Source organism: Temnothorax americanus, unplaced genomic scaffold (genome assembly GCF_048541705.1).
Source record: "Temnothorax americanus isolate GAGA-0224 unplaced genomic scaffold, ASM4854170v1 Scaffold18, whole genome shotgun sequence".
NCBI lineage: Eukaryota > Metazoa > Arthropoda > Insecta > Hymenoptera > Formicidae > Temnothorax > Temnothorax americanus.
The window spans coordinates 2,218,534-3,073,064 of record NW_027509318.1 but is presented as its reverse complement, the minus strand read 5'-3'; the positions used below and the strand labels follow the sequence as shown (position 1 = coordinate 3,073,064).

General features: G+C 40.7%; 37 protein-coding genes, 6 long non-coding RNA genes and 1 pseudogene across 89 annotated transcripts; 19 read left to right on the top strand and 25 right to left on the bottom strand.

Annotated features, from left to right (window-relative positions):
• Positions 1-6,374: 6,374 nt before the first annotated feature.
• Positions 6,375-24,345, bottom strand: LOC143896370 (uncharacterized). Of its 4 annotated transcripts, none has more exons than XM_077404214.1 (5): positions 24,198-24,345; positions 16,610-16,903; positions 9,713-9,877; positions 8,271-8,477; positions 6,375-8,088 (listed from the first exon to the last, which is right to left on the bottom strand). In XM_077404214.1, exons 2-5 carry the CDS (start codon positions 16,665-16,667, stop codon positions 8,009-8,011), a joined length of 510 nt encoding a protein of 169 aa, XP_077260340.1. In that variant the 5' UTR covers positions 16,668-16,903; positions 24,198-24,345; the 3' UTR covers positions 6,375-8,008. The 4 variants fall into 4 exon arrangements, with proteins under 4 accessions (XP_077260340.1, XP_077260341.1, XP_077260339.1 ...); XM_077404215.1 differs by lacking the exon at positions 24,198-24,345 and adding an exon at positions 23,528-23,728; XM_077404213.1 differs by lacking the exons at positions 16,610-16,903; positions 24,198-24,345 and adding an exon at positions 11,902-12,035.
• Positions 8,393-9,871, top strand: LOC143896372 (uncharacterized). 2 transcript variants are annotated; one of them, XR_013256623.1, is made up of 3 exons: positions 8,393-8,528; positions 8,815-9,096; positions 9,682-9,871. It is a non-coding gene; the product is annotated as an uncharacterized LOC143896372 (long non-coding RNA). The 2 variants fall into 2 exon arrangements; XR_013256622.1 differs by lacking the exon at positions 8,393-8,528 and having other exon boundaries at positions 8,535-9,096.
• On the top strand, positions 10,553-12,320 carry LOC143896371 (uncharacterized). The gene is made up of 2 exons (XR_013256621.1): positions 10,553-11,057; positions 11,858-12,320. It is a non-coding gene; the product is annotated as an uncharacterized LOC143896371 (long non-coding RNA).
• A 799-nt stretch (positions 24,346-25,144) lies between the features above and the next one.
• Positions 25,145-26,909, top strand: LOC143896368 (NADH-cytochrome b5 reductase-like). Its single transcript, XM_077404212.1, has 5 exons — positions 25,145-25,366; positions 25,451-25,751; positions 25,952-26,186; positions 26,253-26,464; positions 26,681-26,909. Exons 2-5 carry the CDS (start codon positions 25,481-25,483, stop codon positions 26,869-26,871), a joined length of 909 nt encoding a protein of 302 aa, XP_077260338.1. The 5' UTR covers positions 25,145-25,366; positions 25,451-25,480; the 3' UTR covers positions 26,872-26,909.
• Positions 25,644-29,304, bottom strand: Fancl (E3 ubiquitin-protein ligase Fancl). Of its 4 annotated transcripts, none has more exons than XM_077404211.1 (8): positions 28,940-29,304; positions 28,483-28,846; positions 28,163-28,264; positions 27,830-28,077; positions 27,475-27,664; positions 27,176-27,397; positions 26,903-27,003; positions 25,644-26,391 (listed from the first exon to the last, which is right to left on the bottom strand). In XM_077404211.1, exons 2-7 carry the CDS (start codon positions 28,780-28,782, stop codon positions 26,905-26,907), a joined length of 1,161 nt encoding a protein of 386 aa, XP_077260337.1. In that variant the 5' UTR covers positions 28,783-28,846; positions 28,940-29,304; the 3' UTR covers positions 25,644-26,391; positions 26,903-26,904. The 4 variants fall into 4 exon arrangements, with proteins under 4 accessions (XP_077260337.1, XP_077260336.1, XP_077260335.1 ...); XM_077404210.1 differs by having other exon boundaries at positions 28,483-28,837; XM_077404209.1 differs by having other exon boundaries at positions 29,044-29,303.
• Positions 29,305-30,004: 700 nt separating this feature from the next.
• On the top strand, positions 30,005-31,583 carry LOC143896406 (transcription elongation factor 1 homolog). Its single transcript, XM_077404293.1, has 2 exons — positions 30,005-30,253; positions 30,862-31,583. Exons 1-2 carry the CDS (start codon positions 30,138-30,140, stop codon positions 30,992-30,994), a joined length of 249 nt encoding a protein of 82 aa, XP_077260419.1. The 5' UTR covers positions 30,005-30,137; the 3' UTR covers positions 30,995-31,583.
• A 664-nt stretch (positions 31,584-32,247) lies between these two features.
• Positions 32,248-49,841, top strand: LOC143896403 (uncharacterized). Of its 3 annotated transcripts, XM_077404289.1 has the most exons (8): positions 32,250-33,381; positions 33,498-33,620; positions 33,969-34,505; positions 34,688-40,290; positions 40,447-41,308; positions 41,396-41,770; positions 41,916-43,685; positions 43,887-49,841. In XM_077404289.1, the coding sequence occupies exons 3-8, from the start codon at positions 34,103-34,105 to the stop codon at positions 44,132-44,134; spliced, it is 9,261 nt and encodes a 3,086-aa protein (XP_077260415.1). In that variant the 5' UTR covers positions 32,250-33,381; positions 33,498-33,620; positions 33,969-34,102; the 3' UTR covers positions 44,135-49,841. The 3 variants fall into 3 exon arrangements, with proteins under 3 accessions (XP_077260417.1, XP_077260416.1, XP_077260415.1); XM_077404291.1 differs by having other exon boundaries at positions 32,248-33,620; positions 41,916-43,682; XM_077404290.1 differs by having other exon boundaries at positions 32,249-33,620; positions 41,399-41,770.
• A 415-nt stretch (positions 49,842-50,256) lies between these two features.
• On the top strand, positions 50,257-53,897 carry Glyrs (glycine--tRNA ligase). The gene is made up of 4 exons (XM_077404292.1): positions 50,257-50,631; positions 51,092-52,775; positions 52,969-53,156; positions 53,352-53,897. Exons 1-4 carry the CDS (start codon positions 50,383-50,385, stop codon positions 53,460-53,462), a joined length of 2,232 nt encoding a protein of 743 aa, XP_077260418.1. The 5' UTR covers positions 50,257-50,382; the 3' UTR covers positions 53,463-53,897.
• Positions 53,898-61,255: 7,358 nt separating this feature from the next.
• Positions 61,256-316,160, bottom strand: LOC143896331 (uncharacterized). The gene is made up of 6 exons (XR_013256615.1): positions 315,790-316,160; positions 315,335-315,378; positions 225,297-225,403; positions 91,869-92,153; positions 90,074-90,257; positions 61,256-62,779 (listed from the first exon to the last, which is right to left on the bottom strand). It is a non-coding gene; the product is annotated as an uncharacterized LOC143896331 (long non-coding RNA).
• Positions 124,921-584,714, top strand: LOC143896326 (agrin). 8 transcript variants are annotated; one of them, XM_077404115.1, is made up of 28 exons: positions 205,513-207,169; positions 276,038-277,561; positions 295,595-295,630; positions 344,075-344,107; positions 479,513-479,722; positions 544,051-544,287; positions 552,278-552,493; positions 552,933-553,174; positions 554,520-554,706; positions 559,197-559,294; positions 562,785-562,914; positions 563,377-563,610; positions 564,250-564,546; positions 564,762-564,911; positions 565,188-565,448; positions 565,987-566,133; positions 566,477-566,713; positions 572,299-572,493; positions 573,171-573,344; positions 573,666-574,005; positions 574,294-574,521; positions 574,822-575,429; positions 575,590-576,001; positions 576,245-576,498; positions 576,798-576,894; positions 577,101-577,208; positions 577,733-577,910; positions 578,271-584,714. In XM_077404115.1, exons 2-28 carry the CDS (start codon positions 276,202-276,204, stop codon positions 578,526-578,528), a joined length of 6,927 nt encoding a protein of 2,308 aa, XP_077260241.1. In that variant the 5' UTR covers positions 205,513-207,169; positions 276,038-276,201; the 3' UTR covers positions 578,529-584,714. The 8 variants fall into 8 exon arrangements, with proteins under 8 accessions (XP_077260245.1, XP_077260246.1, XP_077260241.1 ...); XM_077404119.1 differs by lacking the exons at positions 205,513-207,169; positions 276,038-277,561 and adding an exon at positions 124,921-125,464; XM_077404116.1 differs by lacking the exon at positions 344,075-344,107.
• On the bottom strand, positions 396,422-398,021 carry LOC143896373 (uncharacterized). The gene is made up of 3 exons (XR_013256624.1): positions 397,257-398,021; positions 396,933-396,994; positions 396,422-396,844 (listed from the first exon to the last, which is right to left on the bottom strand). It is a non-coding gene; the product is annotated as an uncharacterized LOC143896373 (long non-coding RNA).
• On the bottom strand, positions 399,379-401,254 carry LOC143896312 (uncharacterized). The gene is made up of 3 exons (XM_077404092.1): positions 399,819-401,254; positions 399,591-399,680; positions 399,379-399,518 (listed from the first exon to the last, which is right to left on the bottom strand). Exons 1-3 carry the CDS (start codon positions 400,851-400,853, stop codon positions 399,411-399,413), a joined length of 1,233 nt encoding a protein of 410 aa, XP_077260218.1. The 5' UTR covers positions 400,854-401,254; the 3' UTR covers positions 399,379-399,410.
• On the bottom strand, positions 402,081-404,356 carry LOC143896304 (uncharacterized). The gene is made up of 3 exons (XM_077404069.1): positions 403,086-404,356; positions 402,864-402,950; positions 402,081-402,796 (listed from the first exon to the last, which is right to left on the bottom strand). Exons 1-3 carry the CDS (start codon positions 404,139-404,141, stop codon positions 402,692-402,694), a joined length of 1,248 nt encoding a protein of 415 aa, XP_077260195.1. The 5' UTR covers positions 404,142-404,356; the 3' UTR covers positions 402,081-402,691.
• LOC143896263 (uncharacterized) lies at positions 405,249-407,283 on the bottom strand. The gene is made up of 3 exons (XM_077403981.1): positions 406,003-407,283; positions 405,756-405,842; positions 405,249-405,688 (listed from the first exon to the last, which is right to left on the bottom strand). Exons 1-3 carry the CDS (start codon positions 407,068-407,070, stop codon positions 405,587-405,589), a joined length of 1,257 nt encoding a protein of 418 aa, XP_077260107.1. The 5' UTR covers positions 407,071-407,283; the 3' UTR covers positions 405,249-405,586.
• Positions 410,082-412,124, bottom strand: LOC143896313 (uncharacterized). Its single transcript, XM_077404093.1, has one exon. It carries the CDS (start codon positions 412,087-412,089, stop codon positions 410,947-410,949), a length of 1,143 nt encoding a protein of 380 aa, XP_077260219.1. The 5' UTR covers positions 412,090-412,124; the 3' UTR covers positions 410,082-410,946.
• On the bottom strand, positions 412,731-414,565 carry LOC143896325 (uncharacterized). The gene is made up of 3 exons (XM_077404114.1): positions 413,331-414,565; positions 413,104-413,190; positions 412,731-412,979 (listed from the first exon to the last, which is right to left on the bottom strand). Exons 1-3 carry the CDS (start codon positions 414,378-414,380, stop codon positions 412,875-412,877), a joined length of 1,242 nt encoding a protein of 413 aa, XP_077260240.1. The 5' UTR covers positions 414,381-414,565; the 3' UTR covers positions 412,731-412,874.
• LOC143896365 (uncharacterized) lies at positions 415,628-417,087 on the bottom strand (annotated as a pseudogene). The gene is made up of 3 exons (XR_013256619.1): positions 416,035-417,087; positions 415,813-415,899; positions 415,628-415,735 (listed from the first exon to the last, which is right to left on the bottom strand). The product of XR_013256619.1 is annotated as an uncharacterized LOC143896365 (transcript).
• LOC143896279 (putative gustatory receptor 28a) lies at positions 417,832-420,201 on the bottom strand. Its single transcript, XM_077404017.1, has 3 exons — positions 418,929-420,201; positions 418,697-418,783; positions 417,832-418,626 (listed from the first exon to the last, which is right to left on the bottom strand). The coding sequence occupies exons 1-3, from the start codon at positions 419,985-419,987 to the stop codon at positions 418,522-418,524; spliced, it is 1,251 nt and encodes a 416-aa protein (XP_077260143.1). The 5' UTR covers positions 419,988-420,201; the 3' UTR covers positions 417,832-418,521.
• LOC143896296 (uncharacterized) lies at positions 421,117-422,646 on the bottom strand. The gene is made up of 2 exons (XM_077404052.1): positions 421,554-422,646; positions 421,117-421,394 (listed from the first exon to the last, which is right to left on the bottom strand). The coding sequence occupies exons 1-2, from the start codon at positions 422,610-422,612 to the stop codon at positions 421,194-421,196; spliced, it is 1,260 nt and encodes a 419-aa protein (XP_077260178.1). The 5' UTR covers positions 422,613-422,646; the 3' UTR covers positions 421,117-421,193.
• On the bottom strand, positions 424,258-425,753 carry LOC143896276 (uncharacterized; the record flags this gene model as incomplete). The annotated part of the gene is made up of 3 exons (XM_077404013.1): positions 424,258-424,365; positions 424,443-424,529; positions 424,668-425,753. Coding segments are annotated over 3 exons (1,281 nt in total), but the record flags the coding sequence as incomplete, so codon positions are not given.
• On the bottom strand, positions 426,176-428,246 carry LOC143896295 (uncharacterized). The gene is made up of 3 exons (XM_077404051.1): positions 427,164-428,246; positions 426,665-426,751; positions 426,176-426,590 (listed from the first exon to the last, which is right to left on the bottom strand). Exons 1-3 carry the CDS (start codon positions 428,244-428,246, stop codon positions 426,495-426,497), a joined length of 1,266 nt encoding a protein of 421 aa, XP_077260177.1. The 3' UTR covers positions 426,176-426,494.
• On the top strand, positions 429,605-432,716 carry LOC143896277 (uncharacterized). Of its 2 annotated transcripts, XM_077404014.1 has the most exons (4): positions 429,605-430,853; positions 431,000-431,086; positions 431,161-431,275; positions 431,430-432,716. In XM_077404014.1, exons 1-3 carry the CDS (start codon positions 429,813-429,815, stop codon positions 431,254-431,256), a joined length of 1,224 nt encoding a protein of 407 aa, XP_077260140.1. In that variant the 5' UTR covers positions 429,605-429,812; the 3' UTR covers positions 431,257-431,275; positions 431,430-432,716. The 2 variants fall into 2 exon arrangements, with proteins under 2 accessions (XP_077260140.1, XP_077260141.1); XM_077404015.1 differs by lacking the exon at positions 431,430-432,716 and having other exon boundaries at positions 431,158-431,275.
• On the bottom strand, positions 479,968-498,287 carry LOC143896329 (ornithine decarboxylase 2-like). Its single transcript, XM_077404128.1, has 9 exons — positions 498,193-498,287; positions 482,397-482,634; positions 481,700-481,925; positions 481,523-481,599; positions 481,277-481,449; positions 480,898-481,198; positions 480,406-480,645; positions 480,109-480,317; positions 479,968-480,008 (listed from the first exon to the last, which is right to left on the bottom strand). Exons 3-9 carry the CDS (start codon positions 481,881-481,883, stop codon positions 479,975-479,977), a joined length of 1,218 nt encoding a protein of 405 aa, XP_077260254.1. The 5' UTR covers positions 481,884-481,925; positions 482,397-482,634; positions 498,193-498,287; the 3' UTR covers positions 479,968-479,974.
• A 345-nt stretch (positions 584,715-585,059) lies between the features above and the next one.
• On the bottom strand, positions 585,060-593,657 carry LOC143896330 (actin-binding Rho-activating protein). 3 transcript variants are annotated; one of them, XM_077404130.1, is made up of 5 exons: positions 593,498-593,657; positions 586,097-586,227; positions 585,690-585,939; positions 585,419-585,527; positions 585,060-585,295 (listed from the first exon to the last, which is right to left on the bottom strand). In XM_077404130.1, the coding sequence occupies exons 1-4, from the start codon at positions 593,522-593,524 to the stop codon at positions 585,420-585,422; spliced, it is 516 nt and encodes a 171-aa protein (XP_077260256.1). In that variant the 5' UTR covers positions 593,525-593,657; the 3' UTR covers positions 585,060-585,295; position 585,419. The 3 variants fall into 3 exon arrangements, with proteins under 3 accessions (XP_077260256.1, XP_077260255.1, XP_077260257.1); XM_077404129.1 differs by having other exon boundaries at positions 585,060-585,527; XM_077404131.1 differs by lacking the exon at positions 593,498-593,657 and adding an exon at positions 587,394-587,590 and having other exon boundaries at positions 585,060-585,527.
• Positions 593,658-595,282: 1,625 nt separating this feature from the next.
• Ef-1a-f1 (translation elongation factor eEF-1 alpha chain) lies at positions 595,283-602,357 on the top strand. Of its 2 annotated transcripts, none has more exons than XM_077404125.1 (4): positions 595,283-595,439; positions 598,635-599,477; positions 599,801-600,294; positions 601,295-602,357. In XM_077404125.1, exons 2-4 carry the CDS (start codon positions 598,655-598,657, stop codon positions 601,361-601,363), a joined length of 1,386 nt encoding a protein of 461 aa, XP_077260251.1. In that variant the 5' UTR covers positions 595,283-595,439; positions 598,635-598,654; the 3' UTR covers positions 601,364-602,357. The 2 variants fall into 2 exon arrangements, with proteins under 2 accessions (XP_077260251.1, XP_077260250.1); XM_077404124.1 differs by lacking the exon at positions 595,283-595,439 and adding an exon at positions 595,658-595,955.
• Positions 602,358-602,928: 571 nt separating this feature from the next.
• Cwo (transcription factor cwo) lies at positions 602,929-648,723 on the bottom strand. 2 transcript variants are annotated; one of them, XM_077404126.1, is made up of 5 exons: positions 648,060-648,723; positions 627,821-627,950; positions 605,887-606,070; positions 605,396-605,632; positions 602,929-604,920 (listed from the first exon to the last, which is right to left on the bottom strand). In XM_077404126.1, exons 1-5 carry the CDS (start codon positions 648,122-648,124, stop codon positions 604,313-604,315), a joined length of 1,224 nt encoding a protein of 407 aa, XP_077260252.1. In that variant the 5' UTR covers positions 648,125-648,723; the 3' UTR covers positions 602,929-604,312. The 2 variants fall into 2 exon arrangements, with proteins under 2 accessions (XP_077260252.1, XP_077260253.1); XM_077404127.1 differs by lacking the exons at positions 627,821-627,950; positions 648,060-648,723 and adding an exon at positions 608,050-609,001.
• A 663-nt stretch (positions 648,724-649,386) lies between these two features.
• On the top strand, positions 649,387-659,421 carry LOC143896332 (uncharacterized). 2 transcript variants are annotated; one of them, XR_013256616.1, is made up of 3 exons: positions 649,387-649,913; positions 656,562-656,766; positions 657,095-659,421. It is a non-coding gene; the product is annotated as an uncharacterized LOC143896332 (long non-coding RNA). The 2 variants fall into 2 exon arrangements; XR_013256617.1 differs by lacking the exon at positions 649,387-649,913 and adding an exon at positions 654,243-655,638.
• A 6,442-nt stretch (positions 659,422-665,863) lies between these two features.
• Scaf6 (SR-related CTD associated factor 6) lies at positions 665,864-671,954 on the bottom strand. Of its 2 annotated transcripts, none has more exons than XM_077403819.1 (8): positions 671,710-671,954; positions 670,630-670,800; positions 669,339-669,999; positions 669,178-669,249; positions 668,522-668,921; positions 668,047-668,450; positions 667,537-667,902; positions 665,864-667,167 (listed from the first exon to the last, which is right to left on the bottom strand). In XM_077403819.1, exons 1-8 carry the CDS (start codon positions 671,726-671,728, stop codon positions 666,873-666,875), a joined length of 2,388 nt encoding a protein of 795 aa, XP_077259945.1. In that variant the 5' UTR covers positions 671,729-671,954; the 3' UTR covers positions 665,864-666,872. The 2 variants fall into 2 exon arrangements, with proteins under 2 accessions (XP_077259945.1, XP_077259946.1); XM_077403820.1 differs by lacking the exon at positions 671,710-671,954 and adding an exon at positions 671,405-671,681.
• A 1,586-nt stretch (positions 671,955-673,540) lies between these two features.
• On the top strand, positions 673,541-676,586 carry Eif3g1 (eukaryotic translation initiation factor 3 subunit g1). Of its 2 annotated transcripts, XM_077403686.1 has the most exons (4): positions 673,541-673,716; positions 674,385-674,459; positions 674,809-675,261; positions 675,549-676,586. In XM_077403686.1, the coding sequence occupies exons 2-4, from the start codon at positions 674,438-674,440 to the stop codon at positions 675,959-675,961; spliced, it is 888 nt and encodes a 295-aa protein (XP_077259812.1). In that variant the 5' UTR covers positions 673,541-673,716; positions 674,385-674,437; the 3' UTR covers positions 675,962-676,586. The 2 variants fall into 2 exon arrangements, with proteins under 2 accessions (XP_077259812.1, XP_077259814.1); XM_077403688.1 differs by lacking the exon at positions 674,385-674,459 and having other exon boundaries at positions 673,545-673,716.
• Positions 676,587-676,745: 159 nt separating this feature from the next.
• Dbx (homeobox protein Dbx) lies at positions 676,746-709,671 on the bottom strand. Of its 2 annotated transcripts, XR_013256563.1 has the most exons (5): positions 707,928-709,671; positions 701,241-701,450; positions 699,612-699,892; positions 677,505-677,818; positions 676,746-677,208 (listed from the first exon to the last, which is right to left on the bottom strand). XR_013256563.1 is itself a non-coding variant. In XM_077403680.1 (4 exons), exons 1-4 carry the CDS (start codon positions 708,823-708,825, stop codon positions 677,576-677,578), a joined length of 1,632 nt encoding a protein of 543 aa, XP_077259806.1. In that variant the 5' UTR covers positions 708,826-709,671; the 3' UTR covers positions 677,460-677,575. The 2 variants fall into 2 exon arrangements, 1 of the variants encoding a protein (XP_077259806.1); XM_077403680.1 differs by lacking the exon at positions 676,746-677,208 and having other exon boundaries at positions 677,460-677,818.
• A 36,110-nt stretch (positions 709,672-745,781) lies between these two features.
• LOC143896118 (uncharacterized) lies at positions 745,782-750,466 on the bottom strand. Its single transcript, XM_077403689.1, has 8 exons — positions 750,342-750,466; positions 749,844-749,968; positions 748,715-749,018; positions 747,584-748,315; positions 746,887-747,279; positions 746,456-746,630; positions 746,084-746,192; positions 745,782-745,891 (listed from the first exon to the last, which is right to left on the bottom strand). The coding sequence occupies exons 3-8, from the start codon at positions 748,738-748,740 to the stop codon at positions 745,815-745,817; spliced, it is 1,512 nt and encodes a 503-aa protein (XP_077259815.1). The 5' UTR covers positions 748,741-749,018; positions 749,844-749,968; positions 750,342-750,466; the 3' UTR covers positions 745,782-745,814.
• Positions 750,467-750,643: 177 nt separating this feature from the next.
• On the top strand, positions 750,644-754,151 carry LOC143896116 (transmembrane protein 115). Its single transcript, XM_077403685.1, has 4 exons — positions 750,644-751,239; positions 751,536-751,791; positions 751,853-752,029; positions 752,144-754,151. Exons 1-4 carry the CDS (start codon positions 750,789-750,791, stop codon positions 752,346-752,348), a joined length of 1,089 nt encoding a protein of 362 aa, XP_077259811.1. The 5' UTR covers positions 750,644-750,788; the 3' UTR covers positions 752,349-754,151.
• Positions 754,152-755,222: 1,071 nt separating this feature from the next.
• Positions 755,223-760,203, bottom strand: Hakai (E3 ubiquitin-protein ligase Hakai). Of its 4 annotated transcripts, none has more exons than XM_077403684.1 (6): positions 760,120-760,203; positions 759,651-759,823; positions 759,079-759,182; positions 758,182-758,493; positions 757,704-757,892; positions 755,223-757,177 (listed from the first exon to the last, which is right to left on the bottom strand). In XM_077403684.1, the coding sequence occupies exons 3-6, from the start codon at positions 759,178-759,180 to the stop codon at positions 756,401-756,403; spliced, it is 1,380 nt and encodes a 459-aa protein (XP_077259810.1). In that variant the 5' UTR covers positions 759,181-759,182; positions 759,651-759,823; positions 760,120-760,203; the 3' UTR covers positions 755,223-756,400. The 4 variants fall into 4 exon arrangements, with proteins under 4 accessions (XP_077259810.1, XP_077259808.1, XP_077259809.1 ...); XM_077403682.1 differs by lacking the exons at positions 759,651-759,823; positions 760,120-760,203 and adding an exon at positions 759,451-759,637 and having other exon boundaries at positions 755,223-755,977; positions 756,356-757,177; XM_077403683.1 differs by lacking the exon at positions 760,120-760,203 and having other exon boundaries at positions 759,651-759,838.
• Positions 760,204-761,934: 1,731 nt separating this feature from the next.
• Positions 761,935-768,133, top strand: Ctl1 (choline transporter-like protein 1). The gene is made up of 12 exons (XM_077403999.1): positions 761,935-762,181; positions 762,804-762,949; positions 763,042-763,424; positions 763,503-763,592; positions 764,229-764,368; positions 764,577-764,763; positions 764,839-764,970; positions 765,056-765,200; positions 765,287-765,427; positions 765,534-765,693; positions 765,860-766,081; positions 766,193-768,133. The coding sequence occupies exons 1-12, from the start codon at positions 762,071-762,073 to the stop codon at positions 766,346-766,348; spliced, it is 2,013 nt and encodes a 670-aa protein (XP_077260125.1). The 5' UTR covers positions 761,935-762,070; the 3' UTR covers positions 766,349-768,133.
• Positions 768,134-768,372: 239 nt separating this feature from the next.
• LOC143896272 (ribosome biogenesis protein BRX1 homolog) lies at positions 768,373-770,391 on the bottom strand. 2 transcript variants are annotated; one of them, XM_077404006.1, is made up of 4 exons: positions 770,261-770,391; positions 769,357-769,633; positions 768,865-769,220; positions 768,373-768,766 (listed from the first exon to the last, which is right to left on the bottom strand). In XM_077404006.1, the coding sequence occupies exons 2-4, from the start codon at positions 769,559-769,561 to the stop codon at positions 768,449-768,451; spliced, it is 879 nt and encodes a 292-aa protein (XP_077260132.1). In that variant the 5' UTR covers positions 769,562-769,633; positions 770,261-770,391; the 3' UTR covers positions 768,373-768,448. The 2 variants fall into 2 exon arrangements, with proteins under 2 accessions (XP_077260132.1, XP_077260131.1); XM_077404005.1 differs by lacking the exon at positions 770,261-770,391 and adding an exon at positions 769,878-770,102.
• An 83-nt stretch (positions 770,392-770,474) lies between these two features.
• Positions 770,475-773,834, top strand: LOC143896268 (uncharacterized). The gene is made up of 4 exons (XM_077403998.1): positions 770,475-771,362; positions 771,447-772,029; positions 772,178-772,498; positions 772,599-773,834. The coding sequence occupies exons 1-4, from the start codon at positions 770,475-770,477 to the stop codon at positions 773,603-773,605; spliced, it is 2,799 nt and encodes a 932-aa protein (XP_077260124.1). The 3' UTR covers positions 773,606-773,834.
• Positions 773,835-774,295: 461 nt separating this feature from the next.
• On the top strand, positions 774,296-794,902 carry Trio (trio Rho guanine nucleotide exchange factor). 7 transcript variants are annotated; one of them, XM_077403986.1, is made up of 28 exons: positions 774,306-774,511; positions 776,132-776,422; positions 776,503-776,616; positions 776,718-777,042; positions 777,125-777,783; positions 778,428-778,523; positions 778,963-779,141; positions 779,207-779,354; positions 779,455-779,646; positions 779,766-781,784; positions 781,865-782,056; positions 782,143-782,406; positions 782,745-783,101; positions 786,481-787,039; positions 787,356-787,428; positions 787,541-787,997; positions 788,092-788,187; positions 788,261-788,598; positions 788,680-788,839; positions 788,917-789,144; positions 789,228-789,416; positions 789,529-789,764; positions 791,642-791,903; positions 792,691-793,231; positions 793,317-793,860; positions 793,950-794,288; positions 794,401-794,593; positions 794,706-794,902. In XM_077403986.1, exons 2-28 carry the CDS (start codon positions 776,159-776,161, stop codon positions 794,811-794,813), a joined length of 9,132 nt encoding a protein of 3,043 aa, XP_077260112.1. In that variant the 5' UTR covers positions 774,306-774,511; positions 776,132-776,158; the 3' UTR covers positions 794,814-794,902. The 7 variants fall into 7 exon arrangements, with proteins under 7 accessions (XP_077260115.1, XP_077260114.1, XP_077260116.1 ...); XM_077403984.1 differs by lacking the exon at positions 778,428-778,523 and adding an exon at positions 777,960-778,067; XM_077403985.1 differs by lacking the exons at positions 774,306-774,511; positions 778,428-778,523 and adding exons at positions 775,292-775,397; positions 777,960-778,067.
• Positions 794,903-795,691: 789 nt separating this feature from the next.
• On the top strand, positions 795,692-798,427 carry Ykt6 (YKT6 v-SNARE homolog). 4 transcript variants are annotated; one of them, XM_077404007.1, is made up of 5 exons: positions 795,692-795,938; positions 796,032-796,172; positions 796,524-796,719; positions 796,804-797,075; positions 797,191-798,427. In XM_077404007.1, the coding sequence occupies exons 2-5, from the start codon at positions 796,116-796,118 to the stop codon at positions 797,329-797,331; spliced, it is 666 nt and encodes a 221-aa protein (XP_077260133.1). In that variant the 5' UTR covers positions 795,692-795,938; positions 796,032-796,115; the 3' UTR covers positions 797,332-798,427. The 4 variants fall into 4 exon arrangements, with proteins under 4 accessions (XP_077260133.1, XP_077260135.1, XP_077260137.1 ...); XM_077404009.1 differs by lacking the exon at positions 796,032-796,172 and having other exon boundaries at positions 795,692-795,895; XM_077404011.1 differs by lacking the exon at positions 796,032-796,172 and having other exon boundaries at positions 795,692-795,899.
• A 44-nt stretch (positions 798,428-798,471) lies between these two features.
• On the bottom strand, positions 798,472-801,106 carry Nd-42 (NADH dehydrogenase (ubiquinone) subunit ND-42). The gene is made up of 5 exons (XM_077404004.1): positions 800,987-801,106; positions 800,566-800,829; positions 799,709-800,350; positions 799,209-799,595; positions 798,472-799,003 (listed from the first exon to the last, which is right to left on the bottom strand). Exons 2-5 carry the CDS (start codon positions 800,632-800,634, stop codon positions 798,833-798,835), a joined length of 1,269 nt encoding a protein of 422 aa, XP_077260130.1. The 5' UTR covers positions 800,635-800,829; positions 800,987-801,106; the 3' UTR covers positions 798,472-798,832.
• A 161-nt stretch (positions 801,107-801,267) lies between these two features.
• On the top strand, positions 801,268-803,784 carry LOC143896274 (myotrophin). Its single transcript, XM_077404012.1, has 3 exons — positions 801,268-801,556; positions 802,534-802,644; positions 802,842-803,784. Exons 1-3 carry the CDS (start codon positions 801,488-801,490, stop codon positions 803,016-803,018), a joined length of 357 nt encoding a protein of 118 aa, XP_077260138.1. The 5' UTR covers positions 801,268-801,487; the 3' UTR covers positions 803,019-803,784.
• On the bottom strand, positions 803,203-810,153 carry Egg (SET domain bifurcated histone lysine methyltransferase eggless). Of its 3 annotated transcripts, none has more exons than XM_077403991.1 (14): positions 809,976-810,153; positions 808,979-809,254; positions 808,639-808,768; positions 808,384-808,524; positions 807,905-808,269; positions 807,555-807,784; positions 807,003-807,408; positions 806,646-806,888; positions 806,169-806,513; positions 805,823-805,990; positions 805,432-805,740; positions 805,056-805,345; positions 804,618-804,951; positions 803,203-804,399 (listed from the first exon to the last, which is right to left on the bottom strand). In XM_077403991.1, the coding sequence occupies exons 2-14, from the start codon at positions 809,222-809,224 to the stop codon at positions 804,193-804,195; spliced, it is 3,414 nt and encodes a 1,137-aa protein (XP_077260117.1). In that variant the 5' UTR covers positions 809,225-809,254; positions 809,976-810,153; the 3' UTR covers positions 803,203-804,192. The 3 variants fall into 3 exon arrangements, with proteins under 3 accessions (XP_077260117.1, XP_077260120.1, XP_077260119.1); XM_077403994.1 differs by having other exon boundaries at positions 804,618-804,939; XM_077403993.1 differs by lacking the exon at positions 809,976-810,153 and adding an exon at positions 809,533-809,767.
• Positions 810,154-810,333: 180 nt separating this feature from the next.
• On the top strand, positions 810,334-814,129 carry Ttc26 (tetratricopeptide repeat domain 26). Of its 3 annotated transcripts, none has more exons than XM_077404002.1 (8): positions 810,334-810,518; positions 811,457-811,569; positions 811,678-812,204; positions 812,544-812,793; positions 812,858-813,067; positions 813,142-813,448; positions 813,532-813,772; positions 813,860-814,129. In XM_077404002.1, exons 2-8 carry the CDS (start codon positions 811,567-811,569, stop codon positions 813,969-813,971), a joined length of 1,650 nt encoding a protein of 549 aa, XP_077260128.1. In that variant the 5' UTR covers positions 810,334-810,518; positions 811,457-811,566; the 3' UTR covers positions 813,972-814,129. The 3 variants fall into 3 exon arrangements, with proteins under 3 accessions (XP_077260128.1, XP_077260129.1, XP_077260127.1); XM_077404001.1 differs by having other exon boundaries at positions 810,501-810,518; positions 811,215-811,569; XM_077404003.1 differs by lacking the exon at positions 811,457-811,569.
• A 39-nt stretch (positions 814,130-814,168) lies between these two features.
• LOC143896267 (prominin-like protein) lies at positions 814,169-854,110 on the bottom strand. 4 transcript variants are annotated; one of them, XR_013256601.1, is made up of 16 exons: positions 853,708-854,110; positions 828,878-829,145; positions 827,356-827,708; positions 826,485-826,606; positions 826,373-826,396; positions 824,391-824,686; positions 824,141-824,290; positions 823,835-824,050; positions 823,114-823,669; positions 822,857-823,015; positions 822,484-822,605; positions 821,541-821,591; positions 819,782-819,943; positions 818,914-818,971; positions 818,122-818,235; positions 814,169-817,985 (listed from the first exon to the last, which is right to left on the bottom strand). XR_013256601.1 is itself a non-coding variant. In XM_077403995.1 (15 exons), exons 1-15 carry the CDS (start codon positions 854,039-854,041, stop codon positions 817,973-817,975), a joined length of 2,940 nt encoding a protein of 979 aa, XP_077260121.1. In that variant the 5' UTR covers positions 854,042-854,110; the 3' UTR covers positions 814,169-817,972. The 4 variants fall into 4 exon arrangements, 3 of the variants coding, with proteins under 3 accessions (XP_077260121.1, XP_077260123.1, XP_077260122.1); XM_077403995.1 differs by lacking the exon at positions 818,914-818,971; XM_077403997.1 differs by lacking the exons at positions 818,914-818,971; positions 821,541-821,591.
• On the top strand, positions 829,163-835,350 carry LOC143896275 (uncharacterized). Its single transcript, XR_013256602.1, has 4 exons — positions 829,163-832,298; positions 833,285-834,000; positions 834,135-834,312; positions 834,954-835,350. It is a non-coding gene; the product is annotated as an uncharacterized LOC143896275 (long non-coding RNA).
• Positions 854,111-854,531: the final 421 nt, after the last annotated feature.

Below are 854,531 nucleotides of genomic sequence, written 5' to 3'. Positions count from 1 at the left end.
TTCATTGACTCTCTGGCGCGCAACTTTTAATTTTGGGCATTAACTGTTTGATGCGATCAATCTTGAATTAAGCTTCTGTTGAAAAAAGTAAAATTTACGCTTATTTACTTAACTGCATAATTATCTAAGTCAATATTATCAGTGAATGTTGATCATCACCGTATCACCGATGCTTTGATCTCTCTGTGCGGAATAATATTAGAATATTATTTAAATTATTAAAATCAGAAAAGTTGTCTTTCTCACGTATTTCTATTTTTTTTTTTAATAAGTTAAACAAAACACGTGTGTAATTATTAGAGAATATTCGTTTTTCGGAGCGTTTTGCGCAAAACTGAAACTTTCGATATTCGACGTGCAACGACCCAATGCACTTCTGTCCGGTCTTCGTGATTAGAGCGAATCTGGAACGAAGGCTCGTCGGAACTGCGACGAAACAATTTGGAGAACAATGTATTCGCCGCCAACGCGGCTGCGCGTTTTCCCGCCACGAGGTGGTAGTAAGGGTGTAAGAATGAATGGAGCGGGATGAGGGTGAATCAGCCCCGCGTATGTCGCGGTCGTTCGCGAAACACGCGTCGCTTTCAATGAGAACGATCAGCGTCCGTTTTTAAATACTTTTCGCCCTGAGCTATCTCGATGCGTTTCCTTAATTAAAGTTCTTTTAATTGAAACAAAAATTATCGTCAGTAGTTTTTAAGCTTACCGTAAAAAATTGAATAAGTTGAAATGATGTCAAACTGAGAAAGGAAAACCGAAAAAGCTTTCATATACAAATATTTAAATTGATATTTTTAAATCAAGATTGATTGTCTTGTTTCTTTCACTCGTCTCGATAACTCCTCAGCAATACTAAAAACAACGAAAATGAATGTGTAACAAATATTACTTAGATCTAAAAAATGGCACCAAGACTCGACAATTTCGAAATTAAATTTTGGTAACGTTCATATCGCGTCAATTTTTCGTGGGAATCTACACTATCTGACGCAGCGATCAGATGCGTTGTCGTTTACAGGATAAGCCTTCGATTGCGGAAGGACAATCGATTTGGAGGATTTGCGCAATCGTTATGCTCTCTCAAACCCTGCAACGTGAGTTATAGACGATGTAATAGGATTACGTAAGGGAGACGCGTGCAGATCGATTACGTGTAAACAGCAACGAACTTTTCCACTCGGAGGATCGGTATGACTCAGAAAGCGCGATGGCGTTGCGTGCGCAAGAAAAAAAATGCGTATGCGACGCGTGGAATCTGCGTGACGCATCCTAGGCATTCGCGAAAGTGCGTCTCTGCTACTTTCTTTCATCAACGAATACTTTCCTTCGTCTGCGGTCGATATCTTTTCGATAAAATTTTCTTGCAAACAGAGCGGCAATCAAACAATAATTAATTGCCTCAGTTTTCACTTCGTCCCAGTTGGACTTTTTTTACAAGAATTAGTCACAAAAATGTCTATTTAAATATCAAAAAATGGCAGAAAAAGATATCGTTTTCTCTTTTTGATTTGGGCAAATAATCAATACTTGAAAATATGACTATTGAGAAATCACTTATCAATTAACTAAGCTTTTCCTATCCCGCAAACCTAAATTGGCATATAAGAGATTTGGCCGACGATTCGGCGCAACCCTTCACGGGCCAACCCGCCAATGTATATACGCTACGAGATCGCCCTTTTAGCGAATCGACTGATTGTAAGTGGCAGACGTTAGCAAATGCGGCGAACACCCTAAAACGTCGACAAACAAATAAATCGGTCCGGATTGTTCCTGAAAAACAAAGGGTAATCTATTCATCTTCAATTTTTTTAGAATTCTGGACCATTGACAATATAAGAGCTCGGCCCTTTGAGCTTTGGGCCTCTTTGTGTCGAAAAATTCAAAGCTAGAAGTGTGCGTTTGCTGCAAATCTTCAAATCTCATGGCACGAAAAAGTTCTTTGTCCGTGTATACTCTACTTTAATTTTGCGTAACTTCTACCAATTTACGGAACCCGTCGCACGAATCAAAGTACTCCACATTCACAATTCGTGTATATAAATTATTAATTGTTAGAATATAACTGACTTTTCCGAACTTACCGCGTTTTGTGAATTCGTTACCCCTCCTGGATCTTTTTTGGCGTTAAAACAATGATAGTTAACATGAATAATAGTTAAAACGAGGAAGGGGAAGCCAGAGAGCATATTATCGATCCGCATCATGTGTGTAGCCGCGGCGTGTGTATGTGTGTGTATAGTTCGTAGGATCAAGGATTATAGCCCATTTGTCGAGAAGTCGTGGAATAGTAATTCACGCCATAGGAGGTATTCGGAACAGGATGACTCGGCGCGGCCCAAATGGGGGCGACCCGATGTTCGTGCAGGGGGCGGCTCCGGGGATTTCGATGCAAGGCGCGCGGCGTCGCGAATCAACGCGACGCACGATGTTGGGCCCTTGCCGCGTCTATCGGTTCCCTTTTTCCTCCCCGCGTAATAATAATTTTTATTTTATGATATTTCTGTAGTATACTGCAGAATTTTTAGCAACACGCAATATGTTAAAATTCTGTTATTTATATATTAATTCTTGTTCTACATGTATGTCTGTGCTGTATCTTCTTTAGGCCAACTCTGCAATCTTATTGACTCACGGATATCTTAAAATCAATATTCGCACGTTCCGTTGTTAGATTAGCTGCATCACCGTTCGCCTTACTCGCAATCAGTCCCGATTTATTGAGTTAGATTTTATTATATCCTTGTTTACGTTAGTCACTTTTATCTGCTCTGCGTGAGTTGCCTTCCGAGATTAAACCGTTAGCGCGATTAAATTACATATCGCACACTTTTCGATCTTGCATAAATGCCTCGAGGAAACCTTGATGTCGAAAGGCGAGACAAAACGTGCTCTACTCTGTTTCTCTCTTCCACATTGTCTCTTCGACATTGTCGCGCTCCCGATTTCTTATTTCCGCTTCTGCCTTTGTTTTTCACTTATTCCGCGTCGGCGTTGACACGGTACGCGCGTGTAACGTAAGAGAAGAAAACGGAAAAACGACGCCGGCCTGCGGTCGACCGGATCTGGTTCAGAAACGAGATACGCCTGAGAGACCTGACGTAAACAAACGGTAACGTGTCGCGTCTCCGTAGACGATAGAAACTAGTATGTGATCAGCGCTCAATACCCGCTTATCGATCAACGCAATCAACGAGTAAGTACTCAATAAGTAATTTTCTTGTACCCTATACTAATTTTAAAAAACATTTTAAAGACAGGTAACGTTACCGCTTGTCATCCTTTTTGAGCATTTTGACATGGTCTTTTTATATAAATTAAGATCGTTTATTTAATGCATGATGTTACCATGCAGTGCTTTGGCATTTTTTATTAAAAAATTTAAGGGATTGTAAATTTCGCTTACTTAGCCTCATATCTTTTCGTTCACACAAGAGTCTGGAAACAGTTGGAACGATTGTCCAAGTTATTACAGCCAAACCTGAGAACGACAGAATTTCAGAGCCGTGTCTCATCCGCGGTATTTAGTTTCTAAACCAGACAATATAATACATATTTTCAAATTTATCTTATTTTTGCAAACCTTAAGTCTCTCTTTATTTTACACTGTTAAATATTAAAGAATGAAATTTAAACCAATACTTTAAGTTAAATAACATTTTGTTATTTTTTACTACCATGTGTGTCGAAATTTATTATTTTAACGCAAAACAGTATTATTTTATTATAATTTCATTGGTTTAATTAAATTAACGACATATTGAGTAGAAGCAGGTGATCTATAAGAATAGTTAAAAAGACTCAAATTAAGTATAATTTGACACTACGAATTTACTAGTGTATTATAACGCAAGATTAGTGGTCTATTGTACGATATAACTGAACGACCTTAGACATTTTTATTTTTCATATTTATCTCAAATATATCTTGTCGTAAAAGTTTCAAATTGCTTCTTGTCACCTCGTACACACGTCCCGTGTTCTCCTCCGTTTTAATATTTAACATCTATACCATAGAGATACAGTGTCGTTCGAACGCGCACGGACGTAATTCGGATTCGCTTCACAGCCTTAGAGTCAATATGCCTTTCCAATATGCTGGGCAACACCTGCGGCGTTGTTGGAAAATGTGCGTTTTACGCGAGCATCTGCCCCAATGCGATCCACTGGCCCATTTCCAGCTGTGCTGCGTGCCCCGGAAGTGAGGCGCTTGCCCCGATTAATTATAAATTAAGTATGCGGGATGTGTCCCGTTTCCTCCGAAGCCTATTCTTTGTAGTTACACCTCTTGGCTCAACGACAAGTTAGATAATGAACGGAAAAATATGAAATAGTAGTAGATATTCTTTCTCCTTAGGTAAGTTTGGAAGTCATTCCAGAAAAAGTTGAAAATGTTGGGGAACCAACACTATTCTGGATATTTTGCCACATGGATCAAACTGAAATAAATATTAAAAATTCTTATTAAATTTCGTCTAACGTCTTTAACATTCTAGACAATAAATAATTCTTTGATAATAAATTATACGATATTGAAATAAATGAAGAGAATAAGAATGTAATCAACATATTAAATACTCTAACGTGTTTAAACCGAGATCGCTTGAAAATGTCTGAAAGGAATCTGCGTTTTAATTGTTATAACAAAGAAATGTGTAGATAATAATGTAGTTGATCTTATAGTACCAAGGCTGTACACTTTGAAAACACCTGTCTCGCATTTCGTTAAAAATCGCTCGAAGACTACGAAAGGATAAAGGAAACAACTCGCTTGGTCTGTACAAAAGGCAGGAATTTATTACGATATGATTGCACAATTCGTCATACGAACTAAATTGTGTGACAAACGGTTACTATTTTTAGAAAAATTTGATTCTGCCCCATAGATTAGGTGGATTTGAGTATGCACCAAAATAAGTAAAAGCTTGATATGTTATTAAGTTCTGAAAAGCTAGATGTCAAAGAGATTTATTTATTCTATTTAATCTATTATTAATTATCGCTAGATAAAAATAAGTCTATTACTGTTGAAAATTGCGTATTATCAAAATTCTTGCCGAATATTTTTATTTTTCTTAGAATAATTCTTGCTTAACATAACATCTAAATATAAAGTCGTTAGTTACTTAGGTACTGTAGAATTGTTGCATAATTGCAGTTTACGATAATTGCGACTGTATGTATATTGGATGAAAAACAAAGACAAAACCACCGTTAGATACGAGCAGGGGAGAGAGAAAAAGGGGATAGAAACGAAGAGAGACGAGGATGAAAGACTGCAATAGGCAGAGAGGGTGGTGGCAATTTGCACTTGGCGCGGAGTACCGCCGATATCTAGTATCCCGTCGCGTTATTACGCTCGAGGTACCCCGGAGTAAGAGGGAAACGGGGTTCGGAGATGACTGAGGGCGCGGGAGGGACGGGAGGGGGATACAAAGGTGTAGACTTACTTTGGACTCGGGTGTGGGATTACCGTACTTATATTCAGCTCTAATATTAAGTTACCACTTTGCTTTACGGCAAGTGAACAGGCCGCCTGCATATAGGAAGCCATCCGAGCGCTCCCGGGACAGTCTGTCCCATTCGTCTGGGCCCACCTACGAATAACACATTCGTCCGTTCCGGGGAAAGTCTCGCGGTAGATCGACAGTGTTGCTTCGCGTTAGTCTCTCCCTCGAAGTATCGGGACGAGCTCCTTTCGCTATCGATCGCGTTCTCGATCGCGAAGGGAGAGGAACGTAAGCTTCTGCAAGACAATCCCTGGACTTATCCATGATTCGCGCTTTCTCGCACTCGAAACGCATCCCCGTTCGTTCTCCATGTTATTCGCTGCGAAGGATGGCTGATCTCACTCTCTCCAGCCGGCTAAAACCAGCGAATCCGGGAATGAACAACGTTAACGAAAAGAAGTACGTATAACGAGATATAATTCGGTCAAAGGAAATTCAAGTAAACATTCTATTCTACAAAATCGAACTCTTCGCATTCGAAGATCACGAACTGATCTCAGAAATTGTTCGACGTGTAGGAAGAGGGAGAGTTTTCCGCGCGGATACTTGACCTTCCTCTGGAACATCACCTCATAAGGCTTCGGAGTAATCCTGCTTGAAAGCTCGCTCTCAGTTTGCGTTACAACGGTAGAGAGCGATAGAACAAATTTCCGCATATAAGAAAGTAGAGGTACTGACTTCTGTGTGTGCTGGGGTATGCGCTAAACTTCCTAGCACCATTAGAAATCAGTACTACTCTTCTTAGCATTCGGCAATTAACGTCCGGAGCAAGGCGGAACCGTTCCCTGCGCGTTTTACACGGGGGCAATCGCGCTACCGAGGAGACGGGAAAAGTTGGATGAAAATTAACGCACGCTGTAAAAATAATTAAACATCTTTCCTTTTAATCTTTCTTATACATCATTGTCATCATTTGCCTGTACATATTCCGTTTAATTGTTTTTATCTTTACAGCTTCGAGCGTGGCTCGGTGGCCCAAACACGTGACACTTATACAATATTTATAACTAACATGGTGCCCTGCTTTGTTAAATTACAGTTCTTTCTATTCGCTTCCCGCGTGTCTCCCTCACGAGGAGATCTCTTCGGTATGACGTTGTTATTATAATATGCACCCCTGGACAATGATCCAACCCTCCTAGTTGGGACGAATTAAAAGAGTCATAGTTGTTTAAATTGTTTTGCGCGCGCGACATATGCCTGCATTTCGCAGATGTAATTAATTACGCAATAGATATCATGAATATTTAGTGTTTCTAGTTGTCAAACTCATTTAATATTCGTCAGTAACTCCGCTCGATTTAATTAAGAGAAAATTTTATTATATGCAATCGGGCATTCGGCTAATTGTACACGATCGAATTACAAAATAGCTGGTGCTTTATTGAAATTACTTGTACTAGAAAGGGCCGTATCATTGTTCTCCAGGAGTGGACGTACAATGTCATACGCTTACGTAAATATTACATACACATATGTATATATATATATATATATATATAAACATACTACTTTGCGAGGAAACACGAAACATTATAATAAATAACTTTATATTCATACACAATTCGGAACTATATGGTAATGACTGTGGCGATGGCGTAGTAAAGGAATATGTGCCTATATACAATAATAATATTAAATACGCCCGTATAAAATACAGCGTGCAACAGGTCAACTTTCCTGATGTCTTCTTAAACGCGTGTCTGACGAAAAAGCGACGACAACGAGCACCCAGTTGAAAAGCGAGAAGATCAAGGACACTTGATACCCTGCTTACACAACGCGGTACGTATCAATTAAAACAAAATGTCTACGAAAGAATCTGGGTGGAAAAAGTGTATAAGTGTATAATTACGAATTCTAAAAGATGAAACTCATAAGATATACTTAATAAAAAAGAAAAAAATATCGTAATTCGGATATAAGAAAAGATATAAAGATTCAAATTCATAAAGCCAGATTCACGTTTTATTTGTAAAAGATGTAATTTACATTTTAAGAGCGAATCGATAAACTTAAGAAAGTATACTTAATATTTAGAACGCTGAATGGTATCTAACTATTTAGTCCATCATGTTTTAACTTTTTACTTATATCCTTTTTCCCAAAATGTCGAGTACCGATACAAAAACCCGGTTTGAAGATGCATTTTATCAAGATCGTATCCTAGAGCGTGCGCGTTTATTTCCCTTTATTATCCTTATCCTTAAGGATTGAAGATGCATTTTATCAAGATCGTATCCTAGAGCGTGCGCGTTTATTTCCCTTTATTATCCTTATTTAAATCTTTTTAGTCCCTATAATTGCAATTTTATTTGGACGCAGATTCCTCGAATACAATCGCGAATTCGGCTAATTCTTATCGATTATGACTTATCATTAATGTCTATTTAGCGAGACTGGAACGATTTCACCCGAGTGGGTTACCATGGTCGTCAAGCGACAGCGAGGACAATGACGAGGAGGATGACAAGATTTCCGGCGAGTCTGTCCGGTAGTTAGGTGGAATCCTTGTTTCGATTGATTGCCTGAAGCTTCGTCCAGGTCTCGCCGAGCGCTTTCGCGAAATGATCGTCAACTGCAGCGCAAAGAACGCTTAAGACTGGTTCCAAGGTAAGGCGAGGCTAAGACAAGACTGGATCCAGATTGGTCCAGCCTGGACCATGGAAGCATCACCCAAGGCCGGTCCATGCTGAATCCAGAATGTCGCGTCTATTTTATCCCTCACGGGACAAACGTTCGATATCTGTCTGTACTTACCAGTCAGGCCGGTTTCCTTGTCCATAGGAGTAGTGGCGTTGAAGACAGCCGCGTACTTCTTCGGACCCAGAGACCGTTTGAAGTGCTCGTCGATCGCGGGATCGCTGACGCCACCCGCCGTCCTGATGCCGGTCCTCTGTCCACCCGAGGCCGCGGTAGGCGTCGTCGTCGGCGTAGGCGTCATAGCAGTATCCTCGATTGTGATACCTGAAAAAAAAAAAAAACGTGGATAAATCCTTTCATCGTACCTCATTTGTTGTACGTTAATTCTATATATATAGAATTGTACGTTAATTATGTTAATTATATAATTCTAATTATATAATTTTCAGACTGTTATTGTTTGTAAAACATACGTATGCGTAAAATTGTTTTTATCGTTTTACAAGTAATATCAAAATAAAAATTAATAAATTACAAAAGCAGATATAATTTAAGAAAAAGATTATAAATGAATCTGTCCACTACTAACATAACAGAAATCTGGATATCCGTTGGATTACCGCAATTCCGTTTGTAACTAATGCGAAAATGAATGTTTCAGAAAAGTACGTTAACACGAAGGAATGTTACGGTACCATCGGGGGATTACTGTATTTCCATTGAGAGATACTTCGCATCTGCACACCATCCCAGTGTGCAGCGGGCAGTGCATTGTCACAAAACACCCTATACAGACACCTCTGACGACAATGGGGAACTTGGAAGATACCTAACAACGGACTCTCTCTTTCTCTCTCTTGGCACAGTCAGAACCATTGTTAGTTGAAACAATTCAATAAAAATATTCGAATACCTCGAAACTCGGAGATGAGTTCAGTTGAAGGTAATTATTTATATAAAATGTTTCATGCTATATATATATATATATATATATATATATATGTATAATAGTAAAATTGAATTGATTTTTTTTTTATTTTTTATTTATCTTATAAGTTATACTAGAGCTACAAATACTCGCTTTGGCTACCCATTGCCGCTACGAAAATTAATTTAGGTTTCGAAATGTTCAGTATTCAATCTTTCCGCAATTATGTTTTTATTTTGACTCTATTACGAATCATCTTACTTCATTCTTCTTGTAAAAATTAAAAATACTGCCAAAAGAAATATGAATCTAAGTAAAAGATCTATTCAACGTTGAAACTTTACGTTATCATTTCTCCGCACGAATTGAAATTGAATCTTTATTTTTCATTGTTCATAGAACTTTGTAATTTTACATAACGTGCATCTTTTTCCGACGTCAAAACTATTCAAGATCGGAACTTTATATTTTTCATAATCAGTCACGTGAAAAACTAAACGCGATCTTTATTTTGTGTCGGAATCTTCAGTCATAATTTTATCTTGCACTTTTAATCGATATCGAAAGATATACTAATCACATCCCTTTTTTTCTTTTTAGGAGTTTTTCGTCGTTATTAATGATCACTTACCAACTTGCGGCGTGGTAGGAACGATTACACTCGGTCTGCTGTGATGATGATTCGTTCTTCCTGCTGACATGTCCAACGCTTCGCTTTGAATCGGATCTCTCCTACGTTCCTTGCGCCACGCGCTGCTTGGCTTCCGATGCAAATTCGTCACCTTCGGTCTCTCCTCTGCAATACACGAAAACACCGAAAATACCACTGTGAACGCACTATTATCGTTTGACACGTCAATGAAAATTTTGACCGAGGAGCAACTACTAATCCGACGAAGAGTCAGATAAATACTCGATATGAAGAATCCGTTATATCAATTATTATTATTTCATATCGATCATGCTCAGCCCGCTAATTCGCTTCGGAGCGATGTCTCTGCTCCGCTAATGTATTTCACTCTGAATCGAACCACTCCGCACTTGCACCTTTTCGTTTTAATTTAGGGCCTGAGCAGAATGGCCGACTTATAACTTTAAATCTTTGTTTTTAGCAACGCACAATACTGTCTTGTGTCTCAAGTCTTATAGTTGACACTTCGTACACTCGTTTAAGACTTGAGACACAAGACAGTATTGTGCGTTGCTAAAAACAAAGATTTAAAGCATAAAACATTGTCTTAACATTCTCATTACAAGTCAGCTATTCTGCTCGGGCCTTTAAGGAGTACCCAGACAAAATGCAGTCAATGAGATTGGCTACGCTATACGTCTCCGAGAGTTTGAAAACGAAATACACGCATTCAAAGAGAAATCCTCCGAAGAAAAACTGCTGGCTCGTTTCCCTCGACTTTGTCGGACTAAAATGGAATGTGAAGATCGTCAACGTTATTTCGAATCGACGATCATAAAGTGGGGATGGTAAAGAGTGGTGGACATAAGAGAGCGATTAGGCTGGTTGTAAATATTTTCGTCAGTATTGTCCATTTAGACAAGAGAACGTATAAGCGAAAGAGCGTATAAGCGCGTGTGCGTGAAAAAAGCAAGTTTGATTGGCTACACCGTGCAACCGAGCCTCGTTCGTGTTCCACGCTTTCGACAGCATACCTAGAATTCCTCTCTTACGTATCATTTACCACGCTTCGCGACGAGACGCGTTATCGATCGGAATCTATCGGAAATCGCGAGGGTCGTCTATTTCCGAGCGGTGGGGTATCTAAAATTGGAAAATCAATCAAACGAGACAACCCCTCGCCACGATTGGTCGAGATAGAACGGGAAGATGAAGGAGGAGGAGAAAGGAGACAACGAAGGACGAGAGAGGAGGGTAGCAAAAACGAGTTCGGTTCTCAGGATCGGCAGGAAGTGCCTAATAGCCGTGAGAGGATCATCAAGAAGATGGCGAAACTGGTTTAGAGGTGCGTACCGTAGGGAAAAGATGAATGGACCGTACAGAGTTGAACGAAAACGGAGTGGGAAGGTTTCCTCGAGAATCAATTAACGTCTCGATATGTACCGCTGATGATAATTAACGAACGTGCATATGAGTCTCGTCCCTTTACGACTCCAAATCATAGGGCAAACGTAGCGTCGTTTCCGCTGCTGAAGCTACCCAGCAGCGGAATAAATCGGGAGAGCCGAAGGTCCTCCTTTTAGTTCGTAAATTTTAGAGGGGGGGAACACTCTTACAACATCGCTCGACGTTCAACATCCATGTACCTCTAATTGCATATTTCATAATGCAGTATATTTTGTTAATAATACTGTTATTTTCAACACTATTCTGCAATTGCCACAATCGTAAAATCGTAAAACACTAAAATGGAATACCGAAGAGTTGAACGCCAAGCGAAATGCCGTATTTAGTAAGATTCATCATATTTCGATGAGTATAGACCCTAATAAAGAATTCTATTTATTAATAAAATCTATTTCAAAATTGAATGATTATAATATCTATATTTCTGAAATTTAACATATAGAATCTTAGCACGCCTCAAGTGCTTGTAGAATGAATAGTTTCTTACAAAAACTACTCATTTATTTTTTGCGTTAACAAAAATCGATTATAAATTTCGCCTGAAAGCTATACACTATCCAATTTCTGTCAAACAGATCTGATTGGCAATAAAAACGTCTCCAATTTGTTCATTGGCAAACCTTTTACCTGAAATTTTTTCTTTATAATAAGTTTTCATATTTGTTTTTATAATTTTAGATCTCTTCGGATCGCATTTCACCGTGCCTTACAAAATGACGTACCTTCCGATTTGCGAGGCAGTCGGAGGCTATCAACTTTAAGCCACGGCTGCCAGAGATGCCTTCTCTTGCACGGGAGCTCCATTTTATCGGTCTTTGGAGCATTAATGGCAAAGTCAAACTGCGGTATCGTCTTCTCTTACGATATATTGAACGAACACTTGACCAGCAAGACGAAAGTTTATTTCATTCTCCAAAACGCACTGTGTATTTTTGCGAGGGTTATTCAGTTATCACTGTGCGTTCTTCTTCGTAATATAATATAGCACAGTTTAAAGTTAATTTTATAGTATATTAATTTTTATAACGGTACGTATAGTTTTTTCTTCTATCGCGACTATATATCACACAATTGTAACGCGAGAAACGAATGGGCTGAAGATGGAGGTGCGTAAATAAAATTCAAAGAAAGTATGGCGATATTTATGATAAAACAAGTTATCTTCGTCGACACAATGCGCCGTTTTCCTGACGCACGATTATCTGCTAAAAATAATCAAGAGCATGAGCTGGGTGTTCTTGTGTTCTGCGAAACACAAATATCAACGGTGCATCGATTCCGCTCTTGCACAAATCCCTATATTGAAGTTTCCCAAACGGTATACACACTGATCGTTTTCACCAGCGATTAAATTAAATAAATAACAACTATAGATAGTCTCAACGAAGATTATTTCTTGACATAACTCTCGATGCACTTCGCCACTTTGATTCTCGAAATGAAAAATTTGCGCGACATTCTCACTAAAAATCTCATTATCTGGAACATTTCTTCTTGCAGAAGCGCACTGATCTCTTCTCTAATCCGACGATTTATTTACTTTCCGGGCACAGTGTCACAGCTTCTGATAATCGATACAATTACCGCTTCATCCGCTCGCGAGTAGAAGGCCGCGTTCGCGATCGCGGCGTGAGACGATCGAGACATCAGGGAGAAGATCGCGGAATCGCCACGGAGAATCGGAAGAACTCAGGATCCAAAGAGATTGAAGAAGATGCGGTAAACGAGAAGGAAACGGCAGCGGGACCGAGAGAGAAAACTCGAAAACCGCGAAAGGCGGAAAACGGAGCGAGAGACACGCGAACACGCACAAACCCACGCTCGCTGTTCGGCGTAGCCGCGACTAACGAAACGGTCATTTAACGCAATCGCGAGGTGCGCACAATGACGGAGGAACGACGGCGACGAGGATGGAAATGGCGACGACGCGAGGAGAAGCCGCGAGATAAAAAAGCGCGTCCTCAAAAAAAAAAAGAAAGAAAGAAAAAAAAGAAAAGCGCGTCCCTCAAAGGAGCGCTCGCGGTTTCGTGAATGCGCCACTCACGACTGTCTTAAGATTCATTCATTCATCCGCCGCCTCGGCTCGCCCGTCCGCCGCCACCCTTCTCCCCGTGCAACACGTGGGATCGAAGGAGGTTGCATTTACACGTACACACGCATACGCGAGCACGCTGGGCACCGAGGGTATCCTGCACGGATACGTCGCGAATTAAGCGTGTATTTATAAGGTACTATAAGCGCGCACGCTCGGCTGGAAGCCAACTCGTCTCTTTTCTCGCTTTCTCTTTCTCTCGGCCTCTCCTTCTCTCTGCCTCTCTTTCCTTTTTTACAGGTAGGTAGGTAGGTAAGTACGATATACTGGGTGAGCGTAGACTAAAAATTCGCATATATATGCCTTTTGATCACTTAGGAGCCGATAAAATAAACTGAAAGCGCTCGATATAATAGTCTGACCCAAGTCACACTAAAAAACGTGATTATTCGTTCAAGTTACATATGTATGACGCACGGCTTGTTTCAAGCATTCTAACGAGGGAAAATAGTCTGAGGAATTTGTGACGTTACATGACGTAGTCATTAAGCAATAAAGATACGGCGGAAAAGAAAAATTATTGAACCGAGAACCAATAGTTAACAATTCTCTCCAATTTCCGTCTTTCTAATTTTAAGATTTTCTTTACATTGACTAAATTTAAAATTAGATCAGTTCGATTCGAAAGACGTGCGATAATGTTGATCTGATATGTACATATTAACATTAGGGCAAAGTTCTATTATATGTATAGGATATAAAGGAAAAATTTTGAAGACTAAGAAATCGACATTTTACTCGAGCTCTTCTTCCAATTTCTAGAGATTAGGAGATTACATGGACTTTGAATTAAATTAATTCGATTCGAAGAACGCGTTCGATAATTCGGCGCGACCCTGTATGTGCGCAATGTAACCGGCGCGGCGCATCGATGCGATGCACGCGCGAATGCGTCGAGTGAAGTTGATAGCATGCGTTTATTTTAACCCTTTCGATATCCATGTACCAACCGCATATCATGCATTGAGTTCCAATGACTCGAATGCAAAAGAAAAGAAGAAAAAAATGAAGGAGAGAAGAGGCGCTAATGCCTTTATATAATTTTTCTAATTTTTGCAGTTTTTATCTTTTTATTACATAGGATTTCATAGCATAAAATCGGAATATATAGGATTTTCAAAATTGATAAATGAAGATAAAGCGGTCGTGAAAGTAATAAAATTTAATGGAAACCGATAATATTGACTCTTATTCATATATATCTTGCAATAATATTATTTACATATTAATTCATATTTTTGCATCTGCGTTAAAAATCTTAGATCTTATATTAAATATAATTTGTGTTGTATATATATATAGCGCCAGTCGTAATTCAACGTTCATTTGTCCGTGCGCATAATTTACTAGAATTATCTAATTTGCATCATTTCGCATTCATTATTCGAGAGACAGAAAATACAATATACGAGCCGTAAAATATATGCGATAGAAGGTTAAGCAGTCATGGCACATTCTGTCTAAACTTCCTGACAAAATGCATCGGTGTAAGCGAAAGATTGTCGCTCCGTTGATGAATAAAACTTCGAGATCAGCAAATGTCCGACTCGCGTCGTGCTGAACACATGTACTTAATCTGCAATACGTGGAATCGCAACTATAAACGGCGACTATGCGGAACCCGTTGTGACACTCCGAAGTACCGATGTGTTCAGCAAACGTATCCATCATTTAAGTAGGATTTAGTTAAATGCGCCCTATGATAAATAAAACTATCTTGTTTTAAACTCCTTAATTAAGTCAAATAATTCCTTTAATCAAAGACAATCGATATTATCCCATGAGTTGTAATAAATAAGCAAATAATATTATATGTATGTATATAACGCGCGCTATATCACTTGTTACATTCCTTTCCTTTTTCTTGCAAATAATTCTATAATATTAAAAACTGGCAGTCTTTTTTGACGTCCTAACTAGTAGAGAAATCGAATAATTTAGAGTTTTGAAGCTCTATCAAAACCTTGTACCTTGTTTCTCATTTAGCTTTTAAAAAAATATACTATCTTTCTAAGTTCCACATATATACGGTGTGTGTTTGATTAAAATTTTTTTGATAACTATTATTTAAAAGAATAACTAAGTTATATTCCTCATGTGTATACACATAAAACGTATATATATATATATATATATATATATATATATATACTATCAAAATACTTAATTTTTTATCATAAATGTTTTACTACAACTAAAATGTATTCCACAGCATGATTTCATGCCTCCTAATTTCAGTATATTCGCGCTAAATAGCAGATCATTCCGCAAACAGGATTTCGTAAGTCGGACAGTTGAATACAAAGCGAAGAATGCGATTGCTCACCCGCGATCGCGCGATCGATTCCATGTAAAAACGATTGCGCGTATTGTGACAGTATGTTACGATCGCGAATTTATGTCGGGTAATAGCACGTTGCATTATAACTCGGCGCCCGCGATAATAATAGCGATACCCACGGCGATTCGCTCCAACTTGCATACGAACGAGCCTTCGTTAACGTCGCCGTGTGCACGCGCGTAAAATATAGAATGACTATTGAACAAATTATGCGAGGAATGTCGGCGGCATGTCGAGTAGTTGTCGTCGTTTCTGAAGTCTGTGCATTCCGCGCGAATTCGATCGCATTTCATTGTCAAGCTATGTCTTTATACCGCGCGTTCCCATCAATCTCAAGCATTAATATTGTCTGGATGAGAAATATGGATGAGAAGTGCGTTTCCTCAAAAAAGTGGATCAACAAAAAATACGAGAAAGGCATTCCGACATAATTTATGTGAATGACAATACGGTAGAATAACGATAAGTCCGACTGAAATGGTTCGTGTTGAATTCAAGGCGCCTGATGCCTTTGTTCTACTACTGCCTGAAAATTTGTGAGCTCGAAATATACTTGACATACTTTTTTCTTATGACCGAACATTTCGTTTTTAAGACTATCATCACGAAGATAATAAAATCTCCGGGTTCCCCTAACGTTTCAAGAATGACGTAACTTAATGCGTATCATTATTGCTAACGAAACCGCCAACAATCCCGCGATATTCGGCGAACTTTATGAGGAGGAAAGAAAGAGAACTACACTTCTTTGTGTGTATTTATATATATATATATATATATATATATATATATATATATATAACACACACGGCAAGAAAAATATTATTTTGTAAGATTTTAAAAGAGAGCAAAATTATCTTTCAATGTAATGTAATTTTTTTTTCGTTTTATCAAACTTTCTTGGAATGTTTTATGTTATCATTCCTCGTATTATCGAGAGAGTTCGGGTCCGCGAAATGAGAATCACGAAATGAAATTCCAAAAGGTGTGAACTGACCTTGCACCATTGTCGCCGCTCTGGAAAGGACGTCCAAGGCACTCTCGACAGCGGACATATCTTCCTTTCTTCGATCGTTCCGTCCGTGTGAATTTTCTCCTCCTTTTTCTCCTCTATTCGTCTCCCCTCGCGCGTCACCCTCGCGCGAAACTCGCGCGCACCCTCAGTACGGTTCGCGCGTGGATCGTCGACCTTCCCTTCACGGCGGCGGCGCTCCCTCCCTCGTCGTCGTTTTGTGCCAAGGATACGTCGTCCTTGTCCCGTCTGCGTTTCCACGTCGCAAAATCAGGCGCTCTGTATAGGGACAAAAGTCGAACTTTAACTGTTTGGGCCTTCCTCGCGGCCGGAGGCGGTGCAAATAAAGTAAAACGGGGATTAAAAAACGTGACATTGTCTGTGGAATGCGGACCCCTCACCGTCGACGCCCCCCTCCCTCTCGCGGGAGGATCCCCACCCCCACGGCGCTCCTCTCGCGGGACCTCTTCTCGCGCCACGTATCTATAAGCAATGGGATCGACACGTTTGCGTTCGTGTAGCACGTTAACGTCGATTGATAATCGCTTTAATTAGATGTTACGAGTGTCTCTGCAATTTTCAGCAACGTATCGCCGGAGGAATTTCGCTTAATAATTGTCAAATTATAAACGATTAAAATAACTTCTTTTAAATTGTATAAAATTAAAAATATTTTAAACATTAATAATTTTCAAATTATAAACGACTTATATAGCTTATATAATTGTAATAGTATTCATATCAAGTACATGATTATCTGATAAAATTTAATTAAGACTGACAGTTCTCTAACAACAAGCTTCGTATAATGCATTTCGAGTTTAATTGCGAAAAACATTCAAAAATAATTTAAATCGTCGCAATTGAGATGATAGCTTTTCCCTTATTTGATGCTAAATCAACCGCCGGTTTAATAGCAAAAACTTGGTCAACGGAGAAAAATACTACAAGAAAAAAGTAACTCAATTACCTTTCCATTTCTTTATAGTGCTCACATTCTTCCCAAGTTACAAAATTGAAAGTTGTATATTTTGAAAAATTCATGGAATTCAAGTATGTAACTTATTGATTGACTACTTGACATTTCTCAGGTATATCGTGGCAGAAAGTAAAGAAAGACAGATACGAAATGACAATAAACAATGTTAATCTACTTAAAGGGATATAACGCTATCACACCTATCGTTATTTATCAATAACGTTATTTAATAATAACGTTCTACACGAGTAGAAATAAGGTGTCAAATAAGATCTACGTGACAGTTTAATCAGACGCGATGATTGAACTCCTTCCATCAATGTGGAACTTTTGACGGAATTTGCAAAGAATGTGTTTAACGAAAGATCGATGTTAAGATATACGTTTGATATGATCAGGAAAATACGTTAATAAGGTTTAGTCAAACATTCTACAAATTTTCCATATATGATAAGCTTACAATTTCCTCGTTATGTGTTTTGAATTTAGAAATACAGATACTAGAGATACTAGAGATACTATCCAATTGAAATTCTAAGTAGAACGTCAAATAATATATCTACGTGACAGTTTAGTCAGGCGTGATGGTTAAACCGCTTCCATCAACATAGATAGAACTTCAACAGAATTCGAAAAGAATGTGTTTGATGAAGAATTGATGTTAAGATACATATTCGCATAATTCAAAAAATACGTCAATAAAACTTGTTGTTAGTCAAACATTTTACAAAAAAAAAACCATCCCATATAATATACATATATAATATAATACAAATTTTTTTAAATTTTTGTACCGTGTGCCTCGAATTTAGAGACACCATTCAATTTCATATTTTTAATAACAATTGGTCGATTTCTGCCTTCCGTGAATCTTTTTTAAATATTATACATTTCTCCTGCAAAAGAAAATGCTTGATACAATCGCTTTCGCTTTTCGCGCTCTAATATTCTACAAAATATAAGAGGGACGACAATATCTTCGAATATGAAAATGAAAATAGAAGATCGCGGCTGGTTCAAAGCCATTGCTATCCGCCGAATCGCGACCTCTCTCATTCCTTCTCATTCTCCTCGCGTGCTTTTCCCGCTTCTCGCAACACTACCGTACGGTCGACATCACGATTTCATCATAACAATATAAACAGCCTTTTATCCACCTCCCTACCGCTTTGCCCGCTCTGCTCTTTCCGGTGCTTTGGTTCTTTCTTCGTTCTCTTTAGAAACTTGCAGATTTTGCGCGAACCGACGAAAATCGTCGAAAAAAACGGCTTTATATACCTATTTTATTCATCCTTTAATTTACCATATAAAGTAGTTTTTAATTCTTCATTAAAAATTAAAATGCTCGATCTCATTAAAATTGAAATTAATCGAGGAAATGAATTTTAAAAAATAATAATTAAAAACTCCGAAATTACGACAATTCCCAAATTACGAGACTACAAACGAGACAGAAACTATACTTCGATTATGGATATCATTATAAAATGTTTCATAATAATTAACTTTAACTGCCATTTCGCTGGATTAAGTTTAATTTATCATAGTTATGATATATATATATCAACTTATTTTACGTTGCTTTTATCAATTTAATCAGTCTCGAAATTCTGCAAGCTTGTTTATTTTTTTAAAGGAAATCTCTCGATTAAGAAGGCACCGCCCGTATTCGCGCGTCGTCGTATTTGTCGAGTTTCTCGTGTGATAAAACCACGAGATAAAGTTGAGAGGATCAATCTGGTTTACAAAGGTGCGCCGCGCCGTTCCTCGGCCGTGCCCCTTCCTCTCATTTTTACACGAATGCCGTACAGTGTAAACCCTTTATGAATCACGGCGTCGTCAGCTGGCGTGCTATTTAAACGAAAGGACGGCCCGAATAAAGTGTATCGCGCGAACGCGAGAGTCACTTGCGCATAACGCGAACGTCATTGTGCGTGAAATGACGCGCGTTTGTAAATATGATATGAATCGATATGACAGCCGCGGAATGCGGAGGCGTTACCCCTATCAACACGTCGTATACGCGAAATTCAGCTGTAGTCCATGTAATCCATTTACAAACATTTTTACTTCACTCTCTTCCTCGATCGACTCAATTCCATTCGGGAACGAACCTGATCTTTTTACAGATTGAGTTTCTAACGATGCCAAACCGAATAAGATTTTAATGTCTACTATAACTTCAGTCAATTATAAATATATCGAATTTTGTTTGTTTTCAATTTAAGAGTGCGAGAATTCACCTTCATATTACCGTTTCTATTATTACGTACTATCCCGTATAGCGTAGTGCAATACTTATGAACTAAACAGATCATCACGTTCCAATCAGAAACATGTTAAAAAAAAATTAAACTTTGTAGATCTTTCATAGGGTGCGTTTCGATATTCACTGTCGGTACTGAAAATCTATAATTTATGTCACACGTACGCTATAGATTTTCAATACTGGCAGTGAATATCGGAATCAGGGTTTAAAAGACGCGCGGACAATGCATCTCGATAGAATCATATGAACTGATTAAACGCTTGTTTATACGCTGGATTTTTTTCAATTGGAATTTTTATATTTAGATTTTATTTTTATGGATCGAATATACCGATCCATAAACTACGAGGATTCAAAATGTATACGTGCTCAATGCGAGAGCGTTAAATTAACGGTGTGCGATCCACAGAAAAAATGGTCTTCGCATCTTCGCCGCTCTAACCACTCGATCGACAGATTATTCCCACATGTTATCTTGACCAAAGATTCAATACTGGTATACATAGTGTTCCGAAATTATTGCCTTTATAAAAAAAAAGCACAGAACTCCAGAAGCTAAGCTGAAAGTGAACGTTGTTAATATCGTGATTAATAATTTTCAAATGACATATAACGAGACATTCCTGAAAGTCAAAGGACTTTCTTCAAGTAAAGTTCTCCTTGTTTCCACTTTAATTATAAATGGAAATTAACATGATTTTTATACGGATTACCCACAAAAATGTTTATCTAATTGAATGTCGAAAAGTTGTTTAACATCGTAAATATATAAACACTTATGTACAGTTATGGAGTCATTTTAAAAACATTTAAAATTAAAGATATAAATAGATAACCAAAAGCTTGTCTTTAAAAAATGTGATAGAGATAGTAAATAAAGATTTATTCATCAAGATATTAAAAATTACAAATTTTTCCTACAGATCCTAAGTTTTCACGAAAAGAGTAATTTTGTGTTTCGTCGAGTAATCCGTACACCCTGTATATATGCACATATATATATACATATATATATGCACTGAATAGCACGTGGTATGCGGGCGATTATACACGCGACTGCGGAGCCCGAGAATGCAAGAGCTCGAAATCGCTGATCGAGATTTCTCGTCGAACGTTCTCGTTGACAAACTTATGAAAAAAAAACTTCAATCCGGATAAAAATTATATAAAGTCTGCTTGTATGTACATTAAATTTCCCATCTTAACTGCTGTCTCTCTCTCTCTCTCTCTTTCTTTGATTTTGTCCACATGGTATTTTTGTTGTTAGCAAAACATGGCAATGTAATAAAACCAATTTTTATGTACAGATACGTTTTATCGGAATTATTGCGTAAAATTAGAGAGATCGAATAATGAATACGCGATGTTTTACGGTCGACTTCTTGGGAAAACGTCCAACGACAAAGCGATGCTATGCGATGCGTTGCGTAGATTTATACTTGCGCGTTCGCAAAGTTAACAAATCGACCGCCGTCCAAGAAAAACAATAACGTCGCGGTATGAGAGCGTGAATCGTAAGAATCGCAAGACTTCCATTGCGACGGAGTGACGAAAAGGCGTGACAAAATTTCAGGAATGGAATGAACGGAACGCGCGCGAAGGTGCATTAAGTAACAAAGAAATTTTCGAAATGAAAGATCTACAAAGGGAAGGTTGCCTCGCTTTTTGAAACACGTTTTTTTTTCCTGAATTCCCGAAAAAAATTTGTTTGGCTGTTAAGCGTAAACCAACGTTTCACTTGCAACGACTTTTCCCTAAACAAAGATCGGCATGATCACTCGGAGAAAAGTTCGACGCACCCGATGGAATTCCAAACGCGAGCGCGTTCCATGGAATTTTTACGCGCCGACGAACGAAACATCAAGCGAGCTAATCGTTTCTCTTCCATTTGCCGTAATACGTATATATACGGACGTTGCATTTCTACCGAAACGTAACGTGATAAAAAAGTACGCGACGAACACGAACACTAATTGTAAGTTACAAATATGCGAAGAAATAAGTGCATATCTTCTCTCGAATGTTATTAAAAGTAACGGAGTAAAGATTTAATTATTTAAAATTAAAAAAAGAAAAGAAAATTGAATATCTTGGTCTGACTTCACGGTAAGTTTTCTGCTAAAATGCTCGGCAGAGGAAGATAACTAAGAAACGTCTGATGCTTTCATTTGAAAGGAGAACAAAGTTCATTGCTATACCGTAGATGCGTAATCTCTTATAAATGTTATCATTTTATTGCGTTTTTTAAATTTTCAAATTTTCTGTACGTGTGAAAGTCGCAATTTCAGGAAAGAGAGAAGGATAATGAGATCAAATGTATCCTTACTCCAGATGTAAAAGAAAAATAAAGAAAAGAAGTTACTTAAACACCTAATAATGAAATCGAATGCATCTTACTCCAAATATTATTGAAAATAAAAAAAATACTTAAATCTAATAATAAAAGCATACCTTGCTCCAAATGTTATTAAAAGCAGAAGAGAAAACAGACTACTTAAGTATCTAACAATGAAATAAAACGTATTTTACTCCAAATGTTATTAAAAATAAAAAAAGAAGTTACTAAGTTTTCTGCTAAAATACCCCGGCAGGAAGATCGCCAAGAAACATCTACCTTCGTTTGGAAGAGAACAAAGTCCGCTGCCGTAGATTTAATCTCTCATAAATTCCTCCGCGTCTAGCGCACTTTCTAAATTTCTAAATTTTGCGCACTTGCGAAAGGAGTAATTTCGGCGAAGAAAAGATAGACCGAGTAAGACCGTAGGAGGGTATGGGAAGGTGTGTCGCGGACGCGATAAATCGTAAGCGAATCGTCGCGAATAATCGTTAAGGATCCGTTTTCGTTCGCGAAAATTTGAATGCGTCCAAATCACTCTACCGAGTCCCAGCGAGTTCGGGCCTGAGTAGAATAGCTGGCTTATAATTTTAAGACAATGTTTTATGCTTTTACAAATATTGACACTTCCTTCGTGCATATACGTTTAAGACGTGAGACACAAAACAATATTGTGCGTTACTAAAAACAAAGATTTAATTTAAAGCATGAAACATTGTCTTAAATATAAGTCAGCTATTCTGCTCAGGCCCTTCCGATGAACGCGACGAAAAGAATTCCAATCGCGCCGGGTGAATTCGAGCATCACCATTTTAAGAAACGCCGATCTCGGGGACTTCGCGTGATCTTCGTAAAATTCGCCAGCGTGGAGTTCCATGCGGATTTGGCGATACGCGGAGGGCATCGCGCGCGAGTTTCTCTCGTTTCTCCCGAGCCAGACGACTCGTGTGATTCGCGATTCGCTAATCGTACGAAACTTCGTCGCGAGTTCGCGGTTCACGCTCGTTTACCATTCATGCCGATTTGTCAACGCGACGGTTTTTTTTTTTCCACGAGATCAAAAAGCGCGAAACAGTCAATTTGCGTAGACCCGCGTACAGAACTGCCACACTGTACAAACGGATGAATCACGGATTCGCAAATAATTGCGGACGGTTTGTCCTGGCAAACGCGACGAATCTCTCTCGTCGCGGAAATCGCCGCGAAATTCCGAGACGCGAGCGAGACGTCAAAACTGTCGTTCTCGTTTGTGACTTTCTCGGAACGATCTCGCGGGGGCCGGCGAAATCGTTCGCCCGTCGCGATGGAAATCGCGTATACCTGCCGCAGAAATTCTTCCGCAAACCTGACGACGGGAAGAGGCGCCGAATCTCGCGCGTCTTTTCGACGTATGCCTCTCTCTCTCTCGCTCTCTTGAAAACGACCCGATCACCCCGCGATCGCACGAGGCGGTTTCTCTCGAGCCTCCGGAATCGCCGACGACTCGGGAGGATCGTCGAAGTAAAAACCGTCGACGGCGACGGCGACGGCGACGGCGACGATGACGGGTCGGGCGCGCTACTCCGAGCGATCGTCGTCGTCGGCGCCACCGCCGCGCGGCGCGTCCCTCAGTCCCTCGACATTCGCGGGGAATCAATAGAGGAATGCGGCGTAGCGTAGAAGAATGCAAAAAGAGGCGAGAGAAAGAGAGGAAGAAAAAGAGCGAGAAAGAGCGAGCGGGAGAGCGGGAGAGCGAGAGAACGAGAGGAGGGAGCGCGGCGAGGCGTACGCGCGCGGAATTCTATTCCAGCGGGGGGGGGGAAGGGAGGGGACGAGGGGGGGAAGATACCGCGCGGGCCGGCACGTCGTTTATTCCCGCCGCGTCGCCTTTATTTGACAGCGCAGCGGGCCGTGCGGGCATTTTCCGTGCTCGCGCGCGCAAGTACGTATCGATGTATCAATGTATCATGCGCGTGTGCGCGTTTATCAACGTTTTTATGTTTTTACTCACCCGCGGCTCTCCGTCGCTCCCCCGACGTCGTCGTCGTCGTCGTCGTCGTCGTCGTCCCCGCGTAGCCGACCGTGCGACGCGATGCGCCGTGCCGCACCTGCGAGAGATTCTCTCGATTGTCGATTCTCGCAGGTTTCGCGCCGCGAACGGGTTGGCTTGGCCCGCCGGCGCGCGCCTGACGCCCCCGGGTCGAACGCGACGTACGATGTACGATAACGTACGGCACACTCACGTCGTCGGCGCGTCCGAGTGCCGCGGCCGGGTGCGCGTTCCCATTGAAAACCACGAAAATCTAATGGTATGCGGGCGGGTGGACGCGCGCGCGCGGCACGGCCCGTTTGACGCGACAGGCAGCCTCGGCCTCGGCTATTCGTCCTCCATGTCCCCTCCCGGCCTGCTCCCCCATCCCACGGCCGCCCTCTCGCCGCCCGCGCCGTGCCCGCCCGCGCCCGCGACCCGCGTACGCTCGGGCATTACGCCGGAATGCGCGGTATGCGGCCGATCGCCGCGCCGCGACGGCAGGATCGTTAAGCTCGGCCGCAGCCTTGTAAATACGCCAGCGCGGCTTTGTCGTTGTGTGGGCGAAGACGGATTTTTCTGCGCACGCCCAATAGCGTTCAGACTTATCCCAAGTAGCGTATACATATTTCACTCTGGGATATGTTGTTAGGCCCGTCGTGGAAAGAGACAAAAAAAATATATGATAGCGAAAAAAAAAAAAGAAATTATGATGGACTAACAAAGTTTAAGAATTTTTTGCACCCATATCGATATATCGTATGGTCGTTATATACATAAATAAAGGAAACCGCAGAAAACTTTTGTATATTGAAATATTCGGAAAATACAAAGCTATTTATAAATATAATTACTAACCGATAAATAATATAAATATGAATAAAATATTACAATTTTTAATATATAATATACTATTATAATTATTACAGTGTATAAAATATATAATACAAGAGCACTCTATTAATGTATCTAAACACGAGTCTGTTGAGATAGTCACGTGATCCACTACACGTGTGTGGTTCTGTGACAGCAACGTGACAATTGATCTTCGTAAATTTCTTGCAAGATCGATGATGCAAAATAAAGTGGAATTAATATGCCTCTTCGTACAAGTCTGTTGATGAAATGCCTAAGTAAAAATAAATCTTACGGTAATTATTTCAACTTAGTATGTTTTATTTAGGTTTAAATCTCTTATGTAACAGTTTGGTTAACTTGCATTTGTGCTTTTACAGAGAAATTCTATTGATAATGCGATAAGAAAAATGTGTAAAATGAGTTTAGACAATTGTAACGACGACAATGACGATGAAAGACCCAAAACGCCACTGGAGGAAAATTGTTGCGGCAGTGGCTGCGCGCGGTGCATCTTTGACGTTCACAGAACGCTGCTAAGAGAATGGGAAGGTAGAAAGACGCGGGCGAAAGTTAAAATAGCCGATAATTTATTATCTCCTTTATCTTATAAATCATTTGTCATCACAAATATATCCGATATATCGGAAGATTACATTTCGGTTCGTTTGGAATATCCAGGTACTATATAGTTCTATCAAATCAATATAATGAAAATTATATAAAATATACTGCAAATAATTAACAGAAAGTACAATAGCTTATTGGTTAATCTAAAGAAGTTACGCTTAAAAAATTTTTTAAAAAATAATGCAGATATATATTTGAACAATAATAGAATAATGTATCTTACATTAAAATACTTCGTACACGTTACGTAGAAGGCAAAACTGAAAACAATGTTAGTTTGCATCTCATACCTGGCCAATATATCATGCTACGTTCCTGGAGCAAATCTCGACCATACACCCCAATTGCTTGGACATACAAGAGCTTAGTTTTCTTAGTAAAAGTGTATAAACACGGTGAATTCAGTTTACTTCTGAAAAATGCACCGATCGGCAGTGGAATTAACGTCGGAGGTCCTTACGGAGATTTTAAGTATGAAAAAAACAGGTGCGTAAAATGTGGACAAGTATAATTAAGTTTTCCCACGAGTCAACGTATCGTTCGTTACGGCAGTTTTCGGCAGATCGTCATGTTTAGCATCGGCTCGGGAATAGCAGCGCTTTATCCTGTGGCTAAAGCGATCGTCGACGACGAAACGGAATTGACAAGAGTACATCTTGTTGCGGGATTTAGGTCGATAAGGCATGTGCCTCTGAAAAAAGAATTAACGCATCTAGCGGATTATTGGAATTTCAAATGTACATTACAGCTGTCTCAATTAAATGGTACGTGACAACGTTACGGAAAGAATCTAAAAAGTTAAAATCGTACACATAGAATGTCTTACAATAATTGCACTTTAAATAATTTTTTTTCACACTTTGGTGTGAAATATCAGTAATTTGTTTGATCATAAATAAGTGATTAAAATTATGATATTAAAAACTTTTTAGTTACAAAGTTAAATGTATTTAATTACTTTTTTTAAATAATTGTTTCAGACAGGACAATCAGCCTTCATGGTTTTAATATAAATGCCGGTCGTTTACGTAAAACACTCGTTGCTGATTATCTCGAATCCAATGACACAGAGACAACATTAATTTTAATATGTGGAACCTCACGGTTCAACCGGTCCATGAAAGAATGGGTCCAAGAAATGAATTATACACACATACATATATTTGAATAAAATGTAAATAGGATTTTGAATCAATATCTACCTTTATCGTTCAACGTAACAGGAAATGTTTTCCTTGCAATGTGGACACGTGCCATGGATGTAGCCGAACACAACTTGATTCCCAGCGTTCATTTGTAACCACTGTTATAAAAAAGAATTAATTTTATTGACATATATTCTATGTAATATTTTATATCAGGTAGAGCATGTGATTATATATATTTTTTTGTTTTGAAAAAATGTTTCTCGAAATATACAATTGTGATATTTCGTACAAAATATATTATTATGTATATTCTGATCTCTGATATACCTTCGATAAACATGCTGAATGGAAATGTTTCACGCATCTCTCGTTATTGCATATCTTATTCGGCAATTCATCGGTCTCTGATTTTTCAGAAAAGCATATACCACACTCCCGCGTACCGATCATGCCTATCGAATCATCCAAGCTGTCTTGCTGCTCGGGAAATTCATACATATTTAACAACATTCGTAGATTTTCCAAAACAGTACAATCCGGATTCCAATTCTGTAAAAAGATGTATCAATTTTTAAGTTACGCATAAGCGAATCGCTGTTATAGCTCACGTTACGCATGGAACGTACGTGAATATTATTGGAAACCTCGTCCCTCTGTCTTTTCACTTCGTTGTCGCTGCCTGAGAATTTAATTGTCGGCAAAGCAGTAGGACGCAGCGGATCTATCGTAATTGTCACAGATATAGATTGCGACAAATGAATGCGTCTGTACATGTGACTTTTGTTTGGTTCTGGTGGATCAATTACCCAACAATTCCTGGTAATACGATATTTCACATTAGACCGTTATAACGATTGTTTGATAATTCTTTCGGCAATAGGCTCATCAAAAAGCATATCATTTTTATAAAGTTCTTTCCAAAATTGTTGAATATTATTTTCTTTTGTAAACGCAATGAACATAAGTATCGACATTACTCACTCGTCAATTTCTTTTAATTGTTCCCATGCTCTTTCCAATAATTCCACTTGCCATTTGAACTTTGTCATCACAACGCTCAAATTAGTTACATTCCTCTCAAAGCCTTCAAACGTTGGGATAGCGGGCATGTCGGAAGATACTACTTTCCAGGGAATTCTAACATCGTTACATCTTTGCAACGTAAGAGATATTCCTCTTAAGGACAATTTGATAGTACTCAGATTCCGATCGCTTGACAGTTGCACATCCTTTAATAACAGATATTTTATCTTTAACATTGAGATCACGTGAGAGATCATTTGCAGAAGAAATACAGCTTGTAAATTTACTTACAGATGGATTTTGAAGAGCTGCTTTCACATCTCGTAGAAAATCTTTTGTAGATTCAAGGTTGACTATACGAATCTTACTATCTGTATTAACCATATATTTACCCTATTTGCAAAATGTACAATCATAATATAATTGTCAAAGAGTTATAAGCGGGGAGCGCACACTTCTGCACGACGCATAGCGCGTAAGCGTAAGAAAATCGATAGGTCCATACACATGTGCATAAGGAAACAGACCGATCAATTTTCTTACGCTTACGCATTATGCGTCGTGCAGAAGCGTGCGCTCCCCACTTTAGCATACCAATATCCGTTACTTACAATGAGCAATTGTAACCGTGTCAAGAATGACTGTACTGTTTGCGCAAACTTCGTCAACTCCTTTACTTTCTCGCTGAATGTTCTGTTCCGCAGGAAAGCGATGTGTCTGCCGAAGCTGATCTGCGCATCGGCGAACGATGGATAATTGGGCATAACTAGTTTCAGTTTCACTCTAGACTGGGTCTCGTAAGCAGCCTGCGAGACAATCAGAAAGCCTTTCCAAGTGACGGGCGATTCTCTGACGAGTATCATCTCTGGATGCCAATTCAAACGTGCTTCGCAATTACTCCCCGTTGCCATCGTCAGCAGTTTATTTATTAAAATTCGTAGGCACGTCCAAAAATATCATCCACATCTAAAAGTACTAATCATATAGAGATGCACTTGTTAATAACCAAAGATTTTATCCATAATAATCATCAATGAAGATATATCTTCTTGATAAAGAATCACGTACATAAACGTATTTATCTCTCAATATCGATATTTTTATCCACAGTTTTATCAATTAAGATATATCTTTATGATAAATGTAGAAAAGACACGAAATATAAATCTTACAGATAACGATAAAAGGTACTCCACGACTGTAAAGGAAATAAGGAATCCCTTTTGCTGTTCCTTTGCGGTTTTGAGACGTACCGGTAAATAACTAAAATAACTGACTTTTAAAGTGCCAATATCTGGCGGGCAGACTAAAAAGAAACCTATGTAATTAACATATAATAGGAAAAAACTGGATTTAAATATCACTCTCGAACAAAACAACCTTTCTTTACAATAATGATGAGATTCCGAACACACTATACATATCCAATAGAAGTAGGAGATATGGGTTTCCTAGGGATAAAAGGCAGACTTCCATTGGATATTGCGAACAAGTGTTTGAATCTTGTATCTTTTCCTCAATATTTTTTTTGCTTTTACGAAAAAATAAGTATTTAGCTTTAATACAATATATATTAATCTACAACATTATTTCACCGCATTTAGCAGCTATGTTATTTGATTAATATGTTAGAATGAGGCTGCGGTCCACTTGACGCTACAAATGCTTCGAAGCATTCCTCTTTTCTCTTTTTTTTCATTGAAGAAAAAAGGATAAGAAAAATGCTTCAAAGCATTTGTAGCGTCAAGTGGACCGCAGCCTAACACATGTATCCCAGATAATTTCGATTAAAAAATGATATAAATTATCCAAAATAATTTCGAATAAAAATAGTTTTTTTTTTTTTTTTTTTTTGATACAACATTTATGGTCGATTAGATCAGAAAAATTATATATTAGAAGAACATATATATATATATATAGAAATGTGAAGTATACGCCAGTTTAACCAGTGAATTCTTTACATTTCTACATTTTGCTAGCAAAATTTTTGTAGCTAACAAAATTTTACAGACTCTGACAGCCAGTGACAATATGTTCTACGAACAAACTGCGTGTATATATAGATCTACGCGCATGCGCAGTAGATCAGCAGATTCGCGGTTTCAGATTAACCTAACCTGACGCAACAAGACAAGCGCAAACAAAACGCGCGGATGTGTGGATACTGTGGATAGTGGACGCTGGTCGCTGATGTCGTCGGGCCGACTTTTGGATACTTCAATTGGCTCAAAGACTTGCACAGTCTTGACTGATTGCGAGCGAGATGGGCCGACGTAAAAGCAAACGGAAACCGCCTAGCAAAAAGAAGGCCATTCAACCGTTGGACACGCAATTCAATTGTCCGTTCTGCAATCACGAGAAGTCGTGCGAGGTTAAGATGTAAGTGCACCGAGAATACGCGATTGCTCGAACAACGAAGACATTGGGTCTCGCCGTATAACACAATTATTCATTTTCTTTTGTATCAATATGATTCCTTCAATCCTGTACTCGATTAAGATAATAGGCCTAAATCAATGTCTTAAGCTGCGTTCCGATATTCACGTTATCACTGAAAATCTATAGTTTACGTTACGTACACTATGGATTTTCAGTACTGACAGTGAATATTGGAACACAGCCTTAGTTGTACATTGTATCGTATTAGTTTATCGTTCCTAAAACGAGTTAAAATAGCCTCATACCCTTCCATTCAAAATTCTCAACTCTTTGATCAATCTGCAACAAGCTGGGTCCAATCTGCAATTCACCGACACACACGGTTGGTTCTTACACGGAGCTTTGCGTCGCTCTAAAATCAAATTTTGGTAAACTTGAACGGAGCAACATCCAACTCTTAGTTTCTTCATTCTCGTTAGCTTTATCGGCTGCACAAGTTTTCTCAATCAAGTTATAGACAAATCGTTCATAAAAGTCCAAGAGACTTGTGATAACTCGGCAAATTTGACAGGGTGATAAACTGAACTATTCTCTCTTCGCAATACCAGGGACAAAGGGAGGAGTACCGCCAGGATAACTTGCAGAGTGTGCTTGGAAGACTTTCAGACAACGATAAATCTGTTGTCGGAACCTTTGGATGTATATAACGATTGGATCGATGCCTGTGAGACCGCTAATTGAGTATTCGCAACGCTTTCCGTCTCGTTGCCCGTGTTACGGTTGCACGACACATCGCGAAACCTGCGGTGTCTCTTGGTTTTTATATATTATCTACGACAGATCTCGTCAACTTTATCTACGTTTTTACTCGCATCATTTTCCAAGTTTTATAAATATAAGCTCACGAATGAAGTTCCTCAGAGAACATATTCTTAAACGTACCGCTAAATGTGGCTGCCCGATCGTAAAAATTGTGTATTAAACATATAATATCGATATATTGTACGTAATACGTGATAAGAGACATTATTGATCTTGAGGAAGCAACATAAAATTTGTTATAATTAAACAGTCACATTTATCACTAATATTCGAGAAGTCTAAATCTTGATAATATATGTATATTGTGTTATAAAATATTAAACGGTTTCTGACCATAAATGTATATCGTTTGATTACTTTAGTATCAATTATATTTTAAGTCTGTAATACGTAATATATATTCATATCGCATTGTCCGTACATAATTTTATTTCTCACGATAAAACCGATAGCATAAAGATGTATATAAGCCTATATATTATATTCTATTAAATTGTTACAAACAGAACTTTCCCAGGATGTCTTATTCAAATCTTTCCACAATTCTGCAATTATTTAGGAAAAAAAAAGGCTCGAATCATGTACAATTGTAATTAGCAATTATTGAATTTTCAACATACCAATATTAAGTATAAGGTGTGTGTCGTATGTGTAACGCGAGAAGAACAAATTATATATTTCCTGATTCCCGATAAAAATACATGCCAAGTAAAAATTCCTAAAGATCCTGTCGCATCGATCATACGGCGTACAGGTAAGAAAGTTTCAATGGAAATCCTATACTCGACCCTCGATGAATGGAAAGATCCAAGCGGAACGAGAAAGTTCTCCGCGCTATCAGCTCTTTTGTCATCCCATAGTAAACGATCGTGATCGCTCCTGAGAGAACATGAGTCATTGCGGCTCCGAGCTCTTCAACTGACAGGCGCACGATGAAACTCCTCGAAAACGATATAAATGATGCGCGTATTAGGCGAGAAACGTGCCTGTCTCAAAGCACGGTGCTCAAAGTACAAAGTCAAACTGTATTCGAGATAAACCGTTCTCGCGAACCAACGCTAAATTGAATTCCTATTCTAATCGCGCATCATTTTATACATCGTTTTCGAGGAGTTTCATCGTGCGCCTGTCAGTTGAAGAGTGGTTGAAGAGTTCGAGCCGCGCAGCGCGCAGCCAGTCGCCCGGTCCGGTGCGGTCTCCGACATTCTCTCGCGAACGACGCGAACGTTCGCCGCGGGCCGCGGCTCGCTCGTTCGTCAGCGACCAGCAGCCCAGCAGCGAGCAGCGACCGACGGCGACGGCTCACGGCACGGCACGGCGCGGCGGTGGCGGCCTGGCGACGGCGGCGGCGGCGGCGGCGGTGGTGTGGTGTGGCGGCGGGCGGCGGACGGCGGTGCAACGACGGTGGTGCGGTGCGCGGTGCAGCCAAGATGGCGTTCGCCGAGCGGAGTACGCCGTCGGGCAGGAGCGCGTGAGAGGAAAAAAAAGGAATGCCGCGGGGTGCCGCGACGACCACCGACGCTTCGCGCGGGGTGCTCGCGTGAAGGTGCGAGGTAACGGCCGACGGGAGTGCGTGCGCTCGGGAGTGCGTGCGCGCGGCCGCACCGGGTTATTCGACGTTAACCTAAAGTGCGGCGGGTGCGCGGCGGCGGCGGCGAAGTGACGTGAAGTGCGGAGCGCGGAGCGGCGCGGCACGAACTCTCGGCTCGGTTCGGCGCGGACGGCGGACGCGCGCGGGCTCCTCCTCAGTCCTCGGCTCCGCCGCCGCTGGCATGGAAGCGACCCGGCCGCGCGGCCGAGCTCGTCGAACGTGAGACGGCGACGGCGACGGCGACGGCGACGGCGACGGCCAAACCGCTCTTGGCTAGGTACGAGGAACGCGAGAATGCGACGACCGGCCATGGCGTCCGTGGCGCGCGCGTGATCGCCGATCGGTCGGCTGATCGTGAGAACGAGGGAAAGAAGGGAAGGGGAGGGGGAGAGAGAGAGAGAGAGAGAGAAATTAAGAGAAAAAAGGAGAAGAGAGGACGTCAGGACGCGTCTCACGCATCTTCGACGAGAGACGGTGGATAGAGCAGTCAGACTGGACGCCGCGGAAGTGCGGTTAGACCCGCGGTGTAAACACGCTCTGGCCTACCGTCTTTTATTCTCCTGTCCTCGCAAGCTTCCCTTTTCCCGCTCCCCGTTGTCACCGTGTGGACGTGGATCGTTCTTAGACACGTGCTCGGGGGTGTCGACTCACGTGTGCGATGTCCTCCCGTGCTCGGAGCTGAACGTGAGATCGAGATCGGTCCTTCCCTTCGGTGGTGAGCTGTGAGAGATTATTTTGTCTAAACAAATCTGGGGATCCACGAGAGTTTGGCAGATCTTTGTGTTCTCTCTTATGGCGTACAATAGATTTAATGGATGCCGATATCTCTAGACAGCCTAGACAGGAAGGGACGCTGGAAAGCATCTTTGAAGTTTCCGAAAAGAGCGTCACCAGCTTGGTTTGAACGATTTCTGGTATCCTTTGCTGAGCGAAGCGTTTTTCGAGCGATGCTAAGTAAGCAGATTCGGCATGCCGCATATCATTAAATATTTCATTTTATATAACAAAAGAGTTGAGAATCGGAAATAGTCTTGGAAGTCCGAAACGTATACTTATTCCATCTATAAAGAAATAATTGAAAAAAGACAACTATTGAACACGCCAGGTTCTCGTTTATTAAAATTTATTTTATCAAGTTTGTTATCTCTTCGCAGTAGTTTGTCTCTGACTATCGATTGCATTAGTCTGATCGAGACTTTACTATTTCAAACGTGTCTTATCTCTTTGTCAACGCGTAACAGTTTCCGAATGCGTACATAAAATAAAATAACATAGCGAGAATGTATATGTGTGTCGTTACAGGAAGGGAAAGGCGTTTTGAATGACGATTGAACGATGTAGGTGTTGAGCTAATAGATGATTAGTGCTGCGTTTAAACGTGTGAGACATTCCATATCGGTAAGATACGCGTTGTGACTTGATGGACGGTGCGCATCATGTCTAATAGTCTAGACAGCTTTCTCACGCGCATCGGGGATGTCACGATTGAGCGCGTGACTCCACGCGGTGGCCCCAAGCCCGGTGATGCGAATGTGATGACCAGTGAAACCGCGACGAGCGCAAACGTGAACGCTGAGCCACGGGCGACCAATGACGAGAGCTCGGATGAGTCGAGTGGCGAAACGACGGACGGGGAGCAAGAAAAGAAGCTCGACGCTATGCGATCCGAGGAAATAGAAGAGATACGATCGGAAGGCTCGGGGGACGACATGGATCTGGACGAGACGATCGACTCGCAGATCGGTGTGAGAGTGGAGTCGGAGAGGCAGCAACACCATCCGTCTCCAGAGGAGGATGATGAGGAACAAGTTAATATTCTGGATACTTTACCTCTGGAAGGTTTGTCAGAATATACTATAAATAGCGTGCGATCTCAGCGTTTTTTTTGTTTAACAATGTAGCGTTATAAACAGTTATTTATGTTGTGAGTATTTATGTTGTAAATTATTTAAGTTGTTAGTATTAAAATAATTTTCACCGCGTTATTATATTTTAATACTTTTTCTCTCTTATGTCAAAAGGAGCGCCTATAGAAGGTCAAGAAGTATCAGAAGCCGATCTTCTGGGAAAACCGATATCGAAGGATTCGGAAGATGAGGAAAGTATGGATAATGAGAACGAGAAGACGGATGGACAGTCCACGGGAGAGGAAGGTGACGGTAACAAGAGACACGCCGATTCCGATCATTCCGACAGCGCGAAGAAAAAAGCGAAGAAAGATGACGGTAGTACCGAAGGTAGCACGTCGGAGTGCGAATTGAAGTCGGAGAAAAAGCTGGCCAATATGCGAAGAAATATCCGGGAGGTGATGGACGAAACGCAACTGGACGAAGCCACGTTGTCCGCTCAGAGGCAGGAAATGGAACGTCTCAGACGAGTGCAGGAGCAGCAGAGGATTATTCGCGAGGTGCAGCGTCAGATAGCGATTAACCGGCAGAATAGTAAGGCGCAGACGCGCGTTATCAGTCTCTTGCAGGGCAAGCAGAATCAGCCTGGCACTACTGTGATCTCACAGTCGTCTTCCCCGTCGTCGTCATTTCTATCGACGACGTCGCCATCGTCCACTCAGGTTCGTTTGCCAAACACCGTGCTGCTGAAGGTAAACTCCGGCACCGGCACTGGTGCTCAGACCACTCAGGTGACCAGCGGGATGCAAGCGGGACAGATGCAGAGGAGATCGATCGACGGTGGGTTGCGTTGGCAGAAAGGCAGAGGCGGTTATCAGGGAGCGCAGACATCTATCTCGCGTGTCCCGAATCGTTCCGGTGGGCCAAATATGTTGCAGCAGAGGATCCGCATGATGACTCCGTCCGTGAGTATATCGCCGGTGGTGCCTAAAAAGGAACCGATGGACCGTGCGGACTACTATTCCGATTCTGAATTGTCCGACATGGAAGCCGAAGAAGCGTTGCGCGAGAAGCAGATGCACGCAACGCGAAAGATACCTGGCGCCGCCAAATACCAGAGACCGCCTAAAGGCAAGGACGTGGTAACAATATCTAGCTCGAGCGAGAGTTCCGACGATGACTGCATAGTTTTGAGCGATCCCAGCGGTGAGGAGGAAACTGACAACGATGACGATCCATCCAATTCGGGGATGCACACCAACGATCGTTATAACATCCCAGACGAACACGGTCGGGTATTGATCAACGTGGGTCATCCCGAAACCGAGCCAGATGTGTACCTAGCTCCACAGGTTGCCCGTATCATCAAGCCACATCAGATCGGCGGCATACGCTTTCTTTTCGACAACATTATCGAGACGATCGAGAGGTACAAGACCAGCAGTGGCTTCGGTTGTATCCTCGCTCATAGTATGGGCTTAGGCAAGACCCTCCAAGTTGCCAGCTTCTGCGACATTTTTTTTCGATGCACCACTGCCAGGACTGTCCTCTGCATCATGCCCATAAACACGCTTCAAAACTGGCTGGCGGAGTTCAACATGTGGTTGCCGTATGAAGATCCCGCCACTACCGCCGAGAAACAGTCCAAGGCGACGAACGTTAAAATAGAGCCGGGAACGGATATAAAGCATGAAATGAAGGAGGAAAGTTGTGGCAATCAGAGCGACGTGTCTAATATGTCGCGGCCTATCAGTACAGAGTCCGCGCACCGCTTTAGTCAGGACGCAACAACGGCTGTCGGTGCGTCGCAACAACCGGTGAACGTCATGCCGGAGAATTCCTACGCGAATCCCTATCACGGTTACGAACAGCGCAACGTGATGCCGAATTACATGCAGGATCCTACTGTGATGAATAAGAATATGGTCGAGCCTCATGTACCGCATATGCCACCGAATTATCATCAGGGAGAGATGCCGCATAATTCGATGTACAATGCGAATCCGAATCCGCTTTACAGCTTCCCTGACTCGATGAAGCCGGATCCAGTAAACTGCCATGGTATGCCGCCCGGGCAGAACATCACGGGACCAAAATTCGGTATGGAGAATCAGACCACCGGTGTTATGTATCCTGGCATGGAGAATCGGCCACAGGGTGTGCCCATGTATCCCGATACGGAGAATCGAAACGTCGCGACGATGTATCCAGGCATGGGTAATCACCATCTCGGTACAATGTATTCCAATTACAACAGCATTCCCGGCACTTTCGCGAACTACGGCAGTCAGACGAATCAACAAGAACTAGAACGAGAACCGAAGAAAGAAAACATGTTACCAGGAGGAATGTCGCTTCCAAACCCAGAGGTGAATGTGAAGAAAGAACCGGAGGAGACGATCAAAAAAGAAGAGGGTACATCGACAACGAAGGAGGAATTAGTGGAGGAGAAAAAGGAAATGATAGAGAAGGTGAAAACGCCGTACGATGTAGACACGCCAATCGGCATGGAAGTACGCCCGAGGCATTTCGGTTTGCACATTCTGAATGATTCGCATAAAACCATGACCGCGAGAGCGAAAGTGATTCAAGAGTGGCAATCGACCGGCGGTGTTTTGCTAATAGGATACGAATTGTTCAGACAGTTGTCTTTGAAGAAGCCCAATAAAGCAAAGCGGAAACGCGGGCAACCCTACAAAGACACGGTAGATGTAGAAGAGGAGGATAAGAATAAAGGTCTGCTGGACGAAATGCATACGGCTTTGATGAATCCCGGACCGGACCTGGTAATCTGCGACGAAGGACATCGAATCAAGAACTCACACGCGAGCATCAGCATGGCGTTGAAACAGATGCGCACGAAACGTAGAATCGTATTAACCGGTTATCCATTGCAGAACAATCTGCTGGAGTACTGGTGCATGGTGGACTTCGTGAGGCCCAATTATCTCGGTACCAAGAGTGAATTTTGCAATATGTTCGAGAGACCGATACAGAACGGCCAGTGTATTGACTCCACGCAGCAGGATATACGATTGATGCGATATCGCGCGCATGTGTTGCATTCGTTGCTGGAGGGTTTCGTGCAGAGAAGATCCCATTCGGTGTTACAAATGTCATTGCCGCGCAAAGAGGAATACATCCTCCTCGTTAGGATGACGCCTCATCAACGCAAATTATACGATACATTTATGAATCAGGTAGTGAAAACGCGCGCGGTGCCGAATCCGTTGAAAGCTTTTGCTGTGTGCTGTAAGATCTGGAATCATCCGGACATCCTGTATCATTTTCTCCGTAAGCGTCAAGCGAACGAGGAAGACGATTTGGATCTGGAGGAAACAATAGGAGAAAAATCTACGGCGGGTGGCAAGAAATCCAAAGCGCGCCAGCCGAAAGGAGAATCTAAGAAAACTTCGAAGAAGGGCACGACGATAAAGAACAAACCCGCGGCTAGTGTACAACCGAACGCTTCTTCATCGTCATCCACGAACGATAACCCGGAGGCAGAAAATACCAACAATCCTCCGAAACAAAATAATTACACTAATTATAATACGATGCCAGTTTCCAATTCGGGATATTCCAATTCCACAGGGATGCCGCAGGGATCTTATCCTCCTCATGGTTATCAAAACTATCGTCCGAACGATCAAAACACGTACTATAGGAATGATAATAACAATCACGGAGAATATAATCACGGAGAGTTCTATAATAATCAAGGACAACAAAGGTATGGCAATCAACAGTTCCAGTCATATACTCAGACGTCGACAAATTACAATACGTCGCAGGGATACGCCAATCAGTCGCAGAACTATATGCAGTCGAACGAGCAGTCCGCGAATCATCCTCAGAGGTACGGCGGTGCGGCGGCTGGATCCGACTTCAGATCGGATCAGAATCAAGGAAACAATTATGAGGCACCCGGGATGTTTCCACGACAGAACTATCCCTATCAAGATCAGCAACGCAATTACACGCCGAATATAAACCAAGGGCCTAACAATTATCCCCAGGTCCCCAATCAACCTTCCTTCCAGTCTCAGATGCCGAATCAGTCTGCGAATATGCCGATGCAGGATTATTCATACACCGCGAATCAAAATCAAAATTACACGCCAGCGCCGGCTCAGGCAAATCCAATGTATCCGCGTAACGACGGGCAACCGCTGCAAAACTCAACGATGGGATATCCGGCGTCTCAGCAAGGTCAGCCACCCACGGCTCAAACACAGACTACTGGCTACATGGCGCCGCAACAAAACCAGAACACGTCGTCTGGTCAAAATCGTGACTTCTCGTCGAATCAGCAAAATCAGAATCTAGGTTTGCAGAATCAATCTCATCAATATGCGAGCCAGCAACAGCAACCACAGGGTGTGCCTCTTCAGGGCCAAACACATGGCTATCATACGCAGGTGAATCCGACTTCTCCGCAAACTCCACATGCGTTCAATCAGCAGTCGGCTCCGATGCCACAAACTCCATCTCACGGTTACATGCAGCCGAACCAACCGAATCAAGGGCCCATCTCACAGGGTCCGATGCGCGGCTATACTCCGGCGCCGCAGAGTCAAATGGGTGTAGCGCAAAACCAGCCCAATTACCCGACTAATCAACCCGCGCAGAACGTTAACGCACAGAATCAGACGCATAGGTATCCTCCGGATCAAGCAGGTCAGACGTCGAATCCGCAGAATGCGGCCCACGGTTATAGTCACCATATAGTTCCCCAATCCGCAGCTTCCAATCAAGCGGGACCATATTCTCAACAGAATCAGCCAGGCCCGGCGGTACCGTCGTCGAATCAGGCTCATCCTGGTTATTCGTCAAATCATCCAGGTACAGCCGCGATGCCGCAGAATCCCGCACATCGATACGGAGCCGCGCAGCAAACACAGGTAGCCCAGAATCAACCTATGGCATATCCACCGAATCAGCAACAGCCTAATCAATCTCTGGGTCAGAATGATCAGCTCTATCCTAGGCCGGACACCGCGGTGTCGCAGCAAACGCAGAGTTATGCTCCCGCCGCAAACGAATTTTCGAACGATCGTTCGGGCGCAGGCACCACCGGTAATCCTAGTAACAATTACAGCGCCAATCAACCGCAGACGCAGAACCCCGTTATGCCGAATTATCCGTCGGACGGCTCGCATCAGAACCCGTCGGCGGTCGGGCAGATAAAGGAAGAGCCTTATTATATGCAGCGCAATTATCCGCAGACGTTCCGACCGGATCAGCAATGCAACGATTCGTACTACAGAGATCAGATGAATCTCGGCATGAATCGTTATCCGAACAATTATTTCCCGCCGCAAAATTATCCAAATCAGTCGTACGATTACGCGTCCGGTCATGGCGCTGACATGAATCAGCGGCCCGACGACTCCAAGACTTCGCAGCAGCCCATCGGTGCTCACCCTCCCAGTGCGCCATGTGACAAGAGCAGCAAAGATATGACGTCCAGCATCGGTGTACAGAATCAACCATTGCATCAGAATAATCTCACCGGCGTACCAAGCTACACCGTGGAACCGAATCGCCAGAGTTCGGCAACTCCCGCGCCCAGATCGGTACCGGGAGTTAATCCGGTGCACAGTCCTCGATTGAATCAGAACGAACTATCGAAGGAGGATGAGAGAGAAAAGGAAGATCAAGCAGAGAAGGATAAAGAGGACAAATCCGACGACGAGACTCTCACGAAAGATGAGGAAAAAGATAGCAAGAGCTCTCCTAGCGTGAAGGAAGATCCTGGAATTCCATATGATTGGGTATGTTAATATATTACTACATATCTATTCGCTATTTTAATACGAAAGAATGGAAAAAATTTAATTATTTTATAAAACAATAAAATATAAATTTTAATTTTTGTAATATTTTTATTAATTAATTAAATAATTTTGTAATACTTAATTCTGTTACAGGCAACAGAGTTGATGAAAGGATATAAACCCGGATTGATAGACGCGTCCGGAAAAATGACGCTCTTCTTTTGCATTCTCGATGAAGCTATTAAACTGGGAGATCGCGTACTCGCATTCTCGCAGTCGCTGTTCACATTGAATCTCATAGAAGACTTCTTAGCGCGAAATAGCTTAAAGCATCCGGATGGCCAGACCGACGCGTGGATTAAGAATGTGAATTATTACAGACTTGATGGAAGCACGAGCGCGTTAGAGCGAGAGAAACTGATCAACGAATTCAATAACAATCCGAAGATTCATCTCTTCCTCGTTTCTACGCGAGCCGGTTCGTTGGGTATCAATCTTGTCGGTGCAAATCGCGCGATTGTATTTGATGCTTCCTGGAATCCTTGTCACGATACGCAAGCTGTATGCAGAGTCTACAGATACGGCCAACAAAAACCGTGTTTTGTATATCGATTGGTCACCGATAACTGTCTGGAAAGGAAAATCTACGATCGACAGATCAGTAAACAGGGCATGGCGGACCGCGTGGTCGATCAGTGCAATCCCGATGCACATCTTTCGTTAAAGGAGGCGACGACGTTATCATGGGATTGGGAAGAGGACAGCCAAGTGCAGGATTTCTCGCAGACCAAAGACAGCTACACGGACGAAGTTATGCATTGTGTGTTAGAACACTATTCCTCGTTGCTTACCAAACAACCGTTTCGTCACGAGAGTCTGCTCGTTGATCGGAAGGACAAGAAGCTCAGTCAAGCGGAAAAACGATTGGCTCGTCGCGGCTACGAACTTGAGAAGATGGCAGCTAATTGTTCTAGGCCCAGCTATAATTATGTTCCTGGAAATACAGCCACGCGAGGTATAGTTTATATTCAAGATGGAGACCTTATTATAAGTCTAAAGATAATCATGCTGTGTATATATGCACATTGATTATTTATTCCAGCAGGTGGATTACAAATCAGAGCAATTCGCGGTGGCGATGGTGGTACTACGCCGAAACCTGTTGCGTCTGTCAGACCTATGCAACAACGAGGTGCTGATGGATTAAATCCGCGAGGCGTTACTGGCAGTAGGTGGATTCCGGCGGAAGTATGGCAGAGACAAGGAATGAGTGCGCAAGAAATGACGCTACCTCTAGATGTAGTTATACCGACGAATTCTCCGGACAAAGGTAGTATCGTTCTGAAAGCCGGTCAACGTGTAATGGTGCTGAAGAGTCCAAAAGGCATTTACATGCAGCTTGAATCCGGCAAAATTATAGCAATTCGTACTGCGCTTAAGTTGAATCAACAAAAGCGAGAAGAGGAACCGAAGAAAGGTGAATTTAATTCACCTAATATATTACTAATAATTACTTTTGAGTTCTTTTCAATAATTCAAGAGTAATTAGCAATTGGTAATATATTAGCGATAAATTATTTGAAAATATTTTATTATTTAAAAATTTAATATTTTTATCGCAGGATCCTCGATGATACAGAGGAATTCTAAGCCCGAAGTTGGTTTTCCCTTACGGAATAACTCGGCTATTTCTATAATACCAAAGTCATCCTCAAGTAACCAGACTGGCGGCCGGCCTCTCAATAAACCATCACCGAGCCCGGGTTACAAACCATTCGGTGATAAGGAAATTTCCAAGAGACCCAAACCAGTCGCTACAGCGACAGCCAAACCTTATTTGAGCCAAGTAAACTTGACCAATCAAGTTTCTCTGTCGAGACTACCCAAAGTCAAGCAAGAGCCAATGGATCATTCGACACTTGGTGACAACTCCAACTCGTCGGATGGTCAATTGAGAACCGAGCAACGTGTCGAGGAAGTCAGATTGGAAGACGTGGTGGCAGAAGTGAGCTCGAACACCGAGTATAGTCCCTCTAATCACACCCGCACCACTAATTCGGATACGGATACATCTCTGCCGAAATCCTCCGAGGAAGGCACTCAGGTTTACACGCCTGAGACAGTCTCCCTTGCGCAAGGCGTTCAAACACAACATGACCACTCTGAACCAGAGATGCCGCCAACAGCTGACAAACAGTGTTCGCCGTCGGAGAAGGAGCCTCCTAAGCCGGACACACGAACAAACTACGGTCGGTCCTTCCACAGTCAAACAGAGAAACGAGAAATTTCCAATGATGATATCATTATTGAGGAAGCGTCTCAAGCGGCGTCACAAATGACACCGCAGGTAACACAACAGGTAACACCACAGGTCGCAACGCAGACGCACGCGATTGCTCCTAGTCCGATGCCTTCTCTGTTGACGCCACAACCAGTACCATCAGTTATGCCGGTACCATCAACCATGTCAATACCACCAAGCTTATCGATACCGTCAAGTATGCCTCCGAACATACCACCAAGCATGTCAGTACCATCAAACATGCCGCTGAACATACCATCGAACATACCAGTATCGTCGAGCATACTGCCGAGCATGTCGATATCGTCGAGTATGCCGTCGAGTATGCCATCAAGTATGCCAGTAACATCAAGCATATCGTCGAGCATGCCGATACCATCGAGTATGCCGATATCGTCGAGCATACCGGTGTCGTCGAGCATACCGGTATCATCGGGTGTATCGGTACCGTCCGGATCTGCAAGAGGCTCGGAAGCACCTAAAAGTATCGCCGATTCGATGACCAACACGACATCGACCGCTTCCGTGTGCACTAGCACCAATATTACTTCTCCGAAGAGCACCGAGCCGACTCCGAGTATGCGAGACAACATGATCCAGAGTGATCCGACGCCGAGCGTACCCCAGGGATATCCCTACGCTCAATATCCGAGATACTACGACTACAGCGATCCACGATCTCGCTCGCTGTCTAATCCCTATGGGACTTACTTCCCCGGCGTTCCACCTCACACGGCAAATCCCAGCAGTAGACTGCCAGTAGATACGACGAAGCCTCAGCCGGACTTAGGCAAGCCTATGGACGAAAGGAACGTGATGAACGTGCCTACCCCTTACTCTTCTCAAATACCGAGCATTACTGCCAAAACGTTAACGAGCAACTCTGCGACGGAGTCTAAGGGTACGGACAGCACGACGACGGTGACTGCTACAGTGGCCTCAGCAAGTAGGGACGAAACGCATATACCTACCGCATTTAGTCATCCCACTAGCACGCGGTATCCAGGACCGTACCCGCCGGCCCCGTACGACCCGTATTCGCAGCATTATCCACCGGCGCCTGGCTCTTCCGCAGCTTATCCTCCAGGTGGTGAGTCTTAAGTCTCATTGTAAAGTAAAACGAGAAGTAAGGTTTTGTCATCTGCTTATATTTCAAGCTTAATTTTGCCAATATCTTTTTTTAGTTCTCTTACGAAGTTTTTTATGTTTAGAAAATGTGTTAACGTTTTTTTGAAAGTTTTATTCAGTTATGTTCATTGACGAGAACATTAACGGTGAAATTAATCTGCAGGAGCACCCGGTTATCCAGCATACGGTGGACCCAGCTACAACACAGATTATGCCCGCATGTACTCGGCGTTCCATGGTCCGCCACCTCCGACGGATCCTTACATGCACAGAGGATATGCACCTCCTTCTTCGCATCCCCCTAATTACTACTCGCCGTTCCCGCATCCTCCGCCGCCCTATCCCAATTATTCGTTCCTGCCGTATCCGAATCCGAATATGTCCAGCGAGCCTCAACCACCCGCTCAGTAGGGAAGCATCGCGGCTAAGGATAATTCTGGGTTAGTGACCGCGAAAAGCAAGAAAACCGTCGCAAAGACTCAAAAAGCGCGGTTACGAAGCTTAATAGACTGAAGCTGTAAAACGCATCGATGTAAATATTTAGTCAGAAATATTGAGATATTAAGAGGATATTTGATGGCAGGTATGCGAATACTTCGCAATACCGACATGTAAATCGTGAAGGACGAGTGCGATCGCCGTCAACATTGAACCGTGCAATCTGTTGAAATGTTCAGAATATTTTAACTCTCTTTGTCAACGTCGTTCTTGCGATGCGTTTTTGTTCACTAGTTAATTACAAGAAAATGTACTCGTCAAGCGGTATAAATTACTCCTTTGTTTAATCTTCCAGTTTTATAAAAGCGGCGTCAAGCGAGATTTTTTACGAGTGCTTAGATTATGCAATTTAGATTGCAATACGTTTCATACATAATTGCGTTCCTCGTGACTTTTTCTACTTTTTGTACTTGCGCGCTGTGCTCTTTGTCAGATTAACCTTCTACCAATAACTTCTTGACGTCGGAACTGATGATTTATTGACGCGTATGACTCTGGGAAGATTGAAGGAGGAGTAAATTGTATGTACCATCCGAATGATCGAAGGGAAAGGAGGAGCGCTGTATACTATCGTTTAGCTTCACGCGTTACATTCAATCACTTAGCTCATTTTTGTATATCTTGTATATATCATTTTTGTAATTGTAACGAAGAGGGGGATGGTCACTACAACGGAACAAAATTCTCGTATCAAGAATGATTAACACAATCGTCCATGACGCGTTCCCAATTCATGAAACCCAAGAATTGGAAGTAACAGCATGGCCAAAAGCAGACTTGCACATGAGATTTTAAGTTTATATCTTTTTCAAGACTCGATTATGATATTAATCAATAACGATGTTCTACGGGTAATAACATAGAATTTATACGTAAGATTTTATTCTCGTTTAGTTGTTAAATTTTCTTTTTTTACCACGATGCATATCGTTATCTAAAATTCTCTTGATTTTAAAAGAGAAATGATGTATAAAAAACTTCCATGACAAATTTTTCGCGTTTTTATATTTGATCGACTGATCCCCCTTCACAATAGTACGGCAAGAGTAATGAATATGCAAGCTGTCTAGACATTGAAACTATACCATAAAATGCAGATGAAACTCTTCCGCGCATGAATCTACTGTTCAGAGTGAGATGCTTTCTTCTATTTCGTCATATAACTTTATACATCATAGCAGTACATGTAATTGTTACGTGATTCTTGTTGATTCGATGCTTCTACCCTGAAATTATTTTTCTAAAGATCTAATATTATAATATAAAGCTCCGTTTTTCTTGAACCGTGCTTTTTATTCCAGCAATAGGTCTAACAGTTTTAATTTCAAAACGAAATTTCGTCTTGCGATACTTCGAGTGGAATGATAATTCTAGATGACAATCTAAGATCAGGGATTTTAGAAAGCGATATCAATTAAGTGATAGGTGTTCGAGGTCCCGGTTTAGAGATGATAATTATATTATTTAAATATTAATTATTTAGATTTACTCGAAAAGACAATTTCAGGGTGAGAGCAATGGATCATGCAGAGTTAAGTTTGGTTTGCATTATGCATCACTCTTCCGTAATTTTAAATTTACTCTATTTTTTTTTACAGTGCATATCATATTGTCTATACTCTATTTCTCAATGAGGACTGAAATCAGTTGCTGCTCTTCGCGGCACCCGTCTACTGAAATATATAATTGAAACGCGCGCTGCTATAGAAATTCACGGTAGGCGAACGATATGAGAGAGAAGTCCCAAGTTCTTCTCTTCTCCTTGTCTAGTCCACAGTGTAGTCAAGAGTGGGAAGGATTATATATGGGGAGTAAGGATGAAGTATTGGCCGATTAAAAAGACCAGACAAGGACAGAGTGCTGCTTGGCATACTCTCTCATATCGCACAGGCAGACCTAGCGCGCCTTCCAGTTAGTACATATTTCAGTGCACTCGTCACGCCGCGTCTACATGTCTCTCTCAAAGCATTTTTCACATACATACATTTTAAACGCGTACACACATACGTACATACAGTATTCATGGAACATTTAGCAGCCAGTAAATTACAGTCTACAGCATCCCTAGCGAGTTGTATATGGACTACGTATCATACTATTAAACGTTACGGTTTCCGAAATAGATAATCTTACAGTAGAGCGTAGGATTGTTGTTAACTAGAAATGTCTCGCGACTTATAAGAAGAGGGAGAGGAAAAAGGGCGCGAGGAACTCGTCCGTTTCTCGGACGCGTAACGTAATTAAGCGTTAAGGGGAGAGCCATGATTTTCAGGAGCGACTCTTCAGACTCGGAACTGTGATATTTTATTATTAATCTCGTGTCGAATTCGCGCTGCACGCTCCTTGCCCGGAATCGAAGTCGCCGACCTTGGTTTCGGCGGGAATTTCGCGGGCGGGCCCCCCCCCCCCGGCGGTGCCCTCCCGCGACGCTCGGTCGAAATTGTTGCATTTACGTTAGCGTAAGTCAATCGGGTGCACGAGATGGCTAATCCGTTTTTCCAAGTGGGACGCAGAGGCGCGCACGGGTCTATCATGGTGCTCCCTGTATACATTATTATAGACCAGTGGTATTCAACCCCCTTTCGACCCCGGTGTTATTCAATCCCGAAAGCATCCCCCTTCGAGTCTTTCGTCCCCTTTAAAGATATATATTTGAAATTTTTTCCCTTTTCCCCTGTCACAGAATTTTGTACATTCTTCCAAAGACACCCCCTCGAGGATGACGTTTTACATTCTCGTTTAACATACTGCGGCTTTCACCAGTTCCTCTTGCACGGTTTTGTAAGGATGAGGGAGACAACTCCCCGTATAAATTCTCTCGGAACCTTACGGATATGATACAGAAGTATTTGTCCCTTCTTTCTTTTTTTTTTATACACGCATCTTCGTACTTACCAAAGTTATCTCTTTAGCAGATCGCGCCCGCGGATCCTCCTAGAACGCGAAAGTCTTGGCGCCGCCCTGCAGGGGGGCACTCCAGGTTGAATACCTCTGATTATAGGACGAATTATTCTAGCGAGATAAGCGTTCATGCTGGATATATGATTAGTAATACTATGTCTCCCGTGGCGGGTCTCGGTGTTGTCTGTTTGCCGCGCGATGAGACGCGACGTTCCCCTACATCCCCCTCTTCTTCCCCACACTCTCCCTCGTTTACTTGGACGTGTCGCGGCCGCACGTTTCGTAGGTTTTAAGTGTACAGGTGTTACATTTTAAGCGCGACGTGTAAAGTAAGCTGTGCAATCCCACGCGAACAGGCGACAGGGAGACCGTCGCGTTAATAAAAATAAAAAAAAAGAAAAGAAAGAAACGCGAGAGAGAGCCGCGAGCCCCGTATTCCGTTGTTCTGAAAGCGGTCGCGGGGTTCCAAATATCCGGGATTCACGGGATCGTCGCCGTCACCGCCACGACCCACTCTCCCTCTCCCCCGGACGTCCGGATGCGGCTTTGTCGAGTTCTGTTTTCGTGTAACATAAAAATCATCCTCGACGTCGCCGTCAGACCGGAAGTCACGCGGCCGCGGTGAAGGCGACGGCCCTTCGCGAGTCCCGTTCGCGTAAACGAAAATCGCATTCGATGTTGTTTAAAGGGTTGAATGGGGGTGCGAGCTCGGTTCGCGAAATCGGCGGCTCGGTTTACTCTCGCAAACGTTTAACTTGTAACGTGTATAATTTGTATAATTCATTATATAATTCGTTGAATATAATAAACATAATTATATATAGTAAAATATACGCGAGGAAAGCGATATACGGGCATTTCACTTTCGAGAATCGAACTTGCGCCACTCTCAGAACAAGCGGCTCATATATCTGCAGAAGGAAAGCAATTATTTCATCTCTGTTATAGCTTTTTTTTGCCATTACATACTCTTGTACATACCCATTATTTACATTTCATACTTTATTTATTATTATACATTAGCCATTATTATCGCTTTTTTTCGATGTCAGAGTATTATCCTTGTGTAAAATAAATTGTTTACACTGATGAGAATATTGTTTTGCTCATACTACATTGTTGCGCAGAGCGAAAGAGAGAAAGAGAGAGAGAGGGAGCGAGAGCGAGAGAGGAATGAGATCCTATGTATATGTTTTTTTTTTTACAACATTCAACTTCACATTTCAAAATGGGAATATAAGCTCGCAGGCCCGCGTTTTCGCCGCGTGTTTAACGCAAAAAGCGGCCGATCTGATTTCAAGAACAGGCTATTTTTGTCGGGCAAATCTCTTGAGAAGCTTACAGACACAAAATTGTCCAGCAGACAATAAACGAATCTCACTATCGTTTTTACAAGAAGTCCCATTGTCAGAAACCGTAGGACTTCGAAAATTAGAGTGTCGAAGTATCGAAGGCTTCGTGGCGCGCTAAACTTCGGGATATTTGAAGGAAAATGCAGGAAGTTTTCACGGCGATCGGCGATTCGACAAATCTACGATTTAATTGTGCGGTGACGCAAAAATCTGGAAGGAGCGTCTCATGCGCCGCGATGCACGTGTAAAATGCTTATTAATTGTTAGTATCGTAAGAAATGATTTATGCGGAGTCGACATGGGATTATCAAGCGAGTAATTTCTTCTGATCAGCGCGAGAGATCCGTCTTTCAGTCGACGAAATTCTGCGTCGACGTGACAAGATTTTTTTTCGCGACGCATCACGCTCTTCGTCTGTGTACGCTTCAGGATGACTAAATGCATATGTTACACGCAGGCTGGGTTTATTAAAAAGTTATAATAAATTTGCCAGCGGAGGATTAGCAACGCTCTCGTGTCGCCGTTTCTTTTTCTTCGTTTTGCTCTTTTAACGGATCTTCGCGTTCCCACATTGTAATTTTTTCCATAAACCACGTTATAGCGTATGAGACAAGATGAGATAATTAATTAATGAAATAAAAGTATTCGGATATTAAACGGGCCTGTTTCCTGCGGATAACTTGAGATTCGTAACGCCGCTGTATGAAACAAAAATTGTATACATTTTTATTTTGTCCCGTTTTGAGAAGCACTACTCTCTCTCTTGTGGGATATATTCTTTAAATAAGTAGTTGAATTTAGAAATGATTTATATGTGATACTTACAGAGAGTTACAATGATTTTCATTGCAATATTATGTTTAACTGTCGACAACAAGATTTACTATTGTAGTAAATGGAAATAAATGTAATTAGATATTTTTCATAAAGTAAGTCCAAGAGTAAGTTTTATTTTTTAATATTAAAATGCACATAAAATAGAGTGAAATAGCACGTAATTATTATTTCGAATTTCATTCTTATTTGAAAACGTGTAGCTCTTTGTTTAAACAAAAGATTCGAATTATACATATGCTCTGTATAGGGCACTACAGAGAACACAGTAATTAGCTAAATAAATTTCTTTTATCTAATTGCTTCTTTCGGAAAGATAATGAAACAGAGGTTGAGATCAGGTGCAGAAAAGGCTTGTTACGTTATTGTTGATATTAATCATAAAATGTACAGTAGGTGGCGTTTGCAACAATTACTTTGTATCATATTCATCAGCGAGACGAAAAGAGATAAATAATTAAATCAAACAAAATGCACAGATAGTGAATAAAATATGTAATTAATAAAAGCAACGCCGATTGCCATAAAGTTCACTTTCCCGTTTAAAAAACCATTTACTTCCCACATTTAAAAAGAGAAATTGTCCACCGATATAAATATCCGAAATAATTAGCTTATTGCAGTATTAAATTCATGATTATCGTATAGATGTTTCATATATAAGTAAGCGTATTTACGATGCAATAATGTCACATAATTATTATTTTAATATATTTACAACCTCACATGCATGAATGATCAACCACAGATGATTACGAATACAGATGATTAAAAGTACAGTTTTAAATAAAATTAATATTATATTACGAGCTAACCGTCTAAATTTTAATAGTCACGCGAATAAGATCATCAGTCTTTAATAGCATCTCGTCGATGATAGCATTTTATTGAAGCAGTACCAATTTCAAATTCCCGCGCGAAAGCGGCTGTTAGGAGCGTACGAATTCGGGCGCGGGGCGCGGTGCCTCGGATAACCTAAAAAAGTCGCGATGCGAGACCGCATGGCTCGCGTAGCGAATGGTAGTGAACGCGTGAAGTGAAGGTACCTACATCGCGCAATCACTTTCGTGGCGAATGCGGCTTCTCAGGCGCGGTTTGCATCATATCGCGCGTAGGGTTGCGGCGCACCGCGTGTCCAGCGACGTTCCGCTCGCGAGGCCACCTGCTGTCAGAGGCGTCGCGGCTACCGTCAGTCTTCTCGATTTCAGCCGGTGGGGCACCAGGAAGGCGAACAGGAACCTGAAGATCGCCCTCGTGCTCGACATGACGGATCCTAAGGTCGAGGAAGTCCTGGCGCCGCTCCGGGCGAGCGTCAAGGAACAAGTGAGTGCCATATGGACGCAGAGTAGGGACTACGTGCCTTGGCAGGGCTTTCCAGCATTGTCGATATCAATTCTTAGCAATTCTTAGCAACACTTTGGTCTCGGAGATGATTCTTCGAACGTTAAAAAATTTCATATGATAGATAATAAGTATCAATATCGACATAAGTGTACAGATCAGTTACTCAATTCCTTCGAGAATTGCAGGGACATATTCTGAAACAAAGGGATCTGTTGTTTACTTAATTATTAATGATTAGTAAAGCCAAATGTATTATATATTATTGTATGTAGCAAATCTTCTATGTACAATTATTAATACATATTCTTGAAGAATTTGTGTTGCATGACAGAATACTTTTTTACCACTGTAGTATATTGAACTATATTTTAGTATCATTTTTCTTATATAATGTAACACGATCGTTTTTTCGTGGGATGTAACTACGTGTTCTTTGTAGGGTGACTATGTGCGGAAGCTGAAATCTGATGGCGCTCCAGAATTGGACATCAAGAGAGCTGTGGCGGAACTGAAGCTGCGCAAAAAGATACTCGAAGATAAAGAACTGGCTCTAGCTTCCAACGATATAACGTTCGACAGGGCTAGGATGGAGGATCTCTTGAAGCGTAGATTCTTCTTAGATCAATCTTTCGCGATTTACGGTGGTATTACCGGTCAGTATGACTTCGGACCCATGGGTTGTTCGTTGAAGATAAATCTGATAAACGCCTGGAGAAATTTCTTCGTACTGGAGGAACAGATGCTGGAAGTCGATTGCTCCATTTTGACGCCCGAGCCGGTTCTGAAGGCATCCGGCCACGTGGAACGGTTCGCCGATCTGATGGTGAAGGACGCGAAGACCGGCGAATGCTTTCGGCTGGATCACTTGATCAAAGCGCACTTGGAGAAGATAATCTGCGACAAGAAAACGAGCGAGAAGACGCGCGAGGAATGCAGAGATATCGTCATCAAGCTGGACGGTATGACGAAGGACGAGATGGCCGCAGTGTTGTCAAAATATAATATGAAATCGCCGGTTTCCGGCAACGACTTGACGGAACCGATAGAATTCAACTTGATGTTCGGCACTCAAATCGGACCAACGGGACTCGTCAAGGGCTTCTTGAGACCAGAAACGGCGCAAGGTATCTTCGTGAACTTCAAGCGATTGCTGGCGTTTAATCAGGAACGATTGCCGTTTGCCGCGGCGCAGATCGGCAACGCCTTCAGGAACGAGATCTCGCCGCGATCCGGACTCATACGCGTGCGAGAGTTCACCATGGCGGAGATCGAGCACTTCTGCGACCCGAATAACAAGAGTCATCCTAAATTCGAGACAGTCAAAGACATAAATTTGCTGTTGTACTCGGCTTGCAATCAGATGGACGGCAAGAGCGCGCAACGCCTCACCATAGGCGAGGCCGTTTCGTCTGGCTTGGTGGCGAATGAGACGCTGGGTTATTTCATGGCGAGAATCCACCAGTTCCTATTAAAAGTCGGCATCGACCCGAACCGCCTGCGTTTCCGTCAGCACATGGGTAACGAAATGGCGCATTACGCCTGCGACTGTTGGGACGCCGAGTGTCTGACATCCTACGGATGGATTGAGTGCGTAGGCTGCGCCGATCGGTCCGCCTATGACTTGACGCAGCATACCAAGGCCACTGGCGTGAAATTAGTGGCCGAGAAGAAACTACCCGCTCCGAAAACGGTGGATGTGTGCGAGATCATGCCAAACAAGGTGTTGATCGGTAAAACGTTCAAGAAGGATAGCAAGGTTGTGCAAGATGCACTAGCAGCATTAGGCGAGAAGGAGATTGTGTCCTTGGAGAAACTTCTCGGCGAGAATGGAGAATACGAGCTGACACTGCCCAACGACGCCGTCGTGAAGATCACCAGAGACATGATAGAGGTAAAGCGTTACCAGAAGACCGTTCACGTGGAAGAGATTATACCATCGGTGATCGAGCCTTCCTTCGGCATCGGTCGCATCACGTATGCCCTGTTCGAACATAATTTCAAGGCGAGAGAAGGTGACGAGAAGAGAACGTATTTCGCCCTACCGCCAGTAGTAGCGCCGTTGAAATGTTCGGTGTTACCGCTCAGCGGTAATGACGAATTTGTGCCGTTTGTAAGGAAATTGTGTAAGTAAAACATAATTTATATAATACATATATAGATATGAGTCTAATTGTTATATTGTTCCGAAGTTTTAATATTGGACGACACGTTCTTCCTCCTTTGATCTGTAATCTTCATAGTTAAAAGCATAGATAAATATATCTAGATCTGAAACTTTTGGTACGTAGCAAAGCTAAGTATATTAATGTTTTACAGCGCAAGATCTTACGAGAGCGGATGTCTCGCATAAAGTGGACGATTCTTCCGGTAGCATAGGTCGCAGATATGCTCGTACTGACGAAATAGCGATACCGTTCGGTATCACCATCGATTTCGACACTTTGAAGACACCGCACAGTGCAACACTTAGAGACAGAGACAGCATGGGACAAGTCCGGATAAACGTATGTATATTTTTTCAATACATCTGTACAAAAATTTGCATGAAACTTGTATTATATATATATATATATATATATATATATATATATATAAAAATTTTAATTAGACAAATTTAATAAAACTGTTGATAGACATAAAGAAAATAAGAGATTTTTCATTTTTTCATTGCTCGAACATAATTCAATTTTTAATTATAGTTGGACGAGTTGCCTGGCGTTGTGAGAGATCTTTCCTATGGAAGGACAACTTGGGAAGAAGTGGAGACAAAGTATCCCAAGTTTGAACAACAAGAATCAACAGAACCATAGGAAACTTACAATTAGATAGGTTCGGGAATAATTTATTTGTACTATATAGAACTGTGTATTTTGAATGGCGTATATACAAAGTTTTTATATATTCAGCATATCGAGGTGCCTATCAGAAAATATACCGTTAATTTTTCATAGATTCCAATCAAGTATTCATTAGTCAGGAGATTCGATATTATGAAATTCTCTACAAATTCTGGAAATTTACATAATATATATTTATGTACTTATTCAAAAAGCAACGTAACAACGTAAACTTTGATAATCCGCAAGTGATATTTTGCATTGTTAACAATTGATAGAATCTGTTAATCTTCACCTCTTCAATTTATTGGCGTTACCAGTTACTCGCATTTTTTTAAAGCATTTACTTATTTAAAAGTTTTTATAAACGCGCGCTGCGTAAAAAATATAGATCTGTTCTTTCATGATTTCATCTCATTTCAATATCCTATAATTCTCATTAAATTAATAACTTTCATTAATGAGGAAGAAGATAAAGGACAAAGTTAAATATAATATTAACAAAATGCATTTTATATTATATTTTATTAATATTCTTAATTATTGTGTGTCTAGAATTGAGTAATTTATGTTAAATTATGATTTCCATTTTCTCAAATATTTTTTTTATATGTGTATAACATTTTACATACGAATTAAACACAATTTAGAGTAAGAACAAAAGAATCGAGGGGTATTGAATAGCCGTACTATATAGAATACAAAATAGATATACATAACTTATACGAAAAATATTGAAACAGAAAACAATAATTAGTTCACGTAGTAAAGCAAATTAATTTTCTTTTTTCCAAATATAATTATTAATTATTAATTACTGGACATCGGGTTTTTTATATGCAGATTGGTGAAAAAGAGCAAAATTAATAACTAAGATTTTGTTATTTATAATATTCAACATATTTATACCTAACACATGTGTTGCGGTAGAAATATGATTGATATTATAAATAACATGATCTTAGTTATTAATTATTCTTGTCCACCAGTTTTGCATATAAAAAATCCGTTGTCTATTAATTACATTTGAAAAAGGAAGTACTTTGCTTTACTACGTGAACTTTGCCAAATACATATCGGTTGGCCTGCGCCGCCTGCGCGAGAACCAATCAGCGCGTTCGAGTCACATTCGAATGTATCGCACGACGCACAGTAAGTATACGGTATGTGTGATGGACGGGGGATGAGACGCGCCGGACGCGCGTGAGAAATTGTCCGTGAAATATCAACGCGGGAATTTGGGTTACGTGTATAATCGAGTACTTCGACATTGAAATCACGACGTGCAGAGTATTGCGAGTAAAAGTACGTAAGTATTTTTCGGCCAGCTTCGACTATAGACGGAATACGGAATGTAATTAATTTCGCATATATGTGAATTCTGTAGATGCAAGGGGAGAATACGACAGGACGCCATAATGAGATCGAGGTCTTGAGGTGAGTGAATAAGCGATATATATATATCAAGTGCTATATTAATAATCGTTTTGCTCCGCAAAGTTCGTCACATTTGTATTATTCAATCTCGTTCAATGTCATGGATCGATTTCCGTAATTAATGCGGAAAATATGGCGGTTGAGACGCGTATGCAAAAAATCGTCCGTGAAATGTCTACGCGGGGAGTCGGGGGAGAAATGTAATCGAGCTAGAGAAATGTAATCGGAGTGGTCATGACTGCGAAATTACGGCATATGGCGCGTCGCGAATGGAAACGTATTAATATTTTCCGAATATCGTCGACAATTTACGCGTAGAACCTAATCGTGCGTTCGATTCTACCCGAAGTATCAGCGCCTACGTCACGCGGTAAAAGACCGAAGCCAGTGGTGTGACGTCATGCTCCGCGAAGGGCGCGAAGTTCGCCGCACTTGTGTTATATATTCAGTGCAGCCAGCGGCTGAAATCTCACAGCGTTCAATATCGTGGATCGATATTCGTGATTGATGCGAACAAGATGGCGGTTGAGACGCGCACGGCAAATCGTCCGGGAAGTTACTCACGCGGATCGAGTGGTTATGACGGTGAAATTACGGCGCGTGGAGTATCGCGGATAAAGATGCGTCGGTATTTTCCGAACGTTGACAGTCACGCGCGGAAGGTGTGCAGAAGGTGCGTACGCCGGATTTCATAGACGCGCCGGACAGATCACTGTGGGCGATCGTCGAGAGGATTGAGGCAAGTCAATCTAATCAGCGCGTTCGCTAATTAAAATATGCTGGAAACAGTCTACTGTGCAATGAAACGAATAAATATTGTCGGCTGTGCAAATTAAATATATGTGGTAGCTCACAGAATTCACGCAATTTACAATAATTGTGCGTATTAAAGGATTAACCAACTGTGTCTTAATTGAATTTATCTTGCACGATGAATGCATTTTGCATTCTCGCGTGCTATGCATTTATCTAACACGTACGAGGGCCGGTATCGCGCATTCTTGCGCATTGCCGTGCGTGTCGGATCGCAGGATTTCGTGGGAGCGTGAAAGCGGAAGGAAGAGGGAACGAGGGTGAAACGGAGAGAGAGAGAGAGAGAGAGAGCTCCTCGTGGGTGCGGACCCAATTATCCACAGTGGCTCTCGAGAACGAGAAAGAGGGACGTGTCCCTAGGCGGTAGGAAGGACGGGGCAATCGGGATTTTTCTCCTCTTTCTCTTTCTCGGCGTGCCAACAGCCCTCCGCGCGAGGGACGTGTCGAATCGATTCTCCGCGACTCGTTTACAAGTTGTTCTGCGAATGGCACTTCGCGAACTGCCGTGCGTTATCCCGCTTATTCGCGAGCCCCGCGTAGGCGAGACGCAAATGCACCTTGCATTATAGCGCGATATTTTCGAATCGGTCACTTTGGGGTGGACGCAAATTTCCAAAAGTCGAGAATTAATGACGTAACGCTTTTTTGCTTTGTTATATATCCTTGGCTTTAGAGAGCCGGTTTTTTTTTAAAATAATTTATTTGATACTGTTTTGCGATTATTTAATAAGCGAGGTGCCAAAGGTTAGAACTTTCTGCGAATTCGATAACTTTCGCGCGAATAAGTTTTTATTTTATCCTTGAATTTTAATTAACAACGTTAGTGAAAAGAATGGAAGCGTTTGCTCGTGCTTTACCAATTTTTTTTTAAATTTACATCACGATTAGTTTCAGGTCATTTTATTAAAATTTTGTTGCAGAAATTATACTTGCCCCAAGAAAGTTAAATTTCTAAAAATATGATCTAAATACTGAATGTTTAAGAAATTTAAATCACGTGATAGCTCTGATTTTAAAGCCTAATTGTTTTATTAATCATTTCAAAACTGATTTGCCATCGAGCAGGATGAGATATTCGGAATGTAATTCTATCTCCAAAATTCTGGAGATAGAAATAAAGTAGAAGATTGATTCGAATTCCCTGAGGTTTCTGGCAAGTAGTTTTTTTTAGAGAATAAGTGATTGATCCTTCGCTCAAGTTTGATAGTTATCATAGCAATCTCGAGCGGTTTCGTCACCGACCGAATCAGCTTACAGCTCGTATTCTTGGCACTGGGCTATAAAAACATTGTTTTGTTTCTATCTTCATCTGGAGTCTGGAGCGATTCCGGTGTGGAATCCATTCAGCACGTCCATTGGGAATTAAAACGTTTTTTTTCTCCCTCTCTGTCTCTCTCTTCGTAGACCCTCCCCATTCCGTCGCTATCTTTTTTTCGCTCTCATTCAGCTGCAACCCGTTGATGCAACCCGTTGAATTACGACTTTCGTAATTCAACGCCGTTGATCCCAAAAATAGGTCCACCGGGAAGAATCTCTATTTACGTCGCGGCAGGTCTGCGCGACATTATTACTTTTACACTGGCGTCTATAGAGTGTCTCGGAAAAGTCGTACATTAATATCGCGGTATACAAACAAAGAAGAACAGTTTCGAAATCTTTCTCTCATTGATAACTTTCGAAATACTGTCTAGAAGCTTAAAACGTAAAATTTTGAATTTGCAATTTGAATTTCGATTTCAGTTGTTGAAAAATGCCATTTATATAAAATTTGTTTGTATAAAATATTAATATCTATAGAGAAAAAAAACATGTAAAATAGAAATTTAAAGTTTTATTATTACGGGACAAAAACAATGCTAGATCTGGAGTTAATACTGCTACGCTCATAATTTGGCAATAGATTTTTGTTTCGTGCTAAAAATTGAAGCTTGAAAATTCCGATGAATATTCGTCACAAATATTCGTCGAATTCCCGTGCAGGCAAAATTAATCGCACTAACGAGTCCGTAATTGAAGGAAAGCGAGAGAAGGTTCGGAGACACCCTATACATATCGCTACTTTATGGTTCCCGTGAAAGCATTTATCGGAGCGTAGCTAAGAAATGCGCATTCGTAGACGAAAAATTATTTCAGCTGGTGTAACTCTCTCGAATAATTCCGTAACTCTCGTTCCCCGCCTTCTCTCGCTTCAGCTTATCCGCTTTTGTGGATATAAATGCTTGCGCGTGGGTGAGTGAAGGTCTTCTGGATGTTCGCGAACGGGTTAGCGCGCAAAAAATATCGCCGGTTTTCCTGTTTTCTCTGTTTCTCGAGTTTTAATTGGTGCCGTGCAATGCGTTTGTACGACGTATTACGAGGCACTGCGTACATTATTAATTCTAAGTCCGTTTATAGGGCGACTCTGAGAAAATGATAGAAAATGAATCAGGATGTATTCGTTAATTGAGTCGTTTCGGCTCATTAGCCACGATTTGATTAACTTCTATTAGTCAATATTAAACATTCTAATTAAGCCGCCAATTAAATTAATTTATTACTGCATTAATTCTTATTGCTATTACTTTATTCTATTATTATTATCGCTTACTAATCCATACATTGTTACTGTCATCACCCAAAAGTTTTCTGATTTTTGCCGCAAATTATTTGCTTATACAAATCAAATACATTTCCAAAATACGGAAGGTTTCTCTCGGTGCACCCTATACATACACGTCGGAAGAAAGATCTTCCCTGCACCACATTCGTGCTACTCGGGTTTTAATTGCGTCGCATAATGCATTCATACAACGCGTTACGAGACGTTGTGCACACATTAGTATACTCCTAATTGGCTACCTTAAAGCGAAAATTAGTCCGCGGCCGAGAAATACTTGTCACTACTCTTGCAGAGAGAAGGATTTTAAATAGTTCTTAAATAGGGGTGGCGTTTTTTAATTGATTTTTTAAATTTATTTTTACCCATTAAGATTATAATATGATCGTTATCAGACATGGAAAAAGTGAATTTATAAATATTATTGTACATTAAGTATAAATGTAAATGAGAAACACCTGTGACTGCTCAGATTGTTATAAAATGCTAAGTTTATGTTTTTACGAAATTTTATCAGTCCTTTTACGTACAAAAATTTCCCAACCATTAAAATTTATAAAATAACTCGAGCAAGAAATGAAATTATTGAAATTAAATTATGTTCATATTTTGAGGAAAATCTGTCTGCACCTTCGTAAAAAAGTGTCTCGCCATCTTTGCGTGTTCACTAAAAACATGTTTGAAACCGTATAGATACAAACGTGGCATAACGAGAGATCGTTAAATCGTGTCGTGGCGTTTTACGCTACGAATTTGCATAAATATCTTACGACTCCGCAAATCGTAACGTCAGTTATACCCGGGCCGTGACTTTCCCGGCAATCTATCTGTCGCACGTTTAGTCAGTATCCTCCTTGCCCGCTTCTATTTTCTCCCGTTTTCCCTCTTCCGGCGGAGGTTGAGGATTGCGTCATCGCGTGTAGAACTTTGTGTAGGATTTTATGGTCGGTAGAGATGCTCTAAAGTCCCTCGTACTATCCGGTTTGCACAGCGTAAAAAGGTATTAATCGCCCCGGCTTATTAAGTGCGCGCGCTCTTACGGGACGTTATCGGGTAAATTATTACCGGGACATCGGGATTAATTAACAGAGGCGTATCGTTGCGCTGATGGAAGCGGATTTAATACCGCCCGTTCGGTAGGAAGAGCAAATAAAGACTTAACACTCTGTACGTGCGTGCACGGCAGCTCCTGATTTTTGTTATTTCCAGTAGATAGAGAAACTGCAAGATTTTACGGTCGCCTGCAATATATGTACTTTTCATAAATCAAAGTTATTTAGCGTGTGGCTGATATTACGGGAATATAAGAAGAAAACCAACCTTCCTAAATATTCCAGCTTGTTTTGATCGAGCTTGTCGATTTCCATCGGCCAAGTTAATCGCTCTAACACTCGTTCTCTTCTTTTTTTTGGCATGGGACTGAACGATCTCGATTTTACATGGTCATTCGAACGATGTCGGGACGTCCGCGCGCATTCCGAAGATTTCATCGTTCGGTCGCAAGCACTACTCGATCGCCAGCGCTCGACAGCTTTTCGATCACCCGGTTGTTTTACTCGTGCATTGCTACGAAACAGGTACGGCGGTACGCCGGGGTGGGAATTTATAGGCGTTAATTAATGTTATTCATTAGGGCTGGTCGCGCGCGCCTCGGTAGCCGAATTTGAACTGCCGAAGAGACCGTCGATTAGATTGCTGTAGTACGCGTTCCCCGATAGGCCACACAGGACGAACACGTACTGGCGTCCCGCGATACTGAAAAATGTCGCCCACACGCTAAGAGACGTGAAAACGCATCGTGAGAATCTATTAAAACTCCAGTATAGTTGTGACATCCCGTCTCGCACAAGTCCGGTACATGGCAATCTCGCGGTCGCAAAATGCAGTGTTTTCGAGTTTAACGAACTCTTATTTTTTTTCAAAACAAACTTTCATCTCTAAGCGATATCGTCGCAAATCAATCTTACAATCAAAAATAAGAACGTTTATTATTTCTAATATAAAGTACTTTGCGCGATATTCTCCTTCAATGCTTTATAACAAAATAAAGAGTGATCTATGAACTATTTTTTTTTACTAGGAAGATTAATTTCGGCTAATTTTTAGCGGTAAAGAATTTGAGGTTTGCCTCTACTTTGCCCTCTTCCTCCCTCATAACTTATCGAAAAGTGGGCCTGATGAAGCGGTCTGATTAGCAGGCTTGATTTATCGCTTCTTTATACATATATCTGGCGCTCGCAGCAACGGGTGTCTTGCCGCTTCTCCCTCTCCTTGGCTCGCGGTCTCGTTAAAATTTATTCATGATTCGGCAGTGAGGCACCCTTACTTCTCTCAAGAGACTGGTTCGACTGGTCGCGGTCCAAATATTCATCGGGGCCCCGGCCTATTTTCCGCGTAACGCGATAGGGGCTTAATACCACTTGTGAACCGGTCGTCGCGAGGGGTCTGATTTATCGAACGGCGGTATCGACTTTGTTCGGCTAATCCCCCGCGTTTCTCTTCGAGCCGTTATCGCGGCGCTCTTTCATTTGTCTGCCCGACGTGCAAGGTACTTTGCATGTTAAAGAGTACAGTAATGAGTAATCAAATTGGTCTTACCGATAACTTTTACGAAATTGCGTCCCCTGATGATTAACGGCGCGCAATGTACGAGAGTTCGCGTTACCGCGACTTTATGAAGCGTATTCTTTCTTATCTCTCAGGACATCCTACGAATATGTAATTTTAACGCTCTCAGATCTTTGAGAGCCTGGTAGAGATTTAAATTCGGGTAAGCCCTGGTCGAGGAGAATTCCGTGTAGTTCGGAAGAGTGATGCACTCCGACACCACTCCGGCTTTGTAGGCGTACGCCTGTCTTTCTTCGTACCTTCAGCTTGTATTGTACAATGGGTTACACGGCATCAGCGGGGCACAGAAAAAAGAAAAAGAGAGCGAATCGCCCACCGCTGAAACTAATAAGTATTGTCCATCGGGCGTATTGTTTTGGTGCCCACGTATAGGGCGTACAACATGGTCGAGATACGAGTTACACTTTAGATCGCTAATGTCGTTAGACCATCGGATCGGCCTCGTTAGTGCGCGTCCCGTAAAAATCCGAAACTTTACACATCCATTCGATTATCAACGTAAGAGACGACGGTAATTAAGTCCGTGAACCTTTATAATAATATTTGAAACTAAGTCAGAGTATTTCGAAGAAATAAAATTAACGTTCGTACAGTGCCCTGATTAACACGAAATAATATTTTCTAGCCGAAAGTCCAATTGAGATTGCAACTGTTTCGAACAATTTAAAATAAATTTTGAGATTTGATAACTTTGAACAGTTATTAATCGTATTATTAGTTATATGTGTATCAAATATTCAATAATTTGAACATTAGTCGTTTTCGGATTCCCATATACTTTATTTATATTACTATATTTATATTACTATAATTTTATTATTATATAAATTTACGAAACGCTATAACTCACAAAAACTTCGACGAATATTTATTGGTTTACGGCGCCTTATGTTGCGACATTAATATACGTGCTTGCAATACGGACTGTTTCCAATTTCATATTAATTCGTGATTGATGCGCCCATAATTCTCGACACAATTCCCGATTCTGCTTTACGGGCTTTATTTAAGGCACTTTAAAGCGCTTGTTACGACTACCCGCATTTTAATTTTTACACTGCTAAGGTGTCATAAATCAGTTTTGCAAGTTTCTGTGTGCCTTAACGAGATGGCTAGTTATTACTTAATATTTTACGCGATCGGTCTTCCGCGTTAGTTCGCCAATTGACTTAGAGTTATAACTAGAGTCACATGTCTCTATGCTGATTGTGAGAACTTGAATAGAAATTATTAACAGATTTCTATGATATTTAGAGTCAGACATATGTTGATAATTTGTATATTAAAATTGCATATTATATATTATAAAAGTTACGACTTTTTACTTACTAAGCTCTCAAATTTGTTCTTACTAACTCGCTACTCACGAGCTATTCACGAAAGACAAGTCCTGAGCCGTGTGAACTATTCGTTAGTAGCTAGTCATACCTTTGTTCAGGATCCATATTTCTAGGGCCTCCGTTGTTCGCTTTCCGCCACTATTTACATAACACTCGTAAGCGTCACGCTTCGGGTTTAGCCATCACTTGGGGAAATCATATTAACCAAATACTGCGGTCGTTATGCGCGCAGGAAATATATTACCGCGAGACCCCCTCGGGATCTGTCCAATGGAAAGAGAGGAAATGGTCCTCTTCCTTCTCTTCCTCCTCTTCCCCCTTCTCTTTCTTCTCTCTTTCTCTCTGCGTTCGTTCTTCGCAGAGACCCGTCGCATCTCCGAATTCTTTACGATTTCTATTCAATCTCTTTATCGCCCCTTTGACTCGAGAATTCCATTCTTGGATTTTGTATGTATAGTCCTCTGTTCCCGGGTTTTCTGAAAAAAGAAAAGAGTCGAATTAAATAGTTCAATGCAACTTGATTCATTTCAGAAGAAATTTTAGATATTTTGAAATATCAGTTTTAAATTTGAAGAAATTATATGTATGTTTCGCTTTAAAAAAAAGCAAAAACCAATGCACTTAAATTTCCAATTTAAAAGAGTTGTATGTTTATTACAATTTTTATTATAAAATACTTATTATTGCGCGTTCGCATATAACTTTTATAATGCCTTAAGTCAAATAATCCAACGATAACTCTAAATTTTCACACAGATAATAGGAAGGGGAATAAATAATCACATCTGTTCCTTTATACACGTCTGCATCTCAGGGGAGGACACGGCAGTGGTTGAATATGAATCAAACGATGCTCAGCATTGTTTTCGCGATAAATTACGAAGTTATCCCGCATAAATTGCATTCTGGTGTCCAGCTCGAAACAGGTGGGGCGGCGGGGGACCGGGAGGAAAACGGCATTGCCCCCTCGCCCCTTCACCTTTCGGGCGCGAAATAAATTGGCCTTTATATTAGCGCGAGCCGCGACATAAATCCCGAGCGCTCATTGTATCGGCCCCCGTGGGTGTACGACGCTGTGCAGCACACGTGGGCAAAATCCGCTTCCCTCGGCCCGGCCGCCGCAAAAGTGGCGCGCGATCGCGCGGGTGGAGGAAACGCGGAAGAAAGGGAGGAGAACTTTACCTGACGCGACGGTGTGTGGCACCGCAGATTGCTGTAACGCGCACCGCACCATCGAGCCGGTGACACATGGGTGAGCCCAGTGTCGCCACGTGCAACGTAAAAGACCGGAACTGCAGCGCGAACGAACTTAGAATTACGCGTGTGAAATAAAACTTATTGTTAGACCCCGTAGAATTTCCGAAAGAAACGTTAAATTGAGATGTAGTATATAATTAAAGAACTTTTGGATAAATAAAATCTCGAAGTTCCAGCTATAGGTTTCTCATATCGCTCGTGCTGCTGCAATCTTACGTTTGACAATTTCGTATTTTATAGCACTCTAAGTTCTGAAAAAAATATTGTCAAGCAGAAGACTGCATGGTCATTTATGGTCATTTATATTGAGAAGACAGAAATCATATTTCGTGTATAACAAAATTACATACTATTAAAGTTTGCTTTCACCAATAAGAAGAGAACCTCGTAAAATATAGGGCGTTTCTGTAAATAACCGTTTTATCATTCTTGTTTGTAAGTCAGTTTATATTGTCGAGTTGACAATTTCGCGCACGACACACGCTATTTGTGGCAGTTAAGTTTACAACATCATAAGTTTGTAAGTAGGGGACCCATCTTCGTCCCACGTGCCAGCACGCTGACGAAAGTCGCGCCAGGGTGAGACGCGCGCACGTGTGGCCGATAACGTAAATCTGTTTGCGCGCTGATCTGGGGATGTTAAGTGACTTCCGCGCAGAAGTCCGCAATCGCCTTTAGCTCGACTTTATGCGACCCGCGCAGCAGTAAACCTACAGCGCCTACGTTTTAAACCCGCGATTGAGTCCAGGAACTGGCGTAGGAAGACTGTAAAATTGGAGCCAGCCGACAATCGGCAGGTGCCGGTTTCTAAATCGAACGGCGGACAAGTTTTGGTTCTTACGAAAATTGTCCCCCACGCAAGAGAGAAATAATTCTCTTCTATTCCTTTTATCTTTCAAGAATTATTATACAATTTTATCGTATATAGACCGCAAGAAATAATATTTGCCATTTAATTTCGTATTGATACCAATATCGGTATTCATATTCGTGTTATTTTAGTGGAAGCAAAAAAAGGTACATTTTTAAATGCATTCCATCGATTTGTTGCAAACTGTAATCGCGGGTGCAAGAATTACATACTGTTGAGGGGAGCTTTAGGCATATGCGGCTTGCAGTAGGCGGCTTGCACGCGTACGATACGTCGAGAAGATACCGATTTATATCCATCGATAAATCGCGGTTACCGGCGCGGCCACGAGTGAGGCGAGGTAATTTGCCGAAGAAACGATTCTAGGGGATTATCCGCGTTATTTATTATTTATCAAGGTACACTCGAGAGATAAATGGCAGTAAATAATACTGCAACCACCGCGAAATCTTTAAGTGTTGTCATTACGCATTGTACACTGCATTCCAAAGGATCATGGTTTGCATATATATCGTTCACAAGTACATTCCACGATCGTTTTAGCTTCCTACCTACACACGTATTGTAAATACAAAAAATATTTAGTGCAGTATATATGATAACAATTATTTTAAAATACGGGGATGGATAAGTGTATTAAAACACAATTAATTTCATTAATTTTTTTCCGAGATTTTTTCGAACCTAATATTATAACGTAGATGTGACTTTAGGATATTTATAGGAAAAAGCACTAATAACGTTACAAGATTATCTGTGATTTAATTAAATCGTAAAATTTATTCATAATCATAATAAATTTTACGATTGGATAAATGTCGGAAGCAGCTGGCTAAAAATATTCGGGCTCTCCGAGAGCAAATAGGGCACATATAGCGTCGGCGGTCATTGCGAGACGTTTATCGCTCCACGGGTTAATACAAGAGGCTAACGTTAACGAATCGACAGGATTTACGAAACATATGTGGCTTCGCCGAGCTCGATCGTATTTCTTTCCGCATGCGACCGAGAGACGCGCACGCGGCCGAAAGTACCTTCGTACTTCGTGATAAATCGCGACCGTGTAGGACGATAAATCTCGCTATAGCCCGGCCACTCCGTATTTGTCTCCAGTCTTTTAGTATATTAATAAGCGATAATATATTAACGCGCGCGGTTGCGGAGAAAGAAATGGCTCATGGAATATCACGCTTAATTTTTCTGTCATACTTCGTTACTTGTGCTGAATATTCCATCATCATCGTCTTTGATTATTAATGACGAATTTTGTAATAAGCTCGAGATCAATAATCCCTCGAAGAATTTTTGGAGGAATTAATGATTAAGACCGTAATAAAATATCTTTATTTTTCTTTTTAATGTATTCAGTCAAAACAGATTTTGAAATATCCATAATATTTAATGTTATTAGAGAAGGTAAAATATATCATTACGTTGATTATATCTAATATGTATAATATTGAATACGAACGTGATTCTTAATATTACTAAACCCTTTTTAACGATCTCTTCCTTACAAATTTCTAATCAATCATCATCGATCTCTGTATCGGAGTTCTAACCGACATTTGTTAATGACGACGAGAAGTAAAAGGCTCGGGGAATCTCAGAAGCCGCCGACACGGTATCCACTTTCCTTGTTATACCCACTGCGCAAGGTCGTTTATTCAATTAATCCTCCAAGTATTATGATTTGCATTTCAAGATGTATTTCAACATTAATAGCCTTTTATTTTTCAACGAAAATATAATATTTTAGGAATTTATTATAAAGAATCGCTACGTTTTATATGGATGTATCTGAATAAGTAATAATTAATAATTAAATATTGTTACATAAAAATTGAAAGAGATAAAATTAAAAACTATTATTAGTTAAAAATGCTTATAATTAAAATTTGGATATATTAATTTGCTCAAAATTTCGAGAATTATTGATTACTGATTACGGATTAAAACATGCTGGTATTGTGATATAGAGTATTTAGAGTATACCATGCAATTGTGCTGTTTAACGTTATTTAAGCATCGCATGAGAGAAGTCTTAACACGGGAATAGAAATTGACCGCTAGCCGCAGATGTACATTTACGACAAAGTAATTACGAGTTTCCCCGTCACTCCCTTGCGGTCGGTGTTGTGACTGTTTCTTCGCCGCGGACGATGTGAGCGATGACAAGGAGTCGCGGACCCAGTGGGAGGTCTCAACAATGGCCATCCGCCTCCGAGTCGAGTGCGCCGCTACCTGGAGATTCTTGGCTCGTGGCGAAGCTAGCGATGGCTTGCGAACGCGATCGAAACTTGTTCATCCACATCGGAGAGTGACAGAGAGAGGGGGAGAGGGAAGAGAGAAAGAGAACTTAAATTCTTCCTCACAATTTAAATTATTCTTATAAAATCTATAATATTTTATCAGATATTAATATTATTGGTAGAAAAATGTATGTTACGATTTGATTTTTTGTATCTCGTTTTAATTAAACATATTTTACTCAGAATGAGTAAAGTTAATATTCTAATTATATAACAAGCTACTTACGTCGCTGTAAAACCAACAACATCTCAAACACGAACCTCTCAAAAAAGTCATCTCGCTGATCGAGTGTGAAATTTGAATAATTAGATGGAATCTTTGATTGTTCGCTTCGATATTGGCTCGGGACCTTTCGTCGAGCCTGAACGAAATCCGACTGAATCGTACGCCCGGGCAGTTGAGCCTCTCCTCTGGAAGTGAGACAGACCTCCTTACTGATCGTAGGTGGTCCCCGCCGTCCGGACGCAACGATTTTAAATTAAAATTAAAGTCAAGCGTTCTTATGGTCCTTACGCTCGACATCGCCGCCCGCCACCCGCGTAACAATGTTAATGGTCCCGCGTCGCCGAAATTGCGAGTCCTGTCCCCCCCATAAGCGGCACACGCATCCGCGTCAGAGGATCCTGCGGAGCCGCAGGAGCGCGGACGTACCGCATTTATGTCGCTGCGAGGCTTTCATCAACACTTATTTCAACATTGAATATGTTATCGCTCGCGAGAAGAGGTTTCCGTTAAAAGAGAAAGGCGCATAAAGCCTGAGACATATTATATATCGAGGTTGATGATTCAACCTTTCAGCAGCAGTGCTATATCTTGGAGCAGGAAGTTGTGAAACTAATACTTAATTTTTATAGAATTTGTAGAGATTAATCGAGATGGCGCGTAAAATGATTTTTATTCGTTAAGCGCGTGTAATTTTGCAAAACGTTTTTATCGAGCGTCGAGTTTCCTTAAACACAAGTGTACCAATATATTAATGTATGAAGAATATAATCTCTCTCTCTCTCTCTCTTTCATAGTTATATTAAAAAATAAATGTTTCACTTTTTAAATAAATTTTTTAAATATTTAGAAAGGGAATATATTACACGATTTTCCATTGATTAAACGTTATATAAACTTATCGTGCAAGCAATTAAAGAAAAAAAGAAAGTACGGATTTCTCTGAATTCACTATTACATTTAAAAATCACAGAATATTTCGTTCCTGACATAAAACGAATATCGTGGTAATTTAGTTGTATGCGGTATATGGTGATGCTGCACACACATTGTCTGTGTACCCGGAAAATACATTTTTTGTATTTTGGTTCATATTTCCGCACCGTGTTTATAACGGTCTACTGTTTTCGGACGCGCGTCGTTCCGTAACTCAACTTATGCGATTACAACTCTTGCATAATTTCGCATAGAAGCCCGTGTGTCTCGAGTGTCGATTTTTGCTCATTGTTCCCCAACGCACATGCCGCAAGGCGGGAGTGCTTTACGAGAGGGCCGCGCGTCCTTTCTCACTGGTCCGGTGCGTAATTGGCTTCGTGTTTTTCGGAGTGTTACGATGTTTGTATGCACGCCGTGCAGTCGTATCACTATTTCATAATTAGCAAGAAAGTTATTGTGCATACCCCGCGCGTCCCCGCAACCCGTGAAAAACGAGCAATGCAATGTCATTATTATTTCATTATAGCTCTGCAACGGTTGCAACACGCCTCGTGATGTGACAGTTTTTTTATTGTCTTACGTCTCGTTACTGTCACACGTATACTATTTGCGTGTATATTATGCCGGCGTGTGTCAGAGTTGGAAATTGCGACGTGAGAGGATTCTAATTTGAGAGCATAAAGTCGAGAATTGAGAACGAAAGAATCAAACAGAAATACTGAGAAAAATAAAATAATTGCGAAGGGAATTTATGGTTGACTGAATCGAATATCAGGAAAAATCTGATACTGTGAAATTGAAACTGCAGCATTGTCACATTTATTTAATTAATTAATTGACGTAAGATTCGGAGACCGTTCTTGGCGGCTGTTTTATCCTGAAATAATATCCCTCTTACGTTTCATTGCGATGTTACGTTATTTCCGTCCACTATGATTTCATAAGCCGTAAACACCTTTGATAGGAACATCGAACCTTTGTTTTATATATAGTCGACATCGAACCTCGGCCACTCGGATACTTGGTTCATGTATCAAAACGATCCGAGGGAACTCCTAATTGGCAATTAATTTAAGCTCGGGTAATCGTCGGTTTGAGTTTAACGACAACGAATACCTCTCGATGGAACAAACGGACAGAAAAATTATGAGCATGGTGCAACCTTGGATACGTTTGAAGGCTAGTCGTTTGCTTGTTGTTACATCGGACATTTCGCTCTAATGAAACTTAGGCTGAATAACCGGAGAATGCATAATGGGAATCCATGGCAATCATTCTATTTGAGCCAATTATTATTTTTAATCACATGTTGATTTCAAATGCGTTTATTTTGCAATTTTCCTGTACGAGAAAATAGGAAATAAGAATATAGCAAATTTTTAAAAATAATTTACTATAAGTTATAGGTGTATAAATGAAATCTTAATTATAAGTTACATCATTAGAATAAAATTCTCAATTTAAAAAGAATTCTTTTCCTGACAATTTCTTGATTTTTATAGTTAAAAATGTTTCGGAAAAGTTTAAATTAAAATACTTTTAATGTTTTATATATCACTCACATACACGAAATTGAATTTTGTTTAAGGATACACATTATTTCCTATTTCTCGCTGTCATCGAAGATTCGTGAGCTAAAGCTAAGTGGAAACAATATAAGTGAAACGTAAGCAGGTACATAATTAATTTCGCAAATTGTCCAAACCCCCGTCACGCATCTCACGCGCGCATAAGTCACGCATTTTACGGACAAGTGCGGGTCCTAATTTTCGGGCCACCCTTATGCCGCGCTTATTCGGCGCGGTAAAAATTCCGCTCTAGCTGGCCGGTCTGAAAGAGACTCGCGCGGTCGATGAATTATCTCCTCGGTGGTCTACTGATTTTATTTTGATGAATTTCGAAAGGGAGAAAGGTGCCCGCGGCCATGGGGCATTAGTCACGGTGTAATTGGCGATGGGAGGGCTGCGTACAACACGCCAACCTGCCGTCAAAGAATTCCTCGCGCGGGAATTCCGCCCGACGAGACGCCATCCCACGATTAATCTTCACGATTAATTGATAAATCGATCAAGTCGCATACTTAATCGCGTCACATTATGAGTCCGAATTTTAGATCGTTTTGCCCTATCTCATCTTCGCATTCTTGGATTTACTTTTATTTTCTCTCATGGCAAGTAAAATCTTTGCGTTGTATTTCTTATATTAAACTCTACATTAATTATTATTTTATCAGAAATATAAAGGTTTCTCAAATAAAGACTTTATTAAGATGACAGATCGGATTAATTTTTCAAAGTTTTCTTTATTATAAAATATTCATAAAGATTTAGTTTATAAATGAATATGCGTCAAGAACTTTATGTGTATCTAAGTATATTAAAAGAGATCGAAAATTTTTTTCCAAAAGATTTAATAAAATCTTGCTACTTTTTGTTAAATTAATACATAAATTTATTTTTAAACGCACATCTGATACAATGTTAGAAGATTTTACGACACGTAGTGTCGAGAGAACAATTCATAAATTTAATCTGCACGAGCTCGCGAGATAACGATAATTTCGGCAACGCTCTTTGAAGATCGCAAAAGGAAGGTCCTTACACGGATGATTTGCAACGTGAAACTAACCGCGGCAGAGAACGTCAACAAACCTTACCGTTGCCCGACTCCTGGTGCGTTTCTCGTAAAAACCGTGCCGATAAGGATCCAGATCCCGGCTCAGATCCAGTACCGCGAGTTTCAGAGAATGTCGAATGGTTTTCAGAACGGTATAAACTTCCCTGGTCATAATCTCGCATGCGGATCAATAAATTTCATCGTTTTTAATGATCGGACGAATTCGAAGAAGAGCGAAAGAATAAAATCTTGCTCGAGCAATAACGATATCGAACTTGCAAACTTGTACAATCTATATATTAGGTATACAGAACGCGTGTGAATAACATAGTAAAATGCAGTGTAAATAATAAAGTAAAGTTGGCTGTATGTGAAATATCTAGCTTTAATCTCGTAGACAAGCATATAAGCGATGCGTCATCAAAATTGAGCACGTCGAAAGAGAGACGTTATCCCGCGAGTCGAAGTGTAATTTACTGTTACACGTGCGCGACGCGACGCTGGTGTGAGACGCATGCGAATTTAATTAGCATATAATTATCAAATGTCGAAGGTGTAAGCGTTCCACGTGAACGTAGATTCTGGCAGAAATACGATTCCCGGAGGCAATAATCTGTCCTGTAAATCACGCCTTACGACTATCGCGGATTATTCGATCCGCATGCAGGGATAATGCGGTGTAGGTATATGGTAATGCGCATATGTTACTGTCTCGCGAAATAATCGCGCGAGATGTTAGGATGCTGATGGGCGAAAGTCGTCCTCAAACGTTGCGCTGATCCCTTCAATTCGCTCAGTCCTCGACTTGCAATTAACTGAAGATTTGGTTGAACACGTTGCACACGCTGATAAGAGAGTAATTATTTTCTAAATAATTATAATACTAAATACTAAATAGTTTGCGTTAAAACAAATAATTTAAATGCAGTTTTATGTGTGCGCGCTGTCTCTCATTGACTTTCTTCTTATTACTTACTAATTTTGTATTTATGTTAATGGAATAATATAGCATATAGTTACACGAGAGACCCGTTGTCCAAGACATCGCATTTTCTGCATTAAGCTGTACTTATATAGCCTTAAAGACACCGTTTATATTCCTTTATATGTCGCTTGTGTTTTCTCCCGCGCGTTTCCTTACGCGCCATTCCGCGGGCGCATCTTTTCTCTGCACGGTGTAACTCATGCCGTCGCAACATTATATGCAAATCCGCGTTAATTTCGCGCATGGAGGGGGCCTTTCTCGGTCGAAGGGACACGTCGAAGTGGCGCCACGTACGGCATTCCGCGGTCGTCAATTTCGTGCGGCCGCCTGGCGCTCGTCCCACGCGTTTCCACGGTTTTCAGTTTGCTCGTGTGTGGCGGTCCCTACCGCGTCCTTTTTTTCCTCCGAACCCTCTCTCATCCGGATCCTTCCTTCCCGCCAGCTCCCTCGTCCTGCCTCTCTGTCCCGGGTCTTCGTCGTCGCTCCTTGCCTTATCCGAGGCTCTTTAATTCGCGCGCGTGGGCGCGCACGCCGTTCCGTCCTTCTTCGTCTCGTTAAAACTCACGTTAAACGCACATTGGTCTTCCTTTCCGCGTTCCCTCCTCCTCCCCTTTTCCTCTCGTCGATTTCTCTCTCACGCGTTGCACACGCACGCCGAAAAGCAGCGCGTGCTTTTAAAGCGCTACAATCGCGTGGCCTCTTGGAAGCTAATGCATTCGATCGTTGATTTATGCACTATCTGCGTCGAACGCATCGGGACTCTCCCCGAGTATGAAATTAATTTCGTACATGCCCCGTTGGTCCCGTGGCCGTGTAACTATCAATAATAAAAGGTGGGCCTTACTCGTCGTCTCTATGCGGCCCTGCCCTTCCGATCTCTCACACCCTCTTCTCACCGCAGTTACTTCATCCCTCACCCTTCATTGTGTATCCGCGTTCCTTTGTAGTATTTTTTCCCATCCGCGCGCGCTCACTTAATCGACTAATAGGCGGTTATCCATCTTACCTCGCATTCGATATATTTATTAAGTTCGCAGAAGAAAGAAATGAGTAGGATACCTAAATGGTTGTAGGCTTGTAATTACATACAGGAGGTAATTGCGGTAAAACACGGCTCATGACTTGTCGTAAAATGTCGATAGAAGTGTGTGGATAAGTTCAATCAAACGCATATGCGCAAAGTACACATGTAAAATTCCGATTTGTCAACGTTTACCAAGTTTTTAATCGAGTCACAAGCTCTAATCTAGAATTATCTCTTCACATTTGACATTGCTGTCACTTATATTTTTGATATTCTTGATATGAGGGAACTTGGAAAATTATGCAATACGATATTTCATATAATGATAATTGCTCTCTCTCAGGTGTACATTATTAAGTTTCGCTATTCGGAGCTGCTCTCAGAAATGTAAATTTGTATGATCCAGAATCGCTCTCGAAAGAGCAATTTACGAGTGTTGTAACTATCGAATCTCGCGCAATCGCCGTTAATTGACACGCGCGCCGCGATTAATCGGCACGACTTACGCGGAGCCTAGTTATCAACACGACTCCCGCGACTTCGCGTGTTAAATTACGGGGGTACCGTTAATTAAATTTTTAAGTGATTCGTCGCGCCTTTCTCCTGCTGCTTTCGGGAACGAACGAGGAACCGCCTTTCTCTTTCGCGCTTATGGCGGATAATAAAATGCATTCGTGTCAGGTAGGAAGAGAAAGGCGGCGCGGAAGCGTCCAAGTTCCAGGATCCTGATACACATGTCGCATTATTAATATCAGCCGCACCGTGGTCCACGATCCCCTGTCTTCTCGCTCTCTCGCTCTCTTTCCCCCGTCTTCCCTTCGATCCTTCTTTTTTATGCCCTGGAATCTCGTCCTGAAGTGTATAATCTTGCGCGCAAAGTTCGGGGACACGACGCCACCCGGCAATCTGCATACGCTTACACCCCGATGGACGAAGCCGAGTTTCGCAAAAAAAGGAAGGAAGAAAAATGTGTGTCGGCTCGTGTGGAAGGGAGATTTCGCATTACGCGGAGCTGTCGTCGAACGCCTGTATATTTCGTAAACCGTTAAGTACTGTTTCAGTAGAAACATTGAATTCTTGATTGTCATTTCGTGACACTTTTATGTCACACTTGCGAAACTGGTATAGATGGACCTAAAGTATAATTGCGTTAAAAAATATATAATCGATCGCATAATCTGTGATTGACTTCTCAAAGTTTGTAGCCTTGAATTCAATTTCAAATATAAAGATGCAAAGAATTACAATATACCTTCACTTGCTGTACATCTAGATTTTCTCTCGATACGCAAGTGTGCAAGCAGAATCTTACGAGATTTAATAACGAAACGGTGCCTGGCAGAAGATGCACCGACGTGTCTTCTCGACGTGCGATAAAGCCAAGCCTGCACGATATGGTCCTTCGCGAGAGTCTTTTTTTTTCGTGGTGTATAGATTACGAGGTATCGATCGCCCTGTAACTAATGGTTGTGTCTGATGATGTCTCGCGATTCGATCTCGCCCGACGAATTCGTGATCGTTGAAGATGACCGTCCGATCATGTAACGTGCCGTGTCTAGTGCTTCTCGCGGGGTCGAGCGCTTCTCTCACGAGTATCAAGTACCGATCGCTTCGTAACGTTATGTTATACGAAGAATTCGCAGGCCCGCGCGCCTATTGTGAATCACCCGAGTTTTAAAGCCACAATGAAGTTGAAAAACAGCCTGCGACGAAAGAAGAAATATAGGCCGCGTCCGGAGCTTTAATTCGGCTACCTTAAACGGCGCGTTGTTCAGAAGCGAAAATTCAGACCTTTGAACGAGGCACAGTGTAGAACGTGAAATTCAATCCACAAAATATATAGTTTTTATATTATTTGTACGCCAAAGCGTACCTTTGTTCTCAAATTAGATAACTAATGCAAAATTTTAATTATACATTTTTTAAATTGTCTACACATAAAAAGATAAAAATTTAATTTACACAATTAAAAATTCAATAATAAGAAATCAATATTAATTTTATATGTAAGAAATTAATTAAAATTTTGCAAATTAATTTATATATAAATAATAGGTTAAAACCAATTATAATCTTCATGATTTGATTTTCACAACGACTAAACGTCGTATTATTAAATAATACATGACCGAGAAATGGGTCACTTGGAATCGATGGTACAGATGGTGTATTATTCGTGACACTATTTTTGTACCGGGTTTCTAGTAGGGGCATCATTTCTCCTACAAAGCCAGGCACGTAGAATGTTTTTCTCATGATCTCATGACGACGCACCATGGAGACTCGTTTGGGTCGTGTTTGAGGGGGTAGACCATACCTCCACCTTCCATATATGTAATGACCGAGGTCTGCGAAAGACGAGAGAGAAAGAGAAAGAGAGAAAAGAGAAAGAGAGAGAAAGGCATCGAGAAAGGAGGGGAAATAAGAGACGAACATATGAAAACAGAGGTGGGAGCAGAAGATGTTGGAAGCGAGAGAGAGAGAGAGAGAGAGAGAGAAAGAGAGAAAGAAGAAGAAAGAGAAGGGCGCGCACGGATCCCGGGGTCCGGGAGTAGCGGGGCCTCACCCAGACGCGTGGGACCGACACCCACGATTCCCTGGCATCAACGTACCAACTCTCATCGCGTACACGCAGCACTTACATACATACAGCCGGCTTTTACGACGGGGGAGACAGCCTGTCGGAGTAATAAGAGGGGCCCTGGCCACGCGCGCCGTGCCCCGACCAACCACTTGCGTTCGAGAGTCGATCTCTCCCGACTTTCTGCGAGGTCGCACGCAGACGTTACTCTTTCGCCTCTGATCTTGCCGATGGGCGATACGATCTAGGGCCCGATCGTGAAACCGCAATCGGGGATCGATCACATTTGCGAGAAGTGCCTAGATACGGGACATTGTAAAAGACGAATGGTAGATAAGAGTTTGCGATGACGCAGCGAGAGGAGAATTTGGGAAAAAATCTACAAATATTACGACACAGTATTTTAATAAATTTATTCTTGGTAAAATGCTAAAAGTTTCTCTAATAAGCACGATAAACGTTTAAAAATGAGGTTTCATGTAGAACATGAATTTATAGATTAATCCCTGCATAAAAAAATTACCTGATATTAACGAAGCGACATTAATGAAGTTTGCACAAAAAATTTCTATTTTGTTATGCTTAATTAATGTAACGTTTAATTAATACTTTTATATTACCTAAAATCGTTTGAAATAAAATTCGAGTTTATCCAATCACCGTTCTATAATATAAAGATTTTCGATAGAATGAATAAGCTTATTATATATAGAGAAATAATTTTTCGAAGAAGTATTTCGTTCCACGCTGTTAAAGGGTAACACCCAAACTATATTGTGTGTTACGGTAACACGACTTATATTAGACAGCGAAGAACTAATTGTTCTCCGGGAAGTAGTCTATTAATGGTGAGATTATTCTTGATTCGTGGACGATTTATTATTCCACATCGAAAGCTGATCTCCGGCGTTCTACACGTGTTGCCTGTTGGCTCAGCGAGCTTTCTGATAGGGAAGACAGATCGCCTGGCTGGAATTGGACGTGGATCCGCAGGAAGCGAGTAGGAGGGTAAGCGATGTTGCACTCTCTCGTCGGAACGTAATAAGTGCGCAAAGTGACGTGTCTTCCGCGAAAGGTGCAGTGAATAATTGCACTTGAAAGACGCGTCGTTTAATTTTGGAAATGGCTCATTATGCGCTTGGGCCACGTGGGCATGATGCTGATGCGAAGAGGCATCGGTTGCTTTACGATATTTCATCGAACGTAAATAACAAAAATAATTTTGCAATAAACCAAATATTGAAGAAAGCGATAGCGAGCTTTTAAGGGAAGTAAACCTATTAGAAAGACGTTTTGGAAGATTAATATAACACAAGAGTTTTTGGTAATTTATCAGATTTCTTAAGCAAGTATTTAAATGATTTGGATGTACCTAATTTTAGGTACATTTTAGGTACAGATTATTATTTTTGTTTAAGGGAACTTTGTTTCTTTAATAACTATTTTATGACGTCTCTCTCTCTCTCGTGACAATTTTACATATGATAGTTTAGAATTAGAATTCTAAATTAGAATTATGCTTTTCTTTTAATAGGTAATGCTATTAAAGAAATTTGTTTAATTATGCATTTCGAGAAGTTAAATATGCATTCTATATTTTCTAGTTAATTTTTCACACGAATTTTATTTTAACAGATATGTACATAATTGAAGCTTTATCAGAAATTTCAGTGAAAGAGAAATCAAAATATGTAATTTCTAAGATAGAGATGTAGTCATATGCTTGTCTCAAAGATGCTTTGCATGTCTCAGTGGATGCCGAATTAAGGTGAAACCGCGAATGGCTATTAAATCAGTTATGGGTTCATTAGATTGTACCCACATTTACTTGGATAACCGTGGTAATTCTGGAGCTAATACATGCAAAACAGATGTATGTAAATTATTATTCGATTTGTTATATTATCTCTCATGCAACATTTTCAAAAGTGGCTTCATATTTATTATGAATATTACCGAAAATGAGACAGATCTAGAACACCTTATTTATACAAAAGCTGCAGATACTCCAAGAATAACATATGTAGTTTCATTTTAAATAACGAAAAGCGAGCGATATATGCAGGTTTTACCATGGTTCGGAGCTTCTCTATCAGTATAACATTCCCTGAAGAATGTCTTTTTAATGATGTCGTGTCGATACGGACACAGTATTATGTAGTCCATCACAAAGCACAATTATCCTGTTCGATGAACGTGTCGATAAAAACGTAACATTAATCATCGCCCGTTCCACGTATTCAGTCGCGCTCATAAAGTTCTCCTTGTAGGATTTTGTTCCTAAACGCGTCAAAGCGATTGATCTTAATTCCATTCTCTACCGTTCGGTCCTTATCGAGACTCGAGTATCTCCGAGGCGGTAAGAGGAGTGTCTCGTAATCATCTGAACAACTAAATCCTTGTAGGGCTAAATTTTATCGTCTGTCCGCACCGGGACTTATCCCCTTCGTATTGGCGTAATAATAAATGATTATCCAGAATATATTATACGAAGTTTATAGTTTGGAACTACAACATGCAAAATTATTTTGTTATTTTTAAAGGTTTTAAAAAACAACTGATAAAAAAGAGAGAGAGAGAGAGAGAGATGAAGGCTTTTAAAAATAATAATTAATACAATTAATATAATATTAGTATTATATAATGTAACAATAATTAACTTAATTAATTATTGTGTGGAGTATATCTTTTATTAATCATACATATAGAATCCAATCTTTAGTATACATAATAGAATGGTATTCCGTTTAATTAAAAATCAATTTGATTCAAGTCTAATTGTAGGTTTGATTAACTTAATAGTTAACACTAGTTAATTAAATTATGAAAAGAGCTCGCTACAAAAATTTTGATCAAGCCGGTCGAGAGAAAGTGCGCTATTATTAGCACACTTTTGTGTAATGTTTCTTCCTTTTATATTCAAGTCGTGGAATGACGCTGCTTGTTTTAACTCTATGGGTGTGGTTATAAAAAGATTAGTATTATTGCGACAGTGTGAAAAATGTAGCCAGCTTTAAAACGAAAATATTTTGTGAGTTGCTTGATGTGAGTGTAAGTCGGAAGCCCGAGCAGCATACCGAATCAACATTTCACAGCAAAAGAAAGGAAGAAAGTCCTGTCATCGAACCGATCATAAATCATAATTAAACGTCAAAGAAGTGTCCTGTGGCCAGGGCCTATAACTCGTCCGGCTGACTCCAAAAAGCAGCTGACCCGCTCGCCACACCTCCGCAGTCATGTTTATACTTCATTACTATTCTAACGCTGACTCTAAATCACAATCTCGGCCTTTAAACGCCTTACTTCTCGATTCGCGACTGTGCCGCGATTAGATATTTTGATTTTATTCTTCGCAGATCGTGATGCATGTCTTGCATACTTATAACCTGAATAGAATGCATAATGATATTCGAGAAAATGTTGTGGCAATATTGATCTGTCGATCTCCGAAGAAACGATAATAAGATATATATATATTCACTAAAAGATATTCACTAAAAAAACCGAAGATAAATAGTTAAGTATTGTAGATTCGTGACTATATATATACTAATACGTGAATAATATTTGACTAGCTATTAATTATTGTCATATCTCAATCGAATTCTTAACTGATTCACTTTGAATAATCAAGCCGTTAAAAATACATTGCTGCAATAAACGTGTAATCGGCGTATTTCAAGGCCGGTCGCGGACCCAACAATCGTGTGGCCCAGTCGACCGAGGGGCCTGATTCACGTCAGTAGATCCCGCGGTCAGATTATTCATGCTGCTCGCTTCACCCGAAGAAGCATCTCGATACCACGTTAATAAATCTGCCTAATACAAGGGGCGCGGCAATGCAAGTAAGGCTCTTGTCACACTGTTGCATGCCAGAAAAACATGTGTTCTATCGCGTCGGTTTGCATAAATCTCACCCCGCATTGTCGAAAAAAATCACCCCTGCAAATCAACTTATCCTGTATTATACGAGAATTCATTTTTTTTCGGTTGTCTCACTTAAATACGAATCTTACTTGCCTAAATCACATTTATCTATATCCATGATTTATGAGATCATTTAATGATATGTACGTACTATTATATATAGACTTCTGAAATGCAAGTTTGCATGCAATGCTCTCTGAATTATTTGCGACAAGTTTTTAGACGTCTCGTAAAAATTCGCGAGAGAATATGGGTAAATTACGATCTTTTTACTGTACTCTCTAAATCTGAATCAGTGAATAGTCACTGATATCAGTATTATGTAATGTAGATTTTGCTTGCTTAGGATAGTTTCTATTCAATCAATTTTAAATTGCACCATCCAATTATTGGATACTTTATACAGCTGCTCATATACAAGCAGAGTGTCTCGGAGGTCTCGAATATAGGCTACTATTTCTTCACGAGTCAGCTGATTTATCCCAATAGAATAGAAGTTCTGAAGCCCCTCTCACGAAATTATATTGCACTACCGGGCGCTATTAATTGCTCGATTCTGGAATAAATTACGACCAATTAACGAGCTTTATCCGATTCGCTGCCGTAGAAATACCGCGAAATCTTCTACATCATTGATTATCTTTCTCTCTCTCTCTCTCATTCCCCTTTCTTTATCATTTCCTTTTCTGGCGTCGTAAAGCTGTCAGCTGGACAAGATCTTGCTGCGTCTCGTTGCCGAAGATGCGCCTCAGCGGTGCAGCGGCTCGAATTTCTGGTTCTCCATTGTGCACACTCTTGCGCGCCCATCTCGCTCTTGCCTTTGTCTTTGTCCTGTCCCTCCTCCACCCCCTCCCGCCTTCTCTCGCTTTCGAAGGATTCTATAAAGGCTAGATTGTAAGCGAGACGGTTCTCTTGTATCAAGTTGTTCTTCCAAGCGTGGGAGTGCCGCCGCCGCCGTGTTTCGTTTGCTTTTATCCTAGGACAGTGTTTCCCAAAGTGTAAAGCCCCCGGCTGGTGTCCTTTTGAGGTCGTCTCTTGATTATGCTATTCCTCTATCTCGAAAAAAACGGCGCTGATCAAGTTTCAGAGACGGTGACATCACATGAACAGACAGATATGAATAAACAGGTGGAATTTATTTTCCAATCAGATTTCCAATTTTTAAAAATGGAAATTTAAACATTCAATTCACATTGAATCGATATAAGTTTCTGAAGAGATGATATTATGGGTCACATTTTATGCATACATATTTCATCTTTGCAATTTTTATTTTAAAATGGAGTATTTCATTTTTCATGACTTTTGATATAATATAAGTCTTATTTCTGCGCGTTTCTTTGGAACTCACATAATAATCTCATTTTCTATCAGACATACTTCCTTTGTATGTGAGATTTGTTCGATAGGTCGAAAGTTACTTTCCCATATATGAGATTTTACGAAGTCAAGGAAAAGTAAGCTTTCTATACGAAAGAGAATCACAATCAATAGAGCATGTTATTCTACAATACGTGCGCTTTCATTGTTGACTTGAAGGGAATAATAACGCTCCCGATATATTCATTTTTCGTTTGAAACATAGAATATATATAGAGAGAGAGAATCACGATTTAATTTTTAAATAGATTAAATGTACCGAAAATCTAACAATATAAGTTTGCAAGTTTGGGAAGCACTGTGGCTTAGAAAAGACAGAGTGGAATTTTTCTTTTTCTTTCGCGCGGCAACAATGATACGGAGTTTCAGTGGATGCGATTTTTATCGTGAGAGAGAATAAACTTTCGGCGGAATGCGCAGTCGTGTAGTCACCGCGGTGAAAAGGGTACAGTCGCCAAAAACCGATCGATTATCCGATGATACTTCGGGCACTGCACACTTCTTTCCTTTTTTTCTGCTTAACAATTTGAGTTCAATCGTCCATCTCGATTATTTCTCGTTACTTTCTCGTGGTGGCTTCTTCTTTGACGCTTCCAGTTCTAGTTGCTTTAGGCTACCGCCTTCCTCGTTCTTCTCTTTTCCCCTATCTTCTCGATTTATTGGCAAACCTTGAAGGATCTCGTTCGATACTTAAACGTTACTTATCTACGTTCCCGAAATATCCTAAGGCATAACGTATTTCTAAAAATCAATTTCGCAGTCGCTTCCGGGCAATGCGATCGTTTATGCATCTGATTTCTTCTTCCTCTTCTTCGCGACGGTAGAACGGAGCGAGTCGCTCGTTTTTCGGCTTCGACTTTCGTCCTGTTGGAACGTACAGCCTGTAATCTGCGCGCTCAAAGACGGGTAGGTTTCTCGCACGATGGCCAATAAATATTGCGCCCACTCCTCTTATTAGCGCGATCCACCATTCCCCGGGTTCTTCGCGTCTCGAAGCGAGATTACCACGTTGCCGTCTTAACGCCACGAACCGCGAAAGCTATGGAGTGGTATCGAAAAGTACTGGAATCCTGCAACACGTTGCTCCTCGAAAGCAAACAGGATGTAAGTTATGGTTATTACAGCGAAATTATTTTTCAGTCAGTTATCGTACAAATACTTTAGTATACATATATGTGGGTGCGTGTAATTATAACACTGCATACGCTAAAATTTTTTCTCAATTGAGAGGACATTTTTAACATTGAGGATATTTTTCGTGTTTCACTTTACGGTCGAACGTATTTAGTGCGGAATATTATTTAATCAATAAATAAGCTTTAATTTCGTGGAGGAATAATATTTCCTCCTTTAATATAAAGACGTACTTTATATTCGACTTTCGTCCTATATAATTCTGTATTTTCAATTACTCCAATCTTGAAGATGCTGTTTTATTATTTTTCAAAACATTAACGGTACAATTTTTCATATTTTCCGGTTCCTCGAATTAATGATGTTCAGGCTGCTTTATATACCTTTGCATTTTGAATTACTTGTTCTCAAGGTCCACGCATCCATTTATTTGCAATTAGCGCAATTATCGATGTCGAAGCTCCGTTTTACATACGTTGTTTATCGGCTTTACGCTGTGCTGGGGAAAGATAAGCGTGATTTTGTTAGCGCGTCGGAGCGGGTAAATGGTGCTCGTGCGACGAATATCGAACAACTCGAAACAGCGTGACGCCGCTGCGAAGAGGCCGCTGGATCGAGAAGGTGAGATTGTAAGAGAAAGAGGAAGAAAGAGGAAGAGAGAGAAACAGAGAGAAACAGAGAGAGAGAGAGAGAGAGAGAGAGAGAGAGAGAGAGAGAGAGAGAGAGAGAGAGAGAGAGAGAGAGAGAGAGAGAGAGAGAGAGAGAGAGAGAGAGAGAGAGAAAGTGAATAAATAAAGAGGAGCACAACGTCGTTCGCAATATGATTAATGTGGCCGATCGAGAGAGGAACAGAACCAGTCGGTCCGGAACGAAAGCCGCCTTCGGGTTAACTCTTCAAGGATCGGTGGCTCCACTTCCCCATGGGAGGAGACGGAGGGATCCATCGATCGGGCGCCATCCAGTCAGCTTCTCGATTCTGCTTGAGAGAAGCGTATCCTGCGCGTATCATGATACACATCTCGCAGCACTAATAAGCTATTTCAATGAAGATGCGTCCGTCATGCGGGATAGAAGTCAGATAAATTGAACCTTTATTCTGGAATAAGATGCTGCTTTGATCGAAGAAAAAGGCGAGAATTTCGTTAAAATAATCGTGTAATAAATATCGAGTGTCAATCAATTAATCAGGTAAAGTTAAAATATTTGATATTAATTCTACATATCCGAGACTACTATCCTTACGATAATCATTAATAATATAATAATCTTTGTACAAAAAGTAGGTGTAAGGTGCAATCATCGTTTCCCGTCAAATCAATTTGATTAGTATCACATCGTATTAGGAACCGCTTTGTACATATGCTTCGGAACTTGATAAAAGTATCGAAATACACATTCCCATGAACGGCTTTAATTTATCTTTTTGTCTATTAAACGGTTCTCTTCAATTTTGTCCCATCTTCACCCCGGCTAGCAGCCTGCTGTGAACCGGTTTCTTTTTCGTATCGGTTTCGTCGAAGAGAGTCAACTTCTTCGGGGCTTCCATATCTCACCGTTCGACCGGGGCCGGCCTTTATTTCTTCACACCATCTTTCCATCTCCCATTCTCTTCTCCTGATCTTGGTCGTTCTGGATGCCCCGATCGTTTGTTCGCGTCATTAGAGGCTCGCGTGCGGCAATTTGCCACGCCCAGATACAAGAATTCGCACCTCCGGAACGCGGTCGACCAGCGAAAAAAGGAGGAACGCGCACGAGGCTTTTTCTTATCAATGCTCGAAGAGCACGTATGCCATTCCATTCTCGTCTCGTGCGAATTCGTTGACGACTTGTGAATTAATCTGACCCGTGTCGCCGATATAATACCCGCAAATCAATTTAAAATTGTTTTAAAAAAGTATACCTTGTTAGAGTATACCTTATTGTTATTTTATTACCTTAAGCGCTTAAATAAAGTATGAAAATCATTCTATTTTAGACTATTCTAACAATAAGCAAAAATGGCATGTTGCTAAATATTTGCTATTTATTTATTGTAAGTTAATAGAAAGAACAATTAAAAATCAAATTTTATTTTACGATGGTAATTATAGACGAATAGAAAAGAGATTTTTATTCATTAATTTAACTTGATTATCAAAAATACAAGAAGTCTTAAGAAACGTATCTTTATTTTGCTCAATTTATCTGCAATTATATACGCGAGAAATTAGTATAGAAATCATGGGGCTGTTGCTTTAAACGGCTGATTTATATTATATAGTCAATTTCGCTTAAGTATGCTCGAGTAAGCACTCGCGGTTTTGATTGTGCAAGCTTTGATCGTACGAGGATCAGAGAATATAGGTAATTGGAGTGAAAGTTCAGTCATTACGTAACGCTGTGCTTGATAACGTATTCCGGTAATCTGGGTAATCAGAAGTGATATTCTTCAGGGAACGGCAAATGAAGATTTTTATCAATCAATTTTTTTTACACACCAGAGATACGCGGTGATTTCTACGTCAGTTTATCTGTATTTTAACATCAACGTCGATCTCGACGTCGATTGATCGGCGTTACATTGTATCTTTAACAACTCGCTGAAACGCCGTTACACAACGCTGAATAATTTTCCACGATTTAATTACACGACGAAAATTCGCGATCGTAATCGCGATCCGTTCACTCGAGGACGCGGTAATTAAACGTAATGCGAAACGACAGGCATGGTGAATTTCGCATTTCACGCGAGTCCTGGCTCCGGCGTAGCGTTATTATCAATCAGCGTGTTGTCTTGTTTATCGATCGGAATAAAATGTCGAAAGGCTTATTCAAATGCGGCACTTTAGCACGCGGGTGAGATCGACGGGGGACGGATTCACGCGGAACGCTGCACTCAGCGTACCTGTCACTCCGCATTAACGTTCCGATCGCGCTGCGCGAGTTCCCGGACCCGCGAGTTTTCGTTTCGCGATTCAGATCGCGACCGGACAGGCGGTTAATTCGCCGCGAGTGAACTGATAGAGATGTTTGACGGGTCCGCATAATAAATCAGCATCGGGCGCAGGCTGATAACGGGGCTGCGCGCGTCGTCTCGTCCTTCCCTTGTCGCCCTGTAAAACATGCGTCCGTTCGCGCGAAACGGGTTTCGACCGACGCGAAAAATAGGAAAATCTCTTCCTTTTTTTTTCCACGGCGAAACGCGAGCCGAGCGACGAGGCCGTCAAAGCCAGGAATAGAGGTAGTCACCTCGTGACCATTAATTAATCTGCGAGCATTATCTGTCGCGGTTGCGTATCGCATGAGTCGTTTCGAATATCGACTTATCGACCCGCACGATTGAGTACTAATGTTGCGTTTGCGATGATTTCTTTGGAAATCTTTTTACGAATCGAAAGATAAGTGGTAATCTCTCTACTTGGATAGTCTAAAGAGAGAGACGTGAGAGAAGGGAAGAAGTATGGGATTTACGAGACACTCGCTGTGTTACATAACCATTTCTCTTTTTATTCATATTTTATATGTTCAGCTTCTATAGAAAGAATCGAATTCACTCGGATCCCCTTTTGTGAGAAGTCGTTTGACAAGGTAGACGATAGCGACAGGGAAACGCCGATATCAAACTCGCAAAAATCCGACGCGAAAAAGTCGTAAAAGTCGCCGATAAAACACGAAGGGGAGGAAGAAAAACGCGGGGCGCAAAGGTGCTCCTGGCATGCCAATAACCGAATATTTGTCGAGAACAAATTTGTGGAGATCCCAAATTTCGCGAGGGTGTCCCGCCTCCGCTTCGTTTCTGAACGTTTAAGGGTGTATCGACAAATATTTGCGCGCGAAAGCGGCAAGGTACTCCAAGTAAACTGAACGAGGTATCGCGGAATCGATAGGCAAGAAAGAAAGAAAAGAAAGGCAAGGAAAAGAAAGGAACATGAACGATCGCATTGCTTGTGCATATAAATTAACTATTGTTGACAATAAATCCGTTAGACCGAAATATAAAAATCTGCATCACGAAACGGATAGTCTACGAATCATATCGACAATATATTCAATATTTTTTCTCTTCACACTTAAAGATGTCAGATGCATGTTTTTTTCATTCGAGAAAATTACAATTTTAATAAGCAGATCTATGTAATTTAAAGTCAAACGTCTAGCGTCATTTAATATTTGCATAAGTAATAATTATCCAATCAGAATTATCCAATATCGTTTTTTTAATTTATAAAGCGTTCTCGAGTGTTTTAAATAATTTATGCTTCTCAATGTCAATATCAGAATGTGCTTAAATAAATATTAGGAACAGAAAACGGCGCATAATTTAAAAGCAGTTTAAATATGAAAATTACTTTTTTCAACTCACTTATTTATGCTCAAGATAGTTCAGGATGCAGAGAACTGGCCCACGCAAAAGTTCCAAAAATATCCCTCAAGTGTCCTCAAGCAGAAACGACCCGTGGAAAAAAATTCACATTTCTTTTGGTGAAGTGAAGGAGTTGAAATAGCGTGCTCGTTAACTTTCAACGATCGTATGCAAATCTCTTCGCTCTGCTTGTACTTCTCATTTGCGAACTCCCTATACTCGGCAAAACTCTTCGGTGTAAATCTATCATATTCCAATAGGAATTTCTACAAACTGTTGCTCCAATGCTGAAGTCATGCTAAATATAATAATTACCTGAAAAATAATATCCTAGAAAAATGTAAAAAAGATGCCTTTTACATTCGTTATATACTTCATAAATATTCGTGGTATCACGCTGCATAGACGGGTCTCTCTTTTTTGACGAAAAATTATTTTCTAGAAATATATGGCACTTGTGCAGAGGTGCTTCTCCACACGTCAGCTCTTTATTTATTATCACGTTATCGTGTTTCGTGCCCGTACCCCAACGCCCCGCGCTCGCACTTGTTGCACGCGGAAGCGATTCGAGACGATTGAAATATCATGTTCGGCTTTACGGTGGCGTTAAAATCACGGCCGGCCGCGGGTAATTGTACTTAATTGCGCGTCGCCGGATAAATTCCGCGCGCCGGATCCCGCGAGCGCTCGCTTCGCAATCGGGAACACCTGCGGCGAGATCTCTATAAAGTCGTGTCACCCCGAGGAAAAACACGATCGTAGAGTCCCGGATAGTCCCCGAGTGTTGTATCCTTGTCTTCCTTTTTCGAAAGACGAGAATATTAACTGCCGTTCCGCCACTTTCCTACGTTCCCGGGAGCTATCCTAGGGGAAGAACGATTATCCTGTCGACTGTAACAAACGTTCGCGATCGAAGACCGACCGTGTAGACGGTGCAGAATCGCGGTGTCACTCGATATTCAATCTCGAATAGACTCACTCGCCCGTAGGTGTCGCAATCCGGTAGTATTGATAACCAAGTCGATGCAATGCAGTTGTATTCCGTTAGCGATGACAAAACGTTCGATCGAACGATCCTCTTGTTCGAGCAAGGTCTTCTCTTGAGTGAAAAAATGAGAAAAGATACTTTGTACAGTATATATAAACTTATGTAGCGAATTTTATACTAAAAATATAATGGTTGTTTCAAAGTTGAGATCTCGTGTGCTTTGAATGTGTTTATACCGATTGAAAACTAAAGATGTTTAGCGAATTAATAAATTTTAAAAGTGCCAGCAGGTAAAACAAAATATGTTACCATTTTTTCACATAATTTCAAGTAAATTCCGGTAAAAATTTAATCTGAAGGTAATCGTCGATTGCGTTTGGATCAACTTGATCTAAATGTAGCTCAACTTCGATCAACAATACCACGGTTTTGAAAGCCCATGTTTTATTTGACGAGAGCATCGATTCTTTTGTATTTGACAAGAGCTTCGGTTCTTTTTGTAAAGTCATCGGAATAACCGCTGTGTTTTTAATACTGCTCTATTCGCGGTAGGTCCATTGCTCCCTCCATCGCATCGTGGACTATTCTGACTTGCGTTCGGCTCGTACATAGTCGTAAATTTTTGAGTATGGGCGACCGTGGGTCGCTAGATGACTCATTTACGGTCATCACAAACGCGCGGTTTACGCGGCCATATCTCTCCGATCCGGCGTACACCACAAATACGCGTAACCATAAAGCTTTAACCGGGCGGTTGTAATCGTGTCTCTCTTTTTTTTTTCACACAGTACTCATGTCAGAACGCTAATCGTTTCCAGACTTCAGCATCCACGAATCTGTTGTGACAACTGTGATCGAGATCGTTATCTACGGTTGTATCTATGATGAAGCCTTGATGATATGGCAATCACGAAAGTAATGCTTGAACATTATGAAGAACGTAGACAAAAAATGTAACACTGCAACGGTGTCTCTTAATTGAGTTTGACTTTCGCGATCAGTTATTAGTTGCAGAAATTATTTTAGCAATTGTTATCATATGAAATCATTACTGTTCAGTAAAAATCATTCATTCTTATTACATACATAGGTATGTAATGTAAAATACAGCTTTATAAAATATATATATTTAATGATCTCTAATTACTCCAACTTTATAAGTGTTTGGATCTCGTTCTATGAAATTCTTTTATTTCCAATCACTATTTGGTCGCAGTGTGTAGTTCAGGGGTCTCTGAAATTTATAATGTATTTAATTTACCTGCTTTTAGGGAAATTGTTCTGTATATTAGAGAATTAAATTCACGCGTCGAAAAGGCAAAGAGATTCTCTTTAAGACACCCTGTAGGTGAATACAACGCTCGTCGGTGCCATCACGGAGGCATCGCTGTGCGTGGAAGCCCTAAAGAGGCGAGGGGTCCCGAGAGGAGTAGACGAAGAAACCCGTTCGGTCGCGTGGCGCACGCCCACGCGTTGCGCGTGTGTACGCCGCCTTATGCCGCCTCTCTCTCCTGAATACTCCTCGCAATCTCCTCAAAAGATCCCAAGTTCTTCTTACTCTAACGGATCTATTTCATTCCTCGAAAATATTCGAAACGTACATTGAAAAGAAAAATCTGTTTAAATCTTAAGAATCTCCTTATATCTTAAGCATTTCCTTCTAAAAAAGCTTAAATTAATTTATCTAAACGAAATTTATCTAAATATTTTAAAAAATAACAAAATAAAATATTGTACAGAACTTTAATAAATAAGCTTTTAGTGTTAAAAGTGATAATTGATTAACAATAAGAAGCGACGGCGATGTATCGATCATTTGTTCTTCGTCTACTTCGCGATGTCATGTCGTTTTATTTCGCCTCGATGATGGGTCTTATTATTCTCTTCGGCTCGACTAACATATTGACAGATGGACGCTTGCATTTCGTGGACGTTCGTTCGCTGAGGCGTGACAATATAGTAGGCGATATCTGTCGTAATGCTATGTGCACTGCGTGGACATCTTCATTTTACTCTTCAATGCGGTTTGATCAGACGCAAGAGCAAATATGTGACAATGTAAAAATGCAAATTAATATATGTCACGAAATATTAGAAATACTTTTGCAATATCTGCATATACTGGATACGCGCGCGCGATACGTATTAATATCATGTCTGCATAAGTGATAATTAATTATCTGACACAATCGGACATAATATTTAATGAAAAAAAAACAAATTAGTAAAAAATATTTATTTATATATGTATTTAGATTTTTATATAAAAAGTGTAGAAGTACGCAACTAGTTGCATTATAATTGGGAGGGTATAGCAATTTTATTGGCAGCTCGCTGCACCGTTGCTGCAATATACGACGATAGCAACATGCAATTATTTCCGTCGCGTTCGACACTTGCAGACAACGTGGCTCTATTCTCTCTCCGCGTGACATTTACCGCTGGAATTCATCGTTTCCCAATACGGAATCAAACGATATCGCCTTATGAGCCCCACTGACACGGGGAGAATATTCAATCATCCAGTTTTTTTAAGACCCGCAATCGGAATTATAAAAGTGTAAAAAATATTTTACTAAAAAATATTTGAATATATTTAGAAATTAATTGAGATTTGTAGAATATTTTACATTTCTTGATATTATTTTTATAAATAAATTTCACTTCAGAACATTATTCTCTCATTACGTAAAAAAATAATCAAACATAGCGTATAAAATCCTTTCCAATTCAATAAAATCAATTAGATAAGCTTTTAACACATACAAATACATTTCTTAATTCATTTATATTGAATTATTATAGAATTATAAAATATTATCTCTCCAAATCTTGCGCATACACATACAGGTTTGTCAAATATTTTGTTCAGGGAGTTACAAATTGGCAACAGTAGGTCTATTATGCGATAATTCTACGCATTAAACTCCTAGGTCTTCGTGCTCCATATAGAAGAAAAGCAACAGACGACGATTACCGCGACGGCAATAAAATCGGGCGATATGCGCGTCGTACGGTTCACCGGGACGATCATTTTCGCGGTGCTGATATATACCGGTACGCTTTACTACCATGGTAGCGATATTATAGCTTATAAATTCCTGCATGTCCCGTCACTGTGCTCCCCGGGATATAAATGGGGCACTTAACCGAGATGTCGTTCGCACGTAATGACGCCTTCAAAGCTTACCTACCGGAACACAGTCTCTCGAACGTGTCACTTAAGGACTGACGTCGATTTTCCCACAGTCAAGTCCGTACCGAATCGGGAGATAGTTCATCCTCAACCCTTAGGTCTCGTGTGGCCGATGGGGTCACGGTGCGAGGCCGAGCATTTGCTAATCCTCTTTAGGACATCTTTAGAGACGTTATCACATCCTAGAAAATAAACCACGGAAATAAAGTAATTACAAAACCTGAAACATTCTCTTTCGTTCGCCAATTTATTCAAAATCACGGTAGATAAATGCTATCCGTGATTCACATACGAAAATGATGTAGGTAATCGTTGAATTCCTTGTAATAATATTTTATGAAAATTGCCTCGGCGTTAAGTTAAAACTGATGCGACGCTCGGAGCACGCGAGTGTCGATTTTACGACAACCAGGAAGGTGAAACACGCTTTTGTCGAGCACGTGCGTTCAGATTATAATTTCCGGAAGCAAAGGACCTAGATGGCAACGCGAAGGCACCGCGAAGGATGACACGAGAGGACGGCGAACACGAGGAAGAAAGCGAGAAGCGGCTTATACACGCTCCGTTATCCGAGTTCTGACCGTAGAAGACAGCGGGAATTACGGCGTTCAGTTTTGTATGCTCACGTTCAGCACCGGGGTTCCCATCGGAAAATTTTTTCTCCTGGCTTTCCCCCACGTTCCCTGGTCCCGTCATGCGCCCACCGCGGCCGGTCTTTTATGTCCTTTTATTCTCCCTTTTCTCTCAAGCCTCTCCACCCACGAGCGATTTACGAGCCGGGTGAAAGACACGCGCCCGCCCGTTTTATACCGCGACCGGTCGAGTGGGCACGACACTCCGCTTTACATACGGAATTTCTCGATCGCTGCGCCTCGATTCTGATCCGCCGAGGATTAGGGATACTTATGATACTTCGATACTACCGGAGAAAACATCTGGGAGGGAAAATTGGCTAATCTAGCGCGAAATAGCGCACATGTGCGATGATAAGCTCAAGTATTAAAGCTGACGTATGCGTATACAAGACGTCCCAGATTTGCCTTTATCAACGTATTATTTTCGAAATATACTTTTCATTTACGAGACGAGTTGTTTCTGTGACTGTCTAATATTCATATTGTCGATTACATCTCGAAGCAAGACATAAATTAGGATTTTGTTAAACTAAAATTACTTAGCGCTCGTTAAAGAATGAGAGGATTTATTTTCTGTTTTACGTACCCCATGAAGCTTAATTTAGCGAAATTATTCATCAAGTTATTCCATTTAATTCTAGCGACGGAAAGCGTAATATAGAGAGACGGGTAGAAGAAAAGTAATATACTGTGCGTCGTTCTTCAAATGTCAGGACTTTGTGCTTAAATGTGACCTGAAAGGACGTGAATTTATGGATTAACGGATTTATAGATCCAACCGAGGCACATCTAGCAATCTATTAACCGATAAATCATCTATAAAACTAGCAATCTACAGATTTATGTATCCGTAGAATCTGGCAGTCTATGGATCCATAGATTTATGAATTTACGGGGATACACACGGATCGAATATATAAGCAACCTGTTGCTGTATAAAGTATCAGTAAATTTAATAGTTCACACTTTTAATGGATGGCAAACCATTAAAACTTTAACTACAAAAATATCTTTCATTTTATATATAGCGTTTTATTAATTTTGTTTCCTTACACTGGATCCTATTTTCATAAATCTCTGTTTCTTTTTATCGAGAAAGAACGGACAGAGGAGGAAGAATCGATTAATTAATAAGTCATAAAAGTAACTGCTCTTTACCTTTGTGCACTATCTTTTATTCGCCTGCACGCCTTTGGCACGATTCATCTCCGTAAGTTTCGTCGGTGCGGACCGAATCCCGGGGATTCATGACCTATCCAGAAATTATTCGCGGTTGCGATCGTATCTGCCGCTCCCGGGAAATTTACGGGGCGATCACGAGCGCGCTCGGGCTTGAATGTCTTCATCGCACAGGAAGCTGACTCGCTGGTCCACAGTACCGTGCTTGATCCTCGTAACGCAACGATGCCTTCATCCTTGACACGTGTTTACTCTCGTATTTACCTGAAACGTAAAACATAGTCAATCAAATGGTTCGAGATTCATTTCGAAAGTATATAAGTTGAAAGTAATTAGAGATCGTCCTTCAATCTTTTGAAGGCAATTAAATGTTCAATTAACAATTACAGCGAAGTTCAATATTTTGATAGCTACGCGATATTAATCAGATTATTGTGAATTTTAAACAAGGAATATCAATCTGAATATCTGGTTAAAACTTTTATTCTTTAAAATTATTCTTGATAATAAAAATTCTAGTGATAGTTAAAAAGAGTTTAATTTGCAAAATATTACAATTTTTTTTTATTTGTCTGATTTCAAGTATTATTGTCAAGTAGTCGCGATTTTACATAATATATGATCGTTCTGTTGCTTTATCCCTAAAAGCAAGTACATAAAATATGTACTTATTCTTTATAAGAACAGCGTCGCTTCATATTTGAGCGTGGGAATAAGCTCTCCAGGTTGCGAGAAGCTGTTTACCTCCTCGAGCGTTTAATTTTATGCTCTCGTACCGCGAGAAGAATTAAGGGCTCCGGGATACCTCCTGGACGCTTTCTGCGCGCCGCAAGGATTGCAATAAATTCCGATGCAGAAGGACGACTTTCTCCACGGGGGTACGCGTAGGTGGTTGTCGAATATTGCTTCGATACTGGTTCCGAACGGGTAGGAAGCGTTCGTTTCGAGCGCGAGTCTTGATTTAAATTCTCTCGTACAATGGCATCGCGGCGCTCTTCACAATACCACTCTCCCACACCTTGTATTTATGAAGGCATGGACACTTGTATCAAGACTGGGAGGCATTTGCATACGTGCATCGCGTAAATTTGTTGTGCTCGGAAAGTTTTAGGGTGGACCGTGAATTAAAAGAAGAAACATAAGATTCGGTCAAATGTTTAATGTTTACTGTTTACTCGCTTCACAATAATTACTAGTTTAGCGTGACGCCGCCTAACAAAGTAGATTCGCAGAAGTAACAAAATTTCTATCAAAATTTCTTACATCGTCGTGCAGGAAAATGAACAGAAAGAAGTTGGAGAGATAAAAGTTTTAATGGATTAATATTTCTCTCTCGAGAGAGAGAGGATTGGATAATAAGGGCATGATAATCAGGCTCTGTATTTTAGGATTATTACTCCAGTAACGTCTTTGATCTGATCTTCGATGATTGGTACATACCTAACAGCAGAAACGATAGTTTCCAATTACTTTCTTATCTCTCGTCATGATATATACTTTTATAATATCTTTATCGCGCGTACACTTTACTCCAAATTGAGCGTGCAGTTATTCGCGTATCGGTATTGCCGTTTCTTCGTATGCCACGCGATACAAATTATTCGTGCACCGGCCGCGAAGCGGCCCCGAAGAATCTCGCGGCCGGGTCCGCGAGGAACGGGCCCCGGGCCGTCTTCCGGGCGCCGTGAGCCGCAAATCAGATAATTTCGCGGGCCAATTACGTTATCGCGCACGGTACGGCGTAGAACGAGAGACGACGTGAGCGAGGCGAGCTGATACGGAACGAGAAAGAAGCCGGGGGTCAAGAAAGGGTCTGAAAACTTCATCAGGCGGCGCGCGAAGAAGCGTCAGTACAGTACACGCCGCGGATAGTCCCGGCGTAATAGAGCCGTGTACTCGGCGGGGACATTATCTGATAGGAGGATTTGCGTTCTCTTACCTGATGGCTCTTTGCTATAAATACTGTAGCGAGTCGAGCCGACCGGACTCCGTCGCCGCTCGGACACGCTCGGCCATTGTACTCGCTTTTCCACGCGCGGTCCCGGGCCGCGGCGCGCGCAAACGACAAATTATGTACTCGCATTTGCATATTTGATACGTGGCTACAACGTCCTGGAAGAAATGTTCCGGCACTGAGTTACGTTACGGGCCCGGCCGCGCTCTCCGCTTTCGGCTTCGTTGTCTCTCTCTCCTGCCGTTCCCTCGCCTTTTCTTTTCTTCGCCTCTTTCTGCAGCTGTGACATCCCTCTCCTCGTACGCGATATTAATTTTGCATTTTATTACGTCGCCTTGCGTTACGTTTTTGTATATTACTCCAAAATTTATTTTATTAGAAGAAAAAGTTGATTTCATCGAAGGACTTCCTTCGAGTCCACAACCGAAGGAAAGTTTTAGAGAATACCTATCTTGTGCGTTTATTGTCCTTATTATATTTTATGTGGATCCCGTGCGCAGCTGCGCGCTTATTCCAACGTGACTCGCTCCCCGGAATAATAAATAGGCCTATCTTTATCCTTAATAACTGATAATCCTCTTTTACTACTTTACTTTTACTATATTTTCTAATTGCCATTCTTAAAAAGGCTATGTTCTCCATAGTTCGAATAAATCGCGCCTCTCTCTCTCTCTCTCTCTCTCTCTCTCTCTCTCTCTCTTTCTCTTATTCTTGTTCGTTTTTTCCTCTCTTTTTTTTCCTTCTTTTTTTCCCTTTCTCTTTCTGTGCAGTCGAAGTTCCATATACAGCTTTTCGAAGAACCAGCTCGTTACTCGGTGGACGAAAAAATTCGCATCCGCGGTCTCGACTCGCGTCTTATAAGCATATCTTTAGAAAAAGCGCACATACGATTGGATCAATCGCAAAGATGATGGAAACCGTGTGCCGAGCCACTTAACGTCTTCCGGTATACCGGCGATAACGTTGCGGCTCGCGCGCGACAGTGTAATGATTTCTCGCACGTTTTCTATTATATCTCCTTAAGATATTTATCACGCGATTAGACAACGCTTTCGCATTAACGTTTTTCTTTTCCGGCGCTCGTAAACCGATAGCGAACGATCCCCGATCGATTTGCGATTGCGTGTCGTGCGAAATTTGTTGCAGTAACGAGGCGTAGAATTATCGACTATAAATATCTTTAGGCTCTTGGTGCGTCAATCAGAAATAGAGAGGGATATATACTATCAAATTCATGCAGGTTTTATAGATTAATTAAGCTGATTTGCTTGGAATATCGCGAAATTTACGCATCCCTATCTTTTCGTTTCTTTGATTATAAAATATTATAGTTTAAAATGAAAGGAAAATGATTACTTTAATATCAGAATATCAGCGGTTATCCAGGAATTATTTATGGAAGAAGTATACGTTCCTACATTTCCGCTGAAGCGTTTTGTATGAAGTTAAAGGCATCGCCATGCAAATATTGCTCAAAAATAGATATGCCGACACACATTCCCGAGGTCTTGTATAAGTGCGCACCAGGCTTCAGTTAGTTAGCTAGTTTCGCTTTGCCGCTCTGTCAAGATGGCGATCAATTAGCGCCGTTCTCCATTTCCTGGCACCTATACGGCTACGTAATCGCGCTCGGCAACGAGCCGCGGGGACATGGCACCTCGCCACTTCTTAATCCTCACCATTTACGAGCGGTGATCGAGTAGTAAAATTAGAATATCGATACGAAATGAGATCCGTAACTCAGCCGGTGATACGTGCTTAGTGCCTTAAGTCGCGCGGTATCTTTAAGGCTATATCAATGCTATTCCATGCGACTTTCGCAAATGAACTGTTTCGCCATTAAGACTGGATACTATCATATATTTGGGACCTACGTATATCTACATTCGTTTTCAGATAAATATTTCTTTATTAATTCTACATGTAATGTAATTCAGTTTTCATTTTGATAAGAACTACCAGCGATAATATTTATTTTTATCTTAAAATAATTAGATCTCTCTCTCTCTCTCTTTATCCAAATAGAAAAAGAGAGATACAAGATACTATATACTCTTAAACATTTTTTAAATAAGGTTTTCTATTATACTCCTGATAAAAAGAATATATATCAAGTAATTAATACAAATGTTGAGCTAAAGAAAGGGCAATGCCATTAGAATGTTTAGTATAAACTCTAGACTCTAGAGTAATCAGTTAACAATCTTTTATTCTTTTTTTTTGCCTCAGGCGAAGACAGGAAAATTTATGCCGAGCATATAATGTGTCTTATTAAAAGTCCTTTCACTCGCGCAATACGATCGTGGTGATTGTAGTGGCATGCGACATATACTAAGTGTTCCTGTCCTCGCGTAAGAAAGCAAAAAGGAAAAAGTCTCGAGGAAATCGTTGAAACGACGTTTTTCCATCGCGAGATGCCGAGATCGCGCGCAATGGCAAATTGTATGTACCCATATTTGCATAGCGAGAAACGTAGCGCCGTGCGACTCGTTGAAACAAATTGCGTGCTACAAGTTATGGTACGATGACCGGATTAGATCGTATTTGGAAAACTAGTAACGATCGCGCTTATAACAGTGATAAATTCTTCGTATTTTAAATAGAGCTGCGTATTTCAAAACACCTAATTGACAAAGAAAAAGACGAATAAATAAATATTACGAGAAAAACCCCTTACGTAAAATTATATGATTTATCTTTTATATATTTTTCATTTTTAATTCTATTTTTATTAAATTTCTGTACCATTACGTTTCTCGTAATCATCATTTGGTTTATATTTACTGATGTTCGTTCTAATAACTATAAATAAAATATTAATTACGCACCATATCAAACAATCTTTTGTTCAATCATCAAATTGTGAAACCCGTTTACAATTCCGTGTTTGCTATTTTTGCGATTGATTTCTTGATTGGCGAAGAATCCTCTCCGGAAACTCCGGCGCGAGTAACGCGCGTAATATTCGATACGTGGGGATGTCGCGCTGAGATACGCGCGATTCGCACTGCCATTGTGTCCGGGCTTTCTGCGCGTGGCGGGAATACGAGATGGTAAAAAGGAACGGCTTGTGTACTCGCATTATCGTAATTCACACGCCGGTTATGATGAGACGGGTGGAATCGCGTTGCGACGCGGGATATTACTTACGTTCGATCACGCCGGCCGACACGCTCCGGGTGGTTCCTGGACAGTGGTCACCGCGTAAAATGAATAGACTTTGTTTTTAAAAAACTTGCTTCGTCTATAATAAGTGCTTGAAAAAAAAAGTATTTTTGGGTACTAAACTAAAAACTTTTATCCTTTATATTTTAAAATAAAGAGAAAAAAGAAGAAAACGAAAAAATATCTCTCTTCTTTTATTCTTTCTCTCTCCATTTCTCTCTCACTTTGTGATTTTCAAAATTTGATTGTGATACCATATATAAGATTCATGACATTATTATCGGTGTCATAAGAGGCCGCAGATACCGTCACCCGCGGCACCTGCCGGACTAAAAGCGGCCCGATTATCGCCGATATGAATACGTACGTCGTGCGTATCCCGCGTTACGTTCAATTAACCGTAAGATCGCTTTGCCGCGTCGTGTTATCGCCGGCAACGCGATCGATCTTCATTACTTCTAACGAACCGCCGTCGTCGCTCGGACACGGAGCACACCGACCACACCGCCATCCCGTCCTGACGCCGCCGGCACCGTTATTACGACGATCGCTCGTACGACGTTTGACGTTATTAATATCGACGATACCGCGCGCGCCGATATTCGTACTCATTAACTCCGTACGGGATTAGGCGGGCGCGCTAGGCATATCCCGGTCGTGTAGCGCGAGAGAACGCCCGGGATAAATTCAATCTCGAGAATCCATTAAGTGCAACGCACTCCTTCTCTCGAGTCTGCGTTAGCCCCGCGCCGTGCGTGGGTGCCCGGTAATGGGAAGTGCACATAGAAACCGTCCTGCCCATATTTGTCTACCATTCGTCTTTTTCAGTCCCTCGGTCTCTCTCCTCCACTTCGTGCTCCGCGTCTCTGTGAGGGACTAAGCGTCAGGAATGTACGCGCGCGTACCCACGGGAACAGGTCGCCTATACCACAAAGCGAACAGCGAGATGTGAGAATCGGTGATAGGGATCTTTGGACGAGTATCATCCTCGAACGAATCTGGACTCGATCTTGTCTCGACGACAGTTTACATTGTCGCTTTAAATTTATGTTAAAATTCTGTCGAGATAAAAGGCACTTTGGGATTAAATAAAAAAGAAACATTTTTAACCATCTTATACAATTTATTTATTTCACATTCAAATTTGATTTGCTGCTGAGAAAGAATAAAGATTTTCGCATCCTGCGTCTTTCTCGGTCTTTTTTTCCGTTCGCTTCAAACGTTTATTTTCTGAATGTCCTCCGGGAGGCGGCCGGGTATTAGTCCTACGGATTCCAGGCATACACAACGCACTCATCGCACTGTCCGGTCGTGACGAATGGATGGCGGTGATCACTGGCGTCGATAAACATATTAAGCCCGAGAGTTAAGCCTGCCTCTACGGAGCAAACGCAGCAAATCCCGAATCGATTTCACCGCGGTCCCGTCGAGCATCGAGCTGGACAGGATTTATTTGGATTTTTCGGCTTTAATCTCTTCGGGTCGGATACACCGGTGTATAACTTACTCTACGCTCGACCACTCTGTCGTCGAGCCGATCGTACCTGTCAAATTAATGCTCTCGTAATTCTCGTAGTACGCTATAAATATCCGCCACGACGATACGCCATCGAGAGCCCTGAGAATTCGATGAATCCCGCCTTTTCAGCTGCGTTATTGAGTCATTAAGCTTGTAGGGCGATCTTTGTCACGGCTTCTCATTATTGGACGGGCTGTGAGCCAGAGGGAATTATACGACAAAGAATGCATCTTCATTGCATGGTTCATTCTGTTCTATGGGCAGCAAAAAGACTACTTTGAATTATATTATAATAAATTTGGCTATTAATTATTGCAGAACATAATGAGAATGTAGCATCATTTTTCTATTCAGTTATGAGGTTAATTTTTGATGTAGGAAAGTTTTTAATAGGTTTTGATTGAAGATATTAGGAAATCAATTACGGAAAAGAATATTAAATTTTCTCATTAATGATTTATAGTCTTTCCCAGTCGAACGCCTGTCAAATTTACTCCATGCGGTTCAGCATGTTATTGCTCGTATAGAAACTTGTCTAACGTTTACGTCTACGATAAATGCAAATTTCTTGCATAGAAATCACGTATTTTATGCTGAACGTTAAGATACACATCGTTTCTCTGCAGTTGCTGATGTAATATGCCTTAAATTTCTGCATTATAGAACAGCAACGAAAAGATAAGGCTTATTATTATTAGCATTAGTATTATGGATCACATATTATAAAACCACATCAACTATAACATCATACTATATTCTGCAAATAAAAATACGAATTTTTTATAAGTAATTTTGTAATGTCTCATTTACTCTAAAGCACAAAAATAATGAAGATAAAAACGACAACGACGATTCTTATTTATCCGAGATTAAAATCAATGATAGAAAACTACATTCTAGTGTAACGAAATTATTTGTTAAAAAAGATTAATGAGGATTGCATTTTTCGATTATTTAACAAATGAGTCATTTAGAGCCTGTCTTTAGTTTGTACAAAAAAGATTTTAATGTATGAATTTCTAAACCGTATGTCAGTTGAGGTGAGAGCTGATTCGCGTGATGAACGGGGATTTAAGATCGGCCAAAGTGTCGTATGGGAGCCACGGCAAATGTTCGGGGCGGTAAAGCTACGCCCTTCGTACGTAAACGTTTGCATTTCGAACGTGCCCGGACGCGGTTTGTACGACGTGGCAGTAAATTTCACGCTAAGCCTAAGTCACCCCGAGTGATTTACGCGAGTGCCGAGGGCGGAAGGGTAGTTTTCGGTTTCGGATCGTCGACTTTCGCCACCCCTGGTGTCTTATCGGCGATCGGTGAATCGGAAAGACACGGTCGTGAAGTGAATCTCGGGAATAAGTTAACAAACTTATGATATATTATGTATGCAGCATAATTTCTGTCATTCGATTGCAAGTACTTTAATTGTGCTATGAGACAGTAGTACATTTTTTAAAGTATTTTAAAAACTTTTAATAATAATTTCTAAATTTTCCGGATGAGTTATGAGTATTATTTGCGTAAAGATTTTTCTCTAATTTTTTTATTGCAAGACAAAGAGGATTATTTAGTTTATTTATCCTTCTTTAGATATATATGCACAGTTTTCTCGCACTATAGAAAACAGTAGAGTCATGTTATTACTTGTAGAAGGTGGCGCGTACAATTGGGTTCTTAAGTAAAATTTTTTTATTAAGCGGTATCCATAATTAATGTAGAGAATCTAAGCCGATTTTTAGTACTTTTTGAATTAAAAAAAAAACCCAAATTTGAGAAAGTTATAGCTTTCTAAAGTTTCTTTGATGACGGCAACTTCAAAAGATTTCGCAACAACATTATGACGTCACGCACATTTTCGTGTACTATATTTTCTTCAATTTTGAAGATATTGCAAAAATTCAAAAAGTTTACAAAGAAAGTATGCCATGATCTATCAAAATATACTGTTAGGTAAAAGTCGGTTGAAGACCGAATTGACATTACATGGCGTTTGCGCGATTTTTGCCAAATTGAGCTGGAATAAAACTGATATCAGAAAGACCGAGAGGCCATTTGCTAACTTTCAGAAACATTATACTATCCGCGTTACGTTATCCGACGTTATCGTAATCATGCATCTTCCGACGCTGAGTTATTAAACGTCAAAACGTCCCTAAATTATTGAGCGTTTCGTCATGCGAGTGTCTTTTCCAGGTATTCACGGGTAATATGCCCGCGTGAGCGTGCTCGCACATTTATGGGATTACGACGTTTCCGGTTTAGACCAACTATCGCGCGGAGGAAAATTATGGTGATCCCGCTTACCGCGGGCGCGCTAAGAATGACATACGATGCTCACTTTTAATGCCGATATTGTTCTTATATGTCTCCATTCACCGTTTCGAGAGGCAGACTCTCAGCCCGCGGTGACTAAAGATAGAAGAACATAAAATTTCCATTGTTCTATTACGCTCGCAGACATTGGCGGCAGATGCGCCGAACAATTTCACAAGAATCTGTAGGTCTTAAAATTTGATTACATAATTATCATTATTATATTAGAGATATATTCTCGCTGTATTTTCTAGATTATGATATTGAAAATCAGATTCAGAGCTTCTATGCTTTTCGATGTCGCGTTTATTTCGAGTTTCGACGATATCCGGAGGTAGTAAGAAGAAGGAGGATAATCGTCATAGGCAAAAGCCGATGCGAGAAGTCCGCGAGGCGCGGACACACACTTGTCCCACGCCACGTGGCTGTAAACAAGAGATTTCGCGCTGTCTCCGCGAAATAAACGCACGGTGGTGCACCCACGCGTCTCGCGCGAGGGTCCCCATTGTTATGGAGGCGTCGCGCGTGCTGCGTGGCAAATAAACGCTAGCGCCTTTATTCCCCTTCATTACTCACCGGGACTCTCTTAAACGTTGCGCCAAATCGCCTTGTCTGCGGTGCACCTAATGAGGGAAGAACTTTATCTGGCCTTCGACGATTTCCTGCAGGCTTTCTTGCGCCACTCTGCCTCTGGCGCGGCTATCTTATCTTAAATTATCTTACATAGCGGTAAGAAAATTTGAGGTGCTTTCAGTTTGAAGTACTAGGCTCAGAACAAAAAAAAAATATTTTTTTATCTTGATATCAAACTCTTCTTCTTTCCTTCTTCTCTCCCAGAGAACTTCAAATTTTCTTATTTCTATCATATATTCTCTACGTTATATATATCAATAAATTATACGTATTATTAATGTTATGTTACATTATAAAGTTTCTCTGCCAATGGCGTCTGACTTCAATTCGAAGGATAACATCTCGGGAGCAATAAACGTTACCGAAATTTAACCGCGGTAGTCGAGGGTTAATGCAGGAGGCGTACGCAGGTCGTTCTCGGCAGATTGCTTTTCTCTCGCGGTCTCCTCTTCGGTCGCGGAATGTGGGTTCGAGATTTCTTCTCGACACACGATTGTTATACGACTGCCCTCGCGGCTGACATTTTTACGCGCGCCCGATGGACTGACAGTGAACATGCTACGATGTTTGGCCATGTCGCTCGTCAATCGGCATCAATTTACGATGATTCTCGCGCGGATCGATTGATTTCGCTCTGTACCGCGAAAATGGACACGCCTGTTTCATGAATATGCTATATTGTGTATTACGTTACGAAAACCTTCCTATAAATGTAAAAGCAATTAAAAAGTAACTTTTCACTTTATAATGCACATAACATTAAAACCGGCTCAACATTAAACCAGTTTCGATTCAAGAAGATGTGAATAAATTACAATGCTTTTTCAATTATAATTTCATGTTAATTATATAAAAATATCTTAATTAGAGATATGATATAACTATATTTAATGTTGAGAATCTAGGAACGGAATTTCCAGTATTAAACTGAAACTCTGTTAATGCATTGAACGTGGATTTGGTTCAACACAATTTAGTCGCTTACTGAGCAGCTGCAATCACCGTGTCGGCGGGTTAAACTTATGCGTCTGTTATAATGCACGTTCGATAATTGTCGCGTCTGCTCGGTGACGCCGAGCCGTATCGCTTGAACTTCAGAAGTGGCCCGAGAACGCCCGCGTGTCTCCACTTCAGGAACTTAGCTTCTTATGAAAGCGACTCATTGTTCCTGACAAGTGCGCCGATCAGCGTAAGCTGAAAAAAAATGGAGTCACGATCGGCGAATCAGTCTCCGCGGTCACGGTCTCCGATCGAATCCGCGGACACGCCCGGATTCGTCATCGTCTGGGCATACCGATCCGAATGTCGTTTTAGCATATGAATAGCAGGTCACGCGGGCAAGACCGCATCCTTATTTAATCTCACAGCGCATTTGCGCGATCTTTTTCGTTTGATGTACAATACGTTCCTACATGTATCATGAGTTCTTGTGTAGGTTGAGGGTTTTATTTGCGACTTGCGCGGTCTTATAACAAAGCACAGCCGAACGTCTTAAATATATACATAAATATATATGTATTTTATCCTTTTATGAAACAGATTTTATTGAATATATAATTTGAATTTCCTTATTCTTCCAGCTAAAGAGAAAAATTGAGAGGGACTATATCCATATGTATTATTTAGTTTGAAGGGGCAGGCGAATTTAGTAAAGATGTAAATCTAGGGCATACTGACATAAAATATTTTGCCAAACTTGTTAAAATTCTTTTAGCATCGCTTGCATATAATAAAGAATTCATACGAGAGACCTAAAGAGGCTTTACACGATAACTGCGCCGCTTCTGTCAGTGTCCGCGACCTGGTATGCGATTTCATTTTGAAGTAGCGGCTTTATTCGTGTCTCTCGGAGTTCCAGTTTTCCACACAGCAGCCGCATTTTTTTCGCGACACTCACCGCCACGGTGTACGACCGTCGTAATTCGCGCGCGAACGAGGCAGCCCAGCGGCAAACGGCACCGATAAGTTCGTTCGCAATGAAACGTCGGTGTCCTGGCATTGGTTCGTGGCTATGACACCTTTATTCCACGTTTATTCAATCGCCGTGCTAAAACTGCGCTCGGGATCGACAAGGTCAGCGCTATTACCCGTCGCGATTGGAGCATTTCTCGGCAAACGCCCCTCTCGAAACGTTCTTGGAGCAATAATAATATTGAACGAAAATAACGGCACTGGCCTTCGAATGAATTGCGCGAAGCTCATTTTTCCGGCTACCCACGTGCCGCTTAACAATCTTTCGCTATATCCGCGCAAATTAGGCAGCTAGGCTCCCTTGCTTATATTAAGGAACCGCAATAGTTTTTTATTAAAACAGTTAAATATATTGTAATATTTATAATTGGTTATCATTACCCTATTTATTAATATCAGTTGATAAATATGATGCATGTAATATGTGCACGTGAGAAATCAAAAACCAATTTCTGCTAAACAATAAAAATAGATTTTACGTGAGTTATGATAATCAATAGTGGATGAGAAATCAGTTTGCGCGCGTAATTGTAATTACAAATGCATAACGATTTGTCATCTAATTTTTATTTTATATTTACACGGATAACATTAATTTTCGATTAATTAATTTTTTCCTTAGACTTCGTACATAGCAAATAGATGTTAAATAATGTATATTATAATCATCAATTGATATTGTGACATGTTAGTTAATAACAACAAATTAATTATTACATAATTATAATACTTAAGTTTGAGTATTATATGCATATCACATATCACAAAGACACTTTTTCTTTATGTTCTGCTCTTCTAATATCTTTTAAATTATTAATGTCATATAATTTGACAGTTTATTAAAAAAAATTATTAATATGCAACATTAATAAGTATTTCCTATACCTGTTTTATATTTGTACAGACACCGATGCATTTTTATTTTACACAAATTAAACGTGATTACAAGTAATCACTAGAATATAATAATTGTGGGCGGGGCTTTGCCATACCTTCTCGAAATTAATCACACGCGACGCGTACTTTAACCGCTTTCTATATAACCTTTTCAACTATAATAGCATTATTCTCGCATATTTCTATTCTCACGTATATATGTAGTTGTATCCCTATCTATCTCAACCTAGTGTACCGATCTAACGTACGCGTAATTTTCTCTTTTACAGACTATTCCGTTTTTATCGAAGAATAGGGCAACTAAACTCAATCGCCACCGATTGTATAAACGGTTTGTTACGTCGTATTTTCGGGTATGCCGCTCGAAATCGTTTTTTGAATATGACAATTAAAATCGTCGCATTTTTGGGAGTGCCGCTCGAAATCGTTACATTGTCGAATATGACAATTAGAATCGTCGCATTTTCGGGAGTGCCGTTCGAAGACGTCGGATTATCCGGAATTCCGTCGCGCGATTTTAATAATTAGCATATAACTGCGTCAATTTCCACGTTCTCAGACGTGACTGTCTCGTGCGTGGTCCTTGAGCGGAAAGGTGCCAGGATCGCATAACAAGAACTGCCCAGATAATTGACTTCACTGTGCGTGGAAGGGTGCTACCATGACGTGTCGGTGGCGAGGGGAGATGATCTTCATTGTAGAGAGCTCGCTTTCTACTTTTCGAGGATCTCTCTTCTCTCTGTCGAACACTATTCAACTGGCCACGCGGGGAAAAGTCCTTAATCGGGCAAATCGAGTCAGTTGTCCGGCTCTGAACGCGTCGAGATAACGCGGTTATCGCGGAAATAATCGGGCGTTAATTCGCGTTTCGGATCGTCGCGTAAAATATCGGTTTTTAATAATTGGCATATAACTGCGTCAATTTCCACGTTCTCAGACGTGACGGCTGTCTCGTGCGTGGTCCTTGAGCGGAAAGGTGCCAGGATCGCATAACAAGAACTGCCCAGATAATTGACTTCACTGTGCGTGGAAGGGTGCTACCATGACGTGTCGGTGGCGAGGGGAGATGATCCTCATTGTAGAAAGCTCGCTTTCTACTTTTCGAGGATCTCTCTTTTCTCTGTCGAACACTATTCAACTGGCCACGCGGGGAAAAGTCCTTAATCGGGCAAATCGAGTCAGTTGTCCGGCTCTGAACGCGTCGAGATAACGCGGTTATCGCGGAAATAATCGGGCGTTAATTCGCGTTTCGGGATCGTCGCGTAAAATATCGGTTTTTAATAATTGGCATATAACTGCGTCAATTTCCACGTTCTCAGACGTGACGGCTGTCTCGTGCGTGGTCCTTGAGCGGAAAGGTGCCAGGATCGCATAACAAGAACTGCCCAGATAATTGACTTCACTGTGCGTGGAAGGGTGCTACCATGACGTGTCGGTGGCGAGGGGAGATGATCCTCATTGTAGAGAGCTCGCTTTCTACTTTTCGAGGATCTCTCTTCTCTCTGTCGAACACTATTCAACTGGCCACGCGGGGAAAAGTCCTTAATCGGGCAAATCGAGTCAGTTGTCCGGCTCTGAACGCGTCGAGATAACGCGGTTATCGCGGGCGATTTTTCCACGGACATAATCGGTCGTTACCTCACGTTTTCGGGAGTGTTATATTAAATATCGCGCGATATAGCTATCCGCGTTTACGTGTGGTGTCGGTGGAGTTATGTCGGGCATCGAGGGACCTGACAACCTGAGAGGTCAGCCTGAGAGGAGGAGGAGGCTTAGGAGAGGCATCGGGCGCCAGCGGAACAACTTTGCGGTAAATATTATTTATTTTGTGCGTGAGTATTTTTTTTGTTTGTTCTTGAATCTATTTGTTTTATTATGATTTAGAAATAATAGAAGAAAAGGAGAGCAATTTAATATTTTATAAAAATTAATTTTTGTAAAAATTATTTTCTGAAAATATTTAATTATTTAAATAAATACCTAATTTTTTGAATAATCAATAAAACGTTCAATGCGCATAAGAATTATGTTTTAAAACATTAGATATTTTGAACACTGTTTTAATATAAATTTTATATTTGTTTGTTACAGAATCAACGTAGCTACGTGGCAGATATAATTCTGCTGTTGCGCATCAGAGTCGGTGAGTGATAAATTAATATGTCTGTTGAGGTAATTAATAACTTGATTTTATCAGTTGAAATAATAATATAACGTAAGATCCCATATACATTTATTGCTATAAAATAGAAGATTTCTTTCTAGTTAATTATCTAGTTAATTATTTTAGAATCGAACAGTTTTACATCATTTGAAAATAATTTTAAAATAACATATTATACAAAAAATAATTTTAATAATTAGCACAATACAAAGAGATATTTTTATCAATTCTAATTGTGTGAAAAATTTATTATCCTTTCCGGATCTTGCGTCATTCATCTGAATTTTTCATCTCTGCATGCTTTTGAGATGAGATTTATTATTATAGTAACGAATTGTTCGAATCGATAAACACACGTATATGGACCTTTTATAGATTCTATCGAATGGCGCGTCTAGCATTTTTCGTTTATTTAGTTTTAAATTATAGCCTTATGCCTTGCTCATATTAAGGAAGATTCTCGCAAGTTAGGTCTTTCAAAAATTGCTTTGGAAAGAAGACTTTCTCCGTTAAATTTTCCGATGAAATTTGAATATTGTAGAAAATATTAATTCTGAACAAGCCGGATTGATATTCCACTCTTATGTCATTCAATTTACTTCGCGGGAATTTCTAACTAAATGTAAAATAATGATGTTAGTCTAAATTGTCTAAAATTATCCTCTGCATTTGTACTCAAAGACATCGTTTAAAGACACCATTTAAAGACATAATTTATAGACATCGATAAGATTACGTATATATAATCAAGTTTGATTTTATATTAGGAACAGGTGTCTTTTAAAGTGATGGTTACTTAATCTACCTGACCGTAATCGATCAAATCCGCTCTTCATCCTATTGATATAGCCGGCCCTAAAATTATAGATGCCCATTGATTCAGCCGCTCAGATATCAGCCGCTATAATCCCGCTGAGAAGAAGCCGTCTTTCTTCGTACATCTGAAAACCGGTCGCATTCCGCTAATTGGCTAAACAGTGTAACTATCCCGACTTATAGACTGATTTACATCGCCCATAAGAAATTTGTTGCTGCCCCATCGCCGCGGCCGACTATTAATATCGCCGCCGTGCTCTCGATCTCGCGAGGTACCTATCCTCTCCGCGCTCTTCATCCACGACGACTTCGATATTTGCTCAATCGTTAAGAACATGCGCGTTTCCGATCCGTTAACGATCCGATATCGGTGCCTTTGAGGTATGCCGTGCCACCAGCGCGCCGATTACATCCGCTTATTAAGAAACCGAGTCGCATTTCGCTCGGACAGCGATCTAATAATACTTCTGCGATAATATAATTAAACTCTAACGATCTTGTCCTAATAATGTCGTTAAGGTTTTACGTATAATGAATTGCGCGTTATACGTCCTCTTTGAGCGAGCTATTCGTTGTTGCTGAATGTGATGTCTCGTTTTTTTCAGCTCCGTGAAGATACTCCGGTTGGAATCATCGAGCGAATTAATGGTGCAAATCCGGTGAGTTAAAACGAGCAAGAATATATTCATGCCATATATAATTATAAATATAATTATCATGGCATTATGTTTTTTAGATTTTACTCTTTATAGAATTAAATATCGGTTTCAATTTGACGCTTGTATTATGACTTTTATAATAGAAAATGAGATACGCCGGTTGGAATCATCGGGCGAATTAATGGTGTAAACCCAGTTAAAACGAGTAGGAATGTAACATTCTTGCCATGTAATTATAAATGTAATTATTATAGCATTAAGTTTTAGATTTTACTCTTTATAGAATAAGGTATCGTGATGCCCCGTATGGATTTTATCAGAAAATGAGAACAATATAATTATAAAATTCTAAATTGATTTATATTTCCGCGAGAAGCATGTAAAAATACTTTTACAAAAATTGTTAAATCAAATTTTCTGAAAAGATCTCGCGCTTATTTTTACTGTGGCTGTAAACAACATTTATGAATGTGCGTTGATTCGTGACTGGACGTGCCAAAATGACAGATTCGATTTAATCGAGATAGCGCTGGTCGGATTCGTTTCGCGGGGGCGTTTCGCGCGGCCCCTTTAAGGCCGCATTAATTGCCCGTGAAAACGCCCCCGCGGGTACACTCGGGGCCCGGTTTCGCCACAGTTCATTAGGGGTTCCAGCTGCCTCGTCGGGTAACTCCGGTTGGATCTTCGCCGCCGTGAATATAAATCCTTGCGAGATCGCCGCGGCGGACAAACGCCTCTGTCGCCGCCATTTTGCGGTCCCAAGATAGGCCCACGCGGGGAAGTTCACCATGTTCCGCTATCTCTCCTTTTCTCCTCCTTCGAGTCCATTACCTCGGTCTCTTTTCCATCACATTATCGCCGCCCATTCGATACGTGTGGTAATCCAATTCTCGACGCTTTCTTTCATCTTCGGCGATAGGTGATCGTTAGGAAAGGTAGCCTATTTGCTGATTCGGAAATGCTTAGGTAAATTGAGATGTACAGTCGAGAAACCGGTGATAAATCTTGTGTATTTAATTAACCTTTCGAAGAAGCAAGATAATTTATACACTCCAGAATATTTTGGCCTCTTAAATTACAACATAAAGTTACTTTTGATTTTATTTTAGATTTTCGAGAAAAATATAAATATATTTATTTCGAGCTTTTATAAAGAGTTAATAAAAGTTTAATAACAGAAGCTTACAAATATAAATGATGTACATATTATTCCATACTTTAGAAAAAATTCTGCCAATACAAGTGTATAAGGTAACAATGCTAAGGATAAAGCGTGTAGATTGTAATAATGCATGGGGACACGATTCTTGACATTAATGTAAGAAGGAGGAATAAATTTTCGGTATGTGACGATATGATGAAGTCGCATTAACATAGACAGAAGATCGAGAAGGGTTTACGAAGGCGGATCCGGTTCCAGCCGTCGCAATGCGAGGAACATTTTCGAATCCTTTGATCCGAAGACGTGCCTATGTGGCCATGGCTTTTATCGCGCCTCGATCACAATAAATTAATAAACGCTTCTTTTTTTTTATCCCAGACCACAGGCGAGATCGGCCGGCAACGATATTAGAGGTTTATTAATTTATTTTCTCTTTATTAGGCGGCCGTGGTCGCGCCCGTCGGTAATCAGGGATCTGTAATTAGTCGAACATGCTGTCTGTCCATAGCGATTTATGCCATGCCCTTAGGGGTGATGCCCCCCATCTTCCCCCTCTTTCTCTTCCTCCTCCTCCTTCTCCTCCTCATCCTCGGTTCATTCCACCGACGCTTCTTCGATTCTCTCACTGGACAATAGCCCCGGCACTGCCATTCCTCTCGTCATCCACGGATCTTCCTTCGAGGAAGGACGAATTCCTTGCCTACCTATCGGCACGAGGCATCCTTCAAACCCGTAATTGTCGACGGAGACCGCGAGGCATAAACACCGCACTCGCAACTGATCAATCACTTTGTTACAGCAGCTTTGCAACGCGTTGCGTGGAATATTCTTAACTAATATCTAAATGCACATTCGGGCAACATTAATTGAGGGTTTCGTATAAAAATGATGCAAGCGCGGTATTATATTCTGCGAGTTAAGTATAGAGACCTAATTCAGTTAAAAATCCTGCTACGCTATAAAGCTATACTAAAAAGATACTAACACAAGTATGATATTTAATATTAATTCTTTGTAATAAATATGATTATTAGCGCAAAAAGTTAATGGCAACGTAACGTACAATCGTTAAAATTAATATTATTTTGATTACAGAGTAGAAATAAAAATAACCGGTTACCAAATAAATTAGATAAATATTACGAGCTCTTTGGATTAATTTATGTCTACTGCATTTATATTTGAAGACACGTAACCCTCAAATCTCCATCCTCAAATCTTGGGCAAACTACTCAGCTTATATAAACATCCCACATGATAAAGCGTACATCGACGATCAAATTTTCACGTCGCTAACATTCACGGGTCCGTTAACGCGCGCTACCAAGAATAAAATGAAGATCTCGATATGTCAATATTCCTAAACTGACACGCGTGATAAGAAAATTATAGGTACCTTGTGTACATATTGACCCCCAAAGTGCATCAGAGATTTAACGAGCGACGCGTTTCGGCAAACACCAGATAAGAATCTTCCCGCGGCAGCACGTTCTTTCGTTGACTAAGTGGTTCGCAGGATGTGAAGGATCTGGGCTCTGTTCGCCGCCTGGCTTTGGATTTAAGACCAACGCCTGGCTGTCTGTCAGGGACCACACCTTCGGACCGGCCGGCCCTCCGGTTCCTTATATGTATAAAGCATCTCGCCGAAGTTTCATTATTTCCGTCAAGATTGAAGTACGATGAACGTAAAGATAAGAGAGGCGCGATGAACGTAAAGATGGCGTGATTCAGCCTGATACGCGAAAAATTATTTTTGAAAAGCTGATTAATTTCTACCTTGTGAGACAGGATTTTTCTGTAATTTGCTTCGCAGCTCTGGATCTTCCCTCGAATTCCTCGGATTTGTTTTGAATTTTTGCTAAACAGTGACAGAATTTTTTATTTTAAGATTTAAATGCGTTTTGAAGAATATTTTAATAATTTATGAGCCACTCCTCTTCAATCCAAATACCTCGCAAGCGCGGTTTAAAAACATCCGAATCTGCTCTGCGGCAATGATATTTCAGGGACAAAGTACTTGACAACACGGCGGGCCGACATAAAAATGAAATTCCGTGCTCTCCGCCGCGAAATTCTTTTCCTTCCGGCGGTAACGGTCGCGTACCCGCGCATTTTTCTTCGTGAAACCTTAATTCGGACTTGTCCGCGGACAACTGCACCTCCGCCGTTTTGCGTCCCGCCGCCACGTGACAGGCTTATCGTCGGAATGACTTATCGCCCGAGACCAGCCAGCGCGCATTTGGCGAGTATGAGTACGGCGGGCCCGACCGTAACAACCTAAATTAAGTTCGTGCCTTCGTCTCTCACCCGTATTTCATTTCCGTCGGCCGGCAGCGGCGGCGTTCGTGCCCGAGGACGCTCGTTTTCTCGGTTTAAGGTTACCGCACCACCGCGCGGTGGCAGAGAAACGAGCCTTAACACGGAGGAGCCGCGCGGCGCGCCCGGACCCGTCGAGATCTGTAATCGTCGGCCGACGTACGCCGCGATCGCGAACGCGAAATCACCGTCTTCCGCCGCGTCGTATTCCGCGCATCGCGGGTTGCGCTCGGATGGAATCGATTGCGGCAAAATATCGCGATCATAACGCAAGAATGATATAACTGTATAGCAAGTGTAGCTCGTGCAAATTAATAGCGGTTTCTTTGACTAATCAGAGATCTGGTTTCGAATCAGGAATTCAATCGCATCCAGAAGACACATCAAAATTATCTTACAACCGTTGTGAAATTGATTGGTTGTATCTCTGTATCTGCAAATATATCCCATGATTGGTACTGCGATATATTAAAAATCTCGGGAATGAGATTTAATTTACGATACACATACTTTTTCGCATTTTTATTTATATAGTAATTATCAATTTAAGCTTATCCTTCCTGTTGATTCAAATTCGCCGCATTAACAATCCGGTCTGCGTAAAAGTCAGGTATATCGTCGTTGAGATAAAATCGTCTTCTTTGTGGCGCGAGATGACTTTTTATCGCGGCAGGTCCTCGTTCCGCGAATTGAATTGGATGCGCTTGATTGAACGATTCTCTTGCGATACGCGTCGCACGGCTTTCCGCCGATCGAGCGCGTGTTTCTTGGCCGTATTTACGATTGCCGTGACTCGTAAAATGAGGATCCAGCTGTGATAAGACACGCCGTACGGCTGTCCCCGTCCTTCGCGGCCCGATAAGGACGCGGCAGACGTTTAGCGGCTAAGTGGATGTAGATTGAATCGTCAAGCGGACAATTTCGGTTCGGATCGGAGATCGAGGCTGATAAATGATTCATGCGTCCCGAAGGACGGGCAACAGGACAGCGTGGCGAATGCTTTTGTATCGATTTGTCTTACTGATGTACTACTCGTGTGAGTCTCTATCCAATACAATATCCAATCGTATCACATCGTGTGATTTATATCCAATTTATATCCAATACTAGTACAATGTGAGCGTGTACCTTATTGTTAAAGCAAGAAGAAAATTCTGATTTTTATTTTATTGTCATTTTTGATAACCATGTATGTAAGGGTTACCGAGAGTTAGCAATCTATTATTGATGTGGGCAGGAATTTAAAAAATTCTGTAGGGATTTGATTACGCTGAAATTCATGTATCAATGAAGTCATATTTGTGTAATATATATGGATGAAGCAATCCGGATGGATTTACGGATCTATAAATTTATAGTAACGCGGACTGAGATGGATCTCGCGACTTATGGACGTATAAATTTATGAATTTATTGAGTCATCAATCCATGGATTTATAAATTCACGGGACCCATAAACCTAAGGATTGATGGATCTATAAATTCATAAATACGTGAGTTTATGAATCAATGCATCCAATACAATCCATTTTTTGTCAGTGATATTTAATAATCTGTCGGTATAAAATCTACAAAGTCACAACACCAGGATGTAAAGTCATTCTCGACGGTTCTCGACGGTGTTTCTTCCGAAAGAAAGTTACTGAGAATCACTTAGCAACCGGAGCGGGATGCGCGCTGCATATAAGATAATGCTTATCAACCGCGTTATCTTCACACTTTCGCGGTCCAGTCCGTGGGCAAAGGGAGCGTCAAAGCGTATCTCCCGAAATCTTCGCTAAAACCTCGCGGTTAGGTCGCGTCGCGTTTGCGTCACATCCTCCGTGAGACGGCTGGGTGTAAAGTCTCAAGGACCGCACACACGCGATGCGCCTGTTCGAGGAAGACACGTCGAGAGGGCATACGTGTGTGTCCCTCGGAGTCTTTTCATGTCCTCTTCCTCTCCTCGTCTCGCGCCGCGGGAGGAGCATTATTATCCCCTCGATAACGGTGAACACGCGGAAAGGGCCTCGTGAGCACTCGGGGAACCGCGCGGTGGAAACAGTCTCGCGGACTTAATTTAGATTATTACGACGTACGAGGTTTTTCAAATCGGCGCGTCGCAACGCGCTATAAGTCATTTTCGGCGATAAGCTCGCGCAAAGCACCCGCGGCCTATCAAGCGAGGTCTCCCTTTTTCTTCCGCATTAATCCTGGTTAAGAAAGTTTTAAGACGCGCATAAATTTTTTCAAGGGCTCGTTAAGCCGCGCACGCCCGGCCTTTCGCTGTAAATAACTTTTAACCACGAGGCTTTAATCCGCGTGTTCTCTCAACTGCTCCTCCGTATTTAAAACGCCATGGCGATCTTCGCGCGAGGTCGCACTCGAGAAATCGCGTTGCCATCACCTAATCTTCAAATAATCTTTACAAACGCGCTATATTAGGGGCCCTAAGAGGACTAAATCTTGATCTATGTGCTCCGGTAGGTTTATTGTATCTCAGCCAGATAGAGTGTACAGAATATTTGGACATATTTCGTCTCGAAGTATCGCATCCTCGGCTTTAGTACGAACACGGTTACCTTACGCTATTTCGCTATCGCGAAACCTATAACGCGAGAAAGACGATCGTTTCGGCTGACGTCTATCGTGCGTTTGGGTAAATTCCGACAATCGCGGGGCTCGCGTGACCACTACCGCAAGTAGTCTCGCGGTTACCTTTCGTGAAGTCTCTGTTGGCGGCTATAATATCGTGTCGCTCCCGCGACGTCTCTATCACGTTTGATAATTCGCGAATGCCTGGCGATCGTAAGCGGCTCGTTAAATCCGCGTCGCCACGTAATCCGAGTGTCGTTATAACGCTCGTAATGTTCCCACCGATCGCTTATTCGCGTCACCGATAAGCTCTTATCCGCGCGTCTATGTCTCTGTCGAGATTGATGAAGTAGACGCCATTGATTTAGCAACTTGAAGAAATTCTACATATACTATTCAATTTAATTTTAAATAACTCTTACGCGAAATAATTAAATGTTTTCAAATGCAATTTTAGATTATATACTTGCTTAAGCTTATTTCACTTCGTATGATCGTATGCGCAGTGTTTTACTTCAAAAGCATTACCCCTTGCGCGCGCGCGTGGATTTGGGTTATTTCTTCCTTAAAAATTGAACGGTATGTTTTTACCGCACGACAAACCGTTTGCAATACCTTCCGTTCGTCAGTTCGACGAATAGAATCCGATCCTCCTCAGAAGTAACATCGTTACGCGTTCTTGCGGGATCGCGTTCGGTTACCAGGGGCGATTCCTATCCTCGCACCCGAGACGTAGCTCGCGGTGGACGACGACGACGACGTCGACGTAGAGAAAGAAAGGAAGAAGAAGAAAGAAGCGGTTATACGCAGCGAGCGACGTGAGCGCATAAGCATAGCCGGCATGAAATACGATGAGAGAGTGCCTCGGGTGCGAGACTTATGCTAAGTACACGCACACACGCGTCTCGTCGTGTGCGCATTTTATGTTCGCGTCCGCGTCCGTCCGACCCTCCGTCTTCGTCTCTCCGTCTCTTCGAGAACGCTATACGCGCCGCGCGTTCGCGGCTTCCGAGTCCCGGCTTCTATACCTGGGCCGCTCGCGCGTGTTCTTTATATGGGCCCGCGTCGGGCCCGTCGCGCAGCGCGGTAGTGCCCGGCGGCATCCGCGACGACACGTCGCCGATGTCGTCGCGTCGGTTAGGAATGTTCCGAGGTTCGCCGCTCGCTACGCATCGCTAAGCCCTTGCGCGATTTATCGTGCATGCGCGCCGATTAACAACGAATCGCACTGTCATATTGTTATATGGACTGTGCGTTTACAAGCGGAGAAAATGACGATATCATTTTCGCTCATTTTCATTGGCCTCGATGATGCGAAAGAGCCTCGCCGTGAGGGAATTTTAACTTGTAATCTTCTTATATCTGAATTACCAGTTTCGACATTCTTTTTATCGTTTGAATAAGATCTACGATGTTCTTACAAAAATGAAAGAGAGATAACTTTTATATTCGCGTGACATCATCGAGACGGCATTCCATACGTTCCGCGCGTATGATCAAGTGAAGAAAAAAGTGATCTCAAGACAGACTGTAGTACTCTGCTTACGATAATTAACAAAGAGTCGTAATATTTTGTGCGAATCCTCTTTTCTGAGAATGTACGATCAATTGGGTCAACATAGTCCATCTCGGAGAGAAGTGGCGGCGGCGCGCGGCGGCCTGGTATCGGTCGACAATGACATTATTCAAACGGGCCTGACAAACGTATAAAGAGTTAACGACGCTGGCATTACGGCATACGTGCACGCGAGCATTTGTAAGATCTCGTGGAACGACGGCGGAGGAGGGACCCAAGGGCCCCGCGAGACCCGGAGGCGACGCGGTCGCTATAACTCATCTTCATCGTGCCGTCAACAAGTCCCGGTTTCCCGGACGACCTGCGGGTTCTACGGAATCTTCGACGACTTTGCGCCCGTAACTCATCGTTTAAGTAAATTTGAATTAAAAACATCTTAGGAGAGAGAAATATAAAAGAGTGCGTCCTTAAGGAATTTTTAAAATAGATTCGATCAAACTTATGTGTCGAAAAAAACTCTTCTATCGTTACCTCGACTAGGGTAGTTTCACATAAAGAGATTATTTTATAAATGAAGCGCAGTGTCGACGGCAAGAAAAATATGACACGTTATGTAAATGATGGGCCACAACTGCTAGTGCGTGACAAGATGGAAAGTCATTACAGGATCAGTTTAATCGATTAATTTTGCGAGCGTCATGCAGCCAAGACGATCGTTCTCGCTGTGTGCTCGGCGAGGATATAGTTATGCACGAGGGGGAGAGTTGTCGACTGCGAGGTAGACGCGGGGTCCAACGGTACACGATCCGTTCGTCTTTTTATTCTTTTCGGGTACAAGTTCGCTGCGACGAGGTCGAGGTCTGAAACAAAGTGGCGCATTAGCGTTCCTTATGCGTGTATTGTTAACGAGCCACGCAAACCACGATTCATTCGTTATCGTTGGGACATCACTCGGCGCGGTAGCTCCCGTCTCGTCTCTTCCACCGCCATGTTTCATTCCGTTCGACCGGCGATTTGTCTAGTTGCGTATGCAAACATCGCACGCTGGGTGAAGGCGATTTGTTTAATGACGCTCTAGTCAACGATGTCGTACCATCGTGTGTGAATACGCCATCCTCTCCGTAATGGTTAATTGCGTCGAGACAACATCGATCATTTCTGAACATTTCTGAATCGTCGTGTTACGTCAAAATATTTTTAGAACAGCTAAGGCATTGAAATGGTAAGAGTTTTATTGTAGAGCAAATAATTAGTCTTTTCCCAGGTCTTTTCCTGACGATATATATATATCAAAAATAACTTTTAAATATATTAAATATTATTGATATGCAGGATATCGATTAAGCGATAGATAATAGTCGTGAATAGTAAAAGTGTACTAAGATTATAGTTGACTTTCTTCTCCTTTTTCTTCTTCTGTCTTGACATTGGTAGAAGCACAATATTGCGATGTGACTCAACAGGTTGTTGCTACCCTTATCTCTAAATCTTGACAACAGTATAGGCACCAGTTTTGTACCTATAAATCAACCGTATTTTCATCATATTAGTCACAAAAATGTAACTTTATCTTTCTCTCTCTTCTGTAGAAATTCTTAAAAATATATTGATTATAATTATATAAGACACATAGAGAAAGTTTATAGTATCTTTCATAAGAATTAAGTTATACACGGTTTTACAGTAACGTTAAATACTGTAATCAGATTATAAAAATGTAGCTTTATTTTTTTTATAGAAATTATTAAAAATATATTTATTATATTTATGTGATACACATAGAAAGTTTATAGTATTTTTATTCAGGAATAAAGCGGTCTTCTTGCGGTAACACGAGATACTAGATACGTGGAATGTCGTTACGCGCCTCGTTTCGTTCTTGTTCACGCAGTGCTTCGCGTATCTCATGCGTATTGAGGAACTGACGATCGTAAGGTACGAGAATCATTGGCAGTATAATGCCCGATACTTCTCTCCGCTCGGGGATACGACCTGAGAATGCGTCGAGGCCGATGCAAGGACACGCGATTCCCGGCGGTATGTCGAGCGAGAGCGTGGGCATCGGGACGACCGATTCGTCTCGGCTCATCGTCTGGGTCGCGCGCGTGCTGGAGATTCAATGCCTCGTGGAAGTGTCCTTCTCGTTGCGAAAACGATCGCGTGCCAGCGACGGATTCGGAGCGTTCAGTCGAACGGAGAGAGAGATCTCGTTTAGTCGCGGCCACGAGTCTCTCGCCACGGCGCATTCATTACCGTCAGCCCGGTGTATTATGCGCGTCGTGGGTGACAATACAACCGCGGCGAAATGTACGGCCGGAATTCTCGTTGCTAAACGCGTCGTATCGCGGCGAGGTAACGTGCTAATTCCGCATGCAACGATGTCCTGGCTAATATTGCGCCCTCGTAAAAGACATGGAAATATTAATCCTTCGCGATCTTCGGTTATGAAATTTGATATGATAATGTGTAGTTTATACTGTCTGAAACATTCGAGATAGAAGATCAAAAAGTTAAAATCTGTAATAGAATATATTTCTTGCAAAGAGAAAAAATTTTTATATTAGCGTTAACTTAAAAAATGTGACATTATATGTAGATCAATATATGTTTTAATTATCTAATTTGAGATTTATTAAATTTAAAAATTTTATATGAAAAAATTACAACAGCATTTAAATTATTAATCGTTAAAGTCGGTTAATCATATCGGATAGAATTCCTAATAATCCATGCTCCGATAAGCCACAATTCCATATAATCAAGCTCCTTGTAACTGTATTTATTATACATATATCTGTCTGTTATTGATTTTTATTTTTATACATACTACGTGCTATTGCAATTTATATATACTACGTTGATATCGACAAGTTGATTACTTGATTTATTTTAAACATTATACGCAAAGTAAATCCTACTTTTAATACATAATTGATTGATTGATTAATGACTTCATTTAAGAATTTTTAAATCAATGTTATAAATCCCTATATTTAAATAAATGTATCTTTTATCGAAAAGTGGAAATTGATGGAAAGGTATTATTATATCTCGAAAGAAAAATGGAAAAATGGAAAGATATAAATATTCAAACAGCGAAAATACAGTGCGCGAAAATACAGCGCGAGAGAAAGAAAAAGAATGTATTTGCCGGCTCTTGTTTACCCGCCGAAGCTAGCCGAGGCCTAACGTCACACGAATAACAAAATGCCTTTGTGTGCGTAAGGAGGGGGAAAGCGCCGCGCGCCGCGAGCCGCGTCGCCTGCGCCCTTCAATCAGACATAGTTGATTGGAAGAAGCACAACGAGAGAGAGATTCGGTTGCGCGGATCTGCGAATTATAGTTTTACTCTTCAAAAATACATATAGCTTTAATAATCTTTTTAAATTGGAGTAATTAACTAATCATTCAAATTTTTATTAAGAAAGAATTTAAATAATATGCACGAAAAGAATTGTTTATTGTAATAATACATTTTTGGCGTCTTAGAATTATAACTCAAGTAACATATAGCTTAGGTTTCTCATAATTTGTCGTTATCGATCACAGAGAATTTTATCGAATCAACAGAAAGATGTGATATGTCGATCGCTTATTAACAATACGCGTATTTCACAGAATTTACATCTTTGAAATGTATATTACGCGTGCAGTACTGAATTTTGATCGTATATTTTTTGGACAGCTCGTCGCGTCATAATTAGTTAACTCGACTTCAATAATTGTGTCATATCGCACGGCGTTGGAATTTTTTGGTCGTTAACGGTACGTGGTTCGGAACGGGCCGACTCCGAGTCAAGCTGCGCGCGGTTTAATTAGCAAGTACAGTCGTAACTAACTCCGTGTTTTAATATTTGTCAACCGCGTGGAATCAATTCGTTAAAGCCCTCGCTTCCGTTCGTGATTCATCCGTTACGTTAATTTCTTTGCGAGACTTTGCAAGTATCGAGCGGATCGTAGATCTGTACGCGGTTATAATTTTTTGTGTTTATTTTTCTGCCGCAGAGCCGCGGTAATAAAGTGTGCAGCTCGTGCGATTAACGTCGGGGATGCTGTGTAAAATGGCGCGGGATCATCATATTTTAATGATTGGTGTGCGCGCGATAATTAACCATGTTTCCACGAGTGCGGGGTTGTGTCGTGTGAGTGCAACAAGGAAATCTGAGAGGAGGAGGAGGCCTGGGAGGCATCAGGCAACGGCGGAGCAACCGTGGGGTAAGCATTTTATTATTTATTTATTATTCGTTACTTGCAGAGAAATAATCGTTTCTGGATTATATAATTATTTCATTAAATAAATATCTTTACTTGAAAAACATCTCTTGGATCTCTTTCTAATTGGATAGAAAATTTAAAAAATACGTGTCACAATCATTATTTGATATTTGATATGTTATATTATTTTGATTATTTATTATATTAATCATACTAATTATCTTGAACGGTGTTGTAATTTTATTATCTTTGTCTTTTACAGTTGTTCCGCTGGTGTGCATCGTATTGGTGAGTGCTAGATTATCTTTTTGATTTAATTTAAGGTAATAGATCTACATGAAAATCATATCATATATAAAACGTGGATAATTAAAATTTAAAAGTTAAAAGTATAAAATATTACAAATAGACATATCTCATAGATCTATTACCTTAAAATAGATTAGCTATTCATTATAATATTTAATCCAATATGTGCGTGCGTAAATTATTTATCGATTTATTGTGCATACGAGCATGCACTTATACATACATACGGAGCTAATAAAATGCTGCTCATATTGAAGCATTTATTTATATATTAGTACAGACATTTTGGTAATTTTTATCTTAATGAGTGATGAAAACTATATTAAATCAATAGCCCAAAATTTATAGAACTTGCAAATGTATATAAAAAAGAAATAAATAATAGCAAATAATTTGCGAGTTTATAGAGCAAGCTTGATAAAAAGTTATAAATAACGACGAAGGCTTATTTGCCCAAAAGAAGCCTTTAAATTCAAGAGAAATTCCTTTTTCCCAAGGAACCTAAATCTGGTAAAGATATCTTCATTTTTTATACTTTTTGCTGAATATTATATATGGATAAAATTTTCAAAAAACGTAGCTAAACATCGTTATAATTTGATTATTTTTATAATTAAAATAATTAGTTAATTCTAGAATTATTGTAATTTCGATATTTCCAAAATTGGATTTTGTATCTGGAGTAATTTTTATTAAATAAATGTAGTACTTGCAGAACGCTTTAAACTTTAAACATACGTTTTCGAATCGGTTTTTAATTTTGCACATCCGTTTTTTTTTTCGGGAGACTAGGATCCGATTTGTATCGCGATTAGCGGGCTCCACGTTTCATTATCATACAATATACTAATTAACTTCCGACTGCACCATAAATTGTTGACTTTACCGCGTAATTTCTATTACCGGGTTCATTAGATTGAGATAAGCAGTTTTACGAAAGTGTAGGATGCCAGTGTAATTATTTAACGGCAGTTATGTTGTAGGTTAGTATCTTATGCAACTTTGCAAGATTGTGATATATTATTCTATGGATTGAGACATTATTGCGGCCGGTATTCACATCTCGCGTTTAGCACTAAACGTGGGCGTTGCGGTTCTGACTTTTACGAAGATCGCGTTCAATGTTATCGCGACTGAAAATCGTGCTGCTTCATTTAGCATTATATAAAGGATCTAAATAGATCTTCTAATTCAGAAAATGACAAAAAATTGGAAAGGTATAAAATACATGTAAGATTATGAACAATAAATGATATTATTGCATGCGGATGCAACCCTTAGGTTGGCAGCAGTCGGGAGAAAACTAAACGAAACGATAAAATACATATTAAAACATACATACATTCCCAGGGAGAAAGTCACAATAAAATCAAAATGACGTCAAAATGATGGTAAAATGATGGTAAAATGATAAAAAATCGTCATTTTCCAGTCATTTTGACTTTATTGTGACTTGCTGTGCTACTTGGGTTGTTAAAATTTAATATGCAAAATATATTTTCAATATCAATTTCATTCATCAATCTATAATTTCAAATCTATAATTTTTAACTATGAATCGATGTAATGTTATTTAAGCATGGAAAACATAAGTTATAAATGACAATTTTTTCCACGCTGTCTGAGCAAGAAACTCGATCGTTAGAACAAGCATTTTCAAATTGTTACATATCGTGTGTTAAGGGCTTGGAATGGATCTTAGAGAATATGTTTTTCAAATATGTTCTTCTTATTTCTTAAACAACATAGGTATTTCAATCGTTTAAAGTTCTCTTGAGACACAGTTCATATTTTCTCTTTACGAAGAGGCGTAGGCAAATCTGTAGGGCTCCCTATCGCGGTGATCATTCCTGCAAACGTTCGAAACTCGAGACCGTGTCTAGCTGATGCGTCGCGAGACAAGAATCTCGTCGAATCCACACCCAGCTCGCGAAGGCGCGTATCATTTATTATTGCTGGGGTAACACGAACAGCCGCGGAAATTATGACGTACCATAACTGACGACACCGTACATCACGCCCTGCCCATTTTCACGCCGCGTCGAGACCATCGTCGTAAAATAGGAGCGCGTGTCTTTCCTTTTACGAAGCCGTTGTGTCGAAGTCGAGCCATTAGCTTTTTCTCCGGGCTCGTTAAGTTGGATTCTCACCATTTCGTGTGGTGACACTCCGAGGAGAGGAGAGTCACCATGGTGCTCGGCATAACCGTTCGGAATCGCCGATTGTTAAGCCGGTGTCGATTAGATCGTTTAATCGCCACCTTCTCGCGTGTGGCGATCTTGGTATCGATCGACACGTTCGCACGTTCGTAAATTAATAGTGTAAAAACAAACGCCAAGTTAGACGCTATCCTTTTTCGATCCGTAATACTGAAAGCACTGGGGGTCAGACTGCTATTAAAAATAAAAATCAACTAATCTGACTGAATAAAATTAAAAGACAAAAAATAATTTAAAGGCTCTATAATTTGCATCTATTAATCTATTTGCATCTGAGTTTTAAATTCAGAATTGCTTGGCTCTTAAAATTTTTATTAATTTTAAAAATTGGAAAAATTAAAAAGTTGTTGATTATTCCGCGCGAATTTTCGCAAGTACTGATATAACTTCACCAGTCAGCTGCCAATTTCCCTCTCCCCTATTTTCACGCGGGTACCCATAGGATTCCGCGCGCGTGTGGCGCGTGCGAATGGAACCAACAGCGACATGACCGTGTCGCGGATATACCCGCGTGCATGCGTGCGTGCGTGCGTGCGTTCGTATACCTGCGTGTCTTACGTGCGCGTGTGCACCTTACTGCTATACCCGGCTAAGATTTCTCTCCCTTCTGTCTCTCGTTCTCGCGGCGTTCACGCACACGCGAGCGCGGGTGCGTGTACCAGCGTCACGGACCCACATGAACGCACGCACTCACACTCTCGCGCCCGTCCTCCGCGTCTCTCTCTCCCTCTCGGTCCGCCGCGGGTTCTCTAAGGCGACTTACGCCTACACGTTGTAGTTGCAGCATCCACACTTAGCCCTCCTCAGTCCAGCGCGTGCCTCCACGCGACCAACCACCACCTCGATCACTGCTCTCTCACTCTCGCGCTGCGGTTCACGCTCGCGGTGGCGAGCCTCAACACACGTCCGCCGCGAATTTCGCGCTGACAGTGCTTTCGGCCAGCGCCTGCTTGATCGCACGGCCGATCAAGTGTCCCCTGTGCAACTGTGTCTCACAACTGGAGAAAATCAAATCAAGTGCGTTGGATGTGGCTGTCATGACGAATGTCGCGTCGACGCTTTCTAACGGTATAATTTCATCATGAGTGCTCGGCAAAACTGTATAAGAAAGCCTCGACGCGTTTTGCAGCATTGTGACATTCGTATGAAAAATATAAAATGATGTTTCGAATGACGCTTATAAAGCAATAAAAATTCGTTGAAGATTGAACGACAGTTGAACATTCTACAATTTTGCACTCTGCAATAATGGAACATTTGCTTCTGTAAAACGCGAATAAAGATATAATGCGGTTTTGTTGACATCACAGCGATAACATATCAGTCTTGTATAATTAAGCCTTATAAGAATATTTATTTTATTCTAATATTATGCAAAATAATTTAATGAACGTTCAACTGTTTCTGAAATTTTGAATATATTTTGGAACATCATGACGGCGCATTTGACTATATCTTTAATCAGTGTCACCCAATTTATGAAGGAACAATTATTAAAATAAATGATTGAGGTAGTGTTCGCGTATCGCGAGTTATATTATCGATATCCGGAGTAATTCGTCAAATTTCGGTGAATATTTTGTGAAGTGTTTATCGTAAAAAAAATATATTTTACTTATAATAAATTCCAATGAAAAGTATTGCTCACAGGCATTTTAACAATTGGCCATAAGCAATCTAAATATTACGATGGCGCACGATAAGTGCGAACGAGCGGTCGAACTTGTGATTTTATCGAGACGAGCGGGAGCTGAGTAGAGAATTCGCATTCGATCGCCGATCATTCGGAGGGTCGATCGGAAACCAGTTGATGATCGAAACGCGGGTAGAGCCGCGCGTTTCGTTGACCATCGTCGACGACCGCGTTCGGCATCCGGTCTCATCAAGACGACGATAAAACGGGGAAGGACGACGCGCGACGGGGGAGGCGAATTGGCAGTTTATCGATCCGTCGATCGATCGGGAAACGTCGCGGCCCGCCGTTCTCGACGGGAGCGGGTGAACGTTGGCACGCGGATTGGAAATCGGCGAGCGTGGGTCGACACGCGGCGCCAACCTGTTGCTCGAGATCGGACTCGTTTCCATTTAGAGGACTAGCGGGAGCCCAGGCCGAACTGGCTGCCGTCGCTCCGACACCGTGGGACCCGTCCTCGATCCGGACCCAGGAATTAATCAACCGGACCGGCGGCGCGGCGGAGTTTCGAGTGCCCACTTCTGATTAACGCCCGAGCGTGTCTTTATGCAGTGGGATCGGAAGTTCTCCGCGATAGTCTTCTGTTTCGGAGTCGGCTATCGATACCGGTTGTTTCTGATTAATGTCGCGTTCCTCTGAAAGAGACTGTTGACGATAGAAGGTCTTCAAGATACGTCTTCGACTCGAAACCGGGAATTAATCAAACGAACCCGTGATTAAATGCACCCAACGGACAGTTATCAACGGAACCACGAGTCTTCAAGATAGACTCTCAATTCGGAGTTCGGAATTAATAATATTTGAACTCGTATATTGCGAACGCGTGTCTTATTAGTGTTGGAATGTGACTTCCAAGTAGTGTAAACTGTGTCGTGTTGAAATAATCCAGTGTAACTTCATCGTGTAACATGTAACATTTATTAGAGTGCGTGCCATTTAATGTTTACAAGGAGATTACATTGAGTGTAAAAAGACGATAGAAATCCAAAACGCCCGCTTGCCCGATTCGCGTTTTTGAAGATCGAGATCAATGCGCAATTCCAAGACAGAATGAACGTTATCGGATTCAAAATGGTCAGTTATTCAGTGATCAGTTTCGTGGTCCTCTGGGCCAGTTTGTCGTCGGCCAGTCTCTCGACCGGCGAGCTGCTGGAGTGTCGGGCAAACTTGACGGCCACGATCAGGAACGACACGATGTTCCTGCAGAAGGTGCGCCAGTCGGACTACATTTTCACGGGGAAGGTTAAGGACCTACGGCACGGACAACTGCTGCACGTGCGCGTCAAGAGGGCGATCAAGGGTGCGCTGAACGTCACCGTCGACCTCGTCGTGAACGACACCTGCGGTCGTTACATTAGGCGCGGCTACACCGGCATCTTCATGGCGCGTCGCGGTGCCGGGGACGTGGGCAAGATCGTGATGCACTTTGGCCCGGTACCGCTTACGCTCGCCAACCTCGACAGGCTGAACGCCGCCGTCAGAGGTGAGTTCCACCGTCAGGCACCGTCGTTCTTCGCTTTCGTGTAGTGGAACGCGAACGCAGCGCGCGAACGTTCGCGCTTTAACGAGACACTCTTATAACGTACGTCGCGCTAAAACGCTTCCCGTTAATTGGATAAGTTGGAATACGGACTACCCGGCGTAGCACCGTCGGGCGCGAGATACAAGCGCAGCGGCAGCTTGTCCGTTCACGTTTAATGGATCTCGTCATCAGGCGAGAGCGACGCGGTTTCGCAAGGGAATATGCGCGGCTCGCTTATTCGGATTATACGGTTCGCGCCATTATTTAATACATTATATAGGATGTTGCCTGTATACAATTTCAATCCTCTCATCGGTTAATTTCAGAGCCAAGTTGTGAGCCTTCGCGAACCTCGAGAACTCGAGGAATGCAAATAGATAACAGAATTTTCTAAGAAAGATTTATTTCTCAACAGAACTTTAATGAGAAAAATTAAGAAGAATTTAAGTTAATAAACAATCTGCACGGATTTTGTGAAATACAAACTTTGCGGAATTATCTTGAGAATCTTTTGCTTTATTTCGTTTTGCATGGCATATAGGAATTTATTCAACATTTCTATTTTTTTTTATTCATTATATAACCCGCATTACGCATAACTTAGGAATAAAGAAAGGATTTCGTATTCACGATGATTCTTATTTTTTTTTCTTGCATATTGTGCAGTATTCTCTTACAAGAATCATGCGTGAGCGTGTTGACACGCAATGTGTTGTTGGCACGTAGGTGGATAAAACACGTCAGTCGGTTAGCATTCAAGGTCCACTGGACAATCGCCTCGACCAAAGCGTAAAAGAACTAGAAACGGGCTAGAGAATCTTCTCATTTGAATTTGTGTCTAAGAATATAAGGAAAAATTACAAATTGCAACGCGTCAATTTTTAAATTACATTTCCATATGTCTCGTCTTTACAATTTACAATACATAAATTACATATGTGACTAAATATCGTATAATACTATACAATGTTTTTAATACGCAGTAATAATTTTTAGCAATACATTTTTTGCTTTTTTAAAAAATCTACCGTTAAAAAATTTCTCGTGGATTTTATTTGATTTGATTAGTCACACGATTCTGTGTAATTGCTTAAAATCTCAATGAAAAAAAGTAGCTCGCGAGAAAGTTTGATTCATCGCGTCGCGTTTAACCCCGAGGATTATTAAATCATGGCCGTTTCGCCTCACGCACGCAGGCCATGCCCCTTTTCATCGCGTTAATCGCGCTAAATAAAACGACGCGCATTATAAATAAATTACGACTGTAATTTAACTCTTTTACGATCTGGGGAGCGCTTAATTCCTCCCCCGGGGCCGATGATACCGTTCCGACGTGATGTACCCCGACGGTCGCCGGGATTGTTTCGTGGACTATTAAAGAAATTAATGTAGGAATTATAAGACTGGCTTCCCGGGGTACATCGCGGGCCCCAAAGTGTTAGGGAACTGTGATTTATTTAATAAGCGGAGATTAAGTGCGGTCTCTTTCTCATCGCGCGCTCACGGGTCCTCTCTCGTCTTTTTACTCCCGAGATCGGTTTACGGTCAAACGTGGCGCGACGATGTCAACGATGCGATACGACGACATTGATGAATAAAAGTCCCGAGCGCGAGGCTCTCATTTAATCTCAATAACTCACAATGCCGCCTGGGACCGACAAGACTATCGGACGTTGCTTTCCCCGATTCCCTTGCTTCTTTTTTCCCCCCCGTCATTTGCAAGTCGATTGGCACCGCGAGGTCCGTGAATCGCCGTAAAGTGTCGCCGGGATCTTTGACGAAAGCCGTCGCGTATAATTAGAAGTTTTTCCCGCGATGCCCGCGGGGCTCGATTCGAATTAGCGGAGGAGCTTAATTCGCGAGCTCAGCGTCAATCAGAGGATACGGAAGAAGAGGGCCGTTTCGCGATAATGAAAGGGTGGAAGCCGCTGAGAAAATCGCCACGCTTGTTCGCGCCTGAATCCGCCGTATGAGATTAATGACGTGTTACGCGATCTAATCTGATCATCGTATCTCTGAAATATCTCGGTGTCTATCTAGAGGGTGCGTGTCTTGGCGAATTTGAATAGAACTTTTCCTCGCGTGAATTTGATCTGTTATTATCGCGCCATTATTCAGTGCTCGCATCATGATCGAGCTTCGAATCTCTAAATCGGAATTCAATCGCGAAAATTTCATGCGGTTAACGCAGGGAGAGGAGGTGTAGCGGCTATAAGATCGATGTTGCTGTTAACTCGTATGCACCATCTTGAGAGAAGCTGCCCACCTCTCTTCTTTCTCCGCCAATCTTATTCGTTCGCTCGACCGATCGCGACTACGCGGCGCCGCGTTAATCACGACGTCGTACGTTCATTGGACATCGATTTTCTGAAATCGACGAGTCGCCGTTACCGCGGGGATCGGACGTGTTTTATCGCGATGCGACGCGGCAACGAGGATCCTATCCTGTTTAACTCACACGTGAATTTCGCTTGTGGGAGGAATCGCGATACCTCCGAGCACACGTGCGCGCTTTTTCAGTGCGCTATCAACCTCTTCCTGGTACGTAACTTTCGTAGAAGTCGCTCACGATTAAGTCGCAGTCCTCTTTTTATCGGCGAGATAGCGTACTTCTGGTGATAGCGTACATCTCTCTCATGCCGTTATCATTGCGGTCCGTGCACTCGCAGATTGCAAACTCGTGCGAATGGAAACTCGTATAGATACACTAAATGTCCACGGACGTATGATAAACGGACGTGGACATCTGTTTGCTCTCGGATTAACGCGAATAAATTTCAAATGCGCTAGGTTTCCGTCTCGATCGAGAAACATTGAACATGTTTTCACCTGAATTTTAACTTTTCGCGAAGATATCGTTAATTTGCAATCCGCACCGATACCGAATACTATAATTATAGCATGGCTGGCGAAGCTGCACCTGGTCTGGTCGCCCACGTCCGCGTTTGTGCATGGTTTCGCGCGTCTCACTTGACGCGCGTTCCCGTCGCGGCGGCAGGACGCGGTGCGACTTGGCGTTTTCTCCGCGGGTCCTGAGACCCGATTCAGGCTCCGAGCGAGTCGTCTCTCTTTCTCTCGGGGGGGGGGGGGGATCAGCATAATACGGTGCCAGCCCACGCGTCCTGTCAGCCAACACAGGCACGCCCAGTCACATAACTGCCCAGGTGTGCCCGATTTCGAGGACTTCTCTTGTGCCCTCTTCTCCTACAGCCCCCTACGAGATATAGACGAATTTAAAGTTTATTGGCGAGAATTTATCTTCTGTAATATGTGAGACGAGAAACTTGGGACTTCGAATCGTTCAAATTTGTTACGTCAAATTTTCAAAATAAAATGAAAAACTAATTGATACGAACCATAATGTACCATGATAAATTGTAATTTTATTTTATGTTACGTATATAGAATAGACATATAAAGTTTGCTGCAAATTATTATCGCTCTTCGCAAAACAGATTAATTAAAAATTATTGATAAGGATTTATCTTCTGAAATTAATGATCTTGCGCAACTTCTTAATTTCTTTGTGTAATTTTTCATAGAGAATTGTTTTAATTACCCTTTCAGCTTAGATATTAATTAAAAATTAATCAAATTTTTACAATAAGATTAACAATTTGATTGGATCATCACATTGCATCGTGAAAAATTGCACATCTTACTTTATATTATACAGAATAAATGTGTATCTTGCAAGTTATTTTTTTTCGAAATAAGCTTATAACATCATCACAAAGCAGATGCCATAAATGAACAGTGGAAGCACAAGTTGTATCATCGATACAACGAAATGCATATCGAATCTCGTGCGCTGTACTTAATATCTACGATTCAATTCCTATTCGTCCATATGTTCGCTTGCGCGGCATCGGGCAGGAACTCCATTAATTTTTCATTGTATGTATCGTGTGTGTCCGAAAGAAATCGATAATGGTTCCCCGATTGAGATCCGCGTGACTATTGTTACGGGCCGATGCGGCGCGCTACGCCGCGGTTGATTTCAAAACGGTAATTATCTGCGCCCACGCGCTGTGCCGACCGGCAAGTATAAAATGAGCCGCGTGCCTCATCGCGATCACGATCACGATCAGGATCACGATCGATGATATCTCGAGGGCGCCGGGCGAGGGGCCGATTGTAGCAACGATCGGGAGTGTAGGTAACGCGAAACGAGGGCGCGAATCGTTTGTCAGGGTCGCGCTCTTTCAAATTGCCACTTTGTGGATGCAGCGTAAAATTAGCGAGCTTATGCCTCATTAACTCCCGTCGTGCATAATTTACAGTCAATCACGCGTTTTCTTAAGATACCTCTCGATAAGATTCCAGATCTCTTCAACGCGGTTATAGTTTTCATCCTCATTACTATTTTACGAACTTCAAATTCTCGTTCGTCACTTTTACGACCGAATTAATAACGATCCATTAACGAGGGGGGGGGGGGGAGGCGCCGCTAATGGATAAATTCTTAATGTGCTGCACCGTGTTTATTGCGGAGTCTCCGATCTCCCCGGGGAAAACAGTAAATGAAAAGCAGAAAAACACAAGATCGATAAGTCACGCTTCATTAATTTCCTCTCACGTGCGATAATTTGTGGTTGACGGTGACGCGTTTTTGAGATACTTGGCCAGCGGGATTATGCTTGGACACGTACCGGTAGCGGAGATCAGTTATCGACCACAATTTTAGCACATTTTAGTCATTAATAATTCATCAGCGACTCCAATACGCGGCGGCTAGGATTAGAAAAAAGAAAAATAGGTACGCGTAGATCAGAGATTAAGTGGAAACCGGCTGACACTTTCTGAATAGCGCCGCGACGAATAAAAGTCTATGTACGGAGCAACGTTTTAATTTAACGTAAATTATGAGACAGTGGTCTGCGTACGAAGGCAGAGTTCCGAAGCGTTTCGTTAGTCTAATTTATTATCGAGTCAACAATACCGATGGGTCGTAATTAGTCGCGTATCGAAGTGCGGTACAGTTATCGACCATATAATTCTAGTTATTAATAATTTACTTGGCATATATACTTGGCAATGCCGGTATAACTTATAACGCGAGGGATTGCGTTTATAGCTCGCGCATGATGAAATTAGATACAAAAGCGAGGTGAGAGTGATACTTCCTAAATAGGTCCGGAACAAATAAAAATCGGCAGGTGGATTGACATTCCATTTTAACGCAAATAATGAGATAGTGATTTGTACGTGCCGTAAAACGTAAACAGCCTCTGGTCGTTATGTAAATGATCGCCTTTAATTTATTCTTACTTAGAATATATTCATTATCTCTCTATCAAACATTCATGTAGCAATATTTTTTTTTACAGTAAAATGACTGCATATTAATTTCATACAGAAATATATCAGATAGGATAGTAAATTCCATTCTAATAAACTCTAATATTAATTTATGTGTGAAATCTCGTGGCCTTTTTACATAATCTTTATGATCCATGTAAGTGCTCTTACACAAGCAAACTATTAAATGTCATACTTCGCCTATGTTGCTATAGTTTCTACATTTTGTTTCTACATTTTATTTCTTGAAATTATTTTAAACGCGAATTGCACACACATTTTAATACACGAGACGTTCCTGTCTTCGATTTAATCATGCTGCAAGAATGCGCTACATGTATCATACGTCACATATCTTTCTAAATCTCTCTAGATTGCTTTAACACAACATTTGGTTTGTACATTTTATATTAATCGATTGTCATAAACTGACGGAGAATTAATAATTACGGAAAACGACGTAATCTTGCATTTCTTTTGACAGGCAAAAGTAAGTTTAGCACAAACAAAGTAACCGCTTTTCCATTTATGTTTTGCAATTTGCATAGCACTCATTAATTTTTTTACTTCAAAAACATTCGAAGCGTTCCGTAAAGCTTTCTATAATTGTATGACATTTTTGCTAAAAAGAAATTAAGTTAGTTGATAAATAGGCTCAACAATATGTATATAGCATCGTGTCCTTCAACAAATATATTTAAATAATGTACCCTTTAACAAGTACATCCAAATCTAAGATCCTGTTAAATTTTCTGATTTATCGTAGCGACATTTTATCTTGTTTTTGACGTAACCCGTTTTATCTTCCTTTACGCGCGACTGCGTGAAATATATTTCATTTGCGACGGGATAAAAAGAGAGTGTGTAATGTCTAGCACCGGTCCCGCGCCACTGCGGTCGCGGTATCCGCATTTATCGGTGATTGCGATTTATAACGGCAGCCCTTAATGGTGATGGCGCGCGTCATTCATCGATTTGCGAACTCGACACGACGTCGCGCGAATTTCGCGCGAGATCAAAGGCGCGTTGCTAATCTAATAATCGGAGTAATCCGCCGAAGGCGAGAGAGCGGACGTATTTCGTTTGAGAGCACCGCGACGAATCGGAGAGAGCATAAACATTGTGATCTGGATTCACTTGTCAGGATATGTAACATCGACGACGATTTGTGAACGCCACTGCGAACTCGAAAATATTGTAGCACGCGATGATTGGTAGATGCAACCTAAATCCTAAAAATAATTTATGTTTTACCTTCCCAAAACGAGTATTCGCGAAATTACGATGGTGCTGGTGGATCTTAAAGTTGAGAGTTAAGAGTACATGAGTTTCTCGCAAAGCCCTTTAAATGCTCGCTCGAAGCTTAAGATTTAAGTTTTGTTGCGCGGACATTTAAGACGAAGAAATATTGTAAATTACAATCAGATCAGCAGGATATATTAAACGGCAGCATTAAATCCTTCGTCTAATTTCCACGGATTAATCCGTTTGTCTGATCGCATCTTCGAAAACCGCGACAAACGCGGTGCGAATCGCATCGCGAAAGATTACTCATCGGCGATAATCTCCGCGTCTAATGCCTTCCACAAGTGCGTACAAATCTGAGCGCCGCGGCCACCGCGACCGTTTAATCCGCCGCGTGTGGGTGGGATTAAACTCTCGCGCCTATTGATAGGATAAATTTGTCGGTCGGTCCTTAATCTCGAGTCCGCCGCCTTGGAGACCGGCGATTAGGATTTACAATGTGCATACCTAAGCGCACGTCGTCTGTCACCGTGGAGCACCGCGGGGACGGGCCGGCTTGTACACTGCGGAGGCCGATTCCGAGGGGATTATAGTTGGCTGATTGTTGCAGCGAGGTTTACCGGCGGCGGCGGCGGCGGCTTCCACGGCTTGTGTTGCTCGCATTGCTCGTGCCGGTGGTAGGCGGTTGATTGCGCGCCCGCGAGAGCAGCCCTGCATTATGCACGCTTTGTAAACCGAGCCGCTGAAAAATTAGTCTCGCGCGCGCGCGCGCAAGTGCGTCGGGGTAACTCAATACACAGGGCGGACACATGGCCTAAAGCCGATCTCGTCAGGCACGTTCTACATGTACGATGTGTGTATTTTCTTTCCTTTTACCAACCTGTTTCTTGACCAAATTTGGAATTTATTTTTTCCCATAAATACAGACTCGCGACTTTTGAGATAGAAGTCATTGATGATTTAAAAATATTCAAGAATTAAATATTGGGAATACGTATATCGTTAGCGGTGGAATATATTAATTTTAGAGTTCGGTGTATGTTATGTAAAATGAAAATTATACGAAAGTTCTTTGTATCACTCACACACTTATGAAAGCGGAAGTTAAGGAGTAAATGGGGAAGATATGTAATTTCTAGCCGTAAAAACCAATTTGCCGGTTGCGAGATCAAGAAACGGTGTACGGTACTTCGTTACGACTCGTCATCTCTTTCTCATTAGTGAATGAGTAGGCGTAAAGCTAGAGTGGGTGGAATTTACGAGCATGGTTGCTTCATTATTAGCGAGAAGCGTCATTTAGTGACGACATATACCTAAATCGCGTGTTGTTCATCGTTTGCTTCGTCCGCGAAAATTGGCGAAACGCCGCGCCGTTTTAGAATCACTGAAAAATTAATTCTTGTCCTCGGCTTCGATCCGTCTATCACGTCCATTGCTTTTAACGTAACTCGGTCATTCTATTTCGGACCCTTTCCTCTCCAACGCGTCTCGACGGTTATTTTCTTAAGCGCTTTGATGACACTCCCGTATTCCGTCCTTGCGAGAATAAAAAAGAGGAAAAGGGAGCGGAGAAAAGATGCGCTTCCGTATGTCATGACCTAGAGTCACGATCGTTCTCCCTCATTTTTTCAGCCAATAAAAGCTTTTAACGCCCTGGCCATAATTCGAGGCTCTGCGAGACGGAATAAGAAAGATGCCTCAGAAAACTTCGCTGTCCCGTCAATATTGTTGTAGGTAACGTTGTTATAAGTGCAATGTAGAATATCAGACTGCAGTTACTCATGTAGAAAAATATCTAATTTTAAGGAAAAATAACTGTGAAAAAAATACCATCTCTTGGGAAAATAATTTCGACTTGTAAACTTTATCTTGAAAAATTCATCTTTAAATTTTTTTTGCGATATTATATTTAAGCAAAAGACACAGTGATGTCAAAAGAACATTTGTTCCGTAGTTTAATTTTTAGTTTAATTAAATTATTTTTAAAGATCTGATCTTTCTAAATTGATTCTCTCCCTACATATCCTACATATTTTTTAAGTATTCTACACATTTTGAAAAGTTCAAATATGTAAATGTAGTATAGAAGTACCATTAGAAATCAATGATTTTGTTATATGAAAAGATAGACGCAGAATTTAGATATTTCCCTTTTTAAATCCCCAAAGTGACATTAATTACAGGCAATTATTCAATAAGTATAATAAGCCCAATGCGTAATACCACCATAAATTATGCTTAGCACGTCATACAAATATATTTGGTCTTCGTGATATGTATCGGAGAATACGCTGTAGCACTTGTGCGACTCATATATCTAAGAAGTATATAAATTCCGATACTTTCACATAAACGGACAGCTTCATTATTAAAGCTCGGGATCATAACTACATCTTACGTCACACGCGGAAAACGTTCTTTCTTTCCTGCTATCTCTCGCGTTATTCAAAATCTACCGAATAGCCCGGGGCCACAGACCCAATCTTCTTCAATTTGTTTGGGCCTGTGGAGAACGCGGACCGGCTAATTTCTACGGGCGAGTGAAACGCGCGTGGCGATGCTTCTCCGCCCCCAAATCGGTTTTAATTAAAAGATTTCGCTTCACGTCGTTATAGGATTTTCCCATGGGTATATGTCGGCCCGACCTTCGTGAGACAGGCCGCAACTACCCGTCCCTTGCTGAAAAAGAGGATCTTTAATATCTTCGGTTGCGCTAGCTTCGCGATACGATAATATTTATCTCCGAGCGAGTGTGAGAATTTCATGTTACGCGATAATTTGCGATACTATGATTACATAAGATAACTCCATTTGTACAGATAAGAGATAGTTACATTTTATGCAAAATTATGCAATTGCAATAATATTGCTCATAGTATTTTTGTTTATTGAGACGACGTGATGGAATCTTGAACAACGTTGAAAATACTCTCACATGTTTAATTTAGACATGCAGTGTGTATTTCTAAGCTTTTTTTCTTGGAAAAAGTTAAATGATACCGACTCGTGGCATTCGATTGCTCGTGTATCGCTCGAAATGAAAGGGCGACTCGGCCGACCGTGTTTTGATTCGATCTCGATGTGGCGTGCCATCGAGAGGATACCAGTTTGCTCGCTTTCCCCAGCGTGTAAGACCGGGCCATTAATTTGAGCGCGTGTCACGATATTTACGGGGGTGCGCGTCGGCTCGTCAGTCCTCCTCTCTTGTCCTCTTTCCAGCTCGTCCTCCTCGTCAATTAGTCTTTCAACGTAGCTCAGCTTATGCGAGGTCTTTCGCTTCTTTTTTCTTTCCTCCGCTTTTTTCGTTCGACAATTCCTTCCTGTCTTAGCTATCGCGTCGTTGCCTTAGTATGTTTGCTCTATTGAATAATCGAAGCGCATTTAAAAATGACAGTCGTCGAAAAATTCTATATTGGACATTCTTCTTGAAATAATAAATTATTACGAGATTGGTATAAATATAATACAGCAACTTTCCTTTTTTAATAAAGAATGGATTATATTGATTTTTTAATTGTATGACATTTAAGCAACTCACCTTCATTTGAAAGGTTTTATAACTGTTAATACTTTTATAAACTATATTACCTTTTCGTTTCACACTTGGACACTATTTTAAGATTAGACTTTGAGTGGTCTTATTTGTACGACATTTATAGGCAAATAATACAGCATCCGTGTTACAGACACTTCGGTAAAGATCTTGTCCGATAAGTAGAGGTGTAGGTATAAGTGTTATATGCTTTGACAGCCGTCACTATTCCCACCTTGCCCACCATTCGCTTTTTTCTCGAGCGGCGCGCATTTTATTTCGAGCGAGCACCTTTATCTGACATGCTGGCTCACCATGACCATGACACGAGAGACCTGCCCTTTTCTCTCTCTCTCTCTCTCTCTCTCTCTCTCTCTATTTCTTCCTTTTTCTTTCTGATTTTTCCAATCCTAGGAGACCTATCGAGCTACCGATTTTCGACACCGGTTAGGGCCGAATCCGCACGTCTCTTCGACCCTTTCTCGCCCTCGCGTTCTCCTGGGGTCAAGGAGCTACAATCTCGCCCACTCTCTCGGGATGCTCATAAAGACGTTATTGCTATTATTACTATTATTACCGTCGTTATCGCTGTTATTGTCTCGCCTGAACGCGTGCCGCACGAAAAGTCGTGCCAGATGGCAATCTGCGGCATCTTCGAATTGCACGTCCAAACATATCGGCTGTATCAGAAATTGGTGTATACCTTCTTCCTAAACTACAAATTCCTTATTGAAATTAGAGATAATCTTTGTTTAGAAAATTTTTTATTTTATTGCTGTTATCACTTTTCAGTTATCAATATTAAACATGTTGATAATTGGATATCAAATTTTGCATCGTTTATTTAAAAAATGATGTAAAAATCAGGTTTTTGAACTATATAAAATATTTAATATCCTTTATTTCTACTCGATACTGCGATAGTTGATTAACTTAATGCTTCTTAATTTAACTTCTATGCTTTAAAAACTTTCGGAAGTAAGTACATAACTTTTGAGAGACCTTGTATAATAGTTGTGCTTATCTAGTATCACCGGATTCTTTTAAGTATAGCTATAGCCATGAGATCCAATTTACTTCTGGTAGGTTGAATATCACGATGGAGCGCGCGATATTCGTTGGAATAATGTGTCTCGAGATTAGAATGTCCATCGTAAATTGGAGCGTCCGTTATTTCAGATAATATTGATGCATTTTTCACTCTGGTATAGTAGCTACTGACAATCTCACGAAACGGTATTTATTTTATTTATTCAAAAGTTGCCTAATATAAGGAAAAAATAAAATGTGATCCAAAAATATCTTCACTGAAGAAGTAGAAAGATAAAAGTCACAGAAACAGAGATGATTTGGGACTTATTCTCATTCTCTTTTCCGACGCAGATATTTTTCGTTTATCTGCGAAATAATCAGCGTATCTCCGAAGAGAAAAGGATGAGGAATCGTAGGCAGGCACGATCTTATGGGCTTAAGGCCCTTTGATCCTCGCTGACCGGACCGATTAAACCATCTACATATTAAATGAGTATACTGACCTTCCTATCCGCCGATCGGAATTTCCGGCTTGCGGCTTGCGGACACCGAGGTGCGGCAATTAGACAGATCGGAATCTCGTTCTCGCGGTGCGCATCGTTAAGGTCGCCGCTGCCGTTGCCGGAGGGTGGGCGGTCGGGGTGGCTTTAACGACGATTTTGATGAATTTAGTCGGATTTAATTAGGAGGCGCGCGTTTTCGTGGCCCGTTACTCGAGGCGGCCTCACGTCCGCGTTGGAGGACGTTAAGAATCGAGTTTTGCATGGCCGCGGGACAAAGCCATAAAATACCAAGCGTAACAGCTTTCAATTACGGGTCCCCGTATGCGCGTGTACGAACGTAGGTAGGCTCGACTGCCACCGTTAAAAGGGGGAAAAAGGGGGAGTGTATTCACGATAAAAAACAAACGCTAATCGTGGAATTCCCTCAGTCGTCCTTGAAATTGCTCGTGTGTTATTCGAGCCTTATTACGTAGGGCCGCGTGATTGCGGTCCAGCTGATACGAGGGATCGAAGAAAGAAAATATATCATATATCAACCGTATCCGAAATAATGTTTTTGGGACGTAAAATGTAGTGGTAAAATTAAATAGAAAATAAGTAGACTTTATATTTTTATCGCTACAAGTATAAAAGATCGATAATCCTGAAAAATTATTATCTTATATTCGTGCATGTCATGTTTTCTGTTTCCAAGTGATTGACTAGCGCAGATTGATCTTATTTCGAAATATTTTTGACGTCCAAGATTAGAACAGATTTTCTTTGCGAATAATTTGACTCATTATGTATACGACTAGAAAACTTTGTATCCTCAATTGAACGTAATTTTGCTTTGTGTGTGCCTGACAGGTAACGGTTGCAATGGCGCCGTTCCGATGTCTCGCGACTCGCGACTCAGAAAGTCCATTGTTGCGTCACGGTAGCATTTTATGCAACTTCGAGACGCAATCAGAAATTTTTGCACGAATTTACCGCACCGTTTAGTGGATTCGCGCATGATTGGCGACGGAGGTTGCTGCAAATACGGGAGGGGGTGGTGAAGAAACGTGAGTGACGGGTCGCATGGATAACTGGCGATTCATTAAGTCACGAAGTAATACAGGGTGTTTCGTAAAGCTTGCGTGAAACCTTTTTTAGTCTGTGTACTCTGATGAATTAAATTCCCAGAGAATTTTATTACTCGGATTTCATCTAAATTCTTTAAATTTAGCGAGTATTCGAGTCGAGACGTGCGTATCTAGATTCGATGGAATTTGATTAAATTCCCGAATAACTGGAAATCGGTGCTCTGTTAAATTTAGATGCAACCTTTTTGGAATTATTAAGATAAAAATTATTTTAAGCTGCATGTCTCAGTAAGTCACCAATACACAGATCTCGTTGAAGTAAATGTATGATTCCGATTTTCGAGAAAGAAGTTTAAAGAAGTACTTATATGTGAAAATTAAGAAAAAAAAGATATAACGATTACAATTTATATTCATGTGGACGGAGTGTGTATGCGTGAAATTTATTATTTATCGACGTTTAATTTTATGAGTTACGTTTATTTTGAGGACTGGGGACAAGAAATATATAACGGACATATTTTATATTCTCATTTCGTCTCCGACGCTGTATTGAGTTTCGATGCAAATTTTATGAAACACCCTGTGTGATTGTGTCATTCTATAATGGCATGGTAATTGGCGATTCGTCAAGCCGCGGACAAGCTTCGGAGTTGCTCGCCGTGTTAACCGCTTGGCCGAGACACGACGCAAATTTGCCGGGAATCTTTGGAGCACTTTGCCCGACGACGAAACGTTCGATGAGGAACGAAACGAGAGGACGTGGCAAAAGGACGAGTATGAAGGGAAGAGGAAGAAATGGGAGGGGGACCCGCGTGTGTTTTTACGCGACGTTCAGCGCGAAACCTGATTCGTCTTTTCTTTCGGAACGTCATAATTACGCCGTAATTGCGCGTTCGTTCTTTATTTGAAGAGAGGATACGCGGTTACGCGTAGATTATAACGTATCTTTCCAAGGAAATTATCCGGCAATTTCTCAATTATCTGGCTTTCTCGGTGACAGTGGGCGTGCCTCGGATTTCGAGATAGAAATAGGAAGGGTATTGAAAAACGATGTAAGAATGCGTCAACTCGTCGCGTTCCATTTTTCCCGTTCTTTCCTTTATTCGACATATTCTCTGCAAACACTGTGGCGATAAAGAAATTTGCTTGTCTTTCCGTTTTAGCCAAATGATTTCGCTCTCGAATTTGTGAAGACAAATTGAAATCATGCTTTGCGCGTGTTTACGCAGACGATTTTTCATCTCCGAGATCGGCGACTCACCGCCGAAGCGACAGTTTGATCGTCGAGCCGTAAAAAAATCTTCCATACAAACGCGCGCGGATTCGTTCCCTTCTCGCATTTGTCCTCGACACGTGTCGCTCTTCCCCTCCATGCGGAGGACGGGATAGTGGGTGGAATGTCGTTACACGCGTGCCGGTTCTTCCCGGCGAGAGAGAAAGAAGAAAGAGAGAAAGAGAGTGAGAGAAAGAAGACGCGTTGCGACGTCGAGTGGGTGGAATGTCTTGGATGCACCCAACTCTCTCCTTTTCGGCGTCTAACACCGCGACGGAACCAGTTTCTGTGTTTTCCGGAGAAAATTAAAATTCCTACCGACTGGATAATAAAACAGCGGCGGTTTTCATCTCGTACAATCAAGATATGATGTATCCTCTTTCTTTCACCGCTCCGCCGGTCAAAGACACTGACGGGCGAATTTGCTCCGTTCCACAGCTCCGTTTTGTTGCGTGGAAGTTTATTGTAAAAATATCAATAGCGTAAGTCACATATAACGATCTCTTTTGTAACAAAGACAACAAAAAAAGCAAGCGAGGATTAAGATTTTACTAAATCGTTACTGCCTTTTCCGGTTGAATTGTTCATAATTTTGAAATTACTGGTCTTGTTCTTTCACAAACGAGACAGCTTTCGATTTCCGGCGAGGAACTTATTCGTGAGGATTGAATCATCCAGTGTACACACGCCGCACGCATCTACGGTTTAGCATGGCACGTCTGCTTCCAGTTTCGGACGGTTCGCCGCGGGCAAGAATCCGCTACTGTTAGACCACTCGCTAGTTCCATACAAGGTCGTAAAACCGCGTTGAAAGCGGAGCTTACGGAGTTCGGAATTAAAAGCGCGTTTCCCGAAGATAACTCGCCGGTGCTTCCTTTGCATACGGAATGAGACGTAAAATGTATACCCAATCACGACTGAGGGCTATCATCGGAGCGCAGGCCGATTGAACGACAGTTGGTTGATAAGAGGTTCTATCACGGATCGACGATAACCGTACTTGCCAGATAAGCTAATCGACGATTTCTCTACGGAAGTAGCTTCGACTATCGGGAAACCTGCAAGCGAATTCATAATGCATAAGAACTCCTTAATTTCCGCAGCAGAGATGGATTTAAAAAATATAGCAGGTGGAAGGTGAATTAAATATAAGATTAGTTCTGTTATGGATTAATATGTTATAAAGGATAATTTCCATTATAAATTGGATTAATTCTGCTTTCCTTATTAATTCTAAGCGATATCCTTGGGCCGGACACTTTGGACTTTACTATATATATATGATATATCATATTCATATAATTATTTCTTTATAATTTCGTACATTTTTTACATCGTCTCTTTCTCAGAATAAATTATGTACGTTCGGTAACATGGCCTTCGATTCTTATTCTTTATTCTGTTGGACATTCAAAAATGTATGCCGAGCATACAGGCCAGTAAGACAACGTTCTCGCATGTAACATTTGCGGCAGACCCGTTAGTCTTCGAGCGTCCTCATCTTCTCACTTTTTCTTCGTGTAAGAGCTTCTTTCACAATGAGTATGTGCATTTCATCTAATGTTGCGTACCACGGCTCGTGGCCACACGTGTGAGTTTCGGGAGACGAAAGTTTCCAGTTGGAAATAGTGCCAGGCAGCTGATCACTTGATCAATAAGAATCACCGTGAGGATGCTTATAACATACTACTGTACATATTTTTTATGCAAATATTATTGTTGAGTTAATCTGAGATCGAGTGCCTTTTATTAGTAAAGATCGCATCTAAGAGGTTCTTGACGTTACTTTTACCCGAAGACAATAAATAGAAATAACTATAACACGTAATTATTGCATATAAATATATCAATATTTATTTATATAAGTATTGGAAATGGCATGGATTTTTGAAAAGTCATGTTGTAACGTTGATTTACTTCATTATTATAGAAATATTATTCTTTCATATTAAGTATTGATATAGAAATTATCATGCAAGGTGTTCTGTATATCATTAACATCTGATGGCGACAAATCCATTGTGTACTGACGATGAGACGCGCAATTATAACTTACGATCGCGGCGGTGGATCATTAGAAATCTCCTCGGAAGAGACGCAAGAGCGACTCTCGCTCGTATCCTCGTCCTGGGTGTGCGCGACTCCGGTACATAATTTATGAAATATAAATCCAGGAGAAACCAACCCTCAACAAATTTGACCACACCTCACCACGCCCCCTCGCGTGGTGCTCTCAGTCCTTTCCACCCTCGACATAGGTACTTATCTTTTCTGTCCCTCCCCCCCCACCCCCGTTCTTTGCTTCGTAATTCTCCGCGTTCGTTCGCGCCGGTAAAATAACGCTCCTTCGTTTTTCTGCCGCGGTTCCTTTCGCTCCGGGTCCTTTGTCTCTCCGTCTCCGTTTGTCCGTCTGTCTCTCGAGTCTTGCAGCGTTCCTTCGCGGGTCTGTGTGCCAGAAGAGCCATTAAAACGGTAGAGCGGCCCAAAGCGACCAAGGAGAAAAGGCCAAGAGACGAATGACGTCGGCAAGAAGGGGCAGGGGAGGATAGGGCATAACTGACTCATTTGTTTGGTGAATCGACTTTCCAGTCTCGCAGGTCGCAGGTCTCAGTCTCATCCACGTGTCCACTGCTACTTTTTTCCCTCTAATTGCATTCTCATCTGTTGCTTCTCCTACATTCTGACCGCGAGAAAATGTACCAATTAGGGAATTTTAATATTTGATTTTTAGCTTTATGACTTTTTTACTCTTCAAGTCTTAGATCACTGATTTATTTTATCTCTTTTTTTTTTAAATTAGTTATACATTTGAAAAAAAATATTACACAAAAAAGCAACTATTGAAAGTAAAATTCTTTCATATTCTTCTTTTATCATTCTCACAATTAACTTTTTCTTTAGATTGTTACTCCCTATAAGAACAGATTTTAATAACAAAGTACACTGATGAGAATTCAAAACGCGTAGATATATGAGTTTAATTATCTGTAATAGGAATTCTCGATAGTGAAGATTTGAAGTAAACATCTTAGTATTCCATCTCCGTGTCGACCGCTACCTAAGTTCGGTATTAATAACTGACGATTTCGAATTCATAATCATTTTTTGCGGTTGGCAACGACCGACCCTGGGTGGCGGTGCCTTCTTCGTAGGAATGGTCATTAATTATTATGCCCGACAGAGTGGAGGGGAGGCGCGAGAGTCGAAGTGGGCGAGGACGGTGCAGAGGAAGGTCGAGGGAAAGCAAATAGAAGAGAAAAGAAAAATGCGCCAACTAACAGTCCTACTTGGAATTAGGCGAGAACAAACATTGGCCTCATTTCGCGCCATGACTTTGCAATTCAAAAATATTTGGGGTATGCCGAGGAATCGAACTTGGCGATCGATCGATTTAATTGTACAGAGCGAACTTTACGCAGAGAATCTGTATTTTTCGTCTTATTTTTTATTTTATTTTATCTCAAATTATTTAACGCATTTGTTGAAAGATAATATTCCTTCCTAACAATTATGCTCGATGACGAAATTATCGAATAATATTTTCCTCTTCCTTTCCATTTAGCACGATTTCATCGCTGATATCATTTGTGCAACCAGGAACGATGAGATCATGTATGCAAATGCATATCCTCTATTCGTTCTTATAAACTTTTAGAGGGAACGTGAGACGAGTACCCACACACTCTGTTTCTCAGAACTTACGAAATGCATTTCGTCCTTTTCCTCAAGTACACTATTAAGGCAAGATCGGAATCGCGGCATAATCTCTTTGTAATACTCGCATCACCGTGTTTGCCTTATATGTTCGCTTGACGTAGCCTTATTATTGCCCTCGCCCGACCCGTATCATTTTAGACCGCCCCTTTCATGGCGGCGTGAACCCTCATCCGAGCAAATATGTCCAGGAATCCTGTCTTAAGTGACGCGAGCCAGAGGCCGCTATTTTGACAGACAAAATTACACTATAATCAAATTCAATCGCATCTTTATCGTTGCGTTTTAATGGCGGCCTGCCCGTGCTGTGTGTACTTCATCGACACGGCGATGAGATCTTTCCGATTCTCTGGGCACGCGTGGGAGGATCGTAGTCTCTCTTTTTCTCTCCCGGACTCCGGAATGTCACGGGCCATTACGTGAATTTACCGTAAATTTCGTATTAGGGCCTCTCGCCCCCTCGGTATCACGCGGGGCGCGATATAATCGACCGTTGGGACCTCGGCGCCACATGGTGGTCTCCCTATCTCGCGCCGCGACATAAATCGGCCGATTTTATCGATGGCCACCACAAAAAAACCCCGAGTGCGTTCCGCTTTGAACGCTTCATGGATATTCCTCTTTCACGCATTCAGCATGCAGCGTGGGGTCCTTAATTTTAGGGCCGAGGTTGATTTATTTTCAGATTACGTCTCGAACTTCTTTGAGTGGAATCACTATCGCATTATATTATTGAAGAATAGCCACGCTATATAATAAAAAGTCCTTTGCAATAAAACTGAATAAAGTTAAGTCTAACTTAAATGTACAAAGCTTTAATACTTTTATGTATATTTTTATGCATGACGATATATTATTGAAAGTAGATTTGGTGATTGAATATTAATATTTAATGAATTTTGTATCGAATATATTTTATGTATTCAAAGTTTTAACGTCTATCTATATTATTTCATCTTGGCTCTCAGATATTACTTGCCACATGAGTGAGTTTCGGCTGGTCGCGAGATGCCGATAGCTCAAGCGAAATTATATTATAATTGGTTTCATTCACAAGGCGGACCGATAATTTCGCGCGTCGTCCAGATTTCCGACACGAAGTACGCGCGTTTTCAGGCCTGACGTGACGATCCCGAAGCGTCAATCGGGTTGTCGGCTGCATCCGGGCGCATACACCGCGTATCGTTCCTCCCCATGAGTTTAGATAGAGTGTTGGCAGCGGTGGCGAGAAGTGGAACGCCCGCGGTATCTCGATTGGCCGACTAACTGACGGATCGACAGGTGAATATACAGAGAGGTATACAAATAGTCCCGTACAAAATTATCAGTCGATCTGACGTTCACGGTGGCCGATATCGTGGAGGACCATCGAAACATGGAAGGAGGGAGGACCTTCCGTCCTTCCTCCTTCCTCCTTCCTTTCATGAAGAGATCAGGCGGAACCAGTTGATCGAAGCGAATTACGAGCAGTTCGTTTTTCCCACTGACGCTTTTTGGTCTCTTTTAACCGGTCCGTGTTTGACAGGAAGCGACTTATTTATTTATTGTGGCAACTCTCTCAGTAGCAGCCGTCGCTGTGTCCAATCTAAATTAATTTGTGAATGACATAAGAACTGTTGATATAAGTTCGCGACGTTCAATCGTAATTTATTTGAGCATTAATTCCGGTCGCTTAAGTGCCATCTTGTTGAATTGTTTTGTTTTAAAATTTGGTAAATGCTTTGCGTTTCATGTTTTCAAATATTAGTTTTATTCGAGTCACTTAAAAATATTAAAATTGTATTGTATTGTATACACTAGGAAAGTTAATACATATCACAACAAAAAAATTACAAGCATCTAGAGAATTTAGTTTGTAAACTTTAATATGCAAATTTTGATTGAGTTCTGATTGACGATTAGCTATTTTCTCAGACAGCAAGGATTGTTTTGCAACCTGTTTCTAGCCCAGTGTGAAGTTATCCTAGCAGTTCTAAGCTTGCCTTACCTCATGGTATGCGAACGACTTATAGCGTGGGCATATTTGGGTTTTGTTGGCTTCATTATGTTGGGAGGGGAGATGGAAAGTTATCGATAAACACAGCTGGCGTAAAAACCGCGAAGATGTTTCGAGATTGGAAAGGGGAGATCACCGAGGGGAGATCACCGAGGGGAAAACAGGATCGCTTTTAGCCTTATCGTTCCGACAGCCCTAATAGGACGCGAGAGATGCGCGCGTTTACCGCTCCAAACGCCGAAACTTAAAAGATAAGGACAGATAAACGAGACGGGAACGAGGGTCCGTGCTGAACACATGAAAGTTTGAATAATTATCATACGACGGGGCGCAATCGGCGTAGCTGGAAACGTGGTAATACGCACTTCAAGCGGTGCTTGATGAATGAATCTAGATATCCGTCCCGTATACATGTATAGCATGAACATTAACATAAACATTACTCAACATTATCGCGTCCATAAAATTAAAGAGATTTACGCTTCATTATAACAAACGAATATTTAGAATACGTTACTGGATCGTCCGACCGATCTGCGACAGGTTTCGAGGTTCCGACTCGGGCTCGGTTGCCAACACTGGTTAATGCCAATTTTGATTAGCGCAATCTCCCATCCTAATTGGCTCGAGCTTAAATCTAAATTGCTGGCGAGTCGATAATCCCTAAATTTATTTGGCCGCGCGGTCGGCAGCCCAGCTGTAAAGTCTACATTACGGGGTAGAAACGCAATCGTGAAATGCGGATAGAGATTCAATTAACTGCTGCCTGTACCGACATACCGATGCGGCGACACGGTTTTATCCCAAACGTTGCAGTCGTGATGCAACGCAGAATTCCTAGCTGCACCCCAGCGTGATAACGAGCCGCTTCTCGAGGGCCTTCGGGAGTGGCGGTAAAGGTCGCGAGCCGGCGTCCCACCAAGGACGAGCGAGATTCTTTACACGCGGAACGGGACAATCCGCCCCGTATGCAAATGCAATTTCGCTTGCACTCGCGCGTCCGTTACGATTGGCAATATTTCGGGTGTGAGAAATGGGAGGCAATCTATATGTAAGTAAGGCTTCGGACGAGCGCGTAGGGCCGTGTTTCTCCTGAGACCGGCCTTTTTGCCCGAGGGAAAGAGGCAGAGAGAGAGAGAGAGAGAGAGAGAGAGAGAGAGAGAGAGAGAGAGAGAGAGAGAGAGAGAGAGAGAGAGAGAGAGGAGAGACTAAGGGATTCTTCCGCGGGCAAGATAGCATCTCCGAGAGGATCGGTAGCCACGGAAGCAAGGGCGTAGATCATGCTAATGGCATTCCGTCGATACGATACACGCTTTCTATGCCGTCTCGATCGCTATTGATAGATATCGTGTGATACATCTGGTGGATACGCCAGAGTATCTGAGTATTTGAGCGGTATCGCGCGATTTCTCTTTCTCTCTCTCTCTCTCTCTCGCATCGTAAATCCCTGCGTATGATGATAATTTAGACATGGAAAAGCCGGGCAGATTAAACGTCGGAATAAATATACCTGGCGGCGAATCGACGCGATCCTAACGAGCAGACACGACCATCAATCCGCTGTCGTATCGGAATCGACAGTTGGATTTGCCAGGACAATCGTTCTTGTGTGATCGTATAACTTACGTTTCTACAATTTTCTCAGCGATCGATACTCGTGTATCTGTCTTTTTATTCATCTTTCATTAATGTATATAAATTCACTAACTTATGGATTTAGCAACTTATTATTTAACAATAGAAAGAGAAATGTAATGAGAAACTCTAAGTGTAGATATTTCGTATTATATATAGTATATAGCACTATTTTGTTTTTAGAGAGAGAAAGCTTTATATTTCGGGATTATACAAAATGATTAATAAGAACTGTCGAATTACTTCACAGATTCTTAGAGCTCTGCTTCTATTTTTCTACACATATTTACGAATTTTTACGACAAGTAAGAGTACTTTACGTAATTTAATTTTCCATAAAATATCTATAAAGAAAAAAAATAGGAGATTGTATATTGTTGTACAGAAACGTTTCCAAATGCGTGTAAATATCTACGGATGTGCGCGTAAACACACATAATTTAAAATTCTATGCAATTACGCAACGCATTTTCCGTCAAAACAAAGGCATAAACTAATCACGATAGTTTTGGCATTCATAACTGTCGGCGTCAAATTAATCAATCACGTCACATCGGCGTGTAATTCTTTCAAGTTTCTCTTTGTTCACCTGCAAGTGGGCAATCTCTCGCGCTATCATTAGTCAGATCGAGTGACCAAATTGCTGGCCGCTGCCTCGCGTACGATTATGACATTACCGGCCATTTGTTACGACTGTCATTAAGTCTGAACCTTCGACCCTCGGCGGGTGTCGAAGGGTCCGGATCAATCGATTTTTACGCGCACTCTTCGCCGCGCGTTAGGGGACTTGAAATGACACAAATAATTAACCATTGGAATAATTATTCTCATTCTACTTTTTTTATTGCGCATTTTTAGAGAAGGAAGATTTCTACTATTCAATTAAACTTAAAAATCCTGCATTGTATCTTTTATCTTACTCTTTATTCATCTTACAGAAAACATCCTCGTACAAAAGCACAATTTTTTTCGTGTTAAATGCTTCTCGAGGATGGCATTGTCGATCATTTGTTAAACTTGTTATTAAGTCCGGACCTTCGACCTTCGGCAGGCGTTGAAAGGATCAAAACGATCGACATCGACGCGGTTAGCAGGATAAGAAATCTCTCGGAGAGAGTCTCTCGAGACTCAGACATGTTCGACGTGAGGGATGAAGTATTTCGAGGTAGGCCGTAACAAATCTCGAAACAAACAAATGCCATGGCAGATTCGCCATTTAAAATCACAGCGTGAACGACTCGGTGACCCGGGGTTCGGGCCTTTAATTTGGAAATATGTCGGCCGATTACGGCGCCCAGAGGGGGGTGGCTGCGCGCCATTCAACGCCTCTCTCTTTCACCCCCGTCTTTCCCTACGGTCTTCGGTGAGGTAATTTATGCACCCGTGGATTTCGGTCTTTAAACGCCAGCTTAATAATAGACTAAATGGCTTGTTAACCTTAATTAGCCGTAAATCAGCGGTCGACTCCCTCCGCACAAAACTCTTCCTCGCTCCCTCCCGCCCGCCCCCTGTTCTTTCCTCTTGCTTTCTGCTTGTGCAGATTAACAGCCGCGCGTAGAATCGCCATCAATAATACTTCGTAAGCCGCGAAACAATGCTCTATGGGAGTATGCCGCTTGATTTATGTGCGGAGGCAAGAAACCGGGATTCCTCGACGTCGCGTTTGTCCATCGTGCAGCAGAAGTAGCCGGCCCGTTATGTGGAAGCCGCTGCTGCCTTTCGCTGCCTGTCGGCGCGGACGCGTTACCGTGGGATTTATAAGGTTCCCGATTACAGTTTTAGAGAACACCGTGATTATCATCTGGCATTAATGGAGGAGCTGAGAGTACCATTACTACCATTTGCTTTTCGAAAAAATTATTATGAGTAAAAACGGTCATAAAAAATGTATCTGATTTGACGACGTTTTACTCACTCTGAAAACTAGGATTTTGAGGACTTGCTAGAAATTGTGATAAAAAAATTAAAAAAATAAGATTAATAATGTTTAAAATAAGATTATATTAATGAATTAAGTAGCGCTATGCATTGCTTTGTCGCAAGATTAATTTCTAACAGGTTATTTGCTTGATCTCTGTAAGCAGCGATTGGAACAAGAAATGGATAAACGGCTTGCGAAACAAATTGAGATTAATTGTGTAGTGAAATCGCGTTGATCGAAAAGATTTTAAGTATTTATAGCAGACACAGCGCGTTTTATCCGCATGCGAAATAGCGAAGGTGATAGTCGCTCCCTTTTTTTTTCCTTATTTCGGCGCGATTACGACGGAATCTGGCACGCTGGAGGTATCAGGACTCGAACGATCCTGTTCGACCAGAAAGCGCAACACAATTATGGGTCGATGGCCGTATTATTCATGTCGTGTCTCACCACCGCGGACCTGTAGTTAACTTATCTCATCTACATAACCGCGTCCCCACCGCGCCTTCATGCTCGAGAATTCGAGCTAACCGAAAAATACGTCTCTCCGCGGTTGTCACTCCCCTTGCATCCCATATGAATGCAAATGCATTTGGATATGAAGGATTCCGCGTTGGAATGGGTATTCGTATATCGAGCCATATCATTATTGAAGTCCGATAAATCGCAATAAAATTCGCGCTTGCACAGATCTCTTTGCATCCTCGGAATTTTGAAATGCACCTTTTCTTGCTCGCAATGCAAGGATCTGCATCGCGGATAATTACGTCAATTACGTGGAAAAAAGGGTCGTATAATTCAATTCATCAATTTATGCGTTACATGTTACACTGTATTGGTTTAAATTTACAGATATTATACGTTCTATAATTATGCGTGAAAGTAATGGAATCTCTATTATGGAATCCCGGATTCTTTGTAGAGTCGACCAACTTATTAGCTTATGGAAGAAACAAATCGTGGCTTGTCAAAACAATTCACTGATGTTCTCGTTACGATGTTGGATAAATAACTTGATCTCATCGTTGTTGACTGATCGCTCGCAGAAGCAGGCATCGGTATGCGATATTGACGATAAATTTGGCGCAGGTGCAATTCCCGCTTCAAGATTATTATGTTTTTCTTCGCTTAATTAGATCGCGAGTTTAACATATCTCAGGGTCGGTTACAAGAGATATTTAAAGCTGAAGTTTGAAAAGTTGTCGAGAGAGACAAAATTGTTTGAACAAAAAAATCACCTCCCTAAAAAATCGATTAAAGAATCCGTAAGTAAAAGTTAGTATATGATATATACTTCATATCCATATAGGGGTCCGTATCTTGCTTGCGTAACCCCGCGGTCGTATCGTGGGCTCGCGACGTCAAGATAAATTCGTCCCGCTCGAATCCTATCGCTATGCGATATCGCGCCAAGCCATAAATGCCCGGTGGATGAAAAACCGATGGCGCCAGGCGGCCGTTGCAGGTTATACAACCGTTTGCGTGCGTGCCGCGTGTCGCAACGCAACGCGCGTGGAAACGCGACGCGGTGCAGAGCGGTGCCATGTGCCCCTTGATTATGTATCGCCCGCGGTGCGCGCGCGCGTTATTATACGCTCTCAGTTTTGCATAAAAGCGCGCGATTGAGCGCGTAACTGCGCCTTTAAATATGCGTTGCGTTTGCGTAAATAGCCGGAAAACAGAAAGAGGAAATCGCGATAAAATGAACCGTAATCAGTAATAATCTCGATATCTTTCTTTTACATCGTGGACTAAACTCATTGCACATTGACAAAAATTGATTCCTGCATACATAAAAAAAAATATATATATATATATATATATATATATATATATATCGTTTATCTTTTTGATACTTTTTAATTTAAACAATATTAAGAATAAAAACAAAAAACGATTGTAAATGAAATCGCATCAAGAATTATAATTTATTTTTCGTTTAAACAGTTTTTTTGTAATATTACGGCTATGTTTTATCTGAACAGAGTCATCAGGGAAAAAAATTATGTAAAATGGACGTACTGCTACTTTCTGCCATGCAAGATAGCATTTAATAAGATGAAGTTAAGCCGGCACGGTGAGACGAGGAGCGCTACTCGCACCCGAGGCAAAGTGCGGTGCATTGTGCCATAACTGCGTCGGGTGTGTATTCACCGAGCGTAAGAAAGTATAATTATATCGCTTGCGTTAAGCCACTGTAAGAGTCATTTTGTTGCTTTCAATTCCCGTGAAAATTTACGAGCGGCGCTTGACTGCGACGCGGGCGGCCGCGGTTGCTCCAAGAATATCCTTGCCTGAAATATCATAAATAAAATTTGGTTCTATTTTTTTTCTCTGCCACTTATAAAATATATTATATATTTGAACTTTTACTGGACCGAATTTTCTTTTAACGTTCTCATCGCTGCGATTTCCTTATATCATAGATCTAGATCGCAATATCACGACGCTATCGCCGGCGATTCAATTCGCAATAACATGCTCCAATGATAAAAATGAAACCTTTGATTAAAGGCTCGCGTACCGACAATTAATCCAATCCGTTTCGCCGATGCTAAACAGAGACGATCGTTAATTGGCGGGGGATATCTAGTACCGGCGTGGCGTGGCGGTCGCGTATCTCGTAAACACTTCTTGCGAGGATGGAAACCGCATCGCGCATCAACCGCGTATCGATTCGAGATCCCGTCTCCGCGATGCCGAGTCAACCGTAATGCCGACGATTGTCAAGCGCGTAATGCCGGCAATTAGGCGAGGCGGAGGTAGATACCGTCGAAAAAAGTGCGCTAACACGACCGTTTGCTAATTACCAACTGGTCTTTATCCCTCGGGGGCTTTTCTCCCGACGGCGGCTTCCGGCGAAGTGCAATAATTGCGATTGCCGAGAATTCCTGCATCGTGTTTCCCAGCTTGTTTTCAGACCTCTATCGTAGAGAATTAGATTGTCGGAATATATTGACAGACACAGTTGATATTTCTATCTATTAAGCCTGGTCTGGCGTTAATTAATGTCACAAAATGCAGCCTTGGCCGATGATGGAGTATGCTATCGAAGGTTATACATAATTACCCAAGGTAATTATCTCTCTCTCTCTCTCTCTCTCTCTCTCTCTCTCTCTCTCTCTCTCTCTCTCTCTCTCTCTCTCTCTCTCTCGTTCCAAGTAATTAGAAAACATTTTCTCGTCAATTTGGAATGTTTTTTTTAACCCTGTCTTTTAATGCGGATTTGTCTAAATTACGGATGTTGATTGTATTGATACCGAAAAACTGTTGGATTTTGTTGTCCGGTATTAGGCAGATTGTAATTAGTAAAAATGATAAGATACTCGAAAGTACGGCGAGAATATTCTCGACAAATGTCATTATTGCATTCGCCGCGTGGCGTGTAGCCAGTCGGCATGCAGCATGAGGAGTCGTTAGTTGCCGGCGCGGTGCGTCAGGTCCTGAGAGTGAATTGCGCGAAACAGCTCTGGGGATTAGTCCATTTCGATATTGGACAGCTCGTTACTTCTCCATTGCCTCGCACCGGCTCACAATTAGCGTCGCGGATGCGCTTAGCTCTAAGCGCCGCGTTGCCGCCGCCGCCGCGGGAAAAGTCCGACGATACGACCGGTCGGCTAATTAATTACCGGCTTATCTTTATCCCGCGGGCTTGTCGTCCGCTTCTACCACCTCAAACAAGGTACAATGGCGCGGCCGCCTCTGGGAGACAGCTGTAGTGACTATGTGATTGATACGAACTTCTCAGAAGCCAAATTGATCGTCTCCATTTTTTCAAATTTTTTGATTATAATAGTGCCTGGGTCACTAATTAATTTATAATTTTATTTCATCTACTTTTTATTTGAAATTGATCAGTTTGGTTTCTGAGAAGCTCATATATTAGTGAGAAATCTTTTCTACTATTGAAAGTAGTTCTATGTTATTTATATCTCCCGCGATTTATATATATGATTTTTCGCGATTTAATTTCTCTCTTTTTTAAACCTAAATTATATCTAGATCTTTTCAATTTTATATTGCGTGGTGTTCTGACTTCATGGTATCGTCAATTTTTTAAAATAACGGCTTGCCAATGCCAGTCTTTTTTATTAATTCCTATAAAATTTAAAAAATAGGGATGTAAGATATTCATATTTCTAAAATTGTTAAGTTAATATTTAATTAAGTAAATGCAAAAATATTTTATCAGTAAATCCAACTATTTATTAGTGCTGGTTTATTTTACATCCAAGTATCATTGCATGTATCAAAAGATTGTTAATACATACACAAAAGTATATCAAATAGTATCCGCATTTTAAACGATAGCGGAATATATAACAAATGTTGCAAAAATACTGTCAGGTTATCCAAATGATGAAGGTAATTAAAAGTGGGCTTGTTACGTTCCTATATAAAGTCTGCGAGGATACCGTGCTGTTCAAAGGGTTAATAAAGTCCTGGCGGGATGCTGTAACGACTTAATCGCTAATCTACAGGAAAATTCCGCGTAACCTGGTGCGATATAGCAGGCGATAAAACGGACGATCGTGTAAAAAGAGAGGAGCACGTTGCGCGGGGTAACCCGACGCCCTGGTATTTCTTAATTCGACGAAAGAGTCGTCAACGCGCAGCGGAGAGCCAGCTGAGAATCGCTCTTAAAAACTCCCATCGACAATTACGACGTTCTTATCGCGCGCGATCGGTCCGCATTCCGCAGGTCGGTTCGGCGACGTCGTAATCACGGGAGATAAGCATGAAATTCAGTGGAAACGCGATCGTTTAGCAATTATCAAACGTTCCTCCATTCCAAAATTTTAAGTTCGGTTCACACCGAAGTATAAGCGGTACCTCCCATTAATAATCTTTCATTTTCTTTCTAAGAAAAGAGAATGCTCGCTACCAGTATATTAGATAATTAAGTATATATTTCATTAGCTCAAGTACGTTTTTGGTGCGTATAGATTTAAAGCGTTATGAAAAAATTTACTTTACATGGGTACATATAATACATTTTTCGTATAACGCTTTTAAATCTGTATGTGTGCTTCAATAATATATTTTCACAATTATAAAATTATTAAAAAGGATGTAATAATTGATTCTTTCGCGATTAAAGTTTTTACAAGTGCAAGGCTCTAAAAATAAAGGGATATGGGATTTACTTCGCTAATTCAAGTCTGTATCAATGAATTCCACGAGGCGTATCCGTGGTAATCTCGAACGCGATGCGATAGGCTGGATGGTAATACGGCGATGGCTTCTATGTAAATGAGAAGTTGCAATTAACCAAGATGACGGGCGAGAGGAAAATACTGAGGAGAGAGAGAGAGAGAGAGAGAGAGAGAGAGAGAGAGAGAGAGAGAGAGAGAGAGAGAGAGAGAGAGAGAGAGAGAGAGAGAGAGAGAGAGAGAGAGAGAGAGGGGGGGCTGCTCTCGTTCGAAGAATGTTCCTTGACAAGCAGCGAAGACTGCTCCGGATTTTTCGACCCTACGTTGAAGTGCGCGGTTAATGCGCTTCAAGGCGCCTACACGGTGGCGTTTCATTTACGCATTAGTGCCATTCCGCTTCTCGTTGCCGCAACCGTTCGCGGTAAGAAACGTGCGGCACGAGCGAGAAAAAGGTGCGATAAACGGGGACTTCCTGAATTAGTTAAAAAGTATCAAGTATAAACTCCGGCGGAATTAACATATGCAAATAAACATATATAAATATTTTAAGCAGTCGCGGAGTGTTACCGCGTAGAAATAAAGTGCGCCAACAAGAAACAGCTCTTCGAAGTACAAAGAAGCTTGAAACTTTGTCGTGAGCCGTTTAACACAATATATCGAGATGATATTATCGTTATCAACTATGATAAATTATTAAATAACACACTTAAAATCTATTTTTAACAGGAAATTCCTCTTGTCGTGGATTATTTCGTTGTTCTTGTACGCAACCCCCAATCTTCCGGAGCGCGTAGAAGTCTCGCCTCGTGAACAAGGATTTACGTGGTCTGCCGTGTAAATCCGGATGTAAATGTCGCTGTTCTCACGCGTGTACCCGCGTGCACACGGTCGAGTTACACGGACGAGAATGCGCGGACGGTCGCATGTAATTAAGATCTGACTTGTCGGGGACCCGCGGCTCTTTCTTGCCCGTCCGTCCACGCATATGGGCTGGCACGCAACTACGCGCCGTCCTTTCACGTTCCACGCGTGTCTCTCCCGGCCGCATCCGTGCTCGATCCATCCGCGCTCTTTAACCGCCATTACCGTCGTACGACGTTGCTTAATCACTTCTAGACATGGGCGCCGCGAAAGGGATGCGAGCCACGTTCGCACCCTTTGAAACTTCGAGGATGCTTTTACGAGCGCTTCTCAAATGTGGTACTTTAAACTTTTTTCTAACTATTTAATATGTGTTTTAACTTTTTAACGCAATTTATTACGACCTTCTGAATTATCAATGCAAATTGATGTACAATATGATTCAGCTTCTCGTAAACTTGATCAACTGTGGTTTTTTATAACGTTATTGACGCGAGGAGATAATTGCTTTAATAATTCTTAATTTATTTATTTAATTATTATTATTCTTAACGGTGTTGACAGTCGACAATCGACTAATTCTAAAAAAAGAGAAAAATTGGATTTGCCAATATTTTCATAATTTCTTTTATATCATATATGAGACAACTTACATAATAGAAAATATATAATTTATATTGTTTTTCTCCATTATACCACATAAAAGTCAGTCCAGAGAGAAAATTAAATTTATCGTGCTATATAATGATTACTGAAGGAGAAAGACCATTTGCTGAATCGTCTACTTAGGAAATCGCATCATAATATGTATAACGCTGTATAACTTTGTAATTCAGGCGCATCTTTCTCTTCTCTTATTGGTCGTTCTTAATGAATATGAGCTGATGTCTTCTCGTTTCGTAACGCAGATTGCCTCGCGTCAAGTCGTGTCGCGTCATTGCATGTTGTCTCGCTTGCGATGTGAACAAACGCGGCCTGACGTCGTACAGAACATTTACGGAGTCCTTATCTCTTTCGCTGAAGTCGTTACAAATTCGGATAAATGACACGATGACATTTGAGTATGTCATTTATCTGATGCAGTATCTTCAATTTTGTTAACAGGCTCGTCACTTCAATCTCAAAAATGATAATTTTGATGAAATAGATAGGCTCATGTTATTTTATTGAATTATTTAATTATAATATATTATTACATCTTTGATCACACGTATTATTGTTACAGTACGTTATTTAAAAAATATATATACACCCGATATATATACAATCCGATATTTTATTTTGAAAATTATTATATTTCAAAAAACTTTTCAAATAAAGAGTTTTTTTAAATAAATATTCAAATTTATTTAATTATAGCAATATAATATTTGGCAACTAAATCGTCTGGTCCCTGAATCATATGAAAATTACATTTATCATACTGGCAAGGCGAGTCGCAGACTTTGACGTCAAGTCTGAATAAACTTTGAACAAATGGCTTGCATCAGTCGAATCTATTTTCTTTTCAATGCTAATCAAACCTCCATTATTAGATGTCATAATCGCCGGCTTGGATATGGGCTCACCTCCACCTTTAACTCGCCGCGGATACACGTGTACCCTGCCATCTGCGACCAGGCATTGATTTCGTTCGAACCCTTCCGCGTGTGTGCCTCCCACCACGTGATCATTTTCCCCACCGCACTGTCGGATGGCCACGCCGGGTTCACCTCACCACACGTCGACGACTACCGCGGTTCGCTTAACGCCGCGCTCCCCGACTTCCATTTGTATCAAGATCTGTTGCAGATACTGAACGCGCGGGTTACACGCGAGTAACATTCCCGCTTTGCCACGAGCCATTCCGATCGGCCCACGGGTCCGAGAGCGACGTATCCGGAATTCCAACGAGTTCTCCGTACCTAATCGTTTGAACGCGCGCTATAAGCGTTTCTGGTGAACGGCGAACGACGCACATACAGTTCCCCGTATGTTCCGTATTGAGAACACGTTTAACCCAGTTCACATTCACGATGGTACAGCATGAACGGTCTCGTTACCGCCAGGAACCGTTTTATAACTAATGTTTTATACACCGCGGACATCGCAATGCACGATGTACTTCTCGCAAACCATGTCGAGGCTGTTAACAGACGACGCAGAGACTTTTGTGGAGTGAATTAAACATTTTCTACGCGGAACGGAATTAATGAGATTTCTGCCGTGTCTTCGAGAAAGGAATCTGGGAGGGCCCTGCTTTTTCCACCGGACCTGAAGTAGACTATCATTTCGTGACCGAGTGCTTGTTTACTCAGTTACTCGAGAGGCGCGTCCGCGTGGTTAAACACTCGAGCAATGGCCGGGCATTAAATGCAGGCTGTATCGCCAGATGTCCGAGAAGCGACACGACACGACGCGCCGTGTTCGACGCCTCGCGATGCCAATGTGCGTGCTCGTCGCATCGCGATGTTGGGACAGAGTGGAATCCCACTTCCATAAATTTCTTCTTGCGTACACGCCACGTGGCACTTCTCGAACAATACTCACCGCGGTCGACGATCACCTTCCGAGGTCAGCTTGAACTGATGCTTTATCGCGACCCCGAGCGATAAACCAACGCAATTGATGTCTCAATGGCGAAGAGCTAACGAATGGCGCGGATACGCTTTAAATCGCGCTAGTCGTAGTCGATACGGTCGAGACGACGATCGTTAGCGTTGCGAATGATCAGTGGAATGGAAGATCCACGGCAGAAAGAAGCACGAAAACTTGCTTTTTCGAAATATTATCGTTTTCGATTTGTCAAAATGGACGTTCGATTCATGTTAGCCCTTTTATTATCGAGGCTCTTGATTCCGATATGTACACTAATTTGTCATCGTATTGCATTATGACAAAGACCTATCCGGTGTGTATATCAAAGTGAAATATAACCGGCGCTGTTAAAATATCTGCCAACGTAATCCTTCGCACGCGTAATCACGCGTAACACGGCAGGCACGGTAGTTTCGCGCATAAGCACCGGGACTGGAGATTATTTAGAATGATAACTATGATTCGTATAATTGAGTACGGCGCGTCGCAATTATCGCTCGGCGGGATTAGGCGAGGGACTTGGCGTTTTCAATCTTCAACCTGCGACAGTGACTTCGCAACTTAAGTATACGGCTTCCCGATCGCCGTCGCCGCGCCGCTTACGCTGCCGCTCGAGGAGCTCTCCCGCCACGAGCGGGATTCACGGTGGCTCGGAGTCGAGAGTTCGAGAGCAAAAGAAACTTCAAGAGCGACAATAAGAAAAGGAGAAAGAGAAACGCGTCGGAGTACGCATATCGAGCTTCAACCGGTCGCATCCATTCCTCAGACTCGCTCATTCCGGTGATCACGACGATTATGCATTCGCGAATCCTATGTGATTTTCGTAATTGCAACTGCGTTCGCATGTCTTTCGCGTAACATTCGTACTACTCGCTTCTGCTACAAATTAGATAGAAATTTTATTCTCGCTCATCCTATCATCTAATAAGATTGATGATGATTATATCTTCGCTGTTACAAATGAGGGGCGGTAGATTTACCGTCGCGGCTCTAATCATAATTATTCAGCCATAATTCCGGCAGAATCGAAGCTGATTCTATCAGATAAATGATTGTATCAAATAAAATATAGTTACATTTTACGCTAATTATAGAACAAAGATATTTTAGGATTTGCATGGAAATCAAAAGAGGCTCGATTCCGTGCGGGGGACACGCGCAGCGAGAAAAACACCGTCGCCGTCACGCACGATTAATGAAACAGGTTTCCACACGCGTATCATAAAAATATAGCCGAGGTGCAGAACGGGCTGTCGCATTGGACCAGGTTGTGTGTGTGTGTGTGTGTGTGTGTGTGTGTGTGTGTGTGTGTGTGTGTGTGTGTGTGTGTGTGTGTGTGTGTGTGTGTGTGTGTGTGTGTGTGTGTGTGTGTGTGTGTGTGTGTGTGTGTGTGTGTGTATGTGACTAATGGCGGTCCGCGGGTCACTTTCATCCTTTTACGGCGAAAAGCCGGAGTAAAAAATCATGTATCCCGACGGGGATTAAAGGTCCTTACGTGCCCTAATAGCCCTTAATTGAAAGGCCACACCGACGACGAGCAGGGACGATTTTTACCCTCGACATCTTTATGCGGCGTAACGTAACACGGCAACTCGTGCGAAATCGTGTTCCGCGTTCGCCGCGGTTGTTCGCCGCGGTACGTATAAAATTAGGAGTCGAAATGGGGAAGGGAGAAAAGAAACACGATCGCACATTATTACACATAATGACCCGTCGTAATGGCCGCGATTAAAGCCTTTCGAGCGTGCCAAGGAATTCACGGCTAATCCGATATTCTGCACTTGTCGTCTTCGGTAACTTCATCTCTTAATCGCTCACCCTGACGCTAGTCTCTGGCAAACGGCATTAACTATGTTGCCCGGCAGCCTGGATGGCGGCCAAGTGCAATAGGAAGTACATTCGAAACCGTTATGAAGGTAAACCGCGTTCGGTCAACCTCTCGCTTTGGATGAAAATAATAATAACTTAAAAAGATTAAAAGTAATTAAAATTGATTTAGGATTTTATTGTTTGCATACTGTTGGAAAATTTATTGTTTCCATGTAGAGAGAAATTATCTTTTGTACTTTAGTAAAATTTTCTATATTTCTAAGGAATCTATAACTGTAACGACAATATGACTGCATTTCATACGATTTTCTTGCTATTTTAAATAAATCGCCCAGCGGAAGGTTGAGTGCTTTCTGGCATTGTGGTTGAAAGTACCGTGGATGTTTGAGGATTTGAAGCATTAACGTCTAAAGCCGAAAACCTTGTCGGGTTTCTGCCGACAATCTCATCCGCATGCGACGGCGGAGATGATATTATGAAACAAAACATTGAAACAAGACAGCACTTGCCGGAAATAAGTTTACGAGGAAGGTGAGAGAAATCGGAGGGACAAGAGAACGGTTGAGATTTCGTCTAAGTGGCGATAATATCGACTTTCAACGAAAGTTTCTGCGTAATGGCCGACGAACACGAAATCCAACTATTCGTTAGCAGTCTCTGGTCAGTGATGGATCTCTATATACCTTTTTAATAAACGAGACCTCTTAGTAAACAATTCATTTTTAGTTAGTTATCGGGCATATTTGTTCTTCTGTAACTTTCTATCATCTGTAATCCGAAAATAGTTCGTTTGGCAAATAAATATTAAGAAAAATCAAGAGAATTTGTCATACAATTCAAACCATGAGTAATGACAGTCATTACATTAAAAAATTTTCAAAAATTTTGAAATTTTTCTTCTCACTTATAATTAATTAATAAAAATCTTTTTTCACTTTTAATTAATTAGCACAAATTAATTGTTATAATTAAAATTACTTGTATTGAATGGTTATCATGGACTATCGTTGTTCATGAAGTGGTACCAAATTTTTATTCCGAAACTTAATCCGTCACTGTTTCCCAATGTCTTCATTAGGTGAGAATCCCAAAAACGTCGGTCGCACATGTGCCAGGTTGACTCACAGCCACGTGCAGTGCCAGGTCTCGCCTACCTTCGAAAGTGCCTCTTAATAATCTCGAGAGGTCGGCGTAAAGTAGTCTACGCTCTCGCGGAGGCACCGTATGATTTTTCGAATTGTATTAGCGGTCGATAGGTCCAATCGTGCGTTAAGTGCGTAAAATTTAAGAGAGCTTGACGATAAACGCGGCACTTTCCTTCATCGCGCACCGCGACTTCGAGATTTCGCCGGTCGACTCTTTACGATCTGTGTTTATCGTCGAAACGTTTCAAGCCATCTTTGCCACTCTTCCTGCGTACAGAATGTTTCAGAAATAGCGTGCCTTCAATAGCGATTAAAAGGAGCGGTTACCTGTGTAAACGCAGTGGCATTTCAGAGCCTCAAGAAATAGAAAGTAAAAGTGAAAGTCTTGGTGAAAAAGGATTAAAAAAATTACAAAAACTTGTTTCTTGGTTAATTTTAGCCGATCCTTATTTGAATAACATTTATCTCAAAACTCTAAAAATGTTCTTTATATATGAAAAAGTAAAAATGATCTCTATTATGTGAAAAAAATAGACCTAAGATAAAAATTTAGAGTTAATGTCTGAAAATTTTAGAGACTAAATATACAGAATATATATAATATCTTGTCTCTTCAAAATATTCATATCGACTATACGTGCATTTGAGACGCCGTTCAGTTCCGTTTATAACTCGTCTTGCCCTCGTATGTCTAAAAAGTCGCATAACTTCGCTACAACTGATATTACCTCGCAGTTTGCGCGAACGTATCCCGTCACGCTTGTCAGGTATACGCTAAAGGATCGCTTCCTGGATCTCCTTAGATTTCCCCTGCCTATGAAATTCGCAGGCTGGCATTTGCGCAGGTGCATCGCTTTGTCGGCGAGAAACGACGACGCGTTTTCCCCGATGATATTATTCCACCGACAAAAGCGGGAATATGGCGTCGCTGATACACTATTATTGCCTCCATTAGTCGTTAATATATGCAAAATATCCTTATTATGATCGGCAGGGCTTGGTATGCGCGCGTAAGCCGTGATAAAACGCTATAGGCATTATACAGATGCACGTTCGTGATTCCAGGTCTACTTGCTAGTCGATTTTTGTCACCTTATCAGTGTCAATTAATATTTCAATTTTGAATTTTGTGAACCGTGTAAAAATAAAAAAAGAAAGCGAGACGAATTTTCAATTAAAAGATAAAATAACACAATTTTCAAGCTTATTTCATTTATTATAAGTTTATATTTTAATTTTTATAATTTTACATTTTATTTATAATTCTTATTTTATTTTTTGACGATAGGATTTGCTTACAAGATGAGATTTACGGAAGATTTAAAATGATAAAAATAAAAAAATGATTATATCATGCGACCTGCGACCTCGAAATTAACGTGAGATACAAAGTGAGAGGCGCATTCAAGGATGAGCTTCTGCCGTGCCTTTAGATTAGAGAGCACGATGTAAAAGTCATGCCAATTTGGTGGTTGAGCCGGTTGTGAACACAACGATATGAGGCTCGCGTTAGCCGATACGAATCGGCAGTCAAAGCGCCGTGGCGTTGATATCGCCTGGCGCGTCAGCCCCGATCGAGTTAAGGCTCGTCTCCCCTTAATTATTTCGTGCTGGTCGCTTATCTCGTCGCGAGGGCAATTCAACGGGTTCCGCGCTCGTATTATCCGTATCTCTTGCATGCTTTTCGAGTGTGTGCCGTCGCCGCGCCGCCTATTTAAATCCCTTTCGACGACTCGATCGCGCGCGAGCACGAACGGGCCCGTAATCTACGGATATATTTCACGGGCGGCGTGTACGCGAGCGGGTTGCTCAAGCGGGATTATCCCTTTTCATAGCCCGACGAGACGAGATTTTAATTAAGCCGTGACACTTGGCGCTAACGCGTCGTCGCAATAATTAATTGTTCTTATCCGCGCGTTGCGGGTGGTGTCTTTGCAGGAAAAAATCGGTAATTCGTTCGCGTAAAACGCTCCTTCAAGAAAGGTCCATATTTTTTTTAAGCTGATCCGGCGGATTTGACGGGTTGGATGCTCCATCTGGTTATATTAATCGGATTGCTCCCCTGCGAAAAACCGAGTAAAATCATAACCCGTGAACGTGCTCGAGTCGAAAATCATTTTCTTCTCCTTGCGCCTGAAATGTTTGTGGCTACGTCGCTGTCCTCCCACGTAGGCTCTGTAGAAACAAACGTCTTCCTTCCTCCGTTCGCGCCATTAGCGGCATATTATCACGACGCCACACAATGCAGTCATATTCTTTCGCAATCGAATCCCGCATCACTTTAATGCTCCTCGCTACTCTTGCGTCGCCGCGGTGAATCACGAATCATGATAGTCATATGTGCAAAGAATAAAACCAACATGTTGTGCTTTTAAGCAAATAGCTTAATAAAACATGCAGTGTTCAGTATTATTTAAGAATAACAACTTGCGAGTTGAAATTAATATGCATAATGATGGAACATATTTTTCACCTTTTTTAGACAGAATCAAAATTTAATGGCAAATGAATTCCCAAATGTGAAATTAGTCTTTTATCGTGCAAGAAGTTTTCGTTACTTTCGTTTAATGACTGTATCAAATTTTTATTTATTAAATTTTTATTCAAATTCTACATTGAAGCAGATTATCTCAGAGAAAAATATTTTTGCTTGAGAAATATATTAGTCGTTCACTCACGAAGAAAGTTTATTTTATTGAGACAGATCGAATGTTTTTTTTTATAGTCCATAACTTGACACACCATAATGACAATTATCTTAAACTTTAGAAACGAAGCACGGTTACATACATCGTTAACTCTTATGATGCTTGAGTATATCCTCGAGAATCTTATCGCAAACATTGTGCTGATTGTACCGCGTGCGCGTACACGCGTGTATAACACGCGTGTAAATTTCGCCCACACGCCGTTCAACGCGGGGGAAACGCATTTCTCTTCATGAACTTCCATTCTCGCCACGCTTTGGGATCTTGTGATCGTCGCGGTAGGTAATTAGAAGCGCGCGCCGCGGTGATTTAACATAATGAGAAACGTAATAATTACACTCCCAGGGACAAGTTCCGCGCGGTACTACTGGTGATTAACGTAAATCTGCGAAACGTATAAGAATCAATTACAGAAGGCGCTCGAGAAGCCACACAGGGTGCGATCAGATACGCCGAAGCGTTTGAGATCCTTGTCTCGTTCTACGATCGATGAAGAAACGTAAATCTCGCTGGTAATACTTCAGTCTATTATACAAACAAACAAACATAAATCGAAATAGGGATTCTGTTTCTTGCACACAGTAGACAAGGATATTTATACTTTTATAATAAAACGGTTCTTATATTTTTCTCGAATTTAAATTATTTTAGATTACATCAGTTTAAATATACTAGTTTAAAGACAGGGTATAAGAACTATTGAGTCAATGAGTCATGAAACTTTTTGACTTGAAAATTTTATATCCTATTTTTTATGACTCAAATAGCCCTTCTTACTCTATGTTAAATTAAAGTTTATTTTTTAATGCAATCTTAACATATCATTATTGACGTTTTAATCACGGAAAACATTATTTAAATCTGCCGATCGTTTTGATTGTTACTTATTAAAACATTATGAAGTGAGTTTGTCGATTATGTTAGAACTTTCGCGAAGAATCTCAGCCTGACGGCTGTATGACATTTCTTCGGGACACGCTGTTTAAGTATTCGTAAAACTTCGACGATAGATCAATTTGATGGATGACGTCGATGAAAGGGCGCGTTATAAGAAACTCTGAAGTCACGGGGGAGTGTCTTAACTTCTCGAGCTCGTCATTTCGCGACAAACTCGAGTCACCTCATCTCTCTTTTTTTCAGTCGCTTCTTCTGCGAGCTTCTCTTCGGCTTCTTCGACCGTCCATCTCGTTGCACACATCAGGCGAGAATCTAAACGAAAACTAACGTAACTTGAATTTCTTATCAAGAAGTTTCGCCTCTGATACTTTTATTTATACTTATATTTTTGATATAATTTTGATGCAATAGGATTTGGTAATTACACACAAATTATTTGCTTAATACATTTGGAGAACAAAATAGCAGGGCTAATAATACCTATATTTATTATTATATTATTAATAAATAACGATGCAAAATAATACGTAAAGTAGAAAAATTCCATTTTTCTACAGTCAATAGACGGTACATCTGGGGTATAAAGAATTTTTATCGCCGATATTTATTATGTGTAATAAACGCATATAAGAGCCTCACAAGATGTTCCCGTCAACACCCTTTCGCCGCCCAAGAACCCCGAAAAGTATCAACTTCAGGTTCAAGGGATCGCCATTCTTTCGTTGCTCGCTGCAGGCGCCAGGGAGCAATGGGGCACTTTATCACAGGAGTGGATTTGCACATCGGGGTACCGTTGCGCGCGCGCGTACACGTACGTGGTTTCAGGCGTGCTGGCAGTAACTGGCTATATACGGCGGCCCATAAAACGCGCCAAGTAATAATCGGTGGAATCTTTAGAACCGCGGTGCCTCATTGGCCACGCGGCGTGCGCCGCGTTCCCTTGCCCGTAGATGGTTCACCGGCCGCGTTTATTGCATTCGGCAAGGGTTACTTTCCTTTCTTTTGGCGCGGCCTCGATAACGATCGGCATCGGTTTTTCCGCCCTGAAAAACCGCTGGGTTCTCGACTTCGTTAGAAAGAAACGTTAGAACACCGGTAAACGAACGGTTTATGTAGGTACAGCGAGGCATTATCTAATCTCAAATTGACTGCGCGCTCGTAGGATTTAATGACGGACGTCTAAGTGTCTGGCTAGATAGATGACTGTAACTGTAATTAATACGCTGTAAATTTTACGACCTCCGCGTAAGTACAAAGTAGGTTGAACCTAAATTCAAACGAAACAATTACCAGTGGACTCTCTCCGTAGATGTGTGGACGTACGATTGAGATTAGCATAATTAAATAAAGCTCCTTGATTCGCCCGTGCGATTCTCACCAGTCGCAACTCGGAAATTGTCTCACTGTTGAAGATCGGACGCAGGATCGGTGCGTGTCGATAAAGGGAGAGCGAGGCGCTGCAGGGCGAGACGGAAAGTCTACCGATTACACGGCACGCACTCGCAAATCACGGCGTTGTATGCATTGAAATGAGGAGCAGCAGCCCGGCTCGGCCCGGCCCCAGCTATACCATAACTCCGATTAGTTAAGACGCGGCTTCTCGTAATGCAATGTAATGCATGCATGCGCCGCGCGCGACGTACGTTGCGTCCTGCATATTTTACGAGGCCGCTCGACCGCGCGTGTAACTCGATAGGCGGAGATCCCGCGCGGATATGCGCGAACGCTAATTATTTGTAACTCGAAAGGCCGGGCGTTTAATTGTTTATTAAACGCTCGGTCGATCGCCCGACGGCCGCGTTTCGATTTACCGGCTCGAATTATTTAAGACTATTGCGTGAATGTTAATTATCGATCGGTCATTTGAACAAACACGTTTCCTTTGATATGCGTCAAAAAGAGCGCAGCGGCCATTCTCGGTCCGATCTTCATTTTTATGCGATTTTTATGGGATCTTCATTTTTATGTTATACATAAGTGATGTGCATTATCTTGTTGTTTCGTATCGTAATATATAAAAAAGAGATTAAGGAGAAGTAATAAAATAAATGCAGGAAAAAGAGAGGAACAATTAATTTTATTTTAAATTGAACATAATTATTCGTACAGCTAATTAATGTGTAAATTAAAGTTTAAACGTAAGCGCGCACGGAGATAATTACAGGGACGTAGAAAAGATGTGTAAGTCCAGAGCAAAAATGTGTAATTTTGGGGAAAAGGGGATGGAAGACGGCCAAAATTATTAGCAGTTTATTCATGCAAATTGCATTGCGACGTGTGGTTATTTGTATTTTGACAAGACGATGATCGGCCGCGCGCGGCGACGATAGGTGGGCTAATTTCGCGAGATGCGGTCAGCGGCGAGGGGGAAGGTATATTTTTAAGGATTTTCACAGCCTCCCGGACCGCCTCTCATCTTGCGGTGCGTACGCGCGCGCCTCGCCACTTTTAATGTCCCGTAATTGCTTTCCGTTTGTGGCCTGCGGCGAAAAGCGAATGTATTTCATACGGCATTAAAGGGGGAATTCGCGGTGATTCGCTCGTCTACCGCAACATTCATCAGGAGGGGCGACCAAAGATTCTAAACAATTTTAAATAATTTCGTATTCGATTTGAACTAAAGTCGATCTTTCGCCGCCGCGATTATTCCTTCGATTGTAAAATTGCTCGCGTAAGATTTTATTTTACCTCCAAGTTGAACAGACCAAGAACTCGATGACCGCGTGTTCATCGACCATGGCAGAAAGAATTATATACATATACGGAAAGAATGATAGGTATATTTCATATATTTCTACGTTCCTTTTCAACATATATATTAATTAATTCAGTTCGCGCTCGGCAGACGAAGTGAGTAATTAAATCGATTACAACCGATACGTTTACGTTAATTAATAATCCGACGTAATTCCGACTTTATTGGAAATTTACGTCAGTGTCGCTTCATTCGAAAATCACGAGCGACGTATCATATTATATCATTACATGAAAGCACGTTCTAATATCGGTATACTCGTGGGATTATTCCTAGTCGGGAGTATCTTATAGTACGTACCCTTTCGCAATCGGACACAAGTTGCACGTATCACGTATTAATAATAAACTATCTCGTCCGTTGTAATAAATTACACTCGCGGCACCTACGATATCGACACTTTGGAATAACCAATATCGTTCTGCGTCGCTTGGAGGAGAGAGGATAAATCTTCGGTATCGCAGCGTATATCGCATCTCCCTCCTTCCACCACCAGGAGAGGAGACACGACTTCGGCTGTTCTCGCTCCAGCGCAGCGTATTGAATTATTCTCGACGTAGCGTGACTGGGTATCAGCCATTATTGCATTCGCGTTTCGCAATCTGGAACAAATACGGGTCACACGTATTAACGACAAATTGTCCCTTTCGCGACATAAATCGCGCGCACGTCAGAAGCCGGCCGTTTTATCAAAATATTTGAAAATGATTTTATACGTGTGCGTATTATCGCGAGCGGCGCGAAGGAAGATGTAGGGTCCTGAACGTCGGGATAAGACTCCTGAACGCGTTTCTCTCGGGTTCCGACCTCGAGTATGCGAGTCACTTTTTCGTGCGAGAAATGCCTTTTTCGTTTTCCCCTCTTCTTATGAGAACGGCGCGGTCGTTGTCGAATTGTCTCTGCCGAGATAAAAAGTTGATATGTCGCCGGGGAAGTTACAGATAAAAGGAGCCGGAACATCGTATATGGCGACGGAGGCGCGGCTCATGTAAGGCGAGCCTTAAATTGGTTTTACAAATTTATCGTCTCGTCCCCGCAACCCCCGCGAAACCACGGAAAAGGTTCGCCTGGTTTCCTAGAAAAGGGTAATTCCCGTACCGTTGCGCCATCGAGATAGGAACGGAAAAATTTACGGTGCGATCGCGCCCGCCGATACCTGTACCTGTACGCGTGGAAAAAGATTCGATTGCGGTTGTACGGTATTTTACATAAGATCCGTCCGTTATTGATGATTACAACGTTGATACATTCTACGTCATATAATTCAGAAGTAAAAGTTTATAACATGTTCATCACATAAGTAATGCAAGTATTTCCTTAAAAAAAAAATTAATAATTTAAATGGAATAGTTCTATAATATATCGTTGCTATAAGTAAAAATTGCCACTTATAATTTTTATTGTAACTTTGGATGAATTAATCGATAGACGATACAATTCTGAAATTTTTCCCGATAATTCAAAGCAATTTATTGACCATGTAAATCAGTATTCCGCTTTGATATATAACATGGTTATAGGTCGTCATATAATTTTCGAAGTTTCTGCAATATTAATTACGATAATTATCGAAGTTAAATATTCACAGCGCGCGAAATCGACTATAAGTATTAAAAATGGAACGGATATTATAAAATAAATATCGGTTTAACACAGTTTAATACAATTCCTGTATAATATAATATTCGTATATGTAATACTATAAAATTATCACTTTCAGAATTGTTTATGCTCTATAAAATAGGTATATAAAAGAGTTAAATTATAAGAATAGATAACATTCAAAATTTATAAATTAATATTAATTAATAATTGGAAAGATATATAATGAAGAATAACTCGTTAAACAAGTTTGCGATCTCTTATATTCTACAAAATATGAGAAGACATTAATTAGGTGTTGGGATGAAGCACCTAATTAAGAAGTCGCCACAAGAATTGGATTGTTAGCGGCTCAGGTTTTAGGTGATTCTTTCCGATTCCGTTGAGTTGCAAAAAGGAAACCGGCGGGAGTCTCTCGGTGGGACCTTCTGAAAAAGAAAGCGTGGGGGACACCTCAAAGAATTCGTGACATAAATATTGTCCACGCCCAGACACTGAGTTCGCAGCCTTGCCCGCGGATACGACTCCCTCTCTTCCCATGGAAAGATTCCAGCCACCGCCATCGTCGTGTTGATCCCGTCGTGCCACCTTTCTGTTGAATTATTCCGTGATCGCGAACATCTAACTGAGTCATTCCGTGATCCAGGTGAAAGTCTTGTGCAGATGCAGTGCATATCACGTTATATTATATATATGTATATAAAATACGTTATATTTTTTATAGCGTATCATGAAATATATATTATATAATATAGAAAACTATCATTTCTATTTATTAATAAAATTAGAAACATGAGAAGAATAAAAAATACTAGATTGATACACAATAATATAATAACGTGATCATGCACCGATATACTATACTTTATCCTAATCTGTCGTTAATGATCGGCCTGAGGGTGCGGCAACAGGATCTATTTTCCAGTAGCATAAACCGAGCTGAACCAGATCGAAAAGTGAAAATGTTCGCCTACCAAATGCAAACAAGAAAGCGTTCTACATGTGAAAAGACTAAAAAAGGCAAAAAGAGCGAAGGGGGATAGAGAGAGACGCGAATGAAATCAGGCTGCAGACAACATCGAAGCGCAAAAAGGAATATTCGAGTAGGGGAGAAGGGGGCAGAGAAAGGACGAGATAGCCCCGAAAGAATTCAACATAAATATTGTCCACGCCCAAACGGCGTGGATCCCGCAGCCTTGCCTCGAAGACGCGTCTCTTACCACCACGCGGTCTCCATTTCCCCGTGAGAAGACTCGTCCACCACCACCACGACTGTCTGACCGTCGCGGCGTCGCCACTACCAACAACCACGTCATCGGGATCCTCGTCCTCGTATCACCTTCACCAGGCCGACCACCACCACCATCGGACCATCACCGTCGCCACCACTACTAACCGGGAGCGATCGTCGTCGCCACCATCGCAGCGCGATCGCCATCGCGGCGAAAACTAATAAAACGAGGCGCAAAGCGGTCGCGAATGTAGCGGGAGGAGGACGCAGCGGGAGAAAAAGGATCTGATGCGAGAGCGTGCGCGGGAGGAGGTGGCTGGGACGAAGAACGCCTATGATTCTCCAAGTTGCGAGTGCTCCTTCCGTTGGCGTTGGCCCTATTGAAAGACGAAGGTAAATTTACAGCTCGAGTGGGAAGGGTGAAAATTTACTGCCGCGCCTCCGTGGACGGTCGTCGTCCCGACGGTTCTCCGTGGTGTGCCGAGCGAGGCGGTAAAACTCCGCCGAAAATCGAATAATGACTGCCAGGGGCCGACATAGACATGCAAGGGGAGTAGGAGGGGGAGGGGTAGAAGGAGGCGAGAGGGAAGACGCAGCACACAGCCTGTATTAAGTGAATAAATAACCAACCCTTTGGATAATAGCGACGGGCAAGCCTCTCGTCGCTCGCGGTGGGAAATTTATTTAAATTTTTACTACCCTATATATATATATATATATAAATAAGCCGACCGGCATTGTCCGATGGTTGTCGGACGACCGGTCGACGCGCCACGACCGACGCCGATCCGACGCCGATATGGCCGATCGTGATCACGCATCAATCTCGGAATTATAGCGAACTTGGATGGCAACATACGTCACCAGGATTGTGCGCTGAATCGCGAAGAAAGACGTCCGACGGATTATTCAGTATACCGTAAGATGCATTTAGAGAGCTACTTTAACGAGGAAATTGTGATAAAATGATAAGACGGCTCACTGCTCTCTCGTCTTTTTCAACGCAACTTTCCGCCCAACTCTCAATAAAATGAGAAAGTTCTCGCATAAACTTGGAGTTTGTCGTTTTCAAACCTCTCTTCTTTAGAATCGCTTTAAATTTTTTTGTTACGTTTCGTCTTATGCCGTGAAAATTCAGAGCTAACAATAAAAGAACCTTCACATTTTTCCCTTACTTACCATAACTTATTGAGTTTCCTTCGAAGCCTTCCAAGAGAGTGCTTATACTATATTAATTAATTAATAATGCAAGTTAAATATTTTTTTGTAAAATGAGGAATAACATAATTTCCACTTAGAGGTAATTAGTTCTTTTACAAATCTTTGACAAAACTAAAATTATTTTATTAACATACTTATCACATGTGAAAAGAGGAATTACGAAATAGCTGTCTTCATGGAATAAAATTTGAGAAAGATTGTTGCTTAGAATTCGCCATCTGATTTCACTAATGTAATTCGCAATAATTTAAAACTGAGAATTAGATTGGCGACTGCCTTCGCGACCCAGGTGCTTATAGGTCCCTCTGCCGAACCGGGAGATTGGTATCGAAAGCTCATGCGAGATACAAGAGCTATCGATTATCTAATTGGGTAAAAACCGAGTGGGATCGCGCGACGACGTCCCGGAGATCTTAACGATCGACTCGCTAACGAGATAGGCCAGTTCTAGGTAGCGGAGCGGCACGTTAACGACGAGGTCCTCTGGTCCGAAATATTTTATATCCGAGGGGTCCGCGGCCGCCGGATACGCCATTAATTTCCGAGGAGCACCGTCGTTTCGCGCCTATATAAATGCTCGCTGCGGAAAGGAGTCGGTGAGGATCGTCAATCTGAATAGTTGCTCTCCTCGATTTGTTAATTTATTCTTCTACGCGCTGTAAACGGACGCATCGACGCATTTTTATGCCGGCTTATACACGCCATAACAGACTCATCTGTGTTTCTCATATAGATCGGGGATTATCGCAAGATATTGCAAAAATAGAAAATTTACATTTTTATGCCTATAGAGGAAGAAACGAGATTCCTCGTAAAAAATAACACATATAAAAATTGCATTCCATTATAATCCGTTACATATATTATATCCATTACCATATAGAAGTAACAATAATAGTTGCAATAGTTGCAAATCCTCCAGAAATATTAGAATTTGACTAACGAAATAATTAGATATAAAAATATGTCACTTATAGAATACAGATAATAATATCTACATGTTACAACTTGTGCGAATTTACAAAACGGTCGAGAATGCCAATAATAAACCAGTTAGAATATTCTACGAACGGAGCATTAAATTCTCGGTTTAATCGATCGTAAAGAATCAGTTTCGCCAAAAATTTTCCGTCCCGATCGAACGAGTCCTCACTCTCGCCACGGAAAATAATACAACACGTGAGACGTAGGAATATCTGACTTTATCGTCGATAAAGATTCGCGAATTTCAAACGCGTGAGACACGATCGTTCAATTCGATCGTTCGGATATTTGGTCGAAGAAATAAGGTACATCTCATCGACATGGTTGTAAAATTCCTTCTCCCTCCATTCGTTTCTGTGCGAAGTATTTTTGCGAACGACATTTTATCTCGTGCGAATCGTTAAAGTCGCCTTCAGTCCAAGAATCGCGCGATGTGAATTGATAAATACCGCACAAAACATGAAAAAATGAAAAAAATTACTACTTCATATCTTATATGCGAGATAAATTATTTCTCGGTAGTAAATGTGCGGAATAGATCTATTAAATTCGTGACAAGATCAAATGAATTTTAATGTTTCACGCGGCTCGTTGAAAACCACTAATTGCTGCAATTGAATTTAGAATTGTAGAACGATGCTAATCTCATTTGTCTTACTTCTGCTTCTATTTTTTTATGCTTTTTCACCTTGCATTTATTGCCATGTTTATCGATCGAGGTTTATTCCTCACGGCACGCGGCAACGAATGCACGCGGGCGAGATGCGGAAAAACAGGTTATCGCTGTACGAGGGCGCATTGAACCCGATTAACGTCGGACTGCCAGTAAATGTCAGAATTTCTACCCACTGCTCGCAATGCAGCCTTCTGCAGGAGGTAATGCAGTTGGCGCTTTTGCCGCCGGTTGGGCAAGATATCTTTGAGAACATATTTATACTTATATATTTTACATATTTTTATTTATATTTGTATGCATAAGTACTTCCTCTGAGAATTGTAACGTTATCGATGAAACAAAATGTGCAAGTAATTCCGCTTTAAAGCTACTCAAACTGTATTTAATGCTTTTTCTCTCTCTCTCTCTCTCTCTCTCTCTCTCTCTTTCTCTCTCTCTTTCAGGATAGAATGTTAAATATATAAATTATATTGATATTTTTATAATAGCATGTATCTCAGAGTTGCTTTTGAATTTATTAAATTATGCAATTACTTACATATATGATATACATATTACATTCCGCATCATCGTGACTATATGTTGGGGGAAATAATGGGACTGTTGAGGGATAAGAAATGAGTTAATAAAATATTATCAGTGATATAAACGCGATTGCAAAGCATATTTTATCGATCACATTAGATTGTAGATTGTAATCGATAATTTACGGCGGATCAATACATGTTTAACATCTTAATACGTTGCTCGTTTTCCGATTTTAATAAAACGTTTTACAACATGCTTATCAACTATTCCGCTCGCGAACATTCGCGGAACTATCAAATCACACTTACGTGAAATAAATGCCCGTTATCCGCAAACTCGATTCAGCGTATCCGTCTGTATGGATGATGAGAGAGCGTCGGGCAGCGCGATTTTATGGCACGTGACGATAGCGACGGCGCAGCGGCGGCAAATCGTAATATCGCGTAATGAAATCCTAACTGCGTTGGAAGATGAAAACGATTCCGGTAGCCCGGAGGTACATTCGCTTCAAGCAGCGATTACGCCACGTACAATTTTTCTTCCTTGTTGTAACACCTTTCGCTCTCTCTCTCTCTCTTTCTCTCTCTCTCCTACCGCCTTTTTCTGCATATCTTCGCAATTCTTTCGCTAGCCTCGTACTTACATCCCGAGGAATAATATTCTCCGTACTCTCGATCTGAGAAGAGCTCTTTTAAATTTTAATTACTATCTTCTAGAGACTTTTACGTTACGCCGCATACCTACAATTGTCTCAGAACTCTTTTTTTACGTGGTATGCGTTTATGTCCGCGAAATTAAAACCGCAGATTTTTTAAAGAAAAATTGCAGTCGTTTTTTCTAAGAAAATCTTTATTATATTTCATGATAATTATTTACCCTTATGAGAAAATATCTATTAATAAAGATTAAACATTGGCGAATCTGTCGCGCATTAGTTCGACCATTCTACATCCCTTGCGTTTCATTTTTAGCGTACTTGTGTGTCGTGAATTTGTAATTAGTTAATGTGATGAAAATAAAATTGTCGCGAGGAATAATTAAAATTTTCCCGTTTCGTTGTGCGGATAAGCGAAAAGCGAGGTAGCGAGAAAGGTACGGTGTCCTGCGCAAGATCATCGATCACGTCACAAAGGGAACTACAGAACCCCTTCTGGTTTCATCTACCACTCTCTCGCTCATTGTCAGACAATTTCTCGGGTCTCGCGGCGACCGCAGAAAGGCACGTTGAAATGGATGGCTCGACAGTGACGAGTCATTTGGATTCCCTTAACAGCTGAACCAAGCTTTCTTCCAATCCGTTCTGCCTGATTTGATCAAAGCGAAAGGTCTTATTTTTTCGAAACTGTCGCGGACGTGACATATTAATGTGAATAGAAAGTTCGGAACACAGAGGGAAATTCAATCGAGACAATTATAAAAAGATTTGTACTGTATTTTGTGGGAGGTTATAAACTTGCAGGTATAATACCTATACTGATTCAAGCAAAATTATTAAATTTTACTCTGAGAGACTTACAATTAGATCAACAAATTAGATTTATTCGTCGTTTAAACAAATTTTTACTAAACGAAGGCGGTTCTAATTTTATCGAAGAGACCACAGTCGAGAAGATATCCATTAGCGAAGAAACATTCTTTTTTTTGTTACGCGCCTCTTCTCTTCTCGCTTCTTCTCGGCGGCGCCGAAGGAGGGACGTAAGAAGGGGTCGCGTGATGGCATCCCTCGTGCTCGGTAAATAAATTACCCTGGCCTTATCAGGAGTAATAGGGGTGCGCACGACACAGATTGGTCGACGTCGGGCACGCGAATTAAAAGTTACTGCCGCGCTACCCGCGTTACTGGCGGCGAGACGCCGAAAAGATGGTGGCGACGGTGGCGGGGGCGCCGATGGTTTCCAGTAAATACGCACGTCCCACATAGTTACGGGTTACGACGTAGGGGCGAGAAGTCTAACGAATGTTTCCGCGCGAGTTCATAACTTTCTCGCTACGTTCGAGACTCTGCGGCCTGTCAGATTCGCCGCATCGATTACGTCTATCGCGCTACTTCGTGGAACTACGTCGCTCTCTCATGTTAAGCTGTAGAGGGTGTTCCGCGTTTACCACGTAGTCATATAAGGGCTACGTATTTTTTCGAATAATTTTTAGAACTAACTTTAATAAAGTAATCTTTGAAGCTGGAGTTCGATAACGTCTACTTGAAGCTTCTGAAAGACGCTGAGATAAGATTAGTGCAAAATATCACATCTCCAAATGGTTTTATATAGACATTCGGTGAATGTTCTTTGAGGCGAAAAATAATACGCCGATTCCGATAAGTAGAAATAATGAAATTTGCGAAGGTATACAATATACAGGATGAATAGGTCGACCGCAATTTTTAGAAAATTATTTGAACGGCACACTCGACAACGCGCTAAGGAATATCTCGTGCCCCGAGAAATCGACGAGCGATCACGCCTCTTAGATTCGCGGAATTTCGCCGTTCTCTCTTTCCTCCTGGATATACTTTAGCGTTCGAAACGATACAGCAACTTTCTCGGCACGTATATCACATCGCAGAATAGCGAGACGACGGGATACTGCAAGGCCGAGCGACGGAACTTTTCGCGCCTCTTCTCACCCCTATTGCGCCTTCGCAACCCCTCACCCCTTTTGTCCATCCTTCCTCCGACTCGTTCTCCTTCGTCATTTTCCTCGCCCGCCTCGAAGAGCCAGCCGGCATGAAGTTTCGTCGACCCTTCTCCGACCCGCGCCGATTTCTCGAGATCCTTTTCGACGTCTCGCCTGTTTCATCTTGCGCGTCATCGTTGAGCGAGGACGAGCGCATCTGCGGAAGAACTTCGGAGAAACGTCAGTCGAAAAAGTACCATTCACCCACCCGCTCCGACTGATTGATACGATTTTATTGGCCCGCCGAGATTTATCGGCGCCGCCGCTTTATACATGATTGATTTGCGCCGACTTTGCGGATTCACTGCCGCTTCTACGCACCCGCATTCGTTCGTCATCGTTCCTGGTTCTTTCCGAGGATCAAAATATCGGACAATTCTCGAATTGTGTATTGTGAAAAGTGAAAAACAGATATTAAAACGTGCAGGAACGTGAAACGCTGGAGGGACGTTTTATAGCTTCCAAAACAAGTGGTCTGCGATTGCCGCTTTATAAGCCTGAATTTTTTTCGCGTTGCGTCTCTTAACTGGATCTCAACTTTCGAGTATCTTTCGCAGTCGGAAAGTATACGTTTTAATTACGACGCAAACGAGATGATATTACTTTTATTTGCTTCTTGTTAAAAATGTTTCGGACATTGAAGAAACTCTCCGAGTACTTGTTTACTTTGCGAGACAGCGGAACGCGGTAAGTTTTATGTGTTTAAATTGTTATTCGAGGTCTTGCAGTCAAGGCGGTGGGATTATGTAAAGCAAAATCAGGAAATGTATAAATACGGGGCGTGTGTGCGGTTAATGTTAATAACGTAGAACGGCGCAAACGATATTGATAACTACATGTATAAACACATAGATGGCAACTACGTAAAGCAAACAAGAAAATAATTAACGGGATATCACAGATAATATTGATAATTATATAGTATAAAGGATAATAATGCGACGAGAGATATCATATTACATCTACTCTTCCAAAATAAGCGTGTAATTAATATGAAATGATTCACGAGATATTTTCATGAATGCGCAACGTTTGCATAAGCGATGAAAATAAATGACGCAAGAAAATATTATGTTAAATTTGAAAATAAACGCCGCCGGGATACGCGATTAAATCACGATAAAATAAATGACATAATAAAAGACTTACGTGCGGTAATTATACAAGCGGGTCGCGCGAATAGCGCATGGAGGAGAATATCGCACTAAATCTGTTATTCTCTTTTTCTTTGTGTTGCAGGTGAGTCGCTGAAACAATCGTATTTGTCATCCGCGAATTTTTCCCGGGACTAATGGAAACCCTTGCGGTAAGACCGCTCCTTGATTTACGAGCTCGGAATATGAATGTGCAGGTGGAGGTTCGGTAAAGGTGTCGGGACTGAGTTATTATCTGAAAAATATGTTTTCGCGGAAACTTCGGATTAAATTGACAAAGAGCCCAAGTTTTCAACGTTACGAATTGCGCCCCCAAAGGCGTGATTTATATCGGCATTACGGGCTTTTTAAGAGCGGCTTCGACGTCTGCAAGCCGAATTTCTTTGATCGATATTTGGATGGGAACAGGAATTACAATTTCACCTCCACCTGTGCGTCGCGCGTAATAGAAAATATTAGATACGTTTCTGTAGCACTTATGTAGTATACTTAGAAGTATTATCTCTTTTAATCTTATAGGCACTATTATTATAAACTAGTAAGATTAGCGACTGTAATTAAATGTTAAATCTATATGCATGTATATGTATATATAATGAAATTCTTTGATTATCTTCTTTTAGCAATTCTTTTTAACAATAAGAAAAATATGTCCTTTTTTCGAAACTGGCAAAATATACGTTCCGTTCTAATTCGAGAATTCTCTCGTAGAGCAAGCCAGATATTTATGTCTACATTCCATTTAGGCTACCCGAAAGCATGCATCCCCGTGGCGGAGGCGAGCAAGAGGGGGATTACTCGTCGTCTACCTTCTTACTGCCTAATTGATCTTCGCCTCTTAATTGCAATTAACCTCGAACCTCGAACGTAATTATAACGGAATTAAATTAAAATGCTATGAGAGATGAGAGTGCGCGGACGTCGGTAATGAGAGCGGATAAAGAAAAGTTATCTTTCCATCTCGAAATTAAATCGCAAAAATTTCCCACTTCTTGCCTTAGACTTTTCGCGACTGTGGAAGGAAGTACACGTCGCTCAGGCAAGTTTGTTTCATCGGGAGAGAAAGTTTCGCGAACGGATTAATGAGGAGTTACACCCAAGATTGTTAAAGATAATCTCGTTTCAATGAACGCCACGTAATTTGCGAGAAAGAATATCTCACGAGGAATAATATTGATTCCTCCGCAGCTGATGTTCTGATAGTCGTTGTTTTAAAACAGCGTTTTATCGACCGTCGTGTAATATTTATTCTGTGTCATTTGCAAAGCCAATGCGTTTATTAAGCGCTGCCTGCACTTTGCCGGCAATAAAAGTAACGGGGATCACTGGCAGCTATATTATCGTATCGGCAAGAACAAGAAGGACGCAAGGAATATCTAAACAGGGACTCTCCGGGAAACTTTTGGCGGAACTGTAGGATTCTAACCCGGTTCAGTTAATAGCAGCAGCGCGGTCTCGTGTAGTTTAACCTAGCCTAACTTATCCTCAGATTAGTTCAACGGACCGTGTACTTGTTCACTGGCCCCACCTCGCCACCAGCTCGCTACTAAATGCTATCTATAATCATGCAGCTCTGGTAGTTGCGCGCTATACAAGACGTGCCTACACTGCCTACAAATAGCTGCTCTTGTCGACCACTCTCCAAACAACGTATACTTTAAAAAGCTACAGCGCGTAATCTTTTTAGCAGAATTATTCTTGAAAAATTGACATTTGTAATCAATTTCTACATCTACACTCATTTCTTGGATTATATAGTATTTCTTCTGCTGTAATATAAAAACGCGTTTTTTAATTCATATTTTAGATACTGATACCGATTTGAAACAAGAGAAAATCCAGTTGTCCTTAATTGCAAATAAAAAAGCAAAAATATACAAATACGAGACAATCGCCCCTTTTATCGTGAATCTTAGATTTATCGAAGAATTTCAAAGACGATTAGCGATGATTGATTGACGGGATTCTAATCGTATGTCAGTATTCTGGACGCGAAACGCGCGACGCGACGTGCGACCGTACGTGATCTTAATTCTCGTTGCACGGTCGACATTAACTTCTAATCATGTTCGCGTCAGTATTTGCCGATTCCCGAGGTCCGTCTCACCCTCCAAGAGGTACATACATAACGCCCTTTTGATGGACGTAGTATCTATAGCGCACCCCGTCGTGAGCCAGTGATGTGTACTTAAGGAATCGACGCCAAATATAATTACCGGTTTCGTCCGTTTGGTTCTGGCAAACACACCCCCCAGCTAATACAGTCAAACACAATCGCTACCGTCACCTCCTCTCCTCCGCTCGATCGTCCTCAAACCTCCGCCTGCAGCGTCGTGCAATATGTCCGCCCGAAATTGCACCGTTCTTCATTGCTCATATTTGCAGTTCAAAACGATAGTAACGGTAGCATGGCGATTCGCAATACCAATAGATGTATGTATTACATTGCAAATAACGTGAAAGTCGTCTTAGTAAAAAAAAAAAAAAAAAAAAAAAAAAAAAAAAACAACAAAAACGGACCGTAACAGAATAATCATAAACTTTCTTACATTACCGTAAAATTATCTCAAAAAACATTTTTAAAAAGTACTATTCCAAGGAGTACACGCGCAAATGCACAATTAAAGTTAGTGGCCCAGTTTTACGATAATTAATAATTAACAACACAGTTACGTTCCGTTTGAGGAAGAGAAGATCTTCCGTTTCGTGAAAGATAATTTTCCGCGCGAATATAGTTACACGTAAAACCGCATTTCCATCTCCGCGCATTCGCTCGACTCCAGGAAAATCATGCGAGTTCTATGCGCTGCGTGTGACACGCTTACTAAATTCTTCCAAGCTTCTTCTCATTTAATGTTTCGTGGTTTTTGTGTAAAACGACCGCGGAGAAATGGCGTTTGACGTTAATCCTTTTTCTTCTTTTGTGGTTCCCTCTACATGCTGTGCTTTATCTCTCATCGCGGTTCAGACAAACCGCGGGCGGTGGACGAATCATTATTCTAAATGAAAAAGAAACTCATAACCCTGCGTGAATAAAGGTCTCGCGCTCGCGCTAGTGATACGCGAAAGTCTTATCTTTCCTGGCTTTGCGAGGAATGTAAATTTCGTGATTAGATTAGGCTCCAGGTCCCCCAAACTTTTATCGCATTGCATCTACTTTAAGCAGCGTTGACTTTTCCTCTCGCCCCTCCCCACGTAGTATTCTAAAATACTAAAATGTTTAGATCGTTAATTAAGAGTAGCAAATAAACCTAAAGTTTGCGCGTTTCGGAAATAAAATACAAATTTACTGTCTGAGTTTAAAGCAACCACTCGCTATAATCTTAAGTCTCCGAAATTAGAATAATTCGCGAGTCCCTAATTATAATCAAGTTTCGATTGTCGCGGGACCTGTTATGTGTTAAAGCGAGGCGTCTGGAGACAGAAATTTGTAGGAGATATTCCCATCAGATACCATTATTCCAGTCGCATATACTTGCCGGTACGTTTCGCCAACAACATTTTCCATCCCTCCTCCCTTCCTCCCCGGTCCACCCAGCCCAGCCCCAGTCTTCGGCTTTCCCTCCCGTTCGCGACGACGGCATTTTCAGCAGGTGCTTGACTTAAGCGCAATTTAATGTGGTTTAAGTTCGCGCAAAAGGAGGGAGGGGGGAAGCGAGGAACCCGGCGACGGAAACAAGTTGCTACGCCTATAATCAAGCCTCGCTTTAACCTCGCTAGGGCTACCGTCGTTTCCCCGGGAGACGTTGCGAACTACTTGTCCAACTAATAATCGCGGAGGATTCCCCAAACTGAAACTTCCGCCGCGTGGAGCGATGTGTCTACCGACTTCTCGGGAGTGTTTAGCGCTAACGGGGGTGGCCCGGAATCCCAACTGAACTTGCGCGAGGGGGGCTTCGGGTAAGATGCTGAATGCTTTACGTCGTGAAGCTAACTGAGCGAAAGCGTGTCTGCAATTGAAATTACGGGACTGTCATGTATCTTTTTTCTTTGTTAGGCCTTATCCGATGTCGGCTCAACAATGGTAAACTTTCTAAAAAAACTTGCTAAATTTGACGCTTAATAATATTTATCGCAATAACGCATGGCATTTAGAGAAAAAAAAAGAATGTTTAATTTATATTATATACGGTATATTGTATATTATGCCGTAATATGTTACACCGTATAATTACATGAATTACGGTCTATAATATCTCGATTGCATTCTATTGTATTTGTTATATTACATTGTATTATGTATTTATTGCGTTATATATTCATGACGCTGATTTCAGTTTCACCATATTAATTGAGCTATTGGCTGTTTGTTTAACGTGTTTTGACTGCATTTTATTGTACCAGAGAATTCATCGCTTGTATAATTTTTTTGTTGTTCCACGATAACAATACACACACACATATTTCACATGATATTAATTAACTGAACCAGAATTGAGAGCAATATGCATGTGGCGATATATTTTATAGTGTAAAATTCATTTATAAGTTGTATATTTTATTAAAGCCCATTTATTTAGACAATTTATAATTTGTGTCAGCATTCAGGATAGAACTTTATTTGTTAGTTTTATATGCCGTGTATTTTGCGAATATGTGTATTTTAATGTATATTTTATGTATGTGTTGTATTTTTGATTTTTCAAATATTTTTTGTATGATATGCTACACAAAAATATAAATAGAATTCTGTCCTGAATTCTGAGGCGAGTTATAAATCGTTTAAAAAAGACTATAGGTATTGCAATAGTTTATGAGTGTGTATACATACATTTTATTTATACAATTAGGTAGAAATCTTAGCCGATAAAAGAAAAGTTTATAGTATATATATACTATTTGTTTTAAATTAGCGGAATAAGTTTCTCTCCTTGAACGATAGCTGCTTCAAGAAATTAATAATATAAAATCATTAATTACTATTTCTGCCTGTAGCAACTATTGCAACTGATTCCGTTTCGAAAGGAGAAAAATGGAGCCTCCAATTGCGATATCCGCGCTCTATACTTTGCTTTATATTTTCACTGCAACATCGATATGTTCCGCGCGCGCGCGCGCGTGTGTGTGTGTGTGTGTGTGTGTGTGTGTGTGTGTCGTGTAGCTCTATAATAACTTTATTAAAGCGGTAATCCGATATCACGCTCAGAGAATAACGATGTTATCTCCACATTCGATGTAATCATGCAGGTCGGAGAACCTGATAAAGCGATCACTGATTAGGAAGTGAAGACGCGGTATCGTTTCCCTCTGTTTGTACTCGACAACTCGATTCGTATCGAATGGAAGGAAATCCTGACAAATTTATTCCTATTTTACGTCGGACCTCTCGGATGGGTATATCGATGTTCTAGTCTCGTCTATCAAAACGCCGGCTTGATACGATACTCTGTGTTTTTCGCCTGCCTTGTTCTCGTTTTCGTTCACAGTGAATAAACGTATAATAAAAACGTTATTTTCGATTGTAAATGTAAAACGAGATCAAATATATTCTCGTTATTAATAAACGACAATAGCAACGAGACAACAAGTATACCTAAAATATGCAGATAATTCACGTGTATAAATACATATTTAATCACGATTTAATCGAATTGGAAAATTGGAACAAAAAGTACAACAGTACCGATTCATCCTTCGGAATAATCTTGTGAATCAAGTCATAATAATCGTATTATCCAATGCCGATTTTACCGTAAGCATCCTATGTGCTTATATGCATGCTTATCGATCGCGACCACGTGCCGGCGATATGTCACGTCCGTCCACCCAATCTCTCATCGTTATTCCACTATTTTTTAATCGACGCACGTATCCGCTTGAAGCGAAACCGTCGGCCAAACCGAACTTGCTGGGGCCGTATTCCGTTCCTGCCTACCGACAACTGTCGGTTCGATAAGTGTCGTTGCGCAGGTTTTTCATATCGTGTAAAAGCTGCGCAACGACACCGACAATTGTCGGTAAGCGGATTTTAGCGGAACAGAATACGGCCCCTGATCCCCTCAACTTCCGACAAATTTATTCTCACTTCATGCCTGTTTCCCGATAAATATCGATTCCGGGCGGCGGCGGCACAGACAGACCCCCGGCCTCGATATAATCGTGTTACTCCGGAAGAGCCGTCACGTCGCGTGCCTGCCGCGTTCTTCTTATTTGTCTTGTCTATCCGCTCGCGAAAGGAACCGTTTCAGACGGCCGAGAAGGAGAAACTGAATATCCTCGCTAAAGCCGAATTTATACGGTTCTCTTTAAACGACCGTATCAAGATGAATAGTTTCAAACAAATGTGTCGAATAAACGAGTTTTTAACGTCATCAACGAAGCGTGCTGGTCTCAAACATATAATTCAGTGGAGTTTCGCGGGCGTCTAACGGTTTCTAAAAAAAAACCCTATAACATTTCTATTCTCTATCATATTTGTTCGCGCATTTCACGTTGAATGATTCGTGAATCGCCATCCGACACGAAATTTGTGAAAGTGAGAAACAACTCCGTTTGTTCTGTCGCGAATGACTTTATTTTTATGAAAATATTTTTCTCTCGTTTTGGATGGTTCATCCGGAATGATCGTCGAGAGTAAACCGTGTAAATTCGCCTTAACGGACAGCCAAGAGGAAGACGAAGGTACGAGTGTGCACATGAAATACAGCGCGAAAGCGCGCGGGGATGAGGGCGGGAACGATGGAATTTGATATCGTGCACAGGACCGGGAAAATAAAGTGGAAAAATTCCATCTGGTCAGACGCACCGGGTTCGCTTGCTGGAAAAGTGAAAGAGGATGAAGAAGAAGAAGAAGAAGAAGAAGAAGAAGAAAAAGAAGAAGAAGGAGAAGGTACAACAGGAAGGGTGAGTCACAGAGTCGAGATATCCTATACACCGTCTTGATTCGCACGCAAATATGAAAGGGCGCGATTTACGGGGCGAAAGCGAGATGTACGACAACCTTCCCAAATCGAGTGTTTCGAATAGCGGAACAAATAATGGGGGGAAAAAAAGAGAACTTTGGATTTTACAGTTAAATTGTATGATGCAACCCTACCGTTTATAATTTGATACATATAAGAGAAATATACATATAATAATTTTATAATAGAAAATGTATATTGTATATATATATATATAATTTAAATATCAATAATGTATAATAATATATATAATAGATTATATATTGCATTAATATTATTAATTATATATTTATGTAATATTATATATATATATATATATATATATATATACACTATATATAATACTTATTATATCGAATATGTTATTAACATTATATATAATATGTATAACGATGAAGTAATTTTAAACACATACATAAATATTTCATTTCGGGATTTGATTGCAACGAAGCTTGCTCTTTTTTCGTTTTTTTCTCGCTGCAACGGAGATGACGACAATTTTGTCAGGAAATCCATCAGTGAAACTGACTTCCACATCTCACATTTATCGCGAAATACGCGTCGCAATTAACTATTAGCATGGCAAATTACGCCAAAGTCGTGCTTTATACGTTTCCGACGATGATTCTCCAAAAGCTCGGTCGATTCGTCCTGTCTTTCTCCGTAAAGTTCAGCATTTGGCAATCGAGTAGAGAGTTAGATTATGAGAGAAAAAATTAAATTTCAAAATAAAATATTCTTTATGTTTAAGTTACTTCAATGTTATGCGCATTATATAATGTTAATTAAATAATTAGTAAAACAAGTATTATATTAATAAGTGTAAAATTAATATGTAATATTAATGTACTATTATAATATATTATATAATATTATCACGAGGCGAGTTAAATCACATTTTTGGAAAACAGCTTTTTGTTTATTCGTACACTGCCAAATAGGTTACACAAATTATTATAAATTGATATTTCTTCTTTTTTTTATTCGTCAATTAATCATACATTGATTCATGATTGACTTATAGTGATTGCACCGCGTTTCCAAGGGCTACAGACTCTTGGAGACCTTAGCCTACAAGAGGTGGCTATATATACGCCACTTGGGAGGAGGCGATCGGCAGGAGGGAGGCGAAGTAGATTACACGACTGTGTAATTGAATGGCCACTCTAAATGCCCCGACCGCTAATTAAGAAAGCGATACCGATCGATTATTCCGACATCGATACACGCTATCTATCGGCATCTCCCCATGATACACTCTTCCGCCGATACAACTCGTAACGGTACACGGTCGCAGGAGATCGAAGGGAGTGTTCCCATTCCTCTTCACTTGCCATCTCCCTCCCCCTTTAAGTCTGTTATCAGCAAATCCCAGCCGCGTCGTAGGCTGGCTCACGGCTAACTGCCGATTATTGCCGGTAGTGTAACCTTCGATTAAAATCAACCCCCCCGGCTCGTTTAACGGTCCTGGTTAGGTTGTCCAATCAACGAGAAGAGCGAGACGCACTTTTCCAAGAGTAACTGGAACCGAACTCCGTCGTCTGGATGTTGATTAAGCATCGGAAACGAAGAAGATAGATGCGATGATGGTTTTTCATATTTTTTTTTCTTCTCTAAATTGAAGTGACGGTTGCCTATTACGCGTATCTTTTTTCTCGTTTTCATAATATTACTCGAAAAAGATATATATGGTTTTCTTGAAATATATATTCTATTTATCTCTTTTGTGAAATACTTTCTCTACGAATGTGTAAGTTTTCTGCAATTTAGTCATTCTCTTTGTTCGATCTGCTAATTATTATTGGTCTAAAACAGATTTTACCTGCTATTAAAATTTAAATATCCGTCTGGTCGATTTTGACGATCGCATTGATCCGATTACGGAACAATGTTTATTCGCGGGTACATGCCGGAGATAAATTCGGCCGGATCCGATTGACGGAGGTTTCCTTCCGAAGTGCGCCGATCGCGCTGAAAATATTTGTTCGCGCGCGTCAGAATGTGCGACGTGCGATTTACGACGTGATGAAATGCCATCAATCCGCGTTGGTTATCGAGGTTCGCGATTGCGCGAAACGACGAGATGAAAAGGCGTGCGCGTAAAACCACCGCGCCACCGGCGATGTTTGTTCAGCGATGTTTATCGTCAGCGCGCGGCAATTAACGGGGGTTGGGATTTAATTGTCCTTGACCAATTATTCAGTTGTGTTCTTTCTAGTATGCATGCCCGGTGAAAATCACACATTTTCGGTCACGCGCAATATTTCTAGTGCACCGATTGAGTCCACGCTCAATTATTTGGCTAATTATCATTGCGGCGTTATCAATGCTATCGAGATTCATTCAACGCTTTCGCGGTGAGCTTTGCTTAAGTTAGTTATGTCCATAATTCCGGTCTAATATTCGGCCACAGTCGAGAATTCAAAATTTACAATGCAAAATTCAATGCAGTATTATTTTTGGAGTTATGAGCTCCAATATTGATTAAAAATCGTAATTTAAAAAAGATTAAATCGCGACATTTATTTTACTAGTGACACATTTTTTCATGTTTGCTCACCCAAGTTAATACATAGTTTTACACAGGATGATAAATCTCTTGACAAGTTTGAAAAGTGACATTATATCACAGAGTGAAAAGGTTAATTCCTAATTAGCGGGGACCGCTCATTGACTCTTCTTCTCCGCCCATCTCTTTTGCCTTCCCTCGCTCCGTCTGATGAACGTCCGACGAGCCTTCGCGGTTTATGCAGCGGTTGAAACTCCGCTGAAATATTGAAGCGCTAAGCCGGGGCGTTTTACATTTTTCCGGGAGGACTATGCCGCCCAGGTGGATTCCAGACCTCCGACGGGCTGCCGAGGGATTTGCGAGGCAGGTGATAAATATTAAAATAACAATTTGAATTCAACTTTTGTTCAACTCGCGGTCGAGTATCGCGCTAGACTGGGGCGGGAAGGTGGAGGTCGAACGTCGTACCGAGGGTTGGAAACGTGATTTCCGAAAGGGGGAAGAGGCCCGTTGTGAATTCATACAATAATCATCTTACGTACTTAGTCCGCTTTTTGGCATACCCATCGGCCTCTTCCGTTTTGGCACGATAAGGATAGCGGTCTCAACCACAGCAGCGGCGGTAGCACGAGTCGAGGGTGAACCAACGAGGGTTGGTTGGTCGGAGGACATCGAATATTTAAGAAAGTCAGACTTGTTCGTCCGATCGGCTAAATGATTTTCCGCGAAACAGAGCTACAGTCTCGGGCATTAACGAAGCACACGATAAACAACCCGTAGATCCGAAAAGACAAGTAGAACGAATTCATACTATTCAGAGAATAGTAATAAAAATAAAATCTGTTTAAAGAATAAAGTTTTAGACCTAAATCGGCAAATTTCTTCATTTTGACCGGAACTTTCGATACTGTCGGGTGAGTTCCGCAGTGAGAGTTAATTGCAACTGCGCAAGGTGGAAAGTTCGATGCTATTGGCGGCGGAGATTCATCGTTTATTAAAAACAGACGCAAAATCGCCGGATCGTCGTGGCCGTTGCGCCTCATTCGAAACAAGGGCCGCGATCAATAGTAATAGCCGCGCCGACAGTGTGCAGTGCCGCTATCAAGCGTCGACCAATAACGCTATCAGGCTAGCCGTAATAATTGATAATGCACTTTGTGTGGCCGGGGGGAAACTTTCCACAAAGACGCTGACACAGCTCGTACATAAGGAATGGCAGGCGAGCGTGCGAGCGTGCGCGCGCGAGCGCCCGCGTGGGTCAGTGCACCTTGCTCGAAATTGCAGTTCTGTTGCGCGGAATCGATCAGGAAGCCGCGCGCCACACGCAAAGACCGGCCGTTACATAGTTCTAGATTCGATAGCGCATTCCTACGTTCTTTTTCCCACGGCCAATGGGCATCTCCGGCCGCGTTCTTGCATTTCTCATCGGACGCGAGCGGGGAGGGAGGCGAGCAGTCGATCGCGCTTTGACTTTGCGCTGGGCCAACGGGGGGCCGCGAAAACTGCCGTTATGAGCTAACTTCCGGAACAATGCGATACGCACGGCCAACAAATGCTTCCGGTAACAACGCTCGAAGTCGGGTAATATCGACGGCTGCGACCGCGAATATAACAACTTGGGCCGTTCGGATGCTCTCACATCGTACCGCGCTAGAATCTCGCGCATGCCGTCCGGCATACAAATGCGCGAGTGTCCAGAGAGTGGGGCGTGTAAACCATATCCTTTTCACTTCGATCTTCGATCCCTTCACTTACAGCGCGGATAATTTATATTGACTTCACAAGCGTGAACCTGAAAGTTGACTTTACGATAATAAATCCTTTTCTATTTTTTTTATTTCGAACTTAGCAGCTACTTCTCAAGTAAATGGGGAAGATATCGGCAATTCTCTCTCTTTCTCTCTCTCTCTCTTTCTCTCTCTCTCTCTAAAATATACCGTATATAATTTGAAAGAAGGAAGAAATTCAAATACCGCCTCGTAAAGTTTAAGGTAACCGGAGATAACGGGGGATAACGTTAAAGGGGAAGCATGTTCAAATCTCATCATAAAATGCTAACACAGCGAATTATACTTTTTTGATCAAAAGACGTCGCGTTCTTTCTGTAAGCGGAATGTTTTTGGATTTACGCGTCTTTTCGATGGAGAAACGAATATTAAATCTGATTGATCCACTCTTTCTTCTGTATCTATTTTGCGAGCCTCAGCAAGCTGTCTTTTCAATTAATCTTTCACCCTCATTGACAGCAGATACTTATTGTTTGTCTTAACCACCGCATTCAGAAATTAGCACGAATATCTCAGCTCGCGGTAACCCCCTACGGGGCTATTTCCAATGAGTAAACGCTCATTGATCATCAATATCTGTTTGTTATTACGTCATTGATGTACCTAGTCTCTATAATTATAATGTATCCTAAGAGGATGTCTCTGCGATTGTCCAGGTATTGTAACATTAATCCCCGTAGTCCTTTAACAAGTCACCATGACCGTATGACCCATGGGATCGTCCTTCCGTTAACCATCGACACCTTTGACCACCGTTTCAATCGAGACTGCCAAAGGGGAAGCCGTAAATTTTGCAGAAAGCGTTATCGAGGTAACGAGAAAAGTTATGTCGAACTCGAGGGGGTTTTGCTGCGCGACGCGTCGAGTTTCACCCGAATTTGCTAATTATTTCGTATTGCGCGTGACATCCACGCGAGAACGGTCGTTCTGAGCGACGAGAAGAAACGGGCATGTGCACGCGTGGTCGACGGTAGCGGGGCGACACACGGGGGTCAGATCGTTGGTCGATGGACTCGCGACAAAGGCTAATTGCGACGCGCGGGCAAACCGCGTCGCAAACGGGAACAAGCCCATATTACGTCGGAACACACAGCCGTCTGCCGTCGCGTGTCCCTTCCCCGTCCTCGCCCTTTCCGGTTCTTGCCGCCGCGGCCCCACCGACCGACAACCGACTACCCTCGGTCTCTCGCTCGCTCGCGACCGACTGCGGACGACGTCGCGCGTCCAAAGCGCGTCGTTGAGGTCGGTGACGACGGTCCACAACACCATGGTCCATCGGACTCCGTCATGGTCTTGTGCGCCATGTGCTCCGTACGCATGGTGATCCTGGACCAGGTAAACCTCTGAGGCGCGCAGACCACAGCGCATACAATATCTTCGTGTTCGAGTACTCGTGCAATTCGCTTTAGCGCGAGTCCATCCATGCTAACCCGAACCTTCGATCGCCCTTCTGATGCATATCTCTCTCTCTCTCTCTCTCTCTCTCTCTCTCTCTCTCTCTCTCTCTCTCCCTCTCTCTCTCTCTCTCTCCCCGTCTCTCTTTCTCTCGTCTCCTCTCTGTCTCTCTCGATTAGCGTTCGCTGATGAGTCGAGGCTTTCGTCCCTCGTGAGGCTTTTAATCGATGGTTGTAGGAGGATGAGATGAGGCGCGTTTCGCAACAAAGTTCGGTCCAATAATCGTCGTAGTAAGGGGAGATAACCTCATAAATGAGAAGCTTCGTGGATGTCGATAGTGGCTGCTCAACTTTGTTGCGTCGGATCCAAATAAACCTTCGATTAGTTTCGATAAGTTTAATTGGACGCAATTCTGCAATGCGGAATCAACTCCAAAATCTTACTTTTCCACTAGAGCTCGCGAAACATTGAAATAGAATTCTGCGCCAACGTTATCTTAAATATATAATAACCAAACTATAATCGTCCTCAAATACAATTCCATGTATTATATGAGTTTATGCGTTTTGTTTCTTGTGTCTCCAGGGAGCACGTTACAAATAAGAGTTGGATCATTTTTGTAATACAGAACTAAAAGTTATGAAAATAGCACTTGGTCCTTATTGCATGACTGGATCCAATTAAAAGTAGCACGTGATATCTGAATCTACCGTTTGTTGAAATAATTCAATCAATTAACAAATAATGTAAAATAATTTTCTTGATATTTCATTAATAGTCTGAATTCGTATCTGCCGGTAAATATGTATATGATATAGGAGTAAATATTGTCGTGAACACATACACACTTACATTTAAAATTTAAGCAAAGCGTATATAAAAAAGAACTGTGTTACAACTTTTATCTATTTTTAGTCCTAACATATGTAAATTGTAAACTATATATCGTCACAATTACTGTATAAAATTTTAATAGTGTATTTTAGAAATTGATCATTAGAGACCTTTTGATTTGAAAATATCAGAAGTGACAGTAAGCGAGGAAATTGCTGCACGATATCACGTAGAATTCGCGCACTCAGGTAAATGCATTTACGCATTGATCTGTTATCTGTTGTTGATTTTCACAGTTCATCACGTGATATTGATTTTGAGTATAGTTGATTTTATCTTTTGATCTGTTATATCAGTTATATGCATACTACTATAGGACTCAATTGATTTATATTGACAAGTTTATATTACATTTATATTACATAATTAAATTTTAGTTGTATTTAATATTCTTTTTAATAAAAATTGAAATAATTGCTAATTAAATACCTAACTATGATCGAATGTGATTTGAGATGCAAATGAGAAGGAAATGTATGTATACATTTTTTATGTTGTAGCGCGTAAAATATTTCGTGGCTACGTTGCGCTTAATTTGACGCTTGATGTCCGTTTTTTGCATATGTTGTTGTTATTTGTCTTGTCGGTTTCATCTTATTATTGCGATTCACGAGGTCAGACTTGAGTAGGCAACGGCCATTCTGTGCCTCATATTACTCTTCAGAACGCCATCGCGGCAAGTGCTACGAGACGTCAGAAGCGATCGTTCTCTACGATTATTACAATTAGTGATTATTAGCGTTGATTAATTAACTCCCGCGATCAACGACTCACAAGCGTGTCGAGGCAACTGCCATTTATCAATGACGCCGCGGTATTTCGCGCAATTTATCTGTTCAATATAGAAATATTGGAGCAAATGAGAATGGATAAATTATTGTTTCATTATTATATATTTAAACGATGATTATTTCTTTAATGATGATTTGAATTTATCGCTGATTTCAATGAATTTGCTTATCATTTTCTGACGGAGAACGCGGGATGAGTGGCTCAAGTAACAGAAAGTTATAATATAATTGTTTATTAATAATATATAGCATTTCGCAAGATTTACGCTTTTGAAATTTGTTATAACTATATAGCAATAAATAACAGTAACGCAATTGCAGTTAGGTATATGTCTGAGTGCGTAATTCCATGAAATATCATTGGTCAACTTTGATCGCTTATAATTCGAAACCATGTATAGACATTTTCGCATCAAAATGTTTTATTATAGTTAATCTTTAAAATTTTATGTGCTGATTGTGTGAAATACCCCGTAAACTATTATACTCTTATCTCAACGTTTATACTCCAATTTACTTATTTATTACCTATAAATAACATTTTGTTAACAAAATTTATTTATTTTAGCAACTCTTTATCGAGAGATGTTCTCAGTGATTGGGTGGTGTAATCGCAAACACGTTAGTTCGTGGAATAATAAGAAGCGCAGAGGTACAGTTGCACAAATGATATAATTCTTGTTCACAACTGCCATTGAGGGCTAGGGAATGACAACGTAAATTTTTTCACTTTCCAATTACCGCAACTATTTATCTCTCCGGACGTTGAGGAAACACTTTGAGGAAATCCCCGTCGAGCTTTCCAGCTTCGCGACGATTACGGATTGCCTTGCGGTAATTGAATGGATAATTGAAACGATTCTTATCAAGGCCACGGCTCTTATGGAGCGCGGTCACGGCAAACGCAAACTCGTTCAACTGCAGCAGCTCCTTCCTTCCTCCCTTCCTCCACAGGTCTCTTCCACCGCCTGTTTGGATGTGCTAAGAGCGTTTCCTCCAAGCTCGACAAGCTAACTGGCAATTAATCGTTTAAACATTGATTAAAAGAAATTGTCTCTACCGCGAAGACGAGACACCAGCCGCTTTTCATCATCTTCCGATAAGCGTCGTCTTTCGCGGCCACAAAATTCAATTCGCACGACAAATAACGCGCTCCCATGGACCTTTGCGTCTCTTCCGCGCCGTTTCTTTCATGCGATTGCATTTCTGTTTCCATGTGTTTCCTTTTCACATAAAAATTAGATTTACAAGAGAAAAGATTACAACACATGTTGCGATCAATAAGCTATAAATTTCGTTAAACGTTATGGTTGCGCGAATACAACGGGCGATATATTTCAATGTATGTACATATTATACATAGTTGAGTAATATAACTGTTCAACGCTGTTCAAACATCATTGAGCTGAAGCGGTGTGCTAACTACAGTGGAATTTATTTTGTTTTTTTTTCATACGATTATGCAGCGACAAACATTGCGTTTGATTTGAATATTGTTTGCATTATTAAATCAATTAACACGGTTATCGTTCGCGTCTGCTGGCGGCGCACGGCGCTTAGATTTCGCATGACGTCGCAATCTCCTCGAAAGCCAAATAGAAATATCGACGTGCACAAGAGCATCACTATATAAATACCTACATAAGCTATCGCGCACAAAAGACGCCCCACATGAAATTGAATTCCTTTTACTCCTAGCTCGCTCGCGTGTCCGTGCCGGCCATCTTTGAATTCCGTGATATTTCATATAGTGTAGCAATATCCCGTTAACATCGCGAGCTGAAGCTATTGTGAGTCAACGTGGCTCACTATGAATGAGCATGGAACGTTGCGCGCGTGATCGTTTCTATGCGACTAAAGTGCACGCGAAATTACACATTAAGCTTGGCAAGTTATTTAGCAAGTTAAAAAATTACTTAAGTAAAATGAGACGCGATTAATAAATCCGATTGATTAATAAATCCGATTCAAGCTGTCAAATTATCCTTTTATGAGATCTATAATGTCATATTTTATTTGTAGTAATTAACTAATGCAACGATAAACGGTATTTTATGCATCCAGCAAAAAAAATATATACCTAAAAAAATTCAATAAAATTATAAATATATTATAATTAATAGTGGTGCAATATGTGCAAAACTGTAAGTCGCGGATTATTCGTCTGTACAACAGTATTTTAGCCATTCGGTGCGCGCGAGGGCCATTTGTCAGTCCCGCCGAGTATTCTATACCTTTCGAATATTGATTTTCGATTTCGCCTCCTCATTGCAGCGGCGGGGGCGGGCTGTAAATTTCTCGGGGCACACGTCGACCAGCCAGCCCTCTCTCTCTGTCTCTCTCGCGCGCGGCCGAAACGACAACGTCTCCGCGAATCTCCGTATAATTTCCTCCCCATTGTTAAACTTTCGTACCGGACGGCCATTTTGCCGAAACCGCCTGACTTTTCTTGCGACTAACCGCCGCCTTTCAGTCCGTCCGCGACGGCGGAACTGCGAAAAGGCGTAATGTAAACGGGTCACTTGGGATGCAAGGCGAGGGATAGTCGCGCCCCTGGAATTCCGTATGGATTAAGTGACCCCGCGTGCATAAGATCGCGTACTAGGATCGTGTACTGGGTGTCCACGAACGACAGCTTGAGAGATAGACGGTATGCAAAATTGCTGAAAAGGACCGTGCGTAATGAAGATTTCCAGAATTTTTTAATAGATGGCAAACACATAGCCAAAACGTTCGCGATACTGTTTTTCTGTCTATACAATATTATAATATAATCGTACTTTCCTATGTAATTGACATTTTATTTATTTTACTTTATTATATCGGATTATATCCATTTTTATTTAGAGATTAATAATTGTTCAGTTCCTTGAATTATTACGTTACAAAAAAAAAACGGCAAAAAGGAATAATTTGTACGTACACGCACGCGTCCTATCTTTGAAATGTCGGAACGCTATAAATGAAAGATTTTCTGAGAAGTGCGCGGGTTGTTTGACGAAAAAAAAGAAAAGATTTATTTCCAACATAAAACTTTGATACGCCAGGTCTGAGAAATTCCGTTCGCAGGATCTCATTTCTCGTTTGCTGAAATTTAAACTGAGACTAATGTAAATTCGCTTCTTTCGATTCAACTTTTATCGCGTTGCACCTACGAAAAACGAATATTACGGAGCTTACGGAGATTACGCGGCCGATTCCTTTTGCCACTCTCTACGCTTTCGCAATAATTATTGCAAACACGTCGGTACGTGCCTCGGTTGTTATCTTTAATTTTCCTCCGCCAACCATTTCTTCCGGTCTATCTTAGCGCTGCGGTACTCAGCGGTAATAATTCAGCTTCGTAATCCGTTCACGAGAGAAATTGCCATAAAACAAACAAAATAATTCATCAACGTCGGTTGGGATAAATTCCTTTTCGCCATACTTTATGGTAGAAGGCGACAGAGATTAAGACATTTCGATATGTATAATCTAATGATTTATTATTAAGATATATATTTAACATTGAGGTAAGATGAGTGATGATTTTCATTTAATTTTTGTAAGCAGATCGACCCGACATTCGTTGAAGAATGCATCTACATTTGAACTAAAAGACCTCTTTACTAAATGTAATTATATTTAATTATGTTTATATATAAAAATCAGATAATATTTTATAGATATTAATTCTGAAGTCTGTTATATAATTGTATTTTCACAATTGAATAAGTGAACGGGAATAACTTAAATAAATTGTTCATTTCTGACGACACAATCGAGCGATAATTTAATTGCAACATAGTTGTATTATAAATAATAGTTAAATTCAAACAACAGTCAACGATTATATAAAGAGATATAAAGAACTGTGTCTTTTGAAAATAAACGTAACCTGTGCAGAAAAAAAGAATCGGAGACAGCTTGTGCCATTCAGAAATAATATTATCCGCATAAAATTCCGATCTCGTTGTCTCTCCGCCACGCCGCGTAAAAGATAAACGCCGTCTGGCTGAAGCCCGGCATTTTCGGTCGTCGCGACGAGCGGCTAAGCTTCGTCAAGTTCTTCCAGAGGTTCCCGTCCGCGACCCCGTTTTTATTTTTCTCCCCCTCCTCTTTTTTTCTACTAGGGTACGTTCTAGCCCCGGGGGCTGGAGAGCAAAAGAAGAGACGGCGACAACGGCGAGGTGACAACGCAATTTCGCGGACGTAACGGGCGAGAAAGTATAAAGAGATTGTCTTTCGCGTTGGCGCTTAAAAATTTGCACTTTTATGCCTCACGTAATAAAACTACCCCCGTGCGCGCGTACGCGCGAGTTTTACGTCTCCCCAAACGCGAATAGGGTTGTGCACGTCCGCGTCGCCGGCGCGGCGTACCCGCGTTTGGTTTACGTGTAGCACCGTCTTTACAACCATGGGAGGCCTGAAGCATGGAAATTATTTTGGGACTCCGCTACGCAAATCAACCTAAAAGGTTACGGATAAGTCTCTCTCTCTCTACGGGAATAAAAGTAATCTCTTATGTAAGCACAGAATAGTAATGTTACATACACTAAAAACAAATTTATTATTTGCAAGAAAATAGAGTTTGAATTCAGTTTCCTTAATTCAAAGAAATATTGTATTAGGTAGATTTGAAAAAATATTTTAACCTCAGAAAAATATTATTTTAAACCTACCTAATACCTAATACTTCTTTGAATTTAAGAAAGTAAATTCAAAGCAATCTGTTTTCCTTCAAATAATAAATTTTTTTAGTGTGTACAGGGTTTATTTCTTAATTTCTATATAATGTTTACTTTAGGATATTTTAAATATTTATTTTAAGAATGCACCGCGCGTTGAGTTTCCATCGAATACAATTTCGTGGCTTTGTATATTTTAATCCAACGCTTCAACTATTCTCTTGACCTGCTGGTTATTATAAATTGTCCCCAATCTCTCGGTTTTAACACTGTATATTTCATAAAATCGGTGGCTGAGATTAAAATACATAGTTATACATAGTTTGTGCATGGCGATTAGCGCATAAACGTAAATGATTTAATGGATTTGATATTGAAGAGCTGCGAAGCATTGAATGAACTATTAAACGTTCGCGTCTCATTTTACACATTATCCTATTTCAACCTCGCATAAATAGTATTAATAAACACTATACGAAATATGTGACGTTGTATAAATTCGAATTGAATTACAGTAAACATTTTGCCTCATAAATTATACCTCGCGATTTTTTACTTCGTATAATAACGTTCAGAGTAAATACCGTGTTGTGCGAGACTATTATTATAGCAAATATTTCAGTTTTTTCTCCTTTCGTAAATCTTTAGTCTAATAGCAATAAACAATTCGTGTCTACTTTTCATAGTTTTAGTAATCGGATTTACTTAAAAAACAAAATATACGTTTATGGAAATGCTCATCTGATGTTTTGCTATAGAATAGCTTGTTGACAGTTTAAACATTGCATGGCATATGAATAATGGTGGGAATACATCCCAGCTAGGCGAATCTTATTGAATTTCTACAGTAAAACAAGATATTATATACCCTTTTATCCCAAGCGTCTCTTATCCCCGATGTATAAAAGTCTTCGGCTTAGATCTCTCAACGATATCCTCGTTCCGCTGAAACGTACACATCGCGGCATCGACGTTTCCGCTTTTAGAAGCGCGCAAAAAGTGTTTCTGTTTACTCGTGTTACACCCCAAATCTATTCGTCCTCCCTATTTCGCTCCGTGCCGTGAACCGCAAAATGGATGAACGAAAGATCGAGACGTAGGGTAAAAGCGCACACGTATAACCAGCACGCGCACAGACACGCAGCTGTGCACGCGTGTATACCTTCCCTTTGGCGCAGTGCTTTGAAACGCACCGGCTTTACCGGGAAGCATATTCCGTACACGCTGAATCGTGCATTTTCCTGTTTATCCTGCGCCTTCATCCCCGGGGTGGTCTCGGGGCGCATCGACTTACGGGCCCGACTTTCTCGTGTCGAGCTTCTCCCTCCCCCCTCTCTCTCTCTTGCCCTCTCGAAGATCTCGAAGTCAATGACAAGACGAGGGCGCGCGAGGGCGGTTTTGTTTGAGCAGCGAGTTACCTTTCTCGCTTGGCGGTTTCCCATTGAGATGCTGATGAAATCTGACGACCCGCGAACTTCCCCGGGACGCCGTTATCCGTGACGGCGACGTCGGCGACGCGACATTGCGATGTTCACTACTTTCGCAGCTTTTAACCGCGGATTGCGCCTCGAGCCGATTCCTCGCCATCGCGAACTTTGCGAGCTCTAATTATACCTCAGATTCGCATTGTATCTTCGTCGAACAGGCGCGCGCGCGTACACTGCATTTAAATTAATAAACTTTTAATCGCGTCGGGTCGCTCGTAAATTTGCATGTCGGAAAATTATGGATGTATTAAATGACAATGGGGAATTGCGATGAAAATATAGGCTCCTCATGACGGAATAGACGTTATATACGAAGCATTGGGAGAATAATGCTGGTCTATAAATCACAGCTTCTATGGCTGACAATAATAAATATGATGAAAATTAAATAATAAAATAAGAACTAAAATAAGAAATATATATATATATAATGCGAGAGAGAGAGAGATTAAAGTAAAAATATTAATAAATAAAACTATTTTTCAAAATATCTATATACTCACACAACATTTCTCCTTTTTTCACGCGTTTTGTAATCTCATTTAAAATTGAAATCTCTGTTTTTGGCTTATACGGTGATTCGTATCAAAAACTATCGTGAAAATTCGTAAACAAAAATGTTTGTATGTTGCGTTCATCATCAGCGTGATAAACGGATTTGTTTTACTGTCGACAAGTTCTAGACCGGAAATTCGACGATATCTTTAGGGGTGGTTCAGGAACAGATAACAATCAATGGAAGATCGCGGCGTGCAGTCGACGGCGACTCGACTACGTAATCAATAGTAATCATGCTCTCCAATTATGAACTTTTAGGTTTTCCACGATTTTCACTTACGCGTGCATATAACTTCTTAATATTTTAGTTCTTAATACGAACGTATACAGTTAAGCGTGCGATTCCTAATCGTCTGGAATTGTGCACTGTAATCATCGATGATATGTCGATGACACTTCCGCTTGTGCAAATACGTGCTGATTTGAATTGGGTTGTTAGCGGGCTTGAATATTCTTCCGCGTAATGTCCGACAGCTTGATTAATTGAGGTTGAACAATTAATCTCGGGTTACTTTATTAATCACGAAAGGTGCGCGTTACTTCACAGAACGTCATTGTACTCTTGAATCCCGGTGAAATCGCTGCTGCTTTAAGCTTTATGCTCATTACAAAATCCATATTCGTATCAATATATATTATTTTCTTGCTGATTTTTGTATGTAACCTTATTTGGTTATCAAATATCAATTATCGTATTATAAATATAAAATGATAAATTTATTTGAATATGAGTAGAGCGATATCTAGAGAAAACAGTTTTAGCGCTAAAAAGTTCAATGTTATTATTTTTCCGACGTTGTTGATATTTATACATCGTATAGCGAAGCTTAAGTCATAAAAATTTTCTTCGGTAATAATCATCCTGCGTACCAAAGACGTTAATAAGTGAGCACTCTATATGTGCATCATACGGATAAAACGGGAATTGTATGTGCGCCAAGATGCTAAGGACTTTGATGCACGAACAGAGTTTCCATTGTAATGGAATAACTGTCTATTTATCAGCAGCGGGCGCAGACGGCTTAAAGTTCACGGCGGGGTTCGACACTTCGTCGGCACTGCGGGCAATTAATTAACATTGCGAGTGGCTGATTAACATATTATCGCCGTAAGACAGACGATGTTGCAGGCTCAGAAAATTCAGAGAGAGAGAGAGAGAGGGGGGAGGGAGAGAGAAAGAGAGAGGGGGGGAGGGAGAGAGAGAGAGGGAGGAAGGGAGAGAGAAAGAGAGAGAGAGAGAGAGAGAGAGAGAGAGAGAGAGAGAGAGAGAGAGAGAGAGAGAGAGAGAGAGAGGTGAAGAAGTGAGGAGACTGCGCATGAAAGGTGCGCGGTTCGAAATTTCACGTTGAGAGAAGATGGGGATTGAATGACGAGATTCCAGGCTTGCTCAAACGAACAACGAAAGGGCGAAGGGTAGAAGAGACGAAAGGATTGAAACCGGGCTGGTTAGCGAAAATAGTCGGATATAGCGGCAGAAGATGAAAGAGTGTGAGGGCCTGAGTAGAGAGGAGTCCTCGCTCCTGGAACACGGAGCACCCTTCCAGGCACGTTCGACTATTAACCCCGTCGAGATTCGGAAAGACGCCGGCGGACTGAAGCCGGCCACTGTCTCCACTTGCAACCCCTTATAGGAACGTTTGAACGAGAGACTTGCAGTCTGGCACGGTGTCTCCCTAACAAGAACGAATTCATCTCTCTCGAGCTGGAGACAGACGGTATCCCCTTGTCACGGTTACGTTCTCTCTTATTTCATCGTGTGTGTTCTCCCTTTCATCCTGCGGAAGAATTGCGGACGGCGGCGACGTGATTAAAACAAAATTGTCGCGCCTTCGTCGCGTTTTCTCACGTAGACTCGGGATGCCCGTGATAAAAGGGAGTTTTCATAGTTTTTGCACGTGCATTTTCTCCAACCCTAAACGCTTATAGAGTGTTTCAAGGAATCTTGATTTACATCCTAATAATCGCTATTTTATGTGAAAGTCTTCCATAACGATATTTAAAATTATAATTAAATTTTTACAATTTATACGACAGTTTATGAGACAATTAAAATTACATCTGTGATAAAAAGCGATATGATTAAATAAATTTATTTGTTTCACTTGTTAACATATAACTGTAGTTATAACGAGTCTGAGGTGCGGATGTGCGTGCGCGACTGGTTAAATTTTATAGTACAAATATAATTATACTTTTAATTAGTGATAGTCGCGAATTTCAAAACTGGTTTTAATCTCTACTGACTATGAGATTCTTTTCAGTTGGTGGCCTTTTTGGCGGGCTGTAACAAATAAATTGTATCCATCGCCCATGCTTATCTTTATCTTGAAACTACGTACAATTATTTGATTTATTTTACCGTACAGTATTACAGTAGGCAGTTTTAGTTGTCTCATTAAATACTGTAACATTAATTACATATCATCTGTTATTTTTGTAAGCGTGATTACATTTTATTAACTTTTCATTATCTCAGCTTTTTCGTTTTCGGGAATCAGGGTTATGCATAAACGTTATATAAATTAGAAGAACAGAAAACGCGCTGCAATTATCTCTTAAGCAAAATTTGAATTTAATTACTTGAGAAGATATTAAGACTGTTCTCGTGGACGCGAATCGCGGACTTGTCTCTTGAGCTGTTTTCCTTTTATGTCATCAAGAGAGCGACAATGTTGGCATGACTAAAACAAAATCGTCGTCGTCGCGTTATTGCCGGTGCCGCGTTTTCTGACGAATTGCAACGGAGATTCGTGGAGGAAATTCCGCGCCTCCGGTTATAGGCGAAGGGCTGCGTGATTTATTACGAACTCCACATAATGCTAGACTATACAGAGTTCATTTTAATGTCACCGTGTCATTTTATGGTTGCATGCGGCGTCATATTAAGAATAACGATCAAGTAATAATATTGCAAATATCAAGTTTATTAAAAGTGTTTATAATCTTAAAAACTCGATAAAATAATAACGTAAAATTCGCGAAAGAAAATAGCTTAAAATGTTTCGCTACGTAATGTTGATGAGAAAAGGTGATAGTATAATGTATAATATGATACAGTATCTGGAATATGATTTATAGAGTAATTATGTGTTTAATTGAATAATAACAAAAGTTCCAATTTTAGTATTATTTTGTTTAATGATATTTGGAGAAGTCTATTAAAATACATTGTTTCAATTTATATATGTATATATGCTTATATATTGCGTTTATCGCTCCAATATTTGATTTGATGATGATATTTTTGCAAAGCAAAATAAAGATGGAAAGTTTGTTGGATAAACATGGCACTGAAGTACTATGTACATTATGTATTGTTGATCGATGACAGTGATAGCAGTCGCATACTGTGTTTCGTTTTAACATCCCACTAGTATTTTACTACAATTCTGCCTGTGGCAAGTAGCGCATAATTCCGCTTTGTGATATTTGGATTTTACATGGCTATTTGACATGTCATTATCAAGAAATGTGCTAAACTAATTTCAAACATAATTAATAAAAAATATGATTCTCATTGTACATATATACATCTATAATAATACTACAATAATAATTCATCTATTATTTAATAAAATTGACGATAGTGGAATTAATTTTAAAATAGTAATTCTGATCGCGCTATTTCCTGATACAGATTCGTCACTTTTCTTTCTTTTTTTTACGCTCCGTTACTCTTTACACAATTTTTAACATAAATAACCATTGTAAACGAATTGCGCTCCATTTTCTACGATAGTTTCAAACGATTTGGTTGACACTCGGTGTGAAACAAGATCGAAAAACAGTTAGCAGACATAACTGGCGAAAGTTGATGACGCGAAGAACATTTAATGTAAGGAATCGGTCGTGGAAGCAAATATTTCGATGGAAGGGCATTATATGGAATCGGAGCACGGGCCATTGGAATATCTATATCTCAGACTTAGCACGCTATGATCTTATAGTACATACACCATGTACATCCCGTTAACCACATATAGACGCATTTGCGAATGTATGTCTGTTACATACATAAATACAGGTGACCATCGAATAACGCGGTACTTGAATTGCACGGAGTCTCGAATAACACGGTAAAAAATTGCGACAACCCTATTTTCAAGTTTTTTTTCTTAAATAATCCCTTGGAACCAAATGCCCAATTTTATATGGATCTGGAGTCTTGAATTGGACGGTTTTCAATAGCGCGAAACGTGATCTCCAAAGTTGTAGGTATTCTAAGTCTCGAATAACATTGTTCTCAATAACACGGAACCAATTAATCGTGTTATTCGAGAATTACCTATAGTTATGTATCCGTACGTGCGCAGAATGTGAAAACTATCGTCAATCCCTTCAACTAAAAAACAACTGTAGAAACAGATATTTGTTCCTCTTTGTTGCGATAGCCTTCATCAAATTACAAACTATGCGAAAAGTTTCAGCGACTCTAACAATTAGGAATTTCACCACTCTTTAGTCTTTGAATTTAGTCTAGTCAGCTTGTTAGCGATCTGACGCAATGAAATACATTCATGGGTATAGTTGAAGGTGTCGCTGATGAAATGCCATCGACATTACAACCTCAACAAACAAAACTAGGAATTAGCGAAATGTATTTTCGTCCCCTTTCAACGCTGCTCTATCCGTGCCATTTCGCCGTGAAACTATCTATGACGCTTAATGTGAACGGTCTGGTCGCACCTGGTTGCAGCATTCAGAATGTCGGTTCCATTGGTTACGTAGGAGAGAGACGGATTGAACGGATTCTGATAGAGCACGAGAAACGGCGGCGGGCAAGGGAGGAGGGCGCGAGAGAGGACAGAGAGATTGAGGACGTCGGGTCGCCATAGGGGGTCGCAGTATGTAGGCTAGTTGGTAAAGGCAAACGCGAACAATTTGCCGTAATAATCCGATAACTGATGATAATATTGGCAATTTGGCTGGGGACTAAACGGATCTCGCGGAGTGCCGCTGCGTGCGTTATCTCGATTATTGTTATTGTCCGTGATCGCGTTAGACGGGAAAGGGATTTTGAGCGGCTGTCGCAATTAAGTGTCCATCTGCGGACATCTTTCCGCTTTTCTTTCGTTTTATCATCTCCGACTCTCTTCTTCTTTTTCCGAAACAAAGCGAAAGAGGTTTTTAGAGTTTTGGAATATTTTACAAAAACTAGGAAATTGAATAAAAAAAAAAAAAATGTGACGAATAATATTTAAGAAATATTTTACCTCGTTCGGTGAACGTGTGAATTATGCTACGTCATTTAGGTATTTTATTCCTTCCCAGTTACCATTTTCTATTTTACTTATTATACGTCAGAGCTGCGCATCGTAAAATTCGATACTCTAATTCGGGCTTATTACTCCGAGGTACGATGAGCGAACTACGAAAACTAATGAAATTGCTGAATCAGCAATAATGAGAACTGCTTTGGCCGGGAACTGAATCGGTTGGGGCAATAACCGTGTCGATTTATATACTCGATTATTCGCTGGAAGCACTAGATATGCAATTGGGTTATTCGCTTTATGGCGTTACATACTGTTCTTTAAAAAAAAAAAGAGACCAAAAATCATAACAAAACAATTACAAGAACGATAAAAGTAAAAGGAGAATGGAAATATCGAGATTTAAGTGCATGGTTAAAAATAATGAATGGACCACAACCGCATGAAATAAATCGGATTTAATTTGATTCGATCCTTAAATGTAAAATCTACGTAATGCAAATGCGAGCTGTCGGTTCGCGGTGGAGTCAATCGGATCGGGAAAATTAACGAAACAAGTCGATCGGGCGCTCGGACGGGGGTCCAAAATCCGCTTTGTGGAACGGGGAAAATCGCATTCCGAAATATCTCTCCCTGGTATATCGTCTTCGCCAATGTCTGTCCATCAGCGGAAACGGAACGAACCACGAACGCGCGATCATCTCGAGGAATCTCGACTCCGACGGCGCGGCGAGACGTGCCTTCGAAGTTCGCCGGAAGTGGTTTCGGGGTGATTGATTTCCCACATCGAATCGTCGGTGCACAGAGGTGGATTTAGAGGGAGGGACGAAAAAACGGGCCAGCGAGCGGTGTCGGGATCGAGATTCTGCGGGTTACCCGTGGAAAATCGTTGAATACGGTCGAGAATAACGAACCGACTGATTAATCGCGGCTGACGTTCATTAATCGACAACGACTTATACTACGTTAGTGCCGAATAAGATAAGGCAAACTGTGACAATTTTTTATCGTATAAGCTCGTATATTTCATCACCAGAGGCTAGCGGGTGTATTCGAAATATCGATTGGGGTATAGTATGCGTGCCAGCTATAATTCTCATGGATGTTTGTACTTCTGTAATATGGATTACAGGAATCTCCATGCGCAGATAAAATCTCATTAGAGCGAAGTCCGTCGGACATACAAAGGCATAAGGCTGCCGCTCTGAAATTGATTTGTATTGAGCTATACACATATTAGCGCAGACACGCTGATTGACAAAATATAATTAAATATCGAGAAGGTGAAGTTTTTTGTTTCTCCCTCAATAGTAATGGAATTTACGATTTTTCACAAATATAGCGACAAAAATCGTGTGTTGAATATAATCGTGACAATCACTTAAGCATTTTAATTATGCTCTGATGGTATAAGTAGCCGCCGTTTCGACGTGATAATTTTATATTTAAAGATCTTATCTTTTCTAACCAGGAATATATTAATTATTCATTTAACTGATTAATTTATAAATAAAATGAATTAAAATATCAAATAAATTAAACTCTCATTACAGCTCATATATATTATAAATCATAATATAATATGAATAATGTAACTCTCGTTGGATATTTATAATATGATTTTAATTTATATAGCGATATTAGAAAATTATAATTGCATATATTTATTTATCTATAATTGATTCGATAATCTAAATCCAGTAGGTATAATTTTGTTGCATTTTTGATCTGTATTATTAGTAGTTAATATTAGTAGAAATCGGTAGAAATGATATTGTTAGAATTTTATTAGAAATTGATTTGCATTACATTACTTTATTGAATTAACTCGGCTGTTTTACGCAATTTACTATTCTATGTTTCCCGTCGAGAAAATATCAGAGTATCTCGCTAGAAGCAGCATGGATATATTGAGAGAAAATTTTAAAATCCGATAAGTTCTAAATTCAACGCTATATTAGGAATCCGTTATTGTTGAATCACTAATCCATTCGATGAACTGTGCGATTAAATATTACAGAGAATATATACAAGTGAAGAACTTGATTAAGAAACCGATCTCTCAACAGTTTTAATTTTTTGATTGAGGAAACATTAATACGCAAATATACATCAACTTTTCTGACACTCATTTATCAATTGATTTATCGACATTACAGTCTAAATATAAATAATATTATATAACTCGTTATATAACTCGATCGCATAGTATTATGGAACGCGCCATAGTTAACGGATGTCGATAATGATCGAGAAACGAGTGTCATCAGTCGCAATAATCCTTCTTGGATGAAAGAAAACGCTCTGTATGTTTTCGAATCAATTTATCGATGTCGTCTCGATATCAGTCCTTTCGTTCGCCTCGGCTGTGCATCGTAGAACGAGAGAGTACCGACTGGCAAGTAGCGAGTGCAACGGAATATCATCGTCGGGCCGATTCACCTGGCGCAGGCGCGCCGCACTCGTCCTCGTCCCACCCTCTGTGACCCCCGAGCCACCCCTTGTCCCCGAGGGAGAGCCGACGGAGACGGCGGACTCGTTCGACGAAGACGAGTCGAGTTTCGGGTGCGGGGTCGACTGACAACCGAACCGTGCTTCAGTCGGCCGGCGAACTCGCGTGCCGAGCCTTCGCGCGTCCGCTGACGTTCCTCCCTCTTTCTCTCTCTCTTCCTCTGTCTCTCTTTTTCTCGTTCGTCCGCCCTTCGGTGCATCCGGCGCGTACTCGCGACATACCGGCGCGTCGACCGAACGTCGAGGACGTTCCGCCCCCGGATCCGTCGTTCTGTCGTGCCGTCTCACGTCGCGGTCGTCCGGACGTTCGCGAGCCGGAAGTTCGTTTCCCTCGAGAGATGAAGAAACCTCTGAGTGCTCCGTCCTGAGGTGGATCGTAGATCCTGACGGGTGAGCGAGCACCGTTCGCGAGCATAAGGATGTTTCTCCGCTGCGAAACGGGCGATTATCGCGGACGGTTGATGACCTGACTCCGGAACTTGTCGGGTGAATAGTGCATGAAGTGGGATTCGAGGAAGTGAATGTGTAGTGCGCGCGCGATGTTCCGCTCGTCGAGCGGTGCTCGAAAATATCTCCGAGGACCCGGCCGGTGGACGTAGTCGATCGAACGTCTGTGCCGAACGTGAATGTTTCCGCGAGGCTCTCTTAATTTACTTACGCCGATGTAAGAAGTATCGGAATTCGTGCATTAGGCACCGCCGAGACTTGCCAGGTATCGAAATAGTACAATTCTTCTCAATATCTCGAGCGACATTTGATTGTTCGGCAATAACATATCGATGATTTGAAGAAGTACTATATGAAAGATTAGGACAAAGCAATTTATCTGGGTTTATCAGGAAGCAGACAATTGGCAAGCTTTCACGGAGAACATATCGTTGACCCAAGAGGAATAGAAAAACTGCTCATCGCGATCCACTAACAATAAGCTCCGTCACGTACGAGATTAAGCAAGCTCCCGGTCAGCAAGTCTAGGACGCAGTACGTGACGAGTCATCCGTGAAAACATATCAGTGATATATCAGTGAAGCGGTGTATATGACGATCCACCAAGATTCGTCACGTATCGTATTGGTAAAATTCCTTCCGCGACGATATCATTCGGGAAACGTATCGTTGATTCAAGAAATTCCGGCGAGACATCACCGAGGAATTAGGAAGTGGAGCGGATCAGTGACGTCCTACGCCGACGACGCGAGACGGGGGTGATCGTTCGGCAAACGTATTCGCAACATATCCACGAGTCGCTGCTCTCTCTCTTTACAAGCGAGCAACATATCATCTCCGTTGTGTGAGAAATATAAAATATAGTGCCGCGCGAGTCTCGCGAGCTTTACGAGCGCGTAGGATCGATAGTCGCCCGCGATAGTCATCGTTTTCCGACGGCCTGCATTGTTTCGCTGGCCGGGGAAAAAAAATATGCCGTCTCCCGGTACGCGAGTACACGGCACCGTCACGCGGCCTAGCAAGTAGTACAAGCGGACATTAGTTCGCCCGATCCGACGTGCGACGCGATGCGACTCGACGAGTATCACAGACAAAGATCGGCAGTTTTGCTAATAGTATACGATTTCGATTCTTGTCGCACATCGGCGAGAGGGCCCGCTATCGATTGGAATTCAATTTTCGCCCTGTATAGTGCGGGCAAAACGTACGACTGAACGAGACCGTGAGAGGATCGAAGCTCGTTAATTAAAGGCCGACAGGAGTCGAGACGAGGAGCGCGAGCCACCAGGTAAATATTTCCCGAGGCCACATGGCGAGATCGCAATTTCGCGCTGCTCCATTTTTCTCCGTCTTCGTCACGATGACGGGAAAGGGGATAAAAAGAAAAAGAGAGGTACCGAATGTTTTTCCGAGGTGTCGTTCCGCGTTAATTCGAGGAGCAGGAAGGGCGTGATTTTTCAAGAACGGCAAGAAGTTGTTTTCATTTTCGACGTTACGCGTCATCGTGCGTGTGGTGGATCGTATAAAATTCCTTCGCGGAGTCCTACGCGAAGGATACACTCCAAGACGATTCGTAAGGGCAGAAAGGGAGCGGGAGGCGGTGAGGATTGGGGGGGGGGGAATCCCCTTTCGTTCTCTTCCGCGTACGAATTTCCGGCGACGTACGTTTACGGCTTCCGCGATCGTTTCGCTTCACACGAAATTGGATTATCGACCTACTGTAATAGTCCTCCAGCACCTTACTTGTCGGAGGACAAGAACACGTGCTCAGGATTGTCCTTCTTCCAATTATGTTTTCCACCAAGTTCGCGAAACATCCGGCACGAAAGAATCGGATTTTCGCGACGAAGATCGAGCTATGCGGGTTTCCTTGCCGAACCACGTTCTTTACCTTTGATCGTATATATATATATTTTTTTTTTTTTATCGCGAAAGAGACTTTCTTTATATTCCTTTACGAATACATGATAAACTCCATTTCGTTTATCATTTATCACAACAAAATAAATTTTTTCAACTAGTAACATTTTATCGCATAACACAATTTAATTTCTTTATTTTGGTTTCCAATTAATTATTAATTCGTAATTCGTTTTTCACACGCGTAAATGGAAATTTTACGCGAAAAAAACATTTACTCGCCTGACTCGCGCAGAGCTACTGTGACACCTGCTTTCTATATTTTTCGCGCAATGTGCAATAAATAGCGTTTTGTTGATTGTGCGTGCTCTCGGAACGTGATCCCACCAATAATACCGTGACACAAATAATACCGTCGTTACCGCTCGAAAAACGGAATACAAATCGCCGGGATTTAGGGAGGGCACCGGGCATCGTGCGGAATTTATTAGTCGCGTCGGAACGTTTCCGTTCGCTTGTTCGTTAAAGAGCGCGCGAAATTGGCGGCCGGTCAATTTTATTAGACCGAACGACGCGGATTCGATTTGACGCTTTGTTGATACTCCTGGTGATATCCCTCGTTTTTACCTCTTTCACTTGTTTTTTTTTTTTACATCGATACAATTGACTGACAGAGTGACATTCGATTGCCGGTCACGAACCGGTAATAGACGTGATCAGGATTTTACGGTCAGTAGCGATAAACCGACAAATCTTCCATGCCGTAACACGCGAAGAACGGAGGTCAGGGTCGATATTACAGTCTAAAGTTTGACATATATGATCGTCGAGAGTTACATTTTAGGATTTTTCGTGTTAAATTGTCGATTGAGATTAAACTTGTAACAATTTTGTAAGCGGCATTGGATATTGCGAACAGGAATTTGCTAATATTCAGCAAGTATCGATCAATATATGTACGAGAATTTACGCCGAGAGCTGCTCTCGGAGTTTTTTCCATCACGCGTCGCCGTTAATTGTCAAATGTGCTAGAATAGGGAAATTTCAGTAACGCGATATGATTTATCGTAAACCGTGATTTGCTTCCGATTTTTCATTTCAGTTCTATTCGCGACTCGAATATATAACTCGTGGGATACTGTGCTCCCCATACCGTTAAATAACAAAACGCGGTGGCAATTAATTTCCGCGGCATTTCGGTCGATATATCAATTTCAAATGTATTATACGTAGAAATGTTAAAGTAAGGCGCCGCTATATTTCTCCTCCCCGTTTGGCAACAATTTGGCACAAATTTGGCATAAACCACAATTAGGCTTTTCACTTCATTTTGAAGTACCTACAATATTTTGGCCAACGTTGCACATGCCAATTTCAGCTCTTCTCTGCGTTGCTGGTTGCGTCGGTCGGTTAAACAAAACTGCGCGTTTTAATGGGATATCGATAATTGCAAATTTACCGCGTAATTTGGCAAAAGGCGAAACGCCGGTGTTAATTCGGCGACACGACGCGACGTCACTTGGTTAGCGTCGATGTGGAAGTAACGCGATCGATGATAAACGCGGGCCCCTCGCGTCGAAATCCTGTCGAAAAGCTCGGCGGTGAAAAGGGGCGGGAGAGAGCTGCTGCTGCACAGCTATCTCGCCGCAATTTCGTACATTACCGGTCTTAATCGCAGGAAAGTTTACCCGGAAGCTTCCACGTTGCAGCTTAAGTTCGCGCGATATCGGCCGGATCGATTGGCACGCCACGTTGTTGTAACGATGACGCCTGTGTGATAAAGTCCCGATTGGTCGGAGAAACTCAAAGGCAAACTGTAATGAGGCTCGTCGGGGATTACTCGGTAAATCATGATCTCGAACGCGCGATCCTTTGACCTACCACCCGCCTGTAGTCGTCATTCGCTCAATGACATTGGTCAGAAGTCTGTGCTTTTGTTAGAAGAGTGATTCCAAAATTGAATGCCCCGTTAAGACTAATGAGAGATGATGAAGCATTTCGTGTCATATTGACACGCGTATTTCACAGGTATTATTATAGACCAACATCGAGACCGACTTAATCAATTATTAACGGATTTCTTAAGAAAAATTGATTTTTTAATAAAAGTCCCCGTCTCTCGTTATTATATATAAATATATAAATGTTAAATTTAATATCTTTGAGAAAGCGAGAGAGAGGTACATATAAATATTACATGAATCCCAGCAATTACATATGTAGATATTAAATGATAAATGATGCAATTATCTAGGAGTCTGTTAAATAAATTTTAGGTGTAGAAATAGTACAACAAAACCTTATTACTCTTGTAATTTAAAAGACGTAAAAATTTTACCTCGACATACATTCACGACTGTAAAATCAATATCGCAAGGCGCTAGTAGTAAAAAGTATTTCACGTTTAAATTGCAGTAGAAAGTACTCACTTTCGTGCCGCTTATCTCTTGAAGTTGATGCATATGTGTTCTTATCATTATTTTTTCTTACTGTCACGCAAAATATCGACGTAATATATTATGACGTTAGAAAAATGGATTTTATTAATCTCAGCAATATTAAATCCTTCTATTCAACAGTTTTTCATCTCATCACTGATTTGTTATTCGCTTTTTTAAATTCTGATCCTACGATAGGTTTTTCCACGATAATTAAGCACGCTCAGTCGAGATCAAAAGAGACGTTTAATTAAATATTTAATATTTGATTAGCGCGGTTTAATTTTTTCGCTTCTTTTATTTAGACGTTGCCAAACATTATTATTCTTTAATTAATTACTATTTTTTAATTACTACTTATTTGAAATATTATGGATAATGTATATCTTTTAATTTTAGCATCATCATTTTCCTTCACGTAATACATATAAGGAGTAATGCTTACGTGCTTTCGTTCATGTGACTTTTATTGCATATTTATTATCGCACTATCTTTTTAGATCAATTATTCAGTAATTTTTTTCCGCCTTTGTATAAAATTATCTACTGGCAGCGATCTCACTTTATTTTATGGTACGTTTATTTTTCTAAACTGCTCGTTGAGCTATAGAGAGACACGACAAAAGTAAGTGTTCTTCGGGTTCTGTTTACGACTGTGCAAAGTTCTCGGCAGAGTCCGGCGGAATTATTCGGGCCAAGAAACCGGAACCGCGTTAGCACTCCGACGTTACTTGTTAACGGCGCAACTCGTAACTTCGGACAATTATTCAGTGGTGTAATTGGTCCGTGCCCGAGATCTTCGGGCCACGTAACTCCTGTAACTAAGAAACAGCTCTGGAGAATAGGTTGTTTTTGATCTCTCTACCAAGTTCGTACCGCGGTTACACCTATAATTCTTTTTAGTCTTTTTGTGAAGTTAATAATATATATTGTTATCGTAATTTTTATCTCAAAAATTTACACAATTAACAAAAGTTTTTTACTATGGAAGAAACACATTTTTCGGTCTTTTTGCTTCTTTTCCTAAAAATGTTTTATTAAAAAAATTTATATATATATATATATATATATATATATATATATATATATACACATAAAACTTGCATGTAATGCTATTGTCGATATTTGATGATAGTTTTGAGGAAAATTAAAAATACATTTTTGATGAATTGTTAGAATCCGATTTAGATTATCTGCGCACTGCCGTGTTGCATTGTACAGTGGTGAAAGCAACGATTGATGTGTTTCATTCATTAACACCCGTTAATTAATCTGTCTCTGGCTCGACTTTTCGACTCGAATATGGCCGATTGTAAATAAAAATTACCATCTCCATTAATCAAGGTGTGTCTATTGAGTGTCACTCCATTGTGATGGTCGTAGCGTGAATGCGATTATCATCATGTCTCTTGAAAGCGAGATAACATAAATATCGAATAGCCGATAATTTGTGAGAAAATTGAACTATCCATTTCTGCTTGATTGGTAATTCTACAAATAACTTTGCGTATAACAATATATTTTGAATCGTTCACAACCTAGCTTTTAGCGAATTCGGCAGTCGAAAGGTTTACAAATAAAAATCTAATATGTTTAAATATTCAACATTTACACATTTTTGAGATTTTGTTATTAAAGTTGATGATTAATAATAATGTTAATTCAACAATTGAAGAAGTTTTATTTTTTTTCTTTATTTTACAATGCCACACGTAGTAACATTGAAATAAATATTTACAGTAAAATTTAACAATATTTTTAGAAGAGGATATTTTTTGACATGTACATGTATATGTATCTATATATACATATATATATTGAAAAGCAAATACAAATAGCTGCAAAGGATGCAGAAGAATGCATACGATATAAAATGCATTGATATTTTTTTGTCGATATCACTCTTTGCCTAAGGCGTAAAAATGTTTTAATGTTAATATTTTAAACTATCCACCTGGTCAAATGTCGTATCCAAATTCAATTTGTAATTAACAATCGCTTGAACAAACTATTCTTTTATGCGAGTATTCTGTTTTCAACAAATCGAGCACAATTTAATTCATTGCACTTAATCGCAGTCGTTTAATCTCTTTTCCGTCATTGTCGAGTTTGCACATCTTCGCGTTTTGTTTTGTCGCCGGTATCGCAGTGCAGCGTTTCGTTATTATATTAAAATCTCGCTATTAATTCAGCAACGGCTCGGTGTAGTATGATCTTTCTCGAAGAGGTGTGTTTAATTTAGCTCGCTTGAGTCGCAGCGAGGAGATTCTCGGCAATCACGCCCGATCATAAACCCGAGTAATCCTCGCAGAATTTAATTAGGACCACTTTCTCTTTGTCCGCCTTGTAACTACCTTGTAAGCGCCGGCGAGTAATTTTATTCAAGAATTCCGCGTCCGGCCATTCTTTTTCAAGTATATCCGGGCCGTATCCGTTTATTTTATCGTGCAGGCGAGATAAAGGGCAGGGCGGGCACTTCGGAGAGGATCCCCGCGTGCGCGAAAGTTTATTAATTGCAAGCGAAGTAACGAACACTCGATCGCTTTTACGCGCGATTAATAAACGTTAAACTTTACCGATAATAATCTGTTATATTGTATTTTTTAAATTTTTCTATCGAAAGTAGGCGTATTCGATTTATGAATTTATTCCTGCGCACTTCTTTTCTCTGTGCGATAAATCGGAGATTCCGCAGGGACTTGCTTTTGTTTCGCTTACGATATTTGCAACTCGTCGTCGTTTTTACACAGAAATCACGGCTGAATGCAAGTCGCACGGGATTCAACGATGCAAAATCTCGAAGAGAGATTGGATATTAAGGGAAAAGGGAATAGGAGGACATTCAGTCGCGACTGCCCGTTCTTTTTATGAGAAAATGCATGGATTACGGCTCGTAAGAAATACAAATTGTCTTAGATAAGGTCGTACCGCTCTGATCGTTCTGATTAATGTTCGGCTTTCTAGATACATGGCGGTGTACGTGAGCATGAACATACAGCCGATTTAGAGGCGCTTTGGGTGCGATTACGAGCCGGCAAGGTAATGCTCTCTAGAGCAGCAATTTTTACGCCGCAAGCCGATAATTTTTCAGAAGTTAACACATAAGCGGTCAGATAAGAGGATAACGGTAAGAGTCGATTTTTCTGAGAGAGAATAATACTTTATTTTTATAATTTATACGTACTATAAAATCTGTTTTGATTTCATTTTTACTTTAGAGGCAGATAAGAGAGATATAAGTGAAAGAAAAAAATCTTTATTAAAAATAATAAGATTATGAACAGACGGATAGAGAAACTTAAGACGCTATATATTTCTGTCTCTCTTTCTATTATATTTATTATTTTCTGAAATTAAAATTAGGATAAAATATTTAAGATATGTGAATTATCTTATTGCAATACGTGCTGAATATCTAACGTCGTATGCGCGTTAATCGAATTAATGCGCATTTGTAAATATATGCCGGATATTCGGTAGAATTCGAGAAATACGTATCCGTACGTGGGAAAATGTCGTGTTTGCTCCGCCTGATCAAATAGACGCGCGTGTCTGGCGAATAGCTCGTCCCATTTATCGTCTCTACTCAGCCTACTTCATCCTCCTCACGTATAAATGCAACCTACACAGTATGCGTCGCGAGTGATTCAAGGAGCAACCGACACGGAAAGAATCGACAGAGCCGACTCTCTCGGAGCTGGCTCGTCCATTTTCGAGCTTGTGTCTCGGTTTTGTTGTCCCTGCTATTATCATAAACTATGTCGGTTTTGTTCTTGACTCGTAAAATTTTTCCTAATGATTTTAATCCGTCCTGGATTTAATATCAGTTCATTTAAACATTAAGTCAGGAGGACGTTTATATCACGTGCGGCTATTAAAACGCACAGTATTTTATATTTTTCCGTCCCAAGAAGTTTAGCATATTTTATTATATTACTTTTGAACTTGACTTTGTAAACTTGTTTGGACTTATCTTCTGATGTATCTTTTTAAAATTTTCCTGTAGTATCAAAATCTGCGTTTATATAGACTGCACGAGGCAGTCAATTGTATAGAAGGATGTTCTATTCTATTCTTGTATGTATACACCGGCCAAATACGCCGTTCGCGATTATTTGTATCTGTTTGACTAATCTCTATTTTAACTCTCGTCGTTTATATTGCGGGACGCAACAATTACGGGGTGTACAACACGAAAATCCCCAATGCATACGAGGTGCATTGTACGAGCACATGCACGTGTCTCGTGTCGTCGCGCCATTAACCTTTCGGGGCCAAGACTCCGGCATTTTGACCCGACATCCCGACATCCCGGCCCGGTTCGCATCGATATTTCACATGCTAAAGTCGAGTGTTTGGTGAATCGCATTCCTCTTTTGCACCTCGCCACGCAGTTTTAGTGAGCGATGCATCTTGTTACAAGCCTCTTACTGTAATAGTTAAATTGCTACATGGTTCCGTGTATAAATTTAAAAAAGTACAAAGATATAATTGTTAAAAGTAACAGAAAATTATATCTTCAAAATAGTTCCTTATTTTAAAAAATTCTGAATTTATCGTCTTTTTTCCTACTTTATCGCGATTACATAAACAAAAAGCTTTTCGGAATAGTCATATGTAAAAATATCGAGTCTATGATGTTGATTTAAATATTCGTTTTTGTTTATTGGGAGAGAGTGAACTTTTCTTAAATTTCAGATATTTTCCGCGGCAAAATTTGTCTTGATTTATCACGACATGCCACATAATTTATACCAGCATCCCGGCGAAGTATAGTTGCCATAGTCACGATCGCTTTATTATCTCACGATTACGCGAGCAGAACTGCATTTGCATTCATTATCTCGATCAACCGCGGAATGGTGTCAGAACGCTCAAGCTCGCGGTTCTGTCTCGTTGACGTATCCAACCCGGCATTAAAGGATAATAGCATCGACACTTTTCCAGCTTTGCATAATCCATTCATATCTATACACCGTAGGCAAGCACGTGAGGCGTGCCTCTCTCGCTTTGTATAACGTCATACACTTCGGAATGACTTCGTTAACATTGGAAAATACGATCTGTAGACGACACCGATATAAATTCCAGTACAATTTCTCTATTTCAATATAAGAAAATGTGGCGATGATCTGAATAAAAAGTATTTACTCGATATTTCGCTATTCTTGGTAAACCTGATGGTTTCAGAGATATAATTAACAAAATTATTTACGAATAAAACTCTATTTTTAATATTAAAGTAAAAATTTAGACAATTGTTCGTTATTACGCATGTTATTGACACGTTCGTCGATTATTAGCAGATTCTAATCGGCGGGTGAAGATGAAGCGTTGTTTTTGGTCGTCGCTAACGTCAGCGATAAAATATCGTCAATTACTATCGAATCGCAGTTTCCGCGTACAAGTCTTTCGCATCGCCGCATCGCGGTCGTATGAAATAAATTATCTTTTTTTTCCGCCGCGCGCAATTTCGGATTTTTTTTTCCGCGTTGAGCGTTCCCGCGAGCGCACTAACTTTGCAGGGCGGCCGGACGGCAATTTTTCAGCGGACGAAACGAGCCGCGCGAACCGGCAGTTTATTACGGCCGTAGCGTGATTCCGAAACTGCCGCATCAATGACGGCAAACGGCGGCGCGCGAATTTCCAAAGTACCGTAAAAAAGGATCGTGAAGTCGGGAAAGCGCGCGTAAATACGTTGACCGCATCAAAAAATTATTTCCTCAATATACATATATTCGCGGGCGTTGCGGAATTTGGGAATAAAGCGTGAAATAAAATCTAGAAACTAAAATATATGAGAAGAATAATATCCGTGTGGAATGGGTACATTTTGGGATAATGAAATTTCATTACGCGCCGACTCGCTTTTTTGTCACAGTGGAGATCGTGATTTTTTCCCAACTTTTGCGTGTCCGTTGTTTTAGCCCCCTCGACATTTTTGGGGAAGAGCAATATACTCGGCCGGGTGACATATTTCGGAATTTTCAGTTCACATTGCACTTTTCTAATGTCGGAAATTGTAATCTTTGTGGGGCTTTGTACGCTTTCACACTGACGAGTCCGACGGCTATCAGAAAAATTCCATGCCTCTCGCGCTATATGCGCGCGTGAATATTTCACGAGATTCCCTGACTTTACCGCCGGGGCTTCATGGCTCATCGTCGAGCCCGAAAATAGTACCTGTCGGTCGTTCGAGACGGTATTGTCGGCGAAACGATCGAACAGGTCACTCGAAAAGCCCTTTTATACCGCATCGTACGATCAGCGACGGAACGGAGAAGAGGAGAGCCCGATCGAGATTCTGCGAACTTCTCTGATGGCTCAAGTCATTGGCTGCGGAGCCAATCTTCGTCCTTTCTCAGAACGGAGCAAAGGAAAAGATTGTCGGGACGAAGATAGCGGAAGGCAGGGAAAGGAGGATTGGGGAAAGAAAGGATATTACCTCGCGTAAAATAGCGACGGCGACTTTTCGTTCGCGAAACAGCCGTGGACAAGTCAACGAGTTCCTTCCTCTTCCTTTCATCGCCGGTAATTCCACCAGGCGAGACTCTTCTCGTATAACTACCTGCTGCTCTACTATCAGACAAAGAAGCTGTCGATGACGGATCTTCAACCGTGGGAGGGCAACGCGTCCGGTTCACTGCAGTTTATCCGAGTTTGATCGCGCGATAACATCCGAAAAGCATCCAATCCTTTTTCACGGTTTTTGAGTTACGTGAATAGGGTTACATTAAGGATGTTGAAAGAATCTTACAAGTGTAATCTTTTAATTACGAAATTATCGTCATTGACACTAATTATTATTTATACTTAAATCAAAGCAATGTATTATTCTTAACAGTCTTCTTATAAAAAAAATTTGCTTTACGTTTATTTTAACGGGAATATTGAGATAAAAATTACAAGGAGTAGTATTACACCTCATCGTGCATTTATTTAAACATTTTTCATTGTTTTCGCAAATCCGTAGAATGCTCCACGAATAATTCGCATCTAAGAATCAAATAAGAACAGAAGCTTGTTTGCGGCAAATTTTGCGTGCCTCGTTGAACGACAGTTCTCCGGTGAAAAAGGTGACGGTAAATAAGTTTGTATTCCGCGCGCGGCAGAGAGAGAGAGAGAGAGAGAGAGAGAGAGAGCCGGAGCCGATAGTAAACCAAATTAAAGACCCCGCGCGAGAGCGGTAAAGCAATTTCGTAGTCCCGCACGGGAAGCTCTTCGTGAGGCGTTTCCACGTCACCGAGCGCGAATAGCGAGCGAGAGAGTAATGGTGAGAGTCGAAACCCAAGTAGGATACAGGACGCGGGATCTATTTTCCGCGAACGGCCGTAGTGAAAACCCTCGCTTTTGCCCGTGCACGTTCTTGCATTTTCTTACTGAAAGGATTTCTCTTGATGATCTGATGGCAAAGTTCTCGTTCCCGTCTCCTTCCTTCGCAAACAGAACGATTATTTTGTCATTCATCAAGACTATATTTATTTGTAGAAACGGAGCCTGTTAATTTGTGCATCCTCGTGCGTTTAGAATTTTAGAACGTTTAGGATTTAATTTACCGAGAAATAGTTCTTTAATTTTAACATTACTGTCTTTAAGATTCTCTCTCTCTTTCTCTCTCTCCTCCAGAAAAAAAAAGCGAGAAAACATTTAATATAAATAGATTATTACTGAACAATTGAAATTAACATCGAGAATTAAAGAAACATATTTCATTAGATCTTGGTTTATTTTTTTTACTGAAGTAAAATCAATTTTTATTATATGGAGGGATTTATAAATAAAAATAAGTGATGCCTCCCTCCCCCTTTCCGCGACACTCCATATACACGTCAATACGATCATTCTTTGTTAAAGTGAACGCCGATGTGCGCAAGTCGTCTCTGTTATTAGAAACGTTCGTAGGTGTAAAATACATTATGTAGAGCGCAATAATATATGAAGCGCATCAGAAACATAGGGCATAACAATAAATCGCAACGAGATGCATCGAGGCACAGTGATGCTCCCCCCATTTTTTTGTCGCTAATATTCCATCGAATATTATCTGTGCGAAATCGAGAGCATTGGTTTAAAAAACATTTGCTCCGCGGTGCGGAACAAATTATTACGGAATGGAAATTTCACGAGATTTGCATTACATTGAGTGCATGCTCGAGCAGATCGCATCACGCGATATCAATTATAAAAACAGCACGCGGAATATTGTATATCGCGCGCGCGAAGTACAGCGTGATTTATGCTACCGCGTCGTCGAACTAACGTTTCGAATGACGCCTCGATTTTACTCGAAAAAGCAAATGCCTTGGGAAATCTCGGAACTGCGAAGCAATGTGCCGTTTAAATGTATGTAATTTTTTCGAGAGATTTTTATTATTTAAGCCGGAATTGCGCGTTCTCTCTCTCTCTCTCTCTCTCTCTCTCTCTCTCTCTCTCTCTCTCATGATAGCTTGAGAGATATTTGGACTGTACTTGTCGGACAATTTAATCTCAATCAGCCGACTCTCATGATATAAAATTACCGGAGAACTGTTTTACGGTGCGCTATACATTATACTTTTTTTCTCCAATAATTGCGATGCAATTGTCATCTGTATTAATCAGCTCTTACAATATTTAGATTTTAATTAGTAGGACGATCGTCGTCAATATTTTATTTTTTTCTTAAAAATAGAAATGTAGCTTTCCAATAAAAATCTATAAATGCATAACGCCACCGGACCTGTCTAAATTCGAAACAGGTCAAAGAAAATAGGTCGATCGGGATAATAACGATTTTGATGTCATGATATTCTGAGAAAAGTGCTAACTTTTTATGCATTTAAACTTTCAATTTTAATCTAGACAAAAGCTAAAGTAATTATTCTCCTATATATATATTTTAATAACATATACTTTTTAAGGACAGATGAATTATTACTCTATTAGGTATTTATTTTATTTTTTATCGCGGTATAAGAAGAAAAGTGATATAAGAATAAAAAGAAATATTTGATACGAAACGCGACTTCGCCAAATAATTTATCCTAGGAAGAAGATATTTTTTCCAGACGTGTGACTTTCTCAAACTGGTCGACGTTATTGTCTGACGAACGATATCGAAATCTCGGCTGGGGCCGTTACAACTCGTTCGAGCCTTAGATACTGCGCGCTCGTCGTTCGATGCACCGAAAGCTCGTAAAGACTTTGAAACTCGTTTCGCTGGTGATTCCACGTAGGTCAAGTCACCCTCTCGTACGGCGCGGCGGGTTTAACGCACGGCATTAAGTATCCGCCTACGACGCGGCGCGAGCTAAGGAACACTCGCCTTCGCTAATTCTATCAGCCGCACACGCGACGCGCGTATCGCCCAGCGCCTTCCCCCGCGAGGATAACGTGCCGTTTTATCATCCGCCTTCATGCTGCCTTTTGTACGTTTCACGCAATCGTAAAGTACAGCTTGGCTGGATCGATATTTCTACCGTATTCTACAATTTGAAAAAAAAAATTGCATTAGCTGGACTCAGCTCTTCGCATGTTCTTATATCACGTTAAAATTCTATATATATTTCTCTGAAACTAATTAATTAAAATATATGTCCCGAAAACATCGCAAACTCTTTATTTTCGTAGAACTTCGTAAAGAACACATTGTGATATAGATATATTGTTTCGCATTGCAGGGACATTTACATTTCCCGGCTAATATTAGCATGAATCTCATAGATTGTTGTGAATGAGCGAGAATTATTGTTTTATTCAATATTTTAAAAACTATAGTTATTTATAAGTTATATATTTAATTAATAATAATTGTATATTTTTTTTTTATGTTCATATAAGTAGCATTTATCGAATTTTCTAAAATAGTACATGTAAAAAAAATTGATTATTATAAGCTGAAAAGTTAAAATAAAAATGGGGTATCTATAATATATACTTCATTCTTATATTTTTATTTATTATTTTCCATTGAACGCATAATTGTTTAAAGTTATTTTACGACTCGAAAGATTAAATAGCCTGCTCATCTATTCTTCTCTCTTCCACAATGCTTTCCTCGTCCGCAGTTTTTTGATTACCATTATAGGAAAGGCTTTATTAAGTTTTCAGTCTCGGGGAAAGAACACGTGCCCGTCTATCACGTCTGTCGTTGCCTCGCGGATCGACTTTTAAATTGCGGCGTGAAAAAGGGCGACGGGAAGAAAGTGGTGTAGGTAATTACAGAAATTATTGCGGCACGTGATACAAGTTGATTCGCGATGACGCGCGGATCACAAGAGGCCACGAAAGTTTTGCGTTGCGGAAACTTTGTGACGTCCCTTACATTGATCCCCGCTTGCGTGTGTACGTTACTTGCGTAAATCGTTCGTTCATGTAAATATCCGCTCGATTTTAGCCGAGATTCGGCCCGCCCGACGATTTTCCGGAAATCTTTCCCGCATCAAAATTCATGAAGCTTGTCCCTGCGGAACGTTTGGACAGATTGCGAATCATTCGGATGCAGATATGCGAACTTTTCTCAGTTTCGGGCTGTAATCCTTTCCTATATGTATTTTTTTAATCCTCTCGCTGTTTCGTCGCACTTATTCTATATTAAAACAGAATATGTGGAGTTTTAATAAAAATAAAAATATTGCAATGTACGTAATGCAATATTTTTTAAAATGTTATTTTATTGTACTACTATTACACACGATTTTTTAACATGTGTAAATATGTGGAGATGGAATTTAACCATGTGTTCATTTTATAATAGTCAAAATGGCAATTTCAAAAATTTATTTAATTGATCGACAGCGTTGTTTTCTCTTTCTCTTTTCCTCCTTTTTCTCATTCTCCTATACAAAATTAATTTAATATATACGATATAACAAGTTAATAAATTCCTGTTATTATTTCTGACACGAATTCTGAAACGCCCGTTGTTCTTTGCCTAACACTCTGCTAGAGTCTCGCTTTGTGCGTGTAATACTTTTTGAATCGATAATGTTTCTCAGAGAGATCACGCACCGATGATATGCCACATATATCCGCCCTACTAGCTGTGTTCACTGTGTTCGCGGTGTTCGCCTATACCCGGAGGCGACTATCGCCGAGGAGAAACCTTTATTAAGTCTTCAACTTCGCGAGACGCGTGTCTGTCCGTCAGAGCGAAATTGAGTTGCCGCGGATCGTCCTTCGGCTGACACATCGACGAATACAGGGCTCGGTGTAATGAGAAGTCGAGGTGCCGTGCGTTTAGTGCTTTTGTTTTAACCTCTTCTGACCTGGCTATATCCACTATATCCAGTCTTGAAAAATTATGTAAGACTATCGTCTGAGTTTGTTTGTGGACTGTTCGATCAACTTCTAGAGCGCAATTTTTATTAGAAATCATACCTTTTCAAGATTATTGCAATTTTCAAAGTTATGTAGCATTTCCTATTATTATTGGGTATTACACGTTCTTTGGCAATTTAAAGTTTATGTTGTCATCATAGAAAATCTTTTTTAAATATTTGATATTAGATATGTTTATTCTAAATATTAGATTTAATATAAAAAGTTTTTAGTATAATAAAAAAAACTAATAAATTAAATATAATAAATATAATAAAATCTTCTAATATATATTTCCTCGTTAAATACAATTTTATATCCATCGATTTAAATTAATTTATATGAATTAACTTTGGTCAATGTGTATGAAATTAATTCTGTAAAGATTTATTCACGTTAAAGAATTTAACATTAATTTGAGTACGGTTTGTGTCGTTTCTCCAGAATCGTACTAAATTATCGAATAAATCAACTAATACAAAAAATGTAAGTTATATATTTAAAATAGGGGGAAAAGAGAGTAATAAACAAGAATATATATATATATATATATATATATATATATATGTATAATCGATCAGATACAGAATTCTATTTGACGACTATCAATTAGGGGTAAATTTGTGCTCAATTTCCGTCATTTGCACAGTGCGGACGGTTTATGCCGCTAATCGCGTGCTATTCTATGGGATATTTCACAGTTCATGTCTCAAACGTGATTTTCCGCAACGCTGGCGGAAACATATTCGACGAACTTTATTGCACGGCCATTTATTTTTTTTCGCCACAATACAATTGTAAAATAGTCACGTACTACTGAATATTTTTATACGATTAAAAGTGTCACCCTGGAGCAAGTGTTGTGAATGAAAGAGCAATAAATGGCTTTGATAGTTGAATCGCTTTAATAGAATTTTAATGCTTTTTCTCTCATTTACTACAAAAATAGTACGCGACATGTAAACATGTTCGAGATAGAATAAACAAATTACTGAACGTACAGCAATGTATTTAAAAATATGATAAGTTTTTAATGTTATTAAATTCTCTTTATTGATGAATTTTTCATTAAATGCTGACGCTGCTGTCTAGTAACAAATTGCTAAAGCTTTGCTTGTCGATCACCTCGAAAAGTGAAATAAAATCAAAAGCTATTTCAGCTGTTATAATATCTTTGAATGTTGTCAGGAGCAGTGAAAATACATTTCCTGATTACTTTATTGCCACGGATATGAATCGAATTTACATAACGCGTTAGCAAATTACGAAATAATCCCGGATATAGGCAGAATCAAACTCTCGCAAGCGTGTGCGATTGTAAAAAATTTCTCATTACCTTGGGGCTGCGTTCCAGAACGTTATGCTGGAAAGAATATCGCTTCACGTAGTAATCATGAAATAATCATGGAATAAAAATCGCTAGATCTTCCTTTTTATTTTAATAGCGTGTTGGGAACACTGTAGTACTTGTCATAATTCTTGAGCTTTTTCTTTGGACACGGGAAATTTTTGCGAACCGACGAGGGTAGACACGCGGTCGCGAAAGAATAGGGGGGAAAATAGCAAGCGGGAAAGAAGACCGAGAGTCGCCGGGAATACATTTCCCGGTTGTCTGCTGATTCTCGAAGCAAAGGGCATCTTCGGACAAGCGAAGCATTTTTAATCTTCAAAAGCAAACATACAGAGATGGTGAAGAGAGTGGTGGAGCACGGAAGAAAGTGCAAGCAAAGTTCTGTCGCAAAGTTTTGTGGAAGTTATTCAACTTGGTATAGTGTCGCAGACCGCGAGCTTGAGAACCGAATATTTTATTCACGATTGTTGAACGAATGGTGCATTACATGCGGGACTATTAAGATATTGTTCGTATAACGATTTATGTGCAGTGCACCATATCTATGTGCAGTGGATGGACAATGCAGCTGGACTGCGACTAGAGACTAACCGATTCGAAATCTCGTTATTCTCGTTAATCTCGATAATTCGAATTAAAACGGTAAGCTGTAATCGGGCAAAGTGCGCATTGTACAATATATTAACGCGTTAAAGGAAAATACAGTTTGCACCGCCGTGACATTGGTTGAATAACGAACCGGTAGGTTAATAATGACAGACAGTTTTCCCTGGTAAGAGAATTAATAATTCAAAATGTATTTCATTTTGGCCCCGGACATTTTTACTTCGCTTTGCTAAAACAAAGTATCTCGTAGTTTGAAATAATTATGTTTTTGCCAGAGATCCCTTTTTCCTATTCACTGCATTTTATTCTATGTGAAAATAAGAGAAATTTGCGGAGAATTAAGCATTCTTCTATTATATAAAAATATGAAGGAATGCACTATTAGAGTAAGACTGCAGTATAACATTATTGTTAGCTGAATACATATACAATTACGAAAAAGTATCTTACAATCAATTGTAAGTATACTCGATACGCATCTCGATGCACATACGTATACGTTATTTAAATATTTATATATAAGTGCATGTTTGATCATTCTATTTATGTTTGAATTATTGAAGGAAAGATAAGGCTTACTCTTTCTCTTATTTCTGTATCTATCTGTTTCTTTTCTCTATCTTTCTTCATCTTTACCAAAGATACAACTTAAAAGAAAAAAACATATTCTCTTCGCCGTTCTTTTTGTTGGAAAAATCAATTTTAATCGGAAAGCACGGGAAGTAAAAATTTACGAACAAATCCTCGTATCTTGTAGTGAAAAAGGCACCGGTATGCACCAACGATTTACTTGGTTTTATTGCGGACACTGCCATTTATTTCGATCCAGCTTTCGCCTCGCTGTTGGGAGCTTTTGAACGTCCACGGAACGAATAGTCCGCGGTAAAAGTGCTTAAACTCACCCCCCCCCCCTAGTGCAGAGAATTAAAGGCCAAATAATTTTTAAGCGACAAATTCAACAAAAATATTTAGAATTGATATTTTGATCAAAATTAAGAAATTCTTTGGCAAAATCCAGAGAAAATTTTCTATAAAATAACATAATTAAATTATCGAAGAATAAATAATGGATTTTTCATTTTTATACAAATATAAATATATTGTTCATTATGCAAATATAAAATATAAACGTTGTAAAAAAAAGAACGTAGCAACCGACAAGTTTTTGAAAAACATGCATAATAACGTGGATGATGTAGTGCATCTAATTAATCAGCCTTACCTTGTTTTTAAAAATGGGCATTGTGTTCTGGATGCCATGCCTCGTTCGCCGTAACGTCAGCGATGTAAAACAGTTTTTTATTTAGAATTTATTATTTGGCCTGGTCGCTAAGCTTTTCTCCGATAACTCGCACGCGAACCCTTAGGTGCGTGAAGTTTCCTTCAGGCATATTACCTGAACAAGCTAAATCAAAGTTCTTTATGACTCGCCACGTTCGGTCGATAAAATAACATCTTTCTACACGAAAATTTTCGTTGGAAGAGACGAGAGATTCTTATCCAATCCTGCGTTTAATTGCGCAATGTCTGACTATACTGAGCGATAACTACTACCATGTATAAATCCTATAGTCTTTCAGTTTGATTAAATTTTAGAGTTATTCAATTTCGCAGAAATTGAAATTATTTTTATTCAATTTTCTTTAAATGTTAAATTAAATTTAATATGACTAAACTAAATAAATTTGTTTATTTAATTGATATCTGAATTACATATATTGAAGAAAATAGATGTTTGCACAAATTGCAGTTTTTCGCGTTGTAATAATTTTACGCGTTGTCGTATAATCAATAAGCAATATTGTTAAGTCCAGGCTTGACTATGAGGCGCTTGATATCCGCACGAATGTTAATTAACCTACCTTAGCTGTATATGTTAGCAGGATGTTGCCTTGTCGCTCATTTTGCCTCTATATTGCCACGTCGCTCGTCTTGCTTCATATTGCTGAACTCAAAGCGGCAACTAATCCTGGTAACAGTACAGACCATCAATATTACTTAATAATATTCGATCATGTAAGCAGTGCTCTTATTACATAACGAACGACAATTATTACCAGCGATATAGTTGTCGTCGAATAATTACCAATTAAATACAATAATTAATCGACGATAAAAATAACAATTTATTTATACCGCTTTATCTTGTTGAACATAACAGCAGCTAATTATTATTTAACTGTTTATTCCAATATTGGCAAAAGACCCGCGTCAATCGACATACAGTGTATCGAGCAGCGTCTGGTTTTAAAGTCGCGCTACACATTTCTTTACGTCGGCCAACTTTTCGCATAAAGATACTTCCAGCAGCGCGAAATGTACGTGTGTGGCACGAGTAACCGACTTATACCGCCGAGTATAGTATTTCCACCGCCGCGCCGCCGCCCCACCGCGTTCCGCGTCACTATTTATTGCATTCTCTCGCGGGAACGCGATAAGTATTACTCCAGTACTCCTATACTTATAAAATCGATCGCGGCCATCCACAACGTGTGTACACATTCCTCATTCACTTTTTCACTTTTCTCGCGCCTTTTTCGCTCTTCACTTCAACTAGTTCTTTCGCGCCTCGCCGCAGCTCTCCAGATGACGAGCTACCTCTGATCGCCCGTACATCGATCGGTTTTTTTTCCCCACTCACTGTCTCTGCCGCGATTCCGTCATATGTATGCCGTAACGCCGTGACCTATCCCACGGAAATCGATACGTTATGCCCGAGGATATCGAACTCTTTTGCGAGCTATAGCCACATCGTTGACTCTGTCGCCTGATGGTATAAATGCTGCATAGAGCGCGGATTTTGATGGAAACAATCGGCCGACTCTCTCTTTTTATCTGTCTTCCTCTGCCTCTTTTTCTCTGTCACTTTTCCTGTCTTTCTCTCGCTCCCGGCGGTAAACGTCGCGATTTGAATTAGATTTAAATGTGGTGTAGATAAATGAGGAAAAATCCAAAGTGACTAAAACGGGGAAGGGAAAGCAAATGTTCTCAGGCTAGTTACTTTTACATGCATAATTCATGTACATGCATTTCCTCTGTTCACGTGTTCCACTAAATGTAAAATGGCAAGTGGTATGAGGCACAAACAACGCTCATACACACGTTTTTATTAAATAACGTAACCAAGACCGGTAATTGCCGCATTAATAAAATTAGATCGTCGACGTTAATAAAGCCCGTAATTATCATAATTTTATATTAAATTACAGTTTTTATTGTGATATATGCCATTATCGTATTCATTACACTGTCCTTTGCTTCTCATTAAATTTATTCTCATTTAATATCAATAAATGACACAAAATTATTGTATTCGAATACTTGCTCTCCAACCATTTATTTACGATGTTACGTGCGAACGTCTGCATGGTTTTCGTATAACATTTTGATATATTTTCAATCCGTTTGAAGGAACTCGAACCTTCGAAATGCGGTGTGTTCTTCGCGAATGTATATATCTATCGAATGTTCCCCTAGCAATCGAACATTCGGCGTGCAAATCTCGGATCCATAATCCAAGAGTCGAGTGATTGTCGACACCACGGTGCGACGTCGTGCAATGTTCTTTCAAAAATCGTCTTTACCGCGGCCGGAAAACACGCGCGACATTGCGTCTTCCATCCTCCATTGAGAAAAAAGCTCCAGAGTAAAACTGAAGAAGAAACTGTGTGCGAGATGACTGTTCGATTCGCAGTTACTACTTTTTCCTCGGTGAATATCCATGCACTTTACGCGACGAAACGTCATTTTACACGCTTAAAGCGCACTAATATCTTCTACAGTGTTGAGATAATCGTCCTACGAGCGTTTACTATGTTCGTCGCTTCTTTTCTTAATAAGAAATTCTTAATAAAAGTATTGTTCCGAGACATAAATAGTTTGTTCATCGCAAGAGAGAGACTTTTCAGATTAAGCGTCAGACGGGGTGTACTGTCCATTTAAAAATTGCACCTCGAAGTCTGCGAATACTTTAAGACGTTGTGATAAACTTTTTATCTGTCCAAATAATGTTTGCGCATTCGTCGAGAAACCCGGTGATACATACACCACCACAGGACCGAATGCCACGGCCGTAGACGAATATGAAACGGCAGATGTGACATTCGTCGTGACGGCGTCTCGCTGAAAGGGGAAAAAGAAAATGAAGAAGAGTCGGATGACGGGATGGGGAAGGGGGCGGAATGGAATAAAAAGGAGAAAAACGTTTGCCGGCTGCACGCTTCGCGGAGGATGCTGGGCGCAGGGAGATCGGACAAACCCGGGGCGAGGGGGTTGGCGGGGGTGAGACGGGCGATAGTACAAGGGGGTGGCATCTAAATGGAGATGTCTTGTATGCAGAGCCGCGCCGTCAGGACGATAGCAGCTCGAAAGCTGCGTCCGTTTCCAAGACTAAGAAACAAAAGTTGCTAAAAGGGAAATCTATCAGGAGATACTCACCCTCTTTTCCTGAAACTTCGTAAAATAAACCGATTCTTGCTGTTTCTGCTCCTTTCCTCTTCTTTTTTTTCAGATATATTGTGGTTTCTTAAATGTAGTTATACTTCTGTCAATGTACAGTCAATATCTCATATTAACGAGCGTTTATCTCTCGACATCCATATATATAATATTCATAATTTTTATATATAACTTTGATACATGAATGCTAATTAGTTTTAACTTGTTTTTACATGTTTTGCTTTACAATTTTGTACATTACTATTATTTCTTTACCTTATTAGGGGCCTGCTTCAGAACAGTGGATTTAAATTTCTCTTTCATAAAGGATTTTTTGCGACTCAAAAGTTAAACAACTTTTTCAAGCTTAGTCAATCTACATTTAATTACTCATGTGTGCTTCAAAGTAAACTACAGTACTGATGATAGTATACAATCAGTACTCAGTACTAGAAAAACTCAGTCTTGTGTGTACATTCGTAATTGATAATGTAATTATTTTTACATCAAACCTTATCGCTGAAATAACAGATCCTATGGAAAACTTTGGAATGATTTATGATGGAGACGCTAATGGTTAGGTTGTATTGCAAAGTACGGAGAAGTGCGAGGAAAATAGAGACATAATTGATCACTATTGTACATTGTCGCTATAGAGTAGAGTTGAACGGACTATCTCTCGTTCCGATCTCTATATAAATATACCAGCCTGGAAACGAGAATGAGAGAGCGGTCAGTTTGTTGACCCGATGTCACGATTTTTAAATCACGTCAATCTTCACGATCTTTCAGCACTGAAAATTGTCTCGTACTTGGAACATTTTTATTTGTCGAAAATATTACCTACGAGAGGCCGAGCGTCACGTCGTGTTTTCCACCTCCTGGCTGTCGCTATCGGCACCATCGCGGTAGGGAAACAAGCCGATAAAAATAATCGGGGCATCTATATGAGCGGGCGCCTCTTGAAATATGCACGCGGCGGTATCGCCCAGGCGTGTAAAGCTACTTGTACTTATTCTCCCCCGAAGTTGTCTTCCGCGTACGCGCGTGTGTATATGCATGTCGACATAATTCTCAAGCAACCCGTTATCCTCGAGCGATTGTTACCGCTTGCGCCCGGTCTGGCCTATCGATCATCGGTAGATAGCAAAGACCGATAAAAGCCCACTGACTGATTGCTAAAGTGCATCGATGTGGTGTCGATGCACCTTGCACTCTTCATCGATCGCGAGACGGCGCGGCGCTCCACTTCGCAGTTAGACTATTTATTTTCAGATATGTGTAGGTATATATGTAAATATATATATATATATATATATACATATATATATGTAGGTCCAGAGGTATGTTCCGGGACTGTTTACGTTTTTTGAAATGTACAGTCCTGGAATATAACGCATATATATGTAATCAGATTCAAAAATAAAAGTCCCGGAACATACTTCCGGACCTCTATATATATATACATATATACACATATATATATATGTATATATATATATATACACACACAGGCGCGCGTGCCTTTCTTTCATCTCGTAGGGAAATATCGTTACGTTGGAACGCACGTATTGAGGCAAGTCGGCCTCTGCAGTCGGTGTATATTGATTGAATCTAATTTTATTCGGTTTCTAGTGTTACATCAAAATTGCAAATGGATTCTACTGCGGGTTGAGCACTTTTCGCGCAGATTGCACCACGTTTATCTCTGCAGAATTGGCATCGGAACAAGGCGGATTAGGTCAGCGATGTGGAGTTGATCTTCTCTTAGCGAAAATTTTATCGAAGAGAAACAAAAAGAGAAAGAAGACAGAGAAAGAGATCTTTTTTTTATAAACAAAGAATTATTTCTGGAATTAAACATTTTGGTGACTGTGCTTCCAATTACGAGTCTATGTCTCTCACCTAATTGTACAAAATCTTTTTTTTTTTTATAAAAGTCCTTTATTTTTAATAGCTCACAAGAGATGCATTAACGCTCCGCGTTATACTAGACATCGCCGTACGAAAGATTCGGGAAAGAAATAAATACCATCAGCATGGCATAACGTCTGTATGCCATGGATCCCCGCGCGTAGTATTAATAGCAGCTCATTTGAGCGCTTTGCGCAGACTTGAAATGGGAACGATGGCGGAGCGTTTGCTCGACAGTTCGAGTTTCCTTAAGCGCACGACCCTATCCACCACCTTCGACCCTCCCCTCGGCCTTCCTCTCGGTCGCTCACCGGTGTCTCGTTCTCGTTGAAACAAGCGACGCTATTTATCTCCGTATCTCACCTTCTTGGCCACCCCCTCGTGCTTAGGTACCCAGCGACCCTAAGGCTCTTCCCAAGGCGATCCGTGCGGTTGCCTCATTAAGCCGGTTGCACGTCCCGCGTACATCGGAAATACAGCCGGCATCTGCAAACTCTGTATCTTCTTATGTCTTGAAACTGTTGACGGTCGAAGACCGTTGAGATCTCTCGAGATTCGTTGCAACGTTTCAGCCAATCTTTAGCTTCTTAGCGATCTGAATGAAATGCGGACATGATAATTTTTGCAACGAATTTCATCTATTATCTTTGACTAATATTTGTTTATTTTAAATTAACATTTTAGTTAACTTAAGTTTTAGAGCGGATAACGTAGATTACAAGATTTTTTTTTAATCAATAAGAAATTTACGATTGCTAAAAAATAGTAATCAATAAAACAAAATTACAAAATCATGTTGTTATTGCAATATTTTTTTTTTACTTACATATGTTATGTTTTATGTGAAAAATGTAAACAATTTATTTTTCAAAAAATAATTGAACTCACTACGGGGGGGAGGGGTACTGAGAAGTTATTCGGCATTATTAAATCGATAATTGTTATTTTGATTGAATGATAGTTGCTCATATCAGACATATTATTCTGTAACATATCATGCGTGTCTAATAATATATCTATTACATATTGTATGTAGTTCCATGCTTTCTGTATGCCAATCCTTCTTGAAGGTACATGGCCTATAGAGAGATGCAAACATCATCTCCTCCAAAGCACTTAGGGCTTAGCTGTTACATGCGACGTCATCGTCTGCCTCATTAAAACCAAACTGTAAAGACCTTTATATGCAGAGTATTCGAAAACTGGCTACTCTTTTCGTGGACGGATACTTCCTTATCTTTTCTCGTAATGAGACGTTAGATGTCATATCATTTCGCGATTTTTAAATTTCCGGCTTTAAGTATCTTAATACCCATCAAGCTCGAATTAATTAGCCACTTGAAATTGAGGGGAAGAATATATCTGATTTGAAGTTTAATCGAATCTATAATTAAAGATCATTAACTTTAAAATTAAAAACTGTTATTATCTGTAAATAGAGAAATCAATTATTATTATAATTCAATGAGAGAGACATAGATAAAGTTAGTGGTGACAGATCTGCAACACTGTATATGTTTGCAATGCATCTTATCGCGCATCTTAGTTTCGCGAGACTTATAATGCTTCATACGAGACTTTCTACACAGTGTTATATTTATTATATTTGTACACCAAATCGATTGACTTGATTTATTAAACATTAAATCACACGATATGAGAAAAGAATTAATTGGTCTTTATAATAAGTTAGAAAAATTATCAAATCGAATAACTATAGTAAACTCTAAAAATCTAATTTATAATGGTGAGTGTCAAATTGATCATTTTGAATTTTTGAGTAACTTCATTCCTTGATATAGAAACTTACATTGATTTTTGGCAAACTACTTTTAACAGTTACTTTTTACAGAATTCTTTTCAACAATGTGATTTTATTTATATAGGTTTAGCATAGGTATATCGACGTGTATATTTTTTAATAAACGATCAATTAATGTTATTAATTCAAAAGCTCGGCGTTTTGTCACTGCTCTCTTGATAACTGTTCTTATCACTGCACTCCTACCCGAGATGAACGATGGTTCTCCCATGGCAGGCATCTATCATCTTCTTTTTAGCGTTAGTTTTTCTACTTTCTCATCGTTTACCCGTTGGACATATTGTTATTCGCCGGCTGAATTTATCCCGGAGACTGCCGGGAGCATGAACGAGGTGTCGTCGTTTTGATGGCGGTAGATGATAGCTGCCTCCGAGCGCAACGCAAGCCGGCGCTCGCGTATCAGGGACATCTATCCCTACTATAAACAGGGGTCGTGCACTTCAGTCCTATATCTACCTCGCAGATACTCTACGCTACTACACCCTCTTCTCCCGCGGTACTTAGATCTTGGGCGACGCTACATACACGAGACGTTCTCACCCGCCTCATTAAAGCCAGCTGCAGCGAAAGCCTTTCCCTAGGTCGGTGTGCGTCGTGTCTTGTCAATCCTTGTGCGCTGCCCTACGGGAGTGTGTCGCCGGCAAACACACCCTCCGAACAGGGATCCTCTGTTATTCCGCTTTCTCTCTCTGATGATCCGTCGACTTTGCGATTTTTCAGGTAACGTCGTCTGGCTAATTAAATCTGTCGCTCTTGGCAGAACGATGCCCTTCGGCTTAGCGTAAGCCTCTTACGTCCGGGATTAGAGGTGTGTGTATACTTAGAAATTATTTCTCCGACGGAGATGTTTTATCGAAATTTTTCCTTCCGACTCTCCGTCTTAGACGAAAATAGCTATTCCGTTTTAATAATGCAAAGAGATAAGGATTATGCTCGTGCATGTACGATGTTTTTAATTCCCTAATTTTCCACGTATCTCGTTCTTCGTAAAACAACGTTATTTGTAGACAATAATATAAGGCATTATTTATAAAAATTATCTTAAAACGTTTTTATTATTAAATATTAAATATTTTTTGTTATAAAATATTAAATTTTGTATATAAAAGAATATTACTTAGGTATGTCATACATATATATATACAGCAAGCATTTTATAGAGAGAAAAACAAAGAAATGAAAAGACCGTGAATCCATTACAACAGAAAGTATTCTTCAATATTGATAAATAATATTTGAAGTTGTCCCTTTGAACAAGATAATACATATGTCGGATGTCTGGTCGAAGTTGCCTAATGTTATATTTACTTATCACAATGTAACTTCTTTTTGATTAGTAATCGACATAGAGATATCTTTTATCTTTTTCCTTGGTGACCTGGAAAAAACACGTCGCGGACTCAGGATGAAAGAGGAGAGAGATTGAAATAATGTATTTGCTCGCTCGTCGGGAATTGAAATGGGTTCGAGGTCATGGTCGATGGTTCGGCTGATGGAAGAAGTGGATTAAGGGGGCGTCTCGTGGCGAATGGAAATCGGAAACTGCGGGTATCGATAAAACCGCCGTCCCGCTCTTCTCTCCTATCGATTTATGGACGTGGTTACGGCAATGGACTGTTGCCCAGGTGATTTGATGCTACTCTATAAAGCATGCTTCCGTCCGTCCGAGCAACACTTGTTTTATTTTGAAAGTTGGTGCTGATATCGTCTATAGGGTCGCGTTCGTAAATTTCTTAATGTGACCTATCCATAGGTTATTTATGCTTCGGATAAAAGACATTTCTGGGTCATTCGATGTCCACATTTCGTAAGTTTATCTTCTTAAAAATATCTCGCATGAAATATGAAAAGTTCTAACTGTTTTAAGTAAAAATCAATATACGTCATATCACAGTAACCTTTCAGCGTTTTATATCACGATAGGTAGTATACACGTGAAATGAGTTCGTATCCTTAAAATAGAGAAGATGGTTTTTTAAACGCATGAATTTAACGGGTAATATAAAATCTAGCGATAGTTCGGTATATTGTGACGATCTAAGAATACACGTAACATAATTTAATTAATAAATCCTTTCTTAGATAGTTAACATTGGTTTTAATCTGAGAATTATTTTGTCGAAAAATTGTTTAATCTTAAAGAATACTTTTATGAAAGTTATTAAAAGTTAGATTATTAACCTTTTGAAAATGATTTGTAGACTGGAAAATCCACGGAGACGTAGTAATGTCTTGGACAGTAAAGACAGACATGACGTATTACGTTCGCGATCGAGTTTACATGAACGTCGCAAAATATCTGGCGAGAGCTTTAGGTCGACATCCCTCGAGAAAAGATCGATCATCCACTCGTTACCGAGGCGAAACTTTACACCCACTTCTTCAGGAAGCACTTAAGCTACGCTCGGACTATTCGGACTAATAATCCCGCGGCGCTACCTTAGGTGCTATATTACCCTGTTTCGCAAATTCGCCAACTTTATTTTTTATGCACCAAGCACTAAGAGCGACACATAATCGATGTCGTGTGTGAAAGCTTCTCTTATATACATCGCGTACTTTGCTTAGAGTAACTCTCGACAAAAAAATCTTGAGATGATATAGGAACACAAACTAAAATATATCGAATCAACTGTGGACATAGAGCTTTCTAAGAACTTGTGTAGCACACTGTGGCCTACATTTACATTTCTTTGTACGTAAAGTGTACTTAAAGCGCGTTAAAATATTTCACTATAATGTAACAACCTCCGACTCGTTTTATTTTAACATCAAATATTAGTTAGTTTAACCTAACTATATATTTACATCTATCTAATTTAAATATATATTTAAAAAAATAAGCTTGTCACACTATATATTGTCTGCGAACAAAATTGCGTATAAAGCATGATTCGTTCTTTTCTCGGTGTCTGACACGGCGTAACCGCACGACGTTCCGCGTCTTTTTACGAAGAATAGAGTATTCCGCTTTTGTGTCGCGTACGCCTTTCTTTACGGTACACTTGATCGGGGTAAGGGCAAGCCTAGCCCGAGCCCGAGCCATAAACTGCAACTGCAGGAATCGTGCCAAGATTCGACAATCCACCCGCTGTCGGTTTTGCCGGTCGCATACCGGCCCGTTGTTTATTCGTATTCGCGAGGTAACAACAATCTGCGGTTCTCGTGTTTGCTTTCGCGAGGCGAGAAGATCCGCGGTCTCGAGTGCTGTATTTACAAGAGTGCTAGCTCGTGCCATTGTAGCGGCAGTGAAAAGAGAGATTATATATTCATTCCGCGAGAGAAAAGGATGAAGAAATAGTTCTGGCGAGCTGCACATTCGTGTCCCGGATGATTAGCGCATTTCTTCTCTACTCCAGTTTGAGAGAGAAGAAAAATGGAATTTATTTTACAGTAGTGCGAAGACTTAACTTTGTTAGTATAATAAATTAAGTTGTACAAAAATGAGCTAGAAGAGAAAGAAAGAAAGAGAGAGGAGAAAGATGTTAGTAAGAGGAGAAGTTCCTCTAATACCAGAACCAAATAAAATTATAATAATGTAATTATATTTATATATATAGCTTTTATTATATTTATTAAATATTAGATTTGTACAATATATTATAAATGCAATTTTTTGAAAATAAAATACATTGATACGAGTCAATAGTTCGAACATTTCGTTGCAAACGTTCACTAGATTTCCTATGAATAATACGAAGCAGAGAAAGCTCTGTTTATGATTCCTATTAGGATATATACGAAACCTAGGGTATGTTCGAGATTTTATTTCTCGACGCGTCCAACGGGGAACTTTATTTTCTCGGCGAGAACGCACGCGAGCATCCATCTCGCCCCTGAGGGGCCGGGTTCGGGGGCAATCGGGGCGTAAAATCGAACGGATTCAATTTCTGTCTTGATTCGCCGACTTCATTACTCCTTTACACACAGTTAGCTATATACGCAGCCGAGCCCCTCGTACATTTACCGCCGCCCCTCTAGGCTTCGTGATTCCGAGGGGTCGTTCTCCTCGGGGCTTCAAATGAGAGCGGGGCTAGTTGGTTGCTAGCCCCCGAACGGCACATCCGACGAAACGGAGTTTGAGTCACGATCGCGGGATAGAGACTCTCGGTATGAGCGAAAGGGTGATGTCGGAGCGAAGAGCGATGGTCGGATCCTTCCTTTTCCAGCAGGGGAGCTTTCTCGCACTGGCAAAAAAGTGGGGGAAAACTTTTAGGTAGCCTTTTGGGAGGGCTTGTCATAAACTTTTATTTTCAAGAAGATTGAAAGGATCGCGACGCAATTTAATGAAACGTCTTGTCTCCCCCGTTTTGCCTCCGAATGTCCATTGTGATCTTTAAGAGAAAATCGCCAAAAATTGGAGCGATTCTTGCACACGTATTAGATACTTATATTAAAATTAATGAATATATTACTATGGTATCAATTTCAATTACGAATCTGGATGAAAAAACGGCCCACAACAATGCCGCATGCTTTATTTTTATTAACCGTATCCGCACAATTTTTGTATGCGGGTAGTACGTTCGAGATAAACGCGAGACGATAAGATCGGATAGGCACACTTAATGCCGACCGTGTGCTAAGAATACACGTGCCGATGAATCTGGGATTTGGAGCACCATTTGCTGAATAGAGTTCAGTTAGACTTGAACACCGTTTCGTCGAGTTCGGTTTCAGCGTATTTGGGCGAAGAAATTGGGAAAGAGACGGCGGCGGAGATGGGAGATAAGGAAGAGAGAAGGTGCTAGATATGTCCTAGCGCGAAAGGCAGGGGTATTACCAGCAGCAGAGAGAACGGTCGAAGTCAAGGCTTGAAAGGGTAGAATTTCGAGAGTGCTCAAATTGGATCAGGGAAACTGAAGAAAAAGAGCCGCGGTGAGACGCCGCGCGCCGCGCCGGATGGAGAGAAGAAACGAGAAACAGAAGAATGGCCTTAACGAAATGCGACATTCACTTTTCCTCGCGCATTATAAGGTTTGCCGTTGGAGACTCGCGGAAGAATAACGAGGATCGAGTTATACTCTCAACGACTATAATGTTATCCAAAACACATTACTGATTTCTTCCGGTAGAAAAGAAAATACCGGCGAACCTTGTTAAAAGTAAATTTAAGAGCCGTCTGCTACCTTCCTCCACTCATACACACACACACAACTGTATATCAGTGCACCAATTGATTTTCGGCGCGGTAAATAACGTGTGGCATGCGATCTTTACCTTTCTCAAAGAATACTAACAATTTGAATAATGTTAACATTGCTTTTATGCCTCACAGCGCTTTATTTCGCTAGCGGTTCGTACAGCACGGTACACCCTCGTTTATTACGCCGTAATCAACGCGCATATTGCGGTCCGGAGTCCGGGGTATTTTAGACATTATCTTCAGACATTTAAAGCGCGTTCCACGAGGGTTTCTCGTGCAACCTCGTAAACGGTAGTGCCAAGTCCCTAATTTCCATCGGCAAACCCGCGCGCGCCCGGCTTGCAACAATACGTACGCCCCCGCTCATTACTATTTGGCGCTTGATACGCACTCGGCTGCGGTGCGGGTCGCGACTTCAACGGTGGATTCAATTCCGTCGGCCGTCGCGCCCGGCGTCCGGGTATAAATGCAAATGAAAATGCGGTCCGACGCGGATCGGGGAAACGTGACTTTTGTGCACCGTGTTCCACCGGACCAGAAACAGCCCGGGAACAATCAGAAACGAGGTTTAACCCGGAGGACGCGCGCGTGCTCGTGCATCTGTATTCGTCCATTTCAGATTTGCAAGTCCTCTGTATTGGGTGGTTATCGGATCCACGTGCCCTGTTTTGTTCGCCCACGCTCGCCCCGGTTGCGCGGTTTTTTTCCTCTTTTTTTCTACTCCATTCTTCTTGTTTCTTCTATAACGAGCGTTGCATGGAACAAAATTCTGGACGACACCGGCAGTCGGTTTGATTACCATTATTTTGCCCCGTGCTTCCTCTCTGCTCTTCGATCTCGCTTCGGTCTTTATCGAGATGAATCTCGGCGTTTTTTTTTTTTTCGTTTTTATGTAGAGACTGCAGTTATTTCTCGGACAGATATTGAGATAGACATTTGATCTTAATATGTTCGACAATCGATATTTTCCAAGCCATTTTCGGTATCTGATCAAATCTGGCTTTAATGATAGACTTACATCCAGCGGAAAAACCGATAAATTGAAAGATCTTATTAAAAGTTTACGATAGTTTGTGAAGATCAATTATCTTGTAGGACAATAAAAATCTCTTTTTGAAAAACGCATGCGAAAAAAAATAATCTTTGCAATTAATCTATGACAGATCTCCCGAAATATATAAAGACTGTCCAAATGGAAACATAGAGACTAGCAGTTTGAGTAAAGTGTAATTTAAGACAGCATAAGAATATGCGCATTGCAGGTAAATATACCATACCGTTGCTGATAGTGGTATATATAGGCACACTTCTAACATTTATATATAAGAAGGTATCTCATCTCCAGTAATGTTACTATTCACGACGCAGCAATCCGAGTCTACGTTTCCTTTAAACGATCCTTATATAAAGCCGATTCTGAGTATACTAGTCTCAGCGATATTTATATATAGAAATCCTTCTTGTTATATTGTTTTCTGATTATTCGTGGAACTGTAACGGCGCAAGTTATCAAGTGCTATGCAAAGTAATCCCGCGGACGGGATTCCACAGTATATGATGAAGCGATTACAAGCTGAGCCTGGTCTTGAAATACAATAATGCATGTATCGAAAGCGGTAATATGCAACAAGGATAATGCGCACAACGACGGCCTTCATTACGGATTGAAATCATAGTGTTGCGCGATTGAATGATTTGATTCGATGACTCGCCGCATGGAAAAGTGTCGTTTCGACGACTGATGCGCAGATGCGCGTCAATTAGGTGGTCCGCGAGACGAAGAGGAATTCCATGCTCTGACTTCGCCGGGGAAGCGAATGACTGGTAGCGAGGGACCGGGAAGTGGGACGACCGGCGAACACGGGGTTAATTACTTTCCGTGCGCCTCAATGGGGTCGAAACCGTCGGCTCGATGTTGCACGAGGAACGCGTGCGAGTGACAGCTGCCTGCTTCCTTCCTCATTGCATTATCGATGATCATCGATGCTCGAGGAACGCTCGACTTCGCTGTCCTCTTCAGGATGAAAACGTGTCGGATCCATCTAGTGTAATGATTCTGACCCGACATCGCCACTGGGATTATCCGTCGTTTTTAAGATGGCGCCGTATCCGCGATTAAAACCATCGATCCGGCTCGAACAGAGCCCGATGATTAACCGGTGCGTGTGTGCGGCGTTTTATCGTCTCCTAGTTGAAACTTCACTTCTGTATATATAACGAGCAGCTGGATACATTGTTCAATACACTTGAATATCTTAGAACCTCTGAGTGTTGAATTTGAAACAAATTCGATTAAATGCAAATCAACAATTCGATTAAAATCAAATCTCACGTATCAGTTCGGGAAAATTTAAATATGAATGTTGCAAAGTAGGGCGGTTGCAAAATTAACTTTATTCGAAATATAAAAAGCATTAAAGAATTTGCGAAGTGCTGTGGAAATAAATTTCGATAAAAGTTTCAACTTAGAGATTTGTTTCTTGCTTGCTTTTCTGCGACGTCCTTAAAATCGCCTTCTAGACAGGATATTTTCAAAAGCTAGCTTTCGTTACGATTAAGGGAATAAATAAACGTTTCTGAGAGATCTGCTTATTCTCTTAATCTGCTAGAAGACGGACCTATTAGTATATTTATCACGGCAGATTTATTATACGTTATGATCATCTTTGCGTTTATTGATTCATGAAAGTAGTCTCTGTGGATCTCCGACTTAAGCTTCTCTTCACTTCGATGCGTTGCGAATTTAATCCAAGGATCACAGGAGCGATGGGAGTTGAAATCGGACTATAATGATCTTAATGCCTAATCCTGATTCACGGCTGCGTTTCCGTTTCCACTTTGCAAGTATCATTATCAGAACCGTTTACAGGAGACGCAATACGTAGATGCAGTTGGTGCTTTCTTCCGGTTTACACTTCCATTTTCTGCATTACATTTCCACCTCCTTTACATCCTCCTGTCATCTCCCTCGTAAATGCGTGCAAGTATTTGGTTATTGAGTACTAATTTTGTCAGTTGATTGATTTAGCTTATTGTTAGCCAAATGTGTTTATATTTATCGCAATAAGACACAATATTTGATGCATTTGCTATTTTTAGAACTACATTATTACATCCAAATTACGAGTCAATTTTTTCAATTTAATAAGAGAGAAATTGATTTTAAATTAATTTTAGAAAATTACTAAAAAAGTATAAAGTATAGAGAGTAACTTTGCCTCGATTACATTAAAATTATTATTTAAAAATATAGTTTTTTTTTTTATTTTTAAATCGTTAAATATTTTCATACTTTTTATCAATAAATTATGTTGAACATTTTTTTAACACTATTTTTTTAGTAAGAACATTCAGTTTTTATTTTAGCAAAAATCAAAAGTATTATATTTTTCGTAAAAATGTTTTCAAGACAGAATAATCTGATCAAGTTTTCTCTCTCTTTTTCCTCCTCGTCTACCTGTCTCTTTCGATAAATATTTTTTGAAGAATGTCAAGATCAGAATGGCTATGTTGTTACCAGACATATCGATCTTTAAATTTTTCATCTTTTATTGTGGTCACTTCTTTTTTTCTTCTTGTTATGAACTTCTTGTTATGAGACTCGCGTAAGGCGAATTAAACGTAACTTTTAGTAACTGTGACAGCCGTGCAAAGCAAACAGAAATTAGAAAGAGTTCCTTCCGGAAGTGGCCTGTTGTGCCGGAAGTGGCGGATGCGCTCTCAACTCTTTCGTTCCTTTTCGCTGTTCCCCTTTTCGTGCCGTCGTGTCACCCCCGTCATCACGGCGGGATTAACTTCCTTTGCCGCGCGAAATTAAATTATCAAGTTTTCAAGCGCGACCGTGGGAGAGGGAGGAGAGGAAATATCCACGCGCGGCGTGGTCTGCAACCGGCACCGAACCGGGCCTGGAGCTTTAATTCAATTAATTATTTAAATCGCCACGGCTTGCAAATACGCCGCTGTCACTTTTACGCACCCAAGCGAACCGCCGCAATTCTCCCCCAAAGTCTCTCTTTTCATTTTCGCTTTTTCTTTTTTCATTGATGATACGAATCCCTTCCGACGATGTGCCAAACAAAATTACCGTGCGTCTCTGATTCGCGGATATTATATCATTATTTTTTCGGTGACATGCACAAATAAACTTTTTTCGGGTATTTTATACTTGTTGAAAAACGAATAGTTGGATATATTTGATGAGAATGTTGACCAATCGAATATTTCGTCATTGAGAGAAATAATATATTTTGTAATAATTGAGAGAAAAAGAAAAAAAAAGAAAAGGAGAGGTCGTTATATTCATTATGTAACAAATTAATAATAATGTGGTGATATACTAACGGATATATATCGCATTTATGTCATAAAATCAATTAAACATGTCATTATCACATATTATTATTCCATCATCGCGTCTGTATGTTTTGCATATCCGTTTTACACGTTTTGCCAGACTTGTTTGGAATGCATTGTCTGGAACTGCTTTAATGATAGTAAAATTTGTCACATGAATGCGAAGTATACTTGTATTAGGGCCGAATATTTCATGAATAAATGCATGGCATGGTGCACCTTTGGCCGCTTCATTCAAAGCTGCAGCGTTGGAATTCCAACAGAGCATATTTTCTCAGTCAATTCTTTCAGCTTCTGTATTTAATTTCGTTTATTATTAATTAATTTTTTTTATATAATCGTTTCACGATGCTCTCGGTATTTCTACTTCAAATATTCATTAATATATTCTCAATGAAATTTCTTGTTGATACGATTGTTGCTCTACGTTATATGAAAATATTACTGTACTTCTTAGTCTAAATTTAGAATGTATACATTCTAAATACCTTCCTAAAGTTTTCGTGCTTCGAATCAATCATGGCCGTCGGCTTAGGTGAGCCTAAAATAAATACAAAGATAGATATTTGGCGAGCGCCTGTGTTACGCGTCACGTTCACGACAGTTTATTCTTATCGACAGATCGGAACGGCACGGCCGAATAGCGTTCGTCGGAACTGCACTCGCGGACGAAGGTCAATCCGATCGTTCGGCAGTCACGAACCGTGGCATGCATAGTTAGCACGTTGACTATCGTTTATCATTTCTTTTCGCCAGGAATGCCAAGGACGGAATTGGCAATTTAGATAATGTGTCAAGGATCATGCGCCAACATACTGGAAAGTTTTCTTAAAATAGATACGCGATTAGATCAAATTCCTGATCGGTTCTAAGATTTAACTTACTCCATTTTTTAACTATAAATAGTTTGATCGTTAATTATACTTCTCCTTTCTTGTTAGAGAGGTATTTCAGAAGCATTTTCTCAACTTTTCGATCCCCGAGATATCGGTCGTCCTAGTTTCAAGCGCGCTTCCGTTCGACAACCCGAAGTACACGTATACTAAAAGAAAAAAAAACCGGAAAAAAGGAGAAAAATCTGTACAACGTATCGCATGCAGTAACCTACTGACTGAGTTCAAGATGTACGTGACTTTCCAACAGATAGTTATCCAACAGCGTTAGCTTAGGCCGGCGAACTTCCAAAGGTAAATAATGGTATTCAAGCGTGGGCCGAGAATATAGTCGGAGGCCGCATTTATCCTGGTAAACGTTGGATCTCTAGGCGCTATCCATCACATTGATGAATCGTTCACGCCGATGGGGTTATGGCCGATCGGGCCAGGTCCACGCAGTTACGCAGGCTTAAGAGTTTTCCCGAAAGCCAGGCATAGTTCGGTCGAAAGTAAAAGCGCCTGTCGTACGCGCGGATTCGAACCACGACAGCGTTGACCACATATGGGAGACACGCCCTCCTGACCGCCATTAGAATTCCTAGGGGTAGTTGGACTGGAATTGCGGAATTACGTTGTTTCGATAACATCATGTGAATAATTTTAAGCTGTTGCTTAGGCTGCGAATATGTAAATGTCTGTGTAGAATTTTAATGCCAAATCATATCAAAGAGGATTAGATAAAGCAATGTTGCAAACTTTGAATCGCAACCTTTGAGAGGTTGCATAAAAATTATTGGACACTGCAAAATTAACAAATTCTGGTATTTATTTAAATAACCTCGTGGATTCATGATCCATTTGTTTAGTGTTTTAAATTAAATTGTTTTAATAAATAAAAAAGAACAACTCATTTTGACACACGAAACACTACAAATTTGATTTAAAAACTCGTCAGAAATTTTGGGAAATTTTAGGAAACCCTGTCAGGAAATGAGTATCCTGAATTGAAGGAAAACGAAGAACCTTTATACAATTTGCATCAACATATTTACGAGTATTTCTTAAAATTAATTGCGAGGAAAACAAAACATCGATCATGTTTAGATCTCAAAAACTGCTAATTTCCAATGCTGCTTCAAACAGCATAATTGATGGTTTTATCCCATTAACCAAAATTAAAAATTTATTTATTTGTTTAAATGAAATTTTCAATTCCTTTTTTCCCCGCTCTTAATATGTAATATGTAACATATAATAGGCAATTTTAATTAATATATAAAAATTATTGAATTATGTATTGAAATATAAAATAATTATTAAATTATATACATATATAAATTAAAAGGACTAATTTGAAAAATTATAATTATATTATTCTTCATTTATATGTATGATAAAAAGGTTAACGGATCGTGTCAAATTTCTATTTAAGAAAAAAGGCTGCGAGCATAGAAGCTTGCGTATCACTAACAAGATAAAGGATTAGTCATTCGTACATAATGGTGTAAAGTAAACTGTATAATTTTTTGCAGATCGACGATTAAAATGTCAAAGTAATTATTGCAAGGGTTCAATCCGATAATAATACCCTAGATATAATAGATACGATTTATCATCAACTGACGTTGCATTTCGTAATATTAGCCGCTTTCAGTAAGCGCGCACCGGAAGTAAATACCATACCATATTCAAAGCTGTAATTAACACGATTATCGCACAACAATCTCGGCCAATAGGTAGTTGCACGTCCTGTGGCCGAGTATTGTCTTGTATGAAACCGCTGTACATAATTAAGTCAGTTCTCGAATTGTGGGCAGATGGAAGCGCAGAAATGTGGTGCGATCGATCAAGTCGGAGCGATAGAGCCGATGTCACTTGTTATCCTTGTTATATATAGGCGACGCGAATGTCTTTAGAAATATATTGAGTCTTTTCCTGTGCGTTTTTAGGTGTTGTAATGCGAAAAAAGGATCTTACAGAATCGTGCACGAATCCAGGTGACATTACTGATTGATGGTGTTTCAGCAAGTATTGGACTTATGTCGTAATATACGTCAATATTAGTTTTGAAAGTTTTGACAACTTGGTTCGAAATTAATATTCCATTAAGAAAAACTCCATTAGTTAAGGGCAATTTTTCGATCCATTTCTACCTTTGAAACTTGGCTTACTAAAACTCTCTAATTTTTAACCTCGTGTCCATTATTCAAATTCAATGTACGTCAATTTCTCGTTACAATTTTTAGTATCCGTGCAATTTTCTTTTAAAGGAAAGTACGAAACTTTTGCAGTATCCAATTATAATCCGCATTTATAAGTCGCAGAGGTGGGCGAGCCGCGACTGAGATTTGTTTTTCATGTATGACCGACTGGAAAATAGGGTATCGACGCACACAAGGCGGAAGGTGTGCGAGCGTCGTCACACACGCTCATTCCATCCTCAGTAGCGAACCAGTCGCTGTTGAGTGCAACAACCCGAAGCTGCCGGGAGCAATGTAGACAGACACTCCGACGAGCCGGATAGTGCGACGCGCGACAAAGTCAGGACTTGGCACGACAGTTCCGCAGCTCGTGCTCGGGATGTCGTTGGGGCGGTTTGTGTCCCTCATCTTCCCCCTCGTATGAAGGTGGGGGTTGACCGAGTCGGTATGTACACCCGGTACCGATGAAAACACGTATTACCACGACGTGTCAATTGTTCGGGGAAGACCGGAAACTTGCCGTCCCTTCCCGTAATCCTGTCCGCGACGTGCCGAGTTCCGGGGGATGAGTTTCAAGGCCGACGAAGGTTCTCCAATAATGCTCGCCAAAGCCGCTTCGCTCGTTCAATATCGCGACGCTTCATATTCGTGTTCGTTTCCGTCGGCGTTTGGGTCAGCCGATAGAAGTTCAGGCACGAAACGAGGTCAGCCGAGACCAAAAGTCCGCCAGAGCTCTTGTTCTTCGCATCTCTCTATAAGTTTCCGAGCTCGTGAGGTATGTAAAGTAACGTGGAAGTGGTGTGAACTAGAGCGAGTGTTAACGTGAAAGTTTTTACAACGGTATAACGAAGATAACCGTAGAAATGAAATAAAAGAATAATAAGGTTCAGAAAACCGAGATCCAGTAAAAGTTAAGGTAGAAGTTTTTGAAAAATTATTCCGCGTGTCACATTGTCCCGTGTCAGCTTTGTGACCGCGATTACATCAACGGGTGCGTACGTGCCTGGATTTGCGCGCGTACGTGCATGTACATTGTACATACACGTTACGCCTTGCCGCCGGGGTCCAGCGTTAATTAAGTAATTTCAATTAAAATTCTTCAAAGTTCGCTCGCCGCTTTTGTACGCTGTCACGGCCGAGCCGACATCTTTTTCCGCGGGAGTTGGATGAGCACTCGTCATCGTAAACAAGCCTTACTTGCTCCAACTTCCATGCCAATTTGTATGCAAAACTTGCCGCGTGAGCACGTAGCCATATCAGAGAGGGCACCGTCGGTGCTGCGCTGTGTTTTTCACGACATCGAAATGCTTTGTCGTGAAAAAAATACCCTTCCGCAGTTACTTATAGCGCAGGTAATAAACTGTGCCATCGAAATTCCGATATGGTAGCCATATACGAAACGTTCCAATTACACATCTTGAAAAATAAACATTTTCAAGTGGCGAGACAAACAACTATTACTCCAAATTGCAATCTTTCCGTTTTTATTATTTCTATAACCGTTATTTATTTTTATTAAAAATGAGAGGACTTTAATACGAAAATATTATATCGCGCAAAATGTGCTTTGACTTGAGGAATAAGAGAATCTCACTTTTAATTGGAATTAGAAATTTATGAGTCTGGTTCTTCATGAAGATGATTGAAAATGTGATAAATGCTAATTATTAAATTAGATTTTCTTCGGTATTTTCCTATTTTCTTTTTAGTTTTCATAAAATTATTAATTATTTTGAAGAGAGTTATTGTTTTCTATTTCATTTATAATTAAAGTAATAAATTCAAATATTTAAAAGCTTATGATTAAATTGCGTATATAATATTACTCTAATATTATCTATTGCATATAATATCTATTCTTTATCTTTAATTGTCTAAATATTTTCAAATTATATGGCTTATATATAATTAGAAAAACAGAATTTTATTCTGAAGTCATGCAGATACGAATCGTAGATCATTTAAAATGTGCATTACGCGTGCAATTAGTTAAATATGAGAAAGACTACATTTATCTGCCTATCGCAAAACAATAACAATATAGCGGTCCTTTTCCTGTTCGCCGATCTTTGTAAAACCGCGTTTGATTTCATAAAAGTTGGATTAATATGCAATTCTGTAGTGATAGTTTCGGGCCCGCCATTGCCGTATAAACTGAAATGGGGTTCATTGTCGGACTGGACCGCGATCTCTACAGGTGCATTGTTAGCGGTAATGCAAGGTAATAGAAAGTGCTTTGACCCGGCGCTGTTGAAAATTAAGTGACCGCTGCCGAACCATTGAAATTTATACCCCACTGCGCCGAACGGCTCGCTTAACCCGAAAATCTGATTCGATACGGGACCAGTAATTTCAACGTCCCGCAGACTCGATAAAAGGGAAAATTACGCCCTGCGTTGCGCCAAAGCGCGCGCGCGCTCGAGCTTGAAATGACGTTTCAACGAAGAAGATAGCTCTCCACGTTTTATAATATAGAGAATTTAGCCTGCGCAAAATAGGTCAGTGTTTCGGTAATAAACGCTTGACTGCGCTCTCTCTCTCTCTCTCTCTCTCTCTCTCTCTTTCTCTCAATTTAATTTTTAGTATTTATCAGGTATATTTATAGCACTTATCGAGTAATGTAAAAGTAGCTACATTGCAGCTATCTGACCCTTTTTTGCCTTTTGTGAGACACATATAAATCAAATGTGGAGCGAGAGTCTGATTGACTACTTCCAGAAAGGAAATGTCTGTCTGTTTTCTATTTGAAGTTAATTATAGTTACTTTAAATACGCGCGGTAAACTAAGCCGGTAATGAAAAGTTGATAACTTTGTCTAGCGTGTGCCAGGAATATCATGTGCAAAAAAAACCGGCACGCCACTTTAGAGCTAATGAGAGGAACATGTCAATAATGTTATGCTAAACTGAAAGCCCACTTGCTCTCGGAATCCGACACCGTAGGTGGAGCTCTGACGAAATCGCGGAGGTGGCAAGGGCGCGATGAGGGAGAGAGGAAGGATCGACAACAACAAAGGGCGCACACATGATTCCTGCCGTCGCCGCGCCTCTCTACTCCTGGATATATCCTTGCCGCGGCGCGGGTCAGTAGTTTACGATCCGGTATTTGTTGTCCGGACAAAGTGGAATTCGGACATTAGAACCCGTACATTGCAGCCGCGTAAAACGAGCGGGACGACACCCGACGTGGACGCCGGACGGAATTGTGGGTCGGTGCCCTCTCTCGCAAAAGCCCGAACGTGCACGCACAAATACAATGGGCGACAGGGCGCGTATATTCGTTATCACCCCTACCGCCCCTGGCCTATGCATGTATATGTATGCGCATATATCGGCGAAGGATATGCGCCTCGCGAGAAAACACCGCTGATTTCTATTAGCGTCGCGCAGCGCTCAGCACATTTTTGTCTACGCAACGTATTTTTCTCTCTAACAATACGTGACAATATAAAATATTATTTTCCGCGATATAGGTACGAGGCGCGCAACCTACGGTATCGTGTATTTTTTATCGCCGCGCATCATCCAGCTTTCTGCTGCGTGTCGAAGTTCGACTGATGCACATGTGCGCGGTACGGTATCATCGAATTACTTTTTTGCGCGGATCCATATTTTTTACACATAGAATAATCCTCTACAAAATTGTAAAAAAATATTACGAAAGAATTATTGGAACAAGATGATATCAAATTTCGAGCCACACATGTGAACAGAATTGCGACAGAAATTTATAGATATAAATCTCTAATAAAACTTTGCACGTCTTTTTCTTGACTCGTTTCTTTTTAGTTTCAACGTTAAATTTCAAACCTGAAAGGGAATATGTGATGAGAAAGTCTGTGTGTAAATTTATACCCTAAATTACTAGCGCTACGATTTCGCGTCACTGTCAAAGGAATGAAAGATCGATGGGATCATTATAGCAAATATTTGCTTCCTGCCGCGCGATATCGTGCCGGTCGTCATAGTCGTAAAATCCAATCGCGGCGGATATATCCTTTTGTGGTGCACGTAGGGTATGTTGGACGTAGGGGATAAACTGTTAATTATAATTACGTTCCTGCCGGCGCACATAATGATGACTGATTTGTCCGAGGCAAACAAGACCGGGTACGGTGATCCTCGCAATATGGAAATGCGTGGTTGACCAATAAATTATGATGAATTATAATAAACGACAGGAATGACTTCCACTCGAGTGGAAAATGTTTTATTGGGTCAGCCGTAATCTCGAGCTCTCTGCCGGGGGCAAGAAACGTATTGTGCGAAATGCAACGAAGCGTTGTTTGTAAAGAATAAAAAATCTAGATGCCTTCTAGCGAGTAATGAAATATGCAACGAACAATGTTCGTTGAATAAAATTTTGTCTAATATTAATAATAATTCTTCTAAATTACTTTCCTGCATACTTAATACTTTTTAATCTTCCTTAACGATCGTACAATTACAATTATAATTGCTGAATTTTATTCGATATTTCGTTCTGAAATGTATAAGACAATACTAAAAATCTATAACATATATACGTGTATTGTTAGAACATTTCGACACGCAGAATGTCTTTCGACTGAATGAGGTCAAGAATGAATTGTAAAAAAAGGCGGCGTGAAAGCTGTCGAGTTAAGAATTCTGTTTGTCACATTGAGTTTTTCCTTCTTATGTGTTGCACGATCGATTACGGTATACGATCGTTGATGTGCCTCCTTTACTTTTCCTTAACGCGAAATTAAATAAAAACATCGCAAAAAAAGAAATTTACTGTCGAAGTTTATTTTTCGTCGGAATAGAATTTAAATCTATAAAATCAATGGACTGGATGTAAAAATATTTTTTTTTAATTTCCGTAACGGTGAAAAATTTCATCCGAGAGTTTATCGAATTTATTTAGTACAAGGCTGACTGGTGTTTGTTGAAATCAGATCGGACGTTAAACGTGGATGCGGGGATCGTGAATGTTGCGTGAATGTGTACGCGTATGAACGGTGAATGCAAGGACTAGTGATAACGATTTAAAGGAACAGGCGTTCGCCCGTTCGCGGCTGCAAGTGGTGAAGCTCTTGACGAAATCAGACGGGCCGCTGGGGCTCTAATTTGTAAGTGTACATTCATATCTCTGGCCACTTCAAACTATTTCAATCAAGATTTTTCACGATATCAGATTTAGGTTTCGTTACACTCTTAAATTCGTAGTGTCAGATTACATATACGCAATTTGAGTCATTTTTAACCATTTTCCTGTAGGTTGCCACTGCTCCTACTCAATATCTCGTCAATTTAACTAAAACATTGTTAATTTAACTAAACCAGTGGAGTTAAAATAATACTGTTTTGTTAAAATAATCAATTTTGATACGCTTGGTATATAGTTAAAAATAACAAAATATTAGTTTAAATTCCATCCTTTAATATTTAACAGTGTAAAATATCTTTTTTGAGTAGTATAGAGCTTTACGATAATATACAATATTTTGCATAAAGGTAATTTAGCATACACGTTGTCACTTGTGTTACATGCTGACACGATAAGAATGTGTTGAGGATGTAGATCAGTATAGTTCGGATGTTCCGAAAGGAGTTGACAGTGTTGACACATAATATACTGCAGCAGCAAAATTCCTGTATGCTTTGTTCATTAATCTAACGGCGTATCTCGGCAACAAAGTTTCAAACAAAATTTTTTTGTGTAAATGTTATTTTGAACTTTCGTAAAGAGAGATTAGGATAATCATGGTCGGCGTTCGTGTAGAGGAATTACAGATTACACGAGACCGCGTTGCTTATGAGCCGGCGCTCCGTTGAAAGTGTCTCGTCGGGTTAACGAAAAAGGAAGGCGAAAAGAATGAGAAAAAAGAAAAAAAAAATATATATATAGAGTCGGGGCTTTTTATCGCGCAATTTATCGTCACGACTAACCCTCGGCGTTATCGCGGATTGGATTAAAACAGTGATTAGCACGAGAATCGGGCGTGTTAGGCGTGCGTGCCTCCCTATACTCTTATCAGCGTTGCCTATACGATAGCGATCGGACATTTAGTACCCTCGATAGTGACGCTAATCCGGAGTTACGAAGGAAGGAAGCAGTGGTTGTCAACCGTTATCCCACGGAGGAACAGCGATTTCGTTCGCCGAGCTCGTACACGCAATCGGACGAGCATGGCATGTAAATGCTAGATTAGGCCCGGGTAGGTGGTCTCCGTGCAGAATCGATTGCCGGCCAATGCATGGAATAAAGAGTACTTCCCTAAATTTAGCTGGCGTCTGCGGTAGTGGCTAATGTTGATAGCGCCCGCAATAATCGCAGAAAGATCGCACGCGAAGCGTCACATTCGAAAAATTAATCGTACTTTTGCGAATTTTACATCTTGTCGCGATAATGGTTTATTTTTTCGTTTACAATTTATAGTTATCAGTTTCGAATACCATTCCAGAGGTGGTTTATCAATAAAATTTTCAGGATAATAATAATTAATGTGAAATTTGCGATAAGAATGACTTTTTACCTATATAAGACATATCGTACAAATATCGCGTTTGCGTGCGAAATCCATGAATTGGCTGAAGCAGTGTCTGCAAATTCATATAGCCCAGGTACTTTCAACGTATCATCTATCAGCTCGTCTCCACCTTTTCGACCATTCATTACAACTCCGACCGTAAGTGTGATTTATGGGGTATCTAATTTGATTAGGGCGATATGAGTGGGATGCTATACGTGATTGTAACACCGATGATTTCATGCTGTACTGATGTACCGCTAATGTTACAAAGGGGATCCATTTCATTGATCAAACCCGGAATGATTTACTTCGTTCTGTCAGGCGAATTTTGCATTCTTGGGCGCGGTATCCTCCCGCGCGTGTAAGATTTCCCGGGAGTAACTTGTTCCGTGGCTACGCGTTTATAATTGTCGTTCATCACTTTGCGGCTCCCAAATCCACTCTTATCGGAACAGGCGGCCCAACACGAATCGGACATTGTGTACCTTGTATATACGCGTTTCGCTCGGAGTCACGTTAAAGAATGAAATAAGTAGCTAACGGCCCGATATACATCTTACACGATCAATGAAAGTCGCGGGTAAGAAAAATGACTTCATTTGGAGTGATATTGATTTACAAGCTGTTTTACATGGCTTTTATCATGTAAATATTTCATACATATAATCACGATAAAGGTAGAATGTGTATAGTATATACGTGTCTATTATCGTATTGTAAATTATGAAATATATTTTGCTGATACACTCAATCAGCAGCGTTTTTATCCTTGGATTAGACAATGTCTTTCTGCAACGGAAATTCTGATAACGAGGAGGAAGAGAAACTCCGTGAAGATTTTATTGATTAGTAGTATTATTAACATTCGACTTTCCGTATTATCATATGTTACCTTGCCGCTTCTCGGCGTTGCGGCGCGATTAATTTTTCCCGTCGACGTAACTTTCCGCGAAAAGAAAGGGAGACAATGCCCGTGAAATTCTCGTTTTCGCGGCTGCGACCAAGATCGTGGCGAGATGGCGGGAGCCAAGGCCAGCCAAGTGCGGCGGCCGAGTGCATTAAGCTGGCAATTAAAAGCGGCGGAGATAATCGGAATAAGGCCGCCACGGTGAATCAGCCGCTGGGCCCATTCCATTCCACGTGCAACGCCCGCGCCGGAACCACGCGCTGCTGGGGTGGCTTGAGGTATAATACGAGGCGCCAGGAGCGAGGAGGGTGAACTCCCGCGTTAATAGGGCCAAGCATTAGGTTATCTCTCCAGGGCTTACCGGTGGGACCGAGGGTTTACGTTGCTCGTGGGTGACGGGGAGAGGGGAGGGGGTGAACGACGTCGGGCACCGCCAGGCGCTGCTCGTGATCTGCCCGGACACGCGTATCTCTTTGATATATTGCTCTGAGAAATGCGTTTTTCCACCCCGACCGCCCAACTCGTTCCGCTGAAACTTTGTGGCGTTCATCCCCTGCTCAATCTTCTTGTCTCTTTAGATTTTCCGGGATTATGACGTTTTTTCGTGCGGGGAAGATATATCTCGCATTATAATCATAGTGCCAAGTGTAATTAAATGCGAATGTAATTGGATGTAAGCTAGATATGTTTTCACACTTGCAGTGTAGAATTATCTGCATGTTCCGAGTAGTGATACCGACATACGCGTTCGTGAATATCGATTGGAGAGCTCTTAGCAGCATTAATGAAAGCCAAACTTCTTCTCCGTGAATGTTGAAATGGAATAAAAATCTTAATTATAGCGTTCTAACTTCCACTCCTCTTTCCTTCGAATATTTAGTTGAAACTATAAAATTACATTTGTACTACCCGCAATGCATCGAATTCTTTCTTTGAGAGTTAATCCCGCGCCATCAAGCGCAATTGTTCGGATGAGCTTTCTATTACGAAAGTTTTTCTTTCATGTGCAACACACCACCTACCATTCTTTTCGATAGTTACCTCGCATCCGCCGTTCTTTTTCTGACTTTTTCGGCATCCCAGCCGAGCGATTCCCAATTAACTCCGTGACGCGGCCCATCAAAGGGTCAAAGCCGGCCGAGAGGCTCTTCGAAAAAGCCCTCAACAAGATTTTGCACTCCTATGCACCATTTTTCATTTCGCCACTCGCGCGGGAAATATCGAGAGACAAGAACGTCGATGTCGATTGATCGAGCAACAACGACGCGGGCCTTTTCGTCTACAGCATTATCGAGAAATGTCACTCTAGCCACATCGTTTTCCCCGACACTGAAGATTCGTTTGCCTACCGTGTTTGACAGCACAAAATAACATATTATTCAAGCGAATTGTTTACTCGTCCCCAAAAGCACGCGCGCATAATTCCGTTAACTTTTTAATCCGTTGCGATTACGCAATGACTTTTCGTAATATTAGAATTATTTCAAAACGAAAATTTTACCATCCTAATCCAATAACTATTGATTTTTATATTAAAGATAAAAATGTACCAATCGATTACTCTTAAATAATGTAATGGATAATATACCAATAATAATAATGAACAATATATTTTGATATTTTTCTCAAATGTAATATACAGGCTACTGACTTTCCATGACGTATCTCATGCAATCCTCGTGCTAATATACGTTTGACATTCTCGAAATTCCGGAGAATTTCGTTGGGCCGTCAAATTTACAGAGTCATCACGTTCAGCGAAATTTCTCCGCAAGATTCACGGCTTTCCTTTTATATACACGGCGTATTTCTTTTATGCGGCGAACTGTCGTCGCACGGAAATGACTCGCGGAACGGAATAAGGAAAAGAAACGTCCGGACGGAAATCACGGGGCGAAACGGCTGATATTACCCCGAAGCCTTCCGGCATTCCTCCGATATTTTGATTTCTGCCATTTCTTGATCTGCCCGATGGGACACGCGTAGCATTTGCGTCGCGTGCATATTTCACGGAACAAATGGCTTGCGGGCAACAATAGCGGATATCGGCAGATCTAGACCGCTCCTACAAGACGATCGGGAATATCGAGGACTTTCTGCGAACCCCGAAGAAGCCGGAGGGCGGACGGGAACGGCGCGGCGGGCGGAAGGAGAAACTGGAAGTCTCTTGCGAGCGCAGCCATTAGCTTGTCGATATTATACTACCGGCTGAATATCGCTTGGAAACGGCACAACATCGTTCGCAACAAATCGTTATTCGCGATTCCCGATTAATAGGCACGATGGTGCTGGCGCGATTGTTTTCATCAATCATCAATTACAATTGCGGTACTTTGAGAGTGTGACCACTGACCCTCTCGTTTCACGAGTGCGTGATGCAAAAACGAAATTTTCAAAATTGAGAAATGCTGTGAATCGAAATTCTCGATTTTGAAAGTCTTAATGCAGATTTTTTAATTTGTGAAAATTTTTACAATTATTTGGTTCGCAATTTAAACCTTCTGAATAATCTAATCCTTTTGTTGTTATTGTCTGAGACATTTATTAATATTCGATTAGCACTTAAATATTAAAAACTATATATTAATTTAATAACAAATTATCATAACATCAACGAATATTTGTCGCAAACATTTTCTTTATATTCCTATGTTGCGGATGGTGTTTACTGTCGCTGTTATCTTTTTATCGGCGTTAAATTGCAGATCGTTAAGAGAAAAGCTCGGCGAAACGGCACGCCTATACTGTACAATACAAATGAAAAAATATAGGAAAACAGAATATCGGCAAATCTCCCCTTCCGCCAACAACATCGACTGGAAACTTTTCATCGCAATTTTGATCTCGCAGCCAGAGCTCGTTCGACTATGCGTATCTACGCGTTATTTAATTTACACAAGGATGTGCGTGCAAAGTTTCTCCATGTTCGCTAAAATTCATCTCGTCTCGTCCGCATTGTACGCATCCGATTAATAGTACAGCCCTGATTGAAACTTTTTGAATGCTTCACATTATAATAAAATTATTTAATTAAATTTGCATCAGAGAGAGCTTACCTCTTTTTTAATAAAGAATATTGAAAATAGAAAAAGGAGAGACGTGTGTAGATTAAAAGGTTGTTGAAAAACGTATTTAATTAGTCAGTTAATTTTAACGATATTAACTACTCTTTGTGAAAAAGGGACTTTCTTTGTATTGCTGCTTTCAGTCTTTTATATTCATGTCACTCGCACTCTTTGTCGTTAACTGCAAGAAATTAAAAGAATTAAAAAATAGTCCCGTTTGAGATTTGTGCAGGTTTTACAATTTCCATTGCTTTTCACGTTTCATATCTCTTATGTAAAGTTTACGTTAATGTTCCATACATTAAGAACTGTGTTGCAATATACTGTGTTAATTTAATTTCTTTCCCTCGAGAGAATTTTTCCTTTTCGCCAACATTGGCTCTTCACGTCATGGACGTTTATAAATTTTATGTATTTGATCTGACCCGTCACGCTATTAAACTCTTCGCTACAAGGATTATCCGACATTATCGGCGTTACGTTTTTACCGCTGCCATATCTGAAACTTCTAACTATGTACTTCTGCTAAAAGAAATATCTATTTTTTAACGGAGTTAAATAGAATGTGAAATAATAGAGCTTTCTAGCTCATTTTCCTTTATCTAATTTATTTCATGTTTTAAAAAAATCCAAAGTTGAACGAATTAAGCAATTACGATTTAGACAAAATAAATGGACATTTAAGAGTATTACATACAGAGAAATTAAAACTGCTACGAAGCTAATGGTCAACCTTGGTTGCAAGTTAATTTATTAAATTACGAACACATTATAAGTACAAGTACATTGCTTGACATTTTCAGCGAATAACGCTAATGGGATATAAAAAAACTCTTGAAGAGCATGAACTAATTTGATTGCAAATAAGAAATTTTCGTTGCTAACTTTTCAAACCCATCAGTTAAGTCTTAATTTTCTGTTGCGTCTTATTAAATATTATATATAATATTAACTCTTTTATATATATATATATATATATATATATATATATATTATGTAAGATAGTCTTGCAGTGACATAACTTTATTTTCCGTCATTATTAAGTGAACTCCAGTTTAACAAAATTTTGGTTTGAAAAGTAGTTTCAAAGCCTGCTGTAACTTCTGCGATGTAATTATAGTTTACGTACAAATATTTACGTTTATGGTTTTTTGATGTGCTTATACATTCTTTGCATTTATAAAATAAGTCATAACGTAAATAAAATAAGTAATTACCCGTCTACATGAACAGATTACCGTTGCCGTGCACATACATTTTTATTACGATAAATAACTCCGATAAATGCAGAAAATCGCGGCATTTATCATCATATATATTATAAAGTCGCGAAAGATTAAGATTTGGCCAGATTTTTGCTGAAGAGACACGAGAAAAAATCAGGCCGTGCATCGTTCGAAGTTTCCGAGGCGGACGAAAGAAAATCTTGTAAAAGAAACACCCAGTGTTACGACCTACGAGGATTCAAGAATGTACGAACTGGATTGGAGAGGGCGACAAACTGCTCTCGTGGGAGGAATCTTTACTGGATCGTCAAAAAGTTTGGCGCAATTTAAATCTCCGTGGCTACGGCTGAGGGAGTGAAAAGGGGACACCTGAGAAATCCGAGATTCGCGTAAAGATATCGGCCAGGTCTGAAGGACGTTCGGACAGTTGCGTAGCGCGTAGGAAGCACCTCGTAAGACCTTTTACAATCCATAAAGTCAACGTCTCGCGAGGGCCGAGTTCTTCTCTCTTTTTTTCTTCTGACGACTACTATACGCCCTGGACCGGAATCCCGTCTCTCCGGGAACGGAAGCCCGGTTACAAAACGCGGTCGTACGAGAAAAATCTTCCCGTGCTAGAAACTTCAACCGTCTTTCTATGCATAGTTCTTCTATTCATATAGCATTCGAACGCCACGCATTTATTTATGCAGATATAAATGAGGGACGGATATAAAACTGCATTCATACGGATCGCCGTTCAAGTTTCTGGGAATTTAAAGAGTCCATTCTCGAATAAAAAATTTTGTATAATCCTAATTATATTTGAAAAACTTCCGCGAGGTGCCTGCGTAAAGATATCGGATAAACGCAAACCGACGGTCGATCGATCTGCAGCGCTTTCGAGATTTGACTCATTTGACGTAATTTATACAGTTCGGCTTACACTATAGTTTCAACAATATCAGCTCGGATATCAGTGGATATCAAGTGATTCTGTCTGCGATTGGAATAAAAATCGTGTATAGAACGTGCGCGAACATTGTTTATCGAGTGCGTTTATCGGCGAAATGCATTTACGTAGTTGCGCCGTCGGAATTGGCCGACCGACGCGTGGGTAAATTCAACTCCGGCACATTCGGATCTGAGCGCGCGAGGAGTGCGCCGCGGATGCCTCTTGATGCTGCGCGCAAATTAATTTAGCGTAAGTAAAATCGGCGAAACGATTTCTCGATAATTCGCGAATGCAAGCGAACAGAAGCGAATGCGCGAGCGATTTCGGCGACGTATTGCGGCATACGCAAACGGAAGGAAGATGCCAAGTACCGAGGGAAATGTATAGCAGTTTAAATGCGGTAAGAGGATTAAGGGGTATCGAGAGGCGCGCGTAAAAACACAAGTTTGAATACGAGTTGGTTCGCCGCCTGTTGCACAGATAAGAGCGTGTAAAAATTAAAATCGCTTTGCGTGACGTGAACTGGCCGCTCGCTTTCAGAGGATACTTCGCGATCGAGTCCGCTTCATTGCGTGAACGTAAGAATGAAGTTCATGTTCTCTTTTTTTTATATGAACGAAATAACTGTGTCCCTCCGTCTGGATCCAAGAAATATCAGAAAACTAAAAACTGTCATTTTCGCAAGTTTTAATTCAAATTTAATTTCCGAAAATCTTTTGTTGTCGTTATGAGAATGCATTTTTCTACAAAAGATATATCGAAAGAGAATATATGCGCCGCGATAAAGTACATTATATTGCATTATGTAATATGATGTAATTATTAATAAGATGCATCAGCTATAAACTGTTTCATATAGGTTAACCAAATCAATATCGTATAATTTAACTTTGATAACATTCACTAAAAATATTATTGTCTTCGCTAAAACTATTATGATCGAGAATATATAAATACGTTACAAAATAATCTCTATTTTTATTAATCATTATTGAAAATTTGGACAAATAAATGTGACTCAAAAGGAGAAAAATCGTAAAGGAGATTATATTAAAATATACTGTTGACCCAATCAGTTTTGAAATAGTATAGAAATTCCTATTATGATGCTACGAATGATATCTTTGACAACACTTTGCAATTTGAATATCTCAGTGACAGCTTCAATTTTGGTATCCGTTTGCTATGTATGAAAACGTCTTTTTGGATTTGACAGCGTTGAATTTGGCGAGAGATTGATTTATTAATTATTTCATTTTCCGTTTCTCGGGAGAAAATACCGGCGGCGTCAGGAATTGATTCATTCGACGGCGAGTGGAAAGTAACCCCTTTCAGAGGGAAGAACGACAGTGCGTCAATCGGTGATTTATATCAAGTAGAAATGTCGGAATTTATATCGGAGAACTCCCGGGGGTACGATCCACTCGCGCCGATTTCCTCCTGTAATATTCCTCCTTCTGTATCGTCATGCATTCGGAATAGATAAGGACAGTTTTATGTAGATACGCGAATTTGGATTTGGCGCAATCTTCTTTGCGAATCTTTTCGTATTCAGAAAAATGCAAACTCAATGTATGTTGTGGATAAACGAGATAACCGCTCAAACGGCATATAATATGAGAACCTGCTCTTAAATATATATACCCGAGATAATGTACGTTTATATTAGGGAGGTAGAAAGACAAATGAGTGCACGTCTTGTATTAAAATTAATATTATAATATTATTGCGACCACGTATTGCGCCGTGTTGGACGAAACTGGAGAAAACTAAAGGGCCGATTCTGAGCATCATTCTGAACACGTCCGGATCTACAAACGTTGCATTTCGATTTCCATTTCCAAGAGAAAGCAAAATACATCGACTGTTTACTTATCCGTCTGTCGGCCGACTGCAAATATCTCACACATACATCGAGGACATTTTTCGGAAATGTATTTGTTGGTGCATCAACGATGTTTGCAGGAAAAAATATGTCAGCGCTTTGCACTAACAAATTCGTGTAAAGCAGGTAAACATTGAACAGATCCTGGCCCATCGACGATCTGTTTTTTTCAGTCGATTCACATTCGTATATACATATGAGAACGCGCTCTTTCGATTCCTTTGATGACGCTTTATTCTGTGGATTATCGCGGTTATCTCGCGAATGGCTGATGTGTTCATCGGTCGGGTCACGGTATCTCGCCTCTCCCCTTTAGACATCGCGACTTACACCCGTCTATTATACACCCCCGCTTTTTATATTTCGCATTGTACCTACCCTGGGCGTAATTTACCGTAACGGCGCTTTCCTTTTCTTCACTGGGACGACCCTTTCGCCATTTTCCTTTTGTCCTCTCGATTTTCACGTCTCGTCGTCGACTCGTAGCTGATTACAAGTCATTTTCCACAGTGCTTAAGCCGGCACTTTTGTACGCAAACGGAACATGCAATTCTATAAATTAGACGAGGCTCAAGCACACACACACACACACACACAAATGATATATATATATAATATTATCCACGATAGAGAGAGAGAGAGAGAGAGAGAGAGAGAGAGAGAGAGAGAGAGAGAGAGAGAGAGAGAGAGAGCAACGCGCGGAATATTTTTATTTTTACATTTAATATAACATTGAGAAATACTTTAGTCATGATGTAGCATTTTCTGTGTGTTCTTTGTAAGATAATAAATATATAGCGCAATATATGCAGAAATGCGAGATTATAAAGAGAGGCAATCTGTTTCCATAAATTGCAGAAGGTTTCCAATCCTTGAGCAAAAAGCGCGAGAAGAATTTTCTATTATCGTGAAACACAAAGTTACTATTAGATTAGATTATTTCGAGATAAAAGGCGCGAAAAGAATTTTTGTTATCATCAGACAAAGATAGCTCCTACAAAGAGAATTGTATCAAATAACCTTGTATGTTATCCCATATACCGTCTGTTTCTTCTTTGTCGTTCCGTGTTCGTTTTTACTTGTAATTTTCCCAGAGAGCATATAAATTATCTGGAGGAAATTATAAACAGCCAAACAGGAAATAAATGGCCGTTGAGAGAAAATACCAGGTTTGTGCCTCGTGAGAAACTACTTTCTATAAACTTGACGACCTTCTTATTGCCCCTTTGAAATCACAAGTTTTCCGGCGGCAACGCCATTTTAAATTCTAATCAAAAGGGGGTTAACTGCGAGGGGCGCGTCGAGGATATAGCGCTTTTCCTTTTGATTCCTCAACACATTTATTTTCCTCCCCTTGATCGGCACCATTTTGTCACGGATCGGCACTAACAGATTGGGACTTTCTCTTCTCTTTGTTCCCTACACGACCCCGTTAGGAATTGCAGTTACAGAAGAGCAGAGGAAATCATTCTGCCGACGCTGCGCTACTTTGCCACAAACGAACTTTCACCGTCGTAAAAAGTAAACCAGCCAAACGCTCGTAAAAGTTAAGGAGGTAAGGATTGCGGAGTTTTTCAAGGGCGGCACGGCTGATCGCGTACGTCGAGCGATACAGGGTAGTGCACATATAAGCATACAAAGTCTGTCGTCGTAAGTTTATATTATCGTAAAGTCTTGTCCAAAGGGACACGTAATGATTATTCGCATCAAAAAAGTATCATAGATGGAATTGTTATGTATATTATATATTAAATATGATTTATATAGTGTGATCGATTGTTTTTCGATATATATGGGCCATTCAAGTCTCAACACTTTCAATTTATTGAAAACCTTGGACTATTTTCTTATGGAGAATTCACATTGCGTCCGATCACGTCCGATGTTCGACGTGCGACGATCCGACATCCAATAACAGAATTTATTATTAGAAACAAAAATTTCCTATTGGATGTCGGATCGTCGTACGTCGAACATCGGACGCAGTGTGAATCCTCCATTAGTGTCTCAACATCCTGCGGGCGCAGAGAGACACGAGTCATTTTCTTCCCTACTTATTTTAATTGATCGACTTCCGCGGGACCCGGAAATCACGTTGTTAAGTCGTCGAACGAGGGCTCGGACTATTGTTCCGTTCGATAATCGATGGCGCGCGTCTCCGCTGCCGAGGTTCTTAATTATCGATAATTAGGAAAGGAAGCTGGAGGGGTACGTGGGAGAGAGTACCTCGTAATTTTCCGGCCGGACGGAGATGAAACGCAGATCTTTAGCATCCTTTCTACTTCATAATGACTCCGCCATTATCTGACCGTGGAGCACGAGAAGCGTATTCAAGAGTGACTTGTACTCTTTTCGAGACGCATGACGATCGGCGTGTCTGCTGAAAAGTCAGAAAAGTCAGAGATGAAAAGAGACGAGGAGGAGAAGGAACAGAGTAAAGAGGAAGAGAAACGCGCTATTGTCTTGAATTGAATTGAATCATTGTAGAAAGAACGTGATTCAACATTTTTACCAGTCAGAAAAGTCAGATTCTTTTTTTTTAGAAAACGTATTGCACTTTTGTTGCAAACGCATACAATAACTAAGAACATCCCGATTATATTTTATCTCGTAGTAGCTTGCCGGAAGAACAAAAGATCTATTAATATACAAATCACGCCTTTTCTTTTCTGTTTTACCTCACTTTCTTTTAAACAAACATGACCTTTGTTCGATGTCTCATCATTCAATTCCATTTTACGATACATGGTTTTCGGCTATGTTATATCAAGGAACTTGTGCTTTTTAGGCGCCACTGATGTCGTCTTTCACCTTTACGACCGCGTGAAGGCGAGTCTGCTTCGATCCTTCGGCCTTTACTCTTCTCCATCCTCTTCCAGGAAAGTCTGGATTAGCTCCCCTTTCTCTCGCCCCCTACTCTTTTTCTTTCTCACTGTCTTTTTTTGTTGACTTCTTCTAACTACTTTTTCTCGTCGGCTGTTCGCCAGCTCGTATTTCTTCTACTACCACGACAGACTTTTTGCAATCCTTGTTGGTTGTATACGCGCGCGGAGGAGAGTTTCGTTTAAGGGAATTCTGTTCCTTGCACTTGAAAACTCGTCGATAGTTTAGCGAGAGAGAAAGGAAAGAACGCGTCTTTAACTTTAACCACGTTGTTGCACCCACATGCTCAGTAATTTTTAACTACACATTGTGCTCTTGAAAAATCCAATGTTGCTTGAAAATAAACGTAATACAAAAAAGTGCTTTTTTAAATGGAAATTAATTCTATGATATTTTATCGCATCATGGAAAGTTTGCATGTTAATGCTCGACTCGCTTGTTATCTTTATTCCGTGTCTCTTCTGGTAATCCATAGGTCATTTCTGAACATTAGACAACTACAACTTCACGATTTCGGTAGCATACATTTCGATTGTGGGGATCTCAGAAAAATCTGCGGCATCGACACAAATCAAGATTTTGTCGATTCTTTATGAATCGAGTATGTACCGACGCGCGCGCAGAAGCTAATGTCTTATTACAAGCTGGTACGTTTAGCGTGGCGCGTGGAATTACCTGGCGAAAATCGAGGGAATTAATAGTTAACGCGGATTCCGAAGGGGCCGTCCCATAATTTTATGCGCGATGTCATCTCTACCTGATGCCTGCGCGAATATTCACGCGTGTACGGCCGCTGCCGTGCCGGTGTACAACACGTGCAGGCGTGCGAACAATACGAGAGACCTTTTCGCGAGGTTAACGCATATAACGTTGAAAATGCAGCGGTGTAGGTAAAGCCGTATTGTCCCGACGGTATTATTGGAGCTAAATGCTTCATATTACACACGTATAAGCTAATATACCACTGCCATCGCCCTTAAGGCCATTACACGTAACAAAGTTTTAGTCATAATCGTAAGGCCGTAAGAAAATAGACCAATCACAGTCGAATCTCTTCGCGCTTGAAGAATAATCGAGAATTAACAAATAAAACTTTGTTACGTGCAATGGCCTTTACGCGCACAAGAGGCCGCTTTGTGCGAGTCTACACGGTGGACCTGGCCAATCTTTGCCTTGCATTTAGTATAAAAAAAATGTAGAGAACAGTGAAAAAAGGATAAAGGTATACTCCTGGTACTCGAATGCGCTTGTAATCTGATGTTGGTACGATATTGAGGCTGGTAACACACCGCGACGACACAAGAAAGTATATATATAGTTATTTCTGATTCTGACGCAACTGTTGGTCGCAAGTAGATACAGTCGATAGAGGTCAGACATTTTTACGTCTGAGATATAGGTCGTGTATTTCACTTACAAAATATGTCTTTATCGAAACTAACAATTGCTTGACGAAATGTTTTAAATTCAACGCGATAAATCTTGAGTATATCTATGCTTTCGCGTATATTGTAATAAAAAGTTTTTATCGTGATAAAAGCAGAGCGTGAAAAGGATCGTTTATGAGGAATTCAGATGAATTTGAAGTGGTAGAAATCGTTGGATCAAGCCGGAAGAGAATCGCGGCCGGGTCGATGTCCGGCGAGACTAGTCGTAATTCAGGGATGTCGGTAACGCTTTATGGCGCTTCGCGCCGCAATCTCAACGCACGTCCGGTTTTACGATTTTAATGCGAGAGAGGAGAATTTTACAGCGGCCGCCGAACGATTGGCCGTTTTCAATAAAATTCCGAGACGTGTATACGCACACGAGAAAAAATAATTGAAACGAGCAAACGAGCGCAGTTCCGTTTCGAAGTTGACGCGCGAAATTCCGAAGAAAATGTTCGTTTTCGTAGGTGCTTTTATCAGCCTGATTAATTATTACGCACATGCAATTTAAGTGTGTGTCGTAGAGATAACGTCGTCGCTTTTACTTATGCTGATTCCACCCGCTTGATGTATATGCAGAATCGATTTCTTAGGAAACTCTAACACGTAACAATAATCGTTTATAAATTGCGCAAACGTGGTGCTATTATGATATTGTATTTTTATAGATTTGTAGCTATTATTTGATTATTATTAATGTCCTACATGATGTTGCTATCAATATTTTACACAATTTTTAGTAAAGTTTCTATTTCGAAACACCTAGTAGTATGCACTGATGTATTACGTGAATGCATTATGAGATGTATTATGCGAGATGCAATTATATATGAATATGAGATCTTAGTTCAAATTCCTGATAAGAATACCACCACCAATAGAATTAAGCGCGGTAACACTTTAATTAATTTATTATCAATCTCTTAATAATAATTTCTACGAGATATGAAATAGAAAACAAATCTCAAAATTGATTCTCGGTCATACTTATGAATTTGCAATCATTTCAACGCAACAATACACGCATCGACAATAAAAATCAAATTGTAAATAAAGTGATAGATTTACGTATCTCTCTCAAACATTACTAATCTATTTACATATTTAATTTTTCATTGCATTATTTTACATATTTAATCTTTCATTACATTATTTTAAACGAATAAAATTCAGATACTCTAACGATGCTGTGCACGCTGAAAATTCTGAATATAAACTTCGTGTAAAATCCGCAAAAGGGAGGGAGGAAGTGGAGGCGACGAGGAAAAGTTTAGGAATTCCCCAGATATAATGTTAATAGCGGTTGTTTATTAGCAGGGATGAGAAAGTAGACGTCTCTCTCCTCCTCCTCTTCCTCCTCTTCTCTCTCTCTCTCTCTCTCTCTCTCTCTCTCTCTTTCTCTTTCGGTCTACATAATCACTTCTAAATAAGTCCAGTAAATCTACCATCCTCTCTCCGGGAGCATAATCTCGCCTAACAACGTATATAATACTAACGAACCGGCACGGCGCGGCGCGGTGCAGAATAATGCAGATTTTATCGACTGCACGTTGTTTGCGGCGAATTGAAAAAACTGCATCCTTGCAGCCACCATCTCTTTACTCTCTTCCCCCTCCCCTCTACCCTATCTTTCCTCGAAGCTTACTACCTATTCCTTGCCACGGGCTGTTCTATCTTTTTTTCTCCTTTTCCGCCCTTCCCGTCTTCATTCCCTTGTTTCCTTTTCCCGCGAAAACCATCCGGGCGATCGCGCGGAAACACACGTAATTACTGCCCCACGAAACTGATTAATTATGCGGGGATGGATCGCGGCGCGGAAGAGAAAGCTTTTTTTCGGTCGCACTTGCTGCCAGCACTTTTATCTCGCCCGCTTTTATCAAACCCCCTCTTTGTCGTAAACCTCAACCGGTGGCGCCCTATCGTTTTTATCTCGCGATCTCTCTTCTTCCGATCAGCTTTATCCACGTCTCTTCTTCAGATAAGTCCGGGACTGTTTAATTCTCCTCCTTCTTCAATGCAAAATGAATAAATTATCACAAAAAATATCAGTATTGTGTTGTTAGCTTTACACTTCTGCATATTTGACAGTTTTGTTAGGCTTTTTTATTTATTAAATTCATTCGGCGATGTTGTTGGCTCTTCACTTGTCAAACCTTGCATTTGATATATCTAAAAAAGAGATTATACCTCATTCCTTATACGATAGTTATTATATTTATTTAAGCGATATATCTTTCTGAATTGAAAGCTATAAATACGACAACCCTCTTTAAACTGAAAAGTTGAGAAATTTAAACCGCTTCCGTAATTTTTGTAATTTATCATATTTCCATATAAAAAGAAAGAGAAGCGAGGAGGGAGAAAGAGAGACGAAGGCGTGGATAAAACGCGATGAGAGGCCGTAAATGCACATAGAAGCGAAAAATCCCGAGGATAGAGTTGTCTGAATGCGTCGTTCTAAACAGCGTACACACACTCTCTTCCTCTTTCTTTTTTCTTTATCTCCTGTCTGCTATCTTTGCAGTCTTTTCGCCGAGCGGGTTTGGCGTAAACCGATCCTGCTTTCCCCTCGTCGGCGTCGCCTCGCTTACGCAAGATCCTCATTCCAGCCGTTCTGAAATTTCATAATTCAGTTCGCCTTTCCTTTTTTTCTTTTTCTAGGTTTTTTTTCTCTTTCGTTGGAAACGAATTTTCAGACTGAAAGGCCGCGATGATCGATAAATTCGTATTATGCACGAAACTCTTCTCTCGCAACTCGATGATGAAGCTCCCTTGGCTTAAGCACACCCTCCTGACTGTATTTTTTCCCCACGATAATGTTATGCGCGATTAACCGGATGTTTATACTGCGGCGGCGCGGCTTGATGGAATCTCGATTAACGGTGCCGTTCAAGTTAATCCGAAATAGCGTCACTCCGCAGGAAATTGCGATGAAGAGTACTGTTAGTCGTGCCATTTGAAACTATTTATAGAATATGAGAACTATATATATTTAAATGTTCTTTATCTATATATACATATAATAGTTTTGATTGGCTGACTGGGTGGCTAAGAAAAATTATGATTTTCCTCTAATTTAAATATCTTGATAATTAAGAAAAATGTATTTACTTTTAAAACAATTTTAGATAACAAGATAACATTAAGAAATCAGAGTAATTCTCAAAGGTACATATTTCTCTACTTGTCAATTTTGTTAGAAACGGGTGAAAACTGAGAGTTTTTCTCGTGCGACTCGAAAAATCTCGTGATCGTTTTCGAAGGTCCGTGCGATAATTGTGTTTGTTCTGCACTGTTGATGTTCGATCTTTATTAACTGGACCGTGGAAAACCGAATTACGAAGGGCGAAAGGAAGTTGGCGGAGAAACAACATTCGCCGGTCAGTAAAACGAAAAAACGAAAGAGAAAAATCGACGCTCTTCGAACGGCTTTTAGTCGTCTAAATTGCACTAAATTGGAACACAAAAGAGATTTCTCTTCTAGTACGGGATAAGTATTATTAACAATCTAGATACAGATGTGTTTGGATTCTATGTTGGGATAAATTTATCTGCATTTGTGAGCATATTTAGCACACTGTAATTGATATTTTCTAATGACATTTCTAATACATTAAATACTAGCATATATATATAAATACACATATCTTGCATATTAGTATAATATATATTTAGTACCTATATTAGAATAATAATATTAGAAACATCCTAGCATAAATTCGACTAATTTTATTAACTTGGAAATTTATTAACTTAATTCTAAATTAAATAAATTAAACATTAATAATAATTCCAAGCATAAAGAAACACTTATTACGATATATTTAAATAACCAATCTTTTACTTGTATATGTACATTTAGAAAAATATTTTTTTTTTATGTTTTCTCTGTCTCTCTTTCTCTTTTCACTTATTTAGAAATAATATTTTACTTTATGTAAGTAATGGAGTAGTGAAGTATCTATATCTAGTCGCCTCATTGCATCTCCTCAACAACGCTAGATGAGGTAAACCTTTTAGTGGCAGAAGGAGCGTCATAAGTCAGGTGTTACGTAAATGATAAGCGACGCGGGTTGAGGACCGAGGGAGGGGGTAATAATATGCTTTCCAGCGAAATGGTCCTCCGCTTCGGGAAGGAACAAGGAGACACGGAAAGACCGTATTTTTTCTTCTTTTTATTTCAGTATTTATTTAACTGCGCTGAGAGAAAAAGAGAGAGAAGAGGCGCGTCGAGCGCGAGAAGAGGAAAGCGGAGAAAAATAGGCGAACGGGGGTGAGGGTGGGCGGCGTTGTCGTTCCACGTGAAAGTCCTTCCGGCCGAGACGCTGCACGAGCACCAAAGTGCCCTCGAGGGTGTACTGTGGGCTCCTGCTGGACGCAGAAGGGCCATACCGAGGGCAGCCTAACAGCCACGTACACAATGCGCGGCAACCTGCCTCATTCAGAGCGTGCGAGCTGTGTGTGTACCCCGACAGAGTGTCCCGCGGAGCTGCTGTGTGAGCTATAATCATGGTTTCGTCTCAGACGAAACCGAGAAAAATAGTGGCCGTTTCAATGTCAACTATGTCGCTGCGGAGTCATTTAACATGGTGAATTAGAGGACCTAGGCGAATTGGTCTTTCGGAGATGTAAATGGACGACACACGATGTATGTTTCCTTTCGGTTAACTTTGACCAGAACTGAAACATAGTTAAATTCGATATCTGTGTCGATATCTGTGATTATTTGATTATAAAGAAAATTAAATTAACATATCTTGATTAAAGCAAATTGAGGTCGCAGACAAGAATTCATAGTGGACTTGCAGTTTGAGGGGACACATTATATATTTTTATCTGCAGTAATGCACACACGTGTGTTCTCGACAATACGGCTGGCTATCGAAGGGTTTCTCTACTCGCGCAGCTGAAAGCGGAACGTCCATGCATCCTAAAAGTATTACTACGATAAGAATAAGATGGCGATTCCTAGTGTTTCTTAGCGCGCTCGCGTTAACATTTATGAGTAGCACAGACGCAATCTTAGAAGCAATCTTAAAATGATTATTCTCATAGGAGCGTTCCTGCGATGGCGAGATGGCAATGTTTCAGTTTTCTAGGACGTGGTCCGTAAAAATTTTTGCTGAAAAGCGTACGGTGTTTCTCTATGACTATACATATAACTCTCTTATAAAAATAAAATTTTGCAATATTTTCTCACGAAAATAACACCGATGCCATCTAAAGCCTTTGTGAACTTTGTGCTGAAACAATAAGATGTGCGGCGAGCTGTACCAAACTGTGGAACGTTCTTTTTTAAAATTAGATCGGAGGGCAACGTGGTGGTGGTGGTGGTGGTGTGTAATATGTTGACGCTTATACTGAGAAAGGGGAAAAGAGATTGCAGGGGCAGTGACGCGCAAGAGCAAAAATGTCGGGCGCGGCATATTTTCGAACATTATATGGTCTGGCGACCGTATTATACGGCCAGAGTCCGGGCGTGTATTTATGTTGATAAAGCCGGGCGGACGTGATAAAGCTAAAAATTAGGAGAAAGACGTTCGTAATTCTGTCCACACATGCTTTATCACGTGACGCTGCGGTGACGTCAAATTGCTGATCATTCGCCAATACCGCAATTGCGCACCCCGCAGTAGTTCATCTTACGAAAATGTTTGCAACGTCATGTTTGCACGGCATATATGTGTCGCAGAATAATAACAGTAATATTTTTGAGAAGAGATTCTTCAAACACTACAGTTATTAGTTTTATGAGAAAAACATCTCTCGAAATATCAATGTTTTCGAAATTAGAAACGCATACAAAAATATAATCTTATTCGCTAATTAATTTGAAATGGATTTTACTCAGCGAAATTTCTGCAGCTCTGGAATTTAGTTACCAAGCTGCTCTCTCAATGCTGACAATTAAAACAGTTCTGGAGGAAGATGGTGTAGCGAAAGTAATTGGCTAATGCCTAATGTTTTCGAGACGAGGAGGTCGATTGCGTTGGACCGCCATCATAGCTTTGTTTTTATTAGCAAACAAAACATACTAACACCGTTATATAGTTCTCATATGGTTGGACGTTATTGCCACTGCAGGTGCACATGTTCTTATGCAACTGGAAGTTCATTTATGCACCTGAAACTGCAAGGCAACCCTTTTCAACCGTTCCGCCATCTCCCCTCACTCTTCTCTCCTCGCCTGGTAATCCTAACGTTTGATTGCGCCCATTACGGCTGCTTCACCTAATACGTAACTTTCGAGACGCGCGCGATAGGTCGGTGCACCAGCCGGCTAAAATCGATTTCACCTGTGCCTGCTCTCTCATCTAACCTTCTCCTGACGCCTTTAACCATCTCTTTCTCTGTCGCCTGCTCTGTCTTTTAAGTTTATACTTGCTGTAACATTAGTAAGAAAAACAAAAAGATTTAAACGCGCTTATTTGTCTTTTTCGCATTTATTACTTATTAATTTTATATTATTTCACTTGTTTTAAGCTTTGCAATTGTAATGATTAATATTGCATTAATATCTTACTTGACACACACAAATTCTTCTCTTTCTCAGCCACGATATAATTCCTTTCTTATAAATTCCTTTATTACAATCTCTTATCTTCTTCATGTTCTTCCACGGCAACTTTCTTCACCTCTTTACCTTTGTCCGGTTTTGCTTCTCCACGTCTCGCTGACCGACTGAGAGAGGAGAGGGAGATGGAAACTGATGGCGACTGAGAGAGAGGAGAGGGAGTGAATGAGAAGGAGGACCGTGTTCCGTTTGCGGGCCGACATTAAACATTCAAAGGGACGGCAAAAAAGAAAATGCATTTGCATCCCGCACTGCAACTGCGGGCTCCCGGAAAAAACATAAATAATTCAAGAGTTTTTACGGGACCATCGGGAGTTGGTCGCCGGGGAAGAGAAGAAGAGAGAGGGGGAGAGAGAGGCGGGGAGGGATTCGCGACAAGAGCGGGTGATTTGCGGGGTGGTAGGGCGCCGGATCAGTCATGACGTGCCAAACGGTCGAATAAACGGGCGAAAAATGATGCCGCGTCCTGCCGATGCAGTTGCCGCGCCGAAACTTCGTAAGCTGATAATGTTTTTCTCGATGTAGGGCAGAATTTTTTGCGACAGAATAATCGCTAAAAATTGTTTATATGAATAACCGGATGGACTATCCCGGCAGATGTGTCCGCAACGTTGCGATTTTCGAATAAAACCTTGCGCCGAAAATTTTATGTTACTGTAATTGTTACATGATGCGCTTGCATATTTTCGACCGATGGAAAATCACATGCGTTATAAATGCGTTTAGTTGTATAACATTTTTTTTCACACTACTTTCTACCAGCTTGCAAATTTGGGAGCTTACATTTTTCAGAATTTTTAAATACTCCCCATGAAAGAACGTTCGGCAAAAGGTCGCGCGGAAATTCGGTCAGACAAACTTACGCAGAAAAATACGTGTCATCGTAGCGTTACGTTCATTTTCTCTCATTGCCATTCGCCCGGAGAAAATCCAGGCCGGAATACCGGAGTACCGGAATCGACGATTGCCTGTAACGTCATTGCCAGAAATATCGATCTCGCTAGATAGCTCGCGGCCAAACAAATCTTTACCGGAACTAATTCGGCTTTTCCGTGGACAAATTGCCGATATGTATACGTACGAATCTAGTTTCGGTTCTAGTATGCGCATCTAAAAATTGCCGTGTGCCATCGAACGAAATCGTTCGAGGCGTGTTATTCGGTCGCGTATATGAGAATCAAATATTCGCAACCGCGGCTGTAAATATTTTCGCGCCAGACACATTTTATTTATTTATTTTTCCATCGAGACTTTACAAAACGCAATTTCATTCTCGATCGTCCGTCGCGTTCACGGACGACGCCGCTATCTCTATGATGTACTCTGCAAAACGTCAAAAAACTGTTCTTAAATGTTTGTTGCAAAAATAAAAACTTGTGTGAAGATTTCCAGAAAAGAGTAATAACAGATTCCAAACACGTATCTTTTACTGACTGTAATTGTTACAAAAAAGAAAACAGCGATTTATTCGATAATACTAGTATCATTGTGCTTAATATAGAGGTACTAAAGATCAATCGTAAGACTAATTTATTACATTTTATAATAAAAATTTAAAAGAATTTATTTTAATAGAAACTTGAAGCATATATTTATTATCAACATACATTAAAAATTGGAAATTTAGAAGATGGAAATTTCTGCTAGAGAAAAATTTATCCGAAATTGATCAAAGCACGCCTATGAGTTCTGCGAAATGAGACTTGTGGTAAAAGACTCTCTGTTTATTCAAGCAAATTGAAGTAAGTGAAGTTAAGCGCCCTTAGGTAATTTAATTTGTTTCTTTCGAATATTTCTCGATATTCTCCATTTCCTCCTCTTTCTCCTTTGCGAAACATCGAAGTATCTCGACGAAAACTTCAACTGCGACTTGATATTTATCTTATCAGAATATCACAATATTTCCTCTTAATATTCGTTCACGGTCCTCTACTTGTTAAGGCAGGTTTACGCGGCGATGTCCCACAGGATTAAATTCTTTCGCGGCGCGGACCGCGAGATTAGAGACAGTGAGATTGTAATCGGGATGTCTAGATCGAATGTGTCGCAAGCATTTAATATTGTTCCAAACGTAACGCAAGGCTTACCGTTCCAAAACTTGGTATCTCCACTCGATATGCTCTCGTTATGTATCAACTGTGATCTAAACTGTCATCTAAAGCCTTTGTGAACTTGATACATTTTTGGGCAATATTTTCCAATCATCCAATTGCTAACGTCATTCTTTATTTGACGTCTTAATCCAATTACCAAGTGTAACGAGTCTTTAAAAATGCTTTAGCTTGATCTAATCATCGATTTCTATCGACCTCTCATATATAGCTACGTAAAGTGTCTTTGTGTAACATATAATACATTTTACAATACAAATCAATTAAATATTGCTTAATATTATTCTTCGCATCATAATGTGACGAATAATCCTAATTGATCGATACACCTCTAAACATTTTACGTGGAGCTCTGTCTTATATGTTGTGCTACTATAGTCATGGGTTCCCCGGCATCGAATGGCCGCGCATACCAAGATGGAATTATTAGTCGGAATATGCCGCGCGCAATTTCGGAATATCTGCCGCGCGGCGACGTTCGAAGGATCCGACGTCAAAGTCGGGAATCACAGAAGGGCTGCAATGGGTGAGACCCGCAGGTTTCCGAGGATTCCTATCGGGGAAAGTTTTAACGGCGCTTCATTAAGCAAAATAGTTTCATACGTACGATCGTGCATATTCAGAGGGGAGGGGAGACGAATTCAAACGCGACGGGAACCGGGAACCGAGAGAATGGCGCAGGACTTGCGTTTGCTAATCCGGTGATTCCCGGGCCCGAATTGTTTCCGGCTGCAGCCAGGGTGCGTTTACCGGCGACAACAATCGTTGCCACTCGACGCGAAATGCCAGAGAAAACGCACGCGCGACAGCGCGGAGGGCAAAAAGCGAGAGGCGGATTAATTCCGTGTTCTCGTCGCAATGTCGGATATTCCGCTCTCGCTACGGACGAGTCAAACGCGCGACGAGCCACAGCAGCGCGTTTCCGTTCGCGTTTATGAAATCCGAGTTTTGTCCGAGCGATAGAATGAAGCAGATGGGACGGGATGCACTTTCCAAGTCGTCTGGTACATTCCCATTAAGGGAGAAAATTTTCCGTACACTGTCGTTCGCGTGACATTGACAATAAAAAGAGAATACGGATCGAGTACAGTGAGAAAATACGATGGCTGCGCCCCGGCCTCAACTGTACCGTGATTATTATTAAAGCCTATCGTCATTCTGACGCGGGGCATTGTGACAAATAAAACACGACACCAAATGACACCGTGTCGGATTTTGAGTTACTGGAGAAAGAGATGGGCGCGTAAATGGGACGCCGGAGGTTCGCCGCATTGGCTTGAAAAAGCGCGTGTATCCGGTATCAAGCATATTTGGTTTCTGTCATGCCCTGCTACGTTGGAAGGGCCGAACGCTTGACAAATGAACGTCAGGCGTGACAGGGACAAACTAGGGATACTATTCTCACAGTTATAATGTCTCTTTGTTTTTTTCATACGAGGAGTTTATAGCTCGATGCAATTTTGCGCGGACACCCGCGCCGTCGCGGCGCCAGGTGACACGCGATTGAGGTAAAGGTACCAATACCCGGACATGTACCTATATCCGGACACCTTTATTATTTATAAGTACAACGCAAATTAAAATCAAAGATAAAAGTATTTTTTCTTGTAGTTTGAAACTTCAGTTGTAATATCCAAACGTTTATTTTCATAAATTTATATTTCTTTAAATGTACCCAGACACAGATACGTGTCCAGGTATCGGTACATTTCCTATGCTTAAGTGTCCGGGTATTGGTACCTTTACCTTACCATTGTCTCTACGAAGTTACGTTACGTTTAAGTGCAAAGCGTGGAGCGCGCGCGGCCGGGACATTTAACGACCAACAATCAGGGATCCAGAGATCGATGCCGCACCTTTTTTCTTCTCGCTTCTCGCGCCCCCGCTCCGTCCGGTCGCCCTATTTCCCCCCCCCCCCCCAATGCAGCTTCTCTCGCTCTTTATAATTCTTTGCGAAACATTTTTTTCCCCACCCTTTTCATCTCTCCTATAACAGCCCTCTCCACCTGTTCCCTCCCGCTCCTCCTCCCTCATTCTCGACGCCCATCCCGTCGTCGTTTGCATAAAGTGAGCTATCCGCGCTTTTAATATACGCAAATGAAGTTACGCGCCGGAACTAATCATATTTGCATGCGGAACAGCAATCTCCTTTGAGCCCTTGTCATACTTATTACTCCAGTTTAGTCGCTAGAGACAATTTTATGACGAACAGCGAGAGTTTTGTAGCCGGCGCGAGGATCGTCAGCAATTGATCGACTTCAGAAGGAAATACGGCCCCCTATCAGCGTGATGCGCTTAACGCTTAAATATTCTCATTTCGTCACGTTATACCGCTTATTCGATACTATCGAAAAATAATTATTGATAATGGCTCTGCAATTACGACATATTACCTGCATTTATTTTAAAGCAAATTGATATAAAGCAAGGATATCGTGTAGATCGCGTGTTCGTTTCGAATTAACGTAAAACAACTATACGCGAATTGTAACATTATTTATTCTTTAGATTTTGAAGAAAATAATAATTTGAACGTCTAAAACTTTTCAGTACAATAGGATTATCTCCCCGCAGTCGTGTCTTTCTTCAACTAACGAAGTTTTCGTAAGTCTCATAATTCCTGCAAATCAACGCATACGTAACTTTATTCGATTAAAGTTACGTCGTAATACCGGCTCATTCATTAAGGATTAAAGGCAGAGAGTCAGCCGTTTCGGATGCAATATGACAATGTCAGGCAAACGTCGTCGTCGTAGCCGGCGGGTTTGCGAAACACTCCTCGAGAAAGTCCGCAACTACTCGGGAGAGATGGTAGACGGTGGTGTGGTATTCTTGTCGGTATTCTCATAGAAACTTCCGGGAGCGCGACGTTTGTCGTTTCTCCGCAATCGCGTTCAATTAATTATCGATCGATCCGCCGTGGGCGTTCAATCGCGAATACGTCCCGTCGACTGACAATGAGAACGGAGCCGGGGGGGGACGGTATTATATGACTGTAATCGAAAGACTTAGCTCAATAATGTGATTTATCGATCAGGCGTCGATTTGACGGCGCCATGCCGGCCTATTCAACAAATTAAAATCGGAATTCTATTGAATGTAGACTTCGTTAAACCCATGATCCAAAGTACTTTTATACTTAAAAAACACGATGAAAGCGATTGGATTTACGATAAATGCGACCACGTTTAAATTTGGAATATTATACAAACTCTCGTTAAACATATAATATAACAAAGTTTCTTGCCCTCCTTAAATGTTATGAAAAATACTGTTGGACTGTATAGCTTCACAATTATTAGATATGTAATGTATTACACAAAAATATTATAAATTGTACAAGCTTCCAAAATTATAAAATATAATATTTAATAAAGCTGTTTGAAAATGAAATAAAAAAGCTTATAATGAAAGCATTGTGCTCTTGTATGTTAGAGAATTAGCATAGATTATATTTACTTAAACAAAGCCATTTAGAACACATGTAACGAAGTAATTAAGTTGCGTGATCTTGCACGACTATATGCGTACACGCGCGATCAACTTATATTATTTATATTAACGTAGCATTTATATTGAATGCTTGAAAAAACATTGAAAACATAGCAACAATATAAAGTAAAAATTATTTAGAAGACGGAACAGGAATAAAAGAGAGAAAAACTGAAACTGCAACAAGAAGCGAATCTTTATTCGGAGGAAATTGTTTGCTGAACGTGAAACGTTGCTATCGTCTATTCATTGTGTTTAACTTCAATTATCCGGGAACTCCGTCCGATATGCATTGGACGGCCGCATTATCATTGACTGCGATGCAGCCGCATTTCGGTCACGCACGATCGAGTATTATCGTCATCATTGGCTATAGTGGCCATTCGTGAGCTACCGAGCATGCGGAGAGCAATCGCGGTCTAGAGAAGCGCTTACAGACTATCGCTGCCTCTTCCTGCTCCTCCTCCCCCGAATATTGTATCGAGAGGTATATGTTTGCGTCGATAACGAATAATAAATACGCGCGCGTGCATGCCAGCCACTATTAGACCCATTGCTAAAGATTTAGAAGCTAATTAAACCATCGAATGCCTGCAACTAAAATTGTTCGCGCTAGGAAAAATCGTCAATAATTAATTAATATCGAGTGGCTTAGCATAAATATATTTAGTGACTAATCACGCGTTTTAAGGTGAAATTTGTTTATTAAATATTCTCCTAATAATTTTTTATTAACTTGCTAACGTAATAAGTTTCCAAAATCCTTATTATTTCATAAACTATAGAAATATACATTTCACTAACAATACTAACAATACTAACCTTTACTTTCTTTTTTCTCTTTGCTTCCAGGTGTATAATATTCAGCCACTAACCCCGCGAAGAATCCGCTACTAATACAAAAATGCACTCCTAATTAACCAGCGCGGCAGACTCCGATTACCGCTATTATCGTCGGCGCTATCGTCCACGGGTTGTAGCGCGGTCCCGCGGAACGATCATGCGAATCGTCGAAAATGCGCAGGACCAGCAGCAATGGCCTCAAGCTCGACCTGACGGAGAACACGCCAGGTAGCTCGTTGTCGCGGCTGCCGAATCTGGTCGAGCATGCGGAAACCTGCCAGGCGCTAGCCGCCGAAACCGGTGAGAATTTGAGCAGCAAATTGCCTAACGTGGTCGAGGGCTCGATGGACTATGGTAGTGAGCGAAGGTCCTCCCGTTATCTGGAGTACCAAGAGATTAAGTCCTATCAGGACCCTCAGTCGTCCGCCTCGGCGGCGCCGGCCTACGAGGGGGCCTATCACGATCAGTCGAGGGGATACCGGAACTACGATCGTAAAGGGGGCGTCGGCTTCGATCGGGAGAACCTCGAGAGGTATGACAACAGGATCTACCCGGAGGACGGGCTAAGATACGGCGCCGATCGCCGCGTGGATCAGCGCACCTATCAGGAATCGGACCTGGATGCGCCTTACGATCGAAACCTGGACGCGCAAAAGCTCAGCAGAGCTTATCCGGAGCTCCAGGATCCCGGAAGGCGGTACTCGCGCGACCTAACTGATTACGAGTACGCGTCACGCTACGCCGAGGAGACGTTAAAGCTGGAGCCCAAGAAAGACCACCATCACCATCATCATCCGGGCAAGATCTACGAGTCAGCCGCCTCCAAGGGCTACGAGTCAGGCGTGAAAACTCACGATTCCGCTTACGACCTGGGCACCTGCGCCGGACAGCAGGATCCACCACCAGCCAGACAATATGAGAGCAAATATCACTCGGTCAGCAAGATGTATGGCACTCTGCCCAGGTACGAGAGCAGCAAGTCTTACGAGCCAACCTATGAGTCCAGGCCCACCTTCGAGACTAAGTATACCGAGCAGCCGTACGAATGCTGTGGTAAGAGCTACGAGTCCAAGTACGAGCTGACGAGCTCGAAGAGCTACGAGAGGGCCAAGTATGAGAGCACCCCGTCGTCCAGATACCAGGATAAGTCGTACGATCAAACCTTGAAAATTGGCGAGCTGGGCTCGTCCTCCTCCGGCGCGTATGTCAGGAAGCATCCAGATCAGGAGGAGACTGGCGCGGAGAAGATGAACGGATATAGGAAGAATAATTTTGAGGCTTACGGGGTTTATTCGGATCCCGAGGATGATCATGGCTTCCTGGCGGATAAGAAAGCGCCCCAATATACGTACAAGGGTGTCGTGGTGAATGTTAGCGGGGAGTCCGCGGTGGTCGATCAGAAGCGCGCCAAGGACAGCAGGCAAACCGAGGTAATCAGAAGCCCTTGGTGCAGGCCAACGATACTGCTGCTCCTGTTGGTGCTCCTGGTCGTCATCTTCGTCTTCGTCGCTGGAATACTGTTGTATTTTAACTGTGAGTTCCTGCCATTATTTGATGTGACAGATTTTTTGCGAGAAGAGTCTCGCATTTTATTTTTCATGCATGCTTTTTACAAGAACACTCAGTCAGCTTTTCGTTCGTTTTAAAATAATTCGTAAACGTTTTTCGCATGAAATGTATTTCAATATAAAAATACATTCTACATGGTAGATACTTTTTGTAGTAGAAATTTTGTTATAGCTTTTGGCATGGTGAATAAGTATCGCATGCCAACAAAATTCGTCGGGGTTACAGGGCTAACAAAACGCGAGAATTTATTTGAAAGTTGTTACTTCTAGTATTTAATTTTACATTATGCATTTTAAAACTTGTATATCTGTTATAATTTATGACGGACGATAACGCGTCTTTTTGTATAACAAATTTGCTAATTTCTTGAATTCAATTTAAAGCTCGTTATTCTCAATTAAATTTCATGTCGTGGAATAAGAGAAAAAAAACATTATGCATTCAGATATAAAACAATTGAACTTTGAGTACAACTTTCAGAGACAACTTTTGATGTCACTAGTTTATCGTGACAAAAAGGTTAAACACCAAATGTTCTTGTTCGACATGCTTTGAGTTCGTGGATTTAATTAAATTTACTTTCCCGACAACAGAGTTAATTAAGGATAATGTTTAACGGACTCGATAACGATTCGTGGAACGTTCGAGAACGAAGAGTTGCAACTAATAAACCTTCCGCATTATTTCTTTCTTTGTTCACCGCCTGTTAATAAAACGTGCCATTTGTTCTTATGGTGCCCTAAATACAATGCACTTCCTGCCAACTACAGATACTTGAGCAAACACGTAGTCGATTTTTCTTTACAAGAATTGGGGACGAGAGTCCCCTATATTTGTCACTATTTCCTAAATTTTTCAAGTCTTCATTAAAGTTCGCTTAAACTAAGAATTGCGATAATTCTTTCAAAGTTTAATTCCGTACTTTTTAACTCGCATAAAATATTCCGACGTTTGTCCCATTTTGTAAGATTTACGATGTAATATTTAGAAAAATTTCAGCTCGTGGAAGAAAATAGACCGACAAGACATATACCATCATATATGTTCGTGAGGATTTTATTTATTTCTCTCGAGGCAGCCTGTATTCCATTCAATGTATTTTATTGTCGTGCTACAGCGTTCGTGAGTCGACTCGGCGATAACAGTGGGTGATTTAGCTAATGAGCATCCGATACCAATTATTTACGGGCGTCCTCGCGTTTGCCATAGTAATAGCCGCAGTACGACGACGGTTAGTGCGACGGCGAGGACGACGAAGACGATGACGAAGACAACGACGAAGACGACGACGACGATGACGACGACGAAGACGGTGACACGTGCCGACGATACGTTAAGCCGGAACGGTTACTGTCTCCACGGCAGTTTTATATGTCGAATTTGACATGCCGGGCACGTAGGAACTTGCCACTAGCGAAACTGTTCGGTCGGAATTACAATGCGACCAGTGGATGGAGAGTGAACCGGTGGGTTTAAGGAGAATAGGTAGAAAAGAATGACGGACCGCGCCGGACAGACCAATCCGTTTTCGCTTCGTGCGCGATCGTGTTTGTTGAGGACGAATGGCAACAGGAAGAAACGCGAAGTCGCATTACCAAGGAAGCTAGTACAATTTTCCGTGACCTAACATAAAGAGAAGCTGGAAGCTCGCGCTACATTTAGTTGTTTGCGAGAGCATCAATTCGGCGAAACTTGTTTTGGGATCGGACTTTGAAAATCTTTCGTGTAAAAAATTTTATTCTGTAACAAAAAAGGTAACACGTAACTTTGTTTTTGCTTAGTTTACCCACAGTAACGAGTAACTAATTGAACAATTTCGTCGATTCACGCGCGCGCACGAGTGATTAATTTCAACGCCAAACTCGCTAATGGATCCTGTTAAAAAATTTTAAAAGGAAAATGTATACAACGCGGCAAACGCGGATGTTAACGTAACATTGGACTCTACGAACATTTTCAGGTGGAAACATCCGCGAAGCGGAAAAAAAAGTGTGGGATATTTTCGCGCTGTATGAAATATCGCGATAAATACCGTCGTGAAAACGTGTGCAGAAGTACTTTTCTGCTTACGCAGTTATGGGCAAGCCCTATATCAAAACCGGGGCCCTTCCCCGCAGATAAGCTTGTTATAGGATAGCACAGGATCATAACAGTTTATAGCCCCCCGCTATGGCAGTCGGCTGTCTCGTAGTTTGCATAGATGGTTTATTTCCAATTATTCCAGTGAATTATAAACTTTGTCGAATAAATATTTTTTAAATTAACATTGTACAAAATGATATCGATCCTTTGTGACAACATGAAATATAAATGGAATAATTTTATATGTATTCTTTACTTAATATAATTACATATATATATATATATATATATATATATATATATATAATTTAAATATTATATTTTATTAAAATATGCTAGTAATAAAAAGAAAGAAAGCATATTTTTACGTATTTAACAACCGTGTTAAAAGAATTATTGCTAGATTAAAGCCACTGCTTTAATTTCATGTATATTTGATATGATATCCGAATTCGTAATGTTTTTCTAAGGATATAATATGTTAATTTAAAACTGATTATTATGTAACACATTGAGCTCTCGGAAGAATTGCATCATGCATGTTCAGCTAATAAGTTCCGAAATAACTTCGCCATAAAGATTTATCGCTCGCCCCGTTTACGGCCCGTGGATTACGTGTTTTACATATATATATATATGAGGGAAAGATCCACTACATCCTTTAACGACATCCTAAAAGAACGTATCATTCGCGATAGAAATTTATTTTCCTTTAACGTGTACGTACATTTATTGGAAACAAAAAGACAAACGAGACGAAAACGACTATAGCAAATGGGATAAACGCAAGTAGATTATTCATACGAAACCAATTACAAGTGGTAGATCCCAAAAGTGACCATAAGAATAATAAACTTGAAAGAATTATATTCATTAAAAAACTGTCTTCATTAATAAGTTATTAAAAATGTCATTTAAAACTTCGTTGACAAAGTTTCATTAATATGCTTTCGAATTATGAGTGTACCCACGTGGTTTTGAAATAATTATATTAAAACCATCATTTTAACTAAAAATTGTAAACTTTAATTTATACTTTTAGAAAATCGTAAAGATTTACGTTTTTTCTTGTTTTTCAAGAGTCATTCAATATTTACATAGAGTCCAAGTTGCAAATTCTTCGCGGATCATAACTAGAGCATACGTGTATAATTTTCATTCGCCTCTCTGAACAGTTTTCTATACCCGCCTCTGTGCTTCTTTCTCGTTTATGAAATACCATAGCGCGTTTAGCGGCGAGTTTCCATCGCGAAGAATATAAACCGTCTCATTGCGACCGTCTCAGGCGGACCAAGTCATCCGCGAGAAACGAGCAGCGATTTTCACACAAGCCCGATTCGTATTTATAATCGAGCGGAAGAGCAGTCCATGCATTACTATACGGGGAAAGTAAAACTAAGCTGCCGCCTATCCCGCGTCAGTTTCTCTTTTGCCGGATATCGGGTGTAGTATTCGATATGGGCGCTACGTTTTTACACGGTTTACAGAATGTTGTTGGCGTCTGAGAATAGCCGCCGTTGTGTTTTACGTTACTGGAATTTTACGCCGGCAGCATTCTACCATCGCCCATTCGTTTTTCCCCGTCCTTTCCAGAGGAATCCATTAGCGGAGATACAGAGATGAAAGCAATTTCTTTAGCGAATAAAACCGAGATTTTCATATAACCCGTTCATGCTATTGTATTGTTGCGCGTCTTATTACAGCTGAACAACGATATAACTTGTGACATTTTAGACAACACGTGAGATAATCCAATAAAATTCGTAAAACACCCGAAAACGCTTAAATTCGCTGAACAGTCGAACATGGACGGTTTGCAGGCGGTTTGAGAGAGGAGAGGAAAGGAGAGCATGGGCACGCTCTCTTTCGCATCAAATCACCGTGACTCGTCGCCGCGTAAGCCCTTTTTCCTGTCTATGTCTGCTTTCCTGTGCGACAGCAACGGGATCGACGTTTCACCTGCTACGGCACGACAATAGCGTCGCCCGATGTTTGGATCGAAGAATCGTTTCAGCGCCCGCTCGTATACGAAGCATTCATTCTGCAGTCAGATACTCTCCGAAGTTGTTTTTTATCGATAAAAAATTAATTGACGATATATCACAACATTTTTAATAAAAAAATAAATAAAATTTGGAACAATTGACTATATTTTACAACGTATTTATTTATTCAAGTTGCAATCTGGAGTTTGATCTGCGAAGTTAACAAAAGAGCGATTTGTGATTAAATCTGAAATTTAATTACTGTCAATTTAAATTCCATCATAAATAAATTGGAAATTGATATTCTATTATGTTTCAAGTTTATTACGGATAAGGTATGTGTCTGACCCGTGGTATACATGCGGTTAAGAGTAGATTCAGTTGTCCCAAGACACCCAATACAGAAGTCCCCATGTCGATTCCCTTCCTCTCTATATTTCGGACGACTGCGTTTGGCGGCGGTCGACCGGGACGCGTTCGAGCGATTCGGTTTATTTTCGGGTCAAGTTTTCGCCCGGCCGCTTCGCAATCAGGCGGTGCATTGTCCGGCGCGGACAATACAACTACGGCGACAGAATCTCGACGCGCGTAGGAATCCCGGAGTTATCGTCTGTTCGCGCACGGCTTGTCGGACCGACGCGACGTGTTTTCGCAGAAATTTTCGGAAATTCAATTTGGATGCTGGTGCGCGGCCTGTAACACCGCGTCTGCAACGATTCCGATTTCATTGACCCCCGCGTTAAGTGGCGAACTATGATAACGATGGCGGTTACGTGACACTTAGTTAATTGTTGCGGACAGACAAGGTTGTGTGTACGAAACGATAGAATCAAATAACTCAACAAGCGGGATCGAAATTATTTAAATGTTTGCCGAACGAAGATCGGTACCTCTCATCTTCCCCAGTCCTCGTGGAATTCGCGTCTGGCAGGCGACACGACAATTCTGGAACACCCTATCCTATACATAGCCACGAACGTGCAGTGCGACGGCTTTGGCGCAGGATCGGGCTTTAGTATGTAAGGCACGTGTCCGCATCTGCCTTTATGAGAGCTTCCTGCGATTCCACCATTTCGTCCTCATTCTAGAGCAAGCTTGCCGCGCGCGCGGAGGGCGGGATCGGGGTTTCGGGATTAAGGGCGTCGCCGATCATATTAAGGCCGGAGATATCTCTCCCGCTCCTTATCCGCCGTCGTACGACCCCCATAAACCCACAGTCGGGGTTTGTTCCACATAAATTATAGAGACTGCGTCGCGCCCGGCTTCTGGATATACTGCCGCCGGTGTGTATCCACGTTGATGTACCTAAATGCCGCGGGCCCGTCAACATATTTGCGATTCCCTTCGTGATAAGATGGAGCAGGATATTCCTTTAAGACAATTCAGTCGAATTCATTGTCGAATCAAACTCATTGTCGTGTCAGTCATGATTTCAACGGTCTTGAATCAATTCTGAATAGTGGAAAAGACTTTAATCATCCCTTCTCCTTCTTCTAAACTGCATCCATTTCCCGGGAGGTAACAAGTTGCATATAAAAATATAGATGCACGAAACGGAGGGTCATGAGAGCTGTTGCGTTTCCGGATGCACTGTTTCAGACAATCGCAATCGGCGCGTAACTCGATGCGGCGGATAAATTTGGCATCCTGACGAGCGGAATGTTTAACTCGGAAGTTAACACGGCGCGCTTCTCGTTTCTTATCGCGTGCGTTTCAGCGTACGAATCAGATTGCGGCGTTTGCAACTCGCCCTCTCATCCCCCTTACGCCTTTCGCCCCCTCAACATTGTTAATCCGATACATACTTCCATATGTTTCGCGGCTGCACGTGTAAACCACCACTCGCCCTATCCGAGATAATCGCGTTACATGACACATTCGCATGCAGCTGCACGAACGCGGCGAAGTTCCGGAGAGATTCCTGCGCGGCGCGGGGCCGCAGGAATACGTTTGATCGCCGCACGAAAGATAGGCGGATTGTTCGCGAATCCATCGACTCGCCCGTTCCTCACTCGCGACGGACAGCGGATCCGAAGTGCTTGAACGCCCTTCCGTAATTCCCCGTCGAGCTCTCGCTCGACATCCGCGCGTCTCGCACAGAAGATGGAGTGACGCCGATTGCCACTGTGCCCGACAGCAGGGCACGGACGAGTGGAAAAAAGACGCCGCGAAATTGGATCTTTAGGTAATAGCTAAATCGCGAACGCAGTTGCCTCGCGGCACTCGGACGAGATTGCGGGGATACCTTTTGCGGCACGAACGCGGATAGGGCTGTTACGATATTCCGTATCAATATTTGGTATCGACATCAGCATAGAAAGGGTCAGGAAAAAAAGAGAACAAACTACGATGCACCCGATATTGGAAATGGAAGTATCGATACAGTAAAACTTATTAATAATAAAATTAATAAAAAACGTATTAATAAGTACGAAAGTTAACATTTTAATTAAGGTTTCTTCTTACAACGATATAAACAGGATTATTAAATATATATTAAAGATTAAACCGTACATATATATATATATATATACAATATATTTTGAAAAAAATTACGTCGATATTCGCTGCATCGCGATACGCTTTATCGCACTTTTGGAATGACGCTTGTAAAATCAGCGAAATTTTGTTGCGGCTGTAAAATTCGTTAGGTTGTACGCGATAACCGTCGGAAATTACGAGGCGAAACTTGCACCCTTTTAACTGATATACAAACCAAATTCACCGGCGAGATAAATTCTCAGGCTGTAAAAGCGTTGGGGGGTGAGCTACGGGAGTTCGTATGCTGGAGGATTTGAAGCGATTTACCATTCTGTAAAGAGCTGGCGCGTTTGTTTCGTGCGATTTCAAATTACATTATTATATAAGAGAGAGAAAGAGGGAGAGAGAAAGGGATGGGGAATGTCGTCCACAATAGAATGTAGCGAAATAGAAAGTTCAGTACTACGCGGAACGTCGTATTCGTCACAACGAAACATCTTGCTTCGTGTGCTGCATTAAATTAGAAGAGCACCCAAGGTAGACTAAATTTTATGTGAATTATCTCTGTCGAGGACAACGAGGACATAGAATCACATGGAAATTTTGTCCCTCGTAGACAACCTGACATAGATCAAAAAATTGAAACGAGTTATTAAATTACCAAAAATTAACAAAGATAATATAATAAATAAAATTCAATTCGATATGTGTTATATGTCAGTATAACTATATATATATAGCGGAATTTACATAATATCACGGAAAAGAAACATTCTATTTCAATCTGTCTTCATTGCATGAAGTGAGACGATCGTGTTTATGTATCCCAATCGATTACCAAACGGTTATCGCTTTCGCGAGAACGCGATGTCGTATCGAATATACGCGTGGTATAGCTCACGAGAATCCCCGGCGACGTCGTTTCCTCGTCCGCGCATGGAAATCCGATCCGAAAACTTTCGCGGGAAAGAAACTAATCGAAGTATCAAGTTGATTTAAGCACGCGGGGGCCGCCGTGCCATCGATTTCTCTCCGGAATCAGAGGGCTCCGACTGAGGCAAGTTCGATCCTTCCTCCTCCACGTAGATTCGTCCGATCTTTCCGGGGGTGCGCGCCTCGAATTAACCCTCCGCTGGGATTGTCGAACGAGCAACTTCGCGGGCGTCCCTCTCCCCCCTTTCTCCTAAGAAATTAGTAACGGGCACAATGGTGCACCTCCGTATTTCCGGCGTTCGTTTCTACGCTAGACTGAGGAAAGTCTCTTCTTTTCTGTTTCCTTGCGTTTTCGCTGGCGGCGATTCTGAGATTTTCGAGAGGACGAAGATGAACAGCGGCAGCGTGGACCGACCAATGTCGAGGGTGGGAAGGTCGCGCCAATCGCTCGCGATTGGGATTGTTCGCGAGTTACCGAGTTGGAGTCAAGATTAATGCTAACTTCGCCGTCGAGTTAATAAGTCCGGCACCTATAAATCCTACCAACTCCTTGTCCCCTTCCCTTACCCCCGCTTCTCTTTCTCTCTTTCTGTTCGTCTGTCTATATCGCGTTCCCTCCGTGTTTCTCTCTATCTTTTCCTCTTTCCAGCATGTCTGCCAATGTCTGGCTCTCCCTACCGACGCTCCATTACGGACATTTTCTCTCCTACGCTTTTACATCCTGAACCTTCCTCAAAGCTTTCTGTGAAACTCGAAAACTTTCGCGGCGAGAAAAAGCACCGCGTATTGGCGGCCTTCGGCAAGAAGCTCCCGAGCTTCCGAGCGTCCTTTCCAGGATCGTTCCCTGCAGGAATCCGCGCGCTTTTTGTCGCGATTACTTACGCGAAATAGTTTTCCTATTATTCTATTCTCGCGTCGGCATTTACTCGGCGCTGTGCTTTATTTGTTTCGAGAGGGCCGGGAGGGTGTCGCGAAATAGCTAATACGGATTGCTGTCTGAACTTGTAATTCGAGGCATTAGCTCCGAGGGAAAACTATGTAGCATTTGTGTACAGAGTATAACGCAAACGGATTCACAAACAGATGAATTTGTTAAACGCAAGAAAATCTATTCTGTTGAAAGAAAGAGGTCTGGCATTGATGTTTATAAATTTTCTTTTATCCAACAAAAAACAATTATAACAATTGTGCTCCTTGAGAATTGTTGATGGTTATACATGAATCGTAACTTGGGCGGAACTCTTATAAAATAAACGTACGATAAAGAAAGGGGGAAATTTAATTTCGCCGCGAAACAAGAACTCGGCTGACGGAAGCCGCGTGCGGAACAGCGCGGAACCGAGACGTGGTCAACTTTCGCGACTCCGACGGGCGGAAAGAGCCGGTCGCTAAGGACGCGGCTCCTTGGGAAGCCTTGTCGGTAGAGCTGACGTTTAATTTAATAAAACCGTCGTGGCCTTTCTTTCTCGCGCGCGATTTCGCGCGGGAAGGGGCGCGTTTCCGCGCCATTTCCCCTTCCCGCTTAGGTGTCGCTCGCCGGCCGTCGTACCGGGATGCCGTGTAAAATTCCTTCGGAAAAACTGTGCGAGCCAGCCGGAGTGCACCTTGTTAAGAACGTCAAACTTACGGCCGGGAGTTTGCCGGAACTTTGTAATTTCTACAGCGCGCGCCCGCGCGCCCTGGATTGACGCTCGGCTTCCGACGCGCGTTTTTACAAACCTCTCCCGGCCGAGCGATGTGAACGGGTGTGTCAGATCTTTGCGAAATAATGTCATCTGTGCCAGTTCAATCAGTACGATAGACTGTAAAGTAACGTGGAGTGCTAATTAATTGGTAATAAACTCTATATGGTCGATTACGATTACCGAGGTCATTAGGGCGTTCCGTTAAATTGGGAGAGTTTGACATTAATTGTGGTTATTGCTGTTACTATATAGTACGTATTATTATTGTTCGTGATTCCACATAAACCGTTCTTAAATTTTTGATAAAACAAAGCTAATGTAAAACAAATTTTTCTCTGGAATTATACTGAGAATTATACTATGTAATACTTTACTGAATTGCTAACATTTGCACATTCGTATTATTTTTAGCTTTTTACAATCTTTTATTAAAATATGTTATTAAATGGAAGTGTAATCATTATTTAATTAAAATTACATTTTGTACATATATTTTTTGAACAAAATTATTTTTAATCCGTTTGCTTGAAACCTGTTAGCAATTATTGTCACAAGTTAATTAATATTAATTAGTACAATATTAATTAATATTAACGTTGTTCTTGATGAATACATTTCAGTTAGCTGGCTCTGTTCTCCGTCCGATGTTTAATTATTATGATTTTGCAACAAAAATCAGGCGTGGCTCCAAGAGTTTATTCTTAATACCGATATACGTGATTATATGCGACCATTAAGTTTCAGTTGCCTGCCGCCTGTCACCGGTAGAAGTAGATCGATCACTTGCTCGCGTGACATTAATCCATTATTACAGCAGAAATTCGCGACTGCTCGAATGAAGACGGTGCTATCGAATAACGTCGAAAGAAATTAATGTTGTAAGCCGTACTATATTTTCGCCATCGTAAATTACGTTCTTACATTAATATTCCGCTTGCGAGCGATACGAAAATGTTTTCTACTTAACGCCGTTTCTTTCCCGCTTGATGTATCGTCTCGCTCATTTTATCGGCGTTTTTTCTCGTTGCGTAATTATCCGCTAACCCCATTTCACTGTACCGTAAGTCCAACTTTGCCGGTCGTGCATCCCGAGACAACGCTCTTGTCTTCACGTCGAATTTCTCATCCGATGGAAATCGGCTAATTCGAGCGGCCGATCTCACGGTCGAACGTTAAAATTTCTGTCCTCCGGAAAGATCGCCGTGCATGCGCGGCGATATATTATCGGATTTTATTCGTCCATGTAAAGAGTTTTACGCAAAACAAAGAGACATGACAATTTGTCGATACATATGAAGAGATTTCTAAAATAGGAAACTATTGAGTTACAAAACTGTGTGTCGCGACAATTTCTGCCGCTACAGTCGTTTGTCAAAGCGCCGTCAGTTTTATGCAATAAACTCCAAATTTTTGGTTCGATCTCACCTGGGGCCGTATTCTGTTCCGCTAAAATCCGCTTACCGACAATTGTCGGTGTCGTTGCGCCAGCTTTTACGCACGATATGAAAAACCTGCGCAACGACACTTATCGAACCGACAGTTGTCGGTAGGCAGGAACGGAATACGGGCCCTGGGCTATTCGGCTATTCGATGTACGGTTCATTTTGATTCACGTTTGCGAATTGACGGTTAATCCAAAAGTATTGACGTTTTACCGATAACAGCTGGTAACATGTGTCAGTCATTATATGTTTACATACGTTTTATATATGTGTTTACAAAGTATTCAATATAGTTCAAACAACAATATCGATGAGACATGTCGCTGTGACTTTCTTCTCATTACAGTTGGCTTATTTGCGGTCGACTGACGTTTCAGTTATTAGCAACTGACCGCGGCTAACACCATCATCGTCAATTGTCATTACATCTGACAGTACTTGGCAGTTGACAGCTTAATAGAATTTCCGAGCAGGCAATCACGCGGCCGAATTTGCGCCCTTCCTCTCCCTTTTAGCGCTGAGTCTTGCATTATTGTTGCATCATCATTCCATAGATCCGTTACGAGATTACTCGGTCGAGCGAAAGTGCATTTTCATATATGACTCGAAAAAAGAAAACGTTGATGAAAGTTTGATATTACGTTAAAGACGGAAGGGGGAAAAGCTAATTGTCACGCACCTAACACTGAGCGGGTCACGTAAGAGTTCATTAGCCGCTTTACACAAGATTGTAATATTATCTGATAAAAAAATTTATTCGAAACTTTCGATAGACAAAGGAAAGTTTCAGCCCTTTTAAACAGCAAAGTCACCTGAGGAAGAAAATAATGCGCAGAAAATAAGAAGAGAGAAGATAACTATTCAGTTAATAATTATATCCCGTAACTATTCGTGCTATCGTCGGAGGATATCGCCTTTAACTCGTTATATCGTAAATAATCGTACATTCTTGTCCCTCTTATTTTTCAATTAAAGGGAGAAATATTTTTATGACACGACTGCGTTTTTCCACCGTTCATCAAAAGATATCAAAGTAATCCGCCGCGTAATCCGGCCGCGCCAATCACGCGTCAACAGTCGTTGGAATCGTTTTTCCGCGCTATGTGTGCATGTGAGCTTTTCGGCCACTTTGTTAAGCTTTATATCACTTAACGCGCGCGTCTCTCTCGTTCGCTCGCGCCGCGCGCGTATTTCCGCCAAGGACGAAAAATCGACACGTCCGGTGTAACTATATCGCGCACGTGGGCGCCGTTACGAAAGACGTGAGCGCGAACCTTCCCCGGAAGGGAAACTTTCTTCATTTTTCGCCCCGAACCTCGATCGAGCTTGGGGCTCGGGGGAAGTTCCCCCCCCCCCTGAAATATCGCGGAAATCAATCGCCGGCGCGAGTGGCCGCGATCGCGGCCCTATTTTCCGCGCTTTTCCCGGCACTCGAGAGAGAAGTAATGGGTTAGTTTAGCCGAGTCGTCAAGCGTGCTGCCATTTACGCGCATTGCAGTAACTATAGCAGTAACTAGGGAGTGGGCTTTTGATCTCGTCGAGTGCATGAGCGAAGCGTTGCCGCTTTAATCTCCTTAAGCCCTCTTCCCTGCATATTGAATGTAATTTAATTTGTCCTTAATTAATAACCAAGAAAAAGATATGGCAGTAAAAGAATTTTCGAACTGTATTTTGAAACACGTTGTTCTTATATACATATATGCATAAACGAAAAAAGTCTATCAGGTCTAATTAACGATTAGTGCCCAATAAGAGAAATTATGCATTACATGTAGCAATGCGTGAAGTAATTAATTTCAATTTCCAACTTCCAATTCTAATTGGAACTGTTTGACTTTTTAGAATCTCATCTGTTCCAGCAAACGCGATAAGCAAATTCGCAATCCTGTAATCCGTACAACATCGAGCGCAAACAGTGTGATAGATTCGTATCTACAAACATATACACACATGGTTGATCCTCTACAGTAGATATTATTGAAGCCGATCAGACTTCCCCCTCGTTGATTTCGCACGTCAAATTATAATTCATTCTTAATAACTTAATCAAAATATAATATAAGTAATAAAAGTAGTAGAACAAGCGAATAATCACAGAGAATAAAATAATTATGGTAAGAAATAATTGTTTAATTATATAGGATGTCCGATAAACTTGTGTGTCGTAACTTTGGGATCTTTCCACCGATGCAATGTGACCTCGGCGTCAGGTCGTAGAATTGACGCGCGAATCTAAGATCTCGAGAGATCTGCAATGTAAACCCCATCAGGTACTCTGTAGACGCAAGGTAGTTATCGACAGTATATCGGATATCCGCGATGAAGATTCCGATCGAATTGATGTTACAGTAAGCTTACTAGATTGATCAGCCAACTGTGATCCCATTGATCAGGGACACACAGTGGATACATCCACCTCGTCTTCATAACTGGGATGTACATATATTGAGACTGACACGTATCCGTTGATCGAGTTGGTTCCGGTCGCGCTGGATAATGATCTCGGTCCGAAACACGAGTTCGTAAAGGCACATTGGGAGTATTATAATGTCACGAATTTTGGCAACAATATGCCTATAGTTCGAATATGCAGATTTATGGAAAAATTGAAAATTTCGATAACACTGACACCAAGCGCGCTAATAAATAAAACTAATATCTCCTCGTAGCGTAAACGTCACCTCGCCACGGTAAACAAAAATATTTTTATCCGTGTACGCAGAATGCAATTTACATTTACATCGCGCGACGCTCTACAACTTTTATGGAGCGGAATGCATTTTGCTAGCACGCGCGATAAAGCGATACTCTTGTTTACGCAAAATAAAGTGCACCTACAAAAAAATACAGCGCGTTCTTATCACGAAAGTGTTTTGAGAAGAAGAGAGAGAGAGGGCAAACATCCCTATTTATTATTTATCGTCGTTTATCGCAGAACAAGGATATACGTTTGAATACTTTTTATAAACCGGTTGCAATCTGTTTTTATCCTGTGAAGCAATAATATGTGCAAGTGCCTTGCGTTATACGGAAAAAAAACATACATAAATTATATCATTTATTTCGTTGCGTAGACAACTTAAATAATTTAGGAAATATAAATTTTTTGTAACAGCGGCATGTATAATTAATTTTAATAACACGTAACTGTTCGTTGTAGCTTCGACTTACTCGAATAACCCGTATATCGCGTTATTAGAATTGCCTTTACGAGCTTTTCTGCGGCTCAACGTTGGAGAAACGACAAAGCAAGCAGACAAAATTTCGTGCTTCGTTTATAACATTACGAAGCTCTTATGTGTTCCGTGTAATGTATATCTCGGATGAGGAAACAGAAAGTCGGGGAGAGTACTTCACCGCTGTTTCCGGCGATATCTTGCGACCATCCCGTTGCGTCGAATGCAAAAAAGAATGAAAGAAGAATAGCATTTGCGTGCACCACGCGCGAAATTTCTTCGCGATAAAATAGTCCCCCCTCCCCTTCCCTATCCTCATATATGAGACATTATGTTTATGAACCGCGATAAAGTGCGCGTGATAAAGCGTACGAATTACCCGGCCACTATACTTGAACGTTCAATCGTTCTAAAATACGATGATATTACACGCGCGTCGAATATTTATACACGTTTAAATTTAACCGCATTTACAACGGCGCCATTTGTCGAGAATTTATCGCGTGCGTTAAAGTATTCCGTTTTCGTCGTTTTTGGGTTGTAATTGCTTCATTCCCGGTTTGGCCTCCCATATAACTGTTGTGCGCGGAAGTTAAGCCATCGTTAGAAATATCGCTAGACTTAAAATGTATACAAATTACATATTGTTATGTATATATGAATTACGTATTGAACAAAAAGACACATATTGTTTCTTTATATATATATATATATATATATATATATATATATATATATATGTAAAGCGGAATTTTTCAATAAATTTGTAATATGTGGTCCTTTTTACATTTTTTCCACGATAATTTTCTCGCGGATTTTATTGTCCTCCACGACATTCTCTCTCTCTCTCTCTCTCTCTCTCTCTCTCTCTCTCTCTCTCTCTCTCTCTCTCTCTCTCTCTCTCTCTCTCTCTCTCTTCGCGTTCTCATCGGTGTCCTGCAATCCTACCAGGAACAATGCACTTTGTCGAGCTCTCGAGTGCGGATAAAATCGATCTGTGCAATCTTCCGAATACGGTACGCCTTCCGTCTCTGTGAAGTTCTCGCGTGCAAATCCGTATAGCCAGGTCGTTTAACGAGTTTATTCAACCGCGTTGTGTTCCTATTGTCTCGATGGTTATCCGCCGATCATCGATATCCGGATAGGCCTTGGTACTCGTCGATATCTATCTTGCGCGAATTAATCCTCAAATATTCAGCGAACAGGCCTATTACAAGCATACTCGTCATACGCAAAATATACAAAAGATGCGCGCACACGTATAATACAAGTGAAAAACGAAAGATCATATAAATATATGTTACTGCATACTCAAAGAAAAAAGTACCAGCAATTAAAAAGTTGAAAAGAAATAACTTCTCTATGAATTATAAAATTATTATAAGATAAATAAGTAAGTTGTAAACTAAAAAAACATAATATTAATTATTTGAAGTAGATACGGTTGGATAGACTACAAGAAAATAATAAAGTAAAATAGTTATATATTAATAAAAAATATATTATTAAAATATAAAGTGTGTCATATTGTGGCATAATGACTCACTTCGAAAAATTTTATAAACTCCATATTGTATAGGTCTGTATACCTATCATATAGTTGTCAAAACTATTCTATTTTCTCTGAATGTGTGTAATTATAATATACCTGATCTTTACACTTCATAATTATTTCGCGTTTGAATCAAATAGCGTTCCTTATAGTCGCAAATTTATATAATCGAATTTATTTATAGGTAGATTGTTAATAAAATATTTCACGACAAATAACAAATAAGCAATAAAAATGAGAAATACCGTGTATAGTGTGATATCGAGTCTCGCGAACAAATGTTTCGCGCTTTCGTCATCATTCAAGAGTCTTCCGCGCCAAGTTCTTATGCAAATGCACGGTGGTTTTTACAGATGCATATATACGCGTATGAATGTGCGTCTCACAAGCTAATTAGCGCGTTATCCGCCGTGGCGCATGACGACATGTGTTTTCCGGCGTCGTGTCTCGTATCTCGCATCCTATATCCTGGAAAGGAAGAATCGGCGCGATATCGGCGCGCGCAAATTCTCATACAGTCGACCTGCATACATATCGACGCTTTGGCGGCGCCGCGCGCCGCGTGGCTGGAACTGCGCCGCAACGGCGTATACTAGGTATAATACACGTGCAATCCTGAGCGATCTGTCCTGGGCGACGCGGTGCACTCTCTTCCGAATGTCCGATTTGGAAATTTATGGGATACCCAATTTGCGCGCTTAACACACCACTCTATATGCGTCGCGCATTCCGATGCATCGTTACACCGGCTGATTCGCGATGGAGATATTTGCGTTCCTTACTCGCTTAAAGTATATTTCGTAGATAATTTGGTAATCAGATATCGGTTGCTTTCATTTACACAAATTGACAACGATTTATCTATAAAATGTTTCCGCGTCTTACACACAATCTTTTTTAAATGTATAATACATATAGATATCTGTGACATATATAACGACCGTAATTTAATTATGGTTGCGCGTCATGTCTCTGCCATAAGCTTGATAATTATGTCGCAATTTAAATTTCAAAGGAGGAGTCGGCTCCCGAATTTGTCAAAGAATAAGCGCCTAGAATTTAATGTAGAACTGCTGCGTTTTCCTCTGTTTACGATATGCATTTGCTCGCCGTGGAATTTTGTTTAGAGCGGCAGGGTGATGAAAATGGTGGATTAATATTCTGCCTCGAGAAATTCCAGTTATTTTCTCTGTTACTCCCATCCCAATAACGACGCATACAATAAATACGTCACTGATATCGTGGTACTCTCGTAATGGACGTTTGGCAATCCATTTTCCGCGTATCTAACGAATTTCATACGGAAACTTATAATTATTTTCGACATCATAGGTCCGCATAGAACCTCTTCATTAAAGGCTTGTCCGGATAGGATAATTAAAAGTTTTGTGAGAAGCTTCGAAGCGTTTGCAAAATGCAATGAGGTGTTCGAATTTTCCTGATGTTTGTTCGTTGCAATTATATTGATGCCCATATTGTTCTCTATTTGTCATATTAAGTAAGAAAGATTATTTGAATAATTTGAAAAAAATTAAAATAAAATAAAGTTATTATAAATAATTGGAAATGGAACAGAATTAGAAATAGAAAATGCGATTCGGATATGTGGCGTATTATCATTATATATATATATATATATATATATATATGTATATATATATATATATCAACACACACACAAACACAATATGTGTATATTCACGGTATAGCTTCATTATATAGCTTTAATTATTACATTGTGTTCCCATTTTTATAATGGAAATCGAATGAATATGTATAATAGCAATGAGAAGTAATACCATATTCCTCTGTCAACGCTTCTATTTCCGGAATATCAGTGTTATATATTTCCCTAAGCGTGGGCTGCATTAGACGCTTTGTGCTTTTATATTTCCGCATCTCGTGGGACTCGTTATGCGACAAGAGCCGCGTCCCGGACAACTAGTAAAAATGGCCACTTAATTAAGATGGATTTTAATTAAATTAAAGCCTTTAATTAAGTTACATCAGTTAAATAGAATAAATCTTATCGCGACGTAAGCACTAATATAAATTACTTAATTCTATGTAGAGAAAGAGGGGGGAAGGAGAAAACGGTAATATTTTTCACAGCTTGCGCGCAATGCTAATTGTGTCGTTGTAATTACTTTGCATTTTAAACGGTTAGATAGAAGGCTTTTGCTAGTTTTTGACGAGAGAGAAGCAGGTTAACATTATTTTTTAAATTTACTGAATCGCCAATATAGTTTCATTTTCCGATCCAAGTTGAATGTCTTACAACATCGTTATTTTTAATTTATATTGGATAATAGATTGGCAATTTTTTTAAACAGCTTATTTTTTCGCAAAAATATGATAACGTTTATAATTGAAAATTTTGATAAATCACAACGAGACTTTCTACTATTATCTTTTATCTTTACTAATTACAAGTTCTAAATTAGAATCGTAATTAATTACAAAGTAATACAACAGGTAGGCAGGAAATGCAGTGTAAACGTTGCGTCACTAAAATTAGAATGGTGGAATATTCGTGTCGTAATTATGGTGACGGTAAAAGTATTATAAAGATATAGCGAGCTTTGTAAGTAATTGACTGCGTGTACATACATGTATCTTGTAACTAATTTCACTAATACTAACCCCTTTTTCTCTTTTCAGACATGTCCTACAAGCCGCGCCATCCCATTATCGAGGGTAAGTATTTTCAGTCATAATACAAATGGTAGCAGAATACGCTAATAATCTAAATCGCAGGTAGCTTCTCGTTCATTTGAAGCTTGACACATAGCTATAGCTTTGCTGCAAACGCATGCTACGATAATATTGATTTTCCAAACAAAAGATCACAGAAACAGTTCCCTACTTATCCGGTCTTTCGGACAATTCGTCAGTTTTTCGTTTATACTTGGTATTAAGCAATTACGATACGTCACATTTCAAAATCACAACGTATTGTTATTTGTTGAAAATTCACATATCACATATCATCGCTGGGAATTATTTATTCTTTGAAATCAAGCTGCATCACGTTTGTAATATATTTATCAATTTGTGTATCGTGGAAATATACTACGAGTTAAACGCTACACGATACATATCCATTAAAAGGCGGATAAACAAAATCGATGATTTCCACTTGGTCGATAAATACGTGCGCGCGCGCGCGACCAGAATTCGCCGATGCTTTTGTAAAACGAGGTTGGACTTCCTGGCGAAATCGCAGATTTAGATAGCCTGACACGCAACGTTCGGCGACGTGTTATTCCGAAGAATAACCCGATGCGGGCCGAATGTTGCCTCTCAAACGATCGACGGCATGGCTCAATTACACGGAACGCGCGTGTGGCCTCGCGTACCGTGAAATTGCGTTATCGCCGTCAAAACGATCACGATAACACATACACGTATTTTGCGCCCGCGTTCCGCAACACCGGCTCTTAAGGATGTACATTTTTCGCTATTCCCGGGCGCGCGGCGCGCCTCTTAACGACGCTTAATTCATCTTGTTATCCCGCGCGAATAATTATAATCTCATCTCTCATCGTCATTCACGAGATTTCGATCGGGGAGCGCGGCTATAAATCGCGACAAAGCGTGCGGCGACGGTTTTTAACACGCTGAAAATTCCCGGATACGAATTTCATCGCGCGTCGCGCATTATTCTAAGCTGTGCGGAATATATAAAAAAGCAAAGTTGTAAAATGCAGCGTTTTAGGAAGAGTTCCTTTTGTGATGTTAAAAGCTGCTCTTAACTGTGCGTTCAGATCTCTGAAAAGAGAGAGCTCTTTCGTAATTTTCGTCGGTATTCGACTCAGCCGCGAGAAATTATAGAAGCATCATCCGCAAAATGAGGATGGCATATCGTGAACGACGAGATATCAGAATTCTCGATGGCGACTCGCGTATATACCCGGGATTGCTTCTCTTTCCCTCTCTTCCGTATTTTATACGCGCGCGTGATGCTGTACACTGCACGCGTATATATTTGAATAAAACAAGCGCAAACAATCCTTAGTAAAACATAACACACTAAAATTTCTCGCTCGCTACCGATGTTTCCGCCCGTTTCCCCGCGGCGATGTACGTGCATCGCATACGCAGATATTGACATAGTCTACTTGGTATTTCCGAGCTCGCCTCCCCGCGCCTTATTTTTCGTAGTCACTGCCGAGGTAATCCCCAAGTGGGCGCGACCCGCTTGCAGGCATCTTCAAGCTTTCCAAACACGAAATTGCCCATCAGACTCCGGGGTATCGGGTCCCCCGACATCCCCCTCTACCTTTTTTGCGAGTACTTCAGATACTGAATGTGGGACTCTCTCGTCCCCGGGATTCTGTCGCGCGTCTTGCCCTTTCCTCTCGCGACTTACCCGGATCGCTACAATTCGAACTATCCTCGTTACCGTGGTTACTCTCGTTACCGTGCCTACTCTTGTTACCGTGTCTACTCTCGTTACCGTTGGTTAACTCTCGTTGGCGAGATCTGTGATATATCGCTCGTATACGCGGGATGTGCCGAACTGTCACCGCTGGTTTTTTTCACATCCTCAATCCGGAATTTAGCGAATCTTCGAATTTTTCAGTAAACACAGCGTATATAATGTATATATATATCAGCCTTTCAAGAGACGTAAGTTTTGCCCCGCCCCAAGAATGTACTTTAGCTTTTGTCATTATTACATTGCATGTGCGATCAACACTCTTTATTGCTGCACGAAATGCATCTAAAAAATAGGTAGGTAACCTGCGGTGAAGAAGTATCTAATAATCTAATTGATTATTCGAACCATTGGGGCTCGAACGTTCGATCTTTCTTTTTAATTTCCGAACGCCTTGGTCATTAACTCTCAGATTCAATTTCAATTTGAGTAAGGCTCACTTTACGCGATTTAAATAATCAGCTTCCGCTCCTTAATTACATTCTTGTACCTTCGCATTCATCGGAACTCTCTTCCTCCCTCCTTCTCTCTCTCTCTCTCTCTCTCTCTCTCTCTCTCTCTCTCTCTCTCTCTCTCTCTGTCTATCTATCTCTCTTTAATACGCTGAATAAAAATATCTTTTATATCTTGAAGTAAAAAAGATATATATAGACATTTGAATATAATTCAATTAGTGGCGATTGTGTGCGACAAAGATATATTCACGTATTTGCAAATACTCACGTTTTTCACAATTATCGTATAAGATATTCGACCGATGTAATCAATTATATGTGCACTATACGAGTTCCTGTATTGCATGCATTTTGTGAAGTCGTGTGTGGATCGACTCATATAATGTCTAATATAAGACATTTGCTTGCAGCTAAAGCGTGAAATTGGCTACTTGCTATGTGGAATTGATTATATGCCATGCATATATGCCATGCACTCTGTTCTGTTATATGTGCCTGTGGAGTAAACACGATGCCATGTTTATATTAATATCGAAATTGCCAGCAACTCTCGCATCCTCTATGTATGACTACTATATTATATCGCGTTTAACATGTTTATCAGCGACGTGGCTAATCACATAGTTCTCGTCGTGGCTATTAATAAAAAATTCAGTTGAAAGAAATTGCCCAAAATTAATGATATTCTTGTCATATTTGAAAATCAGTTCAATATCCTTTTATTTTCCAAGAATTTTAATGCATCAATATCTATACATATATGTATATATAAGGCAGTCCAAATAAAGTGTTATAATCTACTTTCTCAGAAATTAGGATTGATAAAAAATTATCTCTTTCGGGTATTTTAAAGATTGATGGTGCTTTTTAAAGGAGATAAAAATTTGATATATTTTCGCGAATTAAAATTATTTTTAAAAATCCAGTACTTTCGTAGAAACTCTGAACAGATAGATAAAATATCTTGTAGATTATAGATTTCTTCTATAATTAATTTTCTGATTATTCTTATTACATTTATAAGTATAAAGAAATATATTTAAAAAGAACATATTGTCGTATATAAGAATAAATAAATAAAAAAGAAAGATTGCTTTCCCTTACAAGTTAAATGACTTAAGAAAGAGTTTTGCTACTATCTCTAGTAATTTCTAAAAAAACAGATCGCTATATTTTACATAAATATCATCTTATTTGCATCTCTCAGCATTAAAAAACTATATTTCTTGAAAAATCTTTTCTTCTCTAAATGTTCTCTCTCTCTCTCTCTCTCTCTCTCTCTCTCTCTCTCCTATATACGTATTTTCTACGACTATATTCATTCAAATTAATACTAAAATAATACCAATATTTCTCATCATATTCATTCGGTAATGGCATGGCCGTTTCGACAATTAATTCAATAAAGTGTATTTAATAGCTATTTCACGGATTCTACATATTCGCTCGGATATCAAAAATGCGTATATACGCAACATAACGCACGTCAGGGGAAATACGTTACGTATTATATGTAACGCAAAGTTCTGCGCAAACAGACGGGCGTGTTATGTTATGTATTCGCATGTTGCATTAGCTACATAGTTACGTAAATAAGAAATGCAGGAATAACTGGGCTTTTTTGTGACCGGTTTGTTGCGTTGGAAAAAGATTTGCATCATACACGAATAAATCTAAGGAAGCTGCATCGAAGGACGATTAAAAGTTTGATATTAAAACAGATATCTTTTTAATTTAAAACAGACAATGTAACGATACGGCGCGCTGTATACATCGGTCGAAAAACGCGAATCTTTGGAACATTTTATATTTAGCCACAAGATCTCAGCCGAACCTTCTTGTGCGTGGAAAAAGCACATGGTGGAAACGCGAACTGCGTCCTCGGAATTCGTCGAGCAATGCCGAATATGCCGCGTGCACGTGCTTGAGAACCGCTGTCCCGTAAACCTAGTCCGCAGCGGGTGGATCGATGCGATTCGAAACCGATACCGCCGCGGTCTGCAACAGAGACGTAGGTGAGGACCGGGTGGCTTTCATTCGCTAAAAGGCTACCGAAACGCATTTGTGCCATTTCTCGAGGGTACAACCGGAGAGGAAAAACGATACGCGACGGCCGCGTTTTGGCCGTTCGATTTACTGGTAACGGTACGACGCCTCTGTGTACACTCGAGTGGGTAACGCCGATGTTACGCCGCCCGTCGAAATACCCCGGCGAATCGATTATTTATTTAACGGTCCAGCCCGGCGAAAACGCGTATATAACGTTTCTGAAAGTGCGCGCGTAAAAAAAGAGCCTCGGGATCCGGTAATCGTTTGTCATCAATTATTGACGGAACGCTTGTTTATCATAGCCACTCCATCCGCAATCTCGTTAATTCATCATCAATTTCATCGACACCGTAGATACCACCCGGCCGTATACTTTTCACAAAGAGATGATTTATCGCTTATTTAACCGCAATTACACGATATGCCGAGGTAAGGGAGGGAGGTGATGGGGCTATCGATTACCCAATTATCTGAAAACAACCCCGCGAGATGGAACGACCATAATGCGGAAAATAACTGGGGATTACAAGCGCGGATGTTATGCGAAAGGGTCGCGAGAACACGATGGGGGCGAGCGTACGAAACTTGATCGAAGGTCAATGGCGGGGGAGAGATTTTCCGATGCTTTTACTGCTTTTCCCACTTTCAAGCATTCCAGATTGTTTTTCACAGAAACTTGGAATTCACTCTATCGCGCGCGTTCGGCACGCGCTGCGCGCGGCAACCGCGAGTACGCCTTTATCGAGTACGCGGCGCGGCGTCTCACCTACCTATACGAGAGCGGTTATAAGGTTACGCTAAGAAATTGCTTCCCGCAGGCGAATGAGGGCGAACTTTCCCCGGCGAAGAACCGCGTCTCTCTTTCTCTCGCTCTCCCCGCGGCGCGTTCTCTCCGCCTTATCCTCTCTTCCGTCTAAATCTAACTCGTCTCGTACCTGCTACTCCGCGATTTCTTCTTGTTACACTCTCTAAACGCGCCTCTCTCTCTCTCTCCCCGCGCTCGATTCCGCCTGGTTTTACTCCGCGAGACGTCGATCAGCACGAAGAAAAGTCGAGGATTTACGCGAAGTCGATGCGGAAAAGAGTTTTACGCAATCGTTACTTTGTCACGGGAGAAATAACGACTTCCGTGATACGCGGTCTTTCAGTATCGAGCAGAGGATTTTTGTGTCACTATTTATCTCGCGTTTTCAAATTTTATTAAAGTTCGCTGAATTTTATCCGAGAAAAGGGAATAGTCGAAAACGAAACGTCGAAGACTAGATCTAGGCTTGCCTTGCTAGAGTAAGTGGTAATCGGAAATTTTATTTTATTGGCAAAATCTTTTGTCGATATTCTAACGAACAATTATGTAATTATTTGGATCTTAGTGATCATAAAAATGATAAAAGGATTTGAATAATAGATACCTACTGAATATTATATAATATTATATTCCATTATTACATGGCCCTATAGTAAATCCATTATTATTTTATTAGTAGATATAAATTTTAAAATTGGAGAAGATAAATAAATTACATTAAAAAATAAAATCCGTTTAAATGGATAGATAATTCTCGCGCGTAATTACTATTGATTACCGATAGATACGGAACGGGGCTATAAGATATACTCATATTATACTGGCGCCGTGAAGACACGCCGCAATTGCGGTCTGCAATTTCCAATAAACTTTCAGTATTTGCTTTGGAATTAGTATACCTTGATCAGAATTAATCCGCGTGCGATGAACAAACTCGTTAAAGCGTCTCAGTTTGCTGGAGTACCACTCTTGAAGTGCACTCGATATCGCATCCGATATGCGTAGCAGCCCCGCATTGCGTAATGCAATTTACGTGCGTATATAGTTATTGTCTGTAACAGCACTTCGTTCTATTTATGAATCAGTAGTGGAGAAGTCATTGTCAGAATTAAAATCGCCATTATTTTAACGAGACGACAGCGAAATTTAACCGGGTTACTTATTCATGATTATAACGATGCGAGCTAATGATAAGCGCTCTCTTAAGTATTAATATTTTATCGATATCAAAATGGTGTTGCTAAATTACGATGATAAATAATTATTCATGGAACATACCAGTATTTTTAAAAAAGTCTGTAATATATTAAAATTTTATTCGAAAGTCAATTACTGACTTACTTTATGTATGTTTTTCTAAATAGTGAATCTTCTTTAAAATAAGGTAATAATAATTTGCGAATTTGATACTTCATTAAAGTTTTAGTCTCCGTAGGAATCGGGGTAGGAATCTAAACAACGTACCCTAGGTTAAAATTAGAGAATTAAATTATTGTCGATTAGAACTAAACACTTTCTTTTTTCTACATTTTAGAATAACGCATTAAGTATTAACAATTCATTATATCGAATTTTAATATTTTTCTTAAATTTAATAATATTATAAAATAAGAATCTTGCTTCAAAATTTGAGAATTTCTAGTAATTTTTTTCTTGATCGGCTTTATAAAAATATTTAGAATTGATTAATTAATAAAAAAATTAAATAAAAAATTAATTAAAACGGCTAATGTGTGTGTTTGATATATTTCAAGTTCTGCTTCATTGACGGTGAATTCTACGTTGGCCGATCTGGTCTTCGGTTTATTCTGCGATAAGCGGCAGGTGCGCAGTAACATAAACATTTTATTACGTTATTGTGCCGCTGTGTGTTCAAGTCGGCGAGCACGAAGCTAATTGACTTTCGCCGATAACAGTTTCCCGCAATAGTTTCCCGATACCGAAAGCTACAGCAGAAACGTTCGCGGGATTCGAAGAGATTTCGTTAATTGATCGATATTTATTTAAAGGATCCCAGTTAGAACCGTACACGTAATAACAAAAATTTATAATACACCCATAACAATCACAAGAGAGTAAAAATAGCTAAAAAGTGACTGGATCTTTTATGTATCAATAAGTAACAAATATAGAAGATTTTTTTAAATTATCGTTTAAAATTTTAAATATGGATCAATAATATTCTACAAAAAATAGCTTTTGATTCATGTTGCAAAAAAGGGATATATGCTATATTTATTTATATACACTTAGAAATGTGTGTATTATATATTTATTATTATTTATTATTATATATATTATTATTATTTATCATTATATACATAGAAAATGTATATAGAAATGAGATATTGACCGACATTCATCAATCTTTAGAAACCTGCACAAAAGTAAAAAAGTATTAAAAGAAAAGAAAGTTTCCGTCATCGGGTTTGGCGTCGCTGGAATGAAGGAATTCTTATTATCTGTACGCGAATTAAAATGCTAATAAGTTAGTAATGGAACAAGATAATCTTGTCAAGACTTAGAAATAACTTTATTAGCTTGTATCTACACCGTATTACATGGTGTAAATAGAAATTGCTGTTTACTAGGCATTTTAATATTTAATGTTTTATAATATATATATATCTATAATAAGAAATATATATTTATTTTTAATTTGTTTCACGTTCAAAACGTAGAAAAGTTTCTCTGGAGTTCAATTATTACAAATAACATTAAATACGTCTCAATACATTAAAATAAATGATGCCATTCGTCTCAGTTTAGTTCCTCGTGTCCGGGAAAATAAATTTGGTCAGTTGTCCGATGTCGTTGATGAAACGGACGTAAGAGAAATGGAAAGATAGGCTGCATTTGCGATTTTCGACGATGTCGCATGTCAAATACGTGTGTCGTCGAGTATTCCTAGTTTAAATCCACAACGAAGGGCAGAAATAATGCGACGGGCTGCTCTCTCTCTGAAAACGCGATAATCGACGACCCCATGTTCCTGACCCGTTGCATCGAATATCAGTCGGCGCGAAAATATCAGTGTGCGCCAGCACGGTACCTAAAAAAGGGAGACAGGAACGCCTATATCCACGCGCCACCGAAAATCGAGGGCATAAATTAATCAACCGGGCGAATCTCGTGGACTGACGGCCTCGTTTATCGACGTTTCTCCCTATTCTTCTCTAGTTTTTTTTCCGAGAAAATAGATTCTGTTGAAACAGACGTGAAAAGTAAGAATTGTTACTATTGCAAAATGAAAAGTATACAGTATAATTCGTGCGTTTTTATCTGCTAGAATTTATTAAACGTAAAATATATTTCTATATTTGTATTATTTATTGTTTGTAACTTTACCAACACGTTTGATTATATTTTGCTGATGTTATCTTTCCACTGAACTGAATTATATTTTGCTAATATATACCTATATTATAAAATATATAAATATTTTATCAACAAAGTCTGGGAAATACTTGAATGGCTCTGAATATTTGATTTTGAAATGGGAGGAATTTTTATATAAAATAAGATTAAATATATATTTGATATTGAAATATCTATTTCTTACTTAAATTGAATACCTATATTATTGTAATATTACATCTCTATCGATATACATATTTAATATCTATATTAGATATATTGAAGAGAACAATCTTTCATTATTATTTCTTATATGTGTCAGAGGCATGAAACACCGTTAATAAGAAATATAATAGTCTATATACATCCTTTAAACAGTTTAAATCGAAGTTAAACTTTAGCAGTGATGCGGTCACTTTGATGTCTAACTTTGACATAACTACTTAACTGTTAACTTTGAACATTAAGTAATTAATTTGCATGTTTCAATATATGCATTAAGCATGTTAGGTGAGTAATTAACTCACATATATAGATTTCTTGCGTTTGATTAACTACTGTGCTTCGTACTGGTTAAATTTATGTCTATATGTTTATGAATTACCCAATTAAAAGAAATGTGTAATTTATATAAAAGCTTTCTTCGAAATTTTGAATATTGTTTTCCTGAGTAAATATAATATATATATTTCTAAATATTATATAATTTCTACTATGTTAAAGTAAACATCGCCGCTATAAACCTGTGAGGATCCGCCTGATTGCCTGAATTTCCGAAACATGTTTCACCGTGACGGTAACCACGTACAGGCACCGTCGCCGCGGCGGTAGCTTTTACCGCGGTCGTTCGTTAAAATCGTCGCACGTTGAATCCGTCGATAAATCCGGCCGTAACGGCGCGACCTTAAATTAGCGGATTAAAGTCGCATTAACTAAATGCGAGATTGACGCGGTTTCTCCGGTGTACCTGTAACGTCGTCCGGTTGCCGCCACGTGTGTGTGTGTGTGTGTGTGTGTGTCTATGTATGTGTGTACGTACTCCTGCCAGGATCCTGTAACTTCTGCAGCAGCGTGCTGTGACTGAGACATGGATCCCTCGGGATCGCCCGGTCGAGATTTACGAACCTCCGCTCTGTATCGCTACCGCCGCCGATTTATACACGCACCGCGCTTTTCCGCCGACTTCATACGAGTCGTTCCTTTGAAAACGAAGAAGAGAAGCCTTGAAAACCGTCGTTCAGAAACGGTTTTTCACCCGAGAGAGAAACTACGATGCCAAAGTAGAGTTGTGCGGCGAAACGAGGTACGCTTTACATGATATTTTAACACCTTGAATCCTCCGTGTCTGCGTGAGCAATCAGTTTTTTTTTTCCACAAAAGAAAATATCCTGCGAACTGCGCTGACAGTACCATCAAGTATGAACTTTTTAAAATAACTTTCGGTCGACCTTTTCTTTGACAAGATTTAAACTGAAGTATAATTACGGGATTACGTATTTAACAATGAGAATTACAAAGTTTGGACAAATTGCGCTTTAAAAATGCAAATAATACGAACTTGCCGAGATAATTACAAGTGAGTTTTACTTCAATGTAGAATTTTAATTTTGCTATCGAAATAAATAATAAATGTTGACAACCTTACGAAAAACATTAAACATAAAACATATTACGTAGAGTTGTCAATATTTATTATTTATTTCGATGATTGATGTATATTAAATAACTTTTAATTTATATCGAAAGATAATATCCTCTACAAATTTTTTGAGCTTTTGGACGTGATAATCGGCTAAGAAATTATGTTGCTGTTTCAATTCACGTACGAAAATATAGAGGTGGCGGAGCAGTGTTAAGGCTGATACGCGCGCTGAATACATCCCTTGGATTGTCACATTGAACCCTCTTATGTGCCCATAATGCCGGTACTATAGCTCGCATCGACAAGTTCCTTTGTGCCCGCGCGATATCGAGTTCAAGCACAATGTGCTTACTAGCAAAGAGAAATACTATGTTAGCAAGTATTCGTCTGCAAATTTCTGCGGCTTTCGGCGGTCTCTATAAGAGAAAGAGAGAGAGAGAGAGAGAGAGAGAGAGAGAGAAGAGGAGATTTGTAAATTGTTTATAAAATAAAACTTGCATATTTCTATTATGTCGATATTCTTATAAAGCATACACGGAACAAACATTCAAAATTTGACATGTCAATTATTCGGAAATATACACGCTGAGTAATATCTATTAATACAAATTAAGTATTTGAGCTTAAGATGCGTTGTCATGAAATAAAAAGGCAATAAGATTAAGGGCAATTTTCTCTTTAAATTTTCGCCGAGGGAAAATATTCGAATATCGAGGCTACTAAATTTCGAGACTACCAAAGTATTCGATTTCGAAGTAACTGAAATGATCAATTCGATTAGATTCTACTCCTAATTCCCGTCGGCTTTATTCGCAGGTAATATGACTAACTGTGACGTTCTGCTATTTGTGGCAAACCAGATGAGAGGACTGGTAAAGTTTGGATTTTGAATAGCGAGTTCCGATATTGTACAGCAATATCGTTGCGAAAGTGCTCCTCGGCGGACGGGATGTATCGAAGCGATTGTATGAAGCGGTTCTTAGCAGGAGAACCAGTCGGATAACCGATTGTGGCAATAATGCGCGGCATTGTGGATCGTTCTGGTCGCGTCCCTTTCGCTGGACGCGACCACCACGCTGCCAAGATACACGGCCGATTGCAAGTCAATACCAGGATGAACGGAATCCTGATACGACCTCATATACCTGCCTATCTGACTGCACGTTCCAGCAACAATGGTGCATTACGTCCGTTTAATCGATGATAAATCACTGGCCGATATCCGTGACCGATAGTCGCCCTGCCTTTCGAGGCCAACGCCGTTGAAAATATTTATCGGACGCAAAATGATTTATCCTATGCGTTCGTCGCTGGCGTTTCGTTATTAATTTTCGATCCCGTAATCCCGATAATCGTGGTCGCAGTTTCCCACGCATCGACAACGCATGATTTTTTTTTTTTTTCAAGGACTAGACGTTTTCAATATTATAATTTTTTACATCTTGTCATTTTAATAATCAACGTTCTAATAACGCACAATTTGTTTTTATGGTTTATAGTTTATACTTTATAAATAAGTGTGTGTATGTGATCGATTTAAGGGTTGGTCTCTCGAAAATTTTGGTGCAATAAATTTATAACAAGTAATCTATAATCTACGCGATGAGGAAAAACATGTCGATCGATAAAAGTTTTGTGCTAGAAGAAAATTGCAGTTTCGTTAAGCAATGCATTTCTGTGGCAGATCCCAATCTCTCTGGGACACCCCGTACACATAGTGTTCCAAATAGCCTCCATCGCCTCCCTCTCGTTCCTCTCCCCTCAGAGGGAGACTCCATAAAGACTGATTTACGCGCTGGATTTATGAAGACCGTTCGGTTTTCTAGGCAGTATTTCACCAATGGCGGGTCTTTTTTTTTAACGCGCAGAACCTTCAATCTTTTTTTCTTTCTCTCTCTTTCTCGCCCCGAGCGAATCACCGGCACCGATCGCCACGTTGCCTCCAAATCGCGATGGTCAATGCACGATAATGCGCGTGCAAAATCCTGACAATCATTCTATGCCACGCCAGCCGTTATGCTTGATAGGTATAATTAATTGTGTAAATTCAATCGGATTTGATTTCGCTATCAATGTTTGTTAGTGCTACTGAAAATCTGTCGCAAAATTTTTATAGTGACTAATGACTTCTGCCCACAGGACGCGCGGAAACGTTTGCCGCGCGGCATGAAACGACGCGGTAGCCAATAAACTTTTGATTCTTTACCGTCGCTTCTTGCCGCGCGGCAAGCGTTTCCGCGTCCTGTATGCAGAAGCCATAAAGATAAATTCCTCTGATCTGTCACGCTCTGCGAAATCGGCCCAGTTTTCAAAAATTCTTCACGAAAAAAAACTGTGATTATAGATAAAACCGATAAGACAAAAGTAATTGTTTCATGTAACTTGCTGTCCTTTTCGCTTACTGTCCAGCATTTTCCGTTATCGTCGCGGCTTTTTCTTTACGTCTCCTTAGGAACGTGTCTCCTAACAAATCCATTTCGCTCTCGTTTTTTCTTTTCTTTCTTGCTCATTCTTCCTTTGTTTCCCTATTTTTCGCGATCACGCGGGGTCTGTAACGACATTTTGCCGGTCAATGCATCGCGGCACGATTGTAACAATGCGCCATTGCGACCGCACGTACACCGGCCGTTATGTCTGATAATCGCATAATTCAAACGGGGATGGGGGGGGGAGTAGGAGAGAGGAGGAGAGAAGTTTATTTGCCCGGCGCGCGATAGCCGCTTTCTCGTTCGGAAAAAAAGCGCCAAAAAACCAAATGCGATTGGATAAAGTGGATGGTGGACTGCAAATTTTCTATTGTCTCGCCGGTGCGTCGCTTCGCCGAACCGAGCGTTCCGCATCGGATATACCGACGAGTGATTAGCGAAAACGTCGGCTCAGCAAGTCACCCGAATTTCAATCCGTGTAAAAATACCTAACGGCCCATTGTTCTCGCCATTGTGTTATTATCTGAGATAACGAGAAAAAGAGAGGAAAAAGGATAGAAGTGCTATTAAAACTGCGAGAAAGTTGTAATTTATAATAAGAAAAAAAAAGGAAAACAAGAATAAACCTTATCATTTATGATCGATTATTATAGAGTATAATTAAGGTATAATCAAGATGCTTAAATTTTTATAATATTAAATCAAAACGTCTACATTTTACGTATTCATTATTTCACACCCAATAAGGTTAAGTTATTTGTAGATATCAATCTCTTCTAATTTCAATAAAATGTGTGCGTTATTCAATCTCTTTGATTATATTATTAAATATTTTAGATTTTAGACATACAGCTAGAATTAGCCGAATAAAGTGAATTGCTATAATTAATCTATAATTAATGATATGATGAATATTTGTATTAATATATAATTTGAATTCTGTCGACATATCCATTTGCTTATTCAATTTGCACATTTGTGTGACAACATTTAGTTTCGGAACAAAAATTTATCGAAAAATCTATTGCAAGATTTCATCGTGTTCAATCTAATTTCTCGAATACGATCTTTGATATTCCGTGTACTTTTCAAGCGAACGAATACCCCAGTTTGACCTGCGAAATTAATACGCAGAGATGTCGACGTCCGAGGCGGTGTTAGTGGTAAGGGTAGACGCGGGTCAGCCCTAAGTGGAACGTATTGAGCGTTAAGTAGCAGTGGAATGCCTCGCGGTGAGGTCAGACCGACCGTACCGTGGTCGACCCATTCTCTTTCCACAGTCTTACTACGGGCTATAACTTACTTAGCCCGAATTGTTCTTCAGTGCACTCTACTTCAACGTGCCGGAAGAGATGCGAACATGCGACATCAGCGATACGAGAGGAGACTTATTGTCATAACACACATTTGTTACAAATATTAAATTTATAACATTTGTACATAAAGGCAATAATTTGTTGTTCTTCCAAGCTGAGCTTTGCGATGATAGAGTATATTTAAGGTTCTCTATTTACCGCGGAACTATTAATAAGAAATTATTTAAAAATTACTGACACAAATGACTATTTACGTAACGATTTTGTTATAACTTGTCTGTTTATATGTCTTTATCAATGAAATTATTTTTACATTACGTTTAAGTAAATATAATGAAAAGATAATGTTGTTAATAGGAACACATATAACATGGAATTTCTTATGAATATGAATAATGTATTGATTACCGAGCAGCCAAGACAGGCAATCTATATTTCGAGACTATCCTACACACTCATCATTTTATCCCGCCGATTTTTCGCCAATTCGCGACATGCCACTCGCCGCTGTGTAACTTCTGGCGGGAATTACATCGGATAATTCATTTGCGGTGCGATCCGCGCGCACCTCAAAAAGCTCGCGAATGATGGCGAATCGAGAAAGATGAGGAGAATGAGAGAACCGCGATAGAGAGAGGACACTGACGAGGCTAGATATCGTATTTACAGCCACATTTCACGAGGATTGGTTAAAATATTTCAAGCCTTTGCATGCGCCCACCGCCGGTGCAATTCGGGAAAAGCCAGAGGAACACGCCAGCTCAGGAAAGGTGGGGGTGCAAAAAGGGTGGCTTTTACAGAGACGTGGGATTTAACTTTGGCAAGAGAAGGAGGGGAGCGGGGGGTCGGACGCGGCTGGAGGTGGATGTCTGGATACGAGCATTGGTTGTGTAAAAGGGTTGGCAAACTGAGGTATTCGGAACGGGGGTTGAAACGAATCCCGAAAGGACTGGACCGCTGGTGGCCAGTCTGCGGAGGTAACGCGAGAGGAGAGAAGGGATCGGTCGGCGACGGTAGAGAGTTTGAAAGGGAGTGGATCGCGCGCGCCATTGGACAAAAACAGAGTGTCGCGACAGAGTGCTCAACTCGGACAAAGGAACACCGTGGCGGGCCCAGAGACAAAAGGTTAATCTTCGTTTTTTGCTAAATTTAGCACCACTTCCACCCTGGGTCCCTCTCGTAGCTGTAGCTTCCTCCGATCCACCTCTTACGCCAGGCAGGAGCCACTCGCGGAGGCGAACAATGGATTTATGCCATCAGTTTGGCATTACTTTTGCGTTGTTAACTGCAGAACTGTTTCCCTTTAACGCGTTATTCTCAAACGAGTGGCTAAAGCAGAGATTTACAATTCGCAATTCGCGAAAGAATAATATTGGAGAGAAAAATCACTGAATATGAGAAATAATATACTTTCGTGACGACATTGAATATTATTATTTTTTGTTGTTATATTAATGTCTGCTAAAAAAATCAGTCAGTTATCTGAATTATTATTTGATTCATTTGTTTCAATAAATGACTAAAAATAAGAAATTAATTATTTTACGAAAAAATCGAGATTAATTTTTTATATATAATTTAAGCTTTAATGGTCCTTCGCAAAATTCTCGTAATATTTGTGATCTTAATATCTGTTACATTACATTATTCGTGTTCTAGGAAAGAGCAATCTTATGTAGCATTAATCTTAAAGAAAGTTCTGTCTTAAATTCTCTTTCTTTTCACATTTTCTTTGCGTTTGTTTCTTTTTGAAGACGAGGATGTCTTGAATTATCGTTCGCATGCTTGCAGTTTGCATCGTTGTTGAAAATGTTACTTTAAAATAGATATCTTAGGTTGTTGTTTGAGAAAATCTATTTTTTAAGCGTTCAAATTTTATTATATGTATAATCAATATAATCATATATATATTATATTATATATTACATAATATGTTACATATATGTAACCCGTGTATGCATTAGTTTTATTTTATACAGCGAACAGTACATTATTTCACAGTCCGTGTTTTTTTTTTAAATAAACCGTATATAAAATGTGTTGCAAACTCTTAAGTGACTTTGTTATAAGATCTAGATTATATATAAATTACTAAGAGTCTCTACAACACATTTTTATATATGGTAATATTTTTATATTATTAAAATTTTTATCTTAATAAATGAAAAGAAGATTCAAAGCTTTCCGTTAGATAAGTATCTCGCATTATCATTTTTTTACGGAACGGAAAAAATGATAAGTTATTTTTCACGACAACCACGAAAGTGTAAACCGTCAGAGAGACGAGTGCTTTTAAAGTCGTAATCTATATTCATCATTATATAGCGTGTGCACAAATGACACGAATGCACTAAGCTTTAAACATCACTGAGACTTGTCAGTTTTACGGGGATAGAAGCGTCCAGCTGCAGATGGATTGGAATCTATCAAAGGATAACAGAAATGATATTAAAAAAGTATCGTGGTATGTGTGGCGACGTCATGCTCGAGCTTCGCCTTTTATTTCCATATGTGGGGGGTTTCTTTTGAGTACAGGTCATAAAGCGACATTTCCAAACGAGGTTTCTCCACCGTCCGATGATTAACTGGCTGCGAGAGAGAGAGAGAGAGAGAGAGAGAGAGAGAGAGAGAGAGAGAGAGAGAGAGAGAGAGAGAGAGAGAGAGAGAGAGAGAGCGCGCGCATACGGCAAGAGAATAACGTGTTTTTGTTCGCGTTTATCCCCCGGTCCCTCTTGTTTGCCGCATGCATACGATGCATTATGCATGCTAGATTTTAAAGTAGACGTTGCTTCGCTTTATGACGGCGACACAGTGTAGCGCCGTAATCAGATAGCGCGCGTGAATACGATTAGTTCGTTCTCTCGACAATGGAACTATATGACTCGGTGACTTGTACCTGATGGAAATTACGGCGCTTTAAGCGCAAGCAGAAATATTGTTACTTCAGATCTCGTTCCGGAATTTCTAATCACCGATTAATCTGAGACCGTAATTACGTAAAGTGCATCTTATAGAAAATTTATTAGCTGCGTTGCGTTCGAAAATATCTTGGATTTCACAAATTTGACTCAATTTGACATGATCGATTTTTCTATAAATATATCAAAAGTATTCTGTTCTATCAGATGTCAGAATTACAGAAACTATAGTACCTTTATATATTCAGCAGAACGGAAAAGAAAATTCGTATCGATACACTTACGGAAGAAAGATGTTCGAAGGCTCTCACGTTATCGGCTATTTGCATATCAATTATCATTTAGCAGCACGGTAATGTTATTTGGTCAAACTATACTAATACCGAAGTTAAGCAAGTCGGCGAAGTTGTTCGAGGCTCGCGCGGCACGCGCCGGGCGCTGCCTCCTCCCTTCTACATATATTAGACTTTATAATGTTGCACGGCGGGTCTTGCGTACGTTAATGCACGTTAAGCCTGATACGGCGTAGCCGCGAGTCGGCTGCATTCACCGCTGATAATTTGCATAGACCAACGAACGTCTCTCGTGGCGTTCGTGCGCTCGTAAGCGTCTCGCCGCGATGATACGCCGCGCTCGATCGGGTGTATACAACGCCACGGGTTTTTACAAATCTCCTCTTTCTCCTTTTTTCACGGGGACTAAAGCATTCAATCGAATGTATCGATTTATAGCGCGTCGCGTAATGCGTATTGTATATTACCGAAAATATTCTCACTGCCAAGGAACGCCAATTCGCACGAACGGTTCTGCAGTATGGAAGTTGAATTAATCGAGGCGAGGTGTTGCGTAGAGAAACGCGCACAGACACGCGAGGCATACTGTATTCCATCAATGTAACCGGCTCCCTTAATCTCCTTTGTGCGAGAAGTGCTTAGAAACGGCGCTCTAGTACGGAGTATTAGCAGATTAGCAGGGTTTGTCATTATGGATTTCACACCTCCGCCATTTTACGTCTTGTAATATTATTCGACATTATATCAGAACAAATTTTGTGCAGCATCTCGCGTTGTGAAATTTTCCGCGTAAAAATCACTATAGCATAGATACTTCCAAATACAGCATAGATTGCCATCAAAATATACTTTGATCCAATTAGATCGAATCGCGTGCGATACTTTTATACCCTTGATTGAGATATCTATTTGTATGTTTATTTTTTTCTTCTTTACAAATAATTTGTTTAATTTGGAAACGTCCGGACCAACAGATAATAATACTGTATTATTTGGATATTTATTATTTTACTGATAAAAACAAGACCAGAATTATTTAGAAAAATAATTGTAGGAGAACAAGTGGGACTGCTTGGACTTTTTAAAATCGTTTTTACAAAATATTCTGAATTGAATCTTCATAGATTTTTCAGAATTTATAATATTTTTAAGAAAATTAAACTGGAAAATTTAATTAAATGCTGGACTTTTCTATGTGAGGCTGTATTGTTATGTCGTAGAATCAATTTCGTACATCAAGTAAGGGTATTTATTTGTATTATCCTCGTGGAAAGGGGCGAAGTCGCCTTATCTTATCTCGTGGACGAGATCAAGCTTCGTATCCTGATACCAGCACAGTTCGACTTACCTTTCGACGGTTCCTGATTACCATTAGCATCCGGCGGAGGGTCCGGGGTCGAAAGCTCGTTGTCTCGTAACGAGCTGTATCTCCGGTCCTAATGGGTCCAGATGTAGTTACGTCCGTGGCTGGCTTAAACTACTTCCGGACAGCTTTATCTGCCGGCTCGCCGCGACACGAAACGGCCGACCAATCGCGGTTCTTTCCACTAGGATTAACAATGTTGTACGACGGGACGGCTGGGTTAACCCTAATTACACATTACACTTCGCGTAATCTGTTATGGTGACCACAAATTTATTACATCTGTGCACTTCCGGCGACGAGACTTTTCCAAGACAACTATGACTATCTATAATAATTATGGCTTACCAATTTATTTTAATAATCTACTGCTTCTCAGTGAGCGGTATTAATTTAATTACATTTCGTGCAATATTATTTGAAAATTATAAATTATTAAGCATGAAGTATATAATTCCATTAAAGTATAATGTTGACTGTATATTTAATTCGCGCTTTAATATCGCGCCCGAAGCATCTTGAGCTAATTACTGCCTATTAACTCTTTTAATGGCTAGCTTCAGTGGTTAACCCCGATAACCGTCGTCGCGAGATGGCGAGCATATATTTTTGCTCGCAGAGCATTACGCTGCTCTGAATAAATCTTTTCATTTTCTGTACCTTAATTGCATTCCAGAAATAATGTACCGAGATTGTTGCTTATCTTAAGACACAAATATTATTAATATTGTCGGAATGATCACGCGGTTTTCATCGCTCGGTTTTCGGAGTAAAATTCTTCACGTCGCGATATCTCAGATATGCCCAAGCGTATGCACGCGTATATACATATGGTATATGTACTTGTATACTACTACATGTACATGGTATATGTATTATACATTGGAAAGGCGAGGTCGGTAAGGCAGACATGCCGCCGTATGGCGCGAGTTAATTAATCATGCGCGAGGAGACCAATAATCGCAGTGGAATCCGAGCTCGTCGTCAGAGAATTATCTCGTATATTCTCCAATTCTCTCCGTGGAGTCTCGATATATCTTGCAAGAAGGTTCCGCGGCAGAGGCAAGGGAGTAGGACTGAGAGAGGATTAATTAACGGGGGCGGCGGCGATACGGCATTACAAAAGCCTGAACAAACGAGACACCTTGTAGCGCTAAACGAAGTCGCTCGTCAGTTCGAGCCCTTAATATCGCGAGGATTTAATAACGATCGACGAACACTCGCGGTTTATCGCTGCGCTGATCAGTGATGTCCAGAATGGGGCCACAGCTTCCCGACAACATGAGTGTTGGAGATGGAGTGAGGATAGGCTGACCGAAGTAAAGAAATAACTCACCGGCCGATGTGCATCAGCAGCGGAGTTGTAATACTGCGTTGAATCTGTAACACAGAAATATTTTTACATTAAAGCAGGATCCAGAATAATCAATACTTCAAGTAAATAATCATCGCGCTGTTAAATTTTTAAAACATTATTTTAAGAGATTTCTGATTTCAAAATATGTTAATGCAAGAAACGAGCGGCCGCGCGTATTTCCGCAATAACTTGTTCGCATAATTAATTCGCGAAAAATTGTGCAAGTGATATTACGGCCGTGCGAATAAAAGAGACACGACGTTCGCGACGTAACGTCTCTTCTCGCACATGCCGGAGATCGGAACTCCGAAATTGCGCCGGAGTAAAACTCGAACGAGTAACGAATATCACGTAATGGGCGAATCAAGTCGCGCTTGAGAAAGTCGACGGACTGACGGGACAGCAAAATATAATAAACTAATAATAATAATTACCTCACGGTTGCCCCGCTGTCGCCCGATGCCTCCCAGGGCTTCCTCCTCCTCTCCTCGATCCTCCTCCGTTGGTCCGTTGTCGCATCTACTCCGTCGACGCATTCACTCGCGACGCGGCGAACCAACGTTCACGCACGAAAATCGACGATATCATCGCTCACGATCGCGCGACGCACTTTCGATAGTTTGCACGACACTCGACACTCCCGGTATTAATCTCGCGACGCGGCGCGTACTTAATTTACACGGCGACGAAAGAATCACGGCGGAGCTACGAACGACGAAACTATGTACGATCCGCTTGACGCCTGTCGCGGCGTCGGTCGACCCGTGAGTCCCGTGACATCCCGCGTCAAGCAGGTGGACGCTAACATGGCGGAGGTTCTCCTCGGAGAATATCGTAAATCGCGCGGCCAACTTCACTCGCCAGGAGCAACCGTCGCGAAGATGCTACACTCGCTGCTCGCTGCTTGTGAGGCGATTCTGCAATTAAATTATCGATTTATGAACACTCAACACTGACATCTCTCATGATCACCAAATATCAAAACGATTAAATAGTTAATATATAGAGACCGTGATCGCTAATAATTAATTAAACACGTCGCGGTGTCACGCGATTTAAGCAGGGCACACACACTTTTCCGTAGAACGTAACAAGGTTTCGACGCAATCGCGTTGCTCGATTCGACCGTCTGTAACCATAGAAGTAAGAATTGAGCAACGCGATTGGTCGAAACCTTACCGTTACGTTCTACGAAAAGTGTGTGTGCCCTGCTTTAAGGCTGATATTTCATGTGTCGTACGACAAGCTTCTTCAAGCGTACTGATTGGCTACGAGATAGAGGATTTCTAGAAACTCGAGAATCTTTATCCCGCAGCCAATTAACATGCTTAAAAAATTTGTCGTACGACACACATAAATATCAGCCTTCGGGTCCGTTCGTATTCTTTATCCGTGTTCCTAAAACAACCGGCAACTTCATTCTGAAGCCGAACGATATAACGCGCGAGTCAAATTGACGATTGAGAAAACTGAAAAGCGCAAGACCGATCATTCGAAAGAAGGTATATAATCGAAAGTCGATATTACAGAATGCGACATACCTCGGCATCCTTATAAATTCCGCGAAGCACATGTATTATACTATTATACATACATTCGATACATCACAGTTTTCCGTAATCTGAACCGCCGGAGCCCGACGATACATGCGTGTATCATTGCTTCGCGCTGCGATCCGAGAGTAGTAATGCCGGGATGCGTAAAGTCGCTAGATCAACGAAGTACCGCAATTACGACATGTTGGTAGCTTTCCAGCAAGCGACACAAATCGACACAAGTATCGCGTTTTATCTTTGTTACTTATTGCCAAAAAATAAAGCTAGAACGATGCTTGTGTCGACTTGTGTCACTTGCTCTGGAAAGCTCCCATTAGGTTCCACTAATTCTACATCCACGGTGTAATCTTATATGTACGCACGTGCTTGTTTGAATGGTGCAACCGAAATGGACGTTCCCGCACATGAAATTGCGGTGCTTTGTTAATCTGGGGTGCGTTCCACTTATCGCTCGCAACGCTCGTGGAATCATTTCATCCTTCTTGTTTGTCAAATGTTAAACAAGGACGAAATGATGCTCGCGAGCGTTGTGAGCGATAAGTGGAACCCAGCCCTGGTGACTTTAGGGCCGCCGCGCTCGGCGCGCGCGGCTTCTCGGCAACATGATTGGTGGGGATGGAGTGGGGGTAGAGTGACTAGTCGCACGAGTGGCGCGTCGAACGCGTCGCGCGCCGTGCCTAGTCTTCTACCTCACCTTCAAGCCCGCTACTCGTGTCTCGTGTCTCGTGTCGCCGCGGCGCGCGGCGCCCGCGACCCGCGACTCACCGTGACGTCATTGCTCTCGGATCACATCGCGGAGTAATAACGCCGGATTCGGCGCGGCGATTGATATTATGGAAAACTGTGGTATATCGAGTGTTCATTCAATACATCTGCTTCGCGGAATTTATACGGATGCCGAGGTATATAGCATCATCGGCAACCTGGGACACGTGGACATCGAATTCAACGTATTATTACACCTGGACACCGAAAACTATGAAGCGCACTGTGTGGACCTCGTCATCGGCAACCTGGGACACGTGGACATCGAATTCAAGGTATTAATACACGTAGACACCGAAAACTACGGAGCGCACTATGTGGACCTCGTCATCGGCAACCTGGGACACCTAGACATCGAATTCAACGTACGATTACACCTGGACACCGAAAACTACGAAGCGCACTGTGTGGACCTCGTCATCGGCAACCTGAGACACGTGGACATCGAATTCAAGATATTAATACACGTAGACACCAAAAACTACGGAGCGCACTGTGTGGACCTCGTCATCGGCAACCTGGGACACGTAGACATCGCATTCAACGTATTATTACACCTGGACACTGAAAACTACGAAGCGCACTGTGTGGACCTCGTCATCGGCAACCTGGGACACGTGGACATCGAATTCAACGTATTATTACACCTGGACACCGAAATCTATGAAGCGCATTATCTGGATCCCGTCATCGGCAACCTGGGACACGTGGACATCGAATTCAAGATATTAATACACGTAGACACCAAAAACTACGGAGCGCACTATGTGGACCTCGTCATCGGCAACCTGGGACACGTAGACATCGAATTCAACGTATTATTACACCTGGACACCAAAAACTATGAAGCGCACTATCTGGACCTCGTCATCGGCAACCTGGGATACCTAGACATCGCATTCAAGCTTAATTCATAAGAATCGACTTAAAAATTCCCTAGCGGCATTTTCTGCCAAGCGTAGAGAATCTTCTTTTCCGTTAACTCAATATATATTATTTATATATATACCTAATTTACCTAAATAGAAATCTTCCTTCTGACCGATAAGTCTATCGACCTAATTTCGAAATACGCGCGCGATATCGAAACTAGCGATACCTGCGCCGCCAGCGTCGAAAAAGTGAAAGTAACGTTTCTGATTATGACGTCATCATATCAGACGTCGGCGTTAGTAGAAGAAGTATCTTAAAAATAAATTTTCACATTTGGACTTTGCGTCGCAATATCTCCGCTCGTAGGGCACGTAGCGGAATATTATGAGAGAAACCCCCCCCTAATTGGACCCCAAGCTATCGATCAAGCCTACTTAGAACTTGATCCGTTCACTCGTTATCGAGATCTCAACATCTCGGGTACTCGCAACCCGTCGCGTCGCGTAAAAGAGTCACGGTCGGTCTCGCTCCGCGTGTACTTGGCGCGAGACACTACCGTGTCTCTTGATTTGATAATACTGACTTTCGATCATAATTATATTTTTTCGGATGATCGGTCTCGCTTCTCTCAGCCGTCAACTTGACTCGCGTTATGTCGTCCGGCTTCAGAATGAAATTGCCGTTTTCGGCAAATCGAGTGACGTCGCGACGCGTTCGATTAGCAATCAGAGTCTCTATTAACGTCGTACGTTTAATCTCATTTCACGGGGGGATAGGACACTGTTCATAAATCGATGATTTAATTGCAGTTAATCCAAAATCGCCTCACAAGCAACAAGCGTCCTCGCGACGGTTGCTCCTGGCGAGTGAAGTTGGCCGCGCGATTTACAATTAATGAATTCTTTCCACCATCTCGGCGTCTGGTAGACGCCGAGATGGTGGAAACTACCTGCAAATGGCTGCGAAACGTCGAGGGTCACGGGCGTCAAGCGGATCGTATAGTTTCATTCGTAGCTTCTCCGCCGTGATTTTCGCATTGTGTAAGTAAAGTATACGCGCCGCGTCGCGAGATTCATTACCGGGAGTGTCGTGCAAAGTGTCGAAAGTGTGTCGCGCGATCGTAAAAGCGATGACATCGTCGATTTTCGTGCGCGAACGTTGGTTCGCCGCGTCGCGAGTGAATGCGTCGACGGAGATGCGACAACGGACCAACGAAGGAGGATCGAGGAGAGGAGGAGGAGGCCCTGGGAGGCATCGGGCGACAGCGGGGCAACCGTGAGGTAATTATTATTATTAGTTTATTATATTTTGCTGTCCCGTCAGTCCGTCGAGTTTCTCAAGCGCGACTTGATTCGCCCATTACGTGATATTCGTTATACTCGTTCGAGTTTTACTCCGGCGCAATTTCGGAGTTCGATCTCCGGCATGTGCGAGAAGAGACGTTATACGTCGCGAACGTCGTGTCTCTCTTATTCGCACGGCCGTAATATTGATTGCACAATTTTTCGCGAATTGATTATGCGAACAAGTTAATGCGGAAACACGCGGTCGCTCGCGGCATCAGAAATCTATTAAAATAAAGTTTTAAAAATTTAACGAGCGCGATAATTATTTTACTTGAAGTATTGATTAACTTGCTTTAATGTAAAAATATTTCTACGTTACAGATCAACGCAGTATTACAACTCCGCTGCTGCACATCGGCCGGTGAGTTATTTCCGAGGTTATTTCTTTACTTCAATGTCGAGGCAATAGAAAATATTTTTATAATTTATAATGTTCGTCGATCGTGTTATTAAGCGCTACGCGAAGTCACTCGTCTGTGCGATCTGTAATGCTTCTCTGAGTCGCTATAAAAGGCCTGTTCGTTTTAGCTAAATTTCTTGCACGGTTCATCTTTCCACTTTTTCTTTTCACGTTTCGGAAAGAAAAAGAGAAAAGATGAACTGTGTGCAAGAAATTCAGCTAAAACGAATAGGCCTAAAGTGTCTCATCTGTTTGAGCTTTGAGCCCTAATTGACGCACGTTGGAACGTTGCTCCTTCGCGGTCGATTTGACGGCTTATTTTAAATGCAACGTGAAAATTCGCTCAATTGTTTCGTTGAGAAACTGAGGAAAAGACAACGCCGGATTTCTTATATTTTGCTTTCATTACGCTTTGGATTCCTTTGAATACTTTCGATCCGCGCTAGTGTTTCGGCGCCTGGGAGCTCTGTTTAACGATCAACTTTATTGATTTGGTTTCAGTTCAAATAAATAAACAAAACAAATCGATATCGTGTTTATACTTCAAGAAAACTATTGGCCGCGTATAAAAAGTGCCGTGAAATCAATAGCCGTAAACGCATTAAAATTATTTTTTATTGCCCCATTCGTTTACTATAAATTATTTTTTACTTCTATTCCAAGCGCACGTTTTACAATTAACGCACGAAACAAAGAAGAAAACGATATTGTTATCGTTACAAAAGAATTGCGTTTAAAGTGGAAAGAAGGTATATGAAATATGAATGGCGAAGATTAAACCCGTCGTTACGCGGCATAATTCTATTTTATAAATATGTTTTATGGAAAGAGAGAGAGAGAGATTACTGTGTGGTTCTTTACCGTAGAAATTACACGCAGCTGAAGAACCGAATGCAATGTGCAAAATAATAATAATTTCGAAAGAAGCACCCGCAGAGAGACGCGGGACGCGATGTTAGTTTCGCACCCTATGCAATTTCACACGTCACCGTGAATTCCGCGACAGCGACGGGGATATACGTACGTACACAGAGCGCGATGTAACTGTGCGCGCGGATAATGTATTTTTTAATTAACTGGAGTGCCTTCTGCTCTTATTCAATTTATTTAGACTTACGTACAAGCTTAACGATTCGCGCGGGAGATAGCAGGGGTATAATTACCTCGAGTGGCGTTGCTCCTTCGCGCGACCGGTCCCACGGCTTATTTTAAACGCGACGTAAAATCCGTTTTATCGCCGAGGAGATATAGAGGCGCGTCCGCGCGCGTGTAGTTCTTTCATTTTCCCGGGAGCCCTTCGCGGCATTCGAGCGTGATGGTTTTGATTCGACTAGACGAGATTTAGCATCTTAATGATCTCGCTCGGGTTTCCCCGCGCGTTATTGTCCTCGCTATAGTCTTTAATTAAGCTACGAAGGAAAAAAAACTCTGTGTGCATAAATAAATAAATGCATATATATATAAGTATAAAGTGATTATAAAATTCGTACAACGGATTTACTGACGTTTAAAATCACTGGCGATTTTATAGCGATTAAAAAAAGCGTGCGTTATTTATTAACATGTTTCAAAAGTATTTTACACGTCAAGTTTAACGCTGCGGTCGTTATATATTAATTCGAGATAGGCAGTGTAAAACTGACCCTCCAAACTCACAATTTTTATATAATATTTCGCACGTTTTCATATTTCAAGATTGTCTTGAAAAAGAAAAAAATAATATATGAGAAGAGAGATAATGATACATTTTGTGTTATAAAATATTGTGTTTTTTCATATAAAAGAGTTTAAGTTGATTTTGCATAAACGCGGAAGAGTAAGAGATGCGAAAACAGAATTTAAACTTATACCATTGTTCGAGTACGGACAGTGAGACCTTCGTTCAAATACAACTGACACGCAGTGGAGTCTACGAAAAGAAAAGAGAATATCCGATAATGTTAAATTGGCAAACTTCTTACGGTATAATACTTTTCTTACTCGCCAACTTTTAAATAAAATACGTCTCGATTCGCCGATCTGAAACGAGGCGGCGTCCGATCGAAGGCGAGTGCGTCGAGAAACGCGCCGATGCCTCTTTTTCCTTTCGTTTTTTTTTTCCCTCATTCCCCGCCGTCTCTGTTCTCCTTTTTTTTCAAGCCGCCCCATTAGATCTCGCGCGCGGATAGAACGAATGGCGGTGATTTTCTATTGGTCGGGAAAGTATAGTGACTGCGTTACTGGTCGTGCCGGTACACTCGAGACCGTTGGAGTAGGTACAAGTAACGCCCGAAGTTAGAAATTAGTAGTGTTGCCGGGCGCGTTTAAAAGATAAAAGCAAACTTTTCCCATTAATGCCCGCAGGGAGGAACGAGGACGGTGAATGCGCGGGAAGGGACGGACGTGGCCGGGAAAGGGAGGGGGCAGAACGGGGTGTGAGAAAGGGGCCGGGAGGGAAAAGGGACGACCGACCACTATCCGACTCAATTGCAACCCTTCACCGTCGCCGATCCCCTTTTCTCGTTGCTTCACCTCACACTGCCCGACACCGCCACCGACGGTCGCATCCGCCAACCCCGCGGGCTCTCTGTAATTATTAAAAAACTTTTCGGTCCGCGACCCGGGGCTTCTCCACTTGTGCTCTACCACACGCGGATCAGGTATCATTGTACACGTCCGAGCGTGACGAATTATTTCGCAACTTCCACGTTTGTAAATGCGACCCTTCTACTGCGGGAATAACCCGGCTCGCGGTGTTTTGATGCCGCGCGCGACCCCCGCGGGAGTTATGCAAGATGGGCGCGATTATTATTTAATGCTCCATGTCGCCCGCCGGAATTTTAGATAATTATGGTTACGACGTTGCAGAGTTTCGTTATATAATGTAGAAAGCTGGGTCACGGGATACGTAAAGGTGAAAAATTTTTAACAGATTTCAAGATAAAAGCTTTCCGCCTTTCTAGAGATAACATCTTTATTCCATCAGATTCTATATTGAATATTAACATCGGTAGAGAGATATTCAAATTACGTTAGATAATTAAAATGTAGGAAAACCGGTTATATTTTTAATATTACTATTGAATAATAAAATATTATATATGTAGCGAGTTGCCTCGGTGTCGAATATATGTAAGGTAAGGGTATACCAATACCCGGACACTTAAGCATAGGAAATGTACCGATACCTGGACACGTATCTGTGTCTGGATACCTTTAAAAAAATATAAATTTATGAAAATAAACGTTTGGATATTATATAATTAAAGTTTCAAACTACAAGAAAAAATACTTTTATCTTTGATTTTAATTCGCGTTATACTTATAAATAATAAAGGTGTCCGGATATAGGTACATGTCCGGGTATTGGTACCTTTACCTTAAACGATTTTAAAATTTAAATTTATCTCCAATTTGAAAAACATTCAGGAAACGCAGAGATTCCACACGGAGCATCGAATACCGTGATCGACACAATTATTAATCCCCGTGATGATATGACATTACGAATTACGAAGAATCACGATTCCACACATGCACCCATTACGTCTGCATTCATTGATCGAACATCGGTACAATAATTCGTAACTGGAGTCAGTTCTCGTAATGGCACCGGGTTTCCTTCCCTGCCCGTCGCACCCCTTCCGTCCCCCGCTTCGGCGGGGCAGCCACCCGTGCACATCTGTTTCCGGCTATTTTTGGCAATTTCCATCCATTCACGCGGCCGAACAATATACGCCGGTCGGAACGCGCGACCAATTTGATAGGGAAATCGCGTTTTTTCTCTAGGAAAAAGTCCGCGCGCACAGAAATCAGGTAAATGATTATTCCATTTTCATCCCGCGTATACTTATACCGCGCGCTTTACATCCGTGTAATCGCGCTCGTAATTTCCCACGTATTTTTCCCGCTCGCACCAAACTCGTGAGATTGCACGTTAAAATTAAACGTTACCCGGAAATGTCTTCCCTCTTCTCGATAAACTCAATTATTTCGAATATCCGTATTTCATCTCGAAAGCTCTTCAATAGGAAAATGCTGTCATGGACTGTCATAAACCGAGGACAAGCGACCACTTAAAATACTTAAAAAAAAAAATTGCCTCTCCGTCTCGCGCTCGTAAATATATCTCGCTATTTCGCTAAAGGCGGTGAACGAGCGTTCGGATCGCCACGAATAAATCAGACGTAAAGAGAACAGGTCGGGGAAAGCTCGTGAATGATATACAGGTTTCTATATTTTACTGGAGATATATACATATATGTATGTATCTGTAATGTTTTCTGTATGAGACGACTTTACGGCGACCGGTATTCAGTATTTTCCCATTTTCGTCGCGCATGCATTTTATACGTCGATACCGGCAGACGCGCGCGGCGAAAGGTCTGCGAGGGTATATATGACGAGGCGGCTTACGCCGGTTTTACACGAGAACCAGCACTTTCGCGGCAAGTCAAGCGGCGCGTTACATTTTTCAACCGGGGGGAAAGATAAGCGAGTGACTTGCTACTTGACTCGGCCACCCGCTCCCCCCAGACCCTTCGGCCCCCCTTTCCCCTCGCACCTATCTCCCCCGTGGCTCGGCTTCGTGTATTCGCGAAGTTGCGAAAGCTTTTCAACATTCGAAGTAATTATTCTTTGTGGCGGCGGATAAAGTCGTTCTTCCTTCTCGTGGCTTATTCGCCGGCGCGGCGTCGTCCCGGGCCCCGCCGTTTCCTTTCATTTCGAATTGCTTTTTCGTTGCAACTCCTGCTTACCGCGCCCGGTAATATTCTCCCATCACGGCGGACAAAAGTAAGGAGAAAGAGAGTCATTAAATTGTCCGACGGTATTAAAGTTGTACGTTTACCTTCCGCATAGACGTACACGCGCCTTTGTACATACTACCCCGTCTTCGATTCCCAGCAGTTTTTACCGCTTTACCTATGACGCGGAAAGAAAAATTCAAGTCAGCGCAAGAGTACACGAGCGCGAGACCGAAAAGAGAAATTGATAGGCGAGAACATTAAATATTACTTATATTTTCTCTAATGAATGGAGCATTGAAACGAAGCAAATATAATTAGCAAATATAATATAACATGATAAACAAATGATATAAAGTCAGTACAAAGATGGAGTTAAATAGGTGGTAAAAACAATTAAGGAACATTTTGAAATTATTTCTGATCGTGAAAAATAAATATATCAAAAAATATTAAGTGATGCAATCGTACATTAAAGCTTTGCAAAAAATGCCATATTTCTGTCATATTATTTTCGCACAACGTATAATTGTGTGCGCCCTAAACATCGCGGAGAAATTCGGAGAAATTCCCCATTCCGTGCGATTCGATATAGATAATTATTTCCTTTCTTGAAATGTATCTTCCCTGAATTTTCCCTGATCACGACATCGATAACACCGAACAGGAGTCCCGATTCCAGGATAAAAAGAACATAAATCGGGATTTCGGGGACACTACCGTGTAGATAAAATCAGAGAGAATCCTACAACGTAATTACTTCTCGACTCGCACGCAGTATTGTTCTCTTTTCCATCTGAAGTCAAGGAATACAAAGCAACTATTTTGCTCGTTAGCGAATATCAGTTATATCTTTATTTTTAAGAGAACATTTTTAAGAGATTTGAACGTGTTAGCTATATTGTAAATTTATCTGCATGGAACGACTCAAATGCAGAATCGAAAATAATCAAGTGGCGCGACACATTTTGGAGTGTGCACGTTATTCGATAGTCATAAATCATAAATACATAAATATATAGCAGTAACAAAAATTGGTATGCAATTACAAATATATATGCAAGATAGTGCCTTTAATTTGTCAGCATGTATTTTTACACATTTATTTCGTCAAAGCGACAGTATATATATATGGAAAAACCTGTTTCTCGCTGTCCCATTATGGAGCAATTCGTGAAATAGATACATCGTGCTACGCGCCGTGCACGCTATCATATAATAATAGGTCGGGCTTTCCCTTATAAATCGCATTCGGATAATATACAGCGACACGCACATACAAGCATGATTCCGGCAGTATACAATCGACGAGAGGAGCAACGGACATTTAACCTATATGTAAAATTCCACATACGTGCGTATAAAAGTTTGCAAAAAATTCTTACGGCGAATGGCTCGTAAAAGTTCTTTTACGATAAAGGCGCAAAAGCACGTTCAATATACCGATGCAAAAGAAGGCCGCGGCAGCAGCGAAGAAGGAGAAGGTGGAGGAGGAGGAGGATGTGTGTGTGGCGTGTATGCAAAGTTCAAACGTGATGGAGGATATAAGTTGCCGAACCGCGGATCCGGAAGAACTAATATATCCCAGGCAGACAGAAATAAAATTATTCGTCCGGAAGGATATTATCGGTATTCTGAAAGGCAGTGAGCATAAAACCGGCTCTCTCTCTCTCTCTTGCGGTTGAAAAGCGGAATCGGTTCACGCGATATTCAAATGAATCAATATATCGCTTGTTTTTCTTTTCTGAAATTAATTTCATCTTCTCTATCTCTCTCTTTTCCCTTCTTCAACCGACCTCCATTCTCCATAACGTCATTTCTCTCTCCGTTGTCGCAGGGCGCCCAACTTATCTCGCGTATCTGTTTGTCCGATCTCTGATATTAAAAAAATAATCTCGCTCCTCTCACCCTCCGGCGGGCTGCCTCCTTGATGAAGCTTAGTCTGATCCGTCCGCTCCTTCTGAATTCTTGTTCGGTCGCGAATTCAATCGAGATTAGATCGACGTTTACCATGATTCGCCATTAATGCGCGATTGAAAGAATGATTATTCTCTTCTCTGCACGTCAATTTTTCTTTTTAGAAGATAAGATCTATCGCAAAACATAAGATAATTTTTACAATAGAGAGAATCATGTGTGCGTAAAATTAAAAACAATTGTTTTTTTCAAATCTTAATTGTACATTTATTTAAATTAAATGGTAACACTAAAATTATATTCATTTAAATAAAATTGAGAAAAATTAAGATGACGTTTTTCATATTTAGCATAGTGCAATGACTCATAACAAATCTCGTCTAATAAATTAAAGCTTTCTCCAGTTTCAATTATTTCTCTCTTTCTCTCTCTCTCTACAGAGAAATTTCCCTTCATTTATATTCTTGGCAATCATTCGGGGAGCTCATATATCAGGCATTGCGTTTCTTGTTCATGCAACGGAATTCAATTGACTGAAGGGATGTAACATTAAATAAGGAGAAAAATGTATGGTCGGGGAGGTATCCAGCTGCTGATACGTCATGCTAAATTATTCCCCTCTGTCCGTCCCAAGTGACTGAAAATAGCGAGGAATGAAGGCGACATCCGTGCTCGTAGTCGGGAACAAAGGTTGTTCCGTGCATGGATAGTCGGGCGTGCCGGCGCCTGTCTCGGCGAGAAAGACAATTTCAGGTTAGGAAGTACTTCATCACTAATGCATAAAGGTGCGGCGGGGGTGGGTTTTGGTACCAGGGTAGCAGAACCGAGGGCGGCCGGGCGCCTGGTGTGGGTCTTAACCAGCGGCGGCCATGTTTGTATAATATATTCGACTGCAATAATGGAGTCACTTTGGAAGTAGCATTAGCTGCTTGCACTACCACGTGCCTTCGTAGATTGCAGGAACGATTGTTTGCGCTCGCTAAATATAATAAAGGCAGGGGTTCTCTCAGGCTTAGCTGGCTCGCGTGTCTGTTGACCTAGTATTGTCGGACGGGAAGTGACACCACTCGCAAACGCACTTTTATTCCTTGTAGCTATGCATATAGATAAATATAAATAAATGCTAAAAATTCCGAAAACCAGATAATTTTATCTTTGACGCGATTTTTAGACTTTTGTTTTTCACAAGTGTCATTGCCGCGAAACTTCTCGGATTTAATAATTTATTGAGAGCGATTGCACAAATTTTTATAAAATTACCATATTCTAAACATTAATTATATCAATAAGATACATAAATAATATAACATTCTATGCTAATATAATTACGATATAGTTATATGTGCAAATATTATTTTATATTTGTCTAAAACTATATGTATAAAATAAATTAATTTTAAAATAATATTCTTGTATGCTTGAGTTGAACGTTTATATAAACAATTAATCAAAGATACCTATAATTAATTTAAACAGTCGAATATTTGTTACTGAAATTTAAATCGTTCTAAATAGTCGCAAATAATTGAAGATTTGCAGTTTTGAATAATAGGCAAATTTTTGCAATTCTAGCTGCTTTGCATTGCGGTATCACGTACTTTTTCGGATGTATTTTTATGACGTACTTCCATATGCGAGTAGAAGTGCAGACCACGAATTTACGATATGGATACTTGAATACAATACAATTTCTTCTCTCGCTTGTACTCTTTGGCGGAACTTCCGCGGACGTAATTCCGCGGATACAACACGGTTCGCTTCCTGCAACTTTTTCAACACGTAGTAAAACGAAACCGTGCGCGCGGACGTTCACTCGAAGGAAGTGCATTATTCCGCCAACCTTTCCGCCATATAAAGATGCTCGTTGGGGACACAATGGCGCCGTGCCAAGCCGTACCTTGGCGCACCATCTTTTTCACGGAGAAACTTCATTCTTGTTGTTATCTATTGACGCATACGCTCGACGGCAAGTTATGAAAGCGCTCCTCTCGCTTTACGCCACTCCGTACAACGTTCTCGTCAATTGATAGCAGACAGGCCTTGTCAAGTTTCTGCATAATGCACGACTTCTCGCGTTTTTAATTATTTTAAAAAGATAATTAAAGGATCAAAGTGTGATTGCTATTTGATTAGCCTGGTATAATCATCGTTGCAACAATAATGTATTTTATAGAAAAACGAGGTGACTTTTATAATGTAATTTTTCTTTCTATATAAGAAAGAAATTATAAACGACTTTTTTTGAAGTTTAATAAAAGGAGAAGAGTTCATGAGATCGTAGATCAATGCTGTATGAGTGCGGAATTACAGAGGCGTTATAATAACGTTGGTAGAACTTGACTAAGAAGCTTCATTTTATAACCGCTATATTTCACCATTCACGTTTCCCTTGCTTGAGTTTTTTTTTCTATAATACCATCTCTATCGAACTTTTCATCAATTATTAGCCTTCCCGAGGCTCGCGCCTGCTTTTCGCTCTTATTCTCTCCTCTCTGGCCAACTTCTCTTTTTTTCTCATTTTTTTCCTTCCGCCTACTCTCCCACGCTTCACCTGTACCTTCGCTGCCGCTTTCCGTTTAACGTTCTTTTGTTCCGGCAATCGGCCAAGCCGCGTTTGCTTTATTTTCCCGGATATCTGTCTTTTTTTCCGTCTTTTTCTTTCTCGTTTCGCTTCGAATGTCCCTTGCCGTCCCTTTATCCCGGTCGGTGTAGTAAACGGCGAATAATCGTCGGACCACGACCGATCCTTTTGTTTCGCAACGAACAATGCGGTCTTTTGCCCCCCCCTTCCTCCCGGCCTATGTCCCAGACCGCTTGCGTCTGACCGCAGATTGAACGTTATACTACTTGAGAATTTTGCCACGAAACTTTTCCATGACTATATGTCGCCTTCTTTCTCAGTCCCTTCTCCCCTTTTACACGTTTTCTCTTTCTCTTTCTTCCTTTAGATCTCCTTTCCCCTATATATATATTTTTCAAGTGTCTTTTTACCGCGTTAACTGCGAAGCTTAGCGCCAACGAGGACGTAAGCATCCCGGTGAAACTCGGAATACGTCTGATCTCGCCGGTGGAAAACGTTCTGCTTCTCTCGTCGATTTCACCAGCTGGAAAACGATGGAACATCCGCCAGCATAGTCAGACCTTGGGGCTAATTGAGCAAAAAAAGCACGACGGGGAAACTAAAAAGCGCAGCACTTTTCGTGCGCCACTCTGTAACGGAGTGTCGGCAATTTTTCCGTCGAATATACCGTATTTAGAAACAATCAATTAAGATTAACTCGCGATTTGAAAGAATGCCGAAATCAAATAAATACGTAATCGTTGGTATGTTATTGCGACAGAAAGGAAAGTTTATCAGAAAATATCATGTAAAAGAAACTATATAGGTATCTTATATTACTGTCGCCTTGATCGCTTTTAAAAATTATTACGATTAAGTTACTGTATCACATTTATTGGTTTCCGTGTTTTTGTAACAATTCATAATAATTGCGATACTTATAATAATTTAATCGCGTATGAAATAATTGCATCAAAAGACCACGCTGTTCTTTGTGGTAATAAATGTATAGGTACGTTTTGCAACTACATACCTAGATCTAGAGACAAGGTGTCACTTCGCGACGACGAGTTATCACGCGAGACACGTTTTAATATATCCCGTCAATTTAATATCTCGCAGTTGTATATATACATAAAGTCCAGTGATACGTTTTAATAAAGTGACTTTCCTATTCGCGAAGGTTGCGATGCAGTTGCATTCGCCCGTGTTGTTTTGTTCGAGGGAAATAAGCATGCTACCTCCGCATCCTTTTTGACGATTTCAACGAAACGTGCTGAGCCTCGACCCGTCCATATTGTACACGACTGCTAGTCCGGTTTAGACTAGACTGCTATATAGTCGGCGATGACGCCGACCGAAGAATGAGAACCGCGTGCTTATTATATTTGGCCAGCGCAAACACGGCGCTCAACCATGATCTTAATTCGGGCTCTTGACGTTATACACGACGGGCTTTATGAATATTCCCCTTCATGACGAGAGACGCATGGCTGACGACGCTGTGACTCGTTGAACGAGCGACCGGGGTTAATTACATTTATTGAGCGCAAGCAATTCCGCGATTTGTCCAGACTACTAAATCCGGCAAACTGCGAACGGTCATGTTCCTCCGTACTGTTCTTGTAAACCGGTCTTTATTACTCTTGTCTGTAGTCGGTTTTGTGCAGCAGATCTTGCGAATTGTTCGCGCGTATTTCTCTTCTTATCACGCCTCAAGAAACATTATTTATCACATTTCAAAATTTGTTGTTTATTTCTGGATTATGATGTATGCAACGAAAGAAGATTAAAGCAAGAGGGTTGAAGTTAATTAATTTAGACGCGGTTAGCCGCAAATAAAACACATTTATGTGTTCACCAATATTTTTCAGAGGACGCAAATTAAATTGGAATTAAAGTCTATCGCGCACATTTAACAGCTAGAGCCCACCGCTTAATCTTAAAAAATAATTGCGTATGCTGCATCGCCATATTTCGTTCTATAAATATCCCCGTTACCGTTTACGAACCCCCGTTCTACGTACTGCAGGCTGCAGGGTAGCTTTATTAGATCTCGAGCGAAATCGCGCTAACGAAAATTTAGCTTGCTAACTGCCTTCCTCTTCCTCCCCCTCATCCCTCATCTTTACCACGTACGGCCTAACACATATCTAGGCGTCCATTTCGAGCAATTCTCGTCTGCGTCCTTATCGGTTTCCAATATCACTTCAATAATTCCCAGTTTTCCTCCATCTAATGGCCATTTTCAGACTGGTGTGAAAGAAAAAGCTCGCCATTCCTCTCTCCTCTCGCGGGAAGTCCCGTGTCTTTACGTAGTTTCATACACCACCACATGGTACCACAAGTCATCATTCAGGACTGATAAGATTAAAGCTCAAACGGACGGAGGAGTCATATTACCGCGAAATGGGATCGTAGTCATCGGTACTGCTGGAATTTTTCTTAGAAATGTGCGAGCAACGAGAGAAATTTTTCTTAAGAATCTTTCTAAAAAGAAAATCTCTCTTTCTTGCAATAAATGTTTTCCCGTTATTTCTATAGAAATCAGTTAACTGAATAATATTACTAAAATATTTAATATCTCATATAAAAAATTAACTAAACTGTTGGAAAAATCTGTAAAAAATACAGTGATAGGTAAGGGACACGCTATACATAGTCCATACATTACTTTTTTGTACTATACGAATTAGTCGAATTACTTTACTGTGACGACGAGGATCGGTTCGAAACGCTCGGACGATGGTCAGGCCATTCGGCTTGAATCCTCCGTTACCATCACCCTTGTTTCTCCAACCTTTCTCTACCCCTCTTGTATTCGCATGTCTCCGCTACGCCGCGCCGTACGATGTTGTATACCACATGCCTCTACGGATGTCTGCGTCCGATTGCGGAGGTTGTTTCTACCCCGAGATTAGGGGCTTTAAATCAATGGAAACGTCGGACTGCGCTGTGTTGGTGCATACTTGTAATAATCAAGAGAGACAATAATCGAGTCGCCTAAGTCGCCTAAACGACTCATAAGATTAAACAAGCGAAAATTACTACAGTGGATAATTTAATTCTTTCAACAATCACGTCTAAAATAAAATATAATAAAATTTTATTTATAATCTTTTCTATTCATTATATTCTATTTATAGCGTTATGAGTAATTTTGAAAACTATTATTTATTTTTATTTAATACCTAATTAATTGATTTAATGGTCTGATTTTCCAATGAATTTATCTAATAGTTTACAATATTTTTTTTGTTAATCAGGAAGTTGTAATTACAGATTTTTTGTAATAAAAGTTTCAAAAAGTTTAAATCTAACATAATAAAAAACTTTAGTTGTAAAGATCTTTCAATTTATTCTTGAAAATATTTTTGAATTGTCAGTTTTTTTGCTTTACATAAGACAAACTTCTTAAATAATATCTGTAGTTCATGTATTGAATAATTATGTGTTAATATTATGTGTTGAATATAGCGGTCTATTTGCAATTGTGAAGTAATATTCACTGAGAGAGAGAGAAATTCAGGTAGCATCGCAATCACATGATCTGCTCAATTTATAATCATTCAATTTCCTTTCCATATAATGTGAGAAATAACGTATGGAACATGGAAGCGTGCTATCCACATGTGCCAAACAAATGATCCAGCCATCCCCGTTTCCGGCATTCGCCATGGAGAATTATGGAAGCGTCTAGCTCGGAGCGGAGGTGAATTTTTAGTACCACGCTTGTCTTGGATACGAGAGCAGGAAAATAGATATTTTAGTTAAAGTGTATTCTGCAAAAAAGTATCGTGAATATTGTAATCTATAAAGGTCGTTCTACATTAGTCACAAGCAGCCAATCGTATGAACGCAAGCAGTACCACTTCCGGTTCCATATAGTAATTGCAAGATTTGATCAAATCCAAAATTTGCGTTTCTGCCATCATTTTTATGAACGTTCACGTTCAGAGACGTTCATCTTTATACCATTCTAAATCACTCATTATTAAAATAAAATTTTCCAACTTATCAATATCTTTGTGGGTTACAATAAAACACGAAACGAACGAGCAAGCCAAATAGTCAACGGAGCTCGATGTCCAGATTGCCTGTCACATATCGCAGAAACGCAAATTTTGGATTTTGTCAAACTTTGTGATTGCTATTTGCGACTACGTTACGACCAGAAGTAGTACCGCTTGCGAAGAAAGCAATACTACTTACTTGTACTACTAGCAGTTCTGCTTGCTTAGGACATGTTGATAACGACATTTTTACAACAAATCTTTTCTTTGATTGGCTATGACTTACGACTACAGTGTAAAAGCTCAAATCGCAAGCCTCTTGCGACTTGCGACAATATGGATTGCTTGCGACTAATGTAGAACGACCTTAATATATTTTGCAGCAATATAAAACAATAAAGATGCTAGATTTAAAAATGCTTTTTTTGTCTGATATCCATCGAAAATATCTGAGAAATTAGTTTATCTATAAACTCTATTAACGCCTGCAACGTGCAGATAAATGTTCTTGTTCCAAATGAAAATATAAATAACCACGATATTTATGGAGATTGCAGAGTTCACACATAATTTATCACGAGCATAATTCATTATTGAAACTACTTTATTCAATTTATCGAGTCTCTACTAATACCTGTCTGTCACGTTTGTCTGGATTTCCTTAACAAGCTACCGTTTTATCGCACCTATCTTTCTGTGTATTTATTCGTTGCAGCGTGTTAAAAAAATTCAGATTTTTGTTAATGTCGATCAGTTACATTGGGGGAAGTTTTCTTCGCGTGAGATTGAGATGATATATATTCCATCTAAAGTACACAGCACTGCTGCGCTGATCCGACGACTGTGTTTTCCTTTCCTCGACCCATCGTCATCGTCGTCGGCGTCGTCGGTGCTCTCTTCGTTATAAGGATTTAGGTCGGATGAAAGGAACGGGCGGAAGATTCGCGCGGAAGGATCGTCTTTTTGGCGCGGAGTCGTCGGGAGGGATGGCCCCGGCGTCGGAGGATCGGAAGAAGAGGTCGAATAGAGAAAAGGAATGAGCCAGAGAATAATTTCTGAGAGAATAACATTTCTTTTATCCTCGCGCCGAGAGACACCCATCTGTTCTACGGTCCATATCCCACGAACGATGAGATCTCGTCGCGAGAAGGATAGAGCTCTTCCTCTTCTTCTCTCTCTCTCTCTCTCTCTCTCTCTCTCTCTCTCTCTCTTTCTCTTTTTCCTCGCACTCTCTCTTTTGCCGCATTTTTTTACCTAAACGCTTTTGCCATTTCAACGACATTCAAGAGCGACAATAGCATGTGCGGGGACACAGTCGTGTATCGCTTTTCCGCACCGCTGGAATAGTAAAGGCGAGAAAGAAGAGTGACGGGGGGTAGGGGTAGAATCGAAGTATATGCATCAAGGATCTCCGAAAGCGACGCCGTGAGAATTCCACTGAAACTTCGAAGTATCGAAGTTGCGGGAAAGTTCCCGCACTATTGGAGGTGCTTGATCTTGTTGTGTCCGTCGAAACGGGTTGTTAAATGTTTCGATGCTATATATTCCACTTCGGCAACGGCGTCTATGGACGGCCAATCGCGTGCATCTAAGAAAGCCGGTTGGCTGCAAGCCGCGATTTATCTCGATAGCGAATATGACCCCACCGACAATAAAGATCTGTTGAATGTACGTGCTACCTCTTTCGTCTCTCGCTTTCTCCAAGAATCGCGCCGCCATAAACCTTCATCGACGATCAGATGAGTTCTAACGGGAGAGAATTGTGGTTTGGGTGTCAATATATTCTTCTCGAACGTGCGGCTGTGGTTGTGTATTCTCGTTCATTTTGTGAACATTTATTAAAACCACGAATTGCAGATATTACTTAAGGAGTTTTCCTCACGTAAAGCAGAAAAAAGAACTCTGACATTTAGAAAAAAAATTTTGAAATAAATGGAAATATTTATATATATATATAACTAAGGTTTTTAATTTTATTATATTAAATTTGAATAACTTATTAGAACTTCTTGATCAGTGTTAAGCTAATAATATGTAATGATACGCGATGCAAAAAATCTAGATAGAGATAAAAAGACGTCTAATTTAGATTTTGACAAGACTTAAGGTCGATTGGATAATCGCTTTATGGTGGACACAAGTTCAAAAAATATAGTTTTGAAAAAAAAAACATGTTACTTTTACTAAATTTGTTCAAACTTGTATTTAATTGGGGGTATGCTTTGAATATCCTTCTTCATATTTTATTTTTTTATTCTAATCACATTAGATTTTTTTTAATCACATTAGATAAATTCTCCGGTTCTTGAAAAGTACTTAAAAAAATGTTGAAGTAAATTTCACGCGAATAAATCCCTTTAATATTTGGAGTTAGATCGCATGAGAAATTGGTATATGCATAAAATGCGAGCACGTGGCTATACGGAAAGAAAGACGAGAATTCAAAAAATAGGAAAGTATATATATATATTATATATTTTTTTAAAGAGATTTTCTTGTATAATTGTATATCTTTCACATGTTTACGTGCCATACCGTATATCATCACGTGAAATGATAAACGACTTCGCGAGGTATTTATTTAATTATAAACTTTCGACAGAAATGTATTAAAAATGGAGAATTCGAGAAAGATATCTTGGATGTGATTTTGTATTCTCTGTCTCTGCGGACTGTGTGCCTTCTCGGTTTCTGCAGAGGGATTAAAATTCGATCGCCGGAGAGAAGTAGAATCCAAGGTTCTCTCAATCTCGGGAACAATGGACGTCGAAGGCATTCAATTTTTCATAGAGCTGCTACAGTTGATATTACAGCGATTCCCCTTTATGCATAGTACATTCGCGCGCGTCGTCAATTTGGTCACGGGCGAGCCGAATAACGGATGCTGCGCGAAAAATCCAAGAGCACAAATCTGATAAACATATTTCCCAGAGTTACGAAGTGACATAACTCTTTGATCTCCTTTTGTTATCGTCTTGCCGTAGCGTGAGACAAGCTAAATGAAAAGTTACATCTGGATACGACTGGTATTCGTGTGATTAGACCGAGAGATTTTCGGAAAAATAAATAACATCAAAGAACCAGAGAAATACTCACGGAAATAAATAGTATTACTGTAATGAGTACAAAGTCATTTGCTGATGATGAAATAAATCGGCAATGTAGTTTTTCAATTTATAAAGCACGTCCATCTACCTTGTTATTGTTTACATAAATTTTAAATGGTACTATACATATAAAAGAAGATCGACAGAGAGTGCGAATTCACATTTCCGAATTTATCTCCGTTAATTTAAAATATATGTGTGTGTGCTATTTAAATTCTTTTTATATATAGGGTTGCTTCCCCATTTTACCTGTTGTTTTATTGCAAGCACGGTACTAGAATGCTATGCACGATTGTAATTCTCGTTAGGCTTCTCGCCCCTGCTTTCGCAGCAACGACCACTTTTGAAATTGGCTCTTTTTCGTACTGTCACTAGTCGAGCTCTCTCCGCCCTTTTCTCTTTCCTCTCGGCAGTCGGCCGTTTTCTTCCGTCGCTAAAACCCGGCTTGCTTTTACTTACCGCTTCAACGGGGAATCCATCCATTCGTCCTCGAAGGGTTGGCGCCCCGCCGCGCCAACCCTTGGAGGGACGATCGCGCTAAGTGGCAGATTCAGACTGATCGAAAGCGGCCGAGATAAAGAGAGAAAAAAAACGTTCCCAACAGAGAGGGAAGTCGGAGAGTGGACTTAAGCTCGTCGAGAGGGTTGTAGCCAGGGGTGAAAAGAAAAGTACGCGAAACGCGTCGATACAAAGTGCTGTTTACGCCATCTCCCACCCTTTCCCCTTCAACCACCTTCCCTCTACTTAATTCTGTGCCTTTCGCGCACTACTTTTAACGTTTTTCCATTTTTTATCACACAGTCTCCAACCGTTAGCGCATTTTCCGCACATGTTCGAATCGTTTATCTCCTAGGCGCGTGATTAAGGGTTACGAGACGTTTGATTATTTAAGGAACGCGAAATTTATCGCGGAGGAGACAACTGATATACGTGCCCTCTTGCATTATTTCTCAGGATCTTTTATTCATAGATCAGACGTGTGTAAAGAGACTCGAAGGAAGGTATGACATTATTTTATAGCGAGATCTCACTTAAAGATTAGCACAGGTCTTATCTTTCTTTTTCAGCTTGTGCATGGTCTTTTGCTTGAATACCAGAAGATATTTTTGTTTCACCCCTCGCCGGATCCGTCAGCTTGAAAAATGTCGGCGGCTCTTAACGCGATTTTTTCCCTTCAGGCCGCGAGACACAGCTATATCCCTTCCTTCAATTTGCATTTTTTCCTGTCTGTTTCGTATACGTGCCCCTGCACCCCCTCTCGATCTGGATGACAAAGAGTAGGCTGATGGGTGGATCGCCGCGCGGATAAAGGTGTCTTCACAGTGACCCCAACGTCGCAATGGAAGGACCGCCGCGCAGTAAATCTCTCGTCGACAAGATCCATTGATCCCACGATCGAATGTGGAATCCACCCTTTTGTGTCCTGCGCGTTCGCCGCTCCCGACGGGGAGGTAAATAATGTAGAAGGACTCGTCGGGACGTTAGACAACAAATAAATCAGCCTCGTCCCGGCTGCTGCTACTACTCCGGTGCGGATCGTCGCGGTAATCCTCGTGATGGCCGAAGCGCTCTTTGTCGATGTCCTCCCGAGGATCGTTTCGATTGGAGACAGAGAAGCGGGGAACGTCTTTTATTTTTCTCACCGGCGCTATCGATCACGCTCAAGTGGTTGCCCCACATTACACATCTATTCTTGATAAAGGTGGATCGACACACGGATCGAGACTGATCTATCTTGATGACGATCGTAAATTTGTCAAGTGGTGCGAGACGAGAATACACGAAACGATTATATACACTTAATAATATATACTTAAATATTCGAGAGAGAAAAGAGAAGATTAATTTTTAAGAGGAAAATCGATCGGAATTTATTTGCAAAACTACGAGTTTGATTATTTAAATTTTTACATTACACGAGAGAAAAACGAGAGCAAATGCACGTCGCGTTTCAGTATATCTTTTTCAAAGCGTATACATTCGCAATAGTCTATTTTTGTTACTTTATTTTCTTTCGAATGAAGTAGCATCGCATAGATAAATGTAATTTCTCTTTCTTTGTATGTTCGCTATTTCTCTCGGCAGGCAACGCGAGTGAACAGTAAACAGTAGCTATTCCGTTGACGGCAGCAAGGACGAAGGACGTAGTAATTCCCCGCAAATTGAAGATTGCGCACGTGATCGTTTGTTTAAGATAGAACGGGCGAATATTTGCGAAAGGGAATTGTTAATATTCAAGTAATACTTGCATTAAGGTTCGATTCGGGATCAAGACGAAAATAGTGAATCCACTCAGAAGAATGTAATCCAAACTTGGGTCGACCTCACGTTTAGACATCATCCAGCTGATCCTCATAACGAGAACTTCGACAGACCATATTCGCCAACGATATTCAAACCGTAACGAGAGAACTGAGGAATACCGGCGTGATCGTTTTGGCGGACGACATCAATACCGGGCATTTCAGACTCACGCGACCCCGTGGATTGTGACCGGCCCTGCGTTAGCTCAGCGGCCGAATTTGCTATAAGGAAAGAGTAATATTACATGATAAAAAGAATGACTGACAATGAGAGAAACATCGAAAAAAAAAACCGCGTCAGCGGAAGAGAGACATTTCTGATAAAATAACTGATCAAGGACCTGTCCATAAAAAATCTAAAACAGTTAGTTCCAAACGGTTTCAGTATCAATGGTTTGACGACTATCCGTTATGGAGAACGTGGGTAAGAGAAGTTCCTAATGATTGTTCCAAATTTTTCTGCGAGGCTTGCAAAAGTATATTAACTTGTGGTCTTTCAGAAATAAAGAAACACGCATTAAGAGAAAATCATATAAAAAATTTAGAGCAATTAAATCTAAATTATTGTATTGACAACCCAAGATTTATAAATAGTACATCATTGATCAATGCAGACAATTCGGGACAACCTGAAATGATTGAATGTACGTCAAACTTAAAAGATCATTTTAATTTTAATGACCGTGTTAAGATAGCAGAAATAAAATTAGCGACTTTTTTCGTGGAAAAGAATGTGCCGTTTTCACTTTCATCCGATTTACTTTCGATTATGAAATATATTGGAAAAGAACCCGGTCTTTTACAAGCAATGTCTTTAAGCAGAAAAAAAAATTAACGCAAATTATTACTAAAGTCGTGTGTGGAGAGGGGAAAAGCCGTCGAAGCGTGCGGAGGGTCGGGAATTAGGCGGAGTGGAAAATAAGTTGCTGGAAATGGAGTAAGGCAGGAAGAATGGAGTGACACGATGGAACCGATGGAGGAAAAACAGAGGAAGCGGAGTAATTGGAGGAGATGCTGAGAGGAAAGGGGACGAAGAGAGATCCTGGAATTGTAGAGAGAAGCCTTGGAGGTTAGGACACGGAAGAAGAAGGAAGATGGGAGGAGACGCCAGAGGTGAGGTACTGTGGAAGAGGAGGAGGAAATCGGCATAGCAAAAGGTGGCGCGCGGCGCGGGCAGGCGGAGAGAATGCGCGGAAGCGAAGAGATGGTGGTGGGGCCCCGGCTGGAGCTGAGACGGCGCGGGTTGACGACCGCTCCAAAAGAGTGAGTTGGCGACACTGCGGGGCGTCGAGGCGCAGCACATGGGGCCGGCGGTATCACGCGCGAGCGGCGACGAATAGGAAGAGAGAAACGCGGCGCTCGCGTAGGCGCGCCGAGGATGAGAAGCACGATAGATGCGGCAGCGCGGGACGGCAATGAGTGAGAGGTGAGTGGAGAGAGCGGAGAGGATAGAGGGCGCAGCGAATGGAGGAAAGTGTGACGGCGGCGCTGGAAGACAGTCGGGATGGCAAGACTGAGAGGAGAGGTAGGGAAACAACAAAGTTGGACGCACTGGCAGAGGTGAAGGGTAAAGGAGGAAGATAGACGGAAGGTGAAAGGAAAAGGTGTAAGGGAGATGCGAAGGAGAAAAACCGTGGAGGAGAGGAAGGAAGACCGTAAGTAAAGGAGGAACAAGAGAGGCGAGGGGGAAGCGGAGACGGACAGAGATAGAGTGAGAAGAGAGGAGCAATAAATATCTTACATAAGGCATGTTTATACAGGGATAGGAAAAGAGACGATGGCAGGGATGGGGCAAAGGTCGGAGGAGACAGAGTGGGTGGAGGAGATCAGGAAGGAAGTCAGGAAGATAGGGCAGGAAATCAGGGAAGAAATAAGACGGGAAGGAAAAGGCATAAGGAAGAAATTAAAGGAGATTGGAGTGAGGTTGGAGAGGCTAAAGGAGGAGCGCTGGCGGTGCGAGGAAAGCGAGGAGCAGGAGAAGGAGGAGGAAAGAGAGACAGATGAGAGCAACGGGTGGAGAGGGAGAGAAAAGGAACCAGCAAGGACGAAGAGGAATAGCAGGGGAGTGACAAGAAAGGAGATGACGGAGGAGGATGGATCGGAAGGCAGTGAGGGAGGTTGGAGAGAGAAGGGGTGGGGAAAAGACTGGTGGGAGGAGGTGGCCAGCGAGGAAGATAGGAGAAAGGAGGAGGAGAACAGGTACGCGGCAAGAGGATATACACAGGGAGAGGAAGAAGGGGGGAGTAGGAAGGATGAAAATAAAAAGGAAACAGAAGGGGGAGCGAGCAGGGAGAAGGAAGACAGAGGCTACAGAGAAGAAAGGACGGCCAAAGAGGGCAAGGGAGGACAGGAGGAGAAGAGAAGGGAGGAGGAGGGAACAGAAGAGAGGAATAGAGCGCGGAGGGCGGTAGAAGACAAGGAGGAGGAAGTGAGGAGAAAAAGGAAAGGAAAGAAAGAGAGGAAAAAGAGGAAAGGAAGGAGAGGGAGAGGAGGCTTGTTCAGGGGGAAGGCTGGAGACTGGAGAAGCAGAGAAGTGAGGACTTGGAGAAGAGGAAAGGTAGGGAGATAGGAGAAGGAGTGAGGGAGGAGACGGAGAGAAGGAGGAAAGAAGAAGAAGAGAAGATGAGGAGAATAAAGGAGAGAGTAAAGAGGCTGGAGGAAGAGAGAGAGCAAAAGGAGAGAAGAAAGAAGAATGTGATATGGAGAGGATTGGATGGAAGGGACGCGGAAGAAAGGAGGGGCATGATGATATGGATAGCAGAGAAGGTGCTGGGGAAAGAACCGAAGATTAGAAGGGTCTGGGAAAGGAAAGGGGAAGGAGGGAGAGAGGTTCTGATAGTGGAGATGGAAAATGAGAGGGAGAGGGCAGAATTGCTGGGAAGATTTGGAGAGGTTAGGCAGAGGTGGGGGATTGGGGTGGACGAGGACCTGTCGATGGAGGAGAGGAGGACAAGGTGGAGGATGTTGGAGAAGGCGAAGGAAGAAAGGGACAAGGGAAGAAGAGCGAGGGTGGAAAACAGGAGACTGTGGGTGGATGGCAAGGAGATAGAATGGAAGGAAGAGGAGGGAAAATGGGAGGAGGTATGAAGGGGAGGGGATAAGGTTGATAGCTAGGGACGGGAGGAGGAGGAGAAAGGGAGGGTATTAGGATAGAAGAAAAGCAAGAAGGAGGCCAAGGGCGAGAGTAGTGGAAAAAGGGAGGGAAGCGGAGAAATGACAGAAGCAAGGAAGGCGGAGGGAGATGGCTGGAGTAAAGAGGAGGGGAGGGAAAAGGAAGTGGGTTTTTGTTTCAGAGCGAAGACATAATAGGAAGGAGGGAAGGCGGCGAGAGGGAGGAGAAAGAGAGAAGGAAGGAAAGAGAAAGAGCAGTGGCAGAAAGGAGGGAAGCGGAGAAATGGTAAAAGCAAAAAGGCGGAAGGAGTTGGATAAATGAAAGTCGAAGGGAGGGGAAATAGATGAAATGTAAGGTTGCATATGGCCAGGCGCGTAAGGGAGTGATTTGTAAGAGGTTTGGGTACGTTCCTCATAAAAAACGCCTTGTAAAACCCTAAGGGGATACACAATAAATATACATACATACATACATACATACAGTAGCTATTCCGTCGATGACCCGCGATTTCGCGTGCAGGAAAAGAGCTCCGACGGCGATACTTTCTCGGAGCGGCAGCCACTATCGGCCACGTTTCTAGATACTTTTCGTCGTCATCGTCTAGCGAATTTTCCTTCCCCCGCGGATTTTCTATCCCAGTGCTGATCCGCTCATGAATAAAACAACCGGATTTAATATATATTTCGTGGTCACATGGATGCCGCGGAGCTTAGAACGTCCGAGAAACGATTTCCGTTGCGTTTCACCGGCTCGAGAGGCCGTACAAGCGGAAGTTGAGTACTACTACGAAGATCTACGAATCTCAGACCATATACGAGCTGCTGCAGACGACGGTGCATCCCTTATCGCGAGAAGGAAAAACGTCTCGCGATTTCCCAAGATCCATTACCATGTAAATATTGCATCGAGTTGCCTTTCTCAGGATTTTACGTCCAGTCACACGCATTATGCTAGTTGTATTTTAATTCGTGATACTTCCAATGGTTATGTACATTATTTCTACAATAATATTTTGGTAGAAATACATGTGCAGTATGCCTATATAGTATAATATAATCGCCTTACGCGTTCAGAGTCAATCTATTTGTAACGAAAAATATATCAAGATACTAATTAAATCTTCCTAATAAGTAAGGAAAGATAAAATATGCAATTTATCATTTTGTCTCTTTTTACTCAGATCAGCTATATCTGTTTTGCATTTTGCGAGTTGCAAATAAAAATATTCATGTATATCTCTACAGAGAGACGCACGCCCAAGGCCTTTCGCTCATGTTCTTATTTCCGGTACCTTATTTATACTACCTTTGATCCTACATTTCCAGAGGATCATATATAACTGCAAACATTTCGTGTATTTGCAGTACGCAGTTTATTTGGGTAGATTACTTGCGCGTGGATTACACAAGGTTAGTTTATGCGAAATAATATGTGCGCAACACGAAGGATCGCGTGTTTAACTAAATTCTAACATCTCGGTTGTTGAAGCTGCATTTAATTCCAAAGTATAACAGAAGAAAAGCGTTAAATCGGATAAAATCCTGCATCATTTTGGTGAAAAGTAAATGCGGTTATTCACGGAATGCTTTTTTTTTAAATCGGCGCTATTGCGTCAATTTCGATATCTAATAACATTATTTTTAAGTACGAACCTTTAAATATACATTGCATATATAACATGTTTTATATGTATATCTGACATCTCTCTATCAATAAGTTAAATTAGGCTATTTCGAATTACGTATAAGCTATAATATCTAATATTATTATTAGTTAATTAACTATCTTGTATTATTATTAGTTAATTGATAATATTATTTCTTGCGAGAAACCTTATGATACTCCTTATTATAACATGAGAAATTACAAGATACGGTATCGACCTGGATATCCTCCGAAGTTTTGTTTCGGTCGATTTATATTTCTGACATTTCAATATAATTTGATAACGTTCCTAACACATCTTGCGTATTCCGAGGTCGATATCACGAAATTATTTGTTTGTCGATACGATATTAATACCATCAATGTTCTTTGTTTCAGGTAAGGATCTAAATTTCGCCAGTAATAACGCGGGTGAGTGTTACCTCTAACAATATATAGTTATTACTGCAATGCATGCGCCAGTTCTTGATTACCAATTGTTCGCCGTGTTGACGAGAGTGCGCTAGAGTTTCCGCGCAACTACGTGCCGTAATCGACATTAACGATCGGTGCTTCCGAATTTTGGGAGTTTCGTTACATTATTGACGGTCTACCGGCAGCAACAATTATTTGCGAATAATACAAATCAACTCGATCGTAAATACGATCCATTTTAGCATTGTGCTCAACGCCACAGTTCCTTGTTATTCACGAGTTTCTATATGCGACTTGTAATTAATAACGAGAAAAATCGCCCAATTTCATTTGACTTTAATAATTTTAAAACAATCTTTATGCACGCATAGAAACATACGTATTTATCTGCAGCTTCTGTTGCAATCACTAGCAATGTCCTCAACAATACCGTTACGTTGATTGATCAACACTGGAAAAAAAAATACTTAAAAATTTATTTGTGAAATATATATATATATAAGTATTATTTCACAGAATAAAATCTCACCTGTGGAATATAAGGTTTATTTCTGTGAATATATTCCACAAATAAATTTTTAAGTATGTTTTTCTCAGTGAAGAGAACTTGAAACTGTCACGCTAAGTGTCTGTCTGCTTACGCAAGATACTACAATAGTACTATAGTCGCGTAACCTTTCTCTTTATCCCAAACTTGGTGCATTTCCGACCCCGTGCGGCAAACTCATCTTCGACCTCGCCATGGGAAAAGTATCGATTCACCTAAATCCCGTATAATTCACCAAAGATTCCCGTGGCCACGTGCCCTGTAGGTTGTTGAGATTTGGCAAAGGTAGAAGTATTCTTCCGCAAAGCGACCCGATGACGAGAGGTTGGTCTATCGTGCGGGGAGGGAAGAAGAGGGACGAAGGAGTCTCTCTGAAACTAGAAGAAAGAGAAAGACCGGAAGACTCGCGGAGGGTACCGTCGAGATAAGGACGGCAAATTGCAGGCAATCTGGCTGATTAGGCTCCGGGATAGTAATCCCGGAGATCCCGATGCCGGGGCTGTCTGTACCGCCTTATTCTGCAACTGCCTTCGTCGCAGTACTGGCCGAAGAAAGGAGTACGAAAACGGACTGCCGAGGGAGGACTGTCGAGCGGGGGAAACGACGTTCGTTATATCCGCACCGCGCGCGCCGGGAGATTAGAATTCTGCCGGGGAAACCCGGTGGAATTGCGGAAAGAGGGATTTCTTTTCATGCGCCAGATCGACGATACGTTTACTCGTACATTACTCTCATACCGTCACCGCATTCTCTCCGTTTCTCCCACCGCGTTATCTCCCGTCAGCCATTCTCCTGTTCTTCGTTTCCATATCGCGATTTGCCTGATAGAGCCATAAACTTCTTTTGCGACGGTTTATCACGGAATACGCCGCGAAATCACGACACGTTTTGTCCGTGAGAAGTCTCATGAGATTCACGGCGAGCCCTTGTCATCTTCCGTCATTCTAACCGCTCCTTTCTTCAAGCTCAGAGCTTACTCAAATAAATAAATAAAAAAAAAGAAGGACGCGAAATATATTTTTAACGATTTCACGCTGATATGGTAATCTATATATATAGCGAAAATAAGTGAAATTGAAACTCGCGAGTGCTTTCGTCTTTGGGGGGGACGGATTTACATGGCGAAGGAACGACAGGCTGATGGAGAAGCGAGCTCGCAAATAAATATATATATATATATATATATATGAAATCCGCACGAACATACACACTCGCGGCCGAAAATGTATTGACCGCGGCGAGCGGCGTTCGCGCCGCGAGAAAAGTCGAGCGCGCGTCGTATCAATTTTACCGGTGCCGTCGCCGTCGCCGAGTTGCCATCCACTTTTTGCTCCCCAGCAATGCATTTAAATTATTTATAATGGAGCTGCTTTTTCAATCTACGTCAGCGAACGGCCGTGTGAACGGGAGAAGAATGGCAGGAGGAGATATATACGGTCGGCACGAATTAACGTCGTCTACCGGCCGATCTTTGCTTACATATATATATAGATATATACCGTATAATACTTGCAACTCGCGGGTTATGAACTCAAATTCGCGCGCGATCGAGACAAGAGTCTACTTATATTTATTAGCGATTAACATATCAATTGATACGAAAACAAAGCTTGCGTATTTCGATAACAAGATGAAGAAAATAAAAAATAGATTTAAAGATTGTGTGTTACGTTAATCATACGAAAAAGTAATCAAGTTCTGCACGTGTAATTTTGGCGACAATCGAACCATTGTTCCAGAAAATAGAGAAAAAAACTATATACCCATTTCTTCTCTTTTTTTTTCAATAGTTTTATAATCCGCTTAGAGAAAGAATAGAAGCTATTTTAATTCCTTTCTTTTTTCCCTCTCTCTCAAAGAGATTGTAATTTTTTCTTTTATATCGTGTTACTATATTCCTTTATCATATATGCTAACAATAAGTAAAAAGGCATCAAATTTAATTTTTATAAATAACATTTTATATTTACTTACATCTCGCGAAAGCCGGAGGGAGGGATTCTTATTTATTTAGGATATAAAAGACAGGATAATGACATAAATAATCAGGACACCTTGCAGAAAATGGACGTATAAAAGGTGCATTTTCTTTTAGGTATTACTCTCCGTAATCCAGAAAGTCAAAACGATATTATTTCTTTTCTTCACTCTCTTTTTCTCTCGCTCTCTAGCGCGATGTGAAAAAGATTATAAAATCTACGCGCAAATTCTATTACCAATTCTATTGGTAATAGAATTTTTGAAAAAGAGAAGACTGAGTACACGCGGGAGATGCCGCCTCAGCCATGTCCGACGTGGGATTATCGGGGTCGACAAAGGGATTTTAAGGGGATGACGTGGGATTGAATCGCAAGAGGTGCACCGCGAGGCTCTCGAGAGCCGCTTTGTGTCTCTGCTGTAATTATTATTTGCGAGATCGTCGATCTTCAATGGCCCCGCAAAATTGCATCCTGCAAGAAGTACGTACAAGTGTCAGGTGCTGCGAGCTCAGTTCAGTTAACGAGTTTTATAACTTGTATACTATTTATTGTTTATGTGCGTTTTTCTTTAAACTTATAAAATAATATCTTTAATTTCTCCTTAATAATTCAGGATCGTGAAAAATTAGATATTACATTTAGAACGTTTGAAGAACGTTTATAACATTCAACTACATAAAAGTTTTTCAAGTGCACGCATTTGCATATGTAGGATATTTACAATTTTAATACAATGTATATATATATATATATATATATATATATAATAAAACAATGAAATTTTTAAGATATGCTTACAAAATATATGAAAATGATAGCTTTATGCTTTAATTTTATTTTGTAAAAGTTTGCTAAAAACCGAATCTAATGATTTTTGCGTGAAATCCTTCAATTAATGCAATTAGAATTAATTAGCCGCGGCTCAATCTCTATTTTTTTTCTCCTGCCGACTGCCGACTTTCTGGCGGCTAACTGACCATGCGCGTCAGTTTCGAAAAAAATACACGCTTGCAATTTCTCGTTTTCGGTGGTCGGTTTAATTAGAAAGCAATGGGCGTTAAAGCAAACGAGCGCGCGGCACTGTGCAATTTTTTCTTTTTGTCGACCCTCCGCAAACATCGCCCCTTATTATGCACATTCGCGATTTTTACTTTGAAAAATTAATTACAGACGTCGTGAGATGGTGATCAGCGTAGTCGGCGGAATGTTTTCGAAATGTTCCTAACACACCACAATGTTCCCATATTTGAACTTAATTCTAAATTTTATCAACTCGCGATAGTGTTCTCTTGTACGTTGATTTGCGTGGCGATAAAAGCTTAAGTAGTAAAACGGCCGGATAAAGCAGCCGCGGAAATACTCGCACAGTGTTCGACACAGGAGTTTCCGATCTATCTTTAGGTGTTGCAACTGATTGTGAGATACATTTAATCCACGCTAAGCTTTTTTTGAAAGATGCGAATTAAACGAGAATTATTGCGATACTTTAATTTCTTATATAACGCATTGATATCTGCACACAAGTATCCGCATATTTCAAACGAAATTATTTCGTGGCGGATTAAACTGAAAGAAACACGCTAAACGAAAAGAACGTTATGACATTTGCAAAAGTAAAAGAGAGAGAGAGAGAGAGAAAGAGAGAGAGAGGGGAGGGGAGAGAGAAATGAAAGTTGATCGTGCGCAGATAGAGTGTATTATAGTTTGGCCGGAAGCAGGCGAGAGTGCTATTGGCTGCGCCGTATCGGCACGATCGCAAAGGGTCCGCTTCCTCTCTCGCATGCCGGTGACATCGAGCGGATTTGTAGGGAATTGCGGAAAGTGCAGAGCGCGGAAAAAACGGCAGATAAAACACGATCCGAACCACCTGGCGGTATAGGGATAGGGTGAGAAAGAGAGAGAAAGGGGATCGGAAAAGGGCGGAAGAGCGGTGAGCGGTGGGACGTGAGGCGGGTGAAGGGTCGGCATGGGCGTATATCGGTCGAATTATCGAGTGGTATACGTTACGGTTTTATGCAGATTCGCCAGAAACGTCGGGGCAGTTTCGGAATTAATGGCGGCCGGACAAATGTTTCGCGGTTTTTCTGCTGAATTATCGTGCCCCCGGGCGCAACATAACGCGCGCGGTGTGCCGTGTGAGTCGCGACATGCATACACGTACACACATACACGTGCACGCTCAATGATGTGATAGTGCGTCCCGCGCGCGTGTACGAACATCGCGACAACGCGTACATGCGCCACCGGCGGAATCGGCTTCGGGTAATGTATACATTACATGCATGGTCGCAATGGCACACTCGGTTACAAATACCGGTATAATGCGACGGAATATGCCCGTTTTTATCTGGAGCTCTCAGAGTAGCTTGAAGTCCATGTGCAGCACGATACAAAGTATTGGAAAGTTGAGCGATAAAGTGGTTTGTTCATTTAATTCTAAACTCTCAATTACAATGGAAATTTTTTCGCGAAAGGGAAAATTGCGTAAGCAGATAGACTTTTTAACTTGTTCATCTCTGGTGACACAATATAATGAATTTTTAATTTTAGATATTTACATATATTGTACATTTTGTTTATTCTTGTGTATTTATTATTATCTTTTTCTCTTCTCAGTATTGCTCGATTCTCAACGTCGCGGTCCCTTTACACATATCTATGCGTTATTATTATTACATATGTGTCTAATTTTATTTGGATTTATACATATATCTAATTGTGTTATATTTTTTATTTTTGCATCACGAATAACATCTCGTTTGGAGTTAATCGCTTCTGTAATTTTTTATTATGTGTATCAAAAATTGTATTTTTATTTTTAGTTGATTGTTTAAATATTTATTCTAAAAGTGTGCTATAATCACACGATGGAATTTTTTATATGTGTAATATATATTCTATTCTGAATGATAAATGTATATGCACATATATTAATATAAGTATTTAAATAATTAATTAAAAAAAATAAACGTATAAGTGTACCTATACGTATAAATATGATGGGTTTTAAAAAATTTCTTTGGCAAATCTATTGAATACTAAAAAAAAGTGTGGACTTCAAAAGATGACTTGGGACAAAAGCGTTTCGATAGAAAATAATGATTTTTCCAACTTAAAAATTGCCAGGTCACGATAAAAACGTAATGTTGAATTATAACGAGAACTGTTAAATCGGTTTACTCGAAATCAGCGCCCACATATGCAGCACGTCCCAAATAGAAACATTAAAATATCGCGGATATAGCGAGCGAATTTCATCGAGATAACATCATTCGCTTTCACCGATCAAGTCACTTAAATTAATTTCCGATCCCTTTTATCCTGGAACTGCGTTAGTGAATCGCGCGTATTACAGGATATACGGTGGCGCTCCAATAGCGCCAAAAATCGCCTAATATGTATGAGCATTACCGGTAATGTATTATACTCATGTACGCAGTGGATATTTCGCGCAAAACCACCAAAGAAGATAACAACGAGAGATGCACACATGCTATCGTCCTACGCACATGAATAGATATTGATAATGGATTATGATGCTGATAATATATATAGCTTTAGTACCACCGCCACTATATACGCTTCTCTGCGATTGATTTTTTGATACATCATCCTCACTGTTCTCGCAACGAAGCGTATCTCAGGATATGGCGCAGTTTTTCTTTTTTCAACATTAACGTTGGATATTTTTATAATTAAACTGGATTTTGAATTCAATGTGAAAAGCTCGTAGAACAATACTTTAATGTAGCACATCCTGAAAATTAATTAAAACCGAAAATTCTATGCGATATAAGCCAGCTTTGCTCGCTTATGACACGGGAATTACTGCGAATCCGACTAACGTTTTTTTATTAGAGTTTTCGACTTCAATCAATTTGCACAACACTGGTTAAAGCATCATATAGTGATTGTGGTATACCTCGGTAACTAAGAAACAATTGTTTCATGATTTTCGACCGTAGCCGCGAGAATATCATAGCTGGAACTCTCTTGCCGGCGTGTGTATGTATTTGTCAATTGGTTCGCCGCATACTTCGACGATTTGCAATGCGCGCTCGAGACGGCTCGTTGGGATGGAACTTAATTCGCGCTAATCGCTCGAGCTTGAATTAATTCTGGTTTCCTCCTCGTTCCTGTCCCTGTCTCACCCTCTTTCTGCTAGCGTTTAATTCAATTCGTCGTCGACAATCAAGCTTGAGTATTCCATACCGGAAGTTTCCGCGTCCCTTCCTTCTATAATTTTAGCTATTCTCTCTCCTTCTCTTCCCTCTTCTCTTTCTCCCTCTCTTTCTTCCTGTATGTGCGTTTCTCTTTCACTTTTATTTCTATATACTTTACTTTTTTCTATTCTTTCACGTCTTACTTCTCCATTTTTGTTCTGCTCTCCGCTTCTAGTTTCCTTCGCACCACTTTGTCCCATAATTCTCTTCCCGCTTGTCGTGCAACTTTGAGTTTCGTGTTTCCGAGCGAGGGTGAAGATCAGGAGGAGGACAGATGTGGCTGCTGAGGCTACCGGTGGTGGCAACGTGGTTAAACCGCGTCCGGAATTACCGTCACGACTAGTCTAAGACTTCCCCTTACGCGCGTATCTTGCATCGTACACAGATTTAACACATATACTTTACTGAATTCTAAGACAAAGAGACTCTGGTAACAGACTGGTGCATTATACCTTTATTTTAGTTCAGTTCGCGTACAGTGCATATCGCGCGTCGCTTTTAAGTCAATGATAATTTCGTAAAGAATCTGAGAAACGCTACAATTGTCAAACAATAAGCGAATAATACGCAGATATTCGTAAGGGCCTAAGCAGAATGGCTGTCTTGGCAGTGTTTTATGCCTTAAGTCTTTGTCTTATGTAACGCACAATACTGTACAGTAACGGAACACTGCCAAGACAGCCATTCTGCTTAGGCGCTAAGTTCGGTAAAATCCGCCTTTACGTCAGCCGGATCTATATCATAAAATGAAGGATTTTAGTATTTTCAATATTACAATCATCAATTAACCGACTGGAGAGCGGCGTGATTGATCATCGTACTGTTTACGATTCTCCAAGCCTAAGTCACGCATCTCCGCGGTCGCCGCACGCGGCGTGACTGACCGTGTCACTGTGCACTGGTCGCTGTCACGTCGCGGCGTCGTCACGAGCGGTCGGCATACTCTGGTAGCGCGGTAAAATCGATGTTATTGCTCCCGCCGCTTGAGTGAGGCGTGCGCCTTTCAATAAGCCTTCACGCGAGCGCGTAATGCCACGGCCTACAGGATCTGCTTACTCAACATCCATTTCGATATATTAACATCAATTATCTCGTTAAGGCGGTGCGAAACCGAACATGCGCGTCGCTGGACGTTCAATCCCATCGCGCGATTAGGGAAGGAGCTTCGTTAAGTCGCGATTGCCGCGAAGATCATGAGATTATGATAACGCAAAATCCGTTTAAATTATTTCCTCTGTTTACGATAGATTGCCGATACAGTTCCGGATTTGTATAATTTCTCTTTCGCGGCTATCACACACACCGGGATTAATCACTCCTGTTCCTATGGAAACACCGGATCGGTATTGACGAGAGAGTACGTTTGTTGACAATTCCATACATTTTTTTTTTTCGACAAACGGCGAGTATTTAGGGATTACGCGTTGCAATATGTTTATTTGAAACGCGCGATCCGCCACCAGTAGAACTGAAAAACGCAACGATCAATATTTATTCTGAAAAGCGGGTTATCGGCAATCGTAGATTTATACGTCCGTGCATGCAACGGACCGATAACTATTCCTTCAACAGTTAAAAATCTCTCTCTTTCTCTTTCTCTCTTTATTTCTCTCAGAGTCCCTTGGTGGCGCAATATTTATATAGAAAAACATTGTTCATCCTTGTGGCAAACTGTTGCCATGCTATTTTTCATCCAGATGAATGCCAGTTGCGCCGATGAGAGTCGAAGGCCCGCGCTTGATATATTTTTTTAGTCTTGGGCAATTTATAAAAGTTCACTGTGTTTTTCATGCGAGCGCTACAAATCATCATTTTCAAAATTGTTTGTGTGTATATATACATATATGTATGCATAGAACGCGATAAATCGTAATACTCGCGCACACGTAATGGAATAAAAATCATAGTTGTATGGTCGTCGTTTATTTTGTTATTGATGACAAACGTCATGAATTACAATTATTTTGAAGAAAAAATAATAGGGTGTATTATATGACGAAATAATGATTTGATTTTCTAATCGTTTTATTAATTGATTATAAATATATTGTATCGCCGAGACGGAGCAGTAAATATTTTATAGAGGATGTCTCGCAAGCGCGCTTATGAAAGAAATATAAAATGTAAAGAATTTACAATCGCGCAGAGATGCAAAGATGAAAACCTGAGCGACTAGAGAATATCTCAACATTTATCGTTCTGAAGCTCCGAGTTATTATTTCGAAATTCAGGTCGTAAAATTCACGTTTGATTTTTCATAGCTGCCGAGAAAGGTCATATCGGAACGGACCGATGAAACGGATCGTTAGTGACTATTTTCACTGACGACCGGAAATCCGGCTCGGCCGGTTTCACGCGATTTATTTGAAGCGTATATTACCGGGGACTCGCGTGTTTTCAGCACGGCGATTCTTCAAACGGGCGTGAAAAGAAAACGTATGCCGGTCGACGGGCGCGCCGCAGAAGTTACCGGGATATCGACCAGATTTAGAACTCCCCGAGACGGCGGGCGAGAAGATTCGCGTGTGTGTCCCGGAAACGGGATGCCCGACCAGCCCCGACCCTCTATATCCGCCACCGGGGCCAATCTCGATCTTGCGAATTTTGTTCGCGTCGCGCGATAGATACGTAACTTCTCTCGGCTCCGCTTCTCCTATATACAGCGATGGAATCGAACTACTCTCGAAAGTATTAAGAAAATTGGGGTGTCGAGCGCGCGACCGATATTATCCCGTCGAATGTACTCGGAAAGCGTGTAACAATTTCGATTTTTCTCCCTTCCTCACTGGAGACCGTGTCCTATCGAGGATGTTTGAAAATTCACCGACAGACCGCGCATGGCACCTCCTGCGGTTTTCTCCATCAAATTGGATTCAATTTTTCCTCGACAAAGGTCAAACGCGAAAAGATTGCGAATAAACACGGCCTTTCCCCCGCAAATTTATTTATTTATACAATACATAACGAATCCGTATTGTGATTATTTCGCTTCGAGTTTACGACGGGATCGAACAATGCTCGACGATAGCATTAAATAAATGGAATATCGAATACGGTCGATATTATTCCATTCGAATGTATTGGGAACGTGTAACGATTTCAATTGACTTTGGCATCGACAATGTCGGATCGCAGCGATTTCCTCGATCTCCAGCTTTCGAGACTCGTGCGCGATGTGTATTCGATATTCAACTGATGGCTATTGACGATAGCAGGTAAAACTACTATTAAAAGCGTTTGATCTGACAGAATTTATCAATACTGAGAAATATATAAAAATGTATACGTTAACAATATCTCATTTTAGAATGTTCTTTGCATTTAATAGGACTACTGACATTATCTTAAACAAGTAATTTAAACAACAGTTTTTTTTTTGAAAGCAGTGATATTATCGAGATCGTATTTTCGGTAGACAGAAAATTATAGAGGAAAATTTTCGCTTAATTTGCAGCGATTTGTGGAACATGAAACGAGCTTTCCGCGGTATATTATAAATTTGAGGTAGTTGTGTTCCTGAACTGGGCCATCGATATAACTGCGAAACGGTTGCGCGCCTCGTGAAGGAGAGAAGCATTTTAAACTTTCGATCTCCACCAACGCGGCTGATCCGCCTCTTTCTGTACGATATCATGAAAGTGCAATTATACCGGAGCTAGGGCAATCTAGAGTGCTGCCAATTAATTGCAGCTTGCCGAGCTTTTTTATTGCGCCGTCTCACTGTCATTTGTCCCTCATCGGGCGATCTAAATGAGGGTTGGTAACGTTAGCCGGGCTTGATAACCGAATATCGACCACGCTTTAACGAGCTCTCAGAACACGCGCACCTATGACGTGTCGCCGTCGCTTTATCTGCTTGCTTCAGGCAAGATCGACGATGCTCGATGTGGTAGCTACATGTGTACCGCACCTTGTAACGCACGGTTTGAATTAAACTACCACCACTCGCGAGAGCGGGTATAACATCTCATTCCTTGTAATACGCACATAGAGCGACGCAATTACGTGCCCGTAGAATTTAAAGGCGCGTCTATTGTACCGTATTATTTCACACGCAATTCCCGCGGTGAACATTCACCTGAGGCCGCAATCACGTAACAATTTGTAATTACGCGTATTTATATTAAACCATCGATTTATTCCATAATATGTCATTAATTATCGCGTAGCTCAGCATGTAAAGTGCAACAAAGCAAATGAACTGTAACCTGAATTGTATCAATGTGAAATTTGCGCGTTAAAGCTTTAGTTGTGTCACAAAACCCATTTTCATAGGAATCTTTTAAAATTTGAACAGCATATTAACGTAAACACGCTCTACACACACGTGCAAGTAGAAAAAGCTTGACTATACCAAAGTTGAAATAATGGAAATCAAACTTAGCACTTTTTACATGTATCGTAGGACGAAAACGGCTTCCTATATCACGTTTGTAATTGTAACGATCAAACTACTCATAGGATTTTAATGAAAAACAAAGAGATGATAAAAGAGACTTGTAAAAATATTCTTACAAAAGTACAAGACCCTTATCTATTTAGTTTTGAAGCAATTGTTACACAAAGTACAGAATTTCTCATAGCGGTGGACGCATACGACAGCTAACCTGTAAAAATCTTGCAACACTGCGCATATGAAGATTAGATATATATATATAGTTCAGACATTGCCGCTAAAGCTTTATGTCTTTTCTTTAATACTTTTTTTTTCATTAAAATCTTTCTTTGTAATGTTCAACAGATATTTTCGCTTCTATTTCTTCTATTTATTCAAAATAACCTCGATAGCATACTAACGCGAGCGTCGCGAGTTAATCTCGATGGTATACTGACATTACTGACGCGAGTGAAAACAGTAAAAACAGTACAAGCTCAGTCAAAAGTTTTACACAGATATATATAAGTAGAGTTTTTCGTACATTATCGTATTGCAGTGTGACCATTATTTTTTACTAATACTGTCGCGATACAACTACCTTTGAAATAAAATATGGCAGGGATGGCGTTTGTCGGAGTGAGGAAGGTTAACATATTTCTAACGGGGATCTCTGGAGCTTTCACGGGATGTTCGTAAACTCAGTCATCCGCGATCGTACACGTGTCCAAGACAATTCACTTGCTTTCTCGAGTATTTATATACAACGTATCACATTTTAGGGCGTAACGCGCGAGAGTTTGCTTTCGCACACAAGTTTCCTCTTCAGACCTGCGGTCTTATTGCGAGCCTAGCGATACACCTGATCGTACATTACAAACTTTACTCGTAACTAATGCCACGCTTTGCCATGCGTTTGTTCAGCAAGAGCCTAAGACCCGGGTTTGCCGGGAGGCCGCACCCGTCGAGAGAGTAGCTCGAAATCTCTGTTCCGCTCTCGTTATTAGCTTACGAGCGTACAGATAGGCGGCGTGTAAATTGACGAAGTCCTGGAAACGGAATGTAATGATGTTTTGAGGGAAACAAATTCAAATGCTTGAAATTTTTTGCGATTTTTAAGTAGGTTTATTATATACAGTATTCAATACAAGCGTTGCAATAGAAATATAATGTAAGTATCTAAAGTAAAATTGAGAGATAAAAAGAGACGGAAGAAAAATTGTATAATTATCTTACAATGTCGTAAAAACATTTATTTTTTAGATATAGTCATAATTTGAGTCATAATTTGATAAATAAGGTATTATACATTTTAGATAAAATTGAAAGATAAAAAGTGAAAGAAGAATTGAACTATAATTATGTCACACTGTCATAAGAAATCATCCACTTTTCAATTAGTCATTTAGTTTAAATGAAAAATTTGATGAAATATCCAATAGCTGGATATTTCATGTAATCTACCTGAATAATAAGAATTGTTACATTTTCGTGAAGAATAAGACACTCTCTTTCGACAATTCTTCTCTGTCAAATAATTCTTTCGTGATTGTCTCTCAATTGCTCGGCGACATGCGAATCTTCGCACGTCAGCGAGAGTTTATTGCGGGAATAAAACGGGGAGAAGTCTCATGAACACTTTCACGTCCACGTGATCGCCGTTTTTTTAATTCAGCCCTTCGCGATTCGGTTACGCAAGCCTGCCGGTTAATTTTCCGCTAAGTAAACGCACACACAGGTCGCGCGACCCGAGAACAAAATCGATAGTCTATTATTCGGGCTTAAGTCGCGCGATTTATGTGTACACTCCATCTTCGTTTCGTGCTTGCCTCTCGAGATTCTAGTGCGCCGTTAGGTGAACACATTTCGATCTTCCGGCTCGACACTTGGGTAAGGCTTCTTCGCAAGAAGTGCCAGTGGAGGTACACACAGCTGCATTATACACCGATATGTATTATACTGGGAGAAATTATTCTGAAATGATGAGCTCGTATTTTACTGAAATTGCACACGCACTTCCCATCTCTAACAATAAGACTTAGCGATTCCGAATACCTGACAGTGCACTGAGAGGGATGTTAATTTTTTGCGGGGGGGATATATGTATACCTACCAAAATAACTTGAATATCTCAGATTACGTAACCGCAAAGGTTGTATTTATAATAAACTGCGATTTCTGTATAGTTCTACATTGTAGTCTTATGATGTAATATGTAATTAATATTTATAGGGTGATAATTGAATGCATAAGCGGCAATCCTTTCGCTCCTCGAGATTAAACAGATGTGTAAGAAAACAAAGCTCTTTATTTGGGTGGAATGTAACAAATCTCGAATGTATTTATTTTGATACAAGATTATAGCTAAAATATAAATTTACTAACCAGATATATGCACTCGTATATTTGGCTAGTAATTTAAGGAAGCGTGCGAAATTTGGCTTGGAAACAAACCACTCGTGCGACCGCCATTGTTCCCGGTCGAAAGACGTCTCTAATTCGCGGCTGCGATGTTGTCTCGCGGCACCGTCTGCGGCAGAGTCTGAAGACTCGAAAAATAAGGTCCGGGGAGCATCCGATCTCAGGAACAAAGAAAAGTTGGCTACTCGGCGGCGAGTTAGCGGGGTTATCCGGCCGCGTTAACCCTTTCTCCGACAAGCTTTTCTCAGCGAAAGGGTTGGTGGCCGCGAGAAAAGGGTATGCGGGATCAGGCGTGGGATAGCTTTTATTTCTCCAAGGGACCTTGTCCAACAAGCCGTCTGCTACAATGGCGCGAAAGTTTCCATTGTATTGCGCGCACATGCACGCCTACTCGACAATCAGCCGAGAAGCTTCACTTTTTGCCGGCTCGCTTTCGGTCGCCATTGTTCAATGATTGATGATACTGCGGCGACGCTTTAAGTGGAACAGAAGAAAGATTGGCGCGCGAGGAAAGTTTAGCCGAAAATTATGTGCACGTTAGTTTAAACGTAGACGACATTTTTTTAATAAGTCGTTAGCTTAAAGTTAAATGTTAGCCGGACGCATTAACCGTCAATCTTGCTGGTAAAGCTTTGTTCGTTTAATTCTAATTTAAATAATCTGCAAGTACACTAATTGTTCATTAATTATACAATAAATATTGTTTAATTGTTTGTAATTACATAGAATCGATTTTTTAAATCTAAATTGTCAATTTAAAACCGATTCAATTTAAAATATCATATAATGTGTATTATTTTATTTCGCACATTTTTACTTCCAGCATGAAAATTGCCAATATTTTAACCAATCCACATCGTCAATCAAAACATGTTATATTTATGTATGTTATACATTATAGCAGTCAACCACTAATAAAAGTGACTCCTTTCATCCTCGTCATTTCGTGCATTCCGGCGAGTTTCGGAGTTGAGCGCGTGTCTCGCGCTATTATCGAACACCGAACTTTCTTAATGGTGCATGAATCCTGCTGATCGGGGATTCGGGACTCATATCACGCGTCGTGTTTGCGGAACACCCGATTTTCGGCCCCACACGCGCGTCCATCCTCCTCCGGTGTACTTACGTAACTCGGCGTGAATATAACGGCATGACGCCTGACGAAATGACCGTAGCGGCTTGTGACGTAATAGAACCGCCGTTAAAACTTAACCGGTAAAATCAGCCGTCTCCTGAATACGGCGAATCGTTTCTCCATCGTCATACGGGGCTCGTTTCGGATTATCCGGCATTACGGGAATCATCAAGGAAAGCAATCAGCTTTCGCGAGATTAGCCACTGAATGCCATGCTGCTGTGCACTACCACGTCCTTTGTTTCGTTCACAATGCACTTTCTCTCCCTCCCTTTCTACCTCTCTCCGTTTTCCTCTTTGCGATTTCGATAACTCTTTGCGCGACTATTTGTCCTACCTTGTATTACGAATTCATTTTCTCAATTTAGTCAACGACATCTCGACAAACAGTTTAGCAATCTGAAATAAATTTTATTTCAACAAAATCTCAATTTATGACTCTCTTATTTAAGCTTTCTTCTCCTAAAAGCGCAGTAATACTTTTTTACTGGCTACGCAATTATCTATGAGCTCACACTGGAGAATTTTATCGTTGAAGCTTAAGTGAAGGAGCCAGATGAGGACGGTCGGTGCAAGTACAACGACATCGCCCGATTAAAACGGGCTGGATGGCGGCGGCTAAAGGTAGATAACGAAATGGCACAGGACTCGAGAGTCTGGAGGGAATGGGGTCGCGGTTCCGCGATTATGAAAAGTTGCCGTCATTTCAGAACGCGCGCACCGAGTCCTTTAACTTTTTTACGAGTTATCGAACTCTCAAACGTGGAGCCGAGGGTCGACATAATAGGAGGCGGAGCTAGTTAGTGCTCGTCGAGACTGTCGAGAGGACTTTATTGCCTTCGACGGCGCATTTTACCGATTATTCAACGTCTCACAATCGGCCATTCGTATATAATGCACAATTAAAACGCACCGTCGGAATTGCGGAAACGGGCTCTAAAGAATCAATAATTATTAATTAATCTTGGATCATGGAAAATTTATATTATTCGGCAAAGATATAGTTTCCACAGTCTACTTCGGAATTTTTAGTCTAAAGGGGAGTATTCTAATTCTAAACCTGTGTGAAATGCAATTAAATTAATCGGCTTTAGTTTTCGCATATTATTTATGGTACGTCTCGTGGTCCAACTATCTTTTTCTGAGTTATCTCTTTCTGTATCCGCGACAAGGGACATATCGACTCGTCAGCAAGAGTGGATTACATCTCTGATTAGAGGCAGTCTCAATTCAGTTACTATCAAAAAGATTGACGTATATGACGTATATGATTAACGTATGACGTATATGTCCTTGCGCACATACGTAGTTTCGGTGGTTAATTCCAGCCTCCGGCCGTTGAAAATGGGATTCATTTACGTTATTAATGTAATAAGAGTGCATGTTGACCGTGTTGTGTAACTGACATATTTTAGATTATAATCTCCCCGCATACGGAAAACGCGGCGAGACGGGGATATTCTGGAACTTAATATTACGTTTTGTGATTGCAGCGGATAATGCTAATTGTATTACAACATTGGAAGCTTTACGGAAAACGATGATGAATATGATCTATAATAGATATAATGATAATACAATATCGTAATAAAAAATAACGCTTATTAAAATGAAATATCTAAAATGTTTAATTGTTTAACACTTTTATTTATCTTGAGAGATGTTTGAACGATGCCTGTCTTATTCGACATCGTGATTATTGTACATACCTACACGACATGTGATATACGTATATTTCGGAATTACGACAGACAGAATGTTGTCTGTGTTGTAGTATGATTAGTGTTTTAGTATGATTAGTAAATGGCACAGATACGATCGAGACGTCTGCCGCTTCGCGCGGCCCGATAATCGTTTCCGCGTGAGCGCGAATTTCCGGCTGAGGAAGGGTTGTTCAGATGCTGTTGATCCCCCAGTTGTCTCGCCGCCGCTTTGTCTCCAGCCGCGTATTTGGGCGGTATGTCAGGAACGGTAAGCAGCAGCGATAGTTTGCTTTAGTTCGTTAAGCCGAAGACATCTCGGGGACCGCGAACTCCGTCGTGCTCCAACTTAGTCGGCCCTAAAACCGCGCGCGTATATGCGCTCGCTTTACTCGTCAGATGTTAAGCAGACGTCGCGACGCCGCGGCGCCGCGCCGCCGTCGTTGTCGTCGTCGTAGGCGCGTAAATAATTCGAAAGAAACTGATTCCGCGCGTTCCTGCCTGCTGGGCAATTAAGCTCATAATCCTGCAAAGGGAAATAATTACACGAAATCTCGACGAGATACTGACGTGATAAAATTCGATCAGCGTGGCTGTCGTATCGACATCGTTCGCGAGTTATCTAAACGCATATTATAAAAATGATAGGTATGCATAGAAAATCGGATTTCAAATATACATTTGCTAATATAACATGAGTTGAAATTCAATTTTCATATAACGTAACGAAATATATGAATTAAATTCTGATACCGGAATCATACTCTCTTTTGGAATTATATCTCTATTGTTACTGCTAAACTAATTACATCTCTTCAGCATTTTTCTCACAAAACTCTCGTCTTTGCAATAAATTTTGTATTGCTTGGAAAAGTAATGTATGTGCGATAGCTACGCGATTAATTTCTCTCTCTCGTCCAGTCGTTTCTATTATTAGGGATTTGGCGACGTTTTCTTAATGCAACCGGCTACGAGTCGATTACCGCGATCTACTACGCGCCGCACGCCGCGTGTAATTAAGTCTCCACAAATCTCGTGGTAGCGTGCTGCGTTCATAGGTGGTATCGTCGCGACCGTTGTCGAGACACCCGGTACGTGTACTCAAGCGGAGTAATTGAATAGGGTTTTCGAGCTACCTCCTGACCCTGGAGGAATGGCCTGCACATAGATGTATTGTTCGGGCGCAGCCACAGGAACGCCGTAGTTGTCGATATACATATATCGTATACTTGCGGATAGCCAATTGTGGACTCGGCTTAATTAAGGTATTCGTGGTTATAATGAAATTCGCCTGCCGCGTGTTTAACTACGAAAAAGCAGTGTGCGCGTTTCAAAACTCCAAAATATAATCTAAGCTTCTTCCTTAATTAAGCTGTCATTTATAATATATAATAGAATCACTGGGGTCAATTCAATTTTGAAAAGGAATCAAGAAAAGAGTGACAGCATTTCTGCGTATTATAAAAGTTATAATTAGCTGAATATAATTATATCGTAATACAAATTAAATATTTAAACTGCATATAAATATCTGCTTATAATAATTAATTTCTATCAATCCAAAGTCCTCTCGAAATCAATGAAAGAATAAAATTTTTATTTACCGGTTTTTATTTTTGAAGATCCGCTATAATACATCTTAATTAGGGAGGATTCGTTGAATCTTTATAAATTACGAACCATTTACAGTTTCGTTATCGAAATGTCCGCCATATTTCCCCGTCGATTTGTAGTGTGTTTGGTGAAAGTGCGCCATTTTTTCGAGCACGATGTGTATGTAACGGTTAACAGCTGATTGTGGGTAGCTCAACGCTGATCTAAACGACTACACGGCAGGGCTACCGTACACGCAGGCTTTGGATGTCGATTTGTTTTCCGTATCTACCGTGGGGGCAAAACACAGCCGCGGGCCTTAATTAAGACGGACGAGCTTATGTTATCGCCGAGCCATTTACTTGAGCGGGCAAAATATCGCACTTTCAATACGCTACCACGGCGGCATGGCCGTGATTTATGATTATACAGTTTTTACATTATCGCGCGCGCGTGTATCCCCTTTGAATTCTAGCGAATTCGCTCGGCCGTGCTAACAATCGCGAACGGTGCCCGCTTTTAATTAAGGCCTTGTTTGGACGCGACAAAGTAAATGTGCCGGGCGGGAAAAAAAATAGCAGGAGGACGAATAATCGATGGTCCGCTGTCACGGAAAGGACATCCGTAACCGCGCGCGATATCATGGGTAATTCCTCAACTCTCTTTGTCTCGCGAAGTACCATTTGTTTCTACTGATAAAAAGCGGGACGAAAAAATACTTAAGAGAATGATTAAAATGTGACAGAATATATAGAAAGCTGCCGCTGCTGTCATCTCCGTGAAAATAATTGAAAATTCTTGATGTTAAAGCATCTTCGGCGGCATCGCAGAGCCGATTAACCCTTTCAGCCCTATTTTGACGAAGGACAAGTAACGCCATTAATGCACCGTCACTTAGACGGGCCATCAGAGTCGCGTCGTAATCGCAATATATTTCAGACAGCACTTCCCGCTCCCCGCTCGATATGATTGCGCATTGTTCGAGCTCGCGCAGGCGACGCGACGCTTTGAACTGACAAGTGCACAACCGACCGCCACAATATCGTCGCCGACAATCGCGGTCGGTTATGCCGATGTGTGGGCAGACAATTATGAGCGCGCCTTAATTAAGGAGGGCCGTTGTCGCACAAAGCTGTTTCCGACCGTATCCACGGCATCGCGATGATGATACTCTGTGCTCTGGGCTCGATTCTCAGCGGAATGATCCCGGTATTCAAGGCCGCCTGTTCATCCGTCACGCGCGCACGACTGATTGATATTCCTCCTTCATCGATTTACATCCGATTTATGCACGCAATTGAAATAGCATATTGGGAGAGAGTAAAAGTGAGAGGGAAAGATAGATGCTTTTTTGTGCGACGGTGGTTCTCGAGATAAATAATGTGCGTGTTTTGAGCAGATGGTTGAGAGATGTGATCGAACGAACCATTTGGTCGATCGATAATTGCCCGATGATAAGCGCGCCGTAAATCGGCAATAAACGATATCGAGCGCGATAAATTGCTTGTTACCTTTGTACCATCTCTTATTCGGAATATCACTTTTTACCGTCGGCGAATGGATGGCGGAATAAATGTACGTATTTCGTGCGGACGTGGAAAGAGCCGCGTATTTTCTAATGCGGAAGAAAATTTCGCGAGCGCTGCAACGCCCAGGTATTTTGTAATAAATGCACATATTTCGTGCGGACGTGGAGAGAGAGATATAATCTATATGCCGGGGAGGGAGGGAACGAATATTCGCTGCAACGTGCATCTTTCCAGAGGATCGCGGTGGTCGGCCGACTGATAAATGATTTCGAGTGCGGAGGATCGAATGTTATATTGCCGGGAAAATATACCGCGTCGTAAAAATTATTTTATAGCGACTATAACTCACGAATTAGTTAAACAGTCGATAAAAAAAAAAGAAATTTCGCCGTTACTTCTGCTGTTGGAGAAGGATTATCTTTCTGTCACGGAAGTATAGGCTGAAATAATGGTGATTAGCGAAAGCGGAGGATAAATTAATTTACGGAAACTTCAAAAGACTATGAAAGTGGAACGTGAATGGATGAAGAATTAATGGAGGTAGAATGTAGTAACAGACGGAAATATGTTGATAAGCATCATCGCTTCCACCTGGTTCAGTCCTCCGTCTCTCGCTCGTCGCTTCTATATCACTTTATAGTCCCGAGACACCATTAAATCGTTACTTGGAACATATCCGGGGATTTATACCGTGCCTAGAGCCCCCCTCGGATGGGCCACTCGACCGATTTCGTTACAACCCCCCTATCATACGTCCGCGCCATTTATCCCGTTTCTACCTGCGCGTCGCTCACACAAAAAGCGAAGTGGCGTCAAGCGTCAACGCGGCGTTCAAGCTCGTCAAAAAGGCTCGGCGTCGGCGAGCGAGCGGACGGACGGACCATCCCCCTTTCTTTTCCCCCATGTTTTATTGTGTCGTTGCACACGCGGCGCGATAAATTTCCGCGGATTTACAGTCCCGTGAAAAAGCGCGAAACACCCGCTCGCGAAATATTATTCACGGCACGCGGCTGTTATTCGTGTAACGTTTCCGGTTTGTGGTCGTATCGCCGACGAGAGAATTCAATGACCGAAATCGAGTCGAGGAAATCGCCGATCGCCACGATTGGCGTAATTCGTTAATATCTCCGTGTGAAGTACTTACGGCGGAACGCGGAACTTATCGCTTATTTTTTCTTCGTGTCTTTTGTTCAACGCGCGCGGAATGCTTGATGAGCGAACGGCGATTTTATTCTCCGCGATACAGTATTCTAAATTCTTCTTTGCGACGAACTGCTACGGGGAATCTGATATGGACTATACTGTCGCACATCGGTCAAAGATATACAGAATTTTCTGCGAATTTGTTTTATAAAAAAATGGGTTGCTTCGATAGTTGCATATGTTCTTTAAATCGCAGCGAACAACACAAACTCAACTGGTCTTCTAGTAAACTTATTTATTTATACTTATTATATTTCTATACATTGTATGACTAATTTCTTGAAATGTTAGTCATACCTAAAAAAAAAAAAGAATTTGATGAAGTATTTTTATTCTTCTCTCACAGACAGACAAAGTAATTTCGCTTGTAATTATAAAAATCATGTCGTAATAATCCTTCGCAGGTTTTTGAGGAATCTTGTGACATGAATATCGTTATATTGAAAATTTTGCGATAGTGTAAAATATACAATATTTTTTTATGATGCATCGTGATAAAAAAAATTTCGGCAGCTTTTGCGCGCACAACCGCGGAATGTTTGATCGCGTAAAGATTGATCACGAAATCGATGACGAGAGGAAAACATTTCGCGCAGATTGAAGAAAGTTTCGTCACTGCGATATCTCTTGGTCGCGGATCCGCGTACTCGATGGTATCTACTTGGAAATGACACGTCGATCTCGGCTGCCGGGATTTGCGCCAGGACACGCCTTGGTCCCCGCGCTCATGTAAAATCGCCGCAATGCCCACGAACTTCATATATAAACTCGTATAAAACAGCTCAAGCGACACGGTGTGGAAGAAGAGGCGAGCGAGCCTGGATGCAGCTCACGGCGAGAATTGTTGCGGCGACGTTTGTGATAAGCGCATGATAAACACGACTCTCGCGTGAGCCAATGTCGGGGGGCGAAATGGACGGTGATTACGCCAACGCCGTCACTGTCGGCGTTTGCCGGTTGGCGCTCGGAATGACTCCAACATCGCGCTGCTACTCCACTTAATAAATTATTTTAAACTTCTATTTAAAATCTCTATGCAATTTTCATGACCGTCCGTATAAAAGATACGTGGTGGTCTATTCGTTGAAGAACGCGCACGTTATATACATATATATACACATCTCTCTCTTCGTAGTGCAGTCAACAACGAAACGCGAAAAGCCGGGCACGCGGCAGTAATCTTTTCGCCGGCCGATCCACCCGGCGCATCGTCGTCGTCGGCTGTCGGCAGGCAGAAGGGAGAAAGGTGAAAGGCAAAAGGGGGCGGGTTAACGCCGCGAGATTCCCGGAAGAATTCCGAAGTCGCGAAAATCCCGGGGACCTTCGAGGAATGCATCTTCGTCGAAAACGTGACCTCACGACGTCGCCATAGAATTTTGTATACGACAATGGCCGCCAGACGTTTCCGTTTTGCCGCTGCAGCCGGCGCGGCCGGCAGCCCAAACATATAGCTCTCCTTCGGAAACACGCGCGCACGGTCGTCAGGCGGGACTTAGCGACGTTCCGGGACTCGGAGGATCTGAATGATTTAGCTGCGTCTTACGTCCCCCGCGGAATCTAAGCCCATCCCGCCCGCCAGATCAGGTTTCCATTTTATCCGCGGATCACGCCAACTTGCCGACTCGCCCGGTGAATTTCAAGCGGTTCGCCCAGCGGGAGCCTGTGCGATTACGGTTGTGCTCGCCTGGGTCGCAAAACATGATCTAGGATCGCCATAACGGCGACGTGGTAAATCGACGCTCCGGTTCAAATGTATAGTAACAGACACTAACAAAATTTGAATCTGCGTTACCTGTGAAAAGGATTTATTTTTTCTTCTATTTTACTTCCGCGAGTCATTCGGCCGCGCATTCTTATGTTTAATTTATATCTCTCTGCTCTCTCTTTGATTCTTCTATTTCAATCATATGATTAGTTCTTGGAAAACTCATTATTAAAAGAACTCGAATTGCTGAGGTTGGTATTTCTGTATTGATAATCTCAATAATCTGTACCTCGGGGGACATTATCCGTGTGTACCGAAAGGGGCGACCGAGTGCCGTATACGATTCGCCTGGATCTGACGTTCGGTTAAATCGAACTTGCGGAACGCATTTGCATAGAACAAGTAGCCGCTACTCCCTTCTCTCCTCCCGCCTTCTTGATTCACCATCGTGAAGAGGTTTATATCGTACGTACAAGTGCAAACTGTCTACGAGAATGTAATTTAGAGATATCAGCGAATTTCTGACTCGTGAGCTTTTCGAAGGAATGAATTTTATCAAAGTATGATGAGTATCTTTCGTAAATCTGTATATTCTATAATCGTACGCGAAAGTACGTAATAAACGAAACGTATAAAAGACTTAGTATAATATCTCTCTCTCTCAACTGATTATAGTATAAATAATTTAACATAGTACAAAAAATAACAGAAATAAAAACGTGAAAAAATCGGAGTACCGTTTGTCTTTGATTAGCAACCTGGTGCATAATTAATTGTATTTTATGAAGTCATTGTAATGAATGTCCGCATCGGCGAGACTTGCACTGCATTACAGTCGAGATGACTATTCTGTTTAGTTGGAAACGAGATTCCACGTAGGATGGATAGTGGAATGATTTCTGTTAATCACAGTTGCGGTTTACTCGGCGTTGATTGTGGCAACCCATCGCCAGCTGACCGACCGTAGTGTATGCGCGTGTGTGTGTGTCTGTGTGTGTGCCCCCCTGTTCCGTTATATTATTCTCGCGCATATAAACTCGTCCTGAAGGTACGGTCGTCTTGGGGCGGGCCGACCGGGGCCGAGTCCGACGTCAGCGCTCGCGAATCGAACTTGCAAATCGAATTTGCATGGAACAAGTAGTTACGATTCCCGGCCACGACTCCGCCGGTCCAGGCAGCCGGATCTCTCGACCGCATTTCCGTTCCTCTAGTTCGCGTCCGCATATTTCCGCCGCGCGCGCGCGACGTTTCGTGTTTCCCCGTTGGGACCCGCGGGATTGCGGAGAGTTCGTCATCACACGCATGCACACGCACGTGCAGTTACCGCAAAGTTTCACGATTGTACTTTCGGAATTGTTCCGCCGCCGTTAGAGGAGTACCACCGTGATTGCGAAACGCGGCCGCCAAACGGGCGCGCCAACATGTGTATCCTGCGAATTATAATGACAGATGCGCTCGGACAACTCGTTGACGGAAAATTCTCCATCTCTGTCTTGGGGATATTCGAAATTATGGCTTTGTGCGATGGCGTAAATTGCACTACACTGTTATGGCTCGAGGTATCCTCCAATCAAGAATCCGTTGTGTACCCAAGTTATTTCTCATCGGTGATTTATTGCAATTCAAAAATACACTTATAGCATTCAAATAAAGCTGTGTAGCTTATCTTTTGGTTGGTTTGGCTGAATTAAATATCGCATTTTATTCTCTTATATACGTATTTAGTTTCAAAGATTGACACAGAAATAAAATGCAAAATTTTATTATTTCCTATTATATATATATATATATATTGACTGTTTCCTTTTCAAATGTTAATTTTCAGTAATATAATATTCACCTGCGGAATGAAATGGTTCTTTAGAGAGTTTTATGAATACTATAAGAGATACAAAAGACATATATTTTTGTCGGATCGATAACGCGCACGATATGAATGATAAATGCTTATCCTCGGGGACGGCGGGACTTTTCTCAGCCGAAAAGTTTAGGGCCAATTTTATCCCCATTCGGTGCACACGGTCCCGTCACGTTTCGCATGGCGCGACGGCGGTCCGCTCGTGTAAAAGGGCGGCGTTAAAAATTCATTATCTCGTCCGCATGCACTGAGTTCGAGTCAACGAGAGCGTTGGGTGCGAAAAAATTTTTCTCACAAAGCGGTACGCGCATAATTTTACAGCCACGCCGTGCAGATTCGCGCGTGGTCATAAGGGATAAGAGATGCATCCGGCCCTTTCTTATTCGCGGCCGCTGGCGAATACCGCGCGGCGACTTCACCGCCTCTGATTCGCGAGAAGACGATTTAACTTGCGATGAAGAGCCTTAAAAATTCCACGAACGGGATTACCCTTGCCCCGGAAAAGCAGATAAAGCGCGCGACACCGCGCGCGCGCACACGTGTATGTATGTGAGCACGGTATACGAACATTGGAAAAAACTTTCGCGTCATCTGGGCTTCCACTGAACTGCAACTGTGTCACGATCGAGAGCGCGAGATTGCGAGGAAGCGACAGGACAATATCGACAACGAGCAACTCGGACAAGCTATCCGACGAATTTGTCCTATAAAATTTACTTTGTAAAAGGATTTGATTGATTTTAGATTTGTTTCGAATCCAAAACGTTTTATTTTGAACGCAGCAGATAATTATATGCAGAAATATTGCGATCTTTTAACGAATATACGTTGCTTCTTAACAGGGGAAAGCTTTGTAGGAAGAAAATGGTCTCAGATAATTAGTTGGGATTGACCTTTTGAGCCTCTCGCGCGGTGATGCTAATGGTTTCGTCGTGCGCCGTCATCGGAAAGTCATCCTCGATGGAGGAACGGCGGTTTTCCGCCTGGTCGAGGGAAAGACGCGGAGTGAAAAAGGCCTGGGTGGCTCGGGAGGAATCTCGCGTGATGCAACTCTGCGGCTTCGGCGAGAGAAGGATCCTCAAAGGCTCGTCTCTCGACTCTCACGGCTCCTCTCGCAACGGCGGGTTGTCCGAGGTGAAGAGTGCGGTCGGCCGGGCCAGACGAGCTTCTTGTCTCTTCGTCGCTGGAGTGCACTTCCGGCCACCCTGCGGCATGCAAATATTGACTACCGCCCTTCCCACATCTCCCCTTGCACCCCTCTCCCCCCTTTTCTCCTTCATAGCCCGTCGGATCCTTTTCCGAGTCCTGCCGCTGGCTTGTTTTTTCTACCTTATTATTTTCGCCAGTGCTTCACAGACGACGATGCGATGACGACGATGACGACGACTCCGAGGATGAAAAACTCACGGTTGAAATTTCAGAAATGTGGCCACGACTGCCAGTTTCATGCGAAAAATATCATTTTCATTCGGAGAACGATATTTAGTTGCGTTTACGTAACGCAATATTTTTGTTACGTCGCTCTTTCCCTCTCCGAGTGTATTTATGAAATAAATAAATTGCTTTGAACGCCGCTTTCCGCTCTCGTTTCGCAGAATTTTTAGAGTTATTGCTCTCGAAATAAATCTTCATGATATTAAATTTATAATCTTGCTATATGTTTGCGAGAAGATTTACTGGTCTTTAGGAGATAAAAGTTCGTATCTCTCGTTGTACATATTATGTTGCAAGTAATTATCCTCGATGTTTTTGTTTATATACAGAATGCAGCGTAGCAAATAATATTATCGATAAGAAAGCTCGAATTTTATCTTTACGTACATAAGCTTATGAAATCTATAAACCTTGTTTTGTTATTAGGCTTATTAGGAATTATCTATTTAACAATGCTCTTTCTGCGGTATTGTTACAAACACGATTATAACGATTATAGCCTTTCGCTTTACTGTTTCTACGCATTATTATACTATTAAGGTAAAAAAGCTAAGAAATTTGATGAATAGTGTCTCCTTATCTTTAGAGAGAAAATGTAAATGACGAGTTTTTCAATATAAGGAGTCATCTCGCGACTACAATTTCATCGCAATGAAACGTATTTCCAAGGATTAAGCTTCTCGGAGATCCTTCGACGTTCCTAGCGAATGCACTCGGCCGCAGCATCGCGGCAGGAATTTACGTCGTCGATCCGTTGAAGAGCGATCTCACCAACATCCACCTGATCCGACCCTATATACGTCAACGTGTCGCGCGTACACGAAGACAGCCCATAAACCCGCCTCTCCGATGCTCCTCAAATTCGCGTTGCCTCACGCTGAGTTAGAGTTACCTTTGTGCGAGCCATCGAAGGGGATTGAGCATGTGCCGAGGAATAAATAGGGAGTCCTGCGAACGCACAATGAGATAGAGAGACCGCGTAACGAGGGGAAAATCGTGCAGAGGGTGGATTGGGGGGATCCCTCGTCACTTGGAAGGAACATTGTTATCGCCTCTACACGTTTGCACCCTTGCTCGTGTTTCTTCGCGCACAGTCTTCGTCATCTTTTGCAGCGACGCGAGAAAAATAACGTATAAACCACGCGCGTATCCAATCTGCTGGCAAATCCGCGCGCGCTCTGCGCCAGAGTGAAGAAAGGTGAAAAGAAGGAACATAGGAAAGACGAGATCGATGTGGAGCGGTGAAGAAGGTAACGAGCTCCTGCGCGACGGCAGCGCGATGTGTAAGTTGACCATTTCTTACCGCGTTATTACCGTCGCGAATGTTCCGGCGTTACGGCGCGAATCGTTCGACATGAGTTTAACGATCAACCGTTACAAAGACTAACTGCAATGAGAAAGACAGGAGAATATACTCTCAACTGTGTGTGCTTATTCTGCACGTTTTCAGAATTATACCATCTTAGTGATCAAAAGATCGAGTTTTCAGATTTTGCTAGATGCGAGCTCCGTTAAAGCATCATAATGATAACATAAACTGAAATTAAATTGAAATAATTAAAACGTTCAATAAGATAAGCTTGCGTGGAAAATTAATACATAAACATTATCCGCGTATGAAACGATGTCCGATATTAATTTCTCGAATCAAGTACACGAACTTCTCTCACTATACCGAAAGATAAGACACGACGTTATCTATGTCGATTAATTTCTATGGTCTCTCGTCGCGTGTTTCCTTATTAAAGACATCACTAGCCCAGCAAATAGATTTAATCAAGCCCAGCATGCGAATCGAGCATAAAGCGGAAGCGCGTAAATTTCCGATGGTCGTCGCCGTCGTCGTCGTCGTTGTTGCCGGACGAGTTTCGGCCGTGTTAGAACTGCCATTCCCACGAACACGGAAGTATCGCTCGCGCGAAAGTACGGGTGCTTCTCCGCAACAATCTTCCCGTCGCGGAGGAAGCGCGAGGTAGGGCTGTTATCTCACCTCTTAATCCGGTCGGCAACTCCGCGAGAGAGTGGTCGTTGTAGCGCTCTAGGGCGAGCGGTGTCGTCGCCGGAAACGGTAACTTTAATGTATTCGAGAAGGGTCAAACTTCGGTTGTGCTACTTCGCTAACCGTGCACTCCTTCTCTCTCTCTCTCTCTCTCTCTCTCTCTCTTTTTCTCTCTTTCTCTCTCTCTCTCTCTCTCTCTCTCTCTCTCTCTCTCTCTCTCTCTCTCTTTTTCTCTCTTTCTCTTTCCGCTTACAAAGACTCCGTGTCCCTTCATTACGTCAGCGGCCCGACCCAATTTCGTCGTGAACTTTCGTCTCCGTATCCCGAAACTTGGGCCGAGAGACTACGCGAAGGAAGTTTCGCGAGGAGACGAAACACTTGCAACTCTCGAAAATAGCGAGCACTTAGACGTGCGTCTAAGTGAAGAAGACCTCACCGTTGTCTGTCTGCAATTACATAGACGAGTACGTTTATTATTTTTATTTATTTTTTTATCTGCCTGTTTTCTCTTTTCTCTATATACATATTCTTTTTTTTCTATTCTATTTTATATACACAAATAGAAAATAAAAATTAATGTATGATAGAAAATAGAGAGACAAGAAAGCAATTAACAAAATTAATCGCATTATAAACGTAGATATTTACAGGAAATTTAATCTATTAAACGTGAGCATGAAAAAGAATAATATTAGTAACAATGCGACTATTCGTCAAAATGACACATCTTTCAGTGTACATTACATTGAAGTTTACAAAGTAGTTTAAGTGACAAGGCTTTTTAATAGTGATTTTTAATAGATTGAACGACTAGGTCTGAGAAGAAAATGTAATTTTTAATTTACAATTTTAAATCGTAACCAAAGGTTACTTCTTCAACTGCGGCGTCGTGGATATAAGTTCAGATCCGGTGCTAACTTTTGCAGTCGTGAGTAGTTTGCAGGTTTACAGGAGGTTCGCCCCGGGCTCGAAAGTATTATTTCGAACTTTAAAAGGATATTCGAGTTGGCGAGAAAGTACTGAAAAGTGTTGTGGAAAATGTAATATGTATTATTACGTTTAACAACTTACGTTACTTTTAAACCTAAGGCTACTATCCATTATTTCCAGACAATACGATATTTTTAAAATAATTAAAATATGTATAGTTTTTTAATAATTATATATATGATTTAATTTTAGTTGCATTTTTCTGCATAAAATTTACTCTTGGCATATTTATTGCAATGCTAATAAATTTAATAAACTGTTCTTTCTTCGCTAACAATGAAAATTACCATTTTATTTAAGTTATTCGACTGCAAAGTTGATGGAAAAAAGAGCACATAGAACCATTCAAAATCACTTTAAAAACAACTCATGTATCACATGAGGATAATCTTCAGATGATCTTTTGCATTCTGTGGCAACCGTGAAGTTGAAAAATAATATACGTATATATAATAAATATATGTTCGTATCTGGTAAAGGAATAGAAGAGGTTAGCACGAGTATAGCACGGCAATGTCTAATTCAAACGACCGCCGTGGGCGTACGTGTGTAATATCGTCCCAGAAGAGTCTAAGTGGCAAGTTCCGAGGGGCCCAGCTCCTGTGAATTTAATTTATAATTTTGCCATGAAATTTCGCGTTGCATGGCGAGCAATAAAAAGCGCATTAGAGGGTCCCGTCGCACGAACGCTCGGGACTGGAAAGTGGATTACCGGTTAGGCTATGCGGCTAGAAGGGTGAGTTAATTAAAGGCCGTTCGAACTTTGGTCTTAGCCCAGGACGCATCCGCGAGGATGGTTCCCTGAGTATTATCGCCCTCGACCTCAAACTTGGGACACTTAATAGCATCGTAATATTATAAATGCATTTTTACTAACCTTTCGCACGGATGTGTAGATACTATACTAAGATACTATACTCTTCATTCTTGTGAACGCTTAAATGGCGATAGCTCGATTGATTGTTATTGTTGCGATTATATAGATTCAATTTCTATTCCGGGGATTTTAGATGGATAGCAGCGACAGCAATTTGTGTATAATTCTAATTTACTCACATTTACGGTTTAAGATGTAATACAATATAAAGATGTATTCCGAATCTTATTTTAATCTACTTTTGAAAAAGATTATGCATCCCGATACTACGTTAAATAGCCCCGATACCAAAAAAGAATCGCAGGTCTTGACTCCTAGAGAAAGTCGCAGTTGTATCGCAAGTTGCTTCTCGGACTTCTACCGGAAGGAAAACTCGCGCCGAGATTAAAATGTGCATCAAAGTTCAGAGAGGAAGATTAAAGCACTTCCCAAACTCGACCGAGTAATTTCGTCCAATGAGCTCGCGTTATGTAAAATGATACGAATCTTCTAATAACATCGCTTTACAACGCCTGCAAGGATTTAAAATTCTGACTTACTATAAATAGTACAAGTAGATATTAAAATTACATTTTACATTAAAATCACCTCGTTTGTAATAATAATGGAAAGTAGATGCACACAGACCGTAAGATCTTAGTTGATTTGATTTAAATTTAATTTTAGCGCAATCTTAATTAAAATTTCTAATTAGTCGGACATTTGATATTAATAATTGAAAAATTTCAAGAAAAACAATTTCTGATTTTCCTCTTTTCTTGCAGGCATGTCGTCTTCGACTTTATCAGATACTCTCAAGTTTGACACTTCCTTTATGAAACATCTTGTACATTCAAACTAGGAATATAGGTTTTGTCAGAGTTCGCACGTATTATCATTTCTACTCAAAAGAGCCAATTAACTATTCCACCCATAAGACGATTAATGTCCTTCAATGATAGAGCATTCTTCTATACACTAAAATATACGGCGAAATCTTCAACGTTGAAGCTCTACCAATTAATAGCCTCTTATCCATTTAACGACCGAGTCGTTAAATCGTTCGTCAACGGTGGACGTTCTGATATTCAGTCGAATATTCCCTATAGCGCGATAAAAAAATTCTCGCTCTTATACTCTCTCTCTTTTTCTCGTTATCGCGTGAAACAGTTTAGTTCTTGAAATATACTCTCGAGTTTCAGATAACCTATATCACTTTTAATACCCAAATCTGTTCGAACGATTATCGCATACGAATTAAATCTCGGCGATACTATTCTTTACTTCTTCAACGAATATATTTTTTTTGATGCGGAAGTTTAAATTATTAATATTGATATAGATTGACGGTTATCGCGAGTTATTTAATAATGCGAATAATAGCAAAAGAGTAAAATTAAAGATTATATAAAAATACATGTGCACTCTCGATATCACTATTTTGCAGGGCTTTTATAGACGATGAAAGAGGGCATTGTTATCTTTCATGCTTTCGCGTTCAAGCATGTGGGCAAGTGTCGCTATCTCGCTCTCTCGCGACTCTGTAACTCCCACAAGAATCAGGGTCGTCGTAGATTACAATTATCCGAAAATGGCCTGGCGGAGGGGAGAGGGCGGGGTGGGCAAGACTGTAGGAACTCTCTTACAGTTACGATCGCACCAGCCAAGCGACCTTCCGGAAGTGGTACCCAACAACGACCCGAGGTAATGGTCGGCCACCCACTAAATTCTAATAAATATCAACGGGTTTACAGGAAGCCATAGGGCTCCTTCGCGAACATCCTAAGTGTTATTAATCGTCGCGCGGCTTGGCAGCGAGGCACTTTCGATTTTGAGAGTCGTTCCTTTGAGAGACGATCTACGCCGAACGCTCGCGTCATTAATATCGCGTTTGCTCTCGACTTTTCATTATATCGAATACGGCAGTCGCTTTAGTTAGCAGTGTCGTTAAACCGTCTTTCAGATACGGCAAACGTATCTGAATTATATAGATACATTTACCGTCTAAATTCACATTATCGGTCGAAAGGCGAGACTGTGCATGCACATCGTTCACCGTAACGTTATTCAGATAACGTCGGACATTATTTTTGAGAGAATAGGAAGTTTTTACAATACCGTCTTTCAGATACCGTAACCGTATCTGAAAGACGGTATTGCAAAAAACTCTCTAATAAGGTTCACGATTACCGTCGAATTTATGATTACCGCAACGAAATCTCTAATGTGAATTTAGACGGTGAACGTATCTGAATAATTTAGATACTCACGTTTACCGTATCTGAGAGTGTTTCAAAAACTCTCTCTATCTAATTCTTAACATGTTTAATTTAACACGTTAAATTCATAAGATGTTTGACTAACTCGTGTCATAATTTCGTTATACAAACGCACGCGTTACTTAATACTCATTCAAACGATAATTTTCGCGTAAACAATACATCCACGGCCAACTCTACGCCGCACTTTTCCCTCCATTGAGAATGGCCCATTTTCCTTTCAATAATCTCGGTCTTCGTGCAATAATTTTATAAGACTGCGCGAGGGAAACGCGTGTACAACCTTTCTCCGACCTCGCCGGGAGCCGGGACTTCCTTATTACGAAAGTACGAAGCGAGTATACGACGCGGTACGCTGCACCGGAATTACTACGAATGAAGTCCTTAATCTTAATAAACTTCAAGGCACCCGCCTTCCATCCGCTTTCGCCTCTCTTTTGCGCCCTCCTGCAGTTTATCCCCTGTCAGTTGCCTCAGAATTCTCTCGCGGCGCGAGAGTTCTGCGGTGGTACCCCGCTCTAGATACCTGGGGAAGGGCACCGCGCGCGGACTCGAAACGGCGATATGAACATTCCGGGCGTGGAATATCCTCGCGCCGTTAATCTGTTCGGAACGACGAGGATGAAGAAAGTAAGGCTGAGGATAGAGCGACGTTATATTTTCCCGTCCGAGACGCGAATAATCGGCGCGCGCGCGTGCGCTGCCGCATGGGCAAAATTTTTCGTCTTAATAAACGTCAACGTACGCTCCTCTCCTTCCGGTCCCTGCACCTTTTGCTCCTATGTTCAAGTCATGGAAACTTCATAGACGCGGAATGCCACATGCATATATGTTTCTCAAAGTTGATGCTACTGAGGAAATGCTCAATAGACGTCGCTTGCAAATGAATATAAGAAATTGTGCTCTACTATAGCGATTAAATGTATTTTTTTTGTGAGCGGTAACAATCAGCTTTTGCAGATTTTATCAAAAATGAAAAGATTTTTTATAATTTTCCGTTGTTTATATTCAAAATGGTTTTTGATTGCGTTAATATTTGAAGAGAAGGTCGAAGTACTTCTTACTCTTTAATTATTGTACATGTCTAATAAATATATATTTAAGAAATAATAAAGTATCAACTCTTTGAAAGCAAAATTCATATTTTTGTATGTTTTGAAATTGTATATTATTGCGATAAAAAATGATTATACAATGCATTTTTTAGAAAACATAAAATTGATAAGAGAAAAGAAAATATACTTTATATTTTGGCAGAGTTTGAAATTGATCTTTTAATTCTTAAGATTTTGAAGACACTAATCTATAGAAAATGTGATTTCAAGTGAAAGGCATCAGTTTTATAAAATTTCAACAGAATTCAATGCTTCAATAAGTCTTTCATACTTATCAGCTTTTAGGATTATACAAAAGTATTCTTTATACTCAAGAAAAGTACTGTTTTCGATCTTTTCTTTTTCCTATTTTAGCCTTCTTGGTAACAAATAATCTTCACTCAGATTGTTCGAGCTGAGTGAGTCATTGAATACTTATATAACTTCATCAATTTTTCAAACGAATATTTTTGAGATCTAAAACTTGAAGTATATGCATAGAAAGGAAAGTTTCGAAGTTTTACGGAAAAAATCTTTTATTACTTTTTGGAATAAAAAGTTCACGATTTCAAGCGGAAAATATGCGCGAGAGCATTTATTTGGGGAAGTGAAGAGAAAGAGTATCAATAGTATCGCGAAAATTTTTGAATAAAATTTATAATTGCTTTGAATCTCTCGCGGTGATGTGCTCGTCCGGAACATAATTAGATGTTTCTACTACCTGGTCGACGCAGCTTTCCACAAACACGCCGCCGTTCTAATTAGGACTCTAAATGCCAGGCGCGATAACCTCCCGAGGATCGCTTCGACGGTAACAACGTTACGTGCATTCCGCGCACCGAGATATCGTGGATGCGAACTACCGTGTAGCTCCGTACGTCGGCTCCTGTACTAAATATCATCCATCGCCCTCGAAGTCCTTCAAACTCCGTCACAGTATCCTCGTACCATTCCCGGACGTATATCCGGAGCGCGTCTGGACGCGTAATCCAATCCGATTGCTACATGCACGCCAGGAACTCTTGACGGAGTTCTGAAGCGGCCGACAATACCCGACGTTTCATCTTTCAAGAGTCCTCGCCGGTTGCCGGTGCATTAATCTCTGAAATATATCCGCGGATGGAATTTCCCTGACGTTTGTGGATACTACGGTCCAGACATCGCAAATTACGCCGCGCCCTTTTCGAATGCGTGTTAACTCGTGGTTTCCGTCGCATTTGGCGATTAATTAAGTAAGAAAATACGCAAAGTAGATTGTTTCGATAATTAACGAATCTTTCGACTTTCGATTTATCGCACGGAATGTGTTATTATCGAATGTTTTAATTTTTTGTCTCGAGTCACTGCGAAATTTACCCGCTCGACGAGGACTGTTTGAGAAACGTTAAGATACTTCGCTGAACGATTTGCGACGCCTCGCATAGCTTCCCCGAGATCAACACTAATTAGCGCTCAGACTGCAAATTTCGAAGCGTTATACATTATATATAACCAGCAGGAAATTTCGAAGTTTAATTCCGAAGTTTATTATATCCTTACTGCATTTATGCGAAATCGACCGTCCAACTTTTTCCCTCTCCTTCTGCCTCTTCCCCCCGGGCGTGTTATCCACGAATATCATTGTGAAAATTCACGGAATTTTTTCCGTCAATTTGTTTTCCGGCATTTTGGTAATATCAGATACCAAGGATAACTCGGCTCAAGTTTCGAAAATTGTTGAGAAAATCTCTACCCGGCTCTATATACGAGCACGGTCGCTGAGCGCCACTGTTGCCGCCGGTGGTATGTTCCTCCGCAAGGTTCTCGGTAATACTCGGCCACTCGAAGGTAACTCATCATTGGACTCTCGGATTCCAGCGTTCTGGAACGCTAGTTCGCTCACCGCGTCCACGTCCTCCGCGGTCCCGGCATTGTTTCCAAAATTGTCGAACCACGCGGCCGTATTTAACGTTCGAGCAGTGGGACTTGCTCTTAGGAATTAGATGAGTCAATGACTCTTTATACCACCGTGAATTGAGACATAGAGATTGCAACTCTCGCATTCCTATATCTAGCGTGACCGGGGATATCAGATATCCCTCTCTTATTCTTGAAACCGTTCGATACCTGAAGTTACGTTTAAGTTGAAAATTAAGTAGTAATATTTGCAACTACGCCTGGTGTGGAATATTTGCTAAATATGCATTGACAGATTTGTCGACATTTGTTCAACGAAGCGTGTTGCGAGTAAAATGTACGGAGTGCTAAATGATGGGGATGCTAAGTGATGGGAGGCGCAGAAACCAATGGTGACATGCGGTCCAATTTCCCGTTGCACTCGAAGACATCCGGATCATCTGGACCTTCGGGTGCACGCGGACCTGAAAGTATTATCGCCGAATAATATGCCAGTTGCTCGTCGTTTCGCGGCTTGTAATCCCAAAAGGGACGACTATCGGGGGCGGCTCTGCGTCTCTGTCTCTCTTTCTCTCGCTGTTTCTAATAACGTTCGCTTCATCCCGCTAATCTCTGGTTCGCTCACGTTAATTGAAAACTTTGCCACTCTGTCCCCCGAGCTGAGATATTAACATTCATCGCGTTGCGGCGCGCAGCGTCGCCTAACGCTCCATCCATTAGGAATTACACCCATTCACCCCGGTCCTCGGCCTTACGTCTCCCGCCTGCGATTCCGCGAGACTATTCCAACTCGTCATCCTTCTGCCTCCGCGACTAAAATCGTCGCGCGGCTCGCCTAACGGGCGTCGCAACTTAATCCTCTGCCGATTCAGATACGGGAGAAATTCCGTTTCTAAAAGGCGAGGAAAGAGCAAACTCTTTCAAAAATCGCGTCGTGTTTTTCTGTTCTTAGAACGTGTCTTCCGAACTGCGGATGCGTAATCGTTCTTGGACTACCGTCCCTTGTTTGCGTTTCCGACTATGAGATTTTTTAATTCGTGGTTTTTCCCGTTTGCCTCGATGATTAACCGGTGTTCGGAATCGACATGCAATTTTATCAACGCTCGTTAGATCGAAACGTCGGCGCGAATGCGAATGAGGAAAAACATGGTGATGTGCTTTTTTCAGAAAATTGTGGGAAAAATTGTTGAATGTTAGACAGAAGTTGGTTAAACGAATATTTTATATTGCGAAACGCTAGAAAAGTCGATTCTTGATACTCTTCGAAGTATTTTAACTCCGTTCAAATTTAACAAATTTTCACAATATTTTTGATCTGTAAAGTTGATCGATAGTCATCTGACCTAAAAGACTGTTGGCCCTTGGAATACCTCGATAATTACACGTCAGGGTCGACAGGTAGTTATAACACAATATGCTAAGCTTTGAACCGTGGGACGCGCGTCAAAGCGGAAGCTTGATGCGCATCATGCACAGCCGTTTCCGTGGCTGCTGCAAAACCAACAATGGTAGTACAACAATGTTCCAAGTTAGAGGAAAAAATATAACACGTTTAAGAAAAATCAATTTTCCGATACACCGTACACGCTATAAATTATGTGTCAAATTATAAATTCTTCTTCAACCACGATTAATATCATGCTTCACCGAACTGTTGTCTTCATCTAGAGCGATAATACGGTGACATCGTATTATAGTTCCGAGAAAATGTCGTACCTCATGTATCTCGTTCGTCAGTAGGCGAGTGGAAATATTTGGCCATAGTTTTTTTTGCCTGTTTATGTGTCGTCCTGGAAAAACAAGAATGAAAAGACTGGCAAAAGAGAGGCTCGGAGTGACTGGGCGTAGGCCGAAGAGGATTAGAAAAAGGCATCGCTGGTACATTCTTTGCGCTGCATCCGTTGCACCCGCAAGATTAACTTTTAAAGTGTTTTAAAAAGCAAGTTCCGCGACAGGCCAAGGTTTATTACTCAATTTGGATGATAGATGAACTGAGAGGAAAAGAGAAAAAGCCGCGGATTTTTAGTCACGTGCGCACGAGACGCATTTTCGTCCCGGATAAGAATCCTCGCGGATTAAAATCTGTCTTGGCGGAAAGAGAAAAGAGGGATGATACATTAAGAGAAAGCGATACTCGTATATTTGGAAAACATTGAAACTGACATAATAAAGTATATGTCAGATAAGTATATAAAATTATATATTACATGTTCTTGTCTCTTAGTTCTTTTTCTATGTTAAAAATATACTCAGAAAAAATTTACTTATCTCGCTTGTTTTAAGTATTGACGATGAATGTTGAATGTAAAATTGACAGTTTTGATATCTGCTACAGATTTATCTCATATATTTGTGTGTGATGTAAAAAAGAATACAAATTCACGTTCTGTACTTATTGTTATTTAATTAGTTACGTAAATTGTTTGCATCGTGAATACTGATAAATAATAGTCGAACGTAGTAGTAATAGATTTCAAAGACAAGAATCCTGTGTTATCTAACCGAGATTGAGACACGAATATTTAATTCTTATTGCTTATATTCTATTACGGCGTTGAGGAATTGTAAAAGCTTTCCTGCAAAATAAACTAAATATTTTAATTGACGTTAGAGGAGAGAGCAATTTTATGGAATGTCAAACAGAACACAGTAGCATTTCTGTTCTGCCGTGTTACGGATTTAACAGTAATTAGTCGTCCAATTAACGGAGTAGTAACGAAGTAGAAATTCATTTTGCATTCTGGTTCAGTTTCTTGACATACTCTCACTGGCATTGCATAACCGTGCCTGTATTTAAGCGGTGGAATTAAATATTCATCAAACAGTATATCGATATTTTATACAAAACAAACTAATTGAGATTTGATTGAAACACATTTGTTGGAAGGTATTCGATTTTGAATTTTATTTGTATTTTATTTTTTCTCGGGCATTCTATATAAAATATATACCTGTATATATGAGAGAGGGAGAGAGGAATCGCGTATACAAGTGTACAGTTAATGCAGACACGACCGCGCCTGCTGCTTTAAATTAATGGAAACTACTTTCGGAGATAAATTAATATCTGCTCGGCTACGCGCTGTATTTTATGACGTAAATAACCGTCGGCGTTGGAATCGGTGTCCCGCGCGACTGCTGCCGAGTAATTTATTAATTTCAAAATTTAATCTGTCGACATTTCTCATGAGTAACTCAGTCAATAACGACATTAATCTACAAGTGGCATTATAAATAAAGGAAAAACGTCATGTCTCGCAGATAAATCCGTAAAATAGCTCTAATTTGAATTTTGAATATGCCTTCGAACACTCCGAACTTTTGACCTATGACCGGATTGGCGATTATTATCGCCAAATTATTTTTAGATTTACGAGTTTATATATATGAGATGCAATTGTGAAATTAAATTTGTATGCGTTTAAATCGTTATCTTTGTTTGGCAAATTTCGCGTTTTCAATTAAATCTTTTCAACCTCCAATTTCAACCCCTTGTTTACAGTATTGCAAAAGATTTCTATTAGCGACAATTTAAATTTGAAAAAAAAAATAATAGAGGAGATTGTGTACTGATTAACAAAATAATGTTTATCTCCGCAATGATCTGAACATTGAAAAAGTTTTACAAAGATTTGGCAAATATAACATTTTATGGAAAAAAGCAAATCAAAATTTACAATAAATTTTTAATGCGATTCTACTTCACTTTGCATACACAAAATCAATGATTTGTATAATATTCTTGTAACTGAATGATTCCAATCTCGATGGATTCCGTTCCGTCGTTCGAAATCTATAATAAATTGACTGGCAGTGCAACGAAACGCAGACTCGTCTGATCTACTGCTCTTTGCTCGTTTCCGTCGTTCGATGAAAAGGGCGATACGATTATCGAGAAGTGTTACGGTCTGCACTCAGCAGTAATTGCCATCCATTACGGCTCGATTCATGCACAAGCGAGAAGCGCTCTCTCAAGTGGAATCTCTTTGTCTTTGTCCTGATGCACGAAGTGCATCTTTCCTGTCACGATACTAATTGCCAAATGCAGTGCCTGGCGTCTTAATTAACCAACACAACTTAATTATCTCGCATATTAGAGAAAGAAAGAAAGAGAGAGGACGAGAGGAAGAAGGAGGGAAAAAAGGACGGTCAGGTAGAGAGAGAGGGAGAGAGCTTTACGTACACGGTTTTCTTTATTAAGTGCCGCCGCATACGTTTTTTAAAAATAACATTGAAAAGTTACATTTAGATCTTAATAATTTTAAAATGGCAAACGATAAAAGAGTGTTTCTCGTGACATTTTGTTTTAGGGACATCTATGAATATCACCGATTCAATTCAAATTCATTCCATACTTAAAATAATAGCATGAGACTAGTGTCCCTAAAATAATACATTCTTCGTAAATAATAAATTTCTTCTTGTTGAAGAACGATTGTGTGTGTCAGATGGAGGAGTTATTTCTATAAGTAACACACTTTGAGATTTAAATTAAATAAATTGAGTCAAATTTGATTACAGCAGTATTATTGTTTTGTTCACTTTTAATAGCGCAATATGTATCGTTAAAAGAAATCTCTGAAGTTGGTTATTTTTAACCTAGTTGATGCACGGCTTTTTGCGGAGAGAAACTCCGTTATCAGCAATCGCTAATTTGTATTTCGCATCGAATTGTTTACCTTTCAATTAGCACGCCACTCAACTGAAGATCGCTGACGTTTATTCTTAATCGATCAACGCAGATTATGAAAGAAGGCGCACGTGGATTATTTGATTTATCAGAGAATGTCTTTAGAGCGAGAGAGGAGCTTCTAATTACATTTCCACTTAATGTCAATTATAGCATCAAAGATCTAGGTCATAACCTATCTAATATAGGAACGTCCCTTGCAGAAATTCCACTTTATGTTGTCCATAATCTGTATAATCTGATTTCCATGCCACTTGCTTTATAGTTTCGATGCGCCTTCAATCCGCCTTCGAAAGGAGGACTACAAGGTAGTCATTAAAAATTTTAAAAAGGTGAATAGAAGGTGGGAAGAGGAGCAGAAGATAAGGTAGTAACAATAATATCTTTATTAAATGAATACAGATTAATTTAATTCAATAAGAATGCAAAGATACATAGAACAAGATACCTGTAAAAAGATCTGATTAATCCGATTATTCGTTTAAAATGAAATGCAATATGCGACAGACGTATGAAGGGAAGAAGGGAAAGAGAAGAACACATGAAGTATCTGATCGCGAAAAAATGCGATGTGGGATTTAGAGAGAGTAAACTATAATAATATTATTAAATAATATGTTATGATAGGGAGAAGCTATAAGCTCGTGTGTTGGAAACGAACGGCAGGTTCGGTCGAGTAAGCGAATCCTCGTGGTAACTTTTGAAAGGGAATAACCGAGTGTGTGAGCGAGGCGTTAATACCGCCGACGAAGACGGGGGTTACGAGTTAATCGATCTAAAATTCGCGGAAATCCGAATGCAAATCGCGTCGGCAGCCAACCTCGCTGAAGTATCATCTATTATTCGTACGCCAGTCAGCAATTTGATATATATATCTCGCACGTCATTAATTATTATACTGTGGCGAGCGTCGCCTGTGAAAGCCCCGTCTTTGCCCTGGCGCGGGCGCGCGGTGCGGCGTAAATGCCATCAGCGTTTTCGTCGTAATTTTGTTGCCGTGTCAATAGCCGCTCGGCTTTGAGCCGTCGTTAGCGATGTAGGAACTATATAGATGTCTAATAATGACTGCTATAAAGACTATATAATAAGATTCGCCTTCTAATACCGCCTCGTCAATAATACGCGAGCTGAGAAGCTATTGCCTGTCATAATTCCAAGTGTCTGCTTGAATATTGTATTAGAGGTAAAGGAATCTACACGTGCCACGAACAATGATCAATAATCGCTCTCATATTGTACAAATTTCAGGTCATGACATATATCAAGATGAATTTAATCGAACGCCTGTTATATTTCTCAGATCTTTTTACTAATGTTTTTCATCGTGCCAGCGTCCATGTCTCAATTAAATTGCTATTTTCCTCCGAGCAATTCTTGCGGCGGAGATAATTTCATAGATTATTCGACTATGTCCCGCTTATGATTCGGTCGCTTTGACGTGCACCGCTGATTCTAATTGAAGCAATCTCGCACTCGCAAGTTAGAGATAGCTGGCTGGTCTTCGGGAGAGACAGTCGGAGTGAGCGGGGTGGGGAGAAGGGAAGGGGGCGGGCTAAAAGCGAAGACCAAATCTAATGAGCATCGCGCGGCGGATGCGGAGCAGCGTAGCTTTTCGCCGCGCGCGAATCGATATATGGCGAATCGACTCCACAAAGCGCTCGCTACCTCCACAAAGGTGAAGGCTATTATCAGTTAAGCGAGTTACCAGTGCTGCGAATGCACGGACGTAGGTACTGCCAGATCCCGTTTCGCGGCATGGCGTCCGTTCCATGCCACGCTAGGTTGTTAATCGCGCATTAACAGTCACTCGCATTTCACCGCTGAGCTACGGCGCGGGCGCTCCCGCTCGAGCGTGTCGGAGCGGAAAAAGGCGACATCAAGCGAATCCGTCGGCTTTAAAGACCGCCCAAATCGATTTTCGCGGTATGAATTAATTTAATGTGTCGTGACCATGATGTTACTGATGAATTCGAATGTCCTCATGAATTGGAAATCTTGTTTGAAACGAGAATGTAAGTGGTTTCAGTGGTATTTGCAATTCCCCGGAATTACGATATTGCTATAAATAGACGCTAAACCAATTTATCGTAAAACGTGTATTCATTTTGAATAAATCATTTCGGATCATTTCGAATTATTTTGAAATTTGTGTAGCAAGAAACCAACATTATATTTATTTTTATATCTATCGAGCAAAAATGGATCTAGACCAGATAAAATCGATAAAAAATCTGTTTTTAAGGCTAGCAATCTGTTGAAAGAGAATATTTATATCTGCTTCTATATAGTATCAACAAGCTTATAAGTTGGATAATACAAGGTTTTTCTTAAATTAAGAAGAAAGAAAGAAAAACAATAAGAAATCCAATATTTTATTTTATTATTATTTTTATAACAATATATATAAAAGCGCAGAAATAATTCTGATAAAAGATCAGTTCTATCAGTTTTATCAGTTCCATAATACGTGTGATTAAGGATTAGACAGTTTGCTATGCTTGAGACAAGAGAATTTATCAAATGGCTGACGACAGTCGAATTGTTCTCTATCGTTTCAGAACTCGTTGAATCATTCGTCGAGACAATTTAATCGGTGACAAAATAAAGATAAGAGCAGACGTGAAATAAAAGTCTGTCACTATCAAGCATCTCCGGCGAACAATGTCAATCGATCTCAATTGCCAGTCAATCCGATCAATCTCTTCGTTCGGTCCAAGGTCGAGGGATGGATCCGAAAATTACGTGTAATCCGAATCGAGATACCGATGGTCCCATAAGAAACGAAACAACATGGATCATCCATTCGACGAGGTTGAGAATAAGGGCCAAGTTCTTCAAGGAAAATCAGATTTTCACTTTTTTCCTCTTTTTTTTTTGCCTCATCAAGTAGATGCGATCTTTGACAACTATTCGCCGTCAGGGGAAAAACAAAAATGTCTTCTCGGATCGAACCGGTGAAAAGCACGAATGAAGAAAGACGGACGGAAAAAGAACTGATGGCCGAAAGTCTAGGAGAAAAAAGGTGCTAAATTTACGGGGGGAAGAAAGACACTTCTATATATCTCGTCGCGACGGAACGTCCGGTCGGCCATATTACCGAGATGGAGAAGGGACATCTTTTTCACGACATTCCGCTCCCCTTTTATCTCAATCGCCACGTTCTCTCCCGCGCAAGGATGTCGAAGGTGCCGAAAAGCTATATAGCCGACAAGGAGGCCGGAAAATTGAGAGGGTGGAAGAGGGTAGGAAGAGAACAAGGGTACACAGGCAAGTTAGTTTGGCTCTCGTACAAGGTGCTTGGCATTCCGAGCCGGATCCGCTGAAATTTAATTTCTAGATTCGCTCTCGTCGAAACCGACCGCCGGCGTCTGCTGGCGCAGAAGCGCCGGGGGGTGAGTCACCCGAATGGAGTCCCAGAAATGAAGCGGCCAGATTGCCGGGTACTGCGAGCGTAACGCTGCATTTTCGACCGGCGCGCGCGCGCCGACACGCCGACGTAAAATCTCGTTTTCGTTGCGATTGTTCAATTCATTTCGCTGGTAAGGCTATTTTCACGCGGGTTAGCTTTCAGCGCTGGCACTCGCTACATTAGACTAGTTATCGTGAAGTTCTCACTAAAATTGGAATAGCTCTGTTCGAGATATTTTTATGGACTGTGTAATTGCACGTCTCAATAATTATATTATTATAGTGATGAAAATGATTTCTAGCGACGTATCTTAAAAGTCTTGAGTATACTATGTATTATTCTCTTTTTTCTCTCGTTTCCCTCTCGATAACGGTAATAACAATCAAACTACTAATGCGTTTACTGCTACAATATCTAATAATTGCCGAATTAGTAACAATCGAGACTTAACCAAGTTTCCGAATTTAACTTTAGGGCCAAGAATAAACTTTACAATCGAAGCCGGAACTTGCTAGCATGAAATATGCAAGACAGCTCGCTGTACGGAATTGGCAGTGCTAATATTAACGGGCAGAACGGAGTATGGGGGTTCTGTTTAACCATGAATGGGAAGGAGAGGGGAAATACGTCCGAGTCCCTCGACGCCTAATGTCAGGACGGAATCGCGTGTGGCTTGACGCTAATTAGATAGGCGCTCAATCGACTATGACGCCCCGTCGAATGGACGTCATGGGCACACGTCACGAAATAATAATAAAGCAGGAACTGCGTATTCTGTCGGTCCACGGACGCGGGGACCACCGAGTGCACTCCGGCAAAGTGCATCAGGAATAGCAAGCCTGCTATTGTCACATTACAATAGAGCGTAATCGCCGTCGAGGGATCCGTCACGTGATATTTCGCGAGGTTGGCAAATCATCGCCATTGGCGATCATATAATAGCGCGGTATCGATCTTCTTAATGCGACGTTATCGAAGATATCGTCTCTATATTGTTGATACTATCGCATTGTCAATTCTTTCTGCGAAGAGCATTAAATCCGCCTCAGCCTTTCTACGTTGCAGAATTTGATTAGGATTAGCTTCCTGCCTTCGACCAGGTTCGTTTCGTCGACGGCGTCGACGCACGCAAAAATAATAAGCCGAGAATCACACGCTCCGTCAATCCCTCGGCTCGCGTATTCGTCTCGATGCAATTGCACTCGAGAGCATTGTGCGAAGGACGACGGTACTCCGTCATCGGCGGCCTGCCGCTGACGTTTAATGGCCACGGCGGCGGCTCGAAGTAAAAGGGGTACGTTATGAGAGGAAGGCACGTCCACGAGAGAGAAAGAAATCGTAGGCGTGGGACACCGTGCGAGAGGAAGACGAAAAGTATAAGTGGAAAAGGTGGGAAAGTTTGTGTAAGGGGCTATAGGAAAGAGGGTAAAAAGGTAGGAGGACAGGGAGAAAAGTCTATTTATTATTCTAGGGCAAATCCTGTCTGAAGAGGCATAACGAGATGGAATATACAACAGTGTATAGAGGAATAAATTTAAAAATCACTATATAAATGTAGATAGAAACAATTAACCGTGAAATTGCAATTTAATGTGCTATTTGTATTATTTCTTTAATTAAAAAGCCATCAAATATGCAGAATGTTTAGGATGAAAAAAGATTTAATACTTACAATTAGAGAACAAATAATATTTATTTGAATAAAAAACATCTAATTACTACGGATCAAAGATGGAAATGTTTTTCGATAACAGAAAGAAAGTAACACTTACTTGCATTTTCATATTAATTTAAATATCTTTTTACATGAATTCATTGTGTTATGTTAATTTTAAGGCAATATTTTGATATAAAATGTGAATTATATGAATTATGTATTATCAAAATTGAAAATTGTATTTAAATTTGACATAGTTAATTTTTCGATATATTTTGATCAGACTTATTATAAATTGGACTTTATTTACTCACAAGCAATTTGGAATACTGTTTTATCTTAACATCTTCTTTTTAATATCGTGTACTCTGCAATATAACAGCAGCTAAAGTTAAAGTTGTATTTATATAAACATTTTTTGCTATTACTGACTTGAAAGACAATTTTACAAAACATATTATTACATAGAAAACAGTTATATCTGATTTAAAAGCCCTGTAATTTGGATAGCACCGATGATCACCTGAGTAAACTTTATTTTACCAGTGGCAATGTAGGATTAATGAATAAAGTACATAAGAAAAGAACGGAAGGATAATGACGAGCGAAAGACCGAGTTACAAAGTGGGTAAAGGAAACAAGGTGTGGTCGCGCGGGTATACGAGTATGTATGTGCATATACTAGGAATCAGGAGAGCGAGTGGAGTATGTGTCAGCGACCAACGTCAGAGGGTGAGAGTGACAGAGAGGTCGGGGCGGGGCGGAAGGGTGTGTGTAGGGATGGGGCCTGTCGAATTCCATTCTCGCCGTTGCGAGAGGCGATCGAGTTCGCATCGCGCCGTGCTTTCGTATGCGAGCCGCGTGACCGGATGTCACGCGCAGGATCGCTTTCCTCGCGATTCCGGCTGTCAGGACGCGTCATCGTCCGGGTGACATCGAGGCAAGGTGGGGGAGGAGCGAATATGCGCGTCCTCGTCCATATCTATATCGCGTTGCGAAACCGGTTGCGTACGATTGTTTCGACGCTTCTCTCCTCTAAATTGTAAGAGAGGACGAGAGACAAACAGAGAAAGAGAAAGAGAGAGAGAGAGGGAGGATCGATTGTTCCGGTTACCCACGGCACGCACTTCGTCGTCTCCGACTAATTGATCCTGTCAACTCGAATTACATTGTTGACAGAACGCTTTTTTCCGCCTCAATTTAATTTACAAACGACTTGTAGGGATTAATTGTTCTAATGCTTATTTTTATACGTAAAAGGCGGAAGTAATAGAAACTAGCGTTTTTTTATCGATTTTACTTGCGATCTCTACGTGACGATAATATACTGTGCTTGCTCTATCACACGCAAGATAGCGTCTCAATATAGAATTGCAACTTAATTAAAATAAAATATCGCGTAATTACTTAAAATAATATTTTATAACGTTCTGCTAAGTAGTGTCAGTAGACTGTTCAATATTTATGTATCATTTTGCATATGTTATCTCTATATGTTAATTTTATAATTACCGCATTGGGTTCACTGCAACATTCGATTTTGATCTGCGGCAGTGTTTAATTAATATTTATTTGTCCAATATCGTTTAAACAAATAATTTCATTTGTATCATAACAGGAAAAGTTTCGCATATAAAAGCATGCGTCGCATACAGTCACATTTATGTATAATACATTGCATATTATGAAATTGCGATTCACGGTTCACCTTTTGCTTCATAAAATATTTAATAACTTATATTATTTGCATTAATGAGCGCTTTAAGTATACCGATATAGCAATAATATTTATAATTTGGATAATATTGACAAATATTTAATTTGTCGAATATACGATTAATATTTATACTGACGCGATTGCAACTGTCATCTGTAAATACATTTGATATCATTATCCGTACATCCGTGCATGCCGTTATTAATAATTATAATGTTAATGACATTCAATTAATATTAAGGTATTAATTGTGTACGGCCGATATCTATGTCACGTACCACGGCTGGATCGAGGAGTCCCGTCGGGTCCGCGCCCCCGGACCGTATTCACGATCATAAGTGTCATCAGTAAACGTCGCGACCATCGTATTAGCCCCATCAGCACCATTGATCGTTGTCAAAAGCTGAAAAAGTACCGGGGAGAAAACAAGCGATCGGGTTGAACCGTCCCAGTGTTCGCGGCTCTCGAGTTAATCGAGGGTGTCCATCAGAACCCGCGTTTTCCACTGTCGGCGACACCCGCCCGCGTTGTGATATCTCGCAATTAACCCCGGCGCATATATGAATATATATATGTATGTATATATGTGCGTATGGATATATGTATATATATATATATATATATATATATATATATATATATGTATGTATATTCAGGAGAGGACCTCTCCTCTCAGTATCGATGGCGATTGACACCTGTCCAACACTTCGTTCGCAGGTAGCCACTCGGCAGACGAGGCTTTACGAGGGCTTTTGCGCGATCGCGGCGTCGTGTTAATAACCATGCTCCAGGAATAAACCACGCACACGAGAGAGAGAGAGAGAGAGAGAGAGAGAGAGAGAGAGAGAGAGAGAGAGAGAGAATGCATCGGCAATTGCCCTCTCTAGCGTGCAGTTCTCTCGATACAAGAGATGCAACGTCGATACGAGAGGAAAAAAGCGTTATTGACAGTGCGAGCGAGCCGGCCCATCGCATCGAATTAACGTGTACCCTCACGGCGCAAGAACTAGATTTCATATTTTTTCCTCCGTCCATCGGATCGATTGACAGAGGAGAGAGAGAGCTCCGAGGCTGATAGAAACGCCAATTAATCTGTAATAGATTGCTCGGTACTAGCGCGACGCTGCGATAGAAGCTGCCTTTATCAAATAATTGCGTCCTGCCTCTTACGTCACTGATGGTCTATGGACAATCAGGACAATGGATATCTACCTGAAAGGAAAAACATAGCGGAATGAACAATACAATTATTTTAGAGATGTATTTTATTCAAATAATCGAAATTGTTTGATAGGAAACTATATACGTATACATGTATGTGCTTTTATGGCTGCAGTATGATGACATAAAAGCTACAAGTCTGATTGTGAGACGAAAAAAAGTAGCGCAAATTAATTCTACGAATTGTATAAATAATTCCGACATCCAGTTATCTCCGGACCACTATCCCATTTCAATGGCATAAACGTCACTCTAAATGAAATACGAAACACAGCGGCCGCTTTCACGGGGAAAATCGCTCTCGAGGGCTAGCGTGTCCGACAGTAAAATGACTGGACTACTTAAAATACTCGCCGCCGTTTATTGCCGCTGTCGGGCGAAGCGATTTGTTACTTCCTCCACTTGTAATTACTTTTACACTTCCTGAAAACCGAGTAACGAGGTAATACGGTAGTTTTGCCTCGCTACCTCCCGCACGCTTCCGAAAAAAATTGTAGGGCGAGTCTTGAGAGATGCTCCATCGCGTACGTATATATTTTAATTATTATCTCTTTTTTGCATCTTCTCGATTAAATATCGAGTGATAAAGCTGCTCGAGGCTTTAAAAAATTGATAAAACGATTATTAAAGTAAATATACTTGCGACGTGATGGTGAAAATTTTTAATTAGATCCCGTTTAAATTTGTTATGAATTATGCATAATGAGGCTCATCGGTCTTACCTGTGAAATTTTGTAATTAGTGGTCTAAATAAGTTTACATATGCCTTCGTAAAATATTACGTACTTCAAGTTCATCCTTGCAATCTTCTTTTTCAATCCGGATAAAAGATAGCTTGCAATTATATAAATCCAAAACAAATCCAAAAAGTATTCTTGATTAATTTGCTATAATTAAACAAACATGTTAAATGTACTAGATTTTTTTCTATGTTTTTTGTCTCAATTTTAATTTAATTTGTTGTGCATAAAAAAATAATCTAGCATTTTGAGACAGAATTTAAATATTATGTTACTTATAATTAAAACTTTTGAAATATGCGGTGTATGTTCCACACACATGGAATTTTTTTATTTGATTAACAAATTTCTGAAAACAGATTTTATAATTAAATATGAGATATATAATCGTCAAATGAAATGAGGAAACTGCGATTCTCCAGAGTAAAACGATCGCGCGCGGCAATAATTGCCGACGACTTCAAACGTCGCGCGTCGCATATAATTTCGCGCTGATGATACAATTTCGCCTTTCATATTCGCATTGACGATTGGCACTTACACGCTATGGATGGAACTGAAAAGGGGTCGAAAGGTGACAAGTAGCAATGGTACACATATTCCTCTGCAGCGTGTGTCTAACAATAGGTTTTTGTCCCGGTTTTCTCAATACATCTCTATCTCGCGTGTCTTTAATGCTTGACGGATGGCCGACCATTCTGCAGCGAGCTGTCTTTTCTCTCCTCTTCTTTCTTCTTTTTCTCTTTATATATATATATATACATACATATTTATATATATACATATATATATATATATTCTTTTCTTTCTATGCGTGTTTTCTTTTTTCGCCGAGCTTCCGTCTTTTTAAATTTTTATCTCCCTCTTGGATCCTCCCGTTCTCTTTCATTTCTCTTTGCTCTCGCGGATGCTGGGATCCTTTATATTTTTCGCGAACTACTTTCCTTCTACTTTATTAATATTGTCGTCCGCGTATATATACCTCCGTGCATAGTGGGCAAAGGGCGAATTGAGCTGTACAAACGAGTAATGGCGGTGAAAATGAAAAAAAGTTTCCTTGTTTAGGGATATTAAGGTGCACCGTTCTTTTAAGGCTTCTCATTTCCTGTTTTGAACTACGAAACATACAGCATTTTATCCGTCACATTGTTTGAAGAAGCGAGCGCAATCTTCAACAAGCGTATAACATTTCAGTGTCGAAACATTCGTCACAATTAATCTGTCGCGTATTCGCTCATTTGTCACCGTTAATTTGTTCAAATGTTGGCTCATTTACGGCAATTAGAATAAAACAAAATAAAACTTTTGATATTTTATATTGAATTAAATATCGTGTGGTTGCTGATAATTTTGATAAATACGTCACGTGATTTATTATCTGTAACATTGCGGGTAGGTAACAAATGTGGGTCGTATATATCTAAAAGAATTGTGCTAATACGTATACCTATTGATGAAACGAAGTTTGGTTAAAACTTACGAAACAGCATACCAAACATCGTCTGTACGAAATTTACTGACACGTGGCCTAGTTTTAAGACAGTACGTTAAAGCGTCATAGTTACTGAAACATGCTGCGGCGCTGAAAATTTTAACATGTCGCACGGGTGACCTACTTGGAAATAATAGGAAATCGCGAGGAGAGGACGACGAGGACGGCGATCAGGTGAGCGCGCCTGGCAAATTGCTTAGGTAAATTTCCAATTTTCCGCCATTGCCAACGATGACGCTCAACCTCCGCGCGCCGGCCAGAGTACACACTTCGATGTAATCGAATCGAGATTTCATAAAGTCCGTCCTGGGCGCCATAGTTAATTGCCAATTGATCTGAGGGTGTCCTAATTTTCATGATGTTGTTGATCACTTGTTATTGGCCGGTTAAGCTACCCAGAAACTATGATTTCGTCCAATGAACGCTAATCGAATGACGTATCTAACGGCGTGCACCAACTTTAGGAGCCTCGCCAATCACGAGACAGTCCGGTTATAGCGTCGAATTGTGCATCAAAGATCAATAATAGCTCGATTTGATGAAGACATAACGTTAGAAATCAATCAAAAGCTAATGACGGCATTGAGCTGTGCAAATCTCAATTCTCTGATTTCGTAATTATATTTTCGTATATGTCGTAAAGAGAGGATATTGGAACATATTTGACTTATATTTACTCTATATCTAACGTAATATTAATTAATATTCTATATACATTACTTTCTGAATAATGACGATTTTCATGAGGCTTTAAATTAACAAAAATTCATGCAATTTTTCTAATTTGACGTTAATTTGGACATACGCTGCGTATATTAACGCGTTAAAAAAAGATAACATTCTAGAAATAAAGTAAATAACAGTAAATAATAATAGTAAAAGAGTCCTTATTTAATGGCTTTTTTTACGAAGTGCAATTTTATTTAATTATTTATTATGGCGATTAAATTAAGTATCTATTACTCGATACTTTTACTTAAAACGATAGCGATTTATTTATGCGCATTGCAAGCGCATTTCTAAGCGTGTCTGCAATTTTCCTAACTGCGTCATATAAATGCGCGGCGAGTAGCAACCATCCATTTGTATAGAATGGCGCAACCGATAAATCTTTTTCGCACGAAAAAATTTCATTTCTGCTGCAACTACGAAGCATCCTTTACGATCCACGATCGTGATTATATCAGCTACACGCGATATCTTCCAACGAGAGAAGGATTTACGTACCACTATGCTACACATTAGCAGAGATATCAGTTTTTTGTAAGACACACAATGCAGCGTTCTAAAATTGACAAATTTTTACTTTATGTCATATAAGTAGATTCTACAATTCTACATAATAGCAAGCGCAATTTTGATAAATATTTTTCTCGTAATTCTATATCATAGTAATACATTCTAATTAATTTTAATTATCTATTTCCAGAAGCAGATATTATTTTTCATAAAATAAATGTTGATTAAATATTTCCCAAACATTCGTAACTTTTTAAATTGGATTTAAAAAACATACTCGCGTATTTGAACAGATGAAAAATGTATATAAAGCAAAATATCTCAATTTCTCATAGAGAGATTGAATTTATATATCTTCCTTTTTCTGATATAATAATAGGATTAGTATTTGCATTGCATTTGAAGTTTATTTCAATTAGCGCTCATTTAAAAGTATTAGATCCTTTTGCAAAAAAAAATACGGAATCAAAATTACGAAGATGCATTTTCACATGACATTTGTTTCAATGGCAATGTTGAAAGACAATGCGTGGGTTGCATTGAGGTTTCAAAGAAACCGTTTTGTTCGTTATGCGGAGAATAACGAGAGCGTTTCGATCAACGAAGCCGTTTCTTTCACGAGTGCGCCTAATTGATTGGAAGCATCCACACTATCGTTCACTCTTTGATTTATGACTCTCGTTGACTCTCGTTGACCCCGTTGAGAAAACCAGAAAACAAATTGTTCGAATCTGACGTTATATTGGGAGTAATCTTTGCACGTGTAATTGTTATTCTGTAACGTGTGGCAATTAATATGTCAAACCCATGTAATATTTGTCCAATAGATCTCTGTGAAAAACTTAAATCGATATGAAACAGAATAAGATGTCTGTATATAGTGCTGGTTATTTTCATTTTGCCTTTCAATGTTAATTTAAGTTTTACTTTTGGACAGCTCTTTATATTTCCCTTTAGATTCTACGTAATAGAAGCGTGAATAGAACACTGTTAAATATTAAAGGATACAATTTAAACCAATACTTTGAGTTAAATAACATCTTGTTACTTTTAACTCTACCATGTATGTCGAAATTTATTATTTAAACAGTATTATTTTAACTCCATTGGTTTAGTTAAAGTGACATTGTTTTAGTTAAATTAGATATATAAAAATTGTTTGAAATACAGCTCAAATTAATCGAAAAAAATGAAAATTGCCAGGGTCCATTTAGAAAGATATTTTACTTCATCATAATTAATTCGATTATTATATAACTTCGATATTTAATCTACCGATATTTTTTTCTCAGTTGTTACTGTATTTGATATTTTGAATAGTGCACGTTTATATTTTTCTCAAATTGCGCGAACATGTCTATAAAAATGTTTGGATGTTCTAACGTTAATAAAAGAGCGAGATTAAAAATACAACGTTAATCATTAAAATCACTTGATCGCGAGATAGGAATCCACGAATGATAATACTCTCGCGTTTTGCTGTTACCATTCTTTCCCCCGACTCCGGTTTTTATCCCCTATTTTTGATAACAGTTGCGTCGCGTCCTCGTCCTTGTTGCGACTACCGATTTGTCGGCTCTTGAAGCTCACAAAACCCTTTTTCGTTTGTGCGCAGCCGAACTCGTACCCCTGTTTTACACGGAAAACGTCGATTTCATGTGAAGTGACATAAAAAAATCCGCTCTACGCCTCTTAACATTCAGATGCGTAAAATTCGCGTCCGGTGACGCGTTCTCGATGTTTTCCGGACGGATCTAAAACATCGGTTATGAATACCTGATTTTAGTAGCTCAAATATTACGCGTTTATTATACCGGCATGCCCTTTAATTAAACTACTCACGCGCAATAATTTCCCTCTCGAAGCGGTGATTTGTGCTACGAATTGCGCATACTAACAGCGCGCTGGGAAAAGTATGCGTAAAGTTATTTTTTCTATACTAATACCGCAATACAACATATTTTTTTTTGTCTCTCTTTTTTGTTTGAAAAATATTAAAAATATGTGAAAAATGTTGTATAGAAAAGTGCTACAACGTGTAATTACCGGACAATGGATAATAAATTAATTAATAAATGGCTAATCAAGTTTTAAATAAATGGTCATAATTATTTTTTAGCAATTTAATTTAGCCTTTAAACAATAATTTAAAACGATTTTACTCACGTGATAATTGATGTCGATATTAGCTCTCAATGTTCTCATTTCCATTTTTTTTTTTACGGGAATATTCACGGTTATCGTGTAGAATGTTCCAAATTCCAGACGAAGTGTCCTATCAAAGCGACACCAAATGCAATTGGATTGACAACTCTTAGTTAGTATTATAATTTTAAATGGTATTTTGACAGTCAATCAGAATCGGCCGTTATTGGCGAAATGCAATGTGTGTGCCGATTACATCTCGTATTGTTTGGCAATGCTGATCAATTGAATTGCTGCAACAATCGTCATTACATCTGCATTTTCAGCAATCAACGATGATACATTCCGACAAAGCTGAAAGCTATCTCCTATTGCTGTGAATCACCCATTAAATCTGATTGCTTGACTACGCGCTTAAGATGAGTTCTTTGAAACGGAAAATTGCGACTACCGATAGAAAATTTTTGTTTCTTCATTCTTGCTTTCGCAATCTCGCAATTTTGTGAGTACCAATGTGAATAAAGATACAGTGGCGGTCGGGGAGCGAATTCTCGCGGGTGAAACGCGTCGTTTCGACGCGCCCGATCCGCGACGGGTCGTTTCGAAGTGGAAACAGCCATAAACCCACTTGGCCGGCCGGCGCGCCGAAGAGAAACACCAAAACCCGCTTGCCACGTCTTCATGAATATTAAGCGATCGGGCCGGACTCTCGTTACGATCTTCTCGTCGGCCGAGTTAACGTGGAAAATTGAGTTTGCCGTGGGTTTTCGTTCCGCTTCCCAGTTCGGCGTGTACCTTCGCGCGGTTCACTTTCCCTGCTGCGTCGCGTCGTCCGTCTGGTCTATATAATGCCTCGTGTTGCCGGGATTTAATGTCTTCGCCGACCCGCCATTGGGACTTGTAGCGGACAACGCGGTTTTTACGGTGACGGATTATTCCCGGGTTACTCGCGTCGAGTTCAGTGCAATTGCGCGATTCTGACACGACCTCGCTCAATCGGACGTAGACATAGACGTAAAACATTTATTGCGTCTCGGGAGATTAATCCCTTTCGACCACAATATGGGGATTAATTAAATAATTATGGTACAGATAATAATGAATAATGAGAGATTGGAAAAGGAGAAATAATAATTTAGCAGCGAGATTTAGCTAATTAAGTTTAAAGAGGTGGACAAATTCTTATAATTGTTAATAGCGAGAAGAAATATATCATGCCCGAGTTATACAGTACATTTAAATAATTATATAATTATATATAATGTATTATTGTATTATATATACATTTCATATGTCACATTTTAGTTTAATAATTTGATAGGAATTTTGCTATGGAATTATATTAAATCAAATGTCTAGCGAGATCTAATAGCTTGACATCTAAACCTTAATCATGACGGCGCACGTTTCGTTTCAAGATTGCGTTACTTTATTTCATACTTGGTGTCACTTACAAGTATTAGCTTGGTTTGCTAACGAGTTTAGGACTACGGGATTTATCTATAAGAGGTAGAGCGTGAAAATTCGAGTCTAAAGGAACAGAGAGTGGTAATATGCTAAGTGACATTAGAACTACGGCGAGGAGTGAGCGAATGAAAGGGTAAGATAGAGCTCCTTCCGTCTTCACCCCCGTCTTTTATGCGGGCCTATCGCACGACACAGATCTCTATTCAAAGAAATATCAGGGTGCTGAGTTGGCCTATCCATCCTTTAGACCGCCAAGGAGCTGCTCTGCATTAAACGCGTCCGCCGGCTGTAATGAAATTCATTCGCCCCGATATCATATCATCGACACTCGTAATGCGGAACAATCTTGTCTCGTATTACGCAAATATTTTGTTATTCATCGGAGAAAGAATTCCTTCTCTTTTTTCTATCGAACATGATGCAAAAGTGCGAAATGTTGGCGTAATATAATATCAAATTTTGATTATTATTATATTATAAGCTTCTATATATATAATTGATAAAAAATATTTAATTTAATAAATATTTATTTATTTTCTATTTTTTGTTCACAATTAACATAACATTTTTTAATGCTTTTGTGCATATGTGGAATAATATCTATACAAGTATAAAATATTAGATGACGTACTATTTACGACGATAAAAAAAATATTTTTAATATTTAGAAATATATTTTTTTTTGTTCAATTACGTATTTTCATAGAATTACGTTGTCTGTGTAATATTGGAAAATGTAAATTGTTTGTTGCAAGAATTCGATATGTTCGCGAATTGTATCAAGATTAATAGATACGTGGTGATGCTTCCTATTAACTGAAAGCGAAAGAAATACATATTACAAGAAATATATATTGAATTAATATAGGTAAATGATTAATCACTTACTGTAGCAAGAAGTGGTGCACCCATAATGAAACCTTTCGCGGAGAATGTATTTTTGCTAGTATGCAGTATTTGCAAAGAAAACAGGTGCAGCTGTAACGTCAAATCGAAAAGCAATTAAATATAAAAGTAATATAACAAATTAGCTTTAGTTTAAATGTACAAAAATCGCAATAATACATGAGACATTTTGGAAATAATATACAAATAAATTGACCAATTTTTGATTACCTCGTTTTTAATTTGCTCGTCGTTAATCCTGTTAAGCACGTTGTGAATAGTAATGCCAATCTCAATGGCTTGACCTTTGCCGGTCTCGCATGTCCATACTATCAATGCTATTTTTATAAAATAATACGCTATAGACGTAATGAAAAGCATGAGAGGGATCAGTTTTTCTGAACTGGTTACATGTGCATTTGGCCATAGTACTAAACAATAGTACAGGCTAAAAGTGATTCTAGTCAAGGTTATGACTACAGTAGCAGAAAGCTGCAGACTGAAGATCATATTCAGCATCTGTACTGTGTTGTTGATTATCAGATGACGCTTCTCTATAGCCTTGAGTTCCATCAGGAAGAAAGGATTTCTCTGTTCGTGATAGAACCGCCTGAATAAATGTGGTTCGTTGTTCAATACAAGCAGGTTCTCCAGATCGTCATTGATTTTCTTGAAACAAATCTTTAATACACAAACACAATTCATGTAAAGCATATCCATCTGAAACACTATCAGAGTGATGTGGAATGTAAACACCACATGCAAGACAGGAAGCAAGTTGAAACAGATCATTGTTTGCACAAGTAAGAAAAGGAAACCGGAAATATCCTTTGCGTGGATTAATATAGATTGTTTCTGATATGACTCCAAAGGCAGTCCTGAAGAGATCTTCAGTAACGTCTGAAGCAAACGCATTCGTGGACCATCCCAAATGCAAGTGACAATTATTATGAAAATGCCGAATACATAGAAGGCGCTGATCTCAATGATCTGACGTAAGCTTCTGACTTTGAACAATCCACTGTCAATTTCATACAGAATTATTAGCGTGTAAAAACAGGTGACACATTTAATAACAGTCGACAGAATGTAGCACGGTTTAGAAATTTCGAAGGACGAAGTGTTAATCTTGTACGGAAATATTCCGAGAATACGGCATAAGATGAAACAGGGATACATCAAGGATTGAAAATCCGTGGCGTGGAACAGCTGCCATCTCCTTTCTTTTTTGCCCCTGACTCGTTCTTTCGATAACGAACTGAACATTAGTAAAGTATCGTAGAAAAACTGCTTAAAAATTATTAGTCCTATTATCAATTATAATTATCTCACTATGAGCACTTCAGTTTTAATGTGAGTGATTGCAAAAATATTTTTCTCTAAATGTAGTCTTCTACTTTGTTTTTTCACAACAAAAGCAGGAACTGATATAAATTCTTTAAGGCCTATCCGTAGCCGGTAAGTTTTAGTTTAAAACTGTAAGTTCTTGCTATGAACCTGAAGACGTAACTCAAGAATCATTTGTTACCCGTGAAGTAACCATGGAATTCTTCGAGCAACACACATCACCCTTGGGATACAAAGCATAAAATAATGGTAATTGCTTTAATCGGTATGACCCATCACTTTGTACATCTAGATCACTCATTAGGAAAATACGTATATTTGCACATACGTATTTTTCCGCTTATTACTGTTTGCTTGTTTCTGGAATTTTAATGACAAAACTGAATATAAGCAGCGAAATATCAGAGAGCAATAATTTTAATATGCACAGTCTAAAAATTATCTATCACATTATTATTACGTTGTATCATCAATGTTTGAGAGTGATTACAAAAACTTCTATAAATGTAATTTTCACAAATTTCTTTCTTAACAACGATGACGTAACTCCTTTTTCATCTGCATGTAACAAGTTTCACTTGAAAACTGTGAGCAGTTGCTGCGTCGAGTAGCAGGGAATGCCTCAAAGATAATATATTAATCGTGAAGTAACCATGACGTTCTTCAATCTTGTCACTCGGAACATTGAAGTGAAGTACATAAAGAAATTATATCTTTTTGCTTCAACGTACCAACCATTCATCAAATCATGTTGACACACACAAAACAGGTGGTATTAATTGCACAACATCTATATAAATTTGTAACTCAAAAATTTATCAATTCCGTATTGCACATATTTACTGTGTATACAAGATGTTTCGGAATGCTTTTTGTTCTACTTTGTGATTTAATATTTATAATAGAGATTCTCGCGCGCGTATGTATTATAGTAGTTCAATAAAAGAAGAATCAATGTACATCAATTCAATAAAAAACGTGCTGTTATTGATATTTATTTTTTTAATTTAATACAGAGTTAATCGTAATTACAAATAATTTTTTTGAGTGAATTATAATAAATTAACCTCACTCAATTTTGGCATAATATTACTCACTAACGTACTGTTAAATTATACGTATACGTATATTTTGAAAAACTCTACTTGCAGGAGACAAAAAAGCTGACGGATAAAATATTAATAAATTAAATTATAATGTGAAAGCAATGACATTATCTCAATTAGACTTATTCTAACTAATTAGCTAGATGAAGATAAATTGATATATTTCTTATATGAAGTTATCTAGTATAACGTACTTTACAAGAAAATATCTCAAAGTAATTGTTTTTTTTCAACGGTAACATAAGGAAATAAGAAATCAAAAAGTGTTATTATTACAGTAAACACATTACGCTGTTTAAGGAGAATTTAAGCCTTTAAACAAATTATTCTTGCTAAATGAAACTTAAACGCGTAATTCCATATGCTATATGAGATTTTCTCACACAAGACGTATCACAATTGTTCAGAATTGATTTGTTTCTTTGTGAAATATGTTGTTAAATATAAAAATATAAGATATAAGATATATGTGAGAGATTTTTCAAACAGCTTAAATTAAAGCTTAAACGTACATTAATGTGAGAATGTCAAATATTTTACCGCACCATGTACTCTCACGCGCCTTTGTTTTTAAAAGTACGACGATTGCTCTACTCAAGACCTCTGCAAGAGGCTATTGCAAATAATAATTGATTATATCCTTTTATGGAATTACATTATTCTTGTACTATTGATTGCAGATTTTCCGTCGCAAGAATGTGACATCATCCAGAATTGTAGCAAAATTAACATATATGTAGCGGTTGTACCCGCCATCTAAAAATACGATAAAAAAATAAACATGATAAATTTTATTAATGAAAGCAAACTCTCGATTACTCACCGTAGCGAGAAACGATGCGTCTACATTAAGACCTTTGGCAGAAAATGTATTTTTGCAATGCCATGTTTGCAAAGAAAATAACTGCAACTGTAATGCAAAATTTACAGTTAAGTACAGAATAGAAGGATGTAATTATAATCATGTAGATTTAACGTGTAGAAGCCATATTAGCATGCAATAGGTTATATGAAAAATATACGAAATAAATAGCAATTTTATTACCTCATTTTTTATTTGCTCATTTCTGCTGATGTTAAGTACATCGTGAATCGTGGTACGGATCTCTTGAGCCTGATTCTTGCCGGTCTCGCAAGCCCACACAAGTAACACCATTTTTATAATAAAGGCAGTTATTAAGAATATCATATCGAGCTTTTTATCGAAATATTTGAACAAACTATCATACCACTGCAAATATGAATAGAATCCAAATATGAATTGAGAATAGGTTATGATTATCGTAGCAAGAAGTTGCACACTGAAAATTATGTTTAACATGTTCACTGCGTCGCTAATCATCAGATGTTGCTTCTTCAGAGCTTTAAGGTTCATTATCAGAAATGCATTTCTCTGCTTGTAATAGAACATCATGGAAACACGTAATTTATTGTTTACTATAAATTCTTGCATGTGCAGAAGATTATTATTAATTTCCTTGAAACAGGCCTTTATTATACAAACACAGTTCATGTACAACATATCCATTACAAACATATGTAGATGTGTGTGCGCTGAAAATATTATATAGATGATATCGATGATGTGTACCACGGATGTATAGAAATATATAAGAATCAATCCAATAAGATAAAATGAACCAAAGATATCTTTGGCATGAATTAATCTGGATAACTTCTTGTACGACTCCGGAGGCAGTCTCGATGAGATCTCCATTATGGTCCGTAGCAAGCGCATTCGTGGACCGCTCAAAACATGTGTGATGATTACAGTAAAACCGGTGAATGTATAGAAAGTTAAAGCTGCAAAATTTCTGGTTACGTGTCCGAAGTTGAAGCTTTTAGAAATGTCAATATTATAAATAAATGTCAAGTTAAAAACACAGGAAACACAGACAATTACGGTCGACAGAATGTAACGTAGTTTTGAAGCCTCAAGAGTCGAAGCGTTGATCTTGTACGGGAATGTTCCGAGAATGCGGCAAGAAGTAAGGGAAGGATACATCAACGATTCAAAATCCGTAGCGTGGAATAGCCACCATTTTTTCTGTGTTTTACTCTCGGTTTCCCTTGGGAATTTTAACGACGAGCTGAGCATCATCAAGTATTATGAAGAACAATAATTAAGTCATAGATTATAGTTTAAAGATTGTTGAAGGTATACACTTGTTTATAGACTTTAGCATTTATATAAGCTTGGAAGAGAGAGCTCTATTATAAATACAACTGTTTCGTTAACTTTTTAACGACAATTGCGTACACACTATAGACTTCTTATTGTCAATGTGCACTCGTTGACTTTCAATTTAAAACTGAGAGCAGGTATTAACAAGTAGCGAAACAGAACTAAAGAGATCATGTGTTAGGCATGTAGTAACCATGACACTCTTCGATCGGCAAATTTTCTGAAGTGCTACGTTTAAAATAATAATGTTGCTGTAAGACGCAACTCATTAAATGATATGTGTATTGCGCATATGTAACAGCGAGCGTCAGACGCATTACGTTTATATACATACACATCAGAATTTTTAAAGATTTATTAATAACGATTATCGAATTTTAAATTCCGTTGAAGATGTCTAATATCTTTATTCTCCGTTACTTCACACACACACACACACACACACACACACACACACACACACACACACGCACGCATGCACGCACGCACGCACGCACGCACGCACGCACGCATGCACGCACGCACGCACGCACGCACGCACGCACACACACACACACACACACAACACACACACACACACACACACAACACACACACACAAAAGATGTTTTACTTTCTTTTTTATATAATAGAAATTTTTATATTTCTAATTTATTATAATATTTTAATGCCCAGTTTTTTGCCGATAAGAAATATATTGCTATCAACGTTTGATTTCAACTTTAACTTACAGGCAAACGTGCATTACAAATTGTTTTTGCGTATCTAATAATAATCCAATCTTGATATGTATGTAAAATTGTATTATACTTTAGAGATCTATATATAAGAAGATAATCTATAAAATTTGCGTTACTTGCATTTTTAGAAACAATGATATTGTTATGAAGTTTCAAAGACAAGGGAAATTTTACAATTTTACAAGCAAAATGATAGAACCAACAATTTAGATTGTTTATAGACAGTAAAAGAAACAACTAGCACTTTGTAGTAATAATAAAAAAATATATGAAAATTATATGCTATATTTTGCAACCATTTCTGCAATGCAGGACATTCGGTTATAAGGCATTTATGTCCAAGGCGATATTTTTCCTAAATTTATTTGGTATAATCAACACAGTGCGTTTAAAGTATACATTAATTAAGGTGAAATTTGTTTGAAACTTTTTATCAATAGAATACGTGATATAGAATTCTTTCGGATGTCGCTCTACATATATGTATAGATATGTAAAATTGTATGTATGCAGATACAAAATATATAGATACAGAGCAACTATATTTTATCAATAAGAATAAAAGAATGCTTTTAAAGTGTTTAAAACACAAACTATTTTTTTGTTTTCTACTTTCTTTTATTAGATTATTTCGGTAAAACTAGCAGCTCTTCCACCGCAAGAATGTGATGTGACCAAGAATTGTATTAAGATCAATAGATACGTAGTAATGCTACCCACCATCTGAAAGAAAATCATAAAAATCAACAATATGCATTTAATTGTTTTAAGCAAATAATTGGCTACTTACCGCTGTGAGAAGCGTTGCATCCATAGTGAGACCCTTCGTCAAAAATGTATTCTTGCAATGCATTATTTGTAAAGAAAACAACCGTAACTGCAATATCAAATCGCAAAATAATTAAATACGGGAATGAAAAATGGAATTGGTAAACGTAATTATATTAGAAGACTAATTGTTCTAAAAATCCACATGCAGTATATTTAGTATATACATTTTTCAGAAAAATGTATAACTAACATTACAATTTTACTACCTCGTCTTTGATTTGCTCATCTGTGGTGCTAATAAGTACGTCGTGAATGGTGGTGCCGATTTCGTCAGCTTGATTTTTGCCGGTCTCACAGGCCCACACAAGTAGTATTATCTTCATAGAATAATACGTTATAGATATTAAAATAACATCAAGAAACTGCCACTCTAAAGTAATGAATATCCCATCTTGCCAGCGCACTACATAGAAGTACAGTTCAAAAGTGATTTCAGTAAAGGACAGAACTATAGTAACAAGAAGTTGCACGCTAAAGATAATGTTCAGCATGTGCACTGTTTCACTGATTGTCAAGTGCTGTTTCTGAAGGGTTTTAAGTTCTAGCAACAAAAATTGATTTCTTTGCCACATCAAGCTGTGAACATTTAGCTTCGTGTCGTTTACCACGAGCTTTTGCATGTCCATCAGATTGTCATTGATTCTCTTGAAACAAGTTTTTAATACACAAACACAATTCATGTACATCATATTTATTTGAAATATCAACACATCCAAGTATATTGTGAACAGTATGAGCAGGACATTCGACCAGGTCAATTTAAATATCTGTGTTTTAGAAAAAAATACGCATACATGCACGACTAAGAAGATAATACTAAAGATGTCCTTGGCATGAATCAATCTGGATAACTTTTGATACGACTCCGAAGGTAGTTTTGCAGAAATCTCCAACATAGTCTGTAACAAGCGCATTCGCGGACCGCTCAAGACATGCGTGGCAATTAAAACGAAACCGCTGATCGTGTAGAAACTTATAGATTCAAAATTTCTGGTTGCGTCTCCGAAGTTGAAGCTCTTAGAAACGCCAATATTATAAATAAATGTCAAGTCCAAAACACAGCAGACACAGATGATTACGGTCGACAGAATGTAACGTGGTTTTGAAGCCTCGAAAGTCGAAGAGTTGATCTTGTACGGAAATATTCCGAGAATGCGAAAATAGATGAAGCAAGGATACATTAATGATTGAAAATCCGTGGCGTGGAACAGTCGCCATTTTTCTTGCATGTTGCACTTGTTGTTAGTATGCCTCTGGATTTTTAAACTTAACATGATTAGCAGATATTTATAGAGAAATAACAGTCTATATCATAATCAATGGCCTAAATGTTATTAACTGTGGTACACTGTATTAATGTCATTAAGTGCTTCTTTTCTAACAATGAATGTATTCAAGTTCGTTTTTTCATAAAAAAATGCGTAAACTGACGTAATATCTTCGCTCTATCTGCACTCGATGAGTTTATGATTAAAACTGCGAGGAAATGCTATATGAAACACAAAGACAGAACTGTAGAAACTATTTGTTAGTCGTGAAGTAACCATGGCGTTCTTCGATCGGCATTTGTCATTCTTGAAATTGATTGCAACGAATGGTGTGTAATTGTCATACGACTCAAGAAATTAGATGTGCACATATAAAATAGGCAACACAGACCTTGCAATATTCGCATGAATCAATATGAATCAATTACTTTAAAACATTCGATAATTAATATGAGATATTAAGTGTGAGAAATTATATGGTATATTTAAGCAAATAGAATATAAAATGTTGAAATTTTATTTTCTATTGAATGTTAACATATACCGAACATGATTTTTACAATATTTTTATATTGATATGAATATAAAAAGTTAAGCGATATTTCACTCACATCGATAATAGACGAAAATCATATACATATAACAGCCAATTATTTCTAATATTTATATATAGAAACGCATTTCTTTACTAAATTATATATCTTCTTTTAATTAGATTACTTCTGTATTATTATTTGTCGTCTTTCTCTCACAAGAATATGACAGATTTTTAAATTGAAATAATATTATTACATATACGTGGTGATGCTACCCACTATCTAAAAGCAAGATTAAGAAAGTAAATAATGCACATCCTATTAATTATTAATTAAATTTATGAATTATAATTACTAACTAATAAAAATATATCACTCACCGTAGCGAGAAGCTTCGCATCCACAATAAAACCTTTTGCAGAAAATCTATTATCGCAATGAAGCGTTTGCAAGGAAAACAGTTGTAACTGCAATTGTGAAATTATTAAATATAAAATTGAAAAATTATACATGAATATGATAGATTTAATGTGACAAAAATTGTTTTGTCACATATATAAGCCACATTAACACAATTTAGAAGAAGTATAAAACTTTAGTATTTTATCATACTATTGTACATACCTCATTTTTTATTTGTTCATCGCTGGTGTTGTTAAATACATCATAAATCGAAATGCTGATTTGCAAAGTTTGATTTTTGCCAGTTTCACAGGCCCACACTATCAATGCTATTTTTATAAACATGTACACTATGCGTGAGAGAAAGTACGCGTGAAATGATACAACATTTATAGGGGGGTTGTTTAACGTAAAAAAATTCCAGGCTATTATGTAATAGTACACATGGCCAGTGATATTAGAGAAAATCATGACTATTGTAGCAACAAAGCTGCAAACTGAAAATTATATTTAGCATCCGTATCACTGATTGTCAAATGTTGCTTCTTCAAAGTCTTGAGCTCCATAATCAGAAATTGATTTTTTTGATCATGACAGTTCAGTCTAAGGATATGTGGCTTATTATTTGCTACGACTCTTCTCATGTTCGCCAGATTGTCATTGATTCTTTTAAAACATGCTTTTAATACACAAACACAATTTATGTACAACATATCCATCTGAAATACCACTAGATTGATATAGAAATAAAATAAGAGATGTATGTCTACCATAGGAGTGAATATCAATATAAGCCCAGCTAATGGAAAACCGATGATATCCTTAGCATGGATTAGTCTAGATAGCTCCTCATATGATTCCGAGAGCAGTCTTGAAGAGATCTTCAATATAATCTGGAGCAAACGCATTCGCGGACCGCTTAGAATGAACGAGACGATCATTATAAAACTGCCAAACACAATGACGCAGCAATTTGCAAGAATCCAGGGTAAAAGTAACCTATCGATTCTTCCAAAGAAGGAAGAACGCAACTACGTTATCAATTCATAAATACCACAAACGTAGGTAACAACAGCCGACAAAATATAGTACGGTTTTGAAGCCTCGAAAGTTGAAGCGTTGATCTTGTACGGAAATATACCAAGAATACGTAAGAAAATGAAACAAGGACACATCAGAGATTGAAAGTCCTTGGCGTGGAAAGGTCGCCATCTTTTTTCTTTTTGTTTGTTTTTTGATCTTTCTTGGAAATCCGATGACAAATTGAACATGATCAGTGGCTTGTCACAAGAAAACAACCGAATGAGTCATAAACAACGACCTATAAATTGTTAATTATGTTATTAATACTCTTTGGCATTAATATGAATATTATAAATATGAATTAATTTTTCTCTTTAGATGTAATCTTTTCGTTATGTACTTTTATCTCTCCATACACGTAAACTGATGTGAACTTTACGTCGTCGATGTGCACCCGTCAAATTTCAATTTAATACTGCGAATAATTGCTTTCTCGAGTAATAATGCTAGATTAAAAAGATATTTTGTTGTGGCGTAATGCAACCATGGTATTCTTCAAACAATCATCATTTTCGGTATAAAAAACGAATGTGTGTACTTCCAATTACATTAGACTCATTCAATCATGCATGTGAAAAAAGAAACGGCAATGTCCCTGTGAATCGCTAGCTTTTAAAATTGAATTCATAATTATTACTTATTTCCTAATGATTATTTATTTCCAAAATCTATACTTACATTCTGCATACGAGATATTTGACGTCTTTATTATATCACTTTGTTCTACTGTTCTTAATTGTTTCTATATAAATATTTTATATTATTTATATGTATATATCATTATATATATATATATATATATATATATATATCTTCTGTAAAATATATATGTATAATATGTATATTATGTTTTAATCGTATAAGGCATATAAAAGATGCTTTCTCATTAATTTTTATTTTTTTCCTTAAATTTTATAAAGTATTTCATAAAGTATATAAACATATACATGAGCGATTAAACGTAAAAATATTCTTTTCTTTTATTCTGAATGTCATTTCATATAACTGTATTACTTATATAATATACAATTACAGATTTTTAATCGCAAGAATGTGACGTGATCAAAAATTGTATCAAAATTAACATATAAGTAGCGATGGTACCCGCCATCTGAAAACAATAGTAAAATATATAAACAATATGCATTTTATTAATTAAACCAAATAATTCATTACTTACTGCTGTGAGAAGCGTTGTGTCCACAGTGAGACCTTTCGTCAAAAATGTATTTTTGCAATGCATTATTTGCAAAGAAAACAACCGTAACTGTAACATCAAATCGCAAAATAATTAAATATAGGAACGAAAAATAGAATTGGCAAACTAGTCTAAGAGCTGACGACACTTTTTGGCCAAGTGATTTTGTAAAATACGATTTTCCGTTTTAACCTGCGTGGACGACTCGACTTCGATAATCCGAACACCTGGCTGGCCGTACCTGGGGGGTTTAGAAGTACGCAGGTGAGAAAAAAAAACAGATTTTCAAGTCATAGTATAAGTCTCAGTTTTTATCGGATATTGATAATTGGTCACTCAGAAACATGCAAATAAATTGCCAATTCGATTGCTCGGGGGAATTAGTCGCCAGGCTTAATTATAAATAATTAAAAATAATTATTTTCAAGTCATACTATAAAAGCTGGGTTTTTTTTAGGAACAATTATAGTGCTAACACATGCCACCAAAAAAAAAGCCAAGTGAAAATTTTGGTGGCAACATCTCTAAAAAAATTATTGAAAATGCACAAAGCCGGCGCGCGGCGGAGAGGTCTGACGATGGCCACGCAGGTTAAAACGGCAAATCGTATTTTACAAAATCACTTGGCCAAAAGTGTCGTCAGCTCTCCGATACGTAATTATGTTATAGGAGACACAATATTTTAAAAACCCGCATGTAGTATATTTTTAGAAAAATGTATAAATAACATAACAATTTTACTACCTCGTCTTTAATTTGCTCATCTCTGGTGCTAATAAGTACGTCGTGAATGGTGGTGCCGATTTCGTTAGCTTGATTTTTGCCGGTCTCACAGGCCCACACAAGTAGCATTATCTTCAGAGAATAATACGCCATAGATGTTGAAAGCACATCAAAAAGCTGCCAATCTAAAGTAATTAGCACCCCATCTTGCCAACGCACTACGTAGATATACAGTTCAAAAGTGATTTCAGAAAAGACCATGACTACAGTAGCAGGAAGTTGCAGGCTAAATATTATATTCAGCTTGTTCACTGTTTCACTAACTGTCAAATGCTGTTTCTGAAGGGTTTTAAGTTCTAACAACAAAAATTGATTTCTTTGCCACATCAAGCTATGAATATTTAGCTTTATATCATTTACTACAAGCTTTTGCATGTTTGTCAGATTGTCATTGATTCTCTTAAAACAAGTTTTTAATACACAAATACAGTTTACGTACAACATATCCATTTGAAACAACAGCACTTCCAAGTATATTGAGAATAGTACGATCAGAGCATTCAACCAGGTGAATGTAAATATCGCTGTTTTAGAAAAATATATGCACAGATGCACAACTATTAATATGATACCCAAGACGTCCTTGGCATGAATCAATCTGGATAACTTTTGATACGACTCCGAAGGTAGTTTCGAAGAGATTTCTGAAATGGTCTGTAGTAAGTGCATTCGCGGTCCGCTCAAGACATGCGTGGTAATCAAAACGAAAACGTTGATCGCGTAGAAACTTGAAGCCTCAAAATTTCTCATTGCGTCTCCAAAGTTGATGCTCTTAGAAACGGCAAGATTATAAACAAAGGCTGAGTCCAAAACACAGCAGACACAGATAATTACGGTTGACAGAACGTAACGTGGTTTTGAAGCCTCGAAAGTCGAAGCGTTGATCTTGTATGGGAATGTTCCGAGAATGCGGCAGAAGATGAAACAGGGATACATTAAGGACTGAAAGTCTGTGGCGTGGAATAACAACCATCTTTTCCACATTTTGCTCTTGGCGTGCTTTTGCATTTTCAAACTGAACATGATTAGTAGAAATTTGTGATAGAATCACGTCACTGTATCCCAATCTACAGTCTAAACATTATTATTCGATACACTGTATTAATGCAGGTATAATCACTCTTGTCTTGCAAGTGTAATCAAATAAATAACAATGTAAATTGTCTTGAAACTCAAGAAGTTTTTGTAGTTTTACACTTGATGAATTTAAGTTCAAAACTGCGTAGAAATGCTGTGTTAACATAGATAAAACTGAAGCAGCTATTTGTTTCTTGTAAGGTAACCATGGCATTCTTCCATCGATACTTATCATTCTTGGTATGAATTGCACAAAAAAATAATAATTTGTGTAATTGTTGCGATATATGACTCAACAGTTTGTGAGCGCAGATAAAATAGCATGCACAGACTACATGATATTTCCATATGAATCTCATAATGAGTGATTCTAAATGATTCTATAATAATGACTGTCCGATCATGCGAAATGATAACTTCGGCAATAACTTTTTGAAAAGTTTGGTGGAATGACAAACAATTTTTGAGTGCCGGACAAAATTTTTGTTTTCTTAAAATATATGTAGAAAAAGAAGAATTTATTATGGAGTAAATTTCAAGTTTATTTATTTTAATTTTAATGAGAAAGAACAATAGTTGAAAAATTACAATGCGTATAATATATTTAATGTGTACAGAGCAACTTTTTTCGGAAATCAACTTATTATACAGTGTATTTGAACAAATAAAATGTTGGACTTTTATTCATAATTGGATATTAACGCTTTATTTAATTATGTATCTGCTTCTAATTAGATTACTTCCGTAATATTATTTGTAGTATTTCTCTCGCAAGAATTCGACATACGCATAAATTGGAACAATATTAATATGTACGTAGCGATAGTACCCACTATCTAAAAGCAATATAAAAATTAAACATAATGTACCTATATTTTATTTTATTAATTTTATTATTAAATTATATATGATTATTAAATATATATTATAGTAAATAAGGATATATGACCAATTACTCACCACAGCGAGAAGTTTCGCGTTCACATTAAAACCTTTAGCAGAAAACGTATTATCGCAATGAAGCGTTTGCAAGGAAAATATTTGTAACTGCAATCGCAAAATCATTAAATATAGGATTAAAAAAATTTATGAGTCCGGTAGATTTATCGTATTAAAAATCATATTAACGTACGAATTACAGCACAATTTAAAAAATATACATTTTAGTTAAATTTTTATTACATTACCTCATTTTTGACTTGCTTGTCAGTGATATTGTTAAACACATCGTGAATAGATGTGCTGATTTGCAGAGCTTGATCATTGCCCGTTTCGCAAGCCCACACTATTAATACTATTTTTATAAAAATGTACACTATGTATAAGAAAACATACACACTGTATAATATTATATCCTGTCTACTCAACAATGCAAGTCCATTCTGCATATAAAATATGTAGTAAAACAGATTGATCGTGATATCAGAGAAGGTCATGACTACCGTAGCCAGAAGCTGCAAACTAAAAATCATATTCAGCATTTGTACCGTGTCGCTGATTGTTAGATGTTCCTTTTTCATAGCCTTAAGCTCCATTATCAGAAATGGATTTCTCTGCTCGTGATAAATCGGTCTAGAACTTTGTGGATAATCATTCGCCATGAGTTCTCGCATGTGCGCCAAATCATCGTTGATTCTTTTAAAACAAATCTTTAATACACAAACGCAATTCATATACAGCATATCCATATGAAATACCACGAAATATATGTATACTTTAAACAGGAAATTTATATCCAATAAGGAGAATATCAAAAATATATGCCCAAGAAGAAAGCCGATGATATCCTTAGCATGGATCAGTCTAGATAGCTTTTGATAATACTCTGAAGGTACTCTTGAAGAGATTTTCAATATAGTTTGGAGCAAGCGCATTCGCGGACCACTTAGAATAAACGTGACGATCATTATGAAACTGCCAAACACAAAGACGCAGTAATTCGCAAGACGTTCAGGCAAAACTATTGTATTCATTTTTTTATATAAGGAAGAATCGAACAGCGTTGTCAGTGCGTAAATACTACAAACGCAGGTAACGACAGCCGACAGAATATAGTACGGTTTTGAAACCTCGAAGGTTGAAGCGTTGATCTTGTACGGAAATATACCCAGAATACGTAAGAACATGAAGCAAGGACACATCAGAGATTGAAAGTCCTTGGCGTGGAATAGTCGGCATCCTTTTTCTTTTTGTTTACCTGTTGGTTTTCCTTGGAGATCCATCGACAAATTGAACATGATCAGTGCAGGTTTGTCTCGAGAAAACAATCGAATAAGTCATAAACCACAACCTGCAAATTGTTAATTATGTTATTAATACTTTTTGGCATTAATATGAATATTATAAATATGAATTAATTTTTCTTATTAGATGTAATCTTTTCGTTACTTTTATCTCTCCATGCACGTAAACTGATATGAACTTTCCGTCGTCGATGTGCACCCGTCAAATTTCAATTTAAGACTGCGGATAATTGCTTTCTCGAGTAATAATGCTAGATTAAAAAGATATTTTGTTGTGGCGTAATGCAACCATGGTATTCTTCAAGCAATCATCATTTTCGGTATAAAAAACGAATGTGTGTACTTCCAATTACATTAGACTCATTTAATTATGCATGTGAAAAAAGAAACGGCAATGTCCCTGTGAATCGCTAGATTTTAAAATTGAATTCATAATGATCACTTATTTCCTAATGATTATTTATTTTCAAAATCTATACTTACATTCTGCACATGCGATACTTGATGTCTTTATTATATCACTTTGTTTTACTGTTCCTAATTGTTTTTATGTAATTATTTTATATTATTTATATGTATATATTATTATATATATATATGTATTTTCTTCCTAGTCGCCACTTCTTCTTTGTTTTACTCTTGGCATGTCGTTGGATTTTCAAAGTGAACATGATTAACAGAAATTTATGAGAGAATTATAATCAATATCAATCTGCGGCCTAATTAATAAAACAATTTGAGATATTGATGTAGATATGATTGCCAGAGCTTTTTTTCTGAATGCAATCTTCAAGTCCGTCTTTTTGTAACAAAATGTGTAAACTGGTATCGACTTCATTTTTTATCTACACTCGATAAATTTAGGTTTAAAACTATGAGTAAATTTGAACTTATCGAATATTTTTTGCAACATATATATTCTTTAAAGATGCGTATTAATACTAGTGTTAGTAAATTGATTATCAATTTAATAGAAAACATTTTCTATTTACTTGACAATTAAAATTTTGTTAGCTCATTTTAATAAATTTGCAATTAGAAATTTATTATTAGCAATTATTAAAATTTAAGAAAATAATATTAAGAAGACATAAAAATAAAACAGGTGTAATGTTATATATCTATACACATATAGCCATTAACATTATGTGGTTATACTCTACTACAATATTCTAATAGAACAGATAATATTTTTACTACTAAAATAGATATTTACTTATTCCATTATACATTCTTTTATTTCACTGAATTATTTCTGTAACATTTGTGGCGATTTCTTTAGCGCAAAAATGTGACATATTTAAAAATTGTATCAATATTAATAAATACGTGCTGATATTACCCACCATCTAAAAACAAAATCCGAAAATCAAGAAAATGAATTAATCTCTTTTAATATTTATAAACATATAATCGATATGCTTACCGCAGTGAGAAGCTTCGCGTCTACAGTGAGCCCCATCGCGGAAAATATATTCTTGCGATGAAGAACTTGCAAGGAAAACAATTGCAACTGCAACGTCAGATCGTAAATTATTTAATAACAGAATTGCAAGATATAAATTTAGATAAATTTAGATTTATGTATAAAACTTGCATTAGCATACACATTTAAAAATTGTACAAATGAAATTACATATTTTATTACCTCGCTTTTGATTTCATTATCGCCGGTGCTGTTAAACGCGTCGTGAACAGTGGTGCCGATCTGCAGAGCCTGATTTTTAGCGGTCTCGCAGGCCCACACTATCATCATCATTTTTGTAAAGTGATACGTTATAAATATCATCAACAATATTTTATAGATATCATCGTCTAACATGATTACGGGATATGTCCTTTTGCCAATACACTATACGAAAATAGAGTTGAAAAGTGATTTCGATGAAAGTTAGAATTATGGTAGCGAGCAGTTGTAAACTGAAAATCATATTCATCCTCTGCACTGCGTCACTAATCATTTGATGCTGCTTTTCCAAGGCCTTTAGTTTGATTAACAAAACTGAACTTCTTTGTCTGTAGTGCATCCGATCGAGATGATGCACCTCATCATTCATCATGTGGTACCGTATATGCTCCAGATTATCATTGATTTGCTTGAAACAAGCTTTTAGTACACAAACACAATTCATATACAGCATATCCATGTGAAATACTATCAGAATAACGTATACTAGGAAAATTTTGAGTATAATATGGATATTTGTCTTGAGATATATCGAACTTATTAGAACCAGAAATAAGGAACCTAAGATGTCCTTGGCGTGAATTAGTCTGGATAGCTTCTGGTATGACTCCGGAGGCAATTTCCAAGAGATTTCCATTATGGATTGGAGCAAACGCATACGTGGACCACTTAAAATGTACGTGACGACCGCTACAAAACCACTGAGTATGTAATAGCAATTACGCTCTAGAGTCCTGGGTACACCTGTCGACTTCGGAATTTCACAAATGTCCATCATATAGAGACTGCTCAGTAAGCCAATAAAACAAACACACATAACGACGGTCGAAAAAATGTAACGTGGTTTCGAAATCTCGAAGGCCGAAGCATTGATGATCTTATACGGGAATATTCCAAGGATGTAGCAAAAGGTAAATGAGGGATACATCAACGATTCGAAATCCGTGGCGTGGAACAATCTTTTCCACATTTTGGCTTTTTCTTGTAACTTCGACAACAAGCTGAACATAATTAATGGAGTGTCGTTGAAAAAGCCTAATAATTATCAATTACTGCAGATGCACTTTATTACCAAGAAAAATATAATTGAGATAGCTTTATTCTTGGCTTTGTTTTTTTATAACAAGTATGTATATCAGCATAAACTCTTTAGTGGCGATCTATTCGTACCGAATTTAAATTTAAAACTGCGAGTGTCAAATGTTAAAGACTCGAAAGGTCACTTATTGTTAGTCATGAAGTAACCATGGCGCTCTTCGATCGACATTTAGGACGCAAAACATAAAGAAATTATGCGTATTATTATGGCACATGAATCATGCGTGCGTAATGAAGTATGAAACATAGACCGCATACTGTCCACGGGTGTCTTAAGGATCCATTAGTAATGACCAATCATTTTTAAACTCAACATTTTTATTGCATATGCATGATATAAAGTTCAGTTTGTACACACATATATGAATATACATATTTTTACAGCGTTAAAACATGGGAGTATCTCAATTTAATAATATAATAATAATTAATAATACATTTATTACGTAATAATAATAATAATTTAATAATATATTTATTTTATTAATTAATATTTTACAATTAAATTATCTGTGTGACATTATTTACTATATTTCCATTGCAAGTATCTAAAATATCACTACTTGCGCTATCTAAATAATCAAGTAATTGCTCACTTACTCCAGTGAGAAGAGTATCATCTACAATGAGACCTTTTGCGGAGAATGCATTTTCGCGGTGTAGTATTTGCAAGGAAAACATCTGCAAATGTAATACGTAAGATTATGATATTGTTAAATAAGTTGTAATACTTTATTTTAACTCTGGTAGATTTTATATATAAAAAGGTGTAATAACAAACAGAAAATCTTAAAAAAGCTGCCATTTTTTCCACATTTTGCACTTGGCGCGTCTTTGGAACTTCAATGGCGGATTAATCAATTTATTAATAAGACGACATATGTATTTGCATATAACATATTCTACTACATTATATTGTTGAAAAATTATTAATCGCACTTTAGCATTAACATGAACTTCAGTACGAGAATTTTTTTTGAGTATAGCAATAGGTTTCTAATTAATTTGTTTAAAATGAAATGGATTTCGTCGATCTACACCCGACGAGTTTCAGTTTAAAACTGCAAACTAATGCTTCATCTGCATCATAACACTTAAGTAGTCAGTTGTTGGTCGCAAAGTAACCATGGTGCTCTTCGATCGACAATTATTTCTTTATTATGTCTCGTAGGTATATATACAATTAGAAGCTTATATATACATATATTCTCGTAACGTTAAAAAAAACATGAACAATATTTTACTTGATAATATAATAATAATAATTAATATATTTATTGCGTAATATAATATAATAATAATAATAATAATTTAATAATATATTAATTTAATTAATTAATATTTTGGTAATTAAATTATCTGTGTGCCATTATTTACTATCTTTCCATCGCAAGTATGTGAGGTAATTAAGAATTGTATTAAGATCAGCAGATATGTAGTTATGTTACCCACTATCTAAAATCAGAATTATGAAAGTAAACAATACGCATATAATTAATTAAGAATCAAGTAATTGCTCACTTACTGCGGTGAGAAGAGTAGCATCCACAATGAGACCTTTTGCGGAGAATGCATTTTCGCGGTGTAGTACTTGCAAGGAAAACATCTGCAACTGCAATACGTAAGATTATGACATTATTAAATAGGTTGTAAAACTTTATTGACTCTGCTAGATTTTATGTATAAAAAAGTGTTATAACAAATAAAAAATCTTCACACACAAACAAACAGAAATAACATTTTATTATTTTAATTACTTCGTCTCTGATTTGGTCATCTGAAGTATTGTTCAGCAGATCATGAACGGTGATGCTGATCTTCATGGCCTGGTCTTTACCGGTCTCACAGGCCCATACGATCAACATCATTTTTATAGAATAATATGTCATAGACACCATCAAATACACATCATAAATCGAGTCGCTCAGATTACTCATTAACATGCCAATTTTCCAATGCATAATGTAGAAGTACAGTTGGAAGGTGAGCTCGGCAAAAGTCATAATTATAGTAGCCAAGAGCTGCAAACTGAAAATCATGTTTAGCATTTGTACTGCGTCGCTGATCGCCAGATGCTGCTTCTTTAAAGCTTTGAGTTCCATTAGCAGGGATAGATTTTTATATTTATGATAGATCCGCCTCAAAAGATGAGGCTCATCGTTTACGACGAGCTCCCGCAGATATATCAGATTGTCGTCGATTCTCTTGAAACAGGCCTTTAATATACAAACCAAATTCATATATAACATATCCATATGAAATATCAGCAGATTAGTGTACGGTACGAAAGCCTTATGCCACGTATCAAAATCCAGCGTGGAATAATAGAATATCCCGTTCATGATTAAATAAAGGAAGCCGATGATATCCTTAGCGTGGATGAATCTGGATAGTTTTCGATACGAATTGTGGGGCAGTTTCGAAGAGACATTCATTATGGTCTGGAGCAAATGCATTCGAGGACCGCTCAAAATATATGTAACGATCGCAATAAAGTTACTGAGTATGTAAAAGCAATTGCGTTCAAGAGTCTTAGGTATGCCTTTGAATTTGATCGTTCCAGCAATGTTCATCTCATAAAGCACTCCTAGCTCGTAAATGCAAAGGACACACAGAATGACAGTTGATAGAATGTAACGCGGTGTGGAAGTCTCGAAGGTCCAACCGTTGATTTTGTACGGAAATATTCCGAGAACACTGCAGAAGATGAAGCACGGATACATCAACGATTGAAAGTCCGTAGCGTGGAAGAGCTTCCACTTTTTCCATATTTTATATTTAGCACGTCCTTGAAATTTTATTAGTGAATTGGACATTATCAGCGAAATATGAATACGATAATTTATATTGTAGATTACACTGTTCAAAAATGATTAATTATTATACTTTACTTATAATATTTTTTTTGCGAGATTTTTTCTGAGTGTTGCCTTTAAGTTCTATTTAACAAATGCGTTAACTGACATAGGCGTTTCATTGATCTACACTCAGAGAGTGTCAATTTAAAACTGAGAAGAGCTGCTGCGTTAAAAACACTGGTGTCATTTGTTAGTAGTAAGTAACCATGGTGCTCTCTTCGATCGACAATTATTACGTCTTTATAATGTCTGGTATATACAATTAAAAGCTTAGTTCATTTTAGTAAATTTACGATTAAAAATATATTATTAGAGCAATTGTCAGTAATTATTAAATTTGAAAAAGGTAGTATTAAGAAGACATAAAAATAAAATAATGTTAATAAAAATATTTGCACCACTTTTTTGGTGCACAAAATGGCTAAACATTACACGTCTTTCAGCTCGCAGCGCAGAATGTTAAGATATAATTTCAATTTCGCAAGATTGCATTTATCCCTGAATCGTCACATTAATATATACCGCTATCAATATAACATCTATAAAATAAAAAAGTAACTTTTTCTTTACTCATTTGTACATTATTTAAGTATCAGTCATTACAGAGCAACGATTCATCCGAAAATTAATTTTATGATAATTTTATGATTTTAATATATTAATTGTACATAATCTTATACATATCAAAAATTATACATATCAGAAATAAATGTTATATTAAGCTGATTTATTATTTAAATATTAATCTATATAAATTATAACGCAAGAATTTTTAATATTAAGAAATTAGATTTTATGATAGTTTTAATAATTCCTAATATTACTTAGATATGCGTGTACACGGTCTGACTGTACACTTAAATAAATAAAACATATTTGTTTCCAATTGATTATTAACACTTATGTGATATAACATTTTCAAGTTCTTCTATACACATATGTATATTTACGTAACATCTCTACAAGCATAAAGTATCACGGGAGACTACTCACAACAATATTCTACTTACAATGATAAAAATAAGTATATTTAAAATATCTTTTCTATGTTCGATCATTTTGATCATATATATATGTATATCTCCTTGTGTTAACTAAATTACATCTATTATACAGATTATCCATCGCAAGAATTCGACATGAACAGAAATTGTATCAAAATTACTAAATACGTGGCAATGCTACCTGCCATCTAAAACAACAGTACCATGAAACATAGCTAAACATATTAACATATCTACACTTATTTAATGAAAGCAAATGATTGATTATACTCACCTTAGTGAGAAGCGTTGCGTCTACAGTAAGCCCCTTTATGGAGAACGCATTTTCACAATGCGATATTTGCAAGGAAAATAGTCGCATCTGCAGCGTCAGATCAAAGAATGGTTAAATATAGGATTGAGAGATGTGTAATTATAAATCTATCAAATTACTACATTAGAAATCGCATTAACATACGTGGAATATAATTAGAAAAATATAGAAAATATGCTACTAAAATTATAATTTTCTTTAATCTACCTCATATTTTATTTGCTTATTGTTGGTGCTATTGAACACGTCATGAACGGTGCTTTTAATTTCCATAGCTCGATTCTTGCCGGTTTCACAGGCCCATACTATTAACACCATTTTTACGGAATAATATGTTACAGCTGTAATACAGGCCTCGTAAAAACTTAGTTTTTGCAGATTGTTCATAGGTATTCCTCCATGTATGTTCATTAAATAATAATACAGATTAAAGATGATTTCATTGAAAGTCATAAGTATCGTTGAAAGAATGTGCAAGTTGAAGACCATTTTTAGCGTCTGTACTGCGCCGCTGATTGCCAGATGCTGCCTTTTCAAACTTGTGATATCTATCAATAGAAATGCACTCTTTTGCTCGTGATAGGTGCCGCTCAAAAGATATGGTTCACTATTCGTCACGAGTTCTCGCAGATTCACCAGATTGTCGTTGATTTGCTTGAAACAAGCTTTTAATATACAGACACAATTTATATATAGCATATCCATTATGAATTCCAACAAGAAGATGTATAAAATGAGAAACTTGCATAAGACACTAAAGGGCAACCCGCTAAAATATATCGGCATCCTCACGACTATAAAAAGAAATCCAATAATGTCCTTGGCATGGATCAGTCTAGATAAGTTCTGATATGATTTCGGAGGTAATTTCAAAGAGAGCTCCAGTAAGGTCTGAAGAAACCGCATTCGTGGTCCACTCAAAATGAACGTGGTGAGTACTATGAAACCACCGACAATGTAGAAAAAGTTACGTTCAAGTAAACTGAGTATCCCATCTCTTTCAATTGCGTAATTTTTATTGACGTCATAGAGATTTATTAATTCGAGGATGCAAAAAACGCCGATAGTGATAGTCGATAGAATATAGCGTGGTTCGCAAGTCTTGATGGTCGAAGCGTTGATCTTGTATGGAAATATTCCCAGAATGCGACAAAACGAGAAGCAAGGATACATCAACGACACAAAATCCGTAGCGCGGAATAACTGCCATATTTTGCCTTTTCTTTTTCCTTTGAATCCTTGGAACTTCGATGACAAATTGAACATGTTCGCTTAAGCGTTATGGAAGAACGACAATGTAAATTGTAGACTATAATTTGTAAAATATTAATCACGTTATTAATTCACTTTGGTATCAACGTGTTTAAAAGAATTTCTTTTTCAAGCGTAATTCTATATTTATGTTTTTACGGCAAATTTGTAAACCGACATAAACTTCTCGCAGTCTACACCAGACAGGTTTAATGTTAGAACTACTAACAATTATTGCGTCGTATAGCAAAACAATGTTCAGGAAATTGTAAGTTATAATGTAACTATACCTATTGCGTTTTTTCTTATCACTATTGGAGCACGCAGAAGTTAATAATATATTGCTGTGTCATGTAACTCATAATCTTGCGCATCTAGAACTTGTACAAAACGAAGAAGCATTATCAAAATATTTCGCAATTTTTTATTATATATATTTGTATTGGAAATACATGAAAGTCATAGTTACGTGTTATCACCTTCGAAGCACACATGAGTTAATGATATATAATAACTGTCACATAATTCATAATCTTACGCATCTAAAACTTGTACAAGACGAATGAACATTATCAAGATATTTCGCAATTTTGCATTAGATACATTATATAGGTATATGAAAAGTTATAGCTGATACATCTTGTGCTAATATACATATATTCAAGAACAAAAATACCAGTTTTTACTTTTCACAAAAGAATGTTGGGTAAGACTTTTTTCCGATCTGCTATGATTATTAGCGCTGCTCCTACTTTCTGCTGCTTTGCGATATTTTGTTAATATGCTATGTAATGTTTTAGTTGAATTAAATGCTTTTTATATTTTTATTTCTTTTTTATTATTTTTTATTAAAATTCAATACGTAACTATGTTTAACGCAGATTAAACTATTAATTTAAGTATGAAAAAAATTAAAATGTATGTAGAAAATAAAAAAACAGATCTTTAAATTGTGTCATAAAAATATCAAGTATTCTGTACTCGCAGTAAAGATATGGATTTTTAAAACAAAAATTCAAAGAAAAAGAAACTAGCATATTTTGGAGAATTGCTCGTTTACATGAATATTGTGCAGTCGATATTATCTGTTTCATGTTTGCATACTTGATTTTATGAGTCGCAACATTATTATTCTATACGTTGTATCTGGAGTGTACAGTTGTCCATCGAAGAATAGCATGGTTACTTGACACTTAACAAAATATCTTCTTAGCCTCTCCTCGATGCACTAATTTGTTTAATTGTGTTCGCAGTTTTGAACTTAAATTTGCTGAGTATAAATAGGACGAACAATCTAGTTCACGTATTTAACTAGTAAAAGATTATACAGACCGACAAAAATTTTTTTGTCAAGTAACGCTAATCAAAGTATGTGTTTCTTATAATTTCCGGTCACAAGAAACAATGCTGCTGTTCAAATTGCTCTATTATGTCAAGTCTTAAAGTTATTTTGAATTTTGAGATGAGAAATCAGCAATTTAAAGCTAGAAAATGATATATAATAAACCGTCAATAAAGTAATAAAAATAGATTTATGAAATATTGCAGCAATGCAATATTAACTTTGCCTGTCCATACTCTACTAAAATATTCTACTAAGAAAGATAATATCTTTACTACTAAAATAGATATTTACACAATCGACTGTACCCTTTTTATTTCATTGAATTATTTCTGTAACATTTGTGACGATTTCTTTAGCGCAAAAATGTGACATATTTAAAAATTGTATCAATATTAATAAATACGTGCTGATATTACCCACCATCTAAAAACAAAATCCGAAAATCAAGAAAATGAATTAATCTCTTTTAATATTTATAAACATATAATCGATATGCTTACCGCAGTGAGAAGCTTCGCGTCTACAGTGAGCCCCATCGCGGAAAATATATTCTTGCGATGAAGAACTTGCAAGGAAAACAATTGCAACTGCAAAATCATATCGTAAATTAATTAATAACATAAATGGAAAATACAAATTTACATCATAAATTTAGATTTAATGTATAAAACTTGCATTAGTAACTTATTTAGAAAATGTACAAATTAAATTATATATTTTATTACCTCGTTTTTTATTTCATTATTGCCAGTGCTGTTAAATACGTCATGAATAGTGGTGCCAATCTGCAAAGCCTGATTCTTGGTGGATTCACAGGCCCACACTATCAACATTATTTTTATAGAATAATACGGTATGGACGTCATCAAGAACACTTCATAGATACGATCATCTACATTGATCATCGAAATGCCCTTTTGCCAATACAATATATGAAAGTAGAGCAAAAAAGTAATTTCGACGAAAGATAAAGTTATGGTAGCAAGCAGTTGCAAATTGAAAGTCATATTCAGCATCTGCACTGCGTTACTAATCATTTGATGCTGTTTTTTCAAGATCTTTAGTTTGATTAGCAAGAATGGACTTCTTTGCTTGCAGTACATTCGACCGAGATGATATACTTCATCATTCATCATGTGGTCCCGTATATGCTCCAGATTATCACTGATTTGCTTGAAACAAGCTTTCAGTACACAAACACAATTCATATACAGCATATCCATCTCAAACATTATTAGACTAATGTATGCTAAGAAAATCTTGAACACCATATGGAAATTCATCATGAAATACATCGGCACTTCTATAAGTAGTAGAAAGGAGCCTAAGATGTCCTTGGCGTGAATTAGTCTGGATAGATTCTGGTACGACTCCGGACGCAATTTCCAAGAGATTTCCATTATGGTTTGGAGCAAACGCATTCGTGGACCACTCAAAATGTGCGTAACGACCGCCACAAAACCACTAAGTATGTAAAAGCAATTACGCTCAAGAGTTCTGGGTACCCCTTTCGACTTCGGGATTCCACAAATGTCTATCAAATAGAGACTGCTCAGTAAGCTAATAAAACAAACACACATAACGACGGTCGAAAGAATGTAACGTGGTTTAGAAATCTTGAAAACCGAAGCATTGATCTTATACGGGAATATTCCAAGAATGTAGCAAAATGTAAATGAGGGATACATCAACGATTCGAAATCCGTGGCGTGGAACAATCGCCACTTTTTCGACATTTTGGCATTGGCTCGTTTTTGTAACTTCGACGATAAGCTGAACAGAATTAGTGGAGTGTCGTTGAAGAAGTAACAATTTTAAAAATTATTAATCACTTCATAAATACACTCTATTATCTAGTAAATCATGATTGAGAGAGAGCTTCAGTCTTTTTATGCCATTAAAGTTTGTCTTTTTATAACAAATATATGTGCCAATACAAACTCTTCAGTGTCGATCTATTCGTACCAAGTTTGAATTTAAAACTGCGGGAGTGTCAAGTGGTAAGAACTCAATGGGTCACTTGTTAGTCGTGAAGTAACCATGGCGCTCTTCGATCGACACTTGTCATCATTGGAACGTAAACATAAAAAAATAATGTGTAATTGCTTAACCAATATGAATCATTCGTAAATACACGAAGCATAAGACATACACTGCATATTACCCACATGGATCAAGAACTGTTTCAAGGTTCCATTAATAAACACTAATCATTTTTAAACTCTATATTTTTATTCAAACAGAATGCTCAATCGATTATCTAAACAGAATTCTCAATTATGCCTTTATTACGTACATAGTTTGACTGTGCACTTAAATAAACAAAACGTATCCCTTTACAACTGGTTATTAACACATATATGATATAAGATTTTCTCTATGTATATGTATTACATAATAAGTATATATGCAAGTTTCTCTATAACTATAAAGCACCACGAGAGACTCTACTCACAACAATATCCTATATACTTACAAGGATATAAAAAACATATTAAAAATATCTTTTCTATGTTCGGTCATGTGTTCGATTAAATGCATCTTTTTGTTAACTAGAACATATCCTTTAAAGTCTTTCCGCCGCAAGAACTCGAAATGAACAGGAATTGTATCAAGACCAATACATAGGTGATAATGGCACCTGCTATCTAAAAGAGAACAACATCATGAAATAAAGCTAAATATACATTTATTTAATGAAAGCAAATGAGTGATTGCTCACCTCAGTGAGGAGCGTAGCGTCCACAGTAAGCCCCTTTGCAGAGAACGTATTTTCACAATGCGATAATTGCAAGGAAAATAGTCGCATCTGCAACGTCAGATCAAATAACTGTTAAATACAGGATTAAAAAATGTAATTACAAATTTGGAAAATTATCATATTAAAAATTGCATTAGTATATGCGACATAATTAGGAACACCGAAAAAAAAGGTTTTGTTGCAACAGCAAATCTATTTGTTAAATATGAGACAACTAACATTTTTTGCTGCAAGATCTAATTAATTTTGCAATAATAGCAAAAAATTTTGTTGCAATAGCAAACAATTTTGCTGAACTTTAATATTGCAGCAAAAGGTTTTGCTATTATTGCAAAATTAATTAGCTCTCGCAGAAAAAATGTTAGTTGTCCGTGTAGTAGCAAATCCTTTCGCTAAATTTTTTCCGTGAAGATTTATATAAAATATGCCACTAAAGTTATAATTTTTTATAAAAGTTTACCTCATATTTTATTTGCTTATTGCTGGCACTATTGCACACGTGGTGAACGGTGCTACTGATTTCCATGGCTTGATTCTTGCCGGTTTCGCAAGCCCACACTATCAACACCAATTCTACAGAGTATATTGCTACAGCTATAATACAGGCCATAAGATAAAGCTGGCGTTCTTCATTGCTCAAACGGCTCATATGTAAACCCTGACTGCCCAGCTGTATTTGCATTAAGTAAAAGTACAGATTGAAGATGATTTGAGTGAAAATCATAAGTATCGTGAAAAGAAGATGCAAACTGAAGACCATTTTTAGCATGTGTACTGCGTCGCTGATTGCCAGATGCTGCTTTTTCAAAGCTATAATCTCCATCAGTAGAAATGGAATTCTTTGCTCATGATAGGTGCCGCTCAAGAGATATGGCTCACCATTCGTCACGATTTTTCGCAAATTCACCAGATTGTCGTTGATTTGTTTGAAACAAGCTTTTAATATGCAAACACAATTCATATATAGCATATCCATCTGAAACATCAGCAAGTGAATGTACGATATAAGAAACTGGCGCCAAACACTATACGGCACTTTGATTAAACACATCAGCAATAGCACGACTAGAAAGAAGAATCCTAGAATGTCCTTGGCATGGATCAGCCTAGATAATTTCTGATATAATTCCGAAGGTAATTTCAAAGAGAGCTCCAACAAGGTCTGAAGAAAACGCATTCGTGGTCCACTCAGAATGAATGCGGTGACTGCCATAAAAACACCAATAATGGAGAAACAGTTATGTTGAAGTATCTTCGTTGTCACAACGTCTTTATTTAAACTATTTTTAGAAATATTGAGATCATAGAGATTTATTAATTCGAAGATGCAAAAAACACCGATAATGATAGTCGAAAGAATATAGCGTGGTTTGCAAGTCTTGATGGTCGAAGCGTTGATCTTGTATGGAAATGTTCCCAGAATGCAGCAAAATATGAAGCAGGGATACATTAACGATTCAAAATCCGTAGCGCGGAATAGCTGCCATATTTTTCCTTTTTTTTTTCCTTTGAGTCCTTGGAACATTGATGACGTGTTGAACATGTTCACTGAATTGTTATTGAAGAACGATAATCTAAATCATAGACTATAATCTATATAAGCAATATTAATTATGTTATCAGTGCACTTTTATATCAACGTGTTTACAAGAATTTCTTTTCTAAGTGTATAACTTTCTGCTGCATTCCTACACACAACTAATAAATAAACTGAAATAAATTTCTCTCAGTCTATCTGCACCTGACGAGTTTAATTTTAAAACTAACTAACAATTATTGTGTTATGTTACAAAACAAAACTTAGGAATTTTTTATGTCATAATGTAACTACAACTTTTTACTTATCATCTCCGAAGCACGTATAAGTTAATGATGTATAATTGCTGTGTCATATAATTTATAATCTTGCGCATCTAGAACTTATACAAAACGAACGAACATTATCAAGATATTTCACAATTTTCCATTAGATTCATATATAGGTAAGTAAAAGTTATAACAGATAGATCTTGTGCTGATATAATGTCAAGAACAAAAAGACAAATTTTTACTTGAAATAAAATAAAGAATTTTTCATCAATATAATGTATTTGATCTAATTTTTTATAATATAACTGACAAAAAATAATATTACTTGATAAAACGACTAATTAATTGCATTTTACGTATTTAATGTATCTGTAGAGCTCTCTTCCCTTATATATAGAAGAAGCTACTGTTGCGACAAAAGTACCTAGAGACCTAAACCTATAGCAATTACTGTAATATTTACTACAGTTGCATGTATTTTTTTACAACTACAGTCTTTCTGTAGCATTTTTTCTGTACGGTACGAAAAGATCTTTTCTCAGATTCGCTATGATCATTAACACCACCACTTACTTTCTGCTGCTTTCTGATTTTTGTGAATGTACATAATACATGTTTTAATAAAATTACATGCTTTTTATATTTTTATTTATAAAATGCTCTTTATACTTGTCATTATGTTTTATTGAAATTAGAAATGTAACACTATGCTCAAAGCAGATTAAGTATTTAATTTGATATCTGTATAAATTAGCATGTGTACAAAGGAAATAAAATATAAATTTAAAAATCGTGTCATAAAGAGAGAGATATCAAATATTGTCTACACACGCAATAAGAATGTGGATTTTGAATTAAACAAAAAGTCGAAGAATAGAGTAACTATTTTGGAGAATTACTCGTCCACGTATTATGCAGTCGATATTATCTGCTTCATGTTTGCATACATATAATTTGATGAGTCACAACACTTACACATCATTATTTTACACGATTAAAACCCAAGGGTACAGTTGTCGATCGAAGAGCACCATGGTTACTTAACGCCTAACAAAATTTCCCTTTAGTCTTGTCTCATTCGAGGCAGAAACTGTTCGCAGTTTTGAACTTAAGTTCGCTGAGTGTTAACAAGACGACAAATCTAGTTCGCGTATTCAACGACAAAAATCAGAGTTAAAGATTACACTTGGAAAAGAAGTGTAATCATGAATTAAGTTATCGCAATCATATTAACGTTATAGTGCATTGACATAGTTAACAGTTTTTACTTTTTAATCTACGACTGAGACATTTATGTTCAATGTACAATTTATCATCGAAATTTCATGGAAAAGTATTGCATAAATGGCGGGTTCTTCAAGTCACAGACTTTCAATCCCTGATGTATCCCTGCTTCATCATTTGCTACATTCTTGGAATATTCCCGTACAAGATCAACGCATTGACTTTCAAGATTTCTAAACCCCGCTGCATGTTATCGACCGTTGTTATTTGTGTTACCAGCGTTTATTCATCCATACTGCTTTATGATGTTATCATTTTTGAAAAGGTTACTTTTGGAAATTTATCGTGGATTTTTAGTGGTACCTGCTACTATATATTTACTAGTTTCATAACGATCGTCACATACATCTTGAGTGGTCCACGAATGCGCTTGCTTCAGGCCATAATGGATGTCTCTTCAAAACTGCCTTCGAAAACGTATAGAAAATTATCCAGACTGATCTACACGAAAGACATTATCAATTTCTTTTTGTTCATCGTGATAACGGTACTATGTTTTAACAAGCTGAATATCAGTCTTACACTGAAGTTGTTCACAATATACATTAGTTTAGTGGAATTTCATATGAATATGCTATACTTCAATTGTGTTTGTATATTAAAAGCTTGTTTTAAGAGAATCAATGACAATCTTGCGAATCTTCGGGAACCCGTGGTTAAGAATGCGCCGCATGTATTCAATCGGATCTATCACAAGCAGAGAAATCTGTTCCTACTGATGGAACTCAAAGCTCTAAAAAAGCAGCATCTGATGATCAGCGATACAGTGCAGATGTTGAACTTGGTCTTCAGCTTACAACTTCTCGCTTCCATAGCTATAATTTTCTGCGATATTACTTTCAGCCTGTATTTTTACGCATTGAAGTGGCTAGGATTCACAAATGAGTTACAAGAAGATCTTTGGTACTCATATTTCTTAGCGCTCATAATATATCAGTCTTTAAAAATATCTTCGATTATTTGGGCTTGTGAGACCGGTAAGAATCAAGCTCTTAAAATCGGCACGACTGTTCACGTCGTGTTTAACAGTATTAGCGATGAAGATGTGAAAAACGAGGTAATATATTGTAATGTAATTAAATTTGAACATTTTTATGAAAAAATTTTTAACATTAATTGTGATTTATTTGTATATTGAATCTATTATTAGAGTCACATAATTATTTGATTTTATATTTAACTCTGTGGTGCTCTAACTTGCAGTTGCAGCTGTTCTCTTTGCAAATATTGCATCGCAAAAATATTTTTTCAGCAAAGGGTCTTAATGTGGACGCGACACTTCTCGCTGCAGTGAGTAATTGATTATTTGTTTTTATTAATTAAATAAATGTTGCTTTTATACAATCTAATTTTGTTTTCAGTAGATTGTTGGTAACATTACTACCTACTTATTAATTTTAATGCAGTTTCTATTGATGTCGAATTCCTGCAATAAAAAATCTACAAACAATATTACGTGAATAAACTAATTAATAAAAGGTATATAATCAAACGTTTATATATATATATAAATAAAATGTTTTTAAATATTAAATATATTCTTTTTACGAGAGATTTGTCTCAAAAATATATTATATGAAATATTTAAAATGAAAATGGGATGTATATTTAATTCACATTTGTGTCATTTCAGATATATGTAACGAATTTTTGTCTAACATTATATACAATTTTATAATATAACCAAAGACAATTTTTATATGATAAAGGAATATGTTGAAGGAAATGTTATCTAGTAAGAACAGACACATAATAGGTAATATCAGATATTAATTGTTAGGTCCCGGACGAATCAGTGCGTTTCCCGGGGCCCCCTCTCCAACGCGAAAAACGCGCCGCGAAGGACACCTGCGGGGTTTTAGTCGGTAAAAATCCGACACTCCCCTCGCCTCGCTCCCGGAGGCGGGGGGGTCTTCCCCCTCTTACAGCGAGGGGGCTACCGGTCAGTACTGGCCGGTATAGTAGAAGATTTCCCCGCGTTAAAAAAAAAAGATATTAATTGTTATACATAGTTGGTAAACATGTACGAAAATAATTATACTTATACTTGGTTGCAATTTCAAAATCGGCTTCGATCTCTGTTGAGATAATCTTCAGTCAATGGTTTGACGGATTCATCCTTATTTTAATAAAAAATACTGATGTAAAATAATGAATCTTTTTGTTTCTATAAAATATAAGAATTAGTTGAAGTATAGAAACACATAGATATATTTACATTCGAGTTTATGTATATTCTCGTGTAAAAAAAGAAATTTAATAGTTACTTTTGTTAATATTACAAAATTGATTTTTAAAACTTGTTTGCTTATCTGTCACGTTTATTACTACATTTGGACCGTTTTAAAATATTTTCTGATCGATCACAAAGGGTAATTGACCAACGTAGATTCGCTACTCATTTTTTTCGCGACAAATAACTGTTTCTTCTCTCGTGACTTTTCATTTCATTGTTTTTCTTGAAAATAATTAATAATCTGATCAAGAAGCGATAACGGAATCGACGATGGCGAACGACGTCTTCCCTTTTTTGTCTTTATTTCGTTGAATTTTACAAACAGAGACAAATAAAATATATATTTACTGATTACTCTTTATAATGTATCATCTTTTTCAAAAAATATATGTATGCACTGTGCACATTGAGATGTAAAAGTATATAAAATTATATTCCTTTATTGAACACAGGAAAATTAAAAGAAAAGAATATTTAAAATTGTTTTATACAAGAATAAAAAAAATTTTACGTTGCAGATAAACATTATGTGAAAAATATGTATCTTTCTTCAGATTTCGCGTTTCTATTTAGAAATATTTGCATGTGAATGTTTCAAACTAAATACAAAATACACGAAAAATATTTTTGTTTTTTAAATATATATTATCTAACGTTTAATACATCCTGAAGCATGAAAAATGAAAGCAGATGAAGTTATTAATAAAAATATCTTTGCATATAAAAGCAAATAATTTTTAATAATGAACAAAGAGTTGAAATTTTATGACAGTAATATTCCTCGTTTATTTATATAAAACCACCTAAAATTACAATTGTAAAGTATAGTATGTTGTATGTTGTACACTGTACATTTCAAATCATATTTAAACAATTAGAATTTTAAATTTGAATAATGACATATAATAACATCGTTATATGTCTGTCTCATTGTAAATAAATTGTACAAAGTTTCTGCTAATATATTATTGATTAAATATTATTAATATACATATATATATTATTGATTAAAGTGTTGATTAATTAATTAAGTTTCGCCACGTTTGATGCCGTAATTTTTAAAAGTTTTTTTTATCGATCTGGTTTTGTACGAACTAAATATGATTAATGTAATTAGTATTTTAAATTATTTACTTACAAATTTAACGTTAGATATAAAATTCGAGAAACATAAGACTAAAATTATTTGTCTCAATAAATTATTGAAAACTGATAAACTATATGCCACACAAATATCAAAAGATCACTCATTATTTTTTCTTTTTGCGTTGTCGCGAATTGTATTCGAAATAAAGCATCTTTCTTTATTTCTGTATATCTTTCTCTGTATCTTCAACGGTAAGGTAAATTGTTCTTATACAATATTGCTTAAATTATTTCTTTTTGTATTCCCGATGAAAAAGTATTGTAATGAGTGGAGATGTCTCGAGCAAAGAAAATTCATATGTCGCGGTCGTCAAAATATCTGTCACGGTTTTAAAGTCCAAAGGTACAGAGAGATGAAAAGGAAAAACCCGCAAAATATTTCTTTTATATCCTTTTTAATATTCCGATTTCATGAATCGTGTATCTGCGAGTAGCAAACGCGAAAATGATCGACCTGATTAAACCAGAAGTTTTCCTTGTGCTAGTCGAATGATTATTTCTAGGAGACATTAATGTAACAGACAGAGATTAGTCGGCTTCTAATTTAACTTGAATATAGATATTAGTGCGAGATGGATTTTTGATCAATATGCTAATCTGAACTCTGAACTGTCTTTCAAGATTATTTTTAGTCTTATACAAGAGTTTGTAGATAAATTTCGCGGAGCACGCACACACACACACACACACACACACACACACACACACACACACACACACAATTTCGTGTTACGTAAATAGCTAATCTTGCTTCATATGCAACGAGAAACGTCAACTGTTTCGTGTTTACATTATACGTAAACTCTTTCACCGTAAAATTTCAGCAGCGCGATAAATCTTTTATTTCAAATTCGTCTCACACACACATACGCATTCTTATCACTATCCGGTACGAGTTTACGTAAGAACGTCACTCGCAAATTTTGAAGGCTCCATGTATATTTTGTATTTTGTACTTCCAAACGGGCGCTCGTAAACACCGCAGTGTGTCACTCCTTATGTACGCTCATATAACAGAAAAATAACACTGTGTATAAAAGCTAAAGTCCTCGCCTGCAAAAGCAACGGTGAATAGCGAGAGAGATGTGTTTCTCTATACGAAATAAAATAAAATAATTAGAAGTCGTATTATACATATGTAAAGGACCCCGCACAAAACCACGGGAAAATGGCTTTTGGTCGAATTGGCTGATCATCAAGAATTTTCACTTCGTTTTCTTATAATTTTTTTCTTGTGATAATTTTGTCGCAATCTACTTCCCTTTTTCCCTTATTATTTAACTCAAATTTTAGTTTAGTGAAAAAAAAGAGAATAATGTATTTTAAGCGATATTTAAGAAAATGTGAAACGCAGTCGAGACCTGAGTTCACAATCGCGCTTTACAATCAAGGAATCCTTTTATATGACGTGAGTTGTCTCAAGCGTGTTAAGAAGTTACGATTTAAGATATTGGCGTGCTGTCGGAGCGACAACGCGAAAAAGCAGTTTATTCTCTATTTAGAGAAGAAAGAGAAAGAAAGACAGAGAAATAGAGAGAGAGAGAGAGAGAGAGAGAGAGAGAGAGAGAGAGAGAGAGAGAGCTGGCGCTCGCGTAACGCTAAAGTAACGTTGAATTTAAAAGCGGCAGTGATCTCGCCGGAAGAACGAAGATTTCGCGTGACTGGCGACTGGCAGCCGAGAGATTCTGGGCGGAACGCCGAGCGCGGCATCCCTTCGTGTCTCTCAGTCGCGGCTATACGTGACGTCCTCGTTAAAATATAATCGCCAACGCGCCCGCCCAGACAGCACACAATATCCTATGGATGTTCATATTATGTCCAGAATGTCTATGGACGTTATATGAATGCTTATAGGATATTGGTGCTATCGGGGCGTGTCTATAAGGCTCCACAAATCGCACCGACTCCGCGCGACAGGTCGATTCGGAACGAAATGAAATCCGTTTTTCGAGTCGCACAGCTGAACGAACGGGCTCCGTCGGATTTACCGTCGTACGTAACGCGAGACGGAGAGTCAGTTTTGTAATAGTCGAGGCCATTAGATCGCGACTTAAGAATAGATGAGGCTGTGTCTCGTCAAATTATTTCCGTCGTAAACTTCTTATAACGGAAGTATATTTTTACAACAAAAATTATTGGTAAAATAAACCACCGGTATAAAATTCGAGATGCGCCTCTCAATGTTTTTAATAAGTGACATTGAAAGTTAAAAAGGAAGACGGAGAAGAATAATAGCTGGAGGGTAAAATTTTTTTTACAATTAACTGTTGCAAATAAAGTATTTAATTACTTACATTGTTCATTTATGCGGAATATACATACATATATATAAAATATGAACAAAATATGTACTGTCGCGCATTTTGAAGAAAAGAGAATACGCGCAATGTTCTCTTTGATCTTTCAGGATGCTTCAGTCATTTCAGATTTTGCCTCATCTATCTACACTGTCTATTGGAGAGGTCATTCGTCACCACGTTACAAGTTAGAACAGAAAAATTGACTTTCACGTAAAGATGTATAAAGGAGAGAGAAAGAGAAAAGGAGACAGATCGAAAATTGCAGAGGAGCGATGGCGGTTGCGCGGAAAGAGATAAATGGACGAAAAAAAGCTCATTTCTGCGGGGGTTTATCGGTCGGAGGATCCCTCCCCCTGTTATATTGCGAAGAGAAGCATATGTTCCGGCCACTCTGTCCCCTTCTTTGCACCAATGTGCACGCGAACGCTTCCCGTTTTCCCGTCTCCGACACCGGTGTAACGGCTGCGTTTTATAAAGTACGTGTCTCCTCGACGAGGATGTGCACTCGCGTCTCCCCGCCACGTTCTATCCTCTCTCTCTCCTTCCGTCACGTCTCCCTCGATTCATTTTCCCTGAAGCTATTGTCTTCGCACCATCCGTGCTCTCGTACTTATCCCGATCGCGATCGCGATGCGTTTCAATTCCCGTTCGATGTCGCGGTTTCGCGCGATGTTTGCGAAATCCATAACGTTCGCTTTATCCCTCGACGACGCGATGGACGCGGAACATCGACGGATAACCGTCAATAAATAAATGGATTAAGTTGAAATGGAACAATAATATTTTTGGAGACAACGTTGCATTCGTAAATGAGATGGAAATCCGCGATTTGACATTATTGAGATCATTATTGAAAAGTGTTCTCAATTGCACGTAGATGCGTCTCTGGATCAAAGAAGATTTTACAGGTTTAACTGATTTACTGGGGAGCTGCAAAGTAGCGCGCGATTAATCTTTGAGAGGCGCGAAATTGATTTGCGTCCCAACAACTCTGCCGCTTAATAATCCCGTAGAGCCGCAAATCGGATTCGGAAGAGCTTATTGCGGTCGTATAATAATAAGTAAGGGAAGGATCTCCTGTTACCTTTTATGCCGCGATGTTTTACCGTGACTCCAAAGAAAGATGAGGTAAAGATAAGATTATAGAACGGATAAATGGAGGTAGATGGAGACGCGCAATTTAAAAGAGTAGTGACTAATTCGCAGAATAATCGGAAAAAGGAAAGCCAAGTGGAAAGAAAAATGAAAAAAAAAAAGACAGAAAAAGATAAGAAGAGCCGTCGTAAAATAAGAAGAGAAATAAAGGAGGAATATAGAATATAGTAGTCGAAAAATTAAAGGACCTCTTATCATTGCAGGGTGTTACATGCAAAATCCATAAAAGAATATTCAGATTAAGCCACAGAACAATTCACGAATTAAATACAGAGAGAGAGAGAGAGAGAGAGAGAATAGCACACTGATTTTTCTATAAGAAGTTATAATCTGTAAGCATCTGTACACCCTACACGTTTAATCGTACTAAATTAAAAGTTAATACGTACAATCGTGTTAAATGATTTAAAATGGCAAAAAATATGTAAGCAGAGCTAGCTTTAGCTAAAATAACACACTTGGATTTACAGCGTGTGAATAAGCCGAATGGAAAGATTATGCTTACTTCTGCATTACGAGATTGGGAAACGCATCGCGCGGTCACGTCGATTAAACGTCTCACAAACGCGACGACCGTGTTCACTGAGACTTGTCCTCATGTAATTTCCAAGACATTGTTCAATAAAACAGCTCGGTGTCTCATTGGCAAAAAGCTCCCGGCCAGCCGGCCGGCCGACCGACCGACCGACCGAATGTGAGTGTCGTGCTTTTAACATTATTGGAGAACCGCGTGAATTTTCCTGGACGTCGGATATTCCTGCGAGAGAGAGAGAGAGAGAGAGAGAGAGAGAGAGAGAGCCGGTCTTCAAATTCGAAATAATACCGGCGAACGCGCGCCGCGCTGGCGCTTAGGAATATTTCATTAATGCCAGGGGAGATGTTCGATCCCTCTTCTCTTCCTCCGACTCCTCGTCGTGTATATACACGGCAAGCTGCTTTTATTCGACCGCGGAACGATGTGGGCCGTACCCCGACCATTAGCCTAGACACAGGCGAGACGCGAGCTTTTTGTCCTCGCGGTCGCGACCCGACAGAACGGATAATGGATACTTAAGCGCCCTGTTACGCACCCTGCCGAGTCCCCTTCTTGGCTCGTTTCGAGCTTGGCAACCCTCCCTAGATGAGATGGGTGCGTAGCAACAGTATCCGTCTCGTCGCGCCCTTCTTCGCGACCCTTCGCGCGACGCGAGGGTCGACCATTGACGTCGACGACAAGAAAAATAATTGGAGAGGAGGAAGAGAAACGTCAAAATCGCACAGCAGTGCGTTTCCTCTTTTATATATAGTATTCTGTGTTTTATTTAATATATCACCCTATAAATAATGCCGGAGTGGACACGACTCGAATTAGTCTTAAATTATGAGCCGGATTTTGGGCTGATCGCAATCTCGCTCTTTATCTTAATTGATCAACGACTTACGGTGGTAACGACGTAAAATATATAACACAAGGAAAAAATTTAGTTCGCCTACTATAGAAACATTTCAATTAGCAATAACACGTAATTGTGTATGTTCGTTATACCGTCATATCGATGGATTTTTATGACAGATCCTTGTGCTCGTTAAATCGCTCTTAGCAGCACGTTTTTGCAAAGTACATGACCCATAAAGAGTGAAATGGCCTTATGGTTTTTTATAGGGGTAATCTTTATTTTAAGTTGTTCTCGCTTATTTAAATTTACATAAAAGTAGGACACTGACCTAGGTTATGTATATACACACGCTATTTAAAGAAACATTTTAAGAAATGCAATTATTTATTTTACAAACTTATTTCTGCAATATTAAAAAAAATTAGAACATTTTTATTTATAAAAAGAATGGAAAATGTATTTTTGAGTAACTACATATGCACGCGCATCAGATTTTATCATTAAAAATTGATAAGTGAAGTAACGCACTGTAACATTCGCGGTTTGACGCTTTTACATAATGCACATTAATGTAAAATATATGTAAATGAATAAACGGTAATTCACGTCACACATGAAACATTGATCTGCATCACCGAACGATGTACATGAATAATCTTTAAATAATGACAAGGTTGCTGCTATTCCGAGCGCGATTTTGTGTTCTTAAAATGAATCGTCGTTGCTTCATATAACGCTAAAAATGTTGTAAATATCTGCGGGTAAGGTCGCGGGGAAAAGAATCGGACGTAATTAGAAATGTGACAGTCACGGCAACGGCGACGGAAATAAATATATCATCGTCGGAACTCGGAACGAGCAGTGCATATATGCCGTGCACGCGCGGTCGGGGGCCGAAATAGAAATCTCCATCCCCCACGCGCACGCCTGCGCCCGCGCCGGCAGTTATCCTATCCATTTTCGTGAAATTTCGCTGGCAGGGTATACGAATTACAAGTTAGACTTCGTTAAAATTTCACTGTATGTCAGACCCGCGCGGCCCGCCTATATAATACAAACGGAACGCGGGGGGAAAAAGGGGGGAGCTCGCGCGCGCTGCCGAGTACACAAGTCTTCCCTGAAAAATAGATGGGATTCAGAACAGGTCACGGACCATCGTCGCTCCTCGCGAAAGCCTTCTTTTCCCTCGAGAACACGTAAACGCGCTCTCGATGCAAGCCCAAGTAACTGCGACCTCGATCGCTGCAACTGTCCCTCTAATGCGATTTTCAAATCGGTAAAGTATTGTAGCTTGCACTTAAAACTTCTCGCGTGTGTTTTGCCATATCTACATTTGTTCGCAGTTTTCATACATGAATGCCATGAAACGTAAATAATTTAATATTTTTTCAATTTGCAGTATTTTTAATATAAATTTATTATTTCAAAATATGAGAGGAATGTCACTTTGTTGGAACGAATGATACACATGAAAAATAAAATAGGACAGAAATATCTCACGTTAAAAAAAAGATCAAGCGATATATTATAATTATTATATATAAATATACAATATATATAACACGCAACAATATATAATAAGTAAATATAATATCCTGTTGGCACAGCGATGCGATTTTACCAATATTAATGAAGCAAACGATAGTTAATTTGGTATTGTAATATAACTTTGTAGCATGAAACTGAACATGAATTTATTGAAAAAGGTATAGGGAAAAGATTAGAGAAGAAGAATAATATTCTAACGCTGTAACAATATCAATTTATAAACATCAATGTAAAAAAATTAAAGAAAGAAATTGAAAAGTGTGAGAAACGAAAAAAAGAGAGATGGGAAAAGAGTCGTAACAGAGAAACAGAAATCGTACGGTGTACATGCACATGCAGGTTGTCCCGATGGTGTCGTGGGACACAATAGGATCCGTACATAATAAAGCACTTGGTTTTCGGTTTGGTCATGGCTTTAGGATTGAGGCGAACGAGACGCTTAATTACCCCGGCAAATTAAGTGGAAACAGCCTGATTAGGGGTTCCTGTCTAGCTGCTGATGGTATTCCCGGATTCGCAAGTGGTCGCGTTTCCCGTCCTTCCGTGTGCACGACCCTTTATAAATTCTGCGGCTGCGAGAGAAGCGGCGGGGGAGGAAGATAGCGAGAGAACACGAGAGAAAGAGAGAGAGAGAGAAAGGGGGGGAGAAGGGAAGAGAGACCGGGGGTGAGGTGCAACTATGGCAGTACAATTTCGTGGCTGATGCACTTCTCTCGCGTATATATCGCGATATGAATTCCAGCCCGATGCCTCGGCTCAATTTTGGCGAATCTTCCGTGCGAATGCGCGTATGCGCGCGCCCGTGCGTTTTGTTTGATCGTTTGATGTTTCGCGATGACTGCCACGTGCCAATTAACGGCTTTCGCAATCAAGTAATGGCCAAGTCTGTTTAACGTATTAACCGAGTCCAGCGTACTTTCTCGATGTTCGTAGTATTTATACCATAGACGGAAGAAAACAATATTGTACATTTTTAATCTTGAATTTACTTATTACGGCGTTACTGTAAGTCTCGCGTTTGAAAGTTATTAAGAAACAAAGAAAGTGTCATTTTATTTGGTAGACGAGAAGCGTATTTAAAGAAATAATTAACTTATACATATATTAAATAGCTATACGGTCGATTTTCTCCTCGGCTACTTTTAATACACTTCGGTACCTACATCTCGTTCATACACTCGCTTTGGACGATTAGTTAATCTACAATGAAACCTCTGGAAAACTTTCGCTAATTGGCAAAGTCGTTACAAATTAGTACGCCACATTAATATTCTCTCCGTTATATAATACCGCGTGTCGATTATTAGCGAGTTAGATATCTAATTGGATATTCCAGAGTGGCGTAATTACAGTATCCCGTCGGCTGTCAGCCATTATACATAATCCGCGGATGGGCACCCTAGACAGGCCAATTAATTAGGCGTCCCGCATCCGGATTATAATTCTCAGCCCGGGGCTGCTGGCCCGACCACGCGTTGACATTGACTACTTTTCTTGCCGCTGCGCACGGAACCGTTGGCCAAACATGTAGGATACCGTTGACGTTGATATCCATCACTAATACGAAGACGTAACGACGTACCGATATAGCTGTCTCAAAATTAATGGCCTATCACAAACGAACGTTTCAAGGAACGTTCTTTAATCAATTTGAGATCGACTCTCTTCTAGTAAATATCCAAATACAAAGAGAATAAAAAAATTAAAGGGTAAGAATTCTAAAAAATTTAATAAGAAAATTGGAAATTGAAAATTGTGTATATTATAAAAGCCCTGTAAAATTATCGAAGATCAATTAAATTATTCCAATGGCAATGAAATGATACGTATAGTATTGACGCGCACGAAATATTCGGAAGAGGTCGAGCTTTCATTCGCGAGCAGCGCAGCCAAATTAAGCGCGTAACTACTGTCTACTCTCACGAGCGTTCCATTTCCTTGGGATGGATCGAAGCAAGAGGAGCTCGAAATATCGAAATAAATTGCTCCTTTTCTTCGCGAGGGGCGCGCATCGTGCGCCGCGAAAACATTTTTCCCGTCGGAAATAAAGCGAGCCGAAAGTTCACGGTGTTGTGACGTTTCTTGTTTCTCGGGGCTTCTTGGCCGTGATTGGAAAGCTTTCATCGTTCTCGTTTCTTATCGCTTTTTATACGCTCTTATTATACCTTCGCGTGTATTTCAAATACGACGAGCAGAATGAAAAACGACATAATTCTCTTCTGTGAGATAATCTATTTCTCGCGGCACTCTCGAAACTTAAAAATAATGCATAACAAAGTAGTTCTGTCTCGTGCTTTCAATTATTTTCACGGATTATATATATTTACATATTTTCACATTGAAAAAAAAAATAGTTAGATCCAAGAAAATATTTTTTTACATAGTATCAATGGCCTTATTTACTAATATAATCACATATTTATTTAGTTAGATATTTTTACTTAAATTAAGTAAAGATATCTAATTCTAAATAAAGTGATTTACAAAAAATTTTAGATTCTCATAAAATTATTTCCTTATAACTAGACATATACAAACAGTCTTTTTCTTCTTTTGTAACATTTGTAAGAAAGCCAATTAAAATGTACAAGTAATCGTCGGTGGATGGGGCGAATTCACGCGGCATGCGGTTCAGAACGGCCGTGCAACGGGCAATTTCGGGACGGAGAAAGTCACCCGACAATTAACCGTAAAGCCGCGTACGTGGAATTAGCATTATAATTGCAGGTGGGTTGCGGTTAAATCGCTCGCACTCTCCACGCTAGCGAGTCCACCACGTCGCGCCGCCGCCATCGTAAAACGCAGACTAACGTATACAGGCCTCGGGATACCGTTGGCGACCGTCCATCCGCGCTTTCCGTAATTCCGTTCCTTTCTCGCTCCCTTTTCTTTGCGTGTGAATAGTTACAGAATCAGGGTACTGGCGTGTGAAACGAAAAAACTTTCGAAATTCACCGTACGCAATGACGGTAGACACGTTACTCCGACGCCGAGGTTTTACTCTCGGCGAGCAAGGAGACGCGTCGATTTGCTCGTGTCAAATAAGACTAAAACTTGTTAAATCCGCGGTATTCGCCGAAGATCGAGAAACGCGATATGGATTTACGTACTTATACGCAAGACGAACGATCGTCGCTCAATTCCGACACTCTCGACACTCGTTCGCGGGCAAGACACACAATCTTTCAACTTTTTCTTTAATTACAATGGCTCCTGCCTTATTTCGAGACGCAATACGGCCAGAAGTCAGAAGATTCACGATCGTCGATGCCATCGACGGGTTAGAGAACGCAGGAAACGCGGAGCGGGCTGAACATAGCTTCGAATTCGCATTAAGGCCGATATTTCACGTGTCGCACGACAAGCTATGTCGCGCGTATTGATTGGCTGCTCGAGAACTTCTCTATTATATGCGGCCAATTAACATGCTTAAAAAATTTGTCATACGATACGTGAAATAAATACTGTCCGCGACTACGGCGATAGGAAAAATTTGGTAAGAGTAGTATAGGGCAGGTGTCGTGCAGCTGCGTCGAGCGTCTTCCAGGAAAGCCGAGCGCGAGCCTAAAAAATGTAAACAACTCGGTCTCGGCCGCTCGGCCTCGGCGACCAATGTGACCATATAATAAGGCATAATATACGGCAGTCGAGGCAGTCGAGCGACGGCGACGGCTCGTGAGCGACGTTTTTTTAGTCCCGCGGGCGCGCGTTCGATCTCTCCCTACGAAATACCAAGTAAATGGAAATTTTTTCGGCGCGGCGAGACGCGTGCGACGAGCAGGAACGCGAAATTCACACGCGGAGTGTCTTTATATCGTGCAAAGATAAAAATCAATCGTTTTGAATACGTTTAAAAGCGTTATTTCGACCCAGCCAATCGGCGGTATCGGCGTCGCTCGCAGCGTTTGACGAACGCATCTCCCCTCCTCTCCTACCGATTTTTAACGGCTATATTCAATCAGTAGTGTACAAATTTTACAAGACCGCGAGCATCACGCCGCGCCGCGGCTTCTCGGTAACGTGAGTGATGAAGCAGGCTGTGGAAACGCGTATGTAAATCCGCATCTCGCGTTTCTCGATATTCCGCAAGTGGCGTCGAATCAATTTATTCGTCGCGCCATAGAAAATACGGCGATTCAACAAGTTTTTTTTCTCATTTAACGCAAGCGAATCGACGAATCCTTCGTCTCCTTGCTCGCCGGCCGAGAGTGAAATTCTCGTCGTCGGAATTGTCCATCGTCGTTGCGTATATCGGACACTTTGAATCTTTGAAAATTTCCGTTTTACCGCCGAACGCGCACCGCGTCTACCCCCACCCTATCCCCACCGCTCGCGAGAACGGCGAGAAGAGGCAGGGGCAGGGACTGCCGGGAGCGGGGAGTCGGAGTCGGGGTCCGATCGCGGAACGCGGAACGCCACGGAACGCGCGGGTCTGACGGCGAGTCGGGCGAGTCGAGTTGCAATCGCTACGCGTTTTTATCCGCCGGATGTGAATATCGTGAATCTCGTGTGCGAGCTAGTGTCTCGGGAGTGCCGAATCGAGCGACGGACGGTTGTCTCGAGTGCGCCGGTGGGCCGCGCGATCGCGATTTACACCGTCTCGTGACGTTCGACGGCGGCGGTGGCGACGCAATTAACCTACCTACTCGACCATTGCATATGGCGTCGATTTCCTGGCTCGGTATCCCGCGACGATACGCAGAACATCGCTGTTTGTCGAAAATATACCTCGCGTATGGATAAACGATTCGGAGTAATCGGAGTGCTCGTACTGTTGTCGGTTATCATTCTCGATTATTTCGCTTTTCCGAAAGGGACATTCTCACCCCGCTCCCCGCCCCGCTCTTCTCAAATTCCTCGTATACACCGTAGTCGCGTTAACGTCAGCGCGAGATCGTGTCCCGCCTGCTTCGCGTTTCTCCGTGTCTTTTTATCCGCCGGATGTGAATCTCGTGTACGAACTAGTGTCGGGAGTGCCGAATCGAGCGACGGGCGATTGTCTCGAGTGCACTGGTGGTCCGCGCAATTGCGATTTACGCATTTCGCGATGTTCGACGGCGGCGGCGGCGGCGGCGACGCAATCTTCTACCTACTTACTCGATCATCGCATATGGCGGATATCCTGACTCGGAATCCTGGTTCGGCGATGACGACGATACGCGGAACGCAGATGAGTAGCTTTTGATTTATCGAAAATATACCTTGCGTATAAATAAACGGTTCTGAGTGCTGTGCTTTTGATAGACGGTCGATCATATTATTCTCGATTATTTCGCCCGGCTTTTCTGAAAGGGACATTCTCGCCCCGCTCCCCGCCGCGCGCTTCCCGAATTTTTCGTAATATACCGTAGTATATGCTTTACGTTAGCGCCGAGATCGTGTCGCGCCTGCTTCGCGTTTTTCGTGTCTTTTTGCCTGTCGAGAAGAAGTTTTACGCGTAGACGCGAGTGTCCGGAGATCGAGCGACGCGGGCGATCGTTTCGATGCGTAAGTAAGTTCATACAATCGCGATTAGAGTATTAGGCGTCAAGGTATCGCATCTTATCGCATCGCTGCACATAACGGACAGCGTTACCCAGATGCAACGAACGATAGATAGCCCTTACCTCTGATCTGAATAGCCTAAAACCGCCAACGTTCCTGCCAACTCAAGTAATCTAAAATCACAAGAAAAAAGCGGGTACTTTAAATTTTAATAAAAATAAAAATAAGAGAAAAAGAATTTTTTTTATTTAATGTCTTATTCTTAATATTTTATTTATATTGTTCATTGGATCTTAATGTTTTTTTTTATCGTTCGTTTTGTTGAATTTCTTCGACACCATAAAGTGTTAAAACTATCTGCTCTTCATCCGATATTGATACATTAGTTGCCTTTGGAGTCTCGTACATTTTCGAATTGAATAATTCGTACATCTTTGGATAAGGTTTGAAGGTAGTACAGCAAGACTTCGTCACGTTAAAATGGATCCGAATCTTCAAAATTGCTGTTAGCAATGCGAACTGTATCCTATTTCTAAATTTTGTTTTGACAGAATTCATTACTGAAAAGACTCAACTACTGCGTTACTTATTGGTAAAGATCTGGCAACGCTGATAACGGATTTCAAAAGTTTCGATTTTGCGAGACGCGGAGTGAATTGCGGGGGGAGGGAGGAAGGAGGAGGCATCCTTCGCCGCGACGTAAGCCGAGTCCAGGGTTGCGAAACTGGTAATTAAAAGATTTATGAATCAAAAATTAATTTTTAAATTATTAATTACTCTAACCTCACCGACGAGCGAGTTTAAAGCGTTAACGCGCTTCGGGAGAGAATATAGGGAAGCTAAAACGCGGCCCCGGGCGGTTAAGCTGATGAATCGCGCAAAAATCACGAGCCCGCGAGCATTGACGGTCCATTCGGTCGCATTGAGCTTCTCACCCTCGAAGCGGCGATGGTTAGGTCAAGCCTCCGTGGGTTAGGATAGGTCAGTCAGGTCGATCGGCCGTCGCGCTGGGTACGACGCGTCTACACACGTACGAGTTTGGCTTGCAAGTCCGGCGAGCTTTATTCGCGAGCCGGATTCGAACGTTATTTCACACACGAAAGGAAAATGTGCGAATTTGGCTCGTGACATCTCATCCACGAACGAGCAGAAGCCGAGCCGAGCCGAGTCGAGCCGGATTTGCGAGCTGAACTCTTTAATAGAAGTGAGTTTCTACGCGAGCTGACCGATTATTTTATATTGCCAGTGCGCTTTCCGGTAACCATAATGATTTGTCAAACTAATCTTTTGAATTCTCTTATTTTATTAAATACGAACACTATTATATAGGAGAATTATGAATTTTATTGTTCTCGCGCTAATTTCACAGCGTGCACGGCGATAAACCTACAACGAAATCACCTATGTCCCTACAAAGGCGAGGGTGCTTCTGTACCTCGCGTGGTGCTCCTCTAACCTCGCGAGGCGCTCCTCTAACCTCGCTAGGCGCTCTAACCTCGCGTGGCGCTCTTCTACCTCGCGAAACACAAAATGTAGCGACACATATTGCAAGATTAGCTCTTAAAATTTCTTTAGAAGCACTTCGTTTTATTAATTTATTAGCATATTATATTTTCGGTAATAACAATTCCGGAAACCATATAATGATTTGTCAAACTAATCTTTTGCATTCTCTTATTTTATTAAATACGAACACTATTATATGAGAATTATGAATTTTATTGTTCTCGCGCTAATTTCACAGCGTGCACGGCGATAAACCTACAAGAGACCGTAAAATTATACATACGCATAAAAAATTAATAACAATTAAGGGAAACCGCGGATTGTCCCAAATACTTGCTGAATCGTTTTGTTATCACAAGTATGTGATCCCATAAAAATTTGGAGGGAATTGTTTTTTGCGATCGGTCGCCGCTGAATAAATTATCAATAAAAAATTAATAACAATTAATATAAAACCGCGGATTGTTCCAAATACTTGCTGAATCGTTTTGTTGTTACGAGAACGTGATTCCCTAAAAATTTAGAGAAAATCGTTTTTTGCTATGTTCTACAATTATTTATCGAATAATCTATAATAATGAAAACATGTTTTTATATCAAACCGATGAAAAAACAGTTTGAATATTGTAAAAAACATTTATATATAAATAAATTTAATTTTCATTAATTAATCATATTTAAGAAAACCCAGCGGCTAATAATAATTAACCTACGATACGTTCGGACCCCTGAGAAACCCATATGATATTCGGCCCCCTCCGCGGGACGTTCCGCTGCTAGCTCCCGCTGCTAGCTTCAGCGACATGCTTAATTTCACGCTGCTAGTGCTGTTACGTCGCGGCGAAGGATGCCTCCTCCCCCGCCCCCGCGCAACTCACTCCGCGTCTCGCGGATCTGTCAAGTTGGCACGACAGTCTACGAATTTAAAAAATACTAATGGATCTAATAGCACTTTTCATAGTTCTACAGTTTCTGATAAAAATTAAAGAGAGTTTCGTATTCCTTACATTAAAAAATCGAAATTGAAAAAATGTGCTAACTTCGCGAATCTAGCACGGCACGGCACTCTCTCCTCTAAAGTACCAAAACGCGTTGAATAATATAATATTTGACAACAGAGAGAGAGAGAGAGAGAGAGAGAGAGAGAGAGAGAGAGAGAGAGAGAGAGAGAGAGAGAGAGAGAGAGAGAGAGAGAGAGAGAGAGAGAGAGAGAGAGAGAGTTTCCGACGATAGTTCTAATCGAATTCCACACATATATACAATTTTAGATCGATATTCCACCAATTAAAATTTTTTAAATATAATTTTTAATATCCGTGCTCAACATGATGCTTAATGACAAGTGTCGTACTGATGATTTTCCGCGGTTTAACGATTATTTTCGACAGTTTGTGCCAACTTTACAGATCCACTTTCGTCGTTCTATATATTGACTACGTTCTGTATCAGAAATTTGAACGTCAGCGTTCCCCTTCGCTTTTTTTTACACAATGTGTACTTTAAGCAGTAAAAAAAAGTAGAGAGCAGCAGGAAGGCAGTAAAGACCGAGTTGCAAAAACAAATCTGTTATCTATAGTACAAACTTACAGTGTTAATAAAGTGTAAAATAAATGTCGGTTGCTCGTAACTGCTAATTTTTTGGTGAATTAAAAATTGATATTGACACAGATAGGCTTGAACGAGCACGGGAAACGATTATGTATCTAGTAATAGATATCCAGTAATAGATATCACTTTCTCTCTCCCTCATTCGAGCGCATCGAATGTACAAACCCGTCCGATTAGCCGGCAACGGTGACGCTGGCGACACTAATTTACGTGCACCAGGTTGTCTAGTTTGACCCGGCTGTGGCTATCCATATGACACGTCACGATACGACGACGCCTCGGTCCAATCCGGTATTATGCGACACGGAAGGATCGTTGTAGGAACTCGGCGGCGCGCACGCGCGCGCGTGACTAATTACCAATTCGATCGGTTCTGAAGTCGGGTTGTACGTTATTAAGGGATACCTTACGCCTGGTTAACCGGTTATTGTTTCCAACCGTGTTGCGATGTTATGCAAACCAACAGGAAGGAGGAGATCTCTCTGTGATATGCAGCGCATTGTAACGCGAGGTACGATAGCTGCTCTCTTCTTGCTGCGCTATCTCGTTAAATCTTTCCTACGTTTGAAATCCTCATTTATTCCCGTCAGCCATGTCGGCCATAAAACAGAAGATTTGTACTACTACTCATAACACTAACGTTAAACTCCGCCCAGTTGTGAATCGATATAACTTTGTGATAGCGTGGACGAGAGAAGGTAATACCGAGGGTAATATAGCATTACATAGAACTACGTCCTTAGAAAGTAGCTAAGCTATCCATTAGTTCGTACATTTTTAACGGGTTAAATAAAATCTATGGTCTTTTTTTTTATCTCAGTACTGTTTCATTTTCTCTTGATTATTATTGATAAAAGAAATTATTAAACAATTGACGGTTTATAAGTTCTCAAATTGCAAACCAGGGCAATAAAATCAGGAATTTTATTTAATTCAGAGATAATTGCTATTGGAATTTTTTCAATTTGTGTCATACCCCGGAGATAGTCACGTTTAAATACACAATGCTGCAGGAATTTTGGGACGATGATGAGAAAAAAGTCGGTCATCACATTCGAAATCTCCTCTCAGTAGCGCAAATTTTTACATCGAATATTATATTTGACCAACGAGTTCACTGAGCTCTTTGAAATGGAAAAAAGAGCGGTGAGAGGGTCGAGATGCTGAATTTAGGATTTAGGTTAGCGGGAGGGCCGCGGATGCTGTTGGCGATCGAAGGGGACGAGAAGTCGGAAGGGATAATTAGTTGGTAAGCTTCTTCTGTCGGGGGGAAAATAAAAGGGTACGGACCCACTCTCCCACGTAATCGCTTATTTACTCGAGGCTACCGCGAACCCTTCGTGACTGTATGTTCAGACAACTTGAGCGTTCGCGACTGCCGTTAATTGGGCTCAGTACTAGCTTGCGCGGGTGTTAGCCAATGCAACGCAGGAGAGTTTGGTCTTGTTTCATATTCAATTTTAATTTGACATCTAGTGATCAAATCATTGACGGCGATTTTAATTGCTGGTAAATCTACGTGCAATGCACTTCCTAAGGCAGGATTAAGTGGATTAGTTACATCAGACGTACTTGAAGATTTTCCATCAACCACGTTTGTGACCCTTGATATATTAAGTTCGAAGTTATCCAAAATTATTTTATCAGTCAAACCTATTCTGTCTATAGTCAAAATCACTGTCCCACTAAGAACTTAATCGAAATCCACAGCCAATTTTAAATTGGCATGGATTACACGTGCCTCTTCTGGTGACGCAGATGAGTGTGGATCTTTTGTAGAGCCGGAAAAATCCATTTTTAGAAGAGTCACGTTGTAGCCTCCGAGGTAGCCTCTTCAATCGCACTCGTACCTACTACCGACTCATTCCTCGTTCGAGGTTGAGCGAGTTGACCGCGTGATTATATCTTCTTCACTTCGAATCACGGAGAGATGACCGGCCTGGATGAATCGATTACGCCAACAAAGGCAGGATAGAAAGTATACAACCTGTGTTTTGTAACACGGTTGATTTGACGAACGCTTTTCTTAAAAGCTGTATCTTTTCAGTTATGTGTCGTCCAACAATAAGTGTAGTAATTAGTCAAATTATGTTAATGAACAAGTGATTGGGAATAATTGATTTCAATTGTATAATAGAATTCTTTCAAATTTTCGTAACTTCGTACCTAAAATTTACATCACTTTCAGCGTTCTTATCCTACTTTGAGCTGTAATTTGCCAATAAAATTTCATAATATGTTGTTGCATTATCGACAGTTGGAATGAACAACGTGCAGAGTGGACTAATTAGTGGCGTGTACATAAATTATTCCGGCAATTATCAATTAATTGTTTGCATATAATGATGACAATTAATTAATTATTAATGATAGCAGATAGCTCGTTTTGCGGTAATTAAACTCTACGATACCTCGCGCATTTATTTACTTGCATACTTGTTTATTCTGCTATTCTATGCCTTTCCTTGATTTATGTAATCAGTTAAAAAGCTTTTACTGATAAGTTTTCAATAAATGACGAAACAGAGAGAATGGCCATTATCTTACATTGTCACTTATAAATTTCAGATTGGTATTCTTTATTTAATTATATCCAAGCGATATTTTTTCTCTCTTTATCGGGACTTCTATTTACGAGAAATGCAAAAAGATGTCAGAAACAGAAAAATTCACTCTGCACGTAATTATCAAAATATAGGTGAAAGAATAGTTTTGATAAAAGAATTTATTACCAAATTTTTCTTATTGCCGTAGTCGCGGACAGTATTCCATGTGTCGCACGATAAATTTTTTAATGTTAATTGGCTGCACAATAGAGAAGTTCTCGAGTAGCCCAATCGGTACGCCCAACATAGCTTGTCGTATGATACATGAAATATCAGCATATCTTCCAGAATATCAAAGATATTACAAAAATTATATGGTTCGACGCAGAATTTCAGCAGGAAACAGTACTTATAGAATTTGAGAGAGAATTCAACACTTTTCTAACACAGAAGGCAGAGCTCCCTTGAGACCCGACCGTCTCGTACCAGGGCCGCCACCAACCTCCTTATACTATTATTATATATATATATTTATTTGATTTGCTTAATTTTAACACATTTCACGTGGAGTTGACTTTTCCGGGACAGAATTATGGAAAGCGCGGACGACCGCGGTCGCCGACGGTATTCCGAGGAAAGAAAAGTCATCCTTTTCTCTGCGATCTTCGTATGCCAAACGAGTTCACGGGAGGCCCTTGGGAGAGAGGCGGTCGGCGAACGTTATTAATATCTTTCACATGTAATCCGTCAACAAGTCCCCCCCACAGCGGTGTCGGGTAATAAAAAGCTCGGGGAGGGTTCTGTGAAAGGCTCGGGCGGTCAGTCACGCTGCATGGTGGCGCGTTATCAAGGGGGGATATAAATGCGCGAGTCTATCGATTTCGTGTCCGACTTTTCGCGCGGGGCGCGTGTGTCAAACGGAGCGAGTTGCCCCCTTTAGAAGCGGGGGACGAAGGGCCGGGCATCGCCGCGGCTTGCAAAGGGCCGTTGTAAATTACGTTTTGACATCGTGACGGCGCGGGTATATCGGTACACGTCACGTAAGCTGCGATGCGAGCGGCGATGTTACGAAATTGGAAGCTGCCGGGAAGGGCCCGATGATCATCCGCTACCAAAGAACATCGTTACTTCGTTTAATTAACTCTTTAATAGGACGCTTCTTTTTTTTTTTCGTGACGTAACCCGAGCGTTTTACGTGAATTTTTTTAATGAACAAAGATTCGCGGACATGTGTTTATACGTAGGTAATATGTATGACACGCGGGATAATTTAAAATAAGTGGTAGAGATGAATTCTGTTGGCATATTTCGACGAAAGTCAAGATTTTAAAGTTAACCGAGCGCATGCATATGTCAATCGAATTCGTAAAAGGTATATCTCTCCTCGATCTTCTTTTCACATACAAGTTTTTTGCAAAAAACCAAAGAATTACCCATTCACAACTTCCTATGGAGATCGACAAATATACTCTATGCTGGCAGTACTTAAAAATGTTTTTGCACTTTTAGGCAAGCAATAAACTTGGTACTAGGTTACATGCTATTTCTCTTCATTGATTATCTCGAAATTTCTTAACTCGTAAGCGTGTAAATTAACGCGAGTTTTTTTTTAGTTTATTTCTGTCTTGAAATTTTTAGTGGAATTCACACCATGCAATAGAAACGAAAGTTTTAAATATCGAGATTTTGTCAACTATTTATTTCTAGATACCTTTCTCCCAATAAAATTTTTCGCACACGGTTGACTGACATCCGTTCTTCTAACGTTGAAACAATTAACATATAGAATTGCGATGGGCTCGGAGATCGGAAACGAGCTCATTCGGCAATCGACGCCCTTAACTTTAGGTACGCGAGAGGGCGGAGATTTCGTCTCAGAAATGAGGCAAAAATAAAATCGCAAGGTAGCTTCGTCTCTCCTAGATCCGCGTTAACGCACGTATTCTTCATGTACGTTCTTCTCTTTGCCCGCGCTCTTGTTGCATCATTCCATTCCGCGTGTTTGCCCTTTCTTCCTCCATCTCCTGATCTCCTCCGCTCCTATTTTACACGACGCGACGTATATAGAGCATTTCTTATTCGTGCCGCCAGCGAGCCAGCCAGCCATCCAGCCATCCAACCAGCCCTCACGCCGGCAGTCATCCTACAAGCAACCCGGCACGTAAATTATTATGCGAACAAACAATGCGAAACGAGCGTTTCAACGTCCCATAAAACAGCGCGAATCCCAAGCGATTTTCATGCGCGCTGCGACTCAGCCTCGGTCTCGCGAATGACCCCCGCCTCCCTGCTAAACCTTTCTTCTCCTCCTTGTTTAGAATCCCCTGCTCGTAACAAGATCATATCCGCAAATTCCTCAAGATTATACAATTTTACGGAGCGATCCCGTTTCATCTTTCAGTCGTCGCCCCGTCGCTTATATCCGTTGGTTCCCGTGTCGGGTTGAAAAATCCGAGATTCCGAATTTGGACGGGTGGCGAGTCATCGTTTAAAATGAAACCGTTCCGAAAAGAATTCCACCGTATTATTCGATCATTCTTTCCTCACTTTTACATGCGGCACGGCGGCTTTCAATATTTCTCGACGGCGGATATTTTATTGCATATCGACGGCGCCGGGTATTTGTTGGATATATTAAATGCGTCACTTGTATATGCGGGATGTCTCGAGTCCCGAATATCTGAAGGATGAATTCTATTATTCTTTTTATCCATATTGAGATATCGAGGTCGATATCGCTGACTAAATTATTAACAACAACAAAAAAAGAAAAACTCCGATGATGAGACTTAATTGATTTGCGATTGCTGACAACAGCTGTGTAGTTTAAACGCTCTTATTCAATTGCGACCGTTATCGGACGACAATCGAGCCGTGGAAATCTCTGCTTAAAGGGCGCCTCGGAAAGTATTCCTCGGTCGCGTTATCTCTTCTTTCCTTATCGCGATGCGACTATTCACTTCCAAACTGGAATACACGAATATAACCGCACGGTTAAAGCGATCGTAAACAGTGTTCGAGGTGGCCGTATCACACAGATAACGGCTAAAGTTAGTCTCTGTGAAGTTGGCACCTCCATAGTTCCATAGTTTCTAGGTTTTAGAAATAATTTCGTTGATTTAGTTATAAAAAAAAATTGAAAATATGAGGTGTTAACTTCCCGTGGTACCTCAAGTTTCGAAAAAATTAATTTCAACCATGAAATTCTATAATAGTTCTCGAAGAGTTCTACAGTTCTTGATAGTTTTTAGCAATGGTTCCGGTCATTAAGTAATTTTAAACAAATTTTTAATCTGACCGCTGGCACCTTAAGTTTCACAAAAATTGATTTTCTTCGGAAAGATTTTGATGACCGGCAGGAGAGGAAGAAAAAAAAATTAATTTATAAACATCAGTAATCAAAAAGATTCACCCATGTCGAATTAAAAAGTACAATAGTACGAGACTCGTCCTAGAACACTGCATCTTTAATACGCGTATATATCGATGCTACGAGATTTATATCAACAATATTACTCGTATATAACGAACTCTCCGTGAATATATCTCCGATTCTGCAGCATTTATTTAATATTCAAGTATTATCGGGTATGTTTTAGTATTTTATCGATGGCGGATTATTTACAGTAAAAATATGTAAAATGTAAGTTTTTTTGCGATATCATACTCAACGAAAATGTTTTTCTGGATTTTTTTCGAACGTCTTGGTATTATTTATTCACTTCGATATTACTTGCTACGAGAATGAAAACAGCTCTCGAAACGTGACGTTCGATATGCATGACAATCGAAAAGGATTTCCAAGGATAATAAATGAAATTATTTTAAATTTGACACATGTCGTTCCTCGTAAATTTAATTTTATCGATTGGTTGTCCTCGCCTTTGCGAAACCGTTATTCATATTCTATAACTTTAAGTGCACAGGAAACAATTATTTCTCGGTGGTTGACAGCGCTAATAAATTTATCGATAACGTAGAAAATCCGATTATAAATAAATACTCAATATTATTGGAGAAATGTTTTCTCTCACCGAGAGATTCTTTACGAATGAAAGTGTAGGAATCGTGATGGGAGATTAATGCTGTCGATTTAGCGTCACGCGAGAGGCTTTAAAATGAGTTGCCTATCGCGAGCACCATTACGCCCCCCGCATTACTCATCCCGGGTTAAGCGGTGACAAAGCCAAGTTAAAACTTTCAAGCTCGACTTCCCCGGATCCGTAGGTCGCGGTTGCTGGCAGTCTTTTAAACTTTAATTCGTCCAACTTGCTGGCCCAAGTGCTTCCCTATCCTCGAGATCCTTCTCCAGTATCCGGCGAAATATCTCAGAACTAAACGCAAGACGCAGTCGGCAAAAAATCGGCTGGCGAAAGAGACAGACGCGCGCGCCCGCACACACATGCATGCGACGTACGTGAAAGCCGCAGGGAGACAGGACGAGTCCGTATACCTCGAAACGTACTTTATCACTTTCCGTTCTTTTTTTGCCCGTCCATCCCGCGGGATCCCGAGCTGCCATGAATTAACCAGCATTCGATACGCGATTTTTCTGTCGGTCTAGCTCGCCTCGTTCCTGCGCTGCGCGGCGCAGTTCTGCGCGACTCTACGCCTCTACGCGCTGATTCTCGAAACGATCTTTTATTCAGGACAGAGCTGCACGGCGCGCGCCCCATACGTTGTACCGTCTCCTGTTCCGCCGTATACTATATATCGCGATGCTCCTTTCTGAACATCAACGGGCGGAGAAACACTTGAGCGAACCGCACGCCGCGCCGCGCCGTAGCGATACGCAAATGGAATGCGTTACTCCCTGCAAGAGGAGTGTATGTATATCTCAAGAACATGTGCTATGGAAATTACAGCGATAGCGCGCAAGATAATCCCCGCGCCGATGCAAATTCTTCCAACGCAAATGCGCGAACGCGAGAGCGAATAGGAGAGATGTAATACGATCCCGCGGGGATACGCGGGTATCGCTTTGATCTCCAAATTCGTCCAAGAGCCGGCCATCATCGCTGCACCGTGCGTTAACCCTTGATTACCATATCGATTGGTTCGAACTGAACGTTCGATTCAGCGTAACGGACGCGAGGAGAATCGGCCAGTTTAGGAAACGGATGTCTGATAATTTTTTGAGAGTCATAATTTCTCAAACTTCATAATCTTGATTAATGTTCCGCGTCGCTCCGACCACGGGCGACGTGAATCCCCTTTGAGAACGTCATACAAAGACCCCATTTTCCGCGTCATTGTCTTCGTCCTGGCGGACGAACGCCGCTTCAAGTTTCTCGCAGGAGATGATTCAGCCGTTTCGTGAGTTCTACTTAACGTCCTAGCGCACCCTCACACGGGCCGCTCCAATTAATCGCGCCAAAGACGTCGCGGCTAAAAGACCGGACAATGCGGACGCGCAAGGTCATGAAAGCTCAAGTGCCCATCCGGCGTTAAAAGGACGCGCAAAGCTGCAAGGTCGTGAAACCTTCCTTCCGTCTGACTGGCGCACAATGTGAGAGCAGCCCCTCCACCTACGTGTAACGTCCTAAGATTCCACTTCGTTACGCCAAAGTTCGTCTGAAATGTGCAGACGTGTACGCATCGCGAAGTCGAATAGTAAAGTTGAAATGCAATGGTGATCTAGAGGCTTTTTTAAATTTAAAACTAAAAATCTTTAGATTGGACTCTTTTTCTGTTTCAATTTTCAACAATTCGCACGTTTTTAGTTTAATATGGTTAAATCGCTAGAACTTTTTCTAACCAATCAGGAACTCTATAACTCTTTGGGGAAGGGTCAGAACTCCATCAGTTATATCAAAATTCAAAAATTGGGGTTGTGCTAACTTTACAGAGGTACATTCGTACATAATTCATGCTACGAGCTGCGAGCAATTGTGGCATTTATTGTGACGTGTTATTTACAATAATGTCGTTACATCAAACGTAGCGTTATGTTCAGATTGTGGCAGGTAGGATAAAACCGCTACATTCGTCAATCATATTTCTCTTTGACTTTTAACCTTCTAATTTTTACATTCTGCAATAAATTCAACATTTTGTTCCAATAACTTAATAATTAAATAAAAGCCCTTTATTTCTGAAAACTGGACACTGGATTGTATTATATTGTAATGCATCATTATATTTAAAAATTTAATAATATAAAAAAAATAATATTTAAAATAATAGTTCGACGTCCGAATGCAAAGATTTTAATCTTGTAGCAGTGATTAAAAACTCCATACTATAAAATGGTACGTAAATCATTCAGCAACGTATGCAGAACATTAAAAGATTCAAGAAAATGAAGGCGAGATGATAATCTTTTACTTCAAAATTATTAAATTATTGAAAGAGTCATTGCACACACAACACAATTGCTCATATAGATTAAATATAAATCTTTAATTTGGTATTTCTTATGCTAATAATTGGATTTTATTAAAGTATGAAATATAAAAGTATGAATTTAAATCTTTGATTCCCCTACTACGCATTAATTTCAAATTATTCTGTTTCGCAATACATGCTTTTATATCTACGTTTTAGCAACGTGCTTGCGTTTATGATGAAACATACAATTCCGAGCGAATAAAATTCAGTGACGAATTCCAAACGGATGAATCACTATCGCGTGCGAAACTTATATCTCTATGACTGATAATGAGTAGCAAGTAAGTGTACATGGCACGAATATTATTATATTTGCGCACGAATATTGTGTCGCACAAACATCTGTTTTTTCTTGTACTGACTTTTAAATGTCTCTACAACAGTTATTTCGTTATTTTTAAACACATTATTCCCGATGTTACGTGTATTCGGTGTATTATAAAAGCTCTCACGCGATAAAAGATATGCGCTTCATATGCCGGGATGATAAGTTTTGATTTTACTTATCACTTTGCAGATAACTATCGAAAAACTAGACAAATTGACGTATACAAAAATCATACATGTTTCTTTCTTTTCTATTTTTATCAGGCAATGTAGATATTTAAAATTTACATTTGAGACTGCAATCGGGTCAAACTGATCCACGTTACACAGACTCGCAGGTTTATGGCGCATCGCGTTTTTTACTTGAGGAATTTATACGTATCATTTTACTATCGATGTCTTTCCGAATGATCGAATTCCCGATGGAGCAATACGATGAATTACTCGTGATGGACACGAGTTTTTTCGCGTCACGACAAATCGCTCGATGAATTACATGCAGATCTACGTGCAGATTTATGCAACGCACGGCGATTTTAGTTAAGCGAAACGATTTCTGGCAGAATTGGTTTTTGTTCACTTGCGAAAGGAATCTGGGGTGTCAACTTCACATCGCCAAAAGAGAGAGAATGTAAAAAACAATGAAAACTCGTTCCTCAGCAGTACTATCTCCCTCAATTATCGTTAAATTTGCTTTCTCTTTTTCTTTTAATAAGAAGTGAAACGAAAATGACGAGGAATTGAATTAATTTTATTGGCTTAGGCCTTTACCTACCCATAAATCCCTCTCTCTAATCCTTTCTCTTCCGACTCATGTCACACCACCGAAAACATATCCTCATCACCCCTGGTTCTTGTATCTCTGAGGCTTACTTAAGAAGAGATACTGAAGGAAGTTTGCTCGACATACTCGAGACATCTTCTACATTCTTCGCTGATTTCATTAAAATCCAACTTTAATATACATCCAGTTACATAAAAATTCTTTATGGAAATAAAATTGCATTTGAAATTAACTGTATACTCCCCTTTATGAAAGATTTATGATATTACATTTTTTTTTGCTACAAATGTTTTTTTTAAATTATGTAGCGAAGACTCGCATCTTCTTAATAATTTCTTACTGGTACATTTAATTTTCTAATGTATTGATCTGTCGACTTAATAATGGAAAATTTATGAGTTTTTTTTTTTTTATCTATTATGTTCCTGGATATTTTTGATACGCGTGAATTTTTCACCTCGTCGCCACTGTGATGTACTTAGGTGAGAAAAATTCAGAGACATGTTTACGTTTCGGAGGCTTTATTTCAACTGACTCTATATCCGTAATTCGGGGTCCTTTCCCCACAGTCGCTTACATCTAACGTATATAAGTTACATATACTACAAGTTTGGTCAATCGCTAATTAGGATTCACGACGTAATAATATATATATATATAAAATTTCTGTAAGTGAGTTGCTCGGTCCTCAATCATAAATTTTGCTTTCCCTCTTTTTTTTTTACTATGACATTATTTTCTAAACAATCTAAACTATTGGCATTCATGATTTGATTTATTCGTGTCTTTGAATAAACTTATCGGATATCTATATGAGTTCTGATAACAATAAATTTATCGATCGATAAGTTGAGGTCCTGTCGATTACGGTCGAAAGAACTGAAAAGATTTAGTTGACATAATGATCGATCTGGCGGCAGAATCGATTTCCTCTTTTCGATTCTGACGTGATTATCGCAAAACGTTTACCATGCGGGATTTGCGAGAATCGTTTAGCACCGACGTGGCCGACGCTCCGGCAAAAACTGCACTCCGTTGACCCAGATGCGCGTCCGGCGGACAGGGCTTCATTTTAAAGGCCGTAAAAAGCGCCCTTTTTGCAATCCGGTCGATCTCGCCGTGTCCGCGGCGGGCGGAAAAACGCGCGGTATTGCGCGCGTTCGACTTTGATCGCTTGACACCATCGCCGGGTCGACCCACACGAGTACATCGGTCGTTCATCATCGGCTAAAGTTTGATAAAACTTGATCGGGGTCGAGCAACTCCGAGAGTCGAGAAACGTAATGAAGTGAAGTCGACGAAGTAGATAATGATTAATTTAATTATCTCTATCTTTTTCTTTCTTCCTCTCTTTTTCCTTTTTTTTTTACGCGGATTATGATTCTCCAGCAAAGCCGTCGCAAAAATTCGCCGATCGCCGCCGCGCCGGTGACTCTTCAGCATCCCTCAAATTACTTTCTGCCATTGATATCGAGAGCCAGCCCGAGAGTTATGTGGCGGTAGGATTAAGATCTAATTTGAATAACTACGCGACTGGTAACTTTTATGAGAGCCCTAGCCCTATCGGCCTGACAGGAGGAAGCAATTACGTATATTGGAATGTGCGTATATAATGCGTATTAATTAAAAAAGTTCTATTTAGCACGGGTGAATTGGTCTGCAATTTCACGACAGCGAAAAACATAAGACTCACTATGAACATCGCGAGAAATTGTCTGCTATCAAATCACAAAACAAATAGATTAAAAATTTATTTATAATATAATATCGACGGCGTTTTACCTTTAACTGGTGATAAAATACATTCTTGGCAAGGGAGACAAATTGAAATGAACTATAAGCACACGGTATTCTATTACACTAATAACCGTTAGAATTAATTGTCGTCATAATCGAACGACGAACGAGGGTGGTTACGTAACGACGCAACTATTATATCGCTGGTCGTTAGTTAGTAGCGGCTTAGTCGGCCGAAATAACAAATTGTTGCCGATGAAATTTCAACGTTTCATTATCTTAAGTGCTTCGCGCCGACGCCGACGGATGTATCGAGTCCGCGTTTCTGGCATTAATGCCAACTATAATTTTTTGTTGTACACGACGCGTCCAGCCGTGGAGTGGCCGTTCCTTCGCTGCCAGATAAATCAATTGAACGGGGCCGCTATGAACGGGGACAATTACACTTTATTACGAACGATTGGTACCGAGCGCGAAACCCGTTTGTGAAATTCGTGCATTAAATTCTGCAACCTTATAAATGACCGGGCTTTTTTCGCGCTCGAAATACAATATTCATAATATACGCCGCAACGAATCGAGCAATAGCACGATATTAATGATCTTATTTGCGCGAGATCTCGAGAACTGTTTATCAAATCCGGAAACATTGAGCAGCTGGGTCCTTGCCGTTTTCGAACACAAAATTTTTGTGGCACATGCAGGACGCACACGTGCTATTATTATTGTCGCATTACTTTCGTGACGCATTATCTTTCTTTCTGCCGAAAAGAATTACAATGTGAATTGATGCAATCTTATTAATTTATTATTAAATATCTTTTAGTAACAAGAAGAATTAAGAACTTACATTGAAGAGAATTCTGCTTTAGAATTAATAAATAAAACGCGTTTTATCTGTGCCTTTGCACCTGAGAGTTCGCCAGAGTTCTTTAATACATAATACGTAATACCGTGATACGGTATCAGTGCCGTTCGAACGAACGTCTCTGCTTGGTTGGTTGAAAACCGGTAAGCAGGTTTAAAAATCATTACTCTCTAAAGGATTCTACGAATGGCAGTTTGTCGAATCGTACGCGTCTCGGGAGAATTGAAATAGCGAGTGTACCGGAGGGGGTGGGTTTGCCGAGGACGGGAAAGGGAGAGCGAAGGAGCCATTTCACGGAATGAAGATGTATGCGAAGAATCAGGAAGTCGCTGCTTGCCTTCCTGCAGCAGAGGAGGCTAAAGCACTTTCGTCTCCGTAGCGAGCGACGCGGGGAACATTAGATACCCGACGAAGGAAAACCGAAGCGGTGTCAACGACGACGAAATTGCACGTTGATTTATTTATTTTGTCCGTGTTGTGTTTCGCTCTCTCTTCTTTCTTTTCCTCTCTCAGCTGGGAATCGCAGGAAAATTGCGCAACGAGGTGGAATGCGTTAAAAGCGGGTGAAAAATACACGAACGGCGCCCTGTATATACGTATATATTTGAGAGAGTGTCCGTCGACTCCGTAGAGGTAGTGATCTGAGATAAAAACTGTATCTTTATATAATGCCCAGACGATACTTATGGCAATTGCGTTAAACAACACAGAGAGGAAAGATTTAATTAAATATAATTATTTTTGTACAAGTTCCGATGTGATGTACTTAGGTGAGAAGAATTCAGTGTTTATGTTTCGGATGCTTTAGTCTCACTGACTGTATATTCGTGATTCGGGGTTCTTTCTCCACGGTCGCTTACATCTCGTATATAACGTTACATATGTTTGATCTCAAAACGTCGCATATCTCAGCGTTTGATTGAAATACGATGGACAGCTTTCCGATCTCTTCGTTTCCTTCTAGTCTGTGGGCTTTGCAGTGACTGAATTACTGCCGCTGTCTTTCACACCGACCGGGTAAAACATTTCATAAATGATGACTTTTACGCTCTGATGTGAAACGTCGAGCTAAAATTTTTGTAACTTCGACCGCGAATGGCGGATGCGAATACAGAGTCCTAAAATAAAGAAATTTTGCAACAGTGTGATAATGGAGGTGTTCCATAAAAAAACGCGTATTAAAATGCGACACTCGGCATTCGGCTATTGAGCGTGCACAATTTATTTGTAGGTTTTATAGCAAGCTGGTAAAGCTTGCTATAAATTATCTCTATTTCCGTGCGTATTAAATTATATTATTGTTCATGTTCATTATATATCTTCCGACTAGTTAAAGCCGCTAATGAAACGTAAAGCAAATTTTATCGCACGACGAGTTGACGCCATCATTACGACAGCAACTTTTTCAGATATTAATTATAATCTTAATTGAGCAATCTGTTAGCCGATTATGACGAATGCAATGATGTAACAATCAGGTTGGATGAACGAAATCTATGATAATTACTGCGGCGGCGATAATTAATAGACGATAATAAGATAATAAGATAATATTGTCATAAAATAGCTAGTATTAATTTAGATTCAATTAATACATTGTTTAATCACCAATTAGATAGATTTAAAAACGGAGGTGGGGTCCATTAGTGACCATTAGTGACCCGATATAATTCACTGCAATTTCAAATTTGATTGTTCCACGATAAGAATTACCTCGCATACAAAAATAAGTGGCAAGTATAACTCGTTTATAGCCTTAATCTATAAGAATAAGACTTAAATAGAAATTGACGCATGTGGCAGCCGAGCGTTATTCCATAAATATGATCTAAAAAGCCTATCAATATATCAATATATTACGTTAATATTAATAATCTTTTTTTTTTCTTCTACAGCATAACGGGTCTAAAGAGGTCCTTGGCCTCATGGAGAATTCGCCTCCACATCTCGCGGTCACCCGATTTCTGTCTCCGGTTTTTTACTCTCAGGACTTAGAATCCTCTAGGACCGAGCACCACCAGCGGTTTCTTGGTTTTCCCTTAGGTCTAGCGCTGTGTATTTCGCTAAACAGCGCCCTCTTACATGGGTTTAGCTCCTCCATTCTATTTACATGATCTAGCCATCTCAGTCTGCTTAACCTAATGTGTGATTCAATGTCTGCATCCTTGAAGAGTTGGTATAGTTTGTTGTTAGATTTTCTCCTGTACTCGTTTTCACTTATTTTATTTGCTCCAAATATTTTTCTCAGTATTTTCCTTTCGAAAACTCCAAGGTTTGCCATATCAGTCTTTTTTCAGCGTCCAACATTCCGCTCCGTATGTTATAATAGGCCTAATAAGAGTTTTATATATTATTATTTTGGTTGTTCGTGATAATTCTTTAGATCTGAGTAGTGGCGCGAGGCTGAAGTATGCTCTGTTGGCTTTGACCATTCTTCTCTTGATTTCTGCTGCTTCATTGTTGTCTTCTGATATAACTGTGCCTAAGTAAGTGAACTCGCTGACTACTTCGAAAGAATATTGCCCTAATCTTTTTCTTAGCTACCTGAGATCTGGATACTACCATAAATTTAGTTTTGTCTGCGTTAATTTGGAGCCCTACTTTCCTTGTTTCTTCTTCGATTGCCTTGAAAACTTCCCTGACTGCTTTTAGGCTTCTCCCTGCTATGTCGAGGTCGTTCGCATAGCCCAGGATCTGATAGCTATGGTTTAACAGTAGCACGGAGTTATGTTGCACGGAGGGGCGCGGTTTTTTTCATGGCTCTAGTGGACTCGAACCTGGTTCCTCAGATTACGAGTCTGGCGCTCTATTGCTGCTCTGAAACGCTAAATCGCTAAACGCTAAATACAAGGAATGATATTTTTTTGTAATAATAAACTGCATTTATCGGATAAACGCAAAAAGTAGGTCTGTAAATTTTGATTTCTTCATTTTTTTTAATGATGGTAAACTGTTGCTTATGTCACCTCAGTCAAGATGTCGCGTTTACTGTTTGCCGCATTTTACGTTAAGGGCATTATTTATGCAATACACTGCATTGCAACAATGCGTATGCGCGGTTATAAATCGCAGCACGCAGTAAAGGAAATGGAATTAAATTTCGTACGCGAGCGAAGCGTGCCGTTGCCACTGCGCTCGAATGCAGGCAGCGCGAAGAAAACGACAGGGATGGGGAGGTAGCGGTGGTGCTGGCGGGGTGGCGCGGGAAGGCGGGAGGGTTAGAAAACAATGTTGCTGCGGCATGTCGGTGCGGATGCAGCAGTCTCTCGCAGACGTCTCGTATGCGAGCCGTCTGTCCCATCAGTTATCGTCAAAACGCCCTGAAAATGCCTTGAGCCTCTCGCGGGCTGTAATAATTGAAGAGACTTGCGCGGGTGGCAGGAGCGGATGCAAGGCGAAATTGAGACGAGGTAAATTGAGAGCCGCCCTTGGATTAAGGGATGAGGACGACGACGCTCGGCTGCCACATGTGTCTGCGGCAATGTACAGCTATAACTCTTGGTAAATTATTGCAAACGGATACTTGCAACATTACTGCATTGTTCGATGTTCGAAATTATATGAAAAGTATTCTGAGAAGAATATATCTGAGACTCTTGTCTTATCTTAACTGTCAGGCGCGATGATTCTATTCTCAGAGTTTTTGCGTTACAATATCACATAATGTAATTTGTACTTGAAAATAATATGATTTAGAATATATCGCTCAAACTTTTTTGGATTAATTAGTATAATGTCAAGCCTGTCAATAAAATATGGCAGGCAAAGGCGAATATTGGAAAATAGTTCGTGAATTGTGTTGGCGAATTGTTCGCGAACAATGCATGCAAAATATTTGCGATCAGCTCTCGAACATCTGCAAAAATTGAACATGCTGTCTACACCAATATTCTTTTGATTGTACTGGACTTTTAACAAAATGCTTGCAACCGGAGAAATTAAAAATAACAATTGACCGCTAACAATTGATCGTTCAACAATTTGCAAGCTATTCGCAAACAGGTATCCATATAAAAAATAAAACAACCCGCGATCTGTTCGCTAACTATTCGCCAACTTTGGTTGCAAGCACACCTTTTATATGATACAAAAACAAGGTATCAAATTTCCACATAAATTATCGCAATTATAAGCATATCTCAGAGTCTGAAATAAGCTCTAGAGCAGATAAAGCTTTATAACAACCGAGCGATCGAGCGAGAAAGAGAGAAGCAGAAAGGTGGAGCTTCTTGTTCCTTCACCCGGCAAAAGTACAAGGGGGTCGGAAGCTCGTTTAAGACGGCGCGGCGGCGCTTATCATTCATTCTATTTCCGCGCTTTTTCATCTATACGGCTCACCCACCTTCGTCAGCCGTCTCCTCGAAGTGTCTATGATCGGATGAGCTGATTAATGGCGAGTACACAGGATTTTTAGTAAGAACATAAAATATTTATTTTATTTTATTAGTTTCTAAATTTTGTACTTATGTTCGCATCTTTTCAATGAATCAAGATATCCGATTAGCGCTTGAAAGTTTTGACTGCTAATTTTGAAATTATGATAAATTATTCCCTTTCGTCTTAGTATCCAATCTTAATTAAAAACGAATTGCTTTTTCTTCTTTCGGCGACGCGACTCTCATTCGGGGGACGCGTCGCATTCTAACGTTGGTTGCTGCCGGGAGAAGTAATAATACCGGAGAATGCAGTGGTTGCCTCGTTTATCACGCGTATAATTGCGCTCACTTTACGCCCGCTATTCGAATACCGGAATATACGCGTCGGTTCAATGTCGTTATAAATCGTGCTCGTGCTCGGCATCGCGGGGATGGGGATCGCGCGATGGGTGCCCGGAATTAAATTTCGTATAAGGAGCAACGTGTTCCCACTGCGACGGGCGGGAGCGAAGAAGACGAAAACGCTGTCGCGCAGTTTCCGAGAAGGGAACAGAAAACAACGTTCCTGGCACGCGTATATAACTGGGAAACGGTATTCTATAAGATAAATTTTCATGGGCATGGCGGAATAATTGCAAGAGAGAGAGAGAAACAGAAGGAAAGAGAGCTAGAGTGAGATATTCACCGCTCCAAAATTGGCCTGAGAAGATATTGTAAGCTAGGCCTCGACATTAAGAGAAACTAATGTTTAACGGAACATATTAATGCATGTTAAAGTGGAAAAACATTTTGCACAAGAAAGAAGAGTAAACGTAGTCAATTCTTTACTACACAATTCTTCTACTACGTGAAGATTATATTCTTTATCGTAGATATTTAGAGATATATATTTATATAATATTTAAAATATATAAATATATTTGTGTTATACTGAGATAAAAGGTAAAATAATGTTTTATATCCATTAACCAAATCGTATTAAATTTTCTCCTGTATAAAAACAAAAATATCGAAAACGCTAATATCATTATATCGTAATGTTCAATATTTTGTATTGAACATTAAATTAAATCGGTGTTTTGAAATACAAAAAAATTGACTTCACACTTTTATGGTTTATTTTTATTTATTTGGTGCTTAAATTTTCTTTGTTGCCGCAAACGATATTCTCTGAAAACCGAAATTAGCCGAACCGTGGTAGAGCAAACATTAATTGCTGATCGTTTCTCGCCGTGTTTAAATTTGTTGGCCAATTCTGCCTCAACACAAGCCGTTCGTCGAACGCAGATAAATATGCCGATCTAACAGTCGGCGCAATATAAAGGGGTCCAAATTTCGTTCCCTTCAATTTCTCGGTCCTGTCGCTAAAAGCGCTACCGGCGCTAGCGCGTGTGTATAGAGGAAGGCAAACATAGCTACTTGTGAAAGTTAAGTGATCCAGGAAGCTTCTGTACTGGTTTTACGAAGATTTTTCGTTTTCTCGGTAACGTGAGTTCTTGCAATGTTTTTTGTTTCGCAATATATGTTGATATTATTGACATGCTTTTGCAAGCAACGTATTCCGCATATATTCGTTCCGCGTGACAATACGCAAACGAGACATCTCTGTTCCTCTAGTGACTCTAGTCCATTAATGAGGAATAATAGCGGGAAGAACCGTGAGAAGAAAGTCAGCGCGCGCGTCACGTCTCGCCTCTGGGATAAAATGCCGGTTGCGAGTAATTAATCCCAGCTGTGCCAGTTTCGCGGGACGACGAAGACGGATCAGGAGTAGGCGAAGGGGAAGGGGGACTTTAATTGCGCCGCGAATATAACTCTTTTCCGCGAACTCGCCGAAAACTCCTGTCCTCCTTCCTTTTGCTAGCGATATGAACGCATTGCGAACGTCGCGACTAATGATTAATGTCTCGCTTCATTTACCGCGCGATCGGATCGTCGGTATAATTAATTAACCGCGCTCGCCGTGCTGTTCACGCCCGCGTTCCACGGGGCTGCGGCATAACAATATGAAATGCGCGTAAGTAAAGGGGATCCTCTCTTATCGTCGAGACGCGACCTCGCATTAGGTCGACGCTCGGCTTATCGTCGTGTTGTATTGGATCGGCGCCACGGTTAATTTCGTCGGGTGGATCGTCCACGCGAATCTCCGCTCGCAGTACGATTAATTAACCACGCTCGCGCGGGCTCTCACTGTCGACCGAATTTCGCTCGTCATGCCGAGACACGAAATCTTAAGCCGGTTCTACAATATATCGCAAACGATGGCAACTGCTAGTTGAAAAGTGCTATTTCTGATCGCCGATTGCCAGTTGCTGTCGCCAAAAAAGTTGAAAATTTGCCGACTCTCTTTTGACAATCGCAATTGACAAGCGCAACGTGGAAATAACACTTTTCAACTAGCAGTTGCCATCGTTTGCAACGTATTGTAGAAAATACACACGTGAGGATGAGCTTTGTGTAGAGATGCCAACAATGCTTTTACCGCATTTGTGGAAGTAACAAAATGTGATGTGACAGTTCACCGGATGTGCCTACCTGTATCTCGTCGAAAATATTGAATTTTTTGAGGCTTTTTATGGCGTATTTGTTTGGCTTTTGTGGCACGTGAAACCCCGTATTTAACGGAAAGCTGAAAATACGATTACTTGCATTGTAATCTATTTTCGCAAACCGTTTGACTTTTAATAACGCAATTTAAATGGCAATAGCGGATTATTACTATAATCGAGTCATCAAAGCATAAAAGAATATGTTTGCATTGATGCAAAATTAAAATTTATCTTAAAGAATTTAGTCTAAATTTTTCTGATAAACCTGTAGAAAATAAAGTAAACAACGATGAGAGAGAGAGAGAGAGAGAGAGAGAGAAAAAAAATTACATGTTAAACTCTATTAAAATTTACCCCCCATGCGAGTCTAACCTAAAGCTTCCTTTATAATTTTTTCGCCTGTTTATATTTTCACGCGTTGTATATTTTTCGGGCACCGACACAACCCTTCGGTTCGCTCGACCGCTTCTTCTAACCGTAGATATCCCAGAAATGTGGTTAGAGAGGAGCTTCTTTCTTACCTCATACACCGACGCAATCGCCCCGGCGCGCACCGTATTTCACGCAGTTTATAACAGTGGAGCGCGAAATAGCATCTCGCCGCGTTGCTACGGTAAACAGGTCCGCGTGTTAAGTAGTTACCCGCCGTCTATAGTCAGACGCCACGCCGGATTCACAGTGGTGAGGGTCAACAGCCCGGTCGCATACCTAACACTTCGAGGCCCCTCTCGCGCCGCGATTTCGAGCCAGCCGGTGGCGAAAACTTCAGACGTGAATTTCACTCCTTCTCTGTGCCGGATGAGTATATCCGCACAGAGCACTTGAAGTATACAAAAGCTTCGAATTGTCTCGATTATCATTCGAAATTGGAAATTCTTAAAAATCTTAACTATTTACATTTGAAAGTCATGAATGTCTAGGAAATCTTTCTTCAAAATGAAAATTATTGTAAGCAGTTTTGGTTTTATTTATCACTTTGCGGGTAACAATCAACTGCGAATTGACATATACAGAAATTATAATACATGTTTCTTTCTTTTCTAATTTTATTAGGCAATGTAGTTATTTAAATTTCACATTTGAGACTGCGAGACAATCCGGTCAAACTGATCCACGTTACAGACTCGCATTGCAGGTTTTACGCGCTGCGTTTTTTACTTGAGGAATTTATACATATCATTTTACTGTCGATGTCTTTCCGAACGATCGAATTCCCGATGGAGCAATATGATGAATTACTCGTGACGGACACGAGTTTTTTTACGTTACGACAAATTGTCGATCGATAAATGATATGCAGATTTACGTGCAGATTTATGCAACACACGGCAATTTTGGTCGAGCAAAACATTTTCTGGCAAAATTGGGTTTCGTTTACTTGCGAAAGCAATCTGAACTTAATTTCGAATTTTTTTTAGATATACATATATGTACTTATCTATATTTGTATAAGATTTTTTATATCTCTTATTTTATATGAAAAATAATATATAATACGAGAGAAAGAGAGAAATTTAGTGATCTGTGATGATGTTCAATATTTTGTATTGAACATTAAATTAAATCGGTGTTTTAAAATACAACAAAAATTGACCTTAAACTTTTATGGTTTATTTATATTTATTTGATGCTTTTAAATTTTCTTTGTTGCCGAAAACGGCATTTTCTGAAAACCGCAATAATTAGCTGAACCGTGGTAAAACAAACATTAATTACTGATCGTTCTTCGCTGATGTGTTTAAATTTGTTGGCAAATTCTGCCTCAACACAAGCCGTTCGTCGAACGCAGATATATACGCCGATTTAACAATCAGCGCAATGTATCTTATTGACATACATCGTATAAAGAAAAAAAAATTGGAGATGCTTGTGACGGTTTTATATGCGTAACAGACAAATCGATTAGCAAAATAGTATGATTGCTCACAAATAGTTCAAGTTTGAGAATATTTTTCTTAAAAAATATATCATGGTCAAGTTACATATATCTAAAAGAAATTGTAATATTTCTCAATATATTTTCTTAGGTATAAAATATAACAAATTAAGAAATGGGTTGCAGTCTGTTAAACGCCCTGGCGAAGAACAATTATTGCCAAAATAATATAGTTAAAACTAGTAGAACCATTTATTATTTTATTATACATCCTATATTAGATTGCACTTAAACGAGTACTTTTTTTGTCAATGTAGCCATATAACATTTTTGTAATACATGCAAGAATTCAATTCGCGCCATTCCGTACTGGAAATTTATGAAATTCGGAACTCGCGATGAAAACGGATTGGAAGATATTTTTATTGAAAATTCGTGCACGAACTAACCCGTCCAAGTCGCGGATAGCGAACCCGTCACATTTTCCACATTGCGGGAAAATAACCGTGTCCTGTGTCATATCCGGGCCCCGCGCCCTCTCGGTTTTGTTTATAGCGCCAAACCCTCGGAGTGAGGGCTCGTATAAATGGCATTGTCGCCGACCGCCAAAAATCACGCCGACGCGGCGACGCTTCGCGGTGAGCGGCATTGGCTCGCTGTAAACAATAGTCGACGGAAGCGGCGGCGCCATCGGGCCGGATATAATTTCGTTTGAAACGCATCAAGAGTCAGTTGCGTTACACGGTGCCAACCGTGAAACGCGCTTCAGTTTGTTCGCAACAAGCAGTTGTAAAAAATGCGAAGTCGGTACAGTTGAAAATTCCGCTGCGTGATATAAGTATTCTTTGAAATCTATCATCTGATGTAGTATTATTGATTTATTTTATACATAAAATATATTTAACATAGTTAAAAAAAAGAGAGCATTTTTCGAATACAAGATTTTTTATCGAATTTGGGATTAAATGTTCAAAAACTTGACTAGATACTTACTAACTCCACGTTATAATTTATTATTTATATATACATATATTGAAACATATTTTCGTGAATAACCAATGTTTTTCCGATTTTATTTGTATTTTAGGATTTTCTTTAAAGTAGCAAAGCTGCCCCTAAAAGAGACTTTAGACATATAAATAGAAAGAGTACTGAAGTAGAGGAAGAGGAAGAGGAGAGTCTACAACCAAAAGTTATATCTATATTAATTTTTTAAGGGAAATATTAAAATGAATGTTCTCGAACTCTGTATTACGCTAATACTTTATTTCATTATTACTCTGTTTCTGTCAGCGAACCGCTGCCTGGTCTATCGCTGGTAATACATGTTTGAGAATAATTGTTTTAGATTAATTTCCAGACAAGATAGTTTATAGAGAGTTCCTCGGTTAAAGTGTAGTGTGTTAAAGCTAGAGTTAAGCGGAAATTTAGTTCAGAGCTTAATTGTCAAGGTATTTAGGTTGAAAATTAATAAGTGATAGCGGATGATGACTGCCAGATATTTTGCTAAGCAAAATATCCCATATTATTCTATCTTCTACAATATACTCCTTACCGAGTATTTTATATCAGAATTTTGATATTAATATTAAGATATAATAAATGATTTAAGATATTTTTCTAAAAATTATTTTTAAAATATAAGGCTTTGGAATTATTTTTTTGTTACAAATTACAATGTTACGCGGTGCCAAAGTCTTCTTTCGTCACGTCTTCCGCACAAAAGCCTCGGTGAAGGCGTTAAATTACATTATTATGGTAATCAGTCTACTTTTTATTCCCGCTTAAAAATGATTCGCATCCTTAATCCTTTGCAGAGTGCCGCTACATTTAATCGATTTTGCGAAACGTCTCACGGTTAACAATAGACGATAACATTCATACAATGACGATCTTTGAATAAATTGCAAGCAATGGTTGATACTATCACGTCGTATTACCTCGCGTCGTTAATTATTAATTCTGGTTAAGTACCGACCTCTTTCTGTCATCCGGGCCGCGAAGAAAGCGGAAAAGCAGCACGACCATTAAGTCGGCCTAATACAAGAAACGATTGTGAGAGCGAGAGGGATAGAAACCCAACCGATGAAGGGTTTATGATCAGGCGGTTTCTATTTATCGCGGTTGCATCGTGCAAATATAGAACGGTGTCTTTTACTCGAACAAGTTCCGAGCGTTGGTTTTGCCTTAACACGTACGCAACAGAAGTTCGCATTTTGTCTCCCAGCAGAGTCGTCACGAATCACGAACCGACTGTCCAATGGGGAAACGCCAATTACAGCGGAATTACTCAGTAAAAATAATTAGCAGCTGTAGATCTCGTGGGAATGAATAAATTCTTCCGCTTATTCCTCGCTTCCACATTTTGCCGTCTGAACCTTGAAAGGCTCTACAATTTTTTACTTTGCTCCTCATAAATCAAACGTGACGCATCAATATACAATATAATATATAATATATTGATGTTTAATCGGTTTCGTTGAGAAGAAAAGATGCGTCGAAAGAAAAAGCGCATTGTATTAAATTCGGTTTAGTTTGTCGTTCAATGCGTTTAGACTCTTATCTTTCTTTCTCAGCCGTGTCCATCTCCTTTCGACTCATGTAAGCGCAATTAATTTTACGAAGGAGTTCGCTCTCGGGGAAGATGGACCCGCACGGAGAAATCCCGACGGATAATCCGTGCTACGCGCGGTCATTAATATAGACTATATAGAGGACGGGTTGATTCCCGGCGAGAAAATCGCCGAATTCGCCGAGCGCGCCAACCACCCGGCTCGATAGTTTCGTTAACGCTGGCCGCCCGGAAGGGGAAGAAGATTTTCTTCCGCGCGCCCTTCGTCGTATTTCTCCATTTTTCAGCCGTCCCACGTGAAACGGTCGCCGAACGACGTCGTCCGTGTGCCATGACCGAAAGAAAGCGATAAAGAGCCGTTTTTCGCAGCTCGACCCCGATTCTTCTTGCCACCGTTTTAGCATGAACCCGGCTGCGCGAACCAACCGACGAGCCGCGAATTTCCTCGCAGGAAATCGCTTCTCATTAGGGTTTCTTTTTCTATTTTTGCACGCTTTGCCGAAGAAAACATCCTTCGAGACGTTCTTCGGAAAGGTATTTGAACATTTCAGATACTGTGTAACGTATATCCTACTCGTTTTCATCTGAACTATAAAGGCGAATCTTAGGTACACAGAAAAAAAAGAACATTCTCATTTAGTGAGTTGACCTTTAAATCTTGTAATTTTGAAATTGAATTTGTCTTGCTTCGCAGCGGGGTTTGCTTGTATACGCGGCTAGATGTATTTTAAATGCGAGAAAGCAAAAAGCTCGTTACACGCCGCGCTGATGGCGTTGTTGCGAACGTTGTTGCGTCCATTCTCAAGACAGTTTGTTCTGTACACACTCGCATTTTTCATCTCGAGATGCTCTAAAAGAGGGAATTGAGATGCTGCGCGTCGGGGTGGATCAAAGGAATCGGCGTACCTAATTGCTATTTACCCCGAGCAATCCCTCCTTCTCTTCCCCCGTCGTCGCGAGCAAGTCAGTTGCTGTGTTCTTTCTTCCACCGAGTTTGTGAGAACTGATAAGAATTCAACATATATATCTACACTGGAAAAGATACCCGATGTCAAAAGCAATTTTTGGCGAAATATATATTGGACCGATTGGATATTTCGGCCAGGACACTCTGTCGCACTTTCGCGCTCCGATGCCTTTTTTTCACCCGTAAAAACGTCTGTAGAACCGGTCAGTGCGGAATAGCGCGGATGTACGAATTCGTTATAAATAAAAAATGGCGATTATACAAATGTATACGCAACGACGTGATGTGAGTGAGGTTAACCTCATATCGCACGCGCAGAAACGATCGCTTCTCCCATCGATCGGCGCATTTCCATCGTTGCGAGAATTCCGGAGGATCCATCCTCTCCCATTCTGTCTGCCGTAAAGAGGTCGTCCGCGGGACGAGCTTGCCCCGAAGAGACTCGTTACAAGGGATCACGCAACTCCCTCCTCGCCTCGGAATTTTCATATCCAAATAGTACTTGACGTCGAGCGGATGTTTCAACCAAATGTACGGAGGAGAAGGCCCACTCGAGCGCGCGAGCAAACGTTTGAGGAAAATAAAATAACGGGAGGGTAAACGGCCCCCTACGGTTTGCTCGCCCTCTTCGTGAAAATTCTCGCTATTTTTTCAACGTGAATTTGAGCTTCCGCGGCGGAGTAGCTTCTTTCTTTTTCTACTTGGCGCCACCGCGTGCTAAAGAATACATCTTGTGTGTAAGGATATTTGCGTTAGCCGTCTAAGCGACTTGAATAAGTTTTCCCTCCTCCCCGCTATTCAGTAATATACTTTTGTTAGATGTCGATGCAACGCCTGACTGCGAGACAAAGAATGCCACGCGAATGAAAATAAGCAGCGCGAGAGAAATTGAATTTCTAATAATTCTGTCAAGATTTTACGCAACCCGCTTTTTATGTCCTTACTGCCAATTTTGCTCGGACGCGCGATCCGAGGTCATTTTACGCAAAATTATATATATATTTGCCCGGAAAATATCACAGGAGATAGCAGAATGGTGTGTGCACGAAATGCAAGTTGGATCGAGAGAGTGCGTGCGCAGATACGAAGACTTAGAAGTGTATAACAGGGTGCGGAAGACAAAACCAGCTGAACTCGATTTTCCGTCTGTCGTTATACAAACGGGCGTTTCCGACTACAGTTTTCTCGCTGCGCTTGCTTTTTCTCTACGGACGCATCGCGGAACGACGTGAAAATGGAATATTATCCGTATAAACAATTCTAAAAAGAAACGCATTTATCTTTTCGCTTCAATTTATCGCGCGCGCGGATATTCGCAAAGTTTGGAGAATTTAAATGGAAATAATTAAGTAGTCATATCTATGGTTAAAGCAAAATTAAAATCAGCAGAGTAAAATATCGCGAACTTAATTCGCTGGAATCAATTAAAAAAGAAACCTCTCCCGTTTGCCTTTCTCTATACACACGTGTTGGCGCCGATAGCGCTTTTAGAGACAAGACCGAGAAATTGGTGTCTGTGAAGTTGGCATATCATTTTTCAGCAGATCAAAAATAAAAGGGAGTTCTTGTCGCATGCAGTCGAGTTCTATAGTTCCTGATACTTTTTAGTAATAGTTCTATTGATTTTGCCAAAAAAAGTCCATTGAAAAAATTTATCTGCTAGTTTTCAGAAATCTCGGAATTCCGGTTTATCTAAAATATTTTTCGAATAATTCTGAACATACTGAAGCATTTTCTACAGAGTTCTCGACACTAGCAATGTTGTATAATTTATTTTTGAATTAATACCGCCCGAAAGCCGAGTGTTTAGAGAGAATAGGGTGATATGCTGTACGAAATGTCGCGGGTGCGTGTGAAGTTGGCATCTCACTTTAAAATTCGATAGTTCTGATTAGAGTTCCAGCTTCTTTTCGAAGAGTATAGGAATATTAGGTATAGGAGTATTAAGTTAGCATTCCATTTTTTAATTGTCTTTTTTAAAGTGTTAATCGCCGGAACTCTTTTTATAAACATAAAAATACTCTTATACTTTTCGAAAAAAAGCTGGAACTCTAATCTCAGAACTAAAAAATTTTTAAGTATAGGGGTGCGAGCTTTACACATCCGGAGTTGTATTTAACGAATGCCACTTTATTCAGAAATGAGTAATATTATAACGCAAGAACGGATGCTCTGCTTCTTGGGTCGACTCCACGTCTCGCTCAGTGGTTCGGGCACGGGATCGTCCTTTTACGTTCTGATTTCTCTGCTGACTGAAAGGACTCTACCTTCGCTCGGCAATTACATTCTTATATAACGCTCGCAATATCCTAGTTCATTCGTCTTATTCGAATTCGTAAACAGTGGCTAGGTCCAACAATAAGATTTATCACAAACAAACACGACCGAGTCAATAACGGTCAACGCGTCGCCCGTTATCAACGTCTCTCCGCATATATATTAGGTGCTTTCCATATTTACATCAAAACTCAGATAATTCTCACTTGTGACGTCGTTCTATCCTTTTTGGGAATTAATGAATAATAAAGACAGAATGACATCACAAGTGAGCAGAATTGTCTGAGTTTTGATGTAAATGAAAAGCAACTAATATTACAGTATTGTTACTTTTATACTTTACATTAAATTATCGCTTACACGTATTACGTAACGTTAATTCACGGTAAGCACAGCGGAATTAAGCTGATTGAATTTTCACAAAGAGGAAGTTGATGCATGCGCCCGTTGACTCATAAAGTTCGCGATATGTTTTTAAGCATAAATTGCATGCGTGCCACGCGCAACATTGTATTTTACCAAAACCGCGCGTTTACCGTGAATTAATTAAATGATCGTTACAACGTATCCCGATACATAATAATATATATCACGCATTGAAGTAATAATACTTCAAAGGACATGAAAGCTCCCAAATAATGTGGCAGGTCTCAATCCGTTAATTGAAATTATAAATAAATAGCGAGCGCGTTGTTTTATCTGCCAAGCTTTGTGACACGACGTACGCAACAGTATCACAAAGTCGTGCGCTTTTTACATTTTGTATGCGATATCCGGTTGGAACACCTAATAATTAATTATAAATAATTTATCGAGATATGTAACATGTGGAAATAATAATTGCGCAGAAATGAAGGTAATGGAAAACTGGCTTGACACAAAGCTTGTAATATAATGTGTAATAGTAACGTACAGCGTTAGACGATTTCAAAACGAAGATAATGAATTGGAGATTAGCAGTCACAACATATCTCTTGTCGCGGTCAGATCGATCCGCTCCCTCGATTATTGTTTCGATTGTTGTATTATTGTTTTTATCGTCATTTTTGTCTAATAACCTGGGGCTCCTCCGCCGATCAATATTTCTTACGTCTTTTAAAGGCGCCCTTTTTTTTGATGGATTATTTCTCGGATTATTTCCATAAGTGTATATATATATATATATATATATATATATATATATATATACTTATTCATGTATTTAATGTATTACTTACACATTAGTGCTTTTTTCCGTGGATAAATTTTTGAGAGTATAATAACATCAAATGCTACACAACATGCTTTAGGTTGTATTAAATGTAGTATACAACCAGTGATAAAATTATAGAAAGTAATCAAATCTGCAGAATGTACGTCAAAACAATAGTGTAGCTTCAACAAAATATCAAAAGTTTGCAAGCCATTGCTTCCAATTTCAATTAGATGATCATCTGCCTTGCGCTCGCGCGGCATTTTACAATGCGCTTGAAATATTTATACAAGGAAGCGAGAACCATCGCTTTCCGCCACTTGTCTCTACGCTTCGCCATTTTTCTTATTTCGTTCGCATGCTTATTTCTCTTACCTCTCTGCCACTCGCGGCGGAAACGCGTTGCTCGTGCGAAATTTAATTCCGGCACTCTGGTTTCAGCGCCCGGCTACGCCTCCTTCTTCTCTCTCTCTCCCTACGATTTATAATGACACCGAACCAGCGCGGCGCCCGTGTATTCGCATAGTAAGTTTCGGTATTGTTGCGGATACAGCGTGTAATATCACCATGAAATATCGCCCGATCCACAGGGTACTCTATAATATCACCTTCCACCGCAATTACGACGGAATACTTCCGAATGACCGGACGCGGTGTTCTCGCAGTTTGTTTGTGCCGTACAGGGAACTGAGATTAGATTAGAGTGATTAGACCAATTATACGTGTTCTGCGCGAACGAACGGGAATAAAGCGAAGCTGCATATAAACGCGCCTGTGAACTAGGACTAAACAACTAATCTAGTTGCTCGACCGCGAATATACACGTTATGTGGGAGTGTGTCGTGTGTCTCGATAGAAATTATTTTACAAATATTCCACACTATATATACACATATTTCTCCGCTGTGGCCACCGATGGTCACGACGAAAAGAAAAAGAAGAAATAAAGAGACGAGACACAAGGAGAGATCCCATTTGTTTCAATACCGTGGAGCTACGACCGCATCGTTCTCCGCGCAGTCTCGCTTTAACGAAATTTCTGTTTACGGCTTCAATCGCTCGCGCAAATAGACAGACACCGTATCCGCAGAGAGACAACAAAATTCACTTTCGCGCAAACAGGTCCCTCACGAACGCGCTCTTTTGTGGTTTGTGCACACGCAAACGCCGGGATGTAATCGAGCGGAATTGTCCGCCGGTTTCGAGCCGAAAGTTGCTTTCCCAGAGAAGGCTCGTTCCGTAGTTCCTCAAGGCTGGCTGTCGAAGCGCCGAGGTATGAGTGTCACGTGGCAAAGGGGAACGAGTATTTCGTTCACGTGGCCGCAGCGTCACGCAATTTTGTATCCCCGGCCGAGACACCACGCCCGAGCCGTTATCCTTTATTCTTTACCCTCTTTCTTCGCTCCAACTCTATACCTTACTCCACGCCGAACTCGACAGTTCTATCTTTTATCCGTTCTGATCTCATAGATAGTGAACGAAATAAACGAAGATGGAAGATAGATCGATTTGGAAGTGCTATATAAGTATCAACATAACCGTCGGCTTATATCTCGATGATCCTATTTTTTATGGGATTATATAGTTTTATATAAATATTGGAAATTGGAATGGTGCTACAGCCCAATTTAAGCTTTAGCCTTGTGAATTCGAAATTTCTTTTTCAGATGTCTTCTCAACAGTTGAGATTTTTAATGAGATAAGATTTGTTAATTAACTTTATGCTCAACCGCCACTATCTTAAAGGGCCTTACAAATTTAAAATTCGTATTTATGTAAATATATAAGTGATATTTTTAGTAAAATAATAATGGTTTAATAATTTTATAAAAATTATTAAATTGTTTATGACAAAATAATGCGATGTCGTACATGCACTTTTTTAACTCTGATTAATTACATTTCGTAAACACTCAGATGGGATCGTCATCATCACCGTCGTCATTTTCTTTGGAAAAACTCGAAATCAGATATTTCTTGGAATAATCATTACCGTTCACGTGCATGTATATACGATATGTCCAAGGCAATCGAGCGTACGTACCACGGCAGAATAAGATCGACTTCGTTGTCTCTATCAGGACATTGATTTCGCGACATTCATTTCACTTCTCGTCTCACCTCAGGCTTTTTTTTCTCCTCTGCCCATTTCGGATGTCCCTTCCTCACCCCGTTGGGCAACTCGGGCGAGTCGTGGCACTAAGTATGCATAGCCCGATTTTCGGTACCGAGTACGCGCTTAGACTTCACCTCTGCCCCACAGGTCGGTCCGTAACTAGTTGGCACGATGCCATGCATAGAGGCGCGCGCTAATAAGTATACCGGCTTCGGTATCGTTATGTCCGCTAATATTCCAGTGGCTGACAAATGCCGCGATACCCGCCACCGTCAGTATTCACTTGCGTCTCTCTTTTTACCCGCTCGGATATCCTTATTTGTTTCGCATCGATTCGATCCAAAGTAGGTAAAGTATTAAATGTACCAATGCCAGGACACTTATAAGACTTATGTCTGGATACTTTTTTTATTTCAGTTTTTAAATGAGTATAACGCGAATTAAAATCAAAGATAAAAATATAATACAAGAAAAATATTTTTATTTTTGATTCTTTGATTTTAATTCGCGTTATAACTTATTTAAGGACTGAAATGATAAAAATGTTCAGACATAAGTACGTGTCCATCAGGCATTGGTACATTTACCTTAGCCTTTTGCGCGGATTAATACAGAGCACTTTGCATATAATATATATATGATGCAGCAAATGACGATTTTGCTGCAACAGCAGAATTATTTTTCTCCGTGCGTCGATTGAACTGGCTTGAAATGCTTTAAGACATCGGACGTGTCCAACGAGTCGGAAATTAAAGGAACGTGCTTTCTTTCTCATTTCAGAACCTTGCGAGAAGACCTATTGCGCCTGGGGCGCTTCGTGCGTCGTGTCCGAAAAGGGCAAAGGTGTGTGTCAGTGCCCTGCGGAGTGTCCTTCGACTTCCGCTCCTGTCTGCGGCTCCGACGACGTGACCTACACCAATCATTGTCATCTGCGGCAGACCAGCTGTCAAAACAAGAAAAACATCAGGGTGAAGCAGCAGGGTGCATGCGGTGAGTACCTTATCTATAGCTGTACGAAAGCTGCTTCCACTATACGTGCCGATGTATGCAACGCACGGCGATTTTGGTGTAGCGAAACGATTTCTGGCAAAATTGGTTTTCGTTTACTTGCGAAAGGAATCTGAACTGAATTTTTAAATATTTTTTCTAAGGTTGAGAGATAGGTTAGATTAAGGATTTATTCATTAAATTACTCTCATTAAATTATATTGTTTAATGGAATTTTGAAAATAAAACAGGCTCCTACATCGAGTCAATTTGCGCTTTAAAGTCGTCCCTGAAAACATTAACAATGTAATTTATACAAGCTACTAGTATCGTATAAAAGAACAATAGTGATGATATAAACTCTGTATATCTCATTTTATTTTTAATACCATTGACTTTTCCTAATAATTGGAATCACAATTGGGATTGGGTACCCGTTGAACGTACAGGATATGGATAGTGTATAAGCACCCATATCTTTCCATATTAACCAATCACCTATTTGAAGCTCAGGCAACATCACATTCTTGATAATTAAATCATATGAGTTGGCGGTCGGTCCCCATATGTTTGATAGGAATTTCTCTTCGCTTATTCGCTACGACGATAGATTAATAATTGCTTCTTATTAATTATGAATCCCTTTTGTACATGCGGGAATATAAGAAAACGAAATATAAGATTACCTCGAAAAGTAATTGTGGTACTCTAGCTTGCAAGCCTAACAGTTCTTCTATGAAGGAATGGTATACTCCACAGTTCATGTAATACATTCTCATCATTACTCCGTCTCTCGAAATGATTTTTTTGGAATGTAAGTACGAGGCTAAAGTGAAGCTGGAACTTACGTAGTACCTTCCCGGTTCGCTGATAATCCTTATGCTAGGATCGAGATCCTGTATCGCATCATTGATAATGTTGACGAACTGCGAAAATTACCATAAATATATATTAACGAAAAAGAAATATGCGCATAAAGATGTCGCAAAACTTTATTTAGAGCGTTACAAGCCCATTTAAAATCGATTTTTTATTATTAGAAACTTGGAAAACCTCATTTTGTTTGCTATTTTTATGTCTGTATAATAGTGCTTTCATGCCTAACGTTTTAATCTAACTTTTAATACTTTTATGATGGTTATCGGATAGTAACTATAGGTATGCGCATGTTTATATACCTTGTCAACGTCCGTTTCACTCTCGCCCGGGAATCCACCGCCGATGTCGATCAACTGCACCTTGTCGCACCCGATTGCTTTGGAGACGGTAACTAATTGTTTGCACAACGCGATCCCTCTGGCGTAAGCCTCGAACTCCTCGCACGGGCTACCGACATGGAAACTAAAGCCGTGTAAATTCAAACCGAGATCTTTCGTGAGCTGTATCAAGCACACGGTTTCCTCGTTCGGTTCGGAACCGAATTTGTGTCCCAATGGTATTGGCGTTTTTTTCGAGTCGCAACGTATACGTATGACCACCCTGTCGCACGGAGATATTCGGTAAAGTAAATTGATGAAATCAGGTTGCCAATGTATCCCATTGTATTGCTCTACTCACTTAGCTTCAGGGAAGATGTACTTGATCTTGTACAGCTCGTTTTCACTATCAACCGTCATTTGCTTGACGTTCATTCTCTTAGCATATTCTATATGAGACGGATGCTTAGTAGGGAGCGCGAAAATAATTTGGTCGCCGTGTACTCCGTGTTGCATTACTTGTTCTATTTCTTTCTGTTGAGGAGAGAGAGCACAATTATTTTTAAATATTTTTGTTAAGTGGTTAAAGAAAGATTTGAAAATTTACTTTAGATGCGCAATCGAAACATGCATTTAAAGCTGCCAGAACTTTAATCACCGTTGGATCCGGGTTAACTTTAATTGCTAGGGTTGAAAATAAAATTGATAGTATTAAAAATTCATGTCGTAATAAGAGAGAGAGAGAGTGCGTTATTGAGAATATAAAAATAAAGAATCCCGATACCAAAGTGTGGGATAACTCTGGGTAACTTGGCGATCCATTCCTGATGTCTCTGTATGACATTACCAATGTCCGCGATATAAAAAGCGTTTTCTTGGCATTCTGTACTAGTTATTGTTTTTATGATGTCCATATCATTCTTTGTATCTTCAAAGATTTTTATTTCGTCAAACGTAAATCGTGCCATGTTAAAACGTGCGTATTAGAATGAAATCTTCAATATATAAACCTGAAAATATTAAAGAATTTATTGCTTATTTTGACAGAACACAAATTATATTTTAATAATTGATAAAGCGACACGTGCGCGCTGCAATAAGTATTTATACGTTCTTTCAATTTTAAAATTTGAATATAAATTTTGATTTTGAAGACAAAATCTTATAGAATGTTTTTTAAATACTGTCCAATATTTTAGTTAATTTTATGAAGAAAAGTGTGTGTGTGTATGTGAACAGTGAACATCTCAAAGCCCTTGTTTCAAAGTTGCAAGATGTTAAAAATTCTATAAAATTATTGTTTTTCCGTGAGAAATAATTCTCGAAAAAGTGTTTTTTTTTATTTCGAAGTGCTTAAACATATCACCATAGTTTAATACATCATTTTTTTAAAGTTTGAATATTTAGCTCTATCTGAAATAAATAGAAAAATTGTAACAATAAAATTATAATAAGCGTATAAATATAAAAAGTTGACTTACTGTATTTTATAAATTGCAGCGTTTCTAGTTGGACAGAATTATCAAAAATGTGTAGTATACCATATATACATGCGGAGCAAAATTCAAAACGCGAAATAATCCACACGTTGCAAGCAAGATATACTGTATGAAATTGTATACGACTAATAGAATTTTACGAAACAACTACGTTAAGACAGACAAAAGTAAATTTTACAGCCTGTTTTACGTTTCTTTCTCCTGGAAGGTTCTGTTCTACCTGCAATTGCAATAAGTACCATTTCTGTAATAATCGCAATAATTACCGGAGAATAAATAGCGCTACTCTACGGACAAACTAATTATACGTGTCTCATGATAGATAATAACCGAGGATTTTTAAAATGCCAAGGTGTTGCGACGTTTTTCGTTCATGGAAGCCTTGTTACGCTAATGGCTACGACGCAACGAAGGAAAAACTATCGTATCCTTAGAAGATAAAAAAAATTTGCTGTTGTATAAGGAATAACTCGATAATTTGTGCCATTCACACGCTCTGGAAGAATATTATGTTCAACTAATTTATTACTATCGCACTCCTAAAGTCCAATCTAATTGTGATACTTTATTTCTAAAATAAAAAAAAAGAAATTTCTAAATTAATAGTCTTTCATAATTAAAAGCAGAAATTAGAAAGAAGTTATCGTATTAATCGGGACTGTTTGTGCAACGGCTCTTATGTGAAACACGATTAATTAGCTACACTTGGAGGAAGATTTTTTCGGCGTGATGGAGTTAAGTGGGATAGAATGCCGAATGCGCGGTCGCGTGTTGAAGCGCGGCAATTTACGGGACGTCCATTCTCGGGCGGCGAAATGCAATATGTTTGCAGTCGACGAGAACATAAATTTATGATTTACGGGGACAAAGGAATATAAGCGAGCTCGTGCGCACGCGCGCGCGGGCGTGTTACGGCCACGCGAAAATGTACGCGCGAGCGTTCGCGGATTTACGGGGCGACGCACGTTTATGATTCGCGAAACACCTGTTCATGGTCTATAACGGAAAATGTATTTATAGCCTAGTCGAGCCGTCATAAATCTGTTTTACGTAAGAGGTCTCGCGCCAGGGTTGAATTAAGCGAAAGGGTAACCGGAATTACTCCCTCCTACGGTCGGCTGATTAGATTACTTTAGATTAGACTGCATTAATATTAAAAATTATTATCGTATATAACAATTATTAATTGTTATATATACGATAAAATTGCAATACCAGAGAATCATTAATTATATCATTTAGTCGACTCGAATGCGAAGAGAAACGTACATCAGAAACATTTGATAACAAAATCAAATCGTTTCTTCTTCGGCAACTCGATTCTTACACACGTAATTTTCTGAATTAATTAACATTCCGAAAATGTAATAATTTAAGTAGATTAAAAGCTTAAAAGAAGACTAATAATGCTTGCAATCCTTTGCATATAAGTTTCCAATTCAAATACATTCATAATAGTTTATTTAACAGAGGAACAGAGGAAAAGCGCGTGTCAAATAATTATGCTAATTTCGGCTCGAATAACGCACTTGTAAAATTTCCCAGATCCCGGATGCTGTACCGTTTTGCGGAGCAGCGTTGCACAACTTTGGAGGCGCGTGTTCGCGATGTACTCGTTATACGATCTATCGAACAAAGTACCTCCGTAGACGTCGCGGCGAGTTTATGATTTAGGGTGGGTTTTACGGGCCGCGAAGAAATATATGTGTAATTTCTGTGTATGATCCCGCTCCGTGTGTTGAGAGACTTACGACATAATGCTGGGCGCGTTCGTACGTGTGACAGATAGAATGATCCTCCGATACTGTTTTTTTATCGCAGATAAAACGGCCGCAACGTCCGTCGCGCGACGCGACGACGCAACAAATTTTGTATTTGTCTCGCGCGTTTATGTTTGCAATATAAATAAACTGCAACGGGGCGGATAAAGGAGGAAGAGGAGGAGAGGAGGGGAAAGCACGCGGCACAGAAGCTGCGTTATATTTTATTCTCGGCGGCACAGATTTCGCGTTATCTTTCAAAATTATATTAAATAAAATTTATTGTTTACAGTTTGTAAAAATAACTGAATTTATGACACGGCGGCGTGTGACACGCCTATTTCCTCGTGAATAATGGAGAACGAGAAAATTTTTCCCGAGTTCGTTATTCTTCATGCCTTCCCGTTTCACGCTTTTAAGCGAGCGTAATTTGGTTTACACGGTATATAAATTTTGCGTTTATTTGCCACTTGTAACACGGAGGACGTAAATTTACGAATATACATTTACGTGGTGGACGCGTCCAATATAAATTCGAGGACCGTCTACAACGGCAATCATATACCGAATTGCTCCGTGCAGTTTCAATATTCCGCGACAATCACCGTTTCTGGTGCCCCGGACTTTCTTTCTTGTCGTATCCCGCCGCTTTTCGTGCTCGTAAATTACCGTCTCACGTCGGTGAGGCGACTAATCATGTTCGCCGAACGGGCGGACTGAGGGAGGGACGTCCTCGCGCCCGCGTGCAAGTCTCGTGCGGAAATTCTGCGAAGGATGTCCGCGTGGCGGAGAGAGTTGCGGCGAGTGAATTCCCTTCACGCCGCAACAACTTCTCGCAAATGGGGGCGGCCCCGCTGTTTTGACGTTTATAAATAATTTTCTCCTGGCACGACCGCCGCTACGTTTCGCGGCGAAACGTGAAGACGGGAGCGCGAGAGGGGGTCGGGGTGGAGGTCGAGAGGGTGAGCAGGGGTGAGGGGGTCTAACCTCGAAAACTTCACCGCACTACCCACGGGATCGGATTTGCAGCTGGAAAAGCGCGCCAAGGTGGTGCGAGCAACTTGAAGAACTTTCCTCGCGCGGTCGCGGCGCGCGATCGAGTATGAGGGTAGTCGTTCCGGGGGCTGGGGGGCAGGAGGGTCCCGGAAGATGGGCGGACCGAGCAATTTTGTTGTTTCGCGAAGTTACAACGGCGCCCAACGTCGCGTGGCGTTTCTTCGGACGGACTCGGTCGAGTGAAATGTAAAATAGAAAATTGCTCATGCGAGAACAATCCCTCCTCCTTCTCTTCCCTCTCTCCTTTTTCTTCCCTCCTTCTTCTTTCTTCAAGTGTTTGGAGATTCAGACAGGGCCGACAGGGCGACGCTCAGACAGGGAGAGATATTGCCTTCAGGGATTGTTCCGGGCCGTCTCGATATTTTTGTTTCTTTTCTTCGCGTTTGTTCGAGATTGTGCGATTAAAAGATTATAAGATGGCCTGGGTTAGCTCTTTTTTAAATCAAGATAAAGAAAAGTGGTAGAGAATATTGTCATTATATAGTTTATTCTGCCATTGATTACTTTCTAAACCTGAATCAGTGAATAATACTGTGAATCAGTGACTATTCACTGATTCAGATTTAGAGAGTACATTTTTGCACCGATCCACTTGCAAGACGCAACTGCACTTTGCTTTAAATGGAATACACTTTTTTAGCATATAATAGATTCTACTCATTATTATGCGTATAAAAGTATTGAAGTAAGCTAATTGGAAGATCAATACTTTTTGATAAAAATGTATAATATAATAGTATATATTATTACATAAATGTAACGATAAATGCTTGTGTATAAATTTAGAATAAAATATAATTGTTTTGAATATTGATTGCATATATAGGATTAATCTTGGTGCATTAGCGTAAAATAGTTGGCGGAAAATGGGTTTCAACAACTAATTCTAACTTTGATAGTAATGCGAACCATCTTCCGTTGCGTTCAATTTTCCCACATTTTTGCGATCGGTTTCTAAATGAATTTCCCCGTCTTGATAACGATAGACACGCTTTGCTGCTCAATTCCCGAGGGAACATTTAGCTTGTTTGACCAACGCTATATTCAAATCATCCGATCGATCGCACCGCAAATAGAAACGTTCCGTTCAAGTCAGACAGACACGGTTAGGAAATTCCGTTGACTCTCGGAGAATCGATAAGTCGTAATTCAATTACCGACGTCGATACCACTGCCATATTTATAGCGCAATAATTTAATATGACGTCTGCATACATCCGTTAAATTATTAATTAAATTCGCGAGATAAATTTCGTTAAGCTTATACGAATCTGGAAACCCTCATTTACATTGCACAATTACAACCCATGCCCCTGTAATATGATGTTGATTGAATCATTTCTTTATCTGCGTTATAATTAAAGCCTTCTATTAGGAAATATACACAAGTCAATAATCGATACAAATCAAGGTGTAAAAAACGGTGGTTTTGCTCAATAAAGCCCACAATTTCACTTTACTCGGTTAATATACCAATCGAACCTGATTGGTCTACGTACGTACATCGATAAATCTAATCTAGTGAATTCAATCGCTATAATCTGCAATCTCGATGTTTATTGAGTCTGTCATCATATTCGTCATCCCCTTTTCTTTTACTTTCTTTGAAATACGAATATACATACATTTGTTTGGTTTCAAAAATAAGGGAACGCTACTGGAAATCACGCGGTCCGAACGTATGTATTACCTTTTAACACCTCGCGTTAATTATGTCTCGCCGTCTAATTGCACACTCCTACGGGAGTGTAATACAGAGGGTTGGAAACAACATCGCGCGGTAATTAATAGCTGGACAGAATTGGTGGGGGCAATCGAAAATCATTTTGCCTCGCAATTACGACGAAGGTTTCGCCATTCCGGACGAAGGCATTAACGAAATCGAGAGCACCGGCCTCATCGTCCAGCGCCCGTAAAATGTTTACGTTACGTACGTCTCTAATTTACGAAAATCGATACCTATGCTTTGCGCAATTGGCCATGTGCAATTTCCGCGTGCAATGTTTTTATTGCGCGCACGGCCGCGCGATGAACCGATACTTCTCGGCTTTAGTTTCCCCGATTTAATTAACTCGCGTGCGGTCCTTAATTTTGACACACAAATGCGCGCGCGTGCGAATTAACTGAAAATCCGTAGATTATCTTTTTATTAAGTTAGTAGTAATGATTAAACCGCGAATTCCGGAATGTTGCTCGTCTAGACAGATTATTAATTTTGCGACTCGCCTTTTTTTCTCTGCGTCCCGTTTGTGTTTCAATACTCAATTCGCGGGGTACAATATTTTATACCGTGTTCGTATTTTTCTAAATGTATTTTATAAATTATTCCATTTTAATAATATTCTCGTTATTATTTTAAAATTTTAGTTACATCTACATTACGACGCAATTTGGTTCGGATTTTCTTTCTTTCGCCGTTTATTTCACGCCCTTAAAAAAATTATAAAATAATTGTTTTACAAACAGGATAAGTTTTCACTCGAGCCGCAGTTTCCTTTAATTTCAGACGAGGCGCGAAGGGTTAAACATCACGCGCAACTGTAAGATTAATTGCTATTTTCGCGCCTTTTTTACCTTCCCCTTTCCACGCCCTTTTGCGTCTATCAATCTGCTCTTTTCACACATTTCACTTTTGAACTTCCTACCGTTCCCGGGGTGCAATCACCGGATCCCGAGGGATTCCGAGAAAGGCGGCGACGGGTTAATAGCGATTCCCGTTCGGTCGGCCGGTTGCCTTTTTCTCACTGCCCCTTTCTTATCGTCCCGCCATTATAATCCGCCGGCTTATAACTTTCCTGCGCGAGGGCCAGGCCGACGTTAAGGTGGCGGCTTTTTTTTCGGACGTCGCCGTCCACGAGAGAGCGGCGCGCGGCTGCACCGGCGCCCGCGAAGAATGAGGAATGAATCTTCGGACGAATGCAAGGGCGGAATCCTCACGGAGGGATTTTAACGGAGAATATCCCGTCCGGAGGGATTTTTAACGAGTTCGCGATAACGCTCGTCGACGAGAGATTCGGGGTGCCGTTCTTTTCCCTACTTTTTCGCCTCCAGCCCTTTTCCGCTCGCGGAATAAAAAGCGTTGCTTCTCTCTCTCATTCCGATTCCCGTGGATTATCTCGCAATTCGTGAAATCCTGTCCTTCTCGTATCATGCGCATGATTTTTGCGCATTACATTCGGGATAACGATCAATGAAATCGCGTGACCTGCAAGTGCCTGATACAACATCTAAATTTACCTGGAGCTTTTGGCAGGTTTTTTATTTTAATCTTCACCGAGAATTATGCTTTCGTTCACTTTGAGCGGGCTTAGCTTCGCGTTCGGGCCGTCAGCTACTGGATTAATTATTATTGAGGATTGATAATGTGAAAATCTTTTCGTAACAATTGCATACTGCAAAACGACATATACTCGTATAAAACACAGCATACAAAATTCAGTAGAAATTTTTCTAAGAGCTTAACACGCAAAATCTAAATAATTATTACCCAAGAAATAGCTCTTCTACTTATTATTTTATTGCGTGACAAAGAAAGCACCGTGTAAATCTGTGACCTGTGATTACGTCGCGCGCGGCGATAAATTAGTCGGTCCTCGCTCTAAGCCTTTATTATGGTTATAGTGGTTTTATTTGAAATTGAATTATACTTCGCGAGTCTCGCCAGTCGTTTATGTCTACCGAAATTGGGAGAGAGAAAGAGGTCTTGCCATTTCGCGAAACGATGACAATATAAAATCAAAGTGGGATAGGGTGTTTCCTGCGGTGCCTTATTCGCGTCTTATCTTTTACGAATTCGCGAATGAAAGGAAAAACGGGGACGGGGAAAGTCGGCGGGGTCTTTATTTCTTCCTTTCCGCGAAGCGAACCTCTTCTTCCTTTCGTCTTTATGGTGAATAAACGCGTCGTAACTCCAGTAGTGTAATGATCGCTCGGTGAAAACGGTTCACCGGGTCGAAAAAGCGAATAAACGAGTAGAAGGCGGGACGGAGGGAATCGTTGTAAAAGAGGGGAATGAAGTTTTACATGAGTTTCTTGTGTCTGAGTCCTATTAATCAGATACAGATATAAACTGTAAAATAAACGGGCGGATAGATAAAGGAAATACGTTACGTTTCTTCGAAACGTTGAGCTTACTTTCGCGAATGAAGAAGGTAAAGTCTGACATAAATCTTCCCGGCGTCTTTGTGCTAAATTCGAGGACTTCTCGCGCGAAGCTGAAAAAAGTTGAGATTTATTCAACATTGACGTTTAAAGGCCCAGTTACGAAAACGCGCGAGGTACATAGAAAATGATTATTAAATTACAAGTTTGCAAGGTTATCCTTAGCGAGAATGAAATTCTGAAATAGTCCGATGTAATATATTCTCGTTATACACCAACCGCTTCTCCGAATATTAACTGATTGGATCATTGCACGCGAACTCTTTCGATACTCTGTACCGCGCGTAATAAAGCGAAATCGAAATCTTTTATAGATACTCTCATCAATCGGGACGGTCGTACTAAAATTGAACGAGATACCGGCTTCCAGGTTCGATCATAAATTCGGATATCAGCATTTCTCCCAACGTCCAGCCCGACGGTGTATAATCTCGGATAGATAACTCGCTAACGAATCGCGCGCTATAAACTTCCGATAAAGGTTCAACGCGTTTTGTTAATAAAGTAGAAAAAAGCCACTTCTCTATCCAAATAATCGTTATACAGTATTTTTCGCAGTATATATGAAAATTCTCTCTTCTCCATTGTTGCTCTATTATTTAGTATATATATATAATTAATAATTATTTTCCATTTTTAAATACAAAACTTTACTTAAAAATGTGTAACGTCGATAAATATCATATCTCTCTCTTTATTTGATTGTTGTTGTATAAGTCATATCGCGAGCACTGCGGTATATCGAACGTATATAACTATCCTGCGTTGAATTACAAGACACATCAAACAAGCGAAGGTGATGATAGCAGATCGAGCTTGATTGAAGAAGTTTCGACTTTGCGATAGCGGTTTGGGGGACGAGCGATCGTTCGGGTCGGGATTCGAAAATGTGGAGAGAAACGAAGTCGGAGGGGAAGGTACCCTTTTTTCCGAAGGGTAACGGCGTGCCGAATCGCAGTTTATTTCAATTATTTAAATCCGCGCCCGTCGGGGGGTTCCACCCTTCTGCCGTCTCCATTTCCTTCCGTCCCTCCCCCCCCCCCCATTCGAGATTGGTTTAATTCAGTTCGACGCGCGGTAAGGGAGCGCCACGGAATTCCGTCTACGTGATCAGCCTTCCGCTTCGCCGATCACCCGCATCCCACCCGCCATCCGCGCCGCGCGGAACCGATTTTCCGCAGGATAGTGCGGATATTCCGTGGGTACGGTCGATGTACACCAACCATCGAACATCCTCCTCCTCCTCTTCTCTTTCTCCTTCTCCTCCTGCTTTCGTCCTGTTTTCGGCCATCTCGTCCGTTTTCACGACCCTCCAAACGTGGATAACGTGGCTATCGTGGGACACCTCTATACCTTCCGTTCGCTCTACGCGCCCCGGCTCTATCCCTCCATATAGTCGCTCTTTCCCCTGCGCGTCCCACTCACTCTTCGAATTCGTGTCCCTCTCTACCGCCGTATTCGCGCGGGCTTTTCACCGTGACGATGGGGTTTTCCGGCACAACGTTCACGAATTCGCATGCTCACCAGCGCGCCGCAAAATCGAAATTCTTGTCTTTCCGAGCGCAGTCGTCGTGTGTGTTTGAAAACCCGCGTTTTGGGCGTAGTGGGAACAGGGGATGGGGGCGCCCGTCGAGGCGGATAAGCTGAAACGTCGGCTTTGACCGACCAAATCGGACATTATTCGCGACGGGCGTCGAGCGTTCGAATTTTCGCTGTCGACGACGTGAAGGTTTTCCCGATGTCCGCGTAATTCCTCAGCAGACGATTCGTGTCACCCTTGAATTAATCGGCGCGAACGGCGAGACGAATATTGCTTACTTTCGGAGCGACTCGAAATTTTGTCTAATATTTTATAAGGACAGTTTATTTGTAGAATAATAGAGTAATATAAAAAAAATCGTACGAAAAATAAAGTTAAAACGATATTTTTTGCGAAAAACGCGACGAGAAACGAATTGAATATGACAAGCCCGAAAAATACGCAATCAATACGCTAAAGCTAAAAAAAAAAAAAAAAAAAAAAAGAGGAAAAAGGTGAAAAACAAGTGAAAAATTCAACCCCGGTCGACTCGATATAACTTGATCCGAGCCGAATCTGAAGTTACAAGTATCGCGTACACGTTTTTCTCTATTTTAATTCTCGGTCGGTGCGCGGCGGTGTTTGCGTGTTCGTTCGGTGGCTCCGAGCAAATATTTGATTGTAAATATAGCCGAGAGCCGGGAACAACCGTGTTTCAGCGTTACTGGGGAGCGTTCTTTACCGTGCGATGCCACGCGTGTAAGATACACAAAACCAGATGCTGGACGCTGATTTCCCGTCGTCGTGCTAGAAGGATTTCCACAGAGGTTGTCGCTCGCGCCGTCGCGCGTCGTGTGATTAAAGAAGGGAGCGTTCGCACCCTCGCGGCGAGCGTAATCTCAGATCGATGTTACTTCGGACGGCTTCGTGTTCGAAGCGGCGTCGATTATTGTGCTCCACCTCGTGCCTTCAGAGTGTACGTGAGCGACATACCTATTACGCTGATCCAAGAAGTCGTCGGGGAGTCACGCGATTTACGGCAGGAACAACGTTGAATTAGCCCGCGAATATATCGTAGCATGCCGCTCACGCCGTTTTAGGGATCCCTCGATCGACCGCGTGTATGTTGCGCGGTTTTTGAAGGATGATTGAGATACCTGACTACCAAAGAGCCGATACTTTTATTTTTTTTCTTTATTTTGGAATTTCTTCGAAGACAGAAAAATAAACCGTAAATCTTCCAGTGCGCGCGCGAAAATTTTGAAACTTAAAAGGGCACGTGGGTTGTAAATTACACACATTATTTTATGCTAAAAATATTAAACCAATTAATATTTTTTGTCTTCTGCTTAATATTATTTATTGTTACACATAGATTAAAACTTTAATTTTAATGTTTCTTCGATAATAATCGGTCCTGAATTGAAATGAGTCCAGAACACTCATTTTTTACAAACTGTTGTGGGGTAAAATATACCCCACGCCCTGGAAGATTAATGAAGCGTTTATATCGAATTTTGTTTTAGATCGCCGTTGATGTTAATCTTCAGAATATTTCAGATATCATTCCGGAGATTAATTAAATTGGATTTAATAAATCCAATTCGAAACAAAGTTTTTCGCGAAAGAAATAATTAAGTAAAAAAAGAGCAAAAAGATATTATACTTGATACCATGTATGCGATAGGTGCAGCGTAAATTTAACTTTTGGACATGAGAGAATTAAGTTCGTTGTCTTTTTTCGGAGAAAGTGCGACGCAAGGTTAACAAGATGAGAAACATGATACCAACCGCGAAGAGATGGGTGGAAGCGGTTAATTTAGCGGCAACTAAGGTTTGCGCAGGCATGCACCGCCTGCAGTGGTTGCCAAGCTGTCGCTGGAACGCGAATGGTGTCCGTCGCACACACCCCGATCACGTTGTACCATTCTCAACTCCCAGCCAGCATCTCGACAAGTTCTGAACTCGCGGCTTAACAGCCGGGAGTTTTATACCCCGAAACGTAAAACGTACTACCGGCAGAGAAAGAGGTTGGGGGAGGGAAGTTCCGTTTGCCAGCGCCAAGTTCTGTCTTTGTTAGCTTGTTCTCTTCTAAGCCAGGAGTGTACGTTAAGCCTGTTTAATGACGGGGGACCGGGAGAGACAGGATATTCATGCGGGAAACGTGGTGCGTTTTCGCAAGAGAGGGATCTTCATTATTTCGCGGACCGGGCCGCGCCCAGGGCGTACGCAAAGAGGAGATTAGATTGACATGTAGACTGTGTATGTGCTTGCGACTCGCGTTCTGCGTCTTACGTAGATAGGCCTTTACGTCTCCCCGACGTTTTCCCAAAACGTGATCGGCAGCTGGCGTAACCTGCGCTCGGTGCGCTATTAACGGCGCTACACGACTGTTCCTCTGATTTATCGTCCAACTTTCTTCGACAACAATAGTCGCTCACACGCACACGTGCGCGCCGCCCGATGTGTCCAAGAAACTTAAAAGTATCAATCCTCTCGGTCGTTACGATTTCTCCGGTGTTCATAACTGTTTCCTCTACTCCTCTATTCCTTTGTTTTTTTTTTTCCCCTCAACTTTATTTCACGTTTCGCCATAACGATCAACTGTTAAATTCCGGTATATCGAGAATCTCGCGACAGGTCGAGAGGGTAAAACGCGAGCGCGTTTCGGAATTTTGAACACGGCGGATAAACGTGCCAAATATTCCCGCGTACGAATTGATGCTCACGACAACGGATCGATAAATAATCAATCGGCGACTATCATCGGCCGGGCGAATCGGCCGAATCGGTCGCGTCAAAAACGCGGAACGACAGCGGGATGGCTGGTCGATGGCGACAGCTGCCAACAACGCGTGCAGTTTTACGTATCGCGTGAACATATAGCGGCCCGACCGGGCGCGGAGCGCGGCGCGGCGTAATATATATTGCAATGTTTTTCGTCATATAAAAAATACACGGACATTGTCCGGCGCTATGCGGCAATCTGCGAGAGCGTCAAATCCATCATCGGCCGTCCGCCGCGAATATTACGCATGACGTACTAACGAATATCAAAGGAACGGTTTCATAGCGCCGCCGCGCCGTGCCCTACGACAAATGTTATCAGACGCACGCTTGACGTTGATTAATGCGTGAGGAGTGCCGCGATCGAGGGAGACGAAAATTTTTCGATCGGTGAACTAAATCTTTCGAAACGAGTGCGCCCATCAACAAATAACTTTCGGCTCAAGCTATCGAAGCATCGAATACTGTTCTTTCGCTCGAATCCACGTGAAAAGAAGATACATACATATACCTTCCTGTAATTACTCAACGGTGAAAAAAATATTATTTTAGGAGGATCGTTTAGAAAAGGTCGTGAAAAAAAAAAAACGGAGATTTGTTTTATCTCGATCCAGAAATAAGAACCAGGATTTACAAGTTAAAACTCGGGCCGATCTTTCCTTCTTCTTTTCATACGCTTTTTAAGCCACCCGGAAAGTGCGCGGGTCAACCGAGTGCCCTTGTGCCACTGTAAAATTCAAATTCCACGAGCCATTCCCACCGGGGGAGAAAGAGACGCAGGGGGTCGAGACGACGCGACGTCGCCTGTACACGTCCGAGTGCAGGAAATCCGCCACTCCGCCGACTATGGGTGTTTCCGGAACGTGCGTCGACTTCTTCTTCGGGTTTAATTCACGGTCTACGTCAACGAGTTGCGACCCGCTCTCCGTATCGCATAGGCCGGACATGCTAGTCCGTTATACATATATACGCTCGGTCTAAATGATAAACATGTACTCCGATAATGCAATATGCGCGAGTAAATTATTCGTCGAACGGATCTTCAAGCGGTAAATTTTTCAACTGCTATTTTCTGCTCGCTAATATTCTTTTCCTTGAAGCGTGAACAGTTAAAGTTTGCAAAAAGCAGATCTACTATCATGATTTGATTATCGTTTTATCGCTATATTAATTCACTTGTTTTATTACAGTTCTTTTATATAATCCTTACATTTCTATGCGCTTATAATACAAAGAGAATAATTTTTTATGCGATCTTTATTTCTTATTATTACTTTACGCGCGATATTATAATAATATAGACGGCTTAAATTTTAATTTATTGTTTAATATTACAATGATTTTTGAATTATTTGTTTAAAATTTTCTTAGTTTTTAATTTAGAAATTAGATGCTTTTGATTTTTAATTTTGTAGTTACGCTTCTTCCAATTTTCTATTTTGCAATCAATTTTTCTTCCCAATTACATGTTGATAGTTTCGTATGTACAAGCTCGTCATTTTCTCCTATTTTCCTCCAAACTATTCTATATAGCAGAGGATGGCTATATTCCGCCCTATTTGACCCCTCGTTTTCTCCCCTTAGAAACCATTGCAAAGAACGACTGGCCCCAGGCTAAGCGCCATTTTAAAGCGAGTCGGCCGGCCAGTTAGCTGGTAAATACGTGAATGCAGCATGAGCTTAGGAATCTCCCGCGTCCGTTCATCCTTTATGAAAATGACGGTTATACACTAACGAATATAATGGAATGACCTGCGGAAGTGAAAATACGTTTTATTGTCGGAGCTACGTGCGCGGAGTTTTATTGTAAAACTCGATAACAAAGCTTAAGAGAATAGGAATGTTATTGAACAAACTGAAAGACAGAGAGAGAGAGAGAGAGAGAGAGAGAGAGAGAGAGAGAGAGAGAGAGAGAGAGAGAGGGAGAGAGGGAGAGGGAGAGAGCGCGAGCACGGGAAAGTTTTATAATGATGATGGAAATAGCATTCTAATTTTCATGGTTGAGAGCAAAAGGTAGGGAAAAGTAGCTTGAAATAAAAAATTTAAGGTAGTCACGTTGATTATACTGTTCTACGTAATTTTTCGTTTCTTTCCTGCCTTCCCGCGCGCTATTCCTTCTCTATTAATATCCGTGGATATTAATAGAGAACCATGACGAGGTCGCTTATTTATTAAAATAACTTTTATCAAGATTTATTGGAAATCAAATAAATTTTATCTATTGTTTATATAACCATTTCCTATTTATACATGTATTCTGTATATTGGCACACTTCGTACACTCCGTTCCGAGGATTTTCGAGCGCTAATGTTGTATCCCACTTTTGCGCGGTACCATATTCGTGCGGGTCCTAAAGTCCATCGGAGCCACCTTACTCCTCCAGCAAATTTTCAGCATAGCGGTCGGGCAGAGCGGGAACTAATCCGAAAAGTTTTGCGGCTAAAGTTGGCCGGGACCCCGTCGTTTCCGGTCCGATGGCACGCCGTGGGCCATTGGCCCGCGCCGCGTTCATGAACAATGAGCCCCGTGACATTTCGAGCCACGGCTCTTTACTTCCGGTTTTACGAAGCTCTCCGTGCTCTCCGGAGGGCAATTGTCGTCGGAAAAATCGAAGGACACCCGCCGTATTTGCGGCTGTGCCGTAAATCACTCTCTATTTGGACCCGCTTGATCCTTCCATATACATCACGATTATAGAATTGTTCTTACGGGTCATATGATTAGTATTTACAAAGAGTCTGTATAATTTATTTCGGTAGATGAGTTTGCGTAAAATTTTCCCCTTTGGGAATTTTTAACGTGACAGAAACGAGACATAATAACGGCTATAGCTTAACGCGGGTTTCACATTACGATAATGCACCCGTATATCATAATCCACGAACCGCGTATTATGCAAAACGAAATGAATACGTCGAACTCTCGCAGCCGTCTGTCACGGGAATTTAATATCAAGTAAGGTGTCCTCCCAATTGTAACTTGCCCGTGGATCGTCGAGGAAAAGAACGAAAAGCGCGAGAAGATCGCGGAAACAAACTCTTTGGCGGAGAATTTGCAATTCACCGAGCATAAGGAGGCAAGAGAGTAGGAGACCTCGAATGGAGCGGCGGGCAAAGTTCGAAGGACTGGCATTGCGCAGCTGACGTTACCAGATATTAAAAATGATTCTCGTCGCACTCGATTTTCGTACTCAATTATGCGGCGCACAACGACGCGCGATTTAATCACACTCTCTTTGCGTAATTAATGTCACGAGATAAGAAGAAGTTAAGAGAGTATCGATTTTTGATTCGTATAAAGAGTAAAGATAATACCAGCATTTCAGAAAGGGAGAACAATGGATGAATTTAAAATTCTCGAGGGTTTTTTTCCAAGAAAGGCGAACAAAGCCCGAACGTGATTCAGAAAATATTGATCTCAGATAAAAGAACGAAATACAACCGAATCCTTCGCGGCTCGGGATCGCGTGTACTAGCGCCGGACGTGTCGGCCAACAACGTACCGTTGCCATTATCGAGATCATTATCGACATTAAGCGTTAGCAACACGTGGCATTATTACCGGAGTTTTGCTGTGTAACGCAATATAATCGCTGTAACGTAAGCTGTGTGCGGGGAAAAAAGTATAGCGCGAGTGTATGAGTATGCAAAACATGAAGGACGCGTTCCTTTCTCGTAATGTTCGTATACTTGAGACCTTAAACCACAAGAAAATGCATGTTATTTCGCGCGCACGTAGTCCATTCCCCTCTCCCTCTGCCCACCTTTGTGTTTCCAACGACAAGCTGCATGCAGCGTCGGTCATATACACGAGGAATATTTTACAAAAGAAAAGAATATTTAGTGTGAATATTTTAAAATGTAAAAAAAAGAGACACGCGTGAATGCTCAATTTGAAACTACGCTTTAATAATATTATTAATAATATTATACTGCAGACCTTTTAATAATATTATTTATAATGTGATTAGTGTAATGGCATACCTATACGTTTGTCGTTAGAAGACAAATTTTATTCCATACAAATAAAATTGTCAAAAAATTATAAATTTATAGGCAACATATACATTTTTTATTGCAATTATTATAAGTATTTATTAGTTTATACTCACTCTTTAAAATGTAATAACTGGATATGTTCGCGGAGCTTGTGGATGTTTATATTAATGAGGATACGGAATGTCGCCGAGAAAATATTCCTTTCAAGATCTACCGATGGCGCGGAAATTGTTTTGACACCTGAGTGATGATCGATGTGACGTGAATGGTATATTTAAGTTTTTAAGTTTATTGAAGAATATTTTAGCGAAGTGACAATGAAACCAGACCGAAGAGAAACTTAACTCGTTTAGTGCGAAGATAAATTTATACATCAAGAGACAAGCGGGAAAACACATTGAACGTAATTACATCTATAGCGTTCGAAACACACACGCACACACAAAGTATACGATGTTATAAGTATCGCTAATTTTATATTCTGTATACTCAACACCTTCAAATATCCGTTAAGTATTCCTCGGTTTAAAACGTCACGTAGAAATGTTGAGATGTTCTCTGCCTAGCACGAAATATCTGCACTTGTCTTGTTGTCTTATCTTTATTAATACGACTACGATGCGATACAATATCGCCGGCGTTATCATCGTCGTTATCGTCATCGCTTATCATTAGGCCTGTTCGTTTTAGCTGAAATTTTTGCACAGTTCATCTTTTCTCTTTTTCTCTCCAACGTGTTAAGAAAAGGAGGAAAGACGAACCGTGCAAGAAGTTCATTTAAAACGAACAGGTCTATTATGTTCACGCGGCACTCAATTAATTTACGTATACCAATCGGCCGATTTTTCTCTCCTCTCTATGTACATCGAAACTCTTTTGCGCCGGCGCACTTCGAAATTAAAAGGACGCTGCGCGAGGCAAACCTCAGGTATCACGTTACTCGCATGAATATGTATGCCACAGTATGAATGTACATACATATAAGTGAAGCCCCGCGTGTCTTTGCCGCGTTACGTATTCACGAATTTATAATTTGCGACGGGACATTGTCGCTGGACGCGCTGGTCGGTTCTTCGGTAGCGATACTTAAGCGTCGTACTTTACCTCGTACACTTTACCTCGTACACTTTGTCTCGAGCACTAAATATCCAGGTAGCACATACACGTTTCAGAAACGTTTTATAACCGATTACTAGAAATGTATGTCTATTTGAAAAACGTTTGTGTGATGGAACGTTTCTTTTCCGATAAGATAACGTTTAAAAAACTATTATAGAAACGTTTTGTTTTAATGATAAAAACATTTTAGATAAAGACATTTAAAATTTCTGAACGTGTTTGACGGTAGGACAAAATTAATTTAAGTAAATAAGTGGATGTACATGGATAAAATGATTTATTTTGTACAATAATTAGTGCAATATAAATTTAAATGTTTCAAAATTGAAAGGAAAAATTTAACAAATAGGTATTTTTGTTAACTGTAGAAACGTAAAAAATACGTTTTTTAAATTATGGTTTTAAAAACATTTTTGTTCAAACGTTTCTTAATGGTTCTTCACGGTTATGAAACTATGTATACGTTCAAAAAACGTATATGAAACTAATACTACTTGGGTATGTTTACCATCGATGTTTCTCTACTTTAGAATAATAATAACAATAACGTAATACGCGTGTACCTAAGTTTGTAGAAAGTGTGGGCAACTCTGCGAACTTTCAAAGATAGCTTGTTATATGTATATATTTAGAAAATGATTTCCCATTAAACTCTTTTCTCATTCTCAAGTTATGAAGTTATTTGCACATTTAAATGATATTATGAGATAAGCGATCTTTAAAAAAGAAGCTCAAATGATATATATAAACTAAACATCGACAATCATTTTCAATTAAAATATCGGTAAAAAACCGTTATTTTCACTTTATAAAACTTGCGCGTTTCGAGATATATATATATATATATATATATATATATATATATTATATATATATATATATTTTTTTTTTTTTGAATGTGATTTATATCATAATTGTGATAGTGACTGTAATACAGATTATAATACGTAATTGTGATATAGATATTTAAAAACTCTTCTCACAACGCTAAGATAAATATTACTCTGATGACTTAAATTATTAAATATATGAGTACTTCAATTATAATAAAATACAACTTTATTTTCTTTTCATTTTCATTATACTTACGTCGATCGTCCAGTATTGCCGTCACATATACTCTTAAGAGCATCAATTACTCTTAAAAGTAATTGATAATTTTGTGTATTAATATCGTTAAAAGCATAATAACTTAAGTTATTATCCTTTTGACGATATTAATGCACAAAATTATTAATTTTGGAAATGATAAGCGTATCGCGTTATCTACAGTTATATCGCACAAAATGTAAATGTGTCGTGACGTGTATCTAGAGGAACATGCCGTAAGTTAAGAATATATAGGAAATAGATAGCGCGAGGTAATAGGATGAGGGCTCGGAAGGGAGAGCATCTAGAGAGACCGGGCAGAATGTAAACGATCATCAAGACCTATAGGTTCATGTAGACATGTAGAATATGCGAATAAAGTTATTATTGAAAAGTATCTTCTTATCGCGCCGTTTTTGAGATATCGCCACGTTATTATAGTAAAAGTTTTATACATGCCAACATGTCTGATGCAATGAGAATAATGACAATCCGACAACTTAAGATAATGGCTATGCGTTCCGATATTTACTGTCAGCAACTGTCAGTATTGAAAATTTATAGTATACGTGACGTAAAATATAAAAAAAATATAGTTTTAGTATTGATAATGAATAACGGAATGCAGCTTGTATATTTTATGAAAAAGCAATTTTCTTTTTTTTTCCAATTTATGTCTATTATTATATTGACAAATGAGTTCGCTATTAAAAAAAAAAACTGCAATATGACTTTTAGAAAATGCAATAATGCATATGTTTTAAATAAAATACAATATATTCATATTTGCGAGCCCCAACTCAAACAACAGCTGTGACCGTGGCTTTTGTCAGATACAATTTGGTTAACGAAATGTGAAACCAAAAAGTGAAAAAGCTACAGAAAAATCGATTGTCGCGCGTGTCTACGCGTCCGCATGGATACATAAATCGACTGGCAAACGTCCAAACGTTTCGTCAGAAATCGTCGCACGCATTTGCGCGTGTCAAATGCTATTTACAACACACGTTGCTCGTTGAACGTGACGAAATTAGTGTACATGTAGCGACAATCGACTCAACGGATATAAATTTCGCCTGGCGCAAAATGTCGCGGAGTATTACGAATGACAATCGCGGCGATTTTAGCATATATACATGCACATACGCTCGCGCGCGCGTGAGCCAACCCTTAATTGATATTATATCACGTGTGTTACATCGCGACAGATTATCATTTATTCGATCACTAAAGTTTGTAAAAAAAAATTATACATCGCATTTCAACGGAGAGACTTATGACAAATATGAAAGGGCCATGTCGAATATTCTGTATTTTTAATATGTGCAGCGATACGCGTTAAATATCAGATAGCACAAATAATTTCGTGTCCGATAACGCTCCGCTTGAACTTTCGTGCAAATCCCCATAAACATATTTTCGACCGTATTTTGCGCTTTTCAAATCAGCGAGCATTTCGCAATACTGTTTGCGCGCAAATAATATATTTTGCATGTTCCCGACAACGTCTGCCTCGGAACGGGAAAATATTTTTCCGGGGAATTCCATCCTTACAGAAATATATATATATAAGAGTCGGTTTATCTCCCGTTTGCAAAATGAGGGAAATAAATGAGAAATTTTCTCGCGTATTAAGGTATCTGGTTGCTTCGGGAATTAGAGTGATATCGGGGTTTACCTTGTAGATGTAGATGGATACGCGGTTCATACGCAAATATATCGATCGGCGAACGGACATCTCTCGCTTATATCGGATGTAGTGATACGGGGTACGCAATTCCGTGGTATCGTAAATATTGATACGCGTTCGAAAAAGAATATTCGATTTACATGAGGAGTCCATTTATTCCGCCGTACTGGCGTATAACATCCCGCGTCTATGCATGTACGACCACGGCGTGGTCTAATGGCCAATTTGAATAAATACGATATTAATCCCCTCCCCCTCCCCATCGGACCAGCGGACGTCGACGCCGTGTAACCGGTCCCAACGCGGTCACTCGAATCAAGAAGAGAAAAGAAAAATTGCTGACACAAGCCATTAGCGTTCGCATCGAATCGCTTGCACGCTGCGATATATCAACAGGGCAACGCACAGGGGGAGGGGCTTGTCGAGAGGGCAGGAGGGCGCGAAAACGCGCGCGATGTCGATTACACGTGAATTTCAATTGTACGAATCTCGTCGTCAAAAAACATTTTGCGCACATCGCAGATTTCCATATTTTAGGTAGTTAGTAGCAGAGGGGCGTTTCTTTCGACATTTCATATGCGAGTGGGGCACGCGGACAGAAACATTTGCGTCTGACATTGTGCATCTGCGTGCTCTTTCTCTCGTTATTTTTTAATATCTAGCTGATTTAAATAGCAAGATTAGCAACGAAATTAATTTCATTTAAAACATAACCAGAATTGTGAACCAAAATATCTAATATGAAATATTGTGATAAGCCCAGTTCTCCGAGATCGATTCGCAAAAGAACACGCACTTCAAAGATCAGTCATTTTTATTCTAGAACATTTTATTTATTTATTTTATTGTATTTTTTTTATTATTTTTTTATTCCAGGTTCTAGAGAATTGCACTTATGCGTCTAACAAATGTGAGAGGCAACGAGTTTTTTTCATTTCATAGATTAGCCATTTTTATTTTAAAAAACATTTTATTCATTTCTTATTACACTGAAAAAAAAATACTTAAAAATTTATTTGTATAGAATATTTTGTGAAATATATAAACCTTGTATTCCATAAATAAATTTTTAAGTAGTTTTTTTTCAGTGAATCTTTTTCTTCTAGAAGAGTGCAATTTCTATGTACGAAATCTAACAAAACTGAGAGACGACGCGGTTTTTTTTCCTTCCACACGCGACATGATTAAGCTCCGACGAGAGTGAGACGTTGAGTGTTTAACTCGCGGACATATTGACGGCATGAGCGCGTACAACATGCGGAGGAGCGGGTAATTAAATCCAGCCGGGGCCATCCTCTTACATATATAAGCTACCAGACAGCGCAAATATAGATACGGGTCGCATATGTCCGGCAAATAGAATCGCGCGCGCGCGCTGCTGCTGCTGATGCTGCTGCAGGATGTTCAATCGAACAGAACGCACTCAATGTCCCGAAAGGCTATCTGTCTCGACATACCCAGCACCGGCCGACCGGCTGCTACCCTCCCTCGTGTGCACGCGCGCAAAGCAGCGCGGCGCATCGTTGCGTAATGCAGTGGCGGGCGCGCGATGAGAGGCCATATTAAACCGGTAATGGTGCCATTCAGTCGCGCGATAACGCGCCCCGTTGTTATCTCGCCAGTTATCGCTTCCGCGACCCGCCGCCGACCTGTGTCTGCGCGCGCGGACATTTCTTTCCCTGGCGCCGGCCACGGTATTGTTTCATTGTTTCCCCACATTGCTCCGTATCGCACGGCGAGAGATTCAAGAGAGAGAAAGAGAAAGAGACGTGTTATCCTGCGGAACTCGCACACGTAAAAGAAATTTGATTCGTTCTTTAAACAAAATCTCCCTCCTTTATGAAATCCTCAAAATCTGTATAAGACGAGAAAAATTATCAAAAGTATACGGACGATTATATTGGTACTTAGAATATACTTAATATTATTTAGAATAGAATTAAATAAATATAGCTCTTAATTACGTCGTTAAATTTTATGCTGTATAAAGGTTCGTATAATGAAGCCTATAATGAAATGTAACTTTACAATTAAGCAGGGTAAACTGGAATAGATAAATTGTAAGAATGCTTCCGTTGCTCGTTGCGGAACACTTTAAAATTTTGCCACGTTGCTAAAGAAACGTAAATATTACAACAGCGTGAAACTGTTGAAGTTTCGATTCGACTAATAATGAACAAATTTGTTACGATGATAAATGGCTCGCTGTCCGCCGCACTAAGCATCAAGCTTAGAGCCATCATATGAAGTGACATTAAGTGATATAACAGCGTGAGTGCAGAAGTGAAGGAGCATGTGTATCATGCTGTTAATCGCTGTTAGGGTAATTAACTACAACTTGAGAGTAATGTCCTACGTTCTGCTGAAGCCAAACTATCCTCTCATAGAATGTACCTTTGGTATATCTATAAATATAATAAATCATCTGAAATTTATTACAAAATTAGAAAAGAAATATGCTCTTTTTTTTCTCAATTCTTATCAAATTTTTTTAAATATCTAAAAATTCTTGGTTTTTATATAGCAACGTTCACCGTGTTTACCTCGAAAATTGCAGCCAGAAATTTATTTCCGTCAGCATAATTAGTGCCATTTACCTTCACGACGAGTCGCATTGCTTACGCCCGCAGGATTTTTTCCACTCACCCCTGCCAAGGGTGGAGGAACGCGAAAACGGTTTCACATCACGATCGTACCCGTCTTCCATCCCCGCCCCGCTTGCTGAGCAAGGATCTAACCGGCATACTTCGTAACGTTCGCGGAAAAGCGAATGCGGCGGGGCAGGATGCGATCCAGGATGCACTTCCGACGGCACTGATTCCGCCAGCAAACCAATACCCCCCGTCCCTCATCCCTTCGGCCTGCAATCCTTGCTTGCTACACAGGAACGGAGCTCGCGATCAAATGTCGATGCTGGGGTTTCCCTCCAACCGTTCCCTTGCAATTCCCCACCTCTGCTTTTGCTTCTTCCTGCGAGCCGCATCCGACGTACATGCATTAAGATCATTTGTACATCGCGCAAATGTGATTTCAATTATGCTCGATAATGGAGACGTATCCGTTTGATTTAATTGAAATTTCCGATATTTAAAATGTTTTACTGTCAAACGTACATCAAGACCATCCGGTTTCAATATACATTTCGCTGAACGCTCGACTGATATTTTTTGATATATTTTCCAATACTCTTGTATTTGTATATTTTTAATTTTTTTATATATTTTCCAATACTCTTATATTTATATACCCTTAATATTTTTTGTTATTATAAACAATTGATTTTGGACGGAATAAGATAGAATGCGAGTTTGAAGCGAGCATCAAATAATACTTACTAGCGCCCCGTTTCCTCCGCAGAATTTCCCCGATATATCGCGAACAGCAAATTACATTTTCCGATCAGCCCGCACGATCGCGTGTTCGTACCTTCGCCGAAATACGCTTGCACAGGTTCTCGGACGTGTGCGCGGCCGATCGGCCGTGTCATCGAATTGACCATGCGGCGGAATATACGCGAATAAATCTGCGCCGTCGGCCGAGCCACGCAGGATATCCAGGAGACTTCCGTTATTCTGCTTCCGGCCGCGTGCCATTACAGCCTTCTCGTAGAACGTAAACGGTCTATTTTGGTTAATCAGACCGATACCGCTCGACTGGTGACCGCGTTTCTGAAACCAGGTACGAGAAACGAGGATAATTCAACGAAATTTGGTTAACCAAGCCATTTGTACTGATCGTACAAACGCGCATAAATTACAAGAGATATGAAAGAAGTAGACAATGCCATTTATTCTCTGGTATAGGAACATTTTTCAAAGAGACAAGAAAGTACAAAAGTAGAAAAATAAGGAAATATAATATATAATAAATTGAATGGGATGAATATAAACGCGCATAATATACTTGTTTCACATATTTCATATTTCATTTTACTTAACGTTATTAACGTATCTTTGGCTTTCTAATGGAAAAATGGATGTAAAAAAATATATCGTATTACGAAACACGTACGATGGTACGTTTTTCCAGCCACGTATATATCAAAAGAGTATTACAAGACCTAGACCTAACAACGCCAACGTAATTTATGAAAGGCCACCGTGATATTTTTCTGCATTTGCATTACGTACACGCTCATCCCTCCTCGTAGAACGTGATATAAGGCAGTACGCTAGGATTTGCTGTCCGCGACAGCACATTCCGCTTGTCCCTTCCTTCCGAGATTTTAAGTTCGGGCTTTAACCACCGATGTAAACGTTCCAGGGGCAGATTAAGGGAGAGGATTCCGCGAGACGCGGGGACGCGAACGCGCAGGGTTAACGGGCTGTACAGGGTTTAGCCGACCGCGGACGTTCGCGTTATCTCGCTGCGTCGCGTCGTCCTTCTCGGAGAGTCCGATCTCCCTGATCTCCCAAACCCACCCGCGCACCCGTGCTTCCGGTAATCTTGTTCGTGGGACCAGCAGCCGACAGTCAGATATCGAAGAGCCGGATGATGTCCCATCGATCGGCGAAACGACATTACTCAGCGAACTTCGTTACCCGGTTCAGCGCGATAGTACGCTGATGTATAACGACATTGCCTTGGGCACTTTATATTTCGCCCTCGTTCGTTTGCTTTACCGTGAAACGTCACGAAACGTGCAGCGAGCTCTTGCCAAGTCCCTTTAACGAATCGCGAGGGTATATAGCCCTTGCTTCGCAGTTCTTTCTCGAACCGCGAGTCGTCGATTATCCATGAGTCTTGATGTACTCTTTGATAAAAGAATCGCCATTCAAACTGCCCAAAAATAACTTACATTGTCACGGAAAATTTTATTTTAAAAAATTTTTTAATACATTTTTGGTTGTTAATAAATGAAAGACATTTCAATATTAAATATCAACTCGTATAACACTTCGTTTTTAAATATTGGAGAGGTATTTCAGCCACGTGTCGTTAGATATAACTTCAAAAAGTCATACATGAGCTCTCTCTTTCCCTCTTTCTCTCTCTCTTTCTCTATCTACCTATCTGTATTCTGGAGAGATACTTTATTACAATACAATCAAAGGCTACAATAATGTTGCTAATTACACGGCCGAACGACAATTGACCGAACGGTACGCAACGGTGACCATTGCGTGAGCGTTCCATTATGAACGCTCAGCCGGGCAGAGTTTGCATTATTAAACTATTCGCAATTAACTCATTCCCCTCCAGCATTCACTTTGTCCCGCGAAAATTTCATTCCACGGAGAGCGGCGAGAATTGCAAAAGAGGGGGGAGAGTTGGGTCCAGGGCATGCGCGCGCGAGCGCGCGCTGCAAACTATCCGTCTGAATTTAGCTCGGTTAACGGGCGCGGGCATGCCTTATTTAAAGTGTACCGTATGTGTCATAAAGCCGTTACAAGTCGATTAACTTGCCTGAGTTGATTAGAGTGCAGCGACGCTGGGTTTTATACCTCGGGCCTCGCGCGCCCGCGCTGTACCGCAGAGCGCGTGTGTTAACCGCAATTACATAACGCCGCGTTTTGTGTACATCCGTTACATATTCCACATGATAAAACCGCGCTTCCCGAGAGGGAAAATTTAGGTAAAGACAATTATACATATTTCGTATATTCTCGTGCCCAAGAACTGAGAAATGCGCCCGACACTAATCATGGGATTTTACAAAATATTCGTGACTTGTGTGTGACGTGACCGCGTTTAAAGGGATTTTTTTTATTTCGTTTGGAAGAAAACGTTTACACGTACGGTTTATTAATATCGTGTCTGAAGTCTAATTAATTAGAAAAAAATAAAAATTTTAGTCAATTGATGAAGAGAAAACTTTTTATTAGTGATGGTTGTTAATTAACGAATGAATGCTGGATGTAATTCGTTTGTCTCTTTGTCTACGCCGGAATAAAATTTTCACTGTTAAATCCCCACATCTCAAAAATATTATATAATATAACTGGATTATAAATTATCATTATATAGTACGTTTATTATTTTAGACTATTATTTTATTTATCGTATCATTAATTAAATTTACAGAGTTACAAAAATTACTTTTTACTAGTTTTATGCATTTTTTGAGGTTGGTGGTCGGTCAGTCAAGTAACCAACACGACAATTAATATATTAATGAGACTTTTTCTAAATTAATTAGAAATTTTAAAACAATATTAATAAACCGTATGTCTAAACATTCTTTTTTTTTTTTATTCGTTCGTTAACAGCGTTACCCCAGATAAATGACAGCAAAATGAATAAGCATCAACTAATGAAACGACATGCCGTATGAAAGAATAATCAATAGTCAGTACAAAAAAGGGAGGAGTGACAAAGCCGACGGTACCGCACAGAAAAGAATGACGAGTCGATGGCGTGTGCAGGAAGGACAGTGACGAGAGCCGATGGTCGAAATGGCACGTCGCGACAAAGTAACGGCAAAAGGGGCCTGCGTTGGTCGCAATGCGATTTGACACTCCGATTGGTTTGGCATCAGATAGTTTCGAGTTCTTCCCCACTTGATTGGCACTCAACATTGGCGAACGACGAGTTTTCGCGATTTTCGAGCGGGCTTCCGAAACGGGAAACCCGGCGACGAAGGTTTCGGCTTTCACGATCGAAAGGAGGGTGGAGGGTACGGACGGGCCCATCCCTCCCCCCTCGCCCCGGTTTGATGAGGATATCCGAGATTCGCGGAACAGGCCAGTAAATTTCCCGTTCAATTTGGGTGTACACGATTTGCATTCCGGCTCCTATATTACCTATCGGGTTCAGTGAAACGTGTTTACATCGGCGCGAATCACCCGGTATACGCCGGGCAAAGTGCGAATAAACGAGTGCACGTATATTGCATTACTTCGATGTTCGAAAGCGCTCAGGAAAGACTGTACATGTAATAACAATTAGGTTGTTCGTTTCACTTTACTTAAAACCATGCATTTCATAATTTTGTAGACCTAGTTAGTCGGAGCTCGGTTTGTAAAACAGCTCGGCAATAAACCGGCGTAAAACTCTTTCGAATGAAACCACTACTCATTAGATCTCCTTTTCAGCCGGAACGTCATATAAAGAAAAACAAGCTACACGACATGCTTTCAGTATCGTTACGTTATCGAGCTGTTGAGAGCAAACAGTTCTTTAACTGTAAACAAACCGTCATCCGTACGCATGGCATATTTGTAATGACGTGTAATTTGCCAGATGATACCGTGTAAATATTTCAAACGGCGTTATTGCACATCGCACGCATATCCACGGAATAGACGGATAGTCGTGTTTTTGATATTCGCGGCTCATTGCGCGACTCTTGTTAAATTACAAAAAAGAGAGCGAAAGGGAAAAGATCGGAAGGGGAGCGCTTCGATTTGCGGAATCGAATTGTTGCGCGTAAACGGCGTTAAACGGAGCCGCTTGGCGCGCGAATACCGCGAATCGCGCGTGGCGCATACGAATGATCGAGTGCACGGGGCGCGCATTTACATACGACCGTTGCGTCGAGTCGACACGCATCGATATACCGTAGACAGCTGCGGCCGTTGGCATAAATACGCATTATGCGGAGAGAGATTATTCGCGCGTTAACGCACAAAGTACCGCGGGCGCGAATCGATTCGATAAGCAGGGATCGCTCTGCACGCGCGGAATCGCCGTTTGTGCGGAAACTGAATGGGCGAGTCTGCCGGAAGGCGGAATCGCGCGACCGCGAGTCCAAGTCTTGCGATTTATGTCGATTTCCATCAATGCAGCTTAATTTTAATCTCGATTTTAACTTACTTTCCATCTTTTTCCAACTCTTATAACTATAGAAAAAGATAAAAAGTCCAGTTAAACCGAGATTAAAGTTAATCTACATTGATAGAAATAGATTAATTAATCGATTAATGGACATTAATCGTTTCGTAGGCGTCAAAGACAGCGCGAGGAACGTTTCCCGCGCTTAAACGTACAGAATGCAATTGAAGCAGGTGTGTACTACAATGCTACTTTGAGTGTTTACTCCGTTAATAATTTTCAACGCTCTCCGCGCATCGAATTTTGAATTCCACAAATTTTTCTGTTTGCGACGGTCTTTCCCGCAGGCTGTGCGTGTGCGCGCGCGAACTGGCAAACAACATTCGAGCTCGTTAGTCGAGAGCGCACCACTCGGCCCGGTGCCGCGGTGGTTGCATTCGAAGCCTCAAAGGATAAATAACAAAGGTGAAATTTCTAGTAAACAGAGTGGACACGTGACAGCAACCACGACTCACTTCATACGCCGTTGATCCAGCCACACGGGGAGGATAGCGGTCGTTAAAACAAGCAACCAGGAATACGGTTGACGGTACGGTGATCTCTCGGCGAAATTTGACCGTGCCTATCGGATTAACGTTTACGAACTCTGCCACGTAATTAGATGCCGCTTCAGAAACGCGTTCCGCTTCTTGATCGCTTTGATAACAATTAGCGTAGATGAGGGGTGAGGGAGGGGAGATCGTTTCCGCGAGAAGATCATGGACATAACTAAATCAGGTCGTAATTTCATTTTATGGTGCAGGGAGAACTAAATCGCTTGTGTTGGAAAGTGGAATATTCGAAGGTGTCTTTGACGCTTTCGAGATTGCTCAAGATAAATGCACCCGAATCGGGAATCGAGTATAAGTTAGCGTTAATTAATTATCTATGCATGTGCACGAGGGACTCCTTAACCAGATTCATGAGTCTTAGCGGATAATCTATAACGGTCATTTAATGGGTCTATATGCGATATATCGGAGAATGTATTAGAGAACAATTGGCGGATACATCCCCGGTTGTTATAGGAGCCATTAGCGTAATAATTGGCAGATATCAATGATTGATGATTATGGGTTCGCGATTGAAAATTGACCGATCACGGTGACATTAGCAATACCCTGATCAAAACAACGGAAATGGCGAACACATATGTTCGATATTTGATTATTGTGAGATAAATTCATCGATTGCAATCGCTGTATTGTGGTTTTTATTTTCTATACGGATCGATTTATTATTATCGAAACATTATCCCGGCGTCAATTAATGCGCGTGGCAAATATTTATAGAAACACGGAAGAAAAACCTAGTTTAAATCGCGCAACTGCAGCAGCCATCTTTTCTTCGACGTAAATTGCGTCTCGCGTGCGTGATAGCCGCGTTTCAATGTAACCACCTGTTGCAGGATGACAAAACTTACGGTAGGTATATTAGGCGACGTCTAATAACACTACAATTCATCGCGCAGCCGAATACCATAAACATTAATGAGGGTAATCGCGCCGATGCGCGCACCATGAACCTGTAATAGGAGGTGACTCGCAAATGGTGCGTCGACGCGGTGCCGAAATCATTAATCTTTTCGGGACGAAAATGCGAATGATGCATCTACGGAGGACAAGCGTGTTTATGAAATTTACGAGTTTAGTTTGTGGGCGGTTCGCTAAAATCGAAGAACTTCATCGATATGTAATAACAATAGATGATTGCAGCCTGTAACGGAGAGTAACGATGCGAAATTGGCTCGGAAATGATGCGCCAGACAATCCTTTCGCGTTAAGGAGAGAGGCGTTCGTGTAATTGAAGACACCTTCGCGCGCGAAACACACGAGGAAAACAAAGCGTCTTCCGGGCGAGCGACCATTTGCGCGACGACTGTCGTCTCTTCGGGTCGTAAAACGTCACGCTGCCAATTTGTGGACAGTCCCACGCTAATTGTATGTATGAGAAAATAATGACGTGGGAAAAAGGAAGGGGGGAGAGAGAGAGAGAGAGCTAGAGAGACAACCCGAGCCCATGTTCGACTCGGGATGACTCAGAGCGACATGAAAATGAGGTGAACGCTATTCGGAAAGGAGAATCGGTCGAGTCCGCCTCTTTTTTGTTCTGCGAGGACCACCCACGCACTTTTATCTGCGAAACGCTATTATTGCTAATGCCTTATTCATCCGCGGAAGTGACTGCGCAGGCTACGCGTTTTCTGCTCCTTTTTGTATAATAACAATAACCGTGGGCGTTATGCATTCATATATATTACAATTCTTAAACCGTTTATTGGTCGTTTACTTAAACATTTTTAAATATCTTGACCTTGCTTATATATTTAAAAATCTTTTACTCAAACGTTGTTTTAGTTAATCATTCTTTGCGCGTTTTATCGTTGCAGTGATTTTATATGAGAGTTTTTGAGGTATAAGATACGCGAATTCTTCGTCGCGGGGCGATTTTGTTAAAGAAAAACACAAACGATTTTTTGATGAATGATTGCAAATCGAAACGCGAATCGATCCCTTTTCGTTTAGTAACACCGTGCGATTGCAGCTCGTCTCGACGCAATACAGATTGACGCGTTAGTATTATGCACGAACTTCGACCGTCCAGTTCACGTCTATTCGCGATGCATGCCATGCAATTAAAATATAATCGGCAACAATAACGCGGGTGGCGTAAATTAGGTCTCGAGTGTTGGTTCATAGATTCCGGTCTGCAAATATGCTCGCACAAACCCGAATTACAATGGAAATACATTTCGCGATGCTGCAAGCTGCTCCCGGCAGATTCTTGGGTTACATGCTCCAATTTTGAACACAGAAAAAATCAGATTCTGCTACTCCCGTATCCATATTGCGGCAGCATATCGAAAATCTGCGCTACGGCAAATATGCTCGCGCTCGTCGGGATACTATCTTTATCTTGATATTCATAATATTCATATTTGCTGCAGACTCGAAATTACCGAATTCGAAATATCAAACTCAATGAATGTTTAATATTGGAATATCATGATTATATATCTATATTGTGGAGAATATGTCTCTCGTATTCTAAACACATTAGCAGCTAATTAATAGTCAGGGATTGTGTATATTCGAGTTATTTCATTTGCGGTATTTGGCTTATCTGTTTCATACATAGACAATTCTAATTACATGGAGATAGACAAAAAAAGTGATTCAGAATATTATAAATAGAAAATAAAACGATACCGTTGCTTCTCATGCTTGACATATTTGCCGTAAGCTGCTTCCAAATTGACGCCGCAACATTTTTATTCTTACTGACTATATACATACATATACAATATCGATTCCGAAATCATACACGAGTTGCGAATTTTGCGTCGGACTTCTTACTCACGACGCAGGATTATAATGTATAATTCAGGTAGGTGCGGTTCGGCACGTTCAAAAGTTGCTACGCGGCGAGCTAATATCGAGTTTCGAACTATCCACGGTTCCCCCTCTGCTTCTCTAACCGCCGCGCAGCGCTCTTATTAAATTTGTTTCAATTCGCTCGCCTTACTTATTGCATTTCTAACGGTCACGGCGCGTCAAACTCGCTGATCGATATAGCCTCCCACTTTACTGACTGATATGTGCGGCACCGGAAATACAGATTTTTCGCGTTCCTGAAATTTCGTATTTCGTGCATAAATCGCAACGCTAAGTTACGCCGATTTCATGCGGAAAATTTAAAGCGCGATTCGTCACTCCCCCGCGCATCTCCGCGAATGCGACGGTAAGATGAGGCTTATTATGAGCGACGCGAGAAGTTACAACTTCTTCGGGAACACGTTGACGAGGGCACGGATAACATGGAAATCTCGTTTTTCTCGGCCGAGCAACTTATTTTCGGAGTACCATTTAAATTCTTTCGCGACCCCGCGTGAAGTCGCGCGCGAAAGGGAACGGCCGGCGACCCCTTCTCGCACTAATTTGTCACGACGCGAATTCAAGGATACTCCGCATTTAGTACCGCACTCCGGCAAGCCAACTAAACTTGTAATCCTCGTCGAGGACCGCGATTTCGACAAGGCAGAAACTTTTTTCGCGGGATTTCTAGCGAGTTCGCCCTACCGTCCTTGAAGTGTTACTATTTTTCCTCTCCGCACTTCATGCTTCTCCTCCTTTCTTCCTTGACGGTCGTATTTACCGCGAAATTGTAATTAATACTTTGCGATATTCTGACCTTTTAAAAAGTAAAACTAATGACTAATGAGAGTCTAGACGCGTCTTTAAATTAACCATTTCCATTTAATTTTACATCATGTTTCTAAATGACACGTTCCTCTTGCGTTTTACATTATGATACATAATAATTTAGACTGTTTCATCTGATTTCAATGAATTAAAAATAGCCGCGCAAATTTCGTGAAATTATAAATGCGAGAAAGTGACGAGAGGTATCGTTCGACTTGTACCATCATTAATTCAAGCAAGCTCTTCTATTTCGGACATTCACGACCAAATGCTCGGGACTCTTGTAAATAAGGAAGGACGTATGGCTCGTTAAGATGAACCTGGTAGAATTATTTCTTGTCCAGAGCGACAAAAGGTCAAGTAGTCGCGTCCCACACTAAGATGGCTAAGCTTAACGAAGATACAACTGAGAACACCGAGTATATAATCTCTTGCTCAACGTAAGAAGATTTTAAAACCAAAAAACCCACTCCGGAAAAACCATCACATCGCTAACTAAGTAACCGCGTTTAGCATTATAATGCCGCAATAAAGAAAGTTCTGTATAATCTAACAGATACTATATTATAATTAACGTAGAATATATTCCAGGAAGCAAACTGACGTTATTTGTCATTATTTTAATGTCAAAATAGGATTATATGACATATATTGCTGATTGCTCTCTTTAGTGCCGAATAAATTCATGATCAGACTTATACTTTTATCAAGAGGGGATCGATACGTTGATCTACGACCGGTCGACGATCTATATATTTCAGGATTTGGAAAGCTCATCCGCTATTTTTTGAAAGGTTTTAGCACGAGCGAACATCGGATTCCACTTCGGCAGCTAAGGATTGATACGTTGCGCCCGCTCGCTCATGCGAGAGAGATGCATGACAATGTGATATTCCACGTGTCAGCGATCCGACTGTGCGATCCGTCACGCGGACGAGTATGTACGCAAGGCTCTTCATCGTCCTCATCTCGTGAATCGAGAATCGGATGAAAGAAAACCGGGTCGCTGTTACGCGCGAACACTTCCCCCGAGAAACGCGACGAGAGAAAGGGTGGAGTGTGTATAGAGCTCGAGGGCGCGGCGGAGGAAGACGGGGGGGGAGATAGTGAAACACGGATTCGCGAATGCAACCCGTTACTCTTCCCGGTCGACGGTGTTTTTTTAATTTCCATCCGGCGCGGAAACGCCGCGCGGAAATTATTCTCTGGAGAGAGACAGGAACAGGGGTTTAAGTATCGTTCGCAGAGGTGATCTGTTTGACAGAAAAATTTGGCAGCCCCCATAAATCCGAAAGGGTTCTCGAATCTCGTGCAAATGTAGAGAGTGGCTTGACCGTTAGCGTGAATTTTCATTCTCTGTGTTTTTTAATATTTTGTATAACATATTCTGTTGCGCGTCGCGTTGCACGATTACACTGTGAACGAATCCTCAGAAATCTACATGTTTAATCGTCGACCGCGTGAATCGCGATAATTGCTTAATCTGGTAACATTTGGTGAAATCCGACAACAGAATTTCGCGTTGTTTTTTTCCCTCTATTTGTCCCCTTTTTTGCACGCAATATAAATGCTGAAAAATACATTACATTAAATCGTGTAATCAAGCTTGAATGAAAAAGCATTTCATTGTTGGCCGGTATAATTATGCCGGGGATATGCATATTTATGAGAAAAACAGTGAGGCAGATATTTCGTCGAATATCCTATTTTCATAGCATTAACGGACAAATGTTTGATGATAATTTTGTGACGCATTCGTAATAACGCGGCAAATGTATTAAAAAAGAGATCTTCTTTCCCGGAACGGGTGAGGGAATAAATTTTTTATCGTTTTATGACTGGGCATATACCAGATGGCCGCGCGCGCGCGCGCCACTTTTGTTAGAATTATTTGACGTAATATTTAGTAGCTCGCGAATTTTAATAGTAACGTAAAATTTCACAATGTAATCTACAACACGTAACGCACACACAGTGCACGATGTTTTAATTAAGCTGCGGCAGCGCCAAAGCTAAGCAAATTCATATGTAATAATTTTTCCGAAAAATATATAGGAACGTCCATCGCGATATGGAAAAACAGAAATAACGAGTGCCGGAGACAATAGAGATTGAGAGTTCTTTCCCCACGCGGGGGTGGAGGAGAAGAACGAAAGGAGCCATTCTCCTCAAGCCCTTTCTCCCACCCCTCTCGATCTCCCTTCCGTAGTCAGTGGAATATCGTAGATACACCTCTATTCTGTTTTCCCCCGGAAAATCAATATCGGAGGTCGGCAGCGCCTCTCGGGGGTGAGGTGGCTCTCGCCGGAGACAAATCTCAGTGTCCGGAAAATCTCCGCCGACTGGCCGCGGAGCAACCCCCGTTAAAATTTACGCGCCCCCGTCACGCGCCGCGCCGTTTCCACGTCACGTTTTTTCCGTCGCGTGGCCGAGCGAGGGGTCCGCGCGAGCGGCCCCACTAGAGAGGAGAGGCCTTCGCCGCCGCCGCGGTCCCGGGGCCGAGGGTGCCGCCGAAAGGAGCGAAAAGGTGTCGAGCCGAGTCCGGTGCAGCAGAGAGGAAGGGAGCTAACCTCCCTGACGAGACCTCGTGCAAGAACGCTGGGAGCACGCTGCGCGTGTGTGTGTGACCGCGTCCCCGCTTGCGCCTGCTCGCCATATTCGAGGAAAGCAGCCGGGGCGCCACGATCGTAAATACCGACGCGCGCCACTTTCGACGTCGCCGCCACCTTCAATTCCACGCTACTTGCTTTCGCTGCTCTTCCCTGCATCCTCTAGAATTTGTAGAGAAATCATTCCCCCGTAGATAAATGGATGGGTTGTGTAAGCAAGATCGATGTTGAGGAACACAAACATCCGTTACTTATTCGTCCCTCGCGGCGACAGGATCTAGTAGTAGTTAGGCCCTACGCTCGCGAAGGCCGCAGTGGAAAAGTCCAGCATATGGTCGGACGCTTCGATAGTCGACGGGTGCGAGGATCGCAGTGAAAAAGTCCAGCGTATGGTCAGGCCCGTCGAGATGATCGAGTACCGATGTTTGTGCTCGCAATGCCCTGCGTCTTTTGCCTCTTGCACGATTTCGCTTCAAACATATCGCAGTCGCCGTGTCACGCATCGGCTAATACACCCACCGCGGCTTTGCGATATATAATTCACGTCACGTGCCCGCCGCGAAGCTCGTTTCTGCATGACGAGACAACGCGGTCCACGTTAGACGTCCGTGACTCCGCCGTACCTCTCTCACAGTCTCCCAGAGCGTACCTTCCAGGAAATATTAACTTTAAATTATGTTTCTGTTGACTGAGCAACGTGACTTGCTCGAGAAATTTCGTGTGCCCCTCCGCGTTTACTTCAAGCGCGCGGTAGCCAGGTCTGACATACACGGGAACGCGGTTTCCCCTTTGCGGCTCCGATTACCTCGGCTTTCTTTGCTCACAGCTCCTTTGCGTCTGCATCCGCGTGCATTTGGATTCAGGTTACTCTCCTTTACACACAGAGAAAATGTAGTGAAGATTATAACGCAGTTTTTCTGGAATGTACTGACGTTATGTGACGGAAATCGCAATATTTTTAGTCAAAGCACGTTATACGATTCATAAAAGAATTATTGTAATTATTTGAATATTTTTACATACATTTTAAAATGAAAATTTCACAAAAAGAGATAAAAACTTTATAATCTGAGCGTAAATACTTTTATGCAAATTGTAAATTTATTGCGTTTGTAGTAAAAATTATAATATTAATATAATTTTTTAAACATAAAAAAATTGACTTTAACGCGTACGCGTTGTACATTATAAATTTTTTTATATCCATAACACGTATTACTTTTTTTAATACAATATAATTTTTATTATTATGATGATAAAAATACATATAAAATTAATTGTTGATTTTTTAAATAAGAAATACTTAATGTCGTTATGCTTCAGCTTTATGGTGAAATTACAAAAAGGAATATGTCTCTTTTATACATAATAATTCATACTGCAATCTTTTTTCTGAGTCTCTGTCGCGATAGAAAAAACGGATTAATCTTTAACGTAGACAATACAGCTTGGAAATTGTATTATCTTCTGTAGTTTTTTATTTCTTTTGTACACGTTGTATAAAATCGCGGATTCTCGATAACACGAATTTGGAGAGACATATATCTTTAGTGATGAATGCATATCGTCTTGTACACTCTAATCGATTTTCAGATGTATCATCAGATACACAGAATTACTTAGAGGTAATTGGATTGCGCAAATTTGCATTTTCAACGGTGGCAATCACGTGCTGATATACCCGCTGATGTTTCATAGAATATGAAAATCGTACCTAAGCGGAACAATGTCAATAATTTATGACGCCTTATCTATTGGTTTATGCAGACCTAATTTAATTAACAAAATAATTGTGACAATTAGCGACGCGATAAATAATAATGCACACGTTGAAGAAATATGTCAACGAATTATATGGACATTTATTTTTGTCGTTTTGCGCGAAATGTTTCAAAACTCTACCGACATTACCTCCGGAATAATTTTAGAGGTAAAAACAAATTATTTTTCATATTGCTGCTATTTGTGTCATTGATTTATTACTATACATTTTAACATTGTGCTGTCTGCACGCAAATGTAGATACAATGTAATTGTCAATACGCCAACAAAATTTTACAACTTTATTAGAGATGTTTCATATAAATCAAATTATATTTTGATACAAAGTGTCACAAAGAAAATAATTATTTCTGCATCGTGAAAATGTCTATAGCGACTGGATTAACGGTAATACTTCTTTTAAAATAAAAATGAGATTTTTCGTTCCCTGTATAAACGGGGGACGTTCGACAATCAATATTTCACGAATAATTAAATGAAAGCTCCAAGCAAACCCCAGCATTTACGTTGACCAATTTTTCTCGCTCGCAAGCAGAGGATATCAGCCGTCACGTCGCAATTCGGATTTTCTACGTTTAAAATGCTTAATACTATTTTCAAATATAATCCTTTGCATATCAGCCTGCGGAAGCCATCCACCATAACTGACAGAACGCTGATAGCTGGTAATCTAGACTTCCAGTCTGGGATAATTCATAATTTTTGATAAAATACCACAAAATCCTCGATATATAGTCTTTATTTGACAGTCGATAATATGTTTTTATTATCTTATCGAATTCTCCATTTTTTTTTAAATATGTTTTTGATTTAACGGGAAAAAGGTTTCCGTTATAATCACATTATAAACTAAATATCAGGTAATTAATTAAAGATTACAAACTAAATAATCCCGTCATTTATCGCGATGTATTTGTAATTTTTAGTTGTACGGATGTTTTTTTTGAGTATTAATAGAAATCTCGTTAATGGATCTCAGCGGAGCATAATCCCTATTATTTTACAAGCGTGCTGATTTCAGAATAAATCTGACGAAGGCGCCGCGCCGCGCGCGCATTTTCCGATCGTTAAGACAAATGAAAATTTCGAGCGAGAGATACGCGTCGATGAGCAAAGCAGAGCAAATATTAATTACGGATGATAATGAAATATTGAACGAAATAAAACTGGGCCGCGCGCGGTCGCTGCGAAAGAAAACTGCTTTTAATCGAACCACCGGATGTAGCGCGTTAACCTTAATTAAATAATTGAACAAATCTCCAGCGTAGATCATAGTTTCATTAAATTTGCAGAATAATTCAATTATGCGGTATACCGTATTCATATAATGAGAGGTAGGGGAATAAAAGTTACATGAGATTTTTTTTTAACGAAAGTAATAAAAACAGATATAAAAGGAAATCGCGTACAAGTAAAAAAACGCAGAAATAAAAAATAGTGAAAATTAAATCCGCGCGTTTTTCTCTTTAACTGCTACATCGTACAAAAAAAAAACGTTTTATAATACAATATTTGTTTGATATACACAGCGGCATACTAAAATTCTTTACAACACTTTAATTAATACTTCTTGATGCGTAATGCTTTTAATTGATGTTTGTCGCAATAATTCTGGAAATTCTACTTTCAGTCTTTTATTTACTTAGATTAATGCGTTGCCAATAAAGTTGATGCATCGACTCTTCCTGAGTCCAGAAAAATTTCAATTCAGCGAGAAAATTCTAATGAGCAAAAGCGATCCACCGTCATCTCGTCCTTGGCATCAGACAGGCAGGCAGGCAAGTAGGCAGTCGGCTTTCGCGAATACGTGCGAGTGGTCAAAGCTTTGAGATTTGTTTGAAAGCGTGTGGGAAAGCTCTTACCCAAATACGCGGTGTTCCTAATGAGCCGGCCGAGCTGCACGGCGGAGTCGCACGTCGCAGTAGTGGCAAAGGAGAAAGAGACAGAGCGGATCTTTATCGCGAAATAATTCTCGCGTTTTCACGCCTGACATAATCGCACGGAAATCCCGACGAGCGAGTTACGAGCTGCGCGATATTTAACGAGGCACGCGTTCGTAAACTTTTCTCGGAACAATCTTTCTCGAAGGCGCTAAATTACAAGTTGAAGTAATATGGAAGGAGCCAAGTATTTCGCACATTGTATGTAATATTATAAAATTTTGAAGTAATCGGAATTATTAGTGTCCTGCGAAGATAAACTTAATCATAATTTAACATAATAATGAACAGACGATCTTTCCTCGACTAATCGGTTTATGCACTAGACTTAGTTTATATTTATGAGATATACTGCTGCTTGATAAGTGTTGCGAATACTGCATTTTATATATATATATATATATATATATTTGCAATTGTAAATTTATGAAAACCCTAATACAATGTTATAATTGAACAGTCAATTCCTAGGTGACTATACTAATGTGAAATAGATATCGAAATCGCATCATCGTTAAATGAGAGCGAGCAACGCGGTGAATCATCCGCGGGTGCATCCGTTATTACGCCTAGGAGCATCGCACTTGCACATCATTGTAACGTTTACAAATATGCAGATGCGGAATGAGTTTCCGATCGATCGCGCGCGGTTCGCGCGAGACCGCGGATACCGATAAATCGCGCTCGCGCGATTCTTTTTCGAACGATCCGCACACGATCCGCACGCGGACCGCAGCCGGAAAACGAGAAACTAGGAACTGGGTGGAAGCAACCCCGGGGCCCCCGTGAACGTATATACGTATATGTATACACATGAGCCGTAAATAAACGAGCACCTCCGATATAACCGGGAAACGTTTATGGCGCCCGCATACATGGTGTATGGAGCCTTTATGCACGCCCCGGCCTAGACACAAACTACTTTAAAGTTGCATGAGCCGAGATCTAAGAGTACGAGCTGCATCTCTGCCTCGCCAATCTCTCTCCGGTATTATATTTTGTATCACTGCAGAGATAAAGAAGAGAGAGAGAGAGAGTGAAAGGAGAAAGAGAGGAGACAGAGAGGTTTATGTAGCGCTCTGAGATAATACTTCTATCTAGAAATGATAGAAATAATTAGAGAAAGTAATGAATATTGCGAGGTAGTGTATATTAAGAAGAAAAAACTGTGAGGGAAATATTAAATAATTAAAAATATGCTACGCAAATGAATTAAGAAGCTTAAATTTAGATATCATTTCTGACTTGATCAGTTATTGCGCACGAAAATACAATAACGATAAACGTTTAAGCCACGTTTAGATAAAATTACATAATAATAAGATAATTATCGTTACTTTTTATTAAAAAAAGACGCTAGGAAATACTATATAAATAATTAAGACATTTTATACAGATGAATTATCAAACTTAATTTGAAATATTACTTTCTATATATACTTGAGGTTCAAACTAATAATTATTATCATGAAAATACAACTATTTACGCAATACCAGTGAGTTAGATAAAATTACGCGGCAATTGGATAGCTTATCGTTAATTAAATGCGCGGCTTTACGGAACAGTAAGTTAACGTGGGCCACATGATATCATTGTTCATAAAGCTACATTAATAATGCAATTACCGCGAGTGTCGGCCAACGACACAGAAACCTCCCAACTTTTCGCGCATATCGCGATAATAAGAGAATCGGATAATAGCATTTTTAATTCTCGCTTTCTTAGAAATCGGGCCGCAGTTAAGTGATTAAATAATTAAACGATCGAAGGCGAGGAATTAAGGCAATGCAGTCGGGACATTTACGATCTTACCTTATAAAGGAAATTTCAACTCACGGCGCTGTGGAATGGCGTCGTTAAGCTCGGCGTCCGACGATATAAATTACAAAAGAAGAACGAAAGAGGAAAGAAAGAGCTGAGGCGGGAGGATTCCATAAGGATTTTATACGGGACGCGTCTTACGGATTTTCACGAACGCGCCGCGCGGGAGTAAACCTCGCGCCGCAAGTCTTCATTTCGCGTTTCGAAGCTGCGCTCGACGGCCTTTGCCATCTACGTAGCTGCAGTTTCGGCTCGTTTCGTTTTATGATTATACACCGACGAACGTCGACGCCGAGTATTTCGAGCAACGTCGAATGCAACAACTTCTCCCCTTTGACAGTTTCGGTCTAATAAATGTTGGATGTTGTTCAAGCAGTTTTTATATATAATATGAAAGGAATCAGTAAATAAAGTCTTCTATAACGCTATTTCATAAGTATAGCAGGGATAGAAACACGTTGCCGGCATTCACTATTTAGTCCACGCGTTAAATATTTTAATTTGCTGTATCGCGTTGTTGCATAATGGTCGCGTTTAATCATGAGCTTTTCTTCTGCATTGCAACAAACGATAACAAAATTTTTAAAGTTTGAGAATTGCAATTCATATAGGCGCTTGAAAACTGTTTATGACGATAACAATAATGCAAGCTTACATTGCAGTCAAAAAATGACGCAAATGATTAAGAATTTGAACTTCTAGTAATTTTCAAAGTTAAAGGAAATGAAAGGTCAATTTTCATCCTGCAAAGTTCAAGTTGCCTTGTACAATTGAATCAAGGGAAAATCAGAAAGTTTCTTCGTGAACAAAATGAAAAATGGGTTTAGAAAAGGCGGTTGATTATGTTGAAAAATTAATGTATAACTTTAGAGTAAAAATAAATGTACATCAATTTCATAACTCTATCTAGTCCCGAACTTATGTAATTTGTATATATATGTATGTAAATTATAATCAATATATATATATATATATGTGTGTGTGTGTGTGTGTGTGTGTGTGTGTGTGTGTACATATATAAAGAAATTTAAAGCGATGTTGCAATAATTTATGCCCGCGAGAAGGAGCGTGTGCATCGCGAAGCTCAGGGTGAGCTTTGAAAATTGCAGAATCGCGCGGGATCATTGATAGAGATGCGTAACAATTTGATATATATAATCGGCGGCACTCGCTTTTCTTCGTCGACGTGTTGCGCGAACGAGCGTAAACACGAAACGAATTCCACCGCGCGGTGGAAACAAACGGCGCTTTATCCCGGAATCCCGGTATTCGCCTTGCCCGCGAATAATTTAGGATTTAATTCGCTCGACGCCCGATAAAGGCTTTGTGCTCTCGGCGCTATTGTTTTCTTCGTTTGGCTGATTCGGGAGGAAAACCGTGCGGCCTCGCGCACGTATATTATTAATTCTCACCCCCTCCTCTCCTCTTCCTCCTACCACCACTGGGTGTTTATTATCCACGCCAATATTTGACCCCGGAGTAATATTCATTTTACACACGGTCCGCTAAATAGTTACATGAATTACGTAGCGGAGCTTAGATATTTATGAATTGCAAACACGATCATACTGTGGGTTGTTGAACCACCTTTTGGTCACCGATGCTATTTGGGAAGTTAAAAATGGTACGTAAATAAAAAATGAGATAATTTCAATGTCGACGTATCTACAATTCGGAAATAAATAAACGAGAGCCTTGTTGCTTTCGTTTATTATAAAAACTTAACTTCCCATTAACATTACCGCGATAAATTTTTAATGTATATTTAATTATACGAACAGCACTTAACATTGGCGAGCTCGAAAAACAGGCGTCCTAACTCAGAGGCATAAAACAATTTTTTTTCATTTCAGAAGAACGATATGATAAAAACTGTGTCTCCTATTTTTGCGCCGTGTGTGACGCGCGTTCTAAGATTCACAGTTATCTCTGAAAAAGTTTCACGTTAGTTTCCGATAGAGATCCGCATCTACCGGCGAGCGAGTAAACGCCGCACTTTGTCGCGAGGTGATTTTATCGATCCCGCGGCAGCGATGAGGAGAGTAGCAGTTAAAACGCAAGATTGAGAGAGAAATAAAAGGAGAAAAAAATGGGCAAGCGCGACCGGTCGATTAGGAAGAAACGCGATAATCATCAGCCGCGTGCCCCGTCGTTCCCACATCGCGACCTTATCAACCTCGTCGTCGTACGGGACCGGGGTTAAAATTAAGAAAACTCACGCGACCGCGCCGTAGGGTACAATATTATGCGTCTTCAAGGCGGTATTATCGAATTAAATTGAATGCCACCCGCGAGACGAGGGCGAAATTGCGACCAATCGCATGCGCGAAAAACCGCGGTGGTTAATTGCGCGGCCGAATTAGGCCACGGAATCGATATCGCGTGTTTTTTGACTACTTTCCTTTGCTTTTCATTATTTCTCGGCTACATAATCGTCTTATCTACAAAAATCAGATTGTGTGTAGTTTCCATTTGTGTGTCCGTGATTAGATATTAATAAATTAATATTTTTTATCTACGTGTTTCATGTATAATTTTCTTAGAACTGTTATACTTTTGCTGGGAAACGTCACAAAATGTTTTAAATGTGCAGAATGTTATAAATGTTTATATGTATAAGGCTGATTAAACGCCAACTTTTCTATTCAAGAGTTTAATAAATATATTTTACCAATTAAGCTTTATTAACATTTTTTAAAAGTACGATTTACCTAATAATAGCTTAAGAGAAAATGGGGTTCTAATCTAATTTATTTAAACTTAATTTACTTCGTGTCGAACTTTTTCATTATTTCCCACAGATGTCAAGAGAATACCGTTGTTTTGTATATCAGTATATGATAGAAACAAAAGTAGAAGCATATCTGCGAATTTTTATATCACATAAGTTAACGACAGAAGTAAATCAATCCGCGAGACACGTACAACGAGCAGCGGCAAAAATTAAAGTGACGCACGCGAGCATCGCGACGAGCCGAGATCGAGGCTCTTTCGAGTTCCGCAAGTATATATTATTGAATTAAGCCCACTCCGTCTCACCCCCGGAGTCGGCTATCCCGCGGTGGTGAGGATCGCGTGTCGCTCGAGCCGCGGAATCGAGCAGCGACAAATCGCAATCGCGTTTAAAGGCACGTATAAGAGCGCCAAACGCGACAGTACGACACGTCGATCGTCGTATATTGTCGTACACCTGCCGGTGTATAATGATTGAAACGAGAAAAAGAGGATAATTAATACGGTTATATCAAGCCGCGGGGTTAAAGTTATCAAGGTGCAAGAGTACTCTGGCTATCTCGGAGTATCGATCGACCTTTTACACCGCATAATTATTGCCAGATAGAAACGCGCGTATAAATAATTCCCAGATCATGGGCTCGCAATGACACTGCGGTGCATTATTAATTACTCACTCTCGTAAATGCATTCTCGGGCGCAATAATAACCGCGATGACGATGATAACGGTATACATGTGTACGTGTAAAAGCGACGATATTGTGTGCCACAAGACAATTTAACTGGGCGCCAGGTAATATTGTCTATCCACACGAATCGTGAATAATTATGGCGCATGCAGATTTTTATGCGATCGTAATCTCTTCGCGTGGTTGTAGATAGATTTTCCACGTTCCGTAAATTCGGTCAGGCAACAACAAGATATATCTGTATACGTTGTTTAAATATCTCTTTTGAAATATTTGTGTGTATTTATATATATATATATATATATATATATATATATATATATATATATAGTAGTGGTATTGATTGGAAGAGATTGGGTCAGGATAAATCGAGTGTGTAATAATTCTCGTCAATCTAGTTTCTAATTAATATATTGGTGATAAGACAAGAGGCTATTGATTGTGTGTGATTGATGTGACGAGAGGATAAATTGAGTTACCGGCACAAACATTTATATATACAGAGACGTTCGTCACGTATGTCCAAAGGATAAATAATGCAAGTAATACTAAATTAACTCGGACGATACAGACTCCAGAGGGATATATCAGTGAAAAATTGACAGAGATCAAGGATAAGCTAAATTGAGAATCGTGTATACGATACGATAAAAGTTTTACGTTTGACCTCGGATATTTGCGTTATACGCATGGAATATCCCGAAGCGTTATATCGAGCTATATAAATGTATTAATGCGACTACAATTGCCAGACGTTATCGTTCGTATTATTTTTAAATAGCTTCATTTATCGATGATATTTTAACAGCTTGATTCGGGTTTTATAGATATCTTAAATACGAAATTATTTTTAACGTCGCATGATAACGTCGTTTGCTCAGGTTTCAAGTTGTTTGCGTTTCATCAAAATTTTATTAAGGAATCTATGATACGCTTATTCCGGGATATACGACACTCGAGGATCTTTGCCCGCGGAAATGTCTTTCGCCGCAATCGCGCAAGTAACCTCGTTAGAAGCTTTTTACATGGCTCGCGGGAGACTACTACAAAGTAAGTTAGAGAAGTTTGTGGGTGTTCGAGGATAGTTTTTGGAGTGTTGGAAAAGTAGGTTTTGTATCCATACTTTAATGATGCCACGTCGAATTTGTAGCGTTACGTCACAACCGCGAGAGCTCGCTTCTTCTTTTTCCTTCTTTTTCCTATATATATGTTTTTCACACCATACCGCTGAAAAGTGCGGAATATTCGCGCGAAAATTCTCTAGAACCCCTTTAACAGTATCACACGGCGCATTTAGAATGTTCCACCGTATGGAAGATCATTAATCTTCCTGTATAATATGCATACGCGGTATATCATTATAGTATACCGGTGAAAAATAACTTACGCGAGAAGAGAGACTTTATACTAAAAGGAGAGAGAGAGAGAGAGAGAGAGAGAGAGAGAGAGAGAGAGAGAGAGAGAGAGAGAGAGAGAGAGAGAGAGAGAGAGAGAGATAAAAAGACAGAGCGAGCTCTCTCGCATGATATATTGAGCAAATGTCCCGCTTCCGACTGAATTCTCGAGATACGTGCGAATTACCCCAACCGGTAATCAAATATAGTATAACCGAGCAAAAAGAGTAGGTGACGTAATATTGGGAATGCTTGAGGGGGTGAAATGTCGCCGAAAACGCGACTTAAGCACGATGTACGTTGGCAAATCCGCCGTCTGCTCTCGGAGTGTTCCGGCTGAGAAAAAGTCAATTACGTCCTTTTATTCGACGTTAATTGGCAGGAGCTGGCAATCGAACGAATGGCCGTGCGAGGAAGAAGCGAGGGAAGAAGGAAAAAAGCGAAAGATAGAGCGAGAATCAAAATTTATTATTTTGAATCGGACAAGTTTGATCGGAACAAAACAGATACATTAAATAACATGAATAAGAAAAGATAAACAAAGAAACGGAATTATCGATTATGTAAAAATAAAAATTTTTTTTTTATAACATTTTAAATTAATCCATATATTTCTTTACTTTTAATTCTTCTTCTTTAAAACTTGATAATTAAATGTATTAATAGTCACTTATAGAGCGATTATTACTTTGTTCAAAAAATAGCCATAAAAGAAAGAAGATGTAGAGTATTAGATGAGAAATCGTATTGAATGTAACGTCTGAATATTTACATAATACGAAAGCGGATTTAACGCTCGAATAGTAATAAAAACGTTTGTCTGCAAACTGCTCTTTATTGCAGAGTATCAATGTTCCCGTAGCAAGAACAAAAAAAGAAACCGCTACAAAAAAAACCGCCTCCCTATAATGCAATCAGCATTTTTATTCGAATGATATTACTCCGCTCGAGCGAGAGACGGTCGAGCGAGAATTCTTCCTTTGTCAGGCACGACGTTCGTTTCGCCGTTAAATGCAAATTTAATTAGAAACTTGTCAAACGACACGCTTAAGCGAGCAAATGAATCGGAGTGGCTGCCGAAAGGATTTAATCGTCGACTGTAATTGCGCGGCCGCTATACACAGCGGCATATCAATTTTTATTCCCTTTTCACTTCTTCTTTCATCGACCCCCGCGGCATCACGCCGGTCATCAATGAACCCCTGGCGGTCTTTCAATCGCGCTCGCATTTAATTCCACGTGTGGTCGTCTTTGAAATGCTTTCCTTTTGCATCACGCTTTCTCGTGAATCGCGAATAAATCGAATCGTTGTATGATTAATCCTTTGCCGGCATTCGAGAATATCGCATCCTACAAGAGAGAAGCTCTTTTTCTAATTACACTTCAAGTGCCACTCACTCCCTCAATTTTTGTATTCTACTTCTTATTTGGATTTAAGGATCTGAAGCTCCTTAAAAGTTTTCTTAATTTATCCCGCGTAAAAACAGCGATGAGCCCGCCTCGCCGTGCATTTACCATCCTTAATCCGCTACAAAAAACCTGGCTGGGGTAAATTTGAATCGGTACGCGACGTCGAATTAATCGTCGATTAAGAAACTTCACAGTCGATCGATGATCATTAGCATCCTCAGCCAGAGATTAATGAAATTATTCAGCACTCTTTCCTCGCCGGACAATCTTGCGCTCCGGTGTCATCGATAAGCTCGCTGCATCAATCATCCCCATCGAGCGTGGCGATCTTTTCCGAAACCGGGACGCAGGCGGGTGGCACTGGAGAACACTGGCACGCGGAAGCATCGTGTCGCAAACTTTTAAAATCGCGTCTCACAACAGCGATGTTTATTTAATACAATCATGGCGCCGATGCACCGCCCGGTTTTCATCCATCACGGTGACCGCCTTCGTCGTTTCTTTCGGTATTATTATTAAGGCTTACCGCAGCAGGGAGAGAGAGATACCGAGGCGGGATAAGGAGTAGCGGTCCGCGAAAGTGCAGACTATTACATCATTATGCGTGATATATCGCGAGCGAGCCGCGGCGTTATTAATCACAACCGCGGGAGATAAATTCCGATGCGATCGGCGCGGCTACGTACGTACCGCGATAACGGCTAAAAATATGCGACTGGATCCCGCTAGATTTACAACCGTCCCGCGAATATCGTTGCGCTAAAGCCAGTTCTACAATACGTCGCAAACGATGGCAACTGCCAGTTGAAAAGTGTTAAGAGTTCGCCAACTCTCTTTTGACAACCGCAATGGACAAGCGCAACGTGGAAATAACACTTTTCAACTAGCAGTTGCCATCGTTTGCGACATATTGTAGAGCTGGCTTTACTCCACCGGCAATCCACCAGCCATCTATCGGTCTGCGTTTAAGCCGGTTCTACAATAAAAGTGTTATTTCTGAATGCCGATTGCCAGTTACTGTCGCCAAAAAAGTTAAAAGTTCGCCAACTTTCTTTTGACAACCGCAATTTTACCTCTCTTTCGACAAACGAACATTTTTCAACTAGCAGTTGCTATCGTTTGCGACGTATTGTAGAACCAGTTTAAAAGGCACGCCCAGTTTTCCGGCGGTTGCACGCAGCTCGCCCACGGGCGTTTATAAAATTATAAATTCCACGAGATAAATTTGAAAATCTCATCGCTTAGCGTTCTCCACCCCCTCCTCGTAGTGGTCGCGTAGCACTCATGTTTACTCGTCGCCCCGCGACGATGACGCGAATGTGCGACCTCTGTCACCGAGTTTTCAACGAGACCCTCAAAAATATTTTCGGTTAGAACGTCGTTCCTCCGTTACGTTCAGCTTATTGCCTGTATAAAATAGCGCTCTTAAATATTCATCGCCTCCGACGTCTCGAGCCTTCACCGTGGGTGCAGCCCTGCACCTAATCACGCTTTCCATCCTGGCTCTACAACCCGCGCAGCTGCTTTCTCTCTCTCTCTCTCTCTCTCTCTCTCTCTCTCTCTCTTTCTCCCCCTTTTTTTCTTCTTCCTGGAAACGTATCGACTCGTTTTTTAACGACACGCCAGCCAACGTTCCCGCGCGTGCTTTCATAAATTACACATTCGCTACCTGGCTTAACAACTCGCGTATGTAATTTCTGTCATTACATACCGGCACAAGCCAAGTCGAATGTTCCTGCGTGCTTCGTAATATATCGATTTTATGATAAAAAGTTAACTCTCCCAGCTCTGGTTGTTAAGCGACGAACGATTATAATGTCTCTTTATGAAAGCCACTGGGATACATTGATGCCCAATCTGCAATTTAACGTCGAGAGGAAGCGCAATTGATCGAACACACACAAATCCTGTATTTAATAAAGACGTAAAGATCTCTCCCATTCGCCCGTTAAGGCAACGCATTCATAAGATGGTACAGGGTCTTCCCTTTGTACCAATTTCTCTTCTTTCGACCCCGTCCGCTTTCCCACCTTTCCCCGAGAGTGTCTTTGTAATCAAAACGAAGTAGCTACATTCCGCGCTCGTGCAGCCAGGTTACACCTCCAGCCCGATTCCCTTCTCTCTCCCGTCCTCGCTCTGTGCGCACCCTTCGATCCGACGAAGCTCCTGGCGGCGTAATCATTTTCTCTTCACTCAGCTCTGCATTCATCGAAATTATCTGACTCAAAAGGATCTGTAAAGCCAATTTCTATGATAAATGTTACCAGACAAATGTTGCTTGCGTGGCGTTTGCCGCACCGCACAAAGGGAGATGCGCTTTTGACCGATCCCTCTCCCTGTATCCTTCCCTTCCGCAACATCTTCGCAATAATTCAGTTTTTTAACCGTAAAAATTGCCATATCTTTCTTTATACTTCGTAAGCTTGCGTCAAGGCAGTTTCTTGTTTGTTCTTTAAGCCGTGCTGTATTTATTGCACAATTCAATTTCGAGACGTAAAATTTTAGATCTTGAATTTCTCAGTTCTTAAAATTACGAAAATACGAGCTATATATAAGTTAAAAATCACTGAGATGAAATCACGGGACGCGTTGAGCCGGCTGTAATAATTAAAAATGCCAGCGCGCTTTTTCTCAAGCTTTAATATTCCTACGGCTAATGCTGTATTACTATTAAAAAGAATATTTAATCCACCTTCTTTCTTCTTTTCCATCTTTATGTTAACGCTTCTTCTACCTTCTTCTTTTTGCCCCTGTGTGCTCTCTGTCTTCCGTTCTCTCTTTTCTTTCCGCCGTTCGGAAGCTTACCCAGCAATCAAAGAGAGTAGTTACATCTCGTGTGCAATCAGTCTACTTTGTTTCCGAAGTTCTCTCCCACTCGCCCTCCAATCTGTTAAAAAACTTTTGTACGACTCCCTTCGATCCTGTTCGAACGCGTTCCTAAGTGTAGTTAGATTGCCAATCCAGCCCGCGTCTGTGAATAAGTCCGCCCGTGTCTATCCGATCCACGGAAACTGTCCTGTCGGTTTCGGATAAAGTTTTTTATTTTTTATTTTTTACGCGAACATGGAAATACATCGCGGAAACGAACGTCGTCGTACATCATAGCGTCATGCGTCACGTCAAACGAGCTGTCCCGCGTAGCCTTTCCCTCGCGATTCGTCGATTCATGCATATTGTGGCATTTCTCGTTTAACTGTGTTTCACTGCATCAACATCATCTCCCAAAGACACGATGCAAGACTCGCAATCCGCATTCCCGCTTTCTTGAAAGTCATTCTCGCGTAGGATAGCAGAAGATACGCCGCCGGCGGCGTATCTTCGCGAGCTTACCATTCATTTACCTCGCAAAGGCGAGACGGAAATTGAAAATTTGTTGGGACTCCTTTGTAATCTCCGTACTGCCGCGCCGCCCCCTTATTTCACGTTTAATACCGCTTTAATTAGCCGTCGAATTTCCACCTCGTTTTTCCCTCGCTGCATTTTAATCACCGCGTGCGTAAAAACACGCCGCGCGCCCGTGTTAGGTCTTGATATTCCCCGGGCGGTGTTCAAAGGGCCGGCTCGTAAAATAACGGCGAAGAATTACGATGGCGCTTCTCTCGCGCATTGTTGTTACTCGGAAGTCGTATAACTGTATATAACGTGTCTCGTTCAACGAAACAATTACAGTGATGTTTATTATCGCTCGCAATGTAGGACTACGCACGAAGCGCGAGGAAACGCGGGGCCATATCTTTTAACGAAATCCAGCAAAAGCAAGCATCAGAAGAGAAAAAAGGAGCGAGGGGAATTTCGACAACGCGATGCGCATTGTGAAACTTCATAAGTGCAATATCCTCACACGTAAAGTTTTAAGAATAATCTGAGATATAGAGAGGGATGAGAGACGTGCCCTCGGCGCAGAGAGATACGTCCGTTACACGGCCAGACATCGCCTTGCGAGAAATTGCACCCTCTATTCACTCGTTTTCTCTCTCTCTCTCTCTCTCTCTCTCTCTCTCTCTCTCTCTCTCTCTCTCTCTCTCTCTCTCTCTCTCTCTCTCTCGTCTCTCGCCCGCGCAAACTCGTGCCAGCGAGACGACCTCTCCGGTTGTAACGAATACTAAGTACACGGGTGAAAAATGTTCCCGGCTCCCCTGGCGGCCCCCGCGCCATTTTCTCGGGTCGCCGGCCTCGCTCGGACGAATCACTGATGTCCGACGCAACAAACGAGCCGCGCATTATTTTTACGAGAGTTCCAGTATTTCCCCGGAGGTGTCGGGAGGGACCCCTTAGCCGCGTTTTTCCCTCGCCTAGCTTCCATCTCGGCCATCTCGCCTGTCGTTCCGTCCCTCCAACGACGGGGGCCTTCTCCTCTGTGCGCTTTTTCTTTTCTCTCGTTCAATCGCGACGGCGCGGCGCGGCGCGGCGCTCGAAGGCAAAATGACTGTGAGAATTTGTTAGCGCGATGCTCAAACGAGAAATAAACAGCCTGTGCGTTGTTAAAAAAATATTGCGGGGGAAAAAAGTGGAGCGGAATCGAGCGCGCACACGATTTATATGACATGAAAATGCTCGTATCAAACAGCGATCAAACTGAATGGCATTAAAACACTGTCAAAAGTGTCGGCTCGAGCTCAATTTTGCTATACAAAAATAAAAATTCAACGCACACGCACGCACGCACACGTTCTCACAACTTTTTTTCCGTGACTCTCGCAATTATACCGAGATTCGAACGGAGAACGTTAATTTGAGTATAACCGTCCCTAACTCATTCATTTAAATTTTTGTGCCTGAGTTTCGCAACTACAATCCCCGGGTATTGTTACTGCGTAACCATACGGCCGCGCCGGGCGCAGCGGAAGGGTTAATTACGTAATTGGAAGCACACTCCAGCGCGGCTACTGTCGGACGGGTAATGTAGCCCGAGCGTAAAACTCGACCGCGACGTAACACGGAAAACTCTTCGGGCGCGTTAAAGGGGGACGAAGGGGGAGGGAAGAAAGGCAAGCCGAGAGACGAGCCGGCGCGCGATAAATCGAGGAAGCGGCGATAAACCTCGGGGAAACGGTCGGGAGTTAACCAACGGACTTAAGTGATACGATTTAAAACGATCGCGACGGTAATGGAACGGACGAATTTCCTTTTAACAACGAGACGCTCGTTACGAGCGTGCTGCTGCTATACGCGCGCGCTGGTCGCTCCCCGGAGGGGTCGCGCGGGGTCGAAAGTTAACGATCTCGAAAATACACTTCCGGCAAAAGGACGCGTTTCGTTTGCGGGGGAGGTGAAACCTTTTCCAGATGAAGGTGGACAAGACTGGCTGGCTATAGCGCCGATAGTAACGAGAGCAACAACGCCGTGGCGCGTGTTCCATTAACGGGCGACCACCTGCGAGTGAATAAACATAGTTATCGGTGTAACCACGACTCGTCGTATATGCGCGACCTGGGTGCTCTTATCCCGATACACGATACCGGTAGAATAAGCAAAACACCGCCCGACTTCGACTCGCGTAATTCAATCGGGGCTCACAGCCGCGAAACGAATGCCAGGCAGACATGCACGAAATTGCACTCGCGAGCGGGTCTTCGAGATCGATCCCGATTCGGGTATACCACAGAACAACCCGAGACGAGAGATGTCTGTTTTTTTACACACTCTCAGTAAGTAATCTGAGAAGTTAGATCTCTAGAATTTAAAATAAGAATAGTTTTAGATACTGTCTATAATCCGATAGTTTTCAAAATAACTTGGATAAAAATAATATTTTGTCAGCAAAATAAGAATTGTTTCTTTTTTTTCTTGAAATTGTAATCTCACAAAGCGAGTCATTTTGTTATTTCGATTAAAACTAAAAATTTTTATACGCGAATAGATGACTACGAAAATAAAAAACAAGTAAAAATTTAATTGTTTATTTCTATTCGATTATTACCCGAGATTACTATTTGAAGTCGAATTAGAGCCATCTTGTAATCTAAATTTTGCAAATGTTATTTTTAAGAGTCAGTAATTTTAATATTTTTTTTATTCATTTGTATAAAATATTATAATCAATACAATAACATTTTAATTTTTAATATTTTAAACATAAAAATGTTCATCTCTTCTTAATTTAAAAAAAAAAAAAAAAAAAATTTAAAGTGGGTATATATTTTGTGATTCAACTGCTTAACGCGGATTTAAAATTTTCGGAGATAATTTAATACGTATAATTTTACGAAAGTATATAGCTGATGAAGCTGAAGTAAAGCTAAGGACTTATTAAATACAATAATAATAATTTTCAAAAGGAGATGGAGATGTATATGCACGATATGAGCAGAAAGCTGCACTTCATGGCGAAACGATCGTTGCCGTTCACCGTTCTACTTCCGTTTAACGGACGCTCGCGCGTACGTGACTTTAATTTCTGACGCGGGGAAGAGTACGTCCGACGCGAAAAAAAAAGGCAGCGGAAATCGATACTTCGCGTAATGCATTCAAACAGTTACGTAACGTAAAATATCTCGTATAAATATAACGCGCGCGCCGTTTCGAGTTTCCTGTAATTAAAAAATCGCGCGATCTCACGCGCGCGCGCGCGTCCCGGATGTTCCTTCGCGTCGGATTTTCTGCAATTAAATGTCACGTAAAGAAACGTGAATTTCGCGCAAGTAAATAAAATCGCACGGTGGATATTAATCAAAACGTATTAAAAGAGTAAGCTGTCCGCGTATATAACATGTAATGTACGTCGCCTATACGTGCGCAAATATATGCCGCGTTATATATTCTTCAAATATTAATATTACAAATTACTGCCTTATCTATGCGTATATATAAATGTAAAATGCAAATATGTATAAAAAGTGCATACGTATTAACCGAGTAATTAATATCGAAAATCGCTTATGACTCATTAAACTCATAATTTATCAAAATATGTAAATTGGCACGAACCAAATGAACGGCAATTAAAATAAAATTACGGCCGATATCGGACGGTTACGTTTAATTAATTACCTCCCGGAAGCTTTCCCTAACTTTTGAAATCAGATCCCACCGCGCGGTGCGAGACCTGTCTTCTCCGAGGAGGAACCGTCACGCGGGATGGGAGAATAAAGCGGACGGCACCTCGTTGCCGCGATCGCAATCTTAAAAATCGCGGAGATGCGGGACGGGCAAATCCACGCTCGTGCACGGATCAGATAACGCATTAATCGCGGCTTATCGCCGCATCGAACGTGCACGTCAAGTGTGCGGCCCGGCGCTGCGCTCAAGTTTATACCCTCTCCTCGGATCAACCCTCAAGTTCAACCCTCCCGGGCGTTTACTCTCCTCGGATAACACGCGTGTCACGCGCCCGAGAGGGCCGTCGTTACGTTGATTAGAGATATACACAGATAACGGCGGTGCTTGCCGCTGGCATGCCTCTGTCCTTGGAATAAGAGCGGCGGAGCGAGCGGTGTCGGGGCGAGATAAGTGGAACTATCCACGGTGTGGTCAGACCGCGGGCAGATAAGCGGCCCGGGATCAGCCGCGCCGGTCATGCAAGTACGTTTACCAGCCGTGCTAAAAATCGGTTAACGTCAGCGGAACATGTGACGATTCAGCCGCTAATTGCGCGGCCCCCCTCGCGTGCACGCGCTCCTTTTAATTGCCGAATGTAATTGCGCCTCCGCAAACGCAAATTGTATACCTACATAATTGTGTACTCGCGAATATGCTTTTAATTCCTTTTTCCAAGCGCTGCCGGAGATATCCGTTTCTCCTCGTCATTGTAAAATTTTATCGTTGCCGCGGCAATCGCCATTGAATTCCGACCTTTGAATATCGTATCAATTTACTCACAGAGTACGCGAAGCGGAAGCCTTAAACCTATCAGGAGGATTAATTCGGCGTATAATAATAGCGCTGCGCGCGCTATACACGGCGATCTGATCTCGACGATTAGATCCTAAGATGATTGAGAGGAAAACGTTTTTAATCCTCACGTGCGAGTCGCAAAACGAATCCCTTTACGTTTTATTTCACAGATGAATTGACTTAGCAGGGAGGGATTATCGCGCGCGGCAAGTAGTTCGCGAAAGAGGATTACGCGTCAAAAGAATGAATAGTAAGAACGAGCCCGGGGAAAAGCAGCTGATGTAACAAGCGTCCTGTAATTAAGCCGGTGATAATTGCGCTTTTAATGTCCCTCGCATCTTCTCAAACAACCGCTTCTCCTTTTCTCGACGACGTTCGACTGACCCAAGACAAATCGAACACTGGAAGCGTCGATTCGGAACAAAGTTCGTTGTCTTCCCTAAGTGAAGCGAGTATTGATTAGCACACCTTGATCCTTGATAACGACTTCGAGAAGTTTGGGTAATTAAGATAATGTGATAAACGATAAAGTGTCTGTAAGTAATGACATCTATTATATAATTAATAACACGAATTAATGAATACAAATGGCAGATAATTATAGTTTCGTGAAAATAAAAATGACGAAGAAAAAAAATATTTAAGACCAATTGTGTTCGCGAATTAAATAAAGTTTCTAATATAAAGTCTGATTTTTATATTCTTTGGTGTTAACTTATTTTTATACATTTGTGTCTCTTGGACCCTAGAAAAATAGAAGGAATTACAGAGGAAAATATTTAGTTTTATTTATAATTCATAACATGGTTTTTTGACCTGATATTTCGTTTCGAGATAGCATTTCGGGGTCGCATTTCGACCTCGCAAACATGTTGCCTCAGCTGTATCATAAAAGCCGAAAACAGTCCATTATCATTATGAACGCGGAAATCTTTCCCTTGCGCGAGCGCGCGAGATTGCCACGATGCCGATGCGCCCATATAATTTTGGTGTTATATCTTATCGAAGATCTCGCCGACGTATGACATCCCTTTGATCTTTTCGTAATCCCCGGCAGACGTAATCCCGAAGTCCGATCTGATTCCTTTCCGTCCACGTCATCCGCATCGGTGGAATTACATTAAGTCCGCGCACAATCGCGATGACGTCTGGATTTCGTTGAAACTTCGCTAATGACGAAAGTCGAGGATTTCGCGACTGGTGTTTATTTGAGCCGCGCGCGCGAGAGGCTTTCCAGTTTGATTTACGATCGCTATCGAGCGTCGAGAGTCGAGAGTCGAGTGTTCCCCGGCGTAGAAGATACTTTCGCTCGGCGCACCGGAGATCCGAGCCGAGTGCATTTCCGTAAAATCAAATTTCGGGCACATAACGGTCTTGTATACAGCGGTTGGCGAAAACCCGGCAGTTCGCTTCGACGAACTGTCAGACGACAACTGGCATGAACAAGCACCTGCGAACGCGCAAATGGAAATTAATGGGTCCTGTTTCAGATCGGCCGTTCGGTCGATCCAGTTGACATTCCTGTTCGAAGCCTGCGGTCCTTACGTTGCCGCTGGCCCTCGTCATTCGCCTCGACATCCGTTCCTCCATTTCCTGACCCGTCAATATAGCCTGTCGGTCCTCAAAGTTTGCCTAATGAGGCTCATTCAGCACGATCGGACCCGGTACACGCAGCCAGAGAGCACCAATCTCATTATCAGGCCCCCCCCTCTCCGGTCAGCAAGTTCCGAAACTGCGGCTGCCTACGATTCCAATCTTGATCTATTCTATCCCTCTGTTGCCGTCATACGTTTCGGTAATGAGCCACTAATTGGCAATTGCGTTGAATTGCACCCTAGACGCGCGACCAACAAGATTCGATTCTATCCCCGTGCTGTTACACCGTGCCCTTTTAGACGGCGCCAAAGCGTTCTTGCGTGAAACGAGCGGCCTCGCTCTGATGGCCGTGAGCGTTATATAGCTCGATACGACGTTTATTGTTACGGTCCTCGAAATCGACTCGACGTGAAAAGACTCGAGGCTTTCGAAATGCGATTTTGAGGACGAGATATTATCCCTATACAGGAAGCAATAGCGACTCAAAAATTGATCAAGCGCTTTGAAGGCTCATGCAAAGAAATTCTTTAGAAATTTATTATATTTCAGAAATACAGGTTTCTCCCGCTATCGGAAAATAGAGCGTTGCTGTAAAACTTTTCGTAAGCCGGAACGGCGTAAAACGAAGAAGCAATTATCATTAATTTATATGGAAAATTATTTATATACCCTTTAGAGGACGGGCGAGTTTTTTTTATGACTTTTATGATTTTTATTTATAACTTCCATATATGTGTTAAAATTTTATACTACGAAAAATAAGTGGAGCCGTGGAGCCTAAAAATATAGGCTTTCCGTCCCCCAGTCGAAAATTTTTCTGTCGAATCGCCGGAAATTCGCCCGAAAAACCGGAGAAATGACAAACCTGATAATATTATGCGCTTTATTTAACGGGAATTATTCTCGCAAAATATTCTGACAGAATCATTAAAATTGAAATGATTATCGACCGAAAAAATGCGGGCTCCGTACAGAAGTAACGCCACGCAGATGGTCTGCGAGTAATAAATTACCCGTAAGCGGTAACGGTGAGCTGCGGCTGCGACGGTCAGGTGCTCCGACAAAAACCAACTAGAATGGATTATTAATTACGATATTACGTCGACGCGCCGTCCGAAGGGACCGAAGAGCTCGGGGAAGGGGCCGTAGGGGGAGGATGAAACCCGGTTCTTACACGGTATGCGTGCAATGCGCTTTGTCCCGACAACGGGATTCTCGTCCAAATTAGGCAATTGTTGGTTACGGCGAAATGTACTTTTCCGTTGTTGAATTAGCCATTCAATCCCGCTGCAGCGCGAAACAACGCTCGTCCGGGCCTCCCACAGGCCCAATTTGGAGCCCTGCGGATTTCAGTGGACTCGACTCGCTCGTCGGACACGGTCGGATAATTATTTCATCACCGACGGACGGAAACGGACAAAAAGAGATCATTAATGACACTTTCCTATCGGGTGTATTAATTTCCGTCATTAATCGGCGGCGATTGCGCGTGAAATCTCCGGGTTCTCTCTGTTTAAAATAGATTGATGCGCGGATGCTTAGGGCGGTTCGTGGAAAATATAACTATTCAAATTCTATCTAAAGCCACAATTAATATTATTTCTTTCGGGCTGATTTTATTGAACTGGGATTATTTTTTCTTTTAGTTTCTAAGAGATTAAAAGTATGGCGAGTATAAAATATTTATTATTACGTCCTTAATTTTAAACGTTAACGAAAATGAATAATTGACACGTTTATACGAAGTCTCTTGCAAAAAGAACGGAAATTTATATGATAAAAATTATGTACGAAAAATCGTGACGGATTGCAACATTGCAAAATAAAACAAAACATTGCATTCAGACACGTTTATGTAAACGATGTTTGAGACTAACATTTCAAACGGAAACAATTTCATCTAGGCGTTTTATTTGAACGATGCCCGAGATGCTCTCTTTACGAGATCGACACTTTAAACGAAAAACTGCCAATCGATACAGACGCAGGGAATAAAGCGCTTTACGTTCAATTAATTTAACCCATACGTTTATATCCGATAACTGGTGTATTTTAATCGAGTGCCATGCTCGTAACAATTATCATCGACGCTATCTCGATATCGCGAGAGTATATACGCTTTTCGTCAATTATAACCGAACGAAATACAATAGCTGTGTATAACAGGGAGAAACGAGTTTGGAAATATGATTGACGCTACTAATTATGAGAAAAAAATCGGTATGCGCGATCTATCGATGAAAATATTAGCGTCCCTCATTTGTGTTCACGTCCCTTGAACTTTAATGAACATTTGACCGTCGTTAAGGGCATCCGGGACTTACCATCATGGTCTGTAAAAACTTCAACTTCCGGCCGAACTTCCAACGGATCCGCTCAGTTTCCAAACTCCAGTAACATTAACATCCATTTCTCAGTTGAGTCACCTCATTAACTTCACCTTGCAGTTTAAATCCAGATCTAATTTTGCTGCGCCCGTTCTCCAATATCTGTCCCGGAAGCGACGCGGTCATTAGAATATTCTGAAGTTTCCTTTTCGCTATTTTCCCTTCTCTTTATATCTTCATCATTATGTTTAATTCTTTCAGTCCTCGTGGGACATTATTCGAAATCTTCTTTCAAGGGAACGAGAATCTGCTCAGTATTCCGAGGAGTTGCTTCGCCTGCCTTAAATCCTAGTAAAAAATTTTTCTTACTTGAAGGACTTAAAAAAACGATTTTTAAAAAACGATACTTTTATAGAAACTCCACCTATGAAATATCCATTTTGTTTTTCTTTTCTTACCGATGATCTCAGCTCGCTCCTACGCGAACCCCCTGGGTTGTAAGAAATAAGGTCAATTTAGAAATTTCTACGGTAAATGTTTACGCTAACAATAAGTACTATATACCTGTTATCAGACTTTATGCTCACTGTTTCAAATGGGTGTAACAATATTGCTTTAAATAGTTATGCCCGTTAGCTCAACTCGCACACGCTTTTCACTCATTACAGTTGTTTGTTGTCTGTATATACATTTTGTGTGTTTTTAGAGGTCTCGCCTTAGATAATGAACGCCTCTGCTGCTCTCTCTCTCTCTCTCTCTCTTTTTTTTTCTCTCTTTCTTTCTCCTCTCTGCCACAACTATCGTCCCATTATAGTTTATATTCCGGCGATACAGTGTAAAATTTCGCCTCTACCCGCCACACATGTTACACACACGAAGGGAAGTTTCAGCTCGAAGTTAGAAAGTCGGAACATCGGAGGGAAATATCAGAGACAAGTCGAGTCGCGACGACGAACGGACGGACGGACGTTATATATACACGCGCGAGAGATACGCGACCGCTAATTGCGTTTGTCATACCGATAATTAATAATGCACCGCTCGACGCCGACGACTGACCGGCGAATTAAATGCATTAACGACGATAATCGGGGTTGCGGTGAATGCCAAATCGAAAATACACCGACGGGAGTTATTGAATGCAAACGAGGCCGCGATCAATCATCCGGCTCAGCTACTGGCTTTCGACGTCCGTAATGACGTGTTCCGGCGCTTTGCATCGCTATCACTGATCAGGGAAGAAGGAGAAGAGGGAGGCGAAACGGCGAGCGAGTTTCTCCGCTCGGGAAACAAAACCTAGGAGAATTAAATAGATGACGGGACTCTCAATTGCTCGGTTTACACATCAAATCGTGTATCGAAAAAAAGCCATCGTCGTGAAACGCATAAAATTGATCGACAATGAATTGTAAATGCACTCTGTATAAGCCATTACCTATTCGCATCCTTCGACACACGAACGCTTAGGCAGATCGAATTTCCAATTACTGGTTCCTAATTGACACCGCCACTATACCCGTAGATATAGCGTTAATAACTCACCGCTTTCCGCATTCGCTTTGCTGCGCGTCGCGTGCATGCGCCTTCCCGAAACCACGAGATAATCCCCGGTGCCATCCTCGAACGCGCAGATCCGGCGATCGGTGCGACGGCGGAAGATTTTGGGGGGTTTTTTTTTTATTCTCTATTTTTCCCCGGTGAGAGAGAGAGAGAGAGAGAGAGAGAGAGAGAGAGAGAGAAGAGAACAAAGGGCAATATTTGAAGGGGCGGAATGAGTAATCGCGCGTCGCGAACGACGACGGCGACGGTGGCGGAAGAGACGGCGATGGCGGATTTGATTTGCGGAAAAAGCGGCGTCGGCCGACGGCGGCAATGCTCGCGTGCAACGTCAACGTACGTCCTCCTGCTGCTGATAGTGTGCACCACGTTAACGGTGTCCCACTGCTGCTACGTCTTCCCGAAAGGTATTCCGGAATGTGCGACAAACGATCGCCCTAACGGGTCTTCGAGGTCAACCGTTCGGTATCTTCCATTATACGTTTCGATATGTAAAAGGATTAAAATTTGTTCTGTAAAAACACACGTAACATCTGGGACACACTACAAAAGTTCTCGCGTATCCGTGTCGCGCCGTGCCAATGATTCATGCATCAGTATATAACCGAGTGTAAAAACCATCACGTCCACTTTCCTAGAGAAATATATCTCGTCGGTTACGACGCCCATCTACGGAAATATTCAGTTGGGGGCCGCAAATTTCTCTCATGCACACGCGATAAAATTTTAACGGAGCACAAACAACCCTCCTTCCGTTTCTACCACATATATACACACATAATACATACACATGTACGCATACATAAGCTCTTTTCGAGTCAGCCCTTAGGGATTAATGATCTGGCACGCTGCGCCGCACGCGTGATGCTGCTCGTCCGGGACACGCGCCCGCTTCTTTTTTCCTGCCGCACCGCCAAAAACGTGGCGCGTAAATTTCGTTGCGAATGAATCCCAGCGGGCGATAGTTTATTCATCGCGAATCGCGCGGATTTAATTTTACGATGCGTTACAGCCCGTAACGTATGGTACGTATAACACGCGCGACCGGCGTGTTTACGGTTCGCAATTACATTTCGGCGGCGGCGGCAGCGGCGGTGGTGCGGGCTCGCGATTCACGGAAAAAATATCATTGATTAAGCTCCGCGGGAACACATCGAATTTTTCATCGTGTGTATACACGCCGCCGCTGGAAAACGGATCGTCGCATTTGTATCGTGCATTTTAAATGGAAAAGTCACCACATCGTGCCAACACACCTGATTATATATCATATATAAGAGGCGGGTTGTAAATAAACGATTAAAAATAACTGGAGATCAGGTGCGAAGCACAGGACAAGTGACACAGGACACGATATATGTTGTACGTCGGGATTATAATGTACTATAGAGCTCTTTTTTTTAAGTGATCTATATAATTTGTATCTCAAAATTTAGCATAGAATTATATTTAGAATTTTATACATCGTGAATACGAAGAAGATTCGAAGCATCAGAATACATGCATATATAAAATTCATATATATTAAAATATGTATATGCAGATGACCCTCGAATAATACAGTACTTGAAATTGCACGGAGTAGAAAATTCTGACAACTCTACTTTTTAAAAGTTTTTTTTTATAACCCCTTGGAATCAAATGCCCAATTTTAATGGATCAGGAGTCTTCAATTGCACGGTTTTCGATAGCACGAAACGTGATCTCCAAAATTGTACGAATTCTTGAATAACACCACGGTTTTCAATAACGCGCAACCAATTAATCGCGTTACTCGTGGGTTACCTGTATCTATATCAAAACATTCGGAAAATAAAATTATAGATAGAACTCCGGTATAGAGATAGAATTATATCCTAAAATCTGACATGTGTGAATTATAGATCGCTTAAAGCGAACGGTAGAATGTACCAGATTCTCAAAGTATGTATAAATAAGTAAGTGTTTTAAAGTAGAATTCGAGGATTGAAACATTTACAAGCTGCACTGGTATGTTTTAAACTGAATCAAATTTTGAAGAGAGACACACGCAGTTTACGGATATAGACACGACGCGAAACGTTCGCGCAACTCCACGAGATGCGGCGTTCCGGCGGGAAGTATCGCGGGATGAAGGATTACATGCCGCTTGGCATTTCCGTCATAAACTGGATGCGCCAATTCCAATCCGCAAATACGAGAACATTAAATTACGTATCGCCGTGCGATTGTTCTTGGCAAGCATACGCCGCTCGATGATATCGATAACATCGCCGTTGATTCTAGCGTCCGTCATTAGCCTTCATCTCGTTACTTCGAAATCGAAGCTGTTCAGCGGCAGTTTCCGTTAACGTTGACCGTAACATCGAACTGCTCTCGTCAACGGATTATCACGTCATTACCAATTTGTTTCCGGTATACGCGCATTATCAAGTAGACCAGAAGAGATATACGTCTTGCACAATGCAGATCTTGCATCCGGTCCATTTTCACTTCGATGAAATGTGCAATAATTGCTGATAATTACTGTCTGAGAGACCATTTAATGCACAGATTTATTTTTAAGAAATTGAGAAGGATATTGTAAATAATATCAGTTTTTGAGAGAAATTATATATCACAATTACAAATCATATATGTGACATCACTTATACAAGTAATTGTACATACATTTTTAATAATAGATTATATTTTGAAATTAATTGAATTATTGAGAGAGATTAAGTCATTTAAAGAAAAGTTAACAGAAAATAATTGTCTTCAAACGTTATCAAATAACGTAATCATGGCGACGTTAACTAATGCCAAATCTCGATATTTTCTTTTACAGAAATCAAGGATCCCTGTGAGAAGCTGAATTGCTCGCAAGGCTCGCAATGTGTGCGAAGCAGGGACGGCAAGGAGGCGACCTGCCAATGCTTGGAATTCTGCCCAAATTTGGGGGATCACGAGGGATCGGGGCCTGTCTGCGGCACGGACGGGATCGACTATCCGACGCTGTGCGACCTAAATCGAGCCGCTTGTACGAAAGGTGCTAACATCACCGTGGCATTTCGTGGCAAATGCGGTAAGTGCTTCTATAGCAAATGTAACGAAACGAATGTTTCGAATAAGCGGTTTCGGTATTTAAAGAAATAATACAATGTTACAAAATTCATTTACATACATAAATCTGTTTATTATTATTATCGCACACAATCCAATTTAAATAAAAACAGATTATTTAAATAAAGCATCTTTTTTCAAAGGTAAATTTGTGAAGCGTATTAATATATTGGTTTTATGAATTATGTACAACTTAAAATATTAGACGGACAAATTGGCATTATTAAGTACGTATAAATTAAAATAAATTAATATGCATAATTGTTAGATAGCGCATACCTTCATTTGATTTGATTAGGATTAATGATTAATCGTTGTTGAACCAATTAAGCAAATTGTAATGTACAATTCCATTAAAATTTACAATTATCGATCTCAAATTTAGGAACTATGACTTTTATGATATGCGAAACGGCATAAAATTTTTTTTTTTATGTACATAATACAATTTAGATATCGATGCAATTTTACTTTATTTTGTGGTAAAATTAGCTTTGGATACATATTAGAATTATGTTTCCATACTGCATTACAAACTTTGGATTCTTTTAAATGAGTTATTGTTTCCCATTCATCCGTATTTTATTATTTATTGTCAACAAGTTATCACGTCCCACAATTCGCTAGTGTGAGCAGATCTGCTTAAAACGCCGTTATTTCTACTTTCCTCCAAACAATATTTCGTTACAATTATTTGCGTTTCGACTAAAGCGATTTGTCAAACCGCAAAGAGACACCCTTCCGACCAACCATCCCCTAACTGTTTCTTAACTACATCTACATCACTCCATCTAACCCTCATGGGATCAGGATTTCCTATATACAGGATGTCTCACGAATTATCTGCTCTCTTATAGAATTATTTGCCGAAACCTGAATCGATCTTCTCTAATAATTTTAATAAATTTAATATTGAGTAAAAATTGAAAAAGAGAAGTTATTTTTATTTTTTTAATACTTGGCATTACGTCGATCAAGTAAAATTTCCCCATTAATAAGAAAATAAAAATTTTACCACATTAAATCGCACTTACTTGTTTATTCCACCATGATATCATATGTTAAGTTTTTAAATAGATGAGACTACATCGATAAGACTATCGGTGTTTCTCTTCGGAAGGGAATGGTAGTCTAACAATAAGACGTCACCTATACATGTATTCAGTATTCACCCTTTAACGCGCTATATTCCACACAACTGTCACCATTCGTGTCCACAGGTAGTCGTACACATACCCACGAATGAGAGAGCTCTCCCCCTTGTCTAACCCCTCGCTCTCGAGTTTCCCTTCTCCCTACCACAGAAGCAGTACAAACTTGGCAGGCGTTTAATCAACCGAGTAGTAAAGACAAATGTTTGATCAGACAGGTAGCTACCGGGAGTAGGCCGTGTTTGCTTAGGATTAGGTAAGTCCATCCTTGCCGTTCCCCCTTCGCTCTTTCACACCGGCTCTTCTTCGTAGCACTGTGCAATTCAGCGCGCGGTAGACAGTAACGGTTACGGTAGTCGCGCAGTCGCCGATTAACAAGCTAGTTAAATATGTCGCCGAACGATTCTAATCTTCACTCCTTAGGAATAATCGTCGAGGACATGAGAACGTAAAGAGCTATACAAATAGCGAATTATGGATTCGACGATTTGATAATAATGGAGATAGAAATTTCTATCTCAGGACAAAGCTCTAATGTGAGTTCATAACGTATAAGCTTCACTTTAAAGATAAAGTCGATTTTATACAGCGGACCTCAAAAGATATAAACTTTTTTTTTTATATTTGTTCTAAGTATGCATCGATGTGCAATTTTGTCTAGGAGATCAAAAAGTAAGTCCAAGTAATGGAAATAAATGGCTATGTAATTACTTTCTGCTTTTTTAATGTTATTAAATATATTTTTGTACAGCATAAAATACTTTTATAATATTTCTAAGTAATCTAGCTACGCTGTTTTTAAATTTTCTGATGCATGTATGAAATAAAACCTTGGTTTTTTTTTCGCGCAAACTTGACTTTTTTACTCTCTTTTACGTTTTTCTAAAAGGTAATTTTTTTAAAGCTCCACAACGGAAATAAGTGGCTACTCTAATTAACGTTTCAGCATTGCACAAGTATAAACTGCAATTTTAACGAGTGAAAATTACGAATGAACTTTGAAAGGACTCGTAAAATGTATGGGGTTTTATGACGGGGGCATTAGAGCGTACAGTTGAAAGTGCATCTATCTCATGTCGAAAATCGCACGCAGTAGAGCGTCGTAAATTCTACGAGCGTGTAAAGCGAGCGATGCTTGAAAATAATAATCTTCGTCTATAGTCGTACGCGAGGTTAAATCCGCGACGTTCGTCGTGGAGCTTAATAACGGCGCGCGTACACAGTGAAAGAAAGTGTAATAGAGACGTAAAGGCGACAAGCGATGGAGAGAAATCGAAAGGGAGCTCGGGCTGAGCGCCGGAAGTTTACAAAGATGAACGTCCTCTCTCCCTTCGCGTTCCACCGTTTCTCTGCCGTTGTATTATACCAGGAACAATGAAACGCAATATCCGGCTAGGAATGGTCGAAGGCGAATGACGAGGTGGTTGGAAAAGGGGGCGAGGTAGGGAGGGAGAAGAAAACTCGGGAGTTCTCTCAGTCGGTTCTCTCGTTGGGCGGAAAGCCTAGTACAACAATGGGGTTGCTCTTTTATCAATCGGCGCCAGTTGCGACTCTTTTAAACGCCGGAATCAATAATAAATTCTCGTAAAGTACCACCTCGCCTCGCGGAATTCCCATTCGCGAATTTCTCGCGACTCCATCTCTATCTCTCTCTTTCATCTCTCGCCATCTCATCGCCCGAGATGAGGGGGTGGCTCGAGGCATGAATCCGAAGTGACGATACGATAAATCAAATTAACTCCCAAAAGTTTCGGAAGACTTTTCGGCTTTCCTTTCTCGTTCGCCGGCGCAGCTACTATTTCGCGGTCGTGATTGGATGGTGAAACGGAACATGCTGGAAAAGGAGTAGGCGAAGTCGAGCCGCCGCGTTTGAAACTCTGTGCGAAAGGGTGAAAATCTGCTTCAAAAGCAGCGACGTCGAGTCGGTTATAATTATCGATTTCTTATATAATAAGCTACTTTTATTAGCGTCGTAAATATATTATGAAGGAGAACGGCATACGGCGTTGAAGCATTTCTTGAAAGTTTTAATTTAAAAAAGAAAATAGAAAAAGGTAAAATATTAATTCTGAAAAAGAAAATTCCAGATCTGTCAGATCAGCAGCTGCGAATAAATCAAAGGTTCTTTTTACACGAGCAAAATCTACAGTTCTATTATTTCTACTATTTTCTGGTTTATTTCGATTACTCGTTTTTTTATCACCATTGGACGTACAATAACGTTTCAGTACCGTATCTCGTATATCATATTTCCGTCATCGATAATGGCAACGTATTGATTAAATTTTTATTTCGCTTTTTCCTGGAAATATTTTCCCAACTCGCTTGTGCGCCTCCGTTCGTCTTCCGGGCGAGTTTTCCTTCAGCATATATCGCAGAAGGGAGGGGTCGCCTCTATCATCTCTATCCAGCTCGCTACGCTCTTTTCTTCCGCTTTCGTGAGACACCGCCCGCAAGTCGCTTCCGTCACGCGTATCTCGCCCCGAGAAAAAGAAAAGCGCGCGCGCGTGCTATTTTCTTCACGCTCGAACGTGCCGAAATAAGGGTCGACCGGGAAAAGGTAGAGCCGGCCGTGAAGGAACATCGGATTCCCGAGGCGTGGCACCTCGGAAATGGATTCAACTAAATTCTCACACTCGCCGAGCCGGGCTGAGCCGCGCCGAGGATACGCTCGCTCTTGTACGAGGGCGAAAAGACGACGGGAGGGAGGGAAGGAAGAGACGCGTGGTGTAAACCCGAGACAAACCAACGAGCAAATGTGTTTATCTACGGGACCTCTCGCAAACGGAGACCTAACGAGCCGGAAATTCCGGCGGTGTCAGGTTCGAGGAAACGATTTCCCATCTGAGAAAAGCGGACGCGCTTATATACGTCGAGCTTTTGAGATCGGCGAAAAAACGGAGGAGCGACCCATCTCTCGCCGGAAACGATCTCCTCGCGTCGAAGGCGAGCGCTAGTTGGCAAGAAACGAACGGACATAAGTAACGGGCGCGATCGGTTATCGATGATCGTGTAAGTGTCGATAGCGGCGAGATTGCCACAACTGGATATATAGTGGCAAGAACGGACGTTACCGTCGGTAAAAAGTGGCGGTGACAAACAGACTGGTACTCGACAGGACTCGCGCGAGTTCGATTACAGGGAACGGGTATGAGGAAGTGAGTATTGCGCTCATTATTCACCCGCTAACGAGCTCCGATTACCATGCTCATCGATCCGCAAATATCATCGCTGCGAATTAGATATTACTCATGTTGTCATATCATCGCTATCGGAGTCGTTGGAAAGCAATTCTGAAGGAATCTGCTAGGAACTATAATTTTCAATGCGAAAGCAGCTGATTAGAAGAAACGAGAACACGATGAAAGTTATTTTACAAAATAGTTGTTTAATTCGACCTAACTGACCAAATTAAACAACTATTTTGTGAGTTATTACTGGCGAAGCCAAACGATTATTTTCTGTCAAAAGTTATTTTAATTAAAAACTTACCAATTTGATCAGTTAGGTCGAATTAAGTAACTATTTTATTAATTATTACTGGCGAAGCAAACGATTATTTTTCTGTTAAAAGTTATTTTGATTAAAAACCGACGCACACTTGTAGCCGACGAAGTCTTAGGAAGATTGCATAAGAGGATTTAATATTCAGTGCGGATTGCAACATTATTTGAATTAATGTTATCTTCGACGTCCAGTTACCATCGACTATCAATCGCAACATCATCTCGTGGACCATCAGGTATCGAGGCAGTCACCACTTTCTGGCCGCCTCTCGACGCGCTCGTAAAAAACTTATCTTTACACAAGCAGACAGCAATTTGTCCGGCTTGCTCCGCCGCTCGAATTCAGTCGAAATTTTACGTCGTCTGCAACTCCGTAAATTGCGTCTTGTGCTCTTACGCGCTCACATGTTTACGCGTCCAGGGCCTAAGTGGCGCGAGGAAGATGAGAGAGAGAGAGAGAAACATTCACGGATAGGCTTACGCAAAGACGAGGAACGAACGTGGATAGGTCGAACGGAGGCAGCTGCGCGAAAGACGGAGCGTACATCAAGCCGGAAGTACCGCGGAGGAGCCGTTAACATAAACCCAGTCATTGCTCCCCAGACATAATACCCTTATACCTTGCGCCGGCGTAATGTCAATCCGCGTCTTGTCTCGTATAGCTCCTTATAGTTTCCGGATGTCGCGGGCGAAAAGAAAGACTTCCGGATGTTTTCTTCGCGGTTGAGACGCGCGCGAGAAAAACGAGAAGCGAGATTTTAGCTCCAGGGAGGTTTATAGCTTGTACGTTATAACTTACGCGCCGTTTAACATGCGTTTCATCCTGCAGGATTTTTCCCCTCTCATTTATTTAATACGTATTAAGGTTCAAAGATATAATAAATATAAAGGATATCTTTCTCTTGAAACCTCATCGCGATACGTCGTCGACGTTTCCAAAGGGATGGCAGACTTGCAAACTGGCAAAATCGTAAAGCTACAGACGAAACGGATGATGCTGACTTGCCTCTGTCCGCGGATGAAGGCGACGGGGCAATTTACAAGGCTTTTACCGAACGCCGAGCGATTTTGAGATATTCCCGCTTTGCAGTACTTGTAGAGAATGCCGGAGTAATATATATATATATATATATATATATATATATATATATATATATATATATAGAAAGGGAGAGAGAGAGAGAGAGAGAGAGAGAGAGAGAGAGAGAGAGAGAGAGAGAGAGAGAGAGAGAGAGAAAGAGGTATGCGCACGGTATCTGCACATGAAAGGAAGGCGTCTAAAAAGGATCGATATTTGCAGTTGCTTTAGCGGAAATAACTATGATGCACTCTCGCTGTGTGTACGTAAGTCGGTTGCCCCGCGAGCGTCTCTCCTATCCGAAAATCATCCCGCAGGGTGGTCCTCGATTCATCGAGAATCGATGAATCAAGGATCTTTTAAGAAGCTTGTGTTTTCTTACCGGAATAAAATTATCTTTAAGATAAATGTACCGATGCTTGGACACGTACCTATGTCTAGACATTTTTATCGTTTTAGTCCTTAAATAAGTTATACAACGCGAATTAAAATCAAAGAATCAAAGATAAAAATATTTTTCTTGTATTATATTTTTATCTTTGATTTTAATTCGCGTTTTACTTATTTAAAAACTAAAATGATAAAGGTGTCCAGACATTAGGTCTTATAAATGTTCCGGCATTGGTACATTTACTTTAAACTGTAATTCGCTGTACAATAACAACAATTATACGTGATATATAAATCGTTGAAATTATTCGTCCGTAAATAAATTGATATCCCGTGCATGTCGCGTCTCCTTTTTTCCATTGAATTAAATGATAATTCGCCAATAATACAAGGAATGTGCGAGCAGCTCATCAGTCACCCGCGTCGCGATATACCCGCGTCGCTCGTCTTTGCACACGTTCCACGGGAGATTCCAGCCGTCGAACGCAAGTCCGTCGTCCATACTGAAAAGATCTTCCGACGGCTTTCACGTCGTGACCCCGGCCCGATAATACAAAGAAATCCACATCAGGGTAATGTCGCGTGAAGTTAACGCGCCGACGACGTAACTTCATACTCTCTCGCTCTCCCTTCCCCCGAGGGGGGATCGGATCGTGGCCGGTGTTTCGATGAAGGCCGCTGCTGCAGGAGCGGACGGCGGGAAAGAAGCAGGGTGAGAAATCCCATTAAGGCGCGGAGATCTTGAAAGGACGCCGATGACATCGTTCTATCTCACCCGGTGCAAGCGCGATGGAAGCGATATAAAGACCTCTCCCTATCGCACGGAGATGGAATTACGAAGCGATATGAAAAGGGTGGCGAAGAGTATCCCCGGTCGTCCATTAATCTCTAATCATCTCGAGGTGTCTGAATGAGACGAGATGATACGGATGAACGGCGGTGAGATGGGAATACGGGAGGTTTGCCTTAATTTTTCGGAATATCGTTTCTCGAATAGCGCGATCACATACAACGACAATATGTCGGTCGTTGTCTCGCAACTGGACGGTGCATAACGATGATACTTTTCTCGAGATCGATTAGTACCGAACTCGAAACTTAACTAACGCACCAAGCGCCGATGAAGGAGGTTTTGAGTTACGGAAGGGTCGTGTTTAGTCGCTTCACTGGACTATAACTCGAGCTAACACCACGAGAAACACCACCGCCGCCGCCGCCGGGGGAGAACTTGCCTCGTCAGCCGCTTCGGCGTAAGGCCGAAACCTATAGTCTACTCGCCTGTAGACAGGAAACGGAATCCAACTTCCTCTCTTGCTTCCTTGGTCGAGGGCGAAGATTAATCTCGGTGCGGCCGTATCTCCTCCAACTGGACCCGCTCGGTTCCTCGCCACCTTCTATCATTATCCATCCGCATCGCGTTACGCGAGCTTCTCCCGGCTCTCGTATATGCAAATGATGACTCATAAAAAGGAATTGCGAGAAGGTTATTTAAATTCATTCGATTTCGCCGGGATTAATAGTAATTCCAGAAATGAGATGGAAGAGAGCCGATCGAATGCAAATGAAACTTTTAGCACGCAGGTCATTTGATCAACTCTTACCATTACTCGAGATGAATTCTGTAATTGAGAGATAATTAAGAGTCCTTTTTGCCGTGAGTAAATATAAGTATAGCAGAGCTGGGAAAGAATAATTTTCCTTTTTGCGGAAAATTAAACGCTTTTTCCAATTTTTCAGGAAGCTAAGAAGAATCTTTTCACACACATTTCTCGCACATATGATTAAATTCATGTTATTCCCGCTGTTAATTGCAAATTCATTTTCTAGACCCATGCGGAAACATTGAGTGCGTAGAACCGGAAGTCTGTCAACTGGACGATTTGAGACAACCAGTCTGTCGCTGCGGGGAACAATGTGGCCTCGAATATTTGCCGGTTTGCGGAAGCGATGGCAAGACGTATTCGAATGAGTGCTACCTTCGACAGGAAGCTTGTCGATCGAAATTACCGCTTAAGAAAATCTACAATGGCGGCTGCAGCTCCGGTAATACAAAAAACTTTTATTTATTATTTTTTTTCTTTTCAAGTAAAATCGTCATAATATAGTAATGGAATATTCGGAAAATCCTATAAATCATGTTACTATATAATATACATCCGATTGTTGCGCAGTAACGAATAATTTCTAACGCAAAAGCTTTCGAATTTACCCTCCTGTGCATATTAATGTAATAAAATAATAAGGAACGAATATTTTTTGTTTAGAATTAATGACTATCAAAATATGATTAATATAATAAGTGATTTTATGAAAGTGGCGAATATTGCGAAATGCAATCAATATAGCTCCTTGTTGAATTAATTTGTGTTTTTTTTTATATCTCATTAGTCGTATATTGAACAAAAATACGCAATTTCTCAGATATCTTCTGAAAGTAAGAATCATCGTGACGGATGTTATATACGGTCGTTCGATTTTCTAGGACACAATCCCTGCGAAACGGCGAAATGCAGCTTGTACGAGCAGTGCGCGATCAATCGGCAGGGGATCGCTAACTGCGAATGTCGTCCGGAGTGCGAGCCGGTAATGAGGCCCGTATGCGCCCGCGGCGGAACAACCTACACGTCTATGTGCGAGCTGAAGAGGCAGGCGTGTCTGACGAGGAGCAACATCGAGATCGCCTACGTCGGCACATGCGGCTCCAGAGGACCCTGTTCCGAGAAGGTCAGTCTCAGCTAGCAGCCTCTCACACACGGAAACGCGATGAGGCACGCTCGCGGTTTCCGCTTCCGGTTTCCGCGCTCGGTGCGACGCGAGCAAGATTTCCTGTCGCATCCTCGCGAGTTTCGACGACGTGAATTATCGCTCTCTTCGGGAAAGACGAGCCGCATTTCGAGTACCTATTTCATTAAATTCGACAAATTGATTAAATACGACATGTAGAGCGCAATAACGTAACTGACATGTAAAATTTATGACAGGATATATATTCGTGTAAAATTATATCCTTGTTTATTTTTTTCCGTTGGATACCGAGCACACAGAAAAATCCGAAATAAATTCTGCAAAAGGTGGAAATGATTTTTGACGGTTAAAGATTTAGATTATCATAAATCGCGTATGTGATTTGATATTGACAGGGATTATTTTCAGTTTTATGAGAAATAACGTGTCACACACATTCCAAGTGTCATAACAACTTACAATTAGCTAAATTTAAGTTATACGGACATCCAGAAATTTTGGTCTACAAAACAAGATTCGTAATCGACGCCGAGCTCGCTCGCGAAATGGAAATTGCTGGATGTATTCACCGCAGAAATTGGAAGGGATCAAGAGTCCGATGGAGTGCGGAGGGAAGGGAATTTCCTCTCTTCCGCTATTTCTCTTTCTCGATACTTTCTCGATTCCCCGCAAAATTCGAAAGCCCCGAGGTGAGATCCTCACCATTTCGACGAGTTCTTTCGCCAAAAGCAATTGTCGCTAATTGGATGACGTTGTGCCGGATATCTCTGTGAGGAAGCTAGTAGTAGGTACTAACACAAGAAGAAACGAGGAGAGACCGAGGCTCTCGATGAATTTCAGGAAAACATTCGCGTTCAGTTTCTTGTCTATGTATTTCTCATGAACGATTTTGGATCACGATATTCTCGATATAGCCGATAGACTTTCCGCCATCTAATTTGTTCTTTATTTATCTTTCCAATATATTTTCGTTTGCCTTAATTTAACCTCTAGAGGACGGGGGGGGGGCAAGTTTTTTTATGACTTTTTATGATTTTTACTTATAACTCTCATATATATGTTAAAGTGTTGTACTACGAAAAATAAGCTTTCCGTATTCTACAAGTTAAGGCAGTTTGAACACGTTACTTATAATATCAGCATTTAATCTAAGATCTATAGACAAATATAACATCCAATAGTCAGTTTATCGTCGGCAAATTTGCAAAAAATCGTGATGCTTAATTGAAACGAGCAAACAAAACGAACAGTGGACAGACATAGCTTTTCCTGCTGTGCAACGTTACCTCGTACACAACCCTATATGTGATTATTCGGTTCGCAGGTGTGTCAATGGGGCGCAATTTGCGCGGAGATCGGCGGCAGCGCTGTGTGCGAATGTCCGACTTGTCCGGCGGAATTTCAACCCGTATGCGGCGATGATGGGATCAGCTACGGCAACGAGTGCAAACTTCGCTTGGAGGCATGTCAGCATCGACGGGAGATACGCGTTCTATATGAAGGATTGTGCAGTGAGTACCACCGAAAACAAATTTAAACAGGAGCAGATATCGTCGTATCTGCAAATATGCCGTCGTCGGTAATTACTCTAAAATAATAATGCGCATGGAGAAAATAATGGACACCGTTTTATAATCAATGTTATTCTCGAGAACGTGAATGAATAATTTTCATCAAATATAAATGGAAATCTTTTTCTTCGCTTTAAAGAGAAAGTTTCCGGCATCTTTTAATATAATATAAAGAGGCGATCTAATAATGTAAAGACAAAGCGGCTGTGAAAGCGTTAAGATTGCAATGTAGCTCGTAAACTAAAAAGTCTGAACTCGGCGGGTAATGTTAACTTTCGAGCAATTAAATTTTTCTCGTTTACCCCGGGTATATTCAAATCCCAATTTTCATTTCCTAACAGCTTCTTTTGTCTCGCTTAATAATCTCGTGTCCATTCAGTCGTTCGTCTTTTTTGTCACGGGGGAAATATATCGCTGGCAAGTTAATCTCTTAAATAGATCCCCCCCCCCTCTCTCCAACAGAGTCCTTTGGATGGGCGTTCCAATTAATCGCATAAAATTCTGAATTTCCAATCTGTCCCGCATTAAGCGCTCTTATCGGCACTAATATCGAGCGCTGGAAAATAATTTCCAGCTCACGGCGGGGCGTTAAGAGAACAAATCTGCGATTTTAATATGCCGGAGTGGTCGGACAGCAGGGGTTAATATACGGTCGCGTAACCGCCCCGGCAGCGCGGCGGTAACTTAAAACTTGCTACGACTAATTTGAATATCCGGCCCGGGTAAATTGAATTTATAACGGATTTCTGAACGATCTTAAGTAGCGCGGCGGCATGAAACTTGATTAACGTCGATGGCCTCGCGTGTTCCCCCAGAATTAAACATCGATCGGCCGGTCCGCTCGTATACTTTTGCTTCCTCATGTTTGATACGACGCGATGAAGCGCTGCGACCGTAAGAATCGACACTGATTTGAGAAAGGGAAATCATAATTATAGCAAATTGCATTTTAAAAATCTTTTTAATATGACAATGTTTTTATAATTTACAAATAAAGTCTCGATTTAATTGTTTTCCAAACACTGAAATATTATATCGTTTTATTAACGCGTCAGCGTTTCTTCCGTAGATATTTGTGTGACATATGCCGCGCGTTGATAAAGCTGTGCTTCACGTCAGATATTTCCAACGATACCACTCGTGCAGCAGAGCGTTTCTTTTCTTTCCGTTTCCTCCCTCGCAATAGGAATTCCGGGCGATATCGTAATCAACTTCATGCATACTGCACTTGACGATGCATCATCGCGGCTGCACGCGAGCTCGCGCTATTAATCTTTATTTTATTATTTTCTACGATGCCTTTAATAACGACGCCGTGTGCCCTCCGTCGATCCTGGGAGGACGAGGGAGCGGGGAAAAAGGGGTGAGCGAGATTTTATCGATCGTGTACTTTACGACGTTGGCCCTTACCCTGCAATTTCATTCTTATTAATCCACCCTCCCCGTCTCCCACTCTTTCCTTCTGCCCCTCTTACCACCGTCGATATTCCAGAACGAGACCACTTTCGGAACCGTGGTCTCAAAAGGACGCGAATTCCTGGGCGATTTTCCGTTCTGCGCGTCTTTTCGTAGCATTCGATGAATATCGCGCTTCAATCGCTTTTCGATCTGCGCTTTCGTTCAGTAAATTTCGTCATAAAGCATAATTCTGATTACAATCGTAACGTGATTGAACCTAGCAAAAGCTTACAAAAGACATAAAATATATAACTTCTTTTTCTATACCGTGGACCAAGAACTGATATACAATTACAATTAAATTATTATAATTACTACGCGGTAGTTAAATATTGTACTGTTAAATATTTATAATTGCGTTATACGTTCTCGAGAGGATTCTGTCACTAAAAATAGGGATATCGCCGCAATTAAACGAGCGAAAGAAAAATCATTCGTCCCACTTTATCTTCCCGGTTTCATCCCCTTCGCTTTTTTTTTATGGAAATTACTCGCGAATGAAACGCTTTTCAGCGCGAAACAAACGCATGACTCGATGTTGAAACTCAAGGAACGGTTGCACGATGTCACCCGGCGCTATTCATTTCCAACGCAAAGCATCCCATACTCGCACAAACGTTCCTTGATAGTCCTACGTAATCACGGACAGAATTGTGTAGAGTATTCTAAAATTACTAGCAAATAATATTTCAAAGCTATAGGCGCAAATGTCAAATATTGAATAAACTTGTAAAATTCATATATGTAAAAGTAACTTGGCTGTATAATCTTCGTTTATCCATATATATTATCTTAGAATTAGTATAATATGTTTGAATATGTATATAGGGAGAAGGAAAAAAAGACCATGAGATATAAGATAAATAAACGTTGTTATCATAAAGTATGCACAAAATTAACGGAGCTTGATAAGATCAATTTTTTCAAACTTTTGGACGTATTTCCTACTCGTGTTTGCGTCTTGCGGCCCGACGTAGGAATAAACCGTAACATTTCTGATTTGCATCTTTATTAAAAAGTTCCACTTGTTAACATACAACGCGGACAAGCGTATTCCGTTATCAGACGGCAGATTTATCAAAAGCATGGATGCGTTCAAACAGCGCGCAGCGATCCCATCAAACCGGTGAACCCGCTCGTCAGCCCCGTCGATTGACGGTTCTAAGGCTCGGAGAATATAAAATCGCGTACTCGCGAGAGTTAGTCTAAACACAAACAGTAATTTCCATCACAAAAATCTGATGAAATGGGATACCGGGACGACGGTGGGTGAAAGTGATCCTCTCTAGGAAGGAATACCTACGACGCGATGAAACCTATGCCAATAAGGTTTACCGAACTTTCTTCATAACACACGTGCGCCTTCGTCGAGTGCGCCGGAAAAGATTACTTTGCTTTTAATATGAGGCGAACACGGCAGCATATACGTATCTAAAAACGTAGAGGAGAACGCAGGAGTAGAAAACTGTTAGAACTAATGAAGAATAATAATGAAATTTTATAAAAGTTCGCAGTATTAACATTTTATATGCATACAATATTATGGATTATATGAAGTTTCTAAGTAAACTCAATCCATGATTCTAAGAACATGAACATTTACGTAGTGGAATTGATTATAAAATGATAAAAAAAGTTTAGTATAATAATATTCGGATTTTGAAAAGAATATAGATATGTGTAAATGTGTATGTATATATGTGTACTTTTATTATATAGTATTTTTACACTTTTCAATATATGTTATATTTGATATCTATATATGTATTATTTTATATGCAATATTTATATATTTTTTATTATATTATCTTATCTTTTTTTTAGGCTTTGAATACTGCTATACTAAACTTCTTGACTCTCTATAATCCTTTCCATCGTTAATATTCATAGAATATTGGATATATATATATATATATATATATATATATATATATATATATAAAGATTTCACACATATAAATTCTATAATATTTATCTATGGCAAATTTGCAGTGATAATAGAATTACATTCGAGGTGGCAAAAGTTTCGAGATATGCGCGATCTCCCGTGAATCGCGGGGTGCAAGAGGGCGGGACAATTTCCATTACCAATTTCGGGCTCGCATTAGGAATCGAGCCGGGAACGTGCCGTAGAATTCGGTCTCGTGCATCGTGCGCGGCCCGGTGATTTTGCAACGTCTGGTTGGCTGTTCCACGGCTGGAATCATATGAGTTGTTACCCCGCGGCATGCACGTTGCATATGCATGCGCTTCCTCGCGCGTTGCTTTCCTCCTCCCCCGGCCCGTCTCGCCGTATTTCTAGTCACGCTTCGCGCGACGATTCCGCGCCCGCGGTGTCCCGTTTTCAAGCCCATTTTCAAGAAAGCCAGAGAGAAGTCACCCTCCAAGCCGCGAGAGTATCATCGACACGTCTCGACGGCGGGGGGGGTGAATTCCTCTCGTATTTTTCCCCTTGTTCGCTTCTCCTTGCCAGCCGTCCTCCCTCGCATCCGCCGTGGATTTCAATGAATTCTAAAGATAATTTCGCGACTGGCGAGCCACCGCGCCGTCGCTCTCTCTCTTTCTTTCTCTCTCTCTCTCTCTCTCTCTCTCTCTCTCTCTCTCTCTCTCTTTCTCTTTCTCTCTCCCCCTTTTTCCCACTTTTTCCACCCACCCTCGACTTCTGTCGGCTCGCATTTCGGTACCACCCTTTGTCTCGACTACTCTTCTCTCCTCCCGGCCGCCGCCGCTGAAAATTCCATTCGAAACGGATGCCGTTATGCAAATACGCGCGAGAATCTTTATTAATGTTATCCTGAGGCGGTCAGAGGCCGGCCCGCTTCCGTCGGGATGGTCAAGGGGTGGCGCGTGATTAGTAGCCCCAGCGAGTGTCACGAAACCGAAGGAAGTGTTAGTCGAATCTGCATTTGAACCTACACAGACAACCGTCGCGGAACAACGTAGAGTTTCAATCGTCACCGATCTGTTCACAGATGGCTGCGAGAACAAGAAGTGCGAATTCTACAGCGAGTGCGAAAGCGACAAGGGCGGAGAAGCCAAATGCGTCTGTCCTTCAAAGTGCGAATCTTTGGTGAGTCTAAAGCTACATTATATTAATTTAAAAAAATTATAAAATTTTTAATACCGATAATAATTCCCTTGCACGTTGTCTCCTAGATATTTCAGAATTGTCGAACATGTGACAAAGGTATCTGCATTGTTATTTTTCCAAATTTCTACATAATGTTATATATCAATAACGACATCAAACGCATTACAAATGCTCTAATGAATAACGCGACCAGAGGTAAATATATCAGGAGAACACGTGACGCGCATTATAGAATATTAAATCAAACGTTCGGGTTGTTTGGATCATTCAGAATTGTCATTTGCATTCGCGCCATTTCAATCACTGAAATTTTATAAATGTCGCGCCTGTCTTGTTTGTGTTCCTGCGAAAATATAACGTTGAGAGAAATGGCTCTCAATCCGAGATTGACAGTCCCTTTGCAAAATTCCAAATTCACTAAATTCGCCACATACAATATATTGTTATTGGCGCGTCATACAATATATATATATATATATATATATATATGTTGATAATTCTCTTAAATAAATATTTAGGAATTAATTCTCACAACTGCGAGAAAGAAAATCTTTTTTATAAAATATATCTGTAGTATTTTATTTTAAAATCAATTAATGCAAAATTAACGAAATTTTAACAAATATGTTGTGCTCCGAAAATATTCTGCGTTTGTCCGATAAAAGACAATATAAATCGTGTGTATTAACGAAAAAAATAAATAAATTAACAGATATATGTATATGTACATACGTGTGAATATTTTTAGTAACATAAAACAATATTTAAATTTACCAACGAAAAAAATTATTGTCCCCTTTTAAAATGACTTTTTATACGATTTCTTTTTTTTTCTTTCTCTCTCCTACTGCTCGATACGATAAATAAATTAATTTTGCGATATTGATATAATTAGCCAAGGATCGGCATCAATTTTTCCTGCTGAGAAAAAATGGATACGGAATACGGTCACACGCTACAATCTCGCGTTGTTTTGAGATACTTGTGGCGATTCGCCACGCCGAGGCTCGCTTGTTAGCGTAACCGACGTAAAATATTCGTTCGCGATGATGAATGTTCCGCTCGCACTTGCACTCGTATATGTGCATTCTCGGCCAGCAGCGATATTCCGCGTTTTCCCAAGACCGTTCGATGTTACGCGTCTCAACAGAGCAGAAAGCCGCTTCGTTAAGTGGCGACGCGACGGGCGAGAGGAAGAAAAGAGGAGAAAAGAAGGGATCGAGTGCATTTGCATGCGCTATTTTCAGGACTTTCCATTAACGGCGTTTCACGACGCCGACCGGTTTATTATAGCCTTCTCCCGCCGCATGAATGGCGTTTTCATGTTTCATTAGTCAATAGTTAATGGGTCTTTTTCGCAAAGCGTCGAAAATTTCAGCGGTGCTTCAAAGCGCCGCATCGCAACGAAGAAACAGGCGTGTGAAGAAAAAAATAATTAAAATTTTGTCCCCATTCATCCACACAGCCTCGCCAGGTGTGGTCCGATGCATTTTATCTCTCGACGCATGTGAGTTTAGCAAAGAAATTCTAAATAAGTTATGACAAATTTCCATTATTCTGACTAATAAGTAAAGTGATTTTCAAATCTTTTTTGCGCAAAGTATAGATCTGTATCTTAAACATAAAGGATTGCATCTCCAGTTTTTGTCAAAGTGGAGTTAATATATTAATACATTCTTTAATATATAAAGCTTAATGAGAGATAAAGCATCTTAGGTCGAATCTATTATTACTAGTTTCTAAGATACAATGTTCAGAAAAAAATCGTATTGAAAATTTTTATGGTGTCTAATTTTTAAACCAGGTTACAGTATGTCATTGGCAGTTGCACTATTAAACATATTAGTTAAATTACTTTATTGAAAACTTAATAAATCAAGTTGCTACTTTTATTTTATGTCTAAAAATAGTTATTTATTTTCCTGTTTAAAACTTTAAACCTTGTTTTCCCGAAATGTTCAAAAATGAATATATGATCCTTTATCTCTAAGATACAGAGATATATAGTCTGATAGAGAGTAAACGAGAAATCTTAACAAGAGTCAGTATCTTCGCGATTGTATCCTATAATTGGCCAAGTTATCGCGATGCCTTTCAGAATTAAGAGAAGGTGACGACATCCGCATGATTGATTTAAACAGATGGTTTTACTCCTAATTCGAAGGTGGAATAATTGTTAGAGAACAACGCGTCGGGCGCGCACAATAATCCTCTTAATGAAACACGAGCCACGGGCCCGCGTATGCACGCGGATTAACCTCAGAAAATGAGCTGACTGACGTCAATTAAACTTAACAGAGAATCAACTAAATCGCGCGCGGACGTTCTCTCTTTCCCCTCTCTGTCTATTCTCTTTCTCTCCCTCTCGCGCGGCGGAAACTTTGCCGCAGCCCGCATACCGGATGTGGCTGTATTTTGAACAGCCTTAATAATAACCGTCGTCTTTCTCGCGAAAACGGCCAAAGCCATCCACGCGGATACTTTTCTTCCGAATTTCAATTAGATGAAATTAATACTTCTTCCCTATTTGCGCAATTATATTACTAAATATTCCAGACGAAAGACTCACACACACACACAAATTGCTTTATATATAAATAAATTACCAATTACTTCTGTGACAGTATTACTGTCTATTAATTAATTGCCGATTCAATGAATTAATTATGCTTTAAATATTATTTATCATCATCCAGTTTAATAATCAATAATTAGCAATTATGTTAACATTTTATCAATAATCAGGATTGAGATTGATTACGCGCGTTAATCGCAGCAATATGCATTGTTATCATACGTTGAACTTTCGTAAAAAGGAATTGAGTTTATATTTGTCGAGGAATAAATTGTTGCTGACCGAACGGTTTTCACTGGGACACCCGTACATGCGCAACTGACCGATATAACTGTGGCAGCCGGCGAAGGGTGGCAAGTGCATGAAACTCGCGTGCATTAAGCAAACAAGAGGAGCCGCGAATATGACGGCCAGGCTAATTAAGTTTCGCTTTTTTCTGTGCTATTGCAACGCGCGACCCTTATTCCTCCCTGCCGATCTCCCGGCCTCGCCCTACTGTCTGTCAAACGCACCCCTGCATCCCTGTATCGCGCAACAAGTGAGACACGCACTCCATCTTCCTCTTTCAACTTCTGCTTTTAAATTTCCTTTGCTTTTTTTCTCCATATTACTCTTTGCTGCTTCCTCGCCGTGCTCGCGGTCCTATTTTATCGTTTTGGACGAGAATCCCCGTTTTACGTAAAAGAAAGGAGGGCACAAAGTAAATAGCATATTCCTATTACAAAGCTATATAAATATTTTTTGTTTAACGTCCATGTCGCATTTTGCGACGAATATTATAAAGCAAAGATTCTATTTTAAGATCAAATTTTTTTAATTTTACATAAATACATTTATTGCCATGAACGATTACGTTTATTATTGCAATTAAAATTAAATTTGCAATTTGTACAGGTGAAGAAACCGCCGGGGGCGGAAAAAGTTTGCGGATCTGATGGAGTGACATACGATAATGAATGCAGCTTGAAAAAGGCGTCGTGCATGAACCAGACCCTCGTCAACATTAGCTACGTGGGTGCCTGCGGTAAGCAGCATATGTTATATACCTTGTAAATACGAGCTAATGCAATGAGTTCAGATGCATTAATATTGCGATCAAATAGAAATAGGAGAATCTTTTAAAATTTTTCCCTTTCCACTGCAAGAGATAGCTACAAAAATACTGTACATAATGTAGTAATTATGATATTATATAGTAGCGTATAATATGCATATAATACTACATAAATATTATTTTACGTTAATAATATTAACGAAAATTTTTGATAAAAGTAAAACACAATAATAAAATTCATTAATTTACACATTTTTTAGACAGTATTTTTTGATATCTTAAAAATTAGATTTTACTGAATATACACACACAATACCTATATATTCTTTTATGATGAAAGCTATCCGTCCACTTGTTTTGGAAACTCAGAATTTATAGCCGTGACTCATCTACTACGAGTTAGCTAAGAAGAGAAAACTTTATGTTTTTCAGAACTGTGCGCGAGGGTGAAATGCGATCACGGGGCGCATTGCGTGGCGGGGGTGTGCGTGTGCCCGAAGGTCTGTCCGGAGAGCAGCGGCGAGCTTGTTTGCGGTAGCGACGCGAAAACTTACCAGTCCAAGTGCGAGCTGCAGCAGGCGGCCTGCGGCAGGGATCCCAAGTTGCCGGCGTTGCACGTCATATTTTATGGTGACTGCGCCGAGAGATTGGCCGCAGCGGCGTTGAGTACGTTATCGAAATTATCTACCCGTTTCTTACGTCGCGCGAAATCCACTCGCGCAAAGATCCCTTCGCAATTAATCCACGCGCCTGTTACCAGCGCGAACGTGATGTAGCAAAACATGCTTAAAATATTAATAGCAAAAATACAGCCGCGTAAAACTCGCGATCGAGCGTATATTTTACTTGCGTTTCAACTTGAAGATACGAGATTAGGCCGCGGGGAAGCTATCACGTATAATGTTGAACACTTGAAGATACTTGGTGCGCTGAGTATCTCAGGCAATGTTGATGAAAAGCCATTGTGGTTTAACAACGAGTTTGGACGTCTGACGTAACGCGATCCGCAACTTCTCCTTTGAGCATAACGCTCGAGGCGCGAGACGCTTATGAACTTCCAAAGACGTTTAGACATCTCGCACATGTCTCCCCTGTAATCTTTAGAGAAGTTGCCGTTTCCCGTATACAAGGTGTCGTAATTGAAAATAGCTCGGGACGGTTCGCGATCGAGCAGCGGAGACGGTTGTTTAGCTCCTCTAATGCCGATCCGAGTCGCGTTAACCGCATGTCATTAACGATTCCGCCTCGCCTAACGCTCTAACGATAAATTGCTCTAACCGCCCGCTTTCTAACCGCTTCTAACAGCGACCAAGTCGACGCCCGCGGTGACACGCGTGGTCACCACCATCGCCGACATAACTAGCACGCAGGAGCGCGAGGCGTGCAAGGACATTCACTGCGACTTCGAGGCGACCTGCGAGCTCGGCCCGGACAAGTTTCCCAGGTGCAGCTGCAGGTTTGACTGCGCCTCCATCTCGCCGGAGAACATGCGGCCCGTCTGCGGCAGCGACCTCAGAATCTACTCTTCCCTCTGCGCCATGAAGATGGAGGCCTGCCAGAGGCAGCAGGAGCTCAGGCTGCGTCCTCTCGATCTCTGTCAAGGTTCGGAACTTTCAGAGAAGATCACAGTTGATCGAGACGACAGACGGACGGAGACTTGTCTTTTAGCAATCAACTTTCTCCTACGCTTTTCTTGCGCTTCTTACTAACGAATTTTAAGTTAAATTTGGTCAATGTATATAGTAGTTGCTTCGACTTTGTAAATCAATATCGCGATTCTATAAAAGCTTTCCGCTCATACGATGACGTTCGCGCAGGCATGGAAGTCAAGCCTTGCAACGGCGATCCTCCACTGGTGGACTTCGAGGGTAAAGAGTACGACTGTGGTAGTGGACCAGAACGCAAAGACTGCCCTAGCAATACTTATTGCCATCAGACAACGCGATTCGCACGTTGCTGCAAGAAAGGTCAGCGAGAAAATGACTTTCGGCCCGATATCTACTTAATATCTAATGTGTCTAGATAGATGCCAATTCTTTATCCCTACGTATCAAAATGTATTATATACAAAGTTCATAAAAATTACCCTCGAGAGATATATTACGGTTTGATGTCTTCTAGAATACCTATCACAAAAACGTTTCCTGACAAGACGCGACTCCCTCGGCCGCAAGAAAGTTGCGCCGCAGGATCAACGTGTCATATAAGTTTTCGCGACGCTCACTGTTGCGTGTCTTTTTCAGTTCACGGTATCCAGGTGGTAAAGTGCGCGGATTCGTGGCATGGCTGTTGCCCAGATGGGAAAACCGCCGCGCTCGGCCCGGACGGCGCGGGCTGCCCGAGTTTATGCGGTTGCAACCGACTTGGCAGCGTGTCCGACACCTGCAACCCGGAAACCGGTCAATGCGAGTGCAAACCGGGCGTGGGTGGTCTCAAGTGTGATAGGTGCATGCCGGGTTACTGGGGGCTGCCGAAGATAAGCGAAGGCCATCAGGGATGCATACGTAAGATTGAGATCAATACTTCGCGTAATCGTTTGACGCGGACGTATATGATGTAATATTGACGTACAGATAATGTCATCATTTTTGCATTTGCGTAAAATATATTATAGAATATATTCTCGCATAGATTGAAGTCTGATAAATTTATTTCTAGGGGTTACAGGGTTCTTTTTTATTATTCTCAATTGTTGATATTGATATTGATAAATATTATGGGACAAAATTTAAACCAATATTTTGAGTTAAATAACATTTTGCTATTTTTAACTGTCATGTGTGTAGAAATTTATTATTTCAACAAAACAATATTATTGTAACTCTATTAGTTTTGTTATTAAATTAACGACATATTGAGTAGGAGCAGAAGCGACCTATAGGGATAGTTGAAAAAGACTTAAATTGAGTATAATTCGACACTACGAATTTAATAGTGTATGCATAATTAACCGATTTAATGTATTATTCCTTTATATATCACAGAAGCGTTAATTGTTTGTGGAAAATTAATGAGCGTCAATTTTTTTCTTTTTGAACGTAGCGTGCGGCTGCTCGTTATTCGGTTCCGTCAGAGAGGACTGCGAGCAAATGACAGGACGTTGCGTCTGCAAGCCTGATATCCAAGGACAGAAGTGCACAATCTGCAACGACCACAACAAGATACTCACGCGTACCGGCTGTTATTCAGGTATCACATGTGTAATAATAATGGTTTGAATTTATCATAATATATAAAAAGCGCAGATCAACGGCTAAGATTTAAATATGTCTCTCAACACACCCTTATAAAATATAAACAGAAAATCAAAGAAAGATTTATTTTTCTAACTCGTTTTAAACTTGAATTAAGTCGAATCCCCTACTCGCGTTATTTCTCTCTCGACCGCTCAACGCCAAGATACATTTCAAGGTCTGCGCTCGAGGTAGATCTGACGGTATCTTCCGGGCACGACGCGGTCGCGCTCGACTGCCGTCTCGCGACGACGCCATAATTTTATTAACATCGCGCTATAATCCGCTTTGCTCCGCAGTGGACATGACACCGCCGATACCGACGAGCTGCAACGAGCTGGAGTGCTACTCGGGCGGCCACTGCACGGAGATCGGCGGCGTGCATTGCGTCTGTCCGTCCGCCTGCCCGGCGGACGTGCCGTCCGTACCGGTGTGCGGCAGCGACGGGCAGACCTACGACAACGAGTGCGAGCTACGGCTCTACGCGTGCGGCCACCAGGCCGACGTGGTCACGCAGGCCTTCGGCCACTGCAGAGGTGGGTTGACTGAACGTACTCCGCCGAACAGGTCGCATTCCGTTCTGCGCTACTGAGAGAGAAACACACATGCACACAGCCCCCGAACAAGCACGTTCGAAAATCGCTAATACCCGCGGCTTATAACGAGATCATATATCCCTTAGAAAGGAAACTGCAAATAACGCGGTTGCTCGTAGTTAGATAGGCGAAAGCCCCGGTGCTCGTAATTCGTAGTCGAGAAGAGTATGCCTAATCGTGTGTGTTAACAGAGAAAAAACGCGTCGGTGGTAGGACAAAACTAAATTTGAAACGATAAACGTACGAGAAGAGAAAAATAGTCTAACGAATAAAACTAGTAAGACTAGTCTCCAAAGATACGAAATTGTAGCGTATTGTTGAGTTGCTCCAATCGTTCTGTAAATTAATCAGGAGAATTTAGATAATCAGAGTTAGAACCAACAGATACAATCATCGCTCAGGAGCTGTCAGAAAATGTAAAATTTGTACAATAGGGAAGAATTTAAGTATACACATGAGACTAATTGTGACTCACATTGTCAAAAACAGAGATCCTTCGAGAACGACTTGGTAGAATCGTGGCCTAGCAAAACTGTCGGACCGCCGCGCACAACTCTATGATATCGGTTTATAACAATTTAGATTGTTCAAATAGAGGACGTTGTTAATTACGAAATCGAGAGTAAAGTATAGATAAACAACGGCGTCAGTAAATTCTCTCTTCGCGGAGAAGCACGATTAAAGAAACTCCCAGCTTTGCCCTACAAGAACTAACCAGTAGCCCACTTTGTATATCCAAACGTTATAATAAACTCATCAAGTTTTTACTAACATGTATATATATGTTTGTAATACCCCCGCACCCGCAACCGCACCGGAACGACCGCAGCTACTACTTTGCTTGCTTTCTTAATCAATCGCACGTGTCCTCGTCGTTTTCGTGAATAACACCTGTGATTAATCGCGACGGATACCAACGGTCAGGTTGAAAGTGAATCGAAGAAGAAAGGAAGCAAAGTAAGCAAATGGACTTGCGTTCAAGAATTCGCAAGATAATTTACTTGACGGAAGTGACCAAAGCACTTGCAATATAATACCATATAATTACTGCAATCGCCACTCGACTCGCCGACACCAATTTTCGACTGAGAGTCAAATATAGAAAAAAATACAAAAGTAAAATGAAGAATCTAAGAACAATGAAATTGACGGAGGAAATCGTGTACCAAATTAATTATATTTAATTATTTTATTTAATTTCTAATTATTGTTTTAATTGATTAATTTTTTTAAATTACACATGCATTTAAATAGCTATACGTTTATACATTTGGCTCGCGTTTTTCAAGATCTTGTCACTAGCTTCGCGCGGTGATTCATCGCGATCACTTGAAAGTGATACAGCATAGCGAGACTGTAAGTGTGCAGTTAGGGAGTCGTGTTAAAACATCCCCCGGAGGTGTACGACCACCGCGTTCGCACACAAAGAAAGTTGGCGAACGTTAACTTGCGAAACTGAGCGAGCGCCGAAGGTGGTTTTAACTAAATCACCGCGGACTTCTAGCGTGATCTCGTCTTAAGGCGCCCGTGGGACGTGTTTCCAGAAGAGAAGAACCCCGACATCCAGAAGGGTAACTGGCGGCGGTCCGACGGTCCAGCCGCGAGCATTAAACCCGCGTGACTCGCATAACTCTCTTACCCCTCCTCTTTCTCCCAAGCCGCAAAGAGATACGGTCGACAAAGTTTTATCCGAAATTGTCAGTCGTGAGAGTTTTACTCGATTCTCAGCATTATTTTCTTCGTAGAAGTAAATTAAAAGGTCTCGGTGACAGGTATCATATCGCAGAAAAGATTCTTTTGTAATTATTAAAAGAAATGACGAGGAATGATTACATGTCTGTCGTCGGTTTGCGATATTTATAGCAAACTGTAGTCTGCTAGATCGCAGTGGAGAGAGACCTTTTTCTATTTATTTGAACCTCTTTGTTCCCCGAACAGGTAGAATTATGTTGTCTCAAAACTGGAAGCTTTCCCGCGTGATTACTTTGGGTACCACGGTAATCGATCGTCTCTTCCCACAGACTCTCAACGATAGATGTAACGAGCGTACGCATCATTAGCGAGAGTTCCTCAACTAATTACAAACAACCCGGGAGAGGGGAGACCGCCCCCCCCCCCACCCGCGATCGCGATCTAATTTCGCGGACCGTTGATTATTCCGGCATTAAATTTGGAGCTCGACTCAATCAGACCGGCGAATCTAGCCCCGCGCTCGTGATAAACCGCGCAAAAAGTACGGAAGAAAGAGAAAGACCCATCTCTTCCTCCATCGTTCTTTCGCTCTCTCTTCTTCTCCCTCTCCTTCCTCGCGTTTCTCAAGATATTCCGAACCCCTGACGAAGTTCGCGGAGCGAAACGTCGGAATCTATTAAAGTACTCTCGCTCGCCCCCGTGAACCCCGATCCCTGATTTTTGATTGCTCAGCCTTGCTCTTTCCCGTCCTTCCTTCGCTCACCACCGTCGCCCCCTCCCCCTCCTCACTTTCAGCCGGTCTGGGTTCTCTCGCTGAAAGTCAATCTCTTAAAAAGTTCTTCTTCAGGACTCGTCCTCCGGAGTCAAACATAAATCAGATTACGCCGTCTTCGCGGATTCTCTCTACCTTTCACTCCCACTTCTTTATCTTTCTCTCTCAACTTCGCTCTAGCAGTTTCATCTAGTGTACGTCGACTTCGCGTGGTCACGGGGTTCCTTGTACCGTTCGATGTACTCTTCTTGTTCGTCTCACCCCGTCGACGCGCAAGATCGAAGTTGACGACAATGGCAGGTGGGGAGGGGGAGAGGGGGGAGTGAATGACAGGATGATGTGGATCCTGGACGCCAGCACTTTGGATCCTGGTAAATAATGCATGCCGTAATTTCTCGTGACGGCAAGCTCTTTTTTTTCCTGAAAGAAGATCCATGCCGTACCGTGGGATATTCCTCTGGAGGATCCTGTAGACGGCGGACGACGGTCACCGGATATCCTGCGAATGTGCGATATGCTTGACGCAAGCGCGAGTTACGGTACTATCGAGGTTCAACCGAAAGGATGAAGCCGGGCAGATCACGGATGTGATCGACATTTACTTTTTCATGTGAAAATATTTATGACGTCAGAGGAACATCCTAGAATAAATTGCTACCGCGGGAGAGGCAATGAATCAATATAACAATATATACGGGTTATTACAATCTCTACGTGGAAACTCGAGGTAGTTCGTGTTCAATAAATTGCATAATCAAACAATTGTAATACTGAGTATAACTTTTAATATTAAAAGTTCCAAAGTCTGATGAGGCAATTAAAATGTACCATTCGTTTCGCGAGAGAAAATTTAGAAAATCTAGAAAAAGTTTGCAAGTTTGTGAGAAAATATTAATTTGCTGTTACGTGTTTAATTAAAGACAAAATGGAAAACCTATTAATTGAATCTTTCGGCAATCGATCGATTCCTTAGCCCTAGTGCGTAGATGAGCTTTAATAAAGCAACATCGATAGACACATTCTAAATTTGATAAAAATATCCATCAGCGGGAAACGGAAGAGATTCACCGATCGTAAAACGTCGGATCATATTTCGGTGTTGTATCCTGCAGCTCTCGTAATCCGTCGGGGTTCTTGTCCCTTAAATGAACCGGAGCGATGCCGAGGAAAGAGAAAACGCAGGAATGTTTGCGCGAGAACGAGAAAAGCTCGGTCTCGTAGCGGAAGTAAATAAACGAATCGATTATACGGAGACAAATAAGCGGATTGTTGGATACGCGAGAGGGTGAGTTCGGGAAAAGGAAAATTTAGAACTCAGAGAGAGAGAGAGAGAGAGAGAGAGGAGGATATAACGGGCGATTGTTGAGAAAAAAATAGCGGAAGTCCTCGAGCAATAACAGGAAGCGACGCGACGCGGCAATTGGAAAGTAATTAAAATCCCATTAAGGTCGCTGCGACTCCTGTTAACAGTTTCGCGTTACGCCGTGCCGATAGAATTAGCTTTTCGATTTTCATTATTTAGAGGAACGCCACCGTCGTCGTCGTCATGCTCATCTTCGAAACACGAATCGGCCTTTCCACGCAAATAGAAACGAGATATAATGAGAACAGAATAATTTAATAGTAAATAATAAGCAGATAATTTTATAGAACGCGCTGTGAAATTCTATAAATGCCCTGTGGACATTGACGTGCTATGAAGCTATTGAGGTTGTATACCTAACTTGATTCTAATCTAAAGATAAAATTAATTGAAAACACAAAGTAAAAACGCGGCATTTGTTTATGGAGATGTAAACAATACGATATTCTATACTTCAGCATTAATTGAAATAGGACACCTCTTTCATCAATCCTTCGACTAATTCGATTTATAATTTCCACGAAGTTTCGTATAACATTTCTTCCATTTCCTGTAAGAAGAAGAAAAACGAAGACCTGCCGGATTAACGCTGGAAAATAAGGGATTGCATTTATTCGTACTTATCTTGATATAAAGAACGTTATTTTTAAAGCAAGTTATTCACGGAAATGAATAAATGAAAGAAGGAGGAAAAGAAAGAGGAGGTAGAAATACTGAGCGGTGTGTGAGTAGCGAGATTAGGATGCAGCTCCTGAAACGATTCTCAAGTTCTTCTTAAAGCTTTCGGATGTAGGTTTCAGGGGATCGCAACTTAAATCATTATAGGAAACTCAACGGGCGACTCCAACAACTTCTTCCACGGAGATTTCGTTCTTTTTTTTTTTACTCTTTGTGCTTATATAGATATTATTTTGTCGTATAGCCTCTTTTGTAATAAAACGGATGCTACAATTCTGTATCGTATACTTTTGTTTATTCACGAGAGTAAAATGAAGAAGTTAATTATTTTTGCAAATTTCTCTAAAAAAAGATCAGGGTTTTACCTCGAAATTAATTAACAGAGATCCAAACAGAAGGGAAAACTTCTCTTTGTTACAGTTTGATAATTATATATATTCATAAATGTCATCATCGTTATAACTTTTAATGAGAAAAATCGATTATTTCTTTATTTTTTATGTAATAGAATTTCACACATCATACACAGACACACGCACATAGAACGTAGCGACGAAATGCGAATCCTGTTTGATGAATAATATTGCCATGTATTATGCTGATCAAAACCAACTTTTATAAGAACATAACTGATTAGATATAACTATATTATCAGAGTTTATGACTGATTTTTTTTACTAATATATTCTTTATTTCATCGTATTATTTTGTATAATATATTACATTTATAGTCTCTCAAATATTTTTTTATTTAATTTTTCTCTTCAAGTTATAATATATATACATGATGAATAAAATAATGAAAATATATATATCTAAATATATTATCTAATAATCTAAATAAGTATTTTTTTTATTTTTAATTTATTTTCTTTATTGTGTGTAAATGATGAAAAGAGAAAAGAGAACTTTATAATAAATATATTTCTGGTTACAAGCCTTGAGATAAACGAAACCTCTCGATGAAAAAATGTGAGAAGAGAAAATAATGGTAGACTCGGAATTCACGAACATTTTCAGACGATCCTATGGTTAATACGGACTTCCCTGTTAAGAGATACACGGCCGTACAGTATACCCAACCAGCGGCCGCCATTTCTCCATTGTCCAAATCCACGCGGCACCTCTTGGTACCGGAACCGGACCCACGATATTATTACACCCACCGAGCTCATCAAGAAACCATCACCATCGACAGAGATAACTTAAAACATGGTAAAGAGGAAACGTCCCTTTCTATGACTTTTTCTAAAACTCTTTATGGCTAGACCTTTTTTTTTCAGAAAAATAAGAAACAAGCAAAACATTGTAATTTATCTTCAAGAAAATACTGTTAACTTCCTGAGTCTATAATTTTTATCGAGAATTCTAAAACATTTTAACGTATGAAATTGATCATTGTACTAGGACAATTGATAATTAACTGGATAAATTTATGATGTAATGTCGTGTAGTACTTCATTAACCGTATTATTGATTTATTGTTAATTGTGGATTAACACGATCAAAACGTAATGCTTTAAAATTGCTTGCAATGCTTGAAACATGGCACGATAATACTTGACAATGCGCAAATTGGAGAAATTTATTTAATTGTACATCGACATTAAATAATTTAAAACCCACTACGCATCTGCTCGTAGAATTCAGTAAATTAGTTAAATGAACTAGCATTAATTTAATGAACTAATACATACATTAGCTCTAGGTATTTATTGATAAAATTATATCAAAGCTATATTTACTTTTCCCAAATAATCTTAAGAAATAATTTTGTTTCAAAAAGTCTTTGACAATTTTAAAATTTATTTTTTTCTAAGGAAAACTCGAAATATTGTCGACTTTTAAGTATCTTAGTAATGTGAGGGTAATGAAAAATTTAACTTTTGCAGGAGTGGCCGCAGTATATCGACCGACGCCGGCGACGATTCGAGTGGTCACCGCTCTCCTGGGTGATCTGTGCACCGACGACAAGGATTGCACTATACCGAACAGCGAATGCTCAAACGGCGGCTGCATCTGTTCCGAGGGCTACGCGGAAACCAGCGATCGGCAGGAGTGCTTCGGTAAGACAGAAAGTCTCAATTAACCACGCCAAATTATCTCTCACAACTCTTATGAATTTTTCACGTAAAACGTCCTACCGACTAAATCTTTCATTAGCGATTTTTTTTTATTTATTCGGTAACATCTGTTTAAGATTAATCAAACGAATTAATAATAACAAAGGAAATTAATATTGAGAGATTTAATTTATAACGTTTACGATCCTAACTTTTAATTGGTCCAAACCCTTTGATATTCAATCGCTCACAAGCTCAGCCATCCGATGATATCAACGTCGTCGTAATTAGATGAAGATTAATTTTTGCTTAATCATTCGCCAGCTAATTACGTGCCGGTGACACCGACTCAGGAATTTCGCGCGTGTCTCTCTTATCCCTGCCACATGACCTCGACCTGCATCGACTTGCCCAGCGCAACTTTCGTCTGTATCTGCCGGCCAAATTACACCGGGCTGCTATGCGACGAGGAGATCAACAAGCGGGATTACGAGATACCTTCCTTTGACGGTAAAAGCTACGTCAGGATGAGCCGGCTGAAAGCGTATCACAAATTCAGCATCGAGGTCGAGTTCAAAACATATGCGGACAATGGAATCATACTGTACAATCAGCAGAAAAACGACGGCACCGGCGACTTTGTCTCGCTGGCCATTGTCGATGGGTTGGTACTTTTTATCACGGTTATTTCAGAAATATGTTTTCTCAAAGCAACAGACAAACATATACAATGATTCAATTCTTTTGTGTGTTCTAATTTCGAAATAATTTTATAACATACTTTACATACACCAATTTGATTAAGTTAGCTGTATAGAACCGGTTTTACGCAATTGTTCGTCAACGACAAAGAATAAAAAAGCGAAAAGAAAGATGCAATAACTTCGCTGTTGATCAAATTAATGACCGGTGTATCTAATTTATAGAACTCATGACTGATTTTGTGCTTCAGATACGTGCAGTTCAGATATAACTTGGGAAACGGACCCGTAGTGCTCACGTCACCGGAAAGGGTGACCATGAAGACCTTTCATAGAGTGGCGGCTAAAAGATATCATAAGGACGGAGTACTGATTTTCAACGATGGCGAAGACGTGGCTGGGCAAAGTCAGGGAATGCTGAAGTCTTTGGACTTGAATCAAGACACTTTCATCGGGAACATGCCGACTAATTATACCAAGTAATAATTGCAAACTATTGAATCGAAAAAATGAATTAAGGAATTTACTCGTGTAAAATTTTTAATTTTTCCAAATTTACACAAAAAACAAGAAATTTGAGAAAAATATCTTTTTAATTTAGATTAAATTTATTGAAGCATTATAGCTCATTGGCAAAATATAACGTTTCTCTCGAAATCAACTTTTGGTTGAAAAAACTTTCTTAACCAGCGTTCTCTTAATATATGATTTAACGCTAAAAATAAAAATTTAAATACCAAAAATAGAACACCTGAACAAGATCATGAATTTTTATATAGGGTTTATGACAACATCGGCACCAACCATGGACTTCTCGGCTGCATACGCAAGCTGAAAATCAATCGAAACAACATAGATCTCCACGTGGGTCGCGACAGGGACGTTCTCGAGAGTTATCGTGTGAAAGAATGTGGCGACAACGCGTGCGCCAATCTGCCCTGTCAGAACGGTGCGACGTGCCAGCCGATCTTCGAAGAGGATCTGTGTAACGGCCGGGATTGCAGGAGATTACAAAAGAGGGGTAAAAGCAGGAACAACAGAGGCGGTAACGGCAAGAGTGTCGGGGTGAACATAGTCAGATGCAGGGGTTCCCACTGCACGTCGATCGACCAGAGGAGGACCAAGAAGAATGCGAGGAAAGGCGATTACGAGTCCGAGCTGCAGTACGACAAAAATTATGACCACGACAATTACGCGGTGGAGAAGTACGAGCCGCCGGACTACAGGTGCATATGCCCGCCGCAGTTCACCGGCAGAAACTGCGAGGAATCGCTGGACCCGTGCATCGGCGAGCCCTGCCAGAACGGTGCCACTTGCGACATCCTGCCGCAGGGAGGATACGTGTGCAAGTGTCCGCCCGGTAGAACCGGCGAGCTCTGCGAGATTCGTAAGTACAACAGCATTTGAAATATTTTTGGAGGAAGAGACACTTTGTTAACCAATTTTGTTTCTTCTTCTTGTTAAAGCAGAAACGATATTAATTTTCTAATATAATTTTACATTTTTTAAATTGATATCTGATCTATTGATTTTCTTTATTTTTTCAGTGGACGCCGAATTGACGGAACTGTTGATTCCCGAGATGAACGGGAACGGATATCTGGAACTGCCCTGCCTAGAAGGCGTCTCGAAAGCGTTCTCCATCGAGTTGTGGTTTCTCACACACGCGAACGACGGTCTCCTACTTTACAACGGTCAGCTGAACAACGGCAGGGGCGACTTCATCAGTCTGAACCTGGTTCACGGCAGGTTGGAGTTCAGATTCAACCTCGGTAGCGGTATCGCGAACATCACGTCGCCGGATCCGGTCACTCGGGATATGTGGCACTGCGTGAGGATCAACAGACTCGGTAGAGAGGGTGTTCTTCAGCTCGATGACGGAACCGTCGCCAGGGGATTGTCCGGGAGTCCTCTCACGGAACTGAATCTGGAGATGCCGCTTTACGTTGGTGGCGTTAAGTGAGTTATTTTCATTGAATTACTATATTTACTTTTTATTATTTCATTTATTGTCTCGTAGTTTTTGCTTGTGACACTAAATTTTTCAGATTTTTGCTATTATATTGTTGCAGTTATTATAATAAAATTACGTATAATAAAATACATATATTACAATGTCCACTCTCGATTGTATAAAAAATTAATTTACGTCTCCGATATACTGCCTGAACAACAAACAATCACGATTATTTGCTTCCATAGACACTGGCGAGAAGTTCATCGTCTGTCCGGAGCTTGGACCGGATTAGTAGGTGCAGTGCAGAGGCTAATGGTAAATGGCAAAACATATCAGAACCTCGCCGTGAATGTTACTCAACACAACACGGAGATTTACGACGGTCTGCCCTGTCCCAGTAACGAAAACCCTTGCCACAATGGCGGGGTCTGCCTCCCGCTCTTGAACAGTTATCTCTGCAAATGCGCTAGTGGTTACAACGGCTTGCATTGCGAATTCTGTAAGTATTTTTCTCACAATTTCATTATTTCTTAATATATAATTTTTTTTTATTTCTCTGTTTTCTCTTACTTCTTTTTATTTATAAAATTTTTTAATCCGTTTATGATTTAAAATCATTTAACTCCATTTATAATATTATTGGTCGTAGAAATATATAATGTAAAATAAATTTTTTAATAATCTCATGTACTCAAATATTACATACTTCATACCTTTGAAAAGTTTAGATTTATTTTACCTTGTTTATAATCAATTACATTGTAGAAACAAATTGTTTCTCACAAATATTTATTTCAGTTATGGGCTACGACGTATCAGGCACCGAGATATCGGAGCGACCTGTGCGTTTCGAGGGCGATAACTTCCTGCAGTTCAAGCATCGCTACGGAAGAAGGTGAGTAACACTCAGCTAGAGAATTCCGAAGAATTGACGATCGAAACTTTTGAAACTTTTTGCACACACACATCGGCACATCCTCTAGGATGTTCGATTAGGTGCACTTGAGATTAGTAACCTCGGTCGCTCGACGACTAGACTAATTAACGTTCCCGACTAACGACTACTGTCACTAACCTTCTGATTATGTAACCACCAATTAGTACTAACTCGACTAACACTACCCTCGGCGAGTACTTTGAGGAGTCCTACTCCGACTACGACTTGGAGGAGGACGTCGACTACGAGTACGACAGTTACGATTACACGGAGTAAGTTTTCTAGAGAATGGAAAATGGCTATGGTGTACTCGTTTGAGGGATAGATTGTTTTTCCTGCTGGTGCATTGTAGTGTCGTATAACAGTCTTCGATATCCCTGACAATTACCGTAGACTCTGAAGCCAATTATTTTATTGCCTAGTAGGGAATGTAATTGATGTAACTATGGATACAATTAGATGAGCAGCTTCTTATAGTAGTTCTTATCAATGATATGGTTGTGTACATAATTAACAATTGGTGTTGTTTTAATAATATTGCAATCTTATTGCTTTCTTACTTTGATATATAAAATTTTAAAAGAACCAGCAAAGAGCTGGATAAAAAACTTTAAAAAAGAACTTTCCTTTTATAATTTTTTTATTTTTACCGATTTTTTTTAACTTCTCACTAAGCGTAGAACCTTAGTGTAGAAAAGTATATGGATTTGTAGTGTTAATTATTGGCATGTGCTTAGCTTTGAAATTGAAATCTTCTCTTTAATGTGAATCTCTGTTATTACAAACGTTCTTACAGACGCAGAGGACAGCAGTCAAACAAGTTTGAGCTGCGGCTAAGGACGATACATCCTGAAGGTCTTATCGCGTGGATAGGAAGAGGAAAGATGGAGCACCTGTTTTTGTCCCTGCACGACGGTCACGTGGTGCTCACTTATAAAAGCAAGATTGATGAAGAGATTTCCGTAAAGAGCAAAGTAAGCGTAAAATTGATTCAATAGATATCACACTTTTTATTTTTATTTTTATTTTTTTGCCGACAATTATTTTATACAATATTTCTTTGTCTGCTTTGTATTTAGAATTATATTTGTCAAATATATTGATAAATATGAAATAATAAAATTGGCATTTCTCACGGAAATACCAATGTTTAACTATTTGTCTGATCAAACTGTCTGTTTCTACTAATATCAAACAAAGCTTGATGTTTTTCAAATTAATAATGAACTGGTATCTTTTTACGATGCAATAAAAATCTGAAAAATATTTTTTTTTTTAATTGATATGCTTATCTGACATTTCCACGATTCTCATTATTATTGGTGTAATTGCAGGAGAGAGTGGACGACGGAGTCTTCCATCACATCCGAGCGTCCCGACGGCGAAAGGCGTGTACGATTCAGATCGACGAGAACGTGCCCGTTAAGATCTCGCTGGAGACAACGTTGCTGACGACTAACGGCAAGATTTTCGTCGGCGGCAAGCCCGGCCATCACGGCATCAAGGGCTGCGTGACGGACTTCATCGTCGACAAACGGCGGCTGCAGCTCGCCAGACGGAAGATCGACTTCTGCCACGACAACGATGTATGATAACGAACCCCGAGTCCGACGATCGTCAACGCGACGTCGATATCAGAAAACCTCGTCGACCCGATGATGCCGCCGTCGTCGACGACGAGTTGATCGCGCGATATAAACGCGAATCTTCACGCGATAAATCGCACGCGGCGGACCAAGATCGACGATCGCCTAAGTATCGACAGCGACAAGATACGATAACGTATTCTGATGATCGTCAACCCCACCCCCACGCCGTCGGAGAGTCGGCAGGCATCTCTGGTGTTCCTAGCAAATTAACAAACAAACTGAACGTGAAGTGCAACGAAGATCGCCGTCGAGACGAAGTGTGGAAGAATCGTGTTCAATCCGGTCGAGCGACGGTGTTGATTCCTGCCAAAAGTTGTGCGAAGAGAGATGGTCCTCGTTCACGCGAATCGCACTGGGTCCTTGACGTAGCGCGCGTCTCAGGGAGAAGCAAAGCTACAACCGACGATATCACACATTCCCGAAAAGAATAAAATTCTCGCAGGACAAGTGGAATCGGAAATTAAAGAGAAAAGACTTGATATCGTATTTCTTATAAGATGATTGTCTCAACAGGACCAGAGTCTCGTAGGACTGTCTGAAACTTCCATTGTCAAGGATCATTCGCGGTATTTTTGGGAGAACGGGAATTCAACCCCGATAGAGGTCCAGAACCTTCGGTTTTAGACAGCGCACCCATGAAACAATAAAGATAATAAATTCACGATTCTAATTGGTAATGGCGTTGTTCGTTTAAAGCTTAAACGTCCGAGTGAAGCCGGAGCCAGAACCAAGATACTTCCACTTTAGAATGCAGGGTCGTCCGCTGCTAAGGTCAGAACCGTGAGACTCTATGCGTTATCGCGTGTGAAAGGTGCGGACACTATACACTAGAAGTTTACCGGCGTACTGCATAAACTTCGCGAGAGTACTGCTTTCTCATAGGGCCATCCAATAAATAAGTAATAAAGGATAAGGAGAGAAGTATTCATAGTAGCAGCATTCGATCACTCACCATTCACAAAACGACCACAGTATCGAGGTTCCAGTGTAGAAAGAGAGTTGCAAGGGTCGATCGCCTCACGTTTATATTGTTCAGATACCAGAGTTCGTCATCGAGATTACCACTGCGTGGAACTGACGAAGGTGGAGGAAGAGGAGAAGCAGGAGCGAATTAAGTGCTACGTTTTCATCGAAAGACAATAATATATTTTTAAGGTGACGAGATTAATATACATATGTGTACGTATGAATCTATCTGTATACGCATGCGCGCACGAGCGGCGCGGATTTAGCGAAAGAGAAAGAGAGCGGGGTCTGTTCGAAGCGCACCTCGTTGTAGAACCTGTATTTATAATTATATTGTACTGAAGCACCTAAACGTTTTACGATGCCAAGACTGACTAAAGCGACAGGCGCACGCGGGCGACGAGAAACGACGACGACAACGACGACACGAAGGAGCGAGGGGGGAGAGAAAGAAAAAAAAAGAAAAGAAACGATAAATCGGTGTTATGTTTGAGTGTTCGGTAGAGAGATTTTAATGGATTTCCCGGAATAGAGGAAATATGTATTTTAAAGGACTTGTTGATTTATCGCCAGTATAGTAGACAAACTCACGCGACACGACACGTTGTTTTTAGGTAGGGGAGGCTTTTTACAAATGCGCAAGAGAATAAATATATATAAATATATATATTATACGTACCACTTATATACAGAAGATTCTACATTCCATTCGATGGACCGAAATCGAGGTCGAGTTTTACGTACATAGACAGCTGTTGACCGAACGTGAACGTAGATCTCGCGAGTTGTAGATCTGAAAATTTCTTTTTGTAATCGCGAAAACCCGTTCCTTACTTTATGAAAAATAAGCAGTCGTTTCAATTTGTAAAGACTGGACGCTTATTTATTTCTTTAACAACCCGCGGCTTCAGTTTTCATTATTAAACGTCTAGTATTTACATAATTATTTACATCAAGTAATTATTATAATATTCGAAAATATTCGACTTTAATTATCACGATTTATATTTCTTAGTTTACGTAATTATAATTAGTCGCATATAACGACACAATCAATTGAGCTGATAAATCAAGTATTAGTTCCAAATGTAATTTCAGGATTTTATTTTAAGAAATATAAAACTTTATTTTATATTTTAAGGGATTGGTCTTATCTCATTAATTATTAATTTGAACGCGAACGGTCTTCTCGCGAAAGTTACGCCTATGCATGTTTGCATTACGACGGGATGCAAGAACCAGATTTTTCCGCATAGCGGCAACAATCTGCAAGCGAGCTCGATTTAATTCGCATACGGAAATGCAACGGCGCGGCGGCGATGCGTGCACGAGTGGCGAAAGAGAACGCGACGCGCGGGAGAGTGTTTGCGCGAGTGACCTGTAAATAATTTCCGCACGCGCAGCTGAATAACGAATTTAATTATTCGTTTTAGAGTGTACCATACTATAACCGGACCTAAAGATTATCGTAACGACCTAATTATCGTAACCAATTCACGGATTAGCCTTCGAACGATGCTCGCGATGCGCATCATTTATTTTTCGCGTGACTCAAGAAAGCGCATTATATATATATATACACATATGCATATACAATGTATGGACAACCACACGCACGCATGTCGAGCTAATGTGAACGTGTTTTTCCCTTCGGACGGAATAGCTAAGCCTAAGTTAATCGACGTGAATTTATTCCCATCTCTTGTAACCCGCAACCGTTGTTGATAATTTAAAGACCGTCAGACGTTTCCATCCTTATCTCTTTCCGCGAACGAAGCACTAAGATGCGCCAAACTCTATTATACAAACAATAAATTATTTAAAAAAAAAGCTATAGTTAAGATCGTTGAGGAACCGCTTGAAAAAATATATTAATTTCGTTTCGTTCCTCGAAAAAATTCATAGAGAAGTGTTGGTAGAATCGCGGAGCGCTCCGTTTTTCAGCGAAATCATTGATTCTCGATCTCACGAGTCTCGCGGCAACGAGACGGGAATCGGCTAAAGTAGTGATGGGACATGACGGGCTGGAAACGTTCGGCGGATGTTTACATGATTACCACCGGCGGTACGCGAGCGACGGAAACACTTTCTTCCGGTCACATAAACGTCGTGAAATGAGATCGTAGCAGGGCCCCTTCGAGAAAATTCCGTTGTACACCGGCACGTTTGACGACGCGTGTCTCTAAATTTCCCCCGATAACGCGTGACGTTGAGAGACACCGTCGAAAATTTCGCTGTTTTCCTATCACCGAGAGAGACCGTAATCCACTTTAGTTGCTGCAGAGCGTCGTGACGTTATTCGCTCGCCAATATTGTGCTAATCCCGCAGAAAAGACAGATCGATTAGTACAGAGAAAGACAAAGTGTTTTCCCGTGTAAAAAAAAAAAGAAAAATATACACAGCGAATTTGTTCCGATATCAAAAATGCGTTTGTCGAAAAGAATGACGTATTAATCGCGCGAGTTTGAAGTAGAAAATACAGCGTGTGATCAGACACGAACTGTATATATCTACGATATCAAACGTAACGCTGCGCGTTAAAAAAAAGGCTGTTTAAAAATAATATATAATACGTTTGCAAAAGAAAAAACTTCGCTAAATCGCGAAGTAATCGGGACAAAATCGCACTGTTGGCAATCGAACTTAATGCAACTCGATCTAAGAAACCGCTATGTAATAGTGATCGCAATGTATAATTTGCGAGTACTGCTGCAATAGTTACACAGAAAGAGACAACGATTGCTCGCTTCTGTAAGGAGCAATATCACAGGGACGATCGATAAAAAAAACTACGCAACGTCCGTGATCGCGACATACCGATTGTCGTCGTAAATCGTTCGTTGTTAACATCTCCGGAGACAATGTAAAGGCTTGATTCAAACTACGGGCTCAGCGACGCTTCGCAATAGCACCGAATTAAGAAATTAATGGATGTTCAATTCGCAATCTCGAAAACCCAATCTGGAAGATATGACTATTTAAACATATGATTTAGATAGGAAAAAAGATACTTTGCATAGATAATTCGACTTATTTATGTGTAATGTATAAAATAAGATTGATATCATAATGTAAGACTGCGTTTTTTTTCTCAATTTTATAAGATAATTATATAGTTAAACTTATGTTTATTAAATTACACTTTACAGCATAATCATAAAATTCTAAATTTGCGTAAAAATATAAATTTTTATATACGTTTGATAATTATTGTTCATAAAATAAATAATTAATGCGTTGCTTGATTTAGAGATATTATAGAATTAATTATAATTGAGTATAAATAATATAACAATATGAGAAAGTACATATGTAATAATATATAGGATTATATATAAGTTAGCGTAAAATTATTTTTTTATGAGTATATTGAACGAAAGTAGCCTTACTTTCCGAAACTCTTTTTCACATCTCAATTCAATTAAATCCGTCCCCGATAGTGTGAATCAAGCCCCATTAATTTCGGCCCGTATTGACATCCGACGTTAATTACCGCTGAACGTGTCTATCTGTTTGTAATAAGGCCGGCGACAGGCCATCCTCGTCGTAATAATATAATAGCGAAAATTAAAAACAAGATAAAACAGCCGTATTCGGCGCTATATGTAGAGTGGATTCATGTGCGGCCTGGAAAATACGCTTACATGTGAAATTGCGGCGAACATCGTCGGGTTCCCTTGACCCGTATTCGAACATTCTTTTATACGTATATGTTGTGGTACTTCACGAAAGTTCTAATTACTTCGCCGAAGAGCCGGAGAATTCGACGTAAAATGCGAGAAATGTATTAAAGGATTTCTAAATATCGCCGCAAGTAAAAAGATAATGAGGGTACATCTTCGCAAAGGTGCTAAGAATTTTTTAATTACGTCACGGCTAACCGCGATGTAATTAAACTCGTGAAATATGACGCTCTTACGGCATATACCGATCGATCGCGATCGCTGTCCAATTGAACCATATCCGCAAAAGCAACGCGAATATCAATCGCGCGCGCAATATCTCCGTACACATATCTCCCTCTCTTTTCGACACGCGACTTTTTGTCTTTTGGAAGGTTTTTTACCATCTCTCTCTTTCTCTCTCTCTCTCTCTCCGTTTATCTTATCGTCGACATATCGAACTGCACCAGCGAACGTGCCCCCGCGAACGAGAACCGAGAGAGACTCAACGGAGAAAAGCAATTTAAAAAAACATCTTTGTCCTATCGCAATTTTTGCTCATATTTGTAATCGGGGACGAGATGGAGAAGAGAACGAAGGAAGACTGTATGTGCGCTTCTCGAGACTCTATGCACACTTGTTGCGAATTACATATCCAGATATTTTTGATATTCTCGAGGACATTTCTCCGTTTACTTTGTATGTACTTTTTTTTTATCGGATATTGATTGAGTTCTTCAAATTACGAGGAAGCGCTGAAATTATATACGTGACAAATATCTACGACTTGAGACTTATTTCAGTGAACGAAATTGCCGCTTCGCGACCGAGTCGAAGAAAGACGCGGAGAACGGGAAGAAAGAAAAGATATGTTTGGCTTCCGTTGCAATATACGACTAACGCTACTGCCAATATAGAGATAGAGACCCTAACGCGATCGATGTTTTTTTTTTTCTCGGAAGGTGTGTATACATTTTGATGATCGAAGTATTCGCGCATCATCGAGCGCTGTGTCGAACTTGCTGCCTTCGAAAATGGAGATTCTCGGCCTCCTATTTTCACCGCGCTCGTTTGGCGCCGAAGACGACAATTTGCCGGTATACGTTGAAATAATAAATGTTCGCGATTCGGCGAGCTTCGTCAGCCCGATATGAAAATCTGTGGCGAAATTCGATCAATCGTAATAGCGCTGAACACGCGGTGAAGATACGAGGCCCCCGGTCTGTCCTGCAAACACGCGTTGAAGAAGCTTATCGAAAGCTTCCGCTTGGACGGACATTAAATATCCCATTCGGCGTCGTCGCCCATCTTTTTCGCGCGAGAGATATACGTGGCGGGACGCCCCCTCTTATTAATTAGTTTTTCTTTTTTACTTTGATATCGTCTTTACCGAGATCACCTGGCGTTCGCTGAACCTAAAAGTAATCGAGCTACACTGTGTAACAAAGTGCGCGTTGTAAAGTGACTGTATATACAAATATAAATTATGCGATTACCTTCCTCGCGCACGTTTTTTCTTCCCTCCTCTAAAATCTGCTCTTATTTAAGACCGAACTTCTCGAAATGAACAGGAAAGTACAGGTGATCTTCGAATAACTCGATTAATTGGTTTCGTGTTGCTAAAAACTGTGCAATTTAAAACTCCAGATCCATATAAAATCGGATATTTAGTTATAAAAAATTATTTTAAAAAAATTTTCTAAAAAGGTTGTTACCCTGTTATTCGAGGGCCACCTGTGTGTATCAGACTATACATATAATGTTATTTAAGTATCTTACATTTAGATAAAGATGTACAGGATTATTGCAATATAATGATCGCAAAATATCTTTAAACGGCATAAATTATACGAGATACTAATTATTTATTTAACATAGCTGACGGACCATTTACATAGCTGACAGCCCCAACGATATATTCTATAAAAATTATGTTAATTGCCCAATCGCATTAACGTATCCCACTCGCGAAAATATTTACACCGATCCGCACTCATTCATTCTCAGTGTATGTACAAAACCGTCGATAGTCGAATACAATAATTATATACTATACTGCTGCAATGGTCATTCTCGTATCACTGTGAAATATAAACGAATAAATACAGGCCGAACTGGATTGTGTGGTAACCCCGATTGTGGTAACCGCGAATGTCGTTCAATGATCGATAACATTAATAGAGAGAGAAACAGTGGTAATTTACATTAACTATCCAGGGCGTTGTTTCGGGTTTCCTCAAGTCGTCGATTATACTCCTTACGAATTTCTTCGATGGGTTTGAGTAAAAATATCGGTACATCATCGTCTCTTCTCTGTGGAAAAAATCAAATTGATGTCACATAACACAGAATAATAACGATATTAAAAGTAAATTCGTTATCAATTTTTGCCAAGTTCAATCTCTGCTAAAATCATTTTTAACTAATTAAATAAGAAAAGCATTTAAATATTGAAAATTTTATTCGTCCAATTACCTGGAAAAGACATTCGCCTTCGAATTCTACATATTTCTGCTTTCTCGCTCTCAATAGCAGTCCTACGCATTTGTCGTTGATATTAGTATAAATATTAAAGAGGTCGCCGAACGTGATGGCGATTACGTCAGGTTGATCCCGACAGGGACTGCCTTCTTGAGCAATATTTTCGCAGAGTTCCAGGATCTCCTTCAAGACATGGGCGTTCGCTTTGCGACCGCGTAGATCAGACAAGGAGCCTGCTTCTGGTCTGAAAGAAGCGAGTTAATAGTTACCACGTTAATTACTCAATTATATATATTTACATAAAGCAGTTATATCGTTTTAAATTTGTTATAAATGTCGTTAAAGATATAAAAGTTACATATAGTAATGTGTAAAACTTACAAACTACAAATTTCACGTACCTGCCATATTCCTCTTTCGAGAATTTCGGCTTTTCGATGTTCAAACCAGAAGTGAACGGGTTCTTGCTCTGCTTATCTTTATGTTTGTTGGCATACTGGTTGAACATGGCAACCTTGGCACCCAAGGATTCCTTCAAAAGAGAGCAAGCACGTTAATTATTAATTCATTATTCACAGTCGATTAAGACATATAATAGGTCAAGAATTTCATTTCGTAGAATACAATTTGCTTGCACAAAGGATTCTGTAGAGTTTTATATGCAAGGGACAAGGGACTAATAAAGAGATAATTTTTTTTTTATTTTTATTTTTTTATTTTAGATTCAAGATGTTTCGACGGAGAGAGAGAGATTGCAAGGAGTGAGAGTTGGGAGTTATTCAGTACCTAATAAGACAGGCATTTCTGGGAATCTGCCAAACTGACATAAACCTAAGGATTGACCCTGACCATAAATGACGTTTCAATGGCACCTTGACAAATTTTCACAGTTACATGTATAGTTACATTCATATTCGTGCATTCATATTCGTGCATCCATTCGTTTCAGAAGATAAAAAGTTTTATTTGAAAATATAAACTGTAAAAATCTGTCTTTTTTTTTTTAAGAAAAATTTCCAGTTAAAGAAACATAAATAAAAATAGATTAACAGATTTATATTTGTTAAAAATATCTACACTCTTGTCAAATGTTAATATTGCAAATACTATATTTTAAATACTAAATACTAAATTACGTGATGTTTTACAATCATACAGAGAGATGGTTTAGTAAAAATGTATTAAAGCATCCATGATATCCTTTTATCATCCTTAACATTATCGATTTAAGAGTATGTGGATTTAATTTCCAACAAAGAGCTAATATATTTTAAAGACCGATAAAAAATCGACGCGCAGTTTACTAAGTTTAGAAGAAGTATGAAAAACTCATATATTATTATTAGTCTACCAAGATTCAGTCTGGACCATAAGGTAAATGTACCAATACCTGGACACGTATGTACGTCTGGACATTTTCATCATTTTAGTCTTTAAATAAGTCATAACGCGAACTAAAATCAAAGAATCAAAGATAAAAATATGTTTCTTGTATTATATTTTTATCTTTGATTTTAAATCGCGTTACACTTATTTAAAAACTAAAGTTATAAAGGTATCCAGACATAGGTCTCAAGTGTCCCAGCATTGGTACATTTACCTTAAATGGCATTTTTCTCTCTAGTTGGTTATTTCAAAGTGCCATCGCTAATCCATTTCCCAATGATGTAATCGAAGAAGATATCTCTCGATACTCACATACATCGCCGAAGACATTATAGTGTCGTGATTATTTCAACAGAGTCGCAAGAGAATAATGCTCGACGTGTAATAAAGGAAGCTGGGCTTTTAAGTTGTAGAAACTATCTTGACTATCGACTCCCACTTCCGGTACTCCGGTACTCCGGTACTACCAAGTTCACTCGACACTGCCGACGCGAATACGACGTCGTCGCGACGCCGCGCGTCTCTTTTTATAAGAAACCGACGGTGTTCCAAGGGGGCTCCCACCCTGCCGCGGTATTTCGGCGCTGTCCGAAATATTTGCCACGTTTCCGAGCCGATTCCCAGACTTGATTGGTTGCCAGACGGCCTTCTGCCCGCTCCGGAAATGATAATTCATCAATCGCGAGAGCGTGGAATCATTCACGTTTCATTCCGCGCCTTCGGGAATCAGTTTCGCAAAACGGAACGGATCTCACCCCGCGTTTGTTTACCGGACGAACGTTTCACCGGCGATATTTCGCGGGAAACGGTACACTAACATTTCCAGGAATGTCACTCTGCATTCGCAGCCATAAATTTTACTTGCTAATCATAACTGGGAATCGTGGTTTCAAAGTTTAATATTAAGCTGCGAGAAAATTCTATCAAATATATGTCTAATTTTTTTTCTTTATAAAATAAATTCTTCTACATAAGAAGCATTTTGTTTTTCTTAATATTTCACTTGAATGCTCAAATCTTTTCCTATCAAAATGACATATATACAAAGATAGTTGATAATATAAATCTTTAACATTGAAATATTTATTTCTAATTTCCCAAAGAAGAGATTTTGAGATTGGCCTAGCCTTTTATAAGCACAAACCTAAAATTACGATCGCGGGTAAATAATTTCACGAAAGCGTCGGCGTCGGCGTCGGTGTCGCAAAAGAGGGCCATAAATTGATTGGCGATGCAATTATATCGGATCGCGTGCACGTTCCCCAAAATTACCGGCCCTCACATAACGATCGCGTGACCATTCAGGAAACCTGAGTACACATGCCTCTAGAAGTAGGCGACCGAGTACAACGCGTACTCAGCAGAGCACGACTCGAATTTAATCTCCCAAATTAATTTTTGACCGACGACAATTTGTCACTGACAGGCGGACGATGTACGAGCTGAATCGCGCGAGCTCGAAAGTTCGTAAATCGCGAAGGCACGAGGGTAGTCCACATTAATAAAACACTTTATAAATATCCCACGTGCCCTTAATTTATCGCCTAGGAATCGGATAGATTTGTGGATAGATTCTCCGGCGTGCGTGACTGCTTTATCCATCAGTCACAAAGTTACCTCGTTATCGCGGTGAATTGTGTTTCCATTTAGCACTCAGCAATACGCATTGCAATAAAACTTTTCAATTATTTTGTTAATTAATATCAAATAGTAGAGAGAGAAAAACCAGAGTTTTTACCTCGTTATCGCGGTGAATTGTGTTTCCATTTAGCACTCAGCCATATAAGCATTGCAATAAAACTTTTCATTTATTTTGTTAATTAATATCAAATAGTGGAGAGAGAAAGACCAGAGTTTTAAAACTGTAATTGAGTAAAACTATAATTAACAGAATAAAACTATAAATCAAAACTGTAATTAATTTGTAGTTTGAAAGCTCCTGTAATATAAAAATGAAAATTTATGATAGCGCTATCAATAAAATATTACTTAATTATATTTATTACTTTCGCGAAAATTTAACTTAAAACGCAGATCTATATCTTGAATGAATGATCATTTCGCGAGAAATACCACGCAAACATTCGCACTGATGACCATCCGTAAAAGGAGCTTCAAGAAGCTAACGCTTATGACGTCGGATTTTCATCACTCCTGAAATCGCTCCGGAATTAGATCCGTTTCTGCTCACATAAACAAACGTACGTGAGCAAATACGTCACGATACCCTCGTAGTTGCAATACATACAAGCCCAAGAATGCGGATACGTACGCGTAATTCACATTTATTTCTTAAGAAACATATTCTGATTTAAAAACCGCTCCCTTGAGAAAAGATTTCGGGAAAAATTTATTTTAAATAAGGATTTTTAATAAGCTTTTTTATATTTTAAAGCAATTATTCTAGAATGTCATATATCTTTCCTCATATTTGAAAAAGACTCTTGTTTTTAGATTCTTGCTTTCCGTTTCGATTTTAATCTTCTTAATATCCAATAATAATAATATCAAACAATCTTTTTACTCAAACTGCTCGATTCTCGATTGAAACGCTTATAACTCTGTCAATTTTGTAAATATTATTTAAAAAATATTGCAGAAACATATTTTTAATATCCAAAGTTTAAAGCAAAAAGTTTTTTAATTTTAAAGTTCCTTAAACCTTCTTTTTATTCGTTTACTCGTGAATCGAGAGGAAAATCTCAATTGGACGGAATCAAGGAATTCAATTTTAGTACGATAGTCCGTAACTAAAATCTGCGGAACAAATTTAGAGATCCGGAGTTATAAATATACACTATTTAAAATCCAGAAGTCGTATAACGATCGTCGCATATGTGCGTGATGGAGGATTCTATAAATTATCTTTACCGGTGACCCTCCACGTGGCAACGACCCCTCCGCGAATTCTATATCGTTCTCCTTGCCACTCGGGATGAAAAAAACTCGCGTCAGGAATGCAATAAATCACAAGTATATAGCCGAAGTACAGCAGAAGCATAGCCTAACCTAGGTCAACACACGAGATCAGAGACCCGCCATATGCGTGCTATAAATAATTCATAAAGAAATGAGGGGTCATTCATCTTCCCAAAAATTGAACCTCATGACGAAATAAAACGGCGAAGCAAATCGTATATAGTTCACAAACACACGAAAGAAATAAACTTCGAAAGAATTTTCCCTGACGTTAAACTAGGTCTTCCTGTTTGCCGCGAGATTCTAAAAGTTACTTATCTACAATTTATTGCTTCTTCCATCTATATTAACAGTGGCGTTTTACGGAGCTATTTTCTCTTGGAGATCGTGGTGGAGATATCCAAAGTTGGACACGATTTTATAGGACATGATCGATATGCGGAACTTTCGGTATAAAAGCGACATTCCTCCGATTGATGATATACACGTTCGTTTTTGGCACGCTACATCAGATTTTGAAGTAATTAGGCGAATCTGTGTTGACATACTTATATAACTAAAGCCAAATTAAAGTCGTAAAACCGTTGAAATGACATTCCAAGCTCATTTCCTGATGCTTTACCTAGCCTAGACTAGTGCAGAAACGCAGTAATCCGAAATGAATTAATGAATAAGTCTCTCGCGCAATCGTATCTACGGAATAATATGAGAATAGGCAATTAAAATCTAATAATTAATTTAACAAAATTTATGTTAAAATCAGAACAGGTATACGTATATTTAACACCATGAATATCTTAGCACATAAGTATTATCCAACACATTTATCTATACTTTGAGCAAAATGTGATCTTTAAAAAAAAACGCAATAAACTATTATTATAATTCTCAATCTTGACAAATAATTATTATGCAGCTTATCGCAATAATGCGAACGAAGCTTAAAGAGATAAAAATAATGGAGAGAAATCGATGATTTAAGTATTCGTTCATTATTAGATGTTGTGTTAAAATTTAAAGTTTTATCTATGTGTTAATTAATTTAACATTGTATAATTTATTATTTATATTTTAATCTCTTGTTTAATCTATCACATCATCGAAAACTTATATGTGTCGAATTACAAAACTCTGAGAACAGTATACGAATGTAATTTAAATACGATAAGTACGTTTGAAGTTAATTCAATTTTACATGTCAAAGTACTTATAGCATCAAGTATACATCGAGAGATCACGCATAAAATTTGCGCACGTGCGTCAACGTGAATGCACGCGCCACTGACCGATGTCAACGATATGTGGGCGTCGAATAAGACGTTGGTATTCAAATCTTTTCTCCGTCACGCAATCTTCAAGTGTTTGGCACTCGAGTCTGTCTCTCGTATTAGTCACAGCCGGTGTTCACGCGACTAATGATTTGTCTACCGCCTCTATAAATCCACGTCCACTTCTGCTTTCATCCCATTTTTTTTATTTGACATAATTAATTGATAGAACTCTTCTCCAAAAAAATGTGAAATTTTTAATATATATCATAAAGAGAAGTTTTATTATATAAGATACAAAAGATAAAAATAAGATAGACCAAAGGATAAACCAATTGTCTAATAAAAGTAAAAATATATATTGGTTATTTTGTGTTTTTTTCATGCCATCCGTCTTTAAAGAAAAACTGATATTTTAAAAAACTTTAATAATGTTATTTTATCGCATTAAAAAATTTCAAGCTTTCTATATCTATACAAAACAATGTATAATATTCATTATTTATTGATATAATAAAGAAAACGGATGTATTTTTCTTAGACCGTTTATCGATAAAAATACCTATATTTCAAGAATCCATGGGACATTACAACCATCAAATTTGCATCCGTTGTAAAAAAAAAAGATGTAGATCGGGTCATCAGACAAAGGAAACGTTATAATTTATTTATCTGTAGCCTTGTCGGGGGGGGGGGACGCCAGGCATGACCTCGTTCGGCACGATGCCTTCATCCTGATTCTTTCCTGTTTGGCAGTTCAAAGTACGTTTGGCGTTTATCGCGATAATTTCAGAAACGCTCTTCGAAATAATTCCAAATAATTTATCTTCAAATTAATTTAGTCTCACTAACAACTTACGATAAAGAAAATCTAACATAAAAGAGTGGCCTCCCTCTCGTTGTATCCGGCAAATTTATAAATCACTTATGAGACGCGGAGAACCTCTTCATTATATACTTGAGAACATGGAAGATATAATCATTTAATAATAAATAAAAATAACTATACATATGTGTAAGACTCGCAAGTCTCAGTACACAAAGGACTAAGAAAGTGGGTTACCTTAACGATCGATCTGGATAAAATAGAACATGCCATTAACATACAACGCTCTCGGAACTAAAAGCGGAATACCAATAGAACTGGAAATATCCGCGACTTATTAAACCGCGCTAATGGAAATTGTCTGTTTACATTCCTAAGTTGTTGGCAATCCCAACTCCAAATACATATTTCGCCGTATTTCCACGTCGACTGTCCCGTTTCGGGATTTCGCCCCGCGATTATCTGTTTTCGATCTCCGCGGCCAACTGAAATATCGGCAATGTATCAAAGTATGTTAGAATAACGAATGAGTAGCGAGCACAAATCATGCCGGACCATACGCGGAAATCGCGGCGTAAATATCATCTTCTCTCTCTTTCCCAGTTTTTCAGTTATTTTGGGTTGACGATCGTTATTTTCAGCCGCGTTCGTCACGAGTCCGGAACTCTCGGAGCGGAACTGAATCGCCATTTAAATCCATTTCATGGACATTAATCTTTGACGATCGTCCGTAAATTGCCCGCAGTTAAATAGAAGGGAATCAATTAAACCATACTTTCTCGGAAATGAGCACATGATAAATGAGATGTAAGAAGTAGAAACATTTCATTACTTTAAACAGTTTACCATGAACTAGGCTTTGTTCTTTTTGTCAATATAAAAATTTTAAGTTAAACAATAGAAAGAGAAGAAAGAAATTTTACTAGAAGATTCAATAGATAAACGCGACGTATACATTTGTATAAACAAAATAGTGGAAAAAGTCTTAAAAAGTGATAAAGGCAAAATATGATCAGACAGTATAGTTATTCCTTCAGTAGCCAAACGATTATTAGTTTAATAAAAAAAATATTGAACCAGATCTTTATTATAAAAAGCACTTGATTAAAATGTATATGTATGTATATGTAATATTTTGGATATATTAAATGTTAAGAAAATAAAAAGTCGGGAATGCGTATAGGTATATGTATATATAGTTATGTGTATAGTTATGTGCATAGTACCTATGTTAATGGAAACAAATGGAAAAGGGAAAATAAAGGGAGAAATGCTCAAGACGCGATCAGATCAACGAAACAGCTTTATTAATAAAGTATAAGCTTTAGCACAAGTTTAATTGCATGACGTGACCGGTATATTAAGTAAAACGTTTCAGTAGACGACCTTGTCCACACACTGACCTCCTCTGAATCACTAGAATGCTCCATCTCCGAGATGCAAAGCGACACCGTTAGACGTCAATATTCATCGAAACTTAAGGTTATATAACTCGATTGGAGCTACCCAGGATCTGAAATTACATTACTGCGCACGCGAATTTAATTTTCTCCGCGATCTTTGGAGGCAGCACTGACCCTCTCGCACGACGAGATGACTGTTCGGTTCTATTTATGATCGTAGCGAGCACGTGATGCCTAGCCGACATCTTCTTCGAGAATTTGAACTGAAAATTTTCCCATTAGAACGGCAGTAGTGCATACTCACGATTTTTCCTAAACAAAAAGCAAAATAAAAGTCATGTATATAATTCGGTTATTTATTATGTCCATTGTGACAATTTATTGTATGTATTTTGTATTTTAATATGTCTATAGAATTTAAGAGTATTTTTTTACAGATAAAGAATTTTGAAAATTGCGTATTTAAAACGGTATACATATACGAGAAAGTCACAGAGGATTAGTTAAAAGTAAGAAAAATTTAATGCGAGAAAGCTTGACGCGCTACTGTGTAACAATTTTTGCGTACTATATTTTAATTAGTAACAATCTTAATTAAAATACCTGATACTATATATCTACCAAATAATAATTTCATTTCATAGTCAAGGGTATATTATCTTCTATTGGCATGTTACAGACCGACCTGTGTATAATCTACAATAATTTTCACGCGCAGATTGTATCTTAATTGACTTATAAATCAATTTGGTTATTAATTGTAATTGTGGGAACGCGCTCATCTCCGCGCATTCTCACGTTTAGCTGGATCACTTGGATGTATATAGTGACCACGCAATGGCTTGTTTATTCAATTAAATACGTTACATATGTCATGTATGATACATGGAAAGAAAATGATATTGTATCAATCATTAGCCTAATTGAAAATAAACTTGTTAATTCAATACGTCAATGCTTTTGTTCTAACAAAATAAATATTTGTTTCATTAATACTGTTATTTTAATACACTATCATTGTTTTTCTGTGTATAATACAGTATATACAGACTCACGTTATTGCTTTTATTTCTCACACAACATATAAAATATCAATTTTTAACATCTCTTCACTTTTATGACGCTTCCATAGATACTTTTCTGTACAGAACGCGGAAAATACTAAAAAATAAGCTTCTATATTGATTTTATATCCAACAAAAAAAAGAAAATAAAAAATCAGAGAAGAAAACGTGCAGATTTCTCAAAAACACGCGCGAGAATTACTCTTGAATTATCCCACCATCTCGCTTTTCTTCCCGCTGCATAGTCAAGCGCGCGCGGCAGAAAAACAGCGCGAGCGGAAGATCAATAAAACCGGCGGTAACGCGCAAGATATATGTCGCAGGTGGCCCTTATCAGTATCCAATTCGCCCGATTATGCTCGGACAACGAGCTTTCTTCGCGGGATAGTCGCGCGCTAGGAAAATAAAGCACGTCTTCGGACAAGCAAGAACGGCGCGCGCCGACGCGGCGCGGCGCGAGCGCAGGCGTATCGGAGCGGAATGTAGCCGCGGAGCGAGCGAGCGGCCGGCGCGGCGCGCGGCGACGCGGTGATGTCGTTTCTTTTGTCCTCGTCGAGGAGGAAAATAGACGCTCGCCGGCCGGTCGGGAGCCAATCGAGCAGGGTCGCGGTCGCGCAGACCCCAAGCGCAAGCGCCGCGGCACGTTTCAGATGGCATCGCGATCGTTTGTTCACGACCCCCTCTAACCCCCCTCAACCCCCTTTTTCCACCCGCCGCCCGCCGCCGCCGGAGTAGAGCTTTCCGTCTCGTCCTCCCTCGCCCTACGTTCCGCCACCCTCTTCCTCGCTCCACGAGCTTGCGTGCGCGCGGCAAGACGGGAGGCAGGGTCCCGGCGGTGATTTTTCGGAGCGGAGTATCCGTCGACGTCGAATTCTCGGGTAAGTAAATCGTCCCGCGTCGCAAGAACGACCGATCGTCGCCTGGAACCTCGAAGAAACGTGCCGAGCTTGCAGCGGACAGAGCTTCGATCGGTTCTCGCTGCCTGCAAGCTCGGAGCCGGCTTCGTTCGCCAGCCAGTCAGCCAGCCAGCGAGAGTATCGATTCGAGCCGGCGCGCCGCTTCTCTCTCTCTCTCTCTCTCTCTGTCTCTCTCTCTTTCTCTCTCTCTTTGTCGGGCGCATCCGCCCTCGACTCGTCCGCGAGCCGCCGTTCTCCGAGTCGGGGGTGTTTGGTCGCGAGGTAAAAGGGTTTCTCCGCGCGAGCCGCAAGCTCCGGCAGTGAACTTTCGACGACGAGAGAGCCGGCCATTAACGTTGGCGACCGGTCGCCTTGCATTTTCGACCGAGCGTGCCGCGAGCTTCCTGGGTGCCGTGAAACAATCCCCCCGCGGCTTGAAGCTTTTTGCTGCAAGTCGGGGTACGTCGTTGCGATCGATTGACCGGCAACAGTCGATCGGTAAGTGGTACCAATTTCGAGGGGGTAACCTCGTTGCGCGATATGTCGTAATCGCGTCGTTTTAATATCTCGTTGGATCAGCGTTTGTGTCTTTTTCCCCCCGCCTCCCAAAATGTGTTCCACCCCAAGTAAAAAATCGCGCGATTCTCTTACGCGATCGTTCGTACTTGCGAAGGATGGGTGGCGAAAGAACAGCTCGCAGGAATTGGTAATTTCGCGAATGGAATGATGGAAAATCGCTGATAGTGACATCGCGAGGACACGACGTTTCGAAGCGAATAGTCGCCGCTGAGAAATGGCCGCCTTCGTGGGGCTGTGACTATTATTAGAAAAGGCAGGCCGGTACGCGCGCGTTACGTTAAGACGCGAGCCGCAACCGAGCGAAGTGAGAATCGGTGCAATCGATTGCACCGATACTGAATTTCTGTGAAGACCTTTTCGGCCGGCACCGATTAATTCGGCTGGTCAATCCGGCTTTCTCTCTTCAATTATATGCTGTGCATTTCCCGGGATAAACAATGATCTATTTAACACGGATTTCAGATAAATAATCTTTAATAAGTGTAGCTAAAACTGCTTCTTATTTTTCTAAATTATAATTTTGTACCTTTTGGGTGAGAAAAGAAAATTTAATTATGTGTGTGTGTGATCAACGTTATTAACGTACATTTCGGTTTAATTGATAACTTGCTACGTAATTTAATTCAGTTAAATTCTGAACTCTAATCATATGATGATAAATAGAAATTAAATCCCTCTTGAAAAAATCCCTGCTGTATCGATTTCTAAAATGTATTTTTTTTTTTTTTTTTTTTATTAAAATTGAAAATTCTCCGAGATTTTAATTACAAATTATTTTCGAGAAACTGTCATATAACTATGTCTAATTAATTTCAGAATTCTGAGAAGTAACCAATCCGAGAAATAATCTCAATGATTTAAATAATTTTCTGAGAAATAATCGTCTTCAAATACTTGTCACGGAAACTAAGCGGAAATTTCTTCCATCAGGCACACTAATCTGACATTCATCTGCTTAATTCGGTCTTTAATGTCTGTCATTCGGGCAAAGAAACCACGCAACTTTTAATACATATCCTGCCCACCGCACCCCACACGTAGATCGAGATTGCTAGGACAGCGTACACCCTTTATTGATCTAAAAGACAGACTCGCGGGACGGGAATTACCTGAGCCCCCGCGCCATATCGCGATCCGATTCGAGTCCGTCGGAATGCGGTCGGCCCTAATCCTAATTAGGTCCCCCTCCCCTCAGATTGGTGTAATTGAACCGAAATTGTTTTTCCGCGACACGGATTACGATCGCCTCGGCGGAGATCCTCGGGGAATAACCGCGCATGCTCGATTCGATACCACTCATATTTATACACGTACGTCAAGAGAGAGAGAGAGAGAGAGAGAGAGAGAGAGAGAGAGAGAGGCGAGGGGGAGAGGGAGAGAAAGAGTGAGTTCACGAGCCCTGCGTAGGTCTCTCCTTGAAACGAATCAATACCCTTTGTAGCTTGTGAGAGGTCCTCCGTTCTCGCGCCGTCAATATTTATCGTCTCTTTAATGCCCGATCAACGCACCGCGCGTGAAACCGCTCCGATGCCTTATTAAAAGCGAGGATAAAAATTATCTGTTACAATTATAATCTTTATCGACAGTGCTTGACGTTAGGTATCGGTCTAGAAAATCGCGGAGAAAATTGTATATTTAGAAATTAAAGGAAGAGATATTTTTTTGACACATTATATCTAAATATTAGGTCGTTTGACAATGTCGCATTTTTTAAAAGACTTTGAAGAACGAAATTTACATTCGTTAATTTAATATAATGCAAATTGTAATCGCCACTTTGTTTCCACTACCTGTCTACTACCGTGAAATCAATTATTCAATTCCATTTCGACAAACATGTCAGAACATGGAAAAAAAGAAGTGTCTAAATCAAAACTTATATACTCGTATATACTTAAAACAATCTATAATCTTATAAAAATTTAAACTTTTTTTTCTTGGTTGAACTGTATAAAACAACTTTATTCAAGCAAGTTTTTTTCCTATGCAATATAATCTCATTTCAAGATTTCCAAATTAAAACTAAAGGTATTTTAAATCAAGAATAGTCTTTTTTTCCGCGTAATATAAACAAAATAAATACGACATCACTTATTGAACAATCTAATAATAATAAATATACAGATACAAATTACGAATATCATATGATAGATTAGAATTTATCCCTCTAATTACTTATGAAGCTACTAATTATTGTGTATGTTACACGTTGTTGTCGTTTGCCCAAAACTAATGCTTAAATTATCACTTCCTACACGCTAAACTCAAACGGATAGATAAAAGTTGCCGCTTAGTGTCTATTTACATATATGGATTACTCACATAAGAAAAGACTCACCCGACAGCTTTAGAACATTCTATAGCTGAATTGTGAGTGGAGGTTCAACACTGGCTTAAAAAGCTTCCCCTTGAGTCTACAATGTACGACCGATCAGTCTATAGACAGATATTGCACCACAGTCTATTCTGTAGAGGGCAACATATGTTTCATATTAGAGAACACAATCATTAAAGCAAACTAAAGTCGGCACGCTATTCAGCCGTGTGCCGTTCGATCGACAGCTCACTTGTGAATTCTCGAACAACTTGTGTCGGCAGGTAGCTAGAGCCTCGACATCATGGGTAAGGAGAAGATCCACATAAACATCGTCGTGATCGGCCACGTCGATTCGGGCAAGTCCACGACGACCGGCCACCTGATCTACAAATGCGGCGGTATCGACAAGCGGACGATCGAGAAGTTCGAGAAGGAGGCGCAGGAGATGGGCAAGGGCTCGTTCAAGTACGCCTGGGTGTTGGACAAGCTCAAGGCGGAGCGCGAGCGCGGCATCACCATCGACATCGCCCTGTGGAAATTCGAGACGGCCAAGTACTACGTCACCATCATCGACGCGCCCGGTCACCGTGACTTTATCAAGAACATGATCACCGGCACCAGCCAGGCCGATTGCGCGGTGCTGATCGTCGCGGCCGGTATCGGCGAGTTCGAGGCCGGTATCTCGAAAAACGGACAGACCCGCGAGCACGCCCTGCTCGCCTTCACCCTGGGCGTGAAGCAGCTGATAGTCGGCGTCAACAAGATGGACATGACCGATCCGCCGTACTCGGAAACGCGCTTCGAGGAGATTAAGAAGGAGGTGTCCTCTTATATCAAGAAGATCGGCTACAACACCGCCTCGGTCGCCTTCGTGCCGATCTCCGGCTGGCACGGCGACAACATGCTCGAGCCGTCCCCGAAGACACCCTGGTACAAGGGCTGGAAGGTGGAGCGCAAGGACGGCAATGCCGACGGCAAGACGCTCATCGAGGCGCTCGACGCCATCCTGCCGCCCTCCAGGCCCACCGACAAGGCCCTGCGGCTGCCGCTTCAGGATGTCTACAAGATTGGCGGTATTGGAACGGTGCCTGTCGGCCGCGTGGAGACTGGTATCTTAAAGCCAGGTGACTGCAATATGAATTCTGGAAAAGTAATTAGAGTTACTTCGGTCGCGAGAATCGGATTCGGAAAATAATTGAAATATGGGTACCCAAATTATTTATTTTTAATCATAAATCGCTTTTTATAAAATCGAAAATTTATACGCTTGGTCGAAGTTTATTGATTATAAGTCAATCGCTCTCACAAAGCCATGCATTAACCTAACAAATCACTTCTACTTTATTTTAAACACAACGATCATTATTGTCCATTTAATTATCTTTACTGTGACACTTTAGATGAATTAATGTAGATTCTTATAAATCTATAAATTTACAATTTTAAGGTATGTTGGTGACTTTCGCGCCGGCGGCTCTCACCACCGAGGTGAAATCCGTCGAGATGCATCACGAGGCGCTGACGGAAGCCCTGCCCGGCGACAACGTTGGCTTCAACGTGAAAAACATCTCGGTGAAGGAGCTGAGGCGCGGTTACGTCGCCGGCGACTCCAAGAATCAGCCGCCGCGCGGCGCCGCCGACTTCACCGCCCAGGTTATCGTTCTGAATCACCCGGGACAGATCAGCAACGGCTACACGCCGGTGCTCGACTGCCACACCGCTCACATCGCCTGCAAGTTCGCTGAGATCAAGGAGAAATGCGACCGCCGTACCGGCAAGACCACCGAGGAGAACCCGAAGAGCATAAAGAGCGGCGACGCCGCCATCGTAATGCTGCAGCCGACCAAGCCGATGTGCGTCGAGGCCTTCCAGGAGTTCCCGCCCCTGGGCCGCTTCGCCGTCCGCGACATGCGTCAAACCGTCGCCGTGGGTGTTATCAAGGTACGAGAAATTATCTCGAAAGATTCAGGATAAAAGCAGGCTGAGAGCGAGCTTCAAACATAAGATCGCATAAAGTATCTTCTTATTATTACCATTTGGATTTCCGTTCTCCAAAAGATGCAGTATTGTAATTTATTGTTCGGTTATCTTGAAATTTATTTTTGTTTTTGACTCTTGTTTTTGTCATAATGAAATATTTTTCCACTCCTACGCGAGATCAAAGAACCGACTGTCGATCTTGGTTCTTTCGCTTGACAAACAACTGCTTATAAAATATTTTTAAAAAAGCTAACAAGATATTTTAGAATCTATTAATCAGTTATGCTCCTTGATATTTCATGATGAATTATTTTTTTGTGGCGGAGCAATAAAACATTTTTGATAAATGTTTAGTTCAAGTGCAGGCAAGCTTTACCCATTTTTTGGAACTTACGCATTTAGACATTAAGAATTATTATATAAGTGCTAAAATAATAATAATCTGCATATCCTTCGAAAATAAAGCGAAGAGTTTGTTTATACAGAATACTATTATAGTATGATTATTTTGCTACTAAATATTATTATATAAAAAACGGAAAGAGAACAACAATTTTTTGCGAACTGACTCAGTTTTCTGCACGTGAAAATATGTATATATAATGTGTGAGTTCCAAAAAATCATTGAGATGGCACCCATACTGAATATTTATCAAATTCTCTCACTGTCTAGATCTACATTTTAAATATTTTTTCCCCATAACTTTAATATTTGTATTTTTCTTCGTCAAATAAAAAACACCTATGCTTTTTTTATGTCTGTATTCTGTATACTTCGAGAGAGAAATAATTTAAATACTCTAAAAATATAATATTATTTTAACAATGTGTCATTTGTAAAGATAAAATATTCTTATTCTCGAATTTTTGATCTTTAGCCTACAATACTGTGATTGGTCCAAAATAAATCATTAATATGTATTATAAATCTCACTTATAACAATTCATAACGCTTCCGCAGAGTGTCACCTTCAAAGACACCCAGGGCAAGGTAACAAAAGCCGCGGAGAAAGCCCAGAAGAAAAAGTAACCATCAAGCTTCCTCGGAAGCTCGCAGTCCGCCGGCAGGTGCCATGTGGAAGCAGGCGTCCCCGTGCAGCAGCCGCAGCAGCAGCAGCAGCAGCAGCAGGGACCCACCGTCAGGATGCAGCATGCCACCGCGGTGGCTGCCCCGCTCGACTCGTACTCGTCGACTAATACCAAAAGTCATAAGATGTTGTGCTTACCCCCGTTACATTATCCGGTAGTGTTGAACCCGCGCATCTATCCGAACCTGCACATTCAGTTCACCCATGCCCCGCGCACGCCTCACATATGCTAGGGGGAGCGTTGCCCCGCGTCTTACCGCGTTTATCATTAATTAACTCGATATTGACGATATGTGTACGGTATTTTACCAGGTACTCAGTTCCCTTGGACTCTGTGTAGTTAGGTTTTTCAATTGAATACAACACCGAGCATCAGCAAACAACCAAACCGGGGGGGTGTCGCGGAGACAGCCGCGCTCGGGATCCTCCCCCCGCTCTCGCGAGAGGAGCTGAGCGAGACAGCGGGTGTATTGCCTTTTCCCCCGTCGGAGCAGCGACGGGGGAGTGCTTTAAGCCGCGTCGTCGTGATCGGCGACGTCGAGGCGAGCGCGCCGCTGGCTCGCATACCCAGCAAGACTTCTCTCGATTCTTTTCGAAGGGTTTATTAAGGCTGATTTGTTCCGAGACTTGGTTGCCTCGCTCTCTGTGCTATTAGTTTTTATTATACTTATAAGATATTTATCTACCTATAGAGTTATATAGGGATCATTAGACTATGCTCCCTCTCTCTCTTGTCGTCGGCAAGTCTCCGGCTGCCTCTCCCCTCTCGAGGAGGGAGAACGAAATCGTCTCCTTAAAGAGGATGAGACATTCGTCGCGAGTCGCTCATGTTGATCTCGGCGCTGTCCCTCCCGCTGACCATAGACGCGTTCTATGACATTGTTTTGACCCTTAGCCAGTATTACGTTGATGTAATAAAAAAAATCTTTAATTGCACACCTCCGGGTCTCTTTACTTTCTCCTTGTATCCTCTCTCATAATTTCGCGCGCCAAATGAAAAATACATAGACTGCCCGCAATTGTGCAGTTAAAATTAGACTACATTTTCTTTCTCACATCTCCGACCGATGCAAATGTTGAATGCAGGCGAAGAGATCGCGTAGGTAGACGTGACGTAGGGCGGATGGTTGACACAGAAGAAGAGAAGCCGGGTTTCTAAGGTAAATATAATTTATTCCGCATAAATTCTTCTCCTCTCTTTGTTAAAGTTACAGCTAAACGTGGTATGTACAAATATATTTAATGCAGTGATCTTACAAGAGTTTTTTTTTTAGTGTAATGCAGGTCTTGGTCAGTCTTTTGCTGAGGCCCGTTTTTGGCGGGGCGTCGAGCAGACTTAATCCTCTCGTGATCGAACGTGACATAGAATTATATTCGCAGAAAAAAAAATGAAACACTTTCTTCACACATAATCGGGAAATCACATAAGTGGAATTCATGAATCGATATATACGTACACACACACACGCACATACATATATATATGTATCATTTATTTTATAATATATATATATATATATATATATATATAGTTTTACATATACGTGTGTGGGTGTGTGTATGTATACGTAGGCACTTTTATTCTAACTTACATCGCAAATACGGAAAATCAATCCGTTAGGATCTCGAAGCAAGATCATCGCTCCTGCGTGAATCAATTCTGTTAGGTTGATAATGTTTGTCTATTGTCATGCGTTTGCTGTGTTATACTAACAGAAATAAATCTTTTCCTAGACACAGTGTGGTATTCATAGTCAGATCTTATATTTAAGATCGTCTCAAGTTTATCTTGAGAAGCTGTATACGACTCGTTATATTGGCTACGGAATATCTGAAGATGAACTTAAGACGATCTTATATGTGAAATCTGACTATGAATACCGACCATAGTCAATGAAATAAATCTTATTTCCATAGACATATGGAAATACGACCTTTTATTCTTTTCATATTATGTCAATGATCTCTCCTACCACATGACACATAAGAAATGAGGTTGTTTCCAGATCCCTGATTTGTATTGAGACGCAACCTGCTCCTCCGCTGAATACTCAATGTATTCAACATATAATTGATATCCGATATCCGTGGACTCATCGATATTCATATTGATTTTTTTTTACCAAGGAAACATAGTGACGCGAAAAGTTCGTCGAGCAGATGGAAAATAAGCGTCGAGGAAGGAGAACAGACGGAGTGAAAACGGGAACGAGAGATACAAGTATCCGGGGAAAAGGAAGGAGCAAAACGGACGTCCGAATTTATATAGATTAACGACGAGGAAAGACACACCGAAGCCAGAACGACTTGGAGCTTCCTATCCTTAATACTCTACCTATGTACAACCCTTAACACACATTCTCTCAAACCTCGTAAATGCTAAAGCGACCCACAGCCTCAGTAAATGTACAAATATCCTCGACTTCGGCGTCTCCTATACGCAATATACACCCGAAAAGCGGCCCATACACGACGCAATTAATTATCGTCCTAAATATATTTTAGGACATGAATAATAATGAATAATAAGTGAGTTTTATAACACGATTAGAATTTATATTATGAGATTAACGATGATATTAATTATGCCAATGAATTGTATCGTATATAGGCCACTTTAGTCCGTCCACCGCGTATTGCGGTTAATAAAATAGAAGAACTACAAGCTGTTCTTGATTCTCGCGAGCGTCATGTGGACGGCCTCATCACTCCCGATTCCATCGCAATGACTGACAGATTATTCAAGAATGCGCAGATTTCTTACAATCATATATTAGGGCGTTGATCCAAAGATCCAGTCTACCGATGACAATCGGAACATTGATGGATCAGAGTACATCCTCCCTCGTTCGCACAAGCGAGCAGATGACAGACCTTTCCTCTTAACACGTCTAATGCTGGTGCGTGGGACTATGGTGTTGCGACCACGCTGGCGGCGACGAGTGATTGAAGTTAACAGATATCGTGACCGGATGTAAAACGGTGTCGGGTCCGGTATCCGGAATGAAGCTCAGATGCGGTCTGATCAGGGACGCCTCGACCGTCAGCGGCACGTAGAAGGATCCGACGTCGTGCAGGGCGAAGATTGGCACCCCGTGGGACGACGAGGACGGTGGCTTGTCCAGCCCGGCGCCGTTCGACACTGGCGGCGAACACGACTTCACCCTCTCCGCCGAGAACCTCTGCTTGATCGAGCTCTTGAACTTGTAGTTGGTCGGCCGGTCCCGACAGGAGACGGTCCCGGTTCCGGGCGGTGTGCTGTGCGAGTGGGTGCTGTGAGTGCTGTCGTCACTCACGATCATCGGCAGCGGCACGATCGCCGGTCGCAGCAGCGGACGTTCCGGGTCGCCGAACGAGCTCACGCCCGAGCTCGAGCCGTGGTCCGAGTGGCCGCCGTTGGGCTGACATATCGTCGGAATACTTGTGTGCGAGTAGCCGGCGCCGTTCATCGTACCGTTCATCACTGGCAGCTCGGTGTGCGGGAAGCCTAATCGGTCACCTGCAGCAAATTCGAGCGATTAATAAACCGAAACTCCTCTCGAAGGATATCGGGAACTCTCGATCTCTTTGGGGAATAACCCGGACTTTATCAAATTGTATCGAAATTCTAAAACTTGACCGAATACCGGATGTAAAAGAATAAATCCGTAATCTTCGTGATAACATAGAACTACCATTAACTAGCCAAAAGAGAATAGAAAGTCAAAATATCAATTTAACGTCATATTGATCAAATTTACGTCATTTTTTCGTCAATATGACATTACTTTGACTTTTCTGTTTTCTTGGGAAGTTGTACTATGAAAGTTAAATATTACTTCCTCTTTTCAAGACATTGCAGTGAACTGATACCTATATATATATATATATCGTCGTTTATCGTTATGAACAGATCGAGATGATTAAAGTACACTGTTATCGAAACAAAAGGGCTAAAAACTGCTTATCTCTTTCGAAAGTTGAACAATACGTACTGGTGGCTACGATTTTGTCGCAGTGCTGCTGCAAATGATTGATGAGCTGTACGCAGAGGGCATCCCTCGCGAAAAAGCCCTCGACCTCGATGAGAAAATGTATGGTCTCGCTCAGACACTCCTGAAATCCCAGCTTGTAATGCTCCGCCGCGGTGGAGGCCGCAGTCGAATGTGACACGCTGTCCACGCTGTCCTCGGGATGCGTGTGCACCGGCGTCACAGGCGAGTGCTTGGTATCTAAGTAAAAAACATCGCCAATTCTGATAATGATCGATGCCGCGAGTATAACTTGTGTGCGCTTGTCATTTTCAGGGAGCATCGCCGAGAGAACGCGTCTCTCTCTTATTCGCGGCCAGCAAACGATGCGCAAAACTGCTGTTATTGCCAACTCGTGGAAATACAATGCGCGATGTTGCATAAAATATATTCCCGAAATAATTCTGTTTGGGAGAATCGCGAGAAAAAAATCGATCAAACGCTCGAGATCTCACCTTGCCGGAGGCCTTGAAGATGCTTCATGTGGCGGATCGCCATCTCGATGATCTCCGTCTTTTCGACTCTGCCTCGACCCTTCTTCAAGTATTCCGCCGGTATGAGCCTGCTGAGGTCGGCCAGGCAATTGTTCATACGATCTCTTCTCCGCTTCTCGATGATCCTGTGTGACATCGGATCTTGCTGCAACAGAAACGAATACGATCCAATTACCTATACCGAACCTTAATAATAACACCTTAGAGCTTTAAAATAATTAGCTTTGTCATGTACAATTATATAATATAATCTGTCATTATTATTGTAAGGAAGGATCTTATTAATATGTAAACGAAGGAATATTATGCCAATATTTTTTTGTAATTTGAACATGTTTAAAACAATATAAATACTCCACAAAGTTTTGAAAAAATGGTAATATATATGCCAAGAACTTGAAAAAAAAAGAAAAAAAAACACGCAAGTCGATATGGTAGTAATGCAAGTAGTAATGGTCAAGATATGGTCAGACATCGGTATGCGCTTTATTCCCAATTACTTAATCTCTCATTAATTAACATGAAAGACATTTAAAATATCGACCTTCAACTTTTGCGAAGGTTTTTTATCCTATTGGAGTTACAACACGAAAATAAAATGTGATCTGACGTTGAGCAATCTTTTACCGGGTATCCACCCATGGGTATCTTGAAACAAACGGAAAGAGAGAGAAATCGTAATTACGCTATCGCTCGCGAATTAAAACACGTTATCGTCTTTATAAAGGTCACGTCGCAATCCGCCGCTGGAGCTGATTATCTGTACGTGCCGCGTGTCACGATCTCGAGGCACGTATCGCGCGGTTAGTTAGGTAACCGCTTAATTCGCCGAAATGTTCATCTCTCACCGCGCGAATATGCGGAAAGATAACGTCGGACGGGGCAGTCACGAAGCAAACGTGATGTAATGGAAAAATCTCGCGCGTTCGACGACAAAATTGCGCGCGACACGCGTGTGAGAACGCGTTCCCTAATCTTAATTTTCACGACCGAGCTCTCTAATTGAATTAAATGAATTAAAACGCGCGTATACAACTGAATGCTACGAGTGAATGAACAGCGGCCATCACAAAACCGGATCTTTCAAGAGCGACCGAAAATATTAAGTAATTTGCAATTCATTTTATCTTTATACGACGTTTCAACCAAATCTCCATATTTGCGCTATTTATTTGGAAAACAGTATATTTTAAAATCTGTCGGAAAGTTTTTATTCTTAAATTATTATCTAAAGTGCCAAGTCACAGACGGATCTTATATACTAAAATCTCGCTTCAAAAGCTCGAACCTTCACTTGGAAAATAAACAACATGTTTTACTCTTTCAGATAATCATAATTTTGCTCTCTTAAAGATAATCGACGCAAATCACACTTCGAATGCTTTTATCTGTACAAAACGCCCGTTGGATTCGTTTCAAAACAAATTTTTACAAAAGAATGGAACGAGCGGTCTGTCCCGTATCTAATTATGCGTTTAAAATAGCGAACGGACAAAAGGCGACGTCACAATGACGCCCCGAGATTTGCGCTCATTTACGAGCGCGTATATAGCATTCCAATCGCGGTAACGTAACGCTCGTTCCTGGCACGCGCCCAACCCGGCGTTTTCCATGAAACTCATTCATGCGAAATTACGCAAGCGATCGGCGGCAATAAATCGGCGCATCCCGTCGTCGGCAACGGGAGCGGAATAGCAGAGGAAGAGCAGAACGACCTGAAAGGCCGTAAATCAAGATAAAACGATGAAATAGCGGCTTCTATCCGAGGATCGCACGTGGGGTAATCTTGGCAAACTTAGATCAAGCTTCCAAGGAAGAATTAGAAGTTTTTGGTCAAAACTGGAGCAACCCTAGAAAACAGCGATAGGATAGGACCAACTCTGTCCCAAGCTCTTTAAAAAAAACTTGCTTTTGAACGAAATGTAACCAAACACTATCCTTCTCAAACTCGCACAGTTAATTAAATGTTACTGATAAAAGAGTCGGATCTAAATTAAATGGAAGAATGCATTCCGATAGCGTTCTAATTCTTCATCCCGCTGCGTATATTCCTCTTTCTCGAGAGAGGGAAGGAACGGGATATGTATCGATTTCGCTCAGTCAGATTGGCGAAAGCGTATTCACCTCTTTATTCAAGCAACGTCTCTTCCTCGGCGGCGGCGAATGCACCGATGCATCGACGTGGCTGTTCGTCGGGTAGTATTGCATGTTCAGGATGTTATCCATACTATGCGTGACCATCCTGTCTCGAGTGGTAAAACACAGGAGAGAAGGGATACCTTCCTATTAAATCTTCTTCCACGAAATTTTCGGAAGCGACAATATTGTCCTTGCCCTTCAAATATCTGCGATGGGCGCGATGCACGTTCGAAAAATTGCGAGGAAAACTCGACTCCGGAATTATCGCTTTACGGTCAACGGTTCCCACAAATGATTTGCACTGTATCAAGCAATTGCGCCGGAACACTTTTACAGCTTGTAGCAACAGCTGTTCCACATACAAGATAAATTTCACCACGAAAAATGTTCGATTTTATAGTTTGTATCTTATAACTTGTATCGTTCGACACAATCGTGTATCATTGTTGACAGCGTGTTTATTTAAGAGTATCACTATACTCAAATGATTAAATTTATATTAAAGTATAGTCCGACACGTTCGACAATATGGCAATTTATTATCTCTTTTATTTAAAGATATATGTAGTTTGCATATAATTATACTTTGCATATAATTATATTTTTGAGAATTAAAAGCGCTGCGCGCTTATTAAAACTCATTGGGGACGAGAGATTAGCCGGCCACTTAACACACTCGGGACGGCCGACGGCACTCGTTCTCGTTATCGAACAACAATATATGCTGTGCGTGCTCGCGAATCGCAGGCGCGCCGACGACTACGAGCCGCGAGCGACGACACTCGCGTTTCTTCAGCCATGCCATCGGGAGGGAGACGTCACGTCGCGTCGCATCGCGCCGCGCCGTGCCGCGCCGCGTCGACAACGGCGATGAGGAAGCATCACGTGTCGAAAACGCGATGCATTACGCCCAACACGTGAGGCAACACGCGTCTCTGCCGCGTCACGCCGCGCCGTGCGCCGGATCGAGTCGGGGGGGGTCTTGCTGTTTCTGGCTTTGACACTACTGGGAGTCCCCCCCCCCTCGCGGAACCCCCTCCCCCCCGTATCTGGATGGTGCCGTTTGACCACCCCGAATTTTTTTTCCCGATGCCGCGCGGACTTTCATGTAAAACCTTATCTTTCTCTGTCACAAGCTGACGCTTACGAATAATTTACGAATATTTACAAACGACACTTCTAGGAAAGGCGTTAACTTATTTAACATTTTACGAGTTCTGCGTAGTTCCGCGTGATATCAATGGATGCGTTAAAGAAATGTTATTATTCTTGGAAAAAATTTAACTATTCATTATTAGTTATTATTAATTATATTTAGTAATTAATTAACGGGACGTCTTAGAAAAGAATTAACTAGAATAATTTCTTCCAGACGTTACACTTGTAAATATTATACATATGTGAAATTGTAATTTCGCTCATATTAATTATTTATTATATTACATAATTATTTTTATTATATTTTAATATATAATTATTTGTTATACTTCATTATAGCTTATTTGTGTATTATAAAGGAGGGTAATTTTCAAATTTATTGGAGCAGGAGGTGATTATAGTTAATCAGTCAAAATCATCATATGCATTTCGATGCAATTTATATTGCAAATTAGATTCTTACACATATACATATCATATTTACGCAAATCTGCGTAAACACGTTAATGGAATTAATTAATCTTAATATCCGTTTGTATTCACGTCTCTGTGATTGTATATTTAATTGTTACCTTTTCCCAGCATATCGACACATATTATAGTTCATTTAACAAAAACCGATAATTAATATTAATAAAATAAACCAGACGAGATGTGATTAATATAATATAATTAAATATTTAATTAAATATTTAAAGGCGAAGATTCAGTTAATTAATTATATACTTTAGTTTATCTAGAATAATATAGAGAGAATAATTAATATTTTCAAACAATTACTTACAAAGTTATGCAAAATTTACGCAGAAACAATCATCAAAGTGAAACCATTAAGGTGAATTCGCTCTTTTCTAGTAAATCAAATAAAAAAAATTAAGTGACTCTCACAGATAAAAACTGTGATAAAAAAAGCAAGATATAAAAATGTAAGTGTACAATTTATAAAATGAGTATAAAGCGAGTATAAAATAAGTATAAAATTAGTAGCAATGTAAAAGAATAAAATATCAATCTGCATAATTAACTATATTTTAATTATGCGCCATTTTGAGTAATAGTTATCAATATTAGTACTAATAATATGACAGATTAGAAGAACAACTTGTTGCATAATGTCTCATTAGTCATTACCTCGTTTCTTTTACCGTGCCTGCAAAAAGAAACAGCAGATTTCCTATCGATCGTCAATTTAGAATGTTACGTCTTGGGTCTTCGACGTGAAAGTTGGCGAACCAAAGATAGCGAACCTTGACATTACTGTCGTGCGACTTCGTTGCTGTTTATTGTTTCGTACATCGACGTTGGCGGAATCAAATCTGTGAGACGGTGTTAAGGTCAACATTCTAAACTGAAAATTATTACCCGAGATACACGATATAATAACGCGGTACATTATACTACTTTTTCCAACCATTTCTATTGTTTTATCGCGATTTACATATCAGCGGAATTGTTAATTGGCTAAACATATTGGACGTAAATAACGCCAAAAATTAAAAGCGACTCCGTTGAAGTTTCCATTTCAAATAAAATAGGCATATACGTGGTGTGCATGCTCTGGAGTAAGCGAGAGGAAGGAGGAAAAACACTGAGCTAAACTAAATATTTTGTAAAATTAAACCGTTACTTTTTAATCATCAAAAATTTACGAAATTTACGCCTTTCTAAGCTTGGCGCGAAATACGAGCTAGACGTCTATTATTAACTCAATATACAGCATCGTTAAATATTCTTCTGATTAAACATTAACAATATCGGTAACATTAACCGAGATGATGTCATTACGCCTTTGCAAGCACGACGTCATTAAAATTTACAAAGTTGTAAACGACATGACGGCACAGATTTAATTGCATTACTTTATGATTTATTTACTGTCTTACGTTGTAAAAGCGTCATTACATTCCCCATGAATCAGTCCTTCCACTTGCTTTCGACTGCAATGTCGTGTGTCATGTGACACGTTTCTCACGTTTGCTATCTATCGGACGTCCGAAGTCCACGGAGATAGATCGTAGGATTTCCCGGTAAAAAGTTCCAACAACCTTTATCTAAATTTTATAAAAATTGTGATTTACTTAGACATTATTCTTATCTCCGTCGCTCAATTTATCGATCGAGAGCTAAATTAGACATCTGCTAAAATAGGACGCACACGAAATTAATGAAGAAACGCGCTATCATTATCTAAATTTCTAAATAAAAAGAATCTGCGATGTCATTTAATTTAGAACACGCTGTATATATTTCAGTTAAAAATGATCGAAGAACTGAGGTCGATACGATGAGCGCATATAAACAGAAGATGCTTGTTCCTTAATTAATTAATAAAACATAGTCTCCGCGGCACGAGTTTGCTTTCTCCAAATCTGACGTAAATTCCCGCAGTCCTTCCGCGAAATAAACGACTTCGTTCTATCCTTATCACATGTGCGAAAGCACACAAAACAACGTAGCGAAATGTTATTCACTTATCTTTCCTGCTAATCTCCACCAACGCCAGTTATCGTCATTTCAGTTACAAAGTCTGATGTGATATAATAAATGTGGATAAACACATAACAACATTTGCGATTATGATTTTAATAATCGAGTACGTGATATGAATTCAGAATTATCGCAATGTCTCTCTAGAATTAACCGCTGTAAAATATCATCAACACGCTCCGCTGTCATTATTCACTCTCATTTGCATAACAATTAGAGACTAAAAACATGAAAAAAAAAAATAAAGATAAACAACAAACTCGAATGTAATTGAACAAGCCGTGGAAAAATACGAATAATTAAAAAGCTGTAAATATTTACAAGTAGTTTTTCGTTTCGATCGTATCGCATCGAATTATCACATCTTGATTAATATAATCATCGTACAAATCGCATGTTACGTAAAAATTGTAAGATATACTTTAAAATACAATTCAAATAAATGGTAATTTAACAATATCGCCAATTATCGAGTTCGCTCATTAAATTATAAATCTGCAAACGCAAACAACCGCGAAGCCAAGATAAGCCCACAGCGATACAGGACGCTGAGGCGTGTTCGGGAGAACGGCGGGCAGTTATTTGCACATTGACCGGCGTTCGCCTCGAAACAGTGAGAAGAAGTCGACAGAAGAAATCCAACGACGACGACGACGAGATGACGGAGAAAAAAAGCGGCGCGAGAACCGCTTTAACGGGGTCGAGTTATCGACATGCCGGATATAACCGGTACTCGGTGATCTCTGCGCGCTCTCGGCATGAAAGCTCGCATTATGACCGAGGGTTTATCGTGCGCGCTGACCGCGGTGGTCCAGCCAGTGTTTTTCAAACGATAACCGGGCATCACCGGATCCCAGCATCTCGGCGACAACAACCGCGGCCGAAGCCTCTTATCGCATCAACCCGCCGATCGTGCGCAAATCTACTTTTGTTTCGACGATCGCCGATACGTCGTTATCCATCTTCGAACGTAATTCAAACGTTGGGGAGTGCGAGATAGTGTTTTACTTTGTAATCTTATGTGTAATACGAAAAACACTTGAATCAGAATACACGCAATATATAAAGTATATATTAAATACACATCAAAATACATTACGTAAATAATTACAAGTAAAAACAAAATTATAAATCTTCTGAAGTGGGTCTTAAGACAGAATTTAATTTATGATTTTACGTGCCGTGTAATAATGAAAAACAATCGGAGGATTAGAAATACATATATGAAACATGACAAACAAAAACGAAACTTAATTTAAAATATTCTAGGAATTTCAATTATTACGATTTAAGTTCTCAAAAATCAAGATTTTATATACCTTAGAAATTGTGTGTACTACATATTTAAACTTCAATATAACGACGGGATAAATGCTGCTGTAATACCTCAACACTCTACAATTTCCAAATGAGTGTCACGCGTAGAATTAATTGTGTCGAATAAAATCTGACTTGGTCCTAAAAGAGCTGCCAAGTTTACGGGAGATTGAATTATAACACACGCACATCAAATGTATAATACAGAAAACGTACTCTTAGACGTGTTTAGAGAGCAATTTCTCTCTTTTTTTTTTTCGAAATAGATCGCTGAAAATTCAACGAGCAGCTCATTACGTTATTAAATAAAATACTATCAGCATGACGCACACAAGTGAACGATGTAAATATCATCCGAAGAAAATCCAACCCTCTTATGCAAATCGACACATGGCGCTGGCGCGGCGTCTATATTTAGACGTAAAAAATGAATTCCTCGACGCATCGTGCCGAAGCAAGTGCAGATCGACGACACGCGAAGTTGGCAAAAAAAAAAACCTTCGTAACTTCGCGCCCGGTGACGCCGATACGCGGTTACCGCGGCTCTCGCCTGTTACTTCCATCCGCTATTTACCCCCTCGCAAAAACTCCGGCGCGCATTCCCTTCTCATCGAAATTATTACGAGGAACGTGCGCGGATTTACGATCTCGTCGTGGATATAATTTGTGTCGCGCCCCAGATAAGCGGATGGCGTTTCCCGTCTCCTTCGGCCGTCGGGTATTTTTGCCCGTCTGTTGCGAGTGCCATGCAGCCTTGAGGCCGCAAACGTCGACCGGCCGTTAAAAATGCTGGTATCTCCATAAATTAAGATTCATTCGGCGAGCAGAGAGCTATGTCGAAACGTCGCGGCGATCGAGAACCTTTTTTTTTTTTTTTTTTTACGTCAGGAAAACTCTCATGAGTACCTCCGCCCCGGCGGTGGGGCGGTAGGTTATGCCGGACTCTTACCGGCTAAAAACCTGACGCGTGGCCTACTTTTGGTGTTCTCGCAAGGCCAACCGGGAACTAAAAGAAATATTGCCAAGGAGCGGGCAAATAACCCGACCTCCCCAACCCCCCCCCCAGGTCTCCCAGTTAGGGAATCTAATCTAAAACGGCGGCAGGTACCACGATACCCACCGCCGCGCCCCCTAGTGAGGGGACAGGGTCGCAGCCCGAGTAACCGCCCTCGGGCCACGGCCCCCCACGGGCCCCAGGGGAGGAAAGGGGGCAGAGAGTCTCTCAGACCCCCACCCCCCCGAGGCCCACCTACTCCGAGGGCCCGGGTCACGAACCTAAGTTCCCAGCCCGCGCCCTCCCGGCGACCCGAGGAGGCACAAGTGAGGGAAACCCCTTAGGGAATCCCCCCAAGCCCCCTCGGACCGCCGAACTACTGTCATCCAGAGACAGCCGAGGAGGAGCAACCCCTAGAGGTCGGATCATCCCCAACCATCCCGACCACCGGACAGGCCGAAGCCTGTCCGGAGGGTAGAGGAGGAGGAGAAACCGCCGTCTTCGGCGGCCCTCGTCCCCCTCTCCCACCCTTGTGAGCACAACCCGCCCCCCCATCAAGCGCCCAGCATGCAACCCCGAGTCCGCACAAAGCGGACATCTCGGGGCCGCCGCAGGGCACTCTCTGGCCCGATGGCCGCTGACCCCGCAGCGGTAACAAAGACCACTGCGGTCCATCGGGGAGGTGCACAGGGCCCCGACGTGACCCACGTCCAGACATCTGTAGCACCTGAGGGGGCGGGCTCGGAGCAGCCCTATCTTTGGGCTACTCCAGCCCACTTTTAATCCCCTTTTTATAACTGTGTTCGCGACGTCCACAGAACATCGCACCCACGTCACCCCCATTCCCCGAGGGCGACGGACTATCTCCCCGACAGTCACGTTGCCCTCCTTACAGCCGCCACCCGCGGTGATGGCGGCTCTTATCTCCGTCCGGGTTACGGAGTCATCCAGACCCGTCAGGCGCAAACCGACGCACCTGGCAGGCCTGGAGACCCGCACCCCAAAACCCTCCAATGCGACACTCATCCGCCGCGCTAGAAGGTCCGCCTTCTCTTCCTGCTTGTCGCCAGGGACCTCAAACACGAGGCCACCGGAGACGGCCCGTCGGCAAGAGATTCGCCCAATTCCCAGGTCGTCAAGGGAGACCTTCTCCCTCGCCGTCCTGAGGACCCCGGCATACGTCACCGGTGATCCCCCAGGGACAGTGAATGTCACTGCCGCCGTTTTCGGGGGGGCCGGTAAAGCCACCTTGGCCCTCTTTTTCTTTCCATTGGGCGGCAGCGCACGCGACGCCCCCCCAGCCCCACCCACACGAGAGTCTCCCCCCGCGAGAGAAGGGACAGGAGCCGCCGCGCCCCCGCCAACCACTCCCCCCGTCTGTCCCCTCCCCCTCCCCGACCACTCTGCCGGAGAGGGGGGTGGCACAGCGGGAGCCATCCCCACCGCAGAGAAGTTGCCCCCCTTGTCAGAGGGGGCCCCCCTCATATCCCTCACGATGGAGCGTACCTCCCTCGCTAGGATTTCTACCTTTTTATCGAGAGCCGCGAGGCGGGAATTCTCTCCCTCCTCGGGCCCCCGACCACCAAACGCCCCTTTCCCAGGAGCATCGGTACCTCTATGTTTGACTCGGGAGTACGTCTGAGTAGCGATCTCCCGAGTCATTTTCTGAGGTGGCAAGTCGAGGGGCGTCGAAATCGACGTTCCCTCCCCCACTTCCTCCATCTCCGCGTCGATCTCCATTGGAGTCGGAATCGTCCTCGACATTCCCTCCATCTTTTCTGTCAGGTACCTTACCCGACTCTTCAGTTCGGAGTTCTCCGCCATTGCTTCTTTCCATTTACCCGCAATTACTTCCATCCTCGAATCTATCTTCAAGGGCGTTAACCACCTCTTCAATATAAATTGCGTATTCCTCCATCTGTTTATTTATCATACGAACTCGATTTCCGCATTTGTCCTCATCTACCACAGGGGCAACCAGAACGCCATAAAGGAGGTATCTGGACCTATCCAACACCTCATTCAATGACAGTTCCTTAGCTCTCGCGCCGATGGGCCCGGGGAACCGAACAATCTCGTCACGAGAGCATCTCTGGAGGTTTTCCCTCCAGCGCCTCATAAGAAGCTCTCTCCTCTCCTCTCTTGCCTCACCGTTCCCCACCGGTATCCAAACCATTCCCCCTGTCTGTGGCAGTCTCACCAGACTTACCACCGGAGAGAGGGATACGCTCCTGTCCTCAGAATTCTTCGACCTCTCCCTACTCGACCTAGTATTGGTCGTACTTATTTCGCTTACAGACTCATCGCTTGATGACGACGAGAGGTTGGCTGAGCCAACACCTCCCTCCCGCCGGTCTCTGAGTATCCGATTCCTCTGAGACGGTAACTTCTTCTTCGTAAAAAAACTCATCCATAATTTTTACGGTTGGTTTTATTTCGGAGTATCCATCTCCTAGGCCGGTTGGCTTCCCAGCCTCACGGGCCCAGCCTGCCCGAGCTCGGGTACCCCAGGCTCGCCATACCCGTATCGGGGACGCCCCCAGGAAGTCCCAAAGGGCCTCCGAGGCCGCCCCCGACCCCTGAGGAAGTGGTGCGCTCTCAGACCCTGTACCTCTCCACCTGGGCCTCCCCTCGGCAAAACCGAGGGTACTGCCCCAGTGGGTCATTGGTACAGGGAGCCCTCTCACCACGACAAGGTGGTGCACCGTCGAGAGGGGGCGATCGAGAACCTCTCGAAACCTTGAACGGCGCTGCAAGATGTGTATCGTACTTCGCTCGCGCAACATTCACACTCGCGTAATGTGACAATTTTTTTTTTTTTTTTTTTTTTTTTTTAAAATTTTTTTAAAATATGCATATACGTTGTGTATCTCGAAAGACATGGGCAAGCGTCGGTATCTCTCCGTATTTTTCGAGCCGACCCAACGTTTGCGCCTTCGATGACTTTCAAATAAGATATTAATAAAAATAACGAGCGTTATATAATTGAAGCATGAAACGCGATTCAATTAGCGTTTTAATTTAATTTGAGCGACACGTGTGATATTCTTGTCGCTTAAAATCGATCACTGGTGTTACTATATAACGATAGCCGCACATAATTCCTTCTATAATTGCGATTTTACATTTTGGAATTTTTCATTAGACATTTTCCGCTAACGTCTCCTCTCAATTTCGACCGATCGATCAAGCAGCGATAACGAACGTCTCATTGATATCACTTGTTTATCGAGAAATCCCTCTCGGGCGAAAAGAACGATGGCTCATCGGATTTTAAGCCTCGGCACGTTCGGCTGACGTCGCGTCGCGGCTCCCCGGCTGAGTAACACCGCTCACGCCGAGATCGCGTATAGGAGACATTAGCGAGGAAGGAACGCGTACGACCACGCTAATCGCGGATGAAGCACACGCGTCGGCGGGTAAACACGTCCTGTTTTCACCGAACGGTGACGCATTCGGAAACACGCTATTTTTGTCGCGCCGTCGCGTGTCCGAGCCGAATATATCACGCTCCCATGCGAGTATAAATGTAAACGAGGGAGAGAAAGAATTTTTTTTGTTGAAGGTTTCCACGGCGAGTGTTCCAATCCCGGCAGGCTCACCCGAGGGAGGCCCGACTCTCTCGAGCAACTTGAGCGGTCGTATAGGAACCTCTATTAAGCTGGACCCCCCACCAGCGCAAATCAAGTTCGCACTAGGTCAAAAATTTAGTGCTATTATAGGTGCTAATTAAGTGCCCTAGTCCGAATTTTGGTGCTCGAACCGTTTAGCAGGAAATCGCGTACAAAATGGGGGGGTCCAGCTTGCCATAAAGCTGGACCCCCCCATATCAGAAAATGGTCCTACAGAGAAGATAAGTACACTATAATTTAGTGCTAATTAAGTGCTAATTAAGTGCTCTAAAAAAACGATAAAATGTTGACAGATTATAACATTTATTTAAATATACCATTATATATTAGGTATAGGAGTATAATAGGCGAACTGAAAAAGAATACTTTTCAACATCATATAAAATTGATCAGATAAACTGATAAACCGTGCTTGAGTCATCGAGGCCACCGATTTAAAAAAATTATATTTTGAAAAAAGCACGTTTTTTATAGGATTTAAAGTCTTGGGATAAATTTTGTAATTTATAATTACTTACAACTATTAACTTATATTGGCTCCATTTTTATGGCTTCAAAGTAGTAGAAAAATGAAAAAAAATTCAATTTTTTGAAGTTCCTAAAATCCTATAACCCTTTAATACTCGAGATGATCAAATCGCGTGTCACTCCGCGTAGATAAAAATGCGAGATATATAATAATATTCAATAATATAATTTCAACGAAAAAATAATAATCGTACATATTTGGCTTATCGGGGAGAGAGAGGGAGGAGATCGCGTTCGCGACACACTTTCTCCAAAAGTCTAAAAGCAAACGTATGAAGCGTACCTCCGCACGTTTCCCGCAAATCTTTTTCGTAAATTTGTATGATGAAAAGTTGTACGCATAAAAATCGTATATGATAGCGAAACCGATAAGCCACGTGCCGGTCGTATTTTAATTTGCAATGAAAATGGCTGTCTGTGTCATTAAAACGCGGCCGCGCCGGGGCGTTCTCTCAGTGTGCAAATCGCTTTATGTGACATTTGACAAGTGTTATTTGGATACGCGAGTCGGCTATTATTGGGATCGTTTCACGTGATGTTTTCATGAAGTTTTAAACAACGTAAGAGAGACGAGTATTAGGCTTCCCGGTGCATTCCACCGTTGCAAGAAAACATTTCCGCTGGCAAAAGTCCGAGCTGGCAGTAAAACACGCTAATCACAATCAATTAATTCAATTAATGATAATCAGACCGAACCGATTGTATATATATAATCTGTATAAGCGGTATTAATTAAATAGCCAAGTTGTTCAAGTGCGACTAATTATGCAAGTGCGGCTGAATTTATTTCAATGCAAAAGTTGAATTTGATGTGCGGAATGACCAAAATATAAGACACTTGATCTTGGTGCAAAAACACTTCAATTAATTTGATATGCAGTTTATTAATAGAAAAATCAATTTAATTCAATACTATATTTACATAAATATTATTATTAATTAATAAATCTGTAAAAAACTAATAATAAAATACAAATTTCTTCGTCAGCCTGAAACATATAACCCAGATCCAATCATGTTTAATCGGCGTCCAAACTCTTGCCTGAGGAACCCCACGTACCGCGTGTAACGTATATGCTCTACACCACTTGTTTACGCATATATATTTAACGCTATCATCACGTCGGTTCATAGTACGATTGTAACCCCCGATCGGCTATCGAGAGAGCTCCGTTATCGACGCCGTTAATAGTCATCGCGCGAAGTCCACTGCGCGATATTCAGCGACGGCCGGGTTATCCGATTCGCGGAAATCTCGGAATAATCGCGGTTGGGCCTCTATACGTCAAAAGCCCGACGATGTCGCCGCTCCGTCGTCACCCGGAGGCTCTAACGAGTCTCACATCACGTGGCACGCGACGTAAGATTGTCGTGACCCTCGAGAATCGCAGATTATCTACTGCGATGTTTGATCACCGGATCGTTAAAGCCACCCCCATGCGTACGTAAGAAAAAAAATCGGATAATCGAACAAATATTCACAAGGGTAACTTTAACGAGGCTGGCAAAAGATTTTCGGGCATGCGCTTTAAATCACTATATATATATTGAAATTTGCGGCATAAAATGACATGTAACACAAATTGAAGAAAAAAAATTAAATTCAAGAGATGCGGGACTAATTTCTCACATAGATTGCGACTTCGAACAAATTCCGATTAGCTTAGACCAACGACTCGTTGAGAAAAACCTACGGTATTTTCATAGACGTACCTGTATATAATAGACTGAGCATTCCCATTGAAGAGTTTCCGGCAAGCGTATCTTCTGTTCGGACAGAAGATGTATAAGCTTGCAGTGACACTTTTCCTTTTCTAACATTTAGGACACAATTAGAAAAGGAAGCGCCGCTGCAATTGATAATTAATTGATAATAATACTAATTAAAAAATCTTCAAAACGTACGATAGAAAGTATAGGAAGTGCAATAAATACATATAAAGTACGCTGCGAAAGTCAGTTGCCTCATTGCACTGGTCGAATTGATAGCCCGTCCCGGGTAGTATATTAGGGAAGTACAGGTTCTCCAACCTTCTGGCTGAGGTGTTATTTTTCGCAACATACCTTACCTATATATTTTGCATCCTGCCACATCTCCCAGATTTTTCATCGTGTACCTCCTACATTTTAAAGATTTATGTTAGTATTATTAAATTAATTATCAATTTAACTATTTGAGAAATATCTGTGTGCGCCAGCCATATGGGACCTACAATTTAACACCGATTTCGAACATAGAAAGGTCCTCTCTAGCAAGATACTATCGGTGGGTTGTCATTACCTCGGTCATTACCTTCCAAAAGGTGGCGATCGAATAAAAACCAACGATCTTCGGCTCTTTAGAGCAGCGCACTTCTCTCTGCGCCACGATCGCCACAGACAAGTAACTTATTTTCTATTTGATGTTGTTTTCGAAATCGAACTCCCTGAACCGATGAATACGGAGCGCGGAGCTTGTAATTCTCTAAAAGCCGCGTTTAATCACGATAAACGTTATATTCGTCCGAACCTGGGCATTGTTCATTAAATTAATGAATTGTTCGTTAACATGTTTATTTACTGCAGAAATATATCTTTCATCTTTCACGTTCAATTCTTCTACATAAATAAGTAAAATCTGTCTGTAAAATTAACGCATCTAATTAACGCGCAAAGTTCAGTGGATCTATAGCCAGATGGAGTCACTGGGAAGGTAGATAGATAGAGAAGGTATAATAGATATAGAAATAAGAGGCATCTGATCAATCCGAGACATGATTTACATGCATCAATTTCATTATAACACCGATGTAAAATCGATTCTCAAGCCGAAGAATCTTTTACATGTTTGTTTCCATAATTCTAATTACTTTTACGTTAAGATCCTATATATACGTCAAGATGTATTTTTTATTCGCACAACGATAATTTCCCGTGTCGTCCCAGAAAAATCTAAAATTTCACCCAATGTTACGTCTGGCTTTCAGCGACCGACATAAACGGTCCCAGCAAACGAAAAAAGATTGAAAAGAATTAAAACAGGATTGCCAGGAATTCAATTAAGGACTTTCCGAATTCCATTCTGTCCAAAAAAGGGATTGAAATAGTTTCAATATCATGGAATTCCTTATTTTGGAAAGAATTTGTCTTTTTTGAATCCCATCCAATTCCAACACAAAAATATTATACCACTGAATGCCAGGTTAGGGATTGGAAAGTTTCGTGATGAATTCCATTGAATACCATTGATTCCGTTAACGAAATGAGTACCACTGAATGCCAGGTTAGGGATTGGAAAGTTTCTTGATGAACTCCATTGAATACCATTGATTCCGTTAACGAAATGAATACCATTGAACGCCAAACTAGGAATTAAAAATTTCCGTATTGAATTCCATTGAATTTCGTCTATTCTGACAATAAAATGAATACCATTGAATGCCAGGATAGGGATTAAAAAGTGTCCGTGTTGAACTCTGTGGCGGTACGCGCCAATAATAGTACACGCCCGCGCGGTATCTGCATTACCGGCAATTCGCGTCGACGCCGCTAGGCGTCGCATCGCCGGGGCATCTTCTCGAGTTCAAAGTTTCGTCTCGACCGCTATGTAAAGGGACCCCCTACGGTGCCTGACAGATCTTACAAATCTCATTTTCGGGCTAATTGCCCGTCGGCAGTAGTGCGTGTAATGCCCTTAGGCATACACAAAAGCTTACCGACGAACAACGGCGCTTGGTCGCCCAACGGAAGCGCGAGACGTTTCGTAAACCATCTAATGCCATGCAATTCCATAACCTTTACGGATTCCATAGGAGTGGATGGAATTTAAAATTTCTTTTTTGGATTCCATGGGATTGGACCATCTCATTTCGAATCCCATCTAATTTCATCTAATTCCGCCAAAAAAGGGATTCAAAGGTATTAAAAAATTTTAATACCTTTTAATCCTTTTGCGTTTGCTGGGGTGATAGTTGCATGATTACTGTTGAGTAAAAACAGCTGATTGGTCAGACGTGAGTCCCCGCAGGCGAAAGTCAAACAGCACGTAACACGTGCACGAGCATGGAGAAATAAGAGAGGAAAAGAGAGAGAGAGAAAGAGAGATACGAAAACCGGGAAAAAAAACGGAACGTGATAAATGCGTATCGCGACACGCGTTGAGTCACGCGGTAATTCCGCTCGCGCGGTGCCCGATGACGATGGCACGTGAAACTCGGCCTGTATTCGAGGCCTTATTTACGGGCAATCAGGCCGAAATCAAAGGCCGACGCGCTTCCGGCGCGGCCGGAATATCGCGCGGAAAGTTTCGGAAACACATTGCGCGAGAAACACACCCAAAGCTATAATGATTTAAAAAGCGCCGCGCCGTTCCTGGCGATCGGCTACGTCACATCTGTTCGCTCTTATCGCCCCGCGAAGTATTTTTCCGTTCGCCGTCAGATACGTTCGGCTTTTGCCGAATCTGTATAGCTCCTAGGTATTAATATGCGTATATGCTTTCGTCCCCTCGCGAGCTACACTTTACTTCACCTCACGCGACGTTTGGATGTTATGTAATTACGGTTGCTGTGATTACTTATCGCCATCGCGTGTAATATCACGAGATTAGAAATCGAGCGAAGCGAAAAAAATTATCGTTAACTTCACGCGAAGCGTCTCATATCACTTTTAATTAAATCAATGAAGAGGAAAAATCGTTTCACTTTTTATAATTGACTCCGCAGATGTAAATATATTGCAATATATCGTCCGCGCGCGAGGCTGATTCTGCCAACGGATCTCTCTCGATATAGCTCGAGATTAAATGCGGCCCGCGACGAATTTAACTTGGAAGACCTAACTGTTACGATAAACGTGTACACACGTACTCTAATTTTGGCACGTTTGCCATTTGGATCAACGACTTCTCATTTTCAACGTTCGCTGCGACACCGACTGCTATGAGAAAGGATATTCGCGATTAGAAACGACATATTTATTGCCTGTTTGCACGAGTATACGCATCTTCAAGTTCTAAGGTCGAAAATATCTCGGAAAATATTATAGAAATGTATTGAGAGAAAAAGAAAGAAGAATATACGATAGAAAATGTTCGCTTTTGGGAAAAATATTAACCACGATTTTTTCCAAAATACTCTACCATTTGCTATCCGTTTTTAAAAATTATGAAATATTTTCATGACTTAAAACTTGTTTAAAAACAAAGTCAGCTATGTATAGAAATTTCGAGATTATCAGAAATGGTGCAGACATTTGAAATAAACTTGATATTTTTGAAAAATCTGTGAATATAACAATATATAAACCTTAAAACTTTTATTTCAAGCTTTTTTTCTTATCGTTCCTACAATGTTAACTAGAAATATAAAATTCGATTTCTTTTTCAGAGGAATAATTAACTCTTAACATGTACAAGAGCACTTATAAAAAAGTAAATGTTGTCTTGTATTAATATATACTCCAACACGTTCAAAACTCATCAAAATCGGAGGGAGAAACACTTGCGTTTCCTTGTTAGACATCTTCATACAGCGATCTTTATAAAATCGAAAAAAAAAATCAGTTCATGTCGACTTTGCTGTATAATTTTTCATATCAATTTTTTATTGCATGATGATTTATTATAGCGTGATATTACTCACTTCCAATTAATTTTCGTCGTGTCCGGTTGACAATTTTCCGCGGTATCTAAAAAAAGGAAATCTCAGAAATCGAGGCACATGCCGTGCCCATTAAACGAGATGCTCCCAGGGCTATTCCTTGCACGTGACGTCGTTGCGAGCATTATTTGGGTCGCGTGCGATCGTAGTCACGGCCCGATCACTTTTCCACGAGTATTTTTCTGGTCACGTCATTCGTTTCCAAGAGCGTCGCCGCCACGTGATGCCGACTTGGATATTTTATGGAAATAAACGAAGACGGGGCGGACGCGGACGCGCGCATAAACTCTCCTCGGGCGCTTCAAACGAATCAGAACCAACGGAAGCGGAAACTCGTCTCGGCCTTATACCAAGCCTTATACGCGCGGGAAAGTGTCCCCTTTTTATCAAACTTGAAATATTCTGCGTGTTGCGTTAAAATAAGAGATATGTAGTTTTACATAATAGAATGCGCTCCAGAAACTACTTTCTAATTATTTATCTCGATAACCATTATATAGATTAAAATCAATTATCACATTTCTTCTTGCATTTCCTAAAAGTTTATAAACATAAACTTTTTTCTATTACTCGTTATATTAGAGATTACAATTATAACCACAATTAATGTTTTCTCTCAAAATAATATATTTTTCACAATGTTCTCCGATATCTAAAAAAATTTTCAATAGACTTATATTTTCGATGATAATTGGTGAATTAATAACACGAAGCTTTAGTATTATATAGTAATACAAATTTTAATTTTTTAATGTAACGATATATGGAAATGTTCACATTTATTTCTAATTTTTAAAGAGAAAAGTATATCTTTCAACTTGTTCCTTAAATCGTTTCACGTTATCAACCTTGTAATTTTAACATGGTACTTTATTAGAGTATACTAAATATATTCCTTAACGTTTTCCCGGATACCCCGCGAAGTCTATATCAGCTCATGATGCGTTAGGACGCAGTGAGATGATATCGGGCAGCCGCCTTTCGAAACTCATCACCGTGCGAAGCGATCGACGCGCGCTCGACGCGACGATTCCAGAAAGCGACGAGGAGAAGCGCGTGACTCGAATTATCTCGTTCGCCACGTGCAGCTCACGAGGGAAAGAGCGACAAAGACAGAGAAACCTGAGGCAGAACAGCTCACGGAAGCTTCACGAAGGTAGCTCACAGCTACCTCGGTTCCTATAACACTGACGCCAAGAAGCACATTTTCAAACGGTAGAATGCACTCATAATAATTTTTATTAAAATGTAAAACGCGTAAAGTTCTTAAAAAATTATACAATTAAATAATCGAATGCGTGTTAATGTGTATGTGCCCTAATAATTAAAATTTAACAGATTTATATCTATTATTATAACAATTAATATAATTGTTTAAGAATTAATCGCTGACTATATGCGCTGAAAGAAAAGTCGGAAGCACGTATTTTTTTAAATTGACTTGAGGACTTGGCCCGAGAGCCATTTTCTCCGCTTCTGACGAGGCAGCGAAATTTCTTCCGGCTGCCGTCGAGCAAGTGTAATCGTGCACGGGGTCCTGATTCACAGCCATGACCAAGAAACGAATCGGGGTATTCCCGCGAATGAATCGGCCGAGGATGGCGAAGGAATCCGCTTTGGTATCGCGCAAGAAGCACCTATATACGTTTTTATTTCGTGCGTGCCGTCACGTGCGCGCACGCGAAAGCCCCGATCTCTCTCCTCTCTTTCGTCACGTAAGAAAGAAAAAATTTAAGGCCGCAAATCAACGCAAAGACATCTTTGATTCTCGGATGTCCATTCGTGAGGACGACGTCGGTAATTCAACGCAGACCGACATTACTAGACAGACTGACGGACGCTGCTTTACATAATTTGCCGACGCAAAGCGGATTGGGCACGCTTAACCAGCGACGCGATTCATCTTTTATAATCCCGATGCGTGATAAATGAGAAGAAGAGAGAGAATTATGCAATTCGAGGATTCACTCGACGTTGCGCAAGGGTGCATGCTGGATAAAAGCGCGAAAGATTTCCTGCTCGTCTTTCTTTCGCTAATGCGATTACGTCGGCGGTCATCGTGGCGAACGCGAGAGCTCTTTGAATATCACAGTCATTCGCCCAAAAATATACGATTTTGGAAATCAATAATGTGCATTCGACTAAAATAAATCACTAATCGTTTCGAATTATTTTTGAAATAAATATAGGCTTTTAGAGATGAGAATGATTTACGAGTTGGGCAGAATAATAACGTAAATCACTTCTCAGACGAACTCCATTACCATTGCTTTCTCCTAACTGTTGGAATTATATGTCACCTTAGGAGGGAAAGAAAGAGAGAGAGCGCCGAACAAACGTTCTTTCTAATCGAGACCCGTATAATCATCGCAACATCTCGAGAAGACATCTAGTCACGGTTCCGAGCTACTTCCTGACTACGAAGTCCCTTGGTTTGGTAAAAGCTCGACGATTGCACCACGAGAGAAAGAGGAGAAATTTGCCGAACAGATTCCCGGCTGGATAAACCCGCGGAAGATCGTATGGTCACTTGGAGAACACTGCTCGATCATCAGCATCGCCTTGCAATGCGGCAAAGCACAACGAGACGTCTCAGATTGGACGAAACAAAAATATAATATATTTTACCTATAATACATTATACCTATATTATTTTTTTTTAAATAATGGAAATTAAATTACGATAAGTTTACGTAGCACACGTAACTACCACTAAACGCAACACGATGAATTGTCGACCATTGTAACTCGGAACCTTGGCACAAAAACGGCATTTAACGGAAAGCGGCCTATATAAATATATTGGAAACACGTGGGTCACACACAAGCGGCAGAAACATCGCGTCAACTAACAGTCCTCAGCCTCGCTTATCGCTACTACTATAAAAAGCGTGGACTATAAATACAACGCTGATAATACAAATACTAGTTCCTAGAAATAATTACAATGCATATCGAATATTATCAGAACTTACGTATATGTTGTATACTCATAGTTATATATAGATAAAATATTGAAAAGTTTTAATGACACGTTTTTTTCCGATGGTTAAAAATATTGGCGTTCACGTGTCGACAATTTCTGATAAGAATTTAGCGTGCTCGACATCTCCGATGTCCGATTTCGCGCTATCGCTGTGTCACAATCGTCATTTTCGGGACGTGACGTGACTAACGCACGCCGTCGCGGCACACGTCGTTGCGTCATCGCTGATTCGACAACACGGAAAACCTTTCTCCACGTCGCGATGGCCTGAATACCTCGCGATTTCTTATATACTTCGATTTCGGAGTCGTCTTCCAGCCAAGAAAACCGATAAGAAAAAAAAGCGAACCCAGCAGCAAAAACGCGAAAAGTGAGAATTAAAACGAAAGAGCAACCCTTTCTCCGTCGATTTGAATTAAATTTTTATAGAATGCTTCCTGAAATATATTTGTTCGTCTCAGAAAAACTATTAAGCATCCGCTATCGCTATATAATTTTCATAATTGTAGCAAAAAATAAACATTATAGAAGAAGATATAAACAATGAAAATATAGCAAAGATGAAAAAGATAGATTTTTTTTTTAAATTAGAACACGGTTTTTTAAATGTTAATGGATGGGATATATTTATAATTTCCTATATATTTTTCCGAATTTATATATATATAATTAAAAAATATAATTTTTTTTATTTTCTCAGGGGATTATTTATTATTAGCCGAGCAAATACAACGAGATTATAATTGGTCTTTCTTTACTCGCGCGTAATATTTGCCTGTGACTAACGCGTTGCATCTCTGCATATAATTTTCTCAACACCGAAGTATTCGTATACGCTTTCATTTAAGCAAATGTTGTGAAACACGGTAAAAATAGTCGATGGATATCTGACGAGAGAGACACAAAAGAAACGAAACGCGAAGCGGCACCGCGTTGCTTAATATTTCGTTTCGGTTGGCACGAAATTACTTGTTATAGAGCCGATCGTGGTACAAATGAGCTACATATGACTCACCCTGGAGACCTTCTTCTTGGTGTAAACCTCGTCATCCTCCGAGGCCGTCGCGAAGTTCAGGTTGCCCTCGCAATATCCAGCTCCGATACCCATTCTGTATATCTCGTCCTTGCAGGATCTACCATCCAGACTGAAAAAAAGAACAGAAAATACATACGATTAATCATCTACAATATTATTGACCCAAAAACGTAAGGTAAGGTAAGTTGTCGATCAAATGATAAAGTCGACGTTTCCATCCGTTTTTATGCTTACGTTATACATATATACGTAAACATGGAAAATAAAATTTCTTTGAATTTTACTCGGAGATAAACTATTCTCAATTCTTTCGTTTGATCTAATAACTATTATTTCCCATAAGTTAAATTCTACGCTAATTATAGAGTTCGATCCTTTTGTATCATATTAATGAAAACAAGAATAATTATTTTATTATCTCAAAGGAAAAATGCACCGCGTCACGTGCGTCATGATCCTATCAAGAAGCTAAATGGATCCGCTTAGCGCGATGCTTACGCAACCACTCGACACGAATGTTTCAGTCAATAACCCTGTGCACGTCCCTTGCCCCGTTATAGATTTTCCGCTGTAAATAGAGTGAACGGGCAAAGCACGAGGCTCCGGCGCATTATTGATAAGCCCGGCAATGTCGTCGCTTATGAAACTTGCAGGCGACACCGTTTCCCTAGTCCGTCGTAGTAGTCGTATACGCTACGACGCGACGGTACGTCGAGGGAGCCTCTCCGGCATTCTCGCGCAGCCCCCCTTGTGACATGAATTTTTAACGGATTAAAAGAGTTCTCCGCCGCGGCATGTTCTTCGCATGCATGTGACACAGATACGTAATTTCGCTGAGGCAGTCGGAAGGCCGTCGGCAGCGGTAATCCGCTAATAAGCCATCAGAAATCGGGTCTCATCCGACGCTTAATAATTTATGCGTCGCGAGGACAGAGCCGTGTGACCAACATCCTTTTGAGAAAAAAATCGGTCAAACCCCCGTTTCTGTCGCATTATCGTACGTGTGTACTGGTATAGAGATTCTTCAATTCGTCACAATCGTGACGAATTACAGACTTGCATTTTTAACGCGTCAATAACAAACGCTTACGTCAGCGATAGGTTCCACTAATTAGTTATTTTGAGAAACAGTGTGGAATTGATGGCGTCATTTCTCTCTACCTATTTCCATTGACTTAACTATGGTATTAATATATTACTCCATGAATGTTTAATGCAGTTAAGTAAAAAATTATTGATCAATTCGGAAATTCAGAAACAGTTGTTTCTGAAAATCAAGACCTATTTTTACATTCTTAAAGATCATATTCTTTAATTAAACGCGTTGCGTCTTATATTGAAAGACAAACAATCGAAAAAATATTCATAAGAAAAAATATTTAAATTTTCATATCGCCAATTTGCTATTTTCTAGCGCAATTCTCAAAAGTAATCACATTTCGCAAGAGTCATATAATTTTACAACAATAACGATAATTAGCTTTATGTTTATCGCGTTCGCTCGTACGAGAGTTCAAGGCCGGAGTTGTCGATATCGTCGATATCCGACACGAGAACGGATAAGCCCTCCATCGCGAAGAACAACGCGAGGTCGGATTTCTTGCGAAATTTTTACGGTTCGCGGAGCTGAAAGCTAAAAATTTCGTAGAAAAAGAGGAGGAAAGAGTTGCGAAAGTATATAAGTGGTGCGGAGTTAAAAATTTCGAGGGAAAACAATCGCGCGCTCGTAGACGCGAATAAAACTGCGCGAGATCGGCACGAGCGTCTCGAAATCTGGACCTGGGTCAACGAAACGTCTGGCAACGAGCGACGAGCGGAGGCGCAGCAAAAAAAAGAGATAGGAAAAAAGAGGAGCGCAGGGGCGAAAGAAACGTGGGCTTGCATGCATTGCAGTTTCCCGCGGTGCCACGTGAACCGCACGGCCGCGGTTCACAGCCGGGGGCATTCTTTTTATCACGCGTGCTCCTCTTATACGACGACACGGCGCGCTTACTTAAGTATATACGTGTACGTCGCAGGCGAGCAAGCGCCTCGTGCATCCGCGCACGTGGTTGACATTTTCCGGCATGTGACTAGGGCCGCCTGCCCCTTTCCCGCGCGCGTCGCGAACCGTGCCGCGTTCTTTCACACGCGTCGCCGACATCGGTTAGACACCACCTGTGTGCACCTGCGGCTGCAGCGTACCTACCACGCATCCTCGTGAAACGCTCGCTATATAGCGAGCGCGCCCATTGCACATGTAACTACCACGTGTGCCCCGAATAGGATCGCACTATGCAAACGCTGCGAGATTAATCGCGACGTTCGATTTCGAGGCCTAGTATCGATGCCACACCTGGCGTCGCAAGAGAAGTGTATACAATTTTAACTACAGACACAGACCCTCGAGGGCGGCAGTGTGGTCTATAGTGGTAGAGCGCCAGACTCGTAATCTGGCGAGGAACCGAGGAACCAGGTTCGAGTCCACTAGAGCCATGGAATGTTTTTCCGAAAGCTGCGCCCCTCCGTGCAAGATTGCGAGGCCCTTGTGCGGAGAAACCTGGGCGCTCCGTCTTTCGGAAAGAGACGTTAAGCCGTTGGTCCAAAGGGTTAAGTGAAAGGAGAAGGGTTACAGATCTCTTGAAAAATATAATAGATTGTTGCATATATTGCATAACGCAAGATGTTTAACTATATACAGACCCTCGAATAACATGATTAATTGGTTCCGTGTTATTGAAAACTATGTTTTATTCGAGACTTAGGATTCATACAATTTCGGAGATCACGTTCCGTGCTATTGAAAACCGTGAAAGTCTCAAGACTCCAGATCCATTTAAGATTGGTTCCAGGGATTATTTTTAAAAAACTTTAATTGTCAATTTTTTACAGTGCTATTCGAGACTCCGTGCAATTCAAATACCATGTGATTCGATGGTCATCTGTATCTTAATTCTGATGATTTCTTTTGATGAAAATTCTTAGAATTTTAACATAACAAAATAAAACAAGTAATGACTCTGGAATACATTAATATTTACAATTATGTAAGTCACATTATCATAAAAAATTCGTATTAGTTTTTAAAATAAGTATGAAAGTAAAATAAAATAAAGCTTGAAAGAAAGTAAAGTTGATAATTCGATAATAATAATGAATTATTCAACAAAGAATTTAAAATGATTATCGTTTCCTATAATATTGACAATGCTAATTATTCAAACTTTCAAGAAGCGAGACAGCACGTCATTATCTACGATACCTCATAACAATGCAATCAATATCAACGGACATCAATAACTTCGGGATATCGAACAAAAGTCCAAACAGTAACGTCACAATATCGAAACATCGAGAAGAAAGTATCGTTATGTCGTTATCGTCGATACTTTCTTATGCGGGTATGACACGCCTGCACGCGCGTGCACGTTACGTGCGTGCATCCTACGCGGTGGAAGAATATAAAACGCCGTGAGATTTCGTAACGCGATTCCGTGTTGCACCATTATAATAGCGGCGGGGCAATTATACGAGGCCGCCCGCGTAGGCCGTCGGACAATATCCGGACATTTTCTGATCGTGCGCGGCGACGAACGACGTCGACGAAGATGACGCAACAAAATGTGATGCACGTAATAGAGCACGTAATGACTTCGATCCGGGCTGCCTTTTGCCGGAGCCCTTGCAGTCCCCCAATGGATCGCGTGCATAACATCCCTCATACGTAACGGTGAGGATAGTATAAAGATTTCCCTTGCCTCTCACTCTTTCTTTCGTCGGGGGCCTTCGGGGGCCTCTTCCAAATTGAATTGAAGCGAAATTGATTCTTGAATACGAACTACAAAAAGTTATATGATTAATCTTGGCACGTTTCACGTTCTCTGGCATACATTCTATCACCTGGGAATTTATAGGGGTTTTGCGAAAAACCACAGCCTGTCGTTGGTCTTCAATCAATCTTGCGCGAAGGCAATCGATAAACCGCAATAGGTGTTGGCTCTTAACGTGCGGTCCGTGGAACCGCACATATTATTTTTTTTTTTCGTTTTCATCTTCAGTATTGTCGCGTGTTATTTATGACTACTTGGCTGGTTTCGAAATCAATTTTAAGATGTCTCATCATCGACAATGTTATGAATGTTTCGCATGTCGTGTGCGAAGAATACGCATCGAATATAGACGGCGATGACATCACGAGTAAAAGTTACCACCGAACAGCAGCGTCCCGTATAAGTTTATTGTCTCGCAAATTTCAATCGAGCAAATCGTTCGATAGTAAGTTCATTTGTCGATCCTAAAGATTTTATTTCCAAAATAAAATTATCCATCGCGTAAAGATCTAAGGGTCTCTTTACTTACGACTGACCGTATCTATCCAAAAAATCCCACGTAACCGAACGTGTCTCTTAGAGTTTCAAAAATATTCAGCAAAGATTAAAGCAGAACGTGCGCGAAGTAATTGCAACAAGTATAAAAATGGCAAAATTTTGTGAATGCATATACGTTTCCCTTGTAAATCATGCGATTGTTACAATTGTTCATGTGATTTCACACACTTTTATCTTCTGCCTATAATTTCTTATGATGTAAGATCCGCGCACAGCGTATAGCTGCGGTGCTCGAGATCCACGCGAGGCGTCCTTCATCGACCTTACTGCCCACCATGTTACCCGCTCGCGCGTACCATGCGTTCACTTTCACGTTCGGACGCGCGAGCGCACGTGCGTGAGGCGATTGATTCACTTGACTGCGGCGATCTCATCTCGCGACTCGCGAGCAGAGCCGCGCTGCGCTCGCGTCAAAAATCTCCGGTGAGATTTTGCGCGAGACACAACAAATAGCTAAGCGCCTGATTCACTGACCACTGACGCTCGAAAATCTGTATATAGCTGCATGCACAAAACCGCGTTTTTCCTCCTTGAATAAAATATTTGAAAAAAAAATGGAGAAAACAAATATTTACGAGATTTAGTTGATCTTCTTGGGAATTCACATTTATTCGTTTCCACGAATAATACGGAGATCCGCGAGTGTTGAAGCAACAAATAAGTTTCGGTGACTCACGTCAGGCACCTGACGTCATCGACCTTTGACGTCAGACGACTCCTGCGCGGACTTGAATTCACAGAAATAATATATACCGTGCCTGTGGGATCTCGTTTCGATTCGATTTAATATTGGAACGCAGATGCGGAGGAGATGCGTGGTACAAAGTCCGCTGGGACGGCTGGGGTCTAGGTCTCTCCAAGAGGTGAACTAGATCCCAGACGAAGCCGAACACAAAGATCGAGTGTCCTTCGACGACCTTTTTGCATGCCACAACTGTACGCATCGATGGCGTTGCCATTCACTTTCACGCCGTTGCGGTGCACGAAACACGTGCGCTCACGAGTGCGTAGGCACGCAAGTGGATAATATGCCATCTCTTCTCTCTCTCTCTCTCTCTCTCTCTCTCTCACACACACACACACACACACACACGTACTCTCGCCCTCGCACTCGTTCTCTCTTCCCGCATACCTATACGTATAAACAAACGTCGACGACAGTATAAAACGCAGGGAATGGCATTCGCCACGCCACTGCCGATTAATCGCCGCTGCTAACGTGCGTTTATCATCTTAATAACGCACTCTTTTCTACGCTGCCATGTAATAGTTTATCATTGCGACTCGTTAGCTGTACATTTACATTCGGCTTATGTCGCGTTACTTGTATTGCATTTCACGAATGCAAGATAATCCATGCTGGACTTGCAAGGATTATCTTGCATAATGGACAGTGTGGGATTTTACGAGAAATTGCTTTTTTTTATGCTGTGTATTCACGTATGAAGAAAACAGTCTTTCAGCCAAAAATTGGAGCAACAAGAAGTGTAAAGTAAATGCTTTTTTTCATCGATAACATTTTTCACACAATCTTCACAATGTTCTGGCCAACGTTCGTAACGTAGTCGTTAAAAAATTGATTGATTTACTCACGAATCATGAAAAATTATTATCGAATTAATTGATCCGAAAGTTTGAAATGCAAAAGACTGGAGTCAGCCTACGGTGTCTTCTCTCTCGTTAACCGATTCGCGCGGTCCGTCATCCTTGACGGAGCTGTTTTTATTCAGGAAATGATGGACAATAGTGTATGTGTAGCGGTGAGAAGCGCAGATGGCCGGCGCGACGACCGCGGTGGTGTCGGCGGCACATGAATAACGAGAACGTGCACGCACGCACGTCATCACGGTAGTTACGTACTGAGAATAGTCTCAAAACGCCGGGCGATTCTCCTTATCGGAGGTTTGCTATCGCGTGTGCACGAAACAAAAATCCGATTGATCGGCCGGTCGGTCGATCGATCGATCGATCGTAACCGGCGGCACGTTTCTCGCAAACGGAAAGTGACGATGCGTAAATACGGGCCGCCGCGTGCACGCGCACGTGCGCGTAACGAGCGGATGGCAAACGGAAAAGACGCACTTGTCGCTTGTCACACTTTATTCGTGATTAAGTATAGTGACAGGCTCGAGACGCTTCGAATCATTTTGAGTATGTGACGAAAATCTCTTCGTTCTAAGCGAGAAAAGCCTTTTTAAGTCTTAAAAATCTTAAATAATTCGAAAATATATTTTTCTTCTGCACGTAATACTTTGCATTATTTCAATCGTGATGACGTATATAGTGATGAATTTATAATATTTCAAGTCATTTCAAATATATCAAAAAAAGCTCTTTAATAGGAAAACAGTTTTGAAAGTCTTGAACGTTTTAAAAAGATATTTTTCTTTTATAAGATTTTATATTTTTTAATAAAAATTTACATTAAGATTTTTTAATCTACTTTTAACAGACACGGAGAATAATTTTACTTTTAAGAGTTTTAACCCTATTTCCTCCAATGTTTTTTCCGGCCCTTTAATCCTCCAACCATGCACTTTCAAGTCAGACGTGTTTTTCAAAATGTTAATAGCTTTAAAAAATCCTCCAAAAGTTATTATATCTTTGTACCTTCGACTAAAAATCAATGTAAATAACATTTGAAAATCATTTATTTAAATATTTTTTTACAACAATTATATGTCGACAAACACGTTACGACTCGTTTTATTTAAAAAATCATAACTCACGAACAAACTATTTATCACGATCATTTGTTTTCCGCAACAAACGAGTGTTAGAAATTCGTGGGACACTAAAGGGCGGGTTTGAGAAAATAGGGTTAAATATAAAATATTCGAATATTTCGAAAAAAAGATTCAAAACTTCCAAAAATTTTCAAGAGTTTAAAAATTTTGGTTTCCTCATTAGATTAAATCGCTTAAAGATTTTCAACAGAAAAATTTAAACAATAAAATTATATAACTAATCAAGTCACTCACGACTACCTTATTAAACATTCATCAGAGTAAATTCCTCAAATGTGCTCCTAAAATTGTAAGAGCCCGTATAATTGCTTGGAGTAGTTTTTCTTTTTCCAATATTAGATATCTTACAATTAGCAGTTAAAATCTAGTTTCAAAATTTTCTTGAAGTTCGCCTGAGATCGTCGACTTACGGAACTTCTATTATCCGATAAAGGCGCTTAATGCGAAAATCACTTTGTTTTGAACCACTTATAACGTATATAGCGTTATTTATCCGCGTTTTCTCACAAGGTTCGGTCCGTCTAGACGTATATCTTGTATATATATCCAGCGAGCAGACTAAACTGCCATGAATACAATTTAGCGATTGACGGCCTGCCTGATAGGTATATAACGCTTCATCTCCGATGACGCAAGAATGTAGATGACGATTTATACCGCGCACCTCGAAACGGGCGAGGTTCCGGCGGGATCCCCGTGACCCGCGAGTGCCTCGTCCTCGACGAGGCGAATGGCGAACGACAATATCGCGACGTATAGCTTCTGGCTCCATCGTGTTTTGCAATCGGTAACGGCGACGCGTACACCTCCCCGTCCTCGATGCTCAATTGACACGGTTGACAGCTGCGGAGATGCGCCAATGCATTCGGGTAACCTTCTCCCGTCGACGTCGTCGTCGTCTCTCTCTCTCTCTCTCTCTCTCTCTCTCTCTCTCTCTCTCTCTCTCTCTCTCTCTCTCTCTCTCTCTCTCTCTCTCTCTCTCTCTCTCTCTCTCTCTCTCTCTCTCTCTCTCCCTCTCTCTCTCTCTCTTCGCCTTTCAAGTCTTCCGAGTAAAATAGAGCGATTCGGCCTAAGTTATTTTCGGCCCGGCCGCCGAAGGTCGTCGCCTTGAATGGCCACTACCTCGAATCGGCATAATCCGCGAAATCGTGGCCTATGGCCATATCATCGGCGAGGCAGCCGTCTCGAGACGAGGGTAATCTCGAGCTGTCACGTTGACGTGAAACGACACGTCACATGCGTCCTTTGTAATTATGCAAATAATTTCCGCGAAAGAAAAATATATTTTTTTTTTCCAGCTTGTCTAGTTTCTCCACGGCATTCTATTTCGAATATATGTTCCGCGAATTAAAAGCGATCTGATTCACTTAGCGGACGGGCACAATAGTTCGCAACCTGTTGCTAATCCATAACCGAACGCCGTATTAGCGCGTAATATAATCTTTCATTGAACATCGTTGTGTAGATTGATTATTAAATCGAGCAATAATAATTCAACGTGCCGCTCAAATTAGAACGGGATAAAAATATTAAACTCCGATATCAATCGGCAATTGCGATAATGAACGAATTGTTATTAAATCTATAAATTAAATCTCATTCACTGATGGCTTATAAATAAAGGTATCAGAAATTTTTCTGAAACGAGATCGCGCGAGGAATGGAAAAGTGAAATTTTATCCGCTCCGTATCTACCAAAGTATCGCGAAGGGACTTTCATCTCTCGTCGCGATATCATCACATCGATGCTCGGGAAACCATCATTAAAGAATTAAAATCCATTAAAATCCATCCTTTCTTCGACTTTCTAACCAGAAACGTTCGTTGCGCGCGCGGCAATCTTTCGGGCGTATTCTCGTTGCAAAACGCCGAACCATTAACGTCCGTCGGCCGAGCAGGCCAGGTATAGTAGGCAGCGGGCAGACAGGTATTTCGAGAGCCGAGAAAAGGCAACTATTCGCACCGGCATGGCATCGATTAACGTGGCGACGCGACGCGTGTTCTCTTCTCTTGCGTTACGCAATCCTACACACAATGCCGAAAGTCCTCGCACTCCTCGCGAAATCCCATGCACTTATACCCGACCACGCAGACGCGCGTGGAGTTGGGAAAGGTCAAGGATACCCGCGGTGACACAATAGTACGTGCACAATCATCCTTTACGAAGTATACTAAAAAATTCTCGCTTCTCGCCGATATTGCGCGGCGCGACACTGCGTGTCTTTGATGTAAAGCACGTACAGCTTTCCGCGTATAATTGTAGCATAAAATACATGGAGAAAATATTATAGCAAAAAATATATAATGAAGTTTCCGTTATACTGGATTTTATACTAGCGTTGTGCGACAGAGATTGCGATCTGTTATATTCAAAGATATTTATATAGATTTTACATTTCGTAAAAAAATGATCGCGATGAATCTTTATACAATTGATGTACAATTTAAAACGGTTTAAAATAATATTAAAATGAGACAGCAGATTTATAGTCCGAGTTTAACTGCTTTTACATAAGTTTTATATAAGCTAGTCGCACGTACGTTTTACGTTCGACTGCAAATCATAATGTCATAGTAAGTTTTTTGACGTAGTAAAGAAATTGATTGATGATTGATTATACTCTGTGTAAACACTTTTACATATATTATAAGTTTTTATACATTCACAGCTCAGTTTAAAATATTTTCATAACACTGTGCATCGTAATTTTTATTGATGTAATTGCTAAAAATATACATATAATTTATTTTCGATTTTCATAGTAATAATAAATACTACAGCACCGTTACACTCCAGCTTTACAAACAAAGTGTAAAAGAAGTTTTGTAAAAAATTTAATTTTTTATGTATACTTCACAGTGTAGAAATTATTTTTCGGGCTCGGTACGAGTTTTGCGTCTTTCTTCCTTTTTCTTAAGGAGGCTCTTACCCGGCGCTCTAATCAACTGTAGGCAACCGAAAAATTATCATTAATAATTGGTTATAAAATTATCGGAAAATTAAATAAAAAAATAAATAATGATTTTTACTAGTGTAGAGTAAGTTATATGTTCTTATTAGTGTAAATATTAAAATTTATACAATAAGTCAGTTGACTACGTCAGTGCTAAAGAGCAGAACATGCGCGTTGTCACAACGTCGTCTGTAGCAGTCTGCAGCTAAGTGAGGTGTAGCCCGTGTAGCGTTGTAGCGAATGACGCGATGAAGAGATGGAGCCAAGAAAGATATAACGTGAGAATGCTGAGAGGGAAAATGAAAGGAAAATTCGCGAAAATAAAGGTTGTCCAATGCGCGGAGAATAATTATGCCGCTACCATACAGCGCAGAGAAAAGACATGTGCAAGTGAGGTTAGAAACCTTCGCGCGATTTGGACACTTCGGAAGATCATTTGCCTAACCTGTCGTACGTCATATTAAAACTACAATTCTTTTTATAACTCATCGTCAACACCAAGTTTTCTTCTTATCATTAGAAAGATTATTATTTTAACTACAATTCCTTAGTTTTTTGTTTACCTGGCTCGCCAAACTTGCTAAGAAAATACATCGCTTCCGGTAAAATTTAGTGTTACCATATGCCCTGTGGTTTAAAATGCGAATTTCATACTGATATTTTTACAGTTTTTATCGTCAACCTATGCTCAAGTTTTGGGCATCGGTCCGTTGTGGTTCACTTTACAACATATATTAATTTCATAAGATCTGTCATATTATGATCGAGGTAAGAGCCTCCTTAATACGGATATATCCGCGTCTCTGTTAAGACAAAAGACAGAATTTAACGTACTACGATACACGTAATATGCATCCATGCACGGGACGGTTATGGAGCTATCGGAAAGACGAATCAATCGCAGCCGTTCTCGCCTCGCATTTGATAACATAAATTCTGTTCGAAGTGCGGCGGAGAGTGCGCCGTATATACTCGTGTATACCAGGTCGTCGTGCAAAAATACTAGCCCATATCCAGGCCGAGCGCGTGTCATGCAACGTGACTTCTGGCTCGCCGCGCCGCGCCGCGCCCGCGCCGCTTCATCGTGCGAGCAATCGTACACTCCCCACACGCCGGCGCGCGGGAGCGCGCGGTCGCTCGATTCGCGGATCAAAAACGTTGAGAAAACGTGGCATTATATAAAAATATATATATATAAATTAATAATATATTCGGATAAGTCAATTATGCAAATATACATATATGTATATAGTATAATCGTTTCTAATTATATTCTATATATAATTAGAATTATTATTATTATATAACAATTATTGATCGATATATAATTCTATAATTTTATATCTGTGTGTGTGTAAAACCCACAGATGTAATCTATATATTATATTTTTAGCGCAAATATATTAATGCTCGAAGAAATTATAAATCTCCCGGGACTCTCTCCAAATATTTTTCCGAACTATACCTTTTCGCTGATATCCAATCCTGATATTCTAGCGCGGATGCGGTACATATTGGTTTCCGCAGTCCTGCGAGAGACGGTCTCGTGTATTTTATAATTCTAGAAATAGTATACGATCGCGGAGCGGCACACAGCTGAATCCACCAGCACCGTCCCCGGTTTCGCGATTTCGTCGAAAGGAACCTTGACTTCGTCATTGAAAAAAAAAAAATCGAAAACGCCAAAGCGCGGCGAAGACGCCCGCAAGGTTGCGACTTAATTAAATACTGAATCCACCATGGGCTATATATATATATAGACAGGCAGTTACGAACTTTCTACTATTTATTTTGCTGAGAATGATTTTACGTTTTATTTCAAGAATAATGATTCGATTTCCCAGAAATACACGGCGAAATGAACTTTTTTCCGTAAGAGATTGGAATCAACGACGCTGATTGCGAGACGTTAGATGACAGGATAAATGATCGCGATGAGCAAAGAATAATCTCGAGAACGAAAGGAGACGGTTCGGAGTTTTTCGCGATGAATCATCTCCCTCCAGTAATAAGATCGCCGTACTATTTTCCACGACCGACCACTCGGCGCGTGCGTTCATCACTCATGCAGCACACATACGTACACGTACAGACGCAAAACACACACGCGCACGCATACAAAATGTACGTATAACGAGGACAGCGAAGCGCCAAGGTGACTGTCACTTTTTTCTCGAACGACACTGAATCTCTGTTATAACGATTAGGACTGTCGACCTCCAATATCAGCACTAGAGGAATTACAGATAAATTTTACGAAATTTTACGAAAGAGAAAGGAGATTCAAGCGGAAACGCGAGAAAAAATATGCAGTCAATTTCTCAGACACTTTGGATTATAAAACCACACGTAGAATGACGAACATTGATGGTTATTGTAAAAATGTTTAGATTATAATTATTAAATTTATCATCAAGAATATTGCAGCTTGTACATCTACTAGCATAGACATACCTACTGCTTTTCCTCTTAATAAAAAGAAAGAATAATCTTTTCATTTATATAAATGCTCCGAATTAAAACGCATAAATCAACAGAAAAAAAATGTAAAGCTTGAAACGTAAACTCAAAATATTTAAGTTAAGCCTCAAATAAATAAAGGATAAATTTTATTTGTTCATCGTGCGCCATTACATTCCATTCGAGCGTCTTTGTTTAACTCCGGTTTGTGTCAGAAATGCCACGCGCAGCAATCAACGCGACACGATACAAACGATGAGACGCGTTTTGTTGCGCCAGTACTTTGTCTCGTCTTATCGCGCAACACGGTTTTATCGTCGAAATTTTCCACCAGGCGTACGAGGCAATCGAGACGGCCCTCCCCGTATCGCGCCCGCGCCACGGCGACGACGAGCGGAGTTTCGCGTTACCGTGCCGAAAGGTGCGCGCACACGCGAATTTTCGGTCTGCGTTTACCCGCGTAATATTTGATAAACATGAAAGGAGAGAGAGAGAGCGCGATCGATTAACCTCGGCCGCGCCGAAAATCAGTTTATGTGCGAACGCATCGCGGCGAGAGGAAGAGAGAGACGGAAAGAGAGAAAGGTGCAGCCATGGGCGGCGATAATAAATAGTCGATAACTGGCAGCCCCGACGGAATATGTATAAATATCGCGGCCACCACCGCGAGTTATTGGTCCTCATATCGAATTCCATTGATGTCACCGCCGGACTTCTATTTCGGAAGGCCTCGTGTCGTTAGGCCACAATTGTGCACGCACCAGACTCCGCGGTATATATATACATATATATATATATATATATATATATATATATATATATATATATATATATAGCACGTATACATTGCACGATGATTGCGCACGAGCCTAAGGCCTGTGTGTACCGTGTACTTCGTACGACAATCCCCGCGTTGTTGATTCGCGTTTGTATATTTGCAGGAAATTGAAACCCCGTTATGTTACGGCTGATAAGAGTCGACGACGATGACGACGCAGCTATTTTTCTTTTTCTCCCGGCGTAACAGGTAATTTCCATGTATTCCTCCCGAGTAGACAAAAAAATCAGGAGCTATAAGCGATATTTCAAGAAGTGAGAAGTGCATAAAGAAATATACAGGGCGTCCACTTGTAATGAATTTTTCCTAATTAAAATTATATTCTTGACTTGTGCGGGTTAAATGGAAAAAACATATGTAACGAAATTATTTTTCTCGTTAGTACGGTAGATTTAATAGATTTACTTCCCTAATCGCTTTTCGATTCGTCCCTAAAAGATCCAGCACGGAACAAAAAACAAAGGAAAGTAATAGTTCCGATTGATCTTATATTAACCCTCCGTCTGTATACGTTTTTTTTTCTGCACGTTGGAGTGCATACGTGGGTCTGTCACGTTTGACGCTATTTTTCCTTGCCTTAAGATATTTAGAAAAATCTGAAAAAAAATTCACAAATATAGACGTCTACGTTGTAATTGACGATTTTATAGTCATTTTGATAATCATCGTTCATTTAATATTTTCTGGGCAGGCTTGCAAGTTTCACAATTACGAGCGGATATCATTTTGGCTCGAACGCCGTAGATCCACGTATACAGACGGGAGGTTTAAAACGAATATCGCGCATCGCCACGCATAATATATGCTCCATCAAGGACGAGGAGAAAAGTGGCTGCCGAAGGAGGTCAGAGATTCGAGGGAGCATTGCTTTCAATTTGTATCGCGCAATTTAAAAGGGGGTCTCGTCTCGTCTCGTCTCGTCTCGCCGTCATTACCGTCCTACGATCGCGAAGTGATCGTGGGTCGGATAGAGAAAAATATTTTCTAGGGGCGTGTATGTGAAGATGGAGAAAGGAACAAATCGGCCAGAAAATAATCACGATAAATTATCGTATCGCGATATTTTCCAACGATTATATATAATCTGCGTCGGTCTAACGATCTTGTAGCGCGACTATTATATATATTATATGTATATACGTATATATAAACGACCGTCTCAAAGAATTATTTATTTATCAGTGATTTTATTGATGCGTTTTGATTTATCGTTTGTTACTTTATTGCGCCTTTCTTTATTTCTCGCTTCTCGTTTTTACTATTTCAATGTCAATATTCTCGTTGCCAGACAGATAGGATCGTCGCTCCGCGTTCCATTCGTCACGATTATACCGATTGACCCTTGGAGTCGCGACAGCAACCGAGGACGGCGTTGTAATTCCAGAAAAGATAACGCACGTTACACACGTGCCAAGATATATACAATTGCGTCAAACCGCGAAACACAACACTGTCGCAAGAAACGGAATTTACATTCTAAGCAAAAAGTGCCCGCAAGGCGCGCAAACGCGCCGGCGTCCGCGACAACAGTCGCGGTAATTATCGCAATTTGCCGCGCTCGTATGGAAAATGAGTGTCCGGGGATATTATGTCTCCCGCGATGGAAGTAACCGAGAGATTTTACCGTCGCCGCGTCGCGTCGCACGTGGAGCTCTTCACGCGAGCGCGCACACTTCTAATTTATGCGCACGCTTCTTTGAATATGCATAATTGAAACGCTCGCAGCAGGGGGCACGTTTGCGCGTGACGTACGTTTCACCATGTGTCATTATATCCCCTTGAGCTCCCACACACAAGTGTCATTAATTTGCGCGGATTAATTCTTCCGGCAAATGGCTTGTTTATCGGTTTCTTGAATCGCTACGATCGACCTTCGATCGACGAAAGAAACGTGAAGGAAGCTTGAGACGTGACAAGTATTTCACGTGACATTATCCTTTCTTAATAATCCGGCCTGCTGAATTTTATTTATTTATACATATATGAATTTTATTTCTATAAGTAACGCAAACTCTCAAGAGAACACATCGTTTTTTCGATACATATTTATTACTTCTAAATGAGGGAGCTCGCACATATCTCCGAAAAATAGATTGAAATATATATATATATTGATAGCTTTTCAGCTAATGCAGGTGGACCATAAAGATAGTATAAATCACTAATTTATCGCGTAACATTTAATTCAGGGACACGGCGAATTATTCATATTTGCGAGTTTTTCTCCGTCAAAAAAAATCGAGAAACGGTCCACAGAGAGGAGAGAGGAAACGCGCGGTCGCCGGTGGCGCGTGCTTTCGAAGGTCGCTGACGTCGTGGAAAACGACATGTACCTATAATATTTCCCGTTGACGGTATATCGAACGGCATAGATAATGCCGCCGAAATACCTATAGCATCCGCCACGATCTTTAATCGTCCCACGATCCCGTTCAGGTCGCGGTTGGTTTCCATGACGCAGGCACTCCGTCCCGTTTGCGTCATCCACCGCGCACTTCGTCGCGACGACGTACGGTACGTCGCGTGCAAGTACGACGACCGTTGGCGCGTAGGTGTTTTGTTAGCCGATATCATCGCGATGATCCGCAGATGAACTTGAGCCCGAAAATCCGACGCTTTATCTAACCGCCCCCCCCGGGGCGCCACCCCCTCGAACCGCCAGCTCGAAGGTGAGACGAGATTGCGACGCGACACGAGACACGAGACATATTTTCGTTAAGATATATTTTCAGACTTGAGAGCTCGAATCTTCGACGGCGAGAGATAGGAATCTATATATACAAGATTGAAGTACAATTGCGCGACGTTAAGTGACCCTAGTCGATTCACGATCTTCAACGCGCGTTTCGATCGTTGAATTTCGAATTGAAATCCCCATTAAAGTATATACAGTCGGTCGTATTTGAAATTCAGATGAGAAACGTAAATATATTTATATGCCTGTTCTTAATTCCTCGCTGTTCTTAATTCCGTATATGTTTGTTAATTTTCACAGCTTTATACAGCTCGGAAGCTATTAATTATCCTCGCAACAAATATACGCGTTCTTCTCATTGTCGGCACGAGCTCCGACACCTGTATGCAACGTTCGCGCTATACTTCGTATTGCCCCAAGTGTGCACTAACCAGTGCAGGTGGTCGGACGTGCGCACAACCGTGCCATGTGTTCAAACGAATACCGTACGCAAAGACAGCCGTCTACGCGAATCGAAGTCGATTTGACGCGTCGATGAATGGTCGACGTCGAATACTAATTGACATTTTTGTCATCTTCGACCTCGTCGTAGTGTCATTTATGTTAATTGTGCAATTATAAATATTTCTATATAAGATTTCTATTTCCACTTCTTGGTATATAGAGGGTGGACGGTGAAATTAATAAATTATTATTATTTTAACATTTCTATTGCAAGGCCAGTTCTATATAAAATTGACGCAAAATTGAAAAGCACGGTATATACTGCATATTCGATATAGAATTAAGGAGAGGGAGCTAATAGAAATATTCAGAATTGTTCGATTAACATAACGTATGATGAGGTCGAAGATTAGAAAAATAAAAAATTCATCGGAAAAACGCATTGATATATCAAAATGAAGTCGAGTCGACTAATTATTTCTGGCTGACGGGAGAACGTATAAGATGACGCACGAATAAATCCGTGCAGATCGACCGGCAGAGCGTCAACGACCGACGCGATAGCTCCGTAAGATGCGCATTGTATATAGAATTGTTGAAAGAAACGGCCGACTTTTACCTCGCTCGACATGCACAAGTTGCACGTAAAAAAAGAAATTAAATCAACTTGTAAAAACTGACTCGTGAGAAGGTAATTATTTCCCAAATTAGTTCTTTATCACGTCCTGACTTCGCGCGCCGGCCCCGAGATAACGCATAACGCGCATAAATTATACTAATAAATCCACAAAACGCGTGCAGTACTAAAAATAATATCTAGATAATATAAGTAATTATGTACCTAACGGGCAATTGACAGACGATGCTCCTAAAAAAGAGCGACTTATCACCCCACTGCCTAAAACTCGAATGAAACCCGCGCGATACCGCGGGACACGCAACATCAATGGTTTCCTCTCGTACGCCGATCGAACACGCGCGTGTTCAATTAACGCCCGATATATATAGAGAACGCGAGCAACGAGCCCCTAGTTTCTATCTTATCTCGGGCGCGGCCACGAACGTCATTCGATGGTGCGTTTTCAGGGGGAAATACAAAACACATCTACACGATGTCTAATTAGCGGGAGGAGATCGCTTCGGCGAGGGAGAGGGCGGAGGGGAGAGAGGAAAGAGAGCGAGCTCGCGGCGAGCGTGAAAGAAGGGAGGGGACGCGCGAATTAATCCGGAGGCCACCTGCGTGTGCGTGCTTCGTGATAACACGCTATCGTAGCTTTCCGTTAATCACGCGATGTCCCGCGATAACATCCCGACGCGACGCGCGACGTCGCGAATTTCCATAGCTTTCCGCGACACGAATGAAACTCGCTGCGCCTTCGCTTACTCATCTGACGGAATGACCGAAATGTGATCGGCCGTCTCCATGCATCGCGACGACCGTGACATAAATTTTCCGGGAGATTATCTCATCGTTATCCTAAAATTACGCCGTCGCCGCCGGAAGCTACGACAATACGCTTCTCCATTTGCGTTTTAAATTGCAAAAATCATTCATGAGGATCGCCAAACGGAGAGACGTTGTACCGAATGCTAACGCAACATTGCGATCTAGATTTTGCGCGCGCACAAATCGCGCAAGCGAAATATATCGGGTCGAAGATAGAAGAAACGCGGGCCAATCGCGACGGTCCCTCCCGATAAACGTGTCGGGAAGATATCCGTGCTATGCGTGCGTGCGTGCGAATCATTTGGACGAGCTGCAAATTAAAGGCACAATAACTAGAGGCGCCGTGTATTTCAATGTCCGCGAACGTGTTACGCAACGAGCGCGCGTGAATAAGCACAATATATATAATATGCAAATATATATATTTTTTAATATAATAATCCACTCGCGAGAGTGCATCAGAAGCAGACGCGTGGCGAGAGAGAAAAGGGAAAACAAGTGCGAGAGAGTACCCCGCCCCGCATTGAACTCAAGGAAGAATCACATCGGCGCGACTCCGCGCGATTAAATATTATAATTTAATTCTCCCCGGCGATAACGAATCTAGGACAAACGGAAAATAAGCGAATTCCACGGAAAAATCGGCCCACTTACGTCTCGCGCCACCGGCCTGACGTTAAAACCGACCGACACGCGCATCTTGTTTTTTTCCTTTCCTCGCCTCGTCACTATGCGCCGTATTATACCGCGTTTCCACGCGTCGGATTTTTTCCCCCGTATTTCGTAAAAGAGAGAACTCTCTCGTCTCTCGCGCGACCTCGCTCTCGCGCGGATTGCGAAACGAGCAACGACACCGTCGGTCGGGGATCTCTCGTCTTTCACGCGCGTGCGACGCCGTGTAAAAAAAAAGGTGTAGGATGACTCGTACGCACATCGGGTCAGCTGATTTCCGCGCGCGAGACGAACCGCGTCGCGACAAAACGCGTTCGGCGACTCGGCCGTTTATCGCGCGCGAGAGAAAGGGAATATTTTTCCCGATCTTTTAATCTATATTACATCCTCGTAAACAATAACGCACGCGCCGAACGCGACCGTCGGCCTTTAAATCGTACGCAAAATACGATTTAGTGGAACACGTTGCCGCGCGCGCGCGCGCGCGCGCGCGCACGTTATTAATATTTATTCCGCCGCCGCGTTATTTATTCGCGTTTATTCGCAATATATCGGCGTGCGCGCACATTTGCGTCATTATTTATTCTCCGAAGTGCACACAGACCGTCACACGTATGGAAACGGTTCGCCGCTCCGGATAAACAATTTTAAATCCATCTGACTGAAATACGAGAAAACGTGTGCAGTCGCACCTTCTCACGTGTACGTGAATTATTCTTCTTTTATTTCGCAACGAATATAATATTGAATCAATCGCGCGTAACAATTACAATTGTTAGTGGCTATATTCAGCTACACTGTTAAATTCGTACACGGAAAAAAAAATGATAAGTGTCAAATCTCTTAAATCGAGACTCATATTCTCGTATATAAGCGAGAATCTATAATCTTCTTATAAGAATTTCAACTTTTTATTTAAACTCCTTTTTCTTAATTAAACCACGTAGATAAGATACCTTCGTTCAAGCAAGCTTCCTTCGTTTAACGTTATTTATATCTCATTTCAAGATTATAGATTCTTGCTTACGTACAAGAATATGTGAATCTCGATTTAACGCTTCTTCTTTTTCTGCGTAGCTATACACTATCGAATTATAACTTGAACTTGTAAGTTTAACCATTCTTAATAGGTTGCCACACTGTTCCTATTCAATGTATGTCGTTAATTCAACTAAACGCCAAACTGACGAAGTCAAAATAATAAATTTCGACAACACACGCGGTAGTCAAAAATAAAAAAATTTAATTTGATTCAAGGTACTCAAGATACTGGAGTTAAAAAATTTCATTCTTTCATATTTAATATAGGGTTAAACGTTAGTTAAATTTTCCACGTTCGATCTGGCTGGCCCGATACGACGTGACGCAACGCATCAAATTTGGCGGGAAAACTTTACCGGGGTTTCCTCCTCCTTCCGTGTCTCTTAAAACGGAATCCTTCGTGGACGAAAAAGGGATCGCCAAGTCGCGCGGCGCGTGCCCGATTCGGAGGCGGGGGGAGCGGGGGGTGGCCACGGTTCTTTATAAATACCTGTACGCGTCGCGCGCACGTGGCGGGGGAGGGGGAGAGGGGGGGGGCAAAGCAACAACTCACCTCTCGTATTTCACCTGCATCGAGTGAGCGGAGGTGTCCTCCCAATAATTCTGCGTCTCCATCATCCTGCCGCATAGAACACGGGCGGTGGCGAAACCGCGTTCGCGCCGCGCGCTTACCGCGACGATCCGCTTCCGCCGCTCGCCGCTCGCCTCCCCGCCGGGCGCGTTATCGCTCACGCCCCGCGAGAATCCGCCTCGCCTCACGCGCGCGCGGTCACGCGACGCGTATCGCGAGTCACGAGAGGGAAAGACGCGGCAGGGTTCTCCGGCTCTTCTCTCTTCCTCCGGTCGCGGGTTGCGGAAGCTCCGCTCCGAACTCGAGAGCTCGGCCGAATCGGGCCGGGCGCGGGGATCTTCCGGCACGACCGACCGAAGGCGCCGGAAGTACGCACGCACGCACGCACGCACGCACGCACACACGGCACGGCGCGACACGGACGAGAGATGCCGACAGCCGACGTGGGATTAGGTTAGTTTCACGTCCGCGGGCTCACTGACACGAGACGCAAGACGCAACTCGCGCGCGACGTCGAGACTTCGAGACTCGAGAGAGGCGGCCGGCGACGCACGGCGCACGGCACGGGAACGTTCGCCCACAGTCCACAGTCACGACACTCCGCTCCGCTGCTGGCTCCGAGTCCTCAGTCCGGCCGCGCGCGCGATATATCCGTGCTGGCGCCCTCTTAACTCTTTCTCCTGCCCCCCACCCGCCCGCCCTCTCGTCGCGCGAGGCGCGCGCTTGCACCGGGCACCGGTTCACACGTCGTTCACGATTCGCACGATTCGCGCCTCGTTTTTGTCCCCCACAGGGCGATCGCGCCGATCGAAGATCAGCCTTCCAACCTCCACTTTCCTTGTTATCGCGGTAAATTCGATTCGGCTCTTCTCGGCTTTTCTCTTTTCCTTTCCTTTCCTCTCCTTCTCGCTTTCCCCCTTTTGCCGCGTCACTTTTGCTCTCCCGACGAAGGTATGCGCCCCGATTCCCAGTTTTACGATCGCGCCGTTCGTCTACTCCGCCGCTTCTTCTTCTCGCGTCGCTCGAGGATACACGGCGGGGAGGACAAAATCGTCTCTCTCTCTCTCTCTCTCTCTCTCTCTCTCTCTCTCTCTCTCGAGATGGAAGGTGACGAGACGACGTGTTCTCGGGTCGTCCCCGTCGCGTGGACCGTCCGAAAGAAAAATTCCGCGCGCTCGAACGTGGCCGGTGGCCGGTGGGGCTCGGCAACGTGACGCTGATAAGGCCGTTGACTCGCGTCCGCGACCGCGAAATTCCGCGATGCTCCGGCCGGGACCGTAATCCGACCGCGCCGCCGAGTACTCGCGCGCGCGCGCGCGGACGTGCGGACGTGCGAAGGCTTCGTCACAAGGTCCGAGGGGTAACCCTCTCCCCCACCTCCGCCTCCGCCACGCCGAAAAAAGATCTCGCGATAAGCGCGATAGATTCGCGCTGAACTTTCGCGAGAACTTCCGGACGTAGATGCTCGACGTCGATCGATCGCGCGAATGTAATGTCCTGTCCTCGGTGTCGGTGTGTCTCCCGATGATCCCGATATGTATCTCCGTTTTGCACCAAGGCGGAGCCAGATCTCGTTCTCGAGTGGTAAACTGATTAAATTCGCAACGCGCTGACGACGATACACGCGCGGCGCGGATACGCGGCGCGTCGTCACCTCGGCGGGGTTATTACGTGTAATCGCGCGAGCGCGAGCGGCCCTGTCTGTCCGCGCGACGCTCTCGCGATGAATCGTGGGTTTTGGTGGGAGCAAATCCGGAGCCGCCTCAGGCCTCAGGTGCGGCTGCACCGCTCGCGGAGTCGGGCGCTCGCCGCTCTCCGTTTCGTCTCGCGCGCGAGGTGTGTGTGTGTGGACGTTGAGCCCCTAATAATATCGAATTAGCAGCGATGTATCATCGAGCGAAAATTCGTCCGATAAAATTCGATTATAAGAGCAATATGAAATTTAAGTGTTGTTAATTTAAAATTAATCTATGTTCCCATATGATTATATAAGATTTATGAAACTTAAATGTTGTTAATCTAAGATTAATCTATGTTCTTGTATGATTGAGATTAATGAAACTTGATTATTGTTAATCCAAGATTTATCCACGTTCTCACATAATTGTAAGATTAATGAAACTTAAATGTTGTTAAACCAAAAGTAATCTCTGTTCTTATATAATTATGAGATTAATGAAACTTAAATGTTGTTAAACCAAAAGTAATCTCTGTTCTTATATAATTATGAGATTAATGAAACTTAAATGTTGTTAAACCAAAAGTAATCTCTGTTCTTATATAATTATGAGATTAATGAAACTTAAATATTGTTAATCTAAAATTAATCTATATTCTCACACGAGGATTAACGTCAAGTATATTTGATACCTAAATGTGAAATGTTGATATTATTTAATCCTTGGCGTCAAGAACAACTTTGAGAAAAAAAGTTTCGACAAAATCTTCAATTAGTCATCCTGGGATTTCTCACATCCTCCGGGTAACGGAGATAACGTTTATCGATACTAAAGAAATCTGACATTGACGAAATCTAGTAAAATGGATACACCAGCAAAGTGTATATTTCTTCTTGGAGCATCAGTGAAATAATTTTTTTTTCATAACCACCCATTTCTAGAGTAATTTGTTTTTAAGAAATATGTTTGTTAACTGATCTTTGAATAGGATAAGTACTCATAAAAAGTTCTCCCGAAAGAAATCGGGTATTAACGAAAACTTATACAAATCACAAACATAAATTTATAAGCAAGAATAATATTTCTTCGCTACACCGAGAAAAAAAATTTCTACATTTTGGTAAATATTAGCTTGCATACAACTGTGACTCCATTTACTAAAATAAAGAAATATTTCCTTTTTATTAGTATGTGCATTTACTGACAAAAAAATATACCAATAAGAAGGAAAACTTTCTTCATTTTGCTTCCTCATAAGCTTTGTTTTCGTAAAAAAAAATTTTTTTTTGTTTTTCTGAATGTGTTCAAAATGTTCTAAAATGTCGAAAAATTGCAATTTAAAAAACCGTCTGTCCGTATGTATGTATGTGTGTGTATGTGCCAAATTTACCGAAATTTTTATAACTCCAGAACTAATCAACCAAATCTTAACGAATTATATATGAAATATAGGGGTAGAAAAAACTGAAGAATATAATAGAATTAATAAAAATTGCTAATATATATATAATCAAGGGGTTCTTTTCTAATAAAATTTTGAATTTGCAGAAATGTTTGTTTACGCTTTAATTTCCGCAAATTTGGAGATATCGATCTATTTTATTATATTTTTCAGTCTTTTCTACCCCTATTTCATATACAATTCGTTAAGATTTGGTTGATTAGTTCTGGAGTTATAGAAATTTCGGTAAATTTGCTCCAACTTCCGCAAATATTGAGATATATCGGGCTTCTTTATAGTTTTTAAGTGCGCGAGTAGAACCCTTTGCTCACAAAGCTTCCTCTGTGAGAGAGCCAAAAAAATAAATACTAATAATTATACATTAAATAAAATAAAAGCTTCCTCATATACATTGAATTTATACATTAAATAAAATAAGCTTCCCGCGTAATAATGAGGAAGCAACGTGCAAGTTTGGAATTTGCACCTTTTTTTTATTAATAAATGCAAGAGTCACGGTTGTATGCAAACTAACATTTACTAAAATGCAGAAAATTTCTTTTCTCAGTGTATCTTCACATTTGTAACCATATTATATCTCATTCGTTATTATTTCTTCATTATTCGTTGTGAAATACAATAATTGGCGAAAGACAGATCTCGACTTTCTCTCTCCCTTTTTTCTCGCGAGTAATATACCGGATGACTGCAAACCGTTCTGGCGTCGCGCGTCGGGAAAAAAAAATCATATAACGTTACACGTTACGCGAAACGATATCGGGAAACTGTTAGATATATACGAGCGATATTACTCATCGGCGCATGAATACACGATGACGGCGCGTTCGTGGGATCGCGATAAAGTCGGCGCGCGTTCTCGACACATCACGTGTTTGCGATAATTGTAACGATACGGTATCTGAAAATAGTTTCGACGAGATGCGCGCACACATGCGCGACCGCCAAAACAAAAACAAACATCGAGAGAAACACGCCACTACGCGCTTGCTGCATCGCGTACCCGCATCTCATCGCGATATCGTCGTCGAGATCGCAGCGGGAATAATCGTCGTGCGAATGCTCAACTACCAGTTATCGCAATTGTCACTCGCACTTTAACGGATATAATTCATTTACAAATCGCCGATTGGTGAAAATCGAAAAATCGAGACAAAAAGAATGAATGGAAAAAAACAATGACATTCCTCAGATTTTGCGAACAATAGCGCGTTAATTAATTCGATACCGTGAGGCATATTATCTACATATGTAATCTAGGCGAGTGAAAATGATTCAGATCAAAGTATAAATGCGCTAATAACGCAAGATGACATATAATAACGATTGATAGGGAGGTCTGTTGAATTGCTGATTGGACTTGAAAAGAAAAGTAACGCGCGTTCTTTTGAAGTTCTGCGTTTGGAGATAATATCTTTTTCAGGGCACGCGTTGTTTTCGTTTAATTTCCCGCAAATACGTTTCCGTTGCTGATCGCTGATTGCCGGAGTATCGCGATATCATTACTCATCGCTGTGCAGCGTTTCGTTATTGAGCGCACGCGTGCGAGGCGCGAGATTCGCATTGGATTTATCTTTCAAGTATATCTATACGAGGTACACGGCAAGGTATACTCCTCTACTGCAAAGATTAATGATTACGCAAAAATTTTCACCCATTGCCATTTATGAAAAGAATCTCGTTGCGCGCCGAAAAGTAAGCCGAAACATGCTACTAGCTTTTCAACACTTTTCAGCACAAATATTCGCGTGTACTAAATTGTATTCACATACATATTATATCAATAATGTTATTAATTTACTATTTAATAAATCTCCGATCTCGCGTAACTTAAAGCGTAATGTTATATAATTTTGCTGGAGTAATTTAAGATCAAATTATAATATGCAAGAGAGAAAGTTGACATCTTTCTTTCGTACATAAATTATTGGCGTATATATTTGATAAGAAATGATATAATTTTTCAAGTCTAGCGAAACTCCTAAACCTACCTTTTTCTATAATACGATACCGTATCGCTCAGAGATCGATGCAACGTGTTTCGTAATATCGGTGACTTTGAAAATCGATCCCCGATATATCGATCGGTGCATCTCAAATCTCGCGATTCCATCCTCGAGAACGAGCATCGAGTAAATAACATTCGAAACAAATCTAATTATCGGGATTATCAGGACGAATGTGATACGAAACGTCGCAATTCCAGGATATGTTTTCCTATAGAAGGAAAACAAAAATCTTATCAATTAACCCTCCGTGGTCACACCTATTTTTTCAAACAAGGAAGTCACTCTGGGTCATTTTGACCCGAGACGAACTTTGATTTATCTACCGATAATGTTGAAAGAATTCTCGAATGCACTTGCGATATTGCTTACTTGATTGCTATAAAAAAAGAAGTGCCTCAGGAATTTTTAACATATAAAAAAAATTCGCAAAAAATTTGTTTTTTAACGGTCTCTACCTATAGAGGATACTTCAAACTCTTGTAGATAGCGGACCAAGCACTATATTTTAAGCTAGATATTTAATTGATATTTAGATCCAAATAAGGTTGGGTCAAATTGACCCAGTGTGACCACGCAGGGTTAAAAACATTTTTGTTTCCTCAATTTCGAAAGATTTTAATAATTAACAAAAAATCAATTTTGCAGAATACGGGCGATAGTCAGATTCTTCACGAAAGTGTAAAGCCCATATCAGACTACGGATTGGGATTGAGATTGGATTAAAATTTAATCAATCGAGATAGAGAAAACTGACCTCAAGTTTAGCGAACTTTGCACTGATTGGGCAAATTTCAATCCAATCCAATCTCAATCCCAATCCGTAGCTCGATACGGGCTTAAGAGAGAACGATGCGGTCTTAAGATCGAGACAAAGTAATGGATAAGAACGCGCCCCCCAATTCCGTCTCGAAGGGATGCTTAATCCGCGAAAAGAAAAATCGCGTTGACCATTGACAGATATAAATAGCGAAAACATGTTACGTACCACTTCCAAGAGTTCCGAGTAACGTGCGAGCGCGGTTTTCAAATAGATTATCGAGCCTCGACTGCGCGGCACGTCGTCGCGTCCCGATGATGCAAATACACCGGGGCGATGTAAGGTGCAGCCCGCGCGCGAGGAAAAAAAAGAGAGACGGAGGGGAAAAAGGAGAAAGAGAAAGAAAAATATCACAGCTTTCCAGGTGAAAGTCTCCGCCGTCGAGGGGGTGAAGCGGGGGACTCGCGACGCTACTGACCACTGACCAAAGACGTGCGGAGCGGAGCACGGGTTCTCGCGTCTCTCGGGGTAGCGGAGGGTGTGCGCGGGGCGCGGGAAAGGGCGCGAGGAAGGTGAGCTGGCCGGAGCGGAGCGCGGAGTGGGAAACGTGCGGCGGTTACCACGCTATGCGACACGTGCGCGTGACGTCACCGGGCCGGTCACGCGAGCACCGTGTGCTCCCGATCACGTGTCCTGTCACGCGCTCGCCGCTCCACCCCTCCTTCTCTCCCCTCCCTCTCTTTCTCTCACTCTCTCTCTCTTTATCTCTCCCCCTCTCCTCACCGCGGCCACTCCGCGTCTCCGCCGGCCGTTGGTTCGCCTTTCTCGTCTTACGGCGGCTGCTCCTTTCGAGCGCGTATGCGTGTACGTATACGTACATGCGAAACTCGCTCTCTCGCGCGCGCGCGCGCGAACCCGATTACGCTCCAAATGCATGTCCCTTCCCACCCCTTTGCTCCTCCCGCGACGCCAATCATTCCGAGATGGCATGCATTCTGCGATTGTCTCGCGACTTCGGACGTCACGCCGCGCTTCGCGATGATCTCTCGACATCGAAGGCTCCTCTAATCGAGCTGTGCGCGTCTCTGCGTCAGATAAAAAAAAAAAAAAACCGAGCATGAACCATTTAATTTTAGAAATAATTTATAGCTTTTTCTACACGTGACGTAAATAAAAGTCTCCCGAGGTTTGTTTTGCCCGTATGTAAATTTCGATTAACGCCGATAGGCCTGCAAGTTGTTTGTCCGCGGCGCGACATATTTAGATTATTGTTTTTTCGCTTTCTGAACATATACATTATTTAGACTTTGCACGTATCCGTCATCGTCAATGTCAATTTCGAGTCTCTATCTTGTTTAACGCTTGCTGAAATTTTCATTTAATCCACGCTCTGTTCGCTATACGAGCGAGGGCGAGGAGCGTGACGTCGGACTTGCAAGCATCTTGCAACGTAATGCGGCTCTGTGAAAGAACGATCGATCGCGCGGGCTCGGGGTATATAAATATGACGAGCTCTAAGTTTGTGCGCGCAGCACGTGCAACGGCCCGCCCACGCGAGCACCACTATTTCTGGCGTGAGAAATTCTATTGGGGCGAATAAAGGGTCGGCGCTTACGTCCCGTCCGTCCCGGCCGACCGGGGGAGGCAAGACTTTCAGGTTCAAGTATACCTGGGGAAGGGGGGGAGAGAAGGGGGTAAACCGGGAGGAATGCGTCTTGGGAACGCGAGGATCTATCGTCAGGGCGTTGTCGCTTTGCGCGCGAGGGAGTCGAAATTCCAGGACGAGAAGGGAACGTCGCCGTGACGACGAGTTATAAACGCTATAATTACGCGCCGTTATTGCGAGCGAATGTTCTAATTCGCCAAGGACGAATTAAACGAGCGGACGGTTTTGCGATGATCGACGGAAGGCTCGGCATTCCTAACGCACTGTTCAATATTAAAAGATGAAATTTAAACCAGTACCTTGAGCTAGATATTAACATCTTGTTTTTAACTGCCATATGTGTGTGTCGAAATTTATTGTTTCCACACGGAACAGTATTACTTTAAATTAACGACACAAGTATCGAGTAGGAGCAGTGCGGCGATCTGTAGGAATGATTAAAATTCAGCATAATTTGACCGCGAATTTAACAGGTCACGCGCCGGATGTATTTATATTATTTGGCATTGTCATTTTCCGAATTGACAGTCGACTTTCGTTACGAAAACTTAAAATCGTATTGAACTGTTCGAATAAATGAAAATTTTCCATTTATGGTGAAATGAATAGGTCTCCGTTGTTGCTCGTTTAACTGCAACTTAACGCACGTCGCTTCGAACGCCATCACCTAATACGTTTAACGTTGATATTCGAGGGAATCGCGTCAGGGGGAACGTCACCGTCCTGATTTAAAGGCACGTCGATATTTATTGCCGCGCGCATTCCTGCCTGGCTTTCAAGCTAAAAAGTCACGTAGCCTGGGACGAGCGGCCGGGCGGCGCGGCGTTTAAGCGGCGCATAATTTCATTCCGATCGGCGCGTAGAGGGCCTCCGTCGGGCGCCGACGGAGGAATTTAAATTGGCTTGTCTCACAGGCAGGATCCGGTCCCGGAACTACAGGTTCAACAGCTGCTCGCGTACGCGTCAACGTCGAGGAAAGCGCGCGTGGCGAGAGAGGCCGTGAAGCGAAGCCTGACGATGGCGAGGATCGTTTCGCTTGAAATGCGAAAATACCTATATAGTTGCACAAAGTTCGCCACGCACGGACAAGAACGGCGAGAAGAACCTTTGCGAGCAACGGTTAGCAAGATTTTTTTAGAGATGCGTTTTTAGCGCATGTTATAATTTAATGTCTGTCAGTATACGCGGATTGTTTGTATTTGTGTTGGTTAAAATTTTCTTGAATTTAAAATAAAAGAAGTTTTTTTTAGCAACGCTAAAAACTTTGAATGAAAACTTTTAAAAATTCTTAAATTGTCATATTTACACATTGCAAAATGATTAATTTTTACGTATAGAATATCTCTCCCGATTTTCTACACGTGTTGCTAAAATAAAATATTAATTTCTAGAAATGTGATAATCTTCTAGAAGTCTTTGATTAAACGTATGAATTTTTTTTTTTCAGAACTTCTCGTACGCTTAAACATTATCAAAATCGGCTGGATTGACTGACCCACTTAACGGTGCTAAAAATATTACGTGCCATCTAAGGATTAATATGTAAGAGCGAATATTTATTGTGAGACATTGCACAAATGAAAATTCCTCGCGACGATTCCTCGAATTGCAGGAATATTAGAGAACGTTTATGAATTTTTCGCGTACCTATCTCGCTTTTTCCCCGAACAAGCGCTCGTCTGTAAGCGGACCGGAAGGGTTGGACTTATTCGTCAGAGCGAATTGAATTGCTCAAAGGTGGTCGCGTGTGCGTCGCGCGCGTAATAGACGAGGCCGGATCGAGAATAGCCCGTGGTTGCCACAGATCGCGTTTATTTTCACGTGCGCGTCGCGCGGAGGATGAGTCCAGCTATTTTCGCAGTCGGCGGCGTCGCGCGCGCCTCACGTTCGTATTACGTTCGCATATACGTCAAGTTCGTACCCACCTTACTTTGTCGCGCGGCTGCCGAGACTAAAGAGAGATCGCCCCTTTCCACTTATATCAAATTCCCGCGCTAAATCTGCGTCGTTCTCGAATTCTCCGCTCCGCTGCAGCGAGAGCGAGAAAAAGCGCGAAAGAGAAAGAGGGAAGGAAGAAGAAGGGAGCATATACAATTCATTCGATCGCGCGTATAATCGATGCAACGCTCTAATTTTCGCGTGGCTATTTCTGAATCCGCAGCGCGTATCGCGCTGCGGAAGAAGGTTCGCTGCATTCACAACGGGAGTCTTTTGCCATCCGATCGCGAATATCTAGAGCGAACGCTTTGCGTTAATGATTTAAATCAACTGACGTATAGAGACGCGAACGAATCCCATTTCGTTCGCTTAGTGTTATGGCAGTTTACTTTCACCTTATTATCGCTTTCCTAAAACTGCAGTGATATTAATCACAGATACTTTCCCATACAAATAGATTATATCGTTATCAAGAGTGTGTGAGTGTTTGGTCTAAAATCTTACACCGCGTTAAATTCGTGGTGCGTTAAATTATACCAAATCTGAGTCATTTTTAACCATTTCTATACGAGTCACCGCTCCTACTCAATATGTAGCTAATTTAACTGAACTAACAAAGTTAAAACAATACTGTTTTGTGTTAATAAATTTCAACACGCATGATAATTGAAAATGACAAAATGTTATCTAGCTCAAGGTATTGGTTTAAATTTCACCCTTCAATATTTAATAGCGTATCGACTTCTTAGGGCGAGGAAAAGTGACGCGGAGCGTGATGCTGGGCGAGCGAAGCTATATTTGTGCGGGATCGATGCGTGACATAACGATGCCCGGCTGTTCCGCGCGAGCGATTATTCATCGCGTCCACCTTTAAATGACCGTCCTGCGACGGGTGTACGGCGCGGCGGCTTTACTTGGTTTACATAATCCCGGCAAAATGCCGGCGCTTTCTAGTCCGGCGCGTGTCGCCCCGCGGCCTTACGCGGCGCTTTCGAAACGAACGGAAACGAAAAAGCTGCGCGTGCCGGGGCAGCCCCGGCAGCCACGACCGCTGCTCTTTTTATCGGGTTTATACTTTTAATTACCCGTCGAGCTTTAATCTCGCCAGCGCCAGGCGGCCTGCTTAATCGCGTGGAACTTGACACGCGCCCATACGAAAATTCTGCCGATCGACTATCTCGGTGCGCACAACAAGTTCTCTCAATTACTCAACGTGTGGCTGGATATTTTTTGAAAAACTTTTTCCACAAATACGATATTTTTTCGTGTTAAATGTTTACAATTAAATTTTGAAGTTCACGAACAAGGAATAAATATCTACATGGGTACTCTTCGCAATAATAGAAAACGTTACGTACAATTTGTATTTATATAGTTAACACGCTTTTTATGTAGATAAAAAAAACGCCATTTACACACAGCCCATCCGGTGATAATGAAACGCGTCTAACGGTAATAAAAAGTGTCAATGTGTAATTATTGATAACGGTATCGAGTTATATATATGAGAAGATATATACATTTCGTAAGTCTCTCAGGAAGGATCAAAGGGTTGGATGAATCTTGCTCGAGGGCAAAAGCGTGCTGCTCGCCGCTAAATGCAGCGCGCGAACATGCATTCTTCCCCCTTCTCCGCCGCGCCGCCGACAGCGGAATCCGTGTCGACCTCTTCGGTGGAACAAGGTGCGCTTTGCAATTCCGAGCGCTCGTTCGCGCTCGATGCGCGACAGGTACGGAACACCGCGCCGCGGCCGTTGCGTATCGTGTCCTCGTTAGATTATATACCTGCGTTGCATTCCGACGCGGAGACAGAAAGCGGAGGAAAAAAAATGCGAAGGAAAGAGAAGCGGGAGGGAGGGAGGGAGGGAGGAAGGGAGGAATAAATATTATTGGCGCACACGATCGAGGACGGTTTTTCACAGGCACGTGCTTCCGCAATCGTTCTTTATTACTTATCGTCAATTTTTTATTATCGTCAAGAGCTGGGTTTGAAAATAATTGTTCGAGAAAATAAGGAATCGTATAGGAGCACAAAATTCCTTCGTGTCTAAATCATCTTTTTGCGCAAACGACACCTAGTCAAATTTAATGAGTCTTATGGACAAATAAATTTGTCGCGCCGCGAGCGTCTCGCGAGATCGAAAGATCGAACATACACGCGCGAATCGGAAATATTTAAGCGCGTTAAGACGTTTACGACGGCCTCGCGATCGCGCGGTCCGGACTATTTTCCATCTACTTTCCCGTATTATGCAAGCCCGCGCGAGCACGCGACGTGCTCGCGGGACGCGGCGACGGGACGGGCGGTCTCGGGTCTCGGCGTGCCGCAATTTGCGCAATAAATCGCACCGGCGACGATGTCATCGGGCACCGTTCCGCCGCGGCCGCCGCCGCGCCGCGCCGCGCCGTGTATCGGTGTATCGGCTATCGGCGCGGATGTAGCCGTGCCGCGCCGCGCCGAGTCGAGCCGCACGTTGCGTGCACGTGTCGGGAAGGGTGAACGCGTGGTCGCGCGCGTGACTCCGCGCGGCCGAGGCGTGCCCTTCTCCCGATCACGTGGAATGTAACGCGGTCTGAACCAGTCTGAACATTCTCCCCCCCTCGTCTTCCCCGGGCCCTCGCACCTTTTCCCGCTCTTGTCCGCTCTGCACGAGAAGCGCTTCTCGCGCGCTGCACCGTCGCGAGTCCAGTGGAGGCTGTTCCCTTGCCGTCGTCGCGCCGTTTCCAACGACCTGCAGCGGTAAATCCGTGACGCGTGATTACGGAGGACGAGGCTGCGGAAAAGCTGTAACTTGGCGGGAAAAAACTTCTTTCCAATGAGATTGCGAGCTTCCCTTTCGTCGCGCTTTTATTTCTATCTACGAGAGATGTACGTGGATGAAACAAGTATTTGTACGCACCACGTTTTTTTATTTGGAATTTTTGGAAAGAAGACTATGTGATTCTATAATGCACTTTAAATATATTAATATTACAATGAAAGCGATGCGTGTTCCGATGAAACACATTGCAGTAATATTTTTTTCTACGTGAGGCGTGCAAGCCTCACCCCTCTTTATCAATTGTGTATAGAATTCCTGGAAAATATCACAAATCACTCGATCAGAATAATTTCTGATATCAGTGTTTCAGATCGCGCGATAAATTGCGAAAACATCTCTTACACCCTCGGTAGTCTGTCTTCACTCATTGTTTGCGAACACCGTTATTGTTTCTATTATTTATACAATACTAATAATATACTGTTTCAAAAGCAGCAACGCATCCATACGCGTCACGCTTCAACCTTCTCTGTATATTTTAGAGAAATGAACGGTAATTATAATCTTTTTCCCTGGTATTACTCTTTCCCTCCGGGCAGAAATCAGAAGTTTCGCGAACGAACGACTTGAACTTCTTCCCAGAAAGATAGTCGCGTTGCAACGAGCGGGTGCAACAAGCGCGTCGTAAAAGATCGTCGCACAATTAACGACGATTATCGCAATTAGCGACGATAATAGCTGCGATAACTCCTGACTAACGTAGCTATATATATAATTAAGCGCAAGATATGTGGCACAAAACGGAGCAGCGTTAGTTAATAAACATGAGATGCGAATAAACGATACATATTTAACTGTCCAAAGACAATGTCTTTTCACCTTCTGAGAGATTTATAAAAAAATTCTCCTCCCCCTCTCTTCTCATACCTATCTCTTTTCTATATTGCTGTAAAATATTTTAATCCATTGCCTCATATTCGGTTCTGTCCATTGCTTTATTTTCTCTTCTCGATCACTGTCCATCTTTACCTCATTTTTTGTTCCATTAAACTAATTATCTGATTTTTTATTGTCACGTATTTTCCATTTTCTTTTTAACCGAATGAAGTTATTATTATTATTATATTATTCGATTAAGTTTATAAAATCCTTGGAAGAGACTTTATGTGCTCCTCTTTATCTAAATTTGATAACAATCTTAACATTTAAAAATATACTAGAATACGCATTCTAGTTCGCATTCGCGTAATTTCAACTCTTTTGCCAAACGGAACACGTTTCCTCGAGGTTTGACAATGCTTGATATTTCGTTGAATTTAAAACGGATTAGCGTGTGGTCGCGAAAATGAAAAATGAGCAAAGTGAAACGGTCGTTCCATTGATAGATTATCGCGCGCTCTCGGCATGGCCGCGGAGTCCGTAAAAGGAATCGAGTGACGGAGAGCCGTGACCACCGCAGTTAAAACTGTCGCCAGACTTGCACTTCCGCCCTAAATACGCGTCTGAAGTACGAGATCCGGTTCTTACGTGACAGCCACGACGAGGTCGCCCGTGGTAGAATGCGATTTAGTTTTCGAAAGTAGGTACGGTCGCCGCGAGTAGGTGATATCTACTGGCACGTGTTCACTTATCTGACAAACGACGGCAGCTGCCACTCAATGTCATTCTAAAAAAATACTTCTCTTAATTCCAGCAATAAACGGCGAATCGAAATTTTATGTCTCATCTTTACGCCGTAAAGTTTTTAAAATTTTTCCCATAATGAGAATAATATATCTGTATCTTTTAGAGGTAGAGAATCAGTTTTTATCAAAATTGGAGTTAATACTTTTTCCAATAGTTTATCCAGGTGTAATTGTTTATCTAATGGTAACCAGGAGTTTAAATTGTATAATAAAGGGTCTTATTACTGTCCATTATTACTAGTTCCTTAGATACAATGATTAGGAAAAGTCGTATTGGAAATTTTTATAGAGATATTAAATCCTGTTTTCTCTAAATTTCTAATAAGACCATTCCTCCAAAGTACATATATATTACCAAAATTATAAACACAAGTTTGTGATAAAGTGATCATCGGGAATAAATGATTGAAATTATTTAATGGGCGTTTTTGAAAGAGATGGTTTGAAAACATTTTTCGCGTCTCTATTTAAAACAATTAATTAGAATTATTTTAAAAAATTAATTAAAATTGTTTATTTAAAAAAATTTTTTCAACAAAAAAAAAAAAGGAAATAATGCGTGTCAGCTGCATATAGAGTTGTTGTTTATATGGCACTGTTATGCAGGCTACATTCGCCTTGGAGGTCGCAAAGATTAGCTCTCCGTGAGAAACTGATGTATTCTATGCGCGGCCATAAATAGCCGACGATATAAAACCGGCACCATTGCTCGCCGTAAACACGCACCATAAAATTAGATATCTGCTTCATTAATGATGCGCGCCGAAAGGTCAGAGGGAGCAGTTTGAACCCCCTTCAGAAATGTCAATTTGCGTTGTACCGGTCGCTCTCCGGAGCTAATACATATCGTGTAACCGTGGACCTTCCTTTGCGAGGCCGTCACTTCATCTTCTTTTAACTATAATGATTCTAACAACGTGGCAGCATAAAAATTCTCGAATAAAAATACAACAGCGTGACGATACGTTCTCCGACAGGAAAGCCGATACGAAAAATTTGATAAAACGCGGTCCGCCGGGAAAAAAAAGAAGTGCCGCTCCCTCAAAATTATCAGGGGATCGTCACTTCCGTTCATCTATTTTTTCTTAGGCAGTGCTTCTCGGTAGGGCGTTTTTCTGCGACGCTGCGATTTTTATCCCGCGCTTCCATGAACGACAAGCTCGAGCTCGGCTCACGGAGCCGCGACGACGTTCCAGGAAATAACGCCTGGCCGTCCATCGGCGCGCCAATCCGTCCGTCCGCCAAACCGTCGACGTAATCGCGGCTTCTTATCGGCGCCCGCCGGGTATTTCTTTTCGTGCCCGGCGTCACGTTTGCCTCCCCCGAACGTGCCGCAACGGTCGCACAGTCGCACGCACGTATCGCACGCACCGCACGCTGAGCGAGCGCCTAGGCGAGTGGACCCCACCGCACATCTGCCATTTTCTTTCTCTTTCTATCACGTCGCTGTCTCTCTCTCTTCCGCTCAACGAAAACTTTCTCTTTTAATATAGTCAGAGAGAAACCTGAGAGAGGAATCGTTTGGGGAAGTTTGGGAAAATTGTTTAAACATTTGAAAAAGAACCCTAAGAGCAAAAAGTCGACTTTAAGTCGACTTCTACCGAAACTGACTTGGCAGAAGTCGACTTTTTTAAGAACAAAAGTCGACTTGAAGTGAATCGAAATCGAACCACTACTCCTGGTAGTATTAAACCCTTTCTTTTGGACATTCTGTATATGGCCCATGACTTGGTAATGCTCCCAGGTGTCGTCAGCAGCGACGGAACAAATCGTTTCAGCTTAGGGCACACTTGACCCTCTAAGAAGAAATACGCGAACCACTTGACACCGTCCACGCCTTACAGAAAAGTATTACTGATATTTGATAAGAATGTTTTAACTTTATAAATATACTTTCGGCTTCGAATTGAAAATCGTGCAGTCACAATTCTCTTTTGTTATTATAAAAACTGACGCTCACCGTACGCCGGAAATGAGATAAAAGTTGTTTAGTTTAACCAGATCTATCACCCTTGACACTACAACCGCATATACGTCTTGCGACGTACTTGCGTAGTTTCCTCCACTTCTCTTCTCTCCTTACCGACTACTGTCTATTTCTGCCAATGTATAAATTAACTTTAATCTCGGTTTAACTTCCTCTTTTCATCTTTTTCTAATTCTTAGAACTAGGAGGAGATAAAAAGTGAATTAAACCGAGATTAGAGTTAATCTGCATTGGTAAAAATTGATATGTATGTACATACATCATTTATATACATGAAAATAAAAGTTAAAAAAATCCAAACCAGGCATTAAAATTATGTTAAAAGTAAACAAAAGAAAAAAGAACAATAATTATATCTTACGGTAAGTGATTCAATGACTTTTAAATTGATAATATACGTCTGGTAGACGCGGTACACGTGTTTCTCAATCATTAAAAATAAAAGTTATAGCGTCAGGATTAATAAGTTTATCGCCACTTTCGGGTATTTCCTTGCATACGAGTATACAAAATGTATCAACAGTTAAATCCTATACCCAGGCAATTTTACAGTAATATTGTAAAAATCTTGTAATATAACTGGACTGTTACAATATTACTCCAATATTAGAATATTCTGTGTGTTAGCCAGAATAGATATTAAGTACATTTATATTTACATATATAAGCATAAATCACAAGCGTTTTAGCATTGTTAATTTAGGCGCCACGATACAACAATCTGAAAAGAAAAAGAATCAATAAAATATATTGTGATTGACCTATAACAGTTTGATTTTTCATACAATCACGCGAGCGCACGCATACACAATTTTCATAAAAACTCGCACACGTTTCTCCGATAAACTTATACATTCTTTTCAGAGCGTTTACTATTTTTCCATGCGCTCGCGAAAATGTGATATATCATACTCGTTCGACGCACGAAAGATATATTTTTGTTTCGCGCGATAAGCCCCGCAGGCCAGGCGGGTTAAAGAGATTCTGCGCAACTTTCGCATATATCTCGCACGACGGCGAAAAGAATTCGCGGGTGTTGTGGCGTGGCAGCGCGGCGCGGAATAGTCGGCCGATCATCCGGCTTTGTTTACGTCTCGCTCCCAACGTGACGGTCGGGGGACCGCCGCTATCGTCACGAGAAAACCGGTTCGCCGTTGGATTTAATCGGTTTCGATATCAGCTGCCGCTGGGGGAGTTCAAGAAGGCGACTCGCGATTAACTTGTAGCCGGTCACTCCGCCAAGCCGTTCGTAGCCAGTTAAACGAGGCTCCACCGAGCGTTTTTTCTTCCATTCTTTCAAGACTCTCGTGCGCGCACGTGACGCGCGATAAGAAGACGCCTCTGTTACGAGCCTCTGTTGTCGAAGAACGCTCCTATTACGCCGCGTGATATTCTCCTTTCAATTAGAACAGTTTTGTCTCGCGTCACTTTTATCTTCCTATTTTTTCTCGCGAGAGAGATTCTCACATGGTTAAATTATCGCGATGTTTAAGATTGTACAGACACGAGAACGAAGTACGAGCTGTTCTTGCGAATTTTAACAAAGCAGATTATAACAGCGTGAAGAAAAAGAACGAGTAATAAAATTAAGAATATAAAAGAAGGAATGAGCTTCGCTTTTTGGACGATCTATGGTTTAGGTCAGAGTTCAGGCTAGAATTCTATTTATAATTTTATATGCGCTGTGTGATACAACATTTAAAGAGAAATAAAATATATATTAAAATGCATATAGGTATAAATACATCCAAACGGATAGCATGTAAAATTATAGAGAACTCTATCATGAAATCTAAAGCGAATTATAAATTATATAAAGTGGGCTTAAGAATAACACAATGTGATTGTAAATATAAAGTTACTTTATGTGATGTGCATGTAGTTTATCAAAAGTAAATAATGGCGAATGATGTGTCCCAATGGAATTTTGATTTTGGGATTAACCGATTTTTCAAACGTTCTCTCCTTTCCTTTCTCTCTTGATAATATATTTAATATTAGGAAGAGGAAAAACAGAGGAAACAGCAAACGATAGCGATGGTTCGCATTCGCTTTCGTAATAAATGTACAGTTTTTATTCTTGAGCTATCGTTCAATGTATCCAATATAATCATTTGTTAACTTACTAAATACAAGTATTTTTATTCCTCACGTGTTTCTTACGCCCATGCTATTTTACGGCACAAAACGAATTGTACATCTGTACATACTGTGAGTTACATTAACATCTCAGTAATGGATGAAAGTGGAACGCGAAATTTGTTTAATCCTTATGTATGGAATATAATTAATAGGACCGAAGGAAGTTGATTGCGCGTTTCTCATTTTAAATTTCCAATATATAAAATTATATAATTACAAATCCGATTGATCTCTTACATCAAGCTTTTGTGTAACAAGATTCAGTATTTATTTCAGCATCTTTTTGATCACACGTTAAACTTGAAACAAATCCTAATCACATTCATAATTTTATCTATGTTAAAAATTTACAATTTAATCCCACACAATACTCACTAATTGTCGTCGAATTGTAAGATTGTGATTAAGATAGCTCCTGATAAAAATAATCAGTGCAATTTGAATGTAAAACAATCAGCGCCCACCTGTGATGGCTTAAAATTGGTGACATGTGCAATAAGGATTCAGAATTAATGAAAAACAACTGCTTCAGAGTCAAAAAAGTACGTCGATTTTTTAAATTAGCCCTCATAGGCGATAGCACAAAATCCTTTTGGAATTGCGAATGGATGTCCAATGCAAAACGAGAATGTTTTTAATATCTCGTGGCTGATACTTGCCCCATACACAAAGTATCGTGAACATTCGGAATTTTCGTTTTGTCAATGGCGTTCAGTCGCGATCCCCTCTCTCCTCAGCTCGTTCTTCCGCCCTAGCTTTCATCCTCGTGATGAACGCTTGACCTTTGTTCTTTCGGAAGGTCTCGTACGGATCGTTCAGATTGATACCGACTCCTTTGTACTGATCGTTCTTATCACGAATCTCGCCTCCAGAAATGGGCGCCTCGATGCCCTGCTCGTTCGCACCGAGACCAGCACCACTCCAGCCCATTTTCTTGAGTAATTGATGCCCTTTATTACTCTCGTCCAGACTAATCTCTTGTGGAGCTTTACTGTAAGTGGAGCCACTGAAATAATATAAAACAAAATTTTTTGTAATAACACAATTATTTATATAGAGAGTCGATGGATAGGATAAAGATATGCAAAAGAAACATTCAAAGACAATTACATTTCATTGTAGTTTAAAAGAAAAAAATATTAAAAAAGTTAGTGAGAACGCGTAGCTTTGAATGAGAGCGATCGACTTGTAATCAGAATCCCAAATCCGATCCTTGACCTTCATCTCATATATACTTTAGTTTTGTAAGAGGTTGATTGGGGAGTTGAAAATTATGAGTAAAGGAATTACGAGATTAAATGATAATTCATTTTCGGAACATCATATTTCTATTCATATACCATATTTCTACATCTTTACAAATGTTAGTACTTACAGAAAACTAGGAGGAGTTGGACTTCTATCCTGTCTATCCAATCTTCTATCGGGACTGCGATCTTTATTACTATTCCTTCTCCTTCGGCTCCTATTAACGTGATTGCTGTTGCGACTATTGCGTCTGTGATTAGTTGCGGGCGATCTCGATCTACTTCTGCCTCGCGATCGCGATCGTGATCTGCTGCGCGATTTGCTCCGGTAGCGTTTCTTTGGCGGACTAGGGCTTTTAGATCTCGGCCGTAAAATCGGCGACGGAGATTTAGACCTCTGCCTAATACCAGCCATTATATCCTCTTCTTTACGCTTGCGGGCGCCATTTTTCGCTTTGTAGTACTCATACAATCCCAATTTCTCCCAACCATCACTGCAAATATAATTGAAATTGTTGTTTATAGAACAAGTATGTATGTACAAAAAAAGTAATTTCTATATTTTTCTATGTATCTTTTCAATACATTCTTTTTTATAACTTATATACGCATATTATATATATCATTTCCATATTTACCTATCTCTAGGAGAATCATGATTTGGTGGTGCATAAAATGCTTCGACAGCTGCAACTAAACGATCACTCGGTGGGGCTGGTGGTGGAAGTCTTATAGCGTCTGGATCCAATGGCTTGTATTCACCATCTTCTAACTTTATTAGAGGTACCATCAAACCAGCTGGAAGCTCAAAATAAGGCATGCTAGGCATCAAATCCTCCACTGAAGGTTCATGGATGACAGGCGGCGGTCCAAAACCCGGCGGTGGCTTTGAGAAGTCCGGTAAAGGGACATTGCTAAACGGCGGAGGTTCGTTTGAGGGAGGGACATTCCATCCTGGTGGTGGTTGACTGAAATTCACATCTGTACCCATTGTGCTCGGAGGACCAGAATGACTAGGCGGTATTGGCATACTTTGCTGACTCTGTACAGATAAAATTTTTCATAAATATCTAAAAAATAAATAGGTAGTTTAAAGAAAGAATATGGCTCTACCAATTGAGGCGGTGGTGGCGGCGGCGGTGCTTTCAATTGCTGATCTATCGCCATCTTTTGTTGTTCAATATTCTGGATCTGTCTCAGTGCATGAGTGACAAAAGCTTGGTGTTGCGCTTGATAATTATCGAATGTCTGTTTCGTCGACGCTGTAATAGGGGTAATCGCGGTGGCGTGCTGCGCCACTAAATTAGCTTGGTACTCTGACCAGGATGCGCTCGGTTGTTTCAACTTATCTATGATGCCTTCGTCAAAATAATTATTCTTTGATTCCCACAAACTTAACAGCTTATTTAGTTTATTAAGCTGTTCTTCGGATGCCGCTAGTGAAGTGTTACAGAACATGGGAACAACAACACTTTCCATTGCTTTGCGGAGATCCATAGACTTTTTTCTTGCACTAAGGAAGTATCCAATTATATATCTTGCGCATAGTTAGCGATATCGCATTTTAGTTTATGACATATCGCTGATTATTATAAAATTGTAAATATAAACAAATATAAATTGTATTTAAAAAATCAAAAGAAACTTTAGCAGTCATAGAAACTATATTGGAATTATTTTGGGGATTACGGGAATAAAAAATATCCAAGAATAAAAATAATCTATTTTGATTTGTCATATACATGTATAATACATGTATCGATACTAACCAGTGATGTAAAACGTCATTCACCAGATAAATAATGTGCAACTTATGGCTGAAAGTTGTCCCCTGAATTACTCTGAAAAAGAAAATTTAAATGGAGATAAAAACGTATATATATAAATTTTCATACGTAAACATGAAACATATGTACATGTTAAAACGTACCTCTTCAGTAAATGATCCGCGACAACTTGATTGCTCTGCGATGTAAGCGAATTTTGAAGTATCCAGGCCTTTCCCGCGCTTATGCTATCCTTTGTGCAGCTATCGATGATCGGTTGTAAGACCGTGTCAAATGCAGCCAAGTCTGTGTTTGTGTTTTGCGCACTGTTCTGTAAAGCCTGTTCCTGTGCCTGCCTCACAGCATCCTCTACTCTTCCCTGCTGTTGTGCCATCAACGCAGCATGCTGCGCAGCCAGGTTCTGTTCCGATTGTCTCACTTGTTCCTGCAACGTCGTCTGCTGCGACTGTAGATTCGCCAACTCATTCCGCAGCCACGCGGGCGGCCCCGCGATGTTAACCGCTTGCGCGACTCCGGCGATCGGCGGATTCACACCTCCTATGGCGCCGGAAACCGGTCCAATCGGCGGTCCTGCATTTCCCGGCCCTCCGATCTGTCCAGGCAAAACGGGACCGCCTTGGCTCCCGACCTGGGGCCCGATCCCGACCACCGGATTTATTCCATTGTTTTGCGTACTCAGACCGGACGCAAGATTGACGTTATTCAGTGGCTGCGAGACGGCGCTTGCGGCTGTTTGCTGCTGCTGCGAAACGTTTAAACGTGGGTCTGCATTTTGCATTGGATTTATTCCTTTTTGCTTTAAAACTGTAAACGAATGACGGTGGATTATTGTGAGATGCTGAGTCCTTGTCAATCGATATTTGAAAAATTTGTATACAAATAGTTCGATTGTTTTTTTTTCTGCGAAGTCTTATCTTCTATATCGGTGCGTATAAGAAAATTCTTGGGCATTTACATGAGAGAAGTATAGTATCGGAAAACTCGGTAAATCTTTTGGGAGCACTATACTCTTTTTTTTTCTTTTTTTCTCTTTTTTTTCCGCATTTTTACAGTACTAAGATATATTACAGGGCACGCTATTTTGGACGGGTGGGCACGTATTTTCCCCACACAGATTGAAGCAATACATCGACAATGTACTTCACGTTAGACAAACTCCAGCAAGAATCTTAAAACTACATCTTCTCAAAATCGCCATTGCCAAGGAATGCAAGGTGTCTTTAGTGTAAAAGTGTTTCCGCTTAACAAATAGCAATCCCAAAATCTTGAGAGGATGATGGAGAATCAGACTCTGTATCGCTTTTCAAGGTCATTCCTTTGCTGGTTGAGTAAAGCATGGCCTGTTTTTTTTTTTTTTTTTTTTTTTTTTTTTTTTTTTTTTTTTTTTTATGCCTCTTAATCACAGTAGCTGTTAATGGGCTATGTCCCACTTACTGGCTTGCTCTGTAGTCACTTTGTACTGATAGTAGTTGAAGTGCTCCCCCCCAAACAGGAAACCGAACTTCGGGTTGTCCTTCTGCTTGTTTTTCGTCATCTGTTCGAATTCTGGCCCATTCCGTGCGACAAACTGCGCCAGTTTGTCTATGATGTTCCGCAATTCGGTGTCTGAATGTTATGAGCAAGAAAAAAGAACAAGAATCAGACCCAAACTAATATCTAATGAATTTTAAATTAGATATATGATATATAATCTAATAGCTATTCTAATTGGATCGTTACTTCATATTATTTTGTCGAAGAAGTCATTGGAAAACGCTTAAAGTTAAAACTGCGCAAAAACAAATAACAGAACATAAATAAAACAACGCAATACAATACATATCGTCAATAAATAAACAGTGCTACCTATATGACAATTAGTAAAGTTTTCAGGACACAAACTGCAGTCAAAAGTGAAATACAACTATATCTACGCAATGAATATTCTTGAATGAACACTCATCTGTAAATAATACGTGCGACCATTTACAATCTTAAATATAGAGCAACCAAAGCCCCAAAAAAAATGTCATAGGTAATATTGTTTATTCCACAAACGATATACAATATTGTAATTACTGCAAAAACAAAAAATATAACTTTAAGAAAATTGACAAGCAAACATCATTAACATGTATTAATTATTCGTAAAGCCTTTTTCAATTAACATTTTTATTTCCTACGTTAGAAATACATATGTGTGATCTCGATATAGATTTTTGCAAGTAACCTAGCGAGCGAATCCGGACACCAGCGATTTGAAAGTGTCACCGCACTACTCTGTTCTCGTAGGAAGTCGCTCAACCAAACGGAACAGCGAGGTGGAAGCAAAAGGCACATTTTATGGTTAATATGCGGGAGGATACGGATTAATTAATTAAAATACAAGCAAGAGAGAGGGAGGAAGAGAAAGAGAAGGAAAAAGAGAGAGAGAGAGAGAGAGAGAAAGAGAACGGGAGGTGCGACGGTGCGAGGAACGTAAACGAGAAACGCGTGCGAGAGAGCGCGCCTGTGCGGCCGGATCGGCGTGCTCACCTGCGGGTGCCTGGTCCATCTCGGAGCGCGGGGACCGGGGACGCTCGATCGTCAACGGCTCCGTCAAAGTTGCGCCGTTAAAACGTTACGTGCACGTACCGCGCATGAAAACGGGGTACCGTCTCGTGGTGCATCATTCACTCACGTCAGCGGACCGGACAACGCGCTAGACGTCGCCATTACAACCTCGCGGCTCGCGGCGGCCGGCAGGGCCGCCAACCCGTTTTGGGCGTCGCGTCACTCGCGTTCTCTCTGAGGGTGCCATTACATGGAGCGCGGAAACGCGGAAACGCGGAAGCGCGGAACAGAATAGTAACTAGATTCCGCGTTTCTGCGAGTTGAGTCCCGCACGTTTGAACGGAAAAGCGGAATCCGCTATTATCGTGTATGTACATGTATGGCTGTGTTTCGATATTCACTGCCAGTACTTAACGCAGCCTATGTATGTACCCTGGCTTGCATATAAGATATACTTCATAATGGGTGCGTTCAGCCGATACTTTGCTGGCCTAGCAATCGTGAGCAGTCGCTCGTTTTCGCTCGTTTCCTCTCCTTTTAATCCATTGGGTCAAAGGAGAGGAAACGAGCGAAAACGAGCGACTGCTCACGATTGCTAGGCTAGCGGAGTATCGGCTGAACGCACCCAATAACCATCAACATGATGTTTGGATCTATAATATTATACTGCCACTTTTATTAAATAATAAAGTAATAGAAGAGTATGTGTAAAAGCTTTTTTTTCAATGTGATTAAACAGCTCCGAAATTTGATGGAGTATACTGTATCCGCGTTGACAACGGATTTTGACGCGTTCGTTCCGCGAGTTTGTTTTTCCTTATATTACATGGAGCACAATTTGCGCGGAAAAGCGGAACAGTATAGTGACAAATAGACATTTGTATTCATTTCTTAAAATTGTGTTCACTTAATTCATTGCAATTTTTATTAATATGCTTATCTTTTCAGCTTATCTATTGAATACAAGCATTTTAATCAATAAATACCGTTAAAAATTAATATTTTATAATTCTCCGTTCCGCTTTTCCGCTCAAAATATGCTCCATGTAATATTAAGGCATTCAAAACAGACGGAACGGATCGACGGAAATTTAGTAAATTTTGTCTCCGCGCTTCCGCGTTTCCGCGTTTCCGCGCTCCATGTAATGGCACCCTGAGCGCCGGCCGCCGGCACTTCGATGTCTCTCGCGCATGCGCGGACCGACATTTTTTAGGGTCTGTTCTTTTTAGTTTGAAGTGTTTGAACCTCTTGCATGGTTCATCTTTTTCTCTTCCTTCTTGTCACGTTGGAGAGAAAAAGAGAAGAGATGAACTGTCCAAGAAATTCAACTGAAAAAAACAGGTATTATTTAATATAAAAAATTAGAGTATTTAATATAAAATAAATATCTACTAATTTTTAATATAAAACTTAATATTATTTAATATACTTTTTGAAATGCTGTTATTAAATATATAATAATAATTGGTGATCGCGCATACCATAAAGGACGATAAACCGTCGTATTAAGATACTTACAAATTTTAAAACATATTAATTATACTCTGTTGCTTGCTCCCCAAATATTATTTGTTTTGTTTACAAAATTTTCTATAAAGGCCTATTGTCTCGTATTCGGATTTTTAAATTGATATAGGAGAGATACATATATATTATATTATTATTTTATTTGAAATAACCCTATTGGCTGCTGGACGCATGTCGTATTCATACGAACCGACCCATCCCTTCATTCCGTCATATTTCATGGCGCCGATGTCGGCGATGTCCGCGTGCGAGGGGTTTCAGAACTTGATATCCAATATATATTCGAAGACGTCGCGGCATCGTGCTCCAGGTGCTCCTCCATTTTGATTTTCCACATGGATGTGTAGACGTTTCATCGGCGGTTTGCGCTTTATTTCGCTGCATCTCGTTGTGTTGTGACCTGTTTTACGATCTGGATCGTCTGTCTCTCTCTCTCTGCCGCAAGCTATCTAATTCCTACGGTAAGACATTCAACGACAAATTTACTCCTCCGACGCGGCGTTTTCTTTTCTCTCTCTCTCTCACTTTTTCCCCGAACATATCGAGTTTATATATGCAGGGTTAGCTGTATCGACAAAAGCGTGACATGTGATCTTTTATCTCGACTCTTTCGTAGATTTTACGGCCTTGTTTATCGAATATAATTACCTTATTAACAATTAAATGAAGCGTGAACGCGCAATTAGAAATCTTCGATCGCCCGTGCATTATAAAATAGGTTAGGTTAGGTTAGGCGGTTCACATCTTACGACACAAGCAGCCCTGATCTGTTACTATATTTTATTTTTTTACATTTGCAACATTAGGGCTCAGACAATGAGAAAAATAAGGAATAAGGCATGTTGCATCTCACTTTATAATGTACGTGTACTGAAGTGAGATGCGACATTCCCTTATTCCTCATTCCTTCGTCTTGTTCCTTATTTTTGTCATTGTGTCTGAGCCCTAACATTACATTTGAAAACTACTTTTAAAAAGTATCGTTACCGAGTTTCTCAATCGACTGATATTCGACTATAATTTAATAGACTTGGCCTGTAAAGAAACGTCTCCGAAATGTATCGTTATACTTTTAACATGCTGGAAGGGGGATAGAGTACCGTATAATTTTGTATCTAATTTGTTTCAGCGTTTGTGTACATTTTCTGGCTCTAATAGAGTTTTGTTTATTATAAAAATAAGATGACCGACAAATCTTTAACGGGTTAAGTATAATATTTAGGTGCTTATATCGATGCAAATAATGTGTAAAACATCAGTTATATCTTGTAGAATGTTATATTATATATTCAAATGTTCTTTAAAATTATACATAAAATGTAAACGCAAGTCTATCCTTTAGGAATTATAGATCATTTTAAATTTAACGTAGATTTTAAGCTGCCTTTATAATTGCAGATAAATGAACAGAGCAGGATAACTTCAAATACAATATTTTTATGGAGAATTGCCTAAATATTTTAAAACTTGATGTTTGCACATATTGCACATTTACATGCTTTAAAACTAGTAGGCGTACATATTTAAATATTGTAATACCGTATAACTTTCAGAGATGCCAGTTGCGCAAAATGAAGTCAAGTCCAGCTGGGCTGATGAAGTTGAAGAGGAGGGAGGAGCGTTGCCCGCGCCGTCGGAAGTCTACGAGAATGGTTTCAAAATTCTCACCGAATACAAGTACAATCAAGACAACAAGAAGGTCAAGGTTGTACGCTATTATAAAATAGAGCGGCGTATAGTGTCGAAAACGATTGCGGCGCGTAAGAATTGGGCAAAGTTCGGCGATTCTGCTGACGACAGGCCGGGACCCAATCCAGCTACCACTGTCATCGGTGAAGATGTCTTCATGCAATTCATATCCAGCAAAGAGGAAGAGAACAAGGTCGAGGAGGACTCCCTGGATAAATTGAAAAGCATGGGCGACAAGGGAGTGGTCAAGTGCCGTAACTGCAACGGCGATCACTGGACGTCCAAGTGTCCGTACAAAGATACTGTTCTCGCTGGTGGTAAGTTATGTTGCGGAAGTCGATTGATATAAATACAAAATTTACATAATGTATATGCTCAATTCGACTCTTGGTTGGAGCGTCGATTGACCGATGAGAGGGCAATGAGTAGTATTTTTGTTGAATTTGTTTCTAAACCCGGTCAGCGTGGCCAGACGCTCGCGAGAAAGTGCGTTTACCCGCGCGCGGCTGGTTAGTGTGGTGCCGCGCTACCGTCTTTTGACAGGGACACCGCAATGTGAATGAATGGTATATGTTATTTATTTTTTAAAATTATAACTTTTCAGGAAAAGTACCAGACGACAAGAAGCCTCTCGTTAATGCGGGAGTACCCGGTGCAATAGCTGAACTTAAACCACAGGGCGGCAAGTACGTGCCGCCTGGTATGCGCGACGGCGGCAACAAACGCGGCGACTCGATGCAGATGCAGAGACGCGACGACACGACCGCCATACGTATTTCCAATCTCTCGCAGAGCACCACGGATGCGGATCTGGACGAGCTTGTGAAGCCGTTCGGTTCCGTAGTGAAGCAGTTCCTCGCCAAAGAGAAGCTCTCCAATCTCTGCAAGGGTTTCGCATATGTACACTTCAAGCACAGGGCCGATGCCGCGAGAGCGATCGCCACTCTGGATGGTTACGGTTACGATCATCTCATCCTGAGCGTCGAGTGGTCGAAACCACAAGTTCAAAATAATTGAAGCGATTCGAAGCGTACAACAGGTGCGGATAGAAATGTGAAATTGGTTTGATTACAACTGAAGAGAATCCCTATGACAAACAAACTATTTGTACGTAAATCTATGTACATTCTTACGATATCAGAAGTAGGAAGACAATTAGGGGTCTGTATTCGTCTCATTTAATTCTAAATGTGAAAGTCGGATTTTCATTCAGATATACATTTATTTAATGTAATAATACCGTGTTTCGTATCATGTAATCGTGACGTGAAAATTTCTGTTTATTACATTTAGCGTTAAATGTGTGGCGCGAATACAGACCACGAATCCTATCTTTATTTTATATTTTATGCACTTAATTATGTAAGTATATAAATATGTAAATGTATAATGTACACATATATTTACTAAATAAATTCATAGTAAATATATAGCAAAAAAATATAGACATAGTAAACAGGGAAGCTTATTCTTTGTTATAATTTTATTATCTTTGTTTCTGATATTGCAATGTACTTCTAAATCTATTAATTCAAAGCTACTCTGTTTACTCGCGTGAAAAATGATTACATCAATAGTATCATACTTTGTATCCTGAAAATCTTAATCTCGATTGAAAAATATATTGTAAATTCTTGCGCGACGAATTGATTTCCTTAACTCCCGTGCTCTTAATCACGGACTTTTAAGAAAATGTAGAAAAATGAAAATCATTAATATATAAAATCCACCGAATCGGGATGAAACGATGATTAGTCGGATCTGAAACTTCATTCATACCTATTGACGATACAAAAATCGCTTAGCATAGACAGTTTTATTTCAATATATTACATAGATTATATTGAATCACAATGAATGTAATTACATTTGGATTTGGCCGCGCGGCCGCATTATGAGTGGACTTAGGTACATATTTCCAGAATCGAAATGTTACGTCTAATACAACCTTACACAATGGCTTATAGAAGACTCCTCAAAGGTACATCCATCGCGCTAATTACAATATAATACATCGGTCTTAATTTTCATTCTTATCCTTCATTTGTCGTTCGTATTTTCTGTTTGCTCGGCGGGATCAGTTTGCGACGACACGCGTTGTTATCAAATAATAAAGCCACAACTCGGGGAGGAGGAAGGGGGGAAGTATTGAGGACAAACCGGTGACCGCTAGACAATTGAAGATTATCGTTGAAAATTGTCTAGGACACCCTGTAACAGCCCGATTATCCGCGAATATACAATCGCCAATAAAGATCAGCCAGCTGAAAAAAAAATTATTCGATTAAAATTAGCAAAACTAAAATTAACAGTCGTCTCTCTTTCGGACTTGCTTAGCAATATTTATCTCGCACGCTTCTCGATGTAAAATAGATCGCGAGAAGAAATGCATTATTCTCCACAACGGTAATAAAATTGATATTAGAATTGCGATAACGTACGAGTGAGAAACAAAATTCAGTTAAAAATTCCGAATTAATTTCCGCGATTTTTCCAAGCGCCCGTCAAATCTGCGTTTCGCTTTAAATCTGTTTTTTTTTTGGTCCGGGCGGTAGCCTACTTGGTTCGCGGATTAAGAAAATTGTCGTCGGAGGGCGAACTGGGGATGCCGGGTCCAAGCGGCGAGCTTCATCACGTGACATTGATCTCCTCGTCCTCCTCGTTCTCCGTTTGCTCCTCGGGCCTCTGCGGGCTCGTGAGCGGGCTCACGTCACTCAGGTCCATCCTCGGCCGATCCCCGTCGGCGTCGCTCAGATCCGGATTGGGGTTGTTCTTGTTCGGTAACGTCTGCTCGCGCGAGCCGCCGGTCGCCAGCAGCTCTCGCTCCTTGCTGTTCCGCCACTTCATGCGCCGATTTTGAAACCAGATCTTCACCTGCAAAAATTCAACCCCGATTACCAATTTGCAATGAAAATCGCGGACGTCTGAATTGTTTGAAAGAGAGAAACATATCTCATTCTTTTACAGAATTTTATTCCGCTTTTATTATATCTTTGATCTATATTGTATGACTATATCATCTGATGTATATGTCCGGTTAAATTATCAACTATTTTTCATTTACGTCCATGTGTCTATACAATGTCTATATAACGTCTTCTTTCCGTCATCTAACTGCCGTAAAATATATAATTCAAATTTTGACAAAATCCATTATAGAAGATCTGTAATTCATATATAGAATTCCATTTATAATTTTAAGTCTCTACAAAGTCCGTTTTAAACTATAATTTAGTCTATAAAATCTATAATTTTGTCTTTAGATCTGTAATTCGTTTTAGAGTTTTATTTATAATTTTATATGCGGCATTTTTTGAGATATATGCGTGTAGGTATTTTGATATATACATATATTTTTCATTTTTTCTGATTCTTAAATGTTTTTCGTCTCTCTACACGTTTATAAAGTTAAAATTATATCTTCAATTCTGACACGAATTATACCGAACGGACTTGATACAAAATATTTGGAGAATAAAAATACACAGCATGCAAAATTATAAATAGAAATTTTATCTGGACTTTAACACGAATTACAGATTGCGGATTCTCACTTTAACCAATTTATAATTAGCGTTAGATTTTACAGAATAAAATTCTATTTTCAATTTTATACGTCTCATGTATTTCTCTCTCTCTCTCTCTATATATATATATATATATATATATATATATAGAGAGAGAGAGAGAGAGAGAGAGAGAGAGAGAGAAACAGGTTCAATAACTCAACTTCAACATTTTCATCAAACTAAATTCAACAATCGCCGCAATATCATTCTTAAAATGTATAACGTCCCTATTTACGTTTAATCCATGAGATTTTTCCGGCACACTTACACCGCGTGAGCTCCAAAGATGATTGCTTTTACGAAACGACACACGTATCTTGTACGGCACATCAGAGCGCCTGTGTATGTAATCGTCAATCGAGGAAGAGGGAAACGGTTACTTTCCCGCATTAAGGAACCGCTGAACGCAGGCCAACGTCAAACGCACACCGTGGCACCCCCGAAAGTCTCTCGCCCACCCTTGTTTCCCGTCCGCTACGCCGCCCCATTAGCCACTTTATTATACGCGTTCTACCTAGAGCGAATCGTTGACCCCGGGTTGCGCGGATTGATCTACCTAAACTGCTTTCCGAATTTTCATTCGCCGCCACCGCCACCGCCGCCGCCGCCGCCGCCGCCGCCGCCGCCGCGGTGATGGTGTGTGCACTTGACACCATCACGCGGACCCACCACCTTCGGGGGGTCCGCGCTCGCTCACACGAATATACAATACTTCGCGCTGCCCCTGATTGATGCCGCGGGACGTGGATGTTCGATAATTCGCCAGACGGTTTCGCCGAACGTCAGGTACGGAAGCCACTTCCGTTTAAAAGCGATTGCAAATCCGCTCGTTTTGGTTGTGCTTTTCGCGCTTCTTCGTTATTCTCCCCCGAAGCCAGAATACGGAATCATCAGAAGGGGCGATAATATTTCATGCCGGGGGTATATATAGGAGAGAGTTGTCTAAATTTTATTATACTTAGGGGAGAGTTGCCCCCAAATCGTACCACTTCAGATATTTCTTGTTATATTTCTCATTTGGTACTAATTTGCAAGTTAATATTGGAAATTGTAGCTTGACGCTTGAAACACCTTTATTACGTTTAATCTTTCGCTAAGAACAAATTAATTTATTAGAAGCCTTCTTGTGACACAATGTGAAAGGTATTTAAGCAACCAGTTTTAATTAAATAATTATGTTAGTCATAAAATTATAAATAATATGATAAACAAATGAACGTGAATTGCCAAATTCTATTAGTACGATTTAAAATACATGATCTATTTTATAAAAATATTGATTTAATTTTTATAAAAGATTCAACATTTATTTCTATTTTAATTGCAACACGTTTGGCAACAAATATATTTTTATAGAAATACAGGAAAACTGCATTGTTAAATTATCATCAGCTACAGAAGTTACATTAATCGTATCTGATTTTTATAAATGTTTGTGTAACCCACAAAATAAGATCTAAGAATAAGATAATCTGGGAATTTTCTGTCTATGTTACTTGTTGCTCATTTATTTCACATTAAATGCTATTTTATATTCAATAACATTCAGTAATGAGAGAGAGATGAAGCACAATTTATGTGATCAGTACGCACACACACACATTAGGCAATTCCCTCCTACGTTTTATAAAGAAAAAAAACACACACATATATATATATATATATATATATATATATATATATATAGAGAGAGAGAGAGAGAGAGAGAAAAGAGAAAAACTTCCATAGTATCGCGCGAGATTGTATCCTGATAAATATATTAGCCACATCTTGTAAGTCCACTTTAGGCAATTTATAATTCGCGTTGTTTCAGAATTCTATTTATAAATTTATATATTTTGATGTATGTGTTTTGATGTGTTTTAATATATGTTCGTAATTCAATTCTTTAAAAAGATTTTTTGCGTTACACGGCGCGTAAAATTATAAATACAATTTTTCTGAGTTTCAACGCGAATTATGGATCGTCTAAAGTGGGCTCGAAATAAATTCACTACGTGAAAAATCGAGAATAGCTGAATAACAACGCACTTAAAAATCAGATTGCTTCACGTGTTATAAGTAATTTTATTTAATATCGTACGCATTTCCAATTATCTCTGCAAATTAATTAAAAATGTCATTTCTATAAATGGAGAACTGTGGAGAGCGCCCGAATGTCTCGTCCCGTAACATCGGGCGGGGCACGATCTTCTACGATCGGGCGAGGGGGATGGAGAGCGTATATCGGTCGCTCTTTCGCCGCGCATAATTTATAACTTATATAAAATAACGTGTTCTCGACATTCAAAAATATTATTTTTTTTTCCCCGAAGTGTTTCACGCGCCGGCGGACGATGGGCCGCGGGATGAAACGCGTACGAATTAAAATTTTCGACACTTTGGCAACGTATATCTTTATTCGGCGCGCGCAACGCATTCGGCCGGGCGCGGTGCGTGCGTTTGACACCGCGCACTATCATTAATATACCGACCCTCGACCTAGAGAGATTGAAATTTAATGTAATTTATTATTTTTTAATATATCCCATGAAAACGTTTTACGCGGATATTTTTGATCCACGCATCCCCGCCCCCCCCTCCAACCCTCCCTCCCCCTCGGCCGTACTTCCCGGTCACTCTCGAGGGAGGAGGCAGGCGTGTGCGTTTGACACCGCGCGAGCTAAAACGGGTTTTGACGCGTTAATGTGTTTTTCCGCTTTATAGCGAGATCGGCCGGGGGGATCGGCCGCATTGAGAAAGGAGTCACGGCCATGGAGCGCGCTCGTCGAGCAGACTTGTTTACACGAAACGCCATTCAAAACGCGGACGGCCGCGATCATAATCGCATCGTTAATCGCCAAGCTCTGTAATAAAGGCAGCTCTCATTCCGCCCGCTTGAAACAGCGCGATTCATCCGCGTTTAATTATCATTATTAATTAGGTATATATACGTATATGTACGCGCGCCTGTTGACCGTTCAAGCGCTACCGCGCGATGTCGGATAGAGAGCTTCTAATAAAGAGTAATTATTGTAATATCTGCAGTAATTACTCTTTATTAGACTCTTGTAACGTAACTGGGTGGAAAATATCAGAATCCCGACGTGACGATGAGTGAGAAATTTTATTGATATTGTTATAGCAATAAAATTCTCATAATATTATTATTTTAATTGTAAAATCCTGCGGATCGTAAAATGAAAGCTTTAAGAAAAACATGGTTTATTATGTTAAAATATTGTTAATTAAAAAAGCATGGTTTGTTATTAAAACATAAAAAAAAATAAAAGAAAACGGGCGATGTATGTGTAAAAGCAATTGAGGGGGTTGCTTTTGAAGTTACAAAGTTTTTACTACGATCGCGATATTTCTTACGAATTAAGATCGTCATGTTGACCGCGAATCATATTACGGGAAGACCGCGCTCGTTAAGTGCCAAAACACGTAATAAAATCATTAACATAAACGTATTCGTACCGCGCGCGATATACGTCCCGGCATCATTAGAGACCTCAACGCGACACTAATAATTCTATCAATTACATGATTCGTTTTATCGGTGTAACGCGCTGACTCGCCGCTCGCCCAATTGCGTGTCAATAATATTTGTAGCATTTATACCTAACGCTTGTAATATTGCAGAATACGCGTTTAACCAGAAGTCAATCACAGTTCACACGCACGTAGTGCCGAAATCAATTCATCGCGAATTACGGTGAATTTGATTGTAGTTGCTGATAGAAATCCGACCGATGAAATTTCATAACAAATATTAAATTTCACTAGTGGCAAGAGATAAAGAAATCTTATATAATATATACGATACAAGTATTACAACGTAGAGGATATATAAACAATTTATGCGCTGAATGAGTCGTTATTATTTCAATGTTTCCACTTTTTAATTACAAAATATCTTGATAATCCTCAAATTAAATTACAATTAAAATATAAAATTCATGTAAATCTGAATTCAACATCTCGTCATATTTTTCTGTATCTAAAATTTAATTTGCGAGAATTTTCAACCTCTACACAATCATAAATATTAATGATAAAATTATAACCAATTTAGCACGAGTCATTGAATTTGATGGTTGCTGACAGAAATTCAAGTACCGGTGAAATTTCGTAACAAATATTAAATGTCACATTAGCGGTAACAGATAGATCTTGTTATATAAATATTAATATAAAAAAATATACCTATATAAATTGTTATTATATACTATTCCGACGTTGCAAATTTTTTATTCTAAAAATGTTAACTCTTGAGATTCTCAAATCAAATTGTTAAAAAATCAAGCCATTTATCAAATCTCAAATTTAAAATGCCTTAGAAATAAAAAAAAATTAAAAGAAGTAAAGCCTTTTAAAAAGGTTATATAGAAATTTAAAAGGATGGAATCCTGTTTAATGTGAGTTCAATTTGCCAGACATCTGGTCGTTTATGTTTATGCAGTTTGGAACTTACAGCTGTTTCGTCTATTCTAATACCTTAATTAACAGACCATGTTGTAAAACGTGTGAAAAATAAAGCAGGGGAAAAGTGGGGTCAATTCAGCTTACGAAATATTGCGAAAGTTGCACCCGTATTTCTCAATATAAATATCAAAGAATAATCGGTAAAATTGTTATAAAATTATTTTACAAAGTGTTAAAAGTTTTCTTGACCGCTACAGTTTATAGCTGACCTTGTGTTTGCAATCAGACGGACAGCGTGACTCCTGCCGGTAGACAGCATTCTATAACATACCTTCCTGTCGCTCCCAGGGGAGCACGGTCCATTTCAATGCATAATTAATAATTCAATATTTATATTCAATTAATTGACTACTACTAGTAGACACATACTACTAACATTATTATTGAATTAATAGCATTTTAGAGAAACAATTTTTCAGAGTATTCTGTTTTATAAAACGGAAACTTTAACAAATTATAAATCGTTATGCGGAGATTGCACGCATCTAGATAATACTTTATTGTGGCTCTATATAAAACAATAAATTTTACAACATCTATCAACATATAATTTCAAATTGTGTGCACGTATTATGTGTATATATATATATATACGTGCATTCATATATATATGTATGAATTGCAAGATTGAGTAATGTGCAGAGCAACGAAAAGTAACGTATCAACCTTTTGTTAGTAATTAATCAACTTGTGATGCATTAAATAAAACATTTGACATTTACTTTGTTATGTTAAATATTTCATGTCTATTTAATATATATGTGCATATCTCTCGCCAAGTCCAGTGTTTATTTTTTTAAGCATCCATGTGATATCACATGGCTCTTCGCCGACTATAATTCCCATACACGAGTAACGACACTGGCGCGATAGTAGTGGCTCTTTACCCAAAGGATTGAAAACTTAACGGGAAAGTTAACTGTATTCGTTGCATGTGGACGGACACGAGAAATATCTTTTTTATCGCCTATTCATTCACTTTCTGTCATAGGCGCCCTTACAACTTTTTTTCGAGGAGGGGAGAGGGCAGAGTGCTATAATATATACTTAGGGGTATACCATTTTTGTTCAGGTTGTGAAAGACTGGAAGTTAAGAAATAAGATATTTAATTTGGTATAAATTATAAAAATTTTACAAATTATAAGTACCTATTTGAAAAAAACGATGAAATATAATTATTCAAAAAAGGCAAATTTCAAACTTCTTGAATTCTTTAACTTCCAGGGAGTTTATTAATCTTGAAACGGGGCAAAAATTGCAAAAGTGAACAGATTTACTAAATTAGAAATAAAATCGTAAATACTCTAGTAAATTTCATAATAACCCTCAGAAGATAATGTATCATTTGTCGATCGAAAATCATTCAAAAAAGTAAACAGTTCTCCGAGGTTCTCAATGTTCCCATGCAAATGGAATTGTTCGATTTATATAAAGCTCTGCCAGACAAAAGGTCAAGAGCTAATCTTGCAGTCATTTTTGTATTATCTCATAATTGAGTTTTACTGCCGAGCAATTTTTATATGCGTAATTGTAGGTTTATCGCCGTGCACGCTGTGAAATTAGCGCGAGAACAATAAAATTCATAATTCTCATATAATAGTGTCCGTATTTAATGAAATAAACGAATACAAAAGATTACTTTGACAAATCATTATGGTTACCGGAATAGTTATTACCGAAAATATATGTTTAATAAATTAATAAAACGAAGTGCTTCTGAAGAAATTTTAAGAGCTAAATGCAATATATGTCGCTACATTTTGTGTTTCGCGAGGTAGATAAATTAACAAACGGCGGTACGGTAATTGTGCGTCGTAATTGTTACGACGGGTAATTATGCGTCGAACGCCAAAAGGTGAGAAAGTTATATTCGCCGCGACGAATTAATTCACCTATACTCGCCCTGCAAATTTTCATATACGGCGGGATGTATGCGCTTGACACCATGTAGACCCTAACGATCTGACGCGCTAATACACTCTTTAGCTCTAGGGTGTTACCCACGAGAGAGACCGTGCTCCGTTTACTGACCGTTTACTACCTCCAGAATCCTGCGAGAATGTGTGTGTGCACGCGCGCGTGCGCGCGCGCACGTGTGGGTGTGTGTGTGTGTGTTAGGTATATTAACGTAAGCAACGCGTGTAGAGTTTTAGAATATTTAACCTCTTCCTGTCTAAAGGTGGTAATTTATGTATTTGCCAAATAAGCTTTGAAACCTTCCCACGCTGCGATTGCGCGTTAAATTATCCTTAAACGATGTAATGTACTTCGCTCCCGCGGTGGTAATTTTATATTAAAAAGGGAATTTAGAATCGTCCGATGTTTAACAGAACCTTGAGCAGGCAACGAATCTCTTGCAGATGTTGAAATTAAGGCGCGTAATTTTTTCCCTTAAATGTTAGTTCATCTCTGGAATCTCTTTTTTGTTATAACGTCTATTTTTAAGAATTACAATAAAATCAACTGTATATATACTCATAACAGATATTATGAAATTGGCTCCTTCCTCGATAAGGATGGGCGCGAAGGGTTCCTCTATCGAATTGACATAAGGGTGCGAAAATTTTAATCGCAACGTTCATGTGGTGCTGCTAAATTCGACAAGCAAAGAATGCGTGATGGAGTTTCGAAAAACTCGCCGTGGCCGCGAATTTTCCCTATATATATATATACCATCTCGCGGCGGTGTCGCGGGGAGCGAGATTAAGCACGCGGAGGGGATGAAATCGGACAGGGCGACGGAATCGGTAAAGCGGCGAGCAATTCAACTTCGCCGAAAAGTGCGGCAGCGGCAGCGGCGGTGGCGGCGGCGACGGTGGCGGCGGTACTCTTCAGGACGGAGGTGCTTTGTTACTTTTGTTAGTTCCCGGCCTGCCTGCCGCTGACGGGACAATCAATCACTGCCGTCTCTCGGTAAACGCAAAACGAAAAGAAAGAGAGAGAAAGAGTGACGCGGAACGGGAGGGCGAGAGGGCCGAGAGTGCGAGAGAAGATCGGAAGTGAAGCCCCGCGGTTTCCCCACCACGGTGTGTATGCGAGTTGCCAGTTTATGCCGCTCGTCTGGAGAATCCGAACGAAATTGGTGATTGAAGTGGTTCCTCCGAGGCACCTCTTCCTTCACATTGTTATTCGGAATATCGGCAAGAGACGTAAAAATTAAAATAAAACAATTGATATTAATTAATTATTATTTCAGAAAATTCCATCTCTTGATATGATAGCAAGGTACTTTAAGACTGAAAGATTATCTTCCTTCCCTCTAAAGAAAAAATTTTAATGAAACATGGAGATGCATCGAAATAAAAATTAATAAATATATGTTAAAAAGATAGAGAGAATCTCAAAGCCTTCTCTTACACTTTACTTCCGGCTACTTCTGTCAGCGAGTTTCATTCTAATCTTTTATTATGTTTGAATTACATTGAAAACTTGCATTTTTTCTTCGCGACGTTTATTATCTATAAAATATGCTAATGCATTTTTTAAATTTAATTCTCACGTAGAATAGATTTTTATATTGTTTTATTTCTTGTATGGAATTTTAAAACGCGATTCTCTCCTTCTCTCATAATTTCATTTTGTTCGTACAAGAGTTAAATCTGACATTTCTGTTCTACATAATAATGATTCGTTTGCAATGATTTGCGCTCAGCCTGTGACTTTGCTGAAAATTTATAAATTTCAATTTCTTTTCCGCTTATATCCTGTTCTTTCCAGACTCATCGACGTATAGCTGTCAAACTCATCGTTTATATATGCGATTCTGAAAAGATCTCCCCACCCTTCAACTGGAATTTCAAGCACGCTTCCTCAGAAAATCCAACTGCGAGCGAGCAGCGTGTCGATTTCAATATCTTCTCCGTCAGTTGTAAGAAGTGCGATATAGATATAATCCGTAGTATAGTTGTACGAGACTCCGGCGCCAATAAATATTCTTAAACTGACAATAAAAAAAAGAGGGAGATAGATAATAAGCAGAAATAGATTTAAATAATAACAGTTAATTCGTTGTTGTAAAATATAATAACAGTTAATTACATTTTATATGTTTCATCAAAGCAAATGTGCTATTAATGAGCTGCTGGATAGTTCGTATAGTATCATTAAAGGCGAAAGCCTATTTACTTAATAAATGTAACGAAATTATTAAAAAGATGGATCATCGACTATCGACAATAAAATATCGAAAAACAGTGTGATGTCACACATCTCATTTACCTCATTATCAAAATTTGCCCCTCTCAGGCGGTATGGAAATTAAAAGAGAAGCTCATTAAAATAGAGAGCGAACGAATCTTGATTATCCCACATCCTTAATTATATCCGTCGTGATAGTACAAAAATTTTAATTAGCGTAGATCTTGGAAAATTGAACGACGCGTTAGAGAGAATAGGTCCTTCATTCCCCCCCCCCCCCGATTATTCCCTAAACTGCAGCCGATCGGTCCACCCTTAGGATCGTTCAAATATCGCTATAGTCGCGAGGATCAAGCATAACGACGATATCCGAAAGGCGTTATATAGAGTGCGCGAGTGGGTAATCGTTAAACGATTGGCTGCGGCCTCTCTCACTCTCTCTTCCTGTCTTCCACCCTTTCTCCATCCCTCCTGGAGGAACCCCGGGCTGGAAATCCTCCTCCGTTTAACTCCCTGCCCCATTCCTCGCACCCACGCGCCCGCCCTTACTTCCGCCTACCCTCGTGCACTCCCTCGTGCTTGAACCCCAGGTCCCCCTACGTTCGTCCTACCCCCCCTCGCCCCCCCGGCCGCTCTTTCAACTCAACCCCCTTGTGCCATCCACGCTGTGCCTAGTGCGGTGGTAGCGCCATCTGGTGCAGTTTAATAAAAGACGATCGATTATGACGTCGGCCTCAGAACTACCCCTCAGCTCACTCACTCTTGCCGACTCCCTCTCCCCCTTCCCCTCCTCCTCCTCCTTCTCCGCCCTTCGCCGGCGTGGTCACGAGTGTTCACCCCCTCAATCTCTCTCTCCCTTCCCCTCCTCTCCCTCTCTTTCTCTCTCTCTCTCATTCGCTTACTCACTCACTCATGTACCTGACTCTCTCTCTTCAGGACTCCCTCTCACGCGTTCGTCGATTCTATGTTCCGGAATAACGCAGAAACAGCAGAATAGAAAGAGAGGAGTCAGGATGGTCCAGAATTCGCGGAGAAGAAGAAGAGAGAAATCATACTTCATACGAGGGGGATACATGGAAAAGATTTTTTTCTTCGCGCAATCTTTATACGTACATAACATAGCAGGGTTAATCGTTTCCGATTCCTGCGTGTCCAAGTATTAAAAATTGTTTTTTTTTCTTAACTGTGCGTTTCTTGATAATTCTTTATCAAATGGTGCAATCCCGTAAGCAGGTTTATTTATACGTTTTGGCAAAGAAATTATTAATTACTGATTGATTTTTCCTTAAGAAAAATTCATCCGTAAAACTCACAGATTAAAGATGGTCATATATTTATCAATTTAACTCTCATTCATTTGTTGATCGTTTGTTTTTCAAGAGAAAAAGTGGAGACTAAAAAAAATCTCTCTCTCTCTCTCTCTCTCTCTCTCTCTCTCTGAATTTCCCCTTCGCACCCGCGTTGACTCTCGGCGCGGAAAGGACGAGGTAAGAGAGGAGTGAGGTCCGGAGGGTCGAAAGTGCGGGTAGGAAGGGAGGAGGGAGGAAGCGAAAGGGACGACAGAGAGCCGAGTAGGGGTTGCCATCCGTACAGGGGTACACTGTGAGGTGCAGAGGTCAGCCAGAGCGAAGGAGGGAAGCGGGCAAACGGGGGTTGGATCAAACGTAAAAAGTACGGCACAAAGCTGCCGGCGTGGCGCGATCCTGCGGGCGAAGGGCAGACGGCTGCCTGATGTATGGAAAGGAAGTCGCGCGATAATAGAGGGGAAAAAGGGCCTTTGCGGATTTATCGACGCGCCGCGCCGCGCCGCCCCGGTGACGATTTAATCGATTGTTTTTCTCGGAGCGGATAAAGGCGTAATTGCGAACACCGGCGGATCTCGTTTAATTCTTTGAAGCCCGGTGATATGAAAAATCACCTATACAATACCGCACCATCTCTTTGCTCATGAGTTGGCTGGCTATTCGATTATTTGACTGGGCTCTTAAATGGCGGGATATTTATGCTGCCTTATATAACATGAATTTTCACATTAATGAGGAAAATAAAACGCGTCCGTTTGTCGATGTCTATGTAACGTTGATTATTAATTCTAGAGATAAATGTAAAATCTCTGATTCGGAGATAGTTCGGTACGCTGGAAATATCTTTGCCGTGTGTTTGCGAGATTGAATTAAAGTTTTGAGACTAATGATCGTAAGATTGAATTTAATTCGATTGAGATAATGGAGAGACACGAGGACAAGTGTCTCTTGACAGTGGAATATCTTCCAATGTGAAAACTGTTTACTTCAACGTACAAAGTTTTTCGAAATCTCGATTAAAACGCGAGAAATGGTACTTGCCTTCGTTGAATAATTACGTAAAAAAATCTTTAATTAAAACATTTTTATTTGGATATCTCAGGGCATCTTTACGAAATTAATTACCGGCAATAAAAGCAGGCAGTTCGGCGTTATGAGAGGGGCAGCTTTTCGAATGTCTCCGTAAAAGAGTGCGGATATCAGTTAGGGTGGGTACGAGATCGTAAAAGTAAAAAGAGCAGCGCAAGCTGCCGCGACGCGATTCAGCCGGAGATGAGCTGGCAATTGCTGATGTAGAGTGAAAAACGTCACGTGTTCTCGCGTCTGAGACGTCGTATATGAAATCACTTTTCCAGTTCGACGAGATATCACCGTCATCGTCAGACAAACGCCGTTCTAAAACCACAATAGTCCGAATCAACCGATTAAAGAACAAAAGAGATTAAAACATGGCACTGCAAGTGAAGTTAAGACCGTTCCCAGTGCAATTTTTTAAACAAACCGTAAAGATTTATTCGTAATTATTACCCGGTTTTTTCCATTAGGTTTTTGTTTTCATAGGATTTTTTCACAGAGATCGCGACGTAAATTACTCTTCGCGGTATCGTATGATGAGAATTTTTTTCGACGTAAAGAGCTCGTAATAGAGGCACGCAGGACAGATCTCCACGGGTCGTCGTAGAGAAAAGGAGAATCCCATATTTATCGTTACACGTTCATCCGGTTTTATGAATACGATCTCACAAGCAAACGAGAGAGACGAACACGGCGGAATCGACGTCAGCCTGCGATAAGAGGGCGAAGGGAAGGTTTACAATCGGGATATACAATTTGCAAATTTACAATCCGTCTGCGTGCAGGTCGTATAACCGGGCTGCGAGGGTGGATACGATCCGGTACGAATCGGAAGTGATATTTCCGGGAGAAATGTCGCGAGAGCGGACAGAGCGAGAGGAACTCATCGTCGCGCAGCTCGTGTATCCGACTTTTTCGTTGCAAAATTATTTCTAAATGCCGAAAAGAACACGTTTAAATCTATATTAAACCAATCGGTAAAATAGTCGCATTTCTTCAGAAAATTAAAGACATAAATTTTAGTATCAAAATAAAATATCAAAGCGCCAAAATCTTTTGTACTATAAGGATGCTTTTTCTCATGTTATACAAGCTTCGAAAGTTCAACCAATTAACAAAACGTTATTCATCAAATCTCGAGTCAATTCGCAAATAACGTAAAATTCGGCAAGCCTGCCTCCCCAAACTCATCGAGTGAGCGAAACAGTTCCGGGACGGTCCCCAGTGTACTAAAATCGATTTTCATTATAAATATCTACAACTTGCATTGAGCTCGCATATTTGCATCTTCGCAGGCGGAAAGACGGGGTTGAGAACGAAGCGCTTCGCTATCGCCGTCGGAGTCATCGATCCCTCGGCTTTCGATTTTACCGGCGCGTTCGCCGTGAGTGATTAAAGTTGATTCTCAAAGACGAGATCTATATGCATATACCGCGGTATTGTATATTCATGGTTTCTTAGCTCCCGCGTCCGCCTCCGGCGCGAGCGAGAGCGAGGGAAAGGGGACGGGCAGAAAGGGGCGGCGGGGGGCAGCGGCGCTCTCTCAAAGTAAAATCCATAATGCATGAAGGTCCACGGGCTAAGCCGAAGAGCTTAAAGCCCGTAAGATATTGCGCGGCGTTATATTCATGTTATGCTCTGCGAGAGGCAGGCCTTTGTTTTTAATATCCGCGGCAGATTGTAGCCGGAGCGATTAGGGTAACGTCATAGCCGTCGTCCTTCGCTAGACTTTGATCCACCCGCGATCAAGACAAATGGACTTCCGGCAGACTTGACGCGTACTCGAGGAACGACTAGAAAAAATAGCTAGGCGAATAACAGAATAAGAAAAGCCGAGCTATTATCACGTAGAGAGATAAACGTGAAACTCTCGCAGACGCGGGGGAAGAATCAACCGACTCAGAGGGAGAATTTTTGTGTCTCCCGGAAATATCGCAGAACAATTCTTAAGAATAATTCTTAAGCTGCTTTATTTAACAACGATACTGTTTTAAATCCTTATACAGTTTATTTCAAATTTTTCCAGTTCCTTAAAAAAAAATTCGGAATTAAATATTCAAAAACTTACCATAATATGTGCAAGGATAAAATTATATGTACTATATTAATTTTTACTTTTATCTTATATACATATATTTAAAATAAAAATGTTATCTTTTATACATGTACGTAAAATTATATTAATTTTATAAGAAGAAATTAAAATAGTTTGCGTGTCGCATATGAAAAAATTCCTGATACGGCTACGTTACGTCTCTCGGCAAAAAGTTATATCGAAGGACTTGAATAGCCAAGAGCGACGCTCTATGAAGACAGATCGTCGATCCTGTAAGTTCGCGTTATCGCGTAGCCGGTGTGTATCTTGTAAGTGGATACACGAAGAACAGAGGTTCTTCGCGACGGACATCAAACGTACATATCTCTCCGTCTGCGAGGTTCGACGTTTGTGCAAATACAGTAGGTCGGGCTAGCTCTCCTCGGGTCAGCTCCCGGCCGACGGTGAGCCGCGACGGCCGGCGGTGAGATTGCTCTCTCGTAAAAGCTTGCCAAGGCAAACTCGAATCAACGGCGGACCTAATGGCTACAAATTGATTTGACCGACGGAATCCGGGAAACTCGATATCCTCCTCTTGAAACGCCAAACCTAATGGCCGATCTATCTAACGTGTCAACGTCAGTCCCGTGGGAAAGGACGATCTGCGAGACCGGCGGCGTGGAAATTGAATTGAAGAGAGCGTTTACCTCTCCCGCCTCCCGTCGCGATAATAAATTAAGCGCCGCTCAAATTCATCGCGCTCGCAATTTCCCGATTCGTTTCCCGATTTGAGTTGATTCGCTGCGAAAGATCTTTCCCGTGTCACTGAATGCATTTAACGTTATTCAATGTATTTCGCGCGTCTATTTGACAAATAAATTAACTATCCTTATCGAAACGTTATGTGTATGTTCTGCGGACAAGGAAGGGATTATATTAGACATTATGTAGAGGAATGTGATACGACCAAGGATTAGTTTGTTGGAATTAGTAGAAATAAAAGAGAAAAAATATATGGAATGATCAACTGTTTAAAAGGGAAATTGTGGAGAGAGAAAGAGACTGTTTAGAGTAAGGAAGAATAAGTAGTATGAAGTACGATACATGGACGGTACGAGTGTGTTAAGTAATTTTGTAACCCAAGTCCGCACTTCTCGGCATGTAAGCTGAAGTTAACAAATTATTATTATAACTATCCTTATCGGGCTAAACCGCTCGACAGTTGCCTGCAATTTAAAATTGTCTCCCATTTTACACGCGAAAGAAAAGATTCCACTACACCGTCTTATACGCGGAATCCTTAGTATTTTCTTTCGCGGGTATTAAATAGGCTGCCAGTAGCATGAGGCTGGAATCGTTTTTCCCCTATTCTTTAATATAATTCGCGGATCTGAGCGGGACACTCGCCCTACGACAACCAAGATGAAGAAATGAAAAGATCGGATAAGGATCTCGTCGGGATTTAATTTAGTGCTTGAGAATATCTCGGCGCAAAATCGCGGGCATTGTACGACCCTCGATTAGATTAGGCCGTCTTCGAAGAAGGCGATCTAAAACTTGCAAAGTTCAAAAAGACGGCGACTTCAAATAAGACACAGATAGAACTTTGACGACGCGTTACTCTCTTTTTCCAAGCTCGGGATATATCGAGATGCGAGCGGAAAGAGATGCGTTAATTCTAATTTCTGCGGAACGTTACCACGTCAGTCGTATAATTCAGTCGCGCTAAGCCGAGGGACGTAATATGACGTGGAAGCTTAAAAGAACTCGGCAATGTTTGCTATACACGAATAACGAGACTTGCCCGGAGTCGGGCGACGTCGGGCAAGTTCCGTGAAATAATCGGTGCCGGGCGCAACTAGGATCCGTGCTTTTATATCGCGAATTAAGCTCGCGGCGTGATTCTGACAGCTCTGGCAACTTGTAAGAAGAAGGGAAACCGCCGCCGCCGCCGCCCCCGCGTGCCCGTCGGTTCTGATTATTAAAAAGATAACAAGCCTCGGGGGCTCTCTTTAATTTTTCCGTCGTTTCCGTCAGTAGATCCGACATAACGGAGACGTCCCGGGCATAAAAGTGGCCGGCCTCCTCATAATTCCAGATAATTTAAGGTTGACGGCGTTGATGAGTTCTACCTACAGGCGACGCGAGAGCGATTCTGACAAAACGCTGTGCGCGCCGCTGTCTCAATATTCCGCAAGGCGGAAATGAAAAGCTACATCTCTTAATTTTTCCCGGCATCGCGTACGTTTCTTAATTTCTTAAAATCTTCAAGCGTAGTCGAGCCTGTTCTTAGTTGCTAATATCTTCATTATAACATGTCACGGATTCTTCTAATTTATTCTCGTTCACTTCGTTAAATATTTAGAAAATTATAGATTTTTCAAGTATCTTAAATATCTCTTGAAAGCGAGATATATGAAGAATTCAGAGCGGAGTAGAGGTTTAAAATTTGCAAAGTCTACTGGAGATGCAAAATTCCATTTAAAGTAAATTTTACGAAATCTCTCTTATTCGGTGTACTATGGCCTTGCCATATGTCATTATAAAAAAATTATAGATATGCAAAAAATAATAAAATTATATCATGTATACACAATGTACAAAAAATATGTGATATACAATATTAATCATCTAATACATATAAAACAAAAATGAGCCTTCGTGGTTTCTGAAGAGCCAGGCTTCCGTGATAAATCAACATCTTCATCTCGTTAAAGGCGCTGAGAAGGATAAGGGTGTAGGCATAGCCAAGAAAGGGGTTGGCTCTCGCTCACCATCACTAATTACTTTAGTTATCCCCCTTTAACCCTCAACGTTCCTCTTAAACCCACCCTCGTCATAAACTGTAGTGAAGCCTCGAACCTGTGTGAAATGGCACCTCTCTCATCCATCCCTCCCCACCAGTTCCCTCCTCTCTACCCGCTGTATCTTGCCCGCCCCTCAAAGTACCAGATTACCCTCGGAAAAGCTTTATTATTATCATCCACCCGTGGCACCGCAAGTCCTTAATTAAATTCGAAAAAAGATTCATGGGTCCGGGCGGAGAATTCGAGATACAATATAATTCGAAGTAATTTTCGAAACTCACATCTGTGTTCAGAAACTACAGGAACGTCATGTTTAAGAAGAGACTATTTTGATAACAAAAAACCTAATTGGCAGAAAACGGAGGAAAATTGTATAGCGCCGCCGTTAAGCGTCAACTAAAAATTGTTACAGATATTCTTGTGGTTTTCAGAGCTTCGAGATGCTTTATAAATAATCCGTGTATTGCAAAGGGCGCAGCTATACACGTAACGACGCGATAATGGGCAAACGGTGGCGATAACAATGCCACTTCGACACGCATCCGACACGTCGATAGCTCGATAACTTAGACTGCAATACCGAGACGGAAGTTCCGATAGCAGTATTATCGCTCTCGCGCTCGGTACATTAAGGGAGACGTGAAATTCGGCATCTGCTACCAACACTTCGCCGCTATTAAGAGACATCGAGAAGAACGGAGAGAGAGAAAGAGAGAGAGGGGGATAGAGAGAGAGGGAGAGAAAGAAAGAGAGAGAGAGGCAGAAAAAGACGGAGGTAGAGCGAAGGGCAGAGAGAAAAAACTATCATTGGACAATAATCGCTTTTATGGGTGTTCGTGTGGCGAACCGTGATATTAGATAGCCGGCCAACGAGTGCGCAGAATCGCAATTCTCAAATCGCAGGAACTCTCTCGAGCCCGGAAACACCCTCTAATAAAGTTGGGAAAAGTTTCCCCCTCGCTCGCGCGCGCGCGCGCGCGCGATAAAAAGTAATGTTAGAGATATTGCGGGTGCGTTCAGTCGAAGTTCAATTGCTTTTAACGACGGGATCACGTTCGATATGTACTTACGAAGCTGAATCGCGTCGCGGCGCCGAAGTATCATTTCATTGGAATCGGGTAATCGAAATTGCCGTTTCGCTCGGTACACTTTTGACGAGATTATTTGTTCCGGAATCGGAAGATCGTAATCCCCTCCCCCCCCCACTTTGCGACGCTTCGCGTATTTGATAGAAGGATAAAATCCCTAGAATTTGATTGTTATGGGATAGAAAAAAAAGACAAAGGAAGGAAAAGGAAAATATTATTAATGTGCCGCAATGTGTGTTAATGTGCGAGCATCCTTTGAATATAAGAAATATTCAAAGATCAGAAGCGTATCGACACATATAAATATTTAATCGTAGATTTAAGAATCCGGTTGCAACAATACGCCGCGTTTACGAGACGCAGATTTCGCCGGGCGAGTATATTCACCGCGAATATATACCCGCTGGATTCTTATCACGTTGTTCGCGATCGCTCAACGACGGCGGCGGGAGGGGAGGCGCGGCCGGAAGAAGGGCGCAAAATCAGCTTTTGTATGCGGATTGCGGAACCGCAAGAAACGTCAATTCACTCTCTTCTTGGCCCCCCTTCCCCCCGTGTACGCGCCCGCGGTCTCCGTGTGTATATGTGCGCGCTTGATCCTTAGATTTTCTCGTAAAACCAGCGACAGAGTGAGCCTCGACCAATGGCGGTGAAAGCATGGCGCTCGAGGTGTGAATTATACATGAGAATATATCCCTACACAGTCCTCGCCGCCCGTGTATCCCTTCCTCGAGCGCCGCGCCCCGTTGTCTTTCTTGCTCTCTCGTATATATTCACCGGCGACCACCATTCATCCGGCCAGAAGCCGCTTCTTGTTTGCCCGATATTCTCACGTCCGCCAGTAACATCTCGATCTCGAAACGGTAATTATATTTAGGACTTAAAAAAAGGAAGATTTTAATTTCTGAACGACGAATCAGTTTACCTGGGAAATTACTGTCTGTGTCTCTCCTTAAAATCCACTTCAGATGATTTATATATGTATATATTACATGATAGATTTATAATCTACAATCTCTGTCGGGATTCAAAGCAGATATTCCATTTAATTTTATGTGCTGTATAATTGAAGAAAAATATTTGAAAAGCAACAGAATACACGCGTATATAAAATACAAACATATACGTATATCAAAATATACAATATCAAATTATATGAAATCCAAAACGAAATCTAGTCTATTCTGAAAACTGACACAAATTATATAATATTTAAAATTACAAAGCAAATAATGTCTGTTAAAATTATAATATTTATAATATTCTTCTTTATGATAAAATAACTTTTTTACCGTTACTTTTTTCTCCCACATCACCGATTGTCATTTGTTCAACTAAAATATCGCTTTTTGTTTATTCAATTTTGTCACGTCAACATTTCGATCTCATACAAAGCGATAATTATATAAAATTTTAAAAATTTGTACACTGAATCAATTTATTATCTCGTCCAGATTTCATTAGCTTTTTTAAAGCAAATATCTGTTAAATATATAATATAGTTTATATGTCAATTATTCTTCTATTATTTCTCTTTTTCACTTATATAGCCAGACATTATTTTTCGTTTACATAAAAGAATGAGAAATACACAATTTATAAGATTCATCATCCTAAAAACACAATTTGCTGTTTAAAAAGTAATCTTTGCAGATTATTGATATATTTGATATATTTTGACACATATTTTTATCCTCGATTTTATTTCTTTCGTCATATCAAATCCTTCAATTATTATCTTTGGTATACATCTTTCCATCTTTCTCTTCAAGAACGTCAGTAACAATCTCAGGATTAAGCAACGAGATCTGTAATTCTCCGCTTAACGCGTGTTACAGAGCAAACTTAATTATCTCGGATAAAGAGCCGCGCACCTTCAAGTAATATCGACTTGCAGGCGTGCGTTTTACATATATGTGCCATGCATATCGCGGGCAGATCACGGGCGGTATCGACGTATCGCGTTGACGTACGCGAAGAAAGAGCGAGCGTAGCTCAGTGTGTAACAGAGGAAGGGACCCAGGCACGTAATATCCCCCACGGTATACGGGGTTAATCGGGCGATGCCAGTTCATTAGTCGCGCACGTAGGTATATGTATATATGCAACGTATAGCGTAGCACGCCGCCGCTACATGTGAGACCGCTCGGCGTGACGCTAATGGAACTAAACGATATCCGGAAATGGCGCGCCGCTGAGTTAGTTTCATTCGATTTCATGAGCGCGGCTCGGTCGTTTTCAGGCGGGCGCGCGAATGTCCGCGGCGGCAGCCAAACGCGGCCATCGAGGTTTTTATTCCGATTCCGCGCGTCGCGACGCGTCGTTCCCAAATCGTCCGTATTTGAATAAACGAATGAGCGAACGTAAAGTGTTTATTGACGTTTCCGAGCTGCCCCGAAAAATAATATTCCAGGCAACAGAGACATAGAATTATCCTCCCGCGAACTTACATAGAATTAAATATGAAATAGAATAGCTGAGAAATAGAATAGAATGTCCGAGAAATTTCATTTTCTATCTGATACAATTATAATTGTCATTCTCTAACAGCAACAGATATACTTAATACCTCCACAATGCCAAATATATAATTAATGCTTTCATTTAATATTAATTTATACGCTTTAAATATTAGTTAAACATCTTATAAGTAAGTTAGACACACTTATAGCTAGCAGCGGAAGACGGAAGTGACATCACGTTTGTCTCTCCTGACAGCTCTTTCACGATTAGTATAATTAATCGCGAAGCTAATTAAGCAGAGTTAATTACGCGAAACGGCGAGGTACATAATTATTATTATACTGAGACTTAATGGGCTACGACTGCCCGATCGTTCTTGAAATCGGTGGTCGTGCAATTAGGCACATCGCACACGTTTACACGTCGCCTCGCTCGCGCGGTACTCGCGCGATAGGCGATTTTGCATTCGACAAAATCGAGCATTAGTCTCTATCAGCCTGTCCCGAATGGAATCGCGAGAGAGAGAAAGAGAGAGAGAGAGAGAGAGAGTACGGCGGCGGAGCTCGTACTTCGTTAGAGCGACAATTAGTGCCCTCATTAAGCATAATATATATATTCGCCGCGTACCACCTTCCCGCGTCTTGCACGCGCCTAACTGCCCGATTATGCCGGCCCGTTATCGGGAACCCGGTGTGATTATCTCTCGCGCCGGGAGTCATCCCGAGAATCACTATATTCCTTTCAAGAGACTCGACCTCGTCGACCTAATTACCCGGAAGTCGCGTGAAATCTGTATAATCGGATTTGAAACTCGATTCACGAAAGACGTGAAGGGCTGGTGAAAACTATCAATGACGCAAGCGACGCAAATTAGAATGAATGCGATTGCGTCTATCGATTCTATATCGAGAAATGAACACAATCGCTGTTCATACATCAAAATAATTCTTCGAAGGTCACTAGAAATGATATAATTAAATTTAGAACTGATCGCGAGAGAGAAAGCTAATAAATATAAACGGAGTTGCGCGGCAGTCTATCGACTATTAATGATACAATCTTTTCTTTTTTTTTTTTTCGTTAGATCTGCGTCAGCGAATTTCCTGGTTTAATTACGGTTTGGATTAGCACGTTTGCGCGGATTAGCTTGAACTACTATTGCGCCGAGGAGATCATTAAGCACGGGATTAAACACCGTGTGCCGTCTCTAATGCTCACGGCGCAGCCTCTCGATTGTAATACAACGCGAGCACATCCGCCTATCATCGCGTATGCAAATCTGCCTGCATATGACATGCCTGATGCGATTATCGAGAGCGAGGATTCTGGATCACAAGGAATCGAATTATGCGCTTCGATGCGCGCTATAATTGATATGCCATTGATTTGCGCGCGTGCGGAAAACCGCGTCGGCGCGAGAAGTATAGGTAAATAATTGCGTCTCGCCGCAATTGTAAATCCGTCGAAATTTGCGAGTGTAAAAATGTTGCGAATTGAATCTACGTGATTAAATCGGTTTTGCCGATTAAAAATTGCCGGTACTGGAATACTGCAACGGGATAACGGTGCAAGTCGGACAATGGTGTAACGATACATTTCAATTATTATTCTCGAGTACTCGAACGTCCGAATTATACTCGACGAATATTGAAAATGTTCCGCCTCTCGAGTATTCCAACAAAAAAAAAAGAGAGAATTTCCTTGGATCACGATTATGCATACCTGCGAATCCTTGAGACCCAGTTTCTCAGCGAGCTTCTTGCGATCCGGCTTGCTGATGTACTTTTGTATCTGGAACCTCTTCTCGAGTCCGCGTCGCTGGAGATCCGAGAAAACGGCTCTCCTCATCATCCCCCGGCGTGGCTTTCCGCGCGCGTTCGTCGCCCATGGAAAGACCAGACCGGTCCCAGAAAAATCGCCGATGCTGCCCTGAATGGTCCCCGGAAACACGGCGCCTCCACCGGGCGTACCGGGGTGATGGGTTCCGGTCCCGGAACCAGCGACTGTTAACAAGAAGAACATAACGCGTTTGATGTACACATTTTGCTAAATTTATCATAGCATTTATTATAGCACTTCGATGTTACTTGTACTTTATGATCAGTTCGCTCGAGAAAGAAAAAGTGGCGTCAACATCGATAAACAAAATTTAGAGGTACATAACGAAAAACGTATGTACGATATGGTATACTATATGGCTCAATAAAGAAAAGTTCAAAGACAAAAAAAATCATTCGTTGTAGCACTTTTATGTTTGATAAGATCTCGTAATCTACAGAAATGTTTCCATTACATTACAACTTCGAAAAATTTGAATTAAAAGTTGCAAACAAAAACTATTATCGTAACGCTTTTGGATTAAAAAAATTGTTTTTATTAAATCATATAATCAAAAGAAAATAAAAAAAAATACACAATGTTATCGTGTGGACGAAGAAACCTATCCGCATTTACAAATTTTAAAGAAGACACTTAAATATTTTTCAAAACAAAGATCAAGTTTCTCTTTTCTATATATATATATATACCTTGCTGTTTCTAACAATAAAAATTTTTAGCTTATCGGGAACTTTGGAAATCCGTTTCACGAAAAGACGTAAAGAATATCGAGTAAGAAAATGTGCGAGGAGTGCGTGAAAACGTTACGCGGAAAGAAAGAAAAATCGTTCAAACATCGCATTACTCGCGCGCGGAGGAGCGGGCGCGCTTGATTCGCTCGATAGCGAATTGTATCAAAGTCATCTAATAACAGATCGGGCAATTGAATCTCCAGATCGTGTCTGCGCGATATTGCCAAGCTGAGCATGATGGTATTATCTGCACCGATGATATTTGCACGCACTTGTTGCATGCGTGCATTTTGCCTTGTGGCGGAGTATGTACATAATATGGTAGTGCTTTCACTGCACTTCATATGCACTCCATGTCCCATACGAGCCTACCTATAACAAGATATTCGATAAACCCCGGCGTGTGTGCGCGGCCCCCGCGCACGTGGCCGCGCGCGCGCTCGCAGCCTGGCGCCATATGCGGAAGTTTCGGTTTTTAACGTTTCGTTCGGGCCCGTGTTTCCGCGTCTCTCGTCCGTCCGCGCGCGCTTGTTTATTAACTGCACGTGGAGTATTGCGGCTACAAAATAATGAATACGCGAAAATTGCGAATATCAATACGCAATATACATAATATTTATCTATATACATACATATATATCGAGCTGTGTAAGGGAAGGGGGGGTACCGATTAAAAAATATCTTAGTCGTTCCAAAACGCGAAAGGGGTAAGCTGAACTTGTGCTACTTCATACTGTCCACGTCACGGTTGTTCGCGTAATTATATATGCAAGTTTCTTACCTGTCAAATATGGACCTCTGTAGAACAGTTGTTGCAGCGTGTGATGAGCGTTCGGTGGTAAGTGTCGTTGTGGTGGTTGATGACTCGGCCTGTGATAAGGGTGATAAGCCGCCGGCCTCGCGATCGGCTTGGCGATATTGTAGCCCGCCGAATTTTGCAGATTTTGCAGGAAGGCGGGTATCGCTTCCGGCGGAAGCCCTTGAAAATTATCTGCGCACACAGACAAAATGTTCCATGCTTCAATATAAGATCAAACTCGAAAAGTTACTATTATCTCCCTTCGGCTTCATTCATTTTTCCGTATGGTATCGTCACAAGTTCTGCGCAATATTCCAATTTGTTTCTAACTGTAGCCAAAAGATGTGCGCAATTAGCGTTATGTTATCGATTAGCGAAATAATTCAATAAATTGCGTACGACGTGACTTCATCGATGATACTCCGTAAAAATATTTATATTGACGCTAGGCTCGGTTTTCCGCGAGAGTTTCGATGCTTCCAGATACGGAGACGTAAATTAACCGCCGGGCGATTAAATATGGAACGCGCCCCGGCTGTGTTTCACGGTGAAATGTGCCCGGGGGTGGCGGATTTACGTGCGAGCGAATACCTAAGTCGCCGTATTCCTTCGTGTTGCATAATTCGGGCCGACACCCCCGAGACTAAAACCCTCCTTAACTGCTCCAGGCTGAGCCCGATCTCTTGTCGGCGCACGCTTCAACACCTCCGGCCGAGGTAAATAGCCAGACATTCGTGCGACCGACTGCCTCGGATATCTCTCTTATTATACGTCGTAAAACGCAATGCAACCGTGTGGACGTATCATTTGCTTATGTGCGTTACGTTTCTTTACACGAAATTTTGCTGACAATTCATATTTTTATAACAAAAATAATGGAATCAAGAGGGAAATTCTGCTATACATTGTTAGTATATGATTATAAGATTCCTATTAATATTTATATATCTGGTTTTAGAAATATATATATGTATATATCTATTAGTATTATATGGAATCGTTACTACTGGAATTGTTTTTTAAAATAACTTTTATTTAATTAACGTAACCGCTATAGATGTTATATAACTTATTTCGTTTTTTACATTATTACTAAATGCTAAAATTAAAAAGAATTTTCAAGGAAATGAACATTTTTATTTAAAAATAAAAATTTGAATTAATCGTCAGTCACTGAATAGCAAAATTTATTTTTTATTTAGTTTCAAGCAAACATTATTTAGGAAAAAATGTTAATTTCGTTAATTAACAAAAAATTGAATGATATTGTTTGACACAGAAAAAATATAGAAAAAAAACTTAAAAATAAAAAATAAAATAATAAAACTTTATATCATAATTATTAATATGTTAACATTAATTTAATAATTTTATAAATCTCCTCTCTTTTTCTTCTTCTCTTCATTTATGTATATGTACGCGTAATTTAATAAAATCTCTCGGTTAACAATTCCTCACTGTCGCACAACGATACCTTCGCGCATCCCCCGGCAATAAATTCACTGATAACACAAAAGTTAACTATGTTCCCTGACGCGTACCATCTCGAGGACACAAAGTGCGGACATGAAAGAAAAATTGGTCGACTCTCCAGCCTTGCCCCCGATGAGATTTCACCCTCCACTAGGGCGAATTCTACCCACATTAATAATGCGCCTAAGAGGGCCAGTCTCGACTGTGCGATTTTGAACATGTTTTTTTGCAACATTGCCTCGCCACGCCCAGAAAGGGGGAGAGAAAAAGAGAGCAAGAGAGAAAACGAAAGAAAAAAAGAGAGAACGTCTCGCTAAAAAAGTGACGTGTTTGAAAATAATGAAATAATGGAGGCTCTAGGCCGAAGTGGAAAGAAAGAGAAAGGGCGAGAAAGAAAGGGAGGAAAAGAGAGAAAAAAAGCCAATAAGAAAGAAAGAGAGAGAGAGAGAAAGAGAGAGCTCGCCTTCAACCAGACAATGCCCTGACAATGGCCCATACACGGCGTCCTATTGTGCCATCGCGCTGTACCCCATAAAATACTCATCGCCTTTTATCGTTGTTTTCGTAGCCGGCCAATGAGAGAAGCGCGCTGCTTAGCCGCGACGGTCTAATAACCGGGCTTAGCCGCCAACGGAAACACTGAATGGGAATAGTTTTTTAAGCCGCCCCACCTACCCGACACGACAGTCAGTCCCTTCGGTCCCCCCCCTTTTCCGCCCCGACGGTTCTTACCGCTACCGCGCCCTCTCTCTCTCTCTCTCTCTCTCTCTCTCTCTCTCTCTCTCTCTCTCTCTCTCTCTCTCTCTCTCTCTCTCTCTCTATCTCTCTCTTTCGCGTCACGTGAGATTAAACCTCCTGTCTGCGGTCTCGAGAAACTCCGGACGGCCCTCGCGTGTTGTTACAGTTGTGATGGGGCCCCCTCTCGCCCTCGTCCTTTTTTTTGTACGCTGGGCTTAAGCAGCCCCCTCACGGGCCTTAGGTTACGAGGTTACAACATATATTCGCTGGTTATTCTTTCGGATTACGGTCAGGGATGCATTATTAACTAGATATACCGCGCTGCAGGTCTCCGCCTCGTAAATAGGGGGGAGAAGACTGCTCGTTTACGGAGCGGCACACACGACGATGCCCCGTTTCCTTCGCGGAGTAAGCGTGTTTGTCTTAGGATAGGCTTGGCGAGCCGATTTTTCACGAGGATCCGAAACATTTTTTTGGGATCTTGTGAGCGGTTGATCGACCGTGAAGGGAATAACGCAGAATTTGACGTGACGCGATTTGATAATAGAGAAACGTTTACTCTCTCCCAATCTAATTTTCATGAGCCTTACGTATAATGTGAAACATTCATCCCGATTGATTTCCACGTTTACAATGACGTTTATGACATTGACGTGCATCTGAAAATTGCTGCATCTCTACATTAAACAGCTATACCTCATATTCATTACACGTCACTTCTCAATCTCACTTCGCAGTCTCATTTCTCGATGACGCAAATAATAAATCCTGATTTTTTTCTCCTCCCGTTACGAATGGCACAAGTGTTATATTTGATCGGGATATATTTAGTAAAAATTAACAATACCGACGTCGATGATTTTACGCCAACACTTCGTCGACTTTCGCTAAATATAACTCGATACAGGTAAACATTCACCACATCTGACTTTTAGTATTCTGAATCAGAATCATCCACGGTTGATTTTTCCTCCTTCGAGCTTTCTGTCGTTCCTTTTTTAACTCCCTTATTTAACCGACGAATAAAATGTGACGTTTTTTCCACGGCAGATATGCGTATTAAAACCAAGTCCGTCGTGCTCGACACACAGTCGATATCGAAAAATATCAATAATCGTTGCGATACGCAACAAAAAACATGGGCCGCGAGTGGCGGCTCGCGTGGGAACGGGGGAGGCGGAGGAGGCGGGAGAGGGGGTGAACGCGAGAGAGGAGGAGGGGTAGGGAAGGGAGGGCGGTAAATCGCGGGACGATTGGTGAAAATGCTATTCGAAATTCAACGTCGCTCGCCCGTCAGACACCGGCCCCCCGCGCGCGTCCCCGCGCGCTGGATCATCCGTCGCAGTTTCAACCCGCCCTACTCCCTCGCGGCCCCCTCACCCAAATTCCCGTCCCGCCGCGAGCGGCCCTCGCGTCTCTCGTCGATGAATTTCGAGTTTGTTGCCAATCACTTTTTCGCGCAATTATTTTACAACATTTCGACATGACGTACAAGCCCGCGGAGGGGGGAGGGGGGTTGGTTACCACCGGGGTACGGTGGGGAGCAGGAGCAGAGGCGAGGATGTATACGCGAGAAGGAGGAGAAGGAGGAGGAGACGGGAGAGAGGGGAAGGACAGTGGGAGGACGGCGGGTACCGCGTTCCCGGTGGATGCTGGAGGGTCTATTCGCGGTGAGAGGTCGGCAGGAGGGAGGGAGGGAGGGAGAAAGAGGGGTGCGGTCTCGGTCGGTACGCGCGGGGAACGAAGGGGGATGTAACACATGCACGTGGCACGGTCAATGCATCCGCTATCCGACAAACGCACGAAACTCCCTCTCCCTCCCTCCCTCCCTGCCGCGGCGTATCTCGAACGCACCGAATTTCCCCATTGCCACCCCTGCTCGGGCCCTCTCTCCCTCTCCCTTCTCCCGTACGCGCGATGTCCCCTTTACCACCCCCGCGTATCCTTCTGCCGGCAGATGCGTGCAATTCGCCCGATGTTAAATTGCAACATTCGACTCTCTCCACTTTCGTGGAGCCCCACACGCGATCTCTTCCCTCCTCTTCCGCCCGGCCCCTCGCTTCCCTCGCGCGAGAACTCTCTCTCTCTTTCTCTTTTCTCTCTTGCGCACAGTTTATGCATCTAATACGTCTACGCGCGTTTATCGCGCGCGCACACGGTCTTTATCGACTCGTGTCAATCATGAACGTGGGAGAGACGGGGGTGAGTGGGGTGTTCGGAGGAAAGAGTGACAATGAGGACACGCCGGCCGAAGACCGGCGTGTATATGTATATGCGATGCGAGGGTCCGCCGGACCCTCGCGAAATGTTCGGGGATGCCCTGCGAATGACGGGACGGCATTGTAACCTTCGCGCGGAACGACCTGTAATCTGTAACAGTTTTTCTCGTAATCGAGGTGACGGAGGAAAATCGACTTTTTCGGTTAAAAGAATCGGGGACTGTGAACTTTGGGATTGAGAAACAATGTGATAAACATGAATTTGCAAAAATAAAATTAACCGGAAAAGCATCACAGCTAGATATAGTGATAACGAGAATAACTTTCGTGGCGTTATATTACTGTCACAATTATCCCGATTAATTCTAATTATCTACAGTAATATTTTAATAAGATGTTTTTAAATCAGTTACAATTCGAAATGTAGAACAGTATTATTTCATTATGTTACTATCAATACTTTTTGTTCTTGTTGTAAATTATAAATTTTTGCATTATTACTGCTAAATATACCAGCATCATAATTGTACCATTAGGCATCTTGTTTTTTTTCGTATCCTCTCGCATTAATTTGCAGCGACAAATATTCGGCGCGACGAATCACGGAAGGTCAGAACGGAGGAAAAGCGCGACAAGCGACGCGGCAATACATCATTGAATCCTGCCGCTTGTCTAATATTATAGGCACCAATCGTAAGGGCTTAATATTGGGGTGAAGGTAAGTGGCGGGCCAGCTGACGCCCTGCGCGCTCCAACCCCGCACGCACGCTGCGCGACTCGTCTTGAGGGTGTGCGGATGAGATTTAGGGACCGGCGACAGAAGTCTGCTCGCGACACTGATTTGTGGTGAGCTTTGTTTCAACACTCTCCGATCACCGCGCGAAACTCTTCCCGACAATGTCTTTCCGGCGATAAGAGCGAATCTGCGATTATACAATCGCCGATTGTTGACCTTAAGACGTACATATACGTACATACTACTGGACATACTAAACACATTCCATGTAATCACCACTGTATTTCTTGCACGAAAAATAATATTAAAAAAAATAAATACATTTATGTGTGTTGTCTCTTTTGAAACTATATTTCCTCGTACATTTAATTATTTATCCTTCTTCGTTATTTGTAACAGCAGTAGCACGCGATCTAAAAATCATGTTCCGGTTAATGTATTGAAAGTCATAAAATGTCGAACAAAAAAAATTCGACTATTTCGTCGGACAATATCGAAACAGTTGTCAGTATTTATTAATGAATTACCGCGGAATCTTTTGTCTCGTAACCAATTTTTCCTCATTTCTTTTTAAAATATCTGTTATCGGGGCTTTTCATTTTTTTTCTTCTCTTTCATAAAAGATAATGATTTTATGATGATTCCGAATATTAGATTTATAATGCTTAATGAACACATCAATTAATGCCATATAGTTATTATACTCTGTCAAGATAAATAAATTCGGCATTTCTCACTGTATTTTTACATTATTTATTTTTTAAATATATTTTTTCCCCTATTTTCTAAAGTGTGTTTTATCAATTCTGTTTAATTTTTCTTTTCTTTCATAGATCATAAAAATTTGGTGGCTCCTGAATTTAGAATGTTTAATCAATTAACTAATACTATATATTTTTCATTATTATCAATAAATTATCCCAATGCATCTCACACAGCACTTATTTATATTTTTTTAAATATTTTTTAAATCCTATTGTTTACTTTTTTCTTTTCTACACTGCAAGAATCTCGTTAACCTCGAGGCTGTTTTGAAAACTTAAATCCGCCCCGATCAATCTCTCAGCAAACAGGATAACCATCAACTCGATTATGTCAGACAAATGTTTATCAATGAATCACCGTGAAATCTCTTTTGCCTCGTAATTAATTTTCCTTTTTTTTCCAAAGTTTCTTCTATTGTTTCTTTCTTTTATAGACCACAAAATTCTTGTTTCTAATATCCGAGCTTAAAATCGTTAATCGACGCATCGACTAATATATCATTTATCGTCATTTATTTGTAAATCAATTATCCTAACGTTTGTCGATACTTGACGATATTTTTCTTTTGTTCTTAAAAATCCTTTTCTTTCTCATCTTTTCCTTCTTTTTTAAATTACAAGAATCTCGCTAACTTGGAACGCCGCTTCAAAATAATTAAACCCTTCATCATCACTTTCTCAGGAACTAATGCCAGGACAGCTATCGAATATGCCAGGTAAATGTTTATCAATGAATTACCGGGATGCGGCTTCCTGTCATGATTACCGCCGAGGATGGCGCTAACGCTGAACTTGAGCTGCGGCTTCTCCTTCTCCTGGATGGTCCTGCACGCCGGTCCGGAGCACTGCTCGTCGCCACAGGAACAGGCGGTGGTCCTCTCGCCTATTCTGTCGACGGCACGCTCGACCGCTGTCGCCGCCGCCGTCACCGCCGCCTCCCTCTCTCCCGATACGATCGTCATCTCATCGGACGTGTGCATGACGTTTCTGCATCCAAGATCGTACCGTCTGTCTATCTCGATCGCGGAAACCCGCTCCCCCAGCACCATCTCGTCCCTGTCGGCCGGCTGAAGACCACCGTCCAGCTCCGCGCCAGGGATCGGGTCCTCGTCCACGTTCGAGTTGCAGGACTCGACGCCGGAATTGGATCGATTGTCGATCCTCTCGTTGCAGAGCCTCTCCATCGCGCACAGCCGGTCCACCATCACCGGCCCGTCCATCCTCTCGTTCTCCATGTCGTACACGCCCTGGCTCCGGTCCAGGACCTCCTTCTCGCGCTGAAGGAACTGCATCCGGTCGTGCGGCCGCTCGCCGGACCTACCGCCGCCGCCGCTGGATCTCTGCTGATCCCGGCAATCGATCATAATGCGATCGCGTCCGCCGATCGGGCCGGATCGTTGCTCCAGATGATCCTGGACGATGTCGTTGGGGGAGGATCGGTCCCGAACGAGCCGGAGACTCGCCTCGCATTCTCTCTCGCGCTGTCGCGCCACCAGACTCGCCGCCCAGTTCAAGGTCAAGCTAGTGAGGTCCGTCCCCGACGATGCCTTGCTCTGGAGCAAGTTCTCCATCAGGAAGGGCGAGGTCATGGCACTCTGCTGCAGATTCTTCAGCATCGCCGCTGACGAGGGGAACATATCACGGCTGCTTGGCTCGCTGACCGTTACAATTGTCGCCTCGGGACGATTCTTTAGTCGATGAAAGGATCGAACGACCTTCGGGTTCGATACCGATCAGCGAAATTAGCAACTATTTTATTTCTTACGTTGCGGCTAACCGATTTTCCCTTCATGAGTCTCGGACGATATTGAATCTACCACTGTTTTGGGTACTTACTGATTGACAAGTGATTGCCACGTTCATCTCGTTCAAGATTCGCGCGTAGAACTCGATTGGAGATCACATCACGTATCTGCGAGTGAATCGAGATCGTCGAAGATCGTCATACATAGTTTCCAATTGAATTATCGATCTTCACAAACTATTTCAAATCACTGATCACACTTTAGTATATCGCTTCCTCGATTTTTTCGGACTCAATGCTCGGGAGATTGGCAGCAGTTTTCACACGTTGAATAATCGCGATAATTATTTTAATGTCACTGTCAAACGCCCGCGCTGACATCGCATGATGCACGTTGACATTGCAACTCGAGTATGCACGCACAGTTCGAGTAATATTCGAAAATATTAAATTGCCGTCGTGTGTTTTTTTTTTTTTTCAACAACGTGTACTCGATTCGGAGGGAAAAAAGCAGGACCCCCTTTTCCCGCGAGATCCTCGTCGCGGAAGATCCCACCGTGCGGGATCGCGCGTGTCACATGATCGCGCACGCAGCCTCTCTTCACGTCCGACGACAAGGACGTGCGATTTCGGCAGCGGGATGTCAACTGGAGTGCCTGCGTGCGTGCCTTCCGAACGCACGGAAAGGGGGGTTAGTGGTGGCGGCGGCAACGCGAGAGCATGCAACCCTCGAATGAAGGCCCACAAAGGCATATAGGTGGCTCACTCGTTTCCCCCTCTCCCCCCAATCCCCTCTCCACGACCGCCCGGCGTCGCCGGCGTTCTCGAAACGCCACCCCGTACGTACGTGCAGGCAGTGGCCTTACCCCCGAAGAAGAGTACGCGCGCCGAGGGGTGGGTGCTCCGTGTCCCTTCCCTCTCCTCCTCTTTTTCCGACCACGCCGTTGCCCGTTCCACCCTCCGTTTCTCCGTCACCCCTTCTTTCCCTCTTAGGTGAGATAATACGGACTATAAGCCGAGCAATTCGGGGTTTGGCTCGCTCGGTAATGCCGTAATAAAATCATACTCCCATCAAACGGCGCTGCGCGCATCCCCTTGAGGAGCAAAGGAAAAGAGAAAGGCGGGAGGGGACGGGAGGGGGAGCGGACGGAAGGCGCGCTACCTCGGCGAGGAGGGCGCAGGAGGGGGCAGGGAAGCGACAGAAAGAGGAGGGTAAGCGGCTCGCCGCCTCGTAGTACCAAGGGTAGGAAAAAAGCTTGGAGATTCGCATTCCTTTGGTCTCAACGATTGGATTTTATTTGACGAAGCCGCCCCGCGGACCGTCCAATCGTCTGCCTCGCCGGCAAATGCCGGCCACGCCCATCTACCCCGCAGCACTCCCGACGGCACCGCTAGCCGCTCTCTCGCTCGCACCCCGTTTCTCGCGTACCGCCGCGCTCGCCTTTACTATACCACCCCTTCCTCCGGCGCTACACCCCGTTTGCTCTCTTTCGGCGGGTAGGGATTGCAAAGCGAGACCCTCTACGCTCTTATCAACTTTATTATCTCGCACTACCACCGGCAAGCGCGCGCTCGCGTACATCGGCGTTCGTGTGCTGCATAGACTTTGCGGGGCAGCGCGAGAGGGTACGATGTAATTTTCTTGTCGGTGTAGGTAATTATATTATCGCCGACGAGAGAGAGAGCCTTCGCAGCTTCCCTCCAAACCCACAGGTATAGTAATAATGATAACAATAATGATGATAATAATAATAACCGGCGACGCGGGAACGGGGGAGGCTTGGCGATCGTCCACGACTTCTCTGGATCGCGTAATAATCACGCGATAATGACGATATCGATATTATGAAGCCGCGGGCTTATTATACCTATCAGCATACAGCAGAAATGGGAATGATAATCGTAGTTTCTACGATGGCGATAAAGATTTCTTTCTCAAATGTTCGGCTTACTGAGATCATAAAACTTTCTTTTCTAGTATACTGTACAGTAAATAATATAATATGACATGTGACAATCTCTGGATAAAAGATGCACGAAAAAGCCCCAAAATTCTTCTCTTATATTTTTGTAGATTCTTTAATTTTTTTCTGATATAACAAGATAATGCTTTTAAGTTAAAGATTTTTTAATTATTATTAATATACATATATTACATATTTTTTATTTTGTGTATATATAAACATATAATAAAATATATATAATTTTATTTTTATTATACACAAATGTTTTTTTTCCTAAAAATATTGACACTTTAGGTTAGATAATCTACAGTCACGAGATAATGACTTATGTTTGTTTCAATTTATTGGTGGGGCAAGCATGCAAAGCCTCCCCCACATTTCCAAAAATAATATCGAAATGCTAAGACTAAGATTCAGGACTAGGAAGGAACTATGACTGCTAGGAACTATAGCAGAAGATATTACCAATTGTGTGTATTTTTGTATACGCGAAATTATTTATGCCTAACTCCATCTAGAGTATGAAAGTGACACAATCAGGGAAACACAATTGTTGAATACGACGAATGTGTTGTCTGGCTGACAGAACTGTAAATACACAAGTGTAACCGAATGGAAAAGTATCAATAGGTGACTGTAGACTACTAGTATAGTCTAGACGTAAAAATATTAGAAAGATTAAAGAATCCGTAAAAAAAATAGAAGAAAAAATGAATTTGGAATTTCGGACCATTACTATATATTTATCTACAAATATATTATACAAATATATACGTAATACATTAATGTACTAATTCTAGTCGTTAATAAAAAGTTTAATTATAATCTTAAAGACAGACTAGCAACAATTAAGAGAAAAAAAAGAGATTTAATATACTCCACCAAAATTACTAACAGCGTCCATTAGCGTCTACAACATTTCGAACAATCATATAGTGTCACGCGAAGCAGTGTCACACGACGAGACACTACGTTGCCGTCATTCCGCGCGCATAATTTCGCCACCCTCCCTGTCGCCCGGGTCAACGAAAGTGACGACGAAGTCGCGCGCGCGCGGGGGGGGGGGGGAAGGCAGCCTCGTGCGCATTATCGTGGAAAGTACGACAGAGCACGCTGGCCGTCCACGTTTGTGCCGGAAGTGTCCGTAGGGTTAATTAAATTAACGAGCGCGCGACGCCGGTGTGTCATATGCGGACCATGCGGACGTGCGCGCGCGAGCGCTCGCTCGCTCGCTCGCACGCATACGCAAACGGCGCAGCGCGTTCCTCTGACAGCGCGTGATAAGTCTCTTCTCTCGATGCTCGCCCCAAGAATTCCACATAAAAGCGGCGTACACGAGGCCATACATACATACGTCCCTTTTAAACGCGCGCGAGGATAAAGAATCGCGACGAAGAAGGGCGAAGGAGAGCGAGAGGCAGAGGAGGAAGCGAAAGGGGAAGAGGAGACGAGGAGGACCGGGGAAGGGACGGGACGCAACGGCGTGCCCCGCACTTAAGTAGAGCCCGCCGTCTATTACTCGGCGGGGGTCGAAACGAAAACGAGGACGATGTTATAGGGTAGGAAAGAGCGGCGGAAAGAGCGAGAAAGAGAGAATGGGAGAAATAGCGCCGATGAGGTTGGCGCAGAGAATGCCGCGGGTTTTTCTTACACGATTTTCCACCCTCTATAGCGCGCGGTGCACACGTCCACCACCGCACGTCCCGCCACCGCCGGCTTCGGCCACGTGGTGGTGGAGGGTTGGAGGCAGCCAACGCGAAGCGTGCACCGCGCGCCATCCTACTCCCCCACGGAATCCGAGTCCTCCCACCCCCGCCGGCTGGCCCCCGCAGCGGTGGTCGGCGGGGGGTGGGATGCTGCGACCACGCCTACGTTTCGGAATCACCTCTACCTCGTCGACGTCGCGACTTATCACCCTCTCAGCGGCGGCGGTGGCGGCGGAGGCGGCGGCGGTGGCGGTGGGTTGCGGAGAAGCGATTGTGGAAGTGGCGGACGAAGGAGAGAAAGGAGAGAATACGAAGGCGGCCGCGACGAAGGAGGAAAAAAAATAATGAAATGAACATCGGGAGGGAATCGCGGAATTATTATACGAGCACCGGGGGTGGTCGGGTGCGCCGAGTCGGTTAGCTTATATAAATTGGGGGCGGTACGGTATATAGGCATTTCCTCGGCGAAGGGAGTACAGCATCGAGGAACGATTCCCTCCGTACGCGGGGGTTCGGGATAATTATTCATTCATCCGACGTGATGGACCTATATGAGCGGCCACAACGATGGCGATTTTCGTTTTAAAAATCTCGGTGATGAATAATCGCGGTCTCTTCCGATCCTTATTCCATCCTATATAAAGTCTTATACTTTCATCTATTTATCTTTCGGTCAAGTATATTAAATTTTTCAAGAAAATGTGCGGAGAGTTAAATCAATACCTATTAATATTGTTGAAATACACTAGAGTATTAACAGTATCTAAACTTAATATCCTACGACAACTTAATAATCATTTGTTATATATAGTACAACTAGTTTATATATCGCGCGATATAAACTGCGTAAATCCATTACATGAAAGTCTGAGAAATTATTTCTATTCCCGTGTTATATTGACAAAATATAAAAAAAAAAACAACCAATGTAATCTACCTCAATTACTCGATATATAGGGACGCTTTAAATGGCGGTACTCCTATTACTCCACGAAGGGAGGAAAGGCGAGAAATGATTTATTTCGAGCGGGGATAAAGTAATTATGGACTCAGTTTTGATGAAGTGACCTGAATGATAAAGGGAACTTACATTATCGTGTTCATAAAGAATTCAATATCTTTAATAATGTAATCATAACGGGGAAAATTTTGTTACATTATTGAATCAAATATGTCTTATAATATATAAAATGTATAATTAATTATTATATGTATATTGTATATATTATTATCGTCTTAATGAAAGTATTGTTTTTACACATTTAACAATATTTCTTATGCAAAATTTCTGAAAACATTAATCAACAAAAATGGTGTTATAAAACTTAACATGTATTAAATAATTTATTCTAAATCATTATATAAATCTTCTTGAATAAAATAACTTTAAAATCTTTTCTAATTCTATTTTTTATAAACACACTGAATATAATGAAGTATATTATAGTAGGATTATAAATTGTAATAAATGTAGAATTGTTATTATATTTGTTTTTGGATAAAAAAAAATATATATATATATATATTCCAATAAATTCCATAACAGAGTGAGCACGTTTCTATATTCCTGCTTACACGAACGAAATAATTCCAACGATAAGTGTAAACGGGACAGTCAACTACAATCTTCGTCTTCCCTTGTCCGTACTTCCGTTGCGATATTACCCTTATTTGCATCCTTGAACTTTCCTAGCGGCGTACCTTAACTTCTTTGTCGTACTTGCCGAGCTAATGCTAATAAGGATACCGTCTGTTTGAAATTGATATTTAAGCGGTAAGTTGTACCTACGACCGATGGGAACATTAATTGAGACCGATCCTCCCACGAGAGTAATTAGGTAATACTAACAATTCTCTCTATTACCACGAAGATTATAAAATATTATGATTATATTGATTATACTTTATATTATTATTTAATTTACATCGAATAGGGTACATCTGTAGAATAACTGTATAAAGATTAAATTTCTAATTTCAAAAAAAAAAAAAAAATAATACTGATTTTTGGGGAAAAAAGAATAGCTATTCGAAGTTTTTAAGTCCGGAAACATTTTTCTAGAGATAAATTAAAGAAAAATGAGTACGTGTGTCTACTTAAAGAAGTTACAACTCTTCGACTATAATTTATAATTGTGCAGATATGTATTTCGGCAAGCATTTGGAGAATTACAGTAGGTATTAATTGCTGCAGCAGTATAAGGAATTGTACGAGCAGGATGAGTAATTGTTGCAGTATAACACCGAGCACTCATCTGCGCTGCGGAGAATTTCAGGATTATTTCATGAAAGTGATTCTCGTCCCGATCCGGACAGAAATGACAGAAAAGCGAGATCCGTTCCGCGCGCGCGGAGACAATAATCTGGATTTCCATTTATCACTCAGTTTACGCGATTCAACGGCTTTCTCTGACGCGCGCGAAACAAAGTCACGAAAAGTAAGCGCCGCGCGCCGGATAGCGGGATAATCGTGGGGTGGCCGGGATAATAATATTATTCTGATAGGGGGCAGTTATGAGCACATGACGCCACACGGACTTATGCGATGTCTCTTATCCCGTAACAATACACGTTGTATTATACGTGTCGGCATACACAGTGTCCAAAAATTATCGCGTCTTTTTGGCCACGAAAAATTATGAATTTCCTTATCGTACTGAAAATCAGTATCCCTTTGAATTATCTGATTTCTTCATAATTGATATAAAATAGTTGCTTGTTGATATAGAAAGTTTATTTAGAGTTAACCAAAGAATATAAAAATCCATTATTTATTTCCACGAAAGAAGAAATAAATTCTTTCTCTACTAAAATGATCATATAACATTAATTAGCTGTTTTTCTTTGTGCTTGATTATTATTATATAAATTTCCAGAACATTATTTATTTTTTAAAGAAGCTCGATAAACGACGGCTTATACGCGATTTCGCTGAATTTTGTAATTCGATGACTGACAATTCTTTAACGTTGGTAAATATCTCTGACTTTAAATATTTGCGCGGTCGAGACAAAGTGTGATAGTCCTGATACACCTCGTATAGCCGTTGTCGCAGCATGGCGAGCCGCGGGCCGAATGCGAGTGCTCGAGTTATATTATTTGCGTGCGCATCAAACGCAACGAATCGTGATGCGTGAAATCGACTTTATTAGTTACTTCGCCCCAATAACGCGCGCATTAAATACATATACCGCGTCGACGCTGCTCTTACGTGTCACGCCGCGCGCCGCGATCATTTCGATTGCGCTGCCCCGACAGCCCTTACGCGCTTAATAAAGAACAACACACCCTCGCTCGCAGTGTAGATTGTCGATGTTGGACCATTATTGCGAATAAGATCGTTATCCACTGACATTAATTGAGAATTTCTTTCTAACATTTAATTTTTCAAAATATTAATTCACAACTGGTAACTTAATAAAATACATTATTTTAAACCACATTTATTTTTTTTTTTTAGATGTCTGAGAATTAAAAAAGAAAGACAGAAACAGGCAGAATAATAATAATTGTATATATTCATCATGTTTTAAAGAAATAATTTGTTAACGTTCAGTTTCATTAATAAATTTGATAATAAGAGGTCTTTTAATAAATTGTGTGTATAATTTTCAAGATTGCAAGCAAAACTATTGCTAAAAAAATAAGATTCGAGATTCGAGCCTTCAATGCCGTATTCGAATGTATGAATTCGCCACGATTTTTCGGATAGCCGCGTAACAATACAATCCTCTCGCGGTAACAAGCCGCGGAGGTACAAAGCCGTGAAAATGTCGTCTCGCCCGCGAAAAAGATGTATCGAGTGAGTAAGTTATTACATAGGTAGCCTGGGTATATAAATTGTCACCTAACACAGTCGCGAGTAGGGGCCGTCGTCTTCGCTATACGGGTTCGAGATTGCTTTGTTTGGTATAAAGGGTCGTGCGGGGGTGACGGCGATAGCGGGATAGAGGTATAATAAAGGAGAGAATGGAGGAGAAGGGTTGGCACGGAAAAATCCGATATCTTGGGTGAAATGAGGACTTCGGCGCGATATATCGATGTATATCATATACACCCTCGTTCTCGAGTCTTTGCGTCTTGTATTTTATATAGCACTTCCACCTTTGAGCTTTGTCGTAAAAGTGAATTGCTATGATCTCCTCTCAGAATTAAGTTACATTAAACTTATTTGATTTCCCAAATCATATCAAATCTTTAGAAATAGCAAAAAAATATGCTAACGCGTTAAATAAGGAAAGGTAAATCATTGTTGTTTAAGGACGAGATACTAAATCTGTCAATTCATGATTTTTTTTAACTATTACTTTGATATTTTGCGGAATCCAAAAGTGAATCCAATTCGCTTGAAAGGAATTTTAAGAATTATCTCCAATTACTGATTTTTTTTAATGCTAAGCTGAATAACGTATTTTTAACTAATATTCGCGATTGGAGATCCGAATATTTTATAACATTTCGAATGCAGCTCGCAGCGGTGACGGTGCACGAGGCGTTAACGGAACGCCAGAGTCGTTCGTGTTTATTCTCACGTTCGATACATATGTTAGATATCCACGGGAGAGAAAAACTCGCCGTACTCGGTGGTCACGTACGTCGTTCACGGGAAAATGTAATAGCTGAAAAAAAAAGAGAGAGAGAGAACGGAGCGGAGCGCGGGGTGGCCCTTTTTTTACCGCATGTGCGCGCGCGCGCGCTTGCGGATTGACGGAAAAAGGGTAAGAAAACAATTTTCAGAGCGCTCGTGCCTGGCCTCCGAAACGGCGTTTGTCGCCCGTCGCCCTAGACACGTTCGCGCACCGCTGCTCTGTTTTCGCTTTTCGTACTTTTAAAAAAAGCTCCCACGCGCGCGTTTACTGGCGTAATTCACGCCGTAAATCGACGTTGCGCCGCGCGTGTGCATTCTGCATCCTCCGACACAGCGAGCGAGCACCTCAAAATCCGCGACTCGGTTAGCAAACATAAACGAAAATAACGAAAAATGTTCCTCTTTTTCCATAAGCTGAATATATTAAAACACAGCTAATCCCAAATAAAAATAAGCTATGTGTCAAACGTGCGCTTTTTTAAATTTAAATTTTATTTATATAAATAATATAAATTATGCTGTATTTATTATTCTATTGTCATCTCTAAAATTTGATAGTAATCTCTCTTTTTCAGGGAATCAAGGTATACGTTTATATAAATGATATACAAACTGTTTCTAAAATAATTTCTAAAATCGAATTTCGACGCCATAATCACTTCACAATGTGGACGGCAGATCTTTCTTGCGACAATATATTTGAGGTAAACGTCTCATATTTACTTGATCACAGCATGTTCATATATGCGTGCTCGGTGACGCATGTGGCGGTACATCGCGCCATCGAGACGGCGCGGGCGGCGCCGTCGCCTTCGTACAAACGTTTGCAGCATGATATTCCCACCTTATTGTCGCCTAAAGGTTGTAACAAGGTTGCGCGTCACGGATCGTTTTGCCCAGAAGAGCCTTTCCAGCTTCCGCTCGTCAGTGCTCTCGCAAGGTGTGCGCGCGCGTCTGTGTGCACCTCGTGTGACACTTGAACCCTCGGCTCCACGCCTCCAAGGGTAAACGTGCGAACACGAAAGAGAGAGAGAGAGAGAGAGAGAGAGAGAAGAGGAAGAGAAGAAGAGAGAAGAAGAGGAGGGAGGGAGACGAGAGGGTCGAAGGGTTCGTGTTAATTAATATCACGTCACCCGCGCGCGCTGCCCAGCTAAAATCTGTCTCCGCTTCTGCTCTGCCGAAATATTCCTACCTCCCCCTGCCCTCCTTCCCAACCCTCTTCCGTCACCATCATCCGCCTTCTCCCGTTCTCCTTTATCCCCGGTGTATGTGTTCTAAATGCGGGATCACATCGTTCACCTTGGACGATCGTCGATCGACACGAATACCGGATCGTGTAAAACGGTGTCTTCGAAGAAAATGATTAGCCCAAACGGTAAAACATGAACGACAACGGAAAAAAAATTTATAGACAAACACTCTCATACGCGAGAAGTCGAATTTCTACATACGAGTGACGTATCATTATTAACGCTTAATATTTATATGGCGTTTGATCGTGAATTTGAGATGAAAGAATTAAATTCCTCGGCCTTAAGAACGTCACTTAAGAATACACTGATAAATTCACAACGTCAAATTATATTCAATTTGAGTCATTTTTAACTATTTCTACAGATCGCCACTGCTTCTTATTCAATATGTCGTTAATTTAACTAAACCAATTTAACTAAATCAATGGAGTTAAAATAATACCGTTTTATGTTAAAATTTCGACACACGTGAAATAGTTAAAAAAATATTAACAAAAGATTATTTAACTTATAAGATAATGGTTTAAATTTTATCTTTCAATATTTAACAGTTTTAACAGTGTATCTACAAGATTGCGAACTCGCGCGATGAGACATAATATAAATAGATTCGCGCGCTCACTTTCGACGATCGGAATAGCAGCAAGAGCAAAATTCGCCTTAACTTTATCGCGAATTAAGCAGGCACATAATACGCGTTTCGCATATGCATACGTGCAAATACGCGCATGTGTGGCAGCCGCGGGGCTCAATTTCTACAGCAGTTATTTCAGTATCGCTTTACATACCGCGGAACAATACCGCGCGGTACACGCATCCGTAGAATCCATTCCGCGAATCCCGGCGAATTTATTTGTAGCGATGAAACGGAAAAAGCAATACCGAAAAAAACGTATTTTTGCAGGGAATGCAATCCGATCCCGGGTTTGCAGAAAAAATCCGCCGCGGTAATGGCAAACTTGTTAAATCACCGATGATTAACCCCCCGCGCACGTTCGATGTATTATTGAATAAAAGTAAAATCTGATATACGTTCGTTGTTTCCTTCCTATATAATGTTTTCATTAAAATGTAATTACGCACGTTTTTCCCCGAACGTTTTTAATTTTTTCAGTGTATATTATTTGAGTAAAGTAATTTCCACATATATTAATTAATATATTAATGTTATACTAATACGCGCGCACGCTAAAAACCACGACAAAAGCCTTGAAAGAACTCCAGGAAAATTGAACGACACACAAGACTGTATATTTATAATTTAGATTTGAAATAATTTGGCGACGTAACTCGTAAGAAGCATCTCCATTTTCTTAAATGTTACACAGCGAATATTGTCTAATAGCCCACAATCACTCGGAAACTGACTGACACGTCGAGCAGGCTTTATCGGGCGGTCAGGCGGCAGGACACGATCCGGGGATGGATCCTGCGGTCCATTCACAGCATCCGCGTTGACGCTTTGATCATTTGTTTCATGGCGGGCGATGAAAGCGACCGATGAAGGCGATGACAGCTAATGCGCCGTGAGGGGTGCGGCCAGTGTTTTCACGGCGGCGCGGTCGAATCGTCGAATTCGCTCCGGCCTCTTTTTCCCCACTCTTCCCTCTTTCTCTCTTTTTCTCTCTTTCTCGTTAAAACGAGCCACGACTTTAAATGACATTTCCCTCGGAGCGACAAAAACGGCCCAAGTGTCGAGGTGAAGCGTTGACACGTCGATATAAGCCGGGGCTTATAACGCGGCCCGGGGATGGTGCTCGAATAAATTACGGGGCCAGAAGAACCGACTGAATTTTCCGCATCGATGCGGATATTTGCGCGATAATACAGGTGATGTAGCCAAATTTTCCGAAAGGCGAACTTTTGATGCCCCATAGAAGATTTTATAAAGCCCCCGTAAAAGGATTTTATTACCTGTTATATAGGTTACTTGCTTGCTACACATATAATTTAATTTTTTAAATGTAATTAGTATAAATTTTTTTTATATAATTTATGTGACATGAATCAAACATATATGAATATATAATTCGATTTTTATCATTAAATCATCACCTCTCCGCAAGCACGAGGAGAGAGATAATCCTTCTCCTTTTAGAAAAATTTTATATCCTTAAAATTGCAAGAAATGATGCAAAATTTGTGACGAAATGGTAATGAATGCATTTAGTCTCTGAAAACTAATGGATAATTAACAATTACATATGATTATTATAGGTTTCAAAATAAAACGACTTTTCTTTTCAAGACATTGAATATGGATTTTCCATTTGCGAACACATTATAAAAAGTATATAAAATTACTACTATTATTATTTCAAGATCACGACAAGTAAATTTCGGCATGGATTTATGCGCTTGCGAGCGCCACGTGGATCCAGGATTTCGGAAGAAACGCGTTCTCTCGACGAGAGAGTGAACAGGCAGAAAGAAAGAGTAGAGAAGGGAGAGAGTGGAAGAGAGAATCGTAGAATCAAATATCCGCCGTACTTTCACGGTACGCTTCCCTAATTTGTATTGCGTATGGCAGCGATGCCGAGATATTAGGGGCAGTTATCGCAACGTATTGCTCCTAATCGTTCTCCAACCCCGAAGGGAGCCGGGCGGCCGCGGACGAAGGGTAGCATCAGCGTGCCGGACAGAGACGGAGAATACGGAAAAAGAGGAACGGATTCGAGAGGACGAGAGACAGAAGACAGTTATATCGGTAGGAGAAGGGGATAGTCGCGAAAGGGGGGAAAAGAGGGAAAGAGCGTAGGCTCGGGCACGGGAGAAAGCGAGAAGGAAAAGGATCGAAAGGGAGCGGGCAGAAAGACAGAGAAAGAGAGGAAGGGAAAGAGAACGATCAGGGAACACAGCGTGCACTGGTGCTTTTGACAGGCCGATGAATTGAATAATCGCAAGTCGAGTCGAGTCGAGGGGGTCCCGCCAAATCTCAGTCCCCAATACGTATATATATAGATGTAGATGCCCGGCCGTATTCTCGGCCGAATGCGCGTTACGCGTACGCGCGTACGTGTGCGTAAAAGTATAGGTACGCAATATATATATATATATATATATATATATATATATAATCGCGAGGGAGGTTTCACGTATCGTAATCTCCCGTTCGCGGATTATCAGCTTCGTGGAAATGAGCATGTCGGCAGTATCGCCGTCGATATGAACCCGATTCCTCCCCCGTTGTTCAGATTTGATTTCGTCGAATCTTATAGTTCGCGAGGGGGAAAGGAAGAGGGTGAAGGTCTCGTGCATCAATTATCCGGATTCGCACGTTTCCCAAAACCGCCGCAGAATTTTACGAGGAATTTTCTTTCGAGAGAGGAAAAATTGCGATTTCGGTCTTTATCGGGACTCTCGAAATGCCCGTATAACATAACATTGTACACACACGCGCGCGCGCGCGCGCGCGCGCAACGAGAACCGGATTCAGCCGCGATCGGCTGTCCGCCCTAATACGCCGCACGTTCGTGACACCTACGCGATGCGTTTGATATTCGAAGGCAAACACGAACAACCGAATTAATATTATTAATTCGAGTGGCGGAGGATCCGCGCGCGGGGAAATTACGCGCTTCGACAGTTCGTAAGCCTCGAGCGGCGCCTGGCGCGCGCACGTGGCCCATTCCGCTTCCGCCGGCGCTTCTGTTTTCAACGTGTGCCCAGCGGGAGACGTTCAGGATCCCCGTAATAAACGCGCGTATGATGCTCGATTCCTCATCGGGAAATGCGCAAAGACACACGCGCGCACGCGCGCGCGATGAAAGGGGAACGCGTGCAGGCTCTTTGAAGCCCTATACCTGTCCCGAAGAAATCCTATGCCGACGCGGTTACACAGCTAAGATAAAATCATAATTAATATCGCACTCTAGTGTGATTTCGTAGTCGTCGTGTGATAAAGAGAGAGAAAAATCCCGATATTAATTTAGTTAAATAAATTTACGAAAATACAGCATTTTACCGCCGAGAAAACCACCCCCCTCGGAGAGCTTATTTCGTTATTTTTTTCGGAAAAGTTGCACGGGGAGGTCGACATAACATATCAGCGGGAAAATTCAATATAAAATGTTTCACCGCTGGAGGAAATTAATGACATTCGAGCCGGTGCCGTGCTCGTATGAAAAATCGCGTGCATGCAATGGCATCGGGCGCGGAGTTACGCCGTTACGAACGGTCTCTCGAAGGGTACAAACACGCGCGCAGCAGCGCGTCGTCGACGTCGTCGTCGTCGTCGTCGTCTCGTGAAAGGCAATACGTTACAAGAGGCAAGCCAAACCAACCTGCCTACCGTATCGTATAGGTTTAGATATAGCCGGCTTCCGCTATGCGCATTCGGGTAGTCCGGAGTACTAAGGTATATATCGGGAGAATGAGAATGGGCGGAAACCAGTCAGAGAGCATGAGCTAAGCGAGCTAGCGAGCCGAGAGAGACCCTGAGTCGAGTCGAGTTGAGTCGAGTCGAGTCGAGTCGGGGCGTCTGGTGCGTTTGACGTTGATACCGCGATAAGATGAAAGAGCCTGGAAGCTTATATCCGAACCTATATGACTGTATTGTTGCGCACGTCTAAGCATGCACGTAATGCCGTGCCGATACAACGTTGATACACATCTTAGACGTGCCGGCGTTTGCCCGCGTGTGCACGCGCTATATCGGGAAATGTATCGCGGAAAGGGGGATGGAACACGAAGGGGCACTCGCCGCACAAAGAGAAACGATCGGATCGTAAACAGACGCCGGGCGTAATTAGGGAATAATATCGGGAGGTTGCTCGCCGCCGAGCCGTATCGCCGGGATTTCACTTCTGATAAATTTCAAGGTATATTTAAGCTATCTAAGCCAAATTATCAGAACACAAAAAATTTTATATGGAATTAATCTTAAGCTATCCAGCCCTTCGTAATTTTTTAATAGCTGGAGCAAAAAAATTACTTTTAAAAGTAAAAAATAGCAATTAAATAATTAGCAAGTTAATTTCATATAAAATTTTTTATGTTTTGATCATTTGACGCAAGAATAACGGATCTTTAAAGTCAGCAGATCGATCGAGAAAGTCTCATCTGCTAGTTCATTTCGAGCCCGAAAAAAAGCCTTATATATATGATTAATTTTATTCAATTTTTTTTCTAATTATTACATTAAATTTTCCTTTTCTTTATATAATTTGCTTGAAATTTTTAATTGATTAATTAAAAATGGTCCTAAAATCGTTTACCTCTTTTAAGAAAATCAATAAGCACACCAAGTTCTCCATAGATATTGAAGTTTATAAATAACTTACCTTCTAAAGGATGCTAAAAAATAACAAAATTTTATTACAATATCGTAAATATTAAAATTAAGCTTTGCAAACTTATACACAATTAATAAATAGATGCAAAAAATATTAATCCACGCCAAATGTCAGTTTTCGAATTGTCAAGTCATTTGGCTTACTGTTTCCTTGATTCGCAAACAGCCGTAACGTGCGAACATGTCAGATATTAAAACTATATATCATTTGGAAGATGCTTATCCGGAGAAGCCGAAGATAAGGATTTTCCAAGCATAAGACACATAGGTACTCGGTGCCCCGAATCACCCTGTTTCCGCGATTCCGTCGCTCTGCCGTGTCGTTTCGCTCCTTCCAAGTTTTTCATTCGGGCGAGTGGACCGAAAGGGAAAAAACGTGGGCGATTGGTTTATTTAAACTGCGGAGGTGCCTGTGGAAAAATGCCTCTTTACCTGGGCAACACGTGGTGCGTGCGTGTACACGTAAAGCGTACACACCGACGCGGCTCTCCTGCGGCTGACGAGCGGCCGAACAACAACAAACGCCAACAGGAAAACGCGGAACCGCGGTCCCGATTGCGGCTTGAAAATCAAACCGGACTATTGTCCGGAGGACGCGTCCTATTAGTTTTCCATTTATCCATCACTTCCTTTCTACACCGCGTTCCTTTTTTTTTTTTTTTATCACGCGGTGGATTCACAGGCAAGACAACTCGATATACAATTACGCGACATTCAATCAACTGTCACTCTTAGGATTTTTACTTCTGTATTGTGACATTGTGTGGGAAAGCATGTTGTTTCGAATGGAGAAATTGAATAAACATCGATTCGCAGTGCTTAAGGTAAAATATAAATTCAATGATTATTTTTGCCATAATAAAAATTGCACTTGTAAGTCCACTTTAGCTCTTCGATGGTCGCGAAGAATGTAGAATACATCCGTCGCTATTTGATATTAATTGTTACAGTTTCGAAATACGATGTGTAGGTATGCCTTTTAATAAAAAAAAAAAATATACCTTTTATAAATCGAAAATCTAAAAATCAATGTAAGAGTGCTGACAATTTCCGCATATGCAAGAGCTTCATTATATTTAATGAAGCTATGTTATGTTTAAAAAAAAGAAGACAATTGTTAATTCGTCACACGCGGCATTTATTCTTCAACGTCTATAAATTTGACGCGACTGAAAGATTAAACTCCCTGAGATCCATGTATTGCACAACTGCGCCCGGATAAAAAGCGAACGTTTCCTCGCTGTACAAATAAAAAGTTCCTTCCGTATTCCACTATTGCATCCAAATCTTGTCGCGTCTCGCGTCTACGATCCGCGCGGATATATAATCCGGAGTGCGTGCTCCACGTCATACGGGGCAGAGTGCCATCCACGCGCGATTACACGTACATGTGGCATTGATTGGTCGAGCGGAGTGGCTCTCGAGTGTCTTAAAGGGCCCGGAGAGGGACGGAGACGCTCCGGCGGTGGCGGCGGCGACGGCGGCGGCACAAGCCGACGACGGTATTATAGTTGCTATCTGTCTTCGCGTATGTATGTCGGTCGGCAGTCAGGAACACTCGTCCAGAAATGTCACCCGCACGCCGCGTCTATAAAGGATTTCTATGGATCGGTCGCGTGCCACCGTGCGAGCTACGTGCGCGTGTACGTTCGCCGATCCTAAGTAGGAGCGAGACCCCGGGCATCATCCACGACCCACAACCGATTACATCCCGGGGCGTTGTAAGTCCGCCCCCGTTCGTGTAATTCCGCGCTCTATCTCTTTGACACTCCGCCGCACCCGCGATTGCCGCGCGATCATTCATCTTTGATCGGCGATTATGCATCATGATATAGAGGCTCGGTTCGATAGTTCTTTGTATTCCGCTTCTATACATGGAAAGTGACACGCTTACGTCATAATTATTATAGCTTTCACGGTTAATTCTCATGTTTGAAATACCATGGAAATTGACATTTTAATCGATTATATAACATCGATTTTAGGGAGAGATATTTCGTCCGAAAGTTGTAGAGAGAAACAATTTACTGGATATATATATTTTTTTACATTTTCGAGAAACGGTGATGGTGAACATCCTTCTAAAGAAAACTTCCTAATATATAAAGTCTTAAGGAAAACCTTCTAAATAAAAATTGCGTATACGCACATAAAAAAATTTATATTATTGCGAGTTAAAAGATCGATGATCTGGATTATATTCTGACTCGACCTAAATCCGCGTGCGATGCCGTCAAGCCGTTTATTAAGTAGAAATACAAGGGGTTCCTCCTAGTGGCATGCGTAAGCGACGTCACCGCCGCGCCTTAATGCTCGAATTATTCGGCTCTTTATTTCCGAACGGCAGTAAAAAGTTTCCGCGACATTAGGCATCTCTTGTCTCTATTCCGTCGGAAGGCTTACCTGGTCCAGGCAGCGAGTTATGCAAATTTACGAGAACCGAATGCATATCACGAGGATTCCGTTACAAGAGCAGCGAAGCAGGAGAGGGAACGAGAGGAGAAGAGAGAGAGAGAGAGAAGGGGAAGCAAGAGCTTTTAATTACCGAATTATGCGGAAGCTGTTTATTGCCGAGCCCGAGGTCACCTTAATCGTTCAATCGAGCGCGGATGGCGGATAAAGAGAAATACTGCCTACCCCGAAGAGCGACCGCGCCTTTCATCCGCGAATAATTAATGTAACGCCATCGTTGTAATTGCTTGTTGATAGGCGCGACGCATCTGCTCTCTTAAATCGAGAATGCATACGTTCAAAACCCTCCGTTACTTGACTTACATCGAGGGGAGTGAAATTTGTGCGAGTGCGAGACAGTCGAGGAAAAGTTGGTAAAAAAACTGCGTTTGAAAACGACGTTGAAATTAGATTGCCATGCCATGCCCGACGGTAACACCGCGCGGTAAATATATTCAACCTCATATAATTATTTATTCCGGTAATATATAATTTCTTATTTCTTTTCTTTATTAAATTAAATTTGTTATTCATGCGAATTTTAAACCGAGCATTGAAACGCGATTTGACCCCGAGCGGAAATTAAATTAGTCAATGCGAATGTACACTTGACTGGCGTGAAAGAAAATTAATTTAAATGCGCCCTTAAAGCACTCACAACTTGTTTCTCGCGTAGAAAATATTTTACGCCCGTCCGGTTCGCAGCATTATAACAAAATCTCTTTAAAATAAAAATTTCCCATCTAATTATCAAGCGTTATTGCATTTAATCGCCCGACGTATTTGAAGAGGCAAGGGCAAGCCTACCTGTAACTTTCAATCTCTAAATTTGTTTATTCGCTTTCGACAAGTTTTTCATTTTATCGCATAAATCGACTTGTATATCTATTCACATTCTATAGCTTATTTATTTCGTTATTTTTTTTCCGTTACTGTTATATAAAAACTTAGCTGTTGTTTAAAATTATACCTGGCACAAGCCTGAAACGAGTGAAAATCTGAGCAATATGCGGGGGTTGATGTGAGAGAACGCGATAAAAGGACGGCTGGACATACATAGTCGAAGTTTATGTCCCACTTCCCTACACCGAGAGGCGAAGTCGATCCTCTCAAAGATGCGTTCGATCGTCCTTCGGCGTACCGCATCGAAACGCGCACAGACGCCACAAACGGAACGGAAACGGTACGCACACAGAGGCGCGTATAAGTGTAGCCGCGGCCGCGGACCTTCGTAGCAGCCAGCGGAGCTATGCCGTGCAACGCGAGAGGAGTTGGTTGGTTCCATTTGAGTCAGGGTATCGAGGTGTCAATAGCAGCTGCTATGTTACACACAAGACCCCTGCCTACGGCATCCCCTTGTTGTATTCACTTCACTTCTTCACCCTTATCTACAGCTCGGACTTGGATATTAGAGAGGGATATTCATGTCCAGACGGTAAACGAGCTCTCTCTACGAGGATCTTTCTAGCCCGATATCTATCATTATAATGGAACATAGTTATGATTATAACGGGGAACGATAATGCGATATACAGATTGAAATACGCATATGTGGATGAAGAAATCCACGTACGAATCTCTTTTAAACGTGACAATCCGTAGAGACGTTTCATGAGATAATTAAAAGCAAAAGATAAAAAAATTATCAGATTTTTATATATTATTTCTACAAAGTTTTTAAAATTTTAAAATGTATAAAACTATAAAAAAATATCTAAATATACTATCGACCCATAAATATAAGATCTATAAATATAATCGATCGACCGTGTCAATTCGCCAGTACTCCAATATATTCCAATATTATCTAATTCGTGAAAAAAAAAATATATAAAAATTGGTTTATTCATTCTCATCGTTATATATAGGTATTTTTGCGCGATTCGCGATTATTGTATAAATATATATATCATATCACAATCGTATCAATCATCGATAATCCAACGTGATTCGTGCGAAAAGAGGAAAAAAAACAGCGCGTCGTCAAGCGCTCGTTCGAGCTAGAATGCAATTAGGCGACCTCCGGTCCGAACTACCGAGAGAGAGTGCGGTTGAACGGCGACAGTATGCAAGTAAGTCACTCCAGTGTGAAGCGCGATAAAATGCTCTTCCTCTCGCGTATGCGACGCGATGCGGGCATAGTCGCCCGCTCACTCGCGCTTGCATCCAGCTTGCATCCAGAGAGCTGCAAGGGGTAGGTAGGTGGAGCAGCGCACCCCCGCTGTTTTTAAGCGTCGATGACTAATTGGCGATGTCGCGGCCAGGCGCTGAGACACACCCCGCTCTCTCTTTCTCGGTCCTCTCTGGGCACACTCCCTCCCCCGCCCGTCGACATCCTCCCTTGCGTTTCGTGAGTTTCGTCTCAACCCCCATCCCATCGACTCCTCTTTTGAAGCAACCGATTCTACCGTCTATACATACGTACATCCCTCTCAACGACGTATCGAGATTCTTTTCTACCTTGCGGTATGCGATGGACCAACCTTTTCTTTCCAATAATCAGAAATTTGAACGATTATTGGTGCCATATTAAGATATTGGTTTGAACGCAAAAGATAAATCAAAGTTTAAAATAAAGAAACATTGAAATATTTACTATAAAGAAAATACTAAAATGCAGTGCAATGATTTTTAATAAAACAGTTACTGTGTACAATTGATGTGCAACAATACCAACTTGGTAATTTATAACAAAAATTTGATCTTATATATTATCATTATAACATATTTATATATATATAATTATTTTATATGTTTTTAATAGGTATACATGTATAACAGTAATTTTGTTAAAATTTACATATACGTTTTAATATTGATGAAAATTTATAAATTATTTTGCAGATTTAAAAGCAAGTATATTTTAAGTGAGATCTCATTCTTGCTTTTTGCACAGGAAAGTTTATTACGCCATATCACGGTCTTTTAAGATTTATCACGTCACGGGTTCATGAAACTAATCAACGTTATGGATATACCTCGTAATAATTTATGCGTTCAAACTTTATTATGGTAATCCGCGATATGCATTCCAAACATTGTAATTACATTGTGAATTGTGGATTTCTATTACCCTGGTTCAGCCACCGCGCGCGTATTTTCTCTTCTCGGAGCGAGAAAAAAATGAGTTCTCATTAATATGACATAAAATTATTCAATTATACGGATATTAATAGATTCTTTCTTATGTTAAATTATAAAATCTTTCATAAAATTTTCACAAAGAGACTAATTAATTTTTCCCCAAAATGCAACGCTATATAAAATTATTACGTTGCTAATTAGAGGCTATAATTATTAAAATATTACTCAAAAATAACATTTTAATAATTAGTGATCAAATGTAAACTCGGATAGTAATATCGTGTTCGTTATACACAAATAATTCCACGCAAATTCTAACAGTATCTACATGATTCGAACAGTAATTGCGTAATTTTAACTTTATTCCAGATTAGATTATTAAGTTAAAAAACATTTAAAACTGAAAGTTGAAAGAGCGAAAAGCAAGGATCTCCAATTGAATTTTTATTGGAAAATCGCCTCTAACTTCGTCAAAGATTCGTAATTAAAAAAAGTGTGATATTTCTACAACACCCTGTATACGTTTACACGAGGTCGACCGTACTGCTTACTCTCCTAACTGTGTGAGGGCGGAACGGTACTCTTCTATCCCAATGAACCGGCTGGAAGGAGGAAGCGAAACGGAGAAAGGGACGACACCCCTTCGTTAAAGGCGTTGGTTAACACTTGGCTATAATAACGTAATATAGCAGGTACAGTCCGTCCAAACAACACAGCTGTATATTCTAAGAACTTCGACATTTTCAATTAGATATCTATTGTATTTATCATCTAATAAAATTTATAGCACGATGTGAAGTATGAATAAAAATTAAGCAGTAACTGCAAACTAAGATGGATGGTCAGACACAATAAACTACTTAGTTCAATAATTTTAACAAATTTTTGCTCTGTATAATAAGAAGTTGTAATTGTATAAATTACTATATATATTTATTATAATGTTAATGTTTATTTAATACAATTTAACTTCTTTAAAAAAATATCACAGTAATTTTTTTATTATAACAAACGAGAGAGACGGTAAAAATAGATAATTACACGCATGTTACAGCAATGTTTATTGAGTAACGTATATTAGAAATTCATAGCTAAACCATACTACATGTTCATATAAGTATGCAACATGCATCAATAAAGTCCGGGAAAACCCTTGGAAAAATATTAGACTAAGAAATTGATTAACGACCGGGTTCTCTCGAGATATGAAAGAACCGCCAAATAAAAGGAGGCGAACTCTGCGGGGCTAACACCCCGTATTTGCGGCAAAACCGACGATCGCGCGTTTCGCCACCTCTAATAATGGTCGCAAAATCAAGTCCCCCGACAATGAGATCGACTGACGCGGTCGCGCCGGTTTTACCCCATTTTCATCGAAAAAAAAAAAACGTCGCGCGCGCGACCGAAAAAAGGTTCTGACTTTGGTCTCCCGACCGAAGCAACCCCTAACCATTTTTTCCCCGTTTTCAGAAACGGTCGGATTATGCCGCCCACTTTCGACAGATTCTCTCTCTTTCTCTCTCTCTTTCTCCTTTTCCCCGTCCTCTTCCCCGGCGACTTTTTCCTTCTCTTTTTTTTCTCGAATTTTTCAATGGCGAACTATCGCACGGCTGTTAAGGCATTGTTGCGAAAGACCGGGCGCGCGTCATCAGTCACTCTCTTCTCCTCCGGGGTGACCGGCAATAATACCGACATAATGGAATCGGCATAATGGCCGATTGCCGGCCGGCCGGGCAATAGCGCGCACTCCTGACACGAGATCGAGGATTTTATTATGACGCATTGCCCCGTCATTACGTGGTGTCACATAATTCGCTTCCCGCTTTGCCGTCGCGGGACCATCATCATCCCGTTTGCTTCTCAACGCCGAATTAATGCGTAAATCGCGATAATATGTTGCTGATATACATGTGTAGAGAGGAGATGCGTGATACATCTCACGAAATCTTTTTTTCCGAATTATGATCGATTATTATTTTATCCCCCCAAAAAATAGGTACGAGAAACTCACTCGTGCATTCATTCAATTTTTTTTATTATTGTTTCTTTTCTACTTCTTTTCTACTTTACTTATATATTTCATTTTTTTTTTTTTCATTTTATATATATATATATATATATATATATATATTTAATTATTTGTATCTCATACCTACGTTGTTCGTTTTTAAAAACTTACTGTTCTTAAACTTTTCTCTCTCACTCAAATCCCTTGTGGATTTATCGACTGTTTAAAAAAAAATCCGATCCTCCGTGATAGAGCAGGATTTTCCGTTTGCAGCTCGATTTGCAATTCCAGTAAACGTCATTATTTTTAACGGCATTGTTAGTTCAATGTTTCCGTTTATATTCGATACGCCGTAATTTGACATATATGGCTGGCGCGAACCGCAACCGCAGCGCTGCTAATTGGCCCTGCTCTTACATTATCGCGCGCTCACATCATTATTGTCCAATTAAATATTGCTTCCGCGTATAATCAATTACGTCGACGCTCATACATATAACGGTGTTACATGTGCAATTGCAAATATTGAACCTTAATGTCTTATCGATGTGCCTCGTTTTTTTTTTTTAACGATATATATCTTTCGAATGAACGCGGAGGGCAAATCTCGGCGATCTTAAATCTTTATACCGCGCGCGCTAAATATAATCCCCATAACAGTGTACCCGCGTTTTTGCCGGAGGCGTCGGGGGTTACTAAAAGGCACACTCCAATGTTTGACCAAGCTGTGCAAATATAAACGAACATCGTGTACATCCGGACACAAGAGGAGCGCAATTCGGGAGCCCCGCGCGCTCCCAGCCTCACCCTCGGTTGGCAAACATTTTAACAGGATTAGAGCACACTTACGCGGGCTAATCTGGCCAAATAGTCCTTTGGGAAACCGCACGCTTTAAGTAGCTGTCACGGAGTTGTTGATCTAAATGTGATCTCCGATCGATCGCGGACATTTCCCGAAATCCCGGCCCGGGCGACCGTTCTTAAGAAGTCCAAAGTTCCGAAATCGATTGTGGAGTCCTGAAGAATTCGCCGATAAATTATCTCAAATAATTTATATCAATCGCAATCGTTTAGCTTGAGAGCTAAGCTCGAAAAAAAAAAGTTCAAATATCTAGCTCGTCAGCCATATTCCGTGCTTAACAAATACCGCGGCAATTTAAAATCCAGAGCCGATCTCGCGGATAATGTATACGAATGTTACGATCGTATTACGTACCGCGCATTGCATAATGGATAATTAATTTACACGCATAATCACGCGAGTTACGTAACCCTTTCACCCGCGATACGGTTATAATTATGAAAGCCCCGTACGTATACGTGCGGGGCGTGCGCGCGATACCTATGTATCGCATTTTAATTAATGCAACGCAACGCACAACGCACCCCCGGTGACAGCTCCTATTAATTTTGTTCATTAATTTCGGAATATGTTTTTCTCCTCTTTCTCTCCGCCGCGCGCCCGCGTATTTATTTTCGTCGCCGAGGGAATTGGTCCTCTTGCCTCGACGTCGAACGCGAAAAATAATACGGTCCGCTCGACAACGCACACGCGCGCGTCATACAACGTAGCCTCCGGTCCGGTCTCCTCCCTCCCTCCTCCCCCCCCCTTGTACCCCCACCGCACTAAACGCACGCGAAAACGATACGCGCGTCGGGACGCTGACGAAAAACTGTTGTTGTAGATGGCCGTGTTGCGCAAATGCAAAATATGTAAATGAAACTTCTGCGGAATTGACAAGCCGCAACCTCTTGGACCTCCTGTCAGTATCCCACTCTCCCGGTTCGCGCACCGTTCGTTATACATTCAAAATATTGTCTTTGCATACATGCGCTCGCCGTGCAACAGCGTGTCGCACGGAAGAGGAAAAAAGAGAGAGAGAGAGAGAGAGGGAGGGAGAGAGAGAGAGGGAAAAAAGGGGAGAAAAAAGTCCGCGCCGCGACTACGTGTTTGCTTAGAGACGCGGTAGTGTCAGCTCTCGTGATATGCCCTTTTGTGACAGACGTCCCTACCGAAGGCGCGATTATATTTGCGTATATGCATACGAAAATATTTACACTTTCTACGACACCAACTCTTGCCGGGGTTCATACGTCGTTTCATATGACTGTAAGTATGTAGGGGGTTTTTTTTTTTATCGATTTTCAAACATGCGTACATTGGCAGACTTAAGAATAGTTCGTAAAATATCCACCAATTAAAGAACTTGGTGATTCTCGGATATTAATCATCTCGAGGAATTCGTCTTAACTCGTCCAACATTTTGTATCTAAACTGAATAACACAATGTTCCGTCGATCGTTTTGAAGTTGTAATTATAAATTTCACTTTTCTACTTATTTATCATTCATCTTATTGCTGTATATTATTCGCTGCATTTCACTCTGCCTCTACCCTTTTATTATTTATCACCGGGGAAAAGTGACGTTCTCGCAAGCTGTCGGGGGTAGATTCACGCCGTGACACCGTACTATTACGCAACTGTGTTCGCGACCGTCTGCAACGTCATAAGAACCTCACGCATTGTCGCGTGATGAATATAATGGCCATTAATGGAATATCTCACCGCCATTCGCAGCTAACTCTCTCTCTCTCTCTCTCTCTCACCACGTCCCGTCTCTCTCATTCTCCTCGTGCTATTGGAGAACACACACACGCCCGCCCCGTCTCGCCGCACTCGTAGATGTCCATTAATCACGGACATAAGCAGGCGACTAATTGTCGGCTTTCGAGGCGAGAGGAATAGACAGCGGCGGATGCTAGATAGAGAGGCGTAAAATCGCGTCCTTTTATCGGACGGAGGGCGGCACGCACCCCTTGCGCGCACGCCAGGATACTCTCGCTCCCTCCGATTGATTCAATCGCGTCGCATGATCACGCTGCGTGAAAGCGATCCCGCGAGCCTGCGGATGTGACTCGCCGGTTTTTCCTCCGATCGTTTGTTATTCCGTCGCCGTATGCGCTTCCCACCGATTTCGATCGTCACCGCTTACTCGCGCGTCAGTTGCTTTGTAGAGTTGTCTTGTATTATGTAAGAGTAACATATCCTAGCTTTATAATTGTCTTAATTTAACTGCAATGGCGAGTGCCACGCAGCGCTTTTCGCTTTCCCTGTCGCAGCCAGAGCCGAAGGGTGCATTTATGTTGGAGCAGTGATAAACGATAAGAAGAGCGATACTAGTAAAGCAGCGAGAATAAATGCATTGATTTATATGTAATTTATATGTATGTTTTATGTGATTCATATGTGATTTATATGTGTTTATATTATATTACATATAAATTAATGTATTTATTCTCGCTGCTTCGCTAGTACCGCCGCTCTTATTCTTTATCACTGCCCCAACATAAACGCACTCTAAGATACGCTTATTATAGCTTCTACCGCAATTCTCAAAACTTGATTAGGCTTTACAATCGCAGTGTACTCTTTTTCCACTTATTAAAAGTTGATTAAAAAAGTGTATACATATAGTACATTTTATTTTTACTTATCATGATTTATGATGGCATTTTCCGATGTGGAACAGGAGATGCGCGAATGCGCTGCTTGGCACTTTTCGCACAGAGTTTTACGATCACCTTCGGTATTCAAACGGTTAAAGATGTTTCAGCAATACCTGATGTCTTACGATTTTTTTTTTTTAATTTTATATGTAGAGAAAGTTTGGCAAGCCGGCTTTAAGTTAATGCATGAAAATTTAATGACAAACTCTCTATATGGTTTCTGATTTTTATATCAAATCTCACGTTCGCGGTAGCCAAATGAAAATATTTGCGGAGAGCGGTCTCTCGTGCCGATTAAAGCGATTAAAAAATCGCGCAACGGCTTGTGATATTTCGCAGGGGAACGGTAACCCTGCGGCAACGATGCGACGATTCGCATCCGTATAGCGAGTTGACATAAAGGCGCGACGTATCTATAGGCACGAATCAAACGACAGCGCGCGTAAGTCGGCTCCTCTGATAATCAATCATCGCACGCCTATTCGCGGGACAGAGAAACGATCTGTCATCCACTTTCGTCTCGTTAGGTCGGTCCATTCTGCCGGAATCGCTTCACGGCATCGTCCCAGCTCTATTTAGCCAGACGATGAGAAAATTCGCATTTTTCCGATAATGCAGTTTTGAAAACTTTGTCAAATTCCAATGTACGTAAACGCTTGCGTTTCTATACAGTCTATACACGCATATCTGGTATAAATAATGCTAAAGGAATTTATTAATGAAAAGTTGAAATAATCTTTTCACATCGTAGCTCTTGAATTTTTCATCTGAATACTTTGTCGAATTCGAACGAGCATCTTCCTCAATATTGGAAACGTGTGTTAATGATGGCACAATTGAACATTGATCGCTAATGGCAGATAATCGCACATATAGAGCTGTGGCTGTTCATTTGATGTTAAATTGTCACGTTGCTATTACAATATCTCCTTAAACTTAAAAAAAGCTTTAGATGTAAGAAATGAATTTTTTGCATCAGTGGATAATGATAAAAAAAATATAAATTTAAGGAAGCACTACAAGAGTTTAACAAAAATGGTGTAAGTGGTTTGGAAAGAATCCTGTCAAAATCTTTGGATTAAAATGCATTGAAAATGAATCGTTCAAATAATAGTGATAAATATAGATTATCAGAAAGTATAACTGAGAAAAAATTAGCCCTACAAAATAAGAGATTTGTGCAATCGCGATCAAGCAGTATGATCGGCGAGTGTGATTAGTGTAAGACTCGGCATTTAAAATTACGTCAGGAAATATCGTTTTAATAGAGGCGCGCTACATATATATGCAAAACACGACTGCGAACTCGCGCTGCGCGTGTATGCGAATGTATTGTCGATCAGGAAACGGCACCAGAGGATCTATGCACCATTATGCGACAAATGCACCGAGCGATTCGCCTGGTTGCACATCCCGACGCGTCCAATAGTGTATCGACGCTAATGACGTTGATTCGTTCTACTTCGCGCCGCTGGCACTATAGTTACGCATTATTATCCGCTCGGATTCTTCCCAGACATCGATCGATCTGCAGACGATCGTTGCTCGGCAGCTGGCGACGAAAATTTCGCAACCATTGAAGGAAGCGACAAGCGCCAGAAGGTGACGCATTCCGCGTCCAAATAATCAATTATTTACGAAGATAGAAATATGTCGCACTCCCGCGGAAGTTTTCCCGTTTCTGCGCCTATCAGTCACAATTACGAATGTATGACTTTCGTATAAGTCGGGAGTATAAAATGTAGGAGAGAGATCAAAGTTAATCATCCAGCTTGCCAGACACATAAATTAAACGCGCGACAAGACAAATCTCTGTCGGGACAACTCTCGAAAATCTCGAGGCATCGTATTCTGCTGCTGCAATTGCAATAACTATATCCATTATATATGTATAGAACAAGTTACTCTCGAACTCTCATGCGCACTGCATATATGTACATATGCCGTACTCTCTGGATACCTAGTTGAAACATTTTGATTTTGATTTTGTAATCGCGCATATTAAACTCGCAACCTCGATCTCGGGACAATTCGCGAAGAAATATTTCCCTCGAACGGCTGGCGAACGATAAGGAGGGATATCTCCCTGAATGGTCACGGTATAAAGAGGAGCACTATACGAATCCGATTTGTATAATGCGGCGAGGGGGGCGGCAAACGTCGAGATCCCGTCCCACCGTTGCCTGGGTTAACCCCCGAAAAAAGTTCGCGCTTAATATTATTAAATTAAAGGACAATGGCTGGCTGCGCCACGCCGCGGCACGCGACATTTAAGCGATTTTAATAACATTTCACGGGGATTTTTTTAATAATATGATAATAAAGCGAAATGGAAGAAAACGCTCGACCGATTATTATCATCCTCTGTCATGGGGAATCTCCATCCACTCGCTCGCGCTTCTCCGCATCCATCTGCCTCTCCATTTGCCCCTTCCTCTCCCCTCCCCCCCCCGCCGCCACGGCGTCCCTGTCCTTCTTTTACCCTCCTCGCCCCCGTTTATACATCGACCGAACCTGCCGTTCTGTTTTTCACCCCTACGAATGGCGGAAGTTTCTATTTCACTTTCGTTTTAATATCCAATGACGAGGAGACTTCGAATTGCATCCGTGATTATATATTGCTTATAGACGTGTACTCAATAAAACTAAATAATTATGTTTTTATTCTTCGTTCTCTCTCTTCCAATGAGAACCTATAATAATAAGATAAAATTAACAAAACTAATAATTTTATGTGTCTTCTTATTTTTTTTTTATTTTTTTTTTCAAAGATACAAATGTGCAAGAGAGTGCATTATTCAGACGTCAGATTGCAATTGTGATGAGAACAGGGTGGCGTATTCTTTCGAAATTGCTCGAGCGCGTTTTCTTCATCTGCTCTCCTCAATCACAGCGGCTCGCGTTTCATGGTTTCCCGACGCTTTGTACGACATAAAAGAGTGACACTTCGAGAGAGAGAGACAGAGAGAGAGAGAGAGAGAGAGAAAATACGGCAACTATTATGGTTTAAAGAATAGGGATATTTCACGCTCGGTAAAGCACAGTCCATCGCGACCCCGAAACCCGCCCTTCCCAGTCCCCCGACAATAGGCTTGGTCCGACTAGGTGCCCCAAGTGTCAACTCGCTCTTGTTTCGTATGGGTGGTCTTGTCGTCTCGCCCGATACTTTCCACTACTTTTGTCGAGTAGGTTTACAGTCAACCTGAGAAAGGGTTGACTTCGGAGCTGCCAAGTAGCTGCCAAGTAATTTTGTAGCGCCCATTTTCACCCCGTTAACCACTGTTGCTCGTATTCTTCGCGAAACAAATTATTTGTAGTAAAATATGAATAGATAGATAAACGGCAAGCGATGCGATTTATGGTAACTGGGATATGAGAAAAAAACACGATTCTCTCCCCTTTTATTTTAAATTTATATAACGTTTGGAGAGAACAAGATTAAAAAAGAGAAACTCACGAAGGTTTAACACAAAAAATTACGTAACATATATTTATCTCATAAAGACATCATTTTCCCGGTTATTAGGCAAGGAATTTCCGGATGGTGCTACAAGATGTAGATAGAACGTCGAACGCGCGCCAAGCCCATTATCATTAGCGGGGGCCGACACGCGGGGCCCCGTCCGTGTGGGCCGTAGAATGCGCGATGTACAGTGCAGCGAAGCAGATAGAGCTGCAAAATATTAATCTCTCTTGTCGGGGCAAATGTATTTTTCAAAATTTCCGCGCGCCGTTCTATTAATGCTCCAATAGTTAATGCGGGACCATTAGTCAAACGTCGAGGCTCGTCGTGCACACGAAAAGAGAAATTTCGATTTTAAATCGCTACATTTATCATGCAAGCAGGCGCATATGACACCGTTCTGATTTTATTTTACTTCTCTCTTTCGTTCTCTCTCTCTCTCTCTCTCTTTTCTCCCTCTCTTCCTCTCTTTCTGTTTGTAACCTTCACCGCGCGCAACCCCTTTTTTTCGCAACGACTGCCGACATGTACCCGTTTACCAGTTTACCGGGGCTATTTTCACTTACCAACAAATCAGTCAGGTAATAATTTCGCATTACCATTATATATTTTCCAAGATTATGCCCGTTCATGAATAAAAATACGTTGTATTAATCATAAAATTAAAATAATTAAATCAAAATTTTGAAGTTAAAATATTCAGAGCTGCGAGGTGAAAAATATTAAGAACATTAGAATATATAAAACGCAAAAAACAATTTAAAAAAACTCTTTAAAACTTAAAAAAATGCGCTAAAATCAAAACATTTCAACTTTCAACGTGTGTTCTTCATTATATCCATTGACTATTCACTATTAACTGTAAAATTAAAAATTGCAAAAGAGAGATAAGAGAAGAAATAAGAAACATTTTAAAAAATATTAAAATATATTAGACATAAAAAGAATTAATATATAAGAAAAAATAGTTCTTAAACTAAAAAAAAATTATGAAAAGAATTTAACACATTTAGCACATTTTACCTGTATCTTTTCTATTTAGAATATTTTTTTTATATTATGATTTTATAATTAAATTTATTACATACATTTACTGTGAAATAAGAGAAATGAAATATGGCAATCAATTTAATATTTCGGGTTGATGTGAATTTATCGAACGGTTAAAATGTAAGTCACACAAACAAGTATCTAATTGTGCCTGCCAAAAGTTTGCCAAACCATAAAGAGGGACCATTTCGTATATATATAGGTATATATATTTTGCAAAAGCGTCAAAGCTACCTAATCTAAAACCCATACTTGTCCCATAAAATACGCTTCCATTCATCTATCCTCGTAAACACGCTATCAGAAAATAATAAAAACGCGGGGGAAAATGGGTCCGACTCCGAATCCGAAGCCGTGACACTGCCGCTCGGGTCCGCTCGTAAATTTCGAATCACGAAGTCGTAATCGTCTATTTATTTCGGCTTTGGAGAGACGATTGAAATATGACGAGCGAGTATTCGTCTAGGACCTAGGAGAGTCTTTTTGCTTAGATGAGAAATTTTGTACGAGATATCATTTCGCATTTGCAGCAAGTTAACTGAATCATACTCAAAATTGAGTTTATATCGCAAGAAAAATAAGAAAAATAAGGCAAACAATGATAAATCTTGTGTATTTTTCTGAGAAATAAATTATGGCGATGGCGGATAAATTTAATGAAAGTTAAAATTTCTGAAAGACAAATCTGGCAAGCTGGAAAACGAGCAGGATCAATTGTTAGAAATATGTCAAGTTGTTACTGATATAATGACGATGCTAAACAGCGAAGGATCTGGATGATACCTCCATAATAACGTCATAGACGCGCTTATGATTCGACAATGAGAATCAATTGATCTGTTACGTTATAATTTGCACATATCGAAATTTAGCGGCGCGTGCAAGCGCGCCGTGAATATTCATGATTCGCGTGCGAATCATGAAACGTATAAACGAAATCAAGAACGCTAAACGGGAACACCCGGGCGCGTAAACGCATCGGCGTGCGTTAGCGTGTGCTAGAACGGAACGCAGAGGAGAGAGAGTTTAACCGAAAAGAAAAGGGAGGCAGGGCCGAGCTACCCTTCGGCGGCGGTCCGACGATGGTAACCGTGCGATGTTTAACTGGGCGTAACCCCCAAAAGATCATCTTACAAGTGTGCGCGAGCGTACAGTGGCACAACAAGACGGGGTACGCGACAAGGAAGGAAGAACGGGAGGAAAACGGGCAAGGGGAGCGGAGGGAGAAACGAAACGGCGCTGATTTATTTATCGAATCATAAATTAGCGGGGTCACACAATGCGACACGACGCGAGAGCGCGACTATCTTTCTCTCGTCGGTCCGAGAAGGGATCCGAGGGCCGAGGGCGTAAACGTAACGCGTGTTTGCGTTGCGTGCTCGACCGGAAACGCGATTTATACCATGCAAATTAAACGCGCGCGCACGCTGCACGGTATATATCCGGGGCCCCCGTTCTGCGCGCTTCGTCATATTATTGTACCGTTTCTGTTATTGTACCGTATCGCTCGTCGATCGCTTCAGCGAAAAGATCGGGAACGAGCGAACGATGGCCCGGTGCAAATATCGTGGTGGCTCGACCGATACTGATTTTCATCGACCGCATCAGCTTCCTCTCTCGAAGCCCCCTCGCTTCGGAATTTAATCCTAAAATACGCAAAAGTGTTTCCGACATCCGAGAAATTGTGCGCGCGATTTGTTTGCTATTGATTTAACCGTTAGCCGCGTGGAATCGTCCCGATCCTATATTTGTTATTCACGATCGCTAAATTGAAAATCGATATAGTCTCACATGGTTCTCGATCTTGTACATAGTCCGATTCTAAATTTTACTTTATCGAATACCGCTGAAAAAGAGCGTTAAATAAAATTTTGTTTTATTTAACGCACGTAAAATGGCAATAGTACCGTATAGTATATAAATAGCAATAATGCATTTCTTGTTGCACCTTCCTCTCGCATGTATAAATCAGGGCGTAAAATAAATTAACGTGACCAAAAGGCAGGCGTGTGATTCTCCCGGGGCTCCGTTATTAATTCGATTTAAATACCGCCGATTCGACAAGCGTCGTTTCCTAGATTGAAATTCGCTACCCCTTCAGCACTGTCCCGAACGGATGGCAATGTATTCTAAATGCACGCGGGAGATTCTTTACGGTAGCGTCCACGTGTCAGTGCAATTAGACACACGGGATAAGATCACCGCGCCACCCTCCGCCACGTACGCCATCCCACGAGATCTGGCCGGAGCCGGTTCATTTTTCTAACCGCAAACAGACTGCCACTTTCGCACAGTTTTAACTCTAGCTTTATTCTGTTGCGCGATAACTTCCAAAAATAATATGCATCTTGTTTATTTTGCACTATACGAGACTTTTCTTTTTACTGATTTTAATAATAAATTGCATAAAAAAGCACTGAACGTTTTGGATCTTCGAATAGACAAAAATATCGCGGAACGTTGACCCAAGCGGGAAGCTGCAAAATAATGCTGGTCCATATAGCGACATCGCTACAATTGACGGCAAGTCCTAATAGTCACACGGAGAATGTTGCAAGACGATCGTTGGTCTTTCAGAATCGAGTTGTTGTAAACGCGAAAGAGCTGCGGTAAAACATTATTAACAACGGTTTATTATATCAAAGAGCACAGCGATACGCTGTTAAATATTAAAGGATGAAATTTAAACCAATATCTTGAGTTAAATAACATTTCGTTATTTTTAACTACCATGTGTGTATAGAAATTTATTATTTTAACAGTATTATTTTAATACAAAACAATATTATTTTAATTTCATTGGTTTAATTAAATTAACGACGAAATTAATATCGAATAGGAGCAGTGGCGCGACCTATTAGAAATGGCTAAAATTATTCAAATTGAGTATAATTCGACACTATATGAATTTAACAGTGTACGCAAAGACATATATCGCGTACCATCCTGTTGCAGTATATCTTCCCGTGGAGAAAATTTATATCAGTTTTTTTTTCTTTCTTCCTCTAAGTTGCGCGCATATTTGCGTTGTGCGTCGATTTTATGAGGCCCGAAACATGCCCACTTTCCTCGCCAATCGAAAACGTATCATGGGAATACACGACACGGCTCGTCTACCTGCCGTTCCACACAAAAATGGCTAATTCATAACGCGCTATTAATAACGCGCCGCTTTTAACACATCGTCGAAGAATGCCCCGTTTACCGTAGGTATGTTGTGACAGCGTTTGGGGCCCCGCTTTGGGGTCCGGCGTTTGTTCGGCGCTCGTTCTCTCCCCTAAAAAGGTACTCTCCGTCACAGAGAGACGCCGAAAGACGACCGACGCGTCCTATACTTTGACAAATGAGACGATATCAATCTCGGACGTTATACGCCACCGAGATCCACACAGAAGCGAGATACTCGCGTATCGTTGCCGCCGCGATTTTACTGCTGTTACGCGCATGTCCAAATGCGCGGTAATTAATTATATATATACACTCGCCCCCGCGACGTAGAGACTGGAACTCATATCACGCATCAACTGTACCGTGTTTTATTCGCGCTGTACGTTAATTAGGAGCAGTCAGACGCATTGCAATAAATTAAAGTTACTTTTGCATATGGAGCGACCAAATTAAAGGAACAACTTTTATACATATGGAACGAGCGAGCGTTACACATGTTATAGAAACATATCAAATGACTCTCATGTAAAAAAATTATAAAACGTGATATTTTCATAGAATTATGCAGACGTTAAATTTTACAAAATATATATATATATACATATATATGCCGCCTTTATTTTAATTAATTTTAAAAATATTTGTTACATTAATACGAGGTAAATCCCAATTTCGAATCATTTCGCGTAATTTTATATTATACAAAAAGAGTAAAAATGCTAAAAAGTAATTCCTCCCTCATTTGTAAAAAATCCTGACAGATATTGCGGCCGATTGCACGGTGAAAACGCTATACAATTTTTTTCAAGCTGCAGGATCCCATCGATTGAAGACCATTTCAAAGGTCAATATCGAATTATTGAATTGCAATTTATTGATTATTTCTCCGCGTAGATGCTTATTGATATTGACTTATTAATGATCCAAGTATTATAAAATTAATGAGGCATTGCAGAAATTTAATTAAATTACGCTTAACACCGACCGATTTATCTAGTCTAGTTTTAAAACACATGAATTCACATGTAACTCAATTTTGAAGTTTACAAAGCTGTGTTGGGGCTTACAAAAATAATTTTTAATTCTTTAAAATAATATTCCAACTACCTGAGTGTGTCATCTCGGGTAGTAAATTTTAAAATATCTCTGAATTTAAGTGAAAATACAGCAATTCAAGACTTAGAGAACTTAAGAGACATTCAAATCGTGGACTCAAAATCGAAAGAGAGGAAGAGAGAAGGAAAAAGAGAGAGAGAGAGAGAGAATACATAAAGATAAGGCCGCTGGGAACGACAAAAACGGGACGGAAATACGGGTTCGCGAAAGGCGGGGGCGACATCGGGAATTGAAAAATAGCGCCTTGGGCCGCTGTCGCTCACAGTGATGGCCCCGTGACAGCCAATGTAACGCACGAATTAACGAAATAATTGATTTTCATACCGGTTCGAAATAAGCGCGGCGCACAAAAGACCCGGGCCGAATCGGCGGCCGTCAAACGGAAAGAAATATTTTGCCGATTTCGGGGTGCACCGAGTGGTGGTGCATCGCCTGCACCGTCGCCGCGGTGGCGGAAAAAAATTGCGGCTAGCGTTTTTTTTTTTTTTTAATTCCCGTTGGTCCCGTCGGCCCCACGGCCCGGGGCTAATTTAAATACACCGGTTTACATTGGTAAATTGGCATAGACTCCCGGGTGACGCGCGGCGAAAAAAATCGGGAATTGTTCTGGATAGTATAGTGTAAATATTCTTGCAGTAAAAATATTCGGCGGTCCCGTGTAACCGTCGGACGAATGTCCTGGTGACGTATCTCTCCGAAAGAAAACTGACTGGGAAATCAAAATCGCTCGCACAAAAGAATCTTTATGATACCATAAACGAATTTTTATGACATCATAAGTGTGAATCTTTATGATATTGAATAAATCATATGAAAAAGCAACATGAGAAAAATAAATCGTTAATTTTTCCCGAAAAGACGCATGAAGACTTTATCCGGCCCGGAACGAGGTCCATATAAATGAATTTGTGGCTTGCCTTGAAAAAAAGTCGACGCGAAAATTTGGGTCGCACGTCAAACGTGCTTCTCATAAATTTTATAGAAGGCAATATTTGACGCGCAATCCAGCAGCTCTGTAGATTCTACAAGAAATAAGACTGATAAAAAGATTATAGTATTCGCTATATCTGTCACAGTGAAAAAAAAAGAGATCACTTATACCACTTATACACTTTTCTTCAGACTTAACGTGTTATTATTCCCATAATTGTACCTATATCGAAAACGTAGGGCGACAAAGCGGTGTTCGCCGGTTGGACGGCGCGCCGCGTAAGTCGTTGTGTCTCGTAATGTTAATGGGAAAAGCGAAAAACATTATTCGTAGCCGGGCGAGGTATAATGTAAGCGCGGCGCGTTCTATGCGGATAGGAAGGGCGCCGGCAACGCGCGCGCGCGCGCGCGGAAGATAGAAGGAAAAGAGCGCGAGGACTGCGAGGAGAGAAAGAGACGAGAGCGGAGAGAGAACAGATTTATATTTGAAATTAGATTAAGCTTCTGCGCCTGAAAGCTATATAAACGCCCCTCCGCCTGCGCCTTCCACCGCGCCGGAGAGAGACTCAATAAACCAACCACTCACTCTTTCCTCCTCCTTCCTCGTCTCCTGCCTCGTTCTCTGTTTTGCAAACCCGCGAACGTACCCTTCGTTGCCCGCCCCTGTCGTCCTTTTTCCTCCAAAACGCGCGGCGCTCTCAGCCTCTACTCCTTCCGCGCGTCGCGAATCTTTTCCTGCTTCCCGCTTTTTTCCTGCCCCGAGAAACCCCCTTCCTTATTTTCACATGTATCCAGTTTAACTCCGCAATCGGTCCCTGACGAGTCATTTTGTGCAATTCACTCTGCCAGAGAGGCTCAATAAACCGAGTACATTATTCTCTTTTCTTCCTGGCATAAAGAGCAACCGTTTCACTCTTCCTCCCACCTTCTTTCCGACCTCCTTGTTTCTCTCTTGACTCGCAACTCGGTTCCTCTTGCACGGTTCAGATTTTACTTTCCTCTCGCGACTTATTACCGAATAAACGGATTGAATATCAAGAACAATAACGTCGCTTTGAGTATATTCGGCCACAAAGTTTATTCGCCAAAAACGCTCACCAAAAAATATCGTGTGCGTGCGAAGAAATGTACAAAATGTTACGGCGCCACACAAAGGTGAACGTCTTAATACGCATTAAGCTCCCCCACGCATGACTTTATAACTGTCGTAAAGAAATAGAAGCGCATAAAAAAACGTCATAACTATACTTGAATGACTTCACATGTGTACGACCGATATTCGACAGTCGAGCTCACGGGCTCACAAGGGAGTCTGCAGCACGCCGGCTCCCACGCCATAACCATATCCTTGCGGTCCGAAATTACGGACGTAACATTCTGTGCAATTCATGTAAAAAGCTCAATTAACATGGGCACAATCTTAACTGGCCATGATAATATTATTCAATTGAAGAGAGTCAAGCAAAAAGGGTACAAAAAGCATAAAACATAAAAAGCTCGAGAAAAGGTATCTATCTCTCCTAGCGATCTCGGAATCTCTGTACTTTTCTATAATTTGATAATACCAACGTTTGCAGTAAATTTCGCCGCTATTCTCCTGATAAGTCAGCGGTTCCAGCGGCTTTCGGCAACAAAAGCAACTGAAGCAAATGTTATGGTACGGTACTCCGGAGGCGATCTTGGAAAGGAATAAATTACACGTAAATTCCCCCTTGAAATCTTTTTCTGTTTTCTGTTACACATCGCAACTTATTGCGTCACAGTAAAACTATTTCTTTTACATTTCTATCCATTGGATAAACAATATCATATGTATACATTTTCGTGTATGCTTTGTATACATGTGTTGGCCCAAATATTTTTTGAACGATAAAACTTGACGATATAAAATAACATGATTTCGATTTCAAAGCGCTGTCTTTCTAACAATATTGTACTTACCTGCATCTCAGCCTGGTAGACCTTTCTTCCGCATCGCCGACAGTCAAGGCCGCCACCGAGGCACTCACATGGCAATCTTAGCCGGCAGCAGGCTCCGTTGGTACCGCATTTAGCTCCGTCATTGACGCCGCAGCATCCGCTACTTATGGTAGACAGATATCTTGGGCCACACGACCTGTAACATAAATCAAAATCAATCTTAGCATAATCAAAACACGATGACAAATTCTTATCAGCAGCGTAATTCTTCCTCCTATTTTTCTCATCCTCTTTCTGTTTTTATCATCATCATCCAACAAATCACAATTTAAGTTATGACATAAAAAGTACCAAAGAGTTAAGGAAAATTTAATTCTAAAGCAGCTGGAAAAAAAACTCTGGTCGAAAAAATATTGTGAGACACCCTGTATAGAACCCTACAACGTTCGCACCTTCTACAGTTATTGGGTCCGCAGGTGCAGCAGGAGCCTCTATAGTCGCTGATCGAACAAGGGAACGGCGATGGATAACGCGGAGCGCAAGGTGATCTCCCGCGCGAGGAATGAGCCGGCGAGTTACAGATCCTCGGCGACGGCGTGCAGATCTGACCGGGTTTCTCGCAGCCGCCGCAACATCCGCCACCGCCACAACTTCGGACATCCGTCGTGCACGGAGGCGGCTCGCACCTGGCCGCCTTCTTGCAGACTCGGGGACAACGACAACAGGAACGCGATGGCACAACGCACCCTATTCTGGCTCTGTCCGGACTAGGCGCGCATGATTCATTCGGCTCCGGCGCGAGTCTTCCGCAACAGCAACCGTAATCCTGCGAACTCCTCCAGACCCTGCACCGCGTGGAAATGTTATACCGTCAATCTCGGTTCGCTTAAGAGAAATCTTTATAATAATGTTCGATATGCGACGTTTATCCGAATACTTTCAATATAGTTATTAAATATAGTTATTAAATTGACCTATGTGTGCCGCAAGTTCTTTTTCAACATAAATATTTGCAAGTTCGATCTATTGACTCGTCGTAACTCTTTTTTTGACTGGCGGTATTAATCTAGCAAAACGCTCGCAGAGAGATTATGAGTAACGAATATCGAAATTTCGATGTTCTAGCACAACAATTGATAGTTCACCCACTTTTCGCGTGCTCCGCAGCAGCATCCGCCGCAGCCTCCTCGCATGCGATACTCGTCACGGCCGAGCAAGTCTACATTCTTGTGGATGGAGTTTGATTGATTCTCGTGCCACACGGTATCGTCTTCGTCGTTTCTTGCTTTACTTCCGGCAAGGCGATCCGCCGGACAAACGTCACCATTGCCGACCCATTCCCCCCGCGTGCGTTCATCGCTTTCGACTGTCTGCTCGCCGATATTTCCCGATTGCGAACTCTGGCCTTTGTCGCTGTTGAAAGTGCAACCCGATATTCCGCAACGGTCCTCCGCGTAATTGTCGATCCTTGGTGTGCTTTCCGAGTATCCGTCGTCGCTCTTGCAAGTTGACGCGTCGTCTGCCTGCCAAATATCGTAGAACGTCTCTCGCTCCGCCTTATTCTCGATCTCTCTGTCGTTATCGCGACACGTGCTCGTTAGATCGTCATCCTGCATGACTGTCGTGCGATGACAACGATCATCGACGCAGTCGGTCCCGATGACGGTGGCGTCGCTGAAGGAGACCCGTCTGCGAAAAGGCGCGCAGTGATTTGCCGTTAACGGCCGCGACGGGCACAGGCACTTCCGTCTCGACGAGGACGCAATATCCAGAGTATCTGCAGTGGCGGCGGCGGTGGCGGCGACGGTCCTAGACTCACGGCAAGAGGAAGAGGACTCGCAGGCGGATACGATCACCCTCGTCCGATTCTCGCCCGTGGTACTAGAAATATCTGTGCTCACAATCCTCAATTCTATCTCATTCGGCCGCCCACCACGATTGTGATGCGAGCAGTTACGTATATAGATACTACGCACAGGTGTGAATGACAATCAGGCGCAATCGATTAAAATTATTCTCGCAACGTTATATAAATGAAGTAGCATTCTTTTTTATTCTTTTTTATAGTCGTGTTTGATGCAAATTATAATTTTATTTGAGAAATAAGAGTAAAAACTATCCTTGTTCTGTTAAAAGCTCTATCTCGATTGCTGCAGGGTGTCTCATAATTTATAATCTTAATTCAATCGTCACGAATATCTTCGTTCAATGAAATATCGTACATTCAATCAATCCAAATGCTATCTTGAGATAATTAAGACTGCAAACTTAACTTTTTACCTCAATTGATTTCGAGGACTGCTCATTCCTCCGGTGAAATCCGTAATTTGCGGTCAATCGTGCGTCATTCTGCGATCGTTCCCGTCGCTGCTGTCCTCCGTAGGAATCATTTACTTCAATTTACTCCAAATTTTCTTGATACGCTTCCGATCTCTGCTCCGGTTTCCGAGATACCGGATAACTCTCGTCGATTATCTCGCAGTTGTTCACGTTATTATTCGCGCTAGCTGGAAGTGACTCCGCAGACAGGCCGGTTTAAAGCCGGCATAACTTTTGTCTCATAGATGATTGACGATTAAACGACCTGTGCATAAAGAAGCATATTCTATTTTCCGTGCATAAATTACTTTGCAAAAGAATCGTTTCATTTACTCTGTTTTTTCTCCTTATCTTAACATATTTTTAAATAGAGAAGAAATGGTTAATATATTTCTAATATTCTTCTAATAATTATATGTTTTGTTGTATTTTTTAGAGATTTTAATTTGACTTGTGTACACTAATTGAGTTTTTTATAAACATGAAATACTGGATGATTGCAACAAACATTACAGCTGAAAATAGCATTACAAATTGCCGTTTGTTGCGTTACTCTTTATATTCGAGATAAAATTCTTCTTTTTCTATATATTTCTTATTTCATATATATAATTTAAATTTTGTGCGTATAAATGATACAATATATTTTATATTATTTACTCAAATTACAGCTTCTACCTTTTTCTGCTTTCACATTCGATTACTTGGTCGCAGTAAATGAAAAATAAATAATCTGGTATATAAAATTTAATGTAAATAGATTTGACAATCTAATATTACAATTTACTCTACCAGATTGTGTGCCGCTAATTAATTAATTTTCTACAAGTACAAATCGATAGCGTTTATCGCGACGCACAAAATGCATTCTGTATTATACCTGTACGTCGTTCGTTCCCAACATTGTCCCCGGGAAATGTACTGCTTTTGCAACAATCGTTTTTCTCTCGAGATAACTTTCGTGCATCGCGTTGTTAAGTTATCTCGAGCGCGACGATCCGATAGTCACGACAGTGACTCGCGAATTCGAACTGTTGTTCGCGCGGGGACGGATTCCGAGTATTTCCGAGATGATGCGGCGATAACTTACGGAGCAAATCGACGAATCCAGGAGGATGACGTCACGGTGAGAAAATGCGCGCAATATTTTTTGCGAAAGGAACACCCCGCCGTGAGTCGCCACCCTACGGCTGCGAAACAGCTTCCGGCATTTACCTACGGGCGGTCATATTGATTTGCAATGATTAATCCAGCCTAGATAATGATATAATCAAATTATACTAACAACAAGATGTTATAAACCGAATTAAATAAAAACATGAAATAAGTTATGCCCAAACATGAAAAAGTTATAAATATATGAAAAACTCAGAATATAATCAAATATATATATTTGGCGTTTGATATTAATTATATACATATATTTGTAGCGTATTATGTATGTTTGTTTGTATTATAACACTCGTAGTTTATTTCTCATAATGACAATTCGTCAAAAACGAATTTAAGGGTTAAGTTAATCGCGCAAAATCATCGCTCTGTCAAAATTTCAATATTAAAATGGCATAATTAGACGAAAAGAACTTACTACAACCGTGCTTATTCCGATACCTCCCGCGATCTTACCAAAATCCCCAATTTTGGGCGCGATCAAGCGTCAACGCGTCTCCGTGCCAACAAAATGCAGCTCCGTTCCGTACAAATCATGGCGGATTGGCGCGGGACTATTACAATTTTTCAACTTTGAACTCCTTCGCTGTCTCCTTTGATTCGTGCGTTTCTCTCGATCTCGACGGTGGTAGGTATCGAGTGATCGATATCGTGCGCGAGAGATGCACGGACAGTTCTCCGAGTTGTCTGTCGTTGTCGTCGTCACGCGCGAGTCGCGCGACCAATCGGGTCAATGTCAGTTTGATATGTGGAAAGCGACGCGAGCGGCGGACTGGCCGAGTCGAGTAGTGGCAGGTTTTCTCCTCTCTTCCAGGGGGGAGGCGCGAGAAAAGTGAGGTTAGGGCGGTTAGGCTTGCTCGCGGCGATGGCGGCGATAACGGGCCTGGGTAGGAACATCCCCTACTTGCGGCAACAGGCCGCGGCCCTGCTCGGCAACACCAGCACCAGCGTCAAGTTCATCTGCGTGGTGGTGCTGTTCTCCTACTGCCTGTCCTTCTCCGCGGAGGCGGTGCGCATCCTGAGCGTGACGCCAGGTTACCTGCTGCCGCCGGTCTTCTGGTTCTGGACGGCCTTCACCTTCTGCTTCCTCGAGATACACTTCTGGGAGGTGTGCGTCGACGTCGTCACCGTCGGCCTATGCGGCAAGCTGATCGAGCCCCTATGGGGCGCCTTCGAGATGATGACGTTCTTCGCCGTCGTAAACTTCGGCGTCGCCGTTCTCTCGGCGCTCTTCTACCTGTTTCTCTACATGTGCACCAACAACCCGGACCTGCTCTTCAACATACACATACACGGCTTGACCGGCTACATCGCAGGTAACTTTTCTCCTTTCGACTGATTATACATAAAAATCATGCTCGACTTGGTTCGTCGTTCGGCACATTGTTATAAGCGAATTATGGAACAGAGTTTTTGTTGATTAATTCATAGCATTGATACAACTTGGTTTTTGAGATATTTTTTGTATCATTCGTGCGTGTAAAATATTCCTGAATCGTGTCCTTTCTGAAAAGATCTTCTTTGCGAGGAGATTTCTCTTAAAAAATAGAATTTCTTGGACATACAGTTTTGATACAGCTTTAGTCGTACAAAGGATTGCTTTATTTCGCAGGAGTCGCAGTGGCGGTGAAGCAAATAATGCCAGATCATATCTTAATCAAGACACCTATTGGAAAGATCACAAATAGAAATATACCCTTAATGGTATGGATCGTGGGATTGATATTGTGGCTCGTTGGGTTACTAGAAGGCACTCATCCCACCATGTTTCTCAGCGGATTGTTGATATCTTGGACATATCTGAGATTTTATCAAAAGCACAACAACGGTACTCGAGGAGACATGGCGGACAATTTTACATTTGCAAGGTGCGATTTCCGTAGTTTGGATTATCTTATCCGATCATCTTATTTGGGACTTCTCTTGCAGTTTTTTTCCAAATGTCTTGCAACCACCGATAGCGGTAGTGAGTAACACCATACACGGATTCTTCGTGCGTATCGGAATATGCCGGAAAGTAGTTAGAAGATTCGACATGTCCAACGCACCGCCTGGCTTGGTTATCAATCTTCCTGGTATCGATCCACACGATAGCGAACGACGCCGGTGAGTATAGTTACGTTATAGATAAAACGTGAATGTCGGAGCTCGATTTTCAATGCGTAACATTTTGCAAGTCATATGCTACTCTCATCTTTCCGATCGATGTCTACTTCGCAGGCAAATAGCGTTGAAAGCACTGAGCGAGAGATTAAGCAGAGATCACGCGAAACCTTGGCAACCGGACAGGGCTAAGAAACACTCGCCAGTGCCTCCGGCGGTTTCCATACCGATACCCGAATCCACCACACCTAAACCACTCGCATCTCCGCTCATTCCACAAGTCAATGTCAATATACATAATCATACCTCTAGCAGTACGTGATTATACGAGACTGACTGATTTCAATAGGTTTATAAATTACACTGAAAAGCTTCTAAACACAAGTGTGAGACGCAGTTTAATATGGCTATAGTCAATAATGGATGCAACTCCTATTTTTTTATCATATATCTGTAAATAGAATGTTATCACTATGATTTAAGCACTAGATTGATCTTTTTTTTTTGTGGAGTGAAAACTAATGTAGGATTCAATTCATTAACTATTTATTTATACACAGTGATATATTTATTTATTCTTATGATAATGACACATGTTAAAATTTCATTGAAAACTTTCATGTTATAACAAAATATCACAGAAAAGAACTTCTACATTAAATAGCTTATATATTATCTGAAAGGGAGACTTAAATGCCAGCAATTACTATTTTTATGCAAGTGTGAATTGCAAGTTTCATCTTTTGTTACTCCTACTCAGAAAGAGTTGATTTTAATTCTAACTTATTTAACAATAAGTGAAATATTATAAAACAATTTTCTGATTAGAAAGAAATTAATATACTGCTCTAATAAAGTGTCTTTTGCTATAAAATATCGTTGCACGTAACAAATTATGGGATATTGTACTCTTTATTGATTATCATGCCATATTTTAATGCCAGTTTAAAAAGAATAATCTTTAAAAGATTTTTAACAACATGTGGGAAAGATAAAAATTAAGATTTATATCTTATGATGCTATTTTCCAAGAAACGGAACAATTCTTTGTTATACTAAAGATTAGGTGTGTAAAAATTAATGACATGAGAATTTTAATATCTCCAAAAAGATAACCTCATAGGTTTATAGTGTCATATGATTAGAGCACACTGTCCCATCGAAAAGTCCGATGATGATTTAATAGTAACATATAATAATTAGATGCTTTCAGTGCAGTACATACAGCGACATAATTCAGAAAAAACATTGAAATTGAAGAAAGTGAAAATTTATAATCTTAATTTAAAATAAATTTTGTACTAAATTCTTGAAAATACGGAAGAGATAGGGGATTATCTCAATGTTTAACTTATACATGTATATATATTGAAATCAGCTAGTTATAAAGATATGCAGAGAAAGTTCTGTATCTTTACATTTCAATTAAAGCATATATACATATATATATTTTTCCAATAAAATGTTCTAAATTGTTATAATCGACATAGAATGTAACATTCGTTTACTTTCTTATCAGCTCTAATTTTTTTTTGTGTTATACATGATGTATAAAAATTTCAGTTTATGTTGCATAATTTTATTTTGTACAGGATCATTTATTTTATGTAAATTGCGTATTTAATGTTATAAAATGTATAACATTCTTCATTCATTCATAGATACATTCGTATATACATAAACGAGAGTGCGTGACGAGAGTGGAAGATAGTTTTAATAATAGTAATTGTAATGAATAACGAGGTATCTTGTATATAAAATTTCACGATTACACAGACGAATGTAAATATAATAAAGATTGATGTAAAACGTAAAGGGAACAAGATATTAAAAAGGGGGCAGTGATTATACGTATAGCAATATTGCTATATATAATCATTCCATTATATATATATATATATATATATATATATATATATATATATATATATATATATATATATAATGGGATGATATTAAGAGCTATTTTTTTTATGTATGGTGTGAATAAAATTTTGGAAGTATGTGTGATTGTATGTGTTTTGAGCAATTTTGGCCGTCTATTTAACGCAATGTTATTGACGAATCTTTTAAGTACTTTTATTATGAGTATTTAGTCAATTAATATTTATTACTGTCTGAAAAATGGAAGGCCAAAATTAGTTTAGTGTGAGAATAAGTATTTGTTGAATTCACAGGAAGTATGTTTTAAGAATCTAATGTAATTATTACATGCATATGTACATGTTATATATATATATATATATATATATATATATATAATGATATATATAATGAATTAATGATATATATATATATATATATATATATATATATATATATATATATATAATTAATTTTGTACATAAGTTACAATCGTTACAATCTGTACAATATTAAATTCTACCGACAAAATACCTGTATTGACTTCATTACCAATACACTTTACAATCAATATAGTCGAAAGGAAAAAACACAGAGGTTTGAGAAATTTTTAATAATCTGTAAATATATTCCAAATATTGGAACAATTAAAACACTTCAAAACAATTCCTAAATCTTTTATCAAGAGATATGATCTCATTATTAACGTCTCTTGTATCAAATATACAAATATATTATAAACTTCTTTCAATAACTTTCTTAAAATGATAAATGGGTGTATTTTTCATTCATCTTTATGATGAAAGGCCAGCAGATAGAACGTAATAAATACCGATGTGTCTAGTTATATTAGCAAAATATCGAGAAATCCCGATAAAGTTATAATAAAAAACTAAATCAGTTTTATTGCAAAATTAAAATAATGTCGTTTACCATATAAAACGCATCAAACATATTGATAATTATATAATACATATCAATATGTATTATATGCTTATATAAAATAATATAGAACATATGTTATATAAGCATCTGATGCTTGAGCTATATCGTTATATCATTGAAGCTGCATATATATGTATATATATGCGAAAAATTGTAGATTCTCCAAATTTTTAAATGACACAATTATAGCTTTAAGTTTAAACGCTTATACAACATATACTCTATGATAAGAGACATTTCAATTTTGCAATATATTTATAATGTAGAGTCATTCAGATAATATATAATGATACAAATATTGAAATACAAAAATAACTGATATTGTCTATATGTATATACACACACATGACACACATAGGCGTGATAATAGGTGCATCTGTATTTTGTAGGCCTCGCTGTACCCTGAATACTCGCATGTTATACAAGATAAAAATCAATGTACTCTGGATGGGTAATAGTCGTGTCGACAATTGTACCCGCTTTCACGTTATAATTTCTTGTGTCTTCGGTGTCACTCATATTGGTGAACTTAGGGAAGAGACGCGCGCACACACACACACACACACACACACACACACACACACACACACAGTGTCTCTTCTGAACAACCAAGCAATTAATTTCAATATTACTGCCGCGAGTGAATTTATTAAAAGCGGTGACCGCTTTTTTTAATAGCTCCTATTTCGTAATACATAACTTGTGGAAGTTGCCCCTCGCTGACTCCGTCTCGATAATAAACGATTCTCTTTGGACATTTTGTTTCCTGCCGATAGACTCCAAGTTGTGTTAGTATTATTTCTTCAAGATCTAAAATCATTTCTTCTTTGGGTTGTTGGTCTAAGTGCAACATAATATCGGAAAGCTGATTTATCTCTACTTGCAGCAACCGCTGCTATAGATGGTGAATCTTTAGAATCGGGAGACGGATGAGTTACGTCGGCGCATACGTACAGCGAGGCCTACAAAATACAGATGCATCTACAACGAATCCAACTTTACCAAAGATCAGATTGAAGAGTTGACATATTATCTTTGTCATATATATCCCCGCTGTGCAAGAGCGATTTCAAGGATTTCCGAGGATCGCTTTGCAGTTGAGACATAATGTCCAACCGATGTCCAAACCGATCTTCGATTCCCCTTCAATAATTACAAATAGATTATTCATTAATCCATTAATGTGTTAAGTATTGTTCCTGCAATTAATTAGTCACCCCGTTATCTAAAAATCATTGTACATTATAAATATATTAGGAAATTACATACATTTCTATATAATTTCCAAATTTTTCTTCATAAAGGAATTATTAAAGTTCAAAGCACGTTTATTATAAATATAACTGTTCTTTTTTTTTTCTTTCCACTTTATTGGGATTATCAGATCCCTTTAAAAGAGCACGGAATTAACAAAATCAAATCAAATCTTGAGTTTATTTTTGAAACCTATTACTTATTTTAACGGGAACATATTTTTCCACTTAGAAATATATATGAGACAGGATTGAGAATCAAACTCACGTCTTTCACGTCTTTACCACTGAGCCAGCGACACTCTCGTCTTTTTTATCTATAAAACTGCTGTTGATGTTGTGACCATTGTGGCTGCGGCGGCGGTGGCGGTTGTTGCTGAGAATGCTGAGACGGTGGTGGACCGTATTGAGGATCCTGTATATAACCAGTAGGCGATGGTCGTATGGAGGTCGGTGCCGACGATACGTACTGTTGCTGCTGCGGCGGCGGCGGTGGCGGCACATAGGACACCTGAGTGGGATGCTGCGGCTGTGGATAGTACTGTTGTGTCGGCTGTGACACCGGTGGTGGCACATTATAACCGCCGTAATTGACTGGCGGTGGTGGCGGCGGAGGCGGGGGCGGTGGCGTCGAATAATAATGATGACTCTGTTGCGCGTGAAGATCGTGCGTGGCTAAAGACGCCGTATCCTGAATCGGCACAGTGATGAGATTGGTCCGCATCGGGGCGTTACTCGAAGGCGGCGGTGGCGGCGCAGTGCTTTGCGCGTAACTTTGCATTGACATCATCGCTTGTTGTTGCTGCTGCTGCTGCTGCTGCTGTTGCTGTTGCTGCTGCCTATGCTGTTGCCGATGTTGCTCTAACGTTGGCTGACTCACCAGTGTATTCACACGAGGATCGTTACCCATGATCGGTTGAACCATGTGAGATTGCACGGATTTAAGACGCGTGTTCTGCATCTGAACGGAGGACACCTTTGTTAGCTGCGACTCCATCTCTGGTTTGGTGTGTACATATTGCGGAGGATCGACCTGCATCCCTTGGACCGGTTGGGGTGGTGCCGATATATGCCGATGATTAATATGAGCCTATACAACAAATTAAATTTTAATTACACTTCTTCTGATATAACATTATTAGATCTAATATAACATTATTATTAAAAATATAACATATTCTTATTATACGAAGAAAGATTGCTTTCTAGAGCTGCGGTCCACTTGATACAATAAATTCTTCGAAATATTTGATTGATCAATCAGAACCAAGTTCAAGCATTTGTAGCAGCAAATTGACCGTAGCCTAAGATAGTTAAATGATAAATAAAGAATCATCTTGGAGTTTGAATTGATTCAGCGCGACTTTCGGATTTGCTGCGAACAGCTCTAATAATTTACCTATTAATTCTCGTATTTTGTTTCGAGTTACAAATAGTGCTCTGCTGTGTTACAAAGATTGTTGATTCTTTGAATCTTTTTCGTCGCGAGTAAATACAAAAAATTTTAGATGTAACAATATTTTTAAGTTCAAATTTTATATCGTTAATTATTAATTATGTATTATACAAAAACATTCCTGTGCGTTTAATGTGCAATTTTATCGATATTCATTTACCTGTAAATCCCGTTGGCTAAGATACGTCCTCCTGCATCCACCATTTCCGTATCTTGTTCCGCCATGTGTACACATAAATACAGTACCCAGACCGGTTTGCTCCACTCTAGATACCTTCTCCATGCAACGAGGACAGACTTTGTCCTCTCTCTTAGCACAAGACAGGCAGAAAACATGTTTGCAAGGTATCTGAAAAGTATATTAAATACAGATTCATTAGGAGCAATAATTAGGAACTATTAGGGGTTAATTTAACGAGAAATATGGGATGGTTGCGCGTGAGAGCGATCGACTCATAATTGACGGCTTCTGGATTTGATCCCGATCCTCATCCCATATATATATGTGTGAAGATTGCAAGTAAAGGAGTAGCAAATGATTATTTTATTGGGGATCCGTTAATCATATTTCAATAAGATTTAATGCAAGAATTATAAATTTCTTAGTAATATAAATACCACTTTAATGACAAACATACCATACGGCCATAGATGAGAATAGGCTTCAAACATTTGTCACAGCAATGTATCATAGGATTCAATACTTTCTCTCCTATAAGATTCACTCGATGGTCCCATCTCAGACGCAGCATCGGCTCAGGTGGACCACGGTTGATAGTCGTGAAAGTCGGTGCTTCCAGCTGTGATATATCAGCCTCCAAGTCAAACTGTTGCTCGAGAGAGGGTTGCTGAGCCACGGGAGGTTCATGTTCGTCCTGCTCGCCACCAACTGTTTCCACGGAGTTGTCCTCTGCTTGCTGTGGAGTGTCTTCGTCATCACTTTCGATAACCTACAAGTAATTTCAATGCATCAATATTATACGGTATCAAATTATTGTTGGTACAATATTGAATTCGATTGAAAACGTAATGCCTATTATTTATTGTGTAAATCCATTTAAAAAAGTCGGCTGTATGGAAAAACAATATCGACAAGAGAAAAGAGACCTATTCCTTGAACAAGAAACTCAATTCTGTAAACAGAGAAATCTGTTTTGCGACTGGCTCCGTGATATTATCATTTGTATAATTTTTTGAAGTCATTACGTTGACATATACTGATCTTTGGGAGAGCGAGCGTGGCGTAGCAGACAGCGCACTGGTCTGCTAAACCAAAGATCTCAGGTTCTGGTAAAACCAAAATAAACAAATTGTGTATCCCTTGCCGCGAAACCCCCTCTATCTTACCATTCGGATTCGGCGTTAAACCCATTTGTAGGTCCCATGTGCTTGTGCACAACCTGCGTGCGCACCACAAGCACATGACTTTGAGGGAGGCCCTAGGTCCGACTCCGGACGGTTGCGCCATTGAAATGAATGAATACTGATCTTTGGGCGCAACATATTTTTTACAGTATATTTTAAGACTGCGTTACCTTAACTGGCTTCTTGGATCTTCCTCTGGTCCGACCCCGGGTACGTCCACGAGCTCGACCGCGAGATCTGCCCCTCATTCTCTTACTTCCATTCTCTTCCATCGCTGAAATCAATACATTATACTTGATTCCATTGTTATCAGATTGCTATATGCTTTAATATCACAACGGATCAATTTTTTTTTTTACAAATACAATGTTCAACTTCTATGAAAATTCATCGTTAGAAATAGAAGGGGATAGTCACTAATAATTTATTCGTGCGTCATTTATAGCTAATCAACGAAACGCAAGTAATCTACGCACACAAATTTTCAACGATTAGAAGGAAATAACGTTTGGAAATTTTAAATTGAGAACGATGAAATGTACATTCGGAATCTGAGTCAGAAATAATTTTCATGTCGCCGATCCAGCTTCTCCTCGGAAAAGAATCGAATTCCTGGCACGGCAATCCGTGCCTCGAGCGAAACGTTTAGGTTACGTTCCAGACGGTTATCCGGGCGCTTCTCGAGGACAAAGGCGACGTTTCGTGGTAGGGCGAGACTGTGACTGTAAATGGCGATACTCACAACTGGAGTTTGACGATTAAACGGGTGGGTTTGTTTCGCCTAGAGCCGCCAAATAACAATGTTTTGAGTCACAACATGCCGTCGGCGATCCGTGCGGCCGAACGGCGCGATCAGTGTTGATAGATGGGCCGCCTTTCTCGCGCATGAGCATCGAACGTGACATCACCGAAGTACTTTCATTCAAAATATAACAGCCACCCTTATTGTTAGAAAAGTAATAGTGCATTCTTATTAACAACGTATCGATTTCCATTTTCTGACAAAAATATACTTTGTGTTTTTGGTATTTCCGTTACGTTAATAAAATGTTTAAAAAATATACATGATTAATTACGTTATTATTGTTAAACTAAAATAATTATTACTATTAAATTGAAAACAATTGTTTTTAATGTTATTGAGTTATTTAATATTATTTATAACATATATAAATTAACAATGTGGTGATTATAGTCAAGTCGATAATCACCTAGCAAATTAACTGCCTCCTTCCTCTTCTTCCTTGGACATCTGTCTCTGGTCGGGACGTGACGCTTTCCTAATCCTTTCAACTTTTGTTCTTCAATTAACCTTTCATAAGCGTTGTAAATTAAAAAAAAAAAACAATGTTATTTATAACATAAATTAACAAACAAAGAATTAGCGATACTTAATTAAGTCAATACTTATTTTGTTTAATATATATGTACATTCGGCTGCGTGTGTGTGTGTGTGTGTGTGTGTGTGTGTGTGTGTGTGTGTGTGTGTGTGTGTGTGTGTGTGTGTGTGTGTGTGTGTGTGTGTGTGTGTGTGTGTGTGTGTGTGTGTGTGTGTGTGTGTGTGTGTGTGTGTGTGTGTGTGTGTGTGTGTGTGTGTGTGTGTGTGTGTGTGTGTGTGTGTGTGTGTGTGTGTGTGTAGGTGTGTGTGTGTGTGTGTGTGTGTGTGTGTGTGTGTGTGTGTGTGTGTGTGTGTGTGTGTGTGTGTGTGTGTGTGTGTGTGTGTGTGTGTGTGTGTGTGTGTGTGTGTGTGTGTGTGTGTGTGTGTGTGTGTGTGTGTGTGTGTGTGTGTGTGTGTGTGTGTGTGTGTGTGTGTGTGTGTGTGTGTGTGTGTGTGTGTGTGTGTGTGTGTGTGTGTGTGTGTGTGTGTGTGTGTGTGTGTGTGTGTGTGTGTGTGTGTGTGTGTGTGTGTGTGTGTGTGTGTGTGTGTGTGTGTGTGTGTGTGTGTGTGTGTGTGTGTGTGTGTGTGTGTGTGTGTGTGTGTGTGTGTGTGTGTGTGTGTGTGTGTGTGTGTGTGTGTGTGTGTGTGTGTGTGTGTGTGTGTGTGTGTGTGTGTGTGTGTGTGTGTGTGTGTGTGTGTGTGTGTGTGTGTGTGTGTGTGTGTGTGTGTGTGTGTGTGTGTGTGTGTGTGTGTGTGTGTGTGTGTGTGTGTGTGTGTGTGTGTGTGTGTGTGTGTGTGTGTGTGTGTGTGTGTGTGTGTGTGTGTGTGTGTGTGTGTGTGTGTGTGTGTGTGTGTGTGTGTGTGTGTGTGTGTGTGTGTGTGTGTGTGTGTGTGTGTGTGTGTGTGTGTGTGTGTGTGTGTGTGTGTGCCTTCTTCCTCTTCTACCTTGAATATCTGTCTCTGATGAGACATGCTATTACGTTTCTTCAAGCTCTTTTATAAACGTGAGAATAAATTTGCCGATTATGTCAACTTCGCTTTTACAAGAAGCCTCAATAATATTACCTGCTGTCACTCCTGTCAGCCTGTCATCGTTGCGTCGCACATGCGCAAGACAGAGAACTCCGACAATCAAACTGACAGCGACAGCCATTCATTGAAATGTTTATCCCCATGTGACGTGTGCGTTCGTTGCCGTGGAAACGATACTACGCCGGAACGCGGCCCGCAGGGCCGTCCGCAGCGACTACGGCGCCCGTCACAAGGAGATAATAAAACTGGAGTTTTCCAGTTTCGATCTTATATTCTTTTACGCGTTGTTCGAATCAGTGAATTCAGCTTTGCGGCGAGCTCCGATTAATTTAATCGGCGATCAAGTTACACTTGCCGTACTTAATTAGTTAATAAAATTATTAATTGTTTGACGCATAAAAGAATTAGATTAAACTATAAGGAATTCCCTTTTTTATCAAGAGGGCCGCTATTATAATATTAAAATCTTTATAATGACCGTGGGAACCCCCCTAGATTAGACGGATAGCTATAATATATATATTTTCAGAAATTTCGCCGCGAGCGACTTCTGCCGGTCGAATCAGCCACAGTCTTGGGAGGGGCTCCTTTACGACCGACGCCTAACGGCTACGGCACTGGGCGTTGTACTCCGCACGGTCACGGTGAATCAAAAGGGACGCGCGGCGGCAACAATAACCGACTCCGCGGGGACAAGTGCCATAGCTGCTTGTTGAACGTGGTGGTGCAGTGGTGGTAAACAGACGGAAACGATGTCCTGCTGCGCCGGTAGCAAGAACGAGGAGCGGGCCGAGCCGACGCGAGTGCGGGGATGCACGGACGTCGTTTGGCTCTGCCTCTTCGTAGCGTTCTGGTTTCTCATGGTACACAGTTGACGCTACACGCGCCTAATATGCCACGCATTCGTTTCAGCCTCTTTTCTTCTTCGCGTAGAAGAGACGCATCTACAGCCTGAGCCTTCTGATTTGTTTTTTTTTTTTTTAGACAGCTAGGTCTATCGAGAATAGATTCTGCAAAGCGTTCGTTACAAATTTATCAACGAAAATGCAGAATTTTTGACATGTAAGATAGCAGAGTGCTGGCAGAAATTTGCCCACAAAATTGAATAATGAAAATCAAGTAGATTTTAACGTATTTGCTTGACAGATCAGAAAATCTGCATTCTACAGATTCCGTTGTCAGTCTGCTGTTACATTATGTCAACAATGCCCGTCATTGGAACCCAAGCTTCCTGTAAACAGCCTGAGCCTAATTTGCTGCAATTTTTGCTTGAATTTGCTGGCAAACTGCTGACGTTAATGTTTACTCATTGGATGTAGTTGTTATCAAAATCAGAGACAATTGAAAGTGATGACGTGTGACAGTTTAGCATTCTTAAATTGTAGTTCCATTTAGAAAGAGGCACTTTTCTTATTGCGATTTTTGGCTTTTATAAATATACCCTTTGGAGTTCACATTTTAATGCGATAATTTATTTACCCGCAGATCTTGATTGCTGCCTTTGCCATAGTCTACGGCAATCCTGTGCGGCTCATAAATGGATACGACAGTTTCGGGAACACGTGCGGCACGAAGAATAATCCAAAGTTCGGTAGCATGGAGCTTTCCGGGCAAGACACCAGCGACAAGCCGTCAGTGTCTCATACATTTCCTCCTAATTTATCCAGAGCATCTATTCCTGCGACAATACCTCTGAAAATGCATATTACGTCACGTTTCACAGATACTTGTTCTTCCTGGATATAATGAATGTCACGCAGTCATTGAAGATTTGCGTGAAGAAATGCCCCGACAGAATTTTGTCCAAGATGGAGGACATCTGTAAATTTTACAAAGAGACGGGATCGCAGCTGTGCCACGATAGGCCGGGCAGTAATTTCAGCGCGTGCAACAGCGAGAGTAGTATATTCAAGAACGGATCTTGTCCCGATTCAACGGTTTATCCCAGCACGCCCGTTTTGAATCGATGTATCCCTAGGGCGGTGAGCGACACGATAATCCCAAATTTATACGGCTTAATCAACTCGTGGGATGTTATCGAACAGGTTTTGGGAGACATATATAAAACCTGGAGGCAAATTCTGGCGTTATCTTTTCTCGCCTGTGGTAGGAATCTAGTATAATATCGCGCGACAATGGATATACGCAAACTGTATATATACTTACTTAATCTTTTTCTTCCAGTTTTATCTCTCTTTACAATAGCCATTTTTCATTTATTGGCAAGTATTGTAACGTGGATTATAATCGTACTTGTAACCATTGCTAGCATAGGTGAGTTACATTTTAGAAAAATATTAATATAATTGGGCTCTTTTTCTTTTCAATAAATATATATACATTCGTAAATTAAGCATGTAAATGAATAATGCTTGCAGCAACAATGTTGCGAATAAATACATCAATAGATAATATGTGCGCTTTTCGCAGAAAGGAATTGAAGAATTAAAGCGAGAAAGAGGTTTATCAAGATAATATTTTTACAAATTATTATAAAATTTTATAGTAAATTGCTTAAATATTGTATACCTATTGCTGATTAATGATTGTTGGTTAAACAAATATAGAAGTAAAGTAAATTTAGCTATCCACTTAAACTTGGAAATTCACATGTAGCGCTTAGAGAATTTGATACTTTGCAATAGCTTTGATTACAATATAACGTTATTAATTTTACTATTCTCTAGTTTGGAGAATGTACACAGATGCTACATAGATATATTTATATCTGTATCTTTATAATGTAAAACATTAGTTTGTGGAATATAAATTGATGTAAAACTTAGTTTATAAATTATGAGATTATTGTAAAAAGTAAAAATAGCTATTTATGTATTTACACACATGTAAATTATCATGTACATAAAAATTGTCATACAAATTTTATTACAAAAAAGTATTATATTATAGCTGGCACAATTCTTTTATGGCTGACATATGTTGATATTAAGAAAACCTTGGACCAAACTGATCAAAATGAACTTCTCGAAGAAGCTGTCAGAAATGAAAGAGCATTTCTCGCATTTTCCATTATCGCTACTATTATCACTGTAAGTGTGACATTTTAGAATAAAAAAAGAAATATATATATATATATATATATATATATATATATATATGTATGTAAGAGATATACACATTTATTTATATTTTATTATAAATAATAATAAAATAATAAAATTCTCTCTCTCTCTCTCTCTCTCTCTCTCTCTCTCTCTCTCTCTCTTTCTTTGTCATAATAATCTTTTTATTTTGCAGGTTATTTTATTATTTCTTTCATGTATATTACGCAAACGCATCAGCTTTATGGCGGTACTATTTAAAGAAAGTGCAAAATGTTTAAAAGAATTACCTGGTTTATTTTTCCAACCAATCTTAACATTTATATCTTTGATACTATTTTTTGCCTTCTGGGTATTTGTAATTCTTTGTCTTGCAACAGCAAGTAGGTATTTTATAGTATTTAAAGGAAACAAGCTTATTTTATGACCAAAAATAAATTCTCTATACTTTTTTATAGATTATCCTGAGACAAAATCAGTGCAAATGTACAAAAATACTATATTTGATCCTGTAAACTTAAGCCTGATTGGTGACAAGGCTCCATTAATTGAGGAGAAAAAAATAGATTTTTCTCTTGATTCTTTCAAAAGTAATGTGTCTTGACATATATACACATGTATGTGTCTTATAATTTACACAGATAGTCAAATAAAATAGATTATTAAACATTTCAGCTTTTACTCTCGTCGAATACGTTGACGCGACTTGGGTGAAATACATGTGGTGGGTGTATCTTATAGGACTAATATGGATATCAGAATTTATTGTTGGATGTCAAGTCATGGTAATATCGGGTTCTGTTGCCCACTGGTATTTTAGGTAATATTTTACAACATATTGATGTAGAATTATGTAAGACTCTTTTTTTTACTTATACTTTAATAATGACCAATTTCTTTTATTAGAGGTAAAAACAGCAGCTCATATCCAGTATGTTCATCCATAGGACATTTAGTCTGCTATCATATGGGCTCTGTGGCGTGTGGATCACTTTTGATAACCATTTTTAAATTGCCAAGATTGATTTTAACGTATCTGCACGCCAAGTAAGTTTCTCCGTAAAAAAGATCGATGTAACGATCCTCACTTCCCAGCAAGGATCTTTCGATCTTTGATTAGATTCTTGAGTACACATCATCTTTTATTTTACAGATTCGAAAAAACTAAGGAAACATCTCCATGCGCTCAGTGTGGTTTAAAAGCCTGTATTTGCTGTTTCTACTGTCTAGAGAAATTCATTCGATACATGAATCACAATGCGTACACCGTTGTTGCCATAGAGGGTACCCACTTTTGTAATGCGGCCAGAATAGTACGTTCTAGTATTAAAGATTTTATATTTATAGAGAGTAGAAAGAAATAACACAGATATAATACTCTTTATAATAGAACAATATATTATTATCAATACATTTTATCAATATAATGAGATGTTTATAAATTTTTTTATATTTGTAAATTTTTTTTTTTTTTTCCAGGCTTTTACAACACTCGTCAGTAATGCTCTTCAAATAGCAGTGATCAATGGATTCGGCGATTTTATATTGTTCCTGGGAAAGTGTTTCGTTACAGCTGCAACCGGAAGCGTCGCATTACTTTTCATGAGACAAGATCCTGAGCTACATTTTTACGCTATTCCGATTTTTATCGTTTGCGTTTTTTCATTTTTCATTGCTCATTGTATAATTTCTCTTTACGAGGTGAGTCAAATACGTACATAAACATGATATGTTTGTCGACACATTTTCTTATGTATACGAGAATGATTTATCAACTAAGATCTTTTATAATAAATTAATTTGTTATTGTAGACCGTTATCGACACGCTGTTCTTATGCGTATGCGAGGATAAGAATTTAAACGGTGAAAATGGAAAGTGGCGTCAGTCTGCGTTAGCACAAATCGGAGCCTCTAGCAGCAATACAAACGGACAACAGTCTCACGAAATGACACCGATGAACGAATAAGTATCTGATACTTTAGACGTATCTTTTTTATACACATTTTTACACACATTTTTTTTAGTATGATAAAATACTTTTGCATTTTATCACTCGTACATCTAATAAGGACTAATAAGAGTACATTCCTTTCGACATTCACGCGTGCAATATTTGTATTGGTATAGAAATAACTTTACAAAAACCTGTCTCGAAAGTTGTTTTTATAATGCTTAGAGATATTTAAATCATGTGAAGATATGATCATTCATAACATATTTTTAATATATAATATTACGAAATATATATGGATAACAATAATATAAAGCGAAATATATTTAATACTTTCATCAAATTGTGCATAATTTCATAATATTGTAATTTGTATTATAATATTTTCTTCTCATGATGTTTAAAGTATGAACGTTCATCTCTGAAGACTACAGGTCTTTTGCGACAAGCCAGAATTTTTTGAATTATTGTTATACTTTTGCTATCTCAAAGATGTTTAGGCAATATTGATTCGCACGCAAAAATCTCGTAATCGTAAATGACTTATTATTTGATATAAAATGAGGACTAATACGGCGTCAATTAGTTGCTCACTTTGAGATTTTCAATCAGCTTGTACTTAGCGCCAACTTTTGATTTAACTGCCAGACTTTAAGATACTAAATAATCTACTAATATCTTATAATAATCACTAGAATCATTGAAAAAGAGATTAGACTACGATTATATTTTATAAGAATTTTTCACTTTATGGAATGTATGTTTCATTCGATACTGAATATCGAATTGATGAACAAAGTATAGATTAAATTTATATCTTTTCTAAACTTTGTATCATCAAAGTGCCATTGCACAAGCTGAAAACTCTGTGTCTTAAGAATAATTGTTGTAATAAGAAAATAAGAACTAATAATTTTAGATTTTAAGTGCACATACAAAAGAAGCAAGCAAGTCAATGTTATAAAGAAAGTACAATTATTACAAGGCAATATGCATTTGAATGCAGCTAACAATAAGTGCAATTATGTGTAGTTCAAGGAATTTTCTACATGTAAGATGTGGATTATCCATTATGCTGATGAAAGCAAAATTGTTCATCTGCTCGTCACAAATGGAAAATCTATTTTCTAAACTTTACACAACTATCATTCCTTCCAGACATTTTTTAAAAATAAAGACCAAAAAAATTCACACCTAAATAATAAGAGGCTTTCATATTTTGATGTACAAAATATTTTAAGCTATTTTAATAAAATGTATTAAGCAGGTACTTGTATGAGATAAACTAAAAATATATATGTATATCACTAAGTTTCTAAGATATATTTAAAATACTTTAGATTGATATATATATATATATATATATATATATATATATATATATATGAATTTGTGTTAATAAACATTATTAATAACAAAGTACAAAATAATATGATTCAACATATTCTAAATATTCAACGGTATTAATATTTTACATCATCGATATTAAGCAACTGTACTAATACTCTCTCTCTCTCTCTCTGAGGAAGTTTATTTTTCTCCAATATTTTATACATAAGATACATGGTCGTGATTGAAGAAAAATTTTTAGTTTTGAATCGTTTAATTATCAAGTATCTGAAGGATTTGCGGGAACAGTACTTTTCAAGAAAAGAAAATTTAAAGTTTATTATATTTTACAATACTTAATAATTTTGTGTGTATGCGTGTGTGCGTGTGAATAATATACTACAAAATTATTCAGTTAATCTTCATGAAATTATACAATATTATATGAATAAAGTAAAAACTGGAAAAATTTTTCATTTGTATTATTCTCTTATAATGAATAACAAGACATAGAGATAGACCTGAGAAATTATTTCTTCCTTCATAACAGAAGTTTTAACGGATGTCAATATTTCGCAATTAATATTAAACACATTTGTTTTATAAATAGATCTTACATAAAATTAATTAAAAATAAGATTTCTGTTATTTTAAAATTATTTTAAATTTTACTTAATTTATTTATAGATATTAAATAATTCCGCAATATATTCAAGAAAACGCAATACGCTCATTTATTTTATCATATATGTACTTTTTATTAGCAACATTACAAAATCATAACATTTATTTTATTTTATTTTTTTTCAAGCCTTTTGATTTTACAGATTTTCCTTTTTTAACTTTTTTAACTTTTTTAGCTACCACAGGCTTCTTTTTTATCTTTTTTACCTTGTTCTTTACAGGCTTTTCCAAGTTCTCGTTTTTATCATCCTCAAATTTTTCTTCCATTTCTATTGCTTTCTCCATTATATCACCCTTAAATATCTCATCTGTGGGATTAAATGCGTAAGATAACTCAGGTTTAGTTGCCTGTTGTACCATTTTCTGCTCAACTCTGTTTTTATACTTATTAGCAGCCTTTTTTGTCAACGATTGTCGAAACTGAAGATGTTCAAATTATAAAAAGATACAATATTTTACAGGTAATAATAAAAACAAGTCAATCATAATGCATTCAACAAATATAAATATTGAATTACCTTGGCAGGGGAAATATAATGAGGATTATCCCACAAAGTGTCACTGCCGAAACTTCCACTAAATATCTTGACTGGATTCAAGACAAACCTTGGGCCAATTTCGGCTAGTGCACCGTCCTCTGTTAAAATTTGAAAATTTCGAAACCATATCCTGTTATCCAGAATGCTGAACGTGTATACATGATCGAAAAACGGTTGACTTTTAGGGTGATGATTCGGCACGCCAAAGATCTGCGTCAGTAACTCCTTCAAGAGACAGTAATGCGCGTGCGTGGTAAAATTTTCATCAAATGACAATAACGGCCGAGTCCCTTTCAAACAGTTTCCCGTCATCTTCAGCTCTCCCATTGTATAAACTGCAAACAAAAAATGAGTCAAGTACAATTATCATGCAATATTCTTTAAAATATATCTGCACACATTTCAGTAATACTAATAATTTATACACAATATTTGAGTAACTTAAATAATAATAAGTTATACATAATTTACCATTTTCTACAAGAAATTTTGCGCTTGGGCCAGTGGGAACATTAGCGAACCACACATAAAGATCTCGCTTCATTCGACCTTCAAACAGGACAGCCTTATTGCAATTCTTCACCCCGCACATTTCGTTCACCACCTGCAAGTTCTTGGTACGTTCCATCTTGCATTCTGGACGGTGATGCGGCATCAGTCTCTTCAAGTCTTCCATCAGATGTCGATGCCTATGATTGATACCTCGAGTGGCGAACACCAATACCCGTTGTCTGTTGACCCATTTCGCCTGTAGGAAAAAATTATCATTTAAATTTTCTTCGTCATTGATAAACCAATCTGTGCGAGTTTATACAAATATAATTACGCAAATTGCAAATCTTAATTGTTCCTTTTAAACAGTCTATTTAACAGATTTGATTGAACACGCCGCTCAAAAGAATTGTTGATATATTTTACAAGATATAATTTTGTTCATTTAAAAGCGCACAACGTTTAAAATTATATTGAAAAATAACGTATAGGTTAAGAACCTTTTTAGTGGCAGGTTCATCTGACATTATCTTTTTCGGTTTTTCAGCTTTTTTCTCCACATCTTCCTTCTGCTTCCTCTTTAATGTTTTCGTCATTATAAGAATGAACGAAATAAATGGCAACGAGCAACGAGCACAATAAAATAAAATAATAGTTTCTTGACTGCAAAATGAGGGGATTCAAAAGTACAGCTACACGCTACCGGCTACACTATACACGTGTTTCGTGAGTTCGTGAGTTTCGTCATGTCGCACAGAACCGCCAACCGTTTAACAAAAAAAGCGGCTCGGTGATGCTTCAAAATGATTGGTCCTTGCCTTCAGTTCTTCGCTGGATCCAAGCGAAGAAACCAATAAAATAACAAAGAAATGGAGTTTCTAACCTCCTATTTGGCCCGTGTGTCTTCGCTAAATGCGACCGTTGACCGCTCGCTCGTTTTTCTTCACTCAACATCGTTTTGTCCGGTTTTGCCCTGTGCAATTAATCCCGCCACTGTCCGCTGTCCGCGGCTGTAATAAATGTGAATATTAATATAAGACATATACGATATTGCAAAACAGATGGTAAACAATGTACCTGTCGTTTTAGGTTAGATTATGGGTAGACACTGCTGCGTCTTAGGATGTTCCACCGGGGTGAGTCTACCCTCTCACACCTTCCCCAAAGACGTCATTATGATGAACAAGTGGAAAAGGGCGGTTTATTCGGAGAGAATACGAGATTTGACCAACGAGCAACTGAGAAAGTGCGTCGTATGCTACAGGCACTTTGCCGATACCGATTACGAGGCGATGTACAGATTGCGAAGGTTGAAACCTGGCGTTGTACCGTCCTTACACCTGCCGAATAGTGGTAGTAATAACACTGAAACAAATAATAATAATGACACTGAGATAAATAATGATAATAATATTGAGATTACCGTGAGTACGATGAAATCCGAGAGCTTAATGGACACGAGCGCGACTGATGATCAAGTTGAAGAAATTGAGATAATAGAAATAATAGAAGAGCATCCCGTGGTGGAAGTTAAAGTAGAACGACAAAGTACTCCGATAAATAATAGTACTCCAATAGACAATAGTACTCCAATAGACAATAGTACTTCAATAAATAACGGTGCTCCAATGATCAATAGTATAGCTCCGATAAATAATAGTACTCCGACAAATGAAGATTCTTTAGAATCGGAGCCGTCCTCGCCGAAAAATTCAACGCCCAGTTTGTTAGACCTGCATACTTTACTGCACGGAAAGTATTTTCATAAATTTACGCCAAAAATGTGGAAGTTGTACAAGTTGTCGTGTATATTAAGAAAGAAGCAAGAGGTCGTTATAAAGAGGCAGTTATCGTTTCGCGAACGTATAAAGCAAGCTAAGCAATACAGCAAAAGCGCCGCTATAGACAAACTACTGTCTTCATTAACGCCGGTCCAACAAACGTTTCTTCAAATGCAAATAAGAGCAACGAAATATGCCCCTAGGGTACGTAAGTAGAATATTATATTATAGTATATAATGAGACGACATATATAAACTTACGACGGATTGATCTAATTTTATCTGCAGGATAGACATTTCACGCTGGACGAAAAGATTGCAGCTTTGTCTATCATGAAACAATCCAGTAAATGTTACCAATACTTGACGCAAGTTTTCAATCTGCCCAGCGTACAAACATTACGATCTATACTTCAGAAAGTTAACGTTCATCCGGGCCGAATTAACTTTATAAATCGACAACTGAAGAGGCAAGTAGGACTGATGAAGGAGAGAGACAAAGTGTGTCTTTTAATGTGGGACGAGATGCTGTTGCAACTCCACGTGGACTACGACGCGAAGAAGAAGCATATTGTTGGTTTTGAAGATTTCGGCAGTAAGAGAAGAGCGCGATTCGCCGATCATGCGTTAATTTTTATGGTACGTGGCGTGCAAAGTGGATGGAAGTTCCCGCTGGCGTATTACTTTTGCGACGGTGCGACAAAAACTGATCAACTCGCCGAATGGATCAAAGATGTTGCCAAAATTGTAATCGACAGTGGATTGCACTTAGTCGCCTTTATGTGCAATGACGGAAAGAGGAATCTCATGGCTATAAATAATCTGAAATTGGAATCGGCGAGGCTCAAAAAGAAACGAAAACAATTATATTGTAAGTGTGCTTTTTATCAAATGATTATTGCCTACAAAGATTATAGCTACATTTATTATGCACGTATTGTACTATTTTATTAAAAATTACGTATATAATTACTACATTTTAATTACTGTATTAAATGTAATATCCTACATCTCTTTAGATGGTTATATAACGATAAAAAAGCAAGACATAATCCCATTATTTGATCCACCACATCTCATCAAAGGCATACGCAACAATTTATTAAATAATGATCTCGAGTTTGACTGTGAGAAAGGAGAAGAACGAAAATTTGCGTCGTGGGAGATCATCGAACAAGCGTATCACATGGACTTGACTCACAGCATGTATCGATTAATGCCGAAAATTACTGCGGAGCACATAATAAAAAGTAAAATGAAGAAAAAGAAAGTTAAGAACGCCGCGCAGGTTTTAAGTACGACGATGGGTGGTTTCATACACCACCATACGAAATTGGAAGGTATTTGTGCAAACTTAATATTAAGACTAGAGCCCAATGTAATTATTACGTACTCGATTATTAAGACTTAAGAGTCATGTGTTTATATGTTCTTTTCTAGGATACGTGAATACAATCTATGGACCATTAAAGATGCCGGAAAAGAAGGGACGGGATACGGCGGAGATAATACTTTTCTTCGACCGATTGTTCGATTCCGTAAACGGGCACACGTTGAAGCCGGAGAAACCGTTAAGAGTTGCCATTTCGCACAACAGTCCGCACTTTCCGTTTTGGGAGAGGGCGGTAAAGCGGCTGCAGAGAATGCGGTTTGTCGATCGAAGGAACAAGAATCAATTGAGAGATTCGGTTATCTTGAAAAATTGGGTCTCCACCGTCAGGGGATTGCGCAAATTGTGGATAATTTTGAAAGCGTACGAATTCAAATGCCTGAAGCCGCGAATTTTGAACCAGGACTGCCTTCGACATTTCTTCGGGCAGATCAGGTCCTTCGGCATGAGGAATACCAATCCCACGTGCATAGAGTTCGAGAGTTCCTTTAAAACGCTGTTAATCAACAATCTGACGTCGCCTCGCACCGTGGAGAACACCAGCGAGAATAAAATAGACGGGTCGTTGTTGTTCACGTTAAAAGAGTTTATCTGCAAGGAGGGCGAATGCGACGACACGTCGTCGGAAGATCTGCGAACGTTAGACCTGGAGAGGCCTTCGGGCGCGACGCGCGAATACCTGAGCATCCGCAATTCCATCGCAGCGAAAATCCTACACGATTCGCGTATCGAAGGATGCGACACGTGCAAAAATCTCCTGACAGACGTCACGAAGTCTGAATTAGTTGGCAACGATGATTTAACGAGGACGTTTGAAAGTGCCGACGAAATATTAAGGCCGCATATGAGCAACGTTTGTTACGCGCATCACACGGCGCTGATGTTGGAAACCGAATTGTATACGCACGTTGATTTACGCTGGTTGAACTGTCCGCGGCACGGTGCCCTGCTCAAAAAGTTGTCAGTATCGTTTGCAGTTGCATTTTACATCGAGAAGTGGTGCGATAGTATAAACGACATTTTAACGGAGAAAGACCATGACGATTCGTCGAAATAGGGAAACGGAACAAAATGTGCCTATGTAAAATATAAAATCAAAGTGGTATTCGTATTCATATTCGTAGTCAGATCTTGTACTTTAAGATCGTCTCACGTTTTATCTTCAGCTGTACGACTCGTTTTACTAACTACAAAGTATCTAAAAAAAGATGAAGATCTTATATATAAGATCTGATTACGAATACCCCGGCCAAAGTGGATTTTAATATAATAAAATATAATTTATATCTGTTTTGTGTTTTCGATTGTACCGTTATCATAATAATATATCTTTTGTAGAAAATCTGTGCTTCGATCAAATTTAAATTCAGAAAATCGCGCTTTTTTTATCTCTCGATTTTTACCCCTAATTTCAAATTACATCAACTCCGACCAATCGGGTATCAACTCTGTTCCAACTAAGTTTGGAAGTGAGCTTACGCCTTATCAAATGATATGTATGTATTTATATAAATTATAAAATTAATATTATGTTATGAATGAAATTCTAAAAATCGCGCAATGATAAGACCAATGATCACCCTGTTGAATGAAAAAAAAAAAATCCAAGTTTGTATTCGCGCGATCCGAATTCGCCTTAACGTGGCGGGCAAATCCTTGCGGACGCGTCGTAAAGTCTAGTGACGCCTCGCGGAGCGGAGGAGTCGCGCGCGACTCGTGTGCCGTTTCCCTCCCCTCGGGCCAGTGGAGTGGAGACTGTGGAGTGTGGAGAGTCTCGTAGTCTCGTATATACTGTGGTCTCGTGTCGTTCGAACATGGCAGCGATGATCTCGGAACTCGACTCGCGTGACGGTCGCCCGTGATTCATCGGACGCCGATGAAACGACAATATGAACGGTAGGCCGGCGCGACGGGGACGGGGAACAAGGACGCCGGGGTCGTCGCGAACGAGCTTTTCGCCGAGGTGAGTCCGAGTTCCGAGTCCCCCTTCGCCTTCGCTTTTCGCACGAGTTTCTTCTTCCGTTTACCACGCGCCGCGGAAAAAAAAAAGTCGCGAGACTTGGCGATTCGCTCAAAGCGGTCAAATATAAATAAGCGAAACGGCTGCGTAACGGGTTCGCCGCGGCGTGTAGAACCGCGCGGTCGTCGGGACGTCGGCGTCGGGAGAGCGACGGGGGATCGAAAACGCCTCGAGTCGCGCGCGGAGTGAGTGCCGATATATCCATGACAGGCCGCTATATCTCCGTGGAGTGTGGAGTGAGACGATTGATTGTCCATTTCTCTTTCTCTCTCTCTCTCTTTCCCCGTCACCCGTGACGTTCCATTGTCGGTCGCGCGACCGTCACGCGGGGCTCGTTCGCCGCAATCGCCGCCTTCCCCTCTCCGTATACCGTTAGCCTTCCCACGGGTGGTGGCCGTGGTGGGTGCTGCGAGTCACACGAGGAGAAGCGCCGTCCGAGAACGATAGTATTTTGACAGTGGGGCAGAGGGAGAGAGAGGAGGAAGAAAAGAAGAGTAGAAAGAGGGTTCGCGCGAGGAGGAGGTGGAGGAAAAGGTTGAGGAGGGGGAAGACGACTCGCCTCGCGAGTCGCGAGTCGCGAGGGATGGATACGCGGGTTGCGTGTTACGTGCCTTATTCCGATACGCGTGTATCAACGTCGCGTGCGCAACTCCCACGCCGCAAACAACGGTTTTTCTCTCTCTCTCTCTCTCTCTCTCTCTTTCTCTCTCTCGCGCGCGCGCGCGCGTCTCGCATTCCGCTCTCGTGTCGGTCGGGCCGGACTCCGGCGAGCTTCCCGATTAGGGAGCAGTCGCCGGTGACCGGGAATGGGATGCGGCGACCCTAATCGGTACCATTATATTTATATGCGCGCGCGTACGTGCGTGTGCTGGCGTGTGTATATATTTATGTCCGTGCACGCGGAAGTGTTGTATGCGTGCGCGCGCATGCACACACACACACACGTGCGCTTGTGTATATGTGTGCGTGTGCGTGTGTATATAATGACCTTGAATTTGACTATTTCATTGAATGCATTTATGGAGCGGAGTCACCCCTTCCTCGCATTGTCTCCTTAGGAGGCTAAATGCAGACGAATTTATTCGAGTCTCTCTCTCTCTCTCTCTCTCTCTCTCTCTCTCTCTCTCTCTCTCTCTCTCTCTCTCTCTCTCTCTCTCTCTCTTTCTACGATATCTGAAGCCGGACCAGACTTTATAATTGTACTGTTACATCTATTGTTATTTTTATCAAGGCGTGTAAATTTAAAACTGTTTGAAAACAATCACAAAATTTTCACATTGGCCACGTTCAGCAGAACATTTATTTTGCAACCTTTGGACGTTTTCCGAGCTCAGATTGGATTATTCTTTAGATCCAGAGGAATAATCCAATCTGTGGGCTCAGAAAACTTCCAACAGTTGCAAAATAAACGTTTCGCTGAACGTGGCCGTTGTCTTGCCTTATTGATCAATTTGTGCGCGCGATACTCTTAATTTGCAATGCAATTGTTGCATCGTACGTTACGAGGATGATAATGGGGAGTCTGTCTCACAAACTGTTTGTTTTGTCCGTTGACGGAAGCAGATCATGATCATTTGATGAAAAGCGAGGATGATGGATGGTACACGAGCGGCAGAGGTATTGCCGTTGCTGCAAGAACGTTTGGCAATACTACCGGGCGGACGGGATCGCAGGGGGGGACCTGTGCTCCTGTTTCCGAGCACGCCGAGGCGCGAGCGGGCGAAACCCGAGGATTACAGACGTCTCCTGCAGTATCTGTTTGCCATTCCGAGCGATGAGGCCAGGGGTCTGCGATTCACCGTGATTGTGGATATGCGTGGTACAACGTGGGACTCAGTCAAGCCTATTTTGAAGGTTACACCCTTTTCTCGATGTTCTCGCTTAAATATCGCTTGCCCGCTTGCGCAACATTTAATCTGCATTAATATCTTCAGGTGTTACACGAGCATTTTCATCGTACAGTTCACGTAGCTTTTCTTATTAAACCGGAGAACTTTTGGCAGAAACAGAGGACCTCGTTGGGTAAGCAGAAGAAATATAATTTTGAGGTGAGTGGATTAGAAATTTATGTTTGTATCTAATTCTAATTATGCTTGGACTAACTTAGATGTTTGCAAAGTTATCAATCTGTGAAATACATTAATTTCAGATTAATACAATCAGCTTAGAGGCTCTTGTAAAAGTTATAGATCCTTCTCAGCTCACGGCAGATTTAGATGGATCTTTGCAATACGATCACGCTCAATGGATCGATACCAGATTAGTTGTAGAGGATTTTACGTGGCAGGCGGCGGATCTTCTCGATCGATTGGACGACTTGCAAGAGGATCTCAGTCGAAATGACTTTGCTGACGATGTTGCGGGAGCTAAGCACGGAATTGATCTGCATAACGAGATGAAAAAGAAAATCATGAAAGTCCCGGTGGAGGATATCGAAGTTGTTGGGCAACGCCTGCTTCAGCGATTTAACAACAGTGAGCCAACGCTTGCCTGACGTTAAACTTTCTTTATTATGTAATGTAAACGTATTGTAAATGCGTGTAAACCTGTTTCCAGGTGCAACGGCAACCGGCGGGGAAGGAGGAAGTATTGACAATGGCGCGGCAAGTTGCACAGACTCCGACGGACGAGCCCTGGCCACCCTGGTTATTCAGCATTTGGATTCCGTGCATGCCGCCCAACAGCATCTGTTACAACTGTGGCACATCAAGAAGATGAAATTGGATCAGTGCTTTCAGCTGCGATTGTTCGAACAGGATTGCGAGAAGATGTTCGATTGGATTTGTCACAACCGAGAGGCGTTTCTCGCCAGCTACGTGGAGATCGGCCGCTCGTATCAATTGGCCAAGAATCTGCAGGAGGAACACAAACATTTTACAATGAGCTCGATGAACGTTTACGTGAACATAAATAAGATCCTCACGATGGCTGGCAAATTGCTGGAGACGCAGCATTACGCGGCTGGGCACGTGCGAGCGGTGGCGGGACGTCTGGATCGTGCTTGGAAGGAGTTCGCCGCGGGTCTCGACGAACGTACCGCAGTACTTAGTTTAAGTGTAGTGTTTCACCATAAAGCGGAACAGTATGTCGATAACGTGGCTGGTTGGAGTCAAGCGTGCGAGATTAGTAATCTGCCCAGTGAAATTCCAGCGCTTGAAACTCACATTCGCCAACATCAGACTCTTTACGAAGCCATGTGTCAGGCGTATACGGAGGTAAATTTTGTCCTATTCGTAGCCATAAGCTTTACCATCGTTCGACACGACCGATTTCATCGCGATACGTTTGGAATGGACAATTATTGTTTTTGCGTTATTGTAAATCAATCCGACTTCCATTTCTTCATACATTTCTTTTCATTTCCACTGTAAGTATATCTGATATTTAACAGGTTTACAATGCATATCAAGCGTTATTGAGCGGCCTGGGTTCAATGCTGCAAGTATGTCATAATGTGAGCGCCCATTCTTCAGGGTCGGATACATTTCGCGTCGATTATGTACGAGAAATTCAATTTTTAAAAGCTTTTTGGCGATGCTCGCTTGGTACTTGGGTGCTATTGGAAATATCTATCCGCAAATTTTCTGCCAATGATTAACATTTAAAGTAATTTCCTTATAACCCAGGCGTCTCAGTATTTTCGAACGGATTTTTTTGTATAGTCGCACGTTTATTTGTCCGTTACCGATATTTGTTACTTTATCAGTATTCGTCATCCTATTGTTGTTTTCTCGACTTGGATTCAAAGTTAATTTACGTTGGTTGTCCCATCATACAATACATATAAAGCCATATATTCGAAATGAACGTTGTATATACGAATGTTTCTTAAGCGGGATTGGGTAAAATTCTTATTTAGGTGCATAGTACCAGTAAGAAGCTTCTTTACCAACTGGATCATCTTGTGCAAGTCTGTAATCAACCGCAAGGAATTGACCATGTCGCCAGAAAACATGTACGTTAATTGGTGTTTAAAGGAACCGTTATTGTTGTTTTTCCTTTTTGTCAAAGCCTTCCTCGTGATTACGCACATCCCTGTGTTTAATTTTTTTTAGAAAACAAAGCTTAATTTATGTGTATTAAGCTTTTCAAAAAAAATGTTTATAATTGAGCGAGATAGTAAGTGCTTTCATCATCCTTTTTTTCCAACTGTTCTTTGCATGGGATAAAAAGGAGGGATTATTCTGTACGTGCTATTCAGAGGGAATAAGAATAATATAGAGAAACATGCTTGCTTGTGCTGTAACGATATTATATAACTTTGTATAAAAAGCTCATTAAAATGACGATATCTAATGATACTGATCGGGATGCATGCAGCATTGTTCAATTAACTAATCTTTCAGACCGATTTCTGTATCGTTAATTCACGTTTTGATATTTGATTTATACAGAGCCAAGATGGACACAGTATTGACGGTCATACCGGCACGAGTGGTAATCCAGCAGCTGATTACAGCGAAGGTGCATCTCACGTATTAGCCGTCATTCATCAGATTCTCGGTCATCATAGAGCATTAGAAGCCCGTTGGCACGCTCGCAAAGTCAAGTTGCATCAACGGCTCGCATTAAAGTACGAAAGTAGCAAAGCTCGCGCATTGTTGTATCGATATTAACGCACGCAATTATGATTTTCAGATTATTTCAAGAAGATGTGAAACAAGTTCTCGACTGGCTGACGAACCACGGCGAAGTCTTCATTAGGAAAAACACAGGCGTAGGTCGTAATTTGCAGAAAGCACGCGTCTATCAAAAAAGCCACGAACATTTTGAAAATGTTGCTCAGGTGATTTTTTCAATATATACATTTAATATAGGAATAATCTGTTAGTTCACACATGGTTAAATGTTTTCACGAATGTACTTAACGCTTCTTTCGTTTGCAGAACACTTACACAAATGCGACGAAACTTTTGACCGCCGCTGAAGAACTTGCTCACACGGGGGAATGCGCGGCTGACGAAATATATGCAGTGGCACAAGAGTTGGAGGCTCACGTTAGTAGCTTCGCAGCGAGGGTCGAGCAACGGCGTCGTAGATTAGATTTGGCAGTAGTGTTTTATACTCACGAAAAAGAGGTATTTTTATACAAATTTATTATTTACATCAAACGATAATCTGTAAAACGCGCAGATATTTATACGTCTGCGTATGCGTGCACGTACGGTGTTATTTTCAATGTGGTTTTGTTTCACAGCTTACGGGTTGGGTAGACGAGTTACGTCAGGAATTGCAGCAGGATGAGGTTGCGGAAAACCTGGAGACAGCGGAAAGACTGTTGGAACAGTGCGCGCAGCACAGATCGTCCTGTCTCGAGGCGTGTGCTTCGACAATAGCCCAGGGCGAAGCTCTGCTGCAAGAACTCCGCGAGGCAACCGATGCGCCCGACACAACCGGGTCAATATCGGCGGTGGAGTCGGCCTTAGACAGATTGGCAAGCTTGAGACAAGAATTGGAAGACCTGTGGGCCACCAAGAAGCTGAGACTGGAACTGTGCCTGCGATTACGCGTTTTCGAGCGCGACGCGTTGGAGGCTAGTGGCCAGCTGGAGATGTGGGCGCAGGAGCTGCAGGGACCACCGCGAGAGGGTTCACCCGAGCAGTTGCTGCGCGTGCACAACGACGGAGTCGCCCACATGCAGAATACCGCTTTTCAAATTCTGCATCGTGGCCAAGAATTGGCGCAAGTCTTGGAGGAGGCGGGCGTATGTATTATGGCGGACGGTCAACATAGCGCGGCGGCGCGGGTGCAAGTGCTTCTCGAGTTTCTGAACGAGAGAGAGTTAGACGCGGAGGACCTCGCGGAAATGCGAAGGGTACGGCTGGAACAAGCGTCTCAATTACTACAACTGCAGACAGACGCTTCTCATGTGATTAAGTGGATACGAAATGGCGAGTCGATATTACTGGCCTCACTCAGGATACCGGACGATTTCGAAGACGCCGACCAATTAGGGAAGGAACACTATCATTTTCAACTCGCGATAACAAACACTCACGCATCCGCCGTGCAAGTGAAACACAAAGCGGACGCTCTGATAAGCGGGAATCATTACGATCCCAAAAGTATCAGGGAGGTCGCGGAGGATGTTACCAAACGTTGGCAGCAGCTAGTGACTTGTGCGGAAGAACGACATAAATTAATTACTGCCAGTTTAAACTTTTACAAAACGGTGGACTCGGTACGTTCGGTTCTCGACAGTTTAGAACTGCAATACAATGTGGACGACGATTGGTGTGCCGACGGAGAAAAGGCTGCCGGCATACCGGCGAACATTACCAGACATCAGGAGCAAAAAGAGGCCTTTCTGAAGGCGTGCACGCTGGTACGACGAACCGGTGAAACGTTCTTAAAGTACATCAATCGTAGTTTACAATTTTATAGCTACCACGCCAATAGCGCCGGTTCCGCGAATAAAGTAAAAAATATTTTGGAGGAGTTAGTCGGTAAGGAGAACAAAGTGCTCGAATACTGGACGCAGCGAAAGAAACGTTTAGATCAATGCCATCAGTATGTTCTGTTCGAACGTAGTGCGAAACAGGCTCTCGAATGGATAAAGGAAACCGGTGAATTGTATTTAGCGACGCATACCAACGTCGGGAAGAATCGCATCGAGAACGAACAACTGTTGCAAGAGCACATCGAGTTCAAAGGTGCAGCGAAGGAGACGAGAGAAAGAGTGAAATTGTTGATTCAACTCGCTGACAATTTAGTCGAGAGGGGTCATGCTCATGCCGCGGCGATCAAGCAGGCCGTTGCCGAGGTCGATCAGCGATACAAGGACTTTAGCGCGCGAATGGACTGCTACAAAACGCAAATCGAAGGCGATCTGGGTATTCAGCCCGACGAGGGTCTGCACAGAGATCTGTCTATCGACCGGAATTCGGATCCGTTGCTGGAAGAGAAGATCAAGGGTAAAGATCTGAAGGAACTGAACGAGGAGAAGAGAAGATCTGCACGAAGGAAAGAGTTTATTATGGCTGAACTCTTGCAAACCGAACGTACGTACGTAAAAGACTTGGAAACCTGCATCCGTTGCTTCCTGGACGAGACACGATGCGGAAAGGGAAACGTTCCACCGGGTTTACACAGTCGGGAATCGATCATTTTTAGCAACATAGAGGAGATACATCAGTTTCACAGCAATGTATTTCTACGCGAGCTAGAAAAGTACGAAACCATGCCGGAGGATGTGGGACATTGTTTTGTAGTGTGGGTGAGTGCTATGCGGGTATTATATCAATATTAAGGAGCCGCAATTTTACGTACATCGTTGCAACATTCGTTTCATTTCAGGCACCTAAATTTGACATGTATGTAACTTACTGTAAGAATAAACCCGAGAGCAATCAACTATTAATAACGCACAGTGGAACGTGGTTTGAGGAATTGCAGAGAAAGCATAGAGTAGAACATCCTATCGCTGCGTATCTAATCAAGCCGGTTCAGAGAATTACTAAGTATCAGCTGCTACTTAAGGACTTGCAGGTATTCAGTATTACACGTACATCTCACAAGCTTGCGATGTTAATTTTAAATCGATCGAGTACATATTATCCTCGTTTTTTTTTTAGGCTTGTTGCCAAGAAGGACAGGGCGAAATAAAAGAGGGATTAGAAGTGATGTTAAATGTGCCTAAAAAAGCTAACGATGCCTTACACTTAAGTCTACTGGAAGGTTGCGACGTTAGTATAGATGCGCTCGGTGATGTTGTGTTACAAGATTCATTCACAGTATGGGACCCAAAACAGTTGATCAGGAAAGGAAGAGATCGTCACATATTTCTTTTCGAATTGTATCTTCTCTTTACAAAGGAAGTGAAGGATTCCGCAGGAAAGGTACGCTGCACGCAACAGCTTTGTGTCTTTAGCGTTAAATAAAATTTATCGTGTCGCTCATTTGCTACAACAACGACATAACTAAAAAATTGTCATTGAATTGTTTGCAATAGAATGGTGAGAATTCAATACACTGAATGAAAGAGCTATAATATATAGCTAGATACTTTTGTTCCTCTATAATCAGTTATTACATAAAAAAAAAATCACATTTATAACATTACAAAATTTCCATGATTCAAAACATTCAAACTTATTTTCTGGAAAACTTTGTTTTCTGAGATGTGTTATTGTTGTGTTATTGAGCGATATATCAATACCATGTCGTGTCTTTCAAGGTGAAATACGTTTATAAAAATCGCCTGTTGACCTCCGAATTGGGCGTGACCGAGCATATCGAAGGCGACGAATGCAAATTCGCGGTGTGGACAGGACGAGCACCGACTAGCGACACGCGCGTAGTGCTGCGAGCGAACTCGATGGACGCGAAGCAGCTGTGGGTGATGCGGTTACGCGAGGTGATACAGGAGACCTTCTTGGGCAAGAATATGCCCAAGAGTCCCGCTAAAAAGAGCTCCAGTCAACGCTCCAGCAGGGATCTGGAGGAATGCGCATCCTTGGACGAGAGCGTGGAGAATCTCGACCGAAACTCCTTGGCTTCCTTCGGTTCGACTAATACCACCGATTCTGATAAGGTAAAGTACGATTTTTTAAATATCAAGCTCTTTATACGATTCGTGAGAACTTACGAGATATATAGCAATAAAGAGATATATCAGATTTTTACCTAAAAATAGAGTTTGACGAAAACTGTAAACAAATTTTACTATCGCACGAGAAAGATTAAATCGATAAAATTATGTTATTTAAATATGACGTAGAAGCATGCTTTTTATGGTGGTGTAATTAATTTTTGACACAACACACAGTGTTACTTTCTTATTTGATAAGAAAAAATCGAACAGTCTACAATTACTCTACAATTCTTATTCCTTGAAATCAAAATTTTTTTATATAGCTTTAAAGATCATTATATATACCTTTATATGTTTACCTAATATAAAATCCGGTCTTCATTATTATCAATTATCGTGCAGCAGTGTTCTGCATATTTTTTGATAAATTTTTAGCATGTTGCACACGGGTAATGACCGCTGTATCATTTTTAACTCGAAGAACTATTTATAGAACTGCTTCGCTGCAGACCAAGCTAGAAGTTTATGCTCAAAACGATGATTCATCAAAGATTAGTACATTACTCCAATCTCGCATAATATTTGTTTCGTCTTGAGCTTATCGCTTTTCGATGATATTTTTATGAAAATAGCTTTCTCACCTTTTCTAACTACTACTATGTATTAGGAAATAACATAAAAAAAGTATACAGTGATCTTTCAAGTTATATAAAAAATTTTAAAGCAAAAGCATAAAAAATTATGCTTTTTGCGATTTACAATTAAATTCCTCTTTTATCCTCAATTACATTTGCTTGTGTAAAGATGGCTTTGACCGCCTTAAAGACATGCAAAGTATAAAATTTCTAAATATCTAATTATCTAAAACTATTGAACTATTTCTGTCTCGATATCTCTCTTTTTCAAGCAAAATCGAAGTAATCCGCGAATAACAGAGAGTCTACGGATCCATGGGAACATCCTATGCGAAGGGCACGGTCGCTAATCATTTCTCACCCACCCTTCGTACCTCCGACCTTTACACACCTCGACACCTCTTCTTCAAGATCCAGAATTGTAAACATCTTCCTTCGACGCTCGTAAAAATTGAGAACTCACGTTCTCCGAACGATCCGCTTCCGAATCGGCGCCTGTTATCGGTCCCGAATGTGCCATACGAGTCCACCTGGTTCTTCGTGAGTTCTCGCCCCCCTGCGACAGGGGGATGGCGATACGACGCGACACAGGGAGAAGGCCGCGGCAGGCCAGTACTCGCGCAGGGTTGGGTGGGGCGCGAGTTGGGTTGGGTTAGTTATAATCTCGTCACTCTCCGCACGGTCGCGGGAGGCCGACGGATCAGTACGGGCGCGACTCCCGGGTCAGATGGATCCACTTAAAGGTCCACCGCTGATCGCGCGTAGCTGGACGAATCGGTAAAAGCCTCAGGACCTTCTCTTGCCGGAGGACGGAGAAGTGGGAAGAAGGCAGGAACAACAAGAGAGAGAAAAGGAAAATAACGAAAACGGGCCAGCGCACTGTCGACGATGGCGGACGCGCCGCGCGTCGTCGCGCGCTCCAGGACCCGTGAACGATAGCGCGCCGTCCACCACGTCGTTCCTGCCCTCCTGCGCGCCGCGGTCGCGCTCGCGCGTCTGAAGACCGTAAACCCGCAAGAGGGGCCGATCGCAGGGGTCCCCGGAGGGGTTCCCCGAGACCCCTTTCTATCATGACGTCACCGGCCGGGAAACCGGCGACGATCGCCCAGAAGGCGCGCCGAAAGATCTCCCTGCCGTGGTTCCGCCAGGGCTCCGCGGCACCGCCGCACGTGACCCTCTCCAGGCAGCACACCATCGATACGCCGAGCTCGTTCCAGGCCCGACTTCTGCGCCGTCAACCCTCCCTGGCCCAGGTACCCCGCGAGCCCTTGGACAATCCTCTCGGACGATCCAGCCCCCTCTTTCTTTTTCTTCCTTCGCAGGACTCGTCCCTTCGACCACTCATCCCTTCGGCCGGCAAACATCTTTTCCTGGAAGATCGTGTCTCTCCTCGCAGAAGAGATCATTACGGACGGAACTTCGATAAATTTTTTGCGCGCTCCTCTTTCGGAACCACAAAAATAGATACCGGACGTTGAGACTCGAATCCGCGAATCGTCGCGATCGAGTGAAATCCTGGGAATTCGCACGAAGAGGAATGAACAGTGCAGAGTTTCCTCGAACGAGTATCTGGGAATCTCGAAGCGTCGGCCGTGGGCGATAACGTAATCTTTCCCGCGTTCCTTTATCGCATCTATATTTTTTCTCTCCCCCTTTTTTCACCTTGGTCACTCCTTCGCCGCGCCGCGCGCGGAGCGGCGCGGCGCAGAGCGGCGCGAGTTAACGACGGAGAGCGAGGAGAGAACTTGGCACGTGGAAAATTCTATTTCGGATCGCGGAATGTACGAAAATCGGGCGGACCATCGGGCGGGACCATTCCGGTCGGCCCACGTCGGGCGAACAATTGCGCGTCTCTCGCGCGCGACGAAAGAGGAAAAGGAAGAGAGGGAGCCGAGAGAGCGCGGGAAGGACAGTGTTGTTGATTGAAAACGCGGTAAACGTGCACGCTCGGTCAATATAATATACGCACACGAGGCGGTATTTATAGCAACGTCAAAGTACCGCGGTGTCGTGACATTAGCTATTTTCAAAACGCCGGAATCCGCGTGCGATTTAAAAGCGTCGTCGCGGAAGGGCGCGCGCGCGCGCCCGCGCGTATAAGGGATGAAGAGCGAGGCTGATGAGCGAGCGAGCGAGCGAGTGACACCCGGGTGACACTGATCCGACGATCAGAATCACCCGGGCGTCAGTAATCGGATCTCTAGAATCTCGCTCCGTCGATCCGCAAATTCAAAGACAATCGGTCTCTCGCGTAGAGCGAGCGAGCGAACGAGGGAGAAAGCGAGAGTGAGAGGGCGGGAGCGAGAGGGCGAGAGCGTGCCCCACGGTCGCGCGACGGAGAAGGACGGATCGTATCGACCCGTCTACGCTTGCGTAAGCACGAAAGGACAGGCTCTCTTTCTCTTCCTCTTCGCTTTGCTTCCCTGCTTTCGGTTTATCCCGCATCCACCCTTCTTCACCCTCACCCGCTCCGCCCTCCCTGGCCCCCTAGCCCCCGGCCTCCCGTCGCGGTCGCATCACCGCCGCTTTCACGCACGCGCGCACACAGACACATCGCACTCCGCTAATTATCCCATTTCTATATTCGCTCCCTCCCTCCCCCCTCTTAACTTTCTCCCCCTCACCCTCTTCTTCCCTGCCCCGGTATTCGCGCGAACATCCAACGTACGTCGACCGTGAATCGCGCGACCCCGCCGCGCAATGTGCCGCGGAATCTATTGAGAATCCCCGATGCGTGCTTTCAGACCGGAGTCGTCGAAATGACGTGGGTGGTCGCCGATCATATGGCCGCGCCGGGTTCGAGGGAGCTGAGCGTGACGAAAGGGCAGCAGGTCGAGGTGTTGGAGAACGGTAGCGCGACCACCGGGACCACCAGCGTGACCAACGCCGGCGAATGGACCCTGGTACGTCTGCCGCTCACGCCTGGACAGGCTGAGCCGGCCGCGGAGGGTCTGGTGCCCACCAGCGCCCTGAAGCAGCCGCCGACCGCCTCCTGCAAAACTTCGCCGTCCAGAAAAGCGTCCACGCAGCAGCAGCAGCAGCAGCAGCAGCAACAGCAACCGCAACAATCGCATCACCATCACCAGCAACAGCAGCCGCATCATCATCCGTACCACCAGCAGCAGATCAATCAAGCAATCGTCCAAGCGCAGCAGCAAACTGCCGTCGGGTCGTCGACCACCGCCAGCACTTTGCCGCCGACCTGCTGCGTCGCCGGCGTCCCGCCGACGACGCAGCAGGCGTCCTCGTTGAACGCGGCGCTGTCGTCCGCGGTGCTGTCGCCGATGCTGTCGGAGGACGCGGGTAAGCGGACGCGAAGAAAAGAGAGAGAGGTAGCTGGTCAGTCTGTGAGGCCCTTGCGTTCAGGTTTCTTATTTCTCGCGAATACACATGACGCCGTAAAAAATAGCGGTGTATCGTTGCGCGGTTTCTGCGAAGAAATGCAGAAACCGGAGCGACACCGGACCGAACTGCCGGAAGTCGGTGAACCGCAAACAGGCGCAAAGGCCCGATGACGCGATCGCGCGCTCGCCTCTTATCAATTCCGATAACTGTAAGATAAGTTGGAGCGGAATTCTAGGGATGTCTTAGACTAAACAATTGGTCTTTTGATTAACAGAGAACACCGGAAGCGACGGCAGCGGGTCAACTAGTACAAATTCACCCGGCAACAAGAGACGGGTTTTCAGCGGGTGAGCATTTCATTAGAAACTCCGTCGTTTAATAAGTGCGCCTCGCGCTTATCTCGAAATGTCATACGTGCAACGATAATCATGTACCACGGTCGGGCGTTTCTGTTTATAGACGGAAGTGGCTCCCACCTTCTTTACGCAAACTTAGCCAAGGTAAAGTCGAGAAAACCAATACAGCCGCGCCGACGTCATCGCCTCCTTTGATTGGGCCGTCTTTAAAGAAAAGCGGCTCGGACAAACGCTTTAAATTACCTAGCGGCGTCGAGCACAATCGGCCGGGCAAGGCGGCGTTCGAGGCCGAGGCCGAGGTGCAAGAGGGCGAGGAGGTCAGCAAGGAGGAGGAGGGCGAGGAGCAGCAGGAGGTCGAGGTGGACGTGGACGTGGATGCGGACGTTACGGAGAGCGACGACACGGCGGTGACGAGTTTACAGGAGCAGAATGGTGGGGAAGATGCCGACGACGATCTGGAACTTCCGCCACCGATGAAACCTATAACCGAACCGATACTCGTAGCTACCGCGAATGGTCCATCTGGGTCCACGATACCGAGCGAATTGCCCGGGAAACGAGTGAGTAGTCGATCATACCTCGTTTTTGGAGAGTACTCGATCGCGCTTTCTCGCGTTTTTTGCCGTGTAACCGCTTGCGCTTTCTTTTATACAGTCCGTCAGTCTGTCGGAACGTACGACGAAGATTCTCGATGGCGGCGCGACAACAGCCGATCTCTCGGAGATCGAACAGATCGTCAAGGAGCGAATGGTAAGTCCGTTCACGTTATAACATGCACAAGTTTGTGTATTGCACAAAGTACTACGCGTATCATAATTAACAGGAGCAACATACAGAAAATCAGGAGAGGCATAGTCTCATGCGAACCCCGAACGGAAAGTCGTTGAGCAACGAGGATGAGTATTGTAACGCGGCTATTAACGCGGTCGCTTCCGAGGAGGCAGATCCGGAGAGTACCGCGATCGCGAAGCGGCATTTTGTTATTAGCGAGCTGGTGGATACCGAGAGAGATTACGTCAATGACTTAAAGCTGATAGTCGAAGGTTACATGGCACTAATGCGAGATCCCGACTGCGAGATCCCCTTGCCGGAAGATCTGCGCGCCGGGAAAGATAAGATGGTTTTCGGTAACATAGAGGCTATTTACGAGTGGCACAGAGAGTGAGTCGGACCGACCGTTGAAACTTTTTAGCGATGATCGCACCGTCGAAACTGTTTACGATCGATGTTTCCTGCTTTCAGCTTTTTCCTCAAAGCTTTGGAACGTTGTTTGGAACGTCCTGAAGAGCTCGGACCGCTCTTCAAACGTTACGAGCGAAAGTTGCACATGTACGTGGTTTATTGTCAGAACAAGCCCGTCTCGGAATACATCGTGTCCGAACATATAGATACTTACTTCGAGGTAATTATTAAAATCGATGAAGCCGGCTACGTGCAAAACGGAAACATTTAAACAAAGAGGCGTATGTGTTGCTGTAGGAACTTAGGCAAAAACTTGGGCATCGTTTGCAACTCTGCGACTTGCTGATCAAGCCCGTACAAAGGATTACAAAATATCAACTTCTTCTACGGGAGGCACTGCGCCTCACTGAACGAACTCAAAGGTTATCGGAAATCGAAGGCCTCAGAGCGGCGGCTCATGTCATGCGAGTTATTCCTAAAGCTGCAAACGATATGATGGACGTTGGGAGATTACAAGGTTTCGACGTGAGTATTGCCCTTTTTTCACTCCCTCTCGTTTTACATGGTAAAAACATTGTGGAAAATCCGTCACGTTTAACTTTTTTCAGGGTAAAATAACGGCGCAAGGCAAGCTGTTGTTGCACGGCCCGCTTCTGGTGTCGGAAATATCAAACTTATCGACGAGAGGAAGGGAATGGCAAGTCTTTCTTTTCGAGCAAAATATCATCTTCAGCGAAACTGTCGGAAAGAAAACGCAATTCACCAGTCCTGTTTACATATACAAAGCACATATTCAGGTAAAATTACTTGTTAATTGGTTCTCACTTCTATCCCGCCTATCCTTGTTTCCGGAGGAGGGAAAAATTATTAGTATCATTACATTATCGGATCGATGTACACTGTATGTAGGTAAACAAAATGAGTCTCGAAGATTCGAACGACGATCCAGAGAAGTTTATCATCCGATCGACGGATCCCCGGAACCCTGGGCTAGGATTCTCTTGTAGCATAGCTGAAGAAAGTAGTGGACCGCGCAGGCAGGAGTGGGTAGATACCATCACTGCCATCCTGCAAACTCAGCGCGACTTCCTGAAGGCGATACAATCACCGATTGCCTACCAGAAGGAACTTACCAAAGACCCACTGTAAGCGTCTCTAACACATTGAATTACACACTGACTCTCTTTTAATATCCGATCTGTGAATATTCGTTCCGACATATTTTTGTATATTTTATATAAAAAGAAGATACAATCGCCGTAAGAGCTAGATAATCGTTAGTCGTATCCTAAAAAAAAAAAGAAAAAAAAACCATCGCCTGCTTTTCTCTGCGCCCTGCAGCTCCATTTTTCACCTTTGTCGAAAATTAACTACTTTCCACCGTTTCGATATATCTTGGCGTCTTACATTGTTATTAATATCACACGCTAAAAGATATTTGCACGTATCCAATCATTTTTCTCACATTCCTTTTCTGGATTAAACCTTTATATCCGATGATATATTGCTTTCGTAGTACAGAGGAAACGATAACGATGCAGTATTCAACTATATTCCGCGCAGGAGCTTAAAGAGTATCTATACACACACACAACACAGTACTTACACTTCAAAACTTACACTTCTCTATCGGCTTAGTAAGAAATAAAAATACACTTTATACCAGAAGAGTATATGTGCAGGGTGTCTCAAAAGTGATGCATTAATTTTTTAATGACTCATCGCTAGACGGATTTGAAAGTGATATCTCCTTAGCGAGAGGCGACTGAGCAGCGACAAAATTAAATTTTCGATATTAAATATCTACACGTGACTGGATATTTTTAAAAATTAACCGTTAAGGTAATGTCGCTTTTAAATTTTTGCAAAAGGCCGTCATTAAAAAAACGATGCGATAGCTTTGGGGAACATACAAATATAATAAATATATATCTTTTCATATTCGATGACGTCTCGGAACGATTGTAGACTTCAGCTATCGCTCTGTATCAGATATATATACGGAAGTATATATACTTTAGTGTTTTAGATTGCCACGGGCATGCGAGAGTTAACGCTTTTTTTATCGTTTAATGGATCAAAATCTACTCACCCTGTTCCTTAACGTATACTACTTTTCTAGTCCCAGGAGTCTATAAACGTGTATTAATCCGTTCCAATGCGCATGCATTATGCGTGCATGTATTGTATGCATATACATATGCACCAAGAATGGGGACGTATTTTGTTGTTTACGTGCGTTTACATCTCTACACACATGCGGACTTATAAACGATATGACGATATACAGAAGGACGCGCTACGAGTGCGATGTATTAATAACGTAATAATATATGAAGATATGCAATATATATATTTATAATAATTTTAATAACGTTTACAAAAACATGCGCGCGCGCACGAGTCTACATGGACAGATTTGTGGCGTAACAGTATACTGTGTATATATTTAATGCGCGACACTGGAGGACAGTCCGAAGCAAAGCTATAATTGACCCGCGAATCGTAAGAATTTTGTCTAGAATAAATTGTAAATTGATGATTAAGACCGAGTGATTGTGATATGCATCCTCTTTTATCCTCGTCTACTATCTAATACACGCTCGACCCGACTAACCAGCTTCTTTTCTTATAATTTCATCAAGAACACAGTACTGCGGGAAGCAAGTCCAAGTGTATCTACCACGATCACAACCAACCAACCAACCACCTACCTACCTTGCCGCCATGCGTTGCTATATTAAGCACACACTCATCTATTCTTCGACACGTCCGAAAGATCCAAGTTGCTGGCGACGTCGGTTTCCTCCGTATATCCTGGCTAATGTCGAGACTCGTTCCTATCGATCGTTTCGAGATTCCATTCCGTTCGGAAGTCCATTCGACGAGATACCCTGAAAGATGTTTTTTCTTTATTTATTTTTTTATCGTTTAAACGGCTACCCGCGGGCGTATCGAAGTGCGCGAGTCTCGACGCGTAGTACTGTGTCTTGGATTTCATTTATGATTTGCTGGCGTACAGCCGTGCCACCGTCACCGCCACCACTACCACCACGTCCGAACCTGTACGGGCAACCGTGTCGGTTCCTCCGACGCTGATCGTCTCCGGAACGACGAACAAGGGTAACGAGCATAAGAGTCAACCGTTGCAACGTTCGCAAACCGGAGGATTGGAATGCGCGCAACCACGTACGCCCAGCCCGACAAAGAGTAGGCTAACCTTCCTGGAGGGATTTAAGAATACTCTACGCACACGCTCGCCGATTCGCAACAATTCCATCCCGGTGAGCCAATCCTGTTTAACATGGGCTTTACCCAATTTTAGCTGGCGTATGCATACGTTGTCACCCGTGTCAATTGGAATTCTTGATGATTGCAGCAACGGGGCTCTTCCTCTTCTTGATGCCTGTCGCTATCTACCGCTATCTATCGCATTATCTTCTATCGGTGCGACGATTGTTATACCTCTATCATTAAACAACTCTGTCGACTATGAACGATCCACGAACGAACGCCATTACGTATCTTCTTAATCTTGTGTAACGAGACCTCATACAGACGTAAAGCAAAAAGCATACGTGCACACCTGCGAGGGATAATCGCTAGAAAAATGGAAAGAAAACTCCGAAACCTCTTGTAAACGAATGATGACTTTTGATTCTGCAAACCCCGTTATCGCTTCTAACACCTTTTTACTCACTATATACTGTGTACTACACTACACCGCTGGTTTCTACCGCTCGTCACCAAACGTTATCGCTAGCACTCGACAGAATCGTCGCAATCGATACCCGCCTCTGTAACAACTACTCTACCGCTGCTATACTGCTGATTCTGTCAAAACCACTGCTACTACTACTGCTGTTATTTCTTCCTTTACCGGGATTGCTACTATCGTTATTGCCGCTACCATCCGCCGCACAACGGTGCTGGAAGCTCTCCCTGGGGTCGAACTTCCATGTCGCATTCTTGATGAACGCAGAACGGGGCGTAGCGACGCAAGTTGCATGAAAGCTTAACAACGTGACGAACGTTCAAGAAGACACGCTTGTAACGAAGGGACTGCCTTAGGTCGTTCCAGGTGCACGCGTAAGATTGGCCGCGGATTGGGGAAAGTTACATGCCGGAGACGAGCTCGTTGTCTCGCACCTCGACGGTCCGGGTTTAGTGGTATCCCCCGTGAATACCAAGGACGAGTTGTGGATACCGGCGAGTCTCATTCCGAACTCGGCGATCAGCCGTGCGTGGTCGTTTCGACCGCGGAAGATCGATCTCGCGCGATGTCACGCCGCCGATCCCCGGGAGTCAGCGACGACGGCCGAGGATAAAACGCCGGCTATTCTAAGCAGTCCGACGTCGATACGCGCGACCGTCGGCGAGGTCGTTAGATTCTCCGTCGAGACGCACAACGCGGACAGTGCGACCGTCGCCTGGACGAAGGAGGGCGAGGGTCAGTGTATAAGAGAGAACGATCGGTACCAGTTCCAGCGAAGCGCGGGCTTCGTATACCTGCAGATCACCGGTTGCCGAACCTCGGACTCCGGGATATATCACTGTCACCTAAAAGGCGAAACGGGCTCCTGCTCCGTGGGAATTTCTCTCTTCGTCGTAGGTCTGTTGATCAGGGATCTCGATATAAGGAGTATCACGATAGTCGTGGATAGTCGTAGATTAATTTAATTACGATCGTGTTTCAGGTGGGAAGAGCGGCACCTCCGCGCGCGTTTTAGGATGCTCGAAGGTGGAGATCGATTGGGACAGGCAGGAGATCGGCGGCGCGTCGTGCAGCATAGAATGCAGAACTCTACCGTCGCAGCAATGGATGCCGATGTCGAGGCTGGCTAACGAGCCGCCCGTTCTACTGGACGTGTCGATGGACGCTTCGTGTAGCTTTCGGGTGGTGGGCGAGGATGGGCGGACGACCTCGCCGTCGATGGTAGTGACCCTGTCACGGTCGGACACGGGTGGCGGCGCGGAATGGGAGATCAAGCAGTTCGTCGGCAGGTACCTGGAGCTAGACGAGCTGGGTAACGGTAGATTCGGCACCGTCCGTCGCGCCAGAGACAAGGGCACCGGTCAGGAGGTGGCACTCAAGCAAATCCCACGGCACAAACAGTCGAGAATGCTGACGCGCGCGGAATACGACGTGCTGGCCTCGACTCATCACGCCAACATCGTCAGAGCGTTCGCCTTGTTCGAGAATGCGCCTCGACCCGGAGTGGACACCATCGTCCTGGAGCTGTAAGTATTCAGCGACGATCATCTCGATAACAAACGTATTAACAAATTTTCTCTCTCTCTCTCTCTCTCTCTCTCTCTCCTCTCCGCAGGGTCAGAGGCCCGATGCTGTTTGCATATTTGAGTGAGAAGACGGAATACACCGAAGCGACGGCGACGCGATACACTTGCCAGCTGTTGTCCGCGTTGCGCTGGTTGCATCGTCGCGGCCGGGCACATTTGGACGTGAAACCGGAGAACGTTCTCGTTGATCACGAGACGGACCAGGTGAAGGTGATAGATCTGGGGGAAGCGGTCAGAGCTCCCATCGACGAGATTGTGCCGCCACCCGCCGATCTGGAATTCGCAGCGCCGGAGTCGGTGCTAGGTAGACCGACCGGCCCTTACACGGATATGTGGGCCGTTGGAGTTTTTATTTATGTTTTGTTAAGGTATTTTCCTGAAATATTGTTTTATTTGTTCCTTGAACCTACTATTATTTTTTTTATTGCACCCTGCTTATCCTATTATTATCCGTGTCTTATCCATCTCTGAATATCTTAGTGGATTGTCGCCGTTTTTGGACGATTCCGTCGAAGAAACCACCGCCAACATTCTCAAATGCGATTTCTGTTTTCCTGACGAATATTTCGAGACGATATCCAGCGACGCGAAGGAACTCCTCGGGAGATTATTGTGCCTGCGTGGTGAGGATCGAGTGAACGCAGAGATCTGTCTTGGTTCGCCATGGTTAAAAGTAATAAACTTATACTTTCATAGTTTTTCTCTATTTTAAATAATAATTTACTATTATATGGCGACGATATCGCATTAAAATTTAATAAGATATCGTTCTTTCTTTTTGTTAGATATCAACTGGCGCTACCATACCGTCCACTAGAATGGCCGCATTTATAGAACGTCGTGCACACTGTCTTAAACTGCGTCAAGATCATAATGACAGTTTTTATTCTTAAGATTAATAATATACAGTAAGCATGTTACTTAAAATGCATGACAAATTTATATATGTAAATAGCAAAATATACTTAAACGTTTAACTGTTGATGCCTCCTTTAAATTCCGATTAATTTATAAGAACATTTTCTGTCTTTCTTTATTTCATAAAAATTCTCTTTCCACTACAAAAGTTATCATTAGCACTAAAATTTGAGGTTTGTTCCTAAAAGTTGCTTTCTATTGTTAAACTGGTGTACATACGCTTTCTGTATCTAAAATAAAATAGGCATATGTTTGAAATATATGGCAAAAGCGAGAAAGCAGATTCTAGTGCAACCTAATACAGAAATAAAATAATAAGTTTATTAGCTGTGTTCAGCGGAAAAAAAATAGCTCAGTAAGCGTTTGATCATTTATTACGAATTGTTTCTACAAGTACCTCCAGCACATCCAGCGAAGAATTACGTTTATTTCTACCAATGTAGATTAATTTTATTTGCTTTTTATCTTTTTATAATTCTCAGAATTTTTGTTTATTTCTATCAATGCAGATTAACTTTAATCTCGGTTTAACTTTTTATTTTTTGTTCTATATATATATATAGTTCTAAGAATATAAATATATAAAAAAAGGTAATAAATTGAAGTGAGGTTAAAGTTAATCATTATTACAGAAATAAATATTAGAAAAACAATAAAAAGTAAGTTGAACGATATTAAAATTAATTCAAATTAAATCGGCATTGATAGAAGAATCTGCATTGATTTTGAATTAAACCTGCATTGATCGCAATTGGCTGCGTGGCTCGCTATGTCTGCCGGTGCCATTTCTAGTAGATTTTACGCGGAACTAGCGTCTAGCGCGAGAAGCGAGAGAACGTCGTATGTCGTTGGCCTATCGGCTCTGCCCGACGTGCAACATGACCAACATGGCTGTTCCCGTACCTCGCAGGCTCGAGGTGATTGTATACGTCGTGGAAAAACAAGATGATTCTCCAGTGAATCAGCACGGCGAGTGAGCCGAGTGAGCGTCCTGCTGACAGCCGAATTGCACGAGTGGCAGGACTCGCCTGGATTCGCCGCTACAACCAAAGATCCCGCAAGTTGTAACGATATAGATATACTGTGTAAAGAGCATCGACGTACGTTTGACATTTGTTTTTAAAAACTACTCCCAAGATAAAAGACTTTCTTTGAAACTGATATAGAAATTTGTCATTATTATTATACTTTAGAACCAACTACGAAAATGCTTTCTTATTTTCATCTCGACGGTTGGTTGTAAATTTTGTGCATTTCCTTCACGAGTTGACAATTGGATGACAACTTGTTGCAAATGCTTCATTTATGAGATCTACGAGCAAGTTTTTATTCTTGTAAGATTAAATTTTACTACTTAGTGACTTATTGCCTATAATTTAAGTAAACGATTTAAATATGATGGATAAAATGAAAAACATATGTGATATAAAGTCTTATTCCATAAAGCTTGTTATTTCTACTGACATTCTTATTTATCACTTTGGTCTCGAAATTTGTTACTCAATAATTTATAATACATAGAAAATATGTATCTATTTTAATCTGGAAAAATATTTAAAAAGATACATGTATGCATAAAAGTATTACAGTAATAATTTATAACAAATAATAAATTTTACATATGTGTAAATTGTATATAAAAATTTATTATCAAATAAATTTTAACAGTTTATTATTTTTGTTAGTTCAAGATGGTGAAGTTATATGCACTGACCGTTCTGTACAAAAGTGTTACGTCGGCAACGACGCTGAAGGCCGCTTACGACGTAGAGTCGTTCTCATTTTTTCAAAAGAACAGTATTAAGGACTTCATGTGTTTTGTCAGTAAAACCATTGTGGAAAGAACGCAGACGTGTGCTAGGCAGAGCGTCAAGGAAGGCGGTAATGACTGGATTATAATTCCTAATAAACTTTTTGTATTACTGCAAGCAAGTATCTTTAAGACATTTGATTTCTATTCCGCAGAATACATGTGCCATGTATACGTACGAGCTGACAATCTCGCCGCAGTTCTCATCTCGGATCACGAATACCCCAGGAGAGTGGCGCACACTCTAATTACGAAAGTGATGGACGAGTTTGGGGCGAAGCATCCGCAATCGACATGGCCCACGCTCAGGGAGATCACCGCCGACTTTCCACAGATCAATACGTATCTAGCCAAGTATCAGAATCCGCTCGAGGCAGACGCGCTCACAAAAATGCAGAACGATCTAGACGAGACAAAAATTATTCTGGTAAGAGTCAGTCTCTCCATTTTTCCTCTCCTCGTTTGTTTACTTGATCTGTTAGAATATCCATTTGTATACATGATGCAAGCATTCAGAAAATTTTGTGATATCTTTTTACCAGCACAATACCTTAGAAGCGGTGCTGCAAAGGGGAGAGAAGCTGGACGATCTAGTTTCCAAGTCGGAGGGGCTCAGCGCTCAGTCGAAGGCGTTTTACAAGACCGCACGGAAAACCAATTCCTGCTGTAGTTTAGCTCCTTAGAACGTTACCCCTCCCTTTTTTTAGCGAGCTTCGCCGCTTCAATATTTCGATAAATGTGACTATAATTATTGCGGTATAGAAACGCAAATGAATATTTATATGATTCGTGGAAGGGTTGATATGCGGGGAAAGGGAAATGGGAGGGAAGGTTTAACGAGCAAAAGAGAGATACTGATTTACCCAAATTTTTCAGTGGAACATATATATTAATTTAATGAACTTCTAGTTAAATGGCGGGCGAAAAAAAAAGCGAACCACTGCCGCGGCTTCTCCCAGTTAATTGGAACTTTTTATAGGGATGTTACACGCCCGTGGATTTATCTACTCGCGAAAAACGGTCCTAAACAATTGCGTACGAAAGTTACTTCCGAGATGAGTTTCGCGCGGGGGGAAACTACCATAATGGAATTCCCACAGTGTCAAAGTATCGCCTTAAACACATTCCGAATGTTAACCGTGCCCTTTTTAACCGTGTGGAAAAAACGGTTCAGCGCGAGGAGGTTTATCGTGACAGCCTCACGGATCGATAGATAAAACGCGATAAGGGTAGTTGTAATTGGACGAACGATATGTCTCTGTTCAAACAATTAGGTTCCAGTCTAATATCAGCATGAAGTAATCAAAAAGCCTTTTCAACAAACGGAACTTTTGTAACCGCTAGAAATAATTTTACGACTTGTAACTGTGCGATTTTACTATAGTTATGTTGAGAAGTCATCTCCATATTATAATATCCAAAAGGGAAAATATTGCACAGATTCCAAGAAGGAAAGTTGTCTAACGCAACATACGCAAACCAGTCCTTATCCTTTTTAACATGGATAACTATATGACGTGAATTGTACCAAAACGATTATATCAATGTTTATTACATTATATATTTCATCCAGTTGATCAATAGACGATAAGGCTTACGATTATTTGTCATTTGAATTTTCAACGTAAGAAAAACTCTTACATAACGTGTCTTGACAGAAAAACAAAATATATTCTATGTATAATATTTAAGCGACAATTGTAATCTTTATACTATGTATGTTGAAGAGTATAATGAGCCAGTAAATATATATTAATATATTTTCAAATGTTAATGTTACATGATGTATTCATAAAAAGGAAATAATTTATACATAGAACAACTCACAATTGTAAAGTAGATTTATTCAAACATATTATATATGTACATATACATAAACATATAACGCGTAAATATACGGGATTGTGCTGCCATTACTGCACCAACATTTTAACATTTTTTAACGAATTTAGAACATATTTTTCAAATATATTAAAATTACGGGAATACATCTATATATTCGTACTTTAAAAAGTTATTAATCATATCAATGAAAATGCTTCATTATTACGAGATGTGACAGTGAAATGAAAATTAATTCAATGAAAACTGAAGGCATTTTCCGATTAAAAGTAAAATTTATTTTTACTTCAATTATTGTTTACAAGCTCTATGTTTTTCCTAGATATATCGATTTTCTCGTTCTCACTGCTTCGCCGCGGCGGCCTTGAGCTTCTTCATTTCTTCAACCACCACGCGTACCTCGCGTGCATTGGGTCTCATGGTCCTTAATTTGAAATTTGACGGTGTCTTCCACAAAATGTTTTTGTCTCCGAACTCAGGATTAAATCCTTTCTCGTACTTGGATCCGGGTACCTGTGACGAGAATAATAATGACATATGATAATCTCTTGAACTAGGGACACCAAATCTGTCGGTCGCTTCTTGTATTATAATTCTTTCGCCGTTCGATTTGCTATCTTATTGATTATCGTACACGATTGAGCAGTAACTGTAGTAAGATCGGATGATAAATTTCACGAAATTCCACTGCAAAATTATACGATTTACACATACATACCGTTTTTAAAATTGTATCTCTTTCTTCATCTTGTTCAGGTGTGTAGTGCAGTTCTGGCACTGAATATTCGTTTCTATAATAATCCACATGTAGGAAAAATCTATTTTCATAAAGTCGCCTTTTAACTCGAAGATCCGAAACGGTCTCGAATCTCCAGTCAGCCATTTTCTTTTCTGACTTTTCATAATCAAAGTTCAGTTGCTCGATATCCTCGACTATGGTAGTGATATCTCCCTCGTTTGCCCAGTCGTAGACCAGCACGTGAGAATGCGTTATAATATTTTTCAGGTAGTCCAACTTGTATATATTTTCAATATCTTGGAGATACTCCGAGGTGAAAACTTTTGAATTCACTTCGTACGGGATGCCTCGTTTTTTAATTTTTTCCTGCAAATATCGACAGAAAATGACATATAAGATATCTCTTAGATATACATCAATACATAAAAGAGGAAGAGAGCGAGCGGTCGCGGGTGTCATTCGCGCTAAAGTAAAATTACCTTGACCTCATCCACAGGCACGTCCAAATAAACGATCAAATGAGGCCTCAGTATCAGCATCTTGGCGACGTTCGCGATATCGTGGTAAAATTTCAGTGCCTCCGGACGCATGTAACCGGCGTTCGTCATCGCTCGCGCGAATACGTAGTCGCTGTATATAGAACGATTGAGCACTATTCCTTGACCGGTCGACAGCAGGTGCAGCAGAGCGGTGATGTACTGGTCGTACTTCATTTGGAAGTAGTGAAATTGAAACATGGGCACGTTGATGTGATGCGGATTCGTCAGAAACTTCTGCACGTCGCACGACTGCGACCCCGGGGACAATCTGTCGTCCAGCGTGCGCAGGTCGTATCCATTTTCGTCTATGTAAAACTCGTCGAAGTTCGGCGGCGGCAGATAGGCCATCTCGAACTCCTCCGCCAATTTCGCGGCCACCTTGGACTTCCCCGCGGCGATCGGGCCCTCGACGACGATCACCTTGGAATTCTCGTCGCACCGGTCAACCATCGGATCGAACATCTGGGCCCAGAAGCCGTAGTTCTTGTGCAAGTAATCGAACGGCTCCAATCGTCGTCGATTCACTCGTTTTGCCTTTTGCGAAATTAAGGCCGTTTGCGTTACGTTGCTGGTAGCTGTCACCTGTACGATTCGCACGAATTATGATATAACACAGTTAACGTAACGTGACGTTTCTGACAGAATATACATTCGTATGCGTATCGAGATGATTTACGATAATTTAACGGGGAGACGATGAATTTCATTTATATTGACGATTGATCCAGCTACGAATATATTTGTTTCCGTATACCAAAAATAAAATCTGTTAACGCTATATAGCTGTTGATACTAACCTTACATAATTGTCTTGTAACGCTATTGTATCCGAGCCTCGCAATACCGACGCGAGCGAGTGACGCCATTTTAACTGTTACGAGCGTAGCTTGCAACGGGGAGAGAAAATTGGATATCGCTCGTTTTTATAAATTAACGTGGGAGAAAAAACATCGCTCGATCCGAGATCTCCTCCGAGACCGACCGACCTCGACCTGCCTCGACCACGGTTTAGCGTTCCGAAACTCACCGAGGATTCCTCGGGGACGGAAAAGTTTGGCAGCCTAAAGAAATAACTAGGCCTGTTCTTTTTGGCTGAACTTCTTGCACGATTCATCTTTTTCTCTACTTCTTTTCACGTTGGAGAGAAAAAGAGAAAAGACGAACCGCGTGCAAGAAGTGCCGAGAAGTTCAATTAAATAAAGTAGAACGGATTTTTACGTGGTGGAAATACTGGAAATCTTCCATCACTGGAATCCCCACGGCGTCCTGGAGGCAACCTGTCAGCAGTGGCAACTCTCGCCCGACTGCCGACTGCGCGGCGGCCGCGGCGGCTCGGCGGCGCTCGGCGGTTGAGTTGCACTTTCTCAGGCGGCGCGTCGGAAAATGCAACACACGAAAAGGCCGGGGATAGCCTCTCTCAGGTTTCTCTTCTCTCTGCCGCGACGCATGCTCTGTGGCATGCTCGCGTCGCAGTATCTTTGGTTTCCGTAGGTTGCTGGCTGGAGTGGCTGGCGTGCGGGATTGTCAAGCGAACGAGATTTTCGCGGTGGTAGTGGTAGCCGGAGCCCGGAGCCTCGTCCTCGTCGGCCTCGTCAAATTTCATGGACGAATGACTGGGACACGGAACGGATAGGGAGCGGCGGAAAGAATTGGACGTACGCAGCGCGAATACAATACCGTCCGTCGTGTGGATCCGCGGGAGCGGCAGCAACAACGAGAATGAGCGAGCTCGTTTGGGGAATAAAAAACGGCGATCTCGAGCAAGTGCGCGACATCGTCGAGAACAAGGCAAATATGACAATGTTGATTCTCAAATACTTTTGTTTTGGAAAAAAAAAATACGCGTCGCAACCGCGCGATTAGTATGCCCAACGTGTGTGTGTGTGTGTGTGTGTGCGCTCTGTCCTTTCTAGACTGTTAAGTATGTAGAATGTGTATTATACGCCGAAAGAGCCTGTCGAACAGTTTGGAGATGAATGCGCCTTTCTCGATGCCGGAAGTACTCGCGCAAGAACACGAGTGAGCGTGTCACATTTGGCACGCATCCCTTTTGCATCACATATCACATCTGCATTTTGCTTCTCGTGAACTTGATCTGGAACGGAGCAATCTCTGAGAGTTGCGACAAGTTTAATTATGTAAAGCATTTTGGGCTTGCTAACGTATATCGCAGCATAAAAACTTTGTTGCCGAACGTACCACCGATTCTTATTAAAGAATTATAGAGAATTAAAATGCTTGTGTCAATGTAATATCGGGTCTGTTTTTTTATCGTTGAACTGGCTGTACTAGTCAGCAATAGAGAACAGACCCTTCGTATGAGAAATACTATACTGCGATAGCTTTAAGCGAAAGCTCTTCTTATATCCAATACTTATTCTCTTGTTATTTGCAACCAAGCTGCCACATCTGTTTATCTTTCAATATTTCTTGTAAGCTTTATTATGAGTATACGTAGCATTGCGTATGCTAGTTGTGTTAGTAATATTAATATATTAATTTTGATTGCTCATACATGGGCATGTATATAACGCGCTATTATTTCTATATATACATTGAACACTTAATAAATAAAATATTGGAGTTGTGTTAGCCAGGTTAGCCTTGTCACGAAGGTTTGGATATAGCACAAAAACATTGAAACGATATCTTCTATTACACTTTATTGTACTACGCGCAGTTAATAGTACAAATATTTAACTATTAATTTATTTAAGTTGAAGAAGTTTACTTCGTTGTCTAATCATCATCGTTATCATTTTTAGAACATTGATGTAAATCAAATGATTGATGGAAGAACGCCGTTACATTATGCAGCTGATTACGGTCAAAGCGAAGTTGTCAGATATTTATTGGACAAAGGAGCGAATGCCAATGTAAGCAACGGTATCAAATGTCAAGAAATTATTAATCAGTAATTAATTAAAATATAAAGAGTCAATATAAATAATAGCCTATGCTGTGTAATTGTTATGTGTGAAGTAATTTTCAATCTCTGACGATAAATTATTTTTCGTTCAACTACGCAATTCGAGATACCGTTAAGTGTAATAGATAAGTGTATTTCTTGCAGGCTACAGATAAGCATGGAATCACGACGTTGCTGGCGGCAATCTGGGAGGGGCACACGAACTGTGTAAAACTGCTGCTGGAGAAAGGCGCTAAACCGGACGGGTTAACGCCGGACGGCGCGAGCTATCTGGATGCGGCCGAGAAAGATGAGATTAAACAGCTCCTGAAACTCCACTAGCGTAAAGCCAAACAAAATGCGGAATCATAATTTTGTTACTTTAGTACGTTAATGTTCCTCCTTATAGAGAGAGACTATTCTACCAGCTTTGTTTTGATTTCCCGCCTATGATGACTAGAGTATGTCGTATTTAAGCACTCGAAATTAAATGAAGAATAGGTACACATGTGGATGCTGTTTTATAATAATAATAATAATAATGATAATATACTGCATGTCGAGAGATTGTATAATGAAGAGCTCGTATTCTTCTCGCGATAATTAATTCTTCATGGTTCTAAATATACATATACATATAAGTTACAGATTTATCATAAGATATTATTCTTTCGTGGCTGAGACGAGTTACGAAAGTTAGTTTAGTTTAAACTTACAACCGTATATATATACATATATATATATACATAATGTAATTTTGATATATATTTTGATCTATTCTATAAGGCGGTACATATTGTTTGTTATTAATTTATAAATTTTGAAAGTCTTTTTTATACATTTTTATGTCATAATCGCTTGAAGCATATTCCAATTTTAATCTGATATTTTCGTGGCAGCGATATATGGAGTCTCTTGTACTCTTAAGCAAAGTGCTAAAACTCCTTTGAGACACCTGTGTGCTGAGTTGAATTTTTGAACGTATGTATAAATTGCGATAAAAAAGAAGCAGTACGTTTGCAATGCTAACAACGTGTAATGTGTGTCTAATGGATGCTAAGAATGTACAATAATCAAAAGTAATAAGCAAATACATCATTGTTATGAACGCTGTTCTAATTTTCTGGTATCCAGACGTAAGCCACACACACACACACACACACACATTCCCGATGTCATGTTTCAAAAAGAGAGGAAGAGAAATATACTTTTTCATATTATAAAATTACACTTAAAATCTACTGAAATTGGAAAAATTGTATTAACTAAAACTAAGCAATATGTCACATTTACGTAATTCATAAAAGATCAAAACCCACATTGCAGATTTTTATATATATAAAATGTTTTAAAATAAATGTGTATGTTTCATGTCTTTATGTACTTGTTCATTTCTGTCGCAAACTTTTCTTCGATAAAGATAAGCGATTACTAATATGATGTAATATGATGTCTGTACCACGTATCATCAACCATCAACTTTGTTAGAGAAAACAAGTTTATTACCATGCACAATTCACAGAAGACGACCTCTACAATTAGCTGCACCACATTTGCAAATGATCACTTTACCCGGTATACTTCCTACATCGTAACTGTAATTCCACGTAAGCTCTTGTCCAGCTTTTATATATTGTAACGCGAAGAAAGCCACCCAAGGAAAACGTACGTCGTGTGTATCGACGAACACATTTTGCACAAACACGTTTGGGTCGCAGGAGTGCTGAAAAAGACATTTAGATACATAAAAATGACTTCTGTTCAAAATTCAAAATTCACAAGTACAAAGATAATCAAGTCACGATTAGGAATGTTGAATGCTTTCGCGAAGTTTTCAAAAATTCTAGAAATTAATTCAAAGATCATTAAATTCTGAAGCCAAAGATTTTTTCAAATAACAAAAAAATATAAAATTAAATGTTTCAATCTTTTTTCACCTACATTCAAGTAACGGCCAATATTTCCAGTCGTTTTAGCATCCATAATATAAACGGCTTCGTCTTCGCCGAAGTAATCTCTCACAGACTTGAACGTCGATCTCTCTATTTGCTTTGGTTCTACACTAGGCTCGAATCTACTCGGCTCTCTTCTTATGTCTACATTTCTACTGTCATCGTCGTCACTGATATTGATCGTATCCAGAATTTCAGTCACAGATTTTGTCGCATTTTCCAAATTTTTCGTAACACTTCCATCTTCGCTGTTTTCTTCAGATATATCTAGTTGATCCATTTCCTCTCTTTTCCGTTTTCTTAGACGTTTCCTGGTAATAAAGCTTTCTTTGCAATTTTTATACATCATAGTCTAGCTAATGTTATAATAATCCGTAAAAAAAAAAATAGATTCTTTTATAAGCTAGTAGTATAGAACGCAACATACCTGATAGACGAAGATTCCGCAGTTGTTTCTAACAAATCTTTACTATCAGCCACATAGTTATCAATATTGAAATCTTCATCCGAGCCATTGGTGCTTTCCTTTGTGTTTTCCTCTTCCTCGTCGCTCACGCCGGTGGTTTTCTTCTTATTGTCTTCTTCTGCGGATGACGCCGACATTTCCGGTTCGAGAACGTCGCTTTCGTAACCCTCCTTGAAACCTTCTACCACCTCTACGTAATCTAACTCTGCCAGATACTCATCGCCGTAATTTTTACCTCCTTCATTTGCGCCCTATGTGATAAAATAAGCACGTATAAAATAAATGGATGAGACAGACGGATTTAAGAACTGGCGATTGGCGTTCTAATTTTCCGCACCTGTTCGGTGAGTAATCTCCCTGCATAAATACAGATAAAAGCACCATGGGGAATATCATTGAGACACCTTATGCCCCAACCACGCGGTCCTGTTTTAAACACTTGCAACTTTAATTTGAGAGGATGTTGCACCACTCTGTTGAGACACGTTTTTACGGAGCACTTGCATCCCGAGTTACATTCGTAGATTCCCGTAGTCACCGGTTCCGGCAAGCGTTTATAAATATAACCGACAGCGGTATTCGGCATTTTTCCTCCTAGAGTTGCTCCTTGTATCGTTAGCTGCCAGCATTGGCATTTCGATTTATCCTACGGTACATTATATGATAATGCAAGATAAAGCACAAATTCGCATTATTACGAATATAACGGTAGTTCGACGATTTCATACCTGGCAATCGTCCTCGCAATCGCAGCTGCACAAAAACGCAGGATCCAGATTTAGATTAACACCTTCCGTTGGCTCCCGACGTGTAGTGTACCTTATGCTGTCCGGTTGAGTGTGATCCAAATCATTCACACATGGTATCGGCACATTTTCCACGCCATAACTAAGATCCTTTAAAATACGAAATCACAGAGTTATCTCCTCACATCTTTCAATATCTACATAATTTTTATATCACAATACAATAAATATATAGATATTCTAGTATCCACAGAAAATTAGTAGTTTTTTCGCATCAACCACGCCTTGTTAAATTAAGTTTTTGCAGTTTGATTTCGACGACCTTTACCTTGATGTTGATGAAGCACTTCTCCACGACGAAGTCGGCGAAAGCACGCACCCAATAATCAAAATCGAACAGATCGACGGACAGTGTGTTATTGGTAGTGAGAAGGTAACGGTGCAGCTCTTCCATATTTCGTAATCTAACGCCGCACGGTGTCTGGTATAATATAACTTTCTTGCCCTTGGAGAATTTGCAAAGCTGACGATGCCAGCCGCACAACAGTGGAATGGAGAGCGGAGAAAACCCTTTGAGATCCTCGTGCGAAACTTTGACGCTTTTGATACATTTTGGTCCACATTTGTGATAAACATATTTCTTCGGCTCATATTTCCTCTGGGTATGGTAAAACTAGAAAAGCCGATAACACGAAAATAATATCATGCTGATTATAATAGCATGTTATAATACTTAACATGCTAATATATATGTTATATGCAATAACACAATAGCATAATTCACTAATAAACATCATTTACTCACAACGATGCTATGCGACGGTTTCGTTTCCACGGTGGAATTGTTGTACGTTGGAATTGTTGTAGTATCTACATTATTCTGCCTTTTGGCGGTACTTTTTTTAGCTACTGCACGCGACTGTTGCGGTGCAATGGACGGTGTACCAGATGCCACACTCGTAGGAACTGTCGTTTTTTCCGCTTGCACACTTTGCGTGACATCTTCTTCCACATTAGATGTATATTCGACGTAAGGCAAGTTATTTTTCTGCAGAAATTACGATTCACAAGATAGAGGACACTTGCAAAACTGTTTTAACATTTTCAATCGAAACTCTCTCAAAGTTCCTATATTTTCAAAAGTAAATTTTTGCCCGCTTACGTTAGACGTGGCAGGAATACGATGTCGAGTATGCGCATTGCCCGACTGTTGAAGCTGTTGCCTCGCATTAGCCTTCAGCACCTCGATGTACAGAGGACCCAATCTAGTCGAGCCACGGTAGATCCATTCGGTTCTATTATCAGCGTTGAAGTGCATTTGCACTAAACTCGCATCGACTTGTATGACTTTTGCGAGCCACCATTTTCCCTTCCATTCGGTCTTAACCATTTGACCCGGTTGCAATTTCACCATTGGCCTTTCGGGATATGATTCCAAGTACTTCTTCACGAATTCTCGCGATTCGCTGGGAACGTCTTCCCAAATACGTGGCGAGGTCTCCCAAACCAGGTAGATGTCGGTGTGGATAACATACTGAGCGTAACCATCGTCAAAAAATACCAGATATCTGAAATAATAAACACATTAATATAGGATTTAACATTATAATGATACGTAACTTGCGCAAAAATTCTCACATGGCAAATGTATATACCTTACTCTCACCATTTTCTATAGATAAATCAGTTAAAGAAACTTCTAAACAACGCTTACCTATATTTATTTATGGATTTCGGTGTCTCAGCAATTATTCCGCTGTAGTAATTATTGGAAACGTCATCACGAAATATAGCTACAACTCGCGTTCCAACTGGGATCATAACTTTACTTAGTTCGGTTAATGCTAACAGTTTGCCAGAAACACTCTTGATCGCTCCATTGTACTTTTTCTGGATAAGTTTCACGCGAAAGCCCCATGGACTTGCTGAAACTATACTTTGTACCTACGGAAACATCTTTGGATTAGTATCTTCTTTGATCTCTTTTTCTTGGTCTCTCTAATCGAGATACAGGCGAAGAAAATACATATTTTGCACAATGGGTACAATGAAGATTCTACAAACCTTTCCTTTGAGCCATGGCATAACAGGACTTTTCATGATATAAACGATATCGTCTACCTCCGGAGATCGTTTAACGACCGGACCAGGCGGCGGTAACTTAGGAGCTATTATCTGCTTACTACTCGATGGTTCAATCGCTAAAACCTCCAGCTGATTATCTTGCAACGACGAGGAAGGCGGAACACGTACTTGCGTTACCTTCTTCGTTGCTACAAAGGGATGGGCGATCTCCGTAATTTCGTCGTTTATTTGCAATTCCTCGAGCATCTTAATTTGTGGTCTAAAGTCTTCGTACAAATTGTTTCGCAATTTGTCCATTGTACACATTACTTCCCGTATTTCGGTATTAAGAGAATCATTTGCCGCTGTCAATGCATAATATGATATAAAGCATGTCTTATATCTAAATAAAAGAGATAAAGATTTATACTTTTTACATGCATCTTATTCTCGTACTTCGTATTAGAGACTCGTCTTACCACATATGTCCTGCCACCTCTTCTTCAGGGATTCGCAAGCAACTTTAGCATGCTGCTCCACATTGTATTTTTTATAGATATATGACAATGTATCATCTAATTTATCCTTGATGTCTAAAAGTACATCGTCCGGTATATATTCTGCAAAAACGACGAAAACAATCATGATTTTAACAATCGCGATTTGATAGTTGCAAAGTTAAATTCTTTCTTGATGACATTCATATTAAAAGTAACATTAAAAGCTCAATGTACCATTACTATCTGGTTCTTTTTTCTTCTCATCGTCAGAATCATCGCTATCAGAAATTTCCACTTCCATCGTATGATCCGGAAAATCACAGTCTAATAGTGATTTATTTTCTACAAAGGCTTTTACCAAATGCTACGAGCAAGATAATAATATTAATATTCAATGCGTCTTAATACATATATTATATTACATTTATTCTCATAATGGGTCTGTTTTTTATCGTCGAGTTAGCTGTGCTAGTTCAGAGTTTATCTTTTTTACTCCACATTGGAAGAAAAAAGATAAATTCTGAACTAGTGCGGCCAACAGAAAGCAGACCCAATATATTGAAACAAAAATTACCCTCTGATGCTGCAGCGCAACGTCAAAACACTCTTTGCATATTAAACGGTTCTTCTTCTTCTCGAGTGAAACTCCATAAAATGCGCACGCGAAGGAAGGTGCTGCCTTCATGTTCACTCCAGAGCGACATTTAAAATTGACACAGTTACTGTTGCATCCTTTAGATTTAGTTTTCTTCGTACTTTGCAAATCTTCATCTTCATCTGACATCAATTCAATGATCTCCATACTCTGTGCCTGCGCCATTTGCCTGATAATTATTTAGCAGAATAATTCCTAGAAACAAAATATTCATCTTAATAATAATAAAAGATATCAGTTATATATAAGGCATATTTTCTTTGACGTTATACGAGACAGGCGCCGTAAATGTTATTTTTTTGACTATTCTACATCTGTCTATTCGCACACGAGAAAAGATTTTAAAATAATTTTGAAATATAATCAACTTTATTGGTATAATTTGTGTGTAAAGTTCAAACTAATTAGAATATTCTAAAATTTTCATGTTACTATGATTTAAGCTCGTGGATTTTAACTGGGGTTCAACAAACCTTATCTTGAATTATGCTTTATATTTTTACTTCAGTGATGCCGAGTTAAACATGACCATTGTATACACAATGTATGTTGTAATCACATTATAAAATACAAAAAGAATGCTCAGTGCACCTGTTTATACACATATACAATATAATTGTGTGCGTAGTATAAAAATACAATTCTTCACAAATCCTATAATCTTTATTGTTCTGTTTTCATTCCAATGTATAAAAGGTGCTATATAACCTTAAAAAAAAGGTTAAAGACGCGTTTACCGAGGAAAAAGATTTTTTATCCCAATTTCGTTTTTACAAATTATCTATGTACAGTTTCATCGCATATTCGAGATTTATAAAAAGAGGATAAAATAACGAAAGAGAAAAGAAATAAAATGCGTTACGTAAATATGAAAAACGAACGGTTAATAATAAAATAAGTAACTTTTAAAACGTACCGCAAATTGTGTACACACACCGCTGACAGCTAAACCAGAGAGAAGGGGTGCGTTCAGCCGATATCGGCTGAACGCAGCCAAGGATGAGAGGCGCAATGACGGCGATTTTCTTGGGACGCTTTTGCAGGCCGTACAGTAGCGCCACACATCCACTTTCAGAAATTGGAACTACGAGTCACATCCACTTTTCGATGCTGTCGATGAGAATTTGGTTCATGTCCGTGCTATGTATACATCCATTTTTCGATATTGTCGGTCTTTGGTGGTTTGTGGTTTGTGTCGACACGATATTGTCGCCATTGTCAGTCTTTGGTGGTTTATGACAACACGAACCACCAAAGACCGACAATATCGAAAAGTGGATGTATACATAGCACGGACATGAACCAAATTCTCATCGACAGCATCGAAAAGTGGATGTGACTCGTAGTTCCAATTCCTGAAAGTGGATGTGTGGCGCTACTGTACGGCCTGCAAAAGCGTCCCAAGAAAATCGCCGTCATCTCTCATCCTTCTCTCTGGCTAAACGCAAGCTGAGATTAGGTTAGTGGTTAAATTAATTTTATTATAGGTTATGTTAAGGAGAGGAAACGAGCGACCGCTCACGATTGCTAGGCTAGCGGAGTTTCGGTTGAACGCAGCCAATCCGTCTCATATGGATGCTATTTTATTTTTTTAATGTTAAAAAATTTTAATTATTGTACGAAATATGTATTTGTCTATATTACATTTTTAATAGAAAATTAATCGCGCTTTTAAACTTTACTTTCAATTCTTCGAGACTTCGGTCTAGCACCAAATTGACCAATTGGTTATAAAGTCAAAAATTTGTTCAGATTTGAGTTTTTTTGGGATGCAAATCGATTTTGAATTGTTCCAATTAATATCGTTGCAATTAACTTCTGATCTATGTTATTTCTATTCTCTTATATCCATTTCTACTAATGTAGATTAACTTGATCTCAGTTTAACCTACACTTTTCATCTTTTTCTAATTCCAAAAATTAGAAAAAGATGAAAAAGTTCGTCATATATTTTTCTCAGAAATTTTCTAAGAATTTCATGTACTTTAGATTTTTTGAAAATCTTGAAAAAGATATGTAAAATTTCTCAGATACTTTCACAAATAATTGCATGGATATGGATTTTTGGAATCTTTTATAGTATCTATAGTATATCATATATATTTATATATGAAAGTTTCTGATAAATTGCGCAAATTTTTTCATATTTATTCAGATTTCCACAAATAAGATATGTTGGCAGGAAAAGTCTAAAATATTTTATTATCATTTTGTCTGATGAGTTTTTGTCCGAAAAACATTCTAATTTATATAATTAAAAAAATCCGAAAAATTCTAAGGAAGTCTAAAAACTTTTATAAAACTTCTGATTATATAATATGAAAAATGAGACATTTTTTCCATCGGGGACTTTAATCCTTTTACAACAATCTCGGTTACGTCGCACGATTCTCGAAGCGCTTGCTGTTTGTTGTGGTTTATTATTGCTTGCCAACGTCAACGTGTCAACGTGCCTGAAATAATCGATACAGCCGCGCGCCGCGCGCGTGCCGCAGAAGCAACAGAAAATGGTAAAAGATACCTCTTTCATTTCTTTTAATTCCATTGAATGTCATAAATATTATAAGAAAACGACAATTGAACAATGTTTTTTTTTTTTTTTAATCGTTTTGCGATAGATTTTGTCGAGGTCCAAGCCGGCCTCGTCGGAAGGCGTTCGAACGTCAGCGTCGCGCAAGCAGATACCAAAGTTGGAGGAGTTCCTGGAGAAACGGGACTACACCGGAGCCCTGACATTATTGGAATTCAACAGCGGCACCAGTAGCAGTCTGGAAACGGACCTGTGGATGGGATACTGCGCTTTCCACCTGGGTGATTACAAGCGTGCTGCGACAGTCTACGAAAACCTGAGGAAGAAGGATTATGTACCGCCGGACGTCCCGACGAATCTGGCCTGTTGCTACTTTTACCTGGGCATGTACCCCGAGTCGCAGAAAATCCTGGAGGACGCGGCGGACAGCAAGCTGCGAACCAGGCTGCTGTTTCACCTGGCCCACAAGATGGGCAATGAGTCGAAGCTGACGGAGTATCATCAGATGTTGCAGGATGTTATCGAGGATCAGCTCAGTTTAGCGTCCATTCATTACTTACAAGCTCACTATCAAGAGGCTATCGATGTCTATAAGAGAATTTTACTGGACAACAGGTTTGGAATATCTCCTTTGTATCGTTAACAAAAGATTTAGAAGGATATTTGAAGGATAAAGTTGTCTGTATCGTGATTTTTTACTGTCGTGTCCTTACCTCGCACCTTTTCACAATTATTTGCGCAAGTTCAAAGAAAAGCACCGAGAGATGCCACTCCAAAACGGACTCTGAGTTGTATTTCCTTATCCAGCTGCAGGAAAGTTGCAGGTACCTGTCCTTTTATTTCCTTCCTCAAAGTCATTCCTATCATCTTCAATTTATCTTCACACAAAAATCAAGATACTGGTCCAATACGAGGAATAGTTTGAAATTAAGTGGGTTTAAAAAATTTTTCCAGAGATTATCTAGCTTTAAATGTATACGTAGCTTTGTGCTATTACAAGCTAGATTACTATGACGTTGCTCAAGAAGTGCTTCAAGTTTACCTACAGAAATACCCGGATAGCGCGATCGCGATTAACTTGAAAGCGTGCAATCATTTCCGTTTGTACGACGGAAACGCTGCGCAGGTCGAGATGAAGCAGCTCATCGAGAAGATATCGAGTTCCTTCAGCTCCGGCCACGATCTTATACGGCATAACACAGTTGTACGTGTGAACTTCTTCCGATATGTTTTACTTCTCATATGCTTCTTATTCGCTCTTCACACAGGTCTTTAGAGGTGGTGAGAACGCTTTGCAAATTTTACCCAATTTGGTGGACGTCATACCGGAAGCCAGGCTTAACTTAGTAATATATTATTTGAAACAAGACGACGTCAAGGCAGCCTATGACCTGATCAAAGATCTGGAACCAGCAGTTCCGCAAGAGTATATTTTAAAGGGCATAGTTAACGCCGTTATAGGCCAAGAGACCAATTCTGTACGTCGTTGAGCCAATGCTGAATCATCTTTGCGTAATTGCGTTGTGAAAGCTTACCATGAAAATTTCTTTAGCGCGACGGTATAAAAACTGCACAGCAATACTTTCAACTGGTGGGCTCCTCAGCGTCGGAATGCGATACCATACCCGGTAGACAGTGCATGGCATCCTTCTTCTTCCTTTACCGACAATTCGAGCGAGTCAGACTATACCTGAATTCGATAAAGACATATTTCTCCAATCAGGATAACTTTAACTTTAACTACGCTCAAGCGCAAGCCGGAGCGGGCTACTTCAAGGAAGCGGAGGAAGCTTTTCTGATGATACGTAACGAAAAATACAAAAACGATTACATTTACATCAGTCTCCTTTCGTACTGTTGTAAGTAGTTACATATTTTGTTGTAACCTTGTGCCAAATAAATTATTTAGTAATTATTTAACAATTGCTCTTTCCGTTCTCAGATATAATGAATAAAAAGGCTGAACTGGCCTGGGAACTGTATTTGAAGATGGACACATCGGCAGAATCCTTCAATCTGCTTCAGCTGATTGCCAATACCTGTTACAAAGTAGGCGAATTCTGGTATGCCGCCAAAGCCTTCGATATGTTGGAACGTATGGATCCAAGCCCTGAACATTGGGAAGGAAAGCGCGGCGCGTGCTGTGGTACTTTTCAGTACATCGTCGCGGAAAAGCTACCAAAGTATGTTTTGCATATCGCACATTCGTGAGAGATATCACCGTATAATCAGAGAATTAATTTGTAAATTATCTTTTTCATCGCGTACAGAGAACTGCTGTCGGAAGTGATACAAACTCTGAAAAATACATCCAATTCTCAAGTGGAGCAGATAATACGTGTTATGCGCAAGTGGGGAAAGGATAACAGAGTAAACTGCTAATATTATCGAAGTTCGTGGACATCGTTATCAATTCCGTTCAGAAAAATACCTTTTATAAAATAGTAGCGTGTTATAACGAGGAGTTATGTTCCATCTCCACAGTAATGTACAATGAATTCTTGTACGTCTTGTTTAATAAAATTTGTTTAATAAAACAATTTGTAATATATGTATTAAAAATAACACCTCATTATCGATTTAATATAAAATAGATATATTTAAACTGTAGTACACTCATGTTTGTAATATAATATCAATAATATAATAGTAATAATAATTAATTTTAACAAACACAATCGGTGAATTATAAAAAACACCATAGTCAATGGCAATATTTCTCATACGCTTCCATCTTCAAACGACCTTTAAAACGCGAATTATTTCTGAAAAACTGCGAGTATCTTAACGCGCGAGTATCGATAACTTGCGTCTATACAGGTCACAGTTTATCACAAATATTCCTGATGGAATGGCTGCTATAGATTTAGCATAAAAAAAAGGAGATTGCAAAAGAAGGAAGAAAAGGGGGATACTAGTGTTTAGCATCCTGGAAAATTGAGCAGACAGGAGTAAATACTCTAAACATTTAAACATTCAATGTAACGATTCAATGTCATGACAGGCAATGAAAGCACAAATTCTTTTATCAATCCCTCGAATCGGATTGGGCAGACAAATCTATCAAGTCGTTCGATTATGGATGGGTACGCGTTAAGCTGAAAAGAAATCTGAACAAAGAATTGTTGAAAGACTGTAAATAAAGTGATTTATAAACAACATATGAGTTTTTAAGTCGAATAATTTGTGTCGATATATGTAGAATACAGTGTTTTGTACACCGAAGAATCTGTTTCTACGTCGTCTCTCCAATCCGACTCCGTCGATTTCAAACTTGTAACTCTTTCAGAAAAGGTAAGATAAAGGAAAACGTTTCTCTTCGATAGCGCTCTACATCGCGTTTACTCGACGCATTCGCGAACGTGGAGAAAGAGTGCCCGATAAGAGTCATCACTACATCGTCATTATTATATTATAAAAATAGCATCAAGGAATTTTTCAGTGTTTTCGTTTTTCTTTTTCGGCGGAATTTCAGGCGCGATACACTACAGATTTTTCTCTCTGGGATATCTCGTGCTCTGATTGACAGCACTCGTTCTCCGAAACGCGTTTTAATGCTCGTCTTCTTAATGCTCGAGACTATCGTGCGTAAGATCTTCAGCGAAATCCATACATTATTATTAGATTATTACATTCCATTAATTTAAACAACATCATTGTTCCTCCGAATCGCGTGACGCATACGTACATCGTGTCGATAGACTAAGACGTAGATTCAATAAGATTACGCTACTGGTATAAATACGGTAATGATACAGCGGGGGAACTTTTGCAAAATTTTATTTCGCTATAAATTGCGACAAATTCTCTCTCTCTCTCTCTCGCTCATCACATGTACACACGCACACAGGTATTCGCACTTCTTGCACGCGCGTTCTCAATAATATCCTAGAGATTTCGTGCTCCCATTCACATCACATCTCAATACGATACACGAAGGAAAGAAGTGACTGACTTTTTGGCAATTCCGATTGCCAGCACCCGATCAGGCTCGGCGCCTTCCCAGCACGGTCGGCGTATCTCATCGTGTAACAAGGCGTTAAAAGGAAACTCACTCGGTATGCGTGGAAACTTCAATAAAATTCGAAAGGACTTTATCACAAAGACGCGTTTTCCATCAGGCAGATTACAGAACGTGAGTTGCCTTTAATACCTCTCACAAATCTCTGCTCTCAAATCTCAAATCGCTGAGAATGCTGTACCGAGAATTAAAACTGACCTCGGCGAACTTTCGACGCTACACGCACTCGAGAAAGGATTTTACGTCACACAAGCGTCGCGTTTCATTCATTCGCACAATAAGTATAAGGATCAGGATCTAAACGAGAATTCAACCAAGTTGAATATCAATATCACCTTTCGCTCTGTACACGTGCGAGAGCAATTGCCAGAGCGTCTCGGTGTCGGTCCGTTCCTACTCATTACTCCGCAACATCCTTCATAATATCCCTTGTCTTCCAGTTACAGTAACAATTTCCCACATAGCAAATAAGTCTCCGTAGGATCATCTGATTTGATCCCATTTTGAGCCAAACTAAAAAAATCATCCGTAGGATTATTCAAGAATATCCCATATAACATTAGATGTTTAGAAACATTCAGTCGATATTGTTGGGATCGAATTTCGTAATTATACCCTAGGGGTATTCATTGTTGAATATCTTATAAACGGACATATAGGCATCCTCGGTACATCATGAGGTACATATCTCCTCAGGTTTTACGTAGATACCCTGGATATCTGAAAATCTCTCGAAATTGCTATGTGGGTTTGTGCAACGGTTATTATAATTCTTTTTTTTTTGGCAGTAATGTCGAATGCAAATTTACATTGAATGACGAGTCTTTTAAATAAGCAGATTGATTTCTCAGAATTCTTCTTTTTCTTCGGAAATGATACAAATGATTTATATGTTGAAATTGTTTCCCATAATTTTCTTGATCCTAAAAGTTTCCAGATTCAGCGGACGTTACGGATCTACGTGATACAATGTCATTAAGAATTAGCGATGTAAAAGATGTAATATCAATTAGATGAGCAAAAACCATGATTCGACTAATCCTTGGCTGATTCACCTACAACGATGATGCACCAAGTAGATCCTTAGATTCGTTATATAAAAGTTAAATAAACGTGCATGAAACATCTGCATTTGCGTGCCCGACGAATTACTGTACTCGAATGAGAGAGGGACAACGGATGCTGCAATAATACATAGATCGAAGAATCCGTACAGCGCGTAGATCCGATTAAGCGAATAATACAGGCGCGATCTACACGACGTAAGAATCGCCTCGGTTTATATCGATAGAAAGTTACACAGTAAGATAGAGTAATAAGAAAACGGCTACTTAAAAATCCATGTTCACAGAGTATTTATAATAGAGCGGTCGCACGCGCCGCTCGAAAATTCTCTTTCTTTCTCTTTTTCTCTCTCTTTTTCTCTCTCTCTCTCTCTCTCTCCTTCCGCCACGAGATAGAAAATCGGCACCCGGCGGAATACAAAAATTTAATATCATAATATCTTTCCCTCCTCAACCATAAAGACGAGCGAGATCCGAAGTGATGAACCACGCGACACTCGTGGCACAACAACGACGCGTGCCTTCGAGTGCAAGTCGCACGTGAGTGTTGTTTGGCATTTTCATATGGCGTTGCTTGGTGGCCCAAAGTGCTGGATCGGCAGTCCGGTATCGAGGTAGAGAAGGCCTCCTCACACGGAAAGCGATTGGCGCTGGATTGGCAGTATTAATAATTTGTGCTAAATAACTCGATCGCGGTAGAAATACGTAGGTTCTTCTTCGCGCACAGTCTTTACGTATCGTTTAAATGAAAGGGAATTCTTTTCATTTTCTGATGATCTTCTCTTTTGACTCCATCTCGTGCTCGATCGACCTTTTGTTCTATATGGTTCTATACGGTTACTCTGACTTACGTAAAACGTATGTGTATCTTGATACTCCGGGCATTATCTTTACGTTGAAAGGGAGAAACGGCGAGACCTCGCATTCCCCAGAGTCTGCATTTTAATCGAGAATGGTGCTCCTTCCGCGGTACGGAAGCGCATGAGTATTAATTCTTAAGCGACGCTTAAACGGAAAGAGGAATTTGCGTTGCATTTACGTCGGTTACCCGTTACTTGCGCCTCACAGAAGGAGGAAACATTGCGGAAAGGATCATTGGCCTATTTCAGTCTGTAAAACTTGGTCTCGGTGTTAGCACAATCCGTGGCACGCTCGGGAATAAAAACGAAATATTATACGTAGTCCCTCTTACATCCGGATTTCTCTCTCTTCTTGAGCGTTCGCTTGTAACTGCGCGTGAGGCTGTGCGTCGCCACACTGTTCAGCGCTGCTTTTGTGCATGCCACGGCACTTGTTTCCTAATTTCTATCCCTGAAACAGACGGAGACCGTTCCTTTCTCTTGCAATTCGTGACAATGAAGAGCGAGACAGCCACTTGTCCGAAAGTATCCAAATTTCGGCTTTCGAGCAAGTATTGCCGACATGCAGAGGAAAAGTAAATACTTACCCCGGCCCAGGATAGTAATAGGGCGGTGGTCGTTCGTATTCAGTGCTTAAAGGAGGCGGAGCCCCGGCAGCTGGTTGATACCTTGGCGGACCACCGTTGGGGAAGTCCCAATTTCTGTAAGAACAGCACACAGCGATATCAGTGATTAACATCCGGTGGCATAACGCTCAAGTTCAGTCGTGTGTTTATGTAGCATTTTGCATTTCCTAGCGTTTTACTGATCCCGTTTAGCCCTTTCCGCCACCCACCAGCGTCGGCACAAAAGGGCTTATTCTGGTTTGGACAGGGAAAGGGCTTAACGCTGATCGCGTCCTTGCCACAGTAAAATGCCTTAGCGAACTAATATACGATACAGCAGCCGCTTAAGCGAAATGAAAGTAATATATCGTAATCCGACTGAAATGTCCCGATTACAGTTGCAAAGTATATTCCCGTCGAGACAGACATGCTTCCCCGCGGCAAGTTGCAAGGTACCTTCAAGCGAAATCAACATCACGGAAGAGACGTTACTTGAGGCGGGAGTTCATCTAATGACGGCTCTTATATTGAAAATACTAAATTCCAGTCAAGAGAACGCCTCCACGAGAGTGGGGAGGAAACTGAACGATCATTCGGACCCTGTCGCAGACCGTTTTCTTGCGAAAAGCCTGGCTCTCTTGCAAAAGCTATTCTCGTGACATGACCAGTTGAAAAAAGAGAAATCAGGAAAAGAAAGAGAAAAAGAAATAGATCGAACGAGCACGAACGCAGAAGAAGAAACATTTGTGTAAAACAATAGTCTTTGCGACTTACGTGCAGAGGCGTATCGAGAGACGCGAGAGGCCGAGCCCCCCGCAGGGTTCCCACTCACCTGGAAAGAACCGGGAGAAAAATCGTGACCATCGGGGTTGCATGAGATGCGTCAACATAGTGCTAATACAAGTCTAAGATCGCGTGAAGCCGCGCGGAGGGGATCGGAACGGCCGACGTCGCCGTTCCGTGATCTCAGAGGGGTCCGGAGAGTCTTGCACTACCCCGCTCGTGAGATCCGCTCTTCTGAAACCCGCGGCGGAACGACGTCGGCCGTCCCCGAGGATTTAGGCCTACGGAAATAACATGAGATCACTCGGCGAGTGGGAACCCTGCTCGGGCGAGAGAAAGAGAGAGAAAGAGAGAGAGAGAGAGAGAGAGAATCACGAAAGGAGATCATACTGACCGCCAGATACAAGTGTCGGTTATATACTCAAATAAGGTGAAAGCGTTTACGTATCACAGGAAGCTGGCTTTACGCTTGTCGGTGCCGTTAGGGACTTACTGCGACTCTAGTGATAGGCTAAAGACTTTACTGTGAGGTTCTGTTTTTGTAGGGGCGGTATGTTCATGGTTTCGCCACGATAAAGTAAAACTGTAAAGAGATAAGACGTGACCGATGAAACGGCGAGAGACAATGAGAGAAAGAGAGGAAGGAAGAGAGGAAGAAAGAGATAGGAACGAAAGAACGTAACGTCGACACGATGTCACGTTAAAACGCGATACAACGCGTTGATAACGTATCATTCAACTCAGCGCTACGTCCCATATCGAGATGCGTGCGATGTGATGCGGTGACTGCGAGGAGGGAAAACTCCTGGGGTAGTGGTCGGTAATGATCGTTGCCCCGTGGACGAGCGGCTCCACTTACTTGGGCGCCAGGTCGGAGTATCTCGATTCGTGGTGCGACGTGCTCTGGTGGGCGTCGGGGATCCTCTCGCGCTCGCCGTATCCTACCGCCGGCCCGTCGTAGCTCTCGACGTACGCCGCGGGGTGATGCCTGCCGTGGGAGACGTGCTTCTTGTCGTGGACGCTGCAATCAAGACGTTTCCTTGAGACCAGCCCTAATATGAAAATAAGCTCGTCATGCGAGTTAGAGACGACGGGGTGCGTGGCGTACGCTAATAAGCCGCGCGGTGTATCTGTTAGGAACCTCCGGTTCAGCGTTTCCCAAACCTTCTTTGATTCTTTAGTCGGAACAATCCTTCTCTCTCTCCTGAAATTGGACTCAAAGATTTGCGCGATCTGTGTTCGCGTTCCTTCATTCACTCGAGCAATGCCCTTTGGAAAACGCTTCTCCGGGTAGCGTATTAACAGCGGAACTGCGCGCGAGCTCGCAGAATGATAAATTGCGCCTCGACACTCTCAGCAGATTGCAGTGTCATCGTAGGTTGTCGTTTTGGATGACGTGGATCGGCACGATGGAATTAAGTTGACGCGGGGTTGAATGAGACGGCACGAGACATATATTGGATCGGATTTTAGATCGGGGACCTATATATGCGCTGACTCACTTCGATTCGCTTCGATTTACTCTGTTAATTGAAGATTTGATGGGAAGACTCATACTCTCCATGTAACTAATCACTATGCGAGCTCGGTATACAGTTTCTACGGTCGAAGAAACACTTCCCAGTCGATTTTAGCCGATGCTGTACGCTTAATCTAAAAGCCGTAATCTATCCGCACACGTATGTTCCTCCTAGCAAAGCGCCTAAGCAGAAAATATCAATGCTACGTTAGCGATAAGAGTGTGGTGGAATAAGCAGAAAATAAATCTCAGAATGTTTAACGAAATTCGACACGCAACGTATCGTACACATCGGGCAGAGAAAGAGTTAGGATTTTCGTAAGGGAATGCGTGTTACATGCAGTCGTGTAAAAATTAAGATATTAGCAAAAGACATTCGACATACACTGGAGTAACATAGATTCCTCATTGTTTACCATGTATGTTCTTCTTTCTTCAAATAAGAAGCGCGACGTACATACACGGATGACATTGCAAAAACTTCATGTCATTCGAATACTTTTACTTTCTTTACTCAACTGTGTAAATGTTTATATACCTTGTCTATTCAAACAGTTACTCGATTATATTTAACATATTTATGCCTTCGTATTTCTCTATTAGGAAAAGATATATAATCACGCTGTTGTGTTGGTGTTTTGAGATGAAAAGGAACAATGTTAAAAATAGGCCATTCTTGAAAACAGGCATCTCATTTTAATTCAAATAAAGATTTAATTGTATTATTTATAACAAAGAAAATGCAACAACAAAGTATCCATTTATGTATGTCACTCAAGTGTATTTGTGTAAAAACAATTAACAAATATCAAAAGTATTATCTGAGTGCTATTGTGGTGGTTCATTTTCTTTGTTCTCCGACGATTATAAGAGGAAAAGAAGAAATGAAGAAAAGAAATATATTTCAAATATTCTTAATTATCAGAAAATGAACCACTGTACGGCTAGTAGAGTGAAAAACGGGATACAGGAAACATTGTGTCGCTTCGAACAACTTATATCGCATAGAGAGTTCCGATGACAAGTTTTATATACATGCATATATCTCCGGATATGTGAGACATGCGAGCGCACTTTGGCTTTGTCGTGGTATACTTACTGAGCGAGGGGTATGTTATCCCTGTCTGCGTACGCGTCATACAAATATTCACTGTAACGGAGCGTGTTAGCGGTTAGATTCCAACAACCATTCCACACATTAGACAGCAACTTTAAACATAATCTAAGCTACCGCGATGGACAGCGACCGACCGATCTAAATAAAAACGAATTTTCCACAATCTCTCGCTGTGACCCGCAGCTAGAGAATGTAATTGGGGCATTTTTTTAAACACCGAAATAGTGCAAGTAACTTAATTGAAACAGTATTGATTACTTTTCGTAGTACAAAATCATCCTCATTGACTGCAAATAAGTATTGTTAATTAATCCATTGTGTAAGAAAATTCAAACTAAACACAGGGCATATCTTAGGCAATTATCTCTGCTTTGAGACAGACAATAAATTTCTGAGATCGAGGGAACAATTTCGAACCTGGAAATCCTTTCAGAATTTCCGAGCTCGAAGGAACTTTTTGTAAATGAAAGAGACCGAGGACATGCCGATATCAAGAATGTTACAAAGCGCGAATAAGTACATGCCATGGATATATGGAAGCTCGAGAGTAACTACGAGACGGAAATAAAAGAATTAACAGTTTTTCTACATAAGTGGTGCTCAGGGATTCGTTGTACGTTGAGGCTCGCAGAGAAAAGAAAGGGAAAAAAGCCTTATCGCCTCCGAAGTTTAACGTATAATGCGTCTCATCATCTCTTATATTTTATTTCTTTCGGGTTCGTAATCGACACCTGGGACGTTAATCAACGGTACGGTGAAATACTCGTGTTTAAATGCACGATCTCGATTGACAATGGATCTACTAAAGACACATTAGTATCTCAAATATCGTCATGCACCATAGATTGGATGAGGAGTCAAAAATAATTAGAGAGTCGCAGTCGTGAATTGTTATATCAGCTACAGGAAAAGAGTGAAAACTTACGCTTCGACAAGAGGCCCCGGATATGGATCCGACTTTTGGTACAGAGCGCTCAGCTTCACACAGAGAACTATCGTTGGTATGAATAGGACCAAGCACCAACCGACGCTCGCCCAGAAGCCGTTCTATATATAAATGCAAATAGAATCATAAATATTAATTCCGAGCAACGTCTGCTTAATTTTGCAACGCGTTGCTTCCACAATACTTTAGTTATCGCCCGGCGCGACAAATTTACGTGTCAACTATGAGACTTCTAAAAATTGAAAAATTTAATGGAATTTATAGAAAGACCATAATAAACGCGTTAGTGCACAGTCTGATAGATACGCGTGAATTTACGAATGCGTACAGCATAAGTGAATACAATACTCACGAATGGATCCAAGATCCTGTTGCATCCTGCTACGAGCGTTGCATTATAAGCATTCGACACGGGAGCACATCTTCCAATCTTGAACATTGCAGATTCAATGACGTGCTCGAGGAAATTGTCCACTTGATGCAGGAATGCATTGCCAAATTTAGTAGCGAGCTATCAACGATAACATTATATTTTAAGTTAACATAAATAACATTAATGCAACACATATTAAATATTGCAAAAATATTTTTAAAAGAAATGAGACGTACGTATTGAACGTATTCCGGCCCGTCCTTATTTAGGAACTGCTGCGCCTTGGTAACTTCATCCACTAAATCGTGAATGGCGTCCGCCATCGAGCTATGATTGAACTTAATGTTCTCCTGAAGCGCCAGCGCGTTTGCGCTCAATTGCTCGCTGAGCATGGCCATGGGCATGACCAAGTCTCTGTGATAATGTTCCAAGTCATGCGCATTCTTCTCCAAACTGAGCCTGATTTCCTCTTGTCCCTCCGGCAATTTAGCGGAAACCTCCCGCAACTGTTTGGCAAGATGTTCCAAGTTAATATTCGTGATGTTCTCGGCGAGCAGCTCGGCGTACTGATAGAACTTGATGTCGCTGAGACCGCTCTGCGCTAGATCATTCAACTTGGATCTCGCGCTGTCCTTCAGGATCACCACACCGGGAGAGAGGCTGATCTTGCGGCGCAGCTGTTGGATGGTGTCATTGATGTCGTAACGCCCACTGTAATCGCGCAGCGTCTCAACGTCAAACACATTTTTCAGATTCAACACGTTGTAAAGCGTCTCGTTGTGATGGCATTTGCTGTAACAGAAAGAAATCGAGAGTCACATATCGATAAACTTGTTTTTTTTCCCTTTCTTATTCAATGCATGCGGGACAGTTCTATTCTCTTAAAATTATTTTACGTGGAACTTATTACGTAACTGATAATAAAGCCTAATTTTTCACACGTATGTGTGTACTTACGTTACAATGTAGCTCATGTTAATGTGCGCATTAGGATTTTTCGGATAGAGCAATCTCTTGATCTGCACGAGGTCGTCGACCAGCTCGAACATCCTGTTGTCCTTCGGATTCTTTAAAGGCTCGCAAATACCACGTTGAGCCATAACGCCGGTTATCATGTGAACAACGGTTATAACCATCAGAACGCTCGTTAAAAGAAAGATAATCCACACAGCCCTGCAATTTAAAATATTTCGTAACATTGTGGTTACAAAAAAAAATAGAGCAATAGCAATCGAATTTACTCCGATAACTTGTGCAACCTACATCATAAGAAACCTTGCACCTGATCCCTTATTACAGCAATCATCTCCGTATCCGTCCGGACGTTTTCCGCAAATACCGCAGAGAAGACCACACGTCAAACACATTAATACAGTCAGAAGAATACCGGATATACCAAGACCAAGATAGTATCTAAAACGAACCAATTGTATTTGAGGATCATTATAAATTCTATACGTCTGCTATAAATTCTATGCCACACAATGCACATCAATCTCAAGTAAATTCGAACCTGTAGGGCGAATACTGATTTATATTGTTCTGGGCAACTTCTAAATGCCGCATATAAACTTTATCTATGTCGACATTTATCCTGTCGATGAGGGCAGTCATATTATTGGCGATGTTCGCCAGGAAGTTACAGGCTCGTCGGATACTCGCGCTGACCACCGGGATCGTCTGATTAACGGCGTGCTGTATATCCTTCTGAATCTTCAGAAACGAATCCCTGCCCTGGCTCACTTCCGACACTATATTACTCTCCATGAGCACGGTGATGTTATGTAACGCGAATGTAACGTCCGGCAGCTGAAAAGTACCACGGCATGCTTTCAATTGGTATTAATGAAATGTGCGGCAATAAGATTCACCACACATAGAACAGATTGAAAGTCCTCTTGTTGGATCTGAACATTTCGTGCTAAATGCGATCTACAAAGCTACAAGACAAGCCGGAAGACTTTAAAATTCTCGGAATTTCACAGAATCTAATTCTGCGGGGCACGCGAATGCACGGGGGATATAAATGAAAGGGATACGTTGCATGTATACTTTAACGTTTTGAAATATGAATAATGTTAAAAAAAAATTTGACCGCAATCCGAGGATATATCTTAGTGTAAATAAGTAAAAGATAAAAAGACTACATGAACATATTTTCATACTGCTAGACTCTTGTACTTTACAATCGTCCTTCTTTCATGTATACACGATGTCCCACTTCTCGCGCATTATCTTTTGACGTCACATTACTCGTGTAATTTTTTCATAACAAAAATACATTATGGAAGATCCTCATTTATCACAGCTTTTCAATATTTAGCATTAAATATCTTTACGGTTAAACTCTTGGTTGGAATTATATCATGGTGAATCCATCTGAGAGCAACTGAGAAACGTAGTTTTGTAATTTATTCGGCTCCCGGAAATCTAGGACGCAAAAAGATTTTCTTTTTTAATCGCTCGTAACTCAAAAGTGACCGATGACTCAATATTTTCGCTAAGGAAAAATTTATCATATTGACCAAGGAAATTCTGTCGTTAGAAAATAATGTGCGCAAAGAGTAGGACACTGCATATAAAATACATTCTGTCTAATCATTGTTTTATGTAACAACATAAAATTATTTAAGAGTTTTCACGCTTATATACTCGACACAGAAGTGCAAGTAATAAATAATGTGCTCTCAGAAAGAAATTTAACGTACTTATTAAGAAATCTAACGTACACATTCAGCAAATATCTCTACTCGTGCAAATTACTTTGCAAAATTAATCGAATAACGCAAATAAATATATTCACATATAAAACGATATAGATATGAGTAAGGAAACATGCTACTGCTTACAACTTACTAGAAGCTATTTGTGGCAAGCATGGAATCAAATAAATTTATGCAGTATTTCTCCCTCGTACACTAATGATCACGCGATATATCAATAACTACTATTCCGTAACTAATACTCGATATTAATGACGATATTTTGCAATAAATTACAGTAAGCAATAATTGCACTGGTCTACAAAATATATCTATATGTTAAAATGTATCCGAATTTATGAATTATACTCGCACCGATGTGCCATGCATTATATTTTAACTCTTTAGTAATTTAATTAGTCCAAATATTTAATACTATCAATATAAAAGTGTTGTGGCAAAGAATTCTTATTCGATCTGATCGCTTCGCAGTAAGATTCGTGACATTAGTGACTTTATTTTTTAAGAAGCCTTATTATGAGCAAACGAAAGCCAAGGCAAGCCTTGTACAAAAAAATCTACCGTTTCAATACATTTAAAAATCACTGTTTTCAATGCTCTTAGACCTCGAGATAACATTTGTTTGAGGATAGCGAACGCAATGCAGACTACTGAAAAAAAATATATATTTCGTTTCTTTGTCAAATAAATTGTTTTATATATCGAGGTCCGAAGGCATTTTTATTACATTTCATTGCATTGCAAAAAGGTTTCTTTCATTGTAAAATCATACCTTTGGGAAGTAACGGTCCATGTACTGCGTGTAAACAAGGAAAATGCTCGTAATTAACCATAGGTAATTAGCTAAAGTAGTATCTACGATAAGAAACGACTTGTCTGCTTACCTTATCGAAGTCCACCTGTACCGACATCTGATTCACTTTGTAGTCGTGCAGAACCCGTTGGCACTTGTCAGTCGTACACGCAGCCAGCGTGTGAAGAAGGTTTTTCTTGACGCCACGAACGACTGAAGGAGCAAATTTTGTTTTTAAGACTATTCTTTGCTAAAATGGTTTGTTACAAAAAACTCATTCATTTATTTAACACAGTATATATTTGTGTATATTTAAAAATATATAAAAAAGCTACGTTAATATATTTGATACTTTTTTGAGCATTTATTCAATTATTAATCAGTTAATTACGTTATCATACAATAGCATATGTAACAATTTAATGAAGAAAAAATACACAGTTATGAAAAAATTTACACACTACTCTAAAATGTAAATTTGCTTCAGTAAAAATTTTAATTAATTCGAGCAGCAATCATTATATTACGTTAATGTATGAATAGGTACTATTTTATTTTATTGGAAAATTATATTTATTAGTACATTAAAAATTTTAAATAAAACAATTAATTCATATATAATTTTTATTAACGTATAAAATTTGAGCAAACTTTAAGTTTAAATTAATATTTTTTAAGAACTTGTGTTTTGTGCTTTTTTAAAAATATTCAATGATCATGATGATATTCATAGAGATCGATAGAATAATCAAATAAAAAATATACATTTTATATAAGATATCTTAAATGTTCTAAATTTTATATAAATTTGCTTCAAACGTGGAAAAAGTAAACTTAATTTTTCACAGTTTACTCCGCACAATTATCTTTCTCATTCTCCGCAAGGAAGAAGAAACAAAGTTGATTGAGAGAGTTTGCAATTTCGATAAATAATTTAGTTTTTGGAAAAACGGGCTGCGTACCAATGTCCAATTGACTGGCGTTTATCCGCAATTCCTGCGTTATCTTATTCATCAATCTCAAATCCTCCCTGATCGACTCCAAGCCGGCAACGATGTCGTTCAGATTCGTCAGGGAGACAGCGTGCGAGTATTCCGCCAGTTGCTCGGTAACAATTTTGCCGCTGGCCTGCAGGATATTGTTGAGCGTAACTTCCAGCTCCTCGGGATTGGTCTTGAGCAAATTGTCGATCTCCTGCTTCGTGGTAGTCAAGTAGAGCTTGACGTCCTTCAGGCTACACTTGGCTTTACACGGAAGCTCTTTGGTTCCCTCCTGCATGTACTCGTTCGTCACAAAGGCGCACACCACGCCGAATCTGCAGTTAATTAACCGCGTGTCTATGTTTTATTAGAACGACGGGGCGATACACGGAAATAGAATTCCACTATCGCATTTTATATACGAGGCTGCCGTCAAACATATTTGATGTCTCGAATATTAATATTGTATTTTACGAAAGTGGATTAAATTGCGCTTGGAACGATTAAATGTCGAGGAGAGGGGCAAGTTAATTATCGCAGCGAAACCGTGCAACGCATAATGCATTGATATATTCATTATTATTTCAAGTGAGAGGGAGCAAGTGGATTTCAGGAATTTCCGAGTTTCGAAGAATCATACAATGACATTTATCGATTATAAAATATCATAGGGAGTATGTTTTATTTATTTTTGTTCTATTTTTACCATTGTATAATTTATGAAGTGATTAAGCGAAACTCGATGTTGAATTAAATTAATTATTTTATACGTCTAAATTTTTCTTAAAAAGAAATATATAGTTTAATTATCTTTAAAGATTTTTCAGAAATCACACACAGAATCAAAACATATAAAAATTCAACAATGGTAGATGCAAAAGAGAAAGTATTTTCAAATTGTTTCTGATAAGTTGTATATTACAAGATTTTTGAGACTGCTCAATAAAGAATATCAAAATATAAAAAATCTAAAATCGCACATCTTGTATGGTAAATGCAAGAAATTTTATGTATCCAAAGCTTGTACTAACAATAAAACAAAATTGCAAAATCTAGATACAATTTAATACCGATCAATAGCACTATATTATATTCTTCTATCATCGAGACTCGAAAGCTTTATGTTTTACCTCATACGTAGTATAAACAGTTAAATAATAAAAAGTTAAATAATTTGAGTAAAAATTATATATTTAAGTAATTATCACATAAAAATAATAACGCTGCGTATTAATTAAATGTTTCATCGTTAATTTGAGAACTTTCGCGGATCTCACTACGCAAGTAATTTTTTATATTTCATAACGGTATTATCGTAATATTTTTTAGTTTAAGCAAATGAGTCTTAAAACCAGTCCCGTTTGACCTCAATAATATAATATTTATCAGAGACATAATTTCTTAAACGTTGGGACACAGATGTGAAAGGCTTAACGCGAGTATTCTGAATTATATTCTGGCGACGTTTCTTTCGGTGTTTTTTGCGAAAAAAAATGGCACTTACAGAATAATAGTGGCGACCCCGATCAACACGATGCTGAGCATAATCTTCCTGCAGTGATCGTGCTTTTTGTCGAAGGGCTGGCTGCGGGCGCCGCAATGCCCCGCGCATCTGCAGCAGCAGAAAAAGAGACCCGCGCAGGGGAGAATAGCTGCCAGGATGAGTCCGATCAGAGCGAGACCGGCTAGTCCACCGTAATGTGTCACTATTATCTTCCACTCCTTAAGAGGGTCCGCGAAAACCGGTACACCGTCGACCAGAGTGATCATACCTGCAAGAGAAGCAGAGGCATGTCTCGCGCGATTATCGACCGCTTTTCCTCGGATATACAATCGTTATATATATATTCGCGAGACGCGGCGGATTCAATTAAAAGAAACTGGTTTTAGTCGACCGGGTTACGGTCTACACTCCGGTCAGCAGTCTAGAAAAACGGGGAACGAGTTACTGCAACACAGCCGAGGAATGCGGGCAACGCCAGTTTCTTGGCAACAGCAAAATCTGTCTGCAGGAGTCCAAAGCTCGGGTCAGCGGTTTACGTAACTTTCATGTCGAACAATCGTCGTTAAGAATGACGAGAAATACGGAACTAAATTTGTGCTAGAAAGCTTATCAGACGGGACCTCGTTAAGTGAACCGAACAAAATCTCTGATAAGGTAAACGCTTTCATTGAACTTTCAAGGGATGACGCGTCATAAGGCGGACTCGATTTCTAAAGAAGGAATGCGTGTAGCGAATCTACGTATTCGGAAACAGCTGATAGCCGCGGCGTCCTTTCACGGTGGGGGTGAACGGAGTGGGAGAAACCGGGCCGAACGAGGACGCGTCGAATGTGGGTCATAGGTCAGGGTGCCGGAAGGGTTGCTAGGTCGCAACGGAAAACAACGAGGACGGACGGACGGATAGCGAAAATTTATCTGCCGGGCGATGTAACCCAAGGAAATGGGTCAGAGCTCCAGTCGGTCGGTCGGTGCCATGGCTGCGTTTCAGATTGCTATAGCTGAATCGATCTACATCCGGTGATCTCCTGTGCTCTTTTCTACGCTCGCGTACGCACGCGCGATGTAATCGCGGTCGCGGGTCATAACCGAGATCGCGGGGGTGATACCCAGAGGACCGTCGCGAGTATAACTTATTTCTTTCCCGGTTGGGACACGTCGCATCCTAAAGCTGTTCTCAGGCTGCAGCCGACCCGGCGAAGATGGCAATGCGCAACGGAACGGTCGGGTTAATCCCCGTGACACCGGCGCTCCGTCGATCCTGAGAGATCGCACGCTTGATTTTACATAACGAGATCACGTGCATCTGCGCCGTTCGCTCTAGAAATCGCATTTGTCGCGAATCACCGGTTGCGCGGCCAGTGACGCGTGAAAGGATTCCTCTCTTTCTCTTTGTTCTTATTAGGTTCTTTCTCGGGAAGAGACGCTGATGCTCTTGGCTCTGCAACGAAAATTTCTACGCGAAAATGTAACGGCAGTTAAATGGGAATTTAGTATCCCCAGTAAAGTTGGCAGTTCTTAGAATTTCGATGTAACTGATGGAATTCTGATTCTCTTCTCTAAAGTTCTTAATGCATTTCAAAAAGAATTCTGGCGATTAAATGCAAAAGATGAGAACGTAGAATGCCGATTGCATTATATAGAAATTAACAATGGTAAATGAACTGAGTTCATTTTTGACTAAAAATAATAGAGACCGATACCAATTTCAATCAGAAATAGTACGTAAGAATTTCAATTATAGACATCTGCAAACTGTACGTTTCTTTAAATTTTATTTGCTACAGTTTTCCATAAAAGAATCAATTATAACTAATTTTATCCAAAGATAAATATCTTTTTCATTACGACCACAGATGAAAATTTATGGAATAGTTTTAGCGTGAAATATCTCGAGAATAAAAAAAAGCGTGGATTAATTTTCTAATAAAGCCTCGTAATTATTTGAAAAGCAATATTGGCTTTGAATACGCCCCGGTGCTGGTTGATTTAGCAAGACGATTAAATGGATTCCGTCAAATATCCGCCTAATTGGAATTGCACATCTCCATGCCCATATCTCCATGATTCTCTCGAAAGCGCAGCTCGTTTGCAGACTGTCGAATCGAAGCGGAGGCCACTGTCAATCAAGTTTCATGAATCGCGGACACGGGGAGGGTTTCGAGGACGACGCTAGTTAGCAATAGGCAGCGGTAATAGCGACAGAAAGAACACGGGTCGTGATTGGACGTTGCACTCGTTAGGGAGCATGTGCACGCAGAGTGAAAACTTGAGCGAGGGGCTGTTTGACGAGTCGCCATTGAGAGCGATTCCGTGCTTCAACTATTCTAAAAATTGAACTTTGGATTCAATCTCCGATAACATCTGACATAAAACTGATGGGAGAGAAATTTTGTTGCTATTTAAATTCTCGAAGCTCGTTGACCATCGTTATCTATAAATAAGGCAAGCGTGTCAGGCTTTCGCTATGATAAGCAGGGCAGCGCAGGGATGCGTTTTATAGAAGGCGGCAAAATCTATAATCTGTTTTTGACGCGGAAAAGGACGTTGGTGACGTCGCCGGCGTGCAATGACCGTCTGATAAAAAAAGCGCCTCTTCATCGAAATTGCGCGAACAAAAGAATGACAATCCTGGACTAGCTAACGCTAAAACGAGTCTTCATTCTGATTTTTGCGAAAAATTCTGATTTCGTTGGAAAAATACATCTCTTTCTCTCTCTCTCGTGTTCGTCCCTTTCTTTAGGCGCACGCTGGGCGAATGAACCGAGACAACGCCGGAAAAATACATTTTCAGTAGGTTCTGACGCGTAACGTTGCGGCTTGTTACGTAAAAGCGCGCATATAGCTATACGCGCTGCGGAGTCGCGTTACATAGGCCAATCTCCTCGGGGCCGCATATTAATTTTCGACGGTCGATTCGCAGACAGAAATATGCCGGAAACGTGTTACGCTCGACAAGACGCGCACCTCGCCTGCGCCAAATTTCCGCGAAACTGGGACACCGCGAATCGGCATGAGAAACGACGACCACTCGGAGAATTTGTCCTCGTTCGTGAGGAAACGACTTGGGTTCTCGGGGTTCTCGCTTATTTGTTCCCGCTTTCGGGACAATAAACGATCTCTCCCCCCGTTTAAGTTTACGACTAATGGTTTATATACGACGGTCTATTTCAACTTCGACTTTGAAATAGGACGTTGAACGCGTATAAAAATGTCGTACTTTCGCGCGATTTAATTTGTATATAGGAGCGAAAAATAAATAATGATACGTTTTTAACAATGCAGAACGGAAGAAGACACCGAAAAGAGCATCTACGTGGCATCTGCATACAGTAATACGCAGAGTGGATATTTGTGCACTCCGACGAGCGAGCGAGCGAGCCAGTGCAATCGTGCACCTCACGGCAGACTCACTGTCGTGCAGGTAAGGGTTTCGATCGATTTCCCGCAGTCATTGACCTCCATGGTTACGTTAATGCCGCCGTTGCGTTGCCGCCGTCGCGCGAGTCGAAGTCGCGGTCTTTTAACGGTTCCCATACGTATCCATGTGCAACGATTCCGATTGAATCCGCGAATCTTTTTCCGATAACGAATTAAAGAAACGGAGGTGTTGACAATATTCTGTTTACGCTATTCCGCACCTTTCTTTTTTTTTTCCCAAAACGATCGAGTCGTAAGGAATTGCGAGTAGAAGTTGTTATCGATAATAATATCTAATCGCCAGAGTTATACAAGCGCAAGACGACAAAATCAAACAATTAAGATTGAAATTTTATACGAAATTCATTTAGCGCGAGGGGATGTCGCGAAATAATCGAGACGCCACACACATCAGTTTAAAACACCCTTCTCGGCTCTATTATCGGGACTTTCCAGCTGATAATCCCGACGGAGACTTCCGCCATTATCATAATGAAGAAATCCATTACCTGTCACGGCACGGCAAATATTGGTATATCGAATATTCTGATTGAAAAGTTACTTCTTTCGGTAGTATAGGTAGATGGTGAGCCGATAATGCTATATTTCATCGGGCTGCATTTTGTCTGAGACGTGCAGGCTTTGTATATTAAAAGTAACATCGAATCCTTGAAATCGGAGATGCAATCTAATTAACCGCGCGATAAGTTCTCGCGTCATCGACCAGCAGCGTTAATCGGAAATGATGGGAAGACGTTTGCGCGATGCAATTAAATGGCGATTAGCTATGCCGCATCATTAGCTTCTATTTGCACGAGTTTCCCGTAATGAGGTCGCTCAGGTGCTTTTTGTAAAGGCGATATTGGCAACAAAGCGAGGCCTGATCGGGGCAATTAAGCGAATTAAGAGAACGCCGCGACAAAATTAGCAATCAACTTACGCCGTTGATTGGCTCGCGTTAATGCGGATGTTCCGCGCGACATTAATTAGGAGCCAGAAGATAGCACCTGGAAACGCAGAACAGAGGATGTCTCGTGGGAATTCGCAAATGCCCCTATGATTTATGCAGAAGCTATTACCCGAATTCGGCCGTGGTGAAGTCACGGCAATTGGTATAAAAGAAAAATGAGGGCAAGAGACACAAGAAGAGCTTTGGTAATCGATATGTATTTAAACGACAAATATCTATATGGCAGCTCTACCGGGTAAGATCCAGATAAAGCTCGTCCGCACGTCTTCTTATTGAGAAAGATTTCGGTGTCCCAGAATTTCTCTAATACTATATACTTTTCCCGCCGGCGACGCTTTTTCACGGGTTGTTTACCCGCGAGACCGACGGCGGGTCACACATCTCATTATTTTTAAGAGCGAGACACTTCGCGCACTTCTTTTCAGGCTTCAAGCGAGGAAGACGAGAGCTTTCTTTCTTTATTTCTTCTTTTTTTTTTGCGAGCGAAACCACACGCGAGTTCCAGGGGCGCAGCTCGTCGAGAGTTTCGTCTTTTCTTACGTTACATACATTCCATTTGCTCGTTCCGGAGAAGTCGCAGGAGCGGGTATGAGCTCGAAGAAAAGCGTATCCATGTGGCGTGCATCTGCAAAACTGCATATTGCGGAGTCGTGTCCGCGTCGCGGAGGCGCAATCGCCGGCGAGCGAGGCCGGGAGTTTCACTCAAGATTCATGATTAATGGCGAAGAAGACGTCGGTGAGTCGAACGTGCATCGCAGATAGCACATCACTCTCTCTCTGTTCGCGCGTACTTACGATTTAAGAATTAATATTTCTACAAAATAATTTTCTATTAATCTTTTTCTCTCTAATGAAAAAAATTGCTTTCAGCTGGATTTTATTTCGAAAAAAACATTGTACCTACTTCTCATTCATTCTCTTTAAACGATGATTCATCTGAGACAGTTCATCGAGAATGGACCGTGAAATTCGACTTCAACCGCCTCGAGGCTATCAAATGTACTTCAGTGCTCGTGTTAACTTCTCTTCGGTGTCCTTAATTGCGCCGGCAAGTAACTAATGACTCCCTTCCCCTTTTACATCAATACATATACACACACAGCTGGAAAGTTCATTTCTGCGCTGTAATCATAACAAGACATGCGATGACAGCAACATAACCGTGCACCGTTGCATTTCGTTATGACGCATCGCTTTTCTGAGTAAACGTAACGTGTACATAACGATTACGTACGGTACGGTACTGACCATTAATCTGCGAACATTCAACGGAAAATTGCCCTCTGAGGTAAAAAGAAAAAAAGATGACGTAAGCATACGCGTTAGAATAAAACTTTTTTAATTCTTTTCAGATACTTTTAATTCTATCTCTAAAATTAAACGTGTGAATGGCGATGATAATTTCAAATCGCTAATATTTCTGGAAATCTCGTCCTGATAAATGTTTGTATATTGTAATTTAGCAAGCGGACTTGAATTATGATTTTATAATAATAATCTATTATTATAAAATCTGTTATCCTATTGAAAAAATTATCGACAAATATGTGCGGTAAATTATCGAAATTTTTCGATAATTTTGTACAAAAATATCCGACCGTATCTAAGAGATCTGATGTATATGCAAGAATGTGAGGGGTAATCCTAGGATGGACTTCTAGTGGCAATTTTTATGCTTTATAATACCAGGAACAAGTGTTCCCTCCCCGGATGTTGACTCACGGTCTGTCTAATTGCTACTCGAGCATCAATTGACTCTTCCTGGCGCTTTTTTGGGAGTTGGCCGAAGCTCAAGAAAAATTCTACGCAACGCGACGGGTTGACGGACCCTCGGCTTTAATAAGAAAAAACGCGTCGACTTTACTTGTTTATCAGTCAAAAAATATAATCTTGAAAATACTTTATAACTTTTGAATTTATTATATCTACGATTTTTATTTATTGTGTTTGCCTTTTTACTTTCAAGCTTCAATTTCAATTTAATTTTAAGTTTCAATGTACAATATGTATGCAAGATGACTCAAATAAAGTGTTACAGATTAATATGTCAGGAACCACTAAAAAAAAATACGTGATTCAGACGGCGATTTTCTTATTATCAAAGAACCTTTGAAATATTCTACAATTGAATTTTGATACAATTGAAAGTCCTTCTGAGGGGGTAGGGGAGTGACTTTAAAAATTTTAAATGGCGTGTGCACGTTAATAAAATCGAGAAAAACAACGAAACAATATCACTAATAAAATTTTTAAAATAATAATCAGTGATTAGTAATATTTTTTATTTGCTTCAAACGACTATACCAGGTTGGTTAAAAGTTGCAGGATAGTCGCCTTAAATTTTTTTTAAAGACAAAAGGATCGAGCTTACAAAACTGAAACAAAAACGTGTATACGAATCTTTCAGATTTTCTTCAAAATTTCGTTATTTTACAACAATTGTTGCCTATCGAGTTATAAAAGCTCCGTCTACGGTAGTGAACTTTAGGACTGGTCGTCGAATAGAGGCGGACGAGCGCAAGGATAACACGTCGCAGATTAGTATCTGAAGAGACGAAACTTTGTTACGGGTCTGAAATCGCAACTTCGAGCTGGCGAACATTCGCGGTCGACACCATCAAGGGCAGCCCGCTAGCCGTGGCGAGGTTTGCACCGGTTATTGCCCTCTCTGCGCCTGTTAAAATCGTCGTCGGCGTCGCGAGAGATAATTGTTCGCGAGTGGATGATAAATGATAACAAGGTGAGCGACGCGGGATCAGCGCCGCTAATACGCTCCATTGTACATCCGTAATGCGGGATAACAGTAATTTTCACGGGCGTCTTTTCCGCGTCTCGTTGCGATTACGGTACTTTTGTCACCGCGTAGGCAAGGCCGGCGCGCGGCGTGGTCACGCAACACCACCAGCCGTCGACTACGAGCCGGACAGCCGCGCGCATAATATTCTTTTTGTGATAGACAGATCGACAGTGACGCACACGATTAGCGCGATCGCCTAAACGAGGATGAGAAATGAATTCAAAATTAGTGTAATAAATCTCTCGCGTGCTCTAACGCCATGCACACATCTCGTAGCTATTTTTCATCCTTTGTACTGCCTCTGCTTTCAGTCGCCAAAGTTAAAAAGTCTTTTCCACTCGTATATCTATTTTCTGTTGCCAGATATTAAGAGATATATTCAAAAAATCGTAACAAAATTTTGCAAAACCTAACTCTCGATAATGAAATTAACAAGTAGAAGGTGGACTTCGAGAAACTAATGCGGTTAACGGTATAAGTTAACATTATAACAATCTTTAATTACTAATAAGGTACGTCGATTTATAATTACGTATCTTATTAATAATTAAAAATTGCTATACGTTAACTTGCGCATGCCATTAACCGCGTTATGCTCTCAAAGCCCACCTTTTACATTACAAAAAGTTATAGTAAAGTAAAAGTCTCCTTCCTCATTCCGCGCAAAAAGCAGATGAAAAAATTTATTACAAACTGGCTGATACACTGAAATTCTAATTATTACGAGTGCAACGTATTAATATTATACGTACGCTGATAATTATCTTATGCGCGAGGATAAGGAATAAATACACGCACCGCACGTATTTTTGAGACTTGGATTTTTTTTCTCGACGTGAGAATTTCACGCGAGCGTTATTCTTATTATGTATGCACGCAGGAACGTTCGCGCTGCATTGTGCATAAATATTATGTAGTGCTCCGATCTTAATTGCTGATGTTAACAACCGGTTAATCTCATGAATGTTAAAACACCGAGACGCCAACGATCTCCTCAAATTTCAACACGCGTAATTTTTAGATAATATCGTTTCTCGCCGAGGGCTCCGAAGCGCGAAATAAATAATATTTTATTGCAAACGTACGGAAGAAGTGTCGTCGGCTTTTCGCCGCAATTGTGCAGAATAGATAAAATAATTAAGCCTTCCTCAAATCGTTTGGCGGTTCGGCATCGTTTTTATTGAATGTAAATTATATTACAAGCGAGCGTTGTGCGCCGCTATCGAGCACCGATAAATTATGCGTTAAATTAACGAGTTGTCGAGCGCACGCTCCATCGACGCGCGGGATTAACTCGGGTTTAATTGGAACCGACGAGCGTAGGAGAGAAAGTCAAAGTTCACGAGTACACGTGTCGAATCGAGAGAACACGTCTGTGGAACCTTTTGTCGGATCACATTATTTGTAAAAAGATGTACATCAAAGAATCAATAATCGACAGATAAATATATGTTATATCTTGTTGCAACGATTCCTGTGTTTCCACTGTGTTATACGTTATTTACGTCTAACCATCAAAGAGAATTAGTAATATTGATATAATAATAACATCGACCAAATAAATGATGTGAGATTATCAAGCGAGCGTTTATTATAGAATTTGAAAGTGATGGCTTTTCAATTTCTTTCTGACAGTGAATTTTTATCGAGCGACTGTTTAACGGATCGTACGCCGAGAGCGTCGTAAAAGCAGACTAATCGAGCTTAGGTATCCCTCGAAATCTTGCGGGATTCTTATCTCCGGACGTGCGTCCCGTTTAAATTGTTTCCCGTGGTTTCCGTTCACGGCGTCCGCCACGGGATTTCCTCGGCCGCGTAATGAGCTCTCGCGTCTCGCGCGTTTGTCTTTATTCAAGGATTCCCGCATACACGCGCGGGGGTACGTATTAATTTCCTGCTATTGTGAGCGCGAAACGTCATGCGGGAGGATTGACGAGACGCGAATGTGAAATGTGGCAGGCGTTACAAGAGGAGCGATACCAAAAGGATCGTATGCACGTCACGTGACGTCTGCATGTCTGACGATAATGCGATAGTAATAATAAATGGCGTTCACCCTCGGCCCGCGGTGTAAACCGAGAAAAGAAGGCAGGACGTCGCGTCTTTTCGACGTTATTTTGTGGGTTATTCAGACATGTTTATTGATGAAATGTCCGTCTTATTACGTCCTTATTTCGCTTTAACCCCGAGTTTCTGCGTTACGGATGGTTATAGCTCGCAGCCGGCAAAGGCACAACTTCTTACGTGAGGGCCTCAATCCGCGTCAAGTAAACAACTCCGGCACGCCCGCGAGGGGTCTGGCGAATAATATTAGGAGCCCGCGAGTTTACCCTATCTCCATGGTTTTCGCTAGCGATGAATGGTCGGCGGGGAACTTAACGGCCGAGGGAAAGATAGAGACGCGCGCGCCGCGCCCGCTATTTTCCGGAGAACAATGGCGAAATAGATTTATAACGAATATATTTCTCCGTTTTTTACGAAAGGATCCTCTCGGGCCGTCTCGCGTCCGATTTTATGCGCGGACGGGTCTCCAGGACTCCGCGCCTCCGCGTCGCTTCGCCTCAACGGAACTTGATCCTGGTCGGTCACGGGAACGTCGCACACGCGAGTCCTCGTAAAAATTAGTAACCCGTTCCCCGTGAACGCCGAGAGAACCGGATTCCCATCGGCACACCCCGTATAAGACCGCCTTTATGCGCAATTAACGCAATACGAGCACGGATGTCGGAAGCGAGAGACGAGCATTCATAATATAATATCGCATTTTCGACGAGCCGCGCATGGTTATCGAAGAATTACCTACGCGGTGAACAAGCCCGCGTCGTTCGTCGAAAACGAAATTTCGACCCGCAAGAAGAATTTAGAATTCTCTCTCTCTCGAGTCGTGGTTGGCCGTAATAGATCGAGACACTCGCGCGAAGGAATCTCTCGACCGAGGCTAAACGAGTAAATCAATTTCAAGACGCACTCGGAAACCTTTCAGGCTCCCAAGATAGCGAGCGAAATCCGATTATCCTCGAGACGTCGCAGTTTTCAATGCCGCGGACGTGTGAACGAGCCTCCGTTTCTCTTGTCGTTACCGTAATATTCACAAAAACCGGGTGACGATAAATGAAATTTATTAATTATTTCACGCGCGAGGTCACCGTCGTCCGGTATGGATGATCCAACCCGTCTGGCGATGTAGTCCACGCTGCCAAAGTGGTTTTCTAGATCTAGATCACCTCTAACCTCGGGCCAAATTTTCCAATAGTGATATATACTAGGTGTACTGGAAACGCGGGAAGGAAGAAAGACGTGAACATTGTCATCGATCGAGACAAAGCAACGAGACAAGGTACCTATACGAGATTGATTTGTCGTATGGAAAAGCAAACTACTTCTGTGTAACGAGAGTGAATGACAGTCGCAAGAAAGTGGATCGCGACGCCTCAAAGAAACGTACAGTTACGATGAAGAGAAAAATATTATCCGACGAACAAACACGGCTACAGTAGCATGCAAACGATGTACGTGCGTGTGCATCACGGATGCGGGCTTTCTTTCTCGCTCGCCGCGTCCGCGCCGGAATAATCGGCAGTTCTTCTCTTTTCAAAGGGATCATCCTCGAGTCTTCTCTATAGGAGTCTCCTCCTCCAGCCAGAGGCAAGGAGAAGGGGAAGAGAGGCGATTCTTCTTTATGAACGAATCTCTATGGTAATTCAGATGAGGGGGGGGAGAGGGAATGAGACGTACAGTCAGCCCGGAAAGCAATCCCGTCTGATAAACTGTTAAAACGATACCTACGGGACATTTTCGACGTTATCAAGGAATGATGGCGCTTGCGGTTTGCACGAGCGATTGCTGATGGGCGTTGGATTCGCTCCTTCGATTCGTATTAGAAAAAGAGTCGATGAAAGAGAGCTCGAATTAAGCGGATGAAGGTTCGATTTATTTAACGTAATGCCGAAGGAATGTGCCGCTAAATCACACATCTTATATAACTGCCGCTTTTATAAGAGAGAATAATTTTTGATCTGAGCGGTGTTAATGGTTTCATGGCGAGAGCGATGGGCTGACGCGAGAGAGGCTCTATTGTGGCGAAAGAATATTATTATTGTCTTTATTGCGTGAGTTAGCCTAACTGTTCACTCCGTGGAGCGCCGCGCAGCTGTCGAGGAAGGAGAGACACATTATACATACTGCGGATTTAATGAATGCGAGAACGCGTGAACCACAATGGACGTACGTAGCTCAAGCGTGCGCGTGTATGTGTGTGTGTGTGTGTGTGTGTGTGTGTGTGTGTGTGTGTGTGTGTGTGTGTGTGTGTGTGTGTGTGTGTGTGTGTGTGTGTGTGTGTGTGTGTGTGTGTTTGTGCACGTAGCATGTCATCCGATAGATAGGGAAAAGGTAAAAGAGTTGCACGCAACTATATACTTGCACTATACTGCTATATAACATTCGCTGCTGACTAGAAACTTAAAATTTTGGTTATCTAAAAAAAAATTAACTTTAGAATTATATTTTTGTATCTGCGGAGTACATGCAGTCTTTCCCTAAAAAATCCAACCGGATTTTATTTTATACATAATCGTAATAAAAATGCATATTCGTCGACAGGCTTTTTTCTGATAGAATGTCAAATATATCGTAGAATGTTATAAGTAACAGTTTAATTTTTGCACTGACGTTTTAAACGAGAAAAAATAGTATTTTAACGATACGAAACAAATAAAACTGTAACAGTTCAATACAATTTCCAATGTCCGAAGTTTTCGAAATTGCATGTTTGCCTATTGTAAAATTAATTTTTTTTCGTACTTTTCCAATATTTTCGTAAAAAAAATAAAAAAAATATGGAATAACATTATTATTAAATTGTTATTCAGAATTTAATTAAGTCATATTATTATAAATTTAATTATTTAGATTTTATAGGTCAATATCAATATCCATGATTGCGAATAACTCGTAAACATTCAATTAACACTGTATTGTGGCTTTTCACATTAGTAACTTGTTTTAAATAGTATTGTTAATCTTAAGAAAATGCTACACAGGTCTGAAATTTTCGGTAAATTTTCTCTCACAAATCCGTATGTAATTCTAAAAGTGAAGAGTGAAAGAGATAAAGATGTATACGATAATAGAGAATAATTCATCTGTTATATAGCACGAGTCGTGTGATTGGGACGAATTGTACGTAGTTCGTCTTACTTCGTCGAAGACAGAAAAAGCAAAATAACGCAGGAAAAGATTAAATGGTACAATTTGCTTTATTTGTCTTACGAATTAATTCTTTTCATAAATTCAAGAATATACTGAGAAAATGTATTGGTAATTGCACTTAAACAAAAAATAGAATTTTTTTATAAATCAATTGTTACAAAATTCTGCGCGAAAATATTAAGATAAGTTTATCAAAAGAAATCAAGTTAACGAAATATTTATTTCTAATATATTTTAACATAAAGTATGAAATATCTCGAAACATATGATACAATTTCATTCAACATACGAACAATTCTTCTTCCGATGCATAGGAAGTCCATAAGAAAACAAACTTTATCATTCATATCTTTTCTCTATCTTTTTTATCTTGAGCAAAACAAAAGCTAAAACCCGTCTCAGTTATATGACTCACTTAGGTATAATTGATATGTCGTTTAATGTATCGATAACGCGATAAAAACAATAAGATACATGTACGATAATATACACGTTGTGAAAGAACATATTTATGTTTATTACAAAATAGATTGCACTGGTATATTTCGCACAAGTCGGAATGCTAAAAGTCATTAGCGTACAGCCATTGGGGCTACTGCCATCGCATGACTCACGCGCCAGTATGCGTGAGCGTGCGATCTAAGCGGAAAACGCGTGCATGGGGAATACTGAGGAATACGAGGAACAGGCTAGTCTGCACGGCGCGGAGCGTTGATAGTGCGGTTGTGTCGAAACAACGTAGAACGATGTCAGCGAAAGATTATCCTTTCTCCCGAGCAGGTATAACAACGTGCTCATTTATTCGGACACAGAATCGAGAAGAATACATAGGATACATTTGCAAGTGAAATGCGGCAGGATACGCGCGTCACTCCAGTCGAAAAGAATCTATCGATATCCACCGGACCACCCGGTATGTGAGGGTTTTACGTACCCGGTATCTATATAGGGGTTCGAAAGAAACGTTTTCGCCTTGTGCGCCCGTTCAGCCGAACGGCTTTAAGCGCGGCGCGTTGAACTTTCCAGCCGAGATTCTACGCGCGCGCGCTCTGCATGTGTTTGTATCTGTCCCTATATATATCCAATCTCTCCCTCCTTGCCCCCTCGCTCTAAATTGCCACGTGGTGGCAATACTATGGAGGATGGAGATGACACGTATACGTGCCGCTCCCACATCGAGAAACTCATCTTTGCGAGCACCTGTGAAACACGTGTCATGCTTCTCGATCTGCAAGACGCAATCCTGGACACGGGGGATCGGCGATAAAAAAAAAAAAATAAATAAATAAATAAAAGATTTCAGCGTGCGAACCAACAACGCCGGATATGTCGTTCGCGTGTCGCATCGCGCGTTTCGATCGTCGGGCCCAAGATTTTCTAAAGATGCGCGGTGTGAATTACACATCCGCGGCTCGATTTTCAATCCGCCACACTGCGCGCGTCCTCGTTCGTTGTGTTATTCCCCGTCTCTTCCTCCTACCAGCCAGAAATCTGAATAACAGAATCATCGCGGGTGCCAGGTAGACGACGGAAATGAGTATTTCCGTAAATTCCGGCACGGCGCGGCGTACCTTTCCGACAAGTTGATACATCGCTCGTTGCGTTTATACGTCTCGCCTGTCGCACGCGCGGGCGCGTTCACGGCTCGTGTTGCATACGTGTGTGTTGCGGCTTCTACGAAAATAGAACAGATCGATGGTGTTTTCAGTAAAACGAGAATAATGTCGCTGCCGTTGCTCCTTGCGCACCGATTTATATAATACGCTCCTTTACGCTTTTACTCGATCCCCCATGCCCTTTCGGCTTCCCTTCTCATCGACACGTGCGCGCGTGTTTCTTTCTTCGTCTTCTACACGCGTCGGTCCTTCGATCTTCCGTTGCACAGTGACAAATATTGCGAATCCTATACAGCTTTGATCCTTTTACTCGCGAGCGCTTACCAGGACTTTATTCTTACAGACGTGAAATATATGTCGCTGTCGGGCTCCAGGGATGCATTAAAAATTTTAAGAAAGCTTAAGAGAAGCTTAAACAATTTTTATTTACACCATACATTAATTCACGTATTAATCGCAAAATAAACTCAGATAACAACCGCTCCCTTTGCATGGATTGCTGGAACAGGGCTTTGCCCCGTTAATAGAGACGCTACAATGTATAAAATGGTCGTATACCGATTCGCTAGCCCGTAAATGAAAAGATAGGTGCTCATCCAGACACGTGTAGTAAAAGTGAAAGGGACAAATCAGCGAAGGACAATGTTTTCTCGAGTCATTAACCGTGAGCGTTGTTGTTTTGAGGGTCGCGATAATGCGATAACGAATGCATTAACATTCTCATTTTTCAAACCGAGCAACTCGACGCCGGAAGTATATCTTGTGGCATCTGTTTAACTGTTCATTGACCAAATTACAATTATAATATCTTAATACCGCGCGACATACGTGATAAGATTGGTATCGCAGGGGAATCAGGCCTTACGACTCGTTTTGTACTTGTGCTTGACCTGGAAACCGAATCTGTATATCGAATAGGCCGGCGAGATTTATATCTAAAAGCTAATTAATATACGTTGAAGAGAAGGCCGGCGAATCCTTCGACCGCAACGGTTTCTGTGCATTTTGTAGAAAGCGTTCAGGTGTATTCACCGTGTAGCGCAAGGTCACATTTAACGATCATTTATAAAAATCATAGTTCTTTCTATGTTACCGCGAGTTTTATTTAAAAGAGACTTAAATTTCGACACACACAAAAGTCATCATTTAAGCGATATTAATAGACGACGAGATTAAATGTTTTTCCTTACCTCCCGAAGCAATTCTTATAGCTCATCTAAAATTAGAAGAATTATATCCAAATTAATTGATTATATATTTGGTTATTTGTTAATTTACGATTACATTCGTTATTCGAGGATGGAATTTCACAGAGTATTTGACAGAGTAAACGTCAACGTTTGCTCGACATTCCACTCCATTCTCCTTTTAGAACATTTCGCGACAATGTGACACACGCGAAATTGAATCCGTCAAAATATTAAGGAATTTATAGCAGGTCGTAATTTTAGAAGACAGCTCGCCCGTATATTTTCGTTTTTCGCATAAAAGTGTCCTTCGATTGCACGTGTCCAGACGGTGATCAATCGATCTTCATGTAATTCGCGATAATTTGCTGCACCCGGCACGGCAATAAAACAATCGAGAGATAAACCGAAATAAATAATGTCTGTAAAATGTTCTCTCTCATGTCCTCCACGAATGTTCCGTAAAAAAAACTTTATTTTTCGCATTTTTAAAATGGAAACTGATAATGGTGCAATGTTCTAATTTCACTGAAATTATATTTAAATGTATATAGTTTATATTTAATTTATATTTCGATACCGAATGCATGCCATGCGATAACCGCGATCTTTAGAGAGAGAGATATATGCTTATTCACGAATAAATAGGACGTGGCGTTTATATACATAAAGCTTTTTTTCGTATATGTATTTACATCGAAAATTGAAATTACCGAAATTGTATCGATTCAAATATTTATTTCAAAATCTGCCATCTTATTTGCCACATCAGACGTTTCTTTCAACTCGTCTCGAGAGAAATTCAAAAGTATCTTATTGAATAATTAAACTTTTAGCTCTGCAATTAATGAAACGTTAACGAATGAACGTTTTGAGAAAGGAAGAAAAAGAAAGAATAGATGTGGCATCTTCTCGACAATCGATACAAAACGCGAATTTGCGGCGCAAACCGTTTTGGTTTTCAACAGCTCGTACATTAACGCAGTTTCCGTCCGGCCTCTGCTGTTGCGGCGCTCGTTCGCGTTGTTACAAGTCGCAATTTCGTCGGAATATCGGACACGCGTAAATTGCCGGTTGGAAAAAAACGCAAGCATCGTCCGATGAAGCGAAGCGTGTGTGGTACCGATACGCTTCGCGTTATTCTGGCATGTTTCGGGGGGGTCGGGCTTTAATACTTCCGCCCTGTGTTGCATACTCGCGTTCCCGGAAATTAAATCCCCGATTTTCGCGCAGCTGATGCGGACTCGCGAGTCTCGCGTCCCATTTTTACGCGCACGCGACGACCCTCGTCGCATCTCCTCGACCCAGAACTGAATTAATTTCCAATCCGTTGAGATACGGATGTTTAAGAAGCAGATAAGTTTGATTGATCATCCGTGTGCTATCAATTATAGGCACGATATGGATGCGCAGAAGGGTCTCTTTATGCTTTTCTTCATGGAGAGAAGATTGTATCTCATCTCCAGCGACATTAGTTGAACGGGACAGAAATTTTCTCTCGGCAATATCTGTGGCCGCATTTAGCGCCATCGAGGAGAAACATTAGCCGAACACGTAGCGCGTTGAGTGCACTGCGAGAGAGAGAGAGAGAGAGAGAGAGAGATTACCGCAAATGCGCAAGGCGCGATGAATTTTGAGCGATGAACGATTCCGGCTGATATCTTATCTCTCGTCCGATGGTATTATCATAGTCGCATTGCCGTATTCGTCATGGAATTGTATCGCGATTGCATTTTACTTGATGATATAGTTCCACATATATATCTTTATCTATGTTTAATCAACACACGTTGCAGATGTGACGCGTTCTGCGTCTGTAAAACCTGCCTGACAGATACGATGTTTAGAAGATGTGCAGTAAATCAAAGACTGAATCACACGGGTTCTGCATTTGGAAACTGCGATACATCACCTCCCCCCCCCCCAGTAAATTTCCTTAATGCGACCAGCGTTTGATGCAAATAAATCATTAATTGCCAGTAACGTGGCGCAACGCGGCGTTATATCGCCTCATTGTGTTCTCGCGGGGTATCGTAAAACCGGTGCGATACGCGAGCGGAGCGGCGTGCATGTCTAATGTCCGAGATTTACGAGGCTTTTGTTCTCCGCCGTCTCCAGACGGACCTTTCTGCGCGTGTCGTTGCGCCGACGTTTGTATCGACGGATGCGCGCACCAGTGCGTGTCCGCGAATTCAGGTGCGCGACCTACGAGTTGCGCCGACGACGACGAAGCAGAAAGGGAAAGGGACCGCGGCAAACCACGGCGGCGTAATTTCGCATGTTCACGAAGAATATTCCGGAGGTTTGCCGCGTTTTCTTTCGGTCACGAATCCTAGGGTCTGTTTTCTATTGCTGAACTGGCTGCACTAGTTCAGAGTGTATCTATTTCCTTCCAATGTGGAGTAAAAAAAATTAAGCCAGTTCAGCAATAGAAAACAGACCCCTAGCCTCGCCGTTTCCTTCCACTGAGAATTTAGTTAGAAAAAACCGGTTTAATATACGATCGAAAATAAAAGGCTGCCCTGGCTTCCTCAATTCTACCTCTGTTCAACCTGCACGTGTCGACGAGATCGACGCACTTAATACCCGCGCGTGTCCCATTATTGCCGCAATTATTGCACCATATGTTCCATTACAAAACGAATCATCTGATTGGGCAATGCGAAAAGGGGAAGAACAAATCCTATGTATGGAGTTACGTCGAGTAGGTTTCTGAATCCTCTCGAGAAATAAATGAGTAATCGACGTAAGAACGCGGAAACGTACAAAATTTCCCAGATATATTGATAAAATAATGCTTTATCCTCAAAATGTGCCGTTATTTTTATTGCGTGCGGTTTTTTTTATAAATAATAGATAAACAACGAGATAAACAATCGATCTGAATATTGGGGACAAGAATATTTGATCGTCCAAAATGTGTATGCGTATATGATTAAACATCTTACAGTCGAGAATACTGCTCGCGTTCCTAAAATCCTTATCGTATTGTTTGCCGAACAACGATGTTTCGTTCTTGGCTGTTTGTCGAAGCAGCTCGGAGCGTAGCGGCAGTCACGTTTTACGGTAAACTTACTGGAGCATTTAGAAACCGTGCGAAACGTACGTTTACAGTGTAAACGATAAAACGCGGTGCATTTCAAAAGCAGCGTCGTGTCGCTTCATACATACACACACACACACAGGCGTGCATGCTCCTAAGGCTAAAAAGAGCGCTCGATAAGTCCGGGTTGTTCTACATGGAATGAATTTGCATGAATGAACTTGCGAATGTCGCCCTTCTCACGATGTATTTGCACAGTGACGAACATTCGCTTCTTTGGGAATGTTTTCGCCGTTGGAAATCCTTTCAGCGCGAATACAAACGTTTCCGCCATAGTTAATCTCGAACAATGTCATTATTCGAACACGCGTCATGGTAATGGTTTGACGAGGCGAAAAGTGATAAGCCAAGTTTCGGCGACTGGGATGACGGTTCCGAATTTTCGCGTTCATCGCTTTATCGCCGCTCGCAATAGAATAGACACATCTCAGCTCTCATTTACAAAAGAGAGAACGATTTTCGGTGATAAAGGAGTTATTGGTGAAATATGACACAGAAGTAAAATCCTACGACCTAATTCTTGCCGATGTATAAGCAAAACAAATATACATATATGTTATTAATCGCTATCTGGAATTTTATACGAAATTTTATATTTTTATATCTCGACAAAAGATTGGATATCAATCATCCGTGCGAACGTACAACGCACAATCGCACAATCGCACAATCGCATTTCCTATATATACGTTTTATTTTATTATCTACTCATATCTTCGCGCGTCATCGTTGCTTATTGAAAAAAATGGCGATTTCAAATGCCGAAAAATGCTTTTCTCATCACATTGTAATAATACTGTATATACATATATAACGTTAAATAATAAATATTTGTATGCGTGCATTCGATTATTTACAAGATTTCCTCGTGGCAGGTTAAAACGATACCACTTTCCATGACGCAATACTTTGCCTCCCTCTCTTTTGAGAAATCTCCAGCTTCCTTTTTCACGCGCGACCCGTATCTTCATTCGTCACGCGCCTTATATGTATGTACATAAATTCCAAGTAATTAGTAATAGTTAATCACGCTAATCCTATAATACCTGGCAGACAGCCGTTTATTTCACTGAGAGACTCGTGTGATATAATATCGCGCGAATGCATTTCGACGTACGCAGCGAACGTGCGAGGGAATATTGATAATAAATCCGTAATTCAATCCGAAATTGTATGTCGAGGGGCGACGTGTCACGCGGACTGTCCTGGAAGAATGAGAGGGAGCGAGCTGAGCTAGGTAATTCCGTCGAACGAAAGATTAATGCACAAGGACACCCTCGAGTCGCGAATGTCTCCGCCGTCTCCGCTTTGTGTGCTCGACACTTCTCTCTCTCTCTCTCTCTCTCTCTCTCTCTCTCTCTCTCTCTCTCTCTCTCTCTCTCTCTCACTCGAATCAGCTCGCCTCTCTATCCGGGAGAGGAAACGGACGGCGGCCTTTGTGCGACGAGAATCAGGCGACGAGATCGATATATAGTCATCGGGGTTGTCGACAGTTGACGGGGCTCTAAACGGGGCGTGCATACGACGCTTTTTTTTTCGCGGAAAGCGCTAATAAAATAATATCGACCGTCGACTGCGCCGGAACGAGACCTTCCCCGACACCGTAAATCATCCGTCGCCAAACGGGAAATTAATCCGAACGCTATAAACGACGCGTGTGTCGTCTTAACGAGGTTTCGGCCGACCCGCGAATCAATCGCTCGATGGGTTATTCAATCGTGAAAAGACGCGTATTTTTTTTCCTATCGCGTCCGCAAATCTCAATATATTCGTCGATAACATTGTGACACATTAAATTTTAAGTACCGCGTGCGATGCGGATGTTAATGCGCCACTCGACAGCTTTGTAGTAGGATTTCTTTTTTTATTACGCGTCCTCGAGTGACTATATGCAACTATTAAACGCCAGATCATCACTCAAGCATTGTTCGATCAATATCGCTTGTAAAAAATCTTATATCCTGTTACTATCTTCGCATTCGTGCATGCGATAAATCATCGCTGAAAATATCGATTTCAATTTCATTCCAATCTAGTAATGAAGTATCGTAGTATCGTATACGTCCGATTAAACTGCTAACGCAACAAAAGATCATCGATCGCCGCTATATACGTCAACAAGTCTGTTACATGCAATCGGAGGCTAATAATAAAGAGAGACAGGCATCCTATTTCGAGGCTGCGAAACTACGCGGAGGAGTATTCATCGAATGCGTCTGTGTAACAGACGCTATAGGCATAGTGACATTAGAATGAAGCACGGCCGATAATTAAAAATTCTATAAAATTTAGATGATATCTTCCCCTCTCGAAATGCTGAGATATTAAATGACGCGATATTAATAAATATTAATGACAATTACGTGTGGCGATAATACGGAATGGCAAATAACAAAAAATTGCAGCCGAGATTAAACGTTAAACGCGACGTCGAATCGCCGGATCGTATGCAACTCATCTTGACTCGATAATATATCGTCAGTTCCGCTTCTCGTCGATCGTCGTCGAGCGCTTAGTGAAGCGATAAAAGAAGCAAGCGTCAGCTGGGCGTTCGGAATAATCCGTACTGTTAAGGTGCCGTTACTCGACTCGCGCGGATCCGCCGGCACGAGCTTCAAAAAGGGGCAACGTCATCGCCGAGGAAAACGACCGTCACAGGCCACCGCGAGCGGACATGGACGTAGGAGCGCGCGCGTTTCGCAGCTATCGAAATCCAATTCCGCCGTCGCGTAATTTTCGCACCCGCGGACGACGACGCCGCGTACACGCGGTGGCGGCGGTGTCGTGTTTCAGAGTTAATAATTCGGAATCACCTGAGCCCTCCTCCCTACCCGCGCGTTCCCGGTGTACATACAATATACGGATCCGAGCTGGTTACACGAGCGCGTCTCCAGTTTCGACCGCATCCGGTGCCGTTAAATCCGCCGCGCGAATTCGGACGAAATTAGACCGTCGCGGAGCGCCGATCATATTGTGGCGGGTCCAAACTTTGCTCCATTGTTACCCGGTTCACTCTCGACGCGGTTGCGCGAGATCGAAGCGCGAGCGACGCGAACTCCGGAGCTAGACGCGTTTACCGCAGCATCTGCACATAATCGGGATTTACAGTTCGAAAAATACCGTTTTATCCTACGTTATATACATATATATATATATATATATATATATATATATATATATGTACTTAAATATAAATCGGAGCTAAAACGATCAACGAGAAGTTTGAATTAGAAACATGAGAGCTTCCGAGATCTTATCTAAACCATTAGAAAGAACACAGAAGCGTAAACAGCGAAACTCGGCACACGAAGAGGCCCGGTCAACAGACTTCCGAGTGTTTCGCAGTCCTGAAAATAAATCGGGAGACTACATAGGCGTCGCGAGAGGACAAAACTCATTTAAACGGCGCTAGTTCTCGAGTGATTACCGACCGACGAATTCTCTTTGAATTTCGATAATAATACATGGATATTGCGTGCGCGAACGTCAAAATGCTTCTCTCTCGGCAAACATTTCTTATTATTGATTATTTCTAAAATCGAATGTTTAACGTTTCTAAAAACAACCGACTTTCGCGTATCGTCATTGCACAATGAAACCTGTCGCACGAATGGCACGAGTGCGATCATCGGAGTTCCCGCTTCTGGACGGACGCGCGATGACGTGCTCTCTCGCGCTATCAACTTCCTGCTAGACGCGATACACGCGCTCCTACGTTATTGTGCCTGGGGGGGTCAATGATCCGCGTAGTTCACGGAGTTATCGGGGTTTTTAACCGGCCTGCGCGTGGAAAGCGTTCGCGTATCGTTAAATATTACGAGGCCCGCAATTTTGCTCCTTTCTTTGAGCGGAAGCCGCGGAAGCAGATCGGTAATTTCATCTTCGGGCGATATTATTAACGAGCGAAAACGGGATCTCGCCGACGCGACGTCAAAAATATTTTTCCTGAATTTTTCGCAATAATAATTATTATTTTCCGCGTAATTAACAAAGCGAGAAACAACGAAAGTGTGTGTTTGTAACTTTGAAATTGATACGTATAACGTAAAAGCTATTCACGTGTTTTTAATGACAAAATGCAGTGAAATTAAACATCCAAGCGTATGTGTGCGTATGCAAAAATTTTACTTTATTTAAATAATGATGATAAAGCAAATTTCAATAAAAAATTAAAATCTGAATACCAAAGTAAATTCTGGCCCGTCCGTCTGGCCGGAGCAAATCGCGCGCGGAAGGCCCGTGCCGACCTTTGTGCATCAATTTGCATGTAAAAAAAGTCACAAATACTTCATTCATAATCATTGTGAATCGCACTTCGAGGTTCAGAAGGACGCGTCGCGTAAATTCAATCGGAACGAAAAAGCGGCGCGCATGAACGGGCGCGCGTATATCAAGTCTTCTAAATTGATATCGATTTTCTTCGGATGCATATTAATCTCGTTGCCGGACCTAAATCCGATTTATAAGAAATATTTCATTGGGGAGAGACGAGCGTGGGAACGTCGCATAAATTTACGCGAGAGTCGGAAAGACGAGATTCGGGGATAAAAGCGTCCGTTCGTTCGCGGAAATAAATTCGCAATAGAAATACTGAAAAACTTACGTAAACGAATGAACAATGAGTTTTGTCTGTCAATTGAATATACAGCGCGGTCGATATTTTTCCTCCAGCGGCGTTTATACGCGACAACGCGACGATTGTAAGTAATTGAATGTAGCCAACTTCTGCGGATAACTTCTTTTTCCTCTAACATTGCCCACGCGCGAGGACCGCAACGTTAAACGCAATATAAAGCGCTGTAAAAAATAATTCTGTAAATGCGCGAACGTGAACTCTCGCTGCGGAACACGATGCCATTGTCTCCCGCATGTATCGTCGCATTCGCGATACCAGATCGTAACTCTCGCGCGCGATCCCTCCGTTCTATATCATTTAAGGCTCCTACCATTTTCCTCGCATTAAATTATGACGTCAAAGACGAGAAGTCATGCAAACTTGATTTTTTTTCTAACGCCGTACGTTAAAACACAGATGCATTTTTATCACAGACCGAGATTGGTAAAATATCGAAAATTCTTTTCTCGATTCGCGGATTAATGAATTTTGATTAACGTAGTCGTGAAGTCCATTTATCTCGCTGGAAATGCTGAACATACGCACGCTGCAAAAAAGGTACGTAAAAATTACACGCGAATCGCAAATGTAAAAAGCCATACGAATGTATACACCCTCGTTGTAAATTTTCATTATTGTGATTTTTTTCACTTATTATTCATACAATTCTACGTACTTTTTTTTTACCCTGCAGGTGAATTATTGTGATGCACTTAATAAGCGCAGAATAATGAAACAAAGGGTTGCAGGTGTGTTTGTTATACCGTCAACGCGAGCAGCGGCACATGAAAATATTACCTTATTTCGGGAGGAAGGGAAAATGATTTTTCGCTTCGTAATTCAATTTGCCAATCAGATGTAGCTGTAATAAGGAAACAGGAATCTTATTGTCAGATTATACGACACTGATTAGCGCTAATGCTGATTGACTTCCGTGTTTTCAGTCTATACCGTAAAATTATAAAAAGGAACACACAGTCACCAAGAAAATAATCAGCTCCGACTCTCTCTTTCTTTCTCTCCCTCCCTCCCTCCCTATCGTCTCCATTTTTAAATTAAATTACACCAATATATTGCAATCTAAAAATTTCAATTAATTAATTTCAGTCTCTCTTCCCGTCGCGATTCCGTTTCTTCGTACACATCTCAAAGACAATCGTAATTTAGGTACGAGCTACAAATCGCTCGATTCGAATCGCGCGTGTCGCTTCGATTTGGCGACCTTCGCGCGTAATTTCGTCGACGACCTCGCACGCACGACGGACGCGCGGTCGCTTCCGAAGGTGGGTTCGCGTTGGAGCTCATTAGCGAAGTGCGGTCTCTCGCGATTCGTCGATGGCCTCTCAGGGCCGGGGCAATCACGAGAAATTGAGTATACCGCTCCGATATAAAAAAAAACTCTCTCGTCAACTTCGTTCGCGACGCCAACGAGCGGGTATACTTATACGGCGCGTTTTCGTCTCGCTAGCGAAAATACCAATATCGACGCGCACAGTCCGCTGGGTCGCTTTCGCTCCAAGCCTTTTGCTCCCGCGGCGCGGCGAGACCAAATCCATCGCGATAATTGAAAACGCGCGAGCGAGGCGGCGCCGGCGAAACGTTCGTCGTCAACCCCCCCCCCCCCGTGACGATCCGCGGACGCCTTGACAGCCGTCTTGTTTACCAACAAGCGACCGGCCATTTTTCGGCGGTGCGGCGCACGGCGCGTTATCGGCGTTACAGGGCGTAACCGTCCCTCGGCCTCGGCCCAGCGGGGCGAAAATGCGCGACGCGCCGTGTATACGTGTACGTACGTCGTGTCCTAACCCCCAAAACCTCCCCTCCCCCCCCCCGCCCCGCCGTCGACGTCTCGCCGCGTCTCCCGGGGAGGAATCTCGCGAAGCTCGGTAACTCAACGAAAATGAGAGAGTCACTCACCCTCCGGATACGCCTGTTTGCTCTGCACCAGGTCGATGAACATGTTCGTCACGTTGTACAGCTGGCCCATGCCCTTCGGGTTGAACTTGGTGGTGGCGTTGTAGGGCAGCCCGACGGTGTTGACCGTCGTGTAGGTGAGCGCCTGCGAGGCCATTATCTCGTTGAGCTGCCGGTCCAGGTCCTCGCTGATCGCCCGCATACGGCCGGTCAGGCTGGTCTCCTCGCTCAACGCCGGCCACAGGAACGCGAGGGACACCGCGAGCACGCGTACGAGATACACCGGGATCGCCGACGCGGACTCCATCGTCACGGGTGCGCGCTTGTGCCGACTCATCGCAGCGACTCGCGCCTGGGAGACGCGCCGCTACCGACTGGCTCGTCTCCGTCGCCTCTCGTCACTCTCCGGTCTCTCGCCGCCGCGGCGAGCGGAACGCCGGAATCGGACCGTCGGGGCCCCCCTCCCCCTCCAGTTCCACTCCGGCGCGTTCCGGCGTTCCTCCTCGCGCATGCGCCATCCCTCTCCCACTTTCTCACTCCCTCACTCCCTTTTTCTTTCCCTTTCTCTTACATATATATACTTGCTCTTGTGCTTTTTTCTCCTTTTCTGTATATTATCATTCTCGAATTTTACTACTCTTATTAGACTGATAATTCATGTATCGCACGTCAAGCTTTGTCGGGCGTACATCATTGGCTATAGATTAGAGGGTTTCTAGAAACTTTTCTATCCCGCAGCCAATTAATACGCTTAAAAAATTTGACGTACGACACATGAAATATCAGCCTGCTTTTTTATCGTATATATATGTTCGTAATAAGATCCG

Bases quoted from the DNA above. Each gene is read 5' to 3' on its own strand.
- LOC143896370 (XM_077404213.1), bottom strand. From the start codon at position 11,983: ATGGAGCTCCCGTGCAAGAGAAGGCATCTCTGGCAGCCGTGGCTTAAA. The intron at 9,878-11,901 runs GTACGTCATTTT...CGTGTATTGCAG, and splicing joins ACTGCCTCGCAAATCGGAAG to AGGAGAGACCGAAGGTGACG. The intron at 8,478-9,712 runs GTAAGTGATCAT...TTTTTTTTTCAG, and splicing joins TCCTACCACGCCGCAAGTTG to GTATCACAATCGAGGATACT.
- LOC143896368 (XM_077404212.1), top strand. From the start codon at position 25,481: ATGTGTAAAATGAGTTTAGACAATTGTAACGACGACAATGACGATGAA. The intron at 26,187-26,252 runs GTGCGTAAAATG...TCGTTACGGCAG, and splicing joins TTTAAGTATGAAAAAAACAG to TTTTCGGCAGATCGTCATGT. The intron at 26,465-26,680 runs GTACGTGACAAC...TAATTGTTTCAG, and splicing joins ACAGCTGTCTCAATTAAATG to ACAGGACAATCAGCCTTCAT.
- Fancl (XM_077404211.1), bottom strand. From the start codon at position 28,782: ATGGCAACGGGGAGTAATTGCGAAGCACGTTTGAATTGGCATCCAGAG. The intron at 27,398-27,474 runs GTACGTTCCATG...ATCTTTTTACAG, and splicing joins AGGTTTCCAATAATATTCAC to AATTGGAATCCGGATTGTAC. The intron at 27,004-27,175 runs GTATATCAGAGA...TTTTTATAACAG, and splicing joins ATTCAGCATGTTTATCGAAG to TGGTTACAAATGAACGCTGG.
- LOC143896406 (XM_077404293.1), top strand. From the start codon at position 30,138: ATGGGCCGACGTAAAAGCAAACGGAAACCGCCTAGCAAAAAGAAGGCC. The intron at 30,254-30,861 runs GTAAGTGCACCG...TCGCAATACCAG, and splicing joins AAGTCGTGCGAGGTTAAGAT to GGACAAAGGGAGGAGTACCG.
- LOC143896403 (XM_077404289.1), top strand. From the start codon at position 34,103: ATGTCTAATAGTCTAGACAGCTTTCTCACGCGCATCGGGGATGTCACG. The intron at 34,506-34,687 runs GTTTGTCAGAAT...TTATGTCAAAAG, and splicing joins GGATACTTTACCTCTGGAAG to GAGCGCCTATAGAAGGTCAA. The intron at 40,291-40,446 runs GTATGTTAATAT...ATTCTGTTACAG, and splicing joins CTGGAATTCCATATGATTGG to GCAACAGAGTTGATGAAAGG.
- Glyrs (XM_077404292.1), top strand. From the start codon at position 50,383: ATGCGGCTTCTCAGGCGCGGTTTGCATCATATCGCGCGTAGGGTTGCG. The intron at 52,776-52,968 runs GTAAGTAAAACA...AATGTTTTACAG, and splicing joins GCCGTTTGTAAGGAAATTGT to CGCAAGATCTTACGAGAGCG. The intron at 53,157-53,351 runs GTATGTATATTT...TTTTAATTATAG, and splicing joins TGGGACAAGTCCGGATAAAC to TTGGACGAGTTGCCTGGCGT.
- LOC143896326 (XM_077404115.1), top strand. From the start codon at position 276,202: ATGCGCAGGACCAGCAGCAATGGCCTCAAGCTCGACCTGACGGAGAAC. The intron at 552,494-552,932 runs GTAATACAAAAA...TCGATTTTCTAG, and splicing joins CAATGGCGGCTGCAGCTCCG to GACACAATCCCTGCGAAACG. The intron at 565,449-565,986 runs GTAAGATTGAGA...TTTTGAACGTAG, and splicing joins AGGCCATCAGGGATGCATAC to CGTGCGGCTGCTCGTTATTC.
- LOC143896312 (XM_077404092.1), bottom strand. From the start codon at position 400,853: ATGTTCAGTTCGTTATCGAAAGAACGAGTCAGGGGCAAAAAAGAAAGG. The intron at 399,681-399,818 runs GTAATCAAAAAT...TTGACGTTACAG, and splicing joins ACGAGCAAATTAAAAACGAG to CTGCACCTGTTTTCTTTGCA. The intron at 399,519-399,590 runs GTAAGTGATTAA...TTTCGCTTTCAG, and splicing joins GTGCACCACTTCTTGCTACA to TTAATAGGAAGCATCACCAC.
- LOC143896304 (XM_077404069.1), bottom strand. From the start codon at position 404,141: ATGATGCTCAGCTCGTCGTTAAAATTCCCAAGGGAAACCGAGAGTAAA. The intron at 402,951-403,085 runs GTAATAAAATTG...TTTGCATTACAG, and splicing joins ATGAGCAAATAAAAAATGAG to TTGCAGTTATTTTCTTTGCA. The intron at 402,797-402,863 runs GTGAGTAATCGA...TCGTATTTTTAG, and splicing joins ACGCATCGTTTCTCGCTACG to ATGGCGGGTACAACCGCTAC.
- LOC143896263 (XM_077403981.1), bottom strand. From the start codon at position 407,070: ATGTTAAGTTTAAAAATCCAGAGGCATACTAACAACAAGTGCAACATG. The intron at 405,843-406,002 runs GTAGTAAAATTG...TTGATATTGCAG, and splicing joins ATGAGCAAATCAAAGACGAG to TTACGGTTGTTTTCTTTACA. The intron at 405,689-405,755 runs GTAAGTAGCCAA...ATTTTCTTTCAG, and splicing joins ATGCAACGCTTCTCACAGCG to ATGGTGGGTAGCATTACTAC.
- LOC143896313 (XM_077404093.1), bottom strand. From the start codon at position 412,089: ATGTTCAGTTTGAAAATGCAAAAGCACGCCAAGAGCAAAATGTGGAAA.
- LOC143896325 (XM_077404114.1), bottom strand. From the start codon at position 414,380: ATGTTCAATTTGTCGATGGATCTCCAAGGAAAACCAACAGGTAAACAA. The intron at 413,191-413,330 runs GTAATGTAATAA...TTGCGATTGCAG, and splicing joins ACAAGCAAGTCAAAAATGAG to TTACAAATATTTTCCTTGCA. The intron at 412,980-413,103 runs GTGAGTAATTGG...TATTGCTTTTAG, and splicing joins ACGCGAAACTTCTCGCTGTG to ATAGTGGGTACTATCGCTAC.
- LOC143896279 (XM_077404017.1), bottom strand. From the start codon at position 419,987: ATGTCCAATTCACTAATAAAATTTCAAGGACGTGCTAAATATAAAATA. The intron at 418,784-418,928 runs GTAATTAAAATA...TACGTATTGCAG, and splicing joins ATGACCAAATCAGAGACGAA to TTGCAGATGTTTTCCTTGCA. The intron at 418,627-418,696 runs GTAAGTGAGCAA...TTCTGATTTTAG, and splicing joins ATGCTACTCTTCTCACCGCA to ATAGTGGGTAACATAACTAC.
- LOC143896296 (XM_077404052.1), bottom strand. From the start codon at position 422,612: ATGTTCAATTTGTCATCGAAGTTCCAAGGATTCAAAGGAAAAAGAAAA. The intron at 421,395-421,553 runs GTAGATTAAAGA...CTGACGCTGCAG, and splicing joins ATAAGCAAATAAAATATGAG to ATGCGACTATTTTCCTTGCA.
- LOC143896295 (XM_077404051.1), bottom strand. From the start codon at position 428,246: ATGTTCAACACGTCATCAATGTTCCAAGGACTCAAAGGAAAAAAAAAA. The intron at 426,752-427,163 runs GTAAACTTTTAT...CTGACGTTGCAG, and splicing joins ATAAGCAAATAAAATATGAG to ATGCGACTATTTTCCTTGCA. The intron at 426,591-426,664 runs GTGAGCAATCAC...GTTCTCTTTTAG, and splicing joins ACGCTACGCTCCTCACTGAG to ATAGCAGGTGCCATTATCAC.
- LOC143896277 (XM_077404014.1), top strand. From the start codon at position 429,813: ATGTACAATTTATCATCGAAATTTCATGGAAAAGTATTGCATAAATGG. The intron at 430,854-430,999 runs GTAATATATTGT...TCTAACTTGCAG, and splicing joins ATGAAGATGTGAAAAACGAG to TTGCAGCTGTTCTCTTTGCA. The intron at 431,087-431,160 runs GTGAGTAATTGA...TGTTTTCAGTAG, and splicing joins ACGCGACACTTCTCGCTGCA to ATTGTTGGTAACATTACTAC.
- LOC143896329 (XM_077404128.1), bottom strand. From the start codon at position 481,883: ATGGCACGATTTACGTTTGACGAAATAAAAATCTTTGAAGATACAAAG. The intron at 480,318-480,405 runs GTAATCTTATAT...CTATCGTCGTAG, and splicing joins TACCACAATTACTTTTCGAG to CGAATAAGCGAAGAGAAATT. The intron at 480,009-480,108 runs GTATTAAAAATA...TAATGTTTTCAG, and splicing joins ATTATTAGGAAAAGTCAATG to GGACGACTTTAAAGCGCAAA.
- LOC143896330 (XM_077404129.1), bottom strand. From the start codon at position 593,524: ATGGAGCATTCTAGTGATTCAGAGGAG. The intron at 586,228-593,497 runs GTCAGTGTGTGG...TCTCTTTTGAAG, and splicing joins ATTCTAGTGATTCAGAGGAG to GAATCCTTGGGTGCCAAGGT. The intron at 585,940-586,096 runs GTACGTGAAATT...CGCTTCTTTCAG, and splicing joins TCGAAAGAGGAATATGGCAG to ACCAGAAGCAGGCTCCTTGT.
- Ef-1a-f1 (XM_077404125.1), top strand. From the start codon at position 598,655: ATGGGTAAGGAGAAGATCCACATAAACATCGTCGTGATCGGCCACGTC. The intron at 599,478-599,800 runs GTGACTGCAATA...TACAATTTTAAG, and splicing joins GACTGGTATCTTAAAGCCAG to GTATGTTGGTGACTTTCGCG. The intron at 600,295-601,294 runs GTACGAGAAATT...ACGCTTCCGCAG, and splicing joins TCGCCGTGGGTGTTATCAAG to AGTGTCACCTTCAAAGACAC.
- Cwo (XM_077404126.1), bottom strand. From the start codon at position 648,124: ATGATGGAGACGCAGAATTATTGGGAGGACACCTCCGCTCACTCGATG. The intron at 627,951-648,059 runs GTGAGTTGTTGC...TCTTTTTTTCAG, and splicing joins ATGCAGGTGAAATACGAGAG to TCTGGATGGTAGATCCTGCA. The intron at 606,071-627,820 runs GTGAGTCATATG...TTTCTGTTGCAG, and splicing joins CCAAGAAGAAGGTCTCCAGG to CAAGATCCGATGTCACACAG.
- Scaf6 (XM_077403819.1), bottom strand. The intron at 669,250-669,338 runs GTACGTTTTAAC...TTTCTTTTTCAG, and splicing joins GCGGATCATTTACTGAAGAG to AGTAATTCAGGGGACAACTT. The intron at 668,451-668,521 runs GTAGAGCCATAT...TTATCTGTACAG, and splicing joins CGCCACCACCGCCTCAATTG to AGTCAGCAAAGTATGCCAAT.
- Eif3g1 (XM_077403686.1), top strand. From the start codon at position 674,438: ATGACCGACAAATCTTTAACGG. The intron at 674,460-674,808 runs GTTAAGTATAAT...TATAACTTTCAG, and splicing joins GACCGACAAATCTTTAACGG to AGATGCCAGTTGCGCAAAAT. The intron at 675,262-675,548 runs GTAAGTTATGTT...ATAACTTTTCAG, and splicing joins AGATACTGTTCTCGCTGGTG to GAAAAGTACCAGACGACAAG.
- Dbx (XM_077403680.1), bottom strand. From the start codon at position 708,825: ATGTTCCCCTCGTCAGCGGCGATGCTGAAGAATCTGCAGCAGAGTGCC. The intron at 699,893-701,240 runs GTAAGAAACTTG...TCTTGTTAACAG, and splicing joins CAGAGGTCCATATTTGACAG to TCGCTGGTTCCGGGACCGGA. The intron at 677,819-699,611 runs GTATGCATAATC...GAATTTTTGCAG, and splicing joins TGGGTCTCAAGGATTCGCAG to GTGAAGATCTGGTTTCAAAA.
- LOC143896118 (XM_077403689.1), bottom strand. From the start codon at position 748,740: ATGAGCAGTCCTCGAAATCAATTGAG. The intron at 746,631-746,886 runs GTGCGAACGTTG...TTTATGTTACAG, and splicing joins GGACCCAATAACTGTAGAAG to GTCGTGTGGCCCAAGATATC. The intron at 746,193-746,455 runs GTAAGTACAATA...TTCCTTTCCAAG, and splicing joins TCTACCAGGCTGAGATGCAG to ATCGCCTCCGGAGTACCGTA.
- LOC143896116 (XM_077403685.1), top strand. From the start codon at position 750,789: ATGGCGGCGATAACGGGCCTGGGTAGGAACATCCCCTACTTGCGGCAA. The intron at 751,240-751,535 runs GTAACTTTTCTC...TTTATTTCGCAG, and splicing joins CTTGACCGGCTACATCGCAG to GAGTCGCAGTGGCGGTGAAG. The intron at 751,792-751,852 runs GTGCGATTTCCG...CTTCTCTTGCAG, and splicing joins GACAATTTTACATTTGCAAG to TTTTTTTCCAAATGTCTTGC.
- Hakai (XM_077403681.1), bottom strand. From the start codon at position 759,481: ATGAAAATTATTTCTGACTCAGATTCCGAAT. The intron at 759,183-759,450 runs GTACATTTCATC...TATTGATTTCAG, and splicing joins TTCTGACTCAGATTCCGAAT to CGATGGAAGAGAATGGAAGT. The intron at 757,178-757,703 runs GTAAATGAATAT...TTTGTTGTATAG, and splicing joins TTAGCCAACGGGATTTACAG to GCTCATATTAATCATCGGCA.
- Ctl1 (XM_077403999.1), top strand. From the start codon at position 762,071: ATGTCCTGCTGCGCCGGTAGCAAGAACGAGGAGCGGGCCGAGCCGACG. The intron at 762,950-763,041 runs GTCAGTGTCTCA...CACGTTTCACAG, and splicing joins CAAGACACCAGCGACAAGCC to ATACTTGTTCTTCCTGGATA. The intron at 765,428-765,533 runs GTAAGTTTCTCC...TTTATTTTACAG, and splicing joins TTAACGTATCTGCACGCCAA to ATTCGAAAAAACTAAGGAAA.
- LOC143896272 (XM_077404005.1), bottom strand. From the start codon at position 769,973: ATGACGAAAACATTAAAGAGGAAGCAGAAGGAAGATGTGGAGAAAAAA. The intron at 769,221-769,356 runs GTAAATTATGTA...TTTTGTTTGCAG, and splicing joins AAAATTTCTTGTAGAAAATG to TTTATACAATGGGAGAGCTG. The intron at 768,767-768,864 runs GTAATTCAATAT...GAACATCTTCAG, and splicing joins ATTATATTTCCCCTGCCAAG to TTTCGACAATCGTTGACAAA.
- LOC143896268 (XM_077403998.1), top strand. From the start codon at position 770,475: ATGGGTAGACACTGCTGCGTCTTAGGATGTTCCACCGGGGTGAGTCTA. The intron at 772,030-772,177 runs GTAAGTGTGCTT...ACATCTCTTTAG, and splicing joins GAAACGAAAACAATTATATT to ATGGTTATATAACGATAAAA. The intron at 772,499-772,598 runs GTATTTGTGCAA...GTTCTTTTCTAG, and splicing joins CCACCATACGAAATTGGAAG to GATACGTGAATACAATCTAT.
- Trio (XM_077403984.1), top strand. From the start codon at position 776,159: ATGATGGATGGTACACGAGCGGCAGAGGTATTGCCGTTGCTGCAAGAA. The intron at 787,429-787,540 runs GTGAGCATTTCA...TTCTGTTTATAG, and splicing joins AAGAGACGGGTTTTCAGCGG to ACGGAAGTGGCTCCCACCTT. The intron at 788,599-788,679 runs GTGAGTCGGACC...TCCTGCTTTCAG, and splicing joins ATTTACGAGTGGCACAGAGA to CTTTTTCCTCAAAGCTTTGG.
- Ykt6 (XM_077404007.1), top strand. From the start codon at position 796,116: ATGACAACTTGTTGCAAATGCTTCATTTATGAGATCTACGAGCAAGTT. The intron at 796,720-796,803 runs GTAATGACTGGA...TCTATTCCGCAG, and splicing joins GCAGAGCGTCAAGGAAGGCG to AATACATGTGCCATGTATAC. The intron at 797,076-797,190 runs GTAAGAGTCAGT...TCTTTTTACCAG, and splicing joins ACGAGACAAAAATTATTCTG to CACAATACCTTAGAAGCGGT.
- Nd-42 (XM_077404004.1), bottom strand. From the start codon at position 800,634: ATGGCGTCACTCGCTCGCGTCGGTATTGCGAGGCTCGGATACAATAGC. The intron at 799,596-799,708 runs GTAATTTTACTT...CGATATTTGCAG, and splicing joins TGCCTGTGGATGAGGTCAAG to GAAAAAATTAAAAAACGAGG. The intron at 799,004-799,208 runs GTATGTATGTGT...TTCTCGTCACAG, and splicing joins GAGATACAATTTTAAAAACG to GTACCCGGATCCAAGTACGA.
- LOC143896274 (XM_077404012.1), top strand. From the start codon at position 801,488: ATGAGCGAGCTCGTTTGGGGAATAAAAAACGGCGATCTCGAGCAAGTG. The intron at 801,557-802,533 runs GCAAATATGACA...TATCATTTTTAG, and splicing joins GCGACATCGTCGAGAACAAG to AACATTGATGTAAATCAAAT. The intron at 802,645-802,841 runs GTAAGCAACGGT...TATTTCTTGCAG, and splicing joins ACAAAGGAGCGAATGCCAAT to GCTACAGATAAGCATGGAAT.
- Egg (XM_077403991.1), bottom strand. From the start codon at position 809,224: ATGGCGCAGGCACAGAGTATGGAGATCATTGAATTGATGTCAGATGAA. The intron at 808,525-808,638 runs GTACATTGAGCT...TCGTTTTTGCAG, and splicing joins AAAAGAACCAGATAGTAATG to AATATATACCGGACGATGTA. The intron at 807,785-807,904 runs GTTTGTAGAATC...ATGTTTCCGTAG, and splicing joins TGCCATGGCTCAAAGGAAAG to GTACAAAGTATAGTTTCAGC.
- Ttc26 (XM_077404002.1), top strand. The intron at 812,794-812,857 runs GTACGTGTGAAC...CTCTTCACACAG, and splicing joins TTATACGGCATAACACAGTT to GTCTTTAGAGGTGGTGAGAA. The intron at 813,449-813,531 runs GTAAGTAGTTAC...TTCCGTTCTCAG, and splicing joins CAGTCTCCTTTCGTACTGTT to ATATAATGAATAAAAAGGCT.
- LOC143896267 (XM_077403995.1), bottom strand. From the start codon at position 854,041: ATGAGTCGGCACAAGCGCGCACCCGTGACGATGGAGTCCGCGTCGGCG. The intron at 829,146-853,707 runs GTGAGTGACTCT...CTTCTCTTGCAG, and splicing joins CAAACAGGCGTATCCGGAGG to GTATGATCACTCTGGTCGAC. The intron at 821,592-822,483 runs GTAAGTTTTCAC...GCTCCGTTACAG, and splicing joins CCGGGGCCTCTTGTCGAAGC to TGAATATTTGTATGACGCGT.